General features: G+C 47.3%; 1 protein-coding gene and 2 pseudogenes across 5 annotated transcripts; 2 read left to right on the top strand and 1 right to left on the bottom strand.

Annotated features, from left to right (window-relative positions):
• Positions 1 to 362,117: 362,117 nt before the first annotated feature.
• On the top strand, positions 362,118 to 362,611 carry LOC119965692 (annotated as a pseudogene).
• Positions 362,612 to 363,346: 735 nt separating this feature from the next.
• On the bottom strand, positions 363,347 to 869,443 carry plxdc2 (plexin domain containing 2). 5 transcript variants are annotated; one of them, XM_038798075.1, is made up of 15 exons: positions 869,427 to 869,443; positions 868,230 to 868,412; positions 650,490 to 650,689; positions 605,090 to 605,236; positions 603,917 to 603,986; positions 539,860 to 539,982; positions 534,073 to 534,191; positions 532,821 to 532,920; positions 500,587 to 500,682; positions 497,491 to 497,572; positions 469,403 to 469,463; positions 468,865 to 469,027; positions 453,668 to 453,706; positions 385,362 to 385,522; positions 363,347 to 366,023 (listed from the first exon to the last, which is right to left on the bottom strand). In XM_038798075.1, the coding sequence occupies exons 2-15, from the start codon at positions 868,342 to 868,344 to the stop codon at positions 365,904 to 365,906; spliced, it is 1,596 nt and encodes a 531-aa protein (XP_038654003.1). In that variant the 5' UTR covers positions 868,345 to 868,412; positions 869,427 to 869,443; the 3' UTR covers positions 363,347 to 365,903. The 5 variants fall into 5 exon arrangements, with proteins under 5 accessions (XP_038654003.1, XP_038654002.1, XP_038654004.1 ...); XM_038798074.1 differs by lacking the exon at positions 869,427 to 869,443 and adding an exon at positions 868,995 to 869,127; XM_038798076.1 differs by lacking the exon at positions 869,427 to 869,443 and adding an exon at positions 868,841 to 868,865.
• Positions 823,671 to 823,957, top strand: LOC119966430 (annotated as a pseudogene).
• Positions 869,444 to 904,814: the final 35,371 nt, after the last annotated feature.

Below are 904,814 nucleotides of genomic sequence, written 5' to 3'. Positions count from 1 at the left end.
ACCCAACAGGAGATGCATGGTGGGAGTTTAAACCCTGCAGTTTCCACGGGGCCGGTACCTCAGTAGGTCCCCGGGCCTGACAGCATTTGTTGTATTCTGCGGCAGCGGCCCTTTTATGAAATGAAATTGCTTATTGTCAGAAGTAGGCTTCAAATAAAGCCACTGTGAAAAGCCCCTAGTCGCCACATTCTGGCACCTGTTCGGGGAGTTATCATCAGGAGACTGGCCTTGGTGAAGTTATAAATGTTTTTTATTGGATTTTTGCACAGAGTATATTTTGCCGTTAAGTACACAGGATATGTATATATATATATATGTAAGTAGGCATCCGTTTGTGCTGGCGAGGCACTTCTGGAGGGCAGTCCTCGAATGGGTCTGGTGCTAGTGTTGCCCCTCGCTTCTCCCGGTCGGATTTCGCTGCCGTTGTCTTCTCGTGCACGCTGCCGCTTCAGCCGGCCCTCCCGTCTTCCGCCTGTGTTCTCCTTTTTCTCTGTTCCTGTGGATGTCAGTGATGTGTTGCGTAGGCTGGGTCTGGATGGACTGCGCTTGATGCAGTGTAGCAAGAGACAGACTTCCAACACTCGATGAAATGCAACACGATTTTATTAAACAGCTAACTATTTACATATCCGACTCTGGATTGACACTATGCTGACTTGACTGGAGACCTGAGGCTAGCCTGACCAGACTTGCTGACTACCACATGGTGTGTGCCTTGACTAATGTTCATGAGCTCTGACTATCCCAGAGGCTGGAACCCAAAAGAGCGAGAAAGCTGGTGCCCTCTGGCTTTATAGTGGTTGTGTCCTGTCTGGTGATTGGCTGCTGTGTTCTGTGTATTTACTGGTCATCCTGTGTGTCAATCACTGCCTGTCTGCACTCTATTATATACATAGATGTATATTATGACATCTCCCCCCCCTTTTTCTTTTGAAGAAAAAAAGACTTGCGTAGAGACAATAAATATTAACGTGCATCTGCGTGTAAATGTGTGTATGTACATGACTATGTACATGATATGCTAAAATAGACTTGTATACAATGGAAGATGTCACTAGTGCAGATGTAGGGCAGATGAAACAGCAAAAAATGATATGTACAGATGTCAAAAAGATGAGGTAACAAACTTGTGCAAACATTCAGTCTATAAGTTCAGTCTCTATGGTGGGCGACAAATTCTGGTTGACCGCCTCAAAGGTGGATGGGGGCCGCCTGCACTTGGATAGGCTGAACCGCCGCCAATGCAGTAGGTGCCGAGGTCGACCTAATTATTGGCGGGTCGGTGTCCTCGTGGCAGCGCTCGTCCAGAGGAAGCAGTGTGCGAGGTGAGACATCATGGTTGGGTGGCGGCCGTGGGAGTCTGCGCAGTGCCCACCTGTTGCGTCGTAGGAAGGAGCCATCAGCCATGCGAATGAGGAACGAACTCGGGGCAACTTGCTTGACCGCCACAGCTATGGCGGACCAGCCGCAGTCAGGCAGCTGCACACGAACACGATCAGCCGGGACCAGGTGGGGAAGATCTGTGGCATGGGCGTGGTACGCTGACTTCTCTTAGGCCTGAGACTGCTGCATCCTCTGTATGACTGGGAAGTGGTCAAGATTTGGAGTGTGGATGGCTGAAACTGTTGTCCGCAGAGTGCAGTTCATTAGCATCTGCGCTGGGGACAACCCAGTGGACAGCGGGGTGGCTCTGTATGCCAGCAGCGCCTGGTTGAAATCGGAGCCCGAGTCCGCAGCCTTACACAATAATCGTTTGATGATGTGAACCCCTTTTTTGACCTTCCCGTTTGACTGCGGGTACAGGGGGCTGGATGTGACATGGTGAAAATTGTACAGCTGGGCAAAGTCCAGACCACTCCTGGCTGTAAAAACAGGGGCCGTTGTCACTCATCACCGTGGGTGGTATCCCATGTCTAGCAAATGTTTATTTGCATGCTCTAATCACCGCCGCCGACATAAGGTCAGATAGTCTTACGACCTCGGGGTAATTGGAAAAATAGTCGACCAGGAGGACATAGTCATGCCCCTTGGCGTGAAAAAGGTCGACACCGAGTTTCTTTAGGCTGAGCTGGCTAACATTTTTGGCATGTGGGGCAGTTGAGGACCGTGTTGGCAACATCCTGGCTGATGCCCGGCAGTGGACTGCCTCCTGAGCTCTGCGTCGACATTTCTCGACTCCCAGATGGCCCTCATGGATTTGGCCTAGCACCATCGCTCGCATGCTCTGCGGGATCATGATTCTGTCAAGCTTCATGAGACTGCCGTCTACCAGCGTCAGATCGTCCTTGATGTTGTAAAATTGGGGACACTGTCCCTTCTGCCAGCCATGCGCGAGGTGCTGCATCACCCGCTGGAGCAGCGGATCTCTGGCCGTTTCCTCACGAATCTGAATGACCCTTTCATCAGAGGCTGGAAAGTTAGAGGCATAGAGCTGCACCTGCGCGTCGATTTGACAGACAATGTCAGTCTGCTCACACGGTGTGGTGATGGATCTAGAAAGGGTATCTGCAACAATGAGGTCCTTACCTGGGGTGTAGACCAGGTCAAAATCGTAGTGGCGTAGCTTGAGAAGGATTCGTTGCAGCCGCGGCGTCATGTCATTAAGGTCTTTTTGGATGATGTAGACCAATGGCCTGTGGTCCGTCTCAACCGTGAATTTGGGGAGGCCATATACATAGTCGTGGAACTTATCAATTCCTGTTAGGAGGCCAGGCACTCCTTCTCAATCTGAGTGTACCGTTGCTCAGTGGGCATCATGGCTCTGGAGGCATATACTACTGGGGCCCAGGAAGAGGAGTCGTCCCGTTGGAGGTGCACCACCCCAATACCATCCTGGCTCGTATTAGTGGATATTTTTGTCTCTTTGGCAGGGTCGAAAAACGCCAGAACCTGGGCTTTGGTGAGTTTTGCCCTTAGCTCACGCCATTCTTGGTCATGAGCGGGCAGCTACCGGAATTCAGTTGATTTGCGGACAAGATGGCGGAGGGCTGTGGTGTGAGACGCCATGTTGGGGATGAACTTCCCAAGGAAATTGACCATCCCTAGAAAGTGGAGGACCACCCTCTTGTCCTCTGGGGTCTTCATGGCGTTGATCGCCGATACCTTGTCAGCATCTGGCTGCACGCCTCGCTGTGAGATGTGGTCGCCAAGGAATTTGATTTCAGATTGACCGAATGAGCACTTGGCCCTATTGAGTCGGAGGCCATGCTCGTGTATACTGTGGAATACCTGCTTGAGACGATCAATGTGCTCTTGAGTTGTGGACCAGATTATGACATCATCAACGTACACTCACACCCCCTCGATGCCCTCCATCATTTGTTCCATTATACGGTGGAAGACCTCTGAGGCAGAGATGATGCCAAAGAGCATCCAGTTGGAGCAGTAGCGACCAAACGGGGTGTTGAATGTGCACAACTTGCGACTGGATGTGTCCAGCTGAATCTGCCAGAACCCTTTGGATACGTCCAGTTTCGTAAAGAGTTTGGCATGAGCCATCTCACTGGTCAACTCTTCTCGCTTTGGTATCGGGTAATGTTCCCTCATGATGTTGCGATTCAAATCTTTGGCGTGGATACAGATTTGAAGTCCTCTGACGTCTTCTTGACGCAGACCATGGAGCTTACCCAGTCTGTGGGCTATGTGACCTTTGATATGATGCCTTTGTCCTTGAGGTCTTGTAGCTGCTGCTTGAGGCGGTCCTTGAGGGGTGTCGGCACCCGACGTGGTGCGTGAACCACAGGGGTGGCGTTTGGTTTCAGTAGGATTTTGTATCGGTATGGAAGTGTGCCCATACCGTCGAACACGCTCTGGTACTGTGCTATGATGTCATCAATTTGAGCCTGGAATGTTTTCATCAGGTGAGGCCGTCGCCTGTGAGGATGACACGGCGTGGACATGCTGAAGTAGGTTCAGGAGTTTGCAGGCCCGAGCACCAAGCAGGGATGCTCTGTCAGGTCTGACGATCTCAAATTGCAGCGTCGCTTTAAGGGACTTGTTGGAAACTCCTAGTTGGCAGGAGCCACTGGCAGCTATGGCATTGCCATTGTAGTCAAAGAGCTGGCAGGCCGGTGGAAGAATGCTTGGTCTAACGCAGATGGTGTCGAGATCAGATTTCAAAATGAGGTTCGCTGACGCACCAATGTCCAGCTTGAAACGGATGCGAGCCTTATTCACTGTGAGGACAGCACACCACTCGTCGTCAGGATCCACGCTTAGGATTGGGAGGTGTTGCGCCATCTTCGGGAAAGGCAGCGCATGCTGAGTGATGATGCCCACCCAGAATGGGGATTTGAGGCACTCGCCGCCTGGATCCGTCGGGTTGTCAGGGGCAGAGTCTGGCACTGCCTGCTGTATCGAAACGGACGCTCCAGCGTCGTGGTTGGGTTCGCTGGATGCTGGGCAGTGGAGCAGATCTGCAGAGGGCTGCGTAGTGGCCAAGCTTGCCACACTGTAGACACCGTCATGACTTTGCTGGACATTGCCGCTTTAAATGGGCAGAGCCACAGTTTGGACACGTCATGACGCCCACGTCAGCACGTTCTGTGCGCCAACGCGCATGCACGGTGCGATCAAATGACATGCGCACCTGCGCAGGCTGGTTGTCGGTCTCGCGTTCCCTCGGTCGTGGCGCGCATGCGCTGGAGGTCGCGAAAAGCGCGCAAAATGGCCACTCTCGTCAAGACTCAGGCCCTGCATTTGAGCAATAGCCTGTACGCATTCCGCTTAATGCTGGGGGGGGGGGGGGGGTGAGCTTTGCCGTTTCTGCCGCCCTAATGTGGAAGTACCGGTTGTTGGCATGCTCGTGGAGGACGCACGTTTCGATGGCGATGGTTGGGGTGATCTGCTTGACTTTCAGGAGCTGCTGGTGAAGGGAATCGGAGTGGACCCTGAAAACAATCTGATCGCGGATCATTGAATCGGTTGTGGAGTCATAGTTACATGACTGTGTTCTGTGTGTTTACTGGTCATCCTGTGTGTCAACCACTACATGTCTGCACTCCATTATATACATAAATGTATATTATGACAGTCAGGTTGGTTAACGTTTCCCTGCCTCCCCCCCTCCCCCTTCCCCCCACCTACCTCCCTGGCTCTCCTCTACTTTTCCCTGTCTCTTCCCTTCTCTCACGCCCTGCAGTTCGCCTTTCCTTTCCTCCTCCCCCCCCCCCCCCCCCTCCTCTATGGTTCGCCTTTCCTTCTTCTTAGCTTGAGTTATCCCCCCCCCTCTCCCTCTTCCGTTCTATCTATCCCTCTCATGCTTTGGCTGCTTTCCCCTGGTTCCTGGCTTCCTGGCTATTCTTCTGCTTGTTCGTTGGCCACAAACAGGTCCCGGAACAATTGCATGAATGGCTCCCACGTTCTGTGGAAGCCGTCGTCTGACCCTCGGATGGCGAATTTGATTTTCTCCATTTGGAGAGATTCCGAGAGGTTGGACAGCCAGTCTGCAGCTTTAGGTGATGCTGACCGCCAGCCGAACAGGATTCCACGGCGGGCAATCAGGGAGGCAAAGGCAAGGGCATCTGCCATCCTCCCCAGGAATAGTTATTGCTGGTCTGAAACCCCGAAGACCGCCACTTTTGGGCGTGGCTCCACCCTCACCCCCACCACGTTGGACATTACTTCGAAGAAGGCTGTCCAGTACTGCACAAGTCTGAGGCAGGACCAGAACATGTGGGCATGGTTGGCCGGGCCTCCTTGGCACCGTTCACATCTATCCTCCACCTCCGGAAAGAACCGACTCATACGGGTTCTTGTTAAGTGGGCTCTATGTACCAAGTTTAGTTGCGTCAGGCTGAGCCTATGCAGTGCTTCGCTCCAGAGTCCCCACCCTATCTCAATCCCCAGGTCCTTCTCCCATTTCCTTCTTGTTGCGTCCAGTACGATGTCGTCCCTTCTACCAGTCGGTCGTACATGTTGCTCCAGATTCCTCTCTCTAATATCCTTGAGTCCAGTAACTCTTACAGTAATGTCTGTCGTGGCGGTTGTGGGTAAGTCCTTGTCTCCTTTTGTAGGAAGTTTCTGAGCTGCAGGTACCTTAGCTCGTTCCCCCTGGCCAGCTGGAATTTCTCCGTCAGTTCATCCAGTGTCACAACCCTGCCGTCGGTGTATAGGTCCCTGACTGTCAGTGTCCCCTCGTCCTGTCTCCACCTTTTGAAGGTGGCATCAGTCAGTGCTGGTGTGAACCTATGGTTGTTACAGATGGGAGCTTTGTCTGACTTTTTGGTCAGGCCAAATTGCTGCCATAGCTGGTTCCAGGACTGGAAGGTGGCTATCACCACTGGGGTGCTGGAGTGTTTTTTGGGTGGGGATGTGAGTGCCGCCGTGGCGAGGGCCCGGAGGGAGGTCCCCATGCAGGAGGCCTCCTCCGCGCGCACCCACTCGGCTTCTGGCCCCTTGATCCATCCCCTTATTCACTCGTCCATCGCCGCCCAGTGGTAGAATTGTAGGTTTGGGAGGGCTAGCCCTCCCTTGATTTTGTTTTTTGTAAGACCTCCTTTGTGATCCTAGCATTCCCCCCCCCCCCACCCCCCCCTCCCCCCCCCCCCCCCCCCCCCCTCCCCCCCCCCCCCCCCCCCCCCCCCCCCCCCCCCCCACTCCCCCCTATACGAACGCCATTATTAGTTTGACTACTGCTTTGAAAAAGGCCTTGGGAATGTAGATCGGGATTGATCTGAATAGGAAGAGGTACCTGGACAGCACATTTATTTTGATTGCCTGCACTCTCTCCGCGAGGGAGAGTGGGAGTGTGTTCCATCTTTGCAGGTCCTTTTTTACTTCCTCTGTCAGACTGGTGAGGTTCTATTTGTGGATCCCTTTCCAGTCGTGGGCTATTTGGATCCCCAGGTAGCGGAATTTGTGTCAGGCCTGTTTAAATGGCAGTCCCGTTCGTGCTACCCCCCTACTTGTGGGTGTACCGGGAAGATCTCGCTTTTGCTCATGTTGAGTTTGTAGCCTGAGAAGGCGCCAAACTCTTTCAGGAGCGTGATGATTCCGTCCATGCTGCTCTGTGGGTCCGAGATGTAGAGGAGCAGGCCATCTGCAGAGAGTGAGAATCTGTGCTCTCTGCCACCCCTTTCGGATTCCCCAACAGCTTTTTGCTGCTCTGAGCGCAATTGCTAGTAGCTCGATTGCTAGGGCGGACAGCAGCGGGGACAGTGGGCATCCTTGTCTGGTGCCCCTGTGCAGCTGGAAGTATCGGGAGTTGGTGTTGTTTATCCGTTGGCTCACCATGGGAACGTTTATATAGGAGTTTTACCCAGGAGGTGAATCCTGTTCCAAGCCCGAACAGCTCCAGTACCTCTGAGGTATTTCCATTCGACTCTGTCGAAGGCCTTTTCTGCGTCTAGGGAGATGATCACCTCTGGTGTTCTCTCCCCGGAGGGGCTCATTATCACGTTCAGCAGGCGTATGATGTTGGAGGTAAGCTGTCTACTTTGACAAATTGAGGATGTGCTAGTGTGGGGGCAGTGTGCCCTTGGCCAGTGAGTCTGTGAACATCTCCCGTAGATGCAGGGCCAGTGCCTTCGCAATTTTTTTGTCGAAGTCCGCCGGGAATCCATCTGGTCCCGGTGCCTTCCCCGCCTGCATGGAGCTTATGCTGTCCATGATCTCTCCCAGTGCTAATGGTGCTTCAAGGCCCTGTTTTCTGCCCTCCCCCACGACTGGTATGTCCTGTACATCAAGGAACCAGTTTCATCCCAGCCTCCCCCATTGGGGGCTCTGAGGTGTACAGCTCTTGGTAGAAGCCCTGAATGCCTTGTTGATCTTTTCTGGCTCTGTTTGTAATGCACCTCTAGTATCCCTGATTTACACAATTGCTCTGGTGGCTGCCTGCTTTCTCAGCTGGTATGCCAGCAGGCAGTTGGCTTTGTCTCCGTGTTCGTATAGGGTCCCACATGCTTGGCGGAGTTGAAGCACTGCTTTCCTGGTGGAGAGCAGTTTGAAGTTCCTTTGCAACTCTTTCCTCTCCGCTAGGTGCTCTACGGTCAGGGCCTCTGAGTATTTATTGTCTACCTCCATGATAGAGTCGACCAGCTGCTGCCCAGCTGCCCTTTCCTCCCTATCTATTTGCGCTTTGAAAGCGATGATTTCCCCTCTTCGTACGGACTTTAGCGCTTCCCAGAACGTGGAAGGCAAAACCTCCCCGTTCTCATTGTTCTCCGTGTACTCTGTTGTGGCCCGCGATATCTTTTCATTGAAGGCCTTGTCAGCTAGTAAGGCAACGTCCAACCTCCATGTGGGGCATTGGGCCCTGCCCATATCCAGCCTCACGTTCATGTAATGTGGAGCGTAGTCTGATATCACAATTGCGGAGTATTCCACTTTGTCTATCCCCGGAAGCACTGTTTTCCCCACCACAAAGAAGTCAATTCTGGTGTATACGTTGTGTACTGGGGAGAAGAAGGAAAACCCCTTCTCCCCTGGGTGGGTGAACCTCCAGGGTATCCACCGCTCCCATCTGTTCTATAAAGTGACCGAATTCTGACTTCCGGCGGCGTGGGCGAGCAGGGCGGCCGCAGTAAGAGGAGCTCCCGCCGGTGGCCACGATTTGCGGCAATTTCGGGGATTTCCCCGAGTCATCACACCCCCCGACTATTGTCGGCCTTTGGGGCCGTCATGGGCAGCTAGCGGCGCCGGTTTAAAAACCGGCGAAGAAACCCGCGCGGGTGTCGGGCGGCGGGGGCTGAGGCGCTGGGCCCAGCACGGCATGGAGTTCGGAGCAGCGTGGGCAGAGCTAAAAGGAGGCCGAGGCGGCCGGCCCGAGGCTAGGGCACGATGTAGGTGGGGTGTCTCACATTGGATGGCTCCCACCTAGGATGAAGAAAGAAGGCTGAAGTCCGGTCCTAGGGGAGCTCTGGGGGAATGTAGAGGAGAAAGAAAGAAGGTTCAAAGAAGTTTGGTGAAAGTTTTTTTTTCTCCCCTTTTTCCCCTTTTTTTGTGTGTGAAGGAAGAAGAATTGCTTTAAAGAATAATTCAGATTGCTGAAGGACAGGAGGGTGGAAGGGGAGAGAAGAGAAAAGAAAGAAAAAACAATAAGCCGCTGAATGATGTGAAGAGCAGCGTCGAAGAAAGGAGGAAATGCGGGTTCACCGCTGAGTGAGAGGACGTGCAAAAGTGCTGACAAGATGGCGGAAGCCGGATCGCAAGGCAGGGCCGCACTACTTACAGTGGAGAAGATGACCGAGGTGATGGCAGTGGAGCTGGAAAAGCAGTTTGTGAGGCACATGGAAGCCTTGAGGAAGGAGTCGGTGGTCGCATTGAAGTCATTGGTGGAAGAGTGAGAGAAGCTGTGGCAAAGGCATCGGCCGAGATGAGAGAGCAGGGCGAGAAGATGAAGGAAGTGGAGGAGGCCGTGTCAAGGTCACCTCGATGGGGGATGAGCTGCGGAGGGTGGTGGAGGTAACAGAGGACTCCGAGCAAAGCTCGAAGTCTTGGAGAACCGCTCAAAGCAGCACAATTTGAGAATTGTGGGCTTGCCCGAAGGGACAGAGGGCCCAAGGCCAACACAATATTTCGCTAAGAAGTTGGCGGAGCTGATGGGGGAGGGTGAGAACCCTTCCAGGTATGAACTAGACCGAACTCATCGGTCATTAAGGCCGAATCCCAAAGTGAACGAGCCGCCAAGCGCAATAATTATCTGCTTCCATAAGTTCTGCATGAAGGAGAAGGTATTAAGCTGGGCGATGCAGAAGCGTGAGGTGCTGTGGGATGGTACTGCGGTTCAGATCTACCAGAACTTGACGGTGGAGTTGGCGAAAAGACGAGCGGCGTTCAGGCGAGTGAAGGTGGCATTGTACAAAAAGGGGGTGAGATTTGGTATGGTGTACCCGGCGAAGTTGAGGGTAATGTATAACGCCAGACTTTTATTTTGAGACAGCGGAGGTGGCTGAGGCGTGTGTGAGGGCAGAAGGCTTGGGACAGACGTGAGGAGTGGACTCGAAGAGTTGTCTGTGTTTGAGCAGCTGGAAAATGTATGAAAACGTGAAACTGGAACCGGGTACCCGGGAGGCCATATTCGAGGGTGTCGGACCAGCCAGGGTTGGAAACGGGTGCGGAGGCAGATATTGTAGCCTTCGCCTCGTTGATCGCCCGAAGGCGGATCCTGACGGGTTAGAGAGCAGCCTCTCCATCCTGTGCCCTGGCATGGCGGGACAGCCTGTTGGAATACTTGACCCTTGAGAAGGTTAAGTTTGAACTGAGGGGAAGGACGGAGGGGTTCTACAAGTCATGGGCACTTTTTATTATGCACTTTCAAGATCTGGATAACATCGAACATTAGTTGTGGGGGGGATGGGTGGGAGGGTTGGGGGGAGGGGGGCTGTATATATTAACGATGACTATGGGTAATCCCTGATTCCTTTTTGTCATTTGTTTATGTGAAAATGCGGGCTGATGTTTGGGGGTTGGTGGGAGGATGGGATCGTTGTTATTGTTATGGGGATTGACATATCTGTTGTTGGTTATTGTTTATTGTTGGTGGGTGCAAATTCAGGAGAAAATGTGAAAAAGGAGGAGAATAAAAATACATTTTTTTAAAAAGTGACCGAGTTCCCTTGCCATGTTTGAGGTTTTCCTGTCTTGGGGTTTGATCTGTCATTCGTTGGGTCCTGTACACAGTCGAAGACCCCCCCTCCCCATGATTAGCCGGTGCATCGCTATGTCAGGGATTTCTGCCATGGTCTTCTTGATGAAGCTTGGCTGTCCCAGTTGGGCGCGTACACGTTAACTAGTACTACCGGTGCCCCATCCAGGGTCCCGCTAACCATGACGTACCATTCCCTTGGGTCCGTAACCGTCTTTGTCGCACTAAACATCGTCCATTTGCTGACCTGTATGGCAGCCCCCCTGGCCCTCGTCCCGTAACAGGAATGGTAGGTCTGTCCCACCCAGCCCTTTCTTACCCGCAGTCAGTCCTGCTCTCTCAGGTGTGTCTCTTGAAGGAAGATTCTGCCTGCCTTCATGTTTCTTTGGTGGTTGAGGACTCTGGATCTTTTCACTAGGCCGTTGAGTCCCCTTACGTTCCAAGTGACTATCCTGGTGGGGGGCTTCTGTCCCGTTGCTCCTGTGGGGTTAACCATATTCACCTGGTGGACGCGCCCTTGCCCTCTGGGGTTCCCCTTGTTAGGCTGCCGTCCTGGATGGTCGCTGTCGCTGCTCTCTCCATGTGGTAGGGTCCCTGCACTCCGGGGCTTCCCTCCATCCAGGGGGTCCACGCCACAGTCGCACGCTGTGCGGCCGCCACGTGGGTAGCCCCCTTCACTCTGGGGTTTCCCTTCGCCCACCACTCGGGCGCACATTCTTCGTTGGGGGAACGGGACGCAACTATGTTCTCCCCTCCGGAGCTCCTCTATGCGTGACCGCTCTCCTCCGCCGCCGGAAGTCGAATCGTTAATCGGTCCTTGGTGAAGTTATAAATGAGTTTTTCCGAGCAGCCTTCAGAGTTGAATGCAAGCAGCTTCTCCAGTAGGAAGCAAAATGCCTCTTTTTGATAAACCAGAACCTTGAAAACATTGACAAAGAAGACTGAGTCCAATACACGGAGTGCATACGTTACTTCTCATAACATTGTGAGAGATGAGAAGCAGATAGTGATTCTGCTGACAGCAGGTGGGGCCATGACCTTCAGAGTAATAAAAATCAGGGGATTCTGGAACACAAACAAGAACCTCGGGAGGACCGTCGTTTTAACCGATTGCACCCACCCTGCCAGTGACAGCAGGAGTACATTCCACCTCCTGAAATCCCCCTTTATCATTTCCACCAACCAAGCCAAATGCAGCTTGTGCAGCTGCTCCCACCCCCGCACCACCTGAATGCCCAAATACCGAAAGTCCCCCCCCACCACCACCCTAAACGGCATACATTCCAAAGTTGCAGGCACCTTTGCGAATCGGAGCTCAGTTGGTATCCCCAGGCACTGGAGGAAACTTCATGACAATCCTAAGGGTGCTAGGGAAGGGTTTTACCCAGCATGTCAGACAATTGACTATTGTAAACATTGTAAAAGGGCACAGCCAAGGCTAGGGGATAGGAATTGGCAATATGCATGCTATTCAGGGAAAAAGCCAAGGCCAACTCAGGCTCATACCATGCAAGTATGCGCACTCCCAGGCAAAGAGACAATGGGCGCGATTCTCCGACCCCCACGCCGCGTGGGAGAATCGCGGGAGTGCCGGGCGATTCATGACACGCCGCCCTGGCACCCGCACGCGATTCTCCCACCCCCCCCCCCAAAACGGCGTGTCGCGTTTTGCGACAGGCCGCTCAGAGAATCGCCGCTCCGGTTGAGCGGCGATTCTCCGGCCCGGATGGGCCGAGCGGCCTGCCTAATACGACTGGTTCACGGCGGCGCCAACCACACCTGGTCGTTGCCGGCGTGAACAGCACGCGACCGCTGCGTGTGGGACCTGTGGGGGGCGGAGGGAGGATCGAGCACCAGGGGGATGCTCAGGAGGGGGCTGGGCCGCGATCGGTGCCCACCGATCGTCGGGCCGGCGTCTCTGAAAGACGCACTCTTTCCCCTCCGCCACCACGCAAGATAAATCGTCCATGTCTTGCGGGGCAGCAGAGGGGAGGACGGCAACCGTGCATGCGCAGGTTGGCGCTGGCCAACCTGCGCATGCGCGGGTGACGTCATTTAGGCGCCGCCAGCCGCGTCATTCAGGCGGCCCCGCTTTGACGTGGGCGTCAAGGCCCGGCGCGCGAGATTGACGCGCCACCGCTCCTAGCCCCCTGGGGGTGGGAAAATAGGGGGCGAGGAGCGGCCTCCGATGCCGGAGTGAAACTCTCCGGTTTTCACTCCGGCGTCGGCACTTTGTCTCCCTTTGGGAGAATCGCGCCCAATGCAATTAAACCATATCATCACGACCAAGATTGTTCCAAGAATGACAAGTTGCTAATAAATGGTCATCCATTGGAGATGAAGGTGAACACAGGGGCTGATGTCTCTGTCATTGGAGATCAGGCACTTGATCGCATCCAAACTGGTATCCAACCCTTGAGGTTGGAAGACCGAGAGCTATACTAGGAAGCCACACGGGAGGGCTTGCAGATTAAGGGTACAATAAAGATACTGGTGACCTTCAGTCAGCAGTCAGTGCACTTCCACTCATCATTGTACGAGAACAGGGATTATGTCTTATCGGGAGAGATTGGCTCCAGCAGGTGAGGCTGGTTAAGAAGCGTATCACCTCCATACTCCCAGACTGCCTTGATCCACTGTAATTCGCATACCGCCGCAACTGGTCCCCAGCAGATGCTATCTCCCTGGCCCTGCACTCATCCCTAGAGCATCTCGACAACAAGGACTCCTGCATCAGACTCCCATTTGTTGACTACAGCTCCGCCTTCAACACCATAATCCCAGCCAAGCTCGAAGCAAAGCTCCAAAACCTAAAACTTGGCTCCTTACTCTGCAACTGGAACCTCGACTTTCTGACACACGGACCAATATCAGTAAGAATACAAAACAACACCTCCTCCACAATAGTCCTCAATACCGGGGCCCCGCAAGGCTGCGTACCTAGCCCTACCATACTCCCTCTACACACATGACTGTGTGGCAAAATTTGGTTCCAACTCCATCTACAAGTTTGCTGACGATCTCTAATAACGACGAGTCAGAATACAGGAGGGAGATAGAGAACCTAGTGGAGTGGTGCAGCAACAGCAATCTATTCCTCATTGTCAGCAAAACTAAAGAGTTGGTCATTGACTTCAGAAAGCAAAGTACTGTACACACCCCTGTCAGCATCAACGGGGCCAAGGTGGAGATGGTTAGCAGTTTCAAATTCCTAGGGGTACACATCATGAAACATCCGTCCTGGTCCACCCACGTCGACGCTACCACCAAGAAAGCACAACAGTGCCTATTCTTCCTCAGGACACTAAGGAAATTCGGTATGTCCACATTAACTCTTATCAACTTTTACAGGTGCACCATAGAAAGCATCCTATCGGGCTGCATCACAGCCTGGTATGGCAACTGCTCGGCCCAAGATCGCAAGAAACTTCAGAGAACCATGAGCACAGCTGAGTCCATCACACAAACCTGCCTCCCATCCATGGACTCCATCTACACCTCCTGCTGCCTGGGGAAAGCGGGCAGCATAATCAAAGACCCCTCCCACCCAGCTTACTCACTCTTCCAACTTCTTCCATCGGGCAGGAGATACAAAGGTCTGAGAACACGCACAAACAGATTCAGAAACAGCTTCTTTGCCGCTATTGCCAGACTCCTAAACGACCCTCTTATGGACTGACCTCATTAACACTGCACCCCTGAATGCTTCACCCAATGCCGGTATTTATGTAGTTACATTGTGTACCTTGTGTTGCCCTATTATGCATTTCGTTTCTTTTCTTTTCATGAACTTAATGATCTGTTGATCTGCTTTCAGAAAAATACTTTTCACTGTACCTCCGTACACGTGACTATAAACAAAATCCAAGGATTGTCTAGAGGTTTTCAGATTGGGTGTTGGGGATCTATATGAAGTTATCAGAAAATATCCTGAAGTCTTCCAAGAGGGCCTTGGGAAAATAAGATGAGGCAGAGCTAAAATCAATGTCCACTCCGATGCTATGCCTAAATATTTCAGAACTCAAGTTCCCTGTAGGAGAAGGTAGAGGCCGAGCTTTGTTGCCTGGAAAGTCCATGCATAATAAGACTCGTGCAATTCAGAGTGGGCGCCGCCTGTCGTTCCTGTCCTTTAACCGGACAAATCTGTCCACCTTTGCGGGGATTATAACCTTATGGTCAATTGGGTTTCCAAATTGGATAGGTACCCATACCACAAATAACAATAATAATCATAATAATCTTTATTAGTGTCACAAGTAGGCTTACTTCAATGAAGTTACTGTGAAAAGCCCCTAGTCGCCACACTCCGGCACCTGTTCAGGTACACTGAGCGAGAATTCAGAATGTCCAATTCACCTAACAAGCACTTCTTTCGGAACTTGTGGGAGAAACCAGAGCATGCAGAGGAAATCCACGCAGACATGGGGAGAATGTGCAGACTCCACACAAACAGTGGGGAATTGAACCCGGGTGCCTGGCACTGTGAAGCAACAGTGCTAACCACTGTGCTATTTTGCTGCCCAAGCAAAAGAGCTAGATGCCAAATTAGCAGGTGACCAGACGTTCACTAAGTGAGACATGAGCCAAACCTATCTTCAACTCGAATTAGACAAGCCTTCCTGAAAATACATCACAATTAACACGCATAAGGGCCTATATGGCTAAACTCGCTTTCCCTTCAGAGTCTCGTCAGTGTGCACCATATTCCAATGGGTCATAGAGGATACACAGCAAAAGTTACTCAAAGTGGCAGTGTACTTGGATGATGTTCTGATCACAGGGACTTCAGAACACAAGTACCTGGCAAACCTAGATGAGGTCTTGTGGCAATTTTCAAAAGCAGGGGTCCACTTCCAAAGGAGAAATGCTTTTTCCATGTGGGCGAAGTGACATATTTGGGCTATTGGGTGGATCAGAAAGAGCTACACCCAGTGGAGAACAAAGCCAAGGCTGTTAAGGAAGTACCAACTCCAAGAAATACCACAGAATCTAAATATTTCCTGGGATTAGTCAATTGTTATGGGAAATTTATCCCGAATTGGCCTCCTTGCTGTCTCTGCTACACATACTATTGTGAAAGTACCAGAAATGGTCTTGGGACCCACCACAGGTGTGTCCTTTGAGAAAGTAAATCAGCAGCTGCTGTTGTCTAATTTATTGGCCCATTTCGACCCCAAAAGTGAACTCATCCTGACGTGCGATGCTTCTCACCTTCTCATTACCTGAGTTGGGCGGTACTCACACCACTGGAAAGACGGAACAGAAAGACCCATTGCTATGCATCCCTGACTCTTGGATGCCAAGCGGAGGCACTTTTTAATCAAGAAGGCTTGACTTCCGGTGGCGACCATGGTCGCACATTTGGTGCCTCCTGCTCGTGGTGGACTTTTTGAACCTTTTCCCCAGCTAACGGTGGAGCTGAGTGATTGTAAAAGGTGAAGGAGGGGTGGAAGAAGAGAGTATCCCACTGGTGTATGGATTTGAGGACCAGAAGTGGTCAAAAAAGGAGGGAACGAGTGCTGAAAGCTGGTATGAAGCCTGTGACACGGGGAAGATGGCGGAGGGTCAGGGTTTGATCTTGCCCGCCCAGTGATCAACGGATCAGCTAGTGAGCTTCCTCCATGAGACATTTGCTCAGCAGAGGAAGGAGACTTGGAGGACCTGGCCAGGGTGGTGGATCTGATAAAAGCGGGGATCAACCACATGGAGATGAGATTACAGGCCCAGGGCCAGGCGATCCAGAGGAGGTGTTGGAGGAGCATGAGGAGCATGAGGAGCAGCTTGCCTCAATGGCTGCGGAGATGGGTTGATGCGAGATCAACAAAGGAGGCTGAAGGAGAAGGTGGTAGGAATAACAGCAAATGGGATTATTATTTAAATGATAAAATATTAAAGCATGCCGCTGTTCAGAGAGACTTGGGTGTGCTAGTGCATGAGTCACAGAAAGTTGGTTTACAAGTGCAACAGGTGATTAAGAAGGCAAGTGGAATTTTGTCCTTCATTGCTAGAGGGATGGAGTTTAAGACTAGGGAGGTTATGTTGCAATTGTATAAGGTGTTAGTGCGGCCACACCTGGAGTATTGTGTTCAGTTTTGGTCTCCTTACTTGAGAAAGGACGTACTGGCGCTGGAGGGTGTGCAGAGGAGATTCACTAGGTTAATCCCAGAGCTGAAGGGGTTGGATTATGAGGAGAGGTTGAGTAGACTGGGACTGTACTCATTGGAATTTAGAAGGATGAGGGGGGATCTTATAGAAACATTTAAAATTATGAAGGGAATAGATAGGATAGATGCGGGCAGGTTGTTTCCACTGGCGGGTGACAGCAGAACTAGGGGACATAGCCTCAAAATAAGGGGAAGTAGATTTAGGACTGAGTTTAGGAGGAACTTCTTCACCCAAAGGGTTGTGAATCTATGGAACTCCTTGCCCAGTGAAGCAGTTGAGGCTCCTTCATTACATGTTTTTAAGGTAAAGATAGATAGTTTTTTGAAGAATAAAGGGATTAAGGGTTATGGTGTTCGGGCCGGAAAGTGGAGCTGAGTCCACAAAAGATCAGCCATGATCTAATTGAATGGCGGAGCAGGCTCGAGGGGCCCAGATGGCCTACTCCTGCTCCTAGTTCTTATGTTCTTATCTTCTTATCTGGAGAATAGATCGCACAGGCAGAACTTGAGGATCGTGGGCCTGCTGGAGATAAGCGAGGGAGCGGACGTCGGCCCATATGTGGCGCGGATGTTCGATAAGCTACTGGGTGAAGGGGCATTTGCTCGGCCCTTGGAGGTGGACTGGGCACACAGAGCACTTATGAGGAAGCCTCAAGGGAACAAACCGCCGAGGGCAATGGTGGTGCGATTGCACCAGATCCTGGATAAGGAACGGATATTGAGGTGGGGCAGGCAGACGCAGCGCTGTACTTGGGAAGGCAGTGAGCTCCACGTCTATCAGGACCCGGGTGCTGAGCTGGCCAAAAGGTGGGTGAGCTTCAATAAGGTGAAGATGGCCCTCTTTAAGAAGTGGGTGACGTTTGGCATGTTATACCCAGTGCGTTTGTGGGTAACGGTGAAGGCCGGGAACTCTATTTTGGGTCGCCAGAGGAGGTGATGGAATTTGATAGAGACAATGGACTGGCAGGAGAAGGAGGACATTGACCTCTGGAGGAGATGTTCCTATTTTGTATTTTGGTTTTCTTCTGGTTTGTATGAACCACTGTTGCACTGTACCCGGGGCGGTTGCTCTGATTTGGGTTTGTTTCATTCTTGATGGGGGGTGGTGGGTTGCTCTTTTCTTTGTGTTGGGTGGGGATTGTAAAGTTTGCACTGGGAGATCAGCAACAATGACGCTCATGCAGCGACCAGGGGTGTGATCAAGTGGTACTTAGATGTCCTGATGATGCGATTCAGGTGCCAGTCTAGCGCGAGGACGGTCACCCATAACGTTGGGGCCTGCTGCGTCCTCCACAACATCGCACACAGAGGGGCGGGGTGCTGGAGGATGAACACCAGGCCCGATCCAATGAGGAGTAGGACATGGGGCCCGCGTCATCTTAGCTTCTGTTCTGCTCTTCAGCAACACTGGCAGAGGTATTATTTAGCTCTGCTGCCTTTGGACCTACTGCCTTTAACAGAAACGCGAGAAGCCCATCTTTAGGCTGTGTCTGCAGGCCTAAGGCAAAAATTTTACAACATCAGGTTAAAGTCCAACAGGTTTGTTTCGAATCACTAGCTTTCTGAGCACTGCTCCTTCACCTGAGGAAGGAGCAGTTCTCCGAGAGCTAGTGATTCAAAACAAACCTGTTGGACTTTAACCTGGTGTTGTAAGACTTCTTACTAGGGCTAAAAGGTAGAGCTAGAATTGCTGCTTAAAGAAGCGCCAATTTTGTTCTATGTTACCCATGAACTGGAGGCGGTGGAGTCCCCTGACCTCTTGAATCTGTAGCTCCCACATAGAACATAGAACAGTACAGCACAGAACAGGCCCTTCGGCCCTCGATGTTGTGCCGAGCAATGATCACCCCACTCAAGTCAACGTATCCACCCCATACCAGCCTCCCCGGACAGGCGCCGGAATGTGGCGACTAGGGGCTTTTCACAGTAACTTCATTGAAGCCTACTCGTGACAATAAGCGATTTTCATTTTCATTTCATTGTTGTATCATGTTGTGTTTGGTCCTTTGTACTTCATGAAGGAACTCACCAAACACTTCAACTTGTCCAAACCAGAATCCTTTATCGAGTCTCGTGTGGTAAGGTAGCAATCTGATACAGAGCATGTTATCAGGCAAGTTCCTCTGAAACTTGCACCGAGCACTGACCATTCACATGTATATCTTATTACCCTCTCATTCTTCAGAGGATGGCCGTATATGTCTCCCTTTATATTTGAGTCACAGGTCACATGCCTTGGTCTAGAGTACCGCCACCTCTTGGTTGGAGGTCGCACACCATCCAACTATGATATAGCCTATAGGCATATCACCACAGTTGTAACTTTGTGAACATGTGTTTATTGTGAACAAGTGAACATATAAATACAGGTTTGTGCCCTAGCCCCTAACGCTAACCCAGCTGACAGGTGACAGCTGTGACGGAAAGTCAGTGTTGTCCCTGGACAGGTGCTCTGGTGTCCTCAGGGCTCCCCTTGCTGTCTGTATCCTCTTCCTCGCTCTGTCCACCTGGGATTGTGGTTGGGATTGGGGGGGTACCTGAAAGGCCTGCCTCACCGCCAGGAGATCCTGGTAGACACAAGACATGACCCGCGATTGGATTGCGGGTTGGGGTGGCGGGTGATGGTGGTGGAGGAGGGGTGTGGGGATGGTGGTGGTGGAGGTGGGGTGGGGGTGGTGTGGGGTGGTGGTGGAGGGGGGGTGGTGGGGGGCTGTGGGGTGGTGGTGGAGGGGGGTGTGAGGTGGTGGTGGAGGGGGGGGGGTTGTGGGGGGGTTGTGGGGTGGTGGTGGAGGGGGGTGTGGGGTGGTGGTGGAGGGGGGTGTGGGGTGGTGGTGGAGGGGGGGTGTGGGGGTGGTGGTGGTGGTGGAGGGGGGTGTGGGGGTGGTGGTGAAGGGGAGGTGGGTGTGTGGGTGTGGGGGGGAGATGGGTGGGTGTGGGGGGTGGTGGTGGAGGGGAGGTGGGGAGGTGGGTGGTGGTGGTGGTGGAGGGGGTGTGGGGGTGGTGGTGGTGGAGGGGGAGGGGGTGTGGGGGTGGTGGTGGAGGGGAGGTGTGGGGTGGTGGTGGTGGAGGGGGGATGTGGGGGTGGTGGTGGTGGTGGAGGGGGGGTGGTGGGGGGTTGTGGGGTGGTGGTGGAGGGGGGTGTGAGGTGGTGGTGGAGGGGGGGGGTTGTGGGGGGGTTGTGGGGTGGTGGTGGAGGGGGGTGTGGGGTGGTGGTGGAGGGGGGATGTGGGGGTGGTGGTGGTGGTGGAGGGGGGTGTGGGGGTGGTGGTGAAGGGGAGGTGGGTGTGTGGGTGTGGGGGGGAGATGGGTGGGTGTGGGGGGGTGGTGGTGGAGGGGAGGTGGGGAGGTGGGGTGGTGGTGGTGGTGGTGGAGGGGGTGTGGGGGTGGTGGTGGTGGAGGGGGTGTGGGGGCGGTGGTGGAGGGGAGGTGTGGGGTGGTGGTGGAGGGGGGATGTGGGGGTGGTGGTGGTGGTGGAGGGGGGTGTGGGGGTGGTGGTGAAGGGGAGGTGGGTGTGTGGGTGTGGGGGGAGATGGGTGGGTGTGGGGGGGGGTGGTGGAGGGGAGGTGGGGAGGTGGGTGGTGGTGGTGGAGGGGGGTGTGGGGGGGGTGGTGGTGGAGGGGAGGTGGGGAGGTGGGGTGGTGGTGGTGGAGGGGGTGTGGGGGTGGTGGTGGTGGAGGGGGAGGGGGTGTGGGGGTGGTGGTGGAGGGGAGGTGTGGGGTGGTGGCGTTGGTGGGGGTGGTGGGAGGGTGTGGGGGTGGTGGTGGCAGGGGAGGTGTGGGGGTGGTGGTGGAGGGGGTTGTAGGGGTGGAGGGGGTGGTGGTGGTGGAGGGGGTGTGTGGGGGTGATGGTGGTGGAGGGGTGTGGTGGTGGAGGGGAGGTGTGGGGTGGTGGCGTTGGTGGGGGTGGTGGGAGGGTGTGGGGGTGGTGGTGGCAGGGGAGGTGTGGGGGTGGTGGTGGAGGGGGTTGTAGGGGTGGAGGGGGTGGTGGTGATGGAGGGGGTGTGTGGGGGTGATGGTGGTGGAGGGGGTGTGGTGGTGGAGGGGAGGTGAGGGTGGTGGCGTTGGTGGGGGTGGTGGGAGGGTGTGGGGGTGGTGGTGGTGGCAGGGGAGGTGTGGGGGTGGTGGTGGAGGGGGTTGTAGGGGTGGAGGGGGTGGTGGTGGTGGAGGGGGTGTGTGGGGGTGATGGTGGTAGTGGTGGGGGTGTGGGATGTGGTGATGGTGGAGAGGGGGTGTGGTGGTGGTGGTGGACGGGGGTGGGTAGGGGTGGTGGTCGTGGAGGGGGAAGGGGCAGGTGGGGCTGGAGGCATGGTGGAGGGGTGCTGATGGTGGAGGGGGGGGTGTGTGAAGGTGGAGGTGGCGACACATGTGCTATGGGGAACCACAACTCAGCGGGGCTCTCGCTTGCTCGCTGGTGCCAGCCTCTGCCTCAATGACTACTCTCTCACTGATCAGTTCCAGTGCCCGCAGCTGGCCGGTCCTAGCAGTGTTGCCCACGGCGCTCATGGCCTTTGCCACCTGCAACTAGGTCTAGTGCACGGTGACGGGTGGCAATCTCCTTCCCACCCCGGGGTACAGGGTGGCCCCTCTCCACCACTGCGTCCAGTAGAATCTCGAGTTCAGCGTCAGTGAACCGGGGTGCCGCTCTTCTTGCTGCCATCTTGTTGGCTGTGATGAGGGTGTGTGGGAAGTAGACGGCTTATATGCAGCTGCAGCTTGTCAGCTCTCGCATGCCAATTCTCATCTTGGCGAATTAGACACCATTTTCCATTGGAATCGATCGTGTTCCACATGGTGCCAGTTCTAGCCCATTAATGGTTGATGATTGCTCTGAGAATGGCGCCTTGGTAGAACACCACAGGTTCAGCCCCGGCGTCAACCCTTAGTTTCTGAAACCGAGAATCCCACCGGATGTGTTTTGCCAATCCCGCAGGAATCCCGCTATTTATGCTGACAGATTGTAAAGAATTAGTCAGACAGGTTTTCTTAGGTTAAACAAAGAAACAGGATACATTTATTGAAACTATTTCCTGAAATAAAAAAGACACTGGGTGAATTGCAGCCACCATTCATATATCACACATATTCAACCTGGCCCAAACACACAGACTAATACAAATGGCAGAACAAGAGGATAGACTTTAAGGATTGCTTGCAGTTGGTAAAGAAGGTAAAATAAAGGAGTGTATATGGTTTGTTGCTCTTTGGCCGGTCCCTGTGTGGTAATTCCACATTGCGGCCATTTTGGTCATGTATCTTCCTGGTTGTAGTTGTGTTGTGTGTGTGGTGCATGTAATTCACACTGTAATATATATGATACCATATTATTGTAAGTGCAGTTGTGTTGCCCGACCACTAGGGGGAGTAGCACTGGGAATGCATAGGAGTTTGTACAGGGCTCCACCCTTGGCTTCGCCCACGGCTCCTACCCCTGGACTGCGGTATAAAGATCGATGCCCAGAGCCAGCCGACCAGTTCATCCAGGGTTCATCGTGTTACAGGCTAGCGCTGTTGTAAGTAGATTAAAACCACTGTTCATATCTTAAAGCACGTGTCTTGTGAATTGATGGTCTCATCAATGTGCAGCAGATTTCCACACTTCATTTGCAAAAGATCTTGGTTTGCAGTAGATTTCTCCTCTTGGGGAAGTTACTTCGCCAGTCCGGGGACAATACATTTGTGTGAGAGAGGGAGGGAGGGAGGGAGGGGGGTGGTGAGGGTGAACCATTTCGGCAGCTTGTTTCAGTGCACCACTTTTTGGTGAAAAAAAAATCCCTTCAAGTACTCTCCAAGGAAATTCTATTAGTTCATGTCTGCTGAAATCATTCTTTTTGAACAGGTCATTGCATATTGATGTCTCATCACTGAAACGTTTGAAAAGTTTCAGGTGTAAAGTCAACAGGAGAATGGGATCGCTCATGCTCCCCAGGGGGGTTGAGTGTCTTTTCATCCCACTTGGCGGAATGCAAGCTGTATATTGTACCACCTGACAGTCTTCATCATCTTTTAGAGGGTTTCAATCTTTTTAAAATCCAGCCAGAAAATAAAAATTAGAAACGGTACCTTTAATAGAAACAAAGGGACATCTTTTAACAATAGCGTGAGAGTTTGATGGTGAGGTGAGTTAGGGGATGTCTATGTCACGTGAAGATGCATCCACTGATGTTGACCACTGGAGTGAGGTTATTAAATCTCCTCTGGCATTGCTGCCAGGTCCTTGGCTGCATCCTCTGGAGGGATGACCTTCCTGACCAACCTCTCCCACTCCCTTTTGAGGCAGGTCCTTCAGGGTCTCCTGAAGCCCTACAGAACCATGGTGTCTCTCTTTCTGCACCACTATTACCTCCAGTGTGGTATCCTTTTTAAAAAAGTTTTAGAGTACCCAATTCATTTTTTCCAATTAAGCGGCAATTTAGCATGGCCAATCCACCTGCCCTGCACATCTTTTGGGTTGTGGGCCGAAACCCACGCAAACACGGGGAGAATGTGCAAAGTCCACACGGACAGTGACCCAGAGCCAGGATCGAACCTGGGACCTCGGCGCCGTGAGGCAGCAGCGCTAACCCACTACGCCACCGTGCTGCCCTTGTGTGGTATCCTTAATCTGACTCCCTCTGTCAACCCTGGTTTCCAGTTTGCAAGAATTTCCATTGCTGAACTCTTTGTGCATCGCTTCCTTGAAGACAGCCTGCCTGATTAGGAAAGAGAGAGCAGTGCTGGAGGTGCCCACCCCAAATGGTGATGAAATTATTCACATGCTATGGGTGGATGGATTTTGTGTATTTCCCCACCTTGATCTAACTGGGCATGGACCCGTATGACTGAAAACCCTGTGTGCAGTGTTATTTGGTCTGTCCTTCCTTTTTGTCTGTAGGTGGCAGTGAACTACCTCTGAGCAGCTTTCACTGAACCTTAGCTACATTAGAATTAGACACGTATTTTACAGGCTGAGGAATATGGCACAATGCGACAGACAACTGTTAGTGTATCATCTCGAGAATGCCATATTCATAAAAGAAAATCTGAACAATTTTACCTGGCATAAATTTTGCCCGATTAAATAATGTGAATAAATGTCAATGAAGTCCAACTGAAATATAAGTGAGGGTACGAACTAAGAACTAATTAACGTGGTCTAAGATTGATTTGACTCAAAAGTATTAAAGATCCATTTAAGATGACACTCAGATATTTTTAATAAGTGAAGAAGTGGTGTGTGCAACAACCTTATTTCCTCACTGTCATCTCTGTCATTCTATTTCTCCCATTTGATACTAAAGCTTCTGGAACAAATGAACACATTAGGCGGGATTCTCTGGTTCCCCAGCCATGTGTTTCCCAGCGATGGGATTCTCTATTCCTGCTGCTTGTCAATGGGATTTCCCGTTAAAGCCACCTCACACTGCCGGGAAATCCACGGGCAGGGGTGCACTGCCAGCAGGAACTGAGAACCCTAACAGCCGGAAAATTCCGGCCAATGTTAAATTACATTTCAGATGTCTTTAATACTTTTGAGTCAAATCAATCTTAGACCACATTAATTAGTTCTTAGTTTGTACCCTCACTTATATTTCAGTGGGACTTCATTGACATTTATTCACATTATTTAATCGGCAAAACTTATGCCAGGTAAAATTGTTCAGATTTTCTGGTAGTCAGATTTAATGAGACTACGACAGTGCGATTTCCTTCCGGTTGGCTATGAATGGGCAGTTTTCTCAATCTTGTGTGGATTCAAGAACGATGAAGAAGCAAGGATGAAATAAGTCACCCAGCAAGTTCCTCTCCAAGCCAAACTCCATCCTGACTTTGAACTATATTACTCTACCTTCACTATTGCAGGATCAAAAGTCCTGAAATGTCCTTTCTAAAAGCACCATGGGTGTATCTACACCACTTGGATTCAGCAGTTCAAGAAGCCAGCTTAGCAACATCGTCTCAAGGGCAATTAGGGGTGGACAACAAATCCTAGCCGTGCGCTCAAAACCCATACCCCATAAAACAAAAATACTGACAGCAGCTTGCAGACATCACTCAATACCTTGCGAGCTGATTAAACCTTGCCTGGCTTTGGATAGATTTCTGGGAATTAGGGAATTGCCACTTCTCTACACACGGTCCTGGCTTTGTTAGGTCACCTGCCAACTAATCCCATTAATCCATCTACGAACTCCATACCTAAAACTGGAAAAAGGCTGCAGTTAATATAAATGCTAACATTAAACAAGTAACTTGGCTCTACTGATTGATACCAATGTTTATACTTCCTGTACTTCTCCCACCTTTCATCCAATCCTATCAGCAGTACCATCTCTTTTATTGCGCATACTCATCCAGCTTTTGCTCAAGTGCAATTCACCTCATATACTCCTTGTCACATGGAGTTTCTCCTGAATTCCCAACTGGATTCATAGTGATCATTTTATATTTTTGACACTAGTTTTGAACTTTTCATTGCATTAAAGTCCTCTATCAAGTCATTCCTCAGCCTTCTTTTTTCAAGAGGAAAGAGTCCCAGGCTGTTCAGTCTTTTGTGATAGTAACAACCAGAATGAGAATCTCCCCAGTGATGATTTTGGGAATTAATATATAATTCAGTGACCCAGTTCCGACTAGAGGAGGCAAAGCTTTCCATTTCTGTTTTATATTTCATGTTATTTTCGCCTGGATCATGGAAAATAATTATTGTTTTATTTGTTTATAAATATCTGATCTTAATTACAATTGAAAAGGGAATTCCACTCGTTTCTGATCTTAATGCTTCCTCTGTGGGGTCACTTTCAGAGAAAATGAAAACAACTGCTAACATTTGCTTTCTGGTTCTTTATTAACAGCACAAGGTGGCAGCACAGGAATATTCATCACACATTTCATTTGGTTTAAGATAAATCTATCTTGCTGGTGTAGCATTCTGCTTTAATTAGATTTGTTTTCCAAAGGAGTGTTGGTTTGTAGGTTTTTGGAAATCACACCTATTAAATATTTATTCTACAATTATATAGAAACAGATAAGATAATGGGCGCGATCGAACCAAAAAAAAGTTTGTGCTCCAATGAGCGGAGCTTCTCAGGGTAGGAAGAGATCAGGGCGCCCTATAAAATTATCTTCACCCCCGACATAACCCTGTTGGTGGTCCCCGAGTCCCCCCACACCCCACCTCACACGAGCAGGATACCTCCAGGTCCGATCCCCAACTTGGGAAAAAATGCCAGCTTGACATCTTGGCGCTGCCAGCCTGGAAGTGCCCGGCCTACCTGGCAGTGCCACCTGGGCACCCTGTCAATGCCAAGGTTCCCAGAAGACATCAGTAGTGCCAGGATACCAACCGGCCCAGATTCCAAATACCGAGGGGTCTCCGGTAGCCTAGGAGAACCCCCACCCAAGTGATGGTACGCCTGGTTCCTGTTTGTGGGGACCTGTACTAATTGGCGCCCAGCTCGGGTCTCCTTGGCGAGGCTGGTAGATCCTGAGAGCAGTTTCAATCTGGCAAATCAAAGTTTTAAAAATAAATTTAGAGTACCCATTTTTTCCCCCAATTAAGGTGCAACTTAACATGGCCAATCCACCTACCCTGCACATCTTTGGGTTGTGGGGATGACACCTGTTATAGTATCGTGATTGGTAATTTATTGTATTCTTTTCTTTTCTTCCAGAATGACCCAATGTACTGTTGACAAAGAACATACCAATCAAAACATTGAAACAAAACTAATTTCTTATTACACTATTAATTATCTGAAGTTCGAACACTCTACTGAGCTAGAGATGATAATAAATGATATTGAATCTGTATTACAGTATTCAATATTCTATCTAGTCACTAACTACACTATGATTTGACCTTGTGCTATCTCTAATTAACATTCATTTTTCTCTCAACTTCTCCTGCTGCTTCTCACCATGCTTCTCCCAGAATTCCCTGAGAGGCTGTCTTAAATACAGAGTATTAGAAACTCCCTCTAGTGTTTGATTTACAATTGATGTAATTATTAACCCTTCTGACTATGTACATGGCATTAAAACATGGGGAGAATGTGCTAACTCCACATGGACAGTGACCCGTGGCTGGGATGAAACCCGGGTCTTAAATTCAGTGAGGCAGCAGTGCTAACCACTCCACTACCGTGCAGACCATAGACAAAGGCAAAGTTAAGTGAGTTTTTAAGGTCACATAACTCTGCGAGTCTGTGGACGGGATCCAGAGCATGACGTCTCACGAGGTGTAACGACCGTCTGGAATTCCGTGAGAGGCCTCCGGTGGGACGGGGACGGTAAATCGCGCCCAATATTTTCCAAGAGTGATTTGAAATGCTGCTCTTTTTAACTGTAACTAATATATGATTTATTCTGGATACAAATCATGACAAGGATGGATTGGGTACCACAGTGCATAACTCATTCATCTCCAAAACACCATTTCAAGTTAAAGCGATAAAAGTCACTGTGGGCGCCTTTTATGGGGTCTGTAAAAATGCAAAATACATGGGAAACTGCATGTGTACGTAAAGGAGAAAACATTGCAGACATGTGGAGAAAGAACAAGAGAATGGGAGTGAAAAGCTGCTGGAACTCAATGGGTTGAATGGTTTCCTTATGTGCTGTACTATTCTGAGGTTGACTGGTTTGTGATGCAGAATAACTCTAACAGCCAATTCCCGTACCAACTGAGGGTTATCCTGATGGCCTCTCCTTCTCAACCTTGCCCCTCGCCTGAGGCGTGGTGACCCTCAGGTTAAATCACCACCAGTCAGCTCTCAAAGGGGAAAGCAGCCTATGGTCCTCTGGGACTGTGGCAACATTTATATTCTGTATAAATATCTGCTTTGTTTTATATTACTCCCACACAGACGGAGCTGAGCCCAAAGGACAAACAGTAAAGCATAAAACCCAATTAAAAAGAAACAAGACAGAATTTGTTCGAAGGCCTGGATTTCCTTTGCCATTGTAGCTATCTGCTCTGGTCCCAAATTAAGCAAGATTAGTGATTAGGAGATGCGGTTCCGCACCAAATGTAATGAGTGAATGCAGAAAACAGCCACAGTAGTTAATGATATGTTGGTTAATTCCTTCAACATAAATAGCTAGTTAGGAATATAATTAAGGATTCAAAGAACAAGCATAGCACAGATGAGAAAATGTTCTATAAGACTCTGTAATCCAGGGACAACGGAACTGCCATTCGGAAAAGCAACAAGCCAGTTAGATAATACAGGTTTTGAGGTTAGTCATGGTTTTCCAGCTGTTCTTGTCTTCCTTTGCCAATGGCAATAACATTTTCTTACTGTACCATGGGGAGATGAAGCAGCAAGGGTGGCATCCAGTGGGGCAAAGTTATGCACAAGAGATAAGAGTAACACCATTGGCCGGTGTAGTGTCACATGTCGCAATGTCATCATCGGAGTGCTTTGCGGGCTTTTGTGGAGTTCACCATTGTACCCTGTTTGAGCAGCATTTTGTAAATAAACCCCTTTCTCTGTGTGTACAAGCTCAATGTGTGCCACCTCTGATTCTTTCCCTTTGCGGCTACATCAAAGAATATAACAAAAGAGAAGCTGGTGACTCGATCTGGGCCTAAACAAAAAAGGAAGAAAAACAACTTTTGATGGTGATTTTGTGAGTCAGAAGAAGGAATCATTGGAGATCCAGGCCCACATACCATCAGGAGTGAGGTTGGGAGGAATATCGTCCAGTTCCAAAGCAAGATTATCATTATGGCAAGTAAAAACAACTCTCAAGTAAATACTTGGACCCTTACAGATTGTAGCAGGGCGTCGGAATCATCTGATCAATTGCGGCAGCTGCTGGTGCAAATAAAAGGCTTTTTAAAAAAAGCTGTGGTTCAACTGCGAGTTACTGGGGGCTTACTTCAGAAGGGGGAACTATGTTTTCAGTACACTTACTGCTGTAATGGCTGCGGAGACCGCACATGAGGCAACGCAATGGACTGCGGGAACGCAAATCTACAGGGCTGCAACTCTGCAACCTATTGCCTTGGAATTGGTAGTGGAGCACAGAGACAGCTAGTCTGCTTGTGCACTGTGAGTTTGTCTGCTTTAAACAGAGAGAAAATAAATGGCAGGGAAGACAGGCTGATGGCTGAGTAGCACAGACCAGGAAGCTGCAAGAAAAGGCGCCAATGATGGGTTTGATGAGGAGGAGGAGACATGGAACTCTTATGGGGAAAGATTGCAGTCCTTCCACAAAGCCAGTCAGACATCAGCAGACCTTTCTCAGCTCAGTTGGGAGGAAAACATTCAAGTTGCTACAGAATTTAGTATACCCAGCTAAACCTGGAGACAAGTCACATTATGAGTTAAAGACTGTCTTGCAAGAACATTTCTCTCTCCATGCATTATTAATAGCTGAAAAATGTCACTTTCACCATCGTGCATAGGAGGAAGGGGAAAACATTTCATAACTTGTTACATCATTGTGAAAGCAAGTACTGCGAATTGGCCAGACTTTGGATGATACACCTCGTGACCGATTAGTTTGTGGCCTCAGGAATAAAGTCATCCAAAGGGAGTTGTTGACTAAAGGTGCATTTGCTCAGCAAGGTGGCTACCCCCTGCAATTTTGAATCAAACCCGAGTGAAATACCTGACCCACCCATCCTTTCTCAATCTGACCTGATCCTTCACCCAGTGGTGCATCTCCTGCAGAAAGACCACTCCCGCCTTCAAACTCCTCAAGTGTCAAAGACCCAAGACCTCTTCACCGGCCCGTTCAGTGCCCGTACATTCCATGTTATGAACATTACCAGAAGATTACATGTCTACTCGCCTCTACTGTCCGCCATCATACCCTTCCGATTCTACCTCTTTGAACTTGGCCCTGAACTGGGCCCATCCAAGTTGGCTCCCTTCGCCAACCATAAGACATAGGAGCAGAATTAGGCCATTTTGCTTATCGAGTCTGCTCCGCCAATCAATCATGGCTCATATTTTCTCATCCCCATTCTCCTGCCTTCTCCCCATAACCTCTGATCCCCTCATTAATCAAGAACCTATCTATCTCTGTCTTAAAGACACTCAGTGAATTGGCCTGCACAGCCTTCTGCAGCAAAGAGTTCCACAGATTCACCACCCTCTGGATGACAAAATTCCTCCTCATCTCTGTTTTAAAGGATTGTCCATTTAATCTGAGATGGTGTCCTCTGGTTCTAGTTTTTCCTACAAGTGGAAACATCCTCTCCATGTCCACTCTATCCAGGCCTCGCAGTATCTTCTACATTTCAATAAGATCCCCTCTCATTCTTCTAAACTCCAGCGTGTATAGCCCCAGAGTCCTCAAATGTTCCTCATACGACAAGTTCTTCATCCCAGGGATCATTCTTGTGAACCTCCTCTGGACCCTTTACAAGGCCAGCACATCCTTCCTTAGATGTGGGAACCGAAACTGCTCACAGTACTCCAAATGGGGTCTGACCAGAGCCTTATACAGCCTCGGAAGTGATGTGTTATCTGTGTTGGATTAACACGGACTGCAACTCGATGCAGTATCACTTGAAAACAGGCTTCGAACGCTGTAATTGGTTCAACACTGTTTTATTGAACTTGCCGAGTAATGTACATAGTTCACTGTGAGTCGACACTCCATTAATCTAAGCTTGCTAACCTTGGTCTGGCTTGCCCAGACTTGCCCTGTGCCATGTGTAGTAGGTGCTGTCTGTACATTGCACCCTGGCTGCTGCAACAGCTATCAGCAGTACAAAGAGGCCGAACATTCCTGCCTTGTGTGTTTTATACTGGTAATGTACCCTGTAGTGTCCTGCCTGGTGATTGATTGTTCTGTATTCTGTGTGGTGATTGGTTCCTGTGTGTGTCCCTCATTGCCTGTCTGTATCTCATTATGAACATGAGTGCATATTATGACAAGTACATCCCTGTTCTTGTATTCTAGCCCTCTTGACATGAATGCTAACATTGCATTTGCCTACTTAACTGCCGACTGAACCTGCACATTAACCTTAAGAGAATTGTGAATAAGGACTTCCAAGTCCCTTTGTTCTTCTGCTTTCCGAAGCATTTCCCCATTTAGAAAATAGTCTATGCCTAGATTTCTCCTTCCAAAGTGCATAACCTCACCATTTCCACATTGTATTTCATTTGCCACTTCATTGCCCACTCTCCTAGCTTGTCCAAGTCCTTCTGCAGCCCCCTTGTTTCCTCAATACTACCTGTCCCTCTACAGATCTTTGTATCATCTGCAAACTTAGCAACAGTGCCTTCAGTATCTTCTTCCAGATCATTAATGTATATTGTAAAAAGTTGTGGTCCCAGCACAGATCCCTGAGGCACGCCACTAGTCACCGGCTGCCATCCTGAAACAGACCCCTTTATCCTCACTCTTTGCCTTCTGCCAGTCAACCAATCCTCTATCCATGCCAGGATCTTACCCTGAACACCATGAGCTCTTAACCTATTCAACAGTCTCCTATGTGGCACTTTGTCAAAGGCCTTCTGGAAATCTTAATAAATCACGTCCACTGGTTCTCCTTTGTCTAACTTGCTTGTTACCTCCTCAAAGAACTCTAACAGATTTGTCAGACACAATCTCCCCTTAACAAAGGCGTGTTGACTCAGTCCTATTTTACAATGCACTTCAAAGTGCATTGTGATCTCATCTTTAATAACAGACTCTAAAATCTTACCAATGACCGAAGTCAGACGAACCGGCCTATAATTTCCCGTCTTTTGCCTCCCTCCCTTCTTAAACAGTAGTGTTACATTTGCCACGTTCCAGTCCTCTGGGACCCTTCCTGCCTCCAGTGATTCCTGAAAGATCATCACTAATGCCTCTACAATCTCCTCAGCTACCTCTTTTAGGGCCCTGGGGTGTAGTCCATCCTGTCCAGGTGACCTATCCACCTTCAGACCTTTCAGTTTCCCCAGAACCTTCTCCTTCTCTGTCCCCTGGTTCTCCTGGAGCTCTGGCATCCCACTGGTGTCTTCCACTGTGAAGACTGATGTAAAGTAACTATTCAGTTCGCTGAGGGGATGAATGAGGGGGTGAATGAGGGGTTCTGCAATTGAAAGGGTTTGTTCATTATGCACTTCTGGGAGTTGACTGCTGAGGGAGGGGGTTGGTTTTTGGGGGTTGGGAGGTTCTTTGTTTGTTTGGGGTTGATCTTGTATTGTGAAGATGATGAAAATCTGCCGAATAAAAATATTTGAAAAGGAAGCTTCACCCAGAGTTGTGGCATCCCTCTATTCACTGGATCCTTCTGGAACATATGCCACCTGAGTGACCGGTTTAGATAATTGGCCTTAGTACGTGAGAGCCCTGTTCTGTCCATCATGATCACTCAGCCTACCACCATTCATCCTCTCACTTATTGTTTTCTGTTCTTCAGGACGGTCATTGCAGAACACAAGAATATCAGGGGTACAAGTTGCCTCATCACCTTCTATCAGCTACTCAGATTCGGAGAGTTTGTAATCAATCCCGATTAGGGCGGCACGGTGGCGCAGTGGTTAGTACTGCTGCCTCACGGCGCCGAGGACCCAGTTCGATCCCGGCCCTGAGTCACTGTCCGTGTGGAGTTTGCACATTCTCCCCATTTCTGCGTGGGTCTCACCCCCACAACCCAAAGATGTACAGCATAGGTAGTTTGGCCACACTAAGTTGCCCCTTAATAAAAATAAGTTATTAATCCCGATTAACCGTAAGGAGTCAACCTTAATAGTCAGATTACCATGTTGGATAACCAGTGTCTTTCATTATGCTCCAGTACCCGACTGGGCCCTTTCCATTATTTATGACCCTCTCACTATATCACTAGAATTAAAGTCTATCTCGGGCAATCTTATGCTATGCCTTGGAGTTCTCAATTTTCTCCACGACCTCAGCCTTGACCACTTTCCCTGTATGTGAAGCATGCACATGTGCAGAAGAAAATGGGCAGAATAGTGTTCCCCTCTGGGGAAGAGGGGCTATTGCCCAGTACAGAAGGTAATTTGGAACTCCTCTCATGGACCAGTTAATGGGGACCATACCCTCCAGCCATTTGAAGCAGATTCTTTGCATGGTTGGTCCGTGTCGATACAGTTGTCAACTTGCAGTTTGGTTGATGTGCTAAGATTTCATGGAGTATTTCATCTATCAACACATGATTCCTTTCACAGAGTTCATTGCTGAAAGCTGTGGTATTCTCAAACATAATATTCATGTTTTCACAGGTCTTTAAACTCGTCATTAGCAAATTCTCCTCCATTATCATTTTTAAACTTAGCAGGTTCCCCAAGTCTGGTCTCCATCCGTTTCTATGTGAATTTATCTATGATCATCCATTGCCATATAATACCATAGAAAGAGTGAATCTGGTTGCCATTTATAAAAAATCTAGAATTAAAATATTTCTACTGTGCCTTTAAATCCATAGCCACTACTTCATTAAATTTCTATGCCAAGGGAAGGCTTTCAATAGGATGTAGCAACATCCACCCGCACTTTATACATATTTCCCATTTTGCACTAATCTCTTTGATGAGGGCAGCACGGTAGCATTGTGGACAGCACAAATGCTTCACAGCTCCAGGGTCCCAGGTTCGATTCCGGCTTGGGTCACTGTCTGTGCGGAGTCTGCACATCCTCCCCGTGTGTGCGTGGGTTTCCACCGGGTGCTCCGGTTTCCTCCCACAGTCCAAAGATGTGCAGGTTAGGTGGATTGGCCATGATAAATTGCCCTCAGTGTCCAAAATTGCCCTTAGTGTTGGGTGGGGTTACTGGGTTATGGGGATAGGGTGGAGGTGTTGATCTTGGGTAGGGTGCTCTTTCCAAGAGCCGGTGCAGACTCGATGGGCCGAATGACCTCCTTCTGCACTGTAAATTCTATGAGCCTTGTAATATCCACATCAACTTTCCTTTTGCAGGATTTGCAATCTTTGTCAAGAAGACTGAGCAAATTGTCTCTGAAACTTTAAGACAGTTTGCTTTCTTTTTCTGGATTCTTATCACCTGGTGGGATCAATATCTCTCTCACACTTTCTGCATTGTCACTGGTAGCAGAGCGCCCCCCCCCCCCCCCCCACCTTGAAATTTCTGCTCTAAGCTTCTTTGTATTGCCATCTGACTTTCTCAGCTAAATTTTACCAGCCCTTTGGAGACCAACTGAGAGGAGGGAAGTTTCATAAAATGGTAGTGACGGGCACTGGGAGAGGAGGCTGGTGTCAGCCAGCCTTAGAGGATATTCTTAGGAGCAGGCAAAGAGACCCCATGCATCGGGGCCAGGAAGTAGGCAGCCAATTGAATCAATTAAGTGGCTCCATATCACCCCTGTGGCTACAGTGCCACTAGTAGGGTCTGCCTGACTAGCCCCAGCATATTAAATTCAAAAAATTGACTTCAACCGTACTTCGACATGGAGATGTCCTCTTCTCCCTGCAGCACCCACAATCAGTGGTGCTGCCCAGGCTACCAAACTGCTGCCTCGCTGATTTTGCCAGCGGGTGAGGGACGCATGCTGCAATTGGCTGCACTGGTACATTTCCACCCAGGGCTTCACTGTCTGTTTCCAGGAGCCTGGGGCCCGCCTTTGGTCCAAGCCGCCAGGCGATTGGGTTTTGATAAAATTCCAGCCTCCATCTTCAAAATCTGCAATTTGCGAAAAGCATATTTTGCAGGTTTTTCAATATAATAAGCTTCTGAGATTCAATGTTGTTGTTGCTAGCACTATGTATAATTGTCTTTGTACACCTACGTAGAAGGCATTTTGTCTACATTCTCTCATGTTTATGGGATCATAACGTGGTAACAGTGAGTTGACTGTTTTTTGCCTATTTTGGAATGCGCACGAGTTGTTAGGAGGCTGCTTGGCTTGGTAAACAATGAAATCTATTGACACGCAGGGAGAAAAACAGGCACAAGTTCCCATAAGATAATGAGTGATTTAATGCATATTAGACAGAAGTAAAGCATAAAATATTAGAACATTCTCAGAGTTGAACTGAACACGCTCAGTATTATCACAAGGCTATTCAGGGTCAATGAATTTGAAATCTTGTCGATGTTAGCTGGTTGTATGGCTTTCATTATGCAAGATTATACATATAACCTTTGTGTCTAACATCTTTACTTCTCTTTTGTAGTTTATTTTCTAACTAATAAACCATGTGGTTTGAAAACTTTCAGGCACAGAGACCATTTTCAGGTCTTAACGCTGAAAGGGTCAGAGTGCTCCAACAATTGTGAATCTTACATGGTCGGCCAATTAATAGACCATGGGCTGGATTCCCCACAGCCCGACGCCATAATTGCGGCCGGCACCGGGGCAGAGAATCCAGTTTGACGCCATAATCGGGCCCGGCGTCAGTCCAGCGATTCTCCGGGCACCGAGAATTGGCGTCACCGCGGAGTTTGCCGCGCGGCCGGGGACCCATTGCCTGAGGCCCGCTGAACAAACCTCCACTTCCGACCGGCCGAGTTCCCGACAGCGTGGAACTAACCACCTATTGCCGGTCGGGAAGCTCGCGTGGCGGCTGCGGACTCAGTCCGCAGCTGCCCTGGTCGGGGGCGGGCGCATTGGAGACCAGGCGGGGCCTTATAGGCGGCCAGGGATTAAATGTGCGGGGGTTGATGCTCGGGTGCGTGGCAGATCGGGGCAATAATTTATTTTGTCTGGCTCCGTGGTCCGAATCCGCCATGAAGCACAGCGTGGCCGCTGGAGCTTTGCATGTGGGTCCTTTGGTCACCTCCGCAGGGTTGGGAGATACCCCATATATACTTTGAACTGGGTTTCTGATGCACTATCAATTACTACGAGACGAGAGTAGTGAATAATTGAGGCTTTATTAAGCAGAGATGTGTGGCCTCCTGCAGCTGCTTCCAGAATGGGAGCATTTCTGGTGTGCACACACGTTTCTACTCTGCCTACTGGGTGGAGCCAGCAGGCAGGGATTTACCCCCTTACCGTATTACATCTACTAAACCATTACTACATCTACTATACATCTACTTTTCAGTCAGTGGTGACTACCACATTCACCCCCTGTTAAAAAAAAGAGACCAGCGGGGGTGGTGGAAAAGTTTACAGTTCAGGCAAAATTTACAGGTTCAGCCGGTCGGGTTCCTTGATCCTCCGCTGTGATCGCTGCGGTCCTGATGGTGATACGGGCGCCGACTTGGTTACCTGTGACTCCGGGAACGTGTTGTCCTCATCTTCATCCCTGAGTGGAACTAATGGGAGGACGGATCGTCCTGGGGCGGGGGCTGTGGTGAGGTGCTCTGGAGGGAGGGTGGGTAGCGCCGGGGCAATCGGTGGGGTGGCGGGGGGGGGGGTGTCGGGTGGTGGGCCGTAGGTGGGGATCCAGCTGGTGCCAGGTCCCAGAGGGAGACTGTGTCCTGGCACCCATCGGGGTGTGCCACGTAGGCGTACTGCGGGTTCGCGTGCAGGAGTTGTACTCTTTCGACCAACGGGTCGGCCTTGTGGGTCCGTACCTGTTTGCGGAGGAGGATGGGTCCAGGAGCTGCCAGCCATGTTGGGAGCGAAGCCCCGGAGGTAGGCTTCCTGGGGAAGGCAAGGAGACGTTCCTGTGGGGTTTCATTAGTTGCAGTGCAGAGTAGTGATCTGATGGAGTGAAGCGCGTCGGGGAGGACCTCCTGCCAGCGGGAGACCGGGAGATTTTTGGACCGCAGGGCCAGCAAGACGGCCTTCCAGACCGTCCCATTCTCTCGCTCCACCTACCCATTTCCCTGGGGGTTGTAGCTGGTCATCCTGCTCAAGGCAATGCCCTTGCTGAGCAGGAACTGACGCAGCTCATCGCTCATAAAGGAGGATCCCCGGTCGCTGTGGACATAAGCGGGGAAACCGAGCAGGGAGAAGATGCTGTTGAGTGCTTTAATGACCCTGGCAGAAGTCATATCAAGGCATGGGATGGCGAAGGGGAATCGGGAGTACTCATCGACCACGTTCAGGAAGTACGTGTTTCGGTTGGTGGAGGGGAGGGGCCCTTTGAAGTCCATGCTGAGGCGTTCAAAGTGACGCGAGGCCTTCACCAGGTGCGCTGGTTCTGGCCGGTAGAAGTGCAGTTTGCACTCTGCGCACACCTGGCAGTCTCTGGTGACAGCCCTGACCTCTGCAATGGAGTAAGACAGGTAGCGGGCCTTTATGAAGTGAATGAACTGGGTGACCCCCGGGTGACAGAGACCATCGTGTAGGGCTTGGAGTCGGTCCACTTGTGCGCTGGCACATGTACCTCGGGATAGGGCATCGGGGGGCTCGTTGAGCTTCCCGGGGCGATACAAAATCTCGTAATTGTAGGTGGAGTGCTCGATCCTCCACCTTAAGATTTTATCATTTTTGATCTTGCCCCGCTGTGTATTATTCAACTTGAAGGCAACCGACCGTTGGTCAGTGAGGAGAGTGAATCTCCTCCTGGCCATGTAATGCCTCCAATGCCGCACAGCTTCCACGAAGGCTTGGGCCTCCTTTTCGACAAAGGAGTGCCGAATTTCAGAGGCATGGAGGGTGTGGGAAAAGAGTGCCACGGGTCTGCCTGCCTGGTTGAGAGTGGCGGCCAGAGTGATATCCAATACATCGCTCTTGTCCTGAAAAGGGAGGGACTCGTCGACTGCGTGCATCGTGGCCTTGGCGATGTCTGCCTTGATGCGGTTGAAGGCCTGGCGGGCCTCAGCCATCAGGGGAAAACTGTGGAGTGAATGTGTGGGTGGGTCTTGACCGCATAGTTAGGGACCCACTGGGCATAATAGGAGAAAAATCCCAGGCATTGTTTCAGGGCCATGGGGCAGTGGGGGAGGGGGCGTTCCATGAGGGGGCGCATGTGGTCGGGGTCAGGCCCGAGAACTCCGTTTTCCACAACATAGTCAAGGATGGCTAAGCGGTTGGTGCGGAACACGCACTTCTCCTTATTGTACGTGAGATTAAGGGGTTTGGTAGTGTGGAGAAATTTGAGAAGCTTAGCGTCGTGGTCCTGCTGATTGTGGCCACAGGTGGTGACGTTATCTAGGTACAGGAAGGTGGCCCGCAGTCCGTACCGGTCAACCAATCGGTCCATCTGACGTTGGAGGACCGAGACCCTGTTAGTGACGCTGAAGGGAACCCTAAGGAAATGGTAAAGGCGGCCATCTGCTTTGAACACAGTGTACTGGCGGTCCGCCTTACGAATGGGGAGCTGGTGGTAGGCAGTTTTCAGGTCCACTGTAGAAAAGACCTGGTACTGTGCAATCTGATTGACCATATCAGATATGCGTGGGAGGGGGTACGCGTCAAGCTGCGTGTACCGATTGATGGTCTGACTGTGGTCAATGACCATCCTGTGTTTCTCCCCAGTTGTAACTGCTACCACTTGGGCTCTCCAGGGGCTGTTGTTGGCCTCAATGATGCCTTCCCGAAGCACCCGCTGGACCCCCGACCCGATGGAGGTCCTGTCCTGGGCTCTGTACCGTCTGCTCCTGGTGGCAACAGGTTTGCAATCTGGGGTGAGGTTTGCAAACAAGGAAGGTGGATCGACCTTAAGGGTCATGAGGCTGCATACGGTGAGGGGGGGTAGGGGGTCTGCCGAATTTTAAAGTTAGGCTTTGGAGATTGCATTGGAAATCCAGGCTGAGTAACAGGGCAGCGCATTGGTTGGGGAGGACGTAGAGTCGGAAGTTGCTGTACTCTACGCCCTAGGTGGTGAGGGTGGCGATGCAGTACCCCCGGATTTCCATGGAATGGGATCCGGAGGTCAGGGAGATTCTCTGAGTAACGGGGTGTACCGCGAGGGAGCAGCACCTTACCGTAGAGGGGTGGATGAAGCTTTCCGTGCTCCCGGAGTCAAGAATGCAGTCTCGTGCCCATCGATTTTCACCGTCGTCGTCGCGGTTGCGAGGTTGTGAGGCCGGGACTGGTTAAGGGTGATGGACGCGAGCTGCGGCTGGTGCTGGTAGGCCCTGGGCTGGTCGGCGGTAGTGGCAGGTGATGAGCAGCCAGACGAAGTTCCCGACGATCAGGGGTCCTGAGGCACCGTTCAAAATGGCGCCGAATGTGGCGGCGCCCATGGCAGGCGGCGTTAAAGATGGCGCCGCATGTGGTCTGCAGGGAAGAAGATGGCGGTGCCCACGGGCCGCACGTGGTCTGCGGAGATGAAGATGGCGGCGCCCACGGGTTGCTCATGGGGGGTATAGGAACGCTAGGCCGAGAAACTGCAGTGATCGGTCGGGCCTTGCACACAGCAGCAAAATGTCCCTTCTTTCCACAGGCCTTGCAGGTTGCACTCCGCGCCGGGCAGAGCTGCTGGGGGTGTTTGGTCTGCCTGCAGAAGTAGCATTTGGGCCCCCTAGGGTTGGCTGGCTGCAGGCTTGGGTGGATGGGGGCGGTAGCTGGTGGGGCCCACGATGTCCATGAGGATGCCGTGAGGTCCGGGACGTACGACTGTACGTTACGGGAGGCGACTGTTAGCAAGTTCGCGAACTGCCTGGTTGCCGCAAGGTCAAGCGTACCCTCTTCCAATAGGTGCTGGCGGATGTACGCCGACCCCATGCCCATAACAAAAGCATCTCTGATTAAAAGTTCTGTATGCTCGACTGCTGAAACTGCCTGGCAGTCACAGTTCCTCGCCAGGATGTATAGGGCACGCCAGAAATTGTCTAAGGACTCACCGGGGAGTTGCTGTCTCATGGACAGGAGGTGCCTGGCGTAGAGTTTATTAATTGGCCGAATATAATGTTCTTTTAGGAGCTCCATTGCTTCAGTGTAAGCAGGCGCATCCCGGATAAGGGGAAAAATATCAGAGCTCACCCGTGAGTAAAGGACCTGGAGCTTCTGTGCGTCCGAGGGTTGTTCAGTCGATGATCGGAGGTAGCTTTCGAAGCAAGCTAGCCAGTGGTTGAAGGCCGACGTGGCGTTGGCTGCTTGAGGATGCAGCTGTAGGCGATCAGGCTTGATACGAAGTTCCATCGCTGTAATATCTTTGCTTAATAAATTGATGCACTATCAATTACTACGAGACGAGAGTAGTGAATAATCGAGGCTTTATTAAGCAGAGATGTGTGGCCTCCTGCAGCGGCTACCGAAATGGGGGCAGCTCTGGTGAGCATACACATTTATACTCCGCCTACTGGGCGGAGACAGCAGGCAGGGCTTTACCACAGTTTCCTTTAATAAATAGTCGTTTGGTAGCACAGAAAGAGAAAGATCGGCTAATATTTCAAGTGTAACCCTTTATCAGCTCTGGTGTTAATATTGGACAAACCCACTAGTGAATGACCAAGTTAAATGTCTGAAGTTAGAACAGAAAGTGCTGAAAAAACTCAGCAAGTCAGGCAGCATCTGTGGAGAGAGAAACACGGAGAGATGCTGTCAGAACTTCCAGCACTTCATTTTTGTTTCAGATCTCCAATGTTCGTAGTCGATTTTCTTTTATTATACATCTGAAAGTTCACTTACTTTCACCAAAACACAGGTTATAGAACCATAGAATTTACGGTGTAGAAGGAGGCCTTTCGGCCCATCGGGTCTGCACCAGCTCTTGGAAAGAGCACCCTACTTAAGCCCACACTTCCACCCTATCCCCATAACCCAGGAACCCACCTAATCTTTTTGGACACTAAGGGCAATTTATCATGGCCAATCCACCTAACCTGCACATCTTTGGACTGTGGGACGAAACCGGAGCACCCGGAGGAAACCCACGCCGACACGGGGGAGAACGTGCAGACTCCGCACAGACAGTGACCCAAGCCGGGAATCGAACCTGGGACCCTGGAGTTGTGAAGCAACTGTGCTAACCACTGTGCTACCATGCTGCCCTAGGGGATGGTGAACCTCCATAAATCTATTTTGTCTCCTTGATCGCATCAGCTTTTCTTTCTATTTCACCTCATTCATCCTCGATGTGCCTGTGGGAGAGAGCAAACTATGCACCACATCAGAGAAGAATGTCCGATTCACAGTCTCAGCGGAGGTCTATCCGCACACAACACAGCAGGACCGGAAGAAACTGATTAGCTTAGGGAGTTTGCATTGGCTAAACGAAAAATAAATCCCAGACCCATTTGCTTTTCCTTTTTCTGAATCTTCTGCATTTTCTTGAAATATTCCGCTTGGCTTCAAGCATTTTTAAGTAGTTTGTTTTACTTTTATTCATTGAAGAATAGGAGAGAATAAGACAATGCAGTTCATGGAGAGCTATCCCATGATTGGGAGCAACAGTGGAAACTCTCTATTAAAGCTAATTCCCGTTTTGATGTAAGAGAAGACTTCAGGGAGTATCCGATATGCAGCTTCGGAGATGGTCCACGTGGCGATTAGACTCGCGGCCCTGTGCCCATATTCGGTAAGGAACCGGACCTGTTTTCGCCAACACGATGCCCGGGAACCAAGTGGCCCCTCCGCCGAAACCCCATAGGGCAGGCGGGTGTATTCATATAGCCCCTGTGCATGTTCACAGTTACAAAGCATTGGACTCAGGGACCAGGACCAACTGGAGGTAAGCGTGATTCATGTTGAGTTTCGTAAATGTGCGCCCTCCACTGAGCTTCGCGTAAAGGTCCTCGATCCGGGGAAGTGGGTAACGGTCCAGTCGAGACACAGGGTTGACCGTCATTTTATAATCGGCACACAAGCGTACTGTTCCATCCGGTTTCACGACCGGGACGACAGGCGGCTCCCAGTCAGAGAACTGTACCGGGCGGATGGTGCCCAAGTTCTCCAACTCAGCATCCACCTTGGGTCGTAAGGCATACAGGACAGGTCGGGTGTGGAAGTAGTACGGTCGAGCCATGGCATCCACACTTATTTGGGCCATAACTCCTTTTATGGTGTCCAAGCCATCCTGTAATACCGATGGAAACCTCAATATAACTCCCTCAGGGCCATATGGGTGTATGCGGCACACCTGCTGCCAATCTAACTGCAAGTGGCGTAGCCAGTCACGCCCCAACCTCTCCCGTGGACCACCACCAGAGGAAGGTTTGCAGTCTGTTGACCACATTTGACTGGAACCGTTGAAGTGACCGCTATTGCCAGCGGTTCCCCATTATAAGTGGCTGGCCTCAGATTGGTATCCGACAGGGTCAGCTATAGACGTTAGACCGAATGCGGTCGAAAATACGGCGACTGACTACAGACACTGCTGCCTGAGTGTTGAGTTCCATGCAGATTGGGTGTCCATTAATCCGCAGTGAGATCCATATGGCCGCTATGCTTGGCGTACCCACACAGTGTACCTGCTGGAAGATGCTGTCCACATCTTCCATGTAGTAAGCCCTGTCACTTGGGGGGTGGTTGTGCCTAGTGGGTTGGCGGGTGGGTAGATCCTCATGGGGCCTCCTGTCTCTCTGGTTTCTGCAGCCTGTGGCAGCCCTCGGTGGCTGGTGGTCATAGTCCTGTTCCTCCTGTTCAAGGGAGAACATCAGGTGGCGTCCCCGGCCTCTATTATGGTGACCCATGTTCCTCCGATAGGTGTCCAGTTATCAGGTGCCAGCCTCCTCAGGTCTAGCCGACTGTGATAGGTGTTTCTGACTGCCCCCAAGACCGAGCACTGTCAGTCCCTGGAGTTCCTAGACCTTTCTTTCGGCGCTTTCTCTGGAGAAAGCTATCTCCACTGCACATTGCAAGTCCAGTTGGGCCTCAGCTAGTACTTTCCATTGCATGGCCGCACCGCGGAGTCCACACACCAAACGGTCCCTGGGTGTCTCATTCAGTGTTACTCTAAGTTCGCAAATCTCAGCCAGTTTTCAGAGGTGGGCTAGGAAGTCACCCGCAGGCTCAGCATGGGCCTGAGCAGCCTTGTGGAACCAGAAACGGTGTACGATGAGAGGTGGTTTCGGGATGAAATACTCACCCACCAGGGTCACCTGGGCGGCAATCGACCGGGAATCTGGGCATCGGGGTGAGTCAAGCTCTTTATTACACTGCAGGTCAGTCCTCCGCAAGCCATCAGTAATAGGGTTTCGGGCATCGCTAGTTTGTTCAAAAAAAAATGGTCCATGCATTCAACACATGCCCTACAATTATCTGTACCTACATCAATAGGTTTCCTTTGAGTGACATTTCGGTGGTTAGCAGTGGGGCCTGCCAAAGCCTAGAGGAGATGGGCCCGATGCGTAGCAACCAGTGTTGACGGCAGCTCCACTGAATCCTCATCGCCTGTCGAATCAGTGGTGGGCAGAATGCATAGACGGAAGTAGGAATTACAGAACAAGGTTTATTTCAATACACTTACAATATTGTCCACTCCCCTAAAGGTCTCCTACCCTGACCTGCAGTTCTTATGCAACTGGGGCGCTCTTTGTAAAGAGGAAACCCCGCCCCCTTAAAGGAGAAGGCCTGCCTGTCTTAAAGGGGACGTTCATATTCCAGGGAAATCACGGGAAATCAAATAGTTCTGATCACGAGACTTCCATTGGGGTTATAGCAGCCTCCAGTCATCTGGGACTATGGCGACTTTACTCCTAACTTTACCCGGACAGTGTTGTAGCCCACAAAGGACTCTTGTTTTCATGTGTTCTCAGCTGCAATCCCAAAGCCATGTCAACTGTGAGAAGAGAGATTGTACAGAGAGAAGGAGCAAGATAAAATGGGAAAGAATGAAAGAGGAAGAACAGCAGGGGCATGGGAACCTGGATTGTAGTTTTGGGGTACGGGAGATTGAGAGTATAGAGGTCAGGAGCACAGATTTGACTTCGCAGGAGGGTGCCAGTGTTCAGGTAGGTGGTTTGAAGTGTGTCTACTTCAATGCCAGGAGTATACGAAATAAGGTAGGGGAACTGGCAGCATGGGTTGGTACCTGGGACTTCGATGTTGTGGCCATTTCAGAGACATGGATAGAGCAGGGACAGGAATGGTTGTTGCAGGTTCCGGGGTTTAGGTGTTTTAGTAAGCTCAGAGAAGGGGGCAAAAGAGGGGGAGGTGTGGCGCTGCTAGTCAAGGACAGTATTACGGTGGCGGAAAGGATGCTAGATGGGGACTCTTCTTCCGAGGTAGTATGGGCTGAGGTTAGAAATAGGAAAGGAGAGGTCACCCTGTTGGGAGTTTTCTATAGGCCACCTAATAGTTCTAGGGATGTAGAGGAAAGGATGGCGAAGATGATTCTGGAAAAGAGCGAAAGTAACAGGGTAGTTGTTATGGGAGACTTTAACTTTCCAAATATTGACTGGAAAAGATATAGTTCGAGTACATTAGATGGGTCATTCTTTGTACAATGTGTGCAGGAGGGTTTCCTGACACAATATGTTGACAGGCCAACAAGAGGCGAGGCCACATTGGATTTGGTTTTGGGTAATGAACCAGGCCAGGTGTTAGATCTGGAGGTAGGTGAGCACTTTGGAAACAGTGACCACAATTCGGTGACCTTTACGTTAGTGATGGAAAGGGATAAGTATACCCCGCAGGGCAAGAGTTATAGCTGGGGGAAGGGCAATTATGATGCCATTAGACATGACTTAGGATGTGTTGGTTGGAGAAGTAGGCTGCAAGGGTTGGGCACACTGGATATGTGGAGCTTGTTCAAGGAACAGCTATTGCATGTTCTTGATAAGTACGTACCAGTCAGGCAGGGAGGAAGGGGTCGAGCGAGGGAACCGTGGTTTACCAAAGAAGTGGAATCTCTTGTTAAGAGGAAGAAGGAGGCCTATGTGAAGATGAGGCGTGAAGTTTCAGTTGGGGCGCTTGATAGTTACAAGGAAGCGAGGAAGGATCTAAAGAGAGAGCTGAGACGAGCAAGGAGGGGACATGAGAAGTCTTTGGCAGGTAGGATCAAGGAAAACCCAAAAGCTTTCTATAGGTATGTCAGGAATAAAAGAATGACTAGGGTAAGAGTAGGGCCAGTCAAGGACAGTGGTGGGAAGTTGTGTGTGGAGGCTGAGGAGATAAGCGAGATACTAAATGAATACTTTTCGTCAGTATTCACTCAGGAAAAAGATAATATTGTGGAGGAGAATGCTGAGACCCAGGCTATTAGAATAGATGGCATTGAGGTGCGTAGGGAAGAAGTGTTGGCAATTCTGGACAAGGTGAAAATAGATAAGTCCCCGGGGCCGGATGGGATTTATCCTAGGATTCTCTGGGAAGCCAGGGAAGAGATTGCTGAGCCTTTGGCTTTGATTTTTAGGTCATCGTTGGCTACAGGAATAGTGCCAGAGGACTGGAGGTTGGCAAATGTGGTCCCTTTGTTCAAGAAGGGGAGTAGAGATAACCCCGGTAACTATAGGCCGGTGAGCCTAACGTCTGTGGTGGGTAAAGTCTTGGAGAGGATTATAAAAGATACGATTTATAATCACCTAGATAGGAATAATATGATTAGGGACAGTCAGCATGGTTTTGTGAAGGGTAGGTCATGCCTCACAAACCTTATCGAGTTCTTTGAGAAGGTGACTGAACAGGTTGACGAGGGTAGAGCAGTTGATGTGGTGTATATGGATTTCAGTAAAGCGTTTGATAAGGTTCCCCACGGTCGGCTATTGCAGAAAATACGGAGGCTGGGGATTGAGGGTGATTTAGAGATGTGGATCAGAAATTGGCTAGTTGAAAGAAGACAGAGAGTGGTAGTTGATGGGAAATGTTCAGAATGGAGTTCAGTTACGAGTGGCGTACCACAAGGATCTGTTCTGGGGCCGTTGCTGTTTGTCATTTTTATAAATGACCTAGAGGAGGGCGCGGAAGGATGGGTGAGTAAATTTGCTGATGACACTAAAGTCGGTGGAGTTGTAGACAGTGCGGAAGGATGTTGCAGGTTACAGAGGGACATAGATAAGCTGCAGAGCTGGGCTGAGAGGTGGCAAATGGAGTTTAATGTGGAGAAGTGTGAGGTGATTCACTTTGGAAAGAATAACAGAAATGCGGAACATTTGGCTAATGGTAAAATTCTTGGTAGTGTGGATGAGCAGAGGGATCTCGGTGTCCATGTACATAGATCCCTGAAAGTTGCCACCCAGGTTGATAGGGTTGTGAAGAAGGCCTATGGTGTGTTGGCCTTTATTGGTAGAGGGATTGAGTTCCGGAGCCATGAGGTCATGTTGCAGTTGTACAAAACTCTAGTACGGCCGCATTTGGAGTATTGCGTACAGTTCTGGTCGCCTCATTATAGAAAGGACGTGGAAGCTTTGGAACGGGTGCAGAGGAGATTTACCAGGATGTTGCCTGGTATGGAGGGAAAATCTTATGAGGAAAGGCTGATGGACTTGAGGTTGTTTTCGTTAGAGAGAAGAAGGTTAAGAGGTGACTTAATAGAGGCATACAAAATGATCAGAGGGTTAGATATGGTGGACAGCGAGAGACTTCTCCCGCGGATGGAGGTGGCTAGCACGAGGGGACATAGCCTTAAATTGAGGGGTAATAGATATAGGACAGAGGTCAGAGGTGGGTTTTTTACGCAAAGAGTGGTGAGGCCGTGGAATGCCCTACCTGCAACAGTAGTGAACTCGCCAACATTGGGGGCATTTAAAAGTTTATTGGATAAGCATATGGATGATAAGGGCATAGTGTAGGTTAGATGGCCTTTAGATTTTTTCCATGTCGGTGCAACATCGAGGGCCGAAGGGCCTGTACTGCGCTGTATCGTTCTATGTTCTATGTTCTATGTTCTAACATGAAAAGAGGATAACAATTAGAATACATCAATAGCTCCCGATTGTTCCTTGTATCTTGCAAGACAGAAATTGTTTACTGCTTTTAAAGACATGTTTTGGATGAATTAGGGTTTCAGATCTATGGCTCAAACCTCAGCACTGCACACCTGGGTTTGGCCAGCATTGAGAATTCTGGTTTCAATCAGCGTGTGGACTCTTTGGAAATGGTTTTTATAACAAACTGAATTGGAAGCACATGCTGTTTGGCTGGAATTTCATTCAAATGACAGCATGAATAAAAAGGTCAAATTGTTGCCTTTAAAATACAGGAATAGAACGAAGAATCCACTTCAAATGAAACATGAAATTAAATATATGGAACAAAAATTACAAACAGAAGGAAACTATTTGACCCATCAAGTCAAACCAGCTCTCAGCCATCCATTTAATCCCACTTCCCCGCCAATTTTGATCCTTTTCAAATATTTATTTACTTCCATATAAGTTATTATAGATTCAATTCCACCATTATTTCCTGTTGGGTATTTTGGGTAATAATTCTAATTTTTTGGGCGAGGGGTTATGATACGCTGTCACACCAGGGCAGCACAGTAGCATGGTGGTTAGCATAAATGCTTCACAGCTCCAGGGTCCCAGGTTCGATTCCCGGCTGGGTCACTGTCTGTGTGGAGTCTGCATGTCCTCCCCGTGTGTGCGTGGGTTTCCTCCGGGTGCTCCGGTTTCCTCCCACAGTCCAAAGATGTGTGGGTTAGGTGGATTGGCCATGCTAAATTGCCCGCAGTGTCCTAAAAAGTAAGGTTAAGAGGGGGGGGGGGGGGTTGTTGGGTTACGGGTATAGGGTGGATACGTGGGTTTGAGTAGGGTGATCATTGCTCGGAACAACATCGAGGGCCGAAGGGCCTGTTCTGTGCTGTACTGTTCTATGTTCTATGTTCTATGTACACCGCACCCAGTACTGTTGAGGCAGACAGAACCCATATTTCATGCTGCCTCCTCATCTAACTGATTTCAACATGCAGCCCAGTGCAGAATATGCTGCTGAGTGGCTGCATGCTCAACAAGGAGGCCAAGTAAAAGGAAAGTGAAGTCACCTTAGATCCAGATGACCATAGGCTGCTTTCTCCTTTTGACGGGGAGAGCTGACTGGTGGTGATTTAACCTGAGGATCGCCACACCTCAGGTGAGGTGCAAGGTTGAGAAGGAGGGGCCCTCATGAATAACCTCAGCCGGTGCAGGAATTGAACCCATGTTGTTTGCCTCACTCTGCATCATGAACTAGCTGTCCAGTCGACTGAGTTAAGCCAGCCCAAGGGCGGCCAAACAGTGCATGGCTAACACATGTTTAGCTGGTCTGCATTTCTTAAAGGAAACCTGCTCCTCATTAAGGGGAGCTGCTTTCATTGTACAGACATTGCTGCATAATGTCCATGGAAGAATTGGATAGAAGCGAATGACTAGTAAGATGATTTCTTAACAATATTAATTAATCCATTTGGATTTTCCAGCCTATGAGCTGCTGCCCTTGTTCTTCTAGGTGTTAAAAGGTCTTGGGTATCGAAAATGCTGGCAAAGGAGGTTTGACAATTTGATGGAGTGCACCAGTGATGGAGGAAGCAAATGTTTCAAGTGGTTTTTACTGCTGTTAAATCACCAAGTCCTGGTTGCGAAGGGGCTGTGGGTTTTCCTTCTAAATGTAACCATGACTAAATTGGAGGAAGTATGAGCTGAGCTGTGTTATGCACCTCATGGACAAATTACTGCTTCACTATGCCATTTACTCAGCACACAAATGAAGATACTCGCCTGGACTTAAATATCAATTTATGTCAATGTAAGAAGTGGAATAATGATAGCATTTGTTCTAATCTTTGAATAGCTTTGTTCTTGTGAAACAAATGGTTTTTCTCCCATCACAAAGTGGAATGTTGAATAATTTTGTGTGAGTTACTGAGAAGGAACCATTTAAATTACATTAATGTTAATATACAATATAAATCTATATCAGTTTTTCAGCATTGTTTATCATCAGTGCTCCTGACACAGTGATAAATTAACCAATTACTCTTTCTTTTTAATGTTTCATCCTTGTGATTCAGTATCCCTCTATACAGCATGGTATTTTATATCAACAAATACATTCACATATTCGAAATGAAGTATGAGATAAGCCAGTAAGTCAATTAATTATAGGGCTATGGTTTAGATCTGATTAAATCTGGCTGGCTCCAAGTAAAAGAAATGACTCTGCCTTGTCCAAACAAACTGTTTATGTATTTAAACAAACTTTTGTCACCAAATAATCATCTGTAAGAACCAATGTGCTTGGCAAATGGGAACAGCTTAAGGTATAATTCAGACACTCAACCTCATCATACACCCAAACAAAGTGTTGTTGCGGCTCAGCATAATCACTGTCAGCAATTACTGCATTTTCTTTGTTAGTCCTTTGTTTCATTTGACAACAACAACTTGCGTTTATAGAGCACCCTAAACATCTCAAGGCAGTTCACAGTAATCAGGTTTGACACTGAGGCCCATGTAGATATATTAGAACAATAGCTTGCATAAAGTGGTTAGTGTTAAGGAGCATTTTAAAGTAGGAGAGAGGAAGCGAGGCAGAGTGGTTTAGGTTTTGATTTGATTTATTATTGTCACATGTATTAGTACACAGTGAAAAGTATTGTTACTTGCATGGTGTACAAACAATGCATACCGTACATAGGGAAGGAAGGAGAGACTACAGAATGTAATGTTACAGTTATAGCAAGGTGTGGAGAAAGGATCAACTCAATACGAGGTAGGTCCATTCAAAAGTCTGATCACAGTAGGGAAGAAGCTGTTCTTGAGTCGGTTGGTACGTGACCTCAAACTTTTATATCTTTTTCCTGACGGAAGAAGGTGGAAGAGAGTGTGTCCGGGGTGCGTGGGGTCCTTAATTATGCTGGCTGCCTTTCCGAGGCAGCGGGAATTGTAGACAGAGTCAATGGATGGGAGGCTGGTTTGCATGATGGACTGGGCTACATTCACGACCTGTTGTAGTTTCCTGCGGTCTTAGGCAGAGCAGGAACCATACCAAGCTGTGATACAAAGGATGCTTTCAATGGTGCATCTATAAAAGTTGGTGAGAGTTGTAACTGACATGCTAAATTCCCTTAGTCTTATGAGAAAGTAGAGTCGTTGGTGTCGGCATGGGGGGACCAGCACAGGTCGTTGGTAATCTGGATACCTAAAAACTTGAAGCTCTCGACCCTTTCTACTACGTTCCCAATGATGTAGCTAGGGGCATGTTCACCTCTACGCTTCCTGAAGTCAATGACAATCTTCTTCATTTTGTTGACATTGAGGGAGAGATTATTGTCGTCGCACCAGTTCACCAGATTCTCTATCTCATTCCTGTACTTGGTCTCGTCATTGTTTGAAATCCGACCCACTACGGTGGTGTCATCAGCAAATTTGAGAATTGAGTTGGAGGGGAATTTAGCCACACAGTCATAGGTGTATAAGGAGTATAGTAGGGGGCTGAGGACACAGCCTTGTGGGGCACCGGTGTTGAGGATGATCGTGGAGGAGGTGTTGTTGTCTACCCTTACTCAATGTGGTCTGTGGGTTAGGAAGTTCAGGATCCAGTCGCAGAGGGAGGAGCCCAGGCCCAGGCCACGGAGTTTGGAGATGAGTTTCGTAGGAATAATAGTGTTGAAGGCTGAGCTGTAGTCGATAAATAGGAGTCTGTTCCAGTGTTGAGTGCAGGGCCAGGGAGATGGCGTCTGCTGTGGACCTGTTGCAGCAGTTGGCAAACTGTAGTGGATCAAGGCAATCCGGGAGGCTGGAGTTGATTTGTGCCATGACTAACCTTTCGAAGCACTTAATAGTGATGGATGTCAGAGCCACTGGACGTTAGTCATTAAGGCACGCTGCTTGGCTTTTCTTTGGTGCAGGGATGATGATCATCTTTTTGAAGCAGATAGGGACCTCAGATTGTTGTAAAGACCTCCACCAATATGCCATATACCCTCAGAAACCAATGGGGTCTTCCCGTTGGTCCTGAACTTTAAGAACTGACAGTGAGGGTGCACAGCCATTGACGTGCCCTCACCTGCAGGTGACGCTGCAGCAATGGCTGCCTCTAGAATTGGCACTGCTGACGTTCCTGAGCTGCTGGCCCACTGAGTGGCTGGCAGTTCATTAGGGTGAGCCACTATCCTTAATGAAATGGTAGTCTTGACAACAGCCACCAAATGAGGTCCTGCTGACAAAATGGGGCCTTGGGTCCCGCTGACCATCAATGGAGCTTAAGCTCTGGCTTCTGACCTCAGCCCCCGGCAGGAGAACACCTGCAGCCATCATAAAATCCAGCTCAAAATTACAGGTCTCTGGCTGAGTTGGGTGGGAGTCACACATCAATGTTCCAATCCCCGTAGTGGAGGCACTTCTGGCCATTGTGGGAAAGGTCATTGCTGAAGCACATGGATGAGCACTTAAATGCCATAGCTTACAAACCTCCAGACCAAGTGCTGGGAAATGGGATTAGAGTAAATAAATGCTGGATGGCTGGTGAGGACACAATGGGCCAAAGGGCCTGGGCCCATGCTGTAAAATTGTGTTGACTCTATGACACACGGCTTAATCAGCTGCACAAGGGAAATTATACCAGTGCTATGTAAAGGGATCAGCAACAATTTGAAGGTTAGTTAGTTAGTTACATAGAACATAGAACATTGAACGATACAGCGCAGTACAGGCCCTTCGGCCCACGATGTTGCACCGACATGGGAAGTCAAAAACTAAAGGCCATCTAACCTACACTATGCCATTATCATCCATATGCTTATCCAATAAACTTTTAAATGCCCTCAATGTTGGCGAGGTCACTACTATTGCAGGTAGGGCATTCCACGGCCTCACCACTCTTTGCGTAAAAAACCTACCTCTGACGTCTGTCTTACATCTATTGCCCCTCAATTTAAGGCTATGTCCCCTCGTGCTAGCCACCTCCATCCGCGGGAGAAGGCTCTCACTGTCCACCCTATCTAACCCTCTGATCATTTTGTATGCCTCTATTAAGTCACCTCTTAACCTTCTTCTCTCTAACAAGAACAACCTCAAGTCCATCAGCCTTTCCTCATAAGATTTTCCCTCCATACCAGGCAACATCCTGGTAAATCTCCTCTGCACCCGTTCCAAAGCTTCCACGTCCTTCCTATAATGAGGCGACCAGAACTGTACGCAATACTCCAAATGCGGCCGTACCAGTGTTTTGTACAGCTGCAACATGACCTCATGGCTCCGGAACTCAATCCCTCTACCAATAAAGGCCAACACACCATAGGCCTTCTTCACAACCCTATCAAACTGGGTGGCAACTTTCAGGGATCTATGTACATGGGCACCGAGATCCCTCTGCTCATCCACACTGCCAAGAATTTTACCATTAGCCAAATATTCCGCATTCCTGTTTTTCTTTCCAAAGTGAATCACCTCACACTTCTCTACATTAAACTCCATTTGCCACCTCTCAGCCCAGCTCTGCAGCTTATCTATGTCCCTCTGTAACCTGCAACATCCTTCCACACTGTCTACAACTCCACCGACTTTAGTGTCGTCTGCAAATTTACTCACCCATCCTTCTACACCCTCCTCCAGGTCATTTATAAAAATGACAAACAGCAACGGCCCCAGAACAGATCCTTGTGGTACGCCACTCGTAACTGAACTCCATTCTGAACATTTGCCATCAACTACCACCCTCTGTCTTCTTTCAACTAGCCAATTTCTGATCCACATCTCTAAATCACCCTCAATCCCCAGCCTCCGTATTTTCTGCAATAGCCGACCGTGGGGAACCTTATCAAACGCTTTACTGAAATCCATATACACCACATCAACTGCTCTACCCTCGTCTACCTGTTCAGTCACCTTCTCAAAGAACTCGATAAGGTTTGTGAGGCATGACCTACCCTTCACAAAACCATGCTGACTATCCCTAATCATATTATTCCTATCTAGATGATTATAAATCGTATCTTTTATAATCCTCTCCAAGACTTTACCCACAACAGACGTGAGGTTCACCGGCCTATAGTTACCGGGGTTATCTCTACTCCCCTTCTTGAACAAAGGGACCACATTTGCTACCCTCCAACCCTCTGGCACTATTCCTGTAGCCAATGATGACATAAAAATCAAAGCCAAAGGCTCAGCAATCTCTTCCCTGGCTTCCCAGAGAATCCTAGGATAAATCCCATCAGGCCCCGGGGACTTAAAAGTAAGAAAGTTCTTACTTTCTACTGGCCCTGTTTGAATTTGCTGAAGTATAGGTTGTTTGTTAGGTTTGTTTGAGGGTGAGGTGACATACCTGAACCTTAGACATGAGTCCTGATTGTTTAAGATTGCTAATGGGTGAGTGATGGAGATAGAGTACATTGAGAAATTTGAGAGATTGATTGCGCAATGAGTAGGAAATGTTCATTGAAACGGACCACCATTTAATCCCAGGTTTCTCAAAGTGGGGGCAGCACCTTAGCATAATGGTTAGCAAGTTGTTTCACAGCTCCAAGGTCCAAGGTTGGAATACGGCTTGGGTCACTGTCTGTGCGGAGTCTGCACGTTCTCCCCGTGTGTGCGTGGGTTTCCTCCGGGTGCTCTGGTTTCCTCCCACAGTCCAAAGATGTGCAGATTAGGTGGATGGCCATGCTAAATTGCCCTTAATATTCAAAAAGGTTGGGTGGGGTTACTGGGTTGCAGGGAGGGTGGGGCTTGTTTAAGGTGCTCTTTCTAAGGGCCGGTACAGACCCAATGGGCAGAATGGCCTCCTTCTGCACTGTAAATTCTATGAAATCTGTGAGAAGAATGCAGCAATCCTTCAGTGCGATTTGGACAAGTTAAGTGAGTGGGCAAATGAATGGCAGATGCAGGATAATTTGGATAAATGCGAGGTTATCCACTTTGGTTGCAAAAACGAGAAGGCTGACTATTATCTGAATGGCCATAAATTAGGAGAGGGAATGTGCAACGAGAGCTGAGTGTCCTCTTACACCAGAGTCACAGAGCTTTAAAGCATTGAAACAGGCCCTTCGGCCCAACTTGTCCATTTTACCACTAAACTAGTCCCAATTGCCTGCATTTGGTCCATATCTATCTATACCTATCTTACCCAAATAACTATCTAAATGCTTTTTAAAAGACAACTGCTCTGCCCAAGACTGTAAGAATCTTCAGAGAGTCATGAACACTGCTCAGTCCATCATACAAACCTGCCTTCCATTCATTGACTCTATCTATTCCGCTGCCTTGGGAAAGTGGGCAGCATAATCAAAGACCCCTCCCACCCGGCTTACTGACTCTTCCAACTTCTTCCATTGAGCAGGAGATATAAAAGTCTGAGAACATGCCCGAACAGATTCAAAAGCAGCTTCTTCCCCGCTGTTACTACAGTCCTAAACAACCCTCTTATGGACTGACCTGATTATTGCTACACCCCTGTATGCTTCACCCGATGCTGGTGTCTATGCATTTACATTGTGGACCTTGTGTTGCCCTTTTATGTATTTTCTTTGTATTTTATTTCCATGTACTAAATGATCTGTTTGAACTGCTCGCAGAAAAATACTTTTCACTGTACCTCGGTACACGTGACAATAAACAAATCCAATCCATCCATAACATTGCCCTTGGTTCCTTTTGATTCTCTTGCTTGGTCTTCCTGAAGGTGTACTTAATCTCGACCAAAATAATGAGTGATTTATCTCTTCTGGGTCAATCACAACAGCTCGGAGGTACGCAGCAGTGATCCAGACAAAGACAAATGTTGCAGGTGGCATCAGAGCATGCTCTGCGGGAGCTGTGTGTCCCAGTTAGTACTCACAACAGGCAATAAATGATAGGGGGATAAAATTGGAATGTGTGCCAAAATTGAAGAATTACAAACATTCATCTAAAAGTTACAGCATGAAAGTCCACATTCAAAGAAGGTTGATGTGGAGATGCCAGCATTGGACTGGGGTGGGCACAGTAAGAAGTCTTACGACACCAGGTTAAAGTCCAACATGTTTATTTAAAATCAGAAGCTATCGGAGCGCTGCTCCTGCATCAGGTGAAGTGAAGGCTGGTTCACAAACACAGCGGGCGCGATTCTCCGCTCCCCACGCTGGGTGGGAGAATCGCGGGAGGGCCGGGCGAATCACGACACGCCGCCCTGGCACCCCCCCGCGATTCTCCCACCCCCCCAAAATGGCGTGTCGCGGAATCACCGCTCGCAGTTTTCTACGCCGACTGCCGATTCTCTGGCACGGATGGGCCGAACAGCCTGACGTTCCCGACCTGTTCACGCCGGCGGCAACCACACCTGGTCACTGCCGGCGTGAACATAGCGTGAAAGATAAGTTTGGGGCCTGTGGGGGCGGAGAGGGGATCGAGCACCACGGCTGTGCTCGGGAGGGGACTGGCCCGGCACTGATCATCGGGCCGGCGTCTCCAAGAGACGCACTCTTTCCCCTCCGCCACCCCGCAAGATCAAGCCCCCATGTCTTGCGGGGCAGCGGAGGGGAAGACGGCAACCGCGCATGCGTGGGTTGGAGCCGGCCAACCTGCGCATGCGCGGCTGACGTCACTTAGGCAGCGCCGTCGCGTCATTCCTGGCGCAGCGCTTTGACGCAAGCGTCAAGGCCCGGCGGCCGAGTTTCTCACAACGCCGCTCCTAGCCCCCTTGGGGGGGGGGGTGAATAGGGTGCGAGGAGCGGACTCCGACGCCGTCATGAAACTCGGCCGAGCTCACGACGGCCTTCCCGATGCCGCGCGGGAGCGGAGAATCGCGCCCAGCATATATAAGATGTTGAGATGCCGGTGCTGGACTGTGTACTCGAACAGGTGCTGGAATGTGGCGACGAGGGGCTTTTCACAGTAACTTCATGACAAGGTAAGCCTACTTGTGACAATAAAAGATTATGATTCTTATATTATTATTATTATAACCCTTTTCTGGCAGTGGATCCAGTTTCTCCTGACCACATTTTGTCTGCTCATATTCTCAACCACCTCTATCCAGGCCTGCTTGGCTTGGGAGAGCAGCCCCCTCTTGTCCCCCTCTGAAAAGAGGTGCTCCACTTCTCCCTCACTGACGTGATGAGGACCTCCAGCAAAGTGAGGGGCAACCGGCCCTGGGTTCCAGCTCTCCGCCTTCTCCGCTCCATCAGAAATTGATGCGCAAACAACCACAAACAGCTATTATGGTCGGGTCCATATTCCTTCAGACTCTACTCCATTCATACTGCTGTGCTCCCCACGGTGTCCCATGCAGAAAGAAAGCCTGACCCATAGGGTTTGCAACAGTGGAGTGCATTATGCTTGTGTCAGCGCTGTCCATATTAGTGGAGCGAACACATTTACCTTTTCTAATTTTTAAAAATTCTTTGGTTTGCACACAGATCCAATGATCCAATAAAGAATTCCTCCGTGTAAAAATATTTCTTCCTTGCTTTCATTCTTGAAGTAAATAATCCTAAATTTCCAACCCCCAACTTACTGATTGATAGGCACATAGGAGTAAAATTGGCCATTCAGCCTCTTGAGTCTGTTCTGCCATTTGACTCAATCATGGCTGAACCTCACCTCCATTTACCCATCATAAACTGGAAAGAATCTTTTCCTATTTATCTTCTCAAATGTCAGATATTAAAGCCTCTTGAAAATGCGTGATATTTATAAAGAATGTTTCAACATTTTGATTTAACGTGATGGGAAATTGTAAAGATTCCTCTCGCAGTTGCTGCACTAAAAATGATGCTGACTGTAATTATACATAATTTGATCGAGTGCACACTTATCTATTGAAATTTCAGGCACTGCAATCTCTGGTCTTTAAAGATATGGCTACGCTTGAAACATGTTAAATTTAATACATTAAATTAGAATTGATCTTAAAGGTCAATTCTGTAAATTATTGCATTGAAGACGATTGTGAGTTCTGGGTGACAATTTACTCAATAAAGGAAAAATAATTTTAGTTAGTTGTGCGCTTTTTCTCATTGCATTTTTATGAATCAAAGAAAGAGATCATTTATTTCATCCTTACTTTGATTGGATTTGTCTATGTTGCATTTTCAAATTCTTTTGCTTTTAGTTTTGGTTTCTGTGATTCAGCCTATTCTTCCCAAAGATCCCCCGCTTCCCACATCGTTGAGAGTGTTTTCATTTTCTCGGATAACAGGATAATGAGCAGAGAACCCATAGATGGGGTAGGGTTTTTTCGATGGCAGGGTTGCGTCAGTGTTTTACTGCATAGAAAGAGGCCCTTCGGCCCATTGCGTTTGTACCAACCATCAAGCACCTCATAGAATCATAAAATTTACAGTGCAGAAGGAGGCCATTCGGCCCATCGAGTCACCACTGGCCCTTGGAAAGAGCATCCTACTTAAGTCTATCTATCTCTTCTAATCCCATTTTCCAGCACTTAGTCTGTAGCCTTGTATGTCAAGGTGTTTCAAATGCTCATTTAAATGCTTCTGAAATGTAATGAGGGTTCCTGCCTCGACCACGCTTCCAGGCAGTAAGTTCCAGATTCACATCACCCTCCGGGTGAACAGGGTTTTCCTCAAATCCCTCCAAATCTTCCGCCTCTTACTTTAAATCTATATTCCCTGGTTTTTGACTGCTCAACTACGCGGAAAAGCTTTTTCCTAGACACCCTATCTACGTCCTTCTATGTCCTTTGCAATTTTATACACCTCAATTAGGTTCATGCCCCTCAGCCTTTTCTGCTCTATGGAGAACAACCTAATCCTAACCACCCTCTCTTCATAGCTGACGCGCTCCAGCCAGGCAACATCCTGGTGAATCGCCTCTGTACCCACTCTAGCCTTGCAGCCATTTAAGTTCAATGGCTATGGAAGAGAATTCTGTTTCCTCCCCATCCCAATCCCAATCTAGAGAGGAGGCCTGTCGAACTGGCAAGCAGCTCTGTAGCCCCAGCACTGTCAGGTCCGAGCTGTGAACATCCCTCAAAGAACAGGAGCTAATGGAGGCTGGATTTCAGGTAGGCCTGGGGTATCGGCAGGGCTTGCGTGGCAGGTGCCAGCAAGAGGGTTGAAGGGACAGGGACTGGGTTTCAGAGGCCAGGGGTTCACCTGATGGTGGGGTCCCCCCAATAGAGAAAGGAAGTTCCCCCTTGCCTGACACCAACTTGTCCAATAAAAGCTGTGGGGGACTTCTGGTGGAGGCTATGGAGTGAGTGGTTGCCAGCAATGAAAAGAGATGCACAAGGACTGCTTTAAGGCCATTGAGGGACCAGTAGCTCCCCTGAAAGGATCGATGGAGCGAGTGGAGAATGTCTCAAAGCATAGGGATCGCAGATAAGGGAGAAGGTGATGTCCAACCACAGTGATCAGGTAGTGTCGTTGGAGACAGAGGTGGGGCACCAGAGGGACCGTTGCAAGTTACTGAGGTCAAAGGTAGAGGAGCAGGAGAACAGATCCAGAAGGCAGAATTTGTGCAATGTTGGCCTGCTGGAGGAAGTGGAAAGTACAGGAGCATCGAGATACATTTCAAGGATGCTGGTGGGGCTGATGGCACAGGGGCTGCTGGACAAGGTCCCAGAGGTGCACAAGGCGCAAAGGCCCCAAAGGCAAATGTGAAGAGTGGGGGAGCCACCGCGGGCGGTGAATGTGAAGCTCCATAAGTTTGTGGCCAAAGAGAAGCGGAACTGCAAATGAGTAGGGAAACGGGTTGGTGCGGAGCTGGCAAAGGGGCATGCCGGATTAAACAAGGCCAAGGCGGTGCTGTACCGAAAGCAGGTTCAGTTTGGGGTACTGTACCCGGCGAAACTACAGGTAACTATTGTTGGTCGGGGGTATTATTTCAAAATGCCAAAAGCAGTCACTGACTTCATAAGAGACCATAAATCGGGGGAGAACTGAATCTGGATGGGAGACGGAGGAGCTGGAACTGCAGAGGTCAAAAGATGCAGGTAATGCAGCGGGGGTGGGGGGGGGGGGTGTTTGGGTGGGGTGAGCTTGTTGTTGTTATTATTTGTTAAGGGGCTATAAGTTTGCAAGGGGATGATGGCAGATAGTAGAGGAGAGTGGAGGTGTCAGCCTCCGGTGAGGTTCATAACATAGACTGTACGGGGACTGAACAGGCCGGTGAAGAGTTCTTGGGTCTTCACGCACCTGAGGAGTTTGAAGGCGGGAGTGGTCTTTCTGCAGGAGACGCAACACCGGGTGAAGGATCAGGTCAAGCTGAAGAAGGGATGGTGGGACAGTTATTTCACTTGGAGTTTGATTCAAAGTCTGTGGAGTGGCCATCTTGCTGAGCAATAAAACTGGTTTTGACGGGGCAAAGGAAGTGCGGAACCCGGGTGGGACGAATGTGATAGTGAGCGGATTGCTGGAGGGGATGCCAGTGGTGTTAGTGAATGTATACGCGCCAAATTGGGACCACGTGGGGTTTGTGAAGGATTTCTGGGAATGATTCCGAACCTAGATATGCAGCAGTTGATTATGGAGGGGTGGGCTGGAACCAAGGGTGGATAGGTCAAGCCCTAAGTCAATGGGAAGGTTTAGGATGGTGAAGGAGTTGGGAGGGTTTATGGAAGGCATGGGAATGGTGAACCCATGGAGGTTTAGGAACCCGGTGGAGGGAGGGGGCCGGGGGTGGGGGGGGAGGGGGGACCGAGTACGCGGGAATCGTGATCTCGGATCATGCGCCGCACTGGTTGGAGGTTAGACTGAGTTTGCGGCAGGAGCAGAGGCTGGGATGGAGGTTGGATTTGGGATTTTGGCAGATAAGGGGTTCTGTGAGAAGGTGCGGTCGGTGATCATAGATTATGTGGAATTGAAGCAGAATGGGGAGGTGTCGGCAGCCACATTTTGGGAGACTTTGAAGGTGGTTTGGGAGGAGGTTATCTTGTTCAAGGCCCACAGGGACAGGAGGAGGAGGGAAAGCATGGACAGTCATTGGACTAGTTATTCGAGGTGGACAGGAACTATTAGAGAGCTCCCACCATGGAAGGGTTGGTGGAGAGAAAAAGGTTACAGGGACAGTTTGACAGGCTGTCAATGGGAAAGGCAATGGGGCGAGGCGGGTGCAATATGAATATGGAGAGAAGACAAGCCGCATGCTGGCCCACCAGTTATGGAGACAGGCCACATCTAGGGAAGTTTTGAGGGTGCATACAGGGAAGGGGGAGGTAGTGTTGGAGCTGGGGAAGATTAATGAAGCATTTAGGGAGTATTATGAGAAGCTGTACAGCACTGAGCCGGGTGATGAGGAAGGAGATATGGGCCGATCCTTGAATGAGCTGGAGTTCACGAGGCTGGATGAAGAAAGGAGGCAGGTACTGGAGGAGTTATTAGGGCTGAGGGAGGTGATGGATAGCATGGATAGCATGGGGTGGCAGACAAGTGTGGGAAGTATGGGTGAGGGCCAGTGAACCACACACATATATTTTGGGGCTGTGAGATGCTGGGAGGCAGTTTTTGGGCACGATCGAAGATTGTGGGGGTAGAGATCAAGCTGGACCCAATGGTGGCGATCTTTGGGGTATCGAAATGCTGGAGCTGATGGAGGGGAGGAGGGCTGATGTCGTGACCTTCATCTCTCTCTCTAATTGCCTGGTGAAGGATTTTGCTAGATTGCCGATTGCCAACACCACCAGGGGGTGGCGGAAAGACTGTGGGACCTGTATGACTTCCTTCAGCTGGAATAGGTCAAGTTTGAGTTGAGGGGATCAGTGGAGGGCTTTGAAAGACGGTGGGGACTGTTCATGACAATGTTTGAGGAATTGTCCGTTGTGGGGGGGATGAGGGAGGGGAGAGGAGGAGGGAGTAAAAAGGGGGAAAAATTGTACAAACAGTGAATTGTGGGGGTGTTGACAATGTTACTGATTTGTGTTTTTGTATTTGTGAATATGTTTGGAATAAAATGCATCAAAAAAACAGAAAAGCTGTTGGGCTGCCTACTTGGCATGGGCATCCCCATTGCTGTGGGCACAATAGGATGAGGCACCTAAGTGGCCATGAATTGTCCACTGAAGGACCTCAAAAGGCCCAAGGGCAAACACCTCTACTGCCCCCATAAAATGGGAGGCAGAGCAGGGTGGGTGGAAAGGTGGCAGGCAGTCCATGTGCGACATTTACAAGCTCTTATCTTCAAACCCCCCCCCTTGTAGGGAAGCGGAAAATCCCACCCATAATTTGCTTCAGCTATTGATTTTGTAAAACTCCTCCGCAGGATCAATTGAACAATATTCAGACTAGATCTTACCAGTTCCTTGGAGAGTTAGAACTAATGGAGCAATCTCTTGCGCTATATTTTACAAAGACAACGGTTGGAACTTTCCAATATGTTGCCATTAATTGGGAAATGATTCCTGTGCGTAAACTGATTTTTAACTAAGTACCATGACTGAATGAATGGAGCCGATACCAAACCTTTTCTTTTTAAAATTTTTTAAAGATATAAATTTAAAGTACCCAATTCTATTTCTTTTTTAATTAAGGGGCAATTCAGCGTGGCCAATCCATCTACCCTGAACATCTTTGAGTTGTGGGGTGAGACCCGTGCAGACACAGGGAGAATGTGCAAACTCCACACGGACAGGACCCGGGGCCGGGGTCGGGTCCTTGGCGCCGTGAGGCAGCAATGCTAACCACTGCGCTGCCCCTACCAAGACTTTTTAAAAATAAATTTAGAGTATCCAATTCATTTTTTCAAATTAAGGGGCAATTTAGCATGGCCAATCCACCTACCCTACACATCTTTGGGTTGTGGGGGCGAAACCCACGCAAACACAGGGAGAATGTGCAAACTCCACACGGGCAGTGACCCAATGCCGGGATCGAACCTGGGACCTTGGCACCGTGAGACTGCAGTGCTGTCATTGCGCCACCATGCTGCCCTCTACCAAGTCTTTCTTGAGCAAAGACTGCTTCAGTTTTGTCACCTCAAATTTTCCACATTATTCTGTATTTTTCCTTTTTAAACACATTCTCTTCTCCAAACTGTGCTACTTCACTTTGCTTTGTCTTTAATTGAATGCAATACCTGTCTGTTACTTTCCTTAACCACGAGCAACCTTTTGAATTCTTCCTCATTTGACCCCCAACCCAAGTTGATATTCTAAGCGATTCTCATATTATTTATCTTCTGCCTTTGTCCAAATCACTTACAAAAATAGAGAACAAAAGAGTTTCTAGCCAACATTCAGCCAAACTGAAATCACTCCATACACCCCACTCTTTGCCCTCTGTCATCCCAATCCATGCATCTACATTCTATTTAATAACATATGTGTTAACCTTTGTGACTTGCTTTGTAATGTTTTATCAAATGTTTTGAGGAAACCCATACAAACATCCTATGCAAAAGTTTAATTACTGTAGTCAGGCTTGACTTGCCCTCTACAAATCTGACAGATTACGTACTCAAGAGGTAAACTCACAAAATTAGTAATTGGACAGCATTTCTGCAAATTTCTGATATGTGGGAGCTGCTGGGTGAGTGAGTACACTTTAGATGTTAATTAACAACTGCACTAAGACTTGCAGGTCTACGCTTTGTAAGATGCACTACAACAACCCACCAAGGTCACTTCATAACACCCCCTTCCCCTGCCACCTCGACCATTGAGGGTGTCCAACAGCAGTGATATCGTGGGAAAAGCATCACTTCCAAGTTCTACTTGAATTTCTACACCATCCCAATTTGGGCCCATACCCAGCAACATTGCTGAATCAACATTCTGGCCTTCTTTACCTCCCAACTTTGTGGGAGCAGCATTACTACAAGGGATGCAGTGGTTCAAGGAAAAGGACGGACAATAAATACAACCTCGGTGTCACCCTTGTACTATCAGGAGGCCTATGATGTTGTGCCGAACTTTTGTCCTAGGTTAACCATAGATCATAGAATTTTGGACACTAAGGGCAATTTATCACCCAACCTGCACATCTTTGGACTGTGGGAGGAAACCAGAGCACCCGGAGGAAACCCACGCACACACGGGGAGGATGTGCAGACTCCACACAGACAGTGACCCAAGCCGGAATAGAACTTGGGACCCTGGAGCTGTGAAGCAATTGTGCTATCCACAATGCTACCGTGCTGCCCTTAAGAACAAATTAATCTACACTCCATTATTCTACCATAATCCATGTACCTATCCAATAGCCGCTTGAAGGTCCCTAACGTTTCCAATTCAGTTACTTCCACAGGCAGTGCATTCCATGCCCCCACTACTCTCTGGGTAAAGAACCTATCTCTGACATCCCCCCTATATCTTCCACCATTTACCTTAAATTTAGGTCCCCTTGTAATGGTTTGTTCCACCCGGGGAAAAAGTAATCTAGCCAAGTAATCCAGATCCCCAGGGAAAGGTCTGGGACGTGGGTTCAAATTCCGCCCGACCAGATGGCGAAATGGGCAGGACGGTAGCATAGTGGTGAGCACAATTGCTTCACAGATCCAGGGTCCCAGGTTCGATTCCCGGCTTGGGTCACTGTCTGTGCGGAGTCTGCACATTCTCTCCGTGTGTGCGTGGGTTTCCTCCAGGTGCTCCGGTTTCCTCCCACAGTCCAAAGATGTGCAGGTTAGGTGGATTGGCCATGATAAATTGCCCTTAGTGTCCAAAAAGGTTGGGTGGGGTTACTGGGTTATGGGAATAGGATGGAGGTGTGGGCATGGGTAGGGTGCTTTTTCCAAGAGCCGGTGCAGACTTGATGGGCCGAATGGCCTCCTTCTGCACTGTAAATTCTAAGAATAAAGTCTATGAAATATCAATTCAATAAAAAATCTGGAATTACAAGTCTAATGATGACCATGAAACTGTTGTTGTTTGTCATAAAAACCCATCTGGTTCACCGATGTCTTGTTGATTCTCAAATGCCCTCTGAAATGGAGGGCAGTTCGGGACTGGCAATAAATTCTGGTCCAGCCAGCTAAACTCACATCCCACAAATGAATTTCAAAAAAACTAATTCAGGATGAACCCTTTCTATCTTTCACTAATCTTTTACTTCAAGGCTCCCACTAATTCCTTTTTTGTACACTATCAGTTTATCTTTCATATTGTCATTTAGTGTTCCGAGACTTCATCTCTTATTAATAATTGAATCTTTTTCCTAATTTTTCTCTTTATCCATGAATCCAGTGCCTTTGAAACAATACTTCTCGTCAGCGTACATTTTTTGTTAAAATATTTTTATGGACCATTTTTAAATGAATACAGAACAATACAATAAAACAAACCCCCCTCCAACAAACCAGCAACGGCCCACCCCACGACAGCTGACAATAGCTAGCTCTTTAGAAAACAGAATGAAAGGCCACCATCTTATATAAACCCCTCAATTGCACCCCTTAACATGTAATTAATTTTCTCAAGATGCAAAATTTCCATAAGATCCCCCAGCCATACGGAGGCATTGGGTGGAGAGGCTGATCTCCACTCCAACAGCACCCGCCTGCGAGCGATCAGCAAAGTGAAGACTAGGACATCCACACCCATACCCATCTGCAGCTCCCAGGTCTGACACCCCAAATATGGCCACCAGGGGACTGGGCTCCAATTCCATCTGTAGAATCACCGACATGGTGCTGAAAAAGGAAACCCCAAATCTCATCAGCTCAGGACATTCCCAGAATATAAGCACATGGGTTTCCAGGCCCCTCCCACAATGCTCACACTTACCTTCCACCCCCTCAAACAACCAACTCACCCTACCCCAAGTTAAGTGCGCCTGGTGCACCACCTTCAACTGTATCAGCCCCAGTCTCGCGCTAAATGAATAAGCGCTCATCCTATGCACACCTCACCACACCCCCTCCTCCTCCTCCTCCCACCTGGCCATAGTCCCCTCCAGGGATGCAGTATCCTCCACCATTATCCTCTCATAAATTCCCAAGATGCTCCTCTCTTCCTTCCCCGCGAGCAACAGAACCCATTTAGTCAGCATATATTTAACATGTATCATATCAATCTAGTTCTTAAGTACTGCAGCAACTCACCAAGGCTCCTCCCAAACCTGTGACCTCTACCATCTAGAAGGACAAGGACAGCAGGCACTTGGGAACATCACCACCTGAATGTTGCCCTCCAAGCCACACATCATTCTGACTTGGAACTATACTGCCGTTCCTTCACTGTTTCTGGGTGAAAATCCTGTAATTCCCTTCTTAACAGCACTATGGGTTTATCTACAATACATGAATGGCAGCGGTTCAAGACAGCAACTCACTACCACCTTCTCAAGGACAATAAATGCTGGCCTTGACATTGTAAAATAATGTTCATTCTAAGTATTCTAAGTATTCTAAAGTGTTAACAACAACTGATCATTTCACTGAACAGAATAGCAGGAGTTGGATGTATGAGAGTAGAATTGCACGATTCAAATTTGTCCAAGTAATAGAAATACCCAGGCCTTTCACACAATAATGTGGTGCTAAAAGGTGTAAATTGGAGATTAAAGACTGCAGGTAATTGGATAATTAGTTTTATTTAAAAAAATAAAAAGTGGATAATAATGAAAGAGAAAGGTTAGTAGGTGATGAATTTAAAAATGGGACACATGCTGTCCTGCACTCTCTGTAGTCACGGCAACAGCAGTATCCATATTTTATATGTTCATTTGTAACAGGGGAGGGGAAAGTAGGTCACTTGTGTTCCACTCCATATTCTACATTCCCTTCAGTTCCATACATATGTTACGCATTGAGCAGCAGCATTATAAAATAATGCCATGGGGGAAGAATTGATTCGCGTCAGTTTCAGATGCCATGCAAGCCAGAAGCTGGCCAGCTTGGGGACAATTCAAAATTGGTCATTTTCCCATTACAGGTGAGCTGTTGTGCCTTGAGAGGTAGCTTGTTAATGGCGAGGGTCTAATTTCGGACTACCTGCATCATCAGCAGCAGTGATCTTCGAGTAAGTGAGGGAGTCTGCATTGAGATTTGAAAGGGCAGTGATCACGGGCCAGCAGCATGTGTTAGTGTGGGTAAGTGTTAACAGGGTGGTGGGGAGGGGTAAGAAATTGGAAGGAGGATGGATTGTGGACCAACAGACCACCTAACAATTGCTGTGGTGCTAGGAGTAAGCCGCTTTCTTGTTCTCCATAAACCTTTGAAAATATATTTTTTCCTCACTTGCTGCATTACATGCAAGCCAACAAATTCTGAATGGATAAGGTCTGCATGGGGCAGCCCCATTTCCCAGATTGGTCTCAAAACAAGTACCAGAATCCTCATTGCCGGATAGAATATTCTGATATGGGCAGCATTGTGGCACAGTGGTTAGGATTGCCGTTTCACTGCGCTGAGTTCCCAGGTTTGATCCCAGCTCTTGGTCAGTGCCCGTGTGGAGTTTGCACACTATCCCCGTGTCTGCGTGGGTTTTTCCCCCACAACCCAAAGATGTGCAGGATAGGTGGATTAGCCATGCTAAATTGCCCCTTAATTGGAAAAAAAAACGATTGGATACTCTAAATTTTGGAAACTAATATTCTGAAATGTAGCCATCGGTTACGAATTCAAATCATAGTATCCTGAAACTGTGATGATCTGAAATGGCCTGGATTTTAGGCCCAATAAAATTGGACACTCTAAATTAAGAATTGGACATTTTAAATCAAGCTGCGGAAAACTTCAGGCAGGCTGATGGGAATTCAAACTTGACCAAAAACTCAAATACACTAAGCTCAGACATGGACATGTCTGAGACTGCCTTGTCAATCACCGGTCAGAAGATCATTGGTTCCATTCATATGCATCCAATTGTTGTGGGTTAGTCAGATCGAGCCAGACTTTCTGGCACCCAGTTTCCGCTGTTTTTTAAAAATTCATTCATGGGATGTGGGTATCGCTAGTTAGGCCAGCATTTATTGACCATCCCTAGTGTAACGAAAAGGGTTTCCTTTCCTCCACAACAGGCTGGTATTGGGTGTCACAGATAACTGCGGGTGTCTCTCTCCTGCAGGTGTTGAAACCACGACCCGGAAGTGTCGCACTGGGACAGTTTCACAAGAGAGAGGGAACAAGTCTCACTGTTTATACCTAACCAGTGAAGTTGTCCTTATGCCACACCAGTTACCCTAACTGCCACCTCCGCCTGTGTGAGTCTCTCTCCTGTGATGGTGAAATGTCACCCGGAAGCGCCCCACTAGTGCAACTTCACAACTTTACCAGTAGCCTCTCTTGAGCGAGCATGTTCGAAGTGCTCAGTTTCCCTTTTCCGGTCCTTGACTATGGGATTATGTCCTGGCAATTATTGTGACTTGACCAGAGCGGACAGTGAAAGGAAGGTAAGACACAATAATGGTAGTCTTAAAATAATTGATTTATTCAAGAGAAATTAAGTCTTCTGCAATTCAGATTTACCCACACACACAAACACCGATTATGAAATACTATGTGTAAAACAAGAGACTAAACGACACATCGAAAATTCTTACAGCTTACACAGATTTACTTTAGCGATGCAAACACAGATACACACATATATTCACTCACCCACCCCAAACCTCAACAAACTTTACTAATTGGGAGTTTTCTGTGAGCTGGATGAATATACTCACCGCTCCAGGGACAGGATAGTTAAAAAAAACGTTGGCACAGATTTCTTTAGATCTTCTTCCAAGCTGGCTGGTCCTTGCGGCTGTTGCTGCTCCGGTTCTCGTGGTCTGTTTTCAGCCAGGCGAAGCGTGGGTCAGGCAGGAGAGTAGAGTTCTTCCAACAGTTCCTCAGACTTGACTTTTTAAGGGCAAAACCCTAAATGGGTCAAACACTGACCCTCCCACAGGTGAGTTCCAAGACAAAGGAAGCCTTTCTGATTGTTGACAGGATGGAAGTGATCAAGTTCCGCAATCAAAAGGTGTCATAATGTAATTGTATTTTAATCAGTGCCCTTACAAAAGCTTGCAATGTCTCTGGTTTCTGCTGGTGTCTTGACAATGGTAGCTGGAGACAACTTTAATTGTTACTGTGAGTCTGTCTGGCCAGGGCCGCAAGTGATTTGCATTTCAACTGCCCCTCTTTGAATGAGATCGGGCTGTTTCATGACTCATGGCCTGTTTGTCTTGATTCAGTTGTCTGCCTGCAGACATGGTTTGTACAGCAATCTGTCCATTTAAAATGGAATGTCCAGTTCCAACAGGTCCAGTTCATTTTGGTCCTTTGATGGGTTTGCTACAACTTACACTAGTTGCCCTTCAGAAGGTGATGGCGAGTGCCTTCTTGAATCGCTGCTTTCCCTGAGGTGTAGGTACACCCACTGTGCTGTTAGGGAGGAAGTTCCAGTGTTTTGCCCCAGCAACAGTGAAGGAACGGTGATATATTTCCAAGTCAGGGTTTTGTTACCTTATATGGAAACAAGTTACGTGCAATCAACACCACCGGAGATGGACAACTAGGGGCTGGTCCCTGGTGTCCCGTCAAGCGGCCCCCACCAAATCCATTTGGTGTTGCGGCCCCCTCCCAAGACCTTGTTGGGCGAGGCCCAGAGAGGTTTCTGGAAAGGCATGGGAGGGGTATAAGAGTTAAAGACCGGAATCCCAGCAGCAAAGACTCCATGCAGCAGAGATGGAAGGAAGCAGTGTGCAAGACACACCTTTGCAACAGAGACCTAGAGGAAATTGAGACTCAGAGAATGAGACCCCAGCACGATTGCATTCATCAGCACAATCATGTTAAGAATCTTGGGGCAGTTATTTGTCGTATAATTTAAGGGTTAATTTTTAAAAATAAATTTAGAGTACCCAATTAATTTTTTCCAATTAAGGGGCAATTTAGCATGTTCAATCCACCTACCCTGCACATCTTTGAGTTATGAGGGCAAAACCCACGCAAACATGGGGAGAATGTGCAAACTCTACACGGACAGTGACCCAGAGCCGGGATCGAACCTGGGACCTCGGCGCCGTAAGATTGCAGTGTTACCACTGCGCCACCGTGCTGCCCGTTTAAGGGTTAATTTAAGGGTAATTGTTTTGCTGTTTGTTTAATAAAATTATTTGATTTATGTACTTGCATTGTCCTTTGTTCTCCTTGCCTATAAAGATAACTGGGTAAAATGTTTGGTTAATAAACAGGTCAAAGTGTCTGAGATTTTACTGACACAACAGAACGATCCCGCAGAAGGCCATTCAGTACATCATGCCTGTGTGACTCTTTGAAAGAGCTATTCTGTTAGATCCAATCCCCTGTCCTTTTCCCTTGATGCACATTGTTTTCCTTCATATATGGATCCAGCGCGATGGGGCAGGCTGGATGTCTTGCGCTTCACCATCATGTCCGGGCACCATATTTTAAAGATGTCCGGTTATCAACTGACCCACTGTTGAAGTCGGAAGATTCACCTCCTGGAAGACGGAATATTCACGTGGTAGATTCTCCAATCATACACTGTTACATGTGGTATTCCAGGGTCCGGGCGTTTGAGCCTCCGGGCTAGTGAATCTGTGGAATTCTTTACCTCAGAGAGCTGTAGAGTCTGGGTCTTGAAGTATGTTCAAGGCTGAGATGGACAGATTTTTAATCAGTAAGGAATCAAGGGTTGTGGGGATAAGATGGGAAAGTGGAGCTGCATATTTGATATAATCTGCATATTTAATATGCAGTTTAGCCAAATTCGATCCCACCCATCGTGTGTATGTTTGGGGGGAAATCCAGATCACGACGTCTTGCGACACCCCGGTGGATCACGTGAAACATAGTGAGACGGATAAATCTCACGCGAGCTGGCTGCGTCATGCCCTGGTTTGGTAGCGAATGTTAGATTTCGCCCAACTTCACTACTTTACATATGCATGAAAATGAACTCGAGCAGTTTGTTTGGACTTTTAATTGCTTAATGATCTGCAATACTGCTTTTAAAAATGGGTTCATCTATATCCGTTGATCATTTTGCTCTTTTACCCCATTCTACTCCGATATGCAATGTTTCTATTTTTCCGACCAAAGTTTAACACTTTGCATTTACCTATATTAAAAATAAATTGCTACTTTCTTGTATTTAGTTGTATTTTTTCTCAATGTTAACTGTAACTTTTTCATCTGTAACTTTTAACCTTTAATTCCTTTTTCTTCTGTCCAAAGTAGGGTGCTCTTTCCAAGGACCGGTCCAGACTCGATGGGCCAAATGGCCTCTTTCTGCACTGTAGGGATTCTATGAACATACAGAGAAGGAAAAAAGAACAGTGGGGAATTTGGGGATGGTAGCTATCACCTGGTTGAACAGAACAAATATGTTAAATTATTGGAAATAATACAAAAAGCAAAATGGGCATCATTAACAATGAGGGAAATGTGGTAGAAATCTGGGGACACACATTTTCCAGGGTATCAAGAAGAAACAGAGTCAGTTGAGAGCAATAAAGAGTTAGAACTTAGAAACCAAAGGTATCCTGCCAACCAGGAATCAGGTAGGTAACGAAAAGATAGAATTCAGGAAGCTCAAAGGAGGGGTCAAAGATTGAAGGATGGGCAGACATATGACGTGATGGTGGTTGCGGGATCGTGAATGAAATGCTAATATGGGATTGTCAATCTCAAACCAAATTGACAAGTGGTCCGAGGCTGTAGAGTAGACCAAGGTCAAAATTGGCTAACAATTTTATTCCAGTGTAAGTTACAGGGGAGTTGCATCCTTTGTATGCATGAAATAAATGTATCAATATGTGTATACTTATTTCTTTATCACTGTCACTTATGCACGTCACATATTTTGATTATTGATTATTGATTAACTAGATAGCTGCAGTTTCAGATTGGCCATATTTTTGATTATATTTGATCTACAGCCCAATTACAATTTTGTCTAAGGCTTTTTCTTGGTTGGCACCAAAATTTCAAGACATGCTCACTGTGGGAGGTCCAGGGAGTGGGAGTTGATCAGGGAATTGGTGTTATAACTGAGAACGCAGGCTAGCTGTATTTACCCTCAGATTGCCATTTGTGCAGAATCACAAGAAGGTTGACCTGGTAGCTGTTAAATATGCCATATAAGGCAATATGAATCTCAGAGTTGACTGAATTTAAGAAAATAGTTGCTGCCCTGAGAGCAGCCACAATGTATTCCTCCTGCACGTGTCAGCTCCTCTATCTCTGGGTCACTGTGGAGAATCAAAGACTAGCTTCTGGGTATCATTGGAGGCCCGCTCTATGTCTGGACTCCCTTCCCCACATGACCACTAGAGGACAACATGTCTATAATGAGAGCTATCAGGAGTGGTCCAGAGCAAAGCATCAACATGAAACCTTCCAGCATTCACTAGATAGGTTTGTGGTGATCTGATGCATCCTCCACAATTTCACTATTATGAGACCGCCAGGCCTTTGGAAGGAGAAGGAAGGGGGAGGAAGGGAAGAAGCATCCAGGATGTCTAAATGCAGTACAAGCTGAGCTGTACGTGAGGGAATATTCAGATCTGATTACCCTGGGTTGCCAACCCCACTTCAGATTTGCTACATAGAACATAGAACATAGAACAGTACAGCACAGAACAGGCCCTTCGGCCCTCAATGTTGTGCCGAGCCATGATCACCCTACTCAAACCCACGCATCCACCCTATACCCGTAACCCAACAACCCCCCCCCCCCTTAACCTTACTTTTATTAGGACACTACGGGCAATTTAGCATGGCCAATCCACCTAACCCGCACATCTTTGGACTGTGGGAGGAAACCGGAGCACCCGGAGGAAACCCACGCACACAGGGGGAGGACGTGCAGACTCCAAACAGACAGTGACCCAGCCGGGAATCGAACCTGGGACCCTGGAGCTGTGAAGCATTTATGCTAACCACCATGCTACCCTGACACCCTTCCGCACATATTCCGCACTTTTCAATCTCTTAACTATGGACATCTTAATATCCTCTTGACCAAAATCTTGAAATAAAAAACCGCCAACAAAAGAAAATTCTGCAAAAACTTTAATGCCATTTCCACTAATTAATACAAAACTTAAACTATTCACCTTTTCTCTATTCTCTTTCTGCCTTTGTCTGCCCTTGTGTTCCTCCTCAGTCCTACCCCAGTATCTACGGCATGGCTGGAGACTGCAGATGGCCATGCAGGAGGTCCTTGAACAGCTCCGGGCCTTGAGGGCCCCTCTTCACACTGCATCACCTCAACCTGGGCTGGCTGATTGGAAAGGCAGTGGTGGGGGTAGACGTGCTCTCATGCACCATGGAGCCAGTAACATTCTCTGGAGCAGCATCTCAGTCTGCTGAGTGACAGATTCCTGAACTGTTCTGAGACCCTGAAAGACACTTTGCGCGCTGGTATTCACAGCCATAATGGCAGCAGTCTGAGCCTGCATGGCCACAAGCAATATTCTCATGGCCTCTATCTGTGCTTTTGCTACAGCACTGAGACACTGCGTTCCTTCTTCCTGCATTGCAGTGGAAGCTGAGCCATCGGTCACCAGACACTACAGGGGCTGTAATGGAGTTAGGGCTGTCATGGAGTTAGCAACCACATTCACATTGGAAAGAACTCAAGCTCCTTACAAAGCCCAGTGTTAAGTTGAAGCTGCCCCCCGCCATGTTCTTTGACACTGGCAAGCGGCTGTCTGACACACCTATCAATGCACCAAGTGTGCAAAGTGTTCATGTCCATCGGTGTTCTCCTTTACACTACTCCAACCAATTCTCATCTAAGTCCTTTGCAGAAGAGCTTACTCTCTAATGAACTGGTACATGACGCTATCCTTTCCCCTTGGTCTGGCCATGGCCCATTCATGCCTGACCACCCACTAAGTGGTGACCCTGATTCTATACTAGTCTCTGACCCAGTGGCTGTGAGTGCCAAATAATACGGCGCCGTTTTTTCATCAGACATCTCACATTGTTCTCGTCCTTCACATTGAGGCTGCACTGCCTGGCCAGGCAGGAAGTCCAGGGTACCTGGAAACAGAAATGCAGAAGGGGAGAGTTGGGGTGAGGGAAAGGACAGTGGGGTGGAAAGCAAGAGGACCAATGGCCATACCATCTGCAACTTACAATTCTTACCTGGCTCAGGGTGAGTTGGGATTTGACCCGGGACATAAGGTAGGAATGTACTATCAATGAATATCCTCATTGACATTAGATGCAGAAATTTCAGTCACAGCCAGCTCCATAATGCACAGTATCAGCTCCTTCAAAAGGATCAGGAGATACAGGTATACTTATCCATCACCAGCTCTCTACCCTGTCTGGACTATGGAGCATCTTGAGTTGAAAGAGGGAAGAATGCCAGTGAGTGCATTGCAATGTGATTGGGTGATGTGTCTGCCATAGCTGAATAGCTGGAGGTATGTAGGTGGGTCTGAAGTTTGCAGAAATGGCACGTGGGCGAGGGTGAGGTCGAGATTCTGAATATTAAGCCTGAGTCCTCATTGTTGATAGATGTGTGATGGGGCCATGGGGCTTAAAAGAGCACAAGATGTGGCACAGTGGTTAGCATTGCTGCCTACGGCGCTGAGGACCCGGGTTTGAATCCTGGCCCTGGGTCACTGTCCGTGTGGAGTTTGTACATTCTCCCCGTGTCTGCGTGGGTTTCACCCCCACAACCCAAAGATGTGCAGGATAGGTGGATTGGCCACTCTAAATTGCCCCTTAATTGGAAAAAATAATTGGGTACTCTAAAATTTAAAAAAAACAATAAAAACATCACAAGATGTTGGAGGTGCAGTGAGTTGGGATGTCATGTGAAACTGCATTCACTGACCTTGACCACACATGTGAGGTCACCAAACATCTTCCAGCACTGAAACCAGATCCTTGGAGGCAGAATGCAGAAATTGAGCTCCTTGACCACTTACTCATATTATTTTCTCTGAGTGTGAGGTGGGGTCTCCTGGCCCCCTGTGTAACCATGGTGTTGCCTCCTCCTTTTCAGCTCCTTGAGTATGGTCTTCTGCACCAAATAGGAAAGTCTGTCCTGTGGCTCTATTAGCTTTCCAATACCTTCCATCAAGCTTTCCTGGAATTGTTACAGAAGCTGCTGAATCCTGAGTACACCTCCCATTGAAGTTGGCACCCTACCTTTAAGAGGTCCAGGCTAGCTGTGTGTGTCATGCCAACAACTCATTCTGCTGGACCCTTTGCTGTGTGTGTTGCCAGTTGGTTGCACATTTTGCAGTGGGCTTTACGCTATGAACATATCGTTGAGGAGGGAGCATGAAGTTTGCATGCTACCTGCGTCCATGGGATCAGGTGTGGGGCAATTGCTCAACACGAGCCTTGGGTTCAAAAAATTATTATTGAATATTTCTCCCTTTGATTTCCGACTGCCTTAAAGTTAATTTGCGAGTCATGATCCAAATTGGTGACTATCTCTTTGAACACCTGCAGATTCCTGATACAACCTGGCAGCAAAATGTATATGGGTGATGTTAATACCTGATTCCCAATCAATGTAAGGGCAGGAAATAGCCATTGTGCTCAGATTGACATCATTTCTATCTTGTAACTGCAGGTTAAAATTGTAGAAATGCAAAACTTTTACTGGACATGGATCAATCAGGTACAATCTTTCTGCCTTTACTGGAACCATGGATTATAATCTGTATTTGGTTTAAAAGAGGCAGACAGAAGTAGGCGCACAGGGGGGATTAGAAAGAGGAACTTCTGCCCTAATATCTTTGCTCCAACTAAGATGGTTCTTTAAGGTTGAATAAGATTATGAATTAGGATGAGAATATTAGGACGAGGGGTTAAAATGATTGCCAAGTCATCAAAGAACAGGAGTGCAAAGGATTTCTTTATTAAGGAGGAGAATTGAAACTGCCAACAGTAATGTCATTAATTATTCAGTAGAATTTTATTTATTAAAAATGCATCCACAGTTTTCAAACAATTTAGTAAACGAGTAATGCCTTAGTTGGGAAAGAAAATAAAATTTTCTATAATGGGCTGCTAATGTTTGTGGCTATCTCACTAATCTTTCTCTAATAATTTCTAGTTTAACAAGTCTAACAATATTTATGAGAGGGTGTTCTTCATTAACTAGAAGCAGCGGACAAAGTAATGTCTTAGGAACACCATATGCACTTTCAAATTTGTTCAAAATATATACAATTACTAATGTAAATAATTTGCATGTTATTAGCTGTAGGATGTAGAATTACTGTGATTTTAAAGTTGAACTGTAGTTTCCCTCAGGTTACTAATCTCCCGTTACTGCTCAAGCACTAAAGCTCATTCAGTGGCAATCTGCAACCTGGAATTGACAGGAAGCTGATTACCTTGAAGATGTGCAGCCAGAGTAGCGGTCCAATGCATGCCTTGAATTTGAAACTAAAATAAATTTACATTTTATTTGTGTTTTATTCTGTCTCGCTCTCAAACCAACAATCGGGAAGGATCAACTCTTTGCTACTTTGCAGTAGAATCACCAATCCAAAAACTGTAAAACTTTTCAGGCAAAAGATTTGCCTGCACCATTATTTGGGATTCAAGGCCTTTCCTCTCCACATTCGGTACAAGTTGGTGGCACACAAACCTGGTATGTAGCAAATGGCGGAGTTCCCCAGGGGTCGCTGTTAGGACCCCTGCTTTTCTTTTTCCCAGGTTGGAGGGGTCAATTACTAAGGGGCATAGATTTAAGGTGTAAGGGGCAAGGATTAGAGGAGATGTATGAGCCAAGTTTTTTACACAGAGGGTAATGGGTGCCTGGAACTCGCTGCCGGAGGAGGTGGTGGAAGCAGCGATGATAGTGACGTTTAAGGGGCATCTTGACAAATACATGAATAGGATGGGAATAGAGGGATACGGACCCCGGAAGTGTAGAAGATTTTAGTTTACATGGGCAGCATGGTCGACGCAGGCTTGGAGGGCCAAAGGGCCTGTCCCTGTGCTGTACTTTTCTTTGTTCTTAATGCATATTAAAGAACTAGACTTGTCTGTCTGCGGACACAATTTCAGACTTTACAGATGATGCGAAACGTGGCAGCACAGTGGCACAGTGGTTAGCCCTGCTGCCTCACATCGCCAGAGACCTGGATTCAACTCTGGCCTCGGGTAACTGTCTGTGTGGAGCTTGCACGTTCTCCCTTTGTCTGCGTGCGTTTCCTTCAGGTGCTCCGGTTTCCTCCGACAGTCCAAAGATGTGCAGGTTAGGTGGATTTGCCTTGCTGAATTGTCCCTTAGTGTCCAAAAGGTTAAGTAGAGTTACTGGATTAAGGGGGTAGGGTGGGGGCCTGACCCAAGGTAGGGTGCTTTTTCAGAGGGATGGTGCAAACCCGACGGGCCGAATGGCCTCCTTCTGCACTGTAGAGATTCTATGATTCTGCGATTCTATTGCGAACTGTGTGGAGGATAGTGATAGACTTTAAAAGCACATGGACAAGTCAGTGACATGGACAGAGAAGTGGCAGATGAAATTGAATGCAGAAAAGTGTGAAGTGATTTATTTTGGTGTGAAGAATGTGGGAAGACCATATAATAAAAAGCATGATTCTAAAGGGACTGCAGAAGCAGGGGGACCTGGGGTTATATGTGTGCAAGTCATTGAAGTTGGCAGAGCAAGTTGAAAAAGTGGTTAATGAAGCATAAAGGATAGTATGTAGTATAAATAGCAGAAAAGCAAGGCAATTGTGATAAAGCACTGATTCAGACTCAACTAAAATATTGCATCCAATTCTGGGCACCACACTATAGGAAGACATCAGAGAGGCTGCAGAAAAGATTCAACAGAATGGTTCCAGGGATGAGGATCTTGTTGGATGAGGAAGCAGTTGGCAAAATAAGCAATGGCGACATAATGTTATGGGCCAGGGTTTAGAAAACTCCAAACTCCAAATCAAGGAGTTCATCTGACCGATAACTGTTCATAGATTTTGGTTATGAGGAACACAAGGGCCTATTTTTCAGGTGTTATTCAACAGAGGCCTTGAACACTTTAAACAAAGCAAAGTTTATTCTACGAATTCAATTAACATTTTAGAAACACCCACAATAAGCATTTTTATCAACTATAAACATAAAGCACAGGGCTAAATCGCTGGCTTTTAAAGCAGACCAAGGCAGGCCAGCAGCACGGTTCAATTCCCGTACCAGCCTCCCCGAACAGACACCGGAATGTGGCGACTCGGGGCTTTTCACAGTAACTTCAGTTGAAGCCTACTTGTGACAATAAGCGATTTTCAAACACCCCACGCAACTACAGTACTCTATATTTAACCCTTAATATCTTCCCTATACTGTTTCACTCACGTAACAACATCCATAAACCAGACAAAAACCCTTTTATCCAAAACAGTAGGTTTGAATTATTTCCAGAAAAAAAGTTATCACTTTTAAAGTATCAAGTGATCTGGACACCTTTTAACATGCAGAAAGAGAGAGACTCCAAAATCCTTGTAGGTTGAATACAGCAGCCAAAAGTCGAAACTGAAAGTAAAACTCAGAACCACACAACAGCTTCCAACTCAAAAACAAAACTAAAAACCAGGCCCACGTCCCAGCTCCACCCACACAATGGCATCACTCAAGCCGTGTGATAATACACACATTTCTTGAAGGAATAATCCCATGACAATAAGAAAACATAATTTTAATTCAGCGAGTGGCTAGGATGTGGAATACACTGCCTGAAAGTGTGGTAGATTCAATTGTAACTTTCAAAAGAGAATGAGATAATTATATGAAGAGAAGAAAAAAGGCAGGACGATGAGGTAGAAGTGGGAGAGTGGTTCTTGTTTGTAGAGCCAGTGTGAACATGATGGGCTGAATGGCCTCCTTTTGTGCTGTACCCATCTTGTGATTCTATAACTGAAATCTAATGATATTAAGAGCTTTTACTGTGAAATATTGATAAATATCTAATAGTAACATCACAGCATACTTAGAATAAATACAAGTACGTTATGAAGCAGTATTGCCCTTGAGCGAATTTTTGAAGATCACTGGAAGCTCAAGGAATACATTAGTCTGGAACACTGTGCCACTGCTTTATTTTATGTAGTTCTATGTACCCTTTGCCCTCTATTGTAATTTTAATGATCCATCTTATCAACTTTTGACGGCTGTTATAGTGTTCTAAAGCTGCCACTTACTTCAACAGCCTCTGGCTGCCTCACATGACAGAAAGGAGGAAATATTACGGCGATGTGAAAGAAGTTCTCAACAAAAGGACAGGAATGGATTTTGTTTGACAATTCCCAGTAGCGTGTATGTAAATTTGTATTGTTATTTAAACTTCTTTGTAAATTTTCACTATAACTATAGGTATCTTTTGTTTGAAAAAAAAGGTTTTAGAAATTTTCTTCACTAATTTCCTCCCATCCCATCTTCTCCTCTTCAGGAAGGCATGGACTCCTTTAGGAGATAGTTCCATGTGCACTGACTGCTATACAAGATTTTGCTTGTCTGTATGTGCGAATCCCTTTCAATTATACATAGTTCTACCAGAGAGCCCCAAATAACAATGATGAGCCAGAATCCTGATTCATTTTCCACTCCTTTACACAAGAGTGCTGAGACCAATTGCAGTATCAATGTTGCTACTCTGAGCTATCTCAGCACAAACCAGTGATTAAGGACATTCTTGGTCAATATGACTCACTGATGTGCTGAATAACTCAATGAGGAATTAGATAGAATTTTGTGGACGTAGATTCTTTTTTGTCTAATGCCCCTCTTAGACATATCTAAGTGTTTTTTGTGTATTAAAGGATGCAAATGCAGTGAAAATCTATGCCACTGACCTCAAAGAAAGCTAGCCACAAAGATCTAGTGGCCTTTGTGCCATTGGTTTCAACTTTCCCAAAATTAGGTGGCATCAGGTGTTAAGAAAGCAGCCCATTGAATCAGCACACTGAAGTATTCTCACAGACAGCAAAGCAGGAAGTAAATTGCATTGGGCGGAATTCTCTGTCCCGCCACACCCGTTTTCTGGTGCGACGCACCCCCGCCAGCAGCAGGATTCTCTGTCCCAGCAGCCAGTCAATGGGGTTTCCCCCACACCGTTGGGAAATCAGTGGGCTGAGTGAGCTGCCGGCCAAAAGGATGATCCCACAGACGGAGAGTCCAGCCCATTGATTATCCCTTACATTTTAGTAGACTATACAGAGAGTTAAATACATTTTTAGAACAGACACAACAGAAGCTGAAATATAATAACCAAACTTTAAAAGAAGTTAACACTTGAACTTTTTATGGAAATGGTGAAACTTGACAATACACAAAGATAAAATGTGTTTTTCTGTACCTGTAGCAATAACCATCATTGAATTTTCCCCTGTCAACATACTGGGGTTACCATTGACCAGAAACTGAACTGGGCTAGCCATATATAGTATTATGGCTACACGAGCATGTCAAAGTCTAGCAATCCTGCAGTCAGTAATTCACCTCCTGACTCCCCAAAGCCTTTCCACCATCTACAAACACAAGTCAGGTGTGTAGTGGAATACTCTCCACTGCCTGGAGGAGTACAGCTCCAACAACACTCAAGAAGCTCAATATTATTCAGGAAAAAGCATTGGGCTTGGATGCTACTCCTTCCACAAACATTCAATCTCTTCACAACTGACACGATGCACTGCAAAAACTCACCAAGATTCTTTAGACGGCACCTTCCAAACCCACAACCCATCTAGAACAGAGTTTTTCAAAAGACGGGTTGTGACCCACAGATGAATCATGGGTGGGTGTCTGGGGCGATCAGTCACACCGTTCCCATGGTCATCTGATTGTGAGATAAGCGCTCAACGGCTGCCACTGGCTTTCAAATTGAGAATGGCGACCACTGCCGCCTGTTAAATGAAACCAAATGAGGCTATGTGCAGTCTTCTGGCCATAAGTGAGAACAGAGAGGAGGTCAGTGCCCTACATGCACTCTTGACGTCAATGCCCTGTACGTGTTTTTGTCACCAAATCACGGAGGAGAGCTTCTTCCATCTTCTAGCTGCTGGCAAGCAAAGCAAGAGGACTGTGAAGTCCTTACAAGTAAGGTTTTCTTACAAGTAAGAGTTGGCCGAGACACAAATAGGCAATGTCCCTTCTGGACAGGATCTCCACTGGGGGTTCCTGCTTCCACCTGGTGTACATCAGCAGCAGTGTGGTGCACACCACCACCAGTCTGGGCCCTCTCCCGGCGATTGTGGGAGAGCCTTTCTGAGGGGACACAGAGAAGGTGTTATTAGCCTTATGCATGGTTCTCAGGGGTGGGAGGGGGGCTGTGAAAAGAGAATTGGGGGGAGTTGAAGGGAAAGGGGGGGTGGAGGAAGGTTTGGGGGTCGCATGGAGAGTTGGCAAGTGGATGCTCCCATGGGAGCGGACAGGTCTTTAGGGGTGGGGTGGGGGGGGGGGGGGGGGGTGGTAGGGGGCATTGGGTCTGTTCACTCGTGTTGCCCAGTGTAGGTTATTGCTCTTTTTTCGGCACTGGAGACCAGTCCTCCTGGTCATAATCCTGGCATTCACAGCTGCCACCACCTTGTCCCAGGCAGCACTGGCTTCCCAATGGCTAACCCTCCAGGACCCTTGGGGGAACAGGACATCTCTCCTGGCCTCCATGGCGTCTAGGAACCTCCCTTCATCAGCTTCCTTGAATCTTGGGGTGGTCTCCTGGGGCGCCATTTTTGCAAGCTGGCTGGGGTTGGCTGAGCAAGTGCAGCTTAAGTGCTGTTAGACTTTGTTAGCGTCGGTCTGGTGAATCGGCTGGCGAGCCTTCATTTGTGGCGAGAAGTCCGTTAAGTGGACCAATTAATGATGAATAGCGTTGCCGGCCTCGCTGTGCTGAGCACTGGTAATTCCTGTTCGCTACAACACTTAGAAATCTTTCCAGAGATTCGTGCCCATTGTCATTGCTCCCACAAAACACAGCATTTTAAATGTTGTAGCCATTGACAGAATCATGCACATAGTTTATTCAATGTTTTCCTAGAGTGAGCTCAAATCCTGACTTCAAACATAAGAACTAGGAGCAGGAGTAGGCCATCTGGCCCCTCGAGCCTGCTCCGCCATTCAATGAGATCATGGCTGATCTTTTGTGGACTCAGCTCCACTTTCCAGCCGGAACACCACAACCCTTAATCCCTTTATTCTTCAAAAAACTATCTATCTTTACCTTAAAAACATTTAATGAAGGAGCCTCTACTGCTTCACTGGGCGAGACATTCCATAGATTCACAACCCTTGGGTGAAGAAGTTCCTCCTAAACTCAGTCCTAAATCTACTTCCCCTTATTCTGTCCGTTAATAATCAATTACTCTTATCCTCCAGAAAGGGAAGTAGGCAACATTTCAACTGGTAAGACAGAGACGGCTTTCTACAGTTAATGATTTTATGACTCTGTTTATGAAACAGTCAACAAGGGGCGTAAACGTCTTACATTTAATAATGTGTCGAAGGCACAACAAATCTCCAACAAAAATCCAATCAAATCCAAATTTTAAGGGAAGTCTTGTCAGCCCAGCTCTGACCTCCAAGCCCCTCCCCAGCTCCGACTGCAGTCCCTGCTCTTGCCTTGGGACCCCGGCCCTGCTCTGTCCTCCGTTCCGAGGCTGCTTCTAACAAGGCTGCAGCTGCAGAGACTCTAAAGTCCATAAGCAGTAAAAAAGAACAAATGTAGCCAATCTTTTGTGGAAGGTCATTCAGGCCAATTTAGTTGATTAATTCTTTGGGTCCACTCTCCAATACTTATCTCAATTGTGTTTTTGACGGCATTACAAAAACATCTAACAGTGTGAAAAATCTATCTAAGGATAGAGAAACAGTTCAAAGCACCCATAACTGACCTGGCCTGCCAGTAGAAGATAGTGTTAAATGAAAAAACAAAGGCATTTTGCAAATGACCATAAATTTGTATGGATATTTACCATGGCTGGTATATTTCATTGTAGATTCTGATATAAAGGATTGCTGAATGTATGAAGTTGACATGCACCAAATGATTGTCTTCATGTGTTTCGACGGGCCTATAAGCAGTAAAAAAGAACAAATGTAGCCAATGATTTGTGTCTGCCTCATCAATGTTATGTTAGCAATCAGAAAACAGCAAGTATTAGGGAGCTTGTTATATAGAAATGTGAAAACTATGTACAATTGAGGCAAGTGTACAAGTAGAATCCATCAATTCCTGGGGCACTCTCATACAATATCTCAGTGTCTATCTTGTTAATTTGGTCAGTTCAAAGTAGAAAGATGAGTGGGTGAAGGGGTCCTACATTCAAACGAAGCTGCTGCATAATAATGTTCCTGTCTATGTTTAGTTTGTTTCTGGTACCATCTTGTTACAAGCAAAACTGCATGCTTGTTTATTAACTTCTGTCAGGTCATAATGATATCCCCATATGCCTTTGAATAACAAACATCCTGCCCTGGCTCAGCAGGTAGCACTTGCACCTCTGAGCCAGAAGGTTGGTGACGGAATCTTATGCTGCCCCTGTGGTGAGTTTGGTGATGGGAGGGATTAAGACCTCACCCTGTATAATATTTTTCTAAAATATATATAGATATCCTCGTGGCTCTTTCTAAAACTCTAAAAATTGGTCAAAGACGTATGAAAATGATTGAACCTATGTCTGTCTGTGACCCTCAAATGAAAGTAGCTACCTGGCAATATCGACAAAATGGGCACCTCGTTATCTCTGGGGAGATACTAATAACCCCCAAAGGGCTGCACAGAGCAAATTCAATTAGAGCTCATTTGAATTTCATAATCGGGTTGGCCAACCAGAGTCTAATTGTCTGCTGGAACAAAGGGCCCTGCAACCCCCCTTTCAATTCTTAATGGTTGAGATATTTAACCATCTTGGGGACCCAAAGGAGGGACACACATTCCTTGTCAAAGGCAATGAGGAGAGGTGGGAGCCATGTGACATTCATCTCTAGCTTTCAAAACAGTTATATTGTCTTGCTGTACTGCAACCTCAGTCTGCTATTTACTACCTTATAAGCAGCCTCACAGAAAAGGCTGAGGTTGAATACCTGGCCCCAACTATGCCATTCCTGCGAGGACATCTCCACCATCGCTCACAAGACTGATTAATCTCTGTGTGCCTATCTCACTGTGTGAAGTCAACACCACCAGAAAAATAAATTATACAGTATGGGTTTCAGCAAGACTAATGACGAAATACCTCATTGGTCTTTGAGTATGGACTCTAGAAGCCACATGAAACAATATTTTTTCTGTAGTCCCTGCACTGTAAAGCCTTTTATTATCTATCCCCCTTTTACTGTATGAATAGAACATAGAACATTACAGCGCAGTACGGGCCCTTCGGCCCTCGATGTTGCGCCGACCTGTGAAACCATCTGAAGCCTATCTGACCTACACTATTCCATTTTCATCCATATATCTATCCAGTGACCACTTAAATGCCCTTAAAGTTGGCGAGTCTACTACTGTTGCAGGCAGGGCATTCCACACCCCTACTACTCTCTGCGTAAAGAAACTGCCTCTGACATCTGTCCTATATCTACCACCCCTCAATTTAAAGCTATGTCCCCTCGTGTTGGTCATCACCATCCGAGGAAAAAGACTCTCACTGTCCACCCTATCTAACCCTCTGACTATCTTATATGTTTCTATTAAGTCACCTCTCAGCCTTCTCCTCTCTAACGAAAACAACCTCAAGTCCCTGAGCCTTTTTTCATAAGACCTTCCCTCCATACCAGGCAACATCCTAGTAAATCTCCTCTGAACCCTTTCCAAAGCTTCCACATCCTTCCTATAATGTGGTGACCAGAACTGCACGCAGTACTCCAGGAGCGGCCGCACCAGAGTTATGTACAGCTGCAGCATGACCTTGTGGCTCCGAAACTCAATCCCCCTACTGATAAAGGCTAGCGCACCATATGCTTTCTTAACAGCCCTATTAACCTGGGTGGCAACTTTCAGGGATTTATGTATCTGGATACCGAGATCTCTCTGTTCATCTACACTACCAAGAATCTTGCCATTAGCCCAGTACTCTGCATTCCTGTTACTCCTTCCAAAGTGAACCACCTCACACTTTTCCGCATTAAACTTCATCTGCCACCTCTCAGCCCAGCTTTGCAGCTTATCTATGTCCCTCTGTATCCTATAACATCCTTCAGCACTATCCACAACTCCACCGACCTTCGTGTCATCTGCAAATGTACTAACCCATCCTTCTACACCCTCTTCCAGGTCATTTATAAAAATGACAAACAGCAGTGGCCCCAAAACAAATCCTTGAGGTACACCACTAGTAACTGAACTCCAGGATGAACATTTGCCATCAACCACCACCCTCTGTCTTCTTTCAGCTAGCCAATTACTGATCCAAACCGCTAAATCACCTTCAATCCCATACTTCCTTATTTTCTGCAATAGCCTACCGTGGGGAACCTTATCAAACGCCTTACTGAAATCCATATACACCACATCAACCGCTTTACCCTCATCCACCTGTTTGGTCACCTTCTCAAAAAACTCAATAAGATTTGTGAGCATGACCTACCCTTCACAAAACCGTGTTGACTATCGCTAATCAACTTGTTCTTTTCAAGATGATTATAAACCCTTTCTCTTATAACCTTTTCCAACATTTTACCCACAACCGAAGTAAGGCTCACAGATCTATAATTACCAGGGTTGTCTCTACTCCCCTTCTTGAACAAGGGGACAACATTTGCTATCCTCCAGTCTTCCGGCACTATTCCTGTCGACAAAGACGACATAAAGATCAAGGACAAAGGCTCTGCAATCTCCTCCCTGGCTTCCAGGAGAATCCTAGGATAAATCCCATCTGGCCCAGGGGACTTATCTATTTTTACATTTTCCAAAATTGATAACACCTCCTCCTTTTGAATCTCAATTCCATCTAGCCTGGTCGACTGAACCTGAGTATTCTCCTCAACAACATTGTCTTTCTCCAGTGTAAACACTGATGAAAAATATCCATTTAACGCTTCCCTTATCTCCTCTGATTCCACACACAACTTTCCACTACTATCCTTGATTGGCCCTAATTTTACTCTAGTCATTCTTTTGTTCCTGATGTACCTATAGAAAGCCTTAGGGTTTTCCTTGATCCTATCCACCAACAACTTATCGTGTCCTCTCCTCGCTCTTCTTAACTCTCCCTTTAGGTCCTTCCTGGCTAACTTGTAACTCTCAAGTGCCCTAACTGAGCCTTCATGTCTCATCCAAACATAAGCCTTCTTCTTCCTCTTGACAGGTGCTTCAACTTCCTTAGTAAACCATGGTTCCCTTGCTCGACAACTTCCTCCCTGCCTGACAGGTACATACTTATCAAGGAAACGCAGTAGCTGTTCCTTGAAAAAGCTCCACATTTCGATTGTACCCGTCCCCTGCAGTTTCCTTCCCCATCCTATACATCCTAAATCTTGCCGAATAGCATCATAATTGCCTTTCCCCCAGCTATAATTCTTGCCTTGAGGTATATACCTATCCCTGCCCACTGCTAAAGTAAACATAACCGAGTTGTGATCACTATCACCAAAGTGCTCACCTACATCTAAATCTAACACCTGGCCAGGTTCATTACCCAGTACCAAATCCAATGTGGCCTCGCCCCTTGTTGGCCTGTCTACATACTGTGTCAGAAAACCCTCCTGCACACACTGCACAAAAACTGACCCATCTATAGTACTCGAACTATAGTATTTCCAGTCAATATTTGGAAAGTTAAAGTCCCCCATAACAACTGCCCTGTTACTCTCGCTCCTGTCGAGAATCATCTTTGCAATCCTTTCCTCTACATCTCTGGAACTGTTCGGAGGTCTATAGACAACTCCCAACAGGGTGACCTCTCCTCTCCTGTTCCTAACCTCGGCCCATACTACCTCAGTAGACGAGTCCTCAAATGTCCTTTCTACCGCCGTAATACTTTCCTTGATTAACAATGCCACACCCCCCCCTCTTTTACCATCTTCTCTGTTCTTACCGAAACATCTAAATCCTGGAACCTGCAACAACCATTCCTGTCCCTGCTCTACCCATGTCTCCGAAATCGCCACAACATCAAGATCCCAGGTACCAACCCATTCTGCAAGCTCACCCACCTTAGTCCGGATGCTCCTGGCATTGAAGTAGACACACTTCAAACCAGCGTCTTGCTTGCCGGTGCCCTCTTTCGAACTTTTAACCCTATCCCTGACCTCACTACTCTCAACATCCTGTACACTGGGACTACAATTTAGGTTCCCATCCCCCTGCTGAATTAGTTTAAACCCCCCCGAAGAGCACCCCCCTCTGGATCAGGTGAAGACCATCCTGTTTGTAGAGGTCCCACCTAACCCAGAATGAGCCCCAATTATCCAGGAAACCAAAACCCTCCCTCCTGCACCATCCCTGTAGCCACATGTTCAACTCCTCTCTCTCTTTATTTCTCACTTCGCTAGCACGTGGCACGGGTAACAACCCAGAGATAACAACTCTGTTTGTTCTAGCTCTCAGCTTCCACCCTAGCTCCCTGAATTTCTGTCTCAAATCCCCATCTCTCTTCCTACCTATGTCGTTGGTACCTATGTGGACCACGACTTGGGGCTGCTCCCCCTCCCCCTTAAGGATCCCAAAAACACGATCAGAGACATCACGAACCCTGGCACCTGGGAGGCAACACACCAACCGTGAGTCTCTTTCGTTCCCACAGAACCTCCTGTCTGTTCCTCTAACTATGGAGTCCCCAATGACAAGTGCTCTGTCCCTCTTCTCCCTTCCCTTCTGAGCAACAGGGACAGACTCTGGCCAGAGACCTGTGCCCCATTGCTTACCCCTGGTAAGTCATCCCCCGCAACAGTATCCAAAACGGTATACTTGTTATAGAGGGGAACGACCACAGGGGATCCCTGCACTGCCTGCCGGTTCCCTCTCCCTCCCCTGACGGTAACCCATCTACCTTATTCTTTTATCTGAGGTGTGACTACCTCCCTATAACTCCTCTCAATAACCCCCTCCGCCTCCCGAATGATCCGAAGCTCATCCAGCTCCAGCTCCAGGTCCCTAACACGGTTCTCGAGGAGCTGGAGTTGGGTGCACTTCCCGCAGATGTAGTCAGCAGGGACACTAGAGGTGACCCTTTCCTCCCACATTCTGCAGGAGGAACATTCAACTGCCCTAGCCTCCATTCCCACTGAACTAACTTCCGAACTACTGAAAACTAAAAAAAAAACTTGTTAGTTTAGCAATCCGACGGACAGAACGTTTTTTTTAGTTAGAGGAGGAGGATGGGTGGGAGACATTACGTAAGTAGTGTTTCGGGTAAAGCTGTCACTCGAGAACAGCCCCTTCACAAACCACCTTCAACTTACGCTGACCGCAGTGCACGTATGCAAATCTCCCCGGAACAGCCAATCAGAAGCTCTGCTCTGCTGCCCTCTGCTGAATGCAAAGGAGGCAGCATTATGACCTGCTTCCCATGCTTTGAGTGTATGCAAATAAACTAACCATTTGAGTTCAACCTCATGCGATTTTACTGTGGGGTTATTAATAGAAAATTGGATTGCATTAAAACTGAGGGGTTGCCATCACCTATAAAAGGTGAAGCAAAGCAAAACACCTTTCTGTTAATGCAAGGGTGGTGAGAGGAGAAAATAATGTTGTTAAAATTAAGCCCCCACCTGTCCATAACAAAGGTATTGGGCGGAATTCTCCGCAACAGCCGACGCCGTCGTGAAACCCGGAGTGTTTTACGACAGCGTCGGAGGCCGCTCCTCGCCCCCTATCCCCCCCCCCCCCCCCCGGGAGGCTAGGAGCGCCGTTTCGTGAAACTCGGCCGCCGGGCCTTGACGCTGGCATCAAGGCGGCGCGCCGATAATGATGCAGCCGGCGGTGCCTTAGTGACGTCAGCCGCACATGCGCAGGTTGGCCGGCTTCAACCCGCGCATGCGCGGTTGCCGTCTTCCCCTCCACTGCCCCGCAAAACGTGGCGGCTTGATCTTGCGGGGCGGCGGAGGGGAAAGAGTGCGTCTCTTAGAGACGTCGGCCCGACGATCGGTGGGCACCGATCACGGGCCAGTCCCCTCCCGAGCATGGCCGTGGTGCTCGATCCCCTCTCCGCCCCCCACAGGCCCCAAACTTACCTTTCGCGCTATGTTCACACCGTCAGCGACCAGGTGTGGTTGCCGCCGGCATGAACAGGTCGGCCATTTTGGGGGGGTGGGAGAATCGCGGGGGGTGCCAGAGCGGCCCACCCGGCCTGGGGAGCGGAGAATCGCGCCCATTATTCTGAAATGCTGCTAGTTATCGAGCCAAATGAGCTAACCTGCAGATTACTATCCCTTTGACAAAATACTTTTCTCATGATCCTACAGGTGATCTTTCTAAGTGTCTCAGCTCTGGATTAGCTCTGACTGACAGGAGTTCAAAGCGCGATTATTTCTTTTACTTCTTTTTTTATATAAATTTAGAGTACCCAATTCATTTTTTCCAATTAAGGGGCAATTTAGCATGTTCAATCCACTTAACCTGCACATCTTTGGGTTGTGGGGGAGAAACCCACACAAACACTGGGAGAATGTGCAAACTCCACACGGACAGTGACTCAGAGCCGGATTGAACCTTCAACCTCGGGGCTCGGGGCGTGAGACTGCAGTGCTACTACTGCGCCACCATGCTGCCTGCACGATTATTTCTAATGGAGTGTTTAGGTATGAGGAGATGTTTCCCCATAATTGTCAACACCAAAGCAATCGAATATGGAGGAAGACCTGACCACAGAGACCCACCGCAGCAAGAAAAGGGATCAACACAATTCTTCCATTATTTTCTCTTACAAAATTATGTCAATATGGGCAATAGCAGTTTTTATTCCTTTGCAGGGCATAGGCTGTGGTGATTGTAGATCTGAGTAGATGCAATACAACTGAGCAAGCACTAGAGGGAGCACGGGAGAGCTATATATACACAGGGACAGGAAGTGACGACACACTTCACGGAAGGCAGAACTGAAAGCAGGACACAAACACAAGCAGGCAGCATTTGAGGTAGCCGTAAGTTAAGCTCTGAAGAGAGAATGAATTCACAATAAAGCATCTTCTCCACCATTGAGACTACGAGCTATATTAAGACACGAGGAACAACACATAGGCATCACCAGAAAGTTCAATATTTATTGGCCATCCCTAATTGCCCTTTGAGAAGGTGGGGGTAAGTCACCTTCTTGAACTGCTGCAGTAATTTGTCATCGCAGTTCAACAAAACTGATTGGCTCGCTTGGCCTTTTCAGGGGTTAATGAAGAGTCAACCACATTGTTTTTTTTTAAATAATTTTTATTGAAAAGATTTTTTACATGAAAATATTTACCCCACCTAACCATAGACTATTACAAAATATTCCCTCTTAACAAATATCCCCCCCCCCCGACCCCCCGCGCGCGCTGTCCCTCCCCCCCTCCCCCCCCCCCCAAAACAAACAAAGCAACAATTAACATCAAACATGAACTGCAAACAAATTTGCCCGCATTACAACCTTAAATAACCCACCACACCCGTTGTTGCCACCCCCCCCCCTCCCCCCCCCCCCCCCCCCCCGGGTTGCTGCTGCTGCGACCTCTGCACCCTATCTTTGAGCCAAAAAGTCGAGGAAAGGCTGCCACCGCCTGAAGAACCCTTGTACCGACCCTCTCAGGGCGAATTTGACCCATTCCAACTGGATAAAGCTTGCCATGTCATTAATCCACGTTTCCACGCTTGGAGGCCTCGCGTCCTTCCACTGTATCAGTATCCTTCTTCGCGCAACTAGGGACGCAAAGGCCAGTACTCCGGCCTCTCTCGCCTCCTGTACCCCCGGCTCCACCCCAACCCCAAAGATCGCTAGTCCCCATCCTGGTTTGACCCTGGATCCCACCACCCTCGACACCGTCCTTGCCACCCCCTTCCAGAACTCCTCCAGTGCCGGACATGCCCAAAACATATGGACATGGTTCGCTGGACTTCCCGAACACCTGACACATCTGCCCTCACCCCCAAAGAACCGACTCATCCTTGTCCCCGTCATATGGGCTCTATGTAGCACCTTAAATTGAATGAGGCTAAGCCTCGCACACGAGGAGGAAGAATTAACCCTCTCCAGGGCATCAGCCCATGTCCCATCCTCTATCTGCTCTCCCAGCTCCCCCTCCCACTTGGCTTTCAGCTCCTCTACTGATGCCTCCTCAGCCTCCTGCATTACTTAGTATATGTCCGATATCCTCCGCCCTCCGACCCAGACCCCCGAGAGCACCCTATCGCTCGCCCCCCTGCTGGGGAGCAAGGGAAACCCTTCCACCTGGCGTCTAGCAAATGCCTTCACCTGCAAATGTCTAAACATGTTTCCCGGGGGGAGCCCGAATTTCTCCTCCAGCTCTCTCAGGCTCGCAAACCTCCCATCTACAAACAGATCCTTCAGCTGCCTGATGCCCACCATGTGCCAGCTCTGGAATCCCCCGTCCATGTTCCCCGGGATGAATCTATGGTTCCCTCTTAACCGTGCCTCCATCAGACCTCCCACTTCCCCCCTGTGTCGCCTCCACTGCCCCCAGATCTTGAGGGTGGCCGCCACCACCGGGCTCGTGGTGTACCTCGTGGGAGGGAGCGGCCATGGCGCCGTTACTAGGGCCCCCAGGCTTATGTTGCCACAGGACGCCCTCTCCATTCGTTTCCAAGCTGCCCCCTCCCCTTCCATCATCCACTTGCGCACCATCGATACATTAGCCGCCCAGTAATACCCCGAAAGGTTGGGTAATGCCAGCCCTCCACTCTCCCTACTCCGCTCCAAGAAGACCCTCCTCACCCTTGGGGTGCCGTGCGCCCACACGTAGCTCATGATGCTGCTCGTCACCTTTTTGAAGAAGGCCCTAGGGAGGAAGATGGGCAAGCACTGAAATAAAAACAAAAACCTCGGGAGGACCGTCATTTTAACGGACTGCACTCTGCCCGCCAGCGACAGCGACACCATGTCCCACCTTTTAAATTCCTCCTCCATCTGTTCCACCAGCCTGGAGAAGTTCAACTTGTGGAGAGTCCCCCAGTTCCTTGCCACCTGCACCCCTAAATATCTAAAACTCTTTCCCGCTCTCTTCAACGGGAGTCTCCCGATTCCCTCTTCCTGGTCCCCTGGGTGTATCACAAATACCTCACTCTTGCCCAAGTTTAGCTTGTACCCCGAAAAGTCCCCAAATTCTGCTAGCAGTTCCATCACCTCCGGCATTCCCCCTTCTGGGTCTGCCACGTATAGCAGCAGGTCGTCCGCGTATAGCGATACCCGGTGCTCCTCCCCGCCCCTTGTCAGCCCTCTCCACCCCCCTGAGCCCCTCAGTGCCATCGCCAACGGTTCAATTGCCAGTGCGAAGAGCAGGGGGGACAAGGGGCACCCCTGTCTGGTCCCCCGGTGGAGCCCAAAATACTCCGATCTCCTACCATTCGTCACTACACTTGCCGTCGGGGCCGAATAGAGCAGCTTCACCCATTTAATAAATCCCTCCCCAAATCCAAACCGTTCCAGCGTCTCCCACAGGTACTTCCACTCCACCCTATCAAATGCTTTCTCCGCGTCCAATGCCACCACTATCTCCGCCTCACCCTCCACTGCCGGCATCATGATGACGTTTAGCAGTCTCCGCACGTTCGTATTAAGCTGCCGCCCTTTCACAAAACCCGTCTGGTCCTCGTGTATCACCCCTGGCACACAATCCTCTATCCTGGTAGCCAGGATCTTTGCCAGCAACTTGGCGTCTACATTCAGGAGCGAGATAGGCCTATATGACCCACACTGCACGGGGTCCTTGTCCCGCTTCAAGATCAGAGAGATCAGTGCCTGTGACATTGTCGGGGGCAGAGCCCCCCCCTCCCATGCCTCGTTGAAGGCTCGCACCAGCACAGGGCCCACCAAATCCGCATATTTTTTGTAAAATTCCACCGGGAACCCGTCTGGCCCCGGCGCCTTCCCCGACTGCATATGCCCAATCCCCTTGACTAGCTCCTCTAACCCTATCTGCGCCCCCAGCCCCTCTACCAGCTCCTCTTGGACCTTGGGGAACCTCAGTTTGTTCAAGAAGCCCTCCATCCCCCCTCCCCTCGTCGGCGGCTCTGACCGATACAGCTCCTTATAGAAGTCTCTGAAAACCCCATTTACTTAGAACATAGAACATAGAACAGTACAGCACAGAACAGGCCCTTCGGCCCTCGATGTTGTGCCGAGCCATGATCACCCTACTCAACCCACGTATCCACCCTATACCCGTAACCCAACAACCCCCCCCCCCCCCCCCCCCCCCCTTAACCTTACTTTTAATAGGACACTATGGGCAATTTAGCATGGCCAATCCACCTAATCCGCACATCTTTGGACTGTGGGAGGAAACCGGAGCACCCGGAGGAAACCCACGCACACAGGGGGAGGACGTGCAGACTCCACACAGACAGTGACCCAGCCGGGAATCGAACCTGGGACCCTGGAGCTGTGAAGCATTTATGCTAACCACCATGCTACCCTGCTGCCCCTTCTGGCTGCCCCTTCTGGCCCCTTCTGCACTATGTTCCCACCCCTCTCCCTCACTCCCTCACTCCCTCACTCCCCCAATTTCTCTAGCCGCATCCCGCTTGCGGAGCTGATGCGCCAACATCCTACTCGCCTTCTCCCCATACTCATAAATCGCGCCCTGCGCCCTTCTCCACTGTGTCTCCGCCTTTCTGGTGGTCAACAGGTCAAACTTAGCCTGCAAACTACGCCGTTCCCCCAACAGCCCCTCCTCTGGTGCCTCCGCATATTTCCTATCCACGTCCAGAAGCTCCCCCACCAGCCTCTCCCTCTCCTGTCTCTCCCTCCTTTCCCTATGTGCCCGTATGGAGATCAGCTCCCCCCGGATCACCGCCTTCAGGGCCTCCCATACCATCCCCACCTGCACCTCCCCCGTGTCATTAATGTCCAGATATCTTTCAATGCTCTTCCGGACCCTCTTATACACCTCCTCATCCGCCAGCAACCCCACATCCAGGCGCCACAGCGGACGCTGGTCTCGCACCTCCCCCATTTCCAAATCTACCCAGTGTGGCGCGTGGTCTGAGACCGCTATGGCCGAGTACTCCACTTCCCGTACTTTCGGGATCAGTCCCCTGCTCAATACAAAAAAGTCAATTCTAGAATAGACTCTGTGGACATGGGAGAAAAAGGAATACTCCCTCGCCCTCGGCCTCCCAAACCTCCAGGGGTCCACCCCTCCCATCTGCTCCATAAACCCCTTTAACACTTCTGCCGCTGCCGGCCTCCTACTCGTCCTTGAACTCGATCTGTCCAACACTGGGTCCAGCACTGTGTTGAAGTCCCCCCCCCATGATCAGGCCCCCTGCCTCCAGGTCCGGAATGAGGCCCAGTAGGCGCCTCATGAAGCCAGCGTCGTCCCAGTTCGGGGCATACACGTTAACCATCACCACTTTCTCCCCCTGCAGCCTACCCTTCACCATGACATATCTACCCTCTTTATCCGCCACCACCTCCGCCGCCACGAACGACACCCTCTTCCCTACCAGGATCGCCACCCCCCGGTTCTTTACGTCCAGTCCTGAGTGGAACACCTGTCCCACCCACCCCCTTCTCAGGCGGACCTGGTCCGCCACCTTCAAATGGGTCTCTTGTAGCATTGCTACATCCGCCTTCAGTCCCTTCAAGTGTGAGATTACTCTCGTTCTCTTGACCGGCCCATTCAGCCCCCTCACATTCCAAGTGATCAGCCGGGTCGAAGGGCAGCCCGCCCCTTTCCCCTGCCGACTAGCCATATCCTGTCACCTGCTCGCCCCGAGTCAGCCCTCCCTTTCTGACCCGCTCCCCATGGCGATGGCGCCCCCCCCCCCCCCCCCCCCACCCCTCCAGTCCTCAACTTCTCCTCCCTGGCCTTTTCAGCAGCAACCCGGTGGCCCCCCCTTCCCCCCTCCCCCTCCCCCCCCCCACCCCCCTCCCCCCCCAGGCTAGGACCCTTCCTAGCCGCGATGCACCCTCCATAGTACTTCCGTAAGTCAGCTGGTTTACGCTGACCCGGCTGCCCCTGCCACACTCCGGCTCCTCCCGGCATGGGGGACGTCCCCCCCCTTACCACCCCTCCTTGACCCCGCTCCAGCGCGGGAAAGGGAGCCATTGCTGACCACGCCCCTTACTCCCACCCCCCTCCCTCCTCTGCCCCGTGCGCGGGAAACCAGAGGAAAGCCCGCGCTTTCGCCCTGCCCCTCCCCGCCCCTCCATCTTCAGTTCCACCCCCGTCCCCGATCTCACACCGATAAATACAAAACAACCAAAAACCCCACAAGAAACACATACCCCCGGCACTCCCCCCCCACCCCGCCCTCCCAACATAACATTATAAATAACAGAAAAAAGAGAGAAAAAACTGGTATAGAGAACAGAAAGGGTCCAAAAATACGGCCAAGTGAAAATCCAACCAAAAGAAAGCCACGTGTCCAGCTTAAAGTACCAGAGCGGCAACGACCGCCAAGTATCCCCTGGTTCTAGTTCGAGTCCAGCTTTTCTTCCTGGACAAAGGCCCACGCCTCCTCCGGGGACTCGAAATAGTGGTGCTGGTCCTTATAGGTCACCCACAAGCGCGCTGGCTGCAGCATCCCGAATCTGATTCTCTTGGCATGCAGCACCGCCTTCGTCCGGTTGAACCGGGCCCGCCGCTTTGCCACCTCCGCACTCCAGTCCTGAAAGATCCTCACCGTCGAGTTCTCCCATTTGCTGCTCCTCTCTCTCTTGGCCCACCTCAGCACCCTCTCCCGGTCACTGAATCGCTGGAACCGAACCAGCACCGCCCTCGGGGGTTCGTTTGCTCTTGGCTTCCTGGCCATTACTCTGTAGGCCTCCTCCAATTCCAGGGGCGAAGGGACGGCCCCTGCCCCCATCAGTGAGCCCAGCATTTCTGCCACATACCCCTGGAGGTCCGACCCCTCCAGCCCTTCTGCCAGGCCCAGGATCCTCAGGTTTTTCCGCCTCATGCGGGTATCCATCTCCTCCAATCGGTTTTGCCATCTCAGGTGGATTGCCTCGTGCACCTCCACCTTTCCCACGAGGACCGTGGCCTCCTCCTCCCTCACAGTCATCTCCTGCTGCAGCTCCCGAATTGACGCCTCTTGGGTCGCCTGTGCCCCCATCAGCCTGGTGGTCGTCGCGTTCATCGACTCCAGCAGCTCCACTTTCAGCTCCGTGAAGAAGCGCAGGAGAACGGCCTGCTGCTCCTCCGCCCATTTCCTCCAGTCCTCGGGTGCGCCGCCGGCCGCCATTTTGGATTTCTTCCCCCGCTTTTTTCGGGGAGCTGCTGCCGCTTTTTTTCCTGCCCCACTTCGGGTGACGACCATAAATTTTTCGGGGTTCTCCTCTGGGAACCTTCCCCCACCGGGAATTGCCGTTCCAGCGCCGTTAGGGGCCCTCCAATCGGCCCGAAAACACCTTCCTAACAGGAGCAGCCAAACGTGCGACTTAGCTGGTCATAGCCGCAACCGGAAGTCTCAACCACATTGTTGTGGATCGAGGCACAAATAGGCCAGACCTAGCTGGTTAAGACAGGGGGTTTCCATTCCTAAAATGGACATTCCTGAACCAGATCGATTTTTATGAAAACCTGGTAGTTTCATTATTACCATTACAACCATTGGGCAGCACAGTAGCACACGTGGCTAGTACTGTGGCTTCACAGCACCAGGGTCCCATGTTTGATTCCCTGCTGGGTCACTGTCTGTGCGGAGTCTGCACATTCTACCCGTGTCTGCGTGGGTTTCCTCCAGGGGCTCCGATTTCCTCCCACAGTCCAAAGACGTGCAGGTGGATTGGCTGTGCTAAATTGCACTTAGTGTCCAAAAAGGGTAGGAGGAGTTATTGGGTTATGTGGATAGGGGGGAAGTGAGGGCTTAAGTGGGTCGGTGCAGACTCGATGGGTCGAATGGCCTCCTTCTGCACTGTATGTTCTATGTTCTATTACACGTGCTGGTTTTTTATTCCAGATTCATTTACTTTCCCAATATATATTCACTCCATGTTAAGGTGGGATTTGAACTCCCATCTCTGCGTTACTAGTCAAGCAACATTAGCACTATTTTACGATGCCTGATACTAAAGCTGAGTCATCCTCGGGCTTTATTATTTCCAGGTTAAATCTGAAATTCAGAACTCTGTTTCCACTTAAATCCCTGCTTTGCAATATTCTGCATGATTTTCTCATGATTAGCTTTAGGCGTTGGAGCTCACGGTGGCGCAGTGTTTAGCACTTCTGCCTCACGGCGCCGAGGACCCGGGCTCGATCCCAGTCCCAGGTCACTGTCCGTGTGGAGTTTGCACATTCTCCCCGTGTCTGCGTGGGTCTCACCCCCACAACCCAAAGACATGCAGGGTAGGTGGATTGGACACGCTAAATTGCCCCTTAATTGGAAATAAAAGAATTGGGTACTCTAAATTTATTTTAAAAAACCTTTTGGTGGGAGTGGGCTAATTTTACTTGTCATCATTAACACTGGAGTAAAACTAGAAGTAATGGTAAAGTGGAAGATTCATACATTGCCATTTTCTCATTAATGCGCTCCCACATTTATTCTTGTCCATTCTTTCAGTAAATCAGACAACGGAAAATTGTGGGTTATTCATATTTGAAGAGATGTTTACTGATTTGCAGCGGTAGAGCTGAACCAATGAAAGGATTAGCAGATCTTCCTATTCAAACCCTCTGCATGTTTGCACTCTGCAGCAGCCGTCATCCTTGAAAAACTACCCCAGAGATACTTTATCAATGCTGTAATCATAAAAGGAAAGTCAAAATTGATGAAGGAGTCGAAATGTTTGTCGAGGGATAGTAAAGAATACCTGAATGTGTGGGTCAATTTTTCAAATGAGCCAATACATTATTAAAGCTAATTAATGGCAAATAGCACAATATTGTTTACAATGCGAGAATAGAACCAGATGCTGCTGTCAGTTCTGTGAGGTGTAAATCTGCAGAGAATAACATTTCTCTGCACTGGTCTTCTGCAAATATCAGCAAGTTCCAAGTTCCACATTTATTATTCACCATGTGTTTTTCATAGTTTAACCTCCAAGTACAAATGTCAAACTCCCATATCAAACAGTAATGAGAAGCTATTCAATGAAACACAGAAGCTTCCTGCAGCTTCAACATTTAAACATTTCTTTATACACAGATATATACAAAAATGCCAGACTTCAAAAGATCCACTGGTCCATCCAGCCTGCGCCATGCAATTAAGGATCACAGTACAGGTTGTCACAGTAGCAGGAGTAGGCCATTCATTCCCTTGAGGCTGCTGTTCCATTCAATTAGATTGAGCTTGGTTTTCATAGAATTGGTGGACTCTGTGGAAGTATGAAAATGGCAGCTGGGACCCAATTCCGGTATTCCTGACCCCATTCCTAGGTTTCCATTATTCAACAGTATGGATTAAGGGTGTGGGCTTTAATAGCTGAAGAATATGGCTACCTTCAAAGAAGAGACATTTTGGCAACAGTCAAGGTATATCCCTTCAAAAGGGAAAGATAGGGCAAACTAATCCAGCGCTCCCAGGATGACAAAAAGTTTGAAATTAAGATACAGAAATTACAATGTGCTTATGAGATCAGGTAGCAAATACACCTGAGAACCAGACTGAATATAGAAGATTCAGAGGGGAGGTGAAAAAGCAAATAAGAGAAACGCAGAGGGAATATGAAAAAGAATTGGCAATTAACATAAAAGGGACTTTTCTATTGGCATATCAAGAACAAAATGAAGAATAGGGTCAATTAGCAACAAAAATGGGGGGGGAGGGGGCTTTATGTATGGGGCAGACAGCACAGCTGAGGTATTAAGCGAATACTTTGCATCCGTCTTTACCAAGGAAGAAGATGCTACGCAGGCCGTGATGAAAAAGGAGGTAATTCAGACATTGGACTGTAACTTCGTTAGGGCAGCATGGTAGCACAAGGGGATAACACTGTGCCTTCACGGATGGATCCATTTTTGTCCAATGTGTGCAGGAGGGTTTCCTGATGCAGTATGTAGATAGGCCAACAAGAGGCGAGGCCGTATTGGATTTGGTACTGGGTAATGAACCAGGACAGGTGTTAGATTTGGAGGTAGGTGAGCATTTTGGTGATAGTGACCACAATTCGATTACGTTTACTTTAGCGATGGAAAGGGATAGGTATAAACCGCAGGGCAAGAGTTATTGCTGGGGGAAAGGCAATTATGATGCGATGAGGCGAGACTTAGGATGCATTGCCTGGAGAGGAAAACTGCAGGGGATGGACACAATGGAAATGTGGAGCATGTTCAAGGAACAGCTACTGCGTGTCCTTGATAATTATGTACCTGTTAGGCAGGGAGGAAGTGGTCGAGTGAGGGAACCATGGGTTACTGAAGCAGTTGAAACACTTGTCAAGAGGAAGAAGGAGGTTTATGTGAAGATGAGACGCGATGGTTCAGTTGGGTCGCTTGAGAGTTACAAGTTAGCTAAGAAGGCTCTAAAAAGAGAGCTAAGAAGAGCCAAGCGAGGACATGAGAAGTCTTTGGCAGGAAGGATCAAGGATAACCCTAAAGCTTTCTATAGGTATGTCAGGAATAAAAGAATGACTAAGGTAAGGGTAGGGCCAGTCAAGGACAGTAGTGGGAAGTTGTGCGTAGAGTCCGAGGAGAAAGGAGAGGTGCTAAATGAGTATTTTTCATCAGTATTCACACAGGAAAAAGACAAAGTTGTCGAGGAGAATACTGAGATACAGGCTACTAGACTAGAAGGGCTTGAGGTTCATAAGGAGGAGGTGTTAGCGATTCTGGAAAGTGTGAAAATAGATAAGTCCCCTGGGCCGGATGGGATTTATCCTAGGATTGTCTGGGAAGCTAGGGAGGAGATTGCTGAGCCCTTGGCTTTGATCTTTAAGTCATCTTTGTCTACAGGAATAGTGCCAGAGGACTGGAGGGTAGCAAATATTGTCCCCTTGTACAAGAAGGGGAATAGAGATAATCCCAGTAACTATAGACCAGTGAGCCTTACTTCTGTTGTGGGAAAAGTCGTGGAAAGGTTTATAAGAGATAGGATGTATAATCATCTGGAAAGGAATAATTTGATTAGAGATAGTCAACATGGTTTTGTGAAGGGTAGGTCGTGCCTCACAAAACCTCATTGAGTTCTTCGAGAAGGTGACCAAACAGGTGGATGAGGGTAAAGCAGTTGATGTGGTGTATATGGATTTCAGTAAAGCGTTTGATAAGGTTCCCCACGGTAGGCTATTGCAGAAAATACAGAGGCATGGGATTCAGGGTGATTTAGCAGTTTGGATCAGAAATTGGCTAGATGATAGAAGACAAAGAGTGGTGGTTGATGGGAAATGCTCTGACTGGTGTCCAGTTACTAGTGGTGTGCCACAAGGATCTGTTTTGGGGCCGTTGCTGTTTGTCATTATAATAAATGACCTGGAGGATGGCGTAGAAGGATGGGTGAGTAAATTTGCAGACGACACTAAAGTCGGTGGAGTTGTGGACAGTGCAGAAGGATGTTACACGTTACAGAGGGACATAGATAAGCTGCAGTGCTGGGCTGACAGGTGGCAAATGGAGTTTAATGCAGAAAAGTGTGAGGTGATTCATTTTGGAAGGAATAACAGGAAGGCAGAGTACTGGGCTAATGGTAAGATTCTTGGTAGTGTGGACGAGCAGAGAGATCTCAGTGTCCATGTCCATAGATCCCTTAAAGTTGCCACCCAGGTTGAGAGGGTTGTTAAGAAGGCGTACGGTGTGCTAGCTTTTATTGGTAGAGGAATTGAGTTTCGGAGCCATGAGATCATGTTGCAGTTGTACCAAACAGGTGACCAAACAGGTGGATGAGGGTAAATCAGTTGATGTAGCTCTTATCTAGCTTAAAAACAAAATCAAGTTTTAAAAAACATTACCTGTAAGATTTCCAAAGTCAGATTGGTTTGCCGAAAATGTCATTCTGTTATTTTGCTGCAGATGTGTGCAATCCATAGCTGGATTAACAACAAATTCATTATCTCAGCCACTTGAATGGCTATAACTGCTTGAGAATTGTGAATGGAACATTGCTACAAACAGAATTGACCAGTTGTCTGTCACTAAAAATGTTTCAACTGTACAGAATCCCTGCTGTAAAATCAACTGATTCTTTAATCAATGTTTTTAGGGTTTATGAAAGGACAGCACGACAGGAAAAAAAAAGAGAGGAAATTATACTCGCTAACATGTTAGAAACAAAACTACTTCTTCCAGTTTTAGTGGGAATATGGTATTCCCGTTTCCAGATACAGAATCCTCAGGAAAGTAGAACGATTCGTAATCCAAAGTAAATCTTTATTCACACTTCTATAATTGAAAGTGGCAATCTTTTCAATGCTGCTGCATCAGACAGGCCCCCTGAAAGGCTCAGCCTGCTCTTGAGCATGCCAAAGGTTTGTAATGTTCAGTTCAAATTCATTTTTAATTGAAATATAATTCTAATAGCAATTTCATAATTATCGGAAAACTGATTCCTCGGGATGGATTCCATTTTGATGGGGAATCCCAGTGGGAAGCCATTTGGAAGAATTAACTGCCTGCCTGCCAGAGCCAACGGAAGGCCACGTCTTGGATTGTGCAGTGGTTTTTTTTGGGGGTGGGGGTGGGGATGAGGGGGCGGTCACTCATTCTACCGTAAACCCTGAACGGACCTACTTTTAAAATGCCTGCCCTGCCAGAGTGATGACATGCTGGGGGCCCCGGCTGGTCAATCTGAATGACTGGCAGCTCTCGCAGTCCCGGTATGACCAGAATTCAGTAGTGGCCATTGCCTGGACTGCAAGGAGTCCTTAGGAAGAAAGAAGATCATGCTGACAGGAGACAGGTAAGGCATGGGCATATGGAGCAGGAAGGGATTGGAATGCCTATTGAGGAGGGAGATGGGTGTTATGGAGAGCAGGCAGTGGGGAACCAAGTGGAGTGTGACAACTTGTCAGGGCCGGGGTGGGGGGGGGGGGGGGGGGGGCAAATGCGCACAAGGCACAGGCTTTTTTCCCCCACTGCCCATTTCCTTCCCGCCTTTCCAAAGAAGCTCTTTCAAAAATGGCTTTCGCAGTCTGCCCCACCTGCTACTGCCCAGCATTTTCTGGCAGTGGAGGCGGATTGAGGCCCTTAATTGCCAATTAATTAAGTGGTTCAGGGCCTTAATGTAAGGAGGATGGCTAGCCTGGTGGGTGAATTACCGACCTCCCCCTGTTGTGGGAAACAAGTCAGGGTAGATGGCCAGGAGATGGGCTTCAAGCCCAAATTTATGTGTCCCCGACCTCCAGTGGCGCGATGCAAGGAGAAGGTGCACACGAGGTGTCTTCCGCAGGAGAATCGATCTTTTTGCCCTTTTTCTTGGCATCACAGGTCATTTATTCCTTGGAAACTTCTGAAAGTTGTCGGGGCAGAGTTTTCTCTTTGCTAAGATGCCCAGAAAACACAACGCTAAGACAGTTTTGAGCAGAAACGCGTCGATGGAATCTGAAACCTCTCAGAGCTCAGATGGAGGAGGCGTCTTCTTTCTCTCCATCCACTCCACTAACGGCCAAGGTTCTCACTAGTATCTTGGCGAAAGAGTTTGAGGAACACTGACAAAACGTGTTGGAGGATCTTAAAAGATCAATCAAAGAGGCTTTGGCCCCCATTTGTGTGGTTCTGGAAAAAACTAGTAAGAATGTCGAAGTCCATGGAGTTAGAATTAAGAGCATTATCAGACCACAGTGATCAGATTGCCATGCTGGAGTCTGATTTGACTTTGGTGGCTGAAACCAATAAGTAATTAATGACCAAGCTAAATGACCTGGAAAACAGGTCTTGGAGGCAGAACATCCGGATTGTAGGGTTTCCAGAGAGGATTGAGGGCCATACCCCCACGGAATATTTCTTGGAAGTGTTCCTCAAAATGGTGGGTGAGACTATATTTGTGTCACCTCTGAATTAGACTGGGCCTATCACTCACTTTGACCAAAGCCCCGTTCTGAAGATCCACCGCGTGCAGTGATGGTAAGATTCCACAGCTTTAAAGAAAAAGAGAGGGTTCTGTGATGGGCAAGGGAACACCTGCAATTTCAATTGGGAAGGCCACTCCATTAGACTGTATCAGGACATGAGCATTGAGGGCCTGCTGACAGTGTCTGTTGTTTTTTTTCTTTGTCCAGTCTTCTGACTTGCCTTGGATGCCACCTTAGGTGGATCCTTTTGCTTTGCCCTCCCCAATTTATTGCTTTATTAACGGGCCTCTAACATTCTCAAAATGTTGTTGCGGATCAGTGACCCTGATTCTATTTGGGGCAACTGGAGGCTCAGTCTTGCCCTACTTCTACTCTTCTTGTCATAGTCACTGCCCCTTTCCCCCCGCTAAACCTTCCTCAAACCCTGTGGTTGTCTCCTCTCTTAGAATCTGGAAACAGTTTAGACAGCATTTTAACCTCGTTTCCCTGGCTTCACTAGCCTCTATTTGTAACAATCACATTTTCCTGAATTCTGGTTGGGACCCAACATTTAAATCTTGTAAAGTGAATGGACTGGAGCATTTGGAGACCTTTTTGTGGAAGGGAGTATTGCCAGTTTTTGGGAGCTAGCTGATAAATTCCAGCTACCCAACTCCAGCCTTTGGCGCTACTTTCAAATTCGCGACCTCTCGCATATGGTTTTTCCTTCCTTTCCTCTGGCGACACCTTCTTCCTTGCAGAAGAGGGTTCTGTCCCTGGCTTGGCCAGGTGAGGGGTGTATTTTGGACCTATATGGCCATATTCCCTCGTCGGATTCGGTGTGAGGGTGAGGTGGGAGAGTGAATTGGGTCCTATACTTACTCGTGAGGTTTGGAGTGAGGCCCTTCACAGGGTCAACTCCATGACCTCATGTGCTCGGTTGAGCCTAATTCAGTTTAAGGTGTTACACAGGGTGCACCTGTCCATGCCAGTGATGAGTGGGTTTTTCCCAAATGTGGAGGATATGTGTGATCGCTGTTCTCTTGACCTTGCTAGTCACACGCATATGTTCTGGTCCTGCCCCAAACTTATAGGCTTATGGGCTTTGTAATTGATAATATGGAAAGATGTGTCATTTGAAACATGGAAGTCCGGCAATATCTGGTCTGAGAGAAACATGAGAGAATACAGGGCAAGATCCCACAAAGGGTTAACAGCAGCTGAAAAGAGCAGGATTATAAAATGCAGATTCTTTCTCCCAAACAGGCTTAGCAAACACACAGGATTTTTGTATGAAGCTAAAAACAATGGTTCACACCTTCATTGAAAGTAACTATCTTAGTAAGCATCTGGAAAAGCATGGATGAGGGTTTCAGTTCAGCTAGGTGATAAATGTAAACCTTTCAAGTTATAACCAAGTGGATTTTAGCATACAGCTAAAAGCAATGTTTCACACCTTCATTGAAATTAACTATCTTAGTAAGCAGCTGGAAAGGAAAGGATGAGGTTCAGTTGAATTTGGTGACAATTCTAGGTGTGAAATTCTGCTAATACCAGGTAAATTAAAAGAAAATTGGAGACTATCAGTCTACGAGAAACATATTTTAAAGCCAAAATCAAAGCCAAAATTATGAACTGGGGACACAATTCGAAAATAAAACTATAGAAATGACAGGAACCAAACCAAAATTCACACCCCTATTGAAACAAGCATTTTTGAATATCACAAAGGAACTTTGAACATCACAAAGGAAATAATGTAAACAGAGACCTGAGAGGTGAGGTCATGTCAAAATGAATACTTAGTTGTATTAGAATGTTTAGATCAAAGATACTTTTTACACTCAAAGTGAAATAAAAGTTACTTTACAATAAAGTCATAAAAACGTAATAATTGTTAGAAAGAGAATATAAACCCAGAGACCAGAGCAGGAAGTACCAGAACTCAGAGAGGCAGAGAAGGAACAAGCAAGCAGAGTCAGTTTACAGTCAGCTCGGTCATGGGAAAGGGACAGAGCCAAGTAGCCGAGCTAAAACAGCTGATACATCTAAGGAAGACAAGAATTTAAAGGGGAGGCAGAGTCAGCTCAGAGTCAGCTCAGAGACAGTCAGCAGAGTCAGCTCTCATAGCTTGGTACATGGGCTCGACAAGACATAGCAACCGAGCTAACCAGCGAATGCATCTAAAGAAGACCAGACTTTAAAGAAGATTGATTGTCAAGGTGGGCCTGAAGGTCCTTTCAACCAACCGGAAGGATCTAGAAGCAAGATCTTTTTACCTTTCTGTAAAGAAAGTGATTGCAGCTTTTAAAAGAAAAAATATAATAATAAAATAACTTAAAAGTTTTAACCTGAAACAGTGGTTATTAGCCTACTTTATTTACTTAACAACGCAGGGCCCAGGATATCAATGCTACTCAATGGTAAGTAGGTAAAATTCTTCGGTGAAGGTATGGATTATACCGGGGGATAACTTGAAAATATAGTTTGACCTGAATAGCACCCACCGAAGCCTGCATCGGAGTCAGGGAGTGAGAATCCCTGTTCACCATTTAGAATATTGACCCTTTATGGTATAGGGGGAATTCTAAGAATAGTGGTGAGTTTTCAACAGCAGCTTCCTTCTTTATACCATGTCAGAAATACTCAGTGGTATGGGGCAATGATAACAATCTCTCCCTCAATGTCTTCAAAACTAAGGAGCTGGTCATCGACTTTCGGAAGTGAAGTGCCAACTAAGCCTCGTCTGTATCAATGGTGCTGAGGTGGAGATGGTTGGCAGCTTCAAATTCCTAGGTGTAAACATCACCAACAATCTGTCCTGGTCCCCCCACATCAATGCCAATATTAAGAAAGCACAACAGCACCTATACTTCCTCAGGAAATTAAGGAAATTCAGCATGTCTACAACGACTCTTACCAATTTTTACAGATGCACCACGGAAAGGATCCTATCTGGCTGCATCACAGCCTGGTATGGCAACTGCTCGGACCAACACCGTGAGAAACTACGGAGAGTAGTGAATACCGCCCAGTCCATCACGTGAACCCGCTTCCCATCCTTGACGCTGTCTCTAGCTCCTGCTGCCTTGGGAAAACGGGCAGCATAATCAAAGACCCGTCCCACCCGAGTTATTTACTCTTCCAACCTCTTCCATCAGGCAAAAGATACAAACGTTTGAGAACATGCACCAATAGATTGAAAAACAGCTCCCTCCCTGCTGTTACCAGACTCCTGAATGGCCCTCTTTATGGACTGAACTGATCTTTCTCAGCATCTTCTCTACAGTTGTAGCACTACATTCCATATGCTTCTATGTCTATGTTTATATATTTACAGTGTGTATTTATCATATGCTCTATGTTTTCATGTATGGAGCGATCTGCCTGGACTTTACGAGAACAATACTTTTCACTGTACCTCGGTACACATGACAATAAATCTAAATCAGGTTTAGCTCAGTGGGCTAGACAGCTGCAGAACAAGGCCAGCAGCGCGGGTTCAATTCCCATACCACCTTACCCGAACAGGCGCCAGAATCTGCCGACTAGGGGCTTTTCACAGTAACTTCATACTTGTGACAATAAAAGGTTATTATTATTATTAAATCTAATCTAATCTAAAATCTAATCGCCATGTGAATTTAAATGTTGCCAGTCCGCTTGTTCCCAAGAACAGATAGGAAAAGGATGCAGAGCTATCACTGGCAGGGGAAAATTGAGTAAGATGCCAGCTATTTGGCACTAAATGTTCTGAGATGGTCTTGTGGGGAGGGAAGCAGAGTGTCCTTTTCTGGGAGGCTGCACCTTCCCTTATAGAGTTTTGTAGATGCCTTGCGCCAAGTGTTTGCCATCCGTGGGCTTGCTGGGCATGTGACGAGTGGGTAGCACTGCTGCCTCAGGACGCCGAGGTCCCAGGTTCGATCCTGCCTCTGGTTCACTGTCCGTGTGGAGTTTGCACATGTTTGTGTTTGTGTGGGTTTAATTGCCCCTTAATTGGAAAAAATTAATTGGGTACTCTAAACTTATACCAAAAAAAATTCATGGGCTTCCTGATTCAATTGTTCCAGACAATGGCACCTCCTTCATCCGCGATCATTTGCAGCATTTTGTGAGAACAAATGGCATCCGACACACAAGGATAGCCCCCTACCATCCAGCATCAAACAGTCTGGCTCAGAAGGCCGTTCAAACTTTTGATGGACTCTCTTTCCTGGGATGTCCCTGTTAACCATTGTAATGTTTGTACATAGGGCTGGATTCTCTGGTCCACCAGCTGCATGTTTCTCAGCAGCGCACCATTCGCTGGCGGCAAGATTCTCATTTCCCGGCACTTGTCAATGGGATTTCCCATTGCAGCCACTCGACAATGCCAGGAAACTTTGGGAGAACAGAGCATCCCACAGTGGAGAATTCTGGCCATAGTTTTTGGGAAGTGTGTTAAATTACTTGGGGGGGTGGGGGGGGGGGAGGGATGTAATGCTATGGCCCTTTAAAGGGGGAGGCTCCACGGACCACGTGACTGGCTTGGGGTCAATCATATAGGAGAGTGCAAACCCCAGTCAATAGGGATTTTGTGCGGAATCCTTGGAGCAGGACACCTGGCAGTCTGGACCAGAGAGGTTAAGTATAACGACCGGTTGTATAGTGCCCTGTTCCTATTATCTAACTGCTTTTGCTTTTCATCAATAAACCCCCTTTATTTATTACCAGAAGCCTCCAGTATGTCTCGAGCCACTGCGTTTAGGATGGCCCATCATCTGCCTGCCTGCAAAACCCTTAATCTCATGAGTAGAGATAGAGATGATGGAAAAAGTTCTGAATGGGTAAATAACCTGCCTCTTTTCAACTCCCAAGCACAGAGTGCATTCAATTAAAATTAACCCTTTAGTCTCTCTGGTTAATTATCTATGTTGGCGACCATTGCTCTGAGCTTTCAGCCATAAAAGAGTTGATCTTAAGTGACCATGGTTTACAATAGGGTCTTGACAAAAAGACAACCCTGCAAATGCTGCATTTGAAGCATAAAATTGAAAAAAAAGTTTCTTCTTTTCTGATAAATGAACTCAAATAATTGTTTTTTGAGCAGCAAAATTGAAAGATTCATCTCTGCCAAGAACATTCTTGATATGGAAATACTCTGGTAAAAATGTTCTCTCTCTTTCTCTCTCCAGAGAGACAAACTCGAACCTCAACTATTTTCTCATCATTTTAGGTGCCAAATACATTGATGGTTGAAATATGTCACTGGTTTCAGATTTGTTAAGCCAGCTGTCCTATGGAATGAAGAAACCCTTTAACCACATGGAAATTAGCACAGCTTGAAAGAAAGCTTGGTGCCGTTTCTTTTATTGGTTTCATACAAAGTTTAACAATTTTGTTGGCAGTGTTTTGTAATTATTGCAAGCAGAATTGTTTGATGTAGATTTGTGCATGGCTGCTAACTGATCCTTTTGATAGCCTTTATGAATGTTGTGGTAGGATAATAACAACATGCTAAGATTTTAGTATATGTCCCCAATATGACAGTTGCCTACAGATTCCCCATTTGCTTTGCCCCACCATTAGTGGCTATGCCTTCAGACCCTTAGCTCTGCAATTCCCTCTTTAAACCTTTCTGCCATTCTTTTTACTTTAAGACACTCGGTCAAGTATTTTCTCCTTTGGTGTGATCGCAATTTTTATTTTCTTATGTCAAAGGTGCTATATAAATGCAAGATGTTGTTACAAAAAGTGACCTGTCCAACAAATGCAAAGAACAAAACACCTCAGAGGGGTCAATCACCTTTTCCCTACATCCTTCAGTTCCTGAGGGAAAACAGGCATTTCTTCCGACTGGGTCCATTTGCCCCACCTGGACCTTGAGACCTCTTGTATGAGCAGGGTGCTTGCTGCTAACCACACTTCTGCTAGCCCATTGATTCCGTGGAATCTCTGCCATTTTATTGAAAACACTTATAAGTAACTAATACAAGCGTTTCTGTTATATTCTTTGTCGTGTTCAGGTAACAATGTGTCAAACGATATTGAAACATTGTTTCAACAAATATTCTGGTGTGTTTCATCCTGGGATGGGTCAGAAAGTGGATTATTCGCCGGCTAACGACTATGATTGTCCACCTGAGAAACCCTATGTAACCGGTGTCATGAGAATGTCACTTTAAGAAATGTTTGGCTGCTCATGTTACTGCAGTGATGTCAGAGTGTGGGTGAAGCTGAGCTCTGGCTCTGCTTTTTAGTTTCACTTTGAGAAAAGTTTGGGTGTGTCTGTTTTTTTTGGTTTTGTTTCAGTGTTGGAGATGAAGCCAGATAAAGCAGGTGCACTGTTGTTCTCTCTGCCATGAAAAGACTATCTCTTGATCATTTGGTGAATTCAGAATTATAAATGTTCCCAGTAGTGAATGTAAATCTGATGTGCTTCTTTTAAAGGTTTTGTTTTTTAAGTCTTATGGATGTTAAAAGGAAAGCTTAAAGGATTACTTAGTGTTGTAGTCTTTGGGGGTTGTATTTGAATTAATGGTTGCTAAGATGTTCACTGTATGTTTTAAAAAGGTTAACTTGAGTTCATAGAATAAGCATTGTTTTTCTTTAAAAAACACTTTTCCATTTCTGCTGTACCACACCTGTAGAGTGGGCCGTGTGCTCCCCATACCACAGTCTATTAAAAGTTGTGGGTCAGGTGAACTCCATGATACACTTTTGAGTTCTCTAAACCCTGGCCCATAACACTGGTCATGGGTTCTGTGTGACCCTGTGTGGCTGATGAGCTCAATCCTAGAGCCGCAAATTTGGCCGCACACTTGGTAGGTATTTCAGGGAGGTGGGATTGGTCTATGGGCTCAAGATCACTGGTATTCCTTTCTCAGGTTCCTTTTCGGACAACCCTTTGGTGTCAGATTTTCTCGAAGAATTGTGTCCTTTCAATCAGGAGGTTCTGTGGTATGTCTCTTCTGAGCAAGGGTCTCCCAGGCTTTGACGACTTTGTTGCATTTCTTGAGGTAAGCCTTCAGGGTGTCCTTGAGCTGGGCGAAGAGGATTTGCTTTGGCAGTCAGGATTCTGTCATCCTAAGCACATGGCCAGATCAGCGGAGTTGGTTCAAATGATCATGGCCTTGATGTTGGTGCTCCTGGCTCCTTCAAGGACACTGATGTTAGTATACCTGCCCTCCCAGCTGATGCGGAGAATCTGTCTCAGAAAGTGTTGCTGATACCTTGAGGTGGCATCTGTATGTAGTCCAAGTTTCTGAGCTGCATAGAAGAGTTGTGAGAACAACTGCCTTGAACAGAAGGATCTTGACATCAGCATGGATGTCATAGTCCTCAAAGACTCTCATCCTTAAGAGTCCGAAGGCGGCGTTCACCGATTGGATAGGATGTTGGAACCCCGCATCAATGTCAGCCTTAGATGAAAAGTGGGTTGACAGGCACGGGAAATGTCCCACATTTGGTAGGGTTTCTCCGTTAATCTTGATGGAGAGAGAGACGAGGTCTTGTTCTGGGGTGGGTTGGTAAAGGTCTTGAGACTTCTTGGGTTTGAGGCTGAGACCGATTCTTCAGTATGCTTCTGCAAAGGCGTCAAGCATGATTTTGAGATTCTCCTCTGAGAGAGTGGAGGTGGCATTGACATCCGCATACTGAAGCTCCATGCTTGACTCCAGTCTTGACCTCCAAGGTTTCTGTCTTATTTCCATCAGCGAGGACCTTCCGGAAGGATTTCATCAGAGATGGCTAGCGGACAGCGAGGTTTTGGGCGATCATCCTCCCAGCGATGGAGAGTCAGGCAGTTCCCACAGTCTGCTTCATTTCTTTTCTTCAAGGTGGTAGCAAGGATGGCATCCCTGAGGTGGATTAAACGGAAAGTGGGTCATAGCACAAGACATAGTGTGGCTCATGCTTAATTAATTTAAGATCTATTATTCGATCACAAAACATGTTGAAGTATTGATAGCTATTTGGAGATGGGATATATTGTTTTAAAATTCAGGCAGCGAAGCTTTAATTGCCTACGTAGAACTCGCCCACTCAAAGGCTATTGACCAAGTTTGTTCATTTTAGCATTGCAAGCCTCTGTTCTCCATTAAAAGCTAATTGAATCATTTAGATCAATTATTGTCATCTTGTTTGATGGAATAACTTATCACAGTGAAAATGTTTTGTGTCGCACAGTTTATTTGTGTACATCATTCTGATGTTAACCATTAAACTAACAGTATTGCAGTCATTTATTAACAAGTGAGACATTATGATGATATTATGTGGTCATTCAACAATAATATTGGCAAGTGCTGAGTTGCACGCACAGGAACTGGAAGATTGGTGCAGAACATGTACAGAGTGCTGCTTAGTTATAAGATCATCAGCAGACTTTCAATTCCAGAATTTTTTAATTGACCTCAAATTGTACCAGCTGTCATGGTGGGGTTCAAACCCAGGTCCCCAGAGGATGACCCTGGGTGGTCTGGGTTGTTGGTAGTGCCAACACCATTACACCACCATGGTCGTGTCCGGAGTGCCCGGACCAATACAGTGTCATGTGCACTCATGGTGTAGCTCGCTGACTCTGCCATGCCCATTTTAGGCGCCAAAATGTTTGTGTTGCCCTTTCTTCTCCCAGACATTCAAACGTTTTTAAAAAAAAACAATGTTTGCAGTGTTTATTTTTTGGTTAGGCATTTCCCCATATGTTCATCTATGTACAGCTGGTGCTGCAAAAATGGAAATAAGATGTGAGGGAGAAACAAATGTGTACATTTCTGAATATTCAAACAAAATACTAACGTCTTAAATAGCAAGAGTCCAGAAAACTATGACAAATGTAACTATTCATGATTATTCATTCAAACAAATGAATTGAAAGATTATGTAGGGGCTCGTCCCACTCCCACGATAACATCAGTACGATAAAATCACCAGAAAGGTGGTGGAAACAGTCATTTCCAGGGACTAATGTCACTTCTCAAGTTAATGTGTCGGAATTATGGCAGGGTTTGGCAGTATGGAAATTCAGGGCCATTGTTTTACAGCAACAGAAAAAATGTATCAAATTTTGTTTCGTCATGCCAATCGTTTATAACACCTATTAAAAATTTGGGATGCGATTCAACGACCGCGTCACGCCCAATCTGGATCTGAGCATGCCGGGTGAATAGCGGAAGAGGGCAAAATTGTGATTTGCGGCAGTCAGGAATCATTTTGCGATTCACCCAGCCCACTCCCGATGGGGAGTTCCGGATCTCGCATAAAAATGAAGTAATATCATTAATCCTGATTTGCATTAATTTCAGCCTCCTTAACGAGATTGAAGTCGAATGCAGCGACCTCCCGGGAGTTACCCGACAGCCCAGCAGGAAGTAATGCGATTTCGTTCAGTACTCCTGTTCAAAGGGCAGCACAATAGCACAGTGGCTAGCACTGCAGCTTCACAGCACCAGGGTCCCAGGTTCGATTCCCCGCTGGGTCACTGTCTGTGCAGAGTCTGCATGTTCTCCCAGTGTCTGCGTGGGTTTCCTCCGGATGCTCCGGTTTCTTCCCACAGTCCAAAGATGTGCAGGTTAGGTGGATTGGCCATGATCAATTGCCCTTCGTGTCCAAAAAGGTTAGAAGGGGTTATTGGGTTAAGGGGATAGGGTGGAAGTGAGAGCTTAAGTGGGTCGGTGCAGACTCGATATGCAACACAACTGTCTTACATAGAACATAGAACAGTACAGCACAGAACAGGCCCTTCGGCCCTCAATGTTGTGCCGAGCCATGATCACCCTACTCAAACCCACGTATCCACCCTATACCCGTAACCCAACAACCCCCCCCTTAACCTTACTTTTATTAGGACACTACGGGCAATTTAGCATGGCCAATCCACCTAACCCGCACATCTTTGGACTGTGGGAGGAAACCGGAGCACCCGGAGGAAACCCACGCACACAGGGGGAGGACGTGCAGACTCCACACAGACAGTGACCCAGCCGGGAATCGAACCTGGGACCTTGGAGCTGTGAAGCATTTATGCTAACCACCATGCTACCCTGCTGCCCCAATATTGGATGGAACTCTGAGAGAAGGTGGGACAGTCATGTTAGGGTGGGGGAGGCCTGGGGGATTTGAGGGTCCCACAATGGAAGTCCTAATTGATTGTAGGTTTCTCTCCTTCTCCAATTCCTTCCAGATAAAAAAATGTTTGCTGGTGTGAATCCCGTGAATGCTGCCCTCGCTGTGATTGTGGCAGTCGAGGCTGGCAGAAGACGTAGAAATTACAACACAGGCTGGAGGGCGCCCCGGATGTGCAGGGGGCCCCTGCACATCCTGAAGACCAGGTCACCCATCAGGCTGAGGGGAGGGCCAGAAGGCAAGGCCAGCGAAGGCCCAAGGTATACAGGCATTGTTGGTCTTTTGATAAGCCCATGGACAGCATCTGCCGCAAAAGACTCCGTCTCAACAAGGACATAGTGCCGGCGCCTGTGCCAGGTCCTCATCAAAACATAGAATTTACAGTGCAGAAGGAGGCCATTTGGCCCATTGAGTGCCACGGCCCTTGGAAAGAACACCCTACCTAAGCCCACATTTCCACCCTATCCCTGTAACCCCACCTAACTTTTTTGGCCACTATGGGCCAATTTAGCATGGCCAATCCACTTAACCTGCATATCTTTGGACTGTGAGAGGATACTCGATAACCCGGAGGTAGCCCACCCAGACATAGGGAGACAGTGCAAACTCCACAGAGTCACCCGAGGTTGGAATTGAACCCGGGACCCTGGAGCTGTGAGTCAGCAATGCTAACCACTGTGCCACCATGCCACCTCATAGCATGGAACCCCATGGAGGAGGAGGATATTCGCTCCTGGTGGCCGTGAAGGCCACTGCAGCACTAAATCACTATACGACCGGGTCTTTCCAAGACTTGAGGTGGAACCTAGAATCTTACAGTCATCAGCCCACAGGTACACCTAGGAGGTGATGGATGCTCTGTATGCCTGGGCATCAGACTATATCACCCTCGACCTGGACCAGGCCCACCAAGATGGCCGGGCTGCAGGATTTGCCACCATTGCCGGGATGCCACAGGCCAAGGGTGCAATCGATAGCATGCATGTCACCTTGCATGCTCTATAAGTACCAAGGCATCATGGAGTTCCCTATATTAAGAGGAAAGGGCTCCAATCCCTCAATGTTCAGAGCATGTGCCACCACTGCCTCAGAATCTTGCATGTGTGTGCCCGATACTCAGGGACCGTGCATGACAGCTACACCATGGGGCACTTGGAGACTCCAAGTGTCTTCGACGATCACCCCAGAATGACGGATTGGCTCATGGGGGACAAGGGATACCCGCTGAGGATTTGGCTATTGGCGCCGGTGTGGAGGCCTGAAACCGAGGTGGAGACCTGACACAATGAGGCCCATGATGCCACCATGCTGTCATTGGTGCATCAGGCTACTTAAAATGCGGTTTGGTGCTTGGCCCGCTCTGGCGGTGCCCTGCTGCACATCCCTCAAGAGGGTCTCCTGCTTTATCTTCGTCTGCTGTGCCCTCCACAATCTGGCAATGGGACGACATATTGGAGGAGGAGGAGGTGGACCAGGAAGAGCTGGAGAATGACCACCAAGGAAGAGCCAGAGGATGGAGCACAAGCTGTGGCGAGATTCCAACATGCCAGGAGGACCAGGGAGGCGCTCATCATCTCCAGATTCTCCTGGAAGAGGCTGTTCCATCAGCTCAACAACCCCCTTCCCCCGATCCATTCCCCCATCCAGCCATTCCCCCCCACAATCCCTCCCAATCCCCTCATTGCCCCGCCAATTCCTCCTCCATTTCCCCCCCCAAACCCTCTCCCCCATCACACCGCCCCCTCCCTGACCACCCTGTTCCCTCCTCCAAGGGTCTATGCAACATCACTGAGGGGTGATGTGCCGGCCCTGTCAGTGGGTCTCTATACAAGGCAGGAGAGTTTTTTTTTATATATTTAGATTACCCAATTATTTTTTCCAATTAAGGGGCAGTTTAGCGTGGCCAATCCACCTACTCTGCACATTTTTGGGTTGTGGGGGCGAAACCCACGCAGACACGGGGAGAATGTGCAAACTCCACACGGACAGTGACCCAGAGCCGGGATCGAACCTGGGACCTCGGCGCCCAAGGCAGGAGAGTGTTGATTACTCGCTGTGAAGAAAGCTCTGCTGCTGCTCAGGATCTGATGAATTCTGACTCCTGTCTTTCCGCTGACATAGAACGTAGAACATAGAACTTATAGTGCAGAAGGAGGCCATTCGGTCCATCAAGTCTGCACCAACCTATTTAAGCCTTCCCTTCCACCCTATCCCCCTAACCTAATAACCCCTCCTAACATTTTGGACACTTAAGGGCAATTTAGCACAGCCAATCAATCTAACCTGCTTGTCTTTGGACTGTGTGAGGAAACTAGAGCACCCAGAGGAAACCCACATATTAACGGGGAGAACGTACAGACTCCGCACAGACACTGACCCAGCAGGGAATAGAACCTGGGACCCTGGCTCTGTGAAGCAACAGTGCTAACCACTATGCTACCTGCTGCCCCTGAACCTGGGACCCTGGCACTGTGAAGCCACAGTGCTAACCACTATGTTACTGACAGCACGCTCATACCCATCCTTATGACAGAGTCAGCATTGGGGAGTTTTGATGTTAGACCACTGTGTCGGAGGCGTGGGTGGGTTGGGGGGGCGGGGGGGGGGGGGGGGGGGGCAGGGGATGGTCAAGCCAGTCAGCCTTGCTGTGAAGATTAATGTGACAGAAGCTTCACATGTATCATGTGTGAAAAAGTTTAATAGTGGACATTTTAATGTGATAGAATTCCATTTCTTCTATCTAATATAGTAACCTCGCCCACTCAGTGCTCCTCACTCTTCTTGCTCTTTGTGGTTCAGCGCTTTGTTTAGGTGTGTCCCCAGGATGCACATCAGAGATGGAGGCAGCCTGCTGCTTTCCGTGTTCTGTGGCCTTTCATGGTCTTGGCAGACATCCTCTGGAGGGCCTGGAGCTGAAAGCCCCAGTCTACTTACCAATTTCACAGGCATCGCCGTGCCACCCTATTCTGCCCGCTGCCCTTGAGTTATACCTCTGTCAAGAGGGGGGAATTAAGAAGAACTGGAGACCATCATAGTCTCGTTGCTGGCAGGCGTCAGGATGCTCCAGCGCCTCCTCCTCTCTGATGGTCCCCGCTGGACCCTGGGTAACTCCTGCACATCTTTGGACTCTGGGAGGAAACGGACCACCTGGAGGAAATCCACAGAGACACGTGGAGAAAGTGCAAATTCCACACAGTCGCCCAAGGCCGGAATTGAACCTGGGATCCTGGAGCTGTGAGGCAGCATTGCTAACCACTGTGCTCTGCAGTGCCTCGGCAACACCCACCTGCATCTTGACATGTCCCTCATCAATTGGGACAATTGGGAGTGAACTCCAGAAGCCTCTGAGTCATCTGACTCTGCCATCCTTGGAGCTCTCCACTGCCTGCACTGTGGTGTCGATGCCCCAGTGATGCTCCTCAGTGACTGGGACATATCATAGAGTTTATAGTGCAGAAGGAGGCCATTCAGCCCATTGAGTCTGCACCGACCCTTGGAAAGAGCAGCCTACGTAAGCCCACGCCTCCACCCTATCCCCATAACCCCACCTAATTTTTTTTAGCAATTTATCATGGCCAATCCACCTAACCTGCACATCTTTGGACTCTGGGAGGAAACGGACCACCTGGAGGAAATCCACAGAGACACGTGGAGAAAGTGCAAATTCCACACAGTCGCCCAAGGCCGGAATTGAACCTGGGATCCTGGAGCTGTGAGGCAGCATTGCTAACCACTGTGCTCTGCAGTGCCTCGGCAACACCCACCTGCATCTTGACATGTCCCTCATCAATTGGGGCATGATGCTGAGGCCCTCAGCCATGGTTGTAACAGACTGAGCAACCCCTTTGACACCAACACTCAAGGTACGGATATCGTGCTCCAGGTTTTCCACTGCAGTCACCTCTTTAGCAGTGTTGGCCTGGGTGCCATGAATTTCAGACACCATCTCTGGCACCTGAAGTCTTTGATACTCCTCCAATTGGCCTTGCAGACATTGGAATGTTGCTGACGCCTCCTCCTGAACGTCACGGCAGATTATCTGCAGCAGCTTTGGGAAAACCATGTCAAGAGGCCCGACATCTGGCTGGGACCCAGCTATGTCCTGGGACCCAGCCAGATGTCGACTGCTGTCCCCCTTGGATGTTCCTGCCTCCACCTAATATGCATCACCAAATGTGTGGTGCTCAGCAGATAGTGCCCCTGGTGGAAGGTGTGGGTTAAAGCTGTGACGCCTTGCCAGTGTTCTCCTCAAAGCTCTCACCCGAGGTGTTCTCTTGAATGGCAGGGGGGTGTCCGACACTGGATGGGAGGCCTCATCAGATGGAGATCCTTTGAGACAGTGGACATGTGTTCCGTGAGAGCGAAGGATAATTGTCTGGGGCATCAATACCTCACTACAGACAGGTCATCTGAGTGAAGGGACAGTGGATCCTCACTTCTCTGGCACAGTCCGACCTCACTATCGACTATTGCTCTCTTCTCGGGCAACCCTGTGATTTCCAGGGCACGCTCCTCAGAGGGGGACTCCTCGCCCCTGTCTTTGTTCTTTCCTTCTTATTATGAGCTTTCTTCTCTTGTATGGATAAAGAGAGGACATTGTGAGCCGTGGACTTGATGTCTATGGCATGTGTGGGCACTGCATATAGATGAAGGGGTTGAGCTGGTGGGTGACAGGGGTTCTGAGGAAGAAGCTTGAAGTCGGATGTGGGGAAGGTGTGAGGTGTCAGCCAGTGGATTGGGGGGGGGGGGGGGGGAGGAGGGTTTTGGGAATTTGAGGGGTGGCAGGCGGAACTGATGCCAGGAGAGTTTGGTAACTTATCCTTGCAGCACATTGGAGGTCGTTCGACTTATTCTGACATTGGAAGGCAATCTTCCGTCATACTGCCCACACTCACTGCAGCTGCTATTGCCTCCAGGCAACATTGGTCACCCTGCTGCTGGTTCCCCAACCCCTTCGGGGGAACAGGATGTCCCGCCAATCATCAACGGCGTTGTGAAGCCTGGCCAAGTCGGCATTCCCAAAGCAGAAGCACAGGGATGGGTGTAAAGGCAAGGGTGGTGTCAGGGTGCAGGGGTGAGGGGGTGCAGGATGTGGGGGTGGGGGTGCAGGGTGAGTTGCTGGGGGTGCAGGGGTGAGTGTGGTGGGGGTGCAGGGGTGAGTGGGGTGGGGGTGCAGTGGTGAGTGGGGTGGGGGTGCAGTGGTGAGTGGGTTGGGGTGGGGGTGAGTGGGGTGGGGGTGCAGTGGTGAGTGGGGTGGGGATACAGGGGTGAGTGGGGTGGGGGTGCAGTGGTGAGTGGGGTGGGGGTGCAGTGGTGAGTGTGGTGGGGGTGCAGGGGTGAGTGGGGTGGGGTGAGTGTGGTGGGGGTGAGTGGGGTGGGGGTGAGTGGGGTGGGGATGCAGGGATGAGTGGGGTGGGGGTGCAGGGGTGAGTGGGGTGGGGGTGCAGGGGTGAGTGGGGTGGGGGTGAGTGGGGTGGGGGTGGGGGTGAGTGGGGTGGGGGTGCAGGGGTGAGTGGGGTGGGGGTGCAGTGGTGAGTGGGGTGGGAATGCAGGGATGAGTGGGGTGGGGGTGAGTGGGGTGGGGGTGAGTGGGGTGGGGGTGCAGGGGTGAGTGGGGTGGGGGTGCAGGGGTGAGTGGGGTGGGGTGGGGGTGCAGTGGGGTGGGGATGCAGGGGTGAGTGGGGTGGGGATGCAGGGGTGAGTGGGGTGGGGGTGCAGTGTTGAGTGGGGTGGGGATGCAGTGGTGAGTGGGGTGGGGGTGTAGTGGTGAGTGGGGTGGGGGTGCAGGGGTGAGTGGGGTGGGGGTGAGTGTGGTGGGGGTGAGTGGGGTGGGGGTGAGTGTGGTGGGGGTGAGTGGGGTGGGGGTGAGTGGGGTGGGGGTGAGTGGGGTGGGGGTGAGTGGGGTGGGGGTGCAGTGGTGAGTGGGGTGGGGGTGCAGGGGTGAGTGGGGTGGGGGTGCAGTGGTGAGTGGGGTGGGGGTGGGGGTGAGTGGGGTGGGGGTGCAGTGGTGAGTGGGGTGGGGGTGCAGGGGTGTGGGGTGGGGGTGCAGGGGTGAGTGGGGTGGGGGTGGAGTGGTGGGAATACAGATGTGGGTGGGGTAGGAATGCAGGCATGGGTGGGGTTCAGCTAATGAGGGTGTAGACACGAGTGGGATGGGGGGTATAGGGATGGGGTTGAGCGATGGGCATGTGGCAGTACGGGGAGTGGATAGGGAGCCATTGTCAGTTCCCCAGTCAGACAAAACTTACCCAGAGCCTGGGCCAGAAGAAACTCAGAAATTAAGTCGAAAGTCTATTTCTCTGGGTTCCTCATTAAGGTCAGCAACATCATGTTCCAGCCTTACAGCCTTTTCCCCACTTTCCCTGTACGCTTCCTGTCTCACCACTAATATCAGGGAAATGTAGCATTCAACAGTCATCAGGAATTTGATGGATACTTTGTAATTACAGCATCTCATGCATCCCCGAGACATGATACCTCCAGTCCATTTATCTGTGTGTAATGAGGCAAACGCAAATAAAACTATTACTGTAATTACTTGAAATCTGAATGTTTTTAAAAGAGCCAGACATTCACATTGGTATGGGAAGATGTATTTCTACCAAAATGTATTCTGTCGGGATTAGAAAGGGGAGGGAGTGGGGGTAGTGCAGTCAGAAATCAATCAACTTTTTAATACAGGTAAAACACCATTCTCGGTCCAAAGGCATTAACAATATTTCAGAAATTATGGCAGGGGTTGTCCGCATAGAAATATAAGATCCTTGATTTACAACAGCAGAAAAAAATGTTTCACATTTCCTTCCATCATGTCAATTGCTCATGATGCCTTTTAGCAATATAAGTTCGATTTTAACCACCCTGCCTGGTGGGAACTGGGGGCTGGGGGGGACAAATGGGTGCAGTTAAAATAAAATGAGTCACTTACCCATGGTGGTCCTGCTGGGGCCAGATGGCAGGATCCTGTTCCACATGGATTGAGTTTGATGACGCCTTCAGGATCCAATATACAATTTTAAGCTGAGGCCTGACTGAGGTGGTGAGGGTGTGGGGGGGGTGGGGGGGGGGGGGGGTGTAGCGGGATTGAGGGAGTGTGGTGTGTGGGGAAGTGAGTAGGGTAAGCAGCTCCAGCTCCCAAGTCAGACAAAACCTGCCCAGAGCCAGGATCTATGGGCCAAAATCAATGGCCACAAAGGTTTATGGGTTGTGAGCCTGGCGCTTCCGTAAACATTTTTTGCCCGAGAATTGACGGAGTCAATTTGCATGCGACTAGTAGATACCTGTATGACTATGGGCACTTCTCTGCTGCACTCATGAGTGAGGCAGAATCTCAGCTAATTTCCTTTATTAATAATAATAATAATTATTATTATTCAATAATAATATTCAATAATAATAATTATTATTAATCATTATTATTATTGAAAGATTATTATTTCAAAAAATTAAGTTAAGTGAGCAGGCAACAACTTGTCAGATGGATTATAGTCTAGGAAAATGTGAAGTTATGCACTTTGGTAGGAACAATAAAGAAGCTGAATATTTTTTAATGGAGAAAGACTGCGGAAAGCTGCAGCTCAGAGGGATCTGGGGGTCCTCATGCGTTAATCATAAAAATAATCCTAGTAATCTTTATTAGTGCCGCAAGTAGGCTTACATTAACACTGCAATGAAGTTACTGTGAAAAGCCCCTAGTCGCCACACTCCAGCACCTGTTCGGGTACACTGAGGGAGAATTCAGAATATCCAATTCATCTCACAGCATGTCTTTTGGGACTTGTGGGAGGAAACCGTAGCACCCAGAGGAAACCCACGTAGCCATGGGGAGAACGTGCTGACTCCACACAGACAGTGACCCAAGCCGGGAATCGAAACCGGGTCCTTGACGCTGTGGAGCAACGGTGCTAACCACTGTGCAACCGTGCCGCTAACATGCAAGTTCAGCAGGTAATAATGTTGGAAAATGGAATGTTGGTGTTCCTTTCAAAGGGAATGGAGTATAAAAACAGGGAAGTCTTGCTGAAACTATACAAGGCACTAGTTAGACCACACCTGGAATACTGTGAACAGTTTTGGTCCCCTTATCTAAGGAAAGATATACTGGCATTGGAGGCAGTCCAGAGAAGATTCATGAGGTTGATCCCGGGTATGGAGGGATTTTCTTGTGAGGAGTGGCTGAGTAGGTTGGGCCTGTCGTCATTGGAGATTAGAAGAATGAGAATTGAACTTATTGAGACATATAGGATTCTCAGAGGTCACCTATTGAAGACAGAGATAAGGAGGAATTTCTTCTCCCAGAGGGTTGTGAATCTGTGTAATTCTTTACCTCAGAGAGCTGCAGAGGCTGGGTCATTAGATATGTTCAAAGCTGAGATAGACAGATTTATAATCCGCTGATTGGCCTACTTCTTCTCCTACGTCTTATTCTCTCTTATATACCCAAGGCTGAGAATCTTTTTTTAAATTCTCCTTGCATTTGATACATTGTTGCTCCTCTCGACTGGACTCCCCAGTGGAGCTTATCTGCACCTACCTGGGGAAGGCTTGTCTCACCTCTCTCAGTCAAACGGGAATCCAAATAACATTCCACATCCCCTCGGAGCTGAAGGAGTAAGACCGTTGGGCATTGGGGGTCCCCAGGCTCCCTTGACACCATTAACAGGATGGCAATGGGTACTGTTCATCCCAAGGTTGTCCAGAAACTCTCAGAATTAGAGAGAATCTCCCATAATTGAGCCCTGAACTTTTTCTAATGGTTTCCACTGAACTCAAGCTGGAGGTACACTGGGAATCCGTCAAACACTTTTTCAGAACTTTTTATTTCTCAATGGTCTAAATCTCCCAATCAGGATCGGAAACCCTATTTCCATCACTGATCAGACTAACATATACTCATTTACTTTCTTCCTGACTGACCCAGTGCAGGAAAGCTTGGAGGGCAAATAGCGATGTAGTGGCAATGTCACTGGACTTGTAACCCAGAAGCCTAGGCTAAATCCCACCACGGCAGCTGGTGGAATTTAAATGTAATTAATCAATCTGGAATATGAAGCTAGTCTTAGTAATGGTGACCATGGCAACTATTATCGATTGTTATAAAAACCCATCTGGTTCATCCCCTTCAGGAGAGGAAATCTGCCATCATTACCAGGCCAGACCTACATGTGACCCCCAGACCCACAGCAGTGTGGTTGACTCTTAACTGTTCTCTAAAATGGCTAGGTAGTTCAAGGGCAATTAGGGATTGGCAACAAATGCTGGTCTTGATTGCAACATCTCCACCCCATAAAAAAAGAAAAGGAGCAGTGGAGAGAATCTGCACAGTGGCCATGTCCCCTTTCCTTGTTTTACAGCACTAGCTATTGTATTCTATTAAGTAAAACTTTAAATTCCCCAATGGTAAGGTAAAGTGGGCAAAGTAAGTGGGTGATGGCATAGGGTGGGTAAGTCTCAGGCAAGCGACCACTCGGATGCCTCCTAATGCCCAAAGGGTCTCCTATGCCCAGCCCATACCCAGGCCGGAGTATTTATGTCCCAGCTGTCCTAGGAATGGGGGGTAGCCCCGCCCCCCCTCATCTGGGTAAATCATACTCAGATGAGGCCACAGGGACTCTGAGGTTGCAGATTCCTGGGTCTCCTGTAGGGTTGTAACAGTAAGGTGGGTGGGTCAAGGGGTGGAGTGGCAGCTGGGTACGGTGGTGAGATTGTGGAGGGAGGGTCCGGTGGTGAGGTCAGGCCTTGGCAGGGCATTGGGGCATCGGAGGGTGGGGGAGCAATCAAGTGATGAAGTTGGGTCAGGTGGGAATTGGGGAGGTTGAGGGGGACTTTGGAGGGTGGCGGGGGAATTGGCTGGTGAAGTTGGGTCAGGTTGCGTTGGGGGGGGGGGTTCAGGATGGGGGGAGGGGGTTGGTGGTGGGGATCAAGGGGAGAGTTGGTGGGGGCTGGAGGTGTATAGTTATCCAGGAGTTTGGTTAGGATTTTTCAGTCCATGTAAGTAAGCCAGAACAGTCCAATGTCTCTGACTTTAACTTAGAATTGGAGCTTTTTTTGACGGGTCTCGGGGAGCAGGAACATTTTCAATCAGAAGTTCATACTTTCTGGGAAATCCTCACTGAGTCAATGCATTGGGACATCCGCGGAGTCCCTCAGAGCATCTTGGGGGATATGTCCATTCTCTGACTACCCAGGGTCCTGAGGGTCTGCGCCGATCATAGAGGGTGAAAATTAAAATGTGTGTATGCCATATGACTGCATTTGGAGGTACAATGCATTAATACTGAGGATTGAACTGAAAAATTGCTGTACAATGCTAATACTGAGTGCATTAATGAGGTGAATCTCTTGATGTCGCGCCTGCCCTCTTGCTTCACACTTTGACAGGGTTTAGAGAAACTCTGTGGAACCCTGTGGCAGTTACGCCAATGGAGAGGGGGAAGCTCCAAGGAAATCCACGCTCAATGTATTGATTGGAAATTCAGTCAACCACTATTTTAACAATCATTAACATGCTTGTAACATCTTCTTTAAAATAGCATCACTACACTAATGTGCTTTTAGTTAATTGTGCGTATTGGGCCCCTGTGTATTGTTATGTTAGTGCATTATTGTCAATGCATGGATGCAAGTAAAACGTTGATGCTGTGGAAAAAAATTTTTCTCTTGCAACTGGCACAGTAAAAATGTTATTTGTATAATATATTAATGAGGCAGGAGATGAGAGTAAAACATGTGATTGAGTATTTCATACCATTTTATCTGCATTTAAAAGATGGCATGCGTTCCCATTTGCAGATGAAGTGAAATTGTGAGACTGGGATTGTGGATGAGGAAAGGTTTACCCTGGAGATTTACATTCTATCAACAGTGATGCATTCATTCAAACAAAATGCTGCCTCAAAAATAATATTTTACTGTCATTTGAATCCTGTTGCTGTTCACTGATTTATAAAGTAATGGATGTGGAAATTTCGGAGGACCTTCAGTGCTAAGTCCCAAATGCCCACAATGATATTGACTCAGGGCTTTATGGAGCTTTCACCGACAACCTCCTGGAGTGCAATTACTCTTCTCACACCAAGGTGGTGAGCAGATTGAGTGAGAAGTCAACCTGTTCTGCCATCTGTGGCCAATCAATCGCATAATTTTATACAATCTGCCTACATCAGTGTGATACCAGACTGCACACTAGGGTAGACATTGTAAATGATCCGATAAAGCAGGTATAAAAACCCTCGCTAATAGACTCTTGGCTAATTGTAGGGGGCTGTGAAAGACCAATACCAGTGTCATGTGACTGAGCCACCTTACGATCTGTTAATACAGACTCAGAGATGAGCAAATATCTCTGTCTGATCCTTTATCCCCTTCACCATCAGGTCAGACTGCCTGAAAGTGCTGAGGATATGGTTTGGAGGATTGGGTTGTACGCCAAAAATTGGATGGAGTGGGTAACCGCGGTGAAACAAGCTTTGAGCTTGCGGGAGCGATTCTGCCACTCCATTGAAGTCAAGGAACTGGTCATCAAGTGCAAGGCACTCTGGATGTTGTTGCAGGTCTGGCCCATACCATCCTGCACCATGGTGATCACCCAAGTTATTGTGTGGAGATCGAACATGATTGGGTCTGCAGGGACACAGTGTACAAGACTTTTGATGAGGTGAGTGGTGCCAGGTGGTGTGGGGTGAGGGTGGGGAGGGTGAAATATATCTAAAGCTGTACTCATCCTGATGGCCACCTTTGTACGCAGCTGCATCAAGCTGTGCATGGACTCTTACTCTGCAAACACCAGACCGGAACTTTACAGCCCAGCCTGAATCCCATTGTCTTTTGATAGGATTGGACGATCTCGGCGGCAGGTGGGGCTGTAAAATCGCTGCCTAAGGCCAGGTGGAACACCTCAGTTCCAAGACCAGTTCCTTCACTAGTGAGGCAGTGTCTTTGTCAACAGCAGGAGGTTGCTTCGAGGTCTTGACAGGTACGTGGGCGGCACACCCCTCTCTGGTCTCCTCAGGATTAGTGGGAGGGACCTCTTCTTAATCCCCACCCCCACGCTCCCTTGCTTCAGGCTCCACTGAAGGAGCATTGGTGGTGTCCACCAGAACCAGCTGTTCACTCATTGGGAATGCAGCCTCTTGGCTCCTTAGATGGCTGTCGTGCTTTTGCACCGGTCTACCTTGTAAGTTCACCATGTATGAGACAGGACAGGGGCAGCACGGTGGCGCAGTGGGTTAGCCCTGCGGCCTCACGGCGCCGAGGTCCCAGGTTCGATCCCGGCTCTGGGTCACTGTCCGTGTGGAGTTTGCACATTCTCCCCGTGTTTGCGTGGGTTTCGCCCCCACAACCCAAAAGATGTGCAGGCTAGGTGGATTGGCCACGCTAAATTGCCCCTTAATTGGAAAAGATTAATTGGGTACTCTAAATTTATTTTTTAAAAAAATAAATAAATAAATAAAATAAAAAAAATTAAAAAAAATGTATGAGACAGGACCAGATTTTGCCACAATTTTCTCAGGTTTCCACAATAGAGCGGATGCAAAATTCCTTACAAAAACTCGGTCGCCGATTTTAAACCAGCTGCTGCCTTTCACTGAATTGTGATACTTCTTTTGGGAGGTTTGCCTCACCTCCACCCATGTCCCAAATTGGGTAACACCAGGTTTAACTGAGTACAATGGCAATAACCCATTAGTAGTTCTGTTGGTATGATCCAGTAGTAATGTGAGGGGTGCTGTTGAACCAGAGGAGGACATATCAGGAACAAAAGAATGACTAGAGTAAGATTAGGGCCAATCAAGGATAGTAGTGGAAAGTTGTGTGTGGAATCAGAGGAGATAGGGGAAGCGTTAAATGGATATTTTTCGGCAGTGTTTACAATGGCGAAAGACAATGTTGTCGAGGAGAATACTCGGGTTCAGTCGGCCAGGCTAGATGGAATTGATGTTCACAAGGAGGAGGTGTTAGCAATTTTGGAAAATGTAAAAATAGATAAGTCCCCTGGGCCAGATGGGATTTATCCTAGGATTCTCTGGGAAGCCAGAGAGGAGATTGCAGAGCCTTTGTCCTTGATCTTTATGTCGTCTTTGTCGACAGGAATTGTGCCGGAAGACTGGAGGATAGCAAATGTTGTCCCCTTGTTCAAGAAGGGGAGTAGAGACAACCCTGGTAATTATAGACCTGTGAGCCTTATTTTGGTTGTGGGAAAAATGTTGGAAAAGGTTATAAGAGATAGGGTTTATAATCTTGAAAAGACCAAGTTGATTAGCGATAGTCAACACGGTTTTGTGAAGGGTAGGTCATGCCTCACAAACCTTATTGAGTTTTTTGAGAAGGTGACCAAACAGGTGGATGAGGGTAAAGCGGTTGATGTGGTGTATATGGATTTCAGTAAGGCGTTTGATAAGGTTCCCCACGGTAGGCTATTGCAGAAAATACGGAAGTATGGGATTGAAGGTGATTTAGCGGTTTGGATCAGTAATTGGCTAGCTGAAAGAAGACAGAGGGTGGTGGTTGATGGCAAATGTTCATCCTGGAGTTCAGTTACTAGTGGTGTACCGCAAGGATCTGTTTTGGGGCCACTGCTGTTTGTCATTTTTATAAATGACCTGGAAGAAGGTGTAGAAGGGTGGGTTAGTTAATTTGCAGATGACACGAAGGTCGGTGGAGTTGTGGATAGTGCTGAAGGATGTTATAGGATACAGAGGGACATAGATAAGCTGCAGAGCTGGGCTGAGAGGTGGCAGATAGAGTTTAATGCGGAAAAGTGTGAGGTGGTTCACTTTGGAAGGAGTAACAGGAATGCAGAGTACTGGGCTAATGGCAAGACTCTTGGTAGTGTAGATGAACAGAGCGATCTCGGCATCCAGGTACATAAATCCCTGAAAGTTGCCACTCAGGTTAATAGGGCTGTTAAGAAGGCATATGGTGTGCTAGCCTTTATCAGTAGGGGGATTGAGTTTCGGAGCCACAAGGTCATGCTGCAGCTGTACATAACTCTGGTGCGGCCGCTCCTGGAGTACTGCGTGCAGTTCTGGTCACCACATTATAGGAAGGATGTGGAAGCTTTGGAAAGGGTTCAGAGGAGATTTACTAGGATGTTGCCTGGTGTGGAGGGAAGGTCTTACGAGGAAAGGCTCAGGGACTTGAGGTTGTTTTCGTTAGAGAGGAGAAGGCTGAGAGGTGACTTAATAGAGACAAATAAGATAGTCAGAGGGTTAGATAGGGTGGACAGTGAGAGTCTCTTTCCTCGGATGGTGATGACCAACACGAGGGGACATAGCTTTAAATTGAGGGGTGGTAGATATAGGACAGATGTCAGAGGCAGTTTCTTTACGCAGAGAGTAGTAGGGGTGTGGAACGCCCTGCCTGCAACAGTAGTAGAATCGCCAACTTTAAGGGCATTTAAGTGGTCACTGGATAGAAATATGGATGAAAATGGAATAGTGTAGGTCAGATAGGCTTCAGATGGTTTCACAGGTCGGCGCAACATCGAGGGCCGAAGGGCCCGTACTGCGCTGTAGTGTTCTATGTTCTCTGTTCTATTTACCTATTTTAGACAACATTCTTTCGTTGGAGGCAGGTGATAAGGGGCCGTTCGGATGTGGTGGATGCCATTAGTCTGCATGAAATGTTCGTGGGTTTCCTCCGGGTGCTCCGGTTTCCTCCCACAGTCCAAAGATGTGCGGGTTAGGTGGATTGGTCATGCTAAATTGCCCTTAGTGTCCAAAATTACCCTTAGTGTTGGATGAATGGGGTTACTTGGTGATGGGGATAGGGTGGTGTGGGCTTGGGTAGGATGCTCTTTCCAAGAGCCGGTGCAGACTCGATAGGCCAAATGGCCTCCTTCTGCACTGTAAATTCTATGAGTATGAAATGTTGGAATTCCTCCCCCATAAAAGCTGTGCCATTATCGGAAAACAATACCTCTGGAACACCATGAATGGTGAAAATGCACCTCAGCGTTTCAATTGTAGTTTCTGGATTTCCCGGATGTCCAACCACTAGGAGTGCTTCTCTGGAATGGCCAGCGAAATAGATGTCCACTGAAGGCCAGGCTATTCCCATGGATGCAGATGAGCCGCAGCCGGCAAGGATTGCAGTGACTGCCAGAGGTCACACTGACAAACCAGGTTCTCAATATCTTTGCCAATACCAAACCCCCAAATGTAGCTCCTGGCCTATATTTTCATCTTAGTCTAGCCAGGGTGCGCACTGTGCAACTCCTGCATCAGTGGCCCTCTTGCTGGGGGTGGTACCACCACCCTGGAAACCCCAAAGCAATACTCACAACTGAGTTTGCCTTTCCTCAGTTGGTGGAGGCTGAGTAGATCTGACTTCCCGTAGTGCCATCCATCTTCGAGAGGACCATGTCACATTGAGTCCAGTTCCTGATATGGGCGGAGGAGACCAGCATGATATCCAGCAAATTTAACGCCAGCACGATCTCTTGTGGCGCAGCTGGCGATGCCAGACACTGGGGGTGTGGGAGCCGACTCAGGGCATCGGCATTGGAGATTTGTGTCCCCAGTCGATGTTGGAAATCGTAGCTATAAGCCACCAATAGTAAGGCCAACCTTTACGCCCTGGCCAAAGCAATAGGTGGTTTGGTTTATCCTCATGGAATAGCCCGAGCAGTTGTTTGTGGTCAGTTACAATGGTAAACTGGCAGCCATACACGTACTGAGGGAATTCTTTAAGGCCAATAGTTAGTCTCTCTTTTACAATCTGTGCATACTTGTGTTGTGTGTCATTGAGTGTTCGGGAGACAATGGTGATGGGCCTGTCAGTGCCGTCCTCCATCTGGTGGGACAGGACCACCCCTATCCCATAAGGCAAATTGTCACAGGACAAAATTACCTGTTTGCCTGGGTCGAAATTAACCAACAAGCTGGATGACTGTAGGGCCTGTTTGACTTGATGGAAAGCTTGCTTTTGTGGGTGGAGGTGTAGCGGCACTAATGTAGTTGCCAAATTAGAGATGAACTGGCTGTAGTGATTTATCATGCCGAGGAACAATTTCAAATCTACAACATTCTTCAGCGCTGGGACTTTTTTGGTGGCTTTTACTTTGCCCTCTAAAGGGTGTAGGTCTTTTGAGTCCACCTTAAATCTCAAATATGTGACCTTGGCCTGAAATGTGCATTTTTCTCTTTTTAATCTGATGCCAGTGTTTCTGAACCGTTTGAAGACTTCTTCCAAACTGGCCAAACACTCTTCGGGTGAAATCCCCGTAACTAAGACGTTGGGCTGGATTGTCCGTTCTGGAGACTAAGTCACCACGCCGGCTTAAAAACGGTGGCGTCTTACACCAGGAAAACTGGCACAAAACCGCCACCGATTCCCTGTTCCGGGGGGGGGCGGGGGGAACACCAGCAGCCGGGCAGCGTAGAGCTCCCAGCTCTAGCTGCTGATACGGCTGGAGTGTTGCTGGGTCCGTGGCTGCGCATGCGCACGGCGGCGGACTGCAGCGGCCGCGCCGTGCTTCATGGCGGATGCCACTTGCGAACCCGGCCCGCGAAATAGTCCCCCCTTTGGCCGGCTCGCGCGCCCTGGACCCCCCCACCACAGTGCCACCAGCCTTAAATATAACCCCCCCCAACCCCTGGATCGGCCCTCCCCCGACTGTGCGGCGCTGGACTGAGTCCACAGCCACCAGGCTGAGTTCCCGATGGATGAGACCACACACGCCCCACGCCATTGGGATCTCGGCCAGTTGGGGATGGAACATTGCGGGGTGGGCATCAGTCAACGTTTGGAGGCCGTGGATATGGCGTGTGGTGTACTCTCCGAATACGCCACTTTACAGGGGGCGGAGCATCGCGAAAGTGTGCTGCCCCTACTTTTGCTGTTATCAAGGATTCTCCACCCCATCGCTGAATGCGATTTCGCCGTCGGGATCAGAGAATCCAGCCCGTGTCTAAGTACACCACGACTTCTGGGATTCCTTGTGACAAGTTCTCCAGCGTCCGCTGATATATTATACAAGCAGATGAAATCCCAAAAGGCAAACTTTATGCATGTTGATGGTCACAAATTTCCTCGAGTTCTCATCCAGTTCCAGTTGTACATAAGCGTGACTTCAGGCAAGCTTTGTATATGTGAGGCTCCCCACCAACTTTGCACAGAGGCCTGCCATCCAAGGGATCGGATACCTGTTGGCTGATTAATTGGCTGATTATTTTATGATGAGTTTGTAAACACTGTAGATTCTGACAGAGCTGTCAGATTTTAAGATTTGACAGAGCTGTCAGATTTTAAGATTTGACAGAGCTGTCAGATTTTATGATTCCTAGTTCTTCCAAGTGTATCAACTCGGCCTCTACATTCTGGCGCAGAACAAATGGGGCGGGCATAGCTCTGAAGAATTTTGGTGAGGATTCAGGGTTCACCAAAAGTTTTGCCTTTACCCTTCGTATTCAGCCAAGCTCATTTGGAAAAACATCTTCCACCTGACAGATACCATCTGATACCTGAGATTGCTAACCAGTTTAGCTTCATCTAACGTAGACAATCTCATCCCAAGAGGCTTGGCCCTTGTCCTTCCACAACGATCATGGGTAATTGAGCCGGCTGTTGTTGATATGATACCGGTGTCGTTGTGGTATTTAAAATCTTTAAGGTTTCCCCTGCATACATTGCCAACTTTGCAATTGTGCTGCTCAGGCTCCGGGGTTGGACCTCTCCTTGAAGCTACTTGTAGGTTTGTTCATCCACCACTATGGCCGATGCTCCTGTGTCGACCTTCATGGTCGCCCGTTGACCAGAAGGAATATTTCTATTGGAGTTATCTTGCTTATTTTAACTATGGGCTGGATTCTCCGCTTTGTGATGCTGGAAGCGAGAATCGCACAAAATTGAAAAATGAGCCTCGGGACGTTGCAAACGCGAATGGCAATCGGCAGAAAATCAGGCGAACAGCCAAAATCAGATATCCGCACCCGGAAACCATGCTTTGGTGCTCACTGGTCGCAATAACGAGGTTTGTGCACTGTGCCAGTGGTAGCATGCAAAACCAGCATTTGCATGCATTTAAATGTGATTAGTGGGTTAGACCTTCCACGATGCTCTGCTCCTCTCAGCTGGAAGTCTCATGGGCGTGAATTATTTACAAATGTGGACTGGGCACCATGGATGTGGAAGGGGATCAGAAGTAACTTGGTGCCAAGTCTATGCTTTTGGGGTGTCCCCTCGAGATCTGGGTGGCCTGGCGCAGACCACCATTGCTGCAGTCTGCCTTTTAAATGCACCCCCTTGGCGCTACTGACAGACACCTGGCTGCTCACACTGCTGAGTGCTGCCTGTGTCCTTTAAATACTCAGAAGGCCTTTGGTCATCTGGTAGCCCACCAGGCCGCCGCTCTGGACACCCTCTGACCCCAGCTGTATCATCAAGGACCAAACTCAATCAAGAGCCATCCAGGTGTTTGCACTCCTCAGAGAGCTGCCCTATTGTAGAGGAATCAGGGGATCAGCAGAGCTACCCCAACCAGGGCACCTGCACTGCAGCCTTTGGAACCCTCCCTGGTTCTCTGCCCCCTTAGGGCGTGGACTCACCAGCGATCCCCACCCCTCAGGCTCACCAGCTGTCTCCTCCTGTTCAGACTGGCAGCGCTGACTGTCTCTGCCACCACCTCCCAGGCGCTGTTCAGGAGGGCAGGCTTGAGGCTGCGACCCAACCTGGGGAAAAGCTTGTCCCTCTGCTCCTCACTGGCAAGGATCTGTTGGTCCACCTCGGATTTCTGATCTCGGGGAGCACAGTCCAACGATGTGAAGGTTTGGTGGATTGGCCATGCTAAATTGCCCCTTCGTGTCCAAAAGATTAGGTGGAGTTACTGGATAACAGGGATAGGGTGGAGGTTGGGGCTTGTAGGATGCTCTTTCCAAGGGCCGGTGCAGACTCGATAGGCCAAATGTCCTTCTACACTGCAAATTCAATGATTCAAACTGCTTAGGGCAGGACCAGATTATGTGTGAATGGTTTGCCAGCCCCCTCAGACATCGCTCACAATTGAACTCTATTCTAGGGAAGAAACCTCTCATGCACACTCTAGTTAAGTACACCCTGCAAACTACTTTACACTGTATCAGGCTCAGTCTTGCACAAGAAGAGGTGGAATTCACCCTATGTAAAATCTCGCTTCACACCACTCACTCCAGCCCCAGGATGAACTCCTCCTCCTACTTTCCTTTTACTTCCTCTAATGGTGCTCTCCATGTCTCGAACAATCACCCATATAAAGTAAATGTTTCCTTTCCCTTTCTCATCTAGAGGTCAGTAAGAAGTCTTACAACACCAGGTTAAAGTCCAACAGGTTTGTTTCAAACACGAGCTTTCGGAGCACGGCTCCTTCTTCAGGTGAATGGAAAGGCTTGTTCCAGAAATGTTTATATAGACACATCCACATCATGATCATCATCTAGAGGTGGCATCTTGTCCATAAGTATAGGTCCTGGTAACCAAGGGGACGAAGACAGTTCCTTATGAACAAAGCTTTGCACCTGCATATACCTGAATAAATTCCGCCTCAGAAATTTCTTCACTATTTCCTCCAGTCCCACAAGCTTACCCTCCACAAACAACACCCTGAACGTCTCGACCCCTCTCCCTCATCCAAATCTTGTGCATTTCATCCATTGCGGATGGCACAAATCTATGGTTCTCAAAAAATCGGTGACAGTAGTGACACGCACCCAATTTCAAATGCTACCTGAATTGGTACAAATTTGCAGGGACACTGTTCGGAGAGAATGGAAGAGGAGCCGTAACCAATGCCCTTAGACATAAACCTACACAGGGAGCTCCTCCATCCGCCCCACCCCTGCACTTTCTCAGTATTCGCCACCCGGTAATAGAAGATCAGGGTCGGTAACGCCAACCCTCCTGATCGCCTCTCCTTCTTCAGGAAGGTTTTTGAATCCTGGGGGTCGTACCTGCAAAGTTAAAGGCCGGGTTTAGCTTATCAACCCGAATGAAAAAAGTCTTCGGGAGGAAGATCGAAAGACACTGGAACACAAATAGAATTTTGGTGGAATGTTCCTTTTGACAATCTGCACTGTCCCTGCCAAGGACAACGGGGGTTTGGGGGGGGGGGGGGGGGGGGAGGGGCATCCCATCTCTTCAAGTCCCCCTTCACTCCCTCTACCAGACTGGCCAGGTTCAATTTATGTAGCAAGGCCCAGTAATGAGCCACATGTATCCCTAAATACCTGAACTTCGCCCTGGTCAGCCTAAACGGCAGCCTAAAACTGCCCCTTTCCCCAGGAGGTTCATTGGGAAGGTCTCACTCATACTCACATTCATAGAACACAGGCCACAAAGAGCCAAAAAGGTTAGGAGGGGTTATTGGGTTACGGGGATAGGGTGGAAGTGAGGGCTTAATGTGGGTCGGTGCAGACTCGATGGGCCGAATGGCCTCCTTCTGCACTGTATGTTCTATGTTCTATATTCCTAAGAAGGAGCCAAACTTCCTCAACAGTTCCATTATCCTCCCCACACCAGAGAGAGGGTCTGAAACATAGCAACAAGTCATCTACATGAAGGGACACCTTATGTTCCGTACCTCCCAACCCTATATCCCTCCACCCATCTGATGACTGAAGAGCGATGGTCAGTGGCTCAATCATCAGCGCAAACAATAGCTGGGACAGCCGGCATCCCTGCCTTGTACCGCTCTGCAACCGGAAGTACCCTGAACTCACCACGTTGGTTCGGACGGTAACTATGGGGGCACTATTCAGCAGTCTCACCCAAGAGATAAATGTTGGCCCAAACCTAATACACTCCAAAATCTTGAAGAGGTACCTCCACCAGATCAAATGCCTTCTCCGCGTCCATGGAGATAATTACCGCTGGAACAGTCCCCAAGGAGGGCTAGAGGACCACATTTAAAAGGCTTGTGATATTGGCCGACAATTGTTGGCCATTGACAAACCTCATCTGGTCCTACGAGATCACCCCCGCATGCACTCCTCTAGACCAGTCGGCAGCACCTTAGCTAGTACCTTTGCGTTGGTACTCAACAGTGTGATAGGCCTGTAAGGCCCACACACAGATCGATGCCTGCACAAATGTGGCCGGCAACATCCCCCAAGACAACGAGTTATTAAACATTCCCATTAAGTGTGGCGCTGACAAGGCCGCAAACTGTTTATAGAATTCCACCGGGAAACTATCCATGCCTTCCCCAACTGCATGGAACATATACAGTCAATAATTTCCTCCAATCCCAACAGTGCCTCCAGCCCCTGCCTCCTCTTCCTATCCACGACCAGGATGTCCAACCTATCCAAAAATTGCTCCATCCCCAATGCATCCTCCGGAGGCTCAGATTTGTACAGCCCCCGATAGAAAGCCCCAGATACCCCAGTAATCCTGTCTGGAGTAGTAACCAGTCCGCCCCCCTCGTTCTTAACCTGGGATCTCTCCCACATAGCCACCTGCCACCTCAACTGGTGAGCCAATAACCGGCTGGCTTTCTCACCTATTGTAACCTGCCCGGACGCTATGGGCTGGGGACAATTGGTTACCCCATGTTCCTTGGAGAATATGAGCTCTCCCAATGAAGGGGGGATTGGATTGGATTGGATTTTTTATTGTTACCTGTACTGAGGTACAGTGAACGGTATTTTGCTGCCTGCAGCACAAACAGATCATTTAGTACATAAAAAGAAAACTTGTAATCGGGCAATACAATGTAAATACATAGACACCGGCATTGGGTGAAGCATACAGGAGTGTAGTATTAATCAGATCAGTCCATAACAGGGTCATTTAGGAGTTTGGTAACAGCGGGGAAGAAGCTGTTTTTGAATCTGTTAGTACTGTTCTCAGAGTTGGGGGGGGGGGGGGGGGGGCAATCATTAGCAGTGCAGCTGTATAAATAGAGCTGGCCAGTGTGTTGCTGGCGAGAGATGGACCATTTGTGAACTGCTGGTACTTTGTTGTAAATAAAGTTACTTTCTGTTTGACTCTACAAACTCCTGCTGGATTCTTCATAGCCTTCAAAAGTCACCATACTCATAAAATGTCCCACGCGAATGACAAAGTTGGCTCTCCACTTCCCCATCGGAACAAGCTAGACCTCCATCAGTAACGTTGTTGTACACAAACAATGGAGTATCGTTGGCCCACCTCCTGAATGGAGTCGACCAATCTCTGCTTTTCCACCTTACCAACCTTATCCCTGTGGGCCTTAAACAAAATTATCTCCCCTCTGACAAGTGCCTTCAATGCTTCCGTGAAGGGCCAAACCTCCCCATTCTTGCTGAATCCCACATAGTCCCCACTGGCCAAAGCCACCCTGTCAAAAACACACTTATCTGAAGGAGCGTCATGTCCAACCTCCACGGGGGCGCTGGATTGGCTTGGATTGGATTTGTTTATTGTCACGTGTACCAAGGTGATGTACCATCGATTGCACGCGAGGCGAGTGATTTACCAAAGTCTGGCTTTAATTGACTAGAACACAGCTCTGCGATCGTCTACAGTGGAAAGGGACGATCGTCAGGCGTCTGAGCATTTATACCTCGTTAATAGAGGCATGGTTAACTCAGCCTCTCGGTCAATCGGTCGAGAGGCACATGACCGACCAGGGCCAATGGTAAGCCGACGTTCTGGCCCAATGGCAGACGAGTATGCAGATCATATCATCACACAAGGTACAGTGAAAAGTATTTTTCTGCGAGCAGTACTCTATGTACTGCGAGCAGCTCAACAGATCATTAAGTACATGAAAAGAAAATAAAATAAAATACACAATAGGGCAACATGAGGTACACAACGTAACTACATAACAGCGACATCGGGTGAAGCATACAGGGGTGGAGTGTTAATGAGGTCAGTCCATAAGAGGGTCGTTTAGGAATCTGATAACAGTGGTGAAGAAGCTGTTTCTGAGTCTGCTCGTGGTGTTCTCAGACTTTTGTATCTCCTGCCTGATGGAAGAAGTTGGAAGAGTGAGTAAGCCGGGTGGGAGGGGTCTTTGATTATAGTGCCCGCATTCCCTGATGTGTTGGGTACTCTGGATCCGTGGAGACTGCGTTTACCTCAGCAGTAACACATACAGGCTACCAACACTTGAAATAGTACAACACTATTTTATTAAGCTAGAAACTGTTGAACATACTTTCACTGTGGGTCGACATTATGTTAAATTAAACTAAATACCTATGCCTATCCTAACCAGTCTATGCACTTGGCACATGGTGAAGATCTGTGCTGCAAGCTGTTAGCTCTGTCCTTCTGAGAGGCTGCTCATATATTCGTCTGAATACGCACTGAAGACGATTAATATGCTCCTGCGGGGTGGTGGACCAGATGATTATGTCATTGACATAGACGTAAACACCTTCAATACCTTCCATCATCTGTTCCATAATCCTATGGAACACTTCTGATGCAGAGATGATCCCAAAGGGCATCCTGTTGTGGCAATATCTTCCAAAGGGGGTATTAAACGTGCAGAGTTTCCTGCTGGATTCATCGAGCTGGATTTGCCACAATCCCTTTGAGGCGTCGAGTTTGGTAAAGAGCTTGGCGTGAGACATCTCACATGTGAGCTCTTCGCGCTTGGGAATGGGATAGTGCTCTCTCATAATATTGCGGTTGAGATCCTTGGGATCAATGCATATTCTCAGATTGCCGGAAGGCTTTTTTGCACATACCATGGAACTGACCTAGTCGGTCGGTTCCGTGACTCTGGAGATCACTCCTTGGTCCTGGAGGTCCTGCAGCTGCTGCTTGAGGTGGTCCTTAAGGGGTGCTGGGACCCTGCGAGGTGCGTCCACAGGCGTGGCATTCGGTTTTAATAAAATCTTGTAGGTGTACGGGAGCGTGCCTATGCCCTCGAAGACGTCGTGGTATTGGTTAATAATGGCATCGAGCTGCACCCTAAAATCAGTGTCCTGAAAGGCAGACGCGTCAGCAGGAGAGAGAAAGTGAACTCTCTGAACCAGGTTCAACAGCTTGCATGCCTGCGTGCCAAGCAGGGAGGCTTTCGAGGATCCCACGATTTCAAAGGGAAGGATAGTTTTGCGTGACCTCTACGTCACTTCAAGTTGTCATGGGCCACTGGCAGCAATGGCATTGCCATTTTAATCTAATAGCTGGCAGGCTGATGGCAGGATGGCTGGTTTGACACAAAGGCATTGGAGGTCAGACCGCACAATGAGATTGGCAGAGGCACCGGTGTCCAGGCGGAATCGTATTTGGGATCGGTTGACCGTAAGGGTGGCACACCACTCATTGTCCAGATCGATGCTGTATACCGGTAGAGGCTTGGGGCGCGATTCTCCACCCCCCATGCCGGGTGGGAGAATAGCGGGAGGGCCTCCCGACATTTTTCACGCCCTCCCGCTATTCTCCCCTCCCACGCCCGACCCACGCCACGAATCGGCGCTCGCCGTTTTTTACGGTGAGCGGCGATTCTCAGAGGCCAATGGGCCGAGCGGCTGGGCCTTCACACCCGTTTCAACACGGCAGCAAACACACCTGCTCGCTGCCGTCGTGAAACGGGCGGCAGATGCCCGTTTGGGGCATCTGGAGGCCCGATTGGCATGGGAGCACCACGACTGTGCTCGGGAGGGGACAGGCCCGCGATCGGTGCCCACCGATCGTCGGGCCAGCATCCAAAACAGACGCACTCTTTCCCCTCCGCCGCCCGGCAAGATCAAATCGCCACGTCTTGCCGGGCAGCTGAGGAGAAAGACGCCAACTGCGCATGCGCGGGTTGGCTTTGTCCAACCTGCGCATGCGCGGCTGATGTCATCGGCCGCGTCAGCCACCGTGACGCTTGACGTGTGGCCTTGACGACCGTCGTCAAGGCTGCGCCGCCGTGACACACGGGGCTGCGCTCCTAGCCCCGCCCGGGGGGGAGAATCGGCCCCGGAAGTGGCCGTGAAGGCTGCCGTGGGTCACGGCCTGTCCCACGGCAGCCTTTACGATTCTCATTTGCGGGGAATCGCGCCCTTGATTCTTTGCTTCGGGGACACCCTGTTTTTGGTAATGATACCGACTCGAAAAGGCGCCTTCGGGTCCTTGGTGTCAATATCGGGCAGCAGGTCTGAATAAGGTTCGGTAACCATGGGTTGAATGGCACGGACATCCCTGCGAGGCTGGTTGGAGCGACGAGAGTTGGCAGGCTGAGCTGATCTGCATAAAGCAGCATAGTGGCTCAGTTTGCCATATTGAAGGCAGCGTCGGGATTTGGCAGGACAGTGCCGTTTTAAGTGGGCGGAGCCACAGTTGCCGCACGTTGTAGCGTCAGTACACTCGGTGCACCACCGCGCATGCGCAGTGCGGTCGTATGTGGTGTGCGCCTGCACAGTGCATTTGTCGACGTCGCCATCCCCTCATTCAGCGCATTCGAGCGCGGGAGTCCGCGAAAAGCAGACAAAGCTGGCATGAAAGGGAAATCGTGCTTGACAAGTCTATTGGAATTCTTTGAAGATATAACCAGTAGAGTTGACCAGGGAGACCCGGTGGATTTGGTTTATTTAAATTTTCAGGAGGTTTTCAGCAAGGTCTCACATAGCAGATCATTATATAAAGTTAAAGTGCATGGGATTGTGGGTTGCATCTTTAGATGGATAGAAAGCTGGTGAGCAGAAAGGAAGCAAAAGTTGGAATATTTGGGTCTTTTATCAATTGGCAGGTGGTGACTAGTGGGGTGCCGCAGGGATCTGTGCTAGGATCCCAACTATTCACATTATATATTAATGATTTGGATGAGGGAACTAAATGCAGTATCTCCAAATTTGCAGATGATTAAAAAGTTGGGTTGGAGCGTGAGCTGTGAGGAGGATGCAGAGATGTTTCAGCAGGATTTGGACAGGCTGAGTGAGTGAGCATATTCAATGCAGATGTAGTATAATGTGGATAAATGTGTGGTTATCTACTTTGGTAGCAAAAATAGGAGGACAAATTATTATTTGAATGGGTGCAAATTGAGAGAAGTGGATTCTCAGTGAGACCTTGGTGCCTTCATGTATCAGTCACTGAAAGTCAACACAAAGGTACAGCAGTCAGTAAATTAGGCAAATGATGATGGTCAGCCATGATCAGAATGAATGGCAGAGCATGCTCAAAGGGCCGCACCTTGTTTCTATTTTCTAGGTTTCTAGGTTTCTATGTATGATGCTGTATTCGTAAATTTCTCCTTTCAGATACCTAGGATTTGAAACCTGCCCAGGCAGTGATGCAAGAGCAAGAGGCTGAAGAGAGAAAATTATGAAGAAACATCATTATTCATTCTCGCAGATAAAAGCTCAGCTACTAACACACACTTTAGAGAAAATCTGCAGGTGGAGAGGCACCAAACACATCAAGAGACATCATCAGGAATGTGCAGAGTTGAAGTCGAGATGTCTGATAGAGTGCTAAAACATCCCAAGATCTCATTTACTCGAGCCTCCAAGTACCACCTGCCTGCACGTGGCAGAGTATGTATCGTACATTGGACTTATCAACTCTCTCGAAACCCATCAAATCAGAGTGGGCAAGTGTATCAAGGGGATGGTTGGTGTGCTTAAGCAATGCCTCCACTGTGTAGAGTGCTCTGGAGGAGCCCTGCAGCGCGTTTCACAGTGCATGTCATGCTTTGTCATGGCCTGCAGCATCCTGCATCTTTCTTAGGGCTCATTTCTTGCCAGCAGGTTTACAGTGAGCAGCTGAGATAATAAAGGGAGGAGATGGCCAACATATCCCTTTCCATCAGGCTGTCTGTGAATGGTTCATTTAACCATGGTACCAGCGAACATAACTCTAAATTCCAATTCAGCAACAGTCCCACACATTGGCCAGAACGTTTCAACCATTCCCGCTAGCGTGAACTTCCATGCCCGCAGTCCCGCCATGGGTTTCATGGCAGTGAGGAGTGCATTCACTGGGAAACCCCATTGACAACAGTGGGACAAGCAAATTCCACTGCCAGATATTGGCAAGTGCCTTCTGCCACTGCAAAACAGGCAGTGCGTCGCGCGATACATCCCACCCAGTATCTTCTCTGTTACTGGCCATCCAGAATTCGCTAGGCCACAATGCTACAATGCAAGCCACCGAAGAACAAGCATTCCAAACCACATTTACCAATGAATCCATCCAATATTTCATACAAAAATCAACTAATCACCTGTGTGCATTCTCTTAGTCCTGGCTTTCTTATTCCTTTGCTTGTCCTCGTGTTTCTCTGCCATGCTACCTGGATGCTGCGGCCTGGTTGGTGGAATTCTGCTGCCTTTCACTGGGGGAGACTGCAGATCACCTTGCAGTGCAACCTTGCCAGCTCTGACCCTTGATGGTCTGGTTTCAGATTGCAGCATCTAAGCATAGGCAGCAGCAGTCCAGTCTGGCTGGACATCAGGCATCAGCCAGGGCACTGGATGAGTGGCAGTGGTGGGAGGCTGAATGCTGTCATCCTGGTAGAGGACAATATGTTCATGCCCCATAGAATCACTGCCATTTCCTCGGGTGGTGCCTCAACAATGCTCATAATGTATTGAAGAACAGATTTCTGAACTTCCTTGAGTGCCTCCAAGTCCCTTTGAACACTGGTATCTCCTCACCTTCTTCTTAGGCAGCTCAAGAAGGCATTGTACCATCACCTTCTCAAGGACAATTAGGAATGGGCAATAAATGATGGCCTAGTCATTGACACCCACATCCCATGAATGAATTTTTAAAAAAATGTGGGGTAGTATGACTCTTTCATATGCACACTGCCAACTTGCGGGTGGGTTGCGCCACCTAGAGTATGGCCCAGATGGTCAGTGCATAGCTCTTGTCATGCAGTGATCTCCATGTGATTGCTAGCAGTAGCCTAAATGCTGATGTTACGGTGAGTTGGCACAGCACCCTGCAATATAGGAAAGCCCAACATCCTCGTAAAGTCATTAGCTCGTTCAATCTGCTTCTCCCTGGAAAGTGAGAATGTCATGTATTCCCCTCTCGTTTTGCCTGCAGAGCAACAATGACCCAATTTACAGAGCAATGGGAAGCACATTGAGAGATATTGTGCTTATTGTATTCTTGTTCCAGCCGGGAAGGATCCCATTGCAAGTTAGTTCCTAACCACAGTCAATTTTAAACTGACAGGCCATGCCTTCCTGGCCCTGCTCTGAGGCAATCTGAAGTGGGTGGCAAACTTCAGGCAACAATTCCTTGGTGAAACTGAGATATTGGATACATTTCTGCTTGAGGTTAAAATATGAGAATTGTTCCCTGAAGACCCTGGGTGGATGGAGCCTCCTGCTGAGAGCACTTCCCTCCTCCCTCTTCAAGTAGATTAAGTCAATCTCTGCTTAATCTCCTTGCCATGCTGCTTTTGAAGAATTTTTTCCCCTCTGTTTATTGAAGCCATAGTGCAAAAGGCCGTCAGTATTTTGCACCACTCCCTATAGTCTTCACCAACTTTAACATCTGTTCAAACCTCCACCAATTTAGCAATGCTTAGTAGCCCAATCAGCAACTAATCTGAAAGGAGTTGATGATTCTTTTCCATAACATTGGTGGGGATTATACCTGCTTCATGCAGGGCGGCACAGTAGCTCAGTGGTTAGCACAGTTGCTTCTCAGCTCCAGGGTCCCAGGTTCGATACCCGGCTTGGGTCACTGTCTGTGCGGAATCTGCACGTTCTCCCTGTGTCTGCATGGGTTTCCTCCGGGTGTTCCTGCTTCCTCCCAAATTCTAAAGATGTCCATGTTAGGTGGATTGGCCATGCCAAATTGCCCATAATGTCCAAAAAGGTTAGGTGGGGTTACGGGTATAAGGTGGAGGTGTGGGCTTAAGTAGAGTTCTCTTTTCAACGGATGGTGCAGACTCGATGGGCCGAATGCCTCCTCCTGCACTGTAAATTCTATGATTCTATGATGTTCAGCTGTGCCAGGCTAAGAGATGATAATAGCTGGAATATTGAGGTCAAAACGGCACCGCTAGAACTATTACCAACCACAACAACCGTCCACAAATGGCACGCGGGGTGTTGCCAGCTGGAACCAGCTGAGGTTTGTGTGCATGGATGCCATTATGGACCTGTAATGACACTCATTGGGCGCGATTCTCTGCTCCCCACGCCAGGTGGGAGAATCGCGGGAGGGTCGGGCGAATCACGCCATGTCGTCCTGGCACCCCCCGCGATTCTCCCACCCCCCCAAAAATGGCGTGTCGTGTTCTTCGACACGCCGTTCGGAGAATCGCCGCTCGCTGTTTCTCACGCCGACCGACGATTCTCCGGCCCGGATGGGCCGAGCGGCCTGACGAACCCGACCGGTTAACGCCGGCGGCAACCACATCTGGTCGCTGCCGGCGTGAACAGCGCGTGACAGGTGAGTGTGGGGCCTGTGGGGGGGCGGAGGGAGGATCGAGCACCATGGGCGTGCTCAGCAGATGTTTGGGCCGCGATCGGTGCCCACCAATCGTCGGGCCGCGTCTGTAAACGACGCACTCTTTTCCCTCCGCCGCCCCGCAAGATCAAGCCGCCATGTCTTGCGGGGGCAGCGGAGGGGAAGACGGCAACCGCGCATGCGCGGGTTGGAGCCGGCCAACCTGCGCATGCGCGGCTGACGTCACTTCGGCGCCGCCGGCCGCGTCATTCCCGGCGCGCCGCTTTCACGCAAGCGTCAAGGCCGGGCATTCGGGATTCACGCACCACTGCTCCTAGCCGCCTGGGGAGGGGGTGGGGGTGGCAGAATAGGGGGCGAGGTGCGGCCTCCGACGCCGGAGTGAAACACTCCGGGCGCGATTCTCCGAAATGGAGAGAAACAGCCGACGCCGGAGTGAAACCCGGAGGGCGAGATTCTCCGCTAATGCAGAGAGTCGTAAAGGCTGCTGTGAAACTGGCCGTGTTTCACGGCAGCCTTCACGCCCGGGACCCGATTCTCCCCCCCCATCGGGGCTAGGTGCGGGACCCCGGGAATCACGGCATCGCAGCCTTAACGACCGTCGTTAAGGCCGCGTGCCATGCTGACGCGCGGCTGGCTCCAACCCGCGCATGCGCGGGTGTCGTCATCACGCCATTGACGGAACTCGGCATGCGCGGTTCTGCATTTCTCCACCGCCGCCCAACAAGATGTGGCGGATTGATCTTGTCGGGCGACGGAGGGGAAATAGTGCGTCCCTTTTGGACGCAGGCCCGATGATCGGTGGGCACCGATCTCGGACCTGTCCGCTCCCGAGCACAACGGTGGTGCTCCCGCCCCAAAAAATGGCCGTAAAGGCCCGGCCGCTTGGCCCATCGGCCGCGGAGAATCGGCTCTCACCGTAAAATAAGGCTAGCGGCGAGCGGCGATTCGTGTCGTGGGTCGGGCGAGGGGGGGGGAGAGAATAGCGGGAGGGCGCAAAAAATGTCGGGAGGCCCTCCCACTATTCTCCCAACCGGTGTGGGGGGCAGAGAATCACGCCCGGAGTGTTTCACTCCGGCGTCGGAGGCCGCTCCTCGCCCCCTATTCTCCCCCCCTGGGGGTAGGGGCGGCGGCGTGTGAATCCCAAGCGCCAGGCCTTGACGCTTGTGTCAAAGCGGCACGCCGGGAATGACGCGGCCGGTGGTGCCGAAGTGACGTCAGCCGCGCATGTGCAGGTTGGCCGGCTCCAACCCGCGCATGCGCTGTTGCCGTCTTCCCCTCCGCTGCCCCGCAAGACATGGCGGCTTGATCTTGCAGGGCGGCGGAGGGAAAAGAGTGCGTCATTTACAAACGCCGGCCCGACGATCGGTGGGCACTGATCGCGGGCCAGACATCTGCTGAGCACGACCGTGGTGCTCGATCCTCCCTCCGCCCCCCCACAGGCCCCACATTCACCTGCCGCGCGCTGTTCCGCTGGCAGCGACCAGGTGTGGTTGACGTCGGCGTCAACCGGTCGGGTTCGTCAGGCGACCGGCGATTCTCCGAGCGGCGTGTCGCAAAACGTGACACGCCATTTTGGGGGGGGGTGGGAGAATCGCGGGGGGATGCCGGGGCGGCATGTCGTGAATCCCCGGCCCTCCCGCAATTCTCCCACCTGGCATGGGGGGGCGGAGAATCGCGCCCTCTGGGTTTCACTCCGGCGTCGGCACTCAGTCTCCCGTTGGGAGAATCGCGCCCATTGTGTAGAAAATACTGTCACTGTGCACCCATATTTTCTGGACTGCGTTTAAATCAGGAAGTATAACTTAGATATAAATCATGGACAAAAAGTGAAAAAAATATTGGTAAAGATAGATTGAATTAAGAGAGACAGAAAGAAAACATTAAAAAAAGCTCTTTAAATCGCCAAAGTTTGTTATTTCTGGAGTAACGCGTAAAGTTAATATTTTAGAGCCAGAGGCGTTGATTGATAAAAGCTGTCACTTATCACACTATTATATATTCACTTACTGGGGGTGACACAGTGGTTAGCACTGCTTTCTCATAGCGCCAGAGACCCACGTTCAATTCCGGTTGTGGGTGACTGTGTGGAGTTTGCACGTTCTTACCGTGTCTGCGTGGGTTTCAGTCAGATGCACTGGTTCCACTGTCCAAAGATATGCCTTTTAGGTGGATTAGGTTAGGTGGATTGCCCATTAGCCATTCTAAATTGCCTCTTAGTGTTCAAGGATGTGTAAGTTAGATGGGGTTACAGGGATAGGGTGGGGGAGTAGGCCTAGATAGGGTGCTTTTTCAGAGGATTGGTGCAGACTCGATGGGCTAAATGGCCTCGTTCTGTGTTGTAAGAATTCTATGACTCTCTGGTCCTGAATGCTCCAACTCTAATGTTGTCTACTGGACAAGAAACATACGTTCACACAACTACAATGAGTTCAATGAGGACTTATATTGTCTGGAAGCATCATATCACTGTCAGCATCTTCCAAATTTCCGCATTTAACTGCATAAGTGTGGATGCCAGAAGTTGCTTTTCAATTTGCTCCATCGTAATAACAATGAGCACTGAAAGTCTCAGTTATTCTCAATGCAAGATATGGGTCAAAGTTAACGAGCACGTTTGGCAGGGTATTCCTCGATAGTTGCGTTGGTGAGACTGCGGCCTGCAATTAAGGGGCCGAAAATGAGCCTCCACGAGCTTCTTGCCATTACTGACTGCCTCACCATCTAATGCGCTGAACTCGCACCTCAGCATCTCACAGCTAACAAGAGGGAGCTGCTTCGGTGGACGGCATTACTGGACAGAACCCGGGGACACAACCTGGTGAGCACCACACAGTTGCTACATCAGTTGGAGGCAGAAACATCCAATGGGGACAGCAGTCGGCGACCTGCTGGACTCCAGGACCCAGCTGGGTTCCAGCCAGATGCCAGGACTCTGGCAGGGTTCTCCCTGTGCTGATGCTGATGATAGGAACAGCAGTGACATTCAGGAGGAGATATCAGTCACAATCCAGCGAATGCATAGCCAATTGGAGGAGTCCCAAAGGCAACGGGCACAGGAGGTGATGCCGACAATGTGTGGCACTGAGGCAACACTGCTGGTGTGGTGGCCACATGGAAAGCCTCTAGCACGATGTCCATGTCTTGAGTGGTCGTGCCCAAGGCATGGCTCAGTTTGCGACAACCATGGCTGAGGGCCTCGACATCATGTCTCAGCCGCTGAGGAACATGTCCCAGATGCAGGTGGACATTGCTGAGGCACTCCAGGGCATGGCCCATTCACTAAGGAACAGTGCAGATAACGGGGAGCCACCATCAGAACAGATGATTCTGAGGCTCCAGGAGCTCATTCCAGCTGCCGCCTCCATCCCATGGAGACACACAGGGCCCTATGAGCACCATCTGGGAGGAGGAAGCATTGAAGGTCAACCCGGGACCTGTCACCAAATAGACAAAGGCTGTCTCCAGTTCTTCTGAATCCCTCCCTCCTGATTAAAAGGCAGCAGGCAGTACAGGTTGGCACGGCAAGGACGTCTACAAGGGCATCAAAGGCCGCAGGGCACAGAAAGCAGCAGGCTGCCTACACCTTTGATGTGAATCCTGGGGACACAGCTAGACGTAGCAGTAGACTACGAAAGATCAAGAAGAGTAACATGCACTCACTGGGCACTGGGGGGGGGGGGGGGTCACTATCTGTAACTAGGGGAATAAAAATGTCAAATGTTCACTACTAAAACATGTCACACCTGATACATGTGCAGCCTCTGCTATGTTCATCGTCACAGCAGGCCTGCCTGCACACCCACCCCATGTTGCCCTCCGCTCCCCCCCAACCCACACATCTGGGCACTGTGGTCCAAGATCCCAATGCAGACGTCGTTCAGAAGATGCGTGTGAGTGCACCTTGTCACTGCCAGCCTGGAACCTTGGCACTGCCACCTTGGCGTCCTGGCAGTGCAACCTGGCACTGCCATGGTTCCCAGGTGACACTGTCAGGCTGGCAGAGGCACTTCCAGGGCCCCAAGCTGGCATTTTCATGATGCGTGGTTGCCAGGTTGCCCATGCCAGGGATCGGATTGGGGTGTCTTGCCCTGAAGAGATGGGGTGAGGGGGCCTTGAGGACCTCGTTAGACGTAGGTTGGGTGCAGTGGAGGGGTCCGGAGACACAGTGAGGTGGCTGAGGGTGGTCAAAATTTCGGGTTGGCATCTAAAAATGGCACCCCGATCAACAAATATCTTCCTGCACAGGCGAGCTGAGTTCGTCAGTGCTGAAAATGAAGGTAAGTGCGGCCTGGGCTGGAAATTCCTCCTCAAGGCCAACAAAACCGGCAAAGTGCTGTTAATTGGCAGTGCTCTTAGCGCCGAGAACCAACCCGTTAAACATGCCCAAAACGGGACTCTGTTTCTGTCCCGTTGAATTGTGCCTGTTTCTCTCCCCAAAGATGATTGCAGACCTATTGAGTTTCTCCAGCACTTTCTGTTTTCATTTCATTCCAGCATCTGCAGTATTTTGCTTTTAATACTTGTAACTGCCCTTGGTGCTAATCCATATGGCAGTTCCATTGAGATATACCGTCTAACAGTCTCTTACAGCAACTATTAGTCTGTTACACTATCAAGCAAAATCCAATGATTTCCTTCTGGTTAAAGGCAGCAATCAAACACACATCTGCTGCAAAAGCTTCACAGGCTGGTTGGCCAATAAACACTTGGACCTACAAATCTCATAAAACAATAATTTCCGGTATTGCATTTAAAGAGAAATTCAAGCATGTGGAGATTGTAAAAGTTAATAGTTTACTCATAAACTAATTCCTCTGGCAGGTTTTGTGAAACACATCTTTTCTGTGGAGAACATCTTTTTATCGCCAAGGGAATGTTATGGCAAATTTGGGCTTATAAACACAACTGATACCCATTGCTATTTCTGGGTTCCTCAATTTAGTGCAATTACTTAGAGGAGTTATCAAGCACAAAGTTCGAGAAGGAAAACGTGCAACATTGTTTTTTCACTCTCGTTTCACCAGCATTCATAATGTGGTTCAATGGACTGATAATTACCTCGGGAATCCTTCCACCACATCTCCCACTATTCCCCAAAGGGAAACAGAAAGCTGTGAAGGTACGCTAAAGAAATCTAGCGTCAACTGTATCAGTCGATCATCTGAATTTTTCAACACAGGAACATGCAATTTGGATTACATTGTGCAATGTAATATTATCATACAAAGATCTTTCACACCTTCACGTCAGACTTCTTGGTCTTCAAATACTGGAGTTAGCTCATTTACTGGGTCACTGTCTGTGCGGAGTCTGCACGTCCTCCCCGTGTGTGCGTGGGTTTCCTCCGGGTACTCCGGTTCCCTCCCACAGTCCAAAGATGTGCGGGTTAGGTGGATTGGCCATGCTAAATTGCCCATAGTGTCCTAATAAGTAAGGTTAAGGGGGGGGGGGGGTTGTTGGGTTACGGGTATAGGGTGGATACGTGGGTTTGAGTAGGGTGATAGTTGCTCGGCACAACATCGAGGGCCGAAGGGCCTGTTCTGTGCTGTACTGTTCTATGTTCTAAATTAATGGGTTGGTGCCTTTGCTAAAAGTGCAGAGAGTGGAGTTTCTTGCGAGTGCATTTGTTGCCAGTTATTGCACTGTCCACGTTTGGCCCATTGCAGCATTATGCTTGTAAGTAAAGTACTGAAATTATCCTTGAAAAAAAACAGAATAAAGACACAGGCTTTTCTATGTCGCATTTGCCAGATGTTAACTGGGAATGGGAAATATTACATTCAGCCAAGTGGGCAGATCTACAGCTTGGCAGTTTGTAGGTGTTAAGGCTTTCATTATGCACTGACTTGGCACTCGGAAAACTGAAGTTTCAAGAACAGCTGCTGCATCAATAGTATGTAGTTTAGCTCATGAAAATATTTGAAATAATATAATGGGGAAAAAATGGGTTATTGTGCAGACAAAAATGGCTTCTACTATGAGTAAAATGAGCCAGATCAACACTTCTCTCAAACCAAAATATTTGAGAGAAGGTTTTCTCTATAATGCAAATAACGTATGTGAGGTACTTTTTACACTCCTTCATCTTGAGTTCAGTGTCTGGACAGGGTTTCTTTCGGATTTTTCTGATATTCTAAGAATGCTGCCATAGACTGTTATTATTATTTGTTTATTTGCAGATCTATGCATATCTCAGTACTCTGCACAAGGTTAATACTCCTGCTTCCCACCAGATTACAGTTTCTTAACCAAACATTGCATCATAGTCACAACAGCTCTGTTGCATCAGGAGCAAGTGCTCCTGGTGTTATAACCCTTTACTCTATACTATGGTCAGGATTTTGTGCCCCCGTTTGCCACGAGCGTAAATGGCGACGGGGTGCAGATTTTTGCGAGAGGCTGAAAACGCAATTGATGCCGGCGGGATTTCCTGAATCGATTGCCCCTATCCCCCGCCAGTGATGTAAATGGGCTCCCATCATGTAATGGCAGGAACTGCATGTGCATTCGTTATGAATTAATTAGCGGGCCTTCCTGCAGCAACCTTGCCTCATTGCGATGTGACAGCTGTTTAAAAATGGGAAACTGGCAAGCTCACTTCCGAGGGGAGTACGCAGTTTTCCACGGCCCACCACCTCTTCAGAGGACGGAGAGGGTGCTTGAAAGGGCGCGAGGCATATTTCTACCTGTTGTTTGGCATATCGCATCAGAGTATGTCTTGTTAAATTTGTGTTCCTGCTGTTACTAGGCAAATCCATGAACACCAACAGCCATGGTTTCCTAGGCAGTGGAGGGTGTGAACAATGGGAATCCCCATTGACAGCAGCGGGCCTGGAAGATCCCACCACCAGCCAATGGTGGCAATCTCCACTGCTGCAAAACATGCTGTGGAGGGCAGGGGGAGTGGAAATCCTGCCCGTTGTTTCCACTGACTGGGGAGTCTACGACTAGTATTATAGATGCAGGATAATAATGGGTTACTCATTTAGACTCATGGAGAAGAAAGTTGTGAACAATTGGAATTCCCTATCTTAAAGGGTTGAGGATATTCAGTTGTTGAATATATCCAAGATTCAAATTGATAGGTTTTTGAATACGAAAGGAATAAAGGGATATTTAGATACTGTGAGAAAGTGGAGTTATGTTAAAAGTTCTGCCATGATCTTATTAACTGAAGGAGAAGGCACAGGGCGGCACGTGGCGCAGAGGTTAGTACTGCTGCCTCATGGCACTGAGGGCCCAGGTTCGATCCCTGCCCCGGGTCACTGACCATGTGGAGTTTGCACATTCTCCCCATGTCTGCATGGGTCTCAGCTCCACAACCCAAAGATGTGCAGGGTAGGTGGATTGGCCACGCTAAATTTCCCCTTAATTAGAATTTTTTAAAAAAAACTGATGGAGAAGTCTAGGGGGACTGAATGCTCTGGTTTCAGGCTCTTGCTTCTTATGTTCCCAAAGTATTGAAGAATCCTAAGCCCAAGTTATGTTTCGAATGTACACATCTTTTTGAATTGTGGGGGTGAGATCCATGCAGACACGGGGAGAATGTACAAACTCCACAGGGTCAGTGACCCGGGACCAGGATTGAACCTGGGACCTCAGCGCCATGAGGCAGCAGTGCTAACCACTGTGCCACGTGCCGCACTAGTAATAGGGATATTTTTAACGCTGTTGAACTTTTTCTTATTTACTAAAAGACTGACCTACAATACCCCAAGACAACTAGCAAATTGTTCTATCTATTTTTGAAAGTCATCTGTGATGCCTCGCCTTACGGTGTTGGAACAGTTTTGGCTTTCCGAATGGACGCCGGCACAGAAGGGCCATCGCATTCGCCTCTCAAACTCTTACGGTGGCTAAGCGAAATTAGACCTAGATCAAAAAGGAGGGTTTGTTCGTGGTGTTTGTGGTTATAAAGTTCCCATCAATGCGTCTCTGGACATGTTTTCAGAGTATTGACGGACCACAAACCCTTGATGGAGTTGTTTCATGGAGGACTGGGCAGTCCCTCCCATCACGTCCAGTGATGAGCTTGTCTGCTGGCAGCTTATGAGTATGCGTTAGAACATTGCCCCGGGACAAAGATCCCTCAAGCGGATTAGTTGGCTTCCCTTGACGACCAGGCCACCAATGGCCACTTGCGCCGACAAGGTCATCACGATTTTACATTTTATGAACACATTGCCCGTCACAGCTTTCCAAATACGTGCTTGGAGCAAAACGGACCCCCAGCTAGCCCGTGTCCAGCACATCATTTTGTATGGAGCCCAACACTGTGTATTGCCCATCGACCTGAAAGGCGTCACGACAAAGATCGTGGAACTCTAGTAGCGAAGACTATTTCCTTTTATGGGGAACAGGTGTCATGGTCCTGATGAATAGTTACGGCTCATTTTAGGGACTCTCAATAATGATCACCCCGGGGTATCTACAATGAAAATGAAAATGCTGGGCTGTAGCTACATACAGTGGCTGGGCATCAACACCGAGATCGAGGAACTTACCCAGCAGTGCTGCCTGTGCCAGGACACCGCCGCCCATGGGAATGGCATGGCGACTTTGCTCTTGGCTTCACATCGATTTTACCATCCCTTTCCAGGGATTGATGTCCCTGATCCTGGTCGCGCCTACTCAAAATAGATGGACGTTTAGTGTGCACGGCGTATTGATCTTGGACAATGGGGCGGTGATCACCAGTGTAGAATTTGAACCTTTTTACGGACTAACGGGGTTTGTCACATCCATAGCACACCATATTAGCCGGCATCAAATGGGTTGGCCGAGCAGGCAGTCCAGACATTCAAAGGAATGAGGAAACAGACTACATGTTCCCTTGAGACGCGTGGGATCCATTTCCTCTTCGGTTACAGGACTATGACACATGCCGCCATGGGGGTGGCATCATCAGAACTTCTCATGAGGAGGCACATACGCACACGCATGAGCCTCGTGTTGCCGGACATTGTCGGGAAGGTCCGCAGTGGACAGGAATGGTCAGAATTGGAGTCTGGCAGGCAAATGCCCCTATGGTGTTTGTCGCCCAGTGACATGGTGCATGCCCGTAATATCGCCGACGAAGTAATGTGGGTCCGGCGACATACTTAAGCAGATGGGCCCGGTGTCATACATAGTACAGACCCAGGGTCGAGATTCAACTCGGCACGTGGATCACCTCTGCAGCCGCGCTCCGGCATTGGCCTACCCTTGTTCGGATGAATCGGCACCCTGTTGCTGTCTACACCACCATTGGCGCTGGTACTGCCACCATGGGTTCAAGGACCCCAGGACACTGAGATGTTGGATGTGGAGGATTCAGATTCCGATGGCAGGACCAGGGTACAGATACTGGTCCACCAGAGGCGTGTAGGCGTTCAGCTAATCACCACTGGGACCTACACAGATGACGTGCGAACGCCCGCCCAGGGCAAAGAGGACCGGAGGCCCTGCCTGACAATCCATCATGGCGGTGGATGTTCCGGACGGAGCGGGGGGGGGGGGGGGGGGGAGTAATATAACCCTCAGGAGAGTCATGGGGTGTGGATTTCAAGTTCCCCGTGATCTTGGAAGAATATGAGCTTCCCTTTCAGGAGGCAGGGCTTTCTCTTAACAAAGGGAAACCAACCGGACATAAAACCCTGACCTGGATATGAGTCAGGCCGGGAGACCCTTCAGGGAGTGAAGTTGTATATTGCTGTTTTTTGTGAAATAAAAACTTTATTAGCTTTCATCCTTGCTTCCTTGTGTCGCACCGTCTGAATCTAACAGGTAGATAATTCCAAAGACTCCCCACCCTTTGAATGATGAAACTCCTCCTCATCTCAGTCCTGAACACCTGCCCCTTATTCTGAGACTGTGACATCTGGTTCTCAACACACTGGCCAGGGAAACAAAATATCTACATCTACCCTGTCACGCCCTGTGAGAATTTTCTATCTTTCAACAAGATGATCTCTCATTCTTCAAAACCCGAGAGAATACAGGCCCAGTTTCCTCAATTTCTCCTCAGAAGACAATGCTGCCATCCCATTAGTCTGTGATCCAAACTGCACCAAGTTGATACTCTTAAATCTATAGAGCAATATATCTTAAAATCACAGTTTTGGATAACATTGACCAATTGTATTGGTCCACAGTAGATTTTGAATTCAGAGATATGCAAATTATTTTGTGCGGAAACGTAAGGGAAAAAAACACTTTTCCAAAGTTGTGTAAGATTGGATCTAGTTTATGCCCGTTTTGTTTAATGTGCCCTAAGTGAAAATTCTACCCCTGGATATCAAATTTGCGACTTTATCTCTAGTCACAGTGGATGATTTCAATTTAAAAACTCTTTGTTAGCTTTCACTGGTTGATCAGTGTCATTAAATCACAGCATGGAAATCTCTGCCGCAGCAGCTCGATGAGATCACCAAAAGATATTAAAACAAGTTAATTCCCGTCACCTTGATGGATGTAGCAACTCAATGGAAATGTGAGGAGCAGCTGAAGGTAATTTTTTTCACTTACAGAAAAATGAAAGTGCACAGGAGATCTATCATGTAACATTAAGTGGGAGTGGGGTTGCTGAAATACACTGAGCAGTCATTTGGTCAGCTTTTTTGTATTGCAGTTAGTGACAATTGATGTTGAAAAATGAAGGTGGTAGACTATTTTAAATGCATGTCGTTAATGAGTACCATGCTGCTGTGGTTCCCTTCTATTGCTATACAACATTAAATAGATGAGACCAACAGAAAACAAATAATAATGATGCGATCAAAGGTCTTTGTTTACAGTCTGTCAATGCACTGCATCCTTTTCCCCCGTTAATATAAATTACAATGCTGACTGGCAAGAGTTATTTGCCTACCAAAATGTTAACTGAATATTTGTTGCAACTAATTAGCTGCATTCATTTGTGTATATTTATTCACAATTATTCAATAGATATGGCAATATTCAGTTATGGTTCTATGTGCAAATCATGATAAATTGTAGGTTTACTCATGAGAATATTGGAAACCTTGAATTCTAGGTCCATAGGCCAGAGGGTAGGGATTTGTATTCAAAAAGGAGCTGGATGTGTTCCAGAGACTGGCTAACGTATTACCTACAGAAGATCCGGTGGGTCATCTACTACACAATCATGAGGAGGTCATGAAACCTGTTTGACTGCCTAGAGTTGCTAGATTTTCTGGAGTCCTTTCCCAACTTAGCGAGCTTAATTTTCTCAGTTTTTATTTGCATTTCCAAGGCTATTCAATGACTGCAGAGTTGAGGAGTGGACCGATGATGCGCAGAAGTTACACCACTTCATCGCAGGTCGGTCGCGATAATCTTTCACTGGCTTTTTAAAAATATATTCAGAAGGCATCCTTACTGACTTCCCATCATCCACAAACTCCAATTTATCCAAAGCTCTGCCACACAAATTAGGTCCTTGCTGATCTACGTTGGCTCCCTTCCACCTTTTCTTCCTTCACTTGTACAAACCCACCCCCAACCAATCCTAGTGCAAGTTAAAATTCTATCCCCAAATGTAAATTCCTTCCTGGCACCTCTCCACCTTGTCTGCTTCAAGTTTTCCCACTCTTGCATTCCCTACTTATCCCACAACTTTCAGCACCATTTCTGCTCTTTGCATTCAACAACCTGGAATTCTCTCACAAAATTCCTCCAATTGCCTCTCCTCCTTTGAAAATCTCTTGAAAATTTCTTTGACCAATATGTTGACCATCACTCTTAATGATTCCATCCTGCCTTGACTGCCACCTTCTATGGTTCTCTTTGAAGTGTCTTGTGATGGCTTTCTGTCAAAGGTATTCTGTAAATGCAAGCTGTTATTTATGATCACCTTCAGTGACAGATGATCTCTCATTTTAATGGGCAATATGACAGTTGATGCCTCCAACAATTCAGAACTTCCTCAGTCCCAGACTGACAGTCTAGATTACACGCGCAGGACTTGAAGTGGGACTTCTGATTCAAAGGCACTGTTAGCAACTGAGATGAGACAAGTTGACATTTGACACTCAGGTGCTGAAAACGTTGATAGTCCCTTTCAGCAAATTTTAACTTATGGCAAGAATTGGATGACAATTCAAACTGGAATCTTTCTCAGTGGGTCTAGCAGATTTTTCAGGTCACATTTCAATGTCTAGGGAAGGTAAATAAAGTCATGGGGACCATCAATAGGAGGCTACCAGCCACAAGAGGGGAGGGAATATTGTGGGGGTTGTGTGGCTGGGGAGGCGAGGAAGCCATGTACACCAGAGGCAGCACAGTTCTTGTGGGGCCTGCAGGAACAATTTTATTTTTACAGTTGCTTACCAGCATGGAAGATGGGTATTGCTGAAAAGAGAAACATTTGCTTAAGCTTTATGTCTTGCACTTATCCGGATTTACACAAGAATGTAAAACTTCAGACACTCAGAACAATTTATACTTTAGAAGAAAAGGGTGCTGACTGGCTGAGACAATTCCATAGAGAAAGTAACAGGGAACTATAGACTTCCCAAGCTTCTGGATAATTTAAAAAAGACACAAGGCTTGAACATATTCCTTTTATTTGTAGAGAATGGGTCTTTGCATATGAATGTTGTTTACTTCCTACAGGCATAAATGATCCATTATGAGTTTAGCTGATTATCTTAAATTGGTTGTTGGTGTAGTTGGTGTAATTATTAGCTCACTCAGAATTGTTCATCAAGTGATGCCCGCTCACGGAATCCCATCTAACAGCAGATGTTTTGTTTTGGGTTTTGCAAGCATAGGTTAGTTGAGTATAGTCTATACTGTGCCTATTACGAACTAGGGAATCAATATGTTGTTTGATTTGAACAACCAATCATTGGGATGTGCATAGACATTCCATCAAGGTCTCAAATACGGTTTTCAAGCATTTGTAGACAGCATCCAACATTTGGTCTTAATAGGTGTTTAACAAGCTGCAGCAGCTACCTGCCGTCATTCCATCATGCTCTTAGGAACTGGATCCCTGGATGGGATGGTGACAAAGAACCCTGGTCAGTGGCATGAAATTCTGAAAGCATCGCCACTATTTCCACCCCCATCGCAGCCTAAAAGTCCAGTGTTTGTGGCTATGTGCATTGCTTCAGCATTTAAAGACTCATAGCATTGATCTGGTGTCAGGGTACAACACATCATAATTCTTAATTTCCTTTAAGATAAGCAGCCAACCCTGCTTCAAATAGACATTGAAAAACAGCAATTCTTTCTCAGAACTAACATTGGGCTTCTTGTCAAAAAAACTGATGCAAAAAAATTTGGCTTGCTTAATAATGGACACATGTGTCATTTGAACGTATTGTCTGATCCCCCTGGTCTTAATGTCATGGTGCGCTCTGTACTTTTGCTATCAGCAAGCTCATCTGATCATACCACCATATTTGTCTAATTATGTCTGCATCACTGGTGCACATTGTCATGTACTCAGTCATCAATTAACTATCGTAGATTGTATTGAAGATGAATGCAGCATCATTGGGCGGGATCCCCGGCTGCATTATACCACCCCTTCCCCACCCCACCCCGACATCTTAACTGTTCTCAAAGAAGTCAATGAATGGCTGCCCCCTCCAGGCAAAAACCCTCCACAAACCCTCTCAAGGCGAACTTTATCTTCTCCAACCGAAGAAACTCTGCCAGGTCACTTACCCACACCCCTGGTTTCGGTGGCCCGGAGTCCCTCCATTCCAATAAGATCTGGCTCCAGGCTACCAGGGAGGCAAAGGCCAGGATATGGGCCTCTCTCACCCCCTGGACTCCCGGGTTTTCTGATACTCCAAAGATCGCCACTTCCGGACTCAGGATCACCTTTAACTTCAGGACCTCCGACATAACGTCCGCAAACGCCTGCCAGAATCCCCCAAGCTTCGGACAGGCCCAAAACATGTGGACATGATTCACTGGCCGACCCACGCACCATCCACACCTATCCTCCACCACTTCAAAAACCTGCTCATCCTGGCCACAGTCATATATGCCTTGTGGACCATTTTGAACTGTATAAGGCTATGCCTTGCACACGACAAATCATATTCACCCTTTCACCCCAGCCTCCACCTCCCTCCCTATCTCTTCCTCCCACTTACGCTTCACTACCCCTTTTGAGGCTCCCTCCCAATCCATCAACTCCTTATAGATTTCCAACACTTTACCCTCACCTACTCCTGCTATGGAAACTTCCTGGTCCTGTAGCCCCTGGGGTGGCAGGTGAGGAAAGGACAGCACCTTCTTCCGGACAAAATCCCTCACGTGCAAATACCAGAACCCATTCCCAGCGGGCAACTCAAATTCCTCCACCAACCCCTCCAAGCTCGGAAAGCTGCCCCCAACGAATAGATCCCAAACCTCTCAATCCCCTCCTGTTGCCACCACCGATACCCTCTGTGGAGTCTCCCCCCCCCCCAGAGCAAAACTATGATTCCAGCAAATTGGTGCTCAAACCGAGGACCCCTCCAGCCTCAGCTGCTGCTGCCTCTGTCCCCACATCCTCAGGGCTGCCACCATCACCGAGCTTGTGCAGTACCTGGCTGGCAAGAACGGAAAATACGCCATCAACAATGCCCCCAAGCTCGAGTCCTTACATGGAACATACAGTGCAGAAGGAGGCCATGCGGCCCACTGAGTCTGCACCGACCCACTTAAACTCTCACTTCCACCCCACCCCCCGTAACCCAATAACCCCTCCGAACCTTTTTGGTTACTAAGGGCAATTTATCATGGCCAATCCACCTAACCTGCACGTCTTTGGACTGTGGGAGGGAACCGGAGCACCCAGAGGAAACACACCCAGACACGGGAGAATGGGCAGACTCCACACAGTGACCCAGCGGGGAATCGAACCTGGGACCCTGACGCTGTGAAACCACATTGCTATCGACTTGTGCTACCGTACTGCCCCTTACAAGAGGCTGATTCCATCCGTTCCCATACTGACCCCCCCCCACCCCCCACCACCCACTTCCTAACCACAGCTCTATTCACCGGCCAGTAGTAATTTATCAAATTTGGGAGAGCCAACCCCCCCCCCGACTACGTTCAAGCAGCACTTTCTTTACCTGCGAGGCCTTACCCGCCCAAACAAACCCCAAAATCAGTACATTCACCCTCCTAAAAAAAGCCTGAGAAACGAAGATCGTGAGATTCTGGAACACAAACAAGAACCTCGGGAGGACTGTCGTTTTAACCGATTGCACCCGCCCGGCTAGCGACAGCAGGAGTACATTCCACCTCCTGAAATCCCCTTTCATCTGTTCCACCGACCGAGCCAAACTCAGCTTTTGCAGCTGCTCCCACCCCCCGCGCCACCTGAACATCAAAATACCGAAAGCTCGCCCTCACTACTCTAAACGGCAACTCCTCCAGCCTCTTCTCCTGCCCCCTTGCTTAAATCGGGAAAAACTCGCTCTTCCCTATATTCAGTTTATATCCCGAAAACCGGCCAAACTCCTCCAATACACCCATAATCCTCCCAATACCTTCCAAAGGGTTTGAAATGTAGAGCAGCAGATTGTCCGCGTACAGCGAGACCCTATGCTCCGCCCACCCCCCGCACTATCCTCCACCAGGTTTAGCTGGTTTAGCTCAGTGGGCTAGACAGCTGGTTTGTTATGCAGAACAAAGCCAGCAGCACAGGTTCAATTCCCATACCAGCTGAGAATTCTGAATTCTCCCTCTGTGTACCCGAACAGGCACCGGAATGTGGTGACTAGGGGCTTTTCACAGTAACTTCATTGCAGTGCTAATGTAAGCCTACTTGTGACACCCTCAGCACCATTGCCAATGGTTCTATAGCCAAGGCAAAGAACAGTAGGGAGAGTGGGCATCCTTGCCTCATCCCCCAGTGCAGGTGAAATATTCCGAACCCACCCGGTTCGTTCGTACTCTCGCTACCGCCACCCTGTACAACATGACCCAATCCACAAATTCCTGCCCAACCCCAAATCAGCCAGCACCTCCCCCAGATAGTCCCACTCCACCTGGTTGAAGGCTTTCTCTGCATCCATGGCGACCACCACCTCGACACGTTGTCCCTCCGGGGGCGTCATTATAACATTTAACAGCCGTCTGATGTTGGCCGACAAATGCCTCCCCTTAACAAATGCCGTCTGGTCCTCCCCCATCACCCCCGGCACACAGCCTTCAATCCTTGAGGCCAAGACCTTGGCCAGCAACTTGGCGTCCAGATTTAACAGGGAAATTGGCCTGTCGGACCCACAGTGCTCTAGCTCCTTGTCCCTCTTTAAAATTAAGGAAATGGAGGCCTGTGAAACATTGCGGGAGCAACCCCTGGCTAGTCTCACTTCTAATATGCACTCCCCTGATTTACCCAAAGTGTGGGATCTATCCCCATGCCATGGAGAGCTAGGATGAGTGCCGTTCAGTGGTAGTCTCCACAAATAGAGACCAGATGGAATGGCACTTGTGGGGGGGCCCCCCCAGGGGATCAGAGGCCCCCGGTGCTTGCTTCTGGGCATGCTGGCAACCTGGCACTGCTGGTGCCACCTGGATATCTTGGCACTGTCAAAGTGCCAAACTGGCATTTTTCCTGCAATTGTTTTTGTCAGTATTCACACAGGAAAAAGACAATGTTGTCAAAAAGAATACTGAGATACTGAGAAGACAAAGGTTGGTGGTTGATGGGAAATGTTCAGCCTGGAGTTCAGTTACTAGTGGGGTACCACAAGGATCTGATTTGGGGCCACTGCTGTTTGTTATTTTTATAAATGACCTGGAGGAGGGCGTAGAAAGATGGGTGAGTAAATTTGCGGATGGCACTAAAGTCGGTGGAGTTGTGGACAGTGCAGAAGGATGTTGCAGGTTACAAAGGGGCATAGATAAGCTGCAGAGCTGGGCTGAGAAGTGGCAAATGGAGTTTAATGCAGAAAAGTGTGAGGTGATTCATTTTGGAAGCAGTAACAGGAATACAGAGTACTGGGCTAATGGTAAGATTCTTGGTAGTGTAGATCCCTGAAAGTTGCCACCCAGGTTGATAGGGTTGTTAAGAAGGCGTACGGTGTGTTAGCTTTTATTGGTAGAGGAATTGAGTTTCGGAGCCACGAGGTCATTTTGCAGCTGTACAAAACTCTGGTGCGGCCGCATTTGGAGTATTGCGTGGAGTTCTCGTCACTGCATTATAGGAAGGATGTGGAAGCATTGGAAAGGGTGCAGATTTACCAGAATGTTGCCTGGTATGGAGGGAAGATCTTATGAGGAAAGGCTAAGGACCTGAGGCTGTTTTCGGTAGAGAGAAGAAAGGGGTCTCACGGTAGCATGGTGGTTAGCATCAATGCTTCACAGCTCCAGTGGACCCAGGTTCGATTCCCGACTGGGTCACTGTCTGTGTGGAGTCTGCACGTCCTCCCCGTGTGTGCGTGGGTTTCCTCCGGGTGCTCCGGTTTCCTCCCACAGTCCAAAGATGTGCGGGTTAGGTGGATTGGCCATGCTAAATTGCCCGTAGTGTAAGGTTAATGGGGGGATTGTTGGGTTACGGGTATGTGGGTTTAAGTAGGGTGATCATTGCTCGGCACAACATCGAGGGCCGAAGGGCCTGTTCTGTGCTGTACTGTTCTATGTTCTATGTTAAGAGGTGACTTAATAAAGGCATATAAGATGATCAGAGGATTAGATAGGGTGGACAGTGAAAGCCTTTTTCCTTGGATGGTAATGGCTGTCACAAGTGGACATACCTTTAAATTGAGGGGAGATAGATATAGGACAGATGTCAGAGGTAGGTTCTTTATTCAGAGAGTAGCAAGGGCGTGGAATGCCCTGCCTGCAACAGTAGTGGACTCGCCAACATTAAGGGCATTTAAATGGTCATTGGATAAACATATGGATGATAATGGAATAGTGTAGATGGGCTTTAGATTGGTTTCACAGGTCGGCGCAACATCGAGTGCCGAAGGGCCTGTACTACGCTGCAATGTTCTATTGTTCTATTGTGCATCGGGATTGAGGTACTGCGCGGGTAGTTGTGGGGGGGTCAGTGGGGGGACCTGAGGACCACTTATCGGTAAGTTGGGGCTTGGGGGGGGGGGGGGGGGGGGGGGCTCAGGGGTCATGTCAGGGGTCAAGAGATCGGGATGCCATTTAAAAATTTTAAACTTCAGGCGAGCGGATCTCCTCAGTGCCGAAAACATGACTTGTCGGGACGATTCCTGCTGAGTCCCTCTTTCTTCACAGGTGGGCGTTCAATAGCATGGTGTTTCTTGGCGCTCCGAATGCTGGGAAACAACCAGCAAAACGTGCTCGCTACAGGGCTCCGTTCCCATTCAGGTAGATCGCGCCAACTATTATTCTTCCTGGTCCATTGAGGTACACATGATAGTAACCAAACAACATTATTTAATTCTGCCTTGGGCCTTTGCCAATATCTTGTATATTTACAGGATCACTTCAGCCACATTCATTGTTCGCTGGTTATATAACTTACTCCTGATCAACTGTCACCTTTTGTCCCTGTAGCCTCCATTTTCATGTTACTTAGAGATCCTCCTATAAGAAGACAGTTAGAGTTAAACGTTTCTTTAATATGCCACAATAATATGTTTTGAAGGATGACATTTTTACTCTTCTCAGTTATACATTGGTATGATCAGTGCCTTGGCTGGTGCCTATTTTCAAAGCACTATTACATTCTCCAATGAAATAATATTCTTTACCAGCGAACATTGTGTTCTCCACTCACTTATTTTGATGTATAATTTCTCGATGTACATTAGCGTGAAATGGCCTCTCACTTCCTTTGAGACATTCTGCCCAATAAAACTTGACTTTCCAAGAGTAGCATTAAATTAAGGCTTGATCTGAGCAAGATATAGAACTCCACAGGAATATGCTATGTAGAAATTGGGAAATAACAGCCCAGCTAAGATTCATTATATTCTCCTCACCCTTCAATACTTGCCGATAAAACTTTACTGTTTTTTTAAAAGTACATCATAAAAGGTGGACCAGTTTTACTACTACCCTCCCATAATGGTCAAAAGCATCATGACAATAGGTCACATTAAATTATCACAAGATGGATTATCACTGCCATAATGCCAGGAATAAATTAGAACTTTATAGCTAAAATTAATGACCTAATCCCAGAATTGTATGTTATCTGCAACTGAAGAAATGATAGCTATTGATAGAAAGCAGCGTTAGTGAATGAAAGGAGAAAGAGACTGCAGCAATTGGTCTCCATCAAGCATTGAAATAAAAAGCAAAATGCCGCAGATCCTGGGAATTAAAATCTCTACATTGAATTATTCAAATAAGGATGCTAATGCCTCACACATTCAAGACTGAGGCATGTAGGGACATCATGCATCAAAATAATTGAGTGAAGCACACAATGCTGATTGGTTAAAGAGCAACGTTTCATTCAAAGACACTATAAAAAGTATTAACCATGGTGTTGCAGGGTGGAAGCCCTAATCTCTCCATTCAGTTTCCACCGTGTGACATTTATCAGGATACAGCAGAGAAATTCTGAAAAGAGACAGCTGTCACGATTTATCAATCACATAACAATTGGACTCTATTATTGCACTATATACTAATCTTGCCAGTTTATTTGGTATTTTCGATTTCCACAGTCACACTGTTAGTAACTGCTCTTTGAAGACAAGAGGCGAGATCCAAAACTAATTGGCACGCAGATGTTCCCTTTTCGAGATTCAGACAGTTTGACATTCTCTGTGTAAACACATCACACATATTGAGATTGTCAGTGATAAATCTTGCTGTGCCAATACCTGCTTAAGGAAATAAAGAGGAGAAAGGACTGCCACCAGTGGAACTTAAGATCATTAGGAATAGGATCAGGAGCGGGTCACATGGCCCATCGAGCCTGCTAGGACATTCAGTCAGGTCATGGATGGTCAAGTATCAAATCCACTTTCCCATTCTATTCACATAAACACATCAACAATGATAAATGCCAAATCAAAACAGAGAATTTTGGAAATGTTCAACAGGTCTGACAGCAGCTGTGGAAATGATGTGGAGATGCCGGCGTTGGACTGGGATGAGCACAGTCAGAAGTCTTACAACACCAGGTTAAAGTCCAATTGGTTTGCTTTCGGAACACTGCTCACTTGAGGAAGGAGCAGTGCTCCGAAAGCTAGTGATTTGAAACAAACCTGTTGGACTTTAACCTTGTGTTGTAAAACTTTTTACTGAGCATCTGTGGAGACAGAGAAACACAGCTGTCATTTCAGTCTGAAAGATAAATTAATTGTTTGAAATAAACAAGTGAGAAATAGGTAATTGTAGGCATAACTATTACATACATTCTTAACCCTTGAATTTTCGGCAGCTCCTTGGAGACTGGATTTTGGTCACATTTCAACTCCCACGTTGTGACAGGAACACAACACAAGAAATCGGAGCAGGAGTAGATCATGTGACCCGTCGAGCCTGCTCCACCATTTAATACGATCATGTCTGATTTTGGGCTTCAATTCTGTTTTCTCGCCCACTCCCAATATCCCTTGGTTCCCTAAGAGACCAAAAACCTGTCTATTCCAGCCTTAAAAATATTTAACAATAGAGCATCCACAAACCTCTGGGGTAGAAAATGCCAAAGATTCACACCCTTTGAGTGAAGAAATTTCTCATCTCGGTCCTAGATGAATATCCTGAAACTGTGCCCCCGTGTTTCAGATTCCCCAAGCAGGGATAACCATTTCTCAGCATCCACGCTATCATACCCCTTCAGAGCAGAGTTTTTTAGGTTTCAATGAGATCTCATACTCTAGCACCGCTCCTGTGGCAAGAGAGGTATAGAAAATTATTGCCGGAACACTGGAGGATAATCAATGTGGTACCATTATTCAAGAAGGGAGGAAGGGATAAACCAGGAAACTACAGCCCAGTCAGTGGTGGGGAAACGATGGGAAGCATTTTGAGACATAATTAATCTGCATTTGGAGAGGCAGGGATTAATCAAGAACAGTCAGCATGGTTTTGTTAAGGGGAGGTCATGCCTGACCAACTTGATTGAATTTTTCAAGAGGTGATCAGGTGTGTAGATAAGGGCAAGTAGTCTACTTGGTCTTCCGCAAGACGTTTGAAAAAGTCCCACAAGGGAGACTGATAGCGAAGGTAAGAGCCCATGCAATCCAAGGAAATTTGGCAAATTGGATCCAGAATTGACTGAGTGACAGGAAGCAGAGGGCAGCGTCGGCCCTAGGGTTGCTGGCGCCCCAGGCAAGCTGAACTTCGGTGCCCTTAGGGGGGGCGGGGCCGGGGCCGGGGGGGAGGGGCCGGGGGGGAGGGGGCGGGGGGGCGGGGCTGGGGGGGGCCGGGGGGGGAGGCCAGGGGGGGGGCCGGAGGGGGCCCGAGGGGGGGGGGCCGGAGTGACCACCGGCGAGCCTGGATCCATCCGCCATGTTTGTGCGGGGCGGCCTGAGGGAGGGCGGCCACCGCGCATGCGCTGGTTGGCACCGTCCCAACTGCGCATGCGCGGGACCCGCACTCCTTGATGGCGCCCCCTAGCACATGGCGCCCCGGGCGACTGCCCGAGTTGCCGGTACCTTGAGCCGGTCCTGGCAGAGGGTGATGGTGGAGGGGTATTTTTCTGACTGGAAGCCTGTGTCCAGTGGATTCCCGCAGGAATCAGTGTTGAGGCCCTTGCTGCTTTTGGTTAACATAACTGATTTAGACATGAAAGTAGGAGGGTTGATGTGTAAATTCAGATATGATAGGAAAATTGGTGGGGTGGCAAATAGGAAGATAGTGTTAGGTTACAGATGTTTATAAGCAGTCTGGTCAGGTGGGCTGATCAGTGGCATATGTAATTCAATCTGGATAAGTGTGAGGTGATGCAGGAAGTTCGGAACCTAATTTTAATACATCCTAAGAGATTTAGTGAGCCGTCCCACCGTCACTTCCCCCCCATCTTTGAATATTCAATTTGCTACAACGTGACGTTTACAGCAACTCTATACAAATGTGAACCTGGCGATCTCACCTCTAAAGGGCATCAGAACTGAATGCGCAGGTTGCCATTATCCACTATCGAGTTAAATTGTGAGGGGGCATCGAGGAGTATGTGGGAAAACCAGTTAGGTCACTCTGTGGGAGGGTGGGGAAGTTTGCTGCTCGCAGGCATTTATTATTGTGGTGCTCCAGGTTTCCAAGAAGCCTGCTGGTTGGTGAGGAGTTTACACATTTTGGGTCCCTTTGCTGTCTCTAAGTAATGGTTCCTTGGAGGGATAGCCTTTCTGGAGTGGCAGCTGGAAGTGGGTGAGAGTGGAAAAAACCACAGGGTCAGCACACAGGGTGCCTGTGAGGGCCCAACGTCGAGTTCGGTGACACGCTATTGTCATGTGAGTGATGGCTGCAGTTATGTCATTGTGTAGGTGGAGCTGGGCTGTGGCTGTGTGAGGTTTTTGGTTTCGCTTTCATTTTGACTTTGACTGCTATGGACTACAGACAGAGCCTGTCGCTCTCTATTTTCATTTTAGTGGGCTGTTCCAGAAAAAAAAACATTGATTATAGCTACCTGCTTTGGTAACTTAAAATATATAGTTTGCTTTCCAGAAGGAGTTAGATCTGCTGCTGAGATGGGGTTAGAATCTCAGGGGAAACCAGTCCTATTCAAGTGAGAATGCAGAGTACTGGGCCATGCCCTTGAAAAGAGGTTTTTGATTTATGGGATTTTGTTTTGGTATTGGAACAGTTAAGGGGGAATTAATTAAGTGTGATACAGAGATTACTGTATCTGTGGGGTGTCTTTATGTTTGTAATTGATAAAAATTATTGCTGATTGTTTATATATATATGTTACCTAAGTTCTTAGAATAAAGATTGTTTTGATTAGTGTCTACGGAGACTGTTCAATCACATCTCAAGTGAAGGCTCTTGTGATCATCCTAGCAAAATTCAACAAAACGTTATAGGTCAGGTGAACTCCATAATACACTTTGGAGTTTCTAAACACTGGCCCATAACAAAATGTTGGATGGACAATGTGGAGGACTCTGACATGGGCTGTTAGTTGGCTCCATTAGGGCTAGAGGACCCTGACACAGAAGGGACAAAGAGGTCAATCACATTTATCAATGTTCACAAATATCCTCACAATGGGGGGGGGGGGGGGGGGTCTGTGGGCCACTATCCAAGGTAGATGCTCACCTGTCAGAATTGGGAGAGGCTCAAGTTGCACATGGCCATCATGTGTGACAGTAAGGGATGAAGCTCATTGGAAAGACACTCATATAGGGGAATGTTCACGGGTGAAAGTTCCATGTCTTGATAAGGCAATGGGTCAGGGCATTGACAGGACTCCTCATTGCTCACAGGTATGTTTCCTCCTTTTCAATTCTTGGAGTGTGAGGATGATGGAGCCAGTGGACTTGGCTGTGCTTTTGATTGCAGTGAAACAGGAGAGAGAACATCAACATGTGGCTAAATGTGGACACGACCAGAGGAGGGACTGAGTTATCTGGGACAGACCCACACATTGTGGTGGTTCAGAGGAGACATTACCGGGCAATGCCTCTCTCCCTGTATCAATCTGCCACTTCCTCAAAGAATTCAATCAAATTTATGAGGCAAGACCTTCCTCTATTACATCTATGATGCCCATCCCTGACTAGCCCATGTCTTTCTATGTGACAATTAATCCTATCTCTCAGGATGGATTCTATTAATTTGCCCACCACCGATATAAGACTAACCGGCCGATAATTGTTTGGTGTTTCCTTAGATCCCTTTTTAACCAACGGAACTATGTTTGCATTTCTCCAGTCCTCAGGTAACTCCCCTGTATCGAGTGAGGTTTGGAAAATCATCCTCAGATGTTAAGAACCACTGACTTGGTGTTAAAGAAGGAGACCCAGAAGGAAACCATCCTTGGACATGATTAGAACATGTGGGTGTGATTCGCAGGACCAGAGGAACAGCAGTCACACCTGTCCTTGACTTCAGGAAAAAACATGCTCATCCCTTTTAGTCAGGTGAGCTCACCGTACCATCTTACGCTGAATCAGGCTGAGCCGTGCGCAGGAGGAGGTAAAATTCACCCTACAAAGGGACTCATTCCACACGTCCTCATCTGGAATGGGCCCCAATTCCTCCTCCCATTTTTCCCTCACCCAATTCAGCGACGCAGATTCAACGGAAATGATCCAGCCGTAAGAATTTGAGATGCTACCCTCTACCAGACCTCACCAACAATAAGATCCCCCCCCCCAGTAGGGAGGGTTGCGGTGCTATGTGAAAAGTAGGGAAAGTTCCACAGATCAAGTCGCGCAACTGGAAATATTGGAACAGGTGTCCCCTTAATAATGACATTTAGCTGAAAACTCTATGAAGTGCTGACTTTGATAGGCACAGGCCCCTTGTGGAGTTAGACTGTACCTTGCAGACCCTATCTATCTCTGTCTTAAAGACACTCTGTGATTTGTCCTCCACGGCCTTCTCCGGCAAAGAGTTCCACAGATTCACCATCCTTTGGCTGAAGAAATTCCTCCTCAGCTCTGTTTTAAAGGATTGTCCCTTTAGTCTGAGATAGTGTCCTCTAGTTCTAGTTTCTCCTACAAGTGGAAACATCCTCTCCACGTCCACTCTATCTAGGCCTTGCAGTATCCTGTAAGGTTCAATAAGATACCCCCTCATCCTTCTAAACTCCAACGAGTACAGACCCAGAGTCATCAACCATTCCTCATCTGACAAGCTGTTCATTCCAGGGATCATTCTTGTGAACCTCCTCTGGACCCTTTCCAAGGCCAGCACATCCTTCTTTAGATACGGGGCCCAAAACTGCTCACAATACTCCAAATGGGGTCTGACCAGAGCCTTATACAGCCTCAGAAGTAGATCCCTGGTTTTGTATTCTAGCCCTCTTGACATGAATGCTAACATTGCATTTGCCTTCCGAACTGCCGACTGAACCTGCACGTTAACCTTAAGAGACTCATGAACAATGACTCCCTAGTCCCTTTGTGCTTCTGATTTTCTAAGCATTTCCCCATTTATAAAATAGTCTATGCCTAAATTCCTCCATCCAAAGTGCATAAACTCACACTTTTCCACATTGTATTTCATTTGCCACTTCACTGCCCTCTCTCCTGGCTTGTCCAAATCCTCTATCTATGCCAGGGTCTTACCCTTAACATCATGGGCTCTTAACTTATTTAACAGTCTCCTATGCGGCACTTTGTCAAAGACCTTCTGAGATCTAAATAAATCACGTCCACTGGTTCTCCGTTGTCTAACTTCCTTGTAACCTCCTCAAAGAACTCTAACAGATTTGTCAGGCATGACCTCCCTTTGACAAAGCCGTGCTGACTCAGTCCTATTTTACCATTCACTTCCAAGTACTTCGCGATCTTTAATAACAAACTCTAAAATCTTACCAATGACCAAAGTCAGACTAACCAGCCTATAATTTCCCATCTTCTGCCTCCTTCCCTTCTTAAACAGAGGTGTTACATTAGCCACTTTCAGTCCTCTGGGACTCTTCCTGTCTCCAGTAATTCCTGAAAGATCTCCACCAATGCCTCCACAATCTCCTCAGCTATCTCTTTTAGGACTTTGGGTTGTCGTCCATCCGGTCCAGGTGACTTATCCACCATCAGATCTTTCAGTTACCCCAGAACCTTCTCCTTAGTAATGGTCACTGCACTCACCTCTGCCCCCTGATTCTCCTGGAGCTCTGGCATCCCACTGGTGTCTTCCACCATGAAGACTGATGCAAAGTAATTATTCAGTTCGTCTGCCATTTCTTTGTTTCATAGAATCATAGAATTTACAGTGCAGAATGAGGCCATTTGGCCCATTGAGTCTGCACCAGCTCTTGGAAAGAGAACCCTACTTAAGCCCACACCTCAACCCTATCCCCTTAACCCAGTAGCCCCACCCATAAATTATTTTTATTACTTATCCAGCCAAGTTTTCCAGTGATCCAATGTCTAGTTTTGCCACTCTCTTACCTTTTATATATTGACAGAAACTCTTCCTATCTTCTTTTATATTACTACCTAACTTGCACTCATATTTCATCTTCTCTCCACTTATTGCTTTTTTAGTTGTCCTCTGCTCGCTTTTAAATTATTCCCAATCCTCTGGCTTTCAACTAATCCTCGTCACTTTGTATGCTTTTTCTTTTGCTTTTATGCTGTCCTTGGCTTCCCTCGTCAACCATGGATGCCTTGTCCTGCCCTTAACCTCCTCCTTGGGATGAATTTCTGCTGTGCCCGTCGAATAACCCCTGAAAACTCCTGCCATTGTTGTTCCACTGTCGTCCCTGCGAGTCTCCTTTTCCAATCAACACTGGCCAGCTCCTTCCTCATGTCTTTATAGTTACTCTTATTCAATTGTAATACCGTTACATCTGACTCCAGCTTCTCTCTCTCAAACTGCAGGGTAAATTCTATCATATTGTGGTCACTTCTTCCTAAGGGTTCCTTCACCTTAAGATCCCTAATCAAGTCTGCCTCATTACACATCACGGAATTCATAATTGCCTGTTCCCTAGTGGGCTCTACCAGAAGCTGCTCCAAGAAACCATCTCGTAAACATTCCACAAATTCCTTTTCTTGGGATCCACTTCAAAAACACCTGGTGGAAGCACAGCCTTCTATGACAGTGATATTCAGAAAAGTTTAAGTTAAGGCCTTCCTGATGTGTATATTCACGTGCGTGGGCATGTGCAGGAAGTAAAGTTGCCATAGTCCCAGTTGGCCATCGGCTGCTTTCATCTTTGAGGGGGAGAGCTGACTGGTGGTGATTTAACCCGAGGATCACCACACCTCAGGTGCAGACTCTGCACAGTGTGATGAGACCATCAATTCACTAGACACGTGCTTTGAGATATGAACAGTGGTTTTAATCTACTTACTACAGAGCCAGCCTGTTACACGTTGAACTCTCGATGAACTGGTCGGCTGGCTCTGGGCATCGATATTTATAAAGCAGTCCAGGGGGAGGAGCCGTGGGCGGAGCCAAGGGTGGAGCCCTGTACAAACTCCTAAGCATTCCCAGAGCTACTCCCCCTAGTGGTCGGGCAACGTAACTGCGCTTACAATCGTACGGTCTCATATATATATATCACAGTGTGAATTACAGAGTTACATTCACCACACAGTGTAAAGTAAAATGGGAAAGGTGCCATTTATTTGAAACTTGAAGATCTGAAAAAACCCAAAGGAATATAAGAAAAAGCAAGCAAAAATCTCACTGAGGGTTAACAGCATTCAGAAAAGAGGGTTTGAAATGCAGACAGCCTTTATCACTCAGGCATTAAGAGAACAGCTCAAAAACAATTTATGCTGTAATCTGATACCTTTCTTTCAAGTTAGAGAAATTCTAGCAAATTAAGTTTTTTAGTTTCATAAAGGGAACAGTATTCCACCCTTTTATAGAAGTTAATTAGTTTAGCAAACAATTGATTAGAATTGCCAGAATCTTAAGTGAATTACATGAAATATGGGCATTTGTGAATAATAGAAACTTCATGTCATCAGTTAAAAGTGGAAGTCTGGAGATAACGGTTGAGTCTACTGAGGCATAAATTAACACCAAGCAGGAATCAGTTTAAACATGACGAGAACCGGATATGTCACTCCTCTAAGATTTGGCAAGCATTTTATATCAATGCTTACCATTGAAGCATCCTCTTGATAGACATGATGGAAACTAGATGAATACTACGGACAAACAAAAATACATAAATGAGCGGTAGACATTACTTGAAGGTAATGTCATGTAACCATCACGGCTGTGAGAAGGGTAATAAATATCCTGAATCGCTAACAACCAACATCACTTCCAGCTCTCAGAGTTGCTTCGGTAAATGGGAATGACTGACTGCAGGAGCCGAACAGGTGAACAAAGTTACTGGGAACACCCAAAGATAAGAAGAGAGATTGTCAAGGGGGCCACGAAGGTCCAAACAACCGGAACGGAAATTCCAGAAGCAAGATTTTTTTAAACTTGTTGTAAAGACTTGTAAAGACAGTGATGTTATCTTTTGAAGTAAAATAAAGGGCAGCATGGTAGCACAAGTGGATAGCGTTGTGGCTTCACAGCGCCAGGGTCCCAGGTTCAATTCCCTGCTGGGTCACTGTCTGTGCGGAGTTTGCAAGTTCTCGCCGTGTCAGCGTGGGTTTCCTCCGGGTGCTCCGGTTTCCTCCCACAGTCCAAAGAGGTGCAGGTTAGGTGGATTGGCCATGATGGGGTGGAGGTGAGGGCTTAGGTGGGTCGGTGCAGACTCGATGGGCTGAATGGCCTCCTTCTGCACTGTATGTTCTATGTACAAGTAAAGTAAGTTAAAAACTCACTTTAACCTGAAATAGTGGTTATTACAAAATATCGAAAAGTCTACCTGTACTATTACCTCAGAAAGACGGACTCAGGATCGAAGCTGCTGAGAGGTAAGTAGATAAAATTTTCTTTGTAGATATAGGTTATACCGAGAATAACTATTAGTTTGACCTGAATAGCACCTACTTAAGTCTGCATTAAGGAGTCAGGGAGTGAAAAATCCTTGTGCTCCATTTAGAAATCTTTTTTGACCCTTTTTGGTTTAGGGGGAGATTTCTAATAAAAGTGGTGATTTAAATTCAACAGACTGTGACCCAAGCCGGGAATCGAACCTGGGACTCTGGAGCTGTGAAGCACCAGTGCTAATCACTGTGCTACCGTGCTGCCCTGTGTTAACCACATTGCTACCGTGATGCTCCGATTGCTGATGCCGAAATCGCATTCGGCAATTGGTCGGAGAATCCGTTTTTACGGCGTAATCGGGGGCAGTGCCATTTTTCAGATGCTCTGCACCCTCAAAAACGGCGTAATCGCTGAGTACACTGCACATCTGAGGCCCTCCCCCAATGGGCCGCCTTCCCGACGTCATCGGTCCCGTGTGCTCACAGATTTCGGGGACCTCGCGTGGTGGGTGCGGACTGTGTCCAGCGCCGCCCCAGTTGGGGTGGAGGGGGGGGGGGTAACCATTCCGCTGATCAGGGGGGCTTCGGCAGGGACTGGGAGGTTGTCAGGGGGTGGAGAGGGGCGTTTCAGGGGCACTATCTGGCAGACTGGGTCCACGTGCGGCTGGCGCCATGTTGTACGGTGCGGCCGCCGCAGGTTGCCACCGTACGCATGCGCGGCCAAGGACCAGCCGTACCTGCAGGTACGTGGCAGGGCTGCTAGCACCCCACCATGTGGATCATCGGTGCGGTGGCGGAGGCGACTTTTTCATTGTAAATCTAGACGCATGCTCTGGACATAGCCCCAAAATCGCAGAATCCAGCCCAATGCGTTTCACTCTGAACATACAGTAGGCACTGTTTGCATATCATTAGCGGGCCCGACCCAGTACTCTGCAGGGCCTCTGCAAGTCTCCGCTTCCAATGGGCTGTGTTTCCGACGGTGTGGTTCACTTGTGCTTTTAAAAATCATGAAACCGGTGCAGTGGCTGCTGAGGGAGAGAGGTGGGTACAGAAGGTGTCCAACATTGCCATAGTTTGCTGACAGTTGTGCCACTTGCCGGAGGGGTTCTGCCAGGGCTGGGGGGAGTAGAGGGCAGGTGGCCACAAGGTGGGTTGTGGGTTGTGTTTGGCGGGCATGGAGCACCATTGCCGTAATCTGCAAGGTAGCTGTGCAGCTTTACACACCGCTAACAGCCCACTTTAAACCTGGTGCCAATGGGTCATATTGGTGTCCCCCCAGGGCAACCCACTGGGTTCCCTCTGGCCCCAGACGACCCATCAGCTGTGTGGGCACGCTCCAGCACAACCAGTGCCATCTTTGTGGCTGGGATAAGTGTGTGTAGGGAGTGTAATGTGTATGTGCAGCTGCAGCTTGTCAGCCTCCCGAGTATCGATCACGGACCCGACGTATCCAGCACCATTTATCAGTGGAATCGAGTGTGTTCCACGTGCCCCCAGTGCTAGCCCCTCAATGATGGCGGAATCGCTCCACATGCGCACTGGTCTTTCTGCCGTAAAAGTCCACAGAATCACCGTTGGCGTCAACACTTAGTCTCTGAAACGGAGAGTCCAGCCCCCTATCTCTGAGAATCTTGTCCAACAATTTCACTATCACTGACGTCAAGCTCACTGGCCTATAATTACCTGAGTTATCCTTGCTAGCCTGCTTAAATAATGGGAGAATATTGGTTATCCTCCAATCCTCTGGGACCTCATCTGTGGCCAATGAAAAAACAAAGATTTCTGTTAGAGGCCCAGCGATTTCATCTCTTGTCTCCCTCAGTAATCTGGGATAGATACCATCAGGCCCTGGGGATTTGTGTACCTTAATGCTTTTTAACACAACTAACACTGTGGTGATCTCTATGTGCATGTACATAAGGGGATAATGTGGAATCAGTAGCACCAGATGATAACTAGAGGGCCGGACCAACAGGGGTATAAAAGAAACCACATTGTGCCTCTCTCTCTCAATCTCTCTCTCTTTTGGGTGTACTGTGACCAGGACAGGAGTATCAAATTAGCTCAGATGGTTAGTGGAGTCAAGCATAGTTATTGTAGTTAGATTGTGTTGACCTAATCACTAGTATTGATATTAAAGCAAAGAACTCATGCAATTATTTTTGAAGTCACTCAATAAACCTTTTGTTACTACTGGATGGGTCTGAGTCTTCTTCATCGAGATTCAGACAACCTCATCAGCAACCAAGGTTTGAGTAACACATATTACACTCAGTAGTACATCAAAACACACAACGAAGTGTAATAAAAGATGATACCGGAGTGTAATAAAAGAAACACTTCCTCCCTCGTAATAACAACCTGTTCTAAAGTGTTTACATATCCCTCTGAGACACCACCAATCAATGTGTCCCTCTCCTTTGTGAATACTGATGCAAAATTCTCATTAAAGATCTCACCTACTTCCTCTGGTTCTACACATAATTTCCCCCTTTGTCTTTGAGTGGACCAACTCTTTCTCTAGCTACCCTCTTGTTCCTAATATACCTATAAAATGCCTTGGGATTCTCCTTAATCCTGCCTGCCAAGGACATTTCGTGACCCCTTTTTGCCCTCATAACTCCCTGTTTGAGTTCTTTTCTCCTTTCCCTGCATTCTTCAAGTGCTTCATCTGTTTTTAGTTGCCTGTACCTCATGTATGCATCCTTTTTCTTTTTGTCTATACTCGCAATTTCCCTGGTCATCCATAGTTCCTGAATCCTGCCTTCCCTGACCTTCCTTTTTACCGGCACATGCCTGTCCTGCACTCCCATCAACTGCTCCTTAAAAGACTCCCACATCTCTCGGGGAAATTTGGCAATTTTCGGGGTATAAATTGAACATGGGGAAAAGCAAGATGTTTGCGATCCAGGCAAGAGGACAGAAGAAGAGATTGGGAGAGCTGCCGCTTACAATGGTAAGGAAGGAAATAATCAAGGGGCTGGAAGGCATGCAGTCGGGCAAGGCCCCGGGCCTGACGGATACCCGGTGGAATTCTATATGAGGTTTTCAGAGATATCGAGCCCACTGCTGGTGAGGACGTTTAACGAAGCAAGAGAGAAGGGAGTCCTCTCCCCAACAATGTTGCCGGCCTTGATTTCATTGATCTTGCAATTTCATTGACCAAGGGTCGGCATGGGAGTGGATGGAGGTGGCGCCATGTAAAGCCACCAGTCTGGGAGCATTGGTAATGGCACCTCTGCCTTTCTCGCCGGCCCGATACTCCACAAGTCCGGTGGCAGTGGTGGCTCTGAGGATCTGGGGGCAATGGAGGAGATTTAAGAGAGTGGAAGGAGCAACAATTTGGACCCCGATTTATAACAACCACAGGTTTGTATTGAGTAGGCTGGATGGCGGGTTCCGGAGTTGACAGAGGGCAGGAATTAGAAGGATGGGGGATCTATTTATAGATGGGAGCTTTCCCAGCTTGAAAGCTTTGGAGGATAAATTTAATTTGCCAGCAGCGAATGGTTTTAGGTATTTACAGGTACGCGACTTCCTGAGAAAACAGGTACTGGCCTTTCTGCTGCTGCTGCCACGGGGGATACAGGATAGAGTAGTTTTCAGTACCTGGGTGAGAGAGGCGAAGGTATCGGATATTTACCAGGAGCTTTCGGAGGTGGAAGGAACTCTGGTGGAGGAGCTTAAGGGGAAGTGGGAGGACGAGCAAGAAGGAGAGAAAGAGGCGGGTCTATGGGCGGATGCCCTATGCAGGGTTAATACCTCCTCATCGTGCGCCAGGCTTAGCCTGATACAATTTAGGGTAGTCCACCGGGCACACGTGGCAAGTGGCTAGGATGGGCAAGTTTTTCAGGATAGAAGATAGGTGTGCGAGGTGCGCGAGATGCCCAGCAAATCATGTCCACATGTTTTGGGTATGCCCGAAGCTCAGAGGGTTTTGGCAGGGTTTTGCTAAGGCAATGTCCACGATACTAAAAACACAGGTGGTGCCGAGTCCGGAGGTAGCGATCTTTGGAGTGTCGGAAGATCCGCGAGTTCAGGGGGCGAAAGAGGCCGACGTCCTAGCCTTTGCCTCCCTGGTAGGCCGGAGACGGATCTTGTTAATATGGAGGGACTCAAAGCCCCCGAGTGTAGAGACCTGGGTTAGTGACATGGCTGGGTTTCTTAGCCTCGAGAAAATAAAGTTTGCCTTAAGAGGGTCAATGTTAGAGTTCTCCCGGAGGTGGCAGCCGTTCGTCAACTTTACCGGGGAAAATTTAAAATGTCAGCAGAAGCAGCAATCCAAGGCAGTGGGGGGAGGGGGGGGGGGGGGGGGGGGAGGCGTGGGGGGGATTGTTGTTGTATGGTTGAGGTATGTGAAGATTGGGCTGGGGTGGGAAATGTTTATTTTACCATGTTGACGTCATTGTTTTTGTTACTGTTATAAACATTTTCAAGTACCTTAATAAAATATTATTTTTAAAAAAAGTCTCCCACATGCTAACTCCACATGCTACATCCAAACAAGAAGTGCCCAAAGGCAGAAACTGTATTTAATTTGCCAGTAAACAACCTTGATAATTGAAAGGTTCTGCTCACTTTTAGAAAAAAAGGATAAAAGCATATCAACCACCAGGTGACTTAGCTCCTGTGTTCCACTCTTTGATTTGCATGAGTACATCCATTAAATGTTGCACTGCGTAGTTTAACTGCTGCTAATAAATTTAGTTGCAAAGGAAGAGTAAATCATATATTTTGCAATAATTTCAAGCTGAATATCATGCTCAAAAGCCCCATAATAACCATCCATAGATTAATTCTGCTCACAGGATTTTCTATTTGATGAAAATTTTAACATAACAATTACGGCATCCATTTTGGCATATTTCTACATTTTGACATTAAAAATTATCCACATAATAATATCGAAATAGTAATAAATTAAACATTATTCTATTTTCCTCTGGGCTCACAACAGTGGAGCTCCTCAGCTCCTTCACTCTTTGCTTCTTACAACAATCAGCAAGTTTATAAAACTTGTAGATTTTGGAATTCTGAAATAAAAACAGAAAGTGCTGGTAATACTCAGCAGGTCAGGTAACATCAGTGAAGAGAGAAACAGATTTCAAAGATAATCACAACCTGAAATGTTGGGAGTGATTCAGCCACCCCGTTGTGCCCGGTGAGGGCCAAGGGACAAGGTGAATGGCACGGAAGTCAAGGTTTGGGCCAGACGCCGGGCTGATCGCCACTCAACCAACTTGCTCCCCCGGCACGATCAAGGGCGAGATCCAGATCTACATATTTAAATGAGGTTCATTTAAATACCCAGACACCACATGCACCCGACATCCAGGAGTCAACATCTGCGCTTGCGAGACCTCGACAGGGCGATGTTTAGTAGTGGTCCACAAAAACGTGGACCAGGCGTAATGGCACCTCCAAGGCAATTGGAGTGCCCTGGGAGATCATGGACAGGGAAGGGTAATACCCTGCCACTTCTCATGGCACCTGGGGCTTATGGGGCTTCCAGGCAGGGGTCTCTCATATTGGGGGCTTCCAGGCAGGTGTCTCTCCAATGGGGGCATCTCTGGTGGAGGTCTGTTTTATGGGGAGGTGTCTGGTGGGGTCTGTCATATGTGGGTGGGATTGGTTTCTGGTGAGGGTCTCTCTTATGGGGGGTTACTGGTGGGGATGTCTGTAAGGGGGTTTCTGGTGGGGGACATCATTTGTGGGGGTCTCTAGTGGGGTTTCTGTCATAGGGTCTCTGGTGGGGAGTCAGTGGGTGGGGGGGGTGTCGGGTCACCCTTGTACTGTGGGGCGGGGTGATGCAACAAATCCTAGAGCAGGAGTGGAATTGTGTTGTGAGGGGAGGGGCCCAGCCGCTGGACGTCGCTATCGGGACGTTGTTGGAAATGACAACCCAATGGCGGGATTCATGATGGAATCCCTCGTCATCCCCGCCATGCATAAAGTTGCATGGCAAGGGATAGCAAATCGCCTCTGATTTGCATTTCCAGAACGAGCGTAAATCAAAGGCGATTCATCTCCTATGGGAGAGCATACGGACACACTGAGGAACCTAGGAGGATAAGATCTGAGTTTAATTTTTCAATTATTGATTTCTGAAGAAGTCTCACCTCTGTCACAATAATATGTCGCAAATGCTCTTGCTAAAATTACATTGGATATTTTTAATCACAGTTAAGGAAATTGAGCGCGCATTTATTCTGGCCCAAATGTGTGATGAGAGATTTCAGTTATAAACCTGGCCAAGCTGGCATTGTTTTCCTTCGAGCATGGAAAGTTAAAAGGAGATATAATGGTGTTTTGATAGACTATATAGAGATGAATAATTTCAACTGGTAGAACGGTTGGTAACCTGAGGAGCAGGTTGAAGGCAATTGGCAGCAGAAGACGACTGGAGACCAACAGAATATTGATATCCAATGAGTTATAATGTGATTTGATTTGATTTATTGTCACATGTACCGGAGTACTGTGAAAAGCTGTCTGAAAGTTTGGTTGGAAGTAGATTCAATTAGAATTTTCAGAAGGATTTAACTACATATTTGAAAAAGAGACATTTGTCGGAATATGGGAAAAGAGCAGAGGAAGTAGACTAATTAGATATTCGTTTGGAGCCAGTGAAGGGACAATGGACCAAATGGCTTCCTTCTCCACTGTATCATTTCATGATTCTATTTATCCTCCAGTGGTTTTCTCGTTTGTGGGTGGTAAGCATTTTTGAGGTTGAATTGACTGCAAGATGACATACATGAAAATGAAAGATTGCAATCTGGTCTGCTTCGCTTGCAGACACAGTGGTAACTGGCCCAGACAGATCAACAGTACACCAAGCTGCTGATCATTGATCAGTCAGTCCAGCTAAATAATAAGATCTGGAAGGGTAGCCTTGTCATTGGATTAGGGTTCTCTCCACCGGCAACAGATAACTTTGCAAACAGAAGCTCTAATGAGTAGCCCAGTCAAAGCGGGATAACAAAGTGGGAATGTTGCCAGCTCTCAGGGAGGCCATGTGGTTTTACCACCTATAAGCTCATTGTACTCCCTGAGCAATTACCTTTAACCTGCTGTTAATCTCAATGGAGGCAAGTGTATTGTGTCCCCATTAGAAGAAGAACCACATTCCTTTTGACCAAGTCCATATATTCCTGAGTAGACACTAGTTAACATCAAGTGATGGGTTTATTGGGTCAGCTAGCCAGCTACACAACAGAGCTTAATAATAGCTCAAATGACTGACCAGTTAATATCATTTTGTAAAAAAATACTTAATTGATTCGTCTAAGACTCAGCAGGAATAATGAGCTAGTTTGTTACTTCAAAGGAAAAATTGATAAAATGAGTAGCCTAGGAGGATAAGATCTGGGTTTAATTTTTCAATTATTGATTTCTGAAGTAGTCTCACCTCTGTAGCAATAATATGTAGCATATACTCTTGCTAAAATTATGTTGGATATTTTTAATCTCAGTTAAAGAAATTGAGCATGCATTTATTTTGTCACTTGCTTTAAAGTTACTGATAAATAATAAAGTTTTTAAAAATAAATTTAGAGTACCCAATTCATTTTTTCCAATTAAGAGGCAATTTAGCGTGGCCAATCCACCTAGCCTGCACATCTTTGGGCTGTGGGGGCGAAACCCACGCAAACACAGGGAGAATGTGCAAACTCCTCACGGACAGTGACCCAGAGCCGGGATCAAATCTGGGACCTCGGCGCCGTGAGGCAGCAGGGCTAACCCGCTGCGCCACCGTGCTGCCCCTATTATAAAGTTTGTTAACTGTCAAGTGTCTCTACAAAAGTTTGGGTACAAGTTCAGCAAAATATTTTTTACTTTCCCTCATAACTTTCCCTCATAACTTAGCTTGGCTCTATGACATCTATCATAAATCAGTCATCTGGAAATGGATCAATCAACGGAAATCTATCTTGTGACTGGTGTTAAATGAATCAGGAGTACTTAATGCACTCTTCGACTTCATGTATCATTATAATTCATAAGAAATATCAAGAATGGCAGCTTTAATGAAGTTAAAGTGCCATTAAATGATCAATTTGTGGTAGTGAAATGGAATTTTATCCCTCCACTTGATAATTTGAGACAGCATAAGCTTATAAGGACAAATTATAGATACTCGCATGTTGATTTATGCTCTTGGCAGTTAACCGAAGTAAAGGTGAGACGGTTTCACTAAAACATTCCTTGTGAGGTAGTTCATTTAGAAAAACAGTTACTGGTTTGCAAGACTATTTTCTTTTTTTTTCAACTCATTTATCACTGTTGCTTTATTATAATCAGAGCCTGAATAATCCGTTTCTTGAAAAGCTCTTTTGTCCAGCAGCAGTATAAAATAATGTACATGTAATCAAATGGACATCAACCACACTGTGCAAATACTGTATTGGGCCTTTGCCGTTAGCCAACACAGGCTGATGTTAAAGCAATAAAATACTTAACATGGTGACAGTTTTACCCCCAAAGGTGACTGTGCATTTGAAGGTATACACGCCTCAGAAGAAATATTGCTGCATCTCAGCTACTTCTGTGATTTGTGGAGTAAAATATGAACGAGAACAGTACGTTGTTGGGAGGAATGAAACAAGAATCAGGAGGGATTTATTATTCCCCATATCTTTAGAATTGTTTTCATTTCCTAAAAGCAAATCAGATTCTATCTCCCTAGCCCTACAATCAACAATCGAACACCTCGACAACAAGGACACCGATGTCAGGCTACTGTTCATACACTACAGCTCCACCTTCAACACCGTTATCCTGACAAGACTTATAACCAAACTCTGCCACCTTGGACTTGACCCCTCCCTGTGCAGCTGGATACTTGACTTCCTCACCAACAGACCGCAATCTGTCAGGATAGGCAACAGCATCTCCTCCACAATAGTCCTCAACACCAGGGCCCCGCAAGGATGTGTGCTCAGTCCTCTACTGTACTCCCTATACACACACGGCTGTGTGGCAAGATTTAACTCCAATTTGATCTTTAAGTTTGCGGATGATATGACTGTGATGGGTCGTATCTCAAACAACGACGAATCAGGCTACAGAAGGGAGATAGATCACTTGGTTGATGGTGTACCGAAAACAACCTCTCTAAATGTCAGCAAAACCAAGGAACTGATCATCAACTTCAGGAAGCATAGCATGATGCCCCCACCCCCACTGCTGTCTATATCAATGGCTCCTAAGTGGAGATGGTCGATTGCGTAAAGTTCTTTGGGGTCACCATCAACAACAGTCTGTCCTGGTCCACTCACGTTGATGCAACAGTCAAGAAAGCTCAACAACGTCTCTACTTCCTATAGAAGCCAAAGAAAATTGGCATGTCTGCATTGACTCTGACTCTCACAAACTTCTACAGATGTGCCATAGAGAGCATCCTATCTGGCTGTATCACAGTTTGGTATGGCAACTGCTCAGCCCAAGATTGCAAGAAACGACAGATGTGGTGAACACAGCCAATGCATCACACAAGCTTGCCACCCTCCCATTGATTCTGTCTGCACCTCCCGCTGCCTCAGGAAGGCAGACAGAATTATCAGAAACTCCTCACATCCAGGCATTGCCTTCTTCCAGACCCTTCCATCAGGCAGAAGGTACAGAAGTCTGAAGACCCGCACATACAGACATCAGAACAGCTTCTTCGCCACAGCTACTAGACTCCTCAACGACTCTCTCGCGGACAGATCTGTTCCCTGTAAGAACACTATTCACGATGCCCTATGCTCCTCTTGCTCATGTTTTGCTTTGTTTGGCACTTGTTCTGCGCTGTAACCAATCACTGGTTGTCGATGTACTTTGTCGATTATTCTTTTTGTCTACTGTGTAGGTTCCCTTGGCCACAGCAAAATACATTTCACTGTACTTCGGTACATGTGACAATAAAATCAATCAATCAATCAATGCACATAGGCTTTCCCCACTAATCTACTTCAGTTAATGCAAGAGGACAAAATCATCACCATGAACAGCCAGCTCTTACAGAATAAAAATAATTCTCTGGGGATGCACTATTGTTAATCAGTGTGTGGTTGCAGATAGTCTTTCTTAATAATAATTTTATTTTCAGGACTCTGTATAGATCACTGAAGCCACTCAACGCCTGAAACAGCATATGCAGCAGGTGTGTTCAAGTGATGGAAGGCCATGTGATGACCTTCAGCAGCACCCTATCACCATAGTCTTTCAAAGACTCAGGAAGGGGCAAAATGTTTGGGTGCTCTGTTCATATCGCTAGACCTACAATTTGAGGATTAGTAGGGCAAGACCCTTCCTTTGCTGCTGTAGGGATTTGAGAATGAGGTGGGTCATAGTCTCACGACTGCTCATGCTGAGGTTTGAGCAATGTGCAATCTTTGAATGTATTTATGTGGACAATAAGGACTTGAACAACCAATAGGCCCAGTGAGAAAAATAGAATAAGGTTTCACTTTGTACAAGACTGTTTTCTGGTTATTCAATTACCGTACCATTATTCAGTGAAAAATCTAAGTTTTCACACCTTATTTGACAGAATTTCATGGAAGAGATCATAAGTGTAAATATTATAGTTCTTTTTGTAGCAATATTTTAACATGAACGAGCTGCAGTCAATGGTGTCCTTGGAATAATATTTTGGTGCCAAGATATCCACTCTTGCCTTAAGGGCCTGGGATCCTTTTTGTTATATTCATGTACTATGATAATAAATGAACCAGTGTATGGCAGAACATCTAGTTCAAGACTAGTTATTTAATGTTGAATACACTGTGGGTAGACTAAAACTATTGCTAACCAAACTGTGGAGCTTCTAACCAGGCCACTAACAGCTTCTATAACTTCTCTGATCGAGACTGGTTTTTGTCTGGTTCCAGAGTCCTGTTCCTCTTGCATGACACCTAGTGGTCGGAGGCTATTTATTGTTGTCATATATACTGTATATGCACTGTTATTGTGTAGCCATCTAAGATGGCCACCTGCAAAGGATCATGGGAATTATGGCCAACCCAGGACTCAGACAGATATGCAGCCTATGTGTATCTAAAACACAGGTAACCAGACCTGATCGAAACCTCCGCTTGTTTGCATTTTAATGGCCCATTTTCTCAGGACAATAGATCTCCAATCAAGCAACCGGTACAGCCACAGACTGATCGGCACCACTCCACTTACTCAGAAAGCACAAATGCCAAGGACAATGACCACAAAGGACCTGCCCAGCTACCAAGGCACCCGCCCCTTTATTGGCCGAAATCGAAGACAGTGAGCAGAGCCCTGTCGAACTATTAGGTCCAAGGTTAAGGACCGCCACAAAGAGCACAAAACCCCAGAGGGATAAAAGAGGACACAGCCATGTGGTTCTGTCTCTTTTGGATCCGGATTGTGCCAACCCATTTGCAGCAGGAACCGGCAGCTAAGTTCAAGACTAACGATCGCTACCTGACGGATCAGCCCAGCAGAGGCAGAGCCACTTTCTTCGAACCAGCCAAGTGAAATCCGGATGAAGGCCTTATCCATTTGCACAGTGCCGGTCACCCTGAAGTTAAGTATAGGTTACTATAGCTGATAGGTGTAGTTCAACTCGTAGTAGATATTGTGTTTGCATTTTGAGATAACTCTTGTGTATGTAAATAAACCATCTTTTGAACAAACTAAAACTGATTGTGTGATAATTTGATCGATATAAGGGAAGGCTTGTGGTTCACTAAGATAAATAGAAATACACACAGTATTGGTGATGCTGTTGGGACTGAAACAGAGCAACAACTGCATATCATTACACCTTCTACCTCATCTTTCTCCAGCTGAAGGTCAATCTGTGGCACAGAGGGAGTGTGATTAATGACTATTCTTTGGGCATCACTAATTCTATTGACAACCAGACAGAAATACTGATCTCATTCCTTTGTCCTGAATGTAACTGGTGTCTCCACCCTCAGCCCATCCCCCCCCCCCCCCCCCCCCCCCCCTCCGGATGCAATGTGGCTGAGATTAGGAGCTCAGTGCAGGTCGAGTATTCTTTATCTTTAAATCCTGATACCAAACACATCCAATAGCCACAATTATTTACGTAGAAATATTTATGGAAAATAGAAGCAGGAGGAGACCATTCGGCCCTTCGAGCCAGCTCCGTCAGTCATTACGATCATGGCTGGTCATCAAGTTCAGCACCTTGATCCCGCCTTCCCCCAAATCCCTTTAGCCACAAGAGCTAGATCTAATTCCTTCTTGATATTACACAACGTTTTGGTCTCAACTACTTTCTGTGGTAGTGAATTCCACAGATTAACCACTCTCTGGCTGAAGAAATTTCTCTTCACCTCAGTCCGTTATCCTCAAACTATGACACCTAGTTCTGGACTCCTCCATCATCGGGAACATTCTTTCTGAATTGACCCTGGCTAACCCTGTTAGAATTTTACAAGTTTCTTTGAGATCCCCTCACACTCTTCTAAACTCCAATGAATATAATTCTAACCTATTTAGGATTAAGGGCAGCACGGTAGCACAAGCGGATAGCACTGTGGATTCACAGCACCAGGGTCCCAAGGATTCCCCATTGGGTCCTGTCTGTGCGGAGTCTGCATGTTATCCCAGTGTCTGCGTGGGCTTCCTCCGGGTGCTCCGGTTTCCTCCCACAGTCCAAAGACATGCAGTTTAAGTGGATTGGCCATGATAAATTGCCCTTAGTGACCAAACAAAAAGGTTAGGAGGGGTTATTGGATTACGAGGATAGGGTGGAAGTGAGGACATAAGTGGGTTGGTGCAGACTCGATGGGCCGAGTGGCCTTCTTCTGCACTGTATGTTCTAGGTTCTATTTAGTCTCTCCTCATACGGCAGTTCCGCCATCCCAGGAATCAGCCTGGTAAACCTTTGCTGCCCTCCCTCCATAGCAAGAATATCCTTCCTCAGATAAGGACATCAACTGCACACAATACTCCAGGTATGGCCTCATCAAAGCCCTATACAATGTCAGCAAAACATTCCAATTCCCATACTCAAATCCTCTCACTATGAAGGCCAACATACCATTTGCTTTTTTTCTTGCCTGTTTTACCTGCGCGCTTACTTTCAACGGCTGATGCACAAGGATACCAAGGTCTCGCTGAATATCCACCTGCCTAAATTTACACCCATTCAAATAATAAATGCCTTCCATTGTTGCTACAGAAGCGGATAACCTCACATTATACTGCATCGACCATACATTTATCCCCACTCACTCAGCCTGTCCAAATCCCAGTGAAGCATCTCTGCTACCTACTCACAGCTCACTCTCCTCCCCCCACCAAACTTTTTATCATCTGCAAATTTGGAGATAACTGAGATTCTCCGATAACGCCGCCACGTGGGAGAATCGCTGGGGGTCGGCGTGAATCCCGCCCCTGCCATCTGCCGAATTCTCTGGCATCGGGGATTTGGCGGGGGCGGGAACCGCGCCACGCCGGTCGGCGGCCGCTGGCAGCGGCCCCCCCGGCGATTCTCCAGCCCGCTATGGGCCGAAGTCCCGCCCGTTCTATTCCTGTCCCGCCGGTGTGAATTGGAGTTGGTCCCTTACCAGCGGGACCTGGTGGCACGTGCAGGCTCTGGGGTTCATGGGGGGTAGCGGGGCGATCTGGCCCTGGGAGGTGCCCCCACGGTGGCCTGGCCCGCAGTCGGGGCCCACCTATCCGCGGGCAGGCCTGTGCCGTGGGGGCACTCTATTCCTACGCGCCGGCCGTGTATGCCTTCGGAATGGCCGGCGCGAAGGTGAACCTCCCTGCGCATGTGCGGGGATGATGTCAGCAGATGCTGATGCTCCCGCACGTGCGCGGACCTGCACCGGCCGGCGGAGTCCCTTCGGCCCTGGCTGGTGCAGTGCCAAAGGCCTTCCACGCTGGCCGGCGGGGTGCAAACCACTCCGGTGCCATCCTAGCCCCTGAAGGTGCGGAGGATTCCACACCTTTGGGATGGCCCGATGCTGGAGTGGTTCCCTCCACTGCACCATTTCTGCCCGCCCCGCCGATTCCCGGAGAATAATAATGTGAACAGTTGGGGTCCTAGCACAGATCCCTGTGGTACCCAACTAATCACTACCTGCTAATTGAAAAAGACCCATTGATTCCAACTTTTTGCTTCCTGTCTGCTAACCAGCTTTCTATCCATCTCAAGCCATTACCCAGAATCCTATGCACTTTAACTTTACATAGTAATCTATGTGGGACCTTGTCGAAAGCTTTGTGAAAGTCGGAGGGCGCGATTTACCGAAATGCGAACAAAGTCCCATAGCGAGCATGTTCAGCTATAAAATAGCAACATGGCTAGGTAAAGGGCCTCAGTGGGGAACACACAGCCAAGACAGCTCATAGCCCCATTTGATGCAGTGTGGAGCTCCGCTCGCCAGAACTCCTCTGTGTAGTGAGAGTTCAACTCGCCATCTTTAAATGGGGCCCCAATCTCTGGAGCCCCAAAGCGATCCCCGATCAGCCCCCAAGCCCCAATGCATTATGGGAGGGTCCCTGCCCCTCACTTCCCCCAGAACAGGGTCCCAATGTCCCAGGAATCTGAAACCCTCCCCCTCACACCATCTCTTCAGCTATGTATTCATCCGATATATCCTACTATTTCTGCTCTGACTGGCATGTGCATGTAGTTCTGGTAGTAATCCTGAGGTCACTGCCTTTGAGATACAACTTCTCAACTTTCTTCATATCTCCCTGGGGCGTACGGTAGCACAGCGATTAACACTTTTGTTTCACAGTCCAGGGTCACAGGTTCGATTCCCGGCTTGGGTCACTGACTGTGCGGAGTCTGCATGTTCTCCCTGTGACTGCGTGAGGTTCCTCCGGGTGCTCCAGTTTCTTCCCACAAGCCCTGAAAGACGTGCTGTCAGGTGAATTGGATATTCTGAATTCTCCCTCTGTGTACCCGAACAGGTGCCAGAATGTGGCTACTAGGGGATTTTCACAGTAACTTCATTGCAATGTCAATGTAAGTCTACTTGTGACAATAAAGATTATTAAATTATATTCTGCTTTTAGGACTTCATCCCTTTTTTAAAAATAATCATTAGGGGAAAAGGAGCATAGTGGTTGGTTTGGCACCTGGCATGAACCTCGATGTCAATTCCTGGAAGCCCAATTCTCCACTCGATCGCGATGCATGTTGCCGACAGCGGAGGCAAAGAATAGAGGCCATTACAGCACTTCAGAGTTACTCATCCATGAAGGGAGATGAATGAAGCAAGGCTAACGGCTGTGTTTGTGGAAGCTGTCAATCACAGCCCACCAAGAGAAATTAATGGATGGCTTGCAGCTAAAGGATCGAAGAGGTTTAAACATAGGTCAATGCTTTTCCCTTCCAGGAATAATCACGTGGCGCTGCCTGTGTCTGAGCCAGCAGGTGTCTGCCCAAGTGAGTGTTTTCTTTGCTGCCCCTGTCTGGACTGCTTTCTAGCTTCCAGACAGCGGTCTCCTTTCGGTGCGGGTGGGGGGGTGTGGGGGGGGGGGGGCATGACGAGGCCTCTGTAGGGGGTCTGTTTAGTTAGGAGGTATCTGGGGGTTACTTTAGTTAAGAGATCTCTCTAGATATCCCTTTAGTTAGGGGATCTCTAAGGAGGATTTTTAGTTAAGGGTCTCTGGGGATGTTTGTTTAGTTAGGGGTCTCTGGGGTGTCACTTTAGTTAGGAGGTCGCTGGGTGGCCCCCTATTCAGGGGTCTTTGGGGTCTTCCTTCTATCTATGGGGTCTCAGGGGAGTCTCCCTATCTAATGGGTCTCTGGTGGTGTCTCCCATTTTAGGGAGACTCGGGGTGCTGGGGGGGGGGGGGGGGTCTGGCATGAGTGGGGTGGGCAGGTCATGCATTGAGGGGGGGACCCTCGGGTGGACTTTGGGGCAACTCCCTTAAGGGGCTATCCCATTGCCCCATGGCAAAGTCCACCTAGTCAGGTGCACATTTGGTAATACGTGTTGTGAATCCTGCCCATGTGATTCCCAACCCAGAGGGCTGGTGCCGGGCCTACTTAACATCCTTTCTCTGGCACGTGGGCATGCACCCAATCCCACTGCCAACTGGGGGCCAGAGCGTAGCTCTCGGTTCGGCACCCAGCATGATCCTCGATTTCGGCAGGGTGCCCAATTCTCTGTCCGATCGTGATCCGTGCTGCCGACGTCGCAGGGCAGGGAATCCAGGCCAACATCCAGGCTTTTGTACTTATTGGATATTATAATCAAGTATATATGCACATGTTGTAATTGGTTGATTGTACCCATATACTAATTAATAATCATGATTGGACATAAAAACTAGTAAGAAATGATTAGTATATTTCTTGTAATCGAATCTGAAGTATAACTGCTTGTGCAATCCTTGAATCAGGGCTCTGGTGTGCCATCAGGGAACACTGGTGCTTGTGCATAGGCTTGAAATAAAGGCCAAGAATCTTCGTCAGGTTTTCTCAGGAGTGATAGAGTGAAGTACACTGTAGCCGAATAGCTGTATTTTATTTTCTCCCTATCAGGGACCCTTTTGTTTATTATCACCTATGTCTTCCCTCAGCTGATGAAACAATTAAATATTGCTTGGAGTAAGCACTGAATCCCTTAAGGGTACAGATCTACTCTATGCGGGGAACTGTAACCGTGGTCCAAACATAGACACAAGACGGGAATTCCAAAGATGGGGTAAGGGTTTCAACCTTTGACATCAAAGCCTTGTTTATGCCAATATGGCGTCAAGGAAGCCTCGTCAAATTGATGTCAACAGGGATCTGATGAAAAAACATTTCAATGGCTGGAACCACAGACAATGGTTGTAGCTGCTGGAAGGTAATCATTTCAAGCCACAAAATTGCTGCAGGAGTTCCTCCGGGCAGTATCCTATGACCAATTGTCTTCATCAATGGCCATACTAACCTTCTCATCGTAATATCAGAAGTAGCTGTTTTCTGATGTTTGCTCAATGTTCAGTTCCATTTAGCATTCCTTAGATAATGAATGTGTTCAAGCCCGCATGCAAAATAAATGCAGACAACGTGTAAGCTTGTGCTGATAAGTAGCAAGTACATTTATGCCATATAAGTACCAGAAAATGACCATTTTCAACAAGCGAAATCCTAACCACATCTGCTTGTCATCTCGAATTGAACTTCAACTGAATCAGCTTCCTAAATCCCTTGGTCCCAAAGCCAGCAATCAGAGGTTCCTATTTTGTGGCAAGAGAGGTACGCAGAACCACAAGTGTGATGGAATACTTGCAATTGCCTGGATTAACACAACTGTGCTCAAAAATCTCAATGCTATTCAAAACAAAGCAGCTCACTTAATCAGCACCTCAGCCACTGGCCTAAATGTTCACTCCCTCTTTCACCCCTGCACCTTGTCCGCAGTGTGCACCATTTAAAAATACACACTTCAAAAAATCACGAGGCGATCCATCAACTAGAAAAAAGATGGCAGTAGATGCAAGAGAGGATCATTATGTCAAATTACCCGTCCAACTCACACACCATTCCTGCTTGGACATGCAGCACCATTTCTTATTTGTTCTTCAGTGAAAATCCTGGGAGTGAAGTTGAAATTGGAGCAGAAAGGTATACCTGTTCTCCAGGCAGAAAAGGAGACTCAAAGTTCAATTTACTGGGCCATCCTCCATCCCCAAATAGCATTGGAAATATGGCCTTTATTCAGCAATGTAGAGCTGTCCCCAGGCACATGCCAAAATAGTCATTCGATATCTTGAATATGGCGGCACGGTGTGCAGTAGTTAGCACTGCTGCCTCACAGAACCAGGGAGCCGGGTTCACTTCCAGCCTTGGAGTTTGCACTTTCTCCCCGTGTCTGCGTGGGTTTCCTCTGGGTGCTCCGGTTTCCTCCCACAGTCTAAAGATGTACAAGTATATTGGTTATGCAAAATTGTCCCTTGGTGTCCAAAAGATTAGATAGGGATATTGGGTTACATGGATAGGATGGGGGCATGTGCCTAGCTAGGGTGCTTTTTTAGAGGGTCGGTGCAGACTTGATGTGCCGAATGGCCTCCTTCTGCACTGTAGGGATTCTGTGATTCTATGTTACGCTCAGAAGTGGTCCAAAGTGCGTTTCGGAGCCAAACAGGAAATGTGTTTCTTTTGAACACAGCAGCCGTGGACTGTGCAAGGTAATAACCGGGTCTACATGCAGCATAACTGACGGTCTTAAAAAGCACCACTGAAGACAGCTAAAAAGATATATATTTAAAATAATACCTTAACATGGAGCTGCATCTAAGAATGAATAAGCGGGGAGCTGAACACCCAATGATCCCAGGGTTCATTTGGGTTGAAAGATGGGAACCTAACTTGTCAATTGCATATTCATTTATGGTCAAATTGGTAGTCAAAGACATTTTACACATGGTGCAGATTGCGACTGCTGTGATTAATAGTGGAGGAAAATCCGCTCATTAAAACTTCAACAGAAACTGAGCAATGAAAGAAGGCCATTACTTCCCACTGTGCAATCCACATTCGGCGGAGGCCTACCCACAATCAACACAGCAGGACCGGAAGAAACTGTTTGGCTGAGGGACTTCGCATTCGCTAAATAAGTAACAACTTCCCTCTGTTGTAAAACAAACCACTACAGGAGTAATAAAAGGTAGTTAATTTGAATTCTGCTTTCTGGATACCAAAGTGAAATGAAGATGGTGGTGGCTACATTTCGGCTGCTACATTTATATTCAAATAAAAATCGCAAATTATTTCCAGTGCAAAGATGGATTTTGTAAGGAGTGCTTGTAATCAATTTCTCATTAATGCTTTTGTTCATTGATGTGATTATACTTACCGTTGATGCTTAAAATCCTAATGCGAAATTTATGCAATATTAGAGCAGATAGCTAGATCATCAAAAATGACTTGTCTTAACTACCACCCGTAATTTTCGATGGTAATGTGGGTCCATTCTTATGTCACAATGAGTTTAAATCTGTATCAATCTAGTATGGATCAGTGACTGTATGTAACAGGGGATGGGGGTGTGGTGCTGATGTTCCTGAGTTCCTGATCACTCATACAGTGTTTTATTTGAATCTTCCCAAATTTCTGATTTGAACAGTTTTAAATACTGACTCCGGTTTAGTGTTGATGAAAGTTGGGTGAGGGGGGGGGGGGGGGGGGTCTGTGTGCCACCAAAGGAATTTAAAGTCCTGCGGTTGCATAATTTGGAAAAAATATTTCATATCGATGACAAGTACTTGTATAAGTAGCAAAATCCCTGCCAAACATATTACTGTGGAAAGGGTCCTCCGTGATAAAAGTTCCGAAAGAAACTCATAAACTGGCTCTCTTAAAAATCTTCCATTCTGAAGTTATAGCCTGGTAGATTCTTTTAGCTGGCTTTCAAGGGCATTTTTGCATCGTATAAATCCAGAAATAGATGGAGAAGACAGTGTTAACTGCTGTATCATTTAATTGTTCTTACAAACAGTAAAAACAAGGAAATATGAATACTGGAGCGAACTTTTTTTTTCTCTCAATTTAGGCAGAGGTTTCCTCTATTTCCTCTTGTCTATTGGAAAGATGCAATGTGGTAAAGGATATTGTTAACGCCCACCTGAAATGTATGAAAGCTGACATAGTCTTCCCCCAAGAGACGCACCTGAGGGAGAGGGACCAACTGCGGTTAAGGAAGGGCTGGGGGGACAGATCCACCATTCCTGCTACGGGACGAGAGCTGGAGGACAGTAATTTTGATAAGCAAGAGGACGGTCTTCTTGGCGAAAAAGATGGCTACGGACCAAGGAGGACGTTATGTCATGGTCAGCGGTGTCCAAATCGGGTCACCGGTAGTCCTGGTTAACTGGGACGATACGGAATTTATAAAGAAGACCATGGCGGAAATCCCCGGCATAGATATGCACCGACTGATCATTGGGGGGGGGGGGGGGGGGGGACTTTAAATGTGGGCAGAACCCAGGGAACTGGGACGTTTATGGAGCAAATGGGGGCACCTCAGTCCTAAAGGGTTCACCCCTTATCCTCAAACTATGAGCCCTTGTTCTGGACACCCTCACCATTGGGAACGTTTTTTCTGAATCTTCCCTGTCTAGTCCTGTTAGAATTTTGTAAGTTTCTATGAGATCCCCTCTCACTCTTCTAAACTCCAATGAATATAATCCTAATTGACTTAGTCTCTCCTCATATGACAGTCCTGCCATCGCAGGAATCAGCCTGGTAAACCTTTGCTGCACTCCCTCCACAGCAAGAACATCCTTCCTCAGATAAGGACATAAAAACTGAACACAGTACTCCAAGTGGGGCCCCACCAATGCCATGTACAATTGCAGTAAAACATCTCTATTCCTATACTCAAATCCTCTCGCTATGAATTTGCCTTCTTTACCTCCTGCTGTACGTGTGCGGTTACATTCAGCGACTGATGCACGAGAACTCCCAAGTCTCGCTGAGTATTCACCTCTCTTAATTTACACCCATTCAAATAATAATCTGCCTTCTTTTTTTGCTACTGAAGCGGATAACCTCACATTTATCCAGATTATACTGCATCTGCCATGCATGTACCCACTCATTCAGCCTGTCCAAATCCCGCTGAAGCATCTCTGCATCCTCCTCACAGCTCATCTTCCAACCCAACTTTGTATCATCTGCAAATTTGGAGATAATACATTCAGTTCCCTCGTCCAGATCATTAACATATAATGATATATGTTATACATGTTATATACATGTTGGGATCCTAGCACAGATCCCTGCGGTACCCCACCAGTCGCTGCCTGCCAATCAGATAAAGATCCATTTATTCCAGATTTTGCTTCCTGTCTGCTAACTAGCTTTCTATCCATCTCAAGACATTACCCATTATCCCATGCGTTTTAACTTTACATATTAATCTGCTATGTGAGACCTTGTCGAAAGCCTTCTGAAAGTCTAAATAAACCACATCCACTGGTTCTCCCTGGTCAACGTCTTCAAAGAATTCCAGTAGATTTGTCAAGCTTGATTTCCTTTTTGTAAATCCATGCTGAATTTGTCTGATTATACCACTGATTTCCAAATGCTGTGCCATGAAACCCTTGATAATGGACTCTATCAACTTCCCTCCTACCGACATTAGGCTCATTCATCTATAGTTTCCTGTTTCCTCTCTACCTTCCCTTTTGAAGAGCGGGGCTACATTTACTACCGTAAATACTGTAGGAACCATTCCAGAGTCCAAAGAATTTTGGAAAATGACCACTAATGGATCTACTATTTCTAGGGCCACTTCCTTAAGTACTCTGTGAAGAAGATTATCAGGCCCTGGAGATTTGTCTATCTTCAATCCCATTAATTATCCCCAAACAATTTCTTTACTAATACTAATTTCCTTCAGCTCCTCACTGAAACCCGTGCTTCTTAGAACCTCCAGTACATTATTCATGTCTTCCTTTGTGAAGACAAAAGCAAAGTACGAATTTACTTGGTCAACCATTTCTTTGTTCCCTGCTATGAATACCCGCGTTTCTGACTTTAAGGTGTCAACATTAGTTTTTAATCAATCTTTTTCTCTTTACATGCCGATAGAAACTTTTACAGTCAGTTTTTATGTTCCCTACTCGTTTACTTTCAAATTGTTTTTTCCTCTTCTTAATAAATCCCTTGGTCTGCATTTGCTGAATTTTAAACTGTTCCCAATCCTCAGGTCTATTTCTTTTACTTGAAAATTTGTTTGCCTCTTCTTTGAATCTAATACTATCTCTAATTTCCCTGGTAAGTCATAGTTTGGCCACAGTTCCCTTTCTACTCTTGCACCAAATAGGAATAAACAACTTTTGGAGTTCACCAATTCGTTCCGCGAAAGCCTGACATTGCCTGTCCGATGTCCTTCCTTTCAGTAATGTTTCCCAGCCCATCATAGCCAGCTTATGCCTTATACCATCATAGTTACCTTCAGTCTCAGGATCACCTACCTCACTATTTACCTGGATAAAGAATTCTACCATATTATGGTCACTCATTCCCAAGGGTTCTCTCACGATTAGATTGCCAACTAATCCGTTCTCATTGCACAACACCTAGTCCAACATGGCCTGTTCCCTTGTTAGTTCCTCAACGTACTGGTCCAGAAAACCATCCCATACACACTCCAGAAATTCCTCCTCTATTGTATTGTGACTAATTTGACTCACCCAATCTACATGCAGATTAAAGTCACCCATCACCACAGATATTCCTTTATCACATGCATCTCTGATTTCCTACCGAATGCTATTCCCAACATTACCACTGCAGTTTGTTGGTCTCTATACCACCCCTATGAATGTTTTTTGCCCCTTGATGTTTCTTATATTGACCCAGACAGATTCCACATCATCTGTACTAATATCTTTCCTCAATATTCTTTCAACTTCTTCTTTAATCAACAATACCACTCCTCCACATTTTCCTTTCTGTCTGTCCTTCCTAAAAACTGAGTAACCCTCAATGATTAGTTCCCATCCTTGGTCACCTTGGAGCCATGTCTCCATATTCCCAACTATATCATATCCCTTTACATCTATATGTGCAACTAATTCATCCATTTTATTTCCAATGCTCTGCACGTTAGGTACAAAACATTAAGGCTAGCCCTTTTAACGTACCTTGTCTAGTCCCTACTACCTTTTACAGCATCATTGTCTGACACAGGCCCTTGATTTCTCTATCACTTTTCTTATTCTCCTTTCTCTCTTTTTCTCTTGTTCTTGATTTTCCCTGCTCTGAATCCTTTTATAGGAACCCCCCCCCCCCCCCCCCCCCCCCCCCCGGCACCCCGCCATATTAGTTTAAACTCTCCCCAACCGCTCTAGCCCAAGGATATCATTCCCGGTCCTGCTCAGGAGTAACCCGCCCAGTTTGTACAGGTCCAACCTCCCCCAGTATCGGTCCCAATGCCCCAGGAATCTGAAACCCTCCCCCTCACACCATCTCTTCAGCCATGTATTCATCCAATACATCCTACTATTTCTACTCGGCCGGTGGGTTGTGGGGGCAGAGTGACAAGGGGGTTTGGGAAATTGAAGGGTGGCAGACGGGACTGCTGCCGTGAGAGAAGTGGCACCTTACCTTTGCAGCTCGTTGGAGGTCATTCATCTTCTTCCGACATTGGTCCTGGTCATGCTGCCCGCACTCACTGCAGCTGCCATTGGCTGTCAGGTGGCATTGCTGACCCTGCTGCTCGTTCATCAGCCCCTTCAGGGGAACAGGGTGCCCGTCTCTCAACCACTGCGTCACGAAGCCTGGCCAGGTTGGCTTGCTCAAAGTGAGGAGCAGGTTTCTACGCTGCATCCTCGTTTCTTGATTGGGAGTGAGTGGTGAGGGAGTGGTGAAAAGCAGCTCCCCTCCCTGTTTGCGGTGAGTAACCGAGGTGCAAGTCAGGCAAACCAGGTGGCCAGGAACCAAGCATGGCGAGATTCACATGGGGGCTCATTTTTGGGACTATGTGCGGGTCAATACAGGCCACCATCTTACCAATGCGGCTTACCAAACAGCCCGCCAAACCTGCCCTAAAACCTGCCCTAAAAGGCAAGCCTTAAATTATCAATTAGCCCTTCTTCATTGCATAATACGAGATATAGAATAACCTGTCCTCCAGTTGGCTCCTCAACATACTGCTCTAGAAACCATCCCTAACACACTCCAGAAACTTACTCAGCAATGGTGCTCACCTCGTTTAACCAATCTATGTGCAGATTGAAGTCACCCATGATCACAGCATTGTGGGGCAGCACGGTGGCACAGTGGTTAGCATTGCTGTCTCACGGCGCCGAGCTGCCAGGTTCGATCCCGGATCTGGGTCACTGTCCGTGTGGAGTTTGTGATAAATAAATTATCACAGCATTGTCCATGCTACTTGCTTCTCTCTTCTTCTGATTAATAGTAAGTCTCACATTACCATTATTATTTGGTGGTTTATAAACCACTCCAACCAATGCCTGCTGCTCTTTGCTGTATAGTAGCTCCATCCAAACATATTCTACACTGTTCTTCTGATCCGAGATCCTCCCTTACTACTACACTGATCCCATCTGGGGCTGGTTTATCTAGGGGCTGATTTAGCTCACTGGGCTAAATCGCTGGCTTTTAAAGCAGACCAGCAGCACGGTTCGATTCCCGTACCAGCCTCCCCGGACAGGCGCCGGAATGTGGCGACTAGGGGCTTTTCACAGTAACTTCATTGAAGCCTACTCGTGACAATAAGCGATTTTCATTTCATTTCATCCTATTTTATTAAGGCAACTCCACCTCCTTTCCTTTCTTTTTGTGATTTAACGGGGAATAAATGCCCCTTTTGGGCATCTTTAGCAAGGTGTTTCTCGGCAACCCCCTCCCTGCTCCAAATTACCTGTTCGAGTGTCCTCAAGCCCCCCCTCTACTGGCACCCAGGCACCTTGGCAGTGCTCCTGCCAGTGCTACACAGGTACCCTGACAAGGTGCCAGGGTGGCACTGCCAGGGTAATTTGAATCACAGTGTTGCCCAGAGCCCAACTACCCTGGATCTACGATGGCCTGGTCCACATTTGCATGGACCAGTGCTAAACAGCGCCAAGGCAAAGTCTCCCATGTGCGGCCGACCATTCCCAGGCCTCGGGGGCATCGGGCAACAACATATTTAAGTGAGCTTAACTGCTCACTTAAATATGTAAATCTGGATTTTGCTAGATTTAACGACCTCGCTGCATCACCAAGTTGTGTGCGACCTGGCCGTTCAATCTCGCCCCTTATCTGTCCTTTCGAAACATTGAATATCCTTGAATATTCAGTTCCCAGTCTTGGTCACCATGCAGACGTTTTCCGTAATGGCAATTATATCATACCCATTTACCTCTATTTGTGCCTTTACCCCCCACCCCCGCAAACAGTCGCCTACTTACGTGGTGTAAATAATTTTGCCAGGTGTACAGAGCTGCCGCTGTCGAGCTGGTGCACAATACCCTACCCGTTATTCTATTTCATATTTTATTGTATTTTATGTTAGGGTGTGCCCTTCTCTTCTAGATATGTGTATATATATTTGTGCCTTTAAATCATCAACGTTGTTACGAATGTTGCATACATTCAGGTAGAGGGCCTTTAATTTTGTCTTTTTGACAACATTCCACATTCAACGCATACTCGATGCGTTGCTATGTTTTTCCTGCCTTCTACTTCCATTAGTACTGCCTATTAACAACATTACATCTTCCAATTTAGGCCACCCTTCAGCTTCCCTTCCCCCTGACAAGTTACTTTAAACCCACCCCAACAGCACTATCTAATCCCCCTGTAAATATATCAATAAACCGCATGCTGGCTGGGTGAACTAAATTCCTCCCTTTGTTTCTTGTTCTCCAGCTGAACATGCTCACGTGCCATTTAAGAACTCTCTCCCATTTGCCCTGACCTTGTTCCATAAACACATGTCACCCATTGAACTGCCAGTCCTTGAGTTTATTTGGCAATTTCCAAAGTCCAGAACTTTAAATTTCATTATTTTTTGCAAATGCTACTCTCCCAAAACAGAAAGTTATCTATAAAATATTAATATCAACCATGAACCTGGATGATTATGACAGGATAATAAACACTGCAGCCTTGGTAGTCAATAGGAGAGGGGTGATGTTTTAAAATGGTAGATGAAGTGCTGACTTGCTGCGTCCTGAATAGCACTGAACTTCTTGAATATTGTTGCAGCTGCATCTGTCCAGGCATACTTCTGATGTTTGCCTTGTAGATGACGAAGTGACCTTGGGGAGTCAATAGGTGATCCAAACACCACAGAAAGTGAACCCTCAGAGAACTACTCGACTGTTAGAGCACGTGGTCATCAGATAGGGCTGACGTCACAGTACCAGATTTGATTAAGATTTTTCACATAGAGAGCAGGGATGTACTTCTGAGGCTCTATAAGGATCCCATTTGGAGTGCTGTCAACAGTTCTGGGCCCCATACCTAAGAAGGGATGTGCTGGCCTCGGAAAGGGTCCAGAGAAGGTTCACAAGAATGATCCCTGGAATGAAGAGCTTGTCATATGAGGAGCGATTGAGGACTCTGGGTCTGTACTCATTAGAGTTTAGAAGGATGAGGGGGGATCTTATTGAAACTTACAGGGTATTGCGAGGTCTGGATACAGTGGACGTGGAGAGGATGTTTCCACTGGTAGGAAAAACTAGAACTTGAGATTCCAACCTCAGACTCAATGGACGATCCTTTAAAACAGATGAGGAGGAATTTCTTCAGCCAAAGATTGGTGAATATGTAGAACCCTTCGCCGCAGAAGGCTGTGGAAGCCAAATCACTGAGTGCCTTTAAGACAGAGATAGATAGGTTCTTGATTAATAAGGGGACCAGAGGTTATGGGGAGAAGGCAGGAGACTGGGTAGGAGAAAAATATCAGCCATGATTGAATGGCGGAGCAGACTTGATGGGCTGAATGGCCTAATTCTGTTCCTATGTCTTATGGTCTAATGGTCTTATTAGTTTGTAGCAGCAGCAGCCGGTTTTGCATTTCCAAATATTTCTCTGTTTCAACATGTATGTATAAAATGGTACACCTATTTATAACTTGGTCAATTAAGGAATCAATGAAATAACCGATTATCCAAATATCCCTAATTTTGCATGACAAGCTGAATGCATAACTTAGATATGAGAATCGTAGTAGTATAATTACACTGATGATGACATTACTAATGGCGTGTGTTATAGTTGCATATTGTCTCATCTTAATGAGACTTATATTAACACAATGGCCAAGTCCATCTGTGTGTCCATCTGTAGCTCCATAAGAAACCTATTCTATGTAGACTGCACATGGAAGCAACATGGAGAATGTTACATCAATGAAACCATTTTTCAAAGAAATCACATGAAGGGAATCATCAAAATGCAACTTTTCTCATTCCTCTATTATTAGATCAACCATCATAATGTTCAACAAACCTCATGTTTACGCCATCTTGATTATTGATAATTAAATCAAAACCAGAACAAGCTCTTAGACTGAGAAAATTAATTTGCATTGGGCCTATGTGGATTTAATGCACCCTCAAAGTGTAGTGATGACTCCTGAGTTGCCTCTCTAACTTTTGAAGTTCTGTGAAGCAACAAGTTTAACGTGATTGTCCAGCAATATTTGTGCAAAAAGGAACTTCATTGAACATTTAAATGTTCTAAATACTGTGAGGGATAAGCCTGATTTATTTTAAACTTTATGACAAAGTTAATTTATTTGTCTTGGCAATTCAATCTCTGGGCACTATTCACATTCTGCCAAGAATGATTTGCCTCTTCCTCACCCTGATGTAAAACCTCTCATTCCTTCCTGAATTGCCAGCTAAAATGGATTTACATTTGAATTAGAAACAGAAAGGACAATCTGTCACACTTTCACTTTGATAAGGATTATTTGAGGATGAATATTTCTGAATGGGTGTATCAGTGGAGGAGGTTAGAGAATCAGGTGAATAAGCTGCACTCTCTCCCAGTTTATCCAACATATGATTTCCTGATGGATGAAATTTTTACTGTGTACTGGCACAAAGTGACAGGCCTAATTGCAATATAAATCCATGCAAATATTTTAATGTGTACTAACGCATAAAACAGGAAACAGCCCATTAACAGCTCAAGAATCTTAATATGGTCCAGAAATAATAGCATCTCGAGTGTAGCCTTAAGCATCGGCCCCATGAGGCACGAAGATGAAAGGTTTCCCAAACAGTGCGCTGGAACTGGTGAGTAATATCATAAGCTACAGGTATATCATGCTTATTGTACACAAAAGGTCCTGAAGTACATAAAAGTGTAAGTTGCAGCAATAATGAATTTAGAAGTTATCGGAAGGAGACATGAGTGCTGAAGTGTGAGATTTATTTTCTGGAATAATCTTGGGGCACGTTCCCAGAATATTCTGATTTGTAGCTGCTCGGAGACAGCTTTGATCTTGAACACTTTATTTTCTGGCATTTTGGAGACGACCGTAATTCCACCTTTCCTTTCAAAAATACTAGTTTCTCTGGGAAAGGTGACGGATATTTTAAATTTTAAAATTAAACTGGTTCTATAGACTTCAGTAAGTTAAAATAAATGGTTTCAAAAAGTTTTGGAGAAATGTTATACGATGCATTAAGCAATTATAACCAACGGTGACTTATGGCCTGTTCGACTCTTCTGAACCTGTCAAAATGATTTATTTTTTCCACTGGAATTAAAATCATTGCACAGTGCAATTAATTAATAATGATGCACCCGGTATTTGATTCTGAATGTGATGCTCTTGGTTACACCTGTCTGATAGCCTTCAGTCTGACAGGTAGTTATTATACTCTCACTGATTTCGAATGGCACTTCTCATATTTTGCTCAAAAATAGACTGTGTGCTCTCTGCCGAGTCAGTTCATGGTCCAAAGGGATCTTAATCATCTGTGAGTAAACAAACTAAAGTAATTATAGTGCACAAGTGGGCACTGTGGTACACAAACCGACAGTCAATGGGTCTGCATCAAAGTGTGACGCTAGTAAAATCCTAAATCTGGGAATATTATTGTAACTTGTTTCAATTAAATAGAGCTCATCCATCTGATTTCATTCCTACCTCATTCTTTCCTTCTAAACTCTCATACTGCCATCTGAGCAATGGCAGGCATGTTCATCAAAGCCAACTAGTGCCTTCACACCAGACCACATTTTTCTTACCTCATAACTTATCTTGAGGAACATACAGTTCTGTACAACATACCCAGAAACCACCTTTACGGGAAATGTAACAGTTCTTGAAAGTTGCATCTTAGCAGTTACCGATGTTGGAAACAAATTCCTTGAGGACAATTACTAAATAGGAACAACTTCAATTCTCAGATATTATCATCTCATCTTAAAACCTTCTCTTTTTGTTTCTAAGAGTTACAAAACCAAAATGCAGAGTGGACAGGGGCAAACCCCTCATCCAGCTCCTTGCCTGCTCCAAAAATCAATTCAAATTCAAATTGAATCCAATTCATGGTCCCCACAAGAGAGACGTAGCAGATCCAGGCATTACACCTGACCTGATGCTCAATCGTAGCCAATAGGCCGTGAAGCGATATCTTAAAACCTTCTCACCGTACATTTTCTGGGACAACCAGAGTCAGGTGAAATCAACAGGGGTTGGATTCTCCAAAAATGGGGATATGTCTCCATGCCGACATAAAAACGCTGGCGTTTTACTAAATAGAGAGCAATTCACTTACCTGCAGGGGGCAGGCAGGGGCCCGGGGGGCATCACGCAGCTTTGGCTGCGGACACGGGCCCCCGCACTTCCGGTTCTGAGTCTGCGCATGCACATGGCGGCGGCCTTCAGCAGCCGCACCGAGCGCCATGGCGGACCCGGACCGCGGACAAATAGCAAGAAAGAAGGTCCACCCGATCGGCCCCGTGCCGCTTCATCTGACCCGCCCGATCACTGCCCCGTCCACCCATAAGGTTCCCCCCCTCCCCCCGCTGATGGAACTCCCACCCCCACCAGGGCGGCTACAGACTGAGTCCGCATTTGCCACACGTGAGTCACAACCGGCCAGATGTGGTTAGAACCACTCCATTGGGAAATCGGCTGGTCAGGATCGGAGTATCACTGGGAGGGTCTCTGCCAATAGCCCCCCAGCCGCGCGCCATTATGGGTGGGCGAGTGATTCTCCAAGGACTGGAGAATCGCGGGAGCGGCGCCGGGCCCGTTTCTCGCGTCAAAGTCGATTCTCCGTCCCCCTGCGATTTCAGCGCAGGGCTGCAGAGAATCCAGCCCCAGGTCTTCGAACAGATTCTGGCCGTATCCGTTTCTTCGTTCCAATTCAACTGATTAATTCACAGTGAATCGGCATGATACTTCCCTTGAGAAACACTGGCGAAAAAGTGAAATTCTGACTCAGTTTGAAAAGCTATTGGTTTAGCATGTGTGAAGTTGCCATCTACAATTTGTCACAGTTTTTACCAGAGATGTCCTTTTCCACATTAAAATGGGTGCCACAGAAAGGACACTTTCAGAGTTGAAGTCCTAAAGCACTGCTTGACTCTTTCGTGACAATAAGCAATAAAGAAAGAAAAAAATAATGCTTCTGATTCCTTTTGTGGTACCTTTAGTGAGAAATTATATTTGCTTTCATGTCGCCTTTTGAAAATTCTATTTAAATTTTCCCTTTCTGTCTTCCTACCATTATATGGCCACGAGCTATAGGGCTCGACTTGTCAGCCACGATCTGCCGAAATTGGAGCGGGATGCAGCCGGGAGATCCCGGGAGATGTCTCTCCCGGGATTCCCGACGGTTGTTATGCCTCACAAGATCTAATGACATCTTGCGAGAAGTTACAATCAGGATTCCGCCCACAATGGGTGGGATCCAGACTTGCAGAGCTAACTGGGTTTAAAGTTCACTTAATTCTGCCGACGCCAGTTCCAACCGGCACCCAAGAGCTACCGGCCTCGCTGAGGAGACCCCAGCCAGGCGCCATTCAGCATGGGTTCCCACAGATGGTGACTCAGCGTAACCACACTTGGGGGATCTCCAAGGTGATTGGTGTCCCCCTGGTGGTTGGTATCTGGGCAGGTTGGCACCCCGGCACTGCTGATGCCATCTGGGCACCTTAGCATTGCCTGGCTTGCAGGGGCACTGCCAGGGTGCTAGACTGGCAGTGACAAGGTGCCAATCTGGCATTTTGCGCATGCAGGGAACGGGCGCAGGGTGTGCTGCCCATATGAAGTGGGATGCAGGGGATCGAGGACCCCCAACAGGCGAGTTGGGCATTGGCTGGGGGGGGGGGGTCCAGAGTCAAGCAGGACGGTCAAGAGCTCAATAGAGTTCCTCGGTGCAAGAAATGAAGCTACGTGCGGTCTTGCGAGTTATGTTTCCCATTGAGACCCGAAAACACAACAGAGTGTTGTGAAATGATAGTGGGGTCATTTCCGGTGCTGCACGTGCCAGGAATAACCCCGCTAATCCCGCCCAGAATGGATTCTTTTTCTTGTCAAGGAGGAGAAAACATTTCTCAGGGCAGACCAGAGGTTAAATATTATTACAATAGAGGTAGATTAATCTTCTTTGCCTTGTTAACACAGGCATGTTTAAGTGTCACAAGACGGGCGGCACGGTGGCACAGTGGTTAGCATTGCTGCCTACCGCGCTGAGGACCCGGGTTCGAATCCCGGCCCTGGGTCACTGTCCGTGAGAAGTTTGCAGATTCTCCCCGTGTCTGCGTGGGTTTCACCCCCACAACCCAAAGATGTGCAGGATAGGTGGATTGGCTATGCTAAATTGCCCCTTAATTGGAAAAAATAATTGGGTACTCTAAATTTATTTTTTAAAAGTGTCACAAGACAGTTAGTAATTGCACTATTCAGTCTCCTCAACCTGAATCTTCAGCCAGTTTCTCCCACGTATTGTGGTCAGGCAATTTCTATGCTGCTGGATTGTTCTAACCTTTACCCAAATTTTATTTATACAAACACATTAAACAAATCGCAACTGTGCTGTTTGCTAACACATTGGTCTGTGAAAAGCAGGGCATACATCACACTTGATCAAATACTTCTGCTAAATTTCTATTAAGCTATCAGAGTGCTATCTAACATCTAGTAATGGCAGAGTGGAAATTTTGTCCGATTAAATATCGGACAGACTGAAGATATGCTTTTGCTCCCGCTCCAATCTCCGTTCCTTAGCCACAGCCTCCACCCATCTCCTTGGCAACAGTCTGACATTAAGCCAGCCTCCAACCTTGGTATCACATTTGATCTCAAGATGATCTTGCGACCTCATAATCGTACAATCGCCAAGGCCCCCTCTTTGCACCTCCATGGCATCTCCCAACTTTACCCCCATATCAGCTCATCTGTTGCTGAAACCCTCATTCATAACTTAATTGGCTTTCCACTTTATTGTCCCAATACCTCCCTGACTGGCCTCCCATTTCTTGTGTCTGAAATCATATCAAACCCCATTTACCCAACACCCCTGAACTCATTGAACTACATTAATCCCGAGTCAAAAGACATCATGGCCAAAATAATCTGGCTCCGCCCACTGCGAGAGTCACCATTGTTGGGATGGAGAATTTGACGGACAAACAATCGATCTGTTGACCTCAGGTGGGAATGTCCAGTTTGTGTGGGAGGGAGTGGAAAATTCCACCCCTTGGTTTTAACATTCTGATCTAACATTGCTTCCTGGTTTTACACCTCCAATTGTCTGTAATCTCCATCAGCCTCACAATCCTCCAAGATATCTTTGTTCTTCTAATTCTGGCCCGATTTCAATCATTCCACCGTTGGTGGTCACATTTCCACGGCCCTAAGCTCTGAAATATTTCCCGACACCTCCTTGCCTCTCGAACTCACAACCTTCCTTTTCAACCTCCTTAAAACCTCTTTGATTAAGATATTGATGATCTGACCTTATATCTCCGGATGTGGCTGAGAGTCATATCTCGTTTTATATTTCTCCTGAAAAGGTTTATTCCATTCATGGTGCAGGTTATTATGCTGCAGTGGTGCCTCCAAGTTGGAGGAGTAAATATGATGGTTGACTACTGGCTTTCTGTACAAACTTCCTTTGATGGAAGCAAATATTTTGCTTGTTCATCTTCAAAGCTCATGTAATTTATTAGTAACTGTAAGGCACTATCAGTTGTGGTGAGGTTTTCTAGCAGTAGTAAACATTATTGGGAATAGCTCTGTCTGCTAATTCTAAATTAAATAAGAAATATAAATTAATTAACATGTTCGCCGGAATTCTCTGGCCTTTTGCTGGTGGCAGGATTCCCTGCTCCCTTTAATAGGGTGACTTCAATGGGAGTTCCCATTGACAGCAGCTGGGCAGAGAATCCTACCGCCAGCGAATGGTGCGTCACCTCCTGCTGCCAAGAAACATGCGGTTGGAAGACTGGAGAAATCCACCCACAACAAAGATGGCAAGCCAGTTGATGTGCTGCAACTGAAGAATGTGGCAGCTCCTGGATGCCAGTGTGACCCAAGGCAAACCTGTCTGACGTAAGTATCGGCAGCTTTAGGAGCTTTGGTTCAGAGTTAATGAGCTGGAGGTCAAGCTACAGATACTGCAATGCATCAGGGAGGGAGAAAGTTATCTGGACACTTTGTACCAGGAGACAGTCACACATCTTCGATTAGGGTTTTCTGGTTTGGTTCGTGGTCAAGGACAGGAGGGTGTGATTGTGACTGAGGTAAGCATGGGGCCCAGAAAGTAGAAGTGGAGGAGCCGTAGCCTTTATAAATATGCAAAACGTTTGAGGTTCCTGAAGCCTGTATTGATGAAAGCGATGGCTGCAGGGTACAGGAAGCCATTCAGGTGGGAGGAATTAATGGGAATGTAGTAGTTGTAGGGGACAATATAGTCAGGGGTGTTTGTCTGCAGCAATGAGCAGGAGTCCAAATGGCTGTGTTACCTGCTGGTTGCCAGTTTTGGGACACCTGCTCCGGTCTGGAGAGGAATGTGCAGTGGGAGGATCAGTGGTCATAGTCCATATAGGTACCAATAACGTAGATAGAACATGTAAAGTGATTCTATTGAGGTGGTATGAGCAGCTAGGAGCTAAATTAAAAAGCAGAGGGTAATAATCTCTGGATCATCCTGGCTGCTTGAACCTGTTATGCCATTCAATAACGTCATGGCTGACCTGATTGGGGCCTCAACACCTCTTTCCTGCTTACCTCCTATAAGCTTTAACAACATTGGTAGTAAATAATCTATCTACTTCTGCCTTAAAATATTCAATGACTCACCTCTACCATTCTCTGGAGAAGAGTGTTCCACAGATTTAAAATCGTTCAAGAGAAAAAAATTCTCCTCAACTTCGTTTTAAACTGTGTCTCCTGGTTCTAGTCTCTCCTACAAGGGAAAACATTCTCTCATCACCCACTCTGCCAAGTCTCCTCAGGACCTTATGTTTCAACATGATCATGGTTGACAAGAGAGGTTGAATGTCTTGTTAAGAGGAAGAAGGAGACTTATGTAAGGCTGAAGAAACAAGGTTCAGACAGGGCGCTGGAGGGATACAAGATAGCCAGGAGGGAACTGAAGAAAGGGATTAGGAGAGCTAAGAGAGGGCATGAAAAATCTTTGGCGGGTAGGATCAAGGAAAACCCCAAGGCCTTTTACACATATGTGAGAAATATGAGAATGACTAGAGCGAGGGTAGGTCCGATTAAGGACAGTAGCGGGAGATTGTGTATTGAGTCTGAAGAGATAGGAGAGGTCTTGAACAAGTATTTTTCTTCAGTATTTACAAACGAGAGGGGCCATATTGTTGGAAAGGACAGCGTGAAGCAGACTGATATGCTTGAGGAGATACTTGTCAGGAAGGAAGATGTGTTGCGCGTTTTGAAAAACTTGAGGATAGACAAGTCCCCCGGGCCTGACGGGATATATCCAAGGATTCTATGGGAAGCAAGAAATGAAATTGCAGAGCCGTTGGCAATGATCTTTTCGTCCTCGCTGTCAACAGGGGTGGTACCAGAGGATTGGAGAGTGGCGAATGTCGTGCCCCTGTTCAAAAAAGGGAATAGGGATAACCCTGGTAATTACAGGCCAGTTAGTCTTACTTCGGTGGTAGGCAAAGTAATGGAAAGGGTACTGAGGGATAGGATTTCTGAGCATCTGGAAAGGCATTGCTTGATTAGGGATAGTCAGCACGGATTTGTGAGGGGTAGGTCTTGCCTTACAAGTCTTATTGAATTCTTTGAGGAGGTGACCAAGCATGTGGATGAAGGTAAAGCAGTGGATGTAGTGTACATGGATTTTAGTAAGGCATTTGATAAGGTTCCCCATGGTAGGCTTATGCAGAAAGTAAGGAGGCATGGGATAGTGGGAAATTTGGCCAGTTGGATAACAAACTGGCTAACCGATAGAAGACAGAGAGTTGTGGTGGATGGCAAATATTCAGCCTGGAGCCCAGTTATCAGTGGCGTACCGCAGGGATCAGTTCTGGGTCCTCTGCTGTTTGTGATTTTCATTAACGACTTGGATGAGGGAGTTGAAGGGTGGGTCAGTAAATTTGCAGATGATACGAAGATTGGTGGAGTTGTGGATAGTGAGGAGGGCTGTTGTCGGCTTCAAAGAGACATAGATAGAATGCAGAGCTGGGCTGAGAAGTGGCAGATGGAGTTTAACCCTGACAAGTGTGAGGTTGTCCATTTTGGAAGGACAAATCTGAATGCGGAATACAGGGTTAATGGTAGGGTTCTTGGCAATGTGGAGGAGCAGAGAGATCTTGGGGTCTATGTTCATAGTTCTTTGAAAGTTGCCACTCAAGTGGATAGAGCTGTGAAGAAGGCCTATGGTGTGCTAGCGTTCATTAGCAGAGGGATTGAATTTAAGAGCCGTGAGGTGATGATGCAGCTGTACAAAACCTTGGTCAGGCCACATTTGGAGTACTGTGTGCAGTTCTGGTCACCTCATTTTAGGAAGGATGTGGAAGCTTTGGAAAAGGTGCAAAGGTGATTTACCAGGATGTTGCCTGGAATGGAGAGTAGGTCATACGAGGAAAGGTTGAGGGTGCTAGGCCTTTTCTCATTAGAACGGAGAAGGATGAGGGGCGACTTGATAGAGGTTTATAAGATGATCAGGGGAATAGATAGAGTAGACAGTCAGAGACTTTTTCCCCGGGTGGAACACACCATTACAAGGGGACATAAATTTAAGATAAATGGTGGAAGATATAGAGGGGATGTCAGAGGTAGGTTCTTTACCCAGAGAGTAGTGGGGGCATGGAATGCACTGCCTGTGGTAGTAGTTGAGTCGGAAAATTTATGGACCTTCAAGCGGCTATTGGATAGGTACTTGGATTAGGGTAGAATAAGGGAGTGTAGGTTAACTTCTTAAGGGCAGCACGGTAGCATTGTGGATAGCACAATTGCTTCACAGCTCCAGGGTCCCAAGTTCAATTTCGACTTGGGTCACTGTCTGTGTGGAGTTTGCACATCCTCCCCGTGACTGCGTGGGTTTCCTCCGGGTACTCCGGTTTCCTCCCACAGTCCAAAGATGTGCAGGTTGGGTGGATTGGCCATGAAAAATTGTCCAAAATTCTTTGATTAACCTAGGACAAAAGTTCGGCGCAACATCGTGGGCCGAAGGGCCTGTTCTGTGCTGTATTTCTCTATAAATCTATAGATCACCTCTCGATCTTCTGAACTCCAAAGAATACAGGCCCAACCTGGCCAACCTTTCTTCATAAAATAACCCCCGTTACCCCAGCTTTCAGTCAAGTACACTAGATACTGTCTCACCAGTATCCTGTATAATTGTAGTAAAACTTTTTTTATCCTTCTATATTCTATACTCTTTATACTTGCATGTTCTGTTTGCCTTGGAAAAAACTTTGCCTTCCTACCAGGACACTCAAATCCCTCTGTACTTCAGAGTTCCAAAAGCTCCCTCTGCTATGTGCTGTTGTTGCCTTTTGGATCCCAGATGTTTGTGATATCCACACTTCAAGCTTGAAAAGATGAACATTCTTTACATTTAATATTTACCTTGTACAGAACAATGACTGGTTTGGACTGAGTCTATTACACATCACATGACTCTGGTGTGGCTGTGCAAAGTGGTGCCCATTAAACCAGCATCAGGGCTGGTTTAGCACAATGGGCTAAACAGCTGGCTTGTAATGCAGAACAAGCCCAGCAGCGCGGGTTCAATTCCTGTACTGGCCCCCCGGACAGGCACTGGAATGTGGTGACTAGGGGCTTTTCACAGTAACTTCATTGAAGGCTACTTGTGACAATAAGTGATTATTATTGTTACTTGCACATAACAATTGTTCCAAGCTAATTTTTCCAAGCTCATTACAAATAATACAGTATACGACACTGCATTTTGGTTGTATGCTGCTTTTCCTGCCAAAGTGGACAAGTTTACATTTCGCCACGTTAAATGCTCATGAATAAACAAACACAGTTACCGGGCAGTTTACAAATATCGGTGCTCTCTGAGATATCCTTAATTGCTTGGCATTGCTAAGGCTGGAGCTGCAGAATGTATTTTTCCAGACTCCTTAAAGTCTACTACAATCAGATATTTAATGAAGACTATTATCTGCTCCAGTACGTTTTCTTCTCCACATCCTTAACTTTCCCAATATACTTACAATTATGCTTGTCTTTTGAAAAATTTCTCAGATGATGATAACAATCTTTTATTGTCACAAGTATGAAGTTACTGTGAAAAGCCCCTAGTCACTACATTCCAGCTCCTGTTCAGGTAAGCTGGTATGGGAATTGAACCCACGCTGCTGGCCTTGTTCTGCATCACAAACCAGCCGCCTAGCCCACTGAGCTAAACCAGCCTTGGAATTTCTTGATCCATACTGTTTTTGTGTCAGAAACTGTGGGGTTAGGTTACATACTGATCTATCCTCATAGCTCATACCTGCTTTCCCTCTCTGCTAACCTTGCAAATCTTGGCTCTGTAAAATTAAAAAACCTTTATCAGTGAAAGAGACTCAGGGCGCCATTCTACGGCGTTGTTGCACTCTCGCTCAAGTGAAATGAGGCCAGTGAATAGCGGAGAGGCAGAAAGCGAGAACCGTGCTTGGAGCCAAACAGCTTGCAATGTAACCTGCCTGCTCCCGTAGGCGAAATCAGGATCTTGCCGTAGCGTGGCGAGAAACCAATTATCACCACTTAAGCTCCATTTCCACACAATTAACGAGAGTCACCCCATATCCAGTGGCCTCCCGTCATTCAGCGGCCTCCCCAACAAGTGCTCATGCTGGCACCGATTAGTATTCCTTTTGAAAAACGTGAATCTCGTGGAAGGGCTTCTGTGGAGAGCCAAGACGGTGAGTAGTCATCTTTGCTCACAGGCAAAGAGTCCAGGGACGCTGGGCTTGCCATCTCAGTGCTCAGTAATGGGTGGGGGAACCCTTCGCTGGGGGTTGGGGACCCTCCGTAGGGATGGCCGCTATACGAGGGTGGGGAGAGGCAACCGCGCGCAGCACCACCATTTTAACCCCTGGATCGTGTTTACCCATTCCAGGGCAACTCCTGTCCCTGCCTGTCTGCCCCAACGACAACCCATAACCCCATCAATTGCCATGCGGCTGAAGGCTATTGCTGATAGGGAATTAGCAATTGTGCTGAAGTGAACACTTCACACAACCCAAGTGGATTCCCGTGGGTGGATGTGCCATGTAGTAAGTGGGAGTCATTTCCTAGCATCCCAATCACACCTTGATGCCTGGTTGCTGTGCGGGAGTCAACATCACACATGCAGCAGCCAACATCTGAACAAATGGATGGGATGCGACACAGCTCCGGGGACATGTCCATGGCTGGAGAGTAGGTGAGTGCCACGGGGAAGGTGAAGTGATGCCTGGAGAGAGGGGCCAAATGTTCGGAGGTCGGCGCACATTGCGGAAGAAAGTGACAGGCATCATACAGGTTGTGCACAAGGGAATTTATTGTGTTTTACAATTCCACACCCTCACGATGGTGCTGCCCCCTCCCCCAACCCCTCACCCTCTACCTACCCTCCCATCATGTCCCCCCTCCCCAGTGCCCTCAATGATCCTCGATGTGTTTGGCCCTCCAAGCTCTTCCGCTACATATAGGTGGGTCCCCAGGATGTACATCTGAGGTGGAGGCAGCCAGCTGCTTACCATGCCCTGTGGCTTTCATAGCCCCTGGTGGGCATCCTCTGAGGCTGGAGGGTCCAAGCTCGCTTGTTGTCGGCACATGTGCCATGTGCTGGCTGTGAGACGTGGCCTCATCAGAGGGGTGGAACTCGGAGGAGATGGTGGCCACCGTCACCACTTCGTGGGATGGGTCAGGGTCAGCACCCATCACCCTCTCTGAACGCTCGGTGCCCATAGGGCCCTGGCATTCACCTTTGGATGGAGCGGCAGCTGGTTCGAGCCCCGACTGCCACTGCAGCATCTGTCTCTGCCAGCCCTGGCAGTTCCAACTGGTCTGCACCATCGTGTCAACGCCCTCGGCGATGCTCCTCAGTGACTGGGGTACGCTCTGCAGTGCTTCGGCCATGCCCATCTGTGAGCGGGACATGTCCTGCAGAACCTCATCAAGGTCAGCCTGGTACTGGACATCCCCCAACGAGTTGGACATTCTGCCGAAACCCTCAGCCATGGGCGTCACCGACTGACTGATGCCTTGGATACCGTCACCAATGGTGCCAACATTGTGCACGCGTTTCTCAACTACAGTCACCACCCTTGCAGTATTGGCCTCGGTGCCACGCATTGCCGCGACATGTCCTGTGCCTGCAGCCTCTGGGACTCCTTCAAGCAACTATGTATCTGCTTGAGTGATGCTGACATCTCCTTCTGATGTCTCAGTTGTAATGTTATCATTGTTGTGTTGTAATTCACCGAATGACCACTAGGAGTCTCATTTGTATATAAGTGAATGTTAGAGTCAGGTGACCTTCGACTGCCTGGAGAGCTGGAAGGGGTAGGTTGCTTGTGCATGATCATACTGTTATTCATCTGTTGTTTATATTTGAACCACAGTTAATGTGAATAAACTGTTTATAGTTTTAGCTACAAGTGTTCTTCTAATATAAATCAGGCCATCCAACAAGAACATTACATGGTACCAGGGATGGGTGGTATTTAACACTGAGAAAAAACTATCAGCCTGCCACGAAGTCCACAGAGATTTGAAGATTTTGCAGACTGTCAGAATTAACAACATAGAGTCGTTGAAGCCACCAATGAGCCTCAGATTTCATGGTAATGTGGACAGCAACTGGCGTGTGTTTAAACAACAATTTAAACTGTTTCTTACTGCAGTAAATTTAGGAGATCAATCAGATTCGCGCAAGGTATCGATGCTCCTAACAGCGGCAGGGCCCAAAGCAATTGTGTTTAATACGTTTAAATTTGCAAACGATTAAGAGGTAAAAATTTTGACAAAGTAATTTGAAGATTTGCTAAACATTGCACCCCCAGAAAGAATGAAATTTATGAATGATATGTGTTTATATCACGTTTACAGAAGATAGAAGAGTCCATAGATCATTTCATCACTGATTTAAAGTTAAAAGCTAAAACCTGTTCTTTTTCTGCGGTGGAATCTTCCATGATTCAGGACCAAATTGAGTTTGGTGTCAATGAAAATAAGCTGAGGAACGGTTGCTGAGGGAATTGGAGCTGTCTTTGACAGCTCTAGCTGTCTGAGCTAGCAGTACAGCATTCTAAAATGTTTCTCACTAATGGCCGTGTCATCTTGGAGGTTGCCACCCTTTTTCCAAAAAGGTGTGAAACTTCAAAAGAAAGGAGGGAAAGATCCTGCAGCTGCTCACACACCGACAAACAGGTCAGGTCAAAGTATTTCTGTGCAAAAGATGTGGTCAAAGGCACAAATTAAGGCGGTTGTCCAGCGTTTGGCAAGTTTTGTTCCAGATACAAAGGAAAAAATTACTTTGCTCAGAATTGTTACTCTACGTTCAACCCCAGATCAGTCAGCACAGTGGAAGACATGGGCCCGGATTCTCCGCCGATGTGATTCTCCGTTATGCAAGGGGGTTTCCCGACGGTGTGGGGCTGCCCCGCGATGGGAAACCCCATTGATTGGCCGGCGAACGGAGAGTGCCGCTGGCCGGTCGGGGTAGAAATGTGGCGCGGTGGGGCGGAGAATCCCGCCCACAGTCTCCAGTCGTGAAAAATCATTGTTTGTTGGAGTAAAAACAGAGAAAAATAATTTTTTGGAGACATCAAGAAATTATCCAGGACTTATAAAAGTGCAAACTGAAACTCCATTTAACATTAATGTGGTTGATGAGGACAAATGGCTGCTACCACTTGAAGTGAACGGTACAGTGGTCCAATTGAAGGTAGACACTGGTGCCAAAGCCAATTTTAATCAGCATGTCTGATTTTAAAAATCTAAGAATTCGGCCGTTTGGAAGAAATCACAAAATATCCACTGTGCTGACTGACCTGGGGTTGAGCTTAGAGTAACAATTCTGAGCAAAGTCTTGTTTTCCTTTGTATCTGGAACAAAACTTGCCTAACGCTGGACACTGCCTTAATTTGTGCCTTTGACCACATCTTTTGCACAGGCTGATATCTGAGAGATTATAATGGTTCAAGCACTAAATGTTAAAATAACAATAATATTATTGTCACATGTAGGCTTACATTAACACTGCAATGAAGTTACTGTGAAAAGCTCCGAGTAGCCACATTCCGGTGCCTGCTGGGGTACACAGAGGGAGAATTCAGAATGTCCAAATTACCTAACAAGCGCGTCTTTCAGGACTTGTAGGAGGAAACTGGAGCACCCGGGGGAAACCTACGCAGACACAGGGAGAACGTGCAGACTCCACACAGGCAGTCACCCCAGCCAGGAATCAAACAGGGGACCCTGGTGCTGTGAAGCAACAGTGCCAACCATTGTGCTACCGTGCCACTCTTGTGACCTGAGTGCAGTGGTGAAGAACAGCGCCATCGGCTGGAGGACCTGCAGGAGAATGGACATGTGGTCAGTTGGTAGGATGATTTTTTAAAAATAAATTTCGAGTACCCAAGTCATTGTTTCCAATTTAATGTGGCTAATCCACCTAGCTTGCGCATCTTTGGGTTGTGTGGCAAAACTCATGTGAACACGGGGAGAATGAGCAAACTCCACACGGACAGTGACCCTGGGCCGGGATCGAACCTGGGACATCGGCGCCATGGGGCAGCAGTGCTAACCACTGCGCCCCTTGGGAGGGATGGGTTAGTCAGTAAGGCAATAACAACTCACGTGTGACAAGCCCAGGTGGTTACACATGTCTGCAATGTCAGCCAGGCTCTGCGTTGGTGACCGCCCTGTCCTCGGCCACACCAGTCACCTCCAGGGCAATGTCCTCGAAGCAAGTGAGGATTCTTGGGCGGGATTCTCCCCTACTCGGCGGGGCGGGGGGTCCCGGCGTAGCGGAGTGGCGCCAACCACTCCGGCGTCGGGCCTCCACCAAGGTGCGGAATTCTCAGCAACTTTAGGGGCCAAGCCATCACATTGAGGGGCTAGGCCCGCGCCGGAGTGGTTGGCGCCATGCCGACTGGCGCCAAAACCGGAGCCAACAGCCTGTGACGCCTGCCAGCCGGCGTTGGGGCTGGCCGAAAAGCCTTCGCCGGTTCGCGCATGTGCCGGTGCGTCAGCGGCCACTGACATCACCACCGGCGCATGCGCGGTAGGGGGGTTCTCTTCCACCTCCATGGGGGCACCCCCCGGGGTTCGATCGCCCCGCGCTCCCCCCAGGATCCCGGGGGCCCGCTCGCGCCGCCAATCCTACCGCCACCAGAGGTGGTTGAAACCAGGTCGGCGGGATTGGCCTGTCAGCGGCAGGACTTCGGCCCATCGCGAGCCGGAGAATCGCCGTGGGGGGCACGCCGATCGGCGCGGCGTGATTCCCGCCCCCGCCAATTCCCGGGTGACGGAGAATTACGGCCACGGCGGGGCTTGGATTTACGCCGGCCCCGGGCGATTCTCCGACCCTGCGGGACACCAAAGCTAGTCAGGGCTCTCTCCCAACGATTGTGAGAGTGCCTTTACCAAGGCGACACTGAGAGGGCATCGTTACCCACACGCATGGTTCACAGTTGTGGGAGAGTGGGTGTGAAGGAAGGGTTGGGGGGATTGTGAAGGAAGAGGGGGGCTGGGGGTCACATGGAGAGTTGGGGTGGACTGTTGCGTGGTGGTGGAAAGGTCTCAGGAGAGGGGATGGGGGGGTATTAATGCTAGCACAATTCACACGGGGCAGCGCGGTAGCACACATGGCTAGTACTGTGGCTTCACAGCGCCAGGGTCCCAGGTTCGATTCCCCACTGGGTCACTGTCTGTGTGGAGTCTGCACGTTCTCCCGTGTCTGTGTGGGTTTTCTCCGGGTGCTGCGGTTTCCTCCCACAGTCCAAAGACATGCAGGTTAGGTGGATTGGCCATGCTAAATTGCACTTAGTGTCCAAAAAAAGGTTAGATGGGTTTTTGGGTTATGAGGATAGGGTGGAAGTGAGATCTTAAGTAGGTCGGTGCAGTATCGATGGGACGAATGGCCTCCTTCTGCACTGTGTTCTATGTCTATGTCTACTCACTCGTGCTGCCCGGTGTCGGTCGCTGTCCTTTTTCACACTCTCAGCGCTCACAGCTGCCACCAACCCATCCCAGGTAGCACTGGCTGCCCTATGGCTGGCCACCTGGGACCCTTGGGGTAACAGTACATCCCTCCTGCCCTCCACAGCATCTAACAGCCTCCCCAGAACTGCATCCCTGAATCTTGGGGCCAGTCTGCTGGGCACCATGGATGCGAACTGAATGGGGCTGGCTGAGCAAATGCTGATTACGTGCTGCTCGATCTTGTTAGCGGGGAGGGGGGGGGATGGCGGTGACCGTGGTGCCGGTGAATCGGCTGGCAAGTCTTCATTTGTGGCAAGAAGCCCGTGGGGCCCCGTTAAGTGGACCAATTCCAAGCATTGCCCAGCATCTCTGACTTTGTCTACATAAATGTTTCTGGAACATACCTCGCCATTCACCTGAGGAAGGAGCTGCGCTCCGAAAGCTCGTGTTTGAAACAAACCTGTTGGACTTTAACCTGGTGTTGTAAGACTTCTTACTGTACTCACCCCAGTCCAACGCCGGCATCTCCACATCACAATTAATGTTGAACAGCGTTGCCGGCCTCCCCAGACTGAGCACCGGGAAGCTCGCAGCAGTTCCTGCTCGCTACCACACTTAGAAATCTTTCTGGAGAATCGAGCCCTCAATCAGAAAAGTTTGTGATGGCTGTTTCAGTGGTCACTGAAGCACAATATCCTATAGTTGATTCACTCAGCACGACATCAAGAAATGGCTCAGTGCACTAGATTGAGCTAAAGCTGTTGGCCTGGACCAGATTCGGTTACAGTGCTGAAAATGTGTGCTCCAGAACAGGCTGGGCCTCTACCTGAGCAGTCCCAGCACAGCTACCACACTGGCATATACCTGATAAAAAGAAACACCATCTAAGTATGCCCGGTTCACAAATAGCAGGACAACAGGACATTGACAGGATGCAGAGCTGAGCTGAGAAGTGGCAGATGGTGTTCAACCTAGATGAGGTGATTCATTTTGGAAAGTCGAATTTGAATGCTGAATACAGGGTGAAAGACAAGATTCTTGGAAGTGTGAAGGAACAGAGGGATCTTGGGGTCCACGTACATAGCTCCCTCAAAGTTGCCACCCAGGTTGATAGGGTTGTTAAGAAGGCGTATGGTGTGTTGGCTTTCATTAACAGGGAGATTGAGTTTAAGAGCCGCGAGGTTTTGCTGCAGCTTTATAAAACCCTAGTTAGACCACACTTGGGATATTGTGTCCAGTTCTGGTCGCCTCATTATAGGAAGGATGTGGATGCTTTGGAGAGGGTACAGAGGAGTTTTGCCAGGATGCTGACTGGAATGGAGGGCATGTCTTATGAAGAAAGGTTGAGGGAGCTAGGGCTTTTCTCACTGGAGTGAAGAAGGCAGAGAGGTGACTTGATAGAGGTGTACAAGGTGATGAGAGGCATGGATAGAGTGGATAGCCAGAGATTTTTCCCCAGGGCAGAAATGGCTGTCATGAGGAGACATAGTTTAAGGTGACTGGGATAGGGGAGATGTCAGAGGTAGGTTCTTTGCACAGAGAGTGGTGGGTATGTGGAATGCACTGCCAGCAGTGGTGGAGGAGTCAGAGTTATTAGGGACATTTAAGCGACTCTTGGACAGGCACATGGACAGCAGCAAATTGAAGGGGTGTAGGTTAGTTTGATCTTAGATTAGGATAAATGGTCGGCAAATCGTGGGCCAAAGGGCCTGTATGGTGCTGTTCTATGTTCTATGTTCTTTTTAAAAAATCTTTTTATTGGCATGTCTCATATTTATAAACAGTTGTATATACGCGCATCACATTTTTCTCGCCCACGCTAATTTCCTTTATTATACAGAGAGGTTTATTTTGTCCTTTGTTTAACTGATCCTATGTGCATTTCATTGCCCTCTGGATCGGTCTATGGTTCCTCCCCCTTCCCCGTTGTCGTTGTCCCCGTCCCCCCCCACCCCGGGTTTGGCTGTGCTTTTAAAAAAATTTCCGTACAGAACGGGAAAGAAAAGAGGGGGTAGCTCCCCCCCCCCATCTCTCGTGGTTTCCCCACATTCGTTACGCCTCCCCCCCCCCCCCCCCCCCACTCTGAGAGATCAGTGAGCCAGTCTGCAGCTCTGGGTGGTGCTGCCAACCGCCAGCTGAGCAGGATTCTCCAGCATGCGATTAGGGAAGCGAAAGCAAGGACGCTGGCCCCCTTCCCCATGTGTAGCTCTGGCTGCTCCGATACCCCGAAGATTGCCACTATCGGGCATGGCTTCACCCTCACCCCACAGCCTTGGACATTGCCTCGGGAAAGATTGCCAAGAACCCAGCAAGTTTGGGTCAAGTCCAAAACACGTGGGTGTGGTTGGACGGGCCCCTCTGACACCGTTCACATTTGTCCTCCACCTCCGGGAAGAACCTGCTCATTCGGGTTCTGGTCAGGTGCACTCTGTGCACCACTTTGACTTAGCCTTGCGCAGGAGGAGGTGGAGTTCACCCTGCTCAGTGCTTCGCTCCAGAGTCTCCATCCTACCTCTGTCCCCAGTTCATCCTCCCATTTTTGTCTGGTCTCGTCCAGTGGTGTTCGAGCTCTGTCCAGTAGCTGTCTGTATATTTTCCCATATAGCCTCCCCAGCTCACTGCTTGTGCCAATCAGATCCTCTGGTAGTGTGGTTTCTGGGGCCCCGGGGTAGCCTACTGTTTCTTTGCGGAGGAAGTGTTTTATTTGGAGGTGTCTCATTTCCTGTCCTTTTGCTAGTTTCCACTTCCTCGACAGTTCGTCTGTGCCCTATGTAGAAGTCCCCGACCGTCAGTGTGCCCCCGTCCCGCCTCCATCTTTTGAAGGTGGTATCCAGCATGGCTGGGGCGGGGGGGGCGGGGGGGGGGGGGGGGGCGTCTGTGATTGCCGCATATGGGAACCATGGGGGGCATTTTGGTTATCCCAAAGTGTTTTCTCAGCTGGGTCCACGTTCTCAGCGTGGCCGCTACCACTGGGTTTGTTGTGTATCTTGTTGAGGAGGATGGGAGTGCTGCTGTGGCCAGGGCCCGGAGGGTTATTCCTTTACAGGATGCCTCCTCCATTTGTACCCAATCTGTGTTGGGTTCTTGTACCTATCCCCTCACTCTTTCTACCTTTGCTGCCTAGTGGCAGTATTGTAGGTTTGGTAAAGCCAAGCCCCCTTTGATTTACCTTCTTTGTTTGGGAATTCTCCGGTTCTTACCCCTCCCACACAAACACCATGATTAGACTGTCTACGTTTTGGATAAAGGCCTTGGGGATTGTGGTAGTTGGTATTAGGGATATTACGGTACCCAGGTTGAGGCTGTAAGACCATTGGTGTGGGAGGTACCTGAGACAGCAAGATCATTGGTGAAGTCGGCCTACTGGTTCCGCCCAGTAAGGCGGAGTTTAAGAGTCTGTGTCTCCCCAGCTGCTGCATTCTGTAACTGCGCTGCTGAGGGAAATATCTAGTCCAATAAAGCCTTCAATTGTACTCCAATCTCGCTTCGAGAGTTATTGATCGTGCATCAATTTATCGGACTAGATTTTGAAGAATGGAGCTCCGCATCAAGCCGGAGTGTCTGCAACTTAGCCCCACGCAGCAAACTAAGCAGCAACCTTCAAACACTGGCTGGCGTGCTTCAACGGGTACCTCAGGACGGCCACGGCTACACCCACGGAGGACCAGAAACTGCAAGTTCTCCACTCGAGGGTGAGCCCAGAGATCTACACGCTCATCGAGGATGCGGACGATTTCGAGGCCAGATGGCCCTGTTCAAAGGACACTACATTCGCCCAGTAAACCAGGTCTATGCCCAACATCTGCTAGCGACAAGGCGACAAATCCCGGGGGAATTGCTAGATGAATTCTGCATTTCTGGTACTCGGTAGGAACTGTGACTGTCCGCAAGTTTCAGCCAGCGACCACACAGAATTTTAAATCTGGGACGCATTAGTTGCAGGTGTGCTGTCCTCCCAAATCCGTCAGCGGCTGCGAGAGAAAGAGACACTAGGCCTCAAGGAGGCACGGGCCCTTGCTAGCGCCCTGGATGTGGCCCCCCGAAACGCCCGCGTGTACGCCTCCGACCACGCGTCAGCCCCTTGGGCAGCGTGGAATCCGCCCGCGGCCAACGCTGATGCACCCCCCATCCCCCGACAAGCTTGTGTCGCCCATCTACCAGGCAACCCCGGGGGGTCCCGCTGTTATTTCTGCGGGCAAGCCAAGCACCCCCGGCAGCACTACCCAGCCCGCTCCTCCACCTGCAAAGGGTGCGGCAAAAATGGCCATTTTGAGGCGGTATGCCAGGCCCGGGGGGTTGCCGCCGTCTCCGGGGCAAACCGGGGCCGCCACCACAACTCTCTCCATGGGCCACGTGTGGCGCCATCTTCGTTTCACGAGCCACATACGGGCCCCGGGCGCCGCCATCTTGTTCCCCAGGGACCATGTGCAACGCATGGGCGCCGCCATCCTGCAAACCCCCAGCTATGTGCGACCCGTGGGCGCCACCATCTTGGCTGGTGTCTCAGGACCCCGATTCGGATGACCACACACCGCCCGAGGAAAATCTTCAACTTTTACCAAGCCTCGCCTCGGTGACCCTGGACCAGTCTCGGCCCTGAACACTCTCGACTGCGACAATGACCGCGCTCATCAACGGTCACAAAACATCCTGCCTGATCGACTCCGGGAGCACAGAGAGCTTCATACACCCCAACACGGTAAGGCGCTGTTCTCTTCCCATACACCCAGTTAACCAAAGAATCTCCCTGGCCTTCGGGTCTCACTCTGTAGAGATCAAGGGGTTGTGGTGGTATGAATGGGAGCACTGCCATTGGTGCAGAGCACTGGTTTCCCATTGGCTCTGGCTGTTCATGTGCCTCTCGTCTGATTGGCTGGGACTAGTCATGTGCCTGCTCACCAATTGGTCGAGAGACAAGTAGACCCCGCCTCCGAGGCGGGGTATAAGTACCCAGAGTTCCCTGCGGTCGGCCTTTCTCTGTAGTCGACCACCGGGCTAACATCTAGCTGATTAAAGCCTAAGTTTGGACCTTCATCGTGCCTCGTGTCCAATTGATGGTACATCAGGGGTTCTGCCTAGCTAACCTCACAGTCCAGGGAAGGGAATTAAAAATTTCGGACTCTATGTCCTTCCTCACATCTGCCCTGCCACGCTTCTCGGGGTAGACTTCCAATGCAACCTCCAGAGCTTAACCTTTAAATTCAGCGGCATTATACCCCCCTTCACTGTCTGCAGCCTCACGACCCTCAAGGTAGGCCCGCCTTCCCTTTTGGCAAACCTCACCCCGGATTGCAAACCTGTCGCCACCAGGAGCAGATGGTACAGTGCCCGGGACCGGACCTTCATTAGGTCGGAAGTCCAGCGGCTGCTGCGGGAAGGTATCAGCCCCTGGAGAGCCCAAGTGGTCTCACCGGCGCACCCATAGCCGCCCGTTTCCCAGGTGGTCCCACTGGTCCCATCTAGGGGTGATGCAGCTACCGAAGAAACCGAAGTCACGCTCCTGGATTCACGGATGCCCGAGCCGGCGCCTGCATCACCGCCGAAACTGCGACGTTCACAGAGGACGACCAGGGCCCTCGATCGACTAATTGTTTCATTTTGATATGTACACGTAAATAAATACTGTAAATAGTTGTGACATGTAACAAGGCAAAACACTGTCGTGGTACCGTTATGTCCTTCACGGCCTTCAGTGCCACCCAGAACGTGGAGGGTGAGACCTCCCCGTTTTGGTTGTTACTAACGTAGTCACCTGTGGCCCGCGATGATTTTTGACAGAAGGCCTTGTCGGCCAGGATGTCCTTGTCCAGCCTCCATGTAGGGCACTGGGCCAGGCCTGTCTCCAACCTCATATCCATATAGTATGGAGCGTGGTCGGAGATAACGATCGCGGAATACTCCGTTCCCATGATCCCTGGAAACACCGATTTCCCCACTGCAAAGAAGGCGATACAGGTGTATGCCTTGTGTACTTGTGAAAAGTATGAATATTCCTTCTCCCCCGGGTGCAGGAACCTCCATGGGTCCACTGCCCCCATCTGGTCCATAAATGCTCCTCGTTCCCTCACCATGCCAGTCTTGTTCCCTGCTCTGGGGTTTGATTGGTCGGTCAGTGGGTCCTGTACACAGTTGAAGTTGCCCCCCCCCCCCCCCCCCCCCCCCCCCCCCCCCCCCCCCCATGACCAGTCGGTGTGTGTCAAGGTTGGGGATTTCTGCCATGGTCTTCTTTATGAATTCTGTGTCGTCCCAGTTGGGAGCGTACACATTTACCAGTACGACTGGTGCCCCTTCCAGGACACTGCAGACCATGACGTACCGTCCCCCTGGGTCTGTAACTGTCTTGGTTTCCGTAAACCTCGTCCTCTTGCTAATCAATATTGCTACCCCCCCCAGCCCTCGTCCCGTAGCATGAGTGGTACGTCTGTCCCACCCAGCCCTTTCTTACCAGCAGTCGGTCCTTCTCCCTCAGGTGCGTCTCTTGTAGGTAGATTATGGCTACTTTTAGGTGGGCGAAGTCTCTGGATCTTTTTACTGGGTCGTTGAGTCCTCTTATGTTCCAAGTAGCAATCCTGGTGGGGAGTTTTTGACCTCCTGGACTTGCAGGATCACCCATACTGACCTGGCGGATGCGCTCCTGCACTCCAGGATTTTCCTTTGTTGGGGGGCCGTCCAAAATGACCATGGTCACTGTTCTCACCATGAGGCCGGGCCCCAGCATTCCGGGGTTTCCCTTTGTCCAGGGGGCACCCAACATGGCTGCCAGCTATGTGTACGCCACGTGGCTGCGCCCCTGCACTCTAGGGTCTCCCTTTGCCCTGAAGCCCGAGTGGCTGTTTGTGGCGCCATCTTGGTTCCTCGCACTGCTCCACGCCCGCTGAGGCCCGTGTTAGTGCTGCTACCTCACCCTTCTCTTTGCTTCTCTTTTGTTCTGTGCTCTCCCCCTGACTCCTCTCCCTCCCATAATCCCTGTCCCTCTGTTCCCCCCCCCCCGTGTTCTTCCCCCCCTTCTGCCCTACTCCCACCCCCTCATTGTGCCAGGCGCTCCCTCTCCCCTGAGAGGCGCGCCGCGGCCCTCCTTTCTTCCTGCCCTCCCGTGTTGGCCCTCCTCGCTAGCACGTCAGGTTCGGGGGTAGATCCCTGCCTACTGGCTCCGCCCAGTAGGTGGAGTATAAATATGTGTGCTCCCCGTACAGCAGCCATTTCGTCAGCTGCTGTAGGAGGCCACACATCTCTGTGTAATAAAGCCTCGATTACATTCTACTCTCGTCTCGTCGTAGTTGATAGTGCATCATATACCCTTTTGATCTTCCCTTCCCACATGCTCGATCTCGTCTGCCAGGTCCACTTTAGGATTTTTTTCCTGTCTTGGAATCGGTGCAGCTTCACGATAATCACTCTGGGCTGGTCCCCGGCTTTGGGCCTAGGTCAGAACGACCTGTGCGCCCTGTCAATTTCTGGGGGGTTTTGAAATCTCTCCCTTCCATTAGCTTGCACAGCATTTGGGTGACGTAACCTGTTGGGTCTCTGCCCTCAATCCCCTCTGGCAGACTCACTATTTTTTTTTTTTAATTTTAGATTACCCAATTATTTTTTTCCAATTAAGGGGCAATTTAGCGTGGCCAATCCACCTACTCTGCACATTTTTGGGTTGTGGGGGCGAAACCCACGCAGACACGGGGAGAATGTGCAAACTCCACACGGACAGTGACCCAGAGCCGGGATCGAACTTGGGACCTCAGCGCCGTGAGGCGGTTGTGCTAACCACTAGGCCACCGTGCTGCCCAAGCAGACTCACTATTTTAACATTCTGCCGTCTGGACCTATTTTCCTGGTCCTCAACTTTCCCTCTTAGACTCCCCTGGGTCGTTACCAGCCTTTTCACCTGGATTACCTGAGTTACCATCCTGTCGCTCTGGTCCGAGACGGCCCTCTCCAACTCCAGAATCATTTTCTCCTGTGCTTCCACCTTCCTTTCCAGGCCATCGATGGTTCACTGCATTTGTCCGTTGTCTCCGCCAGCATCTCCTTCATCATTGTGTGGAGGTCCGTCCTGAGTGTCTCCCTCATGGAGTTTATCTCCGCTTTTATCTCCTCCTTTATGGCGTTTATCTCCGTTTTCAGCACGCTTCTCCATCCCTCCCCCCGTGCAGGGGGGGGGGGGGGGGGGGGTCGCCGCGTCCTGTTCCTGCTCCGCTGCTCAGCCCGCCAGCTTTTCCGCTTGCTGGTTCGCCTGAACCTCCGTCTCACCTCGTGGGGCCATCTGCCTGCGCGGCCGCAGCTCCTGCCTTTTTCCTTCGCTTTCGCTGCTGCTCCTTCTTTCATTTCGCCGTCCCCCCCCCCCCCCCCCCCCACGATTCATTATTATTTGCAGGCATATTTCTATTATGTGCCTTTCACTTTTTGCTGGGTTTTGGTGCAAAAAAGAAATTCTTTTTTTATGTCCCCAAAGAAAAACCCCATGGGATTTATTTTTTAAACAATTTTTTAAAAACGTTTTTTAAATTTTCAGGAGAGAAAAAAAAAGTTCAATAAAATGTTTTTTGTCTCATCCTCTCTGTGCTCTGACCTTCAGGCTGTTTCTCAGTCACGATCATCACTCCTCCTCCACGTGCAGCACACCGGGACCAGTCTCTCCTCTCACCTTTTTTCCCCTCTTCAGCTCCGTCGAATGAAGCTTTGATGCCTGGGTCGGGCGAGGGAGGCAGGGCCGATTTCGTGGGAGTTTAATTTTTCAATAAACTTGCCGGGAAAACCCCCCGAAAAAGCCCCGCAATTTTGTGGCTATGTTCTATGTTCTAAATCCAACCCTGCTATATATTATTCTATCATCCCATTTCCAGTCATCAGCAAAGTGAAGGGAGGCGTTGTCAACAGTGCTTTCAAGCAGCATTTCCACATCAATAAACGGCTTATCGATGCTCAGTTTGGCTTTTGCCAGAGAGATTTGACTCCGGCGTTACTTTTGGAGTAGTTCAAACATGAACACAAGACCTGAATGACCTCCAAGTGATTGTCCTTGATGACAAGAAAGCACTTTAAAAGTACAAAGCCATAAGAAATTTCACAGCCAACCACTTGTGAATCAACCAGACAATCATTCTTACCTAGTCCTTTTATTACTGCTTGCTGTCCTTTTTTCTATTGTTGGAGATAAAGTGCATGTAATTCAACACAAAGTGGTGGGAAATTGAGGAACGAAAAAATTTATAGTGCAGAATTGTCCCAAAAAATGGCAAAGTGTCAGGCTCTCACAGAAAGCTAATGTGGAATTGACCAGCTTTCTCACAGGATCATGAGGCACTTTGGCAAAAAATGTGAGTGGCCATGGTTTAGGCCGCCACACTGTGGAGCAGGAACTCTTAGAAGCGGGAACCAGCTCCAAAGAGATCAGAGCCTTGACCAAGGCAGCAGAGTAAGACCGCCAGCACACAAAACACAGGTCTGGTCCCCTGACATTCATTCCTGCCTGTCCCCCCAACATTCATCACTGGCAATACAACCCCCTCAGCGTCCGCTTTTCACCCCCCCCTCAACCCCCCACCCAACTCTCCCTGGCCACCACAGGTCGACCCACCCCCCTCCCCATGGGACTCCAACTAAGGCCCAACCCTGCCAATGCTGTTGACAAAGATTGGCAGCACTGCCAGGGATATACTTACCTTTGCGCCCCTGGAGGGATCCCCTTGACTGCCTCACTCTGGCCCAACTTGTTGTAAACTTCCCCAACGTGATGCCACTTCAGCAAGGTTTGAAGATCTCGGATCTCGTGAGAGGGGATCTTTTGGTGGGGTGAGCCACTAATAATATTAAAATGATTCATGTTTTGTAGGTGTGAATTTTGTGATGCCTTGGCGAGGGATGGCAAAAATAGAGGAATGCGATTCATCCGGTGAGAATCACATGTCCTGATTCCTGCAAGACATTCCACCCTCGCCAGCAATCCAGTGGGCAGTGTGAGCAGCCTAGATTCTGCCCATAATATGCTTGTAGGACCTGACTACATTAGAATATCATTCTATTCTGTGTGTTTGCTGTATTGCAGACTTGCCTAAACATTGTGTGTGTGGTTGCTCCACTACTGGAAAAGTTTATTTCATTCAGTGGCAAGAAAACACTGTTTTGGACAGCTGAAGATACACCCATATTTTCAGGCATTTCCAGGACGTTTCACATCTGCACATAAGAAATTTCTTGGCAGCAAATAGGCACAAATGGTGCAAGGAAAAATAAAGAATACATTTATTCCACAGTTTGAAGGAGCATATCTGGAATTTCTATTTTATAGTTGGCACTCAGGCTCTGTGAACTGCAGCTGCAGGTTCATAAGAAAAAAGTTTATCTTGGCACAGTTTTGTATTACTTAAGTGCCACTTACACTCTGTAATTTGAGATGCTGGGCATTAGGGTACTCACAACAAATGCACCACACAAAATTAAGTACAATGTCAACAGCAGTGCCTTGAGCATCACGGTAATACTGTATTTACCCCTGTCCTTGAGCTGTATGGTAATACTGCATTTACCCCTCTCCTTGAGCTGTATGGTAATACTGTATTCACCCCTCTCCTTGAGCTGTATGGTAATACTGCATTCACCCCGCTCCTTGAGCTGTATGGTAATACTGCATTTACCCCTTCCTTGAGCATCACGGTAATACAGTATTCACCCCTCTCCTTGAGCATCACAGTAATACTGTATTCACCCCTCTCCTTGAGCATCATGGTAATACTGTATTTATCCATCTCCTTGAGCTGTATGGTAACACTGCATTCACCCCTCTCCTTGAGCATCACGGTAATACTGCATTCACCCCTCTCCTTGAGCATCACGGTAATACTGTATTCACCCCTCTCCTTGAGCTGTATGGTAATACTGCATTCACCCCTCTCCTTGAGCATCACAGTAATACTGTATTCACCCCTCTCCTTGAGCTGTATGGTAATACTGCATTTACCCCTTCCTTGAGCATCACGGTAATACTGTATTCACCCCTCTCCTTGAGCATCATGGTAATACTGTATTTATCCATCTCCTTGAGCTGTATGGTAATACTGCATTCACCCCTCTCCTTGAGCATCATGGTAACACTGCATTCACCTCTCTCCTTGAGCTGTATGGTAACACTGCATTCACCCCTCTCCTTGAGCATCATGTTAATACTGTATTCACCTCTCTCCTTGAGCTGTATGGTAATACTGTATTGACCCCTCTCCTTGAGCATCACGGTAATACTGTATTCACCCCTCTCCTTGAGCTGTACGGTAATACTGCATTCACCCCTTTCCTTGAGCTGTATGGTAATACTGCATTCACCCCTCTCCTTGAGCATCACGGTAATACTGTATTCACCCCTCTCCTTGAGCTGTATGGCAATACTGCATTTAGCCCTCTCCTTGAGCTGTATGGTAATACTCCATTCACCCCTCTCCTTGAGCTGTATGGTAATACTGCATTCACCCCTCTCGTTGAGCTGTATGGTAATACTCCATTTACCCCTCTCCTTGAGCTGTATGGTAATACTGCATTTACCCCTCTCCTTGAGCTGTATGGTAATACTGCATTTACCCCTCTCCTTGAAATGTATGGTAATACTGTATTCACCACCCCCTCCTTGAGCTGTATGGTAATACTGCATTTACCCCTCTCCTTGAAATGTATGGTAATACTGTATTCACCACCCCCTCCTTGAGCTGTATGGTAATACTGCATTTACCCCTCTCCTTGAAATGTATGGTAATACTGTATTCACCACCCCCTCCTTGAGCATCACGGTAATACTGCATTTACCCCTCTCCTTGAGCTGTATGGTAATACTGTATTCACCACCCCCCACCCCCCTCCTTGAGCTGTATGGTAACACTGCATTCACCCCTCTCCTTGAGCATCACGGTAATATTGCCCCTCTCCAGTATGGTAACACTACATTTATTGCCCTCATTGAGCAGTATGGTAATGCAGGGGCTGGTTTAGCACAGTGGGCAAAACAGCTAGTTTGCAATGCCGAACAAGGCCAGCAGCGCGGGTTCAATTTCCGTACCAGCCTCCCCGAACAGGCGCCGGAATGTGGCGACTAGGGGATTTTCACAGTAACTTCATTAAAGCCTATTTGTGACAATAAGCGATTATTATGATTCATAATACTGCATTTACTGTCCTCCTTGAGCTGGATGGTAATACTGCATTTACCCCTCCCATTGAGCTGTATGGCAATACTGCATTCACCCCTCTCCTTGAGCATCATGGTAATACTGTATTCACCCCTCTCCTTGAGCTGTATGGTAATACTGTATTTACCCCTCTCCTTGAGCATCACGGTAATACTGCATTTACCCCTCTCATTGAGCCGTATGGTAATACTGTATTCACCCCTCTCCTTGAGCTGTATGGTAATACTGCATTCACCCCTCTCCTTGAGCTGTATGGTAATACTGTATTTACCCCTCTCCTTGAGCATCACGGTAATACTGCATTTACCCCTCTCATTGAGCCGTATGGTAATACTGTATTCACCCCTCTCCTTGAGCTGTATGGTAATACTGCATTCACCCCGCTCCTTGAGCTGTATGGTAATACTGCATTTACCCCTTCCTTGAGCATCACGGTAATACAGTATTCACCCCTCTCCTTGAGCATCACAGTAATACTGTATTCACCCCTCTCCTTGAGCATCATGGTAATACTGTATTTATCCATCTCCTTGAGCTGTATGGTAACACTGCATTCACCCCTCTCCTTGAGCATCACGGTAATACTGCATTCACCCCTCTCCTTGAGCATCACAGTAATACTGTATTCACCCCTCTCCTTGAGCTGTATGGTAATACTGCATTTACCCCTTCCTTGAGCATCACGGTAATACTGTATTCACCCCTCTCCTTGAGCATCATGGTAATACTGTATTTATCCATCTCCTTGAGCTGTATGGTAATACTGTATTCACCCCTCTCCTTGAGCTGTATGGTAACACTGCATTCACCCCTCTCCTTGAGCATCACGGTAATACTGCATTCACCCCTCTCCTTGAGCATCACAGTAATACTGTATTCACCCCTCTCCTTGAGCTGTATGGTAATACTGCATTTACCCCTTCCTTGAGCATCACGGTAATACTGTATTCACCCCTCTCCTTGAGCATCATGGTAATACTGTATTTATCCATCTCCTTGAGCTGTATGGTAATACTGTATTCACCCCTCTCCTTGAGCATCATGGTAACACTGCATTCACCTCTCTCCTTGAGCTGTATGGTAACACTGCATTCACCCCTCTCCTTGAGCATCATGTTAATACTGTATTCACCTCTCTCCTTGAGCTGTATGGTAATACTGTATTGACCCCTCTCCTTGAGCATCACGGTAATACTGTATTCACCCCTCTCCTTGAGCTGTACGGTAATACTGCATTCACCCCTTTCCTTGAGCTGTATGGTAATACTGCATTCACCCCTCTCCTTGAGCATCACAGTAATACTGTATTCACCCCTCTCCTTGAGCTGTATGGCAATACTGCATTTAGCCCTCTCCTTGAGCTGTATGGTAATACTCCATTCACCCCTCTCCTTGAGCTGTATGGTAATACTGCATTCACCCCTCTCGTTGAGCTGTATGGTAATACTGCATTTACCCCTCTCCTTGAGCTGTATGGTAATACTGCATTTACCCCTCTCCTTGAGCTGTATGGTAATACTGCATTTACCCCTCTCCTTGAAATGTATGGTAATACTGTATTCACCACCCCCTCCTTGAGCTGTATGGTAATACTGCATTTACCCCTCTCCTTGAAATGTATGGTAATACTGTATTCACCACCCCCTCCTTGAGCTGTATGGTAATACTGCATTTACCCCTCTCCTTGAAATGTATGGTAATACTGTATTCACCACCCCCTCATTGAGCATCACGGTAATACTGCATTTACCCCTCTCCTTGAGCTGTATGGTAATACTGTATTCACCACCCCCCCACCCCCCTCCTTGAGCTGTATGGTAACACTGCATTCACCCCTCTCCTTGAGCATCACGGTAATATTGCCCCTCTCCAGTATGGTAACACTACATTTATTGCCCTCATTGAGCAGTATGGTAATGCAGGGGCTGGTTTAGCACAGTGGGCAAAACAGCTAGTTTGCAATGCCGAACAAGGCCAGCAGCGCGGGTTCAATTTCCGTACCAGCCTCCCCGAACAGGCGCCGGAATGTGGCGACTAGGGGATTTTCACAGTAACTTCATTAAAGCCTATTTGTGACAATAAGCGATTATTATGATTCATAATACTGCATTTACTGTCCTCCTTGAGCTGGATGGTAATACTGCATTTACCCCTCTCCTTGAGCTGTATGGCAATACTGCATTCACCCCTCTGGGCATCATGTACTATTCACCCCTCTCCTTGAGCTGTATGGTAATACTGCATCACCCCTCTCCTTGAGCTTTATGGTAACTGACCGCTTTATGGTAATACTGCATTCACCGCTCTCCTTGAGCTGTATGGTAATACTGTATTCACCCCACTCATTGAGCCGTATGGTAACACTGTATTTACCCCTCTCCTTGAGCTGTATGGTAATACTGTATTTACCCCTCTCCTTGAGCATCACGGTAATACTGCATTTACACCTCTCATTGAGCCGTATGGTAATACTGCATTTACCCCTCTCATTGAGCAGCATGGTAATACTGCATTCACCCCTCTCCTTGAGCTGTATGGTAATACTGTATTCACCCCCCTCCTTGAGCATCATGGTAATACTGTATTTACCCTTCTCCTTGAGCATCACGGTAATACTGTATTCACCCCTCTCCTTGAGCTGAATGGTAATACTGCATTCACCCCTCTCCTTGAGCATCACGGTAATACTGTATTCACCCCTCTCCTTGAGCATCACGGTAATACTATATTTACCCCTCTCCTTGAGCTGTATGGTAGTACTGGATTTATCCATCTCCTTGAGCTGTATGGTAATACTGTATTCACCCCTCTCCTTGAGCTGTATGGTAATACTGCATTCACACCTCTCCTTGAGCTGTATGGTAATACTGCATACACCCCTCTCCTTGAGCATCACGGTAATACTGTATTGACCCCTCTCCTTGAGCATCATGGTAATACTGTATTGACCCCTTTCCTTGAGCTGTATGGTAATACTGGATTTATCCATCTCCTTGAGCTGTATGGTAATACTGCATTCACCCCTCTCCTTGAGCATCACGGTAATACTGTATTCACCCCTCTACTTGAGCATCACGGTAATACTGCATTCACCCCTTTCCTTGAGCTGTATGGTAATACTGCATTCACCCCTCTCCTTGAGCATCATGGTAATACTGCATTCACCCCGCTCCTTGAGCTGTATGGTAACACTGCATTCACCCCTCTCCTTGAGCATCACGGTAATACTGTATTCACCCCTCTACTTGAGCATCACGGTAATACTGCATTCACCCCTTTCCTTGAGCTGTATGGTAATACTGCATTCACCCCTCTCCTTGAGCATCATGGTAATACTGCATTCACCCCTCTCCTTGAGCATCACGGTAATACTGTATTCACCCCTCTCCTTGAGCTGTATGGTAATACTGCATTCACCCCTCTCCTTGAGCTGTATGGTAATACTGCATTTACCCCTCTCCTTGAGCTGTATGGTAATACTGTATTTACCCCTCTCCTTGAAATGTATGGTAATACTGTATTCACCACCCCCTCCTTGAGCATCACGGTAATACTGCATTTACCCCTCTCCTTGAGCTGTATGGTAATACTGTATTCACCCCCCCCCCCCCCCCCCCCCTCCTTGAGCTGTATGGTAATACTGCATTCACCCCTCTCCTTGAGCATCATGGTAATATTGCATTTCCCCTCTCCAGTATGGTAACACTACATTTATTGCCCTCATTGAGCAGTATGGTAATGCCGGGGCTGGTTTAGCACAGTGGGCAAAACAGCTAGTTTGCAATGCCGAACAAGGCCAGCAGCGCGGGTTCAATTTCCGTACCACCCTCCCCGAACAGGCGCCGGAATGTGGCGACTAGGGGATTTTCACAGTAACTTCATTAAAGCCTATTTGTGACAATAAGCGATTATTATGATTCATAATACTGCATTTACTGTCCTCCTTGAGCTGGATGGTAATACTGCATTCACCCCTCTCCTTGAGCTGTATGGTAATACTGTATTCACCCCTCTCCTTGAGCATCATGGTAATACTGTATTCACCCCTCTCCTTGAGCCGTATGGTAATACTGTATTCACCCCTCTCCTTGAGCTGTATGGTAATACTGCATTCACCCCTCTCCTTGAGCATCATGGTAATACTGCATTCACCTCTCTCCTTGAGCATCATGGTAATACTGTATTCACCTCTCTCCTTGATCATCACAGTAATACTGCATTCACCCCTCTCCTTGAGCCGTATGGTAATACTGTATTCACCCCTCTCCTTGAGCATCACGGTAATACTGTATTCACCTCTCTCCTTGATCATCACAGTAATACTGCATTCACCTCTCTCCTTGAGCATCATGGTAATACTGCATTCACCCCTCTCCTTGAGCTGTATGGTAATACTGTATTCACCCCTCTCCTTGAGCATCACGGTAATACTGTATTCACCCCTCTCCTTGAGCATCACGGTAATACTGTATTTACCCTCACCTTGAGCATCATGGTAATACTGCATTTACCCCTCTCCTTGAGCATCATGGTAATACTGCATTTACCCCTCTCCTTGGACAGTATAGTAATACTGTATTTACCCCTCTCCTTGGGCAGTATGCTAATACTGCATTTACCCCTCTCCTTGAGCATCACGGTAATATTGCATTCACCCCTCTCTTGAGCTGTATGGTAATACTGCATTCACCCCTCTCCTTGAGCTGTATGGTAATACTGTATTCACCCCTCTCCTTGAGCTGTATGGCAATACTGTATTCACCCCTCTCCTTGAGCATCATGGTAATACTGTATTCACCCCTCTCTTTGAGCTGTATGGTAACACTGCATTCACCCCTCTCCTTGCGCTGTATGGTAATACTGTATTCACCCCTCTCCTTGAGCTGTATGGTAATACTGTATTGACCCCTCTCCTTGAGCTGTATGGTAATACTGTATTCACCCCACTCCTTGAGCTGTATGGTAATACTGTATTCACCCCTCTCCTTGAGCTGTATGGTAATGCTGTATTCACCCCTCTCCTTGAGCATCACGGTAATACTGCATTCACCCCTCTCCTTGAGCATCATGGTAATACTGTATTCACCCCTCTCCTTGAGCATTATGGAAATACCTTATTGACCCATTTCCGTGAGCTGTACAGTGACACTGTATTTGTCACCCCTCCCTGACCAGCATGGACTACATTTACTCCTCTTTGAACAGCAAAATAACCCTGCCTTTATACCCTTCATTAAGGACACATTGCAAAATTGACACAGTAGAAAAAAAACAATAACACAATGTCCGGAATGTAATGGTTTCCCCGTAGCAGATGTGGTGATTGAGGAGATGTTTAATTGGGCAGGAGGCAGCAGGTGGCTATCCTGAAGTCTTCCGACCTCTGAACCAATTCAGTCCAGGATTGGAAAGCTCATGGATGGCCTTCCTGCCGTGCCTCCCATTGAGGCCCTTAAATGGGCCAGAGAGTAAGAAAGAGACAGAGGGAAGGAAATATCTAGGACAGCTTCACAAGGATGGGACAAGAAATCTCTGTGTAAAACAAACAGTTCTGTAAAGACAGCTAGAATTGAGTATTACGTCATTGGTCTAATGGACCAGATCTCCAGAAGTTCTTTCCAGAAGTTCTCTGTTATGGCGAAAATTCCGGAATGGCCACAAGTTCAAAGTGCCACCCCGGAACACGGCTTGTTCCATTTTTGCTGTGAATAGGTCTAGAGCAGGGTCAGGATTTCCTTTTGCACGGTTTACGGGCCGAATTTAAATCACTAGCTACCTCCATTGAAGTGGGATTTTGGTTGGCCAGGGGTATGCAATTAGACCAGATAAGAGGAGGTCAGATCTTGGTGAATTCATTTGGATTGCCAGGGTACCTTTTGGAGACATAAAGTACCCCCTCAGATCTGGTTCCAGAACACCTTTCGGAGAGATGAGGTACCTTTTTGGAGAGGTAATGCACCCGTTGGAATTGTTAAAAATAAACATAATTGTGTGTAAAAAGTGCACAAACTCATTGGAACTGTCAAGCTGTCAAAGAATTGTCAAGCTATCAAACTGGGCAGCACGTTGGCACATGGGCAGCATGTTGACACAATGGTTAGCATTGCTGCCTCACAGTGCCACGGACCCGGGTTTAATTCTGGCCTTGGGTGACCGTCAGTGTGGAGGCTGCACATTTCCCCCATGTCTGCGTGGGCTTCCTCTGGTGCTCTGGTTTCCTCTCACAGTCCAAAGATGTGCAGGTTAGGAGGTTTGGCCATACTAAATTGTGCCTTAGGGTCTAAAGACATTCAGGTTAGGTGTGGTTACAGGGATAGAGTGGGGGAGTGGGCCTTGGTAGGATGCCCTTTCAGAGGTTAGGTGCAGACTCGATGGGTCAAACGACCCCCTTTTGCACTGTAGGAATTTGATATGTCAGCTGCCAAATGATACTGGATGAGAGCGTATGGACGGGGTGAGTGCAAAGGATGGTGGTTGGGGGCATGGGTTGGCATTAATAGGCACAGGGTTATCAAGGACCATGGGGAGTGGGGGGGGAGGCTTTGTCGGGGCATTGGGGGGGTAGATGGGCATAAGGGTAGGAGAGGCCACGGGGGTCAATAGCATGCCATGAGTTGGCATGGGGGTATGAGGGGCCATGGGGGTGAGTTGGAGGCATGACGTGACATGGTTTGGCATGGATGGGGTATGGGAGTGTGAGTGTTGGAAGACTTTTTTTGTTTCATTTAAAAAATGTTATTCAGCACAGAGCCAGAGCACTGCGGCTGGTTTAGCACACTTGGCTAAATCGCTGGCTTTTAAAGCAGACCAAGCAGGCCAGCAGCACGATTCGATTCCCGTACCAGCCTCCCCGAACAGGCGCCGGAATGTGGCGACTAAGGGCTTTTCACAGTAACTTCACTGAAGCCTACTTGTGACAATAAGCGATTTTCCTTTCAATTCATTTCAGAGGCATGTCTTTCACCTAGCCTGCCACTGTGCTCAAAGCCTCCACATTCATTCTGTGTCAATGGGTGCGATTTTCAATCCAGTCCAGCTCACAGAGCCGGCTGATCCCCTGTTTCTGCACACCCAACCCGGGAGTAAACGTCTGAGCCATTGTTTAAAAACATTACAATGGTACTTGAAAATATACTAAAGCCTGAAAACAATGGCAGAGGAGGTTACTTTGTTTGGGTTTGCATCTTCCTGTCTTCACTCACTGAGTGTCAGCAAACTATCTGCCCATCACAGAATATCTCATTCATAAATTTAGATATTGACAAAGGTTAACTTCAAATAAGCATAGTGTTTTAAAATTTGTTTTATGAATCAAACTTTTTCATATATTGAGCGATACAAATTATACAGCACAGACAGGGCCCATTTGACCCACCTTGTAAATGCCGACCCAAAGACACCCTTTTCTAATCCCATCTTCCTGCACACGGCTCCTGGCCCTGCAGTTTACAGCACATAAGGTGCAGATCCAGGTACTATTTAAAAGAGTTTAGGGTCTCTGTCTCCACCACAAATTCAAGCAGTGAATTCCAGACACCCATCCACTGTGTAAAAAGGTTTTTCCTAATATCCCCTCCAATCCTCTGCTTGAATCTATGACCCCTGGTTTTTGAACTCTCTGTCAAGAGAAACAGGTTCCTCCTGCCTACTCTATCACAACCTCTCACAATTTTGTATACCTCAATCGTGTCACCCCTCAGCCTTCTCTGTTTCAAGAAAAACAACCCCGACCTCTCCAATATCTCCTCAAAGCTACAATTCTCCAGCCCTGGCAATTCTAGTGAATCTTCTCTGCACTCTCTCCAGAGCAATTACATCCTTTCTGTAATGTAGTAACCAGAACTGCACACAATACACCAGTGTCTTATACAGTTCCATCATTATATCCCTACTTTTGTATTCTAAACCTCTACCGATGAAGGAGAGCATTCTCTTTGCCTTCCTTACAACCTTATATACCTGCACTGCTCCCTTTAAGGGCCTGTGCACTTGCACGCCAAGATCTTCCACTTCATCCATCCCTCAGTTTGTTCCCAATTATTGTGTTTCTGTTTTACCGTTTGACCTCCCTAAATGCATTACCTTACACTTATCAGAGTTGAACTCCATCTGCCACTTTCTTACCCATGCCACCAACCCATCCACATCATTTTGGAGCTTACAGCTATCCTCTACACCAGTGCATCTCAAACTATCTGATGTGGCGGACCAGCAGTTTTTTTTTCAATGTGCCAGGGACCGGTGAGCGAAACAAGCCAATCCAGGATTACTGTCTCTTTCTTTTCTGGAAACACTCCAAGTACCGGCAGACGATGGCTCGCGTACCGGCGCCGGTACACGTACCACACTTTGAGAAGCTCTGCTCTACACTATCCACTACATGGCCAGTTCTTGTGTGGTCTGCAAATTTCCTAATAGTGCCCCCCACATTTAAGTCCTAATGGTTAATATAATAAACAAACAGCAGAGGTCCCAACACCCAGCCCTGCGGAACACCTCTTAAAACATCTTTTCATTTGCAACGGCAGCCATCGACCTTTACCCTTTGTTTCCTGTAACTAATCCAAATTTGGATCTAAGTCATCACATTGCCCTGTATCCCATGGACTTTTACTTTTCTGACCAGTCTGCCATGTGGGACTTTGTCAAATGCCTTACTAAATTCAAATATACACAACATCCACTGAACTATCCTCATCGATCACCTTTGTCAATTTCTCAAAGAATTCAATTACATTTTTGAAGGCATGATCTTCCCTTAACAAAACAATCCCTGACTAGTCCATGACTAGACTATCCCTGACTAGTCCATGCCTTTCTAAGTGACAGTTTATCCAACCTCTCAAGATTGATTCTAACAATTTGAATCAATAAGACTAACCGACCTATAATTATTTGGCATCTCCTTCATACCCTTCTGAAATAACTGAATCATATTTGCATTCCTCTAGTTCTCCGGCATCTCCCCCGTGTCTAGTGAAGATTGGAAAATAATCCTCCGAGCATCTACTATTTTCTCCCTGACCTCCTTCAACATCCCAGGAAAAAATCTATATGACCCTGGCGAATTATCCACTTTCAAGGATTCCAACACCGTTAACACTTTCTCTCTCATTATGATTATTTTATTCACTTTTCCCTTGCTCCTCTTGGATTACTATATCTGCATTATGAAATGAAATGAAATGAAAATCGCTTATTGTCACCAGTAGGCTTCAATGAAGTTACTGTGAAAAGCCCCTAGTCGCCACATTCCAGCGCCTGTCCGGGGAGGCTGGTACGGGAATCAAACCGTGCTGCTGGCCTGCTTGGTCTGCTTTAAAAGCCAGCGATGTAGCCTTGTGAGCTAAACCAGCCCTGTCCTTTGTGAATACGGAGACAAAAACATGTTTACAACTCTTCCCATATCCTCTGTATCTTCACACAAGTCCCCTTTTTCATATTTGATAGGTCCCAGTTTCTCCTTCACCATCCTTTTGCTCTTTATATACTGGTGAAACATCCTTGGGTTTTGATCCCTGTACTTTCTATACTCCTCTCGGCTGTCTGCAGTGTTGTGTTTTTTGGATCAGCATTGATTAGAAGGTATAAAAGCAGTTAATTTAAAAGGTATTTAATTGTTCAAACATCTAACTATTCGCATGTGTGGGGAATGGGTGATGCCGGTTAATCAAAAATATAAATTTTGGGTTTTCAATTAATCAGAAAGTTCCTGGTTGATCCAGCGATGATGCAGGTTGCGAAGTCTTGAGACATATGCGGGAGCGCAGTGATCATATCTAGTGAGGCTGAGACCACAGCACAGACAGGCCGCAAATGACAATTACTCCCTGTGAGTAATTCATTTTCAAAAGTTAGTTTTGTGTTCACGGTGTTTGGAGGAGAATGGATGGGGGAGGGTGGGACAGTGGGGGGCATTGTTGCAGACATTGGGGGATGGCTTTGAGGGCAGGAAGAATCATCTCGGGCAGCAAAAGCCTTTGGACTGGTCCTGCAGACACTTCCTCCTGTGCTGTATTATTCTATGATTCTAAGCATCTACCAGTCAGAGAGCTTTCTCCACAATAATTATTCTTACAGTGGGAAATAAATAAAAAATGTGTGTGCCTGTTTCATCGGAATGAAATGAGCACAACTATCACCAATATAACGTCAATGCCGAATTGCACCATGAATCCTAGAATTCCTACAGTGCAGAAGGATGCCATTTGGCCCATCGAGCCTGCATCAACCCTCTGAAAGAGTACCCCACCTCGACCCACTCTCCACCACCAATCTCCGTAACCCAGTAACCTCACCTAACCTGTACATCTTTGGACACTAAGGAGCAATTTAGTATGGCCAATCCACCTAACCTGCACATATTTAGACTGTGGGAGTAAACCGGAGCACCCGGAGGAAGCCCACGCAGACACAGGGAGAAAGTGTAGACTCCACTCCATCACCCGAGGCCAGAACTGAGCCCAGGTCCCTGGCACTGTGAGGCAGCAGTGCGAGCCACTGTGACACGGTGTCACCCCCTAATGTTTTGGTCACTGCTGAGTTGGTCTGGGGCTTTTTTTAAACGGCATATCAATAGTGAAATTAAACTCCTGCACCCACTTCAGACTCAAACCCTTTGGAGCTGTGAGCTTGTTAATATTTCCAAGTCTTGAGCTGCCCAGCCAGTAAAGGGCCCCGAGTTTCCAAAATGTTGTTTTTGTCAAGTCGGAAGTTGCAAGAGCCGGCCTGATGGCTCCAGAAAATTACTGAGGATACATGTGAGCCGACCTCTGCATTATCTGAATCACATCCTGTTTGGGGTGCTGCCGAATTTAGGTTCCCATGCACCTTTTAAAGAATTTAGACTTAATGGGTCAGACCAAATTAAACACAGCTGCAGGAAAACCCACTGTGCACTGTGGACTGTATGGTACGATGTGATAGTCCTGTCATTATACATCTTCCAACTTCCTGTAAGCAACATTACAGGAAATTTGCTGCCTCTTCGTAAGCAACTAAATTGATTATACAGGTTATAGGTACGCTTTTGAGAAATGCAATGAATTGGGTGCCTCCTGCAGTCGCGTTTACAATGCTTTGCCTAGAAAACTGGGCTTTTCTTGTTCTGTAAGACTGAAGCCCAGAGTAAATTATGCTAAGTCAATACTTGGCTTTGCCTTCCCTTAGTTATTATGGTAATTAACTGTCTCCTAATTGCAATTCATCGCTAATTAAGGATTAGTGTGTTTTACTTTTCATTGGCTACCTTGTTATAAAGCAAATCGAATGTCACAAACAGAAATAAATTGTTAAGAGTACTAGATTTTCCTTTCAGCCATCTGCAGCAAGTCCCTCAGCAGCAATTTCTCGGCTCTGGTCCCGGAATGGATAGACAACATATTTTCCAGTTAAATTACTGCCTAAAACTTTGGTTAACTCAGATACTGCCAGCAGTGCACAACTGGATCCCTTCAATTGCTTCTCTCTCAGAACATCAGCACTTTTATACAGATCCTGGAGGAGACAATTAGGGCATTAATTAGAACATTAGGGCTGGCTTCACTGAAGTCACAGAGCAGAAGTGGAAGGATAAAGTGTTGGTTGCAGATGAAGAGCAGAATTCTGCTGCTTGAAGGTCACAGACTGTCAACAATAAATCATTGCACATTGTGGTTAAATGGACTGGTGATATCATGTTAATGTTGCAATTTAGTGGGATTGGAGATGAAAATCATATCAATGCTGACCAAAGGGAGGCCCTAAATGAATATTTTGCTTCAGTATTCACTAGAGAGAGGGACCTAGTTGCTCGTGAGAACAGTGTGAACCAGGTTAATCGGCTCAACAGGTTGATGTTAAGAAGGAGGATGTGCTGGAAATTTTGAAAAGCATCAGAAGGGGCCTCACGGTAGCATGGTGGTTAGCATCAATGCTTCACAGCTCCAGGGTCCCAGGTTCGATTCCCGGCTGGGTCACTGTCTGTGTGGAGTCTGCACGTCCTCCCCGTGTGCGCGTGGGTTTCCTCCGGGTGCTCCGGTTTCCTCCCTCAGTCCAAAGATGTGCGGGTTAGGTGGATTGGCCATGCTAAATTGCCCGTAGTGTAAGGTTAATGGGGGGATTGTTGGGTTACGGGTATACGGGTTACGTGGGTTTAAGTGGGGTGATCATTGTTCGGCACAACATCGAGGGCCGAAGGGCCTGTTCTGTGCTGTACTGTTCTATGTTCTAATAGGTAAGCCCCTGGGCCTGATGGGATATACCCAAGGTTACTACGGGAAGCGAGGGAGGAGATTGCTGCGCCGTTGGCGAAGATCTTTGCGTCCTCACTCTCCACTGGAGTAGAACCGGGTGACTGTTGTTCCCCTGTTCAAGAAAGGGAATAGGGAAATCCCTGGGAATTACAGACCCATCAGTCTTACGTCTGTGGTGAACAAAATACTTGGAAAGGATTCTGAAAGATTGGATTTATGATTATTTTGAAAAACATGGTTTGATTAAAGATAGTCAGCATAGCTTTCTGAGGGGTAGGTCATGCCTCACAAGCCTCGTTGAGGATGTGACGAGAAACATTGATGAAGGTAGGGCAGAGGATGTGGTGTATATGGATTTCAGTAAGGTATTTGATAAGGTTTCCCTTGGTAGGCTCATTCAGAAAGTTAGGGGGATGGGATTTAGGGAAATTTGGCTGTCTGGATACAGAATTGGCTGGCCGAAAGAAGACAGCGAGTGGTAGTGGATGGAAAGTATTCAGCCTGGTGGTCGGTGACCAGTGGTGTCCCGCAGGGATCTGTTCTGGGACCTCTGTTCTTTGTGGTTTTTATAAATTACTTGGATGAGGAAGTGGAAGGGTGGGTTAGTACGTTTGCCGGTGACACGAAGGTTGGTGGAGTTGTAGATAGTGTTGAGGGCTGTTGCAGGTTATAACAGGACATTGGCAGAGCTGGGCTGAGAAGTGGCAGATGGAATTCAACCTAGATAAATATGACGTGATTCATTTTGGAAGGTCAAATTTGAATGCTGAATAAAAGGCAGGATTCTTGGAAGTTTGGAGGAACAGAGGGATCTTGGGGTCAACTTACATAGATCCCTCAAAAGTTGCCACCCAGGTTGATAGGGTTGGCGTATGGTGTGTTGGCTTTCATTAACAGGAGGATTGAGTTTAAGAGCCGTGAGGTTTTGCTGCAGCTTTATAAAACCCTAGTTAGACCACACTTGGAATATTGTATCCAATTCTGGTTGCCTCATTAGAGGAACGAGATGGATTCTTTGGAGAGGGTGCAGAGGAGATTTACCAGGATGCGGTCTGGACTGGAGGGCATAGAATCATAGAATCTTAGACTTTACAGTGCAGAAGGAGGCCATTTGGCCCATCGAGTCTGCACCGACCCTTACAAAGAGCAACCTACTCAAGCCCACGTATCTACCCTATTCTCGTAACCCAGTAACCCCCACTTAACCTTTTCGGACACTAAGAGCAATTTAGCATGGCCAATCCATCTAACCCGCACATCTTTGGACTGTGGGAGGAAACCAGAGCACCCGGAGGAAACCCACGCAGACACATGGAGAACGTGCAGACTCCGCACAGACAGTGACCCAGCTGGGAATTGAACCTGGGACCCTGGAGCTGTGAAGCAACTGAGCTAACCACTATGCTACCATGCTACCACTATGCTACTGTGCTTCCATGTCTTATGAAGAAAGGTTGAGGGAGCTAGGGCTTTTCTCACTGGAACAAAGAAGGAAGAGAGGTGACTTGATAGAGGTGTACAAGGTGATGAGAACAGTAAGAAGTCTTACAACACCAGGTTAAAGTCCAACAGGACACGCGACAACGCAGAATTGCCGAGCAAAAACCTATAGCTAAGTTCCGCACGCATGAGTGTAGCCTCAACCGGGATCTTGGATTCATGTCGCATTACATTCACCCCCCACCATCTGGCCTGGACTTGCAAAATCCTACCAACTGTCCTGGCTTGAGACAATTCACACCTCTTTAAACTGGGATCACCCCCTATCTCTGGATCTGTAATGATTTGATTACCCGCAAATGCTCGCATTCCAAGCATTGTCTGGCATCTCTGACTTTGTCTATATAAATGTTTCTGGAACATACCTCTCCATTCACCTGAGGAAGGAGCAGTGCTCCGAAAGCTTGTCTTTGAAACAAACATGTTGGACTTTAACCTGGTGTTGTAAGACTTCTTACTGTGCTCACCCCAGTCCAACGCCGGCATCTCCACATCAAGGTGATGAGAGGCATAGATAGAGTGGATAGCCAGAGGCTTTTCCCCAGGGCGGAAATGGCTGTTACGAGAGGACATCATTTTAAGGTGATTGGAGGAAGGTACAGGGGAGATGTCAGATGTTGGTTCTTCACACAGAGAGTGATGGGTGTGGGTGTGTGGAATGCACTGCCAGTGGAGGTGGTGGAGTCTGAGTCATTAGGGACATTTAAGAGACTCTTGGACAGGCGCATGGATAGCAGTAAATTGAACGGGTGTAGGTTAGGTTGATCTTAGATTTAGGTAAGTGGTCGGCACAACACCGTGGACCGAAGGGCCTGTAATGTGCTGTACTGTTCTATGTCCTAAAACATCCACCATGTGTTTCTGAGGTGTGTGAACACGCAGTAATCCTGAATGCGCTGCCGCATGTTCCCTTTAAGATGTATGCACTTGAGGCCACACATCAATCCCAAAGAGAGCATTCAGTGCAACAAGCTGACAGCACATGGCAAACAGAAGGTAGGGGAAATGCTGGTTGTGACTCAGTCGACACCCCAACATTGCTGCACTTACAATAGATGAAACTGCCCATGGGCTACACTGAAGCCTAGTTATTGACTGATTGGTGTACCAGGTCTGTGGATTCAGTTGTTTGTTCGATAACAAGAATAGGTAGGACTACCACCTTTCCGTAAGTATCCTGGAATTCCCGGGAATTAAAGATCAATCTCCAGGATGCTGCTGCGAGCAATCTTGAAGAAAAATCATAGAGCTCTTTCAAAATGTCTTTCTACTTTATTTTCTTTGAATGCTTGTTTAATAGTTATAAAATTATTGGAAATGGGAAGCATGGCTGTTTGACTGGGAATGGTTGTTGGTCACTTGATACAAACACCAGGAAAACATCTGACCAGTGTTGATGATAAGAATTGCATGCCTGCTTTTAGGGACAGGGGTAAGCCAGTTTACCCCTTGACCCTGTTCGACAATTCTGTTCTATTTCAGTTTTGGTTGTGTTGACATCACAGATTAACATCCGTATTCCGCCAACATTTATGAATGAAACAGAAATGTAACAATGACCAGACAATCATTTTTTTGTGATGTCAATTGAGGGATCAACATTGGCCTGGACACCTGGGAGAATTCCTCTACTCCTCTTTGCAACAGTGTCACGAGATCTCTCACATCCACCCAAAATGGCTGATCTGTGGCAAGCTGTAATCAGGGCCGGCTCAAAGTACCGGCAACTCGGGCAGTCGCCCAGGGCGCCGTGCTAGGGGGCGCCATCAAGGAGTGCGGGTCCCGCGCATGCGCAGTTGGGCCGGTGCCAACCAGCGCATGCGCGGTGGCCGTCCTCCCTCAGGCCGCCCCGCACAAACATGGCGGATGGATCCAGGCTCACCGGTGGTCACTCCGGCCCCCCCCTCGGGGTCACTCCGCCCCCCCCCCTCGGCCCCCTCCGCCCCCCCCCCCCCCCCCCCCCGGCCCACCTCCGCCCCCCCCCTCCGGCCCCCCTCCGGCCCCCCCCTCCACCCCCCCCAACCGCCCCCCCCCTCCGCCCCCGCCCCCGGCGCCCCCCTCCAGCCCCCCCTCCCCTCCGGCCCCCCCTCCGGCCCCCCTCCCCTCCGGCCCCCCCTCCGGCCCCCCTCCTCCGGCCCCCCTCTGGCCCCCCTCCTCCGGCCCTCCTCCTCCGCCCCCCCGGCCCCGCCCCCCAACCCCGCCCCCCGCCCCCCGCCCCCCCCCCCCCGCCCCCCCCCCGCCCCCCCCCCCCCCCCCGAAGGGTGCCGAAGTTCAGCTTGCCCGGGGCGCCAGCAACCCTAGGGCCGGCGCTGGCTGTAATTGGTGGAGTGTCACAGGGATCAATGCTGGGGCCCCAGCTATTTGCGACCTGTATCATTAACTTGGACAATGGGACAGAAGGTATGGTTGCTAAATTTGCTGATGACACAAAGATAAGTAGGAGAGTAAGTTGTGAAGAAGACATAGATCTGCAAAGGCATATAGATAGATTAAATGAGCGGGCAAAAAGTGGCAGATGGAGTATATTGCAGGAAAATATAAACTTGTCCACTTTGGCAGGAAGAATAGAAAAGCAGCATATTATTTAAATGGAGAGAGATTGCAGAACTCTATGGTACATAGGGACCTGTGTGGCCTCGTATATGGATGTAGTATGTCGGTACAAAAAGTGATGAGAAATGCAAGTCGAATTCTATTGTTTATTGCAAAGGGAGTGAAATATAAAAGTAGGGAAATTTTGCTACAGTTGTACAGGGCTTTGCTGAGACCATATCTGGAATACTGTGCACAGTTTTGGTTTCCTTGCTTAAAAATGGACATTATAGCAGTAGAAACAATTCAGAGAAATTGCATTCAACACGTTCCAGGGATGGAGAAAGGTTGGACAGGTTGAAACTGTATCCATTAATATTCAGAAGAATTGAGAGGTGATCTCATTGAAACATATACGGCGGGATTCTCCGAGCGCCGACACCAAAATCGTGTTCGCTGATCGGCCAGAGAATCCCCGTTTGCGCCAAAATCGGGATGGTGCAGCTTTTGCAATGCTCCGCCCCCTCTAAAACGGCCTATTCACCTGAGGCCCTCCCACGATACTCTGTCCCCGATGGGCCGAGCTCCCAACAGCTTGGAACACTTATTCCTTTTTTATCGTGCACCCCCGCGTGGCAGCTGCGAACTGGGTCCAGCGCCGCCACAGTCGGGGGGAGGGGCGTTCCATGGGGCAGGGGGGCCTTCGTCAGGGGCTGGGGGGACTGTTGGGGGGTTCCCACGCCGGCATCAGCACTTAGTCTGCAAATTGGAGAATCCAGCCCATAAAATCCTGAGAGGACTTGACAGGGTGGATGCCAACCGGATGCTCCCCATTGTGGGAGATACTTGAAGTGGGGACATGGTTTAAAAATAAGGTGCAGGATCCACCATTTCAGAGATTAAGTGTTGACGTTGTGACAGAATCGATGGACTTCTACAACAGCAAAATTGGTGCCGATCCTGGAACAATTCTGGAAACTTTAATGGGCTAGCACCGGCGCCATGTGGAACACGAGCGATTCCAATGAAAAACGGTGTCCGATTTGCTGGGGTTGGGATTGCCACTTGAAACGCTGACAAGCAACAGCCTCATATTAACACTCCACACACACTCATTCCAGCCAACAAGATGGTATTGGTTGCTCTAGAGGGTGCCCATCCCATTTATTGGTCGGCTGGGGCCAGAGGATACCTGGGGGGTTGGCCTGGGGTGATGTGGTGGGTAAGCTGAGTCTCTGTGGACTGCATTTGATGCAGTGTAGAGAGAAACAGGCTTCCAACACTTGATGAGATGCAGCACGATTTTATTTAACATCTAATTATATTACATGCTTAACTGTGCGTTGACACTATGCTGACTTGACTGGAGACCTGAGGCTAGCCTGACCAGACTAACTAATTACCACATGGTGTTTGCACTGGCTGCTGCTCACGAGCTCTGACTGTCTCAGAGGCTGGATCCCGAGAGAGTGGGGAAACTGGTGCCCTCTGGCTTTATAGTGGTCGTGTCCTGTCTGGTGATTGGCTGCTGTGTTCTGTGTACTCACTGGTCATCCTGTGTGTCAATCACTACGGGCGAAATTCTCCGACCCCCACGACGGGTCGGAGAATAGCGGGAGGGCCTTCCCGACATTTTTCCCGCCCTCCCGCTATTCTCCTCCCCCCCCCCCCCCCCCCCCCCCCCCCGTCCCAACTCCCGACACGAATCGCTGCCCAGCCGTTTTTTTACGGCCGGCTGTGATTCACAGCTGTTAGATGGGCCGAAGTCCCAGCCCTTTACGCTGTTTTTACGAACGGCAAACAGACCTGGTCTGGCCGTTCGTAAAAACGGCGGGAACAACTCGCTTTTATAACCATGGCACCGATTGGCACGGCAGTACCACGGCCGTGCCAAGGGTGCCATGGGCCCGCGATCGGTGGGCACCGATCGCGGGCAGCGGGCCCGATGCCCGCGCACTATTTGTCCTTCCGCCGCCCCGCAGTATCCATTCGCGGGGCGGCTGAGGGGCATCCCGCCCACGCATGCGCGGGTTTCGCGCAAATACGCGATGACGTCATCCGCGCATGCGCGGGTTGGAGTCTTCCAATCCGCGCATGCGCGGCTGACGTCATATGACGCGTCAGCCGGCGCTAACTCTGGCAAGCGGGCTTAACGAAATTCATTAAGCCCGTGATGCCGGAGCTTACGGCGTCGGGCTGCTAGCCCCGACCGGGGACCAGAATCGGTTCCCGGTTGGGAAGCTACCTGTCTGCAATCCATCATATACCTGGATGTATATTATGACATGGGGGACACCGACAGGACCCATTGCACTAAGTGCAAAGTGGGCAGTCAGCAGTGTGAGTAGCCGCATGGCTGCCTTCCAGGCTGCGGCAATGGTAGTCTGTGACCATCCACCCCAAACCCACATCCCACCTCATGCTGCCCACCCCCCGCTACACCCCCTGGACCTGGAGGCGGAGCATCGTGGGGGCCCCTGAGAGTACCGGGTCAGGCCCGCTAATGATATGCCAACAGCATTTACTGTACGTGCGGAGTAGAATGCATTGACGCCACTGTCAAGGCACCGGAGCGTCGCATTCTGTCAAGTGCCTGGCGCTGTCCATGATTCTTGCCTCACGCACGATTCTTCGCCCAATCGCGTTTTCCAATTCCGGCATCGGCCAACGGAGAACTCCCCCCCCCCCCCCCCCCCCACCCCCCCAAGGGGTCTCCCATGTAAGAGGGAGATGAAGATTATTTTTTTTTAGTTCAGAGCATCATTCGCATGAGGAATTATTTTCCCCAGAGAGCAGTCGAGGCTGAATCATTGAATATTTTTTAGATAGATTCTTCATTAATAAGGGAATCAAATGTCAAGGGGGTAGATAGAAAAGTAGAACTGAGGCCATAAACAGGTCAGTCATAATCTTACAAATGGCGGAGCAGGCTCGAGGGGCGAAAAGTAGTATTCCTGTTCCTAATTCATGCTTTCATATGCATGTTCGTTCATATTTCCACATTTGCCCTTTCTCCCTTAATACCTTTGGTTAAAAGACATCTATTAATCTCAGATTTTAAAATTAACAACCGTTCTATTGTCAAATGCCATTTGTAAAAGACAGTCACAAACCTTTAGCACCATTTACGTATACAGAAGTGTTTCCTAATTTCACTCCAGGACTCTATGTTTTGGGTTATGTCTCCTCGTGCTAGATCCCCCAACTGGTAGAAATTTGTTCTCACTATCCATCCTAACAGTTTCCTTCAATATCTTGAAAAGTTTGAACAAATCACACTTTAACCTTCTAAATTCCTGGCACAACAACATTAGTTGCAACGTTAGCAATATCTCCTCACATTTTAACCCTCGGAATCCAGGTATCATTCTGGTTCTGTACTCACTCCAAGGCCAGTATATCCTTAGATAAAGACAAATTACTGCGGATGCTGGGATCTAAACCAAAAACTGAAATTGCGGGAAAATCTCAGCCAGTCTGACAGCATCTGTGGAGAGAGAACAGAGCTAACATTTCAAGTCTGAATAACTAAGAGACAGAGCTCTGACTAAGAGTAATCCAGACTCGAAACATTAGCTTCATTCTCTCATCGCCCATGCTGTCAGATCGGCTGAGATTTTCCAGCATTTTCTGTTTTTTGATCCTTCCTCTGGAGTTCTATCCACCACCACGCACAGGACTATTTGCCCATTTCTCTACTGGACATGTTTTTTCACCTTGTACCATGCCAAATATGTGTCTTTTTATTGTTACAATGGAACTTAAGACCATTTAAAGAAAAATAGCAGAGGTTTTTCTGCTGCTCTCATCCGACATCCCTTGGACTATCTCAGGCATTCATTTGCAAATTGGATTTCTGTTAATTATTAGATTCCCTCACCCATTGTGTTCAATGCAGGTGCTAATTGGATTGCATTCAGGTGTAACGTCTGTTCACAGGGAGGAAGCAACTTCAATCAATTCAAAAGCCTTTCTCTTGTTGGTCTTTCTGTTTGTCTGACAGTAGTAATTGGATGATCAATGATCTTTGTGAATCCTGTGATTCACCTATCTTTTATTATGAGAAATTGTTTAAGGCCCTATGTTCTCGTCCATCTTTAAAGCATCTTAAACTGCAATCAGAAAGTAATCAGGCTGAAGCCATCAAACATATAGCCCCAGTTAGGCCATCATTGTTGCAAATAGCCAATAAGAAAAAAAATGATTTTGTTAAAGGTTAAAATTTCAGTTTCAGTGGTATAAGACTTGTTTGACGTGATATTTGATGAGATTAATAAAGTTTGAAATAGTTGTAAATAGTTTGGTTGGTACTGAGCACTTATCAGTTTAATATTATAGCATCATAGCACAGAAGGAGACCATTCAGTCCATTTTGCCTGTGTTGACTCTTGGCAAGAGCTATAAAATTTGTTCAACTGCTCTGCCTTTACCCCATAACTTTGCAAATTTTTCTTCTTCAATCCAATCCAATTCCTTTCTGGAAGAAACGAGTCCAATAGTTCATCAGCTGTCTGATACTATTAATTTTCCAGTTTAAGGTGTTAACCTTGGCTCAGTGATAGCAATCTTATCTCGGAGTCAGAAGATTGTAGATTCATTCTCACTCCAAAGATTTGAGCATATAATCTTGGTGAGCACTTCAATGAAACGCTGAAGGTGTACTGCGCTGTTAGAGATGCCCTATCTGAGCTCATCATAGGATCACTACTGTACAGAAAGAGGCCATTGGGCCCATCGAGTCTGCACTGACCCTCTGAGAGAGCATCCTACCTAGGCACATCCCCTCACATCTTTGGAGTGTAGGAGAAAACTGGAGCACTCGGAGGAAACCCACGCAGACATGGGGAGAAAGTGCAAACTTCACACAGTCAACTGAGGCCGGAATTGAACTCTCTGGCACTGTGAGGCAGCAGTGCTAACCACTGTGCCACTTTGCCGCCCATTAAATTGATGACATTAAGGTGAGGCTTCATCTACCTTGTCAAGTAGATGTTGAAGGTCTCACGGCACTATTCAAAATAGAGCAGCTGTGTTCTACCAGTGTACATGTCAACCTTTATCCCGAAAACTGATGTAAAAACAGACAATATAAAAATACTTGACAGGTCAGTCAGAATCTGTGGAGAAACGAGAAAACTTAACATTTCAAGTTCAGAACAGTTTGCGCTTTTTCTGATTTTATTTCAGATTTCCAGAATCCTTGTTTTTTTTCTTCTGTATTTATACCTAAACAACTTTCTCAAGGGCAATTAAGGATAGGAAATAAATATTGGATCGATAACGATGCTCACTTCCTGAGAAGGTTTTTTTTTTTTAAATGTTCTGTTCATGTAGTTTGCTGTTGTTTGTAGAAGTTGATGTGCAAATATTAGCTGCCACATTTCTACATGACTGTAGTTCCAAAGTAGTTCACTGTCCTTAAAGAGCTTTGGGGCCTTGAATGGTTATGAGGAGCACTATATCATGCAATTTATTTATTTAATTACAATCTGAGTAGAGACCATTAACTTTTAAAAAGGTATTTGAATTTCCAGTGTCAACGTTTTGAGTCGAATATGACTTATAAAATGAAAAAAAAAGAGTAATGTTTCACTCAAAATATTGACTCTCTTTCTCTCTTGGCAGATGTTGCCAGATCTGAAGTGTTTTTCCAGTTCTTTCTGTTTTTGTTTTGGATTTCCAGTATTTTTCTTTCATCTGAATTTCCAGAGACTGACTGAAAGGATCACATGTCAAGATTTAAAGGTTTAAAACTTTTACTGTAACTGACAAACTGAAAGCAACATTGAACAAATCTCTGTTTAGAAGGCATTTATATGTTAAACTATAGAAAAGATCCCCATGTGAAGATAACACCACTGAAAATCCACATGAAGTTTATACTTTACCTATCCCGGGATACCGTATTCTCCTGGAACCAGTCCAAAGTGATTCTCTACTCCTGAAGAGCAGCTTCCTTTTTCCTTTCCCTTTCCCAGCCAGTTAACTTCTAATTCCAGAACTGACTTTCTTTGAAGGTGACACTGGAGATTCATTCGCCCAAGCTAGGCGAATCGTCCAGCCTCCTTTAAATCTTCACAAGCTCGGTTTCTCAATCTGATCATGTGTTCCCACGTATGTTCTAAGTGGTGAACAACGCTGTCTGCATTTCTGCTGCTTCATGTGCAGGTCTGGTTGCCTCTATCTCCTGCTCTCTGCTTTTCAATGGCTGCAGACTAATGGATCTGTGAGGTTCAGTAAGATCTTCGGAAACCCTGTAAACCAATATGAAAATGACTTGCTATGGAAACTTCCCTTCCCAAAGCACATCTCATGGCAATGTGAATCACATGGGCCTTGTATCCAGGTAAAATACCAATTAGCTATCCTCTAGACCCCCAACTCCATTCCAAATTGGAATAAAATAGACAGTTTAAAGTATTACTATTTATAAACCTTGATGTTCCTAACACATCCCTGTGAGTCTAGGAGGCTAAGGCTCACATTCTTGGTCTGAGTCAGGTGAGTAGAGACTGGAGAATTCAGGTTGCAACACCCGATGCCTGTGTCTATGTATTTACATTGTGTATTTATGTCCTATGTTTTTTCATGTATGGACAGATCTTTATGGACTGTACGCAGAACAATACTTTTCACTGTACCTCAGTACATGTGACAATAAATCAAATCAAATCAAATCTTGCAAGAGGTCTCTTGTAAGATTTAACAGCCTCGTCCTGACACAGAATTTATTAAATTGCACCCGTCATCTCCAGATATCCCATACAACATAGAGAAAAGTGGACTGTATTGCTTAATCCAACCATTTTAAAATTTCAAAAACACTTCATCCGATGCACAATATCTATCAGCAGTTAAAATAGAAAATTTATATTTACTTCTTCAAAAGTTATTCTATAGGACATAGGCATCAGTGGCTACAGAACCTTCCATCCCTGTATTCAAGTCATTCATATAGATTGTAAATACTTGGGGCCCAAGGACTGATGTGGCACCTCATATCTTGCCCCCAATTATCCTGACTCTCTGTCTTCTGTCCATCAGTCAGCCTTCTATCCAAGCTAATAAATTACCCCTAACCCCATGTGATCTAACCTTGTGTATTGACCTTCCGTCTGGCACCAAATCAAATGCCTTCCAGAAGTCTCCATCTGCAGGAACCCCATTATCCACTTGCATGGTTCATGTTGTTTCACATTGGCAACCATCTTCCACGTATGACTCCAATCATTCCCATTGACTCCAGTTTGGTTACAGCTCCTCGGTGCCACACTCTGTCAAATGCGGCATTGATGTCAAGGGCAGTCACTCTCCCCTCAACTCCTGAATTCATCTCTTTTATCCATGTTTGAACCAAGATCAGGACCTGAGTGGATCTGGTGGAACTCAAACTGAGCATCAGTGAGCAGGTTGTTTCTGGGTAAGTGCCAAATTGATAGCACTGTCGATGACCCCTTCCATCACTTTGCAGATGATCGAGAGTAGACTGATGCAGCGGTAATTGTCTAGTTTGGATTTGTTCTGCTTTTCGTGTGCAGGAAATACACTGGCAATTTTCCACATTGCAGGGTAGATGCCAATGTTGTAGCTGTGGTGGAACAAATTGGCTCAGGGTGCAACTAGTTATGGAGCACCGAACTTCAGTTTGAATGTTGTCTGGGCCTATCGGCTTTGCAGTATATCTAATAACTTCATGTGTTTCTACTGTGGGTTTGGTGGTGAGCAGAAGCAGAGTATTTAGTAGCCTAACGAAGATAAGGGGGCAATGTGGAAGGGAAGCAACACACGGAGGGTGATGGAGAAAGGGCAAACACCGGGGGGGGGGGGGGGGGGGGGGTGGCACGGTAGCACAGTGGTTGGCACTGTTGCTTTACAGCACCAGTCTCAGGTTTGATTCCCAGCTTGGGTCACTGTCTGTGTGGAGTCTGCACGTACTCGCCGTGTCTGTGTGGGTTTCCTCCAGGTGCTCCGGTTTCCTCTCACAAGTCCCGAAAGACGTGCTTGTTAGGTGAATTGGACATTCTGAATTCGCCCTCTGTGTACTTGAACAGGCGCTGGAATGTAGCTACGAGGGGCTTTTCACAGTAACTTCATTGCAGCGTTAATGTAAGGCTACTTGTGACACTAATAACGATTATTATTGTTGTAAAGTGGAAGGAGTGCTGTGCAAGAAAGGGGGGAGAGGGGGAGTCATGTTGCCAGACAGAGGGGCAAGCTGGTGGATGAAGAAGACAAACAATGGAAGGCAGAAGGAAGACCGAGGGAAGCATAACTCCAAAGTGGCAGCATTAAACATAGTCAAACAAGAGGGTTTAAGAACTGCACATGTATTACTGGAAGCGGGGTGCACCCAGTCTGTAGATTATGGGGTGGTAACCCTGGTAATGTGGCACATTTAGGATGGTTCATACAAACACTAAACAGGTTGGGAATGCAGCACTTTGTGAAGGTTATTGTTGCCCATAGTCCTCTATGGAAATGGAAACTATGTCAAGGCTCCCATTTAAGTTCAGGGGCTGACAGGCTGGACCCACAAAGTACAGACATTCCTGCTGTGAAATGGAAAGGTGTCACAGGTGATAGGAAGCCCAGTGCAATGTAGACTTTACAGTCAGAAGCCAAAGATAGGAGGCAGTGCAGAAGAGCAGTGGCCATGCAGAGGAGCAATCATTGGAAGCATGGCGTTGTTGCTCGTTATGCTCTCCTTAATTTGCTCGGTTTTAATTATGCTTGCTCAAGAGTCACCAGGTATATTTTTGATACTGCCACAAGGTTCAAAACCGAATACTGATCAAAGACTCAATGCACCAGTTAGTAAGTTTGAAATCAATGCACATTTATTCACACACACAGTCAATTATACTTGTGCACAAACTTTACTCACTAAACTGCAACTACTACTAAAGCCTATACTTAGCTTCGGGTGCCCACTCAGTCAGAGGAACAATGGCCGTTGTCCGGTTCTGAGGCTGCTGGCATCGAACTTGTATAGAATAGTAGCGAGGAGCGCCTATCTCGGAGTGTGCGTTGACCTTAGACTTACTTGTCTGGTGCTTGGCGGGTCTCTTGTCGCTGAGAGCCAAGGCCAAGATGATGAAGATGAAGAAGAGGGCGATCTGTCTTGGGGGCTGCTTTTTATACCCCAAAGGGGCTTCGCGCTCTTTTGGGCGGTCCTTGAACTTGGCCCCAATTAATTGGACCATGTCCTAATGATCTGTATTGATTTTCTCCAATAAAGGGGTGGTTGCTTGATCGCTGGGCCGGCCCTAGGTGACTGTTGGCCTGCCTTTGTTTTAGTCTCCATTGGCGCCGGGAAGTCTGCTCTGGTATAATTTGCTTAAATGTTTCTCTTTTGTCCCCGGAGATAGCTCATTACTATGCTAATGGCTTGTAATATCGGTCTTGTCTGGGAGCTTTAAACTCCAATCCACAGACAAACCTTGCATCTGCTTGTTTTCATAGCATTGTCCAATTTTCCCTTTCCCCTCTGCAAGTGTCCATTTTGAAATCAGGACATGGCCACCCCAGGTGGCTACAGTGTACCTCAGCTACATGGAGGGGCAAGGGCTGTGTGCTGTAGAGGAAAAAGCACAGTTTGAGTGTGCAGAGCTCTCCTACAATCAATGTGTCCAGTCATGGTGAGCTCGGTCTGGGCTGCAGGGGGAATGGTGATAGTCACTGGGGACATCTGAAGCCTGTAGATAGGGAATGCATAATACAGTGGCGGTTGTGGATATGAAGCTCGAGGGGTAGGGTGAGGTTGGGGGGGGAGGGTGGAGTGGATATGATGCTCTCATGGTTGGGGGTGGGGTGGGGTGGTGGGACGAGAGAAGGAGGGGAAGCCCCTGTAAGTAACAATGCACAAAGCCTCCAGATGTGGTGGATAGAGATCCATGTGGAACATGGGTGCCTTGCAGGTGATGGCTCAAGAAGGAGGCGAGACAATATCCACAACCACAACAACATTGTCCAGTGTAAATAGAGGGAGGTTGGAAAATAACTGATAGAGGGCGCGATTTAACGAAATGGGAACAAAGTCCCATAGCGAGTGTGTTTAACCGCGTGTTTCCCGGCGCTCGTAGCGGCGAGAAACACAATGCTATCCAATGTTAATCGGGTTAGATATGGGGCCTCAAGGGGAAACGCGCAGCCAAGGCTGCACACAGCACCGTTTTCTGCGCTGAGGGGCTCTACTCGCTCGAACTCCTTAGTGTAGTGAGAGATCAGGACGCCAATTAATGGCCAGTGGGAGGCTGTGATTGTCCAGAGATCTGGTCCACCAAATGTGCCAAGTGCTCCGGGAATACCTGATGCTACATGGGATTGGAGGCTTCCCACTGCCAGAGGCCCTGAAGGTGATGGCGGCACTCAATGTTTCATGAGCCAGTGTTTAATTGTAGCCCTTAAGCCCCAGTTTCTAAGTGCAAAATCTGGTGAGTGATCCCGTTATTCCGTCCAGGGACAAAGGCACCGCCGGAGCCATACTTAATCTCAAAAATGGAGAATTTGGCCCTATTTTTCTGTTCAACTGCTGGGCCTCACTAAATGTACCTGGACCCATTGACCAAGAAAAGGTGTACTCTGGTTCATAGGTGACACAAGGTCCACTTATGGAACTGCACAGTAGCACAGAACTCAAGGAAATATACAGCATAAGACTGTATGAACAGTTATATATGAACAGACCAATTTGGCGCAGGAGTAGGCCACTTGGCCCCTCAAGCCTTTCCCACCATTCAATGAGATCATATTTTATCTGAGTGTAACCTCAAGCCCACTTTCCTGTTTACCCCCTGATGTACCATCAAATCATATCACCACACCCCCGATAACCTTTCACCCTCTTGTTAATCAAGAATCAAACCAGCTTTGCCTGAAAAATATTCAAAACTCTGCTTCCACTGTCTTTTGAGGAAGAGAGTTCCAGAAACTCCTAACCCTGAGTCAAAATCACTCTCCTTTTGTAACTTAAAGTCATAGAGTGATCGAGGTTTACAGCATGGAAACAGGCCTTTCGCCCAACTTGTCCATGCCACCCAGTTTCGCCCAACTTGTCCATGCCACCCAGTTTCGCCCAACTTGTCCATGCCACCCAGTTTTTACCACTAAGCTAGTCCCAATTGCCTGCATTTGGCCCATATCCCACTATACCCATCTTATAATTTATATAACTGTCTAAATGTTTTTTAAAAGACAAAATTGTACCTGCCTCTACTACTGCCTCTGGCAGCTTGTTCCAGATACTCACCACTGTGTGAACAAATTGCCGGCTGGACCCTTTTGTATCTCTCCCCTCTCACCTTAAACCCATGCCCTCTAGTTTTAGACTCCCCTACCTTTAGGAAAAGATGTTGACTACCTTATCTATGCCCCTCAGTATTTTATACACCTCTATAAGATCTCCCCTAAGCTTCCTACACTCCAGGGAAAAAAGTCCCAGTCTATCCAGCCTCCCTTTGTAACTCAGCCAACCAAGTCCCGATAGCATCCTTGTAAACCTTTTCTGCACTCTTTCTAGTTTAATAATATCCTTTCTGTAATAGGGTGACCAGAACGTACACAGTATTCCAAGTCTTGTACAACTTCAACAAGACGCCTCACCTCCTGTATTCAATGTTCTGACCAATGAAAGAAACCAAGCATGCCGAATGCCTTCTTCACCATCCTATCCACCTGTGAATTCACTTTCAAGGAACTATGAACTTGTACTCCTGGATCTCTGTGTTTTATAACTCTCTCCAATACCCTGCCATTAACTGAGTAGGTCCTGCCCCGATTCGATCTACCAAAATGCATCACCCCACATTTATCTAAATTAAACTCCATCTGCCATTCATCGGCCCACTGGCCCAGTTGATCAAGATCATGTTGCAATCTGAGATAACCTTCTTCACTGTCCACTATGCCACCAATCTTGGTGTCATCTGCAAACTTACCAACCATGCCTCCTAAATCCGCATCCAAATCATTAATATAAATAACAATAACTTGTTTAACTAGCACCAATTAAATAGCAAAGAAAATGAAGAAAAACAAAAGTAAAAGCGTTAAAATATTTCTGAAAGTACTAAAATAAAAGGTTAAACTATAAAAACATTCAAAAACCAACCCCACTTTAAGAGCTCCATTGCATATGGAGCATTTATTATCATCCATGCTACATGGGGGAATATACTGCTCAGTTCACCATTCACCATTGCAGGTGGCAAATATAGTCAGTAGTCATCATCATCTTTTGACATCTACAAATATTGCTCAAACGAAACTCCCACACATTTTCAATGCAAGCATTTTAAACTAGCCGACACTGTGTGGTGTTGCAATCCAATAAAACCGATCCCCACTAAATTTCTCCATAAAGAGCAGGTCCAACCTATCTACAGGAAACATATCTCAGCTGTGATCAAAATAACATATTCAAACAATTAAGCCTGTAATTAACAATTAAGGATGCCTGATTCAATTTCTAGTTGCTGAGTTAGCTGATCCTGGCTCAGGCAAATTGCAAGCATTTCCTCATTAATCTGCCATTTGCACTAAACTGCATAGAACTACCAATCATACAAATACTACTGGCTTGTAAGGAATGTTTATGGAACTTCCTGTATTTGACTGCGGATTCAAAATTACTGCTGCATGATCTGTCTGCCAGCAATCCCTTCCCAATTTTAGTACCTGCTCTGTTGTGCCATTTAACCGCCAGTACCATGAAGAGTGGGCAACATTGCTAAACTTTTGCAAATTGCTGAAACTACCTTGACTTAAGCAGTTGTGCGTTATGACCGTCTATCTCAAAGAACTTTGAATAATTTTGCCTTTTTTTCCACTTCAAGCAGATCACGTCCAATTTCCTTCCAGTGTCTTTCAGGTATTCAGTCGGTAACAAGTGCCAACTTTGCTGCTTACTTGAAACAGCTTGAACCGATCAGTTTGATGATGCAGAGTACCTTTTAACTTCCTCAGGTACTTGGATTTGAATCGTGCTTCCTTAGCTTTGATAAACTCTCCAGCATCACAAGGCTCTTGTAATGAACTGCTATAAGTTACATATGTTGAATGTCTCTATACCCAGGACACCTCTACGTTCACTTGAAACAATGTGAAAATCAATCTTGTACTTCCTCTTCTTCATGCGTTTCTGACATTGACGCTTTTCCCTGATGGCTTCATTTTTTTATGTTGTTAGCCAAGTGCAGTGGAGTGTTAGAATCCTGAAGCTCTCTGCAATCTCTCGGCACGGTAGCACGTTGGTTAGCACTGTTGCTTCACCGTGCCAGGGACCCGGGTTAGATTCTCAGCTTGGGTCACTGTCTGTGCGGAGTCTGCAAGTTCTCCCCGTGTCTGTGTGCGTTTCCTCCGGTTTCCTCCCACAAGTCCCGAAGAGATGTGCTTGTTGGGTGAATTGGACATTCTGAATTCTCCCTCAGTGTACCCGAACAGGTGCCGGAGTGTGGTGACAAGGGGATTTTCACAGTAACTTCATTGCAGTGTTAATGTGACAATAATAATGATTATCATTACCTTTTACAGAGACTTTCTGATACATTGTGTACGAACAGGCTTAGGAATGAATAATGAGCCAGAATTTTTTTACTTATTCATTTTTGGGATAATAAAGATTATTTGGATGATCGGTCTCATGTATTCATTCTGTGAACATAGGAATGTTAGTAAGTGTGTCCTTCCCAACTGGTCCTGCTCCACCATTCAATTTGATCAAGGCTGATCTACACCTCAACACCATTTTCCACCATTTGCATCTTATCCCTTGATTCTGTTACCTGGGGCGAAATTCTCCGACCCCACGCAGGGTTGGAGAATCGGCCGGCAGCGGCGTTAATCCCGCTCCCGCCGGGTTTTTTATTCTCCGACCGGCCAAAAAACCGGCGTTGTGCAAATCCCGCCGGCAGCCTCTGAAAACAGCTGGCGCCGGCGGGATTTCATTATATTTTTCTTTCACCAAATCTCCGGCCCGGATGGGCCGAAGTCCCGCCGACGTGGCTACGGGTCACGTCGGCGAAAAACAGAGTAGCTTTAAAACGGCTTCAACCATTGATGATGGTTGACGCCGTTCAGTGTCCGAGGGCGAGTGCGGGGGGGGGGTTGCGCCGTTGGGGGGGGTTGCGGCGTTGGGGGGGAGGTTGCGGCGTTGGGGGGGGTTGCGGCGTTGGGGGGGGGTTGCGGCGTTGGGGGGGGTTGCGGCGTTGGGGGGGTTGCGGCATTGGGGGGGGTTGCGGCGTTGGGGGGGGGTTGCGGCGTTGGGGGGGGTTGCGGCATTGGGGGGGTTGCGGCGTTGGGGGGGGTTGCGGCGGTTGGGGGGGTTGCGGCGTTGGGGGGGGTTGCGGCGTTGGGGGGGGGGTTGCGGCGTTGGGGGGGGTTAGGGGTGGTGGGGAGGGGGGTAGGGTGGTGGGGAGGGTGGTAGGGGCGGTGGGGAGGGGGGGTAGGGGCGGTGGGGAGGGGGTAGGGGCGTTGGAGGGGGGTAGGGGTGGTGGGAAGGGGGGGTAGGGGTGGTGGGGAGGGGGTAGGGACGTTGGAGGGCGTAGGGGTGGTGGGGAGGGGGGTAGGGGTGGCTGGGAAGGATGGTAGGGTGGTGGGGAGGGGGTAGGGGGCGTTGGCAGGGGGTAGGGGTGGTGGGGGGGGTTTGGGGGCAGCGGCGTGCAGAGAGGGAGAGCGACGGATGCCCGGGGCCAACGCACCGTCGCCCCCCCCCTGCACGCTGCTGCCCCCTACCCCAACCCCCCCTCACCACCCCTACCTCCCCCCAACCACCCCTACCCCCCTCCAACACCCCTACCCCCTCACCACCACCCCTACCCCCCTCCCCACCACCCCTACCCCCCTCCCCACCACCCCTACCCCCTCCAACGCCCCTACCCCCCCCTCACCACCCCTACCCCCCACCCACCCCTACCCCCTCCAACGCCCCTACCCCCTCACCACCCCTACCCCCCTCCCCACCACCCCTACCCCCTCCAACGCCGCTCGCCATCTCTCGCAACGCCGCAACCCCCCCCACCCTCTCAACGCCGCAACCCCCCCTCGCAACGCCGCAACCCTCCCCTCAACCCCCCCTCATCGCCGCAACCCCCCACCCTCAACGCCGCAACCCCCCACCCTCTCAAACGCCGCAACCCCCCCTCGCAAACGCCGCAACCACCCCCCCCCCACATCGCCGCAACCCCCCCACCCTCTCAACGCCGGTCCCCCCCCCTCAACGCCGGGTCCCCCCCCCTCTCAACGCCGGGTCCCCCCTCCTCAACGACGGGTCCCCCCCCCCCCCCAACGACGGGTCCCCCACCCCTCTCCTCTCAACGCAGGGTCCCCCCCCTCCTCTCAACGCAGGGTCCCCCCCGTCTCCTCTCAACGCAGGGTCCCCCCCCCTCAACGCCGGGTCCTCCACCCCTCTCCTCTCAACGCAGGGTCCCCCCTCTCCTCTCAACGCAGGGTCCCCCCCCTCAACGCCGGGTCCTCCACCCCTCTCCTCTCAACGCAGGGTCTCCCCCCTCTCCTCTCAACGCAGGGTCCCCCCCCTCTCCTCTCAACGCAGGGTTCCCCCCCTCTCCTCTCAACGCCGGTACCCACACCCCCCTCCCTCTGAAGGCCGGTACCCACACCCCCCCCCCCCATCCCTCTGAAGGCCGGTACCCACCCCCCCCTCCCTCTGAAGGCCGGTACCCACACACCCCCCCCCCCTGAAGGCCGGTACCCACACACACCCCCCCTCCCTCTGAAGGCCGGTACCCACACCCCCCCTCTCTCCTCCTCCCCCCTTCCTTCCTCCTCCCCCCCCTTCCTTCCTCCTCCCCCCTTCCTTCCTCCTCCCCCCCTTCCTTCCTCCTCCCCCCCCCTTCCTTCCTCTGTTAGTGGGGGGGGGGGTGCGGCATTGGGGGGGGGGTTGCAGCGTTGGAGGGGGGGTTGCAGTGTTGGAGGGGGGGTTTGCGACGTTGAGAGGGGGGGTACCGGCGTTGGGGGGGGGGGGGTTGCGGCGTTGAGATGGGTGGGTACCGGCGTTGAGAGAGAGGGGGGCGGCGTTGGAGGGGGGTAGGGGTGGTGGGGAGGAGGGAAGGGGGTAGGGGTGGTGGGGAGGTGGGTAGGGGTGGTGGGGAGGGTGGTCGGGGCGTTGGAGGGGGTAGGGGTGGTGAGGGGGTAGGGGTGGTGAGGGGGTAGGGGCGTTGGAGGGGGTAGGGGTGGTGAGGGCGGGTTGGGGTAGGGGGCAGCGGCGTGCAGAGGGGGCGACGGTGCGTTGGCCCCGGCCATCCGTCGCCCCCCCCCCCTCTGCACGCCGCTGCCCCCTACCCCAACCCCCCCTCACCACCCCTACTCCCTCCAACACCGCCCCCCCCTCTCAACGCCGGTACCCCCCTCTCCTCTCAACGCAGGTAACCCCCTCCTCTCCTCTCCTCTCAACTCAACGCCGCAACCCCCTCCCTCCCTCCTCTCAACTCAACGCCGCAACCCCCCCTCCCCCCCTCCTCTCAACGCAGGTAACCCCCTTCTCCCCTCTCCTCTCAACTCAACGCCGCAACCCCCCCTCTCCTCTCCTCTCAACGCAACACCGTAACCCCCTCTCCTCTCCTCTCAACTCAATGCCGTAACCCCCTCTCCCCCCTCTCCTCTCAACGCAGGTAACCCCCCTCTCCCCTCTCCTCTCAATGCCGCAATCGCCCCCCTCCCTCCCTCTCCCTCCCCTCCCTCCCTCTCCCCCTCTCCCTCCCTCCCTCTCCCCCTCTCCCTCCCTCCCTCTCCCCCTCTCCCTCCCTCCCTCTCCCCCTCTCCCTCCCTCTCCCCCTCTCCCTCCCTCCCTCGCCCCCTCTCAACTCCGCAACCCCCCCCCCACTCGCCCCCTCTCAACTCCGCAACCCCCCGCCCCACAAACGCCGGGTCTCTCTCTTCTTCTCTCCCCCCCCCCCCCCCCCCCAAAACGCCGGGTCTCTCTCTTCTCCTCTCCCCCCCCCCCAACGCCGGGTCTCTCTTCCTCCCCCCCCCCCCCCCAACGCCGGGTCTCTCTTCCTCCCCCCCCCCCCCACCGCCGGGTCTCTCTTCCTCCCCCCCCCCCCCCCAACGCCGGGTCTCTCTTCCTCCTCCCCCCCAACGCCGGGTCTCTCTTTCCCCCCCCCCCCCCCCAACGCCGGGTCTCTCTCTCCCCACCACACAAACGCCGGGACTCGCCACTTCCGCAGCGGGTGAAACTGACGCGTATCGTGTCAGTCAGCTGCTGGCCCTTTCGGGAACGGAGATTACCGGCTTAAAAGAAGGCCCCAACGCCGGAGTCATCCGCACCGCTTTTTCCCACCGGAAATGGGCGTCACGTCGGTCTGCGGAGAATTTCGCCCCTGCTTTTAAATTTGTTGTGGGCAAGATATGCTTCTGGTGCCTGCCCGTGATGCCTCTGAAGCAGTCCAAGCCAAAATGGAAGGCAGTACACATCCATAATGCATAATGACCACCATATTAAATTCTGCAGCACACTTATTGTGCCTTGAAAACAGATCTCACACCAACAAATTTCAGGGAAATGAACCATAGAAAGTTGACTGAGTTATTCGAACAATCTGTATAGACAAAGCAGCAGGTGAGGCATCAACAGATTTTGAGTTTTGGTATTTCCAGCAGGTTAGTGTTTCAAACACAATGCCTTAGGGAAGTCTGAGGGTACAGCTTGGGCGGGATTCTCCGCCCGGCTGCACCAGTTTTCCGGTGCGGTGCGCCCCTGCCGGCAGTGGGTTTCTTTGTCCCTTCAGCCGGCCAATGGGGTTTCCCATTGTGAGCGGCCCCACGCCGTTGGGAAATCCTCGGCTGTGGGTGCGCTGCCGGCGCAACGGAGAATCCCGACAGTGGAGAATCCAGCTCCTTGTTTTGTGTTGTCTTCCGTATAAAGCTACAGATCTGCCCATGTATTCCAAATAAGCTGATTGCTAATTGCGATCGCAAGTGTGCAGCATGAAACTTTACAAAAAATACTTTGATATCTGTAACAGATTTGCATAAGACCACAAGACATAGGAGCAGAATTATGCCATTCAGCCCATCGAGTCTGGTCTGCTATTCAATTATGGTGGATTTGCTCCTCATCCCCATTTTCCTGCTTCCCCCATCATCTGGATTATTGCTAAGAAGGGTTGCTGATGCCATTAAAGAGGATTAAAACTATTCTTCTGTGGTTTCAATCTGAAATGATGTGTCAGAACTCAGAAATCCAGTAAATTCATTACCACAAAATTGCATCGCAGCATCTTGTATCTCCCCAGCAGGCCCACTGAAATTCAATTATGATCAGGTAACATGACATTCAAAATTGACCTGCTGCTGCCTTGCACTGAAATCTTGAGCTATCAATGGCCACAGAAAAACATTGAGCTGTATAGATAGCGAGAATGTTGTTATCCCTTAAAAACAATAAAGAACAAAGAACAATACGGCACAGGAACAGGGCCTTCGGCCCTCCAAACCGGTCATGATACCACCCTTAGCCAAAACCATCAGCACTTCCTTGTATCGTATCCCTCCCATCGAATCCATGTATTTGTCGAGATGCCTTTTGAACGCCGTTAATGTATCTGCTTCCACATCCTCCCCTGGCAACATGTTCCAGGTACTCATCACCCTCTGTGTAAAACATCTGCCTCGCACATCTCCGCTTTGCCCCATGGACTTTAAATCTATGCCCCCAGGGATCCCTCCACCCTGGGAAAGAGGGCCAGCCCATCCACTCTATCCATGCCTCTCATAATCTTGTAGACCTCTATCAGGTCACTCCTCAACCTCGGTCGTTCTAATGAAAACAATCCGAGTCTATTCAGCCTCTCCGCATAGATAACGCCCTCCATACCAGGCAACATCCTGGTAAACCTCCTCTGCACCCTCTCCAAAACCTCCACATCCTTCTGGTAGTGTGGCGACCAGAATTGTGCGTAATATTCCAAATTCGGCCTTACCAAGATTCTGTACAATTGTAGCATGACTTGCCAGACTTTATACGCGATCTGGGCATGGTGGTACCCTGGCACTCTCACTACCACCTGGGCACCTTGGCACTGCCACCCAGCCACCCTGGCACTGCCCTAAGCATATGGCACCACCAGGGTGCCTGGATGGCACTGCCCAGCTGGTAGGGGCACTGCAAGTGTGCTAGATCGGTCCCGGCGGTGCCCTACCCTCATGAGATAGGGGTTCAAAATTACTCCGCAATAGGTAAGTTGGGGTGTTGGTAGGCTCTGGTGGCCGCAATGGGGAGTCGAGAGATCGGGGAGGCATTTAAAAATGGCGCTCCGATCTCTTCCTGCATTGACAACCTTCGTGCGACCTCGGCGGGTGTCCCTCGCTGAGGCAAAAAAAACAGAGTCCCATTTGATAACAGGGTTGTTCTCGGCACTGCCGGCGCCGAGAAAGATGCCGCTAAACGTGCCCATGCAAAGTGAGGGATAGAAATTCAGAGCACCAGTTAATGCCTTTAGAGATAAATCTGTCACAGAGCTTCTTTGGAAGAGACCTGGCTGTTCTTCACATAATATTACGAGCCCAGAAGGCGTAGTCAGAAGCCAATGTTTGCACCCACACATCCTTTAAAATTAATCGGCTGGTAAGCATCCACTCCACACACCCAGCCCCAATTGCATCCTTCTGTGCAGCTTCCTTTTCAGTCTGCTGCTGCTTTGGAGATAAATTGCTTTTATGAGTGGAAATTTATTTATTATTTTTGTGAGGAAGGATTCCTGATGTCACAAAGCAAAGAATAAAATTACAACAAATGCAGCATTCCATCTTTTGATGCAACAGCAGATTGGACTGAAGAGATCTGAGCAGTATTTGGGGAAGGGAGGGAAGGGGGAGGTTACACGCCAGAACTGAGTAAGTAGAAGAAGGGGAATGGTGCCAGCAAGGGTTGGCGAAGGAAGGAAGTGAATGATTTCACATGAAGAGCAGAGAGAGAGAGGTGAGATTTCAATAAAGAGTGGAGAGAGAGGCAAGGCTTTAACAAAGAGCTCCAGACAGGAAGGTGAGGCTTCAATAGCAAGCATGGAGAGAGGCAAGACATCAATAAAGAGTGGACAGAGAGAAGTAAGACTTCAGTGAAGAGCTGAGAGGGAGAGAGGGAGGCAAGGCTTCAATAAAGAGCTGGGAGTGAGAGAATGGCGAGTCCAAAGATGTGCAGGTTAGGTGGATTGGTCATGCTAAAATTGCCCCTTAGTTTCCAGGGATGTGCAGGTTAGGTGGGGTTACAGGTTAGATAGGGCCTAGGTACGGTGCTCTTTCAGGGGGTCGGTGCAGACTCGATGGGCCAAATGGCTTCCATCTGTACTGAAGAGTTTCTATGGTTCATAAAAAGCAGAGAAAGAGAGGCAAGACTTCAATAAAGAATGGAGAGAGAGGTGAGACTTCAATTAGGAGCAGAGAGAGGCAAGGCTTGAATAAAGGGCGGAGAGAGAGAAGCATAGTAGTGGGTAGCACTAGAGGAGAGTGCAAGAGAAGAACATTGGGACAGACAATCAGCAACACCTCAAGCTGGAGTAAAGGCTACAAGGCAGAGAGATTGGTAAGTAGTGACTACATTGTGGAAATGGAAGAGATATATCTTTTTAAATAAATAATTCTTCCGCTTGGCATAAACTTTGCTTTAGCATCTTTTAACTTGAACTATGACTGGGGAGCTCAAGCCCATGTTTTGCATGACCTTCAGTATGTGGGAATGACCACACTTGGAGGATGTGCCACTGGTTTGACCAGCTTGAGAGCCATGTTTTGGACCTTGAGCATCAGCTGGAGGCACAGCACTGCATCCGCAAGGCTGAGCAGTTTGTGGATGGCATGTTTTTAGACAGGGTCACCCCACAGATTAATGAAGTTGTAAGGATCTTCCTGTTTAAATCCAGTTTATTCCCTTATTTTTCCCTTTCTTTTATTTTTTTTGCGATTTCAATTTTTATTCATGGACAATTAATGGCCTGTGCCCTTAATGCAGTCTCTGCCTTTAATTCAGGCAGGAAGATCAGTGATGGCTCAATTTGACTGACTTGGCTGGTGAACAATGAACTGACTCGAAATGCTGGACTTTGCAGGTAACAAATGATTTGCAGGTGATTTGTTCGGATTTCTCTGGAATGTTTTTCTCTTTCCAGTAAGGCTGGGTTGTTTTAGTTTTGCTTTCAGCTCAGAAGCTGGAAGAAACATCTCTGAAGTTTCTCTCTCAAAGATCTGATGGATTCTCTCCGAAGAATCCCGCGTAAGAACTCATTTCTTTCTCCGGTAAGGCTGGACGTCATTTTAGCGAAACTGCAAAGGATTGAGATTCAAACTCAGGCTGAAAGCTGAATTTGATGCAAGAGAAAGCGTCTTAAGGGAGTACTGGACTCAACAGTGACCTTGAGTTGAAAGCCCAGTGTAATAAAGGCTAAAGTACCTCTCCAGATGAAAGCTTACTGCCTGTGCGTATTAAATGAATGTTACTGAAAGAACACTATCACCAACTGTACGCAGGAGACTTCGATCAATCAGCGTGCTGGGAGGGCAGCCTCCTGCAAAGAATTCAAGGTCAAAAGCAAGGACTCGTCCATTTTTACCTTAATCATTATTATTTTTATCCCTTTTGTTTTTACTCCTGACTGTGCGGGGTTTGCGCTTTCTCCGCATGCATGCTTGGGTTTCCTCCAGGTTCTCCAGTTTTCTCCCACAGTCCAAAAATGTACAGATTAGGTGGAATGGACATACTAAATTGCCCCTCAGGATGAGGTTATAGGGCAGGGGATAGGGCCTAGGTAGGGTGGCCTCACAAAGAGTCGGTGCAGACTCGATGGACCGAATGACCTCTTTCTGTCCTGTAGGGATTCCATGATTCTATGATGATTCTTTCCACCCCTCTATGTTCGTCTGTCTTGTGTGTGTATGTGGGTAGAGGGTGGGACAGTAAAAGGGGGTAATAGTAGGCTAGCTTGCGATTATTCCGTTGTAATTTTTGCATATTTCATATTTATTTCTGTTATAAATAAGCGGTAATTGTGTTTCAACTTACAGATCTGGTGACTGTAAATTTTTGAATAGCCAAGGGCCAAAGATTTCAGGAATTTTATACAAATTATTGATTAATTCACTTGTGCTGGGACTCTGGGGCCTATGGGGCTGGAATTGACTGTCACTAGCCCAGGGTGTGATAACAAAGTGCACTCAGAGATTTTCACAGTAACTTCATTGCAGTGTTAATGTAAGCCTTCTTGTGACAATAAAGATTAAAATGAAGAATGGGTGACGACCAGTCCCAGTGTACATCTTACTCAATAACCGTTTTTCTGTGTTGGAAAACTATGAGCGCAATGGCTCCTCTGGGGAGGGGGGGAGGGGTGCGACAAGAGGTAACTGGGTGGAGTCCCATGAGAAGCCAGGCTGCAAGGGCAAAGTGGGTGCCTCAGGGATGGCTTGTATCCCTGCCTCATGAGTAATGAAGATGCTCTTACTTGGGGAAACACAAGTGAATTGTGCGTAGAACCACACACTCAGGCACAACCCAGAATACCAAGCAGTTGAGCGCCATTGAATATTGTCTCGTACGTTTTTCTCTCAGGGATAATTGTGCACAGCTATGAAATGGGAGAAAGAGGGTGCCCTCCTCTTTCTTGTCATGTTTATTGTCATGTTCACCCAGCAGATGGTGGGAATCTGGAGTTCACTGCCTGAAAGAGTGGTAGAGGCGGGAATACTCACAACATTTAAGAAGCATTTAGATGAGCACTTGAATTGCCACAACATACAAGGCTACAGGCCAAGTGCTGGAATATAGGATTAGAATAGATAGATACTTGATGGCAGGCACAGACACCATAGGCTGAAGGGCATCTTGCTGTGCTGTATAACTCTATGACTATGACTCTATGAAAATGAAGTGAGGTAGAGAACATAGAACATAGAACATTACAGCGCAGTACAGGCCCTTCGGCCCTCAAGATGGTGGCATTAACTGAGGGAACAGAGTAAAGATGTTATCATTATGATGTGAGGAGCAGAGGGTGGGATGGGTGGCTGGTGGTGAAAAGAAAGAAGAGATGGAAATGATGATCCGGGAGGTAAAGCAACATGCTACACTGAAAGTTTGGGAGTTGAGCTGCGTTGATGGAGAAAGACCGTCAATGTGAGTTTGGTATGGGGTGTGTCAGCATGAACTGAGAAAAGGGGAATAGGAGTTTACGCTTGTGCAAGGAGGTGAGTTAGGGCTGAATTGTGTCTCATAAAATTGTTGGCCAGGAAAGAAAAGTATTTCATTGAAGGTGGCAGGGAAAGTTGAGAAAAATGGTTAAAACACATTCAGTGTCCTGGGCTTTATAAATAGAGGCAGGAATACAAAAGTAATGAAAGTTACGCCAAACCTATATTAAACACTATTTCAACCTCAACTGGAGTATTGTGTCCAATTCAAGATAAATACTTCAGGTAAGATGTGAAAGCCTAAGAGAGGGTACTTATACAGGATCCATGGGAATAGTTCCAGGAATGAGGAATTTCAGTTATGTGGATAGGTTGGAGAAGTCGGGCTGTTCTTTTTAGGGAAGAGAAAGTTGAGAGAAATTTGATAGAGATGTTCAAAGTCATGAGGGGTCTGGACAGTTTTTTTCTTAAAGAAATTTAGGATACCCAATTATTTGTTTTACCACTTAAGGGGCAATTTAATGTCAATCCACCTATTCTGCACATCTTTGGGTTGTGGGGGTGAAACCCATGCAGACACGGGGAGAATGTGCAAACTCCACGCGGACAGTGACCCAGGGCCGGGATTCGAACCTGGATCCTCAGCGCTGTAGGCAGCAATGCTAACCACTGTGCCACCATGCTGCCCACGTCTGGACTGAGTTGATAGAGAGAAACTGACCAAGAATCAAAGGATGCCAATTTGTGGTGATTTTCACAAGACTCAATGGTAATGTGAGGAAAATCATTTTTGCACAGCATGTGATTGGGATCTAGTATGCCCTTCGTGAGACAGTGGGGGAAGCAGATTCAATAATGATTTTCGCAAGGGGATAAGGAGCCGCAGAGAAAGAAATACAGAACTATGGGGAAAGTGCAAGGGAATGGGACTTGTTAAATTGCTCCGGCTGAGAGCTGACACAAACAGGACAAGCTAAAGAGACTTCTATTATGTCGCAATCACCCTATTCCACAATCTATGTCGAGTATGACAATGAGAATAAAAACACATTCACAATTTCGCCACACAAACTGAAAGGAAAATCTCCATAATTTATCTTCCAAGGTACGGTTACGTTTGTGAGGGGCAGTGTTGGTGCTGGAAATGGAACATTGGCCTACAACTTAAGTCGAATGTTTGCTGCACAAGCGCGGCGCGACCAACCGGAAGTGTAGATACACGGACATGCGCGCTTGAAGCTCGCCACATTTAAACTCCCTGTCCGCATTTTCTGACCCGCTTTTCTTGAAGCGCTGAACCTGCTGTATTAAAAATTCAGGGTAGCGCTAACTTGGCTGACTCGCCCCATGTTGGGTCAATCTTTACACTTTTCTATTTGCGTATTTTTATTTTTTCATGGCCCAAGATCATCGAGCAGGCGCAGGAGACATCAGGAGACATTATTTTGGTTAGTTAATGTTTTATTTTATTCGTGTTTAGCATTTAGAAATATGTTTAAAGTGCTAATAAAATGAAAGGAAGATATATTTTTATTTTTGTAAACTTTGGTTTGTCATGAGGATATTATGAGGATATTAGACCAGGGGCTGGTTTAGCACAGTGGGCTAAACAGCTGTCTTGTAATGCTGAACAATGCCAGCAGTGCGGGTTCAATTCTCGTTCCAGCCTCTCCGAACAGGCACTGGAATGTGGCGACTAGGGGAATTTCACAGTAACTTCATTGAAGCCTACTTGTGACAATAAATGATTATTATCATTATTTCATTAAAAGAACTATAATGGATAGAATGCGGTGATCACTTGCTAACAGTAAAATTGTCCATCTGAGATATCCAGTGTTACTGGTCACAGGATCTGTGAGTCCAAGCATGGCTGATGAGCCCAATCCTAGAGCCACATCTTCAATCACTCACTTGGCAGGAGGTTCCAAAAGATGGGATCAGTCATTGGACTCTAAGTCACGGGTATTATTCTCTCAGGGTCCTTTTCTGGACTTTCTTTTGTCGGCAGGTGTTCTTGAAGAATCAGGAGGTTCCTCCAAGTAAGTCTCTTCAGAGAATTGACGTCTATGTTCCATTTCTTGAGGTAAGCCTTCAAGGTGTCTTTGAAGGGCTTCCAATGCCTCTTCTTGTTCGGATCCTTCCTTGAGCTGGATGAAAAAGATTTGATTTGGCAGTCGGGACTCTGACATCCAACGCATATAGGCAGCCCAGCGGAGCTTGTTTCGGATGATCATGGCCTCAATTCTGGGGCTATCAACTCCTTTAAGGACACTAATGTTAGCATGCTTGATGTTCCAGCTGATTCAGAGCTAAAGTACATTTGGATTTTGCAATGCATTTTCAGCTGTGTTGTTTTAGAGTCTCCCTGATGTAATGTTCGTCCTTACAAGACTCAGTGATTACTTTAAATGCTTTAACAAAGTTGATGTATGCAAGCCTCTGTAAGCTAATGTGAACCATCTCTCTGACAGGTATTGCAGAATCCAGTGAAGATTCAAAATCTGTAGTCATGCTTCACCTTCACTGGGCATCACACTTATAGCTTGGCCTCTTAAAATCCTTGAACATCTTTTGAGGTTTTGATGAGGACACAGGGATCATGAGAGAAGAGTCAGGCATCTACTCTACCTGGTAAAGTAGCAACTTTTTTACTTATCCCTAAGAGTGTACAGACAAAGGATATCATATGAAATGATGTCAGAGGAGATGAGTGCCAGGAGACTGCGCTTCAGCAAGGAAGCAGTGGGATGCCTCTGTGAAATGTTGAAGGAAGGCCTGAAGCAGAACTCTACCTGCCACACTGCCTGAACAGTGGAAATAAAACTCATGACAGCACTGAATTTTTTAGGGGCCTGGGTCCTTTCAACATGTCATTAGTGACATATGTAACATTTCACAGAATGCTGTTAGGACCTGCATTCACCAGAATGCAATTTATATAATATATAATCTTTATTATTGTCCCAAGTAGGCTTGCATTCACACTACAATGATGTTGCTGTGAAAATCCCCCTAGTCGCCACACTCCAGCTGGCGCCTGTTTGGGTAACACTGAGGGAGAATTCAGAATGTCCAATTCACCGAACAAACACGTCTTCCAGGACTTGTGGGAGGAAACTGGAGAACTCGGAGGAAACCCATGCAGACACGGGGAGAACATGCAGACTCCGCACAGACAGTGACCCAAGCGGGAATCGAGCCCAGGACCGTGACGCTGTGAAGCAACAGGGCTAACCACTGTACTTGCCAACTTCAAAGCAGGAAATTGGTATTGTAAGGCTTCAGAGCTCATTACGTTTGACACATCCCTTTTGAAGATGAAGGAGAGATCCATCGCACTCTACAGGATTCCGGTTTCCCAAAAGTAATTGGGGCTGTCGATGTCACACATATTGCATCGAAGGCACCAAGAAATGACAATGTTTTGTTCATCAACCGGAAAGAGTTCCATTCTTTAAATGTGATGGTAGTGTATGATGCACAAATGAGGATCCTCACTGTAAATGCAAACAACTGGACAAGTGCCCACGACGAATTTGTCCTCGAAAGTTCAATGTTACACCGGTCCATGATAATACCACCAGTAATTCAAAGATGGTTACTGGGCAATAAGGGATACCCATGAAGAAAAAGCTTATGATGCCATTCTGGCCAACGATGAAGCACAGGAATGGTACAACCGTGCGCATGTAGCAACATATCAGGTAGTGGAGAGGACAATTGAAATCATGTTTTCAATGTGTGGACAGTCAGGGGCACATTACAGTCTGCACCAGAGATGCTCTCAAAGATTGTTGTAGTGTGTTGTGTATTGCACATCTTTGTTATTCAGCATGGACTGAGCATTCACCTGGAAGATGTCCTGCCATCAGAAACGGACGAGCTGGAGGAAGGTAATCGAGCGCCTGATGCACGGAAACCACCTGGTGCAGGTGTGCAAGCCCAGGCTCCAGACGCAAGGACTATTCAAGAATGCGTGGCAGCTGCTGCTATCGAACACTGAGCTGGTAGAATTAACAGCTTATATGTCAAATCCCTCCTTCCCCTCTCCCCTCTCTCCCCTTGTCCTCCCTTCCCTTGCCTTGCCCCCTCTTCCCTCCCTCCCTCTCCTTCCCAAACTCCCTCCCTCCCTTTGCCCCTTCTTCTCTTCCCTCCCCTCTACAAAAAATAGAACCGTTGTATTTTTGTGGAAAAATATATTATATTGATCATTGTGTTTAAGTGAGAAAATATATTTTATTGCAAGAAATTTATAAACGTTGAGGTAGTTTTATGTCATTTTTCAGTTGATAAAGGGGAGGAGGGGGGAGGGAGGGGGAGGGGGAGAGAGGGGGTAGGGGTGAGGGGAGGGGGAGGGGGGAGGGGGGAGGGAAGGGGGTATGGGGAGGGGGCGGGGGAGGAGGGGGGAGAGGGGTGGGCAGGGGGTACGGGGGGAGGGGGTGGGGAGGAGGGGGAGGGGGGAGAGGGGTGGGGAGGGGGGTACGGGGGGGTGGGGGAGGTAGGGGGGGAGGGGGGGAGGAGGAAGGGGGGCGCGGCTACATTGAAACTGCACCGTGGTGGAATCTGCACTGATTATAGTGCTGGCGACCCAAGGCTGCCACTGGAACAGAAAGGTTCGTCGCAGCACCTGAGTGCAGGTAAGTGTGCAGTTTTTTCTTCCAGTATTGGTGGGTCATGGCTTTCCGCTGATACTCGGAAATTACAGGCCATTATTGTTTCAAGTATCCAATGTCAACATCAAGCAGTCCAGCAAAACAGCAGAAAATTATTCACACAAGAAAGTGGTGAGACTGGAGAATTCACCTGAGGGTTGTTCAGCTGTCTCAGCCTTCAAGGTTAGCTTCGAAATGATGAAGTATGGGACTAAGGGATTGGGAACATGTCAGGTAAATGCGATATGGGTTATTAGTTCAATTGGAAGGTAAACACTGACTCAAACCGTTTGGGCTGAATGGTCTGTTCCTATGTTGTAACTCCTGTTGTAACTTGGGGGCTGCTTTAGCTCACTTGGCTCGACAGCTGGTTCGTGGTGCAGAGTAAGGCCAGCAGTGCGGGTTCAATTTCTGTACCAGCTGAGGTTATTCATAAAGGCCCCACCTTTTTTGAACTTTGCCCCTCGCCGCAGGTGTGATGATCCTCAGGTTAAATCACCAGTCAGCTCTCCCCCTCAAAGGGGAAAGCAGTCTGTGGTCATCTGGGACAATGGCAACTTTACTAACTTTACTGCTGTATCAGTTATTCTGGCCCATTCAGTGAGTGAGCTTCCTGTACCAGACCCGATCCCTGAAGTAGGTGGTGATGTGTTAGGCGGGTTGGTTTGACGTTGACTGCAACTGGATGCAGGGAAGCTAGAAACAAACATCTAACACCGGAGATGATCCAACACGGTTTTATTTAAACTATGAACTGCTGTACATGTTTAGCTGTGGGTTGACACTCTACTAATCCTACTGACGATCTCTTACTGGCGCGACCAGACCTACTAGCTACCACATGGCAATAATGTCCACTGACTTGTGCACTCTGACTGTCTCAGTGTCTAGATCCCGAAAAGAGCGGGAGTCTTAATGCCCTGTGGGCTTTATAGTGGTGGTGTCTTGTCTGGTGATTGGTTGTTCTGTGTTGTGTGTTCATTGGTCATCCTATGTGTCAATCACTGCCTGTCTGCATCTCATTATATACATGAGTGGCTGTAATGACAGGTGGATCAGATTTTAAGTATGTAAGGGCAGCACGGTGGCCTAGTGGTTAGCACAGCTGCCTCACGGCGCTGAGGTCCCAGGTTCGATCCCGGCTCTGCGTCACTGTCCGTGTGGAGTTTGCACATTCTCCCCGTGTCTGCGTGGATTTCGCCCCCACAACCCAAAAAATGTGCAGAGTAGGTTGATTAGCCACACTAACTTGCCCCTTAATTGGAAAAAATAATTGGGTGATCTAAATTTAAAAAAAAGATTTTAAATATGTGATACTTTATGCCAGATTTATTGATTTTATTGGATGGAAAATCTGGATGGATCCATTGACCTCTGAAACCATGGGCGAAATTCGCCGACCCCTCACATGCTTGGAGAATTGCCCGGGACCGGCAAAAATCCCGCCCCCGCCGTGGCCGGAATTCTCCGCCACCCGGGAATTGGCGGGGGCGGGAATCACGCCCTGCCGATTGGCGTGCCCTCCGCGCCGATCGGTGAGCCCCTGCGGCGATTCTCCGGCCCGCGATGGGCCGAAGTCCCGCTGCTGAGAGGCCTCTCCCGCCGCTGTTGGTTGAACCACCTCTGGTGGCGGCGGGATCGGCGGCGGGAGCGGGTCCCCAGGGTCCTGGGGGGGGGGCGCGGGGCAATCGGACCCCGGGGGGTGCCCCCATGGTGGCCAGGCCCGCGATCGGAGCCCACCGATCGGCGGGCGGCCAGTGCCGTGGGGGCACTCTTTTTCTTCTGCCGCCGCCACGGCCTCCACCATGGCGGAGGCGGAAGAGAACCCCCCTACCGCGCATGCGACGGTGGTGACGTCAGCGCCAGCTGACGCACCGGTGCATGCGCGAACCGGCGAAGGTCTTTCGTCCAGCCCTGATGCCGGGGGGCAGGCGTCAAAGGCCGTTGGCGTCGGTTTTGGCGCCAGTCGGCGTGGCACCAACCACTCCGGTGCGGGCCTAGCCCCCAAAGGTGCGGAGAATTCCGCACCTTTGGGGAGGCCCGACGCCGGAGTGGTTGGTGCCACTCTGCTACGCCAGGACCTCCCGCCCCCCCGGGTAGGGGAGAATCCCGGCCCATATTCCAGCCTAATGTCTGGAGCTTGAATTTTGTAATGCTCCTGTGAACTTAAAGCATTATTGAATGGGCTCCTCACACTCTGCTTCTGTCACTTAGCTAATGTGGCAAAAAACCATAATAATACAGAAACACGCGGTTTATCTGCACTTCTGACAAAGTCGCGGTGGTGAAGCAGGAGTGATTCTGAAGCAGCCATTATCTTGTACTGCTGCTTATTTTTTACTGGATGTAAATGGTTTATGTAATTGCTTTATGTGCAGTACACACCACAGTGGACTTGCAAATGAACCTATGTGGTGGTTTATTCGTAACAGGGGTTATTCAAAATGACAGTTTGAGGACCATAATAAGAAATTGTTTATGGCATTACATCGAGCACGTTTTCACCAGTATTAGGACAGGAACATAAAGTAAAATATACCCTCAGGCAGTAATTGAAATCTTAAATCCTTCCGTCTTCCCATTGTCAAAGGCAGAATAGTCATCAAAACAACACGTTACTGAGGAATTCACAGATGGTGAATTAGTTCCACAAACTGGTCAGACACTCACTGTTTGGGCACATAGAGATTAAACAGATTTTACATGAAAAGTTAGATTATTTTCAGCTCGGTATTGCCATTTACAATTAATTCAGCCCTCAATATTTCGCAGAACTGTACACATGGGCAACAGGAATCAATCAGTTAAAAATATCAAAATGTAATCCTGACATTACTGCTAAATGCTGCCGGAGAGTTTGTTTTATCTGCTATCCTAATAACAGTGATCAAAACAAGATTTTCTTGTTATTGCTGCATTTTTGCACTTCATAGGAGGCATTGACAATACTGAGATGACCAGCAAAGCATCTCCACTGGGTGAAAGGTTTTAAAAACATCAAGAGGTTTCAGTCCATGAATATCAAGGCAAGATGTATTTTTCCTTCAATAGTGAATGTTTTTTGGCAATTTCCCTCGCTCCTACTCTGATTCCCTGTATCATGCTCACACCGACTATTTGAAAGCAAAGATTTGGCTGGTTGGGATTGTACCTTTCCGGTCTCATATTTTCAATCTTCAGACTGTTTCATGTTTGTTTTAAGAGTGAGCCAGCAAGCAGCCTGCGACCTCTGCTAATGACTCTCCCTCCCAACTCACGGGGTAAGGGAAACTTAATCAAGCCACGTGACCCAGTGCAGGAAACAATTCTGAGGAGTGAAGGATTGAAAGTACAGTTCCTCTTTTAAAAACATTTTTTAGGGAGGCCTTAAAATATATTGCTGAGAAATGTTGGCAAGTGTACTCAGTGTGACAGAAGCATAATGAATGTGAAAGACATTCGAGCCTGACAGTAAAGAGACAGTTATAATGACTTCATCCTGAATCATTTTGTGTCATTTGACAGGTGGCTTTTTGGGATGTGTCATATTCACTGCGGAGTAACATCAAGTAACACTGTTTGAGCCTGGGTGCATGAGAGTTTTGCACTTCTCTTCCTAGCATTTGACAAACCAGAAAGAATAAAGCTTAAATTCTACATTCTATTTGTAACACCTTGATTGATGCATTCACATTGCATTCAGTATTTTATCAAAGTTGCAAGCTCATTTATTTTAGCAGACACTGAAGTCCTTTAAAATAGCACAGGGAGGAATTTCACATAAATGCAATCAGCAACATATTACAATTATCATATAATAGAATTTCACCCCTTGTACTGTCCATATCTTGTGTCGATATCTCTTTAAATAGTAGGTATAGCCATGTTTTATTAAAAATAGTATCAATATTTTATTATAACTTAAAATAACTGTGTTTCCTTCTAATAATCTGTTTGGAGACAAAGAACAAAAGAACAAAGAACAATATAGCACAGTAACAGGCCCTTCAGCCCTCCAAGCCTGCGCCGATCACGTGTCCTATCTAGACAAACTGCCTGTATCGTTCTATACCCTATCTGTTCATGTGCCTATCCAGATAAGTCTTAACGGTCACTAATGTATCTGCCTCAACCGCCTCACTTTGCAGTGCATTCCAGGCCACCACCACCCTCTGTGTGTAAACTTGCCCCGCACATCTCCACTGACCTTTCCCCCCTCACCTTGAACTTGTGCCCCCTTGTAATTATCATTTCCACCCTGGGAAAAAGCCTCCAACTGTTCACCATATCTATACCCCTAATAATTTTTTAAACTTTATAAACTTCTATCAGGACATGGGCATGATTTTCTGGCCCCCACGCGTTGGGTTTTCTGCTGGTAGAGGCAGTTTGCCAATGGCCACCATTGGAATCGTCCAATCCCACCAATGTCCATGGGGCGAAATTCTCCCCCCCCCACGACGGGTGGGAGAATAGCGGGAGGGCCTTCCCGACTTTTTTGACGCCCTCCCGCTATTCTCCCCCCCCCCGCCGAAATCCCGACACGAATCGCTGCCGCCGTTTTTTTTACGGCCGGCAGCGATTCACAGCTGTTAGAAGGGCCGAAGTCCCAGCCCTTTACGACCTTTTTACGAACGGCAAACACACCTGGTCCTGCCATTCGTAAAAACGTCGTGACCACCTGGAAAAAATAACCATGGCACCGATTGGCACGGCAGTACCACGGCCGTGCCAAGGGTGCCATGGGCCCGCGATCGGTGCCCACCGATCGCGGGCAGCGGGCCCGATGCCCGCGCACTATTTGTCCTTCCGCCGCCCCGCAGTATCAATACGCGGGGCGGCTGAGGGGCAACCCGGACCGCGCATGCGCGGGTTTCGCGCAAAAACGCGATGACGTCACCCGCGCATGCGCGGGTGGAGTCGTCCCACCTGCGCATGCGCGGCTGACGTCATATGACGCGTCAGCCGGCGCTAAATCCGACAAGCGGGCTTAACGATTTTCGTTAAGCCCGACTTGTCGGGGCCTCCGACGTCGGGCTGCTAGCCCCGACGGGGGACCAGAATCGGTCCCCCGTCGGGAAGGGGCGCGATGCCGTAAAACCCGCCCGGGTTTTACGGCAGTTTGACGATTTCTCCCGTTTTGGGAGAATTTCGCCCATGGCGTTTTGAGTAACTGCCTGTTCCATCAACAGGGAATCTACCATGGTGAAGGGGTCACCTTAGGCGGGCCCAACAGATTCCACCAGCAGGAAGGGTCAGAAAATCCCACCTGTCGTTGTGAAGTGGCCAAGGGTGGGAACTAAATGTTCCAGGCTGCTTAATGTTTAGAAGAGACTGTCGAAATGGATGACATTGATGCGATGGGAGAAGTGGGAGTAGGGGTATCCCTCAACATTAAGGATGGACCTGAATGTTTCCAATCCTATGAGAAAAGATATATAGCTGGATGTAGTTCTGGGAATTTGCTGAGTCTAGTGGATTAAGTCACACTCGAGGAATATTTAGGGGATAGTGTTGCTCTTTTTAACTGGATACTGATATGACAGTTATTAATGATGATATTAGGGCAGCACAGTGGCACAGTGGGTTAGCCCTGCGGCCTCACGGCGCCGAGGTCCCAGGTTCGATCCCGGCTCTGGGTCACTGTCCGTGTGGAGTTTGCACATTCTCCCCGTGTTTGCGTGGGTTTCGCCCCCACAACTCGAAAGGTGTGTAGGGTAGGTGAATTGGCCACACTACATTGCCCCTTAATTGGAAAAATGAATTGGGTACTCTAAATTTAAAAAAAAATTAATGATGATATTGCTTTTCAGAGTCGCCAGGTATCAAATGATACCACCACAGGGTTTTACTGGATATCGATCAAAGACCAAACAGCCAGTTGGTTAGTTCAAGTTTAATGATAGTTTATGTACACACAAAGATTACTTCGACATGCAACATAAAACACTACAAGCTAAATTACACCTAACACTACCATACCCTATACTTAACTTCAGGCACCTGGCTTTATGCAGAAGAACAAGGCCTTTGTTCGGATATTGCGTGGCTGGGTCTGGAGAAGTGACTTTGTTTCTGGGGCTCAGCTGTCTGGTAGCGATCGTTGGTCTTGAACTTGTCTTCTGGTTGTGATGCCACACTTGGTTTTAGGCGTAGGTCGGGGCCAAGAGAGACTGAACACATGGCAGTGTCTCTCTTTATCCTTCTGGGGTTTTGTGTTCTTTTGGGCGGTCCTTAGCTTTGGACCCAACAATTCGGCAGGCTTCGATTACTGCCTTCGATTTTGGTCAATAAAGGGGCGGGTGCCTTGATGGCAGGGCGTGTCCTGAGCGGTCATTGACCTTGACTTTTTGGGCTCCCTGAGCAAAGGGAGTGGCGCCAATGAGTCTGTTTATGTGTCTGTTACCTGAGTACAGGTCTTTTGTTCTGGGGAAATGGGCCATTAGAATGCAAAGTAGCTGGGGGTTTCGATAGCGTCTAGTTATCTGAGTTGCCAATACACATAAGCTCTGAGCGTCTGAGTCCTGGGTTGACCATATTTCCCATGGTCCTTTGCAGGTGGCCATATTTCCCGGGATCCTTTGTAAGTGGCCATCCCAGATGGCTACAATAGTGATCATAATATCATGAGATTTAGGTTAGGAAATGGCAAGGAGGATTCCAGAATACAACAATAAGCAATTGGACAACTGTCAATTTCAGTGTTGTGAGAATGAAGCTGGCACAAGCACATGGGAGTCAAAGATTGGCACAGAGGCAGAGGACATGGCTTGAAGTGTTAAATAAGTATTTGCATGTCTTTAGCAAGAAATAAGATGCTGCAATGGTCATAGTGAAAGAAGAGGTAGTTGAAACACTGGATGGGCTAAAATTAATAAAGTGGTTGTCCTGGAAAAGCTGATTTTCCTTAAAGTTGATAAGCCACTGGGACCAGATGAGAAATATCTGAGAATACTGAGGGAAGCATGCGTGGAAATTGTGGAAACACTTGCATTCACCTTCAAATCCTCCTTCATTGAATGGGTGGTGTCAGAGGACTGAGATTTTCAAATGTCTTCTTAAAATGGTTGCAAGAATAAACTCAGGAGGAAAGGCCATTCAATTTAACATTGGTGGTGGGAACATTTTTAGAAATGATAATCCTCGACAAAATGAACACTTTACAAGTAGGGATTAATTAACATTGGTGGTGGCATAGATTTGTTAAGGGCAAAATATGTTTAACTGATGTTATTGATTCGTTTGATGAAGTGACGGCGGGTTGATGAGGGTAATGCAGACACACATGAACTTCTAAAAGGTGTTTGATATAGTTCCTCATAATAGGCTTGTCAGCAAAGGTGAAGCCCTTGGAATAAAATAGATAGTGGCAGCATGGATACAAATTTTGCTCAGTGAGAGCAAACAGACAGATGTGAGAATATTTGTTTTTCAGGCTGCAGGAACGAATACAGTGGGGTTCTCTGGGGCAGTACTGGGACCATTTCTTTTCTTGACCTACATTAATGCCATAAACCTAGGTGTACAAGGCAGAATTAAAACATTTTCACATGACACAAAACTTTGAAATATTGTGAATTTTGTGTACGTTATTGTTTGACTTCAAGGTGACACAATAAGTCTAGTGGAATGGTGGACATAAGACAAATAAATGTAATGCAAAGAAGTGTGAAGTGATATATTTTTGTATGGAGAAAGAGGCTATGTAATACAAAATAAATGGTAAAATTCTAAAAGTGATGCAGCAACGGAGCGACCTAGGGTTTATGTGCACAAATCGTTGAAGATAGCCAGGTAGGTTGAGACTTTAGTTAAAAAGTGTACAGGATCCTGGACTTGTTAAATCAAGGCATAGAATACAAAAGTAAGGACTTTTGATGAACATTTACAAATGGACTTCAATGTCCACCGCCAAGAGTGACTCAGTAATACCACCAGAGACCCAGCTGGCTAGGTCCGACAGACCTTACTGCAGCAGGCAGTGAAGGTACCAACGAGAGGGAAATACATAATTGACCTCATCCTCACCAACTTGCTTGCCACAGATTTATCTGTCCATGACAATATTGGTAGAAGTGACCGCTGCACATTCCTTGTGGTGACAAAGTCCCATTTTCACATTGAGGATACCCTCCATCATGTTGTGTGGCACTACCACTGTGCTAAATGGGATAAACTTCGAATAGATCTAGCATCCATGAGGTGATATGGATCATCAGCAGCAGCAGAACTGTACTCAACCACAATCTGTAACTTCATGGCCCAATATATCCCCCACACTACCATTACCACCAAGCCAGGAGCAACATCAGGCATACCTGGAAATGAGGTGTCTGTGATGTTATGCATAAAGCAATTCTGTATATAATATTGTACACGATCGCTGACCAGCACTGGCCATGTAGCAGTGTAAGTCTACCATGCGGCTCTGTGCCTAGGGGCAGTTGGGAGTAAGTTGTATTGGTGGATAGATGTATTTTGCAGTAGCTCTATAATAGTCAGTTAATGTTCGTAGTTTTTTTTTCCAATTATCTTTATTACACAGTTGTTTCTTAACAAATTATTTAAACAAGATGTTCTGTAGTGCATCATTCATATTGGCCAGTCTGCTGAACCTGACAGTTTCATCCTGGTGAAGCTACAACACAGGACTACTTGTATGCCAAATAGCAAGTGATAGTCAAAGTTAAATGATTCTATAACCAACGGATCAGATCTAAGCTCTCCAGTTTTGTCACATCCAGTTGGGAATGATTGTGGACAATTAAACAAATCAGTGGAGGAAGAGGTTCCACAAATGTCTGTAACGGCAATGATGGAGGAGCCCAGCACATCCGTGCAAAAGACAAGGTTGAAACATTTACAACAATCTTCAGCCACAAGTGCCAAGTAGATGATCCATCTTGGTTTCCTTCAGAGGACCTTAGCATCACAGATATCAGTCTTCAGCCAATTCAATTCACTCCATGGATGAAGGCACTGCAAAGACTATGGACCCTGACAATATTCTGGCAATAGACCTGAAGACTTGTGCTCCAGAACTTGTCAAGCCCTAGCTAAAATGTTCCAGTACAGCTACACACTTTGCATCTACCCAACAATGTGAAAATCTCCTGATGCAAAATACAGGACAATTCCAACCAAACCAATTACTGCTCTATCAATCTACTCTCCATCATTCAGAAAGTCAGGGAAGGAGTCCTTGTTGTCAAGATGCTCTAGGGATAAGTGTAGGGCCAGGGAGATGGCCTCTTCTATAGGCCGGTTGAATCGGTATGCAAATTGCAGTGGATCAAGGCATTCTGGGCGTATTGAGTTGATGTGTCTCATGACCAACCTCTCAAAGCACTTTATAATGATCAATGTCAAGGCCACTGGATGGTAGACATTGGGGCATGTTGCCTGGTTCTTCTTTTGCATTGATATAATGGTGATCTTCTTGAAGCAGGTGGGAACTTGGAATGTAGTAGGGAGAGGTTGTACATGTCCACGAACACATCCGCCAGTTGGTCTGTGCAGGATCTGAATACACGACCAGGGACTCTGCTAGGACCCGTTGCTTTCCGAGGATTCAATATCAAGAAGGCCGATCTGACTTCGGAAGCTGTGACGGTGGGTATGGGTGTGTCCAAGGTTGTTGGGGCAGGTGACAGCAGTTTGATGGTTTCCTGCTCGAACCAAGCATAGAATGCATTGAGTTCGTCGGGGAGGGGTGCGCTGCCGTCGGATACGCTACTCGTTGCGCGTTATGTTGTTATTTCAGGTAATTAGCAAAAGAATAAAGGCAACATTTACACAATAAGTGGCTAAGATCTGGATTAGTGGAGGCAGATTCCGTCATGGCTTTCAAAATGGATTTGCATAAGAAGAGAAATAATTTACAGGGCTCAATAAATGAGCAGTAGGACTAGCTGAATTGGTCATTTTTAAGAGCTGATATGGACGCAAAGGACTGAATGGTCTCCTTTACTGGTGTAACCATTGATTCAATGGATTACATATCAGAGCCTCAATGTAAAATCCTCTTCATGTTATTGAGCACATTTCTATAATCTCGGTACCAGCATTGCAGATATTACAAGGTAAGAAATGTTTGAAGGATGGATACTAGCTGTTGTGGGCTTCGATTATTTTTTATTTATTTATTTTTTTTATAAATTTAGAATACCCAATTCATTTTTTCCAATTAAGGGGCAATTTAGCATGGCCAATCCACCTATCCTGCACATCTTTGGGTTGTGGGGGTGAAACCCACGCAGACACGGGGAGAATGTGCAAACTCCACACGGACAGTGACCGAGAGCCGGGATCGAACCTGGGACCTCGGCGCCGTGAGGCCGCAGGGCTAACCCACTGCGCCACCGTGCTGCCCCATGGGCTTCGATTATAATAAAACCCAACAAATGAAGGCAGTTATTAGGACAGAATCAGTTGACAGGTTGATTTCATGGAAGTCGTTAACATTCCGGCAACAAATCATGATGGACGATCATGGGCAACATGTGATTTTTATCACTCTGCCATGGCAATTGGTTGAGGGTGCAGTTGTTTATTTTGTACATTGGCATTTTGTCATCATCCTGGGAGAAATAGCAAATAAGCATTATTTATTTATCTAGAGAAACTGGTTTGTGGCAGATGCAATTTAATATGGATAAATGTTAAGTTCTGGGGCTTGATTCTCTGTCGGTGGGATCCGACGGCGTGTGAGTGCCCACAATGGGAAGCCCCATCGGCCAGTTTCCGGGACGGAGGATACCCCCATCGGCGGGGGTGCACAGCACCAGAAAACAGGAATGGTTGGACGGAGAATCCCACCCCTGAGGTTTGGAAATTGTAGAGCCAATTCCTGGATCAAAATGCAATCTTTCTTGCTCACTGGTCTCTTTCAACATGTTGCTACCTCTTAGCTCAGCCAAACTCTTCAATTACTTCAATACAAGAGTTGGTGCACATCACCAAGACTGCAAAGGGCCATCGGGAAAAAACGGGGTTGCTGAAGGTAAGTGCTCAGCATTAGTCCTTAGTCAGCAACATTTTACTGCTGGTCAAGGAGCCAGAAGCATAGAATCATAGAATTTACAGTGCAGAAGGAGGCCACTTGGCCCATCAAGTCTGCACCGGCCCTTGGAAAGAGTCCACACCTACCCAAGCCCACACCTCCACCCTATTTCCATAACCCAGTAACGCCACCCAACCTTTTTGGACACTATGGGCAATTTAGCATGGCCAATCCACCTAATGTGCACATCTTTGGATGGTGGGAGGAAGCCGGAGCACCCGGAGGAAACCCACGCAGTCACGGGGAGATTGTGCAGACAGTGATACAAGTTGGGAATCAAATCTGGGACTCTGGAGCTGTGAAGCAACTCTGCTAACCACTATACTACCATTCTGCCCTTCCCATACACCCGTAACCCCACCCACACCCCCACTTGGAAGGCTATGGATGCCAGACACTTGCAAATGCAAGTGAATTGTCCATGGGGAGTTTGAGCCTGGCGTGTGCTCTCATCATGGTTAAAGGGACTGCTTCAAGGACACTTTGAAAGGCTTCATTTTGGAGTTTTGATATCGTCTTCGAGGCCTGGGAGAAGCTTGCCCAGGGTCACTACACCTGGTGCAATGAAATAAAATATGGTGCGATGTTCATAAAAAGCCAGCACATATCAGAAGAGAGAAAATGCAATGGGAGGAAATCTCATTCTCAACTGAGTTGTTTGTGGTTTCCTGTCATATTTGCAGCAGAACATTTGAGATAAAGATCGGCCTTAGCAGTCACCTGCATAACCACTGTTACCGCACCAAATATCCTAGATGATAAACATTGTTATGAAATAAGAGCCATTTGGTTCTTCAATCCTGTTCCACCATTCAATAAGATGGTGGCTGTTTGTGTTTCACATTCCACATTCCCATCTACTCTCTGGTAACCTTTGATTCCTTTGTCACAGAAGTATCTATCAACCTTTGCCTTAAAAATATTCGGCGACACCACTTCCACTGCGTTCTGAGGCAGAGAATTCCTAAGTCGCACAACCCACTAATTTTAAAACAGTGTCCACTAGTTCTGGAAATGAAAATCGCTTATCGTCACAAGTAGGCTTCAAATGAAGTTACTGTGAAAAGCCCCTAGTCACCACATTATTGCGCCTGTTTGGGGAGGCTGGTGCGGGCATTGAACCGCGCTGCTGGCCTGCCTTGGTCTGCTTTAAAAGCTAGCAATTTAGCTCTGTTCTAAACTTGCCCGGAAGAAGAAACAGCCTTTCCACATCCACCTTGTTGAGACCATTCAGGATCTTACATACTTCAATCAAGACCCTCCTCAGTCTTTTAAACTCCAGCAGAAGCAAACCCAGTCTGTCCAACTTTTCCTCATAAGACAACTGACTCATTTCAGGTACTAATCTAGTAAACCTCCTCTGAACTGCCTCCAATGCATTTACATCTTTCAGAAAGCAAGAAGCCCAAAACTTTAAGAAAATGGCCGGCGGGATTCTCCAGTCCTGCTGCAGTGAATGGGGTTTGGGCTGAATGCCAAATTCTCTGTTCACTCCGGTAGTGCTGGCAGGGCGAACATGGATCAGAGAATCCTGGCCATTATCTCAACAATGCCCTGTTTCACTGAAGCATAAGAACTTTTGTGTTCAATCCCTCTCGTAATAAAGATTAGAATTCAATTAGCTCTATTCATTATTTGCTGTACCTGCATACTAACCTTTTGTGACTCGTACCAGAACACCAAGATCCCTCTCACTTCACAGTTCTGCAATTGTTCTCCTTTTAAGGAATATTCTGTGTTTATATTTTTCCTGCCAAAGTGAACAACTTCAGATTTTTCCACATTATGCATCAGAGGGTGATTAAGCCCGATTAGCTCCATATATTAATTTGAGCTCCAATAATGTTAGATACGGGAAGATAGCACAAGGTAGAAAAACAATGCACTCTCACTATCACTGGAGAAGGTCATTCTTAGTGATAGATACATTCTACTGAGTTTGAGTATCATTGACCACTCCAATTAATGGACCTCAAGTCCTATTTGAATGAGAGTTTGTCTTTATTTTCCCAACATTTGGCAATCAATTTGGGTACAAGGATTAGACAGAGAATCATTGGGAATATACAGCAGTTTCCAAGAATCATAGAATTCCTGCAGTACAAAAGGAGACCATTCAGCCCAGCGAGTCTGCACCTATCCTTCAAAGGAGCACTCTACCGAGGCCCATGCCCCCACTCTATCACAGTAACCCCACCTAAGGGGCAATTTAGCCTGGCTAATTGCCCTAACCTGCACATCTTTGGACTGTGGGAGGAAACCGGACCACCCAAAGGAAACCCACACAGACACTGGGAAAAAGTGCAAACTCCACACAGTCACCCGAGGCCGGAATTGAAACCGGGACCCTGGCGCTGTGAAGCAGCAGTGCTAACCACTGTGCCACCCCAAATGTATCATGTTCTGTCATGTATGTCTCTAGCCTAGAACCTCTACCAGCAGCTAAGTTGTGCACTGCAAGCTCCCACATACATAAAGCAGCGTGTAGCAATAAGGGGGTCTTTCTCAGGTTGGAGGACAATAACCAGTGGTGTGTCACAGGGAGCAGTGCTGGGACTGCAGCTCTTCACAATATATATTAATGATTTGGAGGAAGGAACAGAGTATACTGTGCCCAAATTTATGGATGATACAAAGGTGGAGGGAAGACTGGTTGCAAGGAGAATATAAATAGTTTACAGAGAGATATTGACAGGTTAAGTGAGTGACCAGAAATTTGACAAATGGAAATCAATGTGGAAAAATGTGAGATTGTTCATTTTGGAAGAAAGAATGAGAAGGTGGATTATTATTTAAATTGGGAGGGGAGCTACAGGAAGCTATAACGTGAAGGGACCTGTGGGTTCTTGGTCATAAAAGCCAGAACGCTGGAATTGAGGTGCAGAAGGCAATATTGAAGGCAAACGGATTGCAGGCTTCAATTTTGAGGTGGCGGCAGTACAAAAGTAAAGAGGTACAAGTGAGACCACAAACTCTGGGTGCATTCATAACATGGTCAACATGTTGAGTATCAATCTGCAAAATGCTTCCAATGCATGCCTTTTTGTAGCCAGTAAGAGCAGGAGAGACCCCTGGTCAGTCATGCTTGATGTTCTGTGGTGCCTCTCAAGTTATAAGCCTCTGACGACAGGTTAGAGATCTGTTTCAGGAAAAGCCTCACTATAGAAACAGATTAAAGTCTGCCTTGTACATCACTAGGTGCAGGAAGAGTGGCAACAACAACTATGCTCAATGGTTCTTTGGTCTGGGGGATGATTCTAGCATTGGGTATTGTGATCAGAGAGTTTGCAAGAGGGCCTGGGTTCAAATCCCAAACAAGTCATTTGACATTGCTTCCTTTAAGTCTTAGCAGGGATGTAGTGGTATTGTTGCTGGTCTAGTAATCTAGAGACCCAGAGTAATACTCTGGGGACTTAGATTTGAATCCACCATGGAAAATGCAGGATACAGTGAGTTCTTGTGCCCATTCCAGAACCGCAACACATTTGAAGGGAGGAAACATTTCATTTTCTCCTCCATCATCTTGTCAATTGTTGAAATGATGGAGCGTTATGAAGATGGCATCAAAACATAGAACATACAGTGCAGAAGCAGGCCATTCGGTCCATCGAGTCTGCACCGACCCACTTAAGCCCTCACTTCCACCCTATCCCCATAACCTAATACTCCTCCTAACTTTTTGGTCACTTAGGGCAATTTATCATGGCCAATCCACCTAACCTACACGTCTTTGGACTATGGGAGGAAACCGGAGCACCAGGAGGAAACCCACGCAGACGTGGGGAGAACGTGCAGACTCCGCACAGACAGTGGCCCAGCGGGGAATCGAACCTGTGATCCTGGCGCTGTGAAGCCACAGTGCTAACCACTTGTGGTACCGTGCTGCCCGTAATCTTTTATTTTTCTTCTCAATCACTGCCAAGCAGAAGCTCACTCTGCTCAAAAGGTGCTTCAAATCTCTGCTAATCCAACTGTAGAGTCCAATCAACCACATTTTATTTTGTAAAAAAAATGTAAATCGCTATCTGTCGTATTAAACGGCAGATGGTTTCACAAAACCTTTCTGAGAAAAGCAAAAAGGATATGTTACTATGGTACAGTGTATTCAAACCAATGCACAGCTTTATTGCCCCTGCTGAACTTGACAAGATAAATCCAATGAAGCACGTAAAATATACTAAATAAAAAGAGGAGAGTTTTTAATCAAAAAATTTAATCAAGTTCTATCATCAGCAAAGCAAGAGTTTCATTAAAAAGTCATCCACTAAGTTATTGATTCCAGATGGATTCCTTAGCTAATACTCTGAAAAGATGTACAAATTAATTTTAATATTATGTAACACATAAAATGATCCATTCATATATAAGTAGTGGAAGATGGAAAATGTTAAATTCTTCCACCTGTCTGGCTATATATAGTACGAAACTGAAGGGAAATTTTCAAGTGTCACCCTTCACTAGTCTGCGGGAGTTTTAAAGACAGGTGTTCAACCCTGATATCCTCTACACTTTGAATTGTTAAATCCTACTAGATTGACTAACTATTTCTGCGATTGACTATTTCTGAAGTTGTGCAACAAGTCTCAATTTACTGCCTCTTCAGTGATTTATGCTAGGCAAGAAGATTAAGGATTTGAATTCTGACTCTCTTCAACGTGTTTCTTTGAAGATGTAGATCCAGTCAAACTTTTACAAAAGCAAAGTACCACAGAGGCCGGAAATGAAAAGCAAAAATGCTGGAAAAACTCAGCAGGTCTGGCAGCATCTGTGGAGAGAAAAACAGAGTTAATGATTTGAGTCAAATATGACTCTTCTTCAAGACTAAAGGAATTGATGGAAATGTGTTGGGTTTTATGCCATTGAACAGAAACAAAGAGAAGGTCTGGGGCAGGGTAGAGGGTGGGAGAGATGAACTGGCGAAGATGTCATGGAACAAAAGGCTAAGGATACAGTAATGGTTGTAGTAAAGGAAGAAAATATTAGTCCAGAGTGAGTATTAATGGCAGAAAATGGACAGCTCTGTCCGAAAGAAAAAGAACACGAGAAACAAGAATCATATCAACACAAGGAAAAAAGGAAGCAAAATTGGAGACAGCCTTCAATGTCCGAAACTGTTGAACTCAATGTTGAGTCTAGATAGCTGTGAAGTGCCTATTCAGAAAATGAGGCGCTATTCCTCGAGCTTGCCATTGAACTTCATTGGAACACAGTTGCAGTCTTGAGAACAGAAATGTGAGCATGAGAGCAAGGTGGAGATTTAAAATAGACAGTTTCTTCAAATTTTTACACGGTTTTCTGCTCAGGTTGTTTATTTCCTGACTGGCTATAAAGCAGCTGAGATATTGGCTGTGAGCATCCACCTGGAAGGAGAGCTGAGTACATAAATACTAGCTTCCCTTTACTGACTCTACTTCAAAGTATGGCGTTTGCTTAGCACTTAGCAATACAGCATCAAAAAAAAAGACGTAACTTGCCCTTCTGTAGCACTTTTCACAATATCAGGATGCCCCAAAATTCTTCACAGCAAATGAAGTAATTTGAAGTCAAGTCACTGTTGAGATATAGGAATGTAGCTTGGCCAAGAATAGGAACTCAACATTGTGAAACATCCAAATAATGTTCCACCACTCCATGGACATACATTCTAGAGCTCTAATTCTCAGTCCAGCCACCATCAATTTCTATGTTAATCAAGATTCATAAAGGTATGTGCATAGTAATCTATATTCATGACAAATTTTAAGATAATGAACTAGATGCAAAATGGGACCATTTTAGCACAAGAGCAAAATACTACAGTTCATTTCAAAGCCTCCTTGGATATTGTGTCAATTTTATGAGTATTTCAAAACTTGCCGGGCTCATTATTCTGAAAATTGTGAATAGTAGGTCTGGAGGATGCCACAGAGGGGACATGGGGAATATGAGGGGGCATGGATGGGGAACGGGGTCCAATGAGGGGCATGGAGGCCAGAGAGAGGGCAAGTGAGATCTGAAAAGACATGCAGGGGGCATGGAAGGGAAATAGAGGACAGGGAAGGGTAATTGGAGATATAATGATGCCCGGAGGAGCATAGGAGATTTAAGGAGACATGGAAGAGTTATGGGGAATGGGTGGGGGGAGGTTTTTGGGGTGGGGGAGATGAGGGGTGTTGGCTTGTAGGCCTGAAATTCATGATTACAACTGGACTGATGTTGATGTGCATGGAGGAGGACCTGTCAGTCTTGCCATCCTCTTACCTCCATTGTGGAACAAAAATATGATATATAAATAATCCGAAAGCAGGGACAGAATGTAACATAGCAACATTTGTGGTTGATACTAAATTAGGTGGGAAAGCCAGCAGTGAAGCAGAGTTAAAGGGTTTGCAGACGGATATAGGTAGGCTAGGAGAAATGGGGAAATAGAGTTTAATGTGGATATGTGTGAGGTAATGCATTTTGGCTGAAAAAATAGGCAAATTATTATCTCAATGGAAAGCAGATTCAAAATGCGTCTGGGCAGAGGGACTTGTTCCTGAATCGCAGAACGTTGGTATGCAGGTACAGCATGTAATTAAAAAGGCAAATTGAATGTTAGTGTTTATTGCAAACGGACTGGAGTATAAAAGTAGAAAAGTATTGTTGCAATTGAATAGGGTGTTGGCAGGACCATATCTGGAGTATTGTATCCAGTTTTGGTCTCCTTATTTGAGGAAGGATGTTATGGCATTGGTGGCAGTTCAGAGGAGGTTCACTACATTGATTCTGGGGGTGAAGGGGTTGATGTATGAGGGGAGATTGAACAGTTGGTCTTATACTCACTGGAGTTTACAAGAATGAGAGGGGATCTGATCGAGGTACATAAAATACGAAGGGGGATTGATAAAATAAACATAGTCCTAATGTTCCCCCTTATGGGGAAATCTAGAACAAGAGGTCACAGATATAGGTTGAGAGGTGGTAGCTTTCAAACTGACATGAGGAGAAACTGCTTCTCACAGAGGATGGTGAATTTATGAAACTGCCCCATAGTGCAGTGGAGTCTGAATCATTAAATGGTTTCAAGAAGGAGATAGATATATTTCTGGAAAAAAACTGATGAAAGGGATATGGGAACAGGCAGGGAGGTGGATCTGAGACCAGGAAGAGATCTATCTTGATCTGATTGAATGGCGGAGCAGGTTCGAAGGGCTGAATTGCCTATTTCTGCTCCTAACTCCTTTGTTCCTATGTTCCTAAGATGATCAGTGCCCTCCTTAATACAGCGGGGTTTGCGGAGTCAGTAATTTTCCTGATTCATGTTTCCCATCTCCTTTAAATATCTGGTACAATGTTTCATTAGGACAAGGAGCAGAGCACACATATTTTAGGATTGTTATCTGTAGTTTTAAACAGAGTTCTTACATTTTTATTTGTACTATATCAAGTTGACTTGCCATAGAGAGTCTAAGGCCATTTTAAGTGCTGGGGAATGGGGCAGGAGTTGTGTGGATTTGGATACAGAGGTTTAAAAATGCTGGTTGGTCAGTAACTCGATATGATCCCTCCCACTTCAAAGTTTAACTGTGGCACATTTGCAGATAAGCTGGGAACCCCTGTGAGGTATGGAAATAGTTAACAACCAGGGCACTGGTTTCCCAAGTTCTGTGGAAATGCACCAGGCAAGAACAGAGTGAGAACTACTTTTTAGTAAAACTGACAGGCTTAAAAGCCTTTAAACAGTGAAACTGAGGGCAGCACGGTGGCACAGTGGGTTAGCCCTGCTGTCTCACGGCGCCGAGGTCCAGGTTCGATCCTGGCTCTGGGTCACTGTCCGTGTGGAGTTTGCACATTCTCCCCGTGTGTGCATGGGTTTCGCCCCCACAACCCAAAGATGTGCAGGGTAGGTGGATTGGTCATGCTAAATTGCCCCCTAATTGGAAATAATGAATTGGGTACTCTAAATTTATTTTAAAAAAATTAACAGTGAAACTGCATAGCTGCTGGGGTGCCTATATAAAAATCATATGCACTTGTTCTAAGAATCAAACTTCACTATTTCATAGGTGATTTCCAACTTTCTGGAAATTATTTAATCAATCTTGGATGTTACTCACCTTGATCTGATCTTCCCTGCTGTCAGTCTTCACTGCATCATGTGAGTAATTTAAACAGCTCTGGCATGGAGCTTTGGCGAGGAACAAGAGGAGTAGCCACTACAACACTTGCAGCAGTAAGAAAAACATCAGCAGCAATACCAGCACCAGCTGCCTTCTCCTCATCCTCATGCCACTCCACAGGGCAGAGGGGTTGGACACAGAGATGCAGTAACAAAGAAGCAATTACCGCTCCCCTCATCCTAATCCCCACACATGGGTGGGGAATTTGTTCCCTCGGCACGAATATGCGCCAGTGCCTCTGAAGGCTCAGAATATGAAGGCAGGTCAAAGCCAACATCTGCAGTTTGCTGGGACAAAACCTCCTTCTCTGTGGACCCACTGGGCATGCTTTGTCTGTGGCTGTCCTGTTGGCTATGACTGGAGGGCCACATCCAGTTCTCTTCCTCTACCTGGAATTGCACACTCTCTTTTCCCACAAGGAGAGCAAGCAGAGAGTGTAAGAAAAAGCTTGCATGAATAGGAGGAATTTTAATCATTTGTAGACTGTGAGGGATGTCACCAAAATGAGGGTGAGTGTAGCTCTGGTGGTACTGATCAGCAGGTAAGGTGACATCTGAAGAAAGAAGAATGCATGGATCTGTAAGATCTAAGGAGTGTTGTGCAGAAAATATTCTGGGGAAATCCGAGTGTGGGGCCTGGCACTTGACAATGTCATGTCAATCACCTTTTCTCTCCTGGTAACCTGCTACATTTAAGCATAGGGGCAGCAGGGTAGCATGGTGGTTAGCATAAATGCTTCACAGCTCCAGGGTCCCAGGTTCGATTCCCGGCTGGGTCACTGTCTGTGTGGAGTCTGCACGTCCTCCCCCGTGTGCGTGGGTTTCCTCCGGGTGCTCCGGTTTCCTCCCACAGTCCAAAGATGTGCGGGTTAGGTGGATTGGCCATGCTAAATTGCCCGTAGTGTCCTAATAAAAGTAAGGTTAAGGGGGGGGGGGGTTGTTGGGTTATGGGTATGGGGTGGATACGTGGGTTTGAGTGGGGTGATCATGGCTCAGCACAACATTGAGGGCCGAAGGGCCTGTTCTGTGCTGTACTGTTCTATGTTCTATATTACTGGGTGGAGGAAAATATATCATGAAATATTTCCCTAATGAACCTGTGGGGGGCGGGGAGGGGGGGGGGAGTGTGGTGGAGGTTGGGGTGAGTGGGGAGGAACCTTCAAACATCTTTATTCCATGACTGTGTTCACGGAAGCCAGAGGAAACAAAGCTGAATTTAAGCAGTCTGATCCTGCCGTGGTCACTTCATGTAGAACTACTTCACTTCACAGAGTGCACACCATCATCTCAATGGCACTCTGTAATGGAAAACCTGGAAATGGAATATTAACTCCTTAGTTCGGTTCGTCACTGTAAAGCCGGCTGCTGAATTAAATGCATTCCTAACTGTTCATAATAATCAATATCTGGACTCTGAGCCAAGTCTCAGCATGTTTTCATGACTGAGTGCCCCAGACATCCATTACTCCATTGAAACAGCTCTGATCCATGGAAAACATTGTTTAATTGAGCTCTCTACCTCTCTGATCTATGCTGTCAATTGCACAATATCTTTACACCAAATAAAGGGGTTTCAAATACCTGCAGTTTCTACTGCTGGACCTCGGTGATTCTCACTTTTATACAACTAAAGTAAAAACAATTTTTATGAATGAATGATTGGTGTTTCAAACTTTTTCACTCAAGACATTGTTACTGTAAATTCTATACACAGGTGTAGAACAGTACAGCACAGAACAGGCCCTTTGGCCCTCGATGTTGTGCCGAGCAATGATCACCCTAGGTGTGATGTGGAGATGCCAGCGTTGGACTGGGGTGGGCACAGTAAGAAGTCTTATAACTCGTCCCCTCCCCCCCTCCTCGTCCCCTCCCCCCCCCTCCTCGTCCCTTCCCAGCAGAAATGGAAAAGTATTTTTTAAAGCAAAACAATGTTTGTTCTATGAAAGTCCACCAGGTTAAAGTCCAACAGGTTTATTTGGAATCACTAGTTTTCAGAACATAGCTCCTTCATCCGGTGAGTGAAGAGATGGGTTCCACAAACACATATATAGACAAAGTCAATGATGCAAGATGATACTTTGAATGCAAGTCTTTGCAGGTAATTAAGTCTTTACATCTCCAAACAGTGCAACTGGAGAGAGGGATAATCACAGATTAAAGAGTTGTGAACTGTCTCAAGCCACAACAGTTGGGCGGATTTTCCAGGCCTAGGCCAGATGGTGGGGGTGAATGTAATGAGACATGTATCCAAGGTCCCAGTTGAGGCCATACTCATGCATGCAGAACTTGGCTACCAGTTTCTGCTCAGCGATTCTGCATTGTCGCACATTCTGAAGACCGCCTTGGAGATTGCTTACCTGAAGTTCAGAGGCTGTGCCATTGACTGCTGAAGTGTTCCCCGACTCGAAGGGAATATTCCTGCCTTGTGATTGTCGTGCGATTAAATGAAAAAATGAAATGAAAATCTCTTATTGTCACAAGTAGGCTTCAAAATGAAGTTACTGTGAAAAGCCCCTAGTCGCCACATTCCAGCACCTGTTTGGGGAGGCTGGTACAGGAATTGAACCGTGCTGCCGGCCTGCCTTGGTCTGCTTTCAAAGCCAGTGATTTAGTCCTGTGCTAAACCAGCCCCTGTTTAGTTTGTTCACAGCGATGTTTGTTCATCTGTTGTTCCAGAATCTGCATGGTCTCGCCAATGTACCACGCCTCGGGACATCCTTTGCTGCAACGTGTCATGTGAGAGTACCTTTAAGAAATGGATGTTTAAGAAATGTACCTTTAAGAAATGGGTGTTTATCAGTGATGTCAGAGTGTGGGTAGAGTTGGGTTGTCTGTCAGCGTTTTACTTTCGTTGTAGGCTGTTTGCTGTAGGGTGTGTTTTAGTTTCAATTTTCAGTGTTGGAGCTGAAGCCAGAAAAAGCAGGTGTACTGTTGTTCTCTCTGCCACGAAAAGACTATCTCTTGATCATTTGGTGAATTCAGAATTATAAATGTTCTCAGTAGTGAATGTAAACCTATTGTGCTTCTGTTAAAAGGTGTTTATTTTGTCTTCTGGATGTTGTTTGGGAAGTTATTAAGGATTACTTAGTGTTGTATTCTTGGGGGTTGTACTTGAATTAATGGTTGTTCAGATGTTCACTGTATGTTTTAAAAAGGTTAACTTGAGTTCATGGAACAAACATTGTTTTGCTTTAAAAAATACTTTTCCATTTCTGCTGTACCACACCTGTAGAGTGGGCCGTGTGCTCCCTATACCACAGTCTATTAAAAGTTGTGGGTCAGGTGAACTCCATGATACACTTTGAGGTTCTCTAAACCCTGGCCCATAACAAGTGTATGAGGTAGACAATGTGGGTGGAGTTACGGATGTGTGGGACAGGGGGTTAGTGCCAGAGGCACAGTATTGCCTACTCACCCTGGTCTCACTGATGTGATCATGCATCTTTTTCTGGCACACCTGGCTGATCCAGATGATGTTCACGACTGCGCTGACGACGTCTGCCACCTGTGTCCAGCTAAGCGAGCTCCGGCAGATGGCAGCCTCCTTCCGACCCCAAGGTATGAGGATTGCCAGCCTCTCCTCCACAGCATCCAGAAGCGCCTCCAGTTTTGTGTCGGTGAATCCCGGGTCCGCACACCTCTCTGCCATCTTGTTGGCTGTGATGGTGTGTATGGGGAGTGAAGTGTGTATATGTGACTGCAGCTTGTCAGCCTCCTGAATGTCAATCCTGAAACTGGCAAATCTGGCTCCGATTCTCATTGGAATTGATTGTGTTCCATGTGGTGTTAGCCCCTTGGTCATTGAATTGGTCCAGGTGCGGCGCCAGTTTTGTTGTTGTAGAACTTCTCGAATCTTTTCGGCGACAACACTCAGGGAGAATCCAGCTGCAGATCTTTGGACTGTGGGAGGAAACCAGAACGCCCAGAGGAAACCCACACAGATATAGGGGAAATGTACAAACTCCACACAGCCAGTCACCCAAGGCCAGAATCGAACCTGCGTCCCTGGTGCTGAGGAAGCAGTGCTAACCACTGTGCCACTGTGCGGCCCTCCTAGTCTCCGAGTCCTGCAGTCTGAAACCAGTGGCGATGGTTTCCTTTCATACCCAATAGGTTTCCTTTTACAGATTGAAGAATTTGAACAAATTGTTCCTTAAGCTTTTAAATTCCAGGGAATACAACCCTAGTTTGTAATCTCTCCACATAATTTACCCTCTGAAGTCTAACCATTCTGTTAGGTTGATGAGGTTGGCGTGCAAGGCCAATATATCCTGCCTAATGAGTGGTGCCTGGGTGAACACAGAGCACTCGGTATGGTGCAACTGAGGTTTTGCACAGCTGCAGAATAACATCTACTCCCCTTGTATTCTCGCTTTTATACTTTTTCATGGGAAGAGGGTATCATGTTGCCCATCCTGAATTTCCTTTGAACTGAATAGACTGTGAGGCCATTTAAGAGGTTAGTTAAGAGTCAACCACAGTATTATGGGTCTGGAGTTATCTGTAGACCAAACCACATTTCCTTCCACTAGTGAACCAGGTGGGTTTTTACAACAATCAATGGTAATTTCATGGTCACCTTCCTGACATTACCACGACACCCCAAACTCCCTCTAGATATAAAGAACTCTTTTTGCTTTCTGCTGTACCTGTCTATGACATTGTACAAATCGAGGTAAGTAGACACCCCGCAGTTGGAACTTTCAGCTGATGGTTCTTGCTGAAACAATGGAAATATTAACAGGAGTTCAACCCATTGCATTCTCCTCCAGTCTTTGCAGAGGATCTTTTACTGAACTATGGCATTAAAATCCCGCTTCCAGGTTCACCAGCCACTCAAGGAGATTGGGAAGGATGGCACGCTGGATCTGTCAAAGGAAGGACTTCCCATTAAAGGATTTCCAACATGTGTTACAATGACTCAATTGGACATGAATCTTTGAAGCTGCAACAACCACAGGAATGGAGAAGAAACTTGGGAAGTCCATTCCCTGGACCGATTATTACCTGGAAACTCTGAGGTGAGCTCTCCCAAGGACTGGAGCAAGATGAGAATCTCTCCAACAAAGTAGGTGTGGATAGGAGTGTCTGAGGAAGTCAGCAGAAGGGCCATAGACCCTCCAAACGCAGGACAGCGCATCAAAAGCAACCAGAGCCTTGGACTGGCAGGAAAGCTGGGCGGCATAACACTTCCAGGTGGCAATATCCATATTCAGACTTGCTCAGCATTCCTCAGGGCAACACACTTGGGCATTCTACTTGGGCCCTCTCCCTCAACTGTTTGTCTGTCACGCTGATGACTGTGTCAGAGCTGTGTTCTCCTTGCGCCTTTAATTTGGATAACTTCATTAATTTGGCTCAAATTTCCGCCTTTCTCTCATCTTCATATGGTCCGTTTCTGACTACTCCCTTCCCTTCCTCAGCTTCTCTTTCCCTATTTCTGAGAATAAGCTATCAATAAAGATTTATTGCAAGCTCATTGACTCCCGCACTTACATTGACAGCGGTTTCTCATACCCTACACCTTGTGAAGATTCCATTCTCCCAGATTCTCAGGGCTGGATTCTCCGATCCTGCGGCTATGTCCGCAGGATCTGTCTGGTCTTGCGACCAGAAAGTCGGGACTGCCCCCACACCGATCCTCCGTCCGGTGGGGGCCAGCAGCCACGCAGCGTAAACCCCCGGCTTTACCTGCGGATACAGCCGGAGAATGGGCAGGTCCTTGGCTTCGCACGCACATGGCGGCGGCCTGTGGCGGCCAAACCGCGCAACATGGCGCCTGACACGCGTGGACTGGGCTTCCTCAAAACTGCCCCCTGTGAACAGCCTTGCCACCCACGCCCCCCCCACCAGTCCCCCACCCTCCGCCAAGCCCACCCCCCTGCCAGCGGAATGGCTCCCCTCCACCCCCCACCCCAAGGGTGGTGGTGCTGGACTCAGTCCGCAGCCGTCACAAGAGGTCCCCAAACAGTGTGAGCACATGCGAGCGACGCGGTCAGGAATTCGGCAGAGGCGGAGCATCGGGGGAGAACCTCAGGTGATGTCCTCAGTCCGTCCATATGGCGTGCGTCGTACTCCCCGAGTGCGCTGTTTTTGAGGGAACAAAGCATCGCAAAAACATTGCCGGCGTAAATGGATATTCTCCGGCCGGTCGCCGAAAGCTATTTCACCATCAACGATCGGAGAATCCAGTCCTCAATCTCCATTACATCTGTTCTGTTGATGCAACCTCCCACACCAAACTTTCTGAGATGTCTTCCTTTTTCTTCAACCAAGGATTCCCACCATGACTGACAGGATCCTTCACCATGTGTGACCCATTAATCACACTTCTGCTCTCACCTCTTGCCTTCCTTCCCTGAAACATGTTAGGGCTGTACTTGTCTTCATTTTCCACTCTGCCAACCTCCGTACTCCACAGGTCAAGTTCTGCCACTTCTGCCACCTCCTGCATAATGCCACGATCAAACACATCTTCCTCTTTGACACTTTGGTCTGCTCATCAAGCACTCCCAACACCCAGTTCCTGCCCTTCCATTTAATGCAGGAGATGTAATACCTACTCTTTTATCTTCTCTATCCTCAGTGTCCAAGGCACCAAACAATCCTTCCAGGTGAAACAGTAACTTAGATATATTTTATTCAGTTTAGTATATTGATTGGATCTCTAAATTGGGGAGACCAAACATAAACTGGGTGACCGCTTTGCAGGACACCTCTGTTCAGTCTGCAAGTACGCCCCTGAGCTTCCAATGGCCTATCATTTTAATTTATCACCTTGTTTAGGGCAAGGTGGCACAGTTATTAGCACTACTGCTTCACAGCGCCAGGGACCTGGGTTCAATTCTGGCCTTGGGTGTCTGTCTGAGGCACCGGGGAATTGTGATTTGGTGCAAAACCGGCATCCACCACGATTTCAGCTTCAAAGCCGAATCTCCGCCCATTCGCGTTTCCCGATTCCGGCATCAGCCGCGGAGAATCCTGCCTGGCTTAAACTTTCAAAGGTGACTGGACAAGTTAAAAGAGAAGTTAATAAAGCATATGGCATTCTGGACATTATTAATAGCGACACAGAGCACAAAAGCAAGGAAGCTATGTAAAATCTGTATCAAATACTGGTTCAGCTTCAACTGGTGTCTTGCATCCAATTCTGGGCACCAGACTTCTGTCCTGTAAACAATTCTATGATTGTACATTTTGAGGTTTGCGACCTTCCATCAGAACTGGGAATAAAAGTTTTATGGAACAGAAGTGTGGGAGGATGGAAGAAAGAAACAAAAGGAAAGGTCTGAAGTAGGGCAGGAGGTAGGAGACAATAAATGATAAAACAATTGGTCGTGCAGAACCAAAAATAGTGATAACAGAATAAGTAAGGAATAAAAAATGGACCCAGGGCAGATGTGAATGACTGAATAATGACCAGTTGCTTTTTAAAACCAAAAACATGAAATACAACACATGCAAAGAAAAGGAACCAAAATGGCGAGGCAGGGATTATGTTCAGAAATCCTTAAACTCAAATTTGAGTTCAGAAGTTTGTAAAGTTCCCAATTGGAAGTTGAGGTGCTGGATGCTGTTCCTTCAGCTTATGTTGAGCTTCACAGGAACACTGCAGTAGGCTGGGGATGGGGATGTCAACGTGAGAATCATAGAATTGCGACAGTGCAAAAGGAAACCATCCAGCCCCCAAAGCCAGCACCTCTGAAAGAGCACCCCATCCAGACCAACTCCCCCATCCTATCCCCACAGTCCCACCTACCCTGCACATTTTTGGACACTAAGGGGCAATTTATCATGGCCAATCCACCTACCCTGCATATCTTTGTCCTGTGGGAGTGTGATGAATGTAATCAGCAGCTGCTATAATGGTACATTACCTTTAATGCGTTGGCCCTTTAAGACCGGGCTTGGAACCCTGGGGGACTCTGCCTCTGGCTCCGCCCCCAGGAAACGGTATATAGGATGGGGCTCACTCGGCAGCATGTGATGAGCACACTTCTCGGCTGCTGTACAGTTCTCAGGTGATTAAAGCCTTTGAATCATCTATCTTCTCTCCTGTGTCGTGATTGAGGGTATCTCAATTTAATCATCTGACACATCAAGATGGACAGCGCTCTAAAGCCGGAGAAACTCAACTTGGATGCTCGGTCTCCGGAAGCACCGGAAATGTTTAAATATTGGCTGCGGTGTTTTGAGGACTATATTGACTCCTCAGTGTGTTGTTCCTCGTGTCTTAATAAAGCTCGCAGTCTCAAATGTGGAGAAGATGCTTTATTGTGAGTTCGTTCATTCTTCAGAGCTCTACGTACGGCTACCTTCAGTGCTATCCTAGCTGCTGTGTGTCCAGCTATTAGCTCTGCCTGCTGTGTAGTGTGTCCTCACTTCCTGTCCTGATCTATTTATATGGCTCTCCCGTGCTCCCTCTAGTGGTTGCTCAGTTGTGTTGCATCTGGTTAACTTGTGATCACCACATCCCCCTTTTTCTCTTAACATATTTTCTGAACATCGTTAAAGAAAATTGTACATCCTGTCCCAGTGTATTTATAGCTCTCCCGCTCGTGTTTGCTCTGTTGTTTTGTATCTAGTCAATCTACGATCACCACATCCCCCTTTTTCTCATTACATAGTTTCTGTACATCATTAAAGAAAATTATACAAAACAGTAACTTATGATATGCGTATCTATACAAGTGATGGTGCTATTGCCTTAGTTAACAAAGCCAATGTATTTATATGTCCAATTTTAATAAAAACATTTATGAGTCCAAACTTGATGAATTTGTTCAGAGCTTTTTTTCTTTTTGTTGTTGATGACGTGGTGATATTGATATTGCAAGTCCGCTGTGAATGTTGTTGGTGTTCCTTGTTATCTTAAGTACCCAATGCGTCATCCCGAGGTGTCTGCATGGTCACATCACTGATGTTGACTGGCATGGACTTTTTTTTTTTCTGTGCTTGTGGTGTTGATTTATTGTCTCATCCGCCTTGGATGCTGGTGTGCTTGCTCGTTCTGGAGCAGACGTGTGTTTATGCGATTCGTCGTCATCCCATGACATGTTTGTAGTCTTGTCATCGTTTTGCCATGCGCTGTGGCATTGTCCGTCATGTGCCAAGTAGTGCCATTGTGTACAAGTCGTTGTTTCATTGCTGTTGTTTCTGTCGTTCTTGTTTTTGTTGTTTTCGTTGCCGTACTTGTCGCTGTTTTTGTCGTTTCCGTCTTTGGTGTTGGCACTGTCGTTGTTCCTGACTTTGTTGTTCTCGTTGCCGGTCTTGGTGCTGTTTTTGTCGTTTCTGTCTTTGGTGTTGTCGCTATCTTTGTTCCTGACTTTGTTGTGTTTGTTGCCATTCTTGTTGTTTCTGTCCCTGTCGTTGTCGCTATCTTTGTGCCTGACTTTGTTGTTTGTCTTGTTGCGCTTCATGTTGCTTTTATTCTTGCTGTTGTCGTTCTCGTTTCTGCTGTGCTTCTTGCTATTGTTGTTGGTTTTGTCGCGCTTCATGTTGTTTTTGTTCTTGCTGTGTTTCTTTTGACTTTTGTTTTTCTTGTTATACTCTACGAGTGTCCCGAGTGGATAATTTGAGTCATTGAGCATTCCGTCTCGCGAGTGGTGCGAATGATCTGATGTTGCATCGGTGCAGGTGACATCAATCAGTTGTGGAGAATTGGATTCCGCATCTTTGCTTTCTTGGTGCTCCTCTTCCGGAGTCAAAGTCTTCTCGATTACATTTGACGCGGTGTCTGTGGACTCTTGGCGCTCCTCTTCTGGAGTCAATACCTCCATGATTACAATTGACGTGGTGTCTGTGGACTCTCGGCGCTCCTCTTCTGGAGTCCAAATCTGCATGATTTCAGTTGACGTGGTTTTTCTAGACTCTTGGTGCTCCGCTTCTGGAGTTAAAATCTTCATGATTTCTGTTGATGTTATCTCACTGGACTCCAGGTGCTCCTCTTCTGGAGTCAGAATCTGCATGGTTTCTTTCGGCATTGTCTCTCTGGACTCCAGGTGCTCCTCTTCTGGAGTCAAAATCTGCATGTTTTCTTTCGGCATCGTCTCTCTGGACTGTTGGGTGGCCCGACTCTGTGCTTCTGTACAGACAAGCTGAGAACTGTCAGTCTCACTGTGATCCTGTACGTCGAGTGCGAGCACCTTGTCACTGTTTTCGCTCTGTGCTTCGGTACAGACAAGCTGAGAACTGTCAGTCTCACTGTGATCCTGTACGTCGAGTGCGAGCACCTTGTCACTGTTTTCGCTCTGTGCTTCGGTACAGACAAGCTGAGAACTGTCAGTCTCACTGTGATCCTGTACGTTGAGTGTGATCACCTTGTCACTGTCTTCGCATGCAGTGGGCAGAGGTGCATTGTCTTCTTCTTGTTCCTGTGAGCGTGTTGGACTTTCATAGTCTGCTTGTGGTTGCTCAGATACGGCGGGTTTACCTTCATGGTCTTGTTCATGCATGGTGTTCGCCCGGGAGTGTTTGCTTGCATCCCTGTTGGCGTCTTTCATCACTCGCACTGTGAAGCCTGTCATCGCTCGCTCTGTGGAGTCTTCCTGTGCTCTCTGTGTGGTGTCGTCTTCGTCTTGGGTATTGCTGTCATTCAATGTATCGACGAGCTGCCATGGCATCATGGTGTTGGATTCATCCACCATGAGTAGATTCGTGTTAAGCTTTGCAATGGTGTCGCTGATGCTGTGATCAGCATGTCCAAATAACTCCTCCATGTCTGAGTAGTATTCTTTGAAAGCCATTTCATCTTGGTTGGCTTCTTCTACCACGAGTTGGTTCGTGTTGAACTTTGCGACCGTGTCGCCGATGCTGTGATTAGCATATCCGACTGACTCAGCTATGTCTGAGTAGTATTCTTCGAAAACCAAAGCATTTTGGTTGGATTCATCTACCACGAGTTGGTTCGTGTTGTACTTTGCGACCGTGTCGCTGATGCTGTGATAAGCATATCCGACTGACTCAGTCAGGTCTGAGAGGTAATCGTCGAAAAACAAATCATCTTTTGTTGTTTCGGAATTCTTTTTGTTCGCTTCACTGTGTGTGGTGAAGGCAGCTTTTTCCAAGGTTTTGTGCAAGTTGTTTTTCACTGTTGGTTTAAGTTCAGGCGTTTTTCTGTGTTCTGAGGCAAGAAAATTTGGTTTTACCACTTTAAGTGTCTTGTTTTCAATTTTCGGGCATTTCCCTTTTAAGTGGGCGTGGTCAGGATTCTCAGACGTCATGACGTCACGCGTAGGAACGACTTGCACATGCGCAAATCGGCTTTCTTTCCTTGTGCGGTTCGGTGTCCATTGCGCATGCGCGGCTTGCGCATGCGCATGACGGTCCGCGACGAAGACTTTTTTTGACTGCGCATGCGTGGCTTGCGCATGCGCATAACGATCGGCGCCGCGATCTTTTGTAAACTGCGCATGCGCGACTTCCGGTTCCGGCGCATGCGCAGACGCGATTTGTAGTTCTTTGCTTACCAGAGACTGCAAAATGTGCTCCGACGCCATTTTATCGCGGATTTCAGCGTTTTTTTCTTTCTAAAAGTTGTAAGTTACCTTTTCTTTCCGATCTGGACTGGATTTCAGCGTTTTGGCTTTGTGAAAAATTCATGTTATTTCTTCTTTTTGATCTGTACTGTGCATTCGCGATTTCCTGATCTTTTTGTGATTTTTTAAGTCTTGCATCACTCAGTCTCTGTGCAGGTTGGACTGTGAGCATGCCTTGCTGTTCAAATTTCTCACAGTACTCTTCAAATTTGTTTAGTAACGTTTGTAAGCTGTTCCTGTCTTCACCTTTTGAGTATTTAAATCCATTATACTCTTTCCTATTGACAGGCCCTTCGATGAGAATTGCTATTTTAATTTTGTCTGAGGCTTCTGCTACATCATTAGCTATGAGATAAAAATCGAACATTTGTTTAAACCTTTTCCAGACATTTCTTACATTACCAGTCGTGTCCAGCTGAGGTGGGTATCCATGCCACATCCTCGAATTAGCGATGTCTTCCCCAGTCAAATGTCCAGTAGGAGATTTCCATGCCATTTTGTGCTTTCTGTATCTGCAGCTGAGTTGTCCTGTAGTAAGCGTCCTGAAATCACTGCTGGTACCATGTGTTGTTCCTCGTGTCTTAATAAAGCTCGCAGTCTCAAATGTGGAGAAGATGCTTTATTGTGAGTTCGTTCATTCTTCAGAGCTCTACGTACGGCTACCTTCAGTGCTATCCTAGCTGCTGTGTGTCCAGCTATTAGCTCTACCTGCTGTGTAGTGTGTCCTCACTTCCTGTCCTGATCTCTTTATATGGCTCTCCCGTGCTCCCTCTAGTGGTTGCTCAGTTGTGTTGCATCTGGTTAACTTGGATTTACAACATCCCCCTTTTTCTCTTAACATATTTTCTGAACATCGTTAAAGAAAATTGTACATCCTGTCCCAGTGTATTTATAGCTCTCCCGCTCGTGTTTGCTCTGTTGTTTTGTATCTAGTCAATCTACGATCACCACACTCAGCTCACAAGCTGAGTTTACTACATGCCCGGGTGGGCCACCGACTCTCCTCCGCAATCGAGAATGCTGCAAATTACGAAGCTGCGGTCGAGATACTCACGAAACGCTTCATGAAGCAGATTAATGAGGTACACACCAGACCTTTGCTCTCAACCTGCAGCCAGCGCTCCGGGGAAACTCTGGACGAGTACGCGGAGAGACTCACTGCGCTCGCGAGGAACTGCAACCATAAAGCAGTGATGGCAGAAACCCACATGAACTTGCATATTCGCGTTGCCTTTGTGTCCAGTATCAGGTCCTCGTACATCCGGCAGCGGCTCCTAGAAGACGGGGCAAAGGATGTGCAAGGCACGGTAACGCTCGCCTCTTCCCTAGAAACAGCCCACCGTAACCTCCGGTCATACTACGCGGACCTTGCAAACCCCTCTCGATCCCCTCCAGACTCGGCCACGCTACAGGCCTGCGCCGCGTGGCGATCCGCTCACTCCGGGGGTTCCCCATGCTATTTCTGTGGGCAAGGTCTGCACCCACGGCAACGTTGCCCGGCCCGCTCCGCGATCTGCAACGACTGCGGGAAGAAAGGGCACTTCGCTAAGGTCTGCCTGGCTTGCCCCAAAGGCCACAAACAAAATCCTCACCAGGCCCAGAAATCATGCTCCCGGTCTCACAGGCCCCGCAACGCGGCCGCACGGCGGCCAGACACGCCCACTTCCGACGCATCATCGACCTCGTGCGAGTCATGGGAGCGGCCATCTTGGTGGCGGCCATCTTCGAACCCTGACACGTGCAACCGATGGCGGTGGCCATTTTGTGACTCCAGGCGGCCATTTTGTGAGTCCGACTTAACCGAGGACTCGGACTACCTGCAACTAGCAGCGATCACGCTCGATCAATCGCGGCCGAAACACCTGCGTAACTCGATGATGCGGGTGCGAATCAACGGCCACGACACTCCCTGCCTATTCGACTCCGGGAGCACGGAGAGCTTTATCCATCCAGACATGGTAAGACGCTGCTCCCTGCGCACCCACCCCGCCTCCCAAACTATCGCCCTCGCCTCTGGGTCCCATTCGGTTCAAATCACAGGGTTTTGTGTCGCTGACCTCGCAATTCAAGGCGCTGAATACACCCGTTTTAAACTTTACATCTTTCCTCAACTCTGCGCCCCCCTGCTGCTTGGTCTGGACTTTCAGTGCAGCCACCGGAGCCTGACACTGAAGTTCGGCTGACCCCTGCCCCCATTCATGGTATGCAGCCTGGCGACACTCAAAGTTGCGCCACCCCCCCTCTTCGCGAACCTCACTCCCGACTGTAAGCCCGTCGCCACCGGGAGTCGCCGGTACAGTACCCAAGACATGACTTTTATCAAGTCAGAGGTTCAGCGGCTACTAAAAGAGGGGGTCATAGAGGCCAGCAACAGCCCTTGGAGGGCTCAAGTATTGGTAGTCCGCTCCGGGGAAAAGCAACGAATGGTAGTGGATTATAGCCAAGACCATAAACCGCTTTACACAACTCGATGCTTACCCACTTCCCCGCATAGCAAAAATGGTGACTCACATCAGGGGCGAAATTCTCCGACCCCACGCAGGGTCGGAGAATAGGCGGGAAGCGGCGTTATTTCCGCTCCCGCAGGTTTTTCAATTCTCCCGCCGGCCAAAAACCGGCGTTGTGCAAATCCCGCCGGCAGCCTGTGAAAACAGCTGGCGCCGGCGGGATTTCATTTTTAAAAAAACTTACCTCAAATCTCCGGCCCGGATGGGCCGAAGTCCCGCCGCTGGGAGGCCTTCTCCCGCCGCCGAGGTTTAAACCACCTTGGTGGCGGCGGGCTCAGCGGCGCGAGCAGGCCCCCGGGGTCCTGGGGGGGCGGGGGGCGATCGGACCCGGGGGGGTGCCCCCACGGAGGCCTGGCCCGCGATCGGGGCCCCCCGCTCACTCTGCGGGGCAGTGCCGTGGGGGCACTCTTTCTCCTTCCGCTCCGCCACGGCCTCCGCCATGGCGGACGCGGAGGTGAACCCCGCATCGCGCATGCGCCGGCAGTGACGTCAGCGGCCAGCTGCCGCTGACGTCACTGCCGGCGCATGCGCCGGCCGCCGAAAGCCTTTCGGCCAGCCCCGCTTCCGACGGCGCCGGGTGTTTGCGCCAGTCTTCTGGTGCAAACTGCTCCGGCGCGGGGCTGGCCCCCAAAGGTGGGGAGAATTCCCCACCTTTGGGGAGGCGCGACCCCTGAGTGGTTGGCTCCACTCCCCTACACCGGCACCCTCCGTCACGCCGGGTAGGGGAGAATCCAGCCCCAGAATCGGGTATTCTCCACGGTTGACCTAAAATCGGCCTATCATCAACTCCCAATCCACTCAGAGGACTGCCCCTATGTGGCTTTTAAAGCAGCCGGTCGGCTGTTTCACTTCCTCAGGGTCCCCTTTGGTGTTACAAACGGAATCTCCGTTTTCCAAAGGGCGATGGATCAAATGGTGGACCAGTACGGCTTACGGGCGACCTTCCCGTACTTGGACAACGTCACCAACTGCGGCCATGACCAGCAGGACCGTGACGCAAACCTGAGGAAGTTCCTCCAGACTGCCCGGGCCCTCAACCTCACATATAACAAAGAGAAATGCGTGTTCCACACAACCTGGCTCGCCATCCTCGGCTATGTTGTGGAAAACGGGGTCCTAGGCCCAGACCCCGACCGCATGCGTCCCCTTAAGGAACTCCCCCTCCCCCGTAGCCTCAAGGCACTCAAACGGTGCTTGGGCCTTTTTCCCTATTACGCCCAGTGGGTCCCCAGATATGCGGACAAAGCCTGGCCACTCATTAAGACCACGGTTTTCCCCTGACGGCTGAGGCCCAGTCAGCTTTCGACCGTATCAAGGCCGGCATCATCAAGGTCGCCATGCACGCGGTGAACGAAGCCATTCCCTTCCAAGTAGAAAGCGATGCATCAGACGTCGCCCCTGCTGCTTCCCTCAACCAGGCGGGCAGACCAATAGCGTTCTTCTCCCGAACCCTCACCGCCTCGGAAATTCGGCACTCTGCAGTCGAGAAGGAGGCACAAGCCATAGTGGAGGCCGTGCGGCACTGGAGGCACTACCTAACCGGTAGGCGGTTCACACTCGTCACCGACCAATGGCCGGTCGCCTTTATGTTCGATATCGCACAACGGGGCAAAATAAAGAATGACAAAATTCTGAGGTGGAGGATAGAGCTCTTCACCTATACGTACGATATTAAATATCGCCCAAGGAAGCTCAACGAGCCCTCAGACGCCCTGTCACGCGGCACGTGCGCCAACGCGCACAACGACCGCCTGAGAGCCATCCACGATGACCTCTGTCACCCGGGGGTTACCTGGCTTGCCCACTTCATCAAGTCCCGCAACCTTCCCTACTCCACGGAGGAGGTCAAGGCCATGACTAAGGCATGCCAGATCTGTGCGGAATGCAAACCGCAATTCTATCGACCAGACAGGGCCTGCCTGATAAAGGCCTCTGGGCCCTTTGAGCGACTAAGTGTGGACTTCAAAGGGCCCCTCCCGTCCACCAACCTCAACATCTATTTCCTCACTGTGATCGATAAGTTCTCCCGCTTCCCTTTTGATGTCCCCTGCCCCGATATGACCTCGGCCTCCGTGATCAAGGCACTGCACAGCATCTTCACACTGTTTGGTTTCCCCGCTTATATCCACAGCGACTGGGGTACATCATTCATGAGCGATGAGCTGCGTCGGTACCTGCTCAGAAAGGGCATCGCCTCGAGCAGAACGGCGAGCTATAACCCGCGGGGAAACGGGCAAGTGGAGAGGGAGAACGCGACAGTTTGGAAGGCCGTCCTCCTAGCCCTACAGTCAAAGAGTCTCCCAATTGCCCGCTGGCAGGAGGTCCTACCCGATGCCCTACATTCCATTAGGTCTCTCCTCTATACGGCCATGAACGAGACCCCCCACAATCGTTTGTTTGTCTTCCCCAGGAAGTTCACCTCTGGGGTCTCGCTTCCACGTTGGCTGACGACTCCGGGGCCAGTCCTACTCCGGAGACACGTGAGGAGCCATAAAACAGATCTGATAGTCGAGAGGGTCCAACTGCTACACGCAAACCCTCAATACGCCTACGTCGAGCACCCCGACGGCAGGCAGGACACCGTCTCCCTGCGAGACCTGGCACCCGCTGGCTCTCCCACCGACCCACTGGCTCGCCCACCGACCCCGACGCTATCCCCACCGACCCCAACCTTCTACCGACGCTCCCCTCCCCCCACCGACTGCCGACCCCGTCAGCGCTCCCCTCATAGCGCCCCCTGCCCCCAGCCGGCACCAGCACCGATCACCCAAGTCATCCCGGATACCACCCCGCTCCAAGGCGGGCAAAGGCTCAGTCAACCGTACTCCCGGATATACCATCATCAAGACCGACCGTTTCCACGGCACCACCACCGGAGCGGAGAAAGTTGGCACGGACGGTCAAACCACCCACAAGACTGAACTTGTAACTCCACTTCACCCCCGACGGACTATGTGTTTTATTTTAAACAGGGGGTGAAGGTGATGAATGTTATCAGTAGCTGCTATAATGGTACCTTACCTTTAATGCGTTGGCCCTTTAAGACCAGGCTTGGAACCCTGGGGGGCTCCGCCCCCAGGAAACGGTATATAGAATGGGGCTCCCTCGGCAGCATGTGATGAGCACACTTCTCGGCTGCTGTACAGTTCTCAGATGATTAAAGCCTTTGAATCATCTATCTTCTCTCCTGTGTCGTGATTGAGGGTATCTCAGGGAGGAAACCGGAGCACCCGGAGGAAACCCACACAGACACGGGGAGAGCATACAAACTCCATGTATGTATGTATGTGCCGGTGCCTCGACAGCAGCACCAATGCGTTCCATTCCGCACATACCGTAAACGCCGTTGGCATATCATTAGCGGTAATGACCTGGTATTCTCCGGGGCCTCCGCAATTCTCCACTTCCACTGGGGGGAATTCCCGGCAGCGAGGTTCACTTGTGCTTTTAAAAATCAGGGTGGATGGGCACAGAACCCCATTGCCACAGCCGACCTGGTGCCCTCTGGCCCTAGCCGACTGGGCGCAGAATCAGCAGAATGGGCGCACTCTAGCGCAACCAAAGCCATCTTGTTGGCTGGGATGGTGTGTGGGGAGTGAAGTGTGTATATGTGGCTGCAGCTTGTCAGCCTCCTGAGTGTCAATCGCAAATTCTTTCACAGGACATTGGCATTGCTGGCAAGGTCAGCATTCTTATTGCTCATCGCTTGAGCTGGTAGCGATGGGCTGCCTTCTTGAATCAGTGCAGTCCATGTGGTGTAGTTAAACCCATAGTGCTGTTTGGATGGGAGTTCCAGGATTTTGACCCAGTGACAGTGAAGGATTAGTGACATAGTTCCATGTTAGGATGATGAGTGGTTTGGAGGGGAACTTGCAGCAGGTGGTGTTCCCATATATCTTCTGCCCTTGTCCTTCTAGCAGCTAGAGGTTGTGGGTTTGGAAGGTGCCATGGAAGAAGCCTTGGTGAGTTACAGCAGCGCGCCTTGTAGATGGTACACACTGCTACCATTGTACATCAGTAGTGGAAGGAGTGAATGTTTAAGGTGGTGGATGTGTGCCAATCAAATGGTCTGCTTTGTCCTGGGTGGTGATGTGTTGGGTAAGCTGGGTCTGCGAGGACTGCGGTTACCATAGTAGTGAGAGAGACAGGCTTCCAACACTTGGAGAAATGCAGCTCTATTTTATCGAACTCTTAACTATTAAACATACTTTAACTGTGGGTTGACACTATGCTGAGTTGACTGGAGACCTGAGGCTAACCTGACCAGACTATCTTACTACCACATGGTGGATGTTCTAGTTGTTGCTCACGGGCTCTGACTGTCTCAGAGGCTGCATCCCAAGAGAGCGGGAAAACTAGTGCCCTCTGGCTTTATAGTGGCCGTGTCCTGTCTGGTGATTGGCTGCTGTGTTCTGTGTGTTCATTGGTCATCCTGTGTGTCAATCAATGTCTGTCTGTGCACCATCATATACTTGTGTGTATATTATGACAGGTGGTATCAAGCTTCTTGAGTGTTGCTGGAGCTGCACTCATCCAGGGAAGTAGAGAGTATTCCATCTCACTCCTGACTTGTGCCTTGTAGAATGCGGACAGGCTCTGGGGTGTCAAGAGGTAAGTTGCTCTCTGGAGAATTTCCAGCTTCTAACCTGCTTTTGTAACCACAGTATCTACACGGCTGGTCCAGTTCAGGCTCTGGTCAATGGTGGCTTCCAGCATGTTGATAGGAGGGGGGACTTGAAAATTGTGGCCAGTACCTTCGCAATTTCCACTCTAACTTCCCTCAGTGTCCTTGGATGCACCTCATCTGACCCTTGGTTTTACCAACGCTGAGTATCCAACACCTCCTCCTGATCAATTTAAAAACCTTCAAGTGTATCTTTTATTTCACAATGACCTGGAGAGCATGTTCTTTGTTGTTAAAGACAGGTGCAAAGTAGTCATTTCATGTGTCTGCTATGTCCACTGCCTCCATGATAAACATCTTTTCTGATCGCCAAATTGGTGCCATTCATCCTCATACCATCCTTTCACTATTTGCCCTTGCCTGTTCTGAGCTACTGCCCAACATAATTTTCACCGCCAAATATTCTCTTCATTTTGTTCAACTTAAAATGAGGCAGGTTCTGTAAAGGGAAGGTGAACAGAATGTTAGATTACCACCCATGTCCATAGAAAATGTATGGATTTTCTTTTACATTGTTTGCCAGTCCTTTCTCATACTCTCTCTTTGCTTCTCTTGTTAACCTTTTCAACTGCATCTGAATATTTTACATTCTGCCTGGTTCTCAATTTTATTTGCCACCTGATTTCTGTCATAAGTATACTTTGCCTGTTTCATCTTAATCTCTATCTCTTCTGTCATCCAGAATGCTTTGCAGATTTGTTTGTCCTACCTTTTTCCTTTGTCAGAACACACCTCAACTCTAATTGAACTGTCTCTTCTTTAAAGGCAGCCTTTTATAGAGCCATAGAAGTTTACAGCATGGAAACAGGCCCTTCGGCCCAGCTTGTCCATGCCGCCCAGTTTCTATCACTAAGCTAGTCCCACTTGCCCGCATTTGGCCCATATCTCTCTATACCCACCCTGCCCATGTAACTGTCTAACTGATTTTTAAAGGACAAAATGGTACCTGCCTCTACCACCGCTTCTGGCAGCCCGTTCCAGATGTTCACCACCCTCTGTGTGAAGAAATTTCCCCTCTGGTCTCTTTTGTATCCTTCTCCTGTCACCGTAAACCTATGTCCTCTAGTTCTAGATTCCTCTACCTTTGGGGAAAGATGTCGACTATCTACCTCATCGATGCTCCTCATTATTTCATTAACCTCGGTAAGTTCACCCCATGCCTCCTACTCTCCAGGGAAAAAAGTCCCAGCCTCTCCTTATAACTCAGACCATCAAGTCCCAGTAGCATCCTCGTAAATCTCTTCTGCACTCTTTCTAGTTTAACAATATCCTTCCTACAATAGGGTGACCAGAACTGAACACAGTATTCCATGTGTGGTCTTACCACTGTCTTGTGCAACTTCAACAAGACATCCCAACTCCTGTATTCAATATTCTGTCCAATAAATCCTAGCATGCGGAATGTCTTCTTAACCACCCTGTCTACTTGTGACTCCACCTTCAAGGATCTATGAACCTGAATTCCTAGGTCTCTTTGTTCTGTAACTCTCTCCAACACCCTACCATTAACTGAATAGGTCCTGCCCTGATTGGATCTACCAAAATGATTCACCTCATTTATCCAAATTAAACTCCATCTGCCATCCATCGGCCCAGTGGCCCAATTGGTCAAGATCCTTTTGCAATCTTATATAACCTTCTTCATTATCTCCTAATGCACCAATTTTGGTGTTATCTGCAAACTTACTAACCATACCTCCTACATTCTCATCCACATCATTTATATATATATATATCACAAATAACAGTGGACCCAGCACCAAACCCAGAGGCACACCGCTGATCACAGGCCTCCAGTTTGAAAAACAACCCTCCACAACCACCCTTTGGCTTTGGTCACCAGGCCAATTTTGTATCCAATTGGCTACCTCGCTCTGGATTCCGTGAGATTTAACCTTTTGAAACAACCTGCCATGCAGTACCTTGTCAAAGGCCTTGCTAAAGTCCATGTGGGCAACGCCGACCGCACTGTTCAGTAACACTGATTCTTTGATTCCAATTTATCTGGGTCAGATCCATTCTCACTCCATTGTTAATACCTACTTATGCCTTTCTTTGAACGAGGTCTAAACAGCATCATGCTTTCACATCTGCCTAACTGCGCCTGCAACTCACCAATCTTACTTACCATGCTCCACCCATTCACAAGCTTGCTCTCATTTAGAATGTATTACGTTCCATCTTTTCCTGAACCCACCTAATGCCTTAGTATTTCCTACTGTGGTGCTATCTGCCTCGCTCAATATTCTCAAAATAAAAATGGAAATTTTAAACCCAGGCTGCTTCCTTCAAGCTCAGGTGATGCCAGGAGCCTCTATCTGTTGGGGAGACTTGGCTGGGTTGAGCTATCACTAGTTCTCAATGCCACCCCACCTGCTGCACATTTCCCGCTCGGCGCCATTCATCTGTCAGCCCGCTCCGCACAGCCTGCCAGCCTCACCATCTGCCCACGTCTGTTGTTGCTGCCTTAGGCCTGCCTCCATCTCATCGAGTTTTGCAACAACATATCAGTACCAGCAAATGAAAGAATCCTTTACTGCATCAGATACCTTAAAGCACATTTGACAAATTCATTATCCTGGCATGAGGCTTGACAATCTGGTAATGTGAAGTGATACGCTGGTGATATAACTGAATAAATTCTGCTCCATGGAGCCACATCAGGCACTCCCAAGATGATTATAACATTGGCTAATATAGAGTAAGGCACTTGCTATAACTGATTTTGAATTTCATGTGATCTTGCAGAATGAAATCATACTTTCCAATAAGAAAACATTTAATTCTGCCAACTATGAAAATATTGTGGTGCAATACTGTGAAAAGGCCCTAGTTGCCACACTCCGGCACCTGTTCAGGTACATTAAGGAATAATAAGCACGTCTTTCAGGACATGTGGGACTGGCACTGTGAAGCAACAGTGCTAACCACTGTGCTAATGTGCCGCCCTGATGCTGCCAGTGCGGAGGCCACAAACAGAGGAAGAGAGTTGCTACACTGAGGCTTATTCTTCAACACGCACGTTGATCGAGCAGGTGATTGGATGGCTGAAGATGTGGTTCTGGTGCTTGGACTGGTCACAGGGTGCCCTCCAATAAAGCCCCAGAGGGTGCCCTGCATAATCGTGGTCCGCTGCGCTCTCCACAACTTGGAGCTGTAGAGCGGAGACCACCTGGACCAGGAGGGGATGGAGGAGTGCCACATCTCCTCAGATGAAGAAGAGGTCAAGCGGCAACCTGCAGATGAGTAGGAGGAAGGACCTCGAGCCATGGCCAGGATCCACATGAGCCATTGGGCTGAGGATGCCCTCATAACCTCTCGGTTTGGGGTTGAGCAGGATTAGGGGTGAAGAGATCTCCTACTGTGGGGACTGTTATCTAATCAGTAGTGTGATGCCAGCGGTAGTTTTCTGTAATGGTGCCCAATACCATGGGCAGGGTGCTAAAGCCATTGGTCGGACTCTGCTAGAGAATGATAATGACTTGCATTAAGGGCAGGGCAATGCGGCCCTCTGCCTCAGCGATATGTCTGAATCCTGCCTGACAAAGAGTTGAACATGTTCTGCCAATGAATGGGCTAATCATGGGGTTCAGACATGCGGGATGAGCTCTTAGTTCCAACAGCCCCCTTCGAGGTCAGGGATTCTGCTGTGATCCTCCAAATAAACTCTGGGATGGGGGTCAGCCTCTCTGCACTTTGTCAGAGATGCCATCCATCTCACTGGAGAAGAGGCATGTGCGTTAATGCTGGCTGTGTGGGGGAGGTGGTGCCAGCATCAGCATGTCTTCACTCAGTCTTCGCTGTGGGAGATGGGAGAGACATAGCGTTGCCACTTTCACGCTACACAGGGAGGGAGCACCAAGTGTATGCAGGGCTAGCAGAGATTGGCCCCTTGAAATGACAGAGTTGAGGGTCTGCTGGTGAATAAAGTGATGTGTAAATGTGCTTTTTATAGTGGTGACCTATCATGACTAGTGTTTCTGTTCACTCGTGCCCCCTTGGTGCCTATAGTTTCTTACTCTTCCTCACCCTCACACTACATCTAGGTGTTTCCCCAGGATCCACAGCTGAGGTGGCAGCATCTGCTGCCTTCTAAGTCTCATTGATGACTTTGGCAGGTGTCCCCTGGGGGCCCTGGAACTAGAGGGAAGCACGGGTGTTGTAGTGCTACCCTCCTCAGTATTCAGTACAGGAGGTGCATCACTCACAGCGATGGGGGCGTCAGATGGGTTGGGAACCCCATGGATCCCCTGGGCGGCTCCTGCCGATCCACTTCCCTTTGGATGACCGGGGTCCCCTGGGCTTCTGCTGTTCGATCCAGAGGACCAGTCGTTCTCTGGCGCAGACATATCAGGATTCCCAGCAGTGCCTGCACCATGCTATTAAAGCCCTGCAGCATGTAGCTCATGGCCGTAGCCATGGACGTCATGATCAGAGCCATGGAGTGGACATCCCTTGCCAGAGAGTGCATGTCCTACACCAAGGTATCCATTGCAGATGCCACCTTCACAGTGTTGGCCTCGTTGTGTTGCATTAATGGCACCATCTTCTCGGTCAGATGGTGATTGGACTCCTCCAGACTTACAGTCCGAGGATGAATGCTGTCATCTCCCTCTGATGCCCAAGACTCTGCCATGCAGTTCCATTAGCTCTGGAATAACTGGGCCCAGGGCATATCATTGGCCAGGATATCCAGCATCCCCTCTAGTGCCGGACATCTCTGTCTCCACCTGCTGTGGGTCATCAACTGTGAGGTGCTCAGCAGTGAGTGACCCAGAAACCTGCCTACTACTTAATCCCACTGAGGTGTGAGTATTTGTGTTGCTGGAGGGTGAGGCTGACAGCTGTAATGCCTCTTCTATGGTCATGTCTCAAAATTCCTTCTTTGAGCTGGTTGGGGGTCTGTTGTTTCCAGGAAGGTCCGGGCGGCTCATCTGATTGTCCTAAAAGGGAAGGTAGATGGCACTAGTGCATCATGGGGGAAAAATGATGTAAATGTTTACTCGTGTGAGGTTTCAGTAATGACACAAAGTGTCCTTTGGGTTCCCATTTTTTTCTTGCTGCCCAATTCATTATCAGCACAGGCACAATCCGGTTCCTCCCCCGGCCAGCTCAAGGGCTCTTTCCTCATGGGGGGGGGGGTGGGAGGCGGGGTGAGGGTGTGGAGCTCTCTCATCACTTTGGGTGGCTGTGCTCACTCATGCCAATTCTGCTTGATTTTGTCCTGTGGGGATACAGCTGGGGAAAGTGTCTGCCACTTCGGATGGTTGAGGAGTGGCATGCATGGGATTGGAGTGGGAGCAGGAAGTGTGGAGAGGAGTTGAGATTGGGGGGCACCGAGGTGGTTGGGGATGGGGGAGAGGGGGGGGGGGGGGGGGGGGGGGGGAAACAGGGCCTTGTGACAGGTGGGCAACCTGTGAAGTAACTTGGTGAGAAATCACCCAGGAGGTGCGAGTGGTGTGTGAGGGCATGCATTGAGAGACTGTAGGTGGAAGACTTACCCTAGACGTGCAAAGAAGGTCATTCATTTTTTTAATACACTTCTGCCTGTCCTATTCTGCAGGGAGCTAGCACTTACTAAAACTGCAATGACCTCCCAGGTGAGGGTGGTCACCTTGCTAGTGGGCCACTTCCTGCAGTCCTGGTACAGGACGTCCCACGTCTGCTGGTCGCCATCCAGAAGACTGGTCAGGGCGTCCTCAGAAAATCCTGGAACAGGTTTCCTGGCTGCTATCTCACATGAAATGGATCTGGAACAAGTGCTGGGGAGTGATGGGGAGGAATTTATACAGAGTTCCCCAGTGATTGTAATGATTACGTTTCCCCAAAAGTAGAGAATCAACAGGAGGCCACCAAAAACGTGGCACGATTCACTTGGTGAAAAAAACTTTTGTTTCAGAGGCTCAAAATTCTGTGAGAAATTGTTAATGGGATTCACACAGTTTTTCTCATCGGAACTGACACTTTGCCATATTCTGGTAAGGTTCTGCCCCGTTGCACACGTCCAGCGAACAATAATTTAACATTATCAAGAGAATGCCTGTGATATGAATGGAAAATTTGTATTATTACAGTGGCATATTACTGTGGAATTTCCATTTCTATCACTATGAAATTTCCATTTCTGGGACAAATTATTTAATGTTATTCAAGGTTATGAAAGACTGATGCAGCATAATGGAAGCAGCTTTACTCTATCGGTACAATATTACAATAGTTTGCAGCTGTTTTCCTTTTTCAAAAAAATATATTTTTAATTCACTATTTTCAATTTTACGCATAACAGCAAAAACAATAGCAAATCTTTCAAAAGCTCCCCCCCCCCCCCCCCCCCCCCCCCCCAACCTGCCCACTCCCGAGCAACTAACGGTGACCAGCTCCTTTTGCATTGTAGGTGCTGTGTGATTCTGAAGTGCAGAATAAACAGCTGCCACCCCCAGTAGAAGCCCTTGATTACCCCCCTCACTTAAATTTCTTGAGATATAAAAGTTCTATGAGATCCCCAGCCATACTGAAGCACTGAGTATAGAAGCTGACCTCCATCCTATCAGCACCCACCTTCGAGCAATCAGTGAGGCGAAGGCCAGGAATCTGCCCTCGTCGCTGTCTGCAGCTCCAGCAGATCTCACACCCCAAGCATGGCCCGCAGGGGACAGAACTTCAGTTCAATTTGTAGAATCACTGAGAGGGCGTTAAATAAGGAAATCCAGAACCCCACGTGCTTAGGGCACGACCAGGACGTGTGCAATGATTAGCCAGGCCCCTCCCACACCCTCCACACCCACAAGTAGCCTGCTCATCCTGGATTTGGTCAAATGGGCCCAATGCACCACCTTCAAATTTGTCAACCCTAACCTCACACATGGTGATGTTGCATTCACTCAATGCGGAGGCTCGCACCACACCCCATCCTCCATCTCTAATCCCAACTCCTCCTCCTTTAGCCTTTTGATTTATTATTATTGTCACATGTATTAGTATACAGTGAAAAGTATTGTTTCTTGCATTCTGTACAAACAATGCATACCGTACATAGGGGAGGAAGGAGAGACTGCAGAATATAATGTTACAGTTATAGCAAGGTGCAGAGAGGATCCATCCATTTATCCCATCAACAGACAGAATTCTCCATCCTGAGACTGAGAGCGGGATTCTCTGCCCCCCCCCCCCCCCCCGGCTCGGGTTCGAGAATATCTAGGGGGAGGCGTGAATCCCACTCCGCCGCCCCAACACCGGCTGTCGTATTCCTCGGCGCCATTTTCCGGGCGGCGGCTGGATTCCTGCCACGCCGGTCGCAATTCTCCAGGCCCCGATGGGCCGAGCAGCCGTCCATTTTTGGCCTGTCCCGCCGGCGTGAATCACTCAACTCACACACCGGCGGGACCTGGTAGGTGAGTATGCGTGGGCGGTCCTCGAGGGGGCACAGGGGATCCAACCCCGGGGGGGGGGCAAGATGGCCTGGCCTGCGATCAGGGCCCACCGATCTGCGGGCAGGCTTGTTCCATGGGGGTACTTCTTTCTTTCGCAGCAGGCCTCCCTGTAGGGCTCTGCCATATTGCCCAGGGGCCGGAGCGGAGAAGAGAACCCGCTGCGCATGCGCAAATATACACCGGCCGTTCTGCGCATGCACGAACTTGCGCCGGCCCTTTGGCACCGGCTGGAGCAGCGCCAACCCCTCCGGTGTCCACCTAGCCCTCTAGAACGGTGAGAATTCCTCACTTTAGGGGGCCGTTGGCGCCGAAGTCGTTGGCGCCAGTTTTCCCGTCGGCTTGGGGCTTATGCCTCAGAAGGGAGAATCCCAGCCTAAGTGTTGATGCCAGGGAAGATTCGTGGACTTCTGCGATAGCAAAACTGCCGCTGCACCTGGACCAATAGAACGATCATTGAGGGGCTAACAGCTGCACCATGTGGAACACAATCAATTCCAATGAGAAACGGGGCCGGGTTCGTCGGATTTGCGATTGACACTCAGGAAGCTGACAAGCTGCAGCCGCACATACACACTTCACTCCCTACACACTCCGTCAAAGCCACCAAGATGGCAGCGAGGAGAGTGGCACCCTGTTTTAGGGACTCTTAGCCCGAGACCCTGCTGGATGCCGTGGAGGAGGATCAGGCCACCTGTACCCAGCCCGGGAAGGAGGCTGCCAACCGACGCCATTCGTGTGCCTGAGCGCAGGTGGCAGAGGCAGTAAGCACCACGAGCAACAGTACATGATCCGGCCTGCCGTGCTGGAAGAAACTGCACGACCTGCTCAGGATCAGCAGGGTGAGTAGGCAACACTGTGTCCTTGGCACCAACCTCCGCCCCATACACCCGTAACCCTACACCTCCTCCTGGACTCCTGGAGGGCTGCTGAACCCACACTGTGGCCAGGTGCCCTGGCCACTGAAGCAACCAGCTACCCACCCCCTGGGCTGCATGCATCGGACTGTGTAACACTGTGCGTTTTATGTTCACCCCCTACCCCCCGACAGCAGGGAGAGGGGCAGCCATAACCGCTGGGAGTAGGAGAAGACTGAAGGGGGACCGCCGGACCAGCAACCCCTCACCGCGGCAGAGCAGCAGGCCCTGGACCGGGTCAGCGGGCCCGAGGAAAGGTCAGTCGCCGGGGTGGAGATCAGCTTCGGGCGAAGAAGTGAGACCCCGCTGAGTTGCAGTTCCCCTTGACACGTGTGTCACCCACCCACGACAACACCACCCTCGCACCACCCTCTCCCCCACACCACCCTCACCCCCACACCACCCTCACACCACCGTCACACCACCCACACCACCACACTACCCTCACCCCCACACCACCGTCACACCACCCACACCCCCTCACTACCCTCACCCCCACACCACCGTCACACCACCCACACCCCCTCACTACCCTCACCCCCACACCACCGTCACACCACCCACACCCCCTCACTACCCTCACCCCCACACCACCGTCACACCACCCACACCCCCTCACTACCCTCACCCCCACACCACCGTCACACCACCCACACCCCCTCACTACCCTCACCCCCACACCACCGTCACTCCACCCACACCCCCTCACTACCCTCACCCCCACACCACCGTCACACCACCCACACCCCCTCACCCCCACACCACCCACACGCCACTTCCACTACCACAGCAACCCCTCAACCCCATTCCAAACATGCCCATCATCCCAAAAGCCCCCCCTGGCCAATCATGCGTCTTGTCTTGTGTCCTGCTCATGATGGAGCGGGTCCTTCTGGTGTCCCTCGCCTCCAGCTACATCCAGAGCCAGAGCACGGGGAGCAACGGCGAAGACACTGACATTGATGGCAGCCATGAACCCGAGACTTTGGACATCCTGGTGTTCGAGTCCGGGGTGACAGTAATTTCCCATCACAGCTGTCTCCAATACCCTCCACCGTCACAGAGACACTCACCTCGGTTGGGCACTTTAGTGAAGAGGCTCCTGGGACACTATCTTGTGTTCTGGTACAGCAGGTGGAGTTAGGAACACCTGAGGAGGCGGACGGTCGGAGGGGGGCCGACGCCAAGGACCAGCTGCCCTCCAGACAGTTTTGGGCTTCTGGAACGGACAGTCCCATTGATTGTGGAAATGCAGTTGCAGAGCCAGGGACTACATGAGGGGATGTCATCGAGCATCCAGCAACTGCAGGGGCAGTGGAAGAGTCCAAACGCATGCGGAACAGGATGTGGTGCCACCCATGCGTGCCACCCAGGCCAACACCGGGTGTACATTGCGGCGGCGCTCCTGAGTGTGGCCCGGCCACAGCGGGTCATGGCTGGGTGCATCAGTGACAATGCCCAGGCATTGACCAATGTGGCACAGATGCAGAGAGAGGTGGCCCAGTCTCAGGGGGAGATGGCACAGTCACTGGCTGATGTGGAACAGACCCAGATGTTCTGGCACTGTCAATGGCTGATGTGGTGCAGCCCCAGATGTTCTGGCACTGTCAATGGCTGATGTGGTGCAGCCCCAGATGTTCTGGCACTGTCAATGGCTGATGTGGTGCAGCCCCAGATGTTCTGGCACTGTCAATGGCTGATGTGGTGCAGCCCCAGATGTTCTGGCACTGTCAATGGCTGATGTGGTGCAGCCCCAGATGTTCTGGCACTGTCAATGGCTGATGTGGTGCAGCCCCAGATTGAGGTGATCGACTCCCTGTGCTCCATGGCTACAAGATTGCAGAGCCTGGTCGAGAATGCAGCGGGCCTCCAGGACAGGCTGCGCCAGGTGGCGGGGGAGCCTCAGGGGATAGCTCATTAGATGTTTCATTCCATATTTTTATTGAATTCAAATTCCACCAACTGCCCATGTGGGATTTGAACAAACGTCCCCAGGGCAATACACTGGGTATCACGGAGAGAGTTACAGGGAGGGGATGGTTGCCGGGCGGGAGTGGGGAAGGGTGTGTGGGGGTTGGCTGCAGTGTCTGTGCCCCCACCCAGTCTGTGAACTTAGAAGCGATTAGAGCATCCCATGAGTGTTGGCCCTGACGCACACATTGTGTGGCCTTGCGTGCCTATCTGGGCTCCATGCCCCGCCCATTCTCACCCTCCCCCCGCGTCCTCCTCGCCGGACGAGGGCTGGTCTTCATTCCTCTCCTCCAGCATGTCGCCCCACTGCTATGCGATGTTGTGGAGGACGTAGCAGGTCGCCACGATGCGGGAGACCCTCCCAGCGTCATACTGGAAGGCCCCTCCAGAATGGTCCAGGCACCTGAACCACATCTTCAGGATGCCAAAGCACCACCCAATCATTCTCCCATGGGGCCGGGGTGACATCCCACAGGACTGGGGCGAAGTCCAGGCATGGAACGTCATTGCCACGGCCTACAAGGCAACCATCTTGCTGCACACCCCACTGACCACCCACCTTGGTTCCTGTTCGGGAGTGTGTCACCGGCCGTATGGGTGCTCCCACCCCACCACCCCCGCAACCCCACCCTAAGCCATAACACCACCCCCACAAACAGCCGCCACCCACCCTCAGGGCATCACACGGCCCAACCAAGTGCAAGTACCTGGGTGGCCCATAACTGGGCCTTGCTCCATAAACTGAATTAAGACAGTTTGGTGAGTAAGGTTAAGTCTGACTTGCAAAAGTTAAATAACCTTCACCTGTCCTTAGCAGGAGAGCCCAGTCTAATTAAATGAATATTCTCCGAAGGTTTTTGTTTCTTTTTCAGTGTCTCCCCACCTCTCTCCTTCAATTTTCTTTAGTTAAGGGGGATGATAAGTTGGTAACATTCTTTCGTTTCTTTATTTGTTTATGGAATGTAGGCATCTCTGGCAGGGCCAGCTTTTATCGGCCATTCCTGAGGGCATTTAAGAGTCAACCACATTGCTGTGGCTCTGGAGTCACATGTAGGCCAGACCAGATAAGGACAACAGATTTAATTCCCGAAGCGACATTAGTGAACCAGATGGGATTTATCACAATTGACAATGGCTTCATGGTCATCATTAGACTTTTAGTTCCAGATTTTATTTATTGAATTCAAATTTCACCATCTGTCCTGGCTGGATTCAAACCCAGGTTTCCAGAGTATTACCCTGAGTTTCTGGATTACTAGTCCAGCGCCAATCCCACTACGTCACTGTCTCCCCAAGGATCTGTAGGGAAGTTCTTCAAGGAACAGACAGTCAGGGGGTCTAGCGATGCCCAATTCGTCTTTCTATTCATAGAATTTACACTGCAGAAGGAGGCCATTCGGCCCATCGAGTCTGCACCGGCTCTTGGAAAGAGCACCCTACCCAAGGTCCATACCTCCACCCTATCCCCATAACCCAGTGACCCCACCCAACATTAAGGGCAATTTTGGACACTAAGGGCATTTTATCATGGCCAATCCACCTAACCTGCACATCTTTGGAATGTGGGAGGAAACCGGAGCACCCGGAGGAAACCCACACAGACATGGGGAGAATGTGCAGACTTCGCACAGACAGTGACCCAAGCCGGAATCAAACCTGGGGCCCTGGAGCTGTGAAGCAATTGTGCTACCCACAATGCTACCGTGCTGACCAAAACAAACCCATTCAATTCCCTTGCATTTTTCTTTTTTATAAATTTAGAGTACCCAATTCATTTTTCCAATTAATGGGCAATTTAGCGTGGCCAATCCACCTAGCTTGCACATTTTTAGGTTGTGGGGGCAAAACCCACGCAAACACGGGGAGAATGTGCAAACTCCACATGGACAGTGACCCAGAGCCGGGATCGAACCTGGGACCTCGGCGCCGTGAGGCCGCAGTGCTAACCCACTGCACCACCGTGCTGCCCTGCCATGCTATTATTGGGCAGCCAATATTGAGATGGTGCTGGGGTGCTTCAGTGATCCGGGTTCCATATGGGGAAAGGTGGAGGAGTGTTTGTACCAGGGTTCCAGCTTCGGTGAATTGCGAACAGTCTCAATGAGGTATTCTTCAAACCTGATGGTGGTGTCCATTTTAAGGATATGGAAGCAATTTAAAACTTGGATCCATGACGTTGCTGGTCCCGATCTGCGATTAACACCTTTTTGAACCTTCAAGATTATACTCCACGTTAAGATTGTGGCGGGGGCGGTGGAGGGGGTGGGGGGCGGGGGTGGGGGGGGCTTGAGAGATTTGTGGAGAGACAGTTTGTCAGTCTGGAAGAGCTGTCAGTAAAGTTTGGACTTTATGGGACATGTTTGTTCAAATACCTCCAGAGTCGTAACTTTGTGTGGAAGGCCTTTCCGTCATTTCCCTTATCACCGCTGTTGTCCCTGCTCGAGAGGATTCTTTCTCTAGTGGGGTCTTGGGGGGCGTGGGGGGAGTATTTAAGATATCTACGGGCAGATCCTGTCAGTGGAGTCGGCCCTGGTGGATGAGGTGAAGGTGAAGTGTGAGGTGGAATTGGGACCTATTTTGGATGAGGAGGTGTGGAATGAGACCCTTCACAGGATAAGCTCCACGTCTTCCTGTGCACAGTCCAGCCTGATCCAGATTAAAGTGGTACATAGGGCTCATTTAAGGGGTGGGGGACACACAAGGGCTGCAAACGGGGTTGAAGGCGGATGTCCTCACCCTTGCCTCATTGATAGCCCGGAGGAGGGTTCTGCTGGGGTGGACGTCCTCTATTCCGCCCAGCGTCTCAATCTGGTTGGGTGATCTAATGGAATTTTTGCACCTGGAGAAGGTCAAGTACGCCGTCAGGGGGTCTGTTAAAGGGTCCTACCTGAGGTGGAAGCCATTGATTTTATCTTTTGAATGAGGTTTACATGGTTGGCTGTGTTTTTGCTATATTGTTTTGTGTTACATCCAGTGTTTGTGATGTTAGTTTGTTACAAGTGGAAAATATTCAATAAAAATATACTTTTTAAAACCTCCCAGATTTGGTGTAATCTGCAAATTTAGAAAATGTGTTTTTGATTCCAAAGTCCAAATCATTCACGTAAATTGTGAACAGTAGTGGTCCCAACACTGATCTTTGTGGAACACTACATCCCATTTCCTGCCACTCTGACTCACTGCCCTTTACTCCCACTGTCTACTTTCAGCTCAGAAGCTAGCTATCAGTTAATAGAAGCTTTAGTATTCCAGTTGCTTTGTAGCTCAGCCCTCTCATGAGCTTTGTTCACATCAGGTGCCACCTTCTAGGTCCCCATTAGCCAGAGGCCACGAGGTACCTCAGATGCATTGCGGACTTCAGCCCCTTTTGCTAGATAACACTGAGGTGCCCACCATTTGATTATCAGTTTCTTTGAATTTCAACAACTACGTTTTGAAAATTGAATTTTGACAACTCCTGGTGTGCCAGTAGACAGGGCATGGCAAAGTAAATTCTGCTGCTCAATCCTATGTGCTCTCAGGTCATCATTTTCACTTATTGGTGGCACATCACTGACATCATTACTGCTCTTTGATAAACACTTATTTCTTAAAGGTACATCCATCTGCCACCTCCCCCCAAGAAAAGAAAACATCAACTTCAAGATGGTTTCATTTTTCACCTTTTCATTTTCCTTGAAGAAATACTGACAGTAAATTACTTCTTTGTTTCACAAAACAAAACACACAAACAGGTATAATAACATAGTCTATTTTAGTTCTTCTTCCTCCATCAAACCTGCTTCACTTCATTACATTCGTGTCAAAGCATCGGTTATCACTTTTTCTCGTCCTGCCACATGCATTATTTTTAAATGAAATGGCTGTAACAATAAACTCCATCGAAACAGTCTGGCATTGTGATTCCGGAATCGCTCCACAGATGTCAATGGATTGTGATCAGTATATATAATTGTGTCAGACAGATTGTTGGTCACATAAATGTGAAAATGTTGCAAAGCCAGCACCAAGCTCAGTCTCCTTCTCAATCGTTGAATACTTATTCTGGTGAGTATTTAATTTCTCAGAAAAATAACCAATAGGCCACTCTAATCCTTCGCCATCGTTTTGTAGAAGCACCATACTCACGCCCACATTGCTTGCATCAACAGCCACTTGAATGGTTTTGTATAATTTGGGATGGCTAACTCAGAAGCAGTGGTTAACACAGCCTTCAGGCCGTCAAATGTCTGTTGACACTCTGCTGTCTACTTTAATCTGCTTCGCTTCTTGAGCAAGTCTATCAGTGGAACAACCACACTGCTAAAGTTTGGCACAAATTTCTGGTAAAATCCACTCATGCCAAGAAATCACATTATTCCTCTTTGTGTCAAGGGTATTGGAAACTCCCCAATAACTTTTGTTTTCACATTCCATTGGACCATTTGACCCTGTCCGTTTGTATGGCCAAGGAAAGTGACTTGGGCTTTTACAAATTCACTTTTGGCTAGGTTTACTAACAAACACGCCTCCTGAAGTCAATTGAATAACTCCATTAGATGCTTCAAATATTCTTTCCATGTCTGACTGAAAATGACCAGATCGTCGATGTATACCACACAATTGGGTAATCCTGAAACGACTTTGTCCGTTAACCGTTGAAATATGACTGTGGCATTTTTCATGCCAAATGGCATAACTTTGAATTGGTACATATAATCTGGAGTCACAAAAGCTGAAATCTCCTTCGCTCTTTCGGATAAAAGTACCTGCCAGTAACCTTTAAGTAAATCCAGTTTGGAAATCAAAGCTCATTGTCCCACTTTCTCAATGCAATCCGCCAGATGTAGGATAGGATAAGAGTCCATTCTTGTAACTGCATTTACCTTTCTATAGTCCACGCACAACCATTGGGTACTGTTCTGTTTTTGTACCATCACGATGGGTGAGCTCCATTGGCTGCAACCCACTTCAAAACCTTGCTTTTAAAGGTTCAATAACAATACTGGTAACAACACTAAAACTTTATCTCCACTGGCAAAACTACAAACTTTTGCTTTCTTGTCCGCTACCCATTTCATCACATTTTGTGCAACCTTTAAATGTTGTCAAGCCCATTTGCCTGCTCTATTTAATCATTCCCTAAAATGTGATACGTAATCCAATAATGTAAGTTCCGACTGCTCACTCACCAATTTTTCCTTAATTAATTTAAGTGGTCCTCTTACCTCATGACCAAAAATTAGTTCAAAAGGACTGAATTTGGTTGACTCATTAGGTGCATCCTGAATTGCAAACAGTACGAATGGAATTCCGTTATCCCAAACCTCTGGATAATCTTGACAATAAGCCCTCAACATTGTCTTTACTGTCTGATGCCACCTTTCTAATGCTCCCTGTGTTTCTGGATGGTACGCAGATGATTTAAATTGTTTTACTCCTAAACTATCCATAACCTCTTTGAATAACCTTGAGGTTAAATTTGACCCTTGATCCAATTGTAATTCTGTGGGTAGTCCATATCTAGTAAAGAATTTAAGTAACTCCTCCACAATCTTTCGAGCTGAAATATTGCGTACTGGAATGGCCTCTGACACCCTGAAACTAGTAGACACATCCATTATAGTCAAAAGATGATTCGCACTTTTCGTTTGAGGAAGTGGTCCTACGCAATCAATTAAGATCTTTGTAAAAAGTTTTGCAAATGCGGGAATGGAATGGGTATTAAGGGCTCTGGTTTTATCACTGCTTGAGGTTTCCCTATCACTTGACATGTGTGACATGATCGACAAAATTTAACCACATCTTTATGTAGTCCAGGCCAATAAAAATGTTTTTGGATTTTAGCTCGAGTTTTCCTTATTCCCAAATGACCTCCCACTGGTACCTCATGTGCTACTTGCCTCACTTCCTTTCTATGCCCTACCGGCAATACCACTTGATGAACTTCTGCCCACTTTTCATCCGCCTTCATATGTAAAGGTCTCCATTTCCTCATCAAGACATCATTTTTAGGGTGATAACATTCTGGTATACACTCAGATTCCTCTTCCTTGTATGCTTTCTGATACATCCGTTTTATTTCTATATCTTTCTGTTGTAATTCTGCCAATTTTCCTGAACTAAAAATATCTGCTTCATCCTCCACCTGTTCTTTTCCAACCATCTGAACAAAAATTATTTCTGATAATTGCACTTCAACTTTATCTTCACTCTCTGATTTCTCCTCTTGTCCTAACCTGTAACTTTGCGACCTTTTTACTACACAATCCGGAAAATCCCAGGATATTTGTCCTTCAACATTTCAGTTGTCTGATTTTCCACTGGCTTATCAACCACAGTAGGCATCACTCCCACCTACGATCCAGCTACATCATTACCCAAGATAAACTGTATTCCTGGAAAAGATAGTTTCTCCATTACTCCTACTACCACTTCACCACTCTTCACTGGACTTTCCAACCTTACCTTATATAATGGAATACTACTCTTATCACCCTGAATTCCACATATTCCCACCTTTTCCAGCAATATTCCTCCCAAACTACATAACCCCTCATCTCTTACCATCAAAGATTGACTATCTCCCGTATCTCTTAAAATCGTAACTTCTTTACCTGCTCCTCCTGATACATATGAGTAAACTTTACCCACGCAATTAAATCCTTTAAAGAGATCTGGCACCTTCTTATCAATCACCTCTTGATCAGGCTGCACAATCTTTTGCACCTCCTTCGCTTCACTTGGGCTTCCCTTTACCACTTTAACAAACACCACTGTCTTATCTTGTTTTACCACATCAGCCTTCCCAGTGCATTTCTTCAACCACCATCACTGTGACTTTACATGGCCTAGTTTATTACAGTGAAAACATTTTAAACTTTTCATGTCTCTTTCACCCTCCTGGATTTCTTTTTTAATCTGAGGTATACTCTCCTTGTTATCTCCCATCAGATTTCCTTTACCTTTACTACTTGAGTATTTCTCATGTCCCCAGCTTCTATCCCTCACAGGCTGAAACTGATGTCGGAAACCAAGCTTTGATTTATGAACTAATTCATAATCATCTGCCATTTCTGCTGCTAACCTCACAGTTTTAACCCTCTGCTCTTCTACATGAGTTCTCACTACACCAGGAATTTAATTTTTAAACTCCTCCAAAAGTATAATTTCTCTGAGAGCTTCATATGTTTGGTCTACTTACAAAGCCCTTATCCACCAATCAAAATGACTCTGTTTGATCCTTTCAAACTCCATGTATATTTGACCAGGTTCTTTCCTTAAATTTCTAAACCTTTGTCTGTAGATTTAAGGCACTAGTTCATGTGCACCTAAGATGATTTTTTTCACCTCCTCATACATCTCAGATACCTCCTCTGATAGTGATGCTAACACTTCACTAGCTCTACCTACCAACTTTGTTTGAATCAGTAATACCCACATGTCCTGTGGCCATTTAATTTGTATAGCTACCTTCTCAAATGAAATGTAAAAGGCTTCTACCTTCTCATCAAACCTTTGTGATGCATTGACATATTTAAATAGATCCCCACCAAGCCTTCGACTATGACGCTCAGGCTCATTATCCTCATCACACTTCTCAGACTGTACGTTTCCCTTAACATCCGCCAATTTTAACTGACTGTCATGTTTCATGGCCATTTTCCGAAGTTCAAACTCTCTCTCTTTTTCCCTTTCCTCTCAATCTATTACCCTTTCCTCTCTCTCTTTTTCTCTCTGTTTTCCTTTTTCCTATCTAACTCTTTCTCTCTCTTTTTCCTTTTCCTCTCTATCTCCTTCTCTCTCTTTTTCTTTGTCCCTCATTGCGTATTCAAGCTGCTTTAATTCTTTCTCCTGTTCCCGTTGTTTAATCTGTAACTGAATTTTTGCCAGTTCTAATGCGTCAGACTGTATCTCAGGCAATTTTAAATGCTCAGCTAATGCCATCAGTACCTCCTCTTTTTGTATGCTATCAGGTAATTCTAACTGCAATGTCTTGCCAAATCTAAAAGCCTTTTTTTATTCTCTGTTAGTAAGGTACTGTGTGTGACCTTCTTCACCCCCAAAATCCTCCGAGTCTCTGAAAGAGCCATTGGCCACAACACACTTCCTACTTCAACTGGAATAGCACACCTGAAAAGCAAACACAAATATGCTCACCCTTCACTGTCGTTAAGTTCACTAAGCCAATCCAATCACAAAAGATAGACTTTTATCCCACAAGACCCCAATTTGTTATGGGCCAGAGTTCAGAGAACACCAAAGTATATCATGGAGTTCACCTAACCCACAACTTTGAATAGATTTTGGTTATGGGGAGCACAAGGGCCCACATTGTAGGTGTGGTGCAATAGAGAACTAAAAGTATTTTAAAACAAAACAATGTTTATTCTATGAACCCAGTTAACATTTTATAAACACACAGTAAACATCTTATCAACTACCAACACATGTAACCTCACAGATACAATACTCTGTAGGTAACCCTTAATACCTTTCCTAGCAACATCCATAAGTTGAACCCTTTTAACAAAGACAGCAGGTTTAAATTCACGACAGAAACAGGTATTACTTTGAAATCATCAAGTGAGCTGAAGACATTCTTTAGCTTGTAGAAAGATAGATCATTACACATCAGCTTGCTTTGAATACAGCTCTCCAACTCTGAAAACGAAACCAAAAAACAGAGCCACACAGCAGGTTTACAGCTCTAAACGAAAGTAAAAAACAGACAGACAGCCCAGCTCCATCCACACATTGACATCACAGCAGCTATTTGATAAACACCCATTTCTTAAAGATGCATCTACCTGACAAAGCATAAAGGGTTACACTCATTTAGCATCCAGCTAGTATGTGATCAGCAGGGGAAGATCCTCAAGGATATTTTAGGAGTTACCCTGTTGCTTATATTCTCCAGGAGTCACAAGTTCCTCAGCTTCTGAGCCCCCCTGCATGATTGGTTGTCTGGCTTCTGGGGCTAACGGATATCCTCTGAAAGGATGGCCAGTGACACTTACCAGACACCCTCAAATCCCCTTCTGAAGTGGGGCATAACAGAAGCCAGGCCTCCAGGAGGGCTATAATGGACGGGGCGACTGTGCTGCTCAAATTGAGGTTATGTTTTCTGGGTCAATCTGTGAATTTCTTCAATATGCATCAGGTTGTGTGTCCCTCATGGTTATTTTGCACTATGTTCTAAAAAATATGACTCTTTATCTGGGAGGTCAGATAGACAAGGAAGGCTGGAATGGACAGCCACAGGTATTTGAAGATGACTCAAACACAAATTCTGAGATTGAACCTGAACAGCTTTAGGGTCATATTGAGGAACCAGTAAGGCAGTCTGCCATCGTAACTAGTCACACACAGACTTGCTGGGAACTGATCTCCTTTGCTATTAGAGTCATTTGTGTACCATATTCCAGTCCGACCAAATGCATGTCCACCATATACAATCATTCAAAATGCCACGTGGCGTCCTTACTCACACGTGCAGAGTGGAGAATGTCATTGACCCTCTTGAAACTCTGTACTCAGGTCCTGTACATGGCCCCATGGCTGGTCACCCTTTCACCTTTGGCTCAGAGTCATTGAGATGGAGACTGTGCGGCGGACAATGCAATGGAGGTAGTCACACCCCTGAGAACGTTAGAATCATAGAAACATTACGGTGCAGAAAGAGGCTATTCAGCCTATCCTGTCTGTGCTGGCCAAAAGAAAAGCCACTCATCTTAAATCCATTTTCCAGCTCCTGGTCCATTGCCTTGCAGGCTACAGCACTTGAGATGCAGATCCAACTTAGGCAGTGAATTCCAGATGTCCACCATCCTCTGGCTGAAAAGGTTTTCCCTCCTGTCCCCTCTAAACCTTCTACTAATCACCTTCAATCTTGAACCTTAATGCCCCCTGGTAAATGATCCCTCAGCTAGGGCAAACAAGTCTTTCCTAGCTACCCTGTCGAGGTCCCTCAGAATTTTGTACATCTCAACTAAGTCACCCCTTAGCTTCCTCTGTTCTAAGGAAACCAACTGTAGCCAATCCAATCTCTCTTCATAACTACAATTTTCAAGCCCTGGTGAGATTCTTGTAAATCTTCTCTGCACTCTCTCCAGAGCAGTTAAGTCCTTTTTGTAATGCGGTGGCCAGAACTTTACACAAAATTCCAGCTGTGGTTCCAGCGTTTTATACAGTTCCATCATTACCTCACTGCTTTTGTATTCAATACCTCACCCAGTAAAGGAAAGCATTCCGTATGCTCTCTTCACCATCTTGCCCATCTGTCTTGCCACCTTCAAGGACCTGTGGACATGCACTTTAAGGTCTCTCACTTCTCAACCCCTCTTCCCATTCATTGCGTACTCCCTTGCTTGTCTGCCCTCCCCTAATCCATGGCCTCACACTTTTCCGGATTGATTTCCATTTGCCACTTCTCTGCTCACTCAACCAAACCATTGATATAATTCTGTAGTTGACATCTATCCTCTTCACGATCAACCACGTGGCCAATTTTTGGTCATCTGCAAATTTCTCAATCATGCCACCCACATTGAAGTCCAAATCATTCATAAATACAACAAACAGCAAGGACCCCAACAATGAACCCTGTAGAACACCACTGGAAACTATTCCATTCACAAAAACATCCATTAACCTTTGCTTCCTGTCACCCCTGAGTCAATTTTGGAACAAATCTGCAACCTTCCTCTGTATTCTGTGAGATCTCACCTTTCTGAGCAGCCTGCCATGTGGGAACTTTTCAAATGTCTTACTGAAATCCATGCAGACAATATCAACTGCTCTACTCTCATCAATCCTCCTTGTTACTTCTTCATAAAATTCTATTAAGCTAGCAAGACACAATCTTCTGCTAAGGAACCTTCTGAATATATATGGTCAAGCCATGCTTTTCTAAGTGACAGTTCATCGTTTGCAATAATTTGCCCACCACTGCAGTCAGACTGACCGGCCTATAGCTTTCTGGCCTAACCCTTGCAACTTTTTAAATAATGGCACAATGTTCACACACCTCCAATCCTCTTGTAACTTGCCTGCATTTAGTGAGGATTGGAAAATGATTCTCTGAGCATCGCCATTTTTTTGTGAGATGAATCCGACACGAGTCTGCAGAGTCAAACAGAAAGTAACTTTATTTACATAAATATGTTCACAGCAGCAGTGGTTCACTAATGGTTCCTTCTCTAGCCGGTACCACACTGGCCAGCTCTATTTATACAGCTGCAACTACTACTGATTGCCCCCCCCCCCCCCCCCCCCTCCTCACTGCAGCAGCGAATACTCCCTAAGTCATGGGATAACCAATAGTCCCCAACCAATAGGATTCAGGAAGGTTATAACACATTTCCTCCCTGGAATACCATTCTCATGGATCATAGTCGCTACAACATACCCCCTCTCATTATGCTCATTGTACCTGATAATTCATTCTCCTCCTCTTTAACTGGAATGTCTGCATCATCCCTCTCCTTAGTGAAGATAGAGACAAAGTACTCATTGTGAACCGTGCCCACATCTTCTGAATCTGCAAGTTACCTTGTACGTCTCTGGTAGGTCATACCGTTTCCTCAGTTATTCTCTTGCTCTTAATGTACTGGTAAAACATCTCCTTGTTTTCCTAATTTCCATTTTTACTTTACCCCTGTACTTTCTATACTCCTCTTTCGACTTTCGACAATATTATGTCTTTTGTGGCTGTCACAAGCTTTCTTTTTCTGCTTTATCTTGGCCTATATGCTTCTGGATAACCAAGGGGCTCTAGATTAGACACCACAAGCTTTTTACTTTGTGGGGACATGTCTATACTGTGCCCATAAAAACATGTCTATGAATGCTTAGGATAGAGCCCTTTGATTTGGAGTGTGGTCAGGGACAGGGGAGTATGACTACAGCTGAGGCAGGTAAGGGGGCCCAGAGGGCAGGAATGCAGGAGTGTCAGCCTCTGCAATTGTCCAACAGCTTTGAGATTCTTTCAGCTTGTTTGGATGAGAGTGGGGCTGCAGGATAGATGAGCGACTGACCATGGCACTGTGGTACAGGATGCTATTCAAGTGGGGGAGGACAAAGGAATGTAGTGATTGGAGGCGACAGTGTAGTGAAGGGGATTGGCACTGTTCTCTACAACAAGGAGTGAGAGTCCAGATAGCTATGTTGCCTGCCTAATGCCAGGTTTGAGACATTTGCTCGGGGCTGGAGAAGAACTTACAGTGGGAGGGGGAGGATCCCTTGACTGTGGTCCATGAGGAAGCGGGTTCTGCAGTCAGTATGAGGAGCTAGGCATCAAATTAAGAAGCAGAACCTCAACGGTAATAATATCTGGATTATTATCTGAGCCACGTGTAAATCTATATAGGAGAAATAAGATTAGAGAAATGAATATGTGGTTCCGAGATGGGTGTGGGAGAAGTGGGTTCTGGCTCATTGGGCACTGCCACCAATATTGGGGAAAGTGGGGGCTGAACCGTAGGAATGGTCTACGCCTGAACTGTACTGGGACCAGTGTTCTTGTGAGCTGCATAATTAGTGAAGTGGAAAGGGTTTAAACTAAATAGTGGGAGCAAGGGAGAGAGAGTATACGTCCAGGAGGAAATCAACAGAGAAGGTGAGACAAATAGTTATTCGTTGGCACAGAACTTGAGTATTGCTGAAAAAAAGACATTTTTTTGAAGCTTTTCGTCTTGCACTCATCAGGACAATCACAAGAATCCCAATAATAATATCACAAGAATCTCAAGAATCACAAGAATCACAATGTCAGGGGAAACAATAAATTTATACTACATGAGAAGAGAGTGCATTTTAATTCCAGGGGCAGCAAGCCCAACTCCCAGAAAGCTCCTGCCCTTAAAATCTTTGAAACCAAATCTCTGGAATCTTGGACTTTGATTGGTAGAGATGTTTCCATGAAGAATGCACCAGTTAATGGTGGCTGACAGCTAAACACCAAGAATTGTTTGAAAAGTTAAACTAGATGGGTTGATTCTAATTTGTCATGACATTATCCTGAGGAAGGATCTAGTGAATGGCTAACATTCATTTTGTTTAGGTAAACGGGCGCAATGTGTGCACATGTTCTTTTTGTCTGCAAAGACCAGGGCTCTGTGTATTAATATGTGTAGCTTCCAGTACATGCAAACATTGGCCATGGCTTAGTCCATCACTTTTAGCCCACGGAGGTAGCTTGACTTTGGAGAAATTCCATGGGAAGAATTAGAAAGCGATGTAGCAACTGGACATTAACCCTTAATAGGATAACCCTGCAACTGACCAGCCAGAAGCCTTCATTAACAAGATGGACTTCCATTCTGTCAATGTCCAGCTGCTCTGTAACCACCAGATAATCATCCTTCAGTTGTATGTACAGCTCCTGGGAAGCAGCCATGATGCATACTAACCTCGGGAGCCACATGTGCCATAGCTTTTTCGGTGGAGAGGAAAGATGGGGTAATATTTTGGATATGGTCCAGGGCCACATTTGGGTGGGCCAGTGCACTTTGGAGGAAACCAAGTGCCCTTTGGGGTTGTTAAGCTCATTGGGACTGTCCAAAAGTGTCAACATGAACTGTCAAAGGCATTTAAAGCTCCTGCCCTTTAAATCTTTGAAAACAAATGTCAGGAATCTTGGGAACACTGCCGATGCACAGAAACAGGCCTTCCGCCTTGCCTACCTCTGCACCCAGCAGCCACTGCATTCATTCCAGGGGCAGCAAGGCCAACTCCCAGAGAGCTCCACCTCCAGAATGAAAATGGCAACTTTAGGGGCACTTTGGCCTTCCACAGAAGGGTCGGGTTTGTGGAGTCATGAATTCTGCCAACTCTGCCTCCCAACCTGGGAACAAAAATCCTGGCCTTTGTTTGGCAACTTGAGATTTTAATCGCTGCTCCCACTTTCTTGGACAGTGGGTATTGGTAATGGAGGATAGCTACACCATTAGAGAGTGCAGGAGAAATGCTATTCTACTGTAACTATTTGCACGTCCTCTGGACTCATGCATTTCCCATTCCTTTGTCCCTTTGCCTTTCAGCATTATCCCTTCTGTGATTTAATCTCTCCTTCCCACCACCCTATCACTAACTTTCCATTTTGTTCTTTACTCTCCATCCCCATCCCTTGTTCCTGTTGCGTCCTGTCTGCCCTGTCTATATCCATTAGCAGGCCACCTCTACAGGAGTCTAGAACTGGAGGGCATAGGTTTATGGTGAGAAGGGAGAGATACAAAAGAGACCAGAGGGGAAATTTCTCCACACAGTGGGTGGTGAGCATCTGGAATGAGCTGTCAGAGGCAATGGTACAGGCTGGTTCGATTTTGCCTTTTAAAAAGCAGTTAGACAGTTACATGGGCAGGGTGGGTATAGTGTGATATGGGCCAAATGTGGGCAAGTGGAACTAGCATAGTTATAGAAACTGGGCGGCATGGACAAGGTGGGCCGAAGGGCCTGTTTCCATGCTGTAAACATCAATGATTCTATGACTCTACTTGCATATGAGCAGTAAACCTCAAACATCTTCTAGATCTAATCAAAAGTCATAATTCTTTCTCTCCACAGATTTTGCCTGATGTTTTGAATGCTTTCCAACATTTTTGAACATTATGAACACTCTCATTTTAGTAACAGCTAAATAAAAAGGGGGGGGGGGCAGTTTGCAGCTTTAATGAAATTCAAAATATATGTGAGGTAGTTTTCAATTACTGCCCTGTCTACATCCAATACCAGGTCACTTCTATCAAGGGCAGGGTTTTGAAGCAATTCTGCTTCCAGTCCAGGTATTTTCTCCTTGTCAAGGTGAAACTGAACACTCTGCTTCAGCACCAGATTATTAATAGGCAGATTACAGAGGTTTGCATATTTTATGGGTCAGCATAATGAAACATCACCTTCTTTATTGGAATGCCTCTCTTCTGTTAGCATTACATGGCACTATTTACAGATGTGCAGGGAAATTCTCCTGGTATCCTGGCCTACATTTATCCCTCAACCAACATCACTCAGACAGATTATCTGATCATTTATTTTGTTCCTATTTGTGGGACCTTGCTCTGTGCACATTGCCAGTCTCATTTCCCTACGTTACAACAGCGACTACACTTAATTACAAAGCACTTTGGGATGTCCTGAGGTTATGAAAGCTGTGGTATAATTACTGCAAGTTCTTTTCTTTCTCTCTGTCTTGCAATCCTGGTCTAATTTTCTACTGACAAAGAAATATTTTATGGATGCAATTGGATTTGGTTCTAATTCTCAATACCCTTAAAGCAACTCATTAAAGAAAGATAATGTTTCCAAAAAAGTAAATAAAATTAGGCTGTAGTAAAGTGAAAGGCGAGGAAGATAAGTTTATGGAAGTAATTCTCACTCACAGACATGTTCAATACAATTAAGGTTGCCGATGATTACATAGTTTATCCTGAATATGGCATTTGATGTTCACCCAGTTAAAAATATTAACCATTCTGTCTCACACAACCGACACGCACAAAGATAATGGTGATTATTTACTTAATGCTCAGGCTACAGTTAGACCAGTGATGGGTAAGCTAGGTTGGTGAGTGGGATGCGTGAGTGACCCTCGTTCATCTCAGTGTGCCAGAAGATTGAAATTGGGCTTTTTCACTAACTATGACACTCGAATAAGATTAAATTCATTTATTACTTGCTGAATGTTTCAAAACAAGGAATAGAAAATGCTTAATCACTCATAAAACTGTCATCAACCTCAAGTGGTAAAAACAAAGGGAATATTTCCAATTATCGATTGGATGCGTTGGGAGCATACAGCACTCACTGCCAATGTTGTGTGCAGTCAACACATTCCTCACTTCACATGCCCTTGCTTTATCTGTGTATTACTTCAGTTATACTGGTAGGAAAAAAGCTATGCAGATGGAAACCAGCCGAACGTGGCAACTCTGCGTGTTGTCAACAGTCAACAAAATATCTCGTGGGCCACACTCAGAACCCAGATGGGCTGCATGTGGCCCCCGAACAGCAGGTTGCTCACCACTGAATTAGACAGTATAACAAAATAACAATTTTTGATCGTTGCTGCTATTGTCAAAAGGTCACATCATACTTTAGTCTCACTAGGGCAGCAGGGTAGCATGGTGGTTAGCATAAATGCTTCACAGCTCCAGGGTCCCAGGTTCGATTCCCGGCTGGGTCACTGTCTGTCTGGAGTCTGCACGTCCTCCCCCTGTGTGCGTGGGTTTCCTCCGGGTGCTCCGGTTTCCTCCCACAGTCCAAAGATGTGCGGGTTAGGTGGATTGGCCTTGCTAAATTGCCCGTAGTGTCCTAATAAAAAAAAGTAAGGTTAAGAGGGGGGGTTGTTGGGTTATGGGTATAGGGTGGATACGTGGGTTTGAGTAGGGTGATCATGGCTCGGCACAACATTGAGGGCCGAAGGGCCTGTTCTGTGCTGTACTGTTCTATGTTCTATGTTCTATGTACATAACTAATGCCTAATGAGGAGTTTTTAAAAATCCGGGCTAATCTACAAGGAACAGCAACCAGACAATACTTGATTTGTATTTGTATTTTGTTTATTGTCACGCGTACCGAGGTACAGTGAAAAGTATTTTTCTGCGAGCAGCTCAACAGATCATTAAGTACATGAAAATAAAATAAAAGAAACGAAAATACATAATAGGGCAACACAAGGTACATAATGTAACTACAGAAACACCAGAATCGGGTGAAGCATTCAAAGGGTGTAGTGTTAATGAGGTCAGTCCATGAGATGGTCATTTAGGAATCTGGTAACAGAGGGGAAGAAGCTGTTTTTTGAGTCTGTTCGTACGTTTGTGGGTCTGTTTGTACTTACAATATAACAAATAAAATTGTGACCTCCAATCTTACGGTTTCTCTGAATTGTACAGAAAATCCAGTTAGCTTATATTCTACAAATGCTTATTCATAAGTGCTAACCTAATTATGCTTACTCTTGGTTTTAGATGAGCTTGTTTTAAACTGACTGTGTGAGTTAATCGCCCGTAAGGAAAGATTTACAATTATGTGCTGATGCCTTTCATGTCCTTTCAGGTCATCCCATATGGTTGCCAGGTGGCAGTCATGGTATGCCTCTGACAGGGGCTGATGGGAGATTCAAGTGGCATATCTCTTATCAGGTGGAGAGGACACATCATCTCTGGAATAACTGAATTCCACATAAAACAAAACAGAGAATCGGACTTAGATTAAAGAGACAGAAAATAAGTCTGAAAGAATCCGACAGATAAGTTGGCGAGATAAAGTCAGCTTCATGTTTTGGTAAGTCACATTGCTAGAAATTGATTTTTGGGTGCAGGGGTCTCAAATTGCGGCCAAGGTGGACAGCAGACAAAATTCATGTCCCCGCTTCATGTTTGTGGTGCTGGCTGATGCGTCTTGTGGACTGCTTCTGAACGCTGTCAAAGAGCTCTGCCCACAACCTGGTCCGGCTCCTTCTGCTTCCGTAATGCTCCACATACACTCATGGGCTGGATTGTCCAGTCGGCGATGACCGAATCGCATTCGGTGACCGGCCGGAGAATTCAAGTTTCCGTTGAAATGAGGGGCTTTCGCGATGCTCCTCCCCTTCCAAAATGGCCTACTCTAGGAGTACACTGTGCACCGTATCGACGACCTCAGGACATTGCTTGAGGCCCCCCATATGCTCCGCCTCAGACCTGTGGAGTTCCTGACGGCGTGGGTCTCTCATGGTCCCCCCCATCGGGAACGCGGCGTGGCGGCTTCAGACTCAGTACAACGCTGGCATAGTTGGGGGAGGGTTGATCCCTGGGCAGGGGGGGACATTATTCGGGGCTGGGGGCAGTGTGTGTGTGTGTGTGGGGGGTGGGGGGGGGTGTGGGGGGTGGTCCGGGGCACGCGAGCCAGCCGAAGGGGGGGACTAGTCCGTGGGCTGGGTCCGCTGCAGGCTGCCGCCATGCACATGCGAGGCCATGGTCCCAGAAATTCTCCGGGGCGTATCGGCAGCTGGAGCCGGGTGCTCTACGCTGCCTGGATGCTAGCCCCCAGCCAAATGAAGGATTGGTGGCCGTTTTACGCCAGCTGTTCCGGCGTAAAACTGTTCCCATGCCGGCTTGGGGACATGGCCCCAGAATCAGTGAATCCACCCCATATCTTTAGGCCCCAATTTAAGCTGTGGCCTAAATAAAAGTTTGGATATTCTCTTGGGACTCATCCTTCCTCTTTTGATGTGCAGCCCTTTTTCCTGGTCCCACTGCAGCATCTCCAGGATATGCAGCAGCAAACACTTTCTGGTGGTCAGGACCCAGAGATATATGTGTGATGCATTGTACATGAGCCAACTTGGTTCACTGGTAGCACCTACCTTTTTGATTAAAAGCCCATGAAGCCCTACCAGAGGCTGTTGATGAGATACCGAGGGAGTCCGCCTTTATCAGGCAATTTAAACCTGTTCAGTCATGAGCTGAACACAAACGATCATACCACTGTTTAACAAACAGTAGGGGGTTCTCCCAGGATCTGGACCAACACCACTAAAAACAGGTTAACTGCTCATTTATTTTAATTGCTGCACACACATTAACGGCTATGTTTTCCTTTGTGATATCAGTGACTGCAATTTAAAAGTAGCTCATTGGCTGCAAAGGACTTTGGGGTGTCCTGTGGATGTGTGAGACGTTATATAAATGCAAGTTCTATCTTTATTCCAATGTAATGCTCCACTGAGTGCTGCGAATTACCACCAGCTCCTCAGAATCTAAACACATAACAGTTATCCTACCTCCATTATCGATACTGGGTGTTATCTCTGATGACAAAGTTTTTTTGATTTGAGTTTTGTGGTGGTATGATTTGCATAGCTGTCTGCCATTGGTGCAGAACACTGGCTTACCTTTGGCCCTGGTCGGTCATGTGCCTCTCGACCGATTGGTTGAGACCAGTCATGTGACGGCTCCCCGTTTGGTCGAGAGGCTGAGTTAACCCCGCCTCCAGGGCGAGGTATAAATACCCAGAATGGCCGGCGGTCGTCCATTTACTGTAGCCGACCACAGGGCTAAAATCTAGCTTATTGAAGCCTAACTTTTGTACAGCAACTCGTCTCGCGTTCAATTGATGGTTCATCAATTTAATAAGCTAGATCAAGCCCGAATGCCTCCGCATCAGCCCGCAAACTCAGAACGCTTCAGAAATCTTTAAACATTGGCTGGCATGTTTCGATGGTTACCTGGCGTCCGCAAACAGCACCCCCACCATGGCACAGAAGCTTCATATCCTCCACTCCAGCGTGGGCATGACGGCCTACGCGATGATTGCGGAGGAAAAAGATTACGACGCGGCCATGGTTAAGCTGAATGGACAGTTTCTTAAACCGGTAAACAGAGTGTTCGCCCGGCATCTGCTGGCTACCAGACAACAGCTCCCCGGTGAGTCATTAAACAATTTTTACCAGGCCCTCGCTGTCCTGGGGAGGAATTGCTCCTGCCTCCATGTTTGAGCCACGGAGCACATGGAACTTCTGATTAGAGATGCTTACGTGGCTGGGATGCAGTCTGCTACTATCCGCCAGCGGATGCTGGAGAAAGACGACCTCAGCCTAACTGAGACAGGGACTCTCTCCACCTCCCTGGAGGTAGCCGATTTAAACGCCCACGCCTATGTCCCCGGCCGCGCTGCAGCACCCTGGGCCTCCTGGCACACTTCCCCACCGCCATCCGCCGCTCCCGACCCCCCTCAGAACTGCGCAGCGGGATGCCCCGACAAGTCCGCGGTGCCCTGCTGCTATTTCTGTGGGTTCGCTAAACACTCTCGCCCCTGCTGCCCGGCCCGCTCCACCCTCGGTAAGAGCTGCGGGAAGAAGGGCCACTTTCGACGGTCTGCCACGCCAAATCGGTCGCTGCTGTACCGGGCAGCGACCGGGGATCCCCCCTTCCGGGCCTTTGCGGGCCCTTCCAGTGCACCGCGCCAATCTCCCCTCGCCGCCCCTGGGCCCCTGCGCCCGGCCTGCGCGCCTCTCTGCCCCCGCTGTCAGCCGCTCCGATCGGCATGCCGGCACCGCTAACCCCGCCCCCAGCAACCACGAGGGCCCTGCGGGCGCCGCCATCTTGGGCCCCGGACGACACGTGCAGGTCCTGGGCGCCGCCATCTTGGGGCGCCGACTCCACATGCGGGTCCTGAGCGCAGCCATCTCGGGGCCCCGACTCCACGTGCGGATCCTGGGCCCACCATCCTGGACTGGCACGCAAGGTTCTGCCAGCAACTACTTGGCCGACGACGACTACAATGATGGTTCTTCTCCATGGCTCGCGGACATTCAACTCGACCAGTCACGGCCACGCACGCTCGCCAAAACAACGACGCTGATCCACCTCAACGGCCACGAGACGGGCTGCCTGCTGGACTCCGGGAGCACGGAAAGCTTCGTTCACCCTGCCACGGCAAGACGCTGCGCGCTCCCTGTCCATCCTGTAAAACACAAAATCGGGTTAGCCTCAGGTTCGCACTCCGCCCGCATCACCGGCTGCTGCATCGCGGACCTCACGGTCCAAGGGAAGATTTTTTAAAATTACAAACTCCTTGTCCTCCTGACCTTTGCGCACCGGCACTCCTAGGACTGGACTTCCAGTGCAACCTGCAGAGCTTGACCTTCCAATTCGGCGGCCCTATACCCCCCTCACTGTCTGCAGCCTCGTGTCCCTCAAAGTGGATCCCCCCTCCTTGTTTGCTAATCTCACCCTCGATTGCAAACCCGTCGTGACACGGAGCAGAAGGTACAGCGCCCAGGACCGGTCCTTCATCAGGTCCGAGGTCCATAGGTTGCTGAAGGAAGGGGTCATCGAGAGCAGCAACAGTCTCTAGCGAGCCCAAGTGCTGGTGTTCCGGACTGGGGAGAAAAACCGGATGGTCATCGACTATAGCCAGACCATCAACCGGTTTACGCAACTGGACGCGTATCCTCTCCCCCGTATTTCCGGCATGGTAAACGATATCGCAAAATACAAAGTCTTCTCCACTGTGGACCTTAAGTCCGCTTATCACCAGCTCCCCAACCACGCGAGTGACCGCAAGTACACCGCGTTCGAGGCTGATGGGCACCTCTACCACTTTCTCAGGGTTCCATTCAGTGTCACAAATGGGGTCTCGGTCTTTCAACGGGAGATGGACCGAATGGTCGACAAGTACGGATTACGGGCTACCTTCCCGTACCTCGATAATGTCACCATCTGCGGCCACGACCAGCAGGACCATGACACCAACCTCCGGAAATTTCTCCAAACCGCAAAACTCCTTAACCTCACTTACAATAAGGATAAGTGCGTGTTTAGCACCGACCGTCTAGCCATCCTCGGCTACGTAGTGCGTAACGGAGTGATAGGGCCCGACCCCGAACGCATGTGCCCCCTGATGGAACTCCCTCTCCCCAATACCCTCAAATCCCTCAAACGCTGCCTGGGTTTCTTCGCTTACTACGCCCAATGGGTTTCCAATTACGCCGACAAGGCCCGTCCCCTCATTCAGTCCATGACCTTCCCGCCATCGTCAGAGGCCTGCCAGGCCTTTAGCCGCATCAAAGCGGACATCACAAAGGCCACGATGCGCGCCATCGACGAGTCCCTCCCCTTCCAGGTCGAGAGCGATGCATCAGAAGTAGCTCTGGCGGCCACCCTGAACCAAGCGGGCAGACCCGTGGCCTTCTCCAGAACCCTCCAGGCTTCCGAACTCCGCCACCCCTCTGTGGAAAATGAAACCCAGGCCATAGTCGAAGCTGTGCGACATTGGAGGCACTATTTGGCCGGCAGGAAGTTTACCCTCCTCACAGACCAACGGTCAGTAGCCTTCATGTTTGATAATGCACAAAGGGGCAAGATTAAGAATGACAAGATCTTACGGTGGCGGATCGAGTTGTCCACGTACAACTATGAGATCTTGTATCGTCCTGGGAAGCTCAATGAGCCTCCTGATGCCCTGTCCCGCGGTACCTGCGCCAGCGCACAGATAGACGGCCTCCGCTCCCTCCACGCGGACCTCTGCCATCCAGGGGTGACCCGTTTCTACCATTTCATAAAGGCCCGCAACCTGCCTTTCTCCATCGAGGAAGTCAGGACAGTAACCCGTGACTGCCACATCTGCGCAGAGTGCAAACCGCACTTCTACCGCCCCGAGCGCGCACACCTGATCAAAGCATCCCGCCACTTCGAACGTCTTAGCATTGACTTCAAGGGGCCCCTTCCCTCTAGCAACCGCAACATTTACTTCCTGGCGGTAATCGATGAATACTCCCGCTTCCCCTTCGCCATTCCCTGCCCCGACATGACCACATCGACCGTCATTAAGGCCCTCCTCTCCATCTTCTCCCTGTTCGGCTACCCCGCATTAATACATAGTGATCGGGGGTCTTCATTTATGAGCGACGAGCTGCGTCAATTCCTCCTCAACAGGGGTATTGCCTCCTGCAGGATGACCAGCTATAACCCTCGGGGTAACGGACAGGTCGAGCGGGAGAATGGTACCATCTGGAAGACCATACAACTGGCCCTCCGGTCCAGAGATCTCCCTATTTCCCGATGGCAAGAGGTTATCCCCGATGCCCTACATTCTATCTGCTCACTCCTCTGTAACACAACAAATCAGACACCTCATGAACGTCTTCTTGTTTTCCCCAGGAAGTCGTCCTCCGGATCCCCTCTCCCGACGTGGCTGGCTGCCCCCGGACACATCTTGCTCCGGAAGCATGTGCGGGTGCACAAGTCCGACCCGTTGGTGGAACAAGTCCAGTTCCTCCACGCTAACCCGCAGTATGCGTACGTGGAGTACCCCAACGGTCGGCAGGACACGGTCTCCCTCCGGGACCTGGCACCCGCCGGCGTGCGGCCATCCCCCCCTTCACCACAGACCCCCCCCTGTTTTTTTTTCCCCAGCGCCCCACCCAGGCCACCCCTTCCCTATCCATGGCGTCTCCACCACCAGCCCGGGTGACGGAGACTGTTCAAGGACCATCGCTCCTGGACTCCAGGACATGAGTGGAACCACCACCATCGGCTGAACCAACGTCACCAACTCCACTGCGGCGGCCTGCCAGGATGTCATGGGCAACGAAAAGGCTGATCGAGTCTATTTAATTTTCAACACCACCATGGATCTTGTATGGACAATATGTACTATTGTTAAATGTCTGGGCCAGTGGGAAGCCAAACCTTTTTTTTCTTCCTTCTCTGGCTACTACTCATACCACCAGTTCTCCACCCCCCCCCCCCCCCGGCTCTCGTTGATACCCCCCCCCCCCGGCTTCTTTCTCCGCAAGGGGTGAATGTGGTGGTATGATTTACATAGCTGTCTGCCATTGGTGCAGAACACCGGCTTACCATTGGCCCTGGTCGGTCATGTGCCTCTCGACCGATTGGTTGAGACCAGTCATGTGACGGCTCCCCGATTGGTCGAGAGGCTGAGTTAACTCCGCCTCCAGGGCGAGGTATAAATACCCAGAATGCCCGGCGGTTGTCCATTTACTGTAGTCGACCGCAGGGCTAACATCTAGCTTATTAAAGCCTAACTTTTGTATAGCAACTCGTCTCGCGTTCAATTGATGGTTCATCAAGTTTTAGCAGCAGTCCATTATTAACTGTGACAACCATTATCCATTAAACACTGATGATTTACGACTTTGGCCTTGGGAAACTGTGAAAGAAGATTATGGGCGGAATTCTCCCAAAGGCCCGACGCCGTCGTGAAACCCGGAGAGGTTCACGGCGGTGTCGGAGGCCTCTCCTGGCCCCCTATTCTCGCCCCGCCGGGGGGGCTAGGAGGGCCGTGCCGGGAAACTCGGCCGCGGGGCCTTGTCGCTGGCGCGCCGAGAATGACGCGGCCGGCTCCAACCTGCGTATGCGCGGTTGCCGTCTTCCCCTCCGCCGCCCCGCAAGACTTGGCGGCTTGATCTTGCGGGGCGGCGGAGGGGAAAGAATGCGTCCCATTGAGACGCCGGCCCGACGATCGGTGGGCACCGATCGCGGGCCTGTCCCCTCCCGAGCACAGCCGTGGTGCTCAGTCCCCTCTAGTCCCCCACAAGCCCCAAATGGGCATCTCACGCCGTGGTCAAGACGGCAGCGACCAGGTGTGGTTGCCGCCGTTGTGAAATGGTTGCGAACGGCAGGCCACTCAGCCCATCCGGGTCGGAGAATCGTGGGCCGCCGTGAAAAACGGGGGCTTTTGAGGGGGGTGGGAGAATCACGGGAGGTGCGAGAGCGGACCTCCCGCGATTCTCCCACCCGGCATGAGGAGTGGAGAATTCCGCCCATAGTCTTCTATTTCCTATAAGTTAGAAATAATCACACTTCAGAGTCAAAATGCTGGAACTGTATTGAATATATTTTTTGCCCCCATATGTCTGGCCGACTGATGGGCGGATGCATTGGCCTGAATATTACTCTCGGCTTCTGTGTCGGATCAGCAGGATTGGAAGCAGATGTAAGGTCTGCTTCCACCCAATACTGCCTGCTGACAGCAATTACAGTCTGGTTGGCCAATTAACAGCTGGGTATTGGGAGAGGCTGAGAGGGTCAGTGCTGCCATGGGGGTGGGAGCAGGACAGGCTCTTCCATTAGGGTTGCTGTGGGAGGGGGGTTTTAACGGGTCACCGGAGGTGTACAAGTATGCTGGGGAGACTGGAGCAACGATTGTGGAATTGGCTGCAGTTGTAGGATCCTCTTCAGTGGCGGCCAACCTCTGCCGTCCTGCAGCACAGGCAAGACCAACTTGTTGAGACATGAGGGCCAGAGGACAAAGCCAAGCTAGTGGCAATGGAAATGTCTGAATGTGCCCGGCCCTTTGCCTCTCTGAAGGCTGCTTGTGGTCTCTCCTGCAGGCAGTTAGTGATCGTTGGGAGATACTTCTGCCAAATAACTAAGAACGCTTTGACAGACGTGAACATATGTACATATGATCCTAGGTATAGGAACAGGGGAAGGCCATTCAGCCCTTCGAGCCTGCTCCACCATCCAATAGGCTCATGGCTGATCTGATTGGAACCTCAACCCCACATTCCTACCTACCCCCGAGAACCTTTCATCCCCACGTTAATCAAGATTCCATCTAACTCTACTTCAAAAATATTCACCATCAACGTTTCAAACTTGCTAGTATATGTGGGGATTGGATAATGCAGTGCGAAGTGAAGGAGGTGACAGCAGGACTGCATAAAGTTAAGCCTTAAATAAAAATGGAAAAATAAATGCTGGATTAACTCAGCAGGTCTAGTAGAATCTGTGGATAGAAACGGAGTTAATGTTTCAGATCTCAATGACCCTTCCATAGACCCTTCTTTAGAAGTATCATGTTAACTCTGGGCATGATTTAACAGAAAAACTTCAAGTGTCACTTTGGACGCAGTTGGCGGTATGTTTCTCGACGGCTGCATTGGCGAGATCACGATATTCAACGACACTTAGTGCCAAAAATAGGCCCACAAGTTTCTCACCATTACTGGCTCCCTCGTTATCTGATTCACCTGACTGGCACCCAGATTGTCACCGTGAACAAGGGGGAGCTACTTTTAAACGCTCCCTCACCACTCAATCCCAGTCAACACACAAGCATGGCAGTGTGCAGACCTGCTCCTCGCAGACCTGCTCCTCGCATTGGCAATGCCAACCTGGCCAGGCTTCTCGACACGGTGGATGAGAGGTGAGCCACCCTGTTCCCCCGAGGGGGTTGGAGGACCAGCAGCAGGGTCACCAAAATCGCCTGGGAGGCAGTGGCAGCGGCTGTCAGTGCGGGCAGCAAGACCAGGAGGACCACTGTCCAATGTCGGAAGAAGATGAACAATCTCCACCGAGCTAAAAGGATAAATTATCACCACTCTCCTGGCATCAGTTCCCCCTGCCACCCCTCAATTTCCCAAACCCTCTCCTCCCCCCCAATAACCATTGGCTGAGACTTCATATCCTCCCGACATCTGACCTTCGTACTTATTCCTGAGCAGCCCTTGGCACTCACCAACACAACCCCTTCATGTCCAGGTGCAATGCCCATACATGCCACCTGCTATAGACCCCCTTGACTCATCAAGGGGCCAGCTCATTTTTCCCTCCCTTTGTCCATGCAGGAGAAGATAGCCAATAATAATCAGGAAAGGGGCATGGCATTTGGATGGCACGGTAGCACAGTGGCTAGCACAGTTGCTTCACAGCTCTAGGGTCCCAGGATTGATTCCCAGCTTGGGTGACTGTCTGTGTGGAGTCTGCACGTTCTGCCTTTGTCTGCGTGGGTTTCCTCTGGGTGCTCCAGTTTCATCCCACAGTCCAAAGACGTGCAGATCAGGTGGATTGGCCATAATAAATTGCCCTTTGTGTCCTAAAAAGGTTAGGTGAGGTTGCTGGGTTGCGGGGATAGGGTGGAGGTGCAGGCTTGGGTGGAGTGTTCTTTCCAAGGGCCAGTGCAGACTCGATGGACCGAATGGCCTCCTTCGGCACTGCAAATTCTATGTCTATGTCTATGGGGGGGACAGGACGCCAGAGATCCGATTCCTCATTCCCTATGAGGGTCGGGCCTTGGAATCGCAGGAGGCTGGCCTCCGTCACAGAGGTGAGGATCCATTGCCCCTTTACCTAGATGACCTTTCTGAAGTGCATTGTTCATGTCAGACAAAATGATTTTTCCATTTCACTGCCAACATGTCCATTGGCTTGCAAGATGTCCAACTGATGAGTGCGGGCCATTTGGAGTCATTCCCCCCACTATCCAACAGACCACCTCAGAGGAGCGCTGCAAGGAGACCACCATCGAGGTATCACAGCTGTCACCCCCAACTTTCACCAGCGCAGAGACACACACACCTCGGTGGGCGACATTAGCGAGCAGGCTTCCGGGCACACTCTGGTGAGTACCACACAGTTGCTGATGCACATCAGGTGGAGGCAGGAATATCCAAGGGAGACAGCAGTCTGCTGGATCCCAGGACTCCGCTGTGACTCCCAGTTAGATATCGAGCCTGTGGTCAAGGTTCTCGCAGAGCTGATGCAGATGAAAGGCCAGAGTCATGACATTAGGGAGTGGGTGTCAGTGACTTTCCAGCACTGCAAAGCTGATTGGAGGAGTCCCAAAGGTTTAGGGCACAGGATATGATGCCGGCAATGTACCCGGGCCAACACTGCTGGGATAGCGACCACAGTGGAAAACCTGGTACACGATGCCTGCAAGTTAAATGGCGATGCCCAAGGCATGGCGCAGTCTGTGATGACTTTGGCTGAGGGCCTGACCATTATGTTCTAATCAATGAGACACCTGTCCCAGATGCAGGTAAACATTGCCGAGGCATACCAGAGCATGGTTCAGTTACCAAGGACCATCACTGTGGGCATTGACACCATGATGCAGACAATGGGGAGCCTCCAGGACTGGCAGAGCCAGATGACTCAGAGGCCTCGAGAGCTCACTTCAGCTGCCCCTCCATGCCACGGAGACCTCTAGGCCCCTACAGGCACCGTCAGAGAGGAGGAAGCACTGAATGCCAACCCAGGGCCTGCCATCAAGGGGACCACGTGGACTTCAGTTCTTCTGAATCTGTGTCCTGACACCGGCGCATCTCAAAGGCAGCAGGCAGAACAACATAGCACATTGACACCTGTGACACCAGTAAGTTGGCTGGGGTCCTCCAGACAATGTCCACCAAAGGCATCAAAGGCCACTGGGCCCGAAAATCAGCAGGCTGCCTCCACCTCTGATGCGCATCCTGGGGACATAACTTTAAAAAAAATACATTTAGAGTACCCAATTATTTTTTCCAATTAAGGGGCAATTTAGCGTGGCCAATCTGCCTAACATGTACACGTTTTGAGTTGTGGGGGTGAAACCCATGCAGACACGGGGAGAATGCCCAAACGCGACACAGTGACCTCAGTTCCGTAGGCAGCAGGGCTAACCACTGTGCCACCGTGCTGCCGTAGCCTGGGGACATACCTAAATGTAACACTGGACCTAAGAAGATCATTGGCTCCTGAGGCTGATCATACATTCATCCACCTAACTTAGCTGCACACAAATGTAGAGCCTGTTGCCCTGTTGGAGACAAACCCATGCCACTTACCCAGATGGATTGCAGCGGGTCACTGATCCTTTGCCAGAACTGTACCCATGGTCTTGTATGGACGCCACGGTTGCTAATCTCTGCGATCTCTGTCCAGATGGTCTTGGTCAGGAGGAAGGGTCCCCTGTTGCCACCATTTGAGAACACTTACTGCCATTCCCTGATGGCCGAGAGGAAATTCTGCAGGGAGCCATTGCTAAACTTTATGGCCAGTATGACATCTCAGATTACACTTGAAACGGAAAGGACTTGGACATGATGCATGACGGGGCGGGGGGGGGGGGGGGGGGGGGGGGGTGGCATTGAGTCCTGAGACAATAGATTTTATTGAGTGATGGGGGGATAAATTGAGAGGGGATGTTTGTTATGAAGGATTGGAAAAACAAATCGAGCAGACTGCAGAATGACAGGAGGTGGGCCTGGAATCTGTGGCCTTGATGCAGAGCCTGACTGCTTGTTCAGACAGCTCTCTTATAGCCTCTCTGGGCCTAGTGAACTGTTGCTGATGGCAGGACACGCCAATGAAAATCCGCCCTGCCACGTAATGTCGCGTGTTTTACATGCCCGCTTTTCATATGGATCTTGAGGGCGCCAGTTCCCGACATGAAGTGGAAATGATGTCACCTTCCTGTTCTGCTGTTTGAACGGCATGCCACTGATTAAGTTCCATCCCATAATTACCCTGCCTATTTGCACTTTCCTGAAATATTGAAAACAAAGGCTACATACAGGTTAAAACTGGCCTCTGAGCACCTATATGTTAACCTATCAATTTGTAAGAATTGTGTACTGTGGAAAATGCCCGATTCCTCTTGCTACAGTGCCAGCTCTTCCAGGGGAGGACCTATAGATAGTTGATTGGCTGACAGCACTGCTATCAACAGGCCACACAGCTCGTTCCTCTAATGATAACTGAGAAATATCAATAATTCAGAGCAGCTGCAGCAGCAGCAATGGGGCAGCTAACTTGGCTTCAAACCTTGGACAGAAAATCCATGTGACAGATGTGGCTCGCTGCATTTAATCTTTTATGTGTCATTGGTGCAAAGAGCCACTTTGAAGGGGTGACTGACCTGCATCTAAAAATCTCCCACACAGGAGGTTTCCATTGTTGCCAGCTACATGCCACCCAAGTGAGTCTTATTTCTGGCTTCCTACCTCCTGTGTAACGGTGCACCAGTGTTGAACTTGCAGCCTGTCTGAAAATTGTGTCCCCCACATAGAAAGCAATTCAAAGTAACAAACTATCTAATATGAGGGTTCATGTCAGGTGTCTAGCCTCATCACTGCACTAACAATACACCTTAATGATACCGTTTATAACACTGGTTTGTGACCTTACATCACAAGTTTCATAAATAAACGTAACATGACAGGAACTCGTGAAAATCCTCCAGACTTGACATGCACACCCAGAGAACTGTTGATATAATTCATCTCAATTTACTTCGGGCATTAAAAGATTGTAGAATTAAATTATGGTATATTATGTTATTCACAATGCAGAATCCTCAACAGTGGCAAACCATTTAGTTTGATTTATAAATATGTGACAGAAGATTTTGCACCTGATTTGCTTTTGAATTAATACCCCGTCTGGAGCAGAAAATGCGGCAGTAATGGTTAGTACTATAAAATGTCTATTTGACATTACACCAGAATTGCCCCCACCCAAAAAAAATCAGACATCCTCTTTAAAACCCGCAAGTTTTATTTAAACAGCAGCAGGCCTAAACTATCTGAACGATTTTTCCCAACAAACCGGTAAGCTGCCCTGGTGGTGGATACTGTACAAAGGATAAAGAACAGTGCAGCACAGGAACAGGCCCTTCGGCCCTCCAAGCCTGACGCTATCTTATCTGCTTCCACCATCTCCTCTGGGAGTGAGTTCCAGGCACTCACTACCCTCTGTGTAAAAAACTTGCCTCGCACATTTCCTCTAAACTTTGCCCCTCGCACCTTAACCTATGCCCCCCTGGTGATTGACTATTCCTGGGAAAAAGCTTCTGTCGTGAGGAGGAAACCTCCTTTTCTTCAACTGAAGGTTAGTGCCACTCTGCCAGCTACCTGCATGTCGAACTAAAGGCGGCATTCTCTGGCCGCTTCTGCCCGGTGACCGCAGAATCCTGCCCGAGGTCAATGGAATTCTCTATTGTATGCGGCTCGCCCGTGGCGTTCTTCCGGAGGCTGGGGCGGGAGAATCAAGCCCTACGTTTTTTTGAGGTTTTGTTAAGATTTCTGCCATTAATTGTAGTCAGCACTGAAAACATTTTGGAACCTGGTTTGCCAATGGAAATCCCTCTGAATGAAAGATGGAAGAGGCTAGACTGGAAGATCTTAGAGTCACTTACATACACATACCTTTTGGGGGCTTGTTTAGCTCAGTTGGCTGGACATCTGGTTTGTGATGCAGAACAAGGCCAGTAGCATGGATTAGTTTTCCCTCCTGGCTGAGGTTATTCATGAAGGCTCCGCCTTCTCAATCCTTGCCCCTCACCTGAGGTGTGGTGATCCTCAGTTTAAATCTCCACCAGTCAGCTCTCCCCCTCAAAGGGAAAATCAGCCAATGGTTATCTAGGACTGGCAGCTTGACATACTGCACATACCCACTCACCAGAATTTACAGATCAGAAAGGCCTTAACTTAAAATTTTCTGAAAATGATGTCATAGAAGGCTGTGCTTCCACGAGATGTTTTTGGAGAGAGATAAAACTGCAAGGTACGGTCTAACTCCATAAGAACGGTATTGCCTGTGCCAATCAAAGTCAGCACTGCCTTGAAACTCTTTGCTACCTGATATTTCCAGTCAGCTTCTTGTGACCTTTGTCACATGAGAAACTAAAGCAGGTGACTGATGCTTTCTTCAGGAAGGCTGCGCAATGGATATCCTTCCCGATGGCACCAGAACAATAATGAGAGGGTGCCACCTAGTTTTATAGGTTGAGCAGATTTATCATGGCATCTTCATTTCAGAGGAAGATTATGAAGGAGGGATAAAATATGGAGGATTTTACTTCAACATCTTCAAACCAGGTTGGAATCGAGGGTGAAGGGTTAGGGAAACTTCCGGAGAACCGCCTGGCACTGACTTGCAAAATGTTATGGCAGTGTTTGTACAGTAGCGGAACATTAATGGAGTTGTTATATATTGTTTTATTGTCTGAAAACGTCTGTAAAGAGTTAAGATCTAATTATCTAAGACCTAATAATAATAATAATATTTTATTGTCACAAGTATGAAGTTACTGTGAAAAGCCCCTAGTCGCCACATTCCGGCGCCTATTCGGGTAAGCAGGTATGGGAACTGAACCCCCCGCTGCTGGCCTTGTTCTGCATTACAAACCAGCTTCTTATGGGTGTGGGTATTCCCGGGACCACATTTCATGGTTGCTCATGAGGCCCATGTGACCGATGCAGTTAATCTGGCCCTTCTTTTGTACAAGGCAGCATGGAAAATATTAAACATAAAGAGCTGTCCAAGCTTATCTTTGCAGGCTTAAAGTCTGATTCACGATTAAGGAAAAATGGCTTTACCTACCAAACGTCTATTGATCTCAGCCTTGAAAATATTGACCCAGCAGCAACCTTTTGAAAGAGAGAGAAAGAAAAAGGAGAGAGAATTATTTTCCGAGATTTAGGGCTTGATGCAATTATTCCTTGATGCTCAGTTTCAACTGTTCCGAGTGAAGTAGAATAGGAAAATCATACGTAAATGGCTGAGGGACTGCCCTTCTAGAGTGGCAGCTGGAAAGTGGGGAGAGCAGGTGAATCCACAGGGTCAGCGGGGGGGGGGGGGGGGGGGGGGGGGGGTGGGGGGGGGTGGGGGGGGGGGGGGGGGCGACAGTGAGGTGCCTGGGTGGGGAATGTGATTGCATCCCCACGGGGACTCTAACAAGGGATGATTCCCAGCCTCATGAGGGCTGAACATGCTCACACAGGGAGAAGGACGAGTGAGTCAAAATGAACATCCACACTCAGGCTGCACTTTGAAGGCTTTTTAAAATTTCATTTACGGGATGTGGCTTTTCACAGTAACTTCATTGAAGCCTACATTTCATGTGGATGTCGCTGGTTAGGCCAGGATTTAGTACCCATCCCTAGTTGCCCTTCAGAAGGTGGTGGTGAGCTGCTTTCTTGAACCGCTGCTGTCATTGGTGTATAGGTATACCCACAGTGCTGTTCGGGAGGGAGTTCCAGGATGTTGCCCCGGCGACAATGAAGGAACGGCAATATATTTCCAAGTCAGGGGGTGAGTGACTTGGAGGGGAACCTCCAGGTGGTGGGTTTCCCAGGGTATCTGCTGCTCTTGTTCTTTTAGATGGTAGTGGTCATGGGTTTGAAAGGTGCTGTCTGAGGAACCTTGGTGAATTACTGCAGTGCATCTTGTAGATGGTAGTCACTGCTGCCACTGTTCATCAGTGGTAGAGGGGTTGAATGTTTGTGGAAGGGGGAGCAATTAAGAGTGCTGCTTTGATCTGGTGTTGAGCTTCTTGAGTGTTTTGGAACTGCATTCATCCATGTAAATTGAGAGTATTCTATTACTCCCCTGGCTTGTGCCTTGTAGATTGTGGACAGGCTTTGGGGGGGTTGCATGAGGGAGGGGGGGTTGCGGTCAGACTTCCCCGGATGTTGATTGTGGGGGAATCAACAATGGTAATGCCATTCATTGTCAAGGGGAGTTGGTTAGATCCTCTCTCATAGAAGATGGTCATTGCCTGGCACTTGTGTGGTGCGAATGTTACTTGCCACTTGTCAGCCCAAGCCTGGATAGGGTCCAGATCTTGCTGCATTTGGACATGGACTGCTTCATTATCTGAGGAGTCACAAATGGTGCTGAACATTGTGCAGTGATCTGCAAACATCCCCACTTCTGACCTTATGATGGAAGGAAGGTTATTGATGAAGGTGGTTGGGCCAAGGACACTACCCTGAGGAAAAAACATCTTCCTTTATGCCAGGTATGACTCCAATCAGCAGAAAGTTTCCCCCCTGATTCCCATGACTCCAGTTTAGCTAGGACTCCTTGATGCCATACTTGATACTGCCTTGATGTCAAGGGCAGTCACTCTCACCTCACCTCTGGCATTCAGCTCTTTTGTCCATGTTTGAACCAAGGTTGTAATGTGGTCAGGAGCTGAGTGACCCTGGCGGATCCCACACTGAGTATCCGTGAGCAGGATATTGCTGAGTAAGTGCCGCTTGATAGCACTGTTGATAACTCCTTCGATCCTTTTGCTGATGATGCTGATAGATGTAGGCTGATAGATCAATGATTGGCTGATTTCCATTTGTCCTGCTTCTTGTGTACAGGACGCATCTGGACAATTTTCCACATTGCCGGATAGAGAATGTATGTTTTTCCCTCTTGTTGGTCCCCTCACTACCTACTGCAGTCCCAGTCTAGCAGCTATGTTCTTTAGGTCCAGCTTGGTCTGTGGTGGTACTATCGAGCCACTCTTGGTGATGGATATCGAAGTCCCGCACTGAGAGCATATTCTGCACCCTTGACACCCTCAGTGCTTCCTCTAAGTGGTGTTCAACATGGAGGTGTACTGATTCATCAGCTGATGGTGGCCAGTATGTGCTAATCAGTCGGAGGTTTCCTTGCCCATGTTTAACCTGAAGCCATGAGATTTCATGGGGTCTAACGTCCATGGTGAGAACTTCCAGGGCAACTCCCTCCTCGCTGTAAACCACTGTGCTGCCACCTCTGCCTGAACTGCCGTAAGACAGGACATACCCAGGAATGGTGACAGAGGTGTCTGGGACATTGCTTGTAAGGTATGATTCTGTGAGTAATACTCTCACAGCTTCGGCACAATCCCCCAGATGTTAGTAAGGAGGACTTTGCCGCGAGTTGACAGGCAGTGGGTTGTTTTATCCAGTGCCTCGGTCGATGTGGGGTGGTTCGGCCAGTTTCATTCCTTTTTTGTGTTTTCATAGTGCTTGAATACATCTGAGTGTCTTACTAGGCCTTTTCAGAGTCAACCACATTGCTGTGACCTTACCAGACCAGGTTAGGATGGCAGATTTCCATTAGTGAACCAGATGGGTTTTTACAACATTGGTTTAATAGTCATCATTAGACTTTTAATTCCAGATATTTGATTGAGTTTAACCTGCCGTGATGGGATTCGAACATGGATCCTCAGATCATTATCCTGGTCCTCTGGGTTACAGCAACAATACCACTATGCCACTGCCTCTCCTGAGGGCATGAGATGTCTGGAACATCAAGGCCACTGGCTATGGAGTCCAGGCTGTCAGGGATTAGTGTCTGGATGACTGGCTGGTCAAGTTTGAAAGCTGGCTTAATATGCAGCCCAAGAGAGCTGCGGGTATGAGAGTGCATTCTAAGGATGAAGTTAACTGCAAATTGCAATCTTCACATGCATCAGGTGTGCCTTGTGTGTCACAAGGGGAAGCCAGGTACCTAATCCACTCCCTGACCCTTCCTTGACGAGTCAATTGTGCCAATTTAGTCAGCATTGCAATGCATTAGTGTGCTACGGGTGTCTAATTGTTAACCTTTGGAAGCGTAGCCTCCAGATACATTCATGGTCAGGTATCCTGGAGAGGAAGCATGCAGTGTCCACTGACACCCTCGAGGTGTTATGTGACCATTATTGAGCTCTTTCATTACATTTTATTTTGATGCTTAAAGTTTCATTGTGATTTGCTTTTTGTTTAAGACAGTTTTTCTTTAAGGGACTGGCCCTTTAATTTGTCTCTCAGCATATTTGATTTTGTTTACTTGGTTATTTGTGTTGACTAAAACAGTTGGAAGCTCCAAGCATTGAGCTCCAAAGCTATTACTCACGTCCCCATGAAAGAGAGGTAACAGAGATGTGGTCCCCAATGCAAGATGTAATGGTGAAGCGCTCATCAGTCACCCTGTTTAGGAGATGACAGTGGCAGCATCCCATTCCCTCATGAGGTCAGGATGCAGGTCCATTGAATGCACTCAATTGCTCTTACTCCTCACACTGGGGGAGGGTGGGGGTGCGTGCGGAGGACAGGGTGCACATGGCCCACAAAGGCTCTCAGGGGTTGAAGCGCTTCATTCAGGTGGAGTTGAGAGAGGCAACTGTGGAGCTATTGTGTGATGGTGAGGGAGTGAGCCTCGGTGGAAAGGCACTCACATAGTGCGAAGCGCATGGATGAATATCCCAGATTCTGAGAGGGCTGTGTATTGTCAGGGTATTGTCAGAACTCCTCTTTGCTCACTCTGAAACAGGAGAATCATGGAGCCAGTTGAGCTGGCAAATCTTTTGATTGTTATCGAGCAGCAGCAGTGACATTGACTTGCCGCTGTGTATGGCTCGGCCTTGCAGAGGAGGGGGAGGCCAGGCCCGATGATCTTCCGGAGCAGGGCCACAGGTAGCAGAGCCTCGGCGGAGGCACTACCGGCCATGGGTATATCACCGTAGCATATCCTACCTCCTGATGTCGGAGGACCAGTGCTCCTGCACCTGCCTGGTGGATTGGCACTAACCTTCCGAGGTTTCCAAGTCTTCATATTTTTCTCCACGGTAAACACAGAGGAGAAATATTCATTGAGAACCTCCCCATCTCCTAAGGTTCCACACATATGTCCACTTTGGTCATTGAGGGGTCCTATTCTCTCACTAGTTAGTCTTTTTCCTTTAATATACTTAAAATAATCCTTTTAGATTCACCTTAATGCTCTCGGCCAAAACTATATTATGACCCATTTTTGCCCTCCTAATTTCCTTATTGAGTATACTCCTGTATCCCTCCAGGGAATCCCTTGATTCCAGCTGCTTGGACCTGAGCCATGCCTCCTTTCTCTTGTCCAAAACTTCAATATGTTTTGGCATCAAGGGTTCCCTACTCCTGCCAGCCTTGCCCTTCACCCTAACAGGAACATATAGACCCTGAATTCTCGCTATTTCACTTTTAAAGGTCTCCCACTTGCCCGAGGTCTCTTTGCCCTCAAACAAACTATTCCAGTCAACCCTTGCAAACTCCTGTCTAATTCCATCAAAAGTCACTTTGCCCCAATTTAGAACTTCACTTGTGGACAAGTTTTGTCCCTTTCTATAACTATTTTGAAATTAATAGAACTATGGTCCCTGGTCGCAAAGTAGTCCCCCACCATTACCTCCTCCACTTAGCCTGCCCTATTTCCCAAGAGTAGGTCAGGTTTTACCCTTTCCGAGTTCTCCACATACTGCCTGAGGAAACTTTTCTGAATACACTTAATAAATTTCACCCCATCTAAGCTCTTAACACTATGGCAGTCCCAGTCTATATTAGGAAAATTAAAATCACCTGCTATGGCATCCCTATTAAAGAAAGAACAAAGAAGAAAATTACAGCACAGGAACAGTCCCTTTGGCCTCCAAGCCTGCACCAACCATGCTGCCCGTCTGAACTAAAACCCCTGAACCTTCTGGGGACTATATCCCTCTATCCCTATCCTATTCATGTATTTGTCAAGATGCCCCATAAAAGTCACTATCGTATCTGCTTCTACTACCTCCCCTGACAGCAGGTTCCAGGCTCCCACCACCCTCTGTGTGAAAAACGTGCCTCGTACATCTCCTTTAAACCTTGCCCTTATTACTCCTGCAAGTCTCCCAATCTCCCTGCATATTTATCCTTACTGGAGAGGAGTGGTAACAAGCCGAGCCCTCAGACTCGACCCTATATAAGAAACCTCCTCCATCCACCCCCATATACAGTCCGGATCCTTAAACCACCCCACTATATTTTCTGCCCAGTAATAACACAGCAGATTAGTAGTGTCAACCACCCCTCAATTGTCTACCCCTTTGTAAAAATGCCCTATGAACCTAATGGGACTTACCCACCCAAAGAAAAAGAACTTACTGACCCTACCAAAAAATGCCAAAACCAAAGGAAGCCATCCCACCTCTTCAACGCTGCTGCTTTCTCATTAACTTTGCACACTGCGTTATTAGAAGATAAGTTATATAGCGGATACCATGATTCACTGGCCAGCTGGAAATGCATGCTAACACCAACTATTAAAATCCCGAGGGCAAATATGGCTTGTTTATGCAACAGATTAATTTTTTGAACAACTTTTTTTTTGAAGCTGATGACTGGTGGTTCTTAATGTAATGTAAATTACAAAGTGATAAATGTTTCATTGAAATTTTTGTCCTTCAATGTGATGATATAATATAATACTTCTGACACTAGGGGGTAGCCGGGTATGACTGCATATTAATACTAAGTCAGCTCTCAATAAGATAATATTCTAAATGTCCTTCTGGAGGTCATTGGCACACAATGCATGAGAATAAGTGAATCTTTTATTTCAAAATTCATGGATTGTGAAAAGATGGATAATTGTTGTACTGAGTCAAATTTCATTTTATTAAATGTATCACTTGCTTCATTGGACCAACCATTTTGCTTTATTTCAAATTTTACAGATCACATGGAGGGAAAGACTGAAGACCTTGAATGTTAATATGGTGCATCGGATTTTTTTAACAATTGAAAAAAATCTTTTTATTTCCTGTCGTTCTCCCCACTTCTTACGTTTTCCATTTTATTTTTTGTTTTGAAATTGATCTAAATCCAGGATACTACTTTTGACTTGTATTGTTCCTTGATGAATATTCCTGATGCTATTTTCAATTGAGTAATAATGACACCATGAACGATGTACCTCTTTAGACCATACCAGATTTATTGAAGAGATATGGTAAACACTGCCCTAAATCACTTCAGTGAGTTGGTGGGAGAAATAAAACTAAATATCTGAAATCTGCTTTGGTTTGATGTGCTTTGTCAAAGTATTTGCCTCATAACGCACCACAATATTGACTGCACCTGTCTTGGAAAATGTATACTAAGGTAATGTAATCAGAACAAGATTTTGTACTCCAGAAAGGTGGGTACTTCAAGCTTACTATTACTAAGGTGATCATTTAGAATGGATCTGGTGAGTGTAAAACAATTTTGATACTCTCTGAGATTCTGAATTTTGCCATTTTGTAGTGAGTCAAACAAACTGCATGCGGATTTGTTAGCCTGAGTGAGCCAACGCTCAGATCATGCTTACTTAAACTTATTTTCTATTTTGGAATGTCCACGGTGGCGCAGCGGTTATCACTGCTCCCTCATAGCGGCAGGAACTCGGGTTCGATTCAGACCATGTGTGGAGTTTGCACATTCTCCTCGTATCTGTGTGGGTTTCCTCCGGGTGCTCCGGTTTCCTCCCAGCCGACAGATGTGCAGGTTAGGTGGATTGGCCATGCTAAATTGCCTCACAGTGTCCAAGAGGTTAAATGGGGTTACTGGGTTATGGGGATATGGTGGGGGCATGGGCCTGGGTAGGGTGAGGGGCAGTGCAGATTCGATAGGTCGAATGGTCTTTTTATGCACTATAGTGATCCCATCATTCTGTACAGGCTGCAAAATTCATTTGTGTAAGGCCAATTTTAGTGACACTATGGAGACTTATGCTGACACCATGGAGGCAGGCAGCAGTGCTGAAACAGCATGTATTCCTCAATTATCTCAATGGACAGCACCATGCAGCCTGTGCAGGTAATGGCCAGTAGTGTTGCCTGCTTCAGTACAATGTACATTTGCCTGAATCAATAAATCGCTGGCTTTGAAAGCAGACCAAGGCAGGTCAGCAGCATGGTTCAATTCCCGTACCAGCCTCCCCGAACAGGCGCCGGAATGTGGCGACTGGGATTTTTTTTTTAGGGGCTGGTTTAGCTCACAAGGCTAAATCGCTGGCTTTTATAGCAGACCAAGCAGGCCAGCAGCATGGTTCGATTCCCGTACCAGCCTCCCCGGACAGGCGCCGGAATGTGGCGACTAGGGGCTTTTCACAGTAACTTCATTGAAGCCTACTCGTGACAATAAGCGATTTTCATTTTCATTTCAATAAAATGTCCATTTGCCACGAGAAGAAGTGCTACCAAAACAAGTTTCTCCTCTATTGTCATTTAACAACCATAATTTGTAGTCTTCTGACTTATTCTATTGCTTTTCAAATTGTAATAATTTACGAAAAGGGTGGTAAACACAGATTAGTCATTAGTTATTAAACTTAGCAGTCAAAAACTGAGCCGACACAGAAAGTCAAAATTATAGAAATGACAGTTTATTGTAGAAAACAATCTATGCATGTTATAACCTTTGAGTTAAATGGAAACAAAATAAAGCTCTTACAGTTCTATCTTAGGTTCAACCATCTCATTTATTCAAACCAAGGTGTGCCACATTGATGTCTGTGCTGATTTTATCGAGACGGGACACATTTCTCAACTGCCCTGAATTAATTAGGACACCCCCCCGTATGAAACATCGCTGCTAAGAGCAACAGCAGGAGAGCGCAAGATTCTGAAGATAGTAAGATTAGCCAGTATGCTAGTTCTATTGAATACCATGCACCCACTCCCAAACACTGATCTCAGTTCCACCCTTTCCATACCATTGCAAGTTGTGAGGTACTAGGACGTACCTCCCAGAAACTAGCATTCTTCTTCCCAGACTGTATTTGAAAAATGCCATAAGATATACTTCTGTTAATCCAAATAGATTGTACTTTTTTGTCAGTGAAAAAATCTACAGGGGATTTCTTCATCTTTATCATGACCTTCTTCAAAAGGTGCAGCATGTTCATTTATCTTGTTCTAAAATAAAAACTAGATTGGCGCTTAAAACAAAATCATTCTAGACAGGTTCCAAAATTTCGCCCAATTTGCATTAATGACAATCCAAACTTCGTGAGCACGTCCGCACGTCACTGTACTTAGCAAGACAATCACATGTATTCAACCTATAGTCCAACACAAAATATACTGTTTGTTTAACCTGTAGCTTTAGAATTCATATTTATGCATATTACTATGCTGTGTCAAAATGAGCAAGCATGTACAAAAATAATCTTATAGAAAAAAAATCCTCAGTAAACTATCCAATATTGAAATGTATCTGTGTCAAACATTGAAAATGATGTATTGGGACACATTTATGCCAATCTGAAGCACTCAATAAATTCAAACTAAGAATTTCTGTCTGTTGGATTGGAATACAAGTCCAAAAGTTAAATAAGGTGTGATACATTGTAATAAAGTATGTTTAAGCTAAATGAACAGCATCCTTCCATTGAATCACATTGAAAATCACAAGTTACTGCATTAACCTTCCACACAAACCTATGCACTCGTATGTTAAATATTGGGTAGTTTAATTCTAGCACTTTTTTTCACACTTAGTGCAAATATTGGCACAAAGGTATTGAACTTGCAGCTTCAGGTCAGTCAGAATTAATCCATTCAGAAAATGACTTCATTTCAATTACTGTACAATCAATTTCCTTTACATGCAATTATAAAATGTTAATTAATGAACAACAAGCCAGAGTATATGTCTAGTAAATAAGGCCAAAGTCAGACAGAGGAAACCTTTGTAAGATAGAACAGACATTTGTCAAAATTGAAGATATTTTGAAAAACTTTTAATTGAATTCTTTCCTCTTGTTAGAATATCTGATATTTATAGTCATCTAGACTACAGAATGAGTAAAAGATGCAGAAAACCCTTTCTTGGCTATTTTTTATTTCACAACACAGCAAAATGATTGGAATGTAGACATGAAAATCTACTTTCCTCGATAATTTCCAGCTTAAAACTGATATACTATAATTGATGGGTGTGTAGTTGTCTCAAGGATTAACCTGTGAAACATATTAGTTAGAAATGTAACTTAAAAAGCAATCAAATTAAGATGGCCTCGGGGTGGAAGTTGGCAGAATGTGAAAGATTGGGCTTATACTTGCATGGAAGGCCACGAGGGAAAGGAATTGAAATGTCGGAAGGGAAGGCAGGACCATTGAGATATGTTTGTATGATAGTGAGAATTATTGGTCTCTCAGGGAACAGGTGATATGAGGAGTGGGTGAAAACGTGAAGTTGAGGCAGAAGATCAGCCATGATGTTCCAGTATGTTGGAGCAGGCTCCTATTTCTTATGTTCTTAAAGCTCCAGCTTGCTCTCATCAATTTTTACACTGTAAGAAACTAAAACAGCTGGTAATTCCAAGAGTATTTGTAGAGAAAAAACTAGATTCATGTTATGGGCAGTCTCTTCACCAGACCCTCCAGAATAGTTTGGTTCTTTGCTTCTTTCATTGTTCCCCTTTTTAACCTGCATTTAGTTCTGGGCATCAAACCTCTGGAAAGATTGATTATCCTTGGAAGTAGTATGGCGCGGATTGTTTTATTTAAAGATACTCATTCATGGGATGTGGGCATCGTTGGCTAGACCAGCATTTATTGTCCAGTCGTAATTTTCTCTGAAAAGGTGATGGTGAGGATCCTCCTCCTTGAACCGCTGCAAGCCCATGTGAGGTTGGCACAGGCACAGTGCTGTAAGGAAGGGAGGTCCCAGGATTTTGACCCAGCAGCAGTGAAAGAATGGTGACATTGTTCTAAGTCAGGATGCTGTGTGATTATGGAGGGGAATTTGCATGTTGTTCCCAAATACCTGTTGCCCCTGTCCTCTAGGTAGTGGAGGTCATGGGTTTGAAAGTGCTGTTGAAAGAGCTTTGGCAAATTGCTGCAGTGCATCTTGCAAATGGTCTTACGGCTGCCATTGCACATCAATGGTGGAGAGGGAGTGATACACGGGGTACCAATAAAGTGGGCTGATTTTTCCTGGATGATGTTGAGCTTCTTGAGTTTTGTTGGAGCTACACTCATTCAGGCAAATAGAGAATATTCCATCACACTCCTGCTTTGTGCCTTATAGATTGTGGACAGGGTTTGGGGAGGCAGGATTTGATTTATTCACCACAGAATTCCTAGCCTCTGGCCCACTCTTCTAGCCACAGTAATTATATGGCTGGTTCAGTTAATCACCTCATTATTGGTACCCCTAGGTTATTGATAGTGGGGTATTCAGCAATGGTAATACCATTGCAAATGAAGGGGAGGTGATTAGATTATCTCTTGTTGGAGATGGTCATTGTCTGGTACTTGTGTGACACAAATGTTGCTTGACACTTATCAGCCCAAGCCTGAATGTTAATGCATGCGAGCTGGACCAGTAAAAAAACAATAAGGTGGGAGAAGATTAAATATGAGAGCAAGCTAGCTAGTAATATAAGAGAAGATTGGAAGAGTTTATTTCAATATATAAAAGGTAAGAGAGAGGCATAAATGGATATTGGGCCACTGGAAAATGTGGCTGGAGAAGTAATAATAGGAAACAAAGAAATGGCAGAGGAACTGAATAGTTACTTTCCATCATTTACATCAGTCTTCACGGTGAAAGACACCAGTGGGATGCCAGAGCTCCAGGAGAATCAGCGGGCAGAGGTGAGTGCAGTGACCATCCCTAAGAAGGTTCTGGGGAAACTGAAAGGTCTGAAGGTGGCAGGAGATACAAAAGTCTGAGAACACACACGAACATACTCAAAAACAGCTTCTTCCTCACTTATACCAGACTCCTAAATGACCCTCTTATGGACTGACTTGATTAACATTACACCACTGTATGCTTCACCCGATGCTGGTGTTTATGTAGTTATATTGTATACCTTGTGTTGCCCTATTATGTATTTTCTTTTCATGTACTTAATGATCTGTTGAGCAGCTCACAGAAAAATACTTCTCAATGTACCTCAGTACACTTGACAATAAACAAAATCCAAATCATCTGGACGGGATGGACTACACTAAAAGAGATAGCTGAGGAGATTGTGGAGGTATTGGTGGTGATCTTTCAGGAATCACTGGAAGCAGGAAGGGTCCCAGAGGATTGAAAAGTAGCTGATGTAACACCGCTGTTTAAAAAGGGAGGGAGGCAGAAAAGGGGAAATGATAGGCCGGTTAGCCGGACTTCAGTCATTGGTAAGATTTTAGAGTCCATTATTAAAGATGAAATTGCGGAGTACTTGGAACTGTATGATAAAATAGGACTGAGTCAGCACGGCTTTGTCAAAGGGAGGTCATGTCTGACAAATCTGTCAGAGTTCTTTAAGAAGGTAACAAGGAAGTTAGACAAAGGAGAACCAGTGGACCGATTTATTTAGATTTGCAGAAGGCCTTTGGCAAGGTGCCGCATAGGCGACTGTTAAATAAAAACCGATGGTGTTTTGGGTAAGATCCTGGCATGGATAGAGGATTGGCTGACTGGCAGAAGGCAGAGTGAAGATAAAGGTGTCTTTTCAGAATGGCAGCTGGTGACTAGTAGTGCACCTCAGGGGTTGGTGCTGGGACCACAACTTTTCACAATATACACTAATGATCGGGACGAAGCCCAACAGGTTTGCTTCAAATCACTAGCTTTCAGAGCACTGCTCCTTCCTCAGGTGAATGAAGAGGTATGTTCCAGAAACATAGATATGGACAAAGTTAATGATGCCAGACAATGCTTTGAGTGCGAGTCTTTGCAGGTAATTAAGTCTTTACAGATCCAAAGATAGGGGTAACCCCAGGTTAAAGAGGTGTGAATTGTCTCAAGGCAGGACAGTTGCTAGAATTTTGCAAGCCCCGGCCAGATGGGGAGGGGTGAATGTAATGCAACATGAATCCCAGGTCCCGGTTGCGGAACTTGGCTATAAGTTTCTGCTCGGCGATTATGCGTTGTCCCGCGTCCTGAACGTCCTGAAGCGCGTCCCAAGCTTACCCAAAGATCAGAGGCTGAATGCCCTTGACTGCTGAAGTGTTCCCAACTGGAAGGGAACATTCCTTTTAAAAAAAATAAATTCAGTGTACCCAATTCATTTATTTCCAATTAAGGGGCAATTTAGCGTGTTCAATCCACCCACGTTGCACATCTTTGGGTTGTGGGGACGAAACCCACGCAAACACGGGGAGAATGTGCAAACTCCACACGGACAGTGACCCAGAGCCGGAGACCACTTCGGCTCAGAGAATCGCGCCCCGACTCCAGCAGTCAAGGGCATTCAGCCTCTGATCTCCAGGTAAGCGTTCTCCAAGGTGGCCTTCAGAACAGAAATTTAGGGGCTGGTTTAGCACAGTAGGCTAAACAGCTGGTTTGTACTGCAGTTCAAGGCAGCAGCGTGAGTTCATTTCCCATACTGCCTCCCCAAACATGGGCCGGAATGTGGCGACTAGGGGCTTTTCACAGTAACTTCATTGAACCCTACTTGTGACAATAAGCTATTATTACTATAACTGTCCTGGCTTGAGACAATTCACCCCTCTTTAACCTGTTACTCTTCTCTCTGGATCTGTAATGCTCACATTCAAAGCATTGTCTTGCATCTTTGACTTTGTCCATATATATGTTTCTGGACCCTACCTCTTCATTTACTGGAGAAAAGAGCAGTGCTCCGAAAGCTAGTGATTTGAAACAAACCTGTCGGACTTCAACCTGGTGTTGTAAGACTTCTTACTGTGCTCACCCCAGTCCAACGCCGGCATCTCCACATCACGATCTGGAAGAAGGAACTGAAGGCACTGTTGCTAAGTTTACAGATGATATAAAAATCTGTAGAGGGACAGATAATATTGAGGAAGCAGATGGGCTGCAGAAGGTCTTGGACAGGCTAGGAGAGTGAGTAATGAAGTGGCAGATGGAATACAATGTGGAAAAGTATGAGGTTATGCACTTTGGAAGGAGAAATGGAGGACTGGACTATTTTCTAAATGGGGAAATGCTTTGGAAATCAGAAGCACAAAGGGACTTGGAAGTCCTTGTTCTCGATTCTCTTAAGGTTAACGTGCAGGTTCAGTTGGCAGTTCGGAAGGCTAATGCAACGTTAGCATTCATGTCGAGAGAGCTAGAAAACAAGACCAAGGATGTACTTCTGTTGCTATATAAGGCTCGTGTCATACCCCATTTGGAAAAACTAGAAGCAGAGGACACAATTCAGACTAAAGGGACGATCCTTTAAAACAGAGATGAGGAGGAATCTGTGGTGGTGAATCTGTGGAACTCTTTGCCGCAGAAGGCTGTGGAGGCCAAATCACTGAGTGTCTTTAAGACAGAGATAGATAGGTTCTTAATTAATAAGGGGGTCAGGGGTTATGGGGAGAAGGCAGGAGAATGGGGATGAGAAAAATATCAGCCACGATTGAATGGCAGAGCAGATTCGATGGGCCGAATGGCCTAATTCTGCTTCTATGATTTATTGTCTTATGGACTGCAACAGTATTAGGGTAGATGCGAATAATACTAAACACTAGTGATCATCCCCACTTCTCACCTTACGATGGGGGCAAAAGCATTGATAAAGTGTTTATAGGTGTTTGTCCCGAAGGATCTCCTGCAATGATGCTCTCCAAATGCAACAATGACCTTCCTCTGTGCTGCATATCACTACGACCAGCAGAGCTTTCCCCTTGCATTCCATTAATTTCAAATTTGCTAGGACCCCTTGATACCACACTCAATTACATTTTACCACAGTTTAAAGGATTAAATTACGAAGACCGGTTGTATAACCTTCGCATGAATTCCCCTGAATTTAGAAGATTGAAGGACAACCTAATTCAGGTCTTTAACATGATAAAGGGATGCAATGTGGTAGGTATAGGGAAATGATGAGGCTCCAATGCTCAGGTCCTCATCAAAGGAGGAGGAAGAGGCTGCGAGTGCGCATGCTCTCTTTTCCTGCTTTAGCCCCATTATACGAGCTCAGGATGCTGATGCCCAAGAAGAACCGTTATGCTATCTATGAGCTACTCTTCAAGGAGAGGGTAATGGATGTGCATATGTCAAAACATCCAGAGTTGGCAGACAAGAATGTCCCTAACTTAAACGTAATGAAGGCCATGCAGTCATTGAACTCCCGTGGTTACGTAAAAGAGCAGTTTGCTTGGTGACACTTCAACTGATACTTGATAAATGAGGGCATCCAGTACCTACCTGACTACCTTCACCTTCCTCCAGAAATTGTTCCTGCTACTCTACATCGGCAGGCCTGCCCTGAGACAGCCAGGCCAAGACCTAAAGTTCTTGGTTAGGACCATCCATCGAGGTGAAGCTGACAAGAGACACTTACAGGCGGGCAGCTCCCCTCGGGTCAGACCAGAAGGCTGAAGCTGGTGCTGGCGCAGCTACAGAATTCCAGCTTAGAGGTGGATTCGGCCATGGCTGTAGACAACCTCAAAAATGTGTACAAATCGTTGTGTAAAATAAAGTCAATTTAAAAATTAAAAAAAGGAATGATTTCCTTGTGGCGGAATCTTGAACAAAAGGGCAAAGCATTACAAAAATCTATAAAGGAATAATTTAAGAAGCATTTTTATAGACAAAGGTTAGTGGACATCTTGGACGGGATTCTCTAATAATGAGGCTATGTCCCCACATCTGTGAGCCCCCCCCGCCCCCGGGTGAAGGATCCCCCCCCCAAACCAGGGAGGCCGCGGACTGAGTCCGCAGCCGCCACCGGTCGTTCCCAACAGGCAAAAACGTGGTTGGAACTCGACCAGTTGTCCTCGGAGAATCGCCGCAGGGGCCTCTGTCAATGGCCCCCTATCTGCGCCGCGTAGACCGTGCGATTTGCGGTCCACAGAGAATCGCATGAGCGGCGTCGAGCCGGGTTTCGGCGTCAATGCCCATTCTCTGTCCCCGTGCCGGTTGTGATTTCGGCGTGGAGGCTTATAGAATCCTGCCCCATGAACTTGGTTGACCAAAGGTTTGCAGATGCTGGTTTAAATTAAATTTTCAAACTGAGATTGATAGATTTTAGTTGGATAGGGTGTTAAGGCACGGAAATGGAGATGAGGTACAAACCAGCTGTCGCATAACTGAATGGCAGGACAGGCTCGAGAGAATGAATGAGATAATCTTGTTGGTATTATCAAAAAGGCTTTATTTGCAGTTAATGAAGAGAAAGAAAAATGAAAAACTTGATTTTTAAAAAATGTTTTTGTGCTTGGGATGGCAAATTGTTGTCCATCTCTAATTGCCCTCGAGAAGGTGGTGATGAGATGCTTTTTTGATAGCCAAGTCAAATGCTGTTACCAGCAATGTGCGCAAATCTGTTTGAGAAAACTGAGCCAGGTCAAAGATGATTTTTGTTCACTTAAGTCTGAAAGCGATTCTCCCTCAAATTTGTGTACATCGTGAAACCAAAATGTTGCAGAATGACATGAGAAATACTATTATTTTGCTATTATTATTTCGGCATAGTATTGGGCATATGGTGGGGATTCAAAAATACACAGTTGATAAAATGTTAGTTGAAATCCTGAACATGGTTGAAGGGTAGCATCAGGATAAGAAAAGCATGGTTGTTGATGTGATATATGTTAAAACACTTAATTCAAGTCTTCTGGGATAATAGCTTTATCAGCTGTTCATTGCAGTGAATCGGTAAGTAGGATTTGGGAGAGCGTTCACAGTGTTATGGAATAGCTATTGCAACATTATACACAGGATTGTTGTAAGCCTGTATAGCAAAATTCAATTGAGTCTTGGCTGATGAGGATGGAGAGGACTTTGTGTGGGTCTTCTCATGAAAGGCCAAAGTATGTGTACACGGTGCCTGCAGCTGTTGACGCTACCAGAATTTTTACAAACGATAGTGGCCATTGAACCAAAATTAGGAGCACACAAAACATATTAAAATGGGGAAGAGATACCAACTAGTCCATCAGGGTCATCGGGTCCATTTCATCCAGTCAACTATGCAACTGCACACATTTTCCAATCCAGGGGCTAGTCTTTGGCAGAGGACATTTAAAATCAAGACACCATTATCTTGAAATGATGACTGATGTGATATCTTGCATAATGTTTAGGACATGATCTTCAATTGTTTCTCATGATAGTTTTAGATCAAACCCAACTCAACAAGCTGTTTTATCCTGAATTGATACTCTTACATAGATGCTCATTGGAAAAGAAAATCCATTCCGAGCAAGGTCAAACTCACTGTGAGTGATACCAATGACATTTATTGATTAAAGTGAGAAGTCATAAGGTTGTATTGTTCATTGATTGTATTGTTGGCAAGCGGAAAGAAGTCAATAATCTGTAATTAGACCCGAATCTGCCATTTTCAATACATAGTAATAATAGTAAGTGCCTTTACTTGTAAGACTGGAAGATTTATTTCACAGGATTTTATTGAGGAATACTTACCTGAATTTATTGATGAACAGCCTGGTTTCACATCACAAAGAAAGCTCAAAAAATAACAATTCATTTCAGTGAAGGCAGTTAAAAGTGCGCATTCTTTGCTGTCCATGGAGCTACTTTCTATTGTTAAACAGCACTCTAGTCTTAATTACTACTTTACAACCCATTTTATGTTTGCGGTAATTCATGTTACACGCCTCTTCCGGATGGAAAAATACACTATAACATTTCTTCATAATCTGGAGCACAAGAACCTGTCTTGTGTAAACTATCAAGAAACAAAATATATTCATCTATTTAACCAATGTGTCCACTACACAACAGAACTATTTGGATGTGCAAATATTCCCAGCATTTGGTTTCTGGTATGGGTCTACTTAAACCTTCAATCTCACTACCTTTTTGAACCAAAAGATGACACATTGCGGTTTTGCAACACAAATGATACAAAAAACCCTCAGCAATCTGAAACCAATGGAATCCTGTTGTGCACAATAATTTGGAGATTTTGTTTTTAACTTAAAAAATGTAAATCAGGAATGTCAGAAGTTACTGAGGGAAACATCAGATTTACGATAAAGAATTCTGTCAGATATGCATGTTTGCAAATCTTTACTTTTTTAAAGAACATATCAACTTGCCTTTAATTATCTCCCAACCGTTATGCAACTGAATCCTGTTAATTGGGAGGTGAAATTTCACCATATCATAGCTCATCTAAGGAAAGAAATCCATCAATAATGGTTCACATACACTCAAAACAAACAGATGGATTAGAAAATATCCTCACTTAGAAAATGTACACATTAACTACATTTTCCCCAGCTGATGGCGATTATTTCTTAATGTCTACACATTTAAAGAATCAAGGAAAATATCGAATAGAGTGATACTATTCATTGCTTTATCTGATTGATGATTGGCTAAAAGCATGCTGTAAGCAGATTTGCTGTATTTTTAACCACAGTAACATCGATAATTGATTGTTTTCCTTTTCCACAGTTATTTGTTGGGGTTTACTTGAACCAGCAAAGATGGAATGAACTTGATTCTTTAGTCTTGTGGCGTGTGTGCATCACGAATGCTCGTTGAATTCCACAGCAGTTATCAAAAAGGGATGGCACACTTTTCTTGAAACATTGGCAAAATCTGCAGGGCTACTAAGAAAGACTATGGAGTGGTGATTTTATAGGTGAAGATGTGTATCTTTCTTACTTTTGAGCTAATCCAGAAGTAGGTATTTTGTGGACAGTGGGCTTGAGCTTGCTTCTTTATCCACTTCAAAGCATAAATCTCACACCCGTAGGCCAGTACTGGTGCACTATTTTGTTCTGTCAGTTTCAGCATTGTTCAGACACAATAAAGCCTTCTTTTTCCTGCCCAACTGGTTCCACTTCAGCATAAGCAGGATGACCAGAGCCACGTCTGAACTTCATTGCAGGCCATCTACTTGGGCGGCGCTAGAAATTAACAGGAATTAATTAGCAAAGATATTATGGTGAAATGCAAATAACTCTTGAACAGAAATTCCTTGTTTGAACAAGGGCAAATGAGTTGAACTGTCAAATCTTGAAAGAAAACTGAAGGAGAAAAAAAAAGATCCGGGTAGCTCTAGTGGAGATCTGCGACGGGATTCTCCAGTCCCCCAGCCGCATGTTTCTCGGCGGCCCGGCAATTGTTGGCGGCCGGATTCTTGACTCCCACCGCTCGTCAATGGGATTTCCCATTGAAGCCATCCCACGCCGCCGGGAGACCCGTGGGCGGGGGTGGGCTGCCGGAGGGAAAAGAGAATCCCAACGGTCGGAGAATTCCAGCCCTTGTTCGGAAATAATCAGCAGTGGTTGTTGGTTACTCCCCCAATTACTAATGTTTCAAGGTAAAACAGATATTTAATGCCAGATCCTGGAATTAAACCACCTTTTTAACCAGCTTGCACTGGTGATGAAAAACAGAATATAAACAGAACATCTAACTTACACACCCTGTGGTACAATATACATAAATTTATATAAATGCGGAATGGTGATCCATATACTTTCCACTGATTTAACTTAACAAATCCTGACTGAGTTCCAACACAAGCATTAGATTGAACCCGAGAGTCAATATACTCTTCAATTGCATTTTTCTTTTCCCCTCATTCCAGTTTACTCCTCTCGTGCTGCTGGCATGCAGTTACATGGGCATTAACCATCCTCCAATATCTAGACAAAGTTTTCTTTCCGCAAGGACCAAGGCAACAGGAGTCAGGTAATATTTCAACAAAGCGTTTGCTACCGGCACTGCCTACTTCCGTGTTCACACTCCATGTCCAGTAAAGGTCACAAAATCGTCAGAAACTGTACCCTGGATGGATTTTCCAGTAACAAGAGCTCTGATTATTGTTATCAACATAGCTTAAATCAAAGTTATTAATGCAAGGAATTGAGCCAATAGATAAGATACCAGCAACAGGCCATCATGCTGAAACTAATGTGCAGGAGGGTCAGATGAAACTGTCTATCTTAGAATCACAGCACTGTCATAATATAGATTCTTAGCGAGCCATAGGTAGAATCCTTACAGCACCAAGTGAGGTTATTTGGCAGTTGTATCTGTACGGCTCTTTGAAACAGCCAATTAGTTTACCTGTTCCCCTCTCGGCCATTTCTCAAATCTCTAAATGTCAGCAGGCTCAGTACTTGGATCCATGTGCGGTTACACCCTGGCATGTACACGAGGATGTGAGTCCTCCATGACAGCTTGTAGAGTAGCAAGTGACCTCCTAACATTGACTGGGCGTTAGGAGACAAACAGGGGGGATAAAGGGAATACTCTCTGATTAGTAGCACATGACAAGTGAGATTCCCCAGGGATTGAGGCCTCTGCTTTCCATACAAAGGGTAATAAAACTCTGGGACTCTCCTTCAAAATGCTGTGGATACTGAGTCAGCTGAAATTTCCAAGACTCAAGATTAATAGATCTTTGTTAGGCAAAAGTACAAGGAGATATGGAGAAAAGGCGGGTTAATTAAGTTTAGGTGAGATTAGTGTAATGACACTCTGGGCGAGCAGGCAGTCAGTTCCAGCCCCCCTCGACCCGTGGTCGTAACATAAGTGAATTAACCAATAATTCTTATTAACTTATCGAGAGTTTGGCCCTAGAGTGCTGCAATGAGACCCACCAGATTTATCAGTAAAAATGTTGACAAACTATTTATTAATAACAAGAGGAAAAGATGAATATATGAAGTAATAACAGTAAGAAGTCTTACAACACCAGGTGAAAGTCCAACAGGTTTGTTTCAAACACGAGCTTTCGGAGCACTGCTCCTTCCTCAGGTGAATCTTTAACCTGGTGTTGTAAGACTTCTTACTGTGCTTACCCCAGTCCAACGCCGGCATCTCCACATCAGAAGTAATAACAGACAATGGTCTAACAATCTACCTAATCCCAAAACCCACCCTCCACCTAGACATACACATGGTGGGAATGGGGGGAAAGGTTTTAACTGAAAAAGAGTTTATTAGTTATGAGATTGTTCTTTACTGCCGACATATGGAGCCGATGTAGCCAGCAGTCTCCTAACCATGTATCCAATCAGAAACTGTCGATTGTGCAAAGCTCTGTAAATCAACAGGCAGAGAGAGAGAGAGAGAGAATTAACGCTGCTTCATGCTTGGAACACTTCACAGAAGCACACACACACAAATATGGCACTCTTCAGAAGATCCGCCTTCCTTCTGGAACTTTCAGTCAGACTCCACCAACCACAGGCCCCAATACGAAAAGGCTGAAAATTGTACATTTCCCAATTGGCTGCTTAATAATAATAATAAGAATAATAATAATAATTGCTTATTGTCACAAGTAGGCTTCAATGAAGTTACTGTTAAAAGACCCTAGTTGACACATTCCAGCGCCTGTTCGGGAGGCTGGTACAGGAATTGAACCTGCACTGCTGGCCTTGTTCTGCATCACAAGGCAGCTGTTTAGTCCACTGTGCTAAACCAGCCCAGTCTATCAAATTATCATGACTGGTTCTGCCACTTAACCCAAAGGGGATGTCTTGGTTTGTTCCATCACGATAGGGGGTACCAACTCTGCCTAAAATCTATAGTTTAAACAGAAATCCCAGATGGTGTAGCAATATTGTAGCAGCTAACCAGAAGACATGCAGCAGGGCTGGGATAAAAATGAGAACATATGGCAGACAAAAAGGGTCCAGAAGGCCTTTGACAAGGTGCTGCACAGGAGACTGTTAAATAAGTCTAAGCCCATGATGTTAAGGGTAAGATCCTGGCATGGGAAGAGGATTGGCGGACTAGCAGAAGGCAGAGACTGAGGATAAAGGGGTCTTTTTCAGGATGGCAGCTGGTGACTAGTGGTGTGCCTCAAGGGTCTGTGCTGGGACCACAACTTTGCACAATGTACATTAATGATCTGGAAAAAGGAACTGAAGGCACTGTTGCTACGTTCGCTGATGACACAAAGATCTGGGGCGGGATTCTCCAGGAATCGGCGGGGCGGGCAGAAACGGCACAGTGGAGTGGCGGGAACCACTCCGGCGTCGGGCCGTCCCAAAGGTGTGGAATCCTCTGCACCTTCAGGGGCTAGGCCGGCGCTGGAATGGTTTGCGCCCCGTTGGTCGGCGTGGAAGGCCTTCGGCACCCCGCCAGCCGGGGCTGAAGGGACTCCGCTGGCCGCGCGGGTCTGCGCATGTGCGGGAGCATTAGTGGCTGCTGATGTCATCCCCATGCATGCGCGGGGGTGGGGTTCACCTTCGCGCCGGCCATCGCGGAGGCTTACACGGCCGGCGTGTAGGAATAGAGTGCCCCCACGGCACAGGCCTGCCCATGAATCAGTGGGCCCTGATCGCGGGGCACCCCCCGGGGCCAGATCGCCCCACGCCCCCCCCCCCCCCCCCCCCCAGGACCCCGGAGCCCGCTCGCACCGCCAAGTCCCGCCGGTAAGGGACCTAGTCCAATTTACGACGGCAGGACCTTCATAGAACGAGCGGGACTTCGGCCCATTGCAGGCCGGTGAATCGCCGGGGGGGGGGGGGGGGGGGGGGGGGAGACGCTGCGAGCGGCCGTTGACCGGCGCGGTGCGATTCCCGCCCTCGCCAAATCTCCGGCGCCGGAGAATTCGGCAGCCCACGGGGGTGGGATTCACGCCGCCCCACGGCGATTCTCCGACCCGACGGGGGGGTCGGAGAATCCCACCCCTATAGGGGGACAGGTAGTATTGAGGAAATTGGGGGTTGGGTGCTTCAGAAGGATTTGGACAAGCTAGGAGAGTGGGCAAAGAAGTGGCAGATGAAATACAATGTGGCAAAGTGTGAGGTTATGCACTTTGGAAGGAAGAATGGAGACACAGACAATTTTCTAAATGGGGAAATGCTTAGGAAATGGGAAGCACAAAGGGACTTGGGAGTCCATGTTCACAATTCTCTTAAGGTTAATGTGCAGGTTCAGTCAGCAGTTAGGAAGGCAAATGCAACATTAGCATTCATGTCAAGAGGGCTAGAATACAAGACCAGGGATGTACTTCTGAAGCTGCATTAGGTTCTGGTCAGACCCCATTTGCAGTATTGTGAGCAGTTTTGGACCCTGTGCCTAAGGAAGAATGTGCCGTGGAAAGGGTCCAGAGGAGGTTCACAAGAATGGTCCGTGGAATGAAGAGCTTCTCGTATGAGGAGCGGTTGAGGACTGTGGGTCTGCACTCGTTGGAGTTCAGAAGGATGAGGGGGTATCTTATTGAAACTTACAGGATACTGCGAGGCCTGGATATAGTAGATGTGGACAGGATGTTTCCACTTATGGAAAAACGATAAGCAGAGGACACAATCTCAGACTAAAGGGACACTCCTTTGTAAAGAGATGAGGAGGCATTTCTTCAGCCAGAGGGTGGTGAATCTGTGAACTCTTTGCCGCAGAAGGCTGTGTAGGCCAAATCACTGAGTGTCTTTAAGACAGAGATATATAGGGCGCGATTCTCCCAAAACGGGAGAAATCGTAAGGCTGGCGTCAAACCCAGGCGGGTTTGACGCCAGCGCGCCCCTTCCCGACCGGGAACCGATTCTGGTCCCCGGTCGGGGCTAGCAGCCCGACGCCGCAAGCTCCGGCATCACGGGCTTAACGAATCTCGTTAAGCCCGCTTGCCGGAGTTAGCGCCGGCTGACGCATCATATGACGTCAGCCGCGCATGCGCGGATTGGAAGACTCCAACCCGCGCATGCGCGGATGACGTCATCGCGTATTTGCGCGAAACCCGCGCATGCGCGGGCCGGGATGCCCCTCAGCCACCCCGCGAATGGATACTGCGGGGCGGCGGAAGGACAAATAGTGCGCGGGCACTAATAATAATAATAATAATAATAACCTTTTATTGTCACAAGAATTAAGTTACTGTGAAAAGCCCCTAGTCGCCACATTCCAGCGCATGTTTAGGTAAGCTGGTACATATTAAACCCGCGCTGCTGGCCTTGTTCTGCATCACAAACCACCTGTCAAGCCCAATGAGTTAAACTACCATTGTCACAGGTAGGCTTATATTAAAACTGCAATGAAATTACTGTGACAATCCCCTCGTCGCCACACTGAGGGAAAATTCAGAATGTCCAATTCACCTAACAAGCACGTCGTTCGGGACTTGTGGGAGGGAACCGGAGCACCTAGAGGAAGTCCCAAGCAAACATGGGGAGAACGTGCACATTCCACACATTGACCCAAGCCGTGAATTGAACCTGGGTCCCTGGCGCTGCCGGGTCGGAGAATTACTGTTGGCAGCGGACCCCCCGGCAATTTTCCGGGCCCCGATGGGCTGAGCGGCCACCTGTTTTCGTCCAGTCCTGCCGGCATGAAATGGACATGGTCCATCCCGGCCTGACCTGGCTTGTTGGCCATCTAGTGGGGTCCTCGGGGTTGGGGACGCAGGGGGGATCCGGCCCCGGGGGGGGGGGGGGGGGGGGGGGGGGGGCACGGTGGCCTGGCCCGCGATTGGAGCTCACCAGTCTGCGGGTGGGCCTGTGCTGCGGGGGCACTCTTTCCCTCTGCGCTGGCCTCTGCAAGGCTCCGCGATGGTCGGCTTGGAGAAGAACATGCGCATGCAGCAGAACATGCCGACAGTCCTGCGCATTCACCAACTTGCGCCGGCTGGGAGTGGCCCCTCGGAGCCGGTTGGCGCAGCGCCAACTCCTTCCACCACCGGCCTAGCTCCTGGAAGTGTGGAGAATTCTGCAACTTCTGGGCGACCTAACACCGGAGTGGTCAATTCTGGGAGAATCCCGGCAGAGATCCAGATCTTCCTTGGTAACTACAGACAGTGGGAGCAATTCTCTGGCCACATTGTGCCTAGTGCCAATCCTGCTATGTCGGGTGATTTGTGGGAGAGCCCTGAAATGGAATTTGCGCCGGACGCAAATCTGGTCCCCATTCTCCCGGCTTGTTCCAGCGGCCATGGTCAGGATCTTGCCAGAAAGGGCGAGAATCAGGGGTGGAATTCTCCGACCCCCTGCAGGCTCGGGGAATCGCCCAGGGCCTTTGTAAACCCCGCTCCCGCCGGAATTCTCCGCCACCCGGGAATCGGCGGGGGCGGGAATCACGCCGCGCCGGTCGGCAGGCCCCCCGCTGCGATTCTCCGGCCCGCGATGGGCCGAAGTCCCGCCGCTGTCAGGCCTCTCCCGCCGACGTGGTTTAAACCACCTCTGGTACCGGCGGGAGCAGGCGGCGTGAGCAGGCCCCGGGGTCCTGGAGGGGGGCGCAGGGCGGTCTGACCCCAGGGGGTGCCCCCACGGTGGCCTGGCCCGCGATTGGGGCCCTCCGATCGGCGGGTGGGCCTGTGCCGTGGGGGCACTCTTTTTCTTCTGCCGCCGCCACGGCCTCCACCATGGCGAAGGCAGAAGAGACCCTCTCCACTGCGCATGCGCCGGGTTGATGTCAGCGGCCGCTGACGCTCTGGTGCATGCATGGACTCACGCCGACCAGCAAAGGCCTTTCGGCCAGCCCCGACGCCGGTCGTCGGGGCGCCAAAGACCGTTGGGGCCGGTCGGTGGAGCGGGCGCCACTCCGGCGCGGGCCTAGCCCCTAAAGGCGCGGAGAATTCCGTACCTTTTGGGAGGCCCGACGCCGGAGTAGTTCTCGCCACTCCGGTATGCCGGGACCCCCGCCCCGCCGGGTAGTGGAGAATCCCGGCCCTAATCACAATTCATTTCCAGTCAATTTCATCTCATTAGCAAGGTTAAAGTTGAATTCAGCAGCCTCCCGGAATTCTCCCGCCCCTGCAGCGGGAGGTCACACGGGCGCAATTCAATTATGGTGCCTAAAAGCAGGGACCCGGCGCAATGGTCTCTGAGGGGAGAAAGAAGGTGAGTACCCCTATCTACCTACCTCCAGGGAGCACAAGGGCACAGCACCGTTGGCTATATGCCGTGGGGGGATCCTTTAAGGGAAATGGAGCCTCGGCTGCAATTCCTGCCTGAGATGACACTGAGGACTCAATTCTCAGGCCTCGTTGAGCTCTCGTTCAAGTGAAAAGAGGCTGGTGAATAGCGGGAGAGACCAAAAACAAAGGGGCGGGATTCTCCATGAACCGGTGGGGCGGACAACTCCAGTGCGAAGGAGTGGCGTGAACCACTCTGGAGTTGGGCCGCCCCGAAGGTGTGGAATCCTCTGCATCTTCAGGAGCTAGGCCAGCGCTGGAGTGGTTTGCGCCGGCCGGCAGGTGCGGGATTCATGCCGCCCACCAGCGATTCACCGACCCCCCGCCGGGTCGGAGAAACCCGGCCAAGGACCACGCAGGGCGCCAAACAATTTGCGATGCAACCGGTCTGCTCCCGTAGATGAAATTGTGTGGCAAGGAACCAATTATCACCACTTAAGTCCTATTTCCGTACAATTACTGAGAGCCACCCCATATCTAACAGCCTCCTGTCATTCAGCACCCCCCCCCCCCCCCCCCCCCCCCCCCCACAGCAAGTGGTCATGCTGGCGCCGTTTAGTCTTCCTTATTAAAAACGTGAACATGGGGGACGGGCTTCTGTGGGGAACCGAGGAGGTGAGTAGCCATCTTTGCTCACAGGCAAAGAGCCCGGAGGCGCTGGGATTGCTGTTCTTGTGCTCGGCGGGGCTTGGGAACCTCTTTGGGGATGGGGCCGTCCACAGGGGTGGACCACCATAGGGGGTGGGGGGGGGGGGGGGGGGGGAGGTGCTGGGCGACAACCGTGGGGGCAATTGCACTCCGGGTACATGTCCATTGCCGAAGAGTGGGTGGATGCCACATGGCGGGGGGGAGATGCCTGGAGAGATGGGCCAAGGGTTCGGAGGTCGGTCCGCATTGTGGAAGAAAGTGACAGAGGCATCATACTGGTTGTGCACAAAGGTGTTTATTGTTTAATATAAGTCCCCACAGTCCCGATGGTGCCACCATCGCACTTGGCAATGCTCCTCAGTGACTGCGCCATGCTCTGCAGCGCCTCGGCATGCCCACCTGTGACTGGGACAAGCTCCGCAGCGCCTCAGCCATTCCCATCTGAGAGCGGGATGTGTCCCGCAGAACCTCATTAAGGTCGCCTGGTACTGGGTCACATCCCTTAGCGAGTCGAACATGCCGAGACCCTCAGCCATGGCTGTCACCGACTGCACAACGCCTTGGACACATTTACAAATGGTGCCGATGTCATGTGACATGCTTTCCACCTCGGTCGCCATTCTAGTAGTGTTGGCCTCGGTGCAATGCATCGGCGGCGACAGCCCCTGTGCCCGTAGCCTCAGGGACTCCTCCAAGCAGCTATGGATCTGCTGGAGTGACGCTGACATCCCCCTCTGAATGTCCCAGCCGCTCCCTATCACCTCCACAAGCCCTGACTAACTCTGTTCCACAGGCTCAGCATCTGGCTGGGACCCAGCTGGTATCCTCCAGCCTGCGATTCAGCAGCCCTCTGACCGCTGTCTTGCCTGGGGGTTCCTGCCTCCACCTGATGTACATAAGCGACTGTGTGGTGCTCACCAGATTGTGCCCCCGAAGTCTGACCGCTAACATGTCTCACCGAGGTGTATCTGCACTGGTGGAGGGTGGGGATGACAGCTGTGCTGTGACTCTTGTGGTGGCATCCTTGGAGCTCTCCTCCGAGGTGTTCTCCTGGGAGGCAGGAGAAGGGGCCACCCAGGATGGCCTGGCACCATCAGCTGGAGGACCTGTGGAGAATGGACATGTGGTCAGTGGGAGGGATGGGTCAGTCAGTAAGGCAATAACAACTCACATTTGACAGGTCCCCCTTGTGGTGCCCGGTGGTTTCTCACCTCTGCGGCATCAGCCAGCCTCTGCGTGGCTGACCGATCTGTCCTCGGTCACCCCAGTCACCTCCAGGACACGCTCCTCGACGGAGGTGAGGATTCCTATGTCCGGCATCCCTCCGTCGGTCTGGGCCCTCTTCTGACGATTATAAGAGAGATTTTTCCGAGGAGAGGGGGCATCGTTAGCCACATGTGTGGTTCACATTGGTTGTATGGGGTGTGTGAAGGAGGAGTTGTTGAGGGGCATTGTGGTGTCCACCTACTCATGCTGCCTGGTGTAGGTCATTGACCTTTATTCGGCACTGGAGGCCAGTCCTCCTGGTCACATTCCCCAAGCTCACAGCTGCTGCCACCTCATCCCAGGAAGCACGGCTGCCCTGTGCCTCACCCTCCGGGAGTGCGGTCTCGCCGAATAAGCTGGCGAGACTTTATTTATGGCGAGAAGCCCATGAGGCCTCGGCAATTAATGTCAAATTGCGTTGTTGGTCTCGCTGGACTGAGTGCCGGGAAGCTTGTGGCAATTCCCGCTCGCTACCACATGTAGAATGTTTTGCCGGAGAATCGTGCCCCGAAGTCTTTTTTGGGAGAATTCCGCCCAGTAGGTCTGGAGGAAAGCCCCAGTCATCTTTGCTTCACAAAGTAATAAAGTAGTGAACCAGATTTAGTGATATGTTGATTCCTTTTCAACCACTGTGACAGAATTATGGTTTCAATGTCTTGCTAATGTCGAAAACAGATAATTTGATATGCTGTCATATGGAAAATGGTAGATAATGGAAAATGCACATTTTAATTGATCTAATTGTTGAACTTCTGGCGGATAATGATAATGCCTGAATGTGAACATGCAGCTCAGAAGAGCTCACAATTTTGGGTACGATTCCAGGTGAGAATTCTCACCCCACCCTAAAGCATGCATTAGGAGAGGAGAGGCTTTGAGAGCATGTGCAACTTGAGCTGCTTATTGAAATCATTTGTTTCTCAACATGATAGACATTTAGAGAATAGAGAGAGACCACAGGGCTCATTTTGCCTGTGCCAACCACAAGAGCAATCCAGCCAAATCCCACTTCTCAGCTCTGGCCTCTTGCCTTGTAAGTTACGGCACTTTATAGAATCATAGTAATATTTGCATAGACATAAGACATAATTGTGAGAAAACATAATTGTGTGTAACAAACACCTCCAATGGAGTACATAGTGATAGAATGGCTCCCTTGTCAGAGATTAAAATTGATAAATCCCTTTTACACAAAATAATTAGTTTTATTTTATACCATAGATTATTTAGAAAATGTAAAGGTGGACAGTGAATCTCTACAAGTGGTTACTTTAGTACTCTCTAAGGCCATGTTTACATTTAGATTAGTTCTATTGCCCCAACTGGAGACTTAGCTCCTTCAATGCCTTTCAAAATCAAAATTCGGAATAATAACAACCAAGATTTTGCAGGGCTAATAACAGAGAAGCTGTAAGCATTTGTTGGCGTTATTCCTCAGAAACTAACAGCAGCTTCAGGAGTCCACATACACAGTTAAAAGCGGAAATCCAGAAGGTCGTGCAGTAATTCTATGTTTTTTCATAGGGTGCACTGTTGAACCCCACCTCTGTTTGCACTCTATCAAAATGACTGAACTATTTTACATTATAAGGCTCACTATAAAAACACTTGAGAAAGTTACAGTTTGTTGGATTAATGCACAACTGGGGTGGTTAATGGTGTACTGAATTAATAATTACTATTAAACAGCCTCACTGACCCTGAAAAACTAATTTTACATTTCTGGAATGTCAAATTTCTCTATTATGATTTTTAAAAGGCATATTTTCAAAATAATATATATTTAAAACGTTTATGATAATTCAGCTACTTTAATTCCATGTGTATGTCCCATTCATCTCTGCTTCCTGTTAAATATAATTAAATATCAAGGATAATAGTAAATTTTACTCCTGGGGGATCCCCTTGAGTTGATGCCATTTTCAAATTAGGGAGTGCTGCATCAGGTAGCAGGTCACCACGAGGGAACAAAGGAACGGCCAAGTAAGTCAGGGGGAAGGGACTTTGGGTGTGTCTCACAATCCTGTGGGAAGCAACCTGTGGTAAGTGTTGACTAAACTTTCCATGTGGGACGCTTGCTCCTCATTGCCCACAAGGTAAGTAAAATACATTTTTCTGACCTCTCCTCTGCCTCGTGCTAGTTGATTGGTGAGAAAGCCACAAGAGGATCCCAGCTCTGGCCCTTGGTTGAAAATCACAGTTGAGCCAATTAAATCACCAAAGCCTGATCTGCATATTACATAGGAACAGGATTAGGCCATTCAGCCCCTTGAGCCTGTCCTGCCATTCAATGAGATCATGTCTGATCTGAGGCCTAGCTCCATATACCTAAATCCATTAATATATTTGCCCAACAAATATGTATCCATTTCAGATTTAATATTGATGTGGAGATGCCGGCGTTGGACTGGGGTGAGCACAGTAAGAAGTCTTACAACACCAGGTTAAAGTCCAACAGGTTTGTTTCAAACACGAGCTTTCCTGCCTGGTGATTGTCGCTCAGTGCCCGTTCATTCGTTGTCGCAGTGTCTGCATGGTCTCGCCAATGTACCACACTTCGGGGCATCCTTTCCTGCAGCGTATGAGGTAGACTACATTGGTCGAGTCGCACGAGTATGTGCCGCGTACCTGGTGGGTGGTGTTTCCACGTGTAATGGTGGTATCCAAGTCGATGATCTGGCATGTCTTGCAGAGATTGCCATGGCAGGGTTGTGTGGTGTTGTGGTCGCTCTTCTGAAGGCTGGGTAATTTGCTGCAAACAATGGTTTGTTTGAGGTTGCGCGTTTGTTTGAAGGCCAGTAGTTTTTCTACCTCATACGTGTAGTCTACCTCATGGGCAATGAATGGGCACCGTGCGACAATCACCAGGCAGGAATGTTCCCTTCCAGTCGGGGAACACTTCAGCAGTCAAGGGCATTCAGCCTCTGATCTCCGGGTAAGCGTTCTCCAAGGCGGTCTTCAGGACACGTGACAACGCAGAATTGCCGAGCAAAAACTTATAGCTAAGTTCCGCGCGCATGAGTGCGACCTCAGCCAGGATCTTGGATTCATGTCGCATTACATCCACTCCCCACCATCTGGCCTGGACTTGCAAAATTCCACCAACTGTTCTGGCTTGAGACAATTCACACCTCTTTCACCTGGGATTATCCCTCTCTCTGGATCTGTAATGATTTGATTACCTGCAAATTCTCGCATTCCAAGCATTCTCCGGCATCGCTGACTTTGTCTATATAAATGTTTCTGCATCATACCTCTCCAGTCACCTGAAGAAGGAGCTGCGCTCCGAAAGCTCGTGTTTGAAACAAACCTGTTGGACTTTAACCTGGTGTTGTAAGACTTCTTACAGATTTAATATTAACAATGTTCTAGCTTCAACTGCTGTTTGTGGCAGAGAATTCCAAATCTCTTCCACCCTTTGATGAAGAGGTTCTTCCTTCAATGGCCTGGCCCTAATTTTTAGACTACGGTTTTAGAATCTCCAATCAGTGGAAATAGTTTATCGTTATCTACCGTGTCTTACCCTGTTAATATCTTGAAGACTTTGAACAGATCAGCCCTTAACCTTCTACATTATAGTGAAAACAGGGCTAATTTGTGTAATCTCTCCTCGTAATTCAACCCCTGTGGTCCAGGTATCATTTTTCTAAACCTACTCCCTCCAAGGCCAACATACCCTTCCTAAGGTGTGGTGCCCAGAACTGCTCACAGTACTCCAAGTGAGGTCTAACCAGGGTTTTGTGTAGCTGCGACATAACCCCTGTGTCTTTATATTCCATTCTTCTTGATAGAAAAGCTAGCATTCCATTCGTCTTTTTGATTATTTTCTTCACTTGTTCCTGGCATTTTAAAGACCTACACACCTGCACCCCCAAGTCTCTTTGGACATCCACTGTACCTAACCTCTTTTCTTTTGGAAAATACCCTGCTCTATCCTTTTTTGGTCCAAAATGGATAACGTCACACTTGTTTACATTGAATTCCATCTGCCACAATTTTGCCATTCACCTAGTCTGTCAATATGTCCTTGCAATTTTATGCTATCATCTAGCCTGTCTACAATGCCACCTATCATCCGTAAGTTTGAATATATGAATTTCTATGTCATCATCTAACTCGTTAATGACTAATGTGAATATTTGAGGCCCCAACACAGATCCTTGTGGTGCACCACTAGTCGTTCCCATATTAAAAGAAGGCTCCAGCAGTGTGTGTTCTTCTTGGCTGCTCAGAAGAGGAGCGTAAAATCATGGCTTTGTGGAAAGAGAGCGGGAAAGTTCCCCAAGTGATATTCCAATGCACACACATTGTCTAACGTGGCAGGGTTAAAATGATCTCTATAGACACAGGGGCAAGATTCTCTGGCTTCCCGTGGCGTGCTTCTTGGCGGTCTGCCATTGGCCGGTGGTGGGATTTTCTGGGCCTGGCACTGACAATGGAATTTTCCGCTGGGAAAACTGTGCCGGGAGTGCACTATCTGCTGGACTGGAAGATCCCGCCAATGTGAACAGCCGGAAGATCTCATACCAGGGGCTGGATTCTCTGTTCCTGAGACAAGTGATGACGCTGGCACAGGATTGATGGAATTCCATGACAGCAAAACTGGCGCCGCACCTGGACCAATTCAGCGACTGCTGAGGGACACAATCGATTCCAATGAGAAACGGTGCCGGATTTGCGATTGCAGCCGCATAAAATTCCCACACACTCCATCCCAGCCATCAAGATGGCAATGAGGAGAGCAGCATCGCGATTTATGGACGCTGAGCTGGAGCCCCTCCTGGAGGCGGTGGAGGAGAGGCGGGAGACCATGTACCCTGGCCTGGGAAGGAAGCTGCCACATTTGCCATGCCTGGGCACAGGTGGCAGAAGCAATGAGTGCTACCAGGAACATCGTCCAGACCGGCCAGCTGTGCAGGAAAAATCTGTCAGTGCCAAGTGGCGAAGCAGCCTCAGGGGGTAGCTCTGCCCACACCCCTGTCCCATGGAGTATCCCAGGGACCATCAGACACCCCAAGGGAGGAAGAGGTGATGGGGAATGTGCCGGTGACTCCCACAGGGGAGGTGCTAGAACACCGCAGCACCTTGGACTCTTCCCCTCTGGTTCCTGGGGCATCTGGTGGGCTGCAGGCAGACAGGGCAGCACTACGCCACCTGGCACACCTGAGCAGCAGCCAGGCCCATCCAGGCCCGATCACCCCAGAAGACAGCCGACAACCGAGACCCAGGCCGCAGGCCGGGAATCACAGCCGGCCACCTCCACCCCTCATGTATTATCTGGGGATCCACCAAGACATAGCGTTAGGGCCCGTAAGTTAGACACCAGTTAAGTTGGCACAGGTGCAGGGCACAGTCTAGTTATCGGGGCGAGGGCACAAATCGGTAAATATTTGTTCATATTAAACACCTGTTACCAGTTACAACCTGCCTCGGTGCTCTATCTGATGGGTGTGAGGGATGGGCTGGTCTAGGCTTGCCAACGACGCGGTGTGAGCCCTCCCCCCTCCACCAGCGTCACCCCAGGGATCCAATAGGACCCTGTGATGGAATGGCCATCTCGCATGCAGGGATCACCCAGGTGTACAGTGGAAGGTGCGACTGTGGGCAGGAGTCAGACATCATCAAATGATACGGAGAACCACGGCTCATCGCAGAGCGGGTTGTCATCATTCTCCATCCCATGGACCAGACCCACTGTTACTGCCAACCCAGGCTCGCACCCTGCAGTGCGGTAGGTATGCATCACGGAGGGGGTTGCAGGCACGGGGGCGGAGGGGCGGTTGCGAGCCCTGGGATGCAGTGTCCATGCTCCTGGGCAGTTTCCGCACCCCCCCTAGTCGGTGAACCTGGAGGCAATCAGATCGTGCGGCTTCTTGTGCCTGCCTGGGCCCCATGTCCTGCCCATCCCTGTTCTCCCCGCATCCTCCTCGTCGGACGAGGCCTGGTGTTCAGCCTCCTCCTCCAGCATGTCGCCCGTTTGCTGCGCAATGTTGTTGGGGACGCAGCAGACCGCCATGGTGCAGGCAACCATCTCAGTGTCATACTGGAGGGTCCCTCCAGAGTGGTCCAGGCACCTGAGCTGCATCTTCAGGATGCCGAGTCACTGCCCGATCGCACACCTGGTTGCTGTATGCGTGTCGTTGAAGTAGGCCTCGGCGTCGGTCTGTGGCCTCCAGATAGGCATCATCAGCCATGACTGCAGTGGATAACCCCTGTCACCCAGGAGCCAACCCTCCAGCCAGTGGGGTCGGGGCTCTCAAACATGTCAGGAATCGTTGAGTGTGCCAGGATGAAGGCATCGTGCACAATGTCCAGGTATCGGCGCAGACGGGCATGATGTGCATCTGATGGTAACATATCAGCTACACGTTCATCAAGTGGAACCCTTTTGGGTTAGTGTAGAGCGGCCTGTTATCCGCAGGTGAATGTAGGGGGATATCGATCGCCCCTGTATCCAGGGCATCCCGCCGATGGCAGCGAACTCTGTTGCCCAGGCATCCTGGTGGGCTCGGTGCTGTCCCTCTGCTGCTCGCTCCAGTGCTGCAGCTTCCTCCTCCTCGAGCAGCTCCAGCTCATACAGCTACAGGGCTTCCCTCAGGGCTGCGGCAGGAAGGCCATCGTTGTTGGTTGAATTCCAATGTCCATGGTCTGCAGGGGGTGAAAGGCCAACATGTTATAGCAAGGTGTGTACCCCCATGCCAACGGGTGGCAAGGTGGCTCCGATTGGCACTGCTGCCTCTGCCTCCGCATACCCACCCCCATCTCCGCACCTCTGGCCCCGTTGGTGCCCAGAACCGTGGGGCCTCTGGCCCTGGTGCCTGTCCCTGCTGCCTGAAGTCTGCTCTGTGGCTCCCGCCCGGCACACCTGGAGGGGCTAGAGTGGGCATTACCCTGGGTGGGCCAGGTTGGTGGCGGATGATGAGGTGCGGAGGTGTGAGCTGGAGTTCTGGGGCACCCATATGGCCGGTATCACTCTGCAGAACCAGGGGCCAAGGTAGATGGTCAGTGGGGTGCGCAGCAAGATGGCAGCCTTGCAGGCAGTGGCAATGGCGGTCCGTGCCTGGACACGCCCCAGTCCCGTGGGGTGTCACCCCGGACACACGACCTGTTCCACCAGCACCCCCCATCCTCCGGCCCTGGCAGGGCTCACGCACACCAGACAGTCCAGTCAGTGTCCAGCCTAGCCCAGCAGCCCACAGTGGCGCCTCTATATGTCTTACCTCCTTTCTCTCCCTCATCAGCCACGAAACTGGTTTCACAACTTTTAAAAGCATCCCCGATTGGGAATTCAGTCCATAGGAGGTTGTGAATCGCGGATGCCCCGGAGACTACCGCATCAGGGCCACTAATGATATGCAAACAGTGTTTACTGTATGTGCAATCTGGAATGCATTGGCGCTGCTGTCGAGATGACGGAGAATTGCGATTTGGCGTCAAATCAGCGTCCACCACGATTTCGGCGTCGGAACCAATTCCCTGCCCAATTGCGTTTCCTGATTTCGGCGTCGCCCGTCGGAGAAACCTGTCCCACATCTCTTTTCTTGTCCTTGAGCAAGGGAACGTGTACCAGTATGGTAGGATAAGTAAAATCACCGCCACGATTTGCATTCTCTGTGTGAGTGTTATTTGAAAAAACCTGTGATGAAACCTAAGAGTTCTTACAGGCATCTTCGACAAACAGATTAAATCAAAATAGGACAATGGAAAACTAACTTGATTTATTCTTTTATAGTTTTTATCGCTAACAAATGAGTTTTAACTATAAAATCCTGAATAGAAATGATAAGAATTTTAAAACTTTCTTCATTGCGTTACATGTTGAATGAGTTTGCTGTAAGGGCAGCACGGTGGCCTAGTGGTTAGCACAACCGCCTCACGGCGCTGAGGTCCCAGGTTCGATCCCGGCTCTGGGTCACTGTCCGTGTGGAGTTTGCACGTTCTCCCCGTGTCTGCGTGGGTTTCGCCCCCACAACCCAAAAATGTGCAGAGTAGGTGGATTGGCCACGCTAAATTGCCCCTTAATTGGAAAAAATAATTGGCTAATCTAAATTAAAAAAAAAAAAGAATGAGTTTGCTGTTCATTGTTGAAGGGAAACCATTAGGAGAGAGTGTATGTTGTGTAAGGCACAATTACTTAATGATGCTGAGGAAAGTCAAATACACCATTCAGGCCTCCACAGACCAATATGTCAGTTATTTGACACAGGGTAGTTTAATCTCTTTGGATTTCCATCTGTTTTTGTTAAATATATTTAGTGGATCAATTAAAGTGAACAGATGTTTGTCTTTCTAAAACTAGTCCCAATCTGTTGACATTTGCATTTTAATGTCAATTTAATCCCAGTTGACTGAACAGTTAAGTGTTTCTAATTTTAACATAATTTTCAGAAGCCTTACCTGTGCATATTTACAATAGCAGCAGTTCATTGGAACGGTAAACCTGAAAACGATCAGGTTGTTGGCTTCAAGCTATGTCTTTATGCTGCATGCAAATCTAAGAAAACAGAAGCGTTCCTAGCCACACAGGCAGTGTTTTGTTCACACCGCTGAGCTCCAAATCATATTTCCAAGTCTCAAGTGAGAGCTGCTCACATGTACGAAGTCACAGAGCTCCATCATTCTCCAAGAATCCCTTTGTCCCAGAGCATTCCAAACCGGTTTTCCAGCAGATGCAGAACTTTGCCTGCATCTGTGAGAAGTGCACACAGTGCAATGATACAGAATAGCGGAAAAGGGTGATCTCAGCCTCCCGTCTAATTCTTTGAGCAACTATGCAGGGGTAGGATGGAGAATGCAGGCAGTCTCTCTCAACAATGATTTCACTCTTCCCTAGGATCATTAGATATTCAGGATCTGCTGGTAATCAATTTATATTGGCAGCCAGGAGCTCCGAATCATTGTGACCACATTTATAGCTGCAGGCTATGATTCCCCGACACCTCCTCTTGGCACTCTAGCACTGGGCCGGTGCCCAATCATTTAAATGCCAAATCCTGGTGATCTTGGTTCTGGACAGGAGCAAAGACCTTGGTAAAGTTACCTGTCCAGTACTGCATCAAGTATTTTTTTGGTGGTGGTTGGGGGGAGGGGGGGGGGGGGGGGGGGGGGTGGCAGGTGGTGCTTGATGTAGAGGAAAAGCCAACCTATAAACTCTAAGGTTTAAGGATATTGCTGGCAGAATGTTAATAGAGTCAGTTAAAGATGGCATGTCTATCTATTACTTTTGAACATTATCCAGCAACTACAGTACTCTGGCCCTGAACAGACAAAGAAATGCATCCTTACCTTCCTCCCACTATTTCAGGGCGGCCTTGCATCAGAGGATTCTGCAGACCTGACAGTGCAGGAATCCTCAGAGGGAGCAGCAGAGCAAACCCAAGCAAAAGCCATACCACCCCTTTAAGTGACAACAGCTGCCGTATTCTGCAAGCAAAGGATTTAAATTTCCTGAAGCTTCTTTGAACAGCTTAGGAAAGATGATGGTAAGTGAGTAAGGGGGTAGATTGGGCAAGGTAAGGATATAAGCGGTTAGAGTGGATGAGTGGATTGGATGGGTAGGAAGGCAAGGTTGGATCAGCTCAAGTCGGTGGGGGTCAGAGGTTTGGAGGGATTGTTGAGGGGGGTGGTGGGTGGGTGGGGCTGTTAGGGATCCAGAGCTTCAATAGGGAGATTAGTGTGAATAATGGGGGCGAGTCAGTTGTACAGTGCCTAAGAGTTAGCCCAGGGCTGTTCAGTCTGATGCTTCTGGGTAATTATTCAGGTAAGTAAGTCAGCACGGTCTGAACTCTCCGACTTTAATTCAGCATTGGAAACTTTTTCCAGAGGATCCGGGAAATTTCCCATTGGAAGTTTAAATTTCTGGGCAATTCCCACAGAGTCAGTGTGTTGGGAGTTCCCATAGTCCCGTAGTGCATCTTCCAGGGTACTTCCAGTCTCCGACTATCATGAGACCAGAATATCTGGGCCTGTGTATTTAATTATGTATATGTATAATTCTCCCCTATTTCAGAGTGGTACACAACGTGTATATATCAATGCTGCAGCTCAAAGCACTCTGTAAGATAGTCTCTGAAATAAAGCTACAGCCCAAAAGACCAAGAAATAATTAGCAACAGAGGGAAACAAAGATAGACCACAACCTTTAGCTGTCTGGTATCTTTGTTCGCAACCGATAGGGAAGGATGCAGGTCATGACAATCTGTCTTTCTCGTCAGCTTCTGTCGATTTTTCTCACCCAGAGATTTGCGGGAGTACTGCTGCAAGTTTTGTCTGGAGTGCTCAAGGGTTATTCATACCAAGAGAGCTACATGCATAAAATGCGATTAGGGGTTGAAATTCTTGCCAATGCTCATGTTGATAAAAGCAGACGTGAGTAAAAAGTAGTTTGATACGACTTCTTAAAACCCATGAATTTGGTTGCCTGGTTTTTCAACCAGTTATGGATAATATCACTGGGGTTTACCTCGAGGAAGAAGAGACTTGCTGCTGATGTTGGATGGTGGTACATGTAGACTGTCACCAGCACTGCGGCTATAGCAATGATGATGACCAGGAGGATCCCCACAATCAAGCCAGTGTGGACTGAGTCACCTTCCTTCTCGGCAGTGCTGTCAGCTGTGGAAGCTGGCAGAAAAGAAAGAAGAAAAATATGCATTTCAACAATTTGCACTAAAATATGCAACTAGGATGTTGTCCAGAAAAGTTTTTAAAAATGACACACATTCTGGGATTCCACTGCCCTCAAGTCGTAAACCTAAAAACTATTTGAGTGTAATTGTTAATGAAGCCTGACAGGTTTGACACACAATTTCCCTGCGGGTTGCCATTTTATGCAAATAAGACTGATAACACCTGCGATATTTCATCTCCACAGATTGAATTTGATAAATGTTAGTTGTATTTGAATTTCAGGTAATTCTGGCTGCTCCAGCTATCAAGATAACATTAAAGACTATCACTGATTTATGCTGGTTCCAAACATTAGGATCGAGCAAATGGAGTAAAAAATTGGACACAATTTACAAGAGGAAATCATTTTTATGGCATCATCAATTTAACAAAGGGCTTCATTAAAGACTGGCACCAAGCCACCTTGTTAAATATTTTCAAATATAATCATTACGGGAAGAAGGCTCAGGCAAATAGCTGGAATGACTAATTTCAGCTGGTATACTGGGTGCTGAATTTCACTTATGAATCACAAAACATCTTTTGCAGACTGACGACTAATGTCAGCCATGCATGTTGAAATCATGTAATGATTCCGTGAAGAACTGGGGGTTTGGTTTAGCCGTTAGCAATATTGCTTCAGAACATTGTAGGTTTGAGTCCTTTACATCGTTTGAGCTGATAATCTAATGTAATACTCCAATAAAGTACTTTGTGAGTAGTGCATTATTACAGGTGTCAGATGTGATTTAAGTTGTTCTGGCGAAGGAGAGCAGAAATCTCTTCCAATATGTGAAGGACATGGGCTCCATGCTGCATTGTAATTTAGTTCCGTTAGTGCAAATGTACATTACTGTTCAACATAGGATCATAGAATTATAGAATTTAGAGGGCAGAAGGAGGTCATTCGGCCCATCGAGTCTGCATTGGCCCTTGGAAAGAGCACCTCACTTAAGCCTCCACCCTATTCCCGTAACCCAATAACTCCCCCCATGACCTGGCCCGATCGCCTGGCATGGCTGGATCACCCTCTGCTCCAACCTCGACTTCTCAAGCTGCTGGAAACCCCTCAGACCGGCTGGACGTCTCCACCCCAGTGCCCCTACTCAACCGATCACCCCCATTGGCTGGATGACCCCTCCCACCGAAATCCTATTCGCACCTCTGAGAGACTTACCTTCTCCTTGGCATGTCATTTTCAATTGGATCTTTAAACTAACCTGCTTTACAGCAGTGAGTGCAGTAAAAGGTACATGGTCTCCTTCACTCCAACACTCTTCGACTACGACATAGGGACTTGAGGGCAGTTCCGCAGCCTGGATCTCTGCCATCCTGAGTCAGGAAGGTTGGGCGAGATGAGCATGGAATAAATTTAGGGCAGGTAAGTGGGTACGGATTGCCAATCTGACACTGATTGCCACTCGGAGGAAGTTACGGCCCAATACTGAGCTTCTCAGGGCCATTGCTCAGGTTCCTGAGAAGAGCCATGAGCAAGATAGTGAGGAGGGTATATCCATTTTCACCCAACACACAGCCAGGCACTGGATGGTTGAATCCAGTTTGGATGAAGAACTGATGGAAGATGAATACATTATGATTTCTGTCAGGCACAGGCCTACTGATCCAGTCACAAATCAATGGCACATTCATTGAATGAAAGTCTTCCTTGTTGCTGTAAAGTTTCGGGTCTTTATGTAGAACGTGCAGGATAATCAGTGTGAAATGCAATTTTGGTGAAATTCAGAGGGCTTTCCTCTGGTTTGACTGCCTCGAACAGGAAAGTGATAAGTTGGTTTAGCTTTTTGAAGAAGGCCTCTATGACCAGCATGGTAACGTTTCTTTCATTGCAGTCTCGAATGTCCCAGAAGCATTGGATTTGAAAGCCATTTAATTAAAGGAATCAACAACGTGCATGACCTGGGCTGCTTCTTATGCTGCAACACGTGACAAAGATCGGCGGAAGCCTCTCCAGTGACACAAAGCTGCCTGGTGTACCGCAGCTGAGGATTCCTTCAATAGTCCTTCAACAGACAGAGAACCATCGTTTTCATATTTTAAGGTGGTCCCACTGCTTATAGGCAGCCCAGCCCAATTTGGTGGTTGATACAATTCCAGAGGAGCATGGGGGACGGAGCAAAAATATGTATACAACAATGTTTCCCTTTACACATAATGCAAACTTTTTAGAATAAGAATACAGGAATTGAATCAAAAAAGATAAGTCAGATTTTACTCTTTTGACATCATTATACAAAGGGTTGGTATCAGCATTTTCTCTCTTTGAAATATGATGTGAACAATAAGACTTAGGTTGGAATGTGATGGTATACTGCAAGTTGGCAACATAGAAAAGGTGACAAGATTAATTCCGGGTGTGGCAAACCAGGAGAGTGATGTTTAGCTGGTTTATCAATGTGATCTGAATTCCCAGTTCCTGAAATGCAAATGAAATAGAACATAGAACAGTACAGCACAGAACAGGCCCTTCAGCCCTCAATGTTGTGCCGAGCCATGATCACCCTACTCAAACCCACGTATCCACCCTATACACTATAAATGTCTCCAATGTGGGAAATAATTTGTTTGCTTAACGTTTTGCTAGACCATGAGCTGGATTCTCCGATTTTGAGGCTATGACCGGAGGAAGTGTCTGGTTTTATGATGAAAAAGTTGGCGCTGTCACGGCACCGATGCTCCGACCTGTGAGGGGCTAGCAGCCGCACCATGTAAAATGCAGGGCCTTTCTGATATATACGCCTGGAGAAATGCTGGGTTTGTGGCCGCGCTTGCACACGGCGACGACCTGCAGCGGGCGCGCCATACAACATGGTGCCGGCCACGCGAGGACCCGACCTGCCAGATAGTGCCCTCCTGGGCACTCCCTCGCCATCCCCGGACTACCCCACACCAGACCCCCCCAGCCCTCGCCAAAGCCCCCCCCAGCCAGCAGCATGGCTTCCCCTGACTGTGGCAGCGCTGGACACACCCTGCAGCTGCTATGCTGAGTTCACGAAATTAAGAGCACACGTGCCCTGCGCCGTCAGGAACTTGGCCCATAGGGGGTGGGGCATCGGGGGAGAGTCTTCAGGTAACGTCCTGAGGCCATCTCAACAGCATGCGGCAAACTCCTCAATGACTCCATTTCGGAGGGAGCGGAGCATTGAAAACAGGCGCCGCCCCCGATTCAGTCGTAAACAGGGATTCTCCGCCCAATCGCCGATTACGATATCAGCGTCGGGTAATGGAGAATCCCGCCCCTAGCATTTACGCGGGACATTGGACAAGCGGCTCCCAAAGGTAGAATCAAATCATTTAACCTGATGCACTTACCTCACTTTGATTGGAATAGATATAGATATTGATGAGTTGGAGAAAGTGACTGATCTTTGTGCTGTTTACATATTACCTTGGTGCGTCCAGGCTGCTTTAAATCTAATTAGTTAATAGCTCTGTTTCTTCTGTAAAGACTGCTTTTTAACCTTGTTTCATTGAAACAAGCGCCTTCAAAATCTGGACAGGGGTCAAGAGAGGCTGTGTGAAAACCCCCATGCTACTTAATATCTACATGACAGCAGCTAGTCTCCTCATCAAAGATGCCCATATTGAATGACTGGTGTCAGCATTGAAAACTGTCTGGATGGAAAACTCTTTGACTTCAGTTGACTTTATGCCAAAACTAAACAGGTGACTAAAGATATACATGATCTAAAGTGTGCAGATTACGGCAGTGTTATTGCTCTTCCTGCACCAGGTTTGCAAGCCACTCTTCGGATAGGTTAGGTGAGTGGGCCAATATTTGGCAGATGGAATTTAACGTGGATAAGTGTGAGATTATCCATTTTGGTTGGAGGAATAAAAGGGCAACTTATTATTTAAACGGAGAGAAACTTCAAAATGCCTTGGTGCAGAGGGATCTGGGTGTCCTTGTGCACGAATCGCAGGAAGTTATTCTGCAGGTGCATCAGGTAATAAGGAAGGAAAATGAAATTTTAGCATTCATTGCAAATGGAATAGAGTATCAAAAGTAAGGAGATGCAGTTGCCACTGTATAGGGCATTGGTGAGACCACACCTGGAGTACTGTGCAAAGTTTTGGTCCTCTTATTTGAGGAAGGATGTAAATACATTAGGGAAGTTTCACTAGATTGATTCCAGGGATAAAGGACTTGTCGCTATGAAGAGAGATTGAGCATTTTAGGCCTATACTGGATGAAGTTTAGAACGATGAGAGGAGATCTAATTGAGGTATATAAGATGCTAAAGGAACCTGACAGGGTAGATGTAGAGTGGATGCTTTCCCTTGCTGGATGTTCTAGAATGCGAGGGCATAGATTTTGGAGAATCTGTGGAATTCTCTACCAAGAGTGCAGTGGACGCCGGAACACTAAACTGATTTAAGGAGGAGATAGATAGGTTTTTAATGAGTAGAGGGATGAAGAGTTATAGACAGCAGCAGGAACATGGAGATGACGTTGAGATGAGATCAACCATGATCATATTGAATGGCAGAGCAGACTCAAGGGGTTGAACTGCCTACTCCTGTGCCTAGCTCTTATGTTCTTGATCTTTTCAATTCTGCAAACAAGGAACTCAGCCTGTTCTTGAATGTTGCCAAAACACAACTCATACATCAACCCATATCTGGTCAACCAAATAGTCCACCTCACACATATGCTGAAGGAGAGACTTTGGAATATGTTGAGCACTTTGCATATCTCGGTAGTCCCTTCTCCCAAAATAACATAATTGCTGAGAGATCCAACACTGGATCAGCTACACCAACACAGCCTTCTACAAACGACAGCAGCTGGCATTTGACAACAAAGCCCTCTGCACGTCAATGGAAGTCCCAGCAGTTGTCATCACTGTCCACTTGACTGCCCTATGTATTGTCAACACATAAGAGCCCTCACAAAATTCCATCAGCACTGCCTCAGTTGTACCCTCTGGATTCGATGGTAAGACCATTGAACAAACGTTAGTGTTCTTCTTTCCTCCGGGTGCTCCGGCTTCCCCCCACAGTCCAAAGATGTGCAGATGAGGTGGTTCGATTAGGCTAAATTGCCCTTAGGGTGGAGTTGCAGGAATAGGGTGGAGATTGAGCCTAGTCTTTTGAAGGGTCAGTGCAGACTCGATGGGCTGAATGGCCTCTTTCGGCACTGTAGGGATTCTATGATTCTTGAAGCCAGTTTCACAAGCATTCAGGCAAAATTGTTGCAAAATCAACTTTGGTGGACTGGACACTGTGTCTGGAAATCATCTTTCCCGCCAGCTCCTGTTTTCTCAAATCGGCAATGTTCCAGGGGAGGACGAAGAAAACACTAAAAAAGGCACTCTCCTCAAAGTGAGCCAGCATTGGTATTAAGTGGCCGGGAGGAGATTCATACAGTTGTTCAGAATGGCGACAACATGTCCATCAAGCTGCATCACACTTTGAGTCATCGCATTTGAAAGATGAGACAGAGCAGCAGCAGAGAAGGAAAGAAAAGGAAGCAACGTCTGCACTCTGGATCCCACTCCCTCGTGGGACATCTTGCCCCATGTGCCCAAAATCTGTGGTTCGAGTGTTGGCCTGTTCAGCTACATAAAGACCCATGACATAAACCTGTGACCCTAAGTAGACGTCCTCAAGGGAGAGCTGACGATGGCGACTGAAACTAATTTGGATTTAATGTGGACTTTGCTGAACAATTCAAAATTTCAATAAACACAGTGACACAATGAGTATAAATTGAAGAGATTTTAAAACATTTTATCTCTGCATTTTATATAAACAGCTGCCTAATTTTCTATGGAAGTGCGGTACAGATTATCTTGACGCTGGAAAACTATGTTAAATCTATTTTCCGGTGCACTTAGCTGCAGTTCTGCCATGGCATTTAGAGTGAGTAATTTTGCACTATCGATTTTTTTTCACCCAGTGTTACTTAAGCTGAATGAATGCATTAGTTATTAGCCCATTGCTGTTAATAGAACCCTGAGAAATGTTCCCTTTTATTCAGCTAAAAGCAACAACATTAATTATACCAATTGTCAGATGTCATAATAATGAGAAAACAATTAAAAAGAAAACTGCATAATTCAGCAAATACACATCTAGGGAAGAGGACAGGGTAAGCTGCGATTCGACCGGCTCACGTTGAAGTTAAACCAAAAACGATGAATCAGAGCAAACAAACAATTGGCAGTCAATTTGATGAGTGGGAAATATAGAATTGCAATCTGTATATACCACAGCTTCACCTGCGTCTGCTCATGACTGTCCCTCTTTTCATTTCAACCTTCTGTTAAAAGATTTCCCTGGCATCAATCTCCTAGATACAGATGGATTAGTCAAGCTGCATGAAATGGCCAAACAATCAAAGTCCTGCCACAATGGCTTGCATTCACCTTGCATCTTTCATGTAATAAAAACACTTCTGCAATTCCTGTCAAAATCACCTCCCTGAATCACAACAGATTAATGCTGGAGTAATCCTTGCTTATCTGGAAAACGTTACCATGGAAGTGTGAAGGTTGTCAGCTGCCTGATTGACAGAATTGCTTGTTTCTTTTGAAGTGGGGGCGGGATTCTCTGTTGGCTGCCGCCGAAATCGGGAAACGCGATTGGGCGGAAATAGGTTCCGACCCCATAATCGCGGCTGGCGTAATTCACCGTCACCTCGACTGCGGCGTCAATGCGGCCTGGAACACACGTACCAGTAAACACCATTTGCATGTCATTAGTGGGCCAGACCTGGTATTCTCCGGGGCCTCCACGATGCTCCGCCTCCGGTGGGCCAAATGCCTGACGGCACGTCTCACTTGTGCTTTAAAAAATCATGAACCAGCGTCGTGGCTGCTGAGAAAGAGAGAGGGGGTATCGAAAGTGTCCAACGCCGCCATAGTTTTCTGACAGTTATGCCGCTGCCCAGGGGGCCTCTGCCAGGGCTGTGGGCAATGTGGGGGGTGGCCAGGAGCTGGGCTATGGGCTCAGGGTGGATGGACATGGAACACCATTGCCACAGCCGGCAAGGCGGCCATGCATCTGCACAGACCACTAACAGCCCACTATGAATTTAGGATCATGGACCGTATACAAAGAACAAAGAAAATTACAGCACAGGAACAGGCCCTTCGGCCCTCCCAGCCTGCACCGATCCAGATCCTTTATCTAAACCTGATTCCTATTTTCCAAGGTCTACTTCCCTCTGTTCCTGCCCATTCATATACCTGTCTAGATGCATCCTAAATTATACTATCGTGCCCGCCTCTACCACCTCCGCTGGTAAAGCGTTCCAGGCACCCACCAGCCTCGGCGTAAAAAACGTTCCACGCACATCTCCCTTAAACTTTCCCCCTCTCACCTTGAAATCGTGACCCCTTGTAACTGACACCCCCACTCTTGGGAAAAGCTTGTTGCTATCCACCCTGTCCATACCTCTCAGAATTTTGTAGACCTCAATCAGGTCCCCCCTCAACCTCCGTCTTTCCAATGAAAACAATCCTAATCTACTCAACCTTTCTTCATAGCTAGCACCCTCCACACCAGGCAACATCCTGGTGAACCTCCTCTGCACCCTCTCCAAAGCATCCACATCCTTCTGGTAATGTGGCGACCAGAACTGCACGCAGTATTCCAAATGTGGCCGAACCAAAGTCCTATACAACTGTAACATGACCTGCCAACTCTTGTACTCAATACCCCGTCCGATGAAGGCAAGCATGCTGTATGCCTTCTTGACCACTCAATCCACCTGCGTTGCCACCTTCAGGGTACAATGGACCTGAACTCCCAGATCTCTCTGTACATCAATTTTCCCCAAGACCCTTCCATTGACCATATAGTCCGCTCTTGAATTTGATCTTCCAAAATGCATCACCTCGCATTTGCCTGGATTGAACTCCATCTGCCATTTCTCTGCCCAACTCTCCAATCTATCTATATTTTGTTGTATTCTCTGACAGTCCTCCTTGCTATCTGCAACTCCACCAATCTTAGTATCATCTGCAAACTTGGTAATCAGACCACCTATACCTTCCGCCAGGTCATTAATGTAGATCGCAAACAACAGTGGTCCGAGCACGGATCCCTGTGGAACACCACTAGTCACCCTTCTCCATTTTGAGACACTCTCTTCCACCACTACTCTCTGTCTCCTGTTGCCCAGCCAGTTCTTTATCCATCTAGCTAGTACACCCTGAACCCCATACGACTTAACTTTTTCCATCAACCTGCCATGGGAAACCTTATCAAATGCCTTACTAAAGTCCATGTATATGACATCTACAGCCCTTCCCTCATCAATTAACTTTGTCACTTCCTCAAATAATTCTATTAGGTTTGTAAGACAGGACCTTCCCTGCACAAAACTATGCTGCCTATCACTGATAAGTCTATTTTCTTCCAGATGTGAACAGATCCTATCCCTCAGTATCTTCTCCAACAGTTTGCCTACCACTGACGTCAAGCTCACAGGTCTATAATTCCCTGGATTATCCCTGCTACCCTTCTTAAACAAAGGGACAACATTAGCAATTCTCCAGTCCTCCGGGACCTCACCCGTGCTCAAGGATGCTGCAAAGATATCCGTTAAAGCCCCAGCTATTTCGACCCTCGCTTCCCTCAGTGACCTGGGATAGATCCCATCCGGTCCTGGGGACTTGTCCACCTTAATGTCTTTTAGAATACCCAAAACTTCCCCCTTCCGTATGACAACTTGACCTAGAGTATTTAAACATCCATCCCTAGCCTCAACATCCGTCTTGTCCCTCTCCTTTGTGAATACTGATGCAAAGTACTCCTTAAGAATCTCACCCATTTCCTCTGAGTCCACGCATAAATTCCCTCTTTTGTCTTTGAGTGGGCCAATCCTTTCTCTAGTTACCCTCTTGCTCCTTACATACGAATAAAAGGCTTTGGGATTTTCCTTAACCCTGTTAGCCAAAGATATTTCATGACCCCTTTTAGCCCTCTCTATTGCGCGTTTGAGATTCGTCCTACTTTCCCGATATTCCTCCAAAGGTTCATCAGTTTTGAGTTGCCTCGATCTTATGTATGCTTCCTTTTTCATCTTAGCTAATCTCCCAATTTCACCCGTCATCCATGGTTCCCTAATCTTGCCATTTCTATCTTTTATTTTCACAGGAACACGTCTGTCCTGCACTCTAATCAACCTTTCCTTAAAAGACTCCCACATTTCAAATGTGGATTTACCCTTAAACAGCTGCTCCCAATCCACATTCCCTAGCTCCTTCTGAATTTTATTATACTCTGCCTTGCCCCAATTTAGCACTCTTCCTTTCGGACCACTCTTGTCTTTGTCCATGAGTATTCTAAAACTTACAGAATTGTGATCGCTATTCCCAAAGTAATCACCGACTGAAACATCAACCACCTGGCCGGGATCATTCCCCAATACCAGGTCCAGTATGGCCCCTTCCCGAGTTGGACTATTTACATACTGCTCTAAGAAACTCTCCTGGATGCTCCTTACAAACTCTGCTCCATCTACGCCTCCAACACTACACAAATCCCATTCAATGTTGGGGAAGTTAAAATCTCCCATCACAACCACCCTATTGCTCCTACATTTTTCTATAATCTGTCTGCATATTTGTACCTCTACTTCATGTTCACTTTTGGGAGGCCTGTAGTAAAGTCCCAACAATGTTACTGCACCCTTCCTATTTCTCAGCTCCACCCATATTGCCTCAGTGCTCGAATCCTCCATCGTGCCCTCCTTAATCACAGCTGTGATATCATCTCTGACGAGCAATGCAACTCCTCCACCCCTTCTATCTCCCCCTCTATCCCTCCTGAAGCATCTATACCCTGGGATATTCAGTTGCCAGTCCTGCCCTTCCCTCAACCAAGTCTCAGTAACACCAATAAGATCATATTCCCAGGTACTGATCCAAGCCCTAAGTTCATCTGCCTTACCTGTTACACTTCTCGCATTAAAACAAATGCACCTCAGACCACCTGTCCCTTTGCGTTCATCATCTCTTCCCTGTCTACTCTTCCCCTTAGTCACATTGAGCTTATTATCTCGTACCTTACTGGCTTTAGTTGCTGCCTCTTTACTGACCTCTAACTTCCTAATCTTGTTCCCATCCCCCTGCCAATGCCCCCCCCCCCCCCCGTATAAGTGTCTCTTCAGGCCACTCCCCTAGATGCCCTCTGGCCGAAGCCAACCCATCAGCTGTATTGGCCCTCTCCAACATAACCAGTGCCATCTTGTTGGCTGGAATGGTGTATGTGGGGAGTGAAGTGTGTATATGTGGCTGCAGTTTGTCAGCCCCTGAGTGTCAATCAAGGACCTGGACAATCCAGCACCGTTTTTCATTGGAATCGATTTTGTCCCTTGCGGTGCCAGTGCTAGCCCCTCCATGGTTGCTTGACCGAGCCAGGTTCGGTGCCAGTTATGCTGTCGTGAAAGTCCACGGGCTGGATTCTCTAAAAATGGGGCTTCGGCCGCACAACAGCGTAAAACTGCTGGTGTTTCACTCTTGACTTTCCTTAAAAAAAGTCAAGAGTGATTCTCGTACCTGCAGGGGTCTGGCAGGGCCCCAGAGTGCTTCTCACAGCTCTGGTTGCTGATACAGGCCCCCGCATCGGGAGTCCGCGCATGCGCATGGCGGGGGCCTGCAGCAGCTGCGCCGTGCACGATGGTGGACTTGGACAGCTATCGAGAATTTAGGCCCCCCCCCCCGAGATGGCGCACACCCGCAGATCCGAACCGCCCAATCGCTGCCCTGGCCACCCACAAGGCCCCCCCCCCACCCCGGGTGCTCAATCTCCCTCCCCCCCCCACCGAGTGCTCGATCTCCCCGCCCTCCCAGCCGCCACCCGAGGTTCCCGACGGCCGATACGTGGTTAGAACCACGCCATCGGGAACTCGGCCAGTTTTGCCCAGAGAATAGCTGTTGGGGGGGGGGGGGGCTCTGTCAATGGGCCCCCCAGCTGCGCTGCGTAATCCGTGTGCGAGGACCAGAGAAACGCTGGAACGGCGCCGGCTACGATTTCCACTTAAAGATCGATTCTCCAACCCCGCGCCAAACGTGATTTCGGTGCAGGACCGCGGAGAATCCCACCCCATGAATCCTGCGTCGGCGTTATTGTCTCAGAATCCAGCCTGTATTCTCTGACATTCTGGCATAGTGTGTGAGAAATGGTATTCTGAGTTATGTGTTATGAAATGTTGGCACCTTAGGGCCAGGATTCTAATCCCAGCAACAATAATATTAATGGTGGGCCAATACCTCTGCATGACACTGCTGCAACACCAAATGAGGAAATTGAAGAGGCAGGCAGTTAACTTGGTAGAAGCACCTTGAATAATGTTGTCATAGTATGTACTCTGGGATAACACAGGCTGCAACTGGATGCAGCGTTAACCAAAAGATACTCCAGACCTTGAAGTTAGTTCAATCTGATTTATTGAACCAGTAGCACAGTTAGCACAGTTCTCCATGAGTTCGACCCTCTGCTAACCTAAGTGTGGTTACTCTGTCTCACTGAACCAGACTAGCTCTTAGCCACGTGCTGGAAGTGTGATACGGTAAATACACCCTGACTCACTCTGTAGATGTTCATCAGTGGAAAGAGGTGGAGTATGAGTGCCTCGTGCCTTTTATAGTGAGATACCATCTCTGAGTGTCCTGCCTGCTCATTGGTCATGTCCTGTTCTCTGTGTTCATTAGCTGCCTGTCTGCATATCATTATCTGCATGTCTGCATATCATGACAAACGTCTGGTTTACGTTTCTCAACAAAGACCAAAGTCATCAAAAAATGGTCTCCTCCTCACTCGGGGCAAGGAGAACATCATGACCCTCAGCACTGCTTCCTAAGACTGCCTCCATGATCCCTAGGCAGCTTCGGAAAGTAGTGGAAATAGCATGGGATAGGAGGGAAATACCATTAGAGACCTTGCTGTAGACCGATCTACACTTCTATCGGGTATCACCCTGTGCCAGGCGAAACCTGCATTCCAAGCAAAGTTGCATCCTCACTCTACTTGCTAGTCTTTGGAAAGAAACTGACCTTCGTTCAGTCTCAATGATCTCCTTTATGCAACAGTGCAGTACAGACTGTGAGGTGTTGCAATTCACTCGAGCTCAGAAGGAGTCAAGCGCATAAGAGTTTATCATAATAGATCACTTTCACATCAACTGGTCCTTGCCTTGCTCTGAGGTTGTAGTTACAATGTATGCAGGACTTCCCTCAATACTACAATGGGATGTCAGTCTGAAGTCTGGCGTGGAATTGCAACCCATTACTTTCAAACTGAGAGGTGGGTGTGTTAATACTGAGCCAAGGTTAACATGAGGGATAAAGTGGGAGCACACTATACAATATAGATAGAACATAGAACATAGAACAGTACAGCACAGAACAGGCCCTTCGGCCCTCAATGTTGTGCCGAGCCATGATCACCCTACTCAAACCCACGTATCCACCCTATACCTGTAACCCAACAACCCCCCCCTTAACCTTACTTTTTTTATTAGGACACTACGGGCAATTTAGCATGGCCAATCCACCTAACCCGCACATCTTTGGACTGTGGGAGGAAACCAGAGCACCCGGAGGAAACCCACGCACACACGGGGAGGACGTGCAGACTCCGCACAGACAGTGACCCAGCCGGGAATCGAACCTGGGACCCTGGAGCTGTGAAGCATTTATGCTAACCACCGTGCTACCCTGCTGCCCTCATATACCGGTTTATGAGGAAATTAAAGGAGAAAGTGTTTGTGGATGCAATTTGGAATTAAGAAATGATGCAACTGTGGCACTCATTAGAAGCCATCTTGAATTAGTGCCTAACACACCAGTTTTCTTGTTGCATTGCTGGTTCGGCACATAATTCACTCCATTACTCTGGATTGACTCCAATGCTTTGTTTTGGTTGGTGAGGTGACTTTGCAGCTCAATGCATCCAGCAGGCAATGAACAACAATTATTCATGAAATCCTGAGGGGCAATCATGAACAACTTTCACTAAACATGTCCATTCACAGAACAATATTCATGATTACAAAAAGGAAAATTGATATCACGGTTCTGTTTTCAGTGGACAGGAATATGCAGCATCAAATCTATTGCGATGTAAATGTGGTTTTGTGCAAAGAGTAGATCTGGAGCAAACAATGGGGTAGATTTTGTTGTTGCAAAGCACCTAATGACATCTGTCGTTGTTAGCTTCGCCTTTGTACATTTAGGATTTTACATTTTTTGCTTGGCAAGTTGCTGAACTGATAATGTCACAAGAGAAATGAGGCGTCTAGAACCTGAGTGAGCTGGCCAAGCAACTGCGAAACAAACAGATTGAGAAGGAAGAACAAATTAGACTGAGCAAATTTAATGTCAAATCAGTTAGAGAAAGAGAAATGAAGAGAGGGAAATTAAGATTGGATTAAGAGAGAAAAACAATAATCACAAAGAAAAGTAAAAATACATCCTTTAAAAATAATCTTGCGCAAGAATTCAAACCTCCAGGAATGAAATGTTCCACTTCACAGAATCACAGAATGTCTGCACCAGCTCTCCAAATGAGTATCCTGATTTAATGCCATTCCCCTGACTTTTCCTTGCACATTGGTTCTATTCAAGTCATCATCTAATGGCCTCCTAAATGCTCCGATTAAACCTGCCCCACTACACTTCCTGGCCGTGCATTCTAGACCCAATCAATCGCTGTGGGAAAACAGTTTTTTCTCACATCACATTTGCTTCTTTTGCAAATCACTTTAGATTGGTGCCCTCTCGTTTTTGATCCTTTTATGAGGAGGAACAGCTTCTCTCTATCTACCAGACTCTAGGAATTACTACTTTCCCACACTTGTAATTTGCAGCACCACAGAGGTTGATTGTCAATAATTAGCACTTATTATGCTACCAAAAGCATACTTAGACTGGAAATGACTTGACCTGGTGTGCCGAATTTAGTTTTTATTGACCGTATTGGCAGAATTTTCCTATCACTGATGGTATCCTGTATCTTCTTTAATTATGAATTTGTCAACAAAGCAGACAATCTCCCAAAACAGTTTACATTTTGATGATAAATGAGTACAATTTCCCTCTACAATGTCAGATGTGCAGCAGGTCAAGCCTGATTGTGAAAATAGCTTCAAAAGTAAAAGTTTTAGACTTTGATTTAAATTTGATCTGAATTTGTTTCATTTGATTTCAATGTCCGTTATCCGCTCAAGATATTTTGAATGATCGAGTAACAATTCGTTGTCTTTTAATTATTAAACCTAGATGAAAGTGCAGGACACCACCAAATGTGAGAACAGTAGATGAGAAGACCATAAGACCAAAAGACATAGGAGCAGAATTAGGCCACTTGGCCCATCGAGTCTGCTCCGCCATTCAAGCATGGCTGATATTTTCTCATCCCCATTTTCCTGCCTTCTCCCCTTAACTCCTGATCCCCTTATTAAACTTGAACCTCTCTATCTCTGTCTTAAAGACACTCAGTGAATTGGCCTCCACAGCCTTCTGCGGCAAAGAGTTCCACAGATTCACCACCCTCTGGCTGAAGAAATTCCTCCTCATCTCTGTTTTAAAGGATCGTCCTTTTAGTCTGCGATGGTGTCCTCTGGTTCTAGTTTTTCCTACAAACATTCTTTCCACGTCCACTCTATCCAGGCCTTGCAGTATCTTGTAAGTTTCAATAAGATCCCCTCTTATCCTTTTAAACCCCAACGAGTACAGATCCAGAGTCCTCAAAAGTTCCTCATACGACAAAGTTCTTCATTCCAGAGATCATTCTTGTGAACCTCCTTTGGACCCTTTCCAAGGCCAGCACATCCTTCCTTAGATACGGGGCCCAAAACTGCTCACAATACTCCAAATAGGGTCTGACCAGAGCCTTGTACAGCCTCAGAAGTACATCCCTGGTCTTGTATTCTAGCCCTCTTGACATGAATGCTAACATTTGCCTACTTAACTGTCATGAACCTGCACATTAACCTTAAGAGAATCGTGAACAAGGACTCCCAAGTCCCTTTGTGCTTCTGATATCCTAAGCATTTCCCCATTTAGAAAATAGTCTATTCCTAAATTCCTCCTTCCAAAGTGCATAACCTCATACTTTTCCACATTTTATTTCATTTGCCACTTCATTGCCCACTCTCCTAGCTTGTCAAAGTCCTTTTGCAGCCCTCTTGCTTCCTCAATCCTACCTGTCCCTCTACAGATCTTTGTATCATCTGCAAACTTAGCAACAGTGCCTTCAGTACCTTCTTCCATTATGTACCTTCTTACATTAATGTAAATTGTGAAAAGTTGTGATGCTAGCACAGACCCCTGAGGCACACCGCTAGTCACCGGCTGCCATCCTGAAGAAGACCCTTTATCCCCACTTTCTGCCTTCTGCCAGTCAGCCAATCCTCTATCCATGCTCATAACATTATGGCTTTTAACTTATTTAACAGTCTCCTATGCGGCACCTTGTCAAAGGCCTTATGGAAATCTAAATAAATTACTTCCTTGTTACCTCCTCAAAGAACTCAGGGTAAGAACTCTGAATGAGGCACTTTTCAGGACAACAGGGAAATTCAGCAGCAGTCATGTTCCAAGAAAAGAACTCTACTTTAATATAACTATAGATAGACAAATATCTTCACATCGTATATTCTATATATTACTATACGCTTTTTAATTAAATGCCCATCACTGCTTTGAAAATTCATCTTACTTTCAGTTACTAAAATAAAATGAGCTTCGTACATGATATCGTAATTTTTAAAAATGACATTATTCTTAGTAAGCTCAGGGTTTACCACATATTAAGAAAGGTCTTCACAATTCACTTACAGCTGCACCTCTTGATTTCTACATCTTTCGCTTATGGGATGAAAGCACAACTGCTGCTATGTTTACTGTTACCTAAATTGCGGTTTCATCCAGGTAATGGCAGAGTATTTATTGTAGTCAGCAGTCTGGAATTGTACTGGTAACTGCATCTACTCAGCAATGTAGAAAACTGCCCAGCGATCTCCTGTCTACAAAAAGTCGGACATACTCAACTTGGCCAATTACCGCCTCATTAGTCTACTCCATTCATCAGCAAAGTGATATCGACAGTGCTACCAAGTGGCACTTACTCGGCAGCACGGTAGCACAGTGGTTAGCACTGTTGCTTCATAGCTCCAGGATCCCAGGTTCGATTCCCAGCTTGGGTCACTGTCTGTGCGGAGCTTGCACGTTCTCCCTGTGTCTGCGTGGGTTTCCTCCGGGTGCTCTGGCTTCCTTCCACAAGTCCCGAAAGGCGTTCTTGTGAGGTGAATTGTATATTCTGAATTCTCCCTCAGTATACCTGATCAGGTGCCGGAATGTGGTGACTAGGGACTTTTCACAGTAACTTCATTGCAGTGTTAATGTAAGCCTACTTGTGACAATAAAGATTATTATTATTATAATAACCTGTTCACTGACACCACATGGGTTCTTCCAGAACCACTCAGCTCCTGGACAGCATTGGTCCAAACATGGAAACAAGAGCTGAACTCAAGATCGTGTCAATGAGAGCAAGGGGGACAATCATCCAATTGGTGGAGTCATACTGAGCACAAAGGAAAATGGTTGTGGTTGTTGGAAATCAATCATCTCAGTCCCTGGACATCACTACAGGAGCTCCTCAGGTAGTGTCCTAGTCCCAAACAACTTCAACTGCTTCATTAATGTCCTTCCATCCATCATAAGGTTAGCAGTGGGGATGTTTGCTGATGATTGCACAATGTTCAGGCATTCAAGACTCACCGATACTGAAGCAGTCTGTGTCCATATGCACCGAGACCTGGACAATATTTAGGCTTGGGCTGATAAGTGGCAAGTAACATTTGCATTACAGAAGTGCCAGGCAATGACCAGCTTCACAAGGAAGAATCCAACCAAATCCCCTTTATATTCACTGGCATTACCATCGCTGAATTCCCCACAATCAACATACTGGAGATTACCATTGACCAGAAACTGAACTGGACCAACCATGCAAATACTGTGGCTACTAGAACATGCCAGAGACTGGGACTTCAGTCATGACTAACCCACCGCCTGACTCCCCAAAGCCTGTCCACAACCTACAATGCACAAGTCAGGTGTGTGATGGAATACTCTCCACTTGCCTGGATGAGTGCCGCTGCAACAACTCTCAGAGGCTCAAAACCTTCCAGGACAAAGCAGCCACTTGATTAGCACCACACCCATCACCTTTGACATTCAGTCCCTTCTCCACAGATTCACAGTAGCAGCAGTGTGTACCATCTACAAGATGATCCGCAGGAACTCACCAAGGCTCCTTCAACAACAGGCTCCAAACACCTGGAAGGACAAGAGCAGCAGGTGCATGGGAACACCACCTGTAAGTTCCCCTTCAAGCCACACATCACCCTGACTTGGAAATATATCACCATTCCTTCACTGTCCCTGGGTCAAAATCCTGGAACTCCCTCCCTAACAGCATTGTGGATATACCCACATTACATGGACTGCAGAGGCTGAAGAAGGGCAGCTCATTACCCACCCGTTAGGACAACTAGGGATGGACAATAAATGGTGACCTAGCCACCGATGTCCACATCCTGTGAAAGTATAACAAAAATGACTGTGAGTCATATTGAAATCAGTAATGAAATAACTCCATGGGATGGATTTTAAAGCTACCCATCATGCATCTTTTTGATAGAGGGTGGGCATAAGATATGATGGATGAGTTTTCCGATGCCTTCTCATCCACCTCTAACTGCAGTAGAAGAGCAGATATGTGGACAAATTTCCGAGAAGTGTACAAGTGATTGTGGGGATTTCAACTTCCCCAACGCTAACTGGGGTAGCCAGAGTATGAAAGGTTTAGACAGATTGAAATTTTGAAAAGCATCCAGGAGAACTTTTTAAGTCAGTACGTAGAAGATCCTACAAGAAGGTGGGTGGTCCGGGACTTCATTTGAGGTAACGAAGCCGGGCAAGTGGTTAAAATATCAGTGAGAAAGCATTTTGCAGACAGTGATCTTAACTCCGTTAGATTCAAGATTGTTATGGAAGAGAACAAGGAAGGGCCTGAGATCAAAGTTCTAAAGTGGGGGAAGGCCGATTTTAATAAGATCAGAGAGGACCTGGCCAGAATGGGCAGAATGGGAATAGGCACTTCTATGTGTATCTGTGACAGAACAGTGGGACACATTCAAGAAGGAAATAGGGAGAGTACTGGACCCAGGTGTTCCAATCAAGAAAAGGGTGGGGCCAACAAATCCAGTGAACTCTGAATATTGAGGGATATACAGCACTGGATAAGGAGAAAAGGGGAGGATTATGGCAGAGATTGAGGGGTCAAAACAGCAGAAGCCCTAGAGGGATATAGAATGTGCAAAATGGAACTTAAAAAGGAAATTAGGAGAGCAAAAAGGAGATATGAAAGAAATTGGCAGATAAATAAAGGAAAATCCTAAGTTGTTTTACAAGTACATCAGGGGTAAACGGATAACTGGGCCCATTAGGAACCACAGTGGTAAAGAATCATAGAATTTACATGGCAGAAGGAGGCCATTCGGCCCATCGAGTTAACACCGGCACTTGGAAAGAGCACCCTGCTTAATTAAGCCCACGCCTCCACCCTATCCCCGTAACCCCACCTAACCTTTTGGACACTAATGGGCAATTTAGGGGGTGGGGAGTGGTTACGCAATCAATGGCCGCTTAAGGATTTGAATTTACCTCCACTAATATGCTGGTTTGGACAAAATGGGTGAGGGTGAGAAGTTTGTCTTTTTCACCAAAATTGGTGAAAGGGCTGGAAGGGTGTACCTCCTTTGTGGGGGCTGCCCGGTGCACCTCAGGGCAACCCCCTAACAATCATGCCCACTTTGGAGTTTCTCACCTCGGCTTTCAGAACCTCCCCCGGCCACCATAGGGTCTGCAATCCCTCCCCGCTAAAAAGGCCTGCCATACATGTCTCCGGGATCCATATACTAGCTTGGCTATGACATCAGGTCAGAGGCTAGGAATCCTGTGATGAGTAACTCACCTCCTGACTTCCCAAAGCCTGTTCTCCATCTACAAGGCACAATACTCCCCCACTTTGCTGGATGAGTGCAGCTCCAACAACATGAAGCTTGATACCAACCAGGACAAATAGCCCGCTTGATTCCTCCCCCTTCCACTAACATTCAAACTCTCCACCATGACGATCGTTGGCAGCCGTGTGTACCATCTACAAAATGCACTGCAGCACCTCACCAAGGATCTTTAGGTAGCACCTTCCAAACCCACAACCCTACCATCTCGAAGGACAAGAGCAGCAGGTACCTGGGAACACCCCCACCTGGAGGTTCCACTCCCACCCTTGGAAATATATCACCGTTCCTTCACTGTCACTGGGTTAAAATCCTGGAACTCCCTCCTTAACAGCGTTGTGGTGTACTTACACCTCAGGGGTTGCAGCGGTTCAAGTAAGCAGCTAACCACCACCTTTTGATGGTAACTAGGAATGGCCAATGTATGCTGGTCTCGCCACTGACACCCGCACTCCGTAAATGAATTAAAAAACCCAACCTGGTTCTTGTAACAGATTTGCAAGGGGGGGGGGGTAATTTGTGGTTGATTGTGGCAAGTTTCTCGCGAGCCATGCATCTTAGGCCTATTGAGGCCCTTAAGTGGTCAATTATTGGCCTCTTAAGCATCTTAATCCACCTCACTAATATGTTGGCAATAAAGACAATTAAAGCACTAAAAGTACATTTTAAACATTGGAATGAAACATTTATAAAGATGATTCCCTAATGAAAATAGCATTCAAACATTACTCGCTAAAAATCTGTCAGGCATTTTAGTTGCTGATAAATGTCACTGTTTCCGCACGTGATAAATTATATTGCACATTTCCTGTGTAGAACCAGCTGTTCTTAATAAATAGGGAGCTTGGAGATTTGTTGAACAACCTTTGCCAAGCTTATTGGGTTGATCTTAGACTCAACTCTCTTGTTGAGAACAGGTGGCTTGTTCAGGGCATCTGGACATAAAGCAATATGTTACTGCCAGAAATGAACCGCAAACAGCACCATTTTTTCACAGGCTGAGTTTACTGCTAATTGAGCAAACGTAAGTGCGTACAAAGATATTTAATCAAATAGCAACAGTAACAATGAAAAAGTCCAAGAATTAAGAACTTGATAAGCATGAGTACTTCACGACTCAATTGAAGCAATGTCTTCCAAGCTGATTTCTCTCTCTCAACTGAATTCCAATCAGCGGGCACGATTTAACTAAAAATAAAGATGTGGAGATGCCGGCGTTGGACTGGGGTGAGCACAGTAAGAAGTCTTACAACACCAGGTTACAGTCCAACAGGTTTGTTTCAAACACGAGCTTTCGAAGCACTGCTCCTTCCTCAGGTGAATGACTTTTGTTTTCAGAGATGCCGGACAATGCTTGGAATGCGAGCATTTGCGGGTAATCAAATCATTACAGATTCAGAGAGAGGGATAATCCCAGGTTAAAGAGGTGTGAATTGTCTCAAACCAGGACAGTTGGTAGGATTTTGCAAATCCAGGCCAGATGGTGGGGGGTGAATGTAATGCGACATGAATCCAAGATCCTGGTTGAGGCCGCACTAATGCTTGCGGAACTTAGCTATAAGTTTTTGCTCGGCAATTCTGCGTTGTCGCATGTCCTGAAGACCGCCTTGGAGAACGCTTACCCGGAGATCAGAGGCTGAATGCCCTTGACTGCTGAAGTGTTCCCCGACTGGAAGGGACCATTCCTGCCTGGTGATTGTCGCACGATGCCCGTTCATTCGTTGTTGCAGTGTCTGCATGGTCTCGCCAATGTACCACGCTTCGGGACATCCTTTCCTGCAGTGTATGAGGTAGACTACATTGGTTGAGTCGCACGAGTATGTGCCGCGTACCTGGTGGGTGGTGTTTCCACGTGTAATGGTGGTATCCATGTCGATGATCTGGCATGTCTTGCAGAGATTGCCCTGGCAGGGTTGTGTGGTGTCATGGTCGCTGTTCTGAAGGCTGGGTAGTTTGCTGCAAACAATGGTTTGCAGCAAACCTCATTCACCTGAGGAAGGAGCAGTGCTCCGAAAGCTCGTGTTTGAAACAAACCTGTTGGACTTTAACCTGGTGTTGTAAGACTTCGTACTGTAAAAATAAAGAGTCCTGTTTTGGGCACAAATAGCTGGGTCTTTCTTGGAGTCTACAGTGTCGAGAATGACCCCGCTATAAACTGGACTTATTGGGGGCCTCTGTGGGGAACATTCCGCTGAGGCCGCACTTCCTCACTTCCATTTTTAAATGTCGCCCCGATCTTTCAATCCCCCACCACGCAGCCTCTGGAGCCCCCCCCCCCCCCCCCAACCAACGCCACAATTACAGATTAGGTGTTCACCCCTGACACTGGCTCACAAGGAAAGGGCACCCTGGACTGATCCCCGGCCCGGGCTATCTGGCACCTTGGCACTGCCAACCTGGAAATGCCACCTGGGTGGCACTGCCAGGTGCCCAGGTGACACTGCCAAGGTGACAAGCTGGCACTGCCAAGGTGTCCAGGTGGCATCGGGGTACCAGGAAACCACCCTCCAAAGAGTCTAACCACACGGGAGCCTCCAATCACTGGGAGACTCCCCAAGTGTCAGTACACCTGGTCCATGTTTGCGTGGAATAGTACTAAACGGCACAACGGTGAGGTATCCAAGCCACAGGCGTTCGGTCTCGCCCGTGGGGTACTCCGGTGCAGATATATTTAAGTGAAGCTAACTGTTCAGTTAAATATGGAAATCTGGATCCTGCCCAGTGAGTGCGAAATCCAGAATGTGACGTCCCATGAGATCTCGACGAGGCCATTCGATTGTGCCCAGTGCCTTACTATGAGAGGAAGTAAAGAATGAACAGAGGTCTTGTGGCACAGTGGTAGTCACCCTACCTCTGAGCCAGAAGCTCTGGGTTCAAGTACCACTCTATGACTTGATGGTCAAGCAAAGTGCGTTACTAATGAGGCCAAACAGGTTGAGGATAAATGCACAAATCCTCCTAACCGTTGCCAATGCAGTTGTTAAGAGTGGGAGAGTTTTCTGGATAGGCATAGAATCCCTGCAGACGGAGGTCATTTGGCCCATCAAGTCCCTCCGAAAAAGCATTCTTCCTAGACCCACTCCCTCGCCATATCCCTGTAACCCCACACATTGATCATGGCCAATCATCCTAATCTGCAAATTTTGGACACCAAGGGGAATTTAGCATGGCCAATCCACCTAATCTACACATCTTTGGACTGTGGGAGGAAACAGGAGCATCAGAAGGAAACCCACGCAGACACGTGGAGAACGTGCAAACTCCACACAAACTCCTCCAAGGCCGGAATCGAGCCCGTGTCCCTGGTGCTGTAAGGCAGGCACTGCTAACCACTGTGTCACTGTGCTGTCCATGTATGGAAATAAATTGTGCCTCTACTATCACTGTGCATAGTTCCAGCCACCGCAACCCTGGGTCTCATTTGCAGGGCAGGAGAGCTAGTTGGCTGAATGGCCAATCTGATTCAAATTGGTGCAAACAGAACAGAGTTTGATTTCTCTGTCCGGATGGGGTTTATTTAGGACCTGCCCCCTTGCCCAACCATGTTGGAAGTTATAGGTTCTTGGGTTAGACCTACCTAGGGCAGAGAACTCATGAGGAAGAAGAATGAATGTAACCCACTTTTGAGAGAGGAAAGAAAATCTGATGATGTTTCATTTTTGTACATTTTGTGTCTGGCAAAGGGGCATTATTTGCAACCGTCCATCTTTTCAGCTGAAGCACATGAATGACCTCGAGGACCCGGAAGTGTGTAAATGGAAAGGAAGAGATGGGAAGTAAGAAGTTGCACGTATTCACTGGAAGAGGGTGCATTTATTAAAAATATCGGGCGGAATTTAGGGCTGTTCATGCAGGCAGGATAATCCGGCCTACTAATGCCTTGCGGGTTTCCCAGCAACCAGGGGTGCAGTCAATGGCAAATCCCGTTGACAATGGCGGGACTAGAAAATCCCGCTGGTGGGCTGCCTCTGACGCCGAAAAACATGCGGCGGGTTCCTCGATAAATCTCGCCCAACATTCGCAATTCACTTACTTGCGTGTCTGTATTATGTTCCTGAATCAAATTCTGAATATAGACTCTGCATCATGATTGTTGCAAATAAAAATACATTGTAATTTTGTCAAATCAAATTAATGCAAACAATAAGCACCAGACACTTCGAGTAAACAGTGTGTATAACAAATATATTCAATACAGCAGTTTGGGTTCCATTTTGCTCAATAGAGTAAGAGTTAATGTTAATTATTCGAAGTAATTTGAGATGACAGTGGACGTCATGCACTGAATGCTTTAAATGCAAAAAAGGTTCTGTGTAAATATCCCATTCCATTAATGTGGATTAACTTTATGCATAAGGCATTAGTAGACATTGACATGTGTTCAAATACCAGTCACTTTAACAAATGTCAGCCCATGTCTGATGCCATAACGATGTGACTGATATGGAACATCTTAGTAAGTAAACATAGATGGTTAATGATCTGGAAATGGATCTTTGCTCACTAGGGCATTGGTTGAAGAATCTCCACTACTTTGGAAGCCACCAGGAATCGCAATGCCCATCAAGAAAGCCTTAATTTGTGCTGTTTTTAGAATGGTATGCTGGAGTGTTACAAGGCAGGCTTTTGCGTTTTGAGTCTGGACACTGACATAGAAGTCAAATGGGAGCTTCAACCTTGCATTGTGTCAGCAGCTAGCACCCAACGGTGATTTTTCCTTGATTGACCAATTAGTGGCCAGACAGGGTGTGTTGCCATCCAATTGATGGCACAGTAGCACAGTGGTTAGCACAGTTGCTTCACAGCGCCAGGGTCTCAGGTTCGATTCCGGCTTGGGTCATTGCACGGAGTCTGCATGTTCGCCCCGTGTCTGTGTGGGTTTCATCCGGTGTTCCGGTTTCCTCCCACAAGTCCTGAAAGATGTGCTGTTAGGTAATTTGGACATTCTAAATTCTCCCTCTCTGTATCCGAACAGGTGCTGGAATGTGGCGACTAAGGGCTTTTCACAGTAACTTCATTGCAGTGTAATGCACGCCTACTTGGGACAATGGGCTGGATTCTCCGCACCCTCGTGCCGAAATTGCGGAAGAAATCGGGACCGGCAGCGATTCACTGATTCCGCAAAAAGCACCGCTTGTGGCCTACCTGGGGCCATTGCCAGAGGCCCGCTCAGTCATTCTCCGTCCCCGACCGGCCGAAGTCCCGATGGAGTGGAACTAATGCGCTCCGGCCGGTCGGGATACTCGTGTGGTATGGCTGCCCTGGTCTGGGGTGGTCCGATCGGATGCCGGGGGGGCCTTATATGCAGCTGGGGAATGCTTGTGCGCTGGTTGAAGGTCGGGTGCCCGGTCGTTCAGGCGGTCTCTTTTTTGCGTCTAGCTCTGCGGTCCGAGTCCGCCATGGAGCACGGCACGGCCGCTGGAGGCCGCCGCCGTGCACATGAGCGGCCTCCAACCCAGAAGTGCGGGGGCCCATGTCTGCAGCAAAAGCTGCAAGATCTACTCTGGGTCCCTGCCAGCCCCCTGCAGGGTTGGGAATTTGAGTGCCTTTGATCCAAGTCTTTCTGCCGTAAAACCCCACCGTTTTAATGCCGACGTGGGGATATAGTCCGAAGAATGGAGAATCCAGCTCAATAAAAATTATTATTATTAAGGGTTGCGGGTAGGGTTTCGGAGCTGGAGGGCCAATTGAAGGTCCTCCAGCACAGAAGAAGCTGGTGAGGGAGAGAGAGAGGGCAATTCCATCTTGAGACACCCTCACAACAACTTTTTTGGAAAAATCCAAGTTTTGGGGAAAAGCACCAAATTGAAATGGACACAGCATAGTGAAAATCTTTTTGAAGATTAAAACTCTCCAGGCTATTTTTTTCTGTTGAATGGCAAAATATTAATTTTGTTTTAAATCTTTGATGAGGGAGAATATAAGTATTAAAATTTTTGCTGTATTTCCCAAAGGAGAACAAATATAATTTGCATGTGCAAGGATCGGCACATAAATATAATTGGAAACTTAAACAAAGTATGAAACAAAGTAAGAGGATCAGGGGTTATGGGGAGAAGGCAGGAGAATGGGGATGAGAAAATATCAGCCATGATTGAGTGGCGGAGCAGACCCGATGGGCCGAGTGGCCTAATTCTTCTCCTATGTCTTATGGTCTTAAATCACATATATGGCTCTCTAGTTTTGAGTTCAGCAAGGGTGGAAATCATGTGAGTTGGGGGCCAAGGCAGATGGCAAATAACTATGACCCTGGCAGTAAGGGCGGCACGGTAGCACAGTGCTTAGCACCCAAAGAGAAAATGTTGTAAATTCTCAGCAGGTCTAGCAGCATCTGTAGGGAGAGAAGAGCTAACATTTCGAGTCCAGATGACCGTTTGTCAAAGCGCAAACAGTGGTTAGCACTGTTGCTTCACAGCTCCAGGGTCCAAGGTTCGATTCCCAGCTTGGGTCACTGTCTGTGCGGAGTCTGCACGTTCTCCCCGTGTCTGCTTGGGTTTCCTCCGGGTGCTCTTGTTTCCTCCCACAGTCTAAAGATGTGCAGGTTAGGTCAATTGGCCATGCTAAATTGCCCTTAGTGTCCAAAAAAGCTTAGGTGGGGTTACTGGGTTACAAGGATAGGGTGGAGGTTTGGGCTAAATTAGGACTCTTTCCAAGGGCCGGTGCAAACATGAGGGGCCGAACGACCCCCTAAGAGATTATTACTATTAAATCTGTTGGAACCTCTGCTGTTGGGCACACGGTAGAATAGTGGTTAGCACAGTTTCTTCACAGCTTCAGCGTCCCAGGTTCGATTCCCCGCTGGGTCACTGTCTGTGCGGAGTCTGCACCTTCTCCCTGTGTCTGCGTGGGTTTTCTCCGGGTGCTCCAGTTTCCTCCCACAGTCGAAAGCTGTGCTGGTTAGCTGGATTGGCTATATTTCCCTTAGTGCCCAGAAAAAAAGGTTAGGTGCGGTTATGGGGATACGGTGGAGGTGTGGGGATAGAGTGGAGGTATGGGCTTAGGTAGGGTGCTCTACGTTCTACACTGCACATACATTAAACGCCATTGGCATATCATTAACGGGGCCGACCCGGAATTCTCTGGGGCTCCCGCGATGTTCTGCCTCCACCAGGAGGAATTCCCGACGGCGAAGTTCACTTGTGTTTTTAAAAATCGGGAAACAGGCGCTGTGGGAGAAAGGGTAGGTAGGATATGTTCCCAGATGCGTGGCCGTGTGCTGCTGGTCCTGCCGCTGGCATGGCTAGCTGGGCTAGGGGGTTTGCCAGAGCTGGGGTGGAGGGGGGCATAGCGAGGGTTGACCAGAGGATGGGCCATGGGGGTGGGGTGACCTCACCCGGGACTGGGGTGTCCAGGCACAGACCCCCATTCTCGCAGGCTGCAAGGCAGCCATCTTGCTGCGCATCCCACTGACCGCCCACCATGGCCATGTTTGCGCAGTGACACCGGCCACAGGGTGCCCTCACCTCACCATCCCTGCATTCCAACCACTCCCCCTACCCCAAAATCAACAGCCGCCACCCACCAGGGGGACATCATGCAAGGGGGATGCCCATGGTGGACCCGACAGGATAGTGCCGGACAGAGGCTGCAGAGCCTACCTCCGGCATGGGTAGGGCCAGCCACTGGTACACCTGCCGGCAGGGATGGGTGCTGGGACCAGCGGTGCTGATGGGGGGCAAAATGCCAAGGGGAATGGCTGGGTGTGAGTGTGGGGTGGGTTATGGGTGTTAGGACAGGGGTTGGTGCCAGGGGCACAGTACTGCCTACTCACCCTGGCTGCCCTGAGGAGGTCGTGCAGCTTCTTCCTGCACTGCTGTCCTGTCCTGACGTGGGGCCCACAGCGCTCACAGCCTCTGCCACCTGCGCTCAGGCCCGGTATACAGCAGCAACCTCTTTTACACCCCGGAGCATAGGGTAGCCCGCCTCTCCTCCACGATGCCCAGCAGGGTTGCAAGCTCGGCGTCCGTGAACAGGGGTGCCGCTCTTCGTGGTGCCATCTTGTTGGCTGGGATGAGTGTGTGTTGGGGAGTGGAGTGCTAATATACGGCTGCAGCTGGTCAGCTTCTTGAGTGGCAATTCCGACCCCGGCGAATCCGACACTGTTTCTCATTGGAAACGATTAACTTCTACGTGGCACCGGTGCTATCCCATTAACGGATCATAAATTGCTCCGGGACCAGTGGGAATTTAGTGGTCATAGAAGTCCACCAATTCAGTCCCAGCATCAACACTTAGTTTTTCAAATGGTCCTGTCCAGAAGCTCTGAAATTTTACTTTCGTCTGCTTGTGCATGAATGCTAATATCTGAAATTCGTCTCTATTTTAGTCAACCGTTTAACCATTTATCTTGGAGTTATCCGTACCACAGAAATAGTGGAGCGGGGTGAATATGTAAATGTCTGTACTCTAGAATGCCACAGTGTGATCCAAGACAATTCTATGCTGACACAGAGTACCTCCAAGCTTTGAAAGGGACACTATTCCAGGGAGAATGATTTCAATGTAATGAACTCAAATACAGTGGAAGGACCAGAATCAAAAACCTTGTGGCCCTCCCGAACCTCTGAGGTAAAGATACGCCCCTCAGCTGCAAATCACACATTGGTTTCTATCCTCTTCAAGCAGCTCATCTTGTTCCATCCCACTCGTTTCTTCTTTAAAGCTTATTCTCCACTGCCCCCCAAATCTTACCAACAAGTAATTCGAAAATTACTGTTGAGGCTAAACACTTGGCTTGTAATGCAGAACGAGGCCAGCAGCGTGGGTTCAATTCCCGTACCAGCCTCCCCGAACAGGCGCCGGAATGTGGCGACTAGGGGCTTTCACAGTAACTTCATTTGAAGCCGACTTGTGACAAGAAGCAATTATTATTATTATTATTATTAATAGAATGTTATTATTTATTGCGAGGGGAATCGAGTACAAAAGTAGTGAAGCATGTTTCAGTCCACGGGACTCAACGCTGAGTTTGGCAACTTTAGAGTTTGACCGTTCTCTTCCATCTTAACCTCCCCCCCGCCCCCTCCCCGCACCACATCCCTTTCTTCTCTTTCTTTCTAAATATACCATATATGCATTGCCTCAATGCAAACCAGACCTTCCCCCTCTCACACTTGTTCTTAAAGTTGCTATTTTTTGTTGTAGTTTCTACAATCTCTCTCCTTTCAGTTCTGACGAAGTCAATGGACTTGAAACATTAACTCCGTTTCTCTCCTGAGAGATGCTGGCAGACCTGCTGAGTTTTTCTAGCTTCCTCTCTTCTTGTTAGAGAGGTCATGCTTCAGTTATACAAGGTATTGGTGAGACTACATCTCGAGTACTGTGCACCATTTGGGTTTCCTTATTTAAGGAAATCTGTAAATTCATTGGAAGCAATTCAGCGAGGGTTCACTAGACCTGGAATGGGAGGGTTGCCTGATGAGGAAAGGGTGGACAGGCTAGGCTTGTATCTTCTGGGGTTTAGTAGAGTAAGACACAACTCAATTGAAACATATAAGACCTGCGGTGTCTTGACAGGGTGAATGTTGAAAGGATGTGTCATCTTGTGGGAGAATCTAGAAATAGGGGTCACTGTTTAAAAATAAAAGGTCGCCCATTTCAAACAGAGGTGAGGAAAAATGTTTTCCCTCAGAGGTAGTGAGTCTTTGGAACTCACTTCCTCAAAAGGCAGTGGAAGCAAAGTCTTTGAATATTTCTAAGGCAGATCTAGGGCTCTGAGACTCATGTTAAAATACGATTTTGGGAGCATTTGGCAGGGAGTATCGCGATGGATGTTTTGCCGAGTTCGTGGCCCGTATTCAACATATTGTTGACATTACTAGCTCCTTCACCGACCGATTCTCCCGACTCGCGCCTCAACAGCTCATCGCTATCAAGGGGGACCTGCTTTTAAGCACTCGCTCACCACTCACTCCCAGTCAACACAGAAGCATGGCAGAGTGCAGACCTGCTTCTTGCTTTGGGGAGGCTGACCTCACAAGGCATACTGATGTTGTGGATGATAGGCAGGGCACCCTGTTCTGCCAAGGGGGTCGAAGGACCAACAGCAGGGTCAGTAATGTCGATTGGGAGGCAGTGGCAGCCGATGTTAGTGCGGGCAGAATGAACAGGAGGACCTTTATCCAATGTCAGAAGAAGATCAATGACCTCCACCGAACTGCAAGTGTAAGTTACCACCTTCTCTCCCCGCATAGGTTCTGCTTGCCAACCCTCAAATTCCAACACCCCCCTCCTCTCCATCAATCCACTGGCTGACACCTCACACCGTCCCAGCATCTGATCTTCATGCTTGTCCCTCAGAGGCCCTGGCACCCACCAGCACAACTTCTTCATGTCCAGGTGTGGTGCCCACACAGGCCACTTGCTATAGACCTCCTGACCAATCAAGCCTGCAGCTCACAATGCCCTCTCTTTGAACCCACAGGAGAAGATAGCACATAAAAAATGAGAAAGGGATAAGACAGGGGAAGGATACCCAGAGATTCGAGTCCTCAACCCCTTTGAGGAATGGACCCTGGAAATCGCGGGGTTGCCCGAGGTGAGAGCGGTCACTGACTGTGAGATTGGCCTGCACCAGAGAGGTGAGCATCCACTGCACCTTCACCCAGATGACCTGTCTCAGGTGAGTTGTTCATGCCAAGTAAAATGATCCTTCCCTCTCACATGTCTGTTGTCTTGCAGGATCATTATCTGATGAGGCCAGGTCCTCCAGGGTAGCAACCCCCCACCACTCAAAAGACCACCTTGGAGGAGAGCTCCGAGGAGACCACCGGCAAGGCATCACAACTATCGTTTCACCTTCCACCTGCGCGGAGACACACACCTTGGTGGGTGACATTAGTGAACAGGCACAATCTGGTGAGAACCACACTGTTGCCGATGCACGTCAGATGGAGCATCCAAAGGGGACAGCAGTCGGAGGTCTGCTGAATCCCAGGGCACAGCTGGATCCCAGCCAGGTGCCGAGCCTCTGGACAAGGTTCTCCCAGGGCTCTTGCAGATGATAGGACACAACCGTGCCATTCAGGAGGGGGTGTCAGTGACATTACAGCAATGGCAAGGCCAATTGGGGGAGTCCCAAGCACTGCAGGCACAGGAGATGGTGCTGACAACATATGACACCGATGCCAATACTGCTAGGGTGGTAAACCTGGAACACAACGTTCGTGTCTTGAGTGGTGTTGTCCAAGGCATGGCTCAGTCTGTGATGACCATGCTGAGGGTTTCGCCATCATGTACCAGTCGCTGAGATGGGTACCATCAGGGAGGAGGAAGTACCAGTCGCTGAGATGGGTACCATCAGGGAGGAGGAAGTGCTGGAGGCCAACCCGGGGCTTACCGCCAATGAGACTACCGCTGGCTCCATTTCTTCCGAATTCCCCCCGTTCCTGACACCAGCGCATCCCAAGGGCAGCGGGCAGAACAGGATGGCACGGTGATGCCAGCAACACAGGTAAGTAATCGGAATGAAGTTTGTTTTCATACACTTTATCCCTATTTTGTGTAGAATTACTCCTGGAGCGAGGTATCCTTTCCCCACAGTCTTACAAAGTTAAAATAAAATATTGGGGTTTCTGTCAAGTATCCTAGCCACTAATGGTGTCTGGTCTGGGTTGGTAATATTCTTGATAAGCAAGGGGATGGAAGGCTATCAAGGGTAGGTGGGAATGTGGAGTTGAGATTACAATCAGACCATCCATGATCTAATAGGCTCAAGGGTCTGAACTACTCAAAGAAAGAAACTACTGTGAATAACTTTAAGCCATTTTCCAACATTGAAGGCATTATATATGTGAAAGTTAGTTGTTTTTCTAGTCAGCAATTCTTTGTTGGCTGAGACTTCAGAAATTATTTTTTGATGAGCTGCCGGTGAGGGCATCAAAAGGATACAGAGAAATCTCTGTGCTGCTCGGGGAAATGTTTATGATTTTCACTCAAGTTAAATGGAGGGAATACTTTTTTATGGAAAATATGCTAATTGGGATATATTTCCTTTTATTGTCAAAATACAATTATCTACTGGTTTTCTTTTTACCTTGAATGAAATGTGTTTTTAGACTGATGCATGCATACACTATCCTCAGGATAGGCAAATCGCACAACACAATGATAACTTGTTCATATCAAGGTGCTGGCCCACACTCAAGCCAGGGAATAATTAGTGTATTTGGGTTTACAAAGGAAAGCACCAATTGATGAAACCAAAAACGTTTCTACTGCCATTCGCACGACATATCTTTTTCAGATGAATCAATAACTTTTTCTCGTTTTTCCGCTGGAATGCTGACGGGATATTTTGGAATACAAGCACAAGGGGCGCGATTCTCTGCGCCCCAGGCCGGGTGGGAGAATCGCGGGAGGGCCGCTCTGGCACCCCCCCGCGATTCTCCCAACCCCCCCCCCCAAAATGGCGTGTCGTGTTTTGCAATTCTCCGGCCCGGATGGGCCGAGCGGCCTGCCGTTCCCGACCTGTTCACGCCGGCGGCAACCACACCTGGTCACTGCCGGCGTGAACATAGCGCGAAAGGTAAGTTTGGGGCCTGTGGGGGGCAGAGAGGGGATCGAGCACCACGGCCGTGCTCGGGAGGGGACTGGCCCGCGATCAGTGCCCACCGATCGTCGGGCCGGCGTCTCTAAGAAACGCACTCTTTCCCCTCCGCCGCCCCGCAAGATCTCTCATTATCAAGATCAAGCCGCTACGTCTTGCGGGGCAGCGGAGGGGAAGACAGCAACCGCTCATGCGCGGGTTGGAGCCGGCCAACCTGTGCATGCGCAGCTGACGTCACTAAGGCGCCGCCGGCCGCGTCATTATCGGCGCGCCGAGTTTCACGAAACGCCGCTCCTGGCACCCCCCCCCTCCCCCGGGGGAGGGGAGGAGAGGAGAATAGGGGGCGAGAAGCGGCCTCCGATGCCGTCGTGAAACACTTCGGGTTTCACAACGGTGACCCACCGGCGTTGCGGAGAATTCCGCCCAAGCGATTTTTTATAAAGCACTAGTTTAATCGGAAGGGACAGGAGGTTAATTTGGACTCAAGAGTGCATCGCATTTTTTTTCTATTAGTTCATGGGATGTGAGCTTGCAAGCTGTGCCAGAATGTATTGCCCATCCCGAATTGAGGAGGCAGTTAAGGGTCAACCCCATTGCTATGGGTTTGGAGTAACATGTCGGCCAGACCAAGTAAGATATGGCAGATTTCCTTCCCTAAAGGACATTCGTGAACCAGATGGGGTTTTATGACAAATGGCAATGGTTTCATGGTCATCATTAGATTTTTAATTCCAGATTTTGATTGAACTCAAATTTCACTTCATGCCTTGGAGGGATTCGAAACCAGGTTCCCAGAGCACCCAGTTTCCCTGGGTTTCTGTGGCTATGACTTATCTTTCATTCTCACTCCACAGTATAATACTTCCCACTTTCTCTGTCTGTTAGCTGAGACAAAGAGTCATTGGACTCAAAACATTAGCTCTTTTCTCTCCCTACAGATGCTGCCAGACTTGCTGAGATTTTCCAGCATTTTCTCTTTCGTCCCAGAGCATTACCCCGGATTATTGGATTACTCGGCCAGTCTCGGTACCACTATACCACAATTGTGAGGGATACTTTTGTCTTGAACTAAAGAATATGACACCCATATATTCTGCAGAGCCTGTTTTACACAGAAACTATTGCTTTTATGAATTGAACTTCAATTCCACCCGTCATAGTGGGACTTGGACCCATGATCCCAGAGGATCAGGGCCGGCTCAAGGCACCGGCAACTCGGGCTGTTGCCCGGGGCGCCATGTGCTAGGGGGCGCCAGACTCAGGTCCCGCGCATGCGCAGTTGGGCCGGCGCCAACCAGCGCATGCGCGGTGGCCGCACTCCCCCAGTGTGGCCGCACTCCCCCAGGGCGGGCCCCCCCCCCCCCCCGGTCCGTCCCCTCGGTCCGCCCCCCCGCTCGGTCCGCTCGCCCGCCCCCCCCCTCAGGTCCGCCCGCCCCGCCCCCCCCTCGGGTCCGCCCGCCCAGCCCCCCCCCCTCGGGTCCGCCCGCCCCGCCCCCCCCCTCGGGTCCGCCCCCCCCCCCCCCCGGGCCCCCCCCCCCCCCCTCGGGTCCGCCCCCCCCCCCCTCGGGTCCGCCCCCCCCCCCCTGGGTCCGCCCCCCCCGGGTCCGCCCCCCCGGGTCCGCCCCCCTCTCGGCCCCGCCCCCCTCTCGGTCCCCCCCTCTCGGCCCCGCCCCCCCTGCGGCCACCCTCGGGCCCCGCCCCCTCTCGGCCCCCCCCCCCCCCCAAGGGCGCCGAAGTTCAACTTGCCCGGGGCGCCAGCAACCCTAGGGCCGGCGCTGCAGAGGATTAGCCTGGATTCCTAGCCCAGTGATATTACCATTGTGCCTTTGTCTCCCTACCTAGTCGAAATAAGACTGGCATTTGTGAATTTTTGTAGGAATCAACATAAAGAGCTACAAAGCCAAGCTGTTTAGAATCTCTGGCAACAGTGCACCCTTCCCCGATGAACTCACTGCATTGATGCTCGTTTCGAGCAGGAACCAACAAACCGTTGTCAACTGCCCCAGCAGCCTCGGACACACACATACCTACCTCATAGCTTCCGACGTCAGATAGGCCTTCTTGAAAGTGAACCCTCAGAAAGCAAAGGGTCATGGTGGCAGGTCCTCGTCGTGCACTCAGAATCTGAGTTTGGAGCACCTGGCGGGTGTGTTCGCAGACATCTTCAACCTCTCCTGACTCAGTTCCAAGATTCCCATCTGCTTCAAGAAGACGACTACCATAGCAGTGCCAAGAAGAAACAGGCAATAGCCTCAATGAATACAGTCGGTGGCACTTGACAGCTAACATTATGAAGTGCTTGAGAGATGTCATGAGACACATCAATTCCATATCTCATAATACCTTGATCCACTGCAATTCGCATACCGCTACAACCAGTCCACAGCAGACACCATCTTCCTGGCCCTCCACTCATTCCTGGAGCATCTCGACAATAAATATTCCCACGTCAGACTCCTATTCATTGACTACAGCTCCACCTTCAACACCATATCCCAAGCCAAGCTCATAGACTTTTGCTCCTCCTTCTGCAACTGGATCCTCGACTCCTGCCCCATAGAACACAATCAGGTAAGGATAAAAAAACACACCCCCTCCACAACAGTCCTTAATACGGGGCCACGCAAGCCTGCAAAACTTAGTCCCCTACTATACTACTGATACACATACGACTGTATGGGCAAATCCAGCTCCAACTCCATCTATATGTTTGCTGATGACACAGATCGTTAGTTGGTTGGATCGCGAACAACAATGAGTCAGAGTACAGTATGGAGATAGAAAATCTAGTGGAGTGGTTGAATGACAATAATCTCTTCCCTCACATCAGCAAAACTGAATAGCTAGTTACTGACTTCGGAAGCGATATTATCGTACACTCTCCCTCTCTGCAGCCAATGGTGCCAAGGGGGAGATGGCTGACAGCTTCAAATTTTCTAGGGTTGCACATCACCAACAACCGTCCTGGTTCCCACCCACGTCAATGCTATGACCAAGAAAGCACGACACTGCTATACTTCCTCAGGAAACTAAGGAAATTCAGCATGTCCACTTGACTCTTACCAATTTTTACGATGCACCATAGAAAGCATCATATATGGTTGCATCACAGCCTGGTCTGGCACTGCTCGGCCCAAGACCGTAAGAAAACTACAGGGAGTCGTGAACACAGCCCAGTCCATCATGTGAAACCCACCTCCCATCCGTTGACTCTGTCTACACCTGCCCTGCCTTGGGAAAGCGGGCAGCATAATCAAAGATGCCTCCCACCCGGGTTATTCTCTCTTCCAACCTCTTCCACCGGGCAGGAGATACAAAAGTCTGAGAACACGCACTAACAGATACAAAAACAGCTTCTTCCCGCTGTTACCAGACTCCTAAACAACCCTCTTATGGACTGAATTGATCTCTCCACACATCTTCTCTACTGAGTAGTACTACACTCTGTATGCTCACCTATGTCTGTGGCCATGTATTTACATTGTGTATTTATCATATGTCCTCTGTTTTTTCATGTATGGAGCGATCTGCCTGGACTATATGCAGAAGAATACTTGTACACGTGACAATAAATCAAATCAATCAATCAAACAAATTCCAATTTACTGTTATTGGCTAACTCAAATGCTGGTGTCAATTATTATTGTATTCATCAAACTTCAGAACTGTGTTTAGTGATTCCAATTTGAACATAGTGACAAGGACCGGATTTTACAAAGCACAGAGCACCACAGGAGATTACAAGAGAATCAGCAAAACAGAGAGGAAATTGAGAAAATAATGCAACTGTAACACAAGAGGTGTGATAGAGTTGACAGATCCAGGCAAATATTAATTTTACCTGTATAGAACTTACTTTAGCCACTTGCCTAATCCATTAAAACACATGGCAGGGCACCTCAGTCCCAGTGGAATATACTTTTTGTTCATGTGGGAACTGCAGGATGCTTCTCGTTCCCTGGACAACCACGTGTGCAGAATGTGTTGTCAGGTGGATGAGCTTGTGTTCTGGATTCAGAGTTAAGAAGCACCTGGGCGGAATTCTCTGACACCCCGCCGGGTCGGGGAATCGCCCGGGACCTACGTAAATCCCACCCCCGCCGTGGCCGGAATTCTCCGGCACCCGGGAATCGGCGGGGACGGGAATCGTGCCCTGCCGGTCGGCGGGCATCCTGCGGCGATTCTCCGGAGCCCACCGATTGGCGGGCGGGCCTGCGCCGTGGGGGAACTCTTTTTCTTCAGCCGCCGCCACGGCCTCCACCATGGCGGAGGAGGAAGAGACCCCCTCCACTGCGCATGCGCCGGTGGTGACATCAGCGGCCGCTGACGCTCCGGCGCATCTGCGGACTCACGCCGACCGGCGAAGGCCTTTCGGCGAGCCCCGACGCCGATCAGTGTGGCGCCAAAGGCCGTTGCCGCCAGTCAGCGGAGCGGGAGCCACTCCGGCACGGGCCTCCCTTTGGGGAGGTCCGACGCTGGAGTGGTTGGCGCCACTCCGCTATGTCGGGACCCCCCACCTCGCCGGGTAGGGGAGAACTTTGCCCTTTATTGCCTCCACAAGGGGAAGAGCTGTTTGGATAGCATGTTTCTGGAGGTGGTCAACCTGCAGTTTAAGATTTTGCGGGCAGAGCGGGAATAGGTGACCATGTGTCAGTCAAGGAGAATCAAGCAAGTGGCGTAGAAGTCCCCTGGGTGCATCTCAGTTCTCTAACCGACACTGAGTTCAGAATAACGGTGAGGATAATGCTTTCTCTGGGGAGTAAGGCCAGAGCCAATTCCATGGCACTATTGGTGTATCAGCTGTAGAGTTGGTGACTGGGAGGGGTGTATGTGGAGAAGAAGAATAGTGTACCAGGGATGCCCATCGCAAGGAGAACAAGCATCTGTGGCCACAGACATAACTTAACGATGAAATGTTGCCTCCCCCGGGTCAGGTGCAAGGATGGCACTGAGCAGCTGCATAGCACTCTGAGGGGTGGGATGAGAACCTGAGCATAGATTCAGAAAGGAGGGAAGTAAAACGGGAAATGGAGGACAGGAAATTTGTCAGTGAGTGCGGAAAAGCAAAAGTCAGAAAATCGACAACAAAGGAGTGATTATTGGCACATTGTAAAGAGTCTAGTGAATAAGGCATATAAACCGAGGGCACAGTTGATACTGGGAAGATTATATCATAACTATTTAAGCTGAAACATGCCTTAAAGAATGGTAGGAAGGGCAGCTCAGCATTCCTGGTGAAAGATTTTCCAAACAAAACAGAGGTTGTTGCAATAATGGTGAGTGAAGATTCCGACTATTCCACTCACCGCCACCTGCTCGCAGCGTGTTTTCCAGAAGGGATTCTGTAGGTCCCTTTCTTTTCTCTTATTTTATTCCTTCATGGGATGTGAACATGACTGACAAGGCAAGAGTTACTTGACTTCCCTAATCGCTCATGGTGTATGTCAATGATTTAGATTTAATATACAAGATATGATAAAGAAGTTTACAGATGGTCCATAAGTTAGCCAGGTGATTGATAGTGAGGGAGGAAGCTGCAGACTGCAGGAAGATATCAATAGATTGGCCAGTTGGGCAGAAAAGCAGCATATGGAATTCAATGTAGAAACGTTTCAGGTAATGTATTTGCAGAAGGTAAACAAGGTGAAGGAACACCCAATAATGGTAGGGTACAGAACAGTGTAGAGGGACAGGAGAATCTTGGAGTGTATGTCCACAGATCTCTGAAGACTTGACCATCCCAACACAGTCCTGCTCAGTGTCCCACATTCTACCCTCTGTAAACTTGAGACTATCCAAAATTCTGCTGCCCAAGTTCCACTCGCACCAAGTCCTGTTCACCCACCGCTTATGTGCTCGCTAATCTACATTGGCTGCTGGGTTAAGAAACACCTCAACTTTTAAAATTCCCATCCTTCTTTTCAAATCCCTCCATGGTCTCACCCGGTCCCTATCTCTTAATCTCCTCCAGCTCCACAAACCTGATCAAATTCAAAACTCATTTCATACAGCAAGCAGTCTGGTGACTTCCTCTTAAATTCTGAGTGGGGTTTTCAGACCCTTCATGCCGGCAGGACGGGCGAGCCATACAAAACACCGTAAACTTTGATGGGACTGGAAGATCCTGGCATTGGTCAATGGCAAGATGCCTCCCCCACCAGAAAACACGCTGCGAGAGAGTACGGGTGGGGGGGGGGGTAGGGTCGGAATCTTTCAGCAGTGTTGCAAGTATCTAGCTTATGGTTCATATTAATATTTTAGACGTAACGTTTAGTTCTGGGAATATTATTGTTGATGAGTAAGGTCATTAAAATGTTGGGCATTCGGCAAGTTCCAAAACAGCTGAAGAAAGGTTCAGAAGGTTACCTTATTTAAGACAGCTTGCTAATTAATAGTGCTCGTATTTTAAAAAGTCTTTTATATATAAAAATCTGGTGGCTTGATTCTATTGGTTAGAAGTAGATATTCAGATTTATTTTTAAATGTTAACAATCTCTAACCGGATTGGAATAGCGTCATCAATTTGAAATCCCCCTTATTCCCCACAGTATATGGAAGTGTGAGTTTACCTCATCACTGAGGAATAAGTTTGATCCCATCCTGGCCTGACCTGACCCACTGAGTTCAGTAATATATTACAGCAATTATGTTGCTACGTTTGGTGAATCAGATGTCTCTCTCTCAGCAAAATATCTTTGTCAAATGACTGTGTAAAACTGTTCGGGGTCTTGAGTCAAATATCGTTTCTCACTAATGTTTCCCATTTTACAGGACATGCCCGAGAGGTTGCTGTGCTCATTATGCTGAAAAACACTATGCTGCAAAATGGTGAAGTTTACTAAAATCCATTGAAGCCTTTTTAAGTTTGACATTTGACAAGTTATTTTCATGGACCCACAACAGATGAGCAGCACGATAGCATTAATCCCCACTGTGCTGCAAAATGACAGGTTTGTAATAAAAGTAAATGAGGCCTACTTTTAGATTAACCAAGCAACCTCAAAGTCAATTATGATATGAACACTATTGCAACTCGGTTGAATTGAAGACATACAATTATATTTAATAGTCACTTGCCTTCGGCATTTTTCTTCTAAAAACCCTTTACAAGCAACAAAGTACTTTTGAAGTAAAGAGTGGAATTTAATGTACGTGATGGTGTTCAGCCCAACAGTTGGAGAATTGGTGGAGGCCCGTGTCGCTTCTTTCTAGAAAGCCCGATGCAATTACCAGGCAATCATTGGGCCTCCCACTGGATTAAACCCCCATCAGGGTGGAAAACCCACCCGCTAGAGCTGCCAGCTAATCAGTGGCCACCAGCTCTCCAGTGGCAGTAGTGCACTGTGGTGGCCATTGCCAGTACTACTCTCGGGGTTTGCAAGAGAGATCAGCCATGGAGCCCCAGGCAGAGGTGGGGATGGGCAAGATGGGGGTTGTGGGGAGCGATGCACTGGTGAGGGGTGGATCAGAAGCGAGGGCAGGAGGTGGATTTCTGCAGCCACATACCCCCCCGCCACACACAACTTCCTGATGTTGGATATGTCAATCGGCTACAGAGACCCTGTGAATGAGGCCCATGCACGCTCCTGCCACCCGCCACCTCCCCCCCCCCCCCCCCCCCCCCGCTAAGCCACTGGTTTGATAGGCGGTTTCCGGAAAGTCAAGTCCCTTGCCCATTGCTGCTGAATCCAGAACTAACGGGATCAGGCTCTTAAGTACTACTTAAGGGCATCAATTAGCCTCCGTGTAAGATGGCTTCCCTCCATCCTTCCTGCCAGAGCCATGATCCAGTGAGTTGAGAAGGGGACAGGTTCCCATCATGCATCCCCCACCTGACCAAAAGCCTTTCCAATTCTGAACTTGCCTCCAGGACTTGCATAGACGTGGGTGGTGGGTTAGGTTGTTCCCAATGTCACTGTGGTAATAAAATACGTGACCAGCCCACCAGTTTTAGGTGCTGTTTGTGAGATCAATGTTGATTAGGACATTGCGAGAAGCTCCATTGCTCCCTTTGAATGGTGTTCTGGAATCACTTACGTCTACCTAACAGAATATTTGTTTTATTTCACCTGAAAGCCTGGGCTGAGGCACTATTGAGTGTCTAGGGGGAGTTCCTGGGGAGTTAATGTGTTTTCACCCGGGGAGTGAAACCTAAGGTTTTCGCCTAAGGCATTCAGACATTTTGAGAAAGATTTTGAGTTGAGTTCTGATCTAGCTAACACTGAGTCACACTGTAAGTATTTTGCTCTCACTATTATGATACTTAAAAAAGATTAATAATACTCAAGGCAATGCAGACTTGTTGGAGGACAAGGTGGGGCGGGGTGGGGAAGCTGGAACAAACAAGTTGAAACAGCTTTTTCATGACATCCAGCCAGAGTCTATAAGGGTTCGAACCGGAGCCAAATCTGTTCTGGAAAACAAGTATGACTCTGAGCCTTTGGATGTAGGATAGATTGACAGCTGTATGATTTTCCTTTCTGATTGTTTAATAGGGAATAGAGATAGTTATTAAGGGTATTATGTTTACTGTTATTTATTAATATTGTTTAAGGGGTAATTGTGAGCCATTTTCAGATGTGATGTTAAATTGTTTAATATTGTGTTAATAAAGTTTTGCTTTAAAAATACCTACTCCCTATTTTTTTGTTCAATCTCTCCTGGAGCGAGGTATTCTTTCCACACAGTCTTACAAAATGAATCACAGGTTGGAACGGTGGCACAGTGGTTAGCACTGCTGCCTCACAGTGCTAGGGACCCAGGTTCAATTCTGGCCTTGGGTGACTTCGGTGGAGTTTGTACATTCTCCTCACATTTGCATGGCTTGAGGGCTGGCTTAGTGCACTTGGCTAGACAGCTGGATTGTGATACAGAGCAAGGCTCTATTCCCATACCAGCTGAGTTTACTCATGAAGTCCCGTTTTCTCACCCTAGTCCCTCACCTGAGGTGTGGTGATCCTCAAGTTAAATCACCATCTCTCCTCCTCAAAGGGGAAAGCAGCCTATGGTCATTAAGGACTACCTTACAAAATAAACTAAAATATTGGGTTTCAGTCCTGTATCCTATCCACTGTTGGGTCCAGTCTGGGATCGTAATACCAGTTATGCTTTTGGTCAATGGCAACCCCTCTGGAACCCCTCTCGCTGGATGGATCTGGGGGAAAACAAATCTTGTAACAGGCACGGGCTTCAGCACTGATCCCTTCTGAATCCTGGGGTGTCTTTGGCCCCAGCAAGTTTTTATGGAGCCTCTGGGCGGGATTCTCCGACCACCCGCAGGGCCGGAGAATCACCGGGGGGGCTTGAATCCCGCCCCACTGCCGGCTGGGGCCCACTGATCTGCGGGCAGGCCTATGCCGTGGGGCACTCTTTCCCTCCACGCCGGCCTCTGTAAGACTCCGCCATGGTCGGCGCGGAGAAGAAACCCACTGCGCATGCGCAGGAACCACGGCAACGGTTCTGGGAACACGCTGGTGCTCCTGCGCATGCGCCAACTTGTGCCGGCTGGTGGAGGCCCTAAGGTGCCGGTTGGCGTGGCGCCAATCACTCCAACGCCAGCCTAGACCCCGAAGGTGCGGAAGATTTCCCACCTTCCGGGCGGCCTGGCACTGGAGTGGTTCACGCCACTCTTTGGTGCCGTTGCGGCCTGCCCGCCGGATACCGGAGAATCCCGCCCCTTTTTTGCAGCAAACAGAAGTAAATAGCAGCGGTCTAGAAGGAACCAGATCCGTGATTTCACATATGTGCTACGGGACATGACGAGCTGCATGTTGTTTAGCGGACTCTTCCTCTTTAAACATTTTTCACAGGGGCGGCACGGTAACACAGTGGTTAGCACAGTTGCTTCACAGCTGCAGGGTCCCAGGTTCGACTCCCAGCTTGGATCATGGTCTGTGCGGAGTCTGCACATTCTCCCTGTGTCTGCGTGGGTTTCCTCCAGGTACTCTGGTTTCCTCCCACAGTCCAAAGATGTGCAGGTTTGGTTCATTGGCGATGCTAAATTGCCCTTAGTGTCCAAAAAGGTTAGGTGGGGTTACTGGGTTACAGGGATAGGGTGGAGGTGTGGGCTCATGTCGGGTGCTCTTTCCAAGGGCTGGTGCAGACTTAATGGGCTGAATGGCCACCTTCTGCACTGTACATTCTATGATTCTGCTCCAAGAGTTGACCTTGATGAGACTTCAGGCCAAGCATCATTCTGCTCAACAACCTGACTGGGCCTCCTACCACTTAATCATCTGCATCACACTATAGCATCAAGTAGGGCAAGCACCCCACCCCACCAGCCCCCACTCCCCCACCCTGCTTTTTCCTCCAGTTAGGCAAGAATTGTTCTGAACTATTTCTCCAACAGCAGCAGGTTGTTAAGGTGCCAGTATCCAGACCCCATTCACATGCCAGCAGATCCAGTTCTGTCCATACCATGTGAAGACACCAGTGGGATGCCAGAGCTCCAGGAGAATCAGGGGGCAGAGGTGAGTGCAGTGACCATTACTAAGGAGAAGGTTCTGGGGAAACTGAAAGGTCTGAAGGTGGATAAATCACCTGGACCGGATGGACTATGCCCCAGGGTCTAAAAGAGATAGCTGAGGAAATTGTGGAGGCATTGGTGGTAATCTTTCAGGGATCACTGGTGGCAGGAAGGATCCCAGAGGACTGGAAAGTGGCTAATGTTTAAGAAGGGAGAGAGGCAGAAAATTGGAAATTATAGGCCGGTTAGCCTGACTTCAGTCATTGGTAAGATTTTAGAGTCCGTTATTAAAGATGAGATTGCGGAGTACTTGGAAGTGCATGGTAAAATAGGACTGAGTCAGCATAGCTTTGTCAAAGCGAGGTAATGTCTGACAAATTTGTTAGAGTTCTTTATTTAAAATAAGAAAAAAATAAACTTAGAGTACCCAATTCATTTTTTCGAATTAAGGGGCAATTTAGAATGGCCAATCCACCTACTCTGCACATCTTTGGGTTGTGGGGGCAAAACCCACGGTTGAGGACTCTGGGTCTATACTTGTTGGGAGTTTAGAAGGATGAGGGAGAATCTTATTGAAACTTACAGGATGCTGTGAGGCCTGGATAGAGTGGACCTGGAGAGGATGTTTCCACTTGCAGGAAACACTAGAAGCAGAGGACACAATCTCAGACTAAAGGGACGATCCTTTAAAACAGAGATGAGGAGGAATTTCTTTAGACAGGGGGCGGTGAATATGTGGAACTCTTTGCCACAGAAGGCTGTGGAGGCCAAATCACTGAGTGTCTTTAGAGAGAGATAAATAGGTTCTTGATTAATAAGTGGATCAGGGGTTATGAGAAGAAGACAGGAAAGTGGGGATGACAAAAATATCAGCGATGATTGAATGGTGGAGCAGACCCGATGGGCTGAGTGGCCTAATTCTGCTCCTATGTCTTATGGTCTTATGCTGATCCAAGCCTGCACCCACTGATGGAAGCTGAAAAGTGATGTTAGCCCAGGAAATGTAAAGGCAGTTGATTCTGAACCAAAATGGCTTGGTACTTCACCCCATTACATGAAACCATTATGGTGGCACAGTGGTTATCACTGCTCTGTCACAGTGCTAGGGACCCGGATTCCATTCCAACTCTCAGTGTAGCATCTGCATGTTCTCCCTGTGTCTGCGTAGGTTTCCTCCGGTGCTCCGGTTTCCTCCCACAATCCAAAGATGTGCAGGTTAGGTGGATTGGCCATGCTAAATTGCCCCTTAGGGTGGGTTTGCAGGAATAGAGCAGGGGATTGGGCCTAAGTAGGGTGGTCTTTAGAAGGGTGGGTGCAGACTTAATGGGCCAAATGGCCTCCTTCTGCACAATAGGGATTCTATGATTCTAAGCAGAAAAGAAGATGGTACGCAGTGGTTCAAGAAGACTGCCACCTCCTTAGGGTAATTAAGCATGGGTAATAAATACTGGGCAGTCATGTATCTATGTATGTCCTGATAATGAATTTGAAGCAAAAAATAACTGGAGTGAAAAGACACAAAGAAATGTCATAGTTCAGTGTGTTAAGGATTGTGCTAAATGGAAATAGGTGAAATTAGTTCAGTCAGTGTCTGGATATCAGTGTCAGGGCTAAAATTTCCCAAAATAAATAATATTTCAACAATCAGACAGTATGCAGGGGCCTACAGAAAGCAACTTAATGACTGTGAAAAGTGGTGGTTCGGGTGAAAGCCACTTACAATAAAGGGCTGTCAAGCAAAATAAGAGTGCGCCTCAAACACTGAAAATGACCGAGTTTGCTTGCAGTAACTATTAAAAAACTCTTTGAATTGAAAAGAGAAATGAATGCTGAAGCATTACCAGCTTACAAGAATTGACTGCTGGAGGCAATAACTAAATGCTTGAGCAATATGTTTCAGCCACACCGACACAGGCTGTGATTACTGCCTACTTATTGCCGCCTGTAAGTTATTAAGACCGAGAGAAGAAAGAAAGACATGTATTCATATCAAGTCTTTCATGGCCACCAGATATGTCAAAGTGCTTTTTTGCTGTTGTAGTACTTTTGACGTGTTGTCCTCGGTTGTAATGTAGGGCTCATAGCAGCCAATTATGTGTACAACAAACTCCTTCAAACAGCATTGTGAGAATACCCAGATACTGTTTTTGTGATGTTGATTGAGGGATAATATTGACCAGGCCATCAGGGGTAACTGCCTGCTCATTGTCAAAATAATGCCATGGGATCTTTATATCAGCTTGAGGGGTCAGGTGTAGACTCAGGTTAACATCTTATCCTAAAGACTCTGATAATGCAGCATAACCTCAAAACTCTTAGTGTCATAAGAACATAAGAACATAAGAACTAGGAGAGGAGTAGGCCATCTGGCCCCTCGAGCCTGCTCCGCCATTCAATGAGATCATGGCTGATCTTTGTGGACCTCAGCTCCACTTTCCGGCCCGAACACCATAACCCTTAATCCCTTTATTCTTCAAAAAAACTATCTATCTTTACCTTAAAAACATGTAATGAAGGAGCCTCAACTGCTCACTGGGCAAGGAATTCCATAGATTCACAACCCTTTGGGTGAAGAAGTTCCTCCTAAACTCAGTTCTAAATCTACTTCCCCTTATTTTGAGGCTATGCCCCTAGTTCTGCTGTCACCCGCCAGTGGAAACAACCTGCCCGCATCTATCCTATCTATTCCCTTCATAATTTTAAATGTTTCTATAAGATCCCCCCTCATCCTTCTAAATTCCAACGAGTACAGTCCCAGTCTACTCAACCTCTCCTCATAATCCAACCCTTCAGCTCTGGGATTAACTAGTGAATCTCCTCTGCACACCCTCCAGCGCCAGTACGTCCTTTCTCAAGTAAGGAGACCAAACTGAACACAATACTCCAGGTGTGGCCGCACTAACACCTTATACAATTGCAACATAACCTCCCTAGTCTTAAACTCCATCCCTCTAGCAATGAAGGACAAAATTCCATTTGCCTTCTTAACCACCTGTTGCACTTGTAAACCAACCTTCTGTGACTCATGCACTAGCACACCCAAGTCTCTCTGAACAGCGGCATGCTTTAATATTTTATCATTTAAATAATAATCCCGTTTGCTGTTATTCCTACCAAAATGGATAACCTCACATTTGTCAACATTGTATTCCATCTGCCAGACCCGAGCCCATTCACTTAACCTATCCAAATCCTTCTGCAGACTTCCAGTATCCTCCGCACTTTTCGCTTTACCACTCATCTTAGTGTCATCTGCAAACTTGGACACATTGCCCTTGGTCCCCAACTCCAAATCATCAATGTAAATTGTGAACAATTGTGGGCCCAACACGGATCCCTGAGGGACACCACTAGCTACTGATTGCCAACCAGAGAAACACCCATTTATCCCAACTCTTTGCTTTCTATTAATAACCAATCCTCTATCCATGCTACTACTTTACCCTTAATGCTATGCATCTTTATCTTATGCAGCAACCTTTTGTGTGGCACCTTGTCAAAGGCTTTCTGGAAATCCAGATATACCACATCCATCGGCTCCCCGTTATCTACTGCACTGGTAATGTCCTCAAAAAATTCCACTAAATTAGTAGGCACGACCTGCCTTTTACGAACCCATGCTGCGTCTGCCCAATGGGACAATTTCTATCCAGATGCCTCGCAATTTCTCCTTGATGATAGATTCCAGCATCTCCTATTACCGAAGTTAAACTCACTGGCCTATAATTTCCTGCTTTTGCCCTACCTCCTTTTTAAACAGTGGCGTCACGTTTGCTAATTTCCAATCCACCGGGACCACCCCAGAGTCTAGTGAATTTCGGTAAATTATCACTAGTGCATCTGCAATTTCCCTAGCCATCTCTTTTAGCACTCTGGGATGCATTCCATCAGGGCCAGGAGACTTGTCTACCTTTAGCCCCATAGCTTGCCCATCACTCCCTCCTTAGTGATACACATCGTCTCAAGGTCCTCACCTGTCATAGCCTCATTTCTATCAGTCACTGGCATGTTATTTGTGTCTTTCCACTGTGAAGACCGACCCAAAAAAACCTGTTCAGTTCCTCAGCCATTTCCTCATTTCCCCATTATTAAAACTCCCTTCTCATCCTCTAAAGGACCACTATTTACCTTAGCCACTCTTTTTTGTCTTATATATTTGTAAAAACTTTTTTCTGTCTGTTTTTATATTCTGAGCAAGTTTACTCTCATACTCTATCTTACTCTTCTTTATAGCTTTTTTAGTAGCTTTCTGTTGCCCCTAAAGATTTCCCAGTCCTCTAATCTCCCAGCAATCTTTGCCACTTTATATGCTTTTCCTTCAATTTGATACTCTCCCTATTTCCTTAGATATCCACGGTCGATTTTCCCTCTTTCTTCCGTCCTTCCTTTTTGTTGGTATAAACCTTTGCTGAGCACTGTGAAAAATCGCTTGGAAGGTTCTCCACTGTTCCTCAACTGTTCCACCATAAAGTCTTAGCTCCCAGTCTACCTTAGCTAGTTCTTCTCTCATCCCCTTGTAATCTCCTTTGTTTAAACACAAAACACTAGTATTTGATTTTACTTTCTCACCCTCCATCTGTATTTTAAATTCCACCATATTGTGATCGCTCCTTCCGAGAGGATCCCTAACTATGAGATCATGAATCAATCCTGTCTCATTACACAGGACAAGATCTAGGACCGCTTGTTCCCTCGTAGGTTCCATTACATACTGTTCTAGGAAACTATCGCGGATACATTCTATAAACTCCTCCTCACGGTTGCCTTGACCGACCTGGTTAAACCAATCGACATGTAGATTAAAATCCCCCATGATAACTGCTGTACCATTTCTACATGCATCAGTTATTTCTTTGTTTATTGCCTGCCCCACCATCTCGTGTCGTCCCAGATGAAGCTGGACAGAGAAGATAATCAAAGAAAGAGTCAAAGAGAAGATGAGGAGAAACCTTTTACCCAGCCTGGAATACACTACCTGAGTATGGTGGAAGGATATTCAATCACAACTTTCAAAAGATAATTGCACCTCCACTTGTAAAACAAAAACAGCTAGGCTATGTAATGATATGTATTTAGGCAAGCTAGTGAAGGGTTAATTACTACATGTCTGTGTAATTCAAACACTAGAGGGCACCACAATTTCTCAGTATATAAACCAGACCTCAGGGAATGCAGGGTAGTTAGCAAAGAATAAAGCCTGAGAACAGCACGATGGTTCAACGGACCATTCTGGATTAAAAGACAAAGAACGACATATTACCACCAAGGGTAATATACAAACTATGGAAAAGGAGCAGGGTTGTTGAATTATTTGACGAGCTCTTTTAAAGAGTTGACATGATGAGCTTGTGTTGTAAGTTTGGCGGTTCTACAAATGAAAACAATGTCTAATGGCGATGGGCCATTGCAGATGTCATCTAAAACTGACAGTGGAGCATAACAGAGGAAAGCAGATCAGCCTGATGCCACAGACATCCTGCTACAGAGGAATTAGGTTGCATGATTTTGCAGTATGTTGCCCAAGGGACAGCCAACGTACGCATTCATGGTGCTTTAAATATGTATTTATCTTTGATGGCCCTGTGCACAATTTTATTTTGCAGTGCCATAATTAAATAAAACCCAGTTAATGATGAAATAGTGTGATGTTTACTATTAAACTTCCTGCAGTTATCAATGTCAAATCTTATGCTGGTAACAAACATACTACGGGAAAATTAAGTATTTTGCAAGTGCGTCTCTATGTTGGTTTTAAATTTTGAACCTTTTAGCAATGTGATTTAAGCTTCACTAGTACTAATACTAAAACATATGATTTGGTTAATAATAATGGGGGTAAAACTGTGGCAAGTGGATTTCAATGTAGTAAAATGGTTATCCATTTCATACCTAAAATAGATGCTTTCTAAATGGTGAAAAACGAGAAACAGTGGATGGCCATAGAGACATTGGGGGTCTCTTGGGGATGATTAAAATGTCTGAAAAGTAACCGAGAAAGTCAAACAAAATGCTGGCCTTTATATTTAGAGGACTATAATACAAGAGAATAGAAGTCTTGTTTCAGCAAAGCTCTGGTTGTACCACACCTGTGAGCTGTTCTGGGCATCACACCTTAGGACGTACATCTTGGCTGTGAAGCATGGATTGACAAGAATGATACCTGGGGCAGAATTCTCCGACTCCCCGCGGGATCTGAGAATTGCACGGGGCTGGCGTCAATCCCGCCCCAGCCGTGGCGCGAATTCTCCGCCAGCCGGGAATTGGCGGAGGCAGGAATCGCGCTGCGCCGGTCGGCAGGCCCCCCGCAGCGATTCTACGGCCCGCGATGGACCGAAGTCCCGCCGCTGACAGGGCCGTTTCCGCCGGCGGAAATCAAATCACGTCTGCTGCCGGCGGGATTGGCGGCACGGGCGGGCGCCTGGGTCCTGGGGGGGCGCGGGGCGATCTGGCCCCGGGGGGTGCCCCCACGGTGGCCATGGCCTTCACCATGGCGGGGGCGGAAGAGAACCTCCTCCGCTGTGCATGCGCCGGTATGACGTCAGCAGCTGCTGACGCACCGGCGCATGCACGAACTCCCGCCGGCCGCCTTTCGGCCCCGCCTGGCGTGGCGCCAAAGGCCGTTCGCGCCGGCCGGCGGAGCGGGAGCCACTCCGGAGCGGGCCTAGCCCCTAAAGGTGCGGAGAATTCCACACCTTTGGGAAGGCCCGACACCGGAGTGGTTCACGCCACTCCGTCCCGCCGGGACCCCCCGCCCCGCCGGGTAGGGGAGAATCCCAGCCCTTGACTTCAAGTGTTAAAATAGGAGGATGGATTATTAAAAATTAGGGTTGCATTCCTGGAATTGTGAAGGTTAAAAGGTGATTTGATTACATTTTTGAGATATTAAAGGGAACAGCGGGCAGACAGAGTGAAAGTATTTCCGCTGGTTGGGGAGTCTCGAACTATGGGGCATTGTCTAAAAATTAGTACCAGATTTCTCAAGCGTGAAACTAGAAAATGCTGCTGGACACAAAGGGTGGGAGATGTTTGGAACTCTTGCCACTAAACAGCAATTCATACTTAAGCAATTATTAATTGTAAATCTGAGTTAGGTTGCAAGTCAACTCTGATCTCACTGAATAGCAGAATAGGTTGAGGAGTTACCCGGCTCATTTCGAATCCACCTTAACAGGTAGACAAAACCTCAGTTTAGTAATTCATCTAAAAGAACACACTTTTGACATTTACAGCACACCCTCAGCACTAGCTGTGCTCAAATCACCATAGTAGGGCTTAAACCTGAAATCTTCTGATTTAGAGTTGTGAATGCAAGAACTACACCAGGTAAAAAATCTGTTTGTATTTCAAAAGTTAACTTATAGATGTTTATAATCTTTTTAGTAGGATATACAATTGTAATCTTATCCACTTGCCCTTCTCTCTCTTAATGACTCGCTCCTACAGATAACTGTGGGATTCTACATCTCCAGTGCCCTCAATTCATGAACGCATTGTAGCTCCTTGACATCTTCTTTTGTTGCCAATCGCAGTTGCAGTCAATGACACCCCTGCACCATGGGGAACTCTGAACAAACCCTTGTGCTTTGTGTGCCTACTTGTCTCTGGCAAGAGGGAATGAGATAGCGCTGCCTGACTTTGCACAATGACCTCCCTCACATCGTGATACACTGCAAACTATGAGGTCCAGTAGAAGCTTGGAAGGAGCATAAAAATTCAAAGCCATAGTCACCTTGTTAGCTAATGGTAATGGGCCTTGCTCTGCTCTGTGGTAGGAGCTGTGGTTGCAGTAGCTGGAGATTCCAGGCCTAACCCCTTTGGTGAAACATAGACGTCCCAAGCATTGGCAATTACTTAGGCTCAGGTAAGCCAAAGCATTCTCTTTGGATATTGCCCTCTGCTGAGATGTCTTCTCCCCCTCCTCCTCCTCTTGTGTCAGTTTGTCCTGCTCTGGGTGGCCAATAGAACATAGAACAGTACAGCACAGAACAGGCCCTTCGGCCCTCGATGTTGTGCCGAGCAATGATCACCCTACTCAAACTCACGTATCCACCCGATACCCGTAACCCAACAACTCCCCCTTAACCTTACTTTTTAGGACACTACGGGCAATTTAGCATGGCCAATCCACCTAACCCGCACATCTTTGGACTGTGGGAGGAAACCGGAGCACCCGGAGGAAACCCACGCACACACGGGGAGGACGTGCAGACTCCGCACAGACTGTGACCCAGCCGGGAACCGAACCTGGGACCCTGGAGCTGTGAAGCATTTATGCTAACAAATCTTTATTTTCCCAGTCATGCTCAATTCCAAGACCAGCACTAGCATGCTTGGCATGTTTTTCCTGGAAAGCACGGCTTCATTCATGACTTTGTGCTTTTGTGTGAGGCTGAGACTGTGTCATGGGCACAGGGGATAGATGTTATTCCGCCTTTGTTCTTGGTAGGTACGTTAGTCCAGGCTTCACTGCCATACAGCAACAATGCTGAGAATGCAGACCTTGTAGATAAGCATCTTGGTCCAGTGGGTCAGTTGATTGCTTTTCTTTATTAAAAGTGTTTTTATTAGGGCATTTATATAATTGTAACAATTTTAATAACAAGATAACAAAGTAACAAAATGAACAACACACACCCAACCAACAATAAAGCCCAGCCAACATGGCTTACATCAACGACTCCCTAATCCCAGTTCCCCACTAACCTTTCCCCACCTTACCCAATTCCCCATGCCTCCCCTTTTTAACCTCCCACTGCAGACAGCCTAGTTTTTCCCAAAGAAGTTGATAAATGGCTGCCACCTCCAGGCAAACTCTAACATTGATCCCCTCAGGGGCGAACTTAATGAAGAAATCCAACCATGTCACTGAGCCACATCATCCCAGCTGATGACTTCCACTTGTGACCATGGAGTGATTGGTCACATAAAGGGCTGTTCAAAGTCACAGAAAAGGGCTCTTTTTCTTTTTTTTTATAAGTTTGGAGTGCCCAATTCATTTTTTCCAATTAAGGGGCAATTTAGCGTGGCCAATCCACCTAGCCTACACATCTTTGGGTTGTGGGGGCGAAACCCACGCAAACACGGGGAGAATGTGCAAACTCCACACGGACAGTGACCCAGAGCTGGGATCGAACCTGGGACTTTGGTGCCGTGAACAACAGGGCTAAACCACTGCACCACTGTGTTGCCCCCTAAAGGGCTCTTTTTACACAGATCCAGGTGGAATTTTGATGAAAAGGCGTAGGTGAATGTTACAGGAGTAGTTTACCCCTGGAATGGTATGTCTTCTGATCACCGGACCGGCAGAAAACAGTGAGAGATTTGGCTGGAAAGTTGAAACAGTCTTGTGCTTCACAGTTAGTCTCTTCTAGCATGCAGGCAGGGGAGGGGCAAGCTGTAAGGGCCCAGTTCCAGGAACTGATAACTTTTATCAAGAAGGAATTCCATAAACAGAGGAAAGAAATGCGTGAGGATCATGAAAAGACCATTGCAGAAGCTGTGGCACCCCTGAAGAGTACTTTGGAGCGGATGGAGAGGTGTTTGGAGGTGCAGGGGTCACAGATTTGGGAGATTGAAGGAGTGATCTCGGACCATAGCGATCGTAGGGTGGCTCTGGAGGCAGAGGTGGGGCTCCGAGGAGACCTTTGTAAAACGCTGAGGGCAAAGGTTGAGGAGCAGGAGAATACTTTGAGAAGACAGAATCTGCGAATAGTGGGCCTGCCTGAAGGAGTGGAAGGTGTGAGTGCCACGAGGTACGTTTCAAGGATGCTGGTTGGACTGGTTGCAGAAGGGGTCCTAGATAAGGCACCTGAAGTGGACCAAGCGCATAGGTCTCTGAGGCAAAAGCCTAGAGCTGGGCAGCCGCCGCGGGCGATGATCATGAGACTCCATAAATTTGTGGAGAAAGAGAAAATTCTACGGTGGACCACGGAGAAGCGTAGCTGCGACTGGGAGGGAAATAATGGCCGGATTTATCAGGACATCGGAGCCGAGTTGGCAAAACGGCGGGCAGGTTTCAACAAAGCCAAGGCGGTGCTGTACCGGCGGCAGATCAGGTTTGGGGTGCTCTACCCAGTAAAATTATGGGTGACGTTCGGAGGCCGGGAGTATTATTTTGAGACCCCAGATGCGGCCGAAGACTTCATTAAGGAGCATAAACTGGGGGAGAACTGAGTGGACAATGCTTGGGAACCGGGGTGCTGGCACTATGTAATGGTCAGGAGCATGTTTGAAGTGGGTGTAGGGATTGGGGGATTTTCGCCTTTTTTTGTGGGGGAGGGGGTTTCTGTTCAATGTTGAGATTGTAAGGAGTTGTAGGGGTGAAAAGTTTATGTGGGGATGGGTGTTCCCATCCCCCCTCCTGTTTTATGGGACTGTTTGTGTTTAACACCTATTCGTTTGCTTTTGGAGAAGGCTACCTGGAGTTCAGGAGAAGTCCTTGTTTGGGTGGGGGAGGGTAAGGCCAGCAGGGGGCCTTCTTTGAGCTGAGGAGTGGGGGGGGGAGAGGGAGGGGGTGGTCATTAGGATGTGCCTTTGGGCAGGGGCAGCCGTGCTAGCATTTTATGCTGGTGAACGGAAGTGAGGTGGTGGGGGAGAAGGCCAAGAGGAGTGGCCGGGGGGAGGGGGAAAGGGGAAGTGGGGGGGGGGGAAGAAGGGGAAGGGGAGAAGCAAGGGGGGCGCGGTTTCCGCGACGCGGCAGGGGGCGAGAGATGACATGGTCAAGGGCGAAGAAAGGTGCCATCTGGGATGGGCTAGGTACAGAGTGGAATTAAAGGGGCAGGAGTTAAGTGGGGAAGATGACGAACGGTAGAGAGGATTGGAGGCGCAAGCCTCCGGTAAGGTTGGTAACGTGGAACGTCCAGGGACTGAATGGACCAGATAAAAGGTCGTGGGTGTTCTCCCACCTCTGGAGCTTGAAAGCAGGGGGTTGTCTTTTTGCAGGAGACACACCTCCCTGTGAAGGACCTGGTTAGGTTAAGGAAGGGGTGGGTCGGGCAGGTTTTTCACTTGGGGTTTGATTTCAAATCGAGGGGTGTGGCGATTTTAATGAGCAAAAAAATGGGATTCGTGAGTGCGAAGGAGGTGAGGGATCCAGGTGAGAGATATGTGAATGTGAATGGGGTATTGAAAGGGGCACCGATAGTGTTGGTAAATGTGTATACCCAAATTAGGATGATGTGGGTATTATGAGGGGATTGCTGGCAGCAATCCTGGATTTGGCCACGTACCAGTTGATCATGGGAGGAGATTTTAACTGTGCCCTGGAGCCTAAGGTGAATAGATCGAGCCCAGGTTGATGGGTAGGATATGAATGGCAAGGGAGCTGGGGGGGGGGGGGGGGGTTTATGGAGAGGGAGGGTAATGGTGGATCCATGGCGCTTTCAGAACCCAGGGGGAAGGGCGTATTCCTTCTTTTCACAGGTCTATAAGATGTATTTGAGGATTGATTACTTTGTATTGAGTCAGGAGATTTTGGTTGGGGTGGAGGGGCAGAGTATGCGGGGATAGTTATCTCGGACCATGCCCCCCACTGGCTGGATATTCGGTTTCAGTACGAGACGAGAGCAGAGGCCGGGGTGGAGATTTGACTCGGGGTTGTTGGCGGATGGAGGTTTTTGTGATAAGGTGTGGTTGGCGATTAGGGATTATGTGGAGTTCAATCAGAATGTGGAGGTGTCGGTGGGCATTGTTTGGGAAGTACTGAAGGCAGTCGTCCGGGGAGAAATTATCCCATTTACGGTTCGTGCGAATAAGGAAAGGAGGGCAGAACATGACCGTCTGGTGAGTGAGATAGTGGAGGTGGACAGGGAATATTCGAGGGTGTCCACCGTAGTGGGATTGGCGAGGAGGAGACAGGGAATATTCGAGGGTGTCCACCGTAGTGGGATTGGCGAGGAGGAGAAAGTTGCAGGGGCAATTTGACAGGCTGACAACGGGGAGGGTGGTAGGGCAACTGCGTAGGGCAAGAGGGGTGCGATATGAGTATGGGGAGAAGGTGAGCCACATGCTGACGCACCAGCTCCGGAGGCAGGCTGCATCCAGGGAAATATTGAAGATCCAGACTGGGGCTATGGATGTGGTGTCAGAGCCAGGGAAGATAAATGAGGCATTTAGAGAGTATTACCAGGGACTTTATGAGGCAGACCCAGGAGGAGAGGAGGGGGACATGGGGTAGTTTCTGGATGAGCTGGAATTTCCCCAGGTGGAGGAAGTTAAGAGGCAGGCTTTGGAGGAGCCCCTGGGGCTGACGGAGGTGCTGGATAATATCAGGGGTATGAAGTCAGGGAAGGCCCCTGGGCCGGATGGGTACCCGGCAGAATTTTATAAGGAATTTGCGACGGACCTGGCACCACATTTGTTGGGGGCGTTTAATGAAGCACTGGAGAAGGGGGAGCTCCAGAGATGATGAAGCAGGCAGTAATCACACTAATCCCAAAAAAAGAGAAGGATCCGGTGGAATGTGGGTCGTTTGGACCCATATCACTATTGAATACGGATGTGAAAGTATCAGCTAAGTTGTTGGCGGGGAGGATGGAGGATTGTGTCCTGGGGGTGGTTACAGAAGAACAAATAGGCTTTGTGAAGGGCAGGCAGTTCGCGAGTAATAGAAGGCGGCTGTTGAATGTGGTGATGAATCAGTCGAGGCGGTGGTGTCCATGGACACGGAGAAAACATATGATCAGGTGGAGTGGCGGTACTTGTTCGAAGTTTTGGGAAGGTTTGGGTTTGGGCCGGGATTTGTGGCATGGGTGCGGTTGCTATAGGTGGCGCCAAGAGCGAGGTTGGGGACAAATGATATGAGCTAATGAAGCTTTGACTTACACAGCGGTATGAGGCATGGGTGCCCGCTGTCACCGCTGCTGTTTGCGCTGGCCATAGAGCCATTGGCGATGGCTCTCAGGGGGTCGGCAGAGCGGCAGGGGAAAATGAGAGGACAGAGGGAGCATCGGGTGTTGCTCTATGCCGATGACCTCTTGCTGTATGTTTCAGATCCGTTGGAGAGTATGGGAAGGATTATGGGCCTGTTGAAGAGGTTTGGAGGGTTCTCGGGATGCAAGCTGAATGTAGGGAAAAGCGAGGCATTCCCGGTGAATGAGCTGGCACAGCGGGCTAATTTAGGGGGGGTGCCATTTACGGCAGCGAGGGATAGGTTTAGGTACTTGGGGATTCAGGTAGTGAGGGAATGGACGGGGCTCCATAAGTGGAACTTAACGAAGCTGGTGGAGGAGGCCAGGGAGGATCTTTGTGAAAATAGATAAGTCCCCTGGGCCAGATGGGATTTATCCCAGGAATCTCTGGGAAGCTACGGAGGAGATTGCTGAGCCTTTGGCTTTGATCTTTATGTCATCATTGTCTACAGGAATAATGCCTGAAGACTGGAGGACAGCAAATGTTGTCCCCTTGTTCAAGAAGGGGAGTGGAGACAACTCCGGTAACTATAGACCAGTGAGCCTTACCTCTGTTGTGGAAAAAGTCTTGGAAAGGTTTATAAAGATATAATTTATAATCATCTGGAAAGGAATCATTTGATTAGCGATAGTCAACACCGTTTTGTGAAGGGTAGGTCGTGCCTTACAAACCTTGTTGAGTTCTTTGAGAAGGTGACCAAACAGGTGGATGAGGGTAAAGCAGTTGATGTGGTGTATATGGATTTCAGTTAAGCATTTGATAAGGTTCCCCATGGTAGGCTATTGCAGAAAATACGGAGGCATGGGATTCAGGGTGATTTAGCAGTTTGGATCAGAAATTGGCTAGCTGGAAGAAGACAAAGGGTGGTGGTTGATGGGAAATGTTCAGCCTGGACTTCAGTTACTAGTGGTGTAACATAAGGATCTGTTTTGGGGCCATTGCTGCTTGTCATTTTTATAAATGACTTGGAGGAGGGCGTGGAAAGATGGGTGAGTAAATTTGCAGATGACACAAGTCGGTGGAGTTGTGGACAGTGCGGAAGGCTGTTGCAAGTTACAGAGGGACATATATAAGCTGCAGAGCTGGGCTGAAAGGTGGCAAATGGAGTTTAATGCAGAAAAGTGTGAGGTGATTCATTTTGGAAGGAGTAACAGGAAGACAGAGTACTGGGCTAATGGTAAGATTCTTGGCAGTGTGGATGAGCAGAGAGATCTTGGTGTCCATGTACATAGGTCCCTGAAAGTTGCCACCCAGGTTGAGAGGGTTGTTAAGAAGGCGTACGGTGTGTTAGCTTTTATTGGTAGAGGGATTGAGTTTCCATGCTATGAGGTCATGTTGCAGCTGTACAAAACTCTGGTGGGGTTGGTTTAGCTCACTCGGCTAAATCGCTGGCTTTTAAAGCAGACCAAGCAGGCCAGCAGCACGGTTCGATTCCCGTACCAGCCTCCCCGGACAGGCGCCGGAATGTGGCGACTAGGAGCTTTTCACAGTAACTTCATTGAAGCCTACTCGTGACAATAAGCGATTTTCATTTCATTTGGAGTATTGCATGCAGTTCTGGTCGCCGCATTATAGAAAGGATATGGAAGCATTGGAAAGGGTGCAGAGGAGATTTACCAGGATGTTGCCTGGTATGGAGGGAAGACCTTATGAGGGAAGGCTGAGGGACTTGAGGCTGTTTTCGTTAGAGAGAAGAAGGTTAAGAGGTGACTTAATTGAGGCATACAGGATGATCAGAGGATTAGATAGGGTGGACAGTGAGAGCCTTTTCCCTCGGATGGTGATGTCTAGCACGAGGGGACATAGCTTTAAATTGAGGGAAGGTAGGTATAGGACAGATGTCAGAGGTAGGTTCTTTACTCAGAGAGTAGTAAGGGCGTGGAATGCCCTGCCTGCAACATTAGTGGAATCGCCAACATTAAAGGCATTTAAATGGTCATTGGATAAACATATGGATGATAAGGGAATAGTATAGATGGGCTTTAGAGTGGTTTCACAGGTCGGCGCAACATCGAGGGCCGAAGGGCCTGTACTGCGCTGTAATGTTCTAAGACGTGGGATACACTGCACTTAACGTTGGTGGGAGGGTCGAAGTGGTGAAAATGAATATTCTGCCGAGGTTTTTGTTTATCTTTCAGGCTCTCCCGATCTTTACACCAAAGGCCTTTTTTCGTAAAGTGGACACAATCATCTCTGATTTTGTATGGGTGGGGAAGGTGCCGAGGGTGGGGAGGACCCTGCTACAGAGGCAGAGGCAGCAGGGGGGGTTGGCGTTGCCAAACTTGCTTCATTATTATTGGGCGGCGATTGTGGACAAGGTGCGGCGGTGGTGGGAAGGAGAAGGGGTAGAGTGGGTTAGGATGGAGGAGGAATCTTGTCAGGGGTCTAGTTTGAGGGCTATGGTGACGGCAGCATTGCCAATGGCTCCGAGTAGGTATTCAGGGAGCCCAGTGGTGCAGTCCAAAGTGAAGATATGGAATCAGCTGAGGAGACATTTTAGGGTGGAAGGGATGTCGGTGCTAACACCGCTGTGCGAGAATCATGGGTTTGAGCCGGTGGGGGGGGGATGGATGGATGGTGTATACAGGAGGTGGAGGGAAGTGACGCTGGTCAAGGTGAGAGATTTGCATTTGGAGGAAGGGTTGGCCAGTCTGGAGGAGCTAAGGGAGAGCTGCCGAGGGGTAGTGAGTTCAGGCATCTACAGGTTAGGGACTTTGCACGAAAGATCTGGAAGGGGTTCCCTAGATTGCCAGGATACACCCTGCTGGAGCGTCTGCTGCTTACGGATGTGGAAGGGGAGGGAAGAATTGGGGCTATATATAAGTGGCTGGGGGAGAAGGGAGGCGAGCGGGTGGTGAAGATCAAGGGGAAATGGGAAGCGGAGTTGGGAATGGAGATCAATTAGGAAGTATGGAGTGAGGCACTGCGAAGGGTAAACGGGATCTCCTATTGTGCAAAGATGAGCCTGATACTGTTTAAAGTGGTGGACAGGGTGCATATGACTCAGGCGAGAATGAGTGGGTTCTTTCAGGGGGTAGCAGATGAGTGTGAGAGGTGTGGGCGGGGGCCAGCGAATCATGCGCACATGTTTTGGGGTTGTGAAAAATTGGGAAGATTCTGGGCGGGAGTGTTCGCGGTCTTAGCCAAGATAGTGGAAGAGGGAGTGGACCCGGACCCTTTGGTGGCGATATTTGGGGTTTCAGAGAAGCCGGAGCTCATGGAGAGGAGGAAGGCTGATGTTGTGGCCTTCGTCTCTCTGATTGCACGGCGACGAATTTTGCTGGAGTTGCGGTCGGCATCGCCACCGGGGGTAGCAGCATGGCTGGGTGACCTGGATGACTTCCTGCGGTTAGAGAAGATAAAGTATGAGTTAAGGGGCTCAGCAGGGGCGTTTGAGAAAAGGTGGGGGATGTTTGTGACCGTGTTTGAGGAGCTGTTTGTCGCAGGGGGGTGGGGGGGGGGGGGGGGGGGGGGTGATGGGGAGGGGGTGAAAAACGAGAAACATCTATACAAACTGTATAGTTGATTGTTGGGAAGAATTTTTCCCAGGGTATTTATTTGCTGTAACCTACTTTGATACATGTTTGAATAAAATGCGTTTTTAAAAAAAATCATCCCAGCTGATGGAATGGGAGGGAGCCCCGATAGGGGAGGTGAATCGAAAGTGGGAAGAAGAGCTGGGTGGGGAGCTGGAGGCTAGATTATGGGATGACTCCCTGAGGCGAGTCAATGCATCCTCATCTTATGCCATGCTTAGCCTGATATAATTTAAGGTGGTCCACAGGGCGCACGTGACTGCGGTCCTGATGATCAGATTCTTCGAAGGTGTGGAAGATAGGTGCGGGCGGTGTGCGGGTGGGCCTGCGAATAATGTTGATATGTTTTGGGCATGTCTGAAGCCTTAGGCAGGGGTTTGCTGACATCATGTCGGAGGTACTGAAGGTAAGGGTGGTTGGGAGTCCACAGTTGGTTGCTTTTCTCTGTCCATTTTGTCAGTCAGCCAAAGTTGATGGCTACTTTTCCAATGTGTGCTGATTTCTTTATCACCATACAGGATTCACTGACAGCTTACAATGGTGTGTTGTTGAGTTTGGTCACAGGTTGAGACATACCCTGTTCCATAACTAAAGTTTCCTTGACACTATTCGTGAGGGCTGACAGACATGGGGCAGATGAAAGATGAGCCTTTAGAGCTGGTCTTCTATCAGGGCAATGAGTTAAATATCCACCATATTTACCAGTAAAATTGAGAAAGCTATAAAAATTTAGTGCCTTTACAGAATTAAATTTAGAAAGTCCAAACTGTCAGGAGATCACAGTGTCCTTCTCTGACCTTGGCAACCCTCAATATCTAATTATCCAAAGATGTTTCTATATGTTTCAAGTTAATCAATCTGCTGCAGGCAAACATTTCCATCAGCAACAGCACCTTGCATTAATATCGTGGCATTAATGAAATAAATAATTCAAAGGTATTTGGCAGCGCCATTAGCAAACAAAATCTGCCGCCGAGCGATTAGGAGCTATACAGACAGGTCACCAAAAAAAATTGTTTGAAGAATTTAAAGAGTGAGGAGGAGAGAGAGCTGATGGGAGAGGAAAGGAGAGGGGGTGGAGTGGTGGGGGAAGGATGGTACTGGAGTGAGGGGGTATCTTTCGTAATTAATTATAGGACATAGGCCCTCGGCAACTGAACGCCAATGGTGGGGCAATTAAAATATGGGTTGTGCAAGAGGCTAGGTTTGGAGCATGGCAGAGAACTTGAGGGTTGTAGGGCTTGAGGAAGTTACAAGCATAGTGTGGGGCAATGCCATGGAGGGATTTGGAAAAGAAGGATGATAATTTTAAAGTCGAGGCATTGTTGGCCTGTGAGTCAACATCGATGAGGGAACACAGGATGATGGGTTGCAGCTAGATGTGAGTTAGGGTGTGGGCAGCAGACTTTTGAGTGAGTTCATGTATATGGAGGGTGGAAAATGGGAGGCTGTCCAGGACAGTATTAAAATATTCAACAGAATCTCATTATTGGCATCGTTAACAGAATAGTCATCACACAGCATCTGCCGTTTTCTTTCCCACTGTCTGCTGGAAACATTTGCTCTGTCTGAAAAACTGAACAATTGTATTATCCAAATATTTTGTTCCACGACAGCCAAATCAATATTTTAGCTTACTGGTGGTAGAACTAATCCGAAATTATTCAAGGCTATGAATAATTACTGTGTGCAATTCAGCAGCGTATCAATAGCTCAGGAAAATATTGTTGAAAATCAGTCATAACTAATCACTGAGTTATAGCAATTCATCCAATCAGAACTTCAGTTCTGAGAGAGGGGAGCAGAATGTTTATGCATTAGCCTGAAGGCTGTGTTCGATGTGACTATCACGGTCTACATTTGGCACTTTCAGGACTGAAAGAAATTCAACTGCCTTCCAGCTATACAGCTACATGCAGCTTTCCTCCCTCATATTCACTGAACCAGATTATGACACTTCAGTAGGAATATTGGACCAGCAGCAATATATTTTCAAATCTAATTGGCACAAAACAGTTGTGTTATAATAGTTCACTAAATGGTGTTATCAGTTTTGAACTGGATGCAGCATTTATATTACAGCATTTCTACAGGATTCAATGCTGACTGCTGGGAGTCGTAGGACAGACACAAGGCGGTATTACAAACTTCATCAAGTCGGAGAGAAACTAGCCTTGAGAGATACAGAGGTGTCAAATGGAAACTCAAGTGGGTTCCGAAGCCTTCGGCGTATGGGTCTGTTATATCTGGAGTGCTCCTCAGTTTCTGGTGACCCTTGCTCCCTCGGTCCCCACACAAAAAAGGTCCGTGATCACTCTCCTTCCCCAGCCTGAGCCTCACTGTAACATGGTGCTAGTGGACAGTCTGGGCCAACCATTTTAATCATGAAGCTTCACTGTTGCCTCTTTCCATGTCTTTTGGTGTCAGCATCTCAACAGTGGGTGCAAATGAGGCCCAGATATAGCCTGGGTCTCAAATTGATGACACTGGGCTTGATGTCTCTCTCACCCACTTGAAACCCACTCCAATTTAAATCCTCCCTTAAAAAGACACAACTGTGACTTCTGAATAACTGTGCAAGTACAACGCATTTGAATAATCCTATAAATATGCAGCAACCAGTTCAGAAACCTTGGGCGGCATTCTCCGGGTCGGAGAATCGCCCGGAGCCAGCGACAGTCCCGCCCCCGCCGTGTCCCGATTCTCCCCCCCCCCCCCCCCCCCCCCCCGAGATTTGGCGGGGGCGGGAATCGTGCCACGACGGTCGGCGGGCCCCCCCGCGGCGATTCTCTGGCCCGCGATGGGCCGAAGTCCCGCCGCTGACAGGCCTCTCCCGCTGGTGTGGATTAAACCACCTACCTGACCGGCGGGATTTGCGGCGCAGGCGGGCGCCGGGGTCCTGGGGGGGCGCGGGGCGATCTGACCCCGGGGGGTGCCCCCACGGAGGCCTGGCCCGCGATCGGGGCCCACCGATTGGTGGGCAGGCCTGTGCCTTGGGGGTACTCTTTTTCTTCCGCTTTCGCCATGGTCTTCACCCTGCGGGTGAACTTCAGTTCTGAGAGAGGGGAGCAGAATGTTTATGCATTAGCCTGAAGGCTGTGTTCGATGTGACTATCACGGTCTACATTTGGCACTTTCAGGACTGAAAGAAATTGCCTGCGCATGTGCTGGGGTGATGTCAGCAGCCCCTGACGCTCCGGCACATGTCGGCGAAGTCCTTTCGGCCCCGGCTGGCGTGGCGCCAAAGACCGTTCACGCCAGCCGGCGGAGTGGGAACCACTCCGGCGCGGGCCTAGCCCCTCAATGTGAGGGCTTGGCCCCTAAAGTGCCCAGAATTCCCGCATCTTTGGGGCGGCCCGCACCAGAGTGGTTCACGCCACTCCAACATGCCGGGACCCCCTGCCCCACCGGGTAGGGGAGAATCCTGCCCTTAATTCTGTTTGCCACTCCTCAGTTCTGCTAAGTGCTTCGGCATTTGCAGCGTTTTGCCTTTTGAACCAGCTATTTATGTTTCATTCAGTGTCCCAGTTTTGCCCCATAATGCAAACTGGGAAACCCCAGGTCACCAGCTGTTGTACATATTATGCTTTGCTTCCAGCATCAATCTGTACTGCAAGGACAACATGAAAGGAACCTTTGCACATGCCCCATTAATTTTTGCAATTGGTGATTGTGCAAACTATCAGAATGGCCACCAGTTCAACGACTGTCACTTTCATTCCATAGAAGTCTTTCACTTCTTCCTAAAATTGTACGATAATAGCTTATCTTAAAGCAGCATATTGAACTGTGCAGCACTCCCACAACTTATATGCTTTAGTCTCAGGGGTCAGATTGATCCTCTTACCTTCTAAGTCAGAGGCAAGAACACAACCTTTCAGCCAGCAGCTTTAAATCATCTTTGCATCTACTGTGCAAATGAAGATCTTTCAAGAGCTAACCGAAATAAGTAGAGCAGGATGATGGTCAGAGTACCTTTGAGGAGAATGCTTGAAATGCGCAAAGGCTATTAACAATAGAATTGAATTAAAAATATCAAACTGAAACAAAGCTGTGTTTTCCCCCCCCCCCCCCCAAACAGCATCAACATTTCCCTTTTCTGAAGAAGAATTTGCTGCCAAATGAAGGGACAAAAGCCTTAAGATTGAAATGCACTCTGGCAGCACTAGGCTCTAGTTGTCTCAGACTCGAGCACTTCTGATTCAAACAGAGAGGGGCATCATGTGGACCAAAGCAGGAAGTTTAAAGAAAATTCAAAATTTGAAACAGGGCCAAATGACGAAAGGACATCATGCAAGGAGGATCTGTAGAGGTAAGCAGACCATGAACAGAGAATTCATTGAGCTTATTACAGTCATTTGGCACTCTCGTCTGGCAATTGCTGTAGAGGATCTTAAGAGAAAAACTTGAGCATGTCCCAATTGAATACCCACTTCCACTATTTTATCTGGGACATTAACTCATTTCTGTTAAAGGTCTAATGCCTCAGGAGCACAGCCATTCGAAGCCTAATTTGGCGCGGATTTTCCAGGCCCCCATGAGTATAGGGCTGGAGGCGGTAAAGCTGGCGATTGGAAGTATTGGATTATCTTCACGTAGAAGCCCCAATAGAGGCTTGTGGTCAGTTATTATTGTTAAGCATCACCCATGGACACTGGTGAAATGTCTTGATGCCATAGATTATGGTGAGGCCTTCTTTTGTGATTTGTGCATATTTCTGTTCAGCGTCGGAAAGACTTCTAGAGGCAAAGACTTGGCTTCTCTGAGCCATCTTCCATTTATGGGACAGGGCTACCCCTATACCATATGGTGATACATCGCAAGTTAAGATGATTGGCTGACCTGGATCAAAGTGAACCAGTAGACTCGACTGTAAAGCTTGTTTGAGATACTGGAAAGCCTGTTCCTATGGCCCCATCCAATGCTGGTGTTTTCTTAAGAACAAATAAAGTGGTGCCAAAGCTGTTGTTAGGTTGGGGACAAACCAACCATAGCAGTTTACCATTACCAGGAAGGACTTTAATTCTGCCACATTCTTAGATGCCAGGACTTCTCTTATGGCTCTTGCCTTGTCTTTGAGTGGGTGCAAGCCTTTAGAATACACTTTGAACCCTAGGTAAGTGATCTCATCAGATTGAAAAGTGCACTTCTCGCACTCCAGTTGGATTCCCCAACTCTAAATCTTCATAGCACCTCTTCTAGGCTTGCTAGGGGCTCTTCATGCGCTGTTCCCGTTACAAGAACATCATCCAGGTAAACCACAACCGTCGGAATGCCCTGGAGCAGATTCTCTGTTGTGCTTTGGAATATTGCACAGACTGAGGAAAAGCAAGCGGATAATCTGATCTCGAAACAGGCCTCTATGCACATTAATAGTTGCAAATTTTCAAAAATTTTCACCCAGTTCTAATTGCAAATAGACATGACTGAGGTAGAGTTTGGTGCATGTGAGACCTTCCACCAACTTCACACAAATGCCTTCAATTTGTGGAGTTGCGTATTTGTCCACTTGAGCTGCCTGGTTTAGTGTCACCTTATAATCCCTGCATATTCTAACTGAGCGATCCGGTTTTAACACAGGGCGCCCATTCTGAAAACTGTGCAGGTCTGATGATTCCCAATTCTTCCAGCATTTAAGTTTAGCTTGCATTTTTTAGTGTAAGACATAATGGACGGGTCTCGCCCTAAAATACTTTGGTGTGGAATTAATGTAATTCTTGGCGTTTACTCCCTTTATTCCACCCAACCCATTCTGAAATATGTCTTTATATTTACATTAGGCTTCCTGGACAACACTATCCGAAATCTTGAAGATCTCTAATCAGTTCATCGTGATTTGGCGCAGCCCATCTCGCCCCATGAGACTTGGCCGATGTCCCTCAGCAATGATCACGGTTACTGAGCATCCTGTTGCTGACATGAAACAGGCTGCGTGGTTGTGCCCAAAATATTCAGAATTTACCCCGTATATGTTGCCAACTTGGTCATTGTGCTACTTTGGTTCAAACACTCAATTCCTTCTCAAAGACATCCCTTTGCCCACAACCCTGGCCGACGCCCCAATGTCAACCTCTATCTTTAGTAGTCTTCCATTTTCTGTGAGGAATCTCTCAATTGGGGCTGTTTTGCTCACTTTCACAACGTTTAATTTGTTTATTTCAGTTCTTCATCTGAATTTCTCTCCACTTTATTAATTGGTGCCATGGCATGTTTTATTTTTGTTTCGGCATGCTTTGCCTGGTGTGGCAACGTGCTTGGATATGGCCCTTCCTACTGCACCAAAATCGAACAAACTCTCTGCAGCGGCATGCTTCTTCGGGGTGGTCTCCCCCACATCAGTAGCAATCATCTTAACTTCTGGGCTGACGACCCATTTTCTTCCCTTACCAATGACTACGATCCTGTTCCTGGGATTGTGCTTGAATGTCCTCTGAGCCTGTCGACCTGGCTATGCACCTTGCAGCCATACCTCTCCATGGCTGGTTCACCTCGCCCTCTTTCATGCCTTGAAACTCTGACTCGCCCCCCTTTTGGCGCAGTTGGTTGCCTGGTCTATTTTGATCACCCTGTACAGAATCATCTTTGTTTCAGCCAGAAGCTTCTTTTTCACACTTATGTTTTTAGTACTGCATACTAAACGATCACGCGACATGTTGCTGAGTGCTGTGCTAAACTCACAATGCTCAGCCATTTGGCGGAGTCTGGCAACAAAGGCAGATCTTACTGAATTATAAGGAGTATCTTTAAAGTAAGGCATGATTTCCATCCTGACTCTGAAGCATTGTACAGTTAGAGTAGCTGGCATCATGTTTGGTTGCATTATTTGTGCATCGAGATCTCCAAAATAGTTTGGGCCTAGCAGTGAGAGTTTGCTATCATCTAGAAATTGTGTGCAGCTGCTCTCTTCAAATATTGCAGCTGCTACTTAAAGAACCACATCTGTTATTAGGCAGAAAATCTGAAGTGGCTGGCAAATGATGAAGATGATTGAAAAACTGAGGATGGGATTCTCTCAGCCAGCGGCTGGGCCGGAGAATCCCCGCAACTTGCGCGAATCACGCCACGTTCTACGCCCCCCCCCCCCCCCCCCCCCCCCCCCCCCGGCCGATTCTCAGCCCGGGATGGGCCAAGCGGCCATCACAAAAAACCCATGTCCCGCCGCCGTTCTAATCTGCTCTCAGCCTTGGCCTGGAAGGGTCTGGGGGCCGCCTGTGGGAGGCAAGGGGGGAATCAACTCTGGCGGGGGGGGGGGCCTCCGTTGTGGCCTGGCCCGCGATCGGGGCCCACCAATCACTGACCGGCCTCTCGGGCTGGGGGCCTCCTTTCTTCCGTGCCGGCCCCTTTAGCCATACGCCATTTGGCGTCGGGGCCGGCGCGGAGAAGGGAGCCACTGCGCATGCGTGCGTTGGTGCCGGTGCCACTGTGCATGCGCGCGTTTGCGCGGGTGCCACTGCGCATGCGTGGATCCCGCGGCACCCTGTTGACACCAGAATCAGCTGCTGGAGCAGCGTGGGTTGCTCCAGTGCCAAGCTGGCCCCCTGTAGGGGCCAGAATTGCTGATTGTGAGGCCATGTTGACGCCATCGAGAAACGTGAAGGCGTCAACACTTCGTCTCAGGATCACAGAATCCCGCCCTCATTTTCGAGCAGATCTGAGTCACATACTGAGTTATTCATGCACAATCTAGGATGCAGGATATTTCAGTCTCATTCTATCAGTTCTTTGAATTTTGAATAAGTCAATCGTACTTGTCTGCAAGCAGAATAAGGTTGCTCAGAACAGAACAGAGAAAATGTGAAGGGAGAGCGAGCCCCAAATATTGGCGCATTGAGATAATTTGTACGAGGTCATGTGAAAGATCCTTGGCCTGACAATACAGAGGAATAGGCCATAGTGAGGGCTTCAAATAGTTGTTTGTACGAGAGAACTTGAGAATTGTTGGTAAAAGTGACATGCTTTCTTTCCATGCAGTATAAATTGTAGTTCCCTTTATAACTGGTATTCTTGCGTATCTGTCCCAGTGAGGGTTTCCTCAAGCTCCATGGTAGTTCACAGGGATGTTTGGATTAAGCCACTCGAATTAATGTCATAACCAATGACAGAAGACTTTTTAGAAACCAACCAACCACTAGAGCAGCAAATGGGATGGCATCAGTTGTTGGCCCAACCTATTACCTAGCACAAGATGTATTGGGACCAATTCTAATCCAGAAGACTTCCATTCGAAAATGGGAAATTAATGTCCATTTAAGGCCCTCATCCTGCCGCTACTGGTATGAGGGAGAGAGGGGTTGGAAATCCCTCATTCAAAGGCACTCACTGCCTGATCGAGGAAACCAGTATTGCAGATGTTAGCCAACCCCCTGTCATTTCTTCGCACCCATTATCCATCCCTTGCCACTGACCCCTCCCCACAACCCCCATCCCACTGTCCACTTACCTTTCTTCAGGAATTCCTGGTAAAGACCCAGATGAATTACCAGAAACAGCCACTATCTCCGGTGGTTCTGTCAGTCATGGAGAGCTGCCATTCTCTGATTGGCCAAAAGCTCTCGGAGGCAGGATTTCCATCCTACTGGGGAGGGGGGAGGAGGGGTTGAAGTGCAGCACTGAACCATCCCCCATGGATCTGGGGGGCCTGGCAGAAGGGTTACCACTTTCAAGTAGGGACTAAGTTCCCTGGAAGATTCGTTTGGCAGGTGTGTCGACATTTTCGGTGATGGGTGGCGGGGACCTCCACCGCACTCATAAAATTCCGCCCAGTGTTTCACAAGAATATCTTGTTGATCACTGTTAGTCTCTTGGTCTGTCTTTGATTGCTGATGGGCCTCCCACTCTACTTGTTCCATTGTTCAACCTCTCCGTATCATTTATATGGATAAACTAAAAACAATTCTGCGAATCCATACAGGATATAAAGGGTCAAATCTACCAGAGTTACAAAGTCATTTTGTAGAAGATGGAAACACCTCATAAGAAATACAAGTATATATGAATGAAAAAAACGTGTCAAGTGTCTTTAGATAAAAAAATTGCATGCTGTGGAGAAACAAGCTTTTTATTCTGAAGTGAACTGAAACAGTATGCAGCGTGCGCTGTCAAACTGTGAGCCCACAGCACACTTATCATTATTCTGAGCACTACTTGTAAGGTCAGGTATCCACAAAACTAATCTGCTCTGCTCAGATTACTAACAGCAAAGAAACACAATTTATACAAGTTGTGTTTTGGATATTGCAATATTACTGGAAATAATATGTGTAAAATTACAAAAAAAATCCTTTTTTGATATTGATATATCATATACCTTCAAAGTCCATCTCTGACATAAAATTTACCAAACTGTGTGCGCCTGGTACTTGATTTCAGTCTTTATTCTGAATTCAGTTTTTAATGCAGCTATGGAAGTAAACCTTACAAAATATGAAGGGAAGCATTGATGAAAAAAATTAATAGGATAAAAAGCACCTGTCTTTAAAACCATACTAAACTCTTGGCAAATTGCCACACGATGCTATGAATTGTTTAAATGAAAACAATTGAACCTACTTCATTATGTACGTCAGACATTTACCTCCATTGTCCCTCAGATGCAGGGCAATCTTTGTATCATCTGCAAGAGATTTAAAATATGAGTTAGCAACAGCTTGCAAGTGCAAACCTTACATTGCAGCACATCTATTTAGCAAGACACAAATAGGAAGTCCAACATGCCCAAGGGCATGACTGAATATTTCAAATTGCTACAACCAATAGCACGTATCTCATCTCATCTATATGAAATTCTCCAAACCCAATTTTGTTCCTCAATTAGCAGCAAATTGAAAGGGAAGGTTTATATGTGGTCACTCACTAGTCAGGTATGATAAAACAATCAAATTAGGAGGATCGTTTTCACAGATTGTTTTTGGAACAGAGAACGCTTTCCATTAAGTGGTTATTGCAGCAAAGGGTTGAAAATTATTTGACAGAGCATTGGATAAGGAAGAATATTCAAGAATATCAAGAAATGTAAAAAAATGGGATGATAGTCCTTTCAATCGAAGAAGTGACAATAATACTGGAACAATCGGGTCAAATGATCTTAATAATACTTAAATTGATTCTTTAACATAAAGAAATATCCCCAAGTTGCTTTACAAAGGCTTAAAAAAGAAAATGCAATGTTTTAAATTTGTTTATGGGTTGTGGGCAGTAGATGGCTTGTGTCCTGGAGACGAAATGGGGTCAGGATCTCAGTTTAGAGATAAATAGAAGACTCAAATTGCAAACTGTGAAATTAGTGGCAAGGGCATAGAAGGCCAAATACAATGCCTTCAGTCATCCCAGTTTTTAACTGGGAAAGTTTTGGCTCATCCAAGACTCTATGTTAAAGGCGCAGTATACAAAACACTGATGCAGTAGACTTAAAACTGATGCAGACCTGGCAAAGAGGAGGGCCGGGTCTAACTAGCTCAAGGCTGCCCTCTTTAAAAAGGGGGTGAAGTTCTGAGAGCTGTACCCAGCATGCCTCTGGGTGACTTTCCAGAAACGTGAATGCTATTTTGCATGCCAGAGGAGGCAATGGAGTTCATGAGGGACGATGGACTGGGAAGAGAGTGAGGACATTGATCTTTGGAGGAGTTTGTGTGTGTGTTTCTTTTTTGAAAAGGTTTTTATTTAAAGAGATTTTGATGGTGTTTTTTTTGAAGGGCAGGCTTTTCAGGGCAGAAAATTGAGTGTACCTTTTGTTGCTCTTGAAGGGGTTATGCTTGGGGCGGGGAGCACCATGCTAGCCGGGAGGGCTAGTTAACAGGAGTTAAGTGGGTGATTGTCAGGAGGTAGGCCTGGGGGGAGGGATGGCATTATTTAAGGGTGGGAGGAAGGGCTGCTGACTGATGCGGCACAGTTAGAAAAGGATCTATGATGATGGACATCCGAAGGTGGGCCTGGAGGGTCGCATGATGCGGGCCGGGGGCTGGTACAAATAGGCGGACATGGCCTTCCTGCACTTAAAGATAAGGGACCAGACAAGTTTGAGGAAAGGATGGGTGGGACAGGTGTTCCACTCAGGACTGGATATGAAGATGAGGGGGGTTGGCGGTGTTGGTGAATAAGCGGTTGGCGTTCAAGGTGGGGAATATTGTGGCGGACTCGGGGGGGCGGGGGGGGGGGGGGAGAGGTTCATGATGGCGAGTGGGATGCTGGAGGGGTTTCCGATGCCACAAATTGGGATGATGTAGATTTTATGAGGCAGGTGTTGGAAGATTCCAGACTTGGACTCACACCGGTTGATCATGGGTGGGGGGGGTATTTTAATACATTTATAGAGCTGAGCTTGTACCGGTCGAGCCCGAGGTCGGTGAAGGAGTTGGCAGTGGTGAAGGAGTTGAAGGGGTTTATGGAGCATATGGGGGGGAGGGGGTGGGGGTGGTTGGGAGACCGAGGTGAAGGAATTTTCATTCTTCTCCCACGTGCATCGGGTGTACTCGCGGAGTGACTTTTTTATGTCAGTCAAGTTGGTGCGGGGCGGGGGTGGTTGACGCAGAGTATTCAGCGATTGTGGTCTCTGACCACGTGCAGTATTGGGTGGATTTAGGAGTGGACTAGGCGGGGGGGCAGCCAACGCCTGCATTGGAGGCTGGATGTAGGGCTGCTGGCGGATGAGGAGTCATGTGAACGGGTGAGGGCCGCTATTCGGGTTACGTGGAATTAAATGACACGGGGGAAGTCACGCCCTCCACACTGTGGGAGGCGCTCAAGGCGGTGGTTGGCGGGAGTTTATTTCAATTTGGGCGCACAGGGTGAAAGCGGAGTGAGCGGAGATGATAAGGCTGGTTCATGAGATCCTGAGGGTGGATAGATAGGAGGTCCCTGAGGCAGGGCTGTTGAAGGAGAGGCAGGGGTTCCAGATGGAGTTTGGGCTAGTGTCCAAGAGGAAGATGGTGGGGTGGTTACGAAGGGCCAGAGGGGCAGTGTACGAGAACAGGGAGAAGGTGAGCAGGATGCTGGCCGACCAGTTGAGGAAGCAAGAGGTGGCGAGGGAGACTGGCAGAGTAAAGGATGATAAGGGCAGGGTGGTGTTGGACCTGGAAGGGGTGAATAGCCAATTTGAGGCATTTTACAGGAGGTTATACGAGTCAGAGCCCCTGGCCAGGGGGAGTGAGGGGATGCGGCTGTTTTTCGATGGGCTGGAGTTTCCCACGGTAGAGGAGGAGCAGTTTCAGGGATTGGGGGAGGTGTTGGAGAGCATTGAAGTGATGCAGGCAGGGATGGCCCTGGGTCCGGACGGGCTGCCAGTGAAGTTTTAGAACAATTTGGGGGGGGACCTGGGGCCACTGCTGGTGAGAGCATATAATGAAGCAAGGGAGAATGGGAACGCCCCATGACATTGTCGCAGGCTTCCATCTCCCTCATATTGAAGAATTACAATGATCCGGAGCAACGTGGGTTGTACTGCCTGATATTGTACTGAACATGGACGCCACATTGTTGGCGAAGGTGCCGGCCTCGCAAATCGAGGACTGCGTCCCGGGCATGATAGGCGAGGACCAAATGGATTTCGTGAAAGGCAGACAGTTGGGCAGCACGCTAGCACAAGTGGATAGCACTGTGGCTTCCCAGCGCCAGGTCCCAGGTTCGATTCCCTCCTGGGTCACTGTCTGTGAAGAGTCTGCACGTTCTCCCCGTGTCTGCGTGGGTTTCCTCCGGGTGCTCCGGTTTCCTCCCACAGTCCAAAAACGTGCAGGTTAGGTGGATTGGCCATGATAAATTTCCCTTAGTGTCCAAACCAGTTAGGAAGGGTTATTGGGTTACGGGGACAGGGTGGAAGTGAGGGCTTAAGTGGGTCGGTGCAGACTTGATGGGCCGAATATCCTCCTTCTGCACTGTAAGTTTTATGTTCTATGTTTTGTCGGCGAATGTGAGGAGGCCGCTCAATGTAATTAAGATGCCTTCAGAGGGGCAGGAGGTGGAGGTAGTGGTGGCGATGGACGCAGAGAAGGCTTTTGACCGGGTGGAATGGGAGTATTTGCGGGAAGTGTTGGGGCGGTTCGGGTTTGGGCAGGGGCTTGTGGACTGGGTCTGGTTGCTATACAAGGCGCCGGTCGCAAGGATGCACGGGGGGACGAGGCAGGTGTGACAGCTCTCCCTATTGCTCTTTGCTTTGGTGATAGAGCCGCTGGCAATGGCACTTAAGGTGTTGAGGGATTGGAGAGGGATTGGGTGGGGGGTGGTGGCAAGAACAGGTTCTCCCTGTATGCGGACGACCTGCTGCTATATATTTCAGACCCATTGGGTAGTATTGGGGAAATTATGGGGATTTTAGAGGAATTCAGCCTGTTCTCCGGGTACAAGTTGGATATGGGAAAGAGCGAGATGTTTCTGATTGAGCTTAGATGGCAGAAGAGGAGAGAGAGGACGGCACGGTAGCACAGTGGTTAGCACCGCTGTTTCACAGCGGCAGGGTCTCAGGATCGATTCCTGGCTTAGATTACTGTCTGTGCGGAGTCTGCATGTTCTCCCCGTGTCTGTGTGGGTTTCCTCTGGGTGCTCCCAAAAGACATGATTGTTAGGTGAATTGGGCATCCTGAATTCTCCCTTAGTGTACCCGAACAGACACCAGACTGTGGCGACTAGGGGATTTTCAGTTTCTTCATTGCAGTGTTAATGTTAACCTCATGTTAATGACACTAATAAAAGATTATTATTAGGGGAGCTGCCATTCAAGGTGGTGGGGGTGAGTTTTAGATACTTGGACATCCAGGTGATGTGGGGCTACACAAGCTGAACCTGGCTTGGCTGGTGGAGCAGATGTCGGGGGGACTTTAAGAGGTGGGATGAGCTGCTGCTGTCGCTGGCGGGGTGGGTGCAGACAGTAAAGATGACAATGCAGCCAAGGTTTCTGTTCGTGTTTCAGAACCTCCCAATCTTCGTCCTGAAGTCATTTTTCAAAAGGATTAATGCACTGGATTTGTGTAGGCAGAGAAGACCCCACCCCGCGGGTTGAGTGGCCATTTTGGAGAGAGGGCGAGGGGGTTTGCTCTCATTGCCGAACATGGTGAACGTCTACTGGGCTGCGAATAAGGTTAGGAAATGGGTTGTGGGGGTGGGGTCGGCATGGGGGTCGGATGGAGGCGGCACTGCTGGGGAACGGGTTTAAGTGCTTTGTTGTCGGCGCCTCTGCTGTTCTCGCCGGCCAGGCACTCCGTGAGCCCAGTGGTGGTGTCGGGCTTATAGGTGAGGGTGCAGTGGAGGCAGTACATGGGACTGGAGCGTGCCTAGGTGTGGGTACCGATCTGCGACAATCATAGTTGTCCACATGTTTTGGGCATGTGCGAAGCTGAAGGAGTTCTGGCAGGGATTCGCGGACGTAATGTCCGAGGTGCTGGGGGTGAAATTGGCCCCAAGTCCAGAGGTGGCGATATTCGTAATGTCAGAAAGCCTAGGAGTCCAGGGGGCGAGAGAGGCCGATGTTTTGGCCTTTGCCTCCCCGTAAGCCCGGGTTGGATCTTGCTCGGGGTTCGGAGCTGCCGAATGCGGGAGCGTGGGTGAGCAACCTGGCGGAATTCCTGAGGCTAGAGAAAGTCAAGTTCATCCTGAGGGGGTCGGTCGGTGGGTTCATCCGGAGGTGGAAGCAGTTTATTGATTTCCTGAAGGAGGATTGAGGGGTCAGAAAGGGAGGGGCGGGGGTGGGGAAGGCAGGACGGGGGGAGGGAGTGGGTTCTGGTTGTTTATAATATTGTATGATTGTTCTTCTGCTTTTGTTTGTCCATGTGAAAATGCCTTGAATGAAAATTTTTTTTCAAAAAAAGCTTGATGTGACCCAACCAGATGTTTTGTTGAATGGTTAAACCATTGGTATTCCTTGAACTTGAGGCCACAAAGTGAATAACAGGAGAGAGTAAAAGCCTTGACTAATTACTGCAGTCTCCATGATTATATAATCCATGCTCAGTTTGTTCCTTGGATGGGATGGCTTTTACTTTCTCATTCCTCGGCCTGAAAATGCTCGAGTTATGTACAAAATGTATTTCCGGAATAAATAATAAATGACTCTGTTGATATGCGAATCCAAGCAACTTGTTATTTAAATTACATTTAGTGAAGTATATTGAACAAGACTGACCAAACTCCAAATGAGTTTGAATAATTAACTACCGCATGGTTCGACTTGCCTGAAGCCACCAGTGAATTTGAGTTCATAAATAAATGGAAACAATTTCAAATCGTGCTTTGCAATATTAACAACAATCCATAAAAGTGTTTGTTACTGACAATACGTTGTAAAATTACAAGTATAATAGCAAGCCAACAAACGGCGGATATTTTGAATGGTTGGATTTCCCATATTGCCACCCGAAAAGTTTGCAAGGAGTACATCCCCCACCAATACCGGCTGCCCCGCAGCCATTTAATTTGGCGGGGTGTTAATTGGTTATGGGTGAGACTCTTGCCCCCATCTGGGGAGTTCCTGCCTTAGAAAAACATGGCTGGCAACTGTAAGGGCGAAATTCTCCGACCCCCACGACGGGTCGGAGAATAGCGGGAGGGCCTTCCCGACATTTTTCCCGCCCTCCCGCTATTCTCCCCCACCCCCCGCCCAACTCCCGACCCGAATCGCTGCCGCCGTTTTTTTACGGCCGGCAGCGATTCACAGCTGTTCGATGGGCCGAAGTCCCAGCCCTTTACGCCGTTTTTACGAACGGCAAACACACCTGGTCTGGCCGTTCGTAAAAACGGCGTCACAAACTCGCTTTTCATAACCATGGCACCGATTGGCACGGCAGTACCACGGCCGTGCCAAGGGAGCCATGGGCCCGCGATCGGTGGGCACCGATCGCGGGCAGCGGGCCCGATGCCCGCGCACTCTTTCTCCTTCCGCCGCCCCGCAGTATCCATTCGCGGGGCGGCTGAGGGGCAACCCGGCCCGCGCATGCGCTGGTTTCGCGCAAATACGCGATGACGTCATCCGCGCATGCGCGGGTTGGAGTCTTCCAATCCGCGCATGCGCGGCTGACGTCATATGACGCGTCAGCCGGCGCTAACTCCGGCAAGCGGGCTTAACGATATTCGTTAAGCCCGTCATGCCGGAGCCTACGGCGTCGGGCTGCTAGCCCCGACCGGGGACCAGAATCGGTTCCCGGTCGGGAAGGGGCGCGCTGGCGTCAAACCCGCCCGGGTTTGACGCCAGCTTTACGATTTCTCCCGTTTTGGGAGAATCGCGCCCTGTGTTCCCAGCAGTGCAACGTTTGAGCAGTGGCCACTGCTGGAACTACATCCAGCCTCCAAGGAAGAGGACTCAATGGAGGTTGGACTTGGCTAGCAGGCCCCACTGAGGTTGCTGGAGGACCAGGTTTTCGAGGCTGGGGGTGGGGAAGGGAGGGTTAAAGAGGTATGATAATGAGGGTGGGGCAATGCCTCTGATTGGCACTAAAGGAACTTTAATGGCACAATATGTGGGGACAACGCGCAAGAGTGGCTCCCACTGGAAACCTGACCTTTCTATCTTTTTCCCCAGCACAACAGGTTTTTAACTTTCCAGAGAAAACCTGAAATTATCTGGATGGAGTTTCCTCATCTCTGTGATTCCCAGCAGAGGCAAAGTCAGAAAATAAACCGCATGAATTTCAATGACAGACTCAGACCTTGAAGCCTCCCATGGTTCAACTGGAGATAAGAAGGCAACGGCAGCTTCTTCTCCAGCCATTCCACTAATGGCCAAGGTACTCAGCAGAATTTTGGCAGCTAAAATACTGACAATGCTTGACTTTGGATCTTAAAAGATCAATCGAGGAGGCTGGCACCTTTTGGTTCAGTTCTTGAGATCACCAGCCGTCAAAACACAAGGAGCCACAATCAAGGGCAGCATGGTAGCACAGTGGATAGCATTGTGGCTTCACAGCGCCAGGGTCCCAGGTTCGATCCCCGCTGGGTCACTGTCTGTGCGGAGTCTGCACGTTCTCCCCGTGTCTGTGTGGGTTTCCTCTGGGTGCTCCGGTTTCCTCCCACAGTCCAAAGACGTGCTGGTTACGTGGTTTGGCCATGCTAAATTGCCCTTAGTATCCAAACCGTTTAGGAAGGGTTATTGGGTTATGGGGATAGGGTGGAAGTCAGGGCTTAAGTGGGTCAGTGCAGACTCGATGGGCCAAATGGCCTCCTTCTGCACTGTATGTTCTATGTAATCTATGTAATCAAGGACTGGGCCGGGATTCTCCCCTACACGGTGGGGCGGGGGGGTCCCGGCGTAGCGGAGTGGCACCAACCACTCCGGCGTCGGGCCTCCCCAAAGGTGCGGAATTCTCCGTGGGGGCACCCCCTGTGGTCTGATCGACCCGCGCCCCCCCCAGGACCCAGGGGGCCCGCCCGTGCCGCCAATCCCGCCGCCACCAGAGGTGGTTGAAATCACGTCGGCGGGATTGGCCTCTCAGCGGCGGGACTTCGGCTCATCGCGGGCTGGAGAATCGCCGCAGGGGGCACGCCGATCGGCATGGCGCGATTCCTGCCCCCGCCAATTCCTGGGTGGCGGAGAATTCTGGCCACGGCAGGAGCGGTATTTACGCCGGCCCCGGGCGATTCTCTGACCCTGCGGGGGGTCGGAGAATTTCGCCCATGGAGACTGCATTGCCTGACCATAGTGATAGGATTACCTCCTTGGAGTCTGACCTTGCTGCTGTGATCAAGGATAACAGGACATTAACATCCAAGATCGGGTCTACAGGCATAGAACAATCTTCCTTTATCTTTGGCTGGCAAACTGTCATGTAATAATAATAATCGCTTATTGTCACAAGTAGGCTTCAATGAAATTACTGTGAAAAGCCCCTAGTCACCACATTCCGGCGCCAGAGACTGCCTGTTTGGGGAGGCCGGTACCTGAATTGAATCCGCGCTGCTGGCCTTGTTCTGCATTATAAGCCAGCTGTTTAGCCCATTGTGCTAAACCAGCCCCAAGGGACATGTGCATGTCCCTTTAAGAAAGGTTTACTCTCTTATATGACTTGTACCACATTGGGCTGTGGCTGTGAGGTGAGAGAGGGTTTCAGTTTCAGTTTGACTGCTTTGGACTCAGAATGAGAAAGAAGTGTTTTCGCTGTATTCATTTTAATGAGGCCAGCTACCTCAGTTGGTAGAGCATGGGACTCTTAATTCCAGGGTCGTGGGTTCAAACCCACGTTGGACGCTTAAATTTGGGCAGCACGGTAGCATAGTGGTTTGCACAATTGCTTCACAGAGCCAGGGTCCCAGGTTTGATTCACAGCTTGGGTCACTGTCTGTGCGGAGTCTGCACGTTCTCCCAGTGTGTGCGTGGGTTTCCTCCGGGTGCTCTGGTTTCCTCCCACAGTCCAAAGATCTGCAGGTTAGGTGGATTGGCCATGCTAAATTTACCTTAGTGTTTAAAATTGCCCTTAGTGTTGGGTGGGGTTACTGGGTTGTGGGGATAGGGTGGAGGTGTGGGCTTGGCTGGGGTGCTCTTTCCAAGAGCTGGTGCAAACTCGATGGGCTGAACGGCCTCCTTCTGCACTGTAAATTCTATGTTCAAAAGCTGTTCCAGTAAAAAGCACATTGGTTGTGGCTAAATGCCATGGTAACTTTAAAGATGTAGTTGTTTTCCAGAAGGAGTTTGAATCTGCTGTTTGGAACTGGATCAGAATTTCAGGAAAAGGACCAGTCCCATTCAAGTGAGAATACAGTGTGCTGGGCCACACCCTTGAAAAGGGGTTTTGGTTGAATTGGACTTTGTTAATGAACTGGAACAGTTAAGGGGGAATTCATTAAGTGTTATGTACATAGATTACTGTAGCTGTGAGGTGTCTTTTGTTTGTAACTGATCAAATTTCTCTAAGTGTTTATACATATATATGTTAACTACCTTCTTAGAATAAACTTTGTTTCGATTAAAGTGTCCAGGAAGTCTGATGAATCACACCTGCAGTGAAGGCTCTTATGCTCATCCTAGCCAAATTCAACATAAAAGTTATATGTCAGGTGAACTTCATAATACACTTTGGAGTTTCTAAACCCTGGCTCACAACAAAACAATTAAAAATGAACATACTCCCTAGATGTTTCTTTCAATTTCCTCTACATTTTTCTGCCCAAATTATTTTTTATCAAAGTTAATAAATTGATAGCCGGCTTTATCTGGGCGGGCAAGAATCCCAGAGTCCGCAGTGTTCTACTCCAGAGGGAAAGATAGACGTGGGTTTCGCCCTCCCAAAGTTACTTTATTGTTGGGCCGCCAATATTCAAAAGATCTTACTCTGGATCAGCGATCCCGATTCAATCTGGGGCCCACTGGAGGCTCGCTCTTGCACTATATCCACTCTCCGAGCTATAGTTACTGCTCCATTGCCCTTTTCTCCCGTAGACCTTCCTCTAACCTGGTGGTCGCCTCTCTTAGAACCTAGAAACACTGCCTTCACTGCCCCCTATCTGTAACAACCCCTTTTTCAGGGCTGGACGCAACCTTTAACTTGTAGAAATTGAAGGGACTCGAACACTTTGATAACCAATTCATAGGGAGGAGGTTTGCCAGCTTTAAAGAATTAGTGTATAAATTTCAGCTACCCTACTCTCGTGTTTTTCACAACTTTCAAATTCTCGATTCACCCGTTTGGCTTTCCCTTCCTTTTCTCTGGCTCCACCTTACTGGAGAGAATTCTATCCTTGGCCTTGCCAGGTAGGGAGGTACATCTCAGTCCCATATGGCCACATTCTCTCATCCAATTGCTCTCCACTGAATGGGGTGAGGGTGAAATGGGAGAGTGAACTGGGCCCTAAACTCAAAAAGGAGGTTTGGAGAGACGCCCTATAAAGGGCCACCTCCGCGTGCTCAAGTGCCCTGTTGAGCCAAATTCAGTTCAAACAGCTACATAAGACACACTTGACCAAGGCAAGGATGAGTGGGTTTTTCCTGAACGTTGAGAACAGATGTGATTGCTGTTCGCTTGGGATTTCGGACTCACCAGCAATTCACTCTCGGGTAGAGACGGGTGTTATCACTTTCGTCTCATTGATAGTCCAGAGGTGGATACTGGTCGTTTGAAGGTCTCCCGCTCGGCCTAGTGCCTCTAACTGGTTAGAGAACTTCATGTCCTTTTTGCAGTTAGAGAAAATTAAATTTAACATCGGGGTTCTGTTGAGAGATTCTATCTGAGATGGTAAACGTTTATCTCCTTTTTCAAAGATCGGTCCGCTCCGCACGTGGCGTGGAAGAATCGTGGGAGGGCCTCCCGACATTTTTTACGCCCCCCTGGCGCCCCCAGCGATCCCCGCGCTTGCCGTTTTTCATGGCAAACGACGATTCTCCGAGCCGTATGGGCCGAGCGGCCGGCCCTTCACGCCCGTTTCACCACGGCAGCAACCACACCTGGTCGCTGCATTCGTGAAACGGGCGCCAGATGCCTGTTTGGGGCATCTAGGGGCCCGATTGGCATGGGAGCACCGCGACTGTGCTCGGGAGGGGACAGGCCCGCGATCGGTACCCACCGATCGTCGGGCCAGCGTTCAAAACGGACGCACTCTTTCCCCTCCGCCGCCCGGCAAGATCAAGCCGCCACGTCTTGCCGGGCGGCGGAGGGGAAAGACGGCCACCGCGCATGCGCGGGTTCGTGCCGTCTGCGTGATGAAGTCATCCGCGCATGCGCGGGTTGGAACTGGCAACCCGCGCATGCGCGGATGACTTCACATTCTCGGCGTGATGAGGTCGCTGCCGAGTAAGACGGAGGACCGCTCCTAGCCCCCTGGGTGGAGGTGAATTTGGTGCGGTGAGCGGGCTCCGAGGCCGTCGTGAACCTCGGCCGAGTTCACGACGGCCTTCACGAATTCGGCCCCCTGCGGAGAATTCCGCCCCTCGACACCGTTCACTGTTAGGGATAGAATTTAAGTTATTGCTTTGTTTTGTTCTGTTTGCATTACTGGGAAAATTGTCTTTTTATTCTTATAGTTGTGATAATTCCTGTTCTATACAGTACCTGTTTTGCATTGAAAATGTGTTTGTTGCATTATTTGTAAAACATTTAAAAAACTGATAAAAATCTATTTTTTAACAATGAAAGTTAAAACCATTCCTTGCTGTATGGCAGCTTGCATAGCTAAAGCTGCACTTGCCACTTGATGTGTGCTTCCCCCTGCAACAGGTAAAATAGCATTGAGAAAATGGGATGAGGCACTGAATATTAATTGAAGGACATCAGTAGGCTGTCTGATGCCTCTACTTCACACTGTAAAATTGGAAGTAGATTAAGGACAGGCCAGTTGGATGCAGGCAGTACATGTGTTACATTCTATTAGCATCCCTGCTTTTAAATCTGCCAGCGGGGATCGGTAAAATTCCATCCCATGTGATTAAAAGCAGCAAATAAAGTAGTTTAGTTTTAGTTACCTGTTCATTCAGAACTGCAATTTACATGAAAGGTGAGTGCTCTTTGCAATGAAAGGTATTGGGCTCAATTCTCCCAAAAACGTTTTCAGTACGGCCTCTGGTGGGAAAAGTGATGTGATTCCCACCAGGTGGGTTAGCTTGATCCAAGTCGTAATCCACCCAAAATTAGAAATTGCTTTGGAGGGCGGCACGTTTTGCACAGGTACTGAGAGGTGCAGGGCGCTAGCACGACCCGCTTCACAGAGATCGGGGTGCCCTTTTTAAAGGGTGTACTGATCTCGAAGTGTCAATAATGGCCCCCCTCCCACTATCACCATCGCCGGTATTGGGGCTTCAGGACACCTCCCCACCACCATTGCCAGCATCTGGGTTCAGCCCCACCACCATCATTGGCATCAATCCCATCCCTCCGCCCAGCACCATCACTGGTGTCAGGGCCCTCCCATTGGGCCTCCATCGAGGCCAACCCACAATCGTCAGTACCAACGCACTCCCTCCTGCCCCACCCACGTAAGAGACATCCCACTATGGAGTAGCCAAATGCCCCGCCTCCTTTCATGCCCTCCTTTCAGGCCCCACCTCTTTTCAAGTGGAGACCAGCAGTGATTCCTGCCAGCAAAACATGTTGTCGGTGAGTGGATGAACACTGGAAGCCGGGGGAATTCGGCTTCAAATCGTCCCAGCATATTAAAATAACGATTTGAATATGCTAGTCTGGTCCATGCCCAGCGAGGGCATGAAGCAGATTACGTCAGCCGCAACGGGTGGGAGCATTGTGCTCTGTTGGGTGCCCAGCGCATATTCCATTTTGGGCCTCCCGACATAGCGGGATTTGTGCCGTGCACAAAGTGGCCGGAGAAACACCACCATTATCTTCCTTATTGTCATGATATGCAGACACACACATAATGATATTCAGACAAGCAGCTAATGGACACAGAGAACAGGACATGACCAATAAGCAAGCAGGACACTCAGGGGTGGGATCTGACTATAAAAGACACGAGGCACTCACACTCCGCCTCTTTCCACTGATGAACATCTAGAGAATCAGTCAAGGATGTTGTTACAATCTCACACCTCCACCACGTGGTTTAGAGCTAGTCTGGTTCAGTCAGACAGAGTAACCACACTTAAGTTAGCAGAGAGTCGAACTCACAGAGAACTGTGCTAACTGTGCCATTAGTTCAATAAACCTGATTGAACTAACTTCAAGGTCTGGAGTATCTTTCTGATCTAAGCTGCAGCCAGTTGCAGCCTGTGTTAGACCAGTGTACCTAACACAATACTTATCTATTCTTGTTTGCCCTTCCTAATTGTGTCCTCTCACTGCCCTTCCTCTTTTTCCTAACCCTCTGCCATTGGCTTAAGGAAGTGACTTTCGTACCCTACACCATGCAGTTCTCCAAAAATCCTTCTCCTCACTTACTACTTAGACTCATTACTCCCTCTGCATCTTCGCCCGGACCTACAAAACTCATAGAATCCCTACAGTGCAGAAGGTGACCATTCGGCCCATCAAGTCTGCACTGACCCTTCAAAAGAGCACCCTACCTACCACCCCATCCTATCCCCGTAACCCCACCTCGCCTTCTGGGCACCAAGCGGCAACGTAGCATGGCCAACCTACCTAATACTGCACATCTTTGAATTGTGGAAGGAAATCAGAGCACACGGAGGAAACCCACGCAGATACGTAGACAAAGTGCAAACTCCATATCGTCATTCACCGTAGGCCGGAATCGAACCTGGGTCCATGGCGCTGTGAGTGAGCAGTGCTAACCACTGTGCTGCCCTTAACTATCATGAAATCAGAAATCCATACCTACAGTGGGGTTGGACCCCAAGAAAAGCAGCCACATTAAGGCAGAATTCAGCGGATGATATTCCTGGTGGGGTCAGGAAGTAGAGGGTGGTGGTGGATAAATGGCCTTTCATTCTAAATACAGACCATGCCCATCATTTCAAGAATCCAGTTCCACAGCGTTTCCCTGGTTGGCCCCACTCAACTGTTTAAAAGCAGCATCAGCTGAATTCTGCACATACTTGTATTTTCAGAAAATGGTGAGGAAAATGACCAGAGGAGGCAAGTACTCTGTCTTGCAAAATAAAACCATGAGGGGGCAAGAACACATATTGTAACTGATGATCTGAGACCTTTAGAAGTCCATACAGATTATGACCTGCAGTTTAGAATGTCAAGTTACAAGCAGCAAAACATTCATTATTTTCTGCGGTTGCCTATCATGTCAAGATACGCAAAATGGCAAACCGTTACTACATCTATTCCACTTATTAATCTACTTGATTCAAATGAAGAATATGTGTAACATTAGTCAATGTATACCTTCCCTATTGAAAAGCTGCCAATTATTTTCACTTATTCTTTTGCATCTTCTGAAGGCTTATGTTAAATCACTGACATAGTGGGCTGGATTCTCCGCTCCCCGACTCCAAAATCGCGTTCGGCGACGGGGCAGAGAAGACTTTTTGACGGCAATATCGGGAGCGGCGCCGAATTTTCTTTTCTCTGCCCCCTGAAAAGCGGCACACTCGAGCTGATTATCCACGGCCTCAGGCCCCCGCCCTGCGATGCTTCATCCATGACCGGCCGAGTTCACGACGGTGTGGGTTACTTGTGCTCACACCGTCCGGGAACCTTGCGTGACGGCTGCGGACTCGGTCTGGGGCCGCCATAGTCGGGGGAGGGCCGATCCGTGGGCAGCGGGGACTTCATTTGGGGCTGGGGCACTGTGGACAGGCAGTCCAGGGCCCGTGAGTGGCCGAAGTGGGGCACTACTTTTGCGTTCCAGGTCTGCGAGCTGAGTCCACCATGGAGCAAGGCACGGCCACTGCAGGCCGCCGCCGTGCGCATGTGCGGCCACGGAACCGGAGGCGCTCAGGGCCATATCGGCAGCCAGAACTGTGAGCTCCATGCTACCACCCTGCTGGCCCCCAACAAAATGGGGATTCGGTGGTCGTTTAGCGCCAGTTTTCCTGGCACGAAAGACCACCGTTTTCACGTCGGCCCACCAGAACCCCAACACCTCTCCCACATAATCCCTCCTGGGAACAGCCCACTTGTACCTGCACAGCTATGACCCTCGCCCCCACCTCCCAGGGGGTTGTATCACCTCCAGCGGGTTCTGTTCATCTGTTTGTTTTGAGCTCACCTCTTTGATATGATCTTACACTGCTTGGCTGAAATTTAATTTGGATTACTTCATTACAACATAACACTATGCACATTGGGATGCCAAAATAATATCAAATCAAAGTAAACCGTGTAGTGTAATTGGTCTATTTAAAAGACATGTAGGTTCTACACTGACTCTTAATGTTCAAAACCTTTGTTGACGCCATGCTCACTGGTGTGTTATAAATGGTTAATTTGTCTTTACCCATACCTTCTGTGGTTAAGCTGGAAGTGGGAGGACCAAACGTGAAAAGAGTTGTGGATGTGGTGCTTGGGATTCTGGGTTTTGTAACTGATGTTGCAACACCTGTTGTCGTAGATAAAGCAGCTTGAGTCACTTCGCCAGGCTTGTTGTCACATGTCTTATCTTTAGACTGTAGCAGAGAGAAAAGCAGTTCAGCTCCAGCAAAATGCGGAAATCAATTATTCTTGAGAGGCAACTATACAAAGAAGCAGTAGGTAGTATTATTAAGTCTATGAAAGTACTAGTAGGGACACTGCCTGGACACAACATTTATCATAATACCTTGATGTGCACAGCTGTCTGATAAGATTACAACGAGCTCACCTCAAGGCTGAAACCAATTCATCCTTCTGCTCCAATGCAATTAAGGTAGTTGGTAATGATACAGTCGATGGTCTTCACGAACATGGTTTAATGAGGCGAAGAATGTCATAAAATTCTATTATAATTTTAATTTAGTTTTATGACTTATCTCAACTCTACTTCAGACAATACACCATAGTACCTCATCAGGACAGTTATTATCGACCCAATCCTGTCGATGACGGTCAAATCCACTGGAACACCTACATGCAATAAAATAAATGGAAGCGAAATCAACTATAAATTTCCATTCTTCAAAGTATGCATCTATTTAGAAAGGAATTTCCAATAGCTCCTTTGGCTAACATTAGCTGATGTGCTTTTATTGAATAACTAGCATACACACTCAGATGATGGCGCTGGGTAGCAAAAAGGCTTTCTATTTTTGGGAGCCACTATACACAATAGACATCCTCAGTTCACGTAAACGGAGAGATTGTTGAGGTGAAATTGGTCTACGTCACTGCCGCAAAAAGGACTTATAGCGAATCTGCAGCCAACTTGGCACTCAGCCCAATTTTATAAGTTGCGATGTAATTGGAATGGCGATAAACTAAGCAGCATTCTGCGTCACTGGTATAGACAGAATGAAGTTGCCTCTAGAGTGCTCCAACACTCAATCTCCGAAAGGCCTCTCTACAACAATTAGGTATTCCCATTTGCCACATCTGTCAAATTAGTGGATTTTCTGAAAGGATTGCTAATTTCATGCCAAAGTTGGGGTAGTTTTGTTCTTTTCATATTTGTCCATTAGGACATTATTGACTTTGCCGAGATCCTTTTGTACATAGGAGCCTCATAGTCAGCAGAGTAAAGAGACTTTCATTGATTAGGTTGTTTTAAATTTGCAACGATGTTCCCAGGAGTGAAAATGCACTCGTTTAGAAATGACTGTTCATTGTACTAGCATTTCACCTGACATTTTAACAAAAGCCTAAATCTGCACATTTTAAATATGTTCACACTAAAATTACAGAAAAAGAAACATTTTGTGAACATGGTCAGACAGTAGCTGGCCTAGTGTTCTAACCGACAGTGCCCGTTGCCTTCTGTGCTTTCGAGATCAATATCACAAATGAAGATAGAATCAAGAATTCATGATTCCGGTATTGTGAAATATGTCACAAACCAATTTAATTGTCAAATAAATCTCACTGATAATTATAATAGAATTTCAAGAAAGTGTGACAGAGATGTGCTGCACAGAATATTAATTTGATTTCTCATCAGCTAGGTTTGACATATTTTACACTCTGGTTGAAAAAGGGCAATTTCAACTCTTAAAACAAAGGCATTGATTTAGGATGGTTGCCAGAGGTCAGCTGACATATCTGCAACTGTAATTTGGTCAAGTTTCTGAAAATGTCCGCGTACATTGCAAATAAGACATGTCTGCACAACCCTCTTCTGGAATGTCAAACCTGCTGATGTCAATGATTGCTTCAAAGATGGATTGGATTTAAAACGAATGCCAACATTTGCATTCAGACAATGGTCACCTTGGAGGTGTTGAAGTGTTCTTTCTAGCTCATTAAATGGTAGAATGGGTCAGCCAGAAGTGATGGCTTGGACATTAGAAAATTAATCACTTAGGCCACAACGCAATAGCCAAGGTCTGCCAGACATGGGCTAATTAATTACCTTTTGTGGAGTACTCAATCACTATGGAGGGATGTCAAGTGTTTGGAATCACTATTTTGAAATGTCTTTTATTATGAAACCCTGCTTGCTTTGGAGCAGTATGAAAAAGTAAAATCTGAAAGCTGGGGGTATCAGCTGTTGAAGGTTGTCTGACTCTCCTCTCATCCTCTCAAATAGTTTGAACCCTGCCAGCTTAGATCACACTGTGGACAGTCGACAGAAAAATTGTAAAGAATAGTTCAAATTACGAAGCAGTGTTTTCATAAGCAAAGGTCATGGGGTGGGGGCAGGGGGTTGGGGTGGGGGGGGGGGGGGATTTTATGCCCCCATTCCTTTAGGGTGGGTTTGGCAATGGGAGCAGCCGATCTTGTGAGAGGCCCAAATCGCATTTCATGTTGATGTAAAAGAGCGATGCGATTGCCTCTGGATGGCACTAGTGACGTAACGGGAATCCCGGCATTCAATACCAGGAACATAGTTTCCATACATTTACATACCATCATCAGGCCTCCACACCTGAATCATGCCCCCCCCCCCCCCCCCCCATCCCCCACCTGTAAGTAAATCCATTTCCGTTGGCATGAAGGCAGACCTGTGCGAATTATGACTGTTCTCCCATGGTGTGCACCAGGTGGGCAGACATCCCAGAGCTCAGGTTAGTGGAATCACTGAGAGGGGGAAGAGGGTGATACCTGGGCACTGTCCCTGGCACTAGTGTGTAGGGCGGAGGGGGGTAAAACGGCACCCTGATCTTTAAAAGACTAAGTTACTGGCAGAGCCTGTGTTGCTAACATGACATCATAGTATCTTCCTCACTGTACCTCTGTGCACCAGCTAGTTCACCATTATAGCAGCTCCCCTAACAGTCAGAGTCCTTGATCTAACCCCGTCTACCTCTTCCCTCTTCTCCTGCACCCCTGCATATGGTTGCCCCTGCCCTCTCAGCTCCTTACAGCCAACATTCAGGCTGTTGCCCTCTATTGTTGCTTGTCCGGTCCATTTTTCTGGACAAACTTGTTGGCCTTCTCTGGGACGTCAAGGTTTTGTTCGTTGCCGTGGTATGTGACCCACAGTTTGGCAGGGTAGAGCATGCCAAACTGCACTCCACCTTTGTAGAGTGTGGATTTGGACCCGTTTAATTCTGCCCGGTGCTTGATCACCTTGCACCAATGTTCTGGTAGAAGGTGAATTGAATGTCCTTCCCACTTGCAACCCTTTGCATTCTTTGACCAACTCAGGATGCTCTCTTTACCTGTGGAGTTTTACGATAATTGCCTGCTGTGGTTTCCCATGCCCTGCCGCTCCTGGAACAAGCTGTGGGTGCGGTCTACCCCTGGGGACTTACGAAGCCCTCCTTGTTGACCAGCTTCCCAAGCATCTCTGCGATAAATTCTGTGGGGTTTATGCCCTCTGTTACCACCGGCAGCCCCACAATCCTCAGGCTTTGACGACATGACCAGTTTGGTCTTTACCAGCTTTACCACGTCGGCCTCGAGTATCACAATCCAGTCTTCTTGGTTCGCGGCGGCTTTTTCCAGGTCCTGTGTCGCCGACCTCTGGCGTCTAATCTCTATTCCATCTTGTCCATTGCCTCCCTCATGGGGGCCACTGCGATCTCCACTGCCTCCTCAATGGGCGCCAAGCGGTCTTTTTTCATCCCCTCCCTGTGTCTCTGGAGGTAATAGGCACTTCATTTGTTCCATCAGCACCCGGGTTAATGTTGGGAAATCTATGGGTTGCCCATTGCCGGTTCTGTGTCTCCTCATATGTTTTCCTGTTCCGAGGCTGAGGTCTCCTTCCCCTCGTCTCTGCTGGTTTTTCAGCTGGGCAGCGATTCTTTCCCATCTCAGATGGCAGTGCTATTGATGGGGATTAATTTGGGGGATTTTCTCTGCTTTTGGTGCCCGTTTCTTTTGGTTAAAAAGCCTAAGTTCTTGGATGAGAGCCACCTTTCGCGTGACTGCTCCGCTCATGGCCGCCACCGGAAGTCATCCCTTTGTGTTATTTACTTTTATTTCAATTTTGTCTGTGATGGTAAATTATGTCAATTCAGTTGCAAAACCTATTTCTGATGTTGTCCATAAACATTTCAACCAAACGAATTGCAATATACTGCAAACCTTTTCTTAGCGTGAGGAATTTACTTTGTTAAAAAACTGCATTTTCTGCTTATCTAAATCTGAATCGTCCTGCGTAGAGAATGCACAATTACTATATGCAAATTTCTTTAGTATTTCATCTTTTTTTAAAATTGAAAAGATATTGTTATACCTAAAGCAATCTGCATCAGATTTCAATTCATGGTGTGAATAATTTTCTGCTCCATGAAACAAGTTAATCTTCACAGTATTCTACTTAACTGCTAGTTAGAAATGTAGAACCGGTTCCAAATCTATCCTGCCTTGGTCCACTGCAAGGAAATCAGCCTCAGTAGGAATGAACAGTTAAATTTGCAAGTTCAGATTTTTTAGTTTTGAAAACCCATTTTATGTAAGCAAATATTCTGTTTATTCTGCAATCACAGAGAACTTCTTTGTTTTCCAGGAACATTCCCCAGTCTCCAGCTGATTCTGGAACGTGTGGTCGGAGACCTCCTTTTGCAAGCCCATGTTACATTGCATGCCCTTCACACCAATGTTAGAGTTAAATGGGGGTCTGAAGTCCACATAATATGTGGAACAGTCACCCAGCTATGGCTTCTCCCGAATCAGTTAATTACTGGGCACAGAGTGGCCTCATAATCCAATTCAAGATGGCAGACTGGCTCTCAAAGGTGTTGAGGGCCAGTGCAAGACCCTTCAGCACTGAAGAAGTAACAGACTGCCTTTTCAGGTATGAGAGAGTGAGAAAGAGGGCACTCAAGATAGCGGCACCTCTTTCCAACTTTTTAAACTTTAAAACAAAAATGTCTACAGCAGCTGGGCCACCAGTGTGGAGGGGGAACCTCTGCACAAGATGACCTGCAACTGCTGCTGAAGCAAGGCAGGTGGGATGGGTTTAAAGCCTGCTCGTTGCATTGACCCTCGGGCTGCCAGCTGGAGGCATTGGCCAGGCAGCTGAGCTGTTCCCTGCCATTCTGGGGCCTGAAGGCTGATTGGAAATTTCCAGTTGGCCTCTGACCTTTGAATAATCTTCATTGGCTGAGGGTGGCGAGCCCTGCTGTCCTTTACATCCTTCTTTGGAAAAATGTCTTAGGGGCAGGGTAATGCTGGCAGACTGGGACACCATCTGGTGGCAAAACACCCAAGACCTGCCCACTCCTGGTCCGACTCCGAGCAGGATCCTTAAAATCTAGACTTTGGTGTATAATTCCAGGTCAGGTTGACCAAGAGCTCAGGAGTTCTGATGAATGCCTTGGTCATGTTATAAAAGTGGAACTTGGTTTTAATGCATTAATAAAGCTGGTCTGTGCTTCCAAGATTCTTGATATCGTCCAATCTAAATCTCCAAGATTACCAAGGTCATATACAACAGAGAAATCACTGTTCCCAATCTTTAGTCCCGTCCAAACATGAGGGGCAGGGTTCTCCATCAGCTGATGCTGAAATCGGGAAACGCGATTGTGCGGATAATCGGTTCCGATGGCGAAATCGTGGCCAGCACCGGTTTCATGCCAAATAGCAATTCTCCGTCACTACGAGAGCCGCGCCAATGCACGTACAATGAACGCCGTTGGCATATCATCAGTAGGTCTGACCAGGTATTCTCCAATTCACCTAACAAGCACATCTTTCAGGACTTGTGCGAGGAAACCGGAGCACCTGGAGGAAATCCACACAGGCACGGGGAGAACATGCAGACTCGGCACAGACTGTGACCCAAGCCAGGAATCAAACCCGGGTCCCTGGCTGTGAAGCAATAGTGCTAACCACTGTTACCACTGCTACTGTGCCGCCCTTCTAGAACTGGTCCCCCAATCACTCACACTGACCAACTAACTCCACTTCAGCTGCACTCCTGACCCCGTAACTACCCACTTGACCAACCTGACACGACTACCCTGACCCCTGATTACTCCCTGACTCCCGAATCCTATCCACCCGACATGACCCAACCTGATCACACTCCTGACCAACCCAAATATCCTCCCTGACCTGAATACCACCCCCACTGACCAGCCCTGTTGAGTCCTGGTTACCCTTCCTAACTACCCTGACCCACCTACTCACTCATCTACCTATCAACCTCACACACCTACCCATATCCCCCACCTGGCACCCACCCACCTACCACCTCACCTACCTGCCACCCTACCCATCTACCACCCTAATCATCACACTATCCAACTGTCACTTTACCCACTTAAACACTTCCCTCACCCACCTACCAACACTACCACCCCATCCATTCACTAACGTTCACACTGGAATTTTTACCGCTGTAAAAATGGAGTGGCCTGTCTTTCCCCCAACCAATGCCGCAGTGCTTTGATGGACCTCTTTGAGGGACACTGCACTCCACATTTCTGGAGAAATGTGGTTCGAAAGACAAGACCAGGCAAGAAATACAGAGTGGTGCCAAAGGATGGAAAAGTTTGAGATAATGACAATGAGGAAATGATTGCTGTTCCACAGAAGATCCAGGCCATTTAATTTGAGGATAGTATTTGCAAACAATCAATAAAAAAGTATTTTGTCTAAAATATTTATCACCCAACGTGGGATTTGAAATGATGACCCACGGATTGAGTCATATTATCTACACTATTTACTTGACTGGCTGTACAGAAGCTCCCTGCATAAATCTTAACACACAGGATCTAGCAGAAGGAAGCAGCACTTCACCTGGTTACTCTTCCTAACTACCGCTGTGGCCAGTAGGTGCTGGGAGATCCCTCTTCCAAGATCTACCCAGCTTGCCATGCCTGGTTCGATCTAATGCAATCGCACAAGACGTTGTTATCTGAATGAGCGGGAAAATTATTTTGCAAATTTATGCTGAAGTGCTCTTCCCTGAGGTACCCAAGGCATTGGGATCCAAACCCTTCGCCTCAGAGACTTTAGGCAAACACTGTTCAGTACTGGTCCCCACAAACGGAGGCCAGACAGAACAGCACTTGTGGGCTCCCAAGAGATTGAAGGCCCCCCCAGATTGTTGTCCTCTGGGCAGGGTAGCACCCTTCCACTGCAGGTGCCACCTGGGCACTTTGGCACTGCAAGCCTGGCACTGCCATGGTGCCACTGCCAGAACGTAGAACAGTACAGTAAAGTACAGGCCCTTCAGCCCACGATATTGTGCCGACCATTTATCCTAATCTAAGATTAACCTAACCTACACCCCTTCAATTTACTGCTGTCCATGTGCCTGTCTAAGAGTCGCTTAAATGTCCATAATGACTCTGACTCCACCACCTCCGCTGGCAGTGCATTCCACACACCCATCACTCTCTGTGTAAAGAACCTACCTCTGACATCTCCCCTATACCTTCCTCTAATCACCGTAAAATTATGTCCCCTCATGACAGCCATTTCCACCCTGGGGAAAAGTCTTTGGCTATCCACTCTATCCATGTCTCTCATCACCTTGTACACCTCTATCAAGTCACCTCTCTTCCTTCTTCGCTCCAGTGAGAAAAGCCCTAGCTACCTCAACCTTTCTCCATAAGACATGCCCTCCTTTCCAGGCAGCATCCTGGTAAATATCCTCTGTACCCTCTCCAAAGCATCCACATCTTTCCTGTAATGAGGTAACCAGAACTGGGCACAATATTCCACGTGTGGTCTAACCAGGGTTTTATAAAGCTGCAGCAAAACCTCGCGGCTCTTGAACTCAATCCCCCTGTTAATGAAAGCCAACACACCATACGCCTTCTTAACAACCCTATCAACTTGGGTGGCAACTTTAAGGGATCTATGCACGTGGACCTGACTGTTCTTCCACGCTTCCAGGAATCCTGGGCGGGATTCTCTGACCCCCGCTGGCCCAGAGAATCGCCGGGGGGCCGGCAGGGCTGGGAATCGCGTTGTGCCGGTCGGGGGCCACTGGCAGTGACCCCCCCCCGGCGATCCTCCGCTCCGCGATGGGCCAAATGGCCGCCCGTCTCCGGCCAATCCCGCCGGCGTAAATCAAACAAGGTCTTATTTCTCACATGAGAGTAGAACGCCTTGGGGTTTTCCCTAATCCTTCCCACCAGGGCTTTTTCATGCCTCCTTCTAGCTCTCCTCAGTCCATTTTTGAGTTCATTCCTGGCTACCTTGTAACCCTCTAGAGCCGAGTCAGATCCTTGCTTCCTCAACCTTACGTAAGCTTCCTTCTTCCTCTTGACTAGAAGCTCCACTTCTCTTGTCATCCAAGGCTCCTTCACCTTAAGATTCCTTCCTTGTCTCAGTGGGATAAAACTATCCAGCACTCGCAGCAAGTGCTCCTTAAACAATTCCCACATTACTGTTGTGCATTTCCCCAAGAACAATTGTTCCCAATTTATGCTCCTCAGCTCCTGTCTAATAGCAGTATAATTTCCCCTCCCCCAATTAAATACCTTCCCATACTGTGTGTTCCTATTCCTCTCCATGATTATGGTAAAGGTCAAGGAGTTGCGGTCACTGTCACCGAAGTGCTCTCCCACCGAGACATCTGACACCCGGCCTGGTTCATTGCCGAGCACCAAGTCCAATATGGCCTCCCACTTAGTCGGCCTATCTACATACTGAGTCAGGAATCCTTCCTGTACACACCTGACAAAATCTGCTCCATCCAAACCATTTGTACTGAGGAGGTTCCAGTCAATATTGGGGAAGTTGAAGTCACCCATGACAATAACTCTTTTACTTCTGCACTTTTCCAAGTTCTGCCGCTCATTCTGTTCCTCTATCTCTCTGCTGCTATTGGGGGGGGGGGGGGGGGGGGGGGGGGTCGATAGAAAACTCCCAATAAAGTGACTGCTCCTTTCTTGTTTCTGACTTCCACCCATACTGACTCAGTAAACAAACCCTCCTCAACTACCTCTTTTCTGCAGCTGTGATGCACTCCCTAATTAACAGTGCCACTCCCCCTTCTCCTTTCCCTCCGTCCCTATTCTTCTTAAAACATCGAAACCCTGGAACATCTAACAACTGTGGTGAATGTGTAACCACTATAATTCACACTGTATGGAGCCCACACCGGGCCCTGTCCTCCTCCGAAAACACGTTCGGACACATAAGACCGACCCCCTGGTAGAGAGGGTCCAACTCCTGCACTCGAACCCCCACTACGCGTTCGTTGAACACCCCGATGGCCGACAGGACACCGTTTCCCTCTGGGACCTGGCACCCGCAGGCTCTACTACCACTGCCGCCGATGTATCTCCCACACTACACCCCACCTGACTTCCCATGCCCTGCTCCTATTTGCTTCCCGCGCTCCCTTCCGCCCTACACACCGGTTCGCAGGAACGAAGCTCAGGAAGAACTATCCCCGGAGTCGGCCCCCGGACCCGCACCGAACATCCTTCCACAGCCATCAGAGATGGCTGCAACACCGGTACTTTGTCGGTCGCTACGCACGATTTGGGCGCCGGACCAACTGAACTTGTAGACTCGTCACCCCCGCCGGACTTGATTTTTTAACAGGGAGTGAATGTGGTGAATGTGTAACCACTATAATTCACACTGTACATTACTGTGTCCCTGTGGGCTCCATCTGTGAGCCGTTGCATGGCTCTGCCCACAGGGAGAGATGAGGAGATGTACAGGACTCCGCCCTCGGCTCCACCCCCTTCAGGAAGTATAAGTGCTGCGGTCCTGCGAGTCCGCCTTCAGTTCAGCATAGTCGCAGGCAGGCTCAGTTGTAAGCCGATTAAAGCCACAGTTTACTCCAACTCATGTCTCTGGTTGAATTGATGGTCGCATCAACAACCATTCCTGCCTCTGTGAAATCCATGTCACCGTAACATCATAGTTCCAAGTACTGAACCATGCTCTAAGTTCATCTCCCTTATTCATGACACACCTTGCATTGAAACAGACACACTTTAACCCATTCCACTGAATGCAACTTTGCCCTATCAACTGTCTGTCCTTTCTCACAGACTCCTGCATACTATTTCTGCCTGTTCAACAGCTACTCTATCCTCTGATCCATAGCTCTGGTTCCTGTCCCCCTGCCAAACTAGTTTCAACCCTCCTGAAGAACTCTAGCAAACCTTCCACCCAGGATATTGGTGCCCCTCCAGTTTAGGTGCAATCTGTCCTTCATGTAGAGGTCCCATTTGCTGGTTTAGCACAGGGCTAAATCACTGACTTTGAAAGCAGACCAAGGCAGGCCAGCAGCACGGTTCAATTCCTGTACCAGCCTCCCTGAACAGGCACCGGAATGTGGCGCCTAGGGGCTTTTCATAGTAACTTCATTTGAAGCCTACTTGTGACAATAAGCGATTTTCATTTCATTTCACCTTCCCCAGAAAATATCCCAATAAATCCATACATCTGAAGTCTTCCATCCTGCACCGGCCCTGTAGCCACGTGTTCAGCTGCACTCGCTCTCTGTTCCTTGCTTCACTTGCACGTGGCACCGATCGCAATCCTGAGATCACTACTCTGCTTGTCCTGCTCTTTAGCTTCCAACCTAACTCCCTAAAATCACAAATCACTTTTTAGATCCTGATCCCTTTTTTTAGCTGTGCCGTTGGTGCCTATGTGCACCATGACTTCTGGTTGCTCCCCCTTCACCTTAAGAACCCTGTAGACTCGATCTGAGACATCCCTGGCCCTGGCACCTGGGAGGCAACATACCTTCCAGGAGTCTAGCTCGCGACCACAGAATCTCCTATCCATTGAGTCTCCTATTACTATTGCTTTTCTATTCTCCACCCTTCCCTTCTGAGCCACAGAGCCAGACTCAGTGCCAGAGACCTGGCCGCTAGAGCCTTCGCCCGGTAGGTCATTCCTCCCCCCAACAGCATCCAAAACGGTCTCCTTGTTTTGAAGGGGAACAGCCACAAGTGATCCCTACACTGCCTGCGTGTTCGTTTTCCTTCCCCTGACTGTAACCCAGCTACCCTTGTCCTGTACCTTGGGTGTGGCCACCTCCCTGTAACTCTTCTCTATCACCCACTCTGCCTCCTGGATGATCCGAGGTTCATCCAGCTCCAGTTCCCTAACGCGGTCTCTGAGGAGCTGGAGTTGGGTGCATTTCCCACAGGAGGAGCCAGCTGGTAGGAATACTGCCAAGGAACCAGGCTGGCATTTTTCTCATGGTGGGGATCAGGAGGGGCCTGCACATGAGGTGGGGGCGGGGCCCCATGGACTCCCTTATAGTCACGTTGGGGCTTTGGGTGAGTTCAGGGGTCGTGTCGTGGGGTCAAGAGATTGGAACGGCAAGGGGTTCTGGCGAGCGGAGCTCTCCTTCACAGGGACACAGTTTGGCCCCACTGATAGTGTTGCTAACACTGATGGTGTTTCTCGATTCTGCGAGTGCCGGAAAACACCGTGTGAAATGGGCTCATCACGGGACTCTGTTGCAATTTGGTTAGATCGTGCCCAGTATCTCATTAAGATTATGATCCCACCACTCAATGGAATCTGGGATGAAGTGGTGCTGGCATATCTGTTTTTCCATATGCTACAGTGTTACACTGAAGTGCTACTGTGGAATTCCCATTATATATATATGTAAATATATATATTCCCATTGTGGACAGCTCCACGCAGCCGGGAAATCCCCAGGCGTGGGTGCACTGCCGGCGCCACAGAGAATCCCACCAGTGGAGAATCTAGCCCTTAAAGTCTGTTACTGATCAGAAAGGCATGGGGCGGGATTCTCCGACGCCCCCCCACCGGGTCACAGAATCCCTGGGGAATCCTGCCACGCCACCCCGATGTCGGTTGGCGTATTCTCCGGCGCCATTTTTCAGTTGGGGGCGGGGGGGGGGGGGGCGCTGCTGGACATGGTATGTGGAATGATGCATGGTCTCTAACAAAATAAGAGACACAGTGCAGGTGATACACATTCATAAACATAAAACGCAAAATATTTGAAACTGATGAATATTTAAAAATCATGGCGCCGACCAAAAGGCTGGAACATTATTACAAATTAATTAGCGATTCCAAGAGTATAGGCCTTTGCCAGAGTCTTATTCCTTTAACAGAACTGGGGCAGGATTCTCCATTGGCAGGATCCTCTGCTTCACTGGCAGCGCACTCACGCCCGCAGATGTCCCGCCGGCATGGAGGTGGCCACAATGGAAAACCCCACTGGCCGAATGCCGGGAGGAGGACCCCGCTGCCAGTGAGGGTGTGGTGGGGGGGACACACGGCGCGCCAGAGAATGGGTCTGGCTGGTCTTAACACTACACTGGTGTTATCTAAAAGGGCAAACCACATTCAAGTAATTTGTCACAATTTTCTTGGAACGTTATTTTGAAATTTATTTTTTTGTAAAGGATGTGAGGATCACAATAATCAATTAAAAATTAATAGGTAGACTTCCCTTACGGAAGGTAGATTTCAGCTCGTCAGTACTGGATGACTGGAATAGGTCTTCGACTGAGGGGAGGGTGGAAATAGCAGAGAGCACACTCACAGTTACGATCATAGAGGTGAGCAGTGGAAAAAGATTAGTTGGTTGAGAATGTCAAAAGGCAGACAGGTCCAGAATGATGAAGAGGGCTAATGTGCCACCATCGCAGTCACACAGAATGTCAGAAATGTTATTGTACAGAAGTTATTAAAATAAACCTGATATCTACTTGTCAAAAGCACTGATGCTTTGAACCTATGTACCGGGCTGGGTTGAAATCCAGTAAATGTCTTTCATTATTGCATTGAGACAGAGACATTGATTACAATGTCTCATTTCCCTCTGGATGGAAGTAACTGTGATCTTTTATAATATTTTCACAAAAATTACTTTGTATAACAATGTGCAAATACTGCAGCCAGTTATTCAGAGATGGCAATAACCACTTACCATGGTAATGTCACAGTTGCAATTATGCAAACCATTTATTTTCCTTCCCTTACCATTAGTTGCTGTTTCTCTGGAATCAGGCTGCCCTGATAAGTTAGACAATATTTTCGGAAACAGCTATTCAAAAAAAGTTAAATTAAAGCATTCATGCTTGCTATTCTCATTTCACGATATCAAAATAAATCTTTTTTTCTCGCACCATTAGTGAATGAAAATATGACCTTGTTTCCCCTTTTAGTAGCTGGAAAAATATTTCACTTTAGTCACAAATCACATCAATAGCATAACCGCTGCTTCCTCAACAATGCAGATCTTCAGTTGCTGCCAGAAATCATCAGATTTTCTGGAGTTAGATCCTCAATGCTCAATCCGTGGCATTTGATCAACTGACATTTCCACCAACAGGAAACCTGTTCTCCTCATAATTTAATGAACTCCATGACTGCAAGAGCAATCAAACGCTAGGAATCCTGCGGCAGGTAGCTATCTCCAGACTCCCCAAAGTCTGTTTACTGTCTACAAGGTACAAGTCAGGCGTGTGATGGAATCCTCCCCACTTGCCTGGATGAGTGCAGCTCCAACAGCGCTCAATGAGCGCGATTCTCCGCAAATGCGGAGAGTCGTAAAGACTGCCGTGAAACCGGCTGTGTTTCACTGCAGCCTTAACGCCCGTTCCCGGGACCCGATTCACCCCCCCGGTCGGGGCTAGCATCGCGGCCCCGGGAAGAACGGCAGCGCGGGCTTAGCGAACGTTCGCTAAACCCGGCCGCCAAGACTCGCGGCGGCTGACGCGCACGATGACGTCAGCCGCACATGCGCGTGTTGGACGGCTCCAACCCGCGCATGCGCGGATGACGTCATCGCGCACTTGCGTCAGACCCGCACATGCGCGGTCCGTAATGCCCCTCAGCCGCCCCGCGGACTGATCCTGCGGGGCGGCGGAGGGAGAAAGAGTGCGCGGGGTAAGTACCCGCTGCCCGCGATCGGTGCCCACCGTGGTGCGGCCGTGCCAATCGGTGGCATGGTTGTGCAGAACGGCACTCTGCCGCCGTTTTCACGAACTTGTATAGCAGGTGTATTCAAATTCGTGAAAACGGCCGTAAAGGCCTTGGAAATCGGCCCATCGGCCAGGGGAGAATCGCTGCTCGCCGTAAAAAAATAGTGAGCAGCAATTCATGTCGGGGGGTGGGCGTGGGGAGAATAGCGGGAGGGCGTCGGACCAGCGTCGCTGTAAAAATTTGTGCCGCCCGCTATTCTCCGCCCTGTCGTGAGTGCGGAGAATCGCGCCCCATATGCGCAATGCCATCCAGGACAAAGCAGTTCGCTTGACTGACACCCTTTCCACAAACATTCACTCCCTCCATCACCGATGCACAGTAGCAGCAGTGTGTACCATCTACAAGATGCACTGCAGTAATTTGTCAAGCCTCCTTAGCACCTTCCAAACTCACAAATGCAATTGCCTAGAAGGACAAGGACAACAGGCACATGGGGACACCATCATCTGGAACTTCTCCTTCAAGCCACAAACCATCCTATTTTAGAAATATTTCACTGTTCCTTCATTGTCACTGAATCAAAGTCTTGGAACTCCCTTCCTCATAATACTGTGGGTGTATCTACACAACATGGACTGGAGCAGTTCAAAAATGCAGCTCACCACCACCTTCTCAAGGGTAATTAGGGATGGAACTATCTGCTGGCCTAACCACTCTACCCACATCGCATAAATGTACATAAACTAAAAAATATCCATCCGTTCCACAGGACCATGGCTTGAATTTCATGGCTGGTTCTTACGTGGGTGGGATAGTGAAATTGAAGTAACGGAAGTTCCTCTGGGTTCCTGTCTGCCTCAGCCTCACACTGATTTCACACTGGGGAGGGCAAGGCCTTAGACGGGACACTCGCCCAATTTCCAATTGAAGCCTTTAAATGGCCAAGTATTGGGCACTTCAGTGCTGTTTCGTACTCTGTCTCACTTTTACGGCTGAATTTATATTGCATGGGAAGCCTGAAAATAAACGAGCTTAGATCTCGAATGGGAAGAGAAGGGCGAGCACCTCCATCAGAAGCCCCCTTCTGACATTGGATGCTCCCCGCTTCTCACTAAATTCCAGTAGCTTCAGGAAATCCCGCTCCCCCCCCCCGGCCTCTCCCCCAAGACACTGATCACCCACGTAGGCCTTCCCTAGTCCCTCCCCATCCCGGGATCCCATAAACAGACCGTGGTCCCCTGGTGCTAGGACTGAGGCTCGGGCATCTTCATAAGATACTGAAGCAGAATTAGGCTATTTGGCTGCTCCGCCATTCGATCATGGTTGATCTCCTCCTGGCCTTAATTCCACTGTCCTGCCCGTTCGCCATAACCCTTCAACACATTACCTATTAAAAATCTGTCTAACTCCTCCTTAAATTTATTCATTGTCCTATCATCCACCACATTCTGGGGTAGTGAATTCCACAGATTCACACCCCTTTTGGAGAAATAGTTTCTTCATTGCTCGGCACAACATCGAGGGCCGAAGGGCCTGTTCTGTGCTGTACTGTTCTATGTTCCTCAACTCTATTTTAAATTTGCTATCTCTTATCTTATCTCTTATCTCTTTACCTCTCGTTCTAGAATATTCCACAAGAGGAAGCATCTGCTCCACGTATACTTTATCCATACCGTTTATCACCTTGTATACCTCAATTTAATCTCCTCTTGTTCTTCTAAACTTCAGAGAGTATAGGTTTAAACTTTTCAATCTCGCTTTCTACGACACACCCCTCATCTCTGGAATCAATCTAGTGAACCTCCTCTGAACTGCCTCCAATGCCACTACATCTTTCCTCAAATAAAGGGACCAAAACTGTGCACTGGTGCTGTCTCACCAATGCCGTGTACAGTTGCAACAACACTTCCTTACCTTTATACTCTATTCCTTTCACTATAAATGCCAACATTTCATTCGCTTTCTTTCTTATCTGCTGTATCTGCATGTTAGTTTTCTGTGACTCATGAACGAGGACCCCCAGATCCCTCTGCAATGGAGCACCCCAAAGTCTCTCCCCAATTAGATAATAAGTTCCCGTCCCATTTTTCTGACCAAAGTGCATGATTTCACACTTATCCACTTTTTCATGTACTTCCTCTTCAGTCCACTGCATCTCTTGTCACAGCAGGGACTGGAGACCTGCAGCCAATCAGATTGACCAGTAGCTCTCTCAGGTAGGGCTTCCTCCTGAGTGAGGAGCGGAAAGTAAGTCTGCAGCCAATTGACACTAATTTTGTCCATAAATTGGCTGTGGGGCACGAGGTAATTGGCAGGGATGTGTTCCCTGCCAACTCTTTGGGTGACTGGAAGGAAGAGCCTGCTATCCAAAACTTTCAGGCCTATCAGTTCCAATAGGCACATGCCTTGTATCTGTTCTAAACTTACAATTATAAAATATTGGGGAGTATGGGATTGTGGGTAGTGTACTGAGATGGACAGAAATCTGGTTGGCAGACAGAAAACATAGAGTAGGAATAAACTCGGTTTTTTTTTCTGAATGGCAGGCAGTGACTGGTGGGATGCCACAGGAATCAGTCCTCGGACACCAGATATTCACTGTAGATATTAACTATTTAGATGAGGGAATGAAATTTACAGATGACACAAAGCTGGGTGGGAGGGTGAGCTGTGAGGAGGATGCAGAGATCCTTCAGTGTGATTTGGACAAGTTGAGTGAGTGGGCAAATGCATGGTAGATGCAGTATAGTGTGGATAAATGTGAGGTTATCCACTTTGGTAGCAAAAACAGCGAGGCGGATTGTTATCTGAATGGCTATAAATTGAGAGAGGGAATGCACAACGAGACCTGAGTGTCCTTGTACACCAATCGGTGAAGGTAAACATGCAGGTTCAGCAGGCGGTAAAGAAGGCAAATGGTATGTTGGCTTTCATAGCTGATACAGATATGTCTTGCTGCAATTATACAGGGCCTTGGTGAAGCCATACCAGTAGTATTGTGTGTAGTTTTGGTCTCTTTAACTGAGGACGGATGTTTTTGCTATGGAGTGAGTACAGAGAAGGTTTACCAGACTGATTCCTGGGACAGTGGGACTAACATATGAAGCGAGGTTGAGTCAGTTAAGATTGTATTTATGGAGATGAAATGAAATGAAAATGAAAATGAAATGAAATGAAAGTCGCTTATTGTCACAAGTAGGCTTCAAATGAAGTTACTATGAAAATCCCCTAGTCGCCACATTCCAGCGCCTGTTCGGGGAGGCTGGAACGGGAATTGAACCGTGCTGCTGGCCTGCCTTCGTCTGCTTTAAAAGCCAGCTCTTTAGCTCATGAAAACCTATAAAATTCTTTTTTTTTATAAATGTTTTTATTCAGTTTTCATATTTTATATTGAACAAATTACAAATTGTTAGGAGAGAAAAAAAAAAACAAACACGCAAAAATTAACATACATATTTACAGGTAAGCATCTTCGTAGTAGTAACTGCGCCCCCCCCCCCCCCCCTCAACATGTTTATTTAGTTTGGTTTTGGGCCTTAGCTAGCCATCGAACCCCCGTAACGAACCTGTAGCCCCCCCCCCCTCCCGCTACCTTCCCCCGACTATTCTTCCTCTTGTACATTGGCCACAAATAGGTCCCGGAACAGTTGCATGAATGGCTCCCACGTTCTGTGGAAGCCGTCGTCCGACCCTCGGATGGCAAATTTGATTTTCTCCATTTGGAGAGATTCCGAGAGGTCGGACAGCCAGTCCGCAGCTCTGGGCGGTGCTGCTGACCGCCAGCCAAACAGGATTCTACGGCGGGCGATCAGGGAGGCAAAGGCAAGGGTGTCCGCCCTCCTCCCCAGGAATAGATCTGGCTGTTCTGAAACCCCGAAGACCGCCACTATCGGGCATGGCTCCACCCTCACTCCCACCACTTTGGACATAACCTCGAAGAAGGCTGTCCAGTACTCCACGAGTCTGGGGCAAGACCAGAACATGTGGGCGTGGTTGGCCGGGCCTCTTTGGCACCGTTCACATCTGTCTTCCACCTCCGGGAAGAACCTACTCATACGGGTTCTTGTTAAGTGGGCTCTATGTACCACTTTTAGTTGCGTCAGGCTGAGCCTTGCGCACGTGGAGGTGGAGTTGACCCTATGCAGTGCTTCGCTCCAGAGTCCCCACCCTATCTCCATCCCCAGGTCGTCCTCCCATTTCCTCCTTGTTGCGTCCAGTACGGTGTCGTCCCTATCTACCAGTCGGTCATACATGTCACTACAGTTCCCTTTCTCTAGGATACTTGCGTCCAGTAGGTCTTCCAGTAGTGTCTGTCGTGGCGGTTGTGGGTACGTCCTTGTCTCTTTTCGTAGGAAGTTTTTGAGCTGCAGGTACCGTAGCTCGTTTCCCCCAGCTAGCTGAAATTTCTCTGTCAGTTCGTCCAGTGTTGCGATCCTGTCGTCCGTGTATAGGTCCCTGACTGTCAGTGTCCCCCCGTCCTGCCTCCACCTTTTGAAGGTGGCGTCAGTCAGTGCTGGTGTGAACCTATGGTTGTTGCAGATGGGAGCCCTGTTCGACATTTTGGTCAGGCCAAGTTGCTGCCGCAGTTGGTTCCAGGATTGGAGGGTGGCTGTCACCACTGGGCTGCTGGAGTGTTTTTTGGGTGGGGATGGGAGTGCTGCCGTGGCGAGGGCCCGGAGGGAGGTTCCCATGCAGGAGGCCTCCTCCGCACGCACCCACTCAGCTTCTGGCTCCTGGATCCATCCCCTTACTCGCTCGGCTGTTGCTGCCCAGTGGTAGAATTGTAGATTCGGGAGGGCTAACCCTCCCCTGGTTTTTGTTTTTTGTAAGACCTTCTTTGGGATCCTAGCATTTTTACCCCCCCATACGAACGCCATGATGAGTTTGTCCAGCGCTTTGAAAAAGGCCTTGGGGATGTAGATCGGAATGGATCTAAACAGGAAGAGGAACCTGGGCAGTACGTTCATTTTGATCGTCTGAACTCTCCCCGCGAGGGAGAGCGGGAGTGTGTTCCATCTTTGCAGGTCCTTTTTAACTTCCTCCGTCAGGCTGGTGAGGTTCCATTTGTGGATCCCTTTCCAGTCATGGGCTATTTGGATCCCCAGGTAGCGGAACTTATGTCGGGCTTGTTTGAACGGCAGCCCCTTTAGTGCTGCCCCCCCCCCCCCCCCCCCCCCCCTTGCGGGTGCACTGGGAAGATCTCACTTTTGCTCATGTTGAGTTTGTAGCCCGAGAAGGCTCCAAACTCTTTCAGGAGCGCGATGATTCCGTCCATGCTGCTTTGTGGGTCCGAGATATAGAGGAGCAGATCATCCGCATAGAGTGAGACTCTGTGCTCTCTACCTCCCCTTCGGATCCCCCTCCAATTTTTTGCTGCCCTGAGCGCGATTGCTAGCGGTTCAATTGCTAGTGCGAACAGCAGCGAAAACCTATAAAATTCTAACCGAACTGGACAGGATAGATGGAGGAAGGGTGTTTGCGATGGTGGGGGAGTCCAAAATCAGGGTCACGGTCCAAGGACATGGGGTAAATATTTTGGCACTGAGATGAGGAGAAATTTCTTCACCCGGAGAATGATGAGCCTGTGGAATACACCAGCATGGAAAGTAGTTGAGGCATAGTATGTTTTCAAGAAAGAGTTACATCTCGCATTTGGGGCTAAAGGGATCAAAAGATATTGGGGGGAAGGCAGGAGTTGAATGATCATACATTACCATAATGAATGGCAGAGCAGGCTCGAAGGACCAAATGCCAATTCCTGCTCCTATTTTCTATGTTTCTATGTAAGTCCGCACTGGATATGAGATGGACCAACAGCCTGTGGTCTAACATGCTGTCAGTCCCTCATTTAATTAAAATTTGTTTGTTTTCATGCTTTTTAATATTCATTTTTTTTTCAAGCAACTATCAATTTAAATTTTAAAATAACATTTAGGATTCCGCAATGGTACCTGGCAGGGAATTTTTCTCTGTATGCAAAACACTGTATAATTCTGTTACCCCCATGCTAAGTCAAGTAGAGGTGCAATAGAAGAGAATCAAACTAGACAGGAATTGACCTCTGCCCACCAAGTACAGAGCAATTGGTCTACACAGGCATAGGAGAGATAGGGGGTGGAATTCACCAGCCCAGGAGTTTCTGAATTCTGCAACTCAGGAGACAGGTAGCTCTGCCGTGGCTAGAACACCCAGTAACTGAGGCATGGCAATTTCAGGAATGGTGATTGTGGGATCCACCTTGGAATGATAAAAGACTACAATTATTTTAAGTCACTTGCTATCTTGGGTCAAGCCCCCTGAAGGAAATTTAAGCAACCTGTTACAAGGTGATCTATATGACAAATATGGGGGTAAATAAGGAATGCAACCCCCACCTCCCTCCCACCTGGTACTTTGTTTGACGGAAGTCTGGAGGATTCAGAGGGATACTCCTCCAATCACTAAAATTAAGAAAAATTAAAATGATGTAAATTGCAAGTGCAGATCTCAGCATCTAATCCTCTAATGTCAAGTGGATGTTCCATGTAAAGAGCCTTGCACTGTAAGGTGTCTAACAAGATTTACCTTAATATAGGAAGGTTTTAATGCCACATTTTTGAACAATATAAACTACATATAAATGTACCATTTAGTCACCAGTCTAATACTCAAGAAAAAGTATTTTTTCCTTTCTAGTATTTAACAAATGGATGTTGCATTTTAACTTGATTTCCCAAAAACCCTGCCTTCCCTTATTGTTGTTTGCACGTGGATGGCAGTGCATAGCTTCCTTATCTGCTCATTCCAATGTTGTTTGATCCAATTAATCTAACTGAAGTCATGATGAGTGCCATGTTTTGTTCTGATCTTACTGTTTCTTGCCTGAGGCCGTACTTGCTCAATCCACCAAAGGGAACGATGTTACCAATTTGTGCGGTCATGCATCCACCTTTTTGATTCCATTGTACTCAATTGTTAAGACTTGTGCGTGATAATTTTATGTTTCACTGGTTTCTAGTTTAAATGAAGGAGTATTTCACTTTAGCAGCCGTTTGATTAATTTTAAAGATTGTTCTACCAAATAAAGAATTAACACATGTCTAATTTGCATATTTTAATGAAATTTAGTACAATCAACAAAAAAACATACTTGCACCCCTGTGCTTCAGATTGAAATTTCAGTCCTATTTGCTTGCTGAAGTTTTATACTATCGAACCAGGATTATTCAGCTGTATTTTAAATTGTCTGAGACCTGCCTTAGCACGTTCCCCCTAGCATAACCCTTGTGATGCAGCTACAAGCTAACTGCAAAGCCACCAGTAGTTTCTGAGGCTCATTTCTATCCTTAAGGTTGCCTGCTGGCTATTGATTTACCTAATGGTTTTGACCACATGAGTTTAGCTGTGATATGGAAGTCACTTCATGAATGGGTGCACCAGTCACTTGCCTCCTTGCATGCTCTCTCCAGCGTGCATTTGCATTCAGTATACATTGCTGTGAAGGCAAGAGCTGTCTGCTTTGCAAAATGTCAGTGGGCAGTGTACAGTTAGTTCACTGTCTTTGACAGGAGAGACCTCAGGCACGTCGGTGATGAGCACAGTTGGAGAGTCTGTTAGGATTGCTTCTCTTGATGATGATTGAGATCCATAACACAATGACATCAGATTTCAAAACCTTGGATACACATGCCAAAAGACCATAACTGAGATATGCCGTGAACAGCAACACTTACATCATGTGAATAAATAAAATAAAACGGTGCAGAAAGGGCTTAGATGATAAGTGTTTCGCAACAAATAGGGTAGAAGTCGGTCTGTGCCACATTTTGGGTACCGAGCCACAATCTATGTCTCGGTTGCATTCATTGAGGTGGAGGTGAACAGCATTCACATTTGGGGCTGTCACCTCATTTTACTGATTTTAGCACAAGAACAAGCCACTCCCTGTTGCTGGTTGCCTTAGTGCTCAGCAGGGTGCTGCACAGTAGTGCAACAGCTAGTAGTAAAACCAGCCTTCAGTTCTTAAAGGTAGTCTGCCCATCTTAAACTGAGGTTCCGCTGAACTATAGGATGTAAGCTGCTAAAGACCATAGGTGCAATTGTAAACATGGAAAGTGGACACCAGAGAGGGAATTCCAGGGCCAGAGGCTGCCATTGAAGACCTTAGCGATTGAGGGTAATAGAATCAGAGATGCTATGGTTTATAGGTCTCCGAGAGGGCTTCAAAGTTTGCCCTCTGAAGATAGTGGCAGCAGGTGGTCAGAAAGGCCAATGCCTGGCACCTAGTCCTGAGGACTTGCCACCAATGTTGCAAGAAATTCAACAATTTCATACAAATGGTTACATAGAACATAGAACATAGAACGATACAGCGCAGTACAGGCCCTTCGGCCCTCGATGTTGCACCGACATGGAAAAAATCTAAAGGCCATCTAACCTACACTATGCCCTTATCATCCATATGCTTATCCAATAAATTTTTAAATGCCCTCAATGTTGGCGTGTTCACTACTGTTGCAGGTAGGGCATTCCACGGCCTCACCACTCTTTGCGTAAAAAACCCACCTCTGACCTCTGTCCTATATCTATTACCCCTCAATTTAAGGCTATGTCCCCTTGTGCTAGCCACCTCCATCCGCGGGAGAAGGCTCTCGCTGTCCACCCTATCTAACCCTCTGATCATTTTGTATGCCTCTATTAAGTCACCTCTTAACCTTCTTCTCTCTAACGAAAACAACCTCAAGTCCATCAGCCTTTCCTCATAAGATTTTCCCTCCATACCAGGCAACATCCTGGTAAATCTCCTCTGCACCCGTTCCAAAGCTTCCACGTCTTTCCTATAATGAGGCGACCAGAACTGTACGCAATACTCCAAATGCAGCCGTACTAGAGTTTTGTACAACTGCAACATGACCTCATGGCTCCGGAACTCAATCCCTCTACCAATAAAGGCCAACACACCATAGGCCTTCTTCACAACCCTATCAACCTGGGTGGCAACTTTCAGGGATCTATGTACATGGACACCGAGATCCCTCTGCTCATCCACACTACCAAGAATTTTACCATTAGCCAAATATTCCGCATTTCTGTTATTGTTTCCAAAGTGAATCACCTCACACTTCTCCACATTAAACTCCATTTGCCACCTCTCAGCCCAGCTCTGCAGCTTATCTATGTCCCTCTGTAACCTGCAACATCCTTCCGCACTGTCTACAACTCCACCGACTTTAGTGTCATCTGCAAATTTACTCACCCATCCTTCTGCGCCCTCCTCTAGGTCATTTATAAAAATGACAAACAGCAACGGCCCCAGAACAGATCCTTGTGGTACGCCACTTGTAACTGAACTCCATTCTGAACATTTCCCATCAACTACCACTCTCTGTCTTCTTTCAACTAGCCAATTTCTGATCCACATCTCTAAATCACCCTCAATCCCCAGCCTCCGTATTTTCTGCAATAGCCGACCGTGGGGAACCTTATCAAACGCTTTACTGAAATCCATATACACCACATCAACTGCTCTACCCTCGTCTACCTGTTCAGTCACCTTCTCAAAGAACTCGATAAGGTTTGTGAGGCATAAGGTTAATGTCAGTAAAAGCACCTTCACATGATATGTCCTACACACCATACCAACCTCTCATGCTGCTCAATGCACCGCAACCCCACTACTCACCCATCAGTGTTTAGCACTCAGGACTCAAGCCTAATATCCAGATACGCAAATTGCAATGCTGCCAGTCTGAAACACACCTCCCACAGCTTTCGCACATCTCCAGATATTCAGCTACAGTCGGCACATCACCCAAACATAATAACACAACACAATAAATGGCATTCTGCCCTCGCTCTTGCAGGTCAAGATGTCCTCTAACCACTGGGAGTAGACCAGAACTGGTGAGGACAAGTACACCTACAAATCCTGTGCCCTATGAAGAAGCTGCATCATGGAGCCGGCTGTGACAGAGCCTATGGCATGCAGTGCTGCTGAGAACATTCAGGATGAATGCTCCTTCTCATCTCCCAGACACCTTCATCCTGCTATCTGGCACAATGAGAACACTTGCTTTCCACCCCAACTTCTTCCCCTTCTGATTTTATGTTTTCTGGTTCCCAAGAACTGCCACCTGCCCAGCCACAGCTGTCCCAGGAGGAGTAGAGAAAACAACCGCATTGTACTGGCGAAAACGCTCCTGCCTTTAATCTAACAATTTAATTGAAAATATTGCTGGGCCACTGTTGCAGCTGACTGATTGATCTTTGGTGAGTAACAAGCAAATTCTTCCAATGGGGCAGCATGGACGCATAGTGGTTAGCACAGTTGCTTCACAGCTCCAGGGTCCCAGGTTCGATTCCCAGCTGGGTCACTGTCTGTGTGGAGGCTGCACATTCTCCCCGTGTCTGCGTGGGTTTCCTCCAGGTGCTCCAGTTTCCTCCCACAGTCCCAAGGTGTGAGGGTTAGGTGGATTGGCCATGCTATATTGCCCTTAGTGTCCAAAAAATATTAAGTGGAGGTTACTGGGTTACAGAGATAGGGTAGATACGTGGGCTTCAGTAGGGTGCTCTTTGTAAGGACCGGTGCAGACTCGAAGGGCCGAATGGCCTCCTTCTGCACTGTAAATTCTACGACTTGTGTGATCCAAACTTCGAGGCTGGGACGGCTGAGGAACATCATAATAACATCTCTCCACTTGCTTCTGGCACACATAGGGATTTATGTGAGTGATGTTCCCAGAATGGGGTGTCATGCAAGTCTCACTAAATGTGGCTGAATGCACGGAGTCCCCCATTCGGAGTGCGTTCGGCTTCCGTCGTCATTCCTCCAGCAATACAGTGGATCTGATTTCCTCGGCCCCACCCCACTCCCACTTCCCCAATGTCCAGAATGCTGAATTTTCAGATATACTGAGAATTACAATGTTCATCACATTACAACAATAAGATCCAAATTTAGTTGTCGGAATTATCCGGTCCTGCCAGGGGTACAGAAGCATGGTGGGCGGGGGAACTTAACTTGAAATGAGACCAGAAATCTGTTTCCTGACGTTGGGATGACCTGTTGGAATGCTGTTCTCGGGACTTTAACGGCGGCTTAAAGATGGACTGAGCTTCCTGCCTAACAATGTTGGGAAGGCCCTTTGCATGCCACGCATGTTCATAAAAAGGCCACCTCACTGGAATTACGTTTCCCAGCCAAATTAAGTTCTCCGCCAGCGGGAAGATAGAATGCTCACTTCTGGTGATCTTTATGTCTTCCATGACTTTGAGGTCAGTAGACTCTTTTGTCTTCCTGGGGACCGCTCATAACTTCACTCCAATTGGATGTTAGTAGCACAAACTGGGCAAAGGCTGGGCATGGGAGGCAGGCTAAGGGGGGAAGGGAGGGAGCCTGTCTGGATGCCCTTTAAATATGGTGCCCGGACCTTCGGGACCATGAGGTAACAATGGGAAGAGTGACTTCCTGTACACCCCCACCACAAGGATTGCCATGCTCCACATTATGCATAAGTAAAGAGCTGAATTGCGCGAGACTACGCATGTTCAGCCATCCTGCTCACCAGAATCACTTGCAGTTCCGTGCAAAAGAAGCAAATGCGATTGAGAAAAACTTTTTCACATGCCAGGTGGCTCAGATCTGGAATGCACTGCCTGGAAGTGTGGTGGAGGTAGGTTCAATCGAGGCATTCAAGTGGGTATTAGATCATTATTTGGATAGAAATCATGTGCAGAGGCATGAGGAAAAGACAGGGGAATGGCACAAAGCCATGAAGCCTAAACAAACTGGAGGAGGCACAATGGGCCAAATGGCCTCTTTTTCTCACCATACCAATTATGTGATTCTCTGATAGCCCAACTCAGAACTTCAGCAACACACAATGGCCGACAGTTTCAGGCCTATGCAACATCTGGTCACTGTTTAAAGTGTGCAGCCAATTCACCCCACTGAATTAAAGAAAATGTGTTAATTACTTCACATTAACTCAAAAAGAGCATAAAAATATTTCAAACCTAACAAAAACCTCAAAGTAATAACGCAAATAATGCCACCCATTACACGCCTTTGGTATGCTCAAGGTGTCTTAAACTTAGCCATTGGTACTGTGTCGGCCTCGTTGTCCTTACCCTGTGCATTCCAGCTGTTTTCTTTGACGCGTTACTGAAGTCATCCTCCTTGGCCTGTGGAGCTGCCTCGTTTTCCTCAGCCTCCACTGGGTCGCTCTTGTCAAAGCCACATTTTGCAGGGCTCTGAGGGAGATACGCTCTGGAGGATACTGCAATGATCCCTGGATCAGTCCAGGCATCTGAAGCACATCTTGAACAGCCCAATGGTCCTCTCCACCACCACTCTTGTGGAGATATAACTCCTGCTGTTTTGTTTCTTGGCTTCAGTTCTTGGGTGACAGAGAGGGGTCATCAGCCACCTCTTGAAGGGATAACCTTCGTCACCCAGCAGCCATCCATCCAATCATGCAGGAGGCACGAACAGCATTAGTACCGGGGAGTGTTGCATGATGTAGGAATTGTGTGAGCTCTCTGGAAAATAGACACAAACGTGGAAAATCTGTGTCCCCTTGTCACAAACAATCTGAATATTCATAGAGTGGAACCTCTTTCTGTTGATAAAGCTCCAGGCTCTCCTGCTGGCACCTTGATGCTTAAATGCACCAGTTTATTGCATCCTGGATGTGGGGGAACCCAGCCATTTCTATGAGGTCTTGTGTTCTCTCCGTCTGGCTGCCCTCGCCTGACCGACAGTTGATGAATGTTCAGATGTGCCTAAAGATGGCACAAATCACTAGCATGACACAACTGCATACAGCTGATTGACAGATGGCGCAGAGATCCCCGCTGAGCCCTGAAAATAACTGGAGGCGTAGATATTGAGGGTCACTGTGACCTTCAGTGCCACCGGGATTTTAAACACCACCAGCATGGGGTGACTGCCCATGTAGTTGGAGGCGATATTGGAGCTATTATGTTGCATAATGCTGTCGCTGTGTCCTTGGAGAGGTGGAGTCTCCTGCAATACTGGACCTCAGACATTTGGAGGTTGTTGGTGGGTTGTCTGAACACTCTAGCCGTTGGGTCTTCGGCATCCCATCCCAGCTTGGCTGCCCTGCTAGCTTTCACAAACTGAGCCCGTGCCTCTCCTCTTCCATGTGTGTCTGACTGGGATGCTGCTTGTTCTCAACTGTCCTCCTCTCCCTCCTGCTCCTCTCTTCCTCTTCAGAGGAGGTCCCACAAACAGAATACTCGATCCCCAATGGATCAGATGCAGAGGACCAGTGCCTTGCAAATAAGGGATCACTGCGCACCAGGGTGGCACAGTGTTTAGCACTGTTACCTCACAGCTCCAGGGACCCGGGTTCGAATCTGACCTCGGGTGACTCTCTGTGTGGACAGTTTTTTTCACATTCTCCCCGTGTCTGCGTGAGTTTCCTCCAGATGCTCCGGTTTCCTCCTGCAATCCTAGGTGCGTTGCTTAGGTAGACTGGCCATGATAAATTGCCCCTTAGGGTTGAGTTGCAGGAATTGGTGGAGGATCAGGTGGTCTTTTGAACATCGGTGCAGACTCGATGGGCTGAATGGCCTCCTTCTGCACTGTAGGGATTCTCTGATTCTATGAAACCTGTAGGAAATCTTTCAAGGAAGTCCTGAAATGCTGAAAGGCAGGTTTGAAAGGCTAACAATTACTACTAAACTCAAGGAAAGCTCTATACTCACACAGCTATAAACTCGCAAGAATGCTGCTGCTCCCTTATGCCTTTTATCTCACCCTTGGATGAAGAAATGATGGGGGCCTACATGTTTTGCCTGTATTTCAAGCTGGAAATCATACAGGGAGCGGGAAATTGAGGTCGATTAGATTTTTCAATGGCTTTAATTGGTCCTTTAATTGTCAGCAGGCGTGCATCCGATTTATGCACTCAACCGCCAACCTCAAAATATCGTGAATGTGTGATGATGTCAAGGAGTGCGCCCAATGCTTTTCTCACGCGGTTCCACACACTTACTGGTCAGGCGTACACCTGCCTGAGCAACAGAATTGTGGCTTGTGACTAGGATGAGCAGCTGCAAGGAAGGTGTTGGATGGAGTACAGGTTTCTCAGGTTCTGATTAATGACAGTCTTTCTTTAGGCCAACCTTTGTGTTTCATGATGTAGAAACCATTCATTTCACAAGTTAAGTTTAAGATGGGTTCCACTGTCACCCTATGCGTTACTGACTCACCCTCATGCTCAGCCATTCACCATCTCACCAAGATTTTACTGACCTCTTCATACATCTCCTCCTTCAATATTTGCCCATTTACACTCCTATGAAGCACCTTTGGATGGTTCACTGCGTTAAAGGTTGCATGTAAATGCAAATTGTTGCACTGGAGTATATCTTAAATCATGTTGGACCATAAAATTACTCCAACAATAATATATAAGTGGTTGAGAATGATATCAAACCACACTGAAAGATATATTTTCTGTCTGGTTCAATAAGCAGAAGATCCAATGTTACTGTTGGGCTCCATCGAACGCCCAGGCAAGTTATTTCACTGACCAGTACAGGTGACAACACATCAGGAGCTATATTTATTTCAGATAAAGATAATCATAAGCTAATAGCTACAATATGTCCTCCTTTCCAGCAACTTCAGCACCATTTGGTGAAGCAATTTGAATCTGCTTGCGGCACTGTTATCTCAGAGCAGCTGTCTTACCTCTGGAGCTTGTCACACCAAGTGCAGTTAAAGCCAATCTGTGCATTGACACAGGCAAAGCAACTCCTATACTGGAGGCAAGCTGGGAATAACAGAGAGGAAAAAAAAATCAGGACAAATCTGTAGGAGAGCAAAATCTTGGCACAAAACTGTCACTTGAAATTATTCCAAAAGCTAAAGTTGAGACTAAAATGACCTAGCAATGAAAGTTTTCTCTTCTTTGACTGATCAGGATTATTAACAGGAGGCAGCGGAGATAACTTTAAAAGCAATTTTAACTTCAAAGCGTCAGCTGTTCAGAGTTTTTTTTTAGCTCACCACTTGAGATTTGCAATCTGCTTTCATTTTTTTATCATTTGCAGATGAAAAAAGCAGGAGCTCCTCCAGTTGAGCACAAAGAAAGAGCGCTCCAAGTCTTTAAGGGTGACATTTTGAGGACAGGTTGCAAAATCTTGCCTTGCATTTCCTTGAGTCCAGTACATTGATGGGTGATCAGAACATGTATCTAAAATAATTAAACCATCTCTTTTGGAGGGTGAATCCTAATTTTAAAATTCAGGCTAGGCCTCTTAGGAGTGAAGTTGGGAAGAATTTGTTCTCCAAGAGACAGTCAAAATTCAGAACTTCCTGTCCACAAAAAGTGTGGCTACAACAGTGCTGGAGTTAAGGTGGGAGGAAAGAGTGCCAGGTGCCAGCATGCCGGATAGCAAGATTATTCTGCTGCAGAGGACAATATTTTTTATATATTTATTCATGGGGTGTCATTGGCTCGGTCAGCATTTATTGCCCATCCTTGATTTCCCTTGAGAAGGTGGTGGTGAGCTGTCATCTTAATCCACTGCAGTCCATATGTTGTAGGTACACCCACAGTGCTGTTAGGGAGGGAGTTGAAGAATTCTGTTGCAGCGACAGTGAAAGAAAGGCGATATTGTTTCAAGTCAGAATCATGAGTGACTTGGAGGGGAATTTGAAGGTGCCTTTGTCCACATGTATCTGCTGCCTTTGTCCTTCTAGGTGGTAGAGGTCATAGGTATGGAAGGTACTGCCGAAGAAGCCTGCAGTGCATCTTGTAGTGGTACACACTCTTGTCATTGTTCGCTGGTGGTGATGGGAGTGAATATTGAAGATGGCGATGGGGTGCCAATCAAGTGGCTGCTTTGTTTTGGATGGTGATGAACTTAAGTGTCCTAGGGTCATAGGCCGATATTTTCCATCCTTGCTCGTGGCTTGGATTTCCCGTGCAATTAAGAGTTAAGGGGTTGGATTCTCCATTTCAGTGGCTAAGTGCCGGCTCAAACGGAGAATTTGCGGGTGTTTTACAATGCCAAAATCAGTGCCGAACCCTCACCGATTCTGGGACCGGTGAGGGGCTAGCAGTGGCATGGGTGAAACTCCCGGATCCCGTGCCGAAAATGGCCAGAGAATGGCTGGGTCCCTGGCCACGCATGCACATGGCTGATGTCCTGCAGCGGTCGCACCGTATTACATGGCGCCGGCCGTGCATGGACCCGACGCGTTATCTGCGACCATACAGACCAGCCCCTGGCAAAAGCCTGGCCACCACCCACCATTCCCCCAGCCCTCGCAGAAGCACCCCCCCCCCGACCGCTGAGACCACACGTCAACTGTGCGGTCGGGAACTTGGCCCATAGGTAGCGGAGCATCGCGGGAGGGCCTTCCGATGACGCGCCAATGGCGTTGCAACCATGGGGGTGGGGCATGGCTGACCGGCGTCAAACCAGCGGCGGGCCCGATTTGAGCATCAGAGCTCATTCTCTGCTCGATCGACGATTACGATATTGGCATCGGGCATCGCAGAATCCCGCCTAAGGAGTTTTGGCTGGAACACCAAATTTTCCGTTATCACTCGCAATGGGTCTGGTCACGGACTGGAGAATTCTGCCCATAGAATTTTATAGCACAAAAAGAGGTCCTTCAGCCCCTTGTGTTAGCGCCGGCTATTAAGCATCTATCTGTTCTAATTCCATTTTCCAGCACTTGGTCCGTTCTAAGGTTCATGTGGAGCTGCACTCACCCAAGCAAGTGGCAAGTATTCCATCACATTCCTTACTTGTGCCTTGTAGATAGTGGACAGGGTTTGGGGAGTCAGGACATCAGTAAGGTATGACTCAGTGAGTATGTCAAGCTATTGTGTGACTAGTCTGTGGGACATCTCTCACAATTTTGGCACAAGCCCTCGATGTTAGTAAGGAGGACTTTGAAGGATCGACAGGGGTAGTTTTGCCGTTGATGTTTCTGGTGCCTGGGTTTGGTCCGTACAGTTTCATTCCTTTTAAACTTGGTAGCAATGACTTTGATACAATTCCGTGTTTGCTAGGCCATTTCTGAGGACATTTCAGTCAACCACACTGCTGTGGGTCCGGAGTCACTTGTAGGCCTGGCTAGGTAAGGATGGCAGATTTCCTTCCAAATGAGGAGTGAACCAGATAGGTTTTTACGACAATGGTGGCGGTGCTGGGCAATGGAGGGCTGCTGCTGTCTGATTATCTGGCACCTCTTGACAGGCAGGACTTTTGCCCCTCACACCCCTGTGTGCCTGGTCCTAAGGAAGGCTTGTCACTGCTTGGCAATTAGTAACAGTGGGTTTTCCAGAAAAGAGGCAATGGTGCGGGAGCTCTCACTGGTACCGAGCTGGCAAGATCAATTCTGTCACCTCTATTAAATATGCCCCAGTGAGTGATATGGGCAGGATACATTGCAAGGATTCAACAAGATTATTTCAAGATCTCTTAGGTCCATGATCTCTAATAGTAAGAAGAGCAGAATCAGCAATAACCTTCATACGCTTCCAAGTTGTACGCATCATCTTGACATGGACATATGATGCTGTTCCTTCAAGGGTCAAACCCTTAGAAATCCCCACCTAATGTAACCAAGCCAATGCTATCAAGACAAATCTCCAGTGTTTCAAGAAGGTATCACCTCGGGGCAACTATAGATGGGCAATAAATGTGGCTTTGCAGTGCTGTGCATGTTCAAAAAACAATTAAGAAATAACTGGACACATCCACCGTTAATGCTTTTCGGCAACAGCACAACTAATGAAATATCGACAATTGACAAATTACTACTTACTGGCGAGAGGAATCATTTCCACAGCTGACATGTTCGTGACCTTTGACATCTGCAGTTCGACTCGGTGGTATTCATAAATTGTTCTTCTGCGTACATCTGCAAAATAGAATGTACTATTGAAAGGTTATAGTTTTGCATTGATGTATTTGCAGTCTTAATAATGATCTTTGTATCTTTTTACATTTAAGGTGTTGGTAATTCGAGAATATAACAGCCTTCCCAGGCCCATCTGTTATTTCTTTTAAGTGCTTGGATAGCATATGATTCTCAGACATACACTAATATTATAGAAATAAAAATATCCCAATATTAAGGATAGATCATTGCTATTGTTCAACTTAAAGAGCTACAAAATATTTAATGTACTCATTTACTTGGCTTCTTCCATCTCATGTGAGAGAGCATTTATCAAAATAAGTTGTTCTTTCATTGAAGAAAAACTGGCTCAAAGAGTTCTTTTTCAGCATGTTAAACTCAAAAAGATCAAATATTCACATCAAAAACATAAAAGAAAGAAAGGAAGCCAACATGGTCAGCCAACAGCCATGCCGGCAAAACCATGACCGTAATTTTCCCGTGCCACCGAAAGTTCTGCGAGAAGAGGGGAACCTGCTTGTTTCCTGCCATAGATGGGAGGGAATGATTCCGCCCAATGAGTGCAGCCATGTCAATGAATATGCTTGCCGACCATACAGGTAGTTTTAAATTTTGGCAAAAGAAGAACTTGCATTTTTGCACTGCCTTTTACAACCAAAGGGTGTCTTTTCTGTTGTAACATAGGAAAATGCAGCAGCTAAATTGTGCGCACCAAGGTCCTAGAAACGGCAATGAAGTAAATGGTTAGATGACCTGTTTCCATGGCGCAGCTTGTAGGAAGTTAAAATACGTATTAGAATCGTCTCCCTGGACGCAGAAAAGGCCTTCGACAGAGTCGAATGGAAATACCTCATAGAGGTACTGGAGCGGTTCGGGCTTGGAACAGGGTTCACCGCTTGGGTAAAGCTCCTATACAACGCCCCCATGGCGAGTGTACGGACCAACAATACCAACTCCCAATACGTCCAGCTACACAGGGGCACCAGACAAGGATGCCCACTGTCCCCGCTGCTGTTCGCACTAGCAATCGAACCGCTAGCAATCGCGCTCAGGGCAGCAAAAAATTGGAGTGTGATCCGAATGGGAGGCAGAGAGAACAGAGTCTCACTCTATGCAGATGATCTGCTCCTCTACATCTCGGACCCACAAAGCAGCATGGACGGAATCATCGCGCTCCTGAAAGAGTTTGGAGCCTTCTCGGGCTACAAACTCAACATGAGCAAAAGCGAGATCTTCCCAGTACACCAGCAAGGGGGGGGGGGGGGGGGGGGGGGGCAGCACTAAAGGGGCTGCCGTTCAAACAAGCCCGAAATAAATTCCGCTACCTGGGGATCCAAATAGCCCATGACTGGAAAGGGATCTACAAATGGAACCTCACCAACCTGGCGGAGGAAGTAAAAAAGGACCTGCAAAGATGGAACACACTCCCACTCTCGGGGAGAGTCCAGACGATCAAAATGAACGTATTGCCCTGGTTCCTCTTCCTGTTTAGATCCATTCCGATCTACATCCCCAAGGCCTTCTTCAAAGCACTGGACAAACTTATCATGGCGTTCGTATGGGGAGGTAAAAATGCTAGGATCCCAAAGAAGGTCCTACAAAAAACAAAATCCAGGGGGGGGCTAGCCCTCCCGAATCTACAATTCTACCACTGGGCGGCAACAGCCGAGCGAGTAAGGGGATGGATCCAGGAGCCAGAAGCCGAGTGGGTGCGTGCGGAGGAGGCCTCCTGCATGGGGACCTCCCTCCGGGCCCTCACCACGGCAGCACTCCCATCCCCACCCAAAAAACACTCCAGCAGCCCAGTGGTGACAGCCACCCTCCAATCCTGGAACCAACTGCGGCAGCAATTTGGCCTGAACAAAATGTCGGACAAGGCTCCCATCTGCAACAACCATAGGTTCAAACCAGCACTGACTGACGCCACCTTCAAAAGGTGGAGGCAGGACGGGGGGACACTGACAGTCAGGGACCTATACACGGACGACAGGATCGCAACACTGGACGAACTGACAGAGAAATTTCGGCTAGCTGGGGGGAGCGAACTACGGTACCTGCAGCTCAAAAACTTCCTACGAAAGGAGACAAGGACGTACCCACAACCGCCACGACAGACACTACTGGAAGACCTACTGGACGCAAGTATCCTAGAGAAAGGGAACTGTAGCGACATGTATGACCGACTGGTAGAAAGGGACGACACCGTACTGGACGCAACAAGAAGGAAATGGGAGGACGACCAGGGGATGGAGATAGGGTGGGGACTCTGGAGCGAAGCACTGCATAGGGTCGACTCCACCTCCACGTGCGCAAGGCTCAGCCTGACGCAACTAAAAGTGGTACATAGAGCCCACTTACGAGAAACCATATGAGTAGGTTCTTCCCGGAGGTGGAGGACAGATGCGAACGGTGCCAAAGAGGCCCGGCCAACCACGCCCACATGTTCTGGTCTTGCCCCAGACTTGTGGAGTACTGGACAGCCTTCTTCGAGGCTATGTCCAAAGTGGTGGGGGTGAGGGTGGAGCCATGACCGATAGTGGCGGTCTTCGGGGTTTCAGACCAGCCAGATCTATTCCTGGGGAGGAGGGCGGACGCCCTTGCCTTTGCCTCCCTGATCGCCCGCCGTAGAATCCTGTTTGGCTGGCGGTCAGCAGCACCGCCCAGAGCTGCAGACTGGCTGGCCGACCTCTCGGAATCTCTCCAAATGGAGAAAATCAAATTCGCCATCCGAGGGTCGGACGACGGCTTCCACAGAACGTGGGAGCCATTCATGCAATTGTTCCGGGACCTGTTTGTGGCCAACGTACAGGAGGAAGAATAGTCGGGTGGCCAAGAATCAGGGGAAAATGGACGGGAATCGGGGGAAGGTAGCTGGTGGGGGGGGGGGGGGGGGGGGGGGGGGGGGGGGGGCTACGGGTTCGTTACGGGGGTTTGATGGCTAGCTAAGGCCCAAAACCAAACTAAATAAATGCCAATAAACATGTGCCTCGGCCATATTGGGGAATGTAAAATATGTATGCTGGCTAAAGGGGGGAGGCCACAGTTATTATTACGAGGATGCTTACCTGTAAATATATATGTTAATTTTTGCGTGTTCTTTTTTTTTTCTCTCTAACAATTTGTAATTTGTTCAATATAAAACATGAAAACTGAATAAAAAACATTTATAAAAAAAAAAAATACGTATTAGGTCAGACACCAGGAGAATTCCCCGGCCCAATTTTGACTGATATCTTTTTTTAAAGTTTGTTATGGATTGTGTACTAGGTATCCGCTGGGAAGGCCAGCATTTAGTACCCATGCCCAATTATTCCTAAGAATGGTGAGCCACCTTCTACAACCACTGCAGTCCATGTGTTGTAGGTAAACAGTGATGTTAGGGATGGAGCTTCAGGATTTTGACCCAGTGATTTTGCAGCAATGCTTAAATATTTCCAAGTCGACGACGGTGTGTGGCTTCGAGGGGATTTTGCAGATTTTAGAGGGGCAGTGTTACCATGCACCTGTTGTCCTTATTCTTCCAGGTATGAATTGTGAGTTTGGAAAGTGCTGTTAATGGAACCTTGGTGAATTGCTGCAATGAATCTTGTACATGGTGCATGCTGTTACCACTGTGCATCAGTGGTGGAGGGGTTGAATGCTTATGGTGGTGCATGGCGTGCCAATCATATGGGCTAATTTGCTGGGTTGCTTTGTGCTGGGTGTTGTCGATTATCTTTTACATGTACTATCGTTACCCATTTAATCTCCTCAAGGAAGACTATTCCCTGATCCATAAAGGGTTTGACAAAGGGTCATCTGGACTCGAAACGTTAGCTCTTTTCTCTCCTTACAGATGCCGCCAGGCCTGCTGAGACTTTACAGCATTTCTTCTTTTGGTCCCTGATTCACCAAGGTAGGTTCCATCTTGTATTTTACTGTTCATCCCTGAAATTGCCTCCCCTCACAGTAGATTTGGCTCTGTGGTAGTGAAGGTAAAACTCTACCCCAGTTCTATGCTTCAAAAATACAAAAATAAGCAAGTTATATCAATCGAATATTCGGCTGGCTCAGTGGTATATTTACAGCTTGACGACCCAACTTCATTACTTTTGACTGTAGTTGTTGATGAAAATTAATAGAAAGTATATAAAAACACAATAAATATTCTGCAATTATTACAGAAAAATAATAGAAAGTATATAAAAGCAGAATTAATATTCTGCAAGCTATCTCATGTCCTTTATTAAATGTTTTACAAACACAGAAATTGAGAGCAGGGTGGGCATTCAGCCTTTTCAGCCTGCTCCATCATTCTATAAGATCATGGCTGATCTAATTTCAATTTTAACTTCACATTCCTGCCTACCCCGACAACCTTCACCCCATTACTTATCATAAATCTATCTACTTCTGCCTTAAAGATACTCAAAGACTCTGCCTCAAGCACATTTTGATGAAGAGAAGTCACACAACCCTCAGAGAAAAAATAATCCTCAATTTTATTTAAGCAGGCAACCCCTTATTTTTAAATAGCCCCTCGTTCTAGATTCTCCCACAAGAAGAAATATTATCTCCGGATCCACCGTCATGGTGGCACAGTGGTTAGCACTGCTGCCTCACAGCACCAGGGACCGAGTTCAATTCCAGCTCTGGATAACTGTCTGTGTGAAGTTTGCACTTTCTTCCCGTGTCTGCGTGGGTTTCCTGCGGGTGCTCCGATTTCCCACATTCCAAAGATGTTCCGGTTAGGCAGCTTAGCCATGATAAAATTGAACCTCAATGTCCAAGGATGCACAGGTTAGGTGGGGTTACAGGAATGGGGTGGGGGAATGGGCCCAGGTAGGGGGCCCTTTCAGAGGGTTGGTGCAGACTCAGTGGGCCAAATGGTCTCCTTCGGCACTGTGGAGATTCTATGATTCTATGACTCTGCCAAGACTCCTCAGGATCTTAAAGGTTTCAACCAAGTTATTTCTTATTCTTCCCAACTCCAGTGAATACAAGCTGAGCCTCTCCAGCCTTTCCTCAGGAGACAACTAGCCCATTCCAGACATTGGGCGGGATTCTCCGACCCCACGCAGGGTCGGAGAATCGGCCGGCAGCGGCGTTATTCCCGCTCCCGCAGGGTTTTTAAATCTCCCACCGGCCAAAAACCGGCGCTGTGCAAATCCCGCCGGCAGCCTCTGAAAACAGCTGGCGCCGGCGGGATTTCATTATATTTTTAGATTCCACAATACTCCGGCCCGGATGGGCCGAAGTCCCGCCGACGAGCCACGGGTCACGTCGGCGAAAATCAAAGTTGCTTTAAAACGGCGTCAACCATTGATGGTTGACGCCGTTCAGTGTCGGGGGGTGGGTTGCGGCATTGGGGGGGGGGGTGGGTGGGTTGCGGCATCGGGGGGGTGGGTTGCGGCATCGGGGGGGTGGGTTGCGGCATCGGGGGGGGGGGTTGCGGCATCGGGGGGTGGGTTGCGGCATGGGGGGGGCATCGGGGGGGGGGGTTGCGGCATCGGGGGGGGGGTTTGGGGGCAGCGGCGTGCAGAGAGGGGGGGCTACGGATGCCCTGGGCCAACGCACCGTCGCCCCCCCCTCTGTACGCCGCTGCCCCCTACCCCAACCACCCCACCCTCACCACCCCTACCTCCCTCCAACGCCCCTACCCCCCTCCCCACCACCCCTACCCCCCTCCCCACCACCCCTACCCCCCTCCAAAGCCGCCCCCCATCTATCGCAACGCCGCAACCCCCCCCCCCCCCTTAACGCCGGGTCCCCCCCCCCTAAACGCCGGGTCCCCCCCCCCCCTCAACGCCGGGTCCCCCCCCCTCAACGCCGGTACCCACACCCCCCCCTCTCCTCCTCCCCCCTTCCTTCCTCCTCCCCCCCTTCCTCCTCCCCCCCCTTCTTCCTCCTCCCCCCTTCCTTCCTCCGTCCCCCCCCATTCCTTCCTCCGTTAGTGGGGGGGGGGGGTGCGGCGTTAGTGGGGGGGGGGTGCGGCGTTAGTGGGGGGTGGGAGGGTGCGGCTTTGGAGGGGGGTAGGGGTGGTGAAGGGGGTAGGGGTGGTGAGGGGGGGTTGGGGTAGGGGCAGCGGCGTGCAGAGGAGGGGGGCGACGGATGCCCGGGGCCAACGCACCGTCGCCCCCCCTCTGCACGCAGCTGCCCCTACTCCAACCCCCTCCCCTCACCACCCCTACCCCCTTCACCACCCCTACCCCCCTCCTACGCCGCACCCCCCCCACCCCCCACTAACGCCGCACCCACCCCCCACTAACGGAGGAAGGAATGGGGGGAGGAGGAAGGAGGGGGGGGAGGAAGGAGGGGGGGGGAGGAGGAAGGAGGGGGGAGGAGGAAGGAGGTGGGGAGGAAGGAAGGGGGGGGAGGAAGGAAGGAGGGGGGAAGGAAGGGGGGGAGGAAGGCAGGAGGGGGGAGGAAGGAAGGAGGGGGGGAGGAAGGAAGGAGGGGGGAGGAAGGAAGGGGGGGAGGAAGGAAGGAGGGGGGGAGGAAGGAAGGAGGGGGGGAGGAAGGAAGGAGGGGGGGAGGAAGGAAGGGGGGAGGAAGGAAGGAGGGGGGGAGGAAGGAAGGAGGGGGGAGGAAGGAAGGAGGGGGAGGAAGGAAGGAGGGGGGAGGAAGGAAGGAGGGGGGGAGGAAGGAAGGAGGGGGGGAGGAAGGAAGGAGGGGGGAGGAAGGAAGGAGGGGGGGAGGAAGGAAGGGGGGAGGAAGGAAGGAGGGGGGGAAAAAGGAAGGAGGAGGGAAGAAGGAAGGGGGGGAGGAAGGAGGGGGGGGAGGAAGGTAGGGGGGGAGGAAGGAGGGGGGAGGAAGGAGGGGGGAGGAAGGAGGGGGGAGGAAGGAGGGGGGAGGAAGGAGGGGGAGGAAGGAGGGGGGAGGAAGGAGGGGGGCGAGGAGGAAGGAAGGGGGGAGGAGGAGAGAGGGGGGGGTGTGGGTACCGGCATTCAGAGGGAGGGGGACGGGGTGTGGGTACCGGCGTTGAGGGGGGGGACCCGGCGTTGAGAGGGGGGTTGCGGCGATGAGGGGGGGTTGCGGCGTTGAGGGTGGGGGTTGAGGGTCGGGGCTGCGGCGTTGCGAGCGATGGGGGGCGGCGTTTGGAGGGGGTTAGGGGTGGTGGGGAGGGAGGTAGGGGTGGTGGGGAGGGAGGTAGGGGTGGTGGGGAGGGAGGTAGGGGTGGTGGGGAGGGAGGTAGGGGTGGTGGGGAGGGAGGTAGGGGCGTTGGAGGGAGGTAGGGGTGGTGGGGAGGGAGGTAGGGGTGGTGGGGAGGGAGGTAGGGGTGGTGGGGAGGGAGGTAGGGGTGGTGGAGAGGGACGTAGGGGTGGTGAGGGGGGGGTGGTTGGGGTAGGGGGCAGCGGCGTTCAGAGGGGGGGGCGACGGTGCGTTGGCCCCGGGCATCCGTCGCCCCCCCCTCTCTGCACGCCGCTGCCCCCAAAACCCCCCCCCCCAAATGCCGGAACCCCTCCCCCCCAAATGCCGGACACCCCCCCCAAATGCCGGGGAGGAACCCCCCCCCCCCCCCTCCAAAATGCCGAACCCCCCCCCCCCCCCCCAAAATGCCGGACCCCCCCCCCCCCCCCAAATGCCGGACCCCCCCCCCCCAAATGCCGGGTCTGTCTCTCTCCTCCTCCTCCTCCTCCAAAAAACGCCGGGTCTCACCACTTCCGCAGCTGGTGAAACTGACGCGTATCGCGTCAGTCAGCTGCTAGCCCCTCCGGGAACGGAGAATAGCGGCCTAAAAGAAGGCCCCGACGCCGGAGTGATTAACACCGATTTTTCTCGCCGGAAACCCGCGTTACGACGGGCAACGGAGAATCCCGCCCCTTATTCTTGTAAACCTTGTCTAAACTGCTTCTAATATAATTCCATTCTTTCTTAAATAAGGAGACCAATACTATGCACAGTACTTCAGATGTGGTCTCACATGTGCAACTGATGTGTCACCTCCTTACTTTTGTGTTCAATTCCCCAGCAGTAAATTATAATATTCTAATAGCTTTGATATTTAATAATCTTTATTGTCACAAGTATGAAGTCACTGTGAAAAGCCCCTAGTCGCCACATTCCGGCACCTGTTCAGGTAAGCCGGTACGGGAATTGAACCTGTGCTGCTGGCCTTGTTCTACATTACAAACCAGCTGTCTAAGCCACTGAGCTAAACCAACCCATTTACTCACTCGACGTGTAAACTACCCTTTTGCGATTCATGCACCCAGATCCCTCCGCATCGCAGAGCTCTACAATCTCTGGGCGATATGGTGGCACAGTGGTTAGCACTGCTGTCTGGCAGTGCCAGGAACCCAGGTTCAATTCCGAGTTCGGGAAACTGTCTGTGTAGAGTTTGCACTTTCTCCTCGTGTTCCCAGTTTCCTCCAGGTGCTCCAGTTTCCTCCCATAGTCCAAAGATGTGCAGGTTAGGTGGGTTGGTCATGCTAAATTGCCCCTCCGGTTGGGGTTGCAGGAATAGGGCGGGGGATTGGGCCTGCATGGTATGGTCGTTCAAAGTGTCAGTGCAGGCTCAATGGGCCGAATAGCCTCCTTCTGCAATGTAGGGCTTCCATGATTCTCTCACCATTTAAATAATGTGCTTCTTTTTATATATTCTGCCAAAATGGACAATGTCACAATTTCCCACATTATACTCCATTTGCCAAATCTTTGCCCACTCACCTAACCCAACTATATCTATTTGAAGTCTTCTTACATCTCCTCCACGATTTATTTTCCTATTTATATTTGTGTCACCAGCAAACATAGCAGCCATACCATCAGTCCCTTCATCCAAATCATTTAAATAAATTGTTAAGAATTGAGACCCAGCACTGATCCATGTGGTACACCACTCATCACATACTACCAATTTGGAAAATTCCCATCTATGCCCACTGATAGCTAACCAATCTTCAAGCCATGTTACCCACCACACCATGACTTTTATTCTTAGAAATAACCTTTGATGCTGCATCCTATCAATGCCTTCTGCAAGTCTAAGTACAGTGCCCCCAAGCACATGTTACTTCTTCAACGAACTCCAATAAATTGGTTAAATAGGATTTCCCTAGGGGTGGCACGGTGGTTAGCACTGCTGCCTCACGTCGCTGAGGACCCAGGTTTGATCCCGGCACTGGGTCACTGTCTGTGTGAAGTTTACACATTTTCTCAGTGTCTCACCCCCACAGCCCAAAAGGATGTGCCGGGTAGGTGAATTGGCCGTACTAAATTGTCCCTTAATTGGGAAAAAAGATACTCTATATTTATTTAAAAAAACAAGATTTCCCTTTCACAAAACCATGTTGACACTGCCTGATCATCTTGAATGGATCTAAGTGCCCTGTTTATAGGAGGCCTTGTGGGGTGCAGTGTTAGCAACCTTACCGCTGGACCAGAGGATGTGGGTTTGAATCCAATGCCAGGACTTGGTGGCCATGGAAGGAGCGTTCAACATGGTTCAATGAGCTGATAATCAGCTCAGAAATCATTCCACAACTTCCCCCACTATTCCTCAAAGGGTAAAAAAAAGTATATAGGCGTGAGGATCGGCGGGATTCTCCGGTCTGCCGGCAGGGCACCCACGCTGAGTTACTCGTCGCAGGATTCCTAGCCTCTGACCTGCTCTTGTAGTCACCAGATTTATACGTCTGGTCCAGTTCAGTTCTGGTCAATGGTAACCTCCAGGCTGTTGATAGTGAGGATTCAGTGATTGTTATGCCACTGAATGTCAAGGGCCGATGGTTTGATCCTCTCCTCCTGAAGATGGTCATTGCCTGGCATTTGTGTGGCGTAAATGCTACTGGCTACTTGTCAGCCCAAACCTGGATATTTTCCAGGTCTTGTTGCATTTGCACATGGACTGTTTCAGTATCTGAGGAGACGTGAATGATGCAATAATCAGGGAAGATCCCCACATCTGATTTTATGTTGGAAGGAAGGTAATTGATGAAGTAGCTGAAGATGATTGGGCCTAGGACACCATCCTGAGGAACTCCCACAATGATATCCCGAGACTGAGATGACTGACCTCTAACGACCACAACCATTTTCCTTTGTGCTAGATATGATTCCAACCAGTGGAGAGTTTTCTCCCTGATTCCCATGGTAATGGTGGCATGGTAGCACAGTGGTTAGCACTGTTGTTTCACAGCACCAGGGTCCAAGGTTCGATTCCCGGCTTGGGTCTCTATCTATGCGGAATCTGCATTCTCCACGTGTCTGCTTGGGTTTCCTCCGGGTGCTCCGGTCTCCTCCCACAAGTCCCGAAAGAGGCACTATTAGGAAATTTGGACATTTTGAATTCTCCCTTGGTGCACCCGAACAGGTGCCGGAGTGTTGCGATTAGGGGATTTTCGCAGTAACTTCATTGCAGTGCTAACGTAAGCCCACGTGTGACAATAAAGATTATTATTATTTACATTTTTTTGAGTTCCTCCCTTCCAATTCCTAGCCATTTCTGTGGTGTTACTTGTATCCTCTATAGGGAGGACTAATGCAAAATACCTTTTCATTTGACAGCCATCTCCTTATTTTCCATCATAACTCCCAGACTCACTTTCTATGGGACCAACACTCAGTTTATGTTCTGAGTTCAAACCCACTTTATAACTATCTACATAAACCTAAAATATCAGTCTTTATATTTCTATGATGTGGAGATGCCAGCGTTGGACTGAGCACAGTAAGAAGTCTTACACCACCAGGTTAAAGTCCAACAGGTTTGTTTCAAACACGAGCTTTCGGAGCACTGTTCCTTCCTCAGGTCTCTACGCTCGGGGATTCGAGTCCCTCCACATTAACAAGATTCGTCTCCGGGCTACCAGGGAGGCAAAGGCCAAGACATCGGCCTCTTTCGCCCCCTGAACTCCCGGCTCTTCCGACACTCCAAAGATCGCTACCTCCAGACTCGGTACCACCTGTGTTTTTAGTACCGTGGACATTGCCTTAGCAAAACCCTGCCAAAACCCTCTAAACTTCGGGCATGCCCAAAACATGTTTTGCTGGGCTTCCCGTGCACCTCACATACCTATCCTCAACCCCGAAAAACGTACTCATCGTAGCTACTGTCATGTGTGCCTGGTGGACTACCTTACATTGTATCAGGCTAAGCCTGGCACATGATGAGGAGGGATTAACCCTGCTTAGGGCATCCACCCATAGACCTGCCTCTATCTCTCCTCCTAGCTTGTCCTCCCACTTGCCCTTAAGCTCCTCCACCGGAGTTTCCTCCGCCTCCGAAAGCTCCTGGTAAATATTTGAAAGCATCCCCTCTCCCACCCAGGTACTGGAAACTACTCTACCCTGTATCCCCCATGATAGCAGCAGTGGAAAGGCCGGAACCTGCTTTCTAAACCAGTTCCCTGCTAGCAATTCAAATTTATCCTCCAAGGCTTTAAAGCTGGGAAAGCTCCCATCTATAAATAGATCCCCCATCCTTCTAATTCCTGCCCTTTGCCATCTCCGGAACCCGCCATCTAGCCTACCCGGTACAAACCAATGATTATTATAAATCGGGGTCCAAACCGATGCGCCCTCCATTCTCTTATATCTCCTCCATTGCCTCCAGATTTTCAGAGCCGCCACCAGCACCAGACTTGTGGAGTATTGAGCCGGCGGGAACGGAAGGGGTGCCGATATCAGTGCTCCCAAACTGGTGTCTTTGCATGATGCCACCTCCATCCGCTCCCACACCGACCCCTCCCCTACTACCCACTTCATAATCATGGCTATATTAGCCGCCCAGTAGTAATTGCAGACATTCGGCAGCGCCAACCCATCCTCCCCCTGACTGCGCTCCAGCAACACTTTCTTCACTCGCGTGGTTTTACTCGCGCACACAAAGCCCAAAATAATCTTATTTACCCGCTTGAAAAAGGCCTTAGGGATGAAGATGGGGAGGCACTGAAAGGCAAACAGAAATCCGGGGAGGACCGTCATTTTCACGGTCTGTACCCTCCCCGCCTGTGATGGCGGGAGCATGTCCTATCTCTTAAAGTCCCCTTCCATTTGTTCTACCCACCGGGATAGGTTTAACTTGTGCAGTGCCTCCCATTTCCAGGCCACCTGGATTCCCAGATATCGAAAGCTCATCTCTACCATTCTAAGCGGCAGCTCTCCCAGTCTCTTCTGTCCTCTTGCCTGGATTGCGAACATCTCGTTTTTCACCATGTTCAATTTATACCCCGAAAACTTGCCAAATTCCCCCAGGATTTGCATTACTTCCCCCATCCGCTCCAATGGGTCTGAAATATACAAGAGCAGATCATCTGCGTAAAGCGAGACCCGGTGCTCCACCCCCCACTCCACCCCCGAATCAGCCCTTTCCAGTTCCTAGAGGCTCTTAATGCCACGGCCAATGGCTCTATAGCCAGAGCAAACAGTAACAGGGAGAGGGAGCACTATTGCCTCGTCCCTAGGTGTAGATTAAAATACCCCGACCTCAGCCAGTACGTACGCACACTTGCTACTGGTGCCTGATAGAGCAACCGCACCCAGCCAATAAAGCCCTCACCAAACCCAGACCTTCCCAGCGCCTCCCACAGGTAATTCCACTCCATCTGATCAAAAGCCTTCTCCACATCCATTGCTACCACCACCTCCTCTCCTTCTGAGGCATCATAAAAACATTCAAAAGCCTTCGAACATTGGACTTGAGTTGCCTGCCCTTTACAAATCCCATCTGGTCTTTCCCTATCACCCCCAGGACACAGTCCTCTATTTTTGTGGCCAGTATCTTAGCCAGCAGTTTGGCGTCCAGTAGAGAAATCGGCCTGCATGATCCGCATTGCTCCGGATCCTTCTCCCGTTTCAGGATCAATGAAATAGAGGCCTGCAACATTGTTGGGGGGGGGGGGGGGGGGAGGAGAGACACTCCCTTCTCTCTTGCGTCATTAAGTGTCCTCACCAGCAGTGGGCTCAATATCTCTGAAAACTTCTTATAGAATTCCACCGGGTAGCAGTCAGGCCCCGGGGCCTTGCCCCACTGCATGCCCTCCAGCCCCTCAATTATTTCCTCAATCTCAATTGGGGCTCCCAACCCTTCCACCAGACCCTCATCTACCCTTGGAAACCTCAACTGATCCAAAAACTGCCTCATCCCTTCCACCACAGCCGAGGGTGTCGACTCATATAATTTACTATACAAGTCCTTGAACACCTCATTCACCCCCGCTGGGTCCAGGACAGTATTCCTGCCTCTACTCCTACTCTTTACTTTCCCTATCTTCCTGGCTGCCTCCCCTTGTCCTGAGCTGGTGCGCCAACATTCTGCTTTCCTTTTCCCCGTACTCATAAATCTCCCCCCTTGCCTTCCTCAACTGTTCCACCGCTTTCCCTGTAGTCAACAGCCCAAACTCCGCCTCTAACCTCCGCCGCCCCCTCAGTAGCCCCGCATCCGGGGCCTCCGAGTATGTCCTGTCCACCTGGAGTATCTCCTCCACTAACCTATCCCTCTCAACCTGTCCCATCTTTTCTATGTGGGCCCGTATCGAGATTAATTCCCCTCTGACTACTGCCTTCAAAGCTTCCCAAACCATCGCTGCAGAGATTTCCCCCATATCATTTATTTCCAGGTAGTTCTAGATGGACGTGTTAACCCGCCCACAGATTGCTCTGTCCACTAGCAACCCTACATCCAGTCTCCACAGTGGGCGTTGCCCTCTCTCCACACTAACCCGTAGATCCACCCACTGTGGGGCATGATCCGACACTGCAATTGCTGAGTACTCAGTATCCACCACCATAGGTATTAGAGCCCTGCTCAGAACAAAAACGTCGATGCGAGAGTATACCTTGTAGACATGTGAGAAAAAGGAAAATTCCTTCGTCTTCAGCCGTGCAAACCTCCATGTGTCTACTCCCCCCATCTGTTCCACAAACCCCTTTAATTCCTTTGTCGCAGCCACCTTCTCCCTGTCCTGGATTTTGACCGGTCCAATTCCGGATCAATGACTGTGTTCACGACTCGAGTCCAATTGATGGTGCATCAATTTAATACACTAGAATTTTGAAATGGAGCTACGGATCAAGCCAGACTGCCTCCGCATCAGCCCGCATGCTACAAACGCATCAGCAACGTTTAAACATTGGCTGGCGTGTTTTAACAGCTACCTCGCCACAACAGAAAACCGCCCGACAAGGGAACAGAAATTCCACATTCTCCACTCGTGCGTGGGCACTGCCGTCTACTCTCTGATAGAGGATGAACTGGACTATGACGCCGCTATGGATCTGCTGAAAGGACATTTCATCAGGCCAGTGAATCAGGTCTACGCGCGGCACCTCCTGGCTACGAGGCAACAGTTCCCCGGTGAGTCCCTCGACGAATTCTATCGGGCCCTCATTGTCCTAGGGAGAAATGCGCCTGCCCGCACGTCGCTGCAGCGGAGCACACCAAACTCTTTGATCAGGGACGCCTTCGTGGCGAGCATGCAATCATCCCAGATACGCCAGAGGCTTCTGGAAAAGGACACTTTAAGTCTCATTGAGGCACGGACCCTCGCATCCTCCTTGGAGGTCGCTGACCGCAACGCCCGCGCGTATGCCCCCGGCCGCACGGCGGCCTCTTGGGCAGCGTGGCACGCAACCCCCCCCCCCACCCCCGCCGATCCTGGCCCCCCCCAGACCTGCGCTGCAGGGCGCTCCGATAAGCCCACGGGCCCCCGCTGCTATTTTTGCGGTCAGGCCAAGCACCCCCACCTGCGCTGCCTGGCCCGCACCGCAACTTGTAAAAGCTGCGACAAGAAGGGCCACTATGCAGCTGTCTGCCAGTCTCAATCGGTCGCTGCCGTTCCGAACAGCGACTGCGGGTCCTCCCCCCTGCGCGCCTCTAGGGCCCCGTGCGGCCTGCGGACCTCGCTGCCTCCATCCCCCACCGCCACGAGTGACCCATGGGCGCTGCCATTTTGGACCCCCGACTCCACGTACGAGCCCCAAGCGCCGCCATTTTGTTCACCCCTCCACCACTTGCGGTCGACGGGCGCCGCCATCTTGGATTGGCCTGGAGGACCTTGCAAGTGAATACTCCATGAGGGATGACGACTCCGAGTTCCTGCCACGACTCGCCACAGTGACGCTGGATCAATCACGGCCCCGCACGCTTTCCATGGCGACCACACAGATCCTCCTCAATGGTCATGAGACGAGCTGCCTACTGGACTCCGGGAGCACAGAGAGTTTTGTCCACCCCGACACGGTAAAGCGCTGTGCACTCCCCGTTCACCCAGTAAAACACAAAATCGCTCTGCCCTCCGGTTCGCACTCAGTCCAAATTACCGGGTGCTGCGTGGCGGACCTCACGGTCCAGGGAAGGGTTTTTAAAAACTATAAACTCCTCGTCCTTCCCCGCCTCTGCGCACCGGCACTCCTAGGGCTGGATTTTCAGTGCAACCTGCAGAGCTTAACCTTCAAATTTGGCAGCCCTATTCCCCCCCTTACTGTCTGCAGCCTCGCGTCCCTCAAGGTCGACCCCCCTTCCTTGTTTGCGAACGTCACCCTGGATTGCACACCCGTCGCCACCAGGAGAAGACAATACAGTGCCCAGGACCGGACCTTCATCAGGTCCGAGGTCCAGAGGCTTCTGAAGGAAGGAGCCATAGAGGCTAGCAACAGTCCCTGGCGGGCACAAGTGCTGGTGGTTAGGATAGGGGAGAAAAACCTGATGGTCATTGACTACAGTCAGACCATCAACAGGTTTACGCAGCTGGACACGTATCCTCTCCCCCGTATCTCCGACCTGGTTAACAGGATCGCGCAGTACAAAGTTTTTTCCACGGTGGACCTTAAGTCCGCCTATCACCAGCTACCCATACGCCCGAGTGACCGAAAGTACACTGCGTTCGAAGCGGATGGGCACCTCTACCACTTTCTAAGGGTTCCATTCGGTGTCACAAATGGGGTTTCGGTCTTCCAAAGGGAGATGGACCGAATGGTCGACCAATACGGTTTACGGGCAACTTTCCCGTATCTCGTCAATGTCACCATCTGCGGCCATGACCAGCAGGACCACGACACCAACCATCGCAAATTCCTCCGTACCGCAAAACTCCTTAACCTCACTTATAATAAGGATAAGTGCGTGTTCAGCACTGACCATCTAGCCATCCTCGGCTACGTAGTGCGTAACAAACTGATAGGTCCCGACCCCGAATGCATGCACCCCCTAATGGAACTTCCCCTCCCCAACTCCCTCAAAGCCCTCAAACGCTGTCTGGGCTTCTTTTCCTATTATGCCCAGTGGGTCCCTAACTACGCTGACAAAGCCCGCCCCCTCATCCAGTCCAACACGTTCCCCCTGTCGATGGAGGCCCGGCAGGCCTTTAGCCGCATCAAAGCGGATATCGCAAAGGCCACGATGCATGCTATCGACGAGTCCCTCCCATTCCAGGTCGAGAGCGGCGCGTCTGACGTAGCTCTGGCGGCCACCCTCAACCAAGCGGGCAGACCCGTGGCCTTCTTCTCCCGGACCCTCCACGCTTCCGAAATCCGCCATTCCTCGGTGGAAAAGGAGGCACAGGCCATAGTAGAAGCTGTGCGACATTGGAGGCACTATCTGGCCGGCAGGAGGTTCACCCTCCTCACAGACCAATGGTCAGTAGCCTTTATGATTGATAATGCACAGAGGGGCAAGATAAAGAACGACAAGATCTTGCGGTGACGGATCGAATTGTGCACGTACAACTACGATATCTTGTATCGTCCTGGGAAGCTCAATGAGCCTCCTGATGCCCTGTCCCGCGGTACCTGCGCCAACGCACAGGTGGACCGCCTCCGAACCATCCACGCGGACCTCTGCCATCCAGGGGTAACCCGCTTCTTTCACTTCATTAAGACCCGCAACCTGCCCTACTCCATCGAGGTCAGGTCTGTGACCAGGGACTGCCACATTTGCGCAGAGTGCAAGCCGCACTTTTACCGCCCCGAGCAGGCGCATCTGATAAAGGCTTCCTGCCCCTTTGAACGTCTCAGCATGGACTTCAAAGGTCCCCTCCCCTCCAACAACCGCAACACATATTTCTTAAATATGATTGACGAGTACTCCCGCTTCCCGTTCGCCATCCCCATCCCCGACATGACTACGACAACCATCATCAAAGCCCTCCACTCCATTTTCTCCCTGTTCGGTTACCCCGCATACATCCACAGCGACCGGGGGTCCTCCTTTATGAGTGCGTCAATTCATGCTTAGCAGGGACATCGCCTCTAGCAGGACGACCAGTTATAACCCCCGGGGTAACGGTCAGGTCGAGAGGGTGAATGGTACGGTCTGGAAGACCGTCCTGCTGGCCCTGCGGTCCAGGTGTCTCCCGGTCTCCCACTGGCAAGAGGTCCTCCTAGACGCCCTCCACTCTATTCGGTCTCTCCTCTGTACTGCCACAAATCAAACACCTCACGAACGTCTTCTTGTTTTCCCCAGGAAGTCGTCCTCAGGATCCCCGCTCCCGACCTGGCTGGCCACCCACGGGCCCATCCTGCTCCGGAAGCATGTGCGGGTGCACAAGTCCGACCCGTTGGTTGAACGAGTCCAGTTACTCCACGTGAACCCGCAGTATGCGTACGCGGAGTATCCCGACGGACGACAGGACACGGTCTCCCTTCGGGACCTGCCACCCGCCGGAGTGGGGCCGCAACCCCCAGCACCAACACCCCCCTCCAGTCCCAACCGCCCCCAGCCCCCCCAAGACCCAGCGCACTGGAACCCCCTCCCCTGGCCCGACCACCACTAGCACCGACCCGGGGTACGGACACAGGACCACGACCGCCGCTCCCGGAGTCACGGACGACCACCACTCCAACGGCACCGGCACCACTGCGCAGGTCCAGCAGGACATCGAAGGCACCCACCCGGCTGATCGAGTCAATTTGATGTTCTGATGGACTTTATGGACTGCTTGTGTTCGTGCACATTTTTTTTGCATTTTTTTTTCATTGTTTTCAATTGTTGTTCGATTATACACTGTGTGCGGTGATATTGTTTTGCACGTTCGTCGCGGGCCAGTGGGCAGCCATAAGATACCTTGGTACAACTTGAATTATCTCTAGTCATACTACTAGTCTTATGGGGCACACGCACCCCCTCCCCTCTCCCGCTTCTCCCCCCCCCCCCGCTTCTTTCTCCACGAGGGGTGAATGTGGTAGTATGACCAGGGAGATTACGGTACCTTTAGAACCATGCTGCTATTGGTGCAGAAGACTCGCTGCCCATTGGCTCAGGCAAGTCATGTGCCTCTCTGCCAATTGGCTGAGGCTAGTCATGTGACTACCCGCTGATTGGCTGAGAGGTTGGTAGCTCCGCCTACGAGGCGGGGTATAAGAACTCGTACCGGCTGGCAGTCAACCTTTCTCTGTACGTGTACTGCCAGGCACACATCTAGTGTATTAAAGCCTGTTGTTTGGAACTACTTCACGACTCGAGTCCAATTGATGGTGCATCACCATGCATGGATGGTAAATCTCCTCCTTGGAATGAATTTACCCTGCCTATTCTGAAATATCTCCGACACTGTCTGCTACTACATCTCTAGTTTTCTATCCCTTAACCGAAATTGCCAGATCTTTCACTAGCTCTGCTTTCATGTTCTCATAATTGCACGTATTTAAGTTTAAACTACTTGTCTTAGACCCAGTCTCTCTTCCTCAAGCTAAATGTAAAATTCAATCACTGCCACCTAGGGGCAGCTTCACCATGAAGTTATTTATTAATCCTATCTCATGGGTAGGCCTAGTATGGTGTGCTCCTTAGTTGGCCCCAGAATGTGGTAATAATCTCAGAACTTATCCCAAAAACATTCTATGAATTCATCATCTATGCAAGCTTTGCCCATCTGATCCAGGCTATATATAGATTCAAATCTCTGATGATAATCACTGCATCCTTCTACGGCCACATGTATAGACAAAGGCAATGATGCAAGATGATACTTTGAATGTGAAGCTTTACATTCAAAGTATCATCTTGCATCATTGGCTTTGTCTGTGTGTTTGTGGAACCTACCTCTTCACTAACCTGAGGTAGGAGCTGCGCTCCGAAAGCTAGTGATTCGAAACAAACCTGTTGGACTTTAATTTAAGACTTCTTACTGCTAATTACAGACTAGGCTGGATTCACAAGAACAGGATCAACACTTTAATCTCGCAAACCTGCAGGTTTCTTTCGCTTGCTTCACTTGAATTAGCTTCTGCTTCAGTTTTTATTTCAACCATGCCATAAATGTAATATAATCATAACATGTTGACACAAGGGTTAAAAGAAAGCATTTGAACAAGAGAGTTGTGCTAAAGGAGAAAGATATAAAATGTTGTCCTTAATTGGTCGATTGTGAAAAGAGAAACGGAAAATGGAAACTGAGAAATACAATTTTAATAAAACTGAAACTGTTTGACATCATGTAAAAGGACACGGAGAGTTAATTACTCAATGAGGAGTCCAGTGGTGCAGTTCAAGTAGGCTGAGCACAAGAACTAGGAACAGGAGTAGACCATGTGGTCTGTAAAGCCTGCTCTGATATTTATTAAAATCATGGATGATCCTGGATAGCAAGTCCACTTCTTGCCTGTTCCCACATCCCTTAATTCCCTGAGAAACCAAAAATCTGCCTGTCATAGGCAGGGGAAGGGAGAGACTATCTCCCTTCTCCTGTGCACAGAAAATCTGGAGGCATGGTTTTTTGCCATCACATTGGCAGAGCCTGATAGAGCCAGCAATGCGAGCTCCACAGAGATCAAGGTGTACTTCCAGATCTGCACTGAATAGAATTCTTCCAACACTCCCCCCGCCCTCCACACACACGCTTGTAGGAACCCCCGAACTGTGTTCCCCTCAGGGTGGCACTGCCAGGGGGTAACCCAGGCATGTCCTTCTCCCCCCGGAGAACCTTTGCACATCTGGTAGGCATCCCTTAACTGCTTCATGCTTGGCAATAGAGTTGTAAACCCTGCCAAAGTAACATCACATCGGTGAGGTGGAAATTTATATGGCGTATAAGGCATGGTACCCCTTTAAGTGTACTATCATTTAAAAAAATGTATTTAAATTATGTTCCGCCGAGGGGCGGAGAAAATTAGAGAATGAGGTCTCTTGCCACTGCCTTTCTCGTTTCAATGGTCTGGTGAGATTTTCCACCAGTGTTGCAATTTCATCCGTGACGAATGCTGGCAGAAGATTCTGGCGAGGGCAGCATGGTGCCGCAGTGGTTAGCACTGCAGTCTCACGGTGCCGAGGTCCCAGGTTCGATCCCGGCTCTGGGTCACTGTCCGTGTGGGGTTTGCACATTCTCCCCGTGTTTGCGTGGGTTTCGCCCCCACAACCCAAAGATGTGCTGGGTAGGTGGATTGGCAACACTAAATTGTCCCTTAATTGGAAAAAATTAATTAGGTACTCTGCTTCTGCTAGTTGAAGATAACATTAGTGGATCTGAACCATCCAAACTATTGTAAGCAGAGTGGCGGAGGTTCTACAGATGTGGGTCAATTTTTGTGAAGAATACGCACATGGAATTAGGGTTGGTTATGCTCTGCTGTTGGCTGAGGATCAGGTTAAATCCTAAAAGAGCAACTGAAATATTTTGGAGGAAAGCAGAGTTCTTAAGGACTTTGTGACTTGAGTTTGATGACATATAAAAGAAACTGTAGCGACATGTATGAATGACTGGTAGAAAGGGACGACACCGTACTGGACGTAACAAGAAAAAAAATGGGAGGAAAACCTGGGATTGAAATATGGTGGGGACTCTGAAGTGAAGCACTGCATAGAGTCAACTCCACCTCCACGTGCACAAGGCTCAGCCTGACGCAGCTAAAAGTGGTACATAGAGCCCACTTAGCAAGAACTCGAATGAGTAGGCTCTTCCCAGAGGTGGAGGACAAATGTGAACGGTGCCAAGGAGGCCCGGCTAACCACGCCCACATGTTCTTGTCTTGCCCCAGATTTGATGGGTACTGGACAGCCTTCTTTGAGGCAATGTCCAAAATGGTGGGGATGAGGGTGGAACCATGCCCGAAAGTGGAGGTCTTCGGGGTATCAGACCAACCAGATCTATTTATGGGGAGGAGGGCGGATGCCCTTGCCTTTGCCTCCCTGATTGCCCGCCGGAGAATTCTGTTCTGCTGGCGGTCAGCTGCACCACCCAAAGCTGCAAATTAGCTGTCCGACCTCTCAGAATCACTCCAAATGGAGAAAATTAAATTTGGCACCTGAGGGTTGGACGATGGATTCCACAGAACGTGGGAGCCATTTACCCAACTGTTCCGGGACCTGTTCGTGGCCAACAAACAAGCAGAAGAAGAGCCAAGAATCAGGGGAAAGTACCCAAGGCGTGACGTGGAGGGAAAGACCCGGGGGGAACAGCTAAATCCAAGAGAAAAGAAAGGTGAACCACAGGAGAAAAGGGGGGGAGGGGCAGAGGGAAGAAGGAGGAGACAGGGAACAATAGAGGGGTCCAGAGAGGGAGGGGAGGCGAGGGAATTAAAGCCGGAAGGAGAGCATGGGAAACGACAACAAACTTGGCACATACAGTACCAGAGAGCAAGAAAATACGGGACGAACGGCCGAAGCGGAGGTGGACGTGCAACAACAATGGCAGTGAAAACCGTCTGGGAGAAGCAACACCAACTCCATTCTCCTGTTGCCCTCTCTGTATTGGACATAACTACTGTAATTGTTGCTCTGGCAGCGGAAGGTATATATACTTCCCCACTCCCCCCCCCCCCCCCCCCCCCCCCACCACCACCACAAACAGGTGCCTACTTATTTGTTTAACGTAATATTGCTAACTGTGCAGAGTTGCTGTTTTTGACCTGGTGTACAATATCCTTTTAAATACATTTTATATACAATTTTTTTAATTTACATTTCAATCGTGCACATAACTGTAACAAAAAGAGTTTGATGACACATGTACTGGATGGGCTGCTGAACCAAATCCTAAGATCTGTCCTACTTGTTTCTGCCATTTATCATGTAATTTACAGTTTTTAATCCACAATTTGCCTGTCAATTTGTATTCACCTTCTGCTGATTCTGGCTTTCAGAGTATAGGTGGTTACCCAAGGTAGTATTTAGTATTTGCTCTGCTTGCGCCGTGAATAGTAAAAGCTCTTTCGTGTTATACTGTAGAATTTTGTAGCTTTATTCTTTCAGTAAAATGAATGGGAATTTGGATTTCTTCTTTTTAAAACATATTTACTGGCCTCAACCAAGATTATATCCCGACCAATAAACTAATTGGAGTTAATCTTACTTTACTGCATATTTTGATTTTATATTACTGTATGATGAGCTGTTTTTCTCTCTTACCTTCTGAACCTGACAGACTTTACATGTAGAATGTCTAAACTACCCGCTTTTTCTCAGGCATCACAGTGAGCATAGTTTATTCAATCTGCAGAACTGTACAAGCTTAAAATGATTATACTTGAAGGCTGGAGACTTTTTACACCAGCCCTTTCCAGCCTATAATCTGTATATCCATTCCAAAAACTCATAAATCTCTCTTCCACTTAACACTTGGTTTGTATCTAATTCAATTTTCAATTAAAAATTGTGGAATCTAAATGCAAATTGTGGAAACATTATTAATTAGGTAGAGGGGTAGTTCATTCTCGAGGGTAATTGTTTCCTTGTCGATATCTGCAGGTTACATGAGCTCTTTGACTTTGCTGTCGAAAGCAAGTCGTAATAGGTCATCCTTCACACTCCACCCTGTGGCAATGTAACATTTTCCTCTGTCTATATATCTTCAAAGTGACAATTTGTTTTGAAAAATATGATTTTCAGTAGGCTTGAGAACAGGTAATATATTACTGTGCAACCTTTTATCCCGACATCTACTGCATATGAAAAATATAAGTCCAGATTTTGCTTTGATAAAGCACGGATGCTTTTATAATACAATAACCATTGGTCATCTATTTTGGTCACCTAGCCTGATTTGTAGAAAACTGATAGATAGAAAAGTACCAGCTGGCCCATCATAAGGTATTGCTGCAACTGAGCATCACGACCACCAATGTTCTTCACCCCAAAGCAGCCACATAATTTCTTGGAAATTCAAAACACCAGTTGAACGAAAAGTAGGATCATTCGGGGGAGAAATACAATTCTGAGAAGGTCCTCGCTAACCTATTTCACCATTGCATTTATATTAGATTACGATCTTGCTTTCCCATCCAGGTAACACATCTCAAATGTTTCTGTCATCTACAGACTATTCACCCCGGGCTTTCTTCCGGATCATTAACATAGATAGTGAAGAGAAATGGTCCTATTACTGAAGCCTGAGGAATTAGCAACTGTTTCCAAACAGAACTACTTCTATTCATAACAACCTTCTACCTAGAAGAATTGAACCAGTTTGTTCCTCAATTTAGGATAAACCCTGCCACTCAACTTTACCTTTTGTGCAAAATCCTGCCCTCAGTCTCGGGCACCTTGTGAATAGATTTTTGGAAGTCTGAGGTGAAAGGATAGGGATGTGAGGACTTGAGGGCCTGACAGTCATGATTAAAACTGGGCCAAAGTGCCCGTAAATCGAAGTGGGCCTTTTAGCTTGCCTCCATTGCCACCTTGGACCTGCCTCCAGAGATGTTGGGCCGAATTCCATCCCATGCTTGCCTCCCCAGAACAGAAATATGGTGGGTGGGGAGGCTCCCTTAACAGAGACAGGTTAGAGGTGTTGGGAACTTTCCTGTCTCACACTTCCCATTTCCCACATAGAAATTCAGCACAATATGTCACTCAACTACAAAGTAGACAATTATAGATTGATTTAATGGCAGTTGTGGGGCAGTTACTGGTGCTCATCATGAAAGCAACCGAGTAGTTGGGAAAATATGAACTGATCAAAGAGTCAGCATGGGTTTGTAAAGGGTAGCTTTACTTGGAACACTGTGGCGTAGGAACATGAATGAAACATTTAGCCTTTCAACTGAGAATGGGGATGAGAAACATATGAAATGAAAAAATGAAAATCGCTTATTGTCACAAGTAGGCTTCAAATGAGGTTACTGTGAAAAGCCCCTAGTCGCCACATTCCGGCGCCTGTTCGGGGAGGCTGTTCCATATCAGCCATGGTCGAATGGCAGAGGGTGGCACTGTTGCCTACGGCGCTGAGGACAAGGGGCCAGGATCATACCCGGGTCACTGTCTGTGTGGAATGTGCACATTCTCCCCGTGTCTGTGTGGATTTCTGCCCCACACCCCAAAGATGTGCAGGTTAGGTGGATTGGACTCATTAAATTTCCTCTTAATTGGACAAAAAACAAATTAGGGTCGGGATTCTCTGACCCCCTCACCGGGACGGGGAATCGCTGGAGGCGGCGTGAATCCCGCCCCCACCGTATTCTCCGGCACCGAAGATTCGGCGGGGGCGGGAATCACGCCGCGCCGGTTGGCGTCTGCTCGCAGCGGCCCCCCCCAGGCGATTCTCCGATCCGCGATGGGCCGAAGTCACGCTGGTTTTTTACCAGTCCCGCCGGCGAAGATTAGGCTAGGTCCCTTACCGGCGGACCTGGCGGCACGGGCGGGCTCCGGGGTCCTGTGGGGGGTCACAGGGCGTTCTGGCCCCGCGGGGTGCCCCCACGATGGCCTGGCCCACGATCGGGGCCCACCGATCCGCGGGCGGGCCTGTGCCATGGGGGCACTCTTTTCCTGTGCGTCGGCCGTGTCAGCCTCTGTGATGGCTGACGCGTAGGTGAACCCCCCCTGCGCATGCGCTGGGATGACGTCAGCAGCTGCTGATGCTCCCGCACATGCGCGGACTTGCACCGGCTGGCGGAGTCCCTTTGGCCTTGGCTGGCGTGGCGCCAAAGTCCTTCCACGCCAGCCGGTGGGGCGCAAACCACTTCAGCGCCCTGGCCCCTGAAGGTGCGGAGGATTCCGCACCTTTGGGGCGGGCCGACGCCGGAGTGGTTCACGTCACTCCGTCCTGCCGGGACCCCCCCCCCCCCCGGCCGGGTATGGGAGAATCCCGCCCAAATTGTGTACTCTAAATTTATTTTTAAGAATGATCGAATGGCAGAGCAGAGTTGATGGGCCGAATGGCCTAATTCTGCTCCTGTATTTTATGGTCTTCTGGTCTAACTCTGGTACACTATTCAATTATATTATGGCTGACCTGCAGCTAACTCCATATACCTGCTTTTGCCCAGCATCCCTAATGTCTTTGGTTAGCATAAATCAATCTTAATTTTAAAGTTAACAATTGGACTCGCATCAATTACCATTTGGGGGAAAAGAGATCCAAATTTCCAGCAACATGTGCAGAAAGAACAGTTTCCTAATTTCACTCTGGAGCTGTCTGGCACCCAGCCTTCGATACTTTAACCAGCATTTAATGACTAAGAAGCCAGCAGCATGAAGCACAAAGGATTTATTTAACGTAACATAAAGTCTTCCCACAGCAGTAACTATATTCCCTTTACAGTCCCCTTTGGGACAACCAACATGCTGGTCCCTCCTCGGGCCGGCATTTATGCTTGATCTTATGAGCTTCTGCCTGTGCTGCGTCTGGGTTGGGTGGTGTGTAAAGGTTGGTAGATCGCCTTTGTGTAGATGATGACCGTAGGTCTATTGCCGGATTGTCAGCCCCGGACTTGGCATCATCCGGCTGTGTGTGCGCCTCAGTGTCTATTTCTGAGCCGGAGTCCTCTTCATCCTGATGGTCTGGATGTTGGGCCATGGTTAAGAAGTGATTCCTAAAAATAATTGGGTAATCTAAATTTATTTTTTAAAAAAAGAAGTGATTCCTGATTAGGTGGAGGTATCGGCATCTCTGGTCGGGTGCCGTCTAGAGCAGGTTCTCACTCCTTTAGGCTATCCACATGTTTATGTAGGGTCTTCCCTTGAACCATAACCTTTTATGAGATGGGCCCTGTCTTCTCCATTATGACCCCTGGGAGTCAGAGTGCACCATCACTGAAATTGCGGGCATAAACCATGGCTCCTGGTTGAAAATTCTGCCCTGGTGTCCTGTGGTCATGATACCTTCATTGAGAGCCCTGCTGCAGCTCTATTTTCCTGCCCAGGTTTGGGAAAGTTAGGGTTAATCGGGTTCTGTGGCTCGGCCCATTAGCAGTTCCACTGATGTAACATGTGGCATAGTCTGATAGTTAAAAAGGAATCTTGCTAGTCCCGTGTCCAGGGAGCTCCCCCCGTCTGCTTCTGCATGGCTCTCTTAAATGTCTGGACTGCCTGTTCGGCCAGACCATTAATGACGGGTGATATGGGGCGGTTTGGATGTGTTCAAATGTTCAAATACACCTCAGTGTATTTGTCGAGGACCTCATACAGGTTTCCAATGCCCATCCGGAAAGTCTGCTGCTAATTGAAGCAGAGGACTTGTAACCAATCACTCCCCAGCAGGTTAGGTCCTTATCCTTACACCATGACCAAAGGTAGTCCGACGATTTGCTGTCCATGGGTTACTGGGGTCGCGGCGGTTCCGACGATGCTCAGTTGGATCACCCAGGATTCGTGGCAAGATTCCTGTGCTGAATCAGTAGAATGTCTGCTTACCAATGATGGAGACAGTGGCTTCTGTGTCCATCTCCATGATCAGGGGCTGTACATTCACCTGCAGTGTGACCTGAATTGGCGCCACCTTGGGATTGAGTGCAGTTTAGCTGCATCATGTTGTCTTCCTCGGGTGGGGGGCCGTGCGAGGCCCTGGTCCTCTGCGATCTTATCGCCTGCCCAGGGTGGCGCTCTCTCTGCCGATTCCGGAGGCTCTGATCACCGCGTTTTCAATGCCTAAATTCCTGGCAAAGCAGTCAGAACTCCCCTTTGTTCCCGCTGGTCTGTGGCGGTTTCAGGGTGCTGAGCCTGATTGCGGTATTGTACCTTTGGTTGCCACTTTGGAGGTAGCCTGGTCATTCAGACACTGCCGAAGGATATCGCAGAACTCCAGTATGGATGTCTAGTAATACAATGGACACCACAGCCATGGAATCTTGAAGTTCCTGTGCTCCTTTCTCCGTGATTTCATGGGACATTGGTAGCTCAATGGCCCACTTTATATCCAATGTGGGACACCAGCAGCTTCCTTTGCGTGGTCACATTGTTGATTCCATACTCAATCCTATCCCTCAGTATTTCAGATATGGATGGCCCGAACCCGCAGTGCTCCACCAGCCATCGGAGATGGGTCAAGAAATCAGTCACTGACTCCCCTGGAGTTCGTACAGCCCTGTTGAACCAGTACCGGTGAAAAATAACTGATGATTTTAGGTCATAATGGTTTGACAGTGCAACGAACCCCTCAAATGATTTGGAATTCGGAGCTTCTGGACATGGAAGGCTCTTTATAAAGGTTGGGGTCCCGCAAGCAGTCGGGAGGATTGCCTTTTGCTGTTCTACCAAAATGCCATTGGCCTGAAAAAAGTTCCTCATATGTTCTGCGTACTGAGCCCAATCTTCCAAGGACAAAAGCCTTGGGATTTTCCTTAACCCTATTTGCCAATGGCAAAAGCCTTGGGATTTTCCTTAACCCTATTTGCCCTGCTCTCAGCCGGCGGGACCTTGGCGTGGAAGGGTCGGGGGGGCGGCCTGTTCGTTGGGGGGGGGGGGGGGGGGGGGGGGGGGGAGTCTCCAATGTGGCCTCTCTGGCTGTGGGCCTCGTTTCTTCCGCGCCGGCCCCTGGAGTCCTACGCCATGTTGCGTTGGGGCCGGCACGTTGAAGGAATGCACTGCGCATGCACGCCTCGGCGCCGGCGCCACTGTGTATGCACGGATCCCGCGATGCCCAGATTGCAGCGAGAGCAGCAGGTGGAGCGGCGTGAACTGCTCCAGGGCCGTGCTGGTCCCTTTGTGCGCCAGAATTAGTCGTCAGGTCGGCCCGTTCATGCCATTATAAAACATGTCGGAGTTTACGACGGCGTGGACACTCTGCCACGGGATTAGAGAATCCCACCCAAGGTCTCCAACATTAAATGCGATTCAGTAATTGGACAATTGCTACACAATCCTGATTTTGCTAAGAATTACACTGGAAACCAATTTAAGACTATCCGTCTGGCTCACAGTTGGTTCAATTGTGCGTGTGAGAAAACACATGTTTTCATACAGAGGGCCCTGTCCTTGAAGACAGAAAGAGCATTTTCACGCATTAAAACTCTTCCAAAGAATAAAAGCTTGGGGGAACCATCATTTTATGGTTCATTCCCCATGTCACTGCCTTGATTAATCAGAATTCACCTTCCTGGTTTAATTTGAAACAAAAACGTGGTAGTTAACATTTGACTGTTCTTCATTCTCCCTGGCAACACCTCTATCAATCAGAGTCGACTTGTCAACCAATCAGCTCTCTTTTCATGCAGTATCAATTGTTGTTCCCTTTATTGTTGGTTTAATCTAGCATAGCTGTGATGAACGGTATTAATAACTGCCATAAACGGTACCTGACCTTTAATACCTTGCCCCTTTAAGAGGCTTGGAACCCTGGGGGACTCCGCCTCTGGCTACGCCCCCAGGAAACGGAATATAGGATAAGGCTCCATGTGGCGAGTACACTTCTCTCGAATCCTGTCCTGTTCTCTGTATATTAAAGCCTTTTGATTACCGACCTCGCTCTCGCGCCGTAGGCAGACTACAAAAACCAGGAAGTTATGATGAACCTTCATAAATGTTAGTTCAACCCCAACTGGAGTATTGTTTCCAATTCATGCATTCACTGCATTTTAGGAAGGATTTAAAGTTTTGAGAGGATACAGTAAAGATTTACTAGATTTGTTCCAGGGTTGACGGATTACAATTCCATTGGTAGAATGGAAAAGCTGGGTGATTGGCAAAAGAACCAGAAGAAACATGAGGAAAATCTTCTCTGGACAATGATGGGCGGCACGGTGGCACAGTGGTTAGCACTTCAGCCTCACAGTGCCAGGGACCTGGGTTCGATTCCAGCTTTGGGTGGCTTTCTGTGTGAAGTTTGCATTTTTTCGCCATGTCTGCGTGGGTTTCCTCCATGTGCTCTGGTTTCCTCCCATTGTCTAGATGGGCATCGGAGTGGGTCTGGGTAGGGTATTTTTCAGAGGGTCAGTGCAGACTTGATGGGCCGAAGGACTTCCTTCTGCACTGTTGAGATTCCATGATTCTATGAACAGCAGGTTAGGATGTGTGATAGATTATTGATTCATTGATTTATTAATGTCTTTTGGTACTGATTGAGTGCATAGCTAAATAATGGAATTATTCAAAATGACATTACTGTGAAAAGATAGTCATTGTTTCAGATATTAAATTAACTATTCAACTTTCAGGACTTGTCGGTGAAAATGTATACATTATTCCAACAAATGTTCCATTTAATTGAGTAGACCATTGTATTTCAGTACATTTAGTAATAAGAATGTATCAAATAATTAGTTACAGCAAGGTTGATGGCTAGCAGTTGCATGAGAAATCTATTCTCATGAGGCGCGCAAATAGACACTAAATTATTCCTAATGGATACCAGTCAATCTTAAGTAATGGCCAAAGTTCGATCAATAAATCATCCTCTAAGTAACATCTATTTGAAGAAATCAAGAGGTCTCAGTTGGGAATTATAAACCAATGAGAGTAAATGAGGGATTAGACCATCAATAAGGATTCCCTTAAAAATGAGACCTCGTGGTCCAGTTTTTGTTCCTGAATTCCTTCCATCTTGAATTTGTGAATCATCCATTCATTTGTTTTTGTTTAAAATTATTTCTTTTTGCTTTATGATTTAATGCTTTACCATGTGTATGATCCTTGTATGTATTGTCTGATATTTTGTTACTAAGTTTTGATTCAGTTCTTATTCAAGTGTATTCAAATGAATAATTAGTAATAAAGTTGTACTTTTGACACCTCCAATCAACCGAACAATTGACTCTTATTGGAACATAAAATAAGAGATCCTACAATGCGCAATCCGTGATACAATGCTGGGTATAGATTCTATAATAACCTCCAAAAGTGAATTGGATGAATATTTGAAGGTGAGTAAAAGTTCAGAATAACAGGGATTTAGTTGAGGAAAGGCACCAAATGTGTTGCGTTTTCAACAAGCTGCCACAGGCTCTATAGGCTAAATGGCTTTGTTCTGTTCTGCATCATTTTATCATCTGGATTAATTATCTATGGACCTACTAGGTATGTACTACTCTGCCAAGCATCTCCACATCATGGCTACTCTGTCAAGAAAGTAAATTAATTTCAGAAAGTCTATATTATTCTAGATTTGTGGCTTTTCTCTCAGTAACTAATTATGTAAGTTAATAATTTTCATACTTGTTCTACCATATAGGGTGTGATGTAGCATTATCCACAGGTGCAAATTCCGTTATGGCACTAAATCTTGCGAGCGGACAGAAAAGGGACTTGTGCTATCAAGATCTTAGTTTGTGATTTTCCCTATCCCCTGCCGATGATGGAATCAGGTTCACGAACAGAAAAGTATTTCTGTATATTATAATAAATTTACATGTAATTTCTGGGCTTGATGCCATTGCATCAGCTCATAACGTTTCTTCCCACCGCATCCCCTCCAATCCCCCAGCAGTTCACTACTAGTTTTCAAAAGCGAAGGGGATGTGTTCCAATGTCCTTTTGGGCAGGGGATGGCCTTAAATAGTACTTAGAAATCGGGCCCCGTTTAAAAATGGTGCTCTAATCTCAGATTCCCAGGGAGGGGGTGGCATAGCGGTTGTCACTGGACTAGCAAAGCAGAGACACAGAGTAATGCTCTGGGGCCCCTACACTATAGGTGGTGAAATTTCAAATTAATAAAAATCTTTAATTAAAAAAGTCTAATGATGACCATGAGACCATTGTCGATTGCCGGAAAAACTCATCTGGTTCACTAATGTCCTCTAGGGAAGGAAATCTGATGTCCTTATCTGGTCTGGCCTACATGTGACTTCAGACCCACAGTAATAGGTTGACTGTCCCTCAAGGAACTTAGGGATGGGCAATAAATGCTGGCACAGCCTGCAATGCCCACATCCCAGGAACGAATAATAAAAAAATTAGTCCCTCCAGCTGGCTGTGTGATCCTTGCCAGCACTCTGAAACAGTATAGAGTGCCATTAAATCAGGCGAGAAAAAGGGTCCATGAAGCCGATGAGTTTTGCACAGCTTTTCACGCATGATACAACACTGCAATTTTGGAAAGATTGCATCCATAATTGGGTGGACAAAAAAAATTATCAGCCAATAATACCTGAATGCTCAATTTCCACATTGTGAGGAAGTTTTAAGAATTCAATGTTTCTTAACGAAATCCGCACTTGAAATAGGTAGATGATATTTTATATAATACAAAGCATCATCGTGGCAGAATTAACAAAGGTTTGGCATGATAACGTCCAGAGAGATCAATATCATATTCAACTAAACAAAATAAGTGTGACTGGAAATTATAAATTGTGTTGCGAGCAGACAAAGGCCAGGCAATTGAGATTCCCTGAGCATTTCAATGAAACTACAAATAAGCTGAGGTGACTAGACTTTCATTTCACTTTGACAGTAATCGACTCGAGCTTTGGGTGATTTAACATCACTAAAACAAAGCCACCAAGAGGACACACATATTTAAAGAAGAGCTGAAATTGGAGCTGCATTTTAACAAATTCAGGTGAGCCACAGTGTCACAAAACCTGCATACGAAAAGCGTATTTTCAGTGAATACCGATAATCGATTGCCAAGAATATCTGAGATTTCAACTGTTCATAATACGAGGAATTCTCCACGAACTCTATAAGTTGAACCTTGTATAGCCTGCTGAGAATCTGAAACAAAAATGTTTTGAGCATTATCGAGCAATTACTGTCAACTAGCACGGGTTTGGTGGGCTGAATGAGCTTCAGCTGTACTGTATAACTCTGATTGCATTCCTTCTTTCCAAGTTAGCTGATTATACTCAATTTTCACGAGTAACTTGTCCCTACAATCTTAATGATGTCGGGAACAGTTATATTTAAAAAATATCATAGGCACGCACTGTCTAAATGCCTTACGTTTCTGAAATGAAACATGATGGTCAACTTCCAAAAGATAACATTTCTTGCAAATATTGAAGTCTATTGGCAATATTTAAAATTTCTATTTGAAGCAAATTTTTCCCACAAAAACAGTCTGGAAGCTCTCAGTGAATGTTTCATCTGGTTCGTGCAGCACGCCGTCACCTCACAAAACCACTGGAATTTCACTTACTGGGAATCTGTTGAATTTTGTGGACAACCACAAACGCATCCGAGAGTCCCACTTTGACTGGGTGATTTGCTGAGTTTATCTGTGTCACGGAAACAGGAATCTAGAAGAGATAAGAATCAATATAAATGGATAGGTATAATTTTCCAGGCATTTCAAAGGGCAGCTATTTTCTGCAGTTTTCAGTTCACTGTTTACTGATGACAGGTGGCTACACTGAAATCAAGCAGCATCTTTCCAAAGTTGTTTGCAGAACGTGGAACATCCACAATGGTAAAACTACCTCGGTATTTCAATTGCAGTAACCTTCAGAAAATACTGTTGTATGCAAAATGTATTACAATTCCGAACAATAACAGAGCCATAAATCAAGTGGCACTTCAGAATCAACCATCTTTGGCTCACGCTTGACCAGTGAATGATTGATTCTTCAATTTGAGCAAAGTCCTCTTTGTAAATAACTGCTTTCCGTAAAATAAATGGATTGGAATACTGCTGATAAAAATGATGCCACAAATGGTGAGTGCTAAAATGGATTAGCCATCTTCGATGTAAAATACAAGTAATCAGGCTTCTCCACTTGTCTGCATACTCAGCTTTGACAACTATTGACAGATAACGTTTGTTTTTCTTGAGATTTTGGATCTAATAAGAGGCGGAGACAGGTCACCTTATTTTGTAACTAGACGAAAGAATTGTTTAAAATCTCTTAATGTCCAAAAATGATGAGACATTCTTTGTTGCAGCAACAGTGCTGGTCTCTGGCTTTTTATTTCACCATTTCCTCTTCAGGACTTTCCTTGAAAATGCAAAAGAAAACTAATATTTTGACTTCACCACCCTTTGTCATCATTGGCTCAGTTATCATAAAATGTGGAATATCCTTTAAAGACACCGCAAAAAGGATGCTCATTAGGTGAGCAATGTAGAGTCTTTGAAATTTAATTTCATCACAACCAGAGTGGGCGAAGGGATCTGGGAGTGAATTTGCTCCCCTCCCTATCTGGGAGACAAACAAGCTCCAAGTCAGTAAGGTCAAACAAAATTAATACCTTTATTGCATTGAATCTGTCTCAAAATGACTGGCTGTGAATTTCCCATTCTGACCTGACTTTGACAACCATTTTATAAGGTTAATCAAGCAAATTCCTTTGGAAAAAAACATTGGTTTCAGCAGATTATACATTTGGTTTTCCAAAAAATGCAGAAATATATTTAATGTCAATGCAGAAACTAAAGTAGCTGAAAATCTCACCTCTTTGTAAGCAAAGACAATCCGACCATCAATGTGCAAGGTGGCCTGGAAAGTGAAGCTTCCTAAATCATAGTTATCCTGTAGGCGAACATTATCCCACTGCACAACCAGAGATGTACCTGTACATAAAAAAATAAATGTATAAAAATCTATGTTTGCACAAATGAATATGTTGAGAAATACTGTTGTCTGGCAAGTGGATGTGCTTCAACAAATTTTTTGTTGTTGACTATTTGATGCACGAAAGCATTTCGGATGATACAAGTGTTCAATCTTTCATATTATAGTAGGAAAAGAAGTAAATTTGCAATTTCCAATTAGCTGCAGCTGAAGGAAGTAGGTAGAACCCTATTTTATAAAACTTCGGAATAGCATTTGTCACAAATCTGTATTGACAATATTACTGATTTTATGGACAACTATTTTAAAGGCACTTAAGACCATAAGACATAGGAGCGGAAGTAAGGCCATTCGGCCCATCGAGTCCACTCCACCATTCAATCATGGTTGATTTCAACTCCATTTACCCGCTCTCTCCCCATAGCCCTTAATTCCTCGAGAAATCAAGAATTTATCAATTTCTGTCTTAAAGACACTCAACGTCCCGGCCTCCACCGCCCTCTGTGGCAATGAATTCCACAGACCTACTACTCTCTGGCTGAAGAAATTTCTCCTCATCTCTGTTCTAAAGTGACTCCCTTTTATTCTAAGGCTGTGCCCCCGCGTGCTAGTCTCCCCTGCTAATGGAAACAACTTCCCTATGTCCATCCTATCCAAGCCATTCATTATCTTGTAAGTTTCTATTAGATCTCCCCTCAACCTCCTAAACTCCAATGAATATAATCCCACGATCCTCAGACGTTCATCGTATGTTAGGCCTACCATTCCTGGGATCATCCGTGTGAATCTCCGCTGGACCCGCTCCAGTGCCAGTATGTCCTTCCTGAGATGTGGGGCCCAAAATTGCTCACAGTATTCTAAATGGGGCCTAACTAGTGCTTTATAAAGCCTCAGAAGTACATCCCTGCTTTTATATTTATATTTATATTTAGGGCCGCACGGTAGCATGGTGGTTAGCATAAATGCTTCACAGCTCCAGGGTCCCAGGTTCGATTCCCGGCTGGGTCACTGTCTGTGTGGAGTCTGCACGTCCTCCCCGTGTGTGCGTGGGTTTCCTCCGGGTGCTCCGGTTTCCTCCCACAGTCCAAAGATGTGCGGGTTAGGTGGATTGGCCATGCTAAATTGCCCGTAGTGTCCTAAAAAGTAAGTTAAGGGGGTGGTTGTTGGGTTACGGGTATAGGGTGGATACGTGGGTTTGAGTAGGGTGATCATTGCTTGGCACAACATCGAGGGCCGAAGGGCCTGTTCTGTGCTGTACTGTTCTATATTCCAAGCCTCTTGAGATAAATGACAACATTACATTTGCTTTCTTAATTACGGACTCAACCTGCAAGTTTACCTTTAGAGAATCCTGGACTAGGACTCCCAAGTCCCTTTGCACTTTAGCATTATGAATTTTGTCACCGTTTAGAAAATAGTCCATGCCTCGATTCTTTTTTCCAAAGTGCAAGACCTCGCACTTGCCCACGTTGAATTTCATCAGCCACTTCTTGGACCATTCTCCTAAACTGTCTAAATCTTTCTGCAGCCTCCCCACCTCCTCAATACTACCTGCCCCATCCACCTATCTTTGTATCATCGGCAAACTTGGCCAGAATGCCCCCAGTCCCTTCTGCTTCCAAACCTTTAAATTGAGATTAAACACTTTCTTCAAAAAGAATGGATATACAATATGGCGCCTTTCCATATTTGTTCAAGCCTTGTCAGACACCTATCTCTAGAGTCATTAAAATGAAAAGATTCCCCCGGAATATCTAGCAAATCTTCTAAAAATTGTGAAAGCCCTTTTGGTTACTAGGGGAACAGGACACAGAGAGGGTCTTCAAAGGACCTCGACAGAATTAACTTCTTTGCTTATTTGAAACAATGGGGGGGGGAAGGTTTTAGTGCTGCCATTTTCAGAGAGGTGGGATTGACGGATGGGGCGGACAATTGCAGCATGGGTTGGTACCTGGGACTTCGATGTTGTGGCCATTTCGGAGACATGGATAGAGCAGGGCGAGGAATGGTTGTTGCAGGTGCCGGGGTTTAGATATTTCAGTAAGATCAGGGAAGGTGGTAAGAGAGGGGGAGGGGTGGCATTGTTAGTCAAGGACAGTATTACGGTGGCTGAGAGGACATTTGATGAGGACTCGAATACTGAGGTAGTATGGGCTGAGTTAAGAAACAGGAAAGGAGAGGTCACCCTGTTAGGGATTTTCTATAGGCCTCCGAAAAGTTCCAGAGATGTAGAGGAAAGGATTGCAAAGATGATTCTGGATAGGAGTGAAAGAAACAGGGTAGTTGTTATGGGGGACTTTAACTTTCCAAATATTGACTGGAAACACTATAGTTCGAGTACTTTAAATGGGTCCGTTTTTGTCCAATGTGTGCAGGAGGGTTTCCTGATGCAGTATGTAGATAGGACAACGAGAGGTGAGGCCGTATTGGATTTGGTACTGGGTAATGAACCAGGACAGGTGTCAAATTTGGAGGTAGGTGAGCACTTTAGTGGTAGTGACCACAATTCGATTATGTTTACTTTAGCAATGGAAAGGGATAGGTATATACCGCAAGGCAAGAGTCATATCTGGGGGAAAGGCAATTATGATGCGATGAGGCAAGACTTAGGATGCATTGGCTGGAGAGGAAAACTGCAGGGGATGGGCACAATGGAAATGTGGAGCATGTTCAAGGAACAGCTACTGCATGTCCTTGATAAGTATGTACCTGTTAGGCAGGGAGAAAGTGGTCAAGCGAGGGAACCATGGTTTACTAAAGCAGTTGAAATGCTTGTCAAGAGGAAGAAGGAGGCTTATGTAAAGATGAGACGTGATGGTTCAGTTAGGGCGCTTGAGAGTTACAAGTTAGCTAGGAAGGCTCTAAAGAGAGAGCTAAGAAGAGCCAGACGAGGACATGAGAAGTCTTTGGCAGGTAGGATCAAGGATAACCCTAAAGCTTTCTATAGATATGCCAGGAATAAAAGAATGACTAAGGTAAGAGTAGGGCCAGTCAAGGACAGTAGTGGGAATTTGTACGTGGAGTCCGAGGAGATCGGAGAGGTGCTAAATTAGTATTTTTTGTCTGTATTCACACAGGAAAAAGACAAAGTTGTCGAGGAGAATACTGAGATCCAGGCTACTGGACTAGAAGGGCTTGAGGTTCATAAGGAGGAGGTGTTAGCGATTCTGGAAAGTGTGAAAATAGATAAATCCACTGGGCCGGATGGGATTTATCCTAGGGTTGTCTAGGAAGCTAGGGAGGAGATTGCTGAGCCTTTGGCTTTGATCTTTAAGTCATCTTTGTCTACAGGAATAGTGCCAGAAGACTGGAGGATAGCAAATGTTGTCCCCTTGTTCAAGAAGGGGAGTAGAGATAACCACGGTAACTATAGACCAGTGAGCCTTACTTCTGTTGTGGGAAAAGTCTTGGAAAGGTTTCTAAGAGATAGGATTTATAATCATCTGGAAAGGAATAATTTGATTAGAGATAGTCAACATGGTTTTGTGAAGGGTAGGTCGTGCCTCACAAACCTCATTGAATTCTTCAAAAAGGTGACCAAACAGGTGGATGAGGGTAAAGCAGTTGATGTGGTGTACATGGATTTCAGTAAAGCGTTTGATACGGTTCCCCACGGTAGGCTATTGCAGAAAATACAGAGGCATGGGATTCAGGGTGATTTAGCAGTTTGGATCAGAAATTGGCTAGCTGATAGAAGACAAAGGGTGGTGGTTGATGGGAAATGTTCTGGCTGGTGTCCAGTTACTAGTGGTGTACGACAAGGATCTGTTTTGGGGCTGCTGCTGTTTGTCATTTTTATAAATGACCTGGAGGATGGCGTAGAAGGATGGGTGAGTAAATTTGCAGATGACACTAAAGTCGGTGGAGTTGTGGACAGTGCGGAAGGCTGTTGCAAGTTACAGAGGGACATAGATAAGCTGCAGAGCTGGGCTGACAGGCGGCAAATGGAGTTTAATGCAGAAAAGTGTGAGGTGATTCATTTAGGAAGGAGTAACAGGAAGACAGAGTACTGGGCTAATGGTAAGATTCTTGGCAGTGTGGATGAGCAGAGAGATCTCGGTGTCCATGTACATAGGTCCCTGAAAGTTGCCACCCAGGTTGAGAGGGTTGTTAAGAAGGTGTACGGTGTGTTAGCTTTTATTGGTAGAGGGATTGAGTTTCCATGCTATGTGGTCATGTTGCAGCTGTACAAAACTCTGGTGCGGCTGCATTTGGAGTATTGCGTGCAGTTCTGGTCGCCGCATTATAGAAAGGATGTGGAAGCATTGGAAAGGGTACAGAGGAGATTTACAAGGATGTTGCCTGGTATGGAGAGAAGATCTTATGAGGAAAGGCTGAAGGACTTGAGGCTGTTTTCGTTAGAGAGAAGAAGGTTAAGAGGGGACTTAATTGAGGCATACAAGATGATCAGAGGATTAGATAGGGTGGACATCGAGAGCCTTTTTCCTCGGATGGTGATGTCCAGTACGAGGGGACATAGCTTTAAATTGAGGGGAGATAGATATAGGACAGATGTCAGAGGTAGATTCTTTACTCAGAGAGTAGTAAGGGCGTGGAATGCCCTGCCTGCAACAGTAGTGGACTCGCCAACACTAAACGCATTCAAATGGTCATTGGATAGGCATATGGACGATATGGGAATAGTGTAGAGGGACTTTAGAAGGGTATCACAGGTCGGCGCAACATCTAGGGCCGAAGGGCCTGTACTGCGCTGTAATGTTCTATGTTCTAATTCTGCAGGAATCCCAAAATTAGTTTTACGTTGGCGGCATTTCCAGTGCAATTGTCCCTGCCCCCTGCCCCTGACATAATGGGTGTTCCAACATTGAATGTCGGAATCCCCATTTGCATAGATTTAAATATAATCAGCCTCCCTCCCCATTAAATTGCTCATTCATGGCGAATTGAATCACGGCAGGTCCTCCATCACGTGCACCTGGCGAGCAGAACCCATCAGAGGCGCACAGGTGAGTACAGCCTCCAGGGAGGTGGAGGGGAGTCGAGGGGCATGCCTGGGGTGGGTGATGTGGTGGGGAGGTTGTTGCATGGGGGGGGGGGGGTGTTTCTAATCTTTTTAAATCGGGATACCCCAAACATAAAAAAAATGAGGTCGCAGAACACACCCCTTAATATTTTTTCACTAAGTGCCTAAAAATATGGTGAAGGAAGCTGACCAGCTGACCTCCAGCTGACGATTTCCACCCCATTTCTTCCACCTGCAAACACTTTTGGCACCTGCCACCTCTCAGCCAATCCTGGATGTTGCTGAAGGCTGCCATGAGCTGCTTCATTGTGAGAGAAGTTGCGCATTAATGCTGTAGCATTATCTGAATGCAGCCCACTCCTCACTTTATAATAGAAGGAAGCCCTTGGGTGAAGATGGTTGACCCAATGATAGTGGCCCTTGAAAGTTCTGTCATGAAGGTCTTGCATTCTTATACAATCGGCTAAGCCTATCAAAATGAAAAGCGTTAGCAGTTGGAGCAAGTAATAGCAGCAATTTGCAGATTGCTTAACAAGTCTTCAGAATCATCATCATAAGTATATACCAACATCTGTTAAATTATTCATCTAATCAAAACCCAGGCGGTTCCCCCTAATAATTTTCAGTCATATTTTGGAGCAGCAATACTGATTTTTCTTAACATGCTCAAAGCTAGTTCTTACCATTGTCAAAGTATCTGACTGTTGAATTCCGAGACACACTTGGGTCAAAATTAGCCATCAGTGGTGCAATGTACTGTGTAGCTGTTAACATGCGGTGTACAACTTCCCCCGTGTAGATAAAACCTGCAAGACAGATGATTCTATGAAACTAGATAAAACGTACAGCAATAGCATAAATCCTGATTTTAAATCATTTCAATGATGTAACTCTCATTGAACAATTAATGAAGCAACTGTATTTCTTCACCAAAGAGAAGCAAAAATCTAAACGCAAGCTTTTACACAGAAATTACAACACAGAAGAAGACTGCTCATCATTATCAGTCTGTGTTCGTGTTTATCCTCCACACCAGTAGTCTGAAGCCCATGTGCCCAACCTGTTTCCATATCCCTTCATTCACCTATCTACCATGAAAAGCATTCAGTACTGAGAAGTGAAAAAAAAACCAAGAAATGCTTGTGCTCACAGAATTTGGCAACAAACGGAAATACTTCATGCCATATCAGCAAACTGTACTTTAATACAGTAATTTGAACATCCTGTTTTGATTGTCCTTACACCAAGTCACAAAGCCAGCACAGGACATCAGGAAACCTAGCGAATGGAGGCCAAAGGGCAGTGAATCAGGTATAGATAAAAACTTGAGCATGGAGGTTGCAGAACCCAGAATAAGAAACTACAGTGCATGTTGAGGGAGAGAGACTGACGGACACAAAAATATATATATATAGTGCGAGGGAATTTAAGCATAATTATATAAAACTTTGAGTAGGACAGGGAATCTAAAGGGGGCTGAACTTTTCATCAGATTGGACATTCAAAGATGCCTGGTGTAATAATATTGATGCTGCACATGATTGTAGAATAGTGATAAACTACAAGCCAAGATCTGAAAAAGAAAAACGAGTAGAAATTCAGCACCACAAATCCTACAACTATCTGGTAAGTCCATATTTTGTCAATTTATGACAGTTTTGTTCAAAATGGTTCACCATCTCTGAACTAAAACTAAACTGCAAGGCCTGGGTAGAGTGGACGTGGAGAAGATGTTTCCACTTGAATGAAAAACTAGAACCAGAGGACACCATCTCAGACTAAAGGGACGGTCATCTAAAACTGAGATGAGAAGGAATTCCTTCAGCCAGAGGATGGTGAATCTGTGGAACTTTTTACGCAGAAGGCTGTGGAGGCCAAATCACTGAGTGTCTTTAAGACAGAGATAGATAGGTTCTTGATTAATAAGGGGATCAGGGGTTATGGGGAGGAGGCAAGCGAATGGCGATGAGAAAACATCAGCCATGATTGAATGGCGGAGCAAACTCGATGGACCGAGTGGCCTAATTCTGCTCCTATGTCTTATGGTCTTATGGTCTAAACGTCATAAGGATTGTTATAAAGAAAACTGAACAGAGGAGCAATCCTCAAAATACCCAGCTATACCACGGTTGATGAGTTTGATAAACTGCAAGTCAGCAAACTTACTAAACTAAAAGTGAAACATACACAGAAACATATACAGAAAATAGAAGGAGGAGGCCATACGGCTCTGCGAGCCTGCTCTGCCATTCGTAATGATCATCAAACTTAATACCCTGATCCCGTCTCCCCCCCCTCCATAATCCTTGATCCCTTTAGCCCCAAGAACTTTATCCAATTCCTTCTTTAAATTATACAACGTTTTGGTCTCAACTACTTTATGTGGTCGTGAATTCCACAGATTCACCACTTTCTGGGTGAAGAAATTTCTCCTCACTACAGTCATTTTTTTAAATTAAGGGACAATTTAGCATGGCCAATCTACCTAACCTGCACATCTTTTGGGTTGTCGGGGTGAAACCCACACAGACATGGGTAGAATGTGAAAATTCCACACATCCAGTGATCCGGGACAGGGATCGAACCGGCCACAGTGCCACCCATCTCACCTCAGTCCCAAAAGGTTCACCCATAAGACCATAAGACATAGGAGCAGAATTAGGCCATTCGGCCCATCGAGTCTGCTCCACCATTCAATCATGGCTGAAATGCGACGGCATAGTAGCGCGGTGGTTAGCACTGTTGCTTCACAACACCAGGGACCCGGGTTCGATTCCCAGCTTGGGTGACTGCCCGTGCGGAGTCTGCACATTCTCCCGTGTCTGCATGGGTTTCCTCCGGGTGCTCCGGTTTCCTCCCACAAGTCCCGAAAGATGTGCTTGTTCACTGAATTGGACATTCTGAATTCTCCCTCTGTGTACCCAAATAGGCACCGTAGTGTGGCAAATAGGGGATTTTCACAGTAACTTCATTGCAGTGTTAATGTAAACCTACTTGTAGCACTAATCAAGATTCTTATATGTTTCCCATCCCCATTCTCCTGCCTTCTCCCCATAATCCCTGACCCTCTTATTAATCAATCCCTGATATGAAATACTACGAATTCTGGAGATAGAACATAGAACAGTACAGCACAGTACAGGCCCTTCAGCCCATGATGTTGTGCCGACCATTTATCCTAATCTAAGATCACCCTAACCTGCACCACTTCAATTTACTGCTGTCCATGTGCCTGTCTAAGAGTCGCTTAAATGTCCCTAATGACTCTGACTCCACCACCTCTGCTGGCAGTGCATTCCACACACCCACCACTCTATGTGTAAGGAACCTACTTCTGACATCTCCCCTCTACCTTCCTCCAATCACATTAAAATTATGTCCCCTCGTGACAGCCATTTCCACCCTGGGGAAAAGTCTCTGGTGATGCCTTTCATCACCTTGTACACCTCTATCAAGTCACCTCTCTGTCTTCTTCGCTCCAGTGAGAAAAGCCCTAGCTCCCTCAACCTTTCTTCAAAAGACATGCCCGCCAGTCCAGGCTGCATCCTGGTAAATCTTCTCTGCACCCTCTCCAAAGCATCCACATCCTTCCTATAATGAGGCGACCAGAACTGGCCACAATATTCCAAGTGTGGTCTAACTAGAGTTTTATAAAGCTGCAGCAAAACTTCACGGCACTTAAACTCAATCTCCCTGTTAATGAAGCCAACACACCATGCGCCTTCTTAACAACCCTATCAACCTGGGTGGCAACTTTGAGGGATCTATGTACGTGGACCCCAAGATCCCTCTGTTCCTCCACACTTCCAAGAATGCTGCCTTTAACCATGTATTCAGCATTCAAATTCAACTTTCCAAAATGAATCACTTCACATTTATCAAGGTTGAACTCGATCTGCCATTTCTCAGCCCAGCTCTGCATCCTGTCAATGTCCTGTTGTAACCTGCAATAACCCTCAACACTATCCACAACTCCACCAACCTTTGTGTCATCGGCAAACTTACTAACTTCCTCATCCAAGTCATTTATAAAAACCACAAAGAGCAGAGGTCCGAGAACAGATCCTTGCGGGACACCACTGGTCACCAACCTCCAGGTGGAATACTTTCCACCCACTACCACTCGCTGTCGTCTTTCGGCCAGCCAATTCTGTATCCAGACAGCCAAATGTCCCTGTATCCCATGCCCACTAACTTTCTGAATGAGCCTACGATGGGGAACTTTATCAAATGCCTTACTGAAATCCATATACACCACATCCACTGCCCGACCTTCATCAATGTGTCGCGTCACATCCTCAAAGAATTCAATGAGGCTTGTGAGGCATGACCTGCCCCTCAAAAAGCCATGCTGACTATCTTTAATCAAACTATGTTTTTCTAAATAATCATAAATCCTATCTCTCAGAATCTTTTCCAATATTTTGCTCACCACAGACCTAAGACTGATGGGTCTGTAATTCCCAGGGATTTTCCCTATTCCCTTTCTTGAATAGGGGAATAACATTCACCTCCCTCCAATCATCTGGTACTACTCCAGTGGAGAGTGTTGATGCAAAGATCATCACCAACAGGCGCAGCAATCTCCTCCCTCGCTTCCCATAGTAACCTTGGGTATATCCCGTCAGGCCCAGGGGACTTATCTATCCCGATGCTTTTCAAAATTTCCAACACATCCTCCTTCTTGATATCAACCTGTTCGAGTCTATTAGCCTACTCATACTGTTCTCATGAGCAACAAGGTCCCTCTCTCCAGTAAATACTGAAGCAAAGTATTCATTTAGGGTCTCCCCATCTCTTCAGACTCTAGGCACAAGTTCCCTCGACTATCCCTGATCGGCCCTACTCTCACTCTGATCATCCTCTTAATTCTCACATAAGTGTAGAACGCCTTGGGGTTTTCCCTAATCCTTCCCGCCAGGGCTTTTTCATGCCCCCTTCTAGCTCTCCTCAGTCCATTTTTGAGTTCCTTCCTGGCTACCTTGTAACCCTCTAGAGCAGAGTCAGATCCTTGCTTCCTCAATCTTACGTAAGTTTCCTTCTTCCACTTCACTAGAAGCTCCACTTCTCTTGTCATCCAAGGCTCCTTCACCTTACCATTCCTTGTCTCAGTGGGACAAAACAATTCAGCACTCGCAGCAAGTGCTCCTTAAACAACCCCCATATTACTGTTGTGCATTTCCCCAAGAACAATTGTTCTCACTTTATACTCCTCAGCTCCTGTCTAATAGCAGTATAATTTCCCCTCCCCCAATTAAATACCTTCCCATACTGTATGCTCCTATCCCTCTCCATGACTATGGTAAAGGTCAAGGAGTTGTGGTCACTGTCACTGAAGTGCTCTCCCACCGAGACATCTGACACCAAGTCCAATATGGCCTCCCCCCTAGTCGGCCTATCTACATACTGAGTCAGGAATCCTTCCTGTACACACCTGACAAAATCTGCTCCATCCAAACCATTTGCACTAAAGAGGTTCCAGTCAATATTAGGGAAGTTGAAGTCACCCATGATAACAACTCTGTTACTTCTGCACTTTTCCAAGATCTGCCCCCCAATCTGTTCCTCTATCTCTCTGCTGCTATTGGGGGGTCGATAGAAAGCTCCCAATAAAGTGACTGCTCCTTTCTTGTTTCTGACTTCCACCCATATTGACTCAGTAGCCAAACCCTCCTCAACTCCCTCCTTTTCTGTAGCTGTGGTGCACACCCTAATTAACAGTGCCACTCCCCCTCCTCTTTTACCTCCCTCCCTATTCTTCTGAAAACATCTAAACCCCGGAACATCTAACAACTAGTCATGCCCCTGTGAAATCCATGTCTCCGTAATGGCCACAACATTGTAGTTCCAAGTACCTAGGTGCCCGGGTGGCAGGTTGCCAGTGCCCAGAGTTGGGCCCAGGGTGCCATGCCCATCAGAGATGGTGTGAGGGCGAGACCTAGGACCCCACGAGATGTAATTGGGTGCAGTGGGGAGGGGTGTCCAGAAACTGTGGTGGGGACGCTGAGGGGGGTCAAAAGATCGGGGCAGCCTTTGAAAATGGCGCTCCGATCCGCGAGTACTCTTCCTGCCCTGGTGAGTTGAGCTTGTCAGTGCAGGAAATGATGTAAGTGCGGCCTCCTTGCCAAGGCCAAAAATAGCAGGTTCTTTCTCAGTGCTGCAGGCACTAAGAAACACCCAGCTAAATGTTCCCGAAATGGGACTCTGTTTTTGTTGCGTTGAATCATACCCAACGTTTCAAGTCTGGATTCTTCATCAGAACTACAAGGGTCCGGACTCAAAATGTTTCTCTCCTGATAGATCAGCTGTGTTTTTCAAGTTTCCTCTGTTCTTGTTTCAGATTCCAGCATCTGCAGTATTTCGCTTATTTTGGCTGTTTAATTCATATGTGGTATCCTCAACGGAATTGCAGCTCTACAGAAATCTGTCTCCGAGTCCCCAGTAACAGTTTTGTGCCACATAGCTTACTACCCCACATCTAAAATGGTTGCATCACATATGTCATGAGGTGATACTCGCATTTTTCATTATTTATTCGTTATATAATTACATGGAGGCAGATATTTTGATTTTATCAACAAATTCCTGTCAGTCAACTTTTATCACCCACTTCTCACCGTAACCTTTTCTCCATTCACTGCCACTAGCCACAATCTATCATCCCCGTTAGCCGCAGGCGCAAATCCTAAAATGGCCCCTAAACCTCGCAAGTGGCTAAAAATAGAATTTGTACTGGTGAGATCTCGGTTTGAGATTCCACCCCCCTTCTACCAAACCCCCCCCCCCCCCCCCACCATAATCAGGAAGGCTGTGAACCAGATTTCCATAACTTTTTATATATTATCATATGATTACCGGTTTGGATGCCCACGACATAACGCCCCCCCCCCCCCCCCCCCCGCCCCCTCCCCCGCACAGAGTAACGTCATGCTGCCGCGATTCACTACTGATTTTTAAAAATAAAGAACAGTTGTGATGATCACAGTGAGGTATGGCCCCAGGATGGTGTGGGACATGGTCAGGCCATGTCAGGGTGGCAGTGGATTTATAATTTGGATTTATATTACTTCCTTCGTAAATTCAGGATGTTCTTTAGACTTTACAACTAATAAAGTAGCTTTGACATACGATCACTATTGTGATGTACGGAAGCACAACAGCCGATTTGTATGCAAACAGCAATGAGCAGATTAATCTCTTCCAGTGATTTCGATTGCAGCACTCCCTCAACCACAGTGGCAGCCATGGCTCAGTAGGTAGCAATTTTCCATCTGATTTACAAGGTACAGAATTGGACAGTCACCACAGAGATGGGCACAAATCCGGATTGACACGTCAGTGCATTGTTGGAGGTGCTAAAGTCCCAATGCCCTGGCCAATATTTATTCCTCAATCAACACTCCAGAGTATCAGATCATTATCACATTGTTGTTTCTGATACTTGGCTGTTGTGTTATGCTGCTTCGGATTACACAGGCTGCTACTTGATGCAGTCTTAACTAAAGGATGCTCCAGACTCTGAAATGAGTTCAACGTGTTTATTGAACTATTAACACAGTTCTCAAATGAGTTTTACTCTCTGCTAATCTAACTGTAGTAACTCAGTCTAACTGTACCAGCTTGCTCTAAGCCACGTGCTGGGGTGTGATGCCGCTGATCAACCCTGTCTAACTCTCTAGATGTCTGTCTGTGGAAAGAGGCAGGGTGTGAGTGCCTCATCCCTTTTATAGTGTTTATGTCATGCCCCTTGTGGTGATGCCACCTCTGAGTGTCCTGACTGCCCATTGGTTGTGTCCTATTCTGAGTGTTCATTGGTTGCATGTTTGCATATCATGACATCTTCCCTTTTTTTTGTTTCTTTAAGATGTATATACATGTGAATGAGTCTATCTAATGTGACTGACTGCGGAATACAGAACAGAACAAACAAAACAAACGCTCATAAATCCAGTCTCTGAGGCATGCGTCTGATTCTCGTCGACCGTCGGAGAGGTGGTGGAGGAGATGACGGTGTCTTGACAGGCGAGTGGGAGGCACAACTGGTGGCCTCATGGTTCAAGGTGTCTGGAGGTGGCAATTCGACATGAGTAAATGGAGGGGAAAGTGGTTGTGGGCAAGCAATCTTTCTCAGTGCCCTTCGATTCCTTTGCACAATGGAGCCATCAGCCATACGTATGACATAGGATCTGGGCGCGGCCTGTCGAACAACGACAGCCGGAGCAGACCACCCACCATCCGGTATCTTGATCCTGACCGTGTCTGCGGGCATAGCACATCCAGACCGGTGGCAAGTGCGTCATAGCCCTGCTTCTGGCTGTTGCGAAGCTGCTGCATCTTCTGCAGCACCGGGAGGTGATCAGGTTGGGCAGATGAATGGCTGGAAGCGCCGTCTGCAGGTCCCTGTTCATCAGCAGTTGAACTGGCGACATGCCAGTGGACAAGGGAGTCACCCGGTACGGAAGTAGTGCAAGGTGTATGTCGGAAGTGGAGTCTGAGACCTTGCGGATGAGTTGCTTAACGATGTGCACCCTTTTTTCTACTTTGCCATTGGACTGTGGGTAGTGCGGACTGGAGGTGACATGCCTGAAATTGTAGCTGTTGCGAACATGGACCATTCTTGATGTTGCTCATGATGGTGTTCGGGATGCCATGCCATGAGAATGTCTCTTTACACGCTTTGATGACGGTCCGTGAGGTGATGTCCGGCAGCTTCAGCACTTCAGAATAGTTCGAAAAGTATTCGAAGCACCACGGTAGTATAGTGGTTAGCACAATTGCTTCACAGATCCAGGGTCCCAGGTTCGATTCCCGGCTTGGGTCACTGTCTGTGCGGAGTCTGCACATTCTCCCCATGTGTGCGTGGGTTTCCTCCGGCTGCTCCGGTTTCCTCCCACAGTCCAAAGATGTGCATGTTGGGTGGATTGGCCATGATAAATTGTCCCCGAGTGTCCAAAATTGCCCTTAGTGTTGGGTGGGATTACTGGGTTATGGGGTTGGGGTGGAGGTGTGGCCTTGGGTGGGGTTCTCTTTCCAGGGGCTGGTGCAGACTCGATGGCCGGGTGGTCTCCTTCTGCACTGTAATTCTATGATTCTATGATTAAGATAAAATCGCGGCCATTCGCGTGGAATAGGTTAATGCCAACATTGGACCACGGAGAGGTCTCTAGGTCATGTGGTTGGAGCGTCTTCTTGCTCTGCGCTGGTTGAAACCTCTGACAGGTTTCGCAGTTCCGGACCATGTCCGTGATGTCCTGGTTGATGCCGGGCCAGTAGACAGCTTGCCGGGACCTGCGTCTGCACTTTTCTGCGCCCAGGTGTCCCTCATGGATCTGCCGCAGCACCATGCTCTGGAGACGGGATGACTATCCTGTCCAGTTTGAGCAGGATGGCGTCGATCAACGTCAGGTCGTCCTTGACGTTGTAGAATTGAGGGCATTGCCCTTTCTGCCAGCCATTGCTGAGGTTGTGGATGACTTGCTCCAACAGGGGTCTTTGGCCGTCTCTTGTCGGATGAGAACGATCTTCTCATCTGTTGCAGGGAGAGTGCTTGCACACAGTTGTACCTGCAATTCAATGTGCTGGATGACCTCCAATGGTTTACTGGGTGAGTTGATGGAGCGGGACAATGCATTGTCGATGATGAGCTCCTTGCCAGATGTGTACATCAAATTGAAATCATACCTCCAGAGTTTGAGCAGAATTCTCTGCAAACGAGGCGTCATATCGTTCAGGTCCTTTTGGATGATGTGGACCAGAGGCCTATGATCCGTCTCAACAGTAAATGTTGGCAAGCCGTAGACATAATCATGAAATTTGAGGATGTCGGTGAGAAGACCTAAACACTCCTTCTCAATCTGCGCGTATCTGGTCTCAGTGGGTGTCATTGCCCGTGATGTGCATGCTACTGGTACCCAGGATGGCATGTCGTCTCTTTGAAGCAACATCGCCCCAATGCCATCCTGACTCGCATCTGTGGGTATCTTGGTCTCTCGGTCTGGGCAAAGAATGCAAGGACGGGTGCAGTGGTGAGCTTGGCTTTCAGCTCTAGCCACTCTGTTCAGTGTTCCGCCTTCCACTCAAAGGCAGTTGATTTTTTCACCAGAGTTGCGTAGGGCCGTGGTGTGTGTGGCCAAATTCGGGATGAACTTGCCAAGGAAATTGACCATTCCCAGGAAGCACAGTACTGTCTTCTTGTCCTCGGGGACTTTCATTGCCTCGATGGCTTTAATTTTGTCTGTGTCCGGGCTCACACTGTGTTGTGAAATCTGATCGCCCAGGCACTTCAGCATGGATGTCCCAAAACAGCACTTGGACCTGTTTACCTTGAGGCCATGTTCATGTATGCATCAGAATACTTTCTTGAGTTGCGACACATGTTCCTCTGGGGTTGTGAACCAGAACCAGATTATGATATCATCAAAGTTGACACGAACCCCTTCTATTCCCTCCATCATCTGTTCCATGATGCGATGGAAAATCTCTGATGCTGAGATGATGCCCAATGGCATTCAGTTGTAGCAGAATCTGCTAAAAGGCGTGTTGAAGATGCAGAGCATTCTGCTGGATTCTTCACATTGGATTTGCCAAAATCCTTGGGATGCGTCCAATTTTGTGAAGAAGCGTGCGTGTGCCATCTCACTCGTGATTTCTTCCCTCCTTGGGATATGGTAATGTCTACGCATAATGTTTTTGTTTAGATCCTTGGGGTCAATGCAGATGCGTAGGTCCCCCGAAGGCTTCTTTACCAACACCATCGAGCTGATCTAGTCGGTTGCTTCAGTGACCTTGGAAATAATGCCTTTTTGTTGTAGACTTGTGAGCTCTGCCTTCAGACGCTCTCTCAGTGGAGCAGGGACAAGTCGTGGTGCGTGGAACACTGGCTTGGCATCAGGCCACAGTAGAATCATGTACTTGTACGGCAGCATGTCCATCCCGCTAAATACATCTGGGTACTGGGCTAGGATGTTCTCGATGCTGGCCTGAAGATCCGAATGGGACGGCGTCGTGGTGTAGACCCTTTGAATGAGGTTCAGTTGCTTGCAGGCATGCACATCTAGCAGGGACGCCCTGTCTGGTTTAACAATCTCAAAGTGTAACCTTGCTTGTGTGTGTCGGCTGGACACCTGCAGATGGCAGGACCCCAGTGCCTTGATTGCGTTTCCATTGTAGTCCAGGAGTTTGCAGGCAGCTGGAAGGATTGTGGGGGCTTCTTGAGTCTCTTGAAGTCCACCTGCGAAATCAAGTTGGCAGAGGCACCTGTGTCCAGTTTGAACTGGATGGGGCAGTGGTTGACCTTCATCACTGCGTACCATTCTTGCTCAGAATCCACGGCCAGGATTGATTGGGCTCGCGATGTGGCCGGTGTGGTGTATTTGCACTTCGTAATAATGCCCACTCGGTAAGTGTTGTCCAGGTATCCATCATCTGGATCCTTCGCACTGCCTGGATCAGAGTCATGCATTCGGTGTTGCACACTTCTGATGCGCTGCTGTCGGAATTGGGAGCGCTGGCTCCTGACTGGTGGTGCAGGTTTGCACAGGGCTGCATAGTGGTTTGGTTTCCCACAGTTCAAACAGCGTTTGCCTCTTGCAGGGCAGTTTTTAAAAAATGGGCGGTGCCGCAGTTTGCACACGTCATGATGTCGGCGTCATGACACTCAGTGCATCATTGCGCATGCGCGGTGCGGTTCTTGGACGTCTACACCTGAGCAGTGCGGTTTTCGCCCGCTTTGTGTTCCCGAGCGCATTGTGCATGCATCGGGCCCCGGGAAGATCGTGCGAAATGGCTGCTTTCTTCAATGTGGAGGCGCTGCATCCGGGAGATGGCCTGAACACTCCACCTTGTGGGAGGCTTGTTTTTTACTTTCTGCCGTTTTGTACCGTGAATAGCGATTTTTTAGAGTGCTCATGCACTGTACACGCTTCAATCGCGACTGGCAGGGCCATGTGCTTGGTTTTCAACAATTGCTCTCGCAGGGGATCAGAGTGGACTCCAAAAACGATTTGGTCTCTGATCATGGAGTCAGTGATACCACTGAAGTTGCAGGATTGCGCTAGCAGTCTAAGGTTAGTTAGACAGGAGTTGAAGAATTCGTCTTTAGCTTGCATCCTCTGCTTGAAGATGTAGTGCTCGAAGATTTTGTTGGTGTCCACCTCACACTGGCTGTCGAATTTGTCCAGGATGGTTTGGTACTTCGTTTTGTCCTGCCCTTCGGAAAAATTAAAGGAGTTGAAGATCTCTATTGCATGGTCACCCGCAGTGGTGAGTAGAAGAGCTATCTTCCGAGAATTAGTCGCGCCATTGAGGTCGGATGCTTTCACGTATAGTTGAAATTTCTGCTAAATGGTCCTGAGCTGATGAGGAGCCTGAATCTTGTCCATTGTGCCTGTATTCAGTAGCTGGTTGTCACGATTCTTGCTGAGTTGAACTAAATAAATTGAAGTTACTCCTGGTATCATACTGTGTTATGCTGCTTCGGATAACACAGGCTGCTACTTGATGCAGTCTTAACTAAAGGATGCTCCTGACTCTGAAATGAGTTCAACTAGTTTATTGAACTATTAACACAGTTCTCAAATGAGTTCGACTCTCTGCTAATCTAACTTTAATGTGGAGATGCCGGCGTTGGAATGGGGTGAGCACAGTAAGAAGTCTTACAACACCAGGTTAAAGTCCAACAGGTTTGTTTCAAACACGAGCATTCGGAGCGCAGCTCCTTCCTCAGGTGACTGGTGACTGGTGTCTGGATCATACCTCTCCAGTCACCTGAGGAAGGAGCTGCGCTACGAAAGCTCGTGTTTGAAACAAACCTGTTGGACTTTAACCTGGTGTTGTAAGACTTCTTACTACAATCTAACTGTAGTAACTCAGTCTAACTGTACCAGCTTGCCCTGTGTTGGGGTGTGGTGCTGCTGATCAACTCTGTCTAACTCTCCAGATGTCGGTATGTGGAAAGAGGCAGGGTGTGAGTGCCTCAACTCTTTTATAGTATTTATGTCATCCCTCCTTGTGGTGATGCCACCTCTGAGTGTTCTGACTGCCCATTGGTTGTGTCCTATTCTGAGTGTTCATTGGTTGCATGTTTGCATATCATGACAGCTGTGACCAATTTTGATGATGCATTTTCTATCGAACAATAGTGAATTCTGTGGCATTTTTCCTACCAATTCCTGAGCGAACCATTCGGAATTTAAAATAATGTGAAATGTCTCTGCTTCATTAAGAATATCTTTGTGCCCAGTGATCTTTCTTCAGAACAGAAAGAAGATAGAAATAGATACGGCATTTCTATATTGCTTCTGTACTGATGAAAGGTCACAACCTTCTTGGAACATTGGGCAGAATTCTCCCAAGCCCCTGCTGGTGGGTGCAAAGGTGGCGGGGGGATGAGGCGGAATCCAGGGAGTGGCCCAAAAATCGGATTTCCGCTAGTGTGAATACACAGCAGGATCATGGGGAACCCGCGAGAGGCTGGTATGAAATTAATTTGCATCCCATAAAACCATAAGACATTTGAATTTGGATGTATCGTCACGTGTACCGAGGTACAGTGAAATGTATTGTTCTGCGTACAGTCCAGGCAGATAGTTCCATACATGAGAAAAAAAACTTAAAGACTTACAATAAATACACAGATATAAGCATCAGATGAAGCATACGGAGTGTAGTGCAGCTCAGAGGATTCTCCAGCCCGCGATGGGCCGAGCGGCCGCCCGTTTTCGGCAGGTCCCGCCGGCGTAAATCAAACCAGGTCCGTACCGGCGGGTCCTGGCACGACGGGTAGCCTGCAGAGTCCTCGGGGGGGGGGGTACGGGGGGATCTGACCCCAGGGGGTGCCCCCACGGTGGCCTGGCCCATGATCAGGGCACACCGATCTATGGGCGGGCCTGTACTGTGGGGCACTCTTTCCCTCTGCACCGGCTGCTGTCAACCTCCGCGGAGAAGAACTCCCCTGTGCATCCACTGGGATGACGCCAGCACATACTGGCGCTCCCATGCATGCGCAAACCTGCGCTGGTTGGCGCGATGCCAAGCCCTTCTGTGCCAGCTGACGTGGCGCCAACCCCACTGGCATCGGCCTAGCCCCTGAAGGTGCGGAGAATTCTGAGCCTTCCGGGCGGCCTGACGCCGGAGTGGTTCACGCCACTCCTCGGCGCCTGTACGGCCCGCCTCGCGGGGTGGGGGAGAATCCCACCCATAGAGTGCGAGAGTAGGCTTGCAGGGAACATACAAACCACTGGAAAAGGCTTGCAGGGAACATACAAACCACTGGAAAAGTTTCTATAGGTACGTGAAGATAAAAAGATTGGTGAAGGCAGATGTAGGCTGTGGAAGCATTGGAAAGGGTACAGAGGAGATTTACAAGAATGTTGCCTGGTATGGAGGGAAGATCATATGAGGAAAGGCTGAAGAACTTGAGGCTGTTTTTGTTAGAGAGAAGAAGGTTAAGAGGGGACTTAATTGAGGCATACAAGATGATCAGAGGATTAGATAGGGTGGACATCGAGAGCCTTTTTCCTCAGATGGTGATGTCCGGCATGAGGGGACATAGCTTTAAATTGAGGGGAGATAGATATAGGACAGATGTCAGAGGTAGGTTCTTTACCCAGCGAGTAGTAAGGATGTGGAATGCCCTGCCTGCAACAGTAGTGGACTCGCCAACACTAAACGCCCTCAAATTGTCATTGGATAGGCATATGGACGATAAGGGAATAGTGTAGAGGGACTTTAGAAGGGTTTCACAGGACGGTGCAACATCGTGGGCCGAAGGGCCTGTACTGCGCTGTAATGTTCTATGTTCTATGTAGGTCCCTCACAGTCAGAAAAAGGGACATTTGTAATGGGGACAAATATATGGCCAAACAACTAAATAAATACTTTGCTTCTGTCTTCACAAATGGGGACAAAAATAAGATATCAGAAATGTTGGGGAATTCAGGGTTAGTGAGAGGGAGGAACTAAGGAGATCAGTTTTAGTAGAGAAAGTTGTTGGCGAAATTGATGGGATTGAAGGCTGATAAATCCCCAGGGCCTGATAATCGACATCCCAGAGAATTTATAGAAGTGGTTCTAGAATTAGTGGATGCATTGTTGGTCACCTTTCAAGATTCTCTGGACTCTGGAACAGTTCCTACAGATTGGAGGGTAGATAATGTAACCCCACTATTTAAAAAGGGGGCTAGAGAGAAAACAGGGAATTCTAGACTCGTCAGCCTGACTTTGGTAGTGGGGAAAATTCCAGAATCCATTATCAAAGATTTTATGATGTGGAGATGCCGGCGTTGGACTGGGGTGAGCACAGTAAGAAGTCTTACAACACCGGGTTAAAGTCCAACATGTTTGTTTCAGACACTAGCTTTCGGAGCACTGCTCCTTCCTCAGGTGAAAGATTTTATAGCAGAGCATTTAAAAACAGTGGCAGGATCGGGCAGAGTAAGCATGGGTTTATGAAGAGGTATCGCAGCAATCGGGGCTGGACCCCGGCTATTTACAATATTTTTTATGATCTGGATCAGCTGGGGAAACTCATACTTCATGAGTCCCACGGGGAGATTGATTATAGTTTCCCCGTGGGCCTCATGGGGGTTCTGACACGTCCATAAACATCCCACACAATTCCATCCAATATGTTCTTTTTACAAAATCAACCAGAAAAGTATCTGCCCCAATATCGTGGTAATTCACCTCAATATGATCTGCTTTTAAGCACTGCCCATGGTTTCCCCAGAAGGAAAGTCGACTGACAATTAAAGCAACTCCTGATGTAGTGAATAGATTTATATTTATAAATTACAGCTCACAGGCCACTTGCTCCACTTCTGCCACATCTTTAATGTAGGATGTGAAGAGCTCCAACAAAAACTGACCAGTACCAACAAGCTCGAAGTATACCCGGTAGAACTATTGTATGAATTTACTGCACAACCTTTAAAAAATGATTATTTACTGCAGTTGTTGAAGAAAGTCAAGCTTATCAATAAAGTCAACCGCCTGAACTCCTTTGTGTGTTGAAAAGGCTCAGAACACTTACTGGTTCACAGTACCTGTAAACAGACGCTCCCAGAGGTTGGCATTAGGGCTGTCTAACAGCTGCAAATACACAAAGGATCCCCAACTAGACAGAGACCTTTAAAAGAGCACTGAAGCAACTGCAATTGCAGATAACCTGATCATTGCCTACTATTTTTATACACTTATTGCAAGCGAGTATTTTTTTATTCATTCAAGGAATGTGGGCGTCGCTGGCCAGGCCAGCATTTATTCTCCATCCCTAATCGCCCTTGGGAAGGTAGTGGTGAGCTGCAGTCCATGTGGTGTAAGTACATCCACTGTGTTGTTATGGAAGGAGTCCCAGGATTTTGGCCCAACGACAGTGAAGGAACGGTGATATATTTCCAAGTCAGGATGGTGAGCGACTTGGAAGGGAACATCCAGCTGGTGGAGTTTTCAGCTGTCTGCTGCCCTTGAGTTCCAGATAATGGTGGTCATGGGTTTGCAAGCTGAAGTCTAAGGAGCCTTGGTGAATTCCTGCAGTGCATCCTGTAGATGGTACACATGGCTGCCAATGTGCATCGGTGATGGAGGAAGTGAATGTTTGTGGCTGGCGTGCCAAACAAGTTGGCTGAATTGTCCTGGGTGTTGTCAAGCTGCACTCATCCAGACAACTGGAGAGTATTCCATCACATAGAATATATAGAATTCCTACAATGGCAGAAGGAGGCCATTCGGCCCATCGAGTCTGCATCAAGCCACTGAAAGAAGCCTACCTAGGTCCACTCTCCTGCATAATCCCACCTAACCTGCACATCTTTGGACTGTGGGACGAAACCGATGCACCCGGAGGAAACCAGTGCACACAGGGAGAGAAAGTGCAAACTCTATACAGTTACCCAAGGCCAGAATTGAACCCGGGTCCCTGCCACTGTGAGGCAGCAGTGCTAACAACTGTGCCACAGTGCTGCACGTCACATTCCTGACTTGTGGACTGCAGATTGTGGACAGGCTTAGGAGAGTCAGGAGGTGAGTTACTTGCCGCCGGATTCCAACCCCTAACCTAGCCTAGCCAGCAAAGCTCAAATCCCATGAATGAATAAAAAAATAATTAGTAATGAATCCTGACTGACATCATGACTGTGTATTCGGCGTACTTTTATCAGATGCTAGTTGCACGTGCATGAACGCCCTTGCCACAATACCCACCAAGCTGTTTTTCCAAGGCATTTGATGCTAATACTGGATTATTGTTGCCTACACTGCGAGAATTTTGATTTGGAAAAGTACTGACTGACTCAAGCTCAGGTACAAAGGTGTAAGACCTGTCTTCTTATATGGTGAAACACACAGTAAGTATATTTTCCTAATTAACTTAGTGCTGTGACCTCCTCGGAAATCAATAACATAACAGAGACTGCTTTGAAATAACATGCCGACTGTGTTTCTTTCAGTGGAGTCTCAAAGGTCAACCAAGATTTCTACTCCAGTTCAAGTTCTGATATCTGTCTCAACTCTCCAAGCTAATTGCACTAAAAATCTTCACTGGTGTTCAACTTGTCCAATGATGACATGTGGGCAGAATTCTGGGATGTGTTGTTACTGCAAGGGGGTGGATGGGGGACAGATAGAGACAACCAAGTTTTAGAAAGACAATACAAATGTAAATTCTGAGCAAGGCTTGAGAATCGAATGTGCTATAGAAACTCCTCTGCACTGCTGTTTAAATAGAATTTTACCATGCAATCGACAGTCCGATGCCGCCTTCAAAACATCCAAAATTATAGACAGGGACACAAATTAGCTTGGTCAGCCAGCTTGACAGATGGTTTTACCCTAGAACAAAGCAGTGCCCAGATTTGGCCAAAATATCTGTTGGGTCAAAAATGCCCTCCCTACCCCTTGCAAATATATATAATATGCAGGGCATTTGGGGATGTGCTGTTTCATGAACTATTGTGTTTTCCAAAATAATAGTTTGGAAATTGCAGCAAATGATTATGCCCCACTTTGGTTGGTAATTAGTGCATGAGTACTTCAACAATAAGCAGGCAAATATCAATGATTTAAGAGATGCTCTCGCTACTAACCTGTCAGAAAATGTTAATGATGGAAAAGCTACACAGGGTAATGATATGATTTCTGCTACCAACAGGATCGTCCTTTGGGACCATGAGCCTGAATTGCCTCTTGCACTTCAAGAGGGTGATGGTCGAAACCAGGAGTTTACAATCATCTAGCTTAACCTGCAAATTAAATTTTGATTATTTCGGTCCAATATTACTAAAATCTATTAAATAATTTTCAGTCTTCCCTTCTTAGAATTCAAGGCCCCTGTTCGTGGTTATTGCTCTCAATCATAATTGCTTCATTAAATGTGGTGGTATCCATTTTGTTTTTCACATACAGGTATCTTGTTGGAAAGCTTGAGGGTTACACAAATAATGGGAAAACTCTATTTAAAACTGCATCCTTCTAAAACGTCAGTTGTTGATCATTTGTCACTTTTATCGATAAATGATCAAAACGTTCCTGATGTTTTAGTTTGTGGTCCTATAAGAGGCTATGACACTTACTTCTTGCTACATCCGAGGCTGTCGGTACTAACCTTAAGGCGATGTGAAATTGTATTCGCTCTATGATTTCAAGTAGAAATAAATCATATTTTATGGCACTTTGCCATGAACACTTTGGAGGGTGTACATCATTGCAATGTAACTTGATTTATTTGACAAAGACACTGGCTTCCCAGACACACACTCAACTTTTTCAGAAATTAATATTTTATGAAGGTTTCTTTCGAGGGAAAATCTTCTGCTAATCTTCAAATATTGATTCCATTGTTCAAAGACTTCTGATCCTCCTTTATTTTTAGAATCAGACTACTTTGACAAAACAATGACAATGTGCCCTCATCACAAATTCACAACAGCCCTTGTTACTCTGCTATGATACTTCCATTTCCCATACCAGCTATCAACATGACCTTTTTGAATGAGGTAACAATGAGGCATTCACTGGCAGCAGGATTCTCTAGACCCACTGGCAGCGCACCTCCGCCTGTGGGTTTCCCAGCAGTTTGGGGAGATTTCAATACAAAATATCAGTGACAAGCGGTGGGAGTAGAGAATCCCGCCCGCCACCAAACGGCATAGCCAAATTCTCCATCCTCGCTAGCAGCAGCAGTGGGGCGGACCCGCAATGGAGAATCCAGCCCAATATATTTTGAAATCCAGAATATACACCAATCTGTGTTGCGGGCTTTTAAATGCAGGAACAAGTTCAGGTTGCACAGACTCATTTACGCCAAACAGACTAATCAAATGCTTCCCCCTTGGTCTGGGTGTTTCAGGATTTGGTCTGAAGAATTAAAGGCGTACATCAACCAAACCTACAACCACAGAAATTCAATATAATTAAAAAGTTGCTCATTGGCAAAATATTGCTTCAAGTCAGAGGGGGAAAGACAGGATTAAGACAGTAAGAGGGTCGGGGATCACAATTGTCTTGCATTCATTTACAGTAATGCAGGTAGAATGCAAAAATTCTGCTGCCTGCTCATTAAAATGACATAAATTGACATGTAGTCCAGCACTAAGCGTATCGGTGAGTGGCTGCATGCTTTAGGCCTTCTTCGAGGTGAGGTTCATTCTAGCTGCAGAAGATGCTGTGGAGGACTGCCTGCTGTGATAGTGGAGTCGGACACTTTAGGAACTTTCAAGCGGTTATTGGATAGGCACAACCAGAATGACGGGGAGTAGGATAGCTTGATCTTGGTTTCGGAAAAAGCTCGGCACAACATCGAGGGCCAAAGTGCCTGTTCTGTGCTGTACTGTTCTATGTTCTATCCCTCAACTGGTTGACAAGGAATGTGAAGATGCTTGAAACCATCCAGGACAAAGCCACCTGTTTGATGGGCACCCCATTCACAAACATCTAGCCCTTCCACCACTGACACACAGCAGCAGCAGTGTGTACCATCTATAAGATGCATGGCAGAAACTCACCAAGGCTCCTAACATCCCTCCCCCATTGCTTCATTTGTACAATGACAATGATTTAATATTTATATAACAGATCCACTTGGGCATTATCTTTTATAACCATATGTACAATTCAATAAGGCAGTCTCTCAGTTGAATGTCTATTCCATTTGGGTTGAATTTGGCATTCTGGAGGCCTTGGAAGTGTTCGCATTCCTTTCAATAGGTGGTATTTCCTGGGAAGTTACTCCAGTGTCTGTCACAATAGTGATTGGATAGTGCTCAGAAACAGAACCTGAACTTATCTTTATATTTCGTCTCTGTTCCAAGTATCACTGTCTAGATTTTCCAAAGAGAAAATGTCTTGAGAAGTTTCAGCGATTTCACTTTGTGAAGCTGGTAGCTGATCAGCATGATGTCGCCAAACTCTGCCATAATCCATCTGTACAGTGTATGAAATTGGACCTGTCTTCGCTAGATCACAGCAGGGACACATTTCTCGGTGGTGATGTAGCGTCTAGCTAGCACTCGCTTTCCCTGATGGAATAATTGCTTTTTAGAGTTTTACTCTCTCCTCGCAATCTGTGCTTATTGTTGTCGTTTGATAATCTCTGAAATATCAGGGGGAGTTAACAAACAAAACTGTGTTCGCAGTTTCCTCTTGAACAACAGCATTGCTGGCGAACTCTGTTTTGTGTGCGGTGTCCCGGTAAGACATTAGGAATATTAGGAATTTACTCACTCTTCTTGCCAATATCCCCTGGCCCGTTGACGTTTTGATAGAATGTTTCAATGATTGAATAAAATGTTCGGCTAATCGGCAAGATGATACGGAGCTGACTTGATAGACTGCATACCATTCCCCTTCAAGTAGTTCTCAAACACCTTTGAAGTGAATTGAGTAACATTGTCACTTACAATCTGCTCTGGTGTTCCAAACCTTCAGAATGTTTCACCTAGTTTCTCAGTGGTCTGCTCAGTTGTCGTTAACTTCACGATTGTGACTTCCGGCCATTTAAAGTTTGCATCCACAATTATTATGAGCATGTGACTCTCCACTGGATCAGAATAATAAATGTGTGCTCTTTGCCATGACTGTGAAGGCCATTCCCATGGATATAATGGTTATAATGGTGGGGTGTTCCTAGTTATGCACAGAACATTGACCAACTTTCTCTTCAATTTCAGCACCTAATCCTGGCCACGAAAAACAACTGCATGCCAGTTCCTTCATCCTCACCTCACTAGGATGTCCCTCATGTAGTTGGTCAGGACTTTACTTCACAAGCACAGAGGAATAATCATACGGATTTCCCATAAGATTCCATTGTGCACTGTCAACTCAAGTCTTCATGTGATGTCGGGCTTGAGGTCTGGATTTTACTTATGAATGTCGGATAGTGTTCCTTTTATGAGCAAGTCCATCACCTTCCCCATCACTGGATCAGTTCTTGCGTATCTCTGAACTTGAAATGAATTCACAGGTATTCACAAGCGAGAAATACAGAATGTTGACAAAAAGTACTTTAGATTCAATGCTTGACTTATAACGGTAATCTTGACAAAGCATCAGCATTTGCATGCTGCTGTGACTTGCGATTTTGGATATCGTACGTGTGTACTGACAATATCAAAGGCCATCTTTGTAACCTACTAGCTGCCCAAAGATTGTCATCAAGGGTCGATGATCCGTCAAAAGAGTAAAATGATGTTAATAAAGGTAGTTTCACAGAATTTACAGTAGAGAAGTAGGCCATTCGGCCCATCGAGTCTACACCAGCTCCTGGAAAGAGCACCCTACCCACGGTCAACACCTCCACCCTATCCCCATAACCCCACCCAACACTAAGGGCAATTTTGGACACTAAGGGCAATTTATCATGGCCAATCCACCTAACCTGCACATCTTTGGACTGTGGGAGGAAACCGGAGTGGTGAAACCTTCTTACTCCAAACATGATGCTCAAAACCTTTTTCTGGCTGAGTGTAATTTGTTCCTGTGCTAGCAAGAGTTTGTGAAGCAAATTAATGCTATTCGTCGTTTCTCTCCTGAAGGCGTTATGTGCGAGACAACTGCACCAACCCCACTGGGTGAGGCATTGCAAGCAGGTCACAAATTCAGTTTGGGATTATAATGAACCTACATCTCTGACCTCTGTAAGGCAACTTTTACCTCACTGTATGCACTTTCACACTCTTCTGACTAGTGCCACACAAAGTGCTTAAAGGCGTTAATTGTGTTACTAAATTCATCACAATACTGGGTTAACAGTTGTCAACTAGAGGATTCAGAGAGCAACTTCAACAACATCTGGCGAAGTAGGAGAAGATGTTTGAAGATTCACAAGGCTCAATGACTGGAGTTGTGCTGCATTTAAAAAATCAAGCCAAATAGCACACCAAAATATCTCACAGCTAGAACCATACCATATGCCATTAGGCCAAAAGTTGAAGAAGAACTAGAAAGACTAGTCCAAACAGGAATCATTGAAACAGTTGCGCCAAGTGATTGAGAAATGGCAATAATTCCTGTATTTCGGTGAGAATATGTGGAGATTTTAAAACAACAATTAATCCAGCAGTGTGTGCAGATCTTTACCCATTGCCGCTGATTGAAGACTTGTTGCTGGACTTTCTGCAGGGCAGTAATTCAGTAAAATTCATCTTTCACAGGCATATCTGCAGATGAATGTGACTGCTGAATCTCAGCCGCTATTCACCATTGGTGACACATAAACGTCTGTTTCATTGCAGAAGATTTCCTATTGGAATAACACCTGCTCCTGCTGGTTTTCAAAGATCCATGGATCAGACTCTCGGGAGTACGATGTTGGGTACATCGCGGCTTGGAGGGGTCCTAGCCAGGGGGAAGGGGGGGGGGGGAAGGGGGGGGGGGGGCTGGGGGGGGACACCGGGTTGCTGCTGGAAAGACCAGGGACGAGAAGGGGAGAGCCGGGGGGGTGGGGGGGGGGGGGGGGGGGGGGGGGGGCCATCGCTATGGGAAGCGGGTCAGAAAAGGAGGGATGACCCGGGGCGAGCAAGGGACAAGACATGGCTAATCGACAGGGAGTAGGGACGGGTCGCTCTGCGATCCGATTGATCACGTGGAACGTAAGGGGGCTGAATGGGCCGGTCAAAAGATCAAGGGTCTTCTCACACCTGAAGGGACTGAAGGCTGATGTAGCAATGCTGCAGGAGACCCATTTGAGGGTAGCAGATCAGGTCCGCCTGAGAAGGGGGTGGGTGGGACAGGTGTTCCACTCAGGCTTGGATATTAAGAACCGGGGGGTGGCGATTTTGGTGGGAAAGAGGGTGTCGTTTGTGGCGGTAGAGGTGGTGGCAGATAAGGAGGGCAGGTATGTGATGGTGAGGGGTAGGTTGCAGGGAGAGAATGTGGTACTGGTAAATGTGTATGCCCCGAACTGGGACGACGCGGGTTTTATGAGGCGCCTGCTGGGCCTCATCCCGGGACTGGAGGCAGGGGGCCTGATCATGGGAGGGGACTTTAATACGGTGTTAGACCCTGGGCTGGATAGATCGAGTTCCAGGACGAATAGGAGGCCGGCAGCGGCAGAGGTGTTAAAGGGGTTCATGGAGCAGATGGGAGGGGTAGACCCATGGAGATTTGGTAGGCCTAGGGCGAGGGAGTATTCTTTTTTCTCCCACGTCCACAGAGTGTACTCTAGGATCGATTTTTTTGTATTGAACAGGGGGCTGATACCGAGAGTGCAGGACACGGAGTACTCGGCCATTGCGATATCGGACCATGCACCACATTGGGTGGACGTGGGCATGGGGGAGGTGCGGGATCAACGCCCGTTGTGGCGCCTGGATGTAGGGCTGTTGGCGGACGAAGAGGTGTGCAGAAGGGTGAGAACGGGCATTGAGAACTATCTGGGTACGAATGACACAGGTGAGGTGCAGGTGGGGACGGTCTGGGAGGCCTTGAAAGCAGTGATTAGAGGAGAGCTGATCTCCATAAGGGCACACAGAGAGAGGAAGGAGAGGCAGGAAAGGGAGAGGCTGGTGGGGGAGCTCCTAGAAGTAGATAGGAAATATGCGGCGGCACCAGAGGAGGGGCTATTACGGGAGCGGCGTAGCTTGCAGGCCAGGTTCGACCTACTGACCACTAGGAAGGCGGAAATGCAGTGGAGAAGGGCGCAGGGTGCGGCGTATGAGTACGGGGAAAAGGCGAGCAGGATGCTGGCACACCAGCTTCGTAAGCGAGATGCAGCCAGAGAGATTGGGGGAGTGAGAGAGATGGGTGGGGACGTAGTGCAGAAGGGGCAAGAGGTGAATAGGGTCTTTAGGGACTTCTATAGGGAATTGTATAGGTCTGAACCGCCGAAGAGGAGAGGGGGAATGAAGAACTTTCTCGACAAATTGGGGTTCCCAAAGGTACAGGAGGAGCTGGTAGTAGGGTTGGGGGCGCCGATAGAGCTGCAGGATATATAATTAAAGGGATAGGCCAGATGCAGGCGGGGAAGGCGCCGGGGCCGGATGGGTTCCCAGTGGAGTTTTACAGGAAATTTGTGGACTTGGTGGGTCCAGTGCTGGTGAGAGCCTTTAATGAGGCGCGCGAGGGGGGGGTTCTGCCCCCAACAATGTCGCAGGCCCTGATCTCCTTGATTTTGAAGCGGGACAAGGACCCGGTCCAGTGCGGGTCCTACAGGCCCATCTCCCTCCTGAATGTTGACGCCAAGCTGTTAGCAAAGGTCCTGGCAACCAGGATTGAGGACTGTGTGCCAGGGGTAGTCCATGAAGACCAGACGGGGTTCGTGAAGGGACGCCAACTTAACACAAATGTCCGGAGATTGTTAAATGTGATTATGATGCCAGCAGTGGAAGGGGAGGCGGAGATAGTGGTAGCGTTGGACGCGGAGAAGGCATTTGACAGGGTGGAGTGGGAATACTTGTGGGAGACGTTGGAAAGGTTTGGGTTTGGGGAGGGATTTATCAAGTGGGTAAAACTGCTCTATTCAGCTCCGATGGCAAGTGTGGTAACAAACGGGAGGAGGTCAGAATATTTTGGGCTCCATCGAGGTACTAGGCAGGGATGTCCCCTATCCCCCTTACTCTTTGCATTAGCGATTGAGCCGTTGGCGATGGCACTGAGGGGTTCAGGGGGGTGGAGAGGACTGACAAGGGGAGGGGAGGAACATCGGGTCTCGCTCTATGCGGATGATTTGTTGTTGTATGTGGCAGACCCGGAGGGGGGAATGCCGGAGGTAATGGGGTTACTAGCGGAGTTCGGGGACTTTTCGGGGTATAAATTAAATCTGGGGAAAAGTGAGGTCTTTGTAATACACCCGGGAGACCAAGGGGAGGGAATTGGGAGGCTCCCCTTCAAAAGAGCAGTTAAAAGTTTTAGGTACTTGGGGGTGCAGGTGGCAAAGAACTGGGGGACCCTCCACAAGTTGAACTTTTCCAGACTGGTGGAACAGATGGAGGAGGAGTTTAAGAGGTGGGACATGGTGCCGCTGTCGCTGGCAGGGAGGGTGCAGTCAGTTAAAATGACGGTCCTCCCGAGGTTCTTGTTTTTGTTCCAGTGTCTGCCCATCTTCCTCCCCAGGGCCTTTTTCAAGAAGGTAACGAGTAGTATCATGGGGTATGTGTGGGCACATGGCACCCCGAGAGTTAGAAGGGTCTTTTTGGAGCGGAGTAGGGATAGTGGAGGGCTGGCGTTACCCAACCTTTCAGGATATTACTGGGCGGCAAATACATCGATGGTACGAAAGTGGATGATGGAAGGGGAGGGGGCAGCCTGGAAGCGCATGGAGAGGGCGTCCTGCGGCAACATAAGCTTAGGGGCACTGGTAACGGCACCATGGCCGCTCCCTCCCACGAGGTATACCACGAGCCCGGTGGTGGCGGCCACCCTCAAGATCTGGGGGCAGTGGAGGCGACACAGGGGGGAAGTGGGAGGTCTGATAGGGGCACCACTAAGAGGGAACCACAGATTTGCGCCGGGAAATACAGGAGGGGGATTCCAGAGCTGGCAGAGGGTGGGTATTAGACAACTGAGGGACTTGTTTATAGAGGGGAGGTTTGCGAGCTTGGGAGAGCTGGAGGAGAAATTTGGGCTCCCCCCGGGGAACACGTTCAGGTACCTCCAAGTGAAGGCATTTGCCAGACGACAGGTAGAGGGGTTCCCCGCGCTCCCCGACAGGGGGGTGAGTGATAGGGTGCTATCAGGGGTCTGGGTCGGGGAGGGGAAGATCTCGGACATCTATAAGATTATGCAGGAGGTGGAGGAGGTACCAGTAGTGGAGCTGAAAGATAAGTGGGAGTTAGAGCTGGGGGAACAGATAGAGGACGGGACATGGGCAGACGCCCTGGAGAGGGTCAACTCGTCGTCGTCATGTGCGAGACTAAGTCTCATTCAATTTAAGGTACTGCATAGAGCCCACATGACGGGGACAAGGATGAGTCGGTTTTTCGGGGGGGAAGACAGGTGTATTAGATGTTCGGGAAGCCCTGCGAATCATGCACATATGTTTTGGGCATGTCCGGCACTGGAGGAGTTCTGGAAGGGGGTGGCAGGGACGGTGTCGAGAGTGGTGGGGTCCAGGGTCAAGCCAGGATGGGGACTTGCGATCTTCGGGGTTGGGGTGGAACCGGGGGTACAGGAGGCGAGGGAGGCTGGAATATTAGCCTTTGCGTCCTTGGTGGCTCGGAGGAGGATCTTGATTCAGTGGAGGGACGAAAGGCCTCCGAGTGTTAACACCTGGCTAAACGACATGGCAAACTTCATCCAATTGGAAAGGATCAAATTCGCCCTGAGAGGGTCGGTGCAGGGGTTTTTCAGGCGATGGCAACCCTTCCTAGACCTCTTGGATCAGAGATAGAAACTGAGGCCGTGACAGCAGCAACCCGGGAGGGGAGGGGAGGGCGGGAGGGAGGGGGGGGGGGAGGGGGGTGGGAGGGGGGACAACGACGAAGGAAGTACGGTAGCGGTGGTGGCACGGGCAAGGCCTGCCCGAGGACACTGCCAGAAATGATAAGTTGGTCTGACTGTCGGTTCGCCGGCGGAGGGGGGGGGGGGGGGGGTGGGGGGGGGGGGGGGGTGGGGGGGGGGGGGGGGGGACGCGCGAGTAGGGGGGGGGGGGGACTTTTTTCTTTTCTTTGTTAAGTAGGGGGGTTTGACTTTGTTTTGTTATAATTTAAATGTAAATGTAGGGGGAGTTAAAATGTTTGTATTTTGAAAAATTTCTTCAATAAAAATTATTTAAAAAAAAAAAAAGATCCATGGATCAAATTCAAAGTGAGTTGAATGGGATGCAATGTTATTCCGATGACATACTCATCACTGGTTCAAGTGTACAGGAACACGTGAAGAATTTGGAAGCTACTCTGAAGTGTTTACAGAGTCACAACCTGAAAGTTAAAAAGGAGAAGTGTGGCTTTTTAAGTCATCTATAAATGACCTCGGTCATATCATCGATATGGATGGCTTACGCAAGGAACCAAGGATGATGGTACTGATCTTAGGGTGTGGGTAGAGTCTGGCTACAAGGACCATATATGTGGTGAAGCTAAACTGCTGCGGGTAACGTGTCTCTACTTCAGCAAACTTCCTCCGTTCCAATTCTTTTGAGGGTATGGCACAAATGATCCCCTTATTAACAAGCAACTAGATTTTTTTTCCTTTTTCCTGACTGTAATTCGACTTTTCCCTGAGTATTGGCCTGTACAGAGTTGAAAGACTGCTGAATTTGTGTTACCCGCAGTCCGTTTAACTTCAGCACGTGTGGGGTTCCTGTAGCCCAGACTCTACCCACTTCAACGACAAGCAAATTTCCCAAACTGTTTGTCGTGTTGTTCATCCTGGGGTAACACAGACTGCACACGATGCAATTAACTGATCAAGTATACACCAAACGTGGGCGTTGGTTCAATATGAGATTTATTGAACTCCAGTAACGAAGCAGACAACTGCCTGTGGGTTGACTCTCTACTACTCTAAGTAAACTAAAGTTAACTATCTAAATCAGGCTAGCTCTGATCCACATGCAGAAGGTTTTGAATGATTTGTACACCCTGACTGTCACTACAGCTATCACCAGTGGAAAGAGGCAGAGTGCTGATGCCTCGTGTGTTTTATAGGTGGAAGCCCCCCCTCTGGAGTCATGTCTTGTGATTGATCGTGTTCTGTTCTGTATATTGATTGGCTCACCTGCATGTCTGTCACTGTCTCCTTTTACCTCATGATGTGCATGGATGCAAATTATGACAGTGTTGTTCTTTACTCATAGTTGTAGTCAAAACCTTTTTGGAAACATTCAGCATCGGTGTCTGTACTTCACCTGATGTGTGTGTGTGTCTGGTCCGGCGAATATTCCGTTGCTCCCAATGCTGACTCCACTATTTTTGTTGACAAACTTCTTCTTCAGCAATTGTTCTTGCCTCAATTGTCATTGCCAGTTTTCTCTTTTGTTCTATTCACACAAGAAATAGAAGCAAGAGTAGGCTTCTGGGCCCTTCAAGCCTGTTCCACCATCCAATATGATCATGGCTGATCTATGCTGGCTTGAACTCTTTTTTTGTGCCATTTCCCCACAGCCCTCTATTCCTCGGTCAGTCAAATATTTATCCACCTCCACTTTAAATACTACCAATGATCCAGCCTCCACCTCCCTCCGGGGCAGAGAATTCCAGAGGTTTTCCGCCCTCTGCGAGAAGAAATTTCTTTTTTTTTTAATGTATTTTATTCCAAACATGCGGAAAAAGCAGTAACATCTACAACAACACACTCCACAACCTCACAGTCCACAGTTTGTACAATTTTTCTCCTTTTACCCCCCTCCCTCCCCTCCTCACCAACCCCCACGCGACAAACAGTTCCTCAAACATCGTCATGAACAGCCCCCACCATGTCTCGAAGCCTTCCACTGACCCCCTTAACTCAAATTTAATATTTTCCAACTGAAGGAAGTCACACAGGTTCCACAGTCAGGTGGCCACCCTCGGCCGGTTTTCCGACCTCCAATTTAGCAAGATCCTTCGTCGGGCAATTAGAGAGGCGAAGGCCATGTCATTGGCCCCCTTCCACTCCAGCAGCTTCGGCATTTCCAATACCCCCAAAGTAAGCCGCCATTGGGTCCACCCTGACCCCCACAATTTTAGATAACGTCCCAAAACCGCTTTCCAGTAACTCTACACCCTTTCGCAACCCCAGAACATGCGTGCCCCAAACATGTGTGCAGGATTCGCCGGCCCTTGCCCACATTTCTCGCACTTTTTCTTATAAATGTTTTTTTATTGGGTTTTTGAACAAGGTATAATTACCGTTATGTACACAGAATAAGAAATATATATATACACACATATTTAGAAGAGAAGGGCACACCCCAACATAAAATACAATAAAATATGAATTAGAATAACGGGTAGGGTATTGTGCACCAGCTCGACAGCGGCAGCTCTGTACACCTGGCAAAATTATTTACACCACTTCTCGCACTTATCAGCAACTCCTTGAAATAACCCACTCATCCTCGCCCGGGTCATATGTATTCTGTGCACCACCGTGAACTGAATCAAACTCATCCTCATGCAGGAGGAAGTTGAATTCACCCTACACATCTCCTTGCACCACAGTCACCAGCCTATTTCCCCCCCCCCACAATTTATCCTCCCATTTGTTCTTGATCCTCACCACTTTCACCCCTCCTCCCTTATCGCCCAACCACCCATAAATGTCCCCAATCCTACCCTCTCCCGACTCATCTTGGAGCAGCAGTTGCTCCAATCGTGTGTTCTCCAGCAGCCTGGGAAACGTCATTCACTCCTTTCATGAAAAGCCCCTCACCTGCATGTATCTGAATTCACTCCCCCTCGGCAACTCAAACTTCTCTCTCAACTCATCCAGACCTGCAAACTTCCGTTCCAGATACTGGTCTCTCACATTTACCAGCCTCTCCTCACTCCACTTCCAATCCATCCCATCCATCTCCCCCGACTTAAACCAGTGGCTCCTGCTGTTGTTTGTGTTGGACCCATTGGAGAGTATGGTAGGATCAGGGGAACATTGGAGAGGTTTGGGGCCTTCTCTGGGTATAAGTTAAATGTTGGGAAGAGCGAGGTGTTTCTGGTAAATGCGGCAGGGGACCAACTTGGGGATGTTGCCGTTTAATGTAGCTAGGGAAAGGTTCAGGTACTTGGGGATTCATGTGAAGAGGGAATTGGCTACGATGCACAGGTGAAATTTGACAAGGTTGGTGAAGGATATATTACACCTGATACTGGCAGGATTTGGATTGTATTTATTGTCACGTGCACCGAGGTATAGTGAAAAGTATTTTTCTGTGAGCAGCTCAACAGATCATTCAGTACATGAAAAGAAAAGGAAATAAAAGAAAAGACATAATAGGGCAACACAAGGTACACAATGTAACTACATAAACACCGATACCAGGTGAAGCATACAGGGTTGTAGTGGTAATCAGGTCAGTCCATAAGAGGGTCGTTTAGGAGTCTGGTAACAGCGGGGAAGAAGCTGTTTCTGAATCTGTTCATGCGTGTTCTCAGACTTTTGTATCTCCTGCCCGATGGAAGAAGTTCGAAGAGTGAGTAAGCCGGGTGGGAGGGGTCTTTGATTATGCTGCCTGCTTTCCCCAGGCAGCGGGAGGTGTAGATGGAGTCGATGGATGGGAGGCAGGTTTGTGTGATGGACTGGGCTGTGTTCACGACTCTGAAGTTTCTTGCGGTCTTGGGCCGAGCAGTTGCCATACCAGGCTGTGATGCAGCCAGATAGGATGCTTTCTGAGGTGCATCTGTAAAAGTTGGCAAGAGTTAATGTGGACATGCTGAATTTCCATAGTTTCCTGAGAAAGTATAGGTGCTGTTGTGCTTTCTTGGTGGTAGCGTCGAACGGAGTGGACCAGGACAGACTTTTTTGATGTGTACCCCTAGGAATTTGAAGCTGCTAACCATTTTCACCTCTGCCCCGTTGATGCTGACAGGGGTGTGTACAGTACTTTGCTTCCTGAAGTCAATGACCAGCTCTTTAGTTTGCTGGCATTGAGGGAGAGATTGCTGTCGCTGCATCACTCCACTAGGTTCTCTAGCTCCCTCCTGTATTCTGACTCGTTATTCGAGATCAGGCCCACTATGGTCGTATCGTCAGCAAACATAAAGATGGAGTTGGAAGCAAATTTTGCCACGCAGTCATGTGTTTACAGGGAGTATAGAAGGGGGCTAAATATTCAGCATTGCAGGGCCTCGGTATTGAGGACTATTGTGGAGGAGGTGATGTTGTTTATTCTTACTGATTGTGGTCTGTGGGTCAGAAAGTCAAGGATCCAGTTGTAAAGTGAGGAGTCAAGTCCTAGGTTTTGGAGTTTGATATGAGCTTGGCTGGGATTATGATGTTGAAGGCGGAGCTGAAGTCAATAAATAGGAGTCTGATGTTGGAGTCCTTGTTGGGGAGGGTGCAGGTTGCAAAACTGAATGTCCAGACCCTCCTGATCTTTCTCCCGAAGGCCTTCTTCTGGGATTTGGAGACAGCGATTTTGGAGTTTATATGACTGGAGAGGGTAAAGAGGACCTTGTTACAGTGGCAGAAAGGGAGGTTGGTGCACACGAACCTGCTGCACTACTATTGTGCAGCAAATTTGGAGAAGGTGAGGTAATGGAGGGAGGGGGGGAGGGGGCGGTGTGGGTCAAAATGGAGGAGTCCTGGAGGAGAAATGTCTATGCACCTCAGTTTTAAACGACCAGCCTTTTATCCTGTAGCTATGTCACCTTATTCGAGACCCTCCCACTACTGAAATCATCTCACATCTATCCTATCAAGTCACCTCAGGATCTTATTTGTTTCAATACGGTCACACCTCACTCTTCTAAACTCCAAAGAATACAGACCCAGACTCATCTTTCTTGATAGGACAACACCTCTCATCCCAGGGATTAGCCTGGAGAATCTCCTTTGAACTGCCTCCAATATTACTGTATTCTTTTTTAGGTAAAGGGACCAAAACTGTAGTATTCCAGGTGAGGCCTCGCCAATACCCTGTACAATTGCAACAAAACCTTCCTATTTTTAAACTGTAACCCCTTTGCAATAAAGACCAAAATGCCGCTTGCCTTCTTAAGTACTTGTTGGACCTGCTTGCTAGCTTTTTGTGATTCATTAGAACACTTAGATCCTTTTGTACTTCACTCACCGGCAGTTTCCCTCCATTACGATAATAATCTGCCTTTTGATACCTCCTACTGAAATGCATGATCTCACACTTCCCCACATTAAAACCGCTGGCCAGGGTTTAGCCCAGTCACCCAATATACCTATATCCCATTGCAGAATCACAATGTCCTCATCACAGCATGCCCTTCCACCTATTTTTGTATATTCGGCAAATTTGGAAACCTACTATTCTGTTCCTTCTCCAGTTCATTAATGTAAATAGTGAACAATTGCGGGCCAAGAATTGATCCCTGCTGTAGTCCTCTAGTTGTATCTTTCAATTCTGAAAATGACCCATTTATTCTAAATCTCTGTTTTCAAAGTGACAGCCAGTTTGCAATCCATGCTGATTCTATGGGCTTTTACTTTATGCACCAGCCTCTTATGCAGCACCTTGTCAAATCCTTTTGGAAATTTAAATACACTACATCTACAGGTTTCCTCTATCTACTCTCTGTGTTACATCCTCAAAGAATTCAAGCAAATTTGTGAAACATGATTTACTTTTCATAAAGCCACGTTGACTGTGTTTTGATTATATTCAGCTTTCCTAAATTGTTAGCTATTTCCTCTTTGATTATTGACTCCAGCATCTTGCCAATAATAGGTGTTTAAAAAAGCGGTCTATACATCACCTGCCTTCTGCCTTTCTCCCTTTTTGACCAAGAGAGTCACATTGGCTGTATTCCAATCTTCCGGTACCTTTCAAAATTTTAGTGAATCACAAGAAAATTCAACCAATGGGTCCACTATCTCTGCAGCTACTTTCATTACAACCTTAGCGTGCAGTTCATTGAGTCTTGGTGACCTGTCTGCCTTTAGCCCCTTGAGTTTCCCTAACACTCTATTCCATGTGATTGTAACTTTTGTGAGTTCTACCACGTTATTTGAAATTGGCCCAGCTTCCACAGATTGATGCAAAAAATCAATATAGCGTATCCATAATTTCTTTGTTTGTGGTTATTAATTCACCAGCCTCATTCAGTAGATGTCCCACATTTACCTTTGCTGCCTGCTTCCTATTTATAGATCCAAAGAAACTCTTACTGTTCGTTTTTATACTGCAAGCAAGTTTTCTCCCGAAATTCATTTTCCCACTTCTTGTGAGCTTTTTAGTCCTGTCATAACCAATACCTTGTTCCATCAGAGAGACCTGTAATAATAATCTTTATTCGTGTCACAAGTAGACTTACATTAACACTGCAGTGAAGTTACTGTGAAAATCCCCTTGTCACCACACAATGGCACCTGTTGAGGTTCACTGAGGGAGAATTCAGAACATGCAATTCACCTAACAAGCACGTCTTTCGGGACTTGTGGACCGGGATTCTCCCTTTTTGGGACTAAGTGCCCACGCCTGCCGGAAAACGATTGAGAATCACTCCGGACTTTTTCCTCAAAAGTCCGGGGTGATTCTCTATTTTCTAGGGGGGTTAGCAGGGCCCTGGCCTGCGTCCCACAGCTCTGGCTGCTGGCGGGGCCGTGCTGTCCAGACCACGCGGCCACGCATGCGTGTGGCGGCCGCAAGCAGTTCCGCATATACGTGCGGCGGGCCACTTTGGCGTGGGTGCCCCCGACATTGCAGAGCCACACAGCGGGCCCACATGGAGGAAGGTAGGTTCCCCCAAGATCGCAATGGCCGGCCGATTGGTGGCCCCCGATCACAGGCCTGGCTACCGCTGAGGCCCCCTCCGGAGTCAGAAACCCCCTGTCCCTAACAGGACCGCCACCGCGGTCGCAGGTCCGATCTCCCGCCGGGTGGTACCAGATGTAAACCACGTTGACGGGAGTTCGGCCGAACGCCCATGGAGAATTGCCGTGGCAACCGCGATTGGCGCCGATTCTCCGGTCACTGGAGAATTGGCGGCCCGGCATTGGAGCGGCGTGGCGGGAATTTCCCGTGCCCCTGCCGATTCTCCAACCCGGCACGGGCTCGGAGAATCCCAGCTGTGGAAGGACAGCACGGTAGCATTGTGGATAGCACAATCGCTTCACAGCTCCAGGGTCTAAGGTTCGATTCCGGCTTGGGTCACTGTCTGTGCGGAGTCTGCACATCCTCCCCGTGTGGGCGTGTGGGTTTCCTCCGGGTGCTCCGGTTTCCTCCCACAGTCCAAAGATGTGCAGGTTAGGTGGATTGGCCATGATAAATTGCCCTTAGTGTCCAAAATTGCCCTTAGTGTTGGGTGTGGTTACTGGGTTATGGGGATAGGGTGGAGTTGTTGACCTTGGGTAGGGTGCTCTTTCCAAGAGCCGGTGCAGACTCGATGGGCTGAATGGCCTCCTTCTGCACTGTAAATTCTATATGATTCTATGAAACCGGAGCACCCGGAGGAAACCCACGCAGACACGGGGAGAATGTGCGGATTGTGAAGCAAGAGTGCTAACCACTGTGCTACTGTGCCAACCATGTGCTATGACAGGAGCTGATGGCTACTGAAAGGATCGCTGTCTAGTCTCTCTGTGATAAACATCAATGTTGCCAAAGCATTGATGGAAACAGAAACAATCGGTGCCATTTACCTGCAGTGTCCTGCCAGAATCAGGACAGGGCGCAGCAGGTAAATCCCACAAGAGTCCTCTTCTGGGATTCCTGACAGTTCTTACATCCCGTGAGATCTAACAAAATATCATCAATACGTCGTGATCTTTAAGTGAGCTTAACTGCTCACTTTACTCTCTAACCACCTCCCGGATCTATCGGCCTCACCGAGGAGACCCCAAAACACTGTTTAACACTGGTCCCCACAAACAGGGACCAAGCGGAACGCCACTTGGGGGATCTCCCAGGAGATCAGAGGCCCCAAGGTGTTTGGCCTCTGGGCAGTGTGGCACCCTGACACTGCTGATACCACCCGAGCACCATTTGACTTCCAGCCTGACACCCTGACAGTGCCACCTGGGTGCCAGTCTGTCACTGCCAGAGTTTCCAGGTGGCTCTGCCAGCCTGGCAGGGGGAATACCAGGGTCCCAGGCTGGTAGTGCCAAGGTGCTCAGGTGGCATTTTTATCATGCTGGGGAGCGAGCCCGGGTCTTCCCTAACCATGTGGTGGGGTGCGGGAGGCTTGTGGACACTCCAACAGGTGAGTTAGGGGTGTCGGGTGTCGTGACGGGGTTCGAGAAATCTGGCGCCTGGATCTCTTCCTGCTCTAGTAAGCGGAGCTCCTCAATGCAGCCCGCCGAGGCCCAAAAAAATAACGAGTCCTGTTCGATAGTGGGGTTACAACGACTCTGCTAAACCCGCCCAAAATGGGACTCTTTTTTCTGGTAAATCGAACCCAATGTCATAGGGAAATCAACACTGTGACTCAAAGACCTTGATAAGAGAACCTTGTTCAGCCTGCACATCACTGCTAACCTAACAACTCCCAGTGACACAAGAGACATGGAGCAGTGTTTTTCAAACTTGTTTACCAGACTCACTTTTACCAACCAGCCGACTTTCGCAACCTATGCACTGGTGTTAGCCTTTGTGACCCACGTCACATTTAATGCCACAGTGAGCCTGCTTGGTCGTCACGATCTCACTTGTTTTGTCATTCAATGTTACATTTGGGGCTGGTTTAGCTCACCAGGCTAAATCGCTGGCTTTTAAAGCAGACCAATGCAGGCCAGCAGCACGGTTCAATTCCCGTACCAGCCTCCCCGGACAGGCGCCGGAATGTGGCGACTAGGGGCTTTTCACAGTAACTTCATTGAAGCCTACTCGTGACAATAAGCGATTTTCATTTTTTTTTCATTTCTGTTAAGGACTTCAGCTGATGATATAAATTCCCACTGCATCCTTTGAAAAAAAAAATCAAGACGTTTGTTCTCAAACTCACCATGCTTAGACTTCAAATGTTGTTGAAATGTGAGAGTTTTAAACTCTAATTTTCCAGTACTTTCCTGCATATAACACATGGGCTTTGCATTGGCACAATTAACAAAGCCATACCTCAAGAAATCATCTTTACACTGCTTTAATCCTGATTTCAGTTTTCTCTTTGTTTAAAATGATCCATCTTCAGTTCTTCATAGTCCTGTTGCCTTGCTTCCTTGCAGCTGGAAAGTGGAGGAATCTCTCCTCCTGATTTTGCACCAGGAGTACGGAAGGATACTTGATGTCAGTGTATATGCCTGGCTCATGACCGTCTCACTGACGCCGCTTAGGACCGGAAGACTGTATTGTTCCATTTAAAATCCCATTGCAACCGGCATTCTCTTTTTTAAAATAATTTTTTTATTCTTGCAATCTGCATTCTCAATTTAAAAGCCAGGCGTGGCCATTGGGTACTTCTCCCGCGATTAGGAACGCCTCGACAATCACTCCACGGCCCTCTCAACAGCCACCGCGACCGACCCGTGGGTTGTGACCCGCAGCTTGAAAAACCCTGACATAGAGTATCCTCAGACTCTGGTCTGCCCTCAAGGCCTCCACACTCACCACCTGCGAAAAGATGCTTGCTCATACTAAATATCCATAAGACAAATGCCCTCTACCAACCTAGCTCTTTCACACAGCACTGTCCCCCTTGTTACCAAAATGCATAATGAGGCCTTGGACAACGTGGGCCATTTTCCATAATTTGGGAGCCTATTGTCAATATGTGCAGACATCAAAGACGGGAATCAACACCACCTCCAGCGTGAGAGAGCAGTTGTTGGTTGCCTGAGGAAGAGATTGTTTGAAGACCAGGATCTCAAACCCGGCACCAAACTCGTGGCCCCCTGAACAGTAGTGATGTCCGCCCTCCTCTGTGGCTCAGAGACAGGACTATGTACAGTAGGCAACTCAAAACCCTGGAGAATTACCACCAATGCTGCCTTGCAAATCAATTTGCATAATCGGCACACCAGCATCAGTGTTCTTGCTCAGGCCAACATCCCCAGCACTGAAGCAGTAACTACACTCGATCAGCTCTGCTGGATGGGCCACATCGTCTACTGCCTAATATGAGGCTTCCAAAACAAACTTTTTACTTGCAGATTTGACACGGCAAGCGAGCTCCTGGAGGGCAGGGGAAATGCTTCAAGGATACCCTCATACATTCCCTAAAAAAGTTAAGCATCCCACAGACACCTGGGAATCCCTGGCCCAAGACTGGTCAAAGTGGAGGAAAAGCATCCAGGATGAACTGAACACGTTAGTTTCACTGGCGAGAGCAAGCTGAAGCCGAGTGTCGACAGTGAAAGGAGCGCTTGGCAATGCGGGCACTCCACCCACCTGGTTCGCCAACCGCCATCTGCCTCAACAGTGATAGAGGCTGAAGGTTACGCCTTGGACTCACCTGAGAACTCATTTTTACTGTGGAAGCAAGTTGTCCTCGACCCCAAGGGACTGCCTATGAATAGGAACCCTTCCTAATCTACTGCTACTGCATGCTCTTCCATTTCTCTCTCACTATGATTAGATTGATAGAATATTGCAGACTACAGATAAGGTGAGATTGACAATTGGCTGGTGATTCTGAAGCTCAGGAATACCATTGAGGTTTATATCTGTTATTTGTGGAGATAAGACGGCAAATCAAATAAAATAAACATTGAAGAAAATAACTTGCCAGATATCCAGAAAGGATGACAAAATAAGAAAAACTGAAACTGAAAAGCAAAAGCATTTAATGTGGAGCAAACAGGGTAAATGTGTTCATTATAATCAAGGCAATATTGAAGAGGTGGAAAAATAGAAGAGATAACTGAAAATCCTTGCTTGTCTCCATAATTTTATGGATATAGCTTTTTATATTTATGAAGACATTCAAATTTAAATGCAGTGAATAAATTCTCATTTCATCTGTTCGACTACCTTCATACTCTGGGACACTTGTGTGGTTATCTTAGGCCTGCAAGGCTCTCGGTACAAGTCAAACAATGGATTTTATAGCTAATGGCTATATACTTCTTAATTTGAAAAATGTGATTTGTTATTTATAATACACTTGTGGGTGAAAAACAAAACCCTTCTCTCAATTATCTCTTTTCTATTTAAAATTAATGTTGAAGGGCAGACACAAATCTTATTAACACACACTGCAGAAACCATCATTTATTCTGCCATATCATAGAATCACTACAGTGCAGAAGGAGGCCATTCAGCCCATCAGAGTCTGTACTGACCCTCCAAAGAGCCCTTTTAGTTTCCTTAATACAAGTAAACCACAAGGGTGAGCTGCATATTTCAGTGGTTGATGAACAATTTTTCATTTGTCAGGAAACAGAGGTAGTCTTAAGCAACCTACATTTGGTATTTTTGGGTATGAGAGACAAGGTATCGATTTAGGTCAGTTTAATTGTGTGTTTCTGTGGAAAAGAGGGTTAAAACTTTAGTTCGATGCATGCTAAACAAAGGGTTTGCATGTGTGTGTGTTTTGGTTTTCATTTCAAACTGTGCCTGCATTGCGATTAGATAGTTTACAGCATGAAAACAGACAGTGTTTAAAGAAAGACTAGGCTGTTGCTCAGGAACCAGGGACCACTTTAAGTTAGAAAGACCTTTTGAGTTTAGTTTAAGATGGGCCCAGTAGCAGTTGGCACCAGGAAACTGGAGAGGAAGCAGCTCTCACAGAAAATGGCCTGAAGCAGAGAAGCAGAGCAATGGGCTGATGGGAAGAAAGCAAGTCCCAGAAGTTAAAGGACAGATAATTTCAAAAACTAGGGAATGAAAAGAGAAGTTCCAGGAAGATTGAAGTCAAAGGGACAAAAATAACTGAAATTTGAACAAGGTACTATTCCCTGAAATTAAAGAAAGGGGTCGAGAGGGACACCCAGTTAAAGAAAGAACTGAAAGGTGAAGATATGGCAAAGTTGGCTAGTGAGAGCCAGATATCTGAAGTAATTCTAAAGCTGGTTACCACAGTACTTCCTGTGAAGCAGTGGTCTTCTGTTGGCAGGGCTAGAAACATGACAGGTTGTGTGGAAGCTTGAATGCATGTGGGCCATTCAATACTGAAAGGAGAGACTGAAACCCTGGATGTGGATCTGTGGTGAATCACCTGAGAGAAAGCATTGCTTGGGAGAAGATTCTACAACGTGTCTTTTTGAGAGTGGAGCTTGAAAACTCTTGTGTGGAAATCGGAGTTCCAGTGAGACCAGTTGGTTCACAGTATGATAATCATCTGGGGGGATTTGATGAGAAACCACAGATGTTGGATTGGGTGACATCTGCCACTTGGTTTCAGAATGGGGTGTGGCTGACCATAGTTGGCCTGTTAATTTACAGGGACTGTGTATTTACTGAGAACAGTATAGTATAAGATATATTCTGTAACTTGTGTTATCCTTAAAAAGCTGTGCATATTTGTGAAGATATAGGTGGGGTGAAAGAGCATTGAATTATAGTCAAACTTCACATTGTTTAATAAATGTGTTATTTTTTTAAAAGCTAATTGACAGTCCTGTGACTCTGTTCATCGATGTTTCTGAAACCATAAGTTAAAGTTAGAGTCAATTGAGCAAGGGTTTCATTTTGGAATGTTCCCATCCAGTAGTAACATCAGCTGGGATTGTTTCACATTGCACTGGCTCATTGTAAAGAGCTAAGTACAAATGAAATTGAAACCTTAAAGTAACCCAAATTAAGAGAAGGTGAGAGCCTGCACTGAAAGCATTTTTTAAAAAAGATTTTAAGGTCGAATTCTAAGCAGAAGCGAAGTCTAAATTAAAATACTTTTACAGGAAAAGAAATGGTAATACTTTGCATCAATGTAAAATTCATGTTTAAATGCATGATTCAATGACCATACTTCACAGTTCATACTTATTGGCATTTTCTGGCTACAATACATGGGATTAAATTCATTGGGTGGGTTTATAACTGGAAAAACAATCTATGAACAAGAAGCCTGTCTTTCTCCAGTTTGAAGAGATCTGCCATCATTTCTAGATAGAGTAACTTCAGGTTACAACACTACTGATTGTAACTCGTAGCTACTGAGCGAGAGCCCTGAAAGTTCGAATTGAACATATTGATCATCCTCCATAAATAACTCTGGCAAGGGAGTGGTGGAATCTCCAGAAAGTAGTTGCTTTCAGTGTTTTTTCATTTCTGTGGTGTTCTCACTTTTTCACCCAGACAAACTTCAAGATCAAATTTGAGTTAGCTCCACAGTGAACAGCTTTCAATCAGTCAAAAAATTGACATCACTAAGCTACAGGAGGAGGCTGGACCACGCTGACAGAATTTCAAGGCTTACACACACTATTTACACCTCTATGCCATCATTCTGTTCACTAATCTCTTGACTTTTCCTTCCACTGCCCTTGCTCAAGCCAAGGCTAGTCAAAATCCTGCAGGATAATGGCAGCCTTTAAATGAACTGTCTGCTTCTGTATTAATTTATCGATTAATACAGAATTCCATATGACAAATACTTTAATAGTTTCTCGTATCTTTTTTTATTCATTTCTGAATTCACTGGTATATGCTGCTCCAGTAATTTATTTGCTGCAATTATTCATTAATTTGTTCATGCCACCTGTTTTATGAATTTAATTCACTGGCGCTTGCTTCTCTTAATTTATTAATTAATTTCATGATTAATTTATTAAATCATTGGTGCTTCCTTAATGAAACTGCAATATTCAATGTCCTTTTACTGTGAGTGTGGTCAAGCACATTGTTTGTGGGCAGCACGGTGGCGCAGTGGCTAGCATTGCTGCCTCAGGCCGTCGAGGTCCCAGGTTTGATCCCGGCTCTGGGTCACTGTCTATGTGGAGTTTGCACATTCTTCCAGTGTTTGCGTAGGTTGGCCCCCACAATCCAAAGATGTGCAGGGTGGGTGGATTGATCACACTAAAATGCCCCAGAATTGGAAAAAATGAATTGGGTAATCTAAATTTATTTTAAAAAATTAAAGAAGCACTTTATTTGTATTGGTTTTTTAAACATTATGTAGTCCCAATATGGTTAAAATGTCAAGCAAATCACATTGTCAGTGGCAATTTAACCTCTGCAGTTCATTCCATTTAACCTGACGTTATACTGTTGACTTTTGTTGCTGACTGTTCTATGGTTTACTATCATTGCATTGCTCGGTAACATAAAAATAGCACACCACTCGAGAAAAGCATTAACTGATCCTTTTGGGGTTAGGAGGACAACAAATGCTCTCCCACCATAGCTCCCTAATCACCTATCTGGAACTGCCATGCTTTCTGTTCTGCCAGATTGGCAAGCTATGGAAATGCACAAACAATTCAAACAATGAAAAAATGAAAATAATTTGGACTCTCCGACAGCTTCCTTTGAGGGGCAGCATGTTTCCTCTCCTTAGCTCCTGCCCAATGGAAATGTTCACTTCAAAATCAATCCTATTGTGTTTCACTGTTTGCCAATGTATGGGCAAACACAGCTAATGTGCTTGCCATTTCCCAAGCTCTCTTTCTGAGCATCACTTCTTAGTTGAAGTTCCAGGTTACTGAATCAACCCTTAATGCCCAGTCATAAGTTAAAATTGTTCCATACATACTACACAAACTTTAAGACTGCCACATTTCACTTAGCTGTGACAAAAGGATAATTGTAACATTCAGATTCCTTGTCAAATAGGCACATTGGGTTAGGCTGCAGTGAACACTATCCATCCACATCATAAGTAGGTCGTTCAACTGGAGCCTTTTTTCTCCAAATCCACCTTATTCCTTGACTTCCAAGTCCAGGTGGCAAGTTATCACTCGGAATTTAACTTCACAGCTCGATCTGACTTACAGATGCACTTGTTAGGTTCCTATTGTTGATGGGGAAAGCCACATTAACTCCCATGATTGGATTATGCGAAGTTCCTAACCCGTATTGTCTCCACTAACTGAAACACCAAAATGGCACAAAACACACTACCACGTCCAAATTCTCACTGATTCTCATCTTTTCCTCAGCTTGGCAGGTAGTATTATTCCACCATTGATAAAAAGGTGGAAATCTGAAGTATACAGTTGGCAACATTGGGCAATGGAAAAATTACAAACAACAAGAGAATCCAGCTTCAAGACTTGTAGAAATATACATGTGTCACAAAACTCTGTCACTAAATCAAAATTTTAGTAAAATAGGTTTCCACTTTGTAACATGCATTGAACAAGTCGGTGCCAGTCCAGTCAACGGAATAACGCAGACTATGTAATACCCGCTTTTGTAAATTTGTTTAGAAAAAATTATCTCCCATTTGGAACTACCTGCCTCATGGTAATTTTTTAAACCTCACTTCACCCCGTTACACTCCATGCCATGCCAAATACCATGCTCCTGCTTCTCCATAAGACCATAAGACATAGGAGCAGAATTAGGCCACTCGGCTAATCGAGTCTGCTCCGCCATTCAATTATGGCTGATATTTTCTCCTGCCTTCTCCCCATAACCCCTGATCCCAGTATTAAGTCAGTGAGCCAAAACATTCATGAGCTTAATTGTGGCACGCTCAAAGCCATCTTGTTAAACCAGCAGCAAAACGCCACATTTGGTTCTCCTGATTCTATCCTTCCATCCTGCTACACACTGGTTTGCCAAGGAAGCACAGTGTTAGTATCCTAATCGACCAGGAATCCAGAAGTTCAACGGCTATATCATGTCCATTCCTCTGATCCCCTGTTTCTAGCTCCATTGCAAAAATGACTATGTACTCAACCCCACCCTAAATGCTGTTTGAATGTTCATTCTGCAGGCTCAACATCCTCAATGATCTCCTTGCTAGCCTCCTGAGCTCCACTTAGAATTGGGATGAGATTGGAGAGAAGTACAAAAGGGAAGCTCTATGAAAGATTGGAGGGCAGGAGAGTTTAAATGGCCAAAGGTTTTCATGGTGCAAAGCCAAGGGGAATGGTAATAAAAGAAATAAAAATACGAAAGACATGTCTGGAGGATGTGTGAATGGCAGGATCCTGAACAGCTAATGTGTGAAAGCAAAGTAAAGGGAATAAGAGAGAAATAATAGGGAAAAAAGCAAACAGCAATAATAAACAAGAAAAAAAGATCATGACAGCTGTTGAACTCAATGTTAAATCTTGTGAGGTGCTAAGTAAAAAATAACATGTTGTTCCTTGAGGGTACATTGAGCTTAACCGGAACACTACAAGAGAGAAAGATCAGAGTGGGAGCAGGGTGATCAAGTAAAATGACGGGATCCAGAATCTCAGGGTCATGCTTGCAGACTGAATGGCGGTGTTCTGCAAAGTGATTACCTAATCTGTGTTTGGTCTCCCAATTGCAAAGCAGACCCCATTATGAGCAACAGCTACATACTAAACAGAAGGTGTTGTGTTCGGTGTCTAGCAAGGAATCCACAGAATTGCTTGTGACTTGTCCAAACCAGGATCTTTATTAAATCACACACGGTAAGGTAACGATCTGATGCAGAGCAAGTTATCATGGAGTTTCTTTATACTCCACTGGAACTACACTTACGCACGATTGTCCTCATGTACGTCTTATAACCATCCGGGGATCACTGAATCAGCCCTCATTTATATATGAGTGCTTTGTCACATGGCCCCTGTCTAGAGACTGCATGGTGGATCTGTACCACCACTTGCTGGTTAGAGGTCGCACCACCAACTAGCTACAATATTGTTTACAGGCATATCACCACAGAAAGAAGAACACGCGAATCACTGTTTCACTTGGAGGGCTGTTTGGGCATTGGACAGTGAGAAGAGTGGTTCTAAAGGCCATCTGTTTCATCTCCTCCACTTGCATGGAAAGGTGCCATAGGAAAGGGGTGAGTGAAAAGTACACCAGGGTATTGCAGAGGGAATGGTACTTTCAGAATGTGGGAAGGAGAGGACAATGTGTTTATGGTAGTTTTGTCACACTGGAGATGGTGGAAATGACAGATGACGATCTGTTGATTATGGAGGCTGGTAGGTGGAGGATGAGGACAAGGGGAACCCTATTTTTGTTGTGGGAGGAAGGGGAAGGGGTGAGCAGAAATGCAGAATATAGACAGGACATGGTCAAGGGTCTCTTCAACTATGTGGTGGGGTGGGAATTCTTGATTGAGGAAAAGATATGAGAAGCACTAGTAAAGAAGTTGTATTGTCTGGACAGATGTGATGGAGACAGAGAAGCTGGGAGAATGGAATAGAGTCCTTATAGGGTGCAAGATGTGAGGAATTATAGTCAAGGTACCAGGAGGGGTGAGTGGGCTTATAGTGCTGGAGATGCTGGAGATATGAAATACAAACGTAATGTGTTGGAAAGACACAGCAGGTCCCACAGCATCTGTGGAGAGAAAAACAGAGTTAATGTTTTGAAACTGGACTTATAGTGAACATTGGTTGATAGCCTATCCCCAACAATGGAGACAAAGAAGTCAAGGAAGGGAAGGGAAGATTCAGCGCTGGACTATTGGAGATGAGAGAAGGGTGGCAATTGGAACCAAGCTGGTGAACATTTCCAGTTCATAGTCAGATGTGCCGGTAGAATCATTAATGTACCAGAAAAAGAGGTAGAGAAGGGGACTGTGGCAGCACTGGAAAAAATCCTGTTTCACATATCCCACCGAAAGGATTGCATAGCTAGGATCCATGTGGTTACCCAAAGTGGAGTTAAAGGAGAAGTTGTTGAATGTGGAAACAACGTTTTATTTATAGATCGTGCAGTTTGTCTGTAATTTCCACCAGTCCTGCATAACATACTAAATCCTTTACTCCTCTGATGCAGGAGGAAAACACTTTGGGAGAATGTGATGTGTCAAAATTATTACTCCCCCTCCAGATCAAGATGTAGTTGTTATTACTGATTTGGATGTTCAATGGACAGATGATCAATTAAGTTTACTGGGGCAGAAGGGAGTGTGGAGAGGATAAGGTTGCGGTTGAAATAATGCACTGAGGTTCTGGAAGGAAGGGGGAATTGCGGCCCTGATTGGGAGATTTGCTATTACATAGCAAGAGATGTAAATATATTTCCTTTTCTAAGTAACCTTTCTTCAAGGTAGCTATATCTTTGCCTATCTGCCCCAACCATGCACCCGCCCACAAACTGCAACACTGACTCCAATGGAAAGGTGGCCAGCTCCTCTGTTTTTTTGGAACCACATGCATTGGATTATCCTGAATGCTCTCTTTCTAATTGAGGGGTGAGCACAGTAAGAAGTCTTACAACACCAGGTTAAAGTCCAACAGGTTTGTTTCAAACATGAGCTTTCGGAGCGCAGCTCCTTCCTCAGGTGAATGGTGAGGTATGTTCCAGAAACAAACCAGCCGCGTAACACCGCCAAACAGATGAGACAACGATACTATGCCACCTATATGCCCACCAAGAACAGGAAGCTTGAGAAACTCGGCATCACCACCAGCAGCAACCAAGCCTCCCCCAGTACCACAGTCGATAACAATACAGGGAAATCTATTGTCAACTTGTCAGACTACACCCTTCAACCAGATGAAATCGAAGTCCTCAGCAGAGGGCTCAATTTCTGCACCACCACCAAACTGGACCCCATCAGTCTCGCGGCAGACACGGAGGAATTCATCAGGCGGATGAGGCTCCGGGAATTCTTCCACAGACCCCAAGAGGCCGACAGCGAACCCAAGGAGACTACCAATGAACCGGAACAGCAGACCGCGAGATCTGCGGTGGTGCAGCAAACGAAAAGGAAAGAGTCGAATTGGACCCCTACGGAAGGCCGCTGCCCTAGACTCGACATGTATGCTGAAGCCGTCAGAAGTCGTGTCAATGCCAGATTCATCAGTCGCATTCACAAGGCAGCCCCGAACGTCACCCAAGTACAACGCAACGCCATCCGCGCTCTCAAAACCAACCGCAACATCGTCATCAAACCAGCAGACAAAGGAGGGGCTACCGTCATACTGAATAGAACGGACTACTGCAAAGAAGTATACCGACAGCTCAACAACCAGGAACACTATAGACAGTTACCCGCAGATCCAACCAAGGAACACATCCGCCAACTCAACAGACTGATCAGGACCTTGAATCCAGACCTTCAGAGCACCCTACGTGCTCTCATCCCACGTAATCCCCACATTGGAGATCTCTACTGCCTCCCGAAAATACACAAGGCCAACACACCAGGCCGTCCTATCGTTTCAGGCAATGGGACCCTGTGTGAGAACCTCTCTGGCCACATCGAGGGCATCTTGAAACCCATCGTACAAGGTACACCCAGCTTCTGTCGCGACACGACGGACTTCCTACAGAAACTCAGCACCCATGGACCAGTTGAACCAGGAACATTCCTCGTCACAATGGACGGCTCGGTACTCTACACCAGCATCCCCCATGACGATGGCATTGCTGCAACAGCCTCAGTCCTCAACACTGACAACTGCCAATCTCCAGACGCAATTCTGCAACTCATCCGCTTCATTCTAGATCACAACGTCTTCACCTTCGACAACAAATTCTTCATCCAGATGCATGGAACAGCCATGGGAACCAAATTTGCACCTCAATATGCCAACATCTTCATGCACAAGTTTGAACAAGACTTCCTCACCACAAAGGACCTGCAACCGATGTTATACGCCAGATACATCGATGACATTTTTTTCCTTTGGACCCACAGCGAAGAATCACTGAAACGACTACACGACGAGATCAATAAATTCCATCCCACCATCAGACTCACCATGGACTATTCTCCAAATTCTGTTGCATTCTTGGACACACTCATCTCCATCAAGGACGGTCACCTTAGCACTTCGCTTTACCGCAAGCCCACAGACAACCTCACAATGCTCCACTTCTCCAGCTTTCACCCGAAACACATTAAAGAAGCCATCCCCTATGGACAAGCCCTCCGTATACACAGGATCTGCTCAGATGAGGAGGAGCGTAACAGACACCTACAGATGCTGAAAGATGCTCTTGTACGAATGGGATATGGCACTCGACTCATCGATCGACAGTTCCAACGTGCCACAGCAAAAAACCGCACCGACCTCCTCAGAAGACAAACACGGGACACCACTGACAGAGTACCCTTCGTCGTCCAGTACTTTCCTGGGGCGGAGAAACTACAACATCTTCTTCTCAGCCTTCAACACATCATCAATGAAGATGAACATCTTGCCAAGGTCATCCCCACACCCCCACTACTGGCCTTCAAACAACCGCACAGCCTCAAACAAACCATTGTTTGCAGCAAATTACCCAGCCTTCAGAACAGCGACCACGACACCACACAACCCTGCCAGGGCAATCTCTGCAAGACATGCCAGATCATCGACTTGGATACCACCATTACACGTGGTAACACCACCCACCAGGTACGCGGCACATACTCGTGCGACTCGACCAATGTAGTCTACCTCTTACGCTGCAGGAAAGGATGTCCCGAAGCGTGGTACATTGGCGAGACCATGCAGACACTGCGACAACGAATGAACGGGCATCGTGCGACAATCACCAGGCAGGAATGTTCCCTTCCAGTCGGGGAACACTTCAGCAATCAAGGGCATTCAGCCTCTGATCTCCGGGTAAGCGTTCTCCAAGGCGGTCTTCAGGACACGCGACAACGCAGAATTGCCGAGCAAAAACTTATAGCTAAGTTCCGCACACATGAGTGCGGCCTCAACAGGGATCTTGGATTCATGTCGCATTACATCCATCCCCCACCATCTGGCCTGGACTTGCAAAATCCTACCAACTGTTCTGGCTTGAGACAATTCACACCTCTTTAACCTGTGATTATCCCTCTCCCTGGATCTGTAATGATTTGATTACCTGCAAATGCTCGCATTCCAAGCATTGTCCAGCATCTCTGACTTTGTCTATATAAATGTTTCTGGAACATACCTCACCATTCACCTGAGGAAGGAGCTGCGCTCCGAAAGCTCGTGTTTGAAACAAACCTGTTGGACTTTAACCTGGTGTTGTAAGGCTTCTTACTGTGCTCACCCCAGTCCAACGCCGGCATCTCCACATCATAATTGAAGGGTGGTGCTGAATGCCTGCATTTGGGAATTCTGCAACGTTTTGTGTCTGAATGCATGCAATGCTAGCCATATCGCTTTATTGCTCTTCTCCCCGCTGTCTCGGTGGGCATTCACAGAATTCTTTCTTACCACTGATGGGCTTGCTATTCCACAGCAGAGGGTATTCAGGGTAAAGCATGCCGTGTCAATTTGAAGGTCGTACGTTAGTGAGATGGGGAAGAAATACTTGATCCCTTCCTTTAACCTGACAGCTTTCCTGGTTATTTTCGCCTAGTGCGATTAATTAAATTCAATTTCATAACTTGCCTTCTAAGGATTTGAACTCTCAACTTCTGGTGGTCCAGAACCCAAATTGTGAGACAGCTGTGTGAGGCATGCAGCCATGAACCACCACAGTGCCGCCTCTCCATCTGAATAAGCAGGCACTGTGGGGTTTATCCATTGGGAAAATACCAATTTCAGAAGAATTTTCTACAAGGGATTATAGGAAGCTTTTGCATTTAAACAATATTACCAGTCACTGTTTTCTTTTCATCTGATATCCTCCAACTATAAATATTATTGCAAAGTTTTGCTTTAGCTGATTGGTCAATTCTTTTGAACCCTAATATTGTCTAAAGCTACATGTAAGCACATATTCTTTAATGTTTAGTTAGTACATATTTCTAAAATATCACAATAGAACTCAGAAGTATGAAAATAGAAAAAACAGCAGATATGTTGCCGAGCACATTCTTACCCCACCCAAAGCAGCAGGAGCAAATTTATAATTAAGGCCAAGAGAACCTTTCTTTATTTAATGAAACCCATCTAAGGTTTTGTTATTCAATCTTCTCAATCAGCTACTGCAATAGGTTTCCCCATTCAGTGTTTGGCCACACAAAAGGCAATTAGGCCAATGATGGCGATCAGCCAAGTGCACCTACAGATTTACTTTAAAAGGAAATGTGAATTCTTGCCATAAATATTCTTTCAATAAAGCTCTTATTTGCATTTGAGCTCAGTCAAACCATGGGACAATTCAGGAAGATTCAAGAAGCTTTGGAATTAAGGGTTTTATTTTTCTAAACCAAGCATGAAACTTATTACCTAAATGCCCAAGGCCTCAACAGATAACACGGTGGATGTTAGTGGAAAACACATTGCAGGGTTTGATGTTTTTACAAACAAATCTGATGAAAAACATGACCTATACACGAGTATAATGGAGCAGCCCACTGCACTAGATGCATGTTTCAATTTTTGAATCAACGGGCAGGATTTTCATCTTCCAGGTGGGTAGTGGGAGACATTAAATTTCTTAGCTCAATCCATCCACATCAAGAGAAAGTGCGAGCAAAGTTGACATTTCTGTTTGGGTGTGTGGTGGGGACGGGGTCGAGGAGGGGGAAGAACAGGTGGCTGGATTTGGAATCACCACCCTCAGGAAGCATTCGGAGGCAGCCACAGGGCTGCCAAGTGCTTAGGCGGGCTGTATAAATGGCAGCAAAGGAAAGAACAATCCTGTTGACCACGTTGCTTAACTTTACACACACTCCCTATGGCCCTCTGTAGGGGCCAGAATTGCTGATCCAAGGCACCTCATGCCTTCGCCGCCCCCACCCACTCCACACAGTCCCACATACTCCCATGCTGAGCTATGTTCACCACCCACCCTCCATGGCCCCTTGTACCTTTCTTATCAAACTGAGGATCTCCATCAACCCTCCTGTGGCCCCGTCACAACCTCCCTTTAAATTGTCATGCATATGAACACATGGGTTTGGAGCAGTCCCCGCAACACTCCTCCACCATTCAATAAAATCATGGCTGATATAATTGTGGCCTCAACGCCACTATTTTGCGTCCCCCTATATCTTTTGATTCCTTTCGTCAAGAATTTATCTACCACTGCCTTAAAAAATATTGAATAAGCTTGCCACTGCCAGGGGAAGGGAATTCCATAGAGTCACAACAATCTGAGAGAAAACAATTCTCTTCACTTCCATCCTAAATGTAAGACACCTTGGGCAGGATTCTCTCATCCTGAGGCTAAGTGTTGGCGCCATCCAAAGCACCATCGCATTTCTTGACGGATCAGCAATTCTGGCCCCTACAGGGGGCCAGTAGGGCGCTGGAGTAGTCCACGCCGCTCCAGTTGCTGATCCGGCCGTGGCAGCACGGTAGCATTGTGGATAGCACAATCGCTTCACAGCTCCAGGGTCCCAGGTTCGATTCCGGCTTGGGTCACTGTCTGTGCGGAGTCTGCACATCCTCTCCGTGTGTGCATGGGTTTCCTCCGGGTGCTCCGGTTTCCTCCCACAGTCCAAAGATGTGCAGGTTAGGTGGATTGGCCATGATAAAATTGCCCTTAGTGTCCAAAATTACCCTTAGTGTTGGGTGGGGTTACTGAGTTATGGGGATAGGGTGGAGGTGTTGACCTTCGGTAGGGGTGCTCTTTCCAAGAGCCGGTGCAGACTCGATGGGCCGAATGGCCTCCTTCTGCACTGTAAATTCTATGATAAATTCTATGAATGGTCGCCAGGGGATGCGTGCATGCGCAGTCCCACCGGCGCTAACCCGCGCATGCGCGGTGTCTCCCTTGGCCGCACCGGCCCTGACCCAACATGGCATAGGTGTACAGTCGCGGCGTGGAAGAAGGGAGGCCAGGAGACAGCGAAGGCCGGCCTGCCGATTGGTGGGTCCCAATCGGGGGCCAGGCCACATCGGAGGCCCCCCTCGGGATCAGACCTCAGACCCCCCCCCCCCCCCCCCCCCCCCCCCACAGCGCCACCCGACCTTCGTCTCCGAGGTCCCGCTGGCTCAGAGCAGGTTAGAATGGCGGCATTAGAACGGAGTCAGGTTTTTTTTTTACGGCCGCTCGGCTCATCCGGGCCGGAGAAACACCGGTGGGCCGCAGAGAGCGCCCCCGACTGGTGCCGCGCCAACCACGCCAGCCCCAATGGCGCCGATTCTCCGCAGTCCCGCCGTTGCAGCGGCCTGGCGCGATCTGTGCGGCCCCCCAGCGATTCTCCAACCCGGCGCGGGGTTGGAGAATCCCAACACTTATTTTAAAAATTTGGCTCCTGGTTTTCATAATTCACAGGGGGGTTCATCTCCGCGTCGGCCATCGCGGAGGTCCACAGCAGCCGACGCGGAGGAATAGAGTGCCCCCATGGCACAGGCCCACCCGTGAATCGGTGGGCTCCGATCGCAGGCCAGGCCACTGTGGGGGCCCCCCCTGGCCAGATCCACCCTCGCCCCCCCCCCCCAGCAGCGGGTCGGAGAATCCCGCCCCAGTTGAGTGAACCTTCTCTGAACTATTCTGAATACAATTATGCCCTTTCTTAGTTTTTTAATTTTAATAATCTTTATTGTCACAAGTAGACTTACATTAACACTGCAATGAAGTTACGCCACACTCCGGCGCCTGTTTGGGTACACGGAGGGAGAATTCAGAATGTCCAAATTACCTAACAGTGCGTCTTTCGGGACTTGTGGGAGGAACCGTGAGCACCCGGAGGAAATCCACGCAGACACGGGGACAACGTGCAGACTCCGCACAGACAATGACTCCAGCCGGGAATCGAATCCAGGTCACTTGTGCTGCGAAGCAACAGTGCTAACCACTGTGCTACCGTGCCGCCCCACCTGCACACTGTACTCCAGGTGTGGTCTCATGAATGCTCTGTACACTGGAACAAAACACCCCTTTTATATTCCATCCCCATTGCAATAAACAAGATTTCATTCGCTTCCCTACTTGCTGTACCTGAATGCAAATGTTTTGTAATTCATGTACCAAGACACCCAGAACACTTTGCACCTCAGAATTTGCAATCTCTCTCAATTTAGATAGTAAGCTGCTCTTATTCTTCCTGCCAAAGTGAACTAATTCACATATTCCCATATTGTACTCCACCTGTCTACTCACTTAAACTATCCCTGTCCCTTTCCCGACCCCTTCACAACTTACTTTCCTGCCCATCTTAGTGTTGACAGCAAATTTCATAAATTTAATTTATTGCTGAAATAAAAGATATGAAAATCCAGCCCAATAAAACAAAATGACCCATGTCTATTTTTCCATCTTCCTTTCTAAAGTGATAGATCCAGGTAGATGGGCTAAAAATGGTGCATTTGTGCTTTGTGTCTCTGCCCTGTCATTTATTTTCGGTCAATTAAATGATACCTCCATTTTGGTTGATAATTGTTTAAGCAAATCACTCACATTAACTGGTGGTATTGAGCATTAGTTGGTCATGGGCAGGCACATCAATGTGAAATGAATAACTTCATCAAAGTATAATTCTACTAGAGAAAGCCATCTGTCAATGTTTAATGGAGCAAGACAGGACTAATTTCTATCTGCACATTAATCCTTCTAATTACCATTTTCTATACCAACTACAACCTATGTTCTTCCCTCATATTACAGGGAAAAATCTTAAAGCTGCAGTTTGTCACAATTCATTTGCTGCAATTTACAAGGAATTAATTGAAAAACTAACCCATGGAAAAGTGGACACGGTATTATCCGATGAAAAATTCTAGGTTTTTATCATTCCGATCCAGTTGAAAAATGTATATTGTTGGATTTGCATCACTAATTTCAGCTCACCACCCTCGCAGAAGCAAGGACTGAGAGCCATCAGTTGCGTGCATCAGATCTCCAAAGCAACACTAAATAACTTCCCAATAAATAATGCAATTTTGACCAGATATATTTGTCGAAGGATTGAAGTACACCACCATTTATTTTCTATTTTGCAAACAATTTATTGTAGTGCTATTGGTTTGACTGTACGTTAATTCCTCTATTGCCTCTCCCGTCTTGTATCATCAACTTCAAGGGCAGACTTCACAAAAGGTCCATTCTGGCCAATTGCAATTGGGTCATCTTACTTTAAGCAATAAGCTGCTTGTTAATGATTTTGGGAAAACTCTTCATCTGCATGTATCTAAATTCCACAATTGTCTCTGCATTGTCCAACTGCTTGTTGACATCAAGTCAAGGATAAACAAGACCATCTGCTGCTATGTCTGTGTTCACTCTAGCCTCCCTCCTCTCTTCACTCTCTCAATACCATTGCAACTCTCATGTCTGCTTTTTTCACCTGCTGGTTAAAAGAATCATCCAGACTCAAAACGTTAGCTCCCTTCTCTCTCTCTGTAGATGCTGTCAGACCCGCTGCGATTGTCCAGTAATTTCTGTTTTTGTTTCAGATTCCAGCATCCACAGTAGTTTGCTTTTAAGCTTCACTAATGCCATCCTTGGAAGCATCCCAACCTCACACTACATAAACACCAACTCACCTGCCAACCAATACTCCTTGAGTCATTTTTTTAGTCAAGAATCAATCTACCTCAATATTCAATGACCCTGGCTCCACTGCTCTCTGGGGAAGAATATTCCACGACACTTTGAGAGAAAAAAATTCTCCTAATTTCTGTCTTAAATGGGAGACCTCCTTATTTTTAAACTTTGTCCCCTAGTTGTAGTCTCTCTCACAAGGGGAAACATCCTTTCGACATTTACTCTATCAAGTCCCCTCAGGATCTTACATGTTTCAATAAGGTTACCGCTTAATATTTTGAACTCCAATTGATAACGGCCCAATCTGTTCAACCTGTTCTCGTAAGATAACTTGCCCATCCCAGGAATCAGTCAAGTGAACCTTCTCTGAACTGCTTCAAATACAATTATGTTCCTTTTTACATAAGGAGACCAAAACCATACACAGTACTCCAGATGTGGCCTCAGCGACATCATGTACAAAAACAGCAAAACACCCCTGCTTTTATATATTAAAATAAGCAAGATACTGCAGATTCTGGAACCTGAAACAAAAACAGACAATGCTGGTAAAGCTCAGCAGGTCTGGTAGCACCACTCTGCTCCGCTCGTCGGAGCTCCTCAGTGCAGGAAATTACGCTAAGTGCGTCCTCGAAAGTTAGATAGTACAGTTAGATAGCAGGGTTGCTCCCGGTGCTGAACGACCTGCCAATCCAGCTCAGAATGGACTCTGATTATTTTCGGTTTGAGTCCACATGTCTCTTCTTCAGAGCCTTCTTCGAGTCATACAGACTCAAATCACTAACTCTATCTTATCTCCTTGCAGATCCAGCCAGACCAGCTGTATTTTTTTTTAATCAATATGGTACTATCCTTAACGTCCCGAGTTCGCTATGGATGCTGCAAACTTCCCTTAAGAGTTTTCTTTTCTCACTTTTCAGACATTTTTTCTGAATGTTATGAAGTGTATCTTCTTAAGTATCTTCTTAAATAGGGTATAGGGTGGATACGTGGATTTGAGTAGGGTGATCATGGCTCGGCACAACATTGAGGGCCGAAGGGCCTGTTCTGTGCTGTACTGTTCTATGTTCTATGTTCTAGGTGACTTCCTACCTTTATTATTTCTTATCTTTATCCAAATTTATTCTACAACAAGGTCTTCAGAACTAAGGCATCGCTGTCAACTGTACTAATCCCTAATTAACAGCGCTATCCTTTTTCCTAGCTGTCTGTCCTTCCAAAATGTGTAGCATGCTTGAATATTCAGGAACCAGCCTTTTTCATCTTTCGGCCATGTCTCTGAAATGGCTATCAGATCATGCATATTTATTTCTATTTCAATTCTCGTTGCATCCTTTTTTTGTACAATTAATGTGTGCATTTAGATACAGTGCCTTTAGTTCTGTCCTTTTACTATTTTCACAACCTCTAGCTTTATCTGCTGGCTCAGCCTTAAGTTTGTATGCTTAGTCCGTTCCTGCCATCTCTGACTATAATTTCCCTTATTGCTACCTTTTGCTCTCTCGCCTTGTTTTCCCTCTTTAATTTATCACATCTTCACTATTTAGTTTAAAGCCCTGCCGATCGCTGAGTGGGCCCGCTCTCTCTCTCCTAACTGGGACTGCTTGCTTTCTCTCTTGCCACTGGCTCAGCTCTCTCTCTTTCCTCCTGCTCATGTTATTGTTGAAAATGTTTTTAATTAATTTTCAGTTGAAGGTAATTGGTACAATGAGGTTAATGATTAGTAGATTGAAACCATAACATTACATTCTTTATTCAATTTAGTACTTTGTCATTTTTGCACTTTTGCACAGAAAAGAACTAAGGGCGTTATTCTCCGTTCCCCACGCCGGGTGGTAGAATCGCGGGAGGGCCCCCCTAGCGCCCCCCTGCGATTCTCCCACCCCACGCTCGGAGTAATCGCCGCTCGCCGTTTTTCATGGCGACCGGCGATTCTCCGACCCGGATGGGCCGAGCGGCCTGCCGTTCGCGACCGTTTCACGACGGCGGCAACCACACCTGGTTGCTGCCATTGCGAAATCGCCGTGAGATGCCCGTTTTGGGGCTTGTAGGGGGCCCGGTGGGGAATGAGCACCACCACTGTGCTTGGGAGGGGACAGGCCCGCGATCGGTGCCCACCGATCATCAGGCCGGCGTCTCAATCGGATGCACTATTTCCCCTCCTCCGCCCCGCAAGATCAAGCCGCCACGGTCTTGCGGGGTGGCTGAGGGAAAGACGGCCACCGCCCATGCGCGGGTTTGAGCTGTCAGCCGTCGTGACGTCAGCCGCGCATGCGCGGGTTGGAGCCGGCCGACCTGCGCATGCGCGGCTGATGTCACTTAGGCGCGCCGGCCGCGTCATTCTCGGCGCGCCGCCTTGATGCAAGCACCAAGTCCCGGCGGCCGAGAATAACGGAGCGCCGCTCCTAGCCCCCCGGGTGGGGGTGAATTCGGTGAGAGGAGCGGCCTCCGAGGCCGTCGTGAAACTCGGCCGAGTTCACCACGGCCTTCACAATTTTTCCCGGGAGCAGAGAATCGTGCCCTAAGACTCTCCATATTCTCAGCAGCATTACTGTATCACAGCCTGACAGGTAGATACTTTGTCACAGGTGGTAGATCTTCACACCTACCTTTTATTCTTCTTCAATCTAAGCCCTCAATAAGGTATCCTTTTCATTTGCTCATAGAGAAAGAAAAATCAGAGTTAATATTTGAGGTTGATGACCTATCGTGCTGCTTCCAGTCCTTCTGCAGGCTCTGCTAAGCTGGACTCCGAGCATGATGCACATGGCCAAGAAGCTAATTTCTCCTGGTGACTCCAACAAGGCAGAGTAACATTGCGCTTATTCATTTTAGGTGAAGTCCCCTCAGAGAATTTCCAGAATTAGCTATGGAGCAGTACTGGTGAAGACTTAATAAGCATCCCAGAAAATCTCCAGGTGTTTCGAAAGTCTTCTTCAAACCTCCAATGACAGGCGAACAGTAAAAAGTGCTTGAAATTCTGAGCAGCCAGGTCTTTATTCCCCATCAGCTGGCTGCTGTTATTTCAAATGCAAGCCCCCAAAATGCCATGCAGCCTCATTAATGAGTGTCAACCGGATGTTTAAGTGAAATCAACTGTTTAACAATCCTCCATTCCAGGGCAAGCTTCAACTGCGTAACCAAAATGGCATTTTTTGGTAAAATAAAGGGCTAAACTGGTTCAAAACACCTGCAGGAGCTCTAAACAATCAAATCACCCTCCATATTTGGTAAAACACCATGGGCGCGATTCTCTGACCACCACGCCGGGTGGGAGAATCGCGGGAGTGCGGGGCGATTCCCGCCACGCCACCCTGGCACCCGCACGCTATTCTCCCACCCCCCAAAACGGCGTGCCGCGTTTCACAACAGGCCGCTCGGAGAATCGCCGTTCGCCGTTTCTAACAGGCGAGCGGCGATTCTCCGGCCCAGATGGGCCGAACGGCCTGCCCAATCAGACCGGTTCACGCCGGCGCCAACCACGCCTGGTTGCTGCCGGCGTGAACAGCGCGCGAACGCTGCGTGTGTGGCCTGTGGGGGGGGGGGAGGATCGAGCACCAGGGGGTGCTCAGTAGGGGTCTGGCCCGTGATCGGTGCCCACCGATCGACGGGCCGGCGTCTCTAAAGGACGCACTCTTTTCCTCCGCCTGCCCGCAAGATCAATCCTCCATGTCTTGCTGGGCGCCCGCGGGAGGACGGCAACTGCACATGCGCAGGTTGGCGCCGGCCAACCTGCGCATGCGCGGGTGACGTCATTTAAGCGCCGCAGGCCACGTCATTTACACGGTGCCGCCTTAACGAGGTGCCAAGGCCCGTCGCGCGTAATTGACGCAGCGCCGCTCCTAGCCCCCCCCCCCCCCCCCCAGGGGGGGTAGAATAGGGGGCGAGGAGCGGCCTCCGACGCCGGAGTGAAACACTCCAGTTTTCACTCCGGCGTCGGCACTTTGTCTCCCACTGGGAGAATTTCGCCCCAGCTCTGTGATAACCGGTTTTATCTCTGAGAGAACCACTTCCATGGAACCTTAGAATTCCTACAGTGCAGAAGGAGGCTATTCGGTCTGTCACGTTTGCACCGAATCTCTGAAAGAGTACCCTGTATAGGCGCACTCCTCCCCTATATCCACCTAACCTACTCATCTTTAGGTACCAAGGGGCAATTTAGCATGGCCTATCCACCTAACCTGCACATCTTTGGACTGTGGGAGGAAACTGGAGCACCTGGAGGAAAACCATGCAGTCACCCAAGGTTAGAATCGAACAGGGATCCCTGGCGCTGTGAGAACATAGAACATACAGTGCAGAAGGAGGCCATTTGGCCCATCGAGTCAGCACTGACCCACTTAAGCCCTCACTTCCATCCTATCCCTGTAACCCAATAACCCCTCCTAACCTTTTTTGGACACTAAGGGCAGTTTAGCATGGCCAATCCACCTAACCCGCACGTCTTTGGACTGTGGGAGGAAACCGGAGCACCCGGAGGTGTAGCCACCTGGGGTGGCCACTGCCCAACACAAAATGGAAGATTGCAAGGAATGCAGGGAAAATGGACTTGTTGGAAATCAAGCAGCTTGCAAGGCGATTGTGTATTGGGATGACTGCAGAAACCGGTTTTGACTGCTGCAGAGACCAGACAGCACTGTGAAAGAAAACCTGTTAACATACTAATGAGGCAATACCGGGCGAGTCCCAGATACAATGGACACAAGTTAAGCACAAATCGATACATCCTATGGAAGGCCTGACCCAGTGGCGCCAGAGAAGCCCAAAACAATAGGTCCCAAGAACCGCCCCAGCAACCGAGGAACTGCCCTAGGATTGGGGGGTTCAAACATATTGATTGGGAAGAGACCCAATCGATTCCAAGCAGGTATGGGAATCCGCCCAAAGGGGCGCGGAACCCCTGGGACCTATAAAAGAAAGGTCCCACACATGGTTCAGTCTCCTGTCTCCTGGCTCCTGTCTTCTACTCCAGCCGTCGAGCAGCAGCCACCAACAAGTAAGTGCCTAACGACGACCGCTACCAGAAATAGGCACTCCTGACACCCTTTGCAATTGATAACAATCCGAAGTCTGCAGACCAGAGCAGAGCAAGAGGCCTTGTTCCCTGACCCAGCAGTTCCTTCGAGATAAGTATTAGTTGTTTAGCGGTAGGAGTAAGTTTAATCCTTTAGCGTGTGCATGGGTAGTTATTATAATTGTATTATAATAAACTCTAGTTGTTTGGACTTACTAATTGGTGTACGGTTTTATTGCTTTGAACTTCACCTTGAAGCTTGTGGCGGTGTCTTAACGGCACCTGGCGACTCCAGAGCTTACAACGAGAAACAGAGCCAAGGTGAGTGTTAAGCACACTCACCCAGAACGAGCAACAAAGGAAACCCACAAAGACATGGGGAGCACGTGCAGACTCCCCACAGACAGTGACCCAGCGGGGAATCGAACCTGGGACCCTGGCGCTGTGAAGCCACAGTGCTATCCACGTGTGCTACCGTGCGGCAGCAGTGCTAACCACTTTGTCACCATGCCGCCCACATGACCACTTCATATTACTTAAACATGCCGGGACTCTCATCCATCATTCATATTTGAGCATATTTCAAACAAGGAGGTAACATTCATGTGAGGCTAGAACAGAAAATACCGGATAATCTCAGCAGGTCTGACACCATCTGCGGAGAGAGAAGGAAGCTGATGTTTCGAGTCTGGGTGACTCTTTGTCATAGCTGAAGAGAACTTGAGATAGGGTCAGATTGATACTGTAGTGGGGAGTGTGGAACGGTGGGGCTGGTTCGGAGACATCCATAGTCATCTGCTTTTGTCCATGTGAGGCTAATTGGAACTGACATGACCATGCTTTTTCCCCAATGTGAGAACAAATGGATTCACTGTATTGCTGGCCTGTCAAAGCATTCCTAACGAGGGGTTTAATTTTAATGCTATCTGTCCAACCGGGGTCCAGTGAAACAGCACTTGGGTAGGTCTCCCAGGTGATCAGAGCCGACGGGTGGTTGGTCTATGGTCTATGGCACGCTGGCATCCTGACACAGCTGGTGCCAACCGTGCACCTTTGCACTGCCAGGTGGTCCGCTGGCATTTCGGCCAGATGGCACTATCAGGCTGGTCGGGGCACTGCCAGTGTGCCAGGCTAGCAGTATCAAGGTGCCAGGCTAGCATTTGCCTGTGCCAGGGATCGGGCCCAGTGTAACCTGCCTGTATATGATGGGACATGGGGCCCCTCAACAAGTGAGTCAGAGGTTTGGGGGGGGGGGGGGGGGGGGGGGGGGGCGGTCGAGCGATCAGTGCGTCATTTAAAAATGGTGTCATGCCCTCTTCCTGCACTCATCGAAACGGAACTCCTCAGCGTAGGATATATAGCTCAGTGTGGCCTCGGCGGGACGCTCTCATTGGGGCCGAAAAAAAGAGTGTTGTTAGAAAACGGGGTCATTCCCAACGCTACAAGTGTCGGGAACAACCCCCCTCCCCCCGCCCCGGGATCCCCCCATAACGGACGTTTAGTTAAATTGCGCCCCATGTTGCAGATGGTAAAGACATGCACCTGAAGTAATTTGGGTTTTTATAAATGTCAGCAAATTTACTGCAATTGTTCCATCAGGTCTTGAAGGGCAATTCTAACTCTGAGAATTAGTGGGAAGCCATGTGGTGCTTTAATTTCAGCACCAGCTGACCGCGTTTTCCACTCATGCTGGTACGCACAATTTATGTCTTTTATTTAAATGATGCCAAACTCTGTTCAGGCTGACACATAGTTCAAGAAACATTTGAACCCATTTGCATAAATCAAGCAACAAGATATTGGACAGAATGTTTCGTGTGGTGGAGTGCCCCATCGTGCCAGCCTGAATGTCCCGCTGCGCCGATCACAACAGCCTCACAGCGGTCGGAGGAGGGGTGGAAGTGTATCTCAGACAGCTACCAGTCAAGCCTAGCACCGCCTGTGGCAACAGTAGCCAGGACTTGAACGACAAGCAGTCCCCAGAGTTTAAGTTCCAGAGTTCTGGGCCAGGTAGTGCAAAGGGAGGTGACGGTCAGGGAGGGTGAAAAAGGTGGTTTTCTTGATGGAGAGGCAGGAGAAGGGAGGGGACACTGGGAAGCTGGACCATGGGGACAGGTGTGTGCCTGATGTGGAAAGGGGGGGCCCTTGAGCAAGGTGCCTCCTCCTGCCTGAGGCCAGAGTAAGGTGGCCTGCCGGGCATTCCTCCCTGCCCCTGAATTCATCCTGCCAGCCACGAAACTGAGGCTGGTGGGGAGGGACCTTAAATGGCCTTTAATTGGTCACTTAAGAGCCTCAATTGGGCAACGGCGGCTGGGTCACCCTAGATCTCGCCTTCCCCACATAAAATTGCAGGCAGATCAGGGTAGCTGGGAGAGCAATGGTAGTGGGGTGGGGGGGGGGGGGGGGGGGGTCCTCCTGTATGCAAAGCCGCTGGTGGGGTGGACCATAAAATTCTGCCCATTGGCTTTTACTCTGGACTATTACTATTTTTTTTTTCCCAATTCATCTTTTTCCAATTAAGGGGCAATTTAGCTTGGCCAATCCACCTAACCTGCACATCTTTAGGTTGTGGGAGCGAAACCCACGCAAACACGGGGAGAATGTGCAAACTCCACACGGACAGTGACCCAGAGCCGGGATCGAACCTGGGACCTCGGCGCCGTGAGGCAGCTGTGCTAACCTACTGCGCCACCGTGCTGCCCTGATTATTACTATTCATGACAATAACAAAAAGTGCAGAATAAGAAAAATCATTTTGTCAATCAAATTACCTCACAGCACAAACCATCTCAATCTGTCATATGGCAAACTCTACCGCATGCATTTAATGCCCAACACAAATGGTCCTTGAATGCCTAAAGTTATCAAACACAGGTAGAATATTCATCCAATCTGCCATGGTTATTGTGTGGCTAGCCTGCTGTGCTGGACAATAATATTCCCTCATCGTAATAGGACAGGAACGTGTGTGTCCCATTTTATTTGCTGATCTTGGTCTATGCATATCCTGATAAGCTTCAATCACATTCCCTATTAGCTATTCTGTTCCTTTTTGGAGATTGTAATCATTTCAGGTTCATTTGTTTTTGCTGCAAATCCATTCATCACTTCCACCGTTGCAGACTCCATTGTGCGGGCAGTGGCCTCATTTAAAATAGATTAATATTTTTATGGCTGTATTCACTTCAGGGAGCCAAGAAAATCTACTATTCTCAGTTTGAAAATATTACATGGGGCCTTGAAATAAGATTCAGGGATGCTTTATAACTCAGCTTATGTGGACCAAGGAAAGGGAAATTGTCTCAAATGTACAGACAGCTAAGCAAATGCAAATCAACGCTTAACATTTAAAATTGTAAGTTTCTAAGCCTGAATAGAAAATATGTTGCATCATCGGCATAGCAATTTATAATTCATTCTTTATCATGGTTTTTCAGATTTGTTTTCTAAGTTCAATTTCACCTCAAATTCTTAACCATCTGAGTTGCACCACTCCCAACGTATGATTTGCAGGTTTAGAGAAGCTACCAGAATGTAATTTTTTTAAAAATAAGCTGATAACTCCATCATATATTTTTCTTTCTGAAGTAAGCTGTTCCCAATTCTCCGTGGGCCAGTGCAATTTCACTTCCCCAAATTGCATCGCTTCCAAAGTCCCTGTCCGCAATCAACACTTAGCTTCAAATTTTGACCGATGCAAAAATTTCATAGAGACACCACAGTAACAGTGATATTGCATTAATCAGTTTGCTGACTGCTTTTATTAATCTGCTTTGAGCTTCACCACAATTTATGACTTGCAACGGTTTTGCTGATTAAAAGAAAAACTGTACAGCCAACATATGTCAGTGTAATATCTCCTCAGGCCACAAAATGCTCAGCTTACAACAATTATGCATGAACAAGAATCATATTCTAATAATTATTGTTATCTGACACACTGCAGCCAAAGGAGTGCATGAACAATAGATTTCACATTCGATGAAATCAGGCTTTTCAGTACCCTTATAAAATATCATCAACTATTTAGTTTTATTGAAATTCATTCAATACTAAAGAATGCAAGGCATTAAAAGTAGATTTATTTTCTTATCAACATTGACAATAATTTATCTTTGTGCCCGTTTTTTTCCCAGTTACATTTATCAAACATATATTGTCCTTGTGACCACCGGAATCATTAAAGATGAGGTTGGTTGGCATGGACAACAGGTACCAGCAGTTACAATCAAGCAGGATGTGATGCCCAAATTAACACAGAGAAAGCTCAAAAATACATAAAACACTCAAGAGATACTGGACAGATCAGCTTCTGATGACTGGCTCAGATTGATTTAACAACACATGTTGAAATCCATAGAGTAGAAAATTGTGATATTTCAAGAGATCAGGAAACTAATTGGAAAACCAACGAATGCAGACTCATCTAGTATAGGTATAATTAGAGTTGGCCTCATAGAAAGGTTGAAAATTTATCGGAATAATTCTAGGTACAGGAGAGAAATATAAGCCAGCTCTGGTCAGTTCGTTCATATTTACCTCTTGACCATATCTATTAGGCAGTTACAGAAACTTTTGCGATGTCGCCCTTTATTCTCTCCAGCCCCCCACCCCTTACCCCTGTAGACAAGTACATTATCAACTTTCAAGGTGTTCAAAGTGAAATATTTAAGCAAGGTGGCAGGAGGGTGCCAGTACGTGTGGAGTTCTACCACACTTAGGCTGGGATTTTGCAGTCCAGTAGAAATCCCACCCAAAGTTAACACACCTTTAGCTGGTCCGTCAAATTTTCATCCTGCCCGCTACCATTCCCACAGCAGGCGACACCAGAAGATCCTGCCCATAGACTCTTTGGGTGGCATTTTCTGTTTTTTCTTCTAAGTGTTGGACCAGGTGAGGAAAGTGGTTTATGGCAGGCCCACTGCACAACCAGCTATTCTCGCCATATTCTGAAGCACTTAGCAGAAAGGAAAAGCCTGAGGGACACAGAGAGGCCCCATACACACATGGAGACCTCCCCCAATACACACATGGGACCATGCCCCAAGCACATGGGGAACCCCACGGGAACCACCCACAATGGAACTTCCCAGAGAAACCCACTCCGATCACCGTCCTTTGACCTTCCTTCTGGCACTGCCTGGCATTGTCCCTCTCCCTCTGTAGGGATGTGCGCCCCCAACGTGGTCTCTTCGCCTGGTTCACGTTCACCCGGGCCTGTTGTATACGCTCACCAACAAATCCCAATGTGCGGATTGGAAACAGCAGGAAAACCCGCAAATCAGATGAAAATGTATTTAAATGATGTTCCCGACCTGCCTGGGTGGGTACCACATTGTGTAGATTTAGGAGGGGGGGGGTGTGTGTGTGTGTGACAGGGGTGAATGCGCCACGTGATCCTGTTGTGGGATTTTGCGCCCACATTGTCATTTGCATCGGAGGTGAACACGACCCAAGGTCCCAGCCTTTAGACTTAGTGGAGGAAGTAATTGGCCAGAAAACTGATAGCAACAAAAGGGATAAAATAATCACGCAATTAAAGTTTATCAAATTTTTGTTAACCAAAATATTGCAACCAGATTCAGAAAATCTCTGGCATAATTTTTTAAAAATTGAATAAAGAACATCCTGAAGGCAAAAATTAACAGCTACAACATTCAATTGTTCAAAATGTGCATTTGCATGTGTTTTGATTTGGAATACACATATCAAGGTTGATTGTTTGTGTGTGAGATGGAGTAGGATTTCACATGGAGATAAGAGATCAGGGCCGGAATTCTCTGGCCGTTGGGATTCTCTTTTCCCGCCGTCCGTGGGTTTCCTAGTGCTGCATGGTGGCTTCAATGGGAAATCCCATTGACAAGCAGCAGGAGTAGCCAGTGAACAGCACGCCACCAAGAAACACGCAGCTGGGGGTCTGGAGAATCCAGCCCCAGATGGTAGATGCATTAGAACACTGCTTTCCACATCTGACATCTGAATTAAATCGAGGATAGAATCGAATATCTTCAAAGGCTGGTAAAAATTCTCGAGTAGAAATTTCCTTGTTCCACAGCTCTACTGTAGCCTTTGCGATGGTTTGACTATTGTTAACCCACCTAAACTGGTACATCAGTCACACTAACACAGTCGTCCCAAGTCAATCTCAAGGACAGAAACCTCCGATGTGCCAGGGGTGGGACTGGAGATTGGGGCGGGGTTGGGGGGGTGGGGCTGTAGCAAGTAAGAGAAACAATGTGGAAATTCACCTCCAAAGTGATTTCTCAGTATCAATGTCAATATTGCGCAAATAAGGGGCATTCGCTCAATTTACGAGAAAGCGATATTTATCGAACTGCTGTTGCTTGCATTATTAACGTTTCATCTGAAGAATAAAGTTGAATAAAAAGCAACTTACCACCAGTAGCCACAGTCATCTCACTAAGGAAATGGCCATAAAATGGGAAGTCGAAGGACAAATTTACCCTCTGCATGAAGTAATCAAATGTGTTTGAGAATAAAAATAAAATAAACAGAATTTATCATTTTTAAAAGACAAACAAATCATTCAGCCTCATTAATATCATTTGACAATCATGAGTAATGATCGCAACCAGAACTGGTCCCACTGCGAAAGTATATTTAGTCGAATTAAGATTTTGCAGTAGATAAAACACCTTTTACTGAAGGGGCTGAAAAACTAGCTGGAAAATATTTCATTCTAAACAGTGGAATTCCTCTCTCTGCTCCACCATGTGCTATCATGGTATGGTATGCATTTTGGAATTATTTTTCCAATCCTTCCATGGGTGGGATTTTCCAGCTCTTCTCGACAGCAGGATCGTCCAGTCCCTCCGAAGATGTCGACGGCGAGAATAAGTTGCCGTATGTTCAGGTTCTTTAACAATTTTTTTTCTCCACATGATTCACGCCGCAGTCGTGGATTGTGCAGTTTGCCTATCCCACTGCTGTGGAATGTGGTGCAATCCACAGCAGTGGGATAGCAAACTACACAATCCACGACTGCAGCGTGAATCATGTGGTTTTCTAGCCAGGACCAAAACTTTGTAAAAATATTGGAAAATTTTGCCCCATATTTCTATACCTCTCCCCAATTTTAAAATCCTCTGAATCTCTGTCGACGGGATCCTTCGCTTCGCAGGCAGCGCACTCACGCTCGCGGATTTCCCAACGGTGTGGGGATGCCCAAAATGGGAAATCCCACTGATGGGCTGCCAGAACGGAGGATCCCACTGCTGGCGGGGGCGTGCGGCACCAGAAAACAGGTGCAGCGGGATTGAGAATCCCGCCCCTCATCTTTCATTTTAAGTCACTTGCTCTAACCTTGATTCCATTATCCTCTCTTTTTGTGAAGTGCCTTGGTATATTTTTTTATATTAAAGGCACATAAGTGCAAAATGTATAAAATAAGATAAATTAATTTGGGTATCGTCCACCTGCAAAGAAATGTACCATTTTTTTGTACTGACCTCCAACACAATGCGATCATGCAGTCAAAATAGATCAGCTAAATTTATTGAGTTAATTTGAAAACATGCCTTATTTAATTCTAATAGTTAATTCCACTTACTGCAGCTTGCCGGTGGGTGTTTGACAGGATCCCGTGTATCTTCACTTTATCTTTCTCCATTTGATCCATGTTTACCCATAGTTCCCTGGTTACTGGGTCTGCAGGCCCATACATCCTTGATGTATAGTAATTATGGTCTGTGTTTTCCTGTAAATAATTGAATAAAATATAACATGTAAAATCAAATATTACCTAATTTCCAGATGTGAAATGACGCTTCGGATTTTAACACTGGATTCTTGGGCAAGGAGGAGAAAACATTTAGGAAGAAAGATGTGTTCATGGACTGCTGCTTCAAGTGATGTGGGCTGCACAGGTTGGCCCATATAGCATTGATCGGATATCAGTGAGGAAAGCTGCTCAGGTATAGGCCCATGGCAGTGTCTGTCTCCGGGGAAATGAAATAGTCTGCAGTGATCCTCATCACTTGCTCAGGATGTCACAAAACACTTAACAATCAGAAAATTAGTTCTCAGTTCAGTTACTTATGATGTAGGCAAATGCAGCTGCCAACCAGATATACAGTATAAACAAGATGAAAGATCAGTTAATTTAGCTTGGTGATGTTGGACAATTCAATTTGCCATTCTTCTTAAAATAGTCAATGGGTCCTTTGATATGGACACAAACAGGCAAATGGGACCTCCGTTTAACACTGTTCAACAAACAACACCTACAACAATGCAGCACACCCTCAACATTGAATCTAGTGCTAAATTACATTTCCTCTAGTGAGACTTGAACACATAATGTGCTGATTTAAAGACAAGAATGCTCAAGTGAGCCAGGTTCACAGTTAACATATAGAACATAGAACATAGAACAGTACAGCACAGAACAGGCCCTTCGGCCCTCGATGTTGTGCCGAGCAATGATCACCCTACTCAAATATGATGTTAAACCTAGGACACAAAGAATGTGACTTTCTTTTCTCACAGAAGCCTGATTGGAAAGATTCAAACATAGCATTTTGGGAAAGGTAAACAATAACTTTGATAAGGAAAGTTTGGAGGTGGAGTGGGAGTTTGCAAGGATAGATTGGGTTGAGCATGTTTTTTGAGAAGGTGATGATTAGAGATTTTGAAACTTTAATCTCTATAAGCAACTGTATAAATGCCCCTCTGACACCAATTTGTAGTTGCACTGAAGTTGATAACATTCTGCCCATGCAACTCCTCTTCTTCAGAGATCACTCACTATCAAGCATGATTGTCCACCGAAGAAACTCTGTGCACTGGTCAAAGGTTCTGCGGGTCCTTGCGTGACTGATGAGCTCGATCTTAAGAGCCGCATCTCTGATCGCACACTTGGCGGGTGCTTCTGGGAGTTGGGATTAATCCTTGACCTTGAGATCACTGGTATTCCTTTCTCAGGCTCCTTTTCCGGACGTCTTCTTGCTGATGAGTGTCCTTGAAGAATTCAATCAGGAGGTTCTTCCATGTATGTGCTTTTTGAGCAAGGTTCTCCCAGGTGTTGACTTTGCATTTCTTGAGGTTAGCCTTCAGGGTGTCTTTGAAGCATTTCCTTCATCAGCCTCTTTTTCGGGAGTCTTGAGCTGGATGAAGAAGATTTGCTTTGGCAGTCGGGCTCTGGCATCCTAGGCATGTGGCTGGCCAAGTTGGCTTTGGATGATCATGGCCTCGATGTTAGTGCTCTTGCCTCCTTCAAGGACGCTAATGTTAGTACGCCTGTTCTCCCAGCTGATGCGGAGAGTCCATCTCAGACAGCTTTGATGGTATCTCTCTAGGTCTTAAGGTGGCATCTGTACATAGTCCAGGTTTCTAAGTCGTACAGAAGAGTTGGGAGGGCAACTGCCTTGTACACAAGGATCTTGGAATCAGTACGGACATAATGGCTGTCAAGCACTCCTGTCCTTAGGCTTCTGAAGGCGCTTGCAGATTGGATGTGATGTTGTATATGCGATGACATCGCCGTCTCTGCTCTCACAGAAGAGAATCTCCAAGCCATGTTTGACACCTTTTTGGAAACATATCGAAGAATCTATCTCAGTCTCAACTTCAAGATCCGGCCTCTTCCTCCATCAAGATCAATGGAGAATGTGGAATACTTCCACAAATGGCAAGCCACCTCTCATCTAAGGCTGGCATCGACACAGAGATCCTACATCGTATCCCAAGTATATCATCACAACTAAATATAGGAAAAAGGCAAATTTAAGCAAATAGTACATAACCACTGAAGTCAGTTAAACCATATAAATTTGACCAGGAGATCTACTTCTTCAGGATTGTAATAATAGTTTTGAATTATTTTGGTTAACTGACAAAACAAACACAAATCAATTTATCAATTTGCATGTGAGAAAAACACAAGACCATTTCAAAGTTCTGCCTCTTCTCTATTAAGTTGATTGATTGCTCTGTAAGTGCATATTAAAAGGCACCAGTATCTACATGGAAAGCCACAGTAAGCAACAAATGCAGTCATTACAATTCGTAATTTAACAATCAGGAGCAGCTTGCATTTGAAATAGTACATCATTATCTATGCTGGACATTGGGCTTTCTTCAATAGACATGTGGTACAACAAACGAGTGCGTTTTAATAATACAAAATATTGCACTCCAGGTCAATGGTTAATGAGTAACAGATTTAGTACCACCTAAGCAAACCTGCATCTCTTATGACAGCGTTTCCATTGTTTTCTTCTCATTTAAGTTGTGGGATTTTTATGGACACCTCTTCCCACTGAACATTACTGTTAGAATACTGCTAGTTCAATTTATACTCATCTTTGCTCATTGCTCCTCATTTATGAAGCCCTTCTTGCAACATGACACTAAGAGGCACATGCACCAAATGAAATGGAAAATTTCCCTCTCAGTGTGAAAAGTGCCATTGTACATGAACTAGTTAGTTAATTTTTTTTACGACCCTGATTTGTCACTGTTGGAATTAATTTCCTAACCAACGTAATGGGGGAATTTTCATCTAATCCACCCAGCTGGAAACTGACATCATTAGATGAGTTGCCTAATTTACATGCTGCACAAATTTACTTTACATTTATGTCATAAAGAGACAAATTTGAAATAGAATAGGAAAAAGGAACACAGGACTTAGGATCAGGAATTAGCCATTTAACCCTTTGAGCCGGCTACACACAAATCCTTCATCACACGAACCTGCCTCCCATTTATTGACTGTCTACACCTCCCACTGCATTGGGAAAGCGGGCAGCATAATCAAAGACTCCTTCCACCTGGGTTATTCTCTCTTCCAACCTCTACCATCGGGCAGGAGTTACAAAGGCTGCTAACACGCACGAACAGAATCAAAAAATGCTTCTTCCCCGCTGTTATCAGACTCCTGAATGACCCTCTGATGGACTGAACTGATTTCTCTACGCATATACTCTACTGAGTAGTACTACACTCCTTATGCTTCACCCGATGCCTGTGTCTATGCATTTACATTATCCAATGTTTTTCATGTATGGAACAACCTGTCTGGACTGTACGCAGAACAATACTTTTTACTGTACCTCGGTACACGGAACAATAAACCCATATCTAGATGCCGGCAGTCCTGCTGTGATTTTCCAGCATTTTCTGCTGATGTTTCTGACCTGTCTGTCTGTGTCAGTAGAAAACCCAACTATTTGTACGCCTTCTTGCCCCACAATTATGAATGTTTTATTTGTCTTTATGGCTAACTGATTCTGGAAGCATGATGGGTGCTCCAGTCATTAGAATTGCCCGAGTGTCATATCTGAGCAATATCTTTGGGTATATTTATAAAACAGTGTTATATCAGGGCTTTAACCAGCTAGTTGTTAAAACCAGCTGTGAAGTGGTATTCAACAGTAAATAGCACTACTTTTTTAAGAACTTCTGTTTGGCTTCCTCATTTTACCAAAATTGCGCTAAAATATTTTTATGGCGTCATTTGAAACTTCTAGTTCATCCAAGGCCAACTTGTCGTGGGCAGCATGGTGGCACAGTGGTTAGCACAGTTGCTTCACAGGGTCCCAGGTTCGATTCCCGGCTTGGGTCACTGTCTGTGCGGGGTCTGCACGTTCTCCCCATGTGTGGATAGGTTTCCTCCGGGTGCTCCGGTTTCCTCCCACATCCAAAGATGTTCAGGTTAGGTGGATTGGCCATGATACATTGTCCTTAGTGTCCAAAAAGGTTAGATGGCGTTACTGGGTTATAGGTATAGGGTGGAGACGGGAGCCTAAGTAGAGTGTTCTTTCCAAGGGCCGGTACAGACTTGATGGGCCAAATGGCCTCCTTCTGCACTGTAAATTCTATGATGAAACTTCAAAAGGCAGCATATCTAGATGTCAGTTATAGATCTGACATCTCTAAATAGTAGCAGTGACAGAGTCTTATTATTTTGCATCACATCACTCGGACTGAATTGTGTTCACATACAAATACCAAAAAGGAGCTTGCACTATGCAATCTAATGACTCTGTCTTTTCTTCTTTATGGCTGCGGTGGGCATGTGATTGACATCTGTTTGAAAGTGTTTCACAACCAAGTATGTTGCTGACAAGGTCTCTGTAGAAATTACAGGAAAGTGCCTTCTATTCTAACAGCAGGCGATCAATCAGGAAAACCTAACACTAAACATAATGCTACAACAGTGTGTGGGGTAGTAGATGTTCTGCTGCCATGCTAGATTCTGACACTTGAATGAATGGCAACTAAGTTAAACCTTGAAGATATGTTCAGGCTAAATTATCTGGAAGTGGCATAAATAGAGAAGTATATTTGTATCACGTACCCTATTGCAACCTCAGGCCGTCTCAAAGAGATTCATAGCAACAAATAATAATTTTGTTTATTTTAACGGTGCTTTCCACAACCACCGGATGTCTCCAAGCACTTTACCGCTGATGAAGCAATATTGAAATGTAGACACTGTTGCGGGAAATGTGGCGGCCAATTTGTGCTCAACAGACTCCCACAAAGAGTAATATGATATTGACAAGATGATCTGTTATCTGTTTGAGGGCTAGCCATTGGCCAGGGCACTAGGAGCAGGTGTAGACCATTTGTCCCTTTGAGCCTGCTCCGCCATTCATTATGATCCTGGCTGATCATCCAACTCAGTAACCTATCCCGCTTTTGCCCCATATCTTTTGATCACTTTAGCCCTAAGTGTTATACCTAACTCCTTCTTGAAACATACAAAGCTTTTGCCTCAATTGCTTTATGTGGAGAGAATTCCACAGGCTCATCAATCTCTGGGTGAAGACATTTCTCCTCATCTCAGTCCTAAAAGGTCAACCCCATACCCTCACCCCTGGCTCTGGGCTCCCCCACCATTGGGAATATCCTTCCTGCAGCTCTACCTTGCCATTTTACAGTTTTCTAAGATATCCCCTCCCCCAATTCTTCTAAGTGCCAGTGAATACAATACTAACCAATTCAATCTTGCCTCATATGCTCCACCATCCCAGGACTCAGTTTGGTAAACCTTCGCTGCACTCCCTCCATAGCAAGAACATCCTTCCTCAGATAGGGAGACCAAACTTCACACAATATTCCAGGTGTGGCCTCACCAGGGCCCTGTCTAACTGCAGCTAGACATCCTTCCTCCTTTATTCCAATCCTCTCCCTTGAAGGTCAACATACCATTGGCCTTCTTCACCGCATGCTTGCTTTCAGTAACAGTGTCATGTGGGATCTTTGACATTCACCCGAGCGGGCAGGCGGCATATCCAAAAAACGGCACCACCAACAGTGCAGCACCCCCTCAGCACTGGCATTTTTGTGCTCAAGTCCTGTAGTAGGACATAAACCCAGAGTGGAAGTGAGCTATAGTTGCCACAAATAATGGACCTTTTTCAGGGTGGATGCTGTTGTTATGCAGATAAAATGGCTGCCAATTTGAGTGTAGTAAGCTCCCACACGCAATAAATCAGATGAATGACCAGTTATTTTCCAATTATATTGGTGATGTCGATTGAGGCACTGGGAAAACAGCATTTTCTTTCAATGGTGCCACAGTATTCTTTACAACTACCTAAAAAGGTAGATAGAGCGTGGTGTCAATGTCTTATCAGAGAGAGGACACCTTGAACGATACAATCCTCCCTCAGTACAGTACTGAACATCCAAGATTACATGGGTAGTCCTGGAATGGGGCTTGAGCCAGGAGTTCCCAACTCAGTTTTGATATTCCATCAGTTCAGACCAGTTCACTGCATTGCATTCGGTTCCTTTCATCTACAAGACTTGAATGCAATGCTGCATTCTGTGCTATTCCTCGCTCTCAGATTTGAGGCGGGTTTGAGCTCCATTTGATGCCACAGAGATTTGACTGTTGGAATAGACACAAGCATCTGTCACATCTCCACTTTACTCCAAGGGAGCATATGAAATAGATGGCAAATAAAATAACTCGCAATCAAGTGAGAGCCAAGATATTGCACCAGAGGCAAATTTATTGTTGAAGCTCGATTATGAGAATTTTTATAGACAAAGCACACTGCAAGGTCAGAGTCGGTTCAATGCCATTGCAGCAAACAGTTTTCTTAGGAAATGTTTCAATGTGGTTTTCGATACTCTGACTTTCCTAAGGAAATAAGACTGCCAAATGATTTACTGGAGCAGGATTGGCACAAAATTTGTATGTACCAACTTAGATTAGATTAATGTCGACAAAAAAACGTACAAAAATTCAATGACAATAATAATTTTTAAAAAAATATTTGCTTTACCATAGCAACCCATTTGATGAGTTTTGCCAAGAAGACAGTAACAAATAGCAGTGGAGACGGTGGAAATACCTTTCAATTTATTAAAACTCTTCAGAGAGATACCATTTATTCTGTGTGCAATGAGCACTCCTCCACTTCAACAGAGTTTTTGACAGAACATACTTGTCCTTACGCATGTTTTTTCAAATGCTAATTTAGTGATTGTCAACAGCACTGAAATGGAAGACCGCCTGCAAGCTTTGGAAAGCTCCTGATGAGTCAGTGGAGAAATATCAATGAAGCATTTTGTATACACACTCTCTGCTAATGCAGGTTTCCTCTGACATTTCTCACAGGCAGCTCAGGATCTGGAGGGGCAGGGATAGTGGGTTTCTGATATTTTGGCAGTGGTTCAGTATCACTGCAATGCAGCAAAGATTTTTTTTTTAAAATTTAGATTATCCAATTATTTTTTCCAATTAAGGGAGCAATTTAGTGTGGCCAATCCACCTACTCTGCACATTTTTGGGTTGTGGGGGCGAAACCCACGCAGACAGGGGGAGAATGTGCAAACTCCACACGGACAGTGACCCAGAGCCGGGATCGAACCTGGGACCTCAGCGCCGTGAGGCAGCTGTGCTAACCACTAGGCCACTGTGCTGCCCGCAGCAAAGGTATTTAAGTATAATACCGCCTTTATGGGTCTGACGGATGAATATTTTTGTAATGCATGCTTTATGTAAGAGTAAAGGAAAATTACTGTGGATACTGGAAATCTGAAATAATAACAGAAAATGCTGGGAAAACTCAGAAGGTCTGGCAGCATCTGTGGAGAGAGGTACCAGTTAATGTGTTGAGTCCATATGACTCTATTAGATAGATAAATCGGTCTTTTTGAAAGAAAAAACAGTGGAAGGGAAGAGGAATTTGGATGACATTGCACTTGGATCATGTGTCTAGCTGCTGCCACTATTTTGCTGTGAATCAGTCAGTGAATAGTGAATAGTGAACAGTGAATACCGTACGAAGACAGAATGCCTGTGAATTTACTGGCACTCTGTTTTGTTTTAGAGTACCCAATTATATTTTCCAATTAAGGGGCAATTTAGCATTGCCAATCCACCTATCCTGCACATCTTTTGGGTTGAGGGACCGAAACCCATGCAGACACGGGAGAATGTGCAAACTCCATACGGACAGTGTCCCAGGGCCGGGATTCAAACCCGGGTCCTCAGCGCCATAGGCAACAATGCTAACCACTGTGCCACCGTGCTGCCCTTACTGGCACTCTGTTTATTGTAAATAAAATCCAGAACAAAGCAACACGCTTGAATGGCAGCCCATCCACAAACATTCACTCCCTCCACCACCGACAAACAGCAGCGGCAGCCATGTGTACCATCTACAAGATGTTTCGCAGCAACTCATCACCGCTCCTTAGACACCACCTTCCAAATCCATGACCACTACCATCTGGAAGGACAAGGGCAGCAGATTCTGGGGACCCCACCAGCTGGAAGTTCCCCTCCAAGCCATTCGCCATCCTGGCCTGGAATTATATCCCCGTTCCTTCACTATTGTTGTGACAAAATCCTGGTAGTCCTTCTCTAACAGCGCTGTAGGTGTACCTACACCATATGGGCTGCAGCAGTTCTAAAAGGCAGCTCGCCACCACCTTCTGAAGGACAATTCTAGATGGGTAATAAATCTGCCGGCCTAGCCAGAGACACCCACATCCCATGGTTGAATAAAAAAATACATTGGAAAAATTCTATCAAACAGATTGCAGCAGTTCATTTAAACTGACCGAAATTAATATGTTGGAACAATTTTTAAAAAATAAATTTAGAGTACCCAATTAATTGTTTCCAATTAAGGGGTAATTTAGCATTTCCAATCCACCTGCCTTGCACATCTTTGTGTTAGGCGGGCGAAACCCACGCAAACACTGGGAGAATGTGAAAACTCCACATTATCAGTGACCCAGAGCCGGGGTCGAACCTGAGAGCTCGCCGCTGTGAGACTGCAGTGCTAACCACTGCACCACCGTGCTGCCCTAGTATATTGGAATAATGGGCGGGATCCTCCGACCCCCCGCCGGGTCGGAGAATCGCCGTGGGGCAGCGTGAATCCCAGCCCGCCGCTCCGACGCTGACTGCCGAATTCTCCGGTGCCAGTTTTCGGGCGGGGGCAGGGATCACATCGCGCCGGTTGGGGGCCGTTGACAGCGCACCCCCCCCCCCCCCCCCCCCCCCCCGGCAATTCTCCGGACCCCGATGTGCATTTCCTGGCCAGTCCCGCCGGCATGAAACGGACATGGTACATTCTGGCGGGACCTGGCTTGTCGGCCGACTAGCAGGGTCCTCAGGGGGCGTGGCAATGACACTGCCACGGTGGCCTGGCACGCGATCGGGGCCCACTGATCTGCAGGCAGGCCTGTGCTGTGGGGGCACTTTTTCCCTCCGCGCCAGCCTCTCTAAGGCTCCGCGATGGCCGGCGCGGAGAAGAAACCCCCTGCGCACGTGCAGGAAACACGCGGCGGATCTGCGCATGCGCCAACTTGCATTGGCCAGCGGTGGCTCTTCGACGGCGGTTGGCACGGTGCCAACCCCTCCAGCGCCGGCCTAACCCCCGGAAGTGCGGAGGATTCCGAAACGTCTGGGCGGCCCGTCACTGGTGTGGTTCACGCCGCTCTTGACGCCGGTAAGGGTCTCCCCACCAATTCTGGGAGAATCCCGTTCAATGTCCTCAAGTTAAAATCTATTCATATTAGAAAGTTAAATGAAACATTTTGAAAACATGACTGACTATGTTTCCTCCTTTATTATACTGTCACAAAACTGGATTTTATTTCAATAAATACTCCCACTATAAAGGGAAAAAAAAGCAATTTATGCTTTGTTTTCTTCTAGTCGAGCCTTCCTAGATCAAATGGATTTTGGAATATACATAATTATAATGAGTTGTAGTAATATTTCCATGGGAATAATGAGAAATAAGCTGACCATATAATATTTGCTGAAAATTATCTTTTTGTTTAGTCTTGCAATGTGGATACACGTGGAGTATTTATTATCCATCTGGTTGCTCAACCAGACTGGGTGTGGGTGAAAGCCTTCAGTCAACCAGTTAGGTTTTTGTAACAATCCAGTAGTTTTATTCCTTGGTGCGCTGCCACAAGTTGCTGATTCATTGAATTGAATGTGTCATGGGAGGACTTAAACTCATAAGGAGTAAAATTGGTATCAACATCATCCATTGTCTTGGTGTCATAGGTGCCAGTTGGAATTAAAATTGCAACCGTGGCACTTGCGCACATTTTTGGGACAAGTTGTGCCAGAGCCATATCGATTTGGGTGTTATCATATGTCTAATAAATGGGTGCCAGAAGTATGTCGAGCAGCATGCATACAATGCTGTAAGTTCTGTTATCCTTGGCCCCTGAGCTGTCATAGAATATCATAGAATTTACAGTGCAGACGGAGGCCATTCGGCCCATCGAGTCTGCACCGGCTCTTGGCAAGAGCACCCTACCCAAGGTCAATACCTCCACCCTATCCCCATAACCCAGTAACCCCACCCTAACACTCAGGGCAATTTTGGACACTATGGGCAATTTATCATGGCCAATTCACCTACCCTGCACATCTTTGGACTGTGGGAGGAAACCGGAGTACCCGGAGGAAACCCACGCACACACGAGGAGGATGTGCAGACTCCGCACAGACAGTGACCCAAGCTGGAATCGAACCTGGGACCCTGGAGCTGTGAAGCATTTGTGCTATCCACAATGCTACCGTGCTGTCTGCAGGGCACTTGTAATGAGTGCAAGAAATTGTCATATTTGATATTATCAGGGGCTGGTTTAGCTCACCGGGCTAAATCGCTGGCTTTTAAAGCAGACCAAGCAGGCCAGCAGCACGGTTCGATTCCCGTACCAGCCTCCCCGGACAGGCGCCGGAATGTGGCGACTAGGGGCTTTTCACAGTAACTTCATTGAAGCCCACTCGTGACAATAAGCGATTTTAATTTAATTTTAATTAATTTAAACCTGGGTTAAGATGTATACACAGTATCGCAGTGATACAGGTGTCATAAAAGTGATGGAAGTGATAGTTTGCAGTGAAGTGCTCTGCTAATAAATCTTGATAATCATTTACTTGTTTACAGATAGATAACTAATGGAATATTGTTTATTTTTGAAGGACCCCTGAGGTGTAGATAATTTATGAGGGGTATTGTGTTTGGTCGTGGTTAAGCAAATCAAGGGAAACCTTGTAAGAAGAGACTAAAGAATGCCTAATGCTTTGGGTAAAGATAATGTAGTTAATGGGAGGAGCCAGGTCTGTCTGAAAAGATAGTTGGTTCTCGAACTTCAATCTGAACAGAGGTGCTTCAGTTTAATCCTGAAAATTCTCTCTCCAAAGATGCTGCACAGAGAAAAGAAAGTTTAAACCTGGTTGCTAACTTTATTCATGAGTGGTATTTGAAATATGTTGGTTTCCTTAATTGGCATATAGTATCAGGTTTAGAAAGTCAGTTAAGGTTTTCTCTTTTACTAAAGAACTATTGTAACGGTTAACTGTAAATCCATTTCTTTGTTGGTAATGTGATTAAATTAAAGTTTGTTTTAACATAAAAGATAAAAGATACATCTTTGTCAGTATTATCACCCCTGTGGTGCAGTAACTGTTCCTCACAGTTTTCACGATTTCTTAACACACTCATGCATTATCTTTTCAATTCTTGCAGGGCATTTGGACATCAGTGGCACATCCAACATTTGCTATCCATTCTGAATTGCCCTTCAACTAAGTGACTTGCTGGGTCATTTCAGAGGGCAGCTGGGACCACATTGCTGTGAGTCTGGAGTCACGGATAGGCAGATTTTCTTTCCTAAAAGTTGAACCGCAATAGTTTCATAGTCCCCATTGCTGAGACTAGCTTTTGAGTCCAGATATTGAATTTAAATGCCTCCAGTTGCCATGATGGGGTTTGAACTTGTGCCCACAGAGCCTGGGCCTCTAAACAACTAATCCAATGACACTGCCACTATGCCACCATCTCGCCTCGAGCAAAGACCTCTATGGTATTCATGGGCAAAATTCTCCGACCCCCCGCAGGGTAGGAGAATCGCCCGGGGCCGCCGAAAATCCCGCCCCCACCGTGGCAGAAATTCTCCGTCACCCGGGAATTGGCGGGGGCGGGAATCGCGCCACGTCGAGCGGCAAGCCCCTTGTGGCGATTCTCCGGCCCGTGATGGGCTGAAGTCCCGCCGCTGGGAGGCCTCTCCCGCCGCCGAGGTTTGAACCACCTCTGGTGGCAGCGGGATCGGCGGCACGAGCGGGCCCCCGGGGTCCTGGGGGGGGGGGCGCGGGGCGATCGGACCCCGGGGGGTGCCCCCACGGTGGCCAGGCCCGCGATCGGGGCCCACCGATTGGTGGGCGGGCCAGTGCCGTGGGTGCACTCTTTCTCTTCCGCCGCCGCCACGGCCTCCGCCATGGCGGAGGCAGAAGAGAATCCCCCAGCGCGCATGCGCCGGTGGTGACGTCAGCAGCAGCCGAAGGCCTTTCGGCCAGCCCCGGCGCCGGGCCTGAAAGGCCGCTGGTGCCGGTTTTCGTGCCAGTCGACGTGGTGCCAACCGCTCCGGCGCGGGCCTAACCCCCAAAGGTGCAGAGAATTCCGCACCTTTGGGGAGGCCCGACGCCGGAGTGGTTGGCGCCACTCCCCTACGCCGGGACTCTCCGCCCCGCTGGGTAGGGGAGAATGCCACCCCATGAAACTATACACAGAGTTGGTTTCTGAGTTGTTGACTGCAGACGGTGTCTTCTGAAAGGAGAAAGATTTAAGAGTAAGGTTGTGGCGTAAGGAGAATAAGAGTTGCTTACCCACCTGTAGCTTGAAAATCAGAAGAATGTCAGGAGAGGGGAAGTGAAATGTGAGAAGATAGATTAGTTATGACAATACCGGCATGTTCAATGCTTTCAGCTCTCCACTGGTCACAGCAATGCCTGTTGCAAAAATGGCAAACACCAGCTCCTCAGCGAGGATTACGACTTGCAGGTGTATTTGCCCATCAGTTAGCTCTTGCTGCCTCTGGCTGTGTGCTATCTTGTCTAAGCACTTCTCCTTGGCATTCAACAGCATTATCATCACTGACTCTCTGCAACGTGATGTCAGTGAAACAGGAATTCGAGCAATCCTCATGCAGAAACGACAGCCACTTGCATTTATGTCTAGAGCATTAGTGCAAACTGAACAATGCTACACAGAGATCAAGAAAGAGACCCTGACGTGATGGTAGAGTCTGAGCACAAGGTACTTCAAAGCACCTTTTTTAAATAGATTCTATCTGCTCCAAAGTAAAGAACATTATTTGGGCAGGATTTTCCAGCCCTTCCTGCTGGCGGGATCTTCCGGTCTTGCTGAAGGTGACCCCTGTGGCAGATTCCCCAGCACCAGGGCAGGTGAGCCATGCAAACTGCTATAGACATCGATGGGACCAGTGCACAGACTAAAATCTTCAACATCACAACATTCTCTGGAAATTATCAACCCAGCAGTGACATTGGGTTGGATTTTCTGTTGATACATTGGTAGATGGTCTTGCAATGGCCCCGCATCCAATCTTCTTCCTGGGCAGCAGGCCCAAATTGATCATGTCCCTGCCTTCCTGCTGCATGCAGGGGCCATTTATAAGATAGGTCTGCTGAGTCGAGAGATTTCCCAACTCGAGCTTCCTGCTTCATTAGTGCAAATGCAGCCCTCTTTGTGCAATGTGTGGATAGGGACAGGTTGAATTGGAACATACCAGAAAGGACAAACCGCTTTTTGTTCATGCGTGAGAATTTTCATTCTGGATGATAGGGTGGGGGGGCATTTTCTACCCCCCATTTGCGGCAGGCAGAAACAGTGAAGGAGGTGGAGAATCGAGCGGGAGACCCAAAATGGCTTTTACGCCAGTGGGATTTCCCAGCTCAATTGTCCATGCTCCTCAACAACAATATCTAATTTACAATGCATATTTACGCTTGATTGTGCCCCCGCCCACCGCCACCATGTTGAACTATCCATTCACGTTGGCATGCCACAACAGGTTCGCCACAATGTGAATCTGCTGATCAGAACCCACAGATGAGTACAGCCTCCAGGGGGAAGATGCACATATACTGGCAGTGCCAGGAGATGGCAAAATTCCACCCTATGTATGTGGAGTAACTTGCAAATTATACTGTTGGCACTTTTTTTTCTTTTTTGCTAATAAAGGATGGCTTTTGTACCCTGTGACTTGCCATATTCATGTGACCTCTGATATCATGATAGCGTCTGCACGTTCTCCCTGTGTCTGCGTGGGTTTCCTGCCGGTGCCCCGGTTTCCTCCCATAAGTCTTGAAAGACATGCTGTTAGGTAATTTGGACATTCTGAATTCTCCCTTAGTGTACCCGATAGGGTGTCGGAGTGTGACGACCAGGAGCTTTTCGCAGTAACTTCAGTGCAGTGATAATGGAAGCCTACTTGTGACAATAAAGATTATTATACAGGTATATATAAATAAAATCTTTAACACAGTAGTTCTTTTACACACCACATGAAATAAGCTTATTCGCATTTCAGAAGAAAATGCATGTTTTTGACTATTATTGGATGTTTACAACATCAACGTGGCATTTGGAAATAGGATTGGAGTCTGTCAGAACCATTCAGGCCTTATTTTTTATCAACTGTTCATCAGAAACCTTTCATATTCGTCTTTTAATGTCTTGATTATAGGTTGTACTTGGAAGTTTCAAAGTCTCCGAAGGATTGGATTTAGACTTGATTGTTTTACTCAGTACTGTGATAATATGAATTTAATTTGAATTAGCCTTAGGCTTAGAAGCTTTCCCATGTCTAGTGGCACATGAGGCAGCTAATACATGTGCTTATATCTGTTCCCATAGCTAGTTTTTCCTGGAACTAATCACCAGCCTGTCACCAGAAGCTGCATAGCTCGAGGGATGCCACTCCACATCAACATGGCTGACCAGTGGACTCTCACACTCTGAACACCTGCCATAGGCATGCTGGAAGAACTTACAGGTTGATAGTTAACCTGCTTGGTCACGTTATGAATATACCTTCCGTACCCATCAAGTTCTGGAATGGGACTCAAACTCAGAGCTTCAGGCTCAGGGACGCTACCCACTGTGCCACAAGATCCCCATCAAGTTTGGATTACACAGTCTGATATTTTACCATCAGATTCCATCAATTTGTTCATGCTTTTTTCTTCAAAATTACATCAAGAAATGGTAAAAGGCATATCACACAAGCTTAGTATGGAGAAGTTAAAACTATTTTTTAAATTGTGTGTGTTTGCGTTTGAATGTGCGTGCAGGAGACAGTGAGAAAAACGACAATATGCTGATGACACATCTGTTTATAAAATACCCAAAGGCAGTCTGTGATAATTAGTGGTTTCCTTTGTTGCAACATCATCCCACTTGAAAGAAAAGAGGAAACAAATACCAAGGAGAGACAGAAAAGACCCAATGGATAAGCAACTATAGCTGGGGAGAGAGAGAGAGTAAAGTGGAGCAGGAGAGAAAAAGAAATAAGGCGAGTGAATCACACATAGCATTGCAGATGGGGAATTAAGATTTGTGTAACCGAGTTAATGGGGTCAAAGTGCGCTGTTGGGTTGACCATTCTGATTGGGGTTGCTCAAGTGACATTTGAACTAGAATGGGAGTGAGAAAGGGAAAGTTCAGGATATTGGTTTTATTCTGTACAGTATTCTATATCAGTATTAAATACCAGAGCTTGTCAAAGCAAATCACCCAAAGTCTGAGCTGGCAAGGCCAGAATTCCATTGATATGTTTTATTTCACAGCATCCTGTTTTTATCCAACTAAATAATACTGGAGAAACTTCAAACATCCTGATTTTCCCAAATTCAGGGCACCCTTAATAACATAAAACGTGTTATGGCAAACATGGCAATAATTCGAAAATTGACAATTAAAATACTTAAATTGTGTTGGACTCACCCATTTGGACATCTGAAAACAGGAAAGAAATAACATTGAAGCAAATCACACAGCTAAGAAAACAGAAGGTAAAAAAAGCTCATCTAAAAAAAGTAAACAAATAGAAAATTCTAAATCTCTGAACCCACTGGCTTTTCTTGAAACCCCCAACAACCTCTGTAAAGAACAGATCCTGCCTCTGCTCCAGGCTGATGTTTGCAACAAAAATAAATCCAGCTTTCCTTGTGGTTCACTGGCACTTGTTACCACGCCTGGGGCTCACTGTTTGTCATGAAATAATGAGAATAAGATGTCTGCCCAGGACTTCACACTCTGTCACAGTGTCTGACAACCATTCACGTGAACCTGGTTGCAGGAGGATCAGGCAAACAGCCTTTGAGACAAAAGCCCAGGCAGAACCTAAACCCCAATATGTACGATTCACCCAATCTTTTGGAAATAAGAGTTGCAAACTCCTCAATTCATCTTGGAGGGAATGTGTGAAGAGGCAAAATAGATTTGTTAATATGGGGAGCTATCCAAAACACTCGGAGCATACACGTGGCAGATCTGAGATTCTTTGTACATTTTTTTTTCTTCTCTTTTTTTAAAAATAAATTTAAAGTACCCAATTCATTTTTTTTCCCAGTTAAGGGACAATTTAGCTTGGTCAACCCACCTACGCAGCACATCTTTGGGTTGTGGAGATGAGACCCACCCAGACATGGGGAGAATGTGCAACCTCCACACGGACATTGACCCAGGGCCGGGGTCAAACCCAGGTCCTCGACACCGTGAGGCAGCAGTGCTAACCACTGCACCACCATGCTGCCCAACCCCTTTGTACATTAATTAATGTGCTAGGGAGGCCCCTGGTGCATGTCCTTTGGGCAGGGTGGTACCCAGGCACTGCTGGTGCCACCTGTCACCCTGTGAGCGCCAGTCTGGCACCCTTGCAGTGCCACCTGGGTGCAAGCCTGGCACTGCCTGGTACTGCCAAGGTGTCCAGGTGGCACTGCCAGCTGGCAGGGGCACTGCTGGGGTGCCAGGTTGACACTGATGAGGTGCCAAGCTGGCATTTTGTGTGTGCTGGCGATCGGACCAGGGGTGCCTGTGCGAGTGATGTGGGGAGGGGACCCTCCCATAGTGCATTGTGGCTTGGAGGGTCGGGGGTTGCGTTGGGGACCTCGGATATTGAAATAACGTCCCGATCTCTCGATCCGGCGAGCAGAGCTCCTCGATATAGAAAATGGTGCTATGTGCGGCATTGGCTGCACTGAGGTCCCTTACTTAACATGAGTGTTGTTTTATAGCCATGTGTTTATCGGTGTTGCGAGCGCCGGATAACACATTGCTAAACGCTCTCGCTATGGGACTTTGTTCCCATTTAGTCGAAGCACCCCCATCGTTACTTGTTAGTGCCTTAAGACAGTTAACAAAAGTTAAATTGAAGGGGTGGCAGAGAAATTAGAAGCTGATTTGAAAGTTGGGACTAAAGACAAAAGGATTGAAGTATTGGTTCAAAACCTGAACCTCGAATAAGAAAAGGGTGATAACATTCAGAATGTGTTATCTGGAATTCAGGAGCAACTGGAATTGGGTTCAGAATTGAAAAAAACATGAATTAGAAAGAAAAGAAAAGCAATCTGAGAAAACTTCAATTAGAACTTCAAATAAAAAAAGAAACATTGGGAAATTTGATCCTGAATTAAAAAGAGAAAGAGGAACAGAATAGAAAGGGAAAATATTGAATTGCAAGAATAAAAAGAAGCAAGAAAATTTAATCTGGTCAAAGCAAAGCTTAGATTAAATGAAAAGGAGTTGGCAGGATAACTTGATGATGACTCAAATTTAACTCCGGTTTTGATGTGGCAAGGAATATTTGCTTGTTGTGTAAAATCAGTGAGGAAGGATTTGAAATGTATTTTGTGTTATTTGAGAAGATTGCTACAAAGCTGAAGTGGCTGAAAGAAGTTTGGACAATCTTATTGCTGAATATGTTTGTGGGGAAAGTGTTAGAAGTGCACTTTTTTAGTCAGTCTCGTGATTACTGCTGCTGTTCTCAATTCTGTTGAGTGAGTGCCACAAGCTTACAGGCAAAAGTTTTCAAAATTTAAAGGAAGAAACAGAATCAGACTTTTGTGAAGTTTGCTTGAGAAAAGGAAACAATATTTGGTAGGTGCATTAGGCCTATGAAGGTTGAAAAAGGTTTAAAATCTTCGGAGAGGTGATGCTGATAAAGAATTTAAACATAACGCCCCACCTGCGATACCTTAAGTGTCTCAGATAAGAGCAACTGCCGTAATAGTTTAAGATTACGTATTGTCTTACTAGCATGTCAGCTGTAAGCCTTTGTTCGCAAAGCCGCACTAAAACATGAGGGATAGGTCTAATACCGACTGTTGTGATTGATCACAGTATAAAAAATTATAGGAGCTTTGTGTTCAAGAGTGGTAGCCCACAAAGTGTTAATTCCAAAGTGAAGAGATAAGGAAATTGATATGTATCTGCTAAAAACCAACTCCAAAAGGTGAATAACATTAATGAGAAAGAAATAGCACAACTGTAGAACAGTAAGGGGGACGGACACAGTTTACAGCAAACTAGCAGTTGCAGAAATAGGGCGGGAATTTCTGTTTCAGAGACAACGGGCACGATCCTACGGCCTCGCTGCACGGGAAAAGCAGCTCACCGCGACAGCGTGGCCATTGAAAGTCGGGAGACCATGCTCCCAGGATCTACCCAGCTAGCAACGCCTCGCAAGATTTAGTGCAATTTCCCAAGAAATTGCAAGGTGAATCCCACCCACAATGGGCAGCATCACGTTTTGGCAAATCTGCATATTAGAGCGAGCCAGTAAGCCTTAGTCCAATGTGCAGATTCCCAGAGTACCTGAGGCTTTGGGATTCTATCCCTTCGCCTCAGAGACCTCAGGTGAGCGCCGTTTGGTATTGGTCCCCACAAATGGGAACCAGATGGAATAGCATTCGTGGGGGTCTCCAAGGAGATTGGAACCCTCAGCTCCATACCCTTTAGGCAGGATAGTGCCCTGGCATTGCTGGTACCACCTGGATACCTTGGCAGTGCCAGCCTAGCAACTTGGCAGTGCCACCAAGATGTCAGTCTGGTGGTGCCCAGGTGGCACTGCCAGGGGACCAGGTTGGCATTGCCAACATGCCAAGCTGGCATTTATTCATGCGTGCAATTGGGCCGGGGATGCCTGGTGTGGGTTGGAGGGTTGCGGGGTGGTCAGACAACGAGGAGGATTTTGAACAGAGGGCTGCCTGAGATCACCAGGCCAAGAGTGATCTTCAGGTTTCCCAGGGCAGGGAGGGACAGTCTAAGGAATCCCTTCCCGGCGGAGGGTCCTGGGGTCAACCCCTTACCAGCAGCCCAAGCCCACCCAACCCCTGGGAACCTTTGGGGGAACTCTCCTTCTGCAGCCTGGCAGTGGTAAAGGGGTAAATGAGCAAAGGGCTAACCTCCTCAATCCCATTGGTTATTAGCGTGCAGGACAGCGCTTCTCAATAGGTCAGTGAGGGTTGGTGGGGATCGGAGCTTAACGGTGGGAGTGGGGGAGGAGCGGGGGTGGGGGAAGGGATTTGGGCTTCCAGCCCATTATTTGCATTCAAATGAATGCATTACAGCTGTTTGCTTGTTCCCGTTGGCATGGGGCTGGAAGCCCACTATGGCTGGTGGGACAGGACCGGAGATAGAGGATGGGTCTGTTGCCAGCGCCAATCCTGTTTTTGGGCCAACGGGGAAATCTCTGCTCAATCAGAATTCGCAATAATAGCGGCAGGGAGTGTAGAATCCTGCCATCGTCTCCCGAGAAGAAGTAGCTATGTTCTGCCTTTGCTGACCTGAAGATTATTTCCCAGATGTGGCCACCTTAACCTAGAATCATAGAATCTCTACAGTGCAGAAGGAGGCCCCCACTGTGGCCTCCAGACCCTGCCAATACCCAACCTTACCAGCTCGGGGGTCCTCGGACCTTATTTCACCTCACCTCATAAGGGCAGAGCATCCCAGGCCCAGTCCCTGGCAGTGACAATCTGGCACCCGGGCAACTTGGCACTGCCAGCCAAAGTCGGGGGGCCTGGGTGGCAGTGCCAAGGTGCCAGGCTGGCTGTGCTAAGGTGTCCGGGTGGCAGCAGGAGTCCCAGGGTATCACCCTACCCAGAGCCCAACCATCCGGGGCCTCCAATGGCCTGGGAGACCCTGATCCACATTTGTGTGGGCCAATACTAAATGGCGCCATGGAAACATCGCCCAGGCGTGGGCATTCGATCCTGGGCCTTGGGATACTCCGGCGCAGACATACTTAAGTGAGGCGAACTGCTCACTTAAATGTGGAAATCTGCATTCCGCCCAGTGAGTGTGAGATCCAGATCGCGATGTCTCATGAGATCCCGCAAAGTGTTCCAAGCATCGCAGATTTCGCGAGAGGCCTTTCGATTGGGCCCCAATACATGCTCTTGATTCCCACACCCCTGCCATGTTAAAGCCATTCCAACAGCATTCGCAAAATGCCCTACAAGGAACTCAGTCCGAGCTCTGTTCAGGTGCAACCCACCCGACTTGTACAGGTGCCATCTTTCCCCAGAGCTAGTTCCAGTGTCCCAAGAATCTGAAGCCCTCCCTCCTGCATCACCTTTCCAGCCACATTTATCTGCTTTATTCTCCTATTCTTGTACTCACACATGGCACTGGGAGCAATCTGGAGATGACTACATTTGAGGTCCTGCTTGCTAATTTTCTATCTAGCTCCCTAAATTCTGATTGCAGGGCCCCATTCTCCCTTCCAACCTAAGTCATTGTTACTAATGTGACCATGGTCCCTGGTTGTTCAAACTCCCCCACAAGCATGTGCTGTAGCCACTCTGTAACATCCTTGACCCTGGCACTAAGGAGGCAGCATATCATCCTGGAGTCAGGTCTCCGACCACAGAAACACCTGTCTCTTTCACTAACTAATGAATCTCCTATCACTATTGCTCATCCCTTTTGCTTCCTCCCCTTCCTTACAGCATTGTATAGAATTAATTGGAAATGCTGTTTAATTTACAATGTTGCAATTGTGGGGATTGTGCCTACGTTACTCATTAAAGGTGTTGATTTTCTATTCAGAAATTACCTAGTTGGGGATTAGGTGTTGCCATTTTCAGTGATTTCAGACAAACCCAGTGAAGTTGCTAACACTGTACAAGGGAAATAGATTGATGTGCAGTAATGCAGGACTTCCTGCAATCTTCCGGAAAATACTGTTTCAATTAAAGATGTGTCCAAATAATCAGAAACTCAAATTACTAATGTCAAAAGGCCATTGAAACATCCAACTGACAGCAAAGGCAGATCACGGCAGTTGGCGATGACTTCAATCTGCCTGAATTAAAAATACAGTCAGAACCTGAGAAAGACGTGACAAAGTAAATAATACCAAAATAAAGGAAAGTTCTGCTTTAAAACAGAATGGCTGCAAACAGTAATGCTATAATAAAGCTGTCAGAAAGGATACATGTGCTCACAAGTAAATTAAGATATCAGGGTGATGAAGCCATGACCTCTGCTAAAAAGGAACTAGGCAAAAACTTCCACTGAATGGGAAGACAAAAAGCAAAAAAGAAAATATTTGTGAACTGACTGGAAAGGTATCTCCACTGTTGTAGTCTGATACCTGACATCACCTCAGCAAAGTTCTGAAAGCAGGAAAGGAGGATTTCACTTGACAGAAGAATGAACTGCTTACACAAGAGGAGGCAGCGTTAAACTAAGTCTCCTGGAAAAGAAAGTTTAAATCACAGACATCATTTTAAAGGTGTACCGGTAAGTAATCCTACATTTAACTAGGCTGGTTGGCTCTTTCATCACACTAAAAAAAACTGCAGATACCATCACATGGAATTCATAGAAGAGATTGGAGATTCTAACCTGACCAGGACGGCTCAAAGTCTGTGTGAAAAGATCATCACCTTCATGACAATGTAGAGTTTGCTTTTAAAGATGAAGAGAGGAAAAGATCGGACGGGGACATCAACTGTTTACAATCTATATTAATGACTTTGATGAAGAGACAGGGAGTAATGGATCTAAATTTGCAAAAGGTACAAAGAGAGGTAAGAATGTAAGCTGCAAGGAGGACACAAAAAGGCTGCAATGAGACATAGGGCGTGATTCACCGGAAACAGTCCGGTTTTGGGTGGGTATTTCATGATGACTGCAACGCAGTGTTTGACACCGCTGCTCGACAGAAATTGGGGGCCCTCAGAGACTTCCTCCCCATCAAGGCCACACATTGAAAGTTTTCCGGCACTGGGGAGTTGAACTCGCCAGTAGGACCAGCTCTTCATCAATTGGGGTGCCATTTTGAAAGGCTGCAACAAACTCTACACCCACCCCTTCAGTATACCTTCTCTGCCCCCTAACCTGCAACCCCTCAAATCTCCTTTGACTCCCCCTTTCAAGGGCATGGCCTCCCCCACCCCCCACCCGCAGGCCCCAACCATTGGCAGTGCCAACCTCGCACCTGTGAACCTTGACACTGCCAGCTTAGCACACTGACAGTGCCAACCGGGCACTCTGGCAATGCTACGTTGCTCGGATGCTGGGCGGAGTGCCAGGGTACTACCCAGGCCTGTTCCCTAATGGCTCATTTAAATATCATTACCTGGATCACGCCCAGTGAGGGCAAGATCCAGATTGCGCTGGGTGCCGCGAGTGTTTCCCAGTGTTTCATCCGTCGCGCCAAGCTCCATGCCTGGCACGGCGCAGTGGGAATATCGGGCCTATAATGAGGTTAACTCAGTGGATAACAAAGTTGCAGATAGAGTACATTGTGGGGAAGTGTGAAATTATTCACTTTGGTAACCAAAATTTTCTTAAAAGATGTGAAACTTTCAAATGTTGATGTTCAGCGAGTCCAGGGTGCACTTGTACAAGGAACAATGATAGTTAGCACACAAGTACTGTTCGGATACCGGACCAAATCCCAACATTTGTTTGGATACCATCCAAACAAATTTTTCATCACAAATCAATCACAATTTTTTAACAATTTGTAAAACTGTGAATAAAGGACACTTCACGTCAGGAGTGATGACTCTGGCCAATTAGCATCATTTATGCTAAAACAAACTTTAACTTAAATACAGAATTAACCACATTAACATCAAAGAGAAGAACTTACTGTAACAGATGTAAAATACAATGGGTGCAGTTCAACCAAAACCTTCCTAAGACCGGTTTCAGGCGCATTTACTGCGTGTGTGGTTTGGCTGGGTGTGTGGTTTAGCCGGGTGTGTGATTTAGCTGGGTGTGTGGTTTAGCCGGGTGTGGGGTTTAGCCGGGTGTTTGGTTTAGCTGGGTGTGTGGTTTAGCCGGGTGTGTGGTTTAGCCGGGTGTTTGGTTTAGCCGGGTGTGTGGTTTAGCTGGGTGTGTGGTTTAGCCGGGTGTTTGGTTTAGCTGGGTGTGTGGTTTAGCTGGGTGTGTGATTTAGCCGGGTGTGTGGTTTAGCCGGGTGTTTGGTTTAGCTGGGTGTGTGGTTTAGCCGGGTGTGTGGTTTAGCCGGGTGTGGGGTTTAGCTGGGTGTGGGGTTTAGCTGGGTGTGTAGCTTAGCCGGGTGTTTGGTTTAGCCGGGTGTGGAGTTTAGCTGGGTGTGTAGCTTAGCCGGGTGTTTGGTTTAGCCGGGTGTTTGGTCTAGCTGGGTGTGTGGTTTAGCTGGGTGTGGGGTTTAGCTGGGTGTGTAGCTTAGCCGGGTGTTTGGTTTAGCCGGGTGTGGGGTTTAGCTGGGTGTGTAGCTTAGCCGGGTGTTTGGTTTAACTGGGTGTTTGGTTTAGCTGGGTGTGTGGTTTAGCCGGGTGTGTGGTTTAGCCGGGTGTGTGATTTAGCCGGGTGTGTGATTTAGCTGGGTGTTTGGTTTAGCCGGGTGTTTGGTTTAGCCGGGTGTTTGGTTTAGCCGGGTGTGTGGTTTAGCTGGGTGTTTGGTTTAGCCGGGTGTGTGATTTAGCCGGGTGTGTGGTTTAGCTGGGTGTGTGGTTTAGCCGGGTGTGTGGTTTAGCCGGGTGTGTGGTTTAGCTGGGTGTTTGGTTTAGCCGGGTGGCAGCACAGCAAAGGTTCACCAGATTGGTTCCATGTATAAGAGGATTGTCCTATGAGAAGAGGCTGAGCAAATTGGACTTAGAGGCCTGGACATTTGGTTCAGCATCGGGAACCAAATATCAAGACAATTTCCTGGTCTCAACCCCCCATCGGCATCAGTCATGCAAAAAAATTTTCAATGATGAAAGCAAGTTTGATTAGCGGCAATGGGAAGTGGAGGGGGACAAGAACCAGTTAGGGAGGGAGATTTCAAAAGGTAAAAGGCAGCTATGACGGGGCTTGTCATTGCCTGGAGAAATGATGCAGGCAGGAGAGCTGAGGGTCAGCTGCCTCCAGGTACAAACATGCCTCTTCTTCACAAGAACTCAGGCCCTTTGCTCATGCGATGGCAGCTTGACGACATCACATGGGACACCACTGTTTGACTATCCTTTTTCTTACACAATGTTTCATCGGAAGTCACGGTCATTAATGGCTTCTGCCTGTGCTCACGACAGCTGTGCATTACCGTGCCCCTAGTCATTCGCCCTTCCCGTTATTAACATTAAAGAATTCATTCTCTCCTCTCTAGCCTGTTAACAAGCTCCTCAAATGAGCTTAACAGCTAATTCATTGGAAGTGTGCAGGTTATCAGCTCTTTACCCGTCCTTTTAAACATTATAATAAGGAGGTGTTGGAATACTGACGTGCCATCCTACTGAGCTATTTTAAAAGCATAATTGGAAATTCTGCCCACACTCTCTGGAATTTCGAATAGGAATGATGTGAAGGAATTAGGAAGAGTGCAGAAAAGATTCACGAGAATGGTTCTGGTGATGAGTGACTTCAACTACACGGACAGATGGCGAATGTGGGACGTTCTCCTAACAGAAGAGAAGGTTGAGAGAGAAGTTGATATAGCTGCCCAAACTCATGAGGGTCAAAGTAGATAGTGAAAGACTGTTCCCAATGAGAGCTGGATCAAGAACAAGAGGACACTGATTCAAGACAACTGTAACAAAGCCATAGGCAACATGAGGAAAAACTGTTTTACACAGCATGAGGTTAGGATCTGGAATGCACTGCCTGAGTGTGGTGGGGGCAGGTTCAACAGTGGCTTTCAAAACACCATTAGATCATCAACTGAAGAGAAAGAAATTGGAGGGTTATGCAGAAGGGACGGGGTGGGGGGGATTAAATGATTGGTCTTGCAGAGAGCTGGCATAAACATGAGGGGCCAAATGACTTCCTTCGGTGCTGTAACTATGGTTCTATTGGGATCATTCAATGTGTGACGGTCTGGGATTGTGTGAGAACCAACCTGGCCATTATCCACAGTAAATGCTGAAATCAACATAATTGTCATTGGTTTAGAATATTCTTCAATCTGCAGGAACTTCTAAATTAGAGAGAAAACTGAAGGCATTTGGACTTTTCCACAAAGGAGTGTTACCTCTGTAAAATGATACAACCCATCGGTTATATGTGGAATGATGGATTTTAAAATACTTGAAATGAAACAGGAGGAAAGGAACTATTCTGTGTGGCCTGGAAAATACCAATTTGTCCGCAAGAATGCACAATGGATGACATTAATGAAACAACTATCAAGGTAATTGCTCCCAGGTCAGCTGCCAGCATTGGGATCACAATAGAGCGTCAGACTGGAAAAGTCAGCATGCTCAATTTACAGTTCTTACAATTTCCCATTCTTTAGAATTATTCACTGGAAAATTAGAGTTTTGTGAATCCGATATGCTGACCTCTAATACGTGCCACCATTGAGCAAGGCTCAATATGCAAAATCTGCTCAATGTTAACTAAACCAGGGGCTGGTTTAACTCACTCAGCTAAATCGCTGGCTTTTAAAGCAGACCACGCAGGCCAGCAGCACGGTTCGATTCCTGTACCAGCCTCCCCGAACAGGCGCCGGAATGTGGCGACTAGGGGCTTTTCACAGTAACTTAATTGAAGCCTACTTGTGACAATAAGCGATTTTCAATTTATTTTCATTTCATTTTCACTTACCCGGTGTTAATCTTTACACAGAGAAAGGTCAATTATCCTTTCATGCAGAAAATATCTTTTCACTTGCTTCTATTCAACATAGATTTGCTTGGTCAGTCAGCACTGCAAACCTCTTACCAAGTTCTTTGCCGATTCTTTTTCACTACTGCAAATGATGTAGTCCAGAATGCAAATTTTTCCAATTAAATTTAGTTGTTTCCTCAAACCATTCTAGGATCTGAAGTGTTGGCTAGTGTAGACTTGAGAGATGAACAGACACTTCCAACACTGATGAAGGTTCAACTCAATTTTATTAACTACTTCTAACTAACTAACACACGATGACTGTGGGTCTAAATGATGCCAACTTAAACTAGAGACCTAAGCCTTGTCCGAACCAGTTGATTCTCTCAGCACGTGGTGTGAGTCTGTGTTGGGCTGGATGAGTTCTTGTTACACTGAGAGGCAGCACCCAGAATGAGCGGGACCCGTGGTGCCCTCTGCCTTTATAGTGTGTGTATTCTAACTGGTGATTGGCTGCGGTGTTTGTACATGTTGATTGGTCCCTGTGTGTATCTGCACCATGATATACTGGTATATATTATGACATCCCCCCTTTTATAAAAAAATGTTGATATAGGCATGTGATAATAAATAGTGTGGGTGTGTGGAGAATGTACCTAGCTATGTGTGAGGTGCGAAGACATATCTACAAAGCTATATACAGGGAACAAGACTATTTACAGAGGAAGGTGCCTGGCGCAGATGACTACCATGAATTGGAACAACCAACAAATCTATTTACAAATTACTGGATAACGAATGCAACAATAAAGGATATAGGGGAAAAAAACATTTCAGAGAGTCCACATGTGTGCAGAGTTCATAAGTTCAGTCTCTGAGGTGGGCGACAAACTCTGGTTGACCGCCTCAAGAGTGGGGCAATGGCTGGCGGCTCAGACGCCGGGAGGGCTGCAGCACTGTCAGGGGCAGGCAGAGCGACCAGAAGCGCCACAGTCCATGGCGGGATCAGGAGGAGAGCTGGTCGGAGGATCCCGTGACGACCCTGGAACCAGGCGAAGAGCACGCCTGTTGCGGCGCCGAATGGATCCATCCTGTAAGCGGACCAGGAAGGAGCGGGGGCCACCTGCCTTAGAACGACAGCAGGCGCAGACCAGCCACCATCCGGGAGGTGGATGCGAACCTTGTCGCGTGGATGGATGTCGGGAAGGTCAGCAGCCCATGAGTCGTTGGAAGTTTTCTGCTGCAGTTGAGACATGTGCATGCGGTGGAGCACAGGGACATAATCGAGGTTGGGAGTGAGAATTGATGGCACCGTCGTTCTGAGGGTGTGGTTCATTAGCAGCTGAGCAGGCGACAGGCCGGTGGAGAGGGGGCCGGAGCGATAGGCCAGCAGAGCAAGATGGAAATCTGAGCCGGCGTCGGCGGCCTTGCTGAGGAGCCGCTTAACGATGTGGACCCCCTTATCCGCCTTCCCATTGGATTGGGGGTATAGGGGACTGGACGTCACGTGCTCGAATTTATAGTGTCGGGCGAAGCCGGCCCATTCCTGGCTCGCGAAACAGGGGCCATTGTCTGACATGTCCGTCAGCGGAATGCGATGTCGGGCAAATGTCTCCTTACATGCCCTGATCACAGCCGAGGATGTGAGATCGTGCAGCCTGATGACCTCCGGGTAACTGGAGAAGTAGTCGATGATGATGACGTAGTCCCTGCCCAATGCATGGAACATGTCGATGCCCACTTTGGTCCAAGGAGATGTGACGAGCTCATGGGGCATCAGAGTCTCCCGTGGTTGGGCGGGCTGAAAACGCTGGCAGGTGGAGCAGTTGAGCACCACAGTGGCGATGTCATCATTGATGCCCGGCCAGTAGACAGCTTCTCTGGCCCTGCGACGGCACTTCTCGATTCCTGAATGGCGATCATGCAGCTGCTCCAGCACTAGCTGGCACATGCTTTGTGGGACGACGATGCGATCCAATTTCAGGACCACCCCGACGACAACCGCCAGGTCATCGCGGACTTTGTAAAGTTGCGGGCATTGGCCCTTGAGCCACCCGTCTGATATTAGGCGCATCACCCGCTGCAGAAGTGGATTAGCCGCTGTCTCGCGGTGAATTTGCATCAGTCGTGCATCCGTGGCTGGCAAATGGGAGTCTGCAAACTGAACGTGCGCATCTATTTGGCAAATGAAGCCGTCATGATCACACGGGGTTATGATCGACCTTGATAGGGCATAGGCAACGGCAAGGTCCTTGCCAGGGGTACAGATCAGTTGAAAGTCGTACCTGCGCAGCTTGAATAGGATATGCTGGAGGCGAGGCGTCATGTAATTCAAGTCCTTTCTGATAATATTTACAAGGGGGCGGTAGTCGGTTTCAACCATGAACTGCGGAAGTCCATAGACGTAGTCGTGGAACCTCACGATTCCAGTGAGAAGGCCGAGACACTCTTTCTCAATTTGCGCATAGCGCTGCTCTGTGGGAGTCATCGCCCGCGAGGCATACGCAACGGGGGCCCATGATGAGGCCTCGTCTCATTGCAGGAGCACGGCTCCAATCCCCGACTGACTGGCATCAGTAGAGATTTTGGTCTCTTTGGTCGGGTCGATAAAGGCCAACACTGGGGCCATGGAAAGCTTGGCCTTCAGCTCCTGCCATTCACGCTCGTGAGCAGGGGGCCATCGGAAATCTGTGGATTTGCGAATCAGGGGCAAAATTCTCCGACCCTCCACAGGGTCGGAGAATCGCCCGGGACCGGCGGAAATCCCGCCCCCGCCGTGGCCAGAATTCTCCGCCACCCGGGAATCGGCGGGAGCGGGAATCACGCCCCGCCAATCGGCGTGCCCTCCGCGCCAATCGGCGAGCACCCTGCGGCGATTCTCCGGCCCGCGATGGGCCGAAGCCCCACCGCAGAGAGGCCGCTCCCGCCGCAGTGGTTTCAACCACCTCTGGTGGCGGCGCGAGCGGGCCCCCAGGGTCCTGGGGGGGGGCGCGGGGTGATCGGACCCCATGGGGTGCCCCCACGGGGGCCAGGCCCGCGATCGGGGCCCACCGATCGGTGGGCGGGCCTGTGCCGTGGGGGCACTCTTTTTCTTCCGCCGCAGCCACGGCTTCCACCATGGCAAAGGAGAACCCCCCTACCGTGCATGCACCGGTGGTGACGTCAGCGATAGCTGACGCGACGGCGCATGCGCGAACCGCCGAAGGCCTTTCGGCCAGCCCCGACGCCGGGTGGCGGGCGTCAAAGGCCGTTGCCGCCGGTTTTGGCACCAGTCGGCGTGGCGCCAACCACTCCGGCGCGGGCCTAGCCCCCAAAGGTGCGAAGAATTCCGCACCCTTGGGGAAGCCCGACGCCGGAGTGGTTGGCGCCACTCCACTACGCCGAGACCCCCCACCCCACCGGGTAGGGGAGTATCCCGGCCCAGGTCTCTGAGGGCCGTGGTGTGTGAGGTGAGATTCGGGATGAACTTCCCGAGGAAATTCACCATACCAAGGAACCGGAGGACCACTTTCTTGTCCTCAGGCGTCTTCATGGACGTGATTGCTGCAATCTTGTCCTCGACCGGACGCACCCCCTGATGGCAGATGTGATCCCCCAGAAACTTGATACTTGACTGGCCGAAGAAGCATTTGGCCCTATTGAGGCAGAGGCCGTGTTCGTGGATGCGCCTGAAAACACGCTGAAGGCGGGCAATGTATTCCTGTGGGGTGGTTGACCAGATAATAATGTCGTCAACATATACCCGGACGCCGTCGATCCCCTCCATCATCTGCTCCATGATCCGGTGGAAAACTTTGGACGCAGAGATGATGCCGAATGGCATCCGGTTGTAGCAGAACCTGCCAAAGGGTGTGTTGAATGTACACAGCTTCCTGCTTGACTCATCTAGTAGGATCTGCCAGAAACCCTTCGAGGCATCCAGTTTTGAGAATAGTTTGGCATGGGCCATCTCGGATGTGAGCTCCTCACGTTTCGGAATCGGGGTAGTGCTCCGGCGTGATATTCTGATTCAGATCTTTAGGATCAATACAGATCCGCAGCTCGCCGGATGGCTTCATGACGCAGACAATGGAGCTTACCCAGTCTGTGGGTTCCATGACCCTACAAATGACTTCTTGCTCCTGGAGGTCCTGGAGCTGTTGCTTGAGGCGGTCCTTGAGGGGCGCTGGGACTCTGCGAGGTGCGTGGACGACAGGCGTGGTGTTGGGCATGGTGTGTGTCTGCACCATGATATACTGGTGTATATTATGACAGGATTGAGAGAGTATGCCGTGTAATAATAGTTCAAAAACCATAACCATATTGAGATTGAAATGCCAATAATTAACAGAGGCCGAAATCCATTTGTTTTCATAGAATTTAAAGTGCAGAAGGAGGCCATTCAGCGCATTGGGACTGCACCAGCCCTTGGAAAGAGCACCCCATTAAGGCCGCACCTCCACCCTAACCCCGTAACCAGACCCAGCCTTTTGGACACTAAGGGCAATTTAGCATGGCCAACCCACCTAACCTGTGCATCTTTGGACTGTGGGAGGAAACCGGAGCACCCGGAGGAAACCCATACAGTCACGGGGAGAACTTGCAGACTCCGCACAGACATTGACCCAAGCCAGGAATCGAACCTGGGACCCTGGAGCTGTGAAGCAATTGTGCTAACCGCTATGCTACTGTGCTACCCACGTTTAAAAAATGTTAACACCTTTGTCAAAATAATGGATGAAAAGAATTCATTCAGAAAAACACCAAAGCAATTGTCATTTATTTCTCAGAAAAGACTAAACTGCATTTTTGGGATTGACCTTAAAATTGGCAGTTCTGGGTCAAGAGGACAGTTTACTTTTATTTAGATTCTTTTTGCTACATTAATAACTGGTCCCCTATAGTTAACCCATCTCAAGGTTTTTGTGCCCCCAATATTCAGAAGCAAAATAAATTAACACCAAACATGTGCAGAATACTTCAATATAAAAGGTAGTATGTTTCCATGTTAAATACATTTTTGTCTTATATTAATATGAACAGTGACATATGTGGAGTACTGTACTGTAGTTTAAATGAATTTAGTCAAACTTCAATGATATTGTAATTCAACTGGTACATTGCATTATAGAGCAATTAAATAGATATTTGGCTTGTGGCTGAATCCTTAAAAAACACTTTCTTGCAAAATAAATACTAATATGATGCCAGTAATATTACATTTTTTCCAGGGAACACATGGGATGGCATATTGGAGATCATTCACCTTAAGTATAAAGCTTTCATATATGAAATGTTCACTGGCTTTATTATGGCCATTCAGGAAGGAGAATTTTACAAATTTTGATTGACAAGTCTACCCAAAATGGTTTAATTAAATGAGATGGGAAAATAGTAGGTGTTTCTCTTTTTGTGAAACAAGTAACAGCTAATCTGTTAAGTACATGAAGTGCTTTCCGAGTGGCAATCATAAGAACACGTGTTTTCTCTTCTCAATGATAGACACAACTTGAGGACATCAGTGTTAAGTTTGTTCTTCACTGTTCCTCTGATTATCAGCTGCGGTATAAGGGAGGGGTATCGTCTCTCCAAGGTGGGTTCATTGCACACTTTGGAGGAGCTCATCCTGTATTGGTCCTCACCTTCACCCAGCTCTAACCTGTGGCTCCACATTGTTGTTAGCTGGCACACCCCGGTTAAACCACTTTGATGGGCAGGCTGAACCGGGTGAGCCCGGCCATCAGGACTTCTACCCTCGGCGACTAATAGACTTGTCTCCCTTGGCATGTGAAGGCTGATTCCAGCGGTCTGGGCTGTTGAGATCAATCTAAGATCCATGGTCTTGAAGGTGTGTCTGCACGATGTTGTGGAATGTGTAGAGTTCGGCAAGACACAGAAGAGGTCCTGGTCACCTACTGTATCCAAATCTATCTCCAGCGTCTGGACTAGTTTTGCCACTGGACTAAGATAGATAAGGGTGAGAGTGAGGTTGACAATGTGCAATACTCCCTCACTATAATTCAATTCACCCAATCTTGCCTATCTTCGTTCTATCCTCGCTTATCCCTCATCTATCTGTTACAAGTCCTGTGGCAGTAGGTGAATGACACAGCTGTAGGTGTGAACTGAATGGGAGCTGTAGCATGACAACTCAGGCTATAGGCTTGCTTTTTCACTGGAATGAAGCAGAAGTGAAACTCGGCTGTCGCTGCGCGGCCCACTGCTCACCTCCATAGTATGAGGAAGAGACTAGAAAAAGTGCCCCAAAATTGTTTGCTTCACCTCCCTGGCCAGCAGGCCATTAACATGGTTGTAAGTTAGTATCTAAAAAAGAAAGTCAAGGTGAGCTCGGTCACTATTGATTCTTGGAACACGCGCAACTTCATGGACAATGTTAAAGTGAATAGACCTGACAGAAGAACTGCTCTTATTGCTAGCGAGCTGGCTAGGCACAACGTCCAGGGTTACCGCCATCAGCAAGACTCAGCTACCTCAGGTCTTCTTGAATGCAAGGAAATTCATGCACGTTACACGTTCTTTCAAAGTGGTTGTGGAAAAGAATAATGACACAGAGCTGGTGTAGGCTTTGCTGTCATGAACGCGTGGTGAAACAATGGTGTAATAGTTATGCCACTGGACTTGAAATCCAGCGGCGCCAGTTAATGCACTTCATCCCACAGTGGCAATTTGTGAAATTTGATGATTGTACAATATTCAGCACTATCTGCAACTCTTCAGATACTGAAGCAGTCCGTGTCCAAATTCAGCAAGACCTGGACAATATCCAGACTTGGGCTAACAGGTGGCAAGTAACATTCAGACCACGCAAGCGCCAGGCAATGACCATCTTCAACAAGAGAATTTATCCTTGACTTTATCAGGGGTGGCATTGTGGTGGTATACGCACTGGTGGGAGTTACTTGCCTGTTGCCAGAAAGGGGGAATTTTTTTTCCCTTTATCCTTCCTTGGGATGTGGACGTCACTAGAACGGCCAGCATTTGTTGCCCATCCCTAATTACCCTTGAACTGAGTGGTTTCCTAGGTCATTGCAGAGGGCAATCTAACCATTGCCCTATTGACATTCAATGGAATTAACATCGCTGAATCCCTTCCTATCAACATCCTGCCGTTGATCAGAAACTGAACTGGACTAACCATATAAACACTGTGGCTACAAGAGCAGGTCAGAGGCTAGGAATCCTGCGATGAGTAACTCGCCGCCTGACTCCCCAAAGCCTTTCCACCATCTACAAGGCACAAGTCAGGAGCATAATGGAATACTCTCCCCTTGCCTGGATGAGTGTAGCTCCAACCACACTCAACCAGGACAAAGTAGACCACTTGATGGCACCCCATCAACAAACATTCACTCTTTCCAGTACCTACATACAGTGGCAGCCGTGTGTACCATCTACAAGATGCATTGCAAGAATGCACCAAAGTTCCTTAGGCAGCACCTTCCAAACCCACGATAACTACCACCGTGAAGGACAAGGGCAACAGACACATGGGGACACCACCTGGAAGTTCCCCTCCAAGCCACCACCCTGACTTGGAAATATATCGCCGTTTCTTCACTGCTGCTGTGTCAAAATCCTGGAACTCCCTCCCAAACAGCACTGTGGATGTACCTACATTACATTAACTGCAGCAGTTCAAGAAGGCAGCTCACCACTACATTCAAGGGTGATTAGGGTTAGGCCTTGAATGCTGTCCCAGCCAGTGAAGTGCATGCCCCAAAAATAAATTGAAAAATTAAAAACCTATCTGATTCACTAATGTCCTTTAGGCAAGGAAATCTGCCATCCTAACCTGCTCAGGGAAGGAAATCTGCCATCCTTAACCTGGTCAGGGAAGGAAATCTGCCATCCTAACCTGGTCAGGGAAGGAAATCTGCCATCCTAACCTGGTCAGGGAAGGAAATCTGCCATCCTAACCTGGTCAGGGAAGGAAATCTGCCATCCTAACCTGGTCAGGGAAGGAAATCTGCCATCCTAACCTGGTCAGGGAAGGAAATCTGCCATCCTAACCTGGTCAGGGAAGGAAATCTGCCATCCTAACCTGGTCAGGGAAGGAAATCTGCCATCCTAACCTGGTCAGGGAAGGAAATCTGCCATCCTAACCTGGTCAGGGACGGAAATCTGCCATCCTAACCTGCTCAGGGAAGGAAATCTGCCATCCTAACCTGCTCAGGGAAGGAAATCTGCCATCCTTAACCTGGTCAGGGAAGGAAATCTGCCATCCTAACCTGGTCAGGGAAGGAAATCTGCCATCCTAACCTGGTCAGGGAAGGAAATCTGCCATCCTAACCTGGTCAGGGAAGGAAATCTGCCATCCTAACCTGGTCAGGGAAGGAAATCTGCCATCCTAACCTGGTCAGGGAAGGAAATCTGCCATCCTAACCTGGTCAGGGAAGGAAATCTGCCATCCTAACCTGGTCAGGGAAGGAAATCTGCCATCCTAACCTGGTCAGGGAAGGAAATCTGCCATCCTAACCTGGTCAGGGACGGAAATCTGCCATCCTAACCTGGTCAGGGAAGGAAATCTGCCATCCTTAACCTGGTCAGGGAAGGAAATCTGCCATCCTAACCTGGTCAGGGAAGGAAATCTGCCATCCTAACCTGGTCAGGGAAGGAAATCTGCCATCCTTAACCTGGTCAGGGAAGGAAATCTGCCATCCTAACCTGGTCAGGGATGGAAATCTGCCATCCTAACCTGGTCAGGGAAGGAAATCTGCCATCCTAACCTGGTCAGGGATGGAAATCTGCCATCCTAACCTGGTCAGGGAAGAAAATCTGCCATCCTAACCTGGTCAGGGATGGAAATCTGCCATCCTAACCTGGTCAGGGATGGAAATCTGCCATCCTAACCTGGTCAGGGAAGGAAATCTGCCATCCTAACCTGGTCAGGGAAGGAAATCTGCCATCCTAACCTGCTCAGGGAAGGAAATCTGCCATCCTAACCTGGTCAGGGAAGGAAATCTGCCATCCTAACCTGGTCAGGGAAGGAAATCTGCCATCCTAACCTGGTCAGGGAAGGAAATCTGCCATCCTAACCTGGTCAGGGAAGGAAATCTGCCATCCTAACCTGGTCAGGGACGGAAATCTGCCATCCTAACCTGGTCAGGGAAGGAAATCTGCCATCCTTAACCTGGTCAGGGAAGGAAATCTGCCATCCTAACCTGGTCAGGGAAGGAAATCTGCCATCCTAACCTGGTCAGGGAAGGAAATCTGCCATCCTTAACCTGGTCAGGGAAGGAAATCTGCCATCCTAACCTGGTCAGGGATGGAAATCTGCCATCCTAACCTGGTCAGGGAAGGAAATCTGCCATCCTAACCTGGTCAGGGAAGGAAATCTGCCATCCTAACCTGGTCAGGGAAGGAAATCTGCCATCCTAACCTGCTCAGGGAAGGAAATCTGCCATCCTAACCTGGTCAGGGAAGGAAATCTGCCATCCTAACCTGGTCAGGGAAGGAAATCTGCCATCCTAACCTGGTCAGGGAAGGAAATCTGCCATCCTAACCTGGTCAGGGAAGGAAATCTGCCATCCTTAACCTGGTCAGGGAAGGAAATCTGCCATCCTAACCTGGTCAGGGAAGGAAATCTGCCATCCTAACCTGGTCAGGGATGGAAATCTGCCATCCTAACCTGGTCAGGGAAGGAAATCTGCCATCCTAACCTGGTCAGGGAAGGAAATCTGCCATCCTAACCTGGTCAGGGAAGGAAATCTGCCATCCTAACCTGGTCAGGGAAGGAAATCTGCCATCCTAACCTGGTCAGGGAAGGAAATCTGCCATCCTAACCTGGTCAGGGAAGGAAATCTGCCATCCTAACCTGGTCAGGGAAGGAAATCTGCCATCCTAACCTGGTCAGGGATGGAAATCTGCCATCCTTAACCTGGTCAGGGACGGAAATCTGCCATCCTAACCTGGTCAGGGAAGGAAATCTGCCATCCTAACCTGGTCAGGGAAGGAAATCTGCCATCCTAACCTGGTCAGGGAAGGAAATCTGCCATCCTAACCTGGTCAGGGAAGGAAATCTGCCATCCTAACCTGGTCAGGGAAGGAAATCTGCCATCCTAACCTGGTCAGGGAAGGAAATCTGCCATCCTAACCTGGTCAGGGAAGGAAATCTGCCATCCTAACCTGGTCAGGGAAGGAAACCTGCCATCCTAACCTGGTCAGGGATGGAAATCTGCCATCCTAACCTGGTCAGGGATGGAAATCTGCCATCCTAACCTGGTCAGGGAAGGAAATCTGCCATCCTAACCTGGTCAGGGAAGGAAATCTGCCATCCTAACCTGGTCAGGGATGGAAATCTGCCATCCTTAACCTGGTCAGGGACGGAAATCTGCCATCCTAACCTGGTCAGGGAAGGAAATCTGCCATCCTAACCTGGTCAGGGAAGGAAATCTGCCATCCTAACCTGGTCAGGGATGGAAATCTGCCATCCTAACCTGGTCAGGGATGGAAATCTGCCATCCTAACCTGGTCAGGGAAGGAAATCTGCCATCCTAACCTGGTCAGGGAAGGAAATCTGCCATCCTAACCTGGTCAGGGATGGAAATCTGCCATCCTTAACCTGGTCAGGGACGGAAATCTGCCATCCTAACCTGGTCAGGGAAGGAAATCTGCCATCCTAACCTGGTCAGGGAAGGAAATCTGCCATCCTAGCCTGGTCAGGGAAGGAAATCTGCCATCCTAACCTGGTCAGGGAAGGAAATCTGCCATCCTAACCTGGTCAGGGAAGGAAATCTGCCATCCTAACCTGGTCAGGGAAGGAAACCTGCCATCCTAACCTGGTCAGGGATGGAAATCTGCCATCCTAACCTGGTCAGGGAAGGAAATCTGCCATCCTAACCTGGTCAGGGAAGGAAATCTGCCATCCTAACCTGGTCAGGCCGAGATGTAACTCCAGACCCACTGCAATGAGGTTGATTCTGAACTGCCCTCTGCAATTACTAATCAAGCCAGTCTGTTCAAGGATAATTAGGGGTCGGCAACAAATGCTGGCTTTGCCCGTGACACCCACATACCAATAAAGTATGAAAAAACCAAAAGATGACTCACCTACCCATGGGTGCTAATGATTGTCTGATGCTGCTTAAACTCCCCCTTTCTGACAACAGGCTAACTCCAATCAGTGTGTATGCCATGACCATGTGACCAACCCTAATGAAGTCAAGGATAAATTTGATAATGACCTCCGTTCCTTGACTGCTCCAGTGTAGAAGTCAGACAAGCTCATTATTCTTGGCAAACACCACTTCAATGGTTCCTTCACCTTTTCCGAAACCACACTGACTTTCTGACAGCAGGTCCTGGTTGAAATGTTGCAATGAACAGTTCATAAGGAATCTAGCTGGTAACATTTTGCCAGGGATGGAGAGGGGTGAGATTCCTTTATGGCTGTGCAGTGCACAATGGGGACACCTTATTGAGGGATGGTTCATTACTCCTATATATACTGAAAGTGTTCAGTGAGCTTTTTGACCAGCACAGATCTCCCAGCTTGTAGACCTCAGCTGTGATAGCATCAGCTTCTGGAGCTTCGCCACTAGACAGGAGTTTGATTACCATTCGTCATTTCTAGGAGTTTTGCAGGATCATCAAGAGAGCAGTTAATAACATCCTGTGGCAGCCTGTTGATTGCTTCATCGTTGATGGATCAAGATTGATTGAGGATCCGGTTAAAGTACTCTGCCCATCTTTCTAAAATATGGGATTTTGTTGTGAGCAGCGTTAACCCTTCAGCATCAAAGATTGGCAACGAACTAGGAGACTGGGGCTCAAAGACAGATTTCAGAGAGTCTCAGTCTTAGGCCAGAACTTCCCTACCGTTCGCGCTGGCCGGATCATTTGGCCCCGCCGATGTCGCACCAGCACCCCGGGTTACCCGAAAGTGAGGGGTGCATGCAACGGGAAACCCTGTTGACAATGGCGGGAACAAAATATCCTGCCACCCCAATGGCGGGCTGCCTCCTCCGCTGCGTGCACGGAAAATCCCACCCTCTGTGTCTGCATATGACTGATGTTAATCTGCTTTCTGATTCAGGCACGTGTCATGTAGGTCTCTGAGCTTGCATTGGACAATCGAGTGGATCTTGTTCAGACAGTGATGATCTGTCATTGGGGTAAAACCCTGTCGAGGCAATGGGTGGAATTTTCTTTTTGGTGGGTCTCTCACTCACTGCCTGAAAAAGCAGCAAGACACTCATGCTGACTCTGAGGAGGAAGGCCCACTGTATCGTCTGCCCATCAGGCAGTTCAGTGGACAGTGGAGGACTTTCTTTCAGATAGAAGATCGTGAAAAATGACATCCACATTGGTTGGCAGCTCTTACACTTGGCAGTACCACAAAAGAGGCCATGGCTGCTGCCAGTGTACCAACTTCCAGGGTCCCGGGATAGTGGAGTGACCCAGGAAACAGGAAGTGTTGTTGGGGGGGGGGGGCGGCGGTAGAATTCACACTGCTGCTTCACAGTTCAAAGGACCTGGGATTAATTCCAGCCTTGGGTGACTGTCTGTATGGAGTTTGCATGTTCTCCCCTTGTCTTAGTGGGTTTCCTTGAGGTGCACTGGTTTTGTCCGACAATCAAAAGCTGTGCAGGCTAGGTGGATTGGCCATGATCAATGTGCAGGTTTATAGGGATGGGATGGCGGAGTGGGCCATGGTAGAGTGTTCTTACGGAGGGTCAGTGCAGACTTGAAGGACCGAATGGCTGCCTTCTGCACTGTAGGGATTCTATGGAATCTATGCATCTAAAGGAAGGAATATACAACCTTTGTCCAAACCAAGTGGAGAAATGGGAGTCATATTGCATAACCCACTCTGTGCCATCCCAATTCCCACCCAGCTGGGAGAATTGGTTATCTTGCCTCATGGAGCTGCAAAGGCAGGTTGCCATCTTCCATCAATCACTCAACAGTAGAACAAGAGCTTTATCCAGGTTTAAATTTCTTGACCTCCATCTACACTGTTTCTACTGAATCCTGAATTTCCATACCAGTGCCTCCAAGACTAATTCACTTCTACATGCCCATCTCAGCATGGAAGAAGGAATCACTACTAGAACAATAAATTATCCAGCATCAGTCTTTTGCCTGCCAACCCTGAAAGAATGTACAGTTGGATTTTGATTCTGGACTCACATGAAACAATCATTTAATTCTTATCTGTGATCTTTGCTCTGTACCTCTTTCTTTTCCTTCTCCCTCTTTTGTGGTATGAAGGTTCTGGGGGTTACAGAGTCACTCTACCCTCCTGCGTTTTGAAGTGTATGTAAAATAAACTAACCCTCTGAAGAACTGAAGTCCGAGGTGTGTTCTCATTGCAGTCAAATGAAGCCAACCAAGGACATTCTAAAGGCTTCACTGAGGAGTTTTAAAGTCATAGAATCATTAGAATAGAGCTTTACAACACAGAAAGAGGCCCTTTGGCCCATCATGTCTGTGCCGGCCACCAAGCACTTATCTATTCTAATCCCATAGCATACACGGCTACTGAACTTTTCAAGTGTTTATATAAATGCTCCTTAATGTGAGAATTCCCACCTTCAAAACCCTATTAGGCAGTGAGTTCCAGATTCCCACCAACCTCTGGGTGAAAAAGGTTTTCCTCAAAGCCCCTCTTAGTCTTCTGACCCTCACCTTAAATCTGTGTCCCTGGTTATTGACCTCTCTACTGAACAGAAAGGTTTCCTCCAATCTACTCTATCTATGTCCCTCATAATTTTTTACACCTCGATCAAGTCCCCCCTCAACCTTCTCTGCTCCAGAAAAAACAAACTCAGCTTAACCAGCCTCTCTTCATAGCTGAAGCGCTTCAGCCTAGACAACACCCTGGTGAATCTCCTCTGCACCCTCTCTAGTGCAACCACATCCTTTAATATCGACTTTGAATCCTCGGAGAAGCTGCTCCAGGATCACTGCACCCAGTGCCACCAAAATAAGAAACAATGCAGCCTCCTTCAAAAGGAAGCACATATAAGGGGCAGAGAGATAAAGCAAGAAGAGGAAATCCTGGGCCAGCAACTCAACCAAAATTCAATCGTCCACAGTATCCTCTTCTATTTGCAATAAAACATTCTGGCTGCAGATCAGCCTTAGAAGTTACGAGAACCGTACCTAACACAACAGGTGATGAACTTGGGCCATTTTAGCCTGAAAGAAAGATATTCTGTCCTGGATGACAAAAGTATGGCAGAACACAAAATAAGTGTCAACCATTCTCTATCTATTAACATCAATGGACGGAAAATCATAGACGGTCCAAAGGCCACTATGTGGGCGAGACTGGAGAACTTGCAGATCCTAACACATGTTATGACAAAAATTATATTGGATGTCATCAATGTTCATCTAAAGGGCAATGCAGGCCAGTGAATGTCGTCAAGGTGGTGGGTATGGAAACAGTAGTCATGTCTCACTAACTTGCTGAGATTCATGAGGTGAGAAACGATCAGGTAAAATAATTCCATGTGGTGGATATCAATTCACTGCATTTTCAGAAAGGTGTTTTTACCAATGAGACTTGAATGAAGGTCAAGGCTACTGGAATTAATGGTGATTGAGGCAGCTAAATGTGAAACTGATTTGGCAATAGGAAGATAATGATCTTTTATTTGTTCTCGCTAGTGGGCATATGCTGGAGAGACCATAATTATTTCCCAATGCTTCTTCTTGAACAGCAGTTATTTGTACAATTGAGTGGCTTGCTCAGTATTAAACCTCAACTATGTAGCGTAAAGTGGAATTACATGTAGGCCACAACAGATGGTATGTTCCCTTCCTCAAAGACATTAGCCTGGTGCTAGTTTACAATTAACCAGATTTATTAGGGTTAGAAACTTGAATAAAACAGGCACATAAATGAACAATCTTGAAGCATGATATCCTGCCAAAATTGGATCAGGTCATTTTTCAGTTATCCAGCTGAATAGGGTATTAGGTGCCTTACATGTGGTTTAGATTCCTTCATACTGTCAATGGTTCAAATTTTAAAAGGTATATAGCTGCTCAGACCCCTCTCTTTAAATTGATCTGCAACATTTATTCCATGGACTGTTGATAGATATCTCTATAATGTGAAATGTGAATATTCAGAAAAAGTCTTCCACAATTTACGACTATGTTTGAAAAGCTGAAGTTAAAAATATGCATTAAATGTCGCATCATGCTTTATTTATGACACAGTGCAGTGACTGTATGGAGAATGTGTCTATTTTGAGACACCCTGGAGATAGATTGTCACTTTAGCCACAGACAGATTGAATTCTCTAAAGAGCAGCAAAAAAGTAAGATGATGGATGAAAAACAAGGTAGCAATTTTTCAAGATAGGGGACCAGGTTTCTCCAGTTTATCACGCAGAATCAGAAAGAGGTGAGCAAATTCTTGCACTAAAGGCACCAGCTCTGCCTTGCAAACAATTCCACAGATTTTGTTTTCACAAAGTAAGACATTGCCATGCCACGTAATCATGTTTTTAATACAACTCATTCTTCACAATTTCCTGTAAATCATTGATTGCTGGCATCATTGTTTACAATGACCGCTGGCAGATTGATTCCGCTTACGATTATTTGGATATAATTGCCATTTGGGACAAAATGCGGATTCTTCTGACCATATTTACTCGTTCTAGGAAACAATTTCTCCCCAGAGATAGATAAATCATATTGTAATCACCACACTTGACTGTACCCAGGGTGGCTTTAAATTTTGCATCAATCACCCACCATAAATACAAAACAAATTAGGGATCGATTAACCTCCAGCGAAAAATTAATCTTCATTCTACAGGAAAAAAGAAACTCCTCCAGACTTTGGAACATTCTTTGTCGAATCTCCCTTGCATCTGAGATTCTGTAATAACACTGAATTAGTCAGTGGTTTAATGACTGCTAATTATAAAAGACAGTACAGAGGAACTCATAAATGGTGACAAAGAAGACCAGATAATGAAAACTGTACACGCAAGTCATTCAATTGAAGATTAATTTAATTTCAAAGCTGTCGTAAAGTAACAAAACCAAAAACAGAAGTGAGCAGATGATAGAATGCTGAGCCTTTCTGCCCATGTTATTTTAACTATTTCTCTTTAAACTTCCTTTTTACCATTTTTTTTCGATTGCTGATTAAATACAAGTGATATTTTCCATAAGTCTCCCAAACTTGTACAAAAACTTTGGTGATTTCTCTGGTGGACATGGCTGAAACATAACGGAGTTCCTCATTTTAAATAGCTTCATCAATTGAATCAATCAGAGATATTGAACAGCAAAGAAGGTTGCTTTATAAACACACAAAACCATTTTTATTGACAGGAATGTTTAATTATTTGTTAACTTTCATGTTGTAATGTAATTAGTTATCAACAGAAGAATTGTAATGCCAGTACTATCCACCATTTCCTGCGACGTTTCATAAATATTGGGCAGGACTTTCTGGCCCCATGTGGTGTGTTGGCTGCTGGCGGGATCTTCCAGTCCCGCTGATGTCTATGATGGTTCGCGTGGCTCACCCATCCTGTTGCTGGGGAACCTGTCGCGGTTGGTTGCCTTTGGCAGGACTGAACGATCCTGCCAGTGGGAAAAGCCAGAAAATCTACCCATACAAATTGATCACGTCTTCCAAAACATACTTAGTATCCTCAATGGAGGATATTAAAATGAAAATTGGAGTCAGAGGAAACTGTAGCACAAAAATGAGCCATTCAGGCCGCCATGTCTGGGCTGACTCTTTGAAATAACAATCATACTTAGTTCCTCACCCCTATTACTGTTGAGCCCTGAAATGTGCTCAACCTCAAGTAAATTGGAAGGAGAATAAAATAAAATATTGGTGACAGAAGGAAGAAGGATCAAAAGAAAATTGTGCTTTAAGGAGGCAAAAGCAGTAAGAATTCACATTCCAGTGATAACTGCTGGAAGTGTGCATGTGTGGGTGTTGGCAGAGAATAGGATTGTACTTGCCTGTATTGCTTCTGGTGATTAAATAGTCTGCTGACACTCACTAAAGGCATATAGGCATAATAACCACATGGGCAAGGACCAAGAGGCTGGCCAGCATCCAGAGAACTGAATCCCAGCAAAGAACTAACACCATCAGAAGAAGAGGGCGAAGGGAGAGAATTGCAAAAGAAAGAAAATAGGGTTCAGTTTATCAACATAAAGCAAGGCTGATTAAATTATTTGTGGACCGCAATAATTAAACCCTTTTGACAACCACTGAAATACAACCTGTGAAGCACAATACAATTGATCAAGTCAGTAATGTTGATTCATTCCTTACTGTATACTTAATTACTTTGAGGTGTTAGAGAAAAAAAATTAAATATTTCATTTTTGGCTATTCACATCTTTAAGCAGATTAACCATATTAGGAAAGGTCCATGACCTAGAAATTCAGGCCCTCAGGGAAACCAGGTCTACTTGCAGTTCTTAAAGGGAATGCCTTTTAGGCCGCAACCAACAGGGTCTTTTCAAAGTATACTGACTGAACGTGTGGCTGCAAGGTACAGAAGTGCCCTATGTGACCCCGCAATCAAAGAATGTAGACCAAATGACTGATACTGCTTCTCCTGCCCTTCATTCCCCAGCAAATTGCGAACCAAAATGATGGATGTGTTAGACTTAACCGGCTCACTGGATCAGATGATCTGTTCTCAGTTGTTATTTTGTTAAATTCTTTTGCGGTTTTACTGATTGTCTTGTGTCAGTTGATGCCTGGAATCTGATTGGATCAAATTCACGTTTCAGGATCAATGTCTATAAATTCAGAAACCAATACGTCTGTGAAGACGTCAATCCAAGTATGAAGGGCGAAATTCTCCCAAAACGGGAGAAATCGTCAAACTGCCGTAAAACCCGGGCGGGTTTTACGGCATCGCGCCCCTTCCCGACGGGGGACCGATTCTGGTCCCCCGTCGGGGCTAGCAGCCCGACGTCGGAGGCCCCGACAAGTCGGGCTTAACGAAAATCGTTAAGCCCGCTTGTCGGACTTAGCGCCGGCTGACGCGTCATATGACGTCAGCCGCGCATGCGCAGGTGGGAAGACTCCACCCGCGCATGCGCGGGTGACGTCATCGCGTTTTTGCGCGAAACCCGCGCATGCGCGGTCCGGGTTGCCCCTCAGCCGCCCCGCGTATTGATACTGCGGGGCGGCGGAAGGACAAATAGTGCGCGGGCATCGGGCCCGCTGCCCGCGATCGGTGGGCACCGATCGCGGGCCCATGGCACCCTTGGCACGGCCGTGGTACTGCCGTGCCAATCGGTGCCATGGTTATTTTTTTCCAGGTGGTCACGACGTTTTTACGAATGGCAGGACCAGGTGTGTTTGCCGTTCGTAAAAAGGTCGTAAAGGGCTGGGACTTCGGCCCTTCTAACAGCTGTGAATCGCTGCCGGCCGTAAAAAAACGGCGGCAGCGATTCGTGTCGGGATTTCGGCGGGGGGGAGGAGAATAGCGGGAGGGCGTCAAAAAAGTCGGGAAGGCCCTCCCGCTATTCTCCCACCCGTCGTGGGGGGGGGGAGAATTTCGCCCGAAATCTTTCAAGACACATTCCAATACATCAGTTATTTCTGGTAACAGGAATTCCTTGGAAATTCCAGTAGTAGTCTTAATTTTTATAATACTCCTAGGTTACTTAAATTGTTTATACAATTGAAACATACAAACATAATTACACCCTCCATATAAGTTCTGAAGTCAAAACTGTAGCCTCTGAACCATACTTTTGTGTCCAGTTTGTTAACTTTAAAAATGTTTAATTCAAATGCGACAAAACAACGGATCTACCAGCAGAAACAGAGGGATTTGTGGGGAGCCACCCCCTGCCCTACACATTGATCCCCCATTTCTCCACCCTTAACGTGGCTTGCTAACTGGCCATGGCATTCCCGCCCACTTACCTTTGCCTGTGACGATCTTCATCCCCGGCTCTCCTGCAGTACCAGAAGTGTGCCACCAAACCCAGTGGCGCTGTCAGTACCGGTGAGCTGCCAGTCTTTGGTTGGCCAGCAGCTCTTAAAGACAGAACATTGTCCCTGCACCAGGATGCCCAGCGGGAAAGTGCTCCTGGTGGAGCCAGGAACACCAAAAAGCCGCCTTTAGGCTGCCTAATCTGGACTTAATCCCGACGGTGCTCCTGCAGTGGGAATACTACCAGCTCAACAACTGGACCTTTGCCATGACCATTAAATTCTGCCCATTTCCCCTATTTTATGGTGCAGAACATAGCTCTTTACTTCCTTAAAACATAGAGGACAAATTGAGGAAGCTCCCCAGGCTGCTTTGTTCCAATGCACCATCACAGGAATATTGCTTAGTTTTGTGCCCTGTCCAATTTGTACCTTTAGGTACATGAGAGTTTTCATCAACAATGTTGATTCTGACAGCTTTCACTCATAACTCAAAACATAACTTCTTTAAGAAAAATTAGCAGCTGGGTTTAAAATACCAAAGAGGAGCATTCTTCTGGTGTTTAATGGTCTCTAAGGACTCAAAAGCATTTCATATGTATGTATTTTATAAATGCAATCCTAAAAAAAATGAGAACATTGGAAATGTTTGCTATTTAGAGATCCTTTCAAAAACACAGCGCCTCTATAACACCTTCAGGTAAGAGACATACCTCAATTTTTGTATCATTGCTATTGGCGTCAGCAGGTTGAATATCAAAGACTTTAGTAGGATCTGCAAAGTCTTGCTCTGGACTAGCTCGGTTTGTATCCACTGATTTGGGTGGTTGCTCTCTCTTCCATCGGTGATTGTAGGATTCGACGTCGACCGAGATGTCTGATGATAAGCTCTGGCTAAGCGTGTGGAACGCTCCTAAAATGGAGAAATGAAAGTCAGGTAACATGGTATATTGTATTATTCAGGTGAGCAAGACAACAAATTCCAAATGGTTAACACCAGAGGATCAATCACTGAGTATAAAAGCATTAATACCTGGGAAAGCAGTCGAACACTAGATTTGGAATCTCACCAATCAATGTATCAGTCTTGTAGAATGTGAGAAAATAAGATTCAATTGATATAACAAAAATAGGAGACTTTAGCCCATCTTCAGTAGGTATAGATATTTTCAATGTTTGTGACAGAGTTTAAAAAAGACCTGCAATTAAAAAGCATCTTTCATGACTACAGGACACCCCAAAGCCATTTACAGCAATGAAGTACATTTTAAAGTGAAGTCATTGTTGTCATGCAAGAGACCTTTATGGAATCCTGACAGTGCAGAAGGAGGTCATTCGGCCCATCATGCCTGCACCTACCCTCTGAAAGGGCACCCTACCCAAGCCCACTACTCCGCCCTATCCCAATAACCCTTAACCTAACCTGCACATCTTTGGACACTAAGATGGAATTTTGCATGGCCAATCCACCTAATCTGTACATCTTTGGACTGTGAGAGGAAACCGGAGCACCCGGAAGAAATGCACGCAGGCATAGGGAGAACGTGCAAACCCCACACAGACAGTGACCCAAGGTCAGAATTGAACCTGGGTCCCTGGCACTGTGAAGCATCAGTGCCAACCACTGTGCCACTGTGCCAACCTCTTGACAACCAATTTGCGGACAGCTATGTCCCAAATGTTGAAATGTTATAATAACTGTATAATCTGTTTTTTTTATGTTCATTGACGAATAAATATTAGCCAGCGCAACAGGGAAAACTTCCATTCTCTTCTATGAAATAGTGCCATAGGACCTTATACATCCATTCAGAGAGTAAACTGGGCCTCAGTTTAACATCTCATGCAAAATATATCACCTCTGCCATGCAACACCCTCTCATTACTACATCGGAGTGACAGCCTCAATTTCTGTGCTTTAGGGTATAGATATTTTCAATGTTTGTGACAGAGTTTAAAAAAGACCTGCAATTAAAAAGCATCTTTCATGACTACAGGACACCCCAAAGCCATTTACAGCAATGAAGTACATTTTAAAGTGAAGTCATTGTTGTCATGCAAGAGACCTTTATGGAATCCTGACAGTGCAGAAGGAGGTCATTCGGCCCATCATGCCTGCACCTACCCTCTGAAAGGGCACCCTACCCAAGCCCACTCCTCCGCCCTATCCCAAGTATCCAGCTGTCCATGCCAGTAGTATTTTCCTGTCTCCCATGACAACGACCCCCCGCCCCCTGCCGTGGGTTCCCCAGTGGATGAGGGTCTGAAAAACAGGAAACCCGGTAGACAGAGGTGGGACTGGAAGACTCCACGATCGGCCAATGGCGGAAGCCTCTACCGCTGCAAAACACGCTGCAGAGGGTGCGGAAAATCCTGCCCTTAGCCTTGGGGTGGTACTTGAACATAAACCTTCTGACTCAGACATGAGGGCGCCATCAATCAAGTCACAGTCGACACCTAATGAAAGAGTGGAATAAAATATATTCCCTGAGCTGGATTCTCTGTTTCAGAAACTAAGGGCAGAATTCTCCGCAACGGCCGACGCCGTCGTGAAACCCGGAGTGTTTCACGACGGCGTCGAAGGCCGCTCCTCGCGCCCTATTCTTCCCCCCCGGGGGGCTTGGAGCAGCGTTGCAGGGAACTCGCTGGGCCTTGACGCTGGCGTCAAGACGGCGCGCCGAGAATGACGCGGCTGGCGACGCCTAATGACGTCAGCTGCGCATGTGCAGGTTGGCCGGCACCAACCCGCGCATGCGCGGTTGCCGTCTTCCCCTCCGCTGCCCCGCAAGACGTGGCGGCCTGATCTTGCGGGGCGGCGGAGGGGAAGAGTGTGTCTTTTGGAGACGCTGGCCCGCGATCGGTGGGCACCGATCGCAGGCCAGTCCCCTCCCGAGCACGGCTGTGGTGCTCAATCCCCTCTCTGCCCCCCACAAGCCCCAAACTCACCTTTGGCGCGCGGTTCACGCCGGCAGCGACCAGGTGTGGTTGCCGCCGGCGTGAACAGGTCGGGAACGGCAGGTCGCTCGGCCCACCCGGGCCGGAGAATCGCGGGTCGCCATGAAAAACTCCGAGAGGCATGTATTAAAATGCGACACGCCATTTTGGGGGGGGTGGGAGAATCGCGGGGGGTGCCAGAGCGGCCCACCCGCGATTCTCCCACCCGGCCTGGGGAGCGGAGAATCGCGCCCTAAGTGTTCCTGTCAGCAGAAAATTGGGACTGGGACCGTCGGTGAAGTGACATTCTCATACCTTTACGATGCAAAATTATGCATATCGGCAAAAATGACGTTTTCCCTGCACTTGCCGGTCTCGAGCCGCCATTTTGAATGAACAGCCCAATCCCAGTGGCCAGAGACAGGCCCCCTCTCCCCCCACAATGCAAATTTTGACCCCACCCGCCACTGACAAGGAGAGCACCTCCAACCCCTCATTAGGAAAGGAAACACTCCCTACCACCACGGGAATAATGCCCCCCCCACCTCACCACCCATGAGGGTGACCCAAACACCACCCCACCAGAGGCCCTACCCCAGGCACCTCCCATCAGGTACCACGCTCTGGCATTGTCAACAGTACACTACCTCTAGCATCATGGCACTAACACCCTGGAATTGACACCCTATTTGATTTGATTTATTATTATCACATGTATCAGCACACAGTGAAAAGTATTGTTTCTTGCCTGCTGTACAAACAATGCATAGGGAAGGAGAAACTGCAGAATATAATGTTACAGTTATAGCAAGATGTAGAGAAAAGATCAACTTAATACGAGGTAGGTCCATTCAAAAGTCTGATGGCAGTAGGGAAGGAGCTGTTCTTGAGTCGGTTGGTACGTGACCTCAAAACTTTGGTATCTTTTTCCTGGCGGAAGAAGGTGGAAGAGAGTATGTCCGGGGTGCGTGGGGTCCCTAATTATGCTGGTTGTCTTTCCGAGGCAGCGGGAGTTGCAGACAGAGTCGATGGATGGGAGGCTGGTTTGCTTGATGGATTGGGCTACATTCACGACCTTTTGTAGTTTCCTGCGGTCTTGGGCAGAGTAGGCTTCATACCAAGCTGTGACACAACCAGAAATAATGCTTTCTATGGTGTATCTGTAGAAGTTGGTGAGAGTTGTAGGTGACATGCCAAATGTCCTTAGTCTTCTGAGAAAGTAGGGTTGTTGGTGGGCTTTCTTAACTATAGTGTCGGCATGGGGGGACCAGGACAGGTTGTTGGTGATCTGGCCACTAAAAACTTGAAGCTCTCGACTCTTTCTACTTCGTTCCCATTGATGTTGACAGGGGCATGTTCTCCATTACGTTCCCTGAAGTCGATGACAATCTCCTTCATTTTGTTGACATTGAGGGAGAGATTATTGTCGTCGCACCAGTTTACCAGATTCTCTATCTCATTGCTGTACTCTGTCTCATCATGTGGTGTCATCAACAAATTTGAAAATCGAATTGGAGAGGAATTTGGCCACACAGTCATAGGTGTATAAGGAGTATAGTAGGGGGCTGAGGACACAGCCTTGTGGGGCACTGGTGTTGAGGATGATCGTGGAGGAGGTGTTGTTGCCTATCCTTACTGATTGTGGCCTGTGGGTTAGAAAGTTCAAGATACAGTCACAGAGGGAGGAGCCGAGGCCAAGGCCACGGAATTTGGAGATGAGCTTCGTAGGCATGATGGTGTTGAAGGCTGAGCTGTAGTCAATAAATAGGAGTCTGACATTGGTGTCTTTGTTATCTAGGTGTTCCAGGGTAGAGTGCAGGACCATGGAGATGGTGTCTGCTGTGGTCCTGTTGCAGCGGTAGGCGAACTGTGGTGGATCAAGGCAATCCTGGAGGCTGGAGTTGATTCATGCCTTGAACTAACCTTTCAAAGCACTTCATGATGATGGATGTCAGAGCCACTGGACGATAGTCATTAAGGCTCGCTGTTTGGCCTTTTTTTGGTGCAGGGATGATGGCCGTATTCTTGAAGCAGGTAGGGACCTCACATTGTTGTAAAGAGAAGTTGAAGATGTCTGCAAATACCGCCGCCAGCTGATCCGCGCAAGACCTGAGTGCTCGTCCGGGTACCCCATCCGGGCCAGTAGCTTTCCGTGGGTTGACCTTTGAGAAGGCTGCTCTGACCTCTGCAATGGTGATATCAGATACAAGTTCATCCGAGGCTTCTGGACTAGAGAGTTTGCTATCGTTGACCTCTTGTTCAAAGCGTGCATAGAGTGCATTGAGCTCATCAGGGAGGGGTGGGTTGGAGCTGGTGATTTTACATGCCTTCATCTTGTAGCCCATTATGTCTTGCAGACCTTGCCATAGTCGGTGGAGGTCCGTGTGGGACTCGAGCTTGGTCCGGTACTGTCTTTTGGCATCTTTGATGGATCTCTTTAGATCATATCTGGCTTTCTTGTATAGGTCAGGATCGCCTGACTTGAACGCCTCAGACCTAGACTTCAGCAAGCAGTGGATATCCCTGGTGATCCAGGGTTTCCGGTTGGGAAACATGCGGATTTGTTTCTTTGGCAAACAGTCTTCTACACACTTACTGGCCTGGCACGATGAGCCCCGAGGGGGGTCAAGGAGGTTATCCCACTGCTCATGTGCCCCTCTGCCACTGCTAGGCTGCAAAGGGACCCCCACGGGTCCTGAGGGCTGGGTGGGCTTGGGCTATGGCCAGACCCTGGGACCCTCTCCTGGGATGGGGGTTCTGGGTATGGACATCCCCTTCCAGCCCTGGGAAGCCTGATGGTCATTCTTGGCATCGTGATCTCAGGCAGCCCTCTGATCAAAATCATCATCGTCTGACCTATTTAAACTTTAAAGTGACCGTCATAATCTGAACTGCTCTGCGTGGTGAACATATCAGACATTTCACTGAAAATGCAAACCAAGAAGACTTTCTATTTCCTCAGGTCTGCTCCCTCAGCCCTGTGTGTTTAAAACTGCTGCTTTCTGAAATGTCAGAGCCTTCCTAGAAAGCCCACAACACTTAAAAAGCCTTGAAATCCCCTGAGATACTTTGAAATGCGTAGGGCGAAATTCTCCGCCCCCCACGACGGGTGGGAGAATAGCGGGAGGGCATGGGGGGACCAGGACAGGTTGTTGGTGATCTGGCCACTAAAAACTTGAAGCTCTCGACTCTTTCTACTTCGTTCCCATTGATGTTGACAGGGGCATGTTCTCCATTACGTTCCCTGAAGTCGATGACAATCTCCTTCATTTTGTTGACATTGAGGGAGAGATTATTGTCGTCGCACCAGTTTACCAGATTCTCTATCTCATTGCTGTACTCTGTCTCATCATGTGGTGTCATCAACAAATTTGAAAATCGAATTGGAGAGGAATTTGGCCACACAGTCATAGGTGTACAAGGAGTATAGTAGGGGGCTGAGGACACAGCCTTGTGGGACACCTGTGCTGAGTATAATCGTGGAGGAGGTTTTGTTGCCTATCCTTACTGATTGTGGCCTGTGGGTTAGAAAGTTCAAGATACAGTCACAGAGGGAGGAGCCGAGGCCAAGGCCACGGAATTTGGAGATGAGCTTCGTAGGCATGATGGTGTTGAAGGCTGAGCTGTAGTCAATAAATAGGAGTCTGACATTGGTGTCTTTGTTATCTAGGTGTTCCAGGGTAGAGTGCAGGACCATGGAGATGGTGTCTGCTGTGGTCCTGTTGCAGCGGTAGGCGAACTGTGGTGGATCAAGGCAATCCTGGAGGCTGGAGTTGATTCGTGCCATGACTAACCTTTCAAAGCACTTCATGATGATGGATGTCAGAGCCACTGGACGATAGTCATTAAGGCACGCTGTTTGGCCTTTTTTTGGTGCAGGGATGATGGCCGTATTCTTGAAGCAGGTAGGGACCTCACATTGTTGTAAAGAGAAGTTGAAGATGTCTGCAAATACCGCCGCCAGCTGATCCGCGCAAGACCTGAGTGCTCGTCCGGGTACCCCATCCGGGCCAGTAGCTTTCCGTGGGTTGACCTTTGAGAAGGCTGCTCTGACCTCTGCAATGGTGATATCAGATACAAGTTCATCCGAGGCTTCTGGACTAGAGAGTTTGCTATCGTTGACCTCTTGTTCAAAGCGTGCATAGAGTGCATTGAGCTCATCAGGGAGGGGTGGGTTGGAGCTGGTGATTTTACATGCCTTCATCTTGTAGCCCATTATGTCTTGCAGACCTTGCCATAGTCGGTGGAGGTCCGTGTGGGACTCGAGCTTGGTCCGGTACTGTCTTTTGGCATCTTTGATGGATCTCTTTAGATCATATCTGGCTTTCTTGTATAGGTCAGGATCGCCTGACTTGAACGCCTCAGACCTAGACTTCAGCAAGCAGTGGATATCCCTGGTGATCCAGGGTTTCCGGTTGGGAAACATGCGGATTTGTTTCTTTGGCAAACAGTCTTCTACACACTTACTGGCCTGGCACGATGAGCCCCGAGGGGGGTCAAGGAGGTTATCCCACTGCTCATGTGCCCCTCTGCCACTGCTAGGCTGCAAAGGGACCCCCACGGGTCCTGAGGGCTGGGTGGGCTTGGGCTATGGCCAGACCCTGGGACCCTCTCCTGGGATGGGGGTTCTGGGTATGGACATCCCCTTCCAGCCCTGGGAAGCCTGATGGTCATTCTTGGCATCGTGATCTCAGGCAGCCCTCTGATCAAAATCATCATCGTCTGACCTATTTAAACTTTAAAGTGACCGTCATAATCTGAACTGCTCTGCGTGGTGAACATATCAGACATTTCACTGAAAATGCAAACCAAGAAGACTTTCTATTTCCTCAGGTCTGCTCCCTCAGCCCTGTGTGTTTAAAACTGCTGCTTTCTGAAATGTCAGAGCCTTCCTAGAAAGCCCACAACACTTAAAAAGCCTTGAAATCCCCTGAGATACTTTGAAATGCGTAGGGCGAAATTCTCCGCCCCCCACGACGGGTGGGAGAATAGCGGGAGGGCCTTCCCGACATTTTTCCCGCCCTCCCGCTATTCTCCCACCCCCCCGCCGAAGTCCCGACACGAATCGCTGCCGCCGTTTTTTTACGGCCGGCAGCGATTCACAGCTGTTAGATGGGCCGAAGTCCCAGCCCTTTCCGCCGTTTTCACGAACGGCAACACACCTGGTCCTGCCGTTCGTAAAAACGTCGTGACAAACTCGCAAAAAATAACCATGGCACCGATTGGCACGGCAGTACCACGGCCGTGCCAAGGGTGCCATGGGCCCGCGATCGGTGGGCACCGATCGCGGGCAGCGGGCTCGATGCCCGCGCACTATTTGTCCTTCCGCCGCCCCGCAGTATCAATACGCGGGGCGGCTGAGGGGCAACCCGGCCCACGCATGCGCGGGTTTTGCGCAAAAACGCGATGACGTCACCCGCGCATGCGCGGGTGGAGTCTTCCCACCTGCGCATGCGCGGCTGACGTCATATGACGCGTCAGCCGGCGCTAACTCCGGCAAGCGGGCTTAACGATTTTCGTTAAGCCCGACTTGTCGGAGCCTCCGACGTCGGGCTGCTAGCCCCGACCGGGGACCAGAATCGGTCCCCCGTCGGGAAGGGGCGCGCTGCCGTAAAACCCGCCCGGGTTTTACGGCAGTTTTACGATTTCTCCCGTTTTGGGAGAATTTCGCCCTTAGTATTCATTCAGTTTCACAGTGCAGCGCCACTAACGAGCCTTTGATTGACAGCTTAATGGCTTAAATGGGTGGCAACTGGTTAGCACTGCTGCCTCACAGCGCCAGGGACCCAGGTTCAATTCCAGCCTTGGGTGACTGTCGGTGTGGAATTTGTACATCCTCCTCGTGTTGTGTGGGTTTCCTCCGGGTGTATCAGTTTCCTCCCACATTCCAAAAATGTGCAGCTTAGACGGGTAGGCCATGATAAATTGCATCTTAATTTCCAGGGATACGTAGGTTAGGTTACAAGGTTATGAGTAAAGGGTGGAGTAAATCGTTGCACACTTAATAAGAACATAACAACTGGGAGCAGCAGTAGGCCATCTGACCCTTCGAGCCTGCTCCGCCATTCAATGAGATCATGGCTGATTTTTTTGTGGACTCAGCTCCACTTTCCCGCTCGAACGCCATAACCCTTGATGGGCCGAATGGTCTCCTTCTGCACTGCTGGGATTCTATTACATGGATTCTATTAAACACAGCAGGCTGGAAGTTTATTTATATTTCTCTTCACGCTTGAATGCATGTGAAGTACCCTCTATTGTTCCTAACCACAATGTTTAGAAACAACTTTTTTCTGCTGCCCAATCTCCACCCCCCATTAGGCCCTGGCCCCCTCAGAGGGAATGCCACTGGGCTGACCACTTAAAAAATGCTAAGTGTTTTTGCTTCCTCTTTTTTAACCTAACTTTTCTAACCGCAGAAAGCACTGACCATTATTGAATGGCCATCCCAGTGGCATTCCGTCTGGGTGGCCGGAGCCTAACTGGGGATGGAGATTCGGGCTCCCAGCCCGTTAATCACATTCAAATGAATGCATATGAGCTGTTTGTATGTTCCCACCGACACGGAGCAGGAAGTCTGCTATGACTGGCAGGGCGGGACCGAAGACTGGGGACAGGTCTGCCACCCGGCGCCAATCCCGTTTTTGGGCTGACGTGGGATTCTCCGCCCAATTGAGATTCCTTAGCAATGGGAAGGGGAGAATATTCCCCCACTGTTTTGGTATTAGCAGGTCTACATTTAATTCATTGTTCGACTAGATTAACTCATTACCATAACAGAAACATTGACCCTCAGCGGGCATCCATTAAAATTCCGAACAGGGAGTCTTGTCTTGGAATCACAAGGGTCCAGATTCAAGACCTGCTTCAGGGCTTGGTGTACACATCATGACGGACACTCCAGGGCAGTTTTGAGAACATGGGCGAAATTCTCTGCAACGGCCGACGCCGGAGTGAAACCTGGAGTGTTTCACTCTGGCGTCGGAGGTCGCTCCTCGCCCCCTATTCTCCCCCCCCCCCCCCCCCCCCCCCCCACCCCCGGGGGCTAGGAGCAGCGTTGCGGGAAACTCGGCCGCCGGGCCTTGACGCTTGCGTCAAAGCGGCGCGCCGAGAATGACGCGGCCGGCGGCACCTAAGTGACGTCAGCTGCGCATGCGCAGGTTGGCCGGCTCTAACCCACACATGCGTGGTTGCCGTCTTCCCCTCTGCTGCCCTGCAAGACGTGGCGGCTTGATCTTGCGGGGCGGTGGAGGGGAAAGAGTGTGTTGTTTACAGACGCCGGCCCGACGATCGGTGGGAACCAATCGCGGGCCAGTCACCTACTGAGCACGCCCGTGGTGCTCGATCCCCACTCCGCCCCCCAAAGGCCCCACACTTACCTGTCGCGCGCTGTTCACGCCGGCAGCGACCAGCTGTGGTTGCCGCCGCGTGAACGGGTCGGGTCGTCAGGCTGCTCGGCCCATTTGGGCCGGAGAATCGGCGGTCGCCGGGAAAACGGCGAGCGGCAATTCTCCGAGCGGCGTGTCGCGTTTTGTGGGGGGTGGGTGGGAGAATTGCGGGGGGTGCCAGAGCAGCCCTCCCGCGATTCTCCCACCCGGCGTGCGGAGCGGAGAATCGCGCCCCACATGTGCTGCCTTTCAAATGTGAATTTGAGCAAGGTCCCATCTGCTTGCTCGAGTAGATGGAAAGGATCCTCATGACACTATTTCAATGAGTTACCCCAGTGGCCTGGCCAACAGTTATCCCTCAAGCAACTTCATAGAAACAGATTGTCTAGATGTTATCACATTGTTGTTTGTGGAAGTTTGCTGTGTACAAATTAGATGCCGTATTTCCTACATTCTAACAGTGACCACTCTTCAAAAGTACCTCATTGGCTGTAATGTGCTTTGAGACTTCCAGTGATGCTGAAAAGTGCTATATAAATTCAATTTTTCTTTTTTCTTTCGAAGTGCATTCTATTTTCCTCCTCAGATTGCTAACCGTATTTTACAGCCTATAACTACCAATAAAGTTCATTTTGAAATGCTTGTCAGGGTATAAGCACTTGCTTGTTTTAAAATTGCAATATAAGCTAGTACCTTGAAAAATAAAAATATATTTTAAAATATATTTTGTAAGATGATGACCATGAAATGACTATTCATTTCATGAGTGAGTGACGCCAAATTGATAAGTTATGTACAGCGTAGAATGAGGTAAATTTAACTGCAATAATGCCCATCATAGCATCAGTTACTGTTCCCAAAATGGTTTGTTCGCAATTATTCATATTGACAAAATAAATCACCATTTTAAATGCAACATTTCTCAATGATTATTACTTTCATGCATGTAATTTTGCAGATAATGCTATACAGTGCTAATTGCATCAGTGTGACAAATTGCAGAGTTTATATGTGTTCAAACGTTTGGAGTTGCTACATCAGCTTTCTTTTTCCATTTGTGAGAGAAAACAAGAGAAAGTGTGAATTTAAGGGATAGAATCCGTGTGAGGACGATATCATTTTTCAAGTTCAGAGCTAGGAAAGCCCTGAATTGTTACATGCATAAGTGGTAAAGATAGAAACATATAAAAAAATGTCTTGAGTTTTATCCTTTTTGGTGTTCGCTCTAAAAGTCCTCTCCTAATCTGATGGAGCAGTCTTCTTATGTGATATAAACAAAATACTACGGATGCTGGAGGTCTGAAATGAAATCAGATAGTGTTGGAAAAACTCAGCTTGACAGGCAGCATCTGTGGAGAGAGAAGTTAACATCTCAAGTCCAATATGACACTTCCTCAGAGTTGCGACTCTTTTAGTTCCAAAGAAGAGTCATATTGGACTGAAAATGCTAATTCTTTCTGTCTCCATGGATGCTGCCAGACCTGCTGAGTTTTTCCAAAATTTTCTGTCACTACTTATTTGATACCAGTAGGAATATCCTGTTGGGAGTCAGTTCTTCTCTATTAACCTGTGACGGAATTATAAATTATCATTTTTGCTCAAAACATTGTACTAATCATGAAGAAGAGATGTAGCTCTGAGGCAGGATATTGTTTAATGTAGAACTGAAAGAAACACTGTAGTTGAAACAGTTAGCCTAGCAGAAGATATTGTGCGGCTTTTAACTGTCAGGTGAGGTAAAGTCACCATAGTCCCAGGTGACCAAAGACTGCTTTCCCCTTTGAGTGGGAGAGCTGACTGATGGTGATTTAACCTGAAGATCACCACACCTCAGGCAAAGGGCAAGGTTGAGAAGGCAGGCCTTCATGAATAACCTCAGCAGGTACAGGAATTGAACCCACATTGCTGGCTTTGCTCTGCATCACAAACCAGCTGTCTAGCATGCCTCAGGCAAGGGACAAGGTTGTGAAGGTAGGCCTTCATGAATAACCTCAGCCAGTACAGGAATATGAACCCGCGCTGCTGTCCTTGCTCTACATCATCAACCAGCTGTCCAGCAAAGTGAGCTAAACCAGCCCCGAGCATCTGAATGGAATCTTCACAATATCCCTTTGTACTAGTTTAAAAAAAAAATTAATTTATTGGGCCTTTTTTGCAGACCACGAAGGAGCCCACACAGAGTTATTAAAAGGAAATAAAGGTTTATTACAATACTTACTTACTATTATTTACATAGCACAAAGGATCCCAGCCGGGTCTCTCCCGTCGGTACCCAATTCGCCAACTTTATACGGAAGATAACTATACATAGTTTAGGGTGGTTCCCCACCCTTTTTAACAGGGGGAGCTCATATACAGTGAGGCTCACGAGGAGTTTAGTCATGGCCACCTCATAAATCCAGTGCGGGTTATGACACCCCTCCCCCAAAGTCTGAAGCATCCTCCAATGATTGCGGAGATGGAGGGCCTGGTCTCACTTCGTATCTGGCTGTGCATTGTGTGACCACAGGACAGGATTAGGTGGTGAGTGCTGGGAAGGTGAACGTTGCTGTCGACTGGAGGCAGATTCTCTGCTGGATTGGACTTTATTTATTGTCACGTGTACCGAGGTACAGTGAAAAATATTTTTCTGTGAGCAGCTCAACAGAATCATTAAGTACATGAAAAGAAAATACGTAATAGGGCAACACAAGGTACACAATGTTACTACATAACACCTGCATCTGGTGAATCACACAGGGGTGTAGTGTTAATCAGGTCAGTCCATAAGAGGGTCGTTTAGGAGTCTGGTAACAGCGGAGAAGAAGTTGTTTTTGAGTCTGTTCGTGCATGTTCTCAGATTTTTGTATCTCCTGCCCGATGGAAGAAGTTCGACGAGTGAGTAAGCTGGGTGGGAGGGATCTTTGATTATGCTGCCCGCTTTCCCCAGGTAGCGGGATGTGTAGATGGAGTCAATGGATGGGAGGCAAATTCGTGTGATGGACTCGGCCGTGCTCACGGCTCTCTGAAGTTTCTTGCGGTCTTGGGTCGTGCAGTTGCCATACCAGGCTGTGCTGCAGCCAGATCGGATGCTTTCTATGGGGCATCTGTAAAAGTTGGTAAGAGTTAATATGGATATGCCAAGTTTCCTTAGTTTTCTGAGGAAGTATAGGCCCTGTTGTGCTCTCTTGGTGGTAGCGTCGACGTGGGTGGACCAGGAATTCGTAACCATCTCCACCTCGGCCCCGTTGGTGCTGACAGGGGTGTGTACATTACTTTGCTTCCGGAAGTCAATGACCAGCTCTTTAGTTTTGCTGGCTTTGAGGGATAGATTGTTGTCGCTGCACCACTCTACTAGGTTCTCTATCTCCCGCCTCTATTCTAACTCGTCGTTATTCGAGATCCATCCCACTATGGTTGTATCATCAGCAAACTTGTAGATGGAACTGGACTCAAATTTTACCATGCAGTCGTGTGTACAGGGAGTATCGTAGGGGGTTATGTACGCAGCCTTGCGGGGCCCCGATATTGAGGACTATTGTGGAGGAGGTGTTGTTGTTCATTCTTACTGATATTGGTCCGTGGGTCAGAAAGTTGAAGGTCCGGTTGCAGAGTGAGGAGCCAAGCCCTAGGTTTTGGAGCTTTGATATGAGTTTGACTGGGATTATGGTGTTGAAGGCGGAGCTGTAGTCAATATATAGGGGGCCGATGTCGGAGTCCTTGTTGTCAAGATGCTCTCGGGATGAGTGTAGGGCCAGGGAGATGGCGCCTACTGTAGACCGATTGTGGCGGTATGCGGATTGCAGTGGATCAAGGTGTTCTGAAAGTATTGAGGTGATACGCTTCATGACCAACCTCTCGAAACACTTCATTACGACGGAAGTCAGGGCCACCGGATGGTAGTCATTGAGGCACGTTGCCTGGTTCTTCTTTGGCACCGGCATGATGGTGGTCTTCCTGAAGTAGGAGGGGACCTTGGAGCGGAGTAGGGACAGGTTGAAGATGTCCGCGAACACATCTGCCAGCTGGTCCACGCAGGCTCTGAGTGCACGATCAGGGATCCCGCCCGGACCCATCGCCTTCTGAGGTTCACTTTCAGGAAGGCCGATCTGACTTCTGAAACTGTGATGGTGGGTATGGGTGTGTTATGGGCCGCTGGGGCACTTGACAGCGGTTTGTTGGTTTCCTGCTCGACCCGAGCATAGAATGCATTGAGTTCATCGGGGAGGGGTGCACTGCTGTCGGAGATACTGCTCGGCTTCGCTTTGTAGCTCGTTATGTTTTTAGGCCTTGCCACAACCGCCGAGAGTCTGTAACGCTAGTCTGTGACTCTCGCTTTGGCTGATATTCTCTCTTGGCATCTCGGATGGCTTTGCAAAGGATTTACATGTATTTCTTGCATAGGTCAAGGTCACCTGACTTGAATGCCTCAGATCTGTCCTTCAGTGGAGAGTTATTCTCGCGACTGAACCATGGTTTCCGGTTGGGGAACGTACATACTGCTTTCTTTGGCACGCAGTCCTCCACACATTTGCTGATGAAGTCTGTGACGGTGGTGGCATACTCATTTAAATTTGTCGCTGAATTCTTAAATATGGATCATAAATATGGAGGCTGCTGTACTGTGGACTTCCCATCGGAGACCACCGACGATTGGGTCTCCATATCAGAATCTGGATCAATGACATTTCACATGTCAGCGTCTTGACCCCCTTGGGGTTGTCCTCTGGCCCATTCAGGCATCAGATTCGACTGGACAAGAAATTTTTGTTCACAAGGAATTTTACAAAGAATTGGTCTTCTGAACCTAATCTGGATCTAAGTGCTTTCGCATTACTCAACCCTGGACTTGACCTTGATAGGAAACCCACCCTTTGGTAGATTATGGTCCCGGAGATGCACTGGGTGGCATCAGCAAAATATTAGACATACACTGCGTCACCTGATATAAAATACCTGGGTGGTACACGTCGAACGGACAATGCCCTTGCAGCTCCTGGTTTTAGAGCACCTTCCTGCCGATAGCCGGGAAGACCATGCCATGGCAGGTCCGAAGTCTCCGTCTCATCAGTATCTTAGCCGGAGCCATCTCCATCATGGCGTTGTCCAGTAGTAAAAAAGGAACCGGGCCAGCCTGGTGTCCATCGACCCCGCAGACAGTTTCCGCAACCCGTGTTCGAACGTCTGGATCGCCCGCTCCGCTAGCCCATTTGAAACCGGGTGGTACGAGCAGTTCAGATGTGTCACACCCCGTTAGCCTTCAGAAACCCAGAGAACTCTTCGCCCGTAAAAGGTGTGCCATTGTCCGTGACTAACACCTCAGGTATGCCATCGGTAGAAAAAAACAAATGCCGCTTCTCAATCATTGCCTTGGAGGCGGTTGCTCCCATCTTGTGGACCTCCGGCCATTTGGAATGGGTGTCAATCAAGAGGAGCGTCATAAAACCCCGAAATGGCCCAGCAAAATCAGCATGTGACGGTGACCACGGCCGTCCAGGCCATTCCCAAGGGTGGAGAAGCGTGGCTGGCGGGAGCTTCTGATGCTCCTAACAGATGGTATATTGCTGGGCCAATGATTCAATGTCAGCATCCAGGCCACTACATGTAGTTGCATGATAACATCTTCATTTCTGACTCCCCCGTGCCCATTGTGGAGGTCCTGTAAGATCAACCCCTGGCCCTTTTCTGGGATGACGATATGCGGAACCCAAAGCAGGACACGATCCTCCACACTAAATTCATACATTTTAGATGAGAAATCCCATAATTCACCTGGAATCTGTCCCTGCTGGCCATCATACAACATGAGATGTCGAACTTTGGAAAGAACTGGGTCCATTTGGGTCCACTCACAGATCCGAGAAGCAGTGACCAACAATGAATCCATAATGACATCTTCAGCCACCCTGGAAGGAGACTGAGTGCTAGTCAGTAAGGATAGTCGTCTCAACGGGTTGGTTTGCGCAATCTGAGTGACCGGCCGATGTTCGAACAAATTTCGGAAGCAAGCCAACAGAAGGTCCCACCGCTGGATCCTTGTGGAAGCAATAGATGGAATCACCCTGTCCTCCTTGAACAGACTGAGCAACGGTTTGTGGTCGGTGATGACGGTGAAGTGGCAGCTGTATAAGTATTGAGAAATTTCTTTACTGCGAAAATCTCCGCCAGGCCCTCCTTTTCTGTATGTGCATACTTGCCTTTGGCCACTACACATGGTAACCCACGCAGAATGTTCTCCATCACCAGCTGGAATATGACACAGGCCGACGACACACCGAAGGGCAACAAGATGTATTCATACAGGCCGTGGTGGGTGTTGATCGTGGCATGACGGTGGGAGGCTGAGTCCACAGATCATTCTCTGTGATGCTATTGGCCTGAAAAAAGAAGTACATTCTTTCCACATACTGAGTCCAATCTTCCGAATTGGCATCAAATACATCTAATCTTCTGGACAGAGGGGCAATAAATAAAAAGAGTCCAATCTTAATCCAGCAGAGTTAGGGAGGTGGCTTAACTGACAGAGTAGCAGAGTCAACAGCAAACCAGTTGAACTCTCGTCACCAGTTTTGTCGACCACGAAGGAGCCCACACCAAGTTGTTAAAAGGAAATAAAGATTTATTATGATAACTATTATTTACACAGCACGAACGATCCCAGCCGGGTCTCTCCTGTCGGTATGCAAACTAGCCGATTTTATACAGATGCATGGGGCAGGATTCTCCATTGCCCGACGCCGATATCGTATTCGGCAATCCGGCGGCAAATCCCTGTTTACGCCAAAATCGGGGGCGGTGCCTGTTTTTGGATGCTCCACCCCCTCCAAAACGGCGTCATAGAGCACGTAGTTGGGACGGCCTCATGATGTTCCCTGAAGGCCCTCCCCCGATGGGCCGAGTTCCCGATGGTGTGGGGCACGTGTGCTCTCGGTTTTCGTGAATCCGCCGCGGCGGCCGCCGACTGTGTCCAGCGCCGCCACAGTCGGGGGGCGGCAGCTGTGCTGCTGGCTGAGGGGCTTCGGCGAGGGCTGTGTGTATTGGTGTGTGTTGACCCGGGGTGGCGAGGGGATGTCCAGGGGGGGACACTATCTGGCATGTCGTGTCCGCGCGTGGCCGGCGTCATGTTGTACGGCACGGCCACTTCAGTCGTCGCCATGTGCATGCGCAGCCGCGGACCCGGCAATTTTCCAGGCATTTATATCAGGAAGGCCGTGCATTTTATGTGACGCGGCTGCTAGCCCCTCACCCGTCGGAGGATTGGTGCTGGGGCCTTACCAATTTTTTCATCGTAAAACCTCTTCCTCTGAACATAGCCTCAAAATCGGAGAATCCAGCCCATGATTTAGGATTCCCCGTCCCCTTTAACGGGGAAGCTCATATTCGGTGAGGCTACGAGGAGTTTAATCAACGCCACCTCGTAAATCCTGTGCATGTTATGACGGGCCTACTTTTCTGCCTTTTAAGGGACTCATCTTAATATGGCCAAAATGCTGTAGGGCCTTGCCTTTTGCACTTCCACACAGAATCCTTGTAAGAAGCCTGGCACTAATGAGATTCCTGTAGCATTGTGCATATTGCTAAAAGGACATGATTTCTTTTCCTATTTATTTGATTGAAAATATATTTTTCTGTTAAAGATCCTGTCTACGTGGAACCAAAGATTGGAAAAATATTTTGAGAAGAACCGTGTTATTTGCTTCCAGTCTTCCCATCTGCAGATGGTTAAAACATGGTTGAAGTGATTGAAACAGTGGCGTCATTAGGTCGTTTGGTCACTGCCTGCTGATGCTTCATCAATTTCCAACTCTTTTGTCAGTTCTGGTTTGCCATTGCCTTTCACTCTGAAACAGGGTCAGGAGACAGGTCCCAAGTTCATGGGCGGCACGGTGGCACAGTGGTTAGATTTTGGCCTTGGGTGACTGTCTGTGTGGAGTTAGTACGCTCTCCCTGTGTCTGTGTGGGTTTCCTTCAGGTTCTCTGGCTTCCTCCCACAGTGCAGGTTAGATGGATTGGCCATGATCAATAGCCCCTTAGTGTCCAGGGATATGCAGGTTTGGTATTGCGGTTACGGGGATAGGGAAGGGTGGACAGGGGTGTGAACATGGGTAGAGTGTTCATAAAATCATCGAATTTATAGTGCAGAAGGAGGCCATTCGGCCCATTGGGTCTGCACCGGCCCTTGGAAGAGACAACCTACTTCGGCTCCACCCTATCCCCATAACCAAGTAGCCCCACCTAACCTACTGAATACTAAAGGGTAATTTAGCATGGCCAATCCACCTACCCTGCATGCCTTTGGACTGTGGGAGGAAAGTGGAACACCCGGAGGAAACCCACGTAGACACGGGGAGAAAGTGCAAACTCCACACAAGTCAATCACCCGAGGTATGAATTGAACCAGGACCCTGGAGCTGTGAGGCAGCGGTGCTAACCACTGTTCCACCTGCCTATCCTTTCTTAGCCAGAATGGGAATCAAATCCATGCTGTTGGAATCAGTCAGAACCATATTGCTAACCATCTAGCCAGCTGAGCTAACTGGTCCCTATTCTGTCATGTGTATGTATGCAAAGTTCTAATTTTTTCATCAACTGTGTCAGCTGGGAAATGGCTGCTCTACATTTGAGCAGATGTCAGGCAGATTTACTGGATCCTCTGTGGCCACGGTGCCATAAAACTGTGAAAATCATGTCCAAGAGATATATTTTTGGGTAAATACGAAAGGACATCATTCAGGTCTCTTCAGCCTATGTACCATCCAAAGCTACATATCTGCATCGACCGATGATCCTTCTTTTACTCCCATTCATGAAGATTCTTCATTTAAATGCTGAATCCGCAGGTTAAAATCGATATTCTTACTTCCATATAATTACCATTTGCCAAGCCCCAGAAAATCACCCTCCACACCATGTGCCAACACCTACTGGCAAAACTAGATTGCAATGCTGCCAGAATTATTTAATAAAGACAATACACATTTTTGGCTCTATGATGGGGAAGGAAGTATCACAATAATACAATTCATGTCATGTCATGAAGAGTGAGCTAGATTGTTGATATAAATATACATATATATATACACACATATTTATAGCTGTTATGATCCTTGACCAGGCCCAAATGTCTTTGTTAAGTGCTCGTTAGGGACCAATAATGTTTTGTTTAAAATCAACAAAGTTTGTGATTCAGGACACTTACTCACAGAATTAAGTCATAAGATTCCACGTATTTTGAACAAACAAAAATAAACTTTACTACAGGGTCAGAAAGGTAAAACTCTTAACATTCAGGGTTGATATGTGGTTTGTATGAATCAACAGACGAACTGTCTCAATCACAGCACTCTGCATAATAAATGACAGATGCGACCAAAACAGGTTCCACAAATGTTGCAACAACCCGTTCAGATCTCTGCAACTCTGGGACTCAACTATCTCACTAAAACTCTGTTTCTCTAACGAGGGATTCTAATCTTCACCATCGAAGATCTTGCGTTGGAATTCGCTCCAAAAGTTGCTGCGACTTGGGACAGCTTGAACAACTGCCCACTTCACAGGGTTTCAATCTCATCTCCTGAAATTCCATTCCTCTGGATTCCGGAGCACCCACTCAAGCACCGATTCACAAGCACAACTTTAGCTTTTTGGCTGCGCTTAGCAGAACAATACTGCTCCAATGGGCTACATTTGCAGCATGGGATCTCCGTCAGATGCCTTCTAGGATCTCCAAAGCTTCTCCTGAATTACCAGGGCTTCTCCTGAGCCCACTTCACTTAAAATCTACAATCCTCAGCCATTGCTCCAATTGGAGCCTCTTTCTCGGCTCCGTTCTTTCCCCTTAGCTTAACTGGGAGGACCTAACTCTGTCCCCTATCTCTTTTCCTTTCCTGGGACTTCAATTGGGACGGCTCCCTGTCTCCTGCCTGGGACACTTATTTGCTATGGCACTCTACACCCAGTCATCTAACATGGGTTTCCGCGCCACTTTTTCAAATATGCACAAGCACACTGGGTGCCAGAGAATGCTCCTAGTCTGCATGCGCAAACGTTCTGGGGCCAACCAGAAAATGAAATTTCCAACCTCTGCTCTCAACATCAAGGTAAGTTTGAATTTAATAACTATATATATATAATCAATATGTATATAATATATATATAAATGTCTGCATATTTATATCTATATTGAAACCATTGTGACCTCTTCTGTTATCTGTACAGAAAAACTTCTGTGCGTTCCATTAGTATCATGTAGATTACAGCTGCTCATTAGAAGCTTCCAGTAGTAAGTATTAAGTGAACGTCAGGAATATTCTTCGAAGGATATACTTAAAATGTGATTATCCATCAAATTCTGCCTATTGGAAACAATTTTTTTTTAAATAGTCAAAGAACAGCTGATGACAGGAAATCAGATATTAAATCCAGATACAATTAATGAAGTTGATCGCATCGTTGAAGACTGTTTCAATTAGTCAAGGATAACCCTTTCAGAGAGGGGTGTGGGGTGATTTTGTGCAAATCATACAAGGCACCATCTGATTCAATGTACCTTACACCTTCTGAAATGATGCTGGCAGAAGGCATCACTTTCTCACTAAAACACATCATGCAGATTTCCACCGAAGCTTTCTACACATTCATCATTTTCACAAGACACTTTCATCAGACATGCAGGAAATTATACCACCTATTAAATCAGATACCAATGTGCAATCAACAAGACAACAGGACACCAGGATGACTGCAAGAGACTTCTGAAGTCTGCCGTTTCATCAAAAAATAAAATTTGTTCGGAAATTAGAGAGTGTCAGCAATGACTGCTTTGCACTCTCAGTAATGTCAAAGATCTTAGAATCAAATTTCCTGCTATCTTAGACAAGATAATTCATCCCAGAGCGTCACTGGGTGTGTGCAACGTTGAGTTTTTAGCCACGATGATCCAGCAAGTCAGGAACTTAATGGTCTCTGAAAAGTTTGAAATTTAGCACTATCAGCAGACCGGCCCAGTGCAACACTTCATACTGGATGAATTGTTATTTGTTCTATTAAATCAGATGCTTAAAGCGTGTTTCTTTGAAACGGATTAACATGTCTTTCTATTTTTTTACAAAGCTGTTGCACTTCCTGTACTTACAACTTAACCTCATCTACTGCAACATCAATGCTATGAAATGTTACCACAGAGTCACATTGTTTTAGGGCCTGCTCATTAAAAGTGCTCCACAGGGCTGCTTGCAGAACTTGCAGTTCCTTCCACAAGCTCATATCCCTGCCAAGCTCTTACAGTTGTCAGTTCTTTTTAAAACCTATGACTATAGGGGATCTTACAAATTGGCTTTTCCTCTCCAAAGAGATGATTATTTTTGTAACATGCCCTGCATTGACCTTTTTCCGATTACACTTTCATATTGCCACAGTGGACACAATGAGGATCGTGCCACATTCAAAATTCAACAATGGTGCTCATGTGCCATGAGGTTATGAACAAACCACCACGAAGATTTCTTTTTGTGACAATGATATTGTTAGAAAGCTCATAACTATCTGATAAATGGAAATAAAATCCAAAATTCACAGGAGAATAATGAATGATACAATCAACTTTATCTATTACGTAGCATATTTTACTTTCTATTATCGATTACTCATGCAACACAAACTCTCCCTGCAGTATCTCTTTCCAGTGCTTTCCTTCAGTGTTCAGTTATTAGCTAGAGTAAATAGACCGCAGTGAGAACAAGTCAGCACCATACCACTCTGTGACACATCATTCTGTGCTGCTTTTACTTAAGAGTAAGAACTTTATTTCATGATTTCCAAATTTAAAATATTATCAGACTTTCTGGCTGTCAGATTGACTTGCACACTCTGGATTGGATTGGATTTGTTTATTGTCACGTGTACTGAGGTACAGTGAAAAGTATTTTTCTGCGAGCAGCTCAACAGATCATTAAGTAAATAGGAAGAAAAGTGAAAAAAAGGAAATACATATAGGGCAACCCAAGGTATACAATGTAACTACATAAGCACCGGCATCGGATGAAGCATAAAGGGTGTAGTGTTAATGAGGTCTGTCCATAAGAGGGTCACTTAGGAGTCTGGTAACAGCAGGGAAGAAGCTGTTTTTGAGTCTGTTCGAGCGTGTTCTCAGACCAGAACAGATTTTTGGAGATGTACACCCCTAGGAATTTGGAACTGCTAACCATCTCCACCTCAGCCCCATTAATGCTGACAGCGGTGTGTACAGTACTTTGTTTCCTGAAGTCAATGATGAGCTCTTTAGTTTTGCTAGCATTGAGGAAGAGATTGTTGTCGCTGCACCACTCCACTAGGTTCTCTATCTCCCTCCTGTATTCTGACTCGTCGTTATTCGAGATCCAGCCCACTATGGTCGTATGGTCAGCCAACTTGTAGATAGAGTTGGAACCAAATTTTGCCACGCAGTCTTGTGTGGACAGGGAGCAGAGTAGGGGGCTAAGTACGCAGCCTAGACTATTGTGGAGGAGGTGTTGTTATTCATTCTTACTGATTATGGTCTGTTGGTCAGAAAATTGAGGAACCAGTTGCAGAGTGGGGAGCCAAGTCCTAGGTTTTGGAGCTTTGATATGAGCTTGGCTGGAATTATGGTGTTGATGGCGGAGCAGTACTCAATAAATAGCAATCTGATATAGGAGTCCTTGTTGTCAAGATGCTCTATGGATGAGTGAAGGGCCAAGGAAATGGCATCTGTTCTGGACCAGTTGCGACGGTATGCGAATTGCAGTGGATCAAGGTGTTCTGGAAATATGGAGATGATGCGCTTCATGATAAACCTCTCGAAGCACTTAATTTACTCTTATCCAACTAATTACAGAAATGTTTACAGGAATAATTCTACGCTTCACAAAGTAATATAATTCCCAACACATAGTAATATTTAATAAGTATGAATGACGATAACGCACATCAGGCCTATCTTGACCAGTAAGTGAGAATTTAATGGTCGCAGTGGTGGGCCTATCCATTGGCTGGAAAGCTGGTTGCAACCCTCTGCAAGGCCAATTCCAGCTACTACTATCACATTAAATCCCAATAAGGGAGTCTGCTGCCTGCCGCCCAGGTTCCCAGGTCTTGCAAGGGGAACATTTAGCCTCCAAGCACAGCCAGTCAACCAGAGTCCGGCTGGTCTCAGGTACCAGCAGCAGCACTGGAAGTGGTGGTCACCTCTCGCACTGCAGTAGGCCCTTAGAGAGGAGGATCATCGGTGTGCTCCAGTATACAAGTTATTGGGGCAGAATCACCAAGGAGGCCCGGGTGTGGGGTGGTGAGATGGATACTGGTGTAATGTGTAGGCTTAAATGTGGCAACCTTGCCAATGGGGCGGGGGGACGGGGGGGGGGGGGGGGGGGGGGAGGGGGGGGGGGGTTGCCTTCATTGGATATTAGGCCAAAATATGTCTGCTATGGTTCAACTGTCAGCTTACGCACCTGGCATTGCTCACCCACCGCTGGTCGAGCAACAGCAGCGGCAAGATGGCACCCTTTAGTGGCCACTTAAGGGCCTCAATTGGCCTCCGGATGGGAGGTCTTTTCTTGACCTTTCCCGCCCTTGACTTAATAAAGGGGAGTTAGGAAGGCAATGGCCACTACGCACCGTAGGATCATAAGCTGTAAAAGCAGATGTCGGCCATTTCACCCATCGAGTCTGCTCCGCCATTCAATGAGATCATGACTGATCTGAAATTATAGTCCTGAACTCCACTTTCCCACCTTATCCCCATAACCCTCGATTCCTTTCTGATTAAAAATCTGTCTATCTCTGCCTGAAACGTACTTAACGACCCAGACTCTACAGCCCTCTGCGGTAAAGAATTCCATAGGTTTACCACACTTTGAGAGAAGAAATTCCTCTTCATTTCTGTCTTAAAGCACGTGGCAAGTATCAATACCAGCATGCACCCTTTCTGTAGTTGCAAGTTCTTATTGACATAGTTCTCTCAAGTTTTAAGAGTAATACAATGACAACATAAGAATAAATGAACATAAGAACTGGGAGCTCGAGTCGACAATTCAGCCCCTTCAGCCTGCTCCGTCATTCAATGCAATCATGGTTGATCTCACTGTGGCCTTAACTTAACTTTCCTGCCCGTTCTCCACAACCCATCAATCCACTACTAATTAAAAATCTATCTATCTCTTCCTTCAATTTACAGAGCCTTCCCTTATTTGGACCTCCTTCCTCCCAGTCCACTCCATGGATGGGGTGGTGGGGGTGGGGGGGGGGAGCAGCATTAATCCATCCCATGTTTCCCTACAAAAAACATAAATGAATTGGATTATCTCTTGAAATCAGAAGTGCAACCAAAGAACGGCAGACTGAATGTATGGTGGCACCATGGTTAGCACTGCTACCCCACAGCACCAGGAACCCGGGTTCAAATCTGACCTTGGGTGACTGTGTGGAGTCTCCAGGTTCTCGCTGCGCCTGCGTGGCTTTCCTCTGGTGCCTCCTTCTGCACTGTAGGGATTCTATGATAAGGTACAATGCTTTGTCATTGCTGTTTCTCAGCTGGCAATGGTGGGAGACTTGGCACGGTCAGTTTGCAGTTCATCACTGTGTAACATCAGCCACAGATGCCCTATTTCAACGTATTGGTGAACAAATGAAGATGAGCACTGGCATGGAGCAGCTGGAGAGCCTGACAGGGTTTTATAAAATGAAAGATGCGCAATTATATCTATCTGGTTATTTAGACAAGCTGTTCAATATCCCATCATATTCAACAACACAAAGGACTGCGACTTCATTAACATCAGAATGCTGTGTAGTCATTCCACAGGTAGAGGTTTCGAACCTGTTTGTGATTCTGCAGGCTATTTACCTCAGAATTTGACAGACCTAGATAATTCTGTTAGTGAACCAGAGATAGCCTCCCAGACCTGGCTTTAGGCACCTGTTTACTTTCAGGAGATTCTCTGTCACTTATCCAGAATTAACTGCAAACAACTGATTGGCTTCAGGCTATGTGCCCTTGTCAAAATCCAGTCCTCACATCAAACACTGCGCTGTTCAAGCAAGCAACACTTCATATAGTCTCTGAATCCCTTCCTCTGGAATCTGCCTCCAAGCTTTTGAAGCAAGTTGTTAGCTCACCACAACACATAGACTTCAGCACCAACAGTGGGAGTATTCTAATGAGATGCTTCATTTGTACATGGCCAAGGTGTGTCTCGTCCTGACCTCACTGAGGGTGAGTGTGTGGAGCAGACACTTGATCCACAATAATACTCAATTGCATAGTGGAATTTGCAACTATAGCAAACCGAGTTTGCAGCCGCCAGCAATTAAATGCTGCCCCTGGTTGTGCTCATGATGTATCTTCAGTTTCATAGCTATCCCTGGAAGATTGGGATGACTCAGACAGACCCAATATTTAGCAGGCTGGTGCATACCAAGTTGAATACACTACAGTCACCACTCTTCTGACATTTGGAACTTACTTGATTGGTTAGTAGTTGATGCCATTGATGGCAGCCTCCAGTTAATCATGCTCACTGTCATTTCTTCCATGATTATTTTCCAACTCTTGCGTCTTCTTCTGAATATCTGTTTAAAATCTCCTGTTGCATGGCCCTTCATTAGTCATCTATTCTATGGGATGCATTCCCAAACTTGCTTCATTCTCTGGACATTTGTGATTTGTTCCTGTACCCTGCATTCTGTTGGCGTACCCCCATGGCTGAGATAGTAACTTATGTCAGTACCGTATCCATTTAAGCCTTCAGCACTCTGGAGTTTTCTTCTAATTTTCCTTCTACTCTTGTGCTCACTATGCCCATGCTGTCAAGTAGAAAACTCCTTCGTACTTCTTTCACTGCTTGTTGATTCTTTGAAATCTTCCCCTTGATTAAATTCACCAACACAAAGTCTGACCTGAATAAATTACTCACTTAAAAGCTGCCGAATGCTATATCAGTTCCTCATTGCTGACCGTAAATGAAAATGTGCTGTTATCATCAATTCTCAATAATGTTCGCTAATCTATTTCTAGAGGGCCAGGATCTTCAGATCAGCACGAAACATGGGTAATCGGCCATTAATGCTTTCTGCCAACATCACACAATTGTTTACTTATGTCGACTTTTTCACTAAGATTTAGCAGGGACAGGAAGATTAAGCTGATTGAAATTTCCATTGAGATCGGTTTGGACCATTACTTTAAGTGGCAGCTCTCATTTTTCATCATGTATTTACCAGCATCGCTCAGTTGGTAACATGCGACAATCTGAATTAGAATACAGCAGATTGAAGCCCATGCCGGGAAGTGCTGTGGGTAATTTTGACTTAAACAGGGTAGAGATGTATAATGGGCAGCTGACCTACTATAACCTATTTAGTCAAACGTATCTTTAAAATGAAAAATTGAACTGAGGCCTTAATTAGATGAACAAAACCTCTCAGCACTAATTGAAAAAGAGTAAATCACATTCCAGTGTCTCGACCAACATATTTACCAAAAGCAATCATGTGGTCATTCATCTCGTTGCTATTTGTGGAGCCCTGCTGAGCACAAAATAACTGCCGACATAACAACAATCAATGTACTTCAAAGTAATTCATTCTTTTAGGTATTTGAGTGATGCAGGAAGACACTGAAGCCAACTGGTGAATACACGTTGGTGGGGTGGTGGGGGAGATGAGTGGGATGGGGGTGGGGAGGTGGGGTGGGGTGGGGGTTGGAGGGGTGGGTGTGGGGGTGCAGTGGGTGAGGTGGACAGCGGCGGCAATGCAACCCCGTTTTCCCCAAGAAAATCCAGCCCGTTAAATTGAGACCTCACCTGTCTGCTCAGGTGGATATTACAGAACTTACAGTGCAGAAGGAGTCCATTGGGCCCATCGAGTTTGCAGTAGCCCTTGGAAAGAGCACCCTACTTAAGCCCACACCTCCACCCTGTCCCCATGACCCAGTAACCCCACCTAACCATTTGGACACTAAGGGGCAATTTAGCATGGCCAATCCACCTAACCTGCACATCTTTGGATTGTGGGAGGAAACCGGAGCACCCGGAGGAAACCCATGCAGACACGGGGGGAAGTGCAAACTCCACACAGTCACCCAAGGCAGGAATTGAACCTGGGATCCTGGAACTGTGAGGTAGCAGTGCTAACCATTGTGCCCCCGTGGATAAGAAAGATCTCGTGGCATTATTTCAAAGAAGAGCAAAAAAGTTATTCCCGTTGTGCTGGACAATATTTATCGCTCAATCAACATCACAAAAAAGTCATCACATTGCTGTTTGTGAGTGTAAGAGTCTGCAAACATAAGCTGCTGCATGTGCCATATTACAACAGTGACTATACTTCACTGGCTATAAAGACATCCAGTGGTCATGAAAAGAGCCATCTCAATGCAAATCTTTCAACTTTCTATAAAACATGGTACAGGAGTCGTATCTTCACAAGAGTTTTAAAGAGTCTGAAATATCGAGTACTGTGACTTCCATTATGCTATCCATTATATGCAGCTCTTCCAATTAGCTACATTTTAAGAACAGCACCTTGCCAACTTGTTTCAAATGATATTCCTATCTCTCCACAGAATATTGCTTGAACTCAGGATTAAACACTCAGCTCAACGATCCCCACAGTGCTGTATCTGGGGTATGCTGGGGGTCACAGGTATGCTGTACTGACTGAGGAAGTATAGGAAGCTATAATACTGTTACTTAGCGACTTTGGAAATAATAGTAGATTAAGAATATCACAATCACATTCCTTTAACAAAACAACATCCAGTGCTATGATTCAGTAATAACAACATGGTGTAGCATTGGGAAGCAATGTTCCTGCATTCCCACCTGAGATTTTATACACTGCAAATTCCTAATCACAGACAAACCATTAAGGAGACATCAAAGACACGATCCCAGACTTTATGCTCACTGGTGAATGAGCAGTGCTTTCCACTTGCTATGCTGACAGCTGACTATGCTTTGTCTTTTGTCGGGCTTTTAAGCAGCTGCTGCCACCAGTGCCAGAAAAAGGTTCTGTCTTCTATAGAGGATTGGTGGGTTCATCTGTGTGTGAATAGGGCAAGCAACAGTGAAGTTTTTCAATCAACCAGATTGAGCAATTCTCATTGAGAGTCTAAACCAGGAAGTATAAAGCAAGATTTATAAATTAGATTTAATATTTTTTCATTCCTTCGTGGAACTTGGGCATCTCTGACGAGACCAGCATTTGTTGCCCATCCTTATTGTCCTTGAGAAGGTGGTGGTGAATCACCTTTTTGAACTGCTGCAGTTCAAGGTGTAGGTTCACCCACTGTGCTGTTCGGAAGGGAGTTCCAGGATTTTGATCCAGGACCCGAAAGGAACAGATGATATTGTTCCAAGTCAGGATGGTGTGTGACTTGGAGGGGTGCTTGCAGGTGCTGGTGTTCCCATGCATCTGCTGTCCTTGTCCTTCTTGGTGATAGAGAGGGCGGGATTCTCCGAACCCCCACCGGGTTGGAGAATCGGCGGGGGTTGGCGTGAATCCCGCCCCCGCCGTCCTCTGAATTCTCCGGCCCTCCAAAAGTCGGCGAGGCTTGAATCGCGCCACTCGCCTCGGAGAATAGCAGGGACCGGCGCGACTCAATGGGCCCCGGGGCTGCCCGAATTCTCCTGCCCGCGATGGGCTGAAGTCCCGCTGGTTTTTTGCCGGTCCCACCGGCGTGGATTAGACTAGGTCCCTTACCGGCGGGACCTGGTGGCGTGGGCGGGATCCGGGGTCCTGGGGGAGCACGGGGCGATCTGGTCCCGGGGCATGCCCCCACAGTGGCCTGGCCCGCAATCAGGGCCCACCGAGCCGCGGGCGGGCCTGCGCCGTGGGGGGCACTCTTTTCCTACACGTCGGCCGTGTCAGCCTCCGCGATGGCCGACACGTAGGTGAACCCTACGATATCAGCAGAGGTCCCTTCGGTCCGGCTGGCGTGGCGCTAAAGGCCTTCCACACCAGCCGGCGGAGCGCAAATCACTCCGCCGCTGGCCTAACCCCTGAAGGTGCAGAGGATTCCGCACCTTTGGGGCAGGCCGACGCCGGAGTGGTTCACGCCACTCCGTCCCGCCGGGGCCCCACCGGGTACGGGAGAATCCCGCCCGGGTTTGGAAGGTATTGCCAAAATAGCCTTGGTGAGTTGCTGCAGTGCATCTTGTATACAGTACCCACAGCTGTTACTGTGCATCAGTGACGGAGGGAGTGAATGTTGAAGATGGTGGATGGGGTACCATTCAAGTGGGCTGCTTTGTCTTGGCTGATGTCAAGCTTTTTGGTCACTTGAGCTGCACTCATGCAGGCACATGAAGAGTATTCCCTCACATCCCTGACTTGTACCTTGGAAATGGTGAACAGACTTTGGGGAGCCAGGAGGTGAGTTACTCTCAACAAAACTCCAAGCCTTTGACCTGCTCTTGTAGCCACATGGCTAGTCCAGTTAGATTTCTGGTCAATAGTAACCACCTGGATGTTGGTAATGGGGGATTCAGAAATGGTAATACCATTGAATGTCATAGGGAGATAGTTAGATTCTCTTTTGTTGGAGTTGATAATTGCCTGGCACCTGTTTGGAGTAAATAATAATAATAATCTTTATTAGTGTCACAAGTAGGTTTACAGTAACACTGCAAATGAAGGTACTGTGAAAATCCCACTCCGGCGCTTGTTCGGGTAAATTGAGGGAGAATTCAGAAAGTCCAATTCACCTAATAAGCACATCTTTCAGGACTTGTGGGAGGAAACAGAAGCACCCGGAGGAAACCCACACAGACACAGGGAGAAGGTGCCGACTCCGCAGAGACAGTGACCCAAGCCAGGAATCAAACCCAGATCCCTGGCGCTATGAAGCAACAGTGCATCAGTGCAATAAATCATGCACAGAAAGCAAAATACAGATTGGGGAAAGAAAATTAGGGTTAAGAGAGAGAGTGAGCAAGAAAGTAGAAACAGAAAGAAAAAGTTTTTAAAAATTGCTCTAACACCCACTAAGCTGGGAAGGAAGAAAATGCCAAACTCGTTAAATTAAGTATTCAGGCCCAGAGGGGTCTTTTGGGATTAATTATCACTATGCGAACAATCCAATTACCCTTCAATGCATTAGCCCGAACATTTTCTGCTGTGTTTAGTAGATAAGTACCACAACTTCAGACTCTTGCATGGATGTCAATGCCAAGTCTGATAGATGCACTGGTGAGATGCAGCAGGATAACTCAGATCTTAACATCCAGATTTCTGCGCTTAACTAAGGTTGATCAACCATCTCTTATTTTATGAGATTGTTGCCTAATTGAGCATACTTTCCAGGAATACATATGCCCCGGATGATGCTTTTCCTGTAATTGGGAACTTTAAATCCCACACACTATATTTAAGGCTGGGATAGACTCATTTCTGGGGTGGGATTCTCTGACCCCCCGCCGTGTCGGAGAATCGCCGGGGGCCGGCGTCAATCCCGCCCCCGCCGTGTCCTGAATTCTCCGGCACCGGAGATTCGGCGGGGGCGGGAATCGCTCCAAGGGGCGGCGTGCCCCCCACCGGCGATTCTCCAGCCCGCGATGGGCCAAAGACCAGCCGCTGTCATGCCTCTCCCGCCGGCATGGATCAAACCACTTACCTTACCAGCGGGAGCAGGCGGCGCGAGCGGGCTCTGGGGTCCTGGGGGGGGGGGGGGGGGGGGCGCGGGGCGATCTGGCCCTGGGGGGTGTCCCCACGGTGACCTGGCCCGCGATCGGGGCCCACCAATCGGCGGGCGGGCCTGTGCCGTGGGGGCACTCTTTTCCTTCTGCCTTCGCCATAGTCTTCACCATGGCGGAGGCGGAAGTGACCCCCTCCCCTGCGCATGTGCGGGGATGACATCAGCAGCCACTGACGCTCCGGCGCATGTGCGGACTTCCGCCGGCTGTCGTGGCGCCAAAGGCCATTCCCGCCGGCCGGCGGAGCGGCAACCACTCCGGCGCGGGCCTAGCCCCTCCTCAATGTGAGACTTCCGCACCTTTGGGGCGGCCCGATGCCGGAGTGGTTCACGCCACTCCATCACGCCGGGACCCCCCGCCCCGCCGGGTAGGGGAGAATCCCGGCTCAAATTTCTGCGCTTAACTAAGGTTGATCAACCTCACTTATTTTATGAGATTGTTGCCTAATTGAGCATACTTTCCAGGAATACATATGCCCCGGATGATGCTTTTCCCGTAATTGGGAACTTTAAATCCTACGTACTATATTTAAGGCTGGGATAGACTCATTTCTGGTCTCTCAGGGAATATGGGCAGCAGGTGGGAAAGTGCAGGGTAAGACCAAGTTCAGTCATGTTTATAATGAATTGTTCCTATTTCTTGTGTTCTTGTGATCTCTGTTGCAATTATTCTTACCAGCTTTAATCCAATTGCTGATTTTATATTCATTCAGTTCTTTTTATAAAAACTCAACACAAAATTAACATCTTTACAAGTGTTTATTACACTGGACAACTCTGTGAAGGGAATATCATTTTTTTTTAATTTAAAGTACCCCCCAATTCATTTTTCCAATTAAGGGGCAATTTAGCGTGGCCAATCCACCTAGCCTACACATCTTTGGGCTGTGGGAGCAAAACTCACGCAATCATGGGGAGAATGTGCAAACTCCACACGGACAGTGACCCAGAGCTGAGATCGAACCTGGGACCTCGGCGCCGTGAGGCAGCAGGGCTAACCCACTGTGCCACCATGCTGCCTGGGAATATAATTTTAATGTTGTTTTGCAATTTATACCTCATGTTCTTTAATTTTTCTACTGTTTCTAAATTGGAAAATTCTGGGTTTCAGTTTTTCCATTCAACAATTTTCAGATGAAACATTAAAAATGAGGCCCCATCTGCTTATTCGGGTGTTTAGAAAACATCCCACGGCACTATTAAAAGAAAGGTTGACAGTTCCAACGCGTCACAGCAAAAAAACCGCACCAACCTCCTCAGAAGACAAACACGGGACACAATTGACAGAGTACCCTTCGTCGTCCAGTACTTCCCCAGAGCAGAGAAACTACGACATCTTCTTCGCAGCCTTCAACATGTCATCGATGAAGACAAACATCTTGCCAAGGTCATCCCCACACCCCCATGACCTGCATTCAAACAACCACTCAACCTCAAACAAAGCATTGTTTGCAGCAAACTACCCAGCCTTCAGAACAGCGACCACGACACCACACAACCCTGCCATGGCAAACTTTGCAAGACGTGCCAGATCATCGACATGGGTACCACCATTACACGTGAGAACATCACCCACCAGGTACGTGGTACATACTCGTGCGACTCGGCCAACGTTGTCTACCTCATACGCTGCAGGAAAGGATGTCCCGAAGCTTGGTACATTGGCGAGATCATGCAGACGCGACAACGGATGAACGGACATTGCGCGACAATCGCCAGGCAGGAATGTTCCCTTCCAGTCAGGGAACACTGCAGCAATAAAGGGCATTCAGCCTCTGATCTTCGGGTAAGCATTCTTAAAGCAGCGTTCAGGATGTGCAACAACGCAGAATCGCCGAGCAGAAACTTATAGCCAAGTTCTGCACACATGGGTACGGCTCAACCGGGACCTTGGATTCATGTCGCATCACATTCTACCCCCCACCATCTGGCCTGGGCTTGCGAAATCCTACCAACTGTCCTGTCTTGAGACAATTCACACCTCTTTAACTTGGGATTACCCCTCCCTCTAGATCTGTAAAGACTTTGTTACCTGCAAATGCTCACATTCAAAGTATTGTCTTGCATCTTTGATTTTGGCTGTATATATGTTTCTGGAAACTACCTCTTCATTCACCTGAGGAAGGAGCAGTGCTCCGAAAGCTAGTGATTTGAAACAAATCTGTTGGACTTTAACCTGGTGATGTAAGGCTTCTTACTGTACTCACCCCAGTCCAACGCCGGCATCGCCACATCATGTTTGTAAGATTGTTTATACAAAATAAAATTAGCTGTATTAAAGTGGTCATCATTTGACACAGTAATTGACTCTGAAGTGCCCTGTTAAAACAATCTTTTGTAGGCAGAGTTTTGCACTCCTATTTGCGGGGGGGCGTGTTTAGTGGTATAAGCACAAAACTTTGCAGGCTGGCGCTTATCGCATTTCCTGCTGCCCAGCGTCAGGAATTTGATTTTAATACACTTGCATCTCATTATTGTGCCCAGACACTGGAATCATCCCCTGACTTCAAACAGAAGGGAGATAGAGAACGTAGTGGAATGGTGTAAAGGCGTAATGACAACAATCTCTCCCTCAATGTCAGCAAAACTAAGGAGCTGGTTATTGACTTCAAGAAGTGAAGTATCGTACACACCCCTCTCTGATTCAACGGTGCCAAGGTGGAGATGGTTGACAGCTTCAAATTTCTAGGTGTGCATGTCACCAACTCTCTGTCACCAACATCCACCTACGTCAATGCTATGTCCAGGAAAGCACAACAGCACCTATGTTTCCTCAGAAAACTAAAGAAATTCAGCATGTCCACATTGACACTTACCAATTTTTACTGATGCACCAAAGAACGCATCCTATCTGACTGCATCACAGCCTGGTATGGCAACTGCTCGGACAAGACCGTAAGAAACTACAGAGAGTCGTGAACACAACCCAGCCCATCACACAAACCCGCCTCCCATCCATTGACTCTGTCTACACCTCCTGTTGCCTTGGGAAAACAGACAGCAATAACAAAGACCCCTCCCAACTGGGTTATTCTTTCTTCCAACCTCATCCATCGGGCAGGAGGACACACACTAACAGATTCAAAAACAGCTTCTTCCCCACTATTACCAAACTCCTGAATGACCCTCTTATGGACTGAACTTATCGCTCCATGCATCTGGTCTACTGAGTAGTACAAATCCCATATGCTTTACGCGATGTCTATGTCTATGTATTCACATTGTGTATTTATCGTATGTCCTATGTTTTCATGCATGGAACGATCTGTCTGGACTGTACACAGAACAATACTTTTCACTGTACCTCATTACACACGACAAATCTAAACCAAATCCGAATCCAAATTTAATTCCCACATCGGTGTAACATCAGAACTGCGTGATTTATGATTGCCTTTAAAAGGCATGCACCTGGCAAGCTGAACTCTGAGACCGGAGAAGAGTGCACACAACCTTAGGCAGCGGTAACAAGGATCGCCCCTCGGATATCAAAGAAGAGGCACTGTGCATTTGGGTGGAGCACAAACAAGCTGCTTTCTCCCAGCTGGCTTTCAATGCGGTGCTGGAGCAATGGCTCCAGTGCATGGGGAGGAAGGCAACACAGAGTGGTGGAAGTACACAAGCATATGCCGGCGGAGGGGGAGCGGGTGCTGGGGGACCAGTCCCCGCCAAGGCAAAAAAAACGGCAAAGTGCCGTCGGCGTGTTCTCGGCACTGCAGGTGCCGAAAAACACCCCGCTCAACGTGCCCGAAAGGGTCTCTGTTTTTGTCCTGTTGAATTGCGCCCAGTGTCTCTATTCAATAGATATTTCTCTGACAAACTGTATTGCACATTCTGTATGATCTCCTCAAGATATCAACCGGTTAAGAGAGATACATGACAGCATATGTCTGTTTGTTTTTAGTTAAGTTATTTATTACTGTTCAATGATCTTGACGTGGTACAATACCTTTGCTGAATATTAGTTTTGTTCCTTTTTGTTGCTGGAAATGTTAACAAAAAGGAGGTGAATTGTTCCACTTTGACATCAACTGCAATCATTCTCCATACAATTCACTTTTATACCTAAAGTAAATGCCTGTGATCTGATGTGACAGTTTATGCAAAGCTGTCATAAAATATTTGAAATATTTTGAAAACAGTCATGGTATACCTGTGAAAGATGCTGCACTGTTCAATCTAATTTAGATATCCTAAGTAGTTCCATTTTGCAACTGCTCAAGAAATTGCCACTATAAGACAATGGCACTGCAGTGTCTCTCACTGTGTGTAATCACAGATGAGGCATTACAGATTGATGAGTTCTGATTACAGTGGTGTGTTAGGTAGCAGAATCCATTCCACAAAATGTTATTATTCCTCAATTAGTGTCAATGCGCAATCATTGAATTGTGGTTGACAGAGAACTTGTTTGTCTTGTTTACTGGATATGGTAACATTGGAGATTCTGTGCTTATTCCCATTTTTAGTTGCCGGAGAAGGAAAATCAGGAGGATGATGGAACTGGTTGAGCACAAGGTGCTCGATACCATCCAAAAGAAAGACAGCTCGCTTGATGGGCAGCCTATCCACCACGTGAATGAAACATTCACTCCCTCCACCACCGATAGTCAACCATCTATAAGATGCACTGCAACTCAGCAAACGTTCTGCAACAGCACCTTCATAACTCACAGCTTCTACCACCTAGAAGGACAAGGGCAGCAGAGACATACGACACACTCACTGGCATGTTACCCCTCCAAGCACAGACCTTCCAGACTTAGACCTATTCATCGTTCCTTCACGGTTGTGAGGTCAAAATCCTAGAACTTTCTCTTGAACAGCATTGTGGGTGTACCTGCATCACGGACTGCAGCAACTCAAAAGGGAGCTCACCAACACCTTTCAAAGGGCAATTAGTGATGGGAACAAATATTGGCCAGGTCTTGTGGCACAGTGAGTACATTCCCTGCCTCTGAGCCAGAAGCTCGGTTCAAGTCCCGCTCCAGGATTTGACGGCCAAGGAAGAAGCATTCAAACAGGTTGCACGTGTCAACCTGCAAATCCTTCCAACACGTCAATGGCAGGCAGTAAGAGTGGGAGAGACTCCTGGTCAGCCACACTTGATGTAGAGTGGCCCTCCCTCAGAATGTAAGCCTGTGGTGACAGACTAGCAACCAGTTCCGGGAATTACTAGCTACGAAATCAGATGAAAGTCTGCCTGCGTGCACCACTGGACACAGGAAGAGAATTGCAATGGAGCGCATGTTGGTCATGTTAGAGGTTTTCTTATCACATAAATGAATTTAAAAGGCCCTCCTTTGCTTGCCAATGCAAGTTTTCTGTTTGACCATCAAAGGCTTCAAATTTTCTAAGACAGCCTACGTAGCATAGCCAGTTGATGGCAGCTTGGTGTCAAAGGTAGCAGGTGGGATTTTCCAGCCCAGGTGATTTTCAGGTCCCTCCGAAAGAGACCCCGCCCCCCCCCCGCCACGGAAATGACCACTGACCGGTGACGACAGGACGATCCTGCCGGTGGGAAAAATCCACCAGTGGTGCAGGGAGGGAGGGGGGGGCTAGCATTTTTGTTTTTATGCCACTTTCCCTTGCCCTCCGGGATTTAACACTTGCATCATTTTTTAAAATATAAATTTTGAGTACATAATTCATTTTTTCCAATTAAGGGCCAATTTAGCGTGGCCAATCCACGTAGCCTGCACATCTTTGGGTTGTGGGGGTAAAATCTACGCAAACACGGGGAGAATGTGCAAACTCCACACGGACAGTGACCCAGAGCCGCGATCGTACCTGGGATCGCGGCGCCGTGAGGCAGCAGAGCTAACCCACTGCACCAAAATTCTGCCCTCTAACACTTGTATCATGTCTGTATCGATCACAGCAATACTTGATCCTTTCCGTATCCAACTGCGCACATGTACTTCCCAGCAGGGCTGCCTAATTGTAATTAGAAATGGCTTATTTCCCCCTCTCAAGTCGAAAGGCACTGAGGACAATTATTTCACTCACTCAGAAGGCTATATCAGTGGAGCAACAACTAAAACACTGAACAAGGTTTTGCCTTCAATGTAGTAAAAGTCCCAAAGTGCTGTACAGACTAAGAATGGAGCATGGTCTGCTTTGTGTGACTCACCCTGCTGTCACAAATCATTTCAATGAACACAGGTACAACTCATGCTGTCATGATACAGCATTTCAAGAGGGTAAAGACATTTTGTGTATCTTTTAAACCCTTCCCGGCTTCAAGCCCTGGTTCATAGCCACATGGGGGTTTGGGGGGGTTGGGGGGGAGGGGGGGGGGCACATCTAAACCCATTGTATGTCAGCATTTTGGATCAACATCCACACAAAAGTGGAAGCCAAATTCCACCCTTCTAATACTCAGGTGGGAATTTTATCATTGGACCAATGATCACCGTGTACGAGTAAGCTGCTGGATGCCAACCCAGTATTTAGATACCGTATTCTAATCTGCACTTGCCGGTGCTATCTGAAGTGGAACTCAAACCCTGCACCATCTGGCTCAAACGGGAATGCTACCACCAGGTCAGAGACTCACTCCAGAAAATGTATTCACATCACAAAGGCGGCAAATGTGGAACCAAAATACAAATCATGATGCCAGTAAACCTGAGTTGCTTCCCATCAGTATGGCAAGCACAGAAAATAGTGAATCAGGCTACATAACCATGCTTAATAATTAGTGCACCAATGTAGCCAGAACATTTGGAGCTCAACCAACAATCCTGAAGACAAGTGCAATAGTCCTCATCGTCCAGTCACCACCCTATGCTTTGTTGTGCTGACGCGATTGTAAACAGTCGCAGAATGACGGCATCAAGATTGTTGGCAGGATTCCAGGTATTTACAGGCATGATGCTCTGAATGTGGTTGCACACTTGCTGAACGTTGACAGAGAGGTTCACACAGAGCCAATATAAAATATTGGGCACAATTCTTAAGAGGAGGTGCAGGAATGGATGGATGTATCGGATAATGGGTGTATCCGTGCAAAAGTTATTGAAAGTGGCAGGATAGGGCTTAGAGCACGGTTAATTACTTAATGGGATTTGGGTGTCACTGGCTAGGCCAATATTTATTGTCCATCCTTAACTGCCCTTGAATTGAGTGGCTTGCCAAGCCATTTCAGAGGGTACTGAAGCGTCAACCACATTGCTGTGGATCTAGAGTCCCATGTGGGCCATCAATATCTGGCTCTGCCTGATACTGTGGTGCAGACAGGTTCAATTGAGACATCCAAGAGGAAAATGAAATTATTATCTGAAAAGGAAGAATGCATAGGGTTAAGGGGAGAAGGCCAGGGAATGTCACTGTGTGAATTGCTCATTCGGGGAGCCAACACAGGCATGGCTACCTGAATGGCCTCCATCTGTGCTGGAATGATTAATAATTTTGTGATGTAGGGAGAATGGAAACCCCTTTCAGTTGCGATATATCTCTGAATAGACATGTGGCATCTGCAAAGCTACGTTGGTACAGTCTACATAATAAGTCTGCATAATAAGAAAGGCTCTAACCTCACAGAGCCCCATGCTAAGTCGGCCTGTTTCCCTCTGGCAAGATGCAATGAAATGTATTCAGGTCTCTTGGATCACAGAGGCCCTTCCCTCCATATGCTATAGTATATGGTAAACCGGGATATGTCACAAATATCACTTGCTGCAACTTGGAAAGAGACTATTCAGAAAAGCTCATGGCCATGGTCACCTTCAGTTATTGGCAATGCTGTCCTCACCCTTAGACATCCTTGTGGAAATGAGATGAAGGGAACTAATCTGCAGGGGTGCAGGAAGAAATATGGGGCGTTGGACAAAATTGGTTAATTCCTCCAAGGAGCCGGCACAGGCACTGCGCCTTGCTGAGGTTAAGATAGTGGGCGCAATTCTCCGCAATCACAACGGTGCGGAGAATAGCGGGGGTCGTATATTTTTACGGCCACACTAGTCTAACGCCCTCCCGCTATTCTCCACCCCCCCCACGCCCGACTCCCGACACGAATTGCTGCCGCCGTTTTTTTACGGCGAGCAGCGATTCTCAGCTGGCCGATGGGCTAAAGTCCAAGCCCTTTACGGCCGTTTTTAGGAACGTCAAACACACCTGGTCTGACCGTTCGTAAAAACGGCCGTAAAGTTGGGATCTTGGCAACCATCGCACCGATTGGCACGGCAGTACCACGGCCGTGCCAAGGGTGCCATGGGCCCGCGATCGGTGCCCACCACGATCGGTGCCCAGCGGGTACTTACCCCGCGCACTCTTTGTCCTTCCGCCGCCCCGCTGTATCCATTCGTGGGGCGGCTGAGGGGCATCCTGGTCCGCGCATGCACGGGTTTCGCGCAAATACGCGATGACGTCATCCGCGCATGCGTGGGTTGGAGTCTTCCAATCCGCGCATGCGCGGCTGACGTCATGTGACGCGTCAGCCGTCGCAAACTCTGGCAAGCGGGCTTAACGAAATTCGTTAAGCCCGCGATGCCAGAGTTCACGGCCGCGGGATGCTAGCCCCGACCGGGGACCAGAATCGGTTCCCGGTCGGGGGGGGGGGGAGGCTGGCGTCAAACCCGCCCGTTTATGACGCCAGCCTTACGATTTCTCCTGGTTTGGGAGAATCGCGCCCAACGAGTTTCTCTAGCTATTAGTCACCTCTGCTTATTCTCCCCACCATGCTGAGGTCCAAAGGGAATGCCAACACTGTATTCATGTCTGCCAGCAAGAGGTTTGCACAGAATCATTGACGACAGGCCAAAAGTCTTCGGCACATGCTACATCACTCCTTATAGACATTTCCAATTTTTTACAGCACTCTATAAGTCAAACATTTTTGCAATCACAGAAAGAGACAATAAAAATCAATAAGCAACTAACCTGAAATTAGTTGATGATCCTTTTAAATAGCTCGGGTCAGGTTCAACAAGGTTATTTCTGCTCCTAAAACCATGTTCAGCTTTGTGTGTTTAAGAGACAGCATTAGCTGAAACACTGAGCAGTAGTGAGCATCAAATCACTGTTTTCTGCTAATGAACATTACAATCTGCCTACTCTGCATACCTCCAGCAAACATTCCCTGTTATAAGTGCCAAAGACCACACCAAAATCGCATCAGGCACAGAATACATTAGAAATGTGCCCCTGTGCTTTGGACAACATTTTGGAGTTAAAATGGCACCACTAGCACGGAAACACCAGGCATTAAGGAACACCTTCAAAGAGCAAACTTAGGTGGCTGCTCTTACAATAAATATGCAACAATATTTACTTATATCCACCTGGAATAAGAAAGTTCCACATTTTGGAATAAAATTAGTTACTCCACATACAATGTTTTATCCTGTACATAATCACAGTGAAAACACTTTTTATAATTAGAAAATATGGGCTGGGATTCTCAGAAATCCCGGCCAAGTGTTGACGCCAGCGACAAAACCGACACGAGCGACGCCGGCGTCAACAGGCCTCCAGGCCCAGTCATTCTCCCCTTCCTTGGGGGCTAGAAGAGCGCCGGAGGGCTGTGTGCTGCTCCAGCCAGCACCAAAAGGAGGCCTTACATGGCCGGCGCGGGTCCCTGCATGCGCACCAAAGCCGTCTCCACGCCACCCCCCGGGCAACATGGCGGAGCCCGACAGTGGCCCGGCTCGGAGGATCGTAGCCCCTCCACCCCTCCACCCCTCCACCATGGAGTGAGCGTGTCCGCCGATCGGTAGCTGCCGATCGCGGGCCCGGCCAACGTGGAGGCCCCCCCCCCCCCCGGAGTCGAATCCCCTCGCGCCCCCCCCCCCCCCCCCCAAAACCAGGACGGCCCCCGCATCCAGAAAGCCGAGATCCCGTCGGGTGGGACCATGGGCGGAATTCTCCGACCCCCCGCAGGGTCAGAGAATCGCCCGGGGCCAGCGTAAATCCCGTCCCCGCCGTGGCCGGAATTCCCCGCCACCCGGGAATCGGCGGGAGCACGGGATCAGCGTGCCCCGCGTGGCGATTCTCGGCCCGCGATGGGCCGAAGTCCCACTGCTGACAGGCCAATCCCGCCGACGGGTTTCAACCACCTCTGGTGGCGGCAGGATTGGCGGCGCGAGCGGGCCCCCGGGGTCCTGGGGGGGGGGCGCGGAGCGATCAGACCCCAGGCGGGTGTCCCCATGGTGGCCTGGCCTGCGATCGGGGCCCACCGATCGGCGGGCGGGCCAGTGGCGTGGGGTCACTCTTTTTCTTCTTCTGCCGCCACGGCCTCCACCATGGTGGAGGTGGAAGAGACCCCCCCTACCGCGCATACGCCGGTAGTGATGTCAGCGGCTGCTGGCGCACCGGCGCATGCACGAACCGGTGAAGGCCTTTCGGTCAGCCCCGACGCCGGCCGGCAAAGGCCGTTGCCGTCTGTTTTGGCGGCTGTCGGCGTGGCGCCTACCACTCCGGCGTGGGCCTAGCCCCTAAAGGTGCGGAGAATTCCGCACCTTTAGGGAGGCCCGACGCCGGAGTGGTTGGCTCCACTCCGCTACGCCGGGACCCCCCGGCCCCGCCGGGTAGGGGAGAATCCCGGCCCATATGTGAACCACGCCGGCGGGACTCAGCGAAATTCGATGTGCACTTGGCCCGTTGAGCACGGTGAATCGCCGCGGGGCCCGCTTTCAACGGCCCCCGACCAGCGCCGCGGCTACCGCGTGTGTGCGATTGGCACCAATTCTCCGGTCGCCGGAGAATTGGCAGCCCAGTGTCAGAGCGGCGTGGCGGGATTCTCGCACCCCCCTGGCGATTGTCCGACTCAGCGCGGGCTCGAAGAATCCCGGCCATAATGTTGCTGAAAAGAGAGACATGTTGTCAAAGCTTTTCATCTTACATTCATCAGGACAAATGCAAGTTTGCCAAATTTCAAACGATCACAACAATTGATATTTCAGGAGAAAAGGGTGCTAATTGGTTGGCAAATTGGCTGAGGGGTTGCTATGACAAAAGTGCAAGGCTTGAACATATTCCTTCAGTTTGCAGAGAACGGATCCCTGTGTGTGAATGTATGACACTTCTAGCAACGGTAAATGAGTCACGTTATGAGGTTGACTGATTATTTTAAATAGGTTCTTTGTGTAGCTATCAGCACATTCAGGATTGTTGAGTGAGTGCTTCTCACTGAGCCAATTCCATAACCATGTTGCTTTTGCCTCCTTTATTCCATGAGCTATAACTTTATCCATAAATCTGTTATGCGCACTATATCAAATGCCTTTTGGAAGAGTATGTTCACCACATCAACAGCATTTCCCTCATTAATCATCTCTGTTACCTCTTCAAAATCTCCAGCCTGTCAGTTAAACATGATTTTCCCTAAAGAAATCCCATGTTGGCTCTCCTTAATTAACTTGCATTTGTCCATGTCTATTAATATTGTGTGGAATTGTTGTTTCCAGAGGTTTTTCCCCAACTGTGACGTTAAACTGACTGGCCTATAGTTATTGGGCTGATTTTTACAGCCTTTTTTCAACAAGGGTGTAACACTTGCAATTCTCCAGTCCTCTGGCACCATCCCTGAGTCTGAGAAAAACTGAAGAATTATGGCCAGTGTCTCCACAATTTCCAGTCGACCTTCCCTCAGCATCCTTGGATGCATCTCATCTGGTCCTGGTGCCTTATCAAATTTAAGTATAGACAGCCTATACCTTATTTATCAATGTAAAACAACCATAGTGTCTGAATTACCTCCTCTTTCATCATGGTTTGGGCATCAACTTCTTCCTTGGTAAAGAAAAATGCACAATATTAATTTAGTACCTCAGCTATGTCCTCTGCCCCCATAAATAAATCCCCTTTTAGGTCTCCAATTGGCCCCACTCCTCCTTTTACCACCCATTTATCTTTATACACTGACAGAAGTTTTTGGGATTCAGTTTTGTGTTAACTGCCAGTCTCTTTGTAAGCACTTCCTTTGTTTCTCTTATTGCATTTTCACCTCCAATCACAAGCGTCTATATTCAGCCTGGCACTCAATGGTATTTTCCACCATACATCTGTCATAAGCAGACCTTTTCTTCTTTATCTTAATTTTTATCTCCTCTATCTTTAAGAAAGCTCTGGAGTTGTTCACCTTATCATTCCATTAATTGGAATATACCTAGACTGTACCCTAACTACCCTTCTTAGAAGGAAGCCCGTTTTTCAACTATCATTTTTCCTGCCAAACTTTGATTCTCATATATTTGGCCCAAATCTGCTTTTGTCCACATTGAAGTTGGCTTTCCCTCAGCAAATTATTCTTACTCTTGGTTGCTCTTTTTCCTGCTTCACTCTAAGGATTGCAACTCTTTGAAATTCTCTACCCCAGAGGGTAGTGGATGTTCCATTGTTGAGTGCATTCAGGTCTAAGTTCGATCTTTGGTCTATCAGGGAATCAGAGATTATGAGGAGTGAGTAGGAAAGTGGAGTTGAGGCAGAAGTTGGCCTTGATTGCACTGAACAGAAGGGCAGGCTCGAGTGGTTCATTCCTTCTCTCAATTCCTGTGTTCTTATAAATCAGACATGGACAGCACGGTGGCGTAGTGATTAGCACTGCTGCCTCAAGGCACCAGGACCCGGGTTCGATCCCAGCTCCGGGTCACTGTCCGTCTGGAGTTTGCACATTCTCCCCGTGTCTGCGCAGGTCTCGCCCCCACAACCCAAAGATATGCAGGGTAGGTGGATTGGACATGTTAAATTTCCCCTTAATTGGGAAAAAAAGAATTGGGTACTCTAATTTTTTTTAAAAATCAGACATAAGCCCAATGGCTCCAATCTCTACCTCAAACAGAGCAACGCATCTAGAATTCTGCTCAAAGGATTCAGTTGTCCAAAATGTCTTGCTTGAGTTATTTACTAAGGAATGTTTTAGCTTCACAGTGAAGCTCTCTCTAAATAAAAGAGAGCTGTTTAATCAATTGCCACTGGACATTTGTCATACAACTATACAACTTGTTCAATGGTTTCCACATATTGCATTGATGCAGAATATAAAAATAGTTTCCACCCAAACTAGATGAGATATCATTCCAATATCAATAAAGAACAACCTTATATTTACCTCACCATGACCTCAGCACTTTGCAATTGCCAAAGTGTTATTAAAGTTAAGTCATTTTAGATTAGCAAATGCGGCAGTCAATCTTGATGCAGCAAGCTCTGACAAACAATAAATGAGATCATTAATTATTTATTCCAGTGTTTCTGATGGTGGCAGTTAACCAACATTTCACCATGCTTCTGTTTTACGTGTTTTAAAGATAGGCTCATTCCCACATCTTCCTGTCTGGACAGCTGTAACTGAAATGATTTTAGATCTAACCCTTTTGAAGGCTTACATACATGGTTCAATACTCCTCACGATGAAATCTGGGCCAGGATTCTCTGGCCATTGGGATGATCAGTTCCTGCCGGCAGCGCACCCCCGCCTGCGGGTTTAACAATGGCGTGGTGTGACTTCAACGGGGAAATCCCAACGACAAACGGTGGGAAGAGAGAATCCTGCTATCGGCGAATGGCGCGACCGAGAAACAGGTGGCTAGGGTACCAGAGAATCCAGCCCCTGGTTCGGGTATAATATATTAATGTGCTATTACACTTAAAGGACATAGAAAACATGTATGAAGATGTGACCTGTTCATCAGATTTTACAATATTTAATTTATTGTTCGCAAAAAGTCTTAATCATTGCTTTGAGTGTAGACTATATTGCTCATCTATAATTTAATTATTTGCCGTACCTAGTTGGATCTCTTTTCTGCTTCTGTTGTACTTTATTTTAGACACAATGGCCAGAGTTCTGCACTCGCTGACAGGCGTATGGCTGAGAAGAACAAGTGCAAAACGAGGCACAGGCAAAGAAGTTAGGAGGGTGTTCCTATGTCATTATGTCGCCTTGTGTTATTTTATTAGGCAGGCACACACAGAAGTCAGAACAGGGTCCGCTGACAGTTAAATAAATAAATGATTAATCCCATTTAAAAAGTAATTAACTCGGCTAGGCGACCGTCACATTGTTCATGCATTCTATATCCAGGGTGGAATAAAAGGCCCACAGGATGTTGGTAAGCTGAGGAGTTAAGAGTTTCACCATATGTTGTTTGGAGTTGGTTTCTGGAGAACTCTGATTTTTCATTCTTTGCAGAAGTTTTCTGCTGAGAGGCCCTTTCATTGCAGAAACCTATGCAACCATCTGGACAAACATGGGGATTGTTTATTCTGCTTGAGGGACCACCTCAGAAGAGGAGAAAGCCTGAAGAGAGAGAAGGCCAGTTGCCCAAAGGTAGCGTTCCCAAGTTAGACCTATGGACCGTGAGGAACATGCATAAGTGGTGCATGGCCAGCAGGAAGTGTAAGTAAGAAGGGACTAGAGAGGGTGCCATTACCCAGCAGGCAGTGTTTATAGGCAGTGCTCGTAGACATGTCTGAGGTTCAGTACCAAAGAAGGCTCTGTCTCTCCGGGGACACGATCACCTCCATATGCGAGATGATCGGTCCCAATCGCCTCTAACTGTGTAGGTAGCCCCCTACGTCAAGGGCTTTTACTGTAACAATTGCCTTGAAGTTCTATGTCTCAGGTTCATTCCAAGGGTTGTTGGGAGACCATAAGACATAGGAGAAGAAGTATGCCACTCAGCCCATTGAATCTTCTCTGCCATTCAATGAGTTCATGGCTGATCTGATATAATCCTCAACTCCACTTTCCTGCCTTATCCCCATAACCCTTGAATCCCTTACTGATTAAAAATCTATCGATCACAACCTTAAACATACTTAATGACCCAGCCTCTACACCTCTCTGCGGTAAAGAATTTCACAGATTCTCTACCCTCCGAGACAAGAAATTCCTCCTCATCTCTGTCTTTAAAGGGCCACCCCTTTCTCCTTGATTATATCCTCTGGTCCTAGACTCAGCCACAGGGGGAAACAACCTCTCAGCATCTATCCTGTCAAGCCCTCTGAGAATTCTATACATCCCAATAAGATCACCTCTTATTCTTCTAAACTCCAATGAGTACAGACTTAATTTACTCAAGCTCTCCTCACAATAAAATCCCTCCATACCCAGGATCAACCCAGTGAACCTTCTCTGGGCTGCCTCCAGTGCCACGATATCTTTCTTTAGATAAGGGGACCAAAGCTTTTCACAGTATTCTAGGTGTGATCTAACTAATGCCTTGTATAGTTTTAACAAGACTTCCCTATTTTTATACCTCATTCCCTTTGAAGTGAAGGCCACCAATCCATCTGCCTTCTCAATTACCTGCTGAACTTGCATGCTCGCTTTTTATGATTTATGAATGAGGACCCCCAAATCCCTCTGAGCTGCAGCTTTCTGCAGTAATTCCATTTTAAAATATTCAGCTATTTCATTCTTTATAATGGACTCTAATATTTTCCCAATGACAGAAGTTTAGCTAACTGGTCTATAGGTATATGCTTTGTCTCCCTCCTTTTTTTAATAAAGGTGTTTCATTGGCAGTTTTCTAATCCTCTGCGACTTTTCCAGAATTTAAGGACTCTTGGTTACTACCAGTAAATCCATTGGGTGGGATTCTCCGTCCCACCGAACCCATTTATTGGTGCGGCCCACCCTCGCTGGCAGCGGGATCCTCCGTCTCGCCAGCTGGCCAATGGGATATTCCATTGTGGGCACCACAACGCTGTCGGGAAATTCCTGGGCGTGAGTGCACTTCCGGTGAAACGGAAGATTCTGCCGACGGAGAATCCATCCCATTATCTCTGTAGCTACGTCCTTTAATATCCTGGTATGCAACCCATCAGGTCCAGTGGACTTAACGATCTTCAGCCCCATTAGTTTCCCTCGTACATTTACCCCGATGATTGGTTTTGTATTTATTTCCTCCACCCCTTCTAACATCTTCGGACACCTATGTGATGTCTTACAATCGGATGCCCACAGCTGCATCAAGGGGGTCACTGACCCTCTGTTCCAAAGGATCAACATCTTTACTCACTTCAGGACCAACAAGGCCAGCCAGGCAGAGCAAGCCAGAGGCTTTTCTTCAATTGCAGGATATCCCTGCATCCAGGGAGCTACTGACGGCACACATTTACCCACAAAGGTGCCATCGGGTGAGCCAGATACCTTTGTAGACAGAAAAGACTTCCAATCCCTTAACGTCCAGATTGTGTATGGCCACAAGAGTGAGATGTTGCAGGTTTGTGCCAGATAACCTAGAAGCTCCCATGATGCCTATGCCTTGTCTACTTCCAGGTGCCAAGGCTGTTCATTGCATCAGCTTGCTCAGACAGCTGGCTCCCGGGCGACAAAGACTATCTGCTGAAAAGGTAGCAGATGATGCCACTGAGACACCCAAGGACTGCAGCCAAAGAGAACTATAATCGCAGTCATGTCTCCACAAGGGCAGTAATTGAGAGGCCCATAGGCCTCAAGGTAAGGTTTTGCAACTCAGATCACTCAGGGGGATCACTGTAGTGTTTTCCTGAGTGTGTTTCACTTACTGTTGTTGTCTGCTGTGCATTGCACAATCTGGCTCTGTCAAGGGGATACCCATTGGAGGATGAAAACATTGTTGTTGTTCCACAGACCACAGAGGATTATTAAAGTGCTGAGGCTGAGGAGGAGCCTTAAGGAGCCCCAGGGTGAGGAACAAGATCCTGATGTGAGGAAGTTTACAGGTGGCAGGGAGGCCAGGGAGGCCTTGATACAAAACATTTTCAGTTAGGAATCAAAAGCAAGGACTCAATACGATGGAAAAGGAAACACCACATTACTAACTGGTGCTGATGAGGCACTTCTGTCATCCTTAAGCCAAGTTCTGAGCTCTGAAATAAATATTTCAACACTTCACATGTGTGACACATAACTCCCCATCAACTGCATGAAGCCACACTAAGGCCACAGCACATAATGTAACATGCAGCAGTGCACATTTGCCAAGGATACGTTAATCATCCATGAGACCCCCTTTTGTAATCTCAGTGACATAAATTTCCTTTAGTGATTGCTATGACTTGGTGCCCCTCCCCACCCCACCCCACCCCCACTCCTTCGGGCCCTGGAGCTGCCTCTCCATGAGAATCACCATCTCTCGATGGAGGAAGATGTGCGTTCAGAGCTCAGGGCCAACGCATTGCTCATGCTTTACATCAACCCCTCCAACACTAAGACCACGGCACCCAGATGCCCAGGATCTCTGCAAGATCCTCCCGCACATTCCTCTGAACATCCAGCATCTGCGTCCTGATGGACGACTCCAGAGGCTCGTCATCTGTTTCAGGCTCAGCATCATTCTAGTCTGCAGCAATCCGTCGATTGCTGGCACACTCTGCCTCTGTTGGCTCCACAGGCAAGTGTGATGGGCCTTTAGCCCCCACTGTGCACGACCATCTGCTCCGATACACATTTTCCCAGCAAAGTTCCTGTATTTGTGCTGGTGTATGGTGCAGAGGGGGGACTGACATGGTGCATCTGGCAGCTGTTCATCTTTGGAGGTCAAGGGAGGGTCTTGAAGGTCTTTTTGGGTTTGTGATGATGTGTCATCTCAGGGGAGGAAGCAAACACGCCAGCGTTGAACATCGTACCAAAGTCCAAGTGCACGCAGTCTGGCTGCTTCTCGGAATGGCCATGTGGCTGTGCAAAGACTTCTGACTGGACAAGCAACAGGGATTAGTGGACATTGCATGTTAGTCAACAAATACTGCCATCCAGACAGACATCTACCAAGGTTCCAACTGGAAGCAGTACTCACCCTGGCTGAGTGCAGGAGATCATTGAACCTTTACCTACACTGAGTCCAAGTTTTGCAAACAACATCATGGCTGCTGACCATGCCGACTACCTTCGTTCAGGCCTCCTTTGTCATGTGAGGCGGCCTCCTCCTATCTCCAGCAAGAGCCCAAAGCAATCATCTGAAAACCGGGGGAGCAGACTGTCTTTGGGCTAATCAGCCACACCTGGCATTGACTCCTGGCAACAATGACATTCTGGAGCCTCTCGCGGTCAAGTGATGTGTCAAAAACGGCGAGTTCCAAAGCAGCTGCTTGAGGCTCTTGAGCAGAGCCTGTGCCCACCCTCTTCCTTCCCCCTGCTGGCAGCACTGAGCCTGCCTCAACACTCGTTTCAGTCTGGCCGACGGGGCAGCCAGCATGAAATTAATGTGGAGAGCTGCTTGCAGGTTGGAGCAGATTTCACATCCACTTCCGGTTCTGCCAATTGTGCTCACCCAACAGTCTAAAGAGTCAGGCCAATAATTTGCATGTGAAGCTGTTACTTTCACACATCAGTGGAGAATGGTCCTGGAAATGTGCTGTATTTTAGTGGAGACATTAATTGTGTGGTAAATACTTTGACGGCCAAAGTATTTTACATGCTCCAGCTTGTTTTTCCCCCCCTTCATCTTTTTTCTTTGTTCCAGCTGCATGAGGATCAAGAACCTGTTCGCAGCTTGTTCTGCACATGCGAGCCAAAAAAGTGAGTGTCAGCTGGTTATTTAACTGTGGGAGACTGCAGCTGAATCAGACTTGCCATTAGGCCTCGTTGAGCATCGATCCGCAGGTGGAAATGTGGTTCATTTTCCTCCTCTCATTTTGTGTGCACTGAGATGAATTAAACTGTCCGCCCCAACCCTCCAACCTCAGCACCACGGAGATCATAGCTGATACTGGTATTTGTATAACGCTTTTCCATCGAAATGGGCAGCCCAAATGCTTCAGAGCTGTTGCGTTACTTTTGAAGCGTAGTCCTTTATGTAATGTAGGCAAAGGTTACAGCCAATTTGTACACAGTAAGCAAAAATAAGGTGCGGGATTCTCTCTCTCTCCCTCCCCCCCCCCCCCCCCTCCCCCCCTCTCCCGGCCGGGGCAGAGAATCGCCGGGGGGGGCGGCGTGAATCCCGCCCCGCCGCTGGCTGCCAAATTCTCCGGCGCCGTTTTTTTTGCAGGGGTGGGGATCATGTCGCGCCGGTCGGGGGCCGTTGGCAGCGGCCCCACCGGCAATTCTCCGGGCCTCAATGGGCCGAGCGGCCGCCCATTTTCAGCCAGTCCCGCTGCCGTGGATTAGACAAGGTCCATACCGGCACGACCTGGCTTTGAGGGCGGCTTGCGTAATCCTCGGGGGGCGGGGGGCGAGGGGATCCGGCGCCAGGGAGGGCCCTTACGGTGGCCTGGCCCACGATCGGGGCCCACCGTTCTGCGGGCGGGCCTGTGCCATGGGGGCAATCTTTCCCTTCGTGCCGGCCTCTGTAAAGCTCCGCCATGGCCGGTGCGGGGAAGAAACCCCTGTGCATCCGCAGGGATCATGCCAGTGGTTCTGCGCATGCGCCAGAACACGCTGGCGCTTCTGCGCATGCGCCAACTCACGCCGGCCGGCGGAGGCCCTTCGGCGCCGGTTGCCGTGGCGCCAACCATTCCAGCGCTGGCCTAGCCCCCGAAAGTGCGGAGGATTCCGCAACTTCAGGGCGGCCCGACGCCGAAGTGGTTCACGCCACTCTTGTGAGATCTTACTTTAACTTTCATCCAAAGAACACGAGTAGGCCATTCAGCTCCTTGAGCCTGACCTGCCATTCAATAGGATAATGGCATTTTTCCGCACATCCACATTGCAGTACTCCCTTAATAATAAAGCTGAGATTTTCTGATCTGTACACTAGTTATATTATTGTGCAACATCAACCTCCACTCTTCATTCAATAATTTGTGGTAATCGCATTGCAACCGTTAGTTCGCCAGTTAGTGGCACACAATCAGGACTTCAGCAATTAATGCGGGATTTTCCCCACATACACCCCTCCCCCAAGGCGTGTTTTGGGTGGTGGGGTGGGCGGTGGTTGGCCTGTCCCATTGGCTGGCAAGAGAGAACAGGGATTCCTGTGCTCACACTCTCCACTACCAGGAACCTATGGCGGTGTGTGTGGGGGGGTCAGCATCAATGGGACCACAAGATCCCAGCGACAGGAACGGCCAGAAAAGCCTGTCAAATGTCAACTGTGATAGCTAATGTCGGCAAATGGATGGAATAAAAACACCCACTTGAACTTCACAGTACTTAAAAGTTGGGTGAAAAATGACACCAGATGAACAATTTTAAGATTGTTATCTCTATTTGGGATACAAAGGCAGGAGCATCTTGGATTGTTCTGATTCCGTATCCATTTTCCTTCCCCTTGCACACCACAAACAGCTGGAAACATCTTATCCCACAACAGCACCCTAAGCAGAAGTGGTATTACTAAAGATAGGTTCACATAGTAGATGGCCAATACAATGGGGGGGGGGAAATCACATTGGTCAGAGATTAAAACATATTTTAACAGCAGAGCCTGGAAAGGGTAATAGCTGCACCTGGAGCCACTTTCAGATCCAACAATTATGAGTAATGTAGGCAAATTATAGTTGATCAGGATCTTTATTGCAAGTGATCATTTACAGATGGCATTTTTCTGGATGGAGTTTTAACACCTGTTTTCCATTTGCTTCAAGTGAAGCAGGTTTGTACTCCTCCAGTTAAAAAGCACACGCCACTGCATCCAGCCATCTGTTGCTGTTCAACCGACTTGCAGTAGCTCTTTGCTCCCTCAACTTTTTTCTTTCTTCAAACGACTCTTCAGGCTTTTATGGGATAATAGTCCCATTTTTTGCTTTTACTGTACGATAGTTGTCCCAGGTGTGTGAGTAATTATGGAAGCTCAAGCCACTTGACCCTTAATAGCTGCTGCGCCTGGCACTGCCAAATGATCTGCGGAACAGTGACGCTGCTTTTTAGATTCACTGGAGATTCAATTTCAATCTAAGTTCGCGGGACAGATGGGGTGAATGTGAAATTCAGCAAAGGTCACTACTTTAATAAGCAAGATGTCATTTTCTGTCTTCTAATCTGTGTCTACTTGTCCCATGTTTTCCTTTCCAGTGTTGGTTTCTTCTCCATCTTATTGTGCGCAACCCCCTCCTCGATACCAAGCATGATCCAAGCTTTATTACAGTGTATAGTTTAAATTGTTGTCCAGTCAACTTAAGACACAAATGGTCAATCTAAATATATTTGAAAGTACTTTTATCTCGTGTGCAGTCTGGAAACTACAAAGAAATGTTCCCCTTTAAAAAAAATAAATAATCTTAACAGAGTAATAGAAATAGAACATCACAAATCATCAGATGTGTATAATTCCTCATGAGGCTGGTTACTGCTTGCAAAATGCCATTGCAGATTCACTAGTGAAGTATGATTACAGCTCACTGCTTACTGTGTGACATGACCTCTCTGTGTGGTGTTGCGATCATTTCCTTTTCAGAACTGGCCTTTGCTCCTTGGCCGGGCATTGGACATTTGACGGGTGTAGAATTCTCCCTATGTTCAATCATAGATGACTCTCCAAACCCACAATAAAAGAACCAAGTTAGATGTCGATCAGATCATCATACCTTTCATCTTCCACTATTTCTGGTTGTTCCTTCGTGAAACAATTGTCTAAGTAAAAAAATAATCAGTACAGCAACCTGAGGAATCATTCGTAATAAGGCTGAAATGTTAGGAGAAGTGATAGTAATAGAATTCCTGTTCCAAGTACAATAATTTCGATCCAGGGTTAAAACATTTCTTCATTTTACAAAGACACTTGTGAAAAATATCATGGGGCTGGATTTTCCGGTCTCCCAGCTGCAGTTCGCTGGCAGCAGGATTATATATTCCAGCCGCTGGTCAATGGGATTTTGCATCGAAGCCACCCCACTCTACTGGGAAAGTTGTGGGTGAGGGTGGGCTGCTGGCAGGAACAGAGAATCCCAACGGCCAGAGAATTCCGGCCTATACGTCAAACGTGATGTGTGATTTCTCAGGTTTCTGGACCAATTAACTTTCATTGCAAAACCTAAGTATAAAAATACATTTTTAGTCAGTCCAGCTTCATGCAGTTAATTTACAGCTTTCTCTAGTTTCTTATTTCAGCCTTCCTTTTAAAATTCCCATTGTAGTTTTCAAATCCCTGGATGGTGTCACCACTCTATGGTCGGAATTCCCTTATGCCCCCATCGTCGGGTTCAATGGCCGGTGGGGGGGGAGAGAAATAATTCAGTGGGAGACCCAAATATCGGTCTTACGCGTGTATGAATTTCCCATGGGATCTTCTGCTGGTTCCCGACATGAAACTCATTTACATCCCACATATGGGATACGTGCCATCAGGCCTGCCCCACCCTGGAAAATGGCAAAAAAAATACCCCTTGGTGCATAATTAATGAAGTCAGGGCAGGAGGATTTGGCATGTTTTCCCCATGGCCACCGCAGTGGAAAACACCGCACGCTCACCAGGATGAGAGAATTCCGCCCCCTCTCTCTGTAGGGGAGGCGGTGGCATGGCGGTATTGTCATTGGCATTGTCACTGGACTAGTAATCCAGAGACCCAGGGTCCTGGGTTCAAATTCTAGCAGATGGTCAAATTTGAAACCAACAAAAATCAGGAATTAAAAGTCTATTCATGACCATGAATTCATTGTCAATTGACGTAAAAACCTATCTGGTTCACGAATGTCCTTTAGGGAAGGAAATCTGCCATCCTTACCTGGTCTGGCCTACATGTGACTCCAGACCGACAGCAATGTGGTTGACTCTTAACTGCCCCCCTCTGAAATGGTTTTGCAAGCCACTCAGTTCAAGGGCAATTAGGGATGGGCAACAAATGCTGGCCCAGCCAGCGACGGCCACATCATAAGAACAAATTTTTTAAAAACAGCCTCCAGCCCCAAAACCCTCCAAGGTCTCTGCACTCCTCAGTTTTTCTCTCTTGTGCATCCCTGATTTTGATTGGCTCCACAATTGGCAGATCTGAAATTCCCTCCTCAAATCCCTGGGCCTCCCTATCTATCCCTCCACCTTTAAGTTGTTGCAAAAAACCCAACAACTTTGACCAAGGTTTAGGCCACCTGCCCTAATACCCCTCTCAGTGTTAACAATTTATTTGATAACATTCCTGTGAAGCAGCTCGGGACATTCTCCATAATAGCAAGTCATTGTTGTTGTAGTAATGAATGGTGCACGATGGTTCAATGAAAAAATAGATCACATACTAGATTAACATGAAAAGATATCAGGCGGGATTCTCCTGTCTTGAAACTAAATGTTGACGTCGGGTAGGATTCGTGAACATCCACGACAGCAAAACTGGCAAGTACCTGGACCGATTCAGTGACCTTTGAGGGGCTAGCACTGGCGCCACATAGAACGCAATCCATTCCAATGAGAAACGGTGCGGGATGCGCCGGGTCCGTGATTTACACACAGGAGGCTGACAAGCTGCAGCCACATATGCATATTACAATCCCCGCACACACACCCCAGCCAACAAGCTGGTATTGGTTGTGCTGGAGTGTGTCTGCGGGGCCAGAGGGCACCTAGGGGAGTGTCCTGGGGGGACATTCATTGACCAATAGCACTAAGTAATTCAGAGTGTGCAGCCAGCGCATGCGCAGCTGCATGACTACCTTGCATGTCACGGCAATTGTGCTGCATGCCTGTTCACCTAGACCCCACAACCCACCTCCTGGCCACCCCCGCTACTCTCCCCGTCCCTGGCAGAAGCACCCCAGGCAGCGGTACAACTGTCAGAAAACTACGGCGACTTTGGACCCTTTCCATACCCCCTCTCCCTCCATCTGCAGCTAGCAGCCAACCAGCAGCCAGCATCTAGCAGCAACTGGATCCTTGACTTGCAACTGGATCCTTGACTTGCAACTGGATCCTTGACTTTCTGACACACAGACCACAATCAGTAAGAATGAACACCAACACCTCCTCCACAATAGTCCTCAATACCGGTGTCCTGTAAGGCTGCGTACTTAGCCCCCTACTCTACTCCCTGTACACACACGACTACGTGGCAAAACTTGGTTCCAACTCCATCTACAAGTTTGCTGACGATACGACCATAGTGGGCCGGATCTCGAATAACAACGAGTCCGAATACAGGAGGGAGATAGAGAACCTAGTGGAGTGGTGTAACGACAACAATCTCTCCCTCAATGCCAGCAAAACTAAAGAGCTGGTCATCGACTTCAGGAAGCAAAGTACTGTACACACCCCTGTCAGCATCAATGGAGCCGAGGTGGAGATGGTTAGCAGTTTCAAATTCCTAGGGGTGCACATCACCAAAAATCTGTCCTGGCCCACTCACGTCGACGCTATCACCAAGAAAGCACAACAGCGCCTATACTTCCTCAGGAAACTAAGGAAATTCGGCATGTCCACATTAACCCTTACCAACTTTTACAGATGCACTATAGAAAGCATCCTGCCGGGCTGCATCACAGCCTGGTATGGCAACTGCTCGGCCCAGGACTGCAAGGAACTTCAGAGAGTCGTGAATACCGCCCAGTCCATCACACAAACCTGCCTCCCATCCATGGACTCCATCTACACCTCCCGCTGCCGGGGGAAAGCGGGCAGCATAATCAAGGATCCCTCCCACCCGGCTTACTCACTTTTCCAACTTCTTCCATCGGGCAGGAGATACAGAAGTCTGAGAACACACACGAACAGGCTCAAAAACAGCTTCTTCCCCACTGTCACCAGAATCCTAAATGACCCTCTTATTGACTGACCTCATTAACACTACACCATGTATGCTTCATCCGATGCCAATGCTTATGTAGTTACAGTGTATATCTTGTGTTACCCTATTATGTATTCTCATGTATTTTTTAATAACAAAGCTCGTCCTAGTTCCTGATACCAGCATCAACAAACATCAACCTTTAGCTGGATCTAACACATACCATCCTGTATGGGTGGACTTTTTGCTCAGAATGCCACTGTCCCCTCTAAAATTAATAGTTGCATCTGAATTAATTCGAGTTTTAATTTAAGTCAAGTTTGATTTGATGCTTCAGTGCTTCAATCCTGGATTATCAGTATTATGTTTCAGATCAATTTGGTACTAAAACAATTATTCATTCACACTCCAGTCATTAAAAACTGAGATTCATTAGAACACATGCCAAATGTAAAACAATTATTTTGTAAACAGTTAGCAAAGTCATTAAAGAGTCTCTGTGGTACTATTTGAAATAGCTGACTTGGAAGGATTATTTCAGAACCAGCATGGAAATGAAAAGCAACCAAAGGCAGGGAAGAGAAAGCAGACGCAATGCATATTGCAATAATTCTTATCATTTGGGGACAGCTCTTGAACATATTCTTAAGCCAGGAGTGTATCTGCACTGGAATAAATGGCTGCACACAATGCTGCTCACAGCAACATGTATTGGAAAAGAAAGGAAATGTTCAACTTTAACCCAACTTCAATGATGTACTCAAACTGAAGAATCAGATTATACGCAGGCCAAAGAGCAAATCACTTCATTAATCTACTTGCCAGTCTTGACGCTGTAGTGTCTGCCATGCCTTATCCTCCCACCCACCCAGCATGACATCAAGCCAGCACGAATCGCTAATGGATTTCAAAAACGAAAACAGTCATAATGACCACTCCAGGGGCACAGAGGTGAGTAAAATCCAAGTGGTGATGTACATGGCTGGGCAGTGCCCTGACACTCCCAGTGCATTACTGTACTGCCAGGTTGGCACTGCTGGGGCGGGCCCTCTGTGGAGCTCTATTGGGGGTGGGTATTCCCCTTATATGTGTGTGGAGTGCCTCCTGATGGTTGCTTGAGGGGTATGGGAGGTAGTTGGTGTGGTGATATGCCTATGGGCTAGATCATAGTGGGATGCTGCGAGACCTCCAACCAGCAGCTGGCAGTACAGACACACCATACGGTCTCCAGACCAAGGTCATGTGACCTGGGATCTGGATATAAAGAGAGGCACATCTGGCCATCTCCAGAACAAGATAGAGAGGGTGATAAGACATACATATAATTGGCCAGCACAAGGTGTAAGTTTCAGAGGAGTAGCAAGACTCCATGAAAACGTGCTCAGTATCAGACTGCCATCCTACCGCACGGGACACAATAAAAGGATCCTGGTTTGGACAGATCGAAGTGTTTGGTGAGTTCTTCATAAAGTACAAGGGACCACAGTATGACTGAACACAACATGGTGCCAGGTGTGCTGAAGATTTGAGGTTGGCAATGGCAGTGACAACATTAGGCAATCAGCTTGAAAATCAGTCCAGTAAACTGCAGTCTGAGGCGGCCCAATGCGTAAAAGTGCTGAGCTCGAGATGGACGGACTGAGGGCGCTCCACCAGCTTCAGATGTCCGGTGACATAGGTGAGAACTGGCGGCCGGTCAAACAGCAGATCGAACTTTATGTTCGCTGCTGCTGCTGCTAACAATGGCAGGTCCACAAGCGCTCAAACGATGTAACTCATTTGTCTTTCAAAGTGAGGGGGATCAGAAGAACTTTGATGAAGTAATGAAGCGCTTCGATAAGCACTGTTCCTCCAGGAAGAAAGAAACGTTTGAGCTCTATATGTTTAATTTGCGTACCCAGAGACCTGGCAAATCACCTGATAGTTTTGTCGCAGACCTGAGGCTGAAGGCCCTGTCATGCAACTTCGGTGACTTAAAATCTTCATTAATCCACAACCAAATTGTCTTTAGTGTGCTTGATGATAAGCTCCGGGCAATGTTGTTGCGAAAGGAAGATTTGGTGCTCAAAAAGGCAGTGAGGATTTGCCAGGTCGGCAAGATTACTGCATAAAGAATAGGCGCACTCTGCTCAAAAGGTTTTGGTGCCAACATGGATGAAGAAGCCAGTGCCATTAGTGCTGTGACGCGCATCATAAAGAAACTGGTCCCAGTGCAGGTGGTCCCAGACAGGAGCCGCCGCCGCCATTTGGGGCCAATAATGTGGTACTGACATCCCCCATTGCAATGCCTAGCCTATGGAAAAGGTTGTTCCAGGTGTGGCCGTGTTGGGCACTTTGCAAAGCAATGCTTTGTCCGTTCCACCATAGATTATGCATCAATGGGGCATGCTATAGATGAGATCAACACAGAAGAACAATTTTTCATTGATCTCATTGTGAAGAAACCACATGGCTAACAGAAACAAAGATGGAAGCACAATCAGAACAAAGCATGAAGACAATCAGAATGTTCCGAACAATTTCACATCCATACTCAAATCAAAGGTAATGCTGAATGATATCTTCATTCGGTGTGACTTTGACCCTAAAGCGACAGCCAACCTTGTAAGTCAACATGTTTTGCAGAAGCTAAATGTGAAGTGAGACTTTGCGAATCAGTCAGGAATCCTGATAAGTGGGCAGCACAGTGGCATAGTGGTTAGCATTGCTGCCTCATGGCATCGAGGTCCCAGGTTCGATCCCAGCTCTGGGTCACTGTCCGTGTGGAGTTGTCACATTCTCCCAGTTTCTGTGTGGGTTTCACCCCCACAACCCAAAAGATGTGCAGGGTAGTTGGATTGGCCATGCTAAATTGCCCCTTAATTGGAAAAAATAATTGGTTCTCTAAATTTAAAAGAAAGGAATCCTGACAAGCCTGTGGCACAAGAACACTGGAGACTTTTGATGTTGTGAATTAGTGCTCTCAGTAGCAGCCGTAAAGCATACAATACTCATTCTTATCGTAGATTTGGATGTAGACTCAGTAATTGGTATAAAACCGTGTGAATCCTTGAATCTAGTCGAGCGGTTAAATCTCCTAGGAGATAGCTGGTCATCTGAACACAGTGAATCACTGCAAGGCATTACGGTGTGCACGGTGTATGAGGATTTAGATGGAATCCTAGTGGAATATGACAAACCAGGCATAGGGATGGAACTGCCAGCGAGCATTCCGCAATTCTGGCTAACAGTCTTGAAGAACGTGCATAGACTCAATGGCATGAAACGAGGACATGATGAACCGGTATTAAAGCATCTGCAAGATGTGAGTGTTGAATGGACAGAGAATAGAAAGTTGTGGAGCTTCATTCTGGAGTTTATATTCAGGCCTAATGAGTATTTCACGAATGAGATGATTACCAAAGTGTATCAGTTGGATTCACAGCCGCTGAAATCATGCGTGGATGAGCTGCAGATCATTGGCTCCACAGGCTGCACAATCAACTGGAGGGAAGGGACAAATGTAACAGACCAAGCAACTTGAACAAAACCAAACCACAGGGGTCAAAGCAATCCAGAAACAGTGACAAGAACCACATCCAAGGAATTGTTCTTCAACTTTTTCAGTCCCACACAAGTTCCACAGGGTGGAATTTTAAACCCAGCTTTGGTGGCCAAACTAAAGGCTGATTTTGAACTTGGCGTCCTATTTCACAAACACGTATGCAAAGTTATATTTTTCAGTTGAAAAGACTGATGATAATGTTGAATCTGGGGCGTTATACCATGAGAGGTTGTTTGAGGTATCAGACGATGTTGAAGGAGAGACATATAACAAATAGTATGAGCTAATTGCACAGCTCTTCTCCAGCAGGACAGATGAGGCTCCAGAGACAAGCCACTGGTGGTCTGCAAACAATGACAAGGTGGTCATGGGCGACGTCCGGACTACACTGGACTCTATGAAGAGCGGAAGTTTGGAGATTGCGCAGGAATTGAAGGCTTTTGATACTACTGATGATCGGCCATTGAGGGAACCAGAGGTACAAGAAATCGCACCGATCTTGAAAATAACTGGCCTCAGAGATACATGATGTCCCGCCGCAAGTTCTGGAAATGGCTCCAATGACGTACTCCCAAACAGTCGGCGACGCCGAGGACGAGTGGGAGGACATTGATGAAGATGCTGAGTGCAATGATGTGGAGGTTGAACTATTTGGCGACTCTGACGCCGACTCTGAAGTGATCTAATGACCATATAATTATGCAGCTGTACGGACCACGAGTTTGATCTCGAAGACCCAGGGCTTGCATCAGCTCAACCAGAAGCCATAGTCATCTCCAGTGATCACGAGCAAGTCACTGATGTTCCACAAGCCGAGATGAGGTGAGACCGCCAAACATAGTTCCATTCTACGTGCAGGCACTAGAAACCGAGGTGATCCAGTATGCTGATGAAGCCGCAGAAATGGGCGTGCTCACACAGACCAGAGATGAGGAGACGCCCAAACCTCTTCGGACACCTCACCACATGACGACAATCAGCGCCATGACAGAGGGTGCTACAAAGAAGACAACCAACAGACACACTAGAGCACTTCACCGCTTCCAAAAAAGAAAAAAGAAAAAGAAGAAAAGGCTGGGAGAACTATCGCATCCCGCCATCGAAAGCACTACCAGGTAGCAAGCAACAATGTGCCAGAAAATGAAAGCGAAAGCGACTGCTGACATGGATATGGCGATCTTGGACAAAGGCCTTTCAAGAACATAGGGTAAAGCATAAGATGAGCAAGAAGGTGGCAAGTGAGGCAGATTCTGCAGAAGTAGGCACCGACTTGAAACAATGACTTCGGCACAGAATGCAAATGGACACTTTATGTAAAACTTGCTCATTGTATCAGTGACAAGCCATATCTGTATAAAAATGTTATGTGTAATGTTGCCTGCAAAAATAATTTTATATTGATGTTTGTGAGGAAGGGGATGGTGCGAGACCTCCAACCATCAAAGGCGGTACGGACACACCATGAGGTCTCCAGACCAAGTCATGTGACCTGGGACCTGGATATAAAGGGAGACACATCTGGTCATCTCCAGAACAGGATAGAGAGGGTGTTAAGACGCACATGTAATTGGCCAGCACAAGGTGTAAGTTCCAGAGGCTTAGCAAGACTCCATGATAACGTGCTCTGTATCAGATAGGCATCCTGCCACACGAGACACAATGAAAGGATCCTTATTTGGACAGGCGCAGGGGAAGGTTGGGTCTTTCCGACGCTTACGTGGTGTGGAAGGGTGGGCGCCTTCTGCACACACGGGTTGGAGAGGATGGTGCTCCACTTGGCCATGGGGAGGGTTTCTGATGTCCATGGTGAGGGCCTTTAATTTAACTTTGAAATCAGGGCGCCTTTTAAAAAGGTGCACCGACCTCTGAATCCCGGCTTTGCTGATGTGTTTGGGCCCCATTCCCCCAGCTGGCTGTGTGATTCGCGCCAAAACTTTGAAATTGGCAGAGTGCTGTTAAATCAGATGAGGAAAGGCATCTGTGTAGACAGGGAGGTTTACATGGCTTTTCCCGCCTGAAAATTCCGTCCTTAGCGTATTAAAGGGAAAGCAGAATTATGCAAGTTTTTGTACTGTTTATTTATTAGTGAAGTGTATTTTCCTGGGAAACATGATTGATAACACCATCAGTCTTCCAAAGACAGTACATGGTGCCAATAAGATCTATCCAAAGCACACATAAGCTTCCAAGTCTAATTTGACCTCTTCACGAGGGAGGAGTAACACAACCCAAAACAAGCTCTTCTACTGAACTCACAGCCGTTCATTCGTCAAAAATATAAAGGGGAAGTTTATTTTTCAAACCAAAAAATGCGGGAGGTAAGAAACTGACAAGGATTTCTTCAGTTACTTGACATGGCCAATTCTCCTAGCATCTGTGATTTGAAGACTGCGATATAACCCGCAAGCAGTTTTCACCAGAGGGTAGTCTGGAGCCAAAGTAGGATTTAAACAGGGAACCTGAAACGCAAACAGTTTTGGCTACATCAGTCTGAGAATATCTGCACTTCTCGTAGTCGTAGAGTGTTCATACAGTGATTGCTACTTCACCTGCTGAACTATGAGAATCAGAGAACTATGGAATCCAAAACAGTAGTGGTAACATTCAGAAAGATTGTCGCTTCATACCTTCAGAACCACTGAGCCTGTCTGCTCACCTCATAGCATTGTAGGAAACAGAAAGAAAGACTGGGGAAGAAATGTTCCTGTTTCCCACACTATAAGCAGTTTCTTCTGGGAAGTTCGATAAAGGAAACGGGAGCGCAGACTAATGCCCTACATTTCCATCCCCTTTGTGTTCGACATACATTTCTTTTTTTAAATCAATTTAGATTACCCAATTATTTTTTCCAATTAAGGGGCAATTTAGTGTGGCCAATCCACCTACTCTGCACATTTTTAGGTTGTGGGGGCGAAACCCACACAGACACGGGGAGAGTGTGCAAACTCCACACGGACAGTGACCCAGGGCCGAGATTCGAACCTGGGACCTCAGCGCCGTGAGGCAGTTGTGCTAACCACTAGGCCACCGTGCCGCCCCTTGACATACATTTCTGACAGCATGCTCTGAGGTAGGTGAGAAACTTACCAGAAAGATGGGCAAGCTTTCAAATTATATGGTAATTCTGCAAGAAGGGTTGGCAGGACTGGCGTTTAAGGAGAGATTGACTAGGTTAGGGTCGTTTTTGGTGGAGTTCAGACGAATGAGGAAGGATCGCATAGAGACTTATAAAATTCTATCAGGACTAGATATGGTGGGTGCAGGGAAGATGTTCTCGATGGTGGGTGTGTCCAGAACCAGGGGTCACCGTCTGAGGATTCGGGTTAGACGATTTAGGACAGAGATGAGGAGACATTTCTTCACCCAAAGAGTGATGAGCCTGTGGAATTCATTACCACAGGAAGTAGTTGAGGCTAAGACATTGAATACATTCAAGAGGCGGCTAGATATGGCACTTGAGGCGAATGGAATCAAGAGTTACGGGGAGAAAGCAGGATTAGGCTATTGAGTTTAGGATACTTGTGACACGAATGAAGATTATTATTATTACAAGTAGGCTTACATTAACACTGCAATGACATTACTGTGAAAATACCCTAGTCGCCATACTCGGGCACATGTTCGGGTAGACTGAGGGAAAATTCAAAATGCCCAATTCAGCTAACAAACACGTCTTTCGGGACTTGTAAGAGGAAAATAGAGCATCCAGAAGAAACCCACGCAAACATGGGGAGAATGTGCAAATTACGCAGACAGTGACCCCAGGCAGGAATCGAACCCGGGTCCCTGGCACTGTGAAGCAACAGTGTTAACAGTGTTAACCACTGTGCTACATTGCTTGGGGATCTACGGGATACTGGTACAGGTTGGAACAGCGGATTTTAAGCTCCCATTGTACATTTCTTATTTGGCGAGCTATTGACCGCTAAAGAGGGGAATTCACATTCCACGAAGCCCATGGGGAAGATCTATTGTGGTTAGCCCGAGTCCTTCATGGCCACTATAACACCAATGTACCAAAGCAGACTACAGTTCAACATAACACAGTTGCAAGTTAGTAGTTTCATACCATGGTGCTGTGAATCAGAGTGGCATCTGTTGTTCTGCTCCAAAAGTATACTTTCAAAAGAAACATGTTCCATTTAATTCAGATTGTGAAAATCCACCATACCAATTCCATGGTACTATGCAAAGAACAGTGTCAGAATTGGTCCTGCATCGAACAAAACCAATACCAAACAAATTCCTTTTTGTGGGGTATGTTACTTTTCACAAAATGGCTGCCATATTTGCTTCCAAAACAACAACCACCGTAGCTCAAAGTAATTCATCATAAGAGAGGTGTTTTGAGATTGATTGTCATGTGTGGCACTGGCATGGCCACATTTATTGTCCATCCTAGATGTCCAGGTAGTTTAGTTTTGCAATTAAGGGAGTTACAATGCCATATCAGAGGGCATGAAGAGTTAACCAAATAACATATTTGGAGCAAATGAGTAGAGATGTAGGATCCCTTCAATAAGAAAGGAAAATGGCGAAACTGTTTGATTTTTACAGAACTCCAGCAATTTTCCTTGTTATATCCCTTCCTGTGCTCACCTAAAAAAGTACAACATTTATTAAGTTCAATTTCTTAACTTGTCAGGGTGAGAATGAACTCACCAACTCAGGGCTATTAGTCTAGTATTACCACTGTACTACTGTATGCTCACTTCTAAGTGATCAGGTGACTTGTATTGTGAAAGTCTCTTTATAAAACACAACAGTTTGCCATGTAATAAATAGAATACTCAGTGTTCACAACTATTTCTGATGTTTCTAGCCAGACAGGCTAAAATTATTGAGAGCTTGTCCTATGGATAACTTTTTACAAATACACCATCAAATATATCGATAGGCCGCAGCATGAACATTGTCCACAAGAATTTTGAGCTAATTCCATTGTCATTTATCAGATCTGGGGACAATCCAATGAAGTTTTCAATTTACTCAGAGGACACATTGGAGTACACAGCTGCTGCAGTACATGGCTCCTTTTCAAGAGGAATGAAATGAATCCAGAAGAGGATATCAATTACCAAGTTTAAGAGCGAACACTGCATTTGAAAGTTTATCGCTTAATTGTGTATTATTTTATTGCTTTAAAAGGGTGACGAGCTAGCCCGACAGAGTTTTGTTGGAAAAGTGTTCCTGATAAAAAGGGACCTGTTTCCCTCACGAGTGTGTCTGACTGAGAATATTATTGTGACGTAATCAAAGTTGCTTTGTGCACAGAAGGGGAAAGAAGAAGTGACTCCGAGATCCACCAGGAAAAAACTCTTCTCAATCATTCCGATAAAGAGATGACAGAGAATATCTGAAGCCAGATAATTCCGCATCTCTGCCAAAGGGACTGACTCATGCTGGGAATGTGTTTCAAAGGGTGGCTGTGGTGGTCCCCTGTAACACTTTGCCAAACAGACCATTCTTGGCGTGTGAACATAAACAGTGATTATCAGCAGTCAATCTTAACATCGAGGCAACACAGAACATTGGATTAGGTAATTCTGCCCTTTGGGCCTAACCCGCCATTGAACATGATTATGGTTGACATCCTCGAGCGCTCTCCCACCTTTGACACCTTTTAAAGTCAAGAAATCTATCTATTTACTTCTTAAATATATTCAGTGACTTAGCCTCCACAGCTTTCTGTGGTAGAGAGTTCAATAGATTCACCTCCCTCTGAGCGAAGACATTTGTTATAATAACAATAATCTTTATTGTGACAATTAGGCTTACCTTAACACTGCAATGAAGTTACTGTGATAATCCCCTAGTTGCCAGATTCCGGTGCCTGTTCGGGTACACAGAGGGAAATTCAGAATGTCCAATTCACCTAACAGCAGGGACGGAATTCTCCGCAACAGCCGACGCCGTCGTGAAACCCGGAGTGTTTCATGACGGCGCCGGAGGCCGCTCCTCACCCCCTATTCTCCCCCCCACAACGGGGCCAAGTGCGGCGTTTCGTGTAATCCGGCCGCCGGGCCTTGACGCTTGCGTCAAGGCGGCGCGCCGAGAATGACGCGACGGCGGTGCCTAAGTGACATCAGCCGCACATACGCAGGTTGGCCGGCTCCAACCCGCGCATGTGCGGCTGACGTCACGACGGCTGACAGCTCAAACCCGCGCATGCGCAGTTGCCGTCTTCCCCTCCGGGCGGCGGAGGGGAAAGAGTGCGTCTCTTAGAGAAGCCGGCCTGACGATCGGTGGGCACCAATCGCGGGCCAGTCCCCTCCTGAGCACGCCCGTGCTGCTAAATCCCCTCTCCGCCCCCCACAGGCCCCACACTGACCTGTCGCGCCCTGTTCACGCCGGCAGCGACCGGGTGTGGTTGCCACCGGCGTGAACCCGTCGGGGTCGTCAGGCCGCTCGGCCCATCCGGGCGGAGAATCGCCGGTCACCGTGAAAAACGGCGAGCGGCGATTCTCCGAGCGGGGGTGGGAGAATCGCGGGGGGTGCCAAAGTGGCCCTTCCGCGATTCTCCCACCCGGCGTGGGGAGCGGAGAATCGCGCCCCAGGTCTTTTGGGACATGTGGGAGGAAACTGGAGCACCCGGAGGAAACCCGCGCAGACACAGGGAGAACGAGCAGACTCCGCACAGACAGTGACCCAAACTGGGAATCGTACCTTGGAGTTGCAAAACAACAGTGCTAACCACTGTGCTACCAAGCCGCACATGTGCTACCATGTTGCTCATCCTAAATAGCCTACCCTGTATTCTGAGTCTCACCCAATGGATTCATGTAAACAGCAGGAATCATTGAGGTGTTAACAGGAGAGGAAGCTGTGAATATTCCCTCGGTGTAAGAGTTTGAAAATTGTCCATACTGCAAAGATCTAACTCCGGATCTTCCTGATCTGTATGGCCCAGTTCCAAAGTAGGGAGCATTATTTTCCATTATGCTACTGAGGGAGCCAGCCGTTTGTTTTTAATTGCACTCGGACGAAGCTGGTTTTGGACATCTGTCTCGACACTTCAGAGTCAAAATTGCATAATTGCTGCTGTTTCACTTCTTTTTCCACTTACTGCATTCTGCACTAAATAAACAGTAAGATGCCTGTGGCAGCTTGCCATTTCTTAAAATGAGGTCCCAATGATTCCAATATATTCTCTGCATTTGAAGCTCTTCTTGGGCTCATCAATCACTGACCAACTAAGATTTATTCAGATTTTCTTACTTCCAAGTTTATTTTGCTTCTTATCTCTGGCACTTCGGAAAAAAAGCACAGTTAATTAGAATGAAAAATCAAGATTATTATGGTGATGGCTCCTATCTGTCAGTCCCCTCAAAAAATCCTGCTGTACTGGCATCAGTTTCCTGGACCCAGGGATGAAAGATTTATGTAGGTTGATGCTGAGGTGGATTCAGTCCTGATCAGGATTACACAGCTGATCCTGGTGGAATGTGAATAGCCAGAATTTTTGCTCTCTTCCGGCGCACATAGTCGGGAGAATTCCCGGCTCCGCGAATCTGACTCATGAAAAAGTGCCCTGGAATTTCAGATTTTCACTCCAGGGAGGGGAAACAGGTTTGATGGGCGCTGTGTCCACTGGAAAGAGTTCATAGGCAGCACAGGGGCTGCCGGATGCAGAGACCAAGCTAGACAAAGGGCTGATCCCGCTGAACTGGTACTTTCCCTTAGGTGTGAAGAAAAACAAATCAAACAATAGCTTCCAGCACTCCCCTCTCACATGCCCTCACCCCATCTCCATACTCTCACCAAGCCCCATCAAAAGCCCATGCCTTTCTCCCACCCTACATGGCCCTTCATTTCATCCATGGTAGCCCATGCCCTATACACAGCCCCCATGGCCCTTCAAATCCTCCATGCCAATCTATGTACCTCCACTCACTCAATGTCAATGTATCCTCAATGCCAAACTTTGACCCTCCACCCACCCCCATGCCCCTTTGTAGCCGCAATGCCAATCTGTGCCCTACCACCCACCACATGGCCCTTTATAGCAGCAACTTAGTGCCACCTCATGCCAACCCATGCACCTCCACCCACCGCCCTTTGTCCTTACACCCCCCATGCCACCACATTTTCCCACATGGGAAGGCCTCAGAGTCCATGCTGAGATAAAATAAAATTCTTCCATGCCTATTAATGAATTCACAATTTGAAAGAAACAGTTCATTAATTAAATGAGACCCATTCACAACATTTAACTTCCTTTAATCTCATATAATAACAAGTATTTATATTCATAATCCCACTTCAAAGTCTTTGGTTGAAATTCTCCCCTACCCGGCGGGGCGGGGGGTCCCGGCATAGTGGAGTGGCGCCAACCACTCTGGCGTCGGGACTCCCCAAAGGTACGGAGGGGCTAGGACCGCGGCAGAGTGGCTCCCACTCCGTCGACTGGCGCCAATGGCCTTTGGCGCCACGCCGATCGGCGTCGGGGCTGGCCGAAAGGCCTTCGCCGGTCGGCGTGAGTCTGCGCATGCGCCGGAGCGTCAGCGGCCGCTGACGTCACCACCAGCGCATGCACAGTGGAGGAGGTCTCTTCTGCCTCCGCCATGGTGGAGGCCGTGGCGGCGACGGAAGAAAAAGAGTGCCCCCACGCACAGGCCTGCCCACCAATCGGTGGGCCCCAATCGCGGGCCAGGCCACCGTGGAATGGGATTTACGAAGGCCCCGGGCGATTCCCCGACCCTAAGGGGGGTCGGAGAATTCCGCTCTTTATAAGCCATTGTGAGCAGTCAATCAAACTGTAAACTGACAGGCACCCAAACATGATAATGGTAGGTTGTGAAATTTGTCATGCAACATGAATCCTGTAATGTAATCCCGCAGGTTTATGTCCGCAGTATGATTTTTTTTCAAGACTGCAGGCAGTTATTTCAAATATTTGAAGGGTAGGAGATTTAAATGCTCCAGTAGCTTGACAGCTCCCTTTGAAGGATCCACTTGACTGTTCCAATAATATTGACAATTCCAAAGAATTTATCCACATTTTACACCCGTTCATATCTACTTTTAACAATCCCAAAGACCAGCTGACTGCTCCCAGAAAGTCACCTTAACTCTCCCAAAGGGCAGCTTACTTCATCCAAAGGGCAGCTGATCTCTACAAATGGTGTTCCAGGACCATATCCAAAAGAATATTTCTTACCTCTCATAAAGGGTACCCTACCTCACTAAACAACTCTGGTGGTGTTAGGTCTTCTTACCAGATTTAATATGCAGAGGTCATATTTACCACTCCCTCCTTGCAATGAAGGCACAACAGACTCCATGAACCGTGGATACCCAAAGTTCAACACCCCCCCACCCCCCCCCCCCCCTCCCCTTTCAAAAATGGCGATGGCGAGATTGAGGGACTGGACTTCCAGATTCATGCCTCCAGTGTCATTTTTGAGACAATAGCGAGCCTCTCCATCTGCATGAAAACTCAGGCCTGTACATCTATACACCTATGTGCTTTTGAGCACACAGTTGTCCTGTAAGCTGAAGATCAGGCTTATTAGTGATTCTTTCCTCAGCTTTCATTAAATTTTCAATACAAGATGGAAACATGCTTCAATTAGGAAGATCAACTGCAACACTATATCAGAATAGGGAATATCAAACTTCCTCTAAACCACGAACATTGCTTGAATTTTCCATTATGAGTAGATTTTAGCCTTAAAAGGTTAGAAGTGGGTTTTAAGCTTGCGCAAATCGAAAGGAATGATTCCGAGGTCAGCTCATTGGCATAGCTTGCAGTGCAGATTTGGGTGGAGGCAGGAATCTTACTCATGGTGACAACAAAGAATTTTGTGCAAGTGAAATTTAAAGGAATAGAGACAATTAAATGAAATGCGTTGGCACAGATCTGAAGGCCTTCTGGAAAGGCTTGAATTATATGAATTTATTAGGAGCCATTGATAAAACTACAAGAGAAGGGGGCTAAGAAGTGACAGGCAAAAATTAAAGCAAAGAAAACTCAAGATGCTACAGTAAAATGTTAATGCAGCCTTGCACATGACTCCCACCCAATTTGATGACCGCTAATGGATAGATGTTGTAGCATGGGAGTGTCCCTTCTTGGTAATCCATAGCACAATCTCTGCAAGGAAATGAAGGCAAACTGGAAGGTGCAGATGACCTGTACTGTTATTGACTGTACGGCGCTATGCTGCATGATAGGTTAATGCAACTTGGAAGTTGATAATGTATCCATCTGTTCTTTGATCTGAGCCCCAAGAAAACAGTTCTTTACAAGCTTATTAGGTAAGTACACTTGGAGATATGATTACTGGTGGAAGATAATCCGGTTACATTAGTTGTTAATCACCCGATCATATCTTCTTTTATTTAGCACAACTGAAATTAGGATGTAAGGTGATGGATGGTGCTTCCAAAGAAGCATTTAACTGTATAGTTAACCAAGCATCAAAAAGTCTTTGTGGTGCCATTAAGTGCCCTGTTCCAGATTCCTATATAACAGCCTTTGCAAAAATTAAGGGCTGGATTTTTGTGGATTTGGCTGAACTCCAGAAACATTTAAAAATGGTGAGCAGGTCCCAGATGTGGAATTCTCGTCCCCATTTCTGATAGGTTGCATTTTTTCCAGCAGGGGAAGAGGGCGCAATTTGAATCGCACAGTGAAAAACTCAGCAGGGCCATTTAAAATTAGTGCCAAAGTTCAAATAGAACCCATTTTGGATGCTCCAAGGATCTTTATTTTATTCATTTTGTGGGATGTGTGCATCGCTGCCGAGGACAGTATTTATTGCCGATCCCTAGTTGCTCTTGAGAAGGTGGTGGCGAGCTGCCTTCGTGAACCACTAAAGTCCCTGTGGTGTAGGTATACCCACGGTGCTGTTAGGGAGGGAATTTCAGGATTTTTCCCCAGAAACAGTGAAGGAACGGCAATATATTTCAAAGTCCAAATATTGGCTGGTCTTGTCCTTCTAAATGCTGGTGGTCGTGGGTTTGGAAGTTGCCATCTAAGGAGCCTTGGTGAGTTCCTGCAGTGCAGGGCTGGTTTTGCAAGGGGCTGGTTTAGCACAGTGGGCTAAACAGCTGGCTTGTAATGCAGAACAAGGCCAGCAGCGCGGGTTCAATTCCCGTACCGGCCTCCCCAAACAGAGGCTGAAATGTGGCAACTAGGGTTTTTTTTACAGTAACTTCATTGAGGCCTACTTGTGACAATAAGCGATTATTATTAATTGTAGACGGTACACACAACTGTTTCTGTGCATCCCTAGTGTAGAGATTGAATATTTGTGATTGAATCCAGCAGGCTGCTTTGTCCTGGATGGCGTCTCGTTTGGGTGCTAGGTGGAGGGCATGAGTTGGCATGGAGGGGCCTTGTGGGGCATTGGTGAGGGTGCATAAGATGGCATGGATAAGCAATGGGGTATGAGGGCTAGAGGACCTAACATTTTCAAAAATAATCATGGCAACATTTCAGAGAACCAAAGTGGGCCTTCTAACCAGCTCACCTCAGCATTTGTCCACCTCTGTGGCCACCTACAGTCTGCCTCCAGGGTCAGTAGATCTGACTCGATCCCACCCCCATCTCTCCAAAACAAAAACTGGCTCAAATGGGGCCCTTAAAACCGAGGCTGGTTTAGCAAGTTGGGACATTTTCTGACTTGAGCTGTCTGCCTCGTGAGCGAAAATCCATCTCTACGTATATTTCATCGATGTTTCATAGAATTTAGTGCAGAAGGAGGCCATTCAGCCCATCGAGTCTGCACCAGCTCTTGGAAAGAGCACCCAAACCAAACCAACACCTCCACCCTATCCCCATAATCCAGTAACCCCACCTAACACTAAGGGCAACTTTGGACACTAAGGGCAATTTAGCATGGCCAATCCACCTAACCCGCAAATCTTTGGACTGTGGGAGGAAACCGGAGCACCCGGAGGAAACCCACGCACACACAGGGAGAACGTGCAGACTCCGCACAGACAGAGACCCAAGCCGGGAATCGAACTTGGGACCCTGGAACTGTGAAGCAATTGTGCTAACCACTACGCTACCATGCTGGTGGCAGAGCAAGGTACATATATCTCTTTTCTGTGAATACAGGTATTGGAAGATAGGCACAGTGAATCGCAGGGATCGTCTGACTAGTCCGTCATCTCTCTGTTGATTTCCCTCTTCTCCTTATCAGAGCAGATGGGAGAATTCCCTTTGGAAAACCCTCTGTTGAGATGGGGTAAGGAAATAATAAGAAATATCACAATGGCTCATAAGAAACTAAGTGCCGTAACAAATAAATGAAAATGCAGTCACTGCGTACAATATTGCTGAATTGTGCATGTAGATAATTTTATGCTGTGTTCCGAGTTCCGTGCTGTTGCTTTTGAAGAGGCAGTTATTTTTGTGCCACCGCACTATGCATGAACGCAAATGAGCTAACTTGAGATAAAACAATGTCGATTGACATCATTAACAATGTCGATTGACAAGTTCTGGGACTATTATTCATGAGACAATAAAACCCAAATAACATTTCAATTCTTCTATGTTATACCACTTTGTTCAGGAAAGCACTTTCCATTGGTTTCAGCGTCCTCCAATCTCAACAACACACATTTACATGACATCTTTAACTTTGAAAAAAACATCCGAACACACCACCATCGCATAATTAGCTTGGCAGCACAGTAGCATAGTGGGTAACACAGTTGCTTCACAGCTCTAGGTCCCAGGTTTGATTCCCGGCTAGGTCACTGTCTGAGCGGAGTCTGCACGTTCTCACCGTGTCTGCATGGGTTTCCTCCGGGTGCTCCGGTTTCCTCCTACAGTCCAAAGATGTGCGGGTTAGGTGGATTGGTCATTCTAAATTGCCCTTAGTGTCCAAAAATTGTTAAGTGGGGGTTACTGGGTTACGGGGATAGGGTAGATACATGGGCTTGAATAGAGTGCTCTTTGTAAGGGCCGGTGCAGACTCGATGGGCTGAATGGCCTCCTTCTGCACTCTAAATTCTATGATTCTATGAATTGGACACTGAGCAAATGCAGGAGTGACCAAAAGCTTGGTCAAAGAAGTAGATTTTAAAGAAAGCCTTAAAGAAAGAAAGAGGTGGAAAGATTTAGGGAGAAAATTCCAGAGTTTTTGACAAGATACATAACCATACAGCCAACAATGTTCTTGAGTGGTCTTACAATGGAAGTCACCCTTCCATTCCTTCATGCCCTCAAGCCACAGGGCTAATTCCACAACACTGACAATCGCAAACAGTCGTACACAGTTGGTGAATTGACTTCTGGTCAATGAGTAAATTTAGCAGATGAAGGATCCTTTTAAACATGCAATGCAAAAGTCCTGAGACTCACCTGAGGACAGCAGGCAAGGTACTTGGCACCTTATGGCCAGAAAAAGCACCATCTTGCACCAGGAGAGTTGGTCAATTTAATGGCTGTCCTGGCTAAGGGAATCTCAGTTACTCCAGGTACAATAGAGGCATCTCATTCATTTTTACAGTGCCATCACTTTAAGGTAAATAGAGCATTAGATAAACACATGTTCATCTATTTGGTTAGAAAGTTAACAAAATACTGGTACTCAGTCGCAGATTAGGTACAGTGAACCCCTGTGTAAACCTTAATAGTTTAAACATTGACTGCACTGAATCAATGGTCATGAAATAAAACACGTTTACTGACTGGACATTTGTTCATTAGTGACTCTGAAGCATCAAGGTCAGATTTTACTGCTGATCATGGCATTATTATTCGCACAGCTGAGTTTATACCAACCAGCTGTTTGATTTCATGTCTTCAGCTGGCATCAGTAGACAGCTATATGGCTGAAGCACAGAGATGGGAGTGTAATAAACAGTACAAGTAACTTTTTTATAATCTTGCAGGATCCTACCTTCACATTGCTACAGTGTGTTGACCACCAAAATGAAGGTGTAAAAATAAAAACAGCGCTTCCACACTTCAAAAAATGGCCTGGATTTTCCACTGGCGGGATTTTCCAGCCCCGTCCACTGGCGGGAATTTCCGGTCCCGCTGAAACTCAATGGACTGTCGGCTGGCCCGCCGTATTCCCGGGATTGTTCCCACCACAGAGGAGCTGGTAAATCCTGGCCAATGTTGCATTCTGAAATCTCTCAAGCATCCACACATGAGAATAAATTAGTCACTGCAGGACATAAACATCCATAAGACCATAAGATATCGGAGCAGAATGTGGCCACTCGGCCCATCGGGTCTGCTCCGCCATTCAATCATGGCTGATATTTTTTTCAGCCCCATTCTCCTGCCTTCTCCCCATAACCCCTGGTCCTCTTATTAATCAGTAACCTATCTATCTCTGTCTTAAAGACACTCAGTGGTTTGGTGTCCACAGCCTTCTGCGGCAAAGAGTTCCACAGATTCACCACCCTCTGGCTGAAGAAATTCCTCCTCATCTCTTTTTTAAAGGATCGTCCCTTCAGTCTGAGATTGTGTCCTCTGGTTCTAGTCTTTCCTACAAGTGGAAACATCCTCTCCATGTCCACTCTATCCAGGCCTTGCAGTATCCGTTGAACATTTATCGAGAAGTGTCGAGGAAAGAGGAAGCTTGGAGTTCATATCCCTGGATCCCGAAAGGTGGCTGGACTGGTAGATAAGGGGAAGACACTTATGGCAATGTGACAAAGTATTATTTTCGACATAAAAATGGTGCGATCCGGATCACTTTTAGGCACTTAGAAAAGTTTTTCCCCCTCTATGAGAAATGCCAGGCCTGAGGTGATTCACCTGCCCCGGGGGTGGTCTGAGCACTCCAATGAGGGGGGGCTGTATTTAAACAATTCCACACCACTTGCTGTTACTCTTGCCAGGAGGATAGCAGTGAGGAAACCTGCTCCTCGATTCTCAAGAGGGGGGACCTCTTCCCATATGCTGGATGCTGTGGAAGAGAGGCGAGCAACAATACACCCTCGGGCTGACAGGAGACTTTCCAGCAAGGTGACGAATCCCGACTGGGAGACAGTCGTGGCACTGGTTAGAGCCAGCAGCCCGCACAAGAGAACCACAGTTCAGTGCCAAAAGAAGATGAATGACCTACTCCATTCTGCAGGGATAGAACATAGAACATAGAACAGTACAGCACAGAACAGGCCCTTCGGCCCTCAATGTTGTGCCGAGCCATGATCACCCTACTCAAACCCACGTATCCACCCTATACCCGTAACCCAACAACCCCCCCTCCTTAACCTTACTTTTATTAGGACACTACGGGCAATTTAGCATGGCCAATCCACCTAACCCGCACATCTTTGGACTGTGGGAGGAAACCGGAGCACCCGGAGGAAACCCACGCACACAGGGGGAGGACGTGCAGACTCCACACAGACAGTGACCCAGCCGGGAATCGAACCTGGGACCCTGGAGCTGTGAAGCATTTATGCTAACCACCATGCTACCCTGCTGCCCCAAAAGCACAGTCAGCGCCCAGGGTCAGACAGATTGGAACTTACAATGAAGTTGATGCTGTGAAGTAATGAGTCAGCTAAAGTTACACCTGACTCCAGCTTCTCCCTAAAGAAATGTGAATGCCCACACAGAGACAAGCTTCTCGGGAACGTATTGGTTCCATGCAGTTTGAGCTCAGCTTCTCAAAGCAAACCCAATGTGAATGAATCCCGCCATCGACGCCGCAAAGAAATGAAGAAAACATGCGGCTTGACCAACGGAAAACCTCATCGAAGGACTCGTCTGGGATTTGAACCCGGGACCTCCCGCAAACTCCGACAGCGACACACCCAATGCGAGAATCATACCCCTAGACCAACGAGCCCCGCTAAACAGATGTCTCAACTTTTCAAAGGATCAGATATTGAACTTTGCTGAACTGGAGATAAGTTATGTTTTGCTTGAAGTTAAATTGAGAGGGCAGGGGTTTCATCAGTAACCACAGCTGAAACGAGAATTGATGATGCCCTGCTCACTTTGCTCTACATCGGAAACCAGCTGTCCAACCCACTGAAATACAGGGGACGCCAAAGCTAGGAACTGCGAGCCAGCCAGGAGTCGAACCTGGAATCTCCTGATTCGTAGTCAGACGCGTTATCCATTGTGCTCTGGTCTCCTCTCTGCACTTTACCTTGCCATCACCTCTCGGAATGTCACTCCGATCCCACATGCTGCTACCTCACAGGGTCCCAGCAGCCAACCTTGCACATGCCTCCTCACACACCACTGGCACTCCTCATCAGAACCCCTTCCTGTTTACGCACAGCGCCCACACATGTCAGGTATCACCAATATCTGACTCACCGGGCCGCCAGCTCACATCATTCCCATTTGTGTTCCTGCAGGAGAAGCTTTCCCACAATCACCATGAGCGAGAGAAGATGGGCAGTGGATGCTTGAGCTGAGATTCCTGACTCCTTTCAAGGAGAGAGCCCTGGAGCTGACAGGAGCAGGAGTGGGTCTGTGCTGAGAGTAAAGCGAGGAGCCACTGCACCTTTAATCAGATGACTAAACTCAAGTCAATTCTGTACACTCCAAATCCTTGACCAGGCCATGTTCGAATACTACCTTCCTTGCCTTGCAGGAACATCACCCGAACAGCCTGGCCCGCCCACCAGCAGTGTCCCAACGCCCACCCACGACATGACCTCAGAACAGATCTCTGAAGAGGACACCAAAGATGCAACACAGCAATCACCTGTACCATCCACCATTACAGAGACATACACCTCGGAGGGCAACCTTAACAGGCAGGCCTCTGGGTAACTATCGGGTGAGCACCACACAGTTTCTGATGTACAGCAGGTGACGGCAAGAACATCCTGGGGATCAGTCTGTTGGGTCCCAGGACACAGCTTTGCCCAAGCCAGGTGTTATGCCACAGGGCGTGTTCATCCCTCAGCTGCTTGAGACACAAAGACAGAGCCGAGAATACCAGGAGAGGTAATCAGGGACACTCCTGTGACTGCAAAGCCGAATGGAGGAGTCCCACAACCTTCTATCACAGGAGATGGTTCAGACAATGCGTGGCACCCAGGCCAACACTGCAAGGATGGCATCCATAGTGGAAAGCCTGGGGCAAGAGGTCAGGTGCACAATGGGAGAATTCAAAGCATGGCTCAGTCCCCAAGGACCATGGTTGAGGGCTTCAATTGTATGGCAGGCCTCAAGGTTTGGCAGTGCCAGGTGACGTTTAAGCTTCTGGAGCTCACTCCAGCAGCTCCTGTGTCTCATGTGTAAGAGTCCTTCCCTTCCTGTTTATTTCCTTTGTTCCCATTTGTTTTCTTATCTTTTATTATTTTGGTCTGTGAACCCATAATCAGAAGGTTCCGATTATAGGGCAGCACGGTAGCATAGTGGTTCGCACAGTTGCTTCACAGCTCCAGGGTCCCAGGTTCGATTCCCGGCTTGGGCCACTGTCTGTGCGGAGTCTGCACGTTCTCCCCGTGTCTGCGTGGGTTTCCTCCGGGTGCTCCGGTTTCCTCCCACAGTACAAAGATGTGCAGGTGAGGTGGATTGGTGACGCTAAATTGCCCACAGCATCCAAAAACGTTGGGTGGGGTTACGGGGTAGAGTGATGGTGTGGGGCTTGGGTAGGGTGGTCTTTCCAAAAGCCGGTGCAGACTCGATGGGCCGAATGGCCTCCTTCTGCATTGGAAATTCTTTAAAAATTATGTAAAAGTTGCCTTTAACACTACCCAACCTCCCCCTATACCTCTGGGCCACCGGAGGGATCCCCTCGACTGTTTCACGCCTGGCCCAACTTGTAAGTGTCAGCAAGGTTTCAATATTCCATGAGGGGGATCATTTGATGGTCGGGGGGAAAACGGGACCGCTACGTATATTAAGATGAATTCAAATTTATTAAAATGAGATTCACGCCCTTTGTGGGAATGAATCTCGCGACAATGCCGGCAAGGGGTGGGGAAAATCAGAAAATGCAATTTCTCCAGCGAGAACCACAGTTGTTGAATTTCACAAGATTATCAGGCCTGGCCGCTGATCCCACGGGTGGCGAGGGTGGCCTCAAGGTTCCACCTTTGAATTGCAGATTTGGTTGACACACAATCTGGAAAGATATGCTAAGGGTTTGACTGTCTGCCTTCTATACTTTCCCACTGCTGTGCTCAAGTGTTTAAGCACAAATGTTTTACTGGTGTTAGATGTTGTTCCTGCAGTTTCTAGACCCTCCAGTGTTATTCTTCCTGATGCTGTACCAAAACTAGTTTTTGAACAGGGGTTCTGTGAGCATTCCTAAATAGTTCCATGTAATTTTCAGGCTGTAGTAATCCACGGGAGGCAGGAGTTCCGTCACCACACCAATATTTATTTACAATAACGATATTACAGGAGCAGCTACAAATAGTGCTGCTTGCATTCCAGTCAACTTAAGACTGGCTCACAAAGCCTACACAGGTGATTATATGGGCCCCCTCAATGAGCTATCATTGAGGGAGCTCATACTCCAATTGGCCAACCAATAAAGCCAATTGGAGTTCATTACACAGGCCATTTCAAAATTGTACCAAGTTTTTTCAACATTTCAAGATCTATTGTTCCTGCATATAATGAAAAATAAAAGAATAAAAATAGTCGTATTTTCATTCAGTTATTCAATAGCTTCTCACTTTGTTTTCATTTTTGTTTTATTATATATGGTGTGATCAAGGAGGAAGGAGAGAGGGCAGGAGTTTCACAGATTTTAACAATGTATCATAGGGTTCCTCAACCAAAAAAATGATTAAAAACCACTGCTTTAAGGCAATTCTTTCTACACTCAATGCTCTTCACTGTCAACTCATAATCTGGGTGTAGAACTGGTGTTGTGCATTGACTGACCATTATAAAAACAACAACATTTTAATTTCTACTAATCCTCTGCAGGCCCTTCATTTCGACATTTTCTGTTGTGTATTGAAATGAGGTGAGACAAGAGTCAGTCCAAATAACGCAGCTGACAGAGAGGGCCATGTTTCCTTCTTTCCCAGATGTGGTGTTAGTACAACTACACAGGGCCCAAAATGGATTTAGGAAAACAAGAACTTTAATATTCCTTTATTTTTGCAATGTCATATATTGTCATATACTTGGAAACAAGCTTGTGGGGGGTATGACTGGTTTAATTGTATTGGAGATAGATAGACTATAGAGGTCAAACATCAATAGAGAGGGTGTAATGGCAAATGGTTAAATATGGTGATTAACAAGGAGCCAGGAGAGCTTGAACAGAAATTTACCTGAGGCAAAGAATAGATGTGGCTTGAATGTGGCTGTTGTCTTTCAATGATATACAATTGGAAGAATAAATAGATGAAGCAAAATAGTGTAAATTTACAGTTAAAATATAATAGCCACAAAATTAAAAAGGGGATTGATCAATTCTGGGAAGATTAACTTCTAAAGGATTCTGTAAAAAATAAAGTGTAAGAACAAAGGGGAAAAACAGATTTAAGGAAAGACTGAAGGCTGTGTTGGCGTGTGGTGGTTGGTGAGATCTCGAAAAAGACAAGAGTGGGAATAAAACAGACTTGTAAACACCAGTTTGCTGTCACCCTCAGATGACACCCTAAGAGCAGTAAAGCGTAGTGTGGTAATGTTACTGGAATTTTATAGATTTGAAAATCTATAAGGACTGTTGTCACCAAAAAGGGATTTCGCATTTCCGGTGGTGGCTATGAAGGAATAGGTCGTACATTTAGTGGTTCCCGCTCGGGTCAGAACTTTGAACCTTTTTCCCTGACTTTTTGTCGGATCTGAAGTGGAAAACTGATGTTGGATGTTAGGCAAGTAAGGTACTGGGATGTGAACCTGGTCGGAAATTCAGCTGGGATCAAAATGGCGTTCGAGGAATTCTACGGCAGGCTGTATGACTCAGAATCCCCAGCTGGGCCGGAGGGAATGTGGCAATTCTTAGGGGGCTGGAGTTCCCGAAGGTTGATGAAGGCTTGGTAGAAGGGCTGGAGGCCCCGATCGGGTTGAAAGAGATAGCAGATGGGCTGAAGGCCATGAAGTCGGGCAAAGCCCCAGGACCGGATGGGTGCCCTGTGGAGTTTTACAAAAAGTTCTCTGGGATGCTGGGGTCACTGTTGATGAGGACATTTAATGAGGCAGGGGAGAGAGGGTTGCTTCCCCCGACTATGTCACAGGCCACTATCTCATTGATCCTGAAGCAGGATAAGAACCCGGAGCTATGCGGGTACTACAGACCGATCTCCCTACTAACTGTAGGCACCAAATTGTTGGCTAAGATCTTGTCCTTAAGGATTGAGGACTGCGTCCTGGACGTGATTGGGGAGGTCCAGACGGGATTTGTTGAGGGGAGGCAGTTGGCGGCCAAGAAGGCTGTTGAATGTAATTATGATGCCCCCAGAGTGTAGGGACGGAAAGATAGTGGTCGCAATGGATGCAGAGAAGACATTTGACCGGGTGGAATGGGATTATCTGTGGGAGGTACTGGGGCGGTTTGGATTTGAACGGGGCTTCATTGACTGGGTCAGGCTGCTGTATAAGGCGCCTGTCGCAAGTGTTCGGACGAACAGGCTGACATCGGGCTATTTTCGGCTGCGCCGGTGGATGAGGCAGGGATGCCCCTTCTCCCCGCTGTTGATCGCACTGGCCACAGAACCGCTGGTAATTGCGTTGAGAGCCTCAAAGGGCTGGAAGGAACTGGTCCGGGGGGGGGGGGGGGGGGGGGGGGGGGTGGAACACAGAGTCTCACTATATGCTGACGATCTGCTCTTATATGTGTCGGACCCATTGGAAGGGATGGAAGAAATTATGGGAATTCTGGGGGTTTTGGCCGGTTTTCGGGCTACAAATTGAACATGGGGAAAAGCGAGATGTTCGTGATCCAGGTAAGGGGGCAGGAGAGGCGATTGGGGGGGGCTGCCGTTTAGAGTGGTGGGGGAAGCTTTCGGTACCTCGGCATCCAGGTGGCGCGGGAATGGGAACGGCTGCACAAGCTAAATCTGGCCCGGGATTCCAGGAAGAGAAAGAGGCAGACGTTCTGGCCTTTGCCTCTCTGGTAGCCCGGAGACGGATATTATTAGCTTGGAGGGAATCAAAGCCCCCGAAGTCGGAGAGCTGGCTATCTGACACGGCTAGCTTTCTCTGTTTGGATGTTTGGAGAAAATCAAGTTTGCCCTGAAAGGGCCAATGTTAGGGTTCACCTGGAAGTGGCAGCCGTTCGTCGACTTCTTTCGGGAAAATTAACCATCAGCAGAAGGGTGGGGGGGGGGGCTGTGGGGTTAATTTAGAGTAGGGGGTTAGAAAAGGTGGGACCTGTGAGAGAGGAAAACGGCTTTTGCACTATAATTGTATTTACACTGTTTCTCCTGTTACTGTCACAAAACCATAAATACCTCAATAAAATGTTTATTAAAAAAAAAGTGTTCGCACAGAAGGAGGCCGTTCGGCCCATCGTGTCCACACCAGCTCCCAAAAGAGTTACCCAGCTAGTCCCATTCTCCAGCCCTATCTCCGCAGTCCTCTAAATTATTCCCTTTCAAATATGTATCCAGTTCTCTTTTGAAGCCGCCTATGGAATCCACCTCCACCACTCTCCCAGGCAGTGCATCCCAAATCCCAACAACTCTGAGTAAAGACGTTTCTACTCATCTCACTCTTAGCTCTCTTGGTAACCATCTTGAAATTGTGATCCTTTGTCATTGACATACCAACTAGTGGAGACAGAATATCGGGCGAAATTCTCCGCTCCCGCGATGAATCGGGAAGGCCGTCGTGAACTCGGCCGCTCCTCACACCCTATTCACCCCCACCCCACCCCCCCCAGGGGGCTAGGAGCGGCGCTCCGTAAATCTCGGCTGCCGGGCCTTGACGCTTGCGTCAAAGCGGCGCGCCGAGAATGACGCGATGGCGGCGCCTAAGTGATGTCAGCCGCGCATGTGCAGGTTGGCAGGCTCCAACCCGCGCATGCGTGGCTGACGTCACGACGGCTGACGGCTCCAACCCGCGCATGCGCGGTTGCCGTCTTCCCCTCCGCTGCCCCGCAAGGCGTGGCGGCTTGATCTTGCAGGGCGGCGGAGGGGAAAGAGTGTGTCGCTTTGAGACGCCGGCCTAACGATCGGTGGGCACCGATCGCGGGCCAGTCTTCTCCCGAGCACAGCCGTGGTGCTCACTCCCCTCTCCGCCCCCCCACAAGCTACAAACGAGCATTTGGCGCCCATGTTCACGACGGCAGCGACCAGGTGTGGTTGCCGCCGTTGTGAACCGGTCGGGAATGTCAGGCCGCTCGGCCCATCCGGGCCGGGGAATCGCCGGTCACCGTGAGAAACGGCGAGCGGCGATTCTTCCGAGCGGGGGGGTGTGAGAATCGCAGGGGGTGCCAGGGCAGCATGTCGTAAGTTGCCCGGCCCTCCCGCGATTCTCCCACCCGGCGTAGGGAGCGGAGAATCGCGCCCAACCTTCTTTACCTTGTCAGAATTGTTCAGAATTTTGAACACCTCAATAAAGTTACCTCTAAATCATCTCTGCTCCAAGGAAAACAAGCCTAATCTCTCCAGTCTTTCCTGGTGTCTAAAATTCCTCATTCCTGGTATCATTCTAGTAAATCTCCTCTGTACTCTCTCCAGGGCTTTAACATCCTTCCTTAAATAAGGTGCCCAGAACTGAACACAATACTCCAAATGTGGTCTGACCAATGATTTGTCGAGGTGTGGCATCGCTTCCTTGCTTTTACAACCTATGCCTCTATTTATAAACTAAATGATCCTACAAATGTTTTTAACAACTGTTTCAACTTGCCTGGCCACCAAAAGAATTATGCTCCTGGACCTCTGAGTTTATTTAAATCTTCCAGGAAATCTTTTGGGAAATGTTTTGAATGTACTGTTAACTTTGCAAAGGTGTTCTTGTGTTTTAAGTGTTTTTTTATGTTAAGCAATGTTTAACTTTTAATTTAAAGTTATCACAATTGGTCTCAGAGTTACTAATCTTGACTTCAGGAAAACTTCTCATAATACACAAATTACAAACTCGTTCTGGCAGCTGATTCAAGTTTCCCTTTGGGATTTGGGCAACCTGGCACCTGCCATGTACCATACCGTCACACAAGCAGCACTCTCCGCTTATAATGTCTGAAATAGGATACTATATATAAGTGGAGGACTAAAAAAGCAGATGGGTGTTAAAAATTGTTCAAATGCTCGCCTGTCCCTCTTCTGTTTCTATCCCACAATATTTGATATGAACCGGGTCTATAGAGCAGGCAGCAGGTAAATCCACCTAAAACTTGTGGGGTCCTTTTAAAATATGCAGATCAGGCTTTATGACTTTACTGATTGCTTTTTTAACTGGTGGCTGGGGGAGAGAAGCCATTATGATTTTCCTGCTGCATAAAGTTAATGGTGAGGAGAGTACTGCCCACACGAAAATGACTTTCAGTGGCTTTGCTATCTTCCAATCCTGAAACATGCACAGCACGGGCCTCTGGCACAATCCATCAGATGCAGCTCAGACACCCTTTCAAATAGGCACACTGATGAAATTTATGCCACAGAGCAGCGAAGCCGCTGGTGCTCCTCAGGGCACAGTGACCCGAAAATGCCGAGGGCACATGCAAACCTTGCAAATAAAGTCTGACCCAGGTTTTCAGCTCCTTTAGTGTTTGCTTGCAGTGCTGGAGCACAGGAGTAGAATTTAAAGTGGACAGAGTAGACTTTAGTGCTCAGGCTTGCAGCCAGATATGGCCCATGGGCATCCCTCACACGAGATACGCAAGGCACTGAATAAAAAATATATACATCCACGCATAAAATAGGATTAATTAACAAGAGATGTTTATAACTGATGAGTAGGGCTAATGTTATGGTGCGGCACCTTATTCCGATCTTCAGACACTGATATATTTTTACTGTTTCAAGATTTTTTTGGACACAAAATATATTAATTGCAAGGGTAGACATTTGCAGAATTTGTTGCGTTGGAACCAATTTTCCCTACTTAGGAAATGCAGCTTTGATCTCATCCAAGTGTTTTGTTTGGAAAGAGCATATTAGCTCATTACCACAAAGATAATTATTTTGCAAACTAATCAAGTGCTCACTGAAGTCTGAAACTTTCAACAGATCTCTCTAAGCTTTCCTGCAGTAAAAACCATTGTGATTTAGGAAGCGTTTTTGACATTTGATACTGCTGATATGAGACTACGCTCCAAATTTCCAAATCCTGCCAAAGGTCTTGAAGTACAATTTCTGAACTTCTGCCTCGCCTGCCCAAGTTTCAGTGGGAGGGCTGCAGGAACTCCAGTAAAACAGGATAAGCACCATTGAAACAATTTTTTTGGTCCTTATGTGGCTATTCCCCAAATTAAAGAGACATAGCTCAGGAGACCCCCGGGGAAATTTATCCCCACTTTACACATTTGTTGACCGAGCAATGGAAATTAATTCCCCAAATTCCATCTGTTCTATTAACCACAGTTATTTAGTGCAATTCTGCTTATTTCTGCATGGCGACCACAACTGGTGAATTGTGAATGGAGCCAGAAGCACTGTGCCAAAAGAATGGTGAAAAGGCCATTTCCTCGATGCGTTTTAGAGTGCTATCACCTCATTTTTGTTCAGTAGAGTTGGTGAAAGCCTTCTCCAGGATTCCAACAGTGAGTCAAACCAAAAAAATGCCCCCCCCCCATTCTAATCAATACACACACAAATATAAGACTGTTTTCCATTTTGAGCAACTTCCCAGACATCTGGCTGTCAGCCAGGTCACAAGAGTGCACTTGATCAGCTGTTCCAGCATGATTAGGATGGATTTCCACTTCAAATGAGCCAGACAGACAAAGGATATTAACCAACCAGAAAGATAGCTCTGTTAATTGTTACTCCAAGCATGTTGATTCCAGCCAACGCTGAAGGAATATCTACACCACACAATGCTGTTTTTTCCACTAACCCGATGGATTTCTGTGCACAGAATCAGGAAATATTTTTGTTTGCATATTTACTGCTTTACACTGAAGGCTTTAGCCACACAAAGCGAGAAAGGCATGCAATTTAATTTGCCTTGTTTCAAAGTCAAAGTTTGCACTTGGTGGCTGGGTGAAGCAAGATGCTTTCAAGATATGAGCAAGTTTGAAGACTAATCAATAATGCTTATTTGCCCGTGAAAGGAGAATAGCTGCTCATAAAACTCACACAGTGACAATAAACTGACGGGGCAAACAGACATAGGAGGCAATCAAATTGGCGAGAAGCATATCACAAACAGAGAGCTATATAATGCAAGTTCACAATGAAGGTAAGCATGTGCAAGACCAAGTTTGGCAGAAGGGAAGAAAACATATTCTTTACTATTTCTGAGATTTGAAGACCTACATTATGCCAGGTCTCTTCGGGCTGGGGCACAGTTGAGCCAAAAATGTAAACTTTGTCACTGCTTTCAATGGTGGTGACTAATCAAACCCACAACAAAGGTTCTCTTGCTGTAGCATGAGGAAAACTGTAAGATTATCAATTGGAAACATCAGTATTTATGCAAAGTACGAGAACATTTCCTCCCGTAGCTTGGTTAATTTATCCCGTGAGCAGAAAGGCTCCAGATTTTATCATCTACCTGTGCTGAGGTTGCTAATGTCAGACAGTAGCAGCAATAGTTGTTCTCCTTTGTGCCGCAGTGTCCTTGGATTGAGGTAGGAATCCTTGGTCATGGTCCTCACCAATGCTTTCTAACAGCCTTCCTGCTTTCGAATATGGACTTTGGTAATGATTGGATTGGACTCTGCTGCGATGCTCTCAGCCGCTGTTAAGCCTGCTGACACTAACCACCAAGGTTCACATATATGCAGAATGACAATTTGGGTGAAATTCTGCAAGGTGACCAACTCAACCCAATCCTGGAAAAAGTCATCACTTGTTGGGTCAACACAAGTTACATTTCACGTGGTCTGATGTATTGCTTATGTCCCATTTTTAAAATAGGCTCATTCCCTGTTGAATAAATTCAATAACAATGAGTGGAAACTGACACTACTTGGAAATTTCAACATTTCCAATCATAATTGGCCTTGTGTTTGACAGTTCAAAGCTCAGCAGATCAAAATGATGTTATATATTTACCTTCATTGTCACTCTATCTGATTACTTTCATACAAAACTAACAGTTAATGAAGCAATATACAAATTGAGAAAACTGATCAAGTAATGCAGTAAAGAAACAGACAGTAAAGCTAGCCAGATGGAGAACTAAAATGAACAAGAGCTTCAAATTTCTGGAGCTTCAAAGGAGTCTCGTGCCTTATGGGGAAGAGTCCCTAAGTATGTATCAACTTCAATCCAGCTGTTCGTATGCCTGAAGATTCCGCCCTCTTAAGTGAGCAGGTTACAATGTTTTAACTGAGACTGTAGACGTAAAATACCAGCCACGTTCCGCCCAAATGGGGGCCTCTTCCAGGATTTATTCGGCTCACCATGCCTTGCCTGATCTGACTGGATCTCGCAAGGCGTCACGATCTGGATACCGGCCACTATGGGTGGGATCAGTATTTGGCAAATCTGAATATAAGAGTGAGTAGTGAGTCTCAATCTAATATGCACTTGCCCGATCTACCTGAGGAGTTGGGCTCTAACCTTTTCACCTCAGAGATCATAGACAAGTGCTGCTCAGTACTGGTCCTGACAACCAGGAACCAGGCAGGATGGCGCTGGGGGTTTTGGTCTTCCGGGGATTGGAGGCCCCTGGGTGGTTGACCTTTGTGCAGGGTGGCACTCTGGCAGTGCCACCTGGACACTTCGGCACTGCCCTTGAGGTGACAGTTTTCTTGAACTGCTGTGGTCCATGTGGTGAAGGTACACCCACAGTGCTGTGAAGTCCCTGTGAAGGAACTGTAATATATTTGCAAGTCATGGAGGTGCACAACTTTAAGCGAAACCTGCAGCTGGTGGAATCCTTCCAGGTGATAGAGGTTACAGGTTTGTGAGGTGCTGTTGAAGGAGCCTTCAGTGCTTCAGTGTACCTTGTCTCCAGTACTTGTTGTAACCATAGTAAGCCAGTGGCATAGGTGAGAAGGTTTAAGGTAGTGGATGGGCGAAAATTAAAAGGTGTTGAGTTTCTTGAGAGTTGCCGGTGTTTTACTCATCCAGTGAAATGGAAAGTATTCCACCATTCTCCTGACTTGTGCCTTGTCGATGGTGGAAGAGCTTTGGACTAGCTTTGGGGTTAATTGCTCATTGCACAATTCCCAGTTTCTAATTTGCTCTTGTAGCCACAGTATTAATGTAGCTGATCTAGTCAGGTTTCTGGTCAAAGATTACACCCGAAGGTTGTTTTGGCAGGAGATTGAGTGGTGATGCTCTCATTGAAAGTAAAGGGAGGTGGTTAGGCTCTCTCTTGTTGGAGATGGTCATTACCTCGCATTTATGTTCTTGACCCTTGTTATCCCATGCCTAATGCTGTTCAAGATTTGATGCAAACTGTTTCATTTCCTGAAAGATTGTAAATGGAACCAAACGTTAAAATCATCAGTGAACATCCCCATTTCTGGGGCTGGATTCTCCGTCGGCAGGATGCTCCATTTTCCCGGCATTCCAGGGGTTTCCCGACGGCGTGGGGCTGCCTCACAATGGGAAACCTCATTGACCGGCCGGTATAACAGAGCATCCCACCGGCAGGGTGAAAGAGAAATGTGGCCCGGTGGGGCAGAGAATCCAGCCCCTGATCTTATGATGGAGGGAAGGTCACTGATAAAGCAGCTGAAGATGGTTGAGCTCAGACTCCACCCTGAGAAATTCCTGTAGCGAAGTCCCATAGCTGAGATGATTGGCCTCCAACAATCACAACCAATTTCCTTTGTGCTAGGTATGATTCCAACTAGTGGAGTTTTCCCCCGATTGCCATTTACTTCAGTTTTGCCAGAGGGGTAGAGTCATAGAGGTTTACAGCATGGAAACAGACCCTTCGGCCCAACTTGTCCATGCCACCCAGTTTTTAACACCAAGCTAGTCCCAATGGCCCACATTTGGCCTATATCCCTCTGAACCCATTTTGCTCATATAACTGTCCAATGCTTTTTAAAAGACAAAATTATACCCACCTCTTCTACTGCCTCTGCCCTTGTTGTGCTCATTTTGCATTTAGAAAACTAACATAAAAATTACCAATTTCACAATGCTATGTGTCATGTAACTCATGACTCAGATCATTTTGAGGAATCCCAGGCTTCAACATGCATTAGGTTCCCTGCAAATGCCCATAAGCCTTAGGCATCCAGCTTCTGGCACACACTTGCAATGCACCACCTATTCTGAGCTACAAGACGGGCCAAAGCTTATTTATGACTGGTGTAGAGTTAATGAGACTTCAATGCACCATATCACAGACTTCTTCACAGCATATCATCAAACAGAAAAGTTTACTGCGCATTATTTCAAGATAACCCGGGGGCTGCAGGACTAACTGCCAAATTCAAGATTGATTTTCAGAACAACTTCTTCATACCGTGATCAATATCTGGAAACACCGTGCTATTGGTGGAGCCAGACATCCTGATGGCATTCAAGATGCTGTTGATGCCACACTTGCTGCCTTGATCTCAAGGGAATCATTCTCAGCTCGCCTCAGGAGTCCAACACTCCTGTCCATGTTTGGATAAGGGCTGTAACAGTGTCTGGAGCTGTGTGGCCCTGGTAGAATCCAAACTGAGCATCAGTGAGCAGGATAATGCTGAGTAAGTGCCACTTGATAGCCCTGTTGACAATACCTCCCACCACTTTGCTGATGATCCAGGAGTAGATTAATGGGCGGTAATTGGCCAGATTGTATTTGCCTTACGTGCTGTGGACAAGACTTCCATGGGCAATTTTCCACTTTGTTGAAAAAATGTTGTAGTTGTGCAGGAACAGCTTGCCTCGGTTCGTGACTAGCTCTCGAGCACATGCCTTCAACAGGCCAGCTGAGTTGTTGCGGGGACCATAGCTTTGCTGCATTCATTGTGCTCAACTGTTCCTCGATATTACACAGAAGTGGATCAAATTGGATGAAGCCTAGCTTCCGTGATGCTGAGGACCTCAGGAGGAGGCCAAAGTAGCACTTCTGGCAAACTATGGAAACTCATGCTTCAGCCTGGTCTTTCGTATTGATGTGCTGGACTCATAGAACATAGAACATACAGTGCAGAAGGAGGCCATTCGGCCCATCGAGTCTGCACTGACCCACTTTAGCCTACACTTCCACCTATCCCCATAACCCAATAATCCCTCCTAACCTTTTTTGGTCACTGAGGGCCAAATGCCAAATGATTCATGGCCAATCCATCTAACCTGCATGCCTTTGGACTGTGGGAGGAAATCAGAGCACCCAGAGGAAACCCACGCAGACACGGGGAGAATATGCAGACTCCGCACAGACAGTGACCCAGCAGGGAATCGAATCTGGGACCCTGGCGCTGTGAAGCCACAGTGCTAATAATTTGTGCTACCGTGCTGCCCTGACTCACCCCAACATTGAGGATGTGGATATTTATGGAACCTCCTCTGGTTAATTGCTTAACAGCCCACCACTCTTCACAACTGGATGTGGCAGGGCTGCTTGATGGAGTTCCGTCCTGCTGCTGAATGAATGTGCAGCTGCGTACTGTGAAGAAAAGGCACCAACTGGAGCATCAATATCAAAAAGGGCACTGGTACCATCAAATCAACACTCTGCTATTTTGTTACTCTGCGTTCTTCCGGTGAATGCTCCTAAAGTCATGTTGACAACCTCATCAAAAGGGCATAGTCTCTACAATAAGTATGTAAATGTTGCTTGCCCACAATAAGGGCAGCATGATAGCACAGTAAGGGCAGCATGCTAGCACAGTGGTTAGCACAGTTGCTTCACGGCACCAGGGTCCGAGGTTCAATTCCTGGCTTGGGTCAATGTCTGTGCGGAGTCTGCACATTCTCCCTGTGTCTGCGTGGGTTTCCTCCCGGTGCTCCGGTTTCCTCCCACAGTCCAAAATGTGCCGGTCAGGTGGATTGGCCATGGTAAATTGCCCTTAATGTCCAAAAAGGTTACGTGGGGTTACTGAGTTATGGGGATAGGGTGGAGGCGTGGGCTTAAGTGTGGTGCTCTTTCCCAGGGCGGGTGCAGACTCGATGAGCTGAATGGCCTCCTTCTGCACTGTAAATTCTATGATCTATGATCGATGAGTTCGGCACCGTAGCTCCAAAACCAACCACGCTACAGAACTAAATTCTCTGGCCTCGATGTTCAGGTGGCAGAGTGGAGAAATAGTTTACATGGAATTGTGGCACAGGCTTCAAACCTAAATAGATTTTTTATGTAACTTAGATGAAAAAACAGTATGATCGTGAGATGTATCATTCTCCCTGCCTGTTACTTCTAAATTGTTTATGAACCCTTAAATAGAAAGCCACTCGTAAACCCTTTTTTGTAATTGTATCCTAGCTTAGCAAAATTAGACTTTTAAAATAGTAGTGAGTTTCAAGCATGGACTGCTTCCCTCCAACTTTATAATGTCACGATAAAATAGGTCTTGATTTTGCGTAGTAGGCAAAAAACCATTCAACAGCTAGTTTTACATTAATCATGATTTTTATTTTCTTGGCTTCAATGAAACCACACATTGGGAGGGATGCGGAGCAGCCGATTCTATTACATAAAGTCAAGACCGAGCATACAAAGCCTGATTTGAAGACTGTAACCCACTGAGCTGTCAATAATAGATGACTGAAGCCAATTACTGATGTGCTCCTTCGCCCCTTGGTCTCAGAATCAGCTGTCAATCAGAAAAACTATCCTCAGGGTAATGGCCTAACTGTGATTTGTAACTGGGAGGGCTCCTCTGCAGAACAACATTGTAAACAAGGTCAAGCAATGGTACAATGAACAATGAGACCATCTTTAAGAATATCATATGCTATTTGGAACTGTAAACGAAGACTCCTTGGGATATTATTTAACACTTCAAACTCACATCTTCGTAGAAGTGTAGTTCAAACTGATGATGAGAATGCTTTGTGCAACCTCAGGAGTTAACCCCTTACATGCTGATTCTGGCAGGTTTTGTACAGTAATGTTTATTTTAAAATACAACACATGAAACCTCCATTTTATACAAAGGTGTTGTGTTATGGGCCAGGGTTTAGAAAACTCCAAAGTATATCACGGAGTTCACCTGACCCACAACTTGTAATATATTTTGGTTATGGGGTCCAATCTCCCGGTGTTATGCAACAGAAATCTCAAGTATTTTTAAAACAAAACAATGATTATTCGACGATCCCAGTTAACATTTTATAAACACACAGTAAACATCTTATCAACTACCAACACATGTAACCCCACAGATACAATACTCTGTATGTAACCCTTAATACCTTTCCCAGCAACATCCATAAGTTAAACCCTTTTTAACAAAGACAGCAGGTTTAAATTCTCTACAGAAACAGGTATTACTTTGAAATCATCAAGTGATCGGGAGACATTCTTTAGATTGCAGAGAGAGAGAGAGAGAGATCAATGCACACATCTGCTTGGTTTGATTGCAGCTCTCCAACTGAAAGCAAAACTAAACACAGAGCCAAAAGGCAGCTTTTCAGCTCAAAACAAAAATGAAAGACAGAAAGACAGCCCAGCTCCACCCACAAACTGACATCACTGCAGGTATTTGATAAACACCCATTTCTTAAAGGTACATCCACATGACAGTTGAATACATTTGCAAATTTTGTTGGGCAGAATATGTCTGATGTTTCCATCTCTTATTATGGACAGCAGCACTTGCTAGACCTCCAGCCTTCTTCCTCATAGCACCACACTGGTGAACCTGGAAGTATAGGCTGACTGCGCCGGAATGAGTGGGAAAATAGGGGCTAGCAGCAGCTCTACAGCCTGTCTGAACTATAATGTGCTAGGTTCATAATGTGCTACCCTTACAGTACAGGTCTTGATATGGGAACTTAGAAGGAATACTAGAATAGGGTGACACAAGGCACACTGGAGCAGTACAGTTTTAGGAAAGAATGCGGTCAGTAATGATTGCATTAAAATTTACTTTTCACTGAGATTTTTTTTATTCATAGTCAAGTAGGCCTTCCCTTAGCTTGCCACCTTGACATGGTAGAGAGGCTTGAATGTTCTGTTGATCCTGTGAACAACGTCATTGGGAGTCTTAAACTCCTGGCAGGGTCACCCATGATGGTAAGGTCGGAGGGGAGCAACCAGTCAAATCTCAATCCAAAACAAGTCCTCAATGGTGAATCAGGCAGAAGATGCTCGTATGATATCAACGGATGGGCGGCTCGGTGGTGCAGTGGTTAGCACTGCTGCCTCATGGTGCTGAGCACCCGGGTTCGATCCCGGGCCTGGGTCACTGTCTGTTGGAGTTAGCACATTCTCCTCGTGTCTGCAGGGGTCTCACCGCACAATCCAAAGATGTGCACGGTAGGTGGATTGGCCACGCTTAATTATCCCTCAAATGGAATTTTTTTTTAAAACGATATCAACGGCTGTGATGCCGTATGAAGGCTGCAGCAGTCGTCGAGGTTTCCTTGCCGTTGGAACTGGACCTACTCTCTGTCAACAACCGTGTGTCTGCTGATGTGCAATGGCATATCCACGTTAAAACATATCCAGCACCAGGCGTCTACCAAGAGGAAAACAATGCACCTGCCACACAGACAAGCCCTGCAATCGGTGAGAGGTTAGTGGGACAGGGCCGTGAGATCTGGAAGTCTCTAGCTTCGGACCGGCACATAGGCGGTGGAGTTTGATTCAGTCACTCGCTCTTGGAATAGGAACAGGGGAGCTTTTCTGCAGCTTTTTTCATGACTAAGCAGTCCTCTTGAGGGTCTCTCTGATCATCCCTTATGCAGAAAGTGTAAAAAAGATGCCCTAAAAATAGTCTGTTCCATCTCCAACCTGGCTGGTAAACCACATCCAGCTCATCTACCTGATGTCAGAAAATCAGAGTTAAACTTAATTTCGGAACCTGGAATATAAAAACCTCATGGATAATGATCAAAACCATCGACCAGAGCGAAGAACTCCCCTTGCTTGCTTGTGAATTCAGGCAGTTGGACATTGAGGTCACTGCCCTGCAAGAGACCCAAAGAGCAGGCAAAGGGCAGCTGAGGGAAGAAGGTGGAGGTTACACCTTCTTCTGGAGAGGAAAACCCGAGAATTATCCCAAGACGCATGGAATTGGATACACCAGCAAGACAGAATGCATCAACCAACTCTCAGAGCTCCCTGTCGGCATCAATGAACGCCACATGAACACTCCATCTACAGCTTGCCAAGAACCAGTAGGCAACGGTCTTGAGTGCCCATGCCCGAACCCTTGATGCCAATGATGAGTCCAAAAAAGGCTTCTGCTCCAACTTAGACACCATACTCTCCAACATTCCTAAGGAAGATTAGATCAACCTCCTTGGGGACTTTAACGCTAGGGTTCAAAAGGACTCCAACTCTGGAAAGAAATCATCAGAAAGAAAGGAGTTGGGAATTGCAATTCCAGCAGGGTTCTCCTGCTTGCCAAATGTGTGGAACTCCAATTTCTCATCACTGTTCTCCAAAAAGACAAGTTCAAGACTTCTTAGAGACATCAATGATCAAAGGACTGGCAATGATCGACTTCGTCATCGTCCAATCCTGAGACCAAAAGGATGCCTTGATCACCAAAACAATGACCAGTGCAGATGACTGCTGGGCAGACCACTGGCTCATCCACTCAAATGTCCGTCAAACTCCATCAGAAGCAGTGGAAGATGAAGATGAAGAAGCAGCTTGGTAAAAAGATCAAGGTTAAGTGGCTTCAAGAGCCAGGCATGTGAGTGAACTTCCAGCAATGTCTTTTCCAAAATCTCTAAAGTGTCCATTCTAATGGAGTGGAGGAAAACTGAAAAGAGCTGGAGACAGCCATAATCTCAAGCTGTGACAAAACAATCAGCTACAAAACTAGGAACCACCAGGACTGGTTTGAAGAGAACAACCACACCATTCAAGACCTCATCCTCAATCAATTGGAATCTAAGAAGAAAACAACACCGACATCGCTCATGCAACTTCAGCATACGGATGGCATTACCATCTCCACTCTCAGAAGAGAATCTCCAAGCCATGCTTTGTAGAAGCATACCGAAGAATCGGTCTCAGCCTTAACCTCAAGAAATCTCAAGTCCTTTACCAACCCGCCCCAGGGCAAAAACCAGTATCTCCCTCCATCAAGATCAATTGAAAACTCTACCAACCATCTAACACTTCTCATTCCCGGGGAGCCGACTCTCATCTAAGGCTGGCATCGGCGTGAAGATCAAACATCGTATCCAATCCAGGATGCGAATCCTTTGTCGGATGCGAAGAACGTCTTTGATAACTGTGACATTCATATTGACACCAAGATCCTCGTATACAGGCAGTTGTCCTCCCACCTTTCATGGTGGAAGACACAGTGGGATGCCAGTGCTCCAGGAGAATCAGGGAGCAGAGGTGAGTGCAGTGGCCATCACTAAGGCAAAGGTTCTGGGGAAACTGAAAGGCCTGGGGGTGAATAGGTCACCTGGACCGGATGGACTACACCCCAGGGTTCTAAAAGAGATAGCTGAGGAGATTCTGGAGGCATTGGCGGTGATCTTTCAGGAATCACTGGTGGCAGGAAGGATCCCAGAGGACTGGAAAGTTGCTAATGTAACACCACTGTTTAAGAAGGGAGGGAGGCAGGAGACAAGACATTATAGGCCGGTTAGCCTGACTTTGGTCATTGGTGAGATTTTAGAGTCCGTTATTAAAGATATGGTCGCAGTGCACTTGGAAGTGCATGGTAGCATAGCATTAAGTCAGTATGGCTTTGTCAAAGGGAGGTCATGTCTGACAAATTTGTTAGAGTTCTTTGAGGAGATCACAAGGAAGTTAGACAAAGGAGATCCAGTGAACATGATTTATGTAGATTTCCAAAACGCCTTTGGCAAGGTGCCACATAGGAGATTGTTAAATAAGTTAAGCACCCATGGTGTTACGGGTAGGATCCTGGCATGGATAGAGGCTTGGCTGGCTAGCAGAGAGTGGGGATGAAGGGGTCTTTTTCAGGATGGCAGTCGGTGACTAGTGATGTGCCTCAGGGGTCTGTGCTGGGGCCACAACCTTTCACAATATACATTAATTGTCTGGAAGAGGGAACTGAAGGCACTGTTACTAAGTTTGCAGATGATGCAAAGATCTGTAGAGGGACAGGTAGTATTGAGGAAGTAAGGGGGCTGCAGAATGACTTGGACAGGCTAGGAGAATGGGCAATGAAGTGGCAGGTGAAATACAATGTGGAAAAGTGTGAGGTTATGCACTTTGGAAGGAGGAATTTAGGCACAGACTATTTTTTAAATGGAGAAATGCTTAGGAAATCAGAAGCACAAAGGGACTAGGGAGTCTTTGTTCACAATTCTCTTGAGGTTAACGTGCAGGTTCAGTCAGGAGTTAGGAAGGCAAATGCAATGTTAGCATTTATGTTAAGAGGGCTAGAATACAAGACCAGGGATGTACTTCTGAGGCTGAATAAGGCTCTGGTCAGACTCCATTTGGAGTATTGTGAGCAGTTTTGGGCCCCGTATCTTAGGAAAGATGTGCTAGCCTTGGAAAGGGTCCAGAGGAGGTTCACAAGAATGATCCCTGGAATGAAGAGCTTGTCATATGAGGAACAGTTGAGGACTCTGGGCCTGTACTCGTTGGAGTTCAGAAGGATGAGGGGGATCTGATTGAAACTTACAGGATACTGCGAGGCCCGGATAGAGCGAACGTGGAGAGGATGTTTCCACTTGTAGGAAAAAATAGAACCAGAGGACAATCTCAGGCTAAAGGGACGATCCTTTAAAACAGAGATGAGGAGGAATTTCTTCAGCCAGAGGGTGGTGAATCTGGAACTCTTTGCCGCAGAAGGCTGTGGAGGCCAAATCACTGAGTGTCTTTAAGATAGAGATAGATAAGTTCTTGATTAATATGGGAACCAGGGGTTATGGGGAGAAGGCAGGAGAATGGGGATGAGAAAAATATCAGCCATAATTGAATGGCAGAGCAGACTTGATCGGCCGAGTGGCCTAATCTTGCTTCTATGTCTTATGGTCTAACTCTTCTATACAGCTCAGAAACTTGAACAGGACTGTAATCTGATGCTATCTGTAAACCTGCAAAGAGGGTTCAAAATGCTGCAGAAGTCAGTGGGATATTTGTTTGTGTAAAAGCGACGTTACACAGTCCTGTATCGATTCACCGTGGGAGGTGGTACCTCCAGAATATCATTGCCAAATTCCATGCAGGTTACACAGGTAATGCATTCTACTCAGAGAATCAACAGTGTGAGGCATTACGTGGGTGAATGTCTGCCCTTCAATGTTTAAACTTCGAAGACACTTGACAGCCATATTCATGCCGTACTTCCATTTTTATCAGATATTCTTGGCTGCTGCCTGTGCCTCATGTACCTCAGTCTAATAGTCATGCAAACCCAGGAAACTTTAAAAACATTTTTAGAGTACCCCAATTTAATTTTTCCAATTAAGGGTCAATTTAGCGTGGCCAATCCACCTAACATGCACATTTTTGGGTTGTGGGAGCGAAACCCACGCAAACACGGGGAGAATATGAAAACTCCACACGTACAGTGACCCAGATCCGGGATCGAACTTGGGACCTCGGCGCCGTGATGCAACAGGGCTAACCCGCTGCACCACCATGCTGCCCTCAAACCCAGGAAACTTGCAGGAGCTTTCTCACTGACTCTCACTGTGATATACACAATGCAGGTCAATGGAAATATAGATATTTTAAAAATTGGGATGTGAAAAATTGGGATGGGAAAAAATTCGGAATTGTCGATTTTATAACACTGTAAACAAGAGAAAATATACCCTGCAGAGTGCTAAGGAATACAGGAAAAGGTGTACGATGCATAATCATTTCCATTGATTTACCTGACTGCATAACTAACATGCTGGAAACAGCAAAGAAACTCACACCCTTAGTTGTTGCAGAGAGGAACTAAATTTTGTCCTAGCTCTGGCAAAGTTTATGTCTGATTTCATTGAAACTTAACTGAATTTAAATGTGTATAATATGTATTGCCCATCAGTCATCCCTTTACATTGAAATTCAAACAAATGCATGAGAGGAAACTTTATGAAGTAAAAATGAATATTAGCTGGACTGGGACTGGGAGCTTTCAAACTACTGTGAAAATCAAAATCAAGTGCAGTTCTCCGTTCAAACAAATAATACTTGCCAGTGCAGGTGGTGACTGAAAGCTTGCCAACTTTGAAAACATGACCTTTTGTACCTAAAGAGCCTTCTCACAGGCTTAAAGTACAGCAAAGCACGCCACATATAAATGTTCCATTATTATTCATTTTTGTTCTGTTAAATTAAAAGTTTTAAATGGTTCATTAATAGTTTATATAAAAAAATATATATTTTTCCAATATCAAAAGCAAGCGCCTGGATTTGAACATTTACTTTGCCGATATTCCTGTAATGTCTGTTGCAAGGAAGTGAGTGCGCAACTTTCTTCCTCCATACTAAATCTACGCTCGCAACCAGTTATCTTGGGGGCATTTTTTTTTTTAAATGCTTCAAATTCCCAAGGACCAAACCCAAACAAACAATTTTAGAAAGGTCAATCCGAGAGGCACGGAGAGATCATCAAGCAGAAATCTTTAGAATTACAAGCGGTTTTGATAGGCTAACAGGATTGGATATTTCCAATTTTCAAGAAGTCATTACCAGAGGTTTCAACTTTAACATCATCACCAAAAGATAAGAATGGAGATGATCGGGGAAATCCTCTTGACTCAAAGAGTCATCAGGGCATGGAATGGAACCTCTTCCAGAAACAATAATGGAAACAGAATTGATATAAAACTAATAAAAGTGAAATAGATAAATAATAAAAAAGGAAACACTATAAACGGTGCACGGGAATGGATTGGGACTAAGGTTATTCTTTCAGAGAGCTGGCACAGGCAAGATGAGCAGTATGGCTCCTTATTTATGATGATTTTGACTCCTGCAGCAGGCAGCCATATCAAGGGCAGCCAGCCCACCTGGTTGTGGTAGCAGGGAAAGTCAGCCCACTTCAACTAATCGGCCTCATCTTGCTAACCTCCGAAGAAAAGTACTTTGAAGCTGTTAAAGTTGGGAGGCTCACAAGCTGCTGCTGGGAAACCGCCCACAACACAAGGTAAGCATATTGGAAGGCTCAAGAAAGAAAACTGTGATTGCAAGGGAAGTCTAAGCACTCTTCATGGTCTACAAGGAATTCTTCAAAAAATTAATCTTCCAGTCCTGCATCCAGATTCGGACAACCTAGGCCTATTGGGGAAGCCACCACTACTCCCCCGCTCAGGTCCCTGATAAAATTAATATTCCGGCCCCAATTATTCTCTTGGAGTTTGATCTGAATCTTTAAGGGCCCCTCCGTTTTCGCTTCCTTTTGTCACCTGCAGTTTAAAATGGCAGTCAGTCACACTGTTTCAGGAACTGAGTGGGCAGCTTGCCACATCGTTTCAATCATCCCCACACTCAGCCAATCAGCTTTAGCTCTCCTCACATTATTATGAACCTACAAGGATTTGAGGAGGGCTAAAAAATGGTGCACAAACGAGATCCTTTCCAGGGCTGATTTTACAAATGAACATGGTGATTGCACATCAAGAGGCCACTGGTAGAAAATTGTGAGGAACAGATTCTTCAGCTTCCATGCCAGGTGTAAGTATTTGCAAAATCTATTCTTCATTGTCATAATGAGGATAATGAAGAATAAAAATAGTTGAAGATTTTAAGTTCAAAAGCATGGCCTAACCTTGCAATAGATAGTTTAAAGTGAAGTTTGAGAGAAGGGAGGAGATAAAGTTTCCTGTACTTCCATTGCCCTCTTGGTTAAGTAAGCTTTTCAATATTTGGAAATTGAAGAACATTTGGCGGAATCCTCCAGTCCCGCCAATAGTGGGAATCAGGGGAGGTGGGGCGCATAATTTGGCGGGAGCAAAACATCTTTTCCGATGGTGGGATGGACTGATTGAATTTTGTTCTCCCGACTTTCAAGGTGGAATAGAAGCGGGTCGAGCTTCCTGAATGGCAGGGCCCCATTTGCATTCATTAGCATTTCTTGCATGCTCATTAAAAGGCCACATCGCCAGAATTATGTTAGCCCTCCAAATTAAGTTCCTCTCCAGTGGGAAACTAGAACATTCAATTTTACAACTGTATATAAGTGACATGCACCTAGCCAGCTTTACCTCTTCCATGACTTTAAGGTCTGTAGATGCTGCTTTCACCTTCCTGAAGACCTCGCATAACTTCACTCGTACAGCGTGCTGGTGGAAAACGTTGCAACAAGGCTGGACACCGGAGGCAGGTGAAGGCTGGAAGGGGATGGTTGGACAGAAGGTTGATGCAGAGGCTGGACAGGGCAGGCAAGTCAAGTGGGGAAACGGGGGAGGGGAGAGTTCTGAGGAAGTGTTGGGGGGTGGGTGGAGTGAGAGTTTGGGGATTGGAGTGGGAAAGTGCCCAGTGAAGGGAGGAATTATCAAAGGCATCGGCTGTGGAGTCCTGGGATGTGAACAGTCACAGGAAGAGAGGGGAGTGGGATGGGATAGGGGTGCAGGTCCAGGGTGAGAGTATGGTAGGTAAAGGTCTCATGGGCGGTGTCACAGAGTGGGAATAGACAGGTGGTTCACATGACGGAGGGCATAGCAGTGGTAACAGGTATCAGCTCTGAGGGGAGTGAAGGCATGTGGAGGTGAATCGTGTTAGGGACTAGGTTAAGGGGGGAGTTTCATAGGTGATAGAGGGGGGAGGATTGATGATATTGGGTCGGCCAAGGGTGACGTGGGGGAGTTTGTGCTTGAAGGAGGGAGGGAGATGTGCTGAGCCGAGTTTGAAAGGTGCCAAGCACCATTTCTCAATTCTTACCTTGACCACGCTGTTAGTCAGTGAGATCCTTCAAAGTAGGAGGGGAATCTTTATGGGTGGGTTAAGCATGATTAGGCAACTTAATGAATGTCATAATCATTATGAGACAACTGACTGTCAACCATGTCTTGCTTATGGTGAAGCCCACACGGCAGCAAGTTTGTTCCAGATTCATGGGTCGCATGACATCAAGGTCCCAGCAAAATGTGAGGTGACCATTCATTCTGTGCCATTTGTTTCAGCCAGAGGCAGGGATTAAGGGAGGGAGGGACGGAGGTGGATGGCTCCAAGGGATATGGCTGGTGCATGGCAGAAAATCTGTGACTCAAGCCTCCATTCTCCAAGATGAATGGTCATGGTTGACGAGGGCTCATGTGGTTAGACTTTCCATGCAGCCAAGGCATTGGTCTCTCTTTAGAACCTTGTGTGGAGTGCAGACAAACGGAAAAGTGTCTGCATGAGATAATTTGCACATGGCTCTCATCACCCTGGTAAAGAGTAATGTTTCCATGCTCAATTATATGTGAAAAGGAGGAATGCCCATCTCTGGTCCTCCAGGATATCCTTCATCTGGATCCGGATGCTAAGTTTGAATAGAGGCTAAGAGAGGGCTTAACACTGGCCTGCTGGCTTTGAGATGGAGGGAAACATGTAAAGGACATGCTCACTAAGTATATCACTTCAATTCATTCACACATCTGCTGATGATGCAGGCCACAGGCAACCATGCCTTGATAATGGTTCTCAGCGGGATGAGTAGAAGGTAGACCTGTTGCCAGTTGGGACATGGTAATGAGGAGAAAGGTTCTGAGCAGCAAGACAGTGGGGCCTCTATAAAGTTAGATGGTGGCACTGCATCACGAGTGTTGGTATGATCATGGACATATCACCAACGATACTCTTATTAGAGATATGAGCACAATTCTGGAGACACCCTCAAATGTCTGAAGATGTAGTCACACACATCAGCCAGCTTCTCCAGTATAAACTGTGGCCACCAGGGCTCTGGAGGAGAAATGTAGAGTTCTTAGCTGACAATGAGGCTGTCTGGATGCACTTTAAGTATGTTACCAAGACCTTAGACCCTACGAAGCAACAGCGAGCGGGGTGGGCGACTTCCTACCCTGCCCTCCATGAGATTCACCGAGCTCCTCACGATGCACAACTAATAGGCTGAACGCCAGAAGACCCTGCACATTGAGCCATCCAGCTGTTCAGCCGAAATCAAGCCAACCTTCCTGCCGCCGATGGACTTGGATTCAAAAATGGAAGATTCCATCCATTATGCTCTTCATTAATATAAACGGTTAACATATGGGTGAAGCAACGTATTCGGTGACAAAAAACACTCATATGAAAATGTGCTGTAGTTCATCAGTATGCTGCAGGGTTCATGTTCTGCAAGCAGTGCTGTCAAATAAGCTGGTTCCCCTGATAATGAAAATTCAATTTGCATAATTTCCATGAAATTGAATTTTGCCGATCAACTGTATATTACCACCCAGTTATACACTAACTAGCAACCTTCAATTGCAAAAAAAGCACAGTAGGTTTTGGGCATGTGTAAGCATTGAATGGACATGATATGGGTCACGGGTACATTCTTAAACTATATAAAAGAAAAGGAGAACAACAGGGTTCATTTTCATATAAGGCAAACAATGGTAAGCTCTCCACTGACTCGATGGATTTAAATGGGGTCCAATCATAACAATTAAAATGATGAGCTGGCCCTGGGTCACTGTCCGTGTGGAGTTTGCATATTCTCCCATGTCTGCGTGGGTCTCACCCCACAATCCAAAAAGATGTGTAGAGTAGGTGAATTGGCCACGCTAAATTGCCCCTCAATTGGAAAACAATTAATTGGGTACTCTAAATTTATAAATAAAAAGGTGGTGAGCTGATTGTCTCCAAAAGGCAGCTCACCATGGGGAAGTGGAATATTCAGCGAGCTGCAGGTACTGGACTTTTCACCAGTCTTCTGTGCAAGCCACAAGTCCAATTTGAACTTCTCTTCCCGCCTTTGCCCTGGCATCACGATAGAGTTAGTATCCCCACAAAGCTCATTGCTCACCTCCACCCCTGCAGCCTCACTTTCCAAGTTAAATTCTAGTCTCAAATTCCTGCACGGGAAGCACCATTCTCAATCTCTGATGCTTCATGGAATCAGGTCAAAGAAAAAGATGCTCTTTCCCTCGGATGGTAGTTGAGTACCATGCCAAAAAAGTCATTGTGGGGATGGTTATCAAACAAGTTCAGGACTTGACTACAGTGTCAGAAATAATTACGGCCCAACTAGGATTGGCAAGACATGGCTCAGCTTCACAACTCTCTGATTCTGAATTGAGCTCTGCAATGCCACACTTTCCGCCGACACAACCAATTCTTCCTCCTCTGCTCTGTCTCCTCAAATCACAACAGTACCTTTTGCTTACACTCATATTTGTTTTGGACTCAGGTTAATTCTCGTCTCCGTTAGATGTGATAGAACTCCTTTAAATACAGCTGAAACTGACCCTTTCCTATCTTGTGCAACCTGTAATTTGAGGACATGTCGAGGCAGGAGTAGCAGGAAGCTACAACACAGGGCTACTTGTATGCAAAACTGTGGAAGCAGCATGCGATAAACATAGCTAAGCAATCCCTCAACCAACATATCAGATCTAAGCTCTGTAATCCTGTCACATCCAGTCGTGAATGGTGGTGGACAGTTAAACAACTCGCGGGAGGAGGAGGCTCCACAAATATCCTCATCTTCAATGAAGAAGTAGCCCAGCACATCAGTGCAAAAGACAAGGCTGAAGTATTTGAAGCCATCTTCAGCCAGAAATGCCAAGTGGATGATTCACCACGACCTCCTCCAGAGGTACTCAGTATCACAGATGTCAGTCTTCAGCCAATACGATTCACTCCACATGATATCAAGAAAGTGCAGAAGGCATTAGATACAGCTAAGAGAAGGGGCCCTGATAACATTCAGCAATACTACTGAGGGAAGTGGGGCTGGTCAAGGTGAGGGATTTGTATTTCGATGAAAGGTTCGCCAGTTTGGAGGAGCTAAGGGAGAGGGTAGAGCTGCCGAGGGGTAGTGAGTTCAGGTATCTACAGGTTAGGGACTTTGGACGAAAGGTCTGGAAGGGGTTCCCTCGATTGCCGGGATACACCCTACTGGAGCGACTGCTAATTCTGGATGTGGAAGGGGAGGGAAGAATTGGGGATATATATAAGTGGCTGGGGGAGCAGGGAGGCAAGTGCGTGGTCAAGGTCAAGGAGAGATGGGAAGCGGAGTTGGGAATGGAGATCAATTGGGGAGTGTGGAGTGAGGCACTGCAAAGGGTAAACGGGACTTCCTCTTGTGCAAGGATGAGCCTGATACAGTTCAAGGTGGTGGACAGGGTGCATATGACTCTGGCAAGAATGAATCGGTTCTTCCAGGGAGTAGCAGATGAATGTGAGAGGTGTGGGCGGGGGCCAGCAAATCATGCGCACATGTTTTGGGGTTGTGAAAAGTTGGGAAGATTCTGGGCGGGGGTGTTCGCGGTCTTAGCCAGGATAGTGGAGGAGGGAGTGGACCCGGACCCTTTGGTGGCGATATTTAGGGTTTCAGAGAAGCTGGAGCTCATGGAGAGGAGGAAGGCTGATGTCATGGCCTTCTCCTCTCTGATTGCGCGGCGACAAATTTTGCTGGAGTGGCGGTCGGCATCGCCACCGGGAGTAGCAGCATGGTTGGGTGACCTGTACGACTTCCTGCGATTAGAGAAGATAAAGTATGAGTTATGGGGCTCAGCAGGGGGGTTTGAGAAAAGGTGGGGGATGTTTGTGACCGTATTTGAGGAGCTGTTCATCGCAGGGTGGGGAGGGGGTGAAAAGGGAGGAAAATCTGTACAAACTGAGCAGATGATTGTTGGGAAGAATGTTTCCCGGGGTGTTTATTTACTGTAACCTACTTTGATACAAGTTTGAATAAAATGCGTTTAAACAAAAAGCTTCATTGTGCATTATTGGCTGAGAGCCCAGAACTAAAACACATGCACTCCAAAGAAAGCATTGTTTTGACAGTTCAGGCTCTCTGATCTCATCTGTCAATCTCACAATGTTTGTTTCCACAAGTTAAGTAGTTTCAAGTGTTTGTGTATTTTTGTTATTGATACTTGAAGGGGTCTGGATGATTGTTGCTTTTATTAGCCTGTCGTGAAATGACTTTTTAATTTAACAAAGGAGAAAGGTATGAATGAATTACATTTTTATTTATGCATACGGCTATACACTATAGGGTTCATTGGTTCTTGACAATGGACAGGTCATGGGTGATGGAAGTACCCTAACTTGGCAAAGAAGCCATGATGAGTCATGGGGGTGAATGGAATGTAAGAGCTTAGCACCAGTAGTAAGTGGGGCATAATGGATGATGGGGGGGGGGGGAGGGGGGTGCATGGGATGGCATTGAGGAGTCAAGAACAGTATTTGTAGGTGTGGGGTATGAAGGTGAGGGTTAGACGACCTTTGTGTTTCTATTTTAACTGCCACAAAGTTCCATGGCATCAATATGGATCTTTAAAATATCCCACCTCATCACCCTGCAAGCCCCTGTGGCAGCCTCCAAACTTTTTCCCAGGTCAGCTCACCTACCTGCAGCTCGCACTCACCACGAATAATGAAAACCCCACCTTAGTTGGTACATTCTCCAAAGGCGGGAAATTCAAGACTGGGATTTTTTCCCAACTCCCAATTCCTGCCTTGAGGATGAAACTCCAAGGAGTTATCTCTCACAATGCAGCACCCCTCAGCGCTGCTCTGGACTGTCTGCATAAATTGGATTTTCAAAATAAACAGAAGCTGCTTGACCCTTTGGTACGTAGGCGTGAAGTTGGGCGTGCCACAAGGGTACAAGTTAGCTTGTGTGTGGATCTGAAATTTCTGCTTTGCAAGTCGTCTCCCTTTTCCAGAGTTTATTCCAAGAGTTCATTATCCTGAGTGCAAATAAGTCCTTTCATTCTTTTTTTTTAAATTTAGAGTTCTTCAAGATTGAGAGAACCCCAAAGTGTATCATGGAGCTCACCTGACCCACAAGATTTAAAAGATTGTGGTTATGGGGAGAACACTGGCCTACTTTACAGGTGTGATGTAACAGAGATCTACAGTACTTTTGAATTAAGACAATGTTTATTTATGAAACCCGTTAACACTTTACAAACCCACAGTAAACATCTTAACAACTATCAACACCAATAAATCCCCAAAGAATACAGTACTCCATAAGTAACTCTTAATCTTTCCTTGCAACATCCACAAGACAAAAAAAACATTTTTACAGAAAGACATCAGGCTTAACTTCTCTATAGAAACACGTATTATTTTTAAATCACCAAAGGATCTGGAGACAGTCTTTAGATTGCAGAGAGAGAGACTAATACAGCTTCTTGCTGTGACCGCAGCCATCCAGCTTACATAGAACATAGAACATAGAACAGTACAGCACAGAACAGGCCCTTCGGCCCTCGATGTTGTGCCGAGCAATGATGACCCTACTCAAACCCACGTATCCACCCTATACCCGTAACCCAACAAACCCCCCCTTAACCTTACTTTTTAGGACACTACGGGCAATTTAGCATGGCAATCCACCTAACCCGCACATCTTTGGACTGTGGGAGGAAACCGGAGCACCCGGAGGAAACCCACGCACACATGGGGAGGACGTGCAGACTCCGCACAGACAGTGACCCAGCCAGGAATCGAACATGGGACCCTGGAGCTGTGAAGCATTTATGCTAACCACCATGCTACCCCGCTGAAACTAAAACTAAAATGAAACTAAAACACACCCTGTAGCAGACAGCCCAAAGTGAAAGCAGACAGATAGCCCAGCTCCACCCACTCTCTGACATCACTGCAGCCATCCGATAAACACCCATTTCTTAAAGGTACACACACTACAGCTATTTTATAAACACCCATTTCCTTCTTAAAGGTACTCTCACAAGACCGAGTACCCCATTATTTTTTACCAATTAAGGGGCAATTTAGCATGGCAAATCCACCTACCCTGCACATCTTTGGGTTGTGAGGGTGAAACCCACAACACGGGGAGAACTCCACACAGACAGTGACCCAGGGTCGGGATTGAACCCGGGTCCTCAGCAGTGCTAACCAGCCCTTTCTAATTGCTAATCTTTCTCATTGTACAATTAAAAAATCCAGGTAAGTAGCCCAAGTTGGCACTGCCGCTGGATTTTTCATTTAGCAATACAGGCCTTCAAGCAGGGAAAAAAAAACGGCTGGGAGTTTGATCACCGAATGCTTTCAATGCGCATGCCTGAACATCTGTACTTCTGGGTCATCACACCGTGCATGTGCGACGCACCAGCGACCAGCGTCGCAAATCCTGCAGGAAGTTCGGGCCATTATTTTGCATCTCAGTCTGCTGTGAAGCATTGATTTGGTTTCTTAACCTTTAGTTCACAGCATAATCTAATAACAAAATTACTGTAAATGGAGTAAGTGAGAGATACTTGAATACATACCTTCCCAAGAACAGAGTACAGAAATGACACAGTTGTTGAACTACAGGGGGAACACAGCCTACTTACAGAAATACTGTGCGATGACTGGGAGAGAACACAGTCTTATAGAAATCGTACATATCACACTCACTACCTGGCATGCAATGAACACGAGGAAATATCATTGTTCTGTGGTTTAAATTTGAAAAAAAAACTTTACATCGAGAAGAAAACTTGAATTCTACAAAAAACTGTATTTTCTAGGTGGTTATTTTTACATTTTATCCATGTAGGCCAATAGAAATGGCATTTCCCATGGAATAATCAGATCGTTTCATAACCATCACTGCATTTGACCCACTATGATAAATTATATCTGTTAACATGAACCAAAATTGTGACTGTTCCTCAATGGAAATAATTTATATAGTGTGGAATGAAATGTCAGATTTCTTTGGAAAAGGGCAGTAAAAACAGATTATTTTTAGATTTCTAGTGAAAATAGATGTGTCTTTTCGAAAGAAAAAGGGTCTGCGTAGATTAACCTGTTTGAGAATTTGTGTGATTTCTTCCAAATACATCTCTTGTATTAGTGCCCCTGGTAACGATTTTCCAATTGCATGCAAGATGTTTCAGAAAAACGTATTTTAATTTGATGAAAGTTTAATGTTATATTTGCTATCAATTTAACCCTGGGCCACAAAGACTGTTGGGCATTATCAATAATAAATGGGACAATGTCTCACTGCTCTGCTGCTTAATGATCACTCATGAAATGAGTTGGGAAAAATTCAGTTGGGTTTTAAGCGGACATAAACTAAAGGCTCAAAGTACTCCTTATTTGGCACAAACTGTTACAAAATTGCCAATCCCAGCCAAAGCGTCCGGACAATCCCGTGTGTTCACCACTTCTCTCACCCAATACTGACAAATACTTAGCCATTTGGGCCATAAACTCCAGAAAAGTTCCTTCTTTGCTTTCACATAGGGACATTGGACCTAGGAACAGGTTTTGGCTATTTGGCCCTTCAACACTGCTCCGTCATTCGTAAGATTCTGACTAATCTCGGGGTTCGTGAAAGGGAGGCAGCTCTTTTCGAACATTAGGAGGGTATTGAACGTCGGTATGGCACCAGCGGAGGGGAAGGAAACAGGGGTGGTTGTGGCATTGGACGCTAAAAAGCCATTTGACCGGGTACAATGGGAGTACATGATGGCAGTTCTGGAGCGGTTTGAGATTGGACCAAGATTTGTGAACTGGGTAAAGCTACTATATAAGGAGCCAAGAGCGAGTGTCCGCACAAACAACATCAGCTCGAGATACTTTTCGCTCCACCGTGGGACAAGGCAGGGATGTCCTAAGTCCCCTCTGCTGTTTGCACTCGCAATTGAGCCGTTGGCCATCGAAATTAAGAAGTTCGGGAGCATGGAAAGGAATAGTGCGGGGGGGGTGCATAGAGCACAGGGTGTCCTTATATGCCGACGACTTGCTGTTATACATGTCGGAACTGAGTGTGTCGATAGGGGGAATATTGAAGCTGCTTTGAATATTTGGGTCTTTCTCGGAGTACAAGCTGAATCTAGACAAGCGTTAGTATTTTGTGGTGTCTCGGCCAGGGGCGGAGGCAGGGGTGGGGGGCAGCCATTCGGTAGGGCAGGGACTCACTTTTGGTATCTGGGGGTGCAGGTTTCCCGGGAGTGGAGGGGGGGGGGGGGGGCAGGGCTTCGCAGGTACAACATCGCTAGTTTGGTGGGGAGAGTGAAAGCTGATCTGGCAAGGTGGGATGGTCTCCCTCTGTCACTGGCGGGTCGGGTACAAGCGGTTAAAATGAATGTGTTGCCGCAATTTCTGTTTACTTTTCAATGCCTACTGATTTTCCTGCCAGAGGCTTTTTTTTACAGAGATTGAGGGAAGGATTACCTCGTTCATATGGGGAGGGAAGGTGACCAGAGTGAGAAAAGTGCTGCCACGGAGGGGAAGGCAGGCAGGGGGTTTGGGTCTTCCGAACCTGATGTACTACTACTGGGCGGCAAATGTGGAGAAGGTGCGGAGCTGGGTCAGAGGGGTTGATTCCCAGTGGGTCAGAATGGAGGAGAGTTTGTGCAGGGGGTCGGGACTGAAAGCACTAGCAACAGCGCCACTTCTGATAGCCCCGGGGAAATACTCAGGGAGTCCGGTAATAATAGCTTCATTGAGAATTTGGAGGCAGTTTCGCCAACACTTCGGGCTGGGTGCAGGGTCAAGGGAAATACCGATTCGGGGGAACCACAGATTTGAGCCAGGGAGGTGGATGGGAATGATCGGAAATGGGAGGAGAAGGGGAATAAGATGCAAAAAGATTTGTTTCTTAGGGGTCGGTTTGCAGGATTGAAGGAGGTGGAAGCGAAGTATCGGCTGGAGCGGGGGGAAGATACATACAGTTTCGAGATTTCGCCAGGAGGGAGATACAGAGCTTCCCGGTGGAACAGGCCTCCACATTGCTGGAGGAGGTGCTGATGACAGGGGGACTGAAGAAGGGGGTAGTGTCAGCGGTTTACGGAGCTATTTTGGAAGAGGAGAAGGCACCACAGGAAGGGATCAAAGCAAAGTGGGAGGAAGAGTTGGGAGAGGTTATGGAGGAGGGGTTCTGGTGGGAGGTGCTCCGGAGAGTAAATGCCTCCACCACGTGTGCGAGGTTGGGGCTGATACAGCTGAAGGTGGTGTACAGAGCACACCTCACGAGGGCGAGGATGAGCCGATTCTTTGAAGGAGTAGAAGATGTGTGTGAGCGTTGTGGGGGGAGGGGCCCTGCTAATCACGTTCATATGTTTTGGTCCTGTCCAAAGCTAGATGATTACTGGAAGGAGGTTTTTAGGATAATTTCCAAGGTGGTGCACGTGAAACTGGACTAAGGTCCCCGGGAGGCCATATTTGGGGTGTCGGACCAGCTAGGGTTGGATACGGGTGTGGAGGCAGATATCATAGCCTTCTCCTCGTTGATCGCCTAAAGGCGGATCCTGTTGGGATGGAAAGCAGCCTCTCCATCCTGTGCCCTGGCGTGGCGGGGGTGCCTTTTGGAATTCTTGACTCTTGAAATGGTTAAGATTGAACTGAGGGGAAGCTCGGAGGGGTTTTACAATTCATGGGCATTATTCATTATGCACTTTCAAGAACTGGATAATATCGAATATTAGTTGGGGGGGATGGCTGGGAGGGTTGTGGGGGAGGGGGGCTGTCTGCATTAAGGGTGACTATGGGCAATCCCCGATTCATTTATTTATGTAAACATGCGGGCTGATGTTTGGGGGTTGGTGGGAGGATGGGATCGTTGTTATTGTTATGGGGATTGACATATTTGTTGCTGATTATTGTTTATTGTTGGTGGGTGTAAATTTGGGAGAAAACGTGAAAAAGGAGAATAAAAATATTTTTTTAAAAAAGGTCCTGACTAATCTGGTTGTATTCTCAACTCCATTTTTCTGTCTGTCCCCCAGAATGCTTGACTACCTTGTTGATCAAAAATCTGTCCAACTCAGCCTTGAATATATTCAATGACCCAGCCTTCATGGATATCTGGGAAGAGTACCAGACTAACAATATCCCAGAATCGCTGTCTTAAAAAGGGCGACGTCTTGGTTTCCCATAGTTCTCGCCTTCTCCACACGAGAAAACATCTTCCAGATATCCACCCAAATAAATCCCCTCAGAATCTTATCGGTTTCATAAAAGTGAACTCTCATTGTTCTAATCTCAAATCAATGCAGACCCAACCTGTTCAACGTTCTTCATAAGATAAGTCCTTCATCCCTGGAATGAATCAATTGAACCTTCCCTCAACTGCTTCTAATGTAATTATATCTTTTCTCAAAAAAGGATACCAAAATTGTACACAGTATTAAAGATGGGATCTCACCAAGGCCCTGTACAGTTGCAATTAAACTTCCCTACTTCTATATTTCATTCCGCTTGCAATAAATGTCAACATTCCATTTGCTTTCCTAATCACTTGCTCTACGTGCATACTTTTCCTGATTCATGTACCAGGACACCCAGATCCTGCTGTACCATAAGATTTCTGCAATCTCTCCCAATCTGCCAAATTTTTGTTCACTCTCTTGAATAATAATAATCTTTATTATTGGCAGAAGTAGAGTTACACTAACACTGCAATGAAAGGTCGACATGTGGCGCAGTGGTTAGCACTGGGACTGCGGCGCTGAGAACCCGTGTTCAAATCCCGGCCCTGGGTCACTGTCCGTGTGGAGTTTGCAAATTCTCCACATGTCTGCATGGTTTCACTCTCACAGCTCAAAGATGTGCAGGTTAGGTGGATTGACCATGAAAAATTGCCCTTAATTGGAGAAAAAATAATTGGGTACTCTAAATTTATTTTAAAAAACACTGCAATGAAGTTACTGTGAAATTAACCAATCTTTATCTCTTCATAGACTCTTTACCTCTTTTTGACAACTTACTTTCCGAGCGATCTTGATGTCATCAGAAAATACAACACGCATACATCCAGCCCCTTCATCCAAATCATTGATATAGATTGTAAGCAGTTGTTTTCCGTGTCGTCCCACTAGTTGCAGCTCGTCAACCGAAAAAAGACGCATTTATCTCTATGCTCTGCGCTTCCTGTAAGCTAACCAGTCCTTTATCAATGCTAGCATGTCACCCCCACAGTATGAGCTCTTGTATTTTTTGTAGTAATCTTTGATGTGGAATACTGCCCCCCCTTTGGAATACTGCTTCTGCTGACATTTTAATTTTCCCCGAGAAAATCGACGAACGGCTGCCACCTCCGGGAGAACCGGCAGAGTGGCAGCATGGTAGCATTGTGGATAGCACAATCGCTTCACAGCTCCAGGGTCCCAGGTTCGATTCCGGCTTGGGTCACTGTCTGTGCGGAGTCTGCACATCCTCCCCGTGTGTGCGTGGGTTTCCTCCGGGTGTTCCGGTTTCCTCCCACAGTCCAAAGATGTGCAGGTTAGGTGGATTGGCCATGATAAATTGCCCTTAGTGTCCAAAATTGCCCTTAGTGTTGGGTGGGGTTGCTGGGTTATGGGGATAGGGTGGAGGTGTTAACCATGGGTAGGGTGCTCTTTCCAGGAGCCGGTGCAGACTCGATGGGCCGAATGGCCTCCTTCTGCACTGTAAATTCTATGTAAACCCGAACATTGACCCTCTTAAGGCAAACTTTATTTTCTCGAGACTGAGAAACCCAGCCATGTCACTAACCCATGTCTCTACACTCAGGGGCTTTGAGTCCCTCCACATTAACAAGATCCGTCTCCGGGCTACCAGGGAGGCAAAGGCCAAGACGTCGGCCTCTTTCGCCCCCTGAACTCCCGGATCTTCCGACACTCCAAAAATCACTACCTCCGGACTCGGCACCAGCCGTGTTTTTAGCACCGTGGACATTGCCTGAGCAAAATCCTGCCAAAACCCTCTAAGCTTCGGGCATGCCCAAAACATGTGGACATGATTTGCTGGGCTTCCCGTGCACCTCACACACCTATCCTCAACCCCGAAGAACTTACTCATCCTAGCCACTGTCATGTGTGCCCGGTAGACTACCCTAAATTGTATCAGGCTAAGCCTGGCGCACGATGAGGAGGTATTAACCCTGCTTAGGGCATCCACTCATAGCCCCGCCTCTATCTCTACTCCTAGCTCGTCCTCCCACTTGCCCTTACGCTCCTCCACTGGAGTTTCCTCCGCCTCCAAAAGCTCCTGGTAAATATCCAATACCTTCCCCTCTCCCACCCAGTTACTGGAAACTACTCTATTCTGTATCCCCCGTGGCGGCAGCAGTGGAAAGGCCGGCACCTGTTTTCTCAGGAAGTCTCGCACCTGCAAATACCTAAAACCATTCCCTGCTGGCAAGTTAAATTTAGCCTCCAAAGCTTTCAAGCTGGGAAAGCTCCCGTCTATAAATAGATCCCCCATCCTTCCAATTCCTGCCCTCTGCCAACTCCGGAACCCGCCATCTAGCCTACCCGGTACAAACCTGTGGTTGTTATAAATCAGGGTCAGAATCGATGCTCCCTCCACTCTCTTTTGAATTCTCCACTGCCCCCAGATCCTCAGAGCCGCCATTGCCACCGGACTTGCGGAGTATCGGGCCAGCAAGAATGGCAGAGGTGCCATTATCAATGCTCCCAAACTAGTGTCTTTACATGACTCCGTCTCCATCCGCTCCCATGCCGACTCCTCCCCTGCTACCCACTTCCTAATCATGGCTAGATTAGCCGCCCAGTAGTAATTGCAGAAGTTCGGCAGCGCCAACCCACCCTCCCCCCGACTGCACTGCAGCAACACTTTCTTCACTCGCACAGTTTTACTCGCCCACACAAATCCTGAAATAATCTTATTCACCCGCTTGAAAAAGGCCTTAGGGATGAAGGTGGGGAGGCACTGAAAGGCAAACAGAAATCTGGGGAGGACCGTCATTTTCACGGTCTGTGACGTCCCCGCCAGTGATAGTGGGAGCATGTCCCATCTCTTAAAGTCCCCTTCCATTTGTTCCACCAACCAGGATAGGTTTAACTTGTGTCGTACCTCCTATTTCCGGGCCACTAGGAAGTATTTGAAATACTTCCCAGATATCGAAAGCTCTTCCCTACTATTCCAAGCGGCAGCTCTCCTAGTCTCTTCTCCTGTCCTCTTGCCTGGATCGCAAATATCTCGCTTTTCCCCATGTTCAATTATACCCCGATAAATTGCCTAATTCCCCCTAGATTCGCATTACTTCCCCCATCCCCTCCAATAGGTCTGAAATATACAAGAGCAGGTCATCTGCGTAGAGCGAGACCCGGTGCTCCACCGCTCACTCCACCCTCGAACCAGCCCTTTCCAGGCCCTAGAGGCTCTTAACGCCATGGCCAATGGCTCTATGGCCAGAGCAAACACTAACGGGGAGAGTGAGCACCCTTGCCTCGTCCCTCGATGCAGTTCAAAATACCCTGCCCTCAGCCGGTTCGTACACATACTCGCTACTGGTACCTGATGGAGCAACCGCACCCAGTCAATAAAGCCCTCACCAAACCCAAACCTTCCCAGCGCCTCCCACAGGTAATTCCACTCCACCCAATCAAAAGCCGTCTCTGCATCCATCGCTGCCACTACCTCCGCCCCCTCTCCTCCCGAGGGCATCATAATAACATTTAGAAGCCTTCGAACGTTGGCCTTGAGTTGCCTGCCCTTAACAAATCTCGTCTGGTCTTCCCCTATCACCCCCGGGACACAGTCCTCTATCCTTGGGGCCAGTATCTTAGCCAGCAGTTTGGCATCCACATTCAGTAGAGAAATCGACCAGTATGACCCGCATTGCTCTGGATCCTTCCCCGTTTCAGGATCAATGAAATAGAGGCCTGCAACATTGTTGGGGGCGGGGGGGGGGGGGGGGGGCTCCCTTTTCTCTTGCTTCGTTAAATGTCCTCACCAGCAATGGGCTCAATATCTCTGAAAACTTCTTATAGAATTCCACCGGGTAGCCGTCAAGCACCGGGGCCTTGCCCGACTGCATGCCCTCCAGCTCTTTGATTATTTCTGCCATCTCAATTGGGGCTCCCAGCCCCTTCACCAGGTCCTCCTCCACCCTTGAGAACCTCATCTGATCCAGAAATTGCCTCATCCCCTCCACCTCAGCCAGGGTTCCGACTCAAATAATTTACTATAAAAGTCCTTAAACACCTCGTTCACCTCCGCTGGGTCCAGGGCAGTAATTACCGTCTCTCTTCTTTACTTTTTCTATCTCCCTGGCCACCTCTCTTTTCCTGAGCTGGTGTGCAAACATTCTCTTTGCCTTTTCCCGTACTCATAGCCTTCCACAACTGTTCCACTGCTTTCCCTGTGGTCAACAGCCCAAACTCCACCTGTAACCTCCGCCGCTCCCTCAGTAGCCCCACGTCCAGGGCCTCCGAGTATCTCCTGTCCACCTGGAGTATCTCCTCAACTAACCTGTCCCTCTCAGCCCGTTCCATCTTTTCTCTGTGGGCCAGTATCGAGATTAATTCCCCTCTGACTACTGCCTTCAAAATGTCCCAGACCGTCGCTGCAGAGACGTTCCCCCCCCCCCCCCGTATCATTTGTTTCCAGGAAGTTCTGGATGGACTTGTTAACCAGCCCACAGATCGCTTTGTCCGCTAGCAACACCACATTCAGTCTCCACAGCGGGCGTTGCCCTCTCTCCACACTAACCCATAGATCCATCCAGTGCTGGGCATGATCCGACACTGCAATTGCTTAGTACTCAGTATCCACCACCTTCGGTATTAGCGCCCTGCTCAGAACAAAAAGGTCAATGCGAGAGTATACCTTGTAGACATGTGAGAAAAAGGAAAACTCCTTCACCCTTGGCCGTGCAAATCTCCATGAGTCTACTTCCCCATCTGTTCCATAAAACCGTTCAATTTCTTTGCCGCAGCCGGCCTCCTCCCTGTACTGGATTTTGGCCTGTCCAATTCCTGATCAATGACTGTATTGAAGTCCCCTCCCATGATCAGGTAATGTGACTCTAAGTCTGGGATCTTACCTAACACCCGCCTCATAAATTCCACGTCGTTCCAATTCAGAGCATATATGTTCACAAATGCCACTCGCATCCCCTCCAGCTTCCCACTCACCATTATGTACCTACCCCCTTGCCTGACACGATTTTCCCTGCCTCGAATGCCACTCGTTTGCTGATCACGATCCCCTCGTTTGCTACCCCCATGGTCTTTGAGCCCAGTCCTGAGTGGAACACTGGCTAACCCACCCCTTCCTCAATCTCGTCTGTTCTGTAACCTTTCGGTGTGTTTCTTGTAGCATTGCCATGTCCACCTTCAGTTCCCTCAAATGCGCGAACACGCGAGCCTTCTTGACCGGCCCATTCAGTCCTCACACGTTCCATGTGATCAACCTGGACGGGGGGCTATTCTATAATATTCTAAGTATCCTGATATAACCTTCTTAATAGTTTGACCAGATGCCTTGGAATCATTCACCATTTACAGTAAAAGCAAGTTGCTGGTTTTGTTGTTATTAAATGATGGTGTGGAAATCGGAAATATTTAAATCGGTGCCACAGAAATGTTCTTCTGTTGGGTTTAAGAGACATTAGAATAAAAAACAATATTAACTGTTATCATCCATACACTGAATGTTTTTTTTAATCCATTTTCCTTTTTCATTTACTTTAGTGTCCAAGTCAAATTAAGAAAACAAGGAAATTTATTCAAGCAAATTCTACAATTCTTGGGATGTAGTAATTTTATGAAAGGAGGTATTATGGCACAGTAGTAGCATCCTTACTTTGAGGCCAGAATCTCCGAGTTCAAATCCCACTTCGGGACCTGATGACCACCGAAGGTGCATTCATAAAGTTACCAGACGGGTTATCAGCCTGCAAATCCTTCCATTATGCCTGGCGGTAGGTGTGAAGAGTGGTAGGGTTTCTTGGTCAGCCATACTCCAGAAGGCAACAGCAAACCACTGCAGTTCATTGCCAAACAACATCACGGATAAAATGCATGGCTGCCAACACTCCACTTAAGGCATGATACCTGGAGGAGACACCCTGTACTGTACTCTGCTCCTGCTGAGCCAGAAGTGCTTGTTATCTCTGGTGACTTTGTCATTGCCTCCATGAAACAAAAAATTCTTTCAAATTTGTCAAAAAAGTATTAGTTTTGAAGTGTTATTTGTTTAGTATTTTCTCTCCTCCGAGGGCCATGCGCCACCAATGACTGTGATGCCAGGTAATTGCTTGAATGTCAGACTTTCCCTTGTGCTATATTGGTTGTGAACCCTCAGGCTAGATTTTACTATCCTTCACCCAGGGGACTGGCCAGACGGTAGCCGACTGCTTCCCACCCTGAATGCCTGGGACTTGCGTCAGTCCAGGCCTTCCAGGATCCATTGACCTTCTTCCGAGGTCCTAGTTGCAGTTCCCACTACTGAGTTCTTGCAGTGCTGGGGCTGTTAGAACTAACAGCCAATCTAATTAGCTGGTTGCTCTGAGGCGTGTGACTTCCTTTGGAAGTCTCATTCTCTGTTCATTAAGTTAAGGCTGCCAGCAATGTGTTTTTGCTGTGGGATGGTCTTATTTTTAAGTAGGTCGGTTTTGAAATTGAATTTTGTGATGGGGGGGGGGCATGAGACGTGGAGGTGGCGGCAATATACCACCACCCTGTAGAGGCAGCACGGTAGCATAGTGGTTAGCGCAGTTGATTCACAATTTAGGGTCCCAGGTTTGATTCCCAGCTTGGGTCACTGTCTGTCTGTGCGGAGTCTGCATGTTCTCCCCGTGTCTGCGTGGGTTTCCTCCGGGTGCTCCGGTTTCCTCCCACAGTCCAAAGATGTGCAGGTTAAGTGGATTGGCCATGAAAATTTCCCTTACTGCCTAAAAAAAGTGGGGTGGGGTTGCTGGGTTGCGAGGATAGGGTGGAGGTGTGGGCTTGGGTAGGGTGCTCTTTCCAAGGGCCAGTGCAGACTCCATGGGCCGAATGGTCTCCTTTTGCACTGTACATTCTAAGCTTCTATGACACCCCCCTCCCTAAAATTAAGTCCTTGTATAAGACCGACCTCAAGTAACTCTCCATGATTGTGTATCGCTGCCAGTGAGAAAACAGCTCATACTCCATTTTTGCCAACAATAATATAGTTGTTGACGGCTCCAGTCAATGGGGATTAATTTACAAATAGATGTCCTACCGCTCCTGAGCAATCCAATGGCTGTGCCAGTTCTACAATAGTCATGTGATGGGGATTAGTGCAGTGAGTCAGAGGATTGGTTTTAACAGACAGCGAAGAATCTAGAGAAAGTTCTGAGTAATACCAAAAGGTAAGCCAGCAAGGAGTCAGTGTAAAAGAAAGATCCAAGTGAATTAATTGGGCATTTCAGTTACCGAGCTGGTGAGAAATGAAAGAAAACAACATGCAACTTTTATTTGATTTTATTCTCCTCTAGTTATTACTTAAGGGAAGCCTTGGTAATTATTTTAACCTTTTGCCAGTGCAGATTACATGGTAGGGAATAATATACTCGACACTCAAAGAGTGCTCGTGTTTTGAACTCATTTCAATTGTCAATTTAACTCAGATTGTTAGATTTAATTGAATCAAGGATATGAAGGGATGTGAGCAAGGACAAGCACAGAGAGTTAGGTCACAGATCAAACATGATCTCACCGAATGATGGAACTGTATTGAGGGGCCAAATGGCCTATTCCTGACCCTATGTTCCTCTGTTCCTAGTTTTTTTTGGACTTAGATTCAATAGTATTTGTTAGTAAATTCAGCTATATTGCAGAAATATAGTTAGATTTAACTGATCTGTTACCTCCCCCTCCCAAAGGCTCCAAACAATGTAAATATCGGCACAGTTCATAGAACATAGAACATAGAACAGTACAGCACAGAACAGACCCTTCGGCCCTCGATGTTGTGCCGAGCAATGATTACCCTACTTAAACCCACGTAACCCGTATACCCGTAACCCAACAATCCCCCCATTAACCTTACACTACGGGCAATTTAGCATGGTCAATCCACCTAACCCGCACATCTTTGGACTGTGGGAGGAAACCGGAGCACCCGGAGGAAACCCACGCACACACGGGGAGGACGTGCAGACTCCACACAGACAGTGACCCAGCCGGGAATCGAACCTGGGACCCTGGAGCTGTGAAGCATTGATGCTAACCACCATGCTACCGTGAGGCCCCAACCGTGAGTTCCAAAGGACTATAGGCTGCTCTCCCCTTTAAGAGCTGACTGGTGGGGATTTAACCTGAGGGTCACCACACCTCAGCTGATGGACAAGGGTGAGAAGGTAGGACCTTCATGAATAATCTCAGCCAGATCGGGAGTTGAACCTGTGCTGTTGACATTGCTCTGCATCACGAACCAGCCATCCAGTCAACTAATCCTTGCAACTGAATCAGTGATTTACCTGTACCTTTTTTCAATCCAGTATATTATACGGTATCTGTTGCACAGTTTTGTCTACGCTGGGGAGATCAAATACAGACTGATGATTGGTTGGTGGAACATCTCTTCAGTTCACAAATGCGGCCCTGTGCTTTGATTCATTTTCATTTTCTACCCCATTCCCACTCTGTCCTCAGCCTCCTACAATGCCGTGAAGATATGTTTTATGCCAAGATATGATATTTAACCCACTAGCTGAAAACCTGAATTGAAGTTTTAAAAAGCAGAACTCCTGGCTTGAACTCTGCCCAAGAAAGCTAACATTAATTTGCATTGTATTTATTTCACATTCCAATTCATCAGCCTGCAGTCAGTCTGTCTGCAAAACCCATCAAAGCCAATTACTTGAATGTGAAGGAGTCACATCTCCTGTTTCATTAGTCAGGCATCTATAGCAATCACCTGAGATATTCAACTGTTGGAGATGGGCCATTCAGGTTAATCGCTTGGACAATGGGACCATAAACCAACTTATAAATATGAACCAATCAAGTCATCATTGGAATATATGGGCAATGTATATTTTAAAATTCCCCTGACAGTTGGAGTATTAAGGTCAAAGCAAACCAGCAGAACTGAGGACAAGCAGCTTTGTGAGAAAATCTAAGTGGGATCTCCTCCTGCTTCCTTGTTTCTCCAACACACCTCATAGAATCCCTAAAGTGCAGGAGGAGGCCATTTGGACCATCAAGTATGCTCCGACCCTCCGGCCCACTTCACCGCCATATCCCAATAACTCCTTAACCTAACCGACACATCCCTTGACCCTAAGAGGCAATTTATCATGGCCAATTCACATTACCTGCACATCTTTGGACTGTGGGAGGAAACCCGAGGTACCCGGAGGAAACCCACGCAGACACAGAGAGAATGTGCAAACTCCACACATACAGAGAGCCACGGCTGGAATTGAACTCAGGCCCCATGGCGCTGTGAGGCAGCAGTGCTAAGCACCGCCCTGGAAAGCTTTGTGTTGTACTTGCTGACATGACACCCTGCTGCAGGCAGAAATTTCTTTAAAGAATCTAACCCAGCATTGCCATCACTCGAAGAACAATCAACTCAGTCATCTACAAATTTATATCAGAAGCATCAAGGCCATAAAATTCATTCTGAAGCTAGCCAAGTCTCCAAAAAACGCACGGTATGCTTGTGGTGAATTATAAACCTAGTAATTCACACTGTGTTGTATTACATGTATTGTGTCCTTGTGGGCTCTGTATACGAGCCATTGCGTGGCTCTGCCCATAGGGGAAGATGAGGAGTTTGTACTGGGCTCCACCCTTGGCTCCGCCCATGGCTCCTCCCACTAACCAGAAGTATAAAGCTCTGCAGTCGTGAACCTGCTGCCAGTTCATCTCGTCGCAGGCAGGCTCAGTTGTAAGACTATTAAAACCACTGTTCACTTCCAATCACGTGTCTTCTGAATTGATGGTCTCATCAATTTAATAGTGTTAGGAAACTTGAAGAAAACTACTATGGAATCAGCCCTCAAACCTGACCGACTAGAACTCGACCCGCAGGCTGCAGAGGTGAAAGAAATCTTTCTACACTGGCTCAGATGTTTCAAGGCCTACCTGGCTGAATCAAGCACTTCGGAAACTACGGAGGAGCAGAAACTCAGCCTATTGCACGCAAGGGTGAGCCACCATATCTCTACTCAACTTAACAGTACTACCTCATATACGGAGGCCCTGACCATGCTCGATCGAATGTACGTGAGGCCCATCAACGAGGTCTACGCACGCCACATTTTTACGACCCGCCGCCAGCGCCCCGCGGAGTCGCTGGAAGACTTTCTGCGCGATTTAAAAGCCTTAGCTCGGGACTGCAATTATCAAGCCGTATCAGCCACCCAACATATGGAGCTCGCTGTCCGAGATGCATACGTGGCAGGGCTCAGGTCCAACTATGTGCGCCGACGGTTGCTTGAGAAAGGGGCCCAGAACTTGGAGGACACTGCAGAGTTAGCTACAATCATGGAGGTCTCGTTCCGCAGCCTCACCTCGTTCCCCGCGGACCAAGCGACCCCATCATGGGCCCCTGACCAGCGACTGCCCCAGGCCTGCGCCGCGCGGCCACCCGCCCACTACGCAGCTCCAGTGTGCCATTTTTGTGGGCAGCCCCAACACCCCCAGCACTGCCCGGCCCGCAACGCGACCTGCAGTAGCTGCGGTCGCAAAGGACACTATGACCGGGTCTGCCTAGCGAAGAAAACTCCTACTCCAAACTCTCCCACAGCCCAAAGCACTCGCTTCCCAAACTCACAGGCCCGCAGGCCCCGTAATGCTGCAGCCTGTGTGCCGACTCCGCCCCCACCCGACACGTGCGACTCATGGGGGCCACCATCTTTGCAATTCTCCCCCACGCGGCCGGCCACATGCAACTCATGGGGGCCGCCATCTTGACCGCTATCTTCCTCGCCGCCCGCCACATGCGATCCATGGGGTGGCCATCTTGGGATCCATCCTCTTAAATCTCTGAAACTCATCTCGACGACTACGACCTCAGCGGACAGTCATCACGGGGCCACTCCAGCACAGCTGATCGAGCCACCGAATACCCGCAACTGAGCACGGTCACACTGGACCAGTCGCGTCTGAAACACCTCCGCAACTCTATGATGACCGTTAAAATCAACGGGTACAGTACACCGTGCCTCTTCGACTCCGGGAGCACCGAGAGCTTCGTACACCCTGATCTGGTAAGACGCTGTTCGCTATTTATTTTCCCTGCACGGCAAACTATCTCGGAGGCCCTGGCCTCGCTCCCAGCATGGTTGAAGACACCGGGCCCGGTTCTCCTCCGGAAGCACGTCCGGGCACACAAAATTGATCCGCTCGTAGAAAGAGTGCTCCTACTCCACTCGAACCACGAATACGCTTTCATCGAATACCCTGACGGCCATCAGGACACTGTTTCCCTCCGGGACCTGGCGCCTGCAGGATCCAACTCCACCACCACTACCGCCGAGGTACCCCTCACACTACACCCCACCCAACCCTGCGCGCCCTGCGCCCCCGCACCTACAGGTTCACTGCCCATGCTCCGCGTCCCCGCGCCTATAGGTTTCCGGCGCTCTCCGTCGCCCGTCGAACCAGTCGGGTATGAACCTCGGACTGAATCACCCCCGGAGTCCACTATCGTACACTCCCCGACAGCTCCCACCCAGCCACCCAAAGAGGCTGCAACCCCGGTGATCCGCCGATCCCAAAGGACGACTCGGCCGCCGGACCGGCTCAATTTGTAGATCCATCACCCTCGCCGGACTTGATTTTTTTTACAGGGGGTGAATGTGGTGAATTATAAACCTAGTAATGTGTTGTATTATATGTATTGTGTCTTTGTGAGCTCTGTATACGAGCCGTTGCGCGGCTCTGCCCATAGGGGGAGATGAGGAGTTTGTACTGGGCTCCACCCTTGGCTCCGCCCATGGCTCCTCCCACTAACCGGAAGTATAAATCTCTGCAGTCGTGAGCCTGCTGCCAGTTAATCTCGTCGCAGGCAGGCTCAGTTGTAAGACTATTAAAACCACTGTTCACTTCCAATCACATGTCTTGTGAATTGATGGTCTCATCAATGCTCTTTTACTTTTTATGAATTCTAATTTAGCCAACCTATCCTTCCCCACTGTAATATGTGTGTGTGTTATATGTGCATAAATTGTTAAATACTCACTGAACATACAAGTATATCCTATCCAAACATCAAAATAATCTATTGCGGTCAAACGAGGAGAGGGTGACAAGAGTAGCCATTTGGCCCCTCCTGCTCTGGTCATAACAATGGCCCTGGGCTTCTGGAAACCTGTCATTTTAATTCTTTGTCCCACTCCCACTCTGAGCACTCTGCCCTCTGCCTCCTTCACTGTACTTCTGAGGTTCCAATAAGGCACCTTATTTTTTGATTAGGCACTTTACAGCATTCTGGACCCAACAATCTTAGATCACAACCTCTGCTCCCCTTTTTCAGATGAGAGATATTGGTAATAATTTTGCCACTGCCATTTGAATCTCCTCTAGAGCCGCCTTTCTTCACCTGGAAACATCCCTTTTGTCATTTAATCACTCATGCCTCTCTTTTGCTCATTCCCCTCCTCCCCCTTTCTCTGTATTGGCTTAAAACTTGGTACATTTAGAATTTTCCTCAGTTCTGATAAAGTTATCAACCTGAAATGTTTAGTCTTCACAAAATCTGCCTGTTCTGCTGAGTATCTACATTTTCTGTTTTTATTTCACATTTCCAGTTTCCCCAGTATTTTGTTTTTGTAGATTAACTTAAGCTTGGCTCATGTTCCCCTCACACATTTCCCTCCCTTGGAGAAAGGGGTCTGCTGTGACTGTGTGGTAGAAATATTGCCTCTGAGTCAAAAGGTTGTTGGCAGCACAGTGGCACAGTGGTTAGCAGTGCTGCCTCACGGCACCGAGGTCCTAGGTTCGATTCCGGCTCTGGGTCACTGTCTGTGTGGAGTTTGCACATTCTTCCCGTATCTGTGGGTTTCGCCCCCACAACCCAAAGATGTAGGTGGCTTTGCTAAATTGCCCCTTAATGGGAAAAATGAATTGGGGACACTAAATTTAAAAAAAAGGTTGTGGATTCTGGTTCTACTTGAAAGTCCATGGATTTAAGCAAAGGATCTAGGCTGACACTTCAGTGCAGCCATAAGAGAGCGTCACACTGTCGGAGATGCCGTCTTCGGATGAGGTTGACTCAGGGCAACATAAAAGGCATTATTTTGAAAAGCAAAGGAAGGTAACTTGGCCAACAACCAGCATCACTAAAACAGATTATCTGATTCTCATACTCATTGTCATCTGTGGAACTGTTCTAAATTATGTTTCCATGTTTTCGAACAGTGCCGGCACTCTAGAATTGCTTCATTGGCTGCAAAGTGCGTTGGGCATCTCGAGGTTGCAAAAATGCAATATTAATGTAGCTTTTTGTCAGTCACAGCAATCTGACTGGATCATGTTAAAGAAAGCAATTAGGATCGAATAACACAACTGGCAGCAGAACAGATTCTTTTTTAATTATCTGACATTAAAGCTTCACTTGCATCGGTACAACAGAAAGGTTAATTTATTCACTTTTCATTGATCTTCAAATGTTCCCACACCAGCAGTTTTGAGAAAAATTAAGAAAGAAATTTCAATAGTTCTGAGTTTAATTTGTTATAAATGTGTTTACTAAACAGGAACAGAGAGGCAGAATATCAACATAGTTGGGAAAGAAATCCTGTGGAGTCATGTATTCTCTCTGAGTGCAGGGGGCCAAGAAGTCTATCAAACACTTCAGTGCAAACAAAATCCCAGGGATAGGGTCAGAATGCCAGGGATGGCAAAGCCTTCAACTTCTACACTGTGACACTGACATGGTGTGGCTGGAAGCATCTGCTTCTCCCTCAATTTTTTCAGAGTGTGAAAATGAAGCAAGATCCAGGAAGATCCAGCTTCAATTGTGACTCGGAAATTAAATTAAACATTATTGGATTTTTGGTAGTCAAGTTGTTTTAGTACCCAAAAATGAATCTCATGGAGTTTGCAGTCATCAATAGTCCACAAATACTAGTCCACCAGATTGGTGAATAATTATGAAGGCCATTAGACCCATGTTAGGTGATCAGCCTAAAATATTCACTCACTGATCTTGGAACAATGGGGAGAAAGGTCCCAGATTCGATTCCTGCTTGAGTCATTGTGTGTGCGGAGTCTGCATGTTCTCCCTGTGTCTGTGTGGGTTTCCTCCGGGTGCTCCGGTTTCCTCACACAAGTCCCGAACGACGTGCTCGTTAGGTAATTTGGATATTCTGAATTCTTCCCAGTGTACCTGAACAGACGTCAAAGTGTGGCGACTAGGGGCTTTTCGCAGTAACTTCATTGCAGTGTTGATGTAAACCTACTTTGACAATAAAGATTATTATTATATGATTCAACTGTGGAATTGAGAGTAATAATTGTACACTGGCCTTTCCAAAAGTGGAATTCATGCCATTAACCCACTAATTTAAGCATCCTTAAAGAGGGTGCAGGAGCAGAGGGACCTGTGTGTATATATGTGCATAAATCATTGAAGGTGGCAGGAGAGGTTGGGAGAACAGTTAATAACGTATATTTACTAATGCAGATACAGAGTGGAAAAGCAAAGCGGTTATGTTAAACTTGTACAGAACACTGGAGTATTGTGTCCAGTTCTGGGTACAACACTTCAACAAGAATGTAAAAGCATTAGAGAGAATGCAGAAAGAAAATCATGTAAACATTTCCAGGGATGAAAAACTTTAGTTGTGTAGATAGATTGGAGAGATTGGGTCTGTTTTTCTTGGAGATGGGAAGATTGAAAGGAAATTTGTCAGAGATGTTCAAAATCATGAGGAATCTAGACAGAATAGATAGAATCATAGAATTTACAGTGCAGAAGGAGGCCATTCGGTCCTTCGAGTCTGCACCAGCCCTTGGAAAGAGCACCCTACCTAAGCCCACACCTCCACCCCATCCCTGTAACCCAGTAACCCCAGCCAACCTTTTTGGAGACTAAGGGCAATTTAGCATGGCCAATCCACCTAACCTGCACATCTTTGGACTGTGGGAGGAAACCGGAGCACCCGGAGGAAACCCACGCAGACACAGGGAGAAAGTGCAAACTCCGCACAGACAGTGACCCAAGCCAGGAATCGAACCTGGGACCCTGGAGCTGTGAAGAAACTGTGCTAACCACTCTGCTACCGTTCCCCAGAAAATCTGTTCCCATTCACGGGAGGATTGAGAACCAGAGTGGATAGATTTAGGGTAATTGGCAAAAGAAGCAATGGAGACACGAGGAAAAGCTCTCTCAAGCAGCGAGTGGGTTGAGATCTGAAATGCACTGCCTGAGGCAGTGGAGGCGGTTCAATCGAGGCAGCTGAGAGGGAATTGAATTATTATCTGAAGACGTTCAGGGCAAATAGAACTATGGCAGGATAGGCAGGGGAGTGGCACCAGGCAAACTGCTCCTTCAGAGAGCCAGTGTGGACATGTCATGCTCAATGGCCTCCTTCTGTGCTGTAACGATTCTGTGATTTTGTGACGCAGTGTAGAGCAAGAGTTTCATTCCCAAATAAACAGCATGGTAGCACAGTGGTTAGCATAGTTGCTTCACAGCTCCAGGGTCCCAGGTTCGACTCCCGGCTTGGGTCACTACATGTGTGGACTCTGCACATTCTCCCCGTGCTGCATAGGTTTCCTCCAGGTGCTCTGTTTTCCTCCCACAGTCCAAAGATGTGCAGGTTAGGTGAATTGGCCATGCTCAATTGCCCTTCATGTCCAAAAAGGTTAAGTGGGGTTACTGGGTTACGGGGATAGGATGGAGGCGTGGGGTTGAGTAGGATGCTCTTTCCAAGGGCCGGTGCAGACTCGATGGGCCGAATGGCCTCCTTCTGCACTGTAAATTCTATGTTTCGATGAAATAAAAAAAACTTTGTACAAAATAACCCTGTCTCCACTAGGGGGCAGTATTGCAGCACATTGCCTTAATTGCTGAGGTGCTGTGGCACAGAATGGCATGTGGGTTCTTACCCACCCTTTCAAACGCATCGAGTTTCACCACAGGAACACATTGAGCAAAGGCAATGCACCAATTTTGCACAGTTACTCAAGACCAACTGAAATGCATCACTACGAGCCCAGGGATCCAGCCTGGCCATTCTCTTCTGGGGATGACCAGGGCATGGGTAATCCTTCAAATGGAATCAAAGATGAAAATAGAATAACCTTTCAGAAATAACACCACCATATTTATATACATAAAATATTGAGCAGCCTCATAACAGAACATGATTAAGTATTTATTTGGAACCATTAACATAAAGGTTCTTCACAGACAAAAGTGCAGGTAGTCAACACAAGGAGCAGCTTGGCTGGCCCACCAGCGATTGAAGGTGGAGCCTCCTTAACAAAAGCTAAGTCACCATTGTCCCAGATGACCAGAGGCTGTTTTCCCTTTTGAGGAGGAGAGCTGACTAGTGGTGATTTAACCTGAGGATCAGCACACCTCAGGAAAGGGGCAAGGTTGAGAAGGTGGGGCCTTCATGGATAAACTCAGTTGGTACGGGAATTGAACCCGCACTGTTAGCCCCACTCTGCATCATGACCCAGCTGTCCAGACAAATGAGAAAAACCAGCCTCCTTAACATGCAGCTGTGAAGAGGAGCCCATGGCTCCTCTGAAGGAAGCAGTTCTCGGGACAAGTTGCCTCACAGTATGACAGTGACCCAGGCTGCTTTTGTGAAGCCGGATGGAGCATTTCTGGAATACTGTGAACAGATTTGGTCCCCTTATCCAAGGAAAGATATACTGGCTTTGGTAGCAGTCTAGAGAATGTTGACTAGGTTGATCCCGGGTATGCAGGGCTTTTCTTATGAGGAGAGATTGAGTAGGTAGGGTCTGTACTCATTGGTTCAGAAGAATGAGAAGCAAACTTATTGAGACATATAGGATTCTCAGGGGGCTGAACAGAGGCAATGCGGAGAGATTGTTTCCCCCTGTGTCAGTCTAGGAACAGAGGGTATTATCTCAGAGTAAGGGGTAGCCCATTTAAGACAGAAATGAGGAGGAACTTCTCTCAGAGGATAGTGAATCTGTGAAATTCTTTTCCGCAGTGAGTTGCAGAGGCTGGGTCATTCAGCACGTTCAAGGCTGAGAAAGACAGATTTTTAATCAGTAAGGGGTTCAAGGGTTTTGGGGATAAGGCAGGGAAGTGGAGTTGAGGTTTATCAGATGAGGTATGATCTCATTGAATGGTGGAGCAGACTCGGTGGGTCAAATGGATACTTCTCCTCCTACATCTTTTGGTCTTATTCTTGCTCCTCCCAGCCACACTAAAATAAATTTGAAACACATCCTATGTTCCTTTCAGATATAACTATATTTTAAAAGAACCTACTGCCAATTCAGGCAAGTTCTCCAGCTATGCCCTTGGGGATATTGGCCATGATAAATTACCCTTAGTGTCCAAATATTGCCCTTAGTGTTGGGTGGGGTTACTGGATTATGGGGATAGGGTGGTGGTGTTGACCTCGGGTAGGGTGCTCTTTCCAAGAGCCGGTGCAGACTCGATGGGCCGAGTGGTCTCCTTCTGCACTGTAAATTCTATGAAAACCACAATCATTGTGAAGGAAGGATCTTAGTTTTTAGAGGTGTTACCATCTTGTTTTCACCAAACCAAAGGCCTGACATCTTCCCCAAAGACTCAGGGTTCAGATGTTGGTTACAATACATTGAGATGCCTGCTTTCATTAACATCTGAACATCTCAGATTATTGTTCTGTCATTACTACTGTATATATCACTCTCTGTTAGCAACATTAATTTTAACCATGCTCTTTAAATAAATGGTAGTGAAATACAGGGCAGCGAAATACTGAGAAATAGTTACATCAATAAGATTAATGAGTGTAAATACTAGTTTCCCTTAATCCCTAGATATGATAACAGTTTATTGCAGTGTTTTATATATCCTGGCCCTGACTTTGTAATAATTCATTGAGTTTCAATAGAAACTCTCTTCTCTATAATAACCCACAACACATAAAATGTCACATCATACTGAATGATTTATTGCTGCTTACTATTTATGTTGCTTGAGTGAGGATGACTTGGAGAACTCATTCTTTTGATATAAATTACATATTACTGCTCCAGATCAACAATTTGATTCAGTTGAATGCGAAATATGCTCACCCACTATTAGAAAAAGAAAGGTTGTTTTAAGGGATATATATTTGTATTGGTAAACATTAGAAATATGGTACAGTTTTAAATGGGTTTTATTTAATGTTTCTCTACCTGAAAGGGGAAAACCTATAGCAAGATCCATGCCAGACAAAGGTGCTTGTATGTGTGGAAGTTGGTTAAGTTACAACTATGTCTCTATTGTGCTTAGAGAGGTGGACAATGTGAAGAATAAATAAAAGGCATATGTATGTGGGTGTTGCTCAGCAATTGGGGCCTTGGAAGGTAGAGAAGCTTTTAAGTTTTAGTTTAGCTAATTCGTGGGCAGTTGGATATATGTAGTGAGAGAGAAGGCAGATCTGAAAACTCTGCTTGAAACAGTTGGTTTAGAAAGCTAGAGAGGGAACATCGCTTTCAGCTCTGTGAGAAGAAAAGCCATAACATGGAGTAATGATTAAGAAACAAGGGCAGAGATCTGAAGAGCAGCTAGTTCAGGAAACTAGAGAAATGGATGGAAGTTTCCAAGAAGTCTGATGTACAAGGTACTAGAACAGAGCACTGTTCAGTACAGATAGACCAAGCTGAGGAGAAGGCTGAGACACCAGAAAGATAGCTGAAGTAAGGTTTGTGAGATTTTACTACAACCTGTTGAACATGAGTTGAAGTAACAATTGGAATTGGTGGCTGGATCAGTTTGTGTAAAATCAGTTAAGACAAAGGAAACCTAAAGTGGGGTGGTATAAAATCCTGGACTGGATTATTTTCACGGTAACTTCATTGCAGTGTTAATGTAAGCTTCCTTGTGAAAATAAAGATTATTATTATTATTTGCGGTTAAACGTGGAGTGGAAGCTTTGTTTAAAAGTGTCATTTGGAAAACCTGGTCTCGATTTGGGAATGCAAACCCCAAAGGGAAGGCATAATCATGAAAGAAGGTTTTACAATGTGTTTTTCGGTGTGGAGTTTGGAAACTTTCACATGACCATCATCTGGAGGGATTCTGAGGAGGCACGAGAATTTTTCCACAGTCATCTTGTGTTCTTAAAAGGGACTGTGTGAATGGGACCATTGTGGCTTAAGATGGACTTTGTAATCCATGTTAATCTTGAAATCTGTGTGTAATTGTTAAACTAAGGGGGCAATCAAATAAATATTGTACAATATTGTACAATAATCCAATTTTTCATTGTTGCTTAAAAAATTTCTTGGCATTAAAACTAATTAGCTGTCATGTGACTTTGTTCCTCCAGGTTTCATTAAAAAAATGGTGGTCTTTTGAGCCAGGGTTCCATTCTGTAATCTTCCCATTCAGTTATAACATCGACTGGCATGCTAACATCACAATTCTTATTAGACTTTGTGACATACCAGTATGACAGAAAAGACTGTACCTCAGCCAATATACTTTGATCTTATGCCAATACGTCCCTCGTGTCATATTCCTAATTGGTCATACCAAATTGATCCCACTGCAGTTAACACTGTAACCATTAGTCTTTCCAAGATTTCTAAAGGAGTAACTGAAGGGGGACATTTGCACTAGTGATATACTGTTGCTTCTAAGTATTTATATGTTTCAAAATGCTCCCTCCAAATTTAGCCAAAGTTTGCAAAGATTAAACTCTGACAGATGCTTTTTAAAATGTATTCCTGAGATATGAGCGTCACTGGCGAGGTCAGCATTTATTTCCTATCCCTAATTGTCCTTGAGAAGATGGTGGTGAGCTGCCTTCTGGAACGGCTACAGTCCATGTGGCGTATGTAGACCCAAAATGCTTTCAGAAAATGCCAGGATTTTGAGCTAGCGAGTGAAGGAACGGCAGTACATTTCCAAGTTAGGATGGTGAGTGATTTGGAGGGGAACCTCCAGGTGGTGATGTGTCTGATTCTCAGATCCTTGTAGGTGGTAATGGTCGTGTGTTTAGAAGCTGTTGTCTAAGGTGGTGATCTTCATAATTGGGGCGCAACCTGTGGGTGGGTCGTGGGCGTGTTTTGGGAGGGTCGCGGAGCCGTCTGTCGCAAATTGCACAAATTCGCGCGCAACAGCCGGCTTTTAACTATGCCGGCTGCGAGCGGCCTTTTTACCATATAAAAAAATGCGGCCGCACTGCACGTGCATGCCCGCTCCGATGAGCGGGCATGAATGCGCAGTGCGGTCGCATTTTTAAAATATGGTAATAGGGCTGCTCGCAGCCGGCATAGTTAAAAGCCGGCTGCTGCTCGCTCTGCCTCCGGTTCGGAAGTGCTCGGTTCTTCTGAACGAAGCAAAGGCCAAATTTCCCCCTGGCGACTAGCATCATCGGACCCATTCGCAGAGACCAGCACCATGGGCTCCACCTAGGAACTCGCCTGTATCTGCAGCGCGCTCATCCTGCACGACGACGAGGTCACTGTCACCAAAGACAAACTCAATGCCCTGATTAAAACAGCTGGTGTGACCATTGAGCCTTTCTAGCTTGTTCGTTTGCCAAAGCATTGGCTAATATTCATATCGATAGTCTGATCTGCAACGTTGGTGCTGGTAGCAGTGCCCCAGCTGCTGCAACAGTTATTTCCACCGCTGCCCCTGTTGCTGCTGAAGAGAAAAAGGAAGAGAAGAAACGGGAAGAATCTGACGAGTCTAACAATGACATGAGCTTTGGTCTCTTTGTGCAACAACACTGTTACAATTTTTTTTAAAAATTGAATATAAAAGATGGCTGCTGCAGCTGAAGACCGCGAATTTGAGCAATCGGAGACACAGAAGATTTTTTTTTTAATTCTATGTAATCGCCCTGCCTGAGGGAGGCAGAGTGCAGGTCACGGCCCCTGAACGTCACCATCACGTGCTTTGGGCGCGACTGCGATTCCTCCATTTTGTCCACAGCAAACAATGTTAGAGAAAATGGTGGGTCGCGAAGGTCAACCACTGTGGGTCGAGAAGGTCGGCTGGCGTGGGTCACGAAGGTTGGCTGGTGTGGGTCCCGAAGGTTGACCAGTTGGTAAAAATGCGTCCCCAGAAAAAAAAATGATAAACACTGGTCTAAGGAGCCTTGGTTAATCTTTATAGTGCATATTGTAGATGGTATACAAGGCTGTCACTATTCAAAGAATCATAGAATAGAATAGAATTTTAGAATTGGAGATTTTCTACAGTGCAGAAGGAGGCATTCGGCCCATCGAGTCGACACCAACCCTCTGAAACAGCACTCTATCCAGGACCACTCCCCCGCCCTAGCCCCGTAACCCAACCTAACCTGTGCATCTTTGGACACTGAGAGGCAATTTTGCATGGCCAAGCCACTTAACCTGCTCACCGTTGTACTGTCGATAGTGATGTAGGGAGTGAATGCTTGTGGAAGGGGTAGCAATCAAGCAGGCTGCTTTGTCCTGGATGGTGTCAACCTTCTTGAGTGTTGTGATAATTTAATGTGCCTGCCATTGCACATTACTCAGGTCCTAGTAGCAATTAACAATTTGTTGGGAATTGTAAACTTCACAAAAAATGCTCCTGTTCCACATTACACAATATGAATGAATACAATATCCAAAATTAGTTGGATCATGGTTTCAGTTGCATAGCAGTTAACAATTTGGAATGCAATTGCAAATGCAAATCTCAAATCAATTATGTTCAATGACTGAAAGCTGTTCCTCGTCCTGTTGATGTATCTGTATGACACAAACTGCTGCAAAAATAAACTACTCTCAATGCTATATCTGACATTTCTTTAATAAGATGCAGTGCAGTAGCATATTAGTTAGCACAGTGGCTTCACAGCTCGAGGATGCCAGGTTCGATTCCTGGCTTGGGTCAATGTCTCTGCGGAGTCTGCACGTTCACCCCGTGTCTGCGTGGGTTTCCTCCCACAGTCCAAAGTTTCATAGAATTTACAGTGCAGGAGGTCATACAGCCCATCGAGAATGCACCTGCGACTTTAAAAGAGCACCCTACCCAAGCACACACCTTCATCCTATCCCAATAACCCAGTAACCGCACCCAACACTAAGGGAAATTTGGACACTAAGGGCAATTTAGCATGGCCAATCCACCTAACCTGCACATCTTTAGACTGTGGGAGGAAACCGGAGCACCCGAAGGAAACCCACGCAGACACTGGGAGAATGTGCAGTCTCCGCACAGACAGTGAACCAAGACGGGAATCGAACCTGGGACCCTGGATCTGTGAAGCAATTATGCTATCCACCATGCTACCGTGCTGCCCTTACACAAAGATGTGCAGGTTAGGTGGATTTGCCTTGCTAAATTGTCCTTAGTGTCCAAAAAAGGTAAGGTGGGGTTACTGGGTTACGGGGATAGGGTGGAGGCGTGCCTGAAGTAGGATGCTCTTTCCAAGAGCTGGTGCAGGCTCGATGGGCCAAATGGCCTCCTTCTGCACTGTAAATTCTATGATTCTATAATGACATCTGAATAGAATTCTGTAGACAGGACTTTCATATGGTAAAATATAATTGCTCTTATGAGAAGAGTTGTTGAGGAGATTCTCTTGAACTGAGGGAAAACGATATTAAGGAAGGGGGTATCTTCTTATTTGCACCCAATGAGAGTAGGAAGCATTCCCAAATTCAAATGCAAAGCACTGCTTCGCATTAGTCTAACAATGACCTTAAACCCCAGCTTGCTTTTGTTGCATCACTTTACATTACTTCACGTTTTGAGACATCTCAATTAATGCTGATGTCAGCTCTTTTTTTTTCCATTTGAAAAAAACTTTGTTATGATCATTTGTCCACTGGGAGCTGAGCTGAGATTGTCCACCTCAATTGCTTACGCAAGCTGCAAAACCAAATTACTGACAATTCCCTTTGACCCAGTGTCGCTCAATCCTTCCAAAGATGTTCACGAAGGAGGAAGTGCAGTTACTTGAGAAAAGAAATGCTGCCGATTTGAATACACAATACAGCTCTACAAACATAAAATGCCTCTATTTAAAAATATTATACAACTGGGGGAGGGGGGCTGAATGTACTAAACTATACAAATGACTTTGTGGAGGTGTTTTACAAAGGCCGAATGTTATCTTCACATTAGAGTCTGCTTTTCAGTCTAGAAATTAGACTACAACAATGGCTGCTTTCTAGTTAACCTTAAATAACTTCAATCACCAAAAAATAACAATTTTATTTGATTGAGCACTTTGGAAATGAAGAAGGAATTCTTACAGTCAGTGCTGAATGATCCTTTTAAGTTTTTGGATGTGCTTCCAAGGTTTATTTGCAGCAGGAAGGGCATTTAAATTGGTGCTTTCTTCTAATCAGCTAAAAGTTTAAAATAGCAATTAAAGGGGGTTATATATGTCAGTGAGATACCGCAGCGAAGTACTTCAGCCCACTTCAGTGTCAGATCATTTTTTTTTTAAATTTAGATTACCCAATTATTTTTTCCAATTAAGGGGCTTTTTAGCATGGCCAATCCACCTACTCTGCACATTTTTGGGTTGTGGGGGCGAAACCCACGCAGACACGGGGAGAATGTGCAAACTCCACACGGACAGTGACCCAGAGCCGGGATCGAACCTGGGACCTCAGCGCCGTGAGGCGGTTGTGCTAACCACTAGGCCACCGTGCTGCCCTGTCAGATCATTTTTTTAAAGTTTTCCAACCTGCCTCGAGGCCTTTCCCATGTGGATGACTTGCTTCAGCAACCTAACAGTGCAATGAATGGGCGAGAACAACAAATCCAGGTTTATGCACTAGCTTTTCGAACGTCCTTAGGAGGTTTCTCTCCCCTCCACATATCTGTGTACTCACAGATTATGAATGGATGTCGGGAGGAAGATGAAGGAGAGATAGGCCAGAAGTAGGCTCAAGGCATTATTTATACAGTGATTTTCACAGCAAAACTTTTCATAATGAGTTACTTTATAATGCGCAGGGTCTGATCTTACGTACCACTTTCTTAATCCAAGAGAATTTTGTTGGAGCACATCGCTTGCAGCCTCGGGCACCAATAAGGAGAATGGATCTCTTTTGTTTGCAAATCTATAACATGTCCCCTTCCGTTGGATGTTAAAGGATACGGCGTGAGGCGAATGCGGATCCAGCTGCAGACGGTCAGGCTTGATTCTGATGTCCATGGTGACTGGGAAATCGTACAGCAATAAATTGTGGCGCTAACAATTATACTCAAAGCCGAGAGACTAGTACAATAGAGGCTTTATTGCTGTACGATGTTGTCCCTCCATCTGCAACAGTAGACTAAGGGTCTGAGCAGCTCTCATATATTTATACATAAGCTCCCTGTGGGCGGAGCTAGCCGGCAGGAGCTGACCGGAGGAACCTGTATTACAGGTACAGGCATACATCCCCCTACTGCAGTACACATAACTACAGTGGTTATCTCACCACACACATTACTTTCTCACATCTGTGAAACTCATCACCACACCCCATCTTCCATTCTCCCACAACCCACACAGACTTTTAAAGTCCAAGGTTTGAATCATAAAATAACTGCTTCACTTCATCCTCCTTCCCAACAGCCAGGGTCATACTGGAGGCAATTCCTACTATGGCATCGTGCCAACAAAATAGCTGCAGACTTTTCAGCTGTCTCTGAATTACCGCCTTTAAAAACCTTCTCAAATTCCAAACCATCAACCAGGCTTTAAGTCGCCCTTCCTAACCTCGCTCTTCCTGTTTTCACATCAATGTTCAAAATCCGTGAAGCATATTGGGACAAATTTTATTTAAAGGTTTCATATACAAACAATTTTTTTGTGGCATTTTATAGCACACAACTCTAAAAGCAGTCCAAATAGGTTAGTTACATGCTGTCATATTAATAGTGAAGAAATTGAACTATTTGTTCTGAGAAGATACATCCAGAACACCACATTTACTGCTTGCACTGCAGTCAGGTGCTGAGCAAGCATGTGTCATCCACCAGTCACATGAACAGCTGTAAGAAAAAAACTCTATGGAACTCCAGCATTTTGAGGCTAAAAGTGTAACTATTTCAAACTTGGAGGAACCAGAAGACTTAATACAAGTTTTTATTTAATTGAAGATTTTGTTGGGTAATAAAAATCACTAATTTATGAAACTTAAAAAAAGGTGGTTATCATTCGGTATCCCAAAGCAAGTCCGACCCCCCGCAGGGTTGGGGAATCGCCCGGGGCCGGCGTAAATCCCGCCCCCCGCTGTGGCCGGAATTCTCCGCCACTCGGGAATCAGCAGGAGCGGGAATCGTGCCCCACCGATCTGGATGCCCCCCCGCGGCGATTCTCCGGTCCGCAATGGGCTGAAGTCCCACCGCTGTCAGGCCTCTCCCGCCGACGTGGTTTAAACCACCTCTGTGCCGGCGGGATTAGCAGTGCGAGCTGGCCCCCGGGGTCCTGGGGGGGGGGGGGGGGGGCGCGGGGCGATAGGACCCCGGGGGGTGCCCCCATGGTGGCCTGGCCCGCGATTAGGGCCCACCGATCGGCGGGCGGGCCAGTGCCGTGGGGGCACTCTATTTCCTCCGCCGCCGCCACGGCCTCCACCATGGCGGAGGCGGAAGAGACCCCTCCACCGCGCATGCGCCAGTGGTGACGTCAGCGGCCGCTGACGCTCCGGCGCATGCGCGGACTCACGCTGACCGGCGAAGGCCTTTTGGCCAGCCCCGACGCCGTAGCGCCAAAGGCCGTTGCCGCCAGTTTTGGCGCCAGTCGGCGGAGCGGGAGCCGCTCCAGCGCGGGCCTAGCCCCTAAAGGTGCGGAACATTCCGCACCTTTGGGGAGGCCCGACGCCGGAGTGGTTGACGCCATTCCGCTACACCGGGACCCCCCACCCCGCCGGGCAGGGGAGAATTTCGCCCCAAGTGTATCTTTTGATTCCTGAACTTTGTCATCATTCCAGTGATCCACCATACATAAAGATTCATCCAACTGCACTGGCAACTCACCAAGCAATACGGAAAAGGTTGAAGATGTTTCTAGCACTGATCTGACAATAACATTTTAAAAATAAACATTTAATTTCACTATCTAGGGTATCTCATCTTTTATGATTCTGCCTAATTGTCTCTATTATATTTTCTTTACTGACTGGAGACTGGAAGTGAATATTAACAGCCATAGCATCAACCTATTTTCCTCAGTCCCCAATCAAATGCCATCCAAGGAAATGAATTTACACCCAGCCATCAGATTACAAGGAACCCTCCTGCTGATTGCAATTACTGCCCTCCCTCAGCTGATGAATGGGTGCCCTTCGATGTTGAACACGACTTGAAAGAAGCACTACAGTTGACAAAAGCATAGAATACACTCTGATTAAGGGATTTCAATGTCCCTCAGCAAGGATAGTTGACCAAGACAGCAGAGTCCTGAAGGATATGGAGAGATGCAAGGCAGGGTTTTCCGGTCCTGCCTGTGGTGGGAATCAGCGTGAGCGAAACAAAACAATTAGGAGAGCAGTCAAAAGTCCATTAGCCAGAAAATTCCACCCGTAGAGTCATGGGGCAGTTTTCAGTTGGCCATTAGAGTGAACAGCGAGGTGGGCAGAAAATCAGGAGAGAATTGAGAAATGGGATTCTCTCCGGTGAGATCGCATTACCCGATTTTCCCCGCCCCTCAGGACAATGTCACAAGGTTCATGCACTTGTGCTAGCTCCATGAGGGCGGGGGGGGGGGGGGGGGGGGGGGGAGCTCACCATTTATGTGTGGTGGGGGGAGAGCATGTGGTAAAGGGGGAACTTGCAGACATGGATGGGGAGGAACAGACACTGGGGGCAGGGGGAAACGCCGGTAATACATCTGCGGTGGTGGTGAGAGGGAGCCCCCAATGAATACCCAGGAAGGTAGCATGGTAGCACAAATGGATAGTACTGTGGCTTCACAGCACCAAGGTCCCAGGCTCAATTCCCCGCTGGGCCACTGTCTGTGTGGAGTCTGCACGTTCTCCCCGTGTTGGCGTGGGTTTTCTCCGGGTGCTCCGGTTTCCTCCCACAGTCCAAAGACGTGCAGGTTAAGTGGATTGGCTATGATAAATTGCCCTTAGTGACCAAAAAGGTTATAGAAGGGGTTATCAGGTTATCAGGGATAGGGTGGAAGTGAGGGCTTAAGTGGGTTGGTGCAGACTCGATGGGCCGAGTTGCCTCCTTCTGCACTGTATTTTCTATGAAAGATGGTGCCCCTGTCTCTGTAGACTGGGTACCAACTCTATGAGGCCACACCCTGCCAGAGTGCTGTACTAAATCATGCCCTCTCATTCTTTTTTCTATCTGGGGGGGAAACTGATATGTGTCACTGGAGAGCTGTATGTCGGTTTTCAGTCAGAGCCTAACATAGAGGGCGAAATTCTCCGACCCCCACGACGGGTCGGAGAATAGCGGGAGGGCCTTCCCGACATTTTTCCCGCCCTCCCGCTATTCTCCCCCACCCCCCGCCCAACTCTCGACCCGAATCGCTGCCGCCATTTTTTTACGGCCGGCAGCGATTCACAGCTGTTCGATGGGCCGAAGTCCCAGCCCTTTACGCCGTTTTTACGAACGGCAAACACACCTGGTCTGGCCGTTCGTAAAAACGGCTTCACAAACTCGCTTTTCATAACCATGGCACCGATTGGCACGGCCGTGGGTGCCATGGGCCCGCGATCGGTGGGCACCGATCGCGGGCAGCGGGCCCGATGCCCGCGCACTCTTTCTCCTTCCGCCGCCCCGCAGTATCCATTCGCGGGGCGGCTGAGGGGCAACCCGGCCCGCGCATGCGCGGGTTTCGCGCAAATACGCGATGATGTCATCCGCGCATGCGCGGGTTGGAGTCTTCCAATCTGCGCATGCGCGGCTGACATCATATGACGCGTCAGCCGGCGCTAACTCCGGCAAGCGGGCTTAACGATATTCGTTAAGCCCGTCATGCCGGAGCCTACGGCGTCGGGCTGCTAGCCCCGACCGGGGACCAGAATCGGTTCCCGGTCGGGAAGGGGCACGCTGGCGTCAAACCCGCCCGGGTTTGACGCCAGCTTTACGATTTCTCCCGTTTCGGGAGAATCGCGCCCAGAGTCTTTAGTGCACAGAAGGAAGCAATTCTGCCCATCGTGTTCATGTCAACTCTCTGTAGAGTCCCATTCATACATTCCACCCTCATAGCCTTGAATTTTATTTCCCTCAAGTGCCCATCCAATACAATATCCTACTGTAATCGTTCATTATCTCTGCTTCCACCTGCATTCATAGGAATGAGTATACATTTCAACTCACCGTCGTGTTCTAATGTCCACCTGACCGCCCTTGGCCTGCTACAATGTTTCAGAGAAGCCCAGCGCAAACTGGAGGAACAGCACCTCATCATCCGATCATTCACATTACAGCCTTCCGGACTTAAGAGTTCAACAACTTCAGACTGTGAACATTCTCTTCCATCTTCACCCCATTTTTATATCTATTTCTTCCACTGATCTGTTTTTCACTCATCATTGCCCCCCCCCCTCCCCCCACCCCACCCAGGCCATCTGTTCTCTGTTCCTAGTTGTCCTTTGACACACTGCTTATCGTCGTTCTGCCATTTAAAAAAATTCTAATCTCTTAAAGTGCCACTATCAGCACCATTCTTAGCCTTGATCACCGCCATTTACATTTATTTTGTCTTTCTGCCCATGATATCTTTGTCAATCTCCACCTATCGCTGACCCCCTATCCAGACCCACCACTCCATGCCACCGCACAGCAGTATAAATCAGACCCTATTTCCAGTTCTCTCCAGCTATCACAAAGAGTCATCCAGACTCAAAACATTAGCTTCTATCTCAGTCCACAAATGCTGCCAGACCTGCTGAGATTGTCCAGTTCTTCTGTTTCTTCAGTTATGATAAGTTAGTCTCATTATCAATAAAAAATACTTCTTCACATTTCCCCCTGAATCCCTTGCCCAGAAACCTTAAAATGTGTCCCCAAGTCCTTGTACAATCAACAAATGGAACGGCTTCTATTTAAATACCGTGGCCGGGATTCTGCAGTATGGCAGCTAAGCGTTGACGCTAGCATAAACACCGGAGTGTTTCACGCCGGCGTCAACGGGCCACCTGGCCCAGCGATTCCGTTGCCCACAGGAGGCCAGCACGGCGCCGGAGTGCTCCGCACAGCGCTGGCGCCGATACGCGGTCCTGTACTGCTGGCTGCGGGTCCGCGCATGCGCGCGGCGGCCACTTCAGCACCAGGCTCGCGCAACATGGCGGAGCCACACAGCGGGCCAGCGTGGAAGAAGGTAAGGCCCCCCACCCAGATCGCGCGCACGTCAATCGGTGGCCCCTGATCATGGGCCTGGCCGTCGTGGAGAACCCCCCGGTGTTTGATCCACCCGCCCCCCACCAGGATGGCCACCACGGCCTTGGGTCCAAGCTTCCGCCGGGTGGAACCATGTTAGTACCACGCCAGCGGGAACTTGGCTGGTCGGCCTCGGAGAATCGCCGTGGGGGCCTCTTTCAACGGCCCCTGACTGGTGCCGCGTCGATCGCATGTGGCTGCCGGAGAATCGCGTCCCGGCGTCTGACTGGCATCGCGGGTCGTCTCGCCGTCAACTCCGATTCTCCGAGCTGGCGCAAGCTTGGAGAATCCCGGCCCATATCTAAATCCATCATAATGCTGTACACATTTATAATTTCTCCCCTCAACATCCTTTGCTGGAAGGAGAAAAATCCAATCTTTTCCAGTCTAACCTTGCAGCCAAATTCCTGCATGCTGGAACCATTCTGGAACTAATCTCCTCTGCACCCTGAAAGGACCTCACATCCTTCCGAAAATGTTTACAATCCTTACGAGAATAAAGCCATCAGATTCATTAGTTTTAAACAGAAGAATTGTGGCTCTGCAAGAGTCAATAAAGCACACTGTCAATACCCAAGAATTAACTTGATATACACACTATAAATGGCAGATTATATGGTACACTACCAAAGAGATTACAAGAATTTTCTCAGCAGGCCATCCAGGTGTCAGTGATCACTGTGAGTCACAAACATTTTTGAAACACTGTCTTCCTCACAAGTGATTTCAGCTCCTTTCCTTTGACGATTTATGCTCTGATTTCCCTTTGACTGTAGCTCAAACACAGCCTGATGGGTCTCTTGTCCCTTCTGCCTGCAATGAGTCAGGCAACAGGACATCAGCTCTTCTGAGACTGTGTCCCAATGGGCTAGCCTGATTGCACCCCAGCACCTAATCACCAGCGCAATCCAAGCCCCCTGGCTACATTGAGCAGAACACCACTGCTCACTAGCTTTTCTTTGCAGCAACTTCAAGGTTCACAGATTAACCACTTAAGTTTCACTGAGCTGAAAACTGCTCCCTAGGGGTTTTCCCCCATGCTCAGCCCCCCAGCCAAACTGCGCCGGCGCCTATTCAGCTGCACTGAGCTGACACTGTTCCTGGGCTTTTCCAAGCTCTCCAGCTGCACAGAGTTACCGACTGTTCACATGAACCTTTCCGTTGGCTAGTTTATGCGCCTCTCCTCAATTTTGACGTGGCCTAATCCCAACAGGATGGCCGGGCAGCAGGATTCTCTGCCATCACCAGGATACCCCCAAGTCCAAGGGATGATAAACTGCACACATGTCGCCTTGTGCTCATCGGGCCATCGTTGAATGCCCTTTGTTAACAGGAAGGGGTTCAACTCCTTGAACATTCAGCTCGTGTGTGGCCACCGCATGCAGATCATGCACGTGTGTGCACGCTTCCCAGGAAGACATCCCCTGCCTCTTTGAGGACCAATGCTCAAGATTTTTTCACAATCCAGGAGAAAGCAGCTTTCTTGATTGGTACTCCATCCACCACCAACACACATAGTAGCAAAGTGAGTCACCTACAAGATGAAGTGTAACACTCACCAAGGGCAGGGCCGGCCCAAGGCACCGGCAACTCGGGCTGTCGCCCGGGGCGCCATGTGTTAGGGGGCGCCAGAGACTCGGGTCCCGCGCATGCGCAGTTGGGCCGGTGCCAACCAGCGCATGCGCGGTGGCCGCCCTCCCCCAGGGCGGCCCCCTCTTCCGTCTGCCCGCCCGCCCGCCCTCGGGCCCGCCCCCCCCCCCCCGGCCGCCTCGGGCCCGCCCCCCCCCCCCCCGGCCGCGCCCCCCCCCCCCGACCGCGCCTCCCCCCGGCCGCGCCCCCCCCCCCGGCGCCTCGGCCCCGCCCCCCCGGCCGCCTCGGTCCCGCCCCCCCGGCCGCCTCGGTCCTGCCCCCCCGCCGGCCCCGCCCCCCCCCCTCGGCCCCGCCCCCTCGGCCCCGCCCCCCGAAGGGCGCCGAAGTTCAGCTTGCCCGGGGCACCAGCAACCCTAGGGCCGGCGCTGACCAAGGGGCAACTCCCAAAACTGTAATGCAGTAGGTGCTACTACCAACTACAAGGTCCCTCTAAATCTCACACCTTCCTGACTTGGAAATATATCACCATTCTTTCCCTATTGCTGGAATCCCCATAATCACAATATGAGACTACAGCATTTTAAGAAGGCAGTTCACCACAACCTCTCAAGGGCAATTGTGGATGGGTAATTAAATGCTATCCCTACTGGTGATGTCCACAACCCAGAAATGTGTAGCCTAGTCTATTTGGGAGGGAAATGTCAATGGATATGATTGGGACATGGGACTAATCCTATGACATATATTTCTCTCTCACCTTCACTTCCCTTAACCTGGCCAGCACGGTATGGCAGCACGGTAGCATTGTGGATGGCGCAATCGCTTCACAGCTCCAGGGTCCCAGGTTCGATTCCGGCTTGGGTCACTGTCTGTGTGGAGTCTGCACATCCTCCCCGTGTGTGCGTGGGTTTCCTCCGGGTGCTCCGGTTTCCTCCCACAGTCCAAAGATGTGCAGGTTAGGTGGATTGGCCATGATAAATTGCCCTTCGTGTCCAAAATTGCCCTTAGTGTTTGGTGGGGTTACTGGGTTATGGGGATAGGGTGGAGGTGTTAACCTTGGGTAGGGTGCTCTTTCCAGGAGCCGGTGCAGACTCGATGGGCCGAATGGCCTCCTTCTGCACTGTAAATTCTTTGATTATAATGATTATAATGGACATTTGGTTCAATATAAGCCCCAACCTTTTCCAATATATCATTTGATGTTATATCGCTGATGATCAGCTGACTAGAAATGTAGTGTGAATGAAATGAATTGGGTTCAGTGCTCGTTAGATGGCAAATTTAACAGAAAAAGAAATGAAGAATGAAAAACACTATTAGGAACATCTGGTCAGCTCTCAACAGTGGTTAAGAGGCTGGATCAGAGGCCATAATGTTTCAAAGTTTTAATGTGGTGTCAAAAGATCAAGTCATTCCAGGAGTGTAATATAAGAAATAGGGCTTGGTTATTTTATAAACAAACTTTATTAAAAAAGAAAAGAATACAATATTGAAACTTTTACTTCAACTCTAACACTAACAGATTACATGCAATTTCTTAACTGTAACACACTAGTTTCCATTATACAACACCGCAACAGAACATGCAGCTCTCGTACCACTTTCACAGGTAGATAAAGGCAATACTTGCATTTACGATGCAACTCTCCTTCTGGTAGGGACATTAGTTCTGAACCCTTGTCCGAAACTTGCCTCAGTGGCAGCTTTCATGACCGTCTCGGTTGACTTCCCAAAGCTTTCTCCTGTAACTGTTTGAAACAGCATGTCTTCCTCTCTCTCTCTTTCTCTCTCTCTAAGCTCCGCCCACCTCGCGAACAAAGGTTCTCCCTTGAGGTGGTCAGACTTTAAACGCTTGTTATCTTGGCTTATTGCCCACTTCTGTTTATGCACAGAATTAGGGCTATGCCATTCATATGCAATTAAACTTCCCTTGATGTACAAATAAGTCATCAGACTCTGTGGTGGGATAATGGCTGGTCATAGATGTTGTCCTGAATGACAATGGTTCTTGTGTGGATTATCCTAGCTGAATCGGGGCATCTTGTGTATTCCCCACTAACGAGGTTAAGTCTGAATGGAACTAGGTTACTCAGACTGTGGATGTATCCCTCTAACTCTGCTGTTAGCAGTCTTTTTAACCCCTAAATTGCATTCTACAGCTTGGACCCCATTTCTGCACCCAAGTCCCTAATGTCTCCCTATCATGACAACACAAGTCAAACAATGAAAATCGCTTATTGTCACAAGTAGGCTTCAAATGAAGTTACTGTGAAAAGCCCCTGGTCGCCACATTCCGGCGCCTGTTCGGGGAGGCTGGTACAGGAATTGAACCGTGCTGCAGGCCTGCCTTAATCTGCTTTCAAAGCCAGCGATTTAGCCCTGTGCTAAACCAGCCCCAACAACAACTAGTTGTTTAAGGGCCACGCTTTAAAATGTGTTAAGTTAATGAAGTGAAAAGTATTCTGCCACCGCTAAACGTTTTGTCTGGCTGATACGTTTTCAAATTTGCTTCACTTTCCTTAATTTCACGCTGCATTGAGCCATCATCGAGGAGAAAAGTTATGAATATTTACATAGGCTTCAACTACTCTATGACACAGCTCGTCTGCCTTGTCAGTGTAGCATAGCATTGGAAGAAATTTTCATAGTACTGTAGAACATCACCTTACAAGTAATAGAGGACCAAAAATGCAACAACGAAAACAACAACGGCAAGGTAACATATTGCAGCAACCTTATCATTTTACACCTCTTTGTGCCAGCAAGTGAACTAGAAACCGAAACGCAGGCGTGGAATTCACTCATCTGTGACTAAGTCCCATGGCAGGGACGTGGAGTGTTTCCCACTGTTTAAATCAATGGGAAACCATGGCATCTCTTCCAGCCCTGATCTCATGAATTACACATCTGGGGGTTCAGCACTGCATTCTGTGGCACGACAGGCTTGATAGCACGTGTCACATCATTATAGCCAGATGCCATATTTAAAATGTGCCCAGCATCACTAACCCACCATTCTCCAGGAACACTCTGAGGCTGGAAGATGGACCTCCTTGGTGGCACTGAAGCTGGAATATCTTAGGGGTGACAGTCTGAGGATACAGGGTAGACCATCTAGGACAGAGATGAGGATAAATTTCTTCACCCAGAGAGAGGTCGGCCTGTGGATCTCCTTACCACAGGAAGTAGTTGAGGCCAAATTGTATGTTTTTAAGAAGGAGTTAGATATAGCACTTAGGGCGAAGGGGATCAAAGTATATGGGGGGAAAGCGGGACTAGCCTATTGAGTTGGATGATCAGCCACAATCATAATAGAAACATATGAAATAGATGCAGGAGTAGGCCATTCGGCCCTTCGAGCCTATACCAACAATCAGTATAATCATGGCTGAACATGCAAATTCAGTATCCCACTCCCGCTTTTTCTCCATACCCCTTGATCACTTTAGCCGCAACGGCAACATCGAGCTCCCGCTTGAATATATCCAACAAACTGGCGCCAAAAGCTCACAACTCTCTGAGAGAAGACGTTCTTCCTCATCTCAGTCCTGAATTCTTAGACCGTGACCCCTAGTTCTGGACGTCCCCAACATCAGGAACATTCTTCCCACATCTAGCCTGTCTAGTCCCATCAGGACTTTCGCTGTTTCTATGAGATCACCTCTCATTCTTCTAAACTCAGTGGCTACAAGCCCAGTCGATCAGTCTTTTTTCATATGTCAGTCTTGCCATCCCAGGGATTAGTCTGGTGAACCTTCGCTGGACACCCTCAATATAAACTTCCTTCCTCAAACTAGGAGACCAAAACTGCACACAAGACTCATGGTGTAGCCTCACCAAGGCCCAATATAACTGCAGCAATACTCCTATACTCAAATCCTCTCGCTATGACGGCCGGTATGCCATTAGCTTTCCTCACCGCCCGTTATTCCTGCATGCCAACCTTCAGCGACTGTTCCACCATGACACCTAGGCCTCGTTGCACTTCCCCTTTTCCGAAACATCCACCATTCAGATAATAATCTATCTCCCTGTTTTTGCCACAAAAGTGGATAACCTCACATTTACCCACATTATATTGCATTTGCCAAGTATTTGCCCACTCAGCCAGCCTGTCCAAGTCACCCTGCAGCCTCTTTGCTTCCTCCTCACAGCACATGCTGTCACCCAGCCTTGTGTCATCTGCAAATTTGGAGATTTTGCACGCAATTCCTTCATCCAAATCATTAACAAAAGGGAAAATCCTGGAAAATCTCAGCAAGTCTGGCAGCATCGGTAGGGAGAGAAAAGAGCTATTGTTTCGAGTCCGATGACTCTTTGTCAAAGAGAAAGGCGCAGGAAAGATGGATAAGATTGGGGGGGGGGGGGATTAAATGTATATTAAGAAAGAAAGAAATGGTAAAAGACTGTTAAAATGAAATGAAAACAAATGGGTCGAGGTGTCATGGCAGACCCTGCTCCCATGCCCACATGTCTGTTCTTGGCCTGCTGCAATGTTCCAGTGAAGCGCAACGCAAACTGGAGGAACAACATCTCATCTTCTGGTTAGGCCTGAACATCGAATTCTACAACTTCAAATGATCAGCCCCACCTCGACCCATTTGTTTTCATTTCATTTTAACTGTCTTTTACCATTTCTTTCTTTCTTAATATACATTTAATCCCTGATGTACCATCAATTGAACGCGAGACGAGTTGCTGAACAAAAGTATGGCTTTAATATACTAGATGTTAAGCCCTGCGGTCGATTACAGTAGAAGGACGACCGCCGGGAGTACTGGGTATTTATACCCCGCCTCTCGGCCAATCGGGGAGCCGTCACATGACTGGTCTCAACCAACCGGTCGAGAGGCACATGACCGACCAGGGCCAATGGTAAGCCGGTGTTCTGCACCAATGGCAGGCAGCTATGCTAATCATACCAACACAATTCCCCCCCCATCTTATCCACCTTTCCTGCATCTTTCTCCTCTTTGCTTCCCCCTTCCCCTCTCCCCACATGTACAGTTCATCCTCTGATGTTAGTTTCCCTGCTCTTTGACCTTTCACATCTTTTGTCCTCTCTGGGGACTGCCATTAACACTTTTTCCCCTTGGTATCTGTGGCGATTAGCACCCAGTTTCCCTGGGTTTCTGTGGCTATGACTCATCTTTCATTCTCACTCCACAGTATAAATATTTCCCACTTTCTCTGTCTGTTAGCTTTGACAAAGAGTTATCGGACTCGAAACGTTAGCTCTTTTCTCTCCCTACAGATGCTGCCAGACTTGCTGAGATTTTCCACATTTTCCCTTTCGTTTCAGATTCCAGCATCCGCAGTAATTTTCTTTTATCCAAATCATTAATGTACATTGTGAGCAGCTGGGGTCCCAGCAATGAACCCTGCAGTATCCCACTAGTCACTACCCTGCCACTCTGAAAAGGACCCATTTATTCCCACCCACTGCTTCTTGTCTGCCAACCAATTCTCTATATACAGTATATTACCGCCAATACTATGATCTTTACTCTTGCTCACTAACCTTTTGTGTGGGACTTGTCAAAAGCCTTTTGAAAGTCCAGATACGCAACATCTACTGGTCTACTCTACTGGTCACATCCTCAAAAAATTACAGAAGATTTGTCAAGCGTGACTTCCCTTTAGTGAATCCTTGCTGACTTGGAGCGATCATGTCCCCACTTTCCAAATGGCCAGTTATTTTATCCTTAATAATGGACTCCAGCACTTTCCCTACCATCAACGGGCCTCACGGTAGCATGGTGGTTAGCATCAATGCTTCACAGCTCCAGGGTCCCAGGTTCGATTCCCGGCTGGGTCACTGTCTGTGTGGAGTCTGCACGTCCTCCCCGTGTGTGCGTGGGTTTCCTCCGGGTGCTCCGGTTTCCTCCCACAGTCCAAAGATGTGCGGGTTAGGTGGATTGGCCATGCTAAATTGCCCGTAGTGTAAGGTTAATGGGGGGATTGTTGGGTTACGGGTATACGGGTATACGGGTTACGTGGGTTTAAGTGGGGTGATCATTGTTCGGCACAACATCGAGGGCCGAAGGGCCTGTTCTGTGCTGTACTGTTCTATGTTCTATGTTCTATAATATCAGACTAACCAGTCTATAATTCCCCATTTTCCCGCTCCCTCCTTTTTTAAAAAGTGGGGTTACATGAAGTACATTCCAATCCATTGGAACACTTCAGAGTCTATAGAATGGTGGCAAATGATCACCATTGATCCACTATTTCTAGGGTAGAGCAGGCTGAAAGGGACGAATGGGCTCCTCCTGCTCCTATTTTCAATGTTTCTATCTAACTGTAGGCGCTCTCCCAAACATTTGCTGTAGATTTCCGGGATCCAGAACTCCAGAGGCAGCCCCAGGCATTGGTCAGGTAAGTCCCGACTTCTGCACGCCACGTTGTTCCAGCCATATCTGGACTGGGGTATTTTCCCACTGGCATCGCAGACAATCGGGCATGAGGGAGTGGGGGGGGGGGGGGGGGGGGGGGTCCTTCATCTACATCCTATTAGTGGGCTGCAAATCAGTTTCACGTTGGCCTCCAGTAGGTTTCCTGATCCACCATGCCAGACACCAGCTGAAGATCTTATGGGAAATTCACACCAGCGTAAAAATGATTTTTGAGCATCCAGCCGAATTCCCCCTCCCACCCGCCGTTGAACTTTCTAGCGGAGGCATGGGAGAATACCACCCCATATTTCTGAAAGCAGTGTATATTGTATGGAGAATGTGCATTATGGGAAAATAAAGATGGAATGATCCTGAATTACATGGGTTCGATTCCGGCCTCGGGTGACTGTTTTCGTGCAGTATGCACATTCTCCCTGTGGCTGCGTGGGTTTCCTCCCACAGTCCAAACATGTGCAGGTTAGGTGGATTGGCCATGTTAAATTGGCCCTTAGTGTCCAAAGGATAGATAGGATTGCAGGGTTTCAAAGCCTAGGTAGATCAGAAAATCATAAGATACAGGAGCAGAATTAGGACATTTGGCCCATCACGTCTGCTCTGCCATTTGATCATGGCTGAGATATAGGGTGCTCTTTCAGAAGGCCAGTGCAGACATGATAGGCCGAATGTCTCCTTCTGCATTGTAAGGATTCTATGATTCTATACGATCAAGTCTGTGGAGGGGCTTGTATTCATGAAGTTATAATTCACAAGAGGGCGACCATCAATTATCGGCCTATACTCAATGTTAGCCTTCTTGTGAATTATGAGGTCCGGAATGCAAGCCCCTCCAGATTTGAGCATATAACATAGGATGTCAGAGGGGGGATGCACGGTCAATCACTGATATTGGCCCATGTGACTTTTGAGGAGCTCTATTTCATGCTCAGGAACATCTGTCGGCCATCTTTGACCCACAGGAACATGGAAACAAATGGAGTAACTTTATCCACCCAAAACGGATGAGATGGGGCCCTTAAAAATTATAAAGGTGGATGACCTAACCTCAACTTGCCCCCTTCCATTTTTAACTGAAGGGTATCAAAGGAGAGGTTGCCAGTGCAATCACTAGGCAGACTAGGCAGTCACCTAGAGTGACAAAATGTGTAGAGGGCAGCAAAAAAATCTGCCGGCTTTTTAAAAAAACGGAACTAAAAGCTGGTGGGAAAAACCATGAAGTCCAAAGGTTGGGCAAGGTTAGTGAAACTTAACAGTTCCTTTTTTTTTTCAAATCCAGGCAACCACAGAGCTGCCCGAATGGAAGAAGCAGTTCCTGCCCTGTCAGCTTCTAACCATCTCTAACAGCAGGAACGGATTGCAGAGTTGTGATTGGTGGAGCAGCAGGTACAGGAATGACAGTGCTGCTCCTCCAATCTGAGCTTCTGCCTCTCCCGGTTCAGTGTATTGTAGTTGTGTTTGAAGCATTTGCCTGCTCAGTCACAGCTTCTCATGAACACACAGTACCTGAACATGATGGGAGGTTGATTGAATTCAGGGCGGTTGCAGATTTTCAGTTGCATGTTAGTAGCTTGGAGGAGGCTACAACTGAGCCAGAGCGAGAAACAAATTCCAAAAGACTCTACCCTGGGGTCAATGAATAACCAACAGATCAGCAGCAATTAGCATACCACACCAGGAAAGTTAGAAAAACTGGAAGAGGGCCAAGTGGAGTTCGACAGAGCTACCAGCAAAGATAATAATAATCTTTATCGTCACAAGTAGGCTTACATTAACACTGCAAGGAAGTTATTGTGAAAAGCCCTAGTCGCCACATTCCGGCACCTGTTCGGGTACACAGAGAGAGAATTCAGAATGTCCAAATTACTTAACAGCACATCTTTCGGGATTTGTGGGAGGAAACCGGAGCACCCGGAGGAAACCCACGCAGACACGGGGAGAACATGCAAACGCGACACGGACAGTGACCCAAGCTGCGAATCGAACCTGGGACCTTGGAGCTGTGAAGCAATAGTGCTAACTACTGTCCTACCGAGATCAACCCAAAAGTAAATTAAAGTTGTCTTAGTCCCAGATGACCATAGGCTGCTTTCTGCTTTTGAGGGGGAGAGCTGACTGGTGGTGATTTAACCTGAGGATCAACACACTTCAAGTGAGGGACAAGGTTGAGAAGACGGGGCTGTTACGGAACCTTAGCTGTTACGGAAATTGAACCCACACTGCTGGCCTCACTCTGCATCATGGCAGGAAGAGAGACACACACAGGGGACGTAGTGATGTAGTAGTATTATCACTGGACTAATAATCCAGAGACCCAGGATAATGCTCCCGGGATTCGGGTTCGAACCCCACCAGAGCAGATGGTGGAATTTGGATTCAATAAAAATCTAGAATTAAAAGTCTAATGGTGACCATGAACCATTGTTGTAAAAACCCATCTGTTTCTCTATTGTCCTTTAGGAAAGGAAATCTGCCGTCCTTCCCTCATTTGACCTACATGTAACTCCAAACCCACAGCAATGCCATCAGCTCAGGGATGGGCAATAAATGCTGGCCCAGCCACGACACATACATCCCACAAACGAATAAGAGGAAAACACGTACACACACACACACACAAAGTCTTCGAGGCAAAGGATTAAATAGAGAGAGAACACAGAACGACAGCTAAAATCAAGAAGACATAAATAACGGTGGAGTGCGAGAGATAGACAAATGGGAAAGAATGATATTTGACAACTCTCAACTCCACAAGGGCAGGACAAGAAATCGCCACACAAAACAAGGATTTCTGTAAAGGCAGCTGGATTCCCTCATTAACGGAATTTAAAGGAAATAAAGTTGTTTAAAAATATTAGAATCCCACTTGAAAATTCAATAAAGCCGGGGAGCGTGGGTTCGATTCCCGTACTGGCTGAGGTTATTCATGAACCTTGAATCATGAGCCTTCTCAACCTTGTCCCCTGCCTGAGGTGTGGTGATCCTCAGGTCAAACCACCACAAGTGAGCTCTCCCCCTGAAAGGGGAAAGCAGCCGATGGTCATCTGGGACTATGGCGACTTTACTTTTAAAGCCGGAAAACAATGGCAGGGGATGGGTTACATTACCTGGATTTGCATCTTCCTGTCTCCTCTCCCCCGAGTATCGGCTCACACCCACCTCGTCACAAAATTAATACAAATAAATATGTAATATTTAATTCACCAATTTAAATAATGACATTCAAACATTAACTTCAAATAAAAGTGTTTTGAAGTTCACGCGGCAAAGGAATCGTTTTTATACTGTTGGTCAAAATTGATTTGAAAATATATACCTAAGAAAGATAACGTGAAAGTTCATTTGCTGTTGAAAAGCTGTTGATCTCTTCATGAAACTAGGGGAGTAAACAAACAGGCTTCAGCATGTGGAGGGAATTTATGGTGTCACTTAACAAAAAAAAACAGCAGTTACCTAAAAGTTCCACATTTTCAACCAACCGCCTAATTTTTGGGTGATTTTATGGTGATGTGGGTGTTGGGGGTCTTGCGCGAAGCGCAGGAGAGGAGCGTGAAAATCTAGTGAGTGGGTGCTGAGCGAACCTGTTGCTACAGAACTGAGGGATGCTGTCACCTGAGCGCAGGCAGGTCACAGGCAACAACTACCTGTGAGCTTGACAATTTTTAGCAGTTGCGTGTGAGTGGGACTGGTGCAAAACAAGAGAGGAATTTTCCCTTTTGTTTTTTGCAGAGTATGGCAGTTGGCGGAAAAAGCATCGTTGAAGCCGTCAGCCCCGCGGCGGCTTTTGCTGCCATATTGCTCGGTACACAGTTCAAAAAGGTTGAAGGGGCGGGTCCCAATACATCACTCTGGCAGGAATGGTTGGGCTGCCATTTTTAAAGGCCGCCCTGACACACAAAAGTGAAATAGATCACCACCTCCACTATCAGGGAGCAGTGACTGAACAGTAACCCTCTTCCTACCCGAACGAAGCACTCACCTGAGCTCCTCTGGTGGCTCTGCCCATTGGGTGCCGTAGGAGACCAGTCATACTTCATAGTGAGTAATCGGAGGGGGATGGGGATTGGGGGGTTTATCAGGCTGGAGACCTGGTAATTAGATTTGAATTCATCATAATAGGGTTCCCGAAGCCACCAGCAAGGGACAGGGACAAACGCAATGCAACTTCCTGCCGATTTGGGCCTCTTGCAAGATTTTCCACTCCCATCACCAAAACCCACCGAGGAGAAGAGGAGCGGAAAATCCCGGTCCAAGTTGTCAGCATTATTTTGTTTTATTAGTTTTTGAAAGTTAATTGTGAAGGAGGGGTCACAAGGCTGAAGATTCGCTGAGGGTGCCTCATACTCTTACACCAACACTGCTTTCTAAGAGCCCAACTTGGCACCTGACAACACCCATGGTTGCTGTGAGTTCTTTCCTGGGTTGGCCCAATTGTAGCCCACAACCACTCCTCAGAATGAAAATCCCCAGTGGAATTCTCCATCGGCAAGATCCTCCGGTCCACTGACAGTGAACCCATGCCTGCGGCTTTCCCAACAGCGTGGGGTGGCCACAATGGGAAACCCCATTGGCCGGCTGTGGGAACAGAGAATCCCACTGCCGGCGGGGGCACACCATGCAGGAAAACGTGGATGGCGAAACGGAGAATTCCACCCTCCATCTTTCTTCCAAGGTGGGTGGGTCAACCTAGGAATTTTCCTTACTCCTGCTTCCCACATTGAGGATGAAATTTCAGCCCAACATCTCAAGACCATGACATTTCATCAGAAATTCTGTATCCTTGCCACTGATTTGATCTCCCTCCCCAGGCTCTGTCCTTTTGGCCACAATTTTAGCTTCTGCTCCCCATAGGTGTCCATCACAAAGACTGACTATTCCCACTTTTTGTAAGATTGCTGGAAAAAAGACCATTCACATACATGGTGAAGATTCCATTAACTTTGTAAAGACCGTACAAAGCTTGCACATCGATGGCAATGCCGTCTCCATGTGCTTGTTCAACATTGCTTGCCTATTCATTAATGTACCAGTCAAGGAAGCCTTGACTTGAGAACAGCATCCTGTCAGTGGAGATTATTACTCGTATTGCTGCTGCATCTCACCGGTTCTGCCTGCTATTGTGCAGTAGCAACATGTGCGGTATTCTTGACGAACGGGATGTTACTGCCAAGCCAAAAAAAAATTCTACCTGTCACATAAATAAGTAATGTGGCATATGAATTTCAGTGCCGGTGTGATGTCAAGCATGCAAACAGAACATTCCAGTGACGTTTGGATCATATTAAACAGCATGCCCCTTCAGCTGTTCACAACAGGCAAAGTTCTGACCACAACAGCTCAACCAGCCCAGGCTTGCAAAACTCAGAACATAGCTTCTAACATTAGGTGTGATTCCTTGACTGGACAACACTGGCTAAACAATCCTGACTGTGCTAGGAATTAGACTGACAATCAATTTAACACAATCAGTCAGGTTCGCAGTGTGGCTACACTTACACATGCTGGAAACTACATGGGCTGGATTCTCCCATACCCGGCGGGGCGGGGAGTCCCAATGTGACGGAGTGGCGTGAACCACTCCGGCGTTGGGCCGCCCCAAAGGTGCAGAATCCTCCGCACCTTCAGGGGCTAGGCCAGCGCCGGAGTGGTTTGCGCCCCACCGACTGCCGTGGGGGTACCCCCCGAGGCTACTTCACCCCGTGCCCCCCCCCCCCCCGCCGCCAGGTCCCCACGGTAAGGGACCTACTCCAATTTACGCCGGCGGGACCTGCATAGAACGGGCGGGACTTCAGCCCTCCGGCGCAGGAGAATTCAGCAGCCAGCGGGGGCGGGATTCACACTGCCCCCTGGCGATTCTCCGATCCAGCGGGGTTCGGAGAATCCCACCCCGTATATTTACTTACAGGGCCTTGCCCATTGCAAACAAAAAGAACATGTCCATTCATTGTGCATTTTCAACTGAAGTAAAGCTTGGGGGTCAGCCATTCCTTGGTTCATTATCCTGACCAATCAGAGTTAATCTGCCTGTTCTGAAAGCTTGGCAGTTAATTGTTCCCTAGTGCACAAACGTTGGAAGAGGTTTGGACGCATTTATAAAATGTGCCACTTTTCCAAAGGCACTCCTGCAATCCATGATCTGGTATACTGATTAGGCTCAGCCTGTAGGTCAGCAATGACTGGTCCGTTATCGATGCCAATTGGAAAAAGCCCATTAGAGGCTTTCATTGGTGATCTGTCAGGTTGTGTAGCAGCTGTGTTTCCTTAACTGTCTCCTGCACTTTCCATTCTCACATACGTCTCTGTTGATGCTCAAATGGAACAACTGTTTCGTGAAGGCAATTAACTCTTTTTACAGGACACCAAAAGGCAATGGCTCCAATTGCACCTTCTCGAGGAAGTCTTCCTCTTTTCTCTCAGCTCTTACATTATTTATATGTTCTGACTGTAAGCAATTTGAATGTGCCCTCTGAAAGGACCCTTAGTCCAGCAGTGGGTCCTCCCACACTGTCTCAGACTCCTCCGTGCTGATTCTTTCCCAGATTCGATTTCAAACTGTGTACAGTAATAACTTTGGAATTTCAAAATGGTGGTGCTGTATTTTTACTCTGAGACCAGCTTTGACCCTCCCCCTGTCAGTGTGTGGGTCCCACCAATCATCCTAGATCCTCACAATGTGGAGAGAGTTACCTCCAGTTATTCTCCAGCCTTCCCCAGTAACCCTCCATCTCAATGTCATTGTGATGAACATTCCAGCCCTCCCCACTGAACCCATCACTGCTGATGTCCCCATTCCCCAAGTGAACCTCACCCCTCCCCATCTTGAGACTGTGTGCATGGTGCCATACAAAGCAGTACCTTCCCCCCCCCCCCCCGCCATTACCTTTTCTCCATTTAGAAGCTGCCCACCTCCCCTAACTATGACTATCCCATCTGCAGCCCAGTACCGAGCCAGCCAACGCCTTTGCCACCAACTGTATGAAAGTGAACACACCTTGCTGTGCCTTATCTCAATTGCGCACACTGGCCCTGCACCTTCTTCAGCAGAGCTATGACATGTAAACCTTTCATAGCCCTGTAGCATCACCCACACAAAGACCCAAGCTTGCCTTTAATCTCTCTGCTTGACTATGAGGTGTTCAAAGTCTCAGTATTGCCTTTAATCTCTTACTCCGACCTCTTGGCCCCAGACTAGTCACTGTGGCGTATTTCAGTGAGCTCTCCCATTCCTTCATGACTGACCATAACACAGACTCGCTCTCCACTACCGTTGACCCTCCTCCCACTCCCTCCATGATTCTTTGTGAAACCCATTCCTTTTGTGCCACATTAAGACGACAGCCCTTCCTATTCCGGAGCCTGCGTGCAGCCCTCCAATTCATAGTTTGATTTCCATCCATCCCCCTACCCACTTTGTGTCTGCATTCTCATCTTCCACGTCGGGCTCCAGCTTCCCCACCCTTGATCTCCTCTCTGCCTGCCATCATCCACTGTTGGCAGGGCAGCAAAATCCCACCAGAAAAATCAAAAAGTGTCAGCCAAACGGCCGTTGGTTGATTCTATGAAATGGTCGATCTTTGGGTCATCACATATGTACAGCACAAACTGATTACATTACCGGCATTTTTAAACCATGGCATTAAAAGCAACGACACTGTCTAGGAAGCTGAGGAAAACATTCCTAATGGAATCCTATTATACACAAGGAAGCCCAGCAAGATGTCATGCCTACCTGCAAAGTTTGTTTAAATTTTTTAGCACGAGATTGTGAAGGATATGAAACTTGTCAGTCAGAAATGTTTTGTAATGCTGTCTGTGAAATAGGAATGTCTGTTTAAAGGCACTATTTGTTCTGATTTTCACAGTGTTATGAGCAATGGGCAGATAAAGAGACATGTTTTCGCTCCAGGAAGTTTCCATTAAGAACATCCTACAGTACCCTGCTGACCCGAGTACTTGCTGGTAAATGAGACATTCAGAACCAAAACAATTGCAAACTAAGGAATGATTCTGAAACTGTTTGGGCAACTGGAACCAAAACAATTGCAAACTAAGGAATAATTCTGAAACTGTTTGGGCAGCTGGTCAGTATTTGTGTAGTAAACTGTTTGTCGCAATGACCCAATTGCACAGCCCGCAAACCATTCCATTTATTTGCTGACAAACTGTGAACTACAAATGACAGGATTCTGCCCATTGCTGGCACAGATCGGAAGCTGCAAGATTTCTAAATATTAGACCCCAAGGCAAAAAAAGTGCATTCCATGGCTCTCTGAACCCACAGTTGTTAACCACACATTTCTGCTGGAATACAAATGGATTCAATAATTTGTAGATCTAGGTACAGAAATTAAACAAATCATTTGGCCTATCCAGTCAGGATTTATTCTCTGTACAAGCAGATATTTCTAATCATAGTTACACACCCTGGTTCCATATCGGATCAATTACTGAATCGATGCTTATATGATAGAAGTGTTCAGTATTGTGAAATTTCATATCCAGGTCTGCTCTGTTCAGATGTCTAGATGTCCAAAATTTCAAGTAATTTTCCCTAAAGCCTCAATATTCTTTCTTGAGTCTGGAGTTTAATTATTGTACATAGTACCCTGAGGTCCTATTAAAATTTTATATAGGCTCATCATTACCTCTTCGCTTTTATATTCTAAACCTTGTGTGATTAAACAAAAACAAAAGCTAACGGAAGTTTAGGTTTAACAGGCTTATCAGCCTAAGGCACTTTCTTTAGTGTCCTGTGAACGTGTATCCTCAAATGCCTCTGCTCGTCCTCTTTCAGCACATCATTATCAGTCGAGGGACTTCACTTAAGTCTTTATACAAAGAAGGCGCAAAGGGCGAGCATCAGGCAAAAATTCTGACTGACAAGTTCTAGATCCTTAACAATCGCCTGCTAAAGAATTTAATGAATCTGCAGCTGGCCAAGCCATCTCACTGGATCCCCTTGTGTACAATCGGATTCCTGTCGGAACACTTGCTGAAATTCAAAGGGTAAAGTTGGGCAGTGAAAAAATTAACATCAGAGATCAGGAAGTCCGACCAGCGAATCCCCCTGAGCTTGCGTTAAACCATGAATGGCAGTGTACAGCACTGCTGCACAAATGATCAATCTCTCCAGCTCACTTCTAAAATACTACCTGATGCAAATGGTACACCATTTTAGATTTGCCTTCATTTGAATGGTTATCTTAATTTACTATCCTCCCACAACCTTCATAGTGAACAATTACAATCAAACTAACGTGCCAAAACTTAAATGGCTAAAATACTATTACCACTGAATACCATTTTTAGACATGAAAAATTATGATTTCCCCGTCATTAGATATATTTAATAATTCCTTCAAACCCCTGATTCGTATTAATTTAATAATATCTTACTTCTTGATTGTATTCCAGTTTATTTTTACGAGCCAGTTACCTTCTTCCCTTTCCCACCATATAGTCATTACAGAGACTGCAAGTTCAGAGGTTAGAGGCCCAATTTACATTAATATGTCAGTCTCCTAATCGGTCCCTCCATGTGGAATTAATCTTCCCATTGGTTTAACCACACTAAAAATACCGTGTGTTATACCCATTGCACCAAGCAGTGGATTTATGTTTCTGCTGGTTAATTTCTTTGCAACTTAATCAGACATCATCTACGTTCCGAGCATCTACAAATTGACTGACAAAGACACGGGGTTGGGGGGAGAACGGCTTAAAGTTTTGAAGTCTAAAGCATTTAAATGTTTATGCAGATTAGTTAATTTAAGAAACTTAAAAATCATTCTAACCCCATAAGCTGGATACAATACAAGCAGCAGCAAAATCAATGCACACAGGGGATGTAGCGAGAATAATGTAGTAAGCTGTTTAAAGAATGATTGTTCAGGGAATAATAACGGTAAATATAACAAGGGCAAGCAAATCAGGGTTATGTGTCTTTTTAATGTAAGCTAACCAGTGCCAATGTAAAAACCAGAAATCTATCATCTATCATTCTTCTCCACTTGTACCACGCAGTTATCATATCGGATATTGAAATACATGACCGTGTGCTCACATGCTAAATTCTGTTTGAGAAAGGTATTATCTGCCATGGTAACGTAAACTCAATGCCCCATTGTACATTATGGGCTGGATTTTTCAGATGGGAAGCTTTCACGCCCCTGCCACCCAGAGAGTCAGCAGGGAACACATCTCTGCCAGTACCAGCTGACCCGCAGCCATTTCACATTCCACGGAGTTGGTTGAAGATGGTTAGATACATCCACCCCTCACTCGGAAGGACGTTCTGCCTCAGAGATCTACACAGCAAATTGAATGGCAGCCCTAAAGTCCCAGCAATACCAGGTGCAGGTGGCGGGACTAAGGGCAATCCCAAAAGAAAAGGAGTTAATGGAGGCCAGACTTCAGGCAATTCCAGGGTACTCACTGATACCATATAGAGGGGAGGTGAGGTGTTGGGGGCCAGATTTGAAAGGGTACGTCCTTGTAATGACGGGAGCTGCCAGAGGGCACTGAGGACTCCCAAAAAAGGTACCAACCCTCTTTCCCAACAGCAGCTCACCCAATAAGAGCTGCTGGGCTGCCCACCTGGCATGGGCCTCCCTTGCCGTGGGTAAAATAGCAAAGTGGGGGGAGGGTGCGGCTGGAATGAGACACTTAACTGTTCATTTAACTGACCACTTAAGGGCCTCAACGACCCAAAGATGAACAAGGCACCTGACACCCCCACCAGCTCCTGTAAAATGAGAGGCAGGTTGGAGGGACAGGTAGGTGGGTAAGTGGTAGAAAGGCCACAACTGCATTTTATGAGCCCCTACCCCTCTGTGATCAAACACACCAGTGGGGCACCACAAAATTCTGCCCTGCAGGACTTTATCAAAAAGTGTTTGGCACAACAAGGAATTGGAAATCTATCAAAGTACACAATCACTTGAATCTGATATCATCTTGACAAAATTCTGCATCGCCTTTCTGGATTTTTTTTCCCCTCCCTGAAAAATAAAACTTTTCGAAGACCAAGAAGCTGCTTGTTTAGTGATTTACTTGCAAGTTTGAAGTAGAACTCTGCTGGAGCACCTTTTCTCAGTTAAAATTGGGATGATATTTGGTAGTATATGCCTCAGCACGGTAGTGTTCATGGCATAATAACTAATTGAACCCACCCAAGAGTCAGTTTGGATTAGATACACAAGGCCCACAGCAGCTTTTAAAACCCAACCTTCATGACTCAAAGTCAACAGTGCAATCAGCCAAGCTAAATCAACACTATAAGGACTGTTACAAATGTTTTGTTCTTGAGCAACATCTCCATCATCCAAGCTAGCTCCTCACATTCCCTGACTTCATACAGTTCCTTTATTGCCTTTCTCTTGTAAGAAAACACAAAAACCTGACATTGAATAAGTTTTGAGAAAAGCCAGCAAACTGTCCAGCGAACCAGCCAGTTTATGAGAGAAAACAGGGAATTACAAATCAGTTGGCCACTGTCAGTCATTGCAAAATTACCGCAATTCATTAAGGAAATTATAACACTGCCTTGAACATAATGAGCATGATCGTCCTCCATGCTGTGCCGGAAAAGCAGCTCGCCGCCGCACAGCATGGCCTGTGAAAGCTGGGAGACCCCGCACCTGGGATCTATCCGGCTCGCAACGCCTCACAAGATTCAACACAATCTCACGAGACGTTGCAAGGAGAATCCTGCCCACAATGGGCGGGATCATTTTTTGACAAATCTGCATATTAGAGCAAGACAGTAAGCCTTACTCTAATGTGTAGATACCCAAGGTACCCACCGTAGGTATTGTTAGGGGGTCCAGGGGATCCGCCTATGTTGTCTTTGGACTGGGGGAAGGTCGGAGATTTTTGTTGTGAGCCTCAGAGATCAGGACGCCATCTCTCGCTACAACGGGCAGTTCCAGCGAGCAAAGCTCCCATTATAAAAAAAGTGCAGCCTCGGCCTTGCATTCCTCATTTAGGCCCCTTATTCAATGAGAGTCGTGTTGAATAGCCATGTGTTTATATGGACTGCACTCGCTTGAGGACTTTTGGGCAGATCGTGCCCAATGTTTTTATGAAAGGGAAACCATGCTTGATAATCCCAGAGTTTTGGGGGGATGTAACCAGCAGGATAAATGAGAACCAATGGGTCTAATACATTTAGATTTCCAAAAGCCATTCATTAGAGTGCCACACAACAGATCACCAAGTTAAATTGATAACATGGAGGCAGGTGCTACAATAAAAACAAACAGCCTAAATATAAAACAGAACAGGAGTGTATAGACAAAATAAAGAGACGGAGGCCCTTGATGGCAAGGCAATAGTTATAGACCACACATCTAAAAAGATGATTAGACATAAAGTAGAAGGAAATCAGAGAAGCAGTGAACATGCTGGGCAACCCCAGTCCCAAGTGAGAACCCAAATAAACGTCGCCTGCTCCTGGAATTCCACCATTGACATGCTTTGAAATACAAAACAAAAATTGTTATTTCATTTGCAACAGTTGGATGCTGTATTGCAAGGCAGATGTGTTTTTAGTGCAGTGATTGATTATAAGGCAGCATGCTAAGATAAATTGACCATTACAATGACCATCATTGCATAAGTGTTCACATACGTAACAGTACACTTCCCAAAGAAGAAAATGACATAATGCATTCAAAACTTCAGAAAAATGCAATCATGTTTGAACCGAGATTTAAATCACCTCCGCTAAATGTCCTTATCCGTAGCTTTTTTAAAAAACTTTCCAGCTGTTGAAAAATCTAAACACCTGACGTACTCCATTGATTGACAGGCAATCTAATTTGAAGTGGAAATTAAACAATAACTTCAACATAAAAAAATAGGTATCTGTTGTTTCAGTTTCAATGGACTCCGATGTTGACATTTCCAAGGATTTGCCGTGATAGCTGGGGCTAAAATGAATGCTTGACTGTGTTTCAAATGGTCGAGAACCACTTATCACAGCAGTTGGGAGGGTAGGGGGTGGGGCAGCAGTGGGGAGGGTACAGTGTTCGCACGTTTGATTGGCAGTTTTAATAAATTATTAAAGCATAATCCAGGGCAGTTCGGTGGCCTAGTGTTTAGCACAGCTGCCTCACGACACTGAGGTCCCAGGTTCGATCAGGGCTCTGGATCACTGTCTGTGTGGAGTTTGCACATTCTCCCCGTGTCTGCATGGGTTTCGCCCCCACAAGCCAAAAAAGTGCAGAATAGGTGGATTGGCCACACTAAATTGCCACTTAATTGGAAAAAATAATTGAGTAATCTAAATATTTTTAAAAATTAAAGGATAATCTGTCACTGATGTTTTAACTAGGTACGGGTTTGTTTGTTTCTATATCAGACTGACCACTTGAGGAGATTTCCATTTTTTGGAATTTTATTTTCAGCATAAAAATGTTTCTCCTCATGTCTCCATTGCTTCTTTTGCCAAATACCTTGAATTTGTGCCCTCTCATTCCATCTAAATCCCCGCTTTAACATTATTTTCTTAAAGATTTGTTCATGGGATATGGGTGTCCCCAGCAAGTCGAGAATTTATTGCCCATTTCTAATTGTCCTTGAGAAGGTAATGGTGTGCTGTGATCATGTGATGTAGGCAAACCCAGAGGTCTTGTTAGGTAGGCAGCTCCAGGATTTTGACCCAAATTATGTTGAAGTCACTTCCCTAACACTCCTTGATGTTTTTCATGGAAGTAAAATTTATTCATTATTGTGTGATTTTGACTCTCAATCACTAAAACATCTGGATACATGTTACATGACTTTTAACTTCAATGCACAGCCAGATCAACTTTACTAAAAGCTAAAGCACTTCAAATTCATGCACTCAGACCTTAAATTATATAATCAATTAAATATATGCTGCTGGCTTGCAAAATTGTGGCTCCACATTTTTTCTACGATAACTTAGTTTGCTGAGGTGAAGCCAATTTCTCAGCAGCCACATTTTAATAAATGAAACTGGCATTGAACCAGCAATTTTGTTCATTCTAATCAGGGAGCCAGGATCTATCAGTCCAGAATCAATGGCAGGATAATCTCATACCACTACATCCAATGGGAGAGATTTACACTGAAAACAGCGCACAAACAGCCCTTACTATAGCCACAGCCTTGAGTAAACCAAAACACTGAAGCTTTAAAAGCTTTCATTGCCATTGCACAATGTCTCACAGGGCACACTGCCATACCTATACGCAGAGGAATGTGCAGTGCGGGTTTTCCAAGAGTTTTGTTGCCATGTTGTCCAATCCGGTCTGCCACTTCATTTTGTTGGAATGAATCCAAAAAGATAAACATCCCAAAGCCTCATTGCAAATATCCACAGCGTGGCATCAATTTTCGGAGCAGACAACACAGTGACACGGAGAATGGATTTTTGCTGCACAGTGCTCCTGGGTCTTTATGCTGCACTAAGGCCTGTCAGTAAGATTGCTTTTGCTCAAACTTTAATCCTGAGAGCATCAGCAATGTGAAAAAATCAGACCACAGAGACTCCTGACAAACTATATGGAGAATTACTGCTTCTTAGTTTGTCTCTCAACACTTAACCATTAATATGGATGTATTGATGATATATGCATTGTAAATCTCAAAGCAAGACTTGTTGATGTACAGTCTATAGTTCTCTGTCCAAAATGGACAAAAGTTGGAGGGCAAGAAGAAAACAAGCAAGCAAAAATTGGATTGGATTGGATTTGTTTATTGTCACATGTACCGAGGTACAGTGAAAAGTATTTTTCTGCGAGCAGCTCAACAGATCATTCAGTACATGGAAGAAAAGGGAATTAAACAAAATTCAAGAAAATACATGAGAATACATAATAGGGCAACACAAGATATACAATGTAACTACATAAGCATTGGCATCGGTTGAAGAATGCAGGGTGTACTGTTAATGAGGTCAGTCAATAAGAGGGTCATTTAGGATTCATGTGACAGTGGGGAAGAAGCTGTTTTTGAGTCTGTTCGTGCGTGTTCTCAGACTTCTGAATCTCCTGCCCGATGGAAGAAGTTGGAAAAGTGAGTAAAATATATAAGAAGTTATAAAAAATGGCACTGCATATAAATTAGAAAGGAAGTAAAGACAATATATTAAAACTAGGAGAGGTTATAGTTAAGCTCTAGGCGCGCGATCGAACGGCCTTCTCGCGCCCGACTTGGTGATGCAACGAGGCCGTTAAATCTCGCGAGAGGCGTCTCCCGAGATTTCCGATGTTCGGAAAACTGGACTAGATCCAGATGAACATATTTAAATAGCCATTATGCGCCGGATTCTCCTGGGGCCATGGAACTACTCCTGTACCTGGGAGACCTCGCCATGCCGCCGTTTAGCACTGGTCCACACAACCAGGTGTAACAGCACTTGGAGGGTCTCCCAAGCCATCAGGTGGTTGGCTTCTGGGTAAGGTGGCACTCTGGTCTTCCCTCTGGCACCTGAGTACCTTGGCACTGCCAGTGTGCCTAAGTGGCACTGCCAGGACCAGGCTGGCAGTGCCAAGGTTTCTGGGTGCCAGATCTGGGTGCCTTGCCCTTAAGAGGTGGGATGAAGGGGGGGCTCAAAGATCCCCTAAGAGGTAAGTTGCGGCAGTGTGGGGGTTTGGAGGCCGCAGTGGGAGGTCAGCCCATCAGTGCAGGAAGTGAGTTAAGTGCAGCTTCAGTGGGGTTGTTCACGGCGTACCCCGTTATACCTGCCCAAACCGGGACTCTGTTTTTTATGCGCCAAATCACGCTCTAGGATGAAAAGGAAGATGGTGCCATCATGCTTATCATTGTGTCACAATAAAAGTCCTTATGACTCCTATGAACAAACCACAGACCACTGATGTGATAAAGTTCAGGATGTGCTCAGTATGGTTTTGATTGGGTGCACTTAGCCCCAGGCATGATTTCGGTCTTCATTCAAACATGAACAAAAGAGCTGAATTTTAGAGACAAGGGGCAGGAATCTCTGACCCCCCGCCGGGTCGGAGAATCGCTGGGGGTCGGCATGAATCCCGCCCCTGCCGGCCGCCGAATTCTCCAGCCGTCCAAAAGTCGGTGAGGCGTAAGTCACGCCGCCCGCCTCGGAGAATGGCGGGGACCGGCACGACTCAATGGGCCCCGGGGCTGCCCGAATTCCCCGGCCCGTGATGGGCCAAAGTCCCGCTGGTTTTTTGCCGGTCCTGCCGGCGTGGATCAGATTAGGTCCCTTACCGGTGGGACCTGGCGGCGTGGGCGGGCTCCGGGGTCCTGGGGGGGTCGCGGGGCGATCTGGCCCCGGGGGGTGCCCACACGGTGGCCTGGCCTGCGATCGGGGCCCACCGATCCGCGGGCGAGCCTGTGCCATGGGGGCACTCTTTTCCTACGCGTCGGCCATGTCAACCTCCGCAATGGCCGCACGTAGGTGACCCCCGCCCTGCACATGTGCGGGGATGACGTCAGCAACCGCTGACGCACCGGCGGAGTCCTTTCGGCTCCGGCTGGCGTTGCGCCAAAGGCCTTCCACGCCAGCCGCTGGGGCGCAAACAACTCCAGCGCCAGCTAGCCCCTGAAGGTGCGGAGGATTCCACACCTTTAGGGCGGGCTGACGCCGAAGTGGTTCACATCACTTCGTCCCGCCGGGACCCCCCGCCCCGCCGGGTACGGGAGAATCTCGCCCAAGGACACAGCGATTGTCCACAACATCAAGACAGCATTGGATAGAGGATGAGGCATTAATGAGCCTGAGTAAAATTGAAGTCTGTGGAAGTTATGGGGAAAACATTTGCCTGGTTGGAACCATAGCTAACACAAAGGGAAATGGTTGTGGTTGTTGGGAGACCAATCATCTCACGCCCAGGACGTTGTTGAATATATTCCTCGGCCCTACCACTTTCAGCAGTTCAAGAAGGCAGCTCAGCACCAACTTCTCAAGGGCAGTTAGGGGTGGGCAATCAATACTGGCCCAGCTAGTGTCACTCACGTCCCATAAATGAAAAAAAAGAATTCGGTCATTAACACAATACGCAAACCACTGTAATTGCGAAGCAGCATTTCACATCTCTGGATCAATTAGAGGTGCCTTAAAGTGCTGTACAATCTGCCCCATCCTCAGTTTCTTTTCAGAAGAATTGGCATACCGCAAGATGTAGATCATTAATTTCAGTGACGAAGAGGTCAAATCCTCACCGATAAAAGTTTATCTCAACCAATAACTCCGAAAGCTATACCAATTAGCAGCGAGCGTTGCTTTCACACTATTCCAGGCATTGAGTTGGCTTAGAATTTTACAGGTGATTTGGTGTATGTTCCCTGTTACTGGTTGGCTCAGTGTGGGAAAGAATGACCACAGGTTTGCCTGTATTGGCACCATATGCAAATCAGCAAAAACGAGGACTCTGAGAAACTTTTCAAATCTCAGTTTAACCATGAATAATGCAACAACAGAAAATTCTAGGCTATGAGTTTTACAGAGACCTGTATTTACCATAATGGGTGCTAAATGTAGCTCTCCTGTTCAGTTTTTACAGAGTTATAGCAACACACCAGTATAAAATAATTACTCAATGCCTTACCACAGTTATTGCAGCATCTTTCCAGACTAAGGACTACTATACTCCAGAAAGACAGGCAGTGAAGGATTAGATTAGATTTAGATTAGGTTTAGATTCTGGTTTAGGGGCTGGTTTAGCACAGGACTAAATCGCTGGCTTTGAAAGCAGACCAAGGCAGGCCAGCAGCACGGATCAATTCCCGTACCAGCCTCCCCTAACAGGCGCCGGGATGTGGCGACTAGGGGCTTTTCACAGTAACTTCATTTGAAGCCTACTTGTGACAATAAGCGATTTTCATTTCATTTCATTTCATTTCATTCATTGTCACGTGTACCGAGGTACAGTGAAACGTAATGTTCTGCGTCCAGTCCAGGCAGATTATTCTGTGCATGAAAAGAACATAGGACATACGATAAATACACAATGTAAATACATAGGCATAGACATCAGGTGAAGCATATGAAATATATTGCAAACAACAGTATAGAAGATGCATAGAAAGGTCAGTTTGGTCTGTAAGAAGGCCACTCAGAAGTCCGGTAACAGCGGAAGAAGCTGTTTCTGAATCTATTAGTGCCTGTTCTCGGATTTTTATATCTTCTGCCTGATGGAAAAAGATGGAAGAGTGAATAACCCGGGTGGGAGGGATCTTTGATTCTGATGTTCACTTTCCCAAGGCTGTGGGAGGTGTAGACAGAGTCAATGATGGGAGGCGGGTTTGCGTGATGGACTGGGCTGTTTTCATGACCCTGTAGTTTCTTGAGGTCTTAGGCCGAGCAGTTGTCATAGCAGGCTGTGATGCAGCCAGATAGGATGCTTTCTATGCTGCATCTGTAAAAATAGTTAAGAGTTAATATGGACTTGCCGAATTTCCTTACTTTCTTGAGGAAGTATCGAAACTGTTGTGCTTTCTTGGTCATAGTGTCAACGTGGGTGCACCAGGACAGACTGATGGTGATCTGTACACCTGGGAATTTGAAGCTGTCAACCATCTTCACCTTGGCACCATGGATGAAGACAAGGGTGTTTACCACACTTTGCTTCCTGTAGTTGATGACCAGCTCCTTAGTTTTGCTGACATTGAGGGAGAGATTGTTGTCATTGCACCATTCCACGAGGTTCTCTAACTTCCTCCTGGACTCTGACTCATCGGTGTTTGAGATCTGACCCACTACGGTCGTGTCATCAGCAAACCTGTAGATGGAGTTGGAGCCAAATTTTGCCACACAGTTGTGTGTGTATAGGGAATATAGTAGGGGGCTGAGTACCCAGTATTGAGGATTATCGTGGAGAAAGTGTTGTTGATTATTCTTACTGATTGTGGTCCATGGATCAGGAAGTCGAGGATCCACTTGCAGAGGGATGAGCCCAGTTCTAGATTTTAGAGTTTTGATATGAGCTTAGCCGGGATTATGGTGTTGATGACGGAGCTGTAGTCAATGAATAGAAGTCTGATGTAGGCGTCCTTGTTGTTGAGATGTTCCAGGGATAAGTGCAGAGCCACGGAGAAAACATCTACTGTCAACCGATTGTGGTGGTATGCAAACTGCAGTTGACCAAAGCTTTCTGGGAGTATGGAGTTGATGTATCTCATGACCAACCTCTCGAAGCACTTCATAATGATAGATGTCAAGGCCACCAGATGGTAGTCATTCAGCACGTTACCTGTTTTTTCTTTGATACTGGTACGATGGTGGTCTTCTTGAAGCAGGTGGAAACCTCGGACCAGAGTAGGGAGAGGTTGAAGATGTCTGCGAGCACAACCACCAGTTAGTCCGCCCAGGATCTGAGTGCGCAACCAGGGACTCCGTCAGGTCACTTTGCTTTCAAGGAAGTCGATCTGACTTCTGAGGCTGTGGCAGTAGGAATGGGTATGTCCGAGGCTGTTGGGGTAGTTGACGACAATTTGATGGTTTCCCGCTCGAAATAAGCATAGAATGCATGGAGTTCATTAAGGAGGGGTACGCTTGGTCTCTGGGCGGATGCGTTGAGTAGAGTAAACACAAGCACAACATGTGCCAGGCTCAGCTTGAAACAGTTTAAGGTCATTCACCGGGCTCACATGATAGTGGCCTGGATGAGCAGATTCTTTGGGGTAGAAGATAGGTGCGCAAGGTGTGCAGGAGGACCAGCGAACCATGTTAATATGTTCTGGGCATGCCCGAAGCTTAGGGGATTCTGGCAGGGGTTTGCAGATGTCATGTCCAAGGTGTTAAAAACAAGGGTGGCACTGAGTCCAGTGGTGGCGATTGTCAGAGTGTCAGAAGACCCGGGAATCCAGAAGGAGAAAGAGGCAGACGTTCTGGCCTTTGCCTCCCTGGTAGCCCAGAGATGGATACTAATAGCTTGGAGGGACTCAAAGTCCCCGAAGTCGGAGACCTGGCTAACTGACATGGTTAGCTTTCTCTGTCTGCAAAAAATCAAGTTCACCCTGAAAGGGTCAATGTTAGGGTTCGTTCAGAGGTGGCAGCAGTTCGTCGACTTCTTTGGGGAAAATTAACCGTCAGCGGAAGGAGGGAAGGTTGGGGTTAAGTTTAGATTAGTGTGTAAGAAAGGTGGGACCTGTGAGGGAGGAAGACGGCCTTTGCACTATGTTTATATTTGTATGTACACTGTCTTCTTCTGTTATTGTTATAAAACCATAAATACCTCAATAAAATGTTTCTCATTTTGCTCTATGTAACAAAAGAATCACTAATGGAAGATTGCACCCTGCAATTTATAAGTGATTACTCCTCAAGTTACTGACATGATCTGGAGTGTGCACTAATGCTTTCTGGCTTTTTCTTCAGGTGGCATACTCTCGGTCAGTTTTCTGCCCCTTAATTGTATGCTGTTGCAGCAGTCAATGGACGACTCCTATCACAATTAAATTGAATTGCAGGAAGAAATGTTTTGATATAAATTGTGCTTGGATCGGGAATCCTAGGAAACCCAGTTTATTAACAATAGCCATGTCTTTGCACCACTGAATCTACTTGGAAACAACAAGAAACATTTAACTAAAACAATGCATGCAGACGTGAATTGATCTCCAAAATGTTGCAATGAATGGACAACATGTTAGTGTTGACTCTGGCCCAGTTGATAGCATTCTCATCTCTGAGGCAGAAGGTTGGGGCTTCAAGTTGGAATACTGAACTTGAGTACAAGAGTCCTGCTGACTGTCCAATGCACTATATAGTGAAGATACAAATCTAGAGCAGGAGTAGGCCATTTGGCCCTTCCCACCTTCTCTGTCATTCAATAAGATCATGGCTGACCAGATTGTGGGCTTGACTCCACTTTCCTTCCTACTATATGATCAGAGATGCCAGCTTTTGATTGAGAAGTTAAACCAAAACCCTGTCTGCTCTTTCGGTTGGAGGTAAGAACTCCCATGGCTGAAGAGCAGAGGAAATATCACAGGTGCCCTGGCCAATATTTACCCTTAAATCAACATCATAGAACAGAACATCTGTCCATTATCATATTGCTGATTGCGGGAGTTTGCTGTGTGCTAACTGGCTGTCGCATTTCTTTGAATGCAACAATGACTTCAACTCAAAAGTACTTAATTGGCTATAAAGTGCTTTTGCACATCCAGTGGTCATGAAAGGCACTAGATAAATGCATGTGTTTTAGAAACATTAGAGTATTAAAATCCATTGGCTTCAATTGGATTCAGCTTTTCAGCTTCATGCTTGGGTCAAGGATTTTGTAAAACTGGAAGTAATGACAAATTATCTTTTTGTTATACTTGCTTGAGTATTGGATGGGATTTTCCTCCCCGAACAGCATGTTTTGCGGTGGAGGAGGCAGCCTACCATTTACCGGCACGGGCAGGATATGAAAGATCATTGACCTGAAACTGTGTTTCTCTCTCCAAGGTACTGCCTTACCTGCTGAGTGTTTATTAATAATAATAATCATCATCATCACTTATTGTCACAAATAGGCTTCATTGAAGTTACTGTGAAAAGCCTCTCGTCACCACGTTCCGGCGCCTGTTCGGGGAGGCCAGTACGGGAGTGTTTCCAGCATTTGCTGTTATTTTAGATTACTGGCATCCACAGTACATTCTTTTGTTTGAATGGGTTTATCGTTAATTTTTTGTATGTTTATTTAGACCTAGCTTGCTGTGACAACTAGAATACAATGAATCTGTTACCACTTTCATACTCTGTGGCATAATTTGCAAGGAGTAGCAATATTCTGGCAGTGAGTTTCACTTCATCTCTGAGAATAAGGAAGTCACGAATCACACAGGGAATATATGTAACAAAGACAAAGCTGTGGGAGGAGCCCCGTAAATCACGTTCATATATTTTCGTCCGGTCCAAAACTGGAGGGAGGTCTTCAGGATAATCTCGAGGGTGGTGCACATGAGACTCGAACCAGGGCCATAGAAGCCATATTTGGACCAGCTGGGATTGGAGGCGGGTGCGGAGGTAGATGTCTTAGCGTTTGCCTCGCTGATCGCCCGAAGGCGGGTCCTGTTAGGGTGGAGGTCGGCTTCTCGGGTCTGTGCCTCGGCGTGGCATGGTCCTGCTGGAGTTCTTAACACTCGAGAAAGTGAAGTTTGAGTTGAGGGGAAGGATAGAAGGGTTCTACAACTCATGGGCTTTGGTTATCATGCACTTTCAAGAATTGGATGACATCGAACATGGAGGGGGTGGGGTTGGAATGGAATGGTTATTGGTGATTATGTACGGGGTGATTGTGGATTCTTGATTATTTTTTGTTCTGTATTTAAAATGTTGGGGGGTGTTTGGGGTGGGTAGGATAATTGCCTTTGTATTTGTTACTGTTGATTATTTGTTGAAGGGTGTATATTTGATGTAAATGTGAAAAAGGAGGAGAATAAAAATATTTTTTTAAAAAGATGTAACACAGTGACGAGGTCCTAGGCACAGTCTACCCCTTTGGAAAAGCACATATGATGGACAGCTAAAGTAATCTCGCTGCTTTAATATTCAGTGATGGGAAATATCTAGACCAAGAGTCTTTCACCCTTCTCCCTGAACATTGCACCATTTCCGAGCAGAATTGCTCTAGTTGTGCTCATTTGCCATTTAGAAAACTGACATAAAAATGACCAATTTCACAACGTTATGTGTCATGTAACTCACGACTCAGATCATTTTGAGGAGTCCAAGGCTTCAAAATGCATTAGGTTCAGAAAAGTTTGCTGAGCATTATTTCAAGATAACCCGGGGCTGCAGACTAACTGCCAAATTCAGTATAGATTTTCGGAACAACTTCTTCATACCATGATCAATATCTGGAAACATTGTGCTAATAGTTTGGTGGAGGCAGACATCCTGACGGCATTCAAGATGCTGTGTGAGGCTATGACGAAAATAAAGCATTTTTTATATACATAAGTTTGAGGATCATTCTCATTTCTTTCCAATCTGTTTTGCTACAAAATTTTCAAGATATCAGGGCAACAAGCGGAGAGCTAGAGTTCATTTGAGGGTAGTCTATAACTCCAAAACAAAAGATATGTAGAATCAAAAAGGTAAATAAAACTCAACCACTTAAGAGGAAACCATATGGGATCTCTATGAAATACTGAAATTGATGAGTGCAACTGTCTCTATCATGTGCACTTATCTTTGTGATTCCCTGCACTGCCCCCCAGCATCTTATCGCTGTCACAGTAGGAAGGTGAAGTTTTTTGCCATCGCCAAAAGAAATTAGGGTAATGTCATTGTTGCAGAGGTTCTCCTCACCCGCTAGCTTAACTTCAGTGGAAGATAGGTAGTGTCATGTGAGAGTACCTTTAGGAAATGGGTGTTTATAAATGGGTGTATATATAAATATCTGTAGTGAGAGTACATTTAAGAAATGGGTGTTTACTACTGCAGTGATGTCAGAGAGTGGGTGGAGCTGGGCTGTCTGTCAGCTTTTTACTTTTGTTTTTGAGCAGGCTGCAGGGTGTGTTTTAGTTTCGTTTTCAGTGTTGGAGCTGAAGCCAGACCAAACAGGTGTACTGCTGTTCTCTCTGCCATCAAAAGACTATCGCTTGATCATTTGGTGAATTGAGAATTAGAAATCTGTTCAGTAGTGACTTTGACCTGATGTGCTTCTGTTAAATGTTTTGTTTTTAAGTAATATGGATGTTAGAAGGAAAGCTTAAAGGATGACTTAGTGTTGTAGTCTTTGGGGGTTGTATTTGAATTGATGGTTGCTAAGATGTTCATTATATGTTTTAAAAAGATTAACTTGAGTTCATAGAATAATTGTTTTGCTTTAAAAAATACTTTTCCATTTCTGCTGTACCACACATGTAAAGTGGGCCGTGTGCTCCCCATACCACAATCTATTAAAAGTTGTGGGTCAGGTGAACTCCATGATACACTTTGGGGTTCTCTAAACCCTGGCCCATAACAATAGAAACCCTGGGGAACAGGGCAGGCACAAACTTCTCCAAGGATAACAATACCAACTTCTCCAATCCAATATATCCACATGATTGAAGTTTCAGATGCCATCCTGGTGAATCTTTTCTGCATCCTTTCTAAATGTCCTCACATCCTTCCTGCATTTGGTACCCATAATAATAATAATCCTTATTAGTATTACAAGTACATTAACACTGCAATGAAGTTACTGTGATAATCCCCTAGTCGCCACACTCCAGTGCCTATCCGGTTCACTGAGGGAGAGTAAATATACAGCATTTATTCAGCATTGACACAATCTTGTCCTGTGAATCTTGTCTAGAATTCTAGAACACCCTTGCAGAATTCCACCCTTTGAGTTTTAACATTACATTTTGTTAGGGGCAATGCATGTACAGGTTTCAGTAGAAAAATTCATTTCCATTTTCGCGAGAATTATATATAATATTCCAAACCATTATGGAGTGGGCAGTATTACCAACTTCTATGGATTCATAATAGAATCTTGGAATGGATACAGCACAGAAGGACACCATTCAGAATGTTATATTCGTGCTGGCTCTCTGCAAGAGCAATTCATCTAATCCCACAAAGCTGTCTTTCACCTAAAGCCCTGCAAATGTTTCTCTTCAGATAATTATCCAATTCTCTTTTGAATGCCTCAATTGAATTTGCGTCCACCACACTCCCAGACAGTGCACTCCAAATCCTCTCACTCTCTGCAGAAATGTTCTTCCTCTTGTCGCTGTTGTTTCTTTTGCTAATGATTTTAATTCATTGTTCTCAGATTCTCGATCCTCCTGCGAACAGGAAGTATTTTCCCCGACTTCTCTTGAATACCTCTGTCATATCTCTTCCTAATCTTCGCTTCTCCCAGGATAACAGTACCAACTTCTCCAATCCAATATATCCACATGATTGAAGTTTCAGATGCCATCCTGGTGAATCTTTTCTGCACACTTTTTAAATGTCTTGACCTCCTTCCTGCATTTGGTGCCCATAATAATAATAATAATCCTTATTAGTATTACAAGTACATTAACACTGCAATGAAGTTACTGTGAAAATCCCCGAGTCGCCACACTCCGGTGCCTATCCGGTTCACTGAGGGAGAATTCGGAATGTCCAATTCACCAAACAAGCACAATATTGAACACAATACACCAGAATTGAACACAATACTCCAGCTGAGGTTGAATCATATTTCATACAAGTTCATCATACCTTCCTGGCTTTTGTACTATATACCCCTATCTATAAAGCCCAGGATCCAATATGCTTAATTTACCACTTTCTCAATTCCAGTTTAGATTATTTGCCTTGGCAGTATCCTTAAATATTGATGCTATAAATGATGAGTCAGCATCTCTACCCATCCAGTGTCTCATTGTTTACGTTTGCATTCCCACACTCCCTCACCCTGCCTGCCCACAATGTTGTGTTGTCCCATGCCAATTCCAAATCTTTCATTAAGAACATCAATTCAAAAACTCAAAGCAGGCAGTACAAGTATAATAATAATCTTTATTAGTGTCACAAGCAGGCTTACATTAACACTGCAATGAAGTTACTATGAGAATTCCCGAGTCGTCACATTCCGCCAACTGTTCGGGCACACTGATGGAGAATTCAAAATATCCAATTTGCCTAACAAGCACATCTTTCGGGATTTTGTGGGAGGAAACCGGGGCACCCAGAGGAAACCCACACAGATTGGGGGAGAACATGCAGATTCCACACAGGTAGTGACCCAAGCTGGGAATCGAACCCGGGTCCCTGGAGGTTGAAGCAACAGTGGTAACCACTGTGCTACCGTGTCGCCCACTGACGATATCAAATTAGGGAAATTTGAGACACCACAGTGTCTGGAGTTAAATTGGACAGAAAGTGACATTATTCTGATATCCACAGTAACCAATTTAAAAAAAACACTTTTATTGAAAATCCATTTCATAAATTCCATCATGGGATGTGAGCTTCACTGGCTAGGCCAGCAGCTGTTGTCCATCCGCAGTTGCCCTAGAGAAGGCGGCATTCTTGAACCGCTGCAATCCATCTGGTGCAGGCACACCCACAGTGCTGCGAGTGAAGAAGTTCCAGGACATTATTCCTTGTGACAGTTAAGGAATAGCGATATCGCTCCAAATCCGGATGGTGTGATTTGGAGGGGAATGTGCAGGCAATGGTGTTCCCATGATATGCTGCCCTTGACCTTATCGGTCAAGGCATTTGAAGATGCAGTTGAAGGTGCCTTGGAGAGTCACTGCAATGCACCTGGTATATATCCTGCTGCAATTGTGTATTGGTATGGAGTGAGTGAATGTAGAAGCTGGTGGATGGGATGCCAATCAAACAGACTACTTTGTGCTTGATAATTTTGACTGTCATTGGAGCAGGACTCATCCAGGCAATTGCAGATTATTACTTCAAACTCCTGACTTGTGCCTTGCCGATACTTACCTGGGGAGCCACTCTTCATCTAAGACTGACATCAAAGTCAAGATTCAACATCATATCCAATCCACGAACGCCGCCTCCGGATGAGAGTCTTCTATGAATGTGACACGATGGCTTAGTGGTTAGCACTGTTGCCTCACAGCACCAGGGACCCAGGTTAATTCCAATCTTGGGTGGTGTGTGGAGTTTGCACATTCTCCACCTGTCTGTGTGGGTTTCCTCCGAGTGCTCCGGTTTCCTCCCACACTCCAAAGATATGCAGAATTGGCCATGCTAAATTGTCCTTAGTATTCAAAGGTTAGGTGAGGATATGGGATTACAGGGATAGGGCGAGAGAGTGGGCCATTTAACGCGCTCTTTCAGAGTGTAGGTTTGGTGGGCCGACTGGTCTCCATCTGCACTGTAGAGATTCTATGATCTGTGCTGATATTAAGGTACTCGTGTCCAAGGCAGTCGTCCGCCTAACTCTTCTATATGGCTCAGAAACCTGGACTACATACAGATACCACCCTCAAAGCCCTGGAAAGGTACCGTTAATGTTGTCTGAGATGATTCTCCGCATCAACTGGAGGAACGACGTACTAATATCAGTATCCTTGAAGGTGTCAAGAGCATCAGCATCGAGACCACGATCATCTGAAACCAACCACAGCTCAGGGTGCCAGAATCTCAATTACCGTAGTAAATCTTCTTCATGTAGCTCAAGGAAGGCACCCAAACTACAGGTGGACAAGGAAGAAATTCAAAGACGCTTCCCTCAAGAAATGCAACATCGACATCAAGGCCATTGCTCAGAACAAATCCGCCTGGAGAAACCTCGTAGCTGAAGGAACACCAGATGGCAAGGTGAGGTACAGAAAAGGAGCCTGAGAAAGGAATGCCAGCAGTCTTGAGTACAAGGACCAATTCCACTTCCCGGAAACATCTGCCAAATGGGAGATCGATGATGCAGCTCTCGGATTTGTCTCATCAGCCATGCAAAGACCCAAACAATGCATGACCAATGACATGGAGTTTCTTAGCTGGGCAACCAAACTCATTAGTGAGTGATCACCAAAGAAGAGGTGGTGGCCAGGCCTTGGGAGTCAAGGGATGAATTACTCAACCTCAGAATTCCCAGCCTCTGACCTGTTCTTGCAACCACAGTAGCCTTTTCCACGGGAGCGGCTCCACGCGAAAGATGACCCTGGCTAAGGATTTATTGCATCCATCTCCCAAGGAGTAGAAGCAGAAACATAAGAAGAAGCGTCTGGTGCAAAGTCCCAACTCTTACATCATGGATGTCAAATGTCCCGGTTGGTACAAAATCACTACTGTGTTCAGCCACTGTTGTGCTGTGTGTCAGATGCTCCACCGTTCTCTGCCAGCCCACCGGAGGAAAAGCAAGGTTAACAGAAGGCTCTTCCTTCAGAAGAAAGCAGCACTAAAAATGAAAGTTGGTATTTGAGGGTGGGCGAGACTCCACACAACCGGGCATTGAGAGCCTGGCTGAGGGGTACTGATTTGCTTCCTTCGCATCTGGATGGTGGCACGGGAGAGATGAACGGGGGAAAGAGGGAGTGTGTCAGTGTCCCGAAGCCTTGCCCACCCTGGTTTATAGAAGCATGTTTGGACCTTGCTGGATTTGCGAGATTTGTTAAGAACAAATAAAATGACATAAAAATAAAGTAACCACAGTATTTATACAGCTGGTCCAGTTTAGTTTCTCTTCAATCATAACCCCCATGATATCGATAGTATAGGATTCAGTGGTGGTAATATGGTATGTCAAAGGGATATGGCTAGGTTTGCTACTGTTGGATATAGTCATATCCTGGCATTTCAGCCCAAGCCCAGGTCTTGTTGCATTGGACATAGACAGCTTCAGTATCTATGGGGTCTTGAATAGTACTGAAATTTATGCAATAATCAACAATTATCCCCACTTCTGACCTTATGATGGAAGGAAGTTCATTGATGAACTTCAGTGGTAGGACACCACTGTGAGGAACTACTACAGCAATGTCCGGGAGCTGGAATGATTGGCCTCCAGCAGCTTTAAGAACTTTCTTTGTGCTGGATTAGATTCCAGTCAGTTGAGAGGTTTCCCCTATTGACTTCAACTTTTGTCAGGGCTCCTTGATGCCACACTCACTCAAATGCTGCTTTGATGTCATGGGCTGCCACTCACCTCTACTATTAAGCTCTTTTGTCCATGTTTGAACCAAGGTTATAATGAGGTCAGGATCTGAGTGACCCTGGCAGAACCCAAATTTAGCGTTTATGGGCAGTTCATTGCTGAGTAAGTATCACTTGATAGCACTGTTGATGACCTCTTCCATCATTTTACTAACGATTGAGAGTAGACCGAAAGGGCAGTAATTGGCCGGGTTAGATTTGTCTTGCATTTTGTGTACAGGCCATACCTGGGCAATTTTCCACATTGGTGGGTAGATACCGATGTTGTAGCTGTACTAGAACAGCTTGGCTAGGGGTGTAGCAAGTCTTCAATACTACTGCCGGAATGTTGCCAGGGCCCTTAGTCTGCAGTATCCAGTGCCTTCAGCTATTTCTTGATATCACATGGAGTGAACTGAATTGGCTGAAGACTGATATCTGTGATGCTGGGCACCTTGGGTGGCGGCCAAGATGGATCAACCACCACAGCTTCCACTTGATGGCTGAAGATAGTTGCAATTGCTTCAGCCTCATCCTTTGCACTGATACGCTAGGCTACCCGACCACTGAGGATGGGGATATATGTGTGACCTCTTTCTCCTGTTAGTTGGTTAATTGGCAACCATCATTCCCAACTGAATGGGGGCAGGTCTGCAGAATTTAGATCTGATCTATTGGTTATGGGATTGTTTTGCTCTGTCTATAACATGCTGCTTCCGACCATGCTACTTTTGATCTGCTAACTTCCATTCTCCGAGGTTTGAATGTGACACAATGCAAACAGTGTGGCCAGAACTACACAGCATGCAGGATTTTCCAGCCATTTCCTTCCGCGGGATCTTAGGGCTGACAACAACCCCTGGCACCGATTCCCCGGCAGTGGAGGATATGAACAACAGGAAACCCCATTGACAGTTGCAGAACCGGAAGAGAACCATGGCTGAAAAATAGCGAGCCGTCCCCACCATCGTAAAATACACTGCTGGAAAATCCCGGCCATTACTCAAACACCAGACAATTTAAGCACACCATTCTCTAATCCATTGTGATTTGATATAGCTCAACATTCTGTGCTCATTGCTGACAAGTTGACAGTCAAGTTCTCCTAAAATCCAAGCTTTAGTTCAATTTCAACCTTGCTTATTTTAACACAATTTTTAGAGTACGTGCATTCGTTTTCTTTTATAAATAAATTTAGAGTACCCAATTCATTTTTTTTCCAATTAAGAGCAAAGTAACGTGGCCAATCCACCTATCCTGCACATCTTTAGGTTGTGTGGGCGAAACCCACGCAAACTCCTCACGGACAGTGATGCAGAGCCTGGATCGAACCTGGGACCTCAGCGCCGTGAGGCAGCAGTGCTAACCACTGCACCACCGTGCTGCCCTGTGCATTCATTTTCTCCTCTGGTTTCTGATACTCTACATATGCTTTTTTTTCCTATTTATTAAGGCAAATAAATTTTATTTGGGTCATTTTACAGGTCCCGGCTGTCATATCAAATAATTCTATGGCTGTGTAATAGTAATCATGCTCATGGTACTACACCAACAACGACACTAGTGTGCAAATTTAAATTACAGCATGGCAAATTTCCTGCCATTCACCAGCAGTCATATTCCATCTGAAGCCCCAGGACATGGTTAACACCAACAATGCACACACCTACCAACCTTCTCTCACTCAGGTCACAAGAGCCCTGATTTCACAGAATGTCCAGAGTCTCCATTCTCTGAACCGTTGGGTGGTATGGTGGGCTCTGGCAACACAGACAGCAGCAATGAGTTTTGTTCAATCCACAAACTTTGACCATCCTTTCTTTCAATTGTATAACACATACAGTAACAGTCTCTGTTCTATTCTCAGAGACCTGCATCAACACCAGCATAAGAACATAAGAACATAAGAACATAAGAACTAGGAGCAGGAGTAGGCCATCTGGCCCCTCGAGCCTGCTCCGCCATTCAATGAGATCATGGCTGATCTTTTGTGGACTCAGCTCCACTTTCCGGCCCGAACACCATAACCCTTAATCCCTTTATTCTTCAAAAAACTATCTATCTTTACCTTAAAAACATGTAATGAAGGAGCCTCAACTGCTTCACTGGGCAAGGAATTCCATAGATTCACAACCCTTTGGGTGAAGAAGTTCCTCCTAAACTCAGTTCTAAATCTACTTCCCCTTATTTTGAGGCTATGCCCCCTAGTTCTGCTGTCACCCGCCAGTGGAAACAACCTGCCCGCATCTATCCTATCTATTCCCTTCATAATTTTAAATGTTTCTATAAGATCCCCCCTCATCCTTCTAAATTCCAACGAGTACAGTCCCAGTCTACTCAACCTCTCCTCATAATCCAACCCCTTCAGCTCTGGGATTAACCTAGTGAATCTCCTCTGCACACCCTCCAGCGCCAGTACGTCCTTTCTCAAGTAAGGAGACCAAAACTGAACACAATACTCCAGGTGTGGCCGCACTAACACCTTATACAATTGCAACATAACCTCCCTAGTCTTAAACTCCATCCCTCTAGCAATGAAGGACAAAATTCCATTTGCCTTCTTAATCACCTGTTGCACTTGTAAACCAACCTTCTGTGACTCATGCACTAGCACACCCAAGTCTCTCTGAACAGCGGCATGCTTTAATATTTTATCGTTTAAATAATAATCCCGTTTGCTGTTATTCCTACCAAAATGGATAACCTCACATTTGTCAACATTGTATTCCATCTGCCAGACCCGAGCCCATTCACTTAACCTATCCAAATCCCTCTGCAGACTTCCAGTATCCTCTGCACTTTTCGCTTTACCACTCATCTTAGTGTCATCTGCAAACTTGGACACATTGCCCTTGGTCCCCAACTCCAAATCATCAATGTAAATTGTGAACAATTGTGGGCCCAACACGGATCCCTGAGGGACACCACTAGCTACTGATTGCCAACCAGAGAAACACCCATTTATCCCAACTCTTTGCTTTCTATTAATTAACCAATCCTCTATCCATGCTACTACTTTACCCTTAATGCCATGCATCTTTATCTTATGCAGCAACCTTTTGTGTGGCACCTTGTCAAAGGCTTTCTGGAAATCCAGATATACCACATCCATCGGCTCCCCGTTATCTACTGCACTGGTAATGTCCTCAAAAAATTCCACTAAATTAGTTAGGCACGACCTGCCTTTTACGAACCCATGCTGCGTCTGCCCAATGGGACAATTTCTATCCAGATGCCTCGCAATTTCTTCCTTGATGATAGATTCCAGCATCTTCCCTATTACCGAAGTTAAACTCACTGGCCTATAATTTCCTGCTTTCTGCCTACCTCCTTTTTTAAACAGTGGCGTCACGTTTGCTAATTTCCAATCCACCGGGACCACCCCAGAGTCTAGTGAATTTCGGTAAATTATCACTAATGCATCTGCAATTTCCCTAGCCATCTCTTTTAGCACTCTGGGATGCATTCCATCAGGGCCAGGAGACTTGTCTACCTTTAGCCCCATTAGCTTGCCCATCACTCCCTCCTTAGTGATAACAATAGCATCTGTTTGAATACTTCAGAAAAAACTGTTCCTTCAGATCGAAGCTTGCTTGTTTACTTTTATGCAAATTATCTGTATGTTTTGAACTCCTAACCCAATTCCATCACAATTAGCTTTCTATTTACTCTTCCTTTATTCACTCTTCATCCCTTTGGAAGTGCAGGTCGCAGCACCATATCTTGAAACCTAATGATGTCGTGATCCAGAAACCAATTACAGTCTTTCACAATAAGAAGTCTTACAACACCAGGTTAAAGTCCAACAGGTTTGTTTCAAACACGAGCTTTCGGAGCACGGCTCCTTCTTCAGGTGATATTCACCTGAAGAAGGAGCCGTGCTCCGAAAGCTCGTGTTTGAAACAAACCTGTTGGACTTTAACCTGGTGTTGTAAGACTTCTTACTGTGCTCACCCCAGTCCAACGCCGGCATCTCCACATCAAGTCTTTCACAAGACACCCAAGCCCACTTTAGACTTAAAAGGGACATCATATAAAAACAAAGAGCAAGCTTCCCAAAGAACACGATCACCTCATTGTTTTACATGCAGATTGTCACTGTAACAAGAGGGTGGCAACTGGATGTGTAAACAATGTACAAATATAATTTCCCTGGCATTCTCTCATTTTATTTTCAGAATCTAAAATGGGTCAGAATGTCAATTTCTACTGAATTTCCATTTAAAATACTGGGAGGGGATGTGTGGATCTTGCAGAAAGAGTCCCCATGGACTTGGTAGACGGGTCTTTGTTAATTGTGTTGCAAAGAGAATTTTTAGGAAGCAATAACTATCAGAACGGCAGCTGTACAGGTATCTGAATCACACATAATTATAGAACAGCGGCTTGTTACTTCATTACTAGAATCAGCATGGAAAGAGATTTTCTTGGGGTTCTCCTGACCTCCCACCACTGCAAAAACCCTGGAGAAACAGTTGATCATGTCATTTTCCTGAGGGCTCTGCCAATGGCTCAGAATTGAACAATTGTGGAAATTGCCAAAGAACCTATTCCATCAGCAGAGCTTCAGGCCTTACTAAAAACAGGACATTCTGTTCAAGAAAGGTGAAAGACACAAAGAGTAATATTGAGAAAAGCTCGCTGTGAAAAAATAAAGGACCAGAGACGTGAACTAGCTCCACAATGGAGCTACGCTCAACACCCCCCCCCCCCCCCCAACCAATCCTGTCTGGTTTTAGTGAGCAATTGAACTCATTCCAACATCCCCGGTAACACGTAACAGTTTAATCACAGTTTCAAAGAGCAGTACTCTTTATGACAAGGTGCTTCATACTGTCTTTCATGGAGATGGGTGCAACCTTATGATCAGTGATGATGTAATGTCAATCACACCCAGTGCTCCAAATGTATTATCATTCACATCTAATTAACAAACGTCCATGGCCAAAATAGAAAATTGTATAGTGCGAGCCCAACAGCCTTTTAAGGGACGGGGAAGACTTATTCTTGGGATCCTCAACTTAAATTAAATTAAATTAAATGGCCTGGGTGTTGCTATGCTGGTGAAGAAACAGTTTTTACTGTTTGCCTTGTGTATGAATTCCCAGAGACTTTTCACAGCTTGTCAGCAGAGATAACTTAGTTTTCAGGTGACTGATCGAGTGCGCTTCCCTCAACAGGGGATTTATGAAATCTGTGAGTTGGCTAAGCAGCAGAAGGCCCTTCAAACAAATCAGATTGAATAATTTTCACTGTGGACTGCAAAGCAGGATGTAACTTGCCTTTCCTGTTTTATTTTATAAACTTAAATGATTGCAAAATAAAAAATTGAGGCGTATTCATAGGATTAAGAGAGAGAGAGATAAATTGGAAAAAAAACTTCCTGTAAAATCAGCAACAGCAATTTTCTTGTGAGGGAACATGGCTCCACACATGTAAATTCTTTTGGCCTCAAGACCAGAGAGGTTGTCCAACAGTAATCACCACTTAACGCACCAGTAGAACCACAATTGCATCGCTTATACCAAACCAAACCAAACTTTGCCAATTGTCTTTTAATGTTGGACTAGGAAATAATTGGCAAGTTCACACCATTATGGTGATTTGTATTCCATTTCCAGAGGCAAAGACTGAACCAGCATAGCCTGTGGAGAAGCTGGGTATGACAAACAGCAGGTGCAAGATTTATTCCTTCAACTCGCATGCATGGATCCAGAATAGGCTATCAGTTTCTCTCTCAGCATGCTGACAGCCCTATCGCTACATGTACAGCAAAATCTAGTTCAATATACTATGTTGGGTTGAATGAGAAATATAAAGCCTCTGGGTTTCCTGTCTTTTGGGTGAGGTTCCGAAGATTAACATATTTATAAAAAGCCTGAAATTGCAGCACCTGCACACGTCTGAGCAGCTGACTACTATTTTCAGTCCCCAAACTGTTATAATTAACATGAATATGATAATCTAGGATCTCACACCATCAAATTATTCTGAAATTATCCTTTCAAGGCATACATTCAAGCAGCCAACAATGGCAGTGCAACAAGCCCCTCTGCATGAAGTGAATCCTTGTGAACAAGACTCAGTAATGAACGTGCATGACTGAGATTCTTTGGACAACTGCAATAGATTGTTGAACCAGTGTAACATTTCTAATGAAGATAAACATCCACTCAGCACCAGGTTCAATGCATCCCTTTGTCTAATTTGCTTGAATCAAAATGTTCAAATATCTTTAAGGTAAAAATTCTAATTTGCCCATTGATTTCCTTTACAATGTTTGCACCTAAAATAAACGAAATCGGGCCATCGATTGAATAAGATGTATGTGCCTATACCAGGCAGCAAAGCTGGTTCAATTTTAAAATATGAACATATCATCAATTTTATGTATTTCTAAGATTCTGATATTCCAGAATAAAGATGCATAATCAAAATTCCCAATTAGTAGACAAGGTTACCAGTGGTTAGTGATAGTAGCTGGAGACAAGGTAACCTTTAAGTGAGCAGGGAGACTCACTTTCAAACCTAGTTAGCAGCACACAACATGCATTTGTTCTATTAAAGCACGAGATGTAAACATCACTGTGCCAAGCATGTCCATTCCTCTGATACCATGCCAGTTTCCAATGAGCAGGTGAGGTTATTGTGATGGTTTGGCTTTGGGCCATGTTGATTGAACTGTCCATCCCTTGACCAAAGGGGGAAAAAACAAGTCGAGGCAGGTTTGTTTTTATCAAGCAATATGTTGAAATTCACAGCGTCGTCTGTGACCCATGCTTGCCCTGTGTTAAATCCTAAAGAGAAGATACTGCCGTTTGGAATGTGTATAGATCAGCCATGCAGTTACAGCATTTAAAAAAAGCAATATTTAGTTTGTGCCCAGAATGCAGTTTGGGTAAGAATAACATCAGCAAATAATCAGTCAAAGAAGATGAATGGCAGAATTCTCTCCTCTGGGAGAAGTCCGTGGTGGGTTCAGGGATGGGAATGTTTCCTGCTGCAGAGGCAGATGGAAAACCACACCATATCTTCTGGCCCCGACCTAATTAATTATGCGTTTGGCAATTTTGCGCCATTTTCCATGACAGGGTGGGTTTGATGGTGTGCATCCCGCCGTCATACCTGGGGGCCATATTTAAAAGGAGCACAACATCACCCACCCACCATTGAAGAAAGAAGATGAACCTCCTGAAGAAGTTGAATCTCCAAAGATGCTCTTGAGGCTGTAAAATGGACCTCCTCGATGACACTGAATCTGGAAGAACCACCTGAAAGATGCACCTCCCACTCACAGCTGATGTGTCCCAAGATCCAGGGTTGCAGGCAGCTTCCATCACCAACTCCAGAAGCAGCCGTAGGCATTCTTCAGGTAAGTCCCGACTTCTGCATGCCATGATGTTCCAAACATGTTCCGGACCGATGTGTTTGCCCCCTGGCATCAAAACAAATCTGTGTGGAGGGTGGTGGGCGGAGAGGGGGGAGGGGCAAGGGGAGACTCCAGATGGGCCTTCATCTGCATCCCATTAGCGAGATGCAATTCAGTTTCACACGAGCCTCCAATGGGATTCTCGATCCGACATGGGACCAGCGAATGATCCCATGGGAAATTCACGCTGACAAAATCGATTTTTGGGCCTCCTGCCCAAATTCTCCTCCTAATTCTCCGGGAAGCTAGTGGGAAATCATTCCCGCCATTGAACTTGCCAGCGAGGGCATGGGATAATTATGCCCGATGTCTCCAATTAATGAACATAGAACATAGAACAGTACAGCACAGAACAAGCCCTTCGGCCCTCGATGTTGTGCCGAGCAATGATCACCCTACTTAAACCCACGTAACCCGTATACCCGTAACCCAACAATCCCCCCATTAACCTTACACTACGGGCAATTTAGCATGGCCAATCCACCTAACCCGCACATCTTTGGACTGTGGGAGGAAACCGGAGCACCCGGAGGAAACCCACGCACACACGGGGAGGACGTGCAGACTCCACACAGACAGTGACCCAGCCGGGAATCGAACCTGGGACCCTGGAGCTGTGAAGCATTGATGCTAACCACCATGCTACCGTGAGGCCCCTAATGATCATAGATAAATCTGCGTGCACAAAGCTGAGACATGACATTGAGTTTCATTCAGCATTTGCAAATTATACTTGAACAGAATGTCAGATGTTATATATAATCATTGTAATAAACATCATTAAAGTGCTGGTGACAACCAGCTCACATACATAGAAGTAGCAGTTTCATAGAATTAACTGAAAAACAGCAACTAAAGTGCATTTTGAACACAGGTATTTACAAATCTTTACACAATGGAAGTCCACCTATATTTTATTTGAGCAGAGTGTTTCATAAACCTGTGGCTGTCAAGGTATAATTTGTGGTAATATCATTACTGCATGAAGGGTAAATCAGCATTCAGGTGTACATTCAGTGGTTACTTTTTTAGGATCTTTAAAAAGACAACTGAAGTTGGCCACAAACAAACAAAGCACGATGTGCTCAATATTGAAGTGGTTCATGGCATACCCACTTCCCAATCTCTTACCTCTCCCAGCTGCCCAATCTCCATCCAACAGCTTCCCTAGCATGCCGGTTTCAGTCAGACGGCCGAAGAGAACCGATTTTACACGGTCCTCTTGCATACCAGCTTCCACGCAGCATCATTGCAGATTCGGGGTTCGCAGTCGAATTCAACCTTGACACAAGTTTTTCTTCATTTTGTCAAACATTTCATTTATTTTTTAAACAGCTGTCAAAACTTCCTCAGTTCACAAGCTGAACTTTAACAGTTCAACAGCTCCATTCAGTGGAGCAGTATAATTATTTTTATTTCCCAACAATCTATTTTATTAGTGCATCTAATGTGGTTAATCAGTACAGCCCCAACTTGTAGCACATGTTTTGCTATGTTTGTGCACTTGCAGGAGAATGTGTTAAAACGTTCCACACTCAAAGTACTTCGCACTCTTTCCAATTGTCAAATAGGTCAGACTTCCATTCCATTGGTTTAGTCTGGATACAAATCCAGATTACAGCAACAAGGCTGGCCTATTACCATACATAGCCCTCTCTCCACAACCACCTTTCCCTGGGAACACTGTGGTTTCCTCACAAATATTGACTCTTCTAGGCACCCTTATCCTGACTCCTGAAATATAATGGCAGCTGCCAGATAAAGTACCATCCATGCAAGCAGCATTTTTATTGACCTGCAGCAAGAAATAGATGCAGTAAAGAAATTACAAATGCAGAAAAAATAAGAATATGATCTTGGGATTTCATGGTATCTCTTCGCAAGCCGTGCGGTGCCGGGACATCAGTTTCAACGCCTATGCTCTGTTTGTTTTATAATCGAGAAACATTTATGGTTTGGTAATGGTGCCATCAGTCAATATTTCACTTGGAATCCATGACTCCCGGAAGGACAATGTTGCATCCTGTTCGAATAACCAGTGAGCCTGCAGCTACTTCAGGATGAATGAGCAATGAATCCACCTCAGGAATTTTGTATTCATTGACTGGGTGAAGGTTTGACTTAACATCACAAACCATCTGTGCATCAAGAGAATAAAAGCTGTTATGGTTGATATGAGGCATCAGACTGATTGACAGTGCCTCAATGTCCAAATGGGTTCAATCGATCATAATCAAACCCTGGGAAAGCCAGCAACATCATAAAACATTTATTGCCTGGGCAGCCATCTCTCAATATTTCTACTTAAATGAATGAATTTTCCAGGAATGTGTCCATCACTTGCTGAATGCAAATACATATGGAGCGGGATTCTCTGATCCTGAGGCTAAGTGTTGACACCATCGTAAATGCCGTTGTGTTTCTCAGGCCTCAGGAGCAGCGATTCTGACCCCTGCAGAGGGCCAGCAGGCACTGGAGCGACCCACGCCTCTCCAGCTGCCGATCTTGGCGTCAGATGGGCACTGCGGGTCTGCGCATGCACAGTGGGACCGGCGCGATTGTGCGCATGCCCGGTGGCTTCATTCTCTGTGCCGGCCCCGACGCAACATGGTGTAGGGCCACAGGGGCCGGCGCGGAGCAAAAAAGGCCCCCAGCCCGAGAGGCCAGCCCGCGCCGATTGGTAGGCCCCCGATTGCGGGCCAGGCCACAATGGAGGCCCCCCCACCCGGGTCAGACCCCCTCCCCCACACCAGGCTGCCCCCGGATGCATGCATGCCGAGATCCCACCGGGTAAGACCAGGTGTGAACGGCGCCGGCAGGACTCGGGTTTTTTTGCCTGGCCGCTCGGCCCATCCTGAGAATCGCCAGGGGTGCGCTTAGAGTGGCCCCCAACCGGCGCCGCGCCAACTGTGCCGACCGCACCAGCACCAATGGCAGCGATTCTCCGCTCTCCGGAGAAGCGGCGGATCACGGTTCATAGACAGCAGCAAAATAGTTGGAATCAATGCTGAATTCTGACAAAGCGAGCGCAATCAGTTAATAGTCATGGCAGAAACTCCCTGGTAGGGCCGCAGCATCCTGTCCAGAACTCTCTCCAGTGACAAATACAGACTTGTTAAAATCCTCCCGCTCAGAGCATCACCTCTCCTGCACAAGTCCCTTGGTGAACTAGATCACACATCTCAAGAGACAACGGTATTCATTTTCTTCCCATGGTGACTCTAAACTTGGTGTGCAAAATGATGTATTGTCCAGCCAACTAGAACTACTGAGAACAGTATGTTTGTTCAGCTGATTGGATCTGTTTCCTAATAATGGGCGGAATTCCATCCAATATATTTCTAAAGGCAGATCAAGACACACGAGAAGAAATGTTCTATATCCCAGTGTTCTGACCAGCTGAGGAGGACAGAGCTGCCTGCCCTTTTATTCAGCCTCTTCAGAGAGACGCAACAAAAGGTTATTCATTTAAATTATTGTTTTCTCTGTAAGTGCCTTTTCCAATCCAAATGTATTTATTTGTTAATAAGAAACCAATCAAACCAGATTTTCTTGAGTCAATAAAAGTTTATTAGTTACTAAACCCGAGAACCCACACAGACATAATTTTTCAGAAGTAGGCAAGTTGGAGTCCAATAAAAAGTTGAAAGAATATACGGTTATGTCCATCACTTGTTTTTTAAAGCATAGATTGCTGAACGTTATGGTCGTTTGAAGTTAATTGGTTTCCAGCAGAACTCTGGAATTGACTTAGTTCAAATCTGCACTTTGTTGAAGACACTCTTTTAGCTTCAGAGCTAGAGATAGCTTTGTGCTCTTTGCGAGCTGTTTTTAGATGACTGCCATTTTCTTTCTCCTCCTCCGTTCGGACTCTGCTCGGTAGAACCAGTTTTTAAAACTTCTCTTGTAGATTCCCAGAAATGAATTTTATTAGCATGTTGTGCAATCACTATTGCAGACCATGTAATTCCATTTTTTGATCTTTTCCACATTTTGAAGCTTTTGCCACATTTCAACATAGAAATCAACGGGATCAGGGGTTATCTTGTTCTCCATGGGAGGTATTAAATGACTGTTGCATATCTAGCTCTTTAGCAGCATCCATTGTTTATATAGAACCACAGCTGATCAAAGTCCATCATTTAGCATTTTTTATTTCTTCCTTTCAAGAGAATCTGTGTTTGAAGTGGACCTTGACACCACCTGGTGTGAAAGTCCGTGCAGCAGATCTGCAGTGCAATTCATATGGATCTTTCCAGAGAAGTGGCAAACTTTAAAGTAGCAGACATCAGGTGACTCATGGCAGCCATTTTTGATTAGTGACTTTCCTTGTTTTTTTAAAAACATGCCTTTTTTCAAACCATTTAATATGGCTAGCTGGTGAAATTGCAAGTAGATCACACTCTGTTAATATTTCCTGTTATTGCAACATTCTCTTTACGGTACTTACAATGCCACACAACATTGGCACCCTCCCCCATAAACTTTACCAAATTATCTGAATGGCATAAAAAATTCGAAGCAATCCAGGAATATAGCTCCATGATAATACAGTGGAGCCCTACAGGACTTATACTTTTATGCTGTACATATTAATGACCTTGACGTGGGCATCAGAACCACAATTTCAAAGAAGGAAATATATTCTGGTTCCTTTATTGTCACTGGGTCCAAATCCTTGAACTCCCAACCTAACAGCATTGTAGGAGCATCTTCACAATACAGACAGCAGCAGTTGAGGAAGGCAACTCAATAACAGCTTCTCAAGGGCAATTGGTTATGGACAATAAATGCTGTCCTCGTCAGTGACACCACCATCCCATGCATGAATAAAAAAACAAATTGATATGAAGAGTTATGAAGTGAGACTTAATTTTGGTAACGGATGTGGGAGGAAGAATGAGAAAAGATAATATGAACTCAATGGTATAATTTTTTTAAGGGTGTAGGAAGAGAGACCTAGACCTCACATCCTATCACCTTCAAAGAGGAAGGAAAGAACAAAAAGGGAAGGTCTAGGATAAAGTGAAATTAAATGGCAAAATGAATGGTGGTGCAAGGGGGTGCTAATGGGGCAAGAAACTGAAAGAAACTGAAGAAACCTATAGGAGGTATAAATGGCAACAGCACAATGATTGCCAACAGTTGCTGCTTGTAAAAAAATGGGAGTGGTGATTATCTTCTAAAATTGTTGGATCTTGTCGGTGGTAAAATGCCTAATCAAAAGAGGAGGTCCTCGTTCATCAGCTTCTTTTGAGCTTTATTACAACTGTGTAATAGGCCACGGACAAAGAGATCCGAATGAGAGTGAGACAGAGAATTAAAATCACAGGCAAGCAGAAGAACAAGGTCATGCCTGCAGACTGAACAGAGGCATTCTGCAAAGCAACCAGCAAATCTGTATTTTAGCCTGCACAACATCATAAAATCACTATGGCATAGAAGAAGGCCATTCAGCCCATTGAGTCCATGCCTGACTCTGTCGAGCAATCCATTCATTCCCCATCCCCCCCTTTATTAACATAACCCTATAAATCTATTTCCCTTAGGCGCCTATCTGATTTACTTCTGTAAACAGTCATAGTCTCCGTTTCCACCACCCTCAGATAGGTAGATAATTGTTTTTTTGAAAAACCATCATGGCGGCATGTTCTGTATTATGATGACGAAACAATAAAACTAATAATCAGAATTCATGAATAGAAATAGGCAATCATGAAAATAAAGTAGGAAATAATAAAAAGATTGCAGTTATGAACATTCCAGTATACAAATAGTTACAATATATTGTAAAATGCAGGCCTCCTTAATTTACAGCATAAAAATGAAATGTCTACCACTCTCTATATTTGTTTTGAAGTCCATAGATCACATGTCATCAGCTTCTCAACCATTTATGTACCATTATAAGTCGTGAGTTCGGCACTATGACCATTTACTGTGTAAGAAAGTTCTTCCTTATAATCCCTCTGCATCTCTTGCCCAAAACCTTAAATCTGTGCCCACTATGTAGGAGTCTGCATCCTGTACAGTGAACATAGTATACGCACAAAATTGAAAGGACAAGTAATCACTGTTCAGCCTAGAACAAGTTTTTTGCACCTTGGCCAGTGAGCAAGAAGGAAGTAAAAGAACAAATATTATTATGTTTACTGCACTTGCCTGGGATGAGAACACATGCGTAGGAGGCAATTTAAAAATGGATCAGGGTGTTGGAAGGAATAAGCCTATTGGAATGCCAAAAGTGGAGGGTAAGAAACATTTGGTGGTAGCATCACACTGAAAGTATTCAAAATGGCAAAGGAGAGCTGTTGCATGTGGAGGATGATGTGGTAGAAAATGGGGGCAAGTGGAACCATATAATTTTCCTGAGATGAAATTCTCCGAAGCACTCACCAGCGGGTTCAATGATGGGTGGGATGGAGAATTTGGCATGAGGGCCAAAAATTGATTTCACACCAACGTGAATTTGCAACGTGACCGTCTGCCAATGCCCACCATGATGGATCGGGAAACCTACTGGAGGCCAGAATGAAACTCATTTGATCCTCGCTAATGGTTTACAGATGAAGGCCTGACCACTCGCACCTGATGCTCTGCGGCACCAGCAGGAGAACACACCGGTGTGAAACTTGTCTGGAACAACATGACGTGCAGGTGTCAGAACTTAGCTGATCAATGCCGAGCGCTGCTTCAGGAGTTCAGGGTGGTGGCTGATGACACCGCTAGAGCGCCCAAAACGCCAAAACAATGGTTTGGGGTGGGGGGGGTTTGGCTGGCATCTACAGTTGTACTTTCCAGATTTCTTGTAAGGAACCCATCTTCCAGTCTCAGAATGTTCTTGGCGATGCATCTTCATTTTCAGGGCATGCATCCATCTTCCAGTCTCAGAGTGCTCCCTGAGATCCATCTTCATTTTCAGGAGGTCCATCTTCTTTCTCCAATGATGGGTCAGTGATGTTGGACACCTTTTCAATGTGGCACCCGGAACCTGCCCGCCACAGAATACGGTGCAAAGCACATCGTTGCAAATTAGTGAGGATGGGACCGGAAGATTTGGTGCATTTTCTGCCTGCTGCCACAGAGGGACGCACTCCACGTTCCCTTCCCCACCAATGGATCTAGTCCCCATATGGAAGAGTTCCACCAAAGGCTTTGTCTACCACAGTGGAGGGGAATCGCGGGCTAAGTAAATTAAAACATATCAGAAGCACTGACAGGAAAGATGGCATCATCAGAACAGATACATGCAATTAAGAAACTGGGAAGATGGAATTGAGTCCTGTCATGGACAGGGTTGAAGGAATGTAGTAAAAATAGCTGTCACTGGGTTCACCAAAGATATTGCTGAACATGAAAAGATTGAAAAGTCAAGATAGAAAACGGAAGATTCGGAGGTGGATCTTGTGACGGCAAGGGAAGGGTGGAAGGTGGAATAAAAGTTGATAAAGGTTTCCAGTTGGGAATGAGAGCGGGTCGACCATACGGCTACCAATATACTGGAAGAAGATGCAGCAGACTACCTGGGTAGGACTGCAACAGAGACGGTTCCACATATCCCACAAAAAAAAGCAGGGAAAGCTAGGATCAGACAGATTCCCTTAACAAACAGCTTTAGTTTAGAGGGAGTGAGTGGAGTCAAAGGAGAATTTGTTCACAGTGAGAGCAAGTACAGCCGGGCAGAATTTGGTGGCGGATGTGGACTGGAGGGCCTTTTGTTCAAGGAAGAGGCAGGGGGTCCTCAGGTCATCCTGGTGGGTAATGGAGGAATAGCTGGATTAGACATCCATAATGAAAAGGAGAAAAAAGTTTAGGACCAGGATCCTGGAAGATGTTAAAATTGGCAGAGGGAATTGGAAGGGTCACAAATGTAAAGTGGACACCACCAACGGGGGGAGGAAGAAAAGCACATGAACACATCACTTTCATTGGGTGGCACGGTAGAACAGTTGTTAGCACTGTTGCTTCAAAGATCCAGGGTCCCAGGTTCGATTCCCGGCTTGAGTCAGTCTGTGCGGAGTCTGCACGTTCTCCCCGTGTCTGCGTGGGTTTCCTCCGGGTGCTCTGGTTTCCTCCCAAAGTCCAAAGATGTGCAAGTTAGGTGGATTGGCCATACTAAATTGTCCTTAGTGTCCACAAAAAAGGTTAGGTGGGGTTACTGTGTTACAGGGATAGGGTGGCGGTGTGGGTTTAAGTAGGGCACTCTTTTCAAGGGTCGGTGCAGTCTCGATGGGCCAAATGGCCTCCTTCTGCACTGTAAATTCTATGATTCTATCTGGCATTCCTCTGCTTGCTATTTTTAAAGAAAGACAATACTAGTTTAAACTAAACCGACCCTATTATCCCTCCTTTAAAAAAAGCAGATAGAAGAATGTTATTGAAACGTGTGAAATGCCTGTATGCTAATATATCAGAACCAATTTCCAGGCTCAAGTTATTTACACATCCTCCAATATAGGTCAGCCCTAGTTAATATGATCTAAAAATACTGTGGAGAAATCATTTGCTGCTAATCAGTTTTCAATTGTGCAGCTGTGTCTGGGGTGCTCAAATCTAAAGTGTTTTATAATGAATATGAAAGAATGCTTGGCTATTTCCTTAGGTAAAAGAGGTGACGAAAATAGACTTTATCCATTTAGTAGCTCAGCATCTGGAACTACCTGTGGAAATAAGAATGACAACGTTCCCAAAGTCATGCTGTATTTAATTATTAATCAATGAAAATACAGACACAACAGGGGTAGCCTTTTCCTCGACAAACTGTTGAGACATTAGACAAGTTTACAATGATGCAAAATTTTAGAACGTCGAATTTCTGAGTATTCATTAGTTACGGAAAGGAGTCTCCCATTATTCTCAAAAAAATTAATTTAACTCCTCAACAGCATTCTTCTTCTGCTCAGACATGCTGCTGGTTGGGGCAGGGGATGCCTAATATGGATTTATTATTTTTTCTTATTGGCAGCATCTTTTGTTTTAATTTCAACCCCATTTTAATTTTAAAACAAATCAATGTTTTCTATGTTTCCCACCTCTTCCGTTTTCTTACCTTTCCCTTCAGCCTTTGCTGTATCCCTGATACGTTCTTTAATGCATATTACTTGGCTGAGAGGATTTGCTTTAATTATCCAACCATATCACTGTACTGGACACTCTCCAGGGAGCCAACGTTTTATCTGGGTGCAGAGGCACATTTCAGTGAGTGAATAGCCACAGTTATGTTTTTTTGGGAAAACAAACCATTTTCCTCCTATTCCTGGCCCCACAACCACTCCTCGTCCTTTTGCGGATTCGGAATGCCTATCATGTATAATGGTCAACCACCTCCCCGTTGGAGGCCAGGTTCCCCATTTTAAATGGGGATACAATGGGCTGGATTATCCCGCACCATATTTCTGCCCCGACCTGCCGGCAGGATTCTCTGCAACACGGCCGGTCAATGGGGTTTCCCATCGTGGGGCAGCCCCATGCCATCGGGAAACCCCCGGACGACGGCACAACAGAGAATCCTGCCAGCAGAGAATCCCTCCCAGGATTCCCTCTTGCCCGCAAGGTTAGTCTAGTGATGTGACGTTGCGGAAGCCCATTAACTGCGTTTCAGATTTGAGAGCTCATGAAAAAATACAAAACCTGCTGAGCAGTCAGGAACATTCTAAAAGGCAATTGTAAAGTGTTTTCACACCTTTAAATGTCACTATTTGGTAACGTATTGGAATGTAAATAACGTTTGAATGCACGTGATTCAACATGGTCCTTTAGAGGTAACTTGACCTTTGCTTGCATATTTTTTCACATGCATTAGTGCCTTTCCAATGGTAAAAGCATTCCTAATGCAGTGAATAATGATGCAACATGTCCTGTCGACCTGTGCTGTCATACTTTCCACTGTGATTTGTATGGCTGAGTAATTTAAAAGAAACCTGGTTTTGACGCTTGAAAATAAAATCTAACCACCTGCTCCCTTCCATTGATTGACGAGTACTCTGGTTTGAAATTGAAATGAACACTTTTTTCCCTTCCTGAATAATAATCTCATGTTTGGACAACCGTGGTCACCAACAATCTGTCCCGGCCCACCAAATTCAACATGTCCACACTGACTCGTACTAATTTTTACAGGTGCAGCATAGAAAACATCCCATCTTGCTGCTGCATCACAGCCTGATATGGCAACTGCTCAGCCCAAGACCATGAGAAATGACAGAGAGTCTTGAACACAGTCCAGTCCATCACGCGAACCCACCTCCCATCCACTGTCTCTGTCTACACCTCCCGCTGCCTTGGGAAAGTAGGCTGCATAATCAAAGACCTCTCCTACCCGGGTTATTCACTCTACCAACCTCTTCCATTGGGCAGGAGATACTTAAGTCTGAAAACATGCACTAACAGGTTCAAAAACAGCTTCTTCCCCGCTGTTACCAGGCTCCTGAATGACCCTCTTATGGACTGATCTGACCTCTTCACACATCTTCTCTACTGAATAGTATTACACTCCTTATGCTCACCCGATGCCTGTGTCAATGTATTTACATTATGCATTTATGTATTTCCTATGTTTTTTTTCATGTATGGAATAATCTGTCTGGACTGTACGCAGAACAATATTTTTCACTGTACCTTCGTACACGTGACAATATATCAAATCCAATCCAATCCATTCTGAATGTTTGGGTGGTTTTCAAGTGCTAATGGGTTTCAGTACAGTTGACATTCCATTCATCTGTGAATGAATTACAGGTTCAAGATGTTGTACCAACAGATTTTTCATTTGATTCAGTTTCTGGTTTGTTGACACAAGTTAATAGGTTTACAAGTATTACAACGTTATCTTCCGCATGGCAGGGTGCCTTTTTTTGTTATGGAGGCTTTTATAAGATGGCAAGAGGGTTTCCCCCCATGGCCCTCACCCCAGAAGGAGTCGAAAATATGTTTAATTAATTTTGCATGGAAGACTGTAAGTAGTGCATAAAGTGTGGATATGGAGGATGTATGGGGGCATATAGATGGCAAGGATAGTATGGGTGATCTCCGGAGGGCTAAAGGAATAGAGGTGGCATGGGGCAGCACAGGTATCTAAGGAGGCATGTGTTGGCATTGGGGCGATTGGAGGTGAGGAAGGTAAGGGGTGAAGTTTAGGAGACCTTTAAAATTCTGTTGAGAGCAGGGATACTGTGTTAAGAGATTCAAGAATGGGCCTCTGTACCCAACAGCTGGCACACCCCAGCACAGCTCGCAAGCTGCAACAACCTTTGCGTGAAAAGTTTAAAACAATGCATTAAGTCATATGTGTTGGGTGTGCAGTTTGTGAGCCAGAGAAGTGTAGGTCAGGTTTCCTGAATCCAGAAGATCATTCAGCTCATCAGATGCCTCTGTACTTTGCCTAATCCTTTCTCATTCTGTTAATATGCTTCTCACTTTTATTTTTCAGCTGAGAAAATGTTAACTGTGTTCATTGTCCATACCAGTCAAACTGCTGTGTTTCCTAATTTAGTTTTGTTCCAGAATTTAGTACCTGCAGCATTTTCCATTGAAAATTGGTTGTTTGATGGTGCTTGCTTCCCCAGCTTTGCTTTTTCCTACTAACTAATATCCCAGTTTAAATATAACTGGCAATAAGCCATCAAATCGGCATTACTTTCCTGAGAAAAGATGTTTATAAAGTTTTTTTTTAAAAATGCAATGGTGCAATGAAATCAAAACACAACACCCCGCTATCCCCCCACAAAATAGCAAAGTGAACAATATTCCTCATTATCACACATTTTCTCCAATAGATCGAGATATTTTACATTGATCAGAACAGGGCAGTCAAGAGGCTGGTTTAGCACAGGGCTAAATCGCTGGCTTTGAAAGCAGACCCAGGCAGGCCAGCAGCATGGTTCAATTCCCGTACCAGCCTCCCCGAACAGGCGCCGGGATGTGGCGACCAGGGGCTTTTCACAGTAACTTCATTTGAAGCCTCCTTGTGATAATAAGCGATTTTCATTTCATTTTTCATTTCAAATAGGCATTTTCCAATCCCTCTCCCAACCCCACCCAAAGCCTGATTTGGCACTAGATTTCTTTCACCTGTTTTCTTCCCCAAGCATTGTCTCTCCTGTGAGATTACATGACTGATTGTGGCTGGCTACACTTGGGATCATGAATCTTAGTTGCATTATGACTACATGGGGCAGACCCGATTGACCAGTTGCTGGTCCATCATTTCATACGTTTGTGTCTCAATTACGTACAACATTTTCTTGAGGAAAATGACACACAGTTCTCCTTTCCCTGCACAAGACATTTTGAATATGTTTGCATTCGCCTTGATGCCTTTTGAAATAAATGCAGTCGAACTTTTCACACTTTCAATTCCCTGTATGTCACCAGATGTGCTCTCATCTGCCTGCTGGACATTATTTAGAGAGAGACAGGTGTGGAAAGGGCAGGTTGTTCAGCTCAGTCGGTGCTGTTGTGTAACCTCAGGGTGAGCAGTTGTCATCCCCATGTGCCTGACCTGTTCCCATATACACTTATGCACTTTCTCTGTATGTATACAAGTCATAGATCCAGGAATGCCTGGGTATAAAGATGGAAATGTTTAGTGGATTCCAATGTTGAGGTGGCGCAGTGGTTAGCAGTGCTGCCTCACAGTTCCAGAGTCCCAGGTTCAATTCAATTCTCGGGTGACTGTCTGTTTGGAATTTGCACTTTCTCCCCGTGTCTGCGTGGGTTTTCTCCGGGTGCCCCGGTTTTCTCCCACCGTCCAAAGATGTAGGGCTGGATTCTTCACAGCCCCCCACCAAAATTATGTTTGGCGGGGGGGGGGGGGGGGGGGGGGGGGGGGGGGGGGGGGGGATTCGAAGTTCCCGAGTGCCACTCTGGTGATTCTCCGGGCCCCGAATATCCGCGCGTCCGCGAATTACGGTGCGCGGCTGGGGGGCCATGGCCAGAGGCCCGCACAGCGATACTCTGCTCCCGACTGGCCGCGTTCCCAACGGCATGGAACTAATATGGTCTGGCCGGTTGGGACTCTCACACGGCGGCTACAAACTCAGTCCACGGCTGCCCTGGTGGGAGACGGGCCCTTATGGGCGGCCAGGGCAGCAATCGGGTCAGTCCGATGCAGGGTCGCGTGGCCAATCGAGAGGGTCTAGTTGGAACCGGAAGTGCAGGCGCCCGTATCCGCAACCAAAGCTCCGTGACGCTCCCCAGGTCCCTGCTAGCCCCCTCGAGGTAAGTGAATTGGGTTGTTTTTTTCCAGGAAACTTGGGAGTGCAACTTGGGCATGGGGACATAGCCCCATTGTTGGAGAAGCCAGCCCCCGGATAGGTGAATTGACCACGCTAAATTGCTGCTTTGTGTCCAAAAGGTAAGGTCAGGTTACTGGGTTATGGGGATAAGATGGAAGGGCTTAAGTAGGGTCTCTTTCCAAGGGTCGGTGCAGACTCGATGGATCGAATGGTCTCATTCTGCACTGTAAATTCTATGATCTTTATGTGTATACCTGAACATGTCTTTTTATTCTTTTTTATTAATTTTTTTTTAAATCTTTACAATTAAGGGGTAATTTAGCATGGCCTATCCACTTACCCTGCACAGATTTGGTAAGAGGGGGTGAGACCCACGCAGACACGGGGAGATACATGAATAAATAATCTTTATTCTCACAAGTAGGCTTACATTAACAAGGCAATGAAGTTACTGTGAAAAAGCCTCTAGTTGCCACATTCCGGCACCTATTCAGATACACAGAGGGAGAATTCAGAATTCTCTGCTGGTACGGAATTGAACGATGCCTTGTTATGCATCACAAACCAGCTGTCTAGCCCACTGAGCTAACCCAGCCCTAAACATGAACATGTCTAACAAGATACAGCCTGTTCATTACTTCTAATATCGGTATTCACGTGAAAAGAAAGTACAGCATTTATTCTCAAAGCCATTAATATAGTTGAGTATGCACCAGAAATAAGAATATAAGATGTGGAGTTAGGAATCGTGGTGGTGATGGTAGGTTGGGAGGCACTGGGGGTTGGTGGGATCATGTTGGGGAGTGCAGGCAGCAACATGCATTATATTCAGCCTGACATTTGGGAGTCTCGATTGTCTTGTATATAAAGGTACAGGAACAGAAAGCAAAATCAGGAACTGACAGGTGATGGTGCAGGAACGTCATTTCAGTATCACACAACATTCTTGAGATGCAAAACTAGGAGTACATTTCTCAGCAGAAGAAGCTAAATATGGAAACCACAGCAGTTTCTGTGTTTTCTTGGCAAACCTCAAAGGACACGCACAAAAGCGAGCTGATTTTCTCTGACTCTGCAGTGCATTTCAACACTTACAGTAAAGCAAAATGATTACCACAACAATGCATAGGAACTGCTCTATATTAAAAATGAACCTTCAAGTGTTTTGCTGTAATTTCTGTCAACTAGTACACAGATCTCCCACTTATGACTTTGAAGGAGAAGGACAAAGGCTGCAGATGTTGATTACAGCTACTGGGCATTTTTTTTAAATCAAAGCAATAATGTGTGTGGTATCAATAAGATCAACAGTAGGTAGAACTGCTATAATTTTTAAAAATAAACTTGTAGTGCTTTACTATACCAACTAACTCACCTTTTCTGCTCCCATCTTTCACATTCACAAACCAGAGTAGGCAAACTTGCTTGGGTATAGAGATTTTGTTCAGTTCAAGAATCCTTTCAGCTCCAAAAAGAAATTTACCCCTTTCCAGCACCAACTCAGCTAACCATCAATAATCACCTATTAAAAATACAGACACTGTATGTTGATAGCACCATGGTACAGTGGTTAGATCGGCAGTCTCACAGCACCAGGGACCCGGGTTCAATTTCAGCCTTGGATGACTTGTCTGTGTGGAGTTTGCAATTTCTCCCTGTGTCTGCATGGGTTTCCTCCGGGTGCTCCGATTTCCTCCCACAGTCCAAAGATTGATTGATTAATTGATTGATTGATGTGCAGGATAGGTGGATTGGCCATTCTAAATTGACCCTTAGGGTCCAATAGATTAGGCTGGGTTAAGGTAATATGGTGGGGGTGCTTTCAATGGGTCAGTGCAGACTCGATGGGCTTATGTGTACCACCTACAAGATGCATTGCAGAAACCCACCAAGGTTCCTTGGATGGCACATTCCAAACCCGCGACTTGAACCACCATGAAGGACAAGGGCAGCATAAACATTGGAACACCAGCACCCGCACGGTCCCTTCCAAGTCACACATCATCCTCACTTGGAACTATATCGCCGTTCCTTTACTGTTGCTGGGTCAAAAGCCTAGATCTCCCTCCCAAACAGGGGGACTATAAGGGTCTAGCGCATATAGAATTAACATGGCACTGAGTACAATACTGCACACACAATGATGCAAGCGAGCACATGTCCCAAACCTAGGGGTCAGGCCAGTATTGGCCAGAGCCATGTGCCGAGTAAGCATGGTGACGTCTCCGACCTTGTAGATTTATGCATTGTTCTTGTGGTTAATAAATACATAGAGTTAGTCTTGAGACTATGGGGACTTCATTAAGACCGACCGAATGGTCTGCACCACCCTATATAGTGGCAGCAAATGGAAAATCTTAAACCCTCCCAAAAATGCAGAGAAAAACTAAAATCCTGCTAGACGAAAAACAAATTTGATGAAGCATTCTGACTTGAAAAAAAGCTCAAGGATCAGACCCGCAGAGGAAAATCACCATGGAAACGCTCCAAAGAAAGGCTTGGAAGCTGAAGGCAGAGATTTACAATTCCTCGCTGCAGCAGAAAACTCCATTGGATATCTTGGAAGTCCAGCTTCAATTCCCAAGCAGAGACAGCAGACCTAATAGGGGTGACTTTAAAATTCTAGGATACAGCAACTCCTGAGAAACTTTTAATTCTTGCGTGGTAAGAAATTACTATTTAAAATCTCAGTCGGAATAAACGGAATCCTGCATCGACACCTCAACATGTGATGTCCAAGTTCACTTCGAAAAGAGAAAAATAATAATAATAACCTTTTATTGTCACAAGTATGAAGTTACTGTGAAAGCCCCTTATAAATAATGAATTGATTCAGAAGAATCGCAACTAAAGAATCAGAAAAAGTCAGGTTTTATTCTTGATTAATAAAGATCAGACCTTGATTAATAAGGGGATCAGGAGTTATGGGGAAAAGCCAGAATGGGGATGAGAAAAGTATCAGCCATGATTGAATAGTGGAGCAGACATGATCGGTCGAGTGGCCTAATTCTGCTCCTATGTCTTATGGTCTTGTAGGATTTGATGCTTTCACAACCCTGCTGAAGCGGGAAAGTCTGCAGCCAGTTGATCCAAACTGTCAATGTTCTTTTAATGCTGATCACAAGCACCATGTAGTTGCTTGGTGGCGTAGTGGTATTGTCACTGGACTAGTTAACCAGAGACCCAGAGTAATGCTCTGAGGACCCAGGTTCAGATCCTGCCACTGCAGGAGGGTGAAATTTGAATTCAATAAAAATCTGGAATTAAAAGTCTAATGATGACCATGAAGCCATTGTCAATTGTCGTAAAAACCCACCTGGTTCAGTAATGTCCTTGAAAGATGGAAATCTGCCATCCTGAGCAGGTCTGGCCTACATGTGACTCCAGACCCACAGCAATGTGGTTTACTCTGAACTGCCCCCTCAATGGAAATTGGGGATGGGCAATAAATGATGGCACAGGGCAACACAATGGCGCAGGGGTTAGCACTGCTGCCTCACGGTGCCGAGGCCCAGATTGGATCCCGGCTCTGGGTCACTGTCCATGTGAGGTTTGCACATTCTCTCGTGGATCTCGTCCCCGCAACCCAAAGATGTGCAGGGTAGGTGGATTGGCCACGCTAGATTGCGCCTTAATTGGACCAAAACAATTTGATACTCTAAAAAAAAATGATGTGAATCCCACATCCCATGAACGGATAAAAATAAACATTACAGCAGGGACCCATCGAAATGCACGACAGCACCATATTCAATTTCAGCAACTTCTTCAAGAAAAGCTACACTTTAAAATGATTTAACTGTGGGTCAAAAATTCAAATTAATCGATCAATTTGGGTTCATCAAAGGGCCAAGCCTAACGGAAAGATGATAATTACTAAAAAACCGTAGTACTGCAAGTCTAAGTGGTTTGGTGAACTGACTGATGAAGTAATTCCATTGCAATACTTTGATGAATCCTCAACCATCTCCAATGAAATAGTAAAAGTCTTTGATGTCTATTTTAATTTTCAATTTGTGGAGCACCCAGAGCTTAAAAAGAGGGACCGAAGAACCCCAATAAAGTACCGAATGAGAAAAAGAAAATACTCAAATAAACCACATGAAGGAGCCAGAGAGCAGGGAACTTTCTGGAAGTCTCAAAAATATATCCTTTCAGAAATCCCAAAAGACTACCTGAACTGCAACAGCAGGTGACAGTGCAGAGCGAGTAGCTGGCTGTGAATGAAGGAAAGTTATTTGATGAAACCCAAAATAGGGAAAAGGAAAATGAAATCAGGCTAAGAAATGCTCATATCAAAACTGAATTGGAACATTTGAAACTCAAGATTCAAACTGAGTGTAAATCCTTGAAAGAACAAGTGACACTAAAGTCGTCTATGAGTCACATGTTCAAGATTTAAACAAACAAAATTTGGAGGAGCTACAAAAGTACAAAACAGACATGACAGAGTTGAAGAAAATGGTTCGGGATTTGGAAAAAACTTGGAAAAACTTTAAATTTCCAAGGGGATATATGAAGAGATGAAAATCAAGAAGCTAGAAGGATAAAACACAGGTGAAGTTCTAACAAAAGAGTGTGAGCAGCCTCAAAAACTATTAGCAGAAGCACAATTACAGAATGGGAGCTTGAACAACAGCACAAAGAATTATAATCTTCCGGGTAAAAACAATCAGTGCAGAAAATCAAATTTCACAGCCGAAAGATGCATTTGATAAGAAAAAATTAGAAGTAATGAGAACACTGGCATGTTGCTCACAGCAAGTAGAACACTTGAAAGAGGACTTTAAATGCTTCAATTATGAACTTGTAGAAATAGCTTCAACAAAAATGGATCTTAGTTAAAACTTGATGAACTTCAGACATCAGAGGCGGAATTCTCCAACCCCCCCCCCCCCCCCCCCCCCCCCCCCCCCACCCCCCACCCCAGTCTTAGAATCTCCGGGGGAGGGGGGAGGGGGCGAATCCCGCCTCACCGCCCCGACGGCGGCTGCCGTATTCTCCAGTTTTCCCGCCGGCGTGTGACTTAGTCCCCGGAAAGGAGAATCCCAGCTCAGAAGTCTCTAGCAAGCATCGTGCAAAATGCTGGAAAGAGGGGAAGATGGATTAGAACAGTTGGTTGAAAGCAAACCTAATATCCAAAACTGATTAGCTTCTCAAATTTCAGTCCAAGCGGAACAACATGAAGGCTGAGATGCTCAGTATTGAAGAGAAAATCCAGACTTTTAAAGCAGAAATAGGTGAATTCTACGGGACAGACTGAAGATCTACCAACTGAATGGAAAGAATCTCTGAAGCAGTCATTCACTGTGGAAGTAAAAGATCCCAAAAAGAGCTGAATGCCCAGCCAAAAAATATTACATTTCCAGGAGTGAAACAGCTTAACTTACCAGAGCTGTTGCTGAACTGAATGAAAAGATTCATCAGCTCAAAAAACAACTAGAAAAGAAGTAATTAAAAATGTGAAACAATTGTGGAAATGTGAACTTTCATATGCATCACAGTGAGTCATGTGATGAAAGAAGAGGAGTAAATGCTATGGGACGAGAACAGCATTCGTCCTGTAAAGAAAATGGAATAAAATCAACAACAACCAACACCACTGCTGCCGATTCACCAAAGAGCAGTTCAACACCAAGGAATGGAAAAATAAGGCAAAACAACACCAGGTGCCAGGACAACCTCTAAATCAACAGGGTTTACCTGCAGTGACTGCCACTCCTCTGACCATAGTGTGAATGAAATATGGGAGGGTATGATGAATGTGCAAATCGTTATATATTATATTTAATATTTGTTGCAGTAATATTATTATAGAACCCTGGTTTAAAATACGTAGAACATAGAACATAGAACATTACAGCGCAGTACAGGCCCTTCAGCCCACGATGTTGCACCGTCCTGTGATACCCTTCTAAAGTCCCTCTACACTATTCCCTTATCGTCCATATGCCTATCCAATGACCATTTGAATGCATTTAGTGTTGGCGAGTCCACTACTGTTGCAGGCAGGGCATTCCACGCCCTTACTACTCTCTGAGTAAAGAACCTACCTCTGACATCTGTCCTATATCTATCTCCCCTCAATTTAAAGCTATGTCCCCTCGTGCTGGACATCACCATCCGAAGAAAAAGGCTCTCGATGTCCACCCTATCTAATCCTCTGATCATCTTGTATGCCTCAATTAAGTCCCCTCTTAACCTTCTTCTCTCTAACGAAAACAGCCTCAAGTCCTTCAGCCGTTCCTCATATGATCTTCCCTCCACACCAGGCAACATTCTTGTAAATCTCCTCTGTACCCTTTCCAATGCTTCCATATCCTTCCTATAATGTGGCGACCAGAACTGCACACAATACTCCAAATGCGGCCGCACCAGAGTTTTGTACAACTGCAACATGACCTCATGGCTCCGAAACTCAATTCCTCTACCAATAAAAGCTAACACACCGTACGCCTTCTTAACAACCCTCTCAACCTGGGTGGCAACTTTCAGGGATTTATGGACATGGACACCGAGATCTCTCTGCTTGTCCACACTACCAAGAATCTTACCATTAGCCCAGTACTCTGCCTTCCTGTTATTCCTTCCAAAATGAATCACCTCACACTTTTCTGCATTAAACTCCATTTACCACCTGTCAGCCCAGCTCTGCAGCTTATCTATGTCCCTCTATAACTTGTAACATCCTTCTGCACTGTCCACAACTCCACCGACTTTAGTGTCATCTGCAAATTTACTCACCCATCCTTCTACGCCATCCTCCAGGTCATTTATAAAAATGACAAACAGCAACGGCCCCAAAACAGATCCTTGTGGCACACCACTAGTAACTGGACACCAGTCAGAGCATTTCCCATCTACCACCACTCTTTGTCTTCTATCAGCTAGCCAATTTCTGATCCAAACTGCTAAATCACCCTGAATCCCATGCCTCTGTATTTTCTGCAATACCCTACCGTGGGGAACCTTATCAAACGCTTTACTGAAATCCATATACACCACATCAACTGCTTTATCTTCATCCACCTGTTTGGTCACCTTCTCGAAGAACTCAATGAGGTTTGTACGGCACGACCTACCCTTCACAAAACCATGTTGACTATCTCTAACCAAATTATTCCTTTCCAGATGATTATACATCCTATCTCTTATAAACCTTTCCAAGACTTTTCCCACAACAGAAGTAAGGCTCACTGGTCTATAGTTACCGGGGTTATCTCTACTCCCCTTCTTGTACAAGGGGACAACATTTGCTATCCTCCAGTCCTCTGGCACTATTCCTGTAGACAAAGCTGACTTAAAGATCAAAGCCAAAGGCTCAGCAATCTCCTCCCTAGCTTCCCAGAGAATCCTAGGATAAATCCCATCCGGCCCAGGGGACTTATCTATTTTCACACTTTCCAGAATCGCTAACACCTCCTCCTTATGAACCTCAAGCCCTTCTAGTCCAGTAGCCTGTATCTCAGTATTCTCCTCGACAACTTTGTCTTTTTCCTGTGTGAATACTGACGAAAAATACTCATTTAGCACCTCTCCTATCTCCTCAGACTCTACGCACAACTTCCCACTACTGTCCTTGACTGGCCCTACTCTTACCTTAGTCATTCTTTTATTCCTGACATACCTATAGAAAGCTTTAGGGTTATCCTTGATCCTACCTGCCAAAGACTTCTCACGTCCTCGCTTGGCTCTTCTTAGCTCTCTCTTTAGAGCCTTCCTAGCTAACTTGTAACTCTCAAGCGACCCAACTGAACCATCATGTCTCATCTTCACATAAGCCTCCTTCGTCCTCTTGACAAGTGTTTCAACTGCTTTAGTAACCCATGGTTCCCTCACTCGACCACTTCCTCCCTGCTAACAGGTACATACTTATCAAGGACACGCAGTAGCTGTTCCTTGAACATGCTCCACATTTCCATTGTGTCCATCCCCTGCAGTTTTCCTCTCCAGGCGATGCATCCTAAATCTTGCCTCATCGCATCATAATTGCCTTTCCCCCAGAAATAACTCTTGCCCTGCAGTTTATACCTATCCCTTTCCATCGCTAAAGTAAACGTAATCGAATTGTGGTCGCTATCACCAAAATACTCACCTACCTCCAAACCTAACACCTGTCCTGGTTCATTACCCAGTAATCAAATCCAATACGGCCTCGCCTCTTGTTAGTCTATCTACATACTGCATCAAGAAACCCTCCTGCACACATTGGACAAAAACGGATCCATCTAAAGTACTCGAACTATAGTGTTTCCAGTCAATATTTGGAAAGTTAAAGTCCCCCATAACAACTACCCTGTTATTTTCGCTCCTATCCAGAATCATCTTTGCAATCCTTTCCTCTACTTCTCTGGAACTTTTCAGAGGCCTATAGAAAAGCCCTAACAGGGTGACCTCTCCTTTCCTGTTTCTTAACTCAGCCCATACTACCTCAGTATTCGAGTCCTCATCAAATGTCCTCTCAGCCACCGTAATACTGTCCTTGACTAACAATGCCACCCCTCCCCCTCTCTTACCGCCTTCCCTGAGCTTACTGAAATATCTAAACCCCGGCACCTGCAACAACCATTCCTCGCCCTGCTCTATCCATGTCTCCGAAATGGCCACAACATCAAAGTCCCAGGTACTAACCCATGCCGCAAGCTCACCCACCTTATTCCGGATGCTCCTGGCATTGAAGTAGACGCACTTTAGACCACCTTCCTTCCTGCCGGTACACTCCTGCAACTTTGAAACCTTACTCATGACCTCACTACTCTCAGCTTCTTGTGTACTGGAGCTACAATTCAGTTTCCCAATCCCCTGCTGAACTAGTTTAAACCCTCCCGAAGAGCATTAGCAAACCTCCCCCCGAGGATATTAGTACCCCTCTGGTCCAGGTGTAGACCATCCATAGAGGCAGTATGTCTGCAAAAACTGTAATTAAGGAGTCATAAAAAGTGATGTCATGATTGATTCCAACCACCTACTTGGTTACAGATAAAGGGCTAAAGTGATATTGTTCTGATTTCTGGAGATTCCCTGGAGATGAGATAATTTTTGAGAGGTTATATTTAATCCTAGCTAAGCAGGCCAGGTGACAGTTTAGTGGGATAGTGATGATGTAATTAATGGGAGGAGCCACATTTGTTTGTATTTTGCAGTTGGCGTTAGGATTTGAGTCTGACAATACAGAAGGATTTTAAGTTTTGCTAAAAGCTGCTAGGTTGAGCAGAGGTGTACCGAATCTGCTCGAGATTGTTTCTCTCTCCAAAAGTCTCTACAATAATAATCTTTATTGGCATAAGTAGGCTTACATTAACACTGCAATGAAGTTACTGTGAAAAGTCCCAAGTCGCCTCATTCCGGCACCTGTTCAGGTACACAGAGGGAAAATTCATAATTTTGAAATTACCTAACAGCACGTCTTTCGGGGCTTCTGGGAAGAAACTGGAGCACCCGTAGAAAACCCACGCAGACACAGGGAGAATGTGCAGACTCCACACAGACAGTGACCGAAGCCAGGAATCGATACTGGGACCCTGGAGCTGTGAAGTAACAGTACTAAAGACTGTGCGACCGTACACATGTAAGCAAGCTAAGCAAGTAATCAGTTCGCTAACTTTATTTATATGTGGCATTTAAACTATTGGGTTGCTTAATTGGCGTCAGTAGCAGGTATAGATAATAGGTTTATGGTTTCCCTTGTGTTTGAGAACTGTTTAACTGATGATTGTAAAGATATTTATTTGATGTTAATGTGATTAATTCTGTGGTTGAATCAAAGTATGTTTTAACGTAGAAGGTACCTACTGGTCAGAAGCATCACTCTTGGGTGAAGTATCCTTTCCTCACAATTTTACAAATTTTAGAAAATTGTTCAGGGTTCTTGTCCAGTATCCTAACAAATGCTGGGACCTGTCTGGTATCCTAACAATGGTTACCAGGGGCGAGATTCTGCGCGAATCGTCAGAGCGGAAAAAACGGTGCAAACCCTGGTGGGAACCACTCCGGCGGGGACCACCCCAAAGGTGCGGAATCCTCCAGGAATCTTCAGGGGCTAGGACCACGCCGGAGCGGTTTGCACCACGCCGGCCAGCGAGGAAGGGGCTTGGCACCACGCCAACCAGCACCGAAAGGCGACCGCCAGCTGGAGCGAGTTGGCACATGTGCGAGAGCACCAACGTGTGCTGGCGTCATCCCCGCACATGGGCAGGGTTGGTTCATCTCCGCGTCTGCCATCGCGGATCAGTACAAGGCTGATGCGGAGGAATAGAGTGCCCCCACGGCACAGGCCCGCCCGTGGATCGGTGGGCCACGATCGTGGTCCAGGCCACCGTGGGGGCACCCCCCCCCGGGGCCATATCGTCCCCCGCCCCCCCCCCCCCCCCCCGAGGACCCCGGAGGCCACCCACGGAGCTGGGTCCCGCTGGTGGGGACCAACCTTGATTTATGCCGGCGGGACCCTCGAAGCGGGTGGGACTTCGGCATATCGCGGCCCGGAGAATTCGGGCAGCCCCGGGGCCCATTGCGTCGCGCAGGTTCCCGCTATTCTGCGAGGCAGGCGGCACGATTCACGCCGGGGTGATTTTTGGGGGGCTGGAGAATTCGGAGGACAGACGGGGCGAGATTTACGCCGAACCCCAGTGATTCTAAAACCCGGTGGGGGGGTCGGTGAATCCCGCCCCATGGTCTCCAAATTGCCTGAATCATGATCTCCAAGACGTGACGGGGATGGTGGGGTAGGAGTAATAACAATATAGATACATGGGGTAAACTAGAATGACTTGCAATATTATAGTCGTTTGGCAGTACAAAATTGAGTATTGCTGAAAAAGAGACATGCTGTCAAAGCTTTTCATCGTACTCTCATCAGGACAATTTGTAAGAATACTAATTGTAAATTAAACTATTGTTCGCTTTACAATTGATATTCTTGTGAATTGCCCTGATGAGTATAAGACAAAAGACTGTGACATATTGGATAAAGATTTGGGTTAGATGTGTAGTATAAGGATCTGATACATGTAGGGCGGATTTGCCGTCCTCATCGTGCTTGACCTGGTGACGCGACGAGGCCATTGAATCTTACGAGGGGCCTCTCGTGGGATTCGCGATGCTGGAGACTTCTCAGGAGATTCAACCGGACCTTGTGAAACATCGAAAGATCCATTTCAGCATATTTAAATGAGCCATGAGGCACATTTACATATGCCTGTGCCATTTTCTCCTAACGCCTGTAAACTAATAGCTTCCCTATTGAGGCGATGACCGACTGCCGTTTACTACAGGTCCACACAAACGTAAACCAGTCCTGATGGCATCTAATCACACTCTCAGGCCATTGGAGATCATAGGCGCTTGTAGGCCTCCTGGTGGTCAGCCTTAGGGCAGCCTAGACCTGCTGATGCCACCCAGGCATCTTGGCACTGCCAGACTGGCACACTGGCGGTGTTACCTGGACAGCCTAGCAGGGTTATCTGGTGCCCAGGTGGCACTGCCAGGGTGCCAAGCTGGCTGTATCATGGTGCCAGTGGCATTTTTCCCACACCAGGGATGAGGCCCAAGACTGCCCTGCCCTGATGAGGTGGGGTGCGGGAGGGCTTGAAGACCCCCCAACAAGTGAGCTGGGGCGTTGGGGGATCCATGGGTTGTACTGGGAGATCGAGACTCCATTTGAAAATGGTGTCCCCCGCGGCAGCACAGTGGCGCAGTGGTTAGCACGGCTGCCTCACGGCGCTGAGGTCCCAGGTTCGATTCCGGCTCTGGGTCACTGCCCGTGTGGAGTTTGCACATTCTCCCCGTGTTCGCCCCCACACCCCAAAGATGTACAGGGTAGGTGGATTGGCTATGCTAAATCGTTCCTTAATTGGAAAAAATGAATTGAGCACTCTATATTTATTTCATAAAAGGAAAATGGTGCCCCGATCTCTTCCAGCACTGGCAAGCAGAGCTCGCCGGTGCTGTAAATGGGACTGAGTGCGGCCTCATTGGGCGTTCCTTGCCGAGGCCCCAGAATGAAGCAGAGTCCGGTTTAATGGCATGGCTTTTCTCAGCATTCCAATCACTGGGAAACACCCATCTAATCACACTCGGCACGGGACTCGGTTTCATTTCCGTTAAATCGCAATCTCAGTGCGGTTGAATAGTAGCGTGGCCCTCACCCAAAAAGCTAATGTGAAACACCCCACCAAACTCACCCAAAATGACACTTCAAAATGTTTTGATTGAATCACCCCCATAGGGTTAATGGGACTGAGCACAGTAACCCACACAGTGATGTGGGAGAATGCATGAAGTGCACTTAAGGGTCACTTTCTTGCTGGGCAGAGCTGTGTGCACAAGCAATCATGGAGACAGTGCCACGATTGAGCCCTTTATTGTGTATATGTACATAGTTCATGTGGTTAGTAAATATGTACAGTAAACCTACTTAAGATCACAATGCCTTCACTAAGACTTACTGAATGTTATCCAGTGCCCTACAACAGGGTGCACCTACACCACAGGGACAGCTGCAGCTCAAGGGCAATTATGGATGAGCTGACCGAGACATCCCATAGAATCAAAGAATTTACAGTGCAGAAGGAGCCCATCGGGTCTGCACCAGCTCTTTGAATGAGCAACCTACTTAAGCCCATGCCTCCACCCTATCCCCGTATCCCAGTAACACCACCTCACCTTTTTGGACACTAAGGGCAATTTAGCAGGGCCAATCTACCTAACCTTCACATCTTTGGACTGTGGGAGGAAATCGGAGCACCCGGAGGAAACCCACGCAGACTCGGGGAGAACCTGCAGACTCCGCACAGTGACCCAAGTCGGGAATGGAACCTGGCACCCTGGAGCTGTGAAGCAACAGTGCTAACCACTATGCTACCATGCCACCCTTAAAAGAACATGAAAGAACTTTTAGAAATGGTATAAATTAGGCACGTTGAACTCCATGTCCGAATTCCCATCATGATCTTGGGCAATGTTTTATACCAGGAATGTTAAATCACAACATTTAATTTAACTGTTAGTCCAAGCAACAAATAGTGATAATGAGACAGGTGCTGGATTTCCTTTAAGGAATCTATAAAATGATTTACTTTTAACAAAAAACAACTGGGATTCAGCCCGTTACCACGTGTAACTGCGAATGTTTTGAGTTCACAAACACAATTCCTATTTAACAAGTTCCCAGTTTTATTTTCAATGGCAGAAAATAAAATGAAACATGTAGGGAGGGAGCCAAAACTAGAGCATAAGCCATCCACTTCTTAAGGTGATCAAAGTCAGCATGGGCAGAGGTTAATAGACGTTAAGACACTTTACAGGTTAGAAATCCATACTGATAAGAGGGAATTCTTGAAGCATTGTCACAGACAGAATTTATGGGCTAAGTTTTCCAATTTTTCAGCAGTGCCGCAGCGGATGGGAAAAACAGTGTGGAAGCCGCCAGCCACAACGGCGGTTTACTCTGCCGAATTGTTCAGCTGATAGCCAAGTAAAGCTGAAGGATTAGGTCCCACAATGTAATGCTGGCAGGGCGGGTTCAGTTTTTCAAAGAACGGCACGCCTTTAGAAGAAATAGAAGACCGTATCCCCGCCAAACCCCGACCCCTGCCATTGGACGAGAAATCCGGAGACTCACGGTACTGTTCTGGACTCCACGTTTGAATCCCACCATGGCAGCTGGTGAAATCTAAATTCAATTTTTAAAAATTTAGCATTCCTCCCACTTTCAAGGAATTGCTGTTTATTACCACGGCTGTTTAGATTTTTAAAATAACTTCTGAGTACACAATTATTTTTTTTTCAACTAAGGGGCCAAATCACCTATCCTGCACATCTTTGGGTTGTGGGGGTGAGACCCAAGCAGACTCGGGAACCTTGGTTGTTTAGCTGACTGCAACTGGTTCATTGGTTTTCTGATGCTCTTGGTCTCCGCAGTGTTGATTCTTGCCACTTTGAAAATAGGCAATAAACATGGCAGTGTCACCCATGTAACCTATTAAAAGTCAAAAGTCCTTTTCCAAATAAGATGGCTAGTAAGACCGATAAACATCCTACGTTGCTATTTGACAGTTTGAAATTTGCCGAGTCTGGGTTTGGATTAGGGACCATTAGAAAACAATAAGAGATGAATGGCAACCCCTTCACATTCATCTAACATACATTGAGCTTCAGTGCATCTTTCGTCCATGATAAGCAAGAAAGATGAATAGATAGAATGTGAAAGACCTTTTGTTGATGTTTCATCCTTAAACAAGGGGATGTGTGAATTTCCTAGGTGGCTGTGAATGTTCATATTTCATTAGGTATTTGCTTGATGCTCAGGACTGTCCGTAGCTGATACCACCAAATGTCACACGATTGAATCAGCCATTTTAACAGTCCATTTTTGTTCAAAATATTGTCTGAAAGTTATAATCCACTGGAACATCATACCAATAATAATTAAATTTGTACTGCTCATCGACAAGACCAGTGATTAGTTGTTTGGCAGAGTGAATTAAATCGCAGAATACAACTCCTAAAGCACTTGTAAAAATTCACAGAAAACCCCAGAGTACATAGCTTTATATGAATATGAATCATCCAGTCAGGCTTGATAAGTCTTAAATGTGAATGTGAATGCAATATAATGTGATTTCCAAAACAAATAATAATAAAATGTTGAATTCGAATGTAATGAAATTTGAATTCTCTTAATTCAATAACTGTGAACAATGACCATACTCACCAGGAACTGAGGTGCTCAATTTGAAAGAAAACATCAATAATTAAGAGACTAACATAATGACACCGGAAATGTGTGACAGCATTCAGCACACATCAAGTTTAAACCTCAGTACCTGATGGATAATGTTATACTGCTGTATCCATACATTAGCATGGTCATTTCCAGCAGGTTTGAAAAAGATTGCTGGACTGTCCGACCTCACTTTTTTCACTTAAAAAAAGAAAATAATCTTCATTGTTGCAAGTAGGCTTACATTGACACTGCAATGAAGTTACTGTGAAAAGCCCCTTGTCGCCATATTCCGGCGCTTGTTCGGGTACATAGAGGGAGAATTCAGAATGCCCAATTCATCTAACAGCATGTCTTTTGGGACTTGTGGGAGGAAACCAGGGCACCTGGAGGAAACCCACGCAGGCACAGGGAGAACGTGCAGACTCCGCACAGACAGTGGCCCAAGCCAGGAATTGAACCTGAGACCCTGGTGCTGTGAAGCAACAATGCTAACCACTGTGATACCCTACAGCCCCATTAGAATGAAAGGTACATGGACCTTGAGATGAACAGCCATTTTCTCCTGGCAACTTCCACAAGTCTTTCACTTCAAAAAAAAAATCAGAACTAGAAAACCATGCTGCACCTGTACGATGACATGTTTAATGACAAAAACCTTCCAACTTTATATGTGCTTTGAAAGCTACACTATTGCGAATGATGCTCAGAGCTTACCACGCATCATACTGGCATCTTGTTACATTCATATTGTAAACAAAATATTAGAAGATGTTCTTATGAGTGTGAAAAGAGGCTAAGCCGCAGAACAGCAATGTTTGCACACTAGTGTAAAATCAATGGCATTTGTGAAGTATTATAGCTTGATGAAAGGTGGTTAGGCAGGTCTTTGTTGCATAATAATAAAAAATTAAGCATTTCATCATATTAAACACGACGCATTTATGTTTTACTGCACAAAAATATGGAAACGTACTTCATATTTAATTATTTTTACAAGGGAAAGAATCATCACTCTTATTAGCAGTAGTACAGAATAACTATCATACAGGGCTCAATGACAGACATTTGCAACTTAACCAGCCAATGAGAAAAGAAGCTTTACAAAAGGCAATTATCCATCCCTGTTTCCTCATCACTGGCTTTGTGCCTGTTTTACTTTTATAATGCCTTCTTCCCATGCCAAGTACAGGTATTTATTTCCTGTCAATCTGCACCATCAAAATGTTTAATCTGTGTGATATTAATTACACTTCCACGTAGATGTATTCATAATACATGATCAGGAATTCTTTCAAAGGATGACAGTAACACTGCAATGAAGTTACTGTGAAAAGCCCCTGTTCGTCACACAGAGGGAGAATCAGAATGTCCAAATCGTCTATCACCAGTGTGAGCTGTGAATTGTAGCTGGTCATTGTCACAGTGGGGCATTCTGTAAATTTTATGGCACAAATATACTTGCGAGAGCTTCATTAGCACCATACATTTCTCTATTTTCTTCAGAACAAACTAGATCATAATCTATTTCTCCTCTAAATGCCACAGTTCAACTGTTCCTGCAAAGTTGCAGCATTTATCGTGCTTCCCACAGTCATATTTAAACAATTTGCCTGAAACTGCAAATTGTCTCATTAAGGGAAAGGGTCTGAATCAGAGTTTTCACATAAACCTCAACATTGCGAAAGGGAGAGCTCCATTGTGAACACATATCAGCCTTTCTCCAAAGTCCAGTGGTTACTGTGTATTATTCTTTAAGCCTGCTAGTTAGATGTAGCCTGGGAAGAAACATCTTGTGTAGAGTTTCCCCACCACCTGCAGTCACATCATGCAGTGTTGTTTCAGTGACATCATGGAGAGCACTGACCTAAGCCCTCAATCGCCATTCATCCAGGAAGAATCCACACAAATGTATTTATCCCAGTCTCCCTTTCCTGGGCAACTACAAAACACAGAACATGAGAACAAGAGACAATTGAATATGCAAATGTGTTGTGAAGCAATCAGATGAATACAGTCATTGCAAATAAAGGACTACATTTTACAATTACCAATAAGGATATGGACCTTACTCGAGTAATATCCAAAAACTCTTGCATTCCTGGTATCCATATGGATGGCAATTGTTTACCACAAATATGGGCAAGATTGGCCACTATTAACCCCAATAGTGCTCAAGGCAAAACATTTCAATTTCGTCACTCAAAAGCCCAATTTTATATTTTTTTTAGTGCAGTACTTAAACAATTCCCCGTGTGCTCCTCCACCGCCTCAAGAAGGTGTAATCGTATCAATCAGTTATCCTATTACAATTGTACATCCAGCCTAATTTTACAATTGGACTGATGTCTTTCCTACCTCGTTAAGCTAGCAGAATTCCCAATTCATAGGGAATAAGTTTGTGACTATTGTTTGCAGGATATATGGGTGCAGCAATGCCTCCCAATGTAATTGTGATTAGTATTTTCTGTCAGTAATACAGCCAAATCAATCCCCAACAGCAAAATCTCAATTTTGGGGGGAAAATATGAGTTAATTAGTAATTCAATGCCACAAGTAACTAACCATACATGAGACATGCCTGAGTAAAATAAAATGTGAAACAGTTTGTTTTACTACAGCAAAATGCCCACACTTTCATTGCACAGCACTACACAAAATAGAAAGTAATGTTGCAAAATAGTAGCCTTCATTTTGAAGGAGTGATTTTATTTTGATTACACTTCCGAAACAGTTTGGGGATTTTTTTTCTGCAATAGAAAGGAGCTATAAGAATGCAGGTTGTTGTAATTAAGAATACCAAATTTATGAAGTGTGCATTGAATCTTATGAAGCAAATGGTTTGAATAATTACATTGCCTTTCTAACCGAAAACTATATTAGCCAACATGCGGATATCTTAATCCATTGTGGATACAGCAATGAAAAGTGTGGTAAATTGGAATTTTGCTATTTTTCTACATCGTTTAGTTATTCATTTGTGCTTCCTGTTCACATTTTGTAGATTTTTTTCTTTTTAACAGTTAGTTTTCAAAATAAAGCTTGGCAAACATCGAATCCCAGGTTGATTACCATTACTGCAACGTGTACAAGGATGACCTGGATTAAGTTGTTTAATTTTCCTTTTCTCCTCTTTTCTCACTTCCACTGCAGCCAGCTCAGCTGAGTCAGACAACTCGGCGAGTGAGGAATTATGGTTGTGACCCCATTATGCATCCCTTGTTGGAGCACAGTGATAAAATCTCAATGAGATGTTGTGGATTACAGTCCCATTAATCACAAACTTCATCAAAAAATGAAACTTTGGTTTTTTTTTTAACCGTCCTCACACCTTCTAATGAAATGCTTTATTGATATTCAAAACAATTTACATGTCTTTTTTTGTATTTGTCAGATTCTCAGGTCTAGATTTTTGCTCCAAGAGCAGAGAAGGGACATTTGCCGGCCCAGCCACTTGGGTCTGGGAAAAATAATTCAAGCAGGTTGAACTTTCATTCCGGGGTCAGAGGATGGGTGGGGCAGGCTGGAGTAGAAGTCAGCCCTCCTCCCAGAATGAGTGTAGAGGCTGTTGAGTGTGGAGATGGGATGGAGAAAAGGCACTGTGTTTAAGTTTTCAAAAATGAATGCAACAAAAAAAAACAGCCCTTCAGCCGTCACCAAGCTTCCCCATTATCCTCACATCACCTTGCCACCCTATGCTCCTCTACCCATCCTCAAAGTCATCTCATAGACCCTATGCAAGCCTCTACCTACCCTATGGTTCCTCATATTTCCAATGCCATTCATACCCCCACTCACCCTCCTATGCCAACTCAGTAACACCTCATGCCAACTAATATCCCTCAGCCACCACCCTTTGTCCTTACTCGCACCAAGTTAATTTATCTAGTATCCACCAAGGTCAAATATCAGGAGCCATGCTGACATAAAATGATGTTATATGTCTATTGAGACTTCACTATGTTAAAAAAAAGCATTCTAGTTGATAAATACTCAATTCATTGAAATTTATTTAACTAATCTCTAATGAAAACATTTCACTAAAGTACTTAATCTCCAGTGAAAACATACACTTCTATCCTATAACCAGTTGGTTATCAAACTTCAATCAAACCTGTCACCCCATTGTGATAATATTAAATTGGAAAATCAATCATGTAGAATAAATCCTATGATGATAGATAGCTCTCAGGCCCATGTCAATAGACATAGTGAAATAGCAGGTACTACATTTTTAAGATTATATATTTTGTTTTATATTAGAGCCCAGCAAAGTTAAATTTCTTGACAGCATTGACAGCTCCAGTGAGCTTTTGTTGTTAAATGTTCTCAGACAGCTAGACAGTTCTCAGACAGTTTGACAGTTCTCCAACAGCTTGACAGTTCTCAGGCAGCTTGACAGTTACAATGAGTTTATACATGTTTAACTCATAATCATGTTTACTTTTAAAAATCCCAAAAGGCACCTCCCACAAAGGTGCCCTGGACAATATTGAAATGGGTACCTGACCTCCCCGAAAGGGTAGCCAGTCTATCTAAATGAACCAGCAAGATTCACCCTTGTTCCTGTCTTGTCTAATCTGCATGCTTTGGAGTTCAGACAGCCACTTCACCAAAATCATACAAATGGAAGCAGCTGCCTCATGAACCATTTATGTGTGATTTTTAACCCCCCCCCCCCCCCCCCCCCCCCCCCAACCCTGGAAAAATGGAAGAGGCTGAGTTCAGGGGCAGAGCTTATGGATTCAGGTCTCTGCCAGCATTTTCATGCAGACGGAGAGAGCCTCTCCATTTGAGCAAAGTTTCAGGTCATAAAATAAGCAATTTTAACATTCCAAATTCAAAGATCATCCTCCTTCTACTTCTTATGGGCATGCTGACTTCCTCAAAGAGCAGGTTGCAAAAATTCCAGATTGGCCATTCAGGAAGTTTGTATTTTGTTGAGTGCTACTGGAGTCCCAATATTTGTCAAACATCTTTCTCCATGCCATTTTGTCAGCAAATTTTTTTAAAAATCATATCTAAATAATGCATGCATATCAGTTATGGCATCACCAATTGTGCATCCCATTTTGCAAAGACCTGGAAAATGTATCTGGAGAACAATAACAGCCCTTCAAAGAATTACGGACTCCATTAATACACATTGCTGATTCTAAATCATGCATCTATTTCTAGACCTCAACGCACATCTGAGTTTCATAAACCAATGATTATTCAGTTTCAGCTGAACCCAGCCCAGCCTACCAAACCCAGTGTTGAAACCACAGTTTTAACCTTTGGCCAAATAACATAGGCTGGATCCATGTTAAAGAATCCACTCACATTGTTATAAATAATTCTTCTACTTGAGTTCTCTATCAAAAGGCAGGTCCTTGGTGATTATTTACTAAACCACAGCAAAGTGCTGTGATTTTTGTACTATGGGTAGAGCAAAGGGGTGGGCGCCTAGTCCACTTCAGCCGGACTAAATCTCATGCTGTTGGCATTAATCTGATTCAAACAATTAAGTAACTGAAGAAACTCTTAGAGAGAAATAATTTCAATCCCTTCAGGGCTGAACCAAGCAAAGATCACTCATCCCAAGTGATTTCAATTAGAAAGGTCTTTATTAACAATTAACAGAATTAACAGTACCTTAATGTAGCAAACCATAGGACCATAAACTATGAGAGCAGAATTAGAAGTTCAGGCCATTGACTCTGCTGTTAAGTTGCGGTTGATACCTTCCTCATCCCTATTCTCCTGGCTTCTTCCCATACCCCAAGATCTCCTTATTAATCAAGAAATCAAGTCCCAGGCAACATAATATGTGAAAATCCTTATCCTTTTACTACTACCTGTTAAATCTTTATTGGTATAAACTCCACTGGCAAATAGATTAGCTAGTACCTTAGGGCAGCATGGTGGCCTAGTGATTAGCACAGCTGCCTCACGGCGCTGAGGTCCCAGGTTCGATCCCGGCTCTGGGTCATTGTCCGTGTGGAGTTTGCACATTCTCCCCGTGTCTGCGTGGGTTTCACCCCCACAACCCAAAAATGTGCAGAGTAGGTAGATTGGCCACACTAAATTGCCCCTTAATTGAAAAAAATAATTGGGTAATCTAAATTTATTTTAAAAAAAGATTAGCTAGTACCACAAATTTCAGAACCAAACCCAAATACAGGTTGTGTAGAGAAGACAATATATTAACCGCTGATAGCTTTGAGGACAGAATCCTTTATCCTCAACCTAATGTAATTAACTTTCTAAAACATCATGCAAACAGTATCGCTTCGCAATGTTCTTTCCTAAATGATTTAAAACTCAGCTATGGACATTTATGACAGTACAAAACATTTCTTGCTCTATTAATTCTGCCCATGATAAACTATCACAAAGATTTTGTTCATGATGTGGAGATGCCGGCGTTGGACTGGGGTGAGCACAGTAAGAAGTCTTACAACACCAGGTTAAAGTCCAACAGGTTTGTTTCATACACTAGCTTTCAGAGCGCAGCTCCTTCCTGAGCAGTGCTCCAAAAGCTAGTGTTTGAAACAAACCTGTTGGACTTTAACCTGGTGTTGTAAGACTTCTTACTAAAGATTTTGGTATACTCAACTTGTTGGTGTTGCAAAACTGTTGCAAAGAGTTAAACTTGGGGACTTGGCCCAGAGGCACCAATGTTACCAGTTGCCTGCTGCTCTGGGAAGGGGCAAACCCTGCAGCAGTTTGTTAACCTCAAATGCAAATTCTTAAACATGTACTATTTTACCTGTCTGAAAGAGCAACACATTGGCAAGCATTCGGTCATTTTTTTAAAAGAAAGAATCAACAAACTTTGGACAGTCTGGATATTTGATGGACCGAAACGCCTTCCCTCCTTTTTTACTGTTAAAAATCTTGCAATACAGTGGCTGAAAAAAAGTCTGCTTCACCAAATGAGATCTCAGGCAGAGGTACAGTGAGCGAGCTGGGCTTTAAGGCGGTTTTGGGTGGACAATAAATGCATTTGTCACATTTCTTCAGTCACTGCTAAAATGGTTGGTCAAAAACAAAAAAAAATACAGGAATGAATCAGAGACACAGAGAAAACTTGATGAGCAACAACAGATCTCAACTCCATCTCAGCTTTGCAACAGTGAGTGCCTGCTGAGAGCCCCTCCACTTGCCGCACTGAGAGCAAGCCAATGATTGAAAGCAACATTGGGAATCAGTTCAACACCGGCACAGGCTCTCGAACTTCAACCCAACTTTTCAGAGCCACTGGCTCTCTGTGGGAACTGCAGAATCAAAACCCACATTAATCCTCAAACTCCAATGTACTTAAGATCGTTGCAAGTGCTCAAGCAAAAATGCATTCCCACAGGAACCTAAGCAAGTTGGACCAGCAGTTCATTCATCACCAACTGCTGGTAGACAGCTACATTTCCATATTGACTGTGAAGTGGAAAGAGCATTTTATCCTGGAACAATCTTCGCCAATCCTCTTTGCAATAGGAAGAAAACTGCCTGATACCGGGCACAACCCGATGAAACCGATTTCGCCGGTAAAATAACAGTGGTAATAAGCGACCAGTGGGTGAGATTTTAATTCGAGGGCTGCATTGAAGCCAGCGATGCAGCGGCTTGCTGGATCCATGGGCACAGTTAAAAATACACGGGGCAGCGCTGATCCACACTGACTGCTGCCCCACAAAGCGAAGGGTTAACGTGCACTCGCTCCCCCCCCCCCCCCCCCCTCATCTCTGACAAATGTAATGTAACATGCATTTAATAACATGCTTCCTGCTTTCCAATTTAGCTGTACTGTCTGTGCAGATCCACATACTGTGAAGTAGCAGGAGGCATGCGGTATCCAAATGGAGCATTTAACTTTCCTGAATCTCAGCAAATTCCTCCAGCCCCGGCTCCCACATGCAGCACATTTTTTTAAAAAAGGAATTGCATCTGGACGGCAGCAAAAACAAAAAGTACTCCCACCTCAAATAAAAACAAAGTGCATGTGTTAAGGAAACTTCCACTATACCCCTTCCCGGGTCTGTCTGCAGATTGTCAGAAACTTATAAAAGAAAAAAATGCAACGAAGGAACAAACTTCAGAACTTAACTTGTTATGCAGCCTTTTATTTTTTGATTTAAATTAGAAACTGCGCCTTGTTATGAAGAGCGGGCTGGGCTAAGCCAGGCTCGAACCGCTTCTCTTACCAGCAGCATCCAGTGTTTGGCCGCCTTGCCCCCGGCTGTGGTGCAGCAGGTTTCCCAGGGTTACAAAGAAGCAGACTCCAGCGCCCAGAAAGCCGGCTTTCCTCACACCCGCCATGACGATCGCCACAAGTTCACACTTGCCGACTCGACGAGTCAGACCTCGAGTGTTTGTTTTTCTTCTCTCTGAATATGGAAAGCACACTTCCAGTCACTTCCACACACCAAAAAACAATAAACACCTCACAAAGCCACTCCGGCAGCCCGAACCCACTCCCGCTCGCTTGCCAGTTGCAGAAAGGACAGGAAAGCAAATCAATTCACCCACGCGATGAAGGGGAGGCCAAACTGGCGCTTAAATTACAGCAGCCTCTGAATGTCCCGAGCTGCTGGAATAATTTACTCAGGAGCGAGACGCGAGGCTGATGGCTTCACTTTGCTGCTACTCCACTCCAGCGAGAGCTCATAGTGTGTCTGTCTAACCGGAAGTATTCTTCCCCAAATCTCCACACTGTGAGTGCAGCTCACAGCCAGAGGCAGACTTTATCATCTGGTGGGACAAGTCAGTGTACCCCCACCCCCAGCTCCCCCAACCCAGCAATACACAGTCAGACCTTTGTCAACCTGGAGGGAGCAGCCTGTGTGTCACTGCTTCTACCGACCTCCCCCACCCCCTCTACACACACACCCACAGCCAGACTTTACAATCTGCAGGGAGCAGTTACTGTATAACCCACCCACCCCCCAAAAAAATAAAAGCCCAATCACCTCGGGAAATGACACCCCCTTAGACCTCTCTCTGCATCTGAGAGCCAGAGTGTCTCGCCTTGCCACTATTTGGGTTACTCAATCCTATGTATTATAAAAACTCCAACCGCATGTGTGCTTTATTTTCGACTGGCTGTCCATTGCACTCCGTATGCCCAACCTCCCGACTGAGGGATGCGCTGACGCTGCTGCTATTTTCCACCTTAAACAGTATCTGGGTCAGAACAGAACTTACGTGCGCTAGATTTCATTCTAACGTGTGCTTCTCTTACTTTCACCTCCCTATAATTTTTTAAAATTAAGATTAAACATGAGATGCACAGAAAACATCCACGCCACCGTACTGACAGATGAATCGCGTTGGTTATTTGTCCAAAGCAAATTCACTCTAACAATTTACGCAATTCGCTAGTTCATTCTAACTAAACCCACTTGTTCAGTTGTATAATCTGCTTCAAACCAAAACGAGGGTTTAGTATTTATTGTCCACATCGAATTAACTACACTTGAGGCCTTCCTTCCTTATACCGCATGACCTATATTGTATTAATAGAATGTACTCTTATTAAAGGGAGAACTGTCAGCAGTTAAACCTTTTCTAATGTCAAATTCACGAACAACTTCGTCTACCCTGACATAGCAATGCACAGCTGCAACTTCAAAAGAGCACCCTCTACTGCAACCGTGTGGCGCTTATATAGCCTGCATCCCCTGTCCGAGCAACATTGGGTAATTTTAGTATTCTGATTTGTTCTATTTAAATTGGATCTAGGCTGAAAGTTCACAAGTGTTCCAAACGGTATTTAGAAGGAACACCTCATCCTATCTGGGAAAATAAGAAAGGATTTGTTGGAGTTCAAGATTGGCAATCTCGCTGGAGATTGTGTTTCCCAGTCATCCATAATTGCTGTAAGAAAGTTACAGCTACGACTTCCTCGAGGTAGTGGCAATGGCAGAGCATTGTTATTAATGAAGTATAGTAGATTTCATGTTATCCGGGTATACTGCAATTACTTTGAAACATGGGAACTGATGTTCTCAATCAATAAAGCAAACTAAAAGTATAAGAAGAGATAATGCTTTTTGTTGCTGCCTTTGTAAAATCTTGATTTCAGGGCAACTGCCGTGTGTCATTTTAGCAGGATTATTCTAGTGGATTCTTTGTTTCATTTTCCTTTGTTCTGGACAAAATTCTAGATTTTTTTACCTTTGAGCCATATGACCTGATATAACAATAAATGACTGGGCAAAGAGGCAGTGGATGAAATCTAATGTGGATAAACATGGGCTAATTGGAGGACAATTTAGGATTCAACACTCCTGGGAATATGCTGTTGGGTATGGATAAACAATAACACCGAGGAGATCAAGTGCATAATTCCCTGAAAGTGAAAGTAGATAAAGTCAGAAGAAAAAAGAATTTTCAGTGGGAAATAAATAGAATCACCAAAGTGATTTCAAGGATGAGAAAGTATAGTGATGAGGAGATATTTGTGTTTCTAGGAGCATTTTCACTGGAGCAAAGACGATTAAGAGTAAATCTAATAGAGGCCTTTAAAACTGTGATGTGAAAGATTTCCACAGACAGAATGAGGAAATGTTATTTCCTCTCTTCCAGAATGTAACAACAATAAGGATAATCGATATAAAATCATAATTAACTGTGTCGATGAAGGGGTTCAAACACATTTCCTCACACAGAGGAGCATAAAACCGACTCTGGGGTCTCAGCCTCAAAAGGAATCTTTCACCTGCCACTCCTCTTTCAAAACCTGAAACTTCTCCTCTCATTTGCCCATATGTGCATATAACACACATTGGCTTTGCATCCTTATCTGCATTGGCACAATTGACAAAACCATACCCCAAGAAATCATCTTTGCTCCTGTGTTAAGTTTCTTCTTTGAAGGCTGTTAACCAGAGGTGCTGGAGCTCTGTACAGAGCACACCTAGCACTGCTCTGTCCTTCCATGGATTCTCCTGAATAGCTCTCTCCAGCAGGTTCAGATTTGAGATCCTGTCCAGTAGGTACACTGCCTATTTGTGTCTCTGGCCATCTCTTCCTTCCAACAAAACAATTCATCTTCATAGTCTTCTTGCTTTGCTTGCAAGTAGCTAGAAAATGGAAGAAGCTCACTCCTGTGATTTGGTGCCAAAAGGACGTAGGTACAGAGCGCTTGATGTCAAGTGTACGTCAGGGTGTATGACCTGCTCACTGCTACTGCTTATGGTCGGAAGCCTGCAAGCAACTTTATTTTGTTCTCACTTAAATGTCAGAGGAGCTGAGATTTTCGATTTAAATGTTGGTAGTGGCCATTAGGCGCTTCTTCTGTGATAGGGACCACCGCAGGAATGCCATGACCGATCGTTCCGCTACCCTCTCAACACTCACCCACGACCCACCCACAGGTTGCGACCCGCACTTTGAAAAACCCAGGATTAAAAGATATGCTTCAAAATGTATAGATCAATGGACTTTGAGGCTAAAATTAAATGAATTGTAAGGGTTCTCAAGCCTGACAAATGACTATGCAGGGAAAAGTTAACAATTGGCAATTTGGGGCAGCGTGGTGGCGATGTGGTTCACACAGCTGCCTCACGGCGCCGAGGTCCCAAGTTTGATCCCGGCTCTGGGTCACTGTCCATGTGGAGTTTACACATTCTCCCCGTGTTTGCGTGGGTTTCGCCCCCACAACCCAAAATGATGTGCAGGGTAGGTGGATTGGCCGCGTTAAATTGCCCCTTAATTGGAAAAAATGAATTGGGTACTCTAAATTTATTTTAAAAAACAATTGGCAATTAAGCATATTCTGTTGTGACCACTGCTGATGACTGTGATTGGTTATTTAATGTATGTATGACAGATCAAATAACAAGATCAAAGCAGACCGGCAACATCAGAACATAGGAAGAGACCCTAACAAAAAGAGGCTAAAAAAGAAAGAGAAAAGATATTTGTTGCACATACTTCAGGAAGAAATAGAGAGTGAAGTGGCTTCATGAGCCATCTGTAGCCACAAGAGTCAATGTGAAGCAAGAACCGCCTGAACTGGTATACTGATTGCCTTCTTTTGTTGCTTTGTAATTTGTCTGGATACCACTGCATCAAGTGTCTCTTTGTCTCAAAATGTACTGTTTCGTCACTGAAACACCATAGATTTGACTAGTAAACCAGATTAACTAGAGGAACACATAGCAAAATACAAGCCTCACCCTCCTGTTGCTTCACAAGCAAATATCCCTTGGCATTGTTTCAATCAGAAAAGGTGGTGTTTTATTTTTTAATATACTTATTGAAAAATGTCTGACCTGGACACCAATAATGAACAGTAAGAAGTCTTACAACACCAGGTTAAAGTCCAACAGGTTTGTTTCAAACATGAGCTTTCGGAGCACTGCTCCTTCCTCAAGTGAAGACATTCACCTGAGGAAGGAGCAGCGCTCCGAAAGCTCGTGTTTGAAACAAACCTGTTGGACTTTAACCTGGTGTTGTAAAACATCTTGCTGTGCTTACCCCAGTCCAACGCCGGCATCTCCACATCATGACCAATAATGAAGTTCACAAGTTTCTTTTGCCAGTCGAGGATGCACCCTAGGCACAACTATTTTCAGCTGAGTCATCAATAACCATCTCTCTATCATAATGTCAGAAGTGGTGATGTTCGCCAATGATTGCATAATGTTTAGCACCATTCATGACTTCTCAGATACTGAAGCAACCTGCGCCCAAATGCAGCAAGACCTGGACCATATTCAGACTTGGGCTGATAAGTGGAAAGTAACACATGCGCTACACAAGTGGCCAGGGAATTACCAGCTTCAACAAGACTTAATCTGACCATCTCCCCTTAACATTAAATGGCATTATCAGCGCAGAATCCCCCAGATATCAATAACCTGGGGATTATCATTGACCAGAAACTGAAGTGGACCAGCCATATAGATACTGTGGCTGCAAGAGCAAGTCAGAGGTTGGAAATTCAGTGGAGAGTAACTCATCTCCTGACTCTCCAAAGCCAGTCCAGAATCTACAAAGCACAATTCAGAAGCATAATGGAATACTATCCGTTTGCCTGGATGAGTTCAGCTCCAACAGCACTCAAGAAGCTCAACACCATTCAGGACAAGGCAGATTCACTAGATTGCACACCATCTGCCACCTTAAATATTCACTCCCTCCAGCATCAATGCACAATGGCAACAGTGTGTGCCACCTACAAGATGCACTGCAGCAACTCACCAAAGCTCTTTCAACAGCACCTTCCAAACCTATTTGGTGGGATTCTCTGGTGCGCCCCCGAGATTCTCCACCTCGTCTGCCGGCCAATGGGGTTTCCTATTGTTGGCAGCCCCACGCTGTCGGGAAACACCCGGGCTGCTGGCACAATGGAGAATCCCGACAGTGAAGAATCAGCTCATTATCTCTATCATCTAGAAGGACAGGGATAGCAGATGCATAGAACTACAACTTCCTGCAGGTTTCCTCCAAATCACATAATCCTGACTTGGAACTATAGCCATTCCTTCACTGCCACTGGGTCAAAATCCTCGTACACCCTGTTTCACAGCAGATGACCTGCAGTGGTTCAAGATGTGGCTCACCACCACCTGCTCAAGGGTAACTAGAAATGGGAAATAAAAGTTGGCCGAGCCAGTAATGCCCCCCCCCCCCAATTAATGAAAAAATCTCTGACGACTATGAGTTTCAATATCATCAATGGCTGGTTTAGGACTTATCACAGCTCTCATAACATGGAAGGTTGTCAGTTAATTTTCATTGAATGCTTCATTAACAAAGAAACAAAGAAACTAAGAAAAATACAGCACAGGAATAGGCCCTTCGGTCCTCCAAGCCTGCACCGATCAGGTGTCCTATCCAGATCATCTGTTCATTTGCCAGACAAGTCTTAAAGGTCGCTAACTCATCTGCTTCAACCACCTCACTTGGCAGTGCATTTCAGTCCACCACCATCCTCTGTGTAAAAATCTTCCCCCGCACATCTCCACTGAACGCATCCCTCCTCACCTTGAAATTGTGCCCCCTTGTAATTGTCATTTCCGCCCTGGGAAAAAGCCTCCAACTGGTCACCCTATCTAGACCCCTCATTATTTTATAAACTTCTATCAGGTCGCCCCTCAGCCTCCGTTTCTCCAGGGAGAAAATCCCTGTTTATTCAACCTCTCCTCATAGCTAATACCATCCATACCAGGCAACATCCTGGTAAACATTTCTGTACTCTCTCCAAAGCCTCCACATCTTTCTGGTAGTGTGGTGACCAGAATTGGACACAGTTTCCCAAATGTGGCCTCATCAATGTTCTATATAACTGCAACATAATTTGCGAGGGTTTATACTCGATACCCCATCCTATGAAGGCAAGCATGCCATATGCTTTCTTTACCACCATTTCCACCTGTACTGCCACTTTTAAGGATCTGTGGACCTACATGCCCAGATCTCTCTGTGTCTCTACACTCCTGATGGTTCTGCCATTTATTTTATTGAATTGGATCTACCAAAATGCATCACCTCACATTTGTCTGGGTTAAATTCCATCTGCCATTTCTCTGCCCAACTTTGCAGCCTATCTATATCCTGCTGTATCCTCTGACAATATTCATCATGATCTGCAACTCCTGCAATCTTAGTATCATCCGCAAACTTGCTAATCAGCCAAAGAACAGAGGTCGCTGTACTGTGGAACACCACTAGTTACAGACCACCATTCAGAAAAACACCCTTCCACCGCTATCCTCTGTCTTCTATAGCCAAGCCAGTTCTGAATCTATCGAGCTAGTTCACCCCTGACCCCAGATCGCAAATCCCGAAACATGGTAGCCAGTTCTCAAACACAGCTGAGAACCTCTCTGCAACCTCGCTGGAGACACCAGGCACAACTGGGATCCTCAACAGTTCCTCTTCATCCTTACCAAAACCCCTTAGGATGAACGACAGTCCATGCAACAGGAACCCAACCATGCGGAGACGGGCTTCCACCAGAGACAGTACTTTCTCTGTTACAAGAGCCACCTCATCCGCCAGCGCTGCCTCCATTAAGATGCCTCTCAACTCTTAAAATTGAGCTTTAACACCATACACCGCAGAGCCAAGACGATAAGATGGATCACCTTCATCGCTAGCAGCATCATCCGTTGGTATGCACTGTACCTTCAGCGTGTGAAACCTCTCGAAGGTAGCTGCACCACCAACGACCAGGCCTGACCCAGCTCCTTCCAGCTATCTCAAATCAACATGGATTAAAGCATTCTGTCTTTACTTATAAGTGCTGAAGCATTGACCAACAAATCTCGGTACACAGTAAAAGGAAAAAAGTCATAAAAGAGATGTGCACAAGGATAACAAAAATATTGAAAGATGAGCAGAGCCAGAGCTTGTGAAAATGCAGCCGTTTGTGCTCACATCATTTTACCACCCCCACCTGGTTTTATTCATTTCAACAAATTCTTCCTCCCTGACACTCCAGTCAGCTTTTGTGTATTTTCTACATTAAGAACTTAACAGTCTTATGATATAATAATAATCTTTATTGTTACAAGTAGGCTTACATTAACACTGAAAAGGAGTTACTGTGAAAAGTCCCTAGTTGCCACATTCCGACGCCTGTTCGGGTACACAGAGGGAGAATTCAGAATGTCCAAATTACCAAACAGCGCAGCTTTCGGGACTTGTGGGAGGAAACCGGAGCACCCCGAGGAAACCCACGCAGACACGGGGAGAACATGCAGACTCCGTACAGATTGTGGCCCAAGCCAGGAATTGAACCTGGGACCCTGCCGCTATGAAGCAACAGTGCTAAGCACCGTGCTAACGTGCTTCCCAGCCTTTGTCAATTCCTTCTGTTTTCTTATAAATATAACAATCTCTGAAACTGAGGCTCCTTTGATTTGTATTTACATTCAACTTATTTTTCTTTCAGAGCAGAGCAACAGGTCCCTCTGATTGTTACTTATTCCATTTCTCCATCCATTTCTTCAGGTTTCATGTACAAACCTGGATTTGAAATCTTGAGGTTCCTAAACACTTTAGATACCCTTGGGGGGATTCTCCTTCAACCGACGTGGGAACTGGGAAATGCGATTGGGCAGAGAATCTGTTCTGATGCTGAAATCACGGCGGGCGCCAATTTGACACAAAGCACAACTCTCTGTTACCTCAACAGTGATGTCAATGCATTCCAGAACACCTGTACAGTAAATGCCGTTGGCATATCATTCTGCACTGTACTGCACTGCACCTGACGGCACGGTTCACTCCACTTGTGCTTTTAAAAATCGTGAAATCGGCATCGTGGTTGATGAGGGAGAGGGGTAAGGAAAGTGTCCAACATCGCCATAGTTTGCTGACAGTTTTGCTGCTTCTGCCAGGGTCATCGAATCTGCTCCACCAATCAATCATGGCTGATATTTTTCTCATCCTCCTCATTCTCCTGCCTTCCCCTGATCTCCTTATTAAATGGCGTCAACACTTAGGGCACAATTCTCCGGAGAAATCTCTAAGTGTGGTAGTGAGCGGGAATTGAAGCGAGCTTCCCGGCGCTCAGCAAGACCGGCAACGCAATTCAACATTAATTGATCCACGTAACGAGGCCCGGCTCATTTGTCAGTGGCACATGCAGAGCCGTGCTGCCCTGTACTGTGTGCTGACTGCGAAACGCGATCTGATCAGAGGGGTGGGACTCGGGGGAGCTGGTGGCCACCGTCGCCACTTCATGGGACGAGTCAGGCCTGGCACCTCGCAGCCCCTCGACTGTCATCAACTGCGCAACGGCTTGGATACCTTCACTAATGGTGCCAACATCGTGCACCAGGCTCTCCACTGCGATCGCCAATGTTGGCCTCGGTGCCATGCATTTCCGGGGACATGTCCTGCGGCCCTAGCCTCTAGGACTCCTCCAAGCATCTATGGATCTGCTGGAGTGACACTGACATCTTTCTCTGAATGCCCAGGTTGGTCCCTATCGTCTCCGTCAGCTCTGGATAATTCTGTTCCACAGGCTCAGCATCAGGCTGGGACCCAGATGGGCCCTGGGATCCAGAAGCCCTCTGACTGCTGTCTTGCCTCGGGGTTCCTGCCTACACCTGATGTGCATCATCAGCAGTGTAGTGCTCACCAGATTGTGCCCCAGAAGCCTGACCACTAACATGTCCCACCGAGATGTGTGTATCTGCACTGGTGGATGCGTCGGGATGACAGTTATGCCGCGACCATGGTTACCTTGTCCCGTGGCCTTCGAGGTCCTTGGCGGGCATCCTCTGGAGGCTCCAGGGTCTGAGGCCCCAGCTCACTAGTTGGCGGCACATTCACGGCTGTGATGCCCTATCCCGTGTGCTGACTGCGAGACCTGACCTCATGAGAACGGTGTAACACGGGGGAGCTGGTGCCCACCGTTGCCACTCCATGGGCTGTGCAAATTTGGTTTCTATGAAGTTTTCGGGTCAAAGTAAGCAGCTGGCTGTCTCCACCCTCTGATGTGCATCCTGGGGAAACACCAAGATGTAGTGTTAGAGCTAGGAGAGCTAACGAGGCCGGAGAATTGCGCCCTTCATCCAGCCGCCTGGATTTATCAAAATTCATCCCTTTTGAATCATTGTTTTCCTGGGCAGTTCTGTACTATAGGTGGGGAGTAGACTATTCTTCTGTCTATGTCTCGGGCCTAAATACTTCAATGGACACTGTATTATCAGAAAAACCAACAGAAAATGATAACAGAGAATATAAAAGGCAACATCCTTGGAGAATAAATTCAGATCAATGACCTTTATTCAGACCTGAAGATCTGCCAAGTATTTTGTTTTTGTCCCATTCTGTCAGATATTGAATCAAGTCTGTGCTCGTTAGTGCAGACGTTGACATTTTCAGGTTTAGACCGTGTTCAGATGGGTGCGTCAGCTAAGAGAACTATTAGATTGGGATGAACTTCAGCGAAAACAATGTTTCTTTTATATGTTAAATAGCAGAATATATGTGAAAACAAAATAAATTATGCACAGGAACATTGGGCTGGATTCTCCGTTTTCGGGACTGTGACCCAACGCCGTCGTGAAAACTGGCGTCAAAAGGCCACAGATTCACAGCCTTGTAGGGGGCTAGCAGGCAGCCGTCGTGGAACTCGCAGCTCCAGCTACCGATACGGCCCCCTGCACTTCCGGGTCAGAGGCCGCGCATGCGCACGGTGGTGGCCTCCAGCGGCCAGGCCGTGCTCCATGTCAGACTCAGACCTGGACCGCAGAAATAGTGCTCCCGATCGGTTGCTCACCCGACCCGGACCACCCGCACAAAAAACTCCAGTCCTGTATGAGGTCCCCCTGCCCTCCGATTGGACTGACCCTGACTTTGGGGGCCACGGACTGATTCTGCAGCTGCCTCGCGAGTTTCCCAAATGGCAGGACCACATTAGAAATACGCCGTCGGGAATTTGGCCAGCCGGGGAGAATAGCGGGAGGGGCCTCAGGCAATGGCCTTAGATGGTGGGTACTCAGTGTGGCGTACTTCCCGAGTGCGCCACTTTTCGGTGGGGGGGGGGGGGGGGGGTAGAGTATCGCAGAACTGGCACCGGTCCCGATTTCATGCGGGAAACTGGATTCTCCGCCCCATCGCTGAACGCAATTTCGGTTTTGGGGTGCGGAGAATCCAGCAATTATTTGTTAATTGAGAGTGCACATGTCCACAATTTGTGCTGATCAAAATCAAAATAATAACTGTTTTGAGCTGCCTTTCTGACAGCAGATAGTACTGTCTAAATGCAACACATTCGTTAAATGTATTCACTCAGCTTTGTGTACCGAGTCTTGATTATGCCGCTGGGACACACTGAACATAGAATATTTGCCTTTGCAGTGGCATTTCAAGCTGCAATTGAAGAGAACCATTTTAGAATGTCAATGGAAAGTCACTTAACTTGCAAAAGCAGCAGGAAATGAATATGAAAACATGCTTCAGCAACCTTGATTTCATATTGGTCCTACATAACCGATGCTGTGAACTAAAATGTTTGGAAAAATTTAACAATGCTTTTGGAGTGGTTGTTATTTAATGACAACAGCAAGATAAGAACTGTAATTAGAGGATAGACAATAGAGGCCGTGGATTGAAAAGAAAGAAGTGGCCTGTAGCGTAGTTGATTAGTCAGCCAGTATAAACTATGCTGAGTTCAGCATTTGGAAAATGCAGTTTAAAAGCAGGTGCCTTTATTTTTTTGCAATGCAAATAGCTCATAGCTTTTATGATAAATCCTAACATTTTTACCATTTCATCTGCACAGGAAGAACACTAGTTAACCAAAACATTAATAACTTTGGGGGGATTATTGAAAATGGAATCACCAATGAATATAAAATCACCGATGGTAACATTGGCTAAAATATAGGTGGACAGTTGTTAAATATTTCTTTATTGTTCTTTCCGTTCAGTTGTTTTTATTCGTTCATGGCTGTGCCAGCATTTATGCCTGTCCCTAATTGCTCTTGAGGTGTAGTTAAGAGTCAGCCACATTGCTGTGGGTCTGAAGTCACATGTAGGCCAGACCATAGAACATAGAACATACAGTGCAGAAGGAGGCCATTCGGCCCATCGAGTCTGCACAGACCCACTTAAACCCTCACTTCCACCTTATCCCCATAACCCCTCCTAACCTTTTTTTTGGACACTAAGGGCAATTTATCATGGCCAATCCACCTAACCTGCACGTCTTTGGACTGTGGGAGGAAACAAGAGCAACCGGAGTAAACCCACGCAGACACGGGGAGAATGTGCAGACTCTGCACAGATAGTGACCCAGCGGGGAATCGAACCTGGGGCCCTGGTGCTGTGAAGCCACAGAAGGCAGCACGGTAGCATGGTGGTTAGCATAAATGCTTTACAGCTCCAGGGTCCCAGGTTCGATTCCCGGCTGGTTAAGGGGGGGGTTGTTGGGTTACAGGTAAAGGGTGGATACGTGGGTTTGGGTAGGGTGATCATTGCTCGGCACAACATCGAGGGCCGAAGGGCCTGTTCTGTGCTGTACTGTTCTATGTTCTATGCTATCCTCTTGTGCTACCGTGCTGCCCAATCCAGGTAAGGATGGAAGATTTCCTTCCCGAAGGACATTAGTAAACCAGATGGGCTTTTATGACAATCGACAATGGTTTCATGGTCATCATTGGACTTTTAATTCCAGATTTTTATTGAATTGAAATCTCACCAACTGCAGTGGCAGGATTTGAACCTTGGCCCCGAGAGCATTACTCTGGGGCTCTGTTTACTAGTCCAGTGACAATATCACTGCGCCACCATCTCTCCTTTAACAAGTAGATAAGTGATTGTTTGACAGGTAGGTAAGTAATTGTTCTATCATAGTTGTTAAAAAAAAATCTTGCATTGACAATAATTAGTTACACAACTAATGATAACAAAAATACTTTAAGGGCATAAAGCGTGACTAAATTAAGACAAAGAAAAGAAGAAAGTTCAGAGTGGAAATTCTTCATCAGATGTAAATAGCACATTTAAAAACTTGGAGCTGCAAACAGAAGATCTATCCTTCCTTCCCACATTGTAAATCAGAGGCTAACAGATGCAGACCAGTAGGATATAAGCAGCAAATGTCATAGCCAGTTGTCTGTTAGCACTCCAGAAAAAGCGTTTGACTGGATGACTGTTGAGTGGGAAAAGCCATGAGTAGGTTCTCCTCAAGTAGGTATATTGATCACATCGCTCTATTATATTTAACACAGAGAGTATTTTGAACGAAAGTAACTGGAGTCTAAAAGGTTTTGAATTGTTTTGTGAGTTAATTTCATCATAAATTAAGAAACTGAAAAGTAACAACTTCAAATATAATTGTAACCCATCAACCTGCTTGCTACATTCTCCAAAAGTGTCACTTTCATTCTGACAAATACCACTTCTACAAAATAAAGATAGCAGGTAGAATCAATAGGACCGGTGGATTTGCTGTAAGTCACCCAGCTCCAGTAGTATTATATTTAGGCCTTTCTATGTGAATCAAATTATTGTGACTGAGAGTTAAACATTTGCTTATGTTCCTCCATTATGTTGCATTGAGAACAATTTGGAAAAATAAAAGTCCTTCATTTGCTTTTCTTTAAAAAAATAATGAACACAGAGCATTCCCCATGGTAAATCAAGGAAAGTGCGAATTACACAGGTTATGGTAAATGTGCTCTGTCCAATCCTTGTGAAAGTAATGGATTGCCAATTATTGATTGAAAATATTGCAATATAATATTACCTATAATATAGCAGAACTTTTGTTTGTGTGTTAGCAGCCACAAAACAAAATTGGTATTCATCGGGAACATATATTGGCAATCTGGGCACTCACTCTCAGAGTTATCCATTGATTAAAATGAATGCTGGAAATCTTGTGGAGCTGTGACTAAATTCTCAGTGTGCACTCAATAAATGGTTCTCTGCACCAGGTCACTGATTCCATAAAAGTAGCTTTCTGCCCAATATGCAAAACTGCTTCTGCTTTAGTTGTGTCAGCATCACAGACTAATGTTCTGATATTTGTATGTGTCTCTTTACCAGACCCTCTTCATTGGCCGTGTGACTTGTCCAAAACATCTTCATTATTCACCACAAAAACCATAACTCATTTCTTCTCTGCATTGGTCAGCCAATGCTCACTTCCATATCAAAGTTGGTGCAATGTAGTCTTCCAGGATTTTTAGTTTTGTTTTCAAGGCAAATTTTGAGTTGATCAGAATCTTTTCATTTTTTGAAAAACATCTTTGGCATTCCAATCCTTCATCTTATTTCTTAGTCACGCTTTTCTGTCCAATGTTAATATACTTCTCAGGTAACAAAATTTGTCTATTTGTGTGACAATTTCATTCTTCACTGTGATCTTACATTCTGTTATGACTATATTTGGACACAACTAGACATTTTATTTTTCTTACAATTTATGCTCAGCCTTTTCCTCACACTTTCACTCTTTACCCAAAACTGTTTCTCCTTAGAGTCGTCAATAAGAATGGTGTAATTGGTGTATCTTATATTACTAAAGTTGTAACCACCAACAATAATCCAGTATGGTCTTCAACCGTTGTAAGAATATGTTCACCACAAAAATGGAATAAATCAGGGGAGTAAACACACTGCGTCTGACCCCTCATTTAACTTTTGCAAAATCGCTCAGATGCTCTCAACTTTTATGGCTACAGTTGGTTCCCAATAAATATTTCTTATCACCCCGAGATCTTTGTCATCAAGGTTGAAAGATTCTAATATGCTCATCAGTTCTTCATGTTTCATCTTATCAAAAGCCTATTATCAAAAAAACCACACAAATATATTGTATTTTTTCATCTGTATGGCTTTTTCTGACAGCTCGCGGAGCTTAAAGATAGCGGACTGGCTCTCCGATTTTGAGGCTATGTCCCCACCGTTCCCACGCTGGCATTTTATAACAGAAAAAATGGCATAAAGCGGCCACCGATTCCCCATTTGGCTGGGGGCTAGAATATCGGCCACGTAGAGCACCCAGCTCTAGCTGCCGATACAGCCCGGAGAATTGCCAGGTCCGTGGTCGCACATGCGCATGACAGTGGCCTGCAACGGCCGCGTTGTGCAACATGGCGCTGGCTGCTCGTGGACCCATCCTGCCAAATAGTGCCGCCTTTGGCCGGCTTGTGCACTCTGTACCACCCCCCCCCCCCCCCACAGTGCCCCCAGCACCTGGCAAAGGCCCCCCTACCCGCGGATCGGCCCTTTCCCGATTGTGGCGCTGCTGGACTGGGTCCGCAGCCGCCACGCCGAGTTCCCGACGGAAGAGACCATATACCAACAAAAAGGAAGGACGGCAGAAAGAGGGAAAATCGACCGTGGATATCTAAGGAAATAAGGGAGAGCATCAAATTGCAGGAAAAAGAATGCAAAATGGCAAAGATTAGTGGGAGACTAGAGGACTGGGAAATCTTTAGGGAGCAACAGAAAGCTACTAAAAAAGCTATAAAGAAGAGTAAGATGGAGTATGAGAGTAAATTTGCTCAAAATATAAAAGCAGATAGTAAAGGTTTCTACAAATATATAAAACAAAAAAGAGTGGCTAAGGTAAATATTGGTCCTTTAGAGGATGTGAAGGGAGTTTTAATAATGGGAGATGAGGAAATGGCTGAGGAACTGAACAGATTTTTTGGGTCGGTCTTCACAGTGGAAGACACAAATAACATGCCAGTGACTGATGGAAATGAGGCTATGACAGGTGAGGACATTGAGATGATTGTTATCACTAAGGAGGTAGTGATGGGCAAGCTAATGGGGCTAAAGGTAGACAAGTCTCCTGGCCCTGATGGAATGCATCCCAGAGTGCTAAAAGAGATGGCTAGGGAAATTGCAAATGCACTAGTGATAATTTACCAAAATTCACTAGACTCTGGGGTGGTCCCGGCAGATTGGAAATGAGCAAACGTGACACCACTGTTTAAAAAAGGAGGTAGGCAGAAAGCGGGTAATTATAGGCCAGTGAGCTTAACTTCGGTAGTGGGGAAGATGCTGGAATCTATCATCAAGGAAGAAATAGTGAGGCATCTGGATAGAAATTGTCCCATTGGGCAGACGCAGCATGGGTTCATAAAGGGCAGGTCGTGCCTAACTAATTTAGTGGAATGTTTTGAGGGCATTGCCAGTGCGGTAGATAACAGGGAGCCAATGGATGTGGCATATCTGGATTTCCAGAAAGCCTTTGACAAGGTGCCACACAAAAAGTTGCTGCATAAGATAAAGATGCATGCCATTAAGGGCAAAGTAGTCGCATGGATAGAGGATTGGTTAATTAATAGAAAGAAAAGAGTGGGGATTAATGGGTGTTCCTCTGGTTGGCAATCAGTAGCTAGTGGTGTCCCTCAGGGATCAGTGTTGGGCCCACAATTGTTCACAATTTACACAGATGATTTGGAGTGGGGGACCAAGTACAATGTGTCCACTAGGTTAATCCCAGAACTGAAGGGGTTGGATTACGAGGAGAGGTTGAGTAGACTGGGACTATACTCGTTGGAATTTAGAAGGATGCGATGGAGGGGATCTTATAGAAACATATAAAATTATGAAGGGAATAGATAGGATAGATGCAGACAGGTTGTTTCCACTGGTGGGTGAAAGCAGAACTAGGAGGCATAGCCTCAAAATAAGGGGAAGGAGATTTAGGACTGAGTTTAGGACTAACTTCTTCACCCAAAAGGTTGTGAATCTATGGAATTCCTTGCCCAGTGAAGCAGTTGAGGCTCCTTCATTGAATGTTTTTAAGATAAAGATAGATAGTTTTTTGAAGAATAAAGGGATTAAGGGTTATGATGTTCAGGCCGGAACGTGGAGCTGAGTCCACAAAAGATCAGCCCTGATCTCATTTAATGGCGGAACAGGCCTGAGGGGTTAGATCGTCTACTCCTGCTCCTAGTTCTTATGTTCTTATGTTCTTATGAGATATACACGCCATTGAGAACTCGGCCGGTTGGGGGCGGAGCAAAGGGGGCAACGTCCTGAGGCCGATTGGAGCAGGCAGAGTATCATGAAAGCGGCACCGTCCCGCGATTTGGTCGGAAACTCTTTCTCCGGCCAATTGCCGAACGCGATTTTGGCGACCGGAGAATCTCGCACAGCATTTCTATCTTTCTCTATCTCCAATTCCTCTATCCACTATTCCTCTATCTTCTGCAAAACCATGTTGAAGAGGTGACATCTTTGACTTTATCTTGCTCCTGGTCCTGATCATCAGAACTCAAAAGGGGATCTTAGTACTGTGACTAATGTACCCGCTTTACTGTCAGATTCCCCCCAGCCCCCAGGAGGCCAGGTAATAATATTAAAATTCACCAAGGGCGGGAAACCCGTTACGTCATTGGTGAGGTGCAAGGAAAATCTCACAAGACTTTGCTCCCGTGTTGCCATTTACGCCTGCGGCAAACAAAGACACAAATTGCCCCCTCCTCAGATTTTCCCAAAGACAAATTCCCTCTTTAACAATCTCACTGACGGTTGTAAAACTGCACTAAGATAATTGGTAAAAAAAACCATGGTGAGATGACGAGTCTTTGGATGTCCGGTGAGGTGTTATTGTCTAGAATGCAACATATGAAAGGCTGGTGGAAAAAGGATCAGTTCTAACTTCCTAAAGGGAATTGGATGAATATTTGAAGGATAAAAATTTCAGTACTGTGGAAATCAACATCAGCAAGTAAGAATAATTAAATCTTTCAGAGGTCTCACAGAGACACTATGGACAGAAAGAGCTTGTGCTATGTTTTATGGTTCCACACATTCACAAGGACAGATAGCTTCTTGATTATTCAGTTGTTGTTAAATATTAGATAAAAGATTAGTTGTCGTTAAATATTGTTCTTTTTTCTTTTTAACTGCTGAGACTGTTTCTAAATTTACCTCACATCCTACTGCATCATAGCTCCCACATATCAATCTGTTCACAAAATGCTTTGATCTTCATTTTAACAAAGCTAGTGTCCAGGTTGAAAGAGAAATGGGACTGGTGGAGTTGCAATGACATGGGTAAGGGATTGCTGTGGTCATTGCATGCAGTGTGATAGTAAATGCATGCAGAAAATAATTGATGATACTGCTGCAGAAAGCAACTAGAACAATTCCGTGGCAATTCTAACCCATGTGAAAAATAATACGAAGGCACAGGAGTGCGGTCGGGCATTTCACATAAAAACTGATCATAAAACCTTTTGCCAAATTGCAGTTGTCTGTTTTGGAATTGAAAGACTCGTGATTTATACATATCTTAATGTTACAACAAATTATATTTATACTGTCTCTTTAATAGAAAAAGTACTTCAAGTAAGTTCACAGAGAGCAATAAGGAAAATAAATGCCATGCCATGAAGGAAGTGGTTCGTTTGTCATCTGAAGGATGAAGGGAAGAGGCATTCACAAAAGGCCAAAGGCAGAGGACTGAAATGCTGGAGTGTTCTCTTCTTCTTCAGTGATCACTCGCTAAAGAGTATGATTGTCCACCTAAGAAAGTCCATGCTACTGGTCATGCGTTCTGTGGGTTCTTGTGTGGCTGATGAGCCTGATCCTAAAGCTGCATCTTTGACCGCACACTTGGCAGTGTTTCTGGGAAGTGGAATTCATCCTTGGACTCTATATCACTAGTATTCTTTTCTCAGGCTCCTTTGCAGGCCTCCTCTTGTCATTGGGTGTCCTCAAATAATTGTGTCCCTTCAATCAGTAGGTTCCTCCAAGTAGATCTCTGCTGAGCAAGGGTCTCCCAGGTAGTGATGTCTATGTTGCATCTCTTGAGGTAAGCCTTGAAGGTGTCTTTGAAGCACTTCCTTTGTCCTCCTCTTGTTCCGGAGCCTTCCTTGAGATGGGCGAAGAGGATTTGCTTTGGCAGTCAGGACTCTGACATCCTAAGCACATGGCTGGCCTAGGAGAATTGATTTTGGATGATCATGGCCTCGATGCTGGTGCTTTTGGCTTCTTCTAGCACACTGATGTTAGTATGCCTGTTTTCCCAGCTGATGCGGAGAATCCATCTCAGACAGCATTGATGGGATCTCTCCAGGACCTTGAGGTGGCATCTGTACATAGTTCAATTTTCTGAGCCACGTAGAAGAGTTCAGAGGATGATCACCTTATACACGAGGATTTTGGTGTCAGCATGGATGTCACAGCCATCAAAGACTCTGGTCCTTAAACACCCGAAGGAGGGGATAGCAGATTGGATATGATGATATATCTCCACATCGATGTCAGCCTTAGAGGAGAGGTGGCCCCTCAGGTATGGGAAATGTTCCGAGTTTTGTACGGTTTCTCTGTTGATCTTGATGGAAGGAGAGACAAGATCTTGCCCCAGGTTGACTGGTAAAGGACTGGATTCGTCTTGCATTCGAGGCTGAGACTGGATCTTCGGTGTACTTCCACGAAAGTGTCAAGCATGTCTTGGAGATTCTCTTCTGAGGGAGTGGAGTTGGTGATAAAATCTGCATACTGAAGCTCCATGATCAATGTCAGTGATTTTTTCAGAAATCCGGGCCGGGTTTCTCCAAAATCCCGGCCAAGTGTTGATGCCGGCGTAAACACCGGAGTGTTTCACGCTGGCATCAACGGGCCTCTTGACCCAGCAATTCAGTAGGCCACAGGGGACCAGCATCTCGCCGGAGTGCTGCACTCTGCTCTGGCACCAATACGCAGCCCTGGCACTGCCGACGCGGGTCCACACATGTGCGTGAGGGCCATTTCCGTGCCGGTGCATGCGTGTGGTGGCCGTTTCTACGCCAGCACCGCGCACCATGGCGTAGTGACACAGCGGGCCCCGGCAGAAGGAGGTAGGCCCTCGCGGGCCTGGCCGTTGTGCAGGCCCGCCCTGGAGTCTGATCCTCCACCTCCCAACAGGACGGCCAGCGCGGCCGTGGGTCCGAGCTTCCGCTAGTTGTTCAGCTAGCTGTTGGCTAGTGTCGACTTGAGAGGTAAACAGATACTTCCAACACTGATGAAGGTTTAACTCAATTTTATTAACTATTTCTAACTAACTAACACACGATGACTGTGGGTCTAAATGATGCTAACTTAAACTAGAGACCTAAGCCTTGTCCGAACCAATTGATTCTCTCAGCACGTGTTGTGAGTCTGTGCTGGGCTGCTTGAGTTCTTGTTACACTGAGAGGCACCACCCAGAATGAGCAGGAACCGTGGTGCCCTCTGCCTTTATAGTGTGTGTATTCTAACTGGTGATTGGCTGCGGTGTTTGTACATGTTGATTGGTCCCTGTGTGTGTCCATCAGTGTGTGTCTGCACCATGATATACTGGTGTATATTATGACTGGAACCACGCCGGTGGAACTCGGCGGGAACTCGGTGGAAACTCGGCGGGTCGGCTGCAGGGAATCACTGCGGTGTCCGTTTTCAACGGCCCCCGACCAGCAGCGCATCAATCATGCGCGTGCGACTGGTGCCAATTCTTCAGTCGTCGGAGAATCACGTCCATGCGCGGAGCAGCGTGGCGGGTATTTCTGCCATCACCGGCAATTCTCTGACCCGCCGCGGGCTCGGAGAATCCCGGCCCCTGTAGATGATGTCCATTCCAATGGGAAGCTTGGATGGTGGCGATGAAGATGGAGAAAAGGATGGGGGCAATGACATTTTCCTACTTAATTCCAGTGTTGACCTCCAATGTTTGTCTTGTTTCTGCTGGTGAGGAATGACGCCAACATCTGGTCGAGGAGGAATTGGAGGATGTTGATGAATTTCCCTGGACATCCAGCCTTTGACAGGGTCTTCCATACAACTTCCTGATTGACTGAGTCAAAGGCCTTGGTAAGATCAATGAAGGCCATGTAGAGTGTTTGATGTTGCTCCTAGCATTTCTCTTGAAGTTGCCAAGCAGTCTGTTGCTCCATGCTTTGGTCGGAACCTACACTGGCTTTCTGAAAGGATTTCTTCAGAGACTGGGAGAATGCGGCTAGCATGGATTCGGCTAATGATCTTCCCGGTGATGGGAAGTAGGGAGATTCCTTGCTATTTCCCACAGTCTGCTTTGTCTCCTTTCTTGAAGACGGAGGCAATGACAGTATCCCTGAGGTCAGCAGAAATATCTTCTCTGTCCCAGATTTTCAGCAACAGCTGATGGAGATGATGGGTGATCTCCTCTCCTCCAAGTTGGAAAATCTCCCCTGGAATCCCATCCACTCCTGCGGCTTTTCCACTTTTCTTGTGTTTAATGTTGGCGTCAACTTCGTCGAAACTTGGTGGGAGTCCAAGATCATCTTTGATGGGAAGTTGGGGGATTTCCTCAAAGGTGTCCTTAATGTTGATCTTTTTTCTGAGCTGTTTCTTCATCTTCCACTGCTTCTGGTAAAGTTTGATGCATATAGAGGAGCGGATGAGCCAGTGGTCTGTCCAGAGGTCACCTGCACTGGTCATCACTTTGGTGATGAGGGCATCTTTTTGGTCTCAGGATCGGACACTGACGAAGTTGATCATGTGCCACTGCTTTGATTGTTGATGTCGTCAGGAAATTTTGAACTTGTTTTTTGGTGCAACAGTGTGTAAGTGATGAGAATCTGGTGTTCAGTGCATTTGGTGACCAGACGAACCCCATTGGAGTTGCAACTCCCAACTCCTTCCTTTCCGATGGTTCCTTTCCATATTTCGAAGTCTTTTCCACCCCTGCCGTTGAGGTCTGCAAGGAGGATGATCTTATCATGCTTAGGAATGTTGGAGAGTATGTTGTCCAGGGTAGAATCGAAACCTTCTTTTGACTCATCATTGGCATCAAAGGTTGGGGTGTAGACACTCACGACCATTGCCTGCGGAGTCTTGGCAAGTTGTAGGTGAAGGGTCATGAGGCATTCGCCGATGCCGACAGGGAGCTCCGAGAGTTGGTTGATGCGTTCATTTTTTATGGCGAAATCAATTTCATGCGTCCTGGGCCGATTCTCGGCATTGCTCTCGGTATCAACAAAGCTCCACTATGGAAAGGAGGCAATCAAAGGAAATGATTGGAGTAATGCAGTGTTAGAGAAAGTTGCAAAATGGAACCAAGGAATAGGATTGAAAATGTAATATTATAGGGGGACAGGGGAACTAATAGAGATCATAGAGAATATGAAAAAATGCAGGAGTGGGAACATATGGTTGAATTTTACATAAGTTGGAGTTTAAGGAGCACGGAAGGAGGAAGATCAACACAAAGATTGTTGAAATAGGCAGGCCTGGAGATGTGGACAGGATGTATAAATAGTAATTGGACAGAAGTTGGCAATGTTGCAGAGGTAAAAGTAAATCGTCATTCTAGTGGGGAAAAAAGTGGATGTTATAACAAAAATGGTTCTGCTGACCCAAATTCATCATTGCTGAAGGTATATATTAATAATGGGAATATTTGTCAGAATATTGATAATGGGTCAAACATAATGAATAATATTATACCAGAAATGCTGGGATTCTATGTAAAGTAACAAAATGGAATTACAAAAATGTCAAATATGCTGGTTGAACTGCAAGAGGTCAGGAGCAGAATTATTTATGTACAATAGACCACAGTGGTATTAACTGATAACTATCCTTGACAGGAACTAAATGCAGACTTGTTTTTGTTCAACTTAAGCAATGATTCAGCTGTCTATGAATGAGACTGCCAGCCACAACAATATAGTGGAATATTCCCGCATTGAACTACAAGTTTACAGAATTTTAAACATTTCGAGCCCTATCTATGTAACTGAAAAGGACAGTAAAATCAGTAATGAATTCTGATAAACAGGCTTCTGCATTTTCACTATTTTTCAACTTCATTTATTTTTGCTTCATTTAGTGTAATTATTAAATTATCTATTGACAGAAAACATGCACAGTCCTTTCATGCGTGAAGGGATAAATATTTTGATTGTGACATTTAATTGAATTTAATTACAGTTCAAACTATACAATCTGCTTTGTTGCGCATAGCCTCAACTGGACAAAATAAAATATCCTAATGTTCTAGTCTAATGTTCAAAATACAAAATAATTCTTTACAGAAATGATAATAATAATAATAATAATCACTTATTGTCACAAGTAGACTTCAATGAAGTTACTGTGAAAAGCCTCCAGTCGCCACATTCCGGCGCCTGTTCGGGGAGGCCGGTACGGGAATTGAACCCGTGCTGCTGCCTTGCATCCAAATGAACATCCTCATCCAGAGATTGAGCCCAGTTATACAAATAATTAACATATTGAATTGTTTCATTGATAGTGCATGAGGCACACGTGTGTATGGGTAACAGGTTCGCAGACATATGCCATTGTTACTCAAATGATTGTCTGTGAATATTGAAGAAAGAATAACATTTACTTTGTCAGTAATGTACGATAAAAGTAGGCCAATATCTCTGTTGAATGTGAATGCTAGGATTTTGGTCAAGATGCTGGTGCCAGTTTGGAGGAGTGCCACCTGAAGGTGATTGGAGAGGATCAGACATGATTCGTAAAGGGTAGGCAGTTGTCGTCAAATGTGTGGCGTCTGTTGAGTGTGGAGCTTTCTCCGGCAGAAGGAAGGGAGTTGGAGGTGATATCGGTGCTGGATGCGAAGAAGGAGTTTGATTGTGTGGAGTGGAGCTATTTGTTTGCGTTGTTGGAGAGATTTGGAATTGGGCCCAAGTTTGTGGCATAGTTTAAATTTCTGTATAAAGAATCAAAGGTGAGTGTGCACATGAATGATGTAGCATAGGGTAATGAGGCAGGGTAGCCCCATGTCCCCCCCTCCTGTTTGCGCTGGTGATAAAACCCTTGGCCACAGCGCTGAGGGTTTCGGATAAAAGGAGGGGGATAGTAAGGTGGGAGGGTGGAGCATAGGGTGTCCCTCCATGCTGATGATTTTTTGTATATCTCCAAGCGCCCTTCAGTGGAAGGTAGAATGTGACTGCTGAGGAGATTTGGGGCTTTTTCAGCCTATAAGTTAAATTTGGAAAAAAGTGAATGTTTTGTGGTGTCTTCTCCGGGGGCGGGAGTCAGTTTGGGGGGGGGGGGGGGGGGGGGGGGGTTTGTCATTTTGGGTGGCAACTACCCACTTTAGGTACCTGGGAGTGCAAGTGGGTCAGGACTGGGCCCTGCTCCGTAAGCTGAATCTTATAAGTTTTTGTGGTTTCTTCTCCAGGGGCGGTTGTCGGTTTGGGGGGGGGGGGGGGGGGGGGGGTTGCCATTTCGAGTGGCAAATGCTCACTTTAGGTACCTGGGAGTGCAGGTGGGTAGGGTGAAGATGGATTTATTGAGATGGAATAGCCTTCCCTTATCCTTGGCTGGATGCAGGCGGATAAGATTTTTTTTTTTTTTTTTTTTTATAAATTTAGAGTACCCAATTAATTTTTTCCAATTAAGGGGCAATTTAGTGTGGTCAATCCACCTAGCTGCACATCTTTGGGTTGTGGGGGCGAAACCCACGCAGACACGGGGAGAATGTGCAAACTCCACACGGACAGTGACCCAGAGCCGGGATCGAACCTGGGACCTAGGCGCCGTGAGGCAGCAGGGCTAACCCACTGCGCCACCGTGCTGCCCCACAGGCGGATAAGATGAACATTTTGCCGCAGTTTTTATTTTTATTACTGTGTGTACCGATCTTTTTGCCAAAGTTCTTTTTGATGGAGGTAGAATGGTTAATTTTGTCATTTGTGTGGGCTAGTAAGGTGGCAAAGATTAGGAGGATGGTACTTCAGAGAGGGAGACAGTCAGGGGCCCTGGTTCTTCCAAACTTGTTGTACTATTATTGGGTGGTAAATGCTGAAAAGGTGCGGGACTGGAGCAGGAAGCCAGAGACTTTGTGGGCAAGGATAGAGGCAGGCTTGTAAGGAGTCAGGGTTGTGGGCGCTGGCAATGGCACCCCTCCCGTTTGCCCCAGGGATGTATTCAGGGAGTCTGGTGGTGGCGGCCACACTGAAAATATAGAAGCAATTGTGGCAGCACTTTAGGTTGGGGGCGAGTCGCAGTTGATACCAATCTGAACCATGGGTTTGAGCCAGCAAGAATGGATGCTAGGGGCGGGATTCTCCGGCTGAGCCTGCCCGACCACCAGAAATTCCTGCCCGAGGTCAATGGACCTTTACATGGTGATCTTGCACTGGGCGGGGCTGAATAATCTGGCCCCAGGTTTCAGGGTTATGAGGAGCGACGGATGATGGAAATAAAGGACTTATTTTTAGAAGGCCGGTTTGCGAGTTTGCAGGAGTTGGGAGAGAAGTTTCGGGTCCGAGGAGGGAGAGTTTTAGTTCTATGCAGGTGCGGGATTTTGCACAATAGGTATTTCCGATGTTTCCAGTGGCACCTCCCTCCTCGTTGCTGGAGGGGGTGCTGTTGGTGATGAGGGTGGAGGGTGGGCGCTCATCTCGTTGACCTATGAGAGAGTTTTGGAGGAGGATATGGCATCTCTGGAGTGGGTTAAGGCCAAGTGGGAGGAGGCGCAAGGGATGGAGTCGGAGGAGGGTTTGTGGTATGAGGTGCTGTGGAGAGTGAATGCCTCAACCGTGAGGCCGGGGCTGGTTCAGTTAGAAGTGGTACACAGAGCGCACCTGACGAAACTGAGGATGAGTCGTTTGTTTGGGTGGGTGGAGGACACTTGGAACAGTGTGGGAGGGGCCCGACCAATCACATACATATATTCTGGTCCTGCTCGAAATTGGGGAAATTTTGGAGGTCGTTCTTCAGCACCATGTCAGCGGCCTTGCACATGGATTTAGAGCCCAGTCCCCTGGGAGCCATATTTGGGGTGTCAGACTTGCTGGAGTTGCAGATAAGAGTGGGGTCAGATGTTTTAGCTTTCACCTCCTTGACCACTTGCAGGCGGGTCGTGTTGGGGTGGAACTCAGTTTCTCCACCCTGTGCCCTGGTGTGGATGGAGGATTTAATGGCGTTTTTGCATTTTTAAGCATGAAGTGCTGTGTGCTCTGTTCACTGGTTTATTTACATGTCTCCAGCATTGCCTCCCCCCCCCCCCCCTCCCCCCCATTACAAACCTGTACAAGTGAACTGCTATCTCTTTCATCAATTGATTTAAAGCCACGCCAAACAAATTTCTCACATGGGAAAAGATCTGTTTGGAGGTTTTATACAAGCAAACAGTCAAATAATAGTGGCAGCACAGTAGCACAGTTGCTTCACAGCTCCAGGGTCCCAGGTTTGATTCCCCTGCTGGGTCAGTCTGTGCGGAGTCTGCACGATCTCCCCGTGTCTGCGTGGGTTTCCTCCGGGTGCTCTGGTTTAGTCCCACAGTCCAAAGATGTGCAGGTTAGGTGGATTGGCCATGCTAATTGCCCTTAGTGTTCAAAAAGGTTAGGAGGGGTTACTGAGTTACGGGGATAAGGTGGAGGCATGGGCTGACGTAGGGTGCTCTTTCCAAGAGCCGGTGCAGACACAATGGGCCAAATGGCCACCTTCTGCACTGTAAATTTTATGAAATAACTTCTCCCTCTTCCCAGAACACATGCCCACCTCCCCCACCCTATTCCCAAGTACATTTTGTGCTTATCAATGAGACAAAGAACAAAGAGAACAAAGAAAAGTACAGCACAGGAACAGGCCCTTAGGCCCTCCAAGCCTACGCTGACCATGCTGCCCATCAAAACTAATATCTTCTACACTTCCGGGGTCCATATCCCTCTATTCCCACCCTATTCATGTATTTGTCAAGATGCCCCTTAAACATCACTATCCTCCCTGCTTCCACCACCTCCTCGGGCAATGAGTTCCAGGCACTCACTACCCTTTGTGTAAAAAACTTGCATCGCACATCTCCTTTAAACCTTGCCCCTCGCACCTTAAACCTATGCCTCCTAGTAATTGACCTCTCTACCCTGGGGAAAAGCCTCTGACAGATGAAACTTTAAGCATCCTATACCATCCAAGCACAGGAATATCATAGTTTGATTGCAGAGTGAATCTCATCCTTCCACACCTCAACAGTACGCTTTTATCCAGCTTCAGAAATGCACTCCTGCTGCACCAATATGACTATATCTTATCTCACAATAGCACCCCTCTGGTATCTTCGAACGCAACTGATAATTTATTGGCAATATGTGAGAAGCTGCAGGTAGCTTTATGTTACAGATTTCCCTGATGCAATATGCACATCTACCATAACTGGTCAGGAAACATTTAAATTTAGTTGATTCACACTGTTTTTATTTTAAATATTGTTTTATTCTCCTCCTTTTTCACATTTTCTCCCAAATTTACAGCCAACAATAAACAATAATCAGTAACAAATGTAATGTCAATCCCCATATCAATAACAACGATCCCATCCATCCACCAAACCCCAAACATTGGCCCGCACGTTAACATAAACAAATGACAAAAAAGAATTAGGAATCCCCCATAATCACCATTAACACATACCGTCCCCCACCCCCCAACCCTCCCAGCCCCCAACCCCCCTAATGTTAGATGTGATCTAATTCTCGAAAATGCATAATGAATAATGCCCATGAATTGTAGAACCCCTCCATCTTTCCCCTCAGTTCAAATTTGACCTTTTCAAGCGGTACGAATTCCTGTAGATCCCCCCGCCACGCCAGGGCACAGGGTGGAGAGGTTGATCTCCACCCTAACAGGATCTGCCTTCGGGCGATCAACGAGGCGAAGTCTACAACATCTGCCTCCGCCCCCGTTTCCAACCCCGGCTGGTCCGACACCCCAAATATGGCCTCCCGGGGGCCCGGGTCCAGTGTCACGTGCACCACTTCAGAGATTACACTAAACACCTCCTTCCAGTAATCCTACAGCTTTGGACAGGATCAAAAGATATGAACGTGGTTTGTGGGCCCTCCCCTGCAACATTTACACTCATCTTCTATCCCCTCAAAGACCCGGCTCATCCTCGCCCTTGTGAGGTGTGCTCTATATACCACCTTCAGCTGTATCAGCCCCAACCTCGCACACGAGGTGGAGGCGTTCACACTCCGGAGCACCTTACACCAGAATCCCTCCTCCATATCCTCTCCCAACTCTTCCTCCTACTTTGCCTTGATCCCTTCTAGCGGCGCCTTCTCCTCCTCCAAAGTAGCCCCATAAACCGCCGATACTACCCCCTTCCCCAGTCACCCTGTCGTCAGCACCTCCTCCAGCAATGTGGAAGCCGGCTCTACTGTGAAGCTCCTTTCTGGCAAAGTCTCGAACCTGCATGTATCTAAATATTTCCCCCTGCTCCAGCCGATACTTCACTCCCAGCTCCTTCAATCCCGCAAAACGACCCCCAAGAAATAAATCTTTTAGTGTCCTAATTGTTGGTTCACACTGTTAATAGAAAAAGGAGACTGTCTCATAAAGTTGAGTTAAAACTCAGGTTCCAAATGTACTTGGAGATCAGATGTACAGCGGCTTCAGGTAAGGCTAGGGGAGGTAGGATTTGCCTCCTAATCAACACCTCCTGGTGCCTAGAGGTCAAAACACGGGTGCGTTTCTGCTCCCCAGACCTAGAATACCTGACGCTAAAATGCCACCCCTTCTACCTTCTGCTGGCGTTCATCTCCATTATCCTGATGGCAGTTTACATCCCCCCCCATGCGGGCTTGAAAATCGGGCTGGACAAAATATACACTACCACAAATAGCCTTGAAACTAAACATCCCGAGGCCTTGTTCGTTATAGCTGGGGACTTCAATCAGGCCAAGCTCAAGTGCGTACTACCAAGTTACCACCAACACGTCACCTGTTCCACTAGAGGCCCAAACATCCTGGACCACTGCTACACAAATATCAACCATGCCTACCGCTTTATCGCCCGCCCACACTTTGGCAAATCTGACCACAAGGCTGTGCTCCTACTCCCGGCTTATAAGCAAAAACTGAAGTGGGAGAATCCGTCAAAGAAAGTCGTGCACTGTTGGTCTGAGGAATGGGATGATATCCTATGGGAATCAGTGGACTAGTCAGTATTTAAAAACTCTGCGGCCAGCCTGAACGAGTACGCCACTACAGTAACTGACTTCATTAGTAAGTGTGTAGAAGACTGTGTGTCTAAGAAGCAAATCCGAGTGTTCCCCAACCGGAAATCCTGGATGAACAGGGATATCCACTGCTTTCTGAAGTCTAGGTCTGAGGCATTTAAGTCAGGCGACGCTGACCTATACAAGAAAGCCAGATATGATCTAAGAAGATCCATCAAAGATGCCAAAAGATTGTACCGGACCAAGCTCGAGTCACAGGCTAGCCACACGGAGCCCCGTCGACTAAGGCAAGGTCATAACGGGCTACAAGACATAACGGGCTACAAGATGAAGGCATGTAAAATCGCCAGCTCCAATGCACCCCTCCCGGATGAGCTTAATGCATTCTATGCTGCTTTGAGCAAGAGGTCAGCGAGAGCGAGCCCTCCACCCTGCACGCCTCGGATGAACTTGTATCCGAGGTCACCATTGCAGCTGTCAGAACAGCCTTCTTGAAGGTCAACCCACGGAAAGCCACTGGCCCGGATGGGGTACCCGGACGAGCACTCAGGTCTTGCACGGATCAGCTGGCGGGGGTATTTGCAGATATCTTCAACCTCTCTTTACAACAATCTGAGGTCCCTATCTGCTTCAAGAAGACGACCATCATCCCTGTACCAAGCAGCGAGCCTTAATGACTATCGTACAGTGGCTCTGGCATCCATCATTATAAAGTGCTTCGAAAGGTTAGTCATGGCACGAATCAACTCCAGCCTCCCGGATTGCCTTGGTCCACTACAGTTCGCCTACCGCTGCAATAGGTCCACAGCAGACGCCATCGCCATGGCCCTGCACTCAACACTGGAACACCTAGATAACAAAGATACCTATGTCAGACTCCTATTTATTGACTACAGCTCAGCCTTCAACATCATCATTCCTACGAAGCTCATCTCCAAACTCCGTGGCCTGGGCCTCGGTTCTTCCTTCTGTGGCTGGATCCTGAACTTTCTAACCCACAGACCACAATCAGTAAGGATAGGCAACAACACCTCCTCCACGATCATCCTCAATACCGGTGCCCCACAAGGCTATGTCCTCAGCCACCTACTATACTCCTTATACACCTATGACTGTGTGGCCAAATTCAAATCCAACTCGATTTTCAAATTTGCTGATGACACCACCGTAGTGGGTCGGATTTCAAACAATGACGAGGCAGAGTACAGGAATGAGATAGAGAATCTGGCGGACTGGTGTGCCGACAATAATCTCCCTCAATGTCAACTAAACAAAGGAGACTGTCACCGACTTCAGAAAGCGTAGTGGAGAACATGCCCCTGTCTACATCAATGGGAATGAAGTAGAAAGTGTCGAGAGCTTCAAATTTTTAGGCGCCCAGATTACCAATAACCTGTCCTGGTCTCCCCATGCCGAGAATATAGTTAAGAATGCCCACCCACGACTCTACTTTCTCTGAATAAGGAAATTTGGCATGTCAGCTACGACTCTCACCAACTTCTACATACACCATAGAAAGCATTCTTTCTGTTATATCACAGCTTGGTATGGTACCTGCTCTGCCCAAGACCACAGGAACCTACAGACGGTCGTGAATGTAGCCCAATCCATCAAGCAAACCAGCCTCCCATCCATTGACTCTATCTATAATTCCCGCTGCCTTAGAAAGGCAGCAAGCATAATTAAGGACCCCACGCACCCCGGACATACTCTCTTCCACCTTCTTCAGTCAGGAAAAAGATACAAAAGTTCAAGGTCACGTACCAACTGACTCAAGAACAGCTTCTTCCCTACTGCCATCAGACTTGAATGGACCTACCTCGTATTAAGTTGAACTTTTCTCTACATCCCAGTTATGACTGTAACATTACATTCTGTAGTCTCTCCTTCCTTCCCTATGCACGGTATGCGTTGTTTGTACAGCATGCAAGGAATACTACTTTTCACTGTATACTAATACATGTGACAATAATAAATCATATTCATTCACATTCACATTCATGACATTTAAAGGAGAATCTTTTTGAACCAGATGCCAATTCAGGTGAAGACAGCAGGAATAAGTAAGAGCTGCAAACAAATTTGAGTGTCAGACAAAAGCAACGATAATGAGCTCAAAGATAGTAGTGCTGGTACTTTGTCTAGACTTCATAGATTCTGTTAACTGCGTTAGCTGCTACCTCTGCTAGCTCCACCTATCTCTAACTTATATTTCAATGACTAATATGGGCACCTGTTAAGTACAATCCCTGTGGATGTTTGAAAAGCGTAATATTGATGTTATAGTTCCTTGCTATTTTTCATAAATGACTTCAATGATAGTCTTTATTTTAAATTATTCTTCATCCAGTTCCACATTCAGAATCTTTAAAAGAGCAAAACCTATTGAGGCACATTGAAACCATTATTGCTGATGCATGTTTGGGATTAAGTATTTATTGGAAGCTTGTGGACAAAGGAAAATGTGGCAGAGGCCACAAGAAAAGCTGTAAATTCAGAATTCAGAGCATTGCTGCTTTCTACATCAGAGAGAGAGTTAAAGACAATAGTTTGAGTGTGTGCTATTACATTTCTGAAGATCATAATTAGAATTGAGAAAAATGTCATTTATCTTTTTTGGCAAGCTCTTCAGTCATTCCTCCCACTTGTTGCCCAAGGTCTGTCTCCCAAGGCGGCAAGTATATGTTTAAATGCCATGAAGATGAAGAGCTGTCCCTTGATAAAACCATTTGCAGATCGCAACGAGATTTGTTCTGAAATTAGCATACAAACAGGACAAAAGAATGAACTGGGCATAGGTCCAGTTTTATGTGATTTCATGTCAATTATTTTGCAACTGGGCTTTTGTATTGTCATTAAAGAAAGTGCTATTTTATTTTTCTCTTTGTACTAGAGCCAGTATTTCTTACCGCCCTGACAAGCAGGCAAATTGACATGGAGAAAAAAGTTTTCATATGTTTACAGTCAAGGCAAATAGATTTCTATTACTCAAGAAAATAAAAGTGAACAAAGCCTTTGCTTTAAGCAAAATGTTTGGTGGAAAAAGTAAAGTGGAAAGAGTTCAATGAGAAAAGGTAAGCTTTTATGGTTCTATTTGTTTATTTATACAATTGTTTCTTCTTAGACACAGCCATCACAGGGTTGACATTGTTTACTTGTGTTTCTGCCAGTAATAACTATATTGGCAGAAATCTGAGATGCCACCTAAGTTTGCAATCAGGAAAGAACAGATGACAATGTCCTAGATGAAGCCAGCAAACCTGATCATGACATTACTTTATTGTAAAACTTGAAATAAATGCAAGAGCTGTTGAACAGTTCAGAGACTGGCATCCTTCACAGATGAAGAAATAATTTTATCAGGAAATCTTTGAGCTTCAGATCGTGAACCTTATAGCATTCTACCTGTTCCCAATATTCTGCAAGAGAACTAAACACTGAGCAATTCTTACATCAAAAACATTACTGATTCATTGCAGTTATGCGCAAAAACATAATTATTGTTCTGTCACCACATGTCGCACCCGGCACCCAATTCTGTTGAGTTGATATTAACAGCGAGTAAAATATAATCCGGTTCAGAATGAGAAGTTTCAAGTTCTTCCCATGCCAAAATTCATTCATTTTGAAAAATATCCCACAGGATATGCACACATCCAGATGGAGTTGATGGAGGTCATGGGGGACAATTCCTCAGAAGAACTCAATCATTCCTTCACTCAACTCATGCAGACCATGTATGGACTCTTATACTCGCATTTTAGTGGGAGCAATAAGTGAGAAAGTTGGGTTTTTCACTTTGCAGATCTCATTTCATAAATGAGCAAGAATAGATGGCAGAATTAGGGATAGCAGTGGAGTCTGTGTCAGACAGCACAGGCCTCCTGGAATTCTGTTCATCTGGATACAGACAGGTTTCGGGCTTCTGGAATGGACCATACCATCGATTGTGGAGATGCAGTCGCAGAGCCAGGGACAACATGAGGGTTGTCCGCGAGCATCCAGCACCTGCAGGCGCAGTTTGTGGAGTCCAACCATGTGCAGGAGCAGGAGGTGATGCCGGCCTTGCGCGCCCCCCAGGCCTACACCACATGGGTGGTATCCTTGGTGGAGGCCTTGGGTGCGAGGGTTTTGGATATGGATCAGCAGGTCCAAGGCCTGGGGCATTCTGTGCAGGCGGTGGTCGAGGCCCAGGACAGGGTTTCCGAGGCCCAGAACAGGGTTTCCGAGGCCCAGGACAGGGTTGCTGGGGGGGAGTGGGGCGGAGGGAGGGGGGGGGGGGGGGAGGGGGAGAATGCGGTGCCATGGCCCTGGCCTATCCCCCGCCTCCCTCACCTAGTCAGTGAACCTGGAGGTGATTCGAGACGTCAATGCGCGTTGGCCCTGGTGCACATGTTGTGCAGCCTCTCATGTCTGCCCAGGCCCCACATCCTGTCCATTCTTGCCTCCCCCGCATCCTCCTGGTCAGATGAGGACAGGCATTCATCCTCCTCCTCCAGCATCTCGTCCCTCTGCTTAGCGATGTTGTGGAGGACACAGAAGACTGCGACGATTGGGGTGACCTCCCAGCAACACCTGAACTGCATCTGCAGGATGCCGAAGCACTGCTTAATCACGCCTCTTGTCTGCTGATAGGCACCATCAGCTACAACAGCAGTGTATAACCGTTTTCACCCAGCAGCAAATCCCTCAGCCCAGGGTGCACCTCGAAGTGGCCAGGAATTAATAAGTGTGCCAAGATGGAGGCATTGTGCACACTGCCCGGGCAGTGGGTGCAGACGAGCATGATGTGCATCTGATGGTCACACACCAGATGTATGTTCATTGAATGGAACCCCTTTTGGTTTGTGTAGAGCGGCCTGTCATTTGCACCTGGTCGTAGGGTGACATGTCTGTCACCCCCTGGTGCCCGGGGCATCTCGAAGATGGTGGCGAACCCTGCTGCTCGGGCATCCTGGTGGGCTCGTTCCACATCGAAATGAATGTATTGTGTCGGCTGGGCAGACAGGGCCTCCATGACGTCATGGATGCACCTGTGCATCGAACTCTGTGATATTCCGGACAGGTCTACACTCAGCGCCTGGAAGGAGCCCGAGGCGTAGAGGTTCAGGGCAACTGTCAACTTGACTGCCACTGGGAGTGGGTGTGCTCCCCATTCCCCCTGCGGTGCCAGGTACACCATGATCTGGTAGATATATCGTACTGTCCCCCTGCTCATCTGCTGTCTTCTACAGTATGCCCAGCCCGTCAGGTCCTCGAATGACAGGCGCTGCTGGTGTGCATGAGGCATTATGTGGTGCCACCTTTGCACCTCCTCCTCCGTGGTCTGTTATGTGACTGGCTCTTCATCCACAGCAGCTGTTTCCTGTTCCCCTGGGGCAGCTCCCGCTGCCACAGCTTCCTCCTCAAGCAGCTCCAGCTCATACAGCCACAGTGCATCCCCCAGAGCTACAGTGACGAGGAGGAAGGCCACCATTGCTGGTTGAATTCCAATATCCATTGCCTGCAGAGGGCGAAAGGCCGACATGTAACCATGGTGCGTACCCCGTGCCCAACCAGGTCCACCGGGCTACAGTGCCCTGGTTGATGCTGCTGGCTCTGTCCCCACCTGTTCCCCCGACGGGGTCAGAGGTGTGTGAATGGGGGGAGGGGCACATGCTGGGCAGAGCCCACAGTGCCAACTGGGGCACTGTAGCCCGGTGGACCTGGTTGGGCACAGGGGTACGCACCCATTGACTGTGCCACCACGTTGTGGGTTTGTGTCACATCAGCCAGTGACTGCACCATCTCCCTCTGGGAATGGGTCACCTCCCTCTGTGTCTGCGCCATGTCAGCCAGCACCTGGGCAATGCCAGCGACATTCCCAGCCATAGCTTGCTATGACTGGGCCATGCTGAGGTGAACGCAGGGACTATTGAGGACAGATGGGCAATCCCGCTAATGGTTTATGGCATGCCAATTAACTGTAAGCTTGATGAGGGCACAAGGGCCAATCTGATCCAATTGTCAGAGGTAGGATGACTAAAATTCAAGCCAATGCTCCCGAAGGATTACAACAGTCATCAGATCATAACCTCAGTAGCATGTGAGCTCAAAGTCACTGTCAAGGACAGGAAGTGCAGGGTGGTATTCTCCATAGTGGAGATAGAGCACGAATCACTCATTAGAATGGAGGCGCCTGAAATTTTTCATCATGCCATGGAGCACGTAGTGGAAAGATTACCAAGTGTCCGCGTCTATGTCGAAGATATTATAATCTGGGGGTCCACACTTGAGGAACATGATGAAAGGCTTCTTTGAGTCCTACAGAGAGTCAGCAAGAATGGCCTCAAGCTCATTCAGATAAATTGCCAAATCGGTGTTGATATCATCACCTTTTTAGGGGACAGGCTCTCAGCAAAAGGTGTGAAGCCAGATGCTGAAACTCCGAACCATGCCAAGGCCCACAGACAAAACAAACGTCTTACACATACGTGGGATGATCATCTTTATGGGCAATTTTATTCCCAACCTGACCCGAAAATGTCTCAGCTACGGTACTCGATAAAAAAGGATGTTGTTTTTCAATGGTCTCCCAAACACGAGCAGGAGTGGCAGCGCTGCGCATCTCGCTGACAAAGAAGACGAAGAATTCCACTGATGCATTCCAGGATGGTCTTGGAGTGGTACATCTGCAGCAGGGTGAGGACAACAGCTGGCTGCCGGTGGCTAACGCGTCGAGAGCTACGACCGGAACGGAATGCAGGTATGCGCAGATTGAAAATTAATGCCTTGTGTTAGTCACGCGTCTAGAAAAATTTCATGACTATATGTATGGTCTGCCTATGTTTCTGGTTGAGACGGATCACAGGCCACTTGTTTCTGTAGTGCAAAATAATGTGTCAAATGTCCCCAAGAATACAACGCTTCATGATGAACCTCCAGCGTTACGACTTTAGCCTCATCTACATGCCAGGCAAGTACGTGTCAGTCGCTGATACACTCTCTCAAGCCACAGGCATCAATGAGGTACGCCTGGTTGATGATGGCATCCAACTTTGTGTCAATCACGTGCGGCCTCGCTTCTGGTCTCAGACGAGAAGTCGTGTCTGATTAAAGCAAAAACAGCCAAGGATATGGTCCTGCAAAAGGTGGTCAAATGTCTCAGAGCGGATTGGCCTAAAGGTTCCTGTTCTGCATACTACAACGTACGGCCAGAATTCAGTGAGGTGGATGGTCTCCTCCTGTGGCAGCACAGAATCGTCATCCCACATTTTCTGAGGCCGCTCATGCTTAAGCAGCTTCATGAAGGCACCTAGGCATCAAGAATTGCAAACGGAGGGCATGGGAGATGATCTATTGGCCAGGCATCACCCAAGACATCACAGGTATGGTCGACCACTGCGACACGTGTCTATAAATGTGCTCCACACAAAGCAAAGAGCCGATGCCTGTGGGTGACATCATTGGAAGTCCATGGCAGAAAGTGGGCATGGACATGTCTCATTTCAATGGAAGAGACTAACTGGTAGTTATTGACTACTTCTCGAACCATCCGGAAGTTGCACAGTTGGTGAACTCAACCGCTAGTTGTGTCATGCAGCATGCCAACGCGATTTTTCACCCAGCCATCTGTTGTCATGTCAGACAATGGGCCGTATTTCAGAAACCATGACTCGACTGAATTTGCTCATCACTATGACTTCAGACGCATCGCCTCTAGCCCTCTATATCCCCAATTGAACAGGAAAATGGAAAAGGGGGTACACATCATGAAGCAGTTGCTGAAGAAGGCCCTTGATATCCGGGACAATATCCATTTGGGGCTTCTAAGCTATTGTTCGGTGCCACTCGTAAATGGACTGTCCCCAGCACAGCTGCTCATGAACAGGCAGCTACGGACAACCCTGACTTCCATGGTGACTCCCCCCTGGTAAATCGACGAATCAAGAGGAACTTGTTTCTTCAAAAGAGGAGACAGAAAGAGGTTTATGATAGGTCTACAAGGAAGCTCCCTGCACTGCAACCAGGGAACACCGTTAGACTTGAGGATCCCAACGGCAATGGGTGGGTAAAGCTGGCAAAGGTTCTGCAACAGGCAGGTCCACACTCGTTTATAGTGATCATTGAGGAGGGTTCACTCCTGCGGAGGAACCGAAGAGCATTACTAAAAGTGCAACGACTTTTTGCAATGAATCGAGTGGAAGAGCTGGGGTGCAATCCTAAGCTTGAAGTGGAATGACCAGCAACAGATGAAGATGGGACACTCGCACCAACTCATACATCACTCAGGAGGTTAACCAGAGTAAGGTGCAAGCCTGACAGACTGAACTTGTAACAACAGATGCTTAAAATCATCAGGCATATCATGCTATCTAAAAAACAGTTATACTTGTAATTATCAATGTCTCCAAAGGAAGGGGGATGTGG

Source organism: Scyliorhinus canicula, chromosome 5, assembly GCF_902713615.1.
Source record: "Scyliorhinus canicula chromosome 5, sScyCan1.1, whole genome shotgun sequence".
Classification (NCBI taxonomy): domain Eukaryota; kingdom Metazoa; phylum Chordata; class Chondrichthyes; order Carcharhiniformes; family Scyliorhinidae; genus Scyliorhinus; species Scyliorhinus canicula.
The sequence above is the reverse complement of the archived record's forward strand: the minus strand, read 5'-3'. Positions and strand labels throughout refer to the sequence as shown.

What these genes read in the sequence shown, in the direction of transcription:
- plxdc2 (XM_038798075.1), bottom strand. Translation starts at nt 868,344, where the DNA reads ATGGCGGGTGTGAGGAAAGCCGGCTTTCTGGGCGCTGGAGTCTGCTTC. An exon ending in CCAAACACTGGATGCTGCTG is followed by an intron (nt 650,690 to 868,229) that starts GTAAGAGAAGCG and finishes TCTCCATTTTAG; the next exon opens with GAGCGTTCCACACGCTTAGC. An exon ending in GATGACTGTGGCTACTGGTG is followed by an intron (nt 539,983 to 603,916) that starts GTAAGTTGCTTT and finishes TCTGTCTTGCAG; the next exon opens with GTTTTATCTACACGGGGGAA.